Below are 1,153,433 nucleotides of genomic sequence, written 5' to 3'. Positions count from 1 at the left end.
ACATTAATCATATTATTTTACTCATTGCTATCTTTATACTTTTAATATAAAAACATTATAAAAATAATAACAAGAAAATGGCACAATGATATAATTAATTATTTTAACTTAATGAACATGTGATAACTTAATGAATTTGCTACATGACCGCATGAGTTATAAATATAAAAACATTTGCTATCTTTATAATCTAAATATAAAATCATTATAAAACTGATAATGAGACAATTATATAATGGATTATTTTAACTTAAATAAATTTGTTACATGATCACATTAATTATAAATATAAAAATCAATAAAATATAAATATAATTTTAAATATTTTTTAATTAACAAAATATTTTAATTTTACACTTAATAATATATTTCATCGCAATTTTTTTTAAATAAATAAATTTATATTAAAAATGTCCTTGGTTGAATTGAGGCTTCTGTGATCCATAACAATTATTAGAAGGAATTTCGACGTAAATCGCAATCAGAAAATCAATGTCAACGCATTTCAAACCAACCAGTATAATGTCCTTGTCATACTTAAAAAAATACCTTCCAAATACCCCGTGAATGAAACAAATCTGCTCCGATACATAAGAGTGGCGTGTGAAATATGTTTTACCATGCATTCATTTGTAAGGGCTGTGAACCACATAGTTAAAAAACCACCTCAAAAATGTTTAGGATATTCGTATAATCAAATGGGATCAAGTTAAATTTCAATTAACTTTCTTATTATATTATTATTTTAGTGGTAAATGTTAATCTAACCATTATTGACGATAGTAAATTTGATAGAAATAAATTATATTTAACGTGAATTTATGTATATTTATGTAATATTTATGAATTTATGTAATATATATTTGTGAGTGTATTTAAATAAATATAAATAAATAAATATATTGGAAAAAATTATTAAAAGTTTAAAAAAATTATATATATATATATAAATTGATAAAATTTAAATAACATTAATATATATTTTTAAATAATAAAAAAATACCTAATTAATATTTTAAATTTAATAAAAAGATAAAAAATTATATATATATATATATATATATATATATATTATTGAATCTTTGATACCTCTTGAGAAAATAATACTAAACCTCAATAAAGGATTTTAAAGGGGGAAAATACTACCAAACCTCAATAACAGGTTTTGAAGCATGTAAAGTTATGTCGGCGTGGAGTTGGAGTTGGAAGAGCGAAGAATTATTTTAGCATGGAGAAGTTTGAAGAGAGAAAATGTTTATAATTATTTTGAGAAGAATGCTGATGATGATGGTGGTGGTGGTGGTGGTGAACGTCCATTGTGACCAAATTTTGGTCTATCGGACCTAAATAAACAAATTATTTAGTTTGATTTAAGATTTTATTCTTATGCTCAAAAAGCTTGGACAGAAGCCTCCCGAGCTCACTATAATTTTGACAACGTAAAAGGCTAGGAAGGTCATTATTGCAACACATATTTTGAAACTGAGATCTATTGTGGTTCTATGCGGGGCACTCTAAGAGGAAGTGATTTTCTTCCTCGATGTTCGCATTCTCACAAAGATGGCAAAACCTTTCCATCCATGGTGCTTTAGGAACTGCCCAATGACCTATTTCACCATGGAGCTCATGAGAGTTCATTCTAATCTTGGCTATATTAAACTTCTTCTTTGAGCTAGTTAAAATAGAGAGATACTTTTGATCTTCTAGGGTGGGGTTGATGACCTCCTTATAATATCTTAATTTTCTTTTAGCTGCTAAATCTTTCTCACACCACATTTTTTCTTTGAACCTAGAAGTAATAATATTTTTGATGTTATTAATGTTTTGCACTGCAACATTCTCGTCAATCTCCCAATGGTTAAGTAGGCCCTGGTGTCTTTATACCAACATCATTTGAGCCTTAGGTGGTTTTGGCTGGAATTTAAAGCTAGCTTAGGAAGTCTATGGTCTCCTACGTTATTGAGTTTGTGCTTGTACAACAAAAGCTTGGTCATAGCTAGGCTTTCAATAGGGGAAAGATCCACTTCTATAAGGAGAATAGGATACGGTGTGTTGCTTTTAATTTTGAGGTTATATGTTATAAAACGCTTCTGGATTTTCTCAATCTTTCTCCAGGATTCTCTAGAGATGCTACAACCCAAAACCTCACATCCATATAAGATAGTCGGAGCGACTTAAGTTTCAAAGAGGAACTTCTTTCTATCCCACATTACGAGGTTTTCCGTTTTACAATTATTTTCAAGACCAAAATAAGCTTTCCATCCCCCATTAATCCTTTTCTCAGTGCTATAGTTCTAGTTGAGCTTGTGATGAATATCAATTCCTAGGTACTTGTAGGAAGACACTTCCTCCAAGTTACTATTGTCATACATAAAATTAGCTTAAGTGTCCTTCTTGGATTTGATAATCATAACTTTTGTTTTGTCAGTGTTAACAATCATATCCATGGTAAAGCAGAAGTCCTTAAGAAGCATAAGCTACTTATCAAGATCATATGGGCACCTTGCGAGAAGAACAATATCGTCAGCATAGAGAAGAAGGATGATGACTATCCCAGCTAAGATCGTCCCAGCACATCCTACTTCCTCTAGACAACCTTCTAGCTTGTCAATGTAAATGCCAAATAGGGTAAGGGAGATGGCGCAACCTTGTTTAACTCCAATATTACACCTAATATCTTTCAACCACCCCTAATTTCTCTTTAACTTGGCAATTACATTCTCGTAGAACTTTATAGCGATAACTCTCAACTCAAAATGAACCTTTAGCTCTTCTAATCTATTCCAAAGGTTGTTTCTAGGAACCATATCGAAAGCCTTTCTAATGTCCACAAAGCAACAAAGGAGATTGTATTTATCATCGCCGAATTCCTCCTCAATGATCCTTAGCATAATGAGGTGGTTTGTTGTTGAGTGCTGCTTTATAAAACCCGCTTGGCATTTAGCTCGTGTACCTTCACTTTCAAGCCATATGCTCAACTTCCTTTCCAAAATAATACGATATATCTTGGCTAGGAGAGGGTTGATCATAATTGTCTAACAATTAGAGGGCTTATTTGTATCCCCACTTTTAAAAATAGGGATAATGAGGCTTCGAGTCCATGGTTTAGGGAACGCTTGCTTGACCGCTTGATTGAAAAGCTTGTGAATGTGGGGGATGAGGATATGACCTCTAATTTTTAAGATTTCTGCTTGGTAACCTTCAATGTCCTTAGCTTTCCCATTAGCCAAGCGATTAACCCCAAAATCAATGTCTTCTAATGAGAAAAATTATTTCATTGTGAGCAGGGTTTCAAAGTTCCCCATGACATTTGGAGATTCATAAAGCTGTTTAAGATAGGAATTCCAGTCTTGTAGAGAAATTTTATTATTATGTTTAGTTTTCCTGGTTAGAATCTGCCTCTAGAATTTCTTAGGAGCTACCTTAGAGAGGTGTAAGAGATTCTCTTGTCTTTTACGAATATGTTGTCTTTCTTTCCTTAATTTAGTTAGGGCTTTGTATATTTTTATCTTGCCAATTTTAAGAGATTCATCAACAACTTCCTTAATTTCTCTCCTCGCACTTTTACAATCTTTGTCATACCATGGGTTGGTTTTGCTATTTCTTTTATTACTTGAAACTTCAATTGAGAACTTGTTAATAGAATATGAGAGGGTTGTAGTAAAATTATAATAGGGATCTTCTATGTTGTCTATACTAGATAAAGGAAGCAAATTAGTTTTTAATTCATTTAGAAAGAGATCTTTCTTATTTCTATCAAAGATTAACTTCTTTTGGCTATAAGGATTATCTTCTATGGGATCTCTATGCATGACAAAATTGAGAGTTATAAGTAAAGGGCTATGATTAGAGTGAGGCTCGTGGTCATTTAAGATGTTAAAATTTGTTATTTCGTTGTATAGAGGGAGATCGGAGATAACATAGTCTACCATGCTGCTACCAAGCCCATGGATGCAGGTCATCTAGCTAGAATTGGGCCACTTCTTTAGACCATTGCAAATTATGAGATCCTGAGCACTACAGCGCTTGACTAGCTCTGACCCAAACAAATTCTCCCTGAGGTCTTCAGATCTCCTTTTGTACCAGCTAGCTAGAGGAAAGTCTTCGTCTAACCAAAGAGGATTAGGGTTGGAATGATTGCTTAGAAGAATAGCTTGGCTGCTTGAAGTTCGAGCATTAAAGTCACCCATTAAAAGGATATTGCCTTCATTCCTTAGGCTAGAAATATCATTCTCTAAACCATTGTAAGGACTACTTTTATCTAGATTCTTTTTCTTATAGAAGTTAGAATTTCTGGGGGGGAAATAATAGATTGCTATGTAGGTCATTTTATCATAAATTTCAATAATTTATGTCCAACTATATTGGTTGTAAGGGTCGTTTTTATAAATCCTAGCATGGGGAGAGATGTTCTTCTTAATGTAACAACCTATACCCCCAATTCCTCTACGGGAGGATCGCTTATTCCAGGTAGAACATAATGTAAATCCATCTATGTTAGGGACCTTAGACTCTTCGTGCTCCCAAGTTTCAACAAGCAAAATAATATCAACATCATTCGAGATCCAACTTAGCTTGGGGCGTTTATTCCATGGAAAGCCTCGATAGTTCCAAGAAAGAATCCAGAGCATGTTGAATTGCTATTTATTATTAAATTTTTGGTTTCTATCTCGAATAACAGCTTTTCTATTTCTGATTATTGCCCATTTTCCTTCCTTCCTAGCTTCCTTTACCTTTTGAACCTCCTTTCTCAATTCTGGTTGATCTTCTGGAATGAGATCTTCATTTATAAATATTCCCATTCCTTTTAGACTTGAGGTTTTACTGAGTATGTCATACTTATGGTTAGTAGAGATCACCTTTATTTGGATCAACCTTCTTTTATTCTCAGTTATTTTCCCCAACCTTGTTGCTTCTGTGAGACACGTTGTTTCAATTTGTAATCTGTTATGTAATTCTATCTGGGCTATGGCTAAAGTATCATCATCTACCTCCTCTTTCAAACTGAAGATTATAAGGTTCAAGGCCCTTTTGTTATGCTCATGGTCTAATTCTATCAATTTTTTTATTTCATATTTAATTGGTTTGATATCTAATTTACCTGCCACACTATTTAGGGTGAGGTGGCTATTAACATTTTCTTCTAACTTTTTAATCATGTCCTTCATTTTAAGACTCTCTAAAGTATCAACATATACCTACTTGGATGTTTGGTTTATATCTTGGTTTTGTTTTTCTACAACCTGCAACCTAGTCTCCATTGCCTCCATCTTATTCTCCAATAGTTCTATTTTATTTTCTATTTGTTCGTGAATCTTGTCTTCAAGAGATGTGAATTTATTTTCCAGCGTGGCAGCTAACTCTGTTTGTAGCTTGACTTCTCTTTCTTCTCTATGTTTCTCTAAAGACTATATACTCATAGAGGCTCTATAGAGTTACTATGCTAGGTCTATCTCTGGTAATCTTTGGTAATTGTGGTGAATTATTCATACTTGAAAATATATGAGTAGATATATATTAGAAAAATATAAGGAATGTGTACACCTGATATCAGCAAGCCGAACCACAGACGCACATGCCCCAAATTGTTATATCTATATATATATATATATATTATTTATTTATTTTTATTTGGAATGTGAGGAAGTAGAAGATAATTCTTTTTATAATTGAGTATTTTGAAAATGCCTTAATTATTATAATTAAAAATATAGAAACATAACATGTATATATGTGTATATATATTTTAAAATAATTCTATTTAAATAATTTTTAAAAATATATATTATTTTCGAAAGTTCTTTATATTCTTAAATATGTTTGTAGTTTTTCTATAAGTTCAAAAAATATTTGTTTATGAATAGATGTTGTTATATTTTATTTCAATGAGATATTTTTTCAATTTGGTGTAATTGTTTTTAGTGTGTGGTCATAGTTATTAAAAAAAATTTGTTTCTTTTGAAGTGTTCCTTCTATGTATTTTTCTTTGTAGAAGTGGTCCTTCTATGCATTTTTCTTTGTAGAAAGTATCATCTTATTTGAATGGGATATTCTTTGAATGTGTTTATTCTTATTTTTAACAAGGGAGCCATTGTCGTAGCATCCTTGCCAAGGTTTTTGCAATATTCGTGAATTGTTAAACAGCGAATGCTTGGGCTCTCCGCGTAAGGAAAGGAGACATAAATGGCATCAAGTTGAACACAGTGTAAAAACATCATCTTCACCTGCATATATATGTTACATATGACCAGGTTTTTTAATCATGATATTTCATTTTTAATGAGCATAAATAATAGTTTCAACTTTGATGTTGCAAATATTCTCGCCCCCTAAGATTATAATGTCTTTTGATCCATGCTTGAGCTCAAGGTAGCCATCAGAATGAATGACCACTAAATCACCAATGTGAAACCATCCATTTTCAAATGCTTTGGCTATAGCTTCAACATTTTTGAAGTATCCGTTCATGACTATGCTGCCCTTGATCATGACTTCACCAATTGTAGTACGGTCATGAAGAACACTTTCCATTGTGCTGGGATTCTTGACATCTTGTTTAGAAACCCCCAAGTGAGGAACCCCTTGTCGGGTCTTCAGCTTGAATTGATCCTCAGATGGAAGCTTACCCCATTCAAGCTTCCAAACACATGAGGTTATGGGATCGTAGGTTTCAGTGAGGCCATATATCTGTATTATGTGGAAACCGAGTTCCTCCATTCTAGATAGCAATTGGAAAGAAGGTGACTATTGATCAGAAATATATTGCCAGAATATAAACAAGGTGACCTAAGTTTACCGTGGGAAAATAACATAGCTTCTACCATATCTCTGTTTGAAGACAAGAACAAGGTTACCTAATCTAAGTATTTAGCTTAAAATTAGAAACACATTTTCTATTAAATTTCATGATGCTAATGATGGTTGTATAGAGATATGTTAGAATATCTGAATTAGTAAAGAATTGGCTGATGCTTGCAACATCCCAGTGGAATTTTCATCCAATCATTTTCTACCACTGTGTAAAATTAATGTTCCAGATTTAAGCTTTTCCCAGTAGATTATTTGTGCTATCAGAAGAAATTTTATACCCTAAAAAATCAAGAGATGAAACACACCCAGCACCAAATCTGGCAATTTCACCTGCATCAATTGTTGCAAAGAGACAAATTTAATGATATGCTCCTTTAAGAATCCATGTTTTCACAATTCTAGTGTTTAATTGAAATTTACCATGAGTTCATGAAATCTGTCTAATATAAGTGGTGACAGACTGAAAAAAGATCCTTAGAATTATTGTATGAAAAAAGCCTACAGGGACTTGAGTAAACTCACCATAGAATTGAATGAAAGCCGATGGAAGAAAAATTGGGCCCACCATGAGAGTAATCCACATAAAGCTCTTCAGAGGCCACCATCCTGAATGCCACGAGTCACGAGATTCATGTACCTTTGTAGATCCAACTGTAGGATAGGCACGCAAGGCTTGCATGTAGCCCACATGCCCCACCCCCACTTAGCCAAGAATCTAACCCAGGCCAGTCGTTCATTCCCATGGAGTGCATCATATAGCTTTTGGGCCTGGATTGATTTTGTACTGGAAAAAGACTGGTGCACGTCTCAGGCACATCAACAAGAAGTGACACTCCCTCCTTTTTTATTTGAGTTTGTCTAAAATTCTACATGGCCCCATTTTGCCATGCAAGGTACCATATGCATAGCCTGAAACTAGTAATATATTTTAATTCCTGAAACCAAACCAAAAAATAAGCAGACAATCCTAATTTCATCAATGTAGTAGTTGTGGCTATATCTGGGTCTGTGAAAAGGCTGGAGTAGGAGAGACAAAGGAATTGACTACCTCGTAGCGATGCAAGACATGGCAGTGGCTGTGAACATGTTGAAGCTATTCCCATTTCTTAATAATGGTTGTAAATGAGATTTTCGTTTCTGTAGAAAATAATAGATATCTGATTAATATACTAATAATTTTATTAGACTTAGATACATTGAAATCCCTAAATACCTATCAGCTACATTGGTTTTCTCTTGCATTCAATAAAGATATCCATATATATATGAACAATGAAGTTATCAAACTACTTGAATTGGCAAGAACTCACTTGGGATGCATAACCAACCTTGTCGCTGTTGATGGCATAAGAGTCCACTGTCGCTAAATGCATCATAGGCAAAGTCATCAATGCCTTCCTGTGCAAGGCTTCTCTTGCTCTGCTGTTGGTTCCTGTGCAAGGCTTCTCTTCCTCCATTATTGGTTCCTGTACTAGCAGGTTTTAGTGAGGAAACTAAAAATAAGATCCATTACTACCAGGTTTTAGTGAGGAAACTAAAGATAAGAGCCATATACCCTAACCTCAACGATGATGTCACATTGCCACGGAAACATTGGGTACCAATTTGAAGAAATATTAAGTTCATGGGCATTCAAGCATTCAAAATTATTAGCCATATAGTAAAGAAGTGGTTTAAGTGTTCTGTTTCTAACCTCAATTATGGCTCTAATTGCACATGGAAATGTCCTGCAGGAGTAGGCGGCTATATATACTTATATGAGCCACTTTGGTGGGCTTGCACAATTACTAGTAAGTGCATATTCTGTAAATTATTTCCTCTTTAAATAAAGGCAAATCACTGTTTTGTTCATTTCATTATCGACATGCTAAGAAATCCTTGTCTCCAGGTCATGGCTTCTACTATTGATAAGTGGTTTTGTATTTATAGTTAACTATTTGGCCAAACCATCTATGTTGTAGCATGCAAGCCCATAAATTTGGCTTTTCTATTTATTAATTTAGTGGTAAGAGGGATTAAGTGTTGCAACAGTGTTTACACGCTCAAACTACTAATATGGTCTAATTATGTAACAAACTCCCCTAAATCTTCTTGAATGATCTAGAACTTTGCTTTTGTTTTTCAAGTATCTGGGTTGATTCAGAATTGGGAAAAACCCTTAGACTTCCTTGAGCTTGCTCAAATAAATTTTACAATTATACCTCCATGTAGAGATTAACCAGAGAAATTCACAGTGCATTAGAAGCTAGTCCGGCCCTCATAAACTACTTCAGGTTGCGGAAGCTATGCAACTGGCTCGGCTTGGCTCTGCGGGAAGCAATGAAACTGGCTCTACTCAGCTCTTTTCTTGTTCTTATCTTGTCTTTCCCAGCTCTGAAATGAATAGAACTGACCACATATTACCGCAGCTTACTGCTTTAGTAACTGAATTTGTTTTTTCATTCTGAAATACGAGATAACTTTCAAATTTTACATCAGCAATTGAATTTATTGTTTATTTTGAAATACGCTAAATCGATGCGGATGATGCAAGATTCATAGAGGATCTTGCCTACCTCACATGGAAGCTTCTAGGACCCTCTACAGTGCTCCAGTGGCCTTGCCCTCATAAACTGCTTCAGGTTGCGAGAAGCTATGCAACTGTCCTTTCACTGGTTCGTGAAGCATTCCTCGCGCCTACCAGAAGCCACAGGGATTTTGATAAACACCTTCGAGGAACTGGAGGGTGAACAGATCAAAGCACTGAGGGATGGAAAGTTTGATTCCACCGATGCTAGGCGAATGCCCCAAATTTATCCAGTCGTGCCGCCCATATCATCCTCAACCGTTGAATATGAAGCAGATTGCCTCAAGTGGTTGGACAAACAAGCGCCCTCTTCGGTTTTGAGATCATTTCAATGAATTTTCATCCCAGCAGGACACTCTTTGCTCTGCTCCTCAAACTATCTTGAAACTGAAACTCACTCTCTCCCTTGCTCCTCTCCTCGAAAGGAAGGGTTTCTGGACAAACGTGGATGCCTCTGCACATACATCAAACATCTGGCACTTGCAGCATGCAGGGCACGAAGAACAGGCACCAGAATAACTTTGTTTTGAGAAAACTTAGGATAAATTAAGTTGCTCACACTAAAATAACATCGGGCCAAGTGATGCGAGAAAAATTAGGATAAATTAAGCTGTGCGCACTAAAATAACATCGGGCCGAGTGATGTGGGCAATAAGAGGGTAAACTGAAAACTTTGGTTAAAATTTTCTTGCAGAGAAAGTGCCGAGCATAAGCCCAGCATAAACTTTGGTTAAACAGTAATTAACTCGTACAAATTGACGGTCAACGCGAAAATTAATAGCGAGTTAACGCCGTATCGAACGCTATAGTCCCTGCTACACTGGAGGCAGGGACTAATAAGTAGTGCTTTTTACAAGATAAATTTTTTATATTTAAATAAATATAAATACTAATTTTAACAAAATAATTAATTATTTATACTTAGTTGTATGGTGCAATATAAGTAAATATCAATTTTCGCTTCATTTTTTTATATAATAAATTCCTATAGAATTTAATTTAGACTTAACCCATGAAAATGATTAGAAAGAAAAATAGTTAAAAGAATCCCAAATCTATCCAAATTTCTCAATCTGGTATTAAAGTCATAATTCTTTTAAAGGAAAAATATATTTAAGTTCAAAAGAAGTGTATGTATAAGCACGCTCATAGACCATATTAATATGTATCTAATTGTAATAGTATGCTTTAATATATTTTAAGTGAGTGTATATTTGTTCATAAAATATTAAAGATTTATCTAATTTTATTTCTATTAATATGTTGATATGCATTATTGATTTTTATTAATAGGGAATTAATGAAATAAATGGGATATATAAAATATTTCAATGTGTTTTTTACATGGTTTTCGAAGGAAAAGTTTTTAAATAAAATACATATTATTTTTTCTCAAAAATACTATTCTATCGAGGACTAGAGCATGTAATATTAAATTTTAATCTAGAGATTTTTTATATCATGAATATGAGATAATACACAAGAAAAATTATTAAGGGTAAATTAATAAGCTAATAGAAGTAAATAAACACATAATGTGCCTTGAGCAACATGTGGCTTTTGTTTAGTTATTACATAAATTGTTCTTAACTAAGTTTGTAATATTTGATATTTAAAATAAATTCAAATTGTTCCCTTTTAATTCTTCTTAAATCAATTGTCGAAGAAGTAAAGGATAAGAAATATCATGATTATAATTCCTATGATTGTGATTGATGTGATTCAACATCAAGGGTTCATCTATCTAAGGAGCTAAGGGTGAAGATATCTTCCTTTGAGCTCTAAGCAAGGTGAGATATACTAAGCAAGGGTCTTAGATATAGTGGTTATTCGGCTTATTCCCTCATTACACTTCCCTTATTACATATGTTGTGGGTTGTCCGACAAAGTTCCTAAGGCTACTATTTCTCAATTCATAGCTTAAGGGGAAATTTCATATGGCTCAAGGATTGTTATCCTAGACCTTCCTTTGACTAAGATTATTCATTCCGATACTTTATTTAGTTATTACATAAATTGTTCATAACCAAGTTTGTAATCTTTGATATTTTAAATAAATTCAAATTGTTCCCTTTTAATTCTTCTTAAATCAATTGTCGAAGAAGTAAAGGATAAGAAATTTATTTGGCTCTTACTTCTAGCTAAGTTTCCCTTTCTACACAGTTTCCTCTTCCTTTTTGAGTTTTATTTTTTATTACTTGGTATCAAAGCCTTTAATAGGCACCTCACCCAAGTATAATTAATTTTGCTCACATCCCACCTAAAGTTTGGACTAACACTAGGAATTATGAAGGTTTACTCTTTTTCCCCAACTACTTTTAAGGGTCATTTGGATTTTTGCCCACCCAAATCCATTTTTTATTGCATCATCGAGTTTATATTGAGACCTAATTTTTTTACTTTGGTCTAATTTCTTTTTCTCCCATGGCCATGTAGCACCCAATTGCACTATCATTATGGGTTCCTTTTTATGTCTTCACCTCTACCCTGACACCAATATCTCCATCTACGTTCAATTTTTATCCTCATTGCCACCTTCAATACTAAATTTTGAACAATAGAATCCCTCATATATGAGGATTAGCTTCCTTAAGGATCAATTCTACACCATATATGCCTTTCTTTAGGAACTAGTTCCTTTCAACTCACTCAAAACTCAATATCCTCTGTGTTTAAATTTACGAGTTCATATTTGATATTCGCTCCCCCCTTGAACTCACCATGGATATGCTCCCTCATCACCACTTTACATTCAAGAACAAACTTTTCTTATTAAGTTCTACCAAAAAATTTCTTGGTCGTTTTTCATTCTTCTATACTCTTTAGGTAACACAACACATTTGTCATTGTAGTTAAGAAACCTATCATATCCCCTACTTAGTGAGTTATTAGGCTTGTCCCTCCCACTTAGCAACATACCATCATGGAATTCAATCTAATCCCATACAAAACAAGTTGGCAAAACAAATAAACACCTGATTTGCGTGAGAATGTCGATAAAATTCCATTTTAAGCCTCAACCACACCCATAAAACTAGAATATTTTGGTTATACTGCACTCACAAGCCTGCCAAGTTTTGATTCAAGCCTTCCAACTATGCGCATGAGCCTGTCTATAAGTGGTTTTGGAAAATCATAAGGAAAACTCACCTTACTTAGCTCAAAACTCTGCCAAACTTCTTAAACACCTTCATCAACTCCTAAACAAACCTCCAAACCTCTATGACATAATCTGCAACTAATGACATAAGCTAAGAACCTCTGCAACAAGTGAGTGACTTGAAAACCCTATTTTTCCAAACTTCTCAACAAGACAACACCTCTAACTTCTATTGCAACAACAACAACCTGTCCAAAAACCTCCAACAGCTGTAATAACATCTCCAACACTTGTTACAACATCATTAAGCCATCTAATAACCTCGATTCTTGTAGAGGAATATCAAACACAAGTAGCAGCATCACCAATTATTCCAAAACTTGTAGAGACATCAAGAAGGAATCAAACTACCTCCAACACCTGTAGAAGGAACTCCAACACTTGTAAAAACAACATCAACCTCTTACAAACCAACACAACATATCATGCAACCATCTCTACTCAACCTACCATTCCTGCACTAGGTCTTGTCATAACCATGTTGACATCAATGCCAACAAAAAACACCAACAAGCTGATCAATACAACAACCCAAAACTCATCACACATTATGAGGAGAACTACCAACATCATCAGGTTGAAATAAGACACATGAAAAGCAACATCATGACTTTGCTGACATTAATGCCAATAGTGTGGGATTTAAAAAGTACATATATAGGCAATGGTAGCGCAATAGTCTATGTTGAAATTAGCAAGACTATTATTTCCAATACACTGATTGACTTAAGATACACCATTAATGTCATGATCAATAAACTATGGGAGCATTAGCATTGATACGCCTTAGAAAGGCTCTTACAATTCTATAGCTTGTAGATCAATCCATAGAAAATTTGAAGGGTATCCCATGAGACGTCATAAGCTCAGTGGATTGTTCAAAGTATCCCTCTAACTTTATGGTCTTATAGCCCAATTACACCTTATAGGGTTGTCAATTGATTTTGGGAGAATTATGTGTGGCAACTACTCATGCCTATATTAGCTACATATATGGAAATATGATGATTTATAATTGGAGTTACACTAATAAATTAATAATAGTTAATAGTTAAAAGTTTTTTCTCTATTATGATGTCCCAAATATATCTCACACCATTTTTTAAGAGAGACCGATCCATATTCTGACATTGTAGCCATTAAGTTCTCTATGTGGCCTAGCAAGAAGAGTTAAATTCCCAAAACCTTTAGGTCAGGAGTATTTTAGTGGTTAGGGTTGCTAGAGTGATCATATAATAGTTTGATAGGGTGAAAAAGTGATCAAATGGAGGAAATGATAACACGAACAGATAAAATGAAGTAAAAAATGTGTTGATCCATCCCTTGATATTGTCAAAGAAATTGTAATGTAAATCTCTTCCATGAAGAAAAAAAACGAGAACAGTGAAGTAAGGATGTGTTACCAAAATTTCAAGAGGTCAACCTTGAGATAATATATAACCTATGGTGAATCTCGATTATGAGTGCTTGCGAGAAGAAGAGTCTTTTTTCAGGGAGCCTGGAGGTGCCACAATAGCCATAGGTATTATGTTAATGTAAATGAAACTACTTCATTCAATTTACTTATTATCTCTCTTCAAATGAATGCATGCTATTTTATTTTTCTGTTGTGCTTTATGGTGCTAACCCTTGTTTAGAGTAAGATAGTAGGATTTCAAATGTTCTTTGACATTCTTTGTAGGGTACAAGTGATAGGAACCAAGGACTACATAACTAAAGAGATCACCCATTCAGGAAAAGTTAGGATCAAACCCTAAAAGTAAGGTGTGTCGCCCTCTTTCCTTCTCTTTACTTTGCATGTGTTTATATATAAATCACTATGCGTTTATATAGGTGTACCATTTTTCTATCATAGGTCAATGGGTTATATATGGATTTCCTCTCTATTGTATGAGATTCTATCCCATGGTCCTACCGACCAACCTATGACAAATGGATGGTATACTTTCTACAATTGCCTAATGACCTAAGTGAAAACCATCATAAAATAAAGATGAGGGAGTAATAGAAAACACCTTACTCTTAAAGGATCAACATATTTTCTCCTTTATGTGTGGTGACTCCAGCTGTTTATTTCTTGGGTCCTATCACTTGTAACCTACAAATAGGGACAAAAAAGTATCCTAAAACATAGTATCCGAATTTAAAAAAAATGTTAGGATAGTAAATCACAACATGAAATGAAATGAAATGCATTCATTTAGAAATAGATAAAAATATAAGTTGGGGGAAGTAGGTTATTTTCATTAAACAAGATGCTTACAACAATTGTAGCATCTTGAAGCTCCTTAGCCTACAACTTCTCCTCTAATGAGCACTCACAAGGAGGCTCACTATAGGTACTAGTATATCACAAGGTTGAGCTAGTGTTGTTTGGAAAGAATTTCCTTGCTTTCTCATTGTTCCCTCCTTTCCTTCATGGAAGATATTTTTATTTATAGCTAAGTTTACAAGGTGGAAGGTTGAATCTTGACACCTTTTTGACTTCATCTGATTTGGTCATGTTATTTTTATTCTTTACTTAATCACCTTTTGACATTGTCAAAGTGTTATATTATCACTCTATAAATCCTAGCCTCCTCAATGCTCCTTATTTGTATTGTGGGAGCATTCAACTCTTACTATTAAGGCCTTGACAACATTGCAACACTACCTGTTAGTGTCTTAGGAGTTTTGGAAGACTAAACTGTGTGTTTTAGGTTTTCAAAAAAATAGATGCTACATCTCTGGATTGGTTCTATGTTGTTTCAATAATGAGCCATCGTATAGAAGTTTATACAACTTCCCCAATTTAGGTCCCAAATTAGCTCTGGGACCAAATAGGTAACTCTTAGTGTGCCACATGTGATAATAATTTTGAACTACTCTAAAACAATTTGTTTAAACCTTTATAATCCCAAATTAAAATTGGTTGATGAAATAAATGGTGAAGAGTTTCAACAAATTACAGACGGACATACCCACCAATTAATATATGCAAACCAAAAAGCCACCAACAAGTGATCTCATTTATGTGACACAAATACTTCAAAGTTATAGAAAAACTATTTTAGAAAAAGGATATCCCAAGTGAATCTATTCGTTTAAAAAAACAAAAGAAAACAAAAAAAAACTTTATTAATTCATGAATTAACATTAGCATTTTTCCATTAGCTTAACAAGTAGAAATTATATTAAATTTATATAAAGCAATTCATTAAATTCACGAAACAATGAATCCACCATCTAAATATAAAAACTCAAAAAAAATAGTAAACTCTATAAGATCCAGCTTTTGACCAATATATCCACCATAACAAAGAAGTGATAATAAATACTAAACCAATCTCGAAAGTTTAGGAAGATACAAAAAAATATATTCCAGAAATATCGTATATGTTGTTACTTTACATTAATAGTAATCAATGAATCATCAACGCAAGTTGCACATAATTTATTCAATTACCAAATCTAGATCATTTACAAAATTATAGTACTCAATGAATCATCAATGCAAGCTGCACATAATCAATTCAATTACTAAATCTATATCAAAACTATACAATTTCATGGAAAGAGAGGAAAAGGTCTTCAATTCACATAAGAAAGTCCTTTTCCCTCCTAGCTAGTCTTTGATCTCTGGTTAATTCTCCCTCCTAGCTTTCTTGAGAATAGCCCCTTTTCCCTAATAATCAAAATCCCGATAATGATGGAATAGCCCCTTTTCCCTAATAATCAAAATCCCGATAATGATGAAGTTTTTGAAAGTTAGTTTTCTCTTCGTCATTGTATAAGTGACATTAAACTTTAAATTAAATAATTTGATAAAATACTTCAAAAATTATTTAATGAAAGGAAAAATATCAATACCTTGGTGTTATTCGTTAGCTGGATAAGTATGCTTGTTGAATCATTTATTGGAAATGTTTAATGGGTTTTTAATGGTGGGCATCATTTTCTCAAGGTTTTGAGCAATCCTTACAGGAATAATTATATGACCCATAGTTAAAGGGCGGCGGCTAACCAGCCTTCCATAGGGCATTAAATGCTCGAGGAGATGCAGGCTGGATAGCTCGCTAACAGGCGAATTCCCCTTTCTTATTTAGTGCCCAGTTTCCGAATTCGCGTGTTAGCGGGCTATTCGGCCTGCATCTCCCCGGGCATTTAATGCCCTATGGCAGGCTGGTTAGCCGTTGCCTAGTTAAAGCACGTACAAACTTCAGCCTGGGGCACATAATTGCATTTTGACTTCGTTGATCCATCATGATTTGTTAAGGGTGCGACATAGGTACAACCATAATTAATGGATGCTAGATTTGTTCCAAGAAAACATATGAAGAAATGATGCATTCTCGGATCAGGTTGCTCACATAATTTTTAAACTTGTCCATTCGTGTGTGATGTCTTTAAGATCTTTCGAAGCTTCTTCCACCTATGCCGAAAAGCATGAATCCTCACTTAGGAAGACTAGCTTTATCCTACCTCTTCAACCTTATGGACTGCAATTCTTTTCACTCTTTCTAAACTATTTTGGATGAATTTAATAACAACTCTTTCTAAACCATTTTGGATGAATTTAATGACAATTGAGTCTCCCACTCAAAATATAGTTTCTATTCCCATAAGAGGTTTGATAATAATATGCTATATCCAAAGGCTTTATAAGTTTACTATATGTATTTCTAGCATATATCCACTTCTTTTAAAATTGGAAATCTCTGAGAAACACACACGTGTGTTTTGCCACATCGTGACAACCCTACCCAAGGTTTTGGTATGAGCCACATTGTAAAAAGGATGTAAATATTTTGCAATGTTTGAAATAACAAAAAAATGGGGACTCAGTCTTGGACATAGATTCCAGAGTTGGGGATGGAGAATTCCTGCTTGGGAATGTTATGGTTTCTTGTGTAAAGAAAAAACCTGAACTTGAGGACAACCGTTAAAGGCTGCATAATGCATGAAGTAAATGGACTGGATCTTGAAATTAAATGGGTTGAGGAAAAGTATTCAGGCCCATGCTTACTTGAAAAGATACAACAAGAAAAAGAGGACATACTTTATAAAGGTTTGCAACAACAAGGATACAACAATAAAGGAAGGGGTAGGAATGTTGACTGAAAAGAGAGAGGAGGCATTCGAAAAGGGAGGATTGGGGGAACTTCTAAAGGAGGTCATTATTCAAAGGGGGAGAATGTTCGAGAGAACATACAAAGAGGGAGAGACTTGAACTTCTGGACAAGAGTATTCACCGAGGAAGAGGGCACACAGGAGCTTCGAGAGCAGAATCATTTGAAGAAGGGAAGGCGAGGAAAGTAGAAATAATTCCTCCATGAGGAGCAGAGATATTTCTTTTGTGGGGGAGGAAGAAGTTATTCCTTGTTTGGGAAGTAGACCAAAGTGAGGATGTGAAGGGAGCCATTAGCAAAAACTTGCAACAAGCAATGATGAAGAGAAGAGAATACAAGAGAAGGGGATTGATTCTTTGTCCCTGGAGGTTGTGGGTTGAGTTCTAGTCTCTAGAGCCCTGTAACAACTTCAGTTCCGTGGAGGCTATGGGTTGAGATAGGATTCCTCGAACCCTATAATAATTTGGGTCCTTGGAGGTTATGGGTTGAGACAAGAGGTCTTTGGAGGCCTATAATAGCTTGGGTTTAACAACCTTGGTCAAAATTCCATGTAAAACTTAATAAAGGCAAAAATAAGACCAACGTCATGGGACATGTATTCAAAGCTGAATGTTGGGAAAATATATCCTAGTGGGCATCGTTGTATGTGTTTATGGCTAAGGGAAATTGACAAAGGCAATGGATAAGGCATTAAAAAGGCAAAAATGTATTTTGGCACATTTATTTATGAAAATAAAGGAAAATAGGAGAAACAAAAGGTGAAATGTCATTGGTTACATGTGAGGAGGAAATTGAAGGGAAATAATGGAAAATGAAGAAAATAGAGGGTTCATTGATAAAAAGGATTTTGAGGATCAGTTTGTAACCTTTTGTCAGTTAAGTTTTGGAACTCTCTCATTATTCTCTCTCTCTCTCTGACTCTTGGACACTTAGAGTTTTCTGGAGCATTCTAGCTTTGGAGAAAGGAAGGGAAACACAAGCAAAGGAAGGACAAGGAAAGGAAAGGAAATAAAATAGTAAGCAAGGAAGGCAAGGATCAAGTAGCCTCAACAAGAATAGTTGCATGTAACATATTGTGTGTGTGATTTCCTAGCTGGTTTCGACACACATGGCTTTGCATGTTGGTATTTGGTTCTCTAGTTTTCAGCGGCATGGTCTTGCCGAGTTATGACAATAGATTTAATTCTTTCATTTCTTTTTTTTGGATATCCATGGTCTGATGGGATTTTTTCTCGATTTTGAGCTTTGGAATTGCCGGATGGTTTTAGAATACGGGGCGGAGGTGGTCTTAGGAAAATTCCCAAAGGCATAAGAATCCCATGATCGATTTTGGTGGGATACGCTGTGAAGCCTAAGGGTGGAGTCTCAGTTAGGCCCTAGTGATCCGGTGTGGATTGTGGTAAAGCTTGAGAGACAAGGAGATGAAAATTCCCTTAAGGATAGTGATGGAGTTCGAAGGAATTCCAAGATCACTTTGGTTTTTTTTATCTCGGTGCTGATTTTGGTGAGATCACAGTTCCGTGAGGGTGGAGGTGGTTAACCAATGGATTCTCTTGGTTTTTTTCTGGATTGGTTTGTTTATGAGATCCCACATTCATTCTTGGAATATGGCATGGGGCTAACAAGCTAAAAGAAATATTTGGTTCAGCCATGTCTATGGTCGGGTGATACGTGGAAGTCCCGAACTTGGTTGGCTCTTGCCTATGTTTAATAAAAGCTAAGTTCTCTTTCTTTTGTACTTGTTATTATGTGGCCTTAATGGTCATTATAGCATTGTTATTTACATGGTTTAATGCTAGTTATAAGCATGGTTATATGGCTGGTTATAGTCATGGTTATTTCATGTATTTACTTGCAACTGAAATGATAATGGATGCAAGACCTAATTGATGTTAGATCTAAGACTTTTGTGATCCATAATGTAGAAATCAGTCTTTCAGATTAATCACATTGTTAGGATTGGGTCAAAAATTTGATACTAATATATGGGGAAAAGTGGATCACTGTATGTGTTTTAAATTAATTGGTGACCGTGTTGTTTATCTGGTCTTGTATGTGGATGGTATGTTGCTGATTGGAAATGAAAAAGAAACTATTCAGGATTTGAAGACCGAATTTTCCACAAAATTGAACATGAAGGATCTTGGTGCTGCAAACTATATTTTGGGCATGGAAATTAAATGAGTTCAGGCAAATTTGAAGCTATGATTAAATCAGAGGAAGTATGTCGAGACAATACTACAAAGGTTTAATATGCAAGATAGTAAACCAGCGAAGGTTCCTATTCCTGTAGGTTTAAAGTGATCTCCTAATTAATGTCACAAGGCAAAATAAGAGGAAGAGGAAATGTCTCGTTTTCCATACACAAGTGCATTTGGTATCCTACTCTATGTAATGGTCTGTACTAGAGAAGACATTACACATGTAGTTGGGGTATTGAGGAGGTTAATGTCAAAACCAGGGAAGGAGCATTGGACAATAGTGAAGCAGGTTTTCAGGTATTTGCGTGGCACTAATGATTATGATTTGTGTTAACAAGGAAGACTTGGATTGAACAAAGTTTTGGGCATCCATGGATTTCTTGGTGCGGATTTGGTTGGAGATCTAGATCATAGAAGATCTAAAAGTGGGTATGTGTTTTGTTATCACTCATATTTTCCTTGAAGTTGTTGGGAAGAGGAAAGGGGTCCAAGGTAACCACAAACCAACTTTTAGATACAGAATCTAGCCAATCCGTATCCAGAGAAGGCTCTCTATTTAAGTTTTAGCTTTGTTTTGAAAGATATTAGGCTAGCTATAAAGTTTAGGAGTTTTGGTTGAGTTTGGGTGGTGAGATTCAATAGCAGAGTGGTAGGACTGACTAGTTTAGGCCATTGGGCTAATGGAGTCAAAGAAGATGGCTTAACTGGATTAGGTTTCTTAACAAAGGATGGTTTCACAGGGCAAGATGGTCAAACAGGGAACAAATAAAGACGTAAAATAATTGAAATGGGTTGAAAATGGGTGAAGGGAAGTTAAGAATCCTTCAACCTATTTGAAAAAGGGAACTTCAATGATTACTAGTAAAGATCAATTAAGTATTCTTTAATAAATAATCAAAATAAATGAACTAGAAAATAGGAGCAATTAAGATTTCACTGTTTATCCTAATTCAAAAGAAAACATAGAGAATAATAACGATTGAAAGCAGAGTGCAATCAAGCATATTCAAAATCACTCTTTTTCGTTTATCGTTCAGATACAAAACATAGATGATATAAGAAACAAGGAAAACTTTAAAACACAAGGTATAGAGGACTTATTGATCCGATGTTTGATTCAAGAAATTTGTGGAAAGTCCTTTGCATCAATTCTTTATCCAACAAGCCATACAAAAGTTGGCCCAATAACACTTTATTCCAAAATAATAAATATTACACCAATGTCTAAGAATCCACCCTCAATACTCCAATTGAGGGAGTATTTATACAAAAAAATTTACAAAAAATATCTCATAACAAAGTGAGATATATTCTAGGATGAATATGAATAAGTTACAAGAAAATAGAGACAACTAGTCTCGAAGATAGGAGAAAAGGTAAACTGATGTTGTGCTATTCCTATTCTCGCTGAGTGTGTTGGAGGCAAGCCCTATGATTTGGCTTGCTGTTGTCTTCTTTAGTAACTCTGTGCTGGCTGCCCTATCTTGACTAGTACTCTTTACCTGTTCTGATACACTTCGACCTGTTTGATCTCTGTTCATCTTTTTCATTACTTACTATAGTAAATAACCAAAATTTACATTTTACTAAGGATAAATTTACAAAATTTCCAATATGTCTTCCCACCATTTTGGCTCTGGCAATCTGTGTTTCTGAAGTTTCCTCAGGGTCTCATCAGTTTCTGTATATCTAAAAAAGGTAGGCTGGATTGGGAACAAGTGCTTTATCTCATGCTCAACATAGAACAAGTTCTCCAGACTGTCATAGAGAACTCTGCCTGTAGGCAATGCTTTTGTTCCTGATGCACTTGTTGATGAACCTGCTTGGTTGCCTACATACTGATCCAATTTCTCCACATAGTCTTTATGAGTCATTAGTTTATCATGAATAACTAGAGGACTTGGCAAACCTTTACTCTGCAAAACACTAAATCTCTTCATGAAGGCATTGATTTCTTCCTGCATGTCATGGCACCTTCTCTCTAAGTTCTGCATCAGAGTTCTTTTAGTAAAAACCCTTTTAATCTCCAAAATTGTCCCTGTTCTATCTTGAATGCCCAGCTCTTCAAGCTGGTACTTATTCCTGGTATTTAAAAACTGTATGAGATTATTGGCTTCTTCAGGCATATTTCCTAGTTCTACCCTTGTCTTTTGAATTTCTTCCTAAGCTAGTTTCACTAAATCAATTTGTTAAAAAATTATCTGAATTGATGGCCAAGAATCATTTACGGATTGAGTGACGTTGGCCCAAAGAATTTTCTTAATTTCTACCAGAGGCTTGTCAAAACTAAGATCCTTTTCTAATGATTTCACTTTATTTTCTAATCCTTTAATCTCTCTTGTCTTTTCTGGAACACTTATCCTTGGTAGATCATAGCTTCGTTCCATTTTGGCATATTGCTTTTTTACCTTCTTTAGTCCTGAAACTTGTAGTTTCAGGTCCTCCATTGATTTGATTGGCTCCTCTGTGCTCAAATTAGCAATGCTGCCCTGTGATGCTCTTGTTGTTCCTGTTGTTGTTGTACCGTAACTGCCTCTGTTGTGACTACTGGAATATTTGGTGCCAATGCTACTCCAAGAGTTGATGGGACTGCAGTTGAGACTACTGGTATCACATTGGGAGGATGAGAGGTCGACTCTCCCTAATTGTCCTTCAATTCTATTTCAAGTGCTTGTTCAGTATCATTCAGTTGTTCATTAAGCTTTAAGAGCAAATCAATCATTTATTCTTCAGATTTTTTCTTTATAACCTCATCAGTATGTGGATGGCTTGAAGGAGGCAGTTTTAGCTATTTGCTCAAGGCAGCAATATCTTCTTCTTTCATTTTGATTAGTGCTTCTACACCTTTCACATCTTTGGGATCATGTCCCAATCCAATAATTATTTCTTCCAAAGACTTTATTCTATTATGTTTGGCCTGGGAGGAAGCCTTCTCCAAGTGTAGTTGGGCAGTAGTCTTATCTAAAGAATTTTGAAACCTTTGGGCCATCATTGCCTTACCAGTGAAGGTTGAATAAATCATTTCTCCGGTTTGTTTATGCAATTCAATCTGATCCAAAGGATGAATATCCTTTTCCATGACTTCAAAATTTGTTCTGAGGTAATCTGCTACTGATTTAGGCTACTGCAACTTTGGCTTGAAATATCTCATTATCATCTTGCCTTCGTTGATGTCATAAGCTGACATCAATCTCTGTTGATTTGTGGGAGTCGTTTTTACATATTGGTTATAAACCTGAAGTCTCAATGGATCATTCCTAGCCTTTATTTCTGTAAATGTTTTCTTAATATATGAAGCATCAGTCCCTGGTGGCTTGAAAGAAGATATCTCTGCACTTTGTTGCCTTTCTAGCTCCTTTCTATGTGAGCTAGTGGATGTTCCTCCTGTTGGGAAAGTTTTCTGGCTTTCCACCCTTTCTTACCTCTGATTATCTGTATTTTCTTCAGAAAATTCCTCCTCTGAAACGAGATTTAGTCTTTGTCTTTTTGTTCCAAGCAGTCCTGAAGGTTCACTGGTAGGGGTAATTGTTTCCCTGTCCTTTTTTTTCGTTTCTTTCCTCATTTAGAGGAGTTTGCAGAACTGGAGGCTCTCCCATATTGATTTGAGTGGGAGAAGTATGAATTTGAGTTTGTTCTTTGGAAGTTTGAGGCTGCTTAGACATTGTAGAATATTCTGTGATTTGAAAGTTGGTCTCTAATTCCTTGCCCTTTGATGTTCCAGTGGCTGGTGTGCTTGTTTCTTGTAAAGGTTGCTGAGAGGTTCCACCACTGGAGGCACCAATTCCTCATCTTTGAGATAACTCAAATGGTACCTGCCCAAAAGAATCTAGGTCAAGTGTTTTCTCAAGATCTCTCATAACATTCTCAATATTGACCTGTTCACTATCATGTTCAACTAGGGTCCCTTCCCTCCATTCATCCATATTTGCAAATTGTTCTATTTCTAGAATCCTATGGTGAATGTATGGTGACAACCTGTTTTTCATTCTCCTATCACAGATGAAACTATTAGGGTCATATGGCCTCCAACCAAAACTTTTGTGCAACTTAAGGTGATCTTCTAGAATTTTCTCTGCTTCTCTCCATGCTTCCCTACCATTAAAGACATAAGGGCCTAACTGATTTTTTATTCTGAGGTGAGCTTTATTTTTGGCTTTGCAAAAATTAACCTGGTCTGTATGTATCATTTGTCTGAAATATTCCAATGCAAATAGTCTCATTGGAACGTATTTTGGTAATTTGAAAGGGCAGAGCTCACATCCATATATTCTGATTTCTGTATGGCTCTTGTATAGGTACCAATCACCTATTCTGTATTTCTTGGAGAGCTGTAGGATTCTCTTGATGTCACCACTGATTCTAGGAGGGGAAACCCTTGTCAATAGAGTGGTTGCAGGAAGCACAAATTGGTCAATGAACTCATTGTATGAGTAAGGAGACTCATATGATGCATGGAAGATGGGGCTCCAAAAGGTAACAGACCTTGGATTGCCTTTACTGTCAAGTTTCTTTATAGGGAAAGGGAAGTTCTCTGACTAATAATATAACATAAGATGATAAATGAAAGTGGTGTATCTGAAGACTCCTTCATTGTCCAGTCTCAGGAATTGGTCATGAATTTTATTGGCAATATAGGAGGCATAGTCATATTTAACAGCAGGGGACTATCCAGGAGTAAAAATTGACAACAACACTAAGGTTACATCATCAACATGCTCACCGGAGTTGAATCCCATGATTAAGGCTATCATATCAACGACGAGTTTTCCTATGTGAAGGGCGGTAAGTGGTACGTGATCGCAACACTTTTGGAGACGGGCGGGTTTCGGCCGGGAGCCAGCGATCCCATACGTTGTGCGACGTGTGGCAAGGTACTGTTAAAAAACAACTTTGTGATTGCGCACTAATGTGCGATCACAAAGTCATGCGCGATATCACTTATGGCCATTGGATGATGGAGGCACGATTGGATGGTTGGCGGGAGGCGCTATACGACGGAGTTTAATTGATGCGGGCCGGACCCAATTCAAAGTTATTTAATCGTATCGGGTGCAATATAATTGGTGGGAGGGTTATTAATTAACCATGAGGGTTAATTGATCCCTATTAATGGAGCAGGGGGATTAGGCTCTCAATGAACTACAAATTAATTCATTAATCCCTTTATAAATGTATGTATGGTTATAACTAACCGGGGTGGGGTATATAATAATTTGGGGATTTTTAATATATTTAAATAATATGGGAAAAGGTAATACTTATGCGGGATTTATATAATACTAAATTTAATAGTTAATATGAAATGAAATGTAAAAAAGTGCTGAGTAAAACATTAAAATAAATATTTGACTTAGGCTTAAGTGGAAAAAGGAGTTTTTAGGTGATATTGTATATTTTAATTTTACTTAGGGAAAGACTTATGAGAGTAAATGAATGATGATTTTAAGTATTTAGGCTTTTAAATTATTGGCCCGAGGGTCCAGTCCCTCCAAAAGTCAGAAAAATGCTCTGAGCCCCTCTAATTTTCAAGGACCTTAGTACTTAGGGGGAATTAGTGAAAGGTTTAGGGAAAAATGAGAAGGGGAGTTAATTATTTGACCTTGTCTTGCTTGAAATACATCAAGTGTAATGTTTGCCTTGCACTTATGATGAAAGTGAAAATTAACATATTTAGAGACATTATCCATCACAAGTAATTCTGCAACATCATCTACCTATCCTACCTACTTTAGCCCGACATTTTTTCTTCCTTATTAAGGTGCACTTGGACTGGAAAACCCTTCACATACTTCTTTTCTTTTACATGTAGAAATCTATCTAAGTCCAACCTTATTACATCCAAGGGCTCAGATTAAACTGCTGAGCTCCTTTTATTCACTCTACCTATCTACTTATCTGCGAAGATTAAACAGTTTGGTCAGATTTTATTCTCTATCTCTAAAACATAAAATTGAAAATATGAACTAGTCAAGTTTAAGCTGTTTGATTGCTCATCAATTGTGGCATAGGTTACAAGTTGCACACAATTTGTTTATTACATAAGAGTATAAAGTAGTGGAATTTAGACTTGCACACTTTCCTTGGTCTTTCTCTTGGTGGGGTTCATTTTCTTTCACTTTTTTGACCATTTTATTCTTTTCACCCTTTGATTTTTCTTTTAGGGTATACACTCTTTACATTTTTAAAATTTTTTGATTTTTGACAATATGGAAAACCTTTGCAACAAGGAAAGGTATGAACATATTCATAGCTCATCAAGTCAATCATGAAATATGACACCTATTGGTATAGAAGCATAACACTGACTCCACTTGGGGATGGCTTTTCCTGGTGGCAAGTCAAGAACAACAGGTCAGATAGCCTCTGAATGATTTTGACTGAACTCTGAAATCTTCGACAGTGACACTTCTGAAGCTTAGGGCCTTCTCTTCGGGCTTTAACTCCAGCAAGTTACTATCCAATCCAAACTGTGACATTACCAAGGATATAGTATGTACATGCTAAAGTCATAATACATTAAAAAGTTGGATCAAAGTAATGTTTCAACATTCGACCATTAACTGGCCCTTCGTCTGTTTCTGTGCCATCCAAGTTTTTTAGATCGTAAGTATTGTTTCCTTGTAAGGCATGGATTATAAAAGGTCATTTCCATAGGAAGTCAAACTTCCCATGTTTTCCCTTATCCTCTCTCCTGGAATCCCATCTTAAAACTTTGTCTCCAAGGTAGAAATCTTCTGCCTTGGTTCTTTTATCAAACATTTTCTTGAGCTTCTCCTGCAACACTTGGGATCTTTGACATACTTCCTCTCTCGTCTGCTGCAAATGGATGGTCTGGTTAATCTTCCTTTGAATATCATTAGGTTCAACCTGAGATTCTTGAAGTAATTTCATTACAGGAACTCCTAAAGATGAAGGAAATACAACCTCCATGGCATAGACTAACTCATAAGGACTAGTTCCAAAAGATTTCTTGGTGGTGAGTCTATCTGCTCATAGTGCATTTGTAAGTTCCTTGTGCCAATTTTTCTTATTCTCCTCCAATAATTTCTTAATAATATTAATGAGGCTCTTGTTGGAAGACTCAGCTAGACCATTACCTTGAGGATAATAGGCTTTGGAATGGCCTAAAGTGGTATGGTACTTGTCACAGAAACTTATCATTTTCTTGGATTTGTAGGCAGCAGCATTGTTAGTTATGATTTTATTAGGACAACCAAATCTAGACAATATGTTGGTTTCTAGGAATCCTATAATCACTATGTCAATGGCTTGTCTGGAAGGAATGGCTTCTATCCATTTGGTGAAATAGTCTGTGGCAGTGAGAATCTATTTTTGTTGGCCGGAAGAGGGAGGATGGATTTCTCCAATGATGTCCAGGCCCCATTGTTGGAAGGGCTTTTCGGTGGAAATTGCTCTCAGGGGTAAAGGTAATAGTTTTCTCTTGCCTTCGAAAATTTGACATTTCTAGCAAGTAGTGATAAATTTCTTTACATCAGTGAACAAGGTTGACCAATAAAATCCAGCCCTTAGGATTTTCTCTGTAGTTGATTTCTAGTAAAGGTGTCCACCACTGTCTCCTACATGAAATTCTTGGTGAACCTCGTTAGCTTCTTCATTCAATAAACAATTCAATAGAATACGTTCATGATTTTTCCAAAAAAGCGCATTATCTAAAATACAAAACTTTGAAGCTTTCATCTTTAAAAACCTTTTCTTTATTCTGGATAACCCTGGAGGAGCCTGCAGGTTTAATAGTACATAAATTATATCAGCATACCAAGGTGAATCTAAGAAGGCCTGGCTGATTTGTGGAGTCGCCATCTCTTGTTCATTATCCAGTTCATTAATGTCTAGGGCTTGACAATTTGTTTCAGTCATGAGCTTGGCCAATCCCTGTCCTTTTATAAGCTTTGTAGGTTTTATTTCAATATCATACTCTAATATAGTAGCTATCCATTTACCTCTTTTTCCCTCAATTCTAGCCTGGGTTAAGATGTCTTTGACAACAACAATTGGTACATAGGCTATTACATGGGAGTACAATATGTAGACTCTAAAGTCTTTAATAGCTTTTACAAGTGCAAAAGCTTTTTTTTCCATGATTTTGTATTTTAATGGTGCAGCCTTAAGTTCTTTACTAAAAATGAATATGGGTTTCTCACATCCTTAATCATCCTTTTGTAGTAAAACAACTGTTATGGTGTGTTCTAATGCAAATGAAAATATTATGAAGTCTCTATCAAACTTTGGACTTGTATGGACCAGTGTTCTGGTCAAAGCCATTTTAATTTCTTCAAATGCTTGTTTGGCTTCTACTATCCATTTAATACTTGAATCCTTTTTCAACATATTATTAAGCAATCTAATTAATTCAACTAAGTTAGATATGAATCTTCTTAAAAAATTAATCTTTCCTAGGAACGCTTGAAGTTCTTTGACATTTCTAGGGTGGGGTATCTGCAAGATAGCTTCTATTCTTGCAGGATCAATTCTAATGCCATCTTTTAAAATGATATGGCCCAAGAGTTTACCTTCCTCTAGACCAAACAAGGACTTCTTTGGATTCAAAGAAATACCATATTTTCTGCATTTTAAGAATACTCTTCTAAGATGATCTAAATGTTGCTGATCTGATTTAGAAAAAACAGTTAAATCATTAAGATATATAACCAAAAAATCATGAATTTCTTTTGAAAATGCTATGTCCATTGCTCTTTGGAAGGTTGCCCCTGCATTTTTTATTCCAAATGGCATTTTGACGTATTTTAATGTGCCCCATGGTGTTGTAAAAGAAGTTTTTTTCCTAGTCATCAGGATGAACCAGAATCTGGTTATAGCCTGAGAACCCATCCAAAAGTGAAATCCTAGAAGCACCTACTACCCTTTGTAAAATATGATCCATCTTGGGTAAAGGGTAATTATCCTTCAATGAAACCTTATTAACATTTTTTAAATCCACACATAATTTGATTTCTCCCATTTTCTTCCTTGTAGGTACTAGATTAGACACCCACTATGAAAACCTAACAGGAGCAATTATCCCTGCTTCATACATTCGTTTGATTTCTTTTTCAATTAAGGGAAGTAGTACAGGGTTAATTCTTCTGAGTTTTTGTTTGAATGGTTTTTGATTTTCCTTCAGAGGTATTGTATGCTGAATTATAGAGGTGTCATATGATTTCAGGTCTTCATAGCTCCAGGCAAAGACATCCTAGAATTCTCTCATTAGTTCAACATATTTGAGTTTTTGGTTAGGGGGAAAAGATTTAGATAACTTTACTATTTTTGGATTTTCTTCAGTCCCCAAGTTATAGTCCTCAATATTTGCTTTTAATGGTTCTATCTTAGGTTTCTTTGGAATATCATTAAAATGAAGAGATATTCCAAAGGAGTTAATCCTTTAGGCAAATGATTGTCTTTTAAAATGATAACTTCAGATTCTCCTTCAATAATCTCATCAATATCCATTTCATTAAGGTCCTGCATTTCTTTGTTGGTAAACTTTGTTGGATGAAGCATTTGAATTGCACTTTCTACTGAAATTTCTGCTTCTATCTTATTTGTTTGACCAAACTCACTAATTGTATCTACATCTATGTTACTGCTAGAAAATTCTTCATCTAAAGTCAAGAAATTGTTAATTTGCTTATCACTATCAAACACTTGCCAGTTCTTCAAATTGTGAGGTATGGCAGGTCTGTGTCTAATCTCAGCTGTGAACTGATGATTAGGTTCGAATGGTAATTTTCAGGTGTTGGCAAACATTTCCATACTATGAGCTTGCAAGTTATGTTTCCTTGGGATTTTAGCAAGCTTAGTTTCCAGGAATGTATTGAGAGTCTCTATCACTGTTCCTCTGTAATACTTCAATTTGGGATCATTTGTTGAATACTGTCCTTTGATCTATTGAATTATTAACTCAGAATCTTCAAGGACAGATACCCTAATTGCCCCTAATTGTTTGACAAGTTTAAGACCTAGCAATGAAGCTTCATATTCTGCCATATTATTGGTGCACCTAAAGTTTAATTTGTAGGCATGGCCTTCATCATGATCATTTTCAAGGTTGTGCACCCAAACTCCTACTCCTGCTCCTAATTTGTTAACTGAACCATCAAATTCTAAGTGCTAAAGTATTTCATGTTCATAATTAGTATCAGGAGTCTCAGGAATCTGTTTAATAGGGAGATCTGGTTTTTTGCTTCCTTCTGTTTTCTCTTGGATATCTAATGTTTCATTGTTCTTAGAAATTTCTTGGATTTGAACACTAGACTTTTCATTTGTAATTTCTTTTGGTTCTGCTGCTAAAACTTCTAGTTCATTTGAGGAATCACTTTCAGCATTGTAAAGAATGAAAGAATCCATATCAGAGTGTACTAAGTAGATAGGGAAATTTTGGGGTTTCTCCTGACTACTTACCACATATTTCATTAAGGTTTCTCTGTATAGTTTCTTAGGTTGACCAAACACTGAAATAGTAGCATAAGACATGTCCAATTGTAGAGATCCTTGGAGCTTTGCACCCCAAGATCTGGACAATAACATGCCATACTTTGGTGGAATATCTGCTACTAATATGTCCATTAAGATTGTTTTGGCAGGATATTGAACTAGCAATACACACAAGTCTTTGATTAATCCTAAACATCTAACCTGACTTGAATCAAAAGAAAAGAGGTCTTTGTATGGCCTGGTGATGTCTAGGTCTAATTTCTCCATTACAGACTTAGGCATTAAGTTATGAGATGCACCAGAATCAAACATGGCATTATGAAGTATTTTATCATGTATGTTCAAACTTACATAGAAAGGAGGAATTCCTCCATCTACTGGTTTCCCATTCACTTCAGGGCCAAATATCAATTCAGCTTGGTTGTCAAAAACATTTACTGAGTCTTCATTCACAAAATTTTTTGAGTGATCTATTGATTTGGCTTCGGTAGATATCATGTTTAACTAATTCAGACAATGGAATAACTATTTTTAATTTGCCTACTTCAGTCTCCAGATTAAAAGGTTTTTTAGTCCGAGTTCTTGTATTTCGGACAGCTGGATTCTCTTTATCTTCTATATTTTCTATGTTTTTCTCCTTTTCAGAAGTGGGGTTATGAGCTGAAGTTGTTTCCAAATCAACTTCTGGAGGTTCTTCCACATTTCCTTTGGAAGGATCTGTTCTAGAAAGAATATGTATAGGGGTGGTATTGGTCTTACCTTTGTTGGGTTGTTTTGTAGCTTTCTGTTTGTTGTTTTCAGGGGTATCAATTCTTCTGCTCCTCAGATTATATTGCTTGTGGACTTCATAAATGGCTGTATCATATCCCTCCCTGAAGTCAAATGATTCACCTGACTGAGTTTGAAATTGTTTAAGAATGTGAGCTTCTTGATCCTCTTGGGTCAAGAAAACGTGTTGTTCATTATTGATTCCCATCAAGTTTATTTGAGTATCTTTTGTTGTTACATCAGAATTTGAGGCTTCAGCATAATTTTCCTAGAATGGGGGCCTAATATTTTAGTCAGGCCCAGTCTTTCCAGTGTTGTGGTTTTGGTTTTTCCTTAAATTTGGATTTATCCTAGTATTGCTTGGTTGACCATCCCAAGGGGATTTCCTCTGGATTGTTTCTACTCTATCTACTAGCCTATCCATTCCTTTAATAATAGCATTTAGTTTCTGTTCGAAGGCCAAGGGTTCTTCCTTCAATGGTATCCTCCTTTCACTTCTGGCTTTAGTTCATTTAGATATCAAGTTGGCTTCAACACTGACAGCTATACTTTGCATATCTTCTAAAGCCCAAGGAACTCTTTCCCTAAGTTGGTATCCCATATCAGAGTCAAATCCATCGGGGAATTTGATCAATGCCAAATCTGGAGGAGGTCTAAGGTTTTGAGGGATAGCATTGTAAACATTATTGAACCTAGTGCAGTAATCTTGCACAATTTCTTGTGTTCATCTCTTCAAGTTTTCATATTCTGATAAGATTTGGAGAGGATCTTTCTTCTTTTCCCATCTGTTTAAGAATGTTCTATAAAGATCTTCTAAGATATTTATATTGTTTGCAGGAAGGGCTCTAAACCAGGTTCTAACTTCCCCAGTCAGACTTTGAACAAAAATTCTCATTCTTACATCATCTGTATCTATTTCATATATCTCAAAGTAATCAGTCATTTTTTTGGTATGTTGTTGTGTAGTGTAGGTACCAGAGCCATCGGAAGGAGTGATTTTACTTTGATAATCTTGGGGCATAGCCCTTGGATTGGCTGGTAATACCAGAGGTGTATATCTGTTTACCATTGCAGTAGATAATGTTGCAACAGTAGCTAGATTTGGGATGATAACGAGTGTTGGAGTGGTGGATGGAGGGGTGGAAGGGGTGGCTTGAGGTTGGGATGTCTGAGGTGTTGTTGATGAACTTGGAGAGGCTATAGTGATCACCGAAAGGTTTGGTGTTACTTCAGAGGTAAGCTCAGATTGTATGGAGTTCTGAAAATGTCTTTCAAGATGTGAAGTGACAACTTCAAGTTGTAAATCTTCAATAAATATTGGGTCATGAATCGTGCAGCCTAACCCTGAGCCAGAAAAGGTTACAAATAAAGAGGTCTCAAAATAATCATCAAAGGGTTCGTCCTGAAGGTAAATCCACTTCACAGGACAGGATCTTGATCTGTATAGAGGTCGAGAGCTAGCAGAGCTTTCTTGGCTTTCCTGTCTCCTAAGAATCCTGGGGATCAGATTGGGGTTTTCAAACACAGGTGGTGGGTTTGGATCAAGGTTAGCTCTGGTGTAATGAGTCCTTTCTGAAGCCAGTTTTGTATGTATTTTTTTGGTTTTTCTCTAAATGGGTTTAACAATACAACTTCAACGGTCTCTTTAAGAGGCTTTAGATATAGGACTTGAGCTTTCTTAAAGACTTATTTGACAAGAGGAACTGATCAAGTATTTGAAACCAGATGTTCAATCCATAAACTAGACCGGAGATAGACTGAAGCAACATTCATTTACTTATGCAATTGCAAAGCAAGATCAATTCAAAGGCTACTTGGCTAACTTCAGGCTCCGTCTCTAATTTATAAAGTAAACAATGGTAACAAACAAATTATACAGATCCCTAGCAGAGTCGCCACTATGTTATCACTTAGATTTTCCTTGAAGTTGTTGGGAAGAGGAAAGGGGTCCGAGGTAACCACAAACCAACTATTAGATACAAAATCTAGTTAATATGTATCCAGAGAGGGCTCTCTCTTTAAGTTTTAGCTTTGTTTTGAAAGATATTAGGATAGTTATAAAGTTTAGGAGTTTTGGTTGAGTTTGGGTGGTGAGATTCAATAACAGAGTGGTAGGACTGACTAGTTTAGGCCATTGGGCTAATGGAGTCAAAGAAGATGGCTTAATTGGATTAGGTTTCTTAACAAAGGATGGTTTCATAGGGTAAGATGGTCAAACAGGGAAAAAATAAAGACTTAAAATAAATGGAATGGGTTCAAAATGGGTGAAGGGCAGTTAAGAATCCTTCAACCTATTTGAAAAAGGGAACTTGAATGATTACTAATAAAGAGCAATTAAGTATTCTTTAATAAATAATCAAAATGAACGAACTAGAAAACATGAGAAATTAAGATTTCACTGTTTATCCTAATTGAGAAGAAAACATAGAGAATAATAACGATTGAAAATAGAGTGCAATCAAGCATATTCCGAATTACTCTTTTTCGTTTATCATTCAGATATGAAACATAGATGATATAAGAAACAAGGAAAACTTTAAAACACAAGGTATAGAGGACTTATTGATCCGATGTTTGATTCAAGAAATCTGTGGAAAGTCCTTTGCATCAATTCTTTATCCAACAAGCCATACAAAAGTTGGTCCAACAGCACTTTATTCCAAAATAATCAATATTACAGCAATGTCTAAGAATCCACCCTCAATACTCCAATTGAGGGAGTATTTATACAAAAAAATTTACAAAAAATATCTCATAACAGAGTGAGATATATTCTAGGATGACTATGAATAAGTTACAAGAAAATAGAGACAACTAGTCTCGAAGATAGGAGAAAAGGTAAACTGATGTTGTGCTATTCCTATTCTCACTGAGTGTGCTAGAGGCAGGCCCTATGATTTGGCTTGCTGCTGTCTTCTTTAGTAACTCTGTGCTGGCTGCCCTGTTTTGACTGATACTCTTTACCTGTTCTGATACACTTCGACCTGTTTGATCTCTGTTCATCTTTGTTCATTACTTACTACAGTAAATAACCAAAATTTACATTTTAGCAAGGATAAATTTACAAAATTTCCGATATGTCTTCCCACCATTTTTGCTCTGGAAATCTGTGTTTCTGAAGTTTCCTCAAGGTCTCATCAGTTTTTGTATATCTGAAAAAAGGTAGGCTGGATTGGGAACAAGTGCTTTATCTCATGATCAACATAGAACAAGTTCTCCAGACTGTCATAGAGAACTCTGCCTGTAGGCAATGCTTTTGTTCCTGATGCACTTGTTGATCAACCTGCTTGGTTGCCTGCATACTGATCCAATTTCTCCACATAGTCTTTATGAGTCATTAGTTTATCATGAATAACTAGAGGACTTGGCAAACCTTTACTCTACAAAACACTAAATCTCTTCATGAAGGCATTGATTTCTTCTTGCATGTCATGGCACCTTCTCTCTAAGTTCTGCATCAGAGTTCTTTTAGTAAAAACCCTTTTAATCTCCAAAATTTTCCCTGCTCTATCTTGAATGCCCATCTCTTCAAGCTAGTACTTATTCCTGGTATTTAAAAACTATATGAGATTATTGGCTTCTTCAGGCATATTTCCTAGTTCTGCCCTTGTCTTCTGAATTTCTTCCTGAGCTAGTTTCACTAAATCAATTTGTTCAAAAATTATCTGAATTGATGGCCAAGCATCATTTATGGATTGAGTGATGTTGGCCCAAAGAATTTTCTTAATTTCTGCCAAAGGCTTGTCAAAAGTAAGATCTTTTTCTAATGATTTCACTTTATTTTCTAATCCTTTAATCTCTCTTGTCTTTTCTGCAACACTTATCTTTGAGAGATCATAGCTTCGTTCCATTTTGGCATATTTCTCTTTTACCTTATTTAGTTCTGAAAATTGTAGTTTTAGGTCCTCCATTGATTTTATTGGCTCGTTTGTGCTCAAATTAGCAACACTGCCCTATGCTATTCCTGCTTTTCCTGTTGTTGTTGTACCTGTAACTGCCTCTGCTGTGACTACTAGAATATTTGGTGCCAATGCTGCTCCAAGAGTTGATGGGACTGTAGTTGAGACTACTGGTATCACATTGGGAGGCTGAGAGGTCGACTCTCCCTGCTTTTCCTTCAATGCTTTTTCAAGTGCTTGTTCAGTATCATTCAGTCGTTCATTAAGCTTTAAGAGAAAATCCATCATTTCTTCTTCAGATTTTTGCTTTATAACCTCATCAATCTGTGGATGCCTTGAAGGAGGCAGCTTTAGTTGTTTCCTCAAGGCAGCAATATCTTCATCTTTCTTTTTTATTAGTGCTTCTACACCTTTCACATCTTTGGGATCATGTCCCAATCAAATAATTATTTCTTCCAAAGACTTTATTCTGTTATCTTTGGCCTGGGAGGAAGCCTTCTCCAAGTGTAGTTGGGCAGTAGTGTTATCTAAAGAATTTTGCAACCTTTGGGCCATCATTGCCTTACCAGTGAAGGTTGAATAAATCATTTCTCTAGTTTGTTTATGCAATGCAATCTGATCCAAAGGATGAATATCCTTTTCCATGACTTCAAAATTTGTTCTGAGGTAATATGTTGCTGATTTAGGTTGCTGCACCTTTGGCTTGAAATAGCTCATTATCATCTTGCCTTCTTTGATGTCATAAGCTGACATCAATCTCTGTTGATTTGTGGGAGCCATTTTTAAATATTGGTTATAAACCTGAAGTCTCAATGGATCATTCCTGGCCTTTATTTCTGTAAATTTTTTCTTAATACCTAAAGCATCAGTCCCTGATGGCCTGAAAGAAGATATCTCTGCACTTTGCTACCTTTCTAGCTCTTGTCTGGGTGAGCTAGTGGATGTTCCTCCTCTTGGGAAAGTTTGCTGCCTTTCCACCCTTTCTTCGCTCTGACTATCTGTATTTTCTTCGGCAAATTCCTCCTCTCAAAGGGGATTTAGCCTTTTTCTTTTTGTTCTAGGTTGTCCTGAAGTTTCACTGGTAGGGGTAGTTGTTTCCCTATCCCTTTTTTTGTTTCTTTCCTCATTTAGAGGAGTTTGCAGAACTGGAGGCTCTCCCATATTGATTTGAGTGGGAGAAGTATGAATTTGAGCCTGTTCTTTGGAAGTTTCAGGCTGCTTAGACATTGTAGACTGTTTTGGGATTTGAAAGCTGGTCTCTAATTCCTTGCCCTTTGATGTTCCAGTGGTTGGTGTGCTTGTTTCTTGTAAAAGTTGTTGAGAGGTTCCACCACTGGAGGCACCAATTCCTGATCTTTGAGATAACTCAAATGGTACCTTCCCAAAAGAATCTAGGTCAAGTGTTTTCTCAAGATCTCTCATAACATTCTCAATATTGACCTATTCACTATCATGTTCAACTAGGGTCCCTTCCCTCCATTCATCCATATTTGCAAATTGTTCTATTTCTGGAATCCTATGGTGAATGTATGGTGACAACTTGTTGTTCATTCTCCTATCGCAGATGAAACTATTAGGGTCATATGGCCTCCAACCAAAACTTTTGTGCAACTTAAGATGTCTCTTAAAATTTTCTCTGCTTCTCTCCATGCTTCCCTACCATTGTAGACATAAGGGCCTAACTGATTTTTTATTTTGAGGTGAGCTTTCTTTTTGGCTTTGCAAAAATGATTTTGGTCTGTATGTATCATTTGAGTGAAATATTCCAATGCAAAAAGTCTCATTGGAACGTATTTTGGTAATTTGAAAGGGCAGAGCTGACATCCATATATTCTGATTTCTGTATGGCTCTTGTATAGGTACCAATCACCTATTCTGTATTGCTTGGAGAGCTGTGGGATTCTCTTGATGTCACCACTGATTCTAGGAGGGGAAACCCCTGTCAATAGAGTGGTTGCAGGAAGAACAAATTGGTCAATGAACTCATTGTATGAGTAAGGAGACTCATAGGATGCATGGAAGATGGGGCTCCAAAAGGTAATAGACCTTGGATTGCTTTTATTGTCAAGTTTCTTTACAGGGAAAGGGAAGTTCTCTGACCAATAATATAACATAAGATGATAAATGAAAGTGGTGTATTTGAAGACTCCTTCATTGCCCAGTCTTAGGAATTGTTCATGAATTTTATTGGCAATATAGGAGGCATAGTCATACTTAACAAAAGGGGGCTGTCCAGGATTAAAAATTGACAACAACACTAAGGTTACATCATCAACATACTCACCGGAGTTGAATCCCATGATTAAGGCTATCATCTCAACAATGAGTTTTCCTATGTCTGTGACGAAAGTCTGCAGATAGGGAGGTGGGCCTTTCGGTTGATGTTTAGGGTCCATGAAAATCTGACAAATGCCAGTCAGTTCTGACTAAGACAATTGGGAAGATTTCTTAAGTAAGTATCCCATAGAAAGAGGAGTGAGAGATTGTTCAAGGGAAAATTGAAGCATTTCATTAATGGATGTAGCTGTTATGGGGAAAAGGATTGTTTGACTTGGGGACATGACAGCTCTGAGATTGGGTTCATAATTTTCCTGGCATTGATGAATCAGATCAGGGAAAATATGGACTGAGGGGAGAAAATACCTGGGAAAGTTTGATTCCCATAGTCCCGGGATATTTGAGCCATTTAGGTATTGTTTTCTAACTTGGCAAAAGACTTTCAAGTGGTTCATGTCAGTGGATAAGTCTCTTATTTGAAAGTCTTTATCTGCAAGAGGTAGATAGTCTAAGTCTTTATGAGGGGCATTCATGGGTGCAACATACAGAGCCACAGGGGTTTCCATTTCTGGTTCTTATGGATTCAGAAAGGAATTTTGGGTTTTTGGTGAAAACTAGGCCAATTAACTGGTCTGGGAATTTATATTGACAAAATAAAGACTAAATTTGCAAGGAATTTTTTCCTTTTTCTGTTGATTTTATGTTGTAAAACTAAACTTGCAGGGTTTTGGCAGAAATCGGCTAAATACCTATATTTGAGGATTGAACAGAGTAATGGAAGGTGCTGACAGTGACTAACAGGTTCGGGCTGAGTCAGCTACAATTTCCTTGGTAGGGTAACGGTTGGAAGCTTGGCAGGTTGACTTGAACGTTGTTTGCATGGGAGCATGATTGCAGTACAGAATAACAGAGAAAACAAAACTTTGTTGGTTTTATTAACAAAGTCAAAGGTGGCAGGAGTTTTTTTATTCAGGCGAGTGACGTAAGTGGGAAAGGACGTTTTGTCGCATGCGGAGGGCGGTAAGTGGTATGTGATCGCACTGCTTTTGGAGACAAGCGGGTTTCGGTTGGGAGCCAGTGATCCCATACGTTATGCGATGTGTGGCAAGGTACTATTAAGAAACCACTTTGTGATCGCGCGTTGACGCGCGGTCACAAAGTCGTGCGTGATATCACTTATGGCCATTGGATGATGGAGGCACGATTGGATGGCTAGTGGGAGGCACTATACGGCGGAGTTTAATGGATGCGGGCCCGACCCAATTCAAAGTTATTTAATCATATCGGGTGCAATATAATTGGTGGGAAGGGTTCTTAATTAACCATGAGGGTTAATTAATCCCTATTAATGGAGCAGGGGATTAGGCTCTTAATGAACTATAAATTAATTCATTAATCCCTTTATAAATGTATTTATGGTTATAACTAATTGGGGCGGGGTATATAATAATTTGGGGATTTTTAATATATTTAAATAATATGGGAAAAGGTAATACTTATGCAGGATTTATATAATACAAAAGCTAATAGTTAATATGAAATGAAATGTTAAAAAACGCTAAGTAAAACATTAAAATAAATATTTAACTTAGGCTTAAGTGGAAAAAAGGGTTTTTGGGTGATATTGTATATTTTTCCTAAATAAAATAGAATTTTACTTAGGGAAGGACTTATGAGAGTAAATGAATGATAATTTTAAGTATTTAGGCTTTTAAATTATTGGGCCGAGGGTCCGGTCCCTCCAGAAGGCAGAGAAATGCTTTGAGCTCCTCTAATTTTCAAAGACCTTAGTACTTAGGGGGCATTAGTGAAAGCTTTAGGGAAAAATGAGAAGGGGAGTTAATTATTTGACCTTGTCTTGCTTGAACTGCATCAAGTGTAATATCTGCCTTGCACTTATGATGAAAGTGGAAATTAACATATTTAAAGACATTATCCATCATAAGTAATTCTGCAACATTGTCTACCTACCCTACCTACTTTAGGCTGACATTTTTTCTTCTTTATTAGGGTGCACTTGGACTGGAAAACCCTTAACATACTTCTTTTCTTTTACATGTAGAAATCTATCTAAGTCTAACCTTATTACATCCAAGGGCTCAGATTAAACTATTGAACTCCTTTTATTCACTCTACCTATCTACTTATCTGCCAAGATTAAAAAGTTTGGTCAGATTTTATTCTCTATCTCTAAAACATAAAATTGAAAAGATGAACTAGTCAAGTTTAAGTTATTTGACTGCTCATCAATTGTGGCATAGGTTACAAGTTGCACACAATTTGTTTATTACATAAGAGTAAAAAGTAGTGGCATTTAGACTTGCACACTTTCCCTGGTCTTTCTTTTGGTGGGGTTCATTTTTTTTCACTTTTTTGAACATTTTATTCTTTTCACCCTTTGATTTTTCTTTTAGGGTATACCCTCTTTACATTTTTTAAATTTTTTGATTTTGACAATATGGAAAACCTTTGCAACAAGGAAAGGTATGAACATATTTATAGCTCATCAAGTCAATCATGAAATATGACACCTATTGGTATAGAAGCATAACATGTTTAACCTATTTGGAGGTGTTGTCAGTTGAATGAGCAAGAGACAATACGAAGAGGCATTTTCAACTATAGAGGCAAAATACAGGGCAGCCACTCATGCAAGCAAGGAAGTAGCTTGGTTTCAAATATTTTGTTCAAGTATGGGGTTAGTACAACGAGCTAAAAGGATCGACTGTGACAACTAGATTGCAATTTTCTTGGCAAAGAACCATGCTTATCATTCAAAGAAAAAGCACATTGATGCTCAATATCACTTTGTGAGGGATATGATTGAGTACAAAAGGGTGTTGTTGGTAAAGGTGGAAACTTTAAAGAATGTTGCAGATGCATTGACAAAGCCTCTCATCACTGGGAAGTTTTGATGGTGTAGAAAAGAAATGGGAATTTCAAGGTTGGACCAATTACTAATGTTTCCTATGATCCCCTGTGTGGAAAAGAAATCAACAAGTGGGGGAATGTTGGGTGAGTGTTATATTCTTTCCTTGACTAGTCACATGTGTGTAGGAGTCACAGGGGGGTGAAGGCCCCCCCTGTTTGTTGCGTCGGGCACAATAGGGGGTGTGAAGATCCCATTGTTGGGGGATTTCAAGGGGGAGGTATCCCCTTCTGCATGGGGTTTGAGGAAGTGCCTCGGCAAATTGTTTTGGACCCTATATTCGGTGGGCAGACCTACCTATGGTTTCATGCATGGGTTTTGCACATGGTTTTGGGCATGATGATTTTCTGCGCATGGTATTTTGTAGATCTGATCAAGGGAACTATGTTTATGTTATAATCCAAGGTTAATGGATTGGGGTTTATGAATACTTCGCTATGTATATATGTGTATTGTAACATTGAAAGGAACATATTGAAAAATCAATCTCGTAGTTCCTGTTTTGGGATCGGGGAAAATCTATGTGTATTTGTTTTTTGTTTCTCGCCATTGTATATATTATGTTTTTTAAGAATTTGTTTGCAGGTAATTTATGTATAGGATTAAATCCTACAAGTAACATCAATGGACAACACCTCCTCACTACTCATATAATGAGGTCTAGATCCCAACAAGCATGATCATAACATGAGGTAAATCATGAAATCCTCCAAGTGAATCATAATTTGAACAATGTATGTCTGAATTAATTAGGAACAAATAATTCTCCCCATGAACACATGCCATCACCAAAATCACCTCCAATTTGTGATGAACCACTTCCGCTGTAAACTTTGCTTCCTTTCCAAGAAAGAAGCACCAAGACTCCACATGACCATGGCTAATAGTAATATACAATGGAAATACATGGCTATATAAGTGCTACAAAAACCTCATACATGACTATTACATGACCCCATGCCTCAATTTTACGTTAATTCCCAACTCTACCACCAAACCATTAGAAGACCTAGTGATAAAACAATACAATTACAAGGCATCATGAGCATTTTACATCATTTATCAATGAAATAAATTGCTGCTATCAAATTTCAAATCGACTAGTGACCAAAAACATGACACATAATGAATGTTACATCAACATTATCCCATAGATGTGGCTTCAAAATGATTCGATAAGACTCCTTGATAACATGGCTATCACCATGATGACTCAACTTACTAATGGTTGGGCTCTCAACCATTACATAATTATGAAACAATGGTAAATACATGGTTGCAATAAACTGCATATAACAACCTCTACATGGTTGGTCCATGTCTCATGTCATCTCTATACATTGTTGAAGTAATGATCACATTCTATGCATGGTTTCATTGAAAACATATATGTTGTTGAAAAATGTATCCATTTCACTTAGGAAAAAATATATATTACTTCTGCAAAGAATTGATTGAAAGTGATGAAAAAAAGTAAAAAATTCAATGTAAATATCATACCATCCATATTCCGCTGTGAACTCAATATACCTCCAATAGATAGGCAGATCCTGTGGACCTTAATTTGCATGTGGTTGAATGAAATCATAATATCTTGTAGCACCAACTTGTACTCATCAAAATATCATACTTTTGTCATACTCTCCCCCCTGAGGTTATGCACCTCTCATAAACTCTATAGTCCTCTATGAGCATGCAAGAAATAATCATGAACTACAGGAGGGGTTTCTCTTCACTACTTAAATAATTTCTACTCCTTCCTCCACATAGTCTTTAGCTGCTTATTTTCTTCGCTAGTTTTCTTCTAGGTTCTCTTTGTTTTTGTTTATTTTGCCAATTTTTCCTTGAATATCGAGGAACAAATATATTTTTTCCATATGGCAAAACTTATGACATGTGTAGCACTCCATGTGGCCAAGATATGAAGCAAGAGGATCAAATATCCTATTGCTCATGAAATATCTATACCTTGCATGCAATTTTCTTCTCCTCCATTGGTTAGATCTACAATCAAATGCGTTATGGCTAAATGTGTTACATGAATAGAAATAACCATAAAAACCATGATTATACATAGTGGTTGATCTCTTTGGATGCTTGATCTCTTTGGATGCTGATATTGTTGCAAGTTCTGCTAATGTGATCTATACAGTATGATCCTACAGTTAGTTGCAACATGTCCAAAGTTGTGGTAGTTGTAACAATCAACCTTGTTCATCTAAGTAATGAAGGGGCTTTAATTCCTTTGAAATTTTATAGACATGCCATAATTTTCTCTAGCCGAAAAGTATTTCTTGAAAGTAGGAGCTCATTAAGGTTTCCTTCTTTGTTGCTATTGTTTATTCTTCTTATTTCCTTGGTTTGTACTCTTGCTATTGGTATTGTTTACTCTAAGTTCTCTTCCTTCAACTTTGGTGTTTTTACCCACGTGCAAACTAAACTCACTCTTTCGAAATCCAAGCTTAGATCTATCAGGTGGTGATCTCTAGATCTCAAGCAAACTATCCAAGGCCACATTTCTCTTCTCCATCTTGCACTTCTTTCTCAAGGACATCACTTCAGCTTCCAATATTTCACACTCGCTTTCCTTTTCTTGGTACTGCTTCCTCATACCTTCATCAAATTTTTCTAATTTTTCCAATTTAATATTTAAGCTTAAAATATCTTCCTTGAGATTGGCCTCCTTATCATCACAGATCTGTAATATTTTTTCTTGATCCTTTCATCTAGATGTTAGTCTAGAAATCTCATCTCTAAGAACCTTAATATAATTCTCATCTTCACTGGGCGCTTCAGCACGATTAAAATTTGAATCATCAAAATTATAAATTAACATAAAATCATTAATATTTATAATTTTGGACCTAATATTTTTCGATTTCTTCTCATTATTAGATGAATCATTTTCTATAGAATAATCATACTCTTGAGGCCGAGATTCTTTCTTTTGAAGGCCCTTCTTCGTGTTCTTCTTTTTGTTTCTCTTTTCCTCATTGTCCATATTATTGTTGTTACCATCTCGAAATATGGATTCTAGCTTGTCCCACATTTCCTTGGTATATTTCAAACCTATTATGGTCTTCAAATCATCATCATCAATATTCTTATAGATTATGCATCTAGCTTGTGCATCATGCTGCAAAACTTCATCTACAATTCGATCCTTGCCACAACCTTCACATACTAATTTCCAAATGTTTGATCCACAGAAAAACCCGAAATTTAACATTTTTGCTCCATACCTTGAAATTTGCAGCAGTAAGGACAACCATTCCTTGAGAAGTCATTTAAAAAAAAACATTTTTTTCTCCAATTGATCCCATTTCTACCGTCCATTGTTCAAGCTGCAACTAAGAGCTCCATTATGATTTCAATTGTTGGAAACCTTTGAGAACTACTAGGGGGTGGGGTGAATCAGTAATGTGTATTATTACCATCTTTTACTAATTTAAAGTTCTATATTGAATCACATTAACTAGTAACACATTATATCATCACATGATATACCATATAAGAAAATAAAACAAGATAACAATGAGAGAAATAATAATTAACACATCAAAAACACATTCAGACAAAGGACACAAGATATCTGGCGGAACAAACTTCATTAGGGAAAAACCACCCATGTTGCTATTGTGATGCTCCGAATCTTCTATTAAGCAAAATATGTCTTTTACATAAATTTTTTAACTCCCATAAGCTAGGAGACTCGACCTCATATACAATAGGCCAGATTTTCTAACTCCCATCAGCTAGGAGACTTGACCTCATCTACAATAGGCCAACGCAAATCAACCAAGAGACTCGATTCCACTGATCATGTCATGCGACACTGTTCTCACATGGATATATGGACTACCATATGTTGAAAACCACCACGATCAACAATCCTCACCCATCTCTTATTGGACTATCCAACTCAGATTGGATTGAAAAACTGTTCCTTTCACTAAAAATTCACAATCACTTCTCCACACCCATGAATTTACTACTTCTCTACTCCTTGCAGACCTTGTTTCATCTATTTTAATATATTATCACAAGACTTTATGCTAACCTTGATTAAACTCTGCAATATGATCTCCAACAACAAGACATCACAAACAAATAAAATTAAATCACCACAATCATAGATTGTCCACTAAATAAAAATAGTGGACACAATGCATGCATTAAATCTGAATAGCATAATCACCAAAAACAAAAACACCTCACTCTCAACCATCCATCAAACCCTCACTCCAAAATATGATTACTTCATAATATAATCAACAGCATAAAACACAATGGATATGTGTCAAATGCACTAGTAGCACCAACAAAACAAAGGTGAGTCTCAAATATGGAGTTATACTAGACTCTCCATCTATACTAACACCTCTCCTACAATTCTCTACTTCTTTGATCTACAATCTGAATTATTGTATCAAAACACTACTTTAGCAAATATATCTACGCATTCTGCTACCAGTGGAACACATACACTAGAGCATTTATGCTCACAACTAGGTATAAAGCATACTCACACAATGCAGCCTTCTCTAAGTCAATCTATCACTCCATTAACCAACCAACAACACTATTTTTTTCACATAAGTAAAATCCAAAATATCCTCAATAATTCTCCAAGTGAATACCACAAGAAAATACGATGGTTATGCCAATACACAAGACACATGTACCATGGTTATTTGCAAACACATACCATAGGAAAATACCCTAGTTATGAAAATACCAAGGACACATGTACCATGGTAATCTCCAAACCAATACCATGGGAAATTATCTTGGTTATGTCAATACCAGGGGAACATGTACCATGGTAATCTCCAAAGAAATACCATTTGGAAATACCATGGTAATCTCCAAAACAATACCCTCAGAAAACACCTTGGTTATGTCAATACCGATGACACCTATACCATGGTAATCTCCAAAACAATACCACTATAAAATATCATAGTTATGTCAATATCAAGACTATCTGCACCAAGGTAATATCACATTCCAGCATACTCCACACGCACATACCAAAAACATGGTTATGCTAATACTAATAATACATGTATGATGGTAATATTCCTGCAACATCATCATCAATCGAATACACCACTGCAACAAGTCACCTCTAGCATGAAGACTTACATTAAGACCTATCACTTATCAAGTGTGCCAACTCAACAACATAGATCACTTGAGAAATCATCTCCAACTTGTTATCACCTAGATTTACCTCAGGCTGAAGGGAGGCAACTTCTAGGGTAACCACAAACCAAGCTTAGCCTTGTAGCTAGCCCTACAAGGCTAGGAGAGGGCTCTCTCCTTTAGAATCTCAATCAAGATGACTGGATCAGGCAAAGGATTTTAGGCTAGGTATAGCAGCTTGAAATTTTTTGATTGAATTTGTTGGTGTTTTGCTGGATTAGATGGAGTTGGGCAGTTTAGGTCCAGGAAATTAGGTCAGAAATGTAGGGTGTTCTATGGGGCAAGGTAGGCATAGGCTTTAGCACTTTAGGCTTAATGGTATGAGTTGTTTAAGACTGATGAGGAGTTGAGGAGGGCATGTGACAATCATGAATCCTTCTCAAACAATAGAAAACAAGAAATATTGAATGATTTCCCAAGGTAGAGCACTGTTACAATGGATTCTACCTATCTAACTTGATAACACTCAATAAGAAGTAATGAAATGGATGATGGCATATATAAAACATGTAAAAAAATGATTACAAAAGAAGAAATTGTGCTAAAACTCCATACCACAGGGATCCCATAAAAATAGTTGCAGATCCTATTAATCTCCTTGCCAAACTGCTTACAATGATGTACAATCAAGCTCTGAGCATACAAGTGAATCCAAACCTTACAAATGACTAAGAAAATACATGATATAGACATTAGAACCACTCATCCTAGCCATCAGGGGTCGAATCCATGAGAAAAGGAGTTGTTTCAACAAATTCTAAACAAGGAACTGAATTCTAGGCTACCTAACAACTTGCCTCTAAAAGAGGGGAAACCGATTCATTGCCCTAAAAACAACCTTTAATCTAATGAATCTACCATCTACAACTGTTTAACCATCATATTTACAAGAAATGACCTCAATTACAACAGTAAATCATCCACCATGAGAGAGAAATCATGATCATAGTCGAAAGCTGGCAAAGTAGGCATCTTGAGAAAAATATGCTCTACGCACAACGCCACTGGCTCAACGTGTAATCCCGCTTTCAGGCTACTTTTGGAGGCCTTCCCATCATCCAAATTGAGCCCATAATAGCTCATTGGAAAGGTCTTCAACTATATTGTCTGGAACACCTAGCATTTTTGCGTTTAGAGTTCATTTGACCAATCAAAACTAAATTCTCCCAAGTCTTCTTCTGTGTGTCCAAAAAGTGGCAAAAAGGTCAATTTTGGAGTGTTTTTAGACCTTTTGGTGGACTAATTTTGCTCCAAAAATTCTAAAAATTTCTAGGGTACATGTCCTCACTACCCTATATCCAAAAATGTATGCCATTCCTCCATTGGATGCCCCTAGGAAAAGCGCAATGCCACTTGTAGTTTTCTGTGTATTGAATTTCAAAATTTACAAAATGACAAAATTTGCTTAAAAATTGCTCAAAATTGGTGTGAAGCACCACCATCATGTGCTTTGATTGGACAAGGAGGCCTCAACCAACATTTTAATTCTATCCTCCTCTTTCTTTCCATTCAAGGCCTGCCTTAACCTAGCTTTCAGCTTCTTGATTCTTATGTTGCAAATCTTATTGCGGGTCATGTAGTGATAAGCCATGTGTCTAAGCATCTGGTTGTCCCTGTTGGCCTTCTTTAACAGCTCCTCAAGGTGTAGGTTGACTCTCTCAAGCCAAGTCTCCCTATCATTTTCAATCTCCTGCTCAATAGGGGTCAACGTGACTTGTGCCTCTTTGCCACTTTGTCATTTCATCTTGAGCATTTTTAGCTCCATGAGGTCTTGTTTGTCACTCAATTGCTTTTTTTAATGCTCCAAATATGCGATGACATATTTGGACCTCTCCAAATTGTCTGCCAAAGATTGCACTTGAGCTTCCCTTTCCTGTATGATGATGTCTTTGATGGTTTCTTGATCCTGTGTCTCTAAATCAATGGTCTAAGTATCATTCTACTCAAACTCATCATGCTCTGCTATAACAAAGTCTCTTTCCTCCTCATCATCAAGGTCTTCCTCCTGCACCTTTCCCTTCCCTTTGTGCGGTTGTTGTACCTGTACTTGCTATGTCGATGAAGAAGGCAAAGCCCCTTCCACATCATGTGGAGCTAGCATTTACCTGTGGGCTGATGAAGAAGGCAAGGTCCCTTCCACATCCAGTGGAGCAAACACTTGCCTAACAGTTGCAAACAATCTCCTTTTACTTCTCTCATATTTCAAGTAAACTGGCACCTCAACAGTTCTTGTCTCCTTGATCTCTTTCGCCATTTCCACATGACTAGAAGGCCCACCTATTTCTTGAAACACTGATGGAAGAATCTGGGGACCCCTAAACATGTCATGAGCAATAAATGTCTCCTAAGGGATGCTAAGGAGACTAAGATGATGATGAAATTTTTTTTTGATCAAGGAGTAATGGTAGATGTTGTTTATCTACTGAGGGTATGGCTTCTTCTGCACAAGGTAAGCCATCTTATCAATGTTTCTAAACAAAAAGTATATGAGGTTCAACATTTTCACCCTTGTGAAATGCATGAGGAGCCTGATGTGGTAAGTGTACAACCTGGAAAATCTTCCCTCACAAGTGAAATATTTGATGATGATCCTCATCAAGGTACATACCTGTTCTCAAGAAATTTGAAAGGGAGAAGCCTCTTTGTTAGGCCCCTATACTACTAGTGTAACCCCTTATTGTTATTAGTACAGCCCCCTTATTATATTGTTGTACCCATGTAGTCCCAATATTATTACTATTGTGCCCCATATAAGCCCACTATTGTTATTATTATGCCCTTACATTATTATTGTTATGTCGGCTCTGATTATATTATGACCCCTTAGAATCCTATATATAGAAAGGAGGTATTTTCATTTGTATCATACAAGAATTTTTCATTTGTGTAATGTAAAGGAGGTTTCCCCCTTGAAGAGGCTGAATTATAAGGCGTTGATCTATCTTTTCTATCTTTTTGTGATCTGGTTTCATAACATTTGGTATCAGAGCATTGGATTCTAGGGTTTTTCTTGTCCAAATAGGTCATTGTGGAATTTTAATTATAACATTTTTCTCTGACATTCCAGAAGTGAAACAAAAAACCCATTTGAGACAAAATTGTGTTGAAAATCAGGTCCTAATTTCAAAGCTTTTCACACTATATTTGCGGAGATATTATCTGAGGAAGTTGGCCTTTTTGCAAACTATTGAATTACATTCCAAACAGGTGACCTAGGGAAAATCGTCATAACTTTCTCTCTGAGCATTAGATTGAAATTTTGTAAAAAGTTATAGAAAGAGGACAGAATGTAGTTTCTTTTGTATATTTTTTAGATCCAAAGGTCAAAACTGTGACACGTGACACATCGTACAAATTTTCTCTACTGAATAAGTCTATAATTAGGTCACCGTGGGAGATTTGGCATAACTCTTCCTTGGAGAATCCAATTTGGATCATACTAGTGGCATTGGAAAGAGGACACAAAGGGCTACTGCAAGTCGTGATTTTAGAACTAGAAGATCCGAAATTACAGAGTTACAGTCATTTCAAGATCAAGCTCCTAAAATAAAGAAAAAGTGAGATGAGGAAGTTTGATGGCAAGGATTCGATAAATTGGATACCACAGATGGAGAAATATTTTGATCTACATGGTGTACCACTGTTACAAAATGTATGTATTGCATCTAATTATTTAGAACTGAATCAATTTTTATGGTATAAAGGGCTTTTTCTCGTAAACAACTTGTCACGTGGTCAATTTTCACGGAGGAAATGATAGCACATTATGAGGATACAAAGAGAAACTCCTTCTTTAGCCAAATGATAAATCTCAAACAAAAGGGTTCAATGGAAGAGCACATTGAAGACTTTCAAAAATTGAATAGAAGGGTAAATTATATTCCAATGAAGCAAAGGATTGATGTCTTCATAGGGACTTTAAAGGATAACATTCAACAAGAGGTTTGTTTCTGGGAACCTGATTCATTGGAGGAGGCATTCGAGTTGGCAAGAAAAATTGAAAGTGAAATTATGAAAACAAGGAATCCCACCACTCGTGACTATATTTATGGAAGTGTTTCTTCTCCTAGCCTTCCACAACCTACAATGCTTACACCACAACAATTGGAAGAAAAAAGAGAAAAAAGGCTTTGTTACAATTGTGATAGAAAATGCACTAAAGGTCATAAGTGTGCTGAGAAGAAATTTTTTTACATAGAGTATGAAGAGGAGGAAGAAAAGGAGCAAGAAACATCAAAAGAAGAGGATATACTCCAGGACCCAACCCCAGAGAAAGAAGAAGTGAATCCGACCATATCTTGTAAAGCATTGGAAAGAATTACCAATCAAACTCTCATGATAGAAGGACATATGAAGAAGAAAAAGGTTCAAGAAGTGAAATATCACATCGAGAAAGAAGAAATGAATCCAACCATATCTTGTAATGCATTGGACGAAATTACTACTCCTCAAACTATCAAGATAGAAGGACATATCAAGAAGAAAAATGTTCAAGAAGTGAAAGATCACATCGAGCATCAAGAAATGAATCTAACCATATCTTGTAAAGCATTGGAAGAAATTACCATTCCTCAAACTCTCAAGATAGAAGGAAATATCAAGAAGAAAAAGGTTCAAGCAGTGAAAGATCACATTGAGCATCAACAACAAGTTCTCCAACTTACTTTGGTGCAGAATCAAATGAAAAAATAGGTAGATCAACATCACAGTGAAAAATGTTTTGATGTAGGTGATTGGGTATTTTTACAGTTACATCTCAAACAAGCTATTTATGAGAAGGAAATGTTGGCAATACTACATGCACTTAAGAAATGGTGACCTTACCTAATGGGAAGACACTTCAAGGTAAAAATGGATCATGATAGTCTTAAATACATTTTAGAACAAATATTATCATTAGAAGAGCATAAAAAATGGGTCACAAATATGTTGGGTTATGACTTTGACATCATATACAAAAAAAGGGAAGAATTTTTTTGTTGTAGATGCACTCTCAAGAAAGGATGAGGATGTGGAAGCATTGCTTTGTGCTATTTCTATTATACAACCAAATTGGATAAACGAAGCAAGGGATGAATGGAAGAAGGACAAAGAAGTGTGGCCACTCATTCAAAAGTTGCAGAATATCCCAATTCAAACAATATTGCCAGAACTTGAAGAGGAAGGAAAAATCATATTGGAACCTAGAGCAGTTAGAGAAACAAGAACCCAACAGCTAGGAAATCGATCAATTTCAGAGTATCTCATCAAGTGGAAGAACTTACCCACTAAATATTCCACATGGGAGGACAAAAATTTTATACAGAAGCATCAAAAAGTACTCAACCATTGAGGACGACACTTTTTGAAGGAGAGGGGCATGTTAGGCCCCTATACTACTAGTGTAACCCCTTATTGTTATTAGTACAACCCCCTTATTATATTGCTGTACCCATGTAGTCCCCATATTGTTACTATTGTGCCCCATAGAAGCCCACTATTGTTATTATTATGCCCTTACATTATTATTTTTATGTCGGCTCTGATTATATTATGACCCCTTAGACTCCTATATATAGAAAGGAGGTATTTTCATTTGTATCGTCCAAGAATTATTCATTTGTGTAATGTAAAGGAGGTTTTCCCCTTGAAGAGGCTGAATTATAAGGCGTTGATCTATCTTTTCATATCTTTTTGCGAGTTGGTTTCATAACACTCTTCACCTGACTTCTGTGTTGAGGTTTAATGTAAGGCTCATAATAATGCTCATCAAGATCTTGAGCCTTATACCACTTCTCACCAACATTTGGAATCTTGGTGGCATCTCAAATAATAGATGGTGACACTGTGAAAGTCACCCCAGCAAGAGTCACTTCATTGTTTTGAAGGTGAGCTACAAACATTCTAGCAAGTTCATGGTGGAATTGGAATCTCTCCACTAGTTCACAAAATTCATAGCATCCAAGGTGTCTAAAAAATGAAACTGCCAATGGAGAAGCCTGCAATTCTCTTAGGTTAGTTGGCTCTTCTCTTGTGATCTTGCATCGCTTATGAGGTTTCCTGTGTTGCCTGGTTCTCTCTGCTGAATTGTCACTAGCTGTGTTTTCCTCATCATATTCATAATCTCCTCTATCCATGTTTAGAAGTTTTTTTAGTTGCACACCTTTTAGAAAAAAATGAAGGGAATGAGTGGGATTTCTTTAGGGTTTGTATGGATGTGTTTAAGATGGATTCATACACTTATCGATAAATCATGAATCATGAGAGTGAGCGAGAGGGTTTCTCAGTTGAGGGATATATGAGGGAATATAAATGAGGGGAGAGGGAGTGTTATAAAAGGATTTTAGTTCTAGTGATAGGTGATGGGGAAAACAAACCAATTAGGGTTTTATAAGGGAAAACTAGGGTTTGATACTAAGTGTGAAGGAAATGTCTAAAACAAAAATTGTGCAAGCTAAACATCAAGTGGAGTAGGGAAACTTACTTGTAGAAGAGGAAATTGCAAAAAGAATTGTCAAATTTTGGTGTTTGAGGCAATTTTGAAGCTCACTGCCCTACATGCACCACCTTTACCCAGAAGCGCAGTGCCTGTGTATTTCTGAAATGGAGAAAATTTCCCTACGCGCAACACACTGCTCTACGCACAACGCCGGCCAGATTTCTTCAAAAGCCTTCTTCTACTCAAACTCACTTGGATTTCTTCTTTTCTTTCTCTCCTTTGCACTCTTTGTTTGCAAGATAAGCATAATGATGTAGAAAATAGAATGAGAGGGTTTATGTATGGGTACAAATTTGATTTTTCACTTTTTGAAAACCCACTTTTCAAATGTTCCTTGTCTTTTTGATAACTCTGTTTTTTAATGCTTGTTCTCATTTTGCCTTTGTAGGTGGATCAATGCTCATGCTAACTTGATTTTTTGCAGTGATTTTTGTTAGGCAGTAGGAATAGATGCTTAGGAGCAGCTGGGAATCATTATTACATATAGAGACATGAAATTACATAAGAAATATAAATAAAAACTAAATACTCTGTTTTCACCTCAAAACATGTTTTGAGGTGAAAATTACATTAGGCTTTAAAAAAAATAACTTATGACTTCCAAGCAACTATGCTTGAGTTTATTTACCATCCTCATGTCTTTGTTGATCATTATTGGCATTTTAATCATCAAATTTTGACTTTGGTGGAACCCTAAAACCTAATGAAACCAAACCCTATGACCTAATGAAATGAACTGCAGAGTAAGTATGAACCATGACTAAAGACTATATGGAGGAGGATCAAAAAGTATACTCCATGAGGGAAAAACTAAAGTGAACACAACCATCAGTGGATCCATGACCTAATGGAGTGATGAAAAATTTACAGTATGAGACTCCTACTATGAAAATGCAAAAGAGCATATTTTGATCCTTGATGGAAGTATGAAAAGACTCACACTAACACAACTCTTGTATCAACAACATCTATCTATAGTAGTAGCAACAATGCCTCTAATCATGTCAATAGAAGCCAACACAATTCAACACCTCCATTAACACCATATTACCATCAAGATACATCATGAAAGATTGACATCAATACCAAGTCAACTAGCTGCAACCATGCTAGAAGGATGGCATAAATACACCAACCATCCTACATTAGGTTGAAATCAATGCCAAAATTATCTAACTAAAGCCATGCACACCATAATGAAAATATGGTTCCCTCTTTCCTGTCTCTCACTTTGTCACGGTATCGATGATTAAGAAAGGGGTTTCTTAGATAAATATCCAAGAGGTTTCTTCTGAGACTCCATTCTGAGATAAAAATTTCTTATAGGTGGTCTCTCATTTTTTGTGAGTTGAATATTCTCATTACTTAAGGCAAGGTTCTTCTCGACAAATCCTCCAAGATGGATTTTTTTTAGATTTCATCTCATAACATACTCTTGACATAACCTTACTTATATCTTTCGGCCTTCATCAAATGATGGAATCTCATCAAAACTAAAAAAAAAACTAAGCTTTGTGTGGTCCTCTTGTGTACTATGTTCTCAACTCTGTTATGTCTATTACCACTCTTGCATCATTCTTGCAAACTGCCCACTCGCGTAGTCTGAAAACAACACTTTAGTTTACTCTATCTCTAGTTATAGGGACCAAAGAAAATAACAAAATAACACAAATCATGGTAGTACAATTAATATGTTTGTGTGCATGCACAATCAATGAAATAAAATGAAGTGATTGTAGAAGGACTACTTTCAATATTTTATTAAGAAAATTACTTTCGCCTCTCCACCGAGATTATTTTTATTGATTTATGCCAATAATAGATAATACATCATAGTATTCGATGAAAACTTAACTAAACTAGGGGGGAGGTGAATTAGTTTAGTATATTCATGGACATTAAAATTATTTTAATTAGCCTCATTAATTGAAACATTACATGAGAAACTTAACAAATAATGACTTGCAGATTGAATATATGAATAAGAAGTAATAAGAAAAAAAAAACATTAGATTTTCACATAAAGGGAGAAAACCAGATATATGTGGAAACTAATAAAGGGAGAAAACCACAATTTTATTATTATTTTGATGTAAACGAAAACTCGTACTCCTTATTACATCTTATTTTCTATACACTGCAACATACAGGAGGCTGATACCTTAATTTTCTAGAAGCTGCAACTACAAGGAACCTCCAACTTCCACATGTTTTATGTAGGCTACAACCCAAAGGAGGCTTATACCTCAATAAGATCCAACATGATGTTTACCAAGTCACTACTTGAAATGAGAATACCATCTCCTAATGCAACCAAGAAATAACAATGTGCTAGTTTACCTGGTCATAAATTCTAGATATCTCCATGTTCATTTCCGTATCTTCTTCCCTTCAAATATGGTTTACATAAGCTTTATATGTGCCAGGTAACTAATGCATAATAGTTCAATTAGCTCCCACACATTCTCCCACTCTCTAACTCTCAATGCCTTCTAAAATCACATATTTTATAAAGATAGTTTGTTGTTTGTTTGTATCTCACATAGGAATATGAAGTGAATAAGGCTTGACTCTTTGCCTTCCACTGATTCGTTTCCAAACTCTTTATATCTTGAATATAAGAAAAAAAAAATTAAACAATCAATCCAATATTAATTTCAACCACATGTAATGATTAAATGCACCAACCTAATGTCAAAATCAAATAACAATATTTATCATTAATACATCACAACAATATTTGAAAAATATTTTCCTTTGCCTTGGAGTCTTTCGTTTGCATCACAATAATTCAGCCTAACAACAAATTAGTGTCACCACAAATTCTTCATTAAACAATCTCTCAAACATTATCCAAGAATCAAGCCATCAAAATGCCATCAACATGAGCATGAATGTTCTATCAAACCATTAATGTATATTTTGCCCCTTTGTCGTTGCTCCTACATACCTTTCCTTTCTTTTTTCTTGCTACTCCTTGCTTTGCTACATCTTCGCTGCTCCTTTTCCACCACATGTTTGCTTCTTTGCTTCCTATTCACTTCCATTTTTCCTTCTTTTCCTTATTGCTCCTCCTACATAACTTGCTGATCCTTTTCTTGTTGTTTCTTGTGCTGTTCCTCTACTTGCTACTCCTTTGCCATCAACGAAAATATTGCCAAAAATCTCCCCCTTTGACATTGATGGAAACACATTTGTCCTCCCCCTTTCATTCTCAGAAGTGTCTTCCTTCCCCTGATTACCTCCCCCTTTTACATCAATGTCAAGGGGGTTACAGATTTCCTCAGTGTAGCTTTCATCATTGCATTAATGCTCTATAACCTGCAATGTCTAGTTCTACATAAACAATGTTGAAAGTATCATTGAATGAGTGCCACTTCAGATGGATTATTAGGGATCCTTCATATTGAATGAATGCTGCTCCAAAATGAATGTTGCTCCATATGACATATAAAAATTTCTCCAAATGCACTATTGAGTTTTTTAACACTCTAAGAGTGGTGCAAAATATTGTTGTGAGAACACTCTGAAAGCAAGAATATTGTTGAGAGAACACTTTGTAAGGAAAGCATGGTATGCATGAAAAATGCATTATATTGAGCATTGTAATGAACATGTGTATGCTAAAGGTAGCCCTATCATATGTAATCCACTTCAAGATGTATATGTTGTGTTTACCATGAATGTTTGGGATTTCAACCATAATGGATGCAATGGATTATCAAAATCAGATAATTAATGTTAGGAAATGTATTTGCAACATTCAACCATATATTGTTAAACACTATGAAATAATAAGAATGAAAGCACGCTTGAATTGGCTTAACCTCAACTGAGAAATCAATTTTATCACTCAGCTTGTTCCCTTGAAATATATGCCAATACAATAATGGAGAGAAATTTTCCTACTACATCTCTCAGCAGGTCTACAAACAGAAGTTGAGTGTCATGTGATTCACATAGTATCTGATCAAAATGGGCATAGGATGAGGTCAGTAGTCGTCATCATCATATTCAACATTTCTGTTTATTTTTAATTCCTTTACATGGCTCTATCAAGTGCATCAGGTCCATATTGTTGAACAAAGAATTCTACAAAAAATTTGGTATTAGGGCTTGTCGCTTTCAGGATCCTCTGACCAGGGACTAACTTTGCATTGGGGTTCAAAAGCATCTCTCTGAAAAAATTTTCATACACATAAGTTGCGCCATTGAACACTGGTAGCACCAACCAACAAGTGGCTATCAGTTTAACATAAAGCTAGAATGACAACCATTCTAGCACCTGAGAGAAGGAAAGCTCAAACGTTGTAATGAATGAGTATAGAACTTAGTACACCAACCAGAAATGTTCATCCAGCTGAGACGAACTCACTTTTTCTCTGATGGAGGAATGTAGATGACAAAACATTTTTGAGAAATTTCCCCCAACCCAATATTTGATCCATTTCCCATTCAAGGTTCCAAATCCTTGAAACTAACAAAACCACCCTCATGGCCCTATGGCCCAATTCCTAGCTGGCAGTGTTCATGACCCCTTATCCATTGCAAGCTCAGACCTAGCATGACCATACTAGTGGTATCAATAGTTTGTTGTAAATACCACTCTATAACACCTCGTATCATTCCCTATATCATTCCCTATGTATATTCAAGAATGTTGGCATTATCTGAGTTGTATCATACACCCTTTTTGTTCTTCACAAACTAACTACAATCATTGGCTTCTTAATTGGGATTCTTAGTCCATCTCCATTCCTAATCTGAAATGTTGGGAAAACTTGTTAATGTTATGAAAGCTCCCTCATCACTATTAAAAAAAGTGTTTAGGATCATATCAAAATAACCAAATTGTGAAGGATTATGTGTCAAGTATTGAGTGTCTCTTCTGAGAAATTTATGAGGTTAATTATCTATTTAAAACAAATATACACCAAGTAAATTACAGAGAAGTAAAACACATCAATTCATAACACAAAGCTAATAAAGGAGTTCACCCCTCCTGGGCTACATCTCCTTGGACCTACTTCAATGGATAGGCCCTCTTTGGATTAATGGTCAATTCTCTGATTACATGCAACTAAAGTGCTCCAATTTCTTTGAAACATATTCTAATGGATTCAAAAGACCCAAAAACCCCAAAAATGACTTTCCAAGCTTTGTAATTGGACTTCAGTTGATCTAGGCTTGACCTCCTCTCCTGGTGGCCATAGGCTTCCTTAAACTTCAACGTAGAAAAATCACATACAGAGGTGACTTTCTGCCTCTGGAACATATTTGATTGTGCTCAAAGCATCCAAATCATCTGGGAATGACTCTTTCTGAGTCACAATTGGTCCAAATATGCCAAAATTATGGCCTCTTTAGTTTTCCCTAGGAAAACTCCACCAAAAATAAAGAAACTCTAGTTAACTCCGCCAAATTTGGAGTAGCTTTGAATTTAGCGAACCCGCCTAAAACACCACCAACCTAATCCGCACTTAATTAGTGGATACGTATGGAATAATTAGCATAGCTCCACTTAGCGTGTTCATGGCACAGTTAACACTAAATGTTAGCATTTAAGGGGTTAGTGTTCACATGCGGCAGTTAAGGTTAGCCTTACCTCCCAATCCACCAAAGTTTAACACTTCAAATAAAACATGCTCCCATTGTTTATTAAGACACGTGGTAGAGGCATAATGGTGTAGCGTTGGTCTTCTGTAGGCAAGGTCGCGGGTTCGGTTTCCCGACCTACCAAAAAACTTCTAAATGACCTTTGAGAGGTTATGTGGCAGCCTCCAGGCTTGCCACTTGTCAGCCTCTCATTGGTCCACCAAAAATTCTCTAGACCAATTTGATTCTGACACTTGTCACGACCCAATTGAGCCACTAGTCGAAATATTCTGGGAATATTCCAAGGAATATTCTTTGGAATATTTTTTTTATTGACTGGGCTGTATGGATGCCTAGTCAGCATCCCAGTCAACCTGTAACCAAAATTTTGCATGTTTGAAGAAAAAGACAACAGGCTCTGTCATTCTGATATGAACTTCGTTTTGAGTGAAATGGGTTGTGTCGGGATCGTATCACCGAGATGGGGGCGGTCGTTTTGGTTTTGAACGATTTGGAGCACTTTGATTTTTGAGCAAATTTTTGCCCCTAATCCGGATTCTGATCAATTCCACAGCTTAATACTCGGTTTCCTGGTCTTGAATTCCAACATAAATAAATTTATGTGCATATTAATTGTTCCATATTATGCCTTTCAGATGTGGATTTTTCCATAGATATACCGAGCCTTTTAATTTTGAAAAACTCATATGTGGAACCTCTCACTTACAACATATTTTAATTCACACCCTTATGGGGTGGCACTCCAATCCCTGACCATAAAAATATGAAAAAAAAACTCAGGTAGAATTTGAGGCCTTTGATAAAAGTTCCAACACCTCTTCTGAGCACAAAACTATTTGAGTATGTGTTTTCCATGTCGTGACAACATTCCCATGTGTTAAAACTGCATTCATATCTTGTTTCGGATGTGCCCAAAAGCCCAACTGGGCTGCAACGCTTATTTATAATAATAAGTACCCATTAAACTTGATGCAGCCATTTTCTTCCTCATTCGTGCATTCTTCCATATATTGTTCAAAGGGTAGAAACTTTACACTTTTGTGCGAAGAATTATCAATGATAACACTCCATAATAATAACATTAATATTATATATATATCTATATATATATATATCAAAGCCTATGACTTTAATTATTGAAGTTCGAACTAATATTAATATTCTCCATATTAACTTTCTCCATCGACCACTTTTGATGGAGCAGGAATGGTTTGGATTGGTGCAAACCAATCATGCCGCTTGAATCGTAGATCTAGAAATAATAATATAGAAGCAGGTGCAAAGGTGGATTTGCCCTTAATGAATCTTACACATCATCGAAATATTTGAAGAAATGGCATATTGAGAGCTCAAGATGTTGTTTTTAACGCTCTTCATAATGTATTATTTAGCGCATTAGTTGTCCATAATACCAACCGACATATCCATCACTATAATATGACATTTTCACTGGCACCATGATATCCTTGGAAATAGAAAAAAATGATGGAGATAATGACATGTTGCCAATATAATGATATAAGTATATGAGGTGCATATCATAATATATATGCTCTGGTTTACCTTGGCTTTGTGCTTATACATTGGATTTTGTCTTGATATTCTTAGCTCGTGGTGAGGTGAAGTTCGATGTTGAAATTGACAGATACTGGGTTGTGAGACTTCAAACCATGTAGTATATTTCTGTTATAGCACACTTCCATACTACAATATCATGATACCTTCATGCTTGTAATATCATTGCCACACTTCATTGGTGACTTATTGCCACTGGAATAAGTATCGTGCATCAAATTTATTATAGAATCATATCAGTATACCATGCCAACTTATACAACAATTCCAATGTATAGCACCATTGCTATGAATGCAACTTTATAAAATAAAATGGAGCGATACTTTTCTTCTATTCTTTCTATATTTTTTTTTTTATATGTACGATCTATTTCGTCTGCGACCATCTTCTGTTGAACCGAAGACTAAAGATATATGGAGAAACACTAAAGAGAAGAGGGATAACACATTTATCTCAATTGGAGCTTTCTTCCTTCTTAGTTAGAGGATGCTCGTTTGCAGAGCTACTACCCATAGAAGGCAGTTACATCCTGCGGATCGTGAATGGAGTCTCAGCTTAGTAGGTGGTAGATCACGAATGGAGTCTCAACTTGGCAATCAATGGTGCTCTAAAATTTAAATACGCTGCTCTCCACCACAATAAAGAACTCTTCTAATTAATGTCGAGCGCTACTTTAGATATTAAATAAGTTTCTCTGCATCATGTAATGAATGTTGAAATGTACCAAAGCTGCAATATTTCTAGAAAATTTTCATATGAATAACGCTGGTATAACTAAAGGGTTTGCATGTCATTATTGAAGAATTTGCAACAATTTTGATAATTCTTCATTGGCTTCTCTAAGAAAATTGAAGCACCAGTTATTATTCCAAATGATAATGATCTGTCAACCACATAGTCGTCGAACCAATAACGCACAACAAATGCAGCCCAATAATAATAACGTTAGCAATGATATTAATTTTGCCATCACTATAATATTAATGGTAATATATATATATATATAATATATATATATATCTATCGTCTCTCAGTATATATCGACTGCTAAAAAACGCTCCCATATCAATGTTATTGCATCAAATCGTATGTTTAATGCATTATCGTATGGAGAAATCATTGATGGAATATATAATTGTAATGCTGGTCTTTAAAATGCGTTACATTCATTCTTGATGTGCTTCTATATATCAATGAGCATTGCAGCAAGAATCTTTGTATAAAACCACCAATTGAACGCACTGTCATCACTGTATGGATCATAATTTAATATTTCTGCCAATATTATAACCCATTATTTCTCCCAATATAATAACACTCCCATAAGATAATACTACTCCTAGAATATACGCTGCTAATGTATAACGTTCATCTGACCACTCACGCGTTGCATGCTAAATATTTGTTCCAATAGCTACAACAAGATCCGCTTCACCTCCTTCACACGAATATGCATCTATGAATACATTAACCTCCTTCACACGAATATGCATCTATGAATACATTACAAATAGAACAGTGCAATTTTAACATGGGAGTTGAGGTTTGAGTTGAAAATAATTAATATTATTTTGTATTAATGGAGAAATGGTTACATAGTTGTAACTTATCTCCTTAGTTTAGGATTTGTTCCTAGAGTTTAGGAGTGTGGTTGCAACTTCCTATTTACATAGTTGTATTTAATGATGTAATCTTTTCATTGATGATAATAGAGTGTACGAGAGTGATCTCTCTGTTTTGTGAGTGTAGTCTCGAGGTGTAGGGCACACCTGTGAACTACATCTCCTTCTTTTCGATTCTGTTCACATTTTATCTTGGTATCGGAGGTCAGATTGGGTGAGCGTGATCTTTTATCACCTTTGCCTTTGTACCTAGCTTGCCTGTGTGGTAGAATTGCCTGTGTGGTTTGGAGTGCCTCTGTGGCCGCGTGTACACAAGAGCTCTGTGTTCAATTGAGGAGATGGACTACAGAACACCTGGCTCGGACTCGGAATTTTTTTTTTTCTTGAGTAGAAGGAGGTTGGCGCGGGTTTCTGTCTCGGGAGTGCGCCATAATTCTAAATTGGCGCGTCTGTTCGGTTATTAAGCACGCCATCGCGCCAGAATACTGGATTGGCATGGAATTTAAGGGGGAAATCGTGCTAGACATTTTGCCTCACACTGATTTTATCTTGGCACGGGATTTTTGCTCGGGAGAGTGCCAACTCACCTTCAACAGGATCCGCGGGAAGCCTCATCTTAGTTTCGCGATTTGTGAGGGGTGCAAATCGGTGAAGATGCAGATCTATCTGGGAGAGGCAGATCGGATCAATTTTGATGAGATCGATTCTTCGGCTCTATTGACAACGCCAAATTTTCTCATTGGAGTGGGATTGTCAAACACTGTAGCAGAAGTGACAGATGTGACAGGTATCGTTTTTTTGTTGTTGGGTAGATTCATTTTATAGATCTGATCACAATGAGCAACACGATGGAATCTTACCTTCACGAGTCATGTAAACTTGATGGATCTAACTTCACGAATTGGAAGTTTAAGATCCAGACCTTGCTTGAGGGTGCGAATGCTTAGTCCATAGTTATAGGCGATGAGCAGAAGCCGGCCGCAGGAGCAGGAATGGGATAAACGAGAGAACAAGGCAAAAGTTTTGTTGAAAATGTTTGTGAAGGAAAATGTTATTGCACACATCAGAGATTGTAAAACGTCCGCGGAGATCTGGACCACCATCAAAAATCTGTATCAGACCCAGAACACAAGCTGAGTCTTTGCACTTAAAAGCAAGCTATTTTCGATGAGGATGTATGAAAATGAGACTGCTGCTGCATTTGTTGCACGAATCAAAGATGTGAAAGATAGATTGGGGAACATCAAATCAAAGATGTGAAAGATAGATTGGGGAACATCGAAGTGACAGTGTCTGACTCTGATCTTGTCGCAATCACACTAAACGGGATGCGAGATGAATTTCAAACGTTCATCACTGAATTGGCGGCAAGGGAGAAAGCGCCCACATTTGATGATGTGACAGGGATCTTGCAGCAAGAGGAGGAGCAGCGACAGAACTTGAACCCCCAGAGTGATGATCTTGCATTGATTGCGAAATGGCGATCATTCAAAGGAAAGCAGTCACAGCAGCAATCAAAGCAGAAAGGAGGAACATCACATAAGAATTCACATTCTCATAAAGGTATGCTTGCAAATCATTCTGAAAATAAATGTTATTATTGTGGAAAGAAGGGTCATATACAGAGTGAATGTTATAAGAAGCAGGCTGATGATGCAAAGAGGAAGCAGGCAAATGCAAAGCATAGAGGATACTTTGTTGAAGAAGAAGATAAAGACTTCAGTCATGAATTTCGACTGTTCACAGTCGACTATGCCCTTTCAGCATCTAATGAGGACGATATTTGGTATGTCGATTCCGGAGCATCGTCTCACATGACAGGTAAAAATGAATTTTTTGATAGTTTTGAAGAAAGTATAAATGGATCAAAAATATACCTAGGAGATGATAGTGGATACGAGATTAAAGGTTATGGGGTGATTTCAGTTAAGTTACCAAATGGAAAAATTAGTCACCTTACAAATGTTTCATATGTACCTGGAATTAAGAAAAATCTGATATCTGTATCCATGATGGTTGATCAAGATATGCAAGTCAAGTTCTTTAAGACTCATTGTGTGATAAAGGATTGCAGGAATGAAATAGTTGCAACAGGCATGCGAGTTGGAAGCCTATACAGACTGGATGCAAAAAGTATACCAAAGAAAACCCTGGTTGCAGGAGGATCGACAGCCGAACAACTCTAGCATCAGAGGTTCGGTCACTTGAATTTGCAGGACCTCATGTTACTACAGAAGAAAGGTATGGTTGAGGGGCTCCCTATCTTTTGTAATATTCTGTTAAATTGTGATGGTTGTGCCTTAGGAAAAATGCATAGAGAACAATTTCCTGTGCATGATAGGATGAAGGAAACAAATATTTTAGAACTAGTGCACACTGATGTATGCAGACCTATGCAGACAAGGTCGCTAGGAGGAGCATATTATTTTCTGTTATTTACTGATGACTGCACTAGATATTCATGGGTTTATTTTTTGAACAAGAAAAGTTAGACTTTCCAGTGCTTTATAGAATTTAAAACCTTGGTGGAAAAACAGTTTGGTAAGAGTATAAAAATTCTCCGATCTGATCATGGGGGAGAATACAGGCTAAGGGAATTCATGAGATTCTGCAAATCTCACGGGATTGTTCAACAGTATACAGTGCCACACACACCACAGTAGAATGGAGTTGCAGAGTGCAAAAACAGAACCTTGGTGGAGTGCGCAAGGAGCATGTTGCAAGGTAAGGGTCTGTCTAATAGTTTTTGGGCAGAGGCTATTAGCACTCCTGTATATTTGAAGAACAGAAGTCCTACCGGGTATCTTGGCTTCAAAACCCCTTTTGAAGCTCTATATGGATTTAAACCAGCAGTAAACCATCTAAGAGTATTTGGGTCAAAAGCATTTGCCCATATACCCAAAGCTGATAGGAAGAAATTAGACCCTAAAGCAGTTAGATGCATCTTTGTTGGTTATGGCACAAAATTCAAAGCATATAAATTATTCAATCCTGAGTCTCGTAAGACATTTGCAAGCAAGGATGTAGTGTTTCATGAACAGGTACAGGAAGGGAAAGATGACGTTGGTGATGATTGGCACATTCCATTGTTGTTGGAGGAAAGCAGTGAGGATGAAAGAGAGCAGGAGCAAAAAGAAGAGCAAAAATAAGAACAACAAGAAGGTGATAATGCAAGCCCAGTTGTAGAAGAAGAAAACAAATTTGAGGTAAGTACCCTACCAAGGAGATCAGGTAGGAAGACTCAATTACCATTAAAATTGAGAGACTATGCTTTGATGTCAAAGGTTTTGAACATTATAGAACCCTCTAATTACAAAGAAGCTAGTCAATTTAAGGAATGGAGAGCTGCAATGAATGAAGAAATGGAACCAATTATTAGAAATGATACTTGGGATTTATTGATCTTCCTAAGAATAAAACACGCATAGGATGTAAATGGCTATTTAAACGAAAAATGAATGCAGACGGAAGCATAGAGAAATTAAAAGCTAGGATGGTTGCAAAAGGATATTCACAGCAGGAAGGTATAGATTTTGATGATACTTTTGCACCTGTAGCAAAGTTAAATACAATCAGAATGCTTATTGCTTTAGCTACTAAATGTAATTGGGAATTACACCATCTTGATGTTAAATCTACATTTTTAAATGGTGATTTAAAAGAGGAAATTTACTTAGTACAGCCAGAAGGATTTGTAAAGCAGGGTTAGGAACATCTTGTTTGCAGATTGAAAAAGGCTTTATATGGTTTAAAGCAAGCACCCAGGTCTTGGTACGAAAAGGTTGATTCTTTCTTTTTAGAGCATGGCTTTCATAGAAGTTTAAATGACCCAAATTTGTATACCAAGTACAATAATCAGGGGCAGATTATTTTGATTTCTTTGTATGTGGATGACATGATTATAACAGGAGATGCAGATGATTTAATTAGAGGAATCAAAAGGCTTATGGAACAAGTTTTTGAGATGAAAGTTCTCGGAAGCCTTCATTACTTTCTGGGATTAGAAGTATGTAGAGATACTGGGCAAACTTTTCTTACCCAAGGGAAGTATGCCAGAAATCTATTCGAAAAGTTTGGTATGGATCAGTGTAGATCAGCAGCGACACCTTTGCAGCAGAATCTGAAGTTGAGCAGTGACGATGGCACTCAAGAGGTTGATGCTACAATGTACAGACAACCAGTTGGTAGCTTGATATATCTTACAACAACTAGACCTGACTTGGCATACTCTGTTAGTGTGTTGAGCCAATTCATGTCGAAACTGCTTGAAAATCACTGGGTAGCAGCAAAAAGCGTGTTGAGGTATCTTTGTGGTACTGTTAATTATGGTATTTTATACACTAACGCATCTGATGTTATTCTACCAGGTTTTTCAGACTCAGAATGGGCAGGTAACTTGGATGATCGGAGGTCCATCATAGGTTACGCATTCAACATAGGATCCGGGGTCATAGCATGGAGCAGCAAGAAGCAGAGTACTGTAGCTTTGTTTTTGTGTGAAGCTGAGTATCAAGCATTGTGTGCAACGACGTGTGAAGCGATCTGGTTGAGAAGGCTTCTCAAAGATGCAGGAAAAGAACAGAAGAACCCACTTCCATCAAAAGCGACAACCAGAGCACCATTAAATTGGCATACAATCTAGTGTTTCACAAAAACACCAAACATATAGACACTCAGTTCCATTTTGTTAGAGAGTAAATACAGTCAAAAGAAATTGTTGTTGAATATTGTAAAACTTGTGACAATGTGGCTGATATTTTTACAAAGCCTCTTGCACGAGTGAAATTTGAATTGGTTAGAGGGATGTTAGGAGTTCAGGAGAACCGTTTCTCCATTAAGGGGGGGAGTTGAAAATAATTAATATTATTTTGTATTAATGGAGAAATGGTTACATAGTTGTAACGTATCTCCTTAGTTTAGGATTTGTTCCTAGGGTTTAGGGGTGTGGTTGCAACTTCCTGATTTCTAGAGTTGTATTTAATGATGTAATATTTTCATTGATGGTAATAGAGTGAACGAGAGTGATCTCTCTGTTTTGTGAATGTAGTCTCTAGGTGTAGGCCACATCCGTGAGCTACATCTCCTTCTTTTCAATTCTGTTCACATTTTATCTGCTTGCTTTTCCATTGCTTCATGTTGATATGAATAATGGCATATTTCAACATTTGGTAAATACTCATCAGCCTTCTTGTTGTCTGTAAAGTGGAGTTGCGTTTGCATATTGAACTGGTGAAACACCTTCTTTAGTCTATTGAATATCTTCTTCTCCAACTTTGTTAGTTCAATTCTTTCCTTCACACTGCTTGCGCATACCATTCTACTCATCCTCCTTCTTTTACCCTCTCTGTCACAGATTAGTCCTCTTTAACTGGTAAACTTGACAACATTTCTTTATTTTCCCATTTAATTGTTGATTGACTAATGGACTAGCCTTATTAACCCAATCTTGCTTGCTAAGAAATGAACTCTGCTTCCAAGACAACGATTCTTCAAAAATTGCAGTGCCATTTATTCTAGCCTTCTATGTATCACCAGGTGGAATACTTTTTCTCTCTTTATTGTTCCCTCTAAGTTTATATATATATATATATATATATATATATATGTATATATATGTATATATATATATATATATATATATATATATATATATATATATATATATATATATATATATATATATATATGGACTAAGTAACCTAGCATTGGATTTCACCTGTAGTTCAAAGTTTGATAACCTTCCACTCGTTCCCTCAGATTCATAATAATATATGTTGGAACCCAATTTATGTTTTGATTAGCGTTGTCCAAGGTTACAAATTGATCATATGAACCTTGAACTATTTTCCTTTACCAATCCGATGGCAATAATAATATTTTTATTGCACACTTGGCCAAGTTTATGCTAGGTGAATGTTCCATTTACAACTTATTTTCTTAAACAAATCATCTCTTCTCGGATAATCAAGTTTGTCCTCATGATATTGCCACTCCCCCTATGTATTTCCCATTTCTATTTTTTAATTGTTTCCTCTCCATGTATATGTATTTGTTTGCTTCATGTTTTCCATGTCAACTATGAGCTCACCATGTCCATTGTATTCTCACATTTTATGGGCTTCTCTATGATGAGCAATAGTATTACAACAAGAATTGTACAACTCTTGGAGCTACCAGCTTTATTTTATCAACACAAGGTTTATACAAACTTGGAGGTGACAGTGTTGTATACACAAGTAAAAGTGATGGTTTTGCCTTTTGTCACTGTTTAGCTAGCGAGAGACCACTAGGGTTTTCAAGCCAGACTTCTTTAGATTCAGAAGGAACTTGATTGCTGAGGAAAGAAAGATAAATATAGTCTAGGAGAAAGCTTGTCTACTTCAAATAAGGAAAATGACTAAAATCCTATGCTAAAAACACACGATTATCTAACTAACTATTGAGAAACTATGCTTTACAAGAATGCCAAGCTAACATGTATGAAATGCTACTATCTAAAGCATGGAAATTCAAGACATCAAACATCACTATTGTGCATGTATAGGACTGAAATAAATCTGTTTTTTTCTTTCTATTCTTTTGATAGAAAATCAAGTGTGAACCGTAGTCTCTTTTGGTGATTCGGTAGGTGGCTTAGTGATGTTGGTGGATGGTTGGGATGTTGAAGTGATAGTTGGAAGGTTGGGATATCCTTGGGTGACCTGGTGTGGCTTCCTAGAGGTTTCCCTCAATTCAGCCTCAAAAGAGGCCACTAAAGGAAAACCTACAAGATGTACTAGAAACCTATAGGATTCCCTGTATACAGTTGAGAGCAAAACGATGGTTACTGGAGGTGATTGAAAGCTTATGGAAGGTTGTGTAGGATCACTCAGAACTGAAGACCAAGGTTAGGAGATGGTTGGATTCGCTCAACATTCTTGGAGGAATTTCTATGTAAAATGATGAGATTAGTGAAGATCTTGGTGAAAGCAAGGAATTGTTATGGATGGATGAAGTTGGAAGGTAGTTTCCCACTATGAGATCTCTTTATATTTCTGAATCACTTGCTCTGCATCAAACATTTATAATCGCCAAAAAGTCATGTAAACAAGTAACAAGCTAGAAAAGTAGAATTTAATGAACTAGTTGTCTACTTCATTCATGAGGAAAATTGCTGAATAAAATGGAATCACGGATGAGATCTACTACAAGAATGAAGATGGACGAGATGGTAATCAAATGCTATTTCAAGTACAGTAAACTCTAAATCTTATGAGAAAATGGAAATTTGTCTTTTTGGGGTTGCATAAGGGTCTTTTCCTCAAATCATGATCCCTGAGGGAAGAGGTGAGGCGAAGACACCTACTGACAGCTTTGTGGTACTCCTTTTATCCCTTCTAAAATGCTCTTTAAGTAAAGCACAAATGGAAGAAAACTAATAAACAAGTAATCAAATCTACACTACTTGCAATGAAATACTTCTAAAGACAATTTAACGATGAACCTATGAAACTAAGCCAAGCATAGATATACAAGAAGAGTAGCCTTTGCTGCTAGGGTTGGGCCCTAACCCAATATCTTTAGCCCTCTAAGTTAACTCAGTTCTGGATCAAGAAAAAGCTCATTTTCATTATCAAAACAGAAAATTACATCAATGTCTTCCATAAGTCTAGAGCTCGAAAATAACTAGTGTTTTTACAACAAAAATTTGAATCCTAATGAGACTCTAGGTCTCTCTACTTATACAACTGAAGTCCCTAAAGAGTTATTTAACTATAGGGAGGCTCGGCTCCCAAACTTGAGATGAACTAACTCTTCGTTTATCACTTGCTTGGCTGCCTTTTGATGTTCAAGACTTGGCTGATTGCACTCTGAGCTGGTGTGATTAATGGAGGAATATTCGAATGGGGGAGGAGTACATGAGGAAGATTTACCTCCTACAATCTCTCTTCCTTGTCCCATTTGAGTTTTAAACCTTAGTCTTGCCAAAATTCCTTGATTTTCTCTTCCAAACCTGAATTCAATGCATATTAGTCCACTAGGCATAATATCTCACTTTAACTCATCTCATTAAACAAAATATAATGAAAGGATATAGTAAATTGTGAGAAGAGTTTATTTGAATAGCTAGGAGGTGAATTAAGGCCCATATAATTACCCAATGATGAGGCTCATCATCACCCCCCTATTGAAAGTGTTTTTCATCGTCTGAGGAACTTAATCAATATCCATGTCTTTCATAGCTCTAGTGGCCTCCCTGATATCCCATGCTTATGTTTTGGTTTCCTCTTCCTGTGCATAGAATTTTTCCTTCTTTTCTACCTCCTCACATTGCTTTCTTTCATCTTCTTCCTTCCTTCCTTCTAACATCCACAAGGGCAGTGGTGGACTGATTCTCAAGCCAATCCAATTGACTTTGAGCCTTTGGATGGATTTCTTGTACATGGGTGTCCTGTTCAATGCTTCTCTCATCCTTTGAGGAGAGTGGTACTCTCTGATATTCAAACTATATGGAAAAGTATTCCATCTCCTTCAGCAAGCTTGCATGCTATCATCCCCTAACAATTTGAACATGTCCTTAAAATGTGTAATGGCTTGCTCTTGGGTAGCAAGATACTTGGGTGCAAATTGAGGCTCATTTGAAATTAAATTATTTGTGCTAATGATAGCCATTGGATTGGACTGATCAACTCTGATCATAAGAGGCTATGTTTGTTCCCTTGTCAATATTATCTTCATTTTTGTAGCCCCTGCTTCCTCATGATTCATTCGTGATGTAAAAGTCATCAATTGTAAATCCCCTAGAATTGCATTAGGGTCCCATACATTCATATCTATCAAAGCCATGTTATGTAAGTAGAAATTAGACATCTTAGCCCAATCCTCTAATGTACATTGATAAGAGAGATCAATGAACTGTCCATAATCCCAGAATGACATGGTGCCTCTTTGTGTTAGGGTCATGATTTGGAACTCCAACCAATATTCCTTAAGGTATAGTGCATAGGAATTAGCTGACATCCTGCACTGGATTGATTCCAAAGATAGATAAACCATGGATGCCAATTGATTCTCTCTTTCTTGCAGTTTTCCTTTCAACCATGCACTTTTTGCCTCCAATTGAGTCTTCATGATGGCCTCTCTGTCCCTCAAGCTACTTAGTTTCCTTCCCATCTATTTGAGCTTCTCCTCCATGTGACCAATGTCCTCCATTTCCTTGGACTTAGCAGTTTGCATCCATCTATGAGTTCTGGCTCTTTCTTTCTCAAGCTCAAAGAATAATGGAATGGCAATTTTTTGTGGAATGACCATGCCCCCCTTAACAAATCTGTATTAGGAGTCAAGGTTAGGTTGATGAGTAGGTCCCCTTAGCTCTTGGTACTCTCTCTTTATTTCTGGCTGCTTACTTCTTTCCTCATCCAATTTTTGAGTTTCCTATAGGTTTAGTAGAGTTTCCTCTAGGACTGCCTCTACTTCCTGTAGGTCCTACTGTGTATCCTATAGGATTCCTTTTCCTTTAGATGTGGTAGACTTGGTTACAGGCCTTCTCACATAGGTGATAGGAGACTTGCGTAGCCAATTTAATTTCCTTAAATTTTCAACATAAATTATCGACCAGGGAAGGTATACTAATGAAGCACAAGTTCACTCTATGTGCTAGAAGTTAATTGATTTTGTTAAGATATATATTGTTATAGACATTTTTGTGTCTTACAAATCCAAGCATGAAATGTCCATAAACCAAGGGCTCCTAAGTCCCTAAAAGTGTTGTTCTAAGCCCTAAAGGAACAAGGTCAACAGATTACAACTTCTCCCAAAAGTTCTCCACCAGAAACTGCTCAGAATTGGTCAAAACAGGATCATTTTAGCTGCTCCACTGGCTAAGTGCGTTGCATTGCACCTAAATACACTGTGAGGGTGAGTTTCATTTCAAAACTCCCTTCTGTAGGGTGCGATGGGCGAGAAATGACAAATGGCAGTGTCATTCCGCGAGGTGGAGAGGCAAAGGAAGCTTCCAGAATCTTCTCCTGTGACACTTGCCTCACTGAATTCGACCAAGGATGAGTAAGAGGCCCTCAGTCTCCAAGTGTAAGCAAGAACTGATAGAGAGAAGACACTAATGAAATCACAAGCTGACTCATCCTCCTTACAGATATCTATATATGGATCCCTCATCCCAAAGATCTAGAGGCTGGAATTTTGCATATTGTAAGGAATTGCTGTTGGTTTCTAGAGACAAACATCAGATTGTTGGGTGATTTATGCTTTGTTTGAGGTGAAGAGGGGCTTCTTTGCTGGGAGGTTGATGCTGGGTTGGAACCACTGGTTGTAACTCCTCCTGGATCTTTTCTTGTTTATCAATAAAAACTATTTGAGTTTTCCTCCATGCTTTTGTATCATTGATGCTAGTTACATTTGTATGGTTAACTTAAATCTGATCCTAAGTTGTTTATGAATATAGATCCATGTATTTGTATAGTGCTCTGCTTTTGTGATCTTGCAGGTACTTTGTGAAGCTGGGCATGCAAGGGAGCAAGTAGCTGGAGACCATCAAAGAAGAGAGGGATTGGATCAAAGGATTAGCGCAAGACACAGGTTGGTTCTTTCTATTCCTCTCTATCTATAATTCATAAAGGAAATACAAAAGTAGTTTTTCTCTGTTTGTTTCTAAGGTAGCGTCACACCTTAGTGGGATAGAGTAGTTCTGAATAGACACTTTTCCCTGTAACAAAATGGCAACTCCGCTAGGGAATGTCTAATTAGTTTGTTTGTGTATCATTCTTTGTTGTTTGTTTCATAAACTTATAAGTAGCTTTCGAACTGCATTTGCCATAAAAAATGCAAAGTAGATAACTGCTGCTTCAATCCATTCACTGGATCTGTTCATGATTTAAACAACTGATTCACAAACTATCTGATTGCCCTTGTGATAGCTCTTAGGTCCTCCTTAGATCTACCCCTAATTGTTGCATTACTGATTGCTTTTTACTCGGCCAAAAACCAAGGACTGAACTGCAAATTGTGACCCAGAACCTGGACAGAGTCTCGTTTCTGGCCCAACGTAGGTACTGTTCAGAGATCCTAAATTTTAGCGCACTTCCCAAAGGGGCAACCTGCGCTGCATTTCAGATTCTCTGTGTTACAGGTGCGCTGATCAGACTAGCTCTGTGCAGCTGTGGTTCCTGGGCTTCATTCTTTCCAGTTCTATCCCTGAATTTTGCTGCCTATGATCAGTATATGTCTGTTTGAAACCTCTTTTCCTTGTTGTTATTCCGCCTCCTTTGTACAAAAGAACTGTAGATGTTTTTGTGTGTTTGTTGAGTCGTTTACAGTTTTCCATTGCAAAAGTAGAATAGTTGTACTGTCGTCCTTTGATTTGAATCTGTCGCAAGTGTCGATTTCGATCATAGGAGAAAGTTTGATTGCTATTGATGGTCGATTATACTGCTACTATTGCCTTTGGTCTGAATTTGTAATTTTTTAGTGTCAAGAACGAGTGTTCATTTCAAAATCGTAAGGTGTCGTAATCATCTCTGTTTTTGATTTCGAAAAAGAGCTTGTTTATATTTGCCGCTTGAAAAGAAATTCAGATTTGTACATCAACTTTCTTTTTAGCATCAATACTAAGAAATTTGAAAACAAATGCATGCATGTGCATTTGCATATAGACAGTCTGTTTGGCATCATTTAGGAAAGTGCATTTACACTGTGCTCTTTGCTCTTTGTGAAAAGATTATGTCTTTCTTTTCCCCTAGTAGCTAGGATTTTCATTGCACAAAAGAGATAAAAGTTTGTTTATCATCTTTAGATTGCATTTTAGGAATTACATCTACATCTCGTGGTGAACCCGAAAGGAAAACTTCATAAACAAGATCAACTTAAAATAAATTCAATGAATCTAACAACGCTTTGGAACTTAATGCACAACATTTAGAGGTCTAGGCTAGAGACGTATTCCGGCGTTGTAAAGCCTGGTAACTGTTGTCCTCACTGATGGTTGGGTGATTCCTCCACTTTGAGACCATAAGTGCCAGTACGGACTTGTGCTCCCACGTACCGTCGAGTATATTTTGGGAGACCCCTATAGGCTTGAATCCTTTATCCCTAGGAAGCCGTGTCTGCCGCCCTATCGATCGCAATGCACTGAACACATCATTCGAGAAGATTGACTGTCGTACCGTAAAAAGTATTCTACAGTTTTGCGATTGGTTTGGTACTCCCTCTACCTAGATCTCCAGAGTAGTCCCTTTCGTTCCTTTTCAGACTCCTTAACGGAAAAGGTCCATCTGAGAACTTGTCACTTCAGGCTCATTAAAAATCGAAGGCGACTAGAGTCATCTTTTTTTTTTCTCGACTCTTAAAAACTGAAAAAACAAGTTGTGTCAAAGCATCTATTTATTTTAAAATGGAATATTCATTACCCCTTTCCTACATTGATCTTGGGTTGAGAAAATGGAGTCCACCAACCAAGGAATTCCCCTTGGAGGAAATCCTAGTCCCTTCTCCTCTTGGGGAGATGTTGGTGCACCCGATATGGCCACATTGTCGCTTCCAGGACTGACAATTGGTTTGCCTGTATGGCTCTTCTCAACCTCTGTCATTCATAACACCACTATTCCTGAACAATCGAATCAGCAATTAGATGAGTCCAGAGTTACCCACCAACCTTCTACTTCCTCTAATTCTTCCTCTCCTCCTTCCTCTTCACTTGATGGGACTGGTAAAGCCAAAAGTCAAGTTCCTAAGGAGAAGAAGGAAAAGAAGAAGAAGGAGAAGAAGAAGAAGGAGCCAAAAGCAAATGGGGGCAAACGAGTGTCGTCTAACGAAAATCCACACACTGCACCGACCAGGCCTAAATCGCCATGTGTCATTTGCAAAGGAGACCACTTTCACAGAGATTGTCCCTGCATCCCTCGGATCTTAAGGGACTGGTCTCCTCGTTTGCACAACCCGGTGTCGTCAACCTCTGATGATCATGTTGAAAACACACCGTCAACTAGTGAAAGTGAAGCCCCAGGACAAAAAGGAAAATATAAATTTCCTTGTAAACTGTGTGAAGATGATCATGCCATCCACCGTTGTCCCTTCTTAGACGAAGCCAAAAGAGTTTTGGATGATCGTCCGGTTTCACCGTTACGACTTCCTCCTGGATATAAAAAACTCTTGTTGAGTCCGTCATTAGTTGAAAATCTGGCTGACCCGCTCAGGTGGTCGGCCGAAGCATCTGTCATTGAAGATGAACCATCTGAATCCATACCAGACGAAAGTCAAAAGGTCGAGGCGGCAGTTGACCCGGTCTTGCCTTCAGAGGTTCCATCTTCAGATGATACAATCACTGAAGAACAAGGATGACACTGTCCAAATTCTTTTCATAAGCACAGACTCCAACGGACATGGGGACAATTTACCCTTTCCTTTACCGCAGGAAGGAATTTCGTCAGAGTCGTACCCGGCCGTCTATTCGGTCCCACCTCCAAGCAACCTAGTTGTCTCCTTCGACTGGAATCAACTAGGCAGACCCCGTTTACCAGCTAGTGTACCATTCCGAATTATTGTTCAGATATATAGAATGGTTATGGTTGGTACCATCATAGATGAGGGGGCTTCTATGAGTATCCTTTCATCAACTACTTGGAAAGCGCTTGGTTCGCCACCGCTTTTGCCTGAAATCAGAAATCTGACAGGCTTTGATAAAGGAACCAGTCAACCGTTAGGGATCCTTCCCGATGTGCCCATAACATTGAGAGGGAAAATCGTTCACATGAATGTAATGGTAGTTCAAGGACCCCTTGATTACAATCTACTCCTTGGACGAGACTATATTTATTGCATGAGAGCCATTGTCTCATCACTCTTTAGAGTGTTGTGTTTTCCGCATGAAGGAAGAGTGGTCAAGCTCGTGGACCAGCTTTCATTTCCTGGATCACGCATAACAAATAGTCATATACCATCCCTAAATGGTCTTTTCACGCAAGAAATGTCTCAATCTCCAGCCCGTCCACTCGATGAGCGCGAGTGATTCAGGGGGACATGACTGAAACCCAGGGGGCATGCATCTTGGTCTGCTTCGGCAGGAAAACTTCGGGTATAGGGTAGGTTTCCATGAGAGAATATGACCTCCGTACTCCCGTCCGTGATTGGAAGGGGGAGTTGGACTGGAACAAGATTCTCTTGTCAAAGTTATGTGAGGTGGCGAGCACCGCCGCTCACCTTTGTTTATCTCGGTAGACATCGCCAGAGAAGTGTTTTGTTTACGCTGTGAATAGAAAAATCTTTGGGTAACCTGTAAGAGGTAGGCCTCTCTCGGTAAAACAAATGTTTTAACGGAATAAAGAAGGGGTAACCTTGAAACTCTATTTTATACCTGGGGGCATGCAAACCTTTTGGAGTACAAGCAAAGAGTGATCATTTATCTGTTTTTTGGATTGGTCGTTTCCTAACTTGCATAAAGAAAGGATGTGGGGCAAAACTCTAAAAGTTGCCATTTTTATATGAGACATTCTTATCACAAGACTAGATTAATCGAGCAGTGTTACCGCAAGGTTCAATCTCGTTAAAAAATAAACTCGCATCAAGCAGTTTTAGCACATAGTTCAAGCTCGTTAAAAAATAAGCATAAGACATGAGCAAATGTTTCCACCCGCGTTTAAGCTCATTAAAAATGAACTATTCCCCGGTAAATAACCATCGTGAATGCAGTACTTCAGCCATTAAAGCCTTGGTCGTGTTTGCACATTGGCCGATCATTCACCTCCATTTGATTGTTTACCCATTTTGAGGAGCAACAGCGAAGAGTGATTTCACTAGCCATCCTTGTGACACTGCCGTGATTGGAAAATTCCAAACCTTACCTGGAATCAGTTGCTACCCGTTTTATCACTCGTTCCTCAAAAGACGAGTCTCCTTTAAGCTCTTTTCAACTGACTCGTAAAATATGAAAGATTGCCGAGCCATTGGCCTCTCCAGCTCGTTAAAGGGACAGGAAGTGCTATCCCTCCTCTAGATTTTAATCTTTTTGGACCTGAGGGATTATTACACAAAAAGATCGAGCGCTTGTTTTGTTCGGCTCGTTAAAACTATCGAAAATTCATCCCTTCTGTATTGTTTTATACTTTTTCAGACTTAAGGGATTAGATGACAAAAAAGGAATTTTGGAGTTACCTTTATGTTCCTTTTCAGACTCTCTAAAATTGAAAAGGACCGAGTTATCTTTGTCGTTAAACGCGTTAAAAAGATTAATAGCGACAAACTTGTCTTTAGACGAGAACGAGTTTCACTATCGCTAGGCTCGTTAAAACATAGCGATGGGTTTGCCCGAAGGGAAAATTATAGAACAAGCATATGTTATCCTCCTCAAGCTTGAAAAGAATAAAGAGGTACTGGTCAGGAATGACTGGGTAAAAATTGGGAAGAAAACTCAAAGAAACTTTGTTGGTAGCAAGTCGCTCTTGAACATGACACTTCCACTCCGTGTCCGAGTCGGGTTGGGTTGTTTCATTCACCGGTCACATCACCATGGTCATGCCGTACCACCCACATTTGGGGTTAATGCTACCAATCCATCACATCAGTGTCGTCGATATGTTCAAGAGAGGTTATCCAGAGAAGTCACCTGTGTCTCACCCACTACCATACATTATACTCCATTCTTTCATGACCGCCACCCTGAACCTTACATCATCAGATCGTTTTCACCTCCATCAAAATCATTTGCTCCATTCCATGTCATTGATGTGGGATTCATTAAGGCCCTCTTGTGACAGATCACTTCTTGTCGACATCAGCTCATTATCCAAGAAGTTGATCTAGGAACACCCCATTCAGTACTTTGAAGCTTGCATGCCTCAATGGCAAGTTTCTCACTTCCGGCGACAGGTTTACATCAATGGCCTTCGACCGAAAGATTTTGCGTGGTGTTTGACACCAAGTCCTTTATTCACACCACGTGAATTGTACTGCAGTACCTTGAGGATCATTATCATTATCGGTGATTCCTCTCGCGCTTGTTAACAATTTACATCATTGACTGGTAATCAAGCGATGTCTTTCCATGTTCGACTTCAGAACATTTCTCACATGGATCGACTTGTACTTCGAGTGAAGATCGGACGAGATTGAAGACCCCGGATCTAGTTTCATCCATCCGAGCTGCGATATATATTCAGGGAAATGAAGACATTAAATGTACAACATTGCAACACAGATAATCATCGTACCAAAAGGATGATGGCTCTATCAGAATCATCAGTCTACACTCAGACGATTGTCTGTCCTATGTACATGAAAATGAATTTATAAAGCTGAGCATGGGAATGCCCGCCTCAGCTAGATCATGAAAACAATATGAAGATAATGTATTGTATTGTATCTTATTACAGGTCTCCTCCCAGCATTGAAAGAACTTCGGATCCTCATAATAAATCATTTCACCTGACACCAAAAGGTTAACGGCCTCATACTTTAGGGGGCAACTGTTATAGACATTTTTGTGCCTTACAACTCCAAGCATGAAATTTCCATAAACCAAGGGATCCTAAGTCCCTAAAAGTGTTGTTCTAAACCCTAAAGGAACAAGGTCAACAGATTACAGCTTCTCCCAAAAGTTCTCCACCAGAAAATGCTCAGAATTGGTCAAAACAGGATCATTTCAGCTGCTCCACTGACTAAGTGCGTTGCATTGCACCTAAATACACTGTGAGGGTGCGTTGAATTTCAAAGCTCCCTTCTGTAGGGTGCGATGGGCGAGAAATGACAAATGGCAGTGTCATTCCGCGAGGTGGAGAGGCAAAGGAAGCTTCCAGAATCTTCTCCTGTGACACTTGCCTCACTGAATTCGACCAAGGATGAGTAAGAGGCCCTCAATCTCCAAGTGGAAGCAAGAACTCATAGAGAGAAGACACTAATCAAATCACAAGCTGACCCATCCTCCTTACAGATATCTATATATGGATCCCTCATCCCAAAGATCTAGAGGCTGGAATTTTGCATATTGTAAGGAATTGTTGTTGGTTTCTAGAGACAAACATCAGATTGTTGGGTGATTTATGCTTTGTTTGAGGTGAAGAGGGGCTTCTTTGCTGGGAGGTTGATGCTGGGTTGGAACCACTGGTTGTAACTCCTCCTGGATCTTTTCTTGTTTATCAATAAAAACTATTTGAGTTTTCCTCCATGATTTTGTATCATTGATGCTAGTTACATTTGTATGGTTAACTTAAATCTGATCCTAAGTTGTTTATGAATATAGATCCATGTCTTTGTATAGTGATCTGCTTCTGTGATCTTACAGGTACTTTGTGAAGCTGGGCATGCAAGGGAGCAGGTAGCTGGAGACCATCAAAGAAGAGAGGGATTGGATCAAAGGATTAGGGCAAGACACAGGTTGGTTCTTTCTATTCCTCTCTATCTATAATTCATAAAGGAAATACAAAAGTAGTTTTTATCTATTTGTTTCTAAGGTAGATGTCACAACTTAGTGGGATAGAGTAGTTCTGAATAGACACTTTTCCCTGTAACATCTATGCTCTTGTTAAAGTCTAAATTTAGAGTTCATATGAACATGGTATTAAAGAGTTGTGCCTTAAAGTTGTTAGCTACTCTGTCTTATAAATTATTTTCTATTGCATCAATTTATGAATGATTTAAATACGATCCTAAGCTTTTACTCATGTTAGACTATTTTGGATTTTATCTCTAAATTTTATGCTGAAACCAAGCCTAAATTACTATGTGTTAAAGAAATCTATTCTATCAGATTTTTAATGAATGGTGTCTGGATTTAATTGTCAAGAAAATGATTGTGACTCTTTTACTTATTCAAGTTCATCCAAACAAGTCATAAGTCTAATAAACCGAAAAGAAACTATGCTATGAAAATGAAACAGTTGACTACACTTAGTAGAAAGCAAGGAAAACTATAAAATTGTACGAGGTAAATTGCAAATGAAATAGAAGAATTAAGCTAGGTATAAAGCAAGGGGAATTGCTTATATATGCAACGATTCAATGATGATTTCCATTATCCCACATTTCAAACACAGAACAAAGCATGTACGAAAAATTAATTAAGGAAATCTATGTGCAATTGGTTAAAGACATGTACTGGTCATAGGGACCCTCCACGAAGCAGTCAAAAATCTCCAATCAACGCATTATGGAAACATAAACCAAGTCTATTACTCTCAAACATGCATAACAGGATGTTCTTAAAGTTCACATGTATCGGTGCACACCCAAAACACAGAGCGGCCATTGCCTTTATTATACTTCTTTGTATAATAGTAAGATAGTTTCAAGCCTACATATCTTTATTCTAATCCTACTAAGTCAAACTATATCGCTAAATAATCGATTTTCTATTTGGAAAAGCAAATCGATAAGATTTCGAGAAAACGCGGTCTGTGTCTCGGCAATAATCTTGCAGTTGAATTTGAGGTTGACCATGTTGTCATGCGCTCTTCTTGGAAAATTGGCTTGAGAGAATAGGACATATTTCATGAGAGAATCATTCCTCATCCATCCATATGTTCCTTGGCTAAACTGGAGCATACGAACGCTGTTAACAAAAGAGATGGTTGTGAAAATCTGGATTAGTTGCAAAAATAGGCCAATTCCGTAGCCAAATGCATAATTTAATAAAATAATAAGGTATATAGAGACCATGAAGAAGAATACATTTAAATGCTTACCTTTAACAAAACCTTGTGTCTATTGCATCATTTAGGTGATAGGTATAGGGGAAAAGGAAGAAGTATACAAAAAAGGGTGTAAAGGTGAGACAATCCTTGGAATCTACATTCCCCCACATTGGAGGTTTTGTATGTCGTCATGCAATCCATCATTGTCATTCTCTTGTTCCTTCTGATTATCACCTTAAGGATTCACTTTTCTCTTCTTTCTAGCAACCACCAGCATCCTTGGTTTTCTCATCAGGATTTTTTATTTTAAGTTGATAATTTCTCTCTGCATTGCCCTGTTCTCATTCTTCAACGTTTTGTTCTTTTTATACCACAAACTCAAATGAAGGATAAGGTTGTCACTTTTTGTAATTTGGATCCCATTTTCTGCTTTCGATGTCTGATTTTCATTTTTGATATATCTATTCAATGTATCTAGCTCAAAAATTTCTTTCTTTAAAACATTGGATGTTGAAGGTTCTTATGGCTGATTGAACTGATTGCTTCCTTCTCCAGGACTTTGGATTGATTCTTTAGTTGCTACTTCCTTTCTTTCCAATGACTCTATGTAGTCATAAATCTCTTATTGAACAAGGTCAACACCTGGGCTTTGCACTGGACCTTTCAAAGGTGAATTGCAAGGTGGTGATGATACTCTTGGTGATATTTTTGGTGATACTTCCTAGGAACCTTCAGGGTTTTCAATTGGCTCATTCTCCTCGACATCAATATACTCCATAATTCCCAAGGCTATTTGTTGCATTGTGTTCAACCTCGTACCACTTCTTACTCTCAGGGTCTGTAATCTCTGTGCTTTCCTTGTTTTGGCTTTTGGTTTTTCTTTCCGAGGAAGGGTCTTGGTTTTTGGTAAATCTTCTGCTCTTTTGCTAGCTTTCTTCCTTCCAAGATTTCCCCTTTTCATTTTCTACAAAATATCAACAATGGGCAGTTCATCTTCTGATAAATCCTGTTTATACTGGGGTTCTTTTATTGTTTCCATTGTTCTCTTCTTTTCCCTGAGGGTTTTACTTCTGCTAGGCTTTTCAAGAGCTTTTTCTTCAAAATGTTTTCTTACCAAGAAATTTTCCGAGTTATCCCCTACATTCTGAAGGTGGAATTAAACCAAGATATTTACCAATCCATGATGATACATGGTACTATCTATGAATTGAATTTTATTTTGAACATTCATGGACATTTTCCTAAGATAATGCAATAGGAAATAAGGAAGATTCATCTGGTGTTCCTCAAGAAAATTCATCATTATCCTAATATGGTAGAAATACATAATCCAAACTGATCCCCACAAGTAATAAATTTTTGAAGTACAAGAAGTAAATTCCTCCATTTACTCTTAAGGGTTATACTAGGAATACCTTTCTTGAAGACTGTGGTATCCATGTTTGGATTTTTCAGAAAGACTCTCCAATCTTGTCCACTAATTCCTTTGTTTTTTAACCATTTCTCTCCACTTCTTGGAAATTCAGTAGCTTCTATGATTATATACTCTATTATAGTGAACTTAATGTCTCCTATCTCAACCTCCATTCCATCAAACGATCATGTAAAAGTCTTCGTTATTTCCCTGTGGAAACTGCTGAATTTCTCTATGAATTATAACCATTGTTTATTCTGCAACAGCTCCCTGGTTTGAGGATATCCTTCTAAAAATTTCTTTCCTGTTGGCTCAGTTCGCATAATAACACCCATTATGAAGGGTGCGTCGTCTCAAGGACTGCTTATTTTGACAGGAGAAATGGTGTTGGTAGGGTTTTGGTTAGTGGCGGAGAGATAGACAGATTGTATGAATTTGGAGAAATGGGAGAACATGAGAATTATAATGGAGGATGTCGGGGTGAATTTGACAATTGGAGTGCATTCAAAATAATGATTTGGTGCTTTACTTCAATCGATTCAGAATAAGGACAAGATAGAGGTTTTAAGTGGTGGTTTATGATGATTTTGACAAGCGACCTTCACCCTTAATTTTCAATGATTTCGTTTTATTTTTGGCAATGCTATGTCCTCTTAGTTCATATATGCAATATACTAATCGTCCTTGTTAAATTAAAGTATCACATACCTTAGATTAAATTTTCTAACCTTAGTTGTTCCTTGATATCTCCTGTGGGTACTTTACACTATCAATTATCCTTCAATTCGAACCAGCAAGTATTCCTGTCAAATGGCTTCAAAAATTTATTAGTGCTACAGAAACTTGTCCTAGCTCTGGAAAGTTGTTGATTCTGTAGCTAAAAAGAAAAAAAAAATTAAGGAAGGAAGTTTATTTTTGAAAAGAAAATTTAAGGTGCCAAGAAGAGTTGGTTTTCACTTCAAATGTTCTGTATAAACATGCCAATAACATGATGGTTTTCATGTTTATACCTCTTATTATATATATATATCTATATATGTATATATATATATATATATATATATATATATATATATATATATATATATATATATATAATAATAATAATAATAATAATAATAATAAAATTGAGTAAAATTTCTAAGGTGGAAAAGAAGGAGAGCTCTTTTCAACCATCTTCAATTCTGAGTTATATTGAAATTTTTTGACAAATTCATCTTTTGTCAATGGTTTCTGATAAATTTTGAGTTGATGCATTTACTAAAAGAGGAATTTTCTCTTCATCAATAGTCTTGATTCTAACTGCACCATTGTCAAAGACATTTTCAACTTCATAAGGTCCAACCAGTGGGTTTGGAATTTCCCTTGACAATTTTTGAACTTTGAATCAAACAGTAATGCCCAATCTCTTGGATGAAATTTTCTTTCCTTAATGTACTCATCATGCCATCTAGATCTCTGTTGTTGAACTAGGTTGGTTCTCTGGAGGGCTTCTTGTCTTATTTCATCAAGCTCATTAAGTTGTTTCATCCTTTGCTTCCGTGATTCTGATAGGTCAAGATCTAGCTGGACTATTTTTTTATAAGTCTAGATCTGGAAATCTATTGGAAGTAAGACTTGCTTTCCATACACAATTTTGTAGGAAGTATTTCTTGTAGTACTTCTCCATGTGGTTATATAGGCCCACAAAGCTTCTAGAAGATTTTCTGTCCAATCCTTCCTGTGTAAGTGTATAGTCTTTGTATAGATTGCTTCAATCACCTTATTTGTAGACTCAACTTGTCAATTGGCTTGTGGATGGTATGGAGTATATTTTCGGTGTTTGGTTATGTATTGCTCCACAAGCTTCTACACTAATATGGATGTGAATTGCATTCCTTGATCTGCTACAATTTCTCTTGGGGCACCAAAGAAGGTGAATATGTCCTCAAAGAGAAATGAAACTAAAACTTTTTTAGTAGCAAAAGGAAGTGCTTTAGCTTCTACCCATTTAGTGACATAATCAGTGCATACCAGAATATACCTCTTTTTCTTTTAAGGTGGGATGATTTGGTCCAACAAAATCTAGCGCCCATTTTTCAAATGGTTCAATTAGTACTTGTGGTTGTAATGTCATTTCATTTGAAAGCATGGGTTTTCCCATTCTCTGACAACTATTGTATCTTTCAACATATTCCTTGGTATCCTTGAAAATGGAAGGCAATAATATCCTAAAAGTAAGATTTGATAAGCAGTTCTTTTGTCAGAAAAATGTCCTCCACATGGTTCATCATAGCAATCTTTAAGTATTTCTGGAATTTCATCCTCATGAACACATCTTCTGATGATGAGATTTGATCATGTTTTGTATAACTCTTCATTTATCCATGAATAAGATGTGCTATTGTGGACTATTCTCCTCTTTTTTCTACGAGACAAATGAAATGGAATTTTCCCTATAGCTAAGTAGTTAGCAATATCTGCATAGTAAGGTGATTTAGTAGATACCGCACAAAGGTATTTATCAGGAAATTTATCTTCTATAGGTTGATAATTATTATTGAATTCTAGATAGAAAATAAGCAATTATGTTATGTTTTCCAAGCCTATTTAGAATGGTGATGTTAAATTCTTGTAATAATAAGAGCCATCTAGTTATTCTCCCATTGGTGATTGGTTTATTCATTAGGTATCTAATGGCAGAATGGTATGTGTGAATGAAAGTTTCATAGCCAGTTATATAATGCTTGAGTTTGTTAATGGCATGAACTACAACTAAAAACTCCTTCTCAGTTACAATATAATTTAACTCTGCGGGAGTTAAAGTTTTACTGGTATAATAAATTGCATAAGGATTAATATCTTTTTTCCCTAACACAGCTCCTAAGGCTGAACCTGAAGCATCAGTTGAGATATGAAAAGGTAATTTCCAATTAGGTCCTTTCAAAGTAGGTGCTTCAGAAATTCTCTTTTTCAAAGTTTCCAAGGCAGTTTGACATTCAGAATCCCACTTGAATTCAGTCCTTGGGAAGAAGTTTAAACAGTGGAGATGAAATTTTTGTGAAGTTTTCTATAAATCTTCTATAGTATCCAGTAAAACCAAGAAAACTTCTAACGTATCGTTGGTAATTTGGCACTGATAACTTAGAAATGACTTTGACTTTAGATGAGTCCACCTTAATTCTATTTCCTGAAATATGGTGACCTAAAACAATTCATTTGTTAAACATCATGAAACATTTCTCATGACTTAGTGAAATATTTGTTTCTTTATATCTTATTAACACTTTTTCTAAATTTCCAAGTGCTTCACTAAAAGAATCACCATAAACTGTGAAATCATCCATGTATACTTCCACACAATCATGAATAAGATCAGAGAAAATTCTAAGGACTGCTTTTTGGAATGTTGTCGTAGTGTTGCATAATCCAAAGGGAACTACTTAGTAAGCCTAAGTTCCCCATGGACAGATGAATGTGGTTTTATCTTTATCTTCAAGTGCTACCTGAATCTGGTTATATCCACTAAAACCATCCAAAAATGAAAAATAATTTTTCCCTGCTAATGTGTCTAAGACATGATCTATGAAAGGTAGTGGAAAGTGGTATTTTAATGTACCTTTATTTAATTCCCTGTAATCATTGCATACACTCCATTTTTCATTTTTCTTCGGAACGATTACTAAGGGTGAAACCCATTGACTGTCTAATATTGGATAAATGAAATTTACATTTGATAGCTTTTGCAGTTACTCCCTAACAATTTCTATTAGATTTGCGTTCATTCTTCATTACGACAGTCCAACTGGTCTTGCACTTTGTTCAGTGTAAATATGATGTATGAAAGTTGTAGGATCAATTCCTCTCATATCAGTGTATTCCCATGCAAAAGCAAAAGAATGTTTCTGTAAGATTTCCACCAATTGATTCTTTTGTAGTTCTTCCAAGTTTTCATTAACATTCAAATTTTTACCTGGAAATATTTCTATTAAATAATTCCCAAAATTTTCCATAGAAAGCAATGATACTTGTCTAGATGAGAGATATTCATTTCGACTATGATCCTAATGTGAGGAAGATTCATTGTTTTCCAATAGATTTAGAATTTGATCTTCCTCTCTTACTTGTTCAGTAATAAAAACAGGTTGTATATCATCTTCATCATTTATCCATTCTTCATTTCATGTTTCTATTATTTTTCTTGCGGGAGGATATAATATAAATTTCTTTGTAGAATTTCCATTTGAAATGAACATGCTACTTGATAGACAATTGATGGAAGCATCAACTTTAGCTAGCCAAGGTCTTCCTAGGATTAATGGATGTCCTCCTAGATTGTTATTGGGTGTTAAGACCATGAAATCAATGGGATATTCCCCAGAATCTAAGGATGCACAAACATCCTCCAATACACCATTAGGTTTCATCACAGACCTGTCTGCTAATTGTAATAGCGTTGGTCTGTATTGCAGGTTAGGAAGCTTAAGTGAGTCCATAACTTGTTTACTCATTATGTTTATGGCTACCCCTAGATCAATCAATGTGTTTGGGATTTCAGTTCCATTAACGTGAATTTTTACAATGGGGCTTCTTGGATCTAATTATTTTTGAATTGTCATTCTTCCCATCATGATTTCTGTAATTTTTCCAACTAATTGAATTCTTTTTATGTCCTTTATTTTTCTTCCTGATCTTTGAGTACTTAATTCCTTAATTATTTTCACAAAAATTGGTGTTTCTTGTATGGCTTGTAACAAAGGAATTTTGATACAAACATTTCTTAATTCATCCAACATATCATAATTAGGCAATGTACTTTGTTTTTCTACTCCTTCATCAATTTTCAACCATTTATGGAAAGGTGGCCTAATTGACACCGAGGGTTGTTCTATGATAGGAGTATTTATTGGAACATTTTTTGTTCGATTATTTTCTTTTTGAGGGAGAGAGGTTTTTCCTTCTTCATATTGTTTTTTATCTTTTTGAAAATTTGGTCTCATTTCCTGAATAACAACAGGGGGGTTTTCTTTGTAACGCTCTTCCAAACCTTAATTGGAAATTGTTTATATCTAGTGGATTTATTACATAAGGTTGAGGACTTTGTCCTTCCATGTTGTACATAGGTTGTTGTGGTATTTTATTATTAGGGTTCGGAAGTGGTTGAGTAGGTAGTTGATTTGGTTTTTGTGGAAATGGTACGGAGAGCTTTGGTTTTTGATTTTGAACTTGGATTTGAGGTAACTAATTAGCTTGGGGAATTTGATTGGATTGGGGTAGAAATTGTGGTGGAAGATAGGATGGTTAATATTATTGATATTGAGCATAAGCCCATAAGGAATTTTCCATCCTTCATTCCAAGATTGTGATTGTGGCTGAGCACAAGGCTGCTAAGATGGATTCCAATTGTTTTATGAAGAATAAGAAAATTGTTGTGGTCTGAAGCCTTGTGGTTAATTTGGTTGAGAGTTTTGCAATGGTCTCTTGGCTATAATGTAGAGAGGGTCTACTTGTTCTGGTAGAAGGACACTCCTTAGTATCATGATTATCTACACATATGACACAATTTTCTATAGCCTCTGAGTCTAAGGGACACTCTCTTAATCCATGTTTCTTTAGACATCTAGGATAGAAGACATATAATGCAGTATTTTCAGATTTTTGCTTGTTCTGTATTTTAAGGGTGTCTATTTGTTCACTTAGACTCCCTAAAATATTTGTCTTAAAGGTATCAAGCAAAAGTCCTAATTCTGCCTGCTAACTGTCGCTACTGTATATTTATTAATTCTTCATAAGGGAGGGTCTCTAGGACTCTTTACAACTCGTGCTTAACCTTTTCAGATATGTACAAATAGATTGCAAATATCTACAAATGGTAATTGAGAACTGTCTCCTTTCCCAGTTAAGTTAAGGAGATCGATCTATTCATATTTAATAGCTTTAAGTAGGAGGGATTTTAGAGTTTCCTCATCTAAATTGTCCATTTTTTCTCTTTTAATATTGTAGACAAATCTCTCTACTAAGTCTTCAAGATTTTCATCCTCCTTTTGTGTCATTTTGAAGACTTCATCTTTAAGGTTACTAGGCATACAATAATCTCTATATTTTCCTAGGAAATCCTCTTTCATTTGTTTCCATGTTCTTATAGAATGCGTCCATAGACTCATGAACCATTTTAATGTTGAATCCTTTAAGGTAGTAGGGAACAATTTTAGTTTTTGAGCATCATGTAGATAGTCATACGATTTGCATAATATTTCAAATGTGAAGAGAAATTTCTCTGGGTCTTCATTTATTTTTCTGTGGAAATTATGAAGAATCGACGGTAATATATTCTTCATTTTGAGAGTTTATCTTCATCGAGAATAGGAAATCCAAAAGGATCTTTGTTTCCTCTACCTCTACCCCCTCGTCTATTCCTATCTCCACCTCCTCCTCTACCTCTACCTCTACCTCCTCCAATCCTATTTTCCTCACCATTGACATTGTGTACCTCTCCTTACCCTTCCTCAGCCATGGCAGATTCTTCAGAATCAATATAGGGTTCTTTTATCAATGGTTGTTCAAAACAAGTTTCCTATTCCTCTCCTTCACTAGGAATTTCTAATTATTCTACCAAAATTTGTTCACCAGTGGAGGATAGAAAAACTACTCATGTAGTTGGGGATATAAGATTTTCTTCAATTACAACTTCAATAGATGATGTAGGTGAAGTTCTGGATTGGATTTCTGATCTTGGGACTTCAGGAAGTCTTTGTTGACCTATAAATGGAATATCAGTTTGATTAGGTGGTGTGGAATTTTGAAATTAAGGTGAAGTAAGTGGATTTGTGCGAATTGAACTTCTTCCTCATCCTACAAATCTACCTCTAGAGTCTCTATCCCTACACATAACATGCTAATAATTTTTTTTTTAACTTCTATTTGTACTTCCCCGACAACGGTGCCAAAATGTTTAGCCAATTTAATGTCCTTAAATTGTCAACATAAATTATCGACCAGGGCAGGTATACCGATGAAGCACAAGTGCACTATATGTGCTGGAAGTTAATTGATTTTGTTAAGATATCTATGCTCTTGTTGAAGTCTAAATTTAGAGTTAATATGAAGATGATATTAAAGAGTTGTGCCTTAAAGCTGTTAGCTACTTTGTCTTAGAAATTAGTTTCTAATGAATCAATTTATGGATGGTTTAAATATGATCCTAAGCTTTTACTCTTGTTAGATTATTTTGGATTTTATCTCTGAATTTTATGTTGCGGCCAAGCCTAAATTACTATCATATCAGATTGTAAATGAATGGTGTTTGGATTTAATTGTAAAGAAAATGGTTGTGACTCTTTTACTTATTCAACTTCATCCAAACAAGTCATAAGTCTAATAAACCGAAAAGCAACTATGCTATGAAAATGAAACAGTTGACTACACTCGGTAGAAAGAAAGGAAAACGATTAAACTGTATGAGATAAATTGCAAATTAAATAGAAGAATTAAGCTAGGTATAAAGCAAAGGGAATTTCTTATGCGGACAATGATTCAATGATGAATTCCGTTATATTTAATTTCAAACACAGAACATAGCATCTAAGATAAATTAATTAAGGAAATATATGTGCAATTCATTAAATACATGTACTAGTCATAGGGGCCCTATTTCGGGGAAAACTAGTGTCTTGTTGAATGGCTAGCCCTCTAGGTTTGGTAGCTACCCTAGAAACAACAAATTAAATCAATTCAACGATTTCTTCTATGTGCAACAGGTAAGAGAGAGATAAAGCAACCAACCTGGAACTTCCGCTTAATCCCTTGTTTGATCTCTCCCCCCCTTGACCAAGTTTGCAACTCCTCTCTGTACTTAACCCGCTAGGAGAGTACCTGCACAAGTACAGCAACAAAGAACTGTCAAAGCATCTTGATCTACTACAACATAAACATTATAGAATCAGATATATAGTGAACAAATGATAGCATTCACAAATGATAACATTCACAATTGCACAATCATATGGAAGAAAACTTGAAGGACTTTATTAAATAGAAGGGAGAATTACAATACAGTTGTCTGATCCAGCATCATCCTCCTAGCTTCAATCCCTCTTCACCTCATGAAATAGCAAGATCACACCAACAATACAATGCTCTTTCCTCAATTACAAACTATCAACACTTCCTTGCAATTCACAATATTCAAGCCTTCGGATCTCTTAGATGAGGGATCCATTTATAGATGTGTGCAAGGGCGGGAGTCATCTTTGGGGTTTGATTAGTGTCATTCCACTTGTTACAATTGGTTCCACTTGGAGATTTCTTGGATCTATTACTCATCCCTGGGCGAATTCAGAGAGGCAACTGGCATAGGAGAAGTTTCTAGAAGATTCCATGAGCAACCACCTAGCAAACTGTCTTGGACATTTGTCCATCCTCGCCCATCACACCTTATAGAATACCTAATCAGTATGCATCATGCCTGGGCAGTGTACCACTCAGTATGCATGACACCCTGCTAGTGGAGCAGTCAGTATGGTTTAGTTTATGCCATTTATGGATGGTTTCTTAGGTGGAACTTTTGGGGAATGATGTAATCACATGACTATGTTCTTTTAGGGTATGAAACAACTCTTTCAGGGGTCAAAGAGCCCTAGTTTACCGACATATAAGTTTGGGGTTGATGTGCCCAAATATCACAATTGCACAATCATATGGAAGAAAACTTGAAGAACTTTATTAAATAGAAGGGAGAATTACAACCCAGTTGTCTGATCAAACATCATCTTCCCAGATTCAATCCCTGTTCACCTCATGAAATAGCAATATCACACCAACAACACAACGCTCTTTCCTCAATTACAAACTATCAGCACTTCCTTGCAATTCACAATATTCCAGCCTCTGAATCTCTTAGATGAGGGATCCATTTATAGATGTGTGCAAGGGCATGAGTCATCTCTGGGGTTTGATTAGTGTCATTCCACTTGTTACAATTGGTTCCACTTGGGAATTTCTTGGATCTCTTACTCTTCCATGGGTGAATTCAGAGAGGCAAGTGGCATAGGAGAAGTTTCTAGAAGATTCCATGAGCAACCACCTAGAAAACTGTCTTGGACATTTGTCCATCCTCACCCATCGCACCCTATAGAAGGCCTAATCAATACGCATCACACATGGGCAGTGTACCATTCAATATGCATCGCACCTTGCCAGTGGAGTAGTCAGTATGGTTCAGTTTAGGCCATTTCTGGATGGTTTCTCAGGTGGAACTTTTGGGGAATGATGTAATCACATGACTATGTTCTTTTAGGGCATGAAACAACTCTTTTAGGGGTCGAAGAGCCCTCGTTTATAGACATATAAGTTTGGGGTTGATGTGCCCAACTATGTATATAACAGGTGCCCCCTAAAGTATGAGGTTGTAAATTTTGATGTCAGGTGAATTGCTTTATCATGAGGATCTGAGGTTTCGAACTGGAAGGTGACCTGCGTAAGTTACAATACAATACATCATCATAATATAATTTTCATGATTTAGCTGAGGGAGGCATTCCCATGCTTAGCTTTATAAATTCATTTCATGTACATAGATCAGATAGTCATCTGTAGATGCAGACTAGTGATTTTTCAGATGTAGAGTCATCATCCTTGGTTCGGATGACTATCTGTGCAGCGCCTTTGTACATTTGATGTTTTTATATCCCTGAATATATCGCAGCCCAAATGGATGAAACTAGATACTGGGTCTTCAAAACTCGTTCAATCTTTGCCTGATGTACAAGTCAATCCATGTGAAGATATGTTCTGAATTTGAACATGGCAAGACATTGCCTGATTACCAGCCAATAATGTATGTTATTAACTGACGCGAGAGGAATCACCAATAATGATAATGACCCTCAAGGTACTGCACTGCAATTCACATGGTGTGAATATATGATCTAATGTCGAACACCATGAAAAATCTTTCGGTCAAAGGCCATTGATGTCAACCTGTCGCTAGAAGTGAGAAAATTTCCATTAATGCATGCAAGCTTCAAAGCACTGAGAGGGGTGTTTCTAAGTCAACTTCTTTGATAATGAGCTGATGTTGACAAGAAGTGACTCATCATAGGAGGGCCTTAATGTATCCCACATCTATGACACGAAACGAAGCAAATGAGTTCTGAAGGTGAAAGTGAGCTGACGACATAAGGTTCAGGAATGGCGATCATGAAGAAATGAAGGTTGGAGGTATTGTAGTGGATGAGACATTAACTGGTTTGTGGTTTCTCAATTGAATGAATTCTCTTGAACATGTCAACAACACTGAGATGGATTGGTAGCGTTAACCCCAAAACATGGGTGGTGTGAAAGACCAATGGTGAGATGACTAGTGAACGAAATAATCAAACCTGACTTAATCATGGTGATGGAGTGAAAGTGTCATGTTCAAGAGCGACCTACTACCATAAATTCTTCAAGTTTATTCCCCTTTTCCCTAGTCATTCCTGACTAGTACCTCTTTATTTTTGTCAATCTTGAGGAGGATAACATATGTTTGTTCTATAATTCGCCCTTTGGGCAAACCTGTCGCTATGTTTTAACGAGTCTAGCGACAGTGAAACTCGACCTCGTCTAGAATGGACAAGTTTTTCGCTATTGTTTTAATGAGCTTAACAACAAGGATAACTCAGTCCTTTTAATGTTTAGAGAGTTTGAAAAGGGACGAAAATAAAACTCCAAGAGTTATTTTTCGTAAAATAATCCCTCAAGTCCGAAAAAGGATAAAATAATACAAAATGGATGACTTTTCCAATCACTTTAACGAGCCGAAAAATACAAGTGCTCAAAAGTTTTCATGAGATAATCCCTCAGGTCCAAAAAAGGATAAAATAATACAAAAGGGATGACTTTTCTGATCACTTTAATGAGCCGAAAAAGGCAAGCGCTCGACAATCTTTTCATATTTAACGAGTCTGAAAAGGGTTTAAAGGAGACACAATTTGAGGAACGAGTGGTGTCTAGGGTAGCAACTGGTTCTAGTGAATTTGGAACTTCTCAAAACATGGTGAATTCTATGAAGAGGTTGGCTAATAAGACCACTCATCGCAACTGTTCCTCAAAAGGGTAAACAACCAAGTGAAAGTGTATGATTGGCCAAAGGGATGGTGGTGATGTGATGTACACAACCAAGGTTTAAAAGGATGATAGAATGGTAATAACAAAGGTTAATTACTTGTAAATTGGTTCATTTTTTGACAATCTTGAACCATGGGGGAACTATGCTTGGATTCAGTTTTATTTTTACACAAGCTTGAAATGACAAAACTAAAAATTGAAAAATGGGTTCATATTTTGACAAGCTTGAACCATGGGGGACTATGCTTGAGATGGGTTTACTTGCCCCCAGCAAGAAAAATAAAGTCTCTTGTAACCAGATGGAAATCATTGCGGTGAAGCAGGATGACTTCATCCAGAATATACAAAGGTGAATGGTGCAATAGACCGGTGTGACAGACCAATCACATAACCTATAGGGAAAAATTATCTTTACCATTAGGTGCATGCCCCCCAAGCTTCATTACATTCACCTAAGTAGACTACTCATGGCTATCAGGTGGATGGAATGAAGGTTCAAGTGAAAGACTCGACTTGGAACTTGGGACCTTGTTTCGTTTTTTAACGAGGTTGACACAAGACAACGAACTATCCTCGAAGACCTTTGATCATGACTCATAAGTGGTCATGAAGGAGAGATCTGGTTCCAATTCCCCTAGTACATAATGTACAATATCACTGAATTGATCGTCAGTCGGTGTAGGTATGGAACATGTTGCCACATAATTAACCCGTGGCGGGGATGATACCATTGGTATAAATGGACCTTTTAGGGATGATTGTTGACTAGGAACTATATTTGGACTGGGAAATGAAATCTGGTCAACGATGACAATTTTTCCTTCATGCGGGAAACAAATCACTTGAAATAGTGTTGAAACAATAGCTACCATGTGATAAACATAGTCACGCTCAAGAAGTAAATTGTAATCTAAAGGTCCTAGAACTGCCATCACGTTTAGATAAACTGTTTTTCCTCCCAAAGTGATAGGTAACTGAGGAACAATCCCTAACAGTTGACTAGTTCCTCTATTAAAGCCCAACAGATTCTGTGTAATAGGCACAAGCGGTGGCAAACCAAGTGCTTGCCAAGCAGTTGAGGAAAGGACACTCACTGTGCACCTTCATTTATAATAGTTCCAGAAAAAATCATTTTACAAACTTGTACTATGATCTGGAAAGGCATATAAGAAGGAAGGCGGGATCTCGCCAGTCGATTCCAATCAAAGGAAGTGACTAAACTGCTTGGAGGGGAACTGATGAAATGGGAGAATTAACCCCTTGAGTTATGAGAATTAGAGGATTTTCTTCCTGTCTTAATGGAAATGTAGATTTCCCCCAAGGTTTTTAGAATCCGAGGTAACAAAAAGAACTTGAGCGGTATCACTTTCACTCTCTTCGGGAAAGGTACGATTAGCTGAAGGTAAAATTGGGTCAACTGTTACCTCGACTTGTTGATTTTGGTCTGGTATAGACTCATAGGATTCACTTTTAGAGAGAGTGGTTTCAACCGATGGTTGATTTTGGTCAGTCGGTTAATCAACTAGTGAAGGATTTAGGGAGAGTTTCCTGTAACTAGATGGAAGTCGTTGCGGTGAAGCAGGACGGTTATCCAACACTCTTTTGGCTTCATCCAAAAAGGGAAAATGGAGAAAGGAATGATTACCTTCACATAACCTACATGGAATCCTGACCTTTCCCTTCTGTCCATGAACTTTACTATCACTAGTTGGTGGCGTGTTACCAACATGATCTCCAAAGTTTGATGACACAGGATGGTGTGAATGGGAAGACCATTCTTTCAAGATCCGGGGAAAGTAAGGACAATTTCAATGAAAATGGTATTCTGCACAAATTATGCATGGATATTTGACTTTGTGATACTTAATGGATGGATTTCCATTAGATGTTGCATTCAGAGCAATGGTTGCTTGGTCGCCCCCTTGCTGAATTGGCTTCTTCTTCTTCTTCTTCCCTTTCTTCTTCTTCTTAGCCACCTGGTTACTAGTACCAATACTTTCACCAAGCGAAGAGGAAGAAGGGGAGGAAGAAAAAAACAAGGAAGAAGAAAAAGGGTCTACTTCAGTATCAACTAGAGGTTGATTCGATTGCGGAGGAATCATGACATTTTGAACCATAGAGGTCGAAAACAGCCATACTGGTAGGCCAATGGTAATTCCTGAAAGGGACAATGTAGCCATATCAGGAGCACAAATATTTCTCTAAGAGGAAAAAGGACTAGGATTCCCCTCTAAAGGGATTCCTTGATCAGTGGACTCCGGATTTGACACCATATGTCTCAACCTAAGATCAACTAAGGAACAAGGATGTTATTCCGATTTCAATTAATTTTAATGATGCTTTGACACAACTTTGCTTTTTCAGTTTTTAAGAGTCAAGAAAAAGCTAAAGATGACTCTAGTCCCCTTCGATTTTTAATGAGCCTGAAGTGACAAGTTCTCAAATGGACCTTTTCTTTTAAAGAGTCAAAAAGGAACAAAAGTGACTACTCTGGAAAATCTAGACAGAGGGATTACCAAACCAATCGCAAAACTACAATATACACCTTGGTGATAAATTAAAGAGAAATTACCAAGGACTTATGTACAACAGTCAATCTTCCTGAATGTTGTGTTCAGTGCATTGCGATCAATAAGGCGGCAGACTCAACTTCCTATGGATAAAGGATATAAGCCTATTGTGGTCTCCCAATATATACGTGATAGTATGGGGAGCACAAGTCTGTGCTAGCACTTGTCGTATCAAAGAGGAGGAATCACCCAACCTTCAATGAAGATGATAGTTACTAGTTTTAATGACACCGAAACATGTCTCTAACCTAGACCTCTAGATGTGTTGCGTTAAGTTCCAAAGCATTGTTAGGTTCATTGAAATTTATTTTAAAGTTGATCTTGTTTAAAGTTTTCCTTTCAATGGTTCACTGCATGATGTTGATTTTGAAATTCCTAAAATGCAATCTACAATGATAAACAATCTTTGTTTATTTTGAGTAATGAAACAAAGAGAAAAGAGCACACACTAGTGCATTTTCCTAAATCATTTTTCACATACAAACTACAAAATGCTAAATGCAAATGCATGTATTTGTTTTCGTTTCCCTTAATGTGAAAAATGCCAAAAAGGAAAACTAAATGTAGCAAAGCTCTGAAATATTTTACTCAAAGCGACATTTTCAACAATTTCTTTTTTAAAAGAGGAAGGAAGACTAAACGACACTTTTCAATTTTGAATAAAAATGCTTTCTACACTTTGAATTTAAACAAATCAAACCAAATACATAACGAAAAGTACAATTGACTATCCAGGGAAGGAAGAATCCACGACACTTCTCTTTTCGACACAAAACAACAATTACGACATTGTTTGTATCAAAACGACAGATTGATTTAAGCAACTTTTTGATAAAGGATTGTAAATGATGAACAAATACATAAAAAAATTCACGAATCCTAATCTAAAGGAGGCTGATTTATGTGATGCAAATAGGCTTCAATAAGGAGGTACTGTTCATAACTAGCAAAACAACTAAACAAAACTGAAAACAAGGTCAAAAACCCCCAATTTCTAGAATGGAAAAAGGTTCAGTCAGCCATTGCACCTAGGCTTCACAGAAACAGGGATGAATCACACTTACTACACTCAGGAGGTGTGATGCATACTAGGTTACAGTGACAGACAGTGCGTTGGGCCAAGGAGCACAACTAAAGTGGGTTTTGGCTTAGATGTGCAGTTGTTTTCAATGAGTTAGGCTGAGCTATGATGAACAGTAAAGAGAAAAGTATAGAGGGAGGTCTTGAGAGGTTACTGAGCTACCAAAAGGGCATCTAGAATGCTTGTAATTCCAATGTTTAATTCATAAATTAAACTAGAGATTGACTGAAGTAGCATTCATCTACTATGAAATTGCAGAGCAAGAGTAGTTCGAAGGCTACCTCGCTGACTTCAGCCTCTTTCTATAGTTTATAAAACAAACAATAAAAACAAACAATAAAAACAAACAAACATCTATTCTCTCCCCAATGGAGTCACCAATTTGTTTCGGGGAAAACTAGTGTCTTGTCAAACGACTAGCCCTCTAGGTTTGGCAGCTACCCTAGAAACAACAGCTTAAAGCAATTCAACGATTTCTTCTATGTGCAACAAATAAGAGAAAGATAAAGGAACCAACCTGGAACTTCCACTTAATCCCTTATTTGATCTCTCTCCCCCTTGATCGAGCTTGCAACTCCTCTCCATACTTAACCCACTTGGAGAGTACCTGCACAAGTATAGCAACAAAGAACTGTCGAAGCATCTTGATCTGCTACAACATAAACATTACAGAATCAGATATATAATGAACAAATGATAGCATTCACAAATGATAACTTTGGATCAAGAAGGAAAAGAGAATTGAACGGATTGAGGGTAGGACAGGCAGGCTGGACCGCAGGGGATAGAAATTGACCTATTGACCTTGGCTGTTAAGGAGAGGGAGAGGAGAGGACCGGAGGGACGGAGTCACTCACTATTCCGATGGTGAAAGCGCCTACACCTAATGGCTTAAGCCAATGTTACCATTTACTCGCTAAGAATCTAAATGTGCATATAGAATATTTTCTTCTATTTTTTTGGCTTACAAAATAAAAGAGGAGGAAAAACACCTTTTATTCATTTTGGACAAGAAGAAATAGAAATCTGGCATAAATTGATCTACTCATGGCATTAAGTGAATGGATGGGGCATTGAACCTTGGTATGTAACACTGACGTAGTGTATTAACCACCTGAACCACTTCCAAGGCCGGTATTTCCTCTTTCTCCTGTTCCGGTATATCATGAGCCTGTTCCCGAGTTCCAATTGTTACGGTGAGACTTGTAAATTGGGGGGTGTAATTCTTCTTCCAATCATAAGGTCCCCACTTTTCAAGATTTTTTGGGTTCACACCCCTTATCCCAATTTTTGGATCAAACTAATCCATCGAGAGTTGAGAGTTAGTCATCGATCTTGATTTGATCCCCTATCAGAGGTCACCAACCCACATAAGAACAAACATGCACAATTGCACAATCATATGGAAGAAAACTTGAAGAACTTTATTAAATAGAAGGGAGAATTACAACCCAGTTGTCTAATCCAGCATCATCCTCCCAGCTTCAATCCCTCTTCACCTCATGAAATAGCAAGATCACACCAACAATACAATGCTCTTTCCTCAATTACAAACTATCAACATTTCCTTGCAATTCACAATATTCTAGCCTCCGGATCTCTTAGATGAGGGATCCATTTATAGATGTGTGTAATGGAGTGAGTCATCTCTAGGGTTTGATTAGTGTCATTTCACTTGTTACAATTGGTTCTTCTTGGAGATTTCTTGGATCTCTTACTCATCCCTGGGAGAATTCAGAGAGGCGAGTGGCATAGGAGAAGTTTCTAGAAGATTCCATGAGCAACCACCTAGCAAACTGTCTTGGAAATTTGTCCATCCTCACCCATCGCACCCTATAGAAGGCCTAATCAGTATGCATCGAACTTGGGCAGTGTACCACTCAATATGCATCACACCCTGCTAGTGGAGCATTCAGTATGGTTCAGTTTAGGCCATTTTTGGATAGTTCCTCAAGTGGAACTTTTGGGGAATGATGTAATCAGATGACCATGTTTTTTTAGGGTATAAAAAAACTCTTTTAGGGGTCGAAGAGCCCTAGTTTATCGACATATAAGTTTGGGGTTGATGTGCCCAAATATTTCTATAACAGGACCTCCACGAAGCAGTCAACAATCTCCAATCAATGTAGCATGGAAACATAAACCAAGTCTATTACTCGCAAACAAGCATAACAGGATGTTCTTAAATTTTACATGTATCGGAGTGTGCCAAAAACATAGAGCGACCATTGCCTTTAAAATACTTCTATGTATAACATTAAGAAAGTTTCAAGCCTACATATCTTTATTTCAATCCTACTAAATCAAACTACATCGCTAAATAATTGATTTTCTATTTGGAAAAGAAAATCGATAAGGTTTCAAGAAAACTCGGTCTCTGTCCCAACGATAATCTTGGAGTTGACTTTAAGGTTTACCATGTTGTCATGCGCTCTTCTTGGAGGATTGGCTCGAGAGAATAGGACAGAATCCGCGAGGGAATCATTCCTCATTCATCCATATCTTCCTTGGCTAAGCTAGAGCATTTAAACCCTGTTAACAAAAGAGATGCCTGCAGAAATCTAGATTAGCTGCAGAAACAGGCCAATTCCATAGCAAAATGCATACTTTAATAAAACAATAAGGTATATAGACAAATATGAAGAAGAAGACATTTAAATTCTTACAGTTAACAAAACCTTGTGTATATTACATTATTTAGGTGATAGGTTTAGGGAAGAAGGAAGAAGTATAGGCAAAAAGGGTGTCAAGTTAAGACAGTCCTTGGACTCTACAAGACTTAAGGGAGGTTTGTGCTAAGGGTTCTTCTTGAGTTTCTATAGGAGGAGACATCTTCTCCTACTTTTTAGGTGAGTCCTTAATAAAAATGGGAACCTTGGTTGGAGTTTGGGGTTTTCCTTTCCTTATCCTTATGCTTTTCCTTGTTCTGAAGTATAAGGGGGTTTTCCTTTGTCTTTTGCCTATTTTTTTGATAGGGGTGCTAAGGGCAATGAGGGCAACTACTGCGTCTCTCTTAGGGGGTTCTAGAGACACCCTAGGTGACTCCTCCTTGTATTATACCTTCTCTTTTCCATTTCCCCTTTTACCTATGCCTTTCCCCTCTTCTTCTCCCTCTATATCCTCATCTTGTTTATCAGTTTCCTCCTTGACATCTTCCTCTATTTCTTGATCACCTTCTTTATCTTTCTCTTTCTCTTAATCCTCATATATCTCCTCTTCATCCCTCTCTACTTCTTCCCCATCTGAGACTGTCTCTTCTTCACCCTTTTCACTGACAGTAGGGCTAATATCATATGTGAGGGCTTTGATATCCTCATCTGTCTGCATGTATCTGAAAATATTCCATTGGATAGGAATTCTAAGGTTTTGGAGTGCATCTTTCATGATGATTCTAATTAATCCATGGTGGGCTAATTGTGGGGGGTTCCCCTCCTGCACCTTTATGCTTGTACCTATCAGTGATTGCAAAAGGAAGTATCATATGCTGAGCCTATGGTGTGGAGGTGTTTCTGCTCCAAATCTCAATTCTTGAAGGAGCCTAAAGTGATAACCATAAACCACACTATACCTACCTTTACATGATATGTATTTTATATGCTGGTATCTTACCTCATTCCAAGGGTATGGTAGGCTTGTTCTCCTTACTCCATTCTTGTCCTCAATGGGCTCCTCTCCCTCTAAAAAGAATTTCTTCTTGGTAGTCTGACTATCTCCCTTGTCTTCCTTTCTCCAAGGCACTCTTAGGGGAAGTGTGGTAATTATGCTTATGCGTTCAGAGGTGAGCTCTATGGAGAGACCTCTCACCATAACAGTGGCATGGGTTCTGGCTAGTGGAACGAGGGAGAGAGCAAAATATCAGGCCACTTCATCATCATACCCCCTCAATTTCTCAAAATATGCCATCCAATTATGCCTCGTGAAGATTTATAACACAGGAGGGTGTTGATGAATCCTCACAAAGTTAATGGGCTCGCTTCTATTAACCTCCCCCCCCCCCAAATAATTTTGAGGAGTAGTGATGGTTGATATAAATTTTAATGCAACAGGAAATGTGACTGAAATACTTGATGAGACAATTCCTTTACAAAACTATAAAATTCACTCAAACTAGGATATTTTTTTGTTCTATTCACTTTGAAAAGTTGAAGGAAATGTAGAGCCTACCTCCTCATGGTGTTTGTTGTAGCCAACCCCTATGTTTTCCCTTCTAAAACTGCTCTCATCGAATCTTGTAGACTGTCTGACTGTATCCTGTAGGATTCCTGTGTAATCCTGTAGGAAGTCCTGTGTGATCCTGTAGGAAGTCCTGTGTAGGAGGAGCATGGAATTTTTCTCTTCTGTAGGTTTGTTGGGTATGAGAGCGATTTTTATAGAGTGAGCCTCAAGTAGATGAATGCATGGGTGCATGGGGATCAATGATTATTTCCTCTTATGGTTGAGTTGAGTGAGGTGGTGTGCTGGCAGCCGAGGTACAGTTTTTTTCTATTTTTGGACCCTTGGTCCCCACTATCACCTCATCATTACCCTCTCCTCATAATAAACTCACACTTCAGGCATTCGTAGCCTTATCTACCTTCGTCCTCCTCCTTTTTTTTTAATTGACCGCTGCGACGTGTGGGAGGACCAACTGTTTTGTCTTTGTCGATTGAACAAAGGTGGCCAATCTAGCTAGCCACCTTTCTCTTATAACCAAATCACTCACAACCTTTACATATTTTGACTATATAATGCAAATGAGAGAGTGAAGTGAGATACTTACCTGTGGTGTTAATACCTTGCTGCAGTTTGTTGAAGATTTGAGGTGATTGTTGTGTGCTGGCTGCATGTTATTTTTCCTTCCATTTTTATTTTCCTTTGATGATTTCCTTGATGTGCAGGTACCTCATGTTGAATTTGATTGTGCTACTATTGCTCTTGAGCTTCTTCTGCCCTTGGATCTTCATGCTGGAAGCTTTCTGCTACTCATGATTTCTATTTTATGCGATAGGCTGCTACAGGATGTCCTGTAGCTACTTCTCCCTCAGAATTTTTAATCATTTCTTCTGCTGGGACTTTTAGGATGATGACATGAATAGAGAGGAGGTCTAGGATTGTGAATAATGAGAAGTACACTAAGCTTTGTTCCCTTTTGCTCCCTATTTCATTTTCCTCTGTGTTTTCTTTTGAAGATTGTGAATTGTTTTCGAATTTTTTTTTATTTTTTTATTTTTTTTATGATGGATGTAGGGGTGATCATGGTGGAGAGAGGTATGGTAATGGAGTTATGATGTGGGGTTCTGTTGTGGCCAGCAACAACCCCCCCCCCCCCCCTTTTTCATTTAAGTGTTGTCCAAAATACTAAATGAATGGGGACCCTTAGTTAAAATTTAGGAAAAGCAAGAGTTTCCTTTCTTCAAAGTAAGGTTACCATCGTAAGCTTAGGAAGATCTTTTGAATACTTTAAGACCTAAGTTTATGATAAGAAAAATCTTTAAAAAAGTCGCATCATAAAATAATAGATAAGCACCTCCATTTTGGTATAATCCTGGTATGTGCAAGATTCTCGTACTAAGCAATATATCGCATCGCAATAAGGTAATGCCAATGAGAAAGACTCCAAGATTTTCCGATTTTCAATAACCCCAATCGCAAGATCGCATATCGCAGGGAATGGGCTAACAAAATATGGCAAGAATAAAACTTCTGCGATCTGCGATGTTGCGATATCGCGATAAAGCGATGGTTGCGATATTAAGCCAAATCAACTCTGCGATGTTATATTTGTGAGTCGGTGCGAGAGCGCGATAGTGCGATAATGCGATGTCGCAATCTACGACGATTTCAGACCAAATCGCAAAATCACTCCATCACAAATCTTTCGGGCACGCTATTCAAGAAAAGCCTTTGACCATAATCTGACTCAAGATCATGCGCTTTTAATGATAATAAAGGAATTAATTGTCATCTATTAAATGTAGATGCGTGCTTTTGCAAAGAATTACTTCACGTAAGGTGGCATATTTGATATATCTGCTGCATTTAAGACTCTCCCATCACCTTTCTTGATCAGTCATTTCCATTTCGCTTGTGAGCTGTAGGAACAAAGAACGAAGGATGATACCATGGCATATGCAAGAAATGGGAAAGAAAAATAAGGCTCAGGGCTCTGAGGTGAAGGAAATGGCACCTTTATATATAGACATAGCTTGTAGCAGAGATGCAGGGATATCGACGTGGGAAAGCATGTACAGACTGCCTGAAGAAGAAAACCCCAAGATAATGAAGGTTACCGCTGTCGCAGACTCACAAGGCTCTTCCGAAGCATCCTTAGAAGAACTAGCGTGCTCATTCCTTCATCGCATAGTAGCAAGGCCTAAAATTCTCCCATATACGGATATGATCAAGTGGATACTTGACAATGCAGAAATGAACGACAGAAAGTTCAAGATTCAAGGACATGGGCTCATCGAGTCATTCACTGCACAAGACTTAAAGCTCATGTATGATCTTCCTGAACCGCAGGCGACTTACAGTGCACAATTCATTAAAAAATTTGTGGCAGAGAACCCAAACCTATCAGAGACCACCAAAGATTGGTCCAGAAAAGATGAACCACTCAAGAAAGATAAAAACAGTATGTACAACACTGGTTCCCTCACGTCTCCGTATTGTTTTGTTGCGGCCATGCTTTGTAGATTATTTGGGATGCCAGATATCAATAAGTTTTCATCTGAATGGTTACCATTGATTGATGCTACCACAAATGCCGTTATTATAGATTGGGCCAAGATCTTTTCTGATAACCTATTCACGGCTATTATCAATTACCGGTCTAAAAGATCCATGTCTCAAAAGATCTATCCTCCTTTTTACCTATCCGCATATGTTATGGATTCTATTTGTTATGTGTCTAAATTTCCCGCTATGGGTTGGAAATGGACAACTCAGGACCCATTACCCATCCATGTTTATCATAAGATATTATGGGATTCCCAGTTCATTCCACATTTCTACCAAATTTGTCACGGGCTTACCTTACCCATGTATAGAATGATGTATGATAAAGAACCCTCGAGGTGCTCACCTGAGGCACAGATAGATATCATCCCCATCGCAAGATGGTTTGGAGAAGAATGGTTCACCTATATTAGAGTATTTGGAAGCACCGTCCCCCCTCATGTCCTGCCTTTGTATATTCCTGACAAACTTCTGGCTCGAGAAATTGCATATCAAACCTGTTCAGAAGGCGGCCTAACTAAAGACCTAAAAGACAAAAAGAAGGCCATATGGCCTCAGTTTCCTGTAGCTTGTGGGGCCTTTTCATTGTTCGATGTAGGTCACGCGTTCACCGAAGTAGAGAATATGACGTGTCTACAATTATTTAAATTCCCGGCAAGGCCATTTGACCCAAATGAGGTTGCCCAGGATTTCACAACGATAGTCAAGATAAAAGTGTTCGTTGGAAAGAAGGATCTATTTGATGATTTATTTCAGAGTAAAATCTCACTCCAGGAAATTTTGCGAGAAGCTCAATTGCGATTGTCTCCAGATGACCTCCAAAGATTCATGGTATACAGGGAAGGAAGACTAGCCAGTGTTCCTCTAGAAAAGCTGCAACTACCTGCTAGAGAACCTACTCCAAGAATTAGCCTTAGTGGGAATTCAAGCGTTTCCGGATCTAAATCTAAGACTGGACAAGAGATGCCTGAGCATTCTAAAAGATCCGAAAACAACCAAGATAGAGGCGAAGAGTCAGCTAAGGGCACTGCTCAGTCAATGGAATTTCCACAGCAGCAAGTTATCGCCTCCTCGTCAAGAGATGTCCCCCCTCTCGTCATTGAAGCACCACCTATCACAACAGAATTAGATAAAGAATGGGAAACATTTAATGAACTGATCAATCTTGAAGGACAGGCCCCAAAAACACCTGTGAGCAATTCACATGTAGCACAAGAAGTGGGCTCAACCATAGTCAGCAATGTCACAGAAACAGAGCATATTCCTATCGCTCCATCTTCTGAGCTTCTACTGAATGTAGAAGAAATTCCCCCACTGGACATATTTTATAGTCCCCAACGTAAAGCAGTTGTAAGAAGACAGAGAAAAAAGAGGAAGTTAGAAAATACACTTTCTCAGGATACTGAGCAATTAGATGTCCTGTGGAAAGATCCTGCCAATAATCCAACTGAAAATCTCACCAAACTATCTCAGATCGCAGGGGTGTATGCCTCTGCGACTATTGACAAAGTGTTAGAAGTACAGAAATTGTTGAAAGAGCAAGAAAATCAGATACAGGTACTGTAACTACAATTACAACAGGCCAATGCTAATAATGAGGCACGCAAACAGCTTGAAAAGTTGCAGGAAGACTTCCAGCAAATGCAAATAAGTTATCAAAGAAGTTTGGATGAAAAGGGAAAACAGTTGCAGGATGTACAAGAGATGCACAGAGATGACCCTAAACTTACAGAGTTTATTTCAGAGTCTATTACCTTGAATGAACAACTACTGCAGCAACAGGAAGAGTTGGGACAAAAGATATCACAGTGGAATTAATATTGCGAACTGAGTGATAAAATCACCAATCAAGTGGTTGACTTGCGAAGTGACTATGATCAGATTGAAAAATGAGTGATGGAGTACTTGGCTTGGCAGGATGAAGACGAGGGAAAAAGAGCAGGCGCACCTAGGATAAATGAGAATCATAAAGAGTTTCTCTTCAACAAGTGGGACGATCAAATCAGGGAAGCGGAACAAGCAACAGAAGTAGCGGCCACGACAGCAAGCATTCTTGTCGACTGTGTAAATGAAATTTTGCACAGAGCAAATTTAATCACAGAGACCACCCCGGGGTATTTACCAAATAAACTACGACTAGAAGTAGAATGGAAGCAGAAGGCGCAAGAAAAGGGAGAAGCGGTCCAAGCACTAAACATGTTAAATTGGGAGTGTTACTAGGCATACTTGGTGAAGCCACATAGTCAGTGGATGACTATGAAATGTATCATAAATGCGGCCGAAAAAGTGGTGCCAGCTCTCATAGATTCCGTTTTCTTAGCCCAGCTCAAAGCAGAAGTCAGCCAGCCGACTCTCCTCAAACCAATGATGAATGCATGCAGCTTTAAAGATCAGATTCAGAAGTAGCTTAATTTAGAATGTTGTTTTTTCTTAAAAATTAGATTAGAAAAAGGACGGTCATTTGAAAACCGCATCCTAGATTTTGTAAATAAACTATTATTAGAATTAGGAAGTAGTATTTAAACCCTTCTCATGCATTTAGAGAAGGGTCCAGAAATTTGTCAAAAACTTGCCCTTAGAACATGCACTTCTGCACCCTCAGAGGAGGTTTTGATGAATGAGTGGATCAAGGTTTATTAATGTTTGTATTTGATATCTGCTACTGATGTTGCACTTCTGTACTCTTAGTAGATATTAGAACAAGTAGAGATAAAACATTGTTGCTTGAAGCTTATGAGTAGGACCAGTCATAAATGGTACTTTTATCTCTTGGCCATTTCTGCTTATATTCTTAAAGTGATATACAGTTTTTAGTTGTTTATATGTTATTGCATGAATGTTTGAGTTACCATTTGGCACTTTTTTACGGTGGAGTCATTTATTTATGTTTGATATATGAATAACTTATTATGCGATATGTTGTTCACAACTGTTTTGCCTAACTTTTTATGCAAAGTAGTTCATCTTAATTGATTTCCATTCTTATGATAGCTGAATGATCTTTATTACCAGTTATTATTTGAAATCTCTTTAGATCGAATAATAGAAGAAATAAATCCCAGGTTAGCTTAGATTAGATGTGTTGTTTTCATTAGATTACAATAGCATAGAATTAGATTAAAGTAGCTTAGATTAGAACCCTTAGATCAGCATCATCCAACTCTGCACACACACACACCCTTAGATTGGGAAACTGGTCCCATTATCCCCAGTCGGACCCGCTATACCAAACGGATAAGGAGTTGCCAACCAAGGTCCGGACCGGGTGGGTATCCCCCTTGTTGTCGACCCGATTTTCGGGGCTTCAACAAGTTCTTATTTTTTTGACATTGCCAGGTCATTTCCTTGCCCTAGGGTTACTCATTTTACGATTATGAAACCACCGTAATTCCTACAGGATCATCCTGTAGGTTTTAAGAGGATCCTGTAGGTTTATAGGGAATCCTGTAGAAAACACAGTACCCTTGCAAACTGAGGAAAATGAGTGAAGAAATGAAAGGAATGATGGAATGATGAAAGATAATGGATGGAAAAATAAAAATTTGAATGGAATAGGTCCCTTTTGATTCTCCTTTGCCCTTTAATCATCCTCCTGCTGACCCGCGAACAATTTTTTATGATTTTTTCTTTTCTCTTTTTCATTTTTTATTTTGAAAACAACTAGCCTGCCTCAAAGAGGTTTTCATTCTAGCTGCTTGCCCAAGGTACCTCAAGAGAGGTTTTCAGCCCAATGGTGGGACTCAGGCGCCTCATGGAGGTTTTTAGCTAAGTCCTTATTTTTCTTTTTTCTTTTCTTAGTGACTTGATGAGGCAGGAGTTGAAACTTGCTCCACCACCATCACTATTCTATTGATACCATCAATGAACTCTTGCATTGATAATGGCCTCTTGTAAAGTTTCAGTCTATTGCCATTAACAAGTAAAAGAATGGCCTCTGCATCCATGGTTCTAATATGCACTGAACCATTATCATGACATCTCTCTATAACATAAGGCCCTAACCATCTTGTCCTTAACTTTCGCTTAAAGTATTTATATCTGGAATCGTATAAGAAAGCCCAATCACTTTCTTATCATGTCAGATCTTCTTCTAAAGTTTAGTTACCTTTTATGTAGGAAGGCCTGCATTCTGAACTCATCTAAACCAATCAACTAGAGCAACCTCTCTTTTTGTTCATTGTTGAGATCTAGATCTAGTTGGGCTGCCATCCTCAATGTGTTATACTCAAATTCAATGGACAGTAGGGCCTTTCCCCCATAGATCAGCTCATAGGGTGTGAATCCGGTGGTGGTTTTCCAGGTGGTATTATAGGCCTAGGTGGCCTCAACTAGTCTATCTGCCCAATCTTTCCTGTTGTTGCTAACCACTTTGGTCAAGATGTCCTCTAGCGCTTTGTTGGTTACCTCCACTTGCCCATTATCTTGTGGGTGATAGGAAGTGGAGCTCCTATGCTTGATCTTGTGCTGGCTGAGCAAGTCTTCAATCATGTTGGAGGTAAAATGGTTGCCTTAATCAGTGACCAGTTCTCTAAGGTACCCAAATTTGTAAAATACATTCTCCCTTAACAACTCAGCCACCTTCTCCTTTGTTGCTGCCTTAATTGCCTTGATTTCAATCCACTTAGTCAGATAGTTAGTGCACATAATGATATACTACTTTTTCTTGGAAGGAGGGTCAATAGGTCCAATGAAGTCCATGCCCCACTTTTTAAATGGCTCAAAAGTCACTTGAGGTTGCAGAGGAATTTCATCTCTTAGTAGGCTTTCCCATCCTTTGCAACCGATCACACTAACTAGTATATATTTTCACATCCCGATGAAGAGTGGGCCAATAATACCTAGCTTGTAACACTTTAGATGTTGTCCTCTTTACTACAAAGTGACCTCCACAAGGCCCATCATCACAGGTTAGAATGATGCCAAAGAGTTCCTCCTCCCTCACACATCTTCTCAGAATTTGAACTAGGCCAATTTTGAAGAGGTTTTTCCCAATCCAGGTGAAGGGGGCACTCTTCCTCACAATCTTTCTTTTCTCTTCGGAGGACAGATCCAATGGGAACTGTGAAGATACCAAATAGTTTGCTATGTCAACAAACCATGGAGAGAGAATTGAAATGGAGAATAAGTTCTCATCCGGTAAATGATCATCAACCACTCCATCTTCACCTACAGGTAAAGTCAATCTGGACAAAAAGTCTGCAAAAACATTTTCCTTGACAGGCTTATCAGTAATAGTTAGATCAAACTACTATAATAAAAGTAACCATCCAATAATATGGGAATTCACATTAGGTTTATTCATTAAAAATTTGATCACAGCATGGTCAATATGTACAAATATTTGATAGCCTAGGATATAATGCCTAAATTTTTTCAATGAATACACAACAACCAGGAGCTCCTTTTCGGTCACTGTGTAGTTTAGTTCCGCCTTTGACAACTTCTTACTGATAAAGTGAATGGCATAAAGAAATTTCTCATCTATCTGGCCTAGAGCTTCTCCTATGGATTTGTGTGAGGAATCCACATGAATATGAAAAGGAAGGGCCCAACTTGGGCCTCAGAGAATCAGTGTAGTGGTTAACTTGTCCTTTAGGTTGTCCAGGGCCTCGTGACAACTTTTTGACCATAAAAACTCAGAGTCTGTGGCCAATAACCCAAATAAAGGAGAAACCAACTTGCTGAAGTCTTTTATAAACCTTCAGTAGTATCCAGCTAACCCTAGGAAACTTCTAACATCTCTTTGCTTTTGTGGAGGTACGACCCTTGGGATGATAGCTGTTTTGTTTGGGTCCACTTGAAATCGTTGCTAAGATATTGAATGACCTAGCACGGTCCTTTTAGTCATCAAGAATTCACATTTCTCGGGACTGAGAGATAGGTTCATTTCAATGCACTTGTGCAAAAATATGCCTAAGTTGGATAAAGCCTCCTCGAAATCACCTCCATAAGGTGTGAAATCATCCATATAGATTTCTACTGCGTCATAGACTAACTCGACAAAGATACTCAAGATTTCTCTTTAAAAATTGGTAGGAGCATTGCATAGGCCAAAAGGAAGGACCCTATAGGCAAAAGTACCAAAAGGATAAGTGAAGGTGGTTTTATCCTAGTCTTCCAGGCTAATCTAGATTTTATTGTACCTGATGTATGGTTGAAATGACTAGCTGGCTAGCTGGGAATGATACTGAGGTGCAAAGGGACAAGGAGGAGGTGTAGAGCATGAAGGATGCGTAGGGGACCCCCAAGGAGGTATGGATGTGGTCTGGTTGGAGTTTTAATATTCATGGGATGACCCTTGCATGCCCTGTGGAATGGCCTAGGCCCTTAAGGTCTCCTTTGGTTTATGTAGCAAAGCTGCTAAGTGACCCCTTTAGCTCCTTGATATACAACTTTGAGTCTAGGTAAAGAGGGGCACTTGTATGTGGAGTGGTTTTCTTCAAAGACTAAGAAATTTCAATAGAATTCAATGGACATTTGTTCCTAGGGTGCCTCTTGGTGCATCTAGGACAAAATATGGCCAAGTCTCTCTTTACTTCCTCCTACTTTCTCTTAGTGTACATAGTGTCCATCTGTAGGGCAAGGCTTTGCAGCATCTCACTTTTGAAATCCTCCAACATATTTCCAATTTCACCCTTGATGGATGAATTGGAAGAGGATGGACTGACCATAGGTTGACTACCCCTACCCTTTTTCCTGGCTACCCTAGAATGGTTTCTAATGATAGTCTTGATATCCTCATAGGGTAACTGGTAGATATCCCCTCCTGCTAACAAGTGTGGGGTATCCAGTAGGTCTTCCCTTACTCCTCTAAGCAGGATCATCTTAAGTGACTTAGGGTCAAGTGTGAACTTGGCCCTTTTGTAGCTAAGTTGTAATCTTTCTTCATAATCCTCTAGGGATTCATCATTGCCTAAGGTCATCCAAATTTTTTTCTCTCTAGTGTATTTAGACCTACAATAATCCTGATACTTGTTGTTGAAGCATTTCTACATCTGATCCCAAGTTGTGAAGCTATCTCTAGGTAAACCAATGAACCAGGGCAAAGCTACATCCTTGAGAGTGGATGGAAATAGTTTCAACTTCTGCTCATCATTTGTATAGTCATAGGTTCAGCATTTGACAACAAACTTAGATAAGAAATTTCTTTGATACCAAATGCAAGTTTTAACCCCGTACAAAAATCACTTGCATACAAATTCTAGAACACAGAAAAATAAACAATGCAAGAGCATAACACATAAAACACATATACACAGAGATTTTCCCCTGGATCCTAAAACCGGGAGTACCAACTTGATTTTTCTTTATTGTTCCTTTCAATGTTACAATACATATTTATACATGCCGAAGCATCCAATACCATGGACCAAAAACCATCGCGTCCAAAACCATGGACCAAAAACCATTGCATCCAAAACCATGGGTGAAAATTATGCGCAGAACCATAGGTAGGTCTGTCCAACCTAATATATGGTTCAAAACCAAAATTTTCTGGGGCGCTACCCTGGACCCCAATGTTATAGACATTTTTGGGCACTGCAACCCCAATCATAAATGTCCATAAACCAAGGGCTCCTAAGTCCCTAAAAGTGTTGTCCCAACCCCTAAAAGGACAAGGTCAACTGATTACAGCATCTCCCAGAATTTCTCCATGAAAAACTACTCAGAACTGGTCAAAATTGGACCATTTCACATATTCCATGGTCAAAGTGCGTTTCATCCCACCTAAATACACACAAGAGGTGCAATGCATGTTGAAAAACCCTTCTATGGGGTGCGATGGGCGAGAGTGGACAAATGGCAGGGTCAATCCGCAAGGTGGAGGATCATGGAATCTTCCAGAAACTTCTCCTATGACACTTGCCTCTTTGCATTCACCCAGGGATGAGTAAGAGATAATCAATATCCAAATGGAATCAAGAACTATCAGGGAGAGGACACTAATCAAATCTCAGAAGCTAACTCACCTCCCTTGCAAACATCTATATATGGATCCCTCATCCGAGAGATCCAGAGGCTGGAATTTTGTATCTTGTAAGGAAGTGTTGCTGGTTTCTTGGTGTAACATCATTGTGTTGGGTGATCTAAGCTTTTCATGAGGTGAAGAAGGGCTTTCTTATTGAGAGGATGATGCTGGGTCAGAACAATTGGTTGTAATCCTCTTTTCTCTTTCTTGGTTATCAATAAAGCTATTCAAGTTTTTCCTCCACATTCTTGTATGATTGATGATTTATGCATTTGTGTGGTCAATATATATCTGGTCCTTTATGGTTTATGATAGTAGATCTCTGTCTTGGATAGTGCTATGCTGCTTTGATTCTACAGGTGCTCTTTGAAGCTGGGTAGACGAGGAAGCGAGTAGCAAAGATCTATCAGAAGGGAGAGGAATCAAGCAAGGAACCAAGCGCAAGACAGAGGTTGGTCTCCTTTATTCCCCTCTTATCTACTTCTCATAAAGGAAAACGAAAGTGGTTTTAGTTTGTTTGTTTCTAAGGTAGCTACTAGCCTTAGTGGGACTAGCAGCTCTACATAGACACTAGATTTCCCGGTAACAAAATGGCGACTCCACTGGGGAGCGAATAGATTGTTTGTTTGTCTATATTTGTTTACTTTATAAACTTACAGATGGAGCCTGAAGTCAAGCAAGCTAGCCTTCGAACTGCATTTTCTATGCAAGTGCAAAGTAGATCAATGCTGCTTCAGTCTATCTCTGGGTCTTGTTTATAAATTGAACAATTGATTTACAAGCTCTCTAATTGCCCTTGTGGTGGCTCTAGTAACCTCCTTAGATCTACCCCTGTGATTGATTTACTGATTACCACTTGCCCGGCCTAAATCCCTGAACTGAGTTACAAACTATGACCCGGAACCCAGCTGAAGTCTTGTCCGTCGACCATCGCACTATCTCTTCATTCGAACCTGAATGCATCGCACTTCCTGAGTGTAGTAGGTGCGTTGCATTTCACTTTCCCTGTGTTACAGGTGCGCTGATCAGACCTCTTCTGCTCTTAGATTTTGGTTTCTGTGTTCACTCTTTTCAGCTCTATTTAGGAGTTTTGCTGCCCGTAGTCAGTATACCTTTGTTGAAACCACCTTCCTTGCCGTTATTCCGCCTCCATTGTGCAAAGAACTGTAAATGTTTTTATGTATTTTGAGCCATTTTCAGTTCTCTTTTACAAAGAAGTAGCGTAATTGAACTTTCGTTTCTTGATTTGAAAGTGTCGCAAGTGTCATTTTCAGTCATAGAAGAGAATCCGATTGTTATTGATAGTCGATTACACTGTTACTCTTGTATTTGATTTGAATTAGTAGCTTTTCAAGTGTCGAAAGCAAGTTTTCAATTCCAAATAACAAAGCGTCATCGTTGTCTTCATTTTGTCGTGAAAAGAAACTTGTTAGTAATGTCGCATTGAAAAATAATTCAGATTTGCGCTTAGCTTTCTTTTCATCATTCACACATTAAGAAGGCTGAAAACAAATACATGCATGTGCATTTGCATTTAGACTACTTGTTGGTTTGATTTAGGACAGTGCATATAGTGTGTGATCTCTGCTCTATGGTGAAAGAATATCGTCTCTCCTTCCTTAGTAGCTAGGATTTTCATTGCAAAAAGAAGATTAAACGATTGTTTGTCATCTTAGATTGCATTTTAGGAATTGTACATCTACATCATGCGGTGAACCTGAAAGGCAAATTTCTTAAGCAAGATCAACTATAAAATAAATTTAATGAATCTAAAAACGCTTTGGAACCTAACGCACAACATCTAGAAGTCTAGGCTAGAGACGTATTCCGGCGTCGTAAAGCCTGGTAACTATTGTTTTCACTGTTGCTTGGGTGATTCCTCCAGACGATAAGTGCCAGTATGGACTTGTGCTCCCACGTACCGTCGAGTATATATTGGGAGACCACAATAGGCTTTATCCTTTATCCATAGGAAGCCGTGTTTGCCGCTCTATCGATCGAAATGCACTGAACACAACATTCGGGAAGATTGACTGCCGTACCGTAAAAAGTATTCTGCAGTTTTGCGATTGGTTTGGTAATCCCTCTGTCTAGACTTCCAGAGCAGTCTCTTTCATTCCTTTTCAGACTCCTTAAATGAAAAGGTCCATCTGAGCACTTGTCACTTCAATCTCATTAAAAATTGAAGGCGACTAGAGTCATCTTTTGTTTTTTTCTCGACTCTTAAAAATTGAAAAAGCAAGTTGTGTCAAAGCGTCTAAAATTTATTTTAATCGGAATAAAAATTACCTTTCCTACGTTGGTCTTAGGTTGAGAAAAATGGATTCCACCAACCAAGGAGTTCCCCTTGGAGGAAATCCTAGTCCCTTCTGCTCTTGGGGAGATGTTGGTGCACCCCATATGGCCACATTGTCTCTTCCAGGATTGACAATTGGTTTACCCCTATGGCTCTTCTCGACCTCTGTCGTTCAGAACACTGTGATTCCTGAACAATCGAGTCAGCAACTAAATGATACCAGAGTTACCCCCAAACCTTCTACTTCATCCAATTTTCACTCTCCTCCTTCCTCTTCGCCTGATGAAGCTGGTAAAGCCAAAAATCAAGTAACTCAGCAGAAGAAGGAGAAGAAGAAGAAAGAGCCAAAGGTGAAAAAGGGCGACCAGGCATGATCTAGCGAAAATCCACACACTGCACCGTCTAGGCCTAAATCGCCATGTGTCATTTGCAAAGGAGACCACTATCATCGAGATTGTCCTTGCATCCCCCGGATCTTAATGGACTGGTCTCTTGGTTTGCACAATCTGGTGTCAGCAACCTCTGACGATCATGTTGAGCATACACCGTCAACTAGTGAAAGTGAAGCCCCTGGACAAAAAGGAAAATATGAATTTCCTTGTAAATTGTGTGAAGGCGATCACGCCATCCACTGTTGTCCCTTCTTAGACGAAGCTAAAAGAGTTTTGGACGACCGTCCAGTTTCACCGTTACAGCTTCCCCCTGGATATAAGAAACTCTTGCCGAGTCCGTCACTAGTTGAAAATCCGGCTGACATGCCCTTGTGGTCGGCCGAAACGTCTATCATTGAAGATAAACCATTTGAATCCATACTAGACGAAAGTCAAAAGGTCGAGGCGGCAGTTGACCCGGTCTTGCCTTCAGAGGATTCGTCTTCAGATGATACAGTCACCGAAGAGAACAAGGATGACACCATCCAAATTCTCTTCGTAAGCACAGACTCCGATGAACATGGGGGCAGTCTACCCATTCCTTTACCGCAGGAAGGAAGTTCGTCAGAGTCATATCTGGCCATCTATTTGGTCCCACCTCCAAGCAACCTGGTTGTTTCCTTCGATTGGAATCTACTAGGTAGACCCCGCTTACCTGCTAGTGTACCATTTCGAATCATTGCTTAAATATACAGAATGGTCATGGATGGTACCATCATAGATGAAGGGGCTTCTGTGAGTATCCTTTCCTCAACTACTTGGAAAGTGCTTGGTTCACCATCACTTTTGCCTGAGATGAGAAATCTAACAGGCTTTGACAAAGGAACCAGTCGACCGTTAGGGATCCTTCCCAATGTGCCAATAACATTGAGAAGGAAAACCGTTCACATAAACGTAATGATAGTACAAGGACCCCTGGATTACAATCTACTCCTTGGACAAGACTATATTTATTGCATGGGAGCCATTGTCTCCTCACTCTTTAGAGTAATGTGTTTTCCGCATGAAGGTATTGTGGTCAAGCTTGTAGACCAGCTTTCATTCCCCGGTTCACACATAGTAAATAGTCATATACAAACCCTGAATGGTCTTTTCGTGCAAGGAATGTCTCATCAATCCCCAGTCCGCCCTCCTGATGAGCGCGAGTGATTTAGAGGATATGACTGAAACCCAGGGGGCATGCACCCTGGCCTGTTTCGACAGGAAAACCTTGCGTATAGGGTAGGTTTCCGTAGAGGATATATGACTGGCTGACACACCCGTCCATTTTGGAAAATGTGATTAGACCAGAATAAGATACCTCTGTTAAGGTAGGCCTTTCTCGATAGAACAAATGTCTTGTTTGCAAATTGAGGGGTAACCTGGAAACTCTACTTCGCTATACTTGTGGGCATGCAAGCGAAGAGCAACCATTTATTTTTTTAAATTTATAGGTCCTCTAACCCTTTAAACTTGTAGGATTGGTCATTTCCTAACTTGCATAAAGAAAGGATGCGGGGCAAAGCTTTGAAAAGATGTCGTTTATATATGAGACATCCTTATTATACGACTGGATTTTCGAGCGGTTTTAACGCGGAATTCAAGCTCGTTAAAAAATAAACATAAGCAATGAGAAAATGTTCCCCCAGAGTTTAAGCTCATTAAAAAATGAACCATTCTCCGGTAAATAACCGTCGTGAATGTATTATCATCAGCCTTTGAAGACTTGGTCGTGTTCTCATCATCACCTCCACTTTGTTTTGGCTGATCATTCACCTCCATTTGATTGTTTACCCTTTTTGAGGAACAGCTGCGAAGAGTGATCCTATTAGCCATCCTTGTGACACTGCCGTGATTGGAAAATTACAAACCTTACCTGGAATCAGCTGCTACCCATATTTATCACTCGTTCCTCAAAAAACAAGTCTCCTTTAAACTCTTTTCAACTGACTCGTAAAATATGAAAATATTGCCGAGCCATTGGCCTTTCCAGCTCGTTAAAATGACAAGAAGTGCTATCCCTCCTTTAGATTTTAATCTTTTTTGGACTTGAGGGATTATTACACAAAAAGATCGAGTGCTTGTTTTGTTCGGCTCATTAAAAGTACCGAAAATTCATCCCTTTTGTATTGTTTTATACTTTTTCGGACTCAAGGGATTGTATGACGAAAAAGGATTATTGGAGTTTTCTTTACGTCCCCTTTTCAGACTCTCTAAAATTGAAAAGGACCGAGTTATCCTTGTCATTAAACTCGTTAAAACCTAATAGCGACGAACTTGTCCATACAGACAAGAACGAGTTTCACTATCGCTAGGCTCGTTAAAACATAGCGATGGGTTTGCCAGAAGGGCAAATTATAGAACAAGCATATGTTATCCTCCTCAAGCTTGACAAAAATAAAGAGGTACTGGTCAGCAATGACTGGGGAAAAATTGGGAAGAAAACTTGAAAAAACTTTATTGGTGGCAAGTCGCTCTTGAACATGACACTTTCACTCCACATCCGAGTCAGGTTGGGTTGATCCATTCGCTGGTCACATCACCATGGTTCCGTCACACCATCCATATTTTGGGTTAATGCTACCAATCCATCATGTGAGTGTCACCGATATGTTCAAGAGAAGTCGCTCAGAGAATTCACCTATGTCTCACCCACTGCAACACATTCATGCTCCATTCTTTCATGACCGCCACCCTGAACCTTATGTCATCAAATTTTTTTCACCTCCATTAAAATCATTTGCTCCGTTCCATGTCATTGATGTGGGATTCACTAAGGCCCTCCTATGACGGATCGCTTCTTGTCGACATCAGCTCATTATCCAAGAAGTCGATCTAGGGACAACCCTTACAATACTTTGAAGCTTGCATGCCTCAATGGCAAGTTTCTCACTTTCGGCGACAGGTTTACATCAATGGCCTTCGACCGAAAGATTTTGCGTGGTGTTCAACGCCAAGTCCCTTATTCACACCATGTGAATTGTACTGTAGTACCTTGAGGGTCATCATCATTATCGGTGATTCCTCTTGCGCATGTTAACAACTTACATCATTGGTTGGTAATCAGGTGATGTCTTTCCATGTTCAACCCCAGAACGTCTCTCACATGGATCGACTTGTACGTTGAGTGAAGATCGAACGCAATTGAAGACCCCAGATCTAGTTTCATCCATCCAGACTACGATATATATTCAAGGAAATAAATACATCAAATGTACATCATTTCTGCACAGATAATCATCCAATCTAAGGGATGATGGCTCTACCAGAATGATCAGTCTACACTCAGACGATTGTCCGTCCTATGTACATGAAAATGAATTTATAAAGCTGAGCATGGGAAATGCCCGCCTCAGCTAGATCATGAAAATATTATGAAGATAATGTATTGTATTGTATCTTATTACAGGTCGCCTTCCAGCTTGAAAAAACTTCGGATCCTCATGATAAAGCATTTCACCCGACATCAAAAGATTAATGACCTCATGCTTTAGGGGGCAACTGTTATAGACATTTTTGGGAACTGCAACCCTAATCATATTTTTCCATAAACCAAGGGCTCCTAAGTCCCTAAAAGTGTTGTCCCAACCCCTAAAAGAACAAGGTCAACTGATTACAGCATCTCCCAGAAGTTCTCCATGAAAAACTACTCAGAACTGGTCAAAACTGGACCATTTCACCTGCTCCATGGTCAAAGTGCATTGCATCCCACCTAAATACACACAGGAGGTGTGATGCATGTTGAAATTCCCTTCTATGGGGCACGATGGGCGAGAGTGGACAAATGGCAGGGTCAATCCGCAAGGTGGAGGATCATGGAATCTTCTAGAGACTTCTCTCGTGACACTTGCCTCTCTGCATTCACCCAGGCATGAGTAAGAGATCATCAATCTCCAAGTGGAATCAAGAACTATCAAAGAGAGGACACTAATCAAATCTCAGAAGCTGACTCACCTCCCTTGCAAACATTTATATATGGATCCTTCATCCTAGAGATTCGGAGGCTAGAATTTTGTATCTTGTAAGGAAGTGCTGCTGGTTTCTTGGTGTAATATCATAGTGTTGGGTGATCTAAGATTTTCATGAGGTGAAGAAGGGCTTTCTTGCTGAGAGGATGACGTTGGGTCAAAACAATTGGTTATAATCCTCTTTGCTCTTTCTTGATTATCAATAAAGCTATTCAAGTTTTCCTCCACATTCTTGTATGATTGATATTATATGCATTTGTGTGGTCAATATATGTCTGGTCCTATATTGTTTATGATAGTAGATCTATGTTCTTGGATAGTGTTATGCTGCTTTGATCCTACAAGTGCTCTTTGAAGCTAGGTAGACGAGGAAGCGAGTGGCAACGATATACCAGAAGGGAGAGGAATCAAGCAAGGAACCAAGCGCAAGACAGAGGTTGGTCTCCTTTATTCCCCTCTTGTCTACTTCTCATAAAGGAAAACGAAAGTGGTTTTAGTTTTTTTGTTTATGAGGTAGCTACCAACCTTAGTGGGACTAGCAGTTCTGCAGAGACACTAGATTTCTTGGTAACACCCATAGAGTGGGGTTACCTGCATCCCTCAAACCCCCTATGATTCCCCCAATACGAAATCGATACAACGAAGGGGGGGGGGGAGGGGCTCCGCCCCCCTTCTAACCCCTCAATTGACTACGTTGGCTAGTCGTGGAAAGAATATAACAAAACCCAACATTATCCCAGTTGTTGTTTTCTTTCCACGGGGGCCACAAGAGAGCTTATTCATTTATCCAGCCCTGCAATGCCCATTGTTTCTCTACACCAAGAGAACTTCTCAGTATTCTTCTAAGTGTCCACCTCTACTAGCAACACCTTTTTGTCTTCTATCATATCCCTCACAAAGTGATACTGAACATCAATGTGCTTTTTCTTTGAATGATATGAAAGGTTCTTTGCCAAACATATTGCACTTTGGCTGTGACAGTCTATCCTTATGGCTCCCTGTACTAACCCCATACTTGAACACAATATCTTCAACCAAACTATTTCCTTTCTTGCATGAGTGGCTACCATGTATTCTGCCTCTGTAGTTGATATTGCCACTATAGATTATTTCTTAATCATCCAACTGACTGCACCTCCAAATAGGTTAAATACATACCCACTTGTAGATCTTCTATAATCCAGATCTCCAGCGTAGTTTGCATCAACAAAGCCATGAATACAACACTCTATCCAATCCTGGTCTTCCTTGGTAGCACAAACCATAATCACTAGTGCCACGCAAATACTTGAAAACCCGCTTCACTATTGTCCAGTGCTCCTTCCTTGGTTTTGACATAAACTTGCTCAATACTCCCACTACATGTGCAGTGTATGGTCTAGCACAGACCATCACATACATCAATCTATTGATTGCACTTACATATGGAACACGGGACGTCCTTTTCCTCTTCTTATGTCTTGGGACATTGTTCACCAGATAACTTTACACCTACAGGAATAGGAACCTTCACCAGTTTACTATCCTGCATATTAAACCTCTGTAATATTGTCTTGACATACTTCCTCTGATTTAACTAGACCTTCCTCTTTGTCTGATCTCTTTTAATTTCCATGCCCAAAATATAGTTTGCAACACCGAGATATTTCATGTCGAATTTGGAGGACAAATGGGTCTTCAAATCCTAGATAATTTCTTTGTCATTTCCAACCAGCAACATATCATCCACATACAAGACTAGATAAATAACATAGTCACCAATTAATTTAAAATACACACAGTGATCTACTTTGCTTCTGGTGAAGCCAAGTCCCCATATAAATGTATCAAATTTACGATACCACATCCTTGGTGACTGTTTTAACCCATACAGAGACTTCTTTAACTTGCATACTAGTTCTTTCTTACCCTTCACCATAAAGCCTTCAGGTTGCTTCATGTAGATCTCCTCTTCCAGATCCCCATGAAGAAATGTTGTCTTCACATCTATTTGTTCTACCTCAAAATCAAAAGCAACAACAATAGATAAAAGTAATCTAATAGAAGTTACCTTGGTAATAGGAGAAAAAGTATTACCAAAATCAATTCCCAGCACTTGGGAATAACCTTTTTCTACAAACCGAGCTTTATATTTCACCACCTTTCCTTCTGCATTTGTCTTCTTCTTGAACACCCATTTTTGCCAATGGGTTTCCTTCCAATCGGCCACTCCACCACATCTGAAGCCTCATTTTTGTGCAAATATGCCATTTCATCAACCATGGCCTCTTTCCATAGTTTTCCATCCTATGTATCTACTGCTTCCTTCATAGTTCTGGGATCATCATCAGTAATAGATAAAGAAAAATATCATATGGACTATACCTTTCTGGCTGCCTTCTTTCTCTAACTAATCTTCTCACACCAGGAGTTTGTGGCTCTTCATCTTCTGATTCCTCCTTTGCTGTAGAGTCTAATTCTTCCTCCTTTAGCTCAAAATCTATCTTTTCAGGTTCCCTTGGTTGGAATTCATTGTTAATAAAATATTTTACTGTCAGGCGGAAAGAGTCGATAGTGCGGACACAACCAACCTCCCTAGGAGCCTAAGACTCTCTAGTGACAAACAAGACAAATAAGAGCAATCCTTCTCTAAACATGCATTTACTATATAAGAAATCAAGCGTTTAGATCCTACCTGTAGTCCAACGCTGTTGTAGCAGTCCAGCCTCACTGATCCGGATGAGCTCCTCCTTCACTTCGAAACCTGCGTTCACTAACAATCAAACGATTAAATAACACTTGATAATCTCATAAAATAAAACATATTTAACACATAGACCAAGGAGTACATGAAACAACTCATAAATAACAAGTTATTGAGAAGAATGGACTCATTTGCATTAATAGGAAACAAAAGGAACAATTACAACCTGAGCCTTGGTGTTGTGCAAGTCCCTCCCAGGGTCCATCAAGAGTTCTCCTTTACTTTGACAAAGCTCACCCACTTCCAAATAGAAAAAGCAAAGATGGCAATCTCTCCTCACAAGCTTCTAAATGGGAGTCCTAATTCCAGCATCATCTACCCTTAGAAATGTTTAGCTTCCGACCTCCCCTCCTTCTGGCCCAATGCCTGTATTTATAGTGCTCAAGAGGAAGTTAATCAGGTCCACCATCAATGGGATAATGCCCTCTTTGGATGGGATAGCTCCCTTATTGATGGGATAAGTTCCTCTTTGGTAGGGGTACATGAACCATCTGGAGGCACTCAATACACGTAGAACAACCTTCTAGAATGCTCTAGAAATGACCACAAGTAACTTTTTAAAGATGAAACTTGCGCATTTTGACCTTTACAGGGGTACGCACCTGCCCCTTTACATACAGAGCGTACAAGTACGCAACTTTTGTGAACATTAGGTGTGTATCCGCAGGTAAGGTTGAGAGAACCTGCGTACCCAGAGATAAACACATTTACAAAGACTTTCTCTCTTTCTTGAAGTTTGACATGGAGAGCAGAGGTATGAGACTTGCCCAGGAGGATAGCATGACTGTTGATAGAGCCATACCAACTGTAAATAGTCATGGTGACATTTTTTAGTGTAACATTTACCTCTCTAAACATCACATCTCCACTGTACACAACCTTCCTTGTCACTGGGTTCCAAAGCTTATAACCCTTTAAGCCATCCTTATACCCAATAAAGATGCACTTTTCAGATTTACTATCCAACTTGGTTCGTTTCTCCTTTGGAACATGTACATATGCATCGCATCCAAATACCCTCAGATGTAAAAGAGAGGGTTTCTTACCAGTACATACCTCTTGGGGAGTCTTATCCTCCAACGCTGATGAAGGTGATTTGTTGACCAGATAAAATTTTGTCTCCACCTCCTCTGCCCAGAATTCCTGTCCTAACCCGACACCATTGAGCATGCTTCTTTCCCTTTCCATAAACGTCTTGTTCATTCTCTCTGCAACTCCATTTTTCTCAGGTGTGTATGGAGTAGTCTTCTGCCATGTTGTATCGCACTGCTTACATAATTCTTCAAATTCCTTGCTGCAAAACTCTTCACCGTTATCTATCCTCAACACTTTTATCTTCTTCTCTATCTGGTTTTCCACCAGAGCCTCAAATTCTTTAAACCTGTCAAAGATTTCAGATTTCTTCTTAAGGAGATATATCCATGTATTCCTTGAGAAGTCATCCATAAATGATACATAGTACACAGACTTACCCAGTGATGGAACCTTCACAGGTCCAAAGACATCACTGTGCACAGGTTCTAATGTATGTTTTGTCCTCTTACCACTAGAGGGGAAACTAACCCGATTCTACTTCCCATATACACAATTTTCACAGAAATCAAAATTCGGAGAGCTATTACTCATACCTTCTACCATACCTTTACCATGAATTATTCGAAGGCCCTTCTCTCCAATATGTCCAAGCCTTTGATGCCATAGCATGGTGTTCTCTTTGGAGACCACTATATTTTCTGATCCACTTTCAGGAACCATAGAACTGTTGCACCCATCAACAACAGTGATACCTTTCAGCTTGTATAGAGTTCCAATTCAAAATTCCCACATCAATACCAGTTCCCCCTGAACCATCTTGCAGGTATCCTTATTGAACACTATTTTTACACCTGCATCATCCAGCTTGCTTATATAAATCAGATTTCTGGCTAATGTAGGAATATGCCGAACACCCGGAAGTGTTCTAATCCTTCCACCTTGCAACTTCAACTTTACTTTTCCATGACCAACGATTCTAACCTTCCTATCATCCCCCAAGAAGACATCACCACCATCGTATTTCTCATACTCGCAGAACCACTCTCTATGGGTAGTGAAGTGCAAGGATGCACCTGAGTCAGTTAACCATGCCTCATGATCTACATGTGTACTTGAAGAAGCTAAGTACACATCCCGACCTTCATTTGAGGTGGTTTTCACCTCTGCAAGAGGAGCATCATCATATCCCTTTCCTTTATCAGATGCTTTAGATTTATAGTCCCTTTTGTAGTGCGCTTCCTTTTCATATTTCCATAACACCACCTTTACAAGTTTTCCTGGAGATTTAGATCTCCCACGCAATCACTTATTTTTGTTTCTGATCTGGGATTGTCATCGTACAGACAAGGCATCACCATTTTGGCTCTCCAAATTTTTTCGTCTCGTCTCCTCTGTCAGTAAGGATATGAGACTATTTCATCAAACTGCAAGGTAGTTGTATTACTACCTATTGGAATAACGAGACTATCCCACGAATCTGGTAGAGAACACAATAAATTGATGAACTTATCTTCATCTGAAATTTTAATATCAACAGATAATAACTGACTTAGCACAGTGTTAAATGCGTTTAGATGCTCTGTCACCGAGTCTCCATCTTTTATCCTCAACTCACCAGAGACTTAGATTGGTAAAAAGTCCCTAAATTGTCCCACAAAACCTTCGCCTTAGTCTCCCTTGATACATTCAAAAACACTGAATCTGAGACACACAATCATATTGTGCTCTTTGCCTTCTGATCCAACTTCTTCCATTCTTCATTGGACACTCTTATTGGTTTAGTACCTGGATCTACCGTGATCCATTGATCTTTATCCACCAACAGATCCTTCATATTGAGTTTCCATAACTCAAAACTTTGACGATTAAATTTATTTATCTCTATCTTTCCACTGCTCACCATCTTCTTTCACCACTAGAAACGATCCCGCAGATCTCCCACTGAACAGGGACTACAATAGGCCCGAGCAAGACCCCTCAGTAGCAAAGGCATCCCCTTGAAGCCAAAACAACTCTGATACTAAATGTAGGTTTTAACCCCGTACAAAAATTACTTGCATATGAATTCTAGAACACAAAAAATAAACAATGCGAGAGCTTAACACATAAAACACATATACATAGAGATTTTCCCCTGGATCCCAAAACCAGGACTACTAGCTTGATTTTTCATTATTTTTCCTTTCAGTGTTACAATACATATTTATACATGCCAAAGCATCCAATACCATGGACTGAAAAACATCGGGTCCAAAACCATGCACCGAAAACCATCGCGTCCAAAACCATGTGCAAAAATCATGTACAAAACCGTAGGTCTACCCAACCTAATATAGGGTCCAAAACAAAACCCCTCAAACCCCACCCCTCAAACCCCCTATGACTCCCCTTGCTACGCAATCGGCACAATGAAGGGGGGGCTCTGCTCCCTTTCTAACCCCTCGGTTAACTACGTGGGCTAGTCGTGGAAAGAATATAACACAACCCAACACAAAAAACTCAAATAAGAAAGTGCCTGGGTCTTTTATGGTCAGGCCATGGAAATGAGGAAAGGGAGAAGGGCTTATATTTTTCATCTTAGTATCCCCATTAGTTTCTCTGATGGGAAAGGCACCCTCAACTCTTTCTCTATTTCCTCTATTATTCCTGTTTTCTTCCATAGGTTCAGTAGGAATGGGTTCTCCTTCTTCTTCTTCCCCAGTAGGTTCTTCAAACATGTCTGGTTTCTCACCTAAGGGTTCCTCCAGTTCAAAGCCACTGAAGAAGAGAGAAGGTTGGCTATTTAAAGTAGTGGGGGTATTTCGAAAAAAATTCCCTAAGTTATCCCTATTCCTACGGGGCATGAAAAGAAATGTTTTTCTTTGGTTTCATGTTTTTTTAAACTTTGAAAGTAATTGCAGAACTGAAATTGTAGACTTAATGAAAACTACTAACTGAATGAAAAATTAACTACTTGATTGAAATTTTACTCGAAGAATAGAAAGGAAAGCAAAGAATGCAGAATGAAAAAGGAAGTAAACTAAATTAATTTTGTAGAAATGAAAATAAGAGTAGAATATTAGGAACATACAATATAATAAAGAAAGCAGTAATCACATTTTACTCAGGCACCTCCCCAACAATGGTGCCAAAAATTGATGAGAACCAGTATTGCAGCACAAATGTTGCAACTCCTAGAGCTACTATCTTTACTTGATCAACCCAGGGTTCGTACAAACTTGGAGGTGACAATGTTGTATACACAAGTAAAAGTGACGGTTCTGCCTTTTGTCACTGTTTAGCTGGCAATATACCACAAGGGTTTTCAAGCCAAACTTCTATGGATTCAAAAGGAGATTGATTGTTGATGAAATAAGGAGAAATCTTCTCTAGGAGAAATCTTGTCTATTGCAAATAAGGAAAATGGTTGAAATCCTATGCTAAAAACACACCATTCTCAAACTAACTACTGAGAAACTATGCTTTACAAGAATTCCAAGCTAACATGTATGAAATGCTACTGTCTAAAGCATGGAAATTCAAGACATCAAACATCACTACTATGGATATAAAGGACTGAAACAAATCTGTTTTGTTATTTTTATTCTTTTTATAGAAAATCAAGTGTAAACCCTAATCTCTTTTGGTGATGTGGTAGGTGGCTTAGTGATGCTAGTGGATGGTTGGGAGGTTTAGGATACGATTGCAAGGTTTTGAAGACCCTTGGGTGACCTGGTTTGTATTCCCAGAGGTTTTCCCTCAATTCGGCCTCAAAACAGGCCACTACAGGAAAACCTACAGGATGTACTAGAAACCTACATGATTCCCTGTATTTCTACAAGATACAGCTGAGAGAAATGATGGTTGTTATATCTTCCAGATCCATCGCATTTTGTTATTTTATGCATCGACGTTTCGAACCATCCTCGATGGTTCGAAACGTCGATGCATAAAATAACAAAATGTGATGGATCTAGAAGATATAACAACACATAACGCAGATCGCAGAAGTCTCAAATCCATGATTAGAAATGATGGTTGCTGGAGGTGATGGAAGGCTTAGGGAAGGTGATGGATGGGTGGAATGGAGTGCAAAAATTCCTAGGATCACTCAGAACTCAAAACCAAGGTTAGGAGATGGTTTGATTCTCTCAACATGCTTGGAGGAATTTCTATGTAAAATGATGAGATTGATGAAGATTTTGGTGAAAGAAAGGAATGGTTATGGATGGATGAAGTTGGAAGGTGGTTGCCTACTATGAGATCTCTTTATATTTCTCAAGCACCTGCTTTGCATCAAACATTTATAATCACCAAAAAGTCATGTAAACAACACAAATTCTAACAAGTTAGAAAAGCATAATTTAATGAACTAGTTGTCTACTTCATTCAAGAGGAAAATTCCTGAACAGAATGGAATAATGGATGAGATCTACTGTAAGCCTGAAGATGGAAATATGGTAGTTAAATCCTACACTTTCAAAACTTATCAAATGTTTTTTCAAGTATAGTAAACTCTAAATCTTATGAGAAAATGGAAATCTGCCTTTTTGGAGCTGCATAAGGGTCTTTTCCTCAAATTATGATCCCGGAGGGAAGAGTTGAGGCCAGGACACTATTGACAGCTTTGTGGTGCTCCTTTTATTCCTTCTAACCTGCTACTAAAGTAAAACACAAATTGAAGCAAAGTAATAAACAACTAATCAAATCTACATTATTTGCAATGAAATACTTCTAAAGATAATTTAACCATGAATCTATGAAACTAAGCCAAGCATATAGATACAAGAAGAGGAGCCTTTGCTGCTAGGGTTGGGCCCTAACCCAAGAGCTTCATCCCTCTATGTTAACTCAGTGCTAGATCAAGAAAAAAACTCATTTTCATCATCAAAACATAAAATTACATCAATGTCTTCCACAAGTCTAGAGCTCGAAAATAACTAGTGTTTTTACAACAAAAATTGGAATCCTAATGAGGTTCTAGGCATCTCTACTTGTACAACTGAAGTCCCCAAAGACTTCCTTAAATCTATGGAGGATTGCCTCCCAAACTCGAGATTAAATAACTCTTTGTCTATCACTTTCTCAATTTCCCTTTTATCTTCATGACTTGGCTGATTGCACTCCGAGTTGGTGTGATTAGTGGAGGAATATTCGAATGGGGGAGGAGTAAATGAGGATGATTTACCTCCTACAATATCTCTCCCTTGTCCCATTCAAGTTTCAAACCTTAGTCTTTCCAAAATTACTTTATTTTCTCTTCCAAACCTGCATTCAATGCATATTAGTCCACTAGGCATAATATCTCACTTTAACTCATCTCATTAAACAAAATATAATCAAAACATGTAATAAACTATGAGAAGAGTTTATTTGATTAGATAGGAGGTGAATTAAGGCCCATATAATTACCCAATAATGAGGCTCATCACTCTTCCCCTAAGATGCTGATGCTCTTCTAATACTGACACATTCTTCTTTCCTCATGACTATTTTCATTTTCTTGAACAACTCCCTGTAACATCAAGCTAGGACACTCGTTGTTATTTATTTTTCCTTTCCCATACCTTCACTAGTTTCCTTCTTGTTTCTACATTTTCTTTCGTCTTATTGTTTGGATTTCTTCCATAGTCCATCTTTTGTCTAGAGTTCTTTAAGGTATAGTGCAGCTTGCAGTCTTTGCCTTTGTGTCTAGGATTGGTACATAGCTATCACCTTATATGGCCAAGGAAAGACACAAATGACGTGTGTTTTCTTGAGTCATTTATATTTTTATTTACATACTTTTTGCATTCAATAGATCAATGTCCAAGTTCATTGCACACATAATAGTAACGATAGTACTGATTTGGGTAACTGGTGAATGAATGCATTCTTTGTTTCAATGCTTGAGGGAGCCTCCTCATTTTTGGCATATTTTGTTGAGTAGTCCTATTTCACTTTCTTTTACTCTCTGCTGCGACATGTCCAAATTTATGGTAAGAAAAAAATTTGATATTTTTAAAAGGATAAAAGAATTTCCTTTGGGATCTTCCAAATTTTCCCAATTCGTCTTCATGAGCAACTGGACATTTTGCAAAGTACCATTTCTTCATCTTATTATTTGGTTCTTGATTTTGCTACTTATTCTTTTTCACTTCTTATTTTGTTGGTCCTTTTGATGCTTCTTTTTAATCTTTAATGGCTGTATTTTTTGATTTCTTCACGAAGGCAACCTCCTCTTCTAGCTGCTTACACAAACTATTCTTTTATTCTAACTTGCTTCTAGATGAATTAGTCTCAACCTCTAACTTTTCACATCGTTCTTCTTTCTCCTTTAGTCACCTCCTCATCACTTCTTCGGTTCTCCTTTATTCTTCTAATTGTGTCCTCAAATTAAGAATTTCTTCCTTGAATTTATGTTCTCTTTCATCCCATATTTGCAATAGTCTCTTCAGTTTTTTTTTCATTCTTCAATCTTTTTATACTAGCCAATGATAAGTCAAGCCTAGTTTGATGAGGGTCAGGTACATTCACACAAGTAGAGGTTTCATTTAACTGAACGCTTTCCTTTTGAAAAGGTTTTGTCTCCTTCCTCTTTCCCTTTTCTTTCTTTGCATTGTTGCTACTATCCCCTCCACGCATGGGCTGCAATCTATCCCAGATTTATTTTGTAGAAGTTAAATTTATGGTTGTATCAAGATCCTTATTTTGAATATTTTTATACATGACATATTTTGCTTTAGCATTCCACTGTTGTTCTTACAAAGATGGAGAGCCTTTGCAGTAGCCATCACATACTAGTTTAAATACATCAGGTCCGTAAGATATCAGTTCATATTTTACCTTATCTCTCCATTCATCAATGTTTGTTGCACTCAACATAGGGACACTTCGATAGCCCATGATTCAACTAGATATACCTTCATGTTTTTGAATAATGAGTCCATACAGGTGGAGTGTATTTGAAAGAGTGTGGAATGACCTGTGAATGAGTTTTTTAACCCAACATTTCGGACTACAAAGTGAGTCCATCATCAGGGGAATGCTTAATATCTTGAGAAGATTTAATGTAAAAGAGCTGATGATTTATATGTATTTGCGTGAATAATATTTTGGAAAAACTTAGTCGGCTAAATATTTATATTAAATTAATTTAATCTATAATAATGTGCATAATCCTTATTAATTTAACTTTTTAATTTAATATATTACTTTATTAGTTTATGTGGGAATTTTATTTATTTATATGTAGTGAATTTTTTTTTTTTTTTGTTTTTATTTATTTATTTAATTTTTTTTTTAATGATTAAATTGTGCTTAATTTAGAAAAAAATTGTAATTATGATTTGAATATGTTTTGAAAAAATTATTTAGTTAGCATTGTTTATCATTTATTAGTTTATGTGTTTGTAAATGTAATCATTCTTGAAAATATTTAATTAATACATTTTTAATCTCATGATTTAGCTTGTGTAGTTTCTTGATGTTTTTATAAGGATTTTGTTAGTTTATTGAAAATTTAGTGATTATGAGGTGTTTGAAAAGAAATGATGTAAGATTAGTTAAAGAATGTTTATTTAATTATTATTGTATGAAGTATATTATATGTTTATTCTTTATTAGTTTATGTGTTTAGAATGAAATCAATTTTAAATATTTAGTATATAATCTAATGATTTTCTTATTGTTTATAAAGTTTTATTAATGTAATTAATCATTGTAGGAATATCTTTTTAATAAATGATGAGACCTATTGTATGTTTATTATTTATTGGTTTATGTGTTTAATATGAAATCATCATTTTGAGTGTTTAAATCTATAATCTAAGATCTAGCGATTTTATTATTGCTTATAGAGATTATGTAGATGATTATAAGGTGTAATGGGAGGTAAGCATAAGTTGAGGGTTTTATTAATGTAATTAATTAGAAAACTTTGGAAATGATTATCATATATTAATTGTTTTTAATAAATAATGCGACTTATGAATTTTTAGGGTGTAATGATATTGATAGGAATTAGTTAGATCTATGCTCTGAAGGTTTTGTTAATAAAGGTTTCTAGGTATTGCTTATTTTTAAGCCATCATATGGGTTCATGTTGTTTTTTATTTTTTCAATTTCCAAAGCTTCCTTAATTTTCCTTTTTAATTGATGGTCTTCTTTAATGATGAGTCTGGCTTCTTCTATGTAGATGTGGTGTGTGGAAGAACATGCATGTTCTGCTAAGGTAGATTTAGAGGCTCTATCTCTACAAATGTCGACAACATGTTCTTTCAGTCTGATGTTGAGGGATCTGCTAGTTTCTCCTATGTATTCTTTTCCACAGGAGTAGGGGATAATGTATACTCCTTTCTGTAAGCTGGGATTTATAGGGTCTTTGACAGAGTCAGTTAGTTTCCTTATTGTGTTGTGGGGCATGAAGGCTACATTGATATTATGTTTTTTTAGAAATTTTGTAATCTTATTAGTGGTACCTTTTATGTAAGGAAGGGAGATTTTTGGAGTGTCGGAAGGTATTTTCTTGTTTTCTTTTCTTTTTAGAGTTTGGTGGATGGTTTTGTTGATGGTGTGTTTGTTGTAACCATTCTTTTCGAAGACTTTGCGGAGATGGTCAAGTTTTGGATATAGGTGTTCAGAGTCTGATATTCTGGAGGCCCTCGTGGTTAGGGTTTTTACAATACCTGTTTTTTGTTTAGGATGGTGATGGGAATTTGCATGCAGGTATCTCTCAGTGTGAGTTTTCTTCCTGAAAACTTGGAAGCCAAGTTTTCCATTATTCTTTGTTAGGAGGATATCCAGGAAAGGGAGCTAGTTGTCTTTTTCGATCTCGATAGTGAATTTTATGTGTTCTGAGAGGCTATTAATGTGAGTGAGGAAATCTTCCAGTTTGTCTTTCCCGTGGCTCCACTTAGCAAATATATCATCTACATATATTTTCCATTCTTCAAGAGTGTAAGGAAAGGAGTTTAGGGAAATTTGCTCAAAGTGTTCCATGTAGATGTTGGCTATTATAGGAGATAAGGGAGAACCCATGGCTACACCATGGGTTTGTTCATAAATTTTACCTTTAAAGGTAAAATAAGAAGATTCCAGGAAAAGACATAAGAATTCTATGGTTTCGTCATCATGTTGGGTTGTGTTATATTCTTTCCATGAATAGCCCATGTAGTTAACCGGGGAGTTAGAGGGGGGCCGGAGCCCCCCTTCGTTGTGCTGATTGTGTACCGGGGGGGGAGTGACAGGGGGTTTGAGGTGTACCCATAACCCCACTTTATGGGGTCTAGGGCATTGCCCTGGAAAATTTTGGTTTTGGACCCTATGTTAGGATGGGCGAACCCACCTATGGTTTTGTGCATGATTTTCGTACATGTTTTTGGATGCAATGTTTTTCGGTCCATGGAATTGGATGTGATGGTTTTTGGTCCATGGTATTGGATGCTTCGGCATGTATAAAGATGTATTATAACATTGAAAGGAATATAATGAAAAATCAAGTTGGTAGTCTCGGCTTTGGGATCTAGGGGAAAATCTCTGTGTATATGTGTTTTATGTGTTATTCTCTCACATTGTTTATTTTATTTGTTTAAGAATCCATATGCAGGTAATTTCTGTACTGGGTTAAAACCTACATTTGGTATCAGAGCCGTTTTGGCTTCAAGGAGATGCCTTTGTTGCTGAGGGGTTTCGCTCGGGCCTGTGGTAGACCTTGTTCAGTGGGAGATCTGCGAGATCAATTCTAGTGGTGAAAGAAGATGGCGAGTAGTGGAAAGATAGAAACCGAGAAATTTAATGGTCAGAGTTTTGAGCTGTGTAAACTCAATATGGAGGATCTGTTGGTGGATAAATATTAGTGGATCGCAGTAGATCCGGGTACTAAACCAACGGGAGTGTCCGATGAAGAATGGAAGAAGTTGGATCGGAAGGCAAAGAGCACAATACGATTGTGTGTCTCAGATTCAGTATTGTTGAATGTATCAAGGGAAGCTACGGTGAAGGATTTGTGGGACAAGTTAGGGACTTTGTACCAATCTAAGTCTCTGGTGAATAAACTGTTCCTGCGGAAAATGTTGTATAACCTAAGGATGAAAGATGGAGACTTGGTGATAGAGCATCTGAATGCATTTAATATTGTGGTAAGTCAGTTAGCATCTGTTGATATTAAAATTTTAGATGAAGATAAGTGCATCAGTTTGTTGTGTTCTCTACCAGATTTGTGGGATAGTTTGGTTATTGCAATCGGTAGCAATGCAACTGCCTTGCAGTTTGATGAAATAGTCTCATACTTACTAACGGAGGAGATGAGATGGAAAAATATGGAGAGCTAGAATGGTGATGCCTTGTCTGTATGAGGATAGTCCCAGAATAGAAACAAAAATAAGTCATCGAGTGGGAGATCTAAATCTAGAGGGAGATCTAAATCTCTAGGAAAACCTGTAAACGTGGTTTTCTAGAAATGCGGAAAGGAAGGGCACTACAAAAGGGACTATAAACCTAAAGCTCCTAATAAAGGAAAGGGATCTGATGATGCTCCTTCTGTAGAGGTGAAAACAACCTGAGATGAAGGTGGGTATGTGTACTTGGCTTCTTCAAGTACACATGTAGATCATGAGGCATGGTTGATTGAGTCAAGTGCACCCTTTCACTTCACTCCCCATAGAGAGTGGTTCTGTGAGTATGAGAAATACGATCGTGGTAGGAAGGCTAGAATCATTGGTTGTGGAAAAGTAAGTTGAAGTAGCAAGGTGGAAGGGTTAGAACACTTCCAGGTGTTTTGCATATTCCTGCATTGGCCAGAAATTTGATTTCTGTAAGCAAGCTGCATGATGCAGGTGTAAAAATAGTGTTCAAGAAGGATACCTACAAAATGGTTTGTGGAGCACTGGTATTGATGCGGGGTGTTCGGATTGGAACTCTATACAAGCTGCAAGGTAGCACTGTTATTGGTGGGTGCAACAGTTCTGTGGTTCATGAAAGTGGAGTAGAAAATTTAGTGGTCTTTGGAGAGAAGACCATGTTGTGGCATCAAAGGCTTGGACATATTGGAGAGAAGGGCCTTTGAATACTTCATGGTAAAGGTATGGTGGAAGGTATGAGTAATAGCTCTCTGGATTTTGATTTTTGTAAAAATTGTGTATATGTGAAGCAGAATCGGGTGAGTTTCCCCTCTGGTAGTAGGAGGGTGAAACAAATATTAGAACTTGTGCATAGTGATGTGTTTGAACCTGTGAAGGTTCCATCACTGGGTAAGTCTGTGTACTATGTATCATTTACAGATGACTTTTCAAGGAATACATGAACATATTTCCTTAAGAAGAAATCTGAAGTCTTTGACAGGTTTAAAGAATTTAAGGCTCTGGTGGAAAACTAGACAGAGAAGAAGATAAAGGTGTTGAGGACAGATAATGGTGGAGTGTTTTACAGTAAGGAATTTGAATAATTCTGTAAGAAGTGTGGTATAGCACAACAAAAGACTACTCCATATAAACCTCAACAAAATGGAGTTGTAGAAAGAATGAATAAGACGTTGATGGAAAGGGCAAGAAGCATGCTCAATGGTGCCGGGTTAGGACAGGAATTCTGGGCAGAGGCGGTGGAGATAGCATGTTACCTAGTCAACAGATCACCTTCATTAGCGTTGGAGGATAAGACTCCACAAGAAGTATGGACTGGTAAGAAACCCTCTCTTTCACATCTGAGGGTATTTGGATGTGATTCATATGTACATGTTCCACAGGAGAAACGAACCAAGTTGGATAGTAAATCTAAAAAGTGCAAACTTATTGGGTATAAGGATGGTTTAAAGGGTTATAAGCTTTGGAACCCAGTAACAAGGAAGGTTGTGTACAACTGAGATGTGGTGTTTAGAGAGGTGAAATATGCTATTAAACATGAAGTGCAACCAAAGGAACCTGAGAAGATAAAGTTTGAGCTAAAGGAGGAAGAATCAGAATCTATAGTAGAGGAGGAATCAGAATATGAAGAGTGACAAACTCCGGGTGTAAGAATATCAGTTCGAGAAAGAAGGCAGCCAGAAAGGTATAGTCCATCTGCTTTCTATTCAAATTTTGCTTTATCTATTATTGATGATGATCCCAGAACTGTGAAGGAAGCAGTAGATTCAGAGGATGGAAAACTATGGAAAGAGGCCATGGTTGATGAAATAACATCTTTGCACAAAAATGAGGCTTGGGATCTAGTGGCATTGTCGGCTGGAAGGAAACCCATTGGTAGCAAATGGGTGTTCAAGAAGAAGACAAATACAGAAGGAAAGGTTGAGAAACACAAAGCTCGGTTGGTAGCAAAAGGTTATTCCCAGGTGCCGGGAATTGATTTTGGTGATATTTTTTCTCCTGTTGCCAAGGTAACTTCTATTAGGTTACTTTTATCTGTTGTTTCTTCTTTTGATTTTGAGGTAGAACACATGGATGTGAAAACAACATTTCTTCATGGGGATCTGGAAGAGAAGATCTACATGAAGCAACCTAAAGGCTTTGTGGTGAAGGGTAATAAATAATTGGTATGCAAGTTAAAGAAGTCTCTGTATGGGTTAAAACAGTCACCAAGGATGTGGTATCAGAAATTTGATATATTTATACGGGGACTTGGCTTCACCAAAAGCAAAGCAGATCACTATGTGTATTTTAAATTAATTGGTTACCATATTATTTATCTGGTCATATATGTGGATGATATGTTGTTGGTTGGAAATGACAAAGAAATTATCTAGGATTTGAAGACCCAATTGTCCTCGAAATTTGACATGAAAGATCTTGGTGTTGCAAACTATACTTTGGGCATGGAAATTAAAAGCGATTGGGCAAAGAGGAAGCTCTGGTTAAACCAGAGGAAGTATGTCGAGACAATACTGTAGAGGTTTAATATGGAGGATAGTAAACTGGTGATGGTTCCTATTCCTGTAGGTGTGAGGTTATCTACTGAACAATGTCCCAAGACACAAGAAGAGGAAGAGGACATGTCCTCTGTTCCATATGAAAGTGCAGTCAGTAGCCTGATGTATGCAATGGTTTGTACTAGACCAGACATTGCACATGTAGTGGGAGTATTGAGCAGGTTTATGTCAAAACCAAGGAAGGAGCACTTGACAGCAGTGAAGCGGGTTTTTAGGTATTTTCATGGCACTAGTGATTATGGTTTGTGCTACCAAGGAAGATCAGGATTGGACAAAATGTTGGATATTCATGGCTTTGTTGATGTAGACTGGGTTGTGTTGAAAAGTGGGCAACAAGAAATGCTAAATTTATAATGTGCTAAAAATAGAATGTCTAAAAATAGCATGTCTAAAAATAGTAGTTTGGCCAGTGAAGTCATTGATCACCTTGGGTGAGAGGTGAAACTACTAAAAATAGAAAGTTATAAAAATAGCATTTATGGGTCCCTTCCTATTTATAGCAGTCCATAGTCTATCTATAGGAAGTAAAACTAATCTTGGTCTTAACAGCAGTTGGAAATATTTATTAATTAATTTAGTTGAGTTAATTAGTTAAGGAAATTCGAATTTGAAGTCTTTGTGAGCATGCACATGAGTTGTCCCACTGATTGAGGAATTTATCCTTAATTTCCTCCACTAATTGAGGGAATAAGTATGAGTTCTATAGTGAGAGAAATAGTTGACTTAGTTCTAACTAGTCAAGTCCAGTTAGATTATTTAACAAGTTGTTAAAATAATAAAATATAGTTTGTTAATGATTGCATGCATGTGACAGCTATTATTTTAGATAATTGAGGATTCACTCATGGATAACTGTTGCATGTTAGTTCTGTCAGAGATCCAATTGAGATCAGATGAGGAACAATGTACTATCAGATGCTTGGATCTTCCCATGTAATATTCCTTGCATGCATGAGGAACTACTGTCCTCAAGGATTGCATAGTTGGACCTATGGTTGACAGTAGGTATGATTTGGGGCCAATTCACATATGTTTTGTAATTGGACCTTGATCAAAATTGCAGAAGGAAATAGGGGATTGATGGATGGTTGCCTACATATTGAGGCATAGTGAGTCTATTATCTTCATCTTTTGACTGCAGGAAGTACAGGATAGCTCTTAAGCTAATATTTTTTATAAATAGAAGAGGATTTCCACTTGATTGATAATACAATGTTGGGGGTTTTATGATGGTGCTTTCCCCAGTGATATATTTGTGTTATGTGTGATTATTTCTCTTGATCAGTTATATGTATTTATGGTTGATGTTGCTCATGAAATCGATTTTTCTTCTGCTTAATGTTTTTTAGAAGTAGATCACGTGTTTTGCTTTAGTACATTGCATTACCGGTTTGATCTACAGGTGAAATTTCTACATGTTATCATAGCACAATTAATCAAGAAAGGAACAATTTACAAGCAAGAGAAAGAAAGTCGAAGTTTATTATTCGAGATATAGATATCTAGTTCTCATCACAGTTCAGATTTCATCCAGATGGCCTTCACTGGGTTGAGGCTTGAGTATGCCCTTGATGGTAGCTCAAACTACATAGCTTGGAAGGATTGCATGGAGGCAATATTGGAAGATAATGGCATTAAGGACTTCATTGATCAAGATGTCCTCAAGCCTACTAATGCTACTCTAATTGCAGACTAGAAGAAGAACGTGGCTAGAGCTAGGAGAATCATCCTAGATGGAGTTCGACATCACATACTCCGTTTGCAATGTGGAAAACGTTGAAAGATTTATATCAGAATAGAAGTGATCAAAGGAAGCTAGCACTGAAGGATAAGCTTCGAAAGATCAATTGTGAGAAGGGGGATACGATCACTACATTCCTGAACAAGCTCACCAACTGCAGAGATGAGCTTGCAAGCGTAGGGGTCACTACCGCTGATGATGATATGGTGAGTCTAGCACTCCTTGGCCTTCCTAAGAGTTGGAATAGCTACCAGGACTCAGTGAATGGAAGGGACAAACTTCCAGATTGGGAACGACTGTGGTTGGATTTGATGCAGGAGGAGATCAGATGGAACACCAGAGATGGAGCTTCTTCATCTAAGAATGATGATGAATAGAACTTGGCTTTAGCATCTAAAGCTAAGAAAGGGAAAGGGAAGGCATCCCAATCCAAGTCTTCTCAAGGAGGGAAGAAATTTGACAAGTCGAAGGTGAGATGCTTTCATTGTCATGAGTTGGGTCACTATGCTACTAGTTGCCTAGAGAGGAAGAAGTCCAAGAAAGGTTCCTCCAAGGAATCTGATGGTGATGCTCTAGCTTCACAATTTGAGATGGATTTCTCACTTATTGCATGCATGGTTTCATCCAGCATGGGATGTGTTTGGTACTTGGACAGTGGAGCTTCATTCCACATGTCAAGTGACAAGACTATTTTCAGAACTTTGGAGGAGAAGGATCTCTAGATACAGATCAATATGGGCAATGACGGGAAGTACAGTGTCTCAGGTGAAGATACGGTTGTGTTTTAGAGGGAGCATCATTCTCCTCTCTCTCTTTCTAATGTTATGTATGTACCAAGGTTGAAAAAGAATCTTGTGTATATTGCTATGTTTGAGGATAAAGGCTATGATGTAGTATTTAGTTTGGGAAAGGATTTCATAAGGCATATCGACACTGGACAGACCAAATAGATAGGTGTTGGCATTATGACACAGGTTTGGCGCTATGGCATAGGTGTTGTCCTTGATGGCAACTCACTCTGGTGACAGATCACAGTTCAGGTTCTCAGAATGAAGGAAAAAGATATATACGCAGGTTCACCTTGACCAAGCCGTGTATACACGCAGGTTAGACGTTAAAAAGACACGTATGCGTATACACGCACTTTCACGCAAGGAAAAGCACGTACATGTGGGAGAACTTATTTTTGGTCCATGGTATTTAGTCCTTGGTATTTGAACCTATGGTTTTGGACCATGGTATCCCATCCGAAGTGTTGATCCCAAGTATTGGGTCCATGGTATTGATTTGTTTTGGTTTTGGACCGTGGTATTGTGAAAGGCCTAAGACTATAAAAGAGGAAGGAGATCATTAGGCAATGTAATCATCTGAATTATTGAATATCTGATAAAGAGCTGGATCTGGAATACTGGTGATTGGGTTATAGTGCAGAGCTGAATCTGAATGAAGGAGGAACCTAAGCGCAAGGAGAAATATAAGTTCTTTTGATGGGTCAAATCTTAAGGCTTGAATAATAGCATCTTTATGTGATTTTGGCGCATATCTTGATCTATAAATCTGATAATCTTGGTATCACTGATGTCTGAATATTTGAAAGAGTGAATTATATTTTGTAGATCTGTATGCAGGTTCAGTGAAGCAAAGGGGCGTATACATGCTAGTTCAGCAAATCAAAACAGTGTATACGCAGGTTTGTCTTAACGCAGAAGCGTATGCACGCAGGTTTCTAAATATTGAAGTAGCGTACGTCTCTTGAAATATGTTCTAGCTGCTTCTGTTTATTGCTGCAGTATTCTGGGTTCAGAATTGGTGTGTGGTTACTGTTACTGTGTTTTGGGTACAACTGTCAGAGAAGTGACTATTTGATTCAGTTTTTGTTTGGTGAAAAAGGAGATTGATTGTTGTAGAGATTCTTGATGTTTGAATGATGTTATTCATGGATCCAGTCTGAAAATTTATGAAACGTGGTCCCTGGAAGAAAGAGAAGGTTGTAGTCTTCTGTAGGTCAGCACCTACGTACCTTAGCTAGTACAAGAGCTAAGGGGGTTGTATCTCCCTTCCAGGAGAGGCTGGAGAAGGAGAGAAGGTTGTATCCTTCTACAGGTAGAAGCCTGTGTACTGGTATAAGTCTGCACCAGTATAGAAACATTGTAAAAAGAAGTTTCTAATTAAAAGAAGATAGAGACGAATTGCAGCAGGTGGTTTTCACCCACATTGGGTTTTCATCTTATATCTTGTGTTCTTGTGCATGATTATCTTATGCTCTGTTTTACTACTCCTGGTCACTGTTTATATGGTTCTGATGCATATATTAATGATCAACATCTGTAGAATAAATTAAATTTTAAGTCTGCATGTTATACGCTGGTTTCCTTATCTGTAGTTGCGTATATACATGGTTTTTACTAACTGAAGTAGCGTATGTGATCTGGGTATGAAATAAAAATAATTGACTTGATAATTCTGATTCACCCCCTCTCTCAGTATTATTTCCAACAATAGGGATTCGAGTTAAGAATCTCTATAAGTTACAAGTAGAAGACTGTGCTACTTTGAGTTCCAAAACAGAGGTGATGCATGGCCAAGATATTGGTGAGTTATGGCATAGGAGTCTGGGCCACTTGCATCAAGGGGCCTTGAAGATCATGCAACAAATTTCTATTGGATTAACCAAGTGCAAGCTAGAGTAAGTGAGCACATGCAAAGGTTGCACTTTGGGTAAGTATGAAAAATCTTCTTTTCATGATTGGGATGGTAGAGCAGGAGCAGTTCTGGAGCGAGTTCATTCAGATGTATGTGGGCCCTTCTCTACTACCTCCATTTGAAAGCAAAGGTATTATGTTATTTTCGTTGATGCTTTTATCGTAGATGTGGGATCTACTTCATGCAAAAGAAGGATCAAACCTTCTTGATGTTTTGTGAGTTCAAAGCTTTGGCAAAGAAAGAATCAGGGATGAAAGTAAAAGCCTTGCAAAGTGATAATGGTGGAAAGTATATTTCCCAGCAGTTTAAGGATGCTTCAGAAGGAATTAAACAAGAACTCACGGCACCTCATAACCCACAACATAATGGGGTGGCGAAAATGAAGAACAGATCTATTATGGTCGCAGCTCGATCGATGTTGCATGACCAAGGCCTACCACTTCATTTGTGGGCTGAGGCATGCAATACAGTAGTATATCTTTAGAATAGAAGTCCTCATCGTATTTTAGGGATGAAGACACCTATGGAGGCTTTTTCGAGGAAGAGGCCAGATGTGAGTCACTTCCACATCTTTGGATCACTAGTCTTCTGTCATGTGACCAAAGATGCTCAGAAGAAGCTAGACCCAATAGCTAAGTTGGGAATACTTGTGGGGTACACTGATACACCTCACAAGTATTGTGTGTTTATACCTACAAGTCAGAGGACTGTGGTGCGTAAGAATCTGAAGTTCAATGAGTAGTAAGCCATGCGAGCATCACTTGAGAAGGAGCTCAAGTTGCATGGTGATGATGAGGAACTATTACTTCCTAAGAAGGAGGAGCCTCCTGATGATGCCGAGTAGCCACATGCAGAGATTCCAGTTGTGGAGATCACCACTATTAGAAAGTCTTCTAGAGAGGGGCGGAAACGCTCACAGGAAGTTGACAGATTGATGTAGGATGCGAGAGAGAATGTGGGGCAGCCATCCTCTCAGCATAGACAGAGGAGATCTCCTGATAGATACACTAGCTACATGGCCTTGGTTGGGGAGTGTGTAGCAACTGAGCCTTCTTCTTCTGAGGAGGCAGTGCAGTAGCCAGTTTGGGTGGATGCGATGGTAGAGGAGTATGATTCTATCATGCAGAACAGTGTATGGGATGTTGTTCCTAGACCAGGGAACAAGTCAGTGGTTACTTCTCGATGGCTTTACAAGGTAAAGCAAGCAGTTGATGGTAGTATTGAGAAACACAAGGCAAGGTTTGTTGCCCATGGTTTCTCACAGGTTGAGGGGATTAACTATGATGAGACCTTTGCTCCTGTTTCAAGGTACTCATCGATTAGATCGATTCTAGCACTATCATCACAGATGGGTTGGTAGATCCATCAGATGGATGTGAAGACAACATTCCTCAATGGGGAGATTGAGCAAGAGGTATACATAGAGCAGTTAGAGGGATTTGAGACCTTCAATCGTGAGTCACATGTGTGTCAGCTCAAGCGAGCATTGTATGGGCTGAAGCAAGCACCCCATGCTTCATATACTAGGATCGACAACTATTTCAATGGGTTGGGCTTCACCAAGAGTGAAGTGGATGCGAACCTCTACCACGTCATTGTAGATGGTAAGCTATTGATTATTGTACTTTATGTTGATGATCTAATTTTGATAAGTGATGATCAGTTGATCAAGTCTTGCAAGGTGGATCTTGCAAGAGAGTTTGAGATGAAGGACATGGGCCTCATGCACTACTTTCTAGGCATGGAGGTGTGGCAGAGAGATGGGGAAGTATTTGTCTCTCAGGGCAAGTATGCTAATGAGATACTGAGGCACTTCCCCATGGAGATGTGAAAGCCCATGGAGACTCCTCTAGCAGGTAACTGGAGGAAGGAGGATGCTACTTTAGGGGAGGTAGTAGCTGCTACAGTTTACAGGCAGCTTGTGGGTTCACTCATGTATTTGGTGAACACACGACCAGATTTGTGCTTTACAGTGAACCGGCTGAGTCAAGCTATGGTTCATCCAACCAAGTTATTTTGGAAGGCAACAAAGCATGTGCTAATATATCTCAGAGGCACTACATAGTATGGATTATGGTACAGGTAGACAGAGGGAGTGAAGCTCCAAGGCTTCACAGATGCAGCTTGGGCAAGTAGTCCATCAGACAGGAAGATCACTTCTGGAGGGATCTTCAACCTTGGGTCAGTTGCAATTTCTTCGTATAGCTGGAAACAAAGATCAGTTGCACTTAGCACAGTGAAGGCAGAGTACATGGCAGCTAGTCAGGCTGCATGTGAGGCCATCTCGATGCAGAAGATTCTAGTGGGATTTTTTGGTCAGATGATGGATCCTACAATGATATATTGTGATAATCAAAGTTGCATTAAACTCTCTGAGAATCCAGTGTTTCATGATAGATCAAAGCATATAGATATCCACTATCATCATCTACGGAATTGTGTTGTCAAGAGGATCATGATGTTGCACTACATTTTGACTGAGGAGTAGGATGCAGATATTTTAACAAAGGCATTGTCAAAAGGCAAGTTTGAGTTCCACAGAGACAGGATCGGGGTTGTTGATAATCCCTTTATTGTTGAGAGGGAGTGTTGAAAAGTGGGCAACAAGAAATGCTAAATTTAGAATGTGCTAAAAATAGAATGTCTAAAAATAGCATGTATAAAAATAGCAGTTTGGCTAGTGAAGTCATTGGCCACCTTGGGTGAGAGGTGAAACTGCTAAAAACAAAAATTTCTAAAAATAGCATTTATGGGTCCCTTCCTATTTATAGTAGTCCCTAGTCTATCTATAGGAAGTAAAACTAATCTTGGTCTTAATAGTACTTGGAAATATTAATTAATTAATTCAGTTGAGTTAATTAGTTAAGGAAATTCGAATTTGAAGTCTTTGTGAGCATGCACATGAGTTGTCCCACTGATTGAGGGAATAAGTATGAGTTCTACAGTGAGAGAAACAATTGACTTAGTTCTAACAAGTCAAGTCTAGTTAGATTATTTTAACAAGTTGTTAAAATAATAAAATATAGTTTGTTAATGCTTGCATGCATGTGACAATTATTATTTTAGATAACTGAGGATTCACTCATGGATAATTGTTGCATGTCAGTTCTGTCAGAGACCCAGTTGAGATCAGATGAGGGACAATGTACTATCAGATGCTTGGATCTTCCCATGGGATATTCCTTGCATGCATGAGGAACTAGTGTCCTTAAGGATTGCGTAGTTGGACCTATGGTTGATAGCAGGTATGATTTGGGGCCAATTCACATATGTTTTGTAATTGGACCCCAATCAAAATTGTGCAAGGAAATAGGGGATTGATGGATGGTTGCCTACATATTGAGGCATAGTGAGTCTATCGTCTTCATCTTTTGATTGTAGGCAGTACAAGATAGCTCTTGAGCTGATATTTTTTGTAAACAGAAGAGGATTTCCGCTTGATTGATAATACAGTGTTGGGGATTTTTATGATGGTGCTTTCCCCAGTTATATATCTGTGTTATGTGTGATTATTTCTCTTGATCAGTTATATGTGTTTATGGTTGATGTTGCTCATGAAATCGATTTTTTTTCCGCTTAATTTTTTGTAGAAGTAGATCATGTGTTTTGCTTTAGTACATTGCATTACCAGTTTGATCTACAGGTGAAATTTCTACAAGCTGGAGATCTGGATCAGAGAAGATCTACAAGTGGGTATGTGTTTAACCTATTTGGAGGTGTAGTCAGTTGGATGAGTAAGAAACAATCTGTAGTGGCACTATCTACTACATAGGCAGAATACATGGTAGCCACTCATGCAAGCAAGGAAACTATTTGGTTGCAGAGATTGTGCTCAAGTATGGGATTAGTACAGGGAGCTATAAGGATAGACTGTGATAGCCAAAGTTAAATTTTCTTTGCAAAGAACCCTGCATATTATTCAAAGACAAAGCACATTATTCTTCAGTATCACTTTGTGACGGATATGATAGAAGACGAAAAGGTGTTGCTGGTAAAGGTGGACACTTTGAAGAATACTGTAGATGCATTGACAAAAACCTATGAGCTTTGAGAAGTTCTCTTGGTGTAGAGAGACAATGGGCATTTCAGGGCTAGAAAAATGATTAATCTCTCTTGTGGCCCGCTATGGAAGGAAAACAGTAAGTGGGAGAATGTTGGGTTGTGTTATATTCTTTCCACGACTAGCCCATTTAGTTCACCAGGGGGTTAGAGGGGGGGCAGAGCCCCCCTTCGTTGCACCGATTGTGTAGCGACAGGGGGGGGTCACAGGGGGTTTGAGGCATACCCATAACCCCACTTTGTAGGGTCAGGGCAGCACCCCAGAAAATTTTGGTTTTGGATGCTATGTTAGGATGGGTGAACCCACCTATGGTTTTGTGCATGATTTTCGCACATGTTTTTGGACGTGATGGTTTTTAGCCCATGGTATTGGACGTGAAGGTTTTCGGTCGATGGTATTGGATGCTTCGACGTGTATAAATATGTATTATAACACTGAAAGGAATATAATGAAAAATCAAGATGGTAGTCCCGGTTTTGGGATACAGGGGAAATCTCTGTGTATATGTGTTTTATGTGTTATGCTCTCGCATTGTTTATTCTCTTTGTTTAAGAATTCGTATGGAGGTAATGTTTGTACTGCGTTAAAACCTACACATCAGAGATCTTTCTCATGACATTGATGGCTTCATCTACAAGGATCATTTTGTACAAAGATACAATGTCAAAACTTACTAACAAGTCTTCATCATTTATCTCTAGGTTTCTTATCTAGTTTATAAATGAGGTGGAATATTTGATGTAAGAGGAAGTGTTTCCAGATAATGGTCAGAGTTGTTTAGCTAGGTATTTAGTAAGTAGATATGTAGGAGAGCCTATAGTGTTTACTATAGGCCTTAGCGGGGTGTCAGTTTTATGGATTTTTGGAGCACCATAAATTCTAGGAATGATAGAGCTGCTAGGAGTTATCTTATTTTTGGGGAATATGTCAAGCGAAGACTCTTTAATTTTCTTAGTGACTTTATTAAGGATTTTACTACTTGGGTGTTTATTAATGATTTTGTAGCATCCACATTGGTTTAGATGTTCTTCCATTTTTTTATCATATTCTGACCTATCCATGATTACTGTTGCTTTACCCTTGTCAGCTTTTAAAATGACTATGTCTTTGTTAGATCTGAGAGTATTTAAGGCTCTTTTCTCTTCTTTGGTGATGTTATAGGTAGGAGGTTTGGCATTTCATAGAATATGGTCTACGTCTTGTCTAACCACTTCACCTTTTGTTGCACTGAGATCTTTTATGGTGACTTCTACGTTGCTTAGGACATCTTCAACTTGGATTTTACTAGGCGCTATGGTGAAATTAAGGACTTTTTGAAGGAGGGTTTCAGTGTAGTGGTCTAATTCGATGGAGGATAAGTTAACCACATCAATTTCTTTGGGGTGGTCATTGATTAGAGGGGGATCGTGTCCATCGCTGTTTAAGTTGACTGGTGAGATATTCCTTACCTTCAATTTGTTAGGATTATAGAGAACGAACCTCCTCTGATACCAATTGATGAAAACTTGACTAAAATGAGAGGGGGGGGTGAATCAGTTTAGTATATTCATGGACATTAAAATTATTTTCATCAACCTCATTAACTGAAACATCACATGAACAACTTAAGAAATAATGACCAGCAGATTGAGTATGTGAACAACAAGTAATAAGTAAACCAAAACATCACATCAGCATATAATAAAAACACATATTGACACCAGAGATATGTGGATACCCATAAAGGGAGAAAACCATGACTTTATTATTATTGTGACACAAAGGCAAGCTCCAACTCCTTATTACATTTGATTTTCTATAGGCTCTAACCTATAGGAGGTTGTTACCTGAATTTTCTGCAAGCTGCCACTGCAAGGAAGCTCCAACCCCCATATGTTTTCTATAGGCTACAACCCACAAGAGGCTCCTACCTTATTAGGCTCCAACCTGATTTTTATCAAGCCACTACTTGAAAGGAGACTACCATCTCTTGATGCAACCAAGAAATAACCATGTGCTAGTTTACTTGGTCATAAATTATGCATCTTCTTCCCTTGAAATCTACTTTACATAAGCTTCAGATGTGCCAGGTAACTTATTCATAATAGTTAAATCATCTCTCACACATTCTCCCACTCTCTAACTCTTAATACCTTCCAAAATCACATCTTTTGTAAATATAGTTTGTTGGTTTTTTGTATCCCACATAGGAATATGAAGTGAATAGGCTTGACTCTTTTCCTTGTTGGGTTGTGTTATATTCTTTCCATGACTGGGGGATTAGAGAGGGGGTGGAGCCCCCCTTCATTGAGCCAATTGCGCAGTGAGGGGGTCACAGGGGGCTTGAGGGGGGTGGGTATCCCCCCTCTACAGGGTCTGAGGCAACACACCAGGGAAATTTTTTTGGGACCCTATATTAGGTTGGGCGGACCTACCTATGGTTTAATGCATGGTTTTTGCACATGGTTTTGGATGCGATGGTTTTCGGTCCATGGTATTGGATGTGATGGTTTTCGGTCCATGGTATTGGATGCTTCAACATGTATATATATGTATTGTAACATTGAAAGGAACATAATGAACAAAAAAAGGTAGTCCTGATTTTGGGATTTGGGGGAAAATCTCTATGTATATGTGTTTTATGTGTTATGCTCTCACATTGTTTATTTTATGTTCTTAGAATTCATATGCAGGTAATTTTCGTGCGGGGTTAAAACCTACATTTGGTTTCAGAGTTGTTTTGGCTTCAAGGGGATGCCTTTGCTGCTAAGGGGTTTCGCTCGGGCCTGTGGTAGATCCTGTTCAGTGGGAGATATGCGAGATCGATTCTGGTGGTGAAAGAAGATGGTGAGCAGTGGAAAGATAGAGATCGAGAAATTTAATGATCAGTGTTTTGAGTTGTGGAAACTCAAGAAGGAGGATCTGTTGGTGGAGAAAGATCAGTGGATCGTGGTAGATCTGGGTACTAAACCAATGGGAGTGTCTGATGAAGAATGGAAGAAGTTGGATCAGAAGGAAAAGAGAAAAATATGATTGTGTGTCTTAGATTCAGTATTGTTGAATCTATTAGGGGAAGCTATGGCAAAGGCTTTATGGGTCAAGTTAGGGACTTTGTACCAATCTAAGTCTTTGGTGAATAAATTGTTCCTACGGAAAAAGTTGTATAACTTGAGGATGAAAGATGGAGACTCGGTGACAGAGCATCTGAACACATTTAGTACTATGGTAAGTTAGTTATTATCTATTGATATTAAAATTTCAGATGAAGATGAGTGCATCAGTTTGTTGTGCTCTCTACGAGCTTTGTGGGATGCTATGGTTATTGCAATAGATAGCAATGCAACTACCTTGCAGTTTGATGAAATAGTCTCATCGTTGTGAATGGATAAGATGAGACAGAAAAATATGGAGAGCCAGAATGGCGATGCCTTGTATGTACGAGGATGGTCCCATAACAAAAACAGAAATAAGTCATCGAGTGGGAGATCTAAATCTCCAGGAAAACCTGTAAAGGTGGTGTGCTTGGAATATGGAAAGGAAGGGCACTACAAAAGGGATTGTAAATCTAAAGCTCCTAGAAAGGAAAGGGATGTGATGATGCTCCTTCTGCAGAGGTGGAAACCACATCAGATGAAGGTGGGGATATGTACTTGGCTTCTTCAAGTACACATGTAGATCATGAGGCATGTTTGATTGATTCAGGTGCATCCTTTCACTTCACTCTCCATAGAGAGTGGTTCTGTGAGGATGAGAAATATGATGGTGGTGATGTCTTCTTGGGGGATGACAGGAAGGCTAGAATTGTTGGTCATGCAAAAGCTAAGTCGAAGTTGCAAGGTGGAAGGATTAGAACACTTTCAGGTGTTCTACATATTCCTGCATTAGCCGAAAATCTGATTTTTGTAAGCAACCTGGATGATGTAGGTGTAAAAATAGTGTTTGGGAAAGATACCTGCAAGATGGTTAGGGGATCACTGCTATTGATGCGGGGAGTTCAGATTGGAACTTGTACAAGATGCAAGGTAGCACTGTTATTGATGGGTGCAAACGTTCTGTGGTTCATGAAAGTGGAGCAGAAAATCTAGTGGTCTCTGGAGAAAAGACCATGCTATGGCATTAAAGGCTTGGAAATATTAGAGAGAAGGTTCTTCAAATACTTCATTGTAGAGGTATGGTAGAAGGTATGACTAATAGCTCTTCGGATTTTGATTTCTGTGAAAATTGTATATATGGGAAGCAAAATCGGGTGAGTTGCCCCTCCGATGGTAAGAGGGCGAAACAGATATTAGAGCTTGTGTGTAGTGATGTCTTTTGACCTGTGAAGGTTCCATGACTGGGTAAGTCTATGTACTATGTATCATTTATAGATGACTTCTTAAGGAATACATGGATATATTTCCTCAAGAAGAAATCTGAAGTCTTCGACAGGTTTAAAGGTTTAAAGCTCTCGTGGAAAACCAGATAGAGAAGAAGATAAAGGTGTTGATGATAGATAATGGTGGAGAGTTTGTAGCAAGGGATTCGAATAATTCTGTAATAAGTGTGGTATAGCATGAAAAGACTACTCCATACACACCTAAGAAAAATGGATTTCTAGAAAGAATGAACAAGACATTGATGGAAAGGGCAAGAAGCATGCTCAGTGGTACCATGTTAGGACAAGAATTCTCAGCAGAGGTAGTGGAGACAACATGTTACCTGGTCAATAGATCACCTTCATCAACTTTGGAGGATAAGACTCCACAAGAAGTATGGACTGGAAAGAAACCCTCTTTTTCACATCTGAGGGTATTTGGTTGTGATGCATATGTACATGTTCCAAAGGAGAAAAGAACAAAGTTGGATAGTAAATCTGAAAGGTGCATCTTTATTGGGTATAAGGATGGTTTAAAGGGTTATAAGCCTTCAAACCCAGTAAGAAGGAAGGTTGTGTACAATCGAGATGTGGTGTTTAGAGAGGTGAAAAATGTTATTAAACATGAAGTCCCATCAAAGGAACTTGAGAAGATAGAGTTTGAACTAAAGGAGGAGGAATTAGACTCTATAGCAGGAGAGGAATCAGAAGATGAAGAGCCACCAACTCTGGTTATGAGAAGATCGGTTCGAGAAAGAAGGCAGTCAAAAAGGTATAGTCCATTTGTTTTCTGTTCAAATTTTTCTTTATCTACTACTGATGATGAACCCAAAACTGTGAAGGAAGAAGTAGATTCAGAGGATGGAAAACTTTGGAAAGAGGCCATGGTTGATGAAATGGCATCTTTGCACAAAAGTGAGGCTTGGGATCCAGTGAAATTGTCGACTAGAAGGAAACCCATTGGTAGCAAATGGGTGTTCAAGAAGAAGATAAATGCAGAAGGAAAGGTGGAGAAATACAAAGCTCGGTTGGTAGCAAAAGGTTATTCCCAGGTGTTGGGAATTGACTTTGGTGATATTTTTTCTCCTTTTTCCAAGGTAGCTTCTATTAGATTACTTTTATCTGATGCTGCTGCTTTTGATTTTGAGGTAGAACAGATGGATGCGAAGACAAAATTTCTTCACATGGATCTGGAAAAGGACATCTACAAGAAGCAATCTGAAGGCTTTGCGGTGAAGGGTAAGAAATAACTAATATGCATGTTAAAGAAGTCTCTGTATGGGCTAAAACATTCACCAAGGATGCGGTATAAGAATTTTCATGCATTTATATGAGGACTTGGCTTCACCAGAAGTAAAACCGATCACTGTGTGTATTTTAAATTAATTGGTGACTATGTTATTTATCTAGTCTTGTATGTGGATGGCATGTTGCTGGTTGGAAATGACAAAGAAATTATCCAGGATTTGAAGACCCAATTGTCCTCCAAATTCGACATGAGAGATCTCGGTGCTCCAAACTATGTTTTTGGCATGGAAATTAAAAGAGTTCAGGCAAAGAGGAAGATCTTGTTAAACCAGAGGAGGTATGTCGAGACAATATTGCAGAGGTTTAATATCCAGGATACTAAACCGGTGAAGGTTCTTATTCTTGTAGGTGTAAAGTTATCTATTGAACAGTGTCCCAAGACACAAGAAGAGGAAGAGGAAATGTCCTGTGTTCCATATGCAAGTGCAGTTGGTAGCCTGATGTATGCGATGGTCTGTACTAGTCTAGGCACATGTAGTGGGAGTATTGAGCACGTTTATGTCAAAACCAAGGAAGGAGCATTAGACAACAATGAAGTGGGTTTTCAGGTATTTGCGTGGCACTAGTGATTATGGTTTTTGCTACCAAGGAAGACCAAGATTGGATAGTTTTTTGGATATTCATGGCTTTGTTGATGCAAACTAGGCTGGAGATCTGGATTAGAGAAAATCTACAAGTGGGTATGTGTTTAACCTATTTGGAGGTGCAGTGAGTTGGATGAGTAAGAAACAATTTGTAGTGGCACTATCAACTATAAAGAAAGAATACATGGCAACCACTCATGCAAGAAAGGAAGCAGTTTGGTTGCAGAGATTATGTTCAAGTATGGGGATAGTACAGGGAGCTATAAGGATAGATTGTGACTGAGTCGGGGGCAGTGCCCTAGGGAAATATTTTTCGGACCCTATATTAGGTTTGGACCTACCTATGGTTTTGTGCGTGGTTTCACACATGGTTTTCGACACGATGGTTTTCAGTCCATGGTATTGGATGCTTCGACATGTATATATATATGTATTGTCACATTGAAAGGAACATAATGAAAAATCAAGTTGGTAGTCCTGGTTTCGGGATCCAGGGGAAAATCTCTACGTATATGTGTTATGCTCTCACATTGTTTCTTTTCTGTTCTTAGCATTCGTATGCAGGTAATTTTTGTACGGGGTTAAAACCTACATTCCTTGCACTCATTAATTTCCAAACTCCTTATATATTCAATATTAGAACACAAAATTAATAATTCATCCAATATTAATTGCAACCACATGTAATGATTAAATGCATCAACCTAATGTCAACATAAAATAACAATATTTATCATTAATGCATCACAACAATCTTTGAAACATCTTTACCTTTGTCTTGGAGTCTTTCCTTTTCATCACAAGAATTCAGCTTAACAACAAATTAGTGTCACCATAAATTCTTCATAAAACAACCTCTGTAACATTATCCAAGCATCAATCCATCAACATGCCATCAACATGAACATCAATGTTCTATCACACTATCAATGTGTTTGTTGCTCATTTGTCCTTTCCCCTGAATAGCTTCCCTTCTTTTGCTTCTTGCTTGCTACATCTTTGCTTCTCCTTTTCCATCACATGTTTCCTTCTTTACTACCTCTTCTCTGCACTTTTGCCTTCTTTTCCTTGTTGTTGATCCTGCATACCTTGCTGCACCTTTTTTTGTTGTTTCTTGTGCTACTGCTTTTCAATCAATGCAAATATTGCCAACAATATTTTTCTTAATCCATGGAAATTGGATCAAATGGACCAATTTATGGAAAAATGGAATAAATTTGAATAATTAACTGAGTTTGATGAATTGCAAGACAACTAAAAACAAATTATCCAAACAGTCCACACTTTAAGGTACCATATCCTTTGGTAAAATACTTTTATCTCTTGGTCAATCATATTTATGGATGCCCCTGCATCATACTCCAAAGGAACAAATAGTTCAGGGGCTCCTTCCCATGAGGTCTTAAATTGTTTTTCCAAATTTTTGTAGTAATGTGGGAGTCATCTAAATTAAATCAGCTACTGGATGATTCTTCCACTTGACCAAACATTCATAGTATTCCTTGCCCCTGGTATTGTAAATTAGTCTCTTTTCTAAAATATTCTCTAGCTGCAAAGGCTCTACTGCTGGTAACTGCTTCTGCCACTCATTTTTTTATCACTATCAAATTTTGTCTGCACCTCTTCTTCTAGCTAACACTTATATAAGTTTGCAATGTTGAATATGGGAGAGATTCCAATCCCTGGTGGAAATTCTATCTCATATGTATTTGTTGGAAATTTCCAAAAGATCTTACAATGCCCATTTTTTTAAATGTCATTTTCTTGTATTTGCCTACTGCAGTGGCTACAAAAATTCCAAAACTTGACCCATTTCAAAATTTTGGAGCCCCCTTTTACTAAACCTCCTTCCAATATTTTCTTATGGTCTCTTAGGATTTGGTGCTCCCTTCACATATTTTGGATCTAATTACAACTTATAAAAATCATGCTCTAAAGCTTTAAGCCTAATTTTTCCTTCTGTTGATGGTGCTAGAAATTCGTTAACCAAGGGGGTCTCCCTGATGTGAAGTCCCAATTAGACCTCACATGATTTGGATTAGGAGCCCCATACAGAGTATTATCCAGACTACCATAACTTAAAGGTTCACCTCAACTATAATGAATACCATAAGAGAGTATGCACATAAGCTTTGAAGTTAGCAAGAAAGTTTGCACTGTGAAACACCAATTGCAATGTGTAAAAGGTGGCTTTCATGAGTGGAAAGTAAGAGTGAGTATCTAGAAGGAAATCATTAGTAATATCCTTAAAGAGGCACATGAAAGCAAGGAAAGATTTTTTAGTTATATATCGAAATAGTTCACATAGACACAATGAAGATTAAAGAAAAATACAACACACATTTAGCAAGATAAGTACCAAAGCCAATGAAGTAGTTGGAATTCCTTAGTACATATAAAAAAAACATATACTGCAAACATCTAAGGAATAGTATTACGATATTCATAATACATTCATGAAAATGTGTTGTCTCAATGGGATTTTTATTATTAGGTGAAGGATCCAATCACACAATCATAATGGCCACCCACTAGCTCCAATAGTGGAACATTAAGTCACTTCTTTCTTCTCCAAAGCATGATCTTCTCTGCTATGCTAACGTAGAGAAGTTACAACTAGCTCTCCAAAGGCTAAGCCTCCAAAATCCTTTTGCTTGATATATGAGGTTTCTTTTATAACAAGAGGAATGACCTTTCATATCTCCACGACTCTTGGAATTATAATGCAACCTTTGCAATCCTATATGACTTTTCAACTTTTCCTAAGGACTGTTTTATGGATATATAACTATGTGACTTTTCATATTCCACTTATGACTCTTGGAAGTCCACACATTAAATTTTATCATTTAATTTTGATAATTACATATCCACAAATGATCTGGCAAGGCATGTGGGAGCACATGACATTGTGATGACACTGGTACAAGTCACAACTTGGCAGTGATTACATGGAATTCATGATGAGATTGCAATACCAAGTTATTCTTCCTGTTCCTTTGTCATTAATCTTGATGAGAGGTCTGCTCAATATTTCATCTTGATGAAATATATACTTTTTTATTTATCTTCACCCTCCAGATGGTTGAAAATAGGGAGTCTTCATTATTATTTTCATCTTCTAACTCTTATCACAATCTAGTGTCCCTTCATCTTGTTGTTCAATGATTAGACTATCTTTACTTCTTCATAAGTGCTTTCTAGCATTGTCTTTTCTCCTCCCCTTAAATAATCATCTAGTCATGTTAGGATATAGTACCTCCAACTAAAACTCACTCATGAAAAGATGAAAATAGTCTCTAAATCTCTAATCTAGCTTGCTTCATGAAAATCATTGATTGAGAGGGAACTAGGTATTGGATAGGGAAGGAGGCTCAAGGTAATGCAAAATTTCATATGCTAGAAGTGAGGTATTGATTGTAGTGACTATGAAATGTGATGCAAGAGCATTTTGACCTAGTCAACAATGTGATCAGATGGTCACACATTATGACTAACAAAGGATTGGAAGGCAAGAGTTTAATTAATTTTATTTATTTATTTGTGTGAGAATGTTTTATTTCGAAAAAAGGGTATAGTAGCTTATTGATGCTCCCTGTGTGGAGATCAAGCCGAATAGTTAGACTTATTTGGTTTGAATAGAAAATGATGAAACTGAAAGATTGATTTAGAATTTGTTTAGAAAAGAGTGGAGTTGAAGATACTTTTTAGGAGAGGGTGAGAGATTTCTGGTTCTGAACAAGAATTGGTTCATGAATCCATTTTTTGTATAAATTGTGAATTTCTTGTATAATTCAGGGGTTGGATAGGTTAGACAAGGGAGAGAAAGGTTAGGTAGATAGCTGAGATTTTGTTGCCTACGAGCAGAGTCGAGATAGAGGCCACTAATGTGAAAAATCAGGTCGAGAGATAGAACACCATGTTATGTAATCTTTCTTTATATATATATGTCCAATGATTTGATTCTAGTTCTTCTAACTATGTTGTTCACATGTAGAATGATAATTTAGGTGTGAATAGTCATTCTGTGTAAATATGTATGTAGGGCGAGTTATATGGTATCCAAAGAAGAGAAAGAGAGATAGAGAAGCAGGAGGAATCTGTGAGTCCATTAAAGGTTTCAAGGGAGAAAGCTCGGGCGAAAGCGCGCATTGGAAAAAAACCAAGGAACCAAAACCTTTAAAAGAAAAACCGCAAGCCATAGACAATACTAAAACAGTGTAAAACGCAAGTAGAAGGAAGAATGGGAAGTGAAGTGGTGATGCTAAGTAGCCATTGGATCATTTAGATCAATGGCCAAGATTAAATCGTGTTGGCATAAGACTTTTGAAGACATCAAAGCAAGCGTTTGAAATGGAGTGATCGCGATCTTGTGATTAAATGTGGACCGTCCGATGAAGATTTAGATTGATGGTCCAGATCTAATTGCTAATCACGTTATTGGTGGTTTCAAGTGGAGTAGTCGGTCAGCGCATATGTAATATGGCGATAGCGATAAAGCGATCAGCGATTGGGGCAATCAGAGTTCCTCTTATCGGCGGGGTGGAGCGACTCAAGGGCGGAATTGATATATTTATATATGCGGTTGAATAACCTTTGAGATCCGGCCTACGCGTTTGTGGGTGGATTTATTTGTAATTCTTTGTAATTACAGAGATCGGAGTCGGAGGAATGATGAGTTATATATATTTGTGTTAAAGACCCACAATAGGGCTGATTGCGATCAACGATAAGGTACAACCTCGGATTCTGTGCAGAGTTCGTATAAAAGGTGGAAAACGATGTTTTTGGTGGGATTTCCTTTTTAGTTGAGTTATAAGGGAATTTAGCGCCGATATATGATTTTGTGTGGTTCTATATATATTAACAAATGGTTTAAAGGGAAAGGTTATGTATATGCGGTCGTTGGTTAATGAGAGGCTTAACTAAGGTTTAGGAGGGTTTCTTAAGCCCCGATAGAAGGATTTTGAAGGAATATTTTAGTAATGTCTTATACAAAGGCTTGAGGGCTACTTAAAATTCCCGATAGAGAGGTTTGATAGGATGATTGTGTTTCGATACAAAGGAACCATTATAGAGGGCTTTAACCATTCATTCTTTGAAGTTTTGACTCCATGGGAGAGTTAAACACATGGGAAAATTGTATTTATGCATGTTTATGCATACTATGGGTAAATGCGGGGTAACCCTGCATCATTTTGGTATCAGAGAAAGATTAATGCTATGTGGAGATTGATTGAGGGACTGAATTTTATTTCTATCATATATAATTGGCATTGTAATGGACCTGACACAAAGGGAGAATGGAGTACAAGGATTCATGCATAGAAGAATTCTTACTTGTTACAGGCAATGAAGAGTTCAATTGGTTGTTCAAGAGAGACTGTGGAAAAATGGAATTGAGGAAGGTAGGATCAGAAAGGATCTTCCAGTTTTAAAGCTTTAAGTGGTATGTGTAGGTGAATGCAGACAATGAAATTGCTACAAAAATATTGTAAGGAAAGAAAGTGAATATGGATGTACTCAACAAGAACAGAAATTTGGTTGAAAGAAGGGTCGAAGTGCAGGCAGTGAAAAGTAAAGCAGCATGTGTATTGCCTAGCCAGTGAAAGATGAAAAAGATAGATTAGGAGGTATGAGTTGTATTTTGATGATTGGTTCATTTGAATTATTTTTATAAAGGGAAGAGAGTGGTAGCAACAACACAGAGTAGCAGACTGTGTAAAGAAAGAGAGGAGTTATGTTGGTGGTAGTGAACCTAAATATTCCAACTGAAAGTTGGAAAAGGGGAACAGTTGAAGTGTTCTCAAGAAAAGGTGAGTTGAGGATACAAGCCTAAGGAGAGTAGAAGAGAATTCCCAAGAGGTTCCAGAGATAGAGAACCAATGCTTGCCAAAAGACCAAGTCCAGTGAAGGAATTGGTGAGGTAAGTGACAGCAGGATGGACTTGTTATCATAGAGGTTTAGTGCAGCTCATAGTGAGTGAGAAGCTCATAGAGATAATGAGGAAATGACTACTGATAGTCATAGTAGGGGTTTAGAGAGAAGCCACAACAGAGGAAAGGAGGATGCCAAGGAAAAAGGCAAAGGAGAGAAGATGAGTCAAGAGGTATTTGACAGAGAAATTACAGAACTGAAGATAATTATGGATAACATGATAGTGCTGCTAGAAAAATGTGAAGGAAACCAAAGATATGGTTGGACTATGAAAAGAAAGAAGATAAAGTGGAAGCTGTTGCAGAAACAGGTAAAGAGGAGAAAGTATATCAAATTAAGAGGAGAACTCAGAGCAGCTGAGTTAGAGATGGAAGATAGCTATTGTAGACACAAGCAAGAGGTTTACCTTACTGAGGAAGGAATCATTGATGATTTCTTGAACTATTGGACAAGTTCGAATCAGTAGAGAGATGTGATGATTGAAACATCAAAGAAAAAGGAGCCTAGTATTTTTAAAACTAATGATTTGTGCATATATGCAGGTGATGAACAACCTTTAGAAGTTATGTTCATGCAGGTTGCTGAAGAAATGGATGTAGTAGAACAATTATTGGCTAAACATGTGTTCAAGGACACTAGAGATGGACAAATGTTGAAGAATACTAAAGAAGATGAAGATGATGAATCCAGTAAGACTTGGTAGAAATATGATAGACAATCTAAAGAAAAAAGGAAATTGTAGATTGCAAAAGGAGAAGTAGAAAAGAGGTATGAAGATGACCTTATGGAAGGAGAAAACAAGAGTGTAGATGCAGTGCAAACACTTGAAGTAATGGAATTATCTCTTCAATTTTTATTCAAAAATTATGAACCTATATTGATAGTTAATGGACAAGAAATAATCTTGAAAGGACATAATGGATCATTAATGGAAAGGACTCTTACTAAAGAGTGTATTATGGAAGATGATAGAACCAAGGTTTATAAAGAAAATTTAACCCAAGGAGGTACAGTTAATCCATTCAAGGTTATGAAGAAGAAAGGAAAAGAGGATAAACAGGAACTCAAAGAGAGGTTGGTAGACACTGATGCACAGCTGGAGATTGAAGACAATGTTATTTGTACAAATTGCAAAAAGAGTAAAGGTGAATGTAAACAACAAACTGAAAATAGATAGGCAATCTTAGAGGATGAAGGTAAGGATGCTTTTGTGAACTATGCATATGCAGTGAGCAACCCAGGGGAACAGTGGAAGGTGATATTCATGGTGTTGACAGTAATTTTCACTATTGTGAAAGGGACTCAACAGTGGAATGGAAAACCTATGATATATGGTGATTTTGTTTCTTGTATGGAAACAAATAGAAATTTAGGTTCTAAACTCAGAGATTGGTAGATTTTGACTAAAACAAAGGAGGAATGGAAAAGACAACTCGGTGGCTTACAGGTTTGTAAGGAAGGAACAGGAAGAAAAGGAGTGTGAAAGGAAGGAAGGCCAAGGAGAAGAGCAGAGAACAAAATTCATAACTTAGACAGCATTCAAAACAAAGTGAAGACAAAGAAGATTTTTCTTAGATAAGACAACGTGGCAAGTTTGGCATGTCATATATACCTCAAGAAGATGAAAAATCAGAAAACTTATGGAGCAGAGTTAATGGGGAAAGAGATCGAAATGGTAATATATTTTCTGACTTTGAATTATTAATTGTTGAATGTGGTTTTCAGGATGAAGGACAAGCTACTCTTGGAGATATGTTTTCACTATTAAATATGAAGGAAGATGTAAATTCTGGAGTTGCAGAAGGTCAATTTTCTTTATGGAAACAAAAAGATCAAAGTAAGCAACGAGTTGACTTAGAAGCTTGGAAAAGAGGAAGGAGAGTTGGCATGGCTCTTAAACAAGTTATTGTAGAAGAGGAAGAAGATTTCAGGAGATGTGGAAGTATAGTCCACAGAAAGATTTTGTTCTTAATACAAAGAAGACTTAAATGTCAAGAGTTTATCTTAAGGATGCAATTGGAAAATTGGGTGAATAGTTCAACTAAGTTTGATAGGAAAATGGAGGAAATTGAACAAAGTTCAATAATTAAGATATTTGTAGCCAGAGAGAAATATATAGTTGGAAGGCTATATGTTCTTGTATTAAACAATGCCCAATCTTCTTTTGAGATTGGAAGGACTCTACTTAAGCTATTTGATAGATGGATGATGAAAACTACAAAGATAATGAGTATAAGGAATTGTCAAAGTCAGCAAATCAAGGGAAGCTGGAAGGATATACAGAACAACATAAAGAAATTGGTTTATAAACAGAAGGAGATGTTGGGGATCGAGTCAGAAGTCAAAAGGAATAGTTAGGTACAGGACAAGAGAAAATACATGAAGATGGAGATCAATTCTATTGGTATGATGACAGGACAACAACGGATAGAGAAGCATAGATTTATGTTGTTTGAGGAGGTGTTTATACAAGGTATCAGCACCAAAACATTATGAAAATGAGATGCTTATGAATGCAAAGCAAAAAGACATCCACAACAAAAAGTTTGGCACCCAAGAGAAACAAAGGAGGTAGTAAACACACCTGCAGATGAAAGGGATCAGGTAGCCAGTTGGGAAATGAAATATGATGAAGTTTACGACAGAGGAAGTAGAAATACTCATGAATAGGATTCCATGAAATATTTCAACCTCAGGATTCTGATGTAGGAACATTTAGACCTAGTCAGCAATGTGATGGGATGATCACATGTTGTGACTAACAAAGGGTTGGAAGGCAAGAGTTTAATTAATTTTATTTATTTAAATGTGTGAGAATGTTTTATTTTGAAAAAAAAGGGTATAGTGGCTGATTGATCCTCCCTGTGTGGAGATCAGGCCAAACAGTTAGATTTATTTGGTTTGAATAGAAAATGAGGAAACTAAAAGCTTGATTTAGCGTTTGTTTAGAAAAGAGTGGAGTTGAAGAGACTTTTTAGGAGAGGGTGAGAGATTTCTGGTTCTGAACTAGAATTGGTTCATGAATCCATTTTTTGTATAAATTGTGATTTTCTTGTATAATTTAGGGGTTGGATAGGTTAGATAGGGGAGAGAAAGGTTAGGCAGATAGCTGAGATTTTTTTGCCTATGGGTAGAGTTGAGATAGAGGCCACTAATGTGAAAAATCAGGCCGAGAGATAAAACAACCTATTTTGTAATCTTTCTTTATATATATATGTCCAATGATTTGATTCTAGTTCGTATAACTATGTTATTCACATGTAGAATGATAATTTAGGTGTGAATAGCCATTCTGTGTAAATATGTATGCAGAGCAAGTTCTGTGGTATCCATAGAAGAGAAAGAGAGACAAAGAAGCGCGAGGAATCTGTGAATCCATTAAAACATTCAAGGGAGAAAGCTCAGGTGAAAGCGCGCATTGGAAAAAAAATCAAGGAACCAGAACCTTTAAAAGAAAAACCGCAAGCCATAGACAACACTAGAACAATGTAAAACCCAAGTAGAAGGAAGAACGGGAAGTGAAGCGGTGACGCTCAGCAACCGTTGGATCATTTAGATCAACGACCAGGATTAAATCGCGTTGGCATAAACATTTTGAAGACATTGGAGCTAACCTTTGAAATGGAGCGATCGCGTTCCTACGATTAAACATGGACGATCGAATCAAGATTTAGATCGACGGTCCAAATCTAATCGCTAATCGCGTTATTGGCGATTTCAAGTGGAGCGGTCAATCGATGCATATGTAAAATGCCGATAGTGATAAAGTAATCATCGACTGGGGCAATCAGAGTTTGGCTTATCGGCGGGGTGGAGCAACTTAAGGGAAAAACCGATATATTTATATATCTAGTTGAATAACCTTTGAGATCTGGCCTATGCGTTTGTGGGCAGATTTCTTTGTAATTCTTTGTAATTGTGGAGAGCGGAGTTGGAGGAATGATGAGTTATAAATATTTGTGTTAAAGACCCGTGGTAGGGCCGATTATGATCAGTGATAAGGTACAACCTCGGGTTCTGTGCAGAGGTCATACAAAAGGTAGAAAACGATGTTTTTCCAGGGATTTCCTTTGTAGTTGAGTTATAAAGGGATTTAGCATCAATGTATGATTTTGTGTAGTTTTATATATATTAACCAATGGTTTAAAGGGGAAGGTTATGTATATGTGGCTGTTGGTTAATGAGAGGCTTAACTAAGGTTTAGGAGGGTTTCTTCAGCCCCAATAGAAGGATTTTGAAGGAAGATTTTAGTAAAGTCTTATACAAAGTCTTGAGGCCAAGTTAAAAGTCCCGATAGAGAGGTTTGATAGGGTGATTGTGTTCCGATACAAAGGAACTATTATAGAGGGCTTTAACCATTCATTCTTTGAATTTTTGACTCCATGGGAGAGTTAAACACTTAGGACAATTGTATTTATGCATACTGTGGGTAAATGCGGGGTAACCTTGCATCAAAATGCATAACATTGGAGGCCCAAGAGACAAGACTACACAGTTGAGGGTCACAATGAGGTAGGATTTCCCATTGTAACTACACAATACACACTTTATGAGAGAGAGGGAAAAAGGATTACACAGTTGCAGAATTCAAGAAAGTAGGGAGACATATTATTTCTTGAAACTATGTAATGTAGAGAGGGAGACCAGATGACAGGCAAGATTGTGCAGTTCTAGAGTTTAGGAGACAGTTCTTAGGCATTGTGATTGCACAATGTGAAATATTTTGAAGTAAATGCACATTGTGTAGTATTAAGAGGAAGGCATGTGTGCTTGATGCTTGCAAATGCAAAATTGTAAGTTTAGAGGGGCAAATTGAATCTAGGTTGGTTGGTCATGATACTTTCCTGAATTTGACTAAGTGTGGGACCATTGAGATAGAGATGAAACCAAGGTTGGACTTGAACATGATCACACACTCAACACATTCGAGGACACAACATTAAACACTCAACACTCAGAATCAACATGATCCCCTTAATGTGATAACAAAACAATACTCTCTTCCAAGTGTGACACTTAGGATACACTTTGTGACAACACTAGTATGACAGTGCATAAAACTTCGTGATTGAGTCTAATACATGTCAATATGATAGATAAGACCCATTGGTAACAAATTTTCATCTTGAAATGAACCATAAATCACTTTTACAACATGCAACATGTCCCATGCCAAAATATGACAATTACAAAAGTAAGAGAAAAGTGAAAATGACACTTGAAAAGGCTTAAAGAAACTAAACATGACACATGCCAGAGAAAATATAACATGAAAATGAAAGTTATTAAAGTGAAAAAAATAAAAATGTGATAGTTGTGATCATTAAAGCGACACTTGATAAAATAAAGGTGCGCCATAGTGGCGGTTGAGAAAAATCATTGAAATAGAAATAAAATCAAAATAAACATGAGGGAGACTATTAATGGAGAGTGTGTATTGATTGTATACATGCACTATGTAGTAAACTATTCTTATGTATTTCGGAGTCACTGTCACTAGTGATTGTGTAAGCCTTAACTTTAAGAGTTTCCAAGTGCCTATGTAAGCTTGCATTGAAGAAGTGCACTTCTGAATTATTTAGGAACTGAGCATGCATAAGAAAGTGAATTTGACACTTAGAATCTAAGGGAAGATCAATTGACAATGAGGAAAATATCAATGATCAAGGAACAACAGATCCTAGGATCACAAGTAGGTTCCAAAATTCAAGCGTAAGCAAAATTTTAGAGGATGTTTGTCACATCCACAACACTTGGTGGCACACTAGTAGAACTATAGTTTCTCTATTTAGGTCTTACCTTTAAGTTTAAAGTCTCAATTTTTAGGAAGTATTGATTCACCATGTGGATTACCTAAATTTTCCACTTATACCGGTTAAATATATAGTCTCTTATTTTCCTTTCTCAACCTCAAACACATCAACATAAGACTTGTCAACCTAAACTATTTCAATAGAGGAGAACGATGGTAAGTATACAAATATTTTGAGCACATTCCCTTATGTTTCTCCCCTGATAGTGAGCTTGAATAGTACCCTAGAGGATTCATCTCAAGAAACCACAAGCATTGCTTTGCTTCAAGCGATATTGAATAGTACGCCGATGAAGTTTCTTGCTTCACCTCCTTGTGCATGAAGCCTTTCTCTTTTTCACCTATTTATTTAGTTACTAATAGAATGTGGACAGGGTCTTATTTATTTGGATGGTGTAAGAGGGATCTTGACTTATTGAGAGAAGAAGAGGTTGGTTCCTTGTTTAAGGGATTTGAAAGATAACCAAAGTTAATATGCTCATTTCAAGTTTTTCTCCTTTCCCTTCTCTACTCGATTGAGTTGACATGTCAAAACACCACTTAATACAAGGCTGAGTTAGAATGGATAATCCTAATTAAGATATGGGCTCCGTAGTTCGACCAAAGGATTCTCGTATGGAATGAATCATATTTCCTATTCAGACCTCATTGAATTTAAAGATGTGTAAGCCCAAGATAGAGGAGAGGATGACAAATAAGCCAAGCAATTTTTGTAGTCAAAATTTCCCTCTTCAAGTTTCACCACATTGTCTTTTGAGCCAAACATGAGCATCTTTCATGCAAAGAAAAAAATGAAAGAAAAAAAGGACAAAATGAATAAAGAAGACAAAAAATGAAATAAAATGGAGGATGAACATAAAGCACCATGTAGATATAAGTAAGAAAACAAAATAAATACAAACATTATATGGAGAGCAAACATAGGATGAGTGCAAAAACATAAACTAAAATACAACTAGACCTACTCCTAACCTATCCAACTAGAAGGTTAGGGTCAAGTGTAATGAGATTTGCAATGTAACCATCATAAATTATCCTAACCTTCAAACATAAATATACCAACAATTAAAATTGATATCTAATGATGTGCAAATAATAAGATAAGAACATGAATATGCATAAAATTTTGAAGGTCTTGTCAATATGCAGAAAGATGTGTCATAATGACTAACATTAACCATCCTGCAATCTTACCTTTTTGATTAGCACAACAATCAAACAAACATCGAGAAATTCTTGTGAATGTACTTACATCTATGTTGTCCTCCTTAGAAAACATCCAAAAAGATTGAAACTTATTATCAGCATAAGGGATTGCTATGTAAGATGCTTCCCACCAATCATAGATTTGGTTGTTAAATTAAAAAAAATATTTTTGAAATCCCTGAAATTCTAGTAAAGATGAAATTTCAATCAATGCATTGAAATTATAAGGAGAATCTACAAGATAAATAGATGTAGGAAAACTATCATCGAATGTGCTAATGGGAAAGTGATTCATTGATTAGGACCAATGTTAACACTAGGTTGATGAATTTTCCTATAAGATTCTTGATTCTCCATTGGTTTCCTTTGTGTTTACGGTGTTGGACCCACAAACATTAAATGGGATATCCCTGGTAAGAAGTCTCAACTAGACCTCAGACAGTTTGGAGTAGGAGCCCTAGTAGTTGGTGGTAATGTAGCGCTTTGACTGCGATATCGCGCAAATATTAGTATGATGAATTTGGTCAGAAGCAAGTGTTTTACCTTGCAGTGAGTCAAGTGAGATGCATGGAGGTTTTAACACAAGGAAGGGAAAAGGAAGTGTGTCCCTTAGAAGCTTGTAATAGTACGTAGCCTGAAAGGAACACATGAGCGGAATGGCATCACAAGATGAAATGTGGAATAGTTCACAAAACAAAGTAATTGGTTAATACAACAACATTCATTCAACAAGATTGATAAAATTTCATACAAAGTAGTTCATAAGAAAATTTTCAAGTTAAACAACATTCATTGCTAAAGAAACCAAAATAGTCCAACTATAATAAAAACATAAGCATGAAAATGTGTTGGCTGAATTATTATTATTATAAGTGAAAGCTCCATCCATACATACACCATTGACAACCACTGGCCCCAATAGTGGAACATTACAGTGAAGAACACCTGCTCCTCCAAATAAGTATACTCACTCTGCACTATGGAGGAGCCAAGGCTCGTCACAATATTCCCAAGCCTTCTCTAAGCCTACGCCTAGTCGCGGCTCCCAAAATCGTTTTCTATGATTTATGAGGTTCTATTTATAACAAAGGGTGGGGTGACCCTTTGAAATTCCCCTTATTGACTCTTTGACTAGCTTAATGAATCTTCAAGTTCCTTTACAAATAACTCATTACATTATATAGTGACTGTTCACATTCCACTAATGATACATGGAATTTCACTTACAACAAATTTACAAATAATATACATTTTCCACATCTACCCATGTGAGACAAAATAGGCTAGAGACATCATAATAAGACAAAACACTTTGACTCAGAAGTTTAGGGAAATATCAACTCGGTAACCTCCACTTGATGAATCTTTGTGACATATTAATATACTGATACCAAGCTTGTTATTGTGCTATGGTGTTAGTAAACTACTTGATAATTTCTTATTGATAGTGAACTCTTGCCTCCAGAGCTTCTGGGTATATGGTCTTGGAAACCTTATCTAACTCATCCTGAAGCATGCACATCATGGTCTTGACTACGATAGCACCACCAATGTACTTCTACATTTTTTCTGCACTCATCTCCAAGTCTTCGTTGGTGGCCTCTCACCTTAGCTGCCACATGTACCTGTCAATCTCCAGTCGAACTTGGTTCTTCTCCTTAGCTTTAGTGAGGGAATTGATTAATGAGATCTTGTGCATTCTCACCATGACATCCAAACTCTTATAAAACTATGCATATGAAGCCTGTATGGTACTAACGGATGGGGTGAGCTTCTAATAGTTTTGGATCAACATCCAGATCCTTGCTTTGTCCAGTTCTACCTGCGGCTTCATCATGTTTTGCAGGTGAAGCAGGGCTCCCTTGTACCTCATTGTCCATTCTTGCACATGGGCAGTGGAAGCATGTATGTCCCCAATATTCTAGACAATATTTCTACTCTGCCACTGGAGACCATATAGATGGACAACCGCCTTATGCACAGTGACAAATCCATCATAGAGTTTCAGCATGGTGGCCTCAAGGGTTGATACTTCAGCAAATATCACTTTCCTCATCTCTAACATTGTGGATATGTTGATGGTACTAGACCCACCAACATGTCAAGGGATGTCCCTCATAAGAATTCCTAACTAGACCTCGGACCATTTGGAGCAGGACTCCCAATAGTGGGTAGTAAAGAAATGCCTTGACTACGATAGTGAATAGAGGTAATTGTGATATATTTGTCGAAAGAAAGTGTGTGACCTTCTAGTGAGTCAAGTGAAATTCATGGGGTTTCTAACACATGGAGGGGAAGTGGAAGTGTGTCCCTTAGGATCCTATAATGGTACAAAACCTAAAAGGAACACACAAGTTGAATGACATGACAAGCTGGAAAGAAGAATAGTCCACAATCCAAAGTGACGAGTTAAGCCAACAACATGTTTGCAATAAGATTCATACAATTGCATACGAAATAGTTCATACATAAGTGTGTAAGTTAAATACAAACATTGCTAAAGCAAGAAGAATAGTACAACTACAATAACAACATATGCATGAAAGTAGGTTGGCTCTGATATATATTATATTAAGTGAAGGTTCCATCCATACATACACCATTGAAAACCACTAGCCCTAATAACGGAACATTACACTCAACATCACCTAGTCATCCAAAAATATGTACTCACTCTACTCTATGGAGAATGTAAGGCTCATCACAATATACTCCAAGCATTCTCTATGCAATGCCTAGCCAAACAATTGGCTCCCAAAAGCCTGTACTATGAGTTATGAGGTTCTATATATATAAAATGGCAGGGTGACCCTTGACATTCCCCTTTGACTCATGGAATACCCTCATGACTCTTCACATTATAGAAGTGACTGTTCACTTTCCACTAATGACTCTTGGAATTTCACTTACAATATTTTTACAATAATATAATTCCACATATACCCATGTGGGAAATAAATAGGCTTAAGTCATCCTGAGCAGACAAAAAACGTCATTTGGGGTCTTGTGGAAAGACCAACTCAGTAACCTCCTCGTGGTGATCTTTGTTGACGAACTGATACCACGCTTGGTACTGCATTATTGTGTCCCCATACTATTTGATGACATATTTGTCGAAGTGGACTCTTGCCTCCATGGCTTATGCATATATGCTTTTGTAACCTTTGTCTAGCTCATCCTGAAGCATGCACAACATTGTCCTGAGTGTGGCTTGATCACTGATTTACCCTTGCATATTTTCTATGTTGAGTTGCAAATCATCGTTGGTGGCTATGCAGATCAACTTCTTTATGTACTCGTCAACATGCAACATGACTTGTTTCTTTCTCATGGCCTAGGTGAGGGTTCTGATAGAAGGGATCTTGTATGTTCACACCATGACATCCAACCACGGGTGATTCACTCAGTGAACCTATGAAATATCACGTGCATTCATGGAATATTAAATAATACCCTTAATTTGACTACATATTGGAAAATCCCTCTAAAAATCTTATTATTTAACCCCCTACCAATATTAACCCAATACAACTTCCCAATTCAAAAAACCCCTACTTTCACCAGATATTGTAGGTACCATTTTTTTATCAACATTCTTTATACTCCTTTATATTTTTTCATTAACTTTAAGCTACATTTTTTATATTTTCCAATATACAAACCCCTTACCCCCTATATATCCCCCAATATATTATGTCCTTTTTTCCTCAATATATATCCACCAATATGAACCCACATGGTATAATATTTCTCCCCCAGTGAAGCCCCCGTGCATCCAACCTCCTGAACAGCGATGCATAGGGAGCCTCAATGTTAGTGATAATTTGAGGGAGTTGCTCATAGCTCCATATCAACACTGAATCTGTGCTTTGTCTAGCACATCCTTTGCCTTCATCCTCTTCTGAAAGTAAATCGGGGATCCTTTGTACCTCATTTTCCATTCTTGCATTTGCTCACTAGTAGTGTGAATGTCTTTGAGAGTTTTGGTTGTCTGCATGTACTACTGTTGAAAATCATATAAATGGACAACTGCTTTGTGCACAGTGAAAAATATTCTATACACTATCCACATGGTGGCCTCCAAATTTGATATCTATGCCACTATTTATTTATTTATCTCCATCATGGCAGATCTCACGGATTGCTCTTTTCTCTACTTGGACTCTTGCAAGTCCTTAGCCATTCGATCATTCTCTACTATCAAGAACTTAACTGACGAACTCGTGGCTTTCACATAAGCCTTAGAAGCTTCGGCCGTGGAAGTTGGATGTCTTCTAACATCTGGTACAATAACCATTTCTTTTGTGTGTGTAGGCGATGTATGATCATCTGAGAGTTTCTTTCTTCATGTCTGAACAATCCTCTGTCATGTCTCATCAAATGCCATATTGTACACATCCGTCTTCGGATCATATTCAAGGAGAAAAACTTCTCCTTGCTCGCTTGGGACTGGTTTTGGTTCTAGAGGTGGCAAAGACTGTGGTACGACCATAGATTCCCTCACCATGATATCAGTGTCTTGGTCCTCTAGCTTCTTTTTTGTCTCCATGTCTACTGCCTCAAAAACCTACTCAACCTGTTAAGAAAGTTCTCGAACCTACATGTGCTCACCCTGTTCATTATTTGCTAGCTGCTCTGCTATCTCAACCTATACCTTCATAATCTTCTTTATCAGTGTGCCTTGTCCTTATTCTTGTTCTTTTTTCTGTCTTTATTCCCTTTCTCTCCTCTTGAGCTCTTGTTTTGCTTTCGACTTCTTCTCCGTTTTCTAGAACTTCCTCTCTGCTTCTTGCAATCTTTGCTTCTCCCACTTTCTCTACGCTACTCTCCTTTCAAGCTATCACCTATTTGAATTTATCTCCAAATATACTCTCTTAATAAGTGGATATTCTTTTCATTTGTATCTTTGCTCGTCCTCTGCCCTCTCTGTAATATTTCTCTTGCCTTTGTCTTGCACTAGTTTTCTGCTCATTGTTGCCATTATTGTTGCTTCCTGTGGTGCTTATGCCTACAGTGCAACTTTACGTTCTACAACCATGTTGATCGATTCATTGAGCCTAGGGGGATTATAGAAATATATAAAATGATATTCCTCTACCCAATGACATGATCCATGGACCCATGGGAAGTGCAGCTTCACACAATTTCTTGCATATGTAGTGAGGATCATACAGATTGAAACTCTTGGTGCCAAATCCGAACTTCTTCAAGTCCTCAGGATCAACATCTACATATTTCAAGGAAAAAATCTCATACAACTCAATCCACAAAGGAAGAGTAGGCCATGGTGTCTTCTTCCTCCTCTGCAATGCTTCTAACAACCCTGTGGAGATGTGGTATGCAATCTCTTGCATGGCCAGCTTGTCCGTGGGAAACCTTAGTAGCTCATATGTGTTGAAGGAAGTGTGACTAGGTTTGGTCTTCATAAATGTACTTTTGATATTTGTAATTATTCAAGAAAATAAATATTTATTTTATAATATATTTCAATGGGTTTCTTGCTCATTGAAATAGGTCTAGCACATGTGAAAGTGCTATAGGTGAGTCGAATAGTTAAAAGAAAATGTTGAAGGCCTTAAGGGCATGTGACACCATGTATAAATATATATTTAAGTCAAAGGGATAACCTCCAAGAAAAGTCAAGTCTACTCCTATGCAATGGAATCATCAAAATATCCTTCAAGCATGCTACACCATCATGGAAACTATCCAAAGTCTGCTCAACAAATCAACCTCCAAAACAAGCCTCAAAGTCAGCCTACAAACAAGATAACTAGTCGGCCTAATTGGAGGGACAATCCTCCATTTATAGAGGTTGTCCACTCTAAATACAAAGCACAAAATTATATATTAAATCTGCAAGAGAAAGAGAGGACAAGAAGAATGAAGGAAGACAAGGTAAAGGTCCACTAGGGTAGTGAAGTAAGCAGGAAGAACAACGAAGATTGAGGGACTATTTTCTAGGGTATACATAGTCACACATGCAAGGAAATGAAGGACAGTCTACGACTATAAAAATAGTGAGATAACATTAATAGATTCTTCATTATTTGGGGTAGTGATTTAGATCTATTAGGCCCCATAATCAAGCGAGGAACAAGGTAGGGCTGCAATACCACTATATCAAGTTTGCACTATACATCAAGAAGAAGCGATTGGGTCAAGAGAAAGAAGGTATACTATTGGTGAAAGGTATCACTAAGGATAAAATATTATTGTCTCTTATATAACTATTATAAGAGAACCTACTAAGGAGTAGAAGAATGAAGTGCCGAAAGAAGGAGGACGAAGTGTTGGAAAACAAAGTGCTGACAGAAGTGTCAGGGTATATGGTACAGAAAAGAGTGAAGAATTGAATTGTGCTTAGAGGATCTCTAGGTCAGGGATCTAGGGTTTGGCATTGATCAATAGAATCTTCAATAAGAGAAATTCACTAAAGGGTTTTCCTCTCAAGAGAAGAGAGGTTTTGGCCCTAGCAGAGAGCCAACATCTTGTGTTCTTGTTTTTATGTTTTGGTAGTGATAGTGTCCAAGTATGAATCTTGAAATTCACCCAAACCACATTTAATTTTAAACCCAAGGCTTGATGAGTTATTTCAAGGCTATTGTGCATTGTATGTGTAGGCGACAGTTTCCCTACCCAATAGTGAAAATTAACTATAAATTCGTCAATGTGTAACTGCAAGAAATATTGTAACAACAAATAAGAGTAACAATAAGTAATAACTGTAATAAAAAATATAAGTAACATCAATAAGAACTCACATCAACACACTGATAAACATTCAAAGCAACAATAAACTTACAGAAATAAACCTAACATACATCTAATTCAGTAGAACCTGGTTAGGAGAGTGGGCCCAACTCCTTGATCAAGGTTGTGGCGAGATCAAGGAATCACGAGATACTCAGAAGATCAATTTAACATTAATAAAAGAAAAAGTACAATTGTGTTGTTACAGACTTGAAGTTAGAGTATTCCCTCGTAAACTTTATGCCTCTTAACAATGTTTCCTTTCACAACCCACAACTCTATTTTATACAAATTATCAATGACACAACTCCTAGAATTATGACATTGTCTGCCCTTAATTACACGACGGTTTCTAGAATGAAGCAAAATGTTAAGAGATACAAGTGTGTCAATGGAAGAGTTGATTAACTATTGCATCCAACATACAAGAATAGTGTTGCCATTTTGATAGCTTCCTTCATTGAATCACAGTCTTGGTAATTCTCCCTTTAAGTATGCAGGATTAACTGAATTATAAAGTCAGTTTTGTAATAATTCCCTACGACTATGCTTCATTGACCAATAATCCATAGAGACATGATGAGAGGTATACCTGTGCACTTTAAGATATCAATTAACCACTATTGGTGTGAAATGGATAAAAGAATAGGGTAAAAAGGGTGAATAAAACTATGCAAATCTAGGCACCAACATTTCCCCCCAACTGGTCTTACTCCATTTCCTCATGTAGTTCGTCACCTACATAAGTCTTGGTTCAAGCTACGATGGTTGGCCTTAAGCTATGCAAGATTGTATTTTAGAGATGTATCTTTCCCTCGAGGCTTATACCCATATGTTTGGATGACTTCTTCCACCAATCCTTGATTACCTCATAAGTCAGAGTGTACTAATCAGATGGCAACTAGATGATGGGAAATCGAAACCTCAAGCCCATCCATCAGACCCCATGAAGTCACATACACTCAATGTACCAGGTACCCTGTTTAGATCCCGAGAAAAATTGGGGCCCCAAAATGCTCATGTATCCTAACAGCGGATGACGAAAGCATCCACCTTTTTTGGCAGTTGTCCCAGGCCTCCTCCTAGTAAGTGAAGATATGTTTTGTGCATATATCATCACACTATTGCTGAGTTTCCAACATCTGTTCTTCCATTCCTTCATTTCCAAAAAGCATTTCGTGTCTGTTATAACCATTCGCGGACTAACAATTCTCCATTCTAATGACAAGTGGCCTATTTACCTGATTTGATTCAAATGTATCAAAATCCTTTTTCCATTTAACCTAGTTGAGAGTGTAGGAGGTAAAGTCTCTAAGTTGAATATCTCCTACATATCACACTAGATTAAATGATTGATCATTGCCCAGGAAGTAGTCATGCATGTACAATTCGCACATCAAATGTTGATCCAAAACATTGTGGCATCTCATGATGCGTAAAAACTACATTGAATCTTCTATGTCATGACTAAGCTCCTAATGGATGCTCTCTAAACAAAATAATAGATATTGTTCATGGATGAACAAGGCATAGATATGAGCAAGGAGACAGGAAGCCATTTCTTGCTGAGCCAAGGTAAACATATCCTCCTTGTTGGCCTTGAGTAACTTCACCTGTTCTTCCAACCCCTCAATTTGCTTCTCTTGTTTCTCCTGCTTCCGCTTTTCCTTTTCTATCTATTCTATATAACCAGAGACTTTTTTTCACGGCTTGCTCGTGAGTTTTCCTTATTCCTTCCCGGTGTTCCTCTACAGGAATGGACCGTCATTGAAAGCGAGTTGTTGTAGCTTGCCACTTTTGAATCTCTACAGACATGACAAACTCTCATGCCTCAATCATATGCAAGAACGATTCTGTCTCTGTAGTCGCTGAGGTCGTTGGCCTATCTTCAATCTATTTTTCCACTGAAACAGTCTTAGGCTAGGTCTTCGCATAATTTTTCTTATCCTTATTCACTTTTCTTCGTAGGTGCTACAATTGTTTCCTCAATTTCATGACCTCCATTTTCAACTGCATATTCTCTCTAAATTGTGTTTGATATCATTCCTTAAGAGGGGGTTTCATTCTCGCACATTGCTCAATAAATTCTTGTTTCACAACTAATTCTTCTACAAGCCTCACAGCTGGCCCAGGGCCTGATGGATTTACATTGAAAAAATCATCAATTGGCTCTTGCTTGACTCTGTTTTCTTCCATTTGTTTCTCAACTCGAGTAATAGTCTCACCATCTATTTCTTCAAGTCGTAAGACCTCTACATCTTCCCCCTAAACTTCTGGATTGACTGCAGGGTCTTGTGTAGCAGTGTCTTTGACACCCTTCTCTTGCGATTTTTCTGCTTCCTGACCATCTTCTTCTATAGGTGTAGGAATGGTCCCTAACCATTGTGGGTTAGTTTTTCAGTAGTATCCTTTTCTAATTTCTCAGGAATGGTCTCTGAACCTCACATGTTAGTTTGATAAGCAATGTCCTCTTCCTTTTGCTCTAGAATAGTCTCTAACCCTAGTGGGTCAGCCTCATCTGTAATAGTCTTCTCCATCTACTCAAAAGTAGTCTCCAAACCTTGTGGGTTGGTATGATCACTAAAATATTCCTCCATCGTATCAGGAATAGTTTCTGGCGCTTACGGGTCAGTCTATTGTGTTGCACCATTTTCCATTGACTCAGGAGCCATTTCTATAGGAGTAATACCGACCAAAGCTTCTTCATTTTGTTTTCTGGTTGGCACTAGTTCTTGTGTGATAGTGCCGACTGCTAATCCCTCAATTTTCTAGATTCTTTCACCATTCAACATTGGTTTTTGAATGACCATATTGATAATGGTACCCTTAGCTTGACCAATAAATTTCAAAATTGGAGGAGAGGATTCTTCCTTCTCCATGGGTCTAGAGGAACACATTTTCCTTGCCCCTATTAGAAGGGATGTAAGAAAATGAGAACGAGTGATGATTTCATCAATTTTAATTCTCTGAATGTCTGTTGATGTAGACCCTCCTTGCTCTTCTTCTATATCCACTAGTTGTTCTACGCTACCCTTTTCTCTTCCTACTCGTGTTTTTTCCAAATTGTCCTTCTGCCCAACATCCAACACCGTTTCTTGTGGAGTGGTATCATATGTAGCCCATGTTTCCCCCAAAGGTTCAAGGGTTAATTGAACAAGTGGTTTTGGTTCTTTTGTAATAGCACTACCTACGTTTCCAATCACAATTTCTTCCACTGTTTGAATAGGTGGTGCTGGTTCTTGTGTAACAACACCACCTACATCCTCAACAAGGAGTTCTTCAATTGTTTGGACAGGTGGTGCTGATTCTTGTGTAATAGCACCATCTACATTCTCAATCATAGGTTACTCAACTATTCAGACATGTGATGCTAGTTCTTGTGTGTTAGCACCACCTATAACCACACCCATGGGTGGTGATTTTTCTCCTTGATTGTCAGTTGATGTTGGTTCTTGTGGAGCAATGTCGACTGCACTGTCTTCTACCTCCATTACATCCATATCCATTGGGCCAATAGGTGATGCTAGAACAACGTCATGTATGAGCTCTTCTTCCATTGCTACATCTTCTTCCTCTTCTCCTGCAGGTAGCATGCCCATAAGTTCTTCCTCCGCCAATTCAGTGAATTGCAACCAAGCCACAGAGTTCTGAGACAGGGCATGCATCACCCATAATCTTACCAACCCATGATTTTTAAGAACCACTAATGTTTTTTGAAACCGCCTGGCATATTTCACCATTAAGTGCAAGTTTCTCCATAGGTGGTATGGCATGTTCAAAGAATGAACTTGTGCATGCCGAAACTGAAGGTGTGCAAGAAGTTTGGAGTAACAACAAACCGTCGGGAAGGAGTTCTAGCAGGTAGATTTGTAGTGAGAGCTTGTGACATGGATGGAGTGCAATGAAATTTTGTGATAGGGATGGATTGCAGTGAGAGTAAAAATCGGAAGGATAACGATGAAGATATCGAAAAATCACGATGAATAATGGATAATAATGGTAATTGTTTCGCAGCATTGAAAAGGACTGTACATTAGTACAACAATACTAACTTCAAGTCCTAATGCATATAGACATCGTGTGAAATATGGTGGAGAATCGTGCTTAACATAAGGTTTGATAAAAGTAATAATGAGCCATCATTGTAGTACCTCCCCCCAAATAATGGATGACCTTACATGGTCATGTTGAGTCATGTCACATGAATTATTGAATCAAATCCACAAAGTTGATCGGGGACATACCTGGGTGCCTTACCTTGTAGGAGTAAAAACAGTGGGGGAGTAACAACATTAGGGGAGTAACAACACCCACGGAGTAACAACACCAGAATACTTAGATGAAATCGCAATAGAGTAGCAACACCGGAGGAGTAACAAAACCGAAGGAGTAACAACACCGGAATACTTGGATGAAATCGTGATAGAGTAACAACATCGGTGGAGTAACAACACCGAAGGAGTCACAACATTGAAATACTTAAATGAAATCATGATAGAGTAATGAGCACTAGTGGAGTAACAACACCAAAAAGGTAACATAACTAGAATACTTAGGTGAAATTGCCATCATCAGAGTACTAGCACCAGAGAAGTAACAACGCCAGTGAGGTACCTGTAAGAAAAAGATTGATAGAGTAGTAACAACATTATATATATATATATATATATATATATATATATATATAGATAGATAGATAGATAGATAGATAGATAGATATATGTATGTATGTATGTATGTATCTGTATATGTATATGTCTGTGTGCGTGTGTGTGTGTGTGTGTATGTAAGTATGTATTTATTATTATTATTATTATTATTATTATTATTAATTCAGGGGTGTAGAGGAGGAATTTCCTACACTAATAACTTCAAAGCCAGAGTTATCAGAGAGATATTTGATAAATGATTCTTTTGAAGCTGGATGGTGATATAATCTAAGGCGATGTCCATTCACGATCAAAGGAGTATGTGCCTCATCAATTGTGATAAGTCTAATAGTCCCATTATCAAACACCGTATCAACTTCATATGGTCCCATCCACCTGGAGCAAAGTTTTCCTATAAAATCCTTGAACCGAGAATCATAGAGTAATGCCCAATCCCCTCTTTGAAACACATTTTTCTTAATGAATTTATCATGCCATTTAGTTTCTTTCTGTTGAATTGCATCAGTGTTCTCGATAGCTACCAAACGAGTTTCATCCAACTCATTGAGCTATTCCAGCTGGTGTTTCTGGGATTCTAAAAGATCTAGACCTACTTCAAGGGCTATCCTGAGCATCTTAATTTCAAATTCCACTGAAAACAAACGGTATTTCCCATAGAAAAGCTCATATGGTGAAAACCATGTTGTGTTCTTTCATGTTGTTCTATACGCCCACAGTTCCTCAGGAAGTTTTTCAGCCCATTTCTGGAGATGGTTTACTATAGTATTTATAAGAATATTCTCTAGTACCTTGTTTGTGCTCTTGACTTGACCACTCACCTGAGGGTGATATGGAGATGTTACCCTATGCTTCATTCCATATTTCCTCATGAGTCCCACTACCAGATGCGCTGTAAATTGTTCCCCTCCATCTGAAATTGTATCTCTAGGAGCTTTGTACCATGCAAGAATTTCTTCAAATAAAAATTTTGATACAACCCATTCTGTTGGTTTCGCAACAGCCTTAGCCTCTACCCACTTTGTTACGTAGTTTATGGAAACCAAAATGTGAAATTTCTGTTGTGAAGACATATTAAATGGTCCAACGAAATCAATAACCCATTTTTTCAAATGGCTTAAGAGCCAGTTGAGGCTGTAATAACATTTCATCTAGCCGACCAGGCTGACCCATCCACTGGAAACTATCACACACTCTCACATATTTCCTTGCATCTAAAAATAGAAGGCCAATAATATCCCATTTGCAACACCTTATGACCTTTCTGCTTGTCTGCAAAATTTCCCCCACAGGGGCCATAATGAGCAACGCTTAGAGAATCATAGATGTCATCTCACTTATGCAGCACCGGATTTGCTGATAAGATCTTATATAGAAGAGATATCCCTCTATCCTTGAATAATGAGCACTGTGATGGATAATCCTTCATTGTTCTCTGTAAGGAAAGTGTTGAGGCACTTTTCCTGTAGCAAGAAAGTTAACAATATCTGCATACCACAGAGTGTGAGTAGAAATTGAAAAAAGATGTTCGTCTGGAAAACTTTCCTCTACAGGTGTATCTTCATCACTAGTATACATCCTAGACAGGAAATCTATGACTATGTTATCTTTCCCTTCTTTGTCTACAATGGTAATATCAAATTCCTAAATTGACAACATCCATCTTGTAATACAACCAGGGGTTATTGGTTTATTCATTAGATACATGATAGTTGTATGATTAGTGTGTACGAAAGTAGGATATCTTGTGATGTAATGCTGAAATTTATTAACAGCACAAATAAAAACCAAGAACTCTTTTTCAGTTACCGTATAATTTAATTAAGCATGGGTCAAATTCTTCTTGACATAGTAGATTGCATGCGACTTCTTGTCCTCTTGCTATCCCATAACTGCCCCTACTGTTGTTTGAGAAGCATCAGTAGAGATATGGAATGGGAGCTTCCTATCAGGACCACGTAGTATTCAAGCCTTGAAAACTAGTTGTTTGATTTCTACGAAAGCTGCTTCACATTCATCTCTCCACACAAATTTTGCATCTTTAGGCAACAATTGAAAAAGCAAGAATGTTATTTTATAAAAAAGACATCCTGCAAGAAATTCAAGAATTTCTCAACCCTTTTAAACAAATGTGTACTATGGAGGACTTACAAGTTATAAAGGAAACAATTTCCCAATATGTTGTGGAGCCTGTAACAATATACACCAAGCTCATGACACTTTCAAATAGAATAACCTATTAACAAATTCCCTAGAATGTATTGACAAAAATGGAAACGAGCAACAAATTAAGGTTATTATTGTTGCAAATGAGTACAAACATTAGCACACATATCTTCTAAAAGGATGGCATATAGATGTGTCAGATATTTCTATAACTAGATTGATACAGTAGGGGAATTTATCTCTTCTATGTAATATGATAGTGGTAGAATAGAGAGTAGAATAGAGTAGAGAGTCTCATTGGAATATGAAAGCTCATGGGGTAAATCAAAATTCATAGGGGTAGACAAAAGGTCACCCAATATTATATAAATATGTCCTCATAACATAATGTAAAGGACTTTTCATTTTGGACTCATTTTGTGCATATTGTTTGAGAACTAATGGACCTTTTGTTAAAATCATGAATTTATTTTCGTTTTCCACTTATAGATTTGATGGACTTCTCATTTGATAGTGCTATGGGAATTTAAGCTTAATGTTTATATATTTATGAAACTTGGCGTGTAGTTTCTTCATGTGTTTTCAAGCATTGTGGGATTTCTCTTGTGCTGAATGGATGGTATATGATGTATTTACTTTATTTTTATGTCAATGAATTGTTTCATTTACTTCAGAATTATATCATTGTAGAGTTGTGAGCTTACTTATGCTTTCTTTGAGTTAATAATCTTGAAATTAGTCTTGATTGATAAACTTATCCTTGTGATGTGCATGGATTTGATTTGAAACTTTGCTAACACTTCTTTTAGTCAAATCGATGCCTTAATATTATGCTTTTTCTATTCATGGTACCTTATATGTTTAATTTTCCATAGATGTCTTACATGCATTTGTTAAAGCTTCATTTTTCTCTAACGACTAGCACCTCTTTCGTTCAAAGCAAATTTCAATCAATAGAATGGCAGTCGGACCTACATACTCGATAGGACTCCTAAACCAAATGGTGTAGAATCTAATGGGGATTCCACACCAGATATAGCCCCTTGTTGATGGCAAAACATTCCTTCCCATTAACATCTCCTCTAGGAAATATTTACTTTCTCAAATCTGCCAATACTAAATCCCCTACTTCAAAACCTTGTTCTCTCCTATTTAGATATACTCTTTTCTTACATTTGAGGTTTCTTGCCTAGAGTTTCTATTTCACTTGTTCATGGATCTCCTACATATATAAAATAAATATTCTCCTGTTACATTTTCTTGTTCTTCTCTTTGCAAGTTCTCAAGTTCGTGTGCTCCGCTTGGATGCATATCATACATAATATGAAAACGACTCTCGCCAATGATTATGTTAGGAGAATCATTGTAGGGAAGTTAAACCTAAGAAAGCACCTGATCCCACTACTTGTAATGGTCTCCAACCAAGATCCTCAAGCTATGCTCGAAATTATCGTTAACTACTTTAGTTTTCCCATCATTCTGAGGGCGATAGGTTGAAATAAAGCTCAACTCACCTCCAAGCTTCTTCCATAAATTCCTATATGAAACAATACTCTTGGGAACTCCATCCAATCTCAATATTTCTCTAAAGAAAAAATTAGAAACATGGGTAGGGTCAATAATTTTAAAACAAGGGATGAAATGGGAAACTTTTGGAAATCTACACACTACAATGAAGATCACACCACTACCCTTTTAAGTTTTTGGCAAACCCAATATGAAATCCATGCATACTCAATCCCATGGACTATATGGAATTGGTAATGGCATGTACAACCTTGTATTATCGCTCTTCCCTTTCACATGCTGGCAAATTCTATAGCTTCTCACAAACTTCTATACTTCAGTCCTCATTTTGGGCCAAAAATAGAAATGCTTCACTACTCATAAGTATTATCATAACAAAATCTGTTTGCAAGACCTCCACTATGATTTTATTTAATTATATTCTCGTTCATTGGGCACTTTGGAATGTAGAGCTGATTTTTTTCTAACAATAATCATTCTTGAAGAATGTAAGCAAGGCACAAAGTAGTATCTTGGGTTCTTGGGATTTTAGAAGCTTTATAGGCCTTTTGGAAATATGCAGCTTCCTCATACAAATCCTTCATGAACCTTTACTTAACATTCTCACATAGTTAAATTCCTCCAACTTAAGGCATCAACAATTTTATTACCTTGGCCACTAATATGATTCAAAACTAAAGTGAAATTTTGGAGATATTCAATCCACTTGACATGTTTTTGATTGAAATTTGGTTGTTTCATAATGTATTATAGGTCATGATTATTTGTGTATAAAATAAACTCTTTTGACATTAAATAATTCCTCCATTTCTTTAAATATTCTACCATAGTGTAAAACTACTTTTCATAAGAAGTATACTTTCTTCTGCAGACATTCAACTTCTCATTGAAATAGGCTATGGGATTATTGTATTTTCTCAATAGGACATCAATCACATATCCATTGGCATTTCACTTTACTTGAAAATGTTTACAAAAATCTAGCAACATTAGAACAAGCTATTCTATAATCTTTTTCTTCAATAATTGAAAGCCCTTTTCCACTTCAACAGTCCATTAGAACGATTTTTTATCATTCTCTATTATATCCACAATTGGAGAACTCATTTTGCTGAAATTCCAGATGAATTTCCTCTAAAACCCAAGTTGTGAAAGCATCCAACTTAAAAAATTCTTTTAGGAGAGGGTCAATCAATAATAGATATAACCTTCTTAGGATCCATTTTCAAACCATCCTTGGACATGAAAAACCCAAGTATACAAGCTCTCTCTCGTGGAATGAAAATTTCTTAAAATCAATGAGAAATTTCTCTTGTAGTAGCTTTCCCAATTCATACCTCAAATTCCTCAAGTGCTCTTCTTTGGACTAGTTGTAAACCAGGATATCATCTAAATATATAATCACAAATTTTCCCATAAACTCCTTTAACACCTCCTTCGTCAATCTCATAAAGGTACTACGTGCATTAGACAACCAAAATGGCATGAATGGCCATTAGTATAACCCATCATTGGTTTTAAACATTTTCTACCACTCATCTCCCTTTCTAATCATGATCTGATGGTACCCACTCCTTAGATCAATTTTATAGAAACAACTATCTCCAATCAAACAACCCAACAAATAATCTATGTGAGGTAAAGGCAACCAATACTTGATTGTGGTCTTTTTCAATGCTCTAGAGTATGTACACAAGTGTCAATAACCATCTTTCCTAGGACTTAGCATTTTCAACATTGCACATGGACTAAGGTTTTCTATGATTAGTCCTTTATCTACGATAGTTCCAACTCTTGCTTTCTCATTTCATGATTAGTACTTTATCTACTACAATTCCTACGCTTGCTTTCTCATTTCCTCATTCTCCCAAGAGGTCATTTTATATGAAGCTTTATTTGGTAAAATAACTCCATGTATCAAGTGAGTATGGTGACTTATACTCCTCATAGGTGGCAACTCATTATGCAAGTCATCCACTCTAATATCATTATACTCATTAAACATATCTTGAATCTCAAATGGAAAATCATTTAAAGAAGTGGAAGCAACAATTACCTTAGGTTTACACACCAAAGTAAATATTACCTCATTATCTTCCACCTACTGTAAAAACTCTTTCCCACTTAACAACAATTCCTTCACTGGTAGAAAATGGTGAAATTAGTGACGAGGTGACTGAAAACATTAGTCATCACAACTTTTCCAAGTGAAATACTACCAAAAATTAGCAATATTAAGAGACCTAACTAAAAACGACTAACATAAATGACTATTTTAGTCACCAGTTAAAATATACGACTAGCTAATAAGTAGTACTACTAAAAATGACTAACATAAATGACTAATTTAGTCTATGGAAAAAAAATATGACTACCTAACAAAAACTACAATAATATGAATTAGTCATTAAAGTTAGTAATTTTAATTCCATCAATTCAACAATCTAAACATACAAGTCATAGGGGATTCAAAGGTTGTTTTAGATTGGGTGAAAGGTTATAGTTTCTTGTACACTTATTTATTGGATCAAAGGATGATTAAAATTATGGATCTTATTATAATCTTTAGGTTCATATCATTTGATCACATTCACAGGGAATCAAATTCAAAGGTTGACAAATTATCGAAAAGGGGAGTGGGTGAACACCGCCTCTTGCAACACGACATGACCACCTATATATGTTGCAACAACATTTCCAACTTATTTAGTTGGTTGCACATATATTTCACATTTCTTCTTCATTTAGAAAAGTGGTAGTGCTAAGGAGAGGGCATGAACTTTGATCAAAGAATGTTCACTTAGTACCACTACCAAATTTCCTTCATGCAACTTACATGATGATAAATGGATGACATTTGAATGTTACAAACGTGTAAGTAGTCCATATTAAACTTTGTTGACTTCATTGTCCTTAGTAACAACGACAATTTTGAATATTTCCTTTATTTATCATCACAAACACATAACTCTTTGTTGTCCCAAACATAGTTTATATTGTTGGTGTATGATCTCTTAATTGTGGAATGGTCTCTTGATGATGATAATGAACTCTTAATCTCCAATGCTCATGAATATGATGAATGAACGATCTAATTCCTTACTTGTATAGATAATTTATGATTCATTTTCTATTTTTATTATGTCATTGTATATATGCTTCAGTAACATCTCATGCTATATGGTTAATTGAGCAAGCTTTATCTTTCATTTTTCAAGTATAATTTGGTCACATGAATAAGCATAGTTGTGTGATTAAAATCATTCGAAATTTGACAATTCATGGTTTGTTTGATTATTTTCACACTTATCCCTGACCTTTTACTTTGAGAGTGAGTAGTGTCAAATCACTAATCTTCGCTAAGGAACTTCCTTTCATTACTCAATGACCTAACTTAGCTCGATATTTAAGGATTCTGCCCTAGATAAGGATATCCTTCTTGTAGTCTAAAGAGTGTGAGAAGGCCACCAAGGTGAAATTGGGTGGCTTGATTGATGGGTGGGGTGAAGACTTTTTTTTTCTATGAGAGTGTTTGAGTGGAGATATACTTTAGAAAATGCTTACAAGAAAATTAGTCTCCTTTATTTCCATCACCTAAACTACTTCCAATAAAATCCCATGTTTTTAATAAAATCTAATTTTGATAAATAATTAATTCAATAAAATTAAAAAAAATAAGATTATTATGATTATTGTTATTTTTTTAGATATGGGAGAATATAAAACTATAGCATGTTTGTACTTAAGGACCGATTCTATCCACTACCACAATCACCTCCAAGTGTACCCACATTGCCTGACACGTGTCACACTAAGCTAATCAAATTTTAAATCAATAACATCATAAGAAATGCCTTAACAACCCATTCTATCATCAACTAATCTACACCATGGGGAAAAGTAAAAATAACTTTTAATATAAAAAAATATAGCCAATTTATTTTATTTGAAAATCAATTTTAACATCTAATTTGAGGAAAATCCCTAAAATAAAATTTAATGTGAAAAATGTTAAGAAAAATAAAGATGGGGTAAATTATAAAAATAAAAACAAGTAAAGTGAAATATAAAATTATTAATTATAATTATAATTAATAATTCAATCATATTACTCCTAATTTACCAAGTGTCAGAGGCATACAATCTCTTCATATACAAACCGTTTTTAAAGTGAAAAGATATTTGACCCCCTCTGCCCTTGGTAAATCCAAAATTAAGATAGATCCAAACTAGCTTTATATCAATTTATGTAATTGAAAGTAAAGAACTATTATTTTACTGAAAAATTACTTTAAAAAATATTTGTAATTTCCTCAATTTTAAAATAAAGCCAACCTATTTCCATCTTAACTCTGGATCTATCAAGCGACGAGAGGGATCACATCCCTTGAGGTGCAAATCTCTTTTTTGAGTTCAAAATTTGAGGAAAGTTTTGTACCTCGTGAGATTTGATCCCTCTCGGTGCTTGATAGATTCAGAGTTAAGATGGATCTAGGTTGGTTTCGGTCATGTGTGGCCAAAGAAAATCTAATGAACATATGATTAATTTTATCAATAATATGTAAATTCATCTAATATTAATATAATCATTTTAAACACATGATTAATTTTATCAATAATACATAAATTAAAATTAATATAATCATTTTAAATATGCTAATATGTCTCAGATTAATCTGTATATTTTAATTTTAAATTTTCTTAGTTTCCTCAGTTTGTTGTGATGATAATAGCTTTAATGATGAAAAATGATGAAATATAAATTTTGAATGTGAAGGGACAATGTAATAGTCTTGAATGATAGAAAATGTGAATAATAAGAATATAGTCAATTACAAATATTCCTCATTGTAGTAAATCTAAAACTATTTTCTTTATTATTCTTATTGTCATCCTTTTTACTTTTGTCATATTTTTATATTGATTGTCATATTTTCATATCGATTATATGAAAAGGATAGGTTGAACCATAAACCATTTAAATATTTATGTCAATCTATTGTAGTTAACATCATTCCTTGTCTTTCCTTCTCTCCAATATTAATAGGTTGAATTATTGTAAAACAAAAATCAATGTACATTGTCAAAAACAATTTGTTCTTACGCCGAAATCAATGCGCAATGTTAATCCAATCACTTTATAATTAATGCACCATCATACATACAATTACATCAAAACAAAAATCAACATGCACACTGAAATTAATGAATCTAATGCAAGAAATTAAATAAGATTAGAAAAAAAAAATTACACTAAATCATTGCATCTAATGAAAGAAATCAAAAAATATTAGAAACCAACATTTACACTCAAATCGATGCATCTAGTGCATGTAAGAAAATTGGATTATAAACCAACATCTACATTGAAATTAATGCACCTAGTGCAAGTAAGCAAATAGGATTATAAAGCAACATGTAGACTAAAATCAATGCATCTAGTGCAAGCAATCAAATAGGATTAGAAATCACCATCTACATTGAAATCAATGGATTTAGTGCAAGCAAACAAATAATATTAGAAATTACCATCTACACTGAAATCAATGCATCTAGTGCAAGCAATCAAACATTAATAGAAATCAACATCTACATTGAAATCAGTGCATTTAGTGCAAGCAATCAAATAGGATTAGAAAGCATCTACATTGAAATTAATGCATCTAGTGAAAGCAATCAAGTATCATTAGAAATCAACATCTACACTGAATGAAATGCATCTAGTGCATGAAATAAAATTGGATTAGAAATCATTGTATATACTGAAATCAATGTATCTAGTGTAAGAAATATTCTTCCCTCTCCCCTCCCCCCCCCAATATATATCTAGATCTCCCTCCATCTCTCCTTATATTCCACTCTATCTCACCCCCCCAAACAAACATGCTATTTCTGTTGAGAATGCAACAAGATGATGGATCTTAGTGGAAAGGAGTCGCCTTCACTAAGTGGGCCCGCAGGCTAGTTTTGGCGCAAAGTCTATTTTTAGACATATGGATCATGGTCTATGAGTTGCAGGATGTTGTTTATGGATGATTGGTCATGTTGGGAAAAATAGATGGACTTCTATTTTTGGTTCACAACGGAGTGATCAGAGTCTATTTTTAGACTGCCAGGCTAAAAATAGAAACATTCAAATATTATTAGCCCTTAGTAATATTTGGACTCTAAACATTATCTTATCCTCTTGGAGCACTTCAGTTTGAGCTACGGATGTGGCACATGCAGCTATCAGAAGGAAATACGCTTTTCTTATGGGCCAGTTGAGCTATTACATGGAGGACTTCAGTTAGAACTCATGCATGAGAGTTCTATGGAGTTGGATGTGGAGTTGATGGAGTTGTGTTCAGTTTGACTTAGTTGAACTAGTTGTATTTAGTCTAACTGTAGAATACACTAGTGATGAGTTGTGTGAATTGATTATTAATCAATTCACTAATTATTAACTCATAAAGAAACTAAAGAATACATCAGTTAACTCAGTGCATGGACAGTTCAACAGAGACAGGTGTTAGAGGTAAGTGAAAGGGTGAGTTGTGACTATCAGTTGTGCATGCGATTTTGCACATGCATGGATTGAGTAATTCCAATGAGGATTGCACAGTGTGGGCCAATATCAAGGCAATTGTAGCTTGTCCTCGCGTGATTCTCTTGCAGGATTGTGCAATGGAGGCAGGCAAAGTAGCGGAGGAGATTTGAACCTGTGACGTGTTCGGATCTGAGCTAGTTTTGTGTGTAACAGGTGGAGATAGTACTGAGTACTTGTGAGGAGTATTGTACTATGTATTGTTACATGTTCTCAATCAATATAATATACAGATAGTTGGGGGTTTTTAGCTGTATGCTTTCCCCGTGATATACTGTGTTGATATGTGTGATTGATGCTTCAATGTGTGCATGCGATTGTTTCTGAATACTACAAAATTGATGATCAACGTAGAGGAGGTTATGTATTGTCCATGTATTCCGCAGTAGTGTATAATCAGGATAATCTCTATGAATAAGTGTCATATTATTCAAAATTTCTACAATTTCACTTCATATCTATCAATCTCTTTATCCCTCCCACCCTCTCTCCATATCTCTCTTCCTTCCTCTCTTCACATTCCATCTATATTTCTATCTCCATTTGCCTCTCTGTATCACTGCCAAAACATACACTCTATTTCTTCAATCTATATACCTATCCCTCCCTCCTCTCTCTCTCTCTTCCACTTCTCCCTCTCTCTCTCCACCTTTCTCTCTATATTTATTTATTCTTACCTCTCTCTCTCTCCCCCTCCAACTCCATCTCTCTTTCTCTCCCTCACTCCACTCTCTCACATCCTCTCTCTTTTCCATCCTCTGTTTCTCTCTCTCTCTCTCTTACTCTTCAACCTCCAACTCTGTTACTATAGATTCCCTCCCTCTCTCCTTCTCTCCCCCATTCTCTTCATCTCTACTTATTTTTCTTTATCCCAACCCCAAACATACACACTCTCTCTCTCCATCCCTCCATTGTTACTCCCTCTCTCTCTCTCCACTTCTCACTCTTTATGTATTTCTTCTTCCCTTCCTCTCTCCACTTCTCACTCTTTATGTATTTCTTCTTCCCTTCCTCTCTCCCACTCCAACTCCATCTCCCTATGCATACCTCTCTCATACTCTCTCCCTCCCTCTCTCCTCCTCTCTCTCAAATATTCTCTCTCATACTTCCTCTTTCTTCCTTTCTCTCCTACCTCCTTCTCTCTTACCCCATCACTCTCCTCTCTCTCAAGTATTATCTTTCATTATTACTCTCTATCACTCTCCTACTCTCTCTATCACTCTCTACCCTCTCTCTCTCTCTCTCTCTCTCTCTCTCTCTCTACCTTTGTTACTATATCCCTCCCTCTCTCCTTTTGTCTCCTTCTCTCCCCCCTTCTCTCTATTTCTCCTTATTTATCTCTTTAACTCACCCCTAAACATACACTCTTTCTCTCCATCTCTCCCTTGTTAGTCCCTCTCTCTTTCCACTTCTCACTCTCTATGTCTTTCTTCTTCCCTCCCTCTCTCCCCCTCCAACTCCATATCTCTATCCCTCCCTCTCTCCTCCTCTCTCTCATCCTTCCTCTCTTTCCCTTCCTCTCCTACGTTTATCTCTCTTCCCTCGTCTCTCTCCTTTTATTCCTACTCTCCCCTCTCCTTTAGTTTATCTCCATCTCTCCCTTGCCACTCTCCCTATCTCTCCACCTCTATACTTTTATGTCTTGGTTCTTACCTCCCATATATATAGAGTTAATATATATCATGATATATTAATATATATTAAAATATAACACATTTAATATTGCATTAAAACAAAGTTATTATATTTAATAATATCAATATTATGATATATTAATATGAATATTAGATTTAATAATAATAATAATAATAATATTTTAATATTAATATTATGGTTAATAGTATTTTTTGCACGGTATTAATAATAATTTGGCCCATGGTATTTTTTCCATAGGTTCCACCTAGATAAAGCCTATTTTTTGAGTGTTAATAAGTGTAAAGAGGTTTATGGAGAGAATATAGAAATAGGTTTTATTTATTTATCATACCTCTTGCTTATTTATATTTTATTTATTTATCGTATTTCTTTTATTTACAATAGTATTTGGCCCATAGGCCTCGTATATAATTAGATGTTGATTTCTAATCTTATTTGATATGTTTTTACTTATGTACCATACATATTTATACCTCTTTTATATTTATTTATTTATCATACCTCTTTTATAAATATGGTAATTGGCCCATGGTATTAATAATTATGTGTTCGGCAGGATCCACCTAAATAAAAACTATTTTTTTACTTTTCATAAATATAAAGAGTTAATGGAGTAAAGGTAAAAAGAGGTTTTATTTATTTACCATACCTCTAGTTTATTTAAAATATATATATATATATATATATATATATATATATATATATATATATATAAGTCTTAATTTATTTACCGTACTTCTGGTTTATTTATATTTTTTATTTATTTACCATAGCTCTTTTTTTGACTATTCCTAAACCTCTTTATATTTTAAATTTATGCTGTGTTTATACATAATAATAATTATATTGATTTTTAAATAGGGCTGACATTAGATTAACAATGTTAAATGTTAAATATTAATGTTTACATTTATGTTTATAACATTTACGTTTGTTGTACATTTAAGTTTACATGTTTACATTTTTACGCGATATCTATACCATGGGCGCAACAATTTTCCTTTTTTTAATCTAAAATTACAAATAACTTTGAAAAATACATATAAATAACCAAAACCAATTTTATACTAATTAAAATAAAATAAATTTCAATTAATTGAAAGTTAAAATAATATTATTTGAATGAAAAATTGATTTCTATTTTCAAAGAGAGTAAATAGATTTGTAATTATTTTATTTAAACTTTGAATTACAAAAAACTTAATAATTTAATAATTTAAATTGTCATAAATTTGGGATTTTCGATGATTTTTCCCTAAATGGTAGGGGTTATAGATCATCTTGCCTTGATAATTGGCAATGTAAAGTCATTTGTTTACATTTGGCATTGTTTCTACTAGGATAACACATATCCAATTCTCTCGGAGGATAAAACTGATCCAGATCTTGCGGCTGGATTTTCAGTGGATCTACGTGTTTGGTGCTCCTGAAAACTGAAATCTCAACCATTAGAGTGATCTTAGATTCTATCGACATTTAACTAGCTACAACTAGTTGGGAACTAGAGAAAGAGAGATGACATTTAACTAGCTACAACTAGTTGGGAACTAGAGAAAGAGAGATGCAGTGAGCTGCTGAAACCTGGAAAAAAAACTAGCAGATTTTTAGATTCTAAATTCCTTGTAATGGAGACATGGTGAGTGCTTTAGATTTTGGTTACTTGTCTGACACTTCCAACCACTTCCGACGGACCAATGGATGCCCAGGTTTCATTAAAAGTCAGTCTTTGAGAAAGTTGAGGAAACCTTCGGCTCCGATGATGGATTAATCTCACATTGTTGTTGAGCTAAATCAAATATTCAGGTTGATTAATCCAATATTTATGCACTATGGCAAAGGTCAACTATCTTACTTCTTGGCCAATCTAGATAACGTCGTAGATCTGGTGAGTAACTCTTAACAAAGTGTGAAAAAGCATTTCGTAATTAATTTTAGATTTTCTAGAGTATTTCCATATATTTTTTTTATTAGTAGATTATGTTGATCATCTATATCTGGAAGATGACACTGGAAGATGACAGTCGATGGTTCCAAACATAGATTTGAAATTTTTTAATTATTTAAATCATATTTATTTGATTTTTATGGAGCCTCTCTATCTTATTTATTTCTCTTGGGAACTTCTCTACCTTATTTATTTCTCTTGGGAGATCAGACCTTCCATATATGTCTTCAAAACTTTGACCCAAAAAACCATTATCCTTTTTCTCTTAAATGTGTTACTTTTTTTTGGTTGAATTCAAATTACAGATATTTGTAGACATGGTTGTGAATGCCACCTTCCATGGCCAAACACCCAGGAAAGCATGGCGTAACTGTTTATCAGGTTGATTCTTCAATGGTAAATCCCATAAAAATTAAAGAATTTTAAAAAATAATATTTGAACATTTTAAATGTAATCCCTACATTGATCACAAAGGAAACACAGTAAAATTGTTGAAGCAATTGACCTACGTTAATACTAGGGAGAATTATGGGTAGGACGTAGACATAGTAGTTAGTTAACCACACAACGTAAGTTGTAATGATACTATGTGTTTCTTACTCGAAATTTTGATGAATATAAGTGGAATTTTAAAAGTTAAAAATTTACTTATGTAATCAAACAACATACAATAATAATTTCTTTAATATATTTATGTAGATTCAATACAATTCTAAAAAATTGTTTTAAGAGCTCTCTAAAGATGAATGAGACAATTTCGTATTTGATGTGAAGATGAATGAGAAAGTTTCAGATTTGATGTTAATATTATCGAGTGGAAAAATTACATCAGAAATATTCATATTCCTTGACTTGGTGAATATAACTTAAATGGGTGAATATGTATGAGTGGATCCCAATGGTTGCAACGGCCATGAAGACATCATTTTTCACTTCAGTAGGTTCACTATTTCTAGGAGAGTGATGGGGGCTATTGGAGCAGAATGTTGTCCCGATATAAATGGACGTCGTGCCAATGTGAACATCGAACTCATTTCCACCAGCAATGATCTCATTAATAATGTGTTTACATTGCAGGGAGGCAGTTACACGTTTACAAATATTACTCCAAGGAAATATAGGTTGGTTTCTTCCATACATGAATACAGAAACTTCATCAATCCTCGAGCAATATACAAATATCAAGTCATATCAAATCCCACTTCATTTTTATCAAAAGGGAAAGCCCGTGATATTTTTCTCTCTTTGCCTTCATTTGATATGCAGAATAAGTTTGGAGATTCCTTAAGGATGAGTGTCAAGAGGACACATTAGTTATCCATGAAATGAAACATGAAGAAGTGGAAAGAGTGGGCTCTACAAGCCAATTGTTAAACAGAGGAAGAAGATACAAGGTCATACCTAATGTCGATCCTAGCTAGGATGGCGCTACACATGAGGTACAATGATTGAGGTTTATAGAGTATATTTTCTATAGTATTCTCTTTCAAATATGTGGTTTTTATGTTCTTCTAACAATTGTCCAAAAAGGCTCTCTAAAGATGGAGTTGGGCTTTGGAAATCTAGTAGTAGATGACATATTTTATGTCCCATGTTATGATATGGATGGCTTAGTTGTTGCTCAAGGTAATCCTATTTTAGGTGTTCATGTATACCTTTATTCAAATGATGTCCATGAGGTGAAGTGCCCTCAAAGAAGCTCCTTGGCCAAATCAAGTGCTTTGTCATGCAATATCTGATGCATATGGGAAAAGTGCTTTTCATTTTATTCCATGTGGAAAATAAAGGTTGTTGACATTCTACAAGGGTGAGAATACAATATTTGATATTTCACTTCCATCTATAGAGGTTCTTGTTGAGCACAGTCATGTTAATATATCTCAGCCATTTCAGGTCACAGGGGTCTCAGTTGGAGGACTTGCGGTGACTTTTGTAGGAGTCCATTTTGAAGGTGTTAAGATATTAGTCGATGGACAAGAAAGAGCTACAATAGATGTCCAAGGATATTACAAACTTGATCATGAAAAATCAACTCGCTACACAATCAAGGTTGAGAAGGATCACTTCGCGTTTAGCAGTTTGGAGAATTTCATGGTTGTGCCAAACATGGCACAACCATAGAAGCAACACATTATAATATTTGTGGTTCCCTAAAATTAGTGACAAATGGCTATTATGGCAAGCATCAAGTTATCTTGTCACATGGGCCAGACAATGTTAAGCCTTAACTAAAGAGGGTTGATGATATGGAAAACTTATGCTTCGAGGTTCAACCATGTTAATATTGAATATCCCCACTAACCACAACAACAGAAAATGATTCTGGTCTTCAATTTTCACCATCACATATTGATGTGATGGTAACTAGACCAATATTTGGCATTGAATTTATAAAGACCCTTGTTGATATCTGTGGATCGGTGATATGCAAGGAAGGATGTGACTCCTCAATTTCTATATCACTTACTTCTTTGGCTATTGAACTCTAGGTTCAAAGAAACTTAACTCTTTAATTTTAACAAATGAGAGGAGTGACCTCATATTTGAGAAAGTCCTACTTGGTACATTGCATCTTGAGGTAGAACATGGACCTTCATCTGATTTGTTAGATTGGGATGATGACTGGTGTTGGGAGAGAAAGGTTATTGATGTCATGTTGGTGTTTCTGAGCATTCAATGATAGTGTTTATCCAAAAATGCTATTGGATGTGTATTATGTCTACTCTTCTTGTAGCTTCTTACATTGTAGAACTGAGCAAAGAACCAATGAATTTGTCGATTGAGAAAGGATGGTAGGAAATCTTCTTACAAGCTTCTCGTGTGCACATGCTTCATTTCTTGAACTCGTGCATTTTCTTTGGAATGTCTTAATTAGAATTCAATGTATTGAACCATAAGCCTATATATTTGGCTGGTGAAAACTATCTACTAAGTGGTGAAATACAAGTTGATTCACATTCTTATCCCAAAGCAAATGAGTTGTCTCGAAGCATTATTTATAGATATGATCAATAATATCAAACTTGTTTCAAGTGCTAATCAACCAAGCAACATTGTTGTATATCAGTACACTCGCTGGGCCAATGTTGAAGATGAAATGGTATTTGTTCTAAGAGATAAAAGGGGTTCTGGTGAGAAAAATAGTTTTGAAAAGGTCTTGTTTTATCCAAGAAGTCGGCAGGTTGTTGTTAAAACTGATGGGTGCCAACTTGCTATTCCTTCTTTTGTGGGGTGCCTAGGAATGTACATTTAGGGTTAGTGCTCCTAGCAATTCGAGGTGTTAACATTAAAATAATTGCTAAAAATGACTGTAGCAATGGACTTCTGAAAAAGGGTGACTTGGTTCTGTTAGTGCCTAGATTTACCTCAGGCTGAAAAGGCAGGATCCAAGACCAACATCAAACCACACTCAGCCTCGTAGCTAGCCCTACGAGGACAGGAGAGGGCTCTCTTTGGGTCAATCTTAGCAAATGATGATCAATTGGGGCTTGAGATGACTGAAATATCTTTTGATGTTAGGCTAGGTATGAAGTGCAAGGATTTGATTTGATTTTTTGAGGGTTTTGTTGGAATCAAGGGAAAGGCAATTTTGGGTCCGGGGATGAAGGCCAGTTTTGCAGAGTTCTGATTGGGGCAAGAAAGGCAATCATTTTGATGCTTTAATTTGTAAAGGTGGAGGTTTCAGACCAGTGAGAAGCTGAAGAGGGCAAGAGGGTACCAAGAATCCTCTTCAAACTGAAGAAAACATTGAAAATTAAACAAAACTAACAGGCAGAGCACAACAAGCTAATGAATTATACCTTTATCACTCATTTGTTTAATTTCAGAAGCAAAAACAAAAGAAAATGATGCACATAAATTTCAATGAACTCACAAATTACATAGAGAGGAACACCATCAAACCACAGAGCCACAGGAATCCCAAAAAGTGCTACAAAACCCTGGTCTTTCCTTTGCCAAAAATGCAGAAATCAGATGTACAATGGAGTGTCAAGCAATCCCAAGTGTCCAACCATGCTAATGACTGAAAGATCACAAGATATAGGCAAGCCTAACTCCTTCCCATGCCTCTAGGGGTCAAGCTCATCATTCTAGGAGCTGTTTCAACCATATCTAAACAAGGAACTGAAAAATAGGCAATGAAACAACTTGCCTCTATATAAAAGGAAACTGATTCATTCACTATCTTTTCACTTTTAGTGAATGAATCTACATGGATGAGTAACAATGTGCCAAAATTACATCAAAGTCATGAATTTACATAAAGATAAGTCAAGAGTTACATGAAAAAGTGAAACTAGTCAAAACTGGGTGAAATTCTGAGCTGCTAAGTGAAAAATAGGCCAAATTTCCCTATGCGCCGCACGTGAAACCTGTATGCGTAGCACAAATTTGAGGCTAAGTTTTAGGGCCTTTCCAAAATCCAAATTGAGCTCATGAGAGCTCGTTGGAAAACCCTCCCTGTCTACTTTCCAACCCAAGTGGAATTTCTAGATTTGGTGTCCATTTTCCTTTCCAAACATCCAATCTCCCAACACTACTTCCTATGGGTGCAAAAGGTGGCAGAGAGGTCATTTTTTGTGTGTTTTTGACCCTTTAGGCAACCCAGAACTTCATGAAATCCTTAGGTAATTCATGAGCATGCATAAATTTTTATAAAAAATCCATAAATGCAAAGTTTTCCTCCAGGATATCTCCCAATTATAAGCGCGCGCCATGTGGCGCTACGTGTTGGGCAGGAAAATCTGTTTTAAAGCCAAAAAATTCAAAATTGACAACATTTTCTCCAAATTTGCTGAAATTTGGATTGAAGGTCCATCATCAAGTATCATGCTCATCCAAAGAAGCTTCGGCCAAGATTTGGAGCCTATCATTCCTTTTGCTTCATTTTAGTACCCTCCTTAGTCTTGCCTTCAGGATTTTGATCTTTGCTTTGCAAACATGAGTTCGTGCCAAATAATGGTTTTTCATGTACCTGAGAATGTCCTTGTCCTTGTTTGCCTTCACCAATAGCTTCTCAAGATGAATGTTGGCTCTTTCAAGCCATGACTCCCAATCGGCACTGACCCCTTGCTCAAGTGAAGTGAGCTCCACACTGTTATGTTTTCCACTTTTGCGAGGCCTCCTTGGTGCATGCATGTCTCTAGAAGAATCACTGACTGTCTCTTCATCTCGGTCATAGGACGGATCAAACTCCATGTTTGCCAATGTTTGAGTTTTCTTAGATTAGTATGAAGAGATTTTATGGTCTCGTTAGGTTTTTGCTGCCAAAGATATGAATGTATGAGGGACTATGGAGGGAGTGTGTTTGAGGGGTTTAGGAATGTTACTGACAGGTTTTTCGGAAATATAAGGGTTTTAGCAGATGATATTTAGAGTTGGGGAATAGAAATTAGGGTTTTTGGATATTTGACTAGGGTTTGGGATAACAATTAGGGTTTTAGGATTAGTAGTTTTAGGGATATGGGGATTATGGAGTGGGTAAATAAGAATGAAAGGGAGGGAGAGTTATATGAGTGAAGTGTAGTGAGAGAAAAATGAAAATGGGGATACAACAACAAAACTATAATTTTGCAAACCTTAGGCAATTTTCTCAACACAACTTTGCAAGGAACTAGGGTTTTGTTTTTTAACTTATTGAAACACCATAAACACTGATGGAAACTCATGCATTGGCAATATGGAGGTGTTAACTTACTTATGGAATAAAGAATTTGCAATTTGGAGGAAGATTTGAATGGATTTCAGGCTTTTTATCGCAATGCGTTGCGCCATCTCAATGCGTCGTGCCAGTTCAAAATTTACACTGCAGAGCACTGCCCAATGCGCCCCGCCATCTCAATGTGTAGCGCCTTTTTAGACGAGACGTTTGGAGGCCTTCCCGATGTCCACATTGGGCACAAGATAGATTTTTGGTAAGGTATTTGAGTCTACTTTCTAACCCGGCTAGAATTTTTCAATTTGAAGTTTACTTTCCTTGTCAAAAGTCAAATCTCCCAAGACTGGTCAAAATGTGCAAAATGAGGCTGCCTAAAGACAGAGTGTTGTTGCAGTCAACTTTTAAAGATCTTCCTCAACTCCAAATTGAGCTCATGATAGCTCATTGGAAAGATCATTGTGTCTAGTTATCATTTGACTAATCAAGAAAGTCATTTGGCCAACCAAGCTAGGAGAAAAGGTCACTTCAGAGGTGCATCAATTCTCCTGAGGCAACTGTATTTTTGACATTTCTCTAAAACCATGAAACATGTGTAAAACGTGAAGGAGGTTTTTATTCCAGGGCCTATTGTGGACAAAAACCTCTCTCAGGTTTCCAAAATTCATCTTTTATTGCTCAGAAGCATCATTTTAGTAAAACCTACCCCAATGTGTGGAACAGGGGATTTATCGAAATGAAGGGAAATGAAGGAGATAAGGGGCTTCTAAATTCTTGAGAAAATTTTTGGAAGTAGGGAGGGATGTTAGGAGGTAGGGGAAAGTGGAATTTCAAAGATTGAGTGAGGGTAAGGGGTCCAAAAGGGTTGAACATAGGCCCAACCTAGAAAATTGTCAAGTTGTAGCAAGAAACTAGGGTTTGTGGAAAAATGAGGAATTTGGGGGATCTTAGTGATGGGAAATGTTTAATAAGGTACATTAAGGATAGGGGAAGGTGTATGAACATCAAGATACAAGTTTTGTTGATTATTTGACCATCCAAGAGAAATTGCCTTCAAAACCCTAGGAGAGGGAAATGAACCTTACCTAGGCACAACTAAAGCATGAACAAGGTGTAAAATGACCCAGTGGAACTTGACATGATGATGACAACCCTCTAAATGATGGTACACTCAGCTAAATGGTGACATGGACCAACATTTGGACAACTTTGAAAGGAGTAAAATCAAACCCTAGACCTAATACCTAGTGACCAAATTTTGTTTGAAGACTCACTGAAATGACAAAATTTGACCTTGACACCTTAAAATCATTTTGTAAGAGCATGTTTGATCACTGGAGGAAGGCTGCAAAGACTGACACTAATAGGTTCTTCAAACTTCGACAGGATTAGATGGTCTTTTTTTTGGGTGGTCCTTTGTATGATGGTATTGAGTACTATGTTGAAGCTTCCAATGGATATCATTTAAAAGAAATTGCATAGGACCCTTTTTTAAGCTTAGCTATATGCTTATCCAATCTGATCAGATGCCCCACTCAACCAGCCAAACCATAAAGAATATTTGATCCTCAGTATTCAACCTTCTATGCACTCCCTGCTTTTGTGGTCCTCAGTAGAGGAATCACTGAATTTGCGTCAAAAAACCACTAGATATGGACAGAAGCTCTTTGATTACATTGCTTCAAACTACAACCATGTAAGTTTGGACTTTACTATTACTTTCAAAGCTTTACAATGAAACCGGTGTAAATGCAGGTTGCATGTGGATAAAATATAAACCACTGTAAATGCAAGTTGTCTTTTATGTGTAGGTAGGTGCATACATGATAAAATATTTGAGAGTGAATGGGATACTATTTCAAGAGCTTTCATGCTCTATCTTGACACTCAATATGCAACATGGAAGTAATTTGATTGTACTGGAAATGGACTCATATCCCGATAATGCATACCATTTCTTTGTGGACATATTGATTAAGATGATGGGGAGCTTTAAATCATTAAAGGAGCTGGTCATATGTGATGTGCATTTTCTTAAAGAAATATGTGTCTTCTCAATTTTTTGTTGGAGAGGCTTCCCAATATGTAATGTTTATTAATGGGTGACAACTTTATCTTGGTAAAAACAAAATTTTTTCTTTTCTTTTACATGTGCAATGAACAACATGTTTCAATGTTTAAGAATGTTTGCATTTGCTACTTAGTTGTCAGGTAGAGCATAACTTTTTTTATTTATAAAAAGCATATATTCATGTAGATTAGGTTGATTGCTATGTTTTGGCTCATTATTATGTCTTCTTTGCAGATTCAGTATATCCAATAGATATGAAACAAAAGCAATTAATGACTTTGTTTCATATATATTCCTTAATGAAAGTCTACACTACCTAAATTAAAAAAGTTAACTTTCTATAAGATGTGAAAAGACCATAAAATTCTTCCATGGTATTTCCATGATGTTTATAATGAATGTCTGTCTTTTACCTTGTAAATGAGTGCAAAGTTGGCTTATTCTACTTTTGAAATGCAATGCAGGAACTTTCAAAATATCCCATACCTTGAAGTCTCAGATCCCCACTCTCTCATCTCCGCATATACAGGTTTATGTAGACATAAATGAGTTTCATGATAGGGAAATCAATGTATTAGGTTGCTTTCTTCAGATCATCCCTGCTCTAGAGATGATAGAACTTCGTTCAATTTATGACTTGAATTATGACGATCCACAATATGTAAATTTTTTGGAGGAAGTGATGTATTTGAATAGAGTTTCAATGAAAGCAAGGATATTGGTATGAGAATCTACATTTTGAATACACACTTCAAAATCTTTAAACCCTTAAACAGTAAAAAGGCTTTCGGGCTTCATTTTCTTTTATTTTTTTCTTTACAGAAGGGTTGGACCAATGCAGGTTGTATGTGGATACGAGGATGTGGACACCAGTGGAATGGACTTCTTAGTCTTGGGCAACATTGAGTATGGAAGTGGATGGCAGTCTCGTGGAGTGGGTATGTGACATTTTGCCCCATTTTCATTTTTTTATCATTCATTGTTTGCGTTGCTTCTAATAATCGGTTTTAATTATTTATCTTTTTGTCATTTATATCATTAACATTCCATGTTTCCTAGGTAAGGTAACATCTTCAGTTGCTTTAGATGAGGAACCTATAGGATTAGGATGTTCCCAATGAGTTTTGAACATTTATCCAATATGCCTTGTCGATTTTGGATCGTCATTGTGGGTTACCGCTTTAATTTTTATCCACTTTGACATTTGATTGACAACGAAATTCCATGCTTTTATAAGTTATTTCTATGTTAATTTTTACAAGTATTTAAGAAATTTGTCTTCAGTATCCACACATCAAACAATGGATTTCACACTACTAGGTTTAAGGTTTGGGTTATGTATTTGGTTAAAATTTCCCAAGATGTATATCATATCTCAAGTGTCAAGTTTGGGTTATTTATTTGGTCAAAATTTCCCAATATTTATATCATATCTCAACCTTTTTAAATTCATGCATTCATGCCATTTGAATGTAACACATCATGACAAGGATAAGCCCTATTAATCTCACCAACTCTGTTACTATGCTTCATGAATCATAATTTAAATGGACTCTGAACTTGGTTATCTTCCTTGACTAAACAGTATTAAACAAAATCCTCTCATTCAAAATCAACCCCAAGTCATACTCAAAATTTTGACATGTGAATAACATTGACTCGGCAGCAAGTTTGACACCCAAGTCATTGCAAGTCAGACAAGACTGTCCATTTAAAAAAGAAAAATGATCATATCCTTAAATTGTTAGCCCTTGGACTCCTTCATTAAAGAATAGATCATTCTATGATCTTGATAATTGGTCTATCAAAATGTGGATGGGGTGAAATATGAGTTAAGGAGTAGAGAAAGAAATTTTCCATGACATTTCATAGAATATTTGAACTTTTGGGGGCACATCACGTGACACTACCATCACAACACCAACATTTTTTGGTAAAGTTCCACTGCAAGAGGCATCCACTGATTCATTTTCCTCAACCTGTGACAGTAAATATGATTCTTCCTGAACATTTTTCCTTGATGATGATAATGATGTATAGTCCTTGTCATCATAAGGTATGGATTTTCTTTCTTCACCCGTGCTCCAACTTCTGCCTCCCAGTTGTATATAAGCATCAATTTCTCTTGCATGCTTCCCCTCGATTGCAAAGTTATACCCATACTTGAAATCCTCATCTTGATCTTGGTTCTTATGCTTCTCTTATTATTCTAAGCTAAGCAATCAGAAAAATGTTACCTGCCTACCACCACAAATAGATAAACCATTTTTCCTACACTATCTTTCAAGCTCCACAAGAGGAATACTAAACAATTCTCAAGATGTTGCTCCCTCTCCAATCACCATAGAAACATCTTGATTTGGACCAGATCCATCTGTTATGTCTATAAGATTGGATTCAAAACTATCAAGGTCCTTTGATGGTGGGGCATCTTCACATATTGAATGAAAGGGAGGGACACCTGAATTTCCAAATCAAAGAAAGGTAGCTCTCCATCTATTCACATAAGCACATGAAAGGAGAAACCTATCTAACCAAACCTGGAGAACTTTCATCACTCTCTCCTGCAAGGATGCCATAATATAAATGTGTAAAAAATTCACAAAAAGATCCACACAATCATTACAATAATTATGATATTTTTTTTTACGAGTAAAAATTACTATCCGCCTTGCTAATTAATGACCAATAAGGGGCTTGATCTTAATACTTGATCTATTTTCGTCATTACTATCCTCAACATGTTCTATTATTTAGAGTGATATTTCGTGAATTGGCATGCGTGTTTTTCCACATTTCTGTTTTTATATCCCACAAAATTGGAATCCTGCTACATTTGGCCTCCTCTACTTCCCTAGGCTACATGTGTTAAAGAGGGTACAAAACACAAATGATATGCTCTTTTGTGATGAGTTCTTCTCATTTTTTGGATGAATTCTGTGGAAATTTTATTCATGCCAATTATGTGGCAAGAAATAATGTTCCATTATTCTTTTTCGTCATCTCTTGTTTATGAGATAGCATGATTCTATTGTACTAGTTAATTATGACTATGTCATGTAAAGATCAAGTTGAGTGGGTTTTACATTTGATTTCCACTATAGTCAACAACTGAATATATAATTTTGCTATTAGGTTGAATGATGGGACAACACACTTTGATTTCCACTAGTGCTCTTGTTTTCATATACTATCACAAGTGCACAAATACAAACTCACTTTTATTTTTACCTAGATAAGAAAATGATGACAACTTTGTATTTTGTAGTGACAAGGGTAACTATGTATTGGAGCTAGACCTTGAGCCCTTCACTTCATCCTTGCCTTACCCAACACGACCATCTCCTATTGGTAACAGAGTTCAATTTCTGAACCAACATTTGTCTTCAATATTATTTCATGATAAACAAAGAACACAACCATTGTTGGATTTCCTTCGAGCACACAAATACCAAAGCCATGTAATTTTTCTTTCCTTGGTTAATATATTGCATCATTGTGTTTGATAGTTAATTCATTATTATTCTATGCTAATAAATCTCTATTAAATACCACAGAAATATGACCTGGTTGTTTTAGAGATATATAATATGAATTAATTATAAATTCACAACGTTATTTTGATTCTCATCTTTCTATTTCACTTCTTTAGAGAAAACTATATATTCAAATACCAACTCAACTCAAACCAAACTAAAATAGAGAATCCTATTTATGAAGATGTTTCTCTCTCCATACCTTATAATGACATAATTTTTTTGAATTATAATTGAAGTTCACTGATAATAACCTAGATTTATTTATTTCTTTTAGCACCAAATTGAAATCATGGTAAAGATATGAATATCCCATTAAATATGACCTAAAGATAATTAAAAGAATATCACATTAAGTCTGAGCACTTGGCAAAGTAATTTCTGAGGTGTGAAGTTTTATTTGACGCATAATTTGTTTATTTGTTTTGGTTAGGAAATGGTTTTCTCCTGCTTTTATGTGACTTTCAATTTATCATATCTAGCAGGTTGAGAAATGGGGAAGAATAATGCATGACATTTATCTTGCAGAAATTGATGTTGAATGAAAGGATAAAGAGTTTAACCAAGCTACTATCCGCTTTGGTAAAGGTAGAGGGACATATTAAAAGGTTACCTAAGAATACACCATATACATAGTTTCTTCTTTTTTTGTAAGCTGAGGTAGAGCCTTTCTATTTATATTCATATAAATATAGGTTAAGCCATATACATCATTCTGGTGGCCTCAACCTGCCCAAATGGGAAACCGAGTCTGTTGGCCACCTCAAATTAATATAAGCCATCCAGTAACAAAAATGAATAAGTCTATCAATCCATGCTAAATAAACTTCGCAGCAGAAAGTACTAAACATATATCCAGTAGTCATGAAAACAGACAAAAAGGATGAAATACTATCCTCAGAAATCTAACATTGAAAACAACTGCATGACTTAAAATGTCATTCTTCCCCCCTCTCGGGTGGTACCACCTCTGCTCGTTGTGCTGGAATAAGCTGCTTCAACTGTTGTTGGATTTCGTCCAGCTTACTATCCTGCATGATCATGGTGATTTGAAGGTTCTTCATTTCTTTCTTCATATTAGGCATGCCTTGGGCCAGTTCCGCAATTTCTCTTGCAACTTGCTCCAACGCCTTTTCTAGTAGGTGTTTCGACACCCAATAAATGTGCAAGGCCTATTTATATAAAGTCATGCATCCCTTGGTGTTACCCAGGTCCGGAATGAGGTCCCCCCACTCTCCCACTTCTGGCTCTGAGTCCTCTTCCATTACATTTTCTTCTAGTTTTTTGATGAGTCTGCGGATGTCCTCATCTGTGCCTTCTTGATACATTCTTTCCGCCTCTTGGACAGTTTTCCTCATTGTTCTTTGGCTGCATCTTTGAGGGATCGACGGTGAGGTTGCTTTATTGTTGTGGCTGGGTTGGTTAGACCGACCTCTTCCACCACGCCCCCTTCCCCATCCCGGCCGCGCCATTTTGCCACTTACAGTCTCCTGTTTATCATGTCCAACAGCGAAGGTTAGATTCTCTGCCATTGCCTTTGTTCTCATTTCCTGAGTTCCCATTCCCCAGAATTGGCCTTCCCTGTTCCAATTTCTCCCTATGGTCAGGTTGCTCTCAGTCTTTCCTCCCCTTAGCCCTGACAATTGGGTACTCTTTATAGTCTTTCCCATTTCCCAGATTGTTTCTTTGTCCTCCTCGAGCTGTCCCTGATCATCTCCCTTGCAGAAACCGAGTAGGTCTTTGCCCTGGTTTCCATGGCTTCTTCCCATTCTATGCCCTTCCCCTGAATTTTCCTTCGAACCACCTTCCTCTTCCTTACTGCAAGCTCTAAAGGATTTTTCCCCCTCTGATATACTTCTCCCTCTCTCTGCTACTCCTAGCTCTCCCCCCTCTTCCATCAGACTACCTAAGGTTAAGAAAATTACAGGGTTTGGCTTTACGAAAACATACCCGGACCTTTGCGTCGCCTCAGATGAAACCAGCTCATCCTGCGCTCCCGCTGTCTTCCTCCTTCGCTTCTTAATGACCACCCTTACTACCCTCACCTCTCTTATTTTCCTTCTACCATCTGTCCTACGTCTCATCATTCTGTCGCCACCAATTTCTGTTGTTTCTTCCCCCATTCCCCTGTCAGCTCTGTTCCTCGAGGTGCTGTCCCATCTGCATGCCGCCCCTGCGTCCTGTTTTATTATGGGAATGTTTGGAGGCTGGCACTGCCATCCATTTCGCTCCACGATCCATTCCCACATCATCTCCCCATCTCTCATCCCGATCGGGGGCCACTTGTGACTATTACCTTGAGATCGTGTCCACATTATTATCATGGGTGATAATTGCTTTGAGGGGCTCCCACCTTTGATCTTCCGTATGCATCGGCCATATACTATCAACTTTACCCCCTTGTTCATTGCATCCCCAATTAGCAAGGAAGTCCGCTGCCTTATTTCCATCTCTTCTAATACGATTGATAATCTTGTAGCCTATTCTTTTCATGAGCATTTCCATGTCTTGAATTAGGCCGGATGTCCTCCAGCTTTGCGCTACTTTTTCCCAGTCCTTACCATTATTGAACTTTCTAAGCATCTCTATCACTATCTTTGAGTCCCCTTCTATTTCCAGATTGTTGTATCCATTTCTTATCGCTATTTTTAGTCCTTGGTGAATTTCCATTAATTTTGCTTCGTTGTTGCTCATAATAACCCCATGATCTGCGTACACCCATCTTGTCCTCCCTTGATGGTCCCTGAAGATGCCTCCGAATCCTGCTGGCCCTAGATTTCCTTTAGAGGCACCATCGAAGTTAAGTTTGATGAAGCCATCTTGAGGGCGTCTAAAATTGGCAGGGCTGTTGACAATCGTTACCAGATCTTTCTGTTTCTGGGGATGAACCATTCCTTGTTCTAGATTGAGGTATGTCAGAATCTTACCTTCCTCCGGAGTTGTTTCCCAATCTTCTTGATTCCAGTTTTCCGTTAAGATTGTTTCCCTTATGTGGGTTTGGGTTCTTTTCTAGATCAGTTCAAGTGCCATTTCTTTATCTTGAAATATCCTTCGGTTTCTCTCTTTCCATATCATCCATATATTTAAGCCCATTGTTAAACTCCAGGCTCTTCTTACTACTGGGCTCAAGAATTGGCCATGACCCCACTGATTAATAGTTTCTTTTATGCTTTGAGGATCTCTATTTGTCTTCCCAAATAGCTTGTTGATTTCATCCCATTGTTGCTGGGCGAAAGGGCATGAGTTTAGGAGATGTTCCTGAGTTTCCTGGGCTTGCTTGCATAAACAACATCTAGGGGGTCCATGGATTCCACGCTTCTGAATCTTGTCCCATGTCAGGATACGACTCTTCCCAACCAACCATAAGAACACGGTTACCTTGGGCCACTATTGGCCTTGCTATATTTGTTTCCATATGGAAGCATTTTCATCTTGCCCTTGCTGCATGGCTAGATGATAGGATTCTTTAATTGTAAAGGTTCCTATCATAGATTTACCCCATCTTAATATATCTGGACCTGTTCTAATGATTATTCTCCTAGATTTCATTTCTTTTGTATATAGCTCTCTTTGTTTGGTATCTATGTCTCTATCCCACACCTCTGGGTCCTTCCAAGTTCTCCAGGTTTCCTCTTATCTTCCTTCATGCCAGTAATATTTTACATTATTCAGTCCTTCCTCCTTAGCTCTCTAACATGTATTCCTGAGGCCCTCCATTTCCTTCAGTTTTGCTCTATGCTGCCAAGCATCATCCCAGAATTTCGCTAATTTCTCGTTCCGAATTTCCCAAAATGCATGTTTGGAGATCATATCTCTGTTTTGATTGGCCAAGTTCCATATTCTAGAGCCCCTTGGAGTTTCTTCTAGTCTTAGGAGGTCTTCAATTTTAGTGCTCATGTTGTATTTTGCATCTAGATTCTTTTCCATAGGTCTCCTCCTCCCTTCATCCATCTCCACCACAACTTCCCTCCCATTACATGATTCAGAATGTAGGGATCTATTAACCCTAATCCCCCTTCCACTTTATTTTTTGTCAGGCCTTTCCACGATACCAGGGCCCATTTCCTCTGTTGTTGTGGTCCTCCCGAGATGAATTTTTTGAATATCTCTACCATTTTTGTGCATGCCCCTTTTGGAACCACTGTTGCCGACAAGGGGTATATGGGAATTGCTTGTAGGACTGATCTTAGAAGCACTTCTCTTCCTGCTATGTTCAAGGTTCGAAAGGACCAATTTTCCAATCTATTCCTGAGTTTTTCTATGGTATGATGCCAGTTTGCCATCTTGAGTGGATTTACGGCTAATTGTGTCCCCAAATACTTTGTGGGTAAATCTCCAGAGTGAGACACCAATATTCTTGTCAAGAAAGATTTAACATTGCCCGGTGTGTTGAAGAAGAATGTGCAAGATTTATCATTTTTAATTTGAGTACCTGAAGCTTCCATGAAAATATGAAGAATATTTTTCATTTGTTTTACTTCTCTTAGATAGACTGCGCAGAAAAGCATGGTATCATCTACAAATTACTGGTGGGCGATCTGCAGGTTGTTACCCCAAAGTCTTAACCCTTTAATTTTCCTTTCTCTCAAGTCTTTCTTGATATATCTGTGAAGTCCTTCTACTGTTATGATGAACAAGAAAGGGGATAGAGGATCCCCTTACCTCAGCCCTCTTATGGCATTGAAAATCGAGGTTGGCATCCCATTCAGGAGGATGGACAAATTTGGTGTAGCGATCATATCTTGCACCCATTGAATCCCTCTATTGTTAATACCAAATGCCACTAGAATCAATTTAAGATAATCCCAGTTCAAACGATCATATGCTTTTGAGAGATCCAACTTAATCATCATTCCCGCTTCCTTTTTGGTTTTCAAGGAGTGCACTACTTCTTGAGAAACTACTAGGCCATCAAGTATTTGTCTTCCTTCCACAAACCCAGTTTGTTCCAGAGAGATAATACTTGACAGAATTGGCTTCAGTCTCTTGGCTATCAATGTGGTAATGATCTTGTAAATTACATTACATAGAGCTATGGGTCTAAAGCCCTGGGAAATATCCCAGTTAGCATTTTTGGGAATAAGAGATAAGAAGGTTGAGTGAAGACTAGGACATACCTTCTGATTTCAGTGCAATTATTCCACCACCTCCAAAATGTCTTGCCCCAAGAATTTCCAACCTTCTTGGTAGAATTCCACAGTGAATCTGTCTCACCCTGGAGCTTTATTCTTCTTCATTCCTTTCACAATCTCTTCCACTTCCTCTAGGGTTGCAGCTCTCATAAGGGCTAGGTTCTGATCTCTAGTGATCAGTTCAGGGATTTCATTACAAATCCTTCCTATAGCTACTCTTCTATTGACCTGGGGTTCCATAAGGAGGTCTTTGAAATGATCTACTAGATTCTGCTCCATTTCCTCATGCTAGGTTAAACATCTTCCTTCTTCATTTGTGATGGAAAAAATTCAATTTCTCTATCTGTGCTGGATCATGGCTTGATGGAAGAATTTCGTATTTCTTTCTCCTTCTCTAAGCTAGTTCACTCTTGATTTTTGTTTCCATAGAATCTCCTCCTGTTTTCTTCTTTCTTCTATTTGACTTATTAATATCCCTTCTTCACGAATTCTTTCCTCACTTCTACCTTCTAAGATTATTTCTTGTTGAAGGATTGCCATTTTCTGGTCTAATAGTTGCTGATCTTTAAATATATTCCCAAATTCTTTCCAGTTCCATTTTTTGATTTTCTGCTTAAGATCTTTTAATTTTAGTTGGAATGTCTACATTCTGCTTCGGCCTTTTAGATGGCTCTGGTTCCACCACTCCCCCACCTTTGTCATGAATTTCTGATCCCTAAGCCAAAAAGCTTCAAACCTAAAGGGGCAATTTTTTGGACAGGCGTTAATGTCAATTTCTAGTCTGATCGGCCAGTGATCCGAACCCATTCTTGGTAAGATCCTCGCTTCAAAAAATATATCCTTGCTTATAACTTGTTTAGATAGTAGGAACCTGTCTAGTCTTGAAGCGATTTGGTTTATACCTCCTCTTCTGTTATTCCATGTGTATATCCCATTTGTAGTAGGTATGTCCACCAATCTTTGTTCCGATATCATATCGCCAAAGGCTTCCATGTCCGGATCTGTTCTTCTTAGACCCCCTCGTTTTTCCTCTAGGGAAGTGATCATGTTAAAGTCACCCCCTATTATCCAAGGTAAATCTGGGAATAAACTTCAGATTGTTCCTACCTTTTGGAGGAAGCTTCTGCGTTCTCCCGTTAAATGGGGGCCGTATACTCCAGTGAGAAGGACCCATTCTCAAGAACCTATATTCCTGAATGTTCCTAAAAGGATTCGAGGCAAACTCACCCAATTTTCAAATTGAACTTCCTCTGTATTCCATAGAATTGCTAGGCCCCCTGCACTACCTATAACATCCTGTCCCATTATTTCATAATGAGGCTGAAATTTCTGCATTATTTCTTTCAATTTCTATTCACTTATTTAGGTTTCCTGAATAATCATTATACTGGGTTTGTCCCTTTTCAACTTGTCCTTCAGATATCTCTTTTTCCCCTTACTGTTTAACCCTCTAATATTCCATGTTGTAATTATCATTTTAACAGTTTAAGTGGTTGTTGGAATACCTCTGATAGAGGTATGACTCATCCCGAGTTGACTGACATTTCTCCAACTATTTGGATGGTTTCACTCATAGGTCTTCTTCTTCTTTTCCTCCCTGCTTATCTGGTGTTTCCCACTTCCACGCTTTGTCCTCCTTGTGTTCCTAGCTATTCTGGTTGATTTGCCACTGCTGTACCTCCTTTTTCCTTATATTTTTGGAACATTTCATTGTATAATTGTTTTTGTTCTTCCGGTATGAATCTTTCATCCAGATGATGCCATTCTTGCAAAAGTCTCTTCATTACTTGTTCTTCTTCACTTCCTGTTTCCTTTTGTGGGTCTATCTCCATTTCAGATAAGTCTTGGGGAGTTCCCAAGTTTCCTCCTACCTTCTCTTGTTCAACGATTGTTTGCATCGTGTCTTTTCCTACAGCCCTTTTTATAGGTTCCCCTGGTTCCTCTTCGCTGGCTTCCTTCTCCAATTCCATTTCCTCCTCCTGTAGTACTCCAAACTTGTTTTGGTTTTCTCTGATTACTGTTTTGACAAATGATTTTAGAGGGACTGATCCTTTTTGAGATTTCCTTCTAGTAAGCACTTCTGTGAACCCTTCGTCATCCTCCCTGTTTGCCTCTGTCTCCTTCTGTTCCTCCTTCCCCTGTTCTGCTACCTCTCCAGATGCATTCAGGGGACATTGTTTAAAAAGATGACCATATTTGTGGCATCTTCAACATCAAAATGGGATATGCTTGTAATCCACTAGTTGCTGCTAGATCTCATCATCGTACTCTACTTCGATGTACTCCAGTAGCGGTTCTGTGATATTCATGTATACATAGATCCTGGCATAGGACATGTATTTTCCCCTTTTGGTGGTCTCCACCACTTTAACAAATGTCCCGATCGTATTTCCTATCCCTTCCAAAATATCTGGATCCTAGAAATCGATTGGGAGTCCAAACAATCTTACCCAGATAGGCACCGCTAGCATTTTTTCCTTGTCTGGGTTATAGCATTCCTCCCAGTGCCTCATGAATAGCCCAACGTTATTCAGGAAATATGCCCCCCCTCAAAGATCCTCTCCTTATCTTCCAGGCTTGCGAAAATGACTGTAAAAAAACCCTTTGCTCCTAGTTTTAAGTCTATATGTCCCTTGGGCTTCCATCTCTGTTGTATCCATTTGGTTAAATCTTTCTTAGATGGCTAGGTCCCCACAAACTTACAGATCAGAGCATGATATTTCATGTATTCTCTATATTCTTCCAGTTTATTGTTTGGGATTACGTACCTGGGTTTTTTCGTTGCTCTGGGCAAGCATCTGCTTCCCAGCCCTGTCTGCCAGTGAGCTCCCATGACTGGAATATCCTTATTACTCCTGCCGGCACCTCTGTACACCCCGTTTCTGCTGGTCTCACCTGCCGCTACATTTTTATAGGAGGGGATCTCTCCCCTCCCATCCCCATTTGTCATTTCTCTGTCAGTCTCGTCTTCCTACGACTCCCCTCACTGCTTCTTGCCTCTGTGTTTCTCGCCTCTCTGATCAGATTCGAGTGGCTTCAGTTTTCCTCTATTCTCTATCCTAGGAACAGGACTACCATAAGTGGCTCATGCCAGAACCTTAACCCTATTTGAAAGCCCTCATCACTTTCTTTGCACTAGTCTCCAGCTCTTACTATGCAAGATACACCATATACATAGTTTCAGCATAAGTACTATATGACTTTTTTGTTTGCAGATATGTTCTTTTTTCTATCCAAGATATCACAACAAGACAAATATTGATATTTTAGAAATTGTTAGAGGACCTCATTACGGTCAATTTTTCTAATGTTCTACTTCATTGATACATTCTCATGATAGGAAGGCTTTAAATACGAATTAATATGTTACCAAAAAATATTATATTCAAAGTTTATACATATAAAAGATACAAGAAAATATCAATTCCTTCATTTGATTGTTACTTGACTCTAGTGTGGGCAGGTTACATGAAATTTGATTGGAAAAAGGATGGGGAGACAATATATAGATCATGCCTTGGATATGATTCATTTGTTGTTGGAGATCCTGCAGGAACTTCAACAATCGACTTTGGAAATTTTTCTAGTAAGTACTCCTATGGTTTTTAATGTTGTGATTCATTCACCTCATGGTTATTTTGGGCAAGCAAATGTTTTAGGAATGCGTGATAAGATATTGATGGATAGGTAAACAATTTTTTTATAATTGCAATGTCCATTCCATGATATCATCTCTTTATTGTTTGATTATATTTTGAATGTTTATTTCGATTTTTATTTGTATTTTAACTATGAAATTGAAAATGCTTGGTATTATGTTTGTTTAAACAACAACCAAAGCTTGAATATGAAATTAATATTACGCAATATTGATTTAAATCCTTTTGACTATTTTGTATTGAAAGATTTTCATGATTATTAGAAAAGTTTATTTTCATGTTGTTATTTCAGAACATGTTGTTTATATACTTGACCAAGTTTATGCATTAGGCAACAAATTGCTGTTGCAAATAAAATGACAAGGATTAGACATCACACCTCAGATTATTTGCTTTAGCAAATTATTTACAACTTGATCTTTTTAGCATGTAACTTAGTTGGCATGATTGTGCCTATGCTTTCCCTGAAGGTTGAATACTAAGTTACTAAGGTGTTATTTTCTATAGTGACTTTAATTTGTTTATACAAGTCATGTGGCCACATAGTGGCCACTATTACTCAACTGAAGAAAACTTTTTCAATTTTCTTTCTCTTATGGGGAAGAATGGCTTTAACATTGTTGATGTTGAGGTATATGTAATATAAATCCTTTATAGTCTACTTTCATTTATATTCTAGTGTTTATCGTCTTTCATGTCTTACACTTTGTATTGTAGGTTGTTTTGTTTTTAGAAAAGGAACTCAGTATTGATGATAAGCAACAAGATTTGAAAAAAGAAGATAACACTAACACTGGAGCGACAAATGAAAAAATAGAGAGAAGAGAACCAGTCTAATGGTACCCTTAAAGCCAATATCCCACATAAGACACACACATAGAGACTGTTGTTCAAGTCTTCATAGTTGGGGAATTCACCTGCAATGACTTGACAACATAATGATAATGTTTTATAGTGATGTAACAACATTTCATGTGTAAATTGTAGTCTAGGAAATGTTAAGTTGGAAACTCATATTGTAATACTCGACATTTCATATAATATAATTTCTGTAGTTGAAATTGTTTATAGTTGCACTTAGTATTGTTTAGTATTTTAACTAATATATTTAATTTTTAGTTTTCATATTAGATGAACCAATTCACATTGTATGATGTTTTTTTTTTTAATTTAGTCACAAAATCATACTAATTAACCTATGTTGATTAATAATGAACACATAAAATCAATCTAAAACTACTAAATTAGTAGTTTATATTGATTAATAATGAACACAAATAAAATGAATATACGACTAAATTAATCGTTTATAATGATTATTAATGAAAATAAATGAAATGAATATAAACTACTAAATTAGTCGTTTATATAATGAATATGAAACTACCAAGAAAATATAAATGACTAGTGCAAACGATTATTTTTTCATTACAAATAACAACTAAATTTTGCATATATATGACTATTAGTAGCTAATTTATAGTATCTTATAACATGACCAACATTTTGGTCATTAATTGATTTTCTCAAATGATCATATAGTAATATATTTTGTTGTATATTTGGTCATTAACTATGGCAATTAATGACTAAATCAATAACTAAATTAATGACCAAATTTATGACTAAATATACTGCTAGATGATAAAATTGAGACAATCAATTAATGACTAAGCTAAAAATGACTAAAATTTGATCGCATTATAAGATATTGTAAATTAACAACTAGTAGTCACTGACTGAAAAATAGTCATTTACATGAAAATTTTAGTCATTGTCTTAGTAACTAATTAGACATTTTGTACTAGTGCTTGGAATCATTACTTTTTGATGTCCCATCTTCTTTTGAAGGAAACAAGGTATGATAAATGTCATCCCTCTGGAATTTGTAAATATTATTCTTCTCTTCATGCACAACGCATTTTGTCAAACCTCCACGGTCTACCCAATAGAGTGTGATGCACATCCATGGGTATGATGTCACATAAAAGTTTATCCTTGCAGCTATCTATCTACAATTCCACTTCACATTCTTCATTCACCAACAATTTATGGCCCTTTTGTAGCCGTACCACCTTATAAGCTGTTGTATGCTTCATCTTATTCAAATACAACTTCTCCACCACTTCTGCAGACACCAAGTTGTCAGTGTTTCCACTATCAATCACCACCTTGCAACATTTCCCTTGGAATTTGCAAATAGTCCTAAATACAGTGTTCCTATAAGCATGATTAACAACTTCCTTCTATGGTTTTAAAAACAATTTATTGAGCAATAGAGATTCTCCTATTTTTGGTACATTTTCGGCATCTTCTACATTTGGTTCACCTTATTCTACCATGGAAACAACAACAATTCTCTCGCTTGCATTTCTATTTTCTAAACATTCATATGCCATGTGCCCAAGGTTGGCACAGATGTAGCAACACATCTCTCTTCCTCTGTGTCAACCTCGTTCTACGGAACAAGATCTTTGGCCTCTGAAGTCCCTCTTCTTTTTGTTGTGGACATGAGCTACAAGCTCCTTATTTCTGTGCTATAGATCTTCTTATATTTGGTTGTTGTCCTCATCCTCTACCAATATTCTTTCCTCTATGGGACTACTTCCTTGCAAGCTTCTCCTCAACCTTCAAAGCTAGGAGGTACGTTTCTTCCATTGTTTTGGGTGATAACACAGTGATTCCATGTTGGATGTCCAACCTGAGACCATTAATATATCTAACTATATTATTTTTAGACCTTTATTCATATCGATCCCTAATGCTCACCCTCTAAAACTCTTATGTGTATGTGAGATTTTTCATATGGCTCTATAAAGTGAGCTAATAATTCTTTGGCAAGAACTTTCCTCTAAGCTTCACACCCATTTTGTCCTAGCTCTTAATCTTTTTCTTATTCATAATTCTCCTGATCCTGAACACCATCTCACCATAGAGTTATGTGTCCCTCCAATTTGGTAACAATGGATTTGACCTTCTTCTCCTCATCTATCTCCTCATATTTGAAGAACTTATCCATCATAGTCATCGAGTCTATGAGCTCCTCTAGATTAATGCTACGTGTGAAAGAAGATAGATCTCACTTAGCCTTTAGGATAGATAAAAGAATTGCCTTCAATATTCTAGCTTCCATATGATCTTTAGTTGCTTCTTTCTCTAGAGTTTTATCTTCTTCATCACTTACATCTCTAACCTTAGGGTCCCTATCTTCCTTGGTTCGCACTACTACCATTCCTTCCTTTAATTGCTACATAGCTCACATCACTTCAGCATTGGCTACATGCCTTTGTCCTATCTTGCCTCCTCTGGTGCCTCATCAAATTATATGCATCATGGTCAACTAATTATTCTTAAACCAGATATAGGATCTTATCTCATACCAACTCTGAAGGCCTCGAACTTTATATAACAAAATTGTATATACTCCAACAATTGAACAAGAACCACTACAATCAAGAACCATTTTAATAGCCACCAAAGAGAGCAATATTATATGTAATAAAAAGGTCGACTTACCTTTGATACAAGAAAATGGTCCACAAGACTTGTCATTTGACCACCATGTTAGATCTTGGATCTCGCTAAAAACCAGAGTCATGTGCCTCCCGCTCCAATCCTCCAAGGTGACACTTCAAGATTCTCTATCCATTATTGCTCATTTTTCCATTACACTACCCTATCATTTGTCAGAATCTCAATTTTTACACAAATTTTTTCTCAAAAGTTCCTTCCAATGAGTTTCCTACAAGAAGTCTATTTTAGGACAAAAAAATGATTCACGTTGTGTGTCATCATTTTTCTCGTCTCTGGCTCCATCACAATCTCAACATTTAAGAAAAGGATTTCCGAGAGAAATCTCTAGATGTTTCTTCTAAGACTCTATTTTGAGATAGACCTTTCCGATGGACTATCTCTCACCTTCTGTCAATTGGGGACTCTTGCTACTTAAGGAAATACACTTCTCGAAAAATCCTCTAAGATGGAATTCTTCCGAAATTTTGTCTCGTAATGTACTCTCTCGACAGAACCTTGGTTCAATCTCCCAACCTTCGTCAAATGATGGACTACCATTGAAACTAGAAAAACTAAGTATTATGTGGTATGCTTATGTACTATGTTCTCATCTTTGTTAGGGATTTTATTGTTCCTTTGTCACTCTTGCAAACCTCCCACTCACACAGTCTAAAAAAAACGCTTTAGTTGACTCTATCTCTGGTTAAAAACACCAAAGAAAAGCATGGAATAAGACAAACCCCTGTAAATGTGTTAGAAAACCTACATAGATGAATCTAGATAGTAAAGCTTGAACACACAACTTTGCAGAGAAAAAAAACTAAAAAAATCAAAAGAACAAAAAAAATTATTGATTAACAAAAAATAGGTTACAATCCTCATGATATACTACATGAGAGTCAACTAATATGCATCACTGGGTGAAGATCCCAACATAATTCTCCATAGTGGTGATCAATGAGAGGACTTGACACCTATAGCAAGTTCCAGAGAGAACTAGCCAGCTGCGGAGTGAAAGGAGGAGAAAATCAGGGAGTAAATCATGCAAAAAGGATCTTGCATGTAGTCCCATGCATGCATGGACAGTCAACGACGCCAATCTAGTGAAGATTCTAATGTTTCCTTGCATGTTAGTGAATGCTCTAACTATGTGTCTACATGTGCCAGTAATGAAGGTCCAAGGTGTGTAGTACCTCCAACCATGTACTAAGTCTCTGATGTACTGCATATGGATCTCTATGTGCTTCATCCACTACCACTATACTGGATCCTTGCAAAAATTGAGAGTGCACTAGTTGTCACACCAGATGACAGTGGGCTAGTGGAACTGGACACCCAACTCAGTGAGGAAATGTTGTAGCCACAGAGCCTGAATGGTGATATTGACTACTTTTTACTAGGCCTTAGCTGAAGAGAGAGCAATAGCAGCCTACTTCTTGCTCAACCAATAGATAGGGCCAGACCCTAGACTGAGTGAATATCTGGAGGTGGACTTGCAATCAATGTTGTCACCTGCCCAATCAAAATTTGTGAAGCCAAGGAGATTCAATACAATGCCTACTGCATAATGAATCCCGAAGGTGATGTGCCCTACACATATTAGAGGATGCGCTTGGAAATCTTCTAGTGTAGCTCATGCATCTCTTAAATGCATTTGGAAACTCCCCCTACTGCATATAAGAGATCTGGTCTGGAGTGGGTGAGGTACAGTAAACTCCCCACTAGCTGTCGATAGAGAGTACTGTCAAATAATGGAGCGTCACCTCCATCCTCAAGGAGGACCCCAGATAGAAAAGAAGTCGGTGCTGGCTTGCAGTCAATCATGTGAAATCTCTCGGGGAGATCCTGTGCATGCTTATCCTGAGAGAGTTTGATGCCTGTGGCATCCTGGCTAATCTCAAGACCAAGAAAGAAGTGTAATGGACCCATGTGAGTCATCAAGAACCTATCATGTAAGGTCCTCTTGACTGCAACAATGGCTGAAGCCGAGCTGTTGGTGATCAAGAGATCATCCACATACAAAACTAAGATAAGGAGAGAGAGCATGCAAACATTTGATCAGACTTACATCTTTCGAAGTTTTGTGATAAGAGAAAAGAATCCATCTTCGCATACCACGCTCTCGGGGCTTGCTTAAGGTCATAGAGAGACTTCTTTAGTCTGTGGACCAAAGATGAATCTTGAATGAAACCACATGGATGCTCCATGTTGATCTCCTCAGATAGGTCTCCGTGAAGAAGGAATTCTTCACATCCATCTGATGTACTTACTACCGCTAGGCAGCCACAATGGCAAGTGTAAGGCGTACGTAATTCATCTTTTCTACTGGAGCAAAGGTGTCATCATAATCAATGCCATGCAGTTGCTGGAAGCCTTTGCCTACTAGCCTCACTTTCTGTTTGGTGATTTTCCCATCTGCAGCAGTATTGGTCCTATAGACCCATTTGCATCGGACAAGTTTCCTTCCTGAAGGAAGGGGGACCAGGTACCATGTATGGTTCTTGAGGAGGGAGTTGTACTCCCCCTCCATGGCAGACTCCCAAGAGGGATGCCCACTAGCCTCAGCATAAGACTGCGGATCAGAAAACTGAACCAAATGACAATGTGATCTGAATTAGGGCTCTAAAGGCTTCTTATTCGCTTATAAGAACCTCTCCCACTCCAAAGCTTATATATTCCCAATATCTATGCTTATGCTTGATAATTACGGAATTAAAAGTGCTTGAAATAGGTGTATGCTTGTGCTTTTCCTTAACTGTTTATGTGTTTTAAGTTCATTTGCTTATGCTGAAATAAGACTCAGATAATAGTAAATAAAAGAAGCAAATAAGCAAACACATGAGACAATAATGTAATATGGAGTTCACCCTAATATCTTGGGCTACGTCTCCTTGAGCTCTAATCAACTCGACTAGGCTATTTTGGATTATGGTAATGCTTCTTTTACAAGTTCCACACTCAACTCTATAGGTTTACAACTGTACCTATGGGCTTTAATACCATCTAATCCCACTGGCTATCCTTTAGTTGTAGACAGATCTAGGCTTCTCTGGCCTTGACTCCTTCAGTAGGTGCTCTGAGCTTCTTGAGCTTTTGGCCTCTTCGACTCCCTCAGAATTCTGTATTGTCTCTAAAATCATTCTTTTGTCTTCAATACAATAGTCGCCACAAAAAACTTGATCATTTTGACCTCTTTTTTGTTCTGAACTTCATTGCAGCTTCATGGCTCTTTAGAAGTCCATCTGAGCTCTCTGGCTCTGCATCTTTGCCTCTAATCTCTAGTGGCTATGTCTCTCCGCTCGGCTCTAGCTCTTAGCTTTAGCTCTGGCTTTGGATCTGGCTCTTAGCTCTGGCGCTGGCTCTTACTTTGGCCCTAGCTTTGGCTCTTGGCTCTGGCTCTTATCTCTCTGTGAGCTTCTCCCGGCCACTCGAAGGGAAAACTGGCTTCTCTATTTTATCAATGGTTCGCTCGACCTCTAATTGTGCTCTCTAGCTTTTTATAACACATCAGTTGCTATCATGCATCATTGAATAACCCAACTATTTCTTTTACAAGAATCTGTTTACACATGGAAAGGAACCCGCAAGCATGGCCACCCGATTATTTTTCCTTCCTCTGGCTGATATAGCCAATAACGGAAATACATAGGAAAATGCATCATGGAGTGTTCAATTAGGCTTCAAATATATGCAATCGCATCTATAAATGCATCGGGTCTGCCATTCGATCGAAAATCACAATCGCATAGGCGTATGGCCAAAAAACCCAATACATGGGAAATACATAGAAATCCCATAAACCTAGATTTCAAAAGTTATGGAATCATGCTTATAAACTCTATTGGGTTCACCTTTTATTAGCATATCACAAGTTGCATATCGCAATGTGCATTGGCCCTTTGTACTGGGGATCACCGATCGCCGATCGCCAAACAAATCAGGACTGTCCATTCTTTTTCCGATCTGACGACTAATATCGCACATCGCATATCGCTATCACTATGACCTAGGGGTTCTTTCCATATACCATGGAACACGTCAATGTCAATCCTCTGATCTGATCATTGCAATCGTAAGCTACACATTGCATGGCCCTTAGCGCTATCACCTTTGATCGCTGATCGCCTACGCCGATCATCGCATATCGCAATCAGCTCCACTTGGATCCCGATATCACATTTAAGCCTTTCCTCGATGTAATATTTCAGAGATCGCTATTTGGGGAGTCCTTCCGCCTTTGGTCTAAGTCCTCCTTTTAGCCCTTCTGGTGTGATTTTCCCATATAAGGCCTTAAGCCCATTTTTATAAGAATTTTCCTCCTTTTCAAAGGACGATGGGCATGTTAACACCCAGGTTGTTCCCTATGACTCCCAAGGGAATACGGCCGGGGTAACCACTAACCAATCTTTTGATCACCGTTTCTAGCCAAATTGTGATCAGAGAGGGCTCTCTCTTTATGATTTGTATCTGTTATGATAGTTTTTAGGCTAGGTATTACGCACAGGTTTTGTTTATGTTTTGGTCGAAGATTTTCTTTCAGGTCTTGTGATATAATGTTCAAAGAGTCAAATATCATTGGGCAATGGAGTCTATGGCTGTAGGTGTCTAGAAACCTTGAGGTGAATTGGTGAAACTTACAGGGCCATTTGGATACTTCATATAACAAAATTTTTGATTTATAACACAAACAGGTGAAAAAACCAGTGAAAGCAATTAAGAATTTTCACTAAAGTATTTAAGTATTTCCACCAAACTAGGTATGAGAAACGGATAGATGTCTCAGGGGCAAACTTGAATCCCTGGGAATGTCTATCACTGTAGAAGATATAGTTTTAAAGTGCAGCAGTTAAGAATCACGCTTTATTCACTGTATCTGAAGAAAACATGGATAATAGCTCAGATTGAGTTCAGGGTAATCAGTGATTAAATCCTGGAACTATTCTTCTACTTTGCTATTAAGTGTAAAACATTTAAACAATAAAAGAGAACAAAAGACTCGAAAACATGTAACACAGAGATTTAAGAAAGACTTATTGTTTTATGAAACACTCTGGAATCCTGCAACATTCACCATTCATCACAATGCATCAAGGTACGCCAAGCTTTGGAAGTTCCATTCACCCTTTGTATTATTTCTCTGAGAAACTTACAGCAAGTGAGATCTCCGAAATGAAAATAACAACCACCCCTTAAACTTCAGTGGGGGGCGAATATATACATACGATTTTACAAAAATATCTGAGTTCTAAGTTATCTCAGACTTAATGTTCTCACCAACTTTTGAGATATTATTATCAGAAATTTATTACAGCATTGAATACAGGATAAAGGCGTCTTGATGTTCTGTCAGAAGATATTTTGGCCTTTGGGAGCTGCTAAGTCGGTTGGGATACTTTGATCAAATGCTGGAGAACCCAACTTTATGGCTCGTGCGCTGTATTTTGGGTTTGCCACCTGTGATTGTGATTGCTGCTGTGGTGAGTAAATAGCCCTGCTGAGTTGGCTCAGCATCTGTCTTTTCCTTGTGGAGTTATCCACTAAAATTCTGCCTGTGCATGACTGTTCATAAACTGGAGGAAATTAACGCTACAGGTTCTGGCTTGATAAGATTATCTGTGTCAAGTTCCTCCATACTTCCTGTGTGGGCAATTGATGATTTATGATTGCCCCCATAGTCTCATCTGCTTCTGTATACTTAAAGAAATTTGGTGGTGTATCAAACAGGTGATCAATTTCATTCATGATAAAAAACAGGTTATCCACCCTATCATACAAATTCTGTCCTGATGTTGGCCCTGCTTCTGCTGAGGTACTGGGCTGTTTTGCAATTTGGGCTGCAGCATGGGCATCCACCCTTTTGATGTAATTTTCCAGGGTAAGCAGTCTTCCTACACTGCTTAAAATGCTGGGGAGGCCTCTGTTTTGTAATGCCAGGAATCTGTCCAGGAATTTGTTGATTTCGGTCTGCATGTCCTGTGTTCTCCTCTCCAGTGTTCCAACGAGGCTTCTTAGTGTCAGGACTCTTTTAACTACTGAGATTGTTTCAGTCCTATTAGTAATTCCCATGGTGGCCAGCTGAGAGCTTGTCTTGTTATTTAAAATATTGATCATTCTGCTGGCAGCATCTGGCATGTGGCCAAGGCTTGCTCTTGCTCTGTGTATTTCCTTGTTTGCCTTTGTGATGAGTACTATTTGCTCATCCATAGTCTCAATATACTGCCATTGATTGGTGATGGATCGACCAATGTTGCCCCAGAGGACTGCTTTTAATTCTGCTGTTACTTTTTCTAGTGCAAGCTCTTTTTCTAGTTCAGCTATTCTCTTTTTTAGAGCTTTTATTTCCCTTTCCTTTGCAGCCTCACTCTGCTTGCTCTTATCAAATCTTTCATTCACCTTAGTCAAAGACCTTTTGACTTCATCAAGCTCTTTCATTTGGGATTCAAGAACTCGGATCTCAGCTTGCAGCTTCTGCATATCCAGACTAGGAGTCTACTCTGTTGTTGGCGTAGTTGTTGCTGTAGATGGTGCTGTAGTTCCTGTCTGCTGAGGAGGAAGAGTAGTTGTTGGAGGGGCTTCTTCAAGGTTGATTACTTCCGGAGGGGGCTGGGAAGTTTGGCCCTCTTCTCTCTGTTTTAATGCTGTCTGTAATGCTGCCTTTGCAGCTTCTGATTGTCCTAGCTGGTCTTGAGTCCGAACCAGCTCCTTGTATAAGGATATCATCAAATCCGTAGCATCCTTTTCTAGCCTTTGCTGAGCAACTTCATCTGTTTGAGGATGGATGGTGGCTGGGAGCTTGATTTTCTTCCTTAAGGCAGCCATGTCTTGATCCCTTATCTTCAACAGTTCTTGGATACCTTTAACATCTTTAGGATCATGTCCTATTTCTATAATTACATCCTCCAAGGACTTGATTCTGTTGTCCTTGGCTTGTGATGATGCTCTCTCCAATTCCAGCTGAGAGGCTCTATTATCAAGGCTGCTCTTCAATTTGTAGTTTTCCAATGTTTCATCTGCCAAGGAGGCATACACCATTTCACCAGTTTGTTTATGCAGTTCGATTTTATCCATAGGGTGTATATCTTTGGCCAGAACCTCCATGTTGGTCCTTAGGTAATCCGAGGTAGATTGGGGGTGCAGAGTTGTGGGCATGAAGTGACTCATGATCATTTTGCCTTCACTTACATCAAAGGCAGACATGAGTCTTTGCTGATTGGTGGGAGCCAGGTTCAGCAAATGATTGTACAGCTGTACTTTAATAGGATCACTCCTCCTTTTAATGTCGATAAACTGCTGTTTGATGCTTACCTGTCCTTCTTTGTGCTGGCTGGAGGAGCTGACCTCCCCTCCCATAGCTCTATCATGTTCATGCTGGAATGAACTGGCTGATACTTCTCGGCTGGGTGGGCCCATGCCCGATGCTTGTCTTATTGCCTCATCATCTTCTGGGAAGTCATTCAACCTTTGTCTTTTCTCTCCCTGATTGATGGATAAAGTCAGGGGAGTCTCTCTATCTCTTTTCCTGGTTAAGTCCTCCTTTTGTGGGGTTTGGAGGACCGATGTATCAAAGGTAGTTTCTGCCCTAGGAGGCACTATATTCTGAGCCTGTTGCTCAGTGGAACTAGGAGTGTCAATCACCCTTTCTTGCTGCAAGGGTTTTTGTTCCTTAAGTGGCACTTCTTCTTGCTGCTGCCCTTGTTCCTGCTGTTCCATCTCTTCTTGCTGTTGTAGCAATGTTTCCACTTGCTCTTCTGTCAATGGAGGTGGCTGTTCCACTTGTTTCCCTTTATCTTTACTGGCTGTTTGTGGTGTTTTCCCGGCAGCTTGCTGCTGTGTTGTCGATGATGTAGTAGCTGCTCCAAGCTGTCTTCTGTATGAATGAGGAACCTGTCCACAATTTTCCAAGTCAGCTTGCTTTTGTATATTTCTAGCTTCTCTTTCTAGAAGCTCTTCAGCAGTTATTTCTTCTTCTAAGGTACCCTCTTCCCAGCTTAATGCATTGGCATATTGTTCAATCTCAGGTTGTCTCTTGTGTGCATAACCACCCAATTTGTATTTTATCCTCCTGAGGGAGACAAAATGATTGGGGTCATAGGGTATCCATTCAAAACTAGTTTGCAGTCTGAGGCCTTCCAGGATAGTGTTTGCCTCTTTCCATCCCTCCTCTTTTCTGTTATATAGGAAAGGACCCAGCTGGCTCCTCACCTTTAGCTGTGACTTCTTGTTCTTGCTCTGAAAATGCAGGTAGTCTGAGTTGCCAAACTGTCTGAAATATTCCAAGGCAAAAAGCCTCATGGGGACATACCTTGGCAATCTAAAAGGTGTCAACTCACAGCCATATATTCTGATGACTGTGTGGTTTTGGTAGAGGTACCAATTACCAATGCTGTAGGTTTTGTTTAGGTGAAGAACTCTCTTCATGTCATCAGTTAGCCTTGGAGGAGGAACACCATGCAATACTGTCAAGGCTGGATAAATGAATAAGTCAATGAACTCATTGTATGTGTAAGGTGACACAGATGTATAGTGAAAGACAGAGGTCCAGAACACTACTGATCTTGGATTTCCTTGGGCATTGAGTTGCTTCAAAGGAAAAGAGAAGGTAGCTGGTTGATAAAACAAGAAGAGGTGGTATATGTATGAGGTATACCTGAATAATCTTTCTCTCTTTAAGTTCATAAACTGGTCATGGATTTTATCTGCAATGTATGTAGCATAATCATAATGCACAGCTGGGGGCTTACCAGGAGAGAATAGAGACAGCATTGCTATTATGGTTTCATCCACATCTTCCATTCCCTTGAATCCTAGGGCATAGCTGATCAAATCCACTAACATCCTGCCCAATTCATTCAAGTACTGATATCCAATAGGAGGAGTTCTGACTGATTCAGAGCCTGGTTTTACAAACAACTGATTGATTTTAATGATTTGGTCAATTGACAGCTTGCTCCCTTTCTTTATCAAATTCTGCATATTGAGGGGGGTCAATTGCTTGGCAGTATGGAAGTGCAGCATCTCATTAATACTCTCTGGGGTGATCTGGAACAGGACTGAGCCTGTGGGGCTGATGACAGCTCTTTGGTTTGGGTCATAGCATTCCTGGCAGCTGTATATCAACTCTGGCATTGGATTTACCTGGGGGAGGTTGTAGATTGGCAGGTTTGAGTCCCAAATCCCCAAGATGTCTGCTCCACTCAGGTGCTGGGCTTTCAACTCATTCAGCATCTGGATATTGTATTTGGAGCCCATAAGAAACCAGTCCAGCATTTGGTAATCCATATCTCCCAGGGCTTTCCACTCCAATTCCTGGTGAGGGGCATTGAGGGGCTTGATGTTGAGAGCAATGGGAGTCTCCATGATCTTCTTCAGAGTTCAACAATTGTAGGTGGATGGTTTAATGGAAGCAACACAGAATAGAAGTGATTTTCTGTAAAAGCAGTTGTATCTCAGATACCAGAGGAGGAATTTACACAACAGCAATTGAAATACTGTTTGTTTTAGGAACAGGGCTTCTCTATGGTCTCACTATGTCCTCTTTTAGCGGGTGAATTGAGTTTAACCAGAAATTTGCCGGGAATACGCAGTGAATGATGTTTTTGAGCGAAATTACAGGTATTAAGGCTCGGCCGATGTTTTTGGACTTCACAGTTGCAAATGTGGATGTGCAGAGGGAAATGGCCGGTGAAAATATAATTTTTAAGGTCTCCTTAGCCCTCTGAGTGACTTTAATTTCAATAACAGGCGTATGGAGGGCAGCAAGCGGTAAATACCTGTTAATTGACGAACAGAGGTCGCATGGGCGCGCACGGTTGATGCTGTGGAGGTCGCCTTGGTCAATTGAGCAGGTTGGCAGAGTTTTTAGGACGTAAACGCTCATGCAGAGAAAACAGTAGAGAAATGTGCAAACAATGGAAAAATAGACGTTTTTTGGCTTAATATGGGCTTTTTATGATTTTGGCGCTTTTTAGTGATGACGTCAGCATGACGTCATTGGTGGGTCAAGGTCAAGTGACGTCATCGGGTGACGTGTCAGTACACTGTTGGTCCATGGGGGATGGTGCGGTGGCAGCCATGTCAGCGGCCAGGTGGACGAATAACAGGGGTGAGGACAAGCAGACATGACGCGGCGATGTATTGGTGGAAAACAGTTGGCGGTTAGGACCGTAGCGGTTACAGTTAAGGCTAGCCGCTACGGTCTCTCGGGGCGGTTTAGGTACGGTCTCAGAACTGTCAGACCCGGCTCCGAGAGCCTTCATCGCGCGACGCGTGGAGTGGCCCTGACGTGACGCAACGTCACCTTCTCGGGCGTTAACGGTCCGCTGCGGGGGCTGCTCCGATATTACTGTGGATCGTCGGATCCTCGGGACCTGATCCGACGGTGGGCGGAGCAACAACGTGCTCGGAGTATATGCGCGGGCGGAGAACTTGGATTATGGGTTTTTTGTAAGGTTTTGAATGTATTTTGGTTAAATGGAACCCGGGCGCGTTGTTCGGAATAAACGTTAAAAAGGGGGGTTTTGGACCTTGGTAACCTTTGCAAAGAGGGTTTAGGGGTAAAAAGGGGTTCTTATGAGGTTTTTAATACAAATGAAGGTTTGAAAGGTAAGTTGGGCTTTTGCAAGGTGGAGTGGGGTGGGACAGGTTCACCAAAGTGACCAGAGGTCATTTTGGTTCCTTTTTAAGAACATATGGCTATAATGCCAAAGGAAGGGGTATTTATAAGATTTGGGACTTTATACACCATTGTGTTAGTATTATTAGGGGAAGGGTAAGATAGGGGAGCTATATAGTAGGATTAGAGGTTAATATGAATGAATGAAGCAAATGAAGGGGATCTCACTGAGTTTATCTGAAATTGATTTAGTTTAGAGAGTAGATCAAAATGAAAAGATTTTAGACAAGAAATGTGGCTTCTGAATGAACAAGAACCACCATAAAACCATGATCTGTCCATGAATCTCAGCTGAAAAAGGGAATGTTAGTAAAGAAATGAAGGGGGAAAGGGGAGGTTAGTCATGCTCCTTGCTGCAATGTGATGGAATTAACTACTTTGTCCATTGATAGACTTTGCCTTGGCAGTACATCTTTTGACATATGTGCAATAGTGAAAATGCCCTTTCTGCAACCACAACTGCTTACCCAGCTATTTTCCTAGCATTTTTTGTTTCTCCATTGGAGGGTGCACTTGGACTTGCAAACCCTTACTTGCCTTTTCTTTTCTTTGGCTTTTTCTTTATTCTTTTCTATCTACTTCTACCCTTATCTCTTCCAAGGTCCCAGATTAGGCTGTTGGGATCCTTTTCTCCTCTACCTAAACTACTTGTCTGCCAAGATTGAACAGTTTGGACAGACTCCTTTCTCTATTCTAAAATAGAAAATTTAAATATGGAATGATCCAGATTAGACTTTTGGACCATCCATCAAATTTGAAATAAGGTCATCAACATTGAAACACTTTACACACCTTCTGTTCTTTAGGAAATATGGGATCTTTGTGATACCAAAGCAGAGCATATTTGGACTTTCTCTTGCCAATCATGAAATATGAAACCTATTGGTATAGGTATCCAACAGTGGCTCCACATGGGGATGGTTTTTCCTCTGAAAGACTAAGAACAACAGGTCAGATTGCCTTGTTCTTTGACTGCCCATCTCAATCTTGAAATCTCGCTGCTTTGATGTATCAAAACTGTGTGCCTCCTTTTTGAAAGACCTCTGATCCTATTGCCTCTTGCTGGTTGGTGAATCACTTGGAAAACTGTATTTTACAATCTAAAACAGAAAACTATATGTACATCCGCATATATACAAGGGAACCTGATGTTGCAATCATGGGAAATAATCAAAATAACGCTTCAGCATCCTGCCATTGACAGGACCTTCATCCAAGTCAGTTTCAGTCAGACTTTTGAGGAAGTAGGTGTTGTTACCTTGTACTGCTTGGACAGCAAATGGTCCTCTCCATACAGAGTCAAACTTTCCATGTTTTCCTTTCTCTTCTCTTCTTGCATCCCACTTTAAGACTTTGTCCCCCACATTGAAATCTTCTGCTTTGGTTCTCCTATCAAAGGCCTTTTTCAATTTTTCTTGTAATATCTGCACTCTGCTGAAAACTTGTTCTCTAGTTTGCTGTAAACAGATTATCTGATTGATCCTCCTTTGCATATCATTTGGCTCTGCTTGACTTTCTTGCAGAAGCTTCATAACCGGTACTCCTAGTGATGAAGGAAATCTGGCTTCTAATCCATAGACTAACTCATATGGGCTGGTCCCAATTGATCTTTTTGTTGTTAGTCTATCTGCCCATAAAGCGTTTACTAGTTTCTTATGCCAGTTCTTTTTGTTCTCTTCCAGCACCTTCTTTATGATATTTATTAAACTTTTGTTTGATGATTCAGCAAGACCATTTCCTTGAGGATAGTAAGCGGTAGAATGGCCCAAAGTTATGTGAAACTTATGGCAGAAGTTCACCATTTTCTTGGATCTGAAGGCAGCAGCATTGTCTGTTATTATCTTGTCTGGACAGCCAAATCTAGCCAGTATATTGTTTTCCAAAAACTGAATAATTACTGAATCATTTGCTTGTCTGCATGGGGCAGCTTCAATCCACTTGGTGAAGTAGTCTGTTGCTGTTAAAATCCATCTGTGTTGTCCTGAAGATGAGGGGTGAATTTCCCCAATGAAATCCAAGCCCCATTGTTGGAAGGGTCTTTCTGTTGCAATGGGCTTCAAAGGAAGTGGCAGCAACTGTCTTTTGCCTTCAAACAGTTGGCATTTGTGGCATGAGGTTGTAAATTTCTTAACATCTGAGAACATGGTGGGCCAGTAATAACCAGCCCTCAATATCTTGTCCACAGTGGACTTCCAGTACAAATGTCCACCACAGTCTCCAGCATGGAAATCTTGCATGATTTTGTTAGTTTCATTCTCTATTAGACAGTGTAGCAATATACCTTCATGGTTTTTCCAAAGTAAATTTCCATCTATCACACAAAATCTAGATGTTTTCATTTTTAGGAACCTGCACTTAGTTCTGGACAGTCCTGGGGGAGCACACAGGTTTTGTAACACATAGCAGATATCAGAGTACCAAGGAGATTGTTCAAAGGCTACATTGATCTTTGGAGTCGCCAGCTCTGTTTCACTGTCCAGTTGGTTGATATCTAAGGCTTGGAAATTTGCTTCTGTCATTAATTTGGCCAAACCTTGCCCTTTTATCAGCTTAGTAGGTTTTATTTCAATGTCAAATTCTAGTATATTGGCAATCCATTTTCCTCTCCTACCCTCTAAGTTTTCTTGGGTAAGAATGTCTTTGACAATAGGACTTGGTACATAAGCCACAACATGGGAGTAAAGGATGTAAATCCTAAAGTCTTTAATAGCTTTGATCAAAGCATAGGCTTGCTTCTCCATAATTTGATACTTAAGGGGGCATCTCTAAGAGCTCTGCTGAAAAAGGCAATAGGTTTCTCATTCCCTTGGTCATCTTTCTGTAATAAAACAGCAGCAATAGTATGTTGGGAGGCAAAGGAGAAAATGATAAAGTCTCTGTCAAACTGAGGATTGGTTAACACTGGGGTTTGAGTCAAGGCCAATTTTATACTTTCAAAGGCTTGTTTTGCTTCAACAGTCCATTTGACCTTTGAATCTTTCTTTAGCATATTGTTTAGTAATCTGATTAATTCTGCTAAATTAGGGATAAACCTTCTTAAAAAGTTGATTTTCCCTAAGAATCCTTGCAATTCCTTGACGTTCCTTGGGTGAGGCATTTGTAGGATAGCTTGTATCCTATCTGGATCAATTCTTATGCCATCTTTTGAAATAATGTGCCCTAAGAGTTTCCCTTCTTCCAAGCCAAATAATGACTTCTTGGGGTTTAAGGAAATACCATATTTCCTGCATGTTATGAAAATCTGTCTCAAATGTTTCAAGTGTTCTTGGTCAGATTTTGAAAAGGGTGTAAGATCATCTAAGTAAATGACCAAGAAGTCATGAATCTCTTTTGCAAAAGCAATGTCCATTGCTCTTTGAAACGTTGCCCCTGCGTTTTTCAATCCAAAGGGCATTTTCACATACTTGAAAGTTCCCCATGGGGTTGTAAATGCAGTTTTGTCTTGATCATCAGGGTGTACTAGGATTTGATTGAAGCCTGAGAATCCATCAAGCAATGATATCCTTGAAGCCCCTACTACTCTTTGAAGAATATGATCCATTTTGGGTAACGGGTAGTTATCTTTGAGTGATACTTGATTCAAATTCCTTAAATCTACACAAAGTCTAATCTCACCAGTTTTCTTTCTTGTAGGGACCAAATTTGAAATCCACTCAGAGAACCTGATTGGTGCTATGATACCAGCTTTGAACATTTTATGTAATTCTTTTTCAATGGAAGGAAGGAGCACAGGATTGATCCTTCTCAATTTCTGTTTGAATGGTTTTTGATTAGGCTTGAGGGGAATGGTGTGCTGGATGACAGAGGTATCATAAGACTTTAGATCCTCATATCCCCAAGCAAAAACATCTTGAAATTCTTTAAAGAGATCAATGTATTTGGGCTTTTGATCAGGGGGCAAAGAGGCAGATAGCTTTATTATTTTAGGCTTGTCAGTGGTACCAATGTTGCATTCTTCAATTGCTGCATCTAATGGCTGCATTTTTGGTTTCCTGGGGACATCATTTGAATCAAAAATGTCTTCTAATGGGGTAAGGCCTACTGGAAGGAAATTGTCTTTGAGTTGTATGATTTCAGCTTCGGCGTTGCTCATCTCTTCACAGTCAATTTGGTGAATTTGCTGAATGTTTTCATTGCTGAAAATGGTTGGAGTCAGTAATTGTTTTGCTGTTCTAGGTGACATTGGGTGAGCAGACTGTTGAAACTGTATTTGTGATGGACTTGCTCCATCAAGTATTTGTGATTGACTTGCTGACTCAAGTATTTGTGATTGACTTGCTGACTCAAGTATTTGTGATTGACTTGCTCCATCAATATCAATATTTAATCCTGTGAACTCTTGTTGCAAGGTTAAAAAATTGTTTATTTGCATGTCATCCTCAAATACTTGCCATTCTTTGACGTTGTTTGGAATAGAGGGTCTGTATTTGACCTCGGCTGTGAAACAGTTATTGGGTTCTAGTGGGAATCTGAAGGTGCTGGCAAATGTTGCCAAACTGTGTGCGTGGAGATTGTGGCCCCTTGAAATTTTTGTGATAAAGAACTCAGAGAAAGTCTCCAATATTTCAATTACAGCAGACCTGTAGGACCTCAATCTTTTGTCATTGGTGACAAAATTTCCTTTTACTTGTTGAATTACTAGATCAGAGTCTCCCATAATGGAGAGTTTAGGAGCTTGTAGTGATTTTGCTAGCTTTAGGCCCAGCAACAGAGCTTCATATTCTGCCATGTTGTTAGTGCATCTAAAATTCAATCTATAAGCCCTGCCTTCTGCATAATCTTTCTCTTTGTTATGTATCCACACTCCAGCTCCTGCTCCTAGCTTGTTAACTGAGCCATCAAATTCTAGGACCCACAGGATGTCTTGCTGAACAGGAGATTTAAAATTCTGTTCATAGGATGGCAATGTGAGCATGAGTTGGGGTTTCTTTTCCCATTTGTTTTCTAGGACAATTTCATCACTTTTTTGACAATCTTTGACAACTAGAGGAGGGATATTGTGTATTGTTGGGCTGATTAATGTTTGGCAGGTGATACTTGTTTGATCAATGTTTTGTTCTTGTATGAGTGTTTCGGTCCTAATGTCATTGTTTGAGAGGCTTGTGCTATCATTAAAGAGGATGAAGGAGTCTATGTCCGAATGGACAGCATATATTGGAAAGTTTTGAGGCTTTTCTTCACTGCTGACCATATACTTCATGAGTGTTTCCCTGTACAGTCTTTTTGGTTGCCCAAAGACAGAGATAGTGGCATATGACATGTCTAATTGCAGGGAACCTTGGAGCTTGGCTCCCCATGATCTTGATAACAGCATCCCATATTTAGGTGGGATATCAGCGACTACAACATCCATTAGAATGGTTTTGTTGGGATATTGAACCAGAGACACACATAAATCTTTTATTAGGCCTAAACATTTGACTTGGCTAGAATCAAAAGAAAACAGGTCTTTGTATGGTCTTGTTATATCCAAGTTCAATTTTTCCATGACTGCCTTTGGCATAAGGTTGTGAGAGGCGCCTGAGTCGAACATTGCATTATGCAGTATTTTATCATGAACGTGCAGGCTGACATAAAAAGGTAAGACCCCTGTGACTATTGTTTTTCCATCTACCTCTGGGCCAAACAGTAATTCTGGAGTGTCATCCAGCACATTCACATCATCTTTGCTAGTAGTGAGTTGAAGGGATTTTTTGATCTGTTGTTTGTATATGTCATGCTTGGCTAGCTCTGAGAGAGGAATTGCTATTTTTAGCTTGCCAATCTCTGTGCCTAGGTCAAAAGGTTTGTCAACTTGGGTTTTAGAGTCACGGATACCAGTCTTTTCTTTGTTCATCAAATCTTCTTGTTGGATTTCATCTTGATTTTGAGACCTGCCCCTTTTACTCATGTCTTGAGGGGTAAAATTTGAATCAGGGTGAGAGGACGAAGTTGCCATGGGCTGTTGTAGTGGGGACAGCAGTTCAGTAACCTCCTCAACTACAATTTCTTCTGCAGGAAAGTTTATTTTGTCATTGGGTTCTGTGATCATGGTTTCTTTAGACCTCTGTTTATCCTTTATCTTGTCGGGCTGGTTTACATTCACAGTCCTACTCCTCAGTTTATACTGTTTATGGACTTCATATACAGCAGTATCATATCCTTGTTTAAAGTCAAAGGATTCTCCTGATTTAGTTTGGAATGTTTTGCTTTCATCCTCCTCATGGTCTTCTTGCGTTAGGAAAACATGGCTTTTACCATCCAGACCCATTAAGTTAATTTCAGGATCTTCATTGAGCTGATTGGCTGTGGAAGTTTCTGCATAGTTTTCTTGAAAAGGGGGTCTAATGTCTTGGTCAGCACTTGTCTTTCCTATGTTTGGGTTCTGAGGTCTCCTAAAATTCGGGTTTCTAGGAGGGTTGCTTTGTGATGCCTCCCATGATGATTTTCTTTCAACTGATTCCACTCTTTCACCCAATCTCTTCATGCTGTTTAGTATTGCATCCAGCTTTTGATCAAAACCCGAGGGCTCTTCTCTGAAGCCAGTCTTCTTTTCCAATTTTGCTCTGTTTCTTTTGGCAATTAGGTTAGCCTCTACAGTGACTGCAACCCTTTGAGCTTCTGCAAGGGTGGGGGGGTCTCTTTCTTTCAATTGATAAGCCATATCAGAATCAAAACCGTCAGGGAAGTTATACAGGGCCAAATCAGGAGGGGGCCTTAAGTTCTGTGGGATAGCATTATATACATTGTTAAACCTAGCACAATATTCCAAAACTGTTTCTTGGGGACCTCTTTTAATAGTGTTATATTCACCAAGTATGTGGAGAGGATCTTTCTTCTTCTCCCATCTCTCAGTAAAGGCTTCGTAAAGCTGATCAGGTGTTGCAATGGAGTTTGCATTGAGGGATCTGAACCAAGTTCTAACATCCCCAGTTAAGCTTTGAACAAAAATTCTCATCCTGACACTGTTATCATCTATTTCATAGGTCTCAAAGTGGTCTTGCATCTTCTTAGCATGCTGGACAGCTGTCAAAGGGCCATGGGAGTCAAAAAATGAGATTTTGGTTTGGTAGTCTTGGGGTAGAGCTGGAGCATTAGCTGGTATCTGCAGAGGTGCATACCTGTTGGCCATGTTTATGGGATTTACAGGGTTGACAGGAATAAATGGGACAGCAGGGATTACTGGTGTAACAGGGTTAATGGGATGGGTAACAAATGGGGAACTGGTTGAAAGAGTATGTGCAGTGGGTGAAGATGTAAGAGGAGGACTTTGAGGTGTTGATGATGAACTAGGGGAACTAGGAGTGGACCGGAAAAGAACTTTGCAGGGTGTGGGAATGCAGATAGGCTGATCTGAAATTATATCTGACTCAGCAGGCTTCTCCTGCTTTTGCTGTCTCCTAATGTCCTTTGGAATGATATTTGGATTATCAACAATGATAGGTTGATTAGGGTCAGGGTTTGCCCTAGTGTGCCTTGGGTTTCTTTTGGGAGCCAGCTTCTAATTTCTTTTGAATTTGTACAAGAAGTTTATATATGCAAGGACTGGATGTGAATTTTGGAATGGCTATATATGTTCCAAAGCTGGGATGAAGATTCCCTAATTAGCTCTTCCCTAAAGCTGTCCCTGTATTACAGAAACAGTTCTAAGGCCTCTTGGCTAGTTTCAGGCTTGATGGTAGCTTTGGAAGATAGATAGTAATTGAAAAATCTTAAGAAATCCCCAGCGGAGTCGCCAATTATGTTAACACCCAGGTTGTTCCCTATGACTCCCAAGGGAATACGGCCGGGGTAACCACTAACCAATCTTTTGATCACCGTTTCTAGCCAAATTGTGATCAGAGAGGGCTCTCTCTTTATGATTTGTATCTGTTATGATAGTTTTTAGGCTAGGTATTATGCACAGGTTTTGTTTATGTTTTGGTCGAAGATTTTCTTTCAGGTCTTGTGATATAATGTTCAAAGAGTCAAATATCATTGGGCAATGGAGTCTATGGCTGTAGGTGTCTAGAAACCTTGAGGTGAATTGGTGAAACTTACAGGGCCATTTGGATACTTCATATAACAAAATTTTTGATTTATAACACAAACAGGTGAAAAAACCAGTGAAAGCAATTAAGAATTTTCACTAAAGTATTTAAGTATTTCCACCAAACTAGGTATGAGAAACGGATAGATGTCTCAGGGGCAAACTTGAATCCCTGGGAATGTCTATCACTGTAGAAGATATAGTTTTAAAGTGCAGCAGTTAAGAATCACGCTTTATTCACTGTATCTGAAGAAAACATGGATAATAGCTCAGATTGAGTTCAGGGTAATCAGTGATTAAATCCTGGAACTATTCTTCTACTTTGCTATTAAGTGTAAAACATTTAAACAATAAAAGAGAACAAAAGACTCGAAAACATGTAACACAGAGATTTAAGAAAGACTTATTGTTTTATGAAACACTCTGGAATCCTGCAACATTCACCATTCATCACAATGCATCAAGGTACGCCAAGCTTTGGAAGTTCCATTCACCCTTTGTATTATTTCTCTGAGAAACTTACAGCAAGTGAGATCTCCGAAATGAAAATAACAACCACCCCTTAAGCTTCAGTGGGGGGCGAATATATACATACGATTTTACAAAAATATCTGAGTTCTAAGTTATCTCAGACTTAATGTTCTCACCAACTTTTGAGATATTATTATCAGAAATTTATTACAGCATTGAATACAAGATAAAGGCGTCTTGATGTTCTGTCAGAAGATATTTTGGCCTTTGGGAGCTGCTAAGTCGGTTGGGATACTTTGATCAAATGCTGGAGAACCCGACTTTATGGCTCGTGCGCTGTATTTTGGGTCTGCCACCTGTGATTGTGATTGCTGCTGTGGTGAGTAAATAGCCCTGCTGAGTTGGCTCAGCATCTGTCTTTTCCTTGTGGAGTTATCCACTAAAATTCTGCCTGTGCATGACTGTTCATAAACTGGAGGAAATTAACGCTACAGGTTCTGGCTTGATAAGATTATCTGTGTCAAATTCCTCCATACTTCCTGTGTGGGAAATTGATGATTTATGATTGCCCCCATAGTCTCATCTGCTTCTGTATACTTAAAGAAATTTGGTGGTGTATCAAACAGGTGATCAATTTCATTCATGATAAAAAACAGGTTATCCACCCTATCATACAAATTCTGTCCTGATGCTGGCCCTGCTTCTGCTGAGGTACTGGGCTGTTTTGCAATTTGGGCTGCAGCATGGGCATCCACCCTTTTGATGTACTTTTCCAGGGTAAGCAGTCTTCCTACACTGCTTAAAATGCTGGGGAGGCCTCTGTTTTGTAATGCCAGGAATCTGTCCAGGAATTTGTTGATTTCGGTCTGCATGTCCTGTGTTCTCCTCTCCAGTGTTCCAACTAGGCTTCTTAGTGTCAGGACTCTTTTAACTACTGAGATTGTTTCAGTCCTGTTAGTAATTCCCATGGTGGCCAGCTGAGAGCTTGTCTTGTTATTTAAAATATTGATCATTCTGCTGGCAGCATCTGGCATGTGGCCAAGGCTTGCTCTTGCTCTGTGTATTTCCTTGTTTGCCTTTGTGATGAGTACTATTTGCTCATCCATAGTCTCAATATACTGCCACTGATTGGTGATGGATCGACCAATGTTGCCCCAGAGGACTGCTTTTAATTCTGCTGTTACTTTTTCTAGTGCAAGTTCTTTTTCTAGTTCAGCTATTCTCTTTTTTAGAGCTTTTATTTCCCTTTCCTTTGCAGCCTCACTCTGCTTGCTCTTATCAAATCTTTCATTCACCTTAGTCAAAGACCTTTTGACTTCATCAAGCTCTTTCATTTGGGATTCAAGAACTCGGATCTCAGCTTGCAGCTTCTGCATATCCAGACTAGGAGTCTGCTCTGTTGTTGGCGTAGTTGTTGCTGTAGATGGTGCTGTAGTTCCTGTCTGCTGAGGAGGAAGAGTAGCTGTTGGAGGGGCTTCTTCAAGATTGATTACTTCCGGAGGGGGCTGGGAAGTTTGGCCCTCTTCTCTCTGTTTTAATGCTGTCTGTAATGCTGCCTTTGCAGCTTCTGATTGTCCTAGCTGGTCTTGAGTCCGAACCAGCTCCTTGTATAAGGATATCATCAAATCCGTAGCATCCTTTTCTAGCCTTTGCTGAGCAACTTCATCTGTTTGAGGATGGATGGTGGCTGGGAGCTTGATTTTCTTCCTTAAGGCAGCCATGTCTTGATCCCTTATCTTCAACAGTTCTTGGATACCTTTAACATCTTTAGGATCATGTCCTATTTCTATAATTACATCCTCCAAGGACTTGATTCTGTTGTCCTTGGCTTGTGATGATGCTCTCTCCAATTCCAGCTGAGAGGCTCTATTATCAAGGCTGCTCTTCAATTTGTAGTTTTCCAATGTTTCATCTGCCAAGGAGGCATACACCATTTCACCAGTTTGTTTATGCAGTTCGATTTTATCCATAGGGTGTATATCTTTGGCCAGAACCTCCATGTTGGTCCTTAGGTAATCCGAGGTAGATTGGGGGTGCAGAGTTGTGGGCATGAAGTGACTCATGATCATTTTGCCTTCACTTACATCAAAGGCAGACATGAGTCTTTGCTGATTGGTGGGAGCCAGGTTCAGCAAATGATTGTACAGCTATACTTTAATAGGATCACTCCTCCTTTTAATGTCGATAAACTGCTGTTTGATGCTTACCTGTCCTTCTTTGTGCTGGCTGGAGGAGCTGACCTCCCCTCCCATAGCTCTATCATGTTCATGCTGGAATGAACTGGCTGATACTTCTCGGCTGGGTGGGCCCATGCCCGATGCTTGTCTTATTGCCTCATCATCTTCTGGGAAGTCATTCAACCTTTGCCTTTTCTCTCCCTGATTGATGGATGAAGTCAGGGGAGTCTCTCTATCTCTTTTCCTGGTTAAGTCCTCCTTTTGTGGGGTTTGGAGGACCGATGTATCAAAGGTAGTTTCTGCCCTAGGAGGCACTATATTCTGAGCCTGTTGCTCAGTGGAACTAGGAGTGTCAATCACCCTTTCTTGCTGCAAGGGTTGCTGTTCCTTAAGTGGCACTTCTTCTTGCTGCTGCCCTTGTTCCTGCTGTTCCATCTCTTCTTGCTGTTGTAGCAATGTTTCCACTTGCTCTTCTGTCAATGGAGGTGGCTGTTCCACTTGTTTCCCTTTATCTTTACTGGCTGTTTGTGGTGTTTTCCCGGCAGCTTGCTGCTGTGTTGTCGATGATGTAGTAGCTGCTCCAAGTTGTCTTCTGTATGAATGAGGAACCTGTCCACAATTTTCCAAGTCAGCTTGCTTTTGTATATTTCTAGCTTCTCTTTCTAGAAGCTCTTCAGCAGTTATTTCTTCTTCTAAGGTACCCTCTTCCCAGCTTAATGCATTGGCATATTGTTCAATCTCAGGTTGTCTCTTGTGTGCATAACCACCCAATTTGTATTTTATCCTCCTGAGGGAGACAAAATGATTGGGGTCATAGGGTATCCATTCAAAACTAGTTTGCAGTCTGAGGCCTTCCAGGATAGTGTTTGCCTCTTTCCATCCCTCCTCTTTTCTGTTATATAGGAAAGGACCCAGCTGGCTCCTCACCTTTAGCTGTGACTTCTTGTTCTTGCTCTGAAAATGCAGGTAGTCTGAGTTGCCAAACTGTCTGAAATATTCCAAGGCAAAAAGCCTCATGGGGACATACCTTGGCAATCTAAAAGGTGTCAACTCACAGCCATATATTCTGATGACTGTGTGGTTTTGGTAGAGGTACCAATTACCAATGCTGTAGGTTTTGTTTAGGTGAAGAACTCTCTTCATGTCATCAGTTAGCCTTGGAGGAGGAACACCATGCAATACTGTCAAGGCTGGATAAATGAATAAGTCAATGAACTCATTGTATGTGTAAGGTGACACAGATGTATAGTGAAAGACAGAGGTCCAGAACACTACTGATCTTGGATTTCCTTGGGCATTGAGTTGCTTCAAAGGAAAAGAGAAGGTAGCTGGTTGATAAAACAAGAAGAGGTGGTATATGTATGAGGTATACCTGAATAACCTTTCTCTCTTTAAGTTCATAAACTGGTCATGGATTTTATCTGCAATGTATGTAGCATAATCATAATGCACAGCTGGGGGCTTACCAGGAGAGAATAGAGACAGCATTGCTATTATGGTTTCATCCACATCTTCCATTCCCTTGAATCCTAGGGCATAGCTGATCAAATCCACTAACATCCTGCCCAATTCATTCAAGTACTGATATCCAATAGGAGGAGTTCTGACTGATTCAGAGCCTGGTTTTACAAACAACTGATTGATTTTAATGATTTGGTCAATTGACAGCTTGCTCCCTTTCTTTATCAAATTCTGCATATTGAGGGGGGTCAATTGCTTGGCAGTATGGAAGTGCAGCATCTCATTAATACTCTCTGGGGTGATCTGGAACAGGACTGAGCCTGTGGGGCTGATGAGAACTCTTTGGTTTGGGTCATAGCATTCCTGGCAGCTGTATATCAACTCTGGCATAGGATTTACCTGGGGGAGGTTGTAGATTGGCAGGTTTGAGTTCCAAATCCCCAAGATGTCTGCTCCACTCAGGTGCTGGGCTTTCAACTCATTCAGCATCTGGATATTGTATTTGGAGCCCATAAGAAACCAGTCCAGCATTTGGTAATCCATATCTCCCAGGGCTTTCCACTCCAATTCCTGGTGAGGGGCATTGAGGGGCTTGATGTTGAGAGCAATGGGAGTCTCCATGATCTTCTTCAGAGTTCAACAATTGTAGGTGGATGGTTTAATGGAAGCAACACATAATAGAAGTGATTTTCTGTAAAAGCAGTTGTATCTCAGATACCAGAGGAGGAATTTACACAACAGCAATTGAAATACTGTTTGTTTCAGGAACAGGGCTTCTCTATGGTCTCACTATGTCCTCTTTTAGCGGGTGAATTGAGTTTAACCAGAAATTTGCCGGGAATACGCAGTGAATGATGTTTTTGAGCGAAATTACATGTATTAAGGCTCGGCCGATGTTTTTGGACTTCACAGTTGCAAATGTGGATGTGCAGAGGGAAATGGCCGGTGAAAATATAATTTTTAAGGTCTCCTTAGCCCTCTGAGTGACTTTAATTTCAATAACAGGCGTATGGAGGGCAGCAAGCGGTAAATACCTGTTAATTGACGAACAGAGGTCGCATGGGCGCGCACGGTTGATGCTGTGGAGGTCGCCTTGGTCAATTGAGCAGGTTGGCAGAGTTTTTAGGACGTAAACGCTCATGCAGAGAAAACAGTAGAGAAATGTGCAAACAATGGAAAAATAGACGTTTTTTGGCTTAATATGGGCTTTTTATGATTTTGGCGCTTTTTAGTGATGACGTCAGCATGACGTCATTGGTGGGTCAAGGTCAAGTGACGTCAGCTGACGTCATCGGGTGACGTGTCAGTACACTGTTGGTCCATGGGGGATGGTGCGGTGGCAGCCATGTCAGCGGCCAGGTGGACGAATAACAGGGGTGAGGACAAGCAGACATGACGCGGCGATGTATTGGTGGAAAACAGTTGGCGGTTAGGACCGTAGCGGTTACAGTTAAGGCTAGCCGCTACGGTCTCTCGGGGCGGTTTAGGTACGGTCTCAGAACTGTCAGACCCGGCTTCGAGAGCCTTCATCGCGCGACGCGTGGAGTGGCCCTGACGTGACGCAACGTCACCTTCTCGGGCGTTAACGGTCGGCTGCGGGGGCTGCTCCGATATTACTGTGGATCGTCAGATCCTCGGGACCTGATCCGACGGTGGGCGGAGCAACAACGTGCTCGGAGTATATGCGCGGGCGGAGAACTTGGATTATGGGTTTTTTGTAAGGTTTTGAATGTATTTTGGTTAAATGGAACCCGGGCGCGTTGTTCGGAATAAACGTTAAAAAGGGGGGTTTTGGACCTTGGTAACCTTTGCAAAGAGGGTTTAGGGGTAAAAAGGGGTTCTTATGAGGTTTTTAATACAAATGAAGTTTTGAAAGGTAAGTTGGGCTTTTGCAAGGTGGAGTGGGGTGGGACAGGTTCACCAAAGTGACCAGAGGTCATTTTGGTTCCTTTTTAAGAACATATGGCTATAATGCCAAAGGAAGGGGTATTTATAAGATTTGGGACTTTATACACCATTGTGTTAGTATTATTAGGGGAAGGGTAAGATAGGGGAGCTATATAGTAGGATTAGAGGTTAATATGAATGAATGAAGCAAATGAAGGGGATCTCACTGAGTTTATCTGAAATTGATTTAGTTTAGAGAGTAGATCAAAATGAAAAGATTTTAGACAAGAAATGTGGCTTCTGAATGAACAAGAACCACCATAAAACCATGATCTGTCCATGAATCTCAGCTGAAAAAGGGAATGTTAGTAAAGAAATGAAGGGGGAAAGGGGAGGTTAGTCATGCTCCTTGCTGCAATGTGATGGAATTAACTACTTTGTCCATTGATAGACTTTGCCTTGGCAGTACATCTTTTGGCATATGTGCAATAGTGAAAATGCCCTTTCTGCAACCACAACTGCTTACCCAGCTATTTTCTTAGCATTTTTTGTTTCTCCATTGGAGGGTGCACTTGGACTTGCAAACCCTTACTTGCCTTTTCTTTTCTTTGGCTTTTTCTTTATTCTTTTCTATCTACTTCTACCCTTATCTCTTCCAAGGTCCCAGATTAGGCTGTTGGGATCCTTTTCTCCTCTACCTAAACTACTTGTCTGCCAAGATTGAACAGTTTGGACAGACTCCTTTCTCTATTCTAAAACAGAAAATTTAAATATGGCATGATCCAGATTAGACTTTTGGACCATCCATCAAATTTGAAATAAGGTCATCAACATTGAAACACTTTACACACCTTCTGTTCTTTAGGAAATATGGGATCTTTGTGATACCAAAGCAGAGCATATTTGGACTTTCTCTTGCCAATCATGAAATATGAAACCTATTGGTATAGGTATCCAACAGGGCAAACTTCTTATTACAATAACTTCGTCATCCAAATTCCATTTTAGCCCATTAAAATTGAATTAGATCCAGCTTGAAGAGATCTATGCAATGGGGCTATTTCCAAGAGCATTCCTTGACTTTCATTTTCGAGTAAAAGGTCATCTAAGATCATTTTCTGATCACACCTTCCCACTAAAAAGCTTTTGGTCTCCAAAAGTTTGATATACTGATCTAAACAGTAAATGAGAGTACATCACCCTCTTCTTTTAGCGTCCATACACTTGCCTTGCATAGTGCCTCTGAACCAAAGCCTTTAAGCACTTTCCTTCCTAAATGTACTTGTCCACCTCAGAAGAATTGCCTTCCTTCTTGACTTCATGCAGAACTCCTACTGAGAAGGTTATAAAAGATAGTTTGAACTTCTCTACCTTGATCATTGATCCAAGGTGGCTCAAACCAATGTGAAGTTACATCTGATTCACAAAATTTTCATTTGTACATGTTTGACATACTGTCAACAACAACTGTTAACAACAACATGATTACAGACAACAAATGGATGGCCTCAACTCCTGCTTCAACAAAAGAAACAGATTTCACATCTTGTGAACACCTCCATGTCTTCACATCTACATACAAATGATTGACTAGATAACAAGTGAACAAAACTTGTCTTTAAACAATTGACCCTTCAAGTCAAGCATGTCATTACATCTTTTTCTACATGCTTTTTCAAAGATGAAACACTTCATCATCATCTCCATCTTGGAGACCAAATCAACTTTTCCCAAGTCAATATTACATTACATGCATGTTTAAAAACAAAGTAATCAACCCTTCAAGCTAATCACACATACATGTTTAAATACAAGGAAATCATCAACATCCCTGTGTTCATGCATATCAAGATTATGCATGCATTTCATCCTTCAATTTTCTCTTAAGCACACTGTACTTTCGAAGTTGAAATGAATATAATATTGTAGCAATAGAGTGAGTCTCCTACCAAACTTTTACCATTCACCTTCTTGGTAAAACCCTACAAGTTACATCTCATTAACAAGAAGAAATGCAAATAGATGCATTATATCAATAGACATGCAATCTTAATTGGATAATAACTCTAACCATTTCTTACCAATCCATTTCAAAGGTGCTATCTTTGTCTGCACATTAGCATCAACATGTGAATCATCCTGAAACACATCATTTATGGAATATTTCTTTCCATTTCTGCTATTTTCTCTTTCCACCTTCTTCAAGTTTCGTGGAAGCATCGTTGCATTGAAAGTCTAACATTTTGCAGCAACATGTCCTTGCTTATGACAGTAAGTTCAACACATGTGCATCTTATTGACAACATGATTTTCCTTGTTTAGTGGACCTTTGGCTTCTTGCTTCCTTTCCTTCAAAAGTTTCTTGTATGTGTCCATTCTCTTCCAACATCTTTCTTTTTCACCTTTATTGCCTTCGTGAGGAGGTGAATTGAATGAAGAAGTAGCTCCCTTTGAAACACCATCAATCTCTTCAAGGCTATCAGAGTTTCCGCAACTCTTTGGTTCAAGTATATGCTAATGAACACCTTCTTCCTAAAAATGATGTTTCAAGCTATTGCATTTTCCATGAATACAATCTTCACACTCTTGAGGTAGAAGACCTATAATGAAACTACTTCTTGGAACTGTTTCAATTGTCTTCATGGCAACTTTGGAACTTTCTCCATAAGATTGTCCATAGCCAAGACCCAAATACTTAGGCTTTTCCTCAACCATTATTGGCTCAACAATACCTTGTGCATGTTTTCCCAAGCCTTTTCCTTCAGAGCCCATCTTGGATATTAACTTGGAACCTATGCCTCTGGTATGTTTTTCAAAAGAACCAATATAAACATTCTTAGAAGAATTTAAAGACAAACATGAATTGTTTACCTCTTCTTCAAGCTAACACTTGATTAAGGATTCTTTGGCAACAAGGAGTTGTGTCTCCACCTCATGCATCCTTTTCAGGTTCATATTTGCAATATGAAATTGCCTCTCCATTTCTTGCAATTTGTCAGAAAGCAACTACTTCTCTTCCTTCATGGAATTCAATTGCTCTCTAAGTATGACGCTCTTCCTTCCATCCACATACATTTTTCTCACCATATCCATCATGGTGAACAAGTCTTGCTTCATGTCTTCATCAAAGAATCTTGTGATGAAGGAAGCATTTGAGGACTCACTTGTAGAAGTAGTCATTATCAAAATGAACAAAAAGTACGTCAAACAAGATTAAAAAAGAGATTATTCAAGAAACCTTTTGCAACAAACCTCTTGTGCTTCAAGGATTTCCTTGAGGTTCTTTGGGATAAGAAGAGTGCCTTCAGCCCTTCTTCCTTCTTGTCCTCTCCTGGACTAAGCTATCAATAGCTTTCACCTTTGCAAACTCACACAACAGTCAGTTTACAAACAATCAAATAGCTAAATTCTTTCTACTGTTTGAACAACTTTCAAGTCAAAAAAGCATATAGATTGCTTTGTCAATCAAGCATTCTGATCTGATACCACCTGCTTCATGATATAACTTGCTTTGGTAGAGCTTAACTTTGATATCACCTTCTTTGAAGATGGGGTTAATTAACATGGTGCTCTGATATAACCAGCTCTAGTATAGCTTAGGTTCTGATACCACCTGATCTAAAATGGGGCTCTAAAGGCTTCTTGTCAGCTTACAAGAACCTCTCCCACTCCAAAGCTTATATATTCCCAAGATCTATGCTTATGCTTCATAATTGCAGAATTAAAAGTGCTTGAAATAGGTGTATGCTTGTGTTTGTCGTTAACTGTTTATGTGTTTTGAGTTCATTTGCTTATGCTGAAATAAAAAGCAGATACCAGTAAATAAAAGCAGCAAATAAGCAAATACGTGAGAGAAAAATGTAATATGGATTTCACCCTGATATCTTGGGCTACATATCCTTAAGCTCTAATCAACTCGACTAGGCTCTTTGGGATTATGGTAATGCTTCTTTTACAAGTTCCACACTCAATTCCATAGGTTTTCAACTGTACCTATGGGCTTAGAATACCATCTTATCCCATTGGCTATCCTTTAGCTACAGATAGATCTAGGATTCTTTGGACTTGAATCCTTCAATCAGTGCTCTGAGCTTCTTGAGCTTTTGGCATCTCCAACTCCCTATAATTCTGTATTGTCTCTGGAATCCTTCTTCTGTCTTAAGTACAATAGTCACTAGCAACAGCTTGATCATTTCAACCTCTTTGTTGTTCTGAACTTCATTTTAGCTTCATGGCTCTTTAGAAGTCCATCTTAGCTCTTTGGCTCTGCAACTTTGCCTCCAATCTCTGGTGGCTATGCCTCTATGCTCGGCTCTGGCTCTTTGCTCTAGCTCTGGCTCTGGCTTGGGCTCTAGCTTTTGTCTCTGGCTCTGGCTCTTTCTCTGGCCTTGGCTTTGGCTCTCAGCTCTAGCTCTAGCTCTTGGCTCTTTGTGAGCTTCTCTTGGCCACTCCCTTAAGGGAAAACTGGCTTCTCTGTGTTATCAGTGGTTCGCTCGACCTCCAAGCGACCTCTAAGCGACTCTTGGTCAATTGTGCTCTCTATTTTTTTGTAACACATCGGTTACAGTCCTCCATTGAAGAACCCGACTGTTTATTTTACAAGAATCTATTTATACATGGAAAGGAACCAGCGAGCATGGCCACCCAATCGTTTTGCCTTCCTCTAGCCAAAATAGCTAATAACGGAAATACACACGAAAACACATCATGGAGCGTTCAATCAGACTTCAAATATATGCAATCACATCTATAAACCCATCGAGTCCCCCATTCTATCACAAATTGTAATCACATAGGCTTATGGCCGAAAAACTCAATACATGCAAAATACATAGAAATCCAGTAAATCCATATTTCAAAAGTCATGAAATCATGCTTATAAACTCTATCAGGTCTACCTTTTATCGGCATATTGCAAGTTTCATATCGCAATGTGCATTGGACCTTTGTATTGGGGATCACCGATCGCCAATCGCCAATCAAATCAGTACCGTCCATTCTTTTTCTGATTCGACGGTTGATATCGCACATCGCATATCGTTATCTCTACGGCTCAGGGGTTCTTTCCATATACCATGGAACACGCCAATGTTGATTCAGTCATCGCAATCGCAAGTCACACATCGCATGGCCCTTAGCGTTATCTCCTCTAATCACCGACGTTGATCATGACATATCGCAATCGGCTCTGCCTGGGTCCCGATATCGCATTTATGCCTTTCCTCGATGCGATATGTTGGATATCGCTATCGAGGAAGTCCTTCCGTGTTTGGTCTAAGTCATCCTTTTAACCCTTTCGATGTGATTTTCCCATATAAGGCCTTAAGCCCATTTTTATAAGAATTTGCCTCATTTTCAAAGGATAATGGGCAAACTTCTTATTACAATAACTTCTTCATCCAAAGTCCATTTTATCCCATTCAAATTGCATTAGATTCAGATTGAAGATATCTATGCAATGGGACTATTTCCAAGAGCATCCCTTGATTTTCATTTTTGAGTAAAAGGTCATCTAGGATCATTTTCTGATCACAATGTTGGGATGGAGTTGGTTCTGTGGTAGTGAGGGAAAGAGGAGGCTCAATAAACTCTGAGCTAGTCCACTGTGGATCAGATTTATCCCCCACAAGGCCATTTCTAGCAGCTGGGTGGTCTTGTGCATATATCTCACTTAAGCTCCTTGTTCTCTTATTTATGACAAGGGAAGTTGATTCACTGTTGGAAGCCCGATTTGGGCTTGGATGTGGATCATCATATGCATGCACTAGATTTGTATCTAAAGACTCTGTCTCTGCATTTCGATGCTCTACCTTGGCATCCGTATGCGTTGTATCTACATCTGAGTGTATTGAGTTATCAGCTCGGTCATGAGGTAGATAAAAGGTGTCTACATGTGGCAATTCAGGTGCATGTGAGAGACTTTCCTCAAATTGGACACTTCACTCAATGATGAGCTTGTCCGTAGAGGAAGTCAGGAGTCGGTATCCCTTCACGCTATCAAGGTATCCAACAAAGATGCACTCAATGCTCTGTGGATCAAGATCTTTCCTCTTTTTAGAGGGGATCTTGGCCCATGCTCGGGAGCTGAAAACATAGAAGTGGGTGACCTCCGTTTAGTTCTACTCCAGGCCTCAAAGGGGATCTGATCCTTGATAGATCTATGAGGAGATTTGTTCTGGATGTAGTTAACACAATTAAGTTCTTCAACCCATAGTTTATGAGGTAGTGACTTAGCATGCAACATACAGGAAGCCATCTCTTGGAGAGATCAGTTCTTTCTCTCAGTAACTTCGTTCTGCTGTGGAGTGTATGGAACTGTGTGCTGCAACTATATGCTGAACTCAAGGCAAAGGTTCTAAAGTGTTGTGTTAACATATTTCCCCCGCATTGTCTGTACAGAGGGCTTTGATCTTTCTCTCTGACTGTGTCTCAACTAGTGGTTTGAAATCTTCAAAGCACACAAAAACTTCAGATTTGGCCCTGAGAAGATACACCCAAGTATACCGTGAGAAATCATCAATAAATGTAAGCACATGCCTTGCTTTTTTGATGGAAGGATGAGTAAAAGGCCACATGAGATCACTATGGATCAGATCTAGAGGAGAGGATGCTCTGTGAATCTTGTCGGTGTCAAACTTTTTTCTAAGATGTTTTCCAAGGACACACCCTTCACAAATTCCTTTGGAGAAACTGATATTTGGCAACCCTTCCACCATCTCATGCTTACTTAGATGCTGCATATACCTGTAATTTAAGTGACCAAACTTCTCGTGCCAAGGCGTACTACTATCATCCGCATCTGCAAGCAATAAGGAGGATTCTGATTCAATAAATCTAGAAAATGTATACAGTCTAGCTCCAGTGTTTACGTCACCGGTTGCAATTTTGGAGCTGCTATATAGGTCATATATGTTAACTACATATGGAGTGAATTCCACTATCTTTCTAGTGCCGAAATGAGTGATCTGATAAACTGAAAGCAGGTTTATCGAAAGTTTTGGAACATGAAGCACATCTTCAAAGCTTCCGTGTAAAAGTTCCACTCTACCTTTTTTGCTGACCTCAATAGGTGAGTCATCTCCCATGAGGATGGGAGGCCTTTTTCATGCATCCAAAGAGGAATATACTTCATTTATAGTAGCCATATGATGTGATGCACTAGAATCTATAATCCATGCATTAGGGGAAGAGATTATTGCAACTAAAGCATGAAAATTGTTACCTTTCCCATGTGGTGGATCCTCAGTTTTCTTCTTGGCGCCCTGAGGGATGTGGTTCCCAAGGTTGTGCTTCTCAAGTATTTATGCCATTTAGTGAATTTGTTTCTTCATGCAAGAGTATTCCGGATGGAATCCTCGGTGACAGTAGGTGCATTTGTCTCCTTTCTTCCCCTTCTCATTTTTGGAGCCAGAGGAGTCATTGAAGGGCTTGGTGTACCCTTCCTTCTTTGGATGGGAATGCGCTTTTCCCTTGTCTTTTTACTACTGATTTTTCTGATTTGAATCAAATCTGTGATTTTTATTTTGGCTGCCATCAAGCACAGCAAGTTCATGCACTTTTGGAGGTTTGATTTTCCCCATCCCAATGAGTTTATCTTGATCAAAAGTGAGGGACTCCATGTACTCTTTGAGAGAAGTAATAGTGTAGCATTTACCTTTCGCGAGCCTTACTGAATGAAATGTAGACACAAAGACAGAGTATTCTGGTCCGAGCTTTGATATAATAGAGAGAACTTGATGATTCTCCTCCTTGGATTTGTCAATTCCACAACCCTTGAGTTGCAACAATAGATCATTATGTTTGGTGAAGAAGTCTTGAATTCTATCATAGTTCTGTGGATCCAACGAGAGCAACTCCACTTCTAGCAGATGTCCTTTCATCTCATCATGTTTCGTGTAGAGTTCTTCAACCTTTTTCCAAATCTCATTGGGAGTACTATAGGCAGATAGATGAAACTGCAACTCTGGGGAGATGCACATGCATATGGATCCATGGGCCTCATCCATGCAACTGAGGTACTTGGATTTCTCTACGGCTGAAGTGGGTTCCACTTTTGCAGCCATGGTAATCTTGTAGAACCCTTTCTGACGAAGGTATCGAGCCATTTGGTCCTTCCATTCGTGATAGTTGTACGGTGTTAGGATTGATGCTTTGGGAAACTCCATTTTTCTGTCAATATTCAATCTCCAAGTTGTAATACCTACAAAATAAAGTATTGGTGTGTCTTTTATCTAGAAACCTATGGGCTCTGATACCATGTAAATATGTTATAAAACCTGCACAGATGAATCTAGCTAGTAAAGGTTGAACACACAGCTTTGCAGAGCAAAAACACTAAAAAAATCGAAAGAACAAAAAGAATTATTGATTAACGTAAAATAGGTTAAAATGCTCATTATATACTACATGAGAGTCAACTAATGCGCATCGCTCGGTGAAGATTCCAAAGTAATGCGCCATAGTGGTGATCAGTGAGAGGACTCGACACCTACAACAAGTTTCGGAGAGAACTAGCCAATTACGGAGTGAAAGGAGGAGCAAATCAGGTAGTAAATCATGCACAAAGGATCTTTCATGTAGTCCCATGCATGTATGGACAGTCAAAGGCACCAATCTGGTGAAGATTCCAATGTTAAGGCCTTGCATGTCAGTGAATGCTCTAACTAAGTGTCCACATGTGCCAGTAATGAATGTCCTAGGTGTGTAGTACCTCCAACAACCCCTACAATACAATTAATAATGTGTATATGATCAATGAGATAAAATGAAGTGAAGGCAGGAGGACTGGTTAGTATATTTTATCATGAAAATTACTCTTGCCGCTCCACTGTGATTATTTTTACTAATTCAAACCAATAGTAAATAATACATCATAGTTTTGGTCATGATCCATGGAAATCGGATCTAATGGACCAATTTAGAGAAAAATGAAACAAATCCCAAGAATTAACTAAGTTGGATAAATTGGGTGGAAATCAGAAACAAATTCTATTATAACAATCCACAGATTGAGGAACCAACCTCTTTGGTAAAAGATTTTGACTTCTTGGTCATTGAAATTTACAGATGCCCCTACATCACTAATTCTTTTGGGGTACTAGCTTGTCTTTTAAGGATATAAGAAAATATGTTGATAGCTTAAAGGTCTTACATCCTTTTAGAAACCACCAACCAAAAATTAATTCTAGATGAGGTGACTTTTTTAATAATAATAATAAGTTAACTTACATTAAAAATAACCGACCTAATAAATATCTTGAATAAATATGTTAATAAATATGATGAATTAACTTGCACTAATATATAGTATTCAATAATAACTCTATATTCCTTATTTGAGCACAAAATTACAATATTTTTTCAACCATTTGTTAAAATCATTTATAAACTCAAATGCCATATCCCAACAAAATAGTACGTAATGCCAACTTACAACAGTAAATTGAATACGCAATCTAAAACTTTTATGGATTTTTAAATGAAAATGATTAGTGGAAAAGGAATGGCTGTCCAATATGGCTTTTCCTATTTTTAACCCTATAACAAAGTAAATGTACTCTGACATGTAACCGAATAGGATACGTGAATTAGCAGCCTGGAGAGAGAGGCGAGCCCTATTTGACTTGCATATCAGAGCTCATTTACTTTGTTATAGAGTTGAAAATAGGGCTTCTGTCAAATATAGGGTAAGTGAAATTGTTAGTTTTCGCTGGCCAATGATCATGGGAATAAAATGTGAGTAATACTATGCAACCGTAACATATTTCTTTAGAGTTGTTTTCAACGCTCGAGAGTCGACGCCGTCCAAATGGTATCTCTATTGTTGTTTTCAACGCTCGAGAGTCGACGCCGTCCAAGTGGTATCTTTATTGAAACGTTAGACAATTATGTGAAAAGACAGGAGCTTCTGCATAGTTGTGAAATTGAATGCGATTAGCTTCCACACTTTGCAACTTGGATCGCGATTTTAACCAGTAGAGACCTACCATATTCTTCAATAGCTGTAGAGAAGTGTGAAAGATCTGTTTGGCGAAAAAGTCATGGGTATCATGATGGGGACTGTGATTTCATATAAACTTTTCGTGACAGAGAGCGATACATCCCACTTGAAAAAAGTATAGTTCATGTATAGCGATACATCCCTCTTTAAAGAGTAAAGTTCATGTATTGTGTGGAGCGGAAGTTAAGCTATTTAAATCCAGTGGGTGTAAATAACGGCGATCAATAGCATGCCTCAATATATCTAATGCGACTTTTACACTTCCAAACAGAAATGTGCAGTTGGCATAGCGATTTTCACAGTGCCGACCAGTCTGATATCCCGCAAAATTTTAGGGATTAAATGTTTTATGATTTAGTTTTTAATGCTCTTTTAAGAGAGATTTTATTTTAAAACTAAATTCACCCCATCAAATATATATGGCATAAATTTATCTATTTATTTTGGATACAGGGATGGGCAATCACTATTACTATGACTGCTATCTATTTATTTATTTTGCATAGAGGAATGGTCATAAACAAAATATTCCGGCCACTATTACTATAACTATTTAGTATGTGACAGTTGTACTCCTATTATTATAACTTTTAGGTGGCTACATATGTTATTTTGGCAGGTATATATGAATCAAGAAATTTGAACATGGAACCTCCTAATACATAGAACCAAATTTTCAGTGCCATGGCCCATAAGTTGTACCAGAGCTTTACATAATATAAATATTTTTACCATATAAATATAACATTATATCAAAATTCTAATTTTCAATTTATATATTAAAAAAATAAAACTGTTAAAAAAATTATCATTATAATTTTTGATATTTATATAATTGCGAGGAAATTTAATAATTAATAACATGAATTTTCTTAAAAAAATTATAAATACAAATTTAAAAATTAAAGTATGTACATCTTCATAAAATTTATTAAACATGAAATCAAATATATTAATTCATATCTTAAACACCAATTTGATATAACTTAATAATATTATCTAATATCTAATTTAATAGATATTAATAATATTATAAAAAGAATGGAAAAATAACACAAATAAATTTTCATACATTTTTTAATAATATTGTAAAAAGAATTGAGAGATAAAAACGAATAAACTTTCGTACATCTTTTTCATGAACACTGGCCTCAACTGATCCAAAAAAATTCATACAATCCATTTCATAAAATTTTGGCCATAAATTACAGATTTTAAGAATATCCTCAAATCCAACAAACGACCACAACAATAAAACCACTCAATTTTCCTAACTACTATCCATAAGATATTCAGTGAATCTGCAATCAGAATACGCTCTGTTTACTGTTTGAAAAATGAAAGCTATCACTTCTGGGGTCCACCATTTCTCGACTCTACTAAATTGTGTTTGTCAACGTACTACTCTGCGACAAAACCAAATCACAGTGGCCTCTGGTAAAATTTGTGCAAAACTCATATTTTGTCATCATAATTTTACCTGGACCATGTTAGCGTTCCGCCGTGTGCTAGTGGGTGTTGGTGTATCCTTACAACGTCAGAAAATCCTAAATCCTACAATATAGAGTAACAATTTTTGCTCAATGTCTTTTAATATTGCAATTTTAGCTGTCTCTATAACATAGGGAGTACATTCAGCTACCTGTAACTATCTGTAAGTAGGGTATATTAAGATACTATGATTTTAGGAAGAGCAGACTCACTTATCAGGGACTGGGGAATCTGCCCCTTTAGCTTCCACCACAGCAGGTCATTGTACTCAATGAAATTTGATCTTCTATCTCCCAGGGTTGGCCCAAGTGACTTAAGGTCAAACCACACATCACTGTACTTCACATCTATATCAATCACTGTACTTCACAGCATATATATCAATCCCCATAAATGAATGACCAAGGTACAGTCAGGCTGAGTCTTTAAATGAAGACCTACAACCAGATTTAACTACTACATATTAATGTTTCCAGATTCAACCAGATTTTTATTTTTATTTTTGGTTAATATTTAATATAGTTTTTTAGAATAACAAATTAGAATTATGTGATTTAAATATTAATAAAATAATAGAGAAATTTTAAAAATATATATTATTACTTTGTTATTCATTATTTATGCTTGGTTAATATGTTTTTAGTAATGCTCGTCTTAATTAGTTTTGAAATCTTATTTTAAAGAATTCGTTCAAACTATTGAAGTATATAGTATTCTTATAAATATAAGCACATGTTGGTCTAATGGAATGAATGCAACGGTGGGAAATGTGTCATTTCCAAGTTGCATGTCACCATTTCCATTATTTTGTCTCTTTTGGTTTTGTCTTCTTATTAATGCATACACACAAGTTGCATCTCACCATTTTCATTATTTTTTCTTTTTTGTTTTGTCTTGTTATTAATGTAATATTGGAGAGGTATGAAGCCTATTTGTTGAAGTTGTCTATGTGTAACGCTATGGGAAATGTGTCATTTACAAGTTGCATCTCACTATTTTTATTACTTTGACTTTCTTTGTTTTGTCTTGTTATTAATGCATACACACAAGTTGCATCTTACCATTTCGATTACTTCGTCTTTTTTGTCTTTTCTTGTTATTAATGTGACATTGGAGAGGTATGAAGCCTGCATGTTGAAGTTGTCTATGTGTAATGCTTTAGTTGAGGGATGTTGAGAGAACGACAGACATTCCCTCGAGCTAGGCTTTGGAGCATGACACAAGACATTACTAAGCATTGTTTTTTCTCGCATGAGTTGGGTGCTACCATGTTTCAAGGAAAAGTTGCGTTGGATTGAGAACATAAATCTCCAAGGAGAGAACAAGCACTAGAATCAAGCCATGAGATGTGAGACTTGTGAAGCAAACTAGTGAGAGACATTCAGAGATTGTAACAACATATTGATTGGAAGCCCTTGGTCCTCGCTGTGTGGCTGAGAAGAAAGTGATATGTGTGAAGTTTTGTACATTTGGTAGTGTGGAACTCATTGTACATCCTCCTTTGATGCACACACAAATTGATTGCTGGGTATATTTCGCTGGACAGGAGATAACATCAAAGAACATTAGAGATAGCGTGTAGATTGTGAAAATTGGAGCTATGCATATTTCCTCATTTTGTAAATCTTAACTAGGGCATTTAGTTTCATTGCATGAAGTACTCGAGGTATCTGTTATGGAATTGACAACATCAAATAACATTGGAGATAGCATGTAGATTGTGAAAATAGGAGCTATGCATATTTCCTCGCTTTGTAAAGCTTAACCAAGGCATTGATTTTCATCGCATGAAGTACTGGAGGTATGTGCTATGGAATCGGGGAAAGAGAAGCATACATGCTGTGGAGACTAGTTGTAAATTAAAAGTGTGGATGTTGAGAGTGTTGGATACTAAGCATTCGAGTTGGATTTAGGCATGGTATATAGGGTACGAGAATAAGAAGGTGCAGGCTCATTATAAAGAGCGACCTAGGGTCCTGCATTTGAGAAGAGATATGGCTCGTAGTGGATTAGAACTACTACAATTGTGGGCATTTAAACATTTAATAGAAGCTACATAGAGTTGTGACTATATGTAAACTACTCAAAATGGCATAGGATTGGAGCTTGAGAGGAATGTTGCCATTATTTCCCACTATCATTAATTATAGATGAATTTTAATTGTTATTCCAATCACTAGTAAGGCAAAGGAACCTCTTATCAAAAGTCTAAATAGGGGAAGGTAATTTCCTAGCACGAGAAGATAATTTGTTGTTTTGAAATTTGTGAGATTTTTTTATTTTAGAAGGTATGTATAATGGAAAATTCTTTGGTGGAACCTTATTTAAATAAATCAAATAATTTACTAATTTAAGGTTTAGTGATCCATATTATGAATGTTGGGACACCTTTCGGTACTAATCACATCCAGAGCTTTTCGCTGACACACGAACCATCTAGTGTGGTTCATCATCACAACAAGATGTAGAATTAGATCATGAAAACATATGAATGTTGGGGCACCTTTCAGTACTAATCACATCCAGAGCTTTTCGCTCACACATGAACCATCTAGTGTGGTTCATCATCACAACAAGATGTAGAATTAGATCTTGAAAACATATTAAATAGTGATACTACTTTTTTTGACCGTTAGAGTTAGAGTTTAACAATTAGCTGGAAAATTCTACTCAATAATATTAATACACCTAATTAACCTATTAAGGTCCATACATTAAAAAAAATAGCTCGGATAAATGAAATAAATATATAAATATGTAAAATTGACTACATAAATAAATAATTGTCCAAATTTTTACTAGGTAAATAAAATATATTTTATTTTATTTATTTAATTTAAGATTTGACTAAATAATTAAATATGTTTAGATTAAATAAAAAATTAAATAGAAAATCTAAATAAATAAATAAATACATATTTTTGAACAATTAAATATTTAGTTTTTACTAAATAAATATTTTATTTATCAATGTTTTTTTGGTTTTGTTTTTATTTTATTATTATTTAAATTTCGTGGTTTTGTTTTTATTTTATTATTATTTAAATTTCGATTAAATATTTCAATACATAGATTAAATAAATAAACAAATATTAATATTTTTAACTAAATAAATAAATTATGGATTTCACTATGAATTTTATTTAGTTTAAACTAAATAAATAAATAAATATTTAATTTTTGTTTATATAGTTATGAATAACTATATAAGTTTATGAGAGATTTTTTAGTGTAAATCATATGATATTTCATTTGTTCGACACGTTTCGAACCAACTAATGTGGTTTATCATCAAGACAAGTTGATGAATCAGATCAAGCTTTGCATGTTAAATAGTCAGAGCAGGACCTCCAACGGCTATACGAAATGCGTCGACAAATGAAATATCATGCGTCGACAAATGAAATATCATGTGATTTACGCGAGAAAATCTCTCATAAACTTGATATGGATCATAGAAGCCTCAATTCAACAACTATATAAGTATTATAATTTAATATAGTTTACGAGATTAAAATTAAAATCTACTCGTTAAATTGAAAGATGATAATGATTGAAAGGATTAGCTTAAAAAATAAAAATAAAATAAAATGATAATAAATAAATAATTATATTAAAAAAAAGACAAAAAACAAAAACTAGGAAGATAAGGCAAGGACACAAGAACTAATTTTCCAACCATTATGTCTCTTCACATTGCTTGGCCTTCTTTCTATTCCTATAGTTTCCCTAAACTTACGGTGATGGAAATGATCAATTCCAGCAATGACCTCAGTGTTTTCAATGCACATATGGTGTTTAGTCTTTTCTACATGTTTAGCCAAAGTTAACGAGCACGTCCTCCCATGTTTTATGTTTGTTATGTTCATGAATCCTTTGATTTATTGAGCAACCAGTTTCACCACTGTATGGTCCCACGGGAACAAAGGATGGCATAAATACCTTTCATATTCATGGGATCCATAAGGTCCTTCACAAACCTTAGAGAGCTCCTAATGGTATTTCGGGATGTAAAGGTCGAGCGGACTTTATGCTTCCTCAAAATCCTAGCATTTCTATTAGTGTTCCATTAAATAACAAAAGATGCACCCGTGAAAAGCGATCCATGGGTTCTTTCTTAATCATAGGACCTTTTCTCAGCTTTAAAGAAAGCTTTAAGACATTGGTGCCTACTATATCCATTATTATTAAAAACATTCAAGATACGAGTTTTTCTACATTGAGGTATTTTTCATTAGAAACTCTTAACGCCAAAGTGGATAAGGTGTTGAGAAAACCTAGTATTTGAGGAGGGAAATGATGGGATATGGCATTAAGATATTGCTCCATGTGAGTTTTCTTCAGGAAAACAATGGGAGAAAGAACCATCCTCTTCCTTTGAAATAAGGATGTCGAGGAAAAGTAGGAAACCATTCATTTCACATTCCATAGTAAACTTTATGGAGCTCAGTTGATTATTAAGATGCTGGAAAAAAACTTCCAACTTTTCCTCACCATGAAGCCAAATGACGCAAGTGCCATCCACAAACCTTTTCCATGGCTTAAGTTGGAATAGAACATATGACAACGCCTTAGATTCGAAGTCCTCCATGAACATATTAGCCGATATAGGGGAAAGGGGGGCGCCCATGGAAACACCACAAGTTTGTTTATAAAATTCCCCTTCAAAGTTGAAGAAAGTGGAGGTAAGACATATTTCAACTAAGTTAGCGGTATGAGGATGAGGAATACATTTGAGGACCTCAAAGGCCTCGTTAATGGGGATATTATTGTAGAGGGAGACCGCATCAAAACTTACCAGCTTATCATTAGGACTGAGTTTTATGCCCTTTAAGTCATTCACAAATGATGTTGAATCTTTCACAAAGGATTCAATATGGCCAAGGAGAAGTCTTAACTTCTGCGCTAAATATTTAACTAGAAGATATGTCACACCCCTTATGGTGTTTACAGTGGGTCTAAGTGGAGGTTTAATTATTGATAATATGTATTTTCTTTCAAGACATTATAAGTACAAATTTAAAAGTTAGAGCATGTACATCTTCATAAGATTAATTGAACTTGAAATCAAGTGTCTTGTTTCACAAATAAGGAAATTTCATATACTAGTTTGATATGTGACTTGATAACATCATCTAATATGTAATTTAGTAATATTGTAAAAAGAATTGAGAAACAACACAAATAAATTTTAGTACATCATGGACACTGTTCTCATTCAAAAAAATTCATATAATCCTTTTCATAAAATTTTGACCATAAATTGCAGATTCTAAAAATATCCTGAAATCCAAAAATAACAATAAAGAGCAATCAATTTTTCCTAACTACTACTCCTCAAATATTCATTAAAATTTGCAACCAAAATAATCTCAATTTTATGAAATCTGCAATCAGAATAATCTCAATTTACTATTTCAAAACTGAAAACTATCACTTTCTGGGTCTACTATTTCTCCATTGTACGAAATTGTGTTTGACAACGTACTACTATGCGACCAAACCAAATCACAATGGTCTCCGGTAAAATTTGTGCAAAACTCATATATTCGGCGAATTCGTGTAAACTTCATGATGTCATCATAATTTACTTCGATCCTGTTAGCGTTCCTCTTTGTGCTAATGGGTGTTGGAGTCTCCTTACAACCTCAGAAAACCCTAGAAGATGGAGGAACCATCCTTGCTTTACGACTCCCAATATCAACTGTGCAATTCTCTCCAACACGGGCATGGTTCACGGCGTATATCAATCATAGTTACCATATTTGAATTCGAATACGAATTCGAATTCGATTCGGTACGGAAAAATTTGACTACCAAAAATATAATACCCAAAAAATTCCGAAATATAGATCTTCCAAAATTAAATTATTTTTAAAATAAAAAAAATCTATATTTACAATATATTTTAAAAAAATCACTCAATCAAATCCTAAATTTTAATATAAAGCTTAAAAATGATAACATTATTAATTAATAACTAAAACAACCTAAATGTCTCTTTGTAGATTTTTCAAAGAGTTGTTTAGAGTGTAGATAGAAGCACACCCAAACTTTAATTCATGGTTTCTATTTCTTTACTATGGGAAAGAAGAGAAGTATGAAATTCAAATAGAAAAAAATGGAGATTATATATTTTATAAATATTTATAAAAAAAAATTATTATTCTTTGTTATAAGAAATTATTATTTTTAACTAGTATAAACTTACTATTTTCTACAATATTTTAATATAAAATTTATTGTTTTTTACAACTGTAATTTTTTTAATATGCAATTTACTATTTACTATACTTTTTAATATAGAAAATTCTATTTTTAATCTTTAAATATTTAATTTTTTATTAACAAAAATCCTTACCAAATTAGATCGTAACTGCAATTTTTTTAATATTGAATATTATGTTTTTAATGTTTTGAGTAATGTAGAAATTTCTATTTAAGTATTAAACTTTTTATTAACAATTTTAGATGGTAACTACATTTTTTTTCTAAATTGGAAATTTATACTTTTAATGTTTTGAATAATATAGAAATTTCTATTTAAATATTAAATTTTATATTAAGAATATTTTTTATAAAATTAAATAATATAGAAATTTCTATTTTTAAATATTAAATTTTATATTATTAAAAACACTTTACCAAATTCCATCATAATTGTAATATTATTCTTAACCTACAATTTACACTTTATTATATTTTTTTTTTAACATAAATAAAAATTATTCCCTAATTCCATCCTAATTGTAATATTTTCAACCTACCATTTACAATTCATTATAATTTTTTTAATATAAAAACAAATTATTTAAAAAAATACCGTACCGAATTGCAATTTCCGAATTCGCAGCAGAACCGAATCATACTATTGTATCTATGATTTAAAACATAGTTACCAAATTTTAAAATTCGGCAATATATCTCTTACATATATTTAAATATATCATTTTTCCAATGTTTTAAATCATTCAAAGGTATAATTTATAATATTGAAAATGATAAAAAAATGTTTTAAAATTATTTGGATTTGCACATAACATTATATATTAGACTTTTAGTTTTACATTTAAAATAGCAAGTATGATAATAGGTTTTAAGAATTTTTGTATTGCTACACCATAAATTATATGATAATTAATATAGAGTGAATTTCCAAAATATTCCACATTACAATAAACCATCTAAATTTTATATTATCAAGTATTTTAGATTGATAATGAAATAATATATTAAATATTTGTAAATATTTTTTTAAAAATATATCCTTAGAATATCAATTACTAAATTTCAATAAAAAAATCCATTTAAAAAAAACAAAATTTTCTATTTAGTCAAATAATTTATACAATTTTATAATTATCATAAGTTTCTAAATATTTCATTTCTTGTAAATTTCTTGTTGCATAAAATTACATCTACCATTATTATTTATTAACTTTAATCGTATGTCATTAACAGTAAATGGAATGCTCGAATTTGTAACTATTATTAAAAATCTGCGAAGAATCTAATATCTTGAACTCAAATATCAAATGCATTTTACCGAATCCGAACTCGAATTGCCGTTTTAAATCGCAAATCAAATCGAACTGTCGAAATTCCGAATTTTTTTTGCAATACGCCCGAATTGGGTAACTATGATATCAATCCCTATAAATGAATGACCAAGGTACAGTCAGGCTGCTCAGATCTTTAAATGAAGACCTACAACCAGATTTAACTACTACAATGTTTCCTGCATCACATCAACTTGCCATAGCCGAAAATTTGTGTTAACGTCTCACATAGTTCTTATTAACGCTTTAACATATGGTTCCCGTTTTCCAACTGGCTCCTACGAGTTATGACAATTGGACTCTCTAGCTGCATGAGTACATACTTATGGAGCCCGAGTTTTAACACTAACATTGTTTAGGTTAGTGTTATTTTATTTTCTTCATTATTGTTAAAAAATTTAATAGAATTTTTTTTAGAATAATAAATTTGAACTATGTAATTTAAAATGCTGCGGTCTTAAATGTTAATAAAATAATGGAGAAAATCTCAAAATATATGTTATTACTTTGTTATTCGTTATTTAGACTCTGTTAATACTTCTTTAGGAGTGATTAGTTTTTAATCTTATTTTAAAAAAATTGGTCAGACTATGTTTTTAGGAGTGATTATCTTAATTAATTTTTAAATCTTATTTTAAATAATTTGTTTCAACTATTGAATTATATAGTGTTTTTATACATAAAAGCACATACTAATCTAAATGAATGCGAGTGTGGGAAATATCCAATGTGAGAAATCTGTCACTTGTAAGTTGCATCTCACCATTTCCATTATTTTGTCTTTCTTTGCTTTGTCTTCTTATTAATGTAATGTTGGAGAGGTGTGAAGCTTAGGTGTTGAAGTTGTCTATGTGTAACACTTTTGTTGAGGGATGTTGGGAGAACAATAAACATTCATTAGAGCTAGGCACTAGAGCATGATACAAGACATTACTGAGCATTGTTTTTTCTCCCGTGAGTTGGGTGCTGCCATGTTTCAAGGAAGAGTTGCATTGGATGGAGAAGATAAGTCTCGAAGGAGAGAACAAGCACTAGAATCAAACCATGTGGTGTGAGAGATGTGAAGCCAAATAGTGAGAGACATTAGGATACTATAACTACATATTGATTGGAAGCCCTTGGTCCTAGTTGCATGTCTAAGAAGAAAGTGATATGTGTAGAGTTTTGTACATTTGGAAGTGTGGAACTCCTTGTACATCCTCCTTTGTTACACACACATATATATTGGTGGGTATATTTCATTGGATAGGAGACAACATCAAAGAATATTGGAGATAGCGTGTAGATTGTGAAATTGGAGCTATGCATATTTCCTACCTTTGTAAATTTTAACCAAGGCATAGAGTTTCACTGCATGAAGTAATTGAGGTATGTGCTATGGAACTAAGGGAAGATAAGTGTACATGTTGTGAAGACTAGTTGTACTTTACATGTGTGGGTGTTGGGAGTGTTGGATACTAAGCATTTACAGCTAGATTTGGCCATGGTATATTGGGTATGAGAATAAGAAGGTGTAGGCTCATTGTAAAGAGGGACCTAGGGTCCTGCATTATAGAAGAGATATGGCTCGTAGTGAATTTGAATTGCTACAATTGTGGGATTTTAAGTATTTATTAGAAGCTACATAGAGTTGTGACTATATGTAGACTACGCAGAGTGTTATAGGATTGGAGCTTGAAGGGAGTGTTGTCATTATTTTCCACTATCATTAATTCTTGATGAATTTTAATTGCTACTCCAATTACCAATAAGACAAAGGAACCTCTCATAAAAAGTATAAATAAGGGAAGCTAATTTGCTAGCATGTGAAGATAATTTGCAGTTTTGAAATTTGTGAGAATTGTTTATTTTAGAAGGTATGCATAATGGAAACTTCTTTGGTGGAATATTATTTAAATAAATTAAATAAGTTAGAGGGGTCAAGTTATGTGAATTAAAAGTTAAATATTCAAATATTCATGGAAGAATAAAATATTTGGCCCATTATATCTAGAAATGAAGCCAAACCTGAAGCATCTACAAACTCATTTTAAGATTAGGAATGCCATGAAAAAAATTAAAAATTCGTCTCAGAATGTCCATGAACCAGAATATTATTCTACATATTAGAGAATACTAGACATCCAAGGAGACATGGGATATCCTTTAATGTTTGTATGAAACGACCAACATAAATTAGTTTTTGTTCTTAAATGTAAATATATTTCAATAAAACGGAGGAGAATGAGAATGCAAATTACTTTATTTCTAGAATCAAATATTTGAAAGGTAGATTGGGTGATATTGGTGAGAACATATCAAACACATATCTTGTAATTATAATTTTTAATGATACGTTAGAAGAATTCCACATGTTTATTACAATTGTTGCATCACGAGAAATATATCTTACATTTGATGAACTCATGGGTATTTGTATGCAAGAGGAAGAATGAAGGAACAAATTTAATTGTAGATCTATAAATTTAGTCTTGGTATTGATGGCAGAAGGGAAATAAACCTCGAGAGGAAATCCATGGGAAAGAATCAAGGGGAGTAAGCCACCATATGTAAATCTACCATATGCAAAGTCACATAAATTTTGATGCTAATGTTAAAAGTAATTGTGCATGTTCTTACTATGGCATGTTTGGACATTATCATGGAAATTGCTTTAAAATGATGTATCATGCGTCTAAACATAGAAACTTAAGAAATGCTGGTCATTTTGCTAATAGAGGAGAAACAATAAATTATTACTTCAAAAATATGAAGTTGTTATTTTAGATGTTTCCCTAAACATTAAAATAGATTATTCAAATGCATGGTTTATTGATTCTTGTGCATCCATTCATATGTTTTGTAGTAAGGACTAATTTGAAATTATCATGAAACAAATAGTTGTGCCAATATATATCTTAGGAATGATGTCTCACATCAAATTAAAGGATATCATGACGTATGTGTAATAATACCATCCCAATGGGGTAGCTCAATTGGTGACCGAGGTAATGTGAAATATATGAAAAGTACCAGATCCAAGGTTCAAATCCCCCCAGTTGTGACCTAGTTTATGGAGAGGAGTACAGGAAATAACCCCCCCCCCCCCCCCCCGAGGCTTTCTAGTGGTTACATGTAAGACAAGTTTTTGGCTTCCTCTCGGATATCAAAAAAGGCATTGCCACATGGTTGTGTTAAACAAATTCAAAATATGATGTATGTCCAAGTATCAATAAGAACTTAATCTTAGTTTCTACCATAATATATTAAGAATTTATGGGAGAATTTGTAGTTACATGTATGGTGTTTCTTTTTGAGATTAACAATTTTTGTGGAATTTATCTTTCAAAGAAGAGTTTTTCTATTTTTATGATTGAGATCCAAAAAGGATTAAGTCCTGGCTTTTTGATAGGTACTCTTATTTACAATGCAAGTGTGATTCCTTTTGTGCTATTATAAGATTTCCTTTCCATTCTTTTACAGTCATTTTCATTGAGCATTTTGGATTTGGAGTCTTTTCATTAAAGTTCAAGCTTGAGTTTTTCCTCTCTGTTTTCATTTATTTCTATCTATAACATATTTATATTCGAATGAAGGGTAACTTGAACAAGACTATCCTAGTGCGGGAACAACGCGTTCTAAGTATAGGAATAGACCATTCTGGTGTAGGAATAGAACATTCCAGTATAGGAATAGAACATTCCAGTACAGGAATAAATCATTCTTGTACCAGAACAGAGTATCTGAGTGGAGGAATGAGACTCATTTTGATACAGACACGTAGTTTCTCTAGTACAGGAATGAGATATCTTTAGTAAAGGACACAAATTTATAAGTAAATTAGAATATCATTCCTTCTGTTCTTTTTAAAGCATTGGAGTTTTGATTATAGGAACATATTTCATTTTTCAATATTCTTTTTAGATTTATTACAAGGCATGCTTTAATTTTTATGTCAAGGTTTCTTTTCAAAGTATTTTTCTTCAGTTTAATATAGTACCGAGAGTGGCTTGGTGTTGTTTTTCTAAATTTTTTCTCTACAATTTTATTTCCTTTTGATTCTGAAAAATTTAGTTATATAGTTAAAAGTAGGATTTACAGAAGTTAAAGCAGAATTCTTTGGCATTTCTTGCACTTGGACTCTAATCTTATGTAGCCCTGGGTTAGCAAATTAAGTGTTAAAGGCGTATACTAAAATGTAACTCTGGCATGCAACAACTCTCTCATCAACTGAGCCCTTCCCCACAAACATTTATTTTTGGCGTCCATAAACGAACCTTGGCACGGTGACATCCTCCTCTTTTTAGGAACTGAAAATTTTAAACCTCAGCTTACGTGTGATGATTGGAGATGCAAATGCCAGTAGGCCCCCCAATACCTCCTATTAGGGGATGTCCTCTATTGATGAGGCATCAACACCATCCTACGTCGATGCCTTGATCACTATTAAGCTAAGACAACCTTAAATGACCATCATAACAGGGCATCTGGTGGCCATTTATCAGGGATGGACACTGTCAAAAAAATCCTCCATGCCGGTTACCCTCTTCCATGATTGCATATAAGTAGTCAAACGATGTGAGCGATGCCAACGATACTCTCATAAGGCATGAGCACCATGTGCTACCTTACATCTAGTCAAACTGGCCAACTCCTTCTGTAAATGGGGCATAAACTTCATGGTGTGTAACCCCCCATCATTTGGAAACCATAAACACATTATGGTCATAGTGGACTATTGTACTCAATGGGTAGAGGCAATGGCCACATATAACAACACCATCAAAACCACTGCATAATTTTTCTTCAAGCATGTCATAATGCGGTTTGGTATTCCCAAGGAATTGGCGTCAAATCATGGTAAAAATTTAGAAAATGAAATCTTACAAGACCTATCCCAACATCTTGATTTCTCTCATGAGTTTGTATCACCGTACTACCCCTAGTCCAATCAGCAAGTAGAAGCCATCAATAAAGTCCCTAAAATCATGTTAGAGTGTATGGTGAACACTCACAAAACCAATTGGCACCACATGGTGTTCTTAGCCCTATGGGCATACTTCACAACAGTCAAAGAATTCACATGGTTTACACTCTTCCAAATTGTATAATGTATAGAAGCAGTGCTTCCCATCAACTGTGAGATCCCCACTTTGCACTTGGCCATTGAGATTCTAGCTGACACCAAACCTTTGGAACATATGTTGGTATAACTAGACCTCTTTGATGAACACCAACAAGAATCCCTTTAGAATAAAGAAACCCAAAAAAATAGAGTAAAGGCCTCGTTCTATCGCCAGATCCCCCCCCCGATACATTCACTAAGGTAGAGTGAGTCCTTCGCTATGATGTCGCTGATGAATCAATAGGACCTAGAAAGTTATAAACCCTTTGGAAGGGCCCATATATCATTAAGAATTTCCTCTGCAAGGCGACATACATACTATCAGATCACGATGGGACTTGCCTAAAAAATCTCGTTAATGGTCTCTACGTCAACAAATTTCGTCCCTAAAATGTTAGAGTAAGAATGTATGTATAATGAATTATTTTTTATGATGATCATATCATCATGGATTTATTATAAACAAGCCATTCTCTCATCGCATGTCAATAGATGGATCCTTTGCTAGCTTATCACCACAGGTTCGCTAACGGTGCATCTCGATGGTCGCAAAATCTCGCTACTGCAACATGGGCCATATACTCTCCTAGCGAGACACCTAGTCTCTTTAATGGACTTTCTATCAGGTCAGCCACCAAAAATCAAGCAGAATATGATGCCATCATAGGCCTCTTTATTGATTCCGACCACCTAGGTATATGTCTCCTTCATGTGTTCCTGTGTTCCCAGCTCGTAGTATCGCAGTTAAGCATGAATTTTCAAATCTATAATCCATGTCTTTTTCTGAAATATCTACATGCAAAAGCTTATCTAGATATTTTGATCAAATCACACTTACATACATACAAAGAGATCAAAATCATATAGTTGATCACATCGCTAATCAAATCCTAGACTGGCATGCATCACGTATATATAACCATCAAGATACATAAAACATCAACATAAAATACATCCAGAAACATAAATGCAGAAATACATAAAAATTATACACGCATGTATCACATCGGGAGGGCCGCCAAAAAATGATCTCATATATACATACAAAAATATATGATTACAAAATCACTGATCGACGACCGGATGAATAATTCAACAAAAGACAGGGGATCATCCTCATAAATAGATGTTTGTCGTAGTACATACATCATCTCGTCAAAAAGGAAAAAATCATTTGATTCATCTAGGGTTCAAGTGGCCCAATACCTACATCTAGAGCAAAAAATCAAACCAACTGTAGCCATCGCCATAGAAATACGACAAAAAACTAGTCGGTGCACCTGCTCTAATGAAATCATCATCTCAACAACGATATCACCAAGCCAAGCCATCCATTGACAGGAAACCCTCTCATCAGGGACTCTACCCACTCCTAGGTGTCACGGTAACCCTGTAACTCTTTCTTAGCATCTGCTAATCGCACTTCTGCATCCTTAGCATGTGCGAGCAATCTATTTGCATCCTCGTCTGCCACTAACCTTCCAGGTGGCCCACAAATATCAAATTGGCATTGTTGCATGGGGCAGTCTACACCACACCGAGGAACAATCAGTGGCCTCGTGACCCTCACTCTTTGTGGAGCGAGGGAAACCTATGAAGCACCCTTTTGCCTCGGATCGTGTCCTACTGGATAGGTCAATCGATGCCTCCGCGGACTCGCATCTGCAAGTAAACAAAGCATAGTTGAAAGATCATTGTAAAGTAAAAACCAAAAATACATGAAATCACTCATTTGTCTACAAATGTAGAAAAAACAAATATACCTATTGGTCCCTAGGCAACACCTGGAGGAAGCCCCATATTCGAATCTCCTCGGAAGTCGACTCCATGGTACAAAAACTCTAGGATCAATAGAGGGTTGGGGTCATACTAGGCCTCTACCATGTTTTTCCAATAACACCCCGCTACTACACCACCCTCTCTCGGTATTGCCCCTCCCCAGTGGTGCATGCGAGGGTCTCGAGTTGGTCTCCTCAGTACTGCAAGGATTGGGCAAAGCATAACCACCCGCTCGTATAGTATGTTGCAAAGCACACTCCCTTAACAAAAACTCTCTAGTGTCTCACGCTGAACATGTCTAAGCTGGGACAACATCCCCTGATGCAGATGTCTCACCTAGTAAAAAACCTATCCCAACTGTAGCTGCTGTAAAATTTCTATGTGCGGCCCCGAACACCAGTTGGGGGATGCCTACCTGACTAGTCTGATGTTCATAGCCAACATTATTCACTTGGCTAAGTCCACAACTGCTGTGATCATGAAGAAACCATCCTTAAAAGGGTTATGGCCATAGTGACCCTCCCTCATAACCCAAACATGAATATCCACATTCCCAGCTGGAAGTGGATAGGGAAGCACCTCCTCGTGTGGCATCAAACCTGTGACAAAGTAGATATCAGTCTACACCAAGACCGAGAGGTGAGTAAGTTGTATGAACATCGTCTAATAGTCCACATCCCAACATTGAACCAAAATTTATAGGAATCAGTCCTGCGACCTCATCAAACGGTTCTGAAGATACTTGAGTAACCCCCACTACACTAATTGTTGGCTCACTGCGGGATCCTATTCCACTACAGCCCAGAGAGACACCCAATCTCTCTCTCGCCAAATCATCCTGCCACCCAGGAGATCACATGTCAAAAAAGTGAACCCCTCAAGTCCTCAAAATGGGAAAAAGGGGAAAAATTCAACTAATTTCCCCCATCGCACGCCTGTTTCTAAAACAGGAACAAGATGTGTGGACCGGTGTTCAAAAAAATCATAGGGTACACATGCTTGTATCTTGTATAGGCACACGCACATCATGCAAACCTATGAGAAATCTGAGGCAAACTCCACAATATGTCACCGTGTAATTCCAAAACTTAGACACGCACAACGTGCCTGTGAGCATACCATTTATGTGGAGTCTTCATGCAAAACTCCAAGTTTTATGCGAAGACCAAGTGACTCATGACGAGTCCCCCACGTGGCCAACAAGGTTAACCCTAAAATTGTCATACACGGTAACCTTATATGACCTACCTAAACTAGAAAATCCAAAATTACAAAGGCTAAGGCTCAAACGCTTACCTAGATCTCCTCGTGCAAATCCCAAGGACTTAGGTTGACTGCAATGACAAGAAAAGATCTGAGAATGCTCTCTGACCTCCACAACTGAGAAATGAAAATGAGTGATATTTGGGCCCCCTTGCCCTATCTAACACCCTTTTCACCATCTGTTAAGATACATTACAAAAGCCTGGGATCTCTGTTGAAAAAACTGGAAGAGACACGAAGATCAATCCCATGACATCTTCGTCATGGAACCCTCCATTTCGATAAATGAAAAAAATCATATTTTTTCCTATCGCACATTTCAGGTACTTCTCCAGCTCTCTAACTCTATAACATCCATTATATATGTATGTCATGAACAATTCTTTCACTATGGGTTATGGTTGTATCCATTACAGGAACATCACACATGGTCAACAACCCGACAAGAAAATAAGAGAGCAGGTATCATTCTCCACTCCGCATGATAGGCTTCCCCTAAAAAGATTTGCATATCCTGACATCATTTGTCTATAATGCACCATAAATTCCATCATCTCGATGAGGTTTATCGCCATCTCACCCTTGTATATGGTAAAAATTCACGCTGGTCGATATAACCCCCCCCTTCATGGCTCCCTTAATTTTTGTAGACCCCTCTTCAATAAAAGGAGCTATGACCACTAAATTCGACCCAGGAACCATCTCACATGCATATCTTAAAGTTTAGCCTCGTTATGCTACATTAACTATGAATACACCCCATTTCCATAGCCCTCTCGCAGTACTAAATGGATGCACCTCTGCATCCCACATTTGGAATATCATTTATCGATATTACATAGCCTATTTATATCACTTAACCTGCCTCACCCACCCAAAATAGAGACCAACCAATTGGAACCCCTTCCTTACTACACATTTTACCGTCATCACGATGCACCTATCTCCATGGCTATACATCAAAACCACCCCCATTCTTTTGGCAAGTGTACAAATATTTTTAAATAAAAGATAAAAAAATCTCCCATCGACATTTGCTTTTACAATTCATGGCCTTTACCCACTAGTAGTCGCTAAATCACCTTTAGTCACAATTCACCATAAAATCACCCCCCATTTCACACGTCCATCAAAAATCAATTACACCCATTCTAGAAATCCTACCAACTCTAGGATCATCAAAAAACATTTTTTGACTGCCACCATTTGCATATCAAGCTCTGACCTCAAGATAACTATTTGTATCCTCCGATATTGATAGCTCTTGTTATCATGCCTATCTAACCCAAGTTATTACAATTTGTTCATATCTCACACTGATTTCCCGACTCACCATGTCAGGTGCTTGACACCCTTTTCATGTCAACTTCAACAAATGTATTCCAGGAAAGAGGTAGTACCTTGGATACCCCCCCCCCGGTCAATAAGGATATCCTCGGGTGGCACATTGGGAACCATTATTGCCCAATGATGTGACTGGTCCCTTTGACATTCGACATCAACTCAAGCATTCAAGTCAAGTTGGTGCCGTACTTAGTTACGGTTGCAGTTCATTTATTTAGTCGAAGGCCCCCACATCACTAAGCACCCCATTCAGTAGTGCTTACATTACGAGACGAAGGAGGTACCCACAGCGAAAGACCTATTCATACCACAACACCCATCAATAGTGATTCACTTGGGTTATGCATAGGGAAACCATATTTTTCCTATTTGACTAGAAAGCACCCTTGAGGGCGTTAGCAATTATCATTGTCAACTATCAGCATGACAACAACCACCATGTTGACTGGAAAAAAATCAGTCTTTGTTTGATTATAATTAGGTTCAATTAGCCATCATAAAAAGCATGGGACATGCCCGCATCATATAGGCACACCCAGTTTTGTATGTTTCCACTAGAGCATGGGTATCATTGATACTCAGTCAAGGGGTTTTTTTTCTCCACTCATCTCCACAACAAGCTATCCTCTCTCGTAAAAAGTTCATAAGACTCTCCATAAGAAAATAAAAACGTAATGTATTTATGCTATACGTTTTCTCTTAACCTCATACATCAAGGAGAAATTGTTAACACCAAAAAATCGTACACCTTCTTGTACAATCTAGAAGACATTAAAGTGTCCAGAAGAATGCATAGGTAGACATGTTTCCAGCTGAAGTGTCCAAAGTTCTCCTAAGGTCCAAAGTTTATAAAGGAAAAAATAATTAAGGCCACGAGTATATTTCTTGGATAAATGCACGTGCATGACATAACCTCCAAAAGGTGCACAGTTGCAGAAGAGGATGACTCAATGATTCAGGACCACTTTTCACACTTGGGTCCAACTCCTTGACGTGAGATCAGTCCAATACATCCAAATTCGAGTCATCTTGGAGATATGTAGCCCTCAATGGAATCCTCTTGTCCTACTCATGTGTCTTTATAAAACATGTACCAAGAGAGGGAATAAGGATTAAAAAAACTCTATATAACCATGCCATGGGAGAAGAAAGATACGAGACATTGTTATGTTGCCCAAATTACTCTTTGAGAAAACCACCATTGCATTGTTTAAGCCAAAGAAGTGAACAACACTAGCATGTTGGTCATATTTCTTCTAAACAACCCAACATCCTAGTGAGAGAAGAGGAATCCACCATTGGACATTCTTCACAATTCTTTGAGAGAGAGGAGAAGCTTGCAAAGAGATTGAGGAAAGAAACCCCCTTGTAGAGGAATTTTGAGCTCCATAGCTTAAAGAATTCTCTTCAAGTGTATGAGATTCTATTGTATTCAACCTCTACCACAGCCAATCAATAAAGGGAAATATTTCCATATATTATTGATGTGTTTGCTCCATTTGAGCATGGTTTTGTTTATGTACCTATTAGTTTAGTTTATGTTAATGTATGCATTGTTTCCATTATTTACAATTTTGTGTTTATTTAAGTATTTCCACTAACAACACCAATTTTGACTATGATCCTTTGCATGGAACAATCCATTGCTAAGGGGGTGTCTTTTGGTACACTTGTGCTCCAAAAACACTACACCAATAATTTATGGAATTTGACTAAGTGTGGGATCAATCAGGCAGAGATGAAACCAAAGTTGAACTAGAACATGATCACACACTTATCAATTTTAATGATGCAACATTAAACATTGAGAACCCAAGATCAACATGATCCTCTTGATGCGATAACAAAACAATAATCTCCTCCAAGTGCAATATAGGATACACTTTGCGACGATAGTGATGACACTAGTACAACAATGCATAAAAATTTGGGAATGAGTTTAATACATGTCTATATGATAGATAGGACCCATTGGTAGCAAAATTTCCTCTTGAAATTAAAAATAACTCCACTTTTATTATGTGTGACAATTCCCATGCTAGAATATGACACTTATGAAAGTAAGAGAACTGTGCAAATTCCACTTGCAAAGCGTTAAATAATATGAAAGTGACACTTGCAAAAATGAAGGTGTGTGATCAAAAATGGATCCTAAAAACCCTCTAAGTCTTCAATACTTAGAAACTATCGTAAACAATAAACCTTCAAGAATGGCAGATTACACTATTGGGCAAGAAAAACATGCAGAAATAGTGAAAATAGAGTCGATCGGAAGCCAAAATCGATATGCAACATGTGATACGGACGGACCCAGAAGGGTTATGAATGCGATGTTATAATATTTGAAGTCCGATATGGGGTGAATTGTTGGGTTCTTTTGTGTATTTGGGATTTTTCATAATAAACCCAAATACAAAGGAAACCATGACTAAGCGACTTGCGATAGTGATACAAAGGCAGACCCGATGGAGTTTAGGGCAGAATTAATAATATTCCATGTCCGATAAAAGGAATTTGGATGGATTTTTATAGTGTTTTTGTGTATTTATCTATGTAAATAGAGAACCACTATTTTGGGATTTCCAAAGCACTGATGGTCCCTTCCATTACAAAATAGGTGGCCACCATCCCTGAAGACATTTAACAATGATTGTTTAACGCTAAGAGGGGATTTAAGCGGATAGAAGTCGAGAGACAGAGAGCCTGAAAGGGAAAATGAACAGACAAGAGTTGATTGGCCTAAAAGCCATTGAATGTCAGAGACAGGGGCAGGCAGTGCCGAGACAAAGAGAAAATAATGACAAAGAGCGAGAGGGAGAGTTTGTGTACTCAAAAAGACTTGAGGGATTCAAGAAAAACCTTGTTGTTTCCTCTTGTTTTGTTGAGACTCAATTTGAGCTCACATTTGTAAAAAATCTGCTCTTGAAGACATAATAGAGAGGTCACCACTGAAAGTTGGACTAGGAGATGTAGCCCAAAGTTTTGGGTGAACTCCTTGATTAATGATTGTGTTATGTGTGTGTGTTTGTTATGCTTCCCGATGCACTAAGTAATATAGGGAAATCCTGTACATGAGTATATAATACCTTAAAATTAATCTAAGATCTCATTTTCAAATCAAGTGTTATCAGAGCTTTTGGTTCTAGTTTTATTATGGTCAGACAAGCTTGTGTTGGATTTTGAATGTTAACTAGGTCAAAGCTCAAACTAGGAGAAGGAAAACTTGTTGAGGCTAATCCAGAGATTGGAAGAGTCTATCCTAGGAGGAGAATGGTAGAAGTAACTCCATTGGAATCAAAATCTCAATTCATGGACAGTTTTATGGCCATGCGGGCCATGGTGGAAGAGATGTATTGGGAATTTAAGAACGGTCGAGGTGAAAGTACTTCAACACCCAAACAAGACAAAGGAGCAGAGGACATTCTCTAGATGCCCCTGTAGAGGGAAAATGGGAAGGGAAAAGGCCTCCTACATCATCTCCTCCACTATCTCCTTCATCATCCTCATCTCCTAGCCCCGATAAGAAAAAGAAGAAAACTTATCTGATTAAATTAAATGTAATGTTTGATTTGCAAATTTATGATGGACAACCAAATGCAAAAAAGCTATATAATTGGATTATATAATTGATGTATATTGCAGGGTGCAGAACATTGATTCAAAAAGGAGAAAGATTCAGCTGGCTAGCCTTCACCTTGGAGGAACTGCACTAGTGTGGTGGGAAGGCAAGACACAAGTTGAACTGAAGAAACATGGTAAAATTCTTTCTACCTGGAATGAATTTGTTTCTGCCATCAAAAAATAATTCTATCCTCTAGCTTATATGCAGCAAGCAATGATGAGTTGGCAAACTCTTTGCCAATTAAAGGGCTAAAGTGTACAAAGTTATACCCGGGAATTTAGAAAAAGAGCTTTAACTCTAGGCATATCTCTAGACTCACTTGAAACATTCTTGAAGTATATAGGTGGTCCGCATAGCTATTTGAAGCACACCATTCTGATGTTTAACCCCACTAGCCTAGATGATGTATCAGCTCAAGCTACACATCTAGAGGCTAGAGGCAAGAATGTGAACCCATAGATTGGGGGATCATCAAAACCCTCTACAAGCAAGAACAAGGAAAAGAAGAATCTGAAATGGAAGGAGAGGAAGACAAATGTTGTACAGAAAGACAAACCTTCATGCACTCATTGCAAGAAGGATGGACATGATGATGCACACTGGTTGTCTTTGTATCCAGAGCTGAAACCTAACAAGTTTGGTGGTAAGAAGAATAAGACTACTGTGGCTATTCAGAAATACTTGGGGTCAGACTCAGGTGATGAAACAACAATCACAGGCACATGTATAAAAGGTAAAAATTCTTAAGCATCTACAAGTACTTCTACACAATCTATTGATAATGAAGATAGTGAGAGGAAAAGACATGAGCTTTTTCATATTAGAGTTATTTCCAAACACCAAAATATTGATACTTTATTTGATAGTGGATCAAAAGTAAACTTGATTTCTGAAGCAATTGTAAAGAAGTTGGGATTACTAACCACACCTCACATGAAACCATATCCATTAGGTTGGTTATGTGATAAAGGAAAGCTACAAGTGACAAGAAAATGTAAACTTAGGTTTGCTATTGGGTCGACATTTGTAGATGAGGTTGAATTAGATATAGTTCCTTTGGATATATGTGGTATTGTTTTAGGAAGTCCTTACTTGTATGACAGAAAAGCCATTTTCTATAGAGCCGAAAATAAGTATCAAATCACTAAAGATGGAATAGAATATATTGTAAGAGCTCATAAACTCAAAAATAACTATTCTCTCATAAATTTAGGTTAGATGAAAAGAATTGTAAATTCATGCAACCAATTTTTACTAATGGTTGTAAAGGAAAAGAACCCTGATAAAACCAATGTATTTGAAGGATGTGATGCTAAAAAGAAAGTTGATTTAGTTAAAGTTGTTTCAGAATATGATATCCTATTTCAAGAACCTAAAGGTATACCACCCAAAAGGAAAATAGTACATGATATTCATTTGCAGCAAGATGCTCCATTAACTAACATCGGAATGTATAGGTTATCCACTTTAGAGAATGCAGAGATCAAGAAGTAGGTACACAAGCTGCTCAATAAAGGGTTCATAAGACTAAGCACATCATCATGTGGATCTGCAATCGTGTTGGTGAGAAAGAAAGATGGTTCGTAGAGGATGTGCATTGATTACATAGCATTGAATAAGATAACGAACAAGAATCCTTATCCTCTTCCTCGCATTGATGATCTATTAGATCAGTTGAAATAAGTAGTTTAATTTTCCAAGTTAGACTTGTGTAGTGGCTATCATCAGGTAAAAGTCATAGAACAAGATGCATGGAAGACTGCTTTCAAGACAAAGCAAGGGTTGTATGAATGGCTAGTTATGCCTTTTGGCTTAACTAATGCTCTTGCCACTTTCATGAGATATGAATGATGTACTCAGACCTTTTAATGACGATTTTTTAATTGTATATTTAGATGACATTCTTGTTTTTAGTAAAACATGGGAAGAACATTTGAAGCATGTAAAGCAGACTTTAGATGTTTTGAAAAGAGAAAATCTCTATGTGAAGTTATCAAAATGTGAATTTGGCAAAACATCTTTAAATTATTTGGGTCATATTGTAGGGGGTGGTGAATTGAAGATAGATGCATATAAGGTTGAAGTCATTATGAACTGGCCTAAACCCAAATGTGCTACAGAAGTTAGAAGTTTCCTAGGAGCAGCACAATATTGGAGAAAATTTATTGCTAACTTTTGCTTGATTGCAGCTCCCTTACATGCTTTAACAAGATTGAACAAGGTGTTTCAGTGGGGAGGAAAATAGCAGAAAAACTTCGACACCCTAAAGGAAAAAATTAGTATAGCACCAGTACTAGCACTACCAGATCTTCAACGACCATTTGAGATTGAAACAGATGCCACTGACTATGCGATGGGAGTAGTGTTAATGCAACATGGTAAACCCATATGCTATCATTTTGAGACATTTAATTATGCAGTAGTTAATTATCCCACATATGATAAAGAATTGTATCCATTAGTGCAGAGTGTGAAAAAGTGGAAACATTACCTAATGGGAAAAGAAACAATTATACATATAGACCATCAACCACTTCAATATTTGAACTCACAAACTAAATTGCAGCAATCAAGACATTATAGGTGGATGGGTTTCCTAAAACAATTTCATCTTGTCATTAAATATAAGAAGGGCATACACAATAAGGTAGCAGATATGTTATCAAGACCAATCATAAATGCATCTACTATACTTAAGCATAACTCAAAAATGCATGAAAGCTACATTGAACAATATGCTCAAGATATAGATTTTAAAGATGTATATGCAACTTTAAGTCATGGCAAACAAGTAGAAGAATTGGATTATTATGTTAAGGACCAACTCTTATATCATTTGGGAAAGTTATGCATTCCAAAAACTAAAAGAGTTAACATAATCTGAGAAGCACATGCTTCTCTTATATTAGGTCATTTTGTGTAAGTAAAACAATTGCACAGTTGCAAAGGTTTTGTTATTGGCCAAGAATGCATGAATCAATTTCCAGATATATTAAAGGGTGTACTATGTGTGCTAAAAGTAAGCCCAATAATAACAAATAGGCTTGTACACTTCACTTCTAGTTCCTTCTCATCCTTGGGGAAGTGTTTCCATGGACTTTGTTCGGGGATTGCCAAAATCTAGAAAAGGTCATGATTATTTATATGTTATTGTGGATAGGTTCAACAAAATGTGTATTTTGATACCTTGTAAAAAGCAGGTTACAACTGAACAAACATCGAAGTTGTTCTTTCAACATGTATGGGTTCATTTTGGGTTACCCACTTCTATTGTATCTGATCGAGATTTCCAATTTGTTTGGAAGTTTTGGTCACGTCTATGGGAGTTGATGGACACCAAATTGAAGAAGAGCACAACATTTCATCCATAAACAGATGATCAAACAGAGGTTGTCAACAGGACAGTGATCGAGTTGCTTAGAGGCTATTGCAACAAGAACCACAAGCTTTGGGATGAACATTTGTGTTATGTGCAACATGCTTACAATCGTGCCAAGCACTCTTCTACTCAGAGATCTCCTTTTGAGACTTGTTTTGGTTTTGTACCAAAGTCTCCCTTGGATTTTGTCTTTGCTAAAGACATAGTAGTTGATGGACACAGTGATGTGGAAAAAGAAACCAAGTCCATTGAACAGATCCAAGAAATTCACCAGGCAGTGTAGGAACAGCTGGAAAGGAGCCAGGCCAAGTACAAGGCAAGGCATGACAAGCATCGAATTGAGCATAGCTTCCAAGTTGGTGATGAAGTCTAGCTGTACATCAGCAAAGATAGAATGCAGGGTGAAGGTAAGAAGCTAAAACCAATAAGGTATGGGCCTTTCAAGTTACTTGAGAAAATTGGTGAAAGCACTTTTCACCTTGATTTTCCAGCTTACATGCATATCTATTCAGTCGTTAATGCAAAGAACTTGAGACTGTTTGAACCTTCATTGATTGAAGATCTTGAAAAGTAAAGTGTGTTGCCTTCTATTCATGATCTGTTGGCTGAATATCTTAATGAGTTGTAGTAAGACACATTTCTGGATAGAAAGGTGAGAACTATGTGCAGAGGGGATATTGAGTACCTCAGAATCGGACTCAAAGGTTCAAAACCAACCAGTGCATGATGGATAGAGATTGGAAAAGTGAGGAAGCTATTCCTCACTTGATCGATTCTTAAAAACAATTTTTTGGTGGTCCAAAAGCTTTTCAGTTGGAAGGCGTGATCCAAAATGGATCCTAAAAACCCTCTAAGACTTCAATACTTAGAAACTATCGCAAAGGTTAAACCTTCAAGAATGGTGGATTACACTATCGGGCAAGAAAAACACGTAGAAATAATGAAAATAGAGCCAATTGGAAGCCAAAAGCGATATGCAACATGTGATATGGCCGAACCCAAAAGGGTTATGAATGTGATGTTATAATATTTGAAGTCTGATATGGGGTGAATTGTCGGGTTTTCTTGTCTATTTGGGATTTTTCATAATAAACCCAAATACAAAGGAAATCGTGACTAAGAGACTTGCGATAGCGATACAAAGGTGGGTTCGATGGAGTTTAGGGTGGAATTGATAATATTCCAGGTACGATAAAAGGTGTTTGGATGGATTTTTACAGTGTTTTTGTGTATTTCTTTGTGTAAACAAAGAATGACTATTTTGGGATTTCTAATGCACTGATGGTCCCTTCCATTACAAAACAGGTGGCCACCATCCATGAAGAAGTTTAACAATGATTGTTTAATGTTGAGAGGGGATTTGAGTGGATAGATATCGGGAGCCAGAGAACTTGAAAGGGAAAACGAACAAACAAGCGTTGATTGGCTTAAAAGCCACTGAATGACAGAGACAGGGGCAGGCAGTATTGAGACAGAGAGAAAATAGAGATAGAGAGTGAGAGGGAGAGTCTATGTACTCTAAAAGACTTGAGGGATTCAAGCAAAACCCTGTTGTTTTCCCCTGTTGTTTTGAGACTCAATTTGAGCTCACATTTGTAAAAAGTTTTCTCTTAAAGACATAATAGAGAGGTCACCACTGAAAGCTAGACTAGGAGATGTAGCCCAAGAATTTTGGGTTAACTCCTTGATTATTTACTGTGTTATATGTGTGTGTGTGTTATGCTTCTTTAACTACTTATTGTCTATATTATTCACAATATTTTCAATCTGTTGCACTAAGTAATATAAGCAAATCCTGCACATGAGTCTGTAATACCTTGAAAGTAATCTAAGATCTCATTTTCAGATTAGTGTGCCAAAGAAATAATTGAGAAAACTCATTGAATAGAAATACAATTGCAATCAAAGTGGGGGAAACTATCAATTGAGAGTGCACACCAAATTTTGACATGTGTTTTGCAATACACTATGCTTATGGATTGTGCAGACAGTATCACTAGTGATTGCACAAGCCTTACCTTTAAGGGTTGTGTGGTGCCTATGTAAGCTTACATTGAAGAAGTGCACTTGTGAACTCTTCAAGAATTGAGAATGTATAAGAAAGTAACATTGACACTTAGAAACTGAGGGAACATCAACCTAGCATGAAGAAAATATGAATGATCAAGGATCAATATATTCTAAGACCATAACTAGACTCCAAAATTTAAGTGTAAGTGCTAGCCTAGCTCTCACATTAAAAAAAATAATAAGTACAAAAATATTAAATTAATTAAAATCATTAAAGTTGGATTTAATTCCTAAATTTCTAGACTGAGTTTGTTCCTTAAAGTTAGGGGTCAGTTTAGGTCTAGTTAATTGAGAGATTCTGTCCAACTAGTTAGATTCTTGATTATTGTATCGTTGAGATATTTTCTCAACCACAGTGTCCAATATAGATGAACTATATTGAGAAAAATATCCTCTTGTATTTATATTTGTATTATACACATTATTTTATAATGAGAGAGGAATACAGTGAGGCTCTTCGACCTTTTCTGCCATGTTTATGTCTCTGATAATTTAGTGTTTTTTTTTGTTTAAATCCTTCATGTTGTATCAGAGTCAGCAAAGATTCTAGATGTGTGTGAAGATAGGTCACTGAAAGAAATGAATTAGAGGCAACATGATGCTTGAAATTGCAGATCAAGCTCTCTTTTCTTTTTAACAGGGATATCGATGGGAACCAAGTTCTGCATGCACCATGACAAGCTCTAACTACATTTGTCTCTGAAAATTAGAGATTGCAACCACACATTCATAAATAGGGTCTTTCATTCTCACCTGCACTTCATAGGCCAAAGAATGATTGATAAACCAAGCCATAGTGACAAAAGATGAATTAAATGAGGATTTTGAGTATATGGTTGGAAGCGATACTGTGTAAGTATTTGTGTTAATCTATCGATTAAGGGGTCAAACAAGGAGTCACGTAAGTTCATTAAGGCGAACCATGCGAGGTTTGAATTCACCTCTCAGAATGTGTGGAGAAGACAGAGTATAGAGTGCGTTGATGAAACTGTCCCATGGTGTGATTGTGGAAATTGCTCCACTGTGAGCAAGTTCCTCTGCCTTGTAGATGGTAGTACGTAGCTATTCACTACCACTACATGATTGCAACAATTCTATAATGTGTGTCACAAATTCCATCTCACAAGCATAGTAATAGTCGTGGTGCCACTTATGGAATCATCGATATCATCATTCCTATGGAACTATTCATTAGTACCTAGAATGCATAATGGTATGCCAAGACAATGTTCGTGGATAAAAGCAAAACCATATCCTTCATTGTCAGCTTGCAAATCTTCATTATTAGCATAAAAAACAGAAGCATTGTTGTGAGCATGGTCTTGGTCCATGATGAGATTGAAATGTTCATGTAAAGAGCATGTGGTCTTCTCCTTGGAGGATTTGCAAGTGCCCTTCTTCTGACTCAGACTCTCTGTACTAGTAATCGATGATGACATCGTTGGCTATGATTCCAGAGGTCCAAAACTAGAATTTGGCACGGATTTTTTTTGGGAATTAAAGATTTGGAGCTAGGACAATTATTCTTCAACCCATTGATGAAGCCATATATGAAAAATACCATGTCATCTATGTACTCTTTCCAAGTGATAGGTCCATGAAAGAAAGTTTTTATTCAATATTTCTTAAAGGACGTTTAGTTGTAATTGCATTTTTCTATTTACTGGTTCGGGGAACATATCAATTGAAATTTTACATAGTGGAAACGGATTTGAAAGCAATTGATATGACCTTGTTTTGTCATCTGGACCTCTCAACACCCAAACATAACTTGCTCAAGCTCATCTCTGCGGTGCAGTTGCTCACATGACTAAGCTCCTCCGCCACATAGAGAAAGCCACCACTGAGTTTGTATTGCATTCTAGAGCTCATTCTAACCTATGAAAGTGTTTAAGTGTGGGAGTGTATTGGATTGAATAGGAACCAGTGGACTTTGAGCCACCATGGAGGATCAGGAATATAGCCGATTTTAAGAGATGCATCATCATAGCCACTGTGGAGTGGGAAGAGCTAGCATTGTGAATACTTGGACAAATTTTCCTTAAGATACATGGAAATTGTTGTTGTCTCAAATTAAACAAAGCGTACATACTGTTGAGGACATGTGAAGACCAAGGTGAGCAACATGGAAAAATTTCATGGATGGTTAAGATGGATTCTATTAAGTTGTGCGTAGACTATTATGTGCCAAAAAGCATATAGAGAAATTCATACGAATGGTGAGTGTTTCATATCATTAGGGAGCTTTCCATAATGAAAATTTTCTTATTATAATCACTTTTGAATGGAGAGAAAGTGTGGTGAGGAGAAACAATGAGTGGAGTAAGAAAGAGTGATTTATAAATTTGAGTTTTTTTTCCTTCATGGTTCATTCCAAAAGATTATAACGACAAGGTATACAATTCTATGCACAAATTCCTAAGTGGTTTTTCAACACATGAAATTTAAAGTATATGGTTTAAAGATTTTAAGCGTGGAAGTATACAACAAAACCATTAATTTAGGTTCACAGAAACGTAGACATAACTAAATTGAAAAAGGTGTATTTTTTAATTATGAGTGATTTTTGGGAAAGATAAGCAGTGCATAAATTTTATTTGTTTATTTTGGAGCGATAAGGGTGAAGATTGGGATTAATAGTGTAATAAGGTTGATGTTTTTAAAGTTTTTGGAGGGAGAAGGTGCATTAATTTTTTTACTTTGGAGTGATAAGGAGTTATTTTCCAAGTCAAGACAAATTTAGAAATCCTTGATGTATAAGTGCTTGCATATGAAAATGAGAGTAATGCATGTATCATGACAAATTCCATTGAAAAAAGAATCGAACATTGTATGAAGCATAATAAACATATCATTTTTTGGTGATTGTGTCCTAGATCCACCTAAATATGAATAAGGGGATCTTAGGTACACCATGAATATGTTTGTGATGGAACATGCGTTTTTTGGATTCTTGATGTTGCTTATTTTTTGTGTCTAGTTTTGACACTATCTTTGTAAAATGATACACATGGAGTACACAACAAATTAAACAAATGCATGCACATAATAAGTTCTCTTCAATCATGTTATGCTCTTGACCTGCGATAAGATAACAGAATAACAAATATGCGAAGAAATATACCCATAACACAGAACAATAAGAAATAAGAGCATGTATTTTATTATTTAGAAAGGAAAGCAATGTTCACTTGCCTCTTCAAGGGGGCAACCTCCAATAGAGCTGGGCTCAATTACAAAATAAGACACGACACTCCTCGAGGGGAGTCTCTATCCTTTGTATAGGATTCGTACATGCAATACCATGTGTCAATACCATGGTTCTTATTAATACCATCTATATAATACCATGACCCATTTGCAACTAACTGTGGTCCCTTCTTTAAATGTGGGTCAACCACTTACAATTATTAATATGGGATTTATTGACTCCTTAACTAAGTATAACTATGACTCAACCCTATTACATAAATAAGGGGGTTAGGGTTGGACCCTAACAATTCATATGTAATCAAGCATACATAAGAGAAGTACAAGCAATCAAGAAGTTGCAAAACATAATCAATATATCAAGTTGTCAACATCAGCTTTCAAAAAAGGAGTCTACATCAACATGCAGTTCAACATCGTTTAATCCAGGTAGTCATGCTAATAAATAGGTCATCCACATCAAAAACAATTGGCCTTTGTGTAATGTGCATATAATCTTATTTTTTTATAAGTTAACTTGTAACCAAATTCAAATAAAATTTGGTTGAATTGTAAGGATGCATTCTCAGTTGAAACCAACACCCAAGATTTGAATTGTTAAAGAGTCAATTAAGTCAAGTGATTCCATTTGATTCAACTGAGTCATCAAATTCATTTGAAATTACCATCAAATCATTGTAAGAATTTTCTTGCGTGCATTTTCGATAGTATTTGACACCCTTCTTTTGCAAATAAGCTCAATCAAGTGAGTGAGTTCAAGAAAGTGAAAAGTGCAAGTGAACAAGTTCAAGACAACAAGCAAGTGTGACATCCATGCAACAATCAACCAAGCATCAAGCAAGCAAGTTCAACTCTAAAGAATAGAAATGTGATATTCAAACAACAATCAAGCAAGTTCAAATCTACAAGAAGCGAGTGTGAGTTCTAGTATTCAATTATTCAAGTGATCATGAAACAAAGCAAACATGTTTAACCAAGAGAGTTAGATAGATCAAGCAAATAAGAAATCAAGCAAGCGTGATAAAATAAATCAAGCGAGCTTGAAGTTGATTGAAGAATTCAAATAGTTCAAGGGAGCATGAACTTGATTGAATCATTCATACAATTCAAGCGAGCATTATTTCAAGAAAGTTCAGATGGAGAAAAAAATTCAACTGTTACAGGTTCTTAACAATCTGATCCTATGAACTGTTGAAGACATGGTGCAAATCAACAAAGCAACTCTTGATGATATTTCAAAGCATCTACATGAGGCACATAAGACAATTGAATTTCTTCAACTAGAGTCACAATTACAACAAGATGAGTTGCGACAGAGGAGTGATTCTTCATTCAACCATACAGATGAAGATAAAAATCATGATTCCAAATCACTCATCCAAGAAACTTCAAGTGTCGAAGTTGTCCATGATCAAGTTCAAATTTCTTATTTCAAGCCAATCATCAAGTTGTAGGAAGAAATCCAAAGAAACAAAAATTGACGTGGATTAGGATATGATAAAGATGAAAAAACTTGCATATCCCAGATTATTCAAATTCGATCAAGTTTATCAGTGCAAGATTTCTTGATCAAGTAACATCAGAAAGACATATGAAAGGTCAAGACATATCCACATGCAAACATTGTCAAATAACATGTCACATGGGAGATCATTGTTTTGATCTCCATCCTTATCACCATTGTGGAAAGCATAATCACTCATCAGAAAAATGTTGCAAAAAAAAAAAACAAGAAGCCATATTGAAGATCAAGTATACATGGATTGATCCTTGGGAATGGTCGTCAATAATGAAATGATTGAATAAGTTTTAATATAGAATTAAATCTCACCAATTACAGCCAACAGTCATATGAAGATGGTACTCTCATGCACCAGAACATGGGAGTACAACAGTGACACTCTCGAACACCTAAAGGGGGGGAGTTTAGAAATCAAATGAAAATGATTGTATCTCCTTCCAATTGACAAAGGGGAGAAATGATAATGGAATTGCAGGTGGTTCTCAGACTGAAAGTTTCGATAACGTCAACAAATCAGCTAGTGGGTATCATCATCAAATCAACCACTGGCCATCATCAACAAATCAATTAGTGGGCATCGTAAAATTCGTTAGGGGGTAGTCAACATTAAAGAAATGAGCGGGTGGTCATCATCAAGAAATTCACTACTGGGTGGTCCACATCAAAGTATCCAGTGGCAATTTCGACATCATCAAATTCTCTAGTGGGAATTATCAACATTTTTTTAGTGGACAAGAAATTTGGGTGTTGATTGAAATCAAAGTACACATGAATCCTTTTGCAGATTGGCACCTGATGGAGTTGCCAAGCAATTTTCAGATATGTGTCAGACTTGCAGTTGATTCATGCTCTTCATATTGGATATTTTTCGACATCCATCTTTGGCGGTTTTTTAGGTAGTTTTTTCATTGAGGATCAATTTAGCAGTTTCAGCATGAGAACTTGGAGATGGTACAATTTCTTACTTTGGAGTTATCATTGAGGGGGAAATGTTAGCCTCACTCTCACATTAAAAAAAAAAATAATTCCAAAAACATCAATTAATGAAAATCATGAATGTTGGATTTAATTCCTAACTTTCTAGATTGGATTTATTCGTCAAAGTTAGGAATCAATTTAGGCCTAGTTGTTTGAGAGATTCTCTCTAACTAGTTAGGATCCTAGATTAGTGTATGGTTGAGATATTTGCTCTACCAAAGTGTCCAAGATAGATGCACTATCTTGAGAAAAATATCCTCTTCTAATTATATTTTTATTATACACATTATTTTATAATGAGAGAGGAATACAATGACGCTCTAAGGAATTTTCCACCATGTTTAATTTTATGATAATTTACTATGTTTATTTCTTTTAAATCCTTCAGTAGGAAAAAATTTGGAGGGTGTTTTTCACAATGATAAAACCCTCCTAGTCGCTAGTCACATTGACTAGGTCCAAACTAGGCCATAAATTTGCGACCTTTATCTTTCCTTTATTTATCCATCAGACTAAATGCTAAGTTGCACTATCTGCTGATAGTGTTATTTATGACTATCAACCTATATTTCTCTAGGTAGCATGTCCCCATGGCATCGCCAACACCCTTTCCCTTAGGTCGATGGGTGACATTTATTTCCACCTTTGTTTTTATGACTTCCATTTCATTCCGACCTTGCAACGTCACATGAACAGGTTGTATGCGACCCCTTTTTCAAATGCAAACAATTCTTGCAACCTTCATCTAGATTAGTCACACGTGACCTTACCACAACACACCACCCCTTTGAAACCCCTATTCCACATATCTAGCACACACACACACACACAAAAACATACATATATATAACCACTAAGTTACAATATCCGTTGGAAGTCTTCTTTGCAACTACTAACCTATATTTCTCTAGGTCGTATCTGACCCCTTCTTTCAAATTCAAACAATTCTTGTAATCTTCACCTAGGTTAGTTGCATGTGACCTAAACTCAGCACACCACCCCTTTGCAACCCCTATTTCTCATGTGTGACCTATTATATAAATATACATACATACATACATACATACATACATACATACATATATATATATATATATATATATATATATATATATATATATATATATATATATATATATATATATATATATATATATATATATATATATATATATATCATTTCCCCATTCATATAACTCCACTATCTTATCCCCCCTCCATTGTGATTGTGACTACAACGTATGTGGTTCTTTATTCCCCTTACAATCATTATCTCTATCAATTTTTCCACCTAGAAACCCCCCTCTCTACCTTGCCTCTATGTATTCCCATGAAACCCCACATCCCTCCAGACCTAAGACCTCTAAATTCCCTATGTCGCACCCATAACTTACACCATACCCACATTTATTTTCGTCTCATAACCTCCCCACTCTTCTTACCCATACCTTGGATTAGCCAGAAATAATTTTCTACAGTCCTTCATTTGGCCATACCTCACTCTACACCACACAATTTTGCAGCCGAAACGTTGAACAAATATGGTTCATCTACCCTTTGTCTTTGTCACTCTTTCCTAAAAGGAAAAATTCTTGTCTTTTCAAAACCATGCATTCTAATGATTCCATGTGTGGTATGGGTTACTCGTTTTCCTAGATGACCCTCTTGGTACTGATAAACCTTGGAACCAATATCCACTAAAGTCATGACTCCTCCTATTCACCAATGACCGTTTTTCCAATTGTTCGTCACATGACCTTTTAGGTGATAGTTTCATAGAATAGGGACCTTATATATCATACGATTCAATGTCCCACAACAAGCCCTAAGTTTGATAGTCACAAAGTTGGAATTTAGATGAACAACATCTCTTGTGACCTAAATTTGTGTGAACTAGTGACTTCTTCTACCTGTGACCTCTCCCCTTGGTGCAATACCACAAACATTATCTCTAGGGATCACATAGTCGTAATATCACAACTTCTAAAATAATATAACTTGCAACATCCCTCCCTAGTGTGACTTTTCGACTTGTCGCTACCCTCGATTTGTAACCCTTTTAGTTCCACAATTCACTTAGGCTACCACTAATTGCATTGTTGCAAGGTCACAAATTTAGAGTTAATCTATCTTGTGATCTCTCTCCAATGTGATACTATGGCCCCCAATGAAATTGTGACATGTATCACCATTTGCAAATTGTAACCCACTTCACCAACCCTAATTGAAACCAAGTGATATTTTTCTTTTGTTCCTATGATATTTTATATGTGTTTAGTGATTTTTATTCATGTTAACCTCAATGTATTGGGATCACATATTTTAAATGTTAGGTGATGTCGATATGGATTATATTAGTGTTTCATCCTTTTGCGGTGAGATGTCATTGCTGGTGGTCAACGGTCCTTGTCGGGGTTTGGTCAGGAGTCTAGCTAGAGTAGAGATCAACATAGAAGGAGTTGCGGATATCCCACCTACTCTTCCAATTTATGAGGACAGTGCCTACAATACAATAAGAAGATTTGGTAGGAGATCTACTCTAAGTTTGCTAACTAGGATATCCCTAGGTGGGTATGAAAAATACTTAAAAATTATCCTCTTCGAGGGAGAACATCCTTTACATTACGTAAATGAACAATTATTGGATGATACAAATGAAAATACCTCCTTTGTATATATAGGAGTCTAAGTAGTCACAATATAATCAAAGCCAACATAACAATAATAATGTAAGGGCACAATAATAACAATAGTGGGCTTCTATGGGCAACAACAATAAAAATATGGGGGCTACATGGGCACAACAACAACAATAAGGGAGATACACTTGTATTATAGGGAGTTAACATGCCCCTCTCCTTCAAAAAAGTGTTTTCCTTAATGCTTGAGTAGTTATGGATGTTTCTGTATAAAATTCTCATCCTCCCATGTGGAATCTTCAACACATAAGTTCTTCCACTTAATGAGATAGTCTGAAATTGATCAATTTCGTAGTTTTTAGGTTCTTGTTTATTTGACTGCATCAAGCTCAAAGATTATTGTTCCTTCTTAATCAAGTTCTAGAATTACTGTTCAGACTAGAAGCTTGTCACTGATAACCGTTTTGAAGCATGAAACATGGAAAATTGGGTGTACTCAGGAAGATGTAGGAAAATGCAATTTTTATGCCATAGTACCAATCTTTTGTAACACCTTATAAGGGCCATAGTATTTGGGTGATAATTTATTATCCTTCTTAGCTTTCATGAGATACATTTTTCTATATGGTTGTAGCCATAAAACTACCCAGTCAGCTACATTGAAAATTCTTTCACAATGATGTTGATATGCCTGTTGTTTCAGTGTGAGAGTGAGGTTATGCCTTAAGAGTTGGAGAAATTTTCTTTATGCTTGAAGTGATCTTCCATTGCTTGAACCTTAGAATTTTCTCTTAAATATGATTTTTGGATTTCAGGGCTTGGACTGAGGTCCAGAGTTAGCTTCGCTAACCGACAAAACCCTACACTAATAGCCCTTTGGAAAACAACTTGCGTAGCACAGGCTGTAGTCTCACTTGAAACAGTATTGGGGGATGTTAGAACCAGATTTCTAGATCTAAAGGACTACATGTTGTGTTTCTAATACTTCTAGGGCTTTGTTTCGACCTTTGTGAACCCTAACCCTTAAAACCTGGAATTACAGTAACTAAAAGATAAAAAATCCAAAATCTTTTGCTAATTGTACTAAACATTCATATCATTATGTAATTAACAAAATCTACCACTTTCGTGCAGCTATTAAGTACTTTTCATGATAAATGCATTAAATAGAGTGAACATAAAGTAAATTCAGAAGTAAAGTGTAACACATAGATACATAGACAATACTCCAAAATAACATTTATTATGCTCATATCTTATTTTACATACTCTTTCTACCCTGCACACGTAGCTGCAGGGCCCACACACTCAACTGCATACTTGCCAAGGTCTCCACGCACATAGCTGCAGGAGCCTTTCCCTTCACCTAAGTATAAAAAATAGGCTTCTTAATTATATTATTCACAAATAGATTTAGATATCTTTCATGACTCTCTATGAATCCCTTTTATATCATCTTCTATTATAATACCATGGTTCGCAAACCATGGGTGGGTCACAAAATGATTTAAATTCAAATAAACTAAGGAGATTTGACTTGCCTAAAGCACCTTTGACTTCTATTGACTTGCATGCACTGCTCCTCAAAATGTGGAGACTTTACAAAAATAAAAAAATTGTTTACAAAATTGACCCTAGGGGACCCTATCCCAAAAGGCCCCCAACAAAAAGTCGTGACTTATCCCGAGTCACTCTACTAGTGTTTCCTCAATATTTTCCTGCAGACCATTAAAATCTATCTTCAATGTTTCAATATTTGTTATTCCCTATTAACCGACCTGACTAGCCTCGTAAATCAATTTCTCAGTAGTGGGACCTTCAACTACAAGGCCCATGGTTCTTTATGTTTGTTGCATAGCCTTGAGTTTGCACTGCACCATCTATGTCAACTAGCTAGCCTCATCAGCCCAGGGTTGCATTTGTGAATATATGATCTTCATGAATCTCTGATCACCTATTATTCCCTCAGGTTAGAGAAATTTGTGGGAAACAAGTCCTTATACTCCCTCAATAACTCTGTGACATTGTCCACTATGTTCTCATCCCAGTAATCACCTATATTTGTGAACTTTGGCTGCGCTTCCAACCCAATATTCACCTGCGTAGTTTTCAATGGCTTTGAAATGTCAAGGACTTCTAACTTAGGCCCTGCGACTTTTCATTTTCCTCCTAACTTAGGAATATTGATGTTCTTAGGATCTTCCTCACCTTTCTCTGCAATCACATTACAGCATTACAGAGCATGGCGCAACTGCGTAATCCAGTCTAGTTGTACCCATGTGATAGGTTCTTCATGCATTCCGAATATTGTATCCTTGTTCTGCTACAATGCTTCATCAATACATTCAAATCCATCCTCCAAACTAAAAGTTAACAAAAAAATTTCTTTCAGAACATCCCACTATGTGGTTTTGTGTCATAGCTCTATTTCTAGATACCAGTTTGTCAGGATTGTATCTAATGTGTGGAAAAATATGTGAACCCATTCTGGTTGTGGTTCGTCACCCCATTATTTTGTTGATCGAGCCATATGTTTGAACGTATCGTCCTTTATTATATATTTCTCCATAATGCGGGTATTGGCATATCCAAACCACAGCTTCATCATCCGTCGATATTCCTTCTAATCTGCAAAGTTGTTCTTATGTGTACACCACCATCTGGCAGGAATAACTCATAGTGTGATTTCTAATTCCTGGAACTAATGTTCCTCCAGTGCATTCCTTTCAAATTTATCCAAAAATAAGTTGACATATTCTAAACAATCATAATACGGTAAGTTGTGTACCTCGGTGGATATACATCAGAGTGACTTAGTAAGCATATTGCACTGCAACGATGATACCTCATGTAGTCTATTTTTCAAGTGTTCAACCTCCTTGTCTAAATCTAAGTTGCAAGAGCTATCCTTCTCCCAAGTGATTCACCCATCCGTCGTAGGGTTGATCCAATCTTCATCCTTCACAGTAAGCTTATAGATTTTCTCAATATCATCCTCCTCATAATAGTCTCAGACTGGTTCAGTATATCGTGCACCCTCAGCCTGATCTAATGGAACAACAACCCTTAGTTCCTTCTTCTTAAATCTCATGCTGATCTTCTTGAGGTTAATGATTGCATTCATGTCAAATGCCCAATGAATGCCAAGCATCAAGGTGCATGGATTACTGTCGTCCACTATTTCAATCACTTCAAAATCAGCTATGGCATGTGCCCCTTCAATATCCATAATTACTCCATGTAGGCGCCCCATAGGAATAATATTTTGTTGAATCTCCATTCCCAGCTAGATCAGGGACCATTATAGTGTTGGTCTTCCCATTCTTTCCTAGGTTTGCTTGGGAAAATAATTTGCATAAGATCCCAAATCAAGGATCACTTTGTCGATTTCGAATTTTGCAATCTAGGCAGTTAATCTCATCTCATGACCAATACTTTTCTTACCCTACTCCACCTTATGCACTACGCACTTTTCCTTCAGTGGCTTATCCTTGCTAGTGCACTTATCTATCAACTATTACAATCCCCCTACTGCTTTTTGGTCCCTTAGAGGCATCATGCAGGTTTGTGAAAAAGATGTTAACAATGGTGGATCTATTTCTTGCACTGTACTGACTCCTCGAGGCTTCTTTGTGCATGTAATTTGAGCCCTTGATGTACAAGCTCCTTCATCCCCAAAGCTCTTCTTTGCCTCGATAAAAGATTACTTTTCTTTATTCAAATAAAATCCAACCTCCTTCTCAGCAGCCTTGCGAATGCATACACTTTCCTCTGGTTATCTCCCTTTATCTTCCCCGTTAGCTATACCGCTTCACGTAACAATATTGATACTGGGTCCATCTTCACATGGTTTTGATATCATCATCTGGATATTCTGTGTAGGTTGCTAGGTCTGGGTCTTCTATTCTTGCATCTTCGCGATGAGCATGGTACAATATTCTATCACATGATCAAACTATCAGAAATAATGACATGAGGGGTGCATTGGATTCTAACAATCTTAAGCAAATTGACTTGGTTCCCTGCAATTGTAACAAATGATCTAGCCACGACCTCTTCCATCTCCTCCCCCTTGTCCTCTTCTACATCACTGGAATCCTTCTTGCACTATAGTTGCACCTTGATCTTGTTGAGGAAGTATCTCCATCTATATTCTATATGTTGGTGTTTTGTCCATCATTAATTCATAACTTCAGCAATTGAGCTCATCATGACCTACAAACTTGTAGAAATTACAAAACAGATGTTGGGGAGTCGGAACAAACTTCTGTAGCAAGTGACAATTGTCTATTATATGTTTTTCTATGATCTACAAGATAGCGCACCAAGGTACCACACATGTACTTGTCCCAACGGTATTTTATGGCTTCACAAGGACACGACCTCCCCCAACTAGATAATTCTGATACACTTGGAAATGATCCTTGTCTTTAGCATTGCCTTTACATTTCAAACACCATACTTCTGCGTGAGTCTCAACCTATAACTATTTTCCCTTTTTGCAACTTTGAAACTCCATATGCAGGCTAGCCAACTACAACTGCATCTGTTGAACTCCCAGATTCGTATCTTGAATAGGTGAGGCTTCCAACTTCATAGAAGTCTCTAGTGCCTCAACCTGCGTTCCAATCTTTTGATGCAAAATGGCAATCTCAAATAAGGTAATAGTGAAACAATATACCAATCCCTGTGTTGTTCAACTGTGATTTGTAGATTAGCTTGTTGTAGTAGACATTTCAGTATCTGATCAAAGTCCAAGCTGCCTCATTCACCTTCTGTTGGATCTCTTTGACCTATGTTACTGGTTGGGCTTGTGACTTAGGATCCTTGAATTCATTATTTAGCGTATCCTTATATCCTTTAGCATCGCATTTAGGTGAGTCATACTATACTTAATATACTAGCTCAACGACCTATCTTGTAATGTTGTGACCAACTGTGCTTTCTTCACGTCATCATCCATTACGTATTCTGACTTCCACACAACATCTGCTACAAACCAAAATTTCTCAAGGTCTTTTGTCCCCATACCCTTGAATATGGCCCATCTTCATAGCATTCACCATATTGAATAGTTGAGGTGGAGATGGAGGCGGAGGTGTAGGTGTGTGAGGTGGAGGTGAAGGCAGAGGTAGAGTAGATGGATGTGGTATTCTCGTGATACCCTTATTTACTATCTACGACACACCTTGAGGTGGCTTCATACTAATACTTTCTTCATCACTATCAAATGCTCTCAACAAAGGACTGTATTCAACACCTGAATCTAAATTTCTTCTAAATGACTTTCCATTTCATGTAGCTCGCGTAAAATATCGAATAAATTTCAATTCAATGACATAACTCGTTTTTTACAGATCCATTTAGGAACATCACTCCCATCATTCAGATCAGTACTTTTAGGGTTCATTAAACCCTAATTCAGTTGCTACATGCCTGAGACAAGTCATCACTTTGAATGCCTTCTTCCCTAAGATTTTCTTTGCCTGAAGCCCTTCAAAAATGCCTCCTTGAGGGACCAACACAACCTTGGTCAAGGGTAAGTGTGCTTCAATGAAGGTATGCCCATATCAGGGTGCTTTCGAGAGCACTTCGGCCCACTTTAACCTGCGCTGGGTGGGATTGAGCGGAATCATCATTGGGTTCTTGGAATATTCTTATCTTCTGGAGCCATATAGAAGATTCCCACACTTATCATCTCCTATGAGCTCAAAATTTGATAGGGAATGAGTTAAGTAACCTCCTATCCTCTCATCCCTTCCTCCATGGAAGCTAACTCTAAGTTTGGAAGGCCATTCAATACCCTCATTTATGACCAAAACACCATCATTTTCCTATAAATTTAGCACTAATCTAGGTGATTAGGGGCTAGACTTTGAGAATTTGTAAGGATATATTGTTCGTGTGAGGTTTGAGATTGTCAGAAAGTATTGTTATGCTGCCAGAGTATTATTCCTTTGATGTGATGTTGGTTGGAACCCAAGATGGAAGAGTGGCAATGGATCAGACTTCATGGTTGTAATTATTCCTCCTACTTAAGAAAGTTGTTCACATCTTTTCCTATATTCTTGTCTTTATGTATGATCATTATATGTGTAAATGCTTTCGATTCCATTTTCTTATGGTAGATAGATCTCTTGCTTTGATTGGTTTTTGTCCTATGTTTATGATTGTAGGTACTTGTCAAGTGGATTAAGTTTGATAAGGAGCGATGGGAACCATACAAAGGAGACAAAGGGATTCAAGAAAAAGATAACAAGTAGGTCCCTTTTATTTATTTATCTTCTATAGAAAAAGGTTTAGTGCTTTAAATCTTTTGTTCTAGGTGTAGCTACAAACCTAGGGAAATTGTGTTTATCCATAGATGCAAAATTCCACATAACAAATTGGTGACACCTTTGGTGACCAATCATCATTCCAAGTATTTTACCTTCATCCTAGTACAACCGAGTAGACTTTACTTGCTTCCATTGATCTTGTTTATGCCTTTTTTGAAGTGTTTTTTGGTAAAATTGTGCTTGTAAGCCCCTAGGATGGCCTCTCTAGCACCAACGCAAGTCTGCTCAAGAGAAAAAGCACTACAGAGCACCCCTGGCTTGAGGACAATGCTTTGAAGTGTACTGTCTCCCACTCAAGGCTACACTGATCCTCCTTAGGGTAAAAATCCCTCCTTTCACTTGATTTTCCCCAAATTCCCTTCTGTTTCTGCTTACTAAATGATCAATGATTGTTATGTCTCTGAAATGAATTTGTGTTTCCTTTGCTAGCCCTACTTTGGCCTTGATTTTTAAGTGTTTCTTAAATGTTTTCTTTATCACTATCAATTCATTGTCAAAGTTAGTTTATAGTCGATTAATCTTTGTTCAAAATAAAGTGTCGTAAAAGTATTCATTTCTTTCGAATGGAACTGTCATAAATTCTTCATTCTTGTGAAAAGATTGATTGATTATATGTGCATTAGTTTCCTTTTTTTCATCACAACATTAAGGGAATTGAAAAGAAAAACTTGCATTGTGCATTGAAAGAGTTTGTGTGTGCTCATAGGAATAGTTTAGGGAAATTGCATTAGATTTGTTCTTTGTTCTTTGATTACAAGAATCTTATTGCTCTATCCCTACTAGCTAAGATTTCATTGTCAAAATTGAATGAAAAGGATGCTTGTCATATTAGTTGCATTCTAGAATTTTCAAATACATCACATGGTGAACCTCGAAGGGCAAATTATTAATCAAGATAAACTTAAAATTAACATCAGTTAACCTAATGGAGCATTGTCACCTAACGCAAAACATTTATAGGTTATAGGCCACAGACATGTTCCGACATCGTAAAACATATGTTAGGGTCCCACCCTAACCCCCTTATTCATGTAGTAGGATCGACTCATAGTTATAGTTAAGTAAGGAGTCAATAAAGCCCATATTAATAATTGTAAGTGGTTAACCCCCAATTAATGACAGGACCACAGTTAGTTGCAAATGGGCCATGGTATTAGATATATGGTATTAATAAGAACCATGGTATTGATCCATGGTATTGCATGTATGATTCATATATAAAGGATAGAGACTCCGTGCGAGGAGCATCGTGTCTTATTTTTGTAATCGAGCTCTGCTCTATTGGAGGTTGCCCCCTCGAAGAGGCAAGTGAACATTGATTTCTGAATAATAAAATAATTGTTGTTGTTTCTCACTATTCTATGTTCTGGGTATATTTCTTCACATTTTCTGTATTCCGGTATTGTCTTGCAGGTTAAGAGCATAACAAGTGGTATCAGAGCTCTTTCCAGGGCCGGTGGGATCTCCATTTCTTAGCAATTTTTTTTTTTGGCTAGAGATGTGTTCTGGCGTCTTTAAACCATGGGATCTGTCATGGAGCACATAAACCTGCGGATTTGGGGAGGCATGCACGTAGGAAATACAAGAGGTGGTCACGCTTGTTGGACTCCCTTCTAACCCCTGTGGGTACCCCTTCAAGTAGTAGTGCATTATACAGAACCGCGCACAGATTTTCTTCCAAGTACCCTCTGCGTATATCGGAAGCCCCCTAGCTCCTTTAAAACCTCGCCAACGATAAACCATCAGCCGTCTTATTGCTACAGTACACCGAGAATAGCACTTGGAGAGATTACTCGCCCGTATGATAGGGTAGTCGGGTTGTACGGCTAAGGGTACGGTTGATCCTCCTTAGTTAGAGCCCTGAAACATTGGGCCGGGTACTACTGTCAGACCCTTATGTATATTGAGATTTGTAGCACCTCACACTCCTCGAGACCATAGTTCCCTTTTCTATCTCGGGATCACGCATAATATCTGCCAGATCAGATCTCGTAAGTGGGGTTGTAGCAACAACAGACATCAGTCCTGCAGTTTTGAGTTAGCTGACCAGCCTTTCCAATCCATCAGATCGACAGCAGCAGTCGGTGCCGCCGCTCAGAGCTATCTGATCATCCATCCAGATCTCTCAGATCCACCAGATCTGAGTAGTTGTGTGGGGTTCCTATACGAGGGTGTGATTTTCGTAGCACTTTTGGTAGCATTGACATTTTGGGGATTGGGCTACTACAGTATTCCTAAGCAAGGAGTAAAACTCCGTTAGTAGTTTTCAGAAAAGGAAAAAAAAAAAAAAAAAAAAGACCCCTCGGGGCGCTTATTGGTGATCTAGCCCATAAGAATCAAGACGATGAGTTGAGCAAGGTGGTACCATTCAATTGTTAGTGAAAAAAATTTGGGCGGTCCCAAATTTCAAGCACATCTGATCTGTGCATGGTAGAAACTAGAGCGCAAGCTATGGCCAATGAGAAGATTGACAAACTTGAACAATCCTTGCAAACCATCCAATCTCGGATTGAAAGACTAACTGACACACTCTTTAAGGGCAAAGAGGAAGCCCACGAGGAGGCGTATATTGGTAATGGACACAGTGAGGGTGAGTCTAGGTGCTCTCTTCACCTCTGGGACACCCACCAACAATCCCGTCCGTGACCTCCCAAGCTGGATATGCATAAATTTGATGGTACTCACCTGGCCGCATGGATAGCACAAATGGAGCAGTATTTCAATCTGAATAACATCTTAGATAATGAGACTCAGCTTATGGTGGGGAGCATGTACTTGGACAATCAAAGATGGCAATGGTGGGAATGGCATCAACGTTGCAATGGAAGTTTTTTGACTTGGGCCACCTTCAAAAAAGCTCTTACAGAGCGCTTTGACCAAGAATATTCTTTTTTGGGTCGTATCACTAAGCTCCAATAGACTGGAACAATGGATGAATATGTTACAGCCTTTGAAGCCTTAGCCTTCTGCACTAGGGATCTCTCAGATGCGTTTTACGCGGAATGTTTTATCAGTGGTCTTAAAGAGGCCATACAAGCCAACATCCGACTACACCACCTTCCCACATGGTCGGAGGCTTGCAAGGTAGCTCGTAATGTGGAACGTGCATTAGCAGCCGAGTCCATTCGCCCAAATTTCACCGCCAAGGATCGCTCCCCACAAGCTCATAGCACGAATCAAACACTTAAGGTTCAAAAGGTGTCACATGCAGAAATGGCCAAAAGAAGAAAAAATGGATTATGTTACTACTGTGATGAAAAATACTTCCCAGGTCATAAATCCAAGGAGACTAAATCTTTCCAAATTGATGCCACTGATTACAGCTCATCGGAGGAAGCCCCACCACTTGAGGAACTGGAGGAGGTAGAAGAAGACAACCAGAAGGACAATGTCCTTGACGAACCAGTTATTTCACTGCATGCTTTGGCAGGGAATTCTTCACCTCAAACTCTCAAAATCAGAGGTTTTATTAAACATCTCGCAGTAGTATTCTTGATTGATAGTGGAAGTACACATAATTTCATCCATCAAAAAGTCAAGGAAGCAGTGCACTGTTTTGTACGAGCAGTTTCTAACTTCCAAGTCCAAATTGCAGATGGGGGAACAATGAGATGTGAAGGGCGCTGTGAAAATGTCAAACTTCAAATGGGGGATTATCAGTTGAAGGCCCACATGTTTGCCATACACATGGGAGGGTGCGACATTGTCCTCAGTGTTGAATGGCTTCGCACTCTTGGGCCAATCACAATGGATTTTCAGGAGTTATATATGAGCTTTAAGCAGAACAACTCGACATATACCCTCCGTGGACTCCAGGCGGGAGCTCCCTCTATCATCAGCTCACATAGGATGGAAAAATTGCTAAAAAAGGGCCATCATGGAGTTATCACTCAATTTAATGCCATCCAGGTCGTCGAACCCAATTCTCTGCCGATTCATCCTGAGATGCAACAGATTTTAAATAACCATCTGCCAGTCTTTGACAAGCCTCATGAGCTTCCACCCTCGCAAGGGGAACATGATCATAGAATCACCTTGGTTCTAGGGGCCCAACCACCAAATGTGTGCCCATACAGATATCCATTCACCCAAAAGAATGAAATAGAAAAAATAATCAACGAACTTTTGGAAGTAGGTGTCATTCGTCCCAACATTAGTCCTTATTCATCACCAGTGGTCATGGTGCTAAAGAAAGATGGGGAATGGCAGATGTGTGTAGACTTTAGGGCCCTCAATAAGTTGACAGTCAAAGACGAATTTCCCATCCCGGTTATTGATGATTTGTTGGATGAACTCAATGGGGCTCAATTATTCACTAAGTTGGATCTTTGCTCAAGCTACCACCAAATTCACATGAAGGAAGTTGACATTCCAAAGACTACTTTCAAAAGTCATGAAGCCCATTATGAGTTCCTGGTCATGCCATTCAGTCTTTGTAATGCCCCATCTACTTTTCAGAGCCTTATGAACGACCTTCTCAAACCATATCTCAGGAAATTTGTCCTTGTCTTCTTCGATGACATCCTCATCTATAGTTTCACTTGGGCCACACATCTTCAGCATGTCGATCTGCTCTTGCAACTACTCCGCAAGCATAAATTATTTGTTAAGATGTCCAAATTTTCTTTTGGCATGGAAGAAGTTGAGTATTTGGGCCACATTGTGGGGCGTGAAGGTGTCAAGGTGGACCCCAAAAAGGTCCAGGCAATGCAGGATTGGCCTCAACCTAAGACCTTAAAGAGCGTGAGAGGATTTTTGGGTCTCACAGGCTATTATCGCAAATTTTTCCGCAATTATGGCCGCATTGCGAAGCCCATCACTCAACTCCTCAAGAAAAATTCATTCTTCTGGAATGATGATGCACAACAGGAATTTACAGCTCTCAAAAATGCCATGTGTTCCACTCCAGTCTTAGCACTACCTGATTTCGCCAAATCTTTTGTCATTGAATGTGATGCTTAGGGTATGGGTATTGGGGTAGTCTTAATGCAGGAAGGTCGACCCTTGGCCTTCACAAACCAACAACTAAGTGGGAGGAATCTGGGACAATCTACCTATGAGAAGGAAATGATGGCCATCTTACATGCAGTAGATACCTGGCGACCTTACTTACTCGGGCGACGTTTCCAAATCCACACAGACCATCACGGTCTTAAATATTTTTTTGAGCAACACCTATCCTCCCCACAACAAAATAAATGGCTAGCCAAAATGTTGGGATATGATTATGAGATCATTTACAAGAAAGGGCGCGAAAATAGTGTAGCAAATGCATTATCTCGCCAATTAGAGGAGGAAAGTACCCTATTAGCAATTTCCCTTCCCATTCCAGAATGGATTGAAGAGGCTCGCAGGGAATGGTTTTCACATCTCGGGCTCTCCCAACTCATTACTTAGTTGTAAGCAGATCCAAATTCCACCAAGGGCTACTCGTGGCAGGATGAGATTCTTCGCTACAAGGACAAAGTCGTAATATCACCAACATCCACCCTCAAAAGCTGCATTTTGGCAGAATTGCACTCATCCCCCACTACAGGACATTCAGGCTTTCAGAAGACATATGATCGCACTAGAAGATCATTTTTGTGGACAGGCATGAAAAAGGACATCCTTACTTTTGTAGCGGAATGCGATGTCTGTCAACGCCAAAAAGGGGAGACAGTCAAAGCACCAGGCACATTACAACCATTGCCCATCCTAGCATCTATATGGACAGAGGTTTCTATGGATTTCATTACAAGTCTTCCAAAGTTGAGAAACAAGTCAGTCATCATGGTCGTTATGGACCGACTTTCTAAGTATGCTCATTTCTGTGCCCTACCCCACCAGTTTACACTGACTTTGGTCGCTCAATCTTTCATGGATCAGATCTTCAAATTGCATGGCATGCCCACTTCTATTGTGTCTGATCGTGACCCGATATTCACCAGTAAATTTTGGCAGGAACTCTTCAGGCTACAAGGCACCCAACTAAAACTCAGTACTTCCTATCATCCACAAATGGATGGTCAAACTGAGGCCATCAAAAAATGTCTGGAAACCTACCTTAGATGTTTCACTTCAGAAAAGCAACATCTATGGGTACAGTGGTTGCCTCTAGTTGAATGGTGGTATAACACCAACTATCATGCCACCACCAAAGTGACTCCCTATGAAGCAGTTTATGGTCAACTCCCTCCTTCCCCTACTTCTTATATCAAGGGATGCTCCAAGGTAGAAGCAGTGGATCAACTCCTACAAAACTGCACAACCATGCTCGCCCATCTTAAAGAGAATCTTCATCAAGCTCAAAACCGCATGAAGCAACAGGTAGATCAGCATCGCTCAGAGCGCCAATTTCAAGAAGGGGATCAGGTATTTTTGAGGTTGCAACCATATAAGCAAACTTCACTCAAAGACAAGGGTTGTCATAAGCTATCTCCAAAATTCTATGGACCATATCAAGTACTTTAGCACATTGGAGAAGTGGCCTACAAGCTAGCTTTGCCACCCACTGCAAAAATCCATCCAGTTTTCCATGTCTCATGCCTCAAGAAAGTGATTGGGAACAATTGTTGAATTCAAACTTGTCTACCTGAATTGGATGAAGAAGGGTCAATCTGGCTCCAACCTGAACAGGTCCTAGACACACGAGAACAGCACCTGCGTGGCCGCATGATCAAGGAAGTCCTCGTCAAGTGGAAAGAAACCTCTTCGGAAGATGCAACCTGGCAACCAACCACTATTCTTCAGCAGTTTCCACAGCTTCAGCCTTGAGGACAAGACTATTCTTAAGGGGGAGGGCATGTTAGGGTCCCACCCTAACCCCCTTATTCATGTAGTAGGATCGAGTCATAGTTATATTTAAGTAAGGATTCAATAAAGCCCATATTAATAATTGTAAGTGGTTAACCCCCAATTAACGACAGGACCACAGTTAGTTGCAAATGGGCCATGGTATTAGATATATGGTATTAATAAGAACCATGGTATTGATCCATGGTATTGCATGTATGAGTCATATATAAAGGATAGAGACTCCCTGCGAGGAGCATCGTGTCTTATTTTTGTAATCGAGCTCTGCTCTATTGGAGGTTGCCCCCTCGAAGAGGCAAGTGAACATTTCTTTCTGAATAATAAAATACTTGTTGTTGTTTCTCACTATTCTATGTCCTAGGTATATTTCTTCACATATTTTGTATTCCGGTATCGTCTTGCAGGTTAAGAGCATAACAACATAGCAACTATCACTAACTTGTCTATGATACATTCCGAGTGTGATACCTCATTCCACGTATGTGAGTATATTGTAGCTCATCCATGTACCTTCAGGTATATACGACAGTGTTACAATATGTAAATTATAAAGGAATGCTCTCACTGTGCAGTTTCGCATTAGACAATGCTAATACCAATTGTGCCTTGACGTACTTCCGGGTATTTATGGGAGGACAAAACTAGGTTTCTATCCATCCCTAGGTAAACAAGTTGGCTACCTTGTACACTGTGATACACCAAACACAACATTCAGGGAGATTTCCTACTCGTACTTCTCGGTTCGTCAAGAGGTATTCTACAGTTCACAGTTTCTTGGTAAACCTTTTTTTCCTAGCTTACCCCTTTTTGTTTATTTCTTTTTCTTAATAAAATCAATCAGCAATCGTGGAGGAAAATCATCATTTACCTCGTCATTAGCGGAGAGTAGAGAGTAAACCACCTTTACTCCCTAAAGCTACATCCATCTGGTCGAAGTGATCTCATTTGACTGGATCCAGTACTTCACAAACTTCTGGTTCTTCATCCTAATTACCAAAAACACCTATAATGGTAAGTACTGTGACCCCAGTCACTCCTACAATTATTGCTACATCTGTTACTGAAGTGAAATCTACATAATTACCTAAGGAAACTAGAACTGAATCTAGTGAAATGGTAACCCAAGTTGTTCAACAACGAGTTGATTCTCAACCTGAAGTTGTTCAACAAGAAATTACTTCTGAACCTGAATCTGTTCAACAAGAAGTTAATCTTGAACCTATCATTGTTTAATCAGAAGTTACTTTTGAACCAGAAGTTCTTCAAGAAGCCCAACCTGAACTTGTTCTTTTACCAGAACATTTGGATCTTTAGGTTGAACAATCATAATTTGTTACCATACTAGAAGAACATCGAAAGGTACATCTTCAAACATATGTAACTATCGATACTTCCTCTTTACCTCAGCAACAAATACCATAAATCTATTATGGACCTGATGGTGAAATTCTTCCACCTAGTTTGATTTCAATAGAAGAGGAACCTGAGGTAGAATCACCCAAAATTCCATTCCATTTTGGAATTGGACTTTATCTATATCCTTCTACTCCTAATTTTACTACTCCTTTTGATCTTGCATACTTTTAGAAACCTGTTGATTCATTAGGAAATTTATTTGGACATTTGACTATGGCAGAGTTAACATCCCAGACCATACCATCTGTTATGGCTATGATAGAATCTTTTGTCACTACCTCTTTGATGTTTGCTATGACACCTGAACCAGCTCAGGTGTTGCTTCTAGCCCTTGGTCTTCACCAATGTAGTCTACTAGAATTTTATCTGGTTCTTCATTAACAGATATTGAACAACTGGACCCATCAATCTCATTTCAAGCTAATTCATCTGGTTACCATCCTATATATCTGCTTTACACTGAACTACCCCCATATGGCGAACAATATAAAAATTCTCATTATCCTCCATTTTCTGGGGGGCAACCATATGTCAGTATGACATCATTTTTAGGTGAGCCTGGAATGACTGTCTGTTAGTCACCACCAACAATGCTCGTTCAACCTAGGCTTGTGTATACATCACAACCTATGAAATCTGTCTCATCCATATCTACAATGCCTGTTGTTACATATTTACCGTAGTCACAAGCTCAGATTACTATATCTCAACCTATGCAAGTTGGCCCTTCAACCTCAGACCCCCAAGTTTTAGGTGTACAGATTCAACCTTCTTAGGCAGTTTTACAACAATCTCTTATGCCTGGAGTCCAACAACATCAGGTTATTTTACCTTTTACTAGAATGACTCAGACGTACACTGGTTTAGTGTATTCACAACCTGTTCAAGCTTACATTGGCGGGGAACAATCGTTAAATCAACAATTGTTGTATCAACAACAACAAAAGTTGCTTCAACAGCCTTGGCAACCCCAATATCAACAACAAAAATTCTAGCAATACCAACCTCAACCTGGACTTGGTCAACAAGCCCATGCTGGGTTTGGTCAACAACAAGTTTATCCAGGACCTAGTCAGCCAGCCTATGCTAGGTTTGGACAACAAAAAATGTATCCTCGTGCTCAACAACAACCTTATGTTGGATTTTCTCAACAAACTTACCCTTATCAAGGTTACCAGTAGCAGATGCATTATGATGGTATGCAATGGCCTATTTCCCAGGCAATCCCATATTACCTTGGATATGTTCAACCTGACCTTAATAGACAGTTGCCTTTTGTTGCAACACTTGAATTACCAAATCTCAACAAGCTCAACAATGACCCAATTCTTTATGCACCTTGGTGGCCAGTGATTCCTCATAAATTACCTTCCGATATTCTGAAATTCAATGGAAACCGTGGAGAAGACTCGTCCAAACATGCCATGACTTTTCATTTATGGTGTTCATCAAACTCCTTCAATGGCGATTCACTTAGACTATGTCTTTTCCAGAGAACGCTTACTAGTCTAGCTGCGAAGTGGTACATTGAATTACCACGATCTTCTTTTGATAACTTCACTACCTTAGCTACCACATTTTTAACCTACTTCCAGTTACCCATACAATATGAGACTGGAACAAAACTATTAACCAACTTTAAACAAACTACTACTACTCATATCATTGATCATATTCATGAATAGCATCATCATCGTCAAATGGTTAAAAATTATGTTGTTGATTAGTTCTTATTTGCATGGTTTATAAAATCCTTTCTACCATCTATCACCGAGGGTGTGGTGAAAGATGGAGTTTTCACTGAAAAGCAAGTAAATTATTGTGCCCAATATTTGGACTTTATTTATACACAACTGGCACGCTCTATGACAAGATCTCAAATGCACTCCAAGCAACTTTCACCATTCCTCATCCACCATCGAGTAAGGACTCTCATGACAGTGACGATGTGATTGGTTCTTCGAACACACAAAAGGTAGGTAGACCATCTGGTCAAACATTTGTAATTTCCAATAAAACTACAAATGCACCTGATAACACTCTTGCTTTTGAAATCAATGTCGTGTCATCTGACAAAGGCAAGAATGGAAATAAACCAGGAAGCAAGAAGAAGGGGAAAAAAGAATAAACAAAATAATTCCCCTCAAGAGAAATCATCTGATTCCTCTCCTTCAGCTAGGAAACCTTGTTACCCATGTTTGATATATAACAATGAGCATTTTACATGAGATTCTACTGACTTTTTTGAAGTAGCAAAGCTTCTGAAGACTTCTAATACACCCACAGTATTGGCTGATCCTTTTCCAAAACTTGAGACAAATATGGTTGTTGCAGACCATGCTGCCACTTCCCAAGTGCTTATGTTATCTGCCTCTAAGCTTAAAATTGAAGTTTTGGTGTCAAAACGAAGTAACGATTATGGAAATCAACCGTCATCGTCGAATAACCAGGTTGATCAACCTAACTCTTCGACTTTGACTTCATCCTATCCTATTGCACCAGAGTTAATAATAAAACCACCTAAGGGAATTGTACATAATTCGACATTTAACCCTCGAGCTTGAGCTACACAGAATTATAACATAGTAGAATATTTGGCTCAGTCACCTTCTGCTATGTTGATGCTCGAGGTGCTTCAAAATTGTCCCTCCCAAAAGAAGGCTTTGTTGTTAGCAATTAGTGGAATTGATCCAACTAATTCCAATCTTGTGGTTTTCAACCATGTGGGTTATATGCCACAGTTAGCAGCGCAATTAGCATTCCTGATTCAAGTAAATGCCTTGAATAAACTTATTCACTGAACCATTATTGACGAGGTGACATCTACTTCTATTGTGTCTATGAATTGTTGGAAAACACTTGGCTCATCGCCTTTGTCACATTCACCAACAATGTTAAAAGCTTTTGATGGTCGCACATATACACCTTGTGGAATATTGGGTAATCTGTAAATCAAACTAGGAGGTAAAATAGTAATTGTTGAAGTTGAGGTTGTTGATGGATCCCTTGACTACAAAATTTAGCTAGGAATATTGTGGGCTTATTCTATGGCTGCTATGGTTTCTATGTATTTTCGTATGTTGCATTCCCTCATAAGGGAAGAATGAGAGTTATTGACCATCTCGCCTTCTTTTCCTCTAGTTCATCGGCTACTAGAGGCATTCGGTTAGTACATGGACCACCGCTATCTCTTCAAAACATTGGTGTAGGTCTCTTCAAGGATCCTCCCCTAATGGGTACTTTTTCACTACCATCACCATAAAACTTGGCGGAAGTGGAAAAAGTTGAGACTTGAAACATGACATCTACCACTTCATCTAACTTAAGGGAGATTATCGATGGTTCTGAAGTTGATTGTAATAATGAAATCATGCCACTAAGCCCTATTGAGCTTGCATAGCAATCAATATTTTTGGCTTGTGCGGTGAACCCAAATCCATCTTCACCAATTGTATGGGTAGATCATTCAATAGAATATGGTACTTCCTCCAATCCTTTTTCACGTATATTTTCTATTGATGAAGGAATCATCGAATCAAGGATGACAGAAGAAGAACCATGGAAAGATTATCATCATCGTTCCCATCTTCCAGATCACATAGAAGATTTTTCAAATGAACTTAATCACCCTTTAATTGTTGATTTCCTTTCGAATTCTATTTTCATAGATGTAGTAGATTCCGATCGAAACCTATCAAATATTGAAGAAATAATTTCTATCAATATTTCGACCAAATATAACATTGTAGAAAACATTCATGTTGGAAAATCTTGTTCTCCATCAGAACATGATATTTACCATGCTCCCTTTCATGAATTCCGAGATATATTTGCATGGTCATATGAGGACATTCTAGGGATTGACTCTATTATAGTTGAACATGAAATCAAAATGTATCTTGATGTCAAACCAATACAACAGTGCCTCCATCTTGTTCATCCAAAGAAGGCTACTGCCATTGAAAGATAAGTTGAAAAACTTTTGCATGCTGGTTTCATTTACCCTGTTCCTGTTACTGATTGGGTTTCCAATATTGTTCCTATCATGAAGAAACAAGGGACAATATGAGTGTGTGTTGATTATAGGGATGTTAATTAGGCTTGTCCAAAAGACAATCATCCCACTACCTTTATCGACCATATTATTGATGAATGTGCTGGATGTGAAATATTCTCATTCATGGATGGTTTTTCTGGCTATAATTAGATCAATATTCGCCTAGAGGACCAATCTAAAACTTCTTTTATTTGTCCATGGGGCACATTCTCTTACAAGGAACTCCCTTTTGGTTTGAAGAACGTAGAGGCAACATTTCAAAGGGTGATGAATTATGCCTTCCATGACATCAAGCATATTGTTCAACCATACCTTGACGATTTACCTACTCATTCACGAACGCAAACTGATCACCAGCAAAATTTGAGAGCTATATTTTTACAGTGCTAACACTAGAAAATATGACTCAATCCACACAAATGTATGTTTTGTGTTGGTTCTGGTCATTTTCTTGGATTCATAGTATCTCAAGAAGGAATTCAACTCGACCCACTTAAGGTTCAAGAAATTCTTGACTGCCTCCACCTTCAAATTTACTTCAGTTACAGAGACTCCAAGGGAAGGCTAACTTTCTGAGGAGGTTCATTCCCAATTATGCTGAAATGGCTAAAGGATTTACTCGCCTATTGAAAAAGTAGATACCCTTGCATTAGGATCAGGTTGCGCAAGCTTCCTTTGATTCTTTTAAAGATACCTTGATTAGAGCCTCATTAATGTATTCCCCGAATCATCAAAATGACTACTTCTTGTATCTCACCATTGCAGATACAACCATTGGAATGGTTTTAGTCCAAGAGGAAGATGGGATTGAACATCTGATATATATTTGAGCCAAAATCTCAATGATATAGAAGTTAAGTACTCTTATGTAAAAACGTTAGCTCTAGTTGTTGTTCACGCTGTATAGAGATTTTGCCACTATATCCTACTCCGAAAGACCACTGTCATTTTGGATTGCAACCCTATGACATATATTTTGTGACGTCAATTGTTGGGGGGGGATTCTCAAAATGGATCATCATTTTGTAGGAATTTGATTTGGAATTCATTAAATCCAAATCAAAGAAATCTCTTCTTTTGGCTTAGCTTCTTTTCGACCTTCCCTCAAATGCCATTGATTCAACTTCATAACCATCAATTTTGGATGAGTCGATGTTCCTGATTTCATCATCTAACCCATGGTATGGAGATATATTGATTTATCTCCACACCCAAACTTTCTGGCCTGATTCCTCTCACTCGCAACAATGACATATCTGAAACCAAGCCAAATATTATCTGATCGTTTGTGACACTCTTTACTGTCATGGTATCGATACGATTTTATAAAGGTGCCTCGCTCATGAGGATTCCAAGAAAGTTTTGAATGATTTCCATTTAGGTGCTTATGGTGGACACTTATCTAGTTATGCTACCACATAGAGAATTCTCTGTGATGGTTACTTCTGTCCTTCCATATTCAAAGATTGCATTATTTCTGTCAGAGGCTATCATGAATGCCAGATTTATGACCATAAAGCTAGGTTACCATGTGCACCATTGCGTCATGTCGTCGTTGGTCTACCATTCGTCAAATGGGCCATTGACTTCGTGACATGTAACCCCACCTTGGCTAGGGGCCATGGGTATATTATAGTCGTCATTGACTATATCATCAAGTGGGCTAAGTCGATGCCAAAATTAAACAACAGTGGTGATACGACTACACTTTTGTTTTTCAACCATGCGGTTGCCTAGTTTGGTGTACCACAGGCTATAGTTATAGATCATGGGTCACATTTTCGCAATCACATGATTAGTGAGTTAACTGCCAAGTTAGGACTTCGCATGATAGTTCTACTCCTTATTATCCACAAGCTAATGGACAGGTTGAGGCCATCGACAAAGTCTTGAACCAAATGCTTCAAAGAATGATAGGGGCTCATAAATGAAACTGGCATTTAATCCTGTACTCTGCCTTGTAGGCATATCAAACCTCGATGAGAAATGCAATGAGATTCACACCCTTTAAATTGGTGTATGATGTGGAGGCAATATTGCTGATACAATGTGAAATTTCATCTCTCAAACTCACGATTTACATGTTACCCGACACTTCTAATGAAGAAGCACGTTTTACAAAACTCATCCATATGGATTAAACCGGTCACAAAGCCGCATTGGCTAACAAAGCGCATAAGAAACGAATCAAGGCATAATACGACAGAAATGTCACGCCTCACATTTTATCGGAAGGAGACCTGGTCTTGTTTTATGATCAGGAAGCTGATAAACTTGAAGCAGGAAAATTTGAACCACTATGGATGGGCCCTTACATTGTCAAGCATGTTTTGACAAAAGGTGCCTACGAGTTGGTGGATTATGATGGAATTCTGTTGTCACAACCTCGAAACAGACTATACCTCAAATGTTACTATGCTTAATTGAGTGTAGTAAAATCATTTTGTATATTCTTTAATTGCATGTGTGTGTGTGTCAATGTGTCTTTTAGAGTTTTTATGTGAATAAGTAATCCTCTTTGCATTTGTTTCATATGTTGGAATCTTTGGAAACATTTGTTGGTTACGCTGATGGTTCTAGTCATAGTACTCATAACCTATCCTCTGCAGCATGGGCCATTTTCACTCCAAGTGGTGAGTTAGTGAGTTTTCAAGGGATTTGTATCAGTCGTTCTACGAACAATATCACTGAGTATAGTGCATTGATCGAACCTATCTCTGATGCCATTTCACTTGGCATTCGTGAAATCATCATTAGGCTAGACTCACAACTCGTCGTACTACAACTAGAAAATGTTTATATCATCTGAAACAAAAAAATTCTTTGTATGTTCCTTAGAGTTCATATTTTGGAAAGACATTTCGAGTACATTCAATGTCAACGTATTTCTAGAAACTTTAACACATTTTTCATTAGCAAACTATGTGCTAAATAGAAATTTGTGACACATGTAAAAGTAAATTTTCAATTCACATGATTAGTTGAAAATGATTGCATATAACCATATATAAAAACTCTAAAAGTAAAATAGATAGATGTTTTAAAATATTTACAAAATTTGTGTCCAAGAAATGTTTTTTTATCTGACCTAAAAACTCAAATCATCTTAAGTAGACCTAATGATGCTCATGATAGCAGGTCACAACCTGAGCTACCATGCACAAGAGCCACATCCAATGGCCAGGAACACAAATATTATGGTGTTGCAGCCTCATAGGTAACTCCTCGATCTGAACATCCAAAATACTGAGGGTTAAACCCTCTACATGATCCTGCAACTCTGCCAATGTCTCGGCCAAATCCAAATCCTGGAGAACTGCTCTTTCAACATTTCTCTGTGTTGGTCCACCTACCTCCTATCGGTGTCTCATAGGTCAAATAGTACCAACATCTGCATGCATGAGAATTATTTTAGTTTAGTCTTCGAAACATCAAAACAAAAGAACATGTAGAATGTTAAAAATCAGAAAACATTTGGTCAAAAAACAATTTTCCTATAGCACCCCATTGAGTGCCCACTGGTAAACGAAACTCTAGATCTCCATGAAAATCCATCCCTGCGTATGGATGCTCCTTAATGAAAATGTGTTGTTGATCGAGCCAATTGAAGAATGTAGTAGAAAATGTAATCGATGCCTGACCAACATGTCTAGCCACCAATTCAACCCACCTCTGCATCTGTGGATCTCTAGGACCAGTTACACCTAGTGTTACATGTTGAGGTTGCATTAATGTAATTCTCTATAAGGTAAAAGTAATTAAGAGCGATCCATGGCTAAAATTCTTGGTCTTACGCTCTTCACCTTTATCAGTTGTTCTTTTAGTGAAGAAAGTACTGCCTAACACCATTTGAATAAAGTTGGCTCAAGACACTCAAGTGCATACTCAATGTATGATCTGTAAGCGAGATGGAGTGTCACACTGCCTGCCAACTTTGCGATGGTGAAAATGATTTTTCTCAAAGGAAAATCATTAATATATTTGATGATTATCTTTCCATCCTTGCTAGGTAATGTACCTGGCTGACAGAATTATCGAACATAGTCCCTCACTGATTCCCCTCCACAGGAGGAACCTGAAAGAGATATGGAGGCACCACGTCTCGACAACCCTGTAAGAAAACAAAAATCATCGATCATAATAGGTACCACTTTGTCCCTTATGTGAAAATCCTATTCCATCAGATCCCATGCATGAACTAGGAACTACAATAGTTATTATTATTGCCTCATTCCAGACAACCTGAAGTATTTGAGCAACCCATAGTTTCTGAGGGCCTCAACTATACCCGGATCATTTAGGGAAACCATGTCTTGTTCTTCATGCTCTCTTTCTTTCCAAGTAATAGACATTTTGATTCAATAAAAACCTAAAATCAAACCATAAGCTTAGTTAGGATCATTTTCATGCAAAAAACTGGAGAAATTTTGCGCCAAACAGGTGAAACAAGTTTGTAAAACTCTCCCATCACAGCCCAGGCAAGGAGACAGTGTGTTGTAGTGTAGTTACCCTTCTATCAAGATTCTCCCCAACACTATTTTTGACATGGAAGCCTGCGTTGATCCTAGGGCGAAATTTTCTAACCCTAGTGGCCCTAAAAACCTGAAAAACTTGCATGAAATTGTAAAAGAATGACATGAAAAGAAAGAGGAGGGGTAGATCTCCTACCTAGTCCGAACAACACAAGAGATGATCCACATAATCTCTTGCAATCAGTTGTTGAGCATCAAGTTAAAAAATAGGATCATAGCACAAGCTTAATGGTAAATATCAAATGGTGAAAATAACATGGTAAATTCTTGTTTTTATCTTTATTTCATGATCACTTAATGAGTAAACTTTAGTATTTACCTATTTTTAGCAATGGAACAGGTATCTTTAATCCGTTTAGTGTTTCTTTGGACAAATTTACAGATGACTTACAGAATTTGACGTGCATGATCATGAATTGTACTTTGACCACAAAGCATACTTTTATCTCTTTTTCAAGCTCTGTTAAACATCGGAAAAGGAACCCCCTTTGATTATTCTTTAAGCTCTTTTTAGACTCTTGAAATATGAAAATATTGTCGAGCACTTGTCCTTTTCATCTCGTTAACGGATTGGAAATGACATCTACTTAGTATAAGTTTAACCCTTTTCCGAACTAAGATATATTATTTACAAAAAAGTAATGCATTGATCGAACATGGTCAATAGGTTCTATCTTTTATTGTTTTACACTTTTTCAGACTTGAGAGACAAATATACAAAAATGAACTTGTGGAGTTTTCTTTTTGTCCCTTTTAAAACTCTCTAAACATGAAAATGACCGAGTTATCATTGTCGTTAGACTCGTTAAAACATCAAATAGTGACAAACTTGTCCATCATGACAAGACTGAGTTTCACCTTCACTAGACGCGTTAAAACATCACATAGCGATGGATTCACCCGAAGGGTGGAATTATACAATAAGTATATGTTATCCTCCTCAAGCTTGATTAAAATAAAGAGGTACTAGTCAGCAATGACTAGGAAAAATGGGGAAAGGGGTAAACCACTTTATGGTAGCAGGCCACTCTTAAACACGACACTTTCACTTCATCACTGTGACTATTTGGGTTGGGTTATCTACTTGATGGTCATCATGCCTTGGTCTATCATACAATCCATTACTTTGGTTTTGGGTCAATGCTGCCAATCCATTCCGCGTTGCTGACATGATCAAGAGAAGTCACTCAGTTTAAATTCATCCTTTACAATACTCGTAAACCTTCATTTTCATGACTGCCATTCCTGAACCTTGTGTCGTCAGTCACATTCCATCTCCAAAATCATTACACACGTTTCATGTCATTGATGTGGGATACAACAAGGCCCTCCTGTGATGATTCGCTTCTTGTCGACATTAGCACATTATCCAAGAAGCTGACTTAGAAACACCCTTCCAGTACCTTGAGGCTTGCATACATCAATGGCAGGTTTCTCACTTTCGGCGATAGGTTGACATCACTGGCCTTCAACCGAAAGACTTTCTATGGTTTTTGACATCAAAAAATCCATTAAAACCATGCAGAATGTACTGCAATACCTTGAGGATCATTATCATTATCGGTGATTTCTCTCGCTTCTGTTAACGACTCACATCATTGGCTCGTAATTAGACGGTGTCTTCCCATGTTCGAACTCAGATCACATATTTGCATGGTTAGACTTGTAGTTGAGCAGAAAATTGAATGAGATAGAAGACCCTTGATCTAGTTTCATCCATTAGGGCTGCGATTTTAGGAAATGTACCAAATCATTCGTACAATGGCTTTACATTGATGGTCATCCGATCATGGGTCTATATCTATAGACGATTATCTATGTACATGTAATCAAAAGTTTATATGCTGAGCATGGTTATGCGTTCCCTCAGCAATTCATGAGAAAAAATAAAAATACCATGATATTATGTACTATAATCGATGAAGGTCACCATCCACCTTGGAACCTCCTCATCACATCGTAAAGCATATCACTCGACATTAACATTTTGGACTTCATGCTTTAGGGCGCGGCTGTTATAGATCCATTTGGGCACATCACTCCCATAATTCATATCAGTGGTCTTAGGGCTCATCAAACCCTAATTCAGTTGCTACATACCCTAGACAAGTCATCGCTTTGAATGGCTCCTTCCCTGAGAGTTTCTTGGCCTAAAGCCCTCTAGAAATTTCTCCTTGAGGGACCAGTGTAGCCTTGGTCAGGGGTAAGTGTGCTTTAGTGCAGCTAGGCCCATGTCAGGGTGCTTTCCAGAGCACTTAGGCCCACTTTGATCTGCGCTGGGCAAGATTGAGTGAAATCATCATCAGGTTATGGGAATGTTATTATCTGCTGGAGCCATCTAGAAGATTCCCACACTTATCATCTTCTATGAGCTCGAAATTGGAGAGGGAATGATTTAAGTAACCTCCTATCCTCTCATCCCTTCCCCCATGGAAACTAACTCTAAATTTGGAAGGCCATTTAATACCTTCATTTATGACCAAACCACCATCATTTTTCTATAAATTGAGTGCTCATCTAAGTGATTAGGGCATGTACTTTGAGAACTTGTAAGAAGATACTGTTGGTGTGAGGTTTGAGATTGTAAGAAAGTATTGTTATGCTTCCAGAGTGTTGTTATTTTGATGTGATGTTAGTTGGAACCCAAGCTGGAAGAGTGGAAATGGATCAGACTTCATGCTTGTAATTCTTCCTTCTACTTAATAAAGTTGTTTACACCTTTTCCCATACTCTTGTATTTATGTATGATGATTATATGTGTAGATTCTTTCAATTCCATTTTCTTATAGTAGATATATCTCTTGCTTTGATTGGCTTTTGTCCTCTGTTTATGATTGTAGGCACTTGTTGAGCGGATTAAGTTCGAGAAGGAGCAATGGGATCCATAAAAAGGAGACAAAGGGAAAGTGAAAGATAAAAAGTAGGTTCCTTGTCTTATTTATCTTCTATAGAAAAAGGTTAAGCACTTCAAATCTGTTGTCCTAGGTGTAGCCACCCACCTAGGGAAATTGTGTTTATCCGTAGATGCAAAATTCCACATAACACAATTTCCCTAGGTGGCTATCTACACCTAGAGCAACAGATTTAAAGTGCTTAACCTTTATTGCAATAATGACATGAGGGGTGTGTTGGATTCTGAAAATCTTGCACAAAGTGACCTGGTTCGCCACAATTGTAACAAATGATCTAGCCACGACCTCTTCCAGCTCCTCCCCCTCATCCTCTTCTGTATCCTTGGAATCCTTCTTGCACTACAATTGTGCGTTGATCTTGCTAAGGGAGTGCCTCCATCTATTCTCTATATGTTGGTGTTTTTTCCATCATTAATTCATAATTTTGGAAATTGAGCTCATCATGACCTATAGACTTGTAGAAATTAAAAAAAGTTGTTGGGGAGTCTGAGCAAACTTCTGTAGAAAGTGACAATTATTTGTCGTATGTTTTCCTGTGATCTGGAAGATAGCATACCAAAGTACCACACATGTACTTGTCCCAATAGTATTTTATGGCTTCACGGGGACAAGACCTCCGCCAAATAGATAATTATGGTACACTAGGAAATGATCCTTGTCATGAACATGGCCTTTACATTTCAAACAACATACTTCCGTGCGAGTCTCAACCTATAATTCGTTTCCCTTTTTGAGACTCTGAAACTCCATATGCAAGCTAGCCAATTACGACTGCATCTGTTGCACTCCCAGATTCATATCCTAAATAGGTGAGGCTTCCAACTTCATAGAAGTCTCTAGTGCCTCAACCTGCGTTCCAATCTTTGATGTGAAAATGACAATCTCAAATGAGGTAATAGTGAAGAAATATACCAATCACTGTGTTGTTCAACTGTGATTTGAAGATTAGCTTGCTGCAGTAGACATTTCAGTCTCTCATCAAAATCCGAGCGGACTCATTCACCTTCTTCTGGATATTTTTTACTTATGTTATTGGCTAGGCTTGTGACTTAGGCTTCTTGAATTCATTATTTAGTGCATAATTCATATCCTTCAGTGTCGCATTTGGGTGAGTTGTACTATACTTAATATACTAGCTTAACGCCCTATCTTGTAATGTTGTGACCAACTGTGCTTTCTTCACGTCATCATCCATTATCTGTTGTGAATTCCACACAACATTTGCTACAAACCAAAATTGTTCAAGGTCTTTTGTCCCCAGACCATTGAATATGGCCATCTTCATAGCATTCGCTATATTGAATAGTGGAGGTGGAGATGGAGGCGTAGGTGTAGGTTTGTGAGGTGGAGGTGAAGGCAGAGGTGCAGTGGATGGATGTGGTATTCTTGTGATACCCTAATTTACTATTTATGGTGTGCCTTGAGGTAGATTCATACTAATACTTTCTTTGTCACTATCAGATGCTCTCAACAAAGGACCGCATTCAACACCTGAATATAAATTTCTTTTGCATGGCTTTCGACTTCACGTAGCTCCCGTAAAATATCGAATAAACATCAATTCAATGACATAACCCATTTCTCACACAATAGCATTTTAATCCAAGTTTTTAGGGACTTCAGATACTTACCTCTTTGTCCTTTAAAAAACTGGCATTCATCTTCAGTATAACTGATAGATGTGTTGATTGCAAACTCAGTAATGAATCCACCCAAAATACTATTGATCCAATAATCGATAACCCTCATAATCTTATTTTCTGAACATTCCAGGTGTCTCACTAGCTTTGGAGTCGACACAATAGGGTTATCTAACTTCCACATACCTTCATCTTCCACTAATTTAGACAACCATTCGTATAACTCACATGGAAAAGAGCAAAAGGAAATTTCATGTTCTTCTATATAAAAATATCTATTAAACCACTCTTCCTTTGAGAGTTGAGGATTCATGTTTTCCTAGGTCGCAAACTCGTGCAACTTCCGATCTATCCACTTCTCGATATATTTCTGAGTCGATATCCATTTATTCCTCATCACATATTTCCTCAGATAAATCCTGGTCTCGACAATGGAACCATTTGTTGGCTTGGGGGGCTTGTACCCAAGTTCAGAGTTAGCTGCGCTAACCAATAAAACCATAGACTATTGGCCCTTTCGGCAACAACCCACATAGCCCAAGCTTCAGTCTCACCCAAGGTAGTATTGGGTATGCTAGAACCAAGTTTCTATATGTAGAGGACTATGTGACGTGTTTATGATACTTCTAGGGCTTTGTTTCAACCTTCGAGAACTATAACCCTTAAAATGTGGGAATTACAGTAACTAACAGATAAAAAATTCAAACTCTTCGCTGAGTGTTCTAAATATTCATAACATCATGTAATTAACTAGATCTACCACTTTCATGCATCTATTAAGTACTTTTAGTGATAAATGCAGTAAACAGAGCGAACATAAAGTAAATTTAGAAGTAAAGCATAACACACAAATACATAGATAATTCTCCAAAATAGCCTTTATTATGCTCAAATATCCTTTTACAGACTCTTTCTACCTCCACACACAGCTGCAGGTGCCCACACACTCAGTTTTGGACTTGCCAACGTCTTCGCATACACAGTTGCAAGAGCCTTCCCCTTTGCCTAGGGCCAAAAAACAAACTTCTTAGATTATTCACACATATATTTAGATATATTTCATGACTCTCTATGACTGCTTTTTATATCATCTTCTATTACAATACCATGGTTCACAAACCATGGGCGGGTCCCAAAATGACTTAACTTGTAATAAACTAAGGGGCTTTGACCTTCCTAAAGTCCCTTTGACTTCTATCGACCTGCGCGCTCCACTCCTAAAAATGTGGAGACTTCGCAAAAGTAACAAAATTATTTACAAAATTGATCCCATGGGACCCTGCCCGAAGAATGATGTGATGGATGGTGGATGATATCCATAAAGTTCCATAAATGGGGTAATTTTTGCTACATTATGGAAGGAAGTGTTATACCACCATTCAGCTAGATGTAACCACTTGACCCGTTGTGTTTTTTATCAAACAAAAAACAACGAAGATATCCTTCCAAACAATTGTTTACTATCTCAGTTTTCCCATAAGATTGAGGATGATAAAATGAGCTATGAGCTAATTGAGTACCAATACAATTAAATAATTATGTCCAAAAAGTTTTAGTGAAAATGGGACCTCTATCACTTACTATAATCTTCAGATTTGCATGAATCTTTTGAATTGTTTCTATAAATGCAGTAGCAATTGTACTAGCTTTAAAAGGATCAGATAATGCACAAAAGTGTGCATACTTGGTAATTATATCAACTACCACCATGATGACACTCCTTCCTTCATACTTGGGTAAACCTGTGATAAAATCCATTGAAACCTCCTCCCAATGCTAACTTGGAATGACTAAAGGTTGTAACAGACCCAGGGTCTTAATTGGCTTAATGCTATCTTATTGGTAAACCAAACATTCTGCCACAAACTTCTATAGATTAGATTTAAGGCCATCACAAAAAAAATGCCTTCTTGACACTATGGTAAGTTTTTAAAAATCCTGAGTTCCCTCCTAAGGGAGAGGTGTAATTCCAAAAGAATATTTTGTTTGAGTTGGTAATTCTTACAAATATATAAGCGATCTTTGTACCATAATGAATCATTTTTCCAGGTAAATGTATTAGATGTACAGGGATCTTTCTGCAATTTTTGAATGAGTGACCAAACCTCTTCATCATTCTTCCATTCATCCCTTGCTTCGATTATCCACTCAGGTTGGATAATATAAATGGCACAGATAAATGCTTCTAGATCCTCATCCTTTCTAGAGAGTGCATATGCAACAAAATTTTGTTTCCCTTTTTTGTAGACAATTTCAAATTCATAATCGAACATCATTTTCTTAATGATCCCCATGGGTTTTGAATGTTGTTTTCAGAATGTATTTAGTCTTCATTCTAATTTGATGATATGCTGATCAAAGATCTAGCTTGGTGAAGTAAATTGCTCCATGTAATTACTTGCAAACTAATTCTTAAAAAGAGAAAATAAACAATAGCGAGAGAATAAAACATAAAATAGATATACAAAAATATTTTCCCCTGGATCCCAAAATTGGGACTACTAGATTGATTTTTCATTGTATCCCTTTCAATGTTACAACACATATATATACATGTCGAAGTAATCGTAAACCTCAATCCATTAACACTAGATTAGAACATAATCATAGTTCCCTTGAACAGATCTACAAGCTACAATGGGAAGAAAACCATCATGCCCAAAACCATGTGTAAAACCTATACACAAAACCATAGGTAGGTCCACCAACCTAATATAGGGTCCAAAAACAAAATTGATGTGGCGCTACCCCAGACCCCTTAGAGGGGGCCTACTGCCCCCCTCAAACCCCCTGGAACCCCTAGCTTCACCTTGCACAATGACATGGGGGCTTCTCACCCCCCCTCTAACACATCAACTTCACGTGTGGGGCTAGTTGTGGAAAGAATATAATGCACACCCAACATTCTCCCACTTGTTTTCTTCTCCTCCAAAAATGGGGTCACTGGAAAGCTTAGTTGTTGGTCCAACCATGGAATGACCATTGTTCCTCTACACCAATAAAACTTCTCAGTACTAATAGAATTCATCAATGTGTCTGCAATATTCTTCAAAGTGTCCACCTTTACCAGCAACACCTTTTTGTCCTAAACCATATCCCTCCCAAAGTGATACCGAACATCAATGTGCCTTGTCTTTGAATGATAAGCAGGGTTCTTTTCCAAGAAAAATTCACTCTGGCTATCAGGGTCTATCCATATAGCTCATTGTACTAACCCCATACTTGGACATAATCTTTGCAAGAAAACCACCTCCTTGCTTGCATGAGTGTTTGCCATGTATTCTTCCTCTATAGTTGGAAGTGCCACTACAGACTGTCTCTTACTCATCCAACTGATTGCACCTCCAAATAGGTTAAACACATACTCACTTTTATATCTTCTCTTATCCATATCCCCAACCTAGGCAACATCAAGAAAGGCATGGATGTCCAAAAATCTATCCAATCTGTTATAGAGATATTTGGGCACTGCAACCCCAAACACATATGTCAATAAACCAAGTGTTCTTAAACCCCTAAAAGTGTTGTTTCACACCCTAAAGGATCATGGTCAATTTATTACATCATTTCCCAGAAGTTCCACCTGAAAAACCACTCAGAACTGGCCAAAACTAGACCATATAGACTGCTCCATGGTCAAGGTGCGATGGATACTAGCTGCTACACTAGCCAGGTGTGATGCATACTGGAAGAGCCTTCTGTGGGGTACAATGAGTGAGAGAAGACAAATGGCAGAGACAATTTGCTAAGTGGAAACCCAGAGAATCTTCTAGAAACTTCTCATATGACACTTGCATCTCTGAATTCGCCCAAGGATGAGTAAGAGATCAATGAAATCTCCAAGTGGAACGAAGAACTATCAGTGAAATGAAACTAATCAAAAACACAGAAGCGGACTCACCCCTCGGAAAATATCTATAAATGGATCCCTCATCTGAGAGATCTAGAGGCCAGAACTTTGTAATTTGTAAGGAAGTGTTGTTGGTTTCTCTTTGAGAAGAAACGTTGTATTGTTGGGAGATCTTGCTTTCCATGAGGTGAAGAGGGCTTTGATGCTAGGAGGATGATGATGGATTAGATAGCGGGGTTGTAATCCTCTCTTATATTTCTACTATCAATAAAGTTCTTTGAGTTTTCCTCCATATAATCATGTATTTTTTAATCTTGTTATTTGTATATGCAATTGTATGGTCAATCTATTTCTAATTCTGCATTGTTTATGATATCATAGATCGAGATGATTTGATGGTGCTTTGTTGCTTTGCCTCTACAGGTATTCTCTAAAGTGGGACACGTAGGAGAAGAGTGGCAAGCTCTATCAAGGGAGAGAGGAAACAAGGAAGGAGCCAAGCAAAAGATACAGGTTGGTTCCCTTTGCTTCTCTCTTGTCTATCATACATAAAGGAAATCTTGAAGCGCTTTGAATTGTCTGTTTCTAAGATAGCTACCCATCTTAGTGGGACTAGCAGATCGAAAAGACACTAGTTTTCCCGGAAACAAAATGGCAACTCCATTGGGGAGTGAATAGTTAGTTTGTTTATTATTGTTGTTTGCTTTATAAACTACAGATGGAGCCTGAAGTTAAGCTAGCTAGCCTTTGAGTTTCCTTTGCTATGCAAGCGCAAAGTAGATCAACGCTACTTCAGTCAATCTCCGGGTTGGTTTATGAGCTGAACATCTAACTTGGAAACATCCTAAGCGCCCTTGTGGTAGCTCAATAACCTCATAAGATCATAACCCTATACTTTGTTTTTACTCTCTATCATAGCTCAGCCTAAATAACTGAACTTAGTTGCAAATTTTGAGCAAAAACCAAACTTAGTTTTGTTCCCTGTCCCATTGCACTATCTGTAACTGGCAGCCTACATGCATCGTACCTCCCGTGTGTTGCAGGTGAGATGCATCTCTATTTCCCTTAGGGATAGGTGTGACAACTGAATGATACTATTTCTCTCTCTGGAATTTGATTTTTTCCTCCTTGTTCCTAGCTCTATTCAGTAGTTTTTCCACTTATGATTAGTATATGATTGCTAAAGCATTCTTCCTTTACATTATTTAGCCTCCATTGATTAGGATTTGTGAATGTTTTTATGTATTTTTCATCGTCTACAGTTCTCCTTTGTCAAAAGTAGCTTAATCAAACTGTCATGTTTGATGTAAAGAAGTGTCGTAACTGTCATTTTGAGTCAAAAGAAGAGTGTCGTAAAGTCTTCCTCTTCTAGATAGTCAATTGTACTTTTGCCATTGTATTTTTATTTGAATTGTTAATCATTGAAGTGTCGAAAGCAGTTTTCCATTGGAAATTGAAAGTGTCGTCTTAGTCTTCCTTTCATTTTGAAAAGAAATCATTGAAGTGTTGATTTGAAGAAAATAGTTCAGATCTCTAGTTAGTTTTCCTTTTTGTCATTCTCACATTAAGGAAATGGAAAAATAGATACATGCATGTGCATTTGCATTTAGACTGCATGCAGAAAATGATTTAGGCAAAGTGCATTTAGTGTGTGCTCTTTGCTCTTTGTTGAAAGAATCATACTCTTCTTTCCTTAGTAGCTACGATTTTCATTCCTAAAAGAAAACAAATGACTGTTTAACATTTTAGATTGCATATTTAGGAATTTTACATCTACATCACGTGGTGAATCTTGAAAGACAAATTTATAAAAAGATAAACTCTAAAATAAACCACAATGAACATAAAAACACTTTGGAACCTAACGCAACACATCTAGAGGTCTAGGCTAGAGACGTATTCCGGTGTTGTAAAACCTAGTAACTATCGTATTCATCGAAGGTTGGGTGATTCCTTCTCTTTGATACGACAAGTGCCAGCACGGACTTGTGCTTCCCGTACCATTGAGTATATATTTGGAGACCACAACAGGTTAATATCCTTTATCCTTAAGAATCCGTGTCTGCCGCCCTATCGATCGCAATGCACTGAACACAGCATTCGGGAAGATTGACTAATGTACATAAGTCCTTGGTAATTTCTCTTTAATTTACCACCAAGGTGTATTTTGCAGTTTTGCGATTGGTTTGGTAATCCCTCTGTCTAGATTTCCATAGTAGTCACTTTCGTTCCTTTTCAACTCCTTAAAAGAAAAGGTCCATCTGAGCACTTGTCACTTCAGGCTCATTAAAAATCGAAGGCGACTAGAGTCATCTTTAGCTTTTTCTCGACTCTTAAAAATTAAAAAATCAAAGTTGTGTCAAAGCATCATAAAATTTATTTAATTCAGAATAACATTTTCCCTTTTTTAATTTTTAGTTGATCAAGTAATCCACAATTGTGGAAGAAAGTCAATCAAAACCCCATCGTTCGTGGAGGCTAGTGAGTCAACCATCTTTGACTCTAGAAATGAAACCATTCTGGGTGAAACAGTCTCATTTAACTGAGTCCACCTCTCCTGGTTTATTTGGAACTTGTGTTTCAACATCATCAGAGACTATGGTTACTCCGATCATTTCTGGTACATCTGCCTTTATAGAAGAAGTTCCACAATTACAAGAGGATATTAGAACTGATCTTAGTGTAATGGTGGACACTTCTATACATGAAATAGCTCCATCTAGAGCTGATCCAGAAACTAAAGTTCACTTATCTGAACATCTGGAAGTTGAGTTCCAGAATTCAGAAGGTGTTACCCCTCCAGTATCTGTCACTGCAGAAGCTATACCTTCTTCAGCTCCGGAAATATTTTACGGACCTAACGATTTACCTCTTCCACCTCGACTGATTACTATAGAAGAGGTTGTAGAGGATCTTCCATCCAGTAATCCATTGCATTTTGGAATTGGGATCCACTTATATCCTTCTATTCTTGAAGTTAGTTATTTTAATCATCCTTCATCGCAAGTTCCCGTCGAATCGCTAGGAGATCTTTTGGATAGACTAAATGTGTCTGAATAGACGTCAACATCTAGGACTGTATCATCTGATACAACTACAGCAGAACTTCCTGCTACCACTCCTACGATGTTTGCTGGTATGCCATATATCCCAACTAGTTATCAATCACTAAAAGGAGTCCACCCAGGGACTGTTTCGACGACATGGTCTGTTCCCATTAGTTCCTCTGGGATCCTATCTGGCATTTCTTATGTTGAAGCTCAGCAAATTGATCTTGCATACCAGTTTCAATTGGGCAGCCCGGTCTTTTAAGACCCATCTATCCTTTGAACACTGGATTGCCACCATACAGGGGGCAGTATGCTTTTTCATTGTTCCCTCCTGGAGAACAACCGTATGAGAGCTCACAATAAAATTCAGGTCAAACTGGAATTACATTCTGTGGTTGGATACCAATACTGCCTCAACAACCAAGGGTTGTATATTCAATGCAACCAACCCAACCTGTGTCGAATATTACCACTACACCTGCTATTGTGGCTAAGTTGCAAGTACAAGCACAACCTATTGTATGTCAACCTCAAATTTCCCAGGTTGCAATACAACAACCTCTTGTCTCTACGTCTCAATCACAATCTCAGATTGATGCTTCCTTAACTGGAATGACTCAAGCTCAAACGGGCATTATCACTCCGCATCTTGGTCAATCATCCAGTATTGGACAACAGCAAATGGTTCAACAACCATGGCTGGTACAATAACAACAACCCCAATTCCAGCAAGCTTAGCAAGAACCTAAGAAACAAGGCTCTTTAGGTAATGGACAACCGCATTTTCAAAACGGTTACCAACAGCCATACTATAATGGTTATGCCCATCAACCTCATCAAAGTTATCAGCATCAGATACATTATGCTGGTATGCGAAGACTTACTGCTCAGGCAATCCGATCTTATCCTGGGTATGCTTCGCCAAACCTGAATCAATAGTTGCCATTTGTAGCAACTCTAGAATTACCAGATCTAAACCAGCTGACGAATGATCCAATTGCTTATGCCCCTTGGTGGCCAGCGTTTCCTCATAAAATTCCCTCTCATATTCCAAAATTCAATGGAAATCCAGGTGAAGATTCATCAAATCACGTAATGAATTTTCATTTGTGGTGTTCATCTAACACCTTAAATGATGATTTGATTAGGCTTTTTCTTTTTTAGCGAACACTAATTGGTCCGGCAGTGAAATGGTACATTTAATTTCCTAGAGCTTTGTTTGATAACTTCAGCACCCTTGCCACTACTTTTCTAACCCACTTTTAGTTACCCATAAGGTATGAAATGGGAATAGAACTCCTTACCAACTCTAAACAGACAACAGCCACTCACATATCTGATCATATTCATGAGTGGAAAAATCGTCGTTGATTGGTAAAGATGTATGTTCTTGATCAGCTTCTAGATAAGTGGTTTATTAATTTGTTATTACCTTCTATTACTGAAGATGTGGTGAAGGGAGGAGTTGTCACTGAAGAGCAAGTCATTGCTCATGCACAATATTTAGACTTGATCTATATGACAAAATTCCTGACACTCCTAGACCAGAATTTTTTGTTCCTCCCCCTCCTAAATCAAACATGGACTCTCATGCCGGTGATGGCATGATCGGTACCTCAAGTACGCAAACCGAAAAGGCTGCATCTGGTAAAACCCTTACAGTTTCTAGTAAAAAAGCAAATGACAAACTTCTTGACTTGGAGGTTAATGCCATGTCATCCAACAAAGGTAAAGAATCAAAACAACCAGGGGGCACGAAGAAAGGGAAAAGCAAAGAAGAAACAAGAAGATTCAACTCCTGAAAAATCTTATGAAAACCCTACTGGGCAAAAGAAACCTAATCAACAATGTTTCATATGTAATGAGGACCATTATATGAAAAATTTTCGACATCGAGCTAAGGTCAAGAAATTATTAAAGACTTCGAGCACCTCAATACTATTGACTGATCCATTTCCAAACCTAGAAACTAATCTGGTTTCTATTGATCATGCTTCCCCATCCCAAGTGCTTATGTTATTCGTCTCAAAGGAGAAAAATGATTCTTTGATATCGACGAGGAATAAAGATTATGGGAATCCACAGATTTTGAACAACAAGGCTACAAATCAACCCAGTAGTTTGACATCAACTTCATTAGAAGTTGTGCCACCCATCATTCCTAAACTAATAATAAATCCACGAAAGGGAGTAGTACATAAATCGACATTTAATCCTTTTGCTCGAGCAGCACAAAATTAAAATATGGTAGAGGATCTGCCTCAATTGCCATCCGCTATTTTGACACTTGAGGTACTACAGAATTTCCCCTCACAAAAGTAGGCTTTGTTATCAGCAATAGGTGGGATCAATCCAACGGATTCCAATCTAGTGGCCTTTAACTATAAAGGATATGAACCTCAATTACTGGACCAACTCGCTTTCCTTATACAAGTAAAAGCCATCAACAAAACTATTCATCGAACAATCATTAACGAAGGGGCATCTATCTGTATTATGTCAATGAGTTGTTGGAAAACTTTAGGCTCACCACCCTTGTCACGACCATCAACGACATTAAAAGTGTTCGATGGAAAAACATACACGTAATATGGGATATTAAGTAACTTGCAAGTTGAACTGGGGGGCAAGACAATAGAAATTGAAGTCAAAGTCATCAATGGAGACCTTGACTACAACATCTTACTAGGCAGGCCCTAGATTTATGCTATGGTAGCAGTTGTGTCAACATATTTTAAAAATATTGCATTTCCCTTCCAAGGCGGAATTAGAATTGTTGACCAACTAACCTTTCTCCCCAACAGTTCACAAGCTACTGGAAGCATTCTAATGATCCATGGAAGCTCTCAATCACTTCAAAATGTTGCAGTAGGTCTCCTAAAAGACCCCGCCTTAATGGGTACTTTTTCCCTCCCACCTCCGAGTAATCTGGCGGAAGTGGCCACAGTGGAAACCTGTCATATGATATCTTCCACGTCATCAAAGATTAAGAAGAATTATGAACATTTTGTTAGTATGGATCATGGCCAGGTGTTGACCCCAAGCCCCATAGAAATTTTGTAGCAATCAATTTTCTGGGCCTCGGTGGCAAACCGAAATCAACACTCATCGAGTGTTTGGATAGACAGGTCTCTAGAGTATGGCACCTCTTCGGATCCTTGGTCTTGTATACATCCTACAGAGGAAGGAATCATTCAATCAATGATGATAGGAGAGACACCATGGCAAGATTACCACCATCATTTCCATCTTCAAGATAACAACGAAGATTATTCCAATGACCTTAATCATCCTTCAGATTTTTATTTTCTATCAAATACTGTAAATACAGTGGATTCAGAGTGAAATTAGTATCTGTTAAACCTTCATTCCATCCACCTAATTTCCATGAGTAGTTTGGTGAATGCAACGAAGCTTAGGGGGCATGCACCTTTTTCTGTTCTACAGACGAAGCCAAGGAAGTGTTTTGTCTATTCTACGGATGAAACCATCATACCTAACCTCAGTAGCTTCTATATGGTTAGAGGAGACTCTCCTTTTCATCATGCTAGGGGCATGCAAACCTCTTTCAATTTCATCTTAATGAGCAAAGTTTCGAATGGTGCAAGCTCACTAAAAAATGAACCTACCAATGAGAGGCATCTTTAAACGTCTGGAATGAGCAATGTTTCCGCAAGGTTCAAGCTCGTTAAAAAATAAACCCACCACTGAGCATATGTTAATGCAAGGTTCAAGCTCATTAAAAAATAAACCCACCTTCAGTAACCGACCTCTATGATTTCCATGCTATTAGCCTTTTGAGCCTTGGTTGTGTTCTTACTGTCATCACCATTCTTTTGGCCGATCATATGCTTCCACTTGATTGTTTACCCTTTTGAGGAATAGATGTGATGAGTGATTCTATTAGCCACCCTATTTGCATTGGCATGTTTGAGAAGTTCCAAACTTACCTGGAACCAGTTGCTACCCGAAAACATCACTCGTTCCTAAAAAACAAGTCTCTTTTAAGCTCTTTTTAGACTCGTAAAACATGAAAAGATTGTTGAGATACTAGCCTTTCCAGCTCATTAAAGTAAGGGGAAGCACCATCCATCCTCTAAATTTTAATCTTTTTGGACCTGAGGGATCATTCCACAAAAAGATCGAGTGATTTTCTTTTTCATCTCGCTAAAGCGATCGAAAAGTCATCCCTTTCGTATTATTTTATACTTTTTCGAACTTACGGGATTATGCCATGAAAAAGGACCGCTGGAGTTTCCTTTTCATCGGTTTTCAAACTCTTTAAACATGAAAAGGACTGAGTTATCGTTGTCATTAAGATCGTTAAAACAATAGCGACAAACTTGTCCATCTGGACAAGAGTGAGTTTCAGTGTCGCTAGGCTCGCTAAAACATAGCGACAAGTTTGCCGGAAGGGCAAAGTATAGAACAAGCATATGTTATCCTCCTCATGGTTGACAAAAATAAAGAGGTACTGGTCAGCAATGACTGTGGAAAAAGGGAAGAAAACTTGAAGAAATTCATTGGTAGTAGGTCGCTTTTGAACATGACACTTTCACTCCATCACCATGATTGAGTCGGGTTGGGTTATTCCATTCACTGGTCACATCTCCATTGGTCCTCCGTACCATCCATTTTTTCGTTAATGCTACCAATCCATATTAGCGTCGCTGATATGTTCAAGAGAAGTCATTCAGAGAATTCACCACCCAGCTAATGCCTCATCTATTGCAATACCTTCACCCTCCATTTTTCATGACTGCCATTCCTGAACCTTGTATCTTTAGATCGTTTTCACCTCTAGAAAATCATTTTCTTTCTTTCGTGTCATAGATGTGGCATTCATTAAGGCCCTCCTACGATGGGTCACTTCTTGCCAACATCAGCTCATTATCCAAGAAGTTGACTTAGGAACAACCCTTTCAATACTTTGAAGTTTGCATGCCTCGATGGCAAGTTTCACACTTCCGGCGACAGGTTTAAATCAATGGCCTTCGACCAAAAGATTTTTCATGGTGTTCAACATCAGATTATATGTTCACACCACGTGAATTCTACTGTAGTACCTTGAGGGTCATTATCATTATTGGTGATTCCTCTCGCGCCTATTAATAGCTTACATCATTGGCTGGTAATCAAGTGATGCCTTTCCATGTTCGACTTCAGGACATCTTTTCGCATGGATCGACTTGTACATTGAACGAAGATTGAACGAGTTTGAAGATCACGGATCTAGTTTCATCCATCCGGGCTATGATATATTCAGGAACATAAAGACATAAAATGTACAAAGTAGCTACACAGATGATCATCGAAGCTAAGGGATGATGGTTCTACAAGAATCACCAATCTACAACAGCAGATGATTATCTATCATACGTACATGAAAATGAATTTATAAATCTGAGCATGGGAATTCCCGCCTCATGTAGATCATGAAAATAAAATGATAATGATGTATTGTATTGTATTTTATACAGTTCGCCTTCCAGTTCGAATACCTCAGATACTCATGATAAAGCATTTCACCTGACATCAGAAGAATTACGACCTCATACTTTATGGGGCAACTGTTATAGACGTATTTGGACACTGCAACTCCAAACACATATGTCAATAAATCAAGGGCTCTTAAACCCCTCAAATTTTTCTTTCACACCCTAAAGGATCATGGTCAACTGATTACATCATTTCCCAGAAGTTCCACCTGAAAAACCACTCAGAACTAGCCAAAGCTAGATCATACGGATTGATCCATGGTTAAAGTGTGATCCATACTGGCTGCTACACTAGCTAGGTGCAATGCATACTAAAAGAGCCTTTTGTGGGGTGCGATGAGTCAGAGCAAAAAAATGGCAGAGATAGTTTGCTAAGTGGAAACCCACAAAATCTTCTAGAAATTTCTCATATGACACTTGCCTCTCTGAATTCGCCCAAGGATGAGTAAGAGATCAATGAAATCTCTAAGTGGAACAAAGAACTATCAGTGAAATGACACTAATCAAAAACCAAAAAGCTGACTCACCCCTCTGCAAATATTTATAAATGGATCGCTCATTTGAGAGATCTAGAGGCTGGAACTTTGTAATTTGTAAGGAAGTGCTATTGGTTTCTCTTTGAGAAGAAACATTGTATTGTTGGGAGATTTTGCTTTTCATGAGGTGAAGAGGGATTTAATGCTGGGAGGATGATGCTGGATCAGACAACTGGGTTGTAATCCTCTCTTCTATTTCTACTATCAATAAAATTCTTTGAGTTTTCCTCCATATAATCGTGTATTTTTTAATCTTGTTATTTATAGATGCAATTGTATGGTCAATGTATTTCTAATTATGCATTGTTTATGATATCATAGATCGAGGTGCTTTGATTGTGTTTTGTTGCTTTGCCTCTATAGGTATTCTCTAAAGTGGGACAAGTAGGAAAAGAGTGGCAAGCTCTATGAAGGGAGAGAGGAAACAAGCAAGGAGCCGAGCAGAAGATACAGGTTGGTTCTCTTTGCTTCTCTCTTATTATCATAGATAAAGGAAATCTTGAAGTGCTTTGAATTGTTTGTTTCTAAGATAGCTACCCGTCTTAGTGGGACTAGCAGAATGAAAAGACACTAGTTTTCCCAGAAACACAATCTTGCTCTTCCTTGATAACATAATCCATAATCACTAGTGCTACACATATACCTAAAAACCCTCTTCACTGTTGTCCAATGCTCCTTCCCTAGTTTTGACAAAAGCCTACTCAATACTTCCACTGCATGTGCAATGTCTAGGCTAGTACAGACCATTGCATACATCAGGCCATCGACTGCACTTGCATATGGAACACGGGACGTGTCCTCTTCCTATTCTTGTCTCTTGCAACATTCTTCAACAGATAAATTCACATATAGGAATAGGAACCTTCACTAGTTTACTCTCCTGCATATTAACCCTCTGTAGTATTGTCTCGACATACTTCCTCTGGCTTAACGAGAGTTTCCTCCTTTCCTGATCTCATTTAATTTCCATGCCAAAATTATAGTTTGCAGCACCGAGACCCTTCATGTCGAATTTGGAGGACAATTGTGTCTTCAAATCCTGGATTACTTCTTTGTCACTTCCAAGCAGAAACATATCATCCACATACAAGGCTAGACAAATAACATGGTCAACAACTAATTTAAAATACACACAGTGATCCACTTTTCTTCTGGTGAGGCCAATTTCGCATATAAATGTATCAAATTTCTGATACCACATCCTTGGTGATTGTTTTAACCCATAACGAGAAATTTTACCTTTTATATTAGTTTTGTCTTACCCTTCACCTCAAAGACTTTAGGTTTCTTCATGTAGATCTCTTCTTCCATATCACCATGAAGAAATTTTTTCTTCACATCGATCTGTTATACCTCAATCAAAAGCAGCAACAACATATAAAAGTAATCTAATAGAAGCTACCTTATCAACAGGAGAAAAAATATCACCAAAATCAATTCCCGACACATGGGAATAACCTTTTTCTACCAACCAATCTTTGTATTTCTTCACTTTGCCTTATGCTTTCATATTCTACTTAAACACCCATTTGCTGCTAATGGGTTTCCTTTCAATTGACAACTCTACTAGATCCCAAGCCTCAATTTTGTGCAAAGATGTAATTTCATCAACCATGGCATATTTCCAGAGTTTTCCATCCTCTGAATCTATTGCTTCCCTGATAGTTTTTGGATCATCATCAGTAATATATAAAGAAAAATTAGAATAGAAAGGGGATGGAGTATACCTTTTTGGAAGCCTTGTGTCTCGAACTAGTCTTCTCACAGCTAGAGTTTGTGGTTCTCCATCTTTTGATTACTCTTCTGTTGTAGAGTCTAGTTCTTCCTCTAGATCAAATTATATCTCCTCAAGTTCCTTTGGTAGGACTTCATGTTTAATAACATCTTTCACCTCTCTAAACACCAAATCTTTGTTGTACACAAGCTTCCTCTTTTCTGGGTTCCAAAGATTATAAACTTTTAAACCATCCTTATACCCAATAAAGATGCACCTTTCAAGTTTACTATTCAACATACCTCTTTTCTCCTTTGGAACATGTACATATGCATCACAACTAAATACCCTCAAATGTGAAAGAGAAGGTTTCTTACTAGTCCCTAACTATTGTGGAGACTTATCCTCCAACGTTGATGAAGGTGATCTATTAACCAGGTAACATGCAGTCTCCACTGCCTCTGCCTAGAATTCATGTCCTAACTTGACACCACTGAACATTCTCGACTTTTCCATCAACGTCATATTCATTCTTTCTTCATCTCCTTTTTTCTAAGGTGTGCACGGAGTAGTATTGTGTTGTGCTATACCACACTTCTTATAGAAATCTTCAACTTCCTTCATACAAAACTCTCCACCAGTATCTATCCTCAACACCTTTATCCTCTTCTATGTTTGATTTTCCACCAGAGCCTTAAATTCCTTAAAGCAGTCAAAGACTTCAAATTTCTTCTTGGGGAAATATGTCCATCTATTCCTTGAGAAATCATTGATAAATGATACATAGTACACATACATACCCAGTGATGGAACCTACACAGGTCCAAACATATCACTGTACACGAGCTCTAATATCCCTTTCACCCTCTTAGCTCTAGAGGGGAAACTCACCTAATTTTGGTTCCCATATACATAATGTTCATAGAAATTGAAATACAGAGAGAAATTAGACATACCTTCTACCATATCATTACCATGAAGTATTCAAAGGCCCTTCTCTTTAATACGTCCAAACCTTTGATGCCATAGCATGGTCTTTTCTCCTGAGATGACAAGGTTTTCTGCTTTTCTTTCAAGAGCTACAAAACTGTTACACCAATCAATAACAGTGCTGCCTAGAAGCTTGTACAAATTTCCAATTCAAACTCCCCACATCCATATCATTTCTCCCCAAAGCATCTTGTAGGTGTCTTTCTCAAACACCATTTTTGTACCTGCATCATCCATCTTGCTTACAAAAATTAGATTTCTGGCAAATGTAGGAATATTTAAAACACCCAGAAGTGTTCTAATCCTTTCACCTTGTAACTTCAGCTTGAATTTTTCACGTCCAATGATACTAGCCTTCTTGTCATCCCGTAACATGACATAACCACCATCATATGTCTCATACTCAGAGAACCATTCCCTGTGGTGAGTGAAGTGAAAGGATGCACCTAATTCAATCAACCATGTGTCATGATCTACATGTGTACTTGAAGAATAAGTCAAGTACAAATCCCCACCTTCATCTGAGTTGGTTTTCATCTCTATAGAAGGAGCATCATCAGATCACTTTCCTTTCTTAGGAGATTTAGATTTAAATTCATTTTTTATGTGTCCTTCCTTTTTTAATTTCCAGTACACCTTTACATGTTTTCCTCTAGATTTATATTTCCCTCTAGATTTAGATCTCCCACTAGAGGACTTATTTTTTTTATGTTCTAGGATCGTCCTCATAGTACAAACAAGGCATCTCCATTCTAGCTCTCCATATTTTTCCGTCTCATCTACTATGATAGCAAGGATGATACTATTTCATCAAACTGCAAGGTAGTTGTTTTTCTGCCTATTACAACAACCAAACTATCCTACAAATATGGTAGAGAACACAACAAGCTGATGCACTTATCTTCATATAAAATTTTAATATCAACAGATAACAACTAGCTTACCAAAATATTAAAGGCATTCATATGCACTATCACCAAGTCTCCATCCTTTATCCTTAGGTTATACAACTTTTTCCATAGGAACAATCTATTCACAAGAGACATAGATTGGTACAAAGTCCCTAAATTATCCCACAAATCCTTCATCGAAGCTTCCCCTGATACATTCAACAATACTAAATCTAAGATACACAACCATATTGTGCTCTTTTCCTTCTGATCCAACTTCTTTCAGTCTTCATCAAACATTGTCGTTGGTTTAGTACCCAGATCTACCGTGATCCACTGATCTTTATCCACCAAAAATTCCTCCATATTGAATTTCCAAAACTCGAAACTCTGACCATTATATTTTTCAATCTCTATCTTTCCGTTGCTCGTCATCTTCTTTCAATGTAAGAATCGATCCCGCATATCTCGCATTGAATAGGGTTTACCATAGGCCCGAGTAAAACCCATTAGTAGAAAATGCGTCCCCTTTAAGACAAAACATCTCCGATACCAATGTAGGTTTTAACCCTATTCATAGACTACCTGCAAACTAATTCTTAAAAAATAGAAAATTAACAATGACAAGAGCATAAAACATAAAATAGATATATAGATAGATTTTCCCCTAGATCCCGACACTGGTACTACTAGATTTATTTTTCACTATATTCATTTCAATGTTACAACACATATATATACATGCCGAAAAAATCGTAAACCTCAATCCATTAACTCTAGGTTAGAAAATAACCGTAGTTCCCTTGACCATATCTACAAAAAACCATGGACAAAAAACCATCATGCCCAAAACCATGTAAAAAACCCATGCACAAAACCATGGGTAGGTCCATAGGTAGGTCCATTGTGGAAATAATATAGCACACACCCAACAACTATAATCTAGACACATACACCATGATCCATCCTTATTGCGCACCAATACTACTAGAGTGGAGAAAGAACTTTGACTAGGGTGACTTATACTAGCCTCTATCATTTTCACAACCATATGTTCAATTTTACTCTTTTGACCATAAGGATATCTGTAAGGACTGCTTTTTGGAGGAAAAATTATTGGAATCAAGTGAATTGCATGACCATGACCATAAATAGGTGGGAAGCCTTTGGGAGTCTAAAACACCTTAGAATGATTGTGCAAGACTTTTTATAGATCTGGAGAAATATATGATTTTGATGTTTGAACCCTTGGAAAGAATAATTGTGCAATTATGCCCCATTGTTCTTTTTTCAGAAGATTCGTCATGCCATTAGAGCTAATTATATTTCTTGGTTTCCCTATGATACCCCTTAATTCAATTGCGTTTCTTTCCCAAAAACATTTAAAGAAAAGTGCTTGAAAATTGAAATCTATCATCCCAAATATTGTAACCATTGGAATCCTAGTACAACATCAACACCACCCATTGGAATGGAAAGCATTGGACCATTCAATACATATTCCCCATGGTTATCTTGATATTATGGCACTTTCCAAAGAAATTTATAGTTCCTCCATTTGCAACCATCACATGACACTTTAGTGATGGATATATGAAGCAATTCAATTCCTTGGCTATCCCACAATGAATATAGTTATGGGTGCTACCTGAATCAATTAGCATTATTACCTTTTTCTTCTTGATATATCCTTCTACCTTGAGAGTTTGAGGAGTGGTAATTCTTTCCAATGCATTAAAAGGTATGGTTGGATTCATTTCTTTTTTCTCTAGGGTTTGTTCTTTGCATATGTCCTCCTCTTTTGATGTTTCTTTTTCCTTTTCTTCCTCCTCTTCACAATTTATGTAGAATAATTTCTTTTCATGACACTTATGACCTTTAATGTATTTTCTATCACAACTGCAAAAAAATCCATTATTCTCTTTTTTTCTAAAATTGTTTTCGCGTCAACCTTGTAGGTAGTGGAAGGCTAGGATAAACAACACTTGCATCTTTATAGTTGTGGTTGTTAGACTTCGTTTTTTCCATAATTTCTCTTTCAACTTTTCTTGCCACTGTGAATGCCTTCTCTAATGAATGAAGTTCCTAAAGGAAAACCACATGTTGGATGTTATCCTTTAAGGTTCTTATGATGAAATCAATCCTATGATCCTTTGGAATATCATTTACCCCAATATTCAATTTTTGGAAGTCATCAATTCTCTCTGCCATCAAATCCTTTTGTCTAAGATTTATCAATTGGCTAAAGAAGGTGTTTCTCTTTGTATCCTCATAATGTGCTATCATTTTCTCTATAACAGTTGACCAAGTGAGAGGTAGTTTATGAGAAAAAAGCCATCAATACCATACAAAATCATTGGGTTATAAATATAAAGTTGCAATGCATATATTTTGCATGTGTTGCACATTATGGAGATTGGAATATTTCTTCATCTGTATTATCCATGTCACGAGATCCCTGCCTTCAAACTTCCTCATATCGATATTTTGAATATGGTGAGCCTTTAATCCAAATTTAGAGTCTATGAAATAATGATTAACAATCCTTTCATTCTCATCATGAGTTTCATCTAATACCTTTTCATCATTAGGAAGCATTTCTTGTAATAACTTTGTCAAACTTTCGGTCAAAATTCATTCTTCAAATCTTCCACATTTCTTTTATTTTTTTCTTCTATACCTTCCATTTTAGATTGCATACCATTATTGAAACCATCTCTATTAGCTTCCATTACATTTTTGGTTACTCTTTGCGAGAGAGAAATTTTTTGTAGTTGGTCTCATAATTTTTATATATCATGTTGCATGTGTTCCTCTTCTTCATGCGTCATAGTAGAGATTTCTAGTTGCTTACTAGGTGTTTCCATTTTCTTGCTTCGAGTCATTTTAGAATCAAACAATGATATTTATGATTTAGTAGCCCCCCTTGAATTACTTCAAACTTATTTTTCAAACAAACTTTATGCCAATTTTTAAAAAAATAGACACCTTTTTCTTGCTTTTTAGGAGCTATCTATTACAACTATTGTATCTCTGTAATTGCGAATCTCCAAGATATAAAATTCCATCTTATAGTATGCATATGATTCTTCTTTCCAACCTAACACGTTATACCAAGATTGGATTCTTCAAGAAAGAGTTATGCCTAATCTCCCATGATGGTTTGATTGTAGATTGGTTTAGTAGAAAAAACTTGTATAGAGTTCCATGTGTCACTATTTTGACCTTCGGCTCTCAAAATGACACCTAAAAAACAAAAGTACATCCTCTTTCCATAATTTTTTAAGAAGTTCATATCTGATGCCCAGAGAGAAAGTTGTGATGATTTTCCCTAGGTAACTAATTTGCGATGGAATTTTGGCACATGCAAAAACCCTAACTTCCTCAATTCATATCTCCAAAAACATAGCGAGACAAGATTTGAAATTCATGCATGAAGTTCATCATGATTTGGGTTCCACATGCCTTCAATTTAAGATTCTAAATATTCATTAAAAAAAATTATAGTGAAAATACCATGATAGCCTATTTGAAGCAACGAAGCCCTAGAATCCAAAGCACTGATTCCAAATGTTATGAAAACATCTAAAAAATAGATAGATCAATGACTTACAAATTATCCCCTTCGATGGGGAAACCTCCTTTAAATTACATAAATGAAAAATTCTTGTATGATACAAATGAAAATACCACCTTTATATATATATAGGAGTCTAAGGGGTCACAATATAATGAAAACCTACATAAAAATAATAATGTAAGGTTACAACAATAAGAATATTGGGATTTTATTGGGTACAATAATAACAATATGGGGGCTACATGGGCACAACAATAATAATAAGGGCAATACACTAGTATTATAGGGACTTAACATAGGGAAAGGGAATATTTTAGGGTTTATACAAATATCAAAATATCCTAGTTACATAAGGTAGTTGTACACCAACCGTTATTCCATGTGCTAAAAATAGTAATTGGCTATTGTAATGTGTAAATGAGAGGAATTGGGAAATCAAGAGGCATGATGGAGAGCTTTTGGCCTCTTTTTCTTCTATTTATGTTTCCTTAGATTAAAACCTTCCTGAATGGGAGGAGTCTTTTAACACCATATGGTTGGAAGATTATAATGAAACTACCAAATATACCAAAGACATTGAAATCATAGTGGCAGGAACACACAAAGTTCAGGGTTAAGGCAGATTAGCTATATAAGACATAAGGCGTAATAATGGTGTATCAACTGATGGTTGTTATGATGAACAAATTGTATGGAAGAGATGATATATATTGGTTCCTTGGATCATGGATACCTGTAATGCGTATAGATGTCACCAAAGGTACTATATTTAATTGGGAAAGCATCATGAGATCTACGCTCAAGAATAATATTTAAGAAGCCAAAGACCCAAAAAAGGGTAAGCCATTAGAGTATTTCATGGATTCTTATCTTCTTGATGTATTTCACACAAAATTTCATCTTCAAGTATGGAGTTTGAGGTGGACCCAAGAGGTACGAGAGCTAATACATATTTATTATAAGTTCTTTTGGGACCCAGATTACAAGACCATTTGAAACTACTTCAAAATCTTTTCTTTCTCCTTTATATTGGGAACTCTTTGGTCATGCCCCACATTTCATGTCAAAGCGAACTTGGAATACCATCATTAAGGTTGTATACGGTCTCCCTATTCAGGAAAAAATATGTATTATGGTTTTTGGCACATACATGCCTCATCATGCTCTCCTGACGATAGTGAAAAATATAGTGCTCTTGCAAGGAGTCTATTATCAATTGGCTACTGGATTATGTAAAGCATTTTCAAAGGGAAATAAGGGACCTTTTCTTGTGTTTCCTTTAACAATTGGAGCATACTCTCTTGAAATTTTCACAGAAGTCAAGGCAGGATATAAATAAATAAAAGGTATCCACTTCATTTATCTAAGCCTTTGAAAGAAAGACCCAACGGGTATCGTAGCAACACAATACAAAGAAATAGGATTTGGATTGCCGTATATACATTCTATAGGATATGAAGAAGAAAAGGTCAACAACTTTTATAATGCCTCTAGGACATTCGGTCCAAATGAGTAGCAAGAGGAATGGGAAGAAGAAGAAGGCCAGTGAGATGATGAGGACAAAGAAGCCATGAGTCTTACAGATTGAATAACCTTTCTTAAGAGGAAGAAAGAAAGAAAAGATGAAAATGGGAAACAAAAAAGGTAGAAAGGTGACTAGTAAAAGGAAACTAATCAAGGACCAGGAAATTAAGGTAACCCAATGGACATTCAAGAAGAATATGAATAAGGGGAAAGTATAGAGGAAAGGAATTCAATAATAGCTTGTTGAAAACAATAGATGAACAGGAAAATGGAGTAAGAGAAACATAAGAAAATAAATGAAGATGAGGGAATAAATGAGGAAGAATTTCTAAAAACTCAACAGGATGAAGAAAGGAGAAGAAATCTTGAAGAGGAAGACAAACTTAAAAAGGAATAGGAAGAGAAAAAATAACAGGAAGCTCAAATAAGGAAGAATCAAGGAGAGGAGGAGACGAGGAAAGGACAAGAAGAGAAGGAAATGAAAAAGAAGCAGAAGAAGAAGAAATAAAAGGAAAAGCTGAAGAAAAACAAAGAAGTAAATTTGAAGAAGAAATAAAATAGCAAGAGGAATAGGAAGCCATGAAATAATAGGAGGATCTTGCTAAAGAGATTGACTAAGATACACTCAGAGAAAAATAGAGAAAAAAAATAAATGATTTTCAGGTACAAGGGTCTGAGGTACTGATAGGTTTGCCTTTGTTGCATATTCCTCCTTCCCACTCGATTATTGGTGGGCATCTGCCACTACGAGAACTAGGCATCTCTGATGAAGAAAAAGAGGAAGTGGTGGATATCACAAGGCTAACCTTCAATCAAATCCAAAACCAAATAATGCAAGAAAATAAAGAGTAATATGCAAAGAACCCAAGTAAGCTCATATCGGTGGTCATGGAGAAAGAAATCGTTATAGATACCACCATGAACCCTAGGATGATTTCTTTAATAGGAACTTCCTGTGTGAGTGCAATAGAGTTGAATATGAATAGATTGAGCATACGAGTTATTGATCTACTAACCAAGCTTTCTACTTCTGAGAAAAGATTTTCACAAGTTCAAAATGAGAACCAAACCTTATGTAAGACTCATTCAAGAGGTGAGGAATTGCAAGCATATATTCAAGAGGAGATGACAACATTGGAAGATGTTATGGCCATGGTATACCATGAAATTATTAGGTTACATCAGGTTATCACAACATTTCCAACCATACAGGAAGAATCTAAAGAAAAGGAAGCCATGCTAAAAAAAGCCATAAAAATGATCAATAATATACATGAATGGACCACTCAATATCCAGATGCTCCAGAAACACTCCCAAGAAAGGACTACATAATTGCAGAAGATGATAAAGTTATAATTTTCATCAGCATCCATTCACATGACAAGCTAAAAAAATATTTGGAAAATGTGTTAGTATCATATAAACATTTGTTGAGTGGGCTTGAGTCTTTAATTAAGGTGCACAAAGTCCCTTCCATTATATCAATTGGTAAAATAAGGCTACAATAAGGAGTCCTACAAGAAATACAGACATTTCTCAACCATTTTAAACAAGCTATTACCTTGGAGCACTTACAAGTTACAAAGGAAACAATTTCCCAATATGTGGTGGAGCCTGTAACAATATACACCAAAAGCATCACACTTTCAAATAAGATAAAGGTAAAGTATAATGCTCTATTACCAAATTACCTAGAATGTATTAACAAGAATGTATATGAGAAACAACATAAGTTTATGAATTTTGCAAAGGAGTACAAACATTCACACAAATATGTTGTACAAGAATTGCATCTAGATATCCTAGATATTTCTATAACTAGATTGGTAGGGTAGGAGAATTTCTCTCTTCTCTATAATATGGTATTGGTAGAATAGAGACTATAATAGAATAGAGAGTCTCATGGGAATATGGAAGGTCATGAGGTAACTCAGAAGTCATAGGGTTAGAGACAAGGTCACAAAATTTTCTATAAATATTTCCTCATAACACAATGTAAAGGACTTTTGGTCTTGGACTCATTTTGTGCATATTGTTTGAGAACTAATAGAACTTCTGTTAGATGAAAGAATTGATTTCATTTGTCCACTTATGGATTTGATGGACTTTTCCTGTGATGATGCTATGGATATTTCAACTTAATGTTTAAATCTTTATGAAACTTGGTGTGTAGCTTATTTAGGTATTATCAAGCATTGTGGGATTTCTCTTTGCTGAATGGATGGTATATGGTGCATTTACCTTATTTTTATGTCAATGAATTGTTTTATTGACTTGAGAATTATATCATTGTAGAGTTGTGAGCTTATTTCATCCAAACTTAAATAAGTACACAAAAACGTACAGATATAATCGTAAACACAAAGATGCAACATAAAAAAACTTCATTTAATTAATAGAAAAATATTGAAGTATGTTTACAAACATAATGGAAATAAGATAACTTGGGCAATTGTAGTTTATCTCTAAGAAGAGATGTGGTGGTGATCCAAGATATTTTACTTACACATGCATTGAAATTACATAAAACATAGCTAATTAACCATAGAAATGAAAAGAACATAAATAATGCAAAAATAACTAGAAGAACATGAACACCATGACATAATGATTTGATTACAGAGTTCGTCCAATTTGGACTATGTCTCTCGGCCCTGCTCAATAGTGGGGAGGTCTTCATTCATTATGTGGCATAAAAAGAGATCAAAATATAAGAAACATTCTTTACAATCCTTATACCTCAAAGTTGGAATATGGAAAAATAATGGAGAGCCCAACTTCAGAAACATACAAAGCCATTGAACTCCTGATGTAAAATCGTGAAAAAACGCCTATCCAAACACCCAATTTAGATAATCGGCGCTTCTGCAACTTCTCGGAACCAGCCCTACTACTCAAGGTGAGGTCTTGGCCTGATGTGAGGGTTAGGGTCTACTGTACAATACTTCTAAACTATTCTGTCGATCCTCTCTCCCTTGTTATGATAAAAAAATGGCCTTTTATAACCATGGTAGAAAATCCCTCAATAACTGGGCATTTCCAAACAACAGACAAAGTTAAGCAGGCAGGATAGCCTTGAGACCAAGGATCTCAGGCCTGAATGATGCATGCAACAGACCTTTACAAATATGGAAAAACTCCTTTGGAATGTACGTTTGACTTAGCGGCTGATACTATTGGTGATCCCCTCTATCAGCTTCTCCAATGGGTGAAAGACTCAACCTAGGCTTCAATCATTCTATGATACAGTGGACCCATCGGAGTATAAAACACGATATATAACATATCGCATCTGGGGTACCCCATCGAAATTTCAATCGAATGGAAGATCCTCACTCTATGATGATTGTGAACCTGCTGAGATAATAGAATTGAGTTTATAAAATATCTCATCTGGATCCTCCCCGCAAATCACAATCAGCAGAGTCCATCAGTAACATGTATATCGGTGTGGTACTTGTGCAATATGTGATTGTGATTATATCACATCACAACCTAGCTTTGTTGGGGGTTGATTCATGAGTACTCATTCCTCCTCCGACCTGTGAAATGCGATATCACAATCGCAATCAGGAACCTACCGAGGTCAATTCTCCTTAAGCCACGACCTTTCTTTCTGTGATAAGCGAAATGTGGGACCAATGGTAGCCTGCCCCTTTGTGCTTCCCAATTCGTTGAGGGTGTCTCCAGCATCACTCCTCCTGCAACCTAGACAAGTCAAAAATCAACTTTGACTTGCTTTAACTTCTTCATATGAACTCTGATTTTGAGTTTTGTTTGCACTGTTGGAATCGAGATGACGAGCACTTTGATCCGATGCTAATTTTATCTAGATTCATCCACTTTGAGTTTTGACCCTTTTATCATGGCACTGGTACTTTTTGAAGATCCACTTGGATCAATCCTCCCCATTAAGAGCTTTTGTACCACCAAAAGCCTTTTCAGTCAACTGGAAAGTGAAGGAATTTCTTCCTCACTTTTTATTTGTCCATTCATCAAGCTTTACTCAAACACATTCCTTTCAAGCCAGCATGAATGTACTCCACATCTTCGTGTTGTTAAGTTCTGGTTTTCGTGTCAAGAATGATATCTTCACGCAACTTATTTAGATAATCTGGTGCAAAATCATCCACTGGAGAAATTTGTGCAACCTCTTCAGTATCCATAATCAATGGAGGTTCATAAAGCTTCAGGTTTTTAACATTTACTACTTTGTACATTTCCATATAAGCAGGCAAGCCACGATGAAAAGCATTGTCTCCAATCTTTGACAATATGGTGAAGGGACCATATCAAATGGGTCGGAATTTCTTCTCTTCTCCCTTCATTCTTACCTTGCTGATGTGGAGCCATACCTTGTCCCCAAATTGAAACTGATGGTTAACTTAGTGCTTATCATGTCGAGATTTATACCAATGTTGGCTTTTCTCGAACTACTCTTATGCTACCTGATGAATCACCTGTATCCGCTGAATAAATTCTGTGCTTTGCCCCCATCATCTCGTTCATTGCCATCTTCCTGTTTCCCAAAGACCATGTCCAAGGGATCTCTTGGTAGATAGCCAAAACATGTCTCAAATGGTGAGCTTTGTGTAGGTGAATGTGTTGCTCGATTGTATGCATGCTTCACTTAAGGAAGTTACTCATCCCAAAAATTGGGATGTTTTCCACAATAGCCTCGCAACAAGTGTACCACGGTGTGGTTGACAACCTCTATCTACCCATCACTCTGTGGATGAAATGTCATACTTCTATTCATCTTAGTGTCCATCATTTTAGACAAGTTGGTCCAGAACTCTGCAAGAAAGCGAGAGTGTTGATCTAACACAATAGATGTGGGAAACCCAAAATGGACCCAAACATGCTGAAAGAAAAGATAAGCATTATGCTCAGTAGTGACCTTCCTTTTACAAAGCATTAAAATACACATTTTACTAAAATGATCGACAATGACATACAAATAGTTGTGACTGTTCCTAGACATAGGTAAACCACCTACAAAGTCCATGGACACAATTTCCCATGGTCGACTCGGAATAGGGAGTGGTGTATAGAACCCAAGTTTTCTATTAGAGGGCTTTGAAACATAACACAACACATAACCCTTTATAAAGAAAGTCATAGTGTTTTTCATATGAGGCCAAAAATAAAACCTCTGTAAATGACATAAAATCTTTTCAATTCCAAAATGACCAAAAACCAGAGAGGTATGAGGCTCTCGGATTATGCTGGCTAGTTGGGGCCTGACCTAGGTTCAACAATGAGATTAGCCAAGCAAATATTGGTACTACCAGCCTTTCGGTAATAGTCCATGGAGAGTGGACTGAGGCCTCACCCAAGTTAGTATGGGAGGGTGCTGGAACCAGGTTTCTACACCTTAGGGATGTCATGATGTGTGAGATTAGTGCCCGATATAGCCTTTGTACTCACTGCATTATGTGTACCTGAAAGATCCGTTGTTCTGTGAAATAGCGCAGTCTTATCCGCAATGTGATCTAAGTTGGTTACCTAGTCCTTCCTTAGCTAAGGTTTGTTCATTTCTCATTCAGTAGATCTTTACTTATAGACATACATATAAATGAGCATAGATAAGGAAACAAATATCATCAACACATAACATTCACTTACATATCTATAAATCATATGCACAATATACCAATCAACTAATCTTTATTATTAATCTTTTTAAAGCTTGGATCAATACAAGCTCGACTCTTGCTTGCGCAATCAGTTATAGGGGTCTGCGCACTCAGCCATAGAGCCTCTATCTCCTACTACAACCCACAACTCGTACTTACAAACTCAGAGCGAATATTGCATTCAAAAACCCATAATACTTGAGATCCAAACTAGCAAAAGTTGACTTCTACACTTAGAGCCTTGCTCTATTTATACATTCCCATGGTCCATGGACCATGAGTAGGCTGACACATTCTATTTTAAATTACAATATTTTAGGGTGGACTACACTAGAATCTTGTGCTCTGTGCCCACATTTTGCAGGGTCTTTACACTACCATTACCCAAAATTGTGGGCTTTAGGCCCAAAAACCATTAAGCGGGGGATCCGCTACCCAATAGGCCCCCAACACAAACATCATGACTTGCCCTTGAGACACCCTGTCGATTTGGTGAGTCGCACTGCCAAGGCTTCATGGTCCGCCATCCCTATGAGTGATGCACTACAATCTATTGCTCTATCATTACCTCGTGCAATGCTTCTTGAAGCTCCGACTACATTGCTCCTACTAATTCGCTTAACTGATGATGCTCATTCTGCTCTGCTAGGTTAACAAAAAGCGACCCCTCATAGGATTTTAGCTCTAGCTGAGATGTCAAATGCGTGAACTTTTTGTGCAAGAGCAGCAAGCTTGCGATCTCTAGTTCAGTATACTCAATGTCTATTGAAGCTTGTGTTGCATTTTTTCAAGAGAGTTATTGCTGTTCGCGAGGTCCCAGTCTTCAAGTTTCATGGTGGGCATGCGGCCTAGAGATGAAATTTTAAATGGAATTCCATCTTTTGTCTCAAGATTCACTGTCTTTCCTTATCTTTAATAGATTGCTTATCAGACTGTGGCTTTAGCGGCGACATCCAGACCAGTCCTGCCACCTATCTAGGAATTTCTAGTAAATCTCCCACTATTGGTTTTGGGCTCGGCACGGCATCCTTGGTTGTCAAAATTACGCTGTCCCGAAGGTCCTGCATCTCTTTCGGCAATGTTGCAAACACTAGGCTTACTCTCAAAACATTGAAGTTGGACGGGTCCATACCTATTGGATAATGCAATAAATTAATTCTCAAGATGCCACAGTTTGTTTGGTGGATAGACAACTATGATTTATAGGCCTATTGAAATTGAAATTCGACCATTCGCCCCTTATTCAAGTCATTAATGCAAGATTTATGGTAGACCGTTCCAAATCTGGCTTTTAATTCGTATCTTAACTGTACGTCGCCCACTCCTTTTCACCGTAACTCGGACATGTTGTCATGAACAATGATACCAATAGTCACTTCCTTGTCTATGTGTGCAGTAGCATAACCCCTTCTGTGCAACCACGACCATTGTGATGTACTGACCTTGCACGCACCCTTGTTGTCGCTCAACTCCCTAAAAAACTGTTTTATAGTCCTGCACTCTCTTTCAACTATCTGGAGTTGTGAGACTGTGCTTCAGTTGGTTAGTCAGATAGCTGAACCACCTGTGTAGGGCTTCAAGCAATTTCCATTTAATCTTCCTGGGAAGGGCTCTTCATTAAGTTTGAATAGCTAGATCATGCCTCCGTCTGTGACCTCTTTTACCACATATGGTCTCAACCAATGCATTCTGAATTTTCCAAGAAAATTTTTGAACTTGCTGTCATACATCAACACTAAATAATTTATCTTGAATGTGAGAAACTTGATGGGGTGATCATGCCAAGCTTTCTCACGTTGTTTCTGTACCCTCTAATGGAATCCCTCCAGAAACCATTCTTCCTCAAGTCCTTCCAATTGCACGAGCCTCTATTCCAAAGCATCGTGGTCTGAGATGCCTGTCATCGCTACTATCTACAAACTGGGTATGATGTACTCCATCGGCATGACTGCTTTCGTGCCATAGACTAACCTGAAAGGTGTCTGACCCATCAATTTCTTGCATGTGTTTCTATATGCCCATAATACGGCATGTATGCGCAAGTCCTAGTCATTTCGTTGTGTGTTACATTCTTTGGTCAGCGTAGTCTCTAGAATCTTGTTGAATGCTTCCATTGTTTGATTAACTTGTGGATGGTCCGGCGTACTTTGCTGATGATACACCTAGAACTCCTTGGTGAGTGCGCTGATAGTTTCATTTAGGAAGTACATTCTGAGGTCACTCATTATAATTTCTAGGCATCCAAACCATCTCAACACATTGTCGAACAAAAATTTTGCAGCCGTGGCAGTCATGCAACCCTTAACTGACTGTTCTTTTGCCCATCAAGTCAGGTACTCTATCACAGTGATGATGTAGCATGCACCTGTCTTCCCTTGAGATTTGATTGGCCCCACAAAGTCCATCATCCATTTTTCAAATGATTGTAGCATGATATGTTGATTGAGTGGCATCTCATCCCTTCGTGATGGTTTCCCAGTCCATTGACATACAACGCAGGCCTGGAAATATGCTTTCGAATCTTGATGTAGGGTTTGCCACCATCATCTGGCACAAAGAATCTTCTGTGTTGTCGCCTGTCCCATATAGTGTCCTCCTACAGCCCCCCGCATGTGCTTCTATGAGGATATATCCTTATTAAAATTTAGGTACATATCTTCATAATATCTTGTCATTTCCCATCTTGTAGAGGTGCCCTGCGATGATAGAAAAATCCGCTGCGCATACCACCAACTCTTTCTTCTGCTGGACTAAATATCCCTGCGACATGGTCCCTGTGGTTAAGAAATGGACTATATCTTTGAAGTGGCTATCCGCGACACACACTACATAGAGTTGTCCATCAGGTAGTCCTTCCTCCAAATTTGTTGGCTCCTCGCCATTCTCAATTCGTGATAGGTGATCTGGTCTTGCATTTAAGAATCTCGGCTTTACGATGCCCTTGAAATCATACTCTTGAAACAGTAACAGCCATCTGCATATGTGCCCCCCCAACACAGGCTTGTTCACCAGGTATTTCAATGCAGAATGATTGGTATACATCTTGAAGTGCCCACCAAGCAAATAGTGATGACATTTCTGAAGCGCGTATGCCATCGCCAATCCTTCGTGCTCGGTAGTAGAATAGTTATTTTTGACTTTGGACAACTGCTGACTCACGAACGTGATCAGGTGATCCATGTCTTCCACACTTTGCTGAGTAAGTACAACGCCCAACGCAATACACGACGCATCAACATGTACATGAAATTTAACGTCCTAGTTTGGGAAGACCAGGATGGAAGCAGATGCCAGGTTCTCCTTGAGAACATCCAAACTTTTCATACCACCATCATTCCAACAATATGTAGCATCCTTCTTCAAGAGTTTTTCCATGGTCATAGTTACTTGGGAATAGCTTTTAATAAACTTCCTATAGTAACCCGTGTGCCCCAACATAGTGTGGAGTTGTTTGACACAGCATTGTGCTTCCAAATTTAAAATCACAACAATGTTCACAGGGTCCACCATCAGACCTTGCCTGCAGACCACATGGCCTAGCAGGTTTCCAAAGGGAATGAGGAAGGTGCTCTTTTTAATGTTCAGCGTAATCTGGTGTCATCGGCAAGTATCCAACATCAATCGTAAGCTAGCGATATGGTGTTTAACTAACCCAAAAATAGTCCAATCATCCATATAGACCTCCAAGAACTTGTGAATGTACTCCTTGAACGCAGCCACCACTATCCATGAAAATATCGCTGGTGCATTCTTCAGTCCAAAGGGCATAACAGTGTATTGAAAGCAGCCCCATTCTGTTGTGAAAGTTGTCTTTTTCCGATCTTCCGGCTCGATCTTAATCTGATGGTACCCAAAGAAGTCATTTGTGAATGAGTATGCTTCCTGGCCACCCAAATTTTCTAGTACCTCATCTATGAAGGGTTTCGGGAATGGATCGTGAATGTGGGCATCATTAAGCTTTCTAAGGTCCATGCATATTCTAATTTCACCCTTTTGTTTTTTCTCCTCGACTACCATAGGACTCACCCAACCGGATTCCTCCACTGGTTCGATAATCCCTGCTGTGAGCATTTTGTCTAATTCTTCGCAGACATTTTCTTTATACTTTGGATTCAAGTGGTAAGGTCATTGATTCATCGGCTTCGCACCTGGTTTCAGGGTGATCCGCATCACCCCTAATTTTCCAATGATCCCCTTTATGTCCGTGATTTTGGTTAGGAAGAGGTCTTGATACTCATGGAATAACTCAATGACCTTATCTACCGTAGCATCGTCCCAATAGTCTCCAAGTGTCGCGTACCTTGGCTTTGCTTCTGTGCCAATATTTACCTATTTTGTTATAAGCGGCGCAGTGATATCGGGATCCTCAATTGATGGTCCTCGAACCTCACGACAGCCTTTAGTTTCTGGAATATTAAACTTTCAGGTGTCATCCTCATCCTATTCTGCCTACATTTTATAACATTTTAGGGCACTACATAACTAGTTCATCCATGCTGGTTGAAACACTTCCATTGGCTCCGGCAGTATTCTGAAGATGACGGCTTTTACCGCTTGCAGTGCATCATCAATAGTATCTGACCATTGGTCTTCAAATGTGAATGTTAGTAAAGATCCCTTACATAAGACATCCCACTCACCCATACCATTTCAGAGTTCTATCTCAGTATACCAGTTCATGGGTATGACATCCAGAGAATGGTAGAACAAGTGTACCCACTCCAGCTGTAGCTCCTCTTTGTAGACCTTGGTCCATTTTTCAAGGCACACGCAGGCATCTTGTCCGTCGTACTTATCTTCTATCCATAGTTGTGGTTTCCCAAACCATAGGTGCATCATCCTCTTACATCTGTGCCAATTCTCAAAACTTCCTTGGTGTGTTCCCCACCAGCGCGCAGGTGTTGCACGCAGTGCCCATTTCAATGCATCGAAATGTTGTTGTTCTAGAACCGTGCTCTCAAACTTTCTCAAGAATTCATCCACCGTTGTCAGTCCATCATATGTTGGTAGGTCATGTGCCTGTGTTGTTACACAACGCAGGGATTGAATCATTGTGTTACAGTTCAACGTTGTTACCTTATTCAACTGATTGTGCTAGAGCTCATCTTCTTCATCTGAATTTGAGGTGTAGAATCTTGCACGCTCCCACGAGATTCATCCAATTGCAGTCGGATTCATCCAATCCTGACCATGCGCAGTTATCCTATAAAGGCAATCCATCTCATCATCGTGCACAGGTTTAGTGTACCGTGCTCCTTCGGCGGGGTCCAACGGGATTACTATGCATAAGAACTTTTTCTCAAATACCATCGTTCTCTTATTTAGGTTGATGAATCCATTCATACTAATCACCCAGTCTATCCCTAACAACATGGGATAAGGATTGTTGTCATCGACAATATCTATCACTTCAAAGTATGTCTGTGTGATCGCACCTTCAATATCAACTATCATTCCTTGTAGCCTTCCCATGGGTAAGACCTTTTGTCGGTTCACAATTTATAATTGAATAGTGGACCACTGTAACTCGGGCCTACCCATGATTTCCTATGTCTTCTTAGGTAACACATTTGCATTCGACCCCAAGTCCAGAATAACCTGATCCATTTCATATTCACCAATCTATGCCGTCAATCTCATCTCCCTCCCCGTGCACAATGTATTCTTTCCCAGCTTTCAAACCACGTGTGGTTCTCCTGACTCTGTGCACTGGGTGATCAATTCTTGTAGTCCTTTAACTACCTTATTATCTCACAACAGCTTCATGCAGGTCTCCATAAAGGTAATAAGCATGGAAGGATCCATCCACGATTCTCAGTGGTCGTTACTACCTGAAGTGGAGGCTTCCGTGAAGCTCTTCTTAGCTTCCATAAAAGTCCCCTTCGCGTGCTCCAAGAAAAACTCAAGTTCCTTTGCAGGAGCCTTGCAAACCCATGTATCTTCCTCGGGTTTTTTTCCCTTATCTTCCCCTGTGGTTGCGCCACTTCTAAGCATCATGTTCACGTTGGGATCTTCATTGGGCGGTTCAAATTTCATTATCAGTATGTTCTGAGTCGGATGGGACTGGAGTACCCCTTTTTCACGCATCTATGTGATTAACGTAGGAAAATCTACCATTTCATGATCAAAATGCTCACAATATGAACAAGACATTCTCATCAGTTTAGTACAATCATGTGCATAGTGCCTTGGTCCTCTGCAATTGTAGCAAATTAGTTGTCCGTGGCCCCTTCCTAGTCCCATTCCTCCAGATCCTCGACCTTGGCCATGAAATCCTACATGCACCATCCCTGCAACTGGATTGAGGCCTCACGTTTCTGTTTGCATCCTATATGCCGGATTTTGATCCATCATTAGCTCATAACTGCGACATGTGTGATCATCGTGTCCTGCTGAACTGCAGAACTTACAAAACAATTGTTGTGGGTCTTGTGTATACTTCTGCAATAAATGACAATTGTCTATTATGTGTTTCCTTCCTATCTGATAGATCGCACACCATAACGCTGGTGTCGCACTTGGCCCTACTTGTGCTTCTGGTCTCAACGGGATTGGCCCCCCTCTTGCCAAATAGTTCGCGAATACAGGACAATGATCCTGGCCGTGACCCTGACCTTTACATTTTATACACCACACTTCTTCGCGAGCCTCTAATCGCAGTGTCGTATCTTGCTTCAGACTCTACATCTCCAAGCATAGGTTCTGTAGTTGCACATGGATTTGTTAAACTCCCAACCTAGGATCTTGTCTTGGAGTCTCATGCAACCTCATCGCCATGTCTAATGCTTTAGCCTGGGTTGAAAGCTTCTATTGTGATAGTGTCGTCCTTAGGTGCAGTTTCAGGGATGCCACAAACCATGTGCACTATTGCGCATCTGAGAGTGTCATATTAGCCTTGTGGATCATATTCTTGAGTTGTTGATCCAGATCCAAGGGGGTCTCATCTGGAAGCATCATGATCTCTTTAAATCTGATGATTGATTGTGTGTCTGATTATGGCCAGCTAAATTCTTTGTTCTACGCATCCTGGATCTTCATTATTCTTGCATTTGGGTGATCATTTGAGTGCTTGATATACCATGTTAGCGTGCGATCCTACAGTGCACTCACCAATGTGGCCTTCTTAATGTGGTCATCCGTGACCCCTTGTGCTTCTCACACTGCTCTTACCACAAACCAAAACTGGTCCGGCTCCTCATTCCCTACTCCAATGAATACAAGTAGCTTCATCTCGCTCACCATGCTGAGCCATGGTGGTGGTGGAGGTGGGGTGGGTGAAGATGGGGGTGAAGTAGGTAAAGTGGGTGATGGCGTAAGTGGAGATGATAACTGTGGAATGCGCTGACTTATCAAACTAACCGCGCTTCTCGAAGAAACTCGAGCACGCTCTTCCTCACTCTCTTGTGAAGGTGAAATTAAAGGACTATTTCCTAATCCTTCAATCCCTTTGTAGATCTTTCTGCTCTGTGTCGTTCCAATCATTAATATATTCACATAACACGCTTTTCACATAACCCCATCCTAATCAAAGTATTCAAGCATTTAATGTACTTACCTCATGGTCCTTTGAGAAACCATCACTCTGCTTCACTGTAGGTCATGGTTGTGTCTATTGCGAACTCAGTGATGAATCCTCCTATTATCCAGTTGAGCTAATGGTCCACAACTCTCACGATCTTGTCCTCTGATGCTTCTAACCTATGCACCAACTTTGGAGTCCACACTATTGGTTGGTTAAGCTTATGTCTTCCCTAGTTGTTAGCTAATCTCACAATCCAATTATATAGTTATGTTGGAAAGGATGCAAAGAAAGTCTCATGGATTTCCGTATATATGTAGTGATCTAGCCACCTCTTCTTAGACAGCTACGTAGTTCGGTTTTCCTTTGTCTCAAATTCATGAATATTCTGATCTAACCACTCTTCAATTTCCTTCTTTGTTCGGTTCCAATGTTTAGACATTAGACATCCCTTAGGCAGATCCCAACCCTGGTAATGGAACCATTTGTTGGCTACTTAGGGCCTGACCCAAGTTATACAGTGAGTTTATCCAAGCAAATCCTGGTACTACGGGCCCTCTTGGCAATAGTCTGCGGAGCACAGACTGAGGTCTCACCCGAGGTAGTATGGGAGGGTGCCGAAACCAGGTTTCCGCACCTTAGGGATGTCATTATGTGGGAGATCGGTGCCTGATCCAGCCTTCACGGTCACTAGATTACTCATACCTGATAGATCTGGTGTTCCGTGAAACCACGTAGTCTTATCTGTAGTGCGATCTAAGTTGGTTACCTAGTCCTTCCTTTGTTAGCGTTTGTTCATTACTTGTTCAGTCGATCTTTACTTATAGGTGTACACATAAACCTGTGCAGATAAGGAAACAAATATCATCAACACATAACATTCGATTACAGATCTATAAATCTGATGCATGATATACCAATCAACCGATCTTTATTATTAATCTTTTCAAAGCTTGGATCAATACAGACTCGACTCTTCCTTGTGCACTCAGCTGCAGGGGTCTGTGCACTCAGCTGCGGACTCTACTAGGCATCTGTGCACTTAGCTACAGAGCCTCTATCTCCTACTACAACCCACGACTCGGACTTACAGACTAAAAGCAAATATCATATTCAAAAACCCATAATACTTGATATCCAAACTAGCAAAAGCTGACTTCTACACTTAGAGCCTCGCTCTATTTATACATTCCCATGGTCTATGGACCATGGGTAGACCGACACATTCTACTTGAAATTACAATATTTTCGGGCGGACAACCCTAGACTCTTATGCTCTGCGCCCACATTTTGTGAGGTCTTTACATTACCATTACCCAAAATTGTGGGCTTTAGGCCCCAGAACGGTTATGCAGGTGATCCGCTGTCTAATAAATTACATGAACCCTTTCATCAATGGGTATGCATAATTTTCCAAGGTGGTACAATAAACTTCCCTGCAAATGGTAATTGTCCAACTGCAATCCACGAGTCAGTTTTGAATAAATCTCTTTAAAATCATCATTGTTAGCATAGTATTCAACATACATTTCTAATGATAAAGAAACATTTTGCAGAACTATAGATGCAGAAATAGGAGGGTGAGGAAGCATATATGCTACTTTATTGTTGTCGCCCTTCTTATATTTTATTACCAAATGGAACTATTGGAGGAATCCCACCCATCTAAATTGATGAGCTTGCTGAAGCTTGGTCTGTGACTGAAGGTATTACAAGGGTTGATGAAATGTGTGGATGATGGTCTCCTTGTCGATCAGGTAGTGTTTCCACTTCTTCACACTCTGAATCGAGGAATACAACTCCATGTGCTACAAGGGATAATTCACAACACCATGGGAGAAAGTATATGAATGGTAACATACATGCTTTCTTTTCTTCATCAATACAATGCCCATGGAATATCCGCTAGCATCTATTTTAATCTCAAAAGGATGTTGAAGGTCTGGTAAAGCTAGCATTGGTGTTATGCTAATCTTCTCTTTCAACATGTAGAAATATTTATGTTGCGTTCCTCCCCACCGAAAGGTTTGCTTCACATTGTTCAATGCATGCAACGGGGGTGAAATAACAAAAAATTTCACAATGAATCTTCTCCAATATTGTACTGCGCCCATAAAAATTTGGACCTCTGTAACATTTGTGGGCTTAGGCCATTTCATAATCGCATCTAATTTAGAGGGATCTATCCTCAATTTCTCATTACCGACTATGTGGCCTAAATAAACCAGAGAGGCCTTCCCAAACTCACACTTTGACATTTTTACATACATTTTTTTCTCGTTTCAGAAGAACAAGCACTTTCTTCACATGACACACATGTTCATCCCATGTCCTACTATACACAAGAATATTGTCTAGATATACAAGCACAAAATGATCTAGAAAAGGCATAAATAAATCATTCATTACCCTCATAAGGGGCCGAAGCATTGTGGACTCCAAATGGCATCACAATCCATTTGAACAACCCCTATTTGGTTTTGAACGTAGTCTTCCAAACTTCTTGCTCTACAATTCTAACATGGTGATATCCACTACACAAATCCAACTTTGTAAAATAAACAACTTTTTTCAATTGATCTAACAAATGATCAATGCAAGGGAGAGGGTATAGATTCTTCAGTATAATATTGTTTAGTGCCTTGTAGTCTATGCACATTCTCCATGTGTCGTAATTCTTTGGCACCAACACTATCAGTGAGCCACAAGGAAAATAAATTGGTCTAATGACTCCCCGATTTAACAATTCCTGCACCTATTTCTTGATCTCCTCCATCTCGATAGAAGCCATCCTGTACATGCCCACATTCAGTAAGGGAGAGTCCTATTGTAAATGGATCTCATGTTAGATTTCCCATTTTGGGTGCAATCCTCTCGGTTCCTGAAACAATCCATCATACTCAAAAATAATTTCGAACAATTCCTTTTTATGATCAGGATCACAACATTTGAAAGCATCAGCCATCTCGGCCTCTTTTGCTCTCACTACCATAATCATGCACCCTTTACTAGATTTAACCAATTGTTTTATATGTCCTGCACTGACAAGGATAGCACTAAATTTTGTATGATTAGCTCTAACTATATACTCTATCCCATCCTTTGTGAGTGTTAAACTCACATGGACAGCGAGACAGATGGAAAGATAAATCATTGAGTACAATTTTTTATTAACAATAGATGTACATTTATAGTACAATAGGTGACTCTTGGGATTCAGATCCCAAGGTCTCTTGGACTGCTTTGTCCATTCAACTTCCACGCTAACCCTTTAGGATTAGGTGTCCAACATTCCCCCCCTTAATCCGAAGGGTTATGTATGAGTCCAAGAAAAGAGCTGTAATACAAAATGTGCAAAGAATGCATGGCAGCACTAGGCTGATTGTGCTCTATGAAATGTTGGTATAAAGGGCGGTGGTTTAAGGATGACCACCAACACTGGAACGCTTAGTGCAGTTCCCGGAACTCTTCCAAAACTGGCAAGAAACTGAAGTTTTCTGCTAGAGGAAGTGATCCTATTGTTTTAAAGAGGGAAACCTTCAACCATAAAAGGGAGGTCTCACCCCGCATAAAAGGTAAAACTTCAACCTGAAAAGGGAAGTCTCAACCTGTGATGGTTTAAGGATAACCAACAACTCTAGAATGCTTAATGCAATTCCTGAAACTCTTCCAAAACTGGCAAGAAGCTGATGTCTTCTGCTAGAGGAAGTGTTCTCAATCTGTGATGGTTTAAGGATGACCAACAACTCTGGAACTCTTCCAAAACTAGCAAGAAGCTGGAGTCTTCTGCTAGAGGAAGTGTTCTCAATCTGTGTTCACGGGCATCTTTGTCTCTGGCTGCAACTCTGAAACTGGTGTGGCAGGTTGTAGCTCAGGCTCGCTTGATGTGACTTTGAAGCTTGTAGATGACCATCATTTCCCCCCCTGTCAGGTACAAGGTGAGAAGATGGAGAAAACTCAACTGCAAGACTGTTCAATACTCTGGAACAGGTTCTGACATGTGTTTGGAATATCTTCTTGGCTGTTGATGCCCATTGCCAAGAAGCGATCCATCCAAGATGAATCTTCGTTCTTGCAGGTCGTTTGTTTTTGAAGCATCTGTGTGAAGAATGGCTGGTTTTATGACAGTGCTTACATGGATGAAGATCAAAACAGTGATCTTTCAAATGGCCAACTCGGTCACAGTGTTGGCATTTCACGATCTGTTGTTTTTGTTGTTGTTGTTGCTGTGGAAGAGGGGCAGAATCTGGAACAGCTGAAGGTGAGCTGCCATGAGAAGCAGGTGAACTGTCATGAGGAGCAGGTGAACTGTCATAAATGAATCCAGCACTCTGAAACTGAATGGGCTTGGCATAGTCTGGAATATGAAAGGACAAGTCCTTGTCATATCCAAGACCGGTTCTGTGCTTGTTGTGGACAAGCTGTTCCCAAGGTCTGATGATGGGCTTGGGAAGTGCAGACTGAACCTCTGCATCTGCATGTAACTTTGCTGCTTTATCTGAATGAACTGTAACATTATTGACTTGTTGTTTATGGGAGTCTGCTTCATTGTTCTGAACAGAAACAGGTTCAGAATGATGACTCCACTGGTGTAATTCTTCCTGCTGTAGCTTTGTTTCAAGCTGCAAAAACTCAATATTCTCATGTGCAGTTTGCAGAGAGGTTTGGATGTCAAAGAGAGTTTCTTTGTTAACTTTGACCATCTCATCAACAGTGGAATGAATTAGGATATTCAATAACTTTAATGCATCTTCAAGTCTGGCCATTTTTCTTCAATGTCACTTAAAAAACACAACTGAGTAAGCTGGATGTTACCAAGAATGAACTGGAGCATAACATCACCAATGCAAAAAAATATATAAATGTGAAGATGAGCGCTGTCCTCAACTTGAAACTTCAGAGCATCTAGCTGCTATGGAAATCATGCAAGATCTCTACAAGAAACGTCTTCTGCACTTCAGGAATCTGAGTGGTTGAGAATCAATTTGGAAAAATGGTTGGATGATGAGTACTGCCGTGAGATTTCCAGTGAAGAGATCAGCAAGCGCTGTGAAAAAGTCTATTACTACTGCTTAATGGAAAAGCAAGCAGACCTTGGTGAGATTTTGATGCATAACTTAAAAACATTGTCTTTCAAAGAAAGTTTTCATAGAGCGTTTTCAGCATCTAATGCTGCTCTGGTAACACCTTATAATATACCAAAAATATTTTAGAAGTATATTGAGGATAATAAAGAATGGTTTTACATGAGACTAGATTCACAATTTTAAGCTGCGGGACTGCAGAGCATGGCAAACCAGGAATATGGAGAACCCAAAAAAAATGGAAATGCCTCTGGTCAGCCACAACATTTTGCATTGAAGGGATCACCTTTACCAAATCAATCTGAAAGGATGATGTTTTAGCACAACGCCTGACTTATTCTGTATACGTTACTCACAGCATCTTCTGCACATCATAACTGCCGTTGAGGGAGTTCATTGCAAATAATCATTTCTCACAATGATGCATCGATGAACAAATTTCGTTGATTTCTCAGTATATTTATTACTCCACTACGGTACAATGTTTCTGTAGTTTCCAGCCTCGTTCTCCTGAACTGAAATTGAAGGTAAAGAGCTCGAAATGATCATAGACGGTGAAGATATAAAAGCATGCACATGTAAACTCTGTAAACACTATCTGCCTTTAGAGGCATAGCATGCCAAACTGTTTCTTATTGATGTTCAACACTAGACTGATTTTTGACACCTCTGTCAAAAACAACGCTGAAGACGAGATAAAAGCAGCAATTTGATTGTCTCGCACCACAAAACATGGAAAAGATACGAATCGATTTCTCTGTATATCTCAATTTTTTTTTTTAATACTTGGCCTCCACACACAGCAATCCCACACAGCTCAGCTTTCGGTAATATGAAGCTGGTCTACAACGATTTCAGCAACATCGTCCTGAAGCGGGTTCACAGTATTTGAAGCGGGTTCTGCTGCCGCTGCCGCTGCCTCCAATCTTGGATCAAGTATTGGTGGATACTTTAAAGATATAGCATAATAAAGTTTGAAATTCACAAATCCTATAAGAGTCTCATAAAATTCTACAAATGTCAGCATAACACGAAAATCAACATCCCCGGGGAGAACTTGTTGCAGAACATGTGGTGTGAGCCACGTAATGTTTTGACCCTTGACTTCTGCCTGACGGATACAAATGTCTTACGCAAAGAATGTGTTCTGGAAATGTAGGCCTGCCACTCCAGACTTAATCTTCGACAGCTGTGGACACGCTCAGCAGGAATGTCATGTGTCTTGTCTGCGGGCAAAACTGGATGCGATACGTTCAAGGCATAACTTTCCTCCGATCATAGAAACAACCCTCACGATCTCATTCTTAAAAGCATTGATGTCCTCGGTCTGCCTTCAATAAAATGCAGTCATCATACCATTCAAACACAAGCAGTTTAAATGCACCAGGTCACGACCTTAAAAAGACATTCAACACAACACAATTTCCCTGAAAGACGGCAGATTCCTTTGGCGGTCTTAGAGGCCTCGACTCAAATGGTCGCATGGGGATACCGCAACTTAATGTCTTATCATATTTTCAGAGGACCACAGCCTGGAAAAAGCAGGCCAAAGGATGCCATAGCCACAACTACAAAGATGAGAGGAATACAATGATCCACGTTTAATTTTCTTACCGTATGAGCAGGTCATCGCACAGCAAGGTTATCGGAATCAAGTTTCTCGACATCTTTGGCATCAAAAAAATTCAAAATGCCCACAGTCACTGTTTTCCACTGTAATGGCTGAATTCAACGAACTTCAGGCTAGCGCTCCAATTGAAGGTTCCAAAAGCATTACATGATCTCCAAAAAAGGAGCTCAACGCACCACATAAGCCACCAACAACACATTACCCATTTACGGCCAGCAACATTTGAACATGGCCATCGTACATGGACTTCAATGCACCATTCAAAGATATGTATATAATGTAGGTTCCAACAGATCGTGGACCAGCATACGGCATTCAAAATTATTCAATGCACAAAGCCTTCACAATATTCACAGCATATACGACCTTCAAAAAAACATACACGGTCTTCAAAACACGTCTTGAATGAGCTGCAGAAGTTATGCATTACCAGTCATGATTTGCAGAGATTCCATTCAACAGTGGTTCAAAGCATGTTTCAATGACCAGCCTTTGATAACATAGCAATGACTCATTTAATGCAGCGACATTCCACACATAGAATGAACCATACGCTGCTCCCTTCAACGCATACAAATCAGAGAGAACGTTAACAAATTTCAAATGATGGCAGCAATGCGTTTCAGCTGAGCCTTCGAATAATCTTCAGTGGAGACGGGTTATGGAGCATCCTGAGAACAACGTTTCTGATGCACCGGCTCTTTCAAAGGAAACCGACGCTCAGGTGTGGACAGAGGCAATCAGTGCGCAGAGAATCAGTGTCAGGCAGAGGCAGAGCGGCCCAAGACAGTGCAGCGAAGAGTCACCTACTCGCAGACGTTTATGAACAGTGAACGTTTATGGACAGAGAACGCAGGACAGATGTGTTATATGGCAGAGGGCCAGGACTGCTCAGGACAGAGGAATGGCAGCGCTGAAACAGGTGGCTCACAGAAACAGGTGGCTCACAATGGAGCAGGGCAGGAGATCGCCCGCTCTGATACCATGTTAAACTCACATGGACAGCGAGACAGATGGAAAGATAAATCATTGAGTACAATTTTTATTAACAATAGATGTACATTTATAGTACAATAGGTGACTCTTGGGATTCAGATCCCAAGGTCTCTTGGACTGCTTTGTCCATTCAACTTCCACGCTAACCCTTTAGGATTAGGTGTCCAACAGTGAGGTGGTATTTGTTTTTTTGTGGAAAGAAAAATACCTTTCTATCATAGAGATATGGGATTCCCAATATGATTCCACAGATGTCCAAAGACACAACATCTAACTCTACCTCATCAACTAATTTGGAAGTAATAACAAAAATGGCCCTGCACTACTTGGTTACCTGCAATTTCGCTTTATTTCTTACCCAACCAACTGGGTACGGACTCGAACGAGGCTTAGTTTCAAGGCTTAACTTTTTCACTAAGGACTCTATGAATAATTTTGCATGGGAACCTGAATTGAATAGAGTTTCCACCTTCATATGTTTTATAACAAATCTAATGTGGAATAAATCAATTCCCTTTCTCTCATTACTTACAAGCCCATTCAAATAACTAGTAGTTGCAATCAAATCACAACTATCATTAACAAAAATAATACCTTTTGCACCGACAACTATGATCAATGTCTCATCACTGGAATATGATCCAAGGTCATGCCCTATAGCCACTGTCCTCTACTTCCCCTTTCCACTGAATCTATTTGGTCTAAGATCCGAATGAATTTTCCAACAGTCTTTGTGACCATCTTTCTTGAAATGCGTGCAAGGCATTGTTGCTCCATCCCCTTTCTTGGTTGCGTCAATCTTCTTATCCTTCCCTTTGCATTTCTTATGGAATTTTCTATCCTAAGTTTTGAAGGAAATCTTCTTGGCTGGACCATCTATGTCATTCTTGCCTCAACTTTCAAGATGATTACACTTTACACTAGCCGCAACAATTGTAGTAGGCTCGAACAGTAATAGTTAGTGTCTTATGTAACTATGTAGTGCACCAACATACCTAGTTATAGTCCTGGGTGAATCTGATAAGATTCTAAGATTTAGTTCTTGTTTTTGAAATTCTTCAGTGAAGCTTTGCACATTCTGGCCCTTACCTTGCCTTTCATATTTCCATTCCATAAGTTCCTTTTGTTTATAGCCCAAAGGGTAAACTTGGTCTTTCAATGTAGAAATAAAACTAGACCAAGAGGACAAAATGTTACCTGACTTTGTGCTGCCCTTCTGCAACTTGCTCTCTAACCAAACGAAAGCAGTGCCACTCAGCCGAAGAGATGATAACTAGAATTTTGCCTCATCTTCTTCGATCTGCTGGATTTGACATTAAACCTCTAGTGCCTTATCTAATTATTATGTTTTTTTACACTACACTCTCCATTGTACATGGGAAGGTCAAACTTTACGTGTAACTAAAAGAACGATTTCTTAGATGTTTGCTTAGAATTTTAGTGAGAGTGATGAGAACTATCACTTGAAGAAGGAGAGGGAGGGTGCTCATCTCCACCATCTTCATGATTTTTTGACCCATGGTCATCGACATCCTTCTTCTCATGCCCAACCGCCTTCTCATACTCTACGAACATCTTGTCTACTTTTCCTGCCATATTGTAGAATGCCTTGTGGAAATCTTGTTCCTCTTCCCAACGAGCTTCTTCATTGGCCATGTTTCTTCTTCGCTTTGCACATCTTGCTTCAGTATCAAAGGAATTAAGCATTCCTTCTCCTTTTTGCAACTTGTTTCGGGTTAGCATAAACTCCTACATTTCACATCTACAAAGACCTGCTCTGATACCAAAATTGATCCAAGATATTTTAATTACACGTGCATCAGATTACATAAAATAGAGCTAATTAACCATGGAACTTAAAAGCACATAAATAATGCAGAAATAACTAGAAGAACACGAAAACAATGACACAATGATTTCATTATGGAGTTCGTCCAATTTGGACTATGTTTTCGGTACCTTCTCAATAGTGGGGAGGCCTTCATTCATCAAGTGGGTAAAAAGAGATAAAATTACAAGAAACATTCTTTACAATCCTTATACCTCCAAGTTGGAATATGGAAAAAGTATGGAGAGCCCATCTTTAGAAACTGACAGAACCACTGAACTCCTGGTGAAAAATCATACAAAAATGCCTATCCAAACACCCAATTTGGATAGTTTGGCCTTTTGCCACTTCTTATAACCACCTTTCTGCTCAAGGCGAGGTCCCAACCTGCTACTAGGGTCAAGGTCTATTGTACAATACTTCTGAACTATTCTTTTGATTCTCTCTCCCTTCCTTCGACACAAAAATGGGATTTTATAATCATGGTGGGAAATCCCTCAATACCCGGGCAATTTGAAACAACAAACCAAGTTAAGCAGGCGGGATAGTATTGCAACCAATCATCTTGGGCCTGAATGATGCATGCAATAGAACTTTACCAATATGGTGAAACTCCTTTGGAATGCACATTTGACTTAGTGGTTGATACAGCGGTCCCCTCTATCGACGTTTCAATTTGACGAAAGTCTCAACCTAGGCTTCAAGCGTTCTATGATACAGAAGACCCACTGGGCTATAAAAATGATATATAACATATCACATAGAGGGGACCCCATCGCAATCGGCGGAATACCCACGCTTTGTGATGATTGCAGACTCGCTAGGATATTACAATGTAGTTTACAAAATATCGCATTTGGATCGTCCCTGCAAATCACAGTCGATGGAGTACATTAGTAACATGTATATTGGCATGGTACTTGTGTGATGTGTGATCACAATTATATCACATCACGACCTGGCTTCATCGGGGGTCGATTCTTGAGTACCCGTTCCTCCTCCGACCTATGATATGTGATATCACAATCGCAGTCGAGATCCTGCTGGGGCCTGTTCTCCTTTAGCTGTAACCTTTTCCTACGATAAGTGAAATGCAGGACCAATGGAAACCTGCCACTTGGCACTTCCCCAATTACTGAGGGTGTCTGCCATGTTAGTCCTCCTGTCACGTGGACAAGTCAAACATGAACTTTGACTTGCTCTAACTTCTTCATATGAACTCAGATTTGAGTGTCATTCACACCATTTATCTAGATTCTGCAACTTTCAATTTTGAGCCTTTTACCATGCCTATGGTACTTTTTGAAGATCCACCTGGATCAGATGGTTACTTCCCTTTGAACTATGTTACAATGAGGCTCGAGGGCCTATTTATTATTTGAAACATGAGAAAACCCTAACCCCACGAGAAATCGAGATAAGAGTAAGATAATTGCTCCTTCAATCAGATTATATAGAGTTTTTATAATTATAATTATATACGATATTATTGATTGATATCTTTCTATGTAATGTAAAACACCTAATCCCACTACTTGGGATGGTCTCCAATAAATTTCCTCAAGATATTCTCCAAATTCTTGTTAACTACTTTAGCTTTCCCATCATTTGGAGGGCGATAGATTGAACTAAGGCTCAACTCATCTCCAAGTTTCTTCGATAAAGTCCTATATGAAACAATACCCTTTGGAACTCCATGCAGTCTCAATACTTCTTTAAAGAACACATTAGCAACATGGGTAGCATCAATGGTTTTAAAACAGGGGATGAAATGGGGAATTTTTTAAAATCCATCCACTACAATGAAGATTCTACCATTGCCCTTTTAAGCTTTTCGCAAACCCAATATGATATGCATGCTTACTGAATCCCATGGACTATATGGAATTGGTAATAGCATATACAACCTTATATTTTGGCTCTTCCCTTTCGCATGTGGGAAAATTCTACAACTACTCATAAATTTCTATACATCTTTCCTCATCCTCGACCAAAAGTAGAAATGCTTCACTTCTCATAAGTATTATCATAGCAGAAGCATCTTGCAAGACCTCCATTATGATTTTCTTTAATTAAATTTTCCCTCATTGGGAACTTTGGAATGTAGAGTTGGTTTTTCTTTTTAACAATAATCCTTTAACATAGTTACCAATCAAATGAGAAAATGACCTAGTACCCATTTTTTGAGGTAGCAAAAAATCACTCGATTTTGAAAAATGGTGATTCAGAATGCACCTTTTTTTTTGGAGCATATTTTTGCCACTTTAAATTTTTTTATGTATCAGCTATGAACAATTGTTTTAAATGTTAGTGATTTTCATGCCGATTTTGAAAAGTATTGATGTAGTATCAACACATTTTTTGGGAGGGCTTAATATATATATATATATATATATATATATATATATATATATATATATATATTATGTATCAAGTGTGAACATTTTTTGTTTGTTAGTGATTTTCATCTTGATTTCGAAAAGTGTTGATGAGCATGAACCCTTTTTGTTTAAAAGGCGTAGTTTTTACACTTTAAATTTTCTAATGAATTAACTGTGGATAATTTTTTTAATGTTGGTGATTTTCATATTAGTAATAAAAGATAAAAGTAAAAATAAAAAATGCATTACAAAAAAACAAAATACAAAAAAAAAACCCGATAAAAATGTAAAAAAAAAAAAAGCATAAATCATAAAACATGACAAAAATAAAAATAATAAAGACATGTTATTAATAAAACTTAAAAAAAAAAATAACAAAAACAAAAAACTTAAGAATAAAAAAAAATGACAAAAGAAAATGAAATACAAAAAAAATATTAAAAAAACCACATAAAAATGTAAAAAAAAGCCCAAAATTAATTCGTAAAAATAAAAAATTAAATAAAAAAACTAATAAAATAAATAAATAAATATCAAACAATAGATAAAAAAATGAAAATTTTAAAAAATATATTAATATAATTTAAGGAAAAACAAATTGTACCCAAAAAAAAATTGAAAAACATTTTTTTAAACTTAAAAAAACAAATAAAAGATAAAAGCCTAATTAAAAATGAAAAATAAATAAAAATCAACTTAAAATAATTCTACACAACAATAAATTAAGCAAAAAAATATTTAAAAAAAGAAAGTAATTAAAATAAAAAATTAAATTAAAAAATTTTTTAAGAATTATTTTTTTAAATTTAAATTGTAAAATTAAACAAATAACATAAAATAATAATAAAAAATATCAAAAATTAAATTATAAAAGATTTAAAAACAAAATAAAATAAAATAACATTAAAAAATAAAATTAGATTAAAAAAAACATATTAAAAAAAAATCGAAACCATTTATAATAAAATTAGAAACAAATTAAAAATAAAAATAAAAATTAAACAAAACATGGAAAAAAAACATAAAACAAAAATTAAAACAAAGACAAATTAAAAAAACAACTATAAAAAAAAATAAACAATTTAAAAATAAAAATAAAAATGAAACATTAAGCCTACCCTGCCACCCCATCCCCTCCCCCTGACTGCCACCCCCTCTCTCCCCCCCACTCCTGATGCCCACGGCGACCCCCCTAAACACCCTCCCCTCCTTGACCCTACCTCCCCTCCCCACCGTTGGCCCTCCCCTCACCTTGACCTTGCACCCCTCCCTACCCCCACAACCCAATCACTGCACCATCCCCCTCTCCCTCACCCCCCTCCCTTCCTTGCTCTGGTCACCAGCTAGCGGCCGAAAGACCATAAGCCGATTCCCAGAATCAGCCTGCGGTCTCTTGGCCATGAGTTGGGGCCCCAGTCAGAGTGAAGGGGGTGGGAAGCGCTGGTTGGTGGCATGTGGGGTCGGGGGGGAGGGGAAGGTTGAGGGTTGGGCAGGGTAGGGTTAATGTTTGATTCTTTTCTTTTCTTTTATTTTCAATTGTTTTTTTTTTTTAATTTCTTTTTTAAATTTAATTCTTTTTTTTTAAATTGTTTTATTTTTATTTTTTTAGTTTTTTTTTTGAATTAGTATTATATATTTTTTTTAAATTTGATTTTTAAATTTTTTTTCTCAAATTTTTTGGCTTAATTTTGGTTTTATTTTTCAAATTTAAATATTTTTTTGTTTTTATTTTATTTTTTTATAATTAAAATTTCATAAGATAATATTATATAATTTTCTAATTTAAATTCTTTTAATTTTTTTAAATTTTAATTTTAAATTTATTTTTTTAAATTTTTTGACTTTTTTTTTAACTTTATTTTTATTTTTTTATCTATTTATTATATATATATATATATATTCATTTTTCATTTTCACACACTTTTTTTACATTTTAGTGTTTTTTTATTTTTTATTTTTTATTTTTTTAATATATTTTATGAAATTTAATTTATTTTTTTCGTGAATCATCCCCTTCCCACCCCTGGCTAGTTGGCCCTGGGGTGGCCAGGGAAATTTAATATTCTTTTTTAGTTTTTTTATTTTTTTTAATGTTGTCTTTTTTGTATTTTTTTATTTTTTTTATTTTTTTGGTTTTCATTTTATTTTACTCTTTTTTATTTTTGTAATTTTACATGGTATGGCTATTTTTTTTTTACATTTTATAGCTTTTTTTATGTCATTACTATATATTTTTTATATTTGATTTTTTTGTCATGTGTTTTTTTTTTTTTTAATGTTTTATTACTTGTTATTACTTTTTATTTTTAATTTTTTTTCAATATTCGAATTTTTGCATTTCTATATATTTTTTATATTTGGATTTTTTTGTCATCTTTTCTATGTTTTATAGTATTTTTTATTTTATTTTTTAATATTTGAAATTTTTTTCTTTTGTATTTTTGTGTTCTTTTTATTTATTTTTTTTAATATTTAATTTTTTGTTATTTTATATATATATATATATATATATATATATATATATATATATATATATATATATACTATTTTTGTAGGGTCTATGTCGATGCTTGTCTAGCAACCCTATCCCATTATGTGCAATTTGATGGTTGATTTTAAATATTTTGTTATAACGAATCGAGTCTGCCCTACAATGTGTTAATTTCATGGTTGGTCTTTAAGTTTTCATTGCAATTGGTTGAGCTCACCTACAATGCGTGTCAATTTGATAGCTGATTTTTACATTTTTTTTTGCAATGTATCAAGTTGTTTTAGGCTAAGATTTCAAAATCGCTATACATTTGGCATTTTAAAAAGATTACTCTTGCTATAATAACTATTTCATTCAGGTGTTCATTTTTAAAGTTGTTTTAGTCATAATTTTTTTCCATAATGTCATGTTTGAAATATTTTGAAAATTTAAGATTATTTTGTATTCATAATTGTTGGTTTTAATTCCATGGTTGAAAAATTGTCAAGATTTTAATGTTCTTCTAAGTCGTGATATTTGATCTTTAATGTTATGGTTGAAACAGTTATAAATAATTTTTCTTAGCACCATGCTTGAAAATTGTTGGAATTATAAGGTTTTTCAGAGAAATGATATTTTAAATTTAATGTCATGCTTAAACATCATTGGAATTTTAAGAATTTTCAAAGACATGATATTTTATTGTTTTTTTTTCTCGGTAAATACTAATTCTATTAAGAGGAAGTATGGTACAATATGAAGTTACAACCAAGAGAAGCAAGAAAACGGGTAGCCGAAAAGGATAAACTATCCACCTCCGCCCCTAAGAGAAAATAAGAAGAAAGCAGTGCTGAGCAAGAAGTAACAAGAAGAACAGAGTAACAAGAGCAGAACAAAGGATTCTACCCAACGTGGGTAGAATCAACTATTTGGCATTTTTTTCCTTTCTTTTTTCCAACTTTGACCCAACCAAGTTGACTCTGTTGAGCTGGTATGATTTGCAAACTGAGCTGGGTTGACGGAGAGGTCTCCTTGTCTGAATCCGAGGGAGAGGACTCATGAGTTCTTTTTTGTGAGTTAGGTGGGACTGAAGATTCCTTAGGACCAGTCGAGGGTGGGTCCTGTGCCAGCTTTGCGTCCATTCCTTCCGCATCCCCTTCCTCTTCGTTTGAGCTGAAATCAAAATCATCCATGGGGGGAGGATCATGAGGTTTCCAGATTTTGGATTTCGGCTTAAGATTGGCTTTCTTCTTTTGGGCAGGCATCAAGGGGCAAGAGCTCTGAAGGTGCCCTGTGTGATGGCAATTTCGGCAGTGAAAGGCTGTGTTCTCGTAATCCAGGGTCTGAGTCCAATGGAAGTCTCCAATTTTAAGATTAATCTGATGAGGTAGACCTTTGCTCATGTCTATTTCTGCACAGATTCTGGCGAAGGTGTATATGCCCTTTTCCCCTCTAGAGGTGTCTGTGGCTAGAAAGCGGCCTAGAGTATTGCCGATCCCTAGGAATACAACAAAGTTCCATAGATGCACCGGGAGATTAGGAAGTCTGACCCAGATGGGGAGCTTGGTGATGATTGTTGTAGAGGGATCGAAATCTGGGAACCAAGGGGTGAGGAATAAACCTGTTGGGCCCCAAAACCATGGGCCTTCAGTTAATGCTTTTTGGTAGTCCTCACTGAAAGCAAACACTACAATGAAGAAACCCTTTGAGCAGAGAAGAACCTTGCAATTGTTGGTCTAGTTAGAGTGAATCCATTGGTAGAGATCTGCTGAGCATGGCCATAGCCCATTAAACCTGCAAATAATTCCATGCTCTGCATACTTTTAGCTTTGCTCATCCAGCGTTGGATGCATTATTTCAACAAAGGGGGTTTCCTTGAGTTTGTCCACCAAAAAAGGTTTGGGAGCCTGAGCTGGTGGATCTGTTTTCTTGGGCAATTGAGTATGGACAACATCTTTGTATGAAAAAGCCGCAGCTGAAGATGACTGTCCAACAACTCCCCCTCTCAAACGAAGGGTAAAAATGATGGAGGCATTTCTCTTAATGCTGTAAAAAGAAAGGGGATAAAGATCCTCAAGTTTTTTACCTTCGTGGAAGAGTCGTTGAGATGCACAGGGAATCCCCAACCTAAATTCCAAGATTTGCTTGAGGTCCTGCACTAGATCCGAGGAGCTCACCCATTGTAGCAGAGTTTTTCCAGAAAGGAGCACGATCTGGATCTGGAACGAGGCAGAGTGATCAGACTTCTGTTTTTCTCTGCAAATCTGACTGGTGAACTCTGTGGTAGCCCTCTGAAATAATGGACTGTTGGGGAGCAGGGACAGGCCGATCTGTCTGTTGAGGGCCTGATCTGATTGATCAATGGCTGATCTGCAGGACCATGCAACTTCGAGAAGCCTGATAGTCGAAAACCCCGAGCACTTCTCTAGTTTAGGAACCTGCAGAATGTGGTCGCGGACGTGAGCCAGAGCCCTGAGATCTACATCCGTAACGATCATTATGCACAAATGAAGAGCCTTTAAACAGACCAACGTCTAGGAAATCTCATTAATCCACGGCTTAGCATATTCGCTCTCTCCCTTATTGATTTGCTTGAGAAAACTGAATTGATCAGCACAGGAAGGTCGAATTGGGGGCAGGAGTTCAACAGGTCGCATAACTTCCCCTCCATCACGAGCAGCCATACCCTATTTGACTGATCCTCCTGCGTCGATGTGAACTGTGGATCGAGTAAGGGAAGGGACCGATCGATCCTTTGAATCACTAATCCCTTGCAACGCTGATCGATTACGGCTCGGTTCCTTGGTTTCCTTGGCGGTGGCAGCATAATGCTTTCCCACTGTAACCCTAACCATCGCAATTTCCCTCGCTCTCTTCAACCAGTCCATCCACCTCACTTTCATATTATTGGCTTCATTCGTGATATTTTATTGTTAATGTCATGCCTGAAAATCATTGGAAATTTAAAGTTTTTGAGAGTCACGATATTTTATTTTTAACGTGACTATTAAAAATGTTGAAAATGTACCCTGGAAAAAAAGATGTTATTCCAACATCAACACTTTTCGATTTCATGGTGATTTTTGCACCAAAAAAAAGGATTTTATTGTTTTTTGCTCTTATTTTAAAAAAATATTGAAAATTTACACTAAAAAAAATGGTGATGCAGAATGAACACTTTGTATTTTTCGGTCCTTTTCATGTTTTTTTGGGATTTTTGGGCTCAAGTACCCATTTTGAGTTAATAGTTCCTCTTTGATCAGTGACTCTGTTCTTCTTTAAGCATGTATCTTGGATGGTATTTTTCAGCCACGAAATAGTATCTTGGATTGTTGGGCTTTTACAAGCTTTATAGGCCTTCCTAAAATATGTAGCTTCCTCATACAACTCCTTGATGAATTCAAACCCATAATTTGGACTTGACATTTCTACATAGTAAAATTCCTCTAACTTAAGTCATCAACAATTTTATTACCTTCGCTACGAATATGCTTCAAAACAAAAGCAAAATTTTGGAGCTATTCAATCCACTTGACATGTTTTGGACTCAATTTTGGTCGTTCCATAATGTATTGTAAGGCATGATTATTTGTGTACAAAAAAAACTCTTTAGACATTAAATAATGCCTCTGTTTCTTTAAATATTCTACCACAATGTAGAAATACTTGTCATAAGATGTATACTTTCTTCTGGATTTATTCAACTTCTCATTGAAATAGACTATGGGATTATTCTCTTGTCTCAGTATGACAACAATCGCTTCTCTATTGACATTGCACTTTACTTGAAAAGGTTTACCGAAATCTGGTAACATTAGAACATGTTATTCTGTAATATTTTTATTCAATAATTGAAACCCCTTTTCTACTTCAACAAATCACTGGAATGGTTGTCTATCATTCTTTATTGTCTACACAATAGGAGTGTTCATTATGTTGAAACGACTAATGAATTTCTTGTAAAAACCAAGCTGTGAAAGCTTCTAACTTCAAAAATGCCTTTAGGAGAGGGTTAATCGATAATAGATATTACCTTCTTAGGATCCATTCTCGAACCATCCTTGGATATGAAAAACCCAAGTAGACAATCTCTCTCTCTAGGAATGAAATTTTATTCAAATCAAAGAGAAATTTCTCTTGTAGTAGAATTTCCAATACATACCTCAAATTCCTTAAGTGCTCTTCTTTGGACTGGTTGTAAACCAAGATATCATCAAAATATACAATCACAAATTTTCGTGTAAACTCCTTTAACACCTTATTCATCAATCTCATAAAGTTACTAGATGCATTAGACAACCAAAATGGAATGACTCACCATACATATAGCCCATCATTGGTTTAAAGCATTGTCTTCCACACATATCCCTCTCTAATCCTGATATGATGGTACCCACTCTTTAGATCAGTGTTCGAGAAGCAACTAGCACAATTTAAGCAACCCAACAAATCATCTATGTGAGGTAAAGGAAATCAATACTTGATTGTGATCTTATTCAATGCTTTAGAGTATGTACACAAGTGCCAATCATCATCTTTCTTAGGACTTAGGATTTTTAGCACTACACATGGACTAAGACTTTCTGTGATCAGTCCTTTATATACTAAAATTACTATACTTTCTTTCTCATTTCCTCATTCTCGTGAGGGGTCATTCTATATGAAGCTTTATTTGGTACACTTGCTCCATGTATCAAGTCAATATGGTGACTTATACTCCTCATAGGTGGAAATTCATTAGGCAAGCCATCCACTATGATATCATTATACTCATTAAAAATATCTTGAATCTCGAATGGAAAATCATTTACAGAAGTGGAAGCAAGAATTACCTTAGGTTTACACACAAAAATAAATATTACCTCATTATCTTCCACCTACTACCAAAACTCTCACCCACTTAACAACAATTCCTTTGAATCATTACTTTCTAATGTTCCCTCTTCTTCTTAAGGTAACAAGGTATGACAAATTCCATCGTTCGGGAATTTGTAAATATTATTCATCTCCTGATGCACAACTCATTTGTCAAACATCCACATTCTACCCAATAGAACATGATGGACATCCATGGTCATGATGTCACATAGAATTTTATCTATGTAGCTATCTATCTACAAATCCAGTTCACATTGTTCACTCACCAACAATTGGTAACCCTTTTGAATCCATGACACCTCATAACATTTTGGATGCTTCATATCATTCAATTTCAACTTCTCCACCACTTCTATAGGTACCAAGTTGTTTGTGATGCCACTATTGATCACCACCTTGAAGCATTTTTGTTCAAATTTGCAAACAGTCCTAATCAAAGTGTTCCTCTCAGTAGCCTTAACAACTTACTTCTCTAGTTTCAAAAACATGTTATTGAGCAATATAGATTTTCATATTTTTGGTACATTTTCAACATCCTTTACCTTTGGTTCCCCTTCTTCTACTAGGGCAGCAACAAAAATTATCTCACTTGCATTTCTATTTTCTAAACTCTCATATTCCATGTGTCCAAGCTTGTCGCACATGTAGCAACACATCTCTCTTCCTCCTCCTCTTCCTTGTCCTATGGAAAATGATCTTTGTCCTTTGAAGTCTCCCTCTTATTGTTTTTCTGGGTGTGAGCTACTACCTCCTTCTTTTTGTGCTATATATCTTCCACTATTTGGTTGTTTTCCTCATCCTCTACGAGACTTCTTCTTTGCAATCTTCTACTTAGCCTTCAAAGCTAGCTAGTATGCTTCTTCCATTGTTTTGGGTGATAACATAGTGATTCCATCATGGATGTCCAACTTGATACCATTAATATATCTATTTGCATTATTTGCAGACTCTTATTCATATCCAAACCTAATTCTCATCTTGTAAAAATCTTACATGTACTCCCTCACAATCATCAATCCCTACCTGAGATTTTACATTTGCCTCAATAAAGTGAGCTAATAATCCTTTGGCAAGAACCCTCCTTTGAGCTTTACAACCATTTTATCCTAGCTCTTAATCTTTTTCTTATTCTTCCTTCTCCTTTGAGCCTATACACCATCCCATGATAGAGCTATGTGTCCCTTCAATTTGGTAACCATGAATTTTACCTTCTTCTCCTCATCCATCTCCTCATATTCAAAGAACTTATCCATTATAATGATCGAGTCTATGAACTCCTCTAGATTCATGCTACCAATGTAAGAAGAAAGATCCCTCTTCGCCTTTGTGACAGAACTGAGAACTTCGTTCAATATTCTCGCTTACCTAGGATCTTCAGCTTCTTCTTTCTCTAGAGATTCATATTCTTCCTCACTTACATCTCCAACCTTAGGTTCCCTCAGTTTGCTGGTTCCCACGACTTTCATTCTTTTCTCTAAGTACTGCATAGCTCTCATCAATTCAACATTGACTACATGTCTTTATCCTCTCTAGCTTCCTCTAGGGCCTCAACCAATTCTATGTGCCATGGTCTACTAATTTTTCCTGGAGAAAATATAGGATCTTCTCTAACTTCATTCGATCCAATTCTATTCAGGCCTTTAACTTCATATTAAAAAACTGTATATACTCCAACACTTGATGTTAGAAAACTAATAAACTTAAACAGCGATTCTACATGCGGAAAGAACTGAAAAGAATCACTGAAACTTAATGCCCAGGGATACGAATTACCTCCAGCCATTGGTGAAACTGTTGATGCAATTTCCTTCTGAAACACCACGCTCCAGCTGCACATGCAAAAAGGAAAGAAGACAGCTGATCTGGAGGCACTTCCAAGCTCTGATATCTCAGCTAGATGGTGTAGAACTGAAGGGGATTGAGATAAGAGCTTGGGGACCAAACAGATGAACATATAGCTAAGCTTCCATCAAGCTTCTAAAAGCTATGTGTTAAAAAAACCACAAATCAAGGCAGAGATCAGATCAAAGTGATGGACCAATTTAGTAGCTCCCAATTATAAATTTAGTAATTGCAGTTGATTTTCTTAACTTAAGGAAACTACTTCAGTTGGTTTCCATAAGTTAAGAAAAGCTGCAATTCCATAAATCAAGGCAGCAATTAATGGAAAAATCAATGGAGCTTAACATTCTCCCACTTGGTCCATACTTCCAAACTTAATGTCTCAATAACCATTGACAATCTGTATTAAGTAATAGATACATGAATCATGGCGATAAGTCCTCTTATGACGAGTATTATCTTCCATGTATTACTATGCATTTATTCTTATTATAATTTATGTGGCAACAATATCTTAATGAATAAACCTTATGTTTATTCTTGGTCCTTCTTAAATGAATTTTCTCAAATCAACTTAAGGTGCACATAAATATGAGAAAAAACATCACAATAATTAAGAATTTCATTAACATTGTCCATACAATGAAAAACTTCATAATGGAACCAAGTCCCATATTCAATACATGATCCTTGAATTTAAACGGTGGCATGCCCTTAGTCAAAGGATGAGGGATCATTAACTCAGTGTTGACGTGCTCAATGACCACTTTATTTTCTTTAACACATTCCCTTATAGCTAAATACTTAATGTCGATGTGTTTATTTCGACTCCCATTTTTTTAGCCATAAAACCAGCAGCTGAATTATCACAATATATTCTCAATGGCTTAGAGATAGAATCCATAATTCTAAGCCTAGAAATGAAATTCTTAAGCCATACACCATGTAAAGCAGCCTCAAAACAGGATATACATAAGCATGTAGTCTTTGGTCCCTTGAAGGTACCTCATTACTTTCTTTGTAGCTCTCCAGTGGTCTAAACCTGGATCACTCTGATATCGTCCCAACATTCCCATAACAAATGCAATGTCAGGTCTTGTGCAGACTTGAGCATACATTAGGAATTGCTGATCTCTTAGGTCTAGTTGATCTTCTTAATGTTGTACCATCATATTCCTGAGAAGTATGTGGTTCAACTTGTTGTTCAAAAGTTCTTGGCAACTCTTGAACTCCTTGATCTACTGGAATATCGTCAGCAGCATGTGGAACTTCAACAATTGGTTATTCAACACCAGTTTGTACTTGAGGGGTGCTATGAATAATAACCAATCTTTCACTTGAAGTGGAAGGTTGAGATTCTGAATGATCTTTCTCAGAAACTATGTTTCTGGTTTGATCGCTCCCACTGATCAAGTCATTTTCAAGAAACTTTGCATTCCCTGATTCCACAATCCTAGTGTTGTGAGATGGACAATAAAATCTGTAAGTATGTATGATTTCTAATATGTCTGAACTCCTATTGGCACCTTTCTTTGACTTTTTGGTCTGCTTTCCCTTTATGCAGTCCACACAAGTCTCAAGATTAGTAAAATCTAGAGTATTAAGTATTCCTTCATTTACCAATCTTTTAATTCTATCTATGGAGATATGACCTAGTCTCCGGTGCCATAATTTAGAGGAATCTTCATTAACAACACATCTTTTAGTGCCAGTGTGAACATGCATTGAATCATATGTGAAATTGTTTTGTAAATTAATGCAGTAAAGACCATTAGACAAAATACCATTCCCAACATAATTAGATTTATAGAATAGGCTGAAAGATTTTTCTGAAAAGTTTAAGGAATATCCAAAAGGTACCTGCCTTGAAACTGAAATCAAGTTTCTAGAAAAACTTGGAACGTAAAAGGTCTTTTCTAACTCCAAAACAAAGCCACTACTTAAAGTTAAATAGCATGTTCTTATAGCTTCCACATGCGAGCCCATCTTGTTTCCTGATAAGATGCTTTGCTCACTTCCTACTGGCTTCCTTAGGTTTTGCAAACTTTTGCAAGGAATTCGAAATGTGAATTGTTGATCCAGAATCAATCCACCATGTGTTAATATTAACATTAACCATATCAGATTCATAACAAACAAACAATATTACTTCCTCAAGTTCGGGAATGTCAGAACGAATTTCAGAGAAATTTGCAGGTTGTACTACTGCATCAAAATAAAGAATCACATGCTTATGTTAAGGCTTAATAAAATTTCATGTTCTACCAATGTAAAACATGGTAAAAAGAATTGAATCAAATGACATGAAAATTGCCTGTGGGCTAAATTTTCAATTCAAGCAGATTCAATAAAACTTTATGAACTTTCATGTTTTACCAATGTAAAACATGCTAAAAAGAATTGAATCAAATGACATGAAAATTGCATGTGGGCTAAATTTTCAATTCAAGCAGATTCAATAAAACTTTATGATAAAACTTATTAATTCATAACTCCTATGGGTAGGTTATGAAATTTTATCCTAATTAATCACATAAATATAATAAAAATTCCTATGGGATAAAGTTTATTATATTCAGTGTAATTAATTACAATTTAATGTCTAAATAATCTTTATGTGATCTTGCCAATCAATATATAATTTTATTTAATTAAAGATGTTGTGGCTATTCTCTAATTAATTAAAATCATATGGATCACTAGACATTATTTTGTTGCATAAACAAAACTTAACCAGAGAGAAAAATAATGTTTACTGAAAGGAGTAAGTCAAAATGACATTTTAATAAACTCCATAAAACTGTAATAATTCTCTAGCAAAATCAAAAGCAGTCAGCATTACCGAAAATGACTACAAATTGATTGTTCAATTTATAAACTTAACCCGGAGATTGACTGAATCAGCTTTGATCTACTTTGCATTTGCATAGCAAATGTAGTTCGAAGACTAGCTGGCTTGACTTCAGGCTTCGTCCTTAAGTTTATAAAACAACAAAATAGACCAGCAAACAAGCTATTTTGCTCACAAGATCTTAACCATGATTTATATCAACAACAACCTTTATTCACACACAAATATTGTTCCTTCAATCCATAAAAAAAGGAAACATATTTACTGATTTGTTGAGATATTATTTAAATGAAAATAATATAAATGAATAAATTATTTTCAATGATCAATTAATGAATTTGCTTGAAAATGAATATAATGTGGTTTAACTTTCCGATTCTAAAATGGATAATGTCCCATTTCATTTTCAAGGATCTAATCCAATTGATCATTCAATTCATTCAGATGGGCTGCATATAATCAAGCATATAACGCTTCATTGTCAAACATCAACTGATGCATCAGACACTAGCAAACATGTGCAACAGTGATTGGAAGATGCACGTCTTGGACAAAATAATGAGAAAGCGCTTAAAGTCAATCAGTAGTGAAATCGCCATGAGCAATGTTGCTGCTGAGTGCATATAAACCTAACAAATTATATGTGTATACATCTACACATATAAGCTACAAACATGAGAAAATACAAGAGAAAACCAACGTTGCATGATACAAAACGAAGCAAAAGCAAACACAAATGAGGCAGCTACTACTCCAACATGTGCAACATGCACAGCCGAAAAATAGTTCGACACTTCCTTGATTTACATTGTGGAAACGGTTTATAACTAACACCGAAAACCAATTCATACAAACATTATCAAAAGTATCATAATTTTCAATAACCAACCCACGGCAGTGCCTTACAGTCAATAGCCTTCTGTTCGTCAAGTCTTACGCATTCCATTATTTTAACTTTCAATAACCAGGACAGTTCTCTGTACTCATTCATACTACACAATTCAATTCAAGTTCTAGTTCTTCAGCTCATTAAAAAAAAAAAAAATCTATAAAGAGAATCATTCAAAGGCCTCATGTTGAGGAAAAAATTTGAACACAAATCTATTGCAGCATTCTTTCCCTCTTAGTGAACCATATATAAAGAGGAGCATGCTTGAACAAGCTTTTCAAGCAATCAAGAATTCAATTCTTATTAAGCCATAAATAAATGCAAGACAAAAGGGTTTCAAAATTAATTTCGGTCACAGAATGCCCTATTTACCAAAATTAACTTGGTTTGATTCTTTGGATTCAAGACTTTCACCCGATCCATTTTAAAACAACACGTCTTCTACCGCCAGGATCCGTTTTTTCAAGCAAAACGATATAATTCAAATTTCAAACCGTGATAGTTAATACTCGATTGACATACACGTTAAGAGGGAAAAAATCCAATAAATATATACAAATACAAAGAGCCTGCATCTTGCATACCTCAATAACGATGGCACTTGTAAAAATTAAACCCTGAAATCCTACTCTGCTCCGGAACAAGAAATCATCCTATTTTCAAATGGAGGACTTGCACATACAAACAACATATATATCCATCGTCATCAGTTATATAGGCACGCACCATGAGATCGGAATCTCTGCCCGTACTTGTATCGATATATATCTAACATATATACACTTGAATGCAATTAAAAAATTTTAATTGCACCATTAATTAAAAAAATTTTGAAGTTCCCGTGTTGGGAAAAATTTTATACGATTCTAAGCTGCGAGCTCGATCACTACCCGCCTCATTCGAATTCAAATCTCGGGTATAAAGCATAATTTCGGTCTCACACAGCCACTAAAATCGCATGAATAATCAATCGGTCTTCCAAAAACATTTCTCCCTATAGCCAAATGCGAGATATGTCCAATGCAATTCCATGCGTATAACAGACCATATCTCGTCAGCATGCTTTGACTACTCTGACAAAATAGACTGATTGTTTCCCAAAATTCATGGCTGATACGCACACTCTTTTTATGATGTATGTGCATATCAATATAAGAAAATTGCGTGAAGAAAGTGAAGGTTCGAAACTAACTCCACCATTAAAACAATAAGGGGAGAAGAAGAACAGCAGTGGAGAAAGCATCGAAGCAGCAGAAACAACACCAGCGAATGAAATGAAATGAAGCAATACAAAACTGACGATGACATTGAGTCGAATAAATGAAAATAAAAATCACTTCAAAATATTCGAATCCACACCAAGGCAGAGGTAAACTCCGCTCTGATACCAACTGTTAGAAAACTAATAAACTTAAACAGTGATTCTACATGCGGAAAGAACTGAAAAGAATCACTGAAATTTAATGCCCAGGGATACGAATTACCTCCCGCCATTGGTGAAACTGTTGATGCAATTTCCTTCTGAAACACCACGCTCCAGCTGCACATGCAAAAAGGAAAGAAGACAGCTGATCTGAAGGCACTTCCAAGCTCTGATATCTCAGCTAGATGGTGTAGAACTGAAGGGGATTGAGATATGAGCTTGGGGACCAAACAGATGAACATATAGCTAAGCTTCCATCAAGCTTCTAAAAGCTATGTGTTAGAAAAACCACAAATCAAGGTAGAGATCAGATCAAAGTGATGGACCACTTTAGTAGCTCCCAATTATAAATTTAGTAATTGCAGTTGATTTTCTTAACTTAAGGAAACTACTGAAGTTGGTTTCCATAAGTTAAGAAAAGCTGCAATTCCATAAATCAAGGCAGCAATTAATGGAAAAATCAATGGAGCTTAACATTTGAACCAGAACCACTACAACCGAGAATCGTGTTAATAGCCACCAGAGTCAACAGTGTTATATATAATCAAAGGTAGGGCTTACCTTTAATAAAATCTGCTCGCCCAGATGACCTATCCCGTGGCCACCGTGCTATTGGATCTCGCTAAACAACAAACGGTTGTTCCTCCTCTCTAATCTTCCAAGGTGACAGACAAGATTCTTCTATTATTGCTCATTTTTTAATTACTCAACCCTATCATTCGTCAGAATCTCAATGTTTACACAAAAAAAAATTCTCGAAAGTTCCTGCAAGGAGTTTCCTCCAAGAAGTCTATTTTAGGACCAAAAAATGATTTTCATCGTGTGTCATAATTTTTTCCGTCTCTCGCTCCATCACAATCTCGATGTTTAAGAAAGGGAGGTTTCTTGTAAGACTATGTTTTGAGATAGACCTTTCCTATGGACTATATCTCAGCTTCTGTTAGTCGGTGAATCTTGCTACTTAAGAAAAGGTGCTTCTCGGCAAATCCTCCGAGATGGATTTCTTCCGAGATTTCGTCTTGTAACATAGGCTCTTGACAGAACCTCGGTTCAATCTCCTAGCTTTCGTCAAATGATGGCCTACCATTGAAACAAAAAAAACTAAGTTTTATGTGGTGTACATGTGTACTATGTTTCTAGCTTTATTATGGATTTTAGTGCTCCTTTGTCACTCTTGCAAACCTCCCACTCATGTAGTCTAAAAACAATGCTTTAGTTTACTTTGTCTTTGGTTACAAAGACCAGAGCTAAACATGGCATAACACAAACCCCTACAATACAATTAACGTGTGTAGATGTGTGTGACATCAATGAGATAAAATGAAGTGATTTCAGAACGACTCATTAAGATATTTTATCAAAAAATTACTCCAATGTCTACGATATTTGATCAAGAAAATTACTCTAGCCACTCCACTCTGATTATATTTATTGGTTCAAACCAATAATAAATAATACATCATAGTATTGGTCATGATACATGGAAATAAGATAGAATGGACCAATTTAGAGTGAAATGAAACAAATCCTAACAATCAACTAAGTTAGATGAATCATATGGAAATTAAACAAATTCTATTTTAACAATTCACACATTGAGGAATCAACTCTTTGAGGGTCAATCAGATTTACAGATGTCCTTGCATAATTAATTCTTTTGGGTACTAATTTGTCTTCTAGGGATGTAAGAAAATATGTTAATAACTTAGGCATTTTGCAAGAGTGAAAGCCTAACCCTTTACCAACCACCAACCATGTTAATTCTAGATGGGGTGGTTTTCTTTGAATAATAATGATTAGTTAGCCTGCATTAAAATAGAAACCACTAATGATTATATTGAATAAATGTAATAAGTTAGCTTGCATTAACATATAGTAACCAACTATAAATATTCATTACTTATTTGACAACTTAGTTACAATAATTTTTCAACAATTCATTAAAATCATGCTAAATCAAATGGGATATCCCCAACAAAATTCTTTAGAATTGTAAGAAATGCCAACTTACAACTCACTACCAAGGGGAGGGCGGAATCAGACCAAAATGAATTTCAAAAAATCTTGTAAATGCAGTGTTTGAATCATGTTTTTGATGACGGAATCAGACCAAAATGAATTTCAAAAAATCTTGTAAATGCAGTATTTGAATCATGTTTTTGATGACCGAAATAAATTCAGCACCATAAAAAATACACCTAAAATTATCAATTTTAACGGCTTCTACTTGGATTTACAAAAATCCCTGCTACATTTTTTCAAAATATAACCTGAATTTCCATAACTTTGCAAGCAAAAAAGCATAATTGTTAGACTCCTCCTAATTTAATACCCAATCTAAAACATTTATGGATTTTTAAATGAAAATGATGTAGATACCTCGAAAAGTAATGGCGGTCAAATATCGGGTAAGTGAAATTTGATGTTATGGTATACAACGTTTCACGAACCTCGCTCTGTTCACACTTGACTTGCACCTCAAAGCTTTTGTTGGTTTTCGCTGGCCAAGGATCATGGGAATAAAATGTGAGTAAAACTATGCAATCGTAACATATTTCTTTATAGCTGTCTTCAACGGTCGATAGTAGACGCCTTCCAAATGGTATCTTTATTGAAACTTTACACAATTATGTGAAAAGACAGGAGCTTCTGCATAATTGTGAAATTGAAAGCGATTAGCTTCTACACTTTGCAACTTGGAGAGCGATTTTAACCAGTAGAGACCAAGCATATTCTTCAATTCCTTTAGAGAAGTGTGAAAGATCTATTTGGCTAAAAAGTATGGTACCATGATGGGGACTGTGATATCATTAAAAATCCAGAAAGGAAAAACTCCATATGAACTTTTCGTGATAGAGAGCGATGCCATTTACAGTGATAGATCCCACTTGAAAAAGTATAGTTCATGTATAGCCATACATCACTCTTTAAAAAGTAAAGTTCATGTATTGTGTGGAGCGGAAGTTAAAGCTGTTTAAATCCCGTGGGTGTAAATAACGGCGATCAATAACATACCTCAATTATATCGAATGCGACTTTTACACTTCCAAACAGAAATGTGCAGTTGGCACAGCGACTTTCACAGTGCCGACCAGTCTGATATCGGGCAAAATTTTAGGTATTAAATGTTGTATGCTTTAGTTTTTCGTGCTCTTTTAAGCGCAAAAAAAAAAAATTATTTAAAAACTAATTAATCCCATCAAATTTATATGGCATAAATTTATCTAATTATTTTGGAGATAGGAATGGGCAATCACTATTACGAACTTCTATTTATTTATTTATTTTGGATAAAAGAATATATATAAAGTTGATTTCAATCACTATTACTATAACTTTTAGGTATTTGACAGTTGCACTTTTACTATTAAAACATGTAGATGAGTACATATACTAAAACATTTAGATGGCTACATATGCCCTAGCAAGTACATGCTAATCAGTAGATTTGAACTTTGAACCTCCTAGTACCTAGAATTTAATTTTCACTTCTATTGGCCATGAGCTTTACATAATATAAATATTTTTTCAAATAAATATAAAATTAGATCAAAATTCTAATTTTCAATTTATATATTAAAATAAAAAATTTGTTAAAACTTTTACAATTATAATTTTTAACCTTCAATTATATTATTTAGATAATTGTGTGGAGGTTTAATGATTAATTATATAAATTTTCTTTAGAAAAATTATAAATACAAATTTAAAAGTTCTAATATTTAAATCTTCATAAAATTCCTTAAACTTGAAATTAAATATTTTATTTCAGAAATAAGAAAATCTCATATACCAATTTGATATAACTTAACAATATCATTTAATATCTAATTTAATAATATTGTAAATTTAATAATAATGTAAAAAGAATGGAGAGATAAAACAAATAAACTTTCATACATCTTATTCATGAACACTAGCCAGAGCTGATCCAAAAAAATTCATATAATCCTTTTCATAAAATTTTGGCCATAAATTACATATTTTAAGAATATCCTCAAATCCAACGAACGACAACAACAATAAAACCAATCAATTTTCCTAACTACTATCCATAAGGTATTCAGTGAATCTGCAATCAGAATACGCCCTGTTACTATCAGTTCCGGGGGTCCACTATTTCTCGGCTCTACTAAATTGTGTTTGACAACGTACTACTATGCGACGAAACCAAATCACAATGGCCTCTGGTAAAATTTGTGCAAAACTCATATTTTGTCATCATAATTTTACTTGGACCATGTTAGCGTTCCGCCGTGTGCTAGTGGGTGTTGGGTGTCCTTACAACCTCAGAAAACCCTAGAACATGGAGTAATAATCCTTGCTTTATGCCTCCCAATATTGCAATTCTCTCCGACCCGGACTTTAGAAAACCCTAGAACATGGAGTAATAATCCTTGCTTTATGCCTCCCAATATTGCAATTCTCTCCGACACGGACATTGTTCACGACATACATATCAATCCCTATAAATGAATGACCAAGGTACAGTCAGGCTGCTCGTGTCTTCGAATGAAGACCTACAACCAGATTTTACTACATATTAATGTTTCCTAAAGCACCGCATCAACTTGCCATAGATGAAAATCTCTGTTAACGTCTCACATGATTCTTATTAATGCTTTAACGTATGGTGCCCGTTTCCCAACTTTCTCATACGACTTATGAGAATTGGACTTTCCAGCTCCATGAGTACATGGAGCCGGAGTTTTAAGCTTCGTTCATGGCCCAACAATCTGTTCATTTGACATTATTTATGATAGTTCTGATTTTTTATTTTTATTTTTGGTTAATATTTAATGATTTTTTTTATAAATAACAAATTAAAATTATGTGATTTATGTTAATAAAATAATAGAGAAATTTTAAAAATATATATTATTGCTTTGTTATTCATTATTTAAGCTTTGTTAATATGTTTTTAGTAGTGCAAGTCTTAATTAGTTTTTAAATCTTATTTTAAAGAATTTTTTAAATCTTATTTTAAAGAATTTGTTCAGATTATTGAAGTATATAGTATTTTTATAAATATAAGCACATGTTGGTCTCATGAATGTGACTCCAGGAAATGTGTCATTTACAAGTTGCACCTCACCATTTTCATTACTTTGTCTTTTTTTGTTTTGTCTTGTTAGTAATGCATACACACAAGTTGCATCTCACCATTTTCATTACTTTCTCTTTTTTGTTTTGTCTTGTTATTAATGTAATGTTGGAGAGGTATGAATCTTGCATGTTGAAGTTGTCTATGTGTAACGCTGTGGGAAATGTCTCATTTACAAGTTGCATGTCACTATTTTCATTACTTTATCTTTCTTTGTTTTGTCTTGTTATTAATGCATATACACAAGTTGCATCTCACCATTTCAATTACTTTGTCTTTTTTGTTTTGTCTTGTTATTAATGTAGTGTTGGAGAGGTATGAAGCCTACATGTTGAAGTTGTCTATGTGTAATGCTTTGGTTGAGGGATGTTGAGAGAATGGCACACATTCCCTCGAGCTAGGCTTTGGAGCATGACACAAGACATTACTAAGTGTTGTTTTTTCTCGCATGAGATAGGTGCCGCCATGTTTCAAGGAAAAGTGGCTTTGGATCGAAAACATAAGTCTCCAAGGAGACAACAAGCACTAGAATCAAGCCATGGGATGTGAGACTTGTGAAGCCAACTAGTGAGAGAGGTTCAGAGATTGTAACTACATATTGATTGGAAGCCCTTGGTCCTAGCTGTGTGGCTGAGAAGAAAGTGATATGTGTGGAGTTTTGTACATTTGGTAGTGTGGAACTCGTTGTACATCCTCCTTTCCTACACACATATATTGATTGGTGGCTGTATTTCACTTGAGAGGAGACAACATCAAAGAACATTGGAGATAGTGTGTAGATTGTGAAAATTGGAGCTATGCATACTTCCTCACTTTGTAAATCTTAACTAGGGCATCGAGTTTCATTGCATGAAGTACTCAAGGTATGTGTTATGGAATTGACAACATCAAATAACATTGGAGATAGCATGTATATTGTCACAATAGGAGCTATGCATATTTCCTCTCTTTGTAAAGCTTAACCAAGGCATTGAGTTTCATTGCCTAAAGTAGTAGAGTTATGTGCTATGGAACTGAGGGAGGAGAAGCATACATGTTGTGGAGACTAGTTCTAAATTACAAGTGTTGATGTTGATAATGTCGGATACTAAGCATTGGAGTTGGATTTAGGCATGGTATATAGGGTACGATAATAAGAAGGTGTGGGTTCATTATAAGGAGGGACCTAGGGTCCTACATTTGAGAAGAGATATGGCTCGTAGTGGATTAGAACTACTACAATTGTGGGCATTTCAACATTTAATAGAAGCTACATAGAGTTGTGACTACATGTAAACTACTCAAAATGGCATAGGATTGGAGCTTGAGGGGAATGTTGTCATTGTTTTCCACTATCATTAATTATAGATGAATTTTAATTGCTATTCCAATCACTAGTAAGACAAAGGAACCTCTTATCAAAAGTCTAAATATGGGAAGGTAATTTGATAGCACAAGAAGATAATTTGTTGTTTTGAAATTTGTGAGATTTTTTTTATTTTAGAAGGTAATGGAAAATTATTTGGTGGAACCTTATTTAAATAAATCAAATAATTTCCTAATTTAAGCTTCGTTGATCTATATTATGAATGTTGGGACATATTTCGGTACTAATCACATCCAGAGCTTTTCGCTGACACACGAACCATCTAGTGTGGTTCATCATCATGACAAGATGTAGAATCAGATCTAGAGATAGCAATGAATAGAGTTAATTTTTTCTTTTGACCGTTAGAGTTAGAATTTAATAGTTAGCTGGAAAATTCTATTTAATAATACTAATACACCTAATTAACCTATTAAGGTCGAAACATAGAAAAAAGCTACGATAAATGAAAGAAATATATAAATATTTAGAATTGACTACCTAAATAAATAATTATCTAATTTTTTATTAAGTAAATAAAATGCATTTTATTTATTTGTTTAATTTAAGATTTGACTAAATAATTAAATATGTTTTGACTATATATATATATATATATATATATATATATATATATATAATTAAATATTTAGTTTTGACTAAATAAATATTATATTTATGACTGTTTTTTTTGTTTCATTATTATTTAAATTTTGATTAAATATTTTGATACATATGTTTAGACTAAATAAATAAACAAATATTAATATTTTTAATGAACTAAATAAATTTATATATAGATTTGATTAGGAATTTTATTTAGTTTAAACTAAATAAATGAATAAATATTTAATTCTTGTTTAAATAAGTAAATATTTAGTTGTGACTAACTATATAAGTTTTATAATTTAATATAAGTTAAGAGATTAAAATTAAAATCTACTAGTTAAAGTGAAAAATGACAATGATTAAAAAGATTAGCTTAAAAAATAAAAATAAAATAAAATAATAATAAGTAAATAAGTATATTAAAAGAAAACAAAAGCTAGGAAGATAAGGCAAGGACACAAGAACTAATTTTCCAACCATTATCTCTCTTCATATCACTTGGCCTCCTTTCTATTTCTATAGCTTCCCTAAACTTACAGTGATGGAAATGATCATTTCGAGCAATGACCTTGGCGTTTTCAATGCGTTTAGTCTTTTTTGCATTCTCAATCAAAGCTGACGAGCATGTCCTCCCATGTTTTATGTTTGTGATATGATCATGAATCCTTTGATTTATTGAGCAACCAGTTTCACCACTGTAGGGAGTCCCACAGGAAAAAAGGATGGCATAAAGACCTTCCATATTCTTGGGCTCCACAGGGTCCTTCACACACCTTAGAGAGCTCCTAATGGTATTTAGGGACCTAAAGGTCGAGGGGACTTTATGCTTCCTCAAAATTGTAGCGATTCTATTAATGCTACCTTAGATAAACGAAAGATGCACTTGTGCAAAGCGATCCATGGGTTCTTTCTTAATCATAGGACCTTTTTTTCAGCTTTAAAGAAAGCTTTACAACAGTGATGCCTACTATATCCATTATTATTAAAAACATTCAAGAGATGAGTTTTTTTTCATTGAGGTGTTTTTCATTAGAAACTCTTAACTCTTGAGTGGATAAGGTGTTGACAACACCTAGTTTTTTAGCAAGGAAATGATGGGATATAACATTAAGATATTGCTCCGTGTGAGTTTTATTTAGGAAAACAATGGGAGAAAGAACCATCCTCTTCTTTTGAAATAAGGACGTTGAGGAAAGGTAGCAAACCATTCATTTCACATTCCATAGTAAACTTTATGCAACTCAATTGATTATTAAGATGCTGGAAAAAAGGTTCCAACTTTTCCTCACCATGAACCTAAATGACCCAAGTGCCATCCACACACCTTTTCCAAAGCTTTTGTTCGAATAGAGCAGATGACAATGCCTTAGATTCAAATTCCTCCATGAACATATTAGCCAATATAGAGGAAAGAGGGGAACCCACGGAAACACCACAAGTTTGTCTATAAAATTCCCCTTCAAAGTTGAAGAAAGTGGAGGTAAGTCATATTTCAACTAAGTTAGTGGTATAAGGATGAGGAATACATTTGATGACCTCAAAGGCATTGTTAATGGGGATATTAGTGTAGAGGGAGACCATATCAAAACTTACTAGCTTATCATTAGGACCAAGTTTTATGCCCTTTAATTCATTGACAAATGATGTTGAATCTTTGACAAAGGATTCAATATGGCCAACTAGGAGTCTTAACTTTTGGGCTAAATATTTAACTAGAAGATAGGTCAAACCCTTTATGGCGTTGACATTGGGTCTAAGTGGGAGTTTAATTATTGATAATATGTATTTTCTTTCAAAAGATTACAAATACAAATTTAAAGGTTAAAACATGTACATCTTCATAAGATTCATTGAACTTGAAATCAAGTGTGTTATTTCATAAATAAGAAAATCTCATATACTAATTTGATATGTGACTTGATAATATTATCTAATATCTAATTTAGTAATATTGTAAAAAAGATTGAGAGATAGCACAAGTAAATTTTAGTACATCGTGGATACTGTCCTGATCCAAAAAAATTCACATAATCTTTTTCATAAAATTTTGACCATAAATTACAGATTCTAAGAATATCCTGAAATTGAAAAGACAAAAATAAAGACTAATCAATTTTCCTAACTATTACCCATAAAATAGTCATGAAATCTGCAATCAAAATAATCTCAATTTTATTAAATCTGCAATCAGAATAATCTCAACTTACTATTTGAAAACTGAAAACTATCACTTTCTCGGTCTACTATTTCTCCATGGTACTAAATTGTGTTTGACAACGTACTACTATGCGACCAAACCAAATCAATTTCTCCATTGTACTAAATTGTGTTTGACAACGTACTACTATGCGACCAAACCAAATCAATCCAAATCAGAATGGTCTCTGGTAAAATTTGTGCAAAACTCATATATTCGGCGAATTCGTGTAAACGTCATGATGTCATCATAATTTTACATGGATCCTGTTAGCGTTCCGCTATGTGCTAATGGGTTTTGGGGTCTCCTTACAACCTTAGAAAACCCTAGAACATGGAGGAACCATCCTTGCTATACGACTCCCAATATCAACTGTGCAATTCTTTCCAACATGAACATTGTTCACGACATATATCAATCCCTATAAATGAATGACCAGGGTACAGTCAGGCTCCTCGTATCTTTAAATGAAGACCTAGAACCATATTTAACTACTACATATTAATGTTTCCTGCATCACATCAACTTACGAAAATTTGTGTTAACGTCTCACATAGTTCTTATTAACGCTTTAACATATGGTTCCCGTTTTCCAACTGGCTCCTACGAGTTATGACAATTGGACTCTCCAGCACCATGAGTACATGGAGCCAGAGTTTTAAGCTTACGGAAAATCTGAAAAGTTCGTTCATGGCCCAACAATCTGTTCATTTGACATTGTTTAGGTTAGTTTTATTTTATTTTTTTCATTATTATTAAAATTTAATGGAATTTTTTTTAGAATAATAAATTTGAATTATGTAATTTATGTAATTTAAAATGTTGCGGTGTTAAATGTTAATAAAATAATGGAGAAATTCTCGAAATATATGTTATTACTTTGTTATTCATTATTTAGACTCTGTTAATACGTATTTAGGAGTGATTAGTTTTTAAATCCTATTTTAGAGAATTTGGTCAAACTATGTTTTTAGGAGTGATTGTCTTAATTAATTTTTAAATATTATTCTAAATAATTTTTTCAAACTAGTGAATTATATAGTATTTTTATACATATAAGCACAAGCTAGTCTAATGAATGAGAGTGTGGGAAATATCCAATGTGAGCAATATGTCACCTAGAAGTTGCATCTCACCATTTCGATTATTTTGTCTTTCTTTGATATCTTGTTATCAATGTAACATTGGAGAGGTGTGAAGCCTAGGTGTTGAAGTTGTCTACCTGTAACACCTTTTCTTGAGGAATGTTGGGAGAACAAAAAAAATTCACTAGAGCTAGGCACTACAACATGACACACAACATTACTAAGCATTGTTTTTTTCTCCTGTGAGTTGGGTGCCTCCATGTTTCAAGGAAGAGTTGCATTGGATCGAGAAGATAAGTCTCCAAGGGGAGAACGAGCACTAGAATCAAACCATGTGGTGTGAGAGGTATGAAGCCAAATAGTGAGAGACATTAGAATACTATAACTACATATTGATTGGAAGCCCTTGGTCCTAGCTGTTTGGCTCACAAGAAAATGATATGTGTAGAGTTTTGTACATTTGGAAGTGTGGAACTCCTTGTACATCCTCCTTTGTTACACACATATTTATTGGTGGGTATTTGTAATTGGATAGGAGACAACATCAAAGAACATTGGAGATAGCGTGTATATTGTGAAAATTGGAGCTGTGCATATTTCCTCCCTTTGTAAATTTTAACCAAGGCATAGAGTTTCATTGCACGAAGTAATTGAGGTATCTGCTATGGAAGTAAGGGAGAAGAAGCATACATGTTGTGGAGACTAGTTGTACATTACAAGTGTGGATGTTGAGAGTGTTAGATACTAAGCATTTAGAGCTAGATTTCATCATGGTATATTGGGTATGAGAATAAGAAGGTGCAGGCTCATTGTAAAGAGGGACCTAGGGTCCTGCATCATGGAAGAGAGATGGCTCGTAGTGGATTTTAATTGCTAGAATTGTAGGATTTTAATCATTTATTAGAAGCTATATAGAGTTGTGACTATATGTAGACTACCCAAAGTGTTATAGGATTGGAGCTTGAGGTGAGTGTTGTCATTATTTTCCACTATCATTAATTTGCAATGAATTTTAATTGCTACTCGAGTCACAAATAAGACAATGGCCAATAAGACAAAGGAACCTCTCATAAAAGGTATAAATAAGGGAAGGTAATTTGCTAGCATGAGAAGATAATTTGCAGTTTTGAAATTTGTGATAATTGTTTATCTTAGAAGGTATGCATAATGGAAACTTCTTTGGTGGAATATTATTTAAATAAATTAAATAAGTTAGAGGGGTCCAGTTATGTGAATTAAAAGTTAAATATTCAAATATTTATGGACGAAGAAAATATTTGGCCCATTATATCTAGAAATGAAGCCAAATGTTAAGCCGCTACAAACTCATTTTAAGATTAGGAATGCCATGAAAAAAATTTAAAAGTTCTTCTCAGAATGTCCATGAACCACAATATTATTCTGCATATTAGAGAATACTAGATGTCCAAGGAGACATGGGATATCCTTTAATGTTTGTATGAAACAACCAACATAAATTATTTTTTGTTCTTAAAGGTAAATAAATTTCAATTAAATGGAGGAGAATGAGAATGAGAATTACATTATTTCTAGAATCAAATATTTGAAAGACAAATTGGGTGATATTGGTGAGAATATATCAAACACATATCTTGTAATTATAATTTTGAATGGTATGTTAGAAGAATATCACATGTTTATTACAATTCTTGCATCACTAGAAATATCTTGTACATTTGATGAACTCATGGGTATTTGTATGCAAGAGGAAGAATGAAGGAAACAATTTAATTGTAGATCTATATTTTAGTCTTGGCATTGATGGCAAAAGGGAAATAAACTGCGAGAGGAAATCCATGGGAAAGAATCAAGGGAAGTAACCCACCATATGTAAATCTACCATATCCAAAGACAAATAAATTTTGATACCACCAAATTTTGATGCTAATGTTAAAAGTAATTGTGCATGTTCTTACTATGGCAAGTTTGGACATTATTTTGGAGATTGCTTTAAAATGATGTATGATGCATCTAAAAATAGAACCTTAAGAAATGCTGGTCATTTTTCTAATAGACAAGAAACATTAAATAATGACTTCAAAAATATCAAGTTGTTATTTTAGATGTTTCCCTTAACATTAAAATAGATTATTCAAATGAACAGTTTATTGATTCCTCTGCATCCATTCATATGTTTTGTAATAAGGACTAATTTGAAATTATCATTAAACAAACATTGGTGCTAATATATATCTTAGGGATGATTTCTCACATCAAATTAAAGGATATCATGATTTATATGTAACATTACCATCCCAATGGGGCAGCTCAATTAGTGATCGAGGTAATGTGAAATATATGAAAACTACCAGATACAAGGTTCAAATCCCCCCAATTGTGACCTAGCTTAGGGAGAGGAGTACAGGACATAAACACCCCGAGGTTTGCTAGTGGTTACATGTCAGGCAAATTGTTGGGTTCCTCTGGGATATGTAACATTACCATCCCAATGGGGCAACTCAATTGGTGATCGAGGTAATGTGAAATATATGAAAACTACCAAATCCAAGGTTCAAATCCCCCAATTGTGACCTAGCTTATGGAGAGGAGTACATGACATAAACCCTGAAAGGTTTGCTAGAGGTTACATGTGAGGCAAGTTGTTGGGTTCCTCTGGGATACCAAAAAAGGCATTGCCACATGGTTGCGTTAAACAAATTCAAAATATGATGTATGTCCAAGTATCAATAAAAAATTAATCTTAGTTTCTATCATAATATATTAAGAATTGATGGGAAAATTTGTAGTCACATTTATGGTGTTTCTTTTTGAGATTAATGATTTTTGTGGAATTTATCGTTCAAAGTAGATTTTTTCTATTTTTATGATTGAGATCTAAAAAGGATTAAGTCCTCGCTTTTTGATAGGTACTCTTATTTGTAGCACAAGTGTGATTCCTTTTTCATCTATTTCAAGATTTCATTTCCATTCTTTAACAGTAATTTTCATTGAGCATTTTGGATTTGGAGTCTTTTCATTAAAGTTCAAGCTTGAGTTTTTCCTCTCTATTTTCATTTATTTCCAGCTATAACACATTTATATTTGAATGAAGGGTAATTTGAACAAGACTATCCTAGTGAAGGAACAATGAGCTCTTAGTACAAGAATAAAACCTTCTAGTATAGGCACAAAACATTTTAGTACAGGAATAGAGCATTCTTGTACCATAACAGAGTATCCGAGTGGAGGAATCAGACTCATTTCGGTACAGGCACTAAGTTTCTCTAGTACATGAATGAGATATCTTTAGTAAAGGACACAAATTTATAAGTATCTTAGAAGATCATTCCTTCTATTCTTTTTAAAGCATGGGACTTTTAATTACAGGAACATATTTTATTTTTCAATATTCTTTTCCGATTGATTACAAGGCATGCTTTACTTTTTATGTCAAGGTTTCTTTTCAAAGTATTTTTCTTCAATTGAGTACAATACCCAGAGTGCCTTGGTGTTGTTTTTCTAAAGGTTTTCTATGCAATTTTATTTCCTTTTGATTCTGCAAAATGTAGTTAGATGGTTAGAAGTAGGATTTACAAAAGTCAAAGCAAAATTCTTTGGCATTTCTTGCACTTCGCCTTTAATATTACATAGCCCTAGGTTGACAAATTAAGTGTTGAAGGCATATACTAAAACGTAGCTCTGGCACGTAACAACTCTCTCGTCAAACAAGCCCTTCCCCACAAACATCTATTTCTGGTGTCCACAAATGACCCCTGGCACGGTGAAATCCTCCTCTCTTTAAGAACACAAAATTTTAAACCTCAGCTTACGCATGACAATTGGAGACGCATATGCTAGCGGGCCCCACGATACCTCCTATTGGGGATTTCATCTATTGATGAGGAATCATAACCATCGTACGACGATGCCTTGATCACCATTAAGATAAGAAAGCCTTAAATGACTATCATAGTGGGGCATGTGGTGGCCATCTATCAGGGATGGCCACTGCCAAAAAATCCTCCACATTAGTTACCCTCTTCCATGATTGCATATAAGTAGTCAAACGATGTGAGCGATGCCAACGATACTCTCATAAGGCATGAACACCACCTATTGCCTTACATCTAGTCAAAGTGGTTGACCCCTTCTGTAAATGGGGCATAAACCTCATGGTGTGTAACCCCCCATCATTTGGAAACCCTAAATACATTGTGGTCATAGTGGACTATTGTACTAAATGGGCATAGGTAATGGACACATATAATAACACCGTCAAAACCGTTGCACAATTTTTCTTCAAGCATGTCATAACGTGGTTTGTTGTTCCCAAGGAATTGGTGTCAAATCATGGTAAACATACTGAAAATGAAATCTTGCAAGAACTATCCCAACATCTTCATTTCTCTCATGAGTTTGTATCACCGTACTACTCCTAGTCCAATGGCTAAGTAGAAGCCATCAATAAACTCCCCAAAATCATGTTAGACTGTCTGGTGAACACTCACAAAACTAATTGGCACCACATGGTGTTCTCATCCCTATGGGCATACTAGACAGCGGTCAAAGCATGCACATTGTTTACACTCTTCCAACTTGTATATTGTATAGAAGCAGTGCTTCCCACCGAGTGTGAGATCCCCACTTTGCACTTAGCCATTGATATTTTAGCTAACAACAAACCTTTGGAATAGATGTTGATATAGCTAGAACTTTTTTATGAACACTGAAAAGAATCGATTCTTAATAATGAAGCCCAAACAAATAGAGTAAAGGCCTCGTTCGATCACCACATCACCTCCTAGACATTCATTGAGGGGGAGTTTGTCCTCTACTACGATGTCCCTGAAGAAACAAGAGGACCTAGAAAGTTATAAACCCTTTGGAAGGGCCTATATATCATCAAGAATTACCTCTGCAAGTTGGCATACATACTATCATATCCCGATAGGACTTGCCTAAAAAATCTCCTCAATGGTCTCTACCTCAACAAATTTCATCCCTAAAATGTTAGAATAAGCATGTATGTACAATGATTTATTTTTTATGATGATCATATCATCATGGATTTATTATAAACAAGCCATTCTCTCATCGTATGTCAATAGATGTACCTTTTGCCAGCTTATCACCACAAGTTCGCTAACAGTGCATCTCGATGGTCGCAAAATATCACTACTGCAACATGGGCCATATACTCTCCTAACCAGATACCTTGTCTCTGTAATGGAATTTGTATCAAGTTAGCCACAAAAAATCAAGAAGAATATGATGCCGTCATAGGCCTCTTGGATTATTGCCACCACCTAGGTATATGTCTCCTTCATGTATTCCTTGGTTCCTAGCTCGTAGTATCACAGTTAAGCATGACTTTTCAAATCTATGATCCATGTCTTTTTCTGAAATATCTGCATGCACAAAGTTTATCTATAGATTTTGATCAAATCACATTTGCACACATACTAAGAGATCAAAATCATATAGTTGATCGCATTGCTAATCAAATCCTAGACTGGCATGCATCACGTATATATAACCATCAAGATACATAAAACATCAAACAAGATACATCCATAAACATAAATTCATAAATACATCAAAAGTATACACGCAAGTATCACATCATGAGGGCCACCAAAAAATGATCTCCTATATACATAAAAAAATATATGATTACGAAATCACTAGCCCATGACCAAGAGGAATAATTCAACAAAAGATAGGGAACCATCCTCATAAATGGGTGTTTGTCCTAGTACATACATCATCTCGTCAAAAAGAAAAAAATCATCAACTTTGTCTAGGGCTCACACGGCCCAATATCTGCATATAGAGTGAAAATCAGACCAACCGTAGCCATCGCCATAGAAATACAACAAAAAACTGGTTGGTACGCCCGCTCCAACGAAATAATCATCTCAACAACGATATCGCCAAGCCAAACCATCCATTGACATGAGACCCTCTAGTTAGGGACTCTACTAGCTCCCAGGTGTCATGGTAACCCCGTAACTCTTTCTTAGAATCTTCTAATCACACTTCTACATCCTCATCATGTGCGAGCAGTCTAATTGCATCCTTGCCTACCACTACCCTTCCATGTGGCCCACAAATATCAAACCGGAATTGTTGCATAGGGCACTTTGCACCACACCAAGGAACAATCAGTGGTCTTGCCACCCTCAGTCTCTGTGGAAGAGGGAAAACCCCTGCAAAAGCCATTTTCCTCTGATCGTGTCCTACTATATAGGCCAATCGATGCCACTGCAGCCCCGCATCTACAAGTAAATAAAGCGTACTGGAAACATCATCGTAAACTAAAAACCATAAATACATGAAATCACACATTTGTATACAAATGCAAAAAAAATACCTATTGGTCCCTATGCAACACCTGGAGGAAGCCCCATATTCGGATCTCCTTGAAAGTCGACTCCATGGCACAAAAAATCTAGGATCATCTGAGGTTTGGAGTCAAACCAGACCTCTACCATGTTTTTCTAATAACTCCCCACTATTCCATCACCCTCTCTCGGAATCGCCCCTCCCTAGCGGTGTATGCAAGGGTCCTGAGTTGGTCCCATTGGTACTGCAAGGATCGGGTGAAGCATAACCACCCGCCGGTAGAGTATGTTGTAGAGCACACTCCCATAAAAAAAACTCTTCAGTGTCTCACGTTGAACATGTGTAAGCTGGGACAACATCCCCTATTGCAAAAGTCTCACCCAGTAAAAATCCTAGCCTATAGCCGCTGTAAAATTTCTATGTGCAGCCCCAAACACCAGTTGGGGCATGCCTACCACACTATTCTGATGATCATAGCCAAAACTCTTCACTCGGCTAAGTTCACAACAGTTGTGATCCTAAAGAAAGCCTCCTTAAAAGGGTTATGGCCACAATGACCCTCCCCCACAACCCAAACATGAGTATCCACATTCCCAACTGGTAGTGGATAGGGAAGCACCTCCCCATGTGGAAACAAACCTGTCACAAAGTAGATATCCACCTACACCAATACCGAGAGGTTAGTAAGCCGTATGACCATCGCTTAATGATATGCATCCCAACATCGCACCAAAAATTACAAGAACCTATCCTACAACCTCATCAAAGGGTTCTGAAGAAACTTCAGTAACCCCCACTATGCTAACTGTTGGCTCATTGCGGGATCCTGCGCCACTACAACCCAGAGAGTCACCCAATCTCTCTCCTGCCAAATCATCTTACCACCCAGGAGATCACATGTCAAAATAGTGAACCCCTCAAGTCCTAAATATGTGAAAAAGGGGAAAATTCAGCAAATTTCCCCCATCGCGTGCCTGTTTCCAAAATAGGCAGAAGATGTGTGCACCTGTGTTCCAAAAAAGTATAGGGTACACATGCCCGTATCTTGTATAGGCACAGGTACATCACGCAAACCTCTAAGAAATGCAGGGCGAACCACAGAAGGTTTCCCCGCGTAATTCCAAAACCTAGACGTGCATAACGCATGTGTTAGTATACCATTTAAGCTAAGTCTTTACACAAAACTCCATGTTTCGAGCGAAGACTGAGCGACTCGTGACAAGTCACCCACCTAGCCAACCAGATTAACCCTAAAAATGTGATACACAGGAACCCTTTATGACCTACCTAAACTAGAAAATCCAAACTTACAAAGGCATCTACTCAAACTCTTACTTGGATCTCCCCGTGCAAATCCTAGGGACTCAGGTTAACCATAATGATAAGAAAAGATCTGGGAATTCTCTCTTACCTCCACAACTGAGAAATGAAAATGAGTGATATTTGGGCCCCTTTTCCCTATCTAACACCCTTTTCACCATTTTTTAGGATACATTACATAAGCCTGTGATCTCTATTGACAAAACTAGAAGAGGCACAAAGATCAGTCCCACCACATCTTCGGATGGAACCCTCCATTTCGATAAATGTGAAAAATCATATTTTTTTACTGTCGCACATGTCAGGTACTTCTCCATCTCTCTAACTCCATAACATCCATTATATATGTATTCATGAACAATTCTTTCACTTCGGGTTTTGGTTGTATCCTTTATAGGAACATCACACATGGTCAATAACCCGATAAGAAGATAAGAGAGTAGGTATCATTCTCCACTCAACATGATAGGCTTCCCCTAAAAATATTTGCATATCCTGACATCATTTGTCTACAATGCACCATAAGGTCCATCATCTCAACTAGGTTTATCACTATCTCACCCTTGTATATGGTAAACATTCACGATGGTCGATAGAACCCCCCCTTCATGGCTCCCTTCATTGTTGTATACCCCTCTTCAATAAAAGGAGCCATGACCACTAAATCTAGCTCAGGAACTATCTCACATGCATAGCTTAAAGTTTAGCCTCATTATGTTACATTCACTATGAATACACCCCATTTCCCAAGCCCTCTCATAGTACTAAATGGATGCAGCTCCACATCCCACATTTGGCATATCATTTATCCATATTACATAGCCCATTTGTATCACTTAACCCACCTCACCCACCCAACACAAAGACCAACCAATGGTTACCCCTCCCTTGGAAGATAAAACACACCTCTACACATTTTACCATCATCATGGTGCACCTATCGCCGTGGCTATACCTCCAAACCACCCCCTATTCTTTTTGCAAGTGTACAAATAGTTTTCAAAAAAAAAAAAACATCCCATTGACATTTGATTTTTACAATTCATGGCCTTCGCCCATTGGTAGTCTCTAAATCACCTTTAGTCACAATTCACCATAAAATCACCCCCCATTTCACACATCCATCAAAAATCAATTACACCCATCCTGGAAATCCTACCAACTCTAGGATCATTAAAAATAATTTTTTGACCGCCGCCATTTGCATATCAAGCTCTGACCTCAAGATAGCTATTTGTATCCTCTAATATCGATACCTCTCGTTATCATGCCTACCTCACCCAAGTTGTTACAATTTTTTCATATCTCACATTGATTTCGCAACTCACTATGTTGGGAGGTTGACACCCTTTTCATGTCAACTTCAACAAATGTATTCCAGGAAGGAGGTAGTACCTTCGATACTCCCCCCTGTCAATAGGGATATCCTCATGTGGCACATTGGGAACCATTATTTCCCAGTGATGTCATTAGTCCCCTTGACATTCGACATCAACTGAAGCATTCAAGTCAAGTTGGTGTTGTACTTAGTTACTATTGCAGTTCATTTATTTAGTCGAAGGCCCCCTCATCAATAACAACCTCATTCAGTAGTTCTTACATTACGATGTGGGGGAGGTACCCACAACTGAAGACCTATGCATACCGCAACACCCATCCAGAGTGATTCACCTAGGTTATGCATAGGGAAACCATATTTTGCCTATTTGACCAGAAAAAGCCATTGAGGGTGTCAACAATTATCATTGTCAACTATCAACATGACAATAACCACCACGTTGACTGGAAAAAGATCAGTCTTTGTCCAATTGTAATCAGGTTCAATTAGACATCATAAAAAGCACGGGACATTCTCAAATCATATAGGCACACCAGTTTTTGTAGGTTTTCACAAGAGCATGGGTATCATTGATACTCATTCAAGGGGTTTTTTCTCTACTCATCTCCACAACAAGCTATCCATTCTCGTTAGAAGCTGATAAGGCTCTCCATAAAAGATAAAAATGTAACGTATTTATGCTATACGTTTTCTCCTAATCTCATACATCAAGGAGAAATTGTTAACACTAAAAATCGTACACCTTCTCGTAGAATGCACAGGTAGGCATTTTTTGAGACAAAGTGTCCAAAGTTTTCCTAAGGTCCAAAGTTTAAAAAGGAAAAAATAATTAAGTCCGCACGTATATTTCTTGGATAAATGCGCACACACGACATAACCTCCAAAAGGTGCATGATTGCAAAAGAGGATGATGCAACGATTCGGGACCACTTTTCACACTTGGGGCCAACTCTCTGACATGAGATCAGTCAAAGACATCCAAATTCGAGTCATCTTGGAGATATGTAGCCCTCAATGCAATCCTCTTTTCCTACTCATGTGTCTTTATAAAACATGTACCAAGAGAGGGAATAAGGATTTAAAAAACTCTATATAACCATGCCATGGGAGAACCAAAATATGAGACATTGTTATGTTTGCCAAATTATTGTTTGAGAAAGCAACCATTGCATTGTTGAAGCCAGAGAAGTGAATAGCACTAGCATGTTGGTCATATTTCTTCTAAACAATCCAACATCTTAGTGAGAGAAGACGAATCGACCATTGGACATTCTTCACAATTCTTTGAGAGAGAGGAGAAACTTGCAAAGAGATTGATGAAAGAAACCCCTTTGTCGAGGATTTTTGAGCTCCATAGCTCAAAGAATTCTCTTCAAGTGTATGAGATTCTATTGTATTCAGCCTCTACCACAACCAATCAATAAGGGAAATGTGTCCATATATTATTGATGTGTTTTCTCCATTTGAGCATTGTTTTGTTTATGTACCTATTTGTTTAGTTTATGTTCATGTATTCATTTGTTACCACTATTTAAAATGTTGTTTTTATTTAAGTATGTCCACTAACAACACCAATTTTGACTATGATCCTTTGCATGGAACAATAAACGACTAAGGGTATGCCTTTTGGTACACTTGCACTCCAAAAGTTGAACTTGAACATGATCACACATTTAACGCATTTAATGATGCAACATTAAACATTGAGAACCCAAGATCAACATGATCCTCTTGATGCGATAACAAAACAATAATCACCTCCAGGTGCAACATAGGATACACTTTGTAAAGATAGTGACGACGTTAGTACGACAATGCATAAAACTTTGGGAATGAGTTTAATACATGTCTATAAGATAGATAGGACACATTGGTACCAAAATTTCCTCCTGCATAACTACTTTTATTACGACACTTCCCATGCTAGAATACGAAACTTATGAAAGTAAGAGAAAAGTGAAAATGCCACTTGCAAAGTGTTAAACAATGTGAAAGAGACACTTGCAAAAATGAAGGTATCGAAAAAAAATAATTGAGAAAACTCATTGAAATAGAAATACAATTGCAACCCGAGTGATGAGAGTATCAAAGGAGAGTGTGAACTAAATTTTGACATCTGTTGCGCAATGCACTATGCTTATGGATTGTGTAGTCAGTATCACTAGTGATTGCGCAAGCCTTACCTTTAAGAGTTGTGCGGTGCCTATGTAAGCTTACATTGAAGAAGTGCACTTGTGAATTCTTCAAGAACTAAGAATGTTTAAGAAAGTAACGTTGACACTTAGAATCTGATTGAACATCAACCTAGCATGAAGGAAATATGAACGATCAAGGATCAATAGATTCTAAGACCATAATTAGACTCCAAAATTTAAGTGTAAGTGTTAGCCTCGCTCTCACATTAAAAACAATAATAAGTACAAAAATATTAAATTAATTAAAATAACGAAAGATGGATTTAATTCCTAAATTTCTAAATTGAGTTTGTTCCTTAAATTTAGGAGTCAGTTTAGGTTTAGTTAGTTGAGAGATTTTGTCCAACTAGTTCGGCTCCTAGATTATTGTATGGTTGAGATATTTTCTCAACCACAGTGTCCAATATAGAAGAACTATATTGAGAGAAATATCCTCTTGTATTTATATTTTTATTCTACACATTATTTTATAATGAGAGAGGAATACAGTAAGGCTCTCAGGCCTTTTCCGCCATGTTTATGTCTCTAATAATTTAGTGTGTTTTTTTTTGTTTAAATCCTTCATGTTGTATTAGAGCCAACAAAGATTCTAGATGTGTGTGAAGAGAGGTCACTGAAAGAAATGAATTAGAGGTGACATGATGCTTGAGTTTGCGGATGAAGCTCTCATTTGTTTTTAATATGGATATCGATGGGAACCAAGTTTTGCATGCACTACGACAAGCTCTAATTGCATTTATCTTTGAAAAATAGAGATTGCAACCACACATTCATAAACAGTGTTTTTCATTCTCACCTGTGCTTTATAGGCCAAACAATGATTGATAAATCAAGCCATAGTGGGAGAAGATGAATTAAATGAGGATTTTGAGTATATGGTTGGAAGTGATACTGCACAAGTATCTGTGTTAATCTATCAATTAAGGGGTCAAACAAGGAGTCACATAAGTTCATTAAGGTGAACCATGTGGGGTTTGAATTCACCTCTCAGAATTTGTGGAGAAGACAAAGTATAGACTACATTGATGAAACTATGCCATGGTATGATTGTGGAAATCGCTCCACTGTCAGAAAATTTCTGTTCCCTATAGATGGTAGTACATAGCTATTCACTATCACTACAAAATTGAAACAATTCTATACTGTGTGTCACAAATTCCATCTCACAAGCACGGTAATAGTCATGGTGGCAGTTATGGAATCATCGATATCGTCATTTGTATGGGGCTATTCATTCTAAGTAACCTAGAATGCATAATGGTATGCCAAGATGATATTCGTGGATAAAAGAAAAAACATATCCTTCATTATCAACTTGCTCCTCTTCATTATTAGCATAAAAACAGAAGCATTGTTGTAAGCATGGTCTTGGTCCATGGTGAGATTGAAATGTTCATGTAAAGAGCATCTCGTTTTCTCCTTGGAGGATTTGTGAGTTCCCTTCTTCTAACTCAGACTCTCTGTAGTAGTAAACAATGATGAGATCATTGGTTTTGATTCCAGAGGTCCGAAACTAGAATTTGGCACGGACTTGTTTTAGGAATTTAAGATTTGGAGCTAGAATAGTTATTCTTCAACCCATTGATGAATCCATATGTGACAAGTACCATGTCATCTATGTACTCTTTCTAAGCGATAGTTCCATGAAAGAAAGTTTTGATTCATTATTGCTTAAAAGATGTTTAGTTGTAATTGCATTTTTCTACTTAATGGTTCGGGGAACATATCAATTGAAATTTTGCATAGTGGAAATAGATTTGAAAGCAACTCATAAGACCTTGCTTTGTCATCTGGACCTCTCAATTCCCATGCATAACTGGCTCAAGCTAATCTCCGTGATGCGGTTGTTCACATGACTAAGCTCCTCTGCCACATATACAAAGCCACCACCGAGCGTGTGTTGCGTTTTGGAGCTCGTTCTGACCTGTGAAAGTGTTGAAGTGTTGGTGTGTATTGGATGTGAATAGGAACCAGTCGACTTTGAGCCACCATGGAGGATCAGGAATATAGCTAAATTTAAGAGATGCATCATCATAGCCACTGTGGAGCAGGAATAGCTAGCATTGTGAATACTTGGACAAATTTTCGTTAAGATACATGGAAATTGTAGTTGTCTCAAATAAAACAAAGTGTACATGTTCTTGACAACCTGTGAAGACCAAGGTGAGCAGTGTGGAAAGGTTTCATGGATGCTTAAGATGGATGCTATTAAGTTGTCCGTAAACTATTATGTTCCAAAAAATCTGTAGAGAACTTCATACGAATGGTGAGTGTTTCATATCATTATGGAGCTTTCCATAATGAAAATTTTCTTATTATAATCACTTTTGAATGGAGAGAAAGTGTGGTGAGGAGAAACAATGAGTGGAATAATAAATTGTGATTTATAAATTTGAGTTTTGTTTCCTTCATGGTTCATTCCAAAATATTATAATGACAAGGTATACAATTCTATGCACAGATTCCTAAGTGGTTTTTCAACACATGAAATTTAAAGTATATGGTTTAAAGATTTTAAGCGTGGAAGTATAAAACAAAACCATTACTTTAGCTTCACAAAAAGGGAGACATAAGTAAATTGAAAAAGATGTATTTTTTAAGTATGAATGATTTTGGGGAAAGAAGGAGTAGATAAATTTTATTTATTTATTTTGGAGTCATAAGGGTGAAGATTGGGATTAATTTTGTAATAAGCTTGATGTTTTTAAGTTTTTGGAGGGATAAGGTGCATTAATTTTTTACTTTGGAGTGATGAGTTATTGTCTAAGTCAAGACAAATTTAGAAATTCTTGATATATAAGTGCTTGCATATGAAAATGAGAGTAATTCATGTATCATGACAAATTCCATTGAAAGAAGAATCAAACATTGTATGAAGCATAATAAACATACCATTTTTTGGTGATTATGTCCTAGATCTGCCTGAAATTGAATGAGGGGATCTTACGTACACCACGAATATATTTGTGGTGGAACATGCATTTTTTGGATTCTTGATGTTGCTTATTTTTTGTGTCTAGCTTTGACACTATATTTGTAAAAAGATACACATGGAATACACAACAAATTAAACAAATGCATGCACATAATAAATTCTCTTCAAACATATGTAATCAAGCATACATAAGAAAAGTACAAGCAATCAAGAAGTTGCAAAACATAATCAAAGATATCAAGTTGTCAACATCAGCTTTAAAAAAAGGATTCTACATCAACATGCAATTCAACATCATTCAATCCAGGCAATCAAGCTAATAAATAGGTCATCCACATCAACATTCAATGACATAAACAACAATTGCTCTTTGTGTAACGTGCATATAATCTTATTTTTTTTGTAAGTTAACTTGTAATCAAATTCAAATTAAACTAGGTTGAATTGTAAGGATGCATTCTCAGTTGAAACCGACACCCAAGATTTGAATTGTTAAAGAGTCAATTAAGTCAAGTGAGTCCATTTGTTTCAACTGAGTCATAAAACAAATTTGAACCTGTGATCAAATAATTGTAAGAATTTTCTTGGGTGAATTTTCGATAGTATTTGACACCCTTCTTTTGTAAATAAGCTCAATCAAGTGAGTAAGTTCAAGCAAGTGCATAGTGCAAGTGAACAAGTTCAATACAACAAGCAAGTGTGATATCCATGCAACAATCAACCAAGCATCAACCAAATGAGTTCAACTCTAAAGAAAGAAAATGTGATATTCAAACAACAATCAAGCAAGTTCAAATCTACAAGAAGTGAGCATCAGTTCTAGTATTCAATTATTCAAGTAATCATGAATCAAAGCAAACATGTTTAGCCAAGAAAATTAGATAGATCAAGCAAATACAAAATCAAGCAAGTGTGATAAAATAAATCAAGTGAGGATGAAGTTGATTGAAGCATTCAAATAGTTCAAGGGAGTGTGAAGTTGATTGAATCATTCACACAGTTCAAGCGAGCATGATTTCAAGAAAGTTCACTTGGAGAAAAACATCCAGTTGTTACAGGTTCTTAACAATCTGATCCTATCAACTGCTGAAGACACGATGCAAATCAACAAATCAATTCTTGATGATATTTCAAAGCATCTACATGAGGCACATGAGAGAATTGAATTTCTTCAACTAGAGTCACAATTACAACAATATGAGTTGCAACAGAGGAGTGATTCTTCATTCAACCATACAGATGAAGATAAAAATGATGACACCAAATCACTCATCCAAGCAACTTCAAGTGTCGAAGTTGTCCATTATCAATTTCAACCTTCTTATTTCAAGCCAATCATCGAGTCGTAGGAATAAATCCAAAGAAACAAAAATCAACGTGGATTAGGATATGATAAAGATGAAAACAACTTGTATATTGTAGATTATGCAAAGTCGATCAAGCTCATCAGTGCAGGATTTCTTGATCAAGTAACATCAGCAAGACATATGAAAGGTGAAGACAAATGCACGTGCAAACATTGTCAAATATTAGGTCACATGGGAGATCATTGTTTTGATCTCCATCCTTATCACCATTGTCGAAAGCAGAATCAATCATCAGAAAAAAATTGCAAAGAAAAGCAACCAACCATATTGAGGATCAAGTATGCATAGATTGATCCTTGGGAATGGTTGTCAACAGTAAAACAATTGAATAAGTTTTACCATAGAATTCAATATCACATGTTACAACCGACAGTCATATGAATATGGTACTCTCATGCACCTGAAAGGGGGGGGAGTTTAGAAATCAAATGAAAATGACTGTCTCTCCATTCAACTAACAAAGGGGGGAAATGATAATGGAATTGAAGGTGTTTCTTAGACTGAAAGTTTCGATAACATTAACAAATTAGTCAGTTGGCATCATCATCAAATCAATTAGTGGCCATCATCAACAAATCAATCAGTGGGCATCATCAAATTAGTTAGTGGGAAGTCAACATTAAAATAGCCAGTGTGCAATCATCATCAACAAATTTGCTAGTGGGTGTTCCACACTAAAGTATCTAGTGGGTAGTTTCGACATCATCAAATTCGCCAGTAGGAATTATCAACATTTTTTCAGTGGACAAGAAATTTGGGTGTTGATTGAAATAAAAGTACATATGGATCCTTTTATAGCTTGGAACTTGATGGGGTTGTCAAGCAATTTCCAAATATGCATCAAACTTGAAGTTGATTCATGCTCTCTTCATATTGGAGATTTTTCGGCATCCATCTTTGGCAGTTTTTAGGTAGTTTGTTCATTGAGGATCAACTTAGTAGTTTCATTATGAGAACCTGGAGATGGTACAATTTATTAATTTGGAATTATCATTGAGGGGAGGAATGTTAGGCTTGCTCTCACATTAAAAGAAATAATAATTCCAAAAATATCAATTAATGAAAATCATGAAAGTTGGATTTAATTCCTAACTTTCTAGATTGGGTTTATTCCTCAAACTTAGAAGTTAGTTTAGGTCTAGTTGGTTGAATGATTCTCTCCAACTAGTTAGGATCCTAGATTAGTGTATGGTTGAGATATTTGCTCAACCAAAGTGTCCAAGATAGATGCACTATCTTGAGAAAAATATCCTCTTGTAATTATATTTGTATTATACACATTATTTTATAATGAGAGAGGAAATAATGAGGCTCTGAGGCATTTTCCACCATTTTTATATCTATGACAATTTAGTGTATTTTTTTTTTTTTAAATCCTTCAGTCAGAAAAATTTTGGAGGGTGTTTTTCACAACGATAACCCCCTCCTAGTCGCTAGTCACATTGACTAGGTCCAAAATAGGCCATAAATTTGGGACCTTTGACTTTCCTTTATTTCTCCATCAGGCTAACTGCTAAGTTGCACTATCCATTGATAGTGTTATTTTCAACTATCAACCTATATTTCTCTAGGTAGATGTCACCATGGCACCACCAACACACTTTCCCTTAGGTTGTTGGGTCACATTTATTTCCACCTTTGTTTTTGTGACTTCTATTCATTGCAACCTTGCAACCTCAAATGAACAGGTTGTATGCAACCCCTTTTTTCAAATGCAAACGATTCTTGCAACCTTCATCTATATTAGTCACACATGACCTTACCGCAATGCACCACCGCTTTGCAACCCCTCTTCCACATATGTGACACACACACACAAACACACATATATATAACCGCTAAGCTACACTATCCACTGACAGTCTTCTTTGCAACTACCAGCCTATATTTCTCTAGGTCGCATGTGACCCCTTTTTCAAATTCAAACAATTCTTGTAATCTTCACCTAGGTTAGTTGCATGTGACCTAAACTCAGCGCACCACCCCTTTGCAACCCCTATTTCTAATGTATGTCCTATATATATATATATATATATATATATATATATATATATATATATATATATATATATATATATATATATATATATATATATATATATATCTATATATATATATATATATATATATATATATATATATATATATATATATATATATATATATATATATATATAGATATATATCATTTCCCATTTCATTTAACTCCAATGTCTCATCCTCCCACCATTCTGATTCCAACTACAAGGTAAGTGGTTCTTCGCTCCCCTTACAATCATTATCTCTATCAATTTTTCCACCTAGCAACTCCCCTCTCTACCTTGCCTTTGTGTATTCCCATGAAACCCCACATACCTCCTCACCTAAGACCTCTAAATTCCCTATGTCACACCCATAACTTACATCATACCCACATTGTTTTTTGCCTCAAAACCTCCCCTCTTCTGACCCGTACCTTGGATTAGCCATGAATAATTTTGTGCAGTCCTTCATTTGGCCATACCTCACTCTACACCACACAACTTTGCAGCCAAAGTTCAACTATCCTTTGTCTTTGTTACTCTTTCCTAAAAGGAAAAATCCTTGTCTTTTCAAAGCCATGCATTCTAATGATTCCATGTATCCATTATTCATCAATGACCCTTTTTCCAATTGTTAGTCACATGACGTTTTAGGTCATAGTTTCATAGAATAGGGACCCTATATATCATGCAATTCAATGTCCCACAACAAGCCCTAAGTTTGACGGTCACAAAGTTTCAATTTAGATGGACAACATCTCTTGTGACCTAAAATTGTGTGAACTAGTGACTTCTACCTGTGACCTCTCCCCTTGGTGCAATCCCACAAACATTATTTCTAGGGATCACATAGTCGCAATATCACGACTTCTAAAATAATATAACTTGCAACCTCACTCCCTAGTATGACTTTGCGACTTGTAGCTACCCCCAACTTGAAACCCTTTTAGTTCCACAATTCACTTAGGCTACCATTGATTGCATAGTTTCAAGGTCACAAATTTAGAGTTAGTCTATCTTGTGATCTGTCTCCAATGTGATATTATGGTCTGCAATGAAATTGTGACCTGTATCACCATTTGCAAATTGTAACCTGCATCACCAACCCTAATTGAAACTAAGTGATTTTTTTCTTTTGTTCCTATGATATTTTATATGTGTTTAGTGATTTTTATTCATGATAACCTCATTGTATCAGGATCACATATTTTAAATGTTAGGTGACGTCAATATGTATTATATCAGTATTTCATCCTTCCGCGGTGAGATGTCATCGCTGGTGGTCAAGGGTTGTTGCAGGGGTTTGGTCAGGAGTCTAGCTAGAGTAGAGATCAACATAGAAGGAGTTGTGGATATCCTACCTACTCTTCCAATTTATGAGGACAGTGCCTACAATACCAATAAGAAGAAAAAAACTGACTTGGTGGGAGATCTACTCTATCTTTTCTAACTAGGATATCGCTAGGGTGGTATGAAAAATACTTAAAAATTATCCTCTCCGAGGGGGAAACATCCTTTACATGACATAAATGAACATTTCATGGATGATATAGATGAAAATACCTCCTTTGTATATATAGGTGTCTAAGGAGTCACAATATAATCAAAGCTTACATAACAATAATAATGTAAGGGAACAACATTAACAATATGGGGGCTACATGGGCACAACTACAAAAATGAGATACACTAGTTTTATAGAGACTTAACATGCCCCTCTCCTTCAAAAATGTGTTGTCCTTAATGCTTGAGTAGTTTTGGATTCTTCTGTATAAAATTCTCATTCTCATCTTCCACTTAATGAGATAGTCTGAAATTGAACAATTTCGTAGTTTTTAGTTTCTTATTTCTTTGACTGCATAAGGCTCAGATATGATTTTTCCTTCTTAATCATGTTCTAGCAACACTATTTATACTGGAATCTTCTCACCGATAACATTTTGAAGCATGATACATGGAAAATTGGGTGTACTCGGGAAGATGTAGGAAAATCCAATTTGTATGCCATAGTACCAATATTTTGCAACACATGTAAGGATCATAGTATTTGGGTGATAATTTATTATCCTTCTTAGATTTCTTGAGATACATTTTTTTTGTATGGTTGTAGCCGTAAAAATACCTAGTTACCTACATCAAAACTTCTTTTACAATGATGTTGATATGCCTATTGTTTCAATGTGAGTATGAGGTTATCCTTTAAGAGTTGGAGAAATTTTTGTTGATGCTTGAAGTGATCCTCCACTACTTGAACCTTATAATTTTCTTTTAAATATCATTGTTGGCTTGGGGGGCTTGGACCTAGGTTCAGAGTTAGTTGCGCTAATCAACAAAACCCTACACTACCAGCCCTTTTGGGAACAACCTGCATAGCGCAGGCTGAAGTCTCACCCGAAATGGTATTGGGGGATGTTAGAACTGGATTTTTACATATAAAGGACTATGTGATGTGTTTCTGATACTTCTAGGGTTTTGTTTCGACCTTCACAAACCCTAACCCTAAAAACTAGAATTACAATAACTAAAAGATAACATATCCAAACTCTTTCCCCGGTTGTTCTAAACATTCATAACATCATGTAATTAACCAAATTTGCCACTTTCGTGCAACTATTAAGTAATTTTCATGATAAATGCATTAAACAGAGTGAACATAAAGTAAATTTAGAAGTAATGTGTAACACATAGATACATAGATAATGCTCCAAAATAGCCTTTATTATCCTCATATCTTATTTTACATACTCTTTCTACCTTGCACACATAGCTGCAGGGCCCGCACACTCAGGTGCGTACTTACCAATGTCTCCGTGCACATAGCTCCAAAAGCCTTCCTCTTCACCTAAGTACAAAAAATAGACTTCTTACTTAGATTATTGACAAATAGATTTTGATAGCTTTCATGACTTTCTATGACTCCCTTTTATATCATCTTCTATTACAATACCATGGTTCGCAGACCATGGGCAGGTCACAAAATGACTTAAATTCGAATAAACTAAGGAGTTTTTACCTACGTAAATCCCCCTTGACTTCTATCGACTTGCATGCTCTGCTCCTCAAAACGTGGAGACTTTACAAAAATAAAAAATAAAAAATTGTTTACAAAATTGACCTAGGGGACCCTGTCCCAACAAGCCCACAACACAAAGTCATGACTTGTCCCGAGTCAATCTGCTAGTGTTGCCTCGATCTCTACCTATAGATTGCTAAACTCTATATTCAATGTTTGAATACTTTTTATTCCCTGTGCAGGGGCCTGAGAAGCCTCCTAAACCAATTTCTCAGTAGTTGGACCTTCAACTGCAAGGCCCATGGTTCTTTGTGTTGATGCATAGCCTTTAGCTTGCACTACACCATCTATATCGACTAGCTCACCTCATCATCCCAGGGTTGTATCTGTGAAGATATGATATTCATGAATCCCTAATCACCTACTATTCCCTTTAGGTTAGAGAAATTTGTGGGAAACAAGTCCTAATACTCCCACAATAACTCTGTGACTTTGTCCACTATGTTCTCATCCCAGTAATCACCTATATTTGTGAACATTGGCTGCGCTTCCAACCTAATATTCACCTACATAGTTTTTAAGGGCTTTGAAATTTCAAGGAATTCTAGCTTAGGCCCCATGAATTTGTGTTGTCATTTTGACTTAGGAATACTAATGTTCTTAGGATCTTCCTCACCTTTCTCTGGAATCACATTGTAGCATTCCAAAGCATGGCACAACTATGTACTCCAGTCTGGTTGTACCCATGTGATAGGTTCTTCATGCATTCTGAATATTGCATCTTTGATCTTCTGTAATGCTTCATCAATACATTCAAATCCATCCTTGAAACTGATAGTTAACAAAAACATTTCTTTCAGAACATCCCACTATGTGGTTTTGTGTCACAGCTCTGTTTCTAGATACCAATTAATCGGGATTGTATCCAATGTGTGGAAAAATATGTGAACCGATTGTGGCTATGGTTCATCGCCCCATTCTTTCATCGATCAAGCCATATGTTCACACGTATTGTTTTTGATTATATATTTCTCCATAATGCGGGTATTGGCATATCCAAACCACAACTTCATCATTTGTTGATATTCCTCCTAATCTACAAAGTTGTTCTTATGTGTGCCTCACCATCTGGCAGGTGTAGCTCTCAGCCCAATTTCTAATTCCTAGAATCGATGTTCCTCCAGTAAATCCCTATCAAATTTATCCATAAATAAGTTGAAATATTCTAAACCATCATAATACGATAAGTTTTGTACCTCGATGGATATACATCAGAGTGACTTAGTAAGCATATTGCATCGCAATGATGATACCTATGCAATATGTTCTGCCATTTTTCAATCTTCTCGTCTGAATCTAAGTTGTAATAGCTATCCTTCTCCCAAGAAATTCACCCGTCTGTCGTAAGATTGATCCAATATTCATCTTGCACAGTAACTCAGACTGACTCAGTTTATTGTGCACCCTCAACCTAATTTAATGGAGCAATAACCCTTAGTTCCTTCTTCTCAAATGTCATGTTGATATTCTTGAGGTTAATGGTTGTGTTCACGTCAAATGCCCAATCAATGCCAAGCATCACTGGGTATGGATTATTGTTGTCCACTATTTCGATCACTTCAAAATCAACTATGGAGCGTGCCCCTTTAATATCCATAATTAGTCCATGTAGGTGCCCCATAGGAATAATATTTTACTGAATCTCCATTCTCAGCTAGATCGGGGACCATTGCAGTGTTGGTTTTCCCATTCTTTCCCAAGTTTGTTTAGGAAAATAATTTTTATCAGATCCCAAATGAAGGATCACTTTGTCCATTTCAAATTCTCCAATCTGGGTGGTTAATCTCATCTCATGACCAATACGTTTCTTACCCTTGTCCACCTTATGCACTATGTGTTTTTTTGGCAGTGGCTTATCCTTCCCAGTGTAATTATCTACCAACTATTGTAATCCCTCTACTGGCTTTTCATCCCTTAGGAGCTTCATGCGGTCTGTGAAGATGTTAACAACAATGGATTTGTTTCTTGCACTATACTGACTCCTTCAGGCTTTCCATGCATGTACTTAGAGCCCTTGATGTAGAAGCTCCTGCATCCCCAAAGCTCTTCTTTACCTAGATAAAATTTTACTTTTCTTTATTCAAATCAAATCAAACCTCCATGTCAGCAACCTTGCAAGCCCATACACTTTTCTCTAGTTGTTTCCCTTTATCATCCCTGTTAGCTATATCACTTCACGTGACAATATTACACTGGGTCGATCTTCACACCGTTCTGATATCATCATCTGGATATTCTGTGTAGGATACTGGCTTTGCGTCTTCTATTCTTGCATCTTCGCGATGAGCATGGGAAAATATTCTATCACATGATCAAAATATTAGAAATATCATATGCGGTGCGTTGGATTCTGAAAATCTTGTGCAAACTGACCTGGTTTCCCGCAATTGTAACAAATGATCTAGCCACAACCTCTTCCAGCTCCTCCCCCTTGTCCTCTTCCACATCCCTAGAATCCTTCTTGCACTACAGTTGCACCTTGATCCTGCTGAGGAAGTGCCTCCATATATACTCTATATGATGGTGTTTTGTTCATCATTAATTCATAACTTCGACAATTGAGCTCATCATGACCTACAAACTTGTAGAAATTACAAAACAATTGTTGGGGAGTATGAACAAACTTTTGTACCGAGTGGCAATTGTTTGTCGTATGTTTTCCTGTGATATGGAAGATAGCACACCAAGGTACCACACATGTACTTGTCCCAGTAGTATTTTATGGCTTCACGGGGACACGACCTCCCCCAACTAGATAATTTTGATACACCAGGAAATGATCCTTATCGTGAACATCACCTTTACATTTCAAACACCATACTTAAGTGCGAGTCCAAAACAATAATTCTTTTCCCTTTTTGAGACTCTGAAACTCCATATGTAGGCTAGCCAACTACGACTGCATCTGTTGCACTCCCAGATTTGTATCCTAAATAGGTGAGGCAAGCTCAAACTTCATAGAAGTCTCCAGTGCCTCAACCTTTGTTCCAATCTTTTGATGTGAAAATGGCAATCTCAAATGAGGTAATAGCGAAGCAATATACCAATCCCTATGTTGTTCAACTGTGATTTTCATATTATCTTGCTGCAATAGACATTTCAGTCTCTGATCAAAGTCCAAGCAGACTCATTCACCTTCTGCTGGATCTCTTTGACCTATGTTATTGGGTAGGTTTGTGACTTAGGCTTCTTGAATTCATCATTTAGCGCATCCTTTATATCCTTCAGCATCACATTTGGGTGAGTCATATTATACTCAAGGAAAATTTTAAGGATGGAAAATTTTCTTGAAGTTTCAAACATTGGCGAATCTCACTAATCCCTAATATGCAAACTATAAAATGTTTATTGATATATTTGTAAAATTATTCAAATTTATAATGATTATATATGTAGCCTCTATAAAATGTTGGCGATTTTTAAGGTAAAATAATTTTATATTCTAAAATCTGGGCGAATTGTCTTTTATAAAAATTGGATATTGGCGAATCATTTTGTGGAAAAATCATGGAAAATTAGCCCACTGGGCGAAGATTAGCCCCTAAAATTTTCCATGATTATACTTAATATACTAGCTCAATGCCTTATCTTGTAATGTTGTGACCAACTGTGCTTTCTTCACGTCATCATCCATTATTTGTTGTGACTTCCACACAACATCTGCTACAAACCAAAATTGTTCAAGGTCTTTTGTCCCTAGACCCTTGAATATGGCCATCTTCATATCTTTCACAATATTGAATAGTTGAGGTGGAGGTGGAGGCGGAGATGCAGGTGTAGGTGTGTGAGGTGGAGGTGAAGGTGGAGGTGGAGTGGATGGATGTGGTATTCTCGTGATACCGTAATTTACTGTCTATGGTGTGCCTTGAGGTGGATTCATACTAATACTTTGTTCATCACTATCAGATGCTATCAACAAATCACTGTATTCAACACCTGAATCTAAATTTCTTCTTAATGGCTTTCCACTTCGTGTAGCTCCCGTTAAATAATCAATAAATATCAATTCAATGACATAACCCATTTGTTATGGGCACATCACTCCCATCATTCAGATCAGTACTTTTAGGTCTCATCAAACCCTAATTCAATTGCTACATTCCCTAGAAAAGTCATCACTTTGAATGCCTCCTTCCTTGAGAGTTTCTTGGCATGAAGATCTCCAAAAATGCCTCCTTGAGGGACCATCGCAGCCTTCATCAGGGGTAAGTGCACTTCAGTGCAAGTAGGCCCATGTTAGGGTGTTTTCTAGAGCACTTAGGCCCACTTTGACCTGCGCTCGGGGAGATTGAGCGAAATCATCATATGGTTCTGGGAATATTCTTATCTTCTGGAGCCATATAGAAGATTCTCACGCTTATCATCTCCTATGAGCTCGAAATTGGATAGGTAATGAGTTAATTAACCTCTATCCTCTCATCCCTTCCTCCATGGAAATGAACTCTAAGTTTCGAAGGCCATTCAATACCCTCATTTATGACCAAACCACCATCATTTTCCTATAAATTGACCGCTCATCTAAGTGATCAGGGGTTGGACTTTAAGAATTTGTAAGGAGATACTATTGGTGTGAGGTTTGAGATTGTAAGCAAGTATTGTTATGCTACCAGAGTGTTGTTCTTTTGATGTGATGTTGGTTGGAACCCAAGCTGGATGAGTGGCAATGGATCAGACTTCATGGTTGTAATTCTTCCTTCTACTTAATAAAGTTGTTTACACCTTTTCCCATATTCTTGTCTTTATGTATGATGATTATATTTGTAAATTTTTTTTATTCCATTTGTTTATATTAGATAGATATCTTGCTTTGATTGGTTTTTGTCCTTTGTTTATGATTGCAGGTACTTGTCGAGTGAATTGAGTTCAAGAATGAGTGACAGGAGCCATACAAAGGAGACAAAGGGAAAGGGAGAGATAACAAGTAGGTCCCTTGTCTTATTTATCTTCTATAGAAAAAGGTTCAGTGCTTTAAATCTGTTGTTCTAGGTGTAGCTACCCACCTAAGGAAATTGTGTTTATCCGTACATGAAAAATTCCACATAACAAATTGGGAACTCCTTTCGGGACTGGTCATCATTCTGGGTAGTTTATCTTCATCCTAGTACACCATCGTAGACTTTACTTGCTTCCATTGATCTTGTTTCATCGTTTTCTAAAGTGTCTTTTGGTAAAAATTGTGTTTGCAAGCCCCTAGGATGGCCTCTCTAGCACCAGCACAAGTCTAGTCAAGAGACAAAGCACTGCAGAGCACCCCTGGCTTGAGGATAGTGCTATGAAGCACACTATCTCCCATTCAAGGCTGCGCTCATCCTCCTTATGACAAAAATCCCTCCTTGGTTGAAGGGAAAGTACCCCTAGGGTCCTTTGGGCTAAGACTCTACCAGACTGAAAATTGCTTATTCAAAGAAATACACACACACAGCCATCATTTTTACTTTTAAGCAAATTCTAATGTTTAGGGCACGTACCTAAGGTCCTACGTTTGAGAAGACCTTAAGGGTCCAAACCCTTCTTGGAGTTCCCTTCTTCTTTCTTCGACCTGCAAGACAAACAAATCAAAGAACACAACAGTACATGTATAGATACTTATGTATAAATCATCTTTATGCCATAAAGTTAGTTATAAAAAATCTTTAAGTAACCACTTGCATAAGAATTCAAGACAAGAATCTCATAAGCATAAAGAAAGATTGTTTCGGGAACAAAGACGTGTTTCTTTATAAATAAAGGCAAATAAAGTACATATATCGGAAAGATATCACCTGAACACCTTCAACAGGCTCCAAGCAAAGCTTCCTCCCGGATTCGTTCCAGCCTCAAGCCTCCGACAAGAGCTCCTTCCAAGTCCTACTCAAATGATGATATCAAGGATGGATGATCACCAAGACACATGGAAACAAGGGTTTCCTATGCAAGATGGGGGAAGTGCAGAAAACACCAAGGACTTCAGACCTGGTCTAAGGGAAAAATCTCAGCATAATGATCTTGCTCTCTTCTCTCTCCCCTTGGCCTTCCCTTTGATGTCTTTTTATACCCTCTCCAAAGTAGTTTTTTAGTTAGGAGTTAGTTGGGAACAGTTGGGCCACGGGCAATAACAGGTGATCCAGCAGGTAAAACCCGCGATCTCCGCCCGAAAAAGAGGAATTTATTATTTTTTAAGTGTTTTAATAGATACACGCGGGTTGGGTATAACAGACCCGCGTGTACATGCATTTAACTCAGGGCAATGTCGCGTATAGGGAATAAAACACTGTTTTTAAAATTTTTGGACCAGGTCTGGAAGGAGGGGTTGCCCTAGGACATGAGTGCAGCATCACAAACCATAAGAGTGAGATTTGGAGCTATAATACTCCTTTGACTTGAAACCAATTTGTGTTTCCTTTGCTAGCCCTACTTTGGCCTTGATTTTTTAGTGTTTCTTAAGCACCATCTATGTGTGGAAAACACCTCAATCGTTTATTTTATTTTTATTTTTATTTTTTATTTTTATTTTATTTTTATTTTTTATTTTTTATTTTATTTTTATTTTTATTTTTATTTTTTATTTTATTTTATTTTATTTTATTTATTTTTTATTTTTTATTTATTTTATTTATTTTTTTTTTATTTTTTTTTTATTTTTTTTTTTTATTTTATTTATTTTTTATTTTATTTTATTTATTTATTTATTTATTATTATTATTATTATTTATTTATTTATTTATTTATTTTCTCGATTTGTCTACTCTTATATTGATACAAAAATAATATTACAGAGAGGCAAAGACCTCGAGAGGACTAGCCCATAGAAGCGACATTCTTACCAAACCTCGCTTGAACACTAACAAAGAGGACTTGCTTAATGAATGACCCAGAAATAGAGATAAATCTAGAGACTATAGCGGAAGACTGACCAGAGATATATCTGTACCAAGACAAAATGATTGAGCCCATTCAAGTAATCAGTAAAGCGTTGCCCTTTGAAAACTGAAATCTGACCCAAAAATAGTTTGATACAAAACTGAGACCCCAAGACAGGAGAATGCCGCCCACGCAGGGGAAACCGACAATTTAACATTAGAGGAGACGGTTAGATCCTGAGAACTGTAAAACATGTAATGACTGTGAACCCAGAGGGAATTGAGCATCTTCTTACAGCCGAAAAACAAAAGCCAGTAAGCATAGACCTGATTAAGCGTCACGAGAGGTTGGAGGCGACTCTTCAACAATCGAACAACCATATTGGTAGGGGTCTTCATCCTCAGAGGGATGGCCCTCTTTGCTTAAAGAGCCACTACCTGTAGGAACGCTTAGGCTGGCCCGGGTGTTCATGGCCTGAGTTGCAGAGCCACTAGGGTCCTTTCTCTACATGTTGACAATCTGAGAATTATCATGCTTGTCCTCCATCCTCAGCTCCAGAGATACCCTTGGTGTAACAACAGCCGAACCAAAAGTGTCCTCTCGCAACTCAATTGTAACTGAAGCGATGAAGGAGGAATTGCTGAGAGTGCAGGGGAAACAAAAGTGAGCCGTGTGAGATTGGGAGTGTTGAGAGCTCGCTTCTATGCCAAGCTACCCTCGACCCTGGCCTCGTCTGCTCTTGGTCACGTGATAACTATCAAGGAAAAAGTCTGAGACTTCAGACGAAGGGTTCGAGGAAGTGGAGGAGGGCTGGCAGGTGATGCGGCCTCTAGAACTTCCTCTTCTGGAACTCATTCTTGAGCGCACTCTCAGCATGCTGAAATGTGTAGAAGGAGTAGAGCAGAAAACTGAGGAAAGGACTGAGAAGGGGTGATAGTGGAAATGGCTGAAGGGACTATGAGGAGCATGAGAACACTTTGTAGAAACAGCACAACAATCTAGAGCCAAACGATACCTAAGGTTGTCTTTAGAGCGAGGAGCTACCACAACACTGAAATGACCAGAGCGCAAGGGAGGAGAAAACATGAAAAATAAGAAGGGTGCCATAACAAGTAAACTCGCATATTGGAGAGGGGGAAGGAGCTGCATAAATGCGGCATTGAATTTGTTTGCTGGAGACATTAAAACTTGCTGCATGTGAGGTTGGATGGCAGTAGCATGAAGCCATGTTCCCACCCTCCCTACCGCCTTCATACATCTTGCCATGCTACACACACACATCCGGGGAATAAAATTTCACCTTTATTATTTATTATCAATATTAATTTACCCAAAAAAATGATAAAAACCTAAATATTTGGATAAAATTAATTATTAATTATTAATTATTAATGATTAAGCAGCCGACCTTCATTTTTTCCTTAAAATGAAACAAGCTCACCTCATAACTATTTAAATCTCACAATTGAGCTCTTCTACTATCAACATTCAAAATAGTCCTGATGATGGATCCCTGTTGGGATTTGAAATGTTGACAAAAAATGGTTTTTACTGTGGGTTCTCTGATTTCTATGTTACAAGATATTAACCAGAGAGGTCTTAAATCCATAATCATTTCCCTATGCGGAGGGGATACATGGAGTGAAATCATTTTACTAAAAAAATTTATGGTGAAGATAGCAAGAAGAGCTGCAAATCTTCAATTTCTTAAAAAATTTCATGAGCACAAATTAACCATAGATTACATAACAAATTTAACAGCAAGGCATTTTTTCAATTAAGCACTTCTCTAATTCGGGAAGGAATTAAGAGGGTTAGGGCTTCTCTAGACAATCTTGGATGCTCAGCATTCTCAGCACACCTGAAACTAGCCAACAGCATCAACAAAGATCTTTGGTCTGTTATTGATGCCAGGGCTGCTCTAAAAGCCAATAATGAAGGACACATTGCTCAAGCCAAACAACAGAAGAAGTTATCCAAGTTATTAAACAAGTCATATTACGGAAATAAGGAAGATATTCCAGGCAGAAGACCCATCAAAAAATTGACATGTTCAGAGGCATCAGGCTCTGCAAGGTCTGATGTATCCATAAAAATGATGGCAAGCGTAGACAAAGGCAGAACCGAGCATGCCGTTGTCCAAACGAATGAAGAAGCAGTAACATTGAAGGTTGAAGCTGATGCATTAGAATCTGCTCACAATGAAAGCAACAACAAGTCTCCAGTTAGCGTAAATAAATCAGATTCCTTGACTACGCATAATGAAGTCAGTTCTAGGTGCTTAGGCATGGTTTTTAAAGGTAATCCTTTAAGCAATATGGTCTCCCATGAGGTAAACAACAATATATGCACAAACATCGAAGGTGCCAAGACTACGGCTTACAGAAGTTCATATAACGCAGGTTCAACTTTGAATAGTGCAGATTTAAATAACACAGTTTCAGATAACTCATTAGACAAGGATGCCCAAGCTGAAAAGCAGACCATCAAAGACTTGGAAAATCCTAAAACAATTAAGACTATGGATATAGTAGTAGACAATATAGCAAACAACAAGTCGGAAGCATCACACGTTGAAACCAAAAACAGTGAAACAGAATCCATTGTCGAAACTAGCATTGAAACGCTAAATAAAGTCAACAGTAGCAATGTAGGCAATGATAGGATAAAAGGCGTGGATAGCCACAGCTTCAAAGACATCGTTCAACAAGACAATAGCAGCATTGTCTCTTCATCCAGCATTCAACAAGACAAGAACATGTTGAGGGCCCTGAAATCGGGTCAACAACAAGGGGGATACCCACCCGGTCGGGAACCTGGTTGGCGGCTCCGTGCCCGTTTGGTGTAGCGGGTCCGACTGGGGATAACGGGACCAACTTCCCGTTCTAAGGGTGTGTGTGTGTGTAGAATTTGATGATGATGTGTGTGTGTAGAATATGATAATGAAAATATGGAATTATTTCTAAGCTAATCTAGTTCTAAACTCTGAGACTGAATTTTATACTACTTTAATCTATCAAGAAAAACACATCTAATCTAGGCTAACCCGGGATAGAACTTTTTCCATTATGCGATCTAGAAAGATTTCACACAATAACTGGTAATGGAGATTATTCAGCTATTATGGAAATATAAATCAATTAAGATGAACCATCCTGCATAAAAAGTTAAGCAAAACGGTTGCGAACAGCATATCGCATAATCAATTATTCATGTATTAAGCACAAATTAATGACTCCACCGTACAAAAGTGTCAAATGGTAGTCCACTCATTCATAAGTTAACATATAAACAACATCAGCTGTATATTACTCTAAGAATGCAAGCAGAAACTCGTCAAGAGATAAAAGTACCATTTATGACTGATTTTATACTCACAGACCTGAAGCAATAATGATCTATTTCTACTTACTTCTAATGCCTACTAAGAGTACAGAAGTGCAACATCAGTAGCAGGTATTAAAATGCAAACATAAATAAATCTTGATCCGTCCATTAATCAAAAACCCCCTCCGAGGGTGCAAAAGTGCATGTTCTGAGGACAAGTTTTTTGACAAATTTCTGGACCCTTCTCCAATGCAACGAGAAGGGTTAAATACTACTAACCAGCTAATTTTAATTACACAAATTTAGGGAACGGCTTCAAATGACCGCCCTTTTACTAAAACAAATTTATTTCTAAAAATTGAGTCTAATTTCTAACCATTTCTGTATCTGCTCCTTAGTGCTGTAAGCGATGCGCTGTTCGTCGTGAAAGATTCGGCTGCTTGTCCTTTCCTTTTGTTCAAGCTTGAAAATTAGAAATAACAAGAGCTGGCACTTCTTTCTGACAAACTAGAAGATATTTTTGAAAGTGTTCTTCTGGAGGAGTGTCCTCATGGCGTGTATACTTAGTACAACTCAGATTTCTTTCAAACTGATTGTGCTGTTGCTATTTAGGTTTCCGGCCGTGTGAATGACTCAATGAGCTGGGGATTTTGTTGCATGAACGATTTTCTCAATTGAACTTGTTTCCATTCTTTGTTCCAGGTTTTTCTGAGACGTCTTTCCCCTTAAGCGTTTTTCTTTTTGCTTTACCCCATTTGGGACTCAGGATCTTTCATAAACGCTTTGCTTTTGTGCGCCTTTGACTCTGAGTCCTGGATAGCCTATTTCCATCAGCATTTGTTGAGTGATACTCTGGGATCCGCGGTCCTGCTGTATGCGGTATCCATCTGCGAAGTCATCTCCTCTTTGTTCTTCTAGTTCTGGCGCTTTTCCTTAGATGTTTCCTGCATATAGATTTATATCAGTTGCTGACTTATAGTTCACGTAAATGAAAAGAGACAGAACAAAAGATTGACATGAAAGCAATTAAGTTCTAATGAATGCATAATCATGTCACCCATTATGACTTGACTCTTCGAAAAACGCAACATAATCATCTTTGGATACACAGGCGTACAATCATTAATTTCCCGTAAGGTGCGCGCCTAATTTTGGGCTCATAGATCATGCCGAGGAATGCCTGCGACGAATGGCTTCTGCGATTTGCAACGCAGCATCGAAGATTGCGATGTAAATAGGTGGCATCGCAGCAATTGATAGTCTGATTTTGTCGCACACCATAGATCGCAGGTCGCAGCTTTGCATGGTCGCAGATCGCACATCGCAATATCGCAAGATCGCAAGGTTTTTCACTTTGTCACTTTGTGCTGCTTATGCGACATTGCGACGTGCGACGTCGCATATCGGCCGTCGGCGGTTCTTTAGGTTTTCCCCTTTTGAGCACTTTTAATGCACGCGATGCGATGAGTTCTCGCTTCGCTCCTCCTCGGTGTGTTTATGCGCTTTGGGAAAGCGCTCATTTTTCCTTTGCGACGCGATATAGCTCTTAGGGAGTTAATACAAAAGATTTTTCAAACAAAAATATTTTTTGGATTTTTTGGTTAAGGGTCCCCCTTTGCTTGATGTTATTACTAATATCAAACAAAGAGGGGGGTTGTTGGTGACCACAACAGAACATTAATGTCTCTTCATTCAATGTTGGAGATCAGATGCACAACAAACAATAAAAAATATAGACACAGCAATCAAAAATCATGCACATGGACATAGCTTTTAACGTGGTTCACCCAACCAATCTGGGCTACGTCCACCAAACTAAGGCATCGGCAATTCTCATTAATCAAACAGGATATTACATCAATTAAACTCTCACTCTCTCTCCCAGCTATCCGTATGACCACCTATTTTATAGAAGAGAGAATCTAACTGCCTCTCACATCAAATTTAGGATCCATTAATTCTCTCCCAACAACCTGGAGCTAATCCAGCAACAGATTTCTATTGTTGTCACACACTGGATTTTATTCCTATTTCATCTAAAAGAGAAAAATCTCAACAATCTCCACCTTGACAACAATTAGCCTGATGCCCTGTTTGTTTATTATTTTTATTTTTTCTGCAAGCCAAGAGAAGCCAAACACCAACGCAGCTTCTCTAATAAAACTGGTTTCGTGAACATGTCTGCACAGTTTTCCTTTGTATGCACTTTTTCAAGAGAGACTCCCCTTTCAGTGATAACCTATCTTACAAAATGGTACTTAATTGGAATATGCTTTGATTTACTATGATAGGCCGGATTCTTAGCCAAATGTATTGCACTTTGACTGTCACAAAGTAACCTGATGTTGTCCTGTAACCTACCAAACTCACCAAGCAAACCTTTCAACCAAACCGCCTCTTTTCAAGCATGTGAAGCAGCAATGTACTATGCTTCAGTAGTGGATAAAGCAACAATATTTTGTAGCTTTGACATCCAGCTAATAGCTCCACCTGCAGGAGTAAAGACATATCCTGAAGTTGACCTTCTCTTATCCAAATCACCTGCAAAATCAGAATCAACATATCCGCAAACAGATTCACTACTCTTATTGTAAGTTATACAATAACTACTTGTGCCTCTTAAATATCGAAGCACCCATTTTACTGCTGACCAGTGCTCTTTACCCGGATTTGCCATGTACCTGCTGACAACCCCAACTGCATGTGAAATATCTGGTCGCGTACACACCATCGCATACATCAAACATCCTACTACATTGGCATATGGAATTCGAGACATATAATCCTTTTCTTCATCTGTATTAGGACATAAACTGGAAGAAATCTTGAAATGGGAAGCTAAAGGGACTGACACACGCTTCACATTATTCATACCAAACCTCAAAAGTATTTTCTCAACATACTTCTATTGTGATAGCCACAGCTTACCATTACTCCTGTCTCTGAAAATCTCCATGCCCAAAATCTGCCTTGCCGCTCCTAGATCTTTCATATCAAACGTCCTTGCCATCTGAGTCTTCAACCTGTTGATTTCTTCAATGCTTTTGCTTGCTAAAAGCATATCATCAACATACAAAACTAAGATAATGAACATGCCATTACTTAGCTGCTTAAAGTAAACACAATGATCATATTCACTTCTTACATATTTCTGACTCAACATGAAAGAATCAAACTTCTTATACCACTGCCGAGGCGACTGCTTTAGGCCATATAATGACTTCTTGAGCCTGCAGACAAATTTCTCTTTGCGATGCTGAACAAACCCTTCCGATTGTTCCATATATATTTCCTCATCTAAGTTTCCATGTAGAAATGCAGTCTTAACATCTAACTGCTGCAACTCTAAATCAAGCAAAGCCATTAATGCTAACACAATTCTAATTGAAACAATTTTAACCACTGGTGAAAATATCTCATGAAAGTCTATGCCATCTTTTTGAGAAAACCCTTTTGCAACCAGCCTCGCTTTGTACCTGTCTTCCGTATCATTCACACCCCGTTTTACCTTGAACACCCACTTGCATCCCACAATTTTCCTGCCTTTGGGAAGTTCAACCAGATCCCATGTGCCATTCTTACCTAAGGCCATCATTTCTTCCTTCATGGCTGCTTTCCATTTGTCACTGTTTGAACCTTCTACAGCTTCCTGATAACACAAAGTTTCATCATCATTAGCGATCAAAGCAACTGAAGTAACATGATCATCATACCTTCTCGGAGGGCGTTTGATCCTTGTAGACCTCCTTAAGAATGTTTTTGGTGCTTCCATAATTGGCTGTCTATCATCTGTAGGAACTTCTTCATGATCGCCATCTGAGACCTGTTCATGACCTCCATCTGAACCCTGTTCATAATCTTATTCTGAAACCTGTTCATGACTAGAATCTGAACTATGGTCGTTATGACTATCATTAGAAATGCTGTCAAACTGAATGTGCTGGAAATCAAATACATCATCCTGTTTCAATCTAATATCTACATCTAACTGTACAAGAGAGGATTCATTAAACTTTACATCTCTATTGATGATGATTTTGCGAGTAGTAGGATCCCACAATCTAAATCCCTTTGTTCCATCACCATACCCAACAAAGACATACCTTTTCGATTTCGGATCTAATTTAGTTCACTGATGTTTAGGCACTAGAGCATATGCATCACAACCAAACACTCTGAGTTTAGAATAGTCACAAGGGTGTCCTTTCCATAGCTCTTGCGGAATCTTGCAGCCTATTGCTGTTGATGGAGATCGGTTTATCACATAGCAAACTATTTCCACTGCTTCCGTCCACAACTCCTTTTGCAACCCGGCGTTACTCAGCATACACCTTGCTCTCTCTAGAAGAGTCTTGCTCATGTGTTCAGCAACTCCATTCTGCTAAGGAGTATAAACCGTGGCCTTATGTCTCTCGATCCCTGCATCCTTGCAATAGCTGTCAAACTCCTTGGAAGTAAACTCACCACCATTGTTAGTTCTTAAACATTTAATAGTTCTACCAGTGTTGTTTTCTACCAATGCTCTAAACTGCTTGAAAACTGTAAAAACATCAGACTTCTTTTTCAACATGTAGACCCACACTTTTCTAGAAAAGTCATCAATAAACGATACAAAATATGACGAGCCACCGTATGACGCTGTAGGGGCTGGACCCCAAACATCTGAATGGATATAATCAAGTATTCCTTTACTAGTCTGTTTGCTTGTTTTAAACTTTTGCTTACTTTGTCTACCAAACAAACAATGTTTACAGAAATCTAACTTTCTAGATCTTAGATTAGGAAGTAACTTGCGATCAGCCAAAATTTTCAACCCTCGTTCGCTCATATGGCCCAACCTTTGATGCCATAGGCGAATGGAACTACTGTCCTGTTCAGACACCGAGACATGATCTGACCCAGTTCTACCTTCTAATTGAAAAAGATTTCCTACCTTCTTAGCCTTCATCACTAGTAAAATACCTTTAGAGATTTTCATAACTCCACCTTGAATTACAGTTTTATATCCATTCGTATCCAGTGCTCCTAATGAAATTAGATTTTTTCTTAGATCTGGTACATGTCTCACATCAGTTAACAATTTGGTTGTGCCATCAAACATTTGCAGTTGTATACTTCCTATCCCAACAATACTGCAAGTGACATCATTACCCATGTACACGACTCCATCATCAACTGATCTATATGTCTTAAACCAATCTTTATGAATACACATGTGGTTAGATGCCCCGGAATCTAACAACCAATGTTGATCATGTTTTGATACATTAACAGACAATACCTCATCACTCATACCTGAACCAGATACTGAACGTGTATCTGTGGTGTTGGATTCCTTCTTTTCTATCGAAGAGCCTTCTTTAGCAGCCTGCTTTCGCTTCCAGCAATCCTTTTTCAGATGTCCAGCCTTGCCACAATGCCAGCACTTCACCTTTGTCTTCTTTCCTTTGGACTTTGAACGAGAGTCGCTATGCTTTCCCCCGGAGTGTCTCTCTCTTGAGCGACCTCTGGCCATCATTACCTCTGACGTAGAGGTGTCTGCATTCGACCTCTTCCTCGTCTCCTCAGACAACAAGGCTCCAACAACATCGTCAAACTCAAGAATGTCTGTTGTACTAAAGCTTATGGAAGTAACAAAGTGATCCCAGGATTCGGGCAATGAACACAATAGAGTTATTGCCTTATCCTCTGAATCAAATTTCACATCTAGATTGTCTAATTGCACCAGTAAGGTATTAAAAACATTCAGGTGATCAGTAATCGAGGTACCTTCTTTCATCCGCAAACCGTAAAGCTGTCGTTTCAGGAGAATCCGATTTGTCAAGGATTTCGTCATATACAGCTTCTCCAACTTCGTCCACAAACCAACTGCAGTCTTCTCTGACAAGATGTTAAATAAAACATCATCAGCCAAACACAACCGAATTCCGCTCAAGGCTCTTCCATCCAATTCATTCCACTCATCGTCTGTCACGGGGAAAGGCAGTTTGGACCTGCCCAACAACGCCTTTGCCACGCCCTGTTGTACCAGCAGATCATGCATCTTTACCTTCCAGATCTCGAAATTATTTTTGCCATTGAATTTCTCGATTTGAAATCGGGCACTTTGAGTTTTCGCCATCTCGTCTAAAACAAAGAATCTCCAATTTTAATTTAACAAAAAAAATAAAATTGAATGTCAATAAATGCCTATGCCTCAGATTATCTTTGCCTTTTTAAAACAAAATCAACAACCCCCGAAATGCTTTTGCTGTTTAATCCTCAAATTTCAAAGTAAAAAGAAATGGCGCTTGCTGACCAGCACCTGAACCGTGCCTATTAAAAAACGCTATAATGGATGACAAATTGGCACGAGAATTCCACTCATATGCGCGCCAATCGGCCCATTAGCGCATTGGCGCACATACTTAAATCATTTTCGCGCTAATTTAATTTGTTGGCGCGACTGTTATTATTAAAACTCGTGCCAATCCGTAGCCCACCATATAAACATATAAAACACAGCGCATCTATCCACAATTTAAAAAAAATAAATATAACTATGCCGTTAGTTTTAAAAAGAAAACTATATATATATCCACGCTGTTGGTAATATCTCCACGCCGTTTTCAAAATATATATCAACGCAGGTTATAGATATCTATCCACGCTGTCAGCAATTACTCGAACTACCACAGCTCCACACGCGCATCAAGGATCAGTCCACCCGGATTTGTCCACATTTAAAATAATAATATAGCGTGAAGCATTTTTTTTGCAATTGTCAACAGAGACGGGTCAATCCTTTTGTGTGGAAATCTATAACGCAGCGGTGGTTACCTCTATTCCTTACGCTATCATTAACTAGCGCACCAGCAAAAAACTAATTGTTTCAACGCAATAGGCACAGCGATTCACCTCAATGACATACTTCTCCACAACATCTCTGAAATGTGTGGGGACTCCACGCAGCAACAGTCACGACCACGCAGCAACAGTCACGTCCAATCAAAATGCACCCTCCAGCACGTCTCCTCACAATATAATACCATCGGTTCTGGAGTCTCCACGCAGATGTTATACTTCCACGCACTTTCTCCAGCTCAAACAACGCAGCCAGCGCTCCACCTCCAACTGCTCTGATACCACTTGTTGGAGATCAGATGCACAACAAACAATAAAAAATATAGACACATCAATCAAAAATCATGCACAGGGACACAGCTTTTAACGTGGTTCACCCAACCAATTTGGGCTACGTCCACCAAACTAAGGCATCGACAATTCTCATTAATCAAACAGGAGATTACATCAATTAAACTCTCACTCTCTCTCCCAGCTATCCGTATGACCACCTATTTTATAGCAGAGAGAATCTAACTGCCTCTCACATCAAATTTAGGATGCATTAATTCTCTCCCAACAACCTGGAGCTAATCCAGCAACAGATTTCTATTGTTGTCACACACTGGATTTTTTTCCTATTTCATCTAAAACAAAAAAATCTCAACATTGAAAAAGGAATCCGAAGTATGTGATAGGGTGAGGGAAGAATGCATTGGGCTGGAAAACTTGCATTTCCAAAGCATCAGAAGTCAATTGGATAATAACCACAATTTTTCAAAGGAAATAAAACCCAAAAGAAAAGTGGTTAATTTATCTTCTCAAGAATTAGGTCCAGAATAAATTAGTGTTCTCAACAAAGGATTAGGGTTTGCAGTTTCCCCTAAAAACATACCTGTTGAGAATATTATATGTAATATAGAAGATGGGATCAATAATCTATCCCTTGAAGACAAGGAAACATTAAGGCAAGAAGTGTCTCTCATTATGAGAAAATCAAAAACTCCCAAAAGTAATCTAAGAAAAGAAGAACTTCTTGCTCTTAAGACACTTCGAAATAATGATAAAATCGTAGTTCTTAAGGCTGATAAGGGTGGGGCAGCAGTTATCTTAGACAAAGAAGACTATGTCTGTAAAATGAATGATCACCTAGCTTGTGGTAGTTATAAAAAACTCAGCAAAAATCCCATTCCCAAAATGATGAGAGAGGAAAAAAAGACTATTTCAGATTCCAACCTTGAGGAAAAATTAAAGAAAAAACTAACACCTTCTTGTGAAACTGTCCCAAGAATTTATGGTTAACCTAAAAAACATAAAGAAGGAGTTCCTCTTAGACCAATAGTTAATACCATTGGCTCCCCAACCTATGAACTTGCTAAATATGTTTCCAATATCCTTAGTCCTCTTGTCGGGAACACTGATTCTTTCATTAAAGACTCCCATGACTTTGTAAAACTGATTAGAAATGAGAAGATGAACAAGGATGACATTTTGGTGAGCTTTGATGTAGTATCCCTATTCACCAAGATTCCTCTTGATGAGGCCATTCAGGTTATAAAGGATGTTACTGATCCCCAAACCGCTAGACTAGCTGAGATTTGTTTACGATCAACTGTTTTCACCTTCCAAGGTGAATACTATGAGAAAACCTCTGGAGTGGCAATGGGATCACCCCTCTCGCCAATTTTGGCCAACCTATACATGGAATACTTTGAAAAGAATGCCCTTGAATCATACCCTTTGAAACCAACTTGGTGGAAGCGATTCGTAGATGACACAAACATAAAATGGACTCATGGAAAAATAGAACTTGAAATTTTTTTTATTCACCTTAACTCTATCTCCCCTGAAATAAAATTTACCATGGAGGTGGAAGAAAACATGAGTATCCCATTTTTAGATGTCCTTATCATTAGGAAGGAGGATGGCTCCTTAGGGCATAAGGTTTTTAGGAAGTCAACCCACACAGAAAGCTACCTTCACGCGGAGTCCCACCATCACCCAACCCAAAAGTTTGGTGTTCTGAACACTCTGGCTATCAGAGCTCTTAGAATCTCTGATTCTGAACATTTAGACGAAGAGAAGAAGCACTTAGTATCAGTATTTAAAAGTATAGGCTATAAAGAAAAAGAAATTAGAATGGCTATAGAAAGGGCCGAAAGAAGGGTGTTATCTCAGGAGCCAAAAGCTCAAGACCAACCTCAGTGTGGGAAGGTGTTTCTACCTTATATTCAAGGGGTGACAGACAAGATTGCAAGAATCCTGAGAAAGAAAAACATTATCACTCAGTTCTCGGCACCTGGAACGATTAGACAAAGTATGAGGTCTGTCAAAGATAAGATTGATAGACACCAACTTAAAGGAGTTTATAAAATAGATTGTTCCTGTGGGAAAAGTTACATTGGTGAAACAGGTCGTTCTTTGCAAACAAGACTGAAAGAACATATAGCAGATATTAGGAATGACAGGTCTCGTACTTCGGCCTTGGCAGAGCATTCCTCTAAAACTAAGCACCATCTATGTGTGGAAAACGCCTCAATTGTCGCAAGAGAAGAACATCATCATAGGCGAAAGATTAGAGAGGCTCTTGAGATTATGAAACATCCACATAATCTCAACAGGGACAATGGCATTGAGATCAGTAGTAGCTGGTTTCCCTTAATCAGAGAAATTAAGACCTCCAATGCTTCCTAGGTTTAGCTCTTAATAGGTATCTTTAGGCATATTTAGCAAGTCCTAGGTTCTTTTATTTCTATTGTTACTCCTAATAATCAACCTCAAAATATTAATAATTAATATTTGAATATAATAATTAATAATCTATTAAAATTATTAATAATTAAATAGTCAAAAATTTACATTATGTACTATTATTATTAATTATGACTAGTAAATGTTTTATAACTAACTATTAATAAAACAAAAAATTATATTATTTATACTATTTATTTATTACTTATTGCTAATGATTAATTATTATCACTATGAATTATTACTTATTATTACTATAAAAATTATTATAAACTATCACTAATTATTATTAATTTAAATTATTATAAAACTATTAGCACTATTATTAATTCATAAAAATAAATCTAACTAATCCTAAAATAATTCCATTAATATTCAATTTAATAAAAATTGTTTACTATTATTATAATAACAATATGTATTATAACATTAATTATTACTAATATTTTATTATTTATAACTATAAATGTTAATAATATAGTAGTGAATATTTATTATAATACTTATTAGTTATTACTATTATTTTTATATTTATTTCTTATAAACTATCATAAACTATTATTAGTATAAATTATTTTAAAAAATTATTATAAATTATTAATCACTTTGATTATAAATTATTTATTTTATAAAATTATTAATTATTATAAATAAAATTTCACCTTTATTATTTATTATTAATATTAATTTACCCAAAGAAATTATAAAAACCTAAATATTTGGATAAAATTAATTATTAATTATTAAGTAGCTGACCTTCATTTTTTCCTTAAAACGAAACAAGCTCACCTCATAACTATTTAAATCTCACGATTGAGCTCTTCTACTATCAACATTCAAAATAGTCCTGTTGATGGATCCCTGTTGGTATTTGAAACGTTGAAAAAAAATGGTTTTTACTGTGGGTTCTTCGATTTCTAAGTTACATGATTTCTTTATCACTATCAATTCATTGTCAAAGTTAGTTTTTAGTCGATTAATCTTTGTTCAAAACAAAGTTTTGTAAAAGTATTCATTTCTTTCAAAACAGAAGTGTTGTAAAGTCTTTGTTCTTGCAAAAAGATTGAATGATTGTATGTGCATTAGTTTCCTTTTGTTCATCACAACATTAAGGGAATTGAAAACAAAAAATTGCATTGTGCATTGAAAGAGTTTGTGTGTGCTCATAGGAATAGTTTAGGGAAATTGCTTTAGATGTGTTCTTTGTTCTTTGATTACAACAATCCTATTGCTCTATCCCTACTAGGTAAGGTTTTCATTGTCAAAATTGAATGGAAAGGATACTTATCATATTAGTTGCATTCTAGGAATTTCAAATACACCATGTGGTGAAACTTGAAAGGAAAATTCTTGATCAAGATCAACTTAAAATTAACATCAATTAACCTAATGGAGCATTGTCACCTAATGAAAAAATTTAGATGTTCTAGGCTAGAGATGTGTTCCGGTGTCGTAAAACATAGTAACTGTTGCTAACTTGTTTGTGATACATTCCGAGTGTGATACCTCATTCCACGTACATGAGTATATCGTAGCTCATCCATGTACCTTTGGGTATATATGGTGGTGTTACAATACGCAAAGTATAAAGGAATGCTGTCACTGTGTGGTTTCACATTAGACAACACTAATACAGATTGGGCATCCATGTACTTTCAGGTATATATGGGAGGAAAACACTAGGTTTCTATCCATCCTTAGGTAATTGATTCACCCGCCTTATATATTGTGATACACCAAACACAACATTTGGGGAGATTTCCTTCCTGTACTTCTCGGTTCACCAGGAGGCATTTTGCAGTTCACAGTTGCTTGGTAAACCTTTTTTTCCTAGCTTACCCATTTTTGTTTATTTCCTTTTTGTAATAAAATCAATCAGCAATCGTGGAGAAAAATCAACCTTTACTCCATCATTCATGGAAACGGCAAGTAAACCGCCTCTACCACCTGAAGCTACACCCATCCAATCGAAGCAGCCTCATTTGACTGGATCCAGTACTTCAAAAAATTCTAGTTCTTTACATGAATTACCAGAAACACCTATATCGGTAAGTACTCTGACCCCAGTTACTCCTACAATTACTGGTACATCTGTTACTGAAGTGGAATCTCCACAATTAACTCGGGAAACTAGAATACAATCTAGAAAAATGGTAACCCAAGTTGTTCAACAACAAGTTGATTGCCAACCTGAAGTTATTCAACTAGAAATTACTTCTAAACTAGAATATGTTCAACAAGAAGTTAATCCTAAACCTATCATTGTTCAATCAGGAGTTACTTATGAACCAAAATTTGTTCAAGAAGCCCAACCTAAACTTGTTCTTTTACCAGAACATTTGGATCTTGAGGTTGAACAATCAGAATTTGTTACCATACTGGAAGAAGATCGAGCAATACATCCTCATAAATCATTAACTATCAATACTTCCTCTTTACCTCAGCAACAAATACCATAAATCTATTACGAACGTGACGGTGAAATTCTTCCACCCGGTTTGATTTCAATAGAAGAGGAACCTAAGGTAGAATCACCTAGAACTCCATTCCATTTTGGAACTGGACTTTATCTGTATCCTTATACTCCTCATTTTATTGCTCCTTTTGATCTTGACTACTTTCAAACACCCATTGATTCATTAGGAAATTTTTTGGACATTTGACTATGGAAGACTCAACATCCCAGACCATACCATCTGTTACGACTATGATAGAATATTTTGCCACAACGTCTTCGATGTTTACTACGACACCTGAATCACACTTGTATGGTGTTCCATCCATCCCATCAGGTTACCAATCTTTATTGGTAACCCACTTAGGTTTTTCCTCTAGCCCTTGGTCTTCACCAATGTCCTCTACTAGAATTTTATCTGGCTCTTCATTAACGAATACCGAACAGCCGGACCCATCATGTTCATTTCAAGCTGGTTCATGTAGTTACCATCCTATGTATCTGATTTACATTGGACTACCCCCATATGGAGAACAATATGCACATTCTCCTTATCCTCCATTTTCTGCGGGAAACCATATGTCGGTCTTCCATCATCTTCAGGTCAGCTTGGAATGACTGTCTGTCAGTGGAAACTAACAATGCCCGTTCAACTTAGGCTTGTGTATCCATCACAACCTATGCAATATGTCTCATCCATATCTACAATGCTTGCTGTTACAACTTTACTATAGCCACAAGCTCAGATTTTCATGTCTCAACCTATGCAAGCTAGCCCTTCAACCTCAGAACCCCATGTTTCAAGTGTACAGATTCAACCTTCTTAGGTAGTTTTACAACAACCACTTGTGCCTGGAGTCCAAAAACCTCAAGCTAGCTTACCTTTTACTGGAAATACTCACACTTACACTGGTTTAGAGTATTCACAACCTGGTCAATCTTACATTTGTGCAGAACAACCATTAAATCAACAACCATTGTATCAACAACAAAATAAATTGCTTCAATAGCCTTGGCAACCCCAATATCAAAAACATCAATTCTAGCAATACCAACCTTAACTTGGACTTGGTCAGCAAGGCCATGCTGGGTTTGCTCAGCAACAAGTTTATCCAGGTCCTAGTCAGCAAGCCTATGTTGGGTTTCGATAACAAAAAATGTATCCTGGTTCTCAACAACAACCTTATTTCGGATTTGTTCAACAAACATACCCTTATCAAGGTTACCAGCAGAAGATGCCTTATGCTGGTATGCAAAGACCTATTGCCTAGGCAATCCCATCTTACCCTAGATATGCTTGACTTGACCTCAATGGATAGTTTCTTTTCGTTGCGACACTTGAATTACTAGATCTAAACCAACTCACCAATGACCCAATTCTTTATGCACCTTGGTGGCCAGTGATTCCTCACAAATTACCTTTCGATATTTCGAAATTCAATGGAAATCCTTGAGAAGACCCGTCCAACCATGTCATGACTTTTCATTTATGGTGTTCATCAATCTCCTTGAATGATGATCTATATAGACTACATCTTTTCCAAAGAATGCTTACTAGTCCAGCTACGAAGTGATACATTGAGTTACCACGGGCTTATTTTGATAACTTCACTACCTTAGATACCACGTTTTTAACCCAATTCTAGTTACCCATACAATATGAGACTGGAATGGAACTATTAACCTACTTTAACCAGATTACTTGTTAGCCCCTAATTTGCTCTCTTTTTTCCATTTTCCCCTTCCTAAATCATAACCATTTACCGTTGTTTTACCTCTTTTATACACTGTCATCTTGCACCAGTCCAAGCACAGTGACATATTTCGTATAAAATTTATCTTTCATACTTTTAATTTAACTTAGCATTAATTAATCATTTATTACATGATTTCTTACTTTTAATCACTTTGTTTAACTGATCGATATCTCTAATGTTTATTTGGTAGTTAGAGTACTTACCGTGACCACTGATCCTAGTGCAGGATCGGATCCTGCACCGTTGCTAGCATAGAAAATCCTTGTAGCATATCTGAACCTCCTTGATCACTGCCTCATTTTGAGCAGCTTCAATCATGACAAGAGGATTGATCCAAACGAAACCGAGATCGAATCTGTTAAGGACAAAATCTGGAGATTGGCTACAACCAATTTTGCTAACTGTCTAATTTTGAAGGCTGAAAAGCTAAATTCTGCATTTGGTTATGTAATCCATTGAATGATCTATTTTGGCCTTTGGCCAAACATATATATAATGTAGAATGTAAATAGGACTAAAAAAAAGATTTTGATAGAACAGAGACATAGCCAAAGAGGCTGTAAGAGGTTGTATATTCTTATCGCCCGAATCTGGGCTGGACGATGTATTAACGTATGTACTTGCCTTAGTGAATTAATAAAAGGGAGCTCCACCTCATGTTTCACAAATCACGTTTTTGTATTTTACCTGATGAATTGATTAAAGTACTAAGAAACATTTTTATTTAAAGGGGAAACATGCTCATTGGCTAGGGCCCAGCTAACCCAACACATTTACCCCATTTCCCGTTTCCCTATAATTTGTGTTTACATTGTCAAGTGTGATTTCATTTTGAGCACATGCATTCCTGTCTGAGTGAAAGTAGATCCGTTGTGTGAAGTATATAAATTCCCTTTCCTGCACTTGATCTCATATTGGTTTTCCTCTGCTTGGTCCAAGCAGGAGAAATAACCCTGCACTAGTGCACGTTGGTGTGATATCTCCTTTTCTGCAAATCTGTTTGATTGGTTTTCCCCGCCTGGTCCAAGCAGGAGAAATGAACATGCACCAATGCACATTGGGGTGATGCAACAAGCCTTCTTAGTCTACTTCCTGCAATCTTCTTTCTTTCATTAAATGCTTATAACATGATAAATGTATATTGACTGTTTCTTTATTCCTGCACTCTGTCAAGATAAAAAACATTCACTTTTTATGTGTGCAATTTGATTTAACATTATAATAGCACTTGCAATAATTAAGCACTCATTTTAAGAATTAAATGCTAAGTGCAGTGAGCTCTGATCCGATGCAAGAACTAGTTTCTTGCCACGGGATCTGACTTCTTTAAACCTAGAAAATTTCAAGCCCTTGCAGGAAGTAAAAAGCCTTTAGCAAAGACACCATTTATACCTTTTGCATAAATCTTTGTCCCTGCACTAGTGCAAGCAAACTGCGATGAGACTCCTAAGTGTCTTTGTTAAAGAAAAAAACACACTCAGTTGTTATACAGTAATTAGCTAGAGTGATTTCCCTTTATCTTTAATTCCCTCTTGCAAATGCATTCTTCCTTGTTCCAGCCTTAGATCATTTTGATGGTTCAAGTTTCCTTTTTCTCTTTTTAATTTGATTCTGCATTCTTTCCTTTAAAGAAAGTAGGGATTTATATTAGGAAGATTCATAACATCTCTGGCATTGCCTGTGCTTCATCTCTAAGTTTACGGATCCCCCAAGTTGACAAATTAAGTTTTGAGGAGTTTGCTTAAGTGTAATTCCTGTAACCCAACATTTTGGCACCATTGTCGGGGAGGCAATTTGATTTGGTAAGAATTTTCTGATTATACAGTAGAGGTAATTTTTCCTTTATTTTTGCAGTATTGTTTGGAAAAGCTTCTTTGAAGGAATTTTGTTGGTGTTAATTGACTTCTGACATCATTTTTTATTTGAAGTTGTTTGTTATTTTTCTTTCTTTTTTGGAATGAACACCTAGAAAAGGTAAGGGTTCAAAGCCCACTAAGGGCCGAAATAATTCTAAAAACAATTCTCATATTGGGTCTCGTTCTGTAAGTAGAAAGCCCAATCCAATTCAAACCCATCACGCAGGAACAGTCCACCTGGATTCTGGTGACTACACATCAGGTGTGGTTGAGCCTGTTGAGAGCGGTCCAAGTAAAAGGGAAACAGTGGTGGACCATGAAGATCATGTGGAAGGGACTGGTGAAAACTAGGAAAGTAGGAAACAATCCACTTTTGTGTTTCCAATTGTGGATCCTGATACTATGGCGTAAATGAAGAATATTCCACCATCAACTCTCCCTCATTTCCATGTAAAGTTCATGAAGATCTTGACTCTTTTCTATTTGAGTTTGATATTTTGTGTAGAAGTTATGATTATCCGACTGATGCTCAAAAGTTAAGATTATTTCTTGTTACTCTCAGGGACTCAGCTCTACGCTGGTTTATGGGGTTAAGAGGAAACACTATAACCTCTTGGGATCTGATGAAGAGAGTGTTTTTGTCTAAATATGCAAGAATATTGCAAAAATTGGGACATGTAGGATGAGATTTTTACAATCATACAGGATGATGATGAAACTCTTGAAGATTACCTAGAAAGCTTTTTCTATATTCTACAAAGTTCGAAACTTAAGCTTGATCCAAATACTATTATAACCTTGTTCTTAGGAGGACTTACTAATAATGCTAGAAATAATATAAATCTATTAGGACAAGGTGATATTTCTCAGCAAACGTTTGAACAAATTTGTTAATTATGCATGAAATTTTCAAGAACTCAGTATAGATCCAGTAGAGGAACTCGAAATAGAAACAAAATCGCTGAATCTACTGATGGTATGATTATTGGACTAGAAAATAAAATGGAAAACATGAAATTTTTTATAATGAATACTATTACCAAACAATTGGACTCTTTAAAATTTCAGCAAAAAATCATGAAGGAACAAGAGTCGTTATGCATTTTCTGTCCTAAATATAGAGAAAAGCATCCTCCTAAAGAGTGTCCTCTTAATTTGAAAGAAACTAATAAGTGTGTTATTTGTGTAGAAGACCATGTCACAGAAAAATGTCCCTCTATACCAGGACTTAAAGTTGTATTTACAGGGGGACAACCTAAAGTTGAATACTTGTATGCTATGGAAGCAAGAAGGAATTGGCCTCAGGTAGGTGCAGCTATGGCTCCTGCATTTTCTCCACACCATTTTGGTTATAATTCACATGCATATTCTTATCCTAACACTAATTAGCAGTGGCAGTATGGGAATCAATATCACCATGGGCAACCTTCTCAACCATGGCAACAAGGTTGGAGAGGGCCAACTCATTCTCCATATTCCTACCAGCCACCTATGTAGTCATATTCATCTACGCATACAACTTATTCAATGCCTCAACTTCTGAGTCAGTCTACTCCACCGTTTCCTTTACCTTCACCTTTTCGACCTCCTCAGTTTCCTTCTCAACCTATGCCCAATCATAATAGTAATAAAGCAGTGCAAATGATCTATGTAACAAACCCACCTTTACCATGCGAGCACCAATCTATTCCAGTTGGGGTTCATGATATTCAATTAAGATCAGGAAGGACTGTAACATCAGAAAATCAGAAGCAACCTATAGTGATTGATGAAGAGAAAGGAGAAGAGGAAACTCTTAACTATTCTCCAAAATTTGTCACTAAGCAGCCCTTACCCTCTGAATCCTTGCCATCTTCTTCCAACTAGCTTCCCTTCCCAGAGAGGCTAGTAATGGAAAGAAGTGAGCCTATTTCTGAGACTAGCTTGGCATCAGAGCTTCAAAATATTTTCATTAACATACCTTTGCTTCAAGCGATCAAAAAGATCCCAATTTGTACCAAGATTATTAAGGAATTTTGTCTCAAGAAACCCGAGAGAAAGAGATTGGAACCCGAAAACATTCAATTTGTTGGCAGGGCAGCAGAGTTGATGACGGGATGTGTGTCTATGGAAAAATATATTGATCTCGCAAACCCTATTGTCTAAGTTCAGATTGGTAATGTCCTTGTCTCTAATGTTCTTATAGACTTGGGGGCAACTATTAATGTCATGACTAAGAAAACCATGGATCAACTTCAGTTATCTCATCTTCACCCTACTCCCACTGTGCTTGAATTAGCAGATAGATCTAAAATTAATCCAGAAGGAGTACTGGATGATGTGATCATCTCACTAGATTCCTGGGAATATCTTGTTGATTTCATTGTGCTTCAACCAAAGAACCCAGTAGGAGGACATCCCTTGATCTTGGGTCGACCATGGTTTGCTACAGCCGATGCATATATTGGATGTCATTCCGACGATATGTATATTTTGTATGGAGATTCTTGGAAGAAAGTTACCTTATACCCACCTGCCAGATCCATTCAGGACCTTCGAGATACTTTATGGTTGGATCAAAGCAGTGATGATGAGACTCAACCCATTTCCCTTATCCATCATTATACTGGGTCTTCACAAGAAGATGAGATTCAAGGTTTCCTGAATAATCTAGACACTATGCCTAATTTTGAGCCATTAAGCCAGATTTTCAGCCTAGATTTTCAAGATATTTATGATTCTCATTCTTCTGTACTGCGACATTTGACCACTCCCTTGAGTACTCTTGATACTGCTCTTGTTGAGATTATCCTTGGTAAATTCTTGCATATTAGTTCAGATTTGGACTCATCTCAGCAGGAGAAGCTTGTGAATTTGTTGCAAAACCTTCTTAGTGCCTTTGCTTGGGGCTATGAAGATATGAAGGGTATTCCTCCTGAAACTTGTACACATCATATCTATATTCAGGAGGGAAACCAACCTATCTGACAACCCAAAAGGTGAATCAGTCCAGCTCTAAGAGATATTTTGAAGGAGGAAGTATAGAAACTCTTGGATGTCAGTTTTATCTATCCTATTTCCGATAGTCAGTGGGTCTCTCCATTAGTGCTAGTACCTAAGAAAGATGGAAGATGGCGTATTTGATTGATTATCGAGAATTAAAAAAAGCCAGTCTCAAATATTATTTCCCTCTCCCTTTCATTAACTAGGTTCTTGATACCCTTGCAGGAAAGAAATAGTTTTCCTTTTTGGATGGCTTCAATGGCTATAACTAGATACAGATTGCACCCGAAGATCAGGATAAAAATACTTTTACATGACCATGGGGTACATTTTCTTATAAAGTGCTTCCCTTTGGTTTATGTAATGCGCTAGCTACCATTCAAAGGGCAGTCTCAGCCATTTTTTTTTATCTAGAATTTGTAGAAATGTATATGGATGACATTTCCGTGTTTGGTGATTCTTTTTAGGAAGCTCTAAGAAATATGGAGAAAGTACTTCTTCATTTTCAGGAAGCCCATCTCACCTTGAGTGACAAGAAATTTAGATTAATGTGCAAAGCGGGAGTGGTACTTGGCCATTTGATTTCTAGTAAAGGTATCCAGGTTGATACAACAAAGATTGAAATCATTCTACATCTTCCTGCACCCAAATATCAAATGGAAGTAAGAGGTTTTTTAGGACATGCTGGTTACTATAGGAGATTCATTGAAAATTTTTCTAAGATAGTTGCCCCTCTTTTTCGACTTCTAGCTAAGGATAGTGAATTTTCTTGGACCACAGCTTGCCAACACTCTTTTGAAACATTGAAGGAAAAGTTAGTACATGCACCAGTTTTGAGAGGTCCTAACTGGTCCCTACCTTTTCACATTTCCTGTGATGCTTCAGATTTGGCCATTGGTGCAGCTTTACGACAAGAGGAAAATAAGAAATCTTATGTTATTTATTATATTAGTAAGAATTTGTCTTCTGCTGAATTAAATTATATAGTTACAGAGAAAGAGTTTTCAGCTGTAACTTTTGCAATTAATAAGTTTACGGACTATATTACAGTATATGAAGTATTTGTACATACTGATCATTCCGCGATAAAAAAATTGATGAACAAACCATTGAGTAGTAGTAAAGTGACTAGGTGGTTACTAATGTTGTAGGAATTTAATATTACTATTGTTGATAGACCAGGAAAAGCTAATGTTGTAGTAGATTTTCTTTCTAGATTTGATAATCCTGGTGAAGCAACTCCTGTTAATGATGACTTTTTGGATGAACATATTTTTGCTATGTCAACAAATTCTTCATGGTTTGTTGACATTGCTAATTACTTGATTACTGGGAAAACTCCATCCCACTTGTCCGCTCATGAAAAGCGGAATATTATTCAGAAAAGTGTTACATACTCCTGGATTCAAGGAAATATCTTTTACGCTAGTCCAAACCTGATTATCTATAGCTGTGTAAGAGAGGAGGAAGTGTTTGACATATTGAAATCTGCTCATGATGAACCTTGTGGATGCCACTTTGCTGATAAGTGGATTGCATATAAAGTATTGAGTGTTGGGTACTTTTGGACATTCTTGTTTAAGGATGCCAAATAGTATGTCAGGCGATGTGATAGTTGTCAACAAATGGGCTAGCCTAATCAAACCAATGGAATGCCTTTATGCCCCCAAGTTATGATTGAGTCGTTTGAAAAATGGGCTATTGATTTTTTAGGGCCAATAAATCCAACATCTTTAAGTAAAAAACATATTTTGGTTTGTACAGGTTTTGTTACAAAATGGGTAGAAGCTAAAGTTGTTTCCTTTGCTACAGAAAAAGTTATTGTTGATTTTCTTTTTACTAAAATCTTTACTAGATTTGGTGTGCCTAGAGAAATTGTTTCTTACAATGGTCTGCAGTTTATTTCTAATTTGGTGTAGGCTATGATGGAGTAATACAAGATTCGACACAGGAAATCCACACTTTATAACCCGCAAGCAAATGGCTAGGAGGAATCCACAAACAAAGTGATCCAGTACATTCTTAGAAAGATAGTAAATATGCGTTGGAAAGACTGGGCTGAAAGATTACCTGAAGCTTTGTGGGCATACAAAAACACTTGGAGAAATAGCACGAGACATACACCATATGAGCTGGTATATGGCAAACATGTTCTGTTATCAATTGAATTCTAGATCAAAACTTTCAAAACTGCAGTTTAGTTAGGACTAGATCTCTCTGAGGCACAAAAACAATGTCTTCTCCAATTAAATGAGTTGGATACATTTCGTAGGGATTTTGTTCAGTAGAACATACTAATTTAGTAGGAATGCAAGAGGTGGAATGACAAGTCTATTCAGAAAAAGCAATTCCAACCAGGTGATTGGGTGCTCCTTTATGATTCTAGATTTAAAATATTTAAAGGGAAATTCCATACAAGTTGGATGGGACCTTATGAAGTGATCCAAGTATTCGATAATGGAGTAGTAGAAGTTAAAACTATTGATGGACAAAATTCAGTATTCTTGGTAAATGGACACACATTAAAGAAGTATTTTTAGCCACTTGCTAAGAAAGATTTTACACAGCAAGTCCAATAGCAATTCGGGATGGTAGTGGTGAATGGTAATACCAACCTTTTGAAAACATGAATTCTTCTTCTTCTTAAAAAAATATAAATAATAATAATACCTAAAAAAAAATTAAATAGTAAAGAAAAAGCATTTTACTGTAATTATGAAAATCAGTTCGCTGACATGATTGCAGAAGGATCAACCTAAAAACCATCTTGCTAGTAGGAAGATAAAAAATTTCTAATAAAAAGAGAATGTTGCTTGATCTTTAGATATGCTAGCGACCACCAAGTAAAACAAGGTTCAGCAAAACCAACCTTTATACAATTGGGGTAATTAGCATGGATATTTTTATTCAAGTAATGCTTAATTTTCACTGTAGTTATTTTTTCTTGCACCAGTGTAGGCAAACCTTCCAGAATATTTTCTGCCTTTCTTCATATTCCACTTTTGTAATATTCCCTCAGTTTTCTTCTTCAATCCCAAAATGATTAACCTTCCCATATTCTTCTCAATTTACCCTATCCATTTCGTAAAAACCCCACTTTACCCTTGAATGTTTTCCCTATCCCACCTTTTTTTATCCCCTCTTGTGGTACTATTCCTGGAATCCCTGTAACAAAATTCCTTCCCATTCTAAAATTACCCTTTTCCCACTTCTTTGGTCCCTCATGAATTCATTGTAGGATCTCGTGCATAAAGAGCAAAAGGATATGCTCTGAAGCATCAAGAAAGGGTGAAGAAAATTTCCAGTGTAAGTTGATGAAGCCATGTTGGAATTCCAGCCTGTATTTTACTTAAATCCCCTATTCTTTTTTCAAATATTATTCTTGCACTAGTTCAAGCATGTTGTCCTACTCATAATGTATGCAGAATGGTACTAGCAGAATAGCATAGTTTAAGCAGTGCAAGTAGACCGGTGCAAGCATGCACCGTATCAGAAACATAATACAATTTTTTCTTTTCATAGTATACATCATAGGAAAGTGGTCACCATGAAAGTTTATAAGAAGTCATTTCACTTAGTCGATGAGTACTTGTGCTATCATATTAACTAGGAGAAAATTATTTAAAGTACAATGGTGTCTTTAAGTTCAGAATCACGATCATTTTGTAATGAATTCTAAGTTTTTTTTTCGAATTATGAAGGAGTGTTGAAGTGTTTAACCATTGCTTGGATATAATTTCCCCTTTCTGCCATAATCCTAGATGTCCTACACTTGTAATGATTACCTCATCTAGCCGTTAAAACACTGTCGCAAGTACCAATCTAGCATGATCTCAAAGATGTCACGCATCCTCAGCTATTTTAGTGGAATGAATGGGTGATAAGATGGAAGGTATGGTGGACGGTTGGATCCATATCTACAAGAATGAATTTTCCTGGTGTTGCATGTAAATTCTCGACTGTTCATAACTGTTAAGTAGTGATGCCGCTTGTTCGAAGCGAACCTTTGTCTCTCAGTAGGGTAGAATAGACTGTTGAGTATCGCAATAGTCTTTCCCTATTGCAAGACTTGGGATTTGTTCAGTTCTTGCAAAAGTTTGACGGGCACAATAGTGAAGTGGCCTTACAATTTGCCAGAAGTTTAAAAAATGGCCGAGTAAAAATTGGACCTCTAAAATTTGAGGTTACATAAGAGTTTATAGTAGCAGCAATAGACTTGGAAAATACTAGTGAGAAATGGTTTAAAAATCAAAAACTAGAAAGGAAGCAATGGTAGTATTCCGTCGTTGACAAGAAGATGAAGGTATATTGGAAGGAAGGAGTTCCATGTAGTTCCCTGCTGGGATAGTGGTAGGAACTCCTTTTCATCCTACATAAACTTTTAACCTATGAGGGAAGGTACTCCCGTACTTTTTGTACCATTTTAGGATGTTGCAGCATTTTGAACTCGCCCAGCACATCTATTGGAGGACGAATTTCCCCTGTTTTTTTCTTAAGAGCTTGGAAAAAATGGCCAAAGGTGTGCGGGATGGATGGGTAGACTAGGTAAGCAAGAAGTTATATCACCATGGCCTGATAAAGATTTTGGCCCAGAAACAATTAGAAGTTAAATGCATAACTTGGAAGGTGCTGTTAAAATAGCTACATAAAAAGACAGCTGCTGGAAAAGAGACAGAGGACCCCGCCAGCACAAGCAAGGGTCCGAGTAAGAATGTGGAGGGGATTCCTACTTGCATCAGTGAAAAAAGGAAGTGACCTCAAAAATCAAAAGAAGAAATGGTCCCATCTCCAAATAAGAAGAGAACTAGTGAACCTATGAAGAGACTCCTTCTATGCCACCAGTACAAGCACAGACCCCTGAAGAAGACAACTAATCAGTCCTTGTGAGCACAACAAAATTTTTAGATGTCAAAGATGACACTCTATTGGCAGATTTCATTAAAAGTCCCCAGAAAAAGAATAACTAATCTAGTGTAGGCAAAGAATCAATGCAAGAAGAAGAACCAGAAAAAGAAGAACCAGAAGAAGAAGAATTTCCTAATGTAACCATGAGGGATATTGAGGTCCCTGAGGAAGACATAGCCCCTGTCGAGACAAAATAAGGAGAAGAATTGGTAACTTTTGTTGCTCAGATAGTTGAACTAGAGCTTCAAGTGCAGAACTTAGAACAGCTCATAGCTAAAGCATATGAGGATAAAGAATAGAGTAAAGAAGAATTATCTGTGGAGATCCAGAAAAAGAAAGGAGAAGATAGAGTCTGGAAGTACCAAGCTGCACAATGTTTCAAGAGACTTAAAAAGGTGACAAAGAAACTAAAGAACATCAGAAAGAAGAAGTCTTAAACATTGCAGGCTGATGTTAATATGCCAGAGCGGGATTGAGTTGGAATGCTGAAATTTTTGAAGGTTTTTTGCAAAGGTAAAGAGTTGTGTGAGGACACACAACGACTTAGGGATGGGAGGATGTTAGCCCCCTAATTTGCTCTCTTTTTGCCATCTTCTCCTTCCTAAATCATAAGCATTTACTGTTGTTTTACCTCTTTTATACACCCTCATCTTGCACCAGTCCAAGCACGGTGACATATTTCATATAAACTTTATTTTTCATACTTTTAATTTAACTTAGCATTAATTAATCATTTATTACATTATTTCTTACTTTTAATCACTCTTTGTAACATATCGATATCTCCAATGTTTATTTGGTAGTTAGAGTACTTGCTGTGACCAATGATCCTAGTGCGGGATCAAATCTTGCACCATTGCCAGCACAACAAATCCTTGCAGCAGATCCGAACCTCCTTGATCACCGCCTCGTTTTGAGCAGCTTCAACCACGACAGCAAGATCGATCCAAAGGCATCTAAGATCGAATCACCTCATTTTGAGTAGCTTCAACCACGGCAGCAAGATCGATCTAAAGGAAACCAAGATCAAATTTGTGAGGGACGAAAGCTGGAGATTGGCTACAGCTAGTTTTGCTAACTGTCTAATTTTTAAGGCTAAAAAGCTAAATTCTGCGTTTGGTTATGTAATCAGTTGAATGATCTATTTTCGCCTATGGCCAAGGATCTATATAATGTAGAATGTAAATAGGACTAAAAAATAATTTTGATAGGGCAGCCCAATCGGAAAGGGAAGGAGGTTGTTGGGAACTTGCAAAAGGATTCAGTTCCACAGCTTGCCATGCTAGCCATGGAGAGGCACAATATGGACGTGTCGGACCCGCAGCTAGATGATGGTAGCAGAGAAGGTGAGCAACAGGACAGGGGCCAAAATAAGCCAGATAACCAAGATGATTGGAGTTGCCCGATAGTGGAGGAACCAACCACGGAGGAGTTCATCACCAAAATCACCAATGCCAGGTGGCACTTCATCTAACTTTTGGTTTTTCTTCCTCTTTTTTGTCCATGTAGGAGCTCCAAGGAGGATGAATTGCCGGTTTTATATGGGTTTATTAGCACTTTTCCGAAAACTATGGTAAATTTTCAGTGATGTCTTCTTTTTTGTATCTCCCTCACTATCAGACTGGTTTCCCCTCTGTTGGGGTAGTCCTAGATCTAGTTCTTCGGAAAAAACGTGTTGGTTGGCTAGGGCCGAGCCAACCCAACACATTTACCCCATTTCTCGTTTTCCTGTAATTTTTGTTTACATTGTCAAGTGTGATTTAATTTTGAGCACATGGATTCCTATCTGAGTGAAAGTGGATCTGTTGTGTAAAGTAGATAAATTCCCTCTCCTGCACTTGATTTCAGATTGGTTTTCCTCTGCCTAGTCCAAGTAGTAGAAATAACCCTACACTAGTGCACGTTGCTGTGATATCTCCTTTTCTGCAATTCTATTTGATTGGTCTTCCCTGCCTGGTCCAAGCAGGAGAAATGAACCTACACCAGTGCACATTGGTGTGAGGTAGCAAGCCTTCTTAGTCTACTTCCCACAATCTTCTTTCTTTCATTAAATGCTTATGGTAGGATAAACGTATATTAATTGTTTCTTTATTCTTTCACTCTATCAAGATAAAAAACATTCACTTTTTATATCTACAATTTGATTTAACAGTATAATAGCACTTGCAATAATTAAGCACTCATTTTAAGAATTAAATGCTAGGTGCAAGGAGCTCTGATCCAATGCAAGAACTAGTTTCTTGCCCCCGGATCTGAGTGATTTGAACCTAGAAAAGTTCAAGCCCTTGCAAGAAGTAAAAAGCCTTCAGTAAATACATTTTTTATACCTTCTGCATAAATCTTTGTTCCTGCACTAGTGCAAGCAGACTGCGATAGTACAGGACAGATTTGTGAAAGAATGAAATCTCTAAAGGAGCAGGTTTAAGGGCCCATCTGATGAGACTGCTAAGTGTCTTTGCTAAAGAAAAACACACACTCAGTAGTTAAACAATAATTAGCTAGAGTGATTTCCCTTTATCTTTAATTCCCTCTTGAAAATTCATTCTTCCTTGTTCGAGTCTTAAATTATTTTGATGGTTCAAGTTGCCTTTTTCTCTTTTTAATTTGATTCTACCATATTTCCTTTAAAGAAAGTAGGGATTTATATTAGGAAGATTCATACCATCTCTGGCATTGCCTGTGCTTTGTCTCTAAGTTTACGTATCCCCCGAGTTGACAAATTAAGTGTTGAGGAGTTTGCTTAAGTGTAATTCCTGCACCCCAACACTACTTCTACTCATATCTCTGATCATATGCACGAGTTGCATCATCATCGTCGAATGGCTAAAACTTATGTTCCTAATCAGATCTTAGCTTAGTGGTTTATAAAATCCTTACTTCCATCTATTACTGATTATTTGGCAAAAGATGGAGTTGTCACTGAAGAGCAAATAATTTCTTGTGCCCAATATTTGGACTTGATTATACATAGTTTGGCATGCTCTATGACAAGATCCCAAATGCACCCCAACCAGCTTTCACTATCATCCGCCATCGAGTAAGGACTCTCATTTTGGTGATGGTGTGATTGGTTCTTTGAGAACACAAAAGGCAAGTAGACCGTCTATTCAAACACTTGCCATTTCCAATCAAACTACAAATACACCTAATAACACTCTTGCTTTCAAAATCAATGTCATGTCATCTGACAAAGCTAAGAATGAAAAGTAACTAGGAAGTAAGAAGAATGGGAAAAACAATAAGAAACAAAATAATTCCCCTCAGGAGAAATTATATGATTCCTCTCCTTCAGCTAGGAAACCTCATTACCCATGTTTGATCTGTAATGATGAGAATTTTACACAAGTTTGTCCTCACCGCTCTGAAGTCTCAAAGCTTTTGAAAACTTCTAATACATCCACGGTATTAACTGATCCTTTTCCAAAATTGGAGACAAATATGGTTGCTGCAAACCATGCTTCCACTTCCCAAGTGCTTATGTTATCTTCCTCTAACCCTAAAATTGAAGTTTTGGTGTCAACACGAAGTAAAGATTATGGAAATCAATTTTCATCATCGAATAACTAGGTTGATAAACCTAACTCTTCAACTTCAACTTCGTCTGATTCTATTGCACAAAACTTAATAATAAAACAACCTAAGGGAGTCGTACATAAGTCGACATTTAACCCTCGATCTCGAGCTGCACAATATTATAACATAGTAGAAGATTTGGCTCAGTCACCTTCTACTATGTCAATGCTTAAGGTGCTTCAAAATTGTCCCTCCCAAAAGCAGGCTTTGTTGTCAACAATTGGTGGAATCAATCCAACTTATTCCAATCTTGTGGTTTTCAACCGTGTGGGTTATACACCACAGTTACCAATGCAATTAACATTCCTAATTCAAGTAAATTCCTTGAATAAACCTATTCACTAAACCATTATTGACGAGGTAATATCTACTTGTATTATATCTATGAATTGCTGGAAAACACTTGGCTCACCGCCTTTGTCACATTCATGAACAACATTAAAAGATTTTGATAGTCGCACATATATGCCTTGTGGAATATTGGGTAATCTCCAAATCAAACTAGGAGGCAAGACAATAACTGTTGAAGTTGATGTTGTTGACGGATCCCTTGACTACAAAATTTTACTATGAAGACTGTGGGTTTATGTTATGGATGTTGTGGTTTCTACATATTTTCATATGATTGCATTCCCTCATAACACCAGAATCATAGTTATTGACCAACTCGCCTTCTTTGCCTCTAGCTCACAGGCTACTGGAATCATTCCCTTAGTGCACGGACCCCTGCTATCTCTTCAAAACATTGGTGTAGGTCTCTTCAAGGATACTTCCCTAATGGGTACTTTTTCACTACCGTCACCATCAAAATTGGCGGAAGTGGCAAACATTGAGACTTGCAACATGATATCTTCCACTTCATCTGACTTAGTGGAGATTACAGATAGTTCTGAAGTTGATTGTAATAATGAGATCATGTCGCTAAGCCCTATTGATTTTACATAGCAATCAATATTTTTGGCTTGTGCGGTGAACCCAAATCCATATTCACCAATTGTATTGGTAGATCATTCATTCGAATATGATACTTCCTCTAATCCTTTTTCACCTATATTTTCTACTGATCAAGGAATCATCCAATCAATGATTATGGAAGAAGAACCATGGGAAGATTATCATCGTCGTTCCCATCTTCCAGGCCACACAGAAGATTTTTCAACTGAACTTAATCACCCTTCAGTTGTTGATTTCCTTTCGAATTCTATTTTCATAGATGCAGTAGATTCCAAGAAAAACCTGTCAAATATCGAAGAACCAATTTCCATCAATATTTCGACCAAACATAACATTGTAGAAAACATTCTTGTTGGCAAATATTTTTCTCCATCAGAACATGATATTGACCATGCTCTTTTTCATGAATTCCGAGATATATTTGCATGGTCATATGAGGAGATGCCAAGAATTGACTCTAGTATAGTTGAACATGGAATCAAAATGTATCCTGATGTCAAACCATAGCGATAGTGCCTCCATCCCATTCATCCAAAGAAGGATGCTACCATTAGAAGAAAAGTTGAAAAAAATTTGCATGCTGGTTTCATCTACCTTTTTCCTCTTATTGATTGGGTTTCGAATATTGTTCTTGTCATGAAGAAACAAAGGACAATATGGGTATGTGTCCATTATAGGGATGTTAATTAGGCTTGTCCAAAAGACAATTATCCCACTCCTTTTATTAACCAATTTATTGATGAATGTGCTGAATGTGAAATATTCTCATTCATGGATGGTTTCTCCAGTTATAATCAGATCAATATCTGCCCAGAAGACCAATCAAAAACTGCTTTTATTTGTCCACGGGGCACATTCACTTATAGGAAACTCCATTTTGGTTTGAAGAATGCAGGGCAACATTTCAAAGGGTGATGAATTATTCCTTCCATGACATGAAACATATTGTTCAATCATACCTTGACGATTTACCTTCTCATTCACAAAAGCGGACTCATCACCCATAGCATTTTAGAGCTATATTTTTACAATGCTGACACTACAAAATATGACTCAATCCACAAATGTGTGTTTTTTATTAGTTCTGGTCATTTTCTTGGATTCATAGTATCTAAGGAAGGAATTCAACTCAACCCACTTAAGGTTCAGGAAATTCTTGGCTTGCCTCCACCTTCAAATTTACTTCAGTTATAGAGACTCCAAGGGAAGGCTAACTTTCTGAGGAGGTTCATTCCCGATTATGCTGAAATGGCTAAAGGATTTACTCATCTATTGAAAAATGGGATACCCTTCCATTGGGATCAGGTTGCAAAAGCTTCCTTTAATGCTCTTAAATATACCTTGATTAGAGCCTCATTAATGTATTCCCCGAATTACCAAAACAAATATTTCCTGTATCTCGCCATTGTAGATACAACCATTGGAATGGTTTTAGTCCAAGAAGAAGATCGGATTGAACATTTGATATATTATTTGAGCTGCAATCTCAATGATACGGAAGTTAAGTAATCTTACATCGAAAAGTTAGCTTTCGCTGTCGTTCAAGCTGTACAGATATTTCGACACTATATCCTGCTCTAAAAGACCACTGTCATTTCAGATTGCAACCCTATGACATATATTTTGTCACATCAATTACTAGCACGAAAATACTCAAAATGGATCATCATTTTGCAGGAATTTGATTTGGAATTCATTAAATTGAAATCAAAGAAATCTCTTTTCATTGTGACCTTCCCTCGAATACCATTGATTCAACTTCAGAGCCATCAATTCTGGATGAGTCTCTATTCCTGATTTCATCATCTGACCTGTGGTATGGAGATATACTGATTTATCTCCAGACCGAAACCTTCTGGCCTCATACCTTTCACTTGCAACATCGACGTACCCAACACCAAGCCAAATATTATCCGATTGTTGGTGAAACTCTTTATTGTCATGGTATCGATACGATTTTACGAAGGTGCCTCACTCATGAGGAAGCTGAGAAAGTTTTGAATTATTTCCATTCAGGTGCTTGTGGTGGACAATTATCTAGTTATGCTACTACGTAGAGAATTCTCTGTGCTAGTTACTTCTGGCCTTCCATATTCAAAGATTGCATTATTACCATTAGAGGCTATCATGCATGCCAGATTTATGACTGTAAAGCTAGATTACCCCCTGCACCATTGCATCATGTCATCGTTGGTGGACCATTCACCAAATGGGGCATTGACTTCATGACATGTAACCACACCTTGAGCAGGGGGCATGGGTATATTATAGTTACCATTGACTATTTCATAGAATGGGCCAAGGTGATGCCAACATTAAACAACAGTGGTGATATGGTTGCACTTTTATTTTTCAACCATGTCGTTGCCTAGTTTGGTGTACCATAGGCTATATTTACAGATCATGGGTAGCATTTTCGCAATCACATGATTAGTGAGTTAACTGCCAAGTTAGGACTTTTGCATGATAGTTCCACTCCTTATTATCCCCAAGATAATGGACAGGTTGAGGCCATGAACAAAGTCCTGAAGTGAAAGCTTCAAAGAATGATAGGGGTTCATAAATGAAACTGGCATTTAATCCTATACTCTGCCTTGCAAGAATAATGAACCTTGGTGAGAAATGCAACTGGATTCACACCCTTTCAATTGGTGTATGGTCTGGAGGCAATATTACCGATACAATGTGAAATTTCATCTCTCAAACTCGTGATTGACCTATTACCTGACACTTCTGATGAAGAAGCACATTTCTTAGAACTCATCCATCTGGATGAAACCTGTTGTGAACCGCATTGGCTAACGAAGCGCATAAGAAATGAATCAAGGTGCAATACAACATAAATGTCAAACCTCACATTTTCTTGAAAGGAGACCTCGTCTTTCTTTATGATCAGGAAGTTGATAAACTTGGAGTAGGAAAATTTGAACCAGTATGGATGGGCCCTTACATTGTCAAGCACGTTTTGGCAAAAGGTGCCTATGAGTTGGTTGATTATGATGGAATTATGTTGTCACATCCCCGAAACAAGCTGTACCTCAAATGTTACTATGCTTTATTGGGTGTAGTAAAATCACTGTATATATTCTTTAATTGCATGTGTGTGTGTTAATGTGTCTTTTAGAGTTTTTATGTGGATAAGTAATCCACTTTTCATTTGTTGCAGATGTCGAAATCTTTGGAACCATTTGTTGGTTATGCTGATGGTGCTATTCGTAGTATGCAGAACCTATCTTCTCCAATGTGGGCCATTTTCGCTCCACGTGGCAAGTTAGTGAGTTTTAAATGGATTTATATAGGTCATTCTACAAACAATATTGTTGAGTATAGCACGTTGATCGAACTTCTCTTTGATGCCATTTCACATGGCATTCACCAAATCATCATCAGGCTGGACTCACAACTCATCGTACTGCAACTAAAAAACATTTATATCGTCTGGAACCCAACAATTCTTCATACGTTCCTCAAAGTTTGTATTTTGGAAAGACATTTTGAGTACATTCAATATCAACATATTTCCAGAAACTTTAACACATTAACCGATTCATTAGTGAACTATGTGTTAAACAAACATTTGCGACATATGTAAAAGTAAATTTTCAATTCACATAATTAGTTGAAAAGGATTGCATATAACTATATACAAAAAATCTAAAAGTAAAATAGGTAGATGTTTTAATTTTTTTTACAAAATTTGTTTCCAAGACATGTTTGGTCATCTAACCTAAAACTCAAATCATCCTAAGTAGACCTAGTGATGCTCATGATAACATGTCATAGCCTGAGCTATCATGCACAAGAGCCACATCCAATGGCCAATAACACCAATAGTATGGAATTGCAGCCTCATAGGTAACTCCTTGATCTGAACATCCAGAATTCAGAGGGTTAATCCCTTTACATGATCCTGCAACTCTGCCAATGTCTTGGCCAAATCCAAATATTGGAGAACTGCTCTTCCAACATTTCTCTGGGTTGGTCCACCTGCCTCCTATTGGTGTCACATAGGTTGAACAATACCAACATCTGCATGCATGAGAATGATTTTAGTTTAGTCTTGGAAACATCAAAACAAAAAAACATGTAGAAAATTAAAAATCAAAAAACATTTGGTCAAAAAACAATTTACCTATAGCACCCCATTAAGTGCCCACTAGTAAACTCAACTCTAGATCTCCACAAAAATCCATTGTTGTGTATGGATGCTCCTTGATGACAATGTTTTGTTGATCGAGCCAACTCAAGAATGTAGTAGAAAATGTAATCGATGACTGACCAGCATGTCTAGCCATCAATTCAACCCACCTCTGCATCTGTGGATATCTAGGACTAGTTACACCTAGTGTTACATGATGGGGTTTCATAAATGGAATTATCTCTAAGGTAAAAGAAATTAAGAGCGATCCATAGCTAAAATTCTTGGTCTTACTGCTCTTCACCTTTGTCAGTTGTTCTTTTAGTGAAGAAAGTGCTGCCTCACACCAGTTGAATAAAGTTGGCTCAAGACACTCACGTGCATACTGCATGTATGATCTGTTCACCAGATGGAGTGTCATAATGCCTACCAACTTTTCGATGTCGGAAGGTATTTTTATCAAAGGAAAATCACCAATATCTTTGATGATTATCTTTCCATCCTTTCTAGGCTGTGTACCCGGCGGACAAAATTGTTGAACATAGTCCTTCACTGATTCCCCTCCATAGGAGGAACCTGAAAGAGATATGGGGACACCACCTCTCGACAACAATGTAAGAAAATAAAAATAATCAATCATAATAGGGATCACTTTGTCCCTTATGTGAAAAGCCTGATCCGTCGTATCCCATGCATGAACTAGGAACTGCAATAGTTCTGATTTTTGCCTCATTCCGGATAACCCAAAGTATTTGAGCAACCCATAGTTTCTGAAGGCCTCAACTGTACCCGGATCATTTAGGGAAACCATGTCTTGTTATTCATGCTCTCTTTCTCCCCAAGTAATAGACATTCTCATTCAATGAAAAATTGAAATCAAACCATAGGCTTAGTTAGGATCCTTTTCATGCAAAAAATAGGAGAAATTTTGGGCCAAATAGGTGAAACAAGTTTGTAGAACTCACCCAACCAAACCCATGCATGGAGACAGTGTGTTGTAGTGCACCTGCCCTTCTATCAGGGTGCTCCCCAATGCATTTTTTGACATGGAAGCTTGCGCTAATCCCAGGGCAACATTTTCTAACCCCATGGACCCTAAAAACCCTAAAAACTTGCGTGAAATTGTAAAAGAATGACATGAAAAGAAAGAGGATGGGTATATCTCCTACCTAGTCTAGAAGACACTAGAAATGATCCATAGAATCCCTCGCCATCAACTACCAAGCATCGAGGTAAAAAACAAGGTTAGAGCACAAACTGAATGGTAGATATCAAATGGTGAAAATAACATGGTAAATTCTTGTTTTTGTGGTTATTGCATGATCATTTAATGAGTAAACTTTAATATTTACCTATTTTTATCAATTAAATAGGTATGTTTAATCCATTTAGTGTTTCCTTGGATAGATTTATAGCTGACTTACAGAATTTAACGTGCAGGATTGTGAATTGTACTTTTACCACCTAACATACTTTTATCTCTTTTTCGAGCTCTATTAAACATCAAAAAAGGAACCCCCCTTGGAGTCTCCTTTAAGCTATTTTTAGACTCTCTAAATATGAAAAGTTTGTCGAGCACTTTGCCTTTTCAGCTCGGTGATGGATTGGAAATGACATCTACTCAGTATAGGTTAACCCTTCTCCGGACTGAGATAGATTATTTACAAAAAAGGAATGAGTTGATCAAACATTGTCAATAGGTTCTCTCTTGTATTGTTTTACACTTTTTTAGACTTAAGAGACAAATATACAAACGATAACTTGTGGAGTTTTGTTTTCTCCCATTTCCAAACTCTCTAAACATGAAAAGGACCGAGTTATCGTTGTCGTTAGACTCGTTAAAACATCAAATAGCGACAAACTTGTCCACCATGACAAGACTGAGTTTCACCTTCGGTAGACTCGTTAAAACATCACATAGCGGTGGAATTATACAACAAGAATTATCCTCTTCAAGCTTGATAAAAATAAAGAAGTATTGGTGAGCAATAATTGGGGAAAATGGGAAAAGGGGTAAACCACTTTATGGTAGTAGGTTGCTCTTAAACATGACACTTTCACTTCATCACTGTGACTATTTGGGTTGGGTTATCTTCTTGATGGTCATCATACCCTGATCTATCATACCATCCATTACTTTGGTTTTGGGTCAATGTTGCTAATCCATGCAGTGTTGCTGACATGTTCAAGAGAATTCACACAGTTTAAATTCATCCTTTCCAATACTCATAAACCTTCATTTTCATGATGCCATTCCTAAACCTTGTGTCGTCAGTCACATTCCATCTCCAAAATCATTACACTCATTTTGTGTCATTGATGTGGGATACATAAAGGCCCTCCTGCGACAAGTCACCTGTTGTCGATATCAGCACATTATCCAGGAAGTTGACATAGAAACACCCTTCCAGTACCTTGAGGCTTGCATACATCAATGGCAGGTTCCTCACTTTCAGCGATATGCGGAAATCACTGGCCTTCGACCGAAATACTTTGTATGGTTTTCGATGTCAAAACATCCATTCACACCATGTAGAATGCACTACAGTACCTTGAGTATCATTATCATTATCAATGATTTCCCTCACGTATGGTAACGACTCACGTCATTGGCTGGTAATCAGATGGTGTCTTCCCATGTTCGACTTTAGATCACATGTTCACATGGTTAGACATGTACTTGAATGGACAATTAAACGAGATAGAATACCCTGGATCTAGTTTCATCCATTCGGGTTGCGATTTCAGGAAATGTACCAAATCATCCATACAATAGCTTTACATTGATGGTCATCCGATCATGGGTCTATATTTGTAGACAACTATCTATGTACATGTAATCAAAATTTTATATGCTGAGTATGGGTATGCCTTCCCTTATCAATTCATGAGAAAAAATCAAAATATCATGATATTATGTATTGTAATCAATGTAGGTCACCATCCACTTCGGAACCTCCTCATCACATCATAAATCATGTCACTCGATAGCATGCTTTAGGGGGAAGTTGTTACAAATCCATTTGAGAACATCACTCCCATCATTCAGATCAACACTTTTAGGGCTCATCAAACCCTAATTTAGCTGCTACATGCCCTAGACAAGTAATCACTATGAATGCCTCCTTCCTGAGAGTTTCTTGTCCTGAAGCCCTCTAGAAATTCCTCCTTGAGGGACTAGTGTAGCCTTCGTCAGGGGTAAGTGCACTTTAGTGTAGGTAGGCCCGTGTCAGGGTGCTTCCCAAAGCACTTAGGCCCACTTTGACCTGTGCTAGGCGAGATTGAGGGAAGTCATCATAGGGTTCTGGGAATATTCTTATCTTCTGGAGTCATCTAGAATATTCACACACTTATCATCTCCTATGAGCTCGAAATTGGGGATGCAATGAGTTAAGTAACCTCCTATCCTCTCATCCCTTCCTCCATGGAAAATAACTCTAAGTTTGGAAGGCCATTCAATACCCTCGTTTATGACCAAACCACCATCATTTTCCTATAAATCGAGCACTCATCTAAGTGATCAGGGGTTGGACATTGAGAATTTGTAAGGAGATATTATTTGTGTGAGGTTTGAGATTGTAAGCAAGTATTTTTATGCTCCCAGAGTGTCATGATTTGGATGTTATGTTGGTTGGAACCCAAGCTAGAAGAGTGGCAATGGATCAAACTTCATGGTTGTAATTATTCCTTATATTTAATAAAGTTGTTTACACCTTTTCCCATATTCTTGTCTTTATGTATGGTGATTATATGTGTAAATGGTTTCGGTTCCATTTGCTTATAGTAGATAGATATCTTGCTTTGATTGGTTTTTTTCCTCTGTTTATGATTACAGGTACTTGTCGAGCGGATTGAGATCGAGAAGGAGCGACGAGAGCCATACAAAGGAGACAAATGGATAGCGAAAGATAACAAGTAGGTCCCTTGTCTTATTTATCTTCTATAGAAGAAGGTTAAGTGCTTTAAATCTATTGTTCTAGGTGTAGCTACCCACCTAGGGAAATTGTGTTTATCCATAGATGCAAAATTCCAAAAAACACAATTTCCCTAGGTGGGTAGCTACACCTAGAACAACACATTTAAAGTGCTTAACCTTTATTGGAAATAATGACATTAGGGGTGCATTGGATTTTGACAATCTCGTGCAAAGTGACCTAGTTCCCTGCAATCATAAAAAATGATCTAGCCACGACCTCTTCCAGCTCCTCCCCCTTGTCCTCTTCCACGTCCCTAGAATCCTTCTTTCACTATAGTTGTGCCTTCATTCTGTTGATGAAGTGACTCCATCTATACTATTTATGTTGGTGTTTTTTCCATCATTAATTCATAACTTTGACAATTGAGCTCATCATTATTTATAGACTTGTAGAAATTACAAAACAGGGGAGTCTAGAATAACTTCTGTAGCAAGTTACACTTGTCTGTCATAATTTTTCCTGTGTTCTGGAAGATAGTGCAACAAGGTACCACACATGTACTTGTCTCGACAGTATTTTATGGCTTCACGGGGACACGACCTCCCCCAACTAGATAATTCTGATACATTAGGAAAAGTTCCTTTTCGTGAACATGGCCTTTACATTTCAAACACCATACTTCCACACGAGTGTCAAACTATAATTATTTTCCCTTTTTGAGACTCTAAAACTCTATATGCAAGCTAGCCAACTGTGACTGCATCTGTTGCATTCCCAGATTCGTATCCTAAATAGGTGAGGCTTCCAACTTCATAGAAGTCTCTAGTGCCTCAGCCTACATTCCAGTCTTTTGATGCGAAAATGGCATTCTCAAATGAGGTAATAGTGAAGCAATATACCAATCCATGTGTTGTTCAACTGTGATTTGCAGATTAGCTTGCTACAGTAGAAATTTCAGCCTTTGATCAAAGTCTGAGCGGACTCATTAACCTTCTGCTAGATCTCTTTGACCTATGTTATTGACTGGGTTTGTGACTTAGGTTTCTTGAATTCATTATTTAGCGCATTCTCCATATCGTTCAACGTCACATTTGGGTAAGCCATACTATGTTTAATATACTAGCTCAATGCCCTATCTTGTAATGTTGTGACCAACTGTGCTTTCTTCACATCATCATCCATTATCTATTGTGACTTCCACACAACATCTGCTACAAACCAAAATTGTTCAAGGTATTTTGTCCTTAGACCCTTGAATATGGCCATCTTCAAAGCATTCACCATAATGAATAGTGGAGGTGGAGGTAGAGGCAGAGGTGTAGGTGTAGGTGTGTGAGGTGGAGGTGAAGGTGGAGGTGGAGTGGATGGATGTGGTATTCCCGTGATACCCTAATTTACTATTTGTGGTGCACCTTTAGGTGGCTTCATACTAACACATTCTTTGTCACTATCAGATACTCTCAACAAAGGACTGTATTAAACACCTAAATCTAAATTTCTTCTGAATGGTGTTCCACTTCACGTAGCTCTCATTAAATATCGAATAAACATGAATTCAATGACATAACAAGTTTCTCACACAATAGCATTTTAATCCAAGTTTTCAGGGACTTCAAATACTTACCTCTTTGTCCTTTGAAAAAATGACATTCATCTTCGGTATAACTGAAAGATGTGTTGATTATGAACTCAATAATGAATCCACATAAAATACTATCAATTTAATAATCAATAGCCCTCACGATATCATTTTTTGAACATTCTAGGTGTCTCACTAGCTCTGGATTCCACACAATAGGGTTATCCAAATTCCACGTACCTTGATGTTATGAAACCAGCTCAAGAAAAGATAGAAAAGATAGATCAACGCCTTAGAATTCAGCCTCTTCGAGGGGGCAACCTCCTTTACATTACATAAATGAACAATTCTTGGATGATACAAATGAAAATACTTCCCTTCTATATATAGGAGTCTAAGGGGTCATAACATAATTAGAGCCGACATAACAATAATAATGTAAGGGCACAATAATAACAATAGTGGGCTTCTATGGGGCACAAGAGTAACAATATGGGCACTACATGGGTACATCAATATAATAAGTGGGTTTTAATAATAACAATAAGGGGTTACACTAGTAGTATAGAGGCCTAACATGCCCCTCTCCTTCAAAAAGTGTTGTCCTCAACGCTTGAGTAGTTCTTGATGCTTCTGTATAAAATTCTTGTCCTCCCATGTGGAATCTTCAGCAGGTAAGTTCTTCCACTTGATGAGATACTCTGAAATCGATCGAGTTTGTAGTTGTCGGGCTCTTGTTTCTATGACTACTCCAGGTTCCAACATGTTTTTTCCTTCCTCTTCAATTTCTGGTAATATTGTTTGAATTGGGATCTTTTGCAACTTTTGAATAAGCGGCCATACTTCTTTGTCCTTCTTCCATTCATCCATTGCTTCATTTATCCAATCTGGTTGGATAATAGAAATAGCACAAAACAATGCTTCCACATCCTCATCCTTGAAGAGTCTTCCCATTCAGTAAGGTCGCCATTTTTTAAGTGCATGTAATATTGCCAACATTTCCTTCTCATAAATAGCTTGCTTTAGATGTAGCAGTGAAAATACCCAATCACCTACATCAAAAAAAAATTTCACTATGATGTTGATCTACCTGTTGTTTCATTTGATTTTGCACCGAAGTGGCGTTATCCTTTAAAGGTTGGAGAACTTGTTGTTGATGCTCGATGTGATCTTTCACTACTTGAACCTTTTTCTTCTTGATATGTCCTTCTATCTTTAGAGTTTGAGGAGTGGTAATTTCTTCCAATCCTTTACAAGATATGGTCGGATTCATTTCTTGACGCTCGATGTGATCTTTCACTTCTTGAACATTTTTCTTCTTGATATCTCCTTCTATATTGATAGTTTGAGGAGTGGTAATTTTGACCAATGAATTACAACATATGGTTGGATTCATTTCTTCTTTCTTGATGTGATCTTTCACTTCTTGCACCTTTTTCTTCTTGATATGTCCTTCTATCTTGAGAGTTTGAGGAGTGGTCATTCTTGCCAATAGTTTACAAGATATGGTCTCATTCATTTCTTCTTTCTCTGGGGTTGGGTCCTGGCATATATCCTCTTCTTTTGATGTTTCTTGATCCTTTTCTTCCTCCTCTTCATACTCTATGTAAAATAATTTCTTCTCAGCACACTTATGACCTTTAGTGCATTTGCTATCATAATTGTAACAAAGCCCTTTTTCTCTTTTTTCTTCCAATTGTTGTGGTGTAACCCTTGTAGGTTGTAGAAGTCTAGGAGAAACAACACTTCCATCTTTATAGTTGTGAGGGGTACGCTTCCTGGTTTCCATAATTTTGCTTTCCACTATGTCACAAAACCCTTTTACTCTTTCCAATTGTTGTGGTGTTTCTCTAAAGAAGGTGTTGCTCTTTGTATCCTCATAATGTGCTATCATTTCCTCTGTGAAAATTGACCACGTAACAAGTTGTTTATGAGAACAAAGCCCTTTGTACCATAAAAATTGATCTGGTTCTAAATATGAAGATGCAATACATACCTTTTGTAACAGTTGTACACCATGTAGATCAAAATATTTCTCCATCTAAAGTATCCAATTTACCGGCTCCTTGCCATCAAACTTCCTCATCTTGCTTTTTCTTGATTTTAGGAGCTCGACCTTGAAACGACTGTAACTCTATACTTTTGGATTTTTAAGTTCTGAAATTGCAACCTGTAGTATCCTTTTGTGTCCTATTTCCAATGCCACTAGTCTGATCCAAATTGGATTCTCCAAGAAAGAGTTATGCACAATCTCCCGCAGTGACCTGATTGTAGACTAGTTAAGTAGAGCGAACTTGTATGAAGTTCCACATGTCACTGTTTCAAGATTTGACTCTAAAAAATATATAAAAGAAAACTACAGTCCGTTCTCTTTCTGTACATTCTTGCGAAATTTCAATCCGATGCTCAGAAAAAACGTTATGACGATTTTCCCCAGGTCACCTGTTTTGAGTGTAATTCAGGAGTCTGCAAAAAGACCAACTTCCTGAGATCATATCTCCACAAATATCGCGGGAAAAGCTCTGAAATTCGGACCCAAGGTTTAGCGCGATTTCTTATCAAATGGGTTTTTTTTGCGACTTCTGAAACATCACAGAAAAAACATTATAGCGAAAATTCCACGATGACCGGTTTGGAGCAGCGAAACCCTAGAATCCAAAGCTCTTATACCAAATGTTATGAAACCAGCTCAAGAAAAGATAGAAAAGATAGATCAACGCCTTAGAATTTAGCCTCTTCGAGGGGGCAACCTCCTTTACATTACATAAATGAACAATTCTTGGATGATACAAATGAAAATACCTCCTTTCTATATACAGGAGTCTAAGGGGTCATAACATAATTAGAGCCGACATAACAATAATAATGTAAGGGCACAATAATAACAATAGTGGGCTTCTATGGGGCACAAGAGTAACAATATGGGCACTACATGGGTACATCAATATAATAAGTGGGTTTTACTAATAACAATAAGGGGTTACACTAGTAGTATAGGGGCCTAACACTTGATCTTCTGCTAATTTAGAGAACCATTTGTATAACTCGCACGGAAAAGAGAAGAAGAAAATTTCGTGTTCTTCTATATATAAATATCTATTCAACCACTCTTCCTTCGATAGATGAGGATTCATGCTTTCCTAGGCTACAAACTCATGCAACTTCCAATATATCCACTTCTCAATCTATTTCTGAGATGATATCAACTTATTCCTCATATAGATCCTGGTCCCAACAATGGAACCATTTTTTGGCTTGGGTGCTTGGTCCCAGGTTCAAAGTTAGTTGCGCTAACCAACAAAACCCTAGAGTACCAGCCCTCTTGGAAACAACCTACGTAGCACAAGTTGTAGTCTCACCCGAGGTAGTATTGGGGGATGCTAGAACCAAGCTTTTGCATCCAAAGGACTATGTGATGTGTTTCTGATACTTACAGGGCATTGTTCCGACCTTCATGAACCGTAACCCATAAAATGTGGAAATTACAGTAACTATCAGTTAACATATTCAAACTCTTTGCTGAGTATTCTAAAGATTCATAACACCATGTAATTAACTAGATATACCACTTTCATGCAGCTATTAAGTACTTTTAGTGATAAATGTAGTAAACAGAGTGAACATAATGTAAATTCAGAAGTAAAGCGTAACATACAAATACACGGATAATTCTCCAAAAGAGCCTTTATTATGCTCAAATATTCTTTTACAGACTCCTTCTACCCTCCACACACAGCTGCAGGTGCCCACACACTCAGTTTCAGACTTCCCAAGGTCTTCGCGTACACAGCTATAGGAGCCTACCCCTTTGCCTAGGTACAGAAAACAGACTTCTTAATTAGATTATTCACACAAATATTTAGATATCTTTCATGGATCTCTATGGCTGCTTTTTATATCATCTTCTATTACAATACCATGGTCCGCGAGCCATGTGTGGGTCCCAAAAAAACTTAACCTCTAATAAACTAAGGGGCTTTTACGTTCCTAAAGCCCCTTTGACTTCTATCGACCTGCGCGCTCTGCTCCTCAAAATGCGGATACTTCGCAAAAATAACAGAATTATTTAAAAAATTTATCCCATGGGACCCTACCCCAACAATGACGTGATGAATGGTGGACGATATCCATAAAATGCCATAAACGGGGTCATTTTTGCTGTAGTATGGAAGGAAGTGTTATACCACCATTTAGCTAGACGTAACCACTTGACCCTTTGTGTTTGTTTATCCGATAAAAAACATTGAAGACATCCTTCCAAACAATTGTTTACTATCTCAGTTTCCCATAAGGTTGAGGATGATAAAATGATCTATGAGCTAATTGAGTACCAATACAATTAAATAATTATATCCAGAAATTTGTAGTGAAAATGGGATCTCTATCACTTACTATAATATTTGGATTTCCATGAAGCTTTTGAATTGTTTCTATAAATGTAGTAGCAACTTTACTAGCTTTAGAAGGATCAGATAATGCACAAAAGTGTGCATAATTGGTAATTCTATCAACTACCACCATGATGACACTCATTCCTTCATACTAGGGTAAACCTCTGATAAAATCCATTGATACCTCTTCCTAATTCTGACTTGAAATGACTAAAGGTCGTAACAAACCTAGGGTCTTAATTAACTTAACATTATCTTGTTGGTAAACCAAAAATTATACGACAAACTTCTATACATCAGATTTAAGGCCATCCCAAAAAAATTCCCTCTTGACCCTATGGTAACTTTTAAAAAATCTTGAGTTCCCTCCTAAGGGAGAGGTGAAATTCGAAAAGAAAATTTTGTTTGAGTTGGAATGCTTACAAATATATAAGTGATCATGGTACCAGAATGAATCATTTTTCCACGTAAATGTATCAGATTTATTGGGATCTTTCTACAAGTTTTGAATGAGTGACCAAACCTCTTCATCACTCTTCCATTCATCCCTTGCTTCGGTTATCCACTTAGGTTGGATAATATAAATGGCACAGATAAATTCTTCCAGATCCTCATCGTTTCTAGAGAGTGCATATGCAAAACAAATTTGTTTCCCTTTTTTGTAGATGATTTCAAAGTCATAATCCAACATCGTTGTCTTAATGATCCTCATGGATTTTAAATGTTGTTTTCAGAATGTATTTAGTCTTCATTCTAATTTGATCATATCCTGATCAAAGGCATAGCTTGGTGAAGTAAATCACTCCATGTAATTGCCTGCAAACTAATTCTTAAAAAGAGAAAATAAATAATAGCGAGAGCATAAAACATAAAATAGATATACAAAAATGTTTTCCCTTGGATCCGAAAATCATGACTACTAGATTCATTTTTCATTATATTCCTTTCAATGTTACAACACATATATATACATGTTGAAGTAATCATCAACCTCAATCCATTAACAATATATTAGAACATAATCATAGTTCCCTTGAACGAATCTACAAGATACGATGGGCACCATCATGCCCAAAACCATGGGTAGAATCCATGCTCAAAACCATAGGTAGGTCCACCAACCTAATATATTGTCCAAAATTAAAATTCACGTGGCGCTACCTCAGACCCCATAGAGGGGGGATACCATCCCCCTCAAACCCCCTGTAACCCCCAGCTTCACCTTGCACAAGGACAAAGGGGCTAGTCACCTACTGTCTAACCCATCAACGTCGTGTGTGAGGCTAGTTGTGGAAATAATATAATGCACACCCAACATTCTCCCACTTATTTTTTTCTCCTACAAAAAGGGGGTCACTGGAGAGCTTAGTCGTTGGTCCAACCATGTAATGACCATTGTTCCTCTACACCAATAAAACTTCTCAATACTCATAGAATTCATCAATGCATCCACAATATTCTTCAAAGTGTCCACCTTTACCAGGAACATCTTTTTTTCCTAAACCATATCCCTCACAAAGTGATACTGAACATCAATGTGCTTTGTCTTAGAATGATAAGCAGGGTTCTTTTCCAAGAAAATTTCACTTTGGCTATCACAATCTATTCGTATAGGTCATCGTACTAACCCCATACCTGAACATAATCTTTGCAAGCAAACCACCACCTTGCTTACATGAGTGTCTGCCATGTATTCTTCCTCTATAGTTGAAGGTGCCACTATAGACTGTGTCTTACTCAACCAACTGATTTCACCTCCAAATAGGTTAAACACATACCCACTGGCATATCTTCTCTAATCCATATCTCTAGCCTAGTCAGCATCAAGAAAGGCATGGATGTCCAAAAATCTATCCAATCTTAGTCTTCCTTGATAACATAATCCATAATCCCTAGTGCCACACATATACCTGAAAACACGCTTCACTTTTATCCAATGCTCCTTCCCTAGTTTTGAAAAAAGCCTTCTCAATACTTCCACTGCATGTGCAATGTCTAGTCTAGTACAGACCATTGCATACATCGGGCCACCGACTGCACTTGCATATGGAACACGGGACATGTCCTCTTCCTATTCTTGTGTCTTCGAACATCGTTCAATAGATAACTTTACAAATATAGGAATAGGAACCTTCACTGGTTTACTATCCTGCATATTAAACCACTATAGTATTGTCTAGAGATACTTCCTCTGCTTTAAATAGGGTTTCCTCCTTGCTCGATCTCATTTAATTTCCATGCCCAAAATATAGTTTGCAACACCAAGATCGTTCATGTTGAATTTGGAGGACAATTGGGTCTTCAAATCCTGGATTATTTCTTTGTCATTTCCAATTAGAAACATACCATCCACATAAAAGACCTGACAAATAACATAGTCACCAACTAATTTAAAATACACATAGTGATCTGCTTTGCTTCTGGTGAAGCCAAGTCCCCATATAAATGTATCATATTTCTGATACCACATCCTTGGTGATTGTTTTAACCCATGTACCGAGACTTTTTAACTTGCATATCAGTTTTGTCTTACCCTTCACCTCAAAGACTTGAGGTTGCTTCATGTAGATCTCTTCTTCCATATCACCATGAAAAAATTATTTCTTCACATCTATCTCTTCTATGTTAATAAAAATCAACAGTAACAAATACAAGTAATCTAATAGAATCTATCTTAGCAACAGGAGAAAAAATATCACCAAAATCAATTCCCGACATCTTGGACTAACCTATTTCCACCAACCAATCTTTTTATTTCTCCACCTTGCCTTATGCATTAATATTCTACTTAAACACCTATTTGTTGCTAATGGGTTTCCTTTCATCCGACAACTCTACCAGATCCCAAGCCTCAATTTTGTGCAAAGATGTCATTTCATCAACCATGGCATGTTTCCAGTGTTTTCCATCCTTTGAATCTATTACTTCCATGATAGTTTTGGCATCATCATCAGTAACATATAAAGAAAAAATTGAATAGGAAGCAGATGGAGTACACCTTTTTGGAAGCCTTGTTTCTCAACCTGGTCTTCTCACAGCTAGAGTTTGTGGTTCTTCATCATTTGATTACTCTTCTATTGTATAGTCTGGTTCTTCCTCTAGATCAGATTATATCTTCTCAAGTTCCTTTGGTAGGACTTCATGTTTAATAACATCATTCACCTCTCTAAACACTACATATTTTTTTTACACAAGCTTCCTTGTTTCTGGTTCCAAATATTATAAACTTTTAAACCATCCTTATACCCAGTAAAGATGCACCTTTCAGATTTACTATCCATCTTAGTTCTTTTCTCCTTTGGAACATGTACATAAGCATCACAACTAAATACCCTCAAATGTGAAAGAGAAGGTTTGTGGATAATTATCCTCCAACGTTCATGAAGGTGATCTATTAACGAGGTAACATGCAGTCTCCACTACCTGTGCCTAGAATTCTTGTCCTAACCCGACACCACTGAGCATGCTTCTTTCCTTCTCCATCAACGTCATATTCATTCTTTCTTCATCTCCTTTTTTCTAAGGTGTGCATTGAGTAGTCTTGTGTCGTTCTATACCACACATCTTACAAAACGCTTCAAATTCCTTCATACAAAACTCTCCACCATTATCTGTCCTCAACACCTTTATCTTCTTCTTTGTCTAAATTTCTAGCAGAGCCTTAAATTCCTTAAACCAGTCAAAGACTTCAGATTTGTTCTTGAGGAAATATATCCATGTATTCCTTGAGAAATCATCAATAAATGATACATTGTATACATGCCCAGTGATGGTATTGACATAGGTCCAAACATATCACTGTGCACAGGATCTAATATCCCTTTTTCCCTCTTAGCACTAGAGGGGAAACTCACATAATTTTGCTTCCCATATACATAATGTTCATAGAAATTGAAATCCAAAGGGAAATTAAACATACCTTCTACCATATCATTACCATGAAGTATTCAAAGGACCTTGTCTCCAATATGTCCAAACCTTTGATGCCATAGCATGGTCTTTTCTCCTGAGATGACAAGGTTTTCTGCTCCACTTTCAGGAGCTAGAGAACTGTTACACCCATAAATAGCAATGCTACCTATAAGTTTGTACAAATTTCGAATCTGAACTCCCCACGTCAATATCATTTCTCCCCAAAGAATCTTGTAGGTATCTTTATCGAACACCATTTTTATACCTACATCATCCATCTTGCCACCCAGAAGTGTTCTAATCCTTTCACCTTGCAACTTCAGCTTGAATTTTTCATGTCCAATGATACTAGCCTTCCTATCATCCCCTAATAAGACATCACCACCATCATATGTCTCATACTTGAAGAACCAGTCCCTGTGGGGAGTGAAGTGAAAGGATGCACCTGATTCAATCAACCATGTGTCATCATCTACCTGTATACTTAAAGAAGAAGCCAAGTACACATCACCACCTTCATTTGAGGTGGTTTTTGTCTCTACAGAAGGAGCATCATTAGATCCCTTTCCTTTCTCAGGAGATTTAGATCTAAATTCCTTTTTGATGTGTCCTTCCTTTTTGAATTTCCAGTACACCTTTACATTTTTTCCTCCAAATTTATATTTCCCTCTAGATTTAGATCTCCCACTAGAGGAATTATTTTTTTTCTTGTTCTAGGATCGCCCTAGTACAAACAAGGCATCTCCATTCTGGCCCTCCATGTTTTTCTATCTCATCCACCACGATAGCAAGGATGAGACTATTTCATCAAACTACAAGGTAGTTGTTTTTCTCCCTATTGCAACAACCAGACTATCCTACGAATATGTTAGAGAATAGAACAAGTTGATGCACTTATCTTCATCTGAAATTTTAATATCAATAGAGAAAAACTAGCTTACCACAATATTAAAGGAATTCATATGCACTATCACCAAGTCTCCATCCTTCATCCTCAGGTTATACAACGTTTTCCATAGGAAAAATCTATTCACAAGTGACTTAGATTGGTAAAAATTCCTTAACTTGTCCCACAAATCCTCCACCAAGCTTCCCCTGATACATTCAACAATACTAAATCTGAGATACACAACCGTATTGTGCTCTTTTCCTTCTAATCCAACTTCTTCTAGTCTTCATCGAACATTGTCATTAGTTTAGTACCCAGAGCTACCGCAATCCACTGATCTTTATCCACCAAAATATCCTCCATATTGAGTTTCCAAAACTCAAAACTCTGACCATTATATTTCTCAATATCTATCTTTCCATTGCTCGCCATCTTCTTCCAACATAAGAATTGATCCCACATATATCTCACTAAACAGGGTTTACCATAGGCCTGAGAAAAACCCCTCAGCAGAAAAGGCGTCCTCTTGAAGCCAAAACATCTCCGATACCAAATGTATGTTTTAACCCTATTCATAAATTACATACAAACTAATTCTTAAAAAATAGAAAATTAACAATGATGAGAGGATAAAACATTAAATAGATATACACATAGATTTTCCCCTAGATCCCAACACCGGGACTACTAGATTTATTTTTCATTATATTCCTTTTAGTGTTACAGCACATATATATACATGCCAAAACAATCATAAACCTCAATCCATTAACTCTAGGTTAGAAAATAATCGTAGTTCCCTTGACCATATCTACAAGATACCATGGACGGAAAACAACCATGCCCAAAACCATGTGGAAAATCCATGCACAAAGCCATGGGTAGGTCCGTAGGTAGGTTTGTTGTGGAAATAATATAACACAAACCCAACACCTATAATCTAGACACATACACCATGATCCATCCTTCTTTTCCACCAATACTACTAGAGTGGAGAAAGAACTTTGACTAGGTTCAATTATACCAGCCTCTATCATTTTCACAACCATACGTTCAATTTCACTCTTTTGGCTGCAACAATATCTATAAGGATTGATTTTTAGAGGAAAAATTACTGGAATCAAGTGAATTTCATGATCATGAACACAAATAGATGGGATGCCTTTGGGAGTCTCAAACACTTTAGAATGATTGCCCAAGGCTTTTTAGAGATCTGGAGAAATAGATGATTTTGATGTTTGAACCCATGGAGAGAATAATTGTGCAATTATGCCCCATTATTCTTTTTTCAGAAGATTCGTCATGCCATTAGAGCTAATTATATTTCATGGTTTCCCTAAGATACCCCTTAATTCAAATTCCTTTCTTTTCCAAAAGAATTGAAAGAAAATTGCTTGAAAATTGAAATCTATCGTCCCCAAAGATTGTAACCATTGTAATCGTAGTACAACATCAACACCACCGATTAGAATGGAAATAATTGGACAATTCAATACATATTCCCACATAGTTAGCTTGATATTTTGGAACTTTCCAAAGAAATTTATAGTTCCTCCATTTGCAACCATCACTTGACACTCTGGTGCTGGATATATGAAGCAATTCAATTCATTGGCTATCCTACAACGAATATAATTATGGGTGCTACCTGAATCAATTAGCATTATTACCTTTTTCTTCTTGATATATCCTTCTATCTTGAGAGTTTGAGGAGTGGTCATTCTTTACAATGCATTAAAAGGTATTTTCAGATTCATTTATTCTTTATCTAGGGTTTGTCCTTTGTGTATGTCCTCCTCTTTTGATGTTTCTTTTTTCTTTTATTCCTCCTCTTCACAATCTATGTAGAATAATTTCCTTTCATCACACTTATGACCTTTAGTGTATTTTCTATCACAACTTCAAAAAAATCCATTTTTCTCTTTTTTTCTCAAATTGTTTTGGTGTCAACCTTGTAGGTTGTGGAAAGATAGGAGAAACAACACTTCCATCTTTATAGTTGTTATTGTTAGACTTCCTTGTTTGCTTAATATCTCTTTCACCTTTTCTTGCCACTGTGAATGCCTTCTCCAATGAATCAGGTTCCTAAAGAAAAACCACATGTTGGATGTTATCCTTTAAGGTTCATATGAAGACATAAATCCTACGCTCCTTTGGAATATCATTTACCCCAATATTCAATTTTTGGAAGTCATCAATTTGCTCCGCCATTGAACTCTTTTGTTTGAGATTTATCAATTGGCTAAAGAAGGTGTTTCTCTTTGTATCCTGATAATGTGCTATCATTTCCTCTGTAACAGTTGACCAAGTGAGGGGTAGTTTACGAGAACAATGTCATCGATACCATACAAAATTATTGGGTTATAAATTAAACTTTGCAATGTGTACATTTTTCATGTGTTGTACATTATGGAGATTGAAATGTTTCTTCAACTGTATTATCCATGTAATGAGATCCCTGCCTTCAAACTTCCTCATATCGATATTTTGAATATGGTGGGTCTTTAATCCAAATTTAGAGTCTATGGAATCATGATTAACATTCCTTTCATTCTCATCATGAGTTTCATCTAATACCTTTTCATCATTAGGAAGAATTTATTGTAACAACTTTGTCAAATTTTTGGTCAAACCTTCCATGTCTGCATTTAAATCATTCATCAAATCTTCCACGTTGCCTTTAATTTTTTCTTCTATACCTCCATTTTAGATTGCATACCATTATTGAAACCATCTATCTTAGCTTCCATTTCATTTTTGGTTACTCTTTGCAAGAGAAAAATTTATTTCAGTTGGTCTCATAATTTTGATATATCATGTTGCATGTGTTCCTCTTCTTCATGCATTATAGTAGAGATTTAAAGTTTCTTACTAGGTGTTTCGATTTTATTGCTTGGATTCATTTTAGAATCAAACAATGATATTTATGATTTAATAGGCCCCATTGAATTACTTCAAACTTATTTTTCAAACAAAATTTATGCCAATTTTTAAAAAAATATACACCTTTTTCTTGCTTTTTAGGAGCTATCTATTACAAGTGTTGTATCTCTATAATCGCAAATCTCCAAGAACTAAAATTCCATCTTATAGTATCCCTATGATTCTTCTTTCCAACCCAACATGTTATACCAACATTGGATTGTTCAAGAAATATTTATGTCCAATCTCCCACGATGGCCTCATTATAGATTGGTTCAGTAGAGAAAACTTGTATAAAGTTCCACGTGTCATTGTTTTGACCTTCGGCTTTGAAAATGATACCCAAAAAACTAAAGTCCATCCTCTTTCCATAATGTTTTAAGAAATTCAAATCTAATCCCCAGAGAGAAAGTTATTATTTTTTTCCCTAGGTAACTAATTTGCGATGGAATTTTGGCGCATGCAAAAACCCTAACTTCCTCAGTTCATATCTCTAAAAAAATAGCAAGACAAGATTTTAAGTTCATGCATGAAGTTCATCATGATTTAGGCTCCACATGGTTTCAATTTAAGATTCTGAAGCTTCATAGAAGAAGGTCATCGTGAAAATTCCATGATAGCCTATTTGAAGTAGCGAAACCCTAGAATCCAAAACAATGATTCCAAATGTTATGAAACGACCTAAAAAATAGATATATCAATGACTTATAAATTATCCCCTTCGAGGGGGAAACCTCCTTTAAATTACATAAATGAAAAATTCTTCAATGATACAAATGAAAATACCACCTTTATATATATAGGAGTCTAAGGGATCACAATATAATCAAAACCTACATAAAAATAATAATGTAGGGCACAACAATAACAATAGTGGGCTTTTGTGGGGTACAACAATAAAAATATGGGGGCTACATGGGCACAACAATAATAATAAGGGGGATACACTAGTATTATACGGACTTAACATAGGGAAAGGGAATATTTAAGGTTTTATACAAATATCAAAAGGTCTTGGTTACATAAGGTAGCTGTACGCCAACCGTTATTCCCATGTACCAAAAATATTAGATGGTTATTCCAATGTGTGAATGAGAGGCATTGGGAAATCAAGGGTCATGATGGAGATCTTTTGGCCTCTTTTTCTATTGTTTATGTTTCCATATATTACAACCTTCCTGAATGAGAAGAGTCTTTTAACACCATATGGTTGGAAAATTATAATGAAACTACCAAATATACCAAAGACATTGAAATCATAGTGGCAGGAACACACAAAGTTCAGGGTTAAGGCAGATCAGATATATAAGAAATAAGCCTAATAATGGTGTATCAGCTGATGGTTATTATGATGAACAAATTGTATGGAAGAGATGATATATATTATTTCCTTGGATCATGGGTACTTGTAATGCATATAGATGCACCAATGGTACTATATTTAATTGGGCAAGAATCATGAGATCTACACTCAAGACCAATATTTAAGAAGCCAAAGGTCCAAAAAAGGGTAAGACAATAGAATTTTACTTGGATTCTTATCTTCTTGATGTATTTCACACAGAATTTCATCTTGAAGGCTGGAGTTTGAGGTGGACCCTAGAGGTACTGGAGCTAATACATATTTATTATAAGTTCTTTTGGGACCCATATTACAAGACTTCATTTGAAACTACTTCAAAATCTTTTCTTTCTCCTTTATATTAGGAATACTTTAGCCATGACCCACATTACATGTCAAAGTGAGCTTGGAATACCATCATCAAGGTTGTATACAGGCTCCCTATTAGGGAACAAACATGTATTATGGGTTTTGGCACATACACACCTCATCACGCTCTCCTGATGATAGTGAAAAATAGAGTGCTCTTGCAAGGATTCTATTATGAATTGGCTACTGGATTATGTAAAACATTGTCGAAGGGAGATAAGGGACCTTGTCTTGTGTTTCCTTTAGCAGTTGGATCATACTCTCTTGAAACTTTCAGACAAGTCAAAGCAAGATATAAATAAATAAAAGCCTTCCACTTCATTGATCTAAGCCTCTAAAATAATTACCCAAGGGGTATCATAGCAACACATTACAAAGAAATAGGATTTGGATGGCGATATATACATTCTATAGGATATGAGGAAGAAAAGGTCAAGAACTTTTATAATTCCTATAGGGAATTGGATCCAAATGAGCACCAAGAAGAATGGGAAGAGGAAGAAGACCAGACAAATGATGAGGACAAAGAAGCCATGAGTCTTTGGAACTAATTAGCTTTTCTTAAGAGGAAGAAAGAAAAAAATATGAAAATGGGAAACAAAGAAGACAAAAACGTGACTAGTAAAAGGAAACTAATCAAGGACCAAGAAAGTAAGGAAACCCAAAGGACCTTCACGAAGAATATGAATAAGTGGAAAGTATAGAGGAAAGGAATTCAATAATAGCTCTTTGAAGACAATAGATGAACAAGAAAATGGAGTAAGAGAAACATAAGAAAACAAATGAATAAGAGGGAATAAAACAGGAAGAATTTCTAAAAAAATCAACAGGATGAATGAAGGAGAAGAAATCTTGAAGAGGAAGAGAAACTTAGAAAGGAAGAGGAAGAGGAAAAATCACAGGAAGCTAAAATAAGGAAGAGAAAAGGGGAGGAGGAGATGAGGAAAGGACAAGAAGAGAAGGAAATGGAAAAGAAGCAAGAAGAATAAGAAATAAAAAGAAAAGTTGAAGAAAAACAAAGAAGTAAATTTGAAGAAGAAAGAAAATAGCTAGAGGAATAGGAAGCCACAAGACAATAGGAGGATCTTGCTAAAGAAATTGACCAAGATACACTTAGAGAACAATAGAGAAAAATAATAAATGATTTTCAGGTACAAGGGTCTGAGATACTGATAGGTTTGCCTTTGTTGCACATTCCTCCTTCCCACTTTATTATTGGTGGGCATCTGCCACTACGAGAACTAGGTATCTTTGATGAAGAAAAAGAGGAAGTGGTGCATATCACAAGGCTAACCTTCAAACAAATTGAAAACAAAATAATGGAAGAAAATAAAAACTAATATGCAAAGAACCCAACTAAGCTCATATCAGTGTTGATGGAGAAAGAAATTGTCATAGTTACCATCATGAACCCTCAGATGATTTCTTTAACTGGAACTTCTTGTGTGAGTGCAATAGAGTTGAATATGAATAGATTGAGCATACGAGTTGTTGATCTACAAGCCAAGCTTACTAATTCTGAGAAAATATTTGCACAAGCTCAAAATGAGAACCAAGCCTTGTGTAAGACTCATTCAAGAGGTGAGGAATTGCAAGCATATATCCAAGAGGGGATGAAAACATCCGAAGATGTTACGGCGATGGTATACCATGAAATTATGAAGTTACATCAGGTTATAGCAACATTTCCAACCATACAGGAAGAATCTAAAGAAAAGGAAGCCATTCTCAAATAGGCCATGACAATGATCAATAATATACATGAATGGACCAGTCAATATCTAGATGCACCAGAAACAATGCCAAGAAAGGACTGCATAACTACAAAAGATGATAAAGTTAGAATTCGCTCCAACGTCCATTCACGTGACAAGCTAATAAAATATTTGGAAAATGTGTTAGTCTCATATAAGCATTTGTTGAGTGGACTTCAATCTTTAATTAAGGTGAACATAGTCCCTTCCATTATGTCAATTTGTAAAATAAGGCAACAAGAAGAAGTCCTACAAGAAATAGATGCATTTCTCAACCCTTTTAAACAAGTTGGTACCTTGGAGCACTTGCAAGTTACAAAGGAAACAATTTCCCAATATGTGGTGGAGCCTATAAGAATATACACCAAAATGATCAAACTTTCAAATAAGATAAAGGTAAAGTGTAACACTCTATTACCAAATTACATAGAATGTATTAACAAGAATGTATATGAGAAACAACATAAGATTATGAATTTTGCAAAGGAGTACAAACATTCACACAAATATATTGTACAAGAATTACATCTAGATATCCTAGATATTTCTATAGCTAGATTGGTAGGGTAGGATAATTTCTCTCTTCTCTATAATATGATAGTGGTAGAATAAAGACTATAATAGAGTAGAGAGTCTCATGGGAATATGGAAGGTCATGGGGTAGCTCAGAATTCGTAAGGGTAGAGACAAGGTCACCCAATTTTCTATAAATATGTCCTCATAACACAATGTGAAGGAATTTTAGTTTTGGACTCATTTTGTGCATATTGTTTGAGAACTAATAGACCTTTTGTTAAATGAAAGAATTGATTTCATTTTTCCACTTATGGATTTCATGGACTTTTCCTGTGATGATGCTATGGATATTTCAACTTAATGTTTAAATCTTTAGGAAATTTTGTGTGCAATTTCTTCATGTGTTATCAAGCATTGTGGGATTTATCTTGTGCTAAATGGATGGCATATGGTGCATTTACCTTATTTTTATGTCAATGAATTGTTTTATTACTTGAGAATTATATCATTATAGAGTTGTCAGCTTATTTGGTCCAAAATTAAATAAGAACACAACTACTTACAGATATAATTGTAAACACAGAGATGTAACATAACAACACTTCATTTCATTAATAGAAAAATATTGAACTTTGTTTACAAACAGAATGGAAATAAGATAGCTCGAGCAATGGTAGTTTATCTCTAAGAACAGATGTGGCGGTGATCCAAAATATTTTACTTACACATGCATCGGAATTACATAGAACATAGCTAATTAACCATGGAACTTAAAAGCCCATAAATAATGTGGAAATAACCAGAATAACATGAACACCATGACACAATGATTTGATTACGGAGTTCTTCCAATTTGGACTACGTCTCTTGACCTTGCTCAATAGTTGGGATGCCTTCATTCATTAAGTGGCATAAAAAGAGATCAAAGTATAAGCAACATTCTTTACAATCCTTATACCTCCATGTTGGAAGATGGAAAAATAATGGAGAGCCTAGCTTCAGAAACAAACAATTTCTTTGAACAACTGACACAAAATTGTGCAAAAATGCCTTTCCAAACACCCAATTTGGATAATCGGAGCTTCTAAAACTTCTCGGAACCTCCCTGCTACTCAAGGTGAGGTCTCAGCCTGCTTCGAGAGTCAGGATCTACTATACAATACTTCTAAACTATTTCATTGATCCTCTATCCCTTGTTATGATAGAAAAATGGCCTTTTACAACCATGGCGGCAAATCCCTCAATACAAGGCAATTCCGAACCACAGACGAAGTTAAGCAGGCAGGATAGACTTGAGACCAAGGATCTTGGTCCTGAATGATGCATATAAAAGACCTTCACAAATATGGCAAAACTCCTTTGGAATATACACTTGACGCGATGGATGATACTATCAGTGGTCCCCTCTATCAGCTTTTCCAATCGACGAAAGACTCAACCTAGGCTTCAAGCATTCTATGATACAGTGGACCCACTGGGGTATAAAACATGATATATAATATATCACATCTAGGGGACCCTATAAGAATTGTAATTGGTAGAAGACCCATGCTCTGTGATGATCGCAAACCCGTCGAGATAGTAGAATCGAGTTTATAAAATATCACATCTCGATCCTTCCCACAAATCGCAATCAACAGAGTCCATTGGTAACATGTTTATCAGTGTGCTTCTTGTAAAATATGCGATTGCGAGTATATTTCATCGTAACCTAGCTTCACCAGGGGTTGATTCTTGAGTACTTGTTCCTCCTTCGACCTGTGATATGGGATATCACAATTGCAGTAGGGAACCTACCGGGGCTAATTCTGCTTAAGCTGCAACCTTTATTTCTGTGATAAGTGAAATGTGGGACCAATGGTAGCCTACCGTATGGTGCTTCCCCATTCGTTGAGGGTTTCTACCATGTCACTCCTCCTGCCACCTGGACAAGTCAAACATCAACTTTGACTTGATCTAATTTCTTCATATGAACTTTGATTTGATTGTTGTTTGCACCGTTGGAATTAGGATGACGAGAACTTCGATTCGATACTAATTTTATCTAGATTCTTCCACTTTGAGTTTTGAGCCTTTTACCATGGCACTGATACTTTTTGAAGATCCACCTAGATCAATCCTCCCTACTAAGAGGTTTTGGACCACCAAAATCATTTTCAATCAATTGGAAAGTGAGGGAATTTCTCCCTCACTTTTGATTTCTCCATCCATCGAGCTTTACTCCGATGCATTCCTTTGAAGCCAACATGAATGTACTACACATATTTGTGTTGTGAACTTTTGGTTTTCCTATCTAGAATGATATCTTCAAGCAACTTATCTAGATACTCTAGTGCAAAATCATCAATTGTAGGAATTTGTACAACCTCTTTAGTATCCATAATCAATGAAGGTTCATAAAGCTTTAGGTTTTTATCATTTACTACTTTGTACATTTGCATATAAGCAGGCAAGCCAAGATAAAAAGCATTGTCTCCAATATTTGCCAATATGGTGAAGGGACCATATCAAATGGATCTCAATTTCTTCCCTTCTCCCTTCATTCTTTCCTTGCTAATATGGAGCCATACCTTGTCCTCAGATTGAAACTTATGGTTAAATCGATGGTTATCATGTCGAGCTTTATACCAAGTCTGAAGTTTCTCCAACTGCTACTGTACTACCTAATTAATCACCTCTTCTATTGAATAAATTTCGTGCCTTGTCCCCGTCATCTCATTCATTTCCATCTTCCTCTTTCCCAAAGACCATGTCTAAGGGATCACTTGGTAGATAGCCAAAACATGTCTCAAATCGTGAGCTCTATGTAGATGAATCTATTGCTCGATTGTATGCATGCTTCACATAAGGAAGTTACTCATCCCACAACATGGGATCTTTTCCACAATAGCCTCGCAACAAGTGTACCATGGTGTGGTTGACAACCTTTGTCTACCGATCAGTCTGTGGATGAAATGTCATACTTCTTTCCATCTTAGTGTCCATAATTTTCTACAAGCTGGTCCAAAAATCTCCAAGAAGGCAAGAGTGTCGTTCTAACACAATAGATGTGGGAAACCCAAAATGGACCCAAACATGCTAAAAGAAAAGATAAGCATTATGCTCAGCAGTGACCTGCTTTTTACAAGGCATTAAAATATACATTTCACTAAAACAATCCACAATGACATACAAATAGTTGTGACCTTTCCTAGACATAGGAAAACCACCTACAAAGTCCGTGGACACACTTTTCCATGGTCAACTAGGAATAGGGAGTGGTGTGTAGAACCCAAGTTTTCTATTAGAGGGCTTCAAAACATGACACAACACACAACCCTTTATAAAGCAAGTCACAATGTTTTTCATATGAGGGAAAAAATAAAAACTCTATAAATGACACAAAGTATTTTCAATTCCAAAATGACCAGACACTAGAGAGGTATGAGCCTCTCGAATTACATGACCCCTTTCATCAATGGGTATACACAGTTTGCCAAGGTGGTACAATAAACATCCCTGTAAATGATAATTGTCCACTTGTGATCCATGAGTCAGTTTCGCATCAATATCTTTAAAATAATCATCGTTAGCATACTGTTCAGCATAAATTTTTAATGATAAAGAAACATTTTGCAAAACTACAGATCTAGAAATAGGAGGGCGAGAAAGCATATCTGCTACTTTATGGTTGTCGCCCTTCTTGTATTTTATTACCAAATGGAAATGTAGGAGGAATCCCATCCATCTGAAGTGATGAGCTTGTTGAAGCATGGTCTGTGACTGAAGGTATTACAAGGGATGATGATCCATACAGATGATGGTCTCCTTGCTGATCAGTTAGTGTTTCCACTTCTTCACACTCTGAATCATGGAATACAACTCGTTGTCGTACACGGGATAATTCATAACAGCCTGGGAGAAAGTCTACAAATGGTAACATATATGCTTTCTTTGCTGCATCAATACAGTTCCCATGGCATATCTGTTGGCATCTATTTCAATCTCAAAAGGATGTTGAAGGTCTGGTAAGGCTAGCATTGGTGTTGTGCTGATCTTCTCTTTCAGCGTGTAGAAATATTTCTATTGGTTTCCTCCCCACTAAAAGGTCTGCTTGAAATTGTTTAATGCATGCAAGGGGGATGCAATAACAAATAAGTTCCCAATGAATCTTTACCAATATTTTACCATGCCCAGAAAACCTTGGACCTCTATAACATTTGTGGGCTTAAGCCATTTCATAGTCGCATCTACCTTAGATGGATCTATCCTCAACTTCCCATTAGCGACTTTGTGGCCTAAATAAACGAGAGAGGTCTTCCCAAACTCACACGTTGACATTTTTACATACATTTTTTCTCATTTCAAAACATCAAGCACTTTCTTCACATGACACAGATGTTCATCCCATGTCCTACTATACACAAGAATATTATCCAGAGATACAAGAAGAAAACAATCAAGAAAAGGCCTAAATAAATCATTCATTACCCTCATAAGGGGCTAAAGCATTGCACAATCCAAATGGCATGAACATCCATTCGAACAAACCGTGTTTGGTTTTGAACTTAGTCTTCAAAACATCTTGGTCTGCAATTCTACCATGGTGATATCCAGTACACAAATCCAGCTTTGTAAAATAAAAAACCTTTTTCAATTGATCCAACAAATCATTAATGCGAGGGAGAGGTTATCTATTCTTCACTGTAATCTTTTTCATTTCCCTGTAGTCTATGCACATTCTCCATATGTCGTCTTTCCTTGGCACCAACACAATCGGTGAGCCACAAGGAGAAGAACTTGGTCTAATGACTCTCTGATTTAACAGTTCCTGCACCTGTTTCTTGAACTCCTCCATCTTAATAGAAGCCATCTTGTACATGCCCACATTTGGTAAGGGAGAGTCCTGTTGTAAATGGATCTCATGTTATATTTCTCATTTTGGGGGCAATCCTCTTGATTCCTGAAACAATCCATCATACTAAAAAATAATTTCAAACAATTCTTTCTTATGATCATGATCACAACCTTTGAAAGTGTCAACTGTCTCGGCCTCTTTCACTCTCACTACCATGAACATGCACCCTTTATTGGAATTAACCAATCATTTAATATGTCCTAAACTGACAAGGCTAGCACCAACTTTTGTAGGATTATCTCTAACTATATACTCTATCCCATCCTTTGTGAGGTGGTATTTATTTTCATGTGGAAAGAAAAATACCTTTATGTCATGGAGATATGAGCTTCCAAAGATGATTCAACAGATGTCCAAAGGCACAACATCTAACTCTACCTCATCGACTAATTTGGAAGCAATAACAGACCTGGCCCTACATGGCTTGGTTACTTACGATTTGGCTTTATTTCTTACCCAACCAAGTGGGTATGGACTCAGACGAGGCTTAGTTTCAAGGCCTAACTTTTTCACTAAGGATTCTAATATTAATTTTTCTTCGGAACCTGAGTTGAATAGAATTTCCACCTTCGTATGTTTTATAACAAATCTAATGTGGAATAAATCAATTCTCTTTCTCTCATTACTTGCAGGCTCATTCAAATGACTAGTAGTTGCAATCGAATCACAATTATAATTAACAAAAAGTGTACCTTTTGCGACCACCACTATGATTAATGTCTCATCGCTGGAATATGATCCAAGGTATTTCCCTATAGCCACTTTCTTCTACTTCCCCTTTCCACTGAATCTCTTTGGTCTCAGCTCCGAATGAAGTTTCCAACAGTGGTCCTTGTCATGACCATATTTCTTGAAATGAGTGCAAGACGTTGCTTCTCCATCCCCTTTCTTGGCTGCGACGGTATTCTTATCCTTCCCTTTTCCTTTCTTCTCAAATTTTCCATCCTAAGTTTGAACGATGTCTTCTTGGCTTGACCATCTCTGTCATTCTTGCATCGACTTTCGAGATGAGTACCCTTTATGCTACCCACATCAATCGTAGTACACTCGAATAGTAATAGTGAGTGTCTTATGTAACTATGTAGTACACCAACATACTTAGTTATAGTGTCGAGTGAATCTAATACGATGCTGAGATTTAATGCTTGTTTCTAAAATTCTTCAGTGAAGATTTACACATTCTGGCCCTTACCTTGCCTTTGATATTTCCATTCCATATGTTCCTTTTTTTTATAACCCAAAGGGTAAACTTGGTCTTTTAATGCAAAAATAAAACTAGACGAAGAGGAAAAAGGTTACCTGACTTTGTGCTACCCTTTTGCAAATTGCTCTCTAACCAAACGAGAGCAATGCCACTCAGCCGAAGATATTATAACTAGAATTTCGCCTCATCTTCTTCGATCTGCTAGATTCAGCATTAAACATCTAGTGTTTTATCGAGTTATTAATTTTTTTTCACTATAGTCTCTATTGTACATGGGCAGGTCAAACTTTTCGTATAACTTGATGAACGGTTTCCTAGATGTCTGCTTGGAATTTCAATGAGAGTGATGAGAACTATCACTGGAAGAAGGAGAGGGAGGATGCTCTTCTCCACCATCTTCATGATTTTTTTACCCATGGTCATTGGCATCCTTCTTCTCATGCCCAAGCGCCTTCTCATACTCTACGAACATCTTGTCTACTTTTCCTGCCATATTGTAAAATACCTTACAGAAACCTTGTTCCTCTTCCCAACTAGCTTCTTCATTGGCCATGTTTATTCTTCGATGTGCATGTCCTACTTCAGTATCAAAGGAATTAAGCATTCCTTCTCCTTTTCGGAACTTGTTCCGGGTTAGCATAAACTCCCATAATTCGCATCTACAAAGACCTGCTCTGATACCAAACTTGATCTAAGATCTTTTACTTACATGTGCATCAAAATTACACAAAACAGAGCTAATTAATAATGGAACTTAAAAGCACATAAATAATGCAGAAATAACTAAAAGAACATGAAAACCATGACACAATGATTTGATTACAAAGTTTGTCAAATTTGGACTACGTTTCCGAGACCTGCTCAATATTGGGGAGGTCTTCATTAATTAAGTGGCTAAAAAAAGATAAAAGTACAAGAAACATTCTTTAAAATCGTTATACCTCCAAGCTAGAATATGGACAAAGAATGGAGAGCCCGGGTTTAGAAATAGACAGAACCATTGAACTTCTAGTGAAAAATCGTGCAAAAACGCCTATCCAAACATTGAATTTGGATAGTCGGGCCTTCTGCAACTTCTCGAAACCTCCCTGCTGCTCAAAGAGAGGTCTCAACCTATTGCCAGGGTCAGGGTCTATTGTACAATACTATTGGACTATTCTACTAATCGTCTCTCCCTTCTTCCGACACAAAAATGGCCTTTTATAAGCATGGTGGGAAATCCTTCAATACCCTGGCAGTTCGAAACAACAGACCAAGTTAAGCAGGTGGGATAGTCTTGAGACCAATGATCTTAGGCCTGAATGATGCATGCCAAAGAACTTCACAAATATGGTGAAATTCCTTCGGAATGTGCATTTGACTCAATGGCTGATACTATCGGCGGTCCCCTCTATCAGCGTTTCCACTCGACGGAAGACTAAACCCATGCTTCAAGCATTTTGTGATACAACAGACCCACCTAGCTATAAAAATGATTTATAACATATCATTTCTAGGGGAACCCATCACAATCGAAATCGGCAGAAGACCCATGCTATGTGATGATCGCAAACTCGTCGTGATGATAGAATGCAATTTATAAAATATCGCATCTGGATCCTCCCCACAAATCGCAATCAATGGAGTCCATCAGTAACATGTATATTAGCATGGTACTTGTGCGATATGCGATCACGATTATATCACATCGCAACTTGGCTTCACCGGTGGTCGATTCTTGAGTAATCGTTCCTCCTTTGACCTGTGATATGTGATATCGCAATTGTAGCTGGGATCCTGCCGGGGCCGGTTCTCCTTAAGATGCGACCTTTCTTCTAAGATAAGTGAAATGCAGGACCAATGGAAGCCTGACACTTGGCGCTTCCCCATTTGCTGAGGGTGTTTTCCATGTCACTCCTCCTGCCACCTAGACAAATCAAACATCAACTTTGACAAGTTGCTCTAACTTCTTCATATGAACTCAGATTTGAGTGTCGTTCACATCATTTATCTAGAATCTGCCACTTTAAGTTTTGAGCCTTTTACCATGCCTATGGTACTTTTTGAAAATACACCTGGACCATATGGATACATGCCTATGAACTATGTTACAGTGAGGTTCAAGGGCCTATTTATTATTTTAAAACATGAGAAAACCCTAAACAACCAAAACGCTAACCCCAGGAGATGTAACACCAGGATTTTGTGGGCCCCATTTGTTAGATAATTTATATATTCTACAGCACTGAAACACATAAAATATATTGTAAAAATATAAACACAGAAAACACATAACACAATAGAGACACAAATATACATGGTTCACCCAATTTCGGCTACATCCATGGAGAGACAACCAGTCCTTCCCTTTATATTATCCAGCAAAATGAAGAGATACAACCTACATCAGATCAACTGTAATTCCCTCTTCGATCTCAATCTCCTCTCTCTTCCTCACTCAGAATATAGATCTGCATAGATGCAATACAATTCCCTCATATATAGCGAGGGGTTTCATTCTAAGGAAAAGACCATAAATTAAACATAACTTCTACTGTTAGATCTCGACCTAACGAATGGCCCTTGACCCCCGTTGTAGCGTACATTTTATGGGCAGTTTTTCTACCACATTATGTACCGGGGTCTAACGTGGTGATACCTCTAAATATAGAAGATAATCAAACTCCACACCCAACACTGTTGGGGTTAGTTGGGCACCCAACTTCCCGAGGTCGTAACTTAGTCATACTATCTCTGTTTGTCATGTACGATACCTTATTAGAAATTTCTCGCTGAGTACTATAGGATTCGCTATAGACCCTTGCCTATGAGTCTTGCCGCAAACCCCAAAAAAGCATCATTTCGGGGGTCAAAATGTCTCTGGAAGTTCACAACCTGAAAAATTGCTAAAAATAGTAAATGCTAAAATGAACAAGGAAATAGATGAAATTGACTGTGGGGTCTAGTTGGAATAAGTGGGTGGCCACTAATATCCACTTGGATCACTATTTGTGCTTTAATTTAGTTAAAGATTTTGAACTTATTCTTGATTGATAGAATTATGCTTCTGATGTGCTTGGATTTGATTCAGAGCTTTTCTAACACTGCTTTTCTTCAAATCCATGCCTTAATGTTATTTTGTTTGTATTCATAGTATCTTATGTGTTGAATTTTTCATAGATATCTTATTTAAATTTTTTAAATCTTTATTTGTTCTGTAATGACTAACGCCTCTTTATCCAAAGAAGATTTCAATCAATGGAACATAATTTGGATCTCCATACTCAATGGGAATCCTAAACCAAATGGTCTAGAGTCTAATTGGGAATATACACCGGAGATACCCCCTTGTTGTTGGAAGAACATTCCAGCCTGTCAAAATATCCTTTAAGAAATCTTTCTTTTCCCAAATGTGCCAATACTAAATCCCGTACTTCAAAACTGTGTTCTCTCCTCTTGAGATATGCTATTTTCTTACATTTGAGTTTTCTTGCATGTAGATTCTATTTCGCTTGTTCATGGATCTCCTACATAGATAAAACAAAATATTCTCCTATTGCATTTCCTTGTTCTTCTCTTCCCAAGTTTTTCAGTTCGTTCTCTCGTCTTGGATGCATACCATACATAATCTGAAAAGGACTCTGGCCGATGCCTATGTTAGGAGAATCATTGTAGGGAAATTCAACCTAAGCAAACACTTGATGCCACTCGATGGGATGGTCTCCAACAAAGATCCTCAAGATATTCTCCAAATTCTTGTTAACTACTTCAATTTTCCCATCATTCAGAGGGCGATAGATTCAACTAAGGCTCAACTCATCTCCAAGCTTCTTCCATAAAGTCCTATCTGAAACAATACCCTTGGAAACTCCATGCAGTATCAATACTTCTTTAAAGAACAAATTAGCAACATGGGTAGCATCAATGGTTTTATAACAGGGGATGAAATGGGGAATTTTTGAAAATCTATCCATTACAATGAAGATTCCACCATTTCCCTTTTAAGATTTTCACAAACCCAATATGATATCCATGCTTACTGAATCCCATGGACTATATGAAATCGGTAATTGCATGTACAACCTTGTAATTTCACTATTGCATTTTGCACACGGGAAAATTCTACAACTGCTCACAAACTTCTGTACATCTTTTCTTGTCCTCAGCCAAAAGTAGAAATGCTTCACTGCTCATAAGTATTATCATGATAGAAGAATCTTGCAAGACCTCCACTATGAATTTCTTTAATTAAATTCTCCCTCATTAGTAACTTTGGAATGGTTCTTTTTAACAATAATCCTTCAACATAGTTACCGATCAAACAAGAACATGACCTAGTACCTATTTTTTTGAGGTAGAAAAAAATCACTCGATTTTGGAAAATGGTGATTTTGAATACATCTTTTTGTTTGGAGCATATTTTGGCACCTTAAATTTTTTGATGTATCAACTTTAAACAATTTTTTTAAATGTTAGTGATTTTCATGCTAATTTTGAAAAGTGTTGATGCAACATCAACACATTTTTTTAGAGGACTTATTTTTGACACTTCATATTTTTATGTATCAACTGTAAACATTTTTTGTTTGTTAGTGATTTTCATCTTGATTTTGAAAAGTGTTGATGAGATTGAACCCTTTTTGTTTAAAGGGCTTAGTTTTTACACTTTAAATTTTCTAATGAATTAAGTGCGATAATTTTTTTTAATGTTGGTGATTTTCATGTTAGTAATAAAACATAAAACATGACAAAAATAAAAATAATAAAAACATGTTATTAATAAACATAAAAATAACAAATAAAAATAACAAAAAAAAAAAAAAAAAACATAAAAAAAATGACAAAAAAAATTAAATACAAAAAAAAAAAAAAAAAAAAACATATAAAAATGTAAAAAAAAAAAAAACAAAAAACCAAAATTAACTCATAAAAATAAAAGAATTGAATAAAAAAGTAATGAAAAAACAATAAATAAATAAAAAACGAAAAATATATATATATATATATATATATATATATATATATATTTCAACAAAAACAAATTGAATCCAAAAAAATCAAAAAAATCTTTTTTTTAAGTTGAAAAAATAAATAAATGATTAGAAAAATAAATAAATAAATAAAACTTAAAATTATTCAAAAAAAAAAAAAAAAAATAAATTAAGAAAAAAATTATTTAAAAGTAAAAGTAATTAAAATAAAAAATAAAATAAACTAAAAATTTAAGAATTATTTTTTTAAATTGAAATTATAAAAATAAAGAAATAACATAGAATAAGATTAAAAAATATCAAAAATTAAATTAAAAAAAAAATAAATTAAATTATAAAGTATTTAAAAAGAAAATAAAATATAAACATTAAAAAATAAGAAATTCAAAACCATTAAAAAAAAATAACATTTGATTATAAAAATTTAAAAACAAAACTGAAAAGGAAAAAATAAAACATATTAAAAAAAAATCAAAACAATTTAAAATAAAATAAAATTCAAAACAAATTTAAAAAATTAAAATTAAAATTAAAATTATAAATAAAATTAGAAAATAAATAATAATTAAAAAATTTTAAAAATAAAATAAAAAACATAAAACAAAAACACATTAAAAAAAAACAATTTAGAAATAAACAATTATATAAAAGAAAAAATCAATTTAAAAATAAAAATAAAAATAAAACATTAACCCTACCCTGCACCCCTCTCGTCTCCCCACCCTCGGCCCTCCTCTCCCCCTAACCGCCCCCCCTTCCTCCGCCCAACCCCGATCCCCACATCCACCCCCTATCAACACCGTCCCCTCCTCACCCTAGGCCCTGCCCTCTCCCTCTCCCCTCCACCACCCTACCCTGCCTGCCCTTAGCCCTCCCCACCACGTGACCCTACACCCCTCCTTGCACACCCCCCACACCTCGATGCCCAAACCTGTCACCCCCCTCCCCTCCCCGCCCGGGTCCCAAACCAGCGGCCAAGAGACCGCAGGCCAATTCCTAGAATCGACCTACTACCTCTTGGTCGTTTGTTGGGTCCTTGGGCGGAGAGGGGGGGGGGGGGGGGTGTGAGGGGGGAAGCAAGGGTGGTGGTGGAGGGTGGCATGCGGGTTGAGTGGGAGGGGAGGGTTGAGGGTTGGGAGGGGAGGAGGGACGTGGTATGTTTAATGTTTTATTCTTTTCTTTTATTTTTTTCAATTGTTTATTTTTTTAATTGGCTTTTTTAATTGTTTTTTTTTAATTGTTTTTTTTTTATTTCTTTTCAATTTATTTATTTATTTAATTTTTATTTTTTTTGGTTTTCAAATTTAACTATTTTTTTTTTATTTTACTTTTTTTATAATTTAAATTTTATAATATAATTTTTTTTTAAATCTCTTTTTTTAATTGTTTTGAATTTATATTTTTCAACCTCTTTTTGTGATTATTTAACATTTTTTAAAAGATGCTTTTATTTTTTATTTATTTATTCTTAAATTATATATATATATATATATTTTTGTTTTTTGTTTTTTGTTATATATATATATATATATATATATATATATATATATATATATATTTCATTTTTCATTTTTAGAAGTTAATTCTGAATTTTGTTTCTTTTACATTTTAATGGTTTTCTTGTTTTTATTTATTTATTTATTTTATATATTTTATGAAATTTAATTTATTTTTTGTCATGAATCATCCCCTTGCCACCCCTGGCCTGTTGGTCCTTGGGGTGGCCGGGGGATTTTTTTCTTTTTAGTTTTTAATTTTTTTTTTAATGTTGTTCTTCTTTTTTGTATTTTTTTTGTTTATTCACTTTTTATTTTCTTTTACTTTTCTTATTTTTTTCTCTTTCTTTTTTTTTTTTGAATTTTACATGTTAAGGTTAATTTTTTTTTTTACATTTTATAGCTTTCTTTATGTCATTACTATATATTTTTTATATTTGATTTTTTTCATGTTTTTTTTTATATTTTATTACTTGTTATTTCTATTTTTTCAATATTTGAATTTTTGTTTTCCTTTGTATTTTGTGTTTTTTTATTGTTTTTTACTCCAATATTTGAATTTTTTCATTTCTATATATTTTTTATATTTGATTTTTTTTTCTCATGTTTTTTATGTTTTATAGTATTTTTTAATTTTTAATTTTTTTCTTTTGTATTTTCGTGTTTTTCTAAATTTTTTTTCAATATTTGATATATATATATATATATATATATATATAGGGTCTGTGTTGATGCTTGTCTAGCAACTCGATCCCATTATGTGCAATTTGATAGTTGATTTTTATATCTTTTCTGCAATATATCAAGTTGTCTTAAGCTAAGATTTCAAAATCGCTATACATTTAGCATTTTAAAAATATTACTCTTGGTATAATAACTCTTTCATTTAGGTGTTCATTTTTTTAAGTTTTTTTAGTCATAAATTTTTTCCATAATGTCATGTTTGAAATATTTTGAAAGTTTAATATTGTTTTGTATTCATAACCTTTGGTTTTAATTCCATGGTTGAAAAATTGTCAAGATTTTAATGTTCTTCTAAGTCATGATATTTTATCTTTAATGTTATGGTTGAAAACAATTATAAATATTTTTTCTTAGCACCATACTTGAAAATTGATGGAATTTTAAAGTTTTTCAAAGAAGTGATATTTTAAATTTAGTGTCATGCTTAAAAATTGTTGGAATTTTAAGGCTTTTCGAAGACATGATATTTTATCATTAATGTCATGCTTGAAAATCATTGGAAATTTAAAGCTTTTAAGAGTCACGATATTTTATTTTAATGTGATTATTAAAATATGTTGAAAATGTACCCTGACAAAAAAGACGTTATTCTCGAATCAACACTTTTTGATTTCAAGGTGTTTTTTGCACCAAACAAAATGGCTTTTATTGTTTTTTACTGTTATTTTTAAAAAATATTGAAAATTTACTCTTTAAAAAAAATAAAAATTTATTGGTGATGCAAAACGAACACCTTTTATTTTTGGGTTGTTTTTTCATGCTCTTTTGGGATTTTTTGGCTTGAGTACCCATTTTGAGGTAATAGTTCCTGTTTGATCGGTAACTGTGATCTTCTCTAAGCACATAATCAAGCCACGAACTAGTATCTTGGATTGTTGGGATTTTACAAGATTTATAGGCCTTCCTAAAATATGTAGCTTCTTCATATAACTCCTTGATGAAGTCAAACACATAATTTGGACTTGACACTCCTGCATAGAAAAATTCCTCCAACTTAAGTCATCAACAATTTATTACCTTGGCTACTAATATGCTTCCAAACAAAAGCAAAATTTCTGAGATATCCAATCCACTTGACATGTTTTTGACTCAATTTTGGTTGTTGCATAACGTATTGTAGGGCATTATTATTTGTGTACAAAAAAAAAACTCTTTAGACATTAAATAATGCCTCTGTTTCTTTAAATCTTCTACCACTATGTAGAAATACTTGTCATAAGAAGTATACTTTTTTCTGGATTTATTCAACTTCTCATTGAAATAGGCTATGGGATTATTCTCTTGTCTCAGTACGACAAAAATTGCTTCTTCACTCACATTGCACTTTACATGAAAAGGTTTACCGAAATCTAGTAACATTACAACATGCTATTCTATAATATTTTTATTCAAAAATTGAAACCCCTTTTCTACTTCAACAATTCACTGGAATGGTTGCCTATCATTCTTTATTGTCTACACAATAGGAGCAACCATTCTGCTAAAATTCCTAATGAATTTCTTGTAAAAACCAAGCTGTGAAAGCTTCTAACTTCAAAAATGCTTTTAGGAGAGGGTTGATCGATAATAGATATTACTTTCTTAGGATCCATTTTCAAACCATCCTTGGATATGAAAAACCCAAGTATACAAGTTGTCCCTCCAAGAATGAAAATTTCTTCAAATCAATGAGAAATTTCTCTTGTAGTAGCGTTTCCAATACATACCTCAAATTCCTCAAGTGCTCTTCTTTGGACTAGTTGAAAACCAAGATATCATCAAAATATACAATCGCCAATTTTCCTATAAACTCCTTTAACAACTCATTCATCAATCTCATAAAGGTACTAGATGCATTACACAACCAAAATGGAATTACTAGCCATTCGTATAACCCATCCTTGCTTTTAAACATTGTCTTCCACACATATCCCTCTCTAATCCTAATATGATGGTACCCACTCTTTAGATCATTTTTCGAGAAACAACTAGCACCACTTAAGCAACGCAAAAAATCACCTATATGAGGTAAAGGAAATCAATACTTGATTGTGATCTTATTCAATGCTTTAGAGTATGTACACAAGTGCCAATCACCATCTTTCTTAGGACTTCGGATTTTTAGCACTACACATTGACTAAGACTTTCTCTAACCAGTCCTATCTACTAAAGTTACTACATTTGCTTTCTCATTTCCTCATTCTCTCGAGGGTCATTCTATATGAATCTTTATTTGGTAAACTTGCTTCATGTATCAAGTGACTATTGTGACTTATACTCCTCATAGGTGGAAATTCGTTAGGCAAGTTATCGACTATGATATCATTATACTCATTAAAAATATCTTGAATCTAAATTGGAAAATCATTTATAGAAGTGGAAGCAAGAATTACCTTAGGTTTACACAACAAAATAAATATTACCTCATTATCTTCCACCTTATACAAAAACTCTCACCCACTTAACAACAATTCCTTGGAATCATTAATTTCTAATGTCCCCTCTTCTTCTAAGGGTAACATGGTATGATAAATTCCATCCTTCAGGAATTTGTAAATATTATTCATCTCCTAATGCACAACACGCTTGTCAAACTTCCACGGTCTACCCAATAGAATGTGATGCATATCCATGGTCATGATGTCGCATAGAATTTTATCTACGTAGCTATCTATCTACAAATCTAGTTCACATTGTTCATTCACCAACAATTGATGACCCTTTCAAATCCATGACACTTTATAAGGTGTTGGATGCTTAATATTATTCAATTTCAACTTCTCCACCACTTCTATAGATACCAAGTTGTTTGTGATGCCACTATTGATCACCAACTTGAAGCATTTCCCTTGGAATTTGTAAACAGTCCTAAACAAAGTGTTCCTCTGAGCAGCCTTAACAACTTACTTCTCTAGTTTCAAAAACATGTTATTGAGCAATAGAGATTTTCCTATTTTTGGTACATTTTCAGCATCCTTTACCTTTGGTTCCGCTTCTTCTACTAGGGCAACAACAAAAATTCTCTCTCTCGCATTTCTATTTTCTAAACATTCATATTCCATGTGTCCAAGCTTGTTGCACATGTAGCAACAAATCTCTCTTCCTCCTCCTCTTCCTTGTCCTATGGAAAATGATATTTGTCCTTTGAAGTCTCCCTCTTATTGCTTTTGTGGACATGAGCTACTAGCTCCTTGTTTTTGTGCTATATATCTTCCTCTATTTGGTTTCTTTCCTCATCCTCTACCAATATTATTTACTCTATTAGAATTCTTCCTTGCAAGCTTCTACTTAGCCTTCAAAGCTAGCTAGTATGCTTCTTCCATTGTTTTTGGTGATAACACAGTGATTCCATCTTGGATATCCAACCTGATACCATTAATATATCTACTTGTATTATTTGTAGGATCTTATTCATATCCAAACCTAATTCTCACCTTGTAAAACTCTTACGTGTACTCCCTCAGAGTCATCAATCTCTGCCTAATATTTTGCATCTTCCTTAATAAAGTGAGCTAATAATCCTTCACAAGAACCTGCCTCTGAGCTTTACAACCATTTTATCCTAGCTCTTAATATTTTTCTTATTCTTCCTTCTCTTTTGAGCCTGTACACCATCCCACGATAGAGCTACGTGTCTCTTCAATTTGGTAACAATGAATTTAACCTTCTTCTCGTCATCCATGTCCTCATATTCAAAGAACTTATCCATCATAATGATCCAGTCTATGACATTCTCTAGATTCATTCTACCAATGTAAGAAGAAAGATCCATCTTCGCCTTTGCGATAGATCCTAGAACTTCCTTCAATATTCATATTCTTCCTCACTTACATCTCCAACCTTAGTTTCCCTCTGTTTGTTGGTTCCCATGACTTTCATTCTTTTCTCTAAGTACTAGATAGATCTCATCAATTCAACATTCGATACATGTCTTTTTCCTCTCTGGCCTCCTCTTGTGCCTTAACCAATTCTATGTGCCATAGTCTACTGATGTTTCCTAGAGAAAATTTAGGATCTTCTCTAACTTCATTCGATCCAATTATTTTCAGGCCTTTAACTTTATATAAAAAAATTGTATATAATCCAAACCGAGAATTGTTTTAATACCCACCGTAGTCAATAGTGTTATATATAGTCAAAGGTAGGGCTTACCTTTAATAAAAGTCGCTCGCCCATATGAACTATCCCATGGCCAACGTGCTAAATCTTAGATCCTGCTAAAAAAAAGACGGTTGTTCCTCCTCTCTAATCTTCTAAAGTGACAAACAAGATTCTTCTATTATTGCTCATTTTTTCATTACTCGACCTTGACATTTGTTAGAATCTCAATGTTTACACAAAAAATTCTCACAAGTTCCTCCAAGGAGTTTCCTCCAAGAAGTCTATTATAAGACAAAAAATGATTCTCATCATGTGTCATAATTTTTCGCATCTCTCGCTCCATCACAATATTGATGTTTAACAAACAAAGATTTCTTGTAAGACTCTATTTTGAGATAGACCTTTCCTATGGTCTATCTCTCACCTTCTATCAGTTGGTGACTCTTGCTACTTAAGCAACGGTGCTTCTCAGCAAATCCTCCGAGATGGATTTCTTCGGAGATTTCATCTTGTAACATAGGCTCTTGATAGAAACTCGGTTCAATCTCCTAGCTTTCATCAAATGAAGGACTACCATTGAAACTAAAAAAAACAAAGTTTTATGTCGTCTACATGTGTACTATGTTTTGAGATTTATTAGCGATTTTAATGCTCCTTTGTCACTCTTGCAAACCTCCCACTGATGTAGTCTAAAAACAATGCTTTAGTTTTGATAACAGCTGACTGACATCCCTTCATAGGTTCCATGTGAACCTATGAGCTAAGGCCCACATTTGCATCATACGCATTTTATGTGTGCTTTTACATTAAATACCCCAGCCATACAACTTATTCGGAATACAAAGGAATACATGGGAAAACCCGAGAAACCCAAAATCAAAAGTATAAGGTCAGAACTCAAAAATAATTCAACTGCATTCATAAACCATTGGGTCCACCTTTTTCATATGCCTCATTCCTTTTAAAACCTTTGGACAACTATGTTATTGGAACACACAGAAATACATTGAAACACATGAATTACCTGACCGGAAGCTTAAGGCTGGACTTAAAAACTATACATCCGCAACTATAACTTCGTCATTTAGGCTTCTTCAATCCTACCATAGTGCTACTGCCATCCTTCGTTATCTCTGATCGGCGCTTATCACTATTGGCCTATCGACATTTCCATTATCCGCTGTCACTTGATCGTTGCACAACGCAATCAACGATTAAACCTCCATAGTTGATGTTTTTCTCGATCCAACGACAGACGTTAAATCACAAGTTGTAATCAGAGTTGGAAAAGGTTAGGGTCCCGTCCATCCACCAAAACTTCCACCAATGTGATATATCGGCGATTGCTCATCGCATAGGTTTAAGGCCTAAAGTCCGCAGCATACACATGAACCTCACTGATGTGATAAAGTGACTATGCTCTCCCTGATTAGATCTTGTTCGTTGATCTTATAGATCCAACGGCCACTGTGCCTTCTCACAACTATTCGCTCTTGTCTTGATCTCGCTTGTTTTTTATGAACTCTGCGTTAAAACACGGGTTCTGCCATACTCTATTTTGCATTGTCATTACATTCCTATATAATAATAAACTATGATACCTTTGAAGCAACGATTGGGTTAAGGTGGCTCAGCCACTGTTATAACACTATGGACTGTAATAAGTCATTTGATGCTACATTTTATAACTTTAAAGCGTAAAAACGGAGAAAAATGCCTGATTTATTCTGCAGGGAAATATACAGAGAAAAGCGAAGGATTTCAATAGAAACAACCCATTAACACACACTAATATTTTTTTCAATACAATGAGTTACAAAGTCTCGGCCCTCTGGCTCGATTACAACAATGAAAGACCTTGTTTACTCTTCAAATCCTCACCCTCTCTTACACGACTCTAACCTCTAGCTCTCTCTAGCTCCTCTAGCTAACATATCCAACCTTTGAATTATACAACAAGATCACAATTTATACAAAAGTGGATTCTTGAACCAATTCTAGTTCAGATCCAGAAATCTTTCACTCTCTCCTAGAGAATCTCTTCAACTCCACTCTTGTCTCAACAAATGCTAAATCAAGCTTTCAAATCCCTCATATCCTATTCAAACCAATTTATCTAACTACTTTTCCTGATCTCCACACAGGGAGGATCACTCAGCCACATATACCCTTTTTCTCATATTCGACAATAAGTAAACACTCTTACACATTCAATAAATAAAATTAACTAAACTATTGTCTTCCAACCCCTTGTTAGTCACAACTGCAATCATGCTATCACATTGCTGACTATGCCTAAATGCTCCTACATCAGACTCCCAAAGTTGAAAGTTTTCATGACCTCCTAGTCATGTGTTTCTTCTATGGATCATCCAGTATCCCAAACTTTACTTTGTAACTGGTCATCACTTTCATCATGATGTTGATTCAATTTTTCTTCCATTGTCACTTCTGTTCTTCCAGATTTCCAAATCTTATTTTGATGCTGTCCTTTTTCCTTTCTGATACAATTTTTTTTTATTAATTTCTCTTTCTTGTTGTCCCTCTTCCTAACTGTCTTCATCTTCCACAATTTCTCAACTTCCTCTTTACAATTTGTTCTCAACTAAACTCCACTGATATCTGTCTACTGTACATTCTCCTTTACCATATAAATTGTAAAATTTATGTCCAATTCTTCTTCACTTATATCATTTGCAAACTATTGTTTGGACTCTACAACATCCCTTTCATTATCATTAAAGATAATCCTTTCCTTTATGTTATCAAGTTCATCTAATATCTTTTCTAGCGAAATACAGATTCGTTCATATTCAATAAGCATGTCAATTACATATGACTCCTCCTTCCTGTATAAAACAGAATTTCCATCCCAATTGTCAGACTTAAAATAACTATAGTTTTCAATCTTCATGGGTAATTCTGCCATCAAATCTCTATGTTGTCCTTCTGCAAAAGTTATGAAACTATCATCAATTCTCATTCCAACACTTTCCTCTACATTAAAAAGTGTTCCTTGTTCTAACATAACACTATCATTCAACAATTCAGTAGCTAGGATTTTTTGGAGCATATCATTGTGATGTATCCTTTCATCCTTTATACTTATACAATTGCAAGAAAATGATGTTGTTTTCTCTTCTCCTACAACAGAAACAAAATTTTTGTTTTCTAAGAATTCTTCATGGTTTACAGATTCATAAAAATAATCCACTTTAAAATCACAGAATTCATGAACTTTAGCATATGTCAACATCATCATATATTCCTTCACAATTTCTATAATACTTTCATTTTGATTCTCGACTGAAAATACTTCATTCTGGTTATCATCACAAACTTTCATTTTCTTATCTTTAGCTTCTTTAATCATGACAATTTCCTTGTCAATACCATCATTCTCAAGATTATTAAATACATGCTCAAAATTTCTTTCTGTTTCAGTCAACTCTTCGAGTAATCTCACTTCTTCATCAACATGCATAAGCACATTGTCCAATTGTTGTTCATCACGTGTCAAACCTAAAAACATACACAACATGTCAGTTTCAAAAATAGAAGGCTCTTCATTTGAAGCCTCGGTGATCACCTCCTCATGCTTCTCTGAACTATTCTGATAGTTCACTAAGTTATGGAGAAATTCTTCCTCAACATCTCTGACTTCTTCCTCTTTAAAAAAAACTTCTGGGACTGCAACTTCTTGAATATGCTTGGCAACTTCATCGTAGGTTTGTAGAATACCTTTCTGTTCTACACAATTTTTCCCAACACTCAATCTATCCAATTAAGATAATAATGCCTCCTCCTCTTCTATGATAAGTCTTTGATCTTTCAAATATTTCCTTGACTTAACTTCTTCAACTAAGTTATCTATGTCAGCTTTCCTTCTCTTCATTTCACAAATCTACAATGCATTTGTTTCCTTTCGTTTTGCCACTTCCCTTTAGTCTTCTGTCCATGCTAAAATTCCTTCAAATATGATCCAATATGTTTTTAATAAGAGAAAACACATCCATTCAGCTATACCTTTTAAATTACTCCACCAATTGAAGTGTTGGGAGTATTTATGCATCTCCTATTGTGGTTTTATTGCCTCTACCTCTTTCACCTTTTCATACACAAGTTCAAATTCATTAGGCTGCATACCTACAATTTTACATTAACAAAAATAGTTAATTCCAAAAATATGAGATCCTCTTGTCTGTGAGGATGCTATCAGCACATTCTTCTCATTCTGATCTACATAGATCAGTTCCTCATCACTGTCTCCTTCTCCAAGGAGAGATCCTTTCTCTGGTTCATAGATGTATTCTACTCCTTCATTCTCAACTATTCAGAGTATTAATTTCTCAGCAAACAATTCTTTGACATGCCCTTTAACTCTTTTTCCCACACAAAATCGTTGTTTCCATTTTTCTCTAATTCCTTTCAATACCAGCTTCTTCAAACGAATGAGTTCTGTCTTCATCTCAGCCAACTCTATGTTCCTTTCTTCTTTACTCATTTCTTTGAGTCCAACTACTTCAACACTCTTTTTCCTCTGCTTCTGACTTTCCTTTGTACCCCTGTCATGACTTTCAATAGTCAATTCCACTTCTTCATCTGGTGAAAATTCCTTGTTCACTAGTGAGTTGCAATTAGCCTTTTTCATTTCATCTGTAGCAAGTCTCCTTCATGCCTCACCAAAATTTCCTGAGTTTAGCCTTTTGGCACCTATTGGTTCTTTCCTCAAACGTTTCACTGACTAAGAATTCTACCGAGTACTTCTCTTCCTGGAATTGGTATCCCCTATCCACAATCACAATTGTGGAGCTGCCTCAACAATTTCTACCAACCAAAGTTGGAAGTTGTTCTCAACTTCTCTTGAACACCCCTTGCTTTAGGCTCTGCATCTTTAATTCCTCACTTCCTTCTTTGATTCAATGGTTTCATTTATTGTTGGGTACTGTCAGCTTTACTCATCTAAGATTTCTTCTAACTCTATCTTCTTTAACATAGCTCATATGCTATGATGCTTGTACAATTCATTCTATCTTTCAACAATTCCACTGACCTGCACAATCTTATCTCAAGACACATCAAAGTAGCCTTTAAACCTGCAATATTTCTTCAAATATGTCTTAAAACGAATTCCCATTCCACCTGTTAAATATTTGCCAAAGGATTCATCTGTTCACTATTTCATTTAAAATTTCCATTGAAAAGCCTTCATGCAGTCAACAACTATTTCCCATTTTATGTTTCATAATGGACTCTTCAGCTTTCACGATCAATTAAGATTAGATCTGAATTTCAATTATATTTACCAATTCATGGCAAACACTACCAATTTCTTCCGATAACCTGTTTGTACGAAAATCCTGTCTTGCTTCTACAAATTCCAAAATTCATTCCTTGTAGTGGTTCTTCTTTCACTCCTATTAAACCCATTTTTTGTTCTTTCAATCATCAATACCATTGCCTTAAACAATTCTTTAAGCAATATGTATTCGCTCTTCAATTTAACTTTAAATTCCAAACATTTCACTTCAATTTACCTTTTAAATCAAACCAATCATTCAATCAACATACATGGAATTTTCATTTTCCTGAAAGGAAAGCACCTTCTCCTTTGAAATTTCAATCCCTTGTTGTTCTTTAGACATTCAAACCACATCTGTGCAAAACCATCAAAATAAACATTCTTACCAGACCTTCATTATATATTCACTACTTTCCCATTCTGATCTTAGTGTCCTTTGTAGTTTGATCCCCATCTGTATCAAATTCACTTCAGTGCAATTATATATATGCTGGAATTAAAATTCAATTTCCAAACCAATCATTACAGGGTGTTGAGCTAGCTCTGATACCAAAATAATGCCAGCTGACTGACATCCCTTCATAGGTTCCATGTGGACCTATGAGCTAAGGCCCACATTTGCATCGAAAGTGTTTTATGTGTGCTTTTACATTAAAAACCCTGGCCATAGAGCTTATTCAGGATACAAAGGAATACATGGGAAAACCAGAGAAACCCACAATCAAAAGTATAAGGTCGGAACTCAAAAAGAATTCAACTACATTCATAAATTGTCGGGTCTGCCTTTTTCATATGCCTTATTCCTTTTAAAACCTCGGGACAACTATGTTATCGCAAGACATGGAAATACACTGAAACATATGAATTACCAGACTGGAAGCTTAAGAACAGACTTCAAAACTATACATCCACAACTATAACTTCGTCGGGTTTGCTCCTCCAATCTTGTCACAATGCTACAACCGTACTTCTTTATCTCTGATCGACGCTCATCGTTGTTAGCCTATTGACATTGTCATTATCCTCTTTCACTTGATTGTTGCACAACGTGATCAGTGATTAAACCTCCATTGTTTATTTTTTTCACATTCCAACAGTCGACATTAAATCACAAGTCGCAATCGGAGTTGGGAAAGGTTAAGTTCTCTTCCGTCCACTGAGACTTCCACCAATGTGATATATTGGCGATCGCTCATCACATCGACTTAAGGCTTGAACTCTGCCACATACACATGAATTTCGCCGATGCGATAAAGTGACTTTGCTCTCCCTGATTAGACCTAGTCCATTGATCTTATAGATCCAACGACCACCGTGCCTTCCCGCAACTATTCCCTCTTGTCTTAATCTCGCTTGTTTTTTATGAACTCTACGTTAAAACACGGGTTCTGCCATACTCTGTTTCGCATTGTCATTACATTCCTATATAACAGTAAACTATGATATCTTTGAAGCAACGACTGGGTTAATGTAGCTCCACCATTCTTATAAAACTATGGACTGTAAAAAGGCATTTGATGTTGCATTTTATAACTTTAAAGTGTAAAAAGAGAGAAGAATGCCCGATTTATTCCGCAGGAAAATATACAGAGAAAAGCAAAGGATTTCAATAGAAGCAACCCATTAACACACTAATATTTTATTCAATACAATGAGTTATAGAGTCTCAGCCCTTTGGCTCAATTACAACAATAAAATACCATGTTTAATCTTGAAATCCTTGCCCTCTCTTACTCGACTCTAACCTCTCACTCTCTCTAGCTCCTCTAGCTCCTCTAGCTAACCTATCCAACCTCTGAATTATACAAAAAGATCACAATTTATACAAAAGTGGATTCGTGAACCAATTCTAATTCAGATCCAGAAATCTCTCACTCTCTCCTAGAGAATCTCTTCAACTCCACTCTTTTCTCAACAAATGATAAATCAAGCTTTCAAATCCCTCATATCCAATTCAAACCAATTTATCTAACTGCTTGGTCTGATCTCCACACATAGCCACATATACCATTTTTCTCATATTTGACAATAAATAAACACTTTCACACATTTAAATAAATAAAATTAACTAAACTATTGTCTTCCAAACCCTTGTTAGTCATAACATGTGATCATGCTATCACATTGCTGACTAGGCCTAAATGCTCCTACATCAAGTTTACTTTGTCTTTGGTTACAAAGACGAGAGCTAAACATGGTGTAACACAAACCCCTACGATGCAATTAATGTGTGTGCATGTGTGTGTGATCAATGGGATAAAATGAAGTGATTTCAGAACGACTCATTATGATATTGTATCAAGAAAATTACTCCAATGTTTACGATATTTGATCAAGAAAATTACTCTCGCCCCTCCACTCTCATTATTTTTATTGACTCAAACCAATAACAAATAATACATCATAGTATTGGTCATGATACATGGAAATAGGATAGAATGGACCAATTTAGAGTGAAATGAAATAAATCCCAACAATTAACTAAGTTTGATGAAATACATGGAAACCAGACAAATTCTATTTTATTAATCCACACATTGAGGAACCAACTCCTCGAGGGTGAATCAGATTTACAAATGCCCTTGCATCACTAATTGTTTTTGGGTACTATTTTGTCTTCTAGGGATGTAAAAAAATATGTTAATGGCCTAGGCATTTTGCAAGAGCGAAAGCCTACCCCTTTACCAACCACCAACCATGTTAATTCAAGATGGGGTGGTTTTCTTTGAATAATAATGATGAGTTAGTTTACATTAAAATATAAACAGTAATGATTATATTGAATAAATGTAATACGTTAGCTTGCATTAAAATATGGTAACCAACTATAACTATTCATTACTTATTTGACAACTTAGCTACAGTAATTTTTCAACAATTCATTAAAATCATGCTAAAATCAAATGTGATATCCCCCAACAAAATTCTTTAGAATTGTAAGTAATGCCAACTTACTGCTGACCTAAATTTAATGGAGTGTCTAAGGAGGGGGAGGATGTTCCGGGAGTGCCAAAAGTGGCCGAAATCCGAGCAAAAAAAAATTTGAAAAAATCTTGTAGATGCAGTATTTGAATCATGTTTTTGATGAGAGAAATAAATTCAGCACCATCAAAAACACACCTAAAATTATCAATTTTAAAGGCTTTTACTTGGATTTACAAAAATCCCTTCTAAATTTTTTCAAAATATAACCTGAATTTCCATAACTTTCCAAGCAAAAAAACATAATGGTTAGACTACTATAAATTTAATACCCATTCTAAAACATTTATGGATTTTTAAATGAAAATGATGTAGATACCTCGAAAAGTAACGGCTGTCAAATATAGGGTAAGTGAAATTTGATGTTATGGTATACAACGTTTCACGAACCCCGCTCTGTTCACACTTAACTTGCACTTCAAAGCTTTTGTTGGTTTTCGCTGGCAAGGATCATGGGAATAAAATGTGAGTAAAAGTATGCAATCGTAACATATTTCTTTATAGCTGTCTGCAACGGTCGACAGTCGACGCCTTCCAAATGGTATCTTTATTGAAACTTTAGACAATTATGGGAAAAGACAGGAGCTTCTGCATAATTGTGAAATTGAAAGCGATTAGCTTCTACACTTTGCAACTTGGAGCGGGATTTTAACTAGTAGAGACCAAGCATATTCTTCAATTCCTTTAGAGAAGTGTGAAAGATCTATTTGGCGAAAAAGTATGGGTACCATAATGGGGACTGTGATTTCATTAAAAATCCAGAAAGGAAAAACTCCATATGAACTTTTCGTGATAGAGAGCGATGCCATTTACAGTGATAGATCCCACTTGAAAAAAGTATAGTTCATGTATAGCGATACATCACTCTTTAAAAAGTAAAGTTCATGTATTGTGTGGAGCGGAAGTTAAGCTGTTTAAATCCCGTGGGTGTAAATAACGGCGATCAATAACATGCCTCAGTTATATCGAATGTGACTTTCACACTTCCAAACAGAAATGTGCAGTTTGGATAGAGTAACGGGCCGTCACTATTACTATAACTTCTATCTATTTATTTATTTTGGGCAGGGGAATGGATATATAATGTCTATTCCCACCATTGTTATTATAACTTTTATCTATTTATTTATTTTCGGCCGGGGAATGGATATGTAAAGTCTATTTCAACCATTATTACTATAACTTTTAGGTATTTGACAACTGTATTTTAATTATAATAACTTTTAGATGGCTATATATGCCATTTTAGCAGGCACATGTGAATTAGTAGATTTGAACCTTGAACCTCTTAGTTCATAAAATTTAATGTTCACTGCCATTAACCATCAAGGTGTGCCAGAGCTTTACATAATATAAATATTTTTACCATATAAATATAAAATTAAAATTTTTACAATTAAAATTTTTGATCTTCAATTTTTATATTTATATAATTGTGAGGAAGTTTAATGATTAATAATATAATAATTTTTTAGAGAAAGTATAAATACAAATTTAAAAGTTAAAGTATGTACATCTTCATAAAATTCATTAAACTTGAAATTAAATATCTTGTTTCACAAATAAAGAAATCTCATAGACCATTTTAATATAACTTAATAATATTATTTATTATGTAACATAGTAATATTATAAAAAAATTAAAAAGTAAGCAAAATAAACTATCATACATCTTAGTCGTGAACACTGGCCTGAGCTGATCCAAAAAAATTCATATAATCTTTTTCATAAAAGTTTGGCCATAAATTACAGATTTTTAAGAATATCCTCAAATCCATCCAACGACAACAACAATAAAAACAATCATTTTTATTGCTTTGTCTTTTTTGTTTTGTCTTGTTATTAATGTAGCGTTGGAGAGGTATGAAGTCATTGAAGTTGTCTATGTGTAACATTGTGGGAAATGTGTCATTTACAAGTTGCATCTCACCATTTTAATTACTTTGTCTTTCTTTGTTTTGTCTTGTTATTAATGCATACACACAAGTTGCATCTCACCATTTCCATTACTTTGTCTTTTTTGTTTTGTCTTGTTATTAATGTAACATTGGAGAGGTATGAAGCATGCGTGTTGAAGTTGTGTGTGTGTTGAATTCGTCTATGTGTAATGCTTTGGTTGAGGGATGCTGAGAGAACGGCAAACATTCCCTCAAGCTAGGCTTTGGAGCATGACACAAGACATTACTAAGTTTTTCTCACATGAGTTGGGTGCCGTAATGTTTCAAGGACAAGTTATTTTGGATCAAGAACATAAGTCTCCAAGGACAGAACATGAACTAGAATGAAGCCATGGGATGTGAGACTTGTGAATACAACTAGTGAGAGACATTCAGAGATTGTAACTACATATTGATTAGAGGCCCTTGGTCCTAGCTATATGGCTGAGAAGAAAGTGATATGTGTGGAGTTGTGTACATTTGGTAGTACGGAACTCGTTGTACATCCTCCTTTGTTGCACACACATATTTATTGGTGGGTATATTTCGTTGGACAGGAGACAACATCAAAGAACATTGTAGATAGCTTGTAGATTGTGAAAATTGGAGCTATGCATATTTGTTCACTTTGTATATATTAACTAGGACATTGAGTTTCACTGCATGAAGTACTCGAGGTATGTGTTATGGAACTGACAACATGAAAGAACATTGGAGATAGCGTGTATATTGTGAAAATTGGAGCTATGCATATTTCCTCCCTTTATAAAACTTAACCAAGGCATTGAGTTTCATTGCATGAAGTATTGGAGGTATGTGCTATGGAACTGAGGGAAGAGAAGTGTGCATGTTGTGGAGACTAATTGTACATTACAAGTGTGGATATTGAGAGTGTTGGATACTAACCATTGGAGTTGGATTTAGGCATGGTATATAGGGTATGAGAATAAGAAGGTGCAGGCTCATTGTAAAGAGGGAGCTAGGGTCCTGCATGTGAGAAGAGATATGGATCGTAGTGGATTAGAACTACTGTAGTTGTGGGAATTTAAACATTTAATAGAAGCTACATAGAGTTGTGACTATATGTAAACTACTCAAAATGGCATAGGATTGGAGCTTGAGGAGCATGTTGTCATTATTTTCCACTATCATTAATTCTAGATCAATTTTAATTGCTATTCCAATCACTAGTAAGACAAAGGAACCCCTTATTAAAAGTCTAAATACGGGAAGCTAATTTGCTAGCACAAGAAGATAGTGTGCAGTTTTGAAATATGTGAGAATTTTGTTTTAGAAGGTATGTATAATCTAAAATTCTTTGGTGGAATATTATTTAAATAAATCAAATAATTTCGGAATTTAGGCTTTAGGGATCCATATATAAATGTTTGGACATCATTCGGTACTAATCACATCGAGAGATTTTCGCCGACACATGAACCCTCTAGTGTGGTTTATCATCACGAACCATCTAGTGTGGTTCATCATCATTAGGACAAGTTGTAGAATCAGATCATTGAAACAGATTAAATAGTGATACCATTAAATAGAGTTAAGTGTATTTTTTGACTGTTAGAGTTAGAGTTTAACGGTTAGTTGGAAAATTCTACTTAATAATATTAATATACCTAATTAACCTATTAAGGTCCAAACATCAATAAACCTATTAAGATCCAAACATAAATAAAGCTAGGATAAATGAAATAAATATATAAATATTTAGAATTCACTACATAAATAAATAATTATCTAATTTTTGACTAAGTCAATAAAATATAGTTTCTTTATTTATTTAATTTATGATTTGATTAAATAATTAAATATGTTTGGACTAAATAAAAAATTAAATAGAAAATATAAATAAATAAATAAATAGTTTTGAATAATTAAATATTTAGTTTTGACTAAATAAATAAACAAATATTAAGATTTTTAACTAAATAAATAAATAAATTTATATATAGATTTTACTGTGAAATTTATTTAGTTTAAACTAAACAAATATTTAATTTTTGTTTAAATAAATAAATATTTAGTTATGAATAACTATATAAATATTATAATTTAATACAGGTTAAGAGATTAAAATTAAAATCTACTAGTTAAAGTGAAAAATGATAATGATTAGTCAAAGAGATTTAGAACAGTGAGTGAAGGAGTGCATTGTTAAGGCGCTCCGTAAGCAAAGGTCATCGGTTCTAGTCTTGCTGATACCAAAAAATCCATCATGGTTTCCGCTACTGCGGCTCAGGCCGGGTGCGATCCCCAGGTGACTTTGACGGCTTAGACACCCCTGAGTCATGGCCTCTCAGGCATAGGGTAACAGTGATTTTCAAGATTCAACCACTTATCAACCAAAAAAAAGAAAAATGATAATGATTAAAATGATTAGTTAAAAAAATAAAAATAAAATAAAATAAGGCACAAACCCAACCACTGTTAATTTATCTCTATTTAGATTGCTCGACCTTCTTTTGATTACTATAACTTTCCTAAACTTAAGGTGATGGAAATAATCAATTCTAGCAATGACCTGAGCGTTTTCAATGCACATATGGTGTTTATTCTTTCTCTGCATGTTCACTCAAAGTTGACGAGCACACCCTCCCATGTTTTATGTTTTTTGTGTGATCATGAATCCTTTGATTTATTTAGCAACCAGTTTCACCAATGTAGGGAGTCTCACACGAACAAACGATGGCATAAACATCTTTCATATTCTTGAGGTGCACAGGGTCCTTCACAAACATTAGAGAGCTCCTAATGGTATTTAGGGACCTAAAGGTCGAGGGGACTTTATGCTTCCTCAAAATCCTAGCAATTCTATTAGTAATCCCTTGGATAAATGGAAGATGCACCCGTGAAAATGGATCCATATGTTCTTTCTTAATCATATGACCTTTTTTCAGCTTTAAAGAAAGCTTTAAGACACTCGTGAGTATTATATCCATTATTATTAAAAACATTAAAGAGATGATTTTCTTTTCATTGAGGTGTTTTTCATTAGAAGCTCTTAATGCCTGAGAGGCTAAGGTGTTGAGAACACCTAGTATTTGAGAAGGGAAATGATGGGATATAACATTAAGAGATTGCTTTGTGTGAGTTTTTTTCAGGAAGACTTGATGGGAAAAGAAACCATCCTCTTCTTTCGAAATAAGGACGTCGAGGAAAGGTAGGAAGCCATTCATTTCACATTCCATAGTAGACTTTATGGAGCTCAGTTGATTATTAAAACGTTGGAAAAAAAGTTCCAACTTTTCGTCACCATGAAGCCAAATGATGCAAGTGCCATCCACAAACCTTTTTTGATGCTTTGGCTGGAATAGAGCAAATGACAAAAGCTTAGATTCAAAGTCCTTGATGAACATATTAGCCAATATAGGGGAAAGGGGGGAACCCATGGAAACACCGCAAGTTTGTTTATAAAATTCCCTTTCAAAGTTGAAGAAAGTGGATGTAAGACATATTTCAACTAAGTTAGTGGTATGAGGATCACTAATGCATTTGACGACCTGAAAGGCCTCGTTAATGGGGATATTAGTGTAGAGGGAGACCATATCAAAACTTACCAGCTTGGACCAAGTTTTATGCCCTTTAATTCATGGAAAAATGATGTTGAATCTTTGAAAATGGATTCAATATGGCCAACCAGGAGTCTTAACTTTTGGGCTAAATATTTAACTAGAAGATAGGTCAGACCCCTTATGGTGTTTACAGTGGGTCTAAGTGGAGGTTTAATGATTGATAATATGTATTTTCTTTCAAGAGATTATAAATGCAAATTTAAAGGTTAGAGCATGTACATCTTCATAAGATTCATTGAAGCTTGAAATCAATTGTCTTCTTTCACATATAAGAACATCTCATATACTAATTTGATATGTGACTTGATAATATCATCTAATATCTAATTTAGTAATATTGTAAAAAGGATTGAGAAATAACATAGTAATATTGTAAAAAGATTGAAAGATAACACAAGTAAATTTTAGTACACCATGAATACTGTCCTGATCCAAAAAAGAATCATATAATCTTTTTCATAAAATTTTCACCATAAATTACAGATTCCTAGAATACCCTGAAATCCAAAGGACAAAAATAAAGACCAATCAATTTTCCTAATTATTACCCATAAAATGTTCATGAGATCTTCAATCAAAATAATCTCATTTTTATGAAATCTGCAATCAGAATAATCTCAATTTACTATTTGAAAACTGAAAACTATCACTTTCTCGGTCTACTATTTCTCCATTGTACTAAAGTACTAAATTGTGTTTGACAACGTACTACTATGCGACCAAACCAAATCAGAATGGTCTCTGGTAAAATTTGTGCAAAACTCAGATATTCGGCGAATTCGTGTAAACGTCATGATGTCATCATAATTTTACTTGGATCCTGTTAGCGTTCAGCTGTGTGCTAATGTGTGCTGGGGTCTCCTTACAACCTCAGAAAACCCTAGAACATGGAGGAACCATCCTTGCCATACGACTCCCAATATCAACTGTGCAATTCTCTCCAACATGAACATTGTTCACGACATATATCAATCCCTATAAATGAATGACCAGGGTACAGTCAGGCTTCTCGTATCTTTAAATGAAGACCTGGAACCATATTTAGCTACTACATATTAATGTTTCCTGCATCACATCAACTTGCCATAGACGAAAATCTGTGTTAACGTCTCACATACTTCTTATTAACGCTTTGATATAGTACATGGAGCCAGAGTTTTAAGTTTACGGAAAAGCTGAAATGTTCGTTCATGGCCCAATAATCTGTTCATTTGTCATTGTTTAGGTTAGAGTTTTTTTTTTCATTATTGTTAAAATTTAATAGAATTGTTTTAGGATAATAAATTTGAATTATGTAATTTAAAATGCTGCAGTTTTAAATGTTAATAAAATAATGGAGAAATTCTAAAAATATATATTATTACTTTGTTATTAATTATTTAGACATTGTTAATACTTCTTTAGGAGTGATTTGTTTTTAAATCTTACTTTAAAGAATTTGTTCAAACTATGTCTTTAGGAGTGTTTGTCTTAATTAATTTTTAAATCTTATTTTAAACAATTTGTTCCAACTATTGAAGTATATAGTATACTTATAAATATAACCACATGCTAGTCTAATGAATGTGAGTGTGGGCAACCTACAATGTGAGCAATGTGTCACCTATAAGTTGCATCTCAGCATTTCCATCATTTTGCCTTTTTTTGCTTTGTCTTGTTATCTATTCAATGTTGGAGAGGTGTGAAGCGTGGGTGTTGAAGTTGTCTATGTGTAACTCTTTGGTTGAGGGCATGGAAAATTTTAGGGGCTAATAGTCGCAAGTGGGTTAATTTTCCATGATTGTCCTAAAAAAGATTCATTAATTTCCCTTTTTTCAAAAAATGTTTCGCCCAAATTTTATAGTATAAAATTATTTTAGCTTAAAAATTGCTAAAATTTTATATGGAGACCATACAAAATTATTATTAATTTGAATATTTTTACATAAATACTGCCAAACATTTTATACATCGCATATCATGGACTACTTAGATTCGCCAAGGTTTATAAATGTTAAGATAATTTTCCATCCTTAAAAATTTCCCTGGTTGAGGGATGTTGAGAGAACAACAAACATTAACTAGAGCAGGACACGGGAGGTTACTAAGCATTTTTTTTTCTCCTATAAGTTGGGTGTCGCCATGTTTCAAGGAAGAGTTGCATTGGATCGAGAAGATAAGTCTCCAAGGAGAGAACACACACTAGAATAAAACCATGTGGTGTACGAGGTGTGAAGCCAACTAGTGAGATACATTAGGAGACTATAACTACATATTAATTGGAAGCCCTTGGTCCTAGCTCTCTCACTCAACAGAAAGGGATATGTGTGGAGTTTCTTACATTTGGAAATGTGGAACTCCTTGTACATCCTCCTTTGTTACACACACATATTGATTGGTGGGTATATTTCACTAGATAGGAGACAACATCAAAAAACATTGGAGATAGCATGTAGATTGTGAAAATTGGAGCTATGCATATTTCAGACCTTTGTAAAGTTTAACCAAGGCATAGAGTTTCATTGCATGAAGTAATTGAGGTATGTACAATGGAACTGAGGGAAGAGATGTATACATTCTGTGGAGACAAGTTGTACATTACAAGTGTAGATGTTGAGAGTGTTGAATACTAAGCATTTGATCTCGATTTGATCGTGGTATATTGGGTACGGGAATAAGAAGGTGTAGGCTCATTGTAAAGACGGACCTAGTGTCCTACATTGGAGAAGAGATATGGCTTGTAGTGGATTAAAACTGCTACAATTGTGGGCATTTAAGCATTTAATAGAAGCTACATAGAGTTGTGACTATATGTAGACTACGCAGAGTGGCATAGGGTTGGAGATTGAGGGGAGTGTTGTCATTATTTTCCACTATCATTAATTTTAGATGAATTTTAATTGCTACTGCAATAGTCAATAAGACAAAGGAAGCTCTCATAAAAAGTATAAATAAGGGAAGGTAATTTGCTAGGACGAGAAGATAATTCGCAATTTTGAAATTTGTGAGACTTATTTATTTTAGAAGGTATGAATAATGGCTAATTCTTTGGTGGAAGCTTATTTAAATAAATCAAATAAGTTAGACGGGTCCAACTATGTCAATTGGAAGTTCAAGTTTCAAGTCTTCATGGAAGAGGAAAATATTTGGCCCATTATATCTGGAAATGAATCGAAACCTAAAGCCACTACAAACTCATTTTAAGTTTTGGAATGCCATGAAAAAAATCAGAAGTTCTAAGTTGTCATAATGTCCATGAATGACAATATTATTCTGCATATTATAGAATACTAGACATCCAAGCAAACATGGGATATCCTTTAAAGTTGGCATGAAAAAGCCAACATAAATTAATTTTTGTTCTTAAAGGTAAATAAATTTCAATCAAATTGGGGAGAATGAGAATGGAAATTACTTTATTTCCATAATTAAATATTTGAAAGACAAATTGGGTGACATTGGTGAGAAGATATCAGACACATATCTAGTAACTATAATGTTGAATGGTATGTTATAAAAATATCACATGTTTATTACAATTTTTGCATCACGAGAAATATCTCGTACATTTGATGAACTCATGGGTTTTTGTATTCAAGAGGAGAATGAAGGAAAACATTTAATTGTAGATCTATAAATTTAGTCTTAGCACTGACAAAAGGGAAATAAACTTCCAGACAAAATCCATTGGAAAGAATCAATGGAAGGAAGCCACCCTATGTAAATGTACCATATGCAAAGCCACATAAAGTTTGATACTACCAAATTTTTATGCTAATGTTAAAAGTAATTGTGCATGTTCTTACTGTGGAAAGTTTCGACATTATTGTAGAGATTATTTTAAAATGATCTATCATGGCTCTAAATATAGAAACTTAAGAAATGTTGGTCAATTTGCTAATAGAGGAGAAAAAATAAATAATAACTTCAAAAATATCAAGTTGTTATTTTAGATGTTTCCCTAAACATTAAAATAGATGAGTCAAATTCATGGTTTATTCATTCTCGTGCATCCATTCATATGTCTTGTAATAATGACTAAATTCAATTTATCATGAAACAAATAGTCGCGCTAATAGATATCTTAGGAATGATTTCTCATATCAAATTAAAGGCTAGCATGATGTATAGGTAGCATTACCATCCAAATGGTGCAACTCAATTGGTGATCAAAGTAATGTGAAATATATGAAACTAACAGATCTAAGGTTCAAATACCCCCACTTGTGACTTAGTTTATGGAGAGGAGTACATGCAATAAACCCGAGAGGTTTACTAGTGGTTACGTGTCAGGCAAGCAGTTAGGTTCCTCTGGGATAGCAAAAAAGTCATTACCACGAGGGAAAATTTTAAGGATGGAAAATTATCTTGAGGTTTAAAGACATTAATGAATCTCACTAGTCCCTAATATCCAAACTATAAAATGTTTATCGATGTATTTGTAAAATTATTAAAATTTATAATGATTTTATATATACTCTCTATATAATGTTGGCGATTTTGAAGGTAAAATAATTTTATATTATATAATTTGGGTGAATCATTTTTATAAAAAAATGGGAATTTCCAAACGTTTCTTTTGGAAAAATCATGTAAAATTAGCCAACCTACGAATATTAGCCCCTAAAATTTTCCATGATTACCACATGGTTGTATTAAACAAATTCAGAATATGATGTATGTCCTAGTATCAATAAGAACTTAATATTACTTTCTACCATAATATATTAAGAATTGATGGGAGAATTTGCAGTGACGTTGTGTGGTGAAAGATATGTAGCATCATTATAATATTATTGCAACGTGAGATAACGCTCAAGGTTTATACAAGCTCGATGTGATGAGAGAGTCATTAATCATTGTCATCTACAGGCATAATGAAAAACATTTTGTGGCACCAAAAGTACCATAATATTAGTTAACATGATTTTCTACTTCTTCAAAAATAAGGAATGGTGGAGGTACTTCTATTGCTTAAAAATTAACATACTACAAGTGAAGGGTGCATGCTAGGAAAGTTGTAGAGGGAAGAATTCCCTACTCATACAAATAAAAGAAAAAGATGAATTTTTGAACTTTTACATATATCTGTGTGTGTGTGTGTGTGTGTGTGTGTGTGTGAACTAATGCAGATAAGGTCACTTGGCAGAGCATACTATCTCCTGATTTTTATTGATGATAGCACAAAATATATTTGGGTTTATTTCAAGGCAAAGAAAACTGATGTGATTGAATAATTTGAAGAATTTAAAAATATGGTCAAGAAGAAAACATCTAAATACATCAATATTAGGTGCATTCATTAAGTATTGAAAATCCAATAAAGTTGTAGAACAATATATGGTGCCACATTCTACACAACAAAATGAGTAGGTGAGATAAATAACATAACCTTAGTGGAATGTGGAGGGAGCATGATAAAAGGTAAAAATATTACAAATATTTTTTTGGGTGAAGCTATCAATATTATTGTTTATCTGATTAATATGAATCAAACTAAAACTTTGTACACTAAAACAACTTTTGAAGATATATATGGCTATAAACTAGCAATAAGACATTTAAGAATATTTGGAAGAAAACAATTTTCTCATCTTCCTAAATAAGATAGGATAAAATTTGATTAAAAGCAATCAAATGAATTTTTTGGTTATTACTCTTATCACATGATATAAAATATGTTTGATCCTTGCACACATATTTTTTTTTGCAAGTAGATATGTCTTATTTCGTGAGCATGTAGATGAAGGTCATAAGGTATATAGTCATGATGCATGGAATGATTATGATGATAATGTCAAAGAAGTGGAAGATAATAAATAAAAACAAAAATAGGAGGAAGAGTCCAACACCTTGGACACTTTAATATACTAAAGAAATCTAAGAGGAGGAAAATATTCATCACAAAATAGAAGAAGAGGTGACAATAGTGAAGCACAAAATTCACCTCCCTATAAGGTATAAAAACTATGCCTTGATAACTAAGGTAATGAATGTCATAGAATATTTAAATTTTGAACAAGCTAAAGACCATAAAAAATGAAGAGATGCAATGAAGGAAGAGTATGATACCATAATGAAAAATGATACATGGGATTTAACAAAATTTTATAAAAATAAAGTTTCCATAGGATCCAAATGATTTCTCAAACCGAACTTCAATGTTGATAGTTTTAAATATAAATATAAAGCTAGATTGGTTGCAAAAGGTTATTCATAAAAAAAGGGAATTGATTGTGAAGATTCTTTTCCTCCACTAGCTAAGCGAGATACAATTATATTACTGATTGTTTTAGCTATGAAACATAATTGGAAACTATGTTAGTTAGATGCCAAGTCAACTTTTCTGAATGGGGAATTAAAGTAAGAAGTGTGTTTTGTTCATCTAGAAGGATTTGTAAAGAAGTGTCCAGAGCACTATGTTTTCAAATTAAAGAAAGCTTTATATGTACTGAGATAGGAATCAAGATCTTTTATGTGAAGATTCACTCTTTCTTTCTTTACAAAGGTTTTATGAAAACTAATAGTGATCTTAACTTGTATATCAAGTTAGGTCAAAAGCTGAATATTGGTTTCATTTCCTTATATGTTGATGATCTTTTTATAATATAAAATGTATATAAGTTGATTGAAGAAATTAAAATATAGTTGCCATAGGTTTTTGAGATGAAAAACCATGGTGGATTGCATTATTACTTAGGTCTTGAAATATGGAGAGAAGCTTGTAAGATACTAGTCATACAAAGAAAATATACAAGGGAGATACTTCAAAGGTTCAATGTGAAATCAATTTTAGGTAGTTCCAAATCCTTTAGAAGAAAATGTTAAACTCTATAATGATGATGGGAAAAAATAGGTGGATGGCATATTGTATCATTAATTGATGAGAATCTTAAATTATATCATGACAATGAGGCTTGATATAACATATTTAGTCAATTTATGGCCAAGCCTCATAAAGGGCACTAGAAAGCAACACATAGAGTAATTCAGTATTTGAAAGAGACCATTAATCTTGGTATTTAGTGTTGGAAATAATACTGAGAGGGGGGGTGAATCAGTATTATCTGATTAATCAAACTTTTTAAATGCTCAGAAACATATACGCTACTTCAGTTAAGTGAACCAGCGTGTACACGCTACTGTGACGAAGTAAAACAGCGTATAGGAAGAAAACTCACAATTTAGTTAGCTTTTTCTTCAATTAAGTGCATCAGGACATTATTCATCACATTAACAGTAAACATGTGCAGTAAAACAGAACAGATAAAAAGCCACACACATGAACACCAAGATATAAGGTGGAAACCCAATGTGGGTGAAAACCACCTGCTGCAAGTTGTCTCTATCTTTCTTTAATATGAAACTTCAGTTTACAATCTTTTGTACTGGTGCAGCCTTATACCAGTATGCAGGCTACAACCTGCAGAAGGCTTCAACCTTCTCTCGTTCTCCAAACTTCCTTGGAAGGGAGCTCCAACCCCCTTTGCTCTTGTACTAGCCAAGATACTAGTACGTAGGTGCTGACCTACAATCTTCCTTCTTTCAGATATCACTTTTCATACATTTTCAGACTTGGATATTCCTGAAGCACAACATTACAATCTGAAGACCACAAATCATTCAATTTCCACAACAGATCATTGAAGCATAAAACAACCAAACTTTGAATCACTGAACCACTGAACCCTGTCAATCACCAGTTACCAGAACACAGAGCAGACTACAGAACTCTGCAATAACAGTCAGACCCCACTGTAAACCCAAAATCAAGCTTCAAAAGATATACGCTACTTCAATGAGCAAAACCCGCGTATACACGCTCTTTTACCGAAGCCAACCTGCGTACAGATCTAAAAATAAACTTTCTTAATTTGCAGCTGTACCAGACATTAGTTAGATCCAAAACGTAACATTGCGACAATATGCAGATCTAGAAATACGCATAATCAACCATATCATGATAGTGCATTTCAAACCATTAGATCCCGATCTATCCTTAGATCTAGTCTTCCATCAACCGATGTGATCTCTCCTTGGCTTAGATCAAGCAACCCAGAACCTGCATATCAGATCTCTTTCTCTCTTAGATATTCAAGCCTTGTCGAAAGATAATCTTGCCTAATGATCTTCTTCTCCTTATATAGTCTTAGTCCTAACTCAATACCAAGAGCCAAAACCATAGTAACACAATACCATCAACTTCAAAACTAGGGATCGACACGCCCGTCGAGATACAATGGTCCGAAATCATAGGCACAACTTCCAAGGACTAACCACCATGGACCAAAGGAACCTTTCCACATACACGCGCTTTTTATGAATCGAACTTGCGTGTACACGCGACTTGGGCTTAACGAAACGGCGTGTATGAGCTTCCTTGGTATGCTGTACTGAGATCTGTCTTCTGATTAAGTTGCCATCACCTGTACCAACCTCTGAGCACCTGTACCATCCTCTGAGTGAGTTGCCATCAAGGACAACACTTGAATCATAATGCCAACAATCTCCCCCTTTGGACTTGATGGCAACCATCACACCAAGTCACTCTCCCCCTTTGACATCAAGGGCAAAGTGCTGTGCTCCCCCTGAGGACATGCTGATATCTCTGTTTGGCTGTGCTGACTTGTGCTCCCCCTGACCGAAGGCCAGATCTGCAAAAGATGTTCTTCAACAAGAACCAAGACTTATACACCATAAGGGACCTTCCTATCACCAAAAGACTCAATACATACATCCATACTCCCTACCAAGAGGGGACATAACAGAAACAACCAATTATATTACAGCATTCATCCCAGGCATAGTGGGGAAACCAACAAAGGCCGTTACATGACCTTGATACCATAAAAGAGATATGACAAGAGAGATACATGACATAGAGACAACAGATCTAGACCAAGACTTAGGAAAGACACCAACAGCATCTGATAAACATCTTGTTAGATCAGCAACCAGAATTTCTTTCTGAGCTCCTTCTCCTGAAACCAACAACCAAAACATCTGAATGCCAACAATGCTTTATGAGACTTTTGAGCTGCTCCCCCTGAACCTGTGCCTGTTGCACTCCCTGAAACTGTGCCTGAAGAATTCTGACATTCCTATTGCTGTTCAGAACTTCAGAGTTTTCCCTTGCTGTTCAGAACTTCATATACGCGTTTTATCCTGTACAAAACAGCGTATGTACGCGGATATTCTTTCTGCAACAAGCGTCCAGCATACACGCGACTTACCCAGCATGAATCCGCGTGTATACGCTCATATCCCTTCCGTAACCTGCGTATACCAACTTTTCTGTAGAACAAACAAATTTCAACAACAGGATGAAGCATCAACTACTCCCAGCTTTTGTCTGAGATATTCAAAAGTTTCCCTGGGCAGTGGTTTTGTGAGAATATCAGCAACTTGCTCTTTAGAAGGAACATACTCCAACTTGACCTTCTGCTCAAGCACTTGTTCCCGAAGAAAATGGTACTTGATTGGTATGTGCTTGGTCTTTGAGTGCATGACAGGATTCTTTGAAATGCTGATTGCACTTGTATTATCACATAAGATAGAGACAGGTGGAGTGCAAGTGATTTGAAAGTCCTGCAAGGTCTGCATCATCCAAAGAAGTTGTGTGCAACAAGATGCTGCAGCCACATATTCTGCTTCAGCTGTAGATAAGGCAATCGAACTTTGTTTCTTGCTGAACCAAGATACTAATCTGGAACCCATGAAGAAAGCACCTCCACTTGTGCTTTTCCTATCATCCACACTTCCAGCCCAATCTGCATCTGTGTAAGCATGAAGAGTGAGATCAGTATTTCTAGGATACCATAAGCCATAGTTTTGGGTCCCTTGAAGATATTTGAAGATTCTTTTGACTGCCTGAAGATGAGTTTCCTTTGGGTTGGCTTGAAATCTTCCAACCATTCCTACTGCATGTGTAATATCTGGTCGAGTACCTGTCAAATAAAGCAAACTCCCAATCATGGATCTATAAGTGGGTTGGTGGACTGCTGCTGATTCATCATTTGCACTGAGGCTGCATCCTGTAACCATGGGTGTACATACTGGCTTTGACTCTTCCATGCCATACTTCTTCAAGATCTGCTTGAGGTATTTGGTTTGAGACAAGAAGATACCTCCTTCATTTTGTTGGATTTGCAATCCAAGAAAATATGTCAATTCTCCAAGAAGTGACATTTCGAATTCTTTCTGCATAACCAAGGCAAAGTTTTGACTCATGGTCTCTTCATTGCTGCCAAAAATAATATCATCTACATAAACAACAAGAATTAGCAATTTGTTATTTTCAACTTTTATATAGAGATTGCTATCTGCTGATCCTTTTGAAAAGCCTTGTTGGTGAAGATATTTGTCCAACCGATAGTACCAAGCCCTTGGAGCTTGTTTGAGCCCATAGAGAGCCTTTTTCAATCTGCATACAAGGTTTGGATCATTTCCAAGAATGAACCCATCTGGCTGCTCAATATATACTTCTTCTTCTAAGTCTCCATTCAGGAAGGCTGATTTCACGTCCATTTGAAATACCTTGAAGTTTTGAAAGCTTGAGAGAGCAAGGAACATTCGGATGGCCTCTAGTCTTGCCACAGGAGCAAAGGTCTCTTCAAAATCTATTCCTTCTTGCTGTGCATACCCTTTACAAACAAGTCTGGCCTTGTTTCTAATTACTTCTCCATTTTCATTTAACTTATTCTTGAAGACCCATTTTGTTCCTATTACATTCTTATCTTTTGGTCTAGGAACTAATTCCCAAGTGTTGTTCCTTTCGATTTGCTCAAGTTCTTCATCCATTGCTTTGACCCAACATTCATCTTTGCATGCTTCTTTCACATTTTGTGGTTCAATGGAGGAGAGTAGAGCCAAGTAGCTTGAAGCTTCTGCAAGTGTCCTTCTTGTTTGTACTCCTGCTTCTTTCTGCCCCACAATCTGAGTTTCTGGATGATTCTTTTGGACATATCTGGATGGAGTCTTCTCTTCTATTCTTGTCTGCTCCTCTGGTTCTTCTTGAGATTCTTCTTCTTCTTGAGGTTCTTCTTCTTCATCATTTCGCCTTTGAGAGTAACCTTCATCTTCTTCAATGTCTTCATGATGAACTTGCCTAGGAATATATCCCTTCTCATCAACCACTATATCAATACTGTCAACAATTCTGCCAAGTCTTTTATTGTAGCACTTGTATGCTTTGCTATGTGGAGAATAACCAAGAAGAATGCCCTCATCTGCTCTAGGTTCAAGTTTGCCAAGTTGCTCATCAGTATTCTTAATATAACATTTGCTCCCAAAGATTTTGAAATGCTTCACGGAAGGAGTTTTACCACTCCAAAGCTCATGAGGTGTTTGAGTGCTGTTTACTCGGACATTTGTTTTGTTAAGAATGATAACAGCAGCATGTGCAGCTTCACCCCAGAAGGTTGCAGGAGTACCTGATTCATCGAGCATAGCACGAGCCATTTGTTGGATAGTTCTGTTCATTCTTTCCACAACCCCATTTTGCTGAGGAGTTCTAGCTGTAGAGAATTCTCTTCTTATCCCATGTTCATCGCAGAAATCGAAAAATTCATTTGATGTGAACTCCCCACCTCTGTCAGATCTGAGGCACTTAATTTTGTGTCCTGATTCATTTTCAGCCAATGCTTTGAAGGATTTGAATTTTTCGAATGCTTCATCTTTGTGCTTCATAAGCCCTAACCAAACAAACCTTGAGAAATCATCAATGAATAATATCAGATATTCTTCTCCTCGAGGTGTCCTTTTCCTAAATGGACCACATACATCTGTATGGACTAGCTCAAGAGGCAAGCTAGCTGATCCTTCCTTCTCTGGAAAGTTAGTTCTGGTTTGCTTTCCAAACTGACAAGATTTGCATATGGTGTTGTCTGGAATTTTGATATCTGGAAGATCGCGAACTGCCTGATATTTGCATGCTTTCCTTATTTGTGAGAAGCTTAGATGTCCCAACCTTCGATGCCATAACCAGTGCTCTTCATCCTTGCTAAGATAGCATTGTTGTTGTCCTTCTTCAAATATGTACAGATTATTTGGAGTTCTTTTGCCTTTGAGAACTGTTTTACCTGTATCAAGATCACGAACAAGACATCCATTCGATCTGAAAATAACCTCGGTTTTTTGATCACACATCTGGCTGACACTTAGAAGATTATGCTTCAATCCATCAACATACAAAACATTTCCAGCCTTGACCTTTTCTTTCAAAGGAGCAATACCTTTTCCTTTTATAGTTGCAGGAGTATCATTTCCAAAAGAAACTTTCTTTCCCTTTTCTAAAGTAGAATAAGATTCAAGTTTTTCTTTATCACCTGTCATATGTTTCGAACATCCACTGTCAATGTACCATAGATTTTCCTGTCCTTCTGCATAAAACGCTATCCCACATCTTTCTGTCTGAGGTTCTTTTATTCTCCATTTTTTGGTGCTCGTGGCTTGTTCCTTTTTCTCCTGAAACCTGCTCCTGCATTCAGACTCTTTATGACCAAAATTATTGCAAATAGAACATTCAACTTCATTTTCAAGAACCGAAAAGTTGTTATAGGTCCTCTTTGTAATCCCTGTCATACTTCTTTGTTTTTGAGCTTCCCTAGTCATGATTGTTTTATATGCAACACATTGAGCTGCTTTGTGACCAAAGTTATGGCAAGAAAAGCATTGTCCATTGAAGAAGCTTCTGCGGTTATTGAATCTACCAGCCAACTGATTGTAATTTCTATTTTCATCTATTCTTGTGCCAAACTGAGAAGATTTTACCTGTGGTTGGTTGTAGCTTTTGTTCACCCTTAAGAAGGATTGTCCCTGATAGTTTCTGTTTGTAATTCGTCCCTGCTTTACCTGATTATCTTCATTGTTCTTCTGCTCATTTCTTCTTGCTGCATCAAGATAACTTTTTGAGGTGGATGCTTGAGAGGTTTCTCCATTATAGCCCAAACCTGTCTTGTTTAGAGGAGACCGCTGCACATTGATAATCTCATCCAAAGTTTCAGATCCTTTGACAAACTTAAGATTAATAGTTTTTGTTTTCTCAATTTCTTTTCTGAGACCAACAATTTCACCTTCTAGTTTTTCAAGATGTTTTTCCTTTTCATCAATTTGAAATTGCAAAGTATCAATGATCACACTCTTTTCTTCTATGCATCTCTTGAGTCTAGTAATTTCATTATAGAGATTATCCACATCTACAGCATCCTCATAATCATCATCTTCAAATGCCATTAATAGCTTATATTTATTACCTTGTTCATCTTCATCACTGTTTGATAAGCCATCACTATCTTCATGGGTGTAGTAGCTTTTCTTATTTGCACTTTGTTTCTTATTCCATCTAGCAGGTTCTTTTCCTTTATCCTTATTAGGACATTTTGCAGCATAATGACCTACTCTTCCACAAGCAAAGCATTTGAAAGGTAGCTTACCTCTGAACCTTCCAGCACCCCTTTGAAGATTTCTGACAAAGTTTGATTCTTCTTCCTCTTCTTCTGGAACATGGCTTGCTTCATAGTAATCTTCTTTTCTTGATGCCTTAAAAGCAGCTTCCCTTCTGTCTGATGGACCTCCCTTTCTCATTTCATAAGCAGTTAGAATTCCATGTAGCTGAGACATAGTGAGAACTTTGAGATTTTCCTTTTCTTCTATTGCAGATACTTTAGATTCAAACTTGGGGGATAATGATCTTAGAATCTTTTGAACTACTATAGTCTCTTTTATTTCTTCACCCAGATTTTTCATACAATTAACAATCTCATCTACCCGAAGAAAATAATTAGCCACACTTTCATCATTATACATCTTGAGGGTCTCATATTGAATCCTGAGAGTTTGAAGTTTAGCTTGCTTTACCTGTTCATCTCCTTCATAGCTAGTGATCATTTTGTCCCATATCTCTTTTGCTGATTTGAAGTGCATGACCTTCATGAATTCTGTTTGAGATATACTTCCTAATAGAGTACTGACTGCTTTTGCATTTGTTTCATATGCCTTTTTCTCAGCTGGATCTGTAGGAGTAGCTGAAGGAAAAGCATAGCCTGTTTCTACAATGTCCCAAACTTCTGTACCAAGAGATTGAAGATATGCAGTAACTCTTACCTTCCAATAATTGAAATTTGTTCCATCAAAAACCGGTGGCCTGATTGATGCTTCTTTCTCGTAGTTGCTCATGATGAATGATCTTCCTTCAAGCGATCAAGCTTCTCTGAAGGACTTGCTCTGATACCAATTGTTGGAAATAATACTGAGAGGGGGGGTGAATCAGTATTATCTGATTAATCAAACTTTTTAAATGCTCAGAAACATATACGCTACTTCAGTTAAGTGAACTAGCGTGTACACGCTACTGTGACGAAGTAAAACAGCGTATAGGAAGAAAACTCACAATTTAGTTAGCTTTTTCTTCAATTAAGTGCATCAGGACATTATTCATCACATTAACAGTAAACATGTGCAGTAAAACAGAACAGATAAAAAGCCACACACATGAACACCAAGATATAAGGTGGAAACCCAATGTGGGTGAAAACCACCTGCTGCAAGTTGTCTCTATCTTTCTTTAATATGAAACTTCAGTTTACAATATTTTGTACTGGTGCAGCCTTATACCAGTATGCAGGCTACAACCTGCAGAAGGCTTCAACCTTCTCTCGTTCTCCAAACTTCCTTGGAAGGGAGCTCCAACCCCCTTTGCTCTTGTACTAGCCAAGATACTAGTACGTAGGTGCTGACCTACAATCTTCCTTCTTTCAGATATCACTTTTCATACATTTTCAGACTTGGATATTCCTGAAGCACAACATTACAATCTGAAGACCACAAATCATTCAATTTCCACAACAGATCATTGAAGCATAAAACAACCAAACTTTGAATCACTGAACCACTGAACCCTGTCAATCACCAGTTACCAGAACACAGAGCAGACTACAGAACTCTGCAATAACAGTCAGACCCCACTGTAAACCCAAAATCAAGCTTCAAAAGATATACGCTACTTCAATGAGCAAAACCCGCGTATACACGCTCTTTTACCGAAGCCAACCTGCGTACAGATCTAAAAATAAACTTTCTTAATTTGCAGCTGTACCAGACATTAGTTAGATCCAAAACGTAACATTGCGACAATATGCAGATCTAGAAATACGCATAATCAACCATATCATGATAGTGCATTTCAAACCATTAGATCCCGATCTATCCTTAGATCTAGTCTTCCATCAACCGATGTGATCTCTCCTTGGCTTAGATCAAGCAACCCAGAACCTGCATATCAGATCTCTTTCTCTCTTAGATATTCAAGCCTTGTCGAAAGATAATCTTGCCTAATGATCTTCTTCTCCTTATATAGTCTTAGTCCTAACTCAATACCAAGAGCCAAAACCATAGTAACACAATACCATCAACTTCAAAACTAGGGATCGACACGCCCGTCGAGACACAATGGTCCGAAATCATAGGCACAACTTCCAAGGACTAACCACCATGGACCAAAGGAACCTTTCCACATACACGCGCTTTTTATGAATCGAACTTGCGTGTACATGCGACTTGGGCTTAACGAAACAGCGTGTATGAGCTTCCTTGGTATGCTGTACTGAGATCTGTCTTCTGATTAAGTTGCCATCACCTGTACCAACCTCTGAGCACCTGTACCATCCTCTGAGTGAGTTGCCATCAAGGACAACACTTGAATCATAATGCCAACATTTAGTATACTAATGAATATGATGTTTAGTTGCGAAGTTATTCTAATTCAACTTGGGATGAAAATCCCGATGATAGAAAATCAACCATAGGATACGAATTCAACCTTGGATTTGGGATCATATCTTGAAGAAATATGAAATTTCCAATTGTTTATTTTTCATCAATTGAAGCCAAATAGCCTTATGTAGTGTTGCTTGTAAAGTGGTTTGGTTGAGGTGGATTCTTGAAGATGTAGGAGAAGAACAAAAAGTACCAACAATTATCAATTGTGATAATCAAAGCTCCACCAAGTAGCAAATAATGATTTGTATCATGGAAAATTGAAGTAGATCTATTAGTTGGACTAATCCTTCTTGCAGGCATGATGGATCTCCTTAGATCTCAAATGAAATCTAGTAACAAACAAGAAAATAACTCCTACCTTTCCTTAACATATGATTGGTATAAACAAGTAATATGTGAGGGATGACTTACTGATTTAACGAATTTCATGTTGAACTCCTTCCAGTGCCTTGCAGTGCCTTCCAGAGTTTCCTTCTCCTCAATGGTTTATAGATATTTTCAGTGCTTTCCACATCTTCTCCATGATTTTCCAAAGGAGATCTCCATAGACAGACATACACAAAGCATCAAAGCATCTAGCATGTAGAATTAAAGATAAATTAAATTCTTAATTATGTTGGGTGTGTGTTATATTATTTCCACGATTATCCCCACATGCGAGGGGTTCACAGGGGGCTGAAAGTCACCCTTGTTCGTTGCCTCATGTGTTGTAAGGGGGCCAGCAGCCCCCCTCCTTTCGGGGGGTTTCAGGGTGACGGTAGAACCCCTCTATGGGGTCCAAGGCAGTGCCCCAGGGAAAATAAAATTGACCCTATATTAGGTGGGTGGAGCTACCTATGGTTTTGTGCATGGTTTTCACACATGGTTTTGGGCATGATGCTTTTCTACCCATGGTATTTTGTAGATTCGGTCAAGGGAACTAAGGTTATGCTCTAATCCAGGGTTAATGGATTAGGGTTTATGGATGCTTCGGAATGTATATATATGTATTGTAACATTGAAAGGAATATAATGAAAAATCAATCTGTTATTCTTAGTTTTGGGATCCAGGGAAAAACCTTTGTGTATATCTGTATTATGCGTTATGCTCTCACCACTATTTATTTTTTGTTTTTAGAATTCATATGTAGGTAATTTATGTACGCGGTTAAAACCTACCTTTGGTATCAAAGTCAGGTGTTGGCTTGAAGGAGACGCCTTTGCTGCTGAGCGGTTCAGCTTGAGCCTATGGTAGACCCTGTTTAGTGGGAGAACTACTGGATCAAGTCTTGTAGTGAAAGAATATTGCGATGAGTGGAAAGATAGAGATCTAGAAATTTAATGTTGAGAGTTCTGGGTTGTGGAAACTCAAGATGAAGGATCTGTTGGTGGATAAAGATCAGTCAATCACAGTATATCTAAGTACTAAACCAATGGCAATGTCTGCTGAAGATTGGGAAAAGTTGGATCAGAGTCAAGGAGAACAATACGGTTGTGTATCTCAAATTCAGTATTGTTGAATGTATTAGGGGAAGCTTCGGCGAAGGATTTGTGGGGAAAGTTAGGGATTTTATACCAATCTAACTCTTTGGTGAATAAATTGTTCCTATGATAAAATCTCTATAAACTAACGATGAAGGATGAAGACTCGTTGACAGGGCGTCTAAATGCCTATAATACTATGGTGAGACAGTTGTTATCTATTGATATAAAAATTTCAAATGAATATAAGTGCATTAGTTTTTTTTTTCTCTACTAGATTTGTGGGATAGTCTGGCTATTGCAATAGGTAGTAATGTGACTACCTTGTAGTTTGATGAAATAATCTCATCCTTGCTATCAAAGGAGATGAGACGAAAAAATATGGAGTGCCAGAATGGTGATGCCTTGTCTATACGAGGATGGTGCGAGAAAATAAACAAAAATAAATCCTCGAGTGGGAGATCTAAATCTAGAGGGAGATCTAAATTTCCAAGAAAACCTCTACAGGTGTGTTGGAAATGTGGAAAGGAAGGGCAATTCGAAAATGACTATAGATCTAAAGCTCTTGAGAAAGGAAATGGATATGATGATGCTCCTTTTGTAGAGGCAAAAACCACCTCAGATGATGGTAGGGATGTGTACTTGGATTCGTCTTCAAGTACACATGTAGATCATGAGGCATGGTTCATTGACTCAGGTGCATCCTTTCACTTCACTCCCCATTGGGAGTGATTTTGCGAGTATGATAATTATGATAGTGGTGATGTGTTCTTAGGGGACGAGAGGAAATCTAGGATCATCAACTGCGGAAAAGTCAAGTTGAAGCTACAAGGTAGAAGGATTAAAACACTTGCAGGTGTTTTTCATATTCCTGCATTAGCCAGATACCTTATTTATGTAAGCAAGATGGATGATTGATCTAAAAATGAGATCTTAGACTAATATTAAGGTATTACAGAATCATGTGTAGGATTAGCCTATATTACTTAGTGCAACAAATCGAAAAGATTGCGAATAATATAGACAATGAAGCAGTTAGAGAAAGATAACAGACACGCACATGGCACAAAAAATAATCAAGGAGTTCACCCAAAACTCTTGGGCTACGTCTCCTGGTCCAACCTTCAGTGGTGACCTCTCTATTATGTCTTCAAGAGTAGAGTTTTTACAAGTGTGAGCTCAAATTGAGTCTCAACACAACAGGAATAAAAGAAAAGGGCTTTACTTGTATCCCCCAAGTATTTTTGAGTATACAAACTCTCACTCTCGCTCTCTGTCTCTGTTTTCTCTCTGTCTCAGCACCACCTGCCCCTGTCTCTATCATTCAGTGGCTTTTAAGCAAATCGACGCTTGTCTGTTTGTTTTCCCTTTCGGGATCTCTAGCTTCCAGCCTCTGTCCGTTCAATCCCCTTTGAGTGTTAACCAATCATGGTCTAACGTCTTCAGGTATGGTGGCCACCTATTTCTTAATGGAAGGGACCATCGGCGCATTAGAAATCCCAAAAAAACTATTTTCTGTTTACATAGAGAAATACACAGAAACACTGTAAAAATCCGCCCAAACGCCTTTTTATCGAACTTCAAATATTATCAATTCCACCGTATAATCGTTTCAGATCTGTCTTCGGGTGCTATCTCAAGTGATCATTGATCCAACAATTGCTATTGATTTCGGGTGGCTTATGCGCATGGAGATTACCCGCCCGAAAAGGTGGTTTTCTCTCTTCGGTGCCGAGCCACGTGGTGGCCGGTGTATGGGCTCGGGTGGATCCCATCAAATACCGCTTACCGCCTGAGGCCCGCCTGAAATCCTGCTCATTACGAAACTCAAAATATATATCGTTGCATGTATAAACCCTTTCAGGTCTGTTTATCGCTCCATTCACATTTCCTTTGATTTTCGTTTATTTAACGAAAATGCGAATTTACATAAAAAACCCTTTTCTTTCAGAACTCAATATATATATATATATATATATATATATATATATACATATATATTTTTTACCCATAAGACCCGTTGCGTCTGGCTTTATCACAAGTCGCATATGTATTGGCCCCGCTCCTCTGTATTGTCGTGATGTGATTTTGTGATGCGACATATTGCAATCGCATATCACATAGTCCTCAGGCCCTGGTAAGTCCTTCTGTGTGTGTATTGGTGATGTGATGGTGCGAGTAGATCTGGACTGTTGATCTGCACGCATAGATCAACAACTCTCGTTTAATCGCGCCGATGTCTATCGTGTTTTCCCATCAGGCCATTTCCGATGGACTCTGCTTTCCACCTCTGACTGTGATACACTAATTAGATCTAGACTATTGATCGGCCAGATTTGACGGCTCCCATGCGAAGTTGCTTAAGCCTCCGATAGACTCTATTTTCACCATTTCTTCTTGTTTTTCCTTTATGATAGTGCAATCTGCCTTTTGTAAATGTTTTTCTCATGCGTTAGTTTTTTATTTTTAAAGACTTAGAGGGTTTTTAGGATCCATTTTGGATCACGTCTTGCCACTGAAAAAGATTTTGGACCACCAAAAGTTGGTTTTTTAAGCATCGATCAAGTGAGGATACAGTCTCCTCACTTTTCCAATCTCTATCCATCTTGCACTACCTGGTTTTGAACTTTTGAGTCTGATTCTTAGCTACTCAGCATCCCCTCTACACATGGTTCTCAACTTCCTGTCCATAAATGTGTCTTCCTGCAACTCATTGAGATATTCAGGCAACAGATCATCAATAGAAGGCAACTAACTTTGCTCTTCGGGATCTTCAATCAATGAAGGTTCATATAGTCTCAAGTTATTTGTATTAACAACTGTATAGATATGCATATAAGATGCCAAATCAAGGCAAAAAGCGTTTTCACCAATTTTCTCAAGTATCTTGAAAGGCCCATACCTTATTGGTTTCAACTTCTTTCCTTCACCTTGCATTCTGTCTTTGCTAATGTACAGCCAGAGTTGATCACCAACTTGGAAGCTATGCTCAATTCGATGCTTCTCATGCCTTGCCTTATACTTGGCATAGCTTCTTTCCAGTTGTTCCTACACTACCTGTTGAATTTCTTGGATATGTTCAATGAACTTGGTTGCTTTGTCCACATCATTGTATCCATCAACTGCTATGTCTTTACCAAAGACAAAATCCAAGGGAGACTTTGGTATAAAACCAAAACAAGTCTCAAAAGGAGATCTCTGAGTAGAAGATTGTTTGGCATGGTTGTAAACATGTTTCACATAACACAAATGTTCATCCCAAAGCTTGGGATGCTTGCTGCAATAGCATCTAAGCAACTGGATCACTATCTTATTGGCCACCTTTGTCTGACCATCTGTTTGTGGATGAAATGTTTTGTTTTTCTTTAATCTGGTGTCCATCAACTCTCATAGACTTGACTAAAACTTCCCAACAAATCGGGAATATCGATCAAATATAATAGAAGTGGGTAACCTAAAGTTAACCCATACATGCTGAAAGGACAACTTCGTTGTTTCTTTAGCTATAACCTACTTGTTACAAGGTATCAAAATATGAATTTTGTTGAACCTATCCACAATAATATATAAATAATCATGACCTTTTCTAGATTTTGGCAAACCCCCAACAAAGTCCATGGAAATACTTTCTAAAGGATGAAAAGGAACTAGAAGTGGGGTGTACAAGCTGATTTTTCTATTGTTGGGCTTGCTTTTAGCACACATGGTACACCCTTTAATATATTTAGAAATTGTTTCATGCATTCTTGGCCAATAACAGAACCTTTGCAGCTGTGCAACTATTTAACTTACACCAAAATGACCTAATATAAGAGAAGTATGTGCTTCTCAGATTATGTTAACTCTTTCAGTTTGTGGAATGCATAACTTTCCCAAATGATACAAGATTTGGTCCTTAACATAGTAATCCAATTCTTCTACTTGTTTTCCATGACTTAAAGTTGCATATACATCTTTAAAATCTACATCTTGAGCATATTGTTCAATATAGCTTTCATGCTTTACTGAGTTATGCTTAAGTATTGTATATGCATTTATTATTGGTCTGGATAACATATCTGCAACCTTTTTGTGTATGCCCTTCTTATATCTGATGACAAGATGAAACTGCTTTAGAAAACCAATCCACCTATAGTGTCTTGATTGTTGCAATTTAGTTTGTGAGTGCAAATATTGAAGTGGTTGATGATCTGTATGTATAATTGTTTCTTTGCCCATTAGGTAATGTTTCCACTTTTTCACACTCTATACTAATGCATACAATTCTTAATCATATGTGGGATAATTAATTACTACATGCATAATTAAATGTCTTAGAATGATAAAATATGGGTTTATTGTGTTGCATCAACACTGCCCCCATGGCATAGTCATTGGCATCTCTTTCAATCTCAAATGGTCGTTGAAGATCTTGTAGTGCTAGTAGTGGTGTTGTACTAATTTTTTCTTTTAAGTTGTCGAAGGCTTTTTGCTGTTTTCCTCCCCACTGAAACACCTTGTTCAATCTTTTTAAAGCATGTAAGAGAGTTGTAATCAAGGAAAATTTAACAATAAACTTTCTCCAATATTGTGCTGCTCCTAGGAAACTTCTAACTTCTGTAGCAGATTTGGGTTTATGCCAGTTCACAATGACTTCAACCTTAGAGGGATCTATCTTCAATTCACCACCCCCTACAATATGACCCAAATAATTTAAAGATGTTTTGCAAAATTCACATTTTGATAACTTCACATAAAGATTTTCTCTTTTCAAAACATCTAAAGTCTACTTTACATGCTTCAAATGCTCTTCCCATGTTTTACTGAAATCAAGAATTTCATCTAAATATACAATTGCAAAATCATCAATAAAAGGTCTAAGTACATCATTCATAACTCTCATGAAGGTGGCAGGAGCATTAGTTAAGCCAAAAGGCATAACTAGCCATTCATACAGCACTTTCTTTGTTTTGAAAGCAATCTTCCATGCATCTTGTTCTGCTACTCTGACCTGATGATAGCCACTATGCAAGTCTAACTTGGAAAAGTTGCGAGGAAGAATATAACAATTCTTGATTGTTATTTTATTCAGTGCTCTATAATCAATGCACATCCTCCATGAACCATCTTTCTTTCTCACCAGTACGATTAGAGATCCACATGGTGATGTGATTTGCCTTATGAACCTTTTGTTGAGCAACTCATGTACGTGTTTCTTGATCTCTGCATTCTATAAAGCGGATAACCTGTACATTCCAATGTTAGGTAATGGAGCATATTGCTGCAAATGAATATCATGTACTATTTCCCTTTTGGGTGGCAGACCTTTAGGTTCTTGAAATAGGATATCATATTCTGAAACAACTTTAACTAAATCAACTTTCTGTTTAGCATCACAGCCTTCAAATACATTGGTCTTATGAGGGTTCTTTTCCTTTACAACCATTAGTAAAAATTCCTTGCATGAATTTGCAATTCTTTTTATCTACCCTGAGTTTATGAGAGAGTAGTTATTTTTGAGTTTATGAGCTCTTACAATATATTCTATTCCATCTTTAGTGAGTTGAGACTTACTTTCAGCTCTATAGAAAATGGCTTTTCTATCATGCAAGTAAGGACTTCCTAAAAGAATACCACATATATCCAAGGGAACTATATCTAACTCAACCTCATCTACAAATGTTGACCCAATAACAAACCTAAGTTTACATTGTCTAGTCACTTGTAGCTTTGCTTTATCACATACCCAACCTAATGGATATGACTTCTTGTCAAGTGTTTTTAGTAAGCCCAACTTCTTCACAATTGTTTCAGAAATCAAGTTTACTTATCATCCACTATCAAATAAAGTATCAATCTTTTGGTGCTTAGAAATAACTCTAATGTGAAAAATCCCATGTCTTTTCCTCCCATTAACTTCATTATCAATAGATTGTGCAAAATTACTTGTTGATGGTTTAGAATTTTTACCTTTTATACCTGTGGCTGTGACTATTGTTTCATCACCTGAGTCTAACCCCAAGTGTTTCTGAATAGCTGCAGCAGTCTTCTTCTTCTTACCACCAAAATTCTTAGGTTTCAACTCTGGATGCAAAGATCAGCAATTCATCATCGTGTCCATCCTTCTTGCAGTGAGTGCATGAAGGTTTGTCTTTCTGTACAGTGTTTGTCTTCCTCTCTTTCCATTTCAGCTTCTTCTTTTCCTTGTTCTTGCTTGCATAGGGTTTTTATGATCCCACAATCTCTGGGTTCACATTCTTGCCTCTAGCTTCTAGATGTGTAGCTTGAACTCATACATCATCTAGGCTAGTGGGTGTTATCACTCAAGTTGTCCCTTGGCTCCTTAAGGGATATGGCCGAGGTAACCACAAACCAATCTTTGGGCTGCAGGTCCTAGCCTACCTACAGTCAGAGAGGGTTCTCCCTTTATGATTTAACTTTGTTTTGGGTTGATTTTAGGCTAGTTATGGTGTAGAAGGGTTTTGTTTTGATTTTGGTGGGAAGGAGATGTTTTCAAGTAGAGTTGGGATGCATAGCGTGAGAAGTTCAAACCATTGGGCATGGAGTCATGGATTAGGGCTTGTTGTTGCGTTTTCTTGGTCACAAGAGGAATATAGAGCAGGATAGCTACACATAGAACAATATCAAGCTGGAATAAAGATGGAATGAAGGTCAGAAATGAAAGACAACTAAGAATATTTCATTAGCTAACATAGAGGGAAGGTGGATGAAAGTTTGTCTAGGAGCAGTAAAGAATTCCTAAAAAACAGTCATATATGAAAGAAACAGGGTAAACATGATCATTTAAGTATGCATATTCATAACCATTTCTGAGGAAAACATATAGAAATAACAAGAACTGAGCATAAGGTGCAGTCAAGAAAAACTTTAAGCTATTCTTTTTTCTTGCTATTTAGATGGTAACACAATTGTGCATAAACTTAATAAAACTATAAACAAAGGTAGAAAAACTTATTGAGCCATGTACTAGCACAAGAATTCCGCAGTCACTCTTTAACCATTAATAACACAACAGTCAGTTCTTCATCCAAAACATTCCAACAGTTTTTTATTACAGAGCTTCTCAAAAATACAGCGCAAGTCCAGCTTGAGGAATATCAACCAACCAACCCTTTAAACAATGAATTAGGGTGGTTTATATAGGGAAAATATATAAAATATCTATTACAGCAGACCTTAAACAGGTTTGAGGGAAATATCTTCCTTAACCTAACTTTGTCCTGAAATTAATGCAGGAAAATATCTTTGAGTTGCGCTGGAGGCAGCGGTATCAAAATGAGTTAATATGGTGTCCTTTTGGCTCTGTGCAGTTCATTTAGCCATAACTGTGCATTAGGCTTTGATCCCCCGCTCTTGAGTGGCTTTGATGTGCATTAACTGTGATCTGAGAGCCTTAGATGGCTTCACCGTTTTCTTTGACTTTGCTTTGGGGACCTTTAATGTTCACCTGCTTTGGTATTTCCGATCTGATACTCTTTGCTGCTTCATTGATACTCTTTTAATTTAATCTGGGCTTCGTCTTTCCTCTGATACTCTTGAAATGGTCAAATCACCCCTTTTTTGAACCTTCATGAAGAAATCTTGTCAAATTGCGAATTTTCGGGCCTGCTGGTAGCTGAGCAATAGGCAACCTTCCATTTTGACCATTTTTTCTTAGTGATGAGTGATTAGCGCTAATCGCGCATCAAAAACTGCCTCAGTTTTTCATTCCGGGCATCCTTCGCTCCGATTTCACCCTTCGCGCCTTTTTTTGGTGATGACGTCAGCAGTGGGTCCCGGTATAGTGGTGACGTGGCAGGGTGACATGGCAGGGTGACGTTAGCAGGGTGACGTGGCAATATGGTAGGGTGACGATGTGGCACAAGATGCAATGGCGGGTTGATGCGGGGGTGACGTAGTGTTGCCGTGGCGATGACGTCAGGGGTGGAGAGACAGAAAGCGGTTTTTTGTTTCATCGGACCGCCTTCTGTACGAGAGCGGTAATTGTCAGAGGGGCTCCGACACAATAAAAGGCGGACACCTGTCTTCTGTACGATGAAAAAACCACCAGGCTATCAGAGGATAACCGTTGATCATGAGGGCGGATCTGAAATCGCGGAGAGCCGTTGGATCTGGGCGGGTGGATCGGAGGGCTGACAGAGTGCGGATCTGGTGGCAGGTTTATATGCGGGGGCCTGCCTAAATATTAAATTAATATTTATGTGCAGGGGGTCAAAATTTTGGGAAATACGGGTTTTTGAGGCCTCGGAAGGGGTCTGATAACCTAAAAAGGAACTGCACGCTTCGGAGGAGCTCAAAGGCACTTGAGAATGGTTTTATGTATTTTGAAAAGGGTTTATGGCCAAAAAGGGGATTTATGCCTTGGGAAAGGTAAAACACGGCCAAAGATGGATTTTATACATTTGGAGGGGAATTTTATGCATAGGAATGAGTCATAATGCATTTTTAGAAGATGGTTTGAGAGGCAAGCTGAGGGTTCTGGCTAAGTTTCAGGCAAACTTAGCGATTCCCAAGCATAGTCAAGTTTATCTTGCAACCAAGGGAGGGGATATGTACATAGGGGAGCTATTTAGTGCTTTTTAGTGAGGAGAAGGGAAAATAGATAGGGATTTACATAATAATGTTTTAGAAGTTAATATGAATTTGTGAGGTGAAGTGTAGGGGAGAGGCTAAAGTTTGTGAACTAAAACTTTAAAACATAGGAAGTGAATGAACTGTGGAGAAATGAGTTTTACACAAGAAATGTTGCTTCTTTCCACTGAAGAAAGTCAAAGCCTGACTTATTATTTTACAAAAAATGAAGTGGTAACAGGACTGGTTGGGCAGATCCCAAGGTCCTCAAGGGGATGTCAGTGAGTGATTTGGGGAATAAGAAGAAGGGGGAGTTAGACATGCCTCGCTTGGGTTGCTCCAAGGGAAAATTGCCTTGCACTTGTGATCTAAAGTAAAATAACACTTTGAAATACAAAATTGATCACACTTATTCATTCTGCAACCCCAAAAACTACTTACCCAGCCTACTTACCTAACATTTTTTTCATCTTTTTGGTTTGGGTGCAATTAGACTTGCAGACCCTGATTATCTTCTTTTCTTTTGACTGCCCTCCTATCTAGATGTACCCGTATATCTTCCAAGGGCCCAGATTAAGCAGTTGGGTTTCTTCATTTCTTTACCTAGCTACTGATCTGCCAAGTTTACGCTGTTTGGATAGATATTCATTCTCTATTTTCTAAAACAATTAATTTAAACCTAGGGAAGCCAACATTAAGCTGTTTGCATTTCCCTTATCTTTAATACTCTTCAAAAATGGTATGATTTTCAAAATGGAACTTCTTGGAAATATGGAATCTTACAACATGAAAAGATGACATATTTGGCATGTACAACAGTCAATCATGAAATATGAAACCTATTGCAATAGGAGGCTAACAGTGGGATTAAACATGAGAATGGTGTGCTTCAAATAGCTATGCAGACCACCTATATACTTCAGCAAAGTTTCAGGTGAGTCTAGAGATATGCCTAGAGTTAAAGCTCTCTTTCTAAATTCCTGGGTATAACTTTGTACACTTTGGCCCTTTAATTGGCAAAGAGTTTGCCAACTCATCATTTCTTGCTACATATAAGTTAGAGGATAGAATTATTTTTTAATGGCAGAAACAAATTCATTCCAGGTAGAAAGAATTTTAACATGTCTGTTCAGATCATCTTGTGTCTTACCTTCCCACCACACTAGTGTTGTTCCTCCAAGGTGAAGGCTAGCTGGCTGAATATTTCTCCTCTCTGAATCAATGTTCTACACCCTTCATTATACATCAATATGTTTAATCTAGTAATCTATCTTTTCTGCATTTAATTCTCCATCATAAACTGGCAAATCAAACTTTACATCTAATTTAATCAGAGATGTTTTATTATTTTTCTTTTCAGGGCTAGGAGATGAGGATGATGGAGGTGATGGTGGAGGAGATGAGGGAGGAGGATTTTCACCTTTCCCTTTTCCCTCTAGATGGGCATCTAGAGAAGGTTGCTCTGCTCCTTTGTCTTGTTTGGGTGTTGAAGTGATTTCACCTCAACCCTTCTTGAATTCCCGATACGTCTCTTCTACCATGGCTCGCATGGCCATAAAACTTTCCATGAATTGAGATTCTGATTCCAATGGGACTTTTCTAGTCATTCTCCTCTAAGAGTAGACTCTTCCAATCTCTCAATTAGCCTCAACAAGTTCTCCTTATCCTAGTTTGAGCTTTGACCTAGTTAGCATTCAAAAATCAAGCACAAGCTTGTCTAACCTTAGAAAACCTAAAGCTCTGATACCAATTGATCCGAAAATGAGATCTTAGACTAATATTAAGGTATTATAGACTGATGTGAAAGATTAGCATATATTACTTAGTGCAAAGGATCAAAAAGACTGCGAATAATATAGACAATGAAGCAGTTAGAGAAACATAACAGACACACACATGACACATCAAATAATCAAGGAGTTCACCCAAAACTCTTAGGCTACGTCTCCTGGTCTAGCATTCAGTGATGACCTCTCTATTATGTCTTCAAGAGCAAAGTTTTTACAAATGTGAGCTCAAATGGATTCTCAACACAATACGAATAAAACAACAGGGCTTTACTTAGATCCCCCAAGTCTATGTGAGTACACAGACTCTCCCTCTCACTCTCTGTCTCTATTTTCTCTCTGTTTCAGCACTGCTTGTCCCTATCTCTGTCATTTAGTGGCTTTTAAGCCAATTAGCACTTGTCTATTCGTTTTCCCTTTTGAGCTCTCTGGCTTCCGGCCTCTATCCGTTCAATCCCCTCTGAGCATTAACCAATCATGGTGTAACGTCTTCAGGTATGTTGGCCACCTGTTATGTAATGGAAGGGACCATCGGTGCATTAGAAATCCCAAAACAGTCATTCTCTATTTACACAGAGAAATACACAGAAACACTGTAAAAATCGCCCAAATGACTTTTATCGGACCTCAAATATTATCAATTCCACCTTATAATCCTTTCGAATCCATCTTCGGGCACTATCGCAAGTGATCGTTGATCCAATAGTGTCTATTGATTTCAGGTGGCTTATGTGCATAGAGATTACCCGCCCAAAAGGTCGGTTTTCTCTCTTCGGCACCTAGCCATGTGGCAGCCAGTGTATGGGCTCGGTGTTATAGACATTTTTGTGCCTTAAAGCGTTGAGCATGAAATGTCCATAATCTAAGGGATCCAAAGTCCCTAAACATGTTGTTCCTACCCCTAGAGGAACAAGGCTAACTAACCACAGCGATTCACAAAAGTTCTCCACCTGAAACCACTCAAAAACAAGTCAATTCAGGATCATGTCAACTGCTCCACTGAGCATCTGCGCTGAATGTCAACTGCTACACTGGCTACCTGCTTTGAATGTCAACTCCAACACTAGCTACCTGCGCTGAGCGAGTTTGGACAAGTGGCAGGCTCATTCCTCAATGTGTCAATGCTCAGGAAGCTTCCAAAATGACACTTGCCTCAGGGAATTCGACTGGTGATGAGTAAGAGGTTCCAAATCTCCAAGTGGAAGCAAGAACCTCCAAGTGGACTCAAGAACTGAGAGAGGGAGAGGACACTAGTCAGATCTCAAGCTGACTCATCCTCTCTCCAAAATAACTATATATAGATCTCTCCTCCATGAGATCTGGAGGCTGGAATTTTGTTATTGCAAAGAATTGTTGTTGGTTTGAGACTGGACACATTGGGTGCTTAATGCTTTGAAGGGAGCTGAAGAAGGAATTCCATTCTGCTGGGAAGGAGATGCTGGATTGGAGCCCTCTGGGTTGTATCTCTTCCTGAACCTTGTTATCAATCAATAAAGCTATCTTGGTTTTCTCCTATATACTGGTGTATTTGTATGATTGCATTAGTGTATTTGATTTACTTCTAATCCTGAATCATTTGTGAATATGAATATCTGCCTTTTTGTTGTGTTCTTCTCTTGTCGCAAGTAGCTGTTCTCTTGTCACAGGTAGCTATTCTCTTGTGATCTCGTGGGAATCAAGTAGTTGTTCTCTTGAGCAAGCGAGGAGGCAAGTAGTTGTGAACACCCAAAGAGAAGAGGATCTAGATCGAGGGACAAACGAAAGACAACAGTAAGTCTATCGATCTCCCCTCTTTCACATTTCATAAAGGAAGAAACCAGAATAGCTGTATCTGTTTGTTGCTAAGGCCCTGTCACACCTTAGGTGGATAGGATCGTCCTGCATAGGCATTTTTCCCCACAACAAATTGGCGACTCCACTGGGGAGATTGCTTTAGTCATTTTATTTGTGTTTACATCGTTGTTTGCTTCATAGACTCAACAACAACAATCGAACTGCTTCTGCAAAGTAGACTGTTGCTGCCTTGATCCTTCACTGGATTTTGTCTATGATCTGAACAATGGACTCACAAATGACTTGATGATCCTTTTTGATAGTCTTTAGTACCCTCTCAAAGCATCCCTTTGATTATGCCTTGCTTGTGTTTCTGATTTGGCCTGAAACAGTTGATTTTTGAGCATTTTGTGACCCAGAACCCAGGGGAAACGAGAGTTTCTCCTTCAGCGCAACTGCTGTGAAGGCAGTCTGCATTTCAACGCAGGTCCCGTGAAGGCTACCTGTGCTGAATGTCAAATCCTCAGTGTTGAGGTTGCGCTGAACCAGTTTGGCCTTGTGCAGCTGGGGTTCTCTGCTCTCCGTTGCCCTGTTTTGATCTCTGTTTTTTGCAGCCTTTAACCAGCATAGGTACCAGTCTAAAAACCCCTTTTCTTTGCTTAGATTCCGCCTCCTTTTGTACAAAAAGACTGTAAGTGTTTTTATGTGTTTGTGGCGTCATTTACAGTTTTCCTTTGCATGAGCGAAATAATCATCCTGTAGCCCTTGATTCAGATCTGATTGACAGTGATCTTAGGAGAGAGTTCATTGGCTGTTTACAGTTGATTATCATTTGCTTTCGCTTATTGGTTTGAGTTTGTCTTTTTTAAGTGTCGGAACAAGTATTCATTTCGAAAATCGCAAAGTGATTGTAATCTCTTCTACCCTTGTTGTTTTCGAAAAAGTAAACTTGTTTGTATCTGTCATTTAAAAGCAAATTCAAAGTTGTACAAAAAGCTTTCTTTGTAGACATCTATACTAAGAAAGTGGAAAACAAACACCTGCATTGTGCATTTTGCATTTGAAAGTTTGCATGATTGATTTAGGGAAGAGTGCATTAGAGTGTGCTGATTTCTCTTTGAGAAAAGATAGTGTCTTTCTTTTCCCTTAGTAGATAGGATTTTCAAAGTTGAAAAGATATAAAGCTTGATTATCATCTTTAGACTGCATTTAGGAATTTGTATCATACATCTCGTGGTGAACCTTGAAAGGCAAACTTTAAAAATATCAACCTAAAATAAACTGAATGAACCTAACAACGCTTTGTAACATAACGCACAACATAGAGGTCTAGGCTAGAGACGTGTTCCGGCGTCGTTAAGCCTAGTGACTGTCGATCTCGTGGAAGGTGGGTGATTCCTCTTGAGGGACAATAGCGCTAGTACAGATTGTGCTCCCATGTACCGTCGCGTATATATTGGGAGACCCCTATAGGCATATATCCTTTATCCTTAGGAAGTCGTGTCGACCGCCCTACTGATCGCAATGCAGTGAACACAGCATTCACGAAGATCGACCGCCCGTACCCTAAAAAGTATTCTGCGGTTTTGCGAAAAGTTTGGCACACCCTCTGCCTAGATCTCCAGAGCAGTTCCTTTTGGCCTTTTTCAGACTCTATAACAGAAAAATTCCATCCGAGCATTTGTCACTTCGGGCTCGTTAAAACATCGAAGGAGACTAGAGTCATCTTTAGCTTTTTCTCGACTCTTTAAAACTGAAAAAGCAAGTTGTGTCTAAAGCGTCGTTAAAATTTATTTTAAACGGAACAATCACCCTTTAATTCCTGCGTTGATCTTTAGGTTGAAAGATGGAGCACACCAACCAAGGAATTCCCCTTGGTGGGAATCCTAGTCCCTTCTCCTCTTGGGGAGACGTTGGTGCGCCCCACATGGCCACATTGTCGCTTCCAGGACTGACAATTGGCCTGCCAGTTTGGCTCTTTTCAACCAATGTCGTTCAGAATACCACCATTCCTGAACAGTCAAGTCAACAGTTAGATCAGACAAGAGTTGCCTCCCAGCCTTCCACTTCATCTTCCTCCCCTCCTTCCTCTTCGCTTGACGGAACTGGTCGAACAAAAAACCGGGTTCCTAAGGAGAAGAAGGAGAAGAAGAAGAAAGAAAAGAAGAAGAAGGAGCCTACGGTGACTGGGGGCAAACAAGTGTCATCTAACAAAAATCCACACACAGCACTCGTAAGGCCTAAATCGCCATGCGTCATATGCAAGGGAGACCACTTCCATAGAGATTGTCCCTGTATCCCCCGGATACTAAGGGACTGGTCCCCCCGTTTGCACAATTCGGTAGCATCGACCTCTGATAGCCATGTCGACTGCTCACCATCAACTAGTGGGAGTGAAGCCCCGGGACAGAGCAGGAAAGCTAAATTTCCCTGCAGACTGTGTGAAGGCGATCACGCCATCCACCGTTGTCCCTTCTTAGACGAGGCTAAAAGAGTTCTGGAAGATCACCCGATTTTACGAGCGCAACTTCCTCCTGGATATGTAAAAGCTCCTGCACCTATCATTGGAGATGAACCGTCTGGATCCATGCCGGACGAAAGTCAAAAGGTTGATACGGCAGTTGACCCGGTCTTGCCTTCAGAGGCTCTATCTTCGAATGATACCATCACAGAGGAGAATAAAGACGACACCGTCCAAATTCTCTTCATTAACACTGACTCTGATGAACAAGGGGGCAATGCTCCCATTCCTTTATCGCAGGAAGGAAGTTCGTCAGAGCGATATCCGACCGTTTATTCGGTCCCACCACCAAGCAACTTGGTTGTGTCCTTTGACTGGAACCAACTAGGCAGACCCCGGTTGCCAGCAAGTATACCATTCAGAATTATTGTTCAAATATACAAAATGGTAATGACTGGCACTATCATTGATGAGGGGGCATATGTGAGTATCCTTTCTTCTATTGCTTGGAAAGCGCTTGGTTCGCCAGCGCTTTTACCTGAGATGAGAAATCTATCAGGTTTTGATAAAGGAACCAGTCGACCTTTAGGGATCCTCCCCAATGTGCGTATAACATTGAAAGGGAAGACCGTTCAAATGAACGTGATGGTTGTTCAAGGACCCTTGGATTATAACCTACTCCTTGGACAAGACTATATATATTGCATGGGAGCTATAGTCTCCTCACTCTTTAGAGTAATGTGTTTTCCGCATGAAGAAAGAATGGTCAAGCTCGTAGACCAACTTTCGTTTCCCGAATCACGCATCGCAAATAGTCATGTACCATCCCTAAATGGTCTATTCATGCAAGAAGTGTCTCAACCCACGGTCCGTCCTCCTGATGAGCGCGAGTAATCTAGGAAGATATGACTGGAACCCAGGGGGCATGCGTCCTGGCCTGCTTCGGCAGGGAAACTTTGGGTATAAAGTAGGTTTCCGCGGGAGAATATGACTAGTCTGTACCTCGTCCATAGAGGAGGAGGGGTTATTCTAGAATAGGATTCTTTTGTCAAATTTATGTAAGTTGACAAGAGTCGTCACTCACCTTTGTCTATTTCGGTAGACACTGCCGAGGAAGTGTTTTGTTTGAAAGATTAACGAGACAATCTTTGGGTAACCTGAAAGAGGTAAGCCTCTCTCTTTAAAACAATTGTTTTGAAGGAAAAGAAGTAGAGGTAACCTTGAAATCATACTTTATACCTGGGGGCATGCAAACCTTTTGGAGTGCAAACGAGGGGCGGCTATTATTTTTTAAATTTTTAGGACCTATAACCCTTTAAACTCGTAGGACTAGTCGTTTCCGAGCTTGCATAAAGAAAGGATGAGGAGAAAAGCTTAGTGAGATGAAGCTCCATAAAAAAATAGAATCTTGATGAGACACTCTTATTTTATGACTGGGTAATCGAGCAGTTTTAGCATAAAGTTCATGCTCGTTAAAAAATAAACGCAAGATCTGAGCAGTTTTAACGCGGACTTCATGCTCATTAAAAAATAAATATAAGCAGTGAGCAAGAGTTTCCTCCAGTGTTTAAGCTCATTTTAAAATAAAAAATGAACCTACTCGGTAAATAACCACTGTGAATGTAATATCATCAGCCATTAAAGCCTTGGTCGTGTTTGCACCTGCCACCTCCACTTTTCATTTGGTCGATCGTTCACCTCCATATGATTGTTTACCCGTTTTGAGGAACAGCTGTGAAGAGTGATTTCACCTAGCCATCCTTGTGACACTGCCGTGATTGGAAAATTCCAACCCGTACCTGGAATCTGTTGCTAACCCTGTTTATCACTCATTCCTCAAAAGACGAGTCTTCTTTAAGCTCTTTTCAATTGACTCGTAAAATATGAAAAGATTGCCGAGTTTTGGCCTCCCAGCTCGTTAAAGGATAGGAAGAGCTATCCCTCCTCTAGATTTTAATCTTTTTGGACCTCAGGGATTATTACACAAAAAGATCGAGCGCTTGTTTTGTTCGGCTCGTTAAAATTATCGAAAACTCATCCCTTCTGTATTGTTTTATATTTTTTCGGACTTAAGGGATTAGATGACGAAAAAGGAATTTTGGAGTTGACTTTATGTACCTTTTCAGACTCTCTAATAATGAAAAGGACCGAGTTATCCTTGTCTTTAGACTCGTTAAAATTATTAAATAGCGACAAACTTGTCTTTAGACGAGAACGAGTTTCACTATCGCTAGGCTCGTTAAAACATAGCGATGGGCTTGCCCGAAGGGCAGGTTATAGAACAAGCATATGTTATCCTCCTCAAGCTTGACAAAAATAAAGAGGTACTGGTCAGCAATGACTGGGGAAAAATTGGGAGAAAATCGAGAAAACTTTGATGGTAGCAGGTCGCTCTTGAACATGACACTTTTCCTCCGTACCATAATCGGGTTGGGTTGTTTCATTCACCGGTCACATCACCATGGTCTCGCCATACCATCCATATTTGGGGTAATGCTACCTATCCATCACATCAGTGTCGCCATATGTTCAAGAGAAGTCGTTCAGAAAGAGTCAACCGTGTCCCATCCACTGCCATACATTATCCTTCATCCATTCATGACCGCCACCCTGAATCATATGTCACAGATCGTTTTCACCTCCATTAAAATCATTAGCTCCGTTCCGTGTCACTGATGTGGGATTCATCAAGGCCCTCCTTTGAGGGATCGCTTCTTGTCGACATCAGCTCATTATCCAAGAAGTTGATCTAGGAACAACCCCTTCAGTACTTTGAAGTTTGCATGCCTCAATGGCAAGTTTCTCACTTCCGGTGATAGGTATACATCAATGACCTTCGACCAGAAGATTTTGCGTGGTGTTTGACGCCAAGTCCTTTATTCACACCACGTGAATTTTACTGCAGTACCTTGAGGGTCATTATCATTATCGGTGATTCCTCTCGCGCTTGTTAATGGTTTACGTCATTGACCGGTAATCAAGCGATGTCTTTCCATGTTCGACTTCAGCGCAATTCTCACATGGATCGACTTGTACTTAGAGTGAAGATCGAACGAGTTTGAAGACCCCGGATCTAGTTTCATCCATCGAGGCTGCAATATATATTTAGGAAAGATAAAGACATTTGACATGTACATCATTGCAGCAGATGATCATCCTACTCAAAGGATGATAATTTCGCGAAAATTATCAGTCTACCATCAGACGATCATCTGTTCTATGTACAAAAATGGATTTATAAAGCTGAGCATGGGAATGCCCGCCTCAGCTAGATCATGAAAGGAGTATGTATTGTATCTTATTACAGGTCTCCTCCCAGCAGATGGAGGAACTTCGGACCCTCCTGGATAAAGCATTTCACCCGATAAACGGCCTCATACTTTAGGGGGCAACTGTTATAGATATTTTTGTACCTTACAGCGTTGAGCATGAAATGTCCATAATCTAAGGGATCCAAAGTCCCTAAACATGTTGTTCCTACCCCTATAGGAACAAGGCTAACTAACCACAGCAATTCACAGAAGTTCTCCACCTGAAACCACTCAAAAACAAGTCAATTTAGGATCATGTCAGCTGCTCCACTGAGCATCTGCGCTGAATGTCAACTGCTACACTGGCTACCTGCGTTGAATGTCAACTCCAACACTAGCTACCTGCGCTGAGCGAGTTTGGACAAGTGGCAGGCTCATTCCTCAATGTGTCAATGCTCAGGAAGCTTCCAAAATGACACTTGCCTCAAGGAATTTGACTGGTGATGAGTAAGAGGTTCCAAATCTCCAAGTGGAAGCAAGAACCTCCAAGTGGACTCAAGAACTGAGAGAGGGAGAGGACACTAGTCAGATCTCAAGCTGACTCATCCTCTCTCCAAAATAACTATATATAGATCTCTCCTCCATGAGATCTGGAGGCTGGAATTTTGTTATTGCAAAGAATTGTTGTTGGTTTGAGACTGGAAACATTGGGTGCTTAATGCTTTGAAGGGAGATGAAGAAGGAATTCCATTCTGCTGGGAAGGAGATGCTGGATTGGATCCCTCTGGGTTGTATCTCTTCCTGAACCTTGTTATCAATCAATAAAGCTATCTTGGTTTTCTCCTTTATACTGGTGTATTTGTATGATTGCATTAGTGTATTTGATTTACTTCTAATCCTGAATCATTTGTGAATATGAATATCTGCCTTTCTGTTGTGTTCTTCTCTTGTCACAAGTAGCTGTTCTCTTGTCACAGGTAGCTATTCTCTTGTGATCTCGTGGGAATCAAGTAGCTGTTCTCTTGAGCAAGCGAGGAGGCAAGTAGCTGTGAACACCCAAAGAGAAGAGGATCTAGATCGAGGGACAAACGAAAGACAACGGTAAGTCTATCGATCTCCCCTCTTTCACATTTCATAAAGGAAGAAATCAGAATAGCTGTATCTGTTTGTTGCTAAGGCTCTGTCACACCTTAGGTGGATAGGATCGTCCTGCATAGGCATTTTTCCCCACAACACTCGGGCAGAGCCCGTCGAATACCGCTTACTGGTTGAGGCCCACCAAAAATCCTGCTCGTTATAGAACTCAAAATATATATATCGCTGCATGTATAAACCCTTTCGGGTCCGTTTTATCGCTCCACTCACATCTCCTTTATTTTTCGTTTATTTAACGAAAATATGAATTTACATAGAAAAGACCTTTTCTTCTGGAACTCAATATATATCTATATATCTATCTATATATATATATATATATATATACATATTGATACACAGAAGACCCATTGGGTCCGGCTTTATCGCAAGTCGCATATGTGTTGGCCCCGCTCCTCTGTATTGTCGTGATGCGATTTTGCGATGCAACATATCGCAATCACATATTTCATAGTCCTCAGGCCCCGGTAAGTCGTTCTATGTGTGTAGTGGCAATGTGATGGCATGAATAGATCTTGAATGGTGATCTGTGCGCATAGATTAACGACTCTCGTTTAATCACATTGATCGCTATCGCGATTTTCTATAAGGCCACTTCTGATGGACTCCACTTGCCACCTCCAACTACGATACACTGATTAGATCTAGACTGTTGATCGGCCAGATCTGACGGCTCCTGTGCGAAGTTACTTAAGCCACCAATAGACTATGTTTTCACCATTTCTTCTTGTTTTTCTTTTGCGATAGTGTAATCTTCCTTTTGTAAAGGTTTTTCTCATGCGATAGTTTTTTATTTTTGAAGACTTGGAGGGTTTTTAAGATCCATTTTGGATCAATGATGCAGGTGTAAAAACAGTGTTCGAGAAAGATATTTGCAATATGGTTTGGGGAGCACTAATATTGGTGTGGGGAGTTTGGATTGGAACTCTTTACAAGCTTTCGGGTAGCACTGTTATTGATGGGTGCAACAGTTCTATAGTTCCTGAAAGTGAAGCAAAAAATCTAGTGGTCTCTAGAGAAAAGACCATGCTATGGAATCAAAGGCTTGGACATATTTGAGAGAAGGACCTTTGAATAATTCATGGTAATGGTATGGTAGAAGGTATATCTAATTTCTCTCTGGATTTTGATTTCTGTGAAAATTGTTTATAAGGGAAACATAATCAAGTGAGTTTCTCCTCTAGTGCTAAGAGGACAAAACAAGTATTAGAGCTTATGCAGAGTGATTTGCTTGGACCTATGTCGGCTCCATCACTGGGTAAGTCTATGTACTATGTATCATTTATAGATGACTTCTCAAGGAATATATGCATATATTTCCTCAGGAAGAAATCTGTAGTCTTTGAGAAGTTTAAATAATTTAAGGCTCTGGTGGAAAACCAGAAAGAGAAGAAGATAAAGGTGCTGAGGACAGATAATGGTGGAGAGTTTTACAAGAAGGAATTTAGAGAGTTATGTAAGAAGTGTGGTATATCTCAACAGAAGAATACTCGATACACACCTCAGCAAAATGGAGTTGCAGAAAGAATGAATAGGACATTGATGGAAAATGCAAGAAGCATGCTCAGTGGTGTCAGGTTAGGACAAGAATTTTGGGTAGACGCGGTGGAGACTGCATGTTACCTAGCCAGCATGTCAACTTTATCAACATTGGAGGGTAAGACTCCATAAGAGGTATGGACTGGTAAGAAACCCTCTCTTTCACATATGAGGGTATTTGGATATGATGCATATGTACATGTTCCAAAGGAGAAAACAACCAAGTTGGATAGTAAATCTAAAAGTTGCATCTTTATTACGTATAAGGATGGTTTAAAAGGTTATAAGCTTTGGAACCTAGAAACAAGGAAGGTTGTGTAGAACTGCAATGTGGTGTTTAGAGAGGTGAAAGATGTTATTAAACCTGAAGTCCTACCAAAGGAACATGATAAGATAGAGCTTTAGCTAAAGAAGGAGGAATAAGACTCTAAAGGAGAAGAGGAATCATAAGATGAAGAGCCACAAACTCGAGATGTGAAAAGACCAATTCAAGAAAGAAGGCAGCCAAAAAGGTATACTGCAAGTCCTTTCTGTTCAAATTTTGCTCTATCTATTACTGATGATGATCACAAAACTCTCAGGGAAGAAGTAGATTTAGAGGACGGGAAACTCAGGAAAGATGCCATGGTCGATGAACTGGAATCTTTGAAAAAAATGAGGCTTGGGATCTCATGGAGTTGTCGGCTGGAAGGAAGCCCATTGGCAGCAAATGGGTGTTTAAGAACAAGATGAATGCATAAGGCGAGGTGGATAAATATAAATCTTAAAATGTTATTCCCAAGTGTCAAGAATTGATTTATGGTGATATCTTTTCCCTTGTTCCCAAGGTAGCTTCTATTAAATTTGATGTAGGAGCATCCAGACTTAGCTAGCAATGTGAAAGTTTGTTCACATGTTGTAGCTAAACAAGTTGAATTTCATTGACCTAATTGGTCAAAAATCAGTTTTATTGAGAGGGTTTGATCTCTCAAGAAATGAGTTGTATTTCATTATTGTAATAAGTTAAAAATTGTCTTATTTTAGGTTCAAAGATAAGTTGTTAGCATAGTTGTGAGGTAGAGCCAGGAATTAGAATATTTGTTGTTAGATTTATTAAAAATAGGCATTGATTTGTTAGACACAGTTAGAGTGATATCCAATTGATAAAAGAAAGGAAAAATGTAATGAAAATAGAGAGGATTGAGGGGAGGATTAAGTGGAGCGAGAGAAGAATAGTGTGTGGATTGTATTTTGAGACAGAGGTCTTGATTCGTGTAATCAAGCCAAGGCCGAGAATTTGTAAGTTTTTATTGTGAATGAATTATATTGTGTGCATAATTGATCATCGGCCTGCAGAAACCCTTTTTATGCTTGCAAATTCTCTGTATTGGGGACATAGTGATTATCCCTTTGATTTTCTATGTTTATGTCTAAATCGTGGGATTAATAGAAGTGAGAGGCCTTTTGTTTAAATATCATTGTCGAGGCGATTTAAACCACTATTGGATCATCCATATCAGATCGATGGAGTTTATTATATAGTTTTGGCCCCGCAAGTATAAAACCCAAGTTACACTAAAAATGGGCAGAAAACAGAGTCAGGTTGGAATCTGGAATTGAAGAATTTATAGATGGGGATCCATACTTTATCGGGTCCATAAGACTGATATCAGATTGGCACATTAAATCATAAGGAGTCTGGCGAAGGGGACATTGCAATTGCGATCGTGCGATTCAATCGCAACTGTTGGATTGCGATCAACTGTGACCGTTGGAACGCGAAAGCGGTCTCGCTACAATGGAGGTATTTCAGGTGCGTTAAAGGTTGTAAGTTGATTTGAGGATTAAACAGCTGATCCCATTAAATCATCGACACATAGCTGAGGAGGAGATATAAAAACCATTTATCGGGCAGTTAAACCCCGACTCATTGTCTCATCCAAAATCTCCGACAACCGTCAAATCTCATGGATCCAAATCGACGGTCACAGAAGATCAGTGCATCAACTTCTGGCATACAATGAGCACACCGATTAGAAAGGTAAATATCAATGTTTCTGCTTTTTTTCAAAACATTTTAGTTTAAATGAAAAACAATCAGGTTATAGTTAAAAGGGGATCCGCGAGGTGATTATTGGGTTTTTTTTGTGTTCTGCTTCCGCCTGCGTCAATTGTGGTATCAGAGCACAGAAGTTAAGGTTGATTGCAGCAAAAATGTTGCCAAGGAGAGGAGCTGACATTGGTCGAGGAAGACTTGAAGCAAATGTAGTTCTACTAGAAGAGATCCGAAGTCTCCGTACAAGAATGGAAACAATTGAGACTGCTCAGAGAAGAACACTTGATGAAGGAGATAATAATTCTTCAGAAGAATCTTCTATGGAGGAAGGAGACGAAGAAAATGAAACTACTAAAGTCATCAAGATGTTGGCGAAAGTAGGAGGAAAAGAAAATATGGAAATTCCTATGTATGAAGGGGGTCTCAATACAGAAGAGCTAATGGATTTAATCAATTCATTGGACAAATATTTTGACTATGAAGAGGAAACTAATGACAAAACGAAAGTAAAATTTGTAGTTACCAAATTGAAGGCTCATGTAGCTATTTCGTGTGACGAACTACAGACATCCAGAACGAGGAAAGGAAAGACCAAGATCAAGAAATGGGACAAAATGGTATGTAAAATGAAAGCCAAATTTATGCCTAAAGACTATCAGTTAAATCTTTTTAAACAATTGCAAAATTTAAGGCAAAAAGGAATGTCTATTAAGGAATACAAAGAAGAGTTTTATAGATTGGGTATTAGAGCAAGACATGCAGAAGATGACATGGAGAAGGTAGCTAGATATATCAATGGCTTAAGGTATGACATCCAGGATGAGATCAAAATGTTGAGTGTAAGTACTATTGAAGAAGCCTATCAAGCAAGTATGAAGGCAGAAGAGAAGGTATTGAGGAAACAGAGTCAAAGGAATAGAGGAAGAAGCTCAGTAAGAGGTAGAGAAACTACCAGACCAAGGGGATAACAACATCAACATGAAGAAAGCATCTCAAGTAGCAGACCACCACAGAGGGGAGAATTTAAAAGACGAATATTTATGCCCAGAGGAAGAGTTCGAGGAAGAGATGTTCGGTGTTATACATGTCGAGAATGGGGACATGTGTCATGGGATTGTCCTCTTAATAAACCAACAAGTCTTAGGAATATGAATGTGGTTGAGGCAAAGCCAAAACCACCTCGACTTATGGAAAAGGAAGAACCCCCTAAAGTAGGTGAATCCCTGTTATTGAGAAGGACTTTGCTGAGGGCGGAGAAGGAGATTGAAGAACCAGTTCAGAGGAAGAATTTATTTAGAACTACCTGTAAATGAAAAGGTAAGTGTTGCAAAGTAATAATTGATAGTGCATTGTTTCTATAGAGATGGTGGACAAGCTAGGGTTGGTAAAGACAATGCACCCTACTCCTGACAAAGTGTCATGGTTACAGAAAGGACATTAGATTATTGTGAGAGAATAATGCAAGGTGGAGATACAAATTGGTACGTATAAATATGTGATATTATGTGATGTAATGCCCATGGATGTATGCCATGTATTTATGGGAAGATCGTGGCAATTTGATCGAAAAGATATTCATGATGGGAGGAGAAACAATTATACTCTGGAGAAGGATGGAACTAAACATACATTGCTGCCATTGAAGGATGAAGCTGACAAAGAAGCACCTAGAAGTAGTATTATGCTGATAAGTGGGAAGGAGCTGCTACAGGAAGCAGTGAAGAACGAGGAGTTGCATTTTGCTATGATGGGAAAACCAAAGTTAATGTTGACTTCCACAAACTTGGATGATTTTCCTAAAGAAGTTAAAATGTTGTTAGACAATTTTGTTTATATTATTGTGGATGAGTTGCCAAATGCATTGCCCCTGATAAGGAGTACTAGTCATCATATTGATCTAATACGAGGAGCAATTTTTCCAAACAAAGCAGCATCTAGATTAACTCCTCAAGAGAATGTAGAAGTTGGAAGACAAGTGCAAGAGCTAATGGATAAGGGGCTAATCAAAGAAAGTCTTAGTCCATGTGCTGTACCAACAGTACTCAATCCAAAGAAAGGAGGAGAATGGCGCATGTGCACAGATTCCAGAGCCATCAACAAGATCACAATCAGGTACAGATTTCCTTTGCCATGCATGGATGATTTAATGGACTGTTTGAGTGGATCAAAATACTTTACTAAAATATATTTGAAGAGTGGATATCATCAAATAAGAATCTGAGAAGGCGAGGAGTGGAAGACTGCATTTAAAACAAACAGTGGGTTGTATGAGTGGTTAATGATGCCTTTTGGACTCACTAATGCACCTAGCACACTCATGATATTAATGAATGAAGTCTTGAAGGAGTATGTAGGTAATTTTGTTATTGTTTATCTTGATGATATTCTATATTTTAGTAAAAGTAGAGAAGAAAATTTAGAACATCTTAAGTTGGTTCTAAGAACTCTGCAGAAAGAGAAACTACTAATAAATATGAACAAATGTACTTTCATGAAGGAAGACATGGTTTACTTGGGATTTGTAGTTTCTAAAGAAGGCTTGAAGATGGATCTAGAGAAAGTCGAAGAAATTTGGAACTGGCCTATTCCCAGAAATATATTTGAAATATATTCAAAGGCTTTAGTCAGATTTGTGCACCAATTCTTGAAACAATTAAGGATATCAATCAACCATTCAAGTAGACAGAAGCAGCAGACAAAAATTTTAAATTGTTGAAGAAGAAAATCATAGAGGAAGTAATTTTAGCTTTGCCTAATTTTGAAAAGGTCTTTCAAGTAGAAACAGATGCTTGTGGAGTTGCAGTTGGCGCAGTTCTGAGTCAAGAACAAAGGCCGATAGCATACTTCAGTGAAAAATCGAATGATGCAAAGAAGAAATATTCTTCTTATGAAAAAGTTTTATGCTATTGTTCAAGCCCTCAAAAAATGGAGACATGATTTGCTACCAAAAGAATTCATATTGTATTCAGACAATCATGCCTTACAGTTCTTCAATAACCAGCCGAAGTTGAACCAAAAACATGCCAAGTGGGTAGAATTTTTTCAAAGCTTTACTTTTGTGATACAACAGAAGAGTGATAAGTCAAATAAAGTCATTGATGCATTGGGCAAGGTAACTTTTATTGTGCAAGAATTCAAAGTGGGTGTTGTAGGATTTGAGGAAATGATTGAAATGTATGAGGATGATGCAGATTTCAAAGATATCTATACAACAGTTCAGAATCCAATAGTTCATAACAGAAGTCAGTGGATGGATTATCTTATTCAAGGAGGCTTATTATTTAAAAGAAACAAGTTGTGTATTCCCAAATGTTCTATGAGGGAAAACATAATAAAGGAGAAACATGGTGGAGGATTATTTGGTCACTTTGGACAAGATAAAACCTTTTCTTAGGTGAATGCTTTTTATTATTGGCCAAAAATGTAGACTGATGTTAAGAAATTTGTTGAGAAATGCAGGATATGTCAGCATGCTAAAGGAAGGAGTCAGAATGCAGGATTGTATCAGCCATTTCCAATACCAAACCGACTGTGGGATGCATTTAGCATGGATTTTGTTTTGGGATTACCAAAAACTCAGAGAGGGAATGATTCTATTTATGTTGTGGTAGATAGGTTTTCGAAGATGACACATTTCATTGCTTTGTAAGAAGACTAGTGATCCAACCCATATAGCTAATCTATTTTTTTCAGAAATTGTAAGATTACATGGATTACCTGCAAGTATTGTGTCTGACCGAGATATAAAGTTTGTATGGAATTTTTGCAGAACTCTTTGGAAGAAATTGGGAGATAACCTCAGTTTTAGTTCAGCATACCATCCTCAAATAGATGGATGGACCGTAGTAGTAAATAGGAGCTTGGGAAACACATTGAGAAGTTTAGTGTATCAAAATCCTAAGCAGTGGGATTTAGCACTAACTCAAGATGAATTTGCTTATAACAATATTCCAAACATAAGTACTAGAATGAGTCCATTTCAGATTTTTTTTGGAATGAATCCAAGAGGTTGTTATGAGCTCAGAAATTTGGGTAAACAGGAGACAAGAAGTGGAAAAGCTGAAGAGTTTGCATAACAGATACAAAGATTACAGGAAAGCGGCAACAAATACAGACAGAGGGTAGATATGAAAAGAAAAGAGAAAGAATTCCAAGTGGGAGATTTAGTCATGGTGTATTTGAGAAAAGAAATATTTCCTGCTAAAACTTACAATAAACTAAAAATGAAAAAGATAGGTCCATGTAAAATTGTAAGAAAGTTTTCAGCTAATGCATATGAAATTGAGTTGCCAAAAGGGATTGGAATATCACCTATATCTAATTTTGCAGACTTGTACCCATACAAAGAGGCAGAGACATAAATACAAGAGGAAACTACAGGAGATGAAGTTCAAGCTGTGAATCGGGAAGAACAAATGCCAAAGATAGCTAAGAAAGAAGTGGAAGTTGTTTCGGAGAAAAGAGTATCCAAAAGAACTAGAGGACAAAGTTATTTCCAATATTTAGTCAGATGGAAAGGACAACCAGTGGATGATGCTAGCTGGTTGACAAGAGAAGAATTGCAGAAATATGGAGTAAGTCCTGAAAATTTGAAGGACAATTCTTTTCTTCCTCGGGAGTCTAATGTAGGAGCATCTAGACTTACCAACAATGTGAAATTTTGTTCACTTTTGTGGCTAAACAAGTTGAATTTCATAGACCTGATTGGTCAAAAATAATTTTTACTGAGAGGGTTTGATCTCTCAAGAAATGAGTTGTATTTCATTATTGTAATAAGTTAGAAATTGTCTTATTTTAGGTTCAAAGATAAGTTGTTAGCATAGGTGTGAGCTAGAGCCAGGAATTAGAAGATTTGTTGTTAGATTTATTAAAAATAGGGATTGATTTGTTAGAAACAGCTAGAGTGATATCTGATTGATAAAAGGAAGGAAAAATGTAATGAAAAGAAAGAGGATTGAGGGGAGGATTGAGTGGAGCGAGAGCAGAATAGTGTGTGGATTGTATTTTGAGACAAAGGTCTTTATTTGTGTAATCAGGACAAGACAGAGACTCTGTAAGTTTTTATTGTGAATGAATAATATTGTGTGTATAATTGATCATCAGCCCGTGGAAACCCTTGTTATGCTTGCAAATTCTCTGTATCTGAGACAAAGTGATTATCCCTTTGCTTCTCTATGTTTATGTCTAAATCGCGGGATTAATAGAAGTCTGAGGCCTTTTGTTTAAATATCATTATCGATGTGATTTAACCCACCATTGGATCATCTATATCGGATCGGTGGAGTTTATTATATAATTTTGGCCCCGCAAGTATAAAACCCGAGTTACACTAAAAATTTGCCAAAACGGATTTGGGATTAGAATCCGGAAATGAAAAATTTATAGATGGGGGTCCATACTTTATTGGGTCCATAAGACTGATATCGGATCGGTGCATTGAAGCATAAGGAGTCTAGCCAAGAGGACATTGTGATTGCGATTGCGATCTTGCGATTCAATTGCAACCATTGGATCGCGATCAACTGTGACCGTTGGATCGCGGAAGTGGTATCGCTATAGTGGACAGTATTTCAAGTGCGTTAAAGGTTGTTAGCTATTTTAAGGAGTCAGCACCGGATCCCATTGAATAATTGACACGTAGCCGAGGAGGAGAGATAAAAATTGTTTATCGAGCGGTTAAACCTCGACTCATTGTCTCGTTTGAAATCTCTGACAATTGTCAGATCTCACAGATCTAGATCAGTGTTCACAGAGGATCGTATGTTGACTTCTAGTGTATGACGAGCACACCGATTAGAAATGTAAATATCAATGTTTCAGCTTGTTTCTCAAAGCATTTCATTTTAAAAGAAAAACAGTCGGGTTATAGTTAAAAGGGGATCTGAGGGGTGATCATTGGGTTTTTTGGTGTTCTTCTTCCACCTACATCAAGATTATTTTTTCTGTTGTTGTTTGTTTTGATTTTGAGGTAGAATAGATGGATGTCAAGACAAAATTTCTTCACAGGGATCTGGAAGAAGAGATATACATGAAGCAACCTGAAGGATTTATGGTGAAAGGTAAGAAAGAACTAGTATGCAGGTTAGAAAAGTCTCTGTATGGGTTAAAACAATCACCAAGGATGTGGTATCAGAAATTTGATACATATATATAGGGACTTGCCTTCACTAGAAGCAAATCAGATCACTATGTGTATAAATTAATTGGTGATCGTGTTGTTTATTTGTTCTTGTATGTGGATGATATGTTGTTGATTGGAAATAAGAAAGAAATTGTCTAGGAATTGAAGACCCAATTGTCCTCCAAATTTGACATGAAATATCTTGGTGCTACAAACTATATTTTGGGCATGGAAATTAAATGAGATCAAGCAAAAAGGAAGCTCTAGTTAAACCAGAGGAATTATGTCAAGACAAGAATAGTAAACCGATGAAGGTTCCTAATACTGTCGGTGTAAATTTATCTGTTGAACAGTGTTTCGAGACATAAGAAGAGGAAGAGGACATGTCCCATGTTGCATACATAAGTGTAGTTAGTAGCCTGATGTATGAAATGGTTTGTACTAGACCAAACATTTCACATCCAGTGGGAGTATAGAGCAGGTTTATGTCAAAACCAGGGAAGGAGCATTGGACAACAGTGAAGCAGGTTTTCAAGTATTTGCGTGGCACTAGTGATTATAGTATATGCGACCAAGGAAGATGAAAATTAAATAGAGTTTTTGACATCCATGGATTTGTTGATGTAGACTGGGCTGAAGATCTGGATCAGAGAAGATCTATAAGTGGGTATGTATTTAACCTGTTTGGAGGTACAATCAATTGGATGAGCAAGAGACAGTATGTAGTGGCACTTTCAACTACAGAGGAAAAGTACATAGCAACCACTGATGCAAGCAAGGAAGCAACTTGGTTGCAGAGATTGTGTTCAAGTATCGGGTTTGTACAATGATCTATAAGGATAGACTGTGATAGTCAAAGTGAATTATTTTTGGCAAAGAACCCTACTTATCATTCAAAGACAAAGCACATTGATGTTCAGTATCACTTTGTGAGGGATATGGTCGAGGACAAAAAGGGGTTGCTAGTAAAGGTGGATACTTTGAAAAATGTTATAGATGCATTGACAAAGTATATTAGCACTGAGAATTTTTCTTGGTGTAGAGAAACAATGGGTGTTGTATGACTAGACCAAACACTCAGCTCTCTTGTGCCCCCCCCGGGAATGAAAACAAGTGGGAGAACATTGAGTGTGTATTATATTCTCTCCATGACTAGCCCCATGTGTGTGGGGGGGGGGGGGGGGCGCGGACTATAGCCCAAACTATTCGTTGAGCTGAGAGCAGTCAGTGGGTCACAGGGGGGTAGCATTCCCCCCTGTCGAGGGGTTTGAGGGTGGAAGTAGCCTCCATCTACGGGGTCTAGGGCAGCACCCCGAGGAATTTTTTTTGGACCCTGTATTAGGTGGGGGGACCTGCCTATGGTTTTGTGCATGGTTTCGTCCATTGTGTTAACTCTAATGGTGAATTATGCGTATGTGAAAAAATTGACAAGAGAACTGTGTAGGTAATCAAAAATAGGGTTTTTGACCTTGTGGTCCAGGAATTTCGGTTTCTTTGGGATTTTTTAGGGTCTAGCCTTGCTGGGGGATGCTTTGGAATGCTTTGATGGATGCCGAAAGATCAAAACTGATGGTCATTTTCCTAATGGACAAAATACCATGTAAAATATTCCCCCCCTAAAGTGAAAAGTTAGAGAAGGTGTTCGGGGACTGAAGCCCTTTATCATGCCAAGGTTCAAGTTAGAGACCGTAGTTGGGGACCTAAAATAGTCAATCAAATGTTACAATGTAATATATAATCATCATTGAGGTAGGCATTCCCATACTAAGAGGATAAATATCTCAAAGATCCACTAAGGAAACACACCTAAATATCCATTTCAATAGAAGATACAGTATGGACGTAACCGTCAATCGATCTATGTTTACAATCATGAGTATTCAATAACTCCATTCAACATGGATGGATGAAACTAGATTCAATGTCTTGATCTCTATCTATTGTTGTATGAATCGAACCATCTGATTAAATGTCTCATAATCTAACATATCAAAAACCACTTGATTATCGATCAATGGTGTGTGAGAGAAACCATCAATAATGAAAATATATCTATTTTACTACTCAACAACCACCCCATTTATTTATATTTTCAGTTATATAATAAATAATGGGGACCCTTCTTTCATGTTAATACAAATTTTTAGTGCTCAATAAAGATAAGGCATTTTTGAATTTGTAATAAAAAACCCTCCCACTTGAAAGTTTCTATTATAGGTACCCAAATATTAGAAGTCCAACCTTACAAACATTATGATGAATGAAAAACCTGATATGCCTTTTGTTATTTAATCTATACATTATTGGAATATTCATATCAGATCATTATAATATCGTAACTTTCCTCATCAGAAAGTTATGATAAAACCATTATCTAATCGAACATTCTTGATAGTTATTATTATTTAAAGGGATTCTTGCTAAAAGGTAAAGTTAAGTGAGGCACTTCCTTTTTAAAATAAATACTTTAAAATTTTTCGGCCCCACAATTGCCACATGGAATATCGGAATTTGTAAATATGATAACTTTTTAGTTGTGTAATGCTTAAAAATTTGATCTCTAATATTTCAATATCCCTTGCTTCTGATATCTGATATTCCAATGTCCCCTTCTTCAGATATTCCATATTCCGATGTTGGTCCCCTCCAATATCATAAAACCTATGATATTCTCATCTTTAGGCATATTGATACCTTCATATCAGGTGATCGCTCTTTAAATTCCCAATATTCCATCTACTGATATAAAACTCTTGATATCTCTTCTTTCTTCCACTTTTAGTCGTTATGTCCTTAAGCATGAATTATTGGGAATATCCAATATCATCAATTTTTAGTGTGCATCCAAGTTAATTCTTCGATATATTTCTTCTGATATGTTGATGTGTGCAAGACCAACGTGAATTCATGTTTTTACATTTATTTTCCAAAAGTAGTGAATTTATGGTATTCGAGATTCTAAACAACTTTATTCATTATGGTTTTCTTTTATCATAATTCTCCCTTTAACACAAAAATCGTTATGTAAAATAATTATTTGTGCAAATTCATTCAAGTTAAGGAATTATCATTTAGTCTTGTGTTTTTCCATTGCAGGTCAGTCCCTATAAACATACCTCATAAGAAATGTCTAGAGAAACTAAGGCAAAGAAGAATTTGGTTACTTAGTAGCAGTTTGTTGCTTCGCGAGCTGAAAACCTCGATACACGAGGATTTTTTTCCGACGTGGTCTATTCTATAGAAGTTGGAAGTGTGTCCTAGGAATCTATCTATCGGCTATTTGAATATGACATACCAAGGGTCACCTAAAGAAAAACTAAAGTCATGCATTCTACACCAGTGTGTAATACCACCTATAGCGATGTCACAAATTTATTTCTACAAAGAATTGTTTCTCGACCCAAGATCTTTCCCTATACAAATATGATTCTGCAAGTCATGGAAAAATTGAACATTGCATAAAGGAAATTGATGACACAGAACGAAATAGTCGTCATCTCTTTCAACGACAGAGATTTTATTACAATGTACCATTTGTTACCACATCAGTGCAAATATAACAAACATTTTATGGAGAAATTCAATAGAAACATTGATCATGCATCATAAACCATCAAGGAATGGATAAGAGACTCCAACAAGCATAAGTGTGAGGAAAAGTGTATGTATGTATTTCACCATCTCGCTAAGCCTTGTTACCAAACTGCCGCCATTATATGTAGACCCTTTGCTTATCCTAATACTTTGAAATTCTTTGATCAATGGACTCCACTAATTGATGTTTCCTCAGAAGGATATATATTAGATTGGATAAATATACTATCTGATAACTTAGACACTCACATCCTAAAATTTGGGATAAGCGTAGAGTTTCAAAAAATATTATGCCTCCTCTCTACATGAGTGTCTATGTAATGGACACCCTATGCTTCACTATGGATTTCACCTCCATGAGATGGAAATCAACCTTAGAGGAACTAAATCCTATTCATATATATCAAAATATCCTTTGGGACTCCACGTGTCATCCTCACTTTCATAAAACCTACAACGGTGTTATGCTACCTATTTATCAAATTATCTTTTATAAAAGAACTCCTAAGGCTTCCCCAGACACCAAGGCAAACTTTCTCTGAGCTGAGAAATTATTTGGTGAGGAGTTATTTACCTACATCATGATATTTGGTAGTCTTTTTTATCCCCATTTATTTCCTTTGTATGTCCTTGACAAACTTATGGCTTGAGAGATAGCATACCAAAGCATAGGTAATGGCATTTCTAAAGTATTAAAAGAATCCAATAAGAAAGTATGGCCTACCTTTCCTCTTCATTGTGGTATGTATATATTAGATTATTTCAAACATGATGCTGGTGTGATTAACTCTATTTTAGAGTTTAATTTTCCTACTATCCCTAAAAGACAATACGATCCTCATGGAACTGTCAAGAAGGTTACTTCACAGCAAAGCATCACGCAATTATCTCATGAACCGGACCAATTTGATGACTTATTTGAAAAAGATTCCACCTATTTAGTGGTTACCAGAGAAGCAGTAGAGAATCTAACTCCACAGGAAATGACTCAATTTACCCAATATAGGGAAGCATGGCTATCCAATTGTTAGTGTGAAAATTCCTTGAAGGTGTACCAAAAATCCTCACTTATGTCACTAGGTGGAAAGTGACCCTAACAACAATTTGATGGTTGTTTTTGTTCTAGATCTTCTGTACAAATGGGAAATCTGCAGTAAAATAAAACAAGATAAAAAAAAAAGTAGCAGCAAAATAATGTATCCAAAATAATAACCCAATTGGAAAGACAATTTTAAATGAATAAACCTATATTGATAACACCTGGTGAACAAGATTTACAGATTGGTCTATAAGTCCCTCTCTGAGGGATGGGTTCTTTGATATCCTTGATGCTTTAGAAATAGAATTCCCTCTCTTAATCGTGTGAAAAAACACAAACAAAGATGAATAACTCAAATGGGAGCTCACGAAAATTACGATAATGTTGATGATGATAATGATCATGGTGAAGAATGGATGAAAAAACATCCTTTATATAGCAAAGTATGGAGTTAATCTCGAAAATCGAGAATAATAAAATATTATTGACCAAATTTAGATTTAACTACTTGGAATACTTTATTACATTTATTGCAGAGGTAAAAAGAATTCAAAATGGTTAAATTCCTTTAGAAATAATTAACAAATAAAATTATTCATTAACTATTTCACGAGAAACAAGAAAGGTGTGAAATCAAAATAATTATTAAATAGTGATTTGATAATTATGCTACTAACATAAATAAGGAAATTTAAATAAATAATGATTTATTTAAATATTCGTAAGGGATTTAGTCAAATGTGACAAGCATTAATTATTAAATAATGTTTTAATAATAATGTTTAGAGGAACTAAATAAATAATGATTTATGTAATTATTCTCATGGGTTTTTTACTAAGTTATTTTCCATTGTGAAAGTGATTTTACTATGGTAAAATTAAATCCACATGGTGTATTTCGATTCACCTAGTTATAAATGGCTAGGTGATCATTTTTTGGTGATAATAGATTGCTGCCACACTTATCAGTGTTAGGAGCAAATCGTATGACCGAAATACATTGTAGATTACACTTCCACAAGACACTAAATGGGGGGTCAGAGAGAGAGAGAGAGAGAGAGAGAGAGAGAGAGAGAGAGAGAGAGAGAGAGGGATCTATAGCATGTCAAGCATTGAAAAATAATGCGGGGGGGGCTATAGTACTGATAGAAGCCTCCATTTATGTCGTAATACGTGACCGCAAATGAGCTAGGGGAGGCATACCCATACCTACCGCGTTAACTGAGTACAAAGAATAATGGTGAGCCTAGCAATGTTGGACTGAGATACAAAGTATCTGATACATGATACATGATACACTCACATCAATGTGTCATAAAATAATACAATGGATCCCATATACAAAATGCAACTTGAAAAACATAGGCCAAGAATTAATGCAATAACATCTGAGTACATGAGATATAATGCCCCTCAAAATGACATAGGGAGGAGGCATCACAACTAAATAAACCATACCGAGCAAGGAAGGGCTTTGAAGATCTGCATGGATCATCTGAAGGAGACATGCATGATGTGAGCAAAGCAAGCAGCGGAAACTGAACCCATCAAATCTAAGGAACTTCCTTTGAGGTTCGATCAGCATATGTGGTCATCCAGGCATGTGTGGGGCAACCTAAAGGGCCACCCCTCATGAGACGCTAAATATATCACACACACCCAAGAAGCACTAGGATAAATCTAGATCACCGAATCGTCAAGCATACGAATCTCAATTTTGCGATAAGAATCTGATGTTGGGCACGTGAGAAACAACCAAGTCAAAGGGAAATAATGAGTCCCTTTGCTTGATCCTGAGGTATCAAACAAAGAAGGGAGATGGAACAAAGCTACACCACGCTCTAGACTACTCTTCTAGAATAAATGTGCTGAGGTCGAAAAAATAGAGCCCGCCAGAGTTGAGGCAATGAGGAATCCTCAATAAAGGCACGAGGGAACATAACAGAGTGACTGATGGAGAGACACCAGGGATGATGATGGAAGGAAATATGATGGATGGTACACTGATGACTTCCCTTGTCAGAGAATAATAAAAGTGGTTGACCTCACAGTGACTTACTCAAATATAGAGGGGATGGTCAATGACTCAAACGGTGGTTCAACAAAGACAGAGCAGAAGGACTAGAGGTAAAATATAAGTATAATGGAAGAAATATGGCATGAAGAAAAATGAAAAATTGTAAGGAGACACAATGTGGACTTATAACAAACTCCAAAAGTACAAGGGTGACACATCATAGACGCTCTTAACAAGGGTGACTCGATGATGCTACCACTTGGGGGAGGTCTGGTGGGGACCATAAAAACATGAGTAAATGATGGTTACTCATGAAAAAAATCGACACAAGAATAAACTAGTGGAAAGGCAAAGTGGTACCGAAGAAACGGTGGCTCGAATGAAGATATTTTATTTTAAAAGGCGACAAAGTGAAAGTTCATGGAAAAAATGGCTTTTGGGTGAAGTGTTAAATTACCACAAACAAAGAGAGACCCATTATAGAGCTCAGTGATATATTTCCAATGGTGCTTATGGTTCATTAAATGGATCTATAGTTTGGTCACAATGGGTGATGGAAGAAACTGATGTTTTTCCTTTAAAAGGGATTTTTTCCTTCAAATCCAATTCATTTGAATAATGAGAAGTGGAGAATTTGGAGAGCATGATAAGGCCCTAAATCTTATGGAGATCATAGCAGGCAAACCGACCATCAGAATCAAGATCTGTAAGTTAGAGGTAGGTGGCCTTACTTGTCTAAAAATGCCCTTAATGCTTCTTGGAAGGATGGTTCCTGCAAGATATACAAGTTGGAGGTAAGTGGCCTCACTTTTCTAAAAATGACCATAATTCTTCTTGGAAGGGTGGTTCCTTGTGAGTAATTAAGGAGAGAAAGGAATACAAGAATGGACTACTAGATGAGGTCTAGAATCATCTCTGCCCACCAAATAAAACATAGGATCTAGGTGGTAAGTGTGGCATCACATAGAGTAGAATGTTTGAAGATATGGTATCAAGAATCTACAATATGTGATGTGTACATGGCTCACCAGAGAGGCCGACAGGAAAACATATCCAAAGAATGGGAGGATAATCGACCATACCTAGATCGTTGGGGTCTATGGTGAGAATTATGTTAATCAAGTGAGAAGGTGGCTAAGGGGGGAACCATCATGCCCCCAAACATATGTGATGGAGGGGACTAATTTTTTATGCAAAGGTGGGAATGATGGCCCCTAACAAGATGAGTTTGTGTAGCACCATTGTGTTCCAAGTGCTTGAATAATGGATTCAAGCATCTCAGCCTAGCTAGCACGAGATCCTCGAGAGGATCATGGATAGATGTAGGGGCATATTTGCCCCCGAGTTATGTTATGGAAATTCCAGATGTATTTAGAGTACTGGACTCCAAATACATTTGGATGGTACATAATATGGTTATGCATGATGTGGTTGGCCATATTTTTTATGGATATCTTCTTATGGGAATAATGGATATATACAGTTAGAGAAAGGGAATGGTGGATTACCAATCTCATTTGGTACTACATATCTGAATCAAATGGACTCAATTTCTAGGTTCACATACATGGTTTCATTATGCCAAAGAGTGGCTTCAGATATAATGAATTGTTGCTCACCCAGAAAACATGATGGTTGAACAACAACAATATCTAAGGGACTTGGATGTTGAGGTAAGATGGAAGGATGAGTAGGTGGGTCATCCCAAGAGTGATCTAAAGTGATATGAGACTCTAGAGGTTCTTATAAATGGGGATGAATAATGGTACTAGATTCAACACTACTAGACGCATTAGGAAGGTTGGGGAGAATTGCTTCTCCTGGACTCTTAAAAATGGACGCCCCCTTACCTAAACATTGAGTGGCAAAGTAATGGCCATAAGGCGGATGTGGTTTAAATTCATGGTTTCGAAGTAAGGGGTGGTTAAAACAATCGACCTCACTATGGATGAAGTCTTTGCACTCCACAACGTATTAGTTATGGGTCTGATGTGGAAGGAAGTAGGCACGATGGTGCATATTGTCCCAAGGATCATCAGGGGTGGTAATAACTTCCATGATGTCCTCATCATAATGGAAGATGGATGGAATGGAGGAAGAAAGAACACATGATTGTATAAGAGCTACCCAAAGCATCTTCATGAGAAACTAAGTTCACATACACATTGTCATGACTGGGAGACATACGACTAGTAGAGCGGACATCTATTAATGTTGAGATCGATATGTCTGCTAAAGGAGGTTCAACAAAATTATGAGAGGAGATAAGTAGGGAGTTTTCATGGAGTGATCTCATGAATGATGATAGGTAGAGGATGGGAGCAAAACTGTCCATCATCTCGACATCACAGGGAGGGATCATGATGGGTGGTTGGAAGACCTCCTGTTCTAGAGTAGGGGTGGGACAAGACCCTGCAAGTAAAGGAGAAGTGGACTCAATATGAGCGGCCTCTATCTCATGAAGTACTTGAAGTGTATCACGAAAATTTTCAAGATGGGGATAGTGATGGGAATAATGGTCAGAGTTATCGCATAAAGCACAAGGGTAATTAGTGCATAACTATTATATTGTCTTAGTAAATTCAGGAAAGGTTACTTAGACCTTGGGGATGTTATGATAGGGAAAGCTATCAGTGAAAAACTCTTTAATGTGAGGGAGTTTAGGACATTTATTTGTGGCGTGACTGACAACATCACACAAAGCGCAAGGTGAGAGATACTTTGGATGCTTACACACAACTAGAGTTGTTGTGGGAGCCATGTCTTGGGATCCCTTCTTTGAGGCTTTGTCTCCTCGCCATATGCTTCCGCAATAAGAGTAGTCTCCTATTGAGGTTTTTTTGGAACAAACGAGAAGGAAAAGGTAGGAATGACAATTTGTACTGAGGTCAAAGTGGTGTAAGTTTTCAACTGATGAGGTGGAGTGTTTGCAGGGGGATCAATGTACTAGACTGGGATCCCTAGGGTGATATTAGGTAGACTCAAAGTAGCCATGACAGGGATAGAATAAACTCCAGGAGGTGGAAACAAGAATGGTATCTAACCAAAAGGGTAATGACCTTGAGGAACAAATCTCCAATGGTTAGGGGTTGTGGGAACAGATCTGGGCAGAAAAGGATTAGGAGAGACACTAGCAAAAGGAGGTCATGCATGAGGAGTTGTACTGTTAGCCATGGTTGAGTTAGGCACAACAAGTTGGGAAGGTGCATATTGTTGTGCAGGCATAGAGACCCGTTTGTGGGTGACCCACGATGTTTAGAGCATGCAAACACTCAATGAGCTAGTCTCAGAAGGAGTAGGCAGGGGGCATACTAAGCACCAAGTAAAGAGGAATATTTATAGACTCCTAGAGAATCAGATGAGACCATCTCATATTCATTCATGGAAGAAATGTTGGACTGAGGTGAATTCCAGGCTTTTGGATCAGTATACGTCAACTGATCGATTGTGACGATCTTTCTATTTTGGGGAAAGAACATCTTACGGTGTACGACAGATGTGACAAATGACATGGCATTAGTATAACTATGACCCAAAGGGATGTTATAGTCAAGGGGAGCATCAATGACTTCAATATCAATACAGGCGGTCTTGCCAACAACTGTGACTGGGAAGTTGTGATATAATCCAAGGGGCTGTGAAGGGTGACCATCCCATGCGTACAAAGTAATTGTGGATAGAGATAGGTCAGGTGAACCAAGTTGTTTCCAAAAACTACAGAACATTACATAGGTGGATGTTCCTTCGTTAATGATAAACCTCTAGACAATGGCGATTTGAATGGAGACTGGAATTTGGAAAGCAACAAATGAAGGTAAAGGAGGGTTACCCAAATTGTCAACATGAAAGACAATCATCTGATCATCTTGAGGATCCACGTGCTAATAACATATAGTAGAGATTTTCACTGTGATGTTGCAAATTCAGCATGAAAGATATCCAAATTGTCAACATGAAAGACAATCATCTGATCATCTTGAGGATCCACGTGCTAATAGCATATAGTAGATATTTTCACTGTGATGTTGCAAATTCAGCATGAAAGATATTGGTGATACAACTATATTTTGAGCATGGAAATCAAAAAGATCGAGCAAAGAGGAAGCTATGGTTAAACCAGAGGAAGTATGTCAAGACAATATTGCAGAGGTTTAATATGCAAGATAGTAAACTAGTGAAGTTTCCTATTTCTGTTGGTGTAAATTTATCGGTTGAACAATGTCCCAAGACACAAGAAGAGGAAGAGGACATGTCTCGTGTTCCATATGCAAGTGCAATTGGTAGCTTGATGTATGTGATGGTATGTACTAGACCATACATTGCACATGCAATGGGAGTATTTAACAGGTTTATGTAAAAACCAGGAAAGAAGCATTGGACAGTAGTGAAGCAGGTTTTCAAGTCTTTGCATGTCACTAGTGATTATGGTTTGTGCTACCAAGGAAGACCAGGATTGGACAGAGTTTTGGATATATGTGGCTTTGTTGATGCAGACTGGGCTAGAGATCTGGATCAGAGAAGATCTACAAGTGGGTATTTCTTTAACCTATTTGGAGGTGCAGTTAATTAGATGAGTAAGAAATAATCTAGAGTGGCATTATCAACTATAGAGGCTAAATACATGGCTTCCATTCATGCAAGAAAGGAATAAATTTGGTTGCAAAGATTGTGTTCAAGTATGGGGTTAGTACTAGGAGCTATAACGATAGACTATGACAGCCAAAGTGCAATTTTCTTGGCAAAGAACCCTACTTATCATTCAAAGACAAAGCACATTGATGTTCAGTATCACTTTGTGAGGGATATGATAGAAGACAAAAAGGTGTCGCTGGTAAAGGTGGATACTCTGAAGAACACTGTAGATGCATTGACAAAATATGTGAGCTCTGAGAAGTTCTCTTGGTGTATAGAAAAAATCGGAGTTGCAAGGCTAGATAGATGACTAAGCTCTCTTGTGGCTCCCTGTGGAAATAAAACAACAAGTGGGAGAATGTTGGGTTGTGTTATATTCTTCTCGTGACTAGCTCCCCTAGTAAACCGAGGGGTTAGAAGGGGGGTAGAGCCCCCCCTTCCTTGCACCGATTGCGTAGTGGGGGGATCAAAGGGGCTTTGAGGGGGGTGAATAGTCCCCCTCTATAGGGTATAGAGTAGTGCCCCAGGGAATTTTTTTTTGGACCCTATATTAGGTGGGCAGACATACCTATGGTTTTGTGCATGGTTTTCACACATGGTTTTGGGCGCGATGGTTTTTGGTCCATGGCATTGGATGCTTTGGCATGTATAAATATTTATTGTAACATTGAAAGGAATATAATGAAAAATTAAGCTGGTAGTTCCAGTTTTGGGATCCAGGAGAAAATCTCTTTGTATATGTGTTTTATGTGCTATGCCCTCGCATTCCTTATTTTTTGTGTTTTAGAATTCGTATGCAGGTAATTTCTGTACGAGGTTAAAACATACACACCACATATGAAAGGAGCGAACATGATTAGTTACCCTCAAACTTTGAGATGTCTTAAGAGAGTTTTGTAAGCATTGCTGGCAATGTGAGATCATGGAGAAGGGAATCATTGATAAGTTAGTTAAAGCCTAGGAGAGTTACACCAATGACAAAAGGAAGTAAATGAGTTAGAGTGACCACACAAGTTGAGGTTCTGTTAGTGGAGGTACCGTGGTTGGCATATAGGTTACCTCCCTGGATTCCTGCACCTGCATTGCTGCCTGTCATGATGGTGATATGTGAATGAGGCAACATGGAATAAAAGGGTGAACAGGACGAATCAGTATAATCAGAATCATAATCATAATGATGACTCAATGGAGGACTGGGAGGTTGGACTCGCACCAAATGAGGAGGAGTGATATGGCCTAATGGGAATTGAGGGTGAAGCCCTCAAATTTTACGCACCAAATTCGTTAGAGGTGTTATGATGTCTATACTAAGTGATAATAATAGGAACAAAAGAGCGACAAACAACAGGCAAACACGTAGTGCAGTGGTGCCAAGTGTAAACTAACTATTTTAATGATGTTACTCTAATGTAAGAAAACACATCCTATAAAATAATAAATACCTCTAGCCTATAGGTAATCCGAATCCTCAATCAATCCTAGATCTACTATCTCAGATGGCCTTCCAAAGAACTTCGTACTTGATGAAATCTCATCCCTACAAGTAGAGTTGTCCAAAGAAAAGTGGAAGAGGACAAACTAATTCTCACGGTCGGTCCTATAAGGTGCTTTCTTGAGATTGGTCACTGTGGTTACCTTCATCCCATGGGGGTGGTCAAGTCTTGAGATTTTTTGTAGTCAACCACCACATGGAATTCCCTGCCATGGATTGGGTAGCCCCAAGGAGAACTGCTCACATGATGACCTAGCCTAACCCCCTCTGAATTGGATTTCTGACGCACTCCGTCTTTTACCATGGGATGGTGAAGGATTTTGAGCTCCCCAATATGACAACTTCTATGTCCCAATGAGAAGTTACCGATGCTTTTATTGGAAACCTATCCCACTGACCCTTCTCCTACACTACAAAGATTGTTTGGTGTCGATGCCCAAGTGGATTTAATCTACGTGTGTTGATTTATTAAGGTGTATTGTTCAAAGTTTTGGCTTGGAGGTGTTAACCAAGCTCTTGATCACTTAAGGTGTAAGTGTGTGAAAAATATGTGTCAAGTGGATGATTTGATTAAGAATTTTTCATGATTCCATATGCTGCTAAAAGTAAAATGCTGAAATACTGTAAATGAATCTGAAATGATAGAAAACTAAAAATTCAATCAGGAATACACAACCCTGCTCACAAGGGATACTAAGTAGCTAACCAAGAGAAGGAAAACGCACTACTCAAAGACACATAAACAGGCCAAAATGTTTTAATGTCAAAGGATTGGGATCTAAAGTCCCTAAGCTGGTTAAAATGGTGCATACAAACAACAAAACTCAGAAATGAAAATTGTTGTAAAGGACAGGTATGAAGCTCTATGACTAGGATGCCCAAGGGGATCCTAAGGGGAAAAAGGAAAACCCAAAATCTAAAGTGAGAAAAGCTAAAATAAACTGATCCAATGGAACTGAAAGGTAATGGATCAGATCTAAAAAATAAAGGCTAAAAATGTTGAAAACCCTAGACTCCTCACTTAGCAAGTGTTTCTTCTATACCATCCATCATAGCTTCCACATATTTCTTTAAACCATCCATATTAGCTTCCACGCCTTTCTTTAAACCATCCATCTTAGCTTCTGTTACTTTTTGTGAGAGTGAATTTTGTTGCACTTGGGCTCGTAATGTTTATATATCATGTTGCATTTCTTCCTCTTCTTCATGAGTCATACTAGAGCTTTCAGGTTTCTTACTAGGTGTTTCCATTTGCTTTATTCAGGGCATCAATTAATGATAATTATGCTTCACTATGCCCTTTGAATTCCTTCAAACTAATTTTTCAAACCAAACTTATGCAAAATTAAAAAAAAAAAAACTACACACCTTTTTTCACTTTGTAGGAGCTCAATATTGAATTTGTTGTATCTCTATAATTGCATATCTCCAAGGTCTGAAATTTCATCCTATGGTAGCCCTTTGCGTCCTCTTTCCAACCCTACAAGTCTGATCAAGATTGGATTCTCCAAGGAAGCATTATACCAAATCTCCCAAAATGACCATATTTTAGACTGATTCAGTAGAGTGAACATGTACGACGTTCCACCTGCTACTATTTCGACCTTCAGACATGAAACCGATAAATACAAAACTAAAGGTTTTCCTCTACCTGTAAAATTTTACGAAATTTCAATCTTAGAGAGAGTTATGACGATTTTCCCCAGGTCACCTGTTTGAGATATAATTTGGGAGGCTGTAAAAACCGTAGCTTCCTTGGATAGTATCTCTACAGATATAGTGAGACAAGATCCAAAATTCATAAACAAGGTTCACCAAGGTTTCGGATCAAATGGGTTTTAATTTTAGCTTCAGAAACATCATAGAAAAAAAGTTATAGCGAAAATACCATGATGACCCATTTGAAGCAATGAAACCCAAGAATCCAAAGCTCTGATACCAATTGTTATGGAACCGAATCACAAAATAGACGAAAAGATAGAGCAACGACTTCAAAACTAGCCTCGAGTGCGAAACCTTCTTTACATTACACAAATGAGCAATTATTTGATGATGCAAATGACAAAACCTCATTTCTATATATAGGAGTCTAAGGGGTCACAATGTAATCAAACCTGACATAACAATAATAATATAAGCGCACAACAATAACAATAGTAGGCTTCTATGGGGCACAATAATAACAATATGGGGACAATAGGGACACAACAATAACAATAAGGGATACAATGACAATAGTGAAGGGGGAATCACCAGTATTATAGGGACCTAACAAATGGTATGGGAATGTGAGGAAATTTTCAATGATTAAGCTTTGAGGACAAAGCTCTTTGAAGAGAGGGGAAATGTTATGGATATAATTTAGATAAAATTAAATAAATGTAAATAAATAATAAATAATAAATAATCGTAGTTATATTATAAATAGTCATTAGTTAAAATGGAAAGGTGTGTCTAAAAAGACATGTCCATTCATGGAAGGGCACCTGCCTAGGTATATAAGAAGACCCTCATTGTAGCATTCAATAACCTTTTTACATTTCATCTTATTAATAAAAGTATTAATTACAACATATTTGTGTATTCTAACATTTAAAGAACAATAACTCTAAGATTTGTCGGTACAAGATTACTTTGCTTTGATGAAATGTTTTTATTTTTTTATTTTGTCCATTATTTATGAGACTAGCATATGACTAAGAAGTCATTACCCAAGGGGGTATAAGCCATTAAAATCACTCATGGATCTTACCATGGGCTATAGAAACCCTTAACGTGGATGGATTTGTGACCACAGAGCTTTCAACCTAGGGATTTAATAGAAGGAGTGTCTTGACAGTGCACCTTTTCACCATGAATTCTACCTCTCCTAAGCTCTTTGATGATATATGAATGTGAGACTAATATATGTGTGTGTTTGTGTGTGAAATGTTATGCTAACAAATAAAATTTTAATTTTTATGTCAATAAGGGTATATATTTTGGAATAAAACTTCAATAATTTTAATTTAATTATGAGTAATTATTAGGTAGCTGTTAGGGATCTAACCTCCACATAATATTCTAGAATCTTCTTAGTAATAGTCACAAATCAAAAATTGAGATTTATCTCAAAAGTAGTTATGCCCTTTTTTCCCTTTTAATTAAATTGATTAATTAATAAAAGTGTCATATGTCATAAAAATGTCATAAATTAGTTATAAAAAGGTCATATAAAATGAATGATGGTCTTTTTGGGCATGTGGTATTGATAAGTCATGGTATTGTAGAAAAGTCTATTTATAGGTTAAGAATCTCTATGTTAAAGTGGGAATCAATCTTTATTCTTAAGAAATTTGTCATATATTTTTTTATATGTATATACATTTAACTCATACATTAATTTTTTTAAATGTAATAATGATAAGAATAATAATTTTAAATAATGATATAATTTAGACACTTTTTTATGAATTTTTAAATCTTACCAATGAGAGATGTATGGTGACATAACTATTTTGATGGTTATTATGGATTTTTGTTTATTTATATGGTTGTGCTAGTTAATTCAAAATAAAAAATAGATAAATTACACCTGCATAAAAACAATTGCCTTCTAGATTTGTCTTTGTTGTTTTAATATTTACCAAAGCTGATAGTCTATTCTTATCATATTTTCAAATGATGATATTAATTTTGTTATTTATTTTCACTAAGAAAGGTAATAATTGGGCCTACAACACATTATGGGTTAGATGTCAAGCACAAATGTTTAACATTTAACATTTAATAAATGTAATCTAATGTCAACCCTAATTAAAAATGGATATAATTATTCTCTTTGTGAGAGGGTAAAATAGTTAAATTAAAATAGTTGATTTAACATTGGTGGACTCTAGATTTTGAATATAATATTTTTTTGAAATATAATATAAAAAAAAATTAAAAAAAATTCTTCATTTTTTATTGGGTCAAGACTCCAATAGAGGATGTTAGAGATGTGTATCATTAACGTAATCAATATTTTGATTTTTAAAAAGTAAAATATGGTAGATATGTGTAACTTAATGTAATGTAGTATAATGTAAACATTTTAAATCAATAAAAATAACTCTATACAATTTAATAATAAAAAAAATAAAAATGATTCATCCATGTGGACTACCGTATTAAGAATCCATGGTATTAATGTCCAATATAACCTATTTAAGGGCGAGATAAAAGTATCCTAGATCCATCTTAGTTTTATGTTATATTTAGATAGATAATTAGTTGTAAGACATGAGGGAGTTGAATCGATGTAGGAGATAAAACATTTTTTATAGATACATTCGAACTTGGAATTTTTATAGATCTTTCAGGTGGCATTCTTATAGATCTTTTAGGTGGCCTAAGTGACCCTATCTTTTTCTATGTTTTATTGCTATGGTTGAATTCATGAATACATAATGTGTATATATGCATAGAAGCTTTAGAGCTTCCTCAAGTCTATTTCTTTTAAAAGTGTAAGGTTAAAATAGATTGCACAAAGTACAGAACAATAGTTGCTTCTTCATTTTAATCGCCTCTTTGAGAATTACTTTAATTTAATATCTGTAATATATTCTCTTAATTTATTTTTAATAATGTGCTATGAAAATAGAGTTTGGATAGATGCAAGATGGAAAGTTTAGGAATGAATAATCTTAACTCTGAAAGTGAGCTAGGGTGAGGGGAGTAGGCGGGAGACATATTAGGTAAAATGTAATATTTATGCCTACCTTCATCCACTTTTTACTAGCTTGCAAGAAATATTGGGTAAAATATAATATTTTTGGAAGGATTATTATTTCAACTTAAGGTGGATGAGGATCTGTTGATTTTTTTTAATTTTTCTAATTGAGGACCTAGATTGATTCGCAAGGGAATATGTTGAAAAAGTCTTAATGATTATCAACTTTTGTAGTGTATTAAATAGTTTATTAATTTGCAATTACTTTTAATAAATTTAAAATTCCAATTCTAATAAGTTCCTCCATGATAATTTCCTTGTTATTATTTAACGTTCATTTAGATATAAGAAAATTCTATTTAGAAAAAATGGTCCATTACTTTGAATAAATTTTTAAAAATTAGATTCATGTCACTGGGCTCCCCACCACCAATTTCCCAGGGATTTGAGATTTTTCCAATTCTAATAGGTTCCTCCAAAATAAGTTTTTCATTATTATTTATAACATTCATTTATAATTAAGGATATCCACACTGATAAACAACTGGACACAAGAAATTCTAGCAAGGAGCAAGACAATGGTGACCTAGGGTTTTAACCTTTCTCAGCGACGGAGTACTGCTCAGAGCACGACACCCCTGATCCATTGACCCTGCAATTCCTGACAACCATGCACGTCAGCTCATAGTTCAACCTCAATGGATTTCCCGATGGGGGAGGACTTGGGGCCTCCCTCTTTGGTGAACCCTGCGCTACAGGCCAAGAACAGATCTAACAATGGCTCTGATCCGTAGACCCAAACAGATTAGCATAACATTGATTCACATAATGAACCACAGGGTACAGAAGATATACCCCTAGATAGGCAGCAACACACAGTGGGAGATGATGAGAGACCTAAAGCAACCTCCACAACCTACAAACCTGTAGCTGCAGAATGACCTAAGATTGAATTGCCTAGTCAGAGAATCAAAACCAAAATCCAATACATGAAAGATCACGCCCTTATTGGGAAGTTTATTGGGTTTTGGCCAATAGAGAAAGCCTTACAGGGATGGATATTAGCCAAATGGAAACCAAAAGGACACATCAATTTGAAGCTAGGACCTAATGGGTTTTTACAGCGATCTTCAACTGCATAGAATATCGAGACAGGGTCTTAGAAAATGGCCCTTACTTCTTCAACGTCGTTGGGCTTTATCTACGTGACTGGATCAAGCGATTCAACGCAGATAAAGAAGATCTTAGCTCAGCACTAGTTTGGATCCAGCTATATTCCCTACCGCTAGAATATTGGGATGAGAAATCTTTAAAAGACATTGGAAACGGATTGGGAGAATTCATAAAAGTTGTAGAAGAAACAAAACATAGAAGATACCCCTCCTATGCCCACATCTGTGTCTACATGAACTTGAACAAAGCTATTCCAGACTTGGTAAGTTTATTCCATGATGATTTTGAATGGATTCAGACATTAGATTATAAGCATGTTCCATTTCGATGCCGAAAATGTCATGCTCATGGACACCCTTTCCGGGACTGCCCACTCAATGCCAAGCCCTCCTCCAACACCGCCTCTGGGAAAACTGGTCAAGATGGCTTTACCAAAGTGAAATCTTAGAAAAGGAATCATAAAAATCCTGCTTATCAACCTAAAAGTACCCCTGCCAGCAATTCTAATCCCTCAACCAGCAATATCTTTGATATTCTAGCTTAGACTAACTCTGTGGTCCCTGAACCCCCCATGCACTCTCATGAGATTCCTAATCAGACCTCTGTTAATGCTTAGCCGGTTGCATCTCCTAACCATGAGCCCGAGCAAACCCAATATCTTCCCTCTACCGCTCCCATTAAAGATATGGCCTAGGAACTTAATGGTATAAACATCGATACCCTTCTAATTGATTCCAAGCTTGTAGTAAACATCATAGCCAAGAGCAGTGAACTCAAGAAGATGGATGAAGAGCCTGAAAGCATTGACCTAGGAGACTTGGATGTTTTTTGCCTTGAATAGGCATGCAAGAAAAAACAATATGATAATATCCCAACAAGACAGCTAGAAAGTCTACAGGTCTCCTATCCAGAGCACATCAACAAAAATCTCTAGGAATTCAACCAGGAAGTCAATGGGATGGAAAGAACTTGTTCAAGGATACTAAGAAACGAGGGAGAAAGACATATCTACAACAAACCATCCTCATCGGGGAAATGTTAGTAGAATCTGGAAGATATTCTAAACTCACAAAGTATTACAGGCCACTCCCCAACCCTGAACCATGAAGCTCACATAATGGAATTTAAGAGGGTTAAATGGCCCTGGGAAATACGGAATGATAAAAAACTTGATATAGAAGGAGAAACCTCATATCTTCTTTATGCAAGAAACAAAATGTAATAGTACTCTTCTCAACACCATTCTTTCAAAAGCATGGACTAGCAGTCATACAATGGCAGTGGATGCTCTAGGAGCCTCGGGAGGATTAGCAATAGCATGGAATGCATAGGCTATTGCGCTCATAGATTTCAATGCAAACCACCACTTCATTCAAGCTAACTTCCATATCATTGGGACCAATGTGCATGGTCATCTTACCAATGTTTATTTCCCACAAGCTGCTGAGGACAAAATCAAAACTGTGGACACGCTCACGCTACTCAATTTCAACCTAACCCATCCACTTTGGATCATGGGAGACGACTTCAATATGATCACCAAATTAGAGGAAAAATTAGGAGGCTGAATAAGATTGGACAATGAAAGTGAGTACTTCAGGGAGTTCATTCAAAGCAATTAGTTAATCGACCTACCCTTCAACAATGGAATATTCACCTAGAATAACAAAAGATCGGGTTCTCATCAGATTGCCTCAAGGATTGATCAATTTCTGATATTAGATAATGCTATCCACCTGGGAGGAGACCTCTCAACCTCTATTTTTCCATTTGCAGGGTTGGACCACTAGCCAATTTCGCTTCAGTGGCAAAGACTGGGAAACTCCACTAGAAGACCCTTCCGCTTTGAATCCTTCTAGTTGACCCATCCACATTTCAAAGATCTAGTACAACATGCATGGAAAAGTTTTCTTCCCCCTGCAGGCTCCAAAATGTTTCAATTTCAACAAAAGCTGAGATTCCTAAAAGCACAAAGCAAACAGTGGCATAGTGCTACCTTTGGAAACATTTTTCAAGCTCATAAAGCCCTTGCTTAGGAAATGGATAAACTCCAACAAATCATCATCAAAGAAGGCAGGACTGAAGCCCGCAAGGAACATGAAAAGAATCTTCAGACTCAGATCAATGAAAGAGAAAAACAAGAGGAAATCCTATGGAAACAGAAACCACAAATAAAATGGTTAGAGGAAGGTGAGAGGAATACAAAATTCTTCCATTGTACAAAAATCCAAAAGAGAATGCATAAACACATCACCCAAATTCATGACTAGCAGGCAGACCGATTGGAAGATCATGGGGATATTGAAAAAGAACTCATCAAGCACTTTGAATTAGTCCATCAAGAACCTAACACCAAAAACCAGCAAGCAATTGACAATATTCTCCCTCATATCCCAAAGGTGATAATAGATGATCACAATTAATTGCCTCTTCGTCTGATAACCTTACAGGAGCTATGAAGCAACTTCAAGAAAGAAAAGCTCCTGGTCCAAGCAGCTTTACCTCCACGTTCTTCCACAAATTCTAGGATATTATCAAAGAGGAGGTCTGGCAGGTAGTTGAAGAGTCTAGAACTCTTCATTGGGTGCTTCCCTCCCTGAATGCAACATTTATCACTCTCATCCCCAAGGAGGAACACTCTAATACACCGGACAAATTCAGGCCTATAGCGCTCTGCAATGTCATCTACAAGATCATATCCAAAGTTATAGCTTCATGTTTGAAGCCGTTTCTTCCCCTGCTAATCTCGCTAGAGTAATCAGGCTATGTCGAAGGACAACAAATCATAGATGGAATCATCCTCACCCACGAAATCATTCACTCTCTCAAGCACCACAAAAAATTAGATATGCTTTTAAAAATCGACCTCTCAAAAGCTTTTGATAAGTTGAGTTAGGTGTACATTCAATCAATGTTAACAGCCTTTGGTTTCTCACCTATTTGGGTTCGATGGATTATGAGCTTAATATCCTCAGCATTCTTCTCCATTCTGGTTAATGGAATACCTTCCACCCTCTTTCAACCCTCAAGAGGCATTTGCCAAGGGGATCCCCTCTCTTCATTCCTCTTCGTTCTTATGGCTGAAGGGCTAGGTAGAACCATAAGGCATGCCCTCCAAGGGCAACAGCTTAGAGGTATCTCCCTTCATAATTCCCCTGTCACTACCCACTAGCAATTTGTGGACGATAAAATGTTATTTGGGCATCCCTCGGTCCAAGAAGCCTGAAAATTCAAATCCCTCCTAGATGATTTCTTTGCAGCATGTAGCACCAATATCAGCATAGCTAAATCCCAGATCTTCCATTTTCATACTCCTGCCATAACTCAAACCTCCATAGCTCGCATTCTAAGATTCTTTGTTGCCTCTCTCCCATCCAAGTACCTTGGTGCCCCCTTAACTGATTCTACCATCAAGCACTCCTCTAGGCAAATGCTCCTCGACAAGCTTGAAACCTGCCTCACCTCTTGGACCTTTAGAGCCCTAAACATGGCAATCTAGCTAATCCTCATCAAAGCTATACTGTAATCTATGCCTCTTTATCTATTCTATGTTTTAGCAGCACCTAAATGGGTTCTCAAAAAAATAAAATATCTCCAAAGGAACTTTCTATGGGGATCGGTGGGACATAACCGAAAATGGGCACTGGTCAAATGGGCAACCGTTTTCCTCCCAAAAAACCTTGTGGGAATAAGTCTTCGGGACCCTCAACATAGTAATGCAATCATGGGAGCACGAATCTAGTGGAAGTGGCTTTCAGCCTCGTACACACCCTGCGAAATCCTATGGAGAGCCAAGTATGCCAACCACAGATCGAATGAAGACCTAATCAGGCTTACAGACACAGGTAAGGGCTCCCTAATCTAGAACTCGGCTAGATTACACAGAAGTATGATCCATTAGCACAAATTTTTGGAAATAAGAGACAGTAATAGTGCTTGTTTCTGGATGGATTCATGGCAGCAAAGACCCAGACTCAACAGCTTAATCTCTCTTCCGCTAATAGAGGAAGAGGAAGCCCATTGTTGGGAAGTGGTCAACCAGTACTAGATTCCCACCCTCAATCAAGGATATAGACAATGGTGCAAAGTATAACTCATCATCAGGAATGGTACAGATATAATGTATAAGGTGTTGGACATAGAGCTAACCAATAGGTGAATCAGATTTTCTGAAGAAAAGGATAACTTACGTTGGGGATATAAACCACGTGGAACCTTCACCGTAGAAGAGGCATACAACCTTTTGATTAATACTCAAACCAACAAGGACCCTCTTTGGGACAAAGTGTGGTCCCCTAACATCTGGCCCAAGATCTCAACTTTTTTATGGCTGCTCTACCATAAAATAATTCTTACTTGGGACAACTTAAGAAAAAAAAAATCATGCCCCCTCAAGATGTCCCAGCTGCAAGTAACAGGAGGAAACTATACAACGTCTCATGGATTCCTGCAATTTGGCAAACAAACTCTGGGAGAAAACAATTTTCAGATGTCAGAATGATGGTAGAGCTAAAGAAGACATCACCAAAGCCATTTGTCACTGGGCTAAAAACCCGTACAAGAGTCCCCTACTTAATTCCTTTTCGAGAATCGTTCTAGGCCTCCTCATCTAGACAATCTAGAAGGAGAGGAATCGGCGTATCTTTAGGAACCAAGCCACCCCCATAGAAATCATATGGAATAATATGTGCAACAACCTTCAGGAAAATCTAGCACTCCAAACTTGGAGCGATGATGACTTTCCCACCAAACTACAAGAATGAACTATATGGATGAATTGGAACCTCAGGCTCATCTGGACTCAAGAGCCAACCAATAGATCCATCCCTACCCATCACTCTTCCAACAAGTGGTGCCCTCTGCCTTTAATATTCACCCAGCTTAACTTTGATGGCGCTTCAAAAGGCAATCCAAGTCAGGCCGAACATGGAGGAATCTTTAGGGATCATTATGGCAATCCTTTGCTACTTTACCTAGGCACTTCAGGATGCGACATGAACAATTCAGCTGAATTGGAGGGACTATGGCAAGGTCTAAATCTCACTCAGCAACATAGCTAATTTCCCTTAATAATTGAAGGAGATTCTCAAATCCTCATCAACATGGCCCAACAAATTATACAGGGAACTCCAGTAAACAAGCTATCATGTAGCTGGAGACTTGCAGCTTGTTTGCAACACATTAAGAATTGGCTTGCAACTAATAAAGCAATCACTTTCAAACACATCAAGAGAAACGACAATAAAGTGGTCGATCACATAGCCAATTTAGTGGTGACAAGTGATCGAACTCTATACCTAAGTTCGCTTGAAATTATAAAAGATGCCACACACCAACAACAATACACCACGTTGGTGCAAATGGATGCAGCACTCCCGGATGCGGGTGTTAGATGAGAAATTAATGCAAATCGGCCGCTGGACAACCAGGTGGCTGAACCATATGGCAACCTGCACCTTCCCCTGTGGGAATTTAAGGTAGGTCACTGCTCCTCAGCCGGCGCCATCAACCAGTTGTGAGAACTGAGAAATTCCCTACAAATACAGAAATATGGAGCAAAGCCCCCTGCAATAATCCATTCAGCCTCTTAGTTGCTCTTGCCACCCCTCTGTAGTAGAGTTGAGCCTTCACACCGCTACGGGAATACATTGCAGACTCCTCTGCTGCGTCAACCTAGGCAATGGTCATCATTTCTCTCAGTCCTTTCTCTACAACCTGCATTTTGAGGTCTCAGCCCCTTTCTCTGGCCCAAATTTGAATTCCCCTGTTCCTCTCAATATCCCCTCCGCAGTTCCTTCCCCGCCTCGTACCCCTGAGACTGATCGCTTACTGCAGCTTTCTAGTAGGAGAATCATGCGCCAATTCCATTGAATGCAGTGGAGGCGAGGTGGTAGTCGGGGTGGCACCATTCGCCCCTCATCTTGCCCCCTTCCGTCTCCACTTCCCTCCTGCCTCCCCTCCCCCAAGCCCTTCCTCTTCCCGCTTCCTTGGAAGGTATCTAGATATATGTAGCGGTTGAGGTAGAATGGCCACCCGTGAGGTTCGGCGTTCAGGTGGAGTCGCCCAGCACACCAATTCCGCTGCTTCTTCCCAACAAGCTCAATTACAGTTTCTCTGCTCCATGGATAGGTCAATCATCATTGCCATCGTCATGGTGGACTTCAGAGAGGTAACTAACTCATGCAAAGAACCAGAGCTCAGCCCAGAAATGAACCAGGCTCCTCCATCACTCGTCAACTTTCAGGGGGAGCCGAGGTCTAGCCACCTGCCAAGAGACAAGGACTATCCATCTAGCAACCAACATCAAACTCTGGAAGGAAATGTCACCCGCAAAGACAAAGGAATACAAGTGGAGGACCGTGAGCCACAAGACACTATAGGTGGCGGGGAATCAGCGGAAACTAGTTTAGAAGAATATGGTTGGTGTTTAATCGAGGAAGAGAAGCCACCAGCCTAAGACACCTTACAGCTACATGCCAGGTCACGTGTTGGGTTCTGAGCTCGGTTTCTTTATTTTTTTCGTTTTACGATGGTCAATTTTGGGTCACACGTCCAGCTCGGGTTCTGAGTTTTGGTTCTCTTGGGTTGTTTTACTGTGGTTAATTTTGAACTATACAGTGGGAAATAGTGGCAGTCCTTCTGAATTTTACAGTCTTTACACAGTGTTAATTTTGGTAAAATATTTTGAATTCTTGAACTGTAGCCCCTGCGTCGGTAAACTAAACCTATTTTTATCTCGTTATCGGACTGGTTTCCCCAACTGGGGCAGTCCCGATGTCAATACTTTCTGTTTAAAATGGTCATATGGCTAACCTAGTACCCCAGAGGCTAGTGCCTCCATGTACATTATGTTTTTATTAATAGATTAGTTTTACTTAGAAAAGAAAAAAACATTCATTTATAATTCCTTTTTTTTTCTTAAGTTAAAGTTGACCCATAACATTTTTGTACCTGGTTAATCAGGGAAATGCGTGCATTAGTAAGGCATTCTTAGTTTTAGTTCTTTTAGTTATATTTATGAAGCCTTCATCTATATCAACTACATTAATATTTTTAATGTGTTTGTACTAGTATAATATGATAGTTTACTCACTATTTCCCCTCCATTGGTCCACTTTTCATTATATTTTATCTTTATATCTGAAGTTTAAAAATAAATAGACTCAACTAATATTGAGTAAAATGTAATATTTAGGTTGGGGTGATGGGAAATATTAGGTAAGATGTAATAATATTACATTTTAACTAGAAATTATCTCCACGGTCCACTTTTTACTCGGTGGTAGTAGTAATAAATATTGGGAGTAAAATGTAATATTTAGGTTGGTTGTGATGGGAAATATTAGGTAAAATGTAATAATATTATATTTAAACTAGTAATTAACCCCACCATGGCTACTTTTTACTGGGTGGAAGTAGTAATAAATATTGGGTAAAATATAATATTATAATATTTTATTTTATCTATATTTGAGGTTTGTAATTAAACTTAACTTCTATGTAAACATTTTATCGCACTATGGTAGAGATGTTGTAATGTTTAAGATCTCACTGGATCAAAATAACATTAATAGAATAAAATAAAATGATGTTGGATCCTAGACTTCTGAGATCCATATTGATGATGAAGATATATTTCGAATTAGTCACATTAGTGTGATTTGGTCATCCTACAAAGGTGAGAAAAAAATCAATCTACCCATGAGTTTAAATAGCAAAATTGTCACATACCCCGGTAACCTCGCAGGTAAAAGTAGGGAGTTAGAATTAATTTATGCAATTACCACAAGTAATTAATCAGTTCGCAACTCCACAAATCATCACTAACGATTAGATATAACATTCACTAATACATCAAGTAAATCGCAGTGAAAGACAATAAGTTATATATCCATTTTCATAACCATTAACCATCCATGTGGTAGTGTTCTGACATAAGCTGTCTCATGAATCCCTGCATCCGTTTCTTGATATTCTTAACCATATTAAATAATCATGCACTAAGACATTATGCTTGTCAACAACAAATAAAGAACCATCATCATGAAGGACCCATCATCAACAATGGACACATAAGGCAATCACATCAATCACACCATTGAACACGGATATACCCTGGAAACCCCGTAGGGTGAAAACCAGCAAACGTTTAATCTTCTTATTAAACGCTCGTGAGGGTTTTCACCCCTCACTCAATGGTTTATAAGGGATTCCATCCCTTAACCATTGTCTTAAAATCTTTACAATGAATTATCATTAAGTTGTACATAGCTAGCTAAAAGCTAATACAAGTTCATGTAATCTTTTATTTACATACCGCCACATGCAACATTCCTTGTGGCATAATTGTTCTGGCAATGGACAATGCTGCAACTCGAACTCATCTGCATGGACGAATAATCCTTTTCCTGCCAATGTTAATCATTACAATCCTTGGCACCAACCGCCATCTTTTCCTGTCAATGCTGTTGACAACAATCTTGGCAACAAGATTAGCTACAATATCAATAGATCATTAAACAACCTCTACAAATGATCTTTTACCATCTACTCTTCTGCATGAGCAAGCATAACATACTAACTAACTAGTACATCTATTCAAGTAGATTCATTCACACTTGTGCATATCTCTCTCTAAGAGTTCTAACCATTAGTTTACAAGTTCATGCTTCTTTAAAAACACAATGGTCAAGATTTTATCATAGTGCCTATTCTCTTTACAAAGAGAACATATAATAATGATACAAGCATGAACTAATTTAAGTATTCTTTAACCAAGAAACAGATAAATTAACCCATCCTTTACCATCTACATTACCACATGCATAGCCTATTCTCTTTACAAAGAGAACATATATTAATGATCATTCTTCTAACGCAATGGTCAAGATTTTATCATAGTGCCTATTCTCTTTACAAAGAGAACATATAATAATGATACAAGCATGAACTAATTTAAGTATTCTTTAACCAAGAAACAGATAAATTAACCCATCCTTTACCATCTTCATTACCACATGCATAGCCTATTCTCTTTACAAAGAGAACATATATTAATGATCATTCTTCTAACGCATGCACAAAAATTCTTTCTAAAGAATGCAGTTACCTATCTGTAGATCTGGGCGTGAGTATTTCCTTGTGGAGAATTAGGAAAGGGCAGGAAGAATGCGAGACAAACCATTCATGGATGCATTCCAAATCCTTTTCACAAACACTAGCATCAATATTCATAAATCAAAACTCTACCTTCAGTTACGGTCACAGGCAATAAGTTACAGCCTACTACAATCAACGCATTAAGCCCAACTATAAGCTTTATGCCCCTGTAGAACATTGTCAATATATTTATGACCTCTGCCATTGAATTCTTATCCCTGCAAAACACACAGTCAGAGGTACAGAGCTCTGCAATCAATCAATGTCAGCTCTATAAAATGTATCCAAAGAACTTTCCGCTCACACTTTGGAACCACCTCTGCCTCAGATCTCATGGACGCATCAACAATTAAACTGTCTCTGTAATACATCAACACTCTAACGTCAGCTTGAAGCAACTTCGCCACCTGCTAACCATCTCTGCCAATGCTATAAATCGACTCTTGTAATACCATCCCCTCGCTCAAATCTCTCATAAAATATAACTACCCTCTTGACGGCAGTTTTTCCAGCACACGGAGCCACCGCCACTTCAAAAGCTTCCCAGCGCTCTTGCCATCCGCATACCTCATCCCCAATGCGGTTACACAGACTCCTCAAGAATCTGTTTTTTCCAGTTTCGTAATGGAGCCTTCCAATTTGATCTCATCAAGAAACAGTTCCGCATCAAGAAACAGTTCCGGAGTTTTTGGATCAGTTCCGAAACTGACTAACTATTTACAACTGTTAATTACGATGAGTTACACGAGGGATATGACAAAAATGCATCCATGTCTGGAGTTAGCTAGTCAGAAATTAATAATCAAGAATTAGTTAAAAAAGAATAATTTATTATTATTATATATATATATATATATATATATATTATTATTATTATTATTATTATTATTATTATTATTTCTTAAATTAAATCAGTTATATGAATGATAAATAAAAGTAGTGTTTAATTACAAGTTAATATTTCGTTGATAAGAAATACTTGTTAAGAGTTACTTGTTATGAGTTATTCATAAGATAACTTGAGTTATTCATAAGATAACTCTTAACAACTAAGTACTAATTTGTGATTAAATATTATTTTAATTTATTTTTTATATAACTAATTAAATTTAAGAAATAACAATGATAATGATAATAATAAATTATATATATATATAGTAAACATCTTTTTTTAACTAATTTTAAATGGCTAATTTTCCAATGCCTAACTTTGGACATGGATGCATCTTTGTTATTTAAATTCATGGGCAGATTGATTTTTTGTCACCTTTGTAGGATGAACCACATTATATAGTTCAGGTCAACCAAATCTCAATAATGTGATTAATTCGCAATATATCTTCATCATCAATATGGATCACAAAAGTTAGGTAGATTAATTTTTTCTCGCCTTTGTCCTAAAGGTAAACGACATTAGATGGTTTGAATATAAGATCGTAATAGAATGTTTCAAATTAACATGTGGGAATATTAATTTTGCAAAGATGTTAACATTATATATATATATATATATATATATATATATATATATATATATATATATATATATAGTTAGTTTGAATATCATACTAAATATATTTAGTGATTATTAGTATGAAATAATGTAATAATTTTAATATTATATTTTTCTACAAATATAAGATTTTATTTTTTTGTTTGCTAGTTTATGTGAGACCGGAGAAATGACGTTTGTTAGGGGCATCTAAGATATCAAAAGCTCCTAGCTTAGGCCACACCAGATTCTAGCATCGCTAGATTGTTTTACACCACAAAGTTCTTTAATAATTACTATACACCCTATCAAAAAGAAATATAAAAATTTAATTTAACATAACTTAATAAAATTTAAAATTAATATTTATTAATAACAAAAATAAGATTTGAGATATTGAAATAATAAAGTTTAATATATTATAGTTTAAATATTATAATCGCAATTTTCATGAAAATAATACAAGTAGAATTATGGTAGATTGACTTCTAATTTCTTTAAAATAATATTTATTGTAATGAAAAATATTTAAAAAAAATTAATATCATACTTAATTTGACGTTTTATCACAATAATGGAAATTTTTTAATCATTCCATAAATTCATATCTATGCTTACGAACCTTCTTACATTTAAGATTTATGAAACTTTTGACCTTCATTATTTTTATATAAGCATGGTATTAATATTTACTAAAATTAATCTAATCTATAAAATATATGTTTTTTGTTTTATTTTTTTAAGGATAATATGAATATTTATATTAATTGCAATATTTGTGTCTACATTATAAGTTATATTAGGACTTTATTTCATTTTTAATATTATTTATAAATTTTCAAACAAAATATCCTAAATATATATGGGTTTTGGAGGTAGATATCTTCTAATAAAACCTTTAAATTAAACATATTTGCAGTATATATAATTTATTTCAAAATATAATCCTTAATTACAACATATTTCCCCAAATCCATTTTGACTTGTGGCTCCTTCCCCAAGAATGATATATATATATATATATATATATATATATATATATATATATATATATATAATGTTTAACCCGATAAGGGAGGAAGAATGGTCTTAATTGAATTTTAACCATCAACCTTGCTTGACACATTGATTTACTTCCTAGGTATTATCCTTCCTAACTTGTTTTAAACTCATCTTTGGGGTATTTTTTTATAACTTCTTAATCCGAATAATATTATCTATAAATTGATGTCTAGGGTATATCCTTAATTACTGAATTATTAAATGTTTGTCAGGTTGCATTGACTTTTAGTAGATTTAAAAAATTAGCCCACCAATTTCCTAGGGATCTCAAATCATTCAAATTCTAATAAGTTCCTCCATGATACGTTCCTCATTATTATTTCACATTCATTTAGATATAAGAAAATTTTATTTATCAAAATGAACCCACCAATTCCCTAGGGATTTGAGATTATTCTAATTCTAATAAGTTCCTCAACAATAAGTTCTTCATTATTATTTATAACATTAATTTATAAATCTTTTTTTCTTAAGTTAAAGTTGATCCATGACAATTTTATACATAGTCAATCAGGTAAATGTGTGCATTAGTAAAGAATTATTAGTTTTAGTTTTTTTAGTTAAATTTATGAAGCCTTTAGCTATATCAACCACATTAATATTTTTAATGTGGTTGTACTAGTATAATTTTATATTTTACCCAATATTTTCCTTCCATGGGTCTACTTTTTATTATACTTTTTCTTTATATTTGAATATTAAAAGTAAGCAAACTCAACTAATATTGAGTAAAATGTAATATTTAGGTTGGGGGTGATGGTAAATATTAGGTAAAATGTAGTAATATTACATTTTAATTAGTAATTCCCCAACCCCTCACCACTTTTTACTCGGTGATAGTATTAATAAATATTGCGAGTAAAATGTAATATTTAGATTGGGAGGGACAGGAAATATTAGGTAAAATGTAATAATATTAAATTTTAATTAGTAATTCCCCTCACCATGGAAACTTTTTACTCAGTGGAAATAGTAATAAATATTGGGTAAAATATAATATTATAATATTATACTTTATTTGTATTTGAGGTTCATAATTAAACTTAATTCTTACGTAAACATTTTATTGTAATGTTTAACATTTAACACGGTCAAAATCAAATTAATAAAATCAAATCAAAACTATGGTAGAACTTAACCTTTTGTGATCCATATTGATGATGAAGATATATTTGGGATTAATCACATTAGTGAGATTTGGTCAACGTTTCTAACTATATAATGTGGTTCATCCTACAAAGGTGAGAACAAATCAATATACCAATAAGTTTGAATAGAAAAGATTCATCCATGTGCAGAGTTAGTCGTTCTTCATTTTTTATCACCTTTGTCCTGAAGATGAACCACATTAGATGGTTGGAAAGGTCCACCAAATCTCACTAATGTGATTAATCTGAAAGATATCTTCATCATAAAAAAATAATAAAAAACATAAAATTAATAATTATATTTCTAATTGTAATTGTAATTAATAATTAATAACTAAACCAATCACACCAGATGTACAAAGCATTGAGAGATCAATTTTTCTTTTAAACTAAAAAGAGATTTGATCCCTCTCGTGATAGATCCGGAGTTCAATATAGGCTGGGAATATAATGTTTGAAATTAACATGTGTGGATATTAATTTTGCAAAGTATATATATATATATATATATATATATATATATATATATATATATATATATATATATATATATATATAAAGTTTGAATATCAAATTAAGTATATTTAATGATTATGAGTATGAAATAATGTAATAATTTTAATAATATATTTTTCTAGAAATATAAGATTTTATTTTTTTGTTTGGTAGTTTATGTGAGATGTGAGGAGTGACTTTTTCCAGAGGCATCTAAGTTGTCAAAAGCCTCTAAGTTGTTAAAAGTCCTTAATTTTTCAAAATGAGGTGGCATCTAAGTTTTCAAAAGCCTTAAGTTGTCAAAATCACTTGGGGATCCCATTATGCCATGGCCACACCAATTTTTAGCATGGCTAGATTTTTTCCACAAAATTTGAAACAGTAACCTTTATACTAAAATTCCTTAATAAAACATCGTTTCACTATTTACTCTACACTCCATTAACAAGAAATATAAAATTTTAATTTAACATAATTTAATAAAATTTAAAATTAATATTTTTTAATAATTAAAATAAAATATAAGATATTAAAATAATAAAGTTTAATATATTATAGTTTAAACACTATAATTGCAATTTTCATGAAAATAATAAGAATAGAATTATGGTATATTGACTTCTAATTTCTTTAAAATAACCTTTATTGTAATTTAAACTCTTTTTAAAAATTTAATATCATACTTAATTTGATGTTTTATCGATATAAGGGAAATTTTTTAATCATTCCAAATATTCATATCTATGCTTATGAACCTTTTTACATTTAATATTTATGAAACTGTTCACATTCGTTATTTTTATATAAACATTGTATTAATATATATTAAAATTTATCTAATTTTATTTTTTTAAGGATATTATAAATATTTGTACTAATGGCAATATTATAAATATTTGTACTAATGGCAATATTTGTGCTTACATTATAGGTATACATTATAAGCTATATTATCTCTATTTTTGATATTATTTATAGACTCTTAAACCATATATCTTAAGCATATAAGGGTTTTTGGAAGTGGGTATTTTTTAATAGAGTTTTCAAATTAAACAAAACTTGTAGTCTATATAACTTATTTCAAATCCACTTTGACTGGTAGCCTCTTCCCCAAGTATATATATATACCAGTGTCTTCCCTAAGGATATATATATATATATATATATATATATATATATATATATATATATAAAATCCACAAATGACTTGAGGATGGTCTTAGTTGACTGTTAACCATCAACTTTTCGAACTTAAAATTGCAACGTCTTTTGGCCCATTGATTTTCTTCATATTTATTATCCTTCAGAATGCGTTAAACTAATTTTCGGGTATCTTTTTATAACTTCTTAATCCTATGGAGATTTTCTATAAATTTATCTCTAAGTAGATCCTTTGACTACAATACTAAATTATTAAAAGTATGTTACTCAACACAATGAGAGAAAGTATATTACCCAACACAATGAGAGAAGACAACAAAATAGGCTATAAATTTATCTCTAAGTAGATCCTTTAACTACAATACTGAATTATTAAAAGTATTTTATCCAACACAATGAGAAAAGACAACTAAATAAGCTTTTGCTTGATTATTTATCATCTTCCCAGAGTGCCATAAATACTCTAAAACTTTACAGTTTTAAAATATCCCTTCCCTCTTGACATTTCTATGTTTTCTATATTTTTTAACTTAAAAGGAAAAACAAATAAATTTGACATATTTTATATAAATATTTAATTAAAAATTATTAAATTTAATTTAAACTATAAAATATTTTTTTATTAAAATAAACAAGATATCATTTTATAATATTTCTATACAATTTTTACTAAAATGTTACAATACTATATCAATATTGATTATTTAATATAAAGAAAGCTACCAGGTAAACCAAGCACCTTACAAAAGCTCCATATTCATCAAATTTAAACTTTAACTATTCATGTCACCGGACACTATCCCAACCAATGGGTCTCCTTCAAGTTTAGCTAATACGAATCAAAATTCTAATTAATTGATTAGATTAATATGGTACAAAATCCAATAATAATTAATCTTTTACTAATCTTATCCTTAAATCTTTAACTGAATTTGAGAAGATGTTCATCATAGTTTAAAATATGAGATGGTTTAGTTTTTCCTTTTTATAAATTTGTTTAATTTTGTTCTAAAAGTTTATAAATTTATATAATTCAAATGTTTAAAAAAATTAACAAATTAAATATATTTATATATTTTGAAATATAATTTAAATGATATATATATATATATATATATATATATATATATATATATATATAGTCAATTGATGTCATTTTGGGTGGTGGGAATAATGTTATTTGCTTTACCTAGGTTCAATTCCCAGCAAGTGACATGATGATGAGAACTATTGTTCTAATGATTATGAGCCTCCGAATATTTTCGTATTGACCATCATTCTACATAGAGGATGATTTTCTTAAATTAAAAAAGGATACAATTAAATGGAAAAAAAAAACAAAATACACAATCACATACAATAATTAATGTATTTTTTCTAGTTATCTTAAGAGTATAAAACCGCTCACAACCTCTCATCTACAATGCACTCCACCTTTAAAGATTTGGACAACTATTTACTAGTAGAGGAACACCATGTATTAATAGTAACTCCATCTTTAAAGGTTTGGACAACTATTTATTGGTAGAGGAGCACCATGTATTAAAAGTGAGTAACTAAAAAGGCATGAAATTGGTTTAATGGAGAGTCATAGTTGATGGAGTTATTAGAAAATCGAATTGTAGCTTCTTATTTCCATGTTTTATCTTAGGACCGTGAACGTGAAAGTATATTCTACCATTGTAAATAAAAATCAAAATTTTAAATGGAGAAGATATTAGATATGTAACTCTTACTTTTCCTAGGTGTGATTATATTAGGTTATACAAATTTCTTGAGATTATCGATGATTATTAGATAGATATTGATTTCTATGTAGAGAGTTTCTTCCTAGTTTGTAGGACATTGTTGAGGCCTAGTTGGTTGTAAGACGTTTTCTTCAAGTGGTTGTTGTCTTAGATTAGTGTGTGGTTGATATATCCACTCAACCAATAGATTGTGTGTCCAAGAAAAATTGGGTATCTTGAGACAAAGCTTGATGTATTTGTATTTGTACTATTAAATTGAACTGTCATAGAGCATCCATAAAAAAAGTTATGTTATAGGTTTTGTCTTAATGTCTTTAACATGATATTAGAGTTGGTTTAGACCTCACTCCTCACATGTTGGCATAGGATTATGAGATATAAGAGAGTAGCGTAAATAGCTTGAGGGATCTTGTTATGCTCTTGACCTACAAGAAGATTCCAGAATACCAAATATGCACAAATACAACCTATAACACAAAAAAAAATGAGAAAAGCAACAAGTATTTTATTACTCAAAGATGAAAGCAATGTTCAATTCCCTCTTCGAGGGGGAAACCTTAAGCAGAACAGAGCTCGATTACAAAATAAGACATGAAATTCCACAATGGGGAGTCTCCATTCTTTATATAGGAATCATACATACAATACCATGGGTCATTCCCATGGTTCTCTCAATACCATCTATCTAATACCATGGCCTGTTTGAAACTAACTGTGGTCCCTTTCTTAAATGTTGGTCAATCACTTACAACTATTAATACGAGATTTATTGACTCTTTAACTAACCATAACTATGACTCGACCCTATTACATAAATAAATAGGTTTGGACCCTAACATTCCCTGCCCCATAAAAAGCAACCTTGTCCTCAAGGTTGAAGCTGTGGAAATTGTTGAAGAATAGTTGCTGGTTCCCAGGTCACATCTTATGGAGAGGGGTCTTTCCACTTGACGAGGAATTCCTTGATCCTGTGGCCACGCAGATGTCATTCTCGTGTATCGAGGACCTGTTCAGGTTGGAGCTAGAGTGAACCTTCTTCATCCAATTAAGGTAGACTGGTTTGAATTCTACAATTGTTCTCCCCTACTTTCTTGAGGCATGATACATGGAAGATTGGATGGATTTTTCAGGTTGGTGGCAACGCTAGTTTGTAGGTGACTACTCCAATGTGCTGAAGTACATGATAAGTTTTGTATAATTTTGGAGCTAATTTTTGGCAGCCCTTTTGTTTGAGCGATGCTTTCTTATATGGTTGCAGCCATAGGAATACCTGATCCCCTTCTTGAAATGTGATGTCTGAACAATGTTTGTATGCCTATTGCTTCATGCGATTCTGAGCTTAATGGAGATTATCTTTGAGATGGGCTAGCATGGCTGCATGGTTCTGTAGGAGTTGATCCATTTCTTGCACCTTAGAGCATCCAGGGATTTAAGAAGTAGGTGAAGGTGGGAGTTGACCATATACTGCTTCATATATATTCGTCTTTGTGGCTGCATGATAGTTACTATTATACCACCATTCCGCTAGAGGTAACCACTGTACCTATTGATGTTGATTTTTTGAGGTGAAGAGCCTTAGGTGATTCAGACGACTTCAGACACATGCAGTAGTCCAACAGGACTCAGGAAGGGTCAAAAATCAAATTGTTTAGATTATGCTCAAACCAAGTTCACACTAAATATCTCGTCGTCATGATCGCAGTGGTGCAAAACGTTTGTTAATCTGAGTCCGGATAAGGAAGATAGAGGCAGTGAAATTTTTAGTTGACTTTTGCTGACTCAGTAGGTTAACAAAGACAAAATTTAGAATTTTTCTGGCGGTTGGAATCCGGCCAACTCCAACTGGATTCCAAGGAAAATTGTTTCCTTGTTGAAATGTCTCCTTCATTCTAAAATCACGATTTTCAAAAATGGCATATTGTTTTTTGTAACAAAAAAATTATAAAAAACGTGTGGTGGGCCACCAACCCCACCAACCCAAACCTTATTGATACCATGTATTAATGGAGGGGTGCGCCACTACCCCCGGCCGCTCGCCCCATACTTGGAACCTATGCGTAGGCAGGGCCATTACCATGCATGCATAGTAAATGTGGGCTGACCCTTGGGGCGCGGACCCAACCTACAACTGCCTGCGTTAACATGTTGGAGAAGGGACAGGTGAGGTGGGTGGGCCGCCCAAGGTGGGTCCAAGATGACCTCCCTTCCCATCTAAATATTATGTTCTGTAAAAAAGGGAGGAGGTGGGGTTTGACCATCCGACCTCCTCCACAATACTTGGATTTTCAACCAACCTACCTAATGGAGTTTTTGTAAACTCTGCCCACCTTTGCCTATTTAAACTAAATCATTAGTGGGACTAGGAAGAGGAGGAGTGTGCACGTAGTTTGAGGCATGGAGGAAACTGAAGCAGGAATGGAAACCGAGATGCAGTTCTTTTTAATTAATTTATTCCAGGTGAAACCATGATTGAGCAAAATTCTCAGGATGGTGAAATTTTTGTAGTGTCCAAATCGGAAAAATTTTATGTCGATCTTACACCTCTGAGTGAAACAAACTCGATGGCGCAGTCAATTTCCTGATCCGAGCAGCTGATTTGGAAAGGACTCGGAGCAGAGAACCTTTGAGGAATCTAGGGGGAATCTAAAGGATTCCTTAAGCCCCAGACTTTCATTTTCTCAGAATTTAGAAATTTGACAGTTGATTTTTCATTATTCAACGCCACAAATCCGATGGTGTATTCAAATTTTCCATTTGCTCATTTCATTTTTAGGCACCTTTTCTAAGTCGATTGCAGGTGTCATCATTCACGTGCGAGCATCCATTCCATGAGATTCGACGCCACAAGATCAATGGTACAAATAGCTTTAGCATCTTGACATCCTTTTCTTCAGATGGCCTCAGGATGGGAGGTATATGCAGTGTGTTCATGTACTTATTTTGCTATGCATTGTGTTGCATAGATCATTGTTTGATGTTTGATGAGGGATCTTGTTTCTTACTTGTTTTCATGATTCCTTCTTAATGTGATGTGGAATCATTTGTGGGATGTACTTGTTGTCATGATTCGTCATGTTGATGGGATGTGCATGTGTCGCCATGTATGTTTGCATTGAAATCCATTTATGCCATGTTGGTAGGATGTTCATTATCATCATGCATGATTTTAGGTCATACTAATAGGATTCCTTTTGACTGAAGGTTCCTGTAGGGGAACATCTCTTGGAGCCACTACTACCCGAGGGCACTTTCCTTGTATGATACCGACATCACCTCTTATGTACATCATCACTATTGACAACACTTAATGCAACGGCCTACACCATCATCACATTGGGGCCTAGAGACATAGTCCCTCCTGGATGAACTCTATTATTAACGGCTTATGTTTTCATGTGTTGATGAATGTCATGTTCCTCTTCTTTACAACATCAGATGTATTCATTTATGTTCTTCTAAAAATGCAATTTAACACATCACGAAAGTAAAAGGTATTGGAAGGGTCCTTCATCACACCCAGACATGGATCAAGTGGTATCAGAGCGATCTTTGTGTGGATGTGAATTGCAAACGTGAACAACAAAAAATGCAATGAAAGAGGATGAAAAAGTGATGTACGAGACCATGCTCAAAATTTCCAAAAAGGTGAAAATAATGTATGAAACTTTACATGAAGAGATAGAGGAAAAGGAGTGATTACAACTTCAGTTGTGAGCCACGGAAGAGGCCCTAGAAGAACTAAAGCACAATAACCAAATCCTTCAAACAAAGAATGCTGAATTGAAGATGTGTCTACATGAAGAGAAAGAGGAAAAATAGAGTTTGCTACGACAGCTACAAGCAAAGGATGAGGCCTTCGAAAAGCTACAACATGACCCATATGAGGTGAAATTTAATTCTTGGAATTCATGTATGTGTCCTGATGATGATTTCTCTCTTTTTGAAAATCATACCACGGGAATTGGCTCCAAAGTGGTGAAGAGAATGGGGTATGAAGGGAAAGGCTTGGGCATTAATGGCCAAGGCATTGTCAACCCCATCAAAGGAGAAGAATTACCCCATTAGACAGCACTTGGGTATGTCAGAAAGGAAGTTGGGGAATGTGCCAAGGCAGCTAGTGAACCACCAACAATAAATGATGAGCAACCCCCATCAGTTCTTTCCAAATCGATAGAGGAGGTAAAAGATGTTGATAACCTTTCGGTTTCATATTCACATAGTATGATTTCTATTGCAGATGTGGATATCCCAATTACAGGGACAAACATGATGCTCCTTACTAGGGCGATGCACAAGGAGGAAAAAGAACTTGGTTTTAATAACCAAGGCATAGCTCAACCATTAGAGGTTGTGCAGGGACCTCACTTGGCAGGTTTGAGATAAATCAAGGCAGAATGCTAAAACATATCATATGCTTTCGACACATCATCAAAATCAATGAGGAAAGAGAATCATGGGAACACATCCCCATCATCCCATGGCAGTTTCCATTGTAGGGAAAGAGCTGAGGTAAGCTCCCATCACCATACTTACACCAGCGATGGTAAGAAAAGGTATAACTATTGGGCGTGGAATCCCCCGAAGGCATGTTTTAGGGTTTAAAGCCCAAGTTTTGACTATGTCCATTGTAAAGACTCTGCGAATTTTGGGCGTGAAGCTGTAATAGAATCATAAAGTTGTCCGCCCTCGTTTTTGTAATGTAATGTCAGTTTGAAAGATCTACCCATGGTTCAATTGTATAAGTGGAGTGAGGCTCTAAGTGTAGAAAGAATCTAATAAGCTAAGCATGAGGAATCTAAGAAATTGATGAAGTATTAAGTCGAAGTGTAGAGTTGTGTCTTTGGGTCGTAGGGTAGGAGAAGGCTCTGCAGCTGAGTGCATAGAGGCCTACTAGCCCACAGCTGAGTGCGTGGATCCCTGTAGCTGAGTGCGCAGGGCAGGTCGAGTCTATAACCGTGGGAAGAATTAATAAAAGAGAAGTTCTACCATATTTTTGTGTACCATTTCCCATTTTGTGTATTATTGGATGTGAATTGCAAGTTATTGTTTATGTACTATGTGAGCTCATATAAATGTGTTGAATAAGTAAATATAATATAAGCCATCTGTTTATGCGAAGATAACTAAATTGTATAAGAAGATAAGTAAGATCTCGGGTGTGACTTAGGGAAATAGTGCAGATCGCTACTCAAGGAGCGCGAAAGCCACATAGACCCTAGTTAGGTCTGCACAAAGGAAAATATATTAGGGCGTGAAGCCCAGGGAATTGTACAAAGTAACCTACACGAAGGAACTCACAGTTGGACCAAATCAACCCCTCAGACATCTCAAGGGTGTAGAAACCTGGTTCCAGCGCCCCCCCATAATACTTCGGGTGAGACCTCAGTCCACGCTTCGCGAACTGTTCCCGAAAAGGCCAGTAGTACAGGGATTTGTTTAGGTAATTAACTCTGAAGCTGAGTCAGGCCCCAACAAGCCAAAAAATGGCTTCGTTGCCGAGACTGAGATCTGCATAGAGATATCTGATGTCATATCATTGGAATCCAACTAAGAGAGAAATTGAAGGTTGGTTGGACAGAAGAATTCACGAGTTCACGGTGTAGGACAAATGGAATCCCCAACTATCCAAAGAAGAGTGGCTAGATTGCTACTTATACACAGAGATCAACGAAATTTTCTTTGCATCTTTCCCTACTGATTTGTATGAGTGGATCCCGAAGCTAGCAGATAGCCAAGGAAGGTGCAAGCTTGAAAGTCCTATTGTGTGGACTCTAGAATTGGTGCACAGATTGGAAGCATTGGACGATAAGATCGCATGTGCTGTTGATCATTGGATCGATCAAATTATAGGAGGACTCATCACTAAGTTCACGGTAGATACTTCATTCAGCTATAGCGACGCTTCCTCAAAGGACCTTGAGGTAAGTACGTTAAGTCTTTAAAGACTTGGATTAAAATGCTGCTGTGTGAAAAGTGGGTTATGCGAATACATTTATGTTTAGGGCTACACGAAGTGGGAGAATTCACATAAATGAAGGTAGTGTAGAACTAGAAACTAGCCCCTCGATTTCACCCCCACAAGGGAATGAGGAAGAGCTCACGAAGGTCTCACCAAGAATGCGATCGATTCGATAAGGCAAAGGATTCTGCGTATACCACCCCCACCCACACCATTGCCAGTTTCACCATCTTCACCCCCATCTTCATGCATACCACCTCCGCCACCACCGCGAGTCAATATGGCAAGCGCAATAAAGTTGTCAATGTTCAAGGGAGTAGGAAATGAAGATCTGCACTAGTTTTGGTTCATGATAAAAGTTGTATGGGAAGTGCAGGGAGTTACGGATGACAATATAAATAAAGTGACGTTTATTAGCACTCTGCAGGATCGCATGCTGACCTGGTATATTAAGCATTCTAATGACAATCTGAATGCAGGGATCGCGAATATCCAAATTGCACTGAACAGAGAATTTAGCAGGCCAAAGTCAAAGGCATAGTTGATCATTAGGTTCAAGGAGATCACGATGCTACTAGGTGAGACTCCTTGGGAATTGGATCAGAGACTGAAGTGCACAATTCGTGAAGCTAATATGAATTTGATGGATGGACAACACCGTGAATGGTTTGTAACATCGCTAACGCCGCATTTAAGGAATGCGTTGTCACAACAGAGGCTAACAACTCAGGTCGAGGCCTTGGAGATTGTGATGAGGCTGCATGAAACCCCGATACAGGATCCTAACTTGGGAGTTAAATAGATCCACGTGTAGTTGAAAAACTTCTGCCTTGAGATGCAGAGTCTGAAACAAGATAGGATAGCTTGCCCAGAAGTGTGCAGTGAGGTATGGTGTGTTAAATGTAAGGGTCAGGGTCATGACAAGGACCACTGCCTAGTGTTTGCAAATTACCTCACGAGAGGACGACCAATGCCGTTTATACCAGAGGCACAAGCAGGACCTAGCGCAGTGCCTGCTTTGTGGTGCACGATTTGCCAAATAGGAGGAAAACATGCTACAAAAAACTGCCATTTCTTGCAGAAGTACACGCAGAATTCACAACAATTGTTCAGTAATTTTTGTAGGTTAGTAGGACATGATTAGCGCACCTGTAGAAGTTATGAACTGATGATGGATAAGACTCCCACCTAAAAAGTTCAGACTGAAACGTAGCCCCTTAACCAGAACATAGGGATTGCGCGAACCAAATTTCAGGGGCACGAGCGAGGCTGAGGTGGAAGAGGACCTAGAAGAAGTCGCGGATAGTTGATATGTTACAATTGCAGAGGGCCAGGACATTATGTCCATGATTTTACAAATCCAACGTGTCTGTGATGTCTATATTGTAGATTGTTTGATCATGAGATGGAGGATTGTCCCACATTGATAGCAAGGTTGTGCGACAAGGGAGCACTCCAACCTTCCCCGACTCAGAACCTACAAATGATGAGGTCTGAGCCACGCGAGGAAGACCCCAACATGAACATTGTGCTCCAAAGTGGAATTACGACTGGAGATGATAAAGGAAAACAGCCTGAAGATAGTACTTAGGTTCGGAAGGCTCTGAGGAAAGAACCAGAGTTTGATTTGGAGCGCGCTAAGGAAACCTGCATGGAAGCTAGGAAGAGCTTCGTTGATGCCTTCACTTGAGGAAGCAAAGACATACCAGAGCAAGAGATGGACCCATCGATGCTCACGACATTCCTGGAAACATGCATGAAGCTTTTGCATGACAACAAGGTTGTAAAGGGACTGCAGGAACTCATAAATGGATGCGCTAGGACTGCACCAGGAGAACCACGCGCAGTCTGGAAGGTTTGAAAGCATGTGAAAAGGACATGAAGAGAAATGAGGTTCACCACGCAGATTGGAGAATATGAGATTGACCAAGTGATTTTGGATTTAGGATCAGACGCAGACGTTCTGCCGAAGCAAACATGGGAGCACATGGGAAGACCTACGTTGCAGTGGTCTCCTATCCAACTATGAATGGTGAACCAAAAAAATATCCTATCTATGGGAAGATTGCAGGGAATCACTGCGAATATCGAAGGAGCAAGCACGTTGGCAGATTTTTAAGTGATAGAGATTGTTGATGACAACAATCCCTACCCTGTGCTCTTAGGAATTGATTGGTCCACTAACATGAACAGGGTGATAAACCTAAAGAAGCGCAAGATGATTTTTGAGAAAAAGTCCCTACGCGTAGTAGTACCTTTGGACCCTACAAAAGGATCGCACTACATGGAGCTAGTGTGTGACTATGAAAGCGACGACGACTTAGATTGCATCTTCAAGATAACTGCACGAGAACAAGATTGGGTAAATCCCATCGCGGATGGACAAATCTCATGGGAGCACGAAAGCTCTTGTACATCGGATTCTGATGAGGTGATAGAGTGATGTCAGAACCTGTTACACAAGGTAACCACACTGAACTGTAACATGATGATGAGATCATTGCATTTTGTATCGACAAAGGTAAGGCATCTGCCTACATATGATGGGTTAAGCGAGGTAGATACCTTCCTGAACATATTGAAAAGAGAAGTGCCGAAACAACAATGTTTCGAGGCTTTGAAATGGGTACCGCGAGCTACGCTCGCGAGGTGGTGGGGTGCGCACCAAGGAAGCTTTGAGGAATACAGATAATGCAGGTGAATGATCCACATGAATTTTGGGAAACCTCAGATGTGACTAATAGACAAGTATGACGGACAGGATCATCCATGCGCACACCTCGCCAAGTGGAAAAAGGTCTATGGGGAAGAGCCACAACCTAAGTGGGTGCACGTGTTCTGTCATACCCTCTAAATTATACCCATGAACTGGCATATAGAGATGAAGCTCTGCCATGGGACGAGTGAATGGGATATCTTGAGCGAAGGGTTCCTGTTAACCTTCACGTTTGAGGATCATTGGTGGGACACTGTTGATGACACACTACAAGCAGTAAAAGCAGCTATCTTTAAGATACCCCAATATCTAATCAAATTGATTTAGCCTGAATGGGCTACTCAACTGAGCTACACACTAGAGTGTTATAACGTAAATACTGAAGAAGACGACAAGGACCCATTAAAAGTTAACATTCCAGAAATTGAAGGATATCGTGAGGTTCAAGGAACACTGATTGAAGACCCTGATATTATCACACCGATAAAAACAAAGCAGGTGAACATTGGTATGGACGATGAACCTAAGTATGCAATGCTCAGCGACTATTGCGATGATGCGATAGTGGATGAGGTTGCTAAGTTACTCCACGAGTACTAGGACCTACTCTCGACCAACATCACACAATTAAAATGAATCGTCGGAGATTTAGGAATGATGCAGATCACATTAAAGCCCGACACAAAGCTATTTAAGTAGAAGCCCTACCGGTTATGCCATTTGGGCTGAAGAATGTGTTGGCCATCTTTTCGTGCATAGTTGTTGCAGCATTCAACGAATATATCCACAACTTCCTGGAGGCTTATCTGGATGATTGGATTGTATTTGGATTGGTTAAGCACCATGTAGCGAGCTTATGCTTGATGCTGGATACCTGCCGACGACACCAAATCACAATAAACCTAAAGAAGTGTACATTACTCATTCCCTTTGGGAACTTGTTGGGACATGTGGTTTGCAAATAGGGACTGATGGTCGACCCCGTAAAGATTGTGGTGATTTTGAATTTGGAAGTGTCGTAAAGTGTCAAATAGTTGTGCTTTACCCTGGGACATACTGGGTATTACAGGAAGTTCATCAAAAGCTATGCCCAGATGATCGCACCAATGGAGAAGATGTTGAAAAAACATGTCACATTTTGTTGGAATGATGATTGCATGAAGAGCCTGAATGTACTAAAAAAAAATTGGCCTCTGTGTTGATCCTGGTGTTCCCAAAATGGGACACGGAGTTTCATGTCCATGTTGACGTATCGTGTATAGTGCTGGGAGTGGTACTAACACAGGAGATTGGAGACGGTTTGGATCACCCTATCGCGTTTGCGAGTCACATATTGTCTAAAGTGGAAAAGAACTATTCCTCCACTAAATGAGAGGGATTGGCTATGGTGTACGTGCTCCAAAAGTATCGGCACTATCTACTAGGGGGACACTTCAAGATGTATACAGATCACTCCACGCTGAAATACTTGGTTAATAAGCTTGTGTTGGGGGGCGCATTTAGAATTGGCTCTTATTGTTCCAAGAATATGATTTTGAGGTCCTTGTGAAGCCTACACACCTAAACGCGGGACCGGATCACTTATCGCGGATTGAGATGGGAGAGGAACCTACTAGTTTGGAGGAAGGATTACCTGACACACATCTCTTTGCTGTGTGCATAGTAGATGGACACTTTAAAGATATAATCCACTTTTTGATGACGGGAATTGTACCACATTGTTACAAGATGACACTTTAAAGATATTGCTTCAGGAAATGGAATTGCTTCAGGAAATGGAATTGGTGTTGTTCTAATGCAAGATGAAAGACCCATTGCTTTTGAAAGTCATCCAATCAAGGCAAAATTTTTAAGAAAAGCTATTGATGAAAAGGAAATGTTGGCAATACTCCATGCACTTAAGAAATGGCGACCCTACCTAATGGTAAGACATTTCAAGGTAAAAACGGATCATGATAGCCTTAAATACTTTTTAGAACAAAGATTATCCTCTGAAGAGAAACAAAAGTGGGTCACAAAGATGTTGGGTTATGACTTTGAAATCATCTACAAAAAAGGGAAGCAAAATGTGGTGGCAGATGCACTCTCAAGAAAGGATGAGGATGTGGAAGCATTGTTGTGTGCCATTTCTATTATCCAACCAGATTGGATAAATGAAGCAAGGGAGGAATGGAAGAATGACGAAGAAGTGTGGGCACTTATTCGAAAGCTGCAACAAGATTCCAGTACTTCTGATACATTTAGCTGGAAAAATGATTCGTTGTGGTACAAAGATCGCTTATACCTCTGTAAGAATTCCCAACTAAAACAAAAGATTCTTATGGAATTGCACACTTCTCCCTTAGGAGGGCACTCAGGATTTTTAAAAACTTACCACAGGGTTAAGAAGGAATTTTTTTGGGATGGCCTTAAATCAGATATTCAAAAGTTTGTGGCGGAATGTTTGGTTTGCCAACAAAATAAAGTTGAAACAATTAAGACACCGGGTCTATTACAACCTTTATCCATTCCAAGCCAACGTTGGGAGGAGGTTTCAATGGATTTTATCACAGGTTTACCTAAGTCTGAGGGAAAGAGTGTCATCATGGTGGTAGTTGACAGACTTACCAAGTACGCACACTTTTGTGCATTATCACATCCATTTAAAGCCAGTATAGTTTCTACTGCATTTATGGAAATAGTTCAAAAGCTACATGGAAACCCAAAGATTATTGTAAGTGACAGAGATCCCATTTTCACTAGAAATTTTTGGACAGAATTATTTTCTTGTCTTGGGACTCAGTTAGCTCATAGCTCATCTTATCATCCTCAATCTGATGGGAAAACTGAGATAGTAAACAAATGTTTGGAAGGATATCTTCGTTGCTTTGTATCTAATAAACAGACACAATGGGTCAAATGGTTGCCTTTGGCTGAATGGTGGTATAACACTTCCTTCCATACAACAACAAAAATGACCCCATATATGGCACTTTATGGGTATCAACCACCATCCATCACATCATATTTAAGAGAAAATTCTAAGGTTCAGGTAGTGGAACATCACATCGAACATCAACAACAAGTCCTCCAACTCTTAAAGGATAAGCTTGTGTTGGCACAAAATAGAATGAAACAATAGGCAGATCAACATCGCAGTGAAAGAAGTTTTGATGTAGGTGATTGGGTATTCCTACGGCTACAACCATATAAGCAAATGTCCCTGAAGCAAGCTAAGAAGGATAATAAATTATCACCAAAGTATTATGGTCCGTACAAGGTGTTGCAAAAGATTGGTACTATGGCATACAAATTGGAGCTTCCTGCAACTTCTCGATTGCATGCAGTTTTCCATGTTTCATGTTTAAAGAAGGTTATAGGCAACAAGCTCCCCATTCAAACAATATTTCCAGAACTTGACGAGGAAGGAAAAATTATATTGGAACCGGAAGCAGTCACAGAAACAAGAACTCGATAGCTACGAAATCGATCAATTTCGAAGTATCTTATCAAGTGGAAGAACTTATCCGCTGAAGATTTCACATGGAAGGATGAGAATTTTATGCAAAAGTATCCAGAACTACTCAAGCGTTGAGGACAACACTTTTTTGAAGGAGAGGGGTATGTTGGGTCCCTATAATACTAGTGATTACCCCATTACTATTGTATTTATACCCCTTATTTATATTGTTGTGCCCCTATTACCCCCATATTGTTATTTCTGTGCCCCATAGAATCCCTCTATTGTTATTTTTGTGGCTTTATATTATTATTGTTAGGTCGGCTGGATTATATTGTGACTCCATAGACTCCTATATATAGAAAGGAGGTTTTGTCATTTGTATCATCCAAGAATTGTTCATTTCTGTAATGTAAAGGAGGTTTCCCCCTCGAAGAGGCTGAATTCTAAGGCGTTGATCTATCTTTTCTATCTTTTCTTGAGCTCGTTTCATAACAGACTAGCTGAGAGAAGCACAGTTGTCATGCCTCAGGGAGCTAAAAGAAGGCGTGGGACTATCAATAGATGTAGGGGACGTAGAGATAGATGCAGGAGAGCAATTTCAACACCGCGGTCTCGGAACAATGTTTACAGGATATTTAGTAGGCAGCCGCTCTATGCATTTCCAACCTTGCAGCCGTCTAAGCAAAGTTGGAGGGTTTCCTCATGAAGATCTCTGCACTGACAGAGTGACTCAAAGGTGAGTCACGATGTTTGTTTTGGGGGCTTGTTGGGCATGGAATCCCCCCAAGGAATGTTTTGGGGTTTAAAACCCATGCTTTTGGCTAAGTCCATTGTAAAGACTCCGTGAATTGTGGGCACAAATCGCGAAGTTGTAATAGAGTCGTAGGGTTGTCTGCCCACCCTTATTGTTGTAATGTAATGTTGGTTTAAAACATCTACCCATGGTCCACAAACCATGGTATTGTATAAATAGATCAAGGTTCTAAGTGTAGAAAGAAGCTAATAAGCTAAGCATGAAGAATCTAAGAAATTGATGAAGTATTGAGTCGAAGTGTAGAGTTGTGTCTTTGGGTCGTAGGGTAGGATAAGGCTCTGTGGCTGAGTGTGCAGAGGCCTAGTAGCCTGCAGCTGAGTGCGCGAAGCCCTGCAGCTGAGTGCGTAAGGAAGGTTGAGTCTGTAACCATGGGAAGAATTAATAAAAGAGAAGTTTTAACATATTTATCTGTATCTTTTCCTATTTTGTGTATTAATGGGTGTGCATTGAAAGTTAAAGTTTATGTACAACTCAAACTCATATGAATGTGCTGAATAAGTAAATATAATATAAGGCATTTGTTTACGTGAAGATAACTAACTGGTATAAGAAGATAAGTAAGATCTCGAGTGTGACTTAGGGAAATATTGTAGATCACTGCTCTAGTAGTGCAAAAGCCACACAGCCCCTAGTTAGGGCTACGCGAGGGTGAATATATTAGGGCATGAAGGCCATGGAAGCGCATGAAGGGACTCATAGTTGGACCAAATCAACCCCTCAGATATCTTAACGGTGTGGAAACATGGTTCAAGCACCCCCCCCCCCCCCCCCCCCCCCCCCCCACATACTACTTTGGGTGAGACCTCAGTCTGCTCTGTGTGGACTTTTGCCGAAAGGGCTAGTGGTACAGGGATTTCTTTGGCTAATTAACTTTGAACCTGGGTAATGCGCCAACAAGCCAACAATAACCACTCTTGAAACTCGAATCTTCATTTTGATTATAATAATATTGTTAATGATGAGCATAAGACATGGCATCGAAAGACATGTACCTTTTGTGGATTAGATAACCATACATTTTCTAATTGTTCGAAAAGAACTGTCAGGCCAGGAGTAACTCCAGACTTGGCAGAAAAACTGATTCATTTATTTCATTAGGTAGCTATTGTTATATACATGAATGTGACTGATCAGTTCATCTTCTTGATGACTGTTCACATTCCACATTCACCCAATCGCAGAGGATTAGGTGTCAACATTCCCCCCCTTAATCTGAAGGGATGTTGGTGAGTCCAAGCATCGTTTTGAATCTTTCAAGCTTTTCTCTTCCAAGCGCTTTGGTGAAGATGTCTGCAATTTGCTCATTTGTGGAACAATGACGAAGATGGATTGTTTTGGCCTCAACATGATGTCGGATCAGATGATATTTAGTATTGATGTGCTTTGTACGATCATGGAACTTTGGGTTCTTGGCCAACTTTATTGCAGAGGTGTTGTCAATCAGGAGTGGAGTTGATTGTACTTGTTTTACCTGCAAATCTTCAAGAACTTTCCTGAGCCACACAATTTATTTCGTTGCTTCAGCTGCTGCCACGTATTCTGCTTCTGTTGTGGAATCTGATGGAACTGATTGTTTGCGTGATCTCCAAGAGACAGCTCCTGATCCAAGACTCATAGCATATCCTGAAGTAGATACTCCAGTTTCTTTGTCTCCATCGAAGTCTGAATCAGAGTATCCAATCAAGCTAAAGTTGTCCAGCTGTGTATACTTGATTCCAAGGTCTTGAGTTCCCTTCAATTACCTTACAACTCTTTTTGCAGCTGACCAATGTCCCTCACAAGGCTTTTGCATAAACCTGGAGAGGATTCCAACAGCAAATGAAATGTCTGGTCTGGTAGTAGTGAGGTAGATGAGACTTCCTACAAGCTGTCTATACTTTGTTGCATCCTCAAATTCCTTTCCTTCAATAGATGTGAGCTTCAAGTTTTGTTCCATTGGAGTAGAAAGGGGATTGCACTCTGTCATGCCAAATCTGTTTAACAAATCTCCAATGTATTTCTTTTGAGAAAGAAATATGGATTTTGGATGTTGGGTTACTTCAATGCCAAGATAGTAATGAACATAGCCCAAATCAGTCATTTCAAAACTTTTTCCTAATTCTTTCTTTATGGATGCAATATAGCTTTCATTGTTCCCTGTCATTAAAATATCATCTACATATACCACAAGATATAAAACTGTTTTGCCAACTTTCTTGACAAATAAAGTTGCATCATCAAGATCAAAATGATTGAAGTTGAGTTTCAGAAGATGCTCAGTTAGTTTTTCATACCAGGCTCGTGGTGCTTGTTTGAGGCCATACAAGGACTTCACCAGTTTGCATACTTTATATTCATGTCCTTTCACAGCAAATCCTTCAGGCTGGGACATAAAAACATTCTCTTTTAGATCTCCATTCAAGAATGCAGTTTTTACATCCATTTGATGGACTTTCCAACCGTTCTGAGCAGCTAGTGCAAAGAGTGTCTGGATGGTGGCCCATTTTGCTGTGGGGGCAAAAGTTTCCTCATAATTGACCCCTTCCTTCTGTGCAAAGCCTTTTGCCACAAGCCTAGCTTTGTGCTTGTCAAGTGAGCCATCAGCTTTGTATTTGTTCTTGTAGACCCACTTGCAGCCAATTGGTTTGGTTCCAAACGGAGGATCAACCAGCTTCCAGGTGCCATTCTTTATGAGGGCATCATACTCCTTTTTCATCGCTTCTTTCCATTCATCATGAGAAGCAGCTTCTTTGAAGGAAGTTGGTTCAAAATCTGTAGACAAGTTCAATTCACAATCATAAGTAACATCCATATCAACAGGTGAATTAGAGTCATCTACATCACCTCCATTTTGTCGATTTGAATTTCTGGTTCCTGTTTTTCCAATTTCATCGGGATGAACACTTTCAAGTGTCTTTGTCAGCCACTTTGGGGGACCTTTCTGAGATGGTCCAGGCTGCTCTGTTGATTGAGTTGGGACTGAATCAAGATTGAGTCTCCCAATTCTATCAATTACATCACTTAAAGCATCATCCGTTGTTGGAGTTTCATGCAGAGGAGATTGTTCTTCAGAAGAAGATTCCACATGTTGTTCTAGTATAGGAATCCCCCCTTAAAGATGTGGAATCTGATTATCAAATTCTTGAAATGATTTCATTTTTGCAAATCTATCCAAGCGATCAAGTTGCCGCTCAACAACATTGTCAGATTTGGATGATTCAAGAAAAATGACATCTCTAGATACAACAAACTTTTTATTTACTTCATCATAGAGGCGGTATGCTTTAGAGGTGTTTGAATACCCCAAGAAGATACACTTACGACTTCTAGCACCAAGTTTGTTTCTATGTACCTTTGGTATCAAAGCATAACAGGTGGAACCAAAGATCCTGAGATGTTTTACCGAAGGAACATGTCCATACCACAATTCATAAGGAGTCTTGTTTCTTATAGCATTAGATGGACATCTATTCTTTATATATGCAGCACATAGAACAGAATCAACCCAAAACATTATCTTTACATTTTTGAAAAAGAACATGGATCGTACCATATTCAAGATTGTTCTATTCATTCTTTCAGCTACACCATTCTGTTGGGATTATAAGGCACAGTTGTTTGATGTTTAATCCCATGTTGGCGAAGATAGTGTTCAAATTCATTTGATGTATATTCTTTTCCATTATCAATGCGAATAGACCCAATATGAGATTGTGCATCATTTTCAATCCATTTATGAAAATTCTTGAATGTTTGAAAAGCATCAGATTTGTTCTTCAATAAATAAACCCAACACATTCTGGTGTAATCATCAATAAATGTCATGATATATTTATTTCCATTTGCAGAAGGAACAGGCATTAGACCACATAAATCTGAATGAATGAGTTCAAGCTTCCTATGTGCTCTTGAATGTGAATCATGAAAAGACTGTTTGATATGATTTCCTAGAATGCAAGCATCACATTGCTTATGTTGCCTAGGAATTGTAGGCAAACCAGCAACACCATTTTTCTTCAATAAGCAGAGACTGTCATAGTTTAAATGTCCAAATCTAGCATGCCATAATAAACTTGATGGATTTGTACCTTCTTCATGATGAGAAATATATGAGAAATGTTGTGCATGAGCAGAGGTTCCTTGCAGTTTGAGAAGCCTTTCTTCTTCTATTCCCCTCATGACAAGTGAGTGGTCAGATGCTTTTCTTACCTCAAGCTTGCCATCAAAGATATGAATGTAGTGACCTTGCTGGCGAATGTGGACCAAGGACAACAAGTTTCTCTTGAGTTGTGGGAGATATAGAACATGATCCAGAAGAAAGTCTGGAAGACCAGGCAGTTTAAGCCTGATTGTGCCAAGCCCTAATGGCTTGATTTTTGACTGATCTGCAAAGTATACTGCTCCATCAACATTGTCAGTGAAATCTTCAAAAAAATCTTTCCTATGAGTCATATGACAGGTTTCTCTTGAATCAAGCAACCAATCATTTTTCGAAGAAGCAAGTGAAGCATTAAACAAATCTTCATTTACTCCAATGTTACATTGTGCCTCAATATAGTGAGCGGATTCAGGTGCTTTACCTTTGTCTGTATCATCAATTTTACCTTTCTGTTGGTTTCTTTTCTACTCAATTTTGTCCCATGGTAGCTTACATGTAGAAGCATCATGTGATCCATTTCGTTTGCAGCGAATGCAATGCAGATCTTCTTTTTCTGCTTGAGAATGTCTGCCCCCCCTACCTCTGAAGTATCTTTCTCTTCCTCTTCGTCCACCTCTTCCTCTTGTAGAATCTTGAGCATGATGCTTTTCTTTATGAGCAAGGCAAATAGTCTCTTCAGAAGATTCAGGGACTATCTTCTTTCCAAAGGCTTTCTCTCTTTCAGCAAACTTTTTCACAAGAGAGTCAAAGGTTATATCTTTAATATTTCCATTTGCTTGTAAAGACTCAAGATAATTGGAGTAAGTAGGATAGAGTGCCTTGAGAAAAGCAATAAGAGGGATATCCAGCTCAACCTTAGTGGATTTGATATCATGCATTATGGATTTTACTTCAAATGCAAGAGCAAGAGGATCATTATTTTTCAGTTCAAGAGTGAAGAGTTTAATCATGAGCTGAACAACTTCAAGTGCAGAATGTGAGTCATAGAGTTCTTTGAGCTTTTGTAAAGCTTCAAAGGTAGATGAATATGATGAAATATGGTGACTTACTTCTTCATTTACAGATGCTATGATTAATGCATATGCTTTGCTGTTCTTGTTATCCCAAATGACGAGCTCTTTGTCTGATGTAGGTTGTACTGGTTCATTGTCTCCTTCTCCGACACACACTCCTTTCCACAACTCATTGAAGATGAGGGTGTGTTTTATCATCCGGGACCATTCAGGATAGTTCTCCTTTCCAGTGAGAACTATTCCTACCATAGAGATGATTGAATGCATTCTATAAAAAGAACTTCTGCTGATAAAAAAAATTTATGCCAATATACAGTAGAAATGTACTCAAAAGGGCATTCTCAAAGGGTATTATCATCCACTAAAATTTCTAACATAAGATTTTCATATACCCATTGAATCATTGTCATCACAACTTCAATACATAGACAAAAAATGACTTTCAAAAATGTACACAGCTACCAATAAAAATCATTCCATGCATGCGCAGCAGTAAACAGCGTGGGATGCTCAATCTTTTCACACGAGTTTAAAATTCAACAAAAGGTCTGTGGTGCTAAAATATCTCAGTGGTCTTCCCAATCACCGACTCCACAATTTTAAACTGTAAGAGACTCCATATCTGTCTTTCTCATGGGCTAGTGACTGCACAAACCAATATCTATGCCATAGGCAATACCATGGATTAAGGTTCGTTTGGTGACAAAATAACATATCGTTTGAGTTTAGACCCCACAGCCTCCAAAGCCTGACGGCCGAATCAGTGAACGTTAATATTTAATGCATCCTCTCTTGCATATAACTACATGCATCGAATATTTTGCACAGAATTAATATATTGTCATTAAAGAAATTTTAACTATAACATAATGGAGGAAAAACTTCAAAACACGCAATTCGGTAGCAGCAGTTTGCTTGTATTGAATGTCGGACAGAACTAGTATCATCGACCTCAGGCCTAGTTTAGTCGTTGCCATTCCAGGTAGTAAGTCGTTGCCATTCTTGGTAATTCATATCGTGTTGGTAAGGAATCAATCCCTTCGGTAAATCCTTGATGCCCGAGCTGCAGTAGATTGGAGAAGATTCGGTGGCACTTGAGGAAATGACTGCAATTGATAGATGGCTAAATATCGTTGCCACAAATTATCCTACAGCGTTTCAATGGATTGAAAAAGGGTAGCACAATGTTTATGTTTGAGATGGAATGAAAAGAGCAGCACAACGTTTCAATAATGTCAAAACAACGTTCAGTAATAAGGTGTAGTAAGTGAGTTTGCAGTGTGTTTCATGAACCAAAAAAAAATGCCAGAGCAATAGAGCATTAACATAGCTGAGAAATTTCGGACTGAAAAAACGTTTGAGCCAGAACAAGAAATCTGACAAGCTGAGCGGATGGCAGAGAGAAGATGGCATCAGTTTTTTTTTTAATATGGACAGATGCGTTATGAATAGAGGCAGCGCTGGAAACGAATATGGCAGAGGGGATATGCCAGGACAGAGGGGATATGGCAGATAGAGGAGTTACATCTATTTTTAGAACCTGGGAGCTCTGATACCATGTCAGGCCAGGAGTAACTCCAGACTTGGCAGAAAAACTGATTCATTTATTTCATTAGGTAGCTATTGTTATATACATGAATGTGACTGATCAGTTCATCTTCTTGATGACTGTTCACATTCCACATTCACCCAATCGCAGAGGATTAGGTGTCAACAAGAACGACAACACACAAAAGGATGAGGCATGAAAGTCCCTCTCAACAATAGGTAAAGGAACATGTTAAGAAGATCTGGAGGAAGAAGACCTATTGCAGTCATTGCGCCAGAAGTGGCCATCAAAGAGCCACTTGTTGGAGGCTCCATCCAGAGCAGCGCCTGAATGATAAAGTTTCGATGCATGAACCAGGTAAAACAATTGTTCAACAAGCAAATCCACCCGAAGGGGATGACCCATTCATAGCAATAAGTGAAAAATGGTTTCTAGATATGTTAGCTTTTCATGTTCGTGCTTTTGTAGATCATTTGTTGCATTTCAAAATGTAAAAGTCATGATGTGTTCCATCACTTGCTAAGCAACAATGATGTCTGGTCTTATTTTGTGTTGCATGATAAACTGTGAAAGTGATGTCGTGTTTCCATCAAATTAAATAGTGTTTGGCCTTATTTTTGTGAATCATGTGTTGTAGTGATGATGTTTTTTCCATCACTTGTTGAAGCGACAATGATATGTTGGCCTTGTTTTCATAGCTAGGGTATTGTATCCATCTCGATGTAAACTTGACAATCGATTATGTGTTATAAGCGCATGGAAAGTATGGGATGCTTGGGTCATTAGTTGGTCTTGTAAAACAAGCATGTAATTTGCAGAATTTTACTACAGGTTTGCAGAGGTGGCAGGTTTCAGCTCATCGCTTAAGGCTCTGAAGAACAAAGGTGAAGGACATGGAAGCGAGACCTTTCAGGATGCTTGTGATGCAGGAAAGGTATAGAGAAGTTGTAGATTAATTTTCATGCTTTTGGAGGACCAAAAGCTCCTCAATGGGAAGGATTGATCCAACTGGCTCCAGACACATGTAGAAGTCCAAGAGGACTCAGGAAGGGTCAAAAATCAAAGTGTTTTGATTATTATCAAACCAAGTTTTTGTTATATATCTCGTTGTCATGATCACGGTGGTGTGAATGGTTCGTCAATCCGAGTCTAGATGAGGAAGATAGAGGTAGTCAAAGTTTTGGTTGACTTTTGATGACTGGGAAGGTTAATGGATAATTTAGAATTTTTCTGCGGGAAGGAATCTGGCCAACTCCAACTGGATTCCAGGCAAAAGTGTTGCCTTGTTAAATTGTCTCCTTTGGCCTAAAATCCGAAATTTCAAAAATGGCCACATTGTTTTTTATAACAAAAAAATTATAAAAAAAATGGTGGCAGGCCACCAGCCCTGCCACCCAAAACCTTATCAATACCATGTATTAATGGAGGGGCGGGCCACTACCCCTAGCGCCTCCCCCCATGCATGGAACATGTGCATAGGTGGGGTTGTTACCATGCATGCATAGTCAATGTGGGTAGGCCCTTGGGGCACAGACCCAACCTACAACTGCCCGCGTTAAAATCTTGGAGAAGGGATAGGTGAGGTGGGCAGGCCACCCATGGAGGGCCCAAATAGACCTCCCTTCCCATTTAAATATTGTGTTATGTAAAAAATGGAGGAGGCAGGGTTTGACCGCCCGACCTCCTCCACAATACTTAGATCATCAACCAACCTGCATAACGGAGTTTTCGTAAACTTCGTCCACCTTTGCATATTTAAACTCATTCATCAGTGTGCTGAGGAAGAGGAGGAGCACACCTGTAGTTTGAGGCATGGAGGAACCAGAAGTGGGCATGGAAACTGAGACACAATTGTTTTTTAATTAATTTATTGTAGGTGGAACCATGATTGAGTAAAATTCTCAGGATGGTGAAAGTTTTGGAGTGTCAAGATTGGACAAATTTTATGTTGATCTTACACCTCTTGGCAACGCAAACTTTATGGCATAGTCAGTTTCTTGATCTGAGTAGTGGATTTGCAGGGAACCCAGAGCAGAGAACCTTTGAGGAATCTAGTCAAAATCTAAAAGATTCCTTAAACCCCAGATTCTCATTTTCTCGGAATTCAGAATTTTGACAGTCAATTTCTCACTATTCAATGCAACAAATATGATGGTGTATTCAAATTTTCCATTTTCCCATTTCCTTTTTCAATCACTTTTCTATGTGGAGTGCAAGTGTCAACATTCATGTGCGAGCAAGAATTCCATGAGATTCGACGCCGCGAGATCAATGGTACGAACAACTTCAACAACTTAACATCCTTTTCCTCAGATGGCCTCAGGATGTGAGTTATATGCAATGTGTTCATGTACTTCTTTTGCTATGAATTGTGCTTCACAAATTCTTGTTTGATGTTTGATGAGGGATCTTGTTTCTTACTTGTTTTCATGATTCCTACTTGATGTGATGCAGAATCATTTGTGGGATGTACTTGTTATCATGAGTCATCATGTTTTATTTAAGATCCCTTTGTCATCATATTAATGGGATGCTCATGTGTCGCCATGTATGTTTGCATTGAAACCCTTTATGCCATGTTGGCGGGATGTTCATTATCATCATGCATGATTTTAGGTCATACTGATTGGAGTCCTTTTGACTGAGAGTTCCTGTAGTGGAACATCTCTTGGAGCCACTCATGTGTGAGGGAATTTTCCTTGTATGATAGCAACATCACCTCTTATTTACATCATCACTATTGATGGCACTTAATGCAGTGGCTTACACCATCTGGACACTGGGGCCTAGAGACATAGTCCCTCTTGGACGAACTCCATTATCAACGGCTTATGTTTTCATGTGTTGATGAATGTCATGTTCCTCTTCTTTACAACATTCGATGTATTCATTTATGTTCTCATAAAAATGCAATTTAACACATCACTAAAGTAAAAGGTCTTGGAAGTGTCCTTCATCACACCCGGACCTGGATCATTAGGTATGTCCGTAAAATTTTGTTGATTGCTTCGATTTGACCATCCGTTTTGGGATGATAGGAAGTACTTAGTTGGAGTTGGGTGCCTTGTAGCTTGAAATTTCCTGCCAAAACTTACTGGTGAATGTCCAGTCACAATCAGATACAATAGAAGTGGGCATGCCATGTAGTTTGAAGATTTGGTCCATGAAAGCTTGAGCCACGAAAGTGGGCGTAAATGTGTGGGGTAGAGCACAAAAATGAGCATATTTAGAAAGTTTTTCCAAAACCACCATGATGACTAACTTGTTGCGTGACTTCGGAAGACTAGTAATGAAATCCATAGAAACATCCATCCAAATTGAAGTAGGGATGGGCAATGTTAGTAAGGTACCTGATGACTTGACTGTTTCTCCTTTGTGGCATTGACACACATTACATTCAGCTCAAAAAGTAAGAATGTTGGTTTTCATGACTGTCCAAAAGAAAGAACAACGAGTGCGAGCATAAGTCCTATGAAAGCCTGTGTGACCTGTAGTGGGAGATGAGTGCGACTCTGCCAAAATATGCGTTTTGAGGGTGGATGTCGGCGATATAACTAATCTATCCTTGTAGTGAAGAATTTCATCCTTCTAAGAGTAGCGAGCTGAGGAATGAGGATCTGCTCTCAAGTTATGAATGCGTTGGGAGAGGGAGGGATGTGAAAACCATTCCTTGTGGGCTTATTGAATGTAATCTAGTATGGGAAGAGAGATTGATAGAAGGGTGCTCTCATCCTCAAATTGGTGTGATAAAGTAACTACTACTACATTGTCACACCCTTTCTTGTAAATTATCTCATAATCATATCCAAGCATTTTGGCTAGTCATTTATTTTGCTTGGGTGAGGATAGACGTTGCTCCAAAAAATATTTTAGGCTTTAATGGTCTGTGTGGATTTGGAAACACCGCCCCAATAAGTATGGTTGTGTTGTGGTCACCAACAACCCCCCTCTTTGTTTGATATTAGTAATAACATCAAGCAAAGGGGGACCCTTAACCAAAAGATCCAAAAAATATTTTTGTTTGAAAAATCTTTTGTATTAACTCCCTAAGAGCTATATCGCATCGCAAAGGAAAAAGGAGCGCTTTCCCAAAGCGCATAAACACACCAAGGAAGAGCGACGCGAGAACTCATCGCATCGCGTGCATTAAAGGCGCTCAAAATGGGAAAACCTAAAGAGCAGCTGACGGCCGATATGCGACATCGCACATCGCAATGTCGCATAAGCAGCACAAAGTGACAAAGCGAAAAACCTTGCGACCTTGCGATATTGCGATATGCGATCTGCGACCATGCAAAGCTGCGACCTGCGATCTATGTTGTGCGACAAATGAGACTATCAATCACTGCGATGCCACCTATTTACCTCGCAATCTTCGATGCTGCGATGCAAATCGCAGAAGCCAATCATCGCAGGCATTCCTCGGCATGATCTGTGAGCCTAAAGTTAGGCACGCACCTTACGGGAAATTAATGATTTTACGCCTGTGTATCCAAAGATGATTATGTTGCGTTTTTCGAAGAGTCAAGTCATAATGGGTGACATGATTATGCATTCATTAGAACTTAATTGCTTTCATGTCAATCTTTTCTTCTGTCTCTTTTCATTTACGTGAACTACAAGTCAGCAACTGATATAAATCTATATGCAGGAAACATCTAAGGAAAAGCGCCAGAACTAGAAGAACAGAATGGAGATGACTTCGCAGATGGATACCGGATACAGCAGGACCGCGGATCCCAGAGTATCACTCAACAAATGCTGATGGAAATAGGCTATCTAGGACTCAGAGTCAAAGGCGCACAAAAGCAAAGCGTTTATGAAAGATCCTGAGTCCAAAATTGGGTAAAGCAAAAAGAAAAACGCTTAAGGGGAAAGACGTCTCAGAAAAGCCTGGAACAAAGAATGGAAACAAGTTTCAATTGAGAAAATCGTTCAGGCAACAAAATCCCCAGCTCATTTAGTCATTCGCATGGCCGGAAACCGAAATAGCAACAACACAATCAGTTTGAAAGAAATCTGAGTTGTACTAAGTATACACGCCGTGAAGACACTCCTCCAGAAGAACACTTTCAAAAATATCTTCTAGTTTGTCAGAAAGAGGTGCCAGCTCTTGTTATTTCTAATTTTCAAGCTTGAACAAAAGGAAAGAACAAGCAGCCGACTCTTTCACGGCGAACAGCGCATCGCTTACAGCACTAAGGAGCATATACATAAATGGTTAGAAATTAGATTCAGTTTTTAGAAATAAATTTGTTTTAGTAAAAGGGCGGTCATTTGAAGCCGTTCCCTAAATTTGTGTAATTAAAATTAGCTAGTTAGTAGTATTTAACCCTTCTCGTTGCATTGGAGAAGGGTCCGGAAATTTGTCAAAAAACTTGTCCTCAGAACATGCACTTTTGCACCCTCGGAGGGGGTTTTTGATGAATGGACGGATCAAGATTTATTTATGTTTGCATTTTAATACCTGCTACTGATGTTTCACTTCTGTACTCTTAGTAGGCATTAGAAGTAAGTAGAAATAGATCATTATTGCTTCAGGTCTGTGGGTATAAAGTCAGTCATAAATGGTACTTTTATCTCTTGACGAGTTTCTGCTTGCATTCTTAGAGTAATATACAGCTGATGTTGTTTATATGTTAACGTATGAATGAGTGGACTACCATTTGGCACTTTTGTATGGTGGAGTCATTGATTTATGCTTAATACATGAATAACTGATTATGAGATATGCTGTTCACAACCGTTTTGTTTAACTTCTTATGCAGGATGGTTCATCTTAATTGATTTATATTCTCATAATAGCTGAATAATCTTCATTACCACTTATTGTGTGAAATCTTTCTAGATCGCATAATGGAAAAAGTTCTATCCCGGGTTAGCGTATATTAGATGTGTTGTTCTTGATAGATTAAAGTAGTATAAAATTCAGTCTCAGAGTTTAGAACTAGATTAGCTTAGAAATAATTCCATATATCCATTATCAAATTCTACACACACACACATCACCAAACTCTACACACACACACACACCCTTAGAACGGGAAGTTGGTCCCGTTATCCCCAGTCGGACCCGCTACACCAAACGGGCACGGAGCCGCCAACCAGGTTCCCGACCGGGTGGGTATCCCCCTTGTTGTTGACTCGATTTCAGGGCCCTCAACATATTTGGCGCTAGAAGGAGGGCACGAACTATGGCACCTAAAGAAATATCAAAATACCATTCTGGGAGTAATACACCCTCATCAACTCCCTCGACTTATCCAACACGGTTAAACCCGGAATTTGAAGTCGCTCGAGTACCTACCACTGCTACATATTCGAATATATCAGACCAATCTATGATTGATCCCCCTGAAATTTGAACTTTGATTCGTAAACTCCAGGGATTCTCTATTTTTAACCAGAAGTCTGATAAATCTAAAAGCAGCGTGACTTCGCAGTACAACCCTGCTCATCCCCCCTTACCAGATCAAAGAGTGAAAAATTTGGCATACAAACAAGTGAACTCCCTCTCCCTACCAGGAAAAGAGCAAGGAAAACACCACCAGAGTCTGACAGTCAGACTCCTTCATCCACTTCGTCCGTATCAACTCCCTCACCGCGAAGTCAACCACCCACTCTTTCATTCCAACTCACCCACCCATCTTCTACAAACCTTCCTCTTCAAACATCAAAGATCTTAATATCTTCATCTTCTCAGCATCAGAGATCGTCTTCTTCACTTCCATTAACTAGCAGCTCAACGATGGCTCAGTCTCCAAGGAACAATCCTGGGGCGGTTTTAATGCCTCCACCCCTGAGCCCTATACCAGCCCATCCTGAGAAATGGCTGCCTAAATTCAATCCAGAAGCAGGAATGCTAGCCGAGGAACATATCAATAATTTCATGCTTTCTGTTAATCTTAACGGAGTCACTAACGAAGACGCTGTTGTCCGGCTTTTCCCTTATACAATGCAAGGAACAACCGGGTCATGGTACTTTTCGTTACCTTCCGAATCCATCACAAGCTGGGACATTTTTCAAAGTCAGTTCCTCACCAAGTTTGGTGATGACAGATCCACGGCGACATTGATCAATGACCTATCTAATCTTAAGGCTGAGGCTAGAGAACCCATTAAAGATTTTAACTTAAGGTTCAATAAGATCCTCAACAAAATCCCCGCTGCCTCACAACCCAACGAGGAAGTAAGATGTGAATGGTACATCACGGCTTTACCTCCAAACTTGGCTATCTTCGTTGATAGGGAAAACAAGACCACCTTAGTTGACAACTTGACAGAAGCGTTAGCAGTGGAAAAACGCGTGGTAGCCCTAGAAAAGAGATCCGCTATAGAAGAACGCAAATCTAAGAAGATCTCTTTCAAAGAAGACACCAAGAAGAAGCAAACGAAAGATCCTTTCGATTTGGAAGGATTACAAAAAGTGTTGAAAGCCATGTCAAATGAGATGATTGATATTAAGAAACAAGTAGCAGAGACTTCTTCGAAAAAACCCTTTAGGACTTTTAAAAGAAATCCTCCCATGGAGGTAAGACGACCTAGTGTTGTCTCAAACGTTGAATCTGAAGAAGACGAAGAAGAAGAGAATACCACTGAAGGGCAGACCGACGAGGAAGAGGTCGTAGAACTACAAGGAATGTGGGACTTCATCCTCCCACAAGAAGAGGATCAAGAAGCATTGCCTGTTAGCACGAGAAGCAAAAATCAACTTGATCCTCCCCTAACTACCCCAAAACAAAAGGGCGCAAGCCCTGCAACAAAAGAAAAGGTCGCAACAAAAAAGACAACTGCTAAAGCGACCCAGTTTAGCCCAGTCCAATCTAATCAGACGCCTCCATCAAGAACACTAATAGTGTCGGATGAAATGGAGTATAACATCATTGATGACATGAAGAAGACTAGGGCTAATATCACTCTGTATGAATTGAGTAAATTGAAACACCAGCAGAAAACAATGATGAAAGAATTACATGCTATGCCTATTACATCTTTACCTACAGCTGTAGCTTCCCACAATCTGGGAAGACCTCCAACCAACACGATCAATAAAATTGATCCAAATGACATCCCCTTGATTGGAGGAAGATCAAGATCTCATACTCCTCCTTTTCTTCTCACATATGAAATCTTCAACAAAAACGTGCACAATTGCTTGGTCGATTCTGGTGCTTCAACGAATATTTTACCCAGGTCAATATGTGCCAAATTGAATGTGCAACCTCAAAAATCCGTAGTACGTATAGTTCAACTTGATTGATCCCAAGTCGAAGTGACTGGTGAACTCAATCAGGTGACCATAAGATTGTCGTCTAACCCAAAAGTGTGTCAGGTTATCGACATTTTAGTAGCTGATATCCCTGAATTCTATGGTTTGATTCTTAGCAGGGATTGGTCGGAAAAACTCCACGGATATTTTTCAACCGATTGGTCGCACATGTGGTTACCATACAATGGTAAACCAAATCAGATAAAGGTTGAACGAGAATTGCACCAAAAATACATAGTGACAGAACTGGAAGGAGAAAATGAGGCCATAACGTACAATAGCAGCATTGTAGGCAATTACGCAATAGATTCTTTCCTAGGTAATTTCAATGCTCATATTTCACCATACTTAGAGAATTCAGTTTTATCCCAAGTTGAAAATTTCTCCCAAACTGATGACTCAAAATGTTTTAGTTTTTTAGATAATTCTGTAAATACATCTTTATTTTGGAAATTATATTTTGACGGATCTAAATCCAATGAGGGGGCAGGAGCAGGATGCATTCTGATTAACCCGGACAGGAATAAGATTATTCTCACATGCAGACTTGAGTTCGATTGCACGAACAACACAGCGGAGTACGAAGCCTTGGTTCAAGGCCTATACAAAGCAATCGGATTGAACGTTAAGTATCTTCAAGTCTTTGGAGATTCGGAGATCGTCGTAAAATAGGTACGTAACACCATACATTGCATGTCAAGTCATTTAAAGCATTATCAATCATTAGTTCAAGATCTCACTGCGCATTTCGTAGCATTCAACATCTCGTCAATTCCAAGAATTCAAAACGCGAGCGCAGACCTGTTAGCTAACGTAGCCTCTAGACTTATCCCTTTTGAAGATTTTAGTCCTGATAGGTTTTCAATAGAATTAATCTTTAGACCATCCATCCCTGACAATATCACCAATTGGAGAGTGTTCAACGACGATCCTGACATCGTAAATTTCCTTACTTCTGAAGGATCCTACTCAAATCAGATAATCGACGAAGACCATCATGATCATCAAATACAACAAAATGGCTCTGACAATGCTATACCGAAATCGGTGGTCAAGTTAGAAGATTTATATGATTTGAAAAGTCGGTTTAAAAGGTCCACCAATGCTAAACTTTGCAGTTCTACCCTGAACTATGAATTAGTAAACCTAGGGACCGATCAGAAGCCACAAAACGTTAACCTAGGTCACGGTCTAGCCCCTTAAGAGAAATCAGCATATATCCGTCTTCTGAGACAATACAAAAACGTTTTTGCCTGGAATTACGATGAGCTAAAAACATACAACACTTCTATCATTCAACATGTTATCCCTATGATTGACAATGAAAAACCTGTCCAGCAGAAGCTCAGAAAAATACACCCTAACCTAGAAAATTAGATAAAAACTGAGCTTAATAAGTTGTTGAGAGCCAGAATAATTTTCCCCGTAAGGTATTCTAAATGGGTATCCAATATGGTGCCCGTTAGGAAGAAAAATGGAGACATTAGAGTCTGTATCGATTTCCGAAATCTCAACAAAGCCTGTCAGAAAGATAACTTTCCCCTCCCACCTATGGATCAAATATTACAGGCAGTAGCAGGCTCAGAATTAATGTCATTCCTGGATGGATTTTCAGGATGCAATCAAGTACTGGTGCATCCCGATGATCAGTTAAAGACTACGTTCCGAACCAAATGGGGAACTTATGCATATCAGAAGATCCCATTTGGTCTGATCAATGCCGGAGCTACCTTTCAGAGAGCCATGGACATCGCGTTTAAAGGGTTAGTCAATAAATCAGTAGTGATTTACTTGGATGATATAACAGTGTACTCCAAAAAATGAAACAACCACCTCAAAGATTTGAAGCAAATCTTTCAAAGATGCTTGAGGTATGTGATTTCACTCAACCCAAAGAAATATTTCTTTGCGTTAAGCGAAGGGAAATTGCTTGAATTCATAGTGTCGAAATCTAGTATTCATATAGAACCCGACAGAATCAAGGAAATTTCCGAAATATCCATACCCCATAACAAGAAAGCCATGCAATCCTTCCTTGGAAAGATCAATTTTGTCAAAAGATTTGTCCCGGATTTTTCACGTATTATTTCTCCCTTACAAAATATGATAAAAAAGAATTCAAATTTCAAATGGGGTCTAGATGAGCACGAAGCGTTCAACTTAATCAAACAAGCTATCATCAATGCTCCATCTTTGGCCACCCCAAATTTTTCAGAATCTTTTACCTTATACACTTTTGCCTCAGAGAAATCCTATGCCGCGATTTTGACCCAAACAAATCAAGAGAAAGCGGAAGCTCCAATCGCATTCTTCAGCTCAAACTTACAAGGTGCTGAAATTAATTACTCAGACGTAGAGAAACAAACCTATGCTGTTTTCAAAGAGATCAAATATTTCAGACCTTTCTTGCTTAAAGCCCACACTAAAGTCGTAGTACCGTTTCCGGCGGTAAGAAACCTTTTGGTGCAGAAAGACGTGGGCGAAAAGAGAGCTAATTGGATTACCGCTTTACAAGAATACGATCTTGAGATCAAACCAGCAAACATCGTAAGAGGTCAAGGCTTCTGCAAGATGTTAGCCGGAGCATCGCAAATCCCGGAGAACTCATCTGAAGAGGTACAAGCGTACGAGGTAAGCCTAAACGATGCAGAATCATCATATGCTGACACCATTTATTTTCTTAAGAACGGGTATGCTCCATCACGTCTGGATCATACCAAGAAAAGAGCTCTGAGATTAAAAGCTAAACAATACCAGCTCATAAATGATGTCTTGTTTAAAAGGAATTACGATTCTGTGCTTCTTAGGTGTCTTGAGAAAACTGAAGCCGAAAAGGTTTTGCAGGAACTCCACGATGGACCAGCGGGCGGACATTATGCCGGAGATGCGACTGCACATAAAATCTTGCGTGCAGGATATTATTGGCCCACGCTGTTCAAAGACTCATACAATCACGTGAGGAAATGCCAAGTCTGCCAGACTGCTACAGGAAAACAAAGGAAACTGTCCATGCCGCTACAACCGGTCATCATTGTAGAGCATTGGAAAGGTATGTTTTGATGTATAATTTAGTGATGTTTCAAGCAATGTTTGTAATCTTTTCTTTGTTATAAAGTAAGAAGAATGTAATGAGAATGAGCACGAATGACCAATTACTAATAGTTGTCTTCTCTATGCAGAAAATGACAAAAGGAGGAAGACGCAGTGCAAAACTGGAGTTCCATGAGAAGATAACGGTTGTCCCTTCGGAACTAACTAAAGTCCAGACCAGGGCGAGAAAATCTCGGCAAATCAATCTGGGACGAGATGAGGGACTGTCAGTTCGGAAGACTAGGCAAAGAAAAGAGAGGAGTTAACAGTTTAACAAATCCCTCAGGATCTTTGATCCTGAGGGATCGTTACTTTCAATTATTTTGTTGTCTGGTTAACTTCGCCATTACTAGTATAAAAAGGGTAGCATTGAAGACTTTGGGGACTCTCGTTTCTGTATCTTTATTTTCTGTTTACAGAATTCACAGTCAGTTGGAACTCAGACTATTGAGTCTCTTTGAGACTTAGTTTTTGCTGTACTATCGTTGATGCGTTAATATAATATATTTGGTATTACTTTCCCTCTGCGTCTGAAGTAAATTCCGGCGGTGTGCCATTGGAAGCTAAGGGCCCGGCTCCAACGGACACTCGCCGATTGTATCATTATAGTTTTCCTTTGTGTGGTTTGTTTATCATTCTTAATTTGACATATTTTACATGTTGTTCCATATTCGTTCATCAGTAGTTTTTCCATTGTAAATCTTTATAACAAGCTCACATCATATTTCCAGAATTGGTCACATAACGATTGTTCTGAGTTGTTCACTTCTGTTACAGAATTTATAAGTGGAATGCTTTAGCTACATATAGTTGGAGTGATGATCATAAGACAATGGAATTAACGTTGTAGGTGGACTACTGGTGATCATGTCAGATTATCTGTACATATGATTGACGTTTCCTGTTTATTTGATTTAGTTGTCTACTTTTATATATGATTGACGTTTCCTATTTATGATGGTTTGCTGTTCCATTTGGTTAAGCTGTTTACCTGTATAAAAGATTGCTCTGTCTTTGTGTATAAGTTGATGCAAAGAATTGAGAGTGTTGAACTCACGAGACTTAGTTTCTTTTACTGCTGTTCCATTTCTGCATTGTCGTTCCATTTTACTTTCCTGCTGTTCCTTTTTACTCGCATTCATTGGTTTGGTGTGAGAGGAGGATCAAGGCTGTCGTGAGACACAGCAGACGCTATTATGCTCCCAGATCCATGATCCATACTCTAATTTCTTTTCTTTCAACAGTTTCTAGAGGGATGGGTTACTATTTCCGCACCCTCGACTGGTAAAGTTGCTGCGTGTAATTTCTTTCTGCAAAAGTAATCTATCCATAGTGTAGCATCCGTTTACTCTTGTATTTCTTAGGCCTATACTACTAAGCATTACTCTGACAAATAGCCTCAAATTGAGATACCCTTTGCAATAACAAAACGCTCCCGGATTGACTTGTAATGTGAGATAACTAGAGGTGAAAAAGGCCCTTGTTACAGCTCTACATTTTGGCGTCGTTGCCGGGGAAGGGTATAGCCATTTGTCTTTTAAACAGGGTAGTGTGCGAATCTGCTAGGGGAGAGTTAGATTTTAAAAACGAAAGGTAAGAACCTGCGTACGGAGCATGTAAAAGCCCTGCTCCACCGTCCGCTTTCCTAGCAGAATTGATTGGTTAAATAGGATTTAGCAGTTTAATTGGAGTGCATGACTAAGCAGAAAAAGCCAGAGAAAGATCAAAAGCCTCCATCCAAAGCCAAGGGGCCGGTGACCCTTGGACGAACGACCTTCATAGACGAAATCTATAAGAAAGCCGACTCTCAGCCATCGGTAGGTTATAAGAAAGTCAATTCTAAACAGCCTACTAGTTCCCTTCAGGCCTCGGGATCACCATCTGAAGCCTTTGCTGAAGTGCACAGTCAAACAGAGGAGCAGGATTTTCAAGAAATTGAAAATTTGACTCCTGGACCATTGCACGAAGGAACCCAAAGTAACCTTTGTGAAGGAGAAGGAGAAACAGGGGAAATCGAGGAACCTAGATCTCCTATTGAATTAAGCCAGCCTTTAAATAGCCCGGACAAGGGAAGCGCTGCAAAAATCCTCGTTGAAGGAATCCATTCACCACAGACAGTTGGGGCCATTATCATCCATGATCAAGGGAGTGGTGTCAAGACAATCCCTGTTAAGACTACCCCTCCTCAACCAAGGAACACTCTCTTGGAAATTCCTGAAGATTACTGGCATATATTCGATCCCATGGCACAGAATCAGCCAAACACCCAGACCTCCACATTGCAATATCCGATAGTAGATTCTGCAGCAAATGCGCCCATGAAAGCTATCCCTCTCCAGCATATCCCCACATTTCATGGCCTTACATCAGAAGACCCGGACGCATTCTTGTTCGAATTTGATGTATTATGTAGAGGATACGATTACACCACCGATCCCCAGAAACTGAAATTGTTCCCCTCTACATTAAAAGGGGCTGCATTAAGATGGTTTATGGGCTTAGGTGGTGGGGTTATTAACAATTGGGATCAAATGAAAGAAGCCTTTTTAAAGAAATATCAAGATTATTGTAGGTCAAGGGAACTAAAAGATGAAATTTTTCAAATGTCAGCCAGACCAAACGAAACCCTAGAAGAATATGTGGAACGTTTCCAATACAACTTGCAAAGATCTCCTTATGCATCGCTACCTCTGCCTGATAACGTGTTGAAAACTGCATTAATTAGAGGTATGAAAGAACAATGGATTGAAACGTTAAACATTATGGGGAAAGGAGACATTTATCAGGAAAATTTCGCTGATATCATTGATCTGTGTATCAGGAGCTCAAGAGGCAGCACGAGGATAAAACCGGCAGAATATGATCGCTTCACCAGAGATAACAGAACATCAACAGAGGGAGTAACACGGGTGGAACTTGGAAATTTGCTAGAAAATTTTAAAACTGATATCCTGGGGACATTAACTACACAACTTGACATTGTGCAGGCTAAACAGAAGCAAGTAGAGGCGAAACAGAATCTAGCAGTTTTTTGCCCACGATGCAGGAAGAAACATAGCCACAAGGAATGCCCGCTGGATACAGTCCAAATATGTGCTATCTGTACCAAGGACCACCTGACCGAAAGCTGCCCCTCACTTCCTGGTTTGAAGGCAGTATACAAAGAATCAGAAGAGGAACCAGAATCAGCATATTTTATTAACCAGCATCGTCAATGGCAGCCTAGGCAATCAGGTATGTTTTCAGACCCCTCCTCTTCTTTTCAACCCCCGCAGTTCAATACTCAGCAACAGAATATGTGGCAAAACCAGTCTCAACCCCCGTTTTCAAATTGGTCACCTCAAATGTTTCCTACTCCGAATCCTTGGATGTCCCAATTTGGTTGGCCAAACTTCCCTTATCCTCCACCATATTGGCAGAATAATTCATATCCTCCGCAGTGGACCCCTTCTACTTCGCAAAGCTTATCCTGGCAGACAAGCTGGCCAAGATCGACATATCAGCCAGCAGGATCAATTCCATTCCCTCAACCGACTCTGCCAGCCTTACAACAAAACCCCCAGCCTAATCTGAGACCACAGCTCCCAGCCCAACCCAACCCTAATCCAAATAATAGACCAGTTCAATCTCTTCAAATTATAGAATCCTCAGAAATTGAATCTGATCTGCGGGAGTGCAACGATCTTCAACTAAGATCTGGGCGAATAATAGAAACTGAGGGACATAGAACAACTCACATTGAAGATCAGTTACCTATAGAACAGCCATCACAACAGGAAGATGTAAATAAAGACCAGGCTCATCAACAAGTAATTACATCTCCTCCACCGTTCCCAGAACGATTAGCCATTCCACGACCAACACAATATCTAGACTTTGATATTCTGGGAGAACTACAAAACTTGTATATAAGAATACCATTCCTTCAAGCTATACAGGATATCCCCATATATGCAAAAACCATAAAGGACCTGTGTAGCAGAAAACCAAAAAGAAATGTAACTTCTAACCCAAGAGTCCAGGTAGTCGGCACCTTATCCGACCTCCTATCAGGAAAAGAAACACCAGTTAAATACGAGGACCCTGGGAACCCAATTGTCACTGTTCAAATCTATAGGCAGACCTTGAGCAACGTCTTAGTTGATCTAGGGGCTGCAATTAACATCCTGACAACATCAGCTTGCCAGAAACTCGGGATTACATCGGTAGAACCTACTTCCACCTTGTTAGAACTAGCTGACCGATCAGTAATTAGACCAGAAGGCACCCTGTATGATGTCATGGTTTCCGTAGATTCCTGGGAATACCCGACCGACTTCCTGATAATTAATCCGAAAACCCGACTAGATGGACATCCGCTAATTCTAGGTAGACCGTGGCTCGCTACTGCTGACGCCTACATTGGTTGTAGGCAGGGAAACATGACCATAACCAGAGGGCCGGATATCAAAAATTTAATTTTGTACCCTCCAGCTCAGCCAAGCATCACGATGATGAAAGCCAACCTGCGCCCTGCCTCATATATCACAGACAACATTAGACCTCCATTAACAGTCCAGGAAGCGCTAGATTTCAAAGATCAAACCGAAGACGATGTCATTAATAAATTCATTAATCAAACAGAATCCACATCGTATACACAATGTTTTATGATAAAGGCGGCATTTGACAACGAATTAGAGGAGGATCCTCTGAAGGACGAACATGACCAAAATATACCGGTGACTTCTGTCGCTAATAGCAAAATAGTGCAAATTGAACCAGGGAAAACTTTAAATATTAACGCTAATCTGACACCAGATCAAGAGACAAAACTCATCCAGCTGTTACAAAAGTATCAGGAGGCATTTGCATGGGACTATCCCGATATGAAAGGGATTGATCCCCAGCTATGTACACATCATATTTATATCGAAAAAGATGCAAGACCTATTCGACAACTGCAAAGAAGACTCAACCCCCATTTAAAAGATGTTGTAAAAGATGAGCTTCAGAAACTTTTAGATGTTGATTTCATTTATCCTATTTCTGACAGCAAATGGGTATCCCCACTTGTGGTAGTACCTAAAAAGAATGGGAAATGGAGGATTTGTGTGGATTATAGAGAATTAAACAAAGCCACACAAAAAGATCATTTCCCTCTTCCATTTATAGACCAGGTACTGGACACCTTAGCAGGCAAGAAATTCTTTTCTTTCCTGGATGGCTTCAGCGGATACAATCATATTCAGATTGCCCCTGAAGACCAGGATAAGACTACCTTTACTTGCCCCTGGGGAACGTTCGCTTATCGAGTCTTACCTTTTGGTTTATGTAATGCTCCAGCCACATTCCAAAGGGCTGTTCTTAGCATCTTTGCAGATCTAATTAATGATGGATTGGAAGTCTACATGGATGATTTCACACCATATGGAGAGGACTTTGATCCAGCTCTAGATACTCTCGAAAAAGTCCTACAGCGCTGCATCGCTACCAGACTTTGCTTGAGTCACGAAAAGTGTTACATGATGATGACTGAAGGACTCATTCTGGGACACTATATTTCAGCAGCTGGTATTCAGGTAGACCCGGCTAAAATTCAAATACTTTTGCTTATTCCAACCCCCACTAATCAGACAGAGGTACGCAGTTTTCTTGGTTTTTCTGGCTATTATAGACGATTCATACAACATTATTCACATATTGCCGCACCTTTACATGCATTAACTGGAAATGTTGACTTCTTATGGACAGAGAAATGTGATCGGGCCTTCAAAGAATTAAAGAGGCTGGTATCTACAGCTCCAGTTCTCCGAGGACCTAATTGGAATTTACCATTCCAAATTTCAACCGACGCCTCAGACACAGCAATCGGTGCAGTTCTGGGCCAAGAAGAGGATAAAAAACCATACGCCATCTATTATATCAGCAAGAATTTGGTTCCAGCTGAATTAAATTACACTGTCACCGAAAAAGAATTTTTAGCTGTGATACACATTGTTAATAAATTTAGACACTATATTACAGGCTATCCTGTTATTTTGTATACAGACCATTCTGCTATTAAGTACTTAGCAAACAAGCCTGTTACAAATGGAAGAATAACCAGGTGGTTGATCTTGTTGCAGGAGTTCGACATTACAATCAGAGATCGACCGGGGAAGGAGAATCCTGTAGCCGATTTCCTCTCACGAATACCAAAGTCAGTTGAAGCAGCAGCAGTCGATGACCAATTTCCAGACGAACACTTATTCGTTGTCGCTGTTCAGACTCCCTGGTACGCTGATGTTGCTAATTATCTTGCAGTAGGTAAGCTTCCAAAACATTTAACTCCCAATGAACGGAAACAGATTGTTCAGAGAAGCAATCGATTTTCGTGGGTTGGGGGCTATTTGTTTCACACAGGAGCAGATATGGAAATCAGAAGATGTATTCGGGAGGACGAAATTTTTGATATCTTGAAAGCCTGCCATGACGGGCCATGTGGAGGACACTTTGCTGAACGAAGAACAGCACATAAAGTCTTACAAATGGGATATTACTGGCCTACAATTTTCAAAGATGCGAAAAAATTTGTCCAGGCCTGTGATAGCTGTCAACGTGCAAGACGACCTGGTCCAGCCGACGAAATGCCTTTGCGACCCCAATTAGTGATCGAACCTTTCGAACGCTGGGCTCTGGACTTCGTCGGCCCCATCAGCCCACCATCAAATCAAAGAACCTACATTTTGGTAGCAACTGAATATGTTACCAAATGGGTTGAAGTGGAGGCATTGACTAGGGCTACAGAAGATTCGGTAATACAGTTCTTGCTCCATTTGTTTGTACGTTATGGTCTCCCAAGGGAAGTAATTACAGACGGAGGACCACAATTTGTAGGGCACCAATTAGCTGCAACACTCAATAATTATCGTGTCCAGCATAAAATTACTACCCCATACCATCGTTAGGCAAATGGGCAAGTAGAGAGCAGCAATAAGGTAATAGAGTCGATTTTGACAAAAACAATTGCCTCACATCGGCGTGATTGGGCCGCCCGATTACCCAAGGCACTGTGGGCTTATCGAACCACATGGAGAAGCACCACCGGCTACTCACCATATCACTTAGTGTTTGGAAAGCAGCCCATTTTCCCTATAGAATTCGAAATCCAAACGCTGCGAATGGCCCAAGAAGTCGGATTGGATTTAAGTGAAGCACAGAAAAATCGATTACACCAAATTAATGAATTAGATGAAATAAGGCTCTCTGCATTACAGAATACAACACTCATTCAACAGCAGTGAGCCAAATGGCATGATGCGCTTATCAAAAACAAGATATTTCATGAAGGAGATTGGGCTCTGTTATATGATTCTAGATGTCAGGATTTCCCGGGCAAGCTTCAGACTCGTTGTTTGGGACCATACGAGATTCAAAAAGTCCATGACAATGGGACCCTTACATTGACCACAATCGATGGGTCTGGATATACATTTAAGGTAAACGGTCATCGAGTTCGTCTGTATCGCAAACCGCTCACTCGGGAATCTTTTTGTCAGCAGCTACGCCAAGATACTAACATTGAGATTATGGGTGAGGAAGAAAAAACTTCCTCACCTATAGATCAGTAAGAATTTACTTTTTATTACCACATTTTGTATATAAAATTGTAAATTTTGTATATATGTTTTTAGTATTTGTGTGTGCTGTTCCTTTTGAAAAGGAACAACACCTTTGGGTTTTTGCTGTTCCTTTTCCAAAAGGAACAACACTTTTGCGTTTTGTTGTTCCTTTTAGGAACAACACTTGTGTGTTTTTGCTGTTCTTTTTCAAAAAGGAACAGCACTTTTGCGTTTTTGCTGTTCCTTTTCAAAAGGAACAGCACTTGTGTGTTTCTGCTGTTCCTTTTCAAAAAGGAACAACACTTTTGCGTTTTGCTGTTCCTTTTCAAAAGGAACAACACTTGTGTGTTTTTGCTGTTCCTTTTCAAAAAGGAACAGCACTTTTGCGTTTTGCTGTTCCTTTTCAAAAGGAACAGCACTGGTGTGTTTTTGCTGTTCCTTTTCAAAAAAGGAACAGCACTGTTTGCGTTTTTGCTGTCCCTTTTCAAAAGGAACAACACTTGTGTGTTTTTGTTGTTCCTTTTCAAAAGGAACAGCATTTGTGTGTTTGAACAGCACCTGAGTTTTTTGCTGTTCCTTTTCAAAAGGAACAACACTTTTGTTTTTTTGCTACTCCTTGTGAAAAGGAAGCAGCATTTGTGTGCTTTTGCTGATTTTTTTTAAGGCAATAAATGAACTCCTCCTCACCCTTCCTTTCAAAAACAAGTAGTATGCTCTTGCCCCTTTCACATAAAGGATGTATTGTCCATCCTCTTTCCAAGGTCATAAGTAGCAGCTATACCTTTATGCAATGAATATAAAAGTCAGGACATATCGAGATCAGAATATCATGAATCGCTATCTTTAACAAGCCCTAGTATTGATGCAACAACAAAGGAAGGATCCACACACTCATAATTTTTGCTGTCATAGTCTCACCTCCTCTGCCTTGTTGGATATTTTTATCATGTTGAGTTCCTACAATTTTCTCTATTATTACTTGGAAATAAGAACAGAAGATTTATATCTTCCAAATTGAGATGACAAGACTTCTTCCGCCATTCCCACTCTTAAGGAGGGCTGAACCACTCTTATGTGTAATTATACAAGAGCACAATCTATTATTAAAATATATATATATATATATATATATATATATATATATATTTGTCAAATGCAAGATAGGGGGTTTCATTAAAGAACCAGCCTACTATGATCATAAGATTGGAAGCGAAGTGGCATTCCCATCATGGCCACCACACCAGGGATATGGTCCAACAGGTTCACTATATAAACAAACCTTGGAACAGGGGGTCTCATCACGAGCCGGCCTGCCCACAATTCGCGACTCTCTGGTGAATAGCATCATGGTTATCTGGTTACCAAGCCAGCATGATGGCCTGCATTTTGACAAGAATTGCTCTTCAAAAACACACAAAGAACCATGGTTCCAGGGTGAAATAAACAACTCTGCCAAGGTTATGAACACCTGTCGGCAGCAGAGCTCTGTTAGTGGTATCGGAGTCGTAATATATACACCAATTTGGATGATATTAAGTACTTCCTTCTATCCTTGTAATAATGATATCTTATATTTTGATGGATACGTCACATGAATATCTATCACTACCAATCATGGCAGAGGTATTGACTATGACTACCTTAGACTTTATATGAGTGCCAGACGTCCTATCCTCCTGTTTTGCATCACATCACGAAGGCTTATGCAAAACGCGATCTACCTGTTGCCTCGATCTCGGTATTTCTTTGTCTAATCTGAAACATGGCAAAACTCTACATGTTGTTCCTTTATGACTTGATGACGGGATGGCGGCTCCTCCTCCATTTGACGGCTAGGACAGCCTATCATGTTGCGAGGGGGGAGGTGACCTCATTACTCCACCGGCCACGTGGTAACACACCATTCGAAAATGATATGGTATGAAGGTACGATATGGGCTAACGGCATGATAATACTATTTTTGCAATAAGTTGTTATTTACAATCAATTTTTCATGCATGCTCTGTGTTTTTTCTAGCTGCGATTACGTTCTTTGCGACAGGTAATTTCTATTCCATCTAGGAGCCCGAAACAGAACCATGGGAGGCAAGGCTATCAGAAGCGAGCCTAGTGAGCTAGTAGTCTCCGAAGCTGCTCGGGAGATCCTAGAAAGGGCGGGGTGGTTAACTTATTTTAGCCGCCTGCGTGAATCAAATGAAACTGTGGCCATAGAATTTCTGCAAAACTTGCAGGAAGAACACTCCGTAGTGAGTGGAAAGCACATAACGGTCACGTAGGAAATAGTCGCGGAGGTAACAAGATTACCAGCCTCAGGACCAATATGGACGACAAAGAAGGAGAGGCTGCAGAAGATCATAGAGATTTTCCTAGACGAAGGACAGAATCTAACAGTAAAAGGAAAAGGAGTGTTGTCGGCAACGTTGGGAGAACCCTGGAGCGAATTGGCAAAAGTAGTGCAGAGCTACATCACCTGCGAGGGCCGAAAAGATGTGGTAAGACCGCGTCACCTTAAGCTCTTGGCTGTGTTAAAAGGAAAATGTTCCGTGCATCTCCCTGCATTGTTAAATTCATTATTGCATGATGCCTCTTGGAGCCTGAAAAAGGCACACCATGAAGACGCAGTAGTTAGCCACCATGGGTTGATCCGCCTGATAGTGAGCTACAGTCTCACTCAGTAGCAGAGTAGCTGGGGGGAGCTTATTACAGCAATTGGAGGGGGAGTGGCATCACCATCCCCAAAGGCTAAGCACCCTGCTAGTACCTCTGAAGCACCCAAGGAGCCCAGAGCATCACCATCCCCAAAGGCTAAGCACCCTGCTAGTACCTCTGAAGCACCCGAGGAGCCCAGAGAATCACCAAAACCTAAGCGTCCCTCGGATACACCCGAGCAACCCAAGAAACGCACGGAGTTATTAAAACGAAAACGTTCCTCTAGGGCATCTGGACATGTAGAAAAACATAAGGAACGGGCCGCAGAAGAGTGTGCTGCCTCGAAACGTAGGCATTCCTCTGGCACGCCAGAACAATCTAAAAAACGTAAAAAGAGGGTGGCGGAAGAACAGGTGGCCAGTACACCTGAGCGACCCGAGAGACCTAGGAAGTCAGCTCGGCTCGCAAGAATAAAAGGCAGGCTGGAGAAGATCCAGCCAAGCATTGATCAGCCGATCGAAATAACAGATGAGCCACCGGTGCCAGAACAGGAACCTTCGAGGGAAAATATGGAACAAATTGAGGACGAAGCAGAAGTCGAGGAAGGAAAGAAACCTTTTGACTCTGAGACCGAAGCCGACTATCCGAAGGCAGCCACTGAGCAGCCAATTCAGGAGGAGGAGATGGAACAATTGGGGGGTATCCCTCCACAGGTCGCCATGGAGGAAGAAGAGTTGGCCACTATCTTGGCCAGCCTGGTAGATTATACTTCACCTTCCAGTCTAGCAAGCCCTCCTAAGGGACCCTCTGGGGAAGAGGCGCATGAAGAATTGCATGAAGAGATAGCGGGAGGAGAAAACCTCCCTGTTATTGACGAAGAGAATGTAAATACCGACCGGGAACAATCCATTCCCAAGACACCAAAAGAAAACCCACCTGCTGATGATGTGGGGAACGAAAATGCTTATCGGGAACAGTCCGTTCCCAGAATGCCAGAAGAAACCCTCGATGAAAGAGGAACAGAACTGAGGGCCACTCATACGCCCACTGCCGAGGCAAGAGAAATTAAGAAATTGAGAAAGAAACAGCAGAGACTGCTGAATACTATAGCCCAGCTTCGGCAGAAAATTAGAAGTTTGAAAGCCAGTCTGAGAATAAGAAGGACCGTAAGGAGAAAAAGAAGAACAAATGCAGCAGGGTCCTGTCAGAAGAGAAGGCAAGGGGCTTATAGGCGTTTCGTGGGTCAATGCTCTGCTGATAGACCTACGGCTGTTCCGACCAGCATTGAGGAACCAAATGCCGTTCCATCTTATATGGAACAGCAGAATGTCGTTCCGGAACAAACTGCTGTACCAAATAGCCCATTGGGACCAACTGCCGTTCCAATCAAAACCAAGCCACAAGACGATATTCCATTTACAGAGGGGCCACCGTACCTCTTTATCCATGTGAAGAAAGAAAGGGAAAACAAAGAAGTCCAAACTGAGGCATCACCGTTAGGGATAATTCGGGACACGAATTCCAGGCAGCGAAACGTGAAGGTACAGGTAAGACTCCCTGCCTCTGAGAATTCATGGAAAAGCGATCCGAAAACCAAGGCCTTGCACCACAAAATGAAGCAAGCCCGACAGGAGGCTGACCAGCTGAGGGAACAAATGATCCCTCGGGAAAAATACGAGGAGTTGCAGCAGGAAGCTGAGCAGTTAAAAGAACAAATGATCCCTCAGGCAAAATATGAAGAATTGCAGCAGCAACTGCGGAACATGAGTCAATCAGAGAGTCAGGCCTTTGAAGGATGGCAGAAGGAACAGGAAAAGGCTACCAAGGTAACACGTCGATTAGATGCTGTTATTAAACAATTGGACACTGTATGTTCGCTGTATGATGATGTTTTGACTTGCAGGGCTCCTGCAAAGAATTATGCTTTATTTCTCCTTGAAAGATACTTAAGACTGAAAATAAAAGCTGTCAGGGCAGGTGCCCCTATTCAAATTAATACTGTTAATGATTTTATTGATTGTTGCAAACATTATGGGGTTAAGGTTCAACGGTTGCTATGTGAATTCTTTTTGCACAATATGGTGCTCGAGCAGGAAACTGACTTAAACCCGGGGCCCTTCGTGGGAGATATACAACTCCAAGCCTTTGTCTCATTTGGGGTCAATCAGTTAAAGTGGCTCAGGGCTTACAATGCCTTTCAGAGGCAGGAGCACAGCCTAGATCTATGGGTCAGGGCCGAGCCTAGAGACCCAGTTCACCTATGGCAATCACACAAAAGCCTCATGAGAACCCAGGGCGTCATGGAACTGTTAGGACCCATGCATGAGGACTTGATCCAAAATAGCGTGGAATTTTTTTTGGCTATTAAAGATTCTGCCCTGGATGCTGCCAAATTCCGTTATCGGGTTTCTACCCCAAGCATCCAGCTCAGGGAGCCATTCAAATATGAGAATTTTGAGCTGGCTGCTGAACGGTTGAGCCTTTATGGCCAGCGCCTTTTGCAAGCTGGGCCGTCTTGGTTAGGATACCGGTTCCGTAGCCCAATTATTTGGCACCCTCCACCTGGATACCAGGCCTTGTATGATATGCCTGCAGATCAATTGAATTACTTCTTTGATAATCTGGTTGCTCACCATGGTTGCAGACCTCCTCACGAGATACCCTCTCCCGCTTATTCTCTTACCTCTCTCCATGTTAATTATAACGTTTTCATGAGGCCATGAAACAGAGTAAGCCGGGGTTGTGTAGAGCATTGGAAAGGTATGTTTTGATGTATAATTTAGTGATGTTTCAAGCAATGTTTGTAATCTTTTCTTTGTTATAAAGTAAGAAGAATGTAATGAGAATGAACACGAATGACCAATTACTAATAGTTTTCTTCTCTATGCAGAAAATGACAAAAGGAGGAAGACGCAGTGAAAAACTGGAGTTCCATGAGAAGATAACGGTTGTCCCTTCGGAACTAACTAAAGTCCAAACCAGGGCGAGAAAATCTCGGCAAATCAATCTGGGACGAGATGAGGGACTGTCAGTTCGGAAGACTAGGCAAAGAAAAGAGAGGAGTTAACAGTTTAACAGATCCCTCAGGATCTTTGATCCTGAGGGATCGTTACTTTCAATTATTTTGTTGTCTGGTTAACTCCGCCATTACTAGTATAAAAAGGGTAGCATTGAAGACTTTGGGGACTCTCGTTTCTGTATCTTTATTTTCTGTTTACAGAATTCACAGTCAGTTGGAACTCAGACTATTGAGTCTCTTTGAGACTTAGTTTTTGCTGTACTATCGTTGATGCGTTAATATAATATATTTGGTATTACTTTCCCTCTGCGTCTGAAGTAAATTCCGGCGGTGTGCCATTGGAAGCTAAGGGCCCGACTCCAACGGACACTGGCCGATTGTATCATTACAGTTTGGCTTTGTGTGGTTTGTTTATCATTCTTAATTTGACATATTTTACATGTTGTTCCATATTCGTTCATCAGTAGTTTTTCCATTGTAAATCTTTGTAACAAGCTCACATCATATTTCCAGAATTGGTCACATAACGATTGTTCTGAGTTGTTCACTTCTGTTACAGAATTTATAAGTGGAATGCTTTAGCTACATATAGTTGGAGTGACGATCATAAGACAATGGAATTAACGTTGTAGGTGGACTACTGGTGATCATGTCAGATTATCTGTACATATGATTGACGTTTCCTGTTTATTTGATTTAGTTGTCTACTTTTATATATGATTGACGTTTCCTGTTTATGATGGTTTGCTGTTCCATTTGGTTAAGCTGTTTACCTGTATAAAAGATTGCTCTGTCTTTGTGTATAAGTTGATGCAAAGGATTGAGAGTGTTGAACTCGCGAGACTTAGTTTCTTTTACTGTTGTTCCTTTTTACTGCTGTTCCATTTCTGCATTGCCGTTCCATTTTACTTTCCTGCTGTTCCTTTTTACTCGCATTCATTGGTTTGGTGTGAGAGGAGGATCAAGGCTGTCGTGAGACACAGCAGATGCTATTATGCTCCCAGATCCATGATCCATACTCTAATTTCTTTTCTTTCAACAGTTTCTAGAGGGATGGGTTACTATTTCCGCACCCTCGACTGGTAAAGTTGCTGCGTGTAATTTCTTTCTGCAAAAGTAATCTAGCCATAGTGTAGCATCCGTTTACTCTTGTATTTCTTAGGCCTATACTACTAAGCATTACTCTGACAAATAGCCTCAAATTGAGATACCCTTTGCAATAACAAAACGCTCCCGGATTGACTTGTAATGTGAGATAACTAGAGGTGAAAAAGGCCCTTGTTACAGCTCTACAATCATCGACCAACCATTCAGTCAATGGGGCTTGGACATAATAGGTGAGATCGTTCCTCACTCTTCTAAGCAGCATAAGTATATCCTTACGGCAACTGATTATTTTACCAAATGGGTAGAAGCAGTTCCTCTCAAGACAGTTCATTCTGAAAATATTATTGAATTCATAGATCAATTTATCATCACTAGGTTTGGATTGCCAACAGCATTAATGTTTGATAACACTTCATATTTTTCTGGAAATACTATGACTGAGTTTGCGCTTAAAAGAGGGTTCAAACTGAAATATTCTGCCAACTACTATCCGTAAGGTAATGGATTGGCTGAATCAACAAACCAAAACCTAATCAGAATTATCAAAAGAACAGTCGACAAAAACCAAAGGAATTGGCACAAAGCGCTGGTAAATGCTTTATGGGCTAATAGAATCACAAAGAAAGCTTCAATCGGCACTTCTCCCTTTAATTTAGTTTATGGGAGAGAAGTGGTTATTCCGACTCACCTAGTCATTCCCTCTTTGTCTTTAGTGCAATATATCGATGAAGTATCTACTTCCTCTTTACAATTAAGACAAATGGAAATAATCAAACTAGAAGAACAAAGAGAACAAGCTAGGAAAACCCATGCTCATCACCAAGCGCTAATAAAATCTTCTTTTGACTCAAGCATCATAACCAGGAAAAACTTCCAGATGGGTGATTTAGTTTTGAAATGGGATAAGGCTCATGAAGAAAAGGGCAAACATACGAAATTTCAGAAGCTATGGCTTGGCCCTTTTCAGATTGTAGAAGTCGTAGGCCCGTCTACATTCGTGTTGCAGGATCTGGCAGGAAGGAGAGATTCTTTACCTGTCAATGGATTGATTCTTAAATTAAATTTTCCATAGAAGAGAAATCTTCTAATTTTTGTAGGATAGATTTAGTTTTTAGTTTTTATTTTGTTTTGCTTTTCTCTTTTTATGAATAAAACCCGTTGTAAATGATCATTTAAAAAGGATTCATGAAATAGCACGCCAATTCTCTATCAGATTTTGATTTCACTTGTACAAATAGCAAAAAAAAATTGAAAATCTGAATTTTATTATTGACAAATAGAGTTAACTTCACTTTGATTACGATACTCGTTTCGACCTCTAAAAAACTTTGACAAAAGCAACCTCTGGTAAAAGAATTGTTTTGTATCAGCACCATGAAAGGTATCATCAATAATAAAATAAGCATTCTCTGCAAAGCTGTTGTTTTCAAAAACTCTATTATTGTCGTCCAGAGCTTTCTTAAGGAAAAACAATGACTTCCTCCCTGCTAAAAGGAAACTACAGCGTTCAAAGAAACAATCCAAACAAAACACCATATCTCAAAGAATAAGAGGTCTCATCACGAGCCAGCTTATCATGATCACAGATATTATAACTTGCTGACTTTGCCAATACTGTCTATCAAAACAGGGCAACGACTTAAGATTGTTGCAATCAAAAGACAAGAGGTCTCATCACGAGCCGGATTGTTCAGCAAAAGTGTAAATCAGGTGAATGACTGTGTCATAATTTGGCCACCAAACCAAGACATTGTTCTTTAGAGAATTAAAAAAGGAAAAGTGTGTTAAAAAGGATTTTTCTCTGGAATGTTGCGAGTAAACTCAAGCAGGAAAAAGGATCATTGCTGGATAACATGGTAACCCTGTCGAGGCTATGGACGCTTGCGGGCAGCAGAGGCTCTACCTACGACAAATGAGCATACTTTTAAGCCAGTATGCAGAGAAGACCTTATTTTATCTTTTATCAAGACCAAGTAATGTCTGATGCGAATGCAAGAAAAAACCTGAGGAAGCAAGAAATTGAGATATAAAAAGGGTTGAGACAAAATATCGTCGACAAGATGAAGGGCAATCTACTCTATCTGTCCATAACAAAATTTAGACATATAAAAAATTTTGCTATTTCGGAAGTGAACGGTCAATAGAAATGCAGAGATAACTGGTTCTTCACAGTGAATCGCCATTGTTGTGGTCACCAACAACCCCCCTCTTTGTTTGATATTAGTAATAACATCAAGCAAAGGGGGACCCTTAACCAAAAGATCCAAAAAATATTTTTGTTTGAAAAATATTTTGTATTAACTCCCTAAGAGCTATATCGCATCGCAAAGGAAAAAGGAGCGCTTTCCCAAAGCGCATAAACACACCAAGGAAGAGCGACGCGAGAACTCATCGCATCGCGTGCATTAAAGGCGCTCAAAAGGGGAAAACCTAAAGAGCAGCCGACGGCCGATATGCGACGTCGCACATCGCAATGTCGCATAAGCAGCACAAAGTGACAAAGCGAAAAACCTTGCGACCTTGCGATATTGCGATATGCGATCTGCGACCATGCAAAGCTGCGACCTGCAATCTATGGTGTGCGACAAATGAGACTATCAATCGCTGCGATGCCACCTATTTACCTCGCAATATTCGATGCTGCAATGCAAATCGCAGAAGGCAATCGTCGCAGGCATTCCTCGACATGATCTGTGAGCCTAAAGTTAGGCGCGCACCTTACGGGAAATTAATGATTGTACGCCTGTGTATCCAAAGATGATTATGTTGCGTTTTTCGAAGAGTCAAGTCATAATGGGTGACATGATTATGCATTCATTAGAACTTAATTGCTTTCATGTCAATCTTTTCTTCTGTCTCTTTTCATTTACGTGAACTACAAGTCAGCAACTGATATAAATCTATATGCAGGAAACATCTAAGGAAAAGCGCCAGAACTAGAAGAACAAAAAGGAGATGACTTCGCAGATGGATACCGCATACAGCAGGACCACGGATCCCAGAGTATCACTCAACAAATGCTGATGGAAATAGGCTATCTAGGACTCAGAGTCAAAGGCGCACAAAAGCAAAGCGTTTATGAAAGATCCTGAGTCCCAAATTGGGTAAAGCAAAAAGAAAAATGCTTAAGGGGAAAGACGTCTCAGAAAAGCCTGGAACAAAGAATGGAAACAAATTTCAATTGAGAAAATCGTTCAGGCAACAAAATCCCCAGCTCATTGAGTCATTCGCACAGCCAGAAACCGAAATAGCAACAGCACAATCAGTTTGAAAGAAATCTGAGTTGTACTAAGTATACACGCCGTGAAGACACTCCTCCAGAAGAACACTTTCAAAAATATCTTCTAGTTTGTCAGAAAGAGGTGCCAGCTCTTGTTATTTCTAATTTTCAAGATTGAACAAAAGGAAAGGACAAGCAGCCGACTCTTTCACGGCGAACAGCGCATCACTTACAGCACTAAGGAGCAGATACAGAAATGGTTAGAAATTAGATTCAGTTTTTAGAAATAAATTTGTTTTAGTAAAAGGGAGGTCATTTGAAGCCGTTCCCTAAATTTGTGTAATTAAAATTAGCCAGTTAGTAGTATTTAACCCTTCTCGTTGCATTGGAGAAGGGTCCGGAAATTTGTCAAAAAACTTGTCCTCAGAACATGCACTTTTGCACCCTCGGAGGGGGTTTTTGATGAATGGACGGATCAAGATTTATTTATGTTTGCATTTTAATACCTGCTACTGATGTTGCACTTCTGTACTCTTAGTAGGCATTAGAAGTAAGTAGAAATAGATCATTATTGCTTCAGGTCTGTGGGTATAAAGTCAGTCATAAATGGTACTTTTATCTCTTGACGAGCTTCTGCTTGCATTCTTAGAGTAATATACAGCTGATGTTGTTTATATGTTAACGTATGAATGAGTGGACTACCATTTGGCACTTTTGTACGGTGGAGTCATTGATTTATGCTTAATACATGAATAACTGATTATGCGATATGCTGTTCACAACCGTTTTGTTTAACTTCTTATGCAGGATGGTTCATCTTAATTGATTTATATTCTCATAATAGCTGAATAATCTTCATTACCACTTATTGTGTGAAATCTTTCTAGATCGCATAATGGAAAAAGTTCTATCCCGGGTTAGCGTAGATTAGATGTGTTGTTCTTGATAGATTAAAGTAGTATAAAATTCAGTCTCAGAGTTTAGAACTAGATTAGCTTAGAAATAATTCCATATATCCATTATCAAATTCTACACACACACACATCACCAAACTCTACACACACACACCCCCTTAGAACGGGAAGCTGGTCGCGTTATCCCCAGTCGGACCCGCTACACCAAACGAGCACGGAACCGCCAACCAGGTTCCCGACCGGGTGGGTATCCCCCTTGTTGTTGACCCGATTTCAGGGCCCTCAACAGGTTGTCAGGTATCAACTGCATGCAAGATGGTCATCTTCTCCTTCTCATAGGTAGATTGTCACAAATGTTTCCCACTCAGTTGTTGGGTAATGAAAGTCAAGGGTCGACCTTCTTGCATTAAGACAGCACCAATACCAGTAATTGAAGCATCATATTCAATCAGAAAAGGTTTGGTGAAGTCTGGCAGTGTCAATAACAGAGTGGAACACATGGCCTATTTGAGAGCCATAAACAAATGTTGTGCTGCATCAGTCCAGAGGAATGAATTTTTCTTGAGAATATTAGTGAGGGGTTTAGAAATGCAGCCATAATTGTGGATAAATTTGCAATAGTAGCCGGTGAGACCCAAGAAGCCCCTTAAACTCTTCAAGGTTTTTGGTAGGGGCCAATCTTGCATTTCCTATATCTTTTTGGAATCCACCGAGGCACCTTCACAACCCACAATATGGCCCAGATACTCGAGTTATTGCATGCCAAAAGAGAACTTGGACAATTTGAAAAATAATTTATGATTCCAGACTAGATGCAAGAGCAGGTCTACATGTTGAAGATCTTTTTCCTAGGTGAGACTGTAGATGAGAATGTCATCAAAGAAAATGAGGACAAATTTTCAGAGATATGGTTTCAGCGGGTGATTCATGAGGTTTTGAAAAGTGGATGGGGCATTGCTGAGATCAACTGGCATGAAGAATAATTCATAATGGCCTTCATGAGTTTGGAAAGTGGTCTTGGGAATGTCTACTTATTTCATGCATATTTGGTGATAGCCAAAGCGAAGATCTAGCTTAGTAAAGAATTGAGCACTATGCAGTTCATCGGGATATGGAATTTGTCTTTGAACATGAGCTTGTTGAGGGCCCTAATTTCTAGACACATGCACCATTCCCCATCTTTCTTGAACACCGTGGCCACTGGTGAAGAATACGGATTGATGCTAGGACAAATGACACCCACTTCAAGGAGTTCCTTGATGACTTTTTCAATTTCATTATTTTGGGCGAAAGGATATCGATATGGCCACACATTTGATGGTTGTGCCCCTAGGACCAAAGTGATGCTATGATAATGTTCCCCTCTAGAGGGTAGAAGCTCCTTAGGTTTGTCAAATACCTACTGGTGTCGATTCAAGACCTATTGAATGCCAGGATGAATATGAAGAGCAGTGGGCTTGATGGCCTGGATGGCATTAAACTAGGTGATAACTTCATGATGGCCCTTTTCCAAGAACTTTTCCATGCGATGAGAGCTAATGATAGAAGGAGCATATGCGTAGTGTCCACGAAGGTTATGCATGTGGTAATTCTGCTTAAAGCTCATATATAACTCTTGGAAGTCCATGGTGATTAGGGCTAGTGTGCGAAGCCATTTAGCACCCAAGACAATGTCACAACCACCCATGTTAATTGCAAACATGTGGGTCTTTAGGTGGTAATCTCCCATCTGAAGTTTGATATTTTCATAGCAGCCTTCAGATTTCATTGTCCCCTCATCAACAATCTAGACATCGAAATTAGAAACTACCCTGATAAAACAGTGAACAGCTTTGGGCACTCACTGATGGATAAAGTTATGAGTGTTTCCACTATCAATCAACACTACTACAAAGTGATGTTTAATAAAGCCTCTGGTTTTGAGAGTTTTGGGTGTAGAAATTCCCGCCAACACATGTAGCGAGATAATTGGTTCCTCTGGGAGTTCATTGTCCTACTGGGTTTCCTCAACTTCGTCCTCTGGTCCTTTAAGGGGTGGAGTTTCCTTAGATGAACTGTGATCAGTAACATCAATTTGAAAAAATCTGGGTTCCTTGCATTTATGCCCAATAGAGTACTTGTCATCGTAGTAGTAGCACAATCCTTGCTTTCTTCTTTCGACCATTTCTGCTGGAGACACCTTTTGAACCTTAAGTGTTTGGGTAGGGCCCTGAGCTTGGGTGGGGCATCCCTTGGCTATGAAATTTGGATGAGGAGACTGGGTAGCTAAAGCACGTTCCATTTTGATAGCCGTGTTGCAAGTATCGATCCATGTAGGCGGGTGGTGCATCCGAACATGTGCTTGGATGGCTTCTTTGAGGCCACTTAAAAAAAATTCCAAGTAGAATTCATCTCCTAGACCATCTGTGTAGAAGGCCAATGTCTCAAAGGCCGCAATGTATTCTTTTACTGTTCCTTTCTATTGGAGCTTAGTAAGATGACCCAAAAAATTAGATTATTTTTCAAAGCCATTGCAAAGAGATTTTGTGAACACCTATCAGGTTATGTTCCCGGGATAGCGTTTTTGATGCCAACGTGACCATTGCCATCTCTCTTGGTCCATGTAAAGGGCTCACACATGTAGTTTAGTTGTATCATCCTGGATACCATTCAGAATGAAATATTGTTCCATTTTTGCTACCCATATTGCTAGCTTAGATCCATCAAATTTATACATGTCCATCTTGGGTGGCCGAGGATGGGAATGTTGGTGATTTCCATGGAAGTGAATATGATGGCTATATTCTCCTTCCAGGTCATCATCACTACCATGTGCCTCCCTATGCAACCCCGACGTGCTCGGTTTTAATTGGTCCATGAATTTCTGCATCTAGCCTATTAGGCTCTAGAATGTATCCAACCTGTGTTCAAGGTGCTCGACCTTCTTGTTGGCTATGACTTAAGCTCTCATTTCTACCATACACAAATCTTGGTCACTTGTCTTTGAAAAAATTTGGGACCACCCAAAAATTGAATCTATCAAGTGAATGGTACTACCGCGATTAGCTCGTTGTCCTAATTTTTATGGGCTAAGTCTCTTATAAGCATCTATTGGGGAGCAGATCCCTCGCGTAATGGTGTTGGGACTTAAAGCCCACAATTTTGGGTAAGAGTATGGTAAAGGCTCCGCGAGGTGCGCGGAGCACGAATTGTAATAAGTCAAGTCAAAGGGTTGTTAGCATGAAAATAATATAAGAAAATAGAAAGTGAGTCGGCCTGCCCATGGTCCGCGGACCATGGGAATGTATATATAGAGCAAGGCTCTATTGTTAGAAGTCAGTTTTTGGGTTTTGGATCTTGACTGTTATGGGTTTGTGAAGGCAATATTCTCTTTGCGTCTGTAAGTCCGAGTTGAGGGTGTTGGTAGATAGATAGAGACTCTGCAGCTGTGTGTGCAGAGGCCTGGTAGAGTCTGTAGCTATGTGTGTAGACCCCTACAGCTAAGTGTGCAGGGTGGATCTGGTTTTACTGAAAAGGAGATAAATAAAGATAAGAATTTCTTAATCATTGTGTGCTTTATCACGAACCTATCTGTTGCTTATGTTTTGAATTTATGAATATTTATGTTTGTGCACACTGGTTATTATTGTTAACTATTTTCTTAAAGACCTTAAGAAGTAGATCTGAGCAATAATAAACGCCTATAATAATAAGAATGTTAGATGCTCCCATCATAGATCTATGCGAAGCCATGCAGAGCAACTTGAGTGAACAGATCGGATCACGACCCCTCCAGTCTGCATCCAGACATCCCAAGGGTGCGGAAACCTGGTTCCAGCACCCTCACCTACTACCTCAGGTGAGACTTCAGTCCGCACTCCTTGGGCTATTGCCAAAAGGGGCGAACGTGCCAGATTTGTTTGGCTAAAACACTTTTGAACCTAGGTCAGGCCCCAATAAGCCAACAAATGGTTCCATTGTTGGGACCAAGATCTGCCTAAGGGATGTCTTATGTTAGATCACTAGAACCCTACGAGGAAAGAACTTGAAGATTGGTTGGATCATAAGCTTTACGAGTTTGTGATATAGGAAAACCAAAATCTGCAGATATCTAAGGAGCGGTGGTTGGATCACTACATATACACGAAAATCCATTAGATATTATTCACATACTTCTTGACAGAACTGTATGAGTGGATCACAGGGCTAGCTGACAGTCAGGGAAGGTGCAGACTGGAACAACCCATTGTGTGGACTCCAGAATTGGTGCATAGGCTAGATGCATCTGAAGATAAATTACATGGGCAGTAGATCACTGGTTGGATTGGATAATAGGTGGGTTTATCACTGATTTCGCGATAGACACAACTGTGGGTTACAACAAGGCAAAAAGACGCTTTCTCAAAGGACCGCAGGGTAAGTACATCAAATCATTGAATATCTGGATTAAAATGTTGTTATGTGAAAAATGGGTTATGCGCATCCATTGATGTCTGGGGTAATGCAGAGCGAAAGAGGCTACCGAGGGACTGAAGGATTAGAGAACAGTCCCTTGATTTCACTATCACGAGAAAGTGAGGAGGAGCTCACAAGGTTCTCACCGAGAAGCACACTCCGATTGATAAAGCAGAGCATTCCATTGTTATCAGCACCATCCACACCATCACCCACTTCACCTACATCAACCCCATCTTCAGCTACCCCACCTCCGCCTCCACCGAGGATTGGAATGGCGAGTGCGATCAAGTTTCCTATATTTAGAGGCGTAGGAAATGAGGAACCAGATCAGTTCTATTTTGTGGTAAAGGCGGCATGGGAAGCCCAAGGTGTTATGGATGATAACATCAAAAAGGCTACTTTCGTAAGAATGATGCAGGATTGCGCATTGACGTGGTATATAAAGCACTCTAGCGATCATCCAAATGCAGGAATAGCCGAAATCCAAGATGCATTGAACAAAGAATTTAGCCGGCCAAAATCAGAGGCACAGTTTATCATTGGGTTCAAAGAGATTGTGATGTTGCCAGGTGAAACCCCTTGGGATATGGATCAGAGACTGAAGAGTATGATTCGAGAAGCTAACAGGACGCTAACGGATGTGAAGCACTGCACATCGTTTGTAGCATCTTTGACACCACATTTGAGGATGGCACTATCACAGCAAAAGATCTCAACCTAGGCTAAAGCATTAGAGATAGCGATGAGGTTGCATGAAACTCCAATACATGATCCTAGGTTGGGATTTCAGCAAATCCATGCACAACTACAAAACCTATGCCTGGAGATGCAAAGCCTGAAGCAAGATAGGGTGCCCTGGCTAGAAGCACGCAAAGAAGTGTGGTGTATAAAATGTAAAGGCCAGGGTCATGATAAGGATCATTGTCCAATATTCATGAACTATTTAGTAGGTGGGGACCAATACCATTGAAACTAGAGGCACAGGTGGGGCCAAGTGTGGTACCTGCACTCTGGTGCGTGATCTGTCAGGTGGGAGGAAAGCACACGATGGAAAACTATCACCTATTGCAGAAGTTTACACAGCCCCCCCCCCAAGCAGCTATTTTGCAATTTTTGTAGATCGGTGGGCCATGACGAACAAAATTGCCGAAGTTATGAGATGCTGATGGATTAGACACCTACTCACAGGAGAAAACTGAGGCGTGAGGCCAGGATCTAGCTGCTGCAATAGAGCATGGTGGATTCCAAGGACACGGACGAGGACGAGGAGGAATGGGACCCAGACGAGGGTGTGCACAGTTAATTTTCTACAATTCTGGAGGACCTGGGCACTATGCACGTGACTGCATGAACCTGACCAGAACATGTTGCCCGTACTGTTACCAATTTGATCATGAAGCGGTAGATTGCCCCACACTAATTGCACAGATACATGAGAAAGGGGTGCTTCAGACTACACCCACTTAGAACGTCCAAATGATGAAGTCTGAACCACGCGAAGAGGACCTTAACGTGAACATGGTGCTAAGAAGTGGTGCAACTACGGTAGTGGATAAGGGGAAGCAACCTAAGGAGGATACCTGGGTTCAGAAGGCCCCTACAAAGCAACCTGAATTTGATTTGGAATAGGTGAAGGAAGCATTTATGGAAGCTAAGAAGAGCTTCGCGGAGGCTTCTACTTCAGGTAGCAAGGATTGAACTGAGCTAGAAATGGATCCTTCTCTGCTAACTACCTTTTTAGAGACATGCATGAAGCTACTATGGGAAAATAAGGTAGTTAAGGGATTGCAAGAGTTGATAAGTAGGTGCGTAGAGTTGGGTGAACCGCGCATGATCTCGAAACTAGGCAAGCATGCTTTGCGCATTGGATGGGAAATGTAGTTGACTGCCCAGATTGGTCACTATGAGATGGATCATGTCATTCTGGACTTGGGATTAGATGCGAATGTCCTACCTAAATAGACCTAGGAGCGCATGGGTAGGCCCACACTACAATGGTCTCCTATTCAACTACGGATGGTGAACTAACAGAAAATCTTGCCCATGGGGAGATTATAAGGAGTTACAGTAGACATAGAGGGCGTGAGCACACAGACATATTTTGAAGTAATAGAAGTTGTTGATGATAGTAACCCATACTCTACATTGTTAGGGATAGACTAGGCCACGGATATGAATAGAGTCATCAACCAAAAGAGACAAAAATGATATTCGAGAAAAAGTCTCTATGCGTAGTGGTTCCACTGGACCTAGCCGAAGGAGCATGCTACACTAAGCCTATGCACGATGAGGACAGTGACGATGAATTGGACTACATCTACCAAATCACAATACAAGATTAGGATCAGGTGAATCCAACAGTGGACGAGAGAATCTTATGGGAACGTGACAGTTCCTACATGTCGGACTCAAATGAAGAGACTGAGTGATGGGAGAACTGATTGCATGAGGTAACAACACTAAATTGTAATATGATGGTTAGGTCACTACGTCACGTAATGATAGAAGCAAGGGAACTGCCAATAGACGTGGGTGCAATGAACATGGAGGAACCTGACGATTGCTGCGAAAAGATAATTTTGTAACAAAAGTGGTCGAGTGTGCAAACAAGGGCACTGCGCACAACAATTGCACAAGGGTGGAGTACACATCAAAAGACTTGGATAAAGTGGTGCAAATGTAGAAGACATGTGTGCATATGGTTTGGAGAACAAAGCAGGGTGAGCATCCATTGGCAGCGTAGGATGCAGGTGTATGTTTTGAAAATGCCTAACTGACTAAGAATAAAAAATGAGAATTCGCCACAGTGATGCATTCTGCCATCTATTCACGACAAAGCCAGCAGGAAAATTGGGCGGAGCATGAACAACATCTACCTGATAAGACGACCCAATGGGAATCTCTGGATACCAGGGGTTCGATGGGCCTATAAGACCATCAGAAAAAGGAGGGGGGTAAAGGTGATCTTATAAATGGTAGGACAAGATGGAACCAAGAGGATAGAAGAAACTCTGCAACCCGCAACCTCTGCAGTTCGGACTACACGCGAGGTCCTAGGTAAAGGAATTTGGTGGTTGCAAGAATCCATTCAACGCGACAAGCAAAAGGCTTCATGAAATCGATGAAGAATGGGCACGGTTGAGGAGGAAAAGCACAATGTTGGATGAAGAAATCATCAAAATGAAAATCAGCGTCACACAAGCGGGCCGCATGAATCTACAAATAAGGGAACCAGGCCTGGCCAGGTCTACCTTGGTACTTGAATGAGTTGTGACCCTGCTATCATGGCTGTGACTACACCAACAGAGGAGTGTACCATATACAGCAACACATAGTGGGATAATGGATACAAAGGAAATTGAAAGGTTCCCGCAGCTCGGGCTAGCAGGGAAGCTGAAATCTCGCACCTGGGGTTCAACCACCTGACTAGTTGTGAAAAGCACAGTCTCGAAACTCCAAGCAGTTGAAAGGAGGTGCGGGACTATAAACAAGTCTGCAGGAGGCCTGCACCGAAAGAAGGTTCTGCGCAGGGGCAGTCGATCAGCAAGATCACGGCCATGCCGAAGGGGTTGCGCTGCCCCGTAGGAGGTTGGTAGGTGACCATTGACGTCACTATTCATGACAAGATGTTCGAGTTACGGTAGACAGGAGTAGGTGGTGGGTCATTAAGATAGGAGTTTCGAGCTAGATACAAAAAGATCTGTCGCCAAGAGGATATTAATGAATTGGAAGGGGAGGGAAGGGTTACATTCAAATTCACGCGTTCCTACAAAAACCCTTGGACAACACTGGGATATTTGAGATTTGAGCCAATACAGAATAGCAAACACCTAGCTACCAGACCTCCCATGGAAGAGCTGTATCTGACCCTGGACAAGCCAGAAGAAGCAGTTGCTATCCCTGAGGTTCCAAAGTCCCGACGCACACCATGACCCCAGAAAGAGAAGCAAACTATGGGACCAGTCTGGGTATCACTGAGATTCACTAAATTGTCAGTGGCAGAAAAGGGCAAAGTAATCACAACTGAAATCGACAAGGACGAGGAAGATTTGCAAGCCTTGATCGCTTAGATTGAAGCAAAGGACAAGGAAGTGGAGGATGATGTCCAAATACCTTCGCTATCACCATATATCTCAACATGGAAAGGGCTGGCCAAGATACCAAAGGACCTGGAGGCCATCAAGAGTACACTCTAGACCCTGCTTCTTCCAAATGAGATAATATTTGACGGTCTACCGCTACGCCAAATACAGAGTATCAAGTTTCTAATATTTGGATCTTGTGGATACTAAGAAGTTCCCCCAATTGGCCGAAGAGAAATTACTGCGGCGGAAGTGGTTATGGGGTGTGGAGAAGGTGGGATTACTAAATCTGAGGTGGATAGCCCACTATCACCGTGCAGCCATCACCATTTTCTTATTCGATAGTTACTATGTCTGGTACATGATGGCTATTTATGGTTGTAGGAACCAATTCCCATCATGGTTGATTTAGTACACCAAATTTCCCAGCTACCTACTAAAGGGAACGATCCTATAGACATAGCTGGGATGAGTAGCGACATGGGTCTCATAGAAGCCATGAAGGTTAAATATAAGCTAGAAAAATGAAAGCAAGGGTATGCAATAGCAAGCATCAAATACCGAGGGTGTGCATTGCCACTCAGTTACTGGCTGGTAAGCTCATGAGAAAATGCCAGACAGACAAAGTGTCAGCCACTTTCATTGCGCTCGTGGAGCAGTGTGAAAAAGGGGTTCAGTTCAACTGGGCATAGTTTCTTGTGATGAATTTTTGATGAATTGTTGGGAAGCTCAGGAGTAGGGTAAGACTTTCCATTATGCATGGTTGCTCCTAACAATCCTACTGGTTACAGGAGAGATGCCGCAAGGCAGCCAATTTCCCTACATTGAGGGCAACCTCCCTGAAGCAGTGCGGTATAGCTTGCTCTGGGCTACGAAAGATACCACGAGGATTCGTGAGATTAAGGTGTTTTGGATATTCATCGAGGCAAGTATCTGGACATGGATCACTCGAAGACCACGGTTATCCCCGATAGTATACAACAGTTTGCAAAGCATGGTTGAATACAAAGCGCACATGCATAACCTATATATCTGGGCATGAAGGGATCCAAAATAAACATGGGTAATGCTTCCATTCATTGCAACGGATGATGCAATTTATGAGGTAATGGCAGCATGGCCTCCGAAGTGCAGTACCCTAGACTTGACCACATTAGAAAGGATGGCAGCATAATAATGAAAGTAGGAAATTCAGTTGTGACTCACTAATATGGCGGAAAGGATGCGTCAGGGATAGAAGACAGCTTTGCAACAGGAGGAAACCGAGGAAGCAATCGCCGAAGAAATCAAGGAAGATCAGGAAATGTCCTTGGAGAAGGACATGGAGAAGGAAATGGAGGTACATGAATGCACATACCTTACCACAAAATCGACCCATGTCAAGAGGCCACACATCAAGGAGTTGCCACATACACACAAAAACACAAAGACAACAAAGACTTTGGAGAAATAGTTTCTTGATAGCAACGAACCAATGTGTAATGTCACTAAAGATGCTTTGGAGGAGCTGATGAAAGAATAGACAACTGTGTTGGGGGAACTTAGAGCGCAGCTACAGGCATTACAGGTGTGACCCCTAAGAGGGATGATACCAAACCTAGCTGACGACACATCTGCAGCCGAGCAGATGTTGTCTGCCTCCACAAGGAACGCTTTAGTATTACCAACATGCACTGTTGTAGTAGAAGTTGAACGTGACATGAGGTGTTGGGGGCTGAATTTGGCCGCCCTTCCTAGAGAAACCCTGTACCAACTGCAGGATGGGGTAACTGCTGAGCTCCATTCCAAGGAAGGTCACACCCTCCAAATCTTAATGGAGCACAAGGAAAATCTGGAGTACGCCAGTCTACAGCGTGATGACTTGGTCACACATAATAAGGAATTGAAATAGGTTATGGAGAAGGTCTGTAGCAAGGTGCCAAAGTTGGCTGTGCTAGCAGAACTTCCAATAGTTGACAAGATTCATCACATGGCCACAGGATTCTGTACGGACCAAGAGGAGGTCGTGAAATCTCAGTGGGAATTAAATTTACAAATTTTGGAGCTAAGGCTGAAGGTGCAGCTACCTACACCCCCAGAAGTTCAAGAGCAGTGCCGAGGCAAAATTCAAACAGGTTTGGAAGTGATAGAGTGCACCCTCCAAGATTTCTTGGGATTGTTGGATTAGTCCCTCCTTATGATCACATCCCTCAAGGAAGACCCAACGCTGCAGTAGGTAGAGACAGAGGCACGAGAGTTACAGTAAGCTTATGACAATGTCCGGGGGACTACGCAAATGGTTGCCATCACACAGTGATTGGCCAAAATGAGGGAGGCCTAGGTTCTCAAGGCACAAGTTGACGCCGCTCGGAAGAAGGAAGAAATGCTTAAAGAACGCATCCAACCTTGTTTTGATGAGGCATTTGCGGTCTCCACTAACATCGAGGGAAAGTTAGCACACATGCAAGCAGTATATGAATCTGGACAAGCAACTGAAACTAACATAGATGCATTGGTGGCTCACGTACAATGAGTACAGCAGACGGCGGAAGAATTTGTTGCGAGCGTAAGCGAAGCACAGAAGCTATTGGCGGACCTTCGCGCGAAGATTTCTGCATCATTCGAGTGACTCGGGATGAGTCACATTGATTGTGTTAGGGGCCTTTTGGGCAGCAGATTCCCCACGTAACAGTATTGAGGCTCAAATCCCACAATTTTGGGTAAGAGTATAGTAAAGGCTCTGCGAGGTGCGCGAAGCACAAATTGTAATAATTCAAGTAAAAGGGTTGTCCGTCTGAAAAATAATATAAAAAAATAGAAAGTGAGTCGACCATGGGAATGTATAAATAGAGCAAGGCTCTATGGTTAGAAGTCAGTTTTTGGGTTTTGGATCTTGAATGTTATGGGTTTGTGAAAGCAATTATCTCTTTGCATCTGTAAGTCTGAGTCGAGGGTGTTGGTAGATAGATATAGGCTCTACAGCTATGTGTGTAGAGGCTTGGTAGAGTCCGCAGCCGTGTGCGCAGACCCCTGCAGCTGAGTGCGTAGGGCGGATTTGGTTGTACTGAAAAGGAGATAAATAAAGACAAGAATTTCTGAATCATTGAGTGCTTCATCGCGAATCTATCTGTTGCTTATGTTCTGAATTTATGCATATTTATATATGTGTGCAATGGTTATTATTGTTAATTGTTTGCTTAAAGACCTTAAGAAGTAGATCTAAGCGATAATAAATGCCTATAATAATAAGAATCTCGGAAGCTCCCGTTGCAGATCTACGTGAAGCCACGTAGAGCAGTGCGAGTGTACAGATCAGATCACGACCCCTCCAGTCCGCATCCAGACATCCCAAGGGTGAAGAAACCTGGTTCCAGCACCCTCCCCTACTACCTCGAGTGAGACTTTAGTCCGTGCTCCTCGGACTGTTGCCGAAAGGGCCAGTAGTGTGGGATTTGTTTGGCTAAAACACTTCCAAACTTGGTTTAGGCCCCAACAAGCCAATGACATCCTAGGAAAGCCCATATTTTTTTTCCGGAATGGATTTTTACTCCCCGCTTATCAATACTGCAATGGCCAAATTCAAGAAAACTTTATCCTTCCTGATATCCTGAGAGAATCACCCTAGGCTATAAGAGCCACACACCTCACTACACAAATGGTAATATCTACCTCCGAAAACCCCAACTACTATATGTGAGTTGGACTACGGTGGTGATGAAACTCAACTACTAGGTATTGTGGCAGTAGAACCTCAATTGGTGGATATGATTGTTGTTCCTGTGACAAAACCCCAACTGCTAGATCTAATCTAGAAAATAAGGTAATGGGCAATCTCCAAAGAGTCGAGGGAACTATTGTCTGAAAGGAGTTTCAGGTGCTACAAATCATAACATACATAAGGGTCCAACAATAGTACTCAGCCCAATCTTTCAGGGCACTAACTAAGGATGATCAACCATAACCTTAGCCGTACTACCCAACTACCCTATCATATGCGCTAGTAATCTCCTTGAGTGATGTTCTCGGTGTTCTGTAGCAGCAAGAAAACCGAAAATTTAGTTAGGTGAGGTTTTAGGTGAGCCTAGTGGCTTTCCAATATACCCAGAGGGTACATGGAAGGTAGTCCGTGCACAGTTCTTTTTAATGCATTACTACTCAAAGTGGCACCAAAAATGGTTACAAGGGAGTCCAGTAAGCATGACCACCTCTTGTATTTCCTGTGTGCATGCCTCCCAAAATCCACAGTTTTATGCGCCCAACAATAGATCCCATAGTTTAAAGATGCCGAAACACGTCTCTAGCCTAAAAAAAATTGTTGCAAAAAAAGGAGGTACCACTGGCCCTGGAAAGCACACTGATACCACCTATTATGCTCTTAACCTGCGAGAAGATTCCAAAATACCAAATATGCACAAAAACAACCCAAAACACAAAAAAGAATGAGAAAAGAAACGAGTATTTTATTATTCAGGGATGAAAGCAATGTTCACTTGCCTCTTCAAGGGGGCAACCTCCAGCAGAGAAAATCTCAATTACAAAATAAGACACGACATTCCACAAAGGGGGGTCTCTATCCTTTACATATGATTCATACATGTTGGGTCCCTATAATACTAGTGATTACCCCATTAATATTGTAGTTGTACCCCTTATTAATATTGTTGTGCCCCTATTATCCCCATATTGTTATTAATGTGCCCCATAGAATCCCTCTATTGTTATTTTTGTGGCTTTATATTATTATTGTTAGGTCGGCTGGGTTATATTGTGACTCCTTAGACTCCTATATATAGAAATCATCCAAGAATTCTTCATTTATGTAATGTAAAGGAGGTTGCCCCCTCGAAGAGGCTGAATTCCAAGGCGTTGATCTATCTTTTCTATCTTTTTCTTGAGATGGTTTCATAACATTTGGTATCAGAGCTCTGGATTCTAGGGTTTCGCTGCTCCAAACAGGTCATCGTGGAATTTTCACTAAAACTTGTTTTCTGCGAAGTTTCAGAAGTTGAAAAAAAAACCCATTTGAGAAGAAACTGTGTTGAACCTCGAGTCCAAATTTCAGAGCTGTTCGTGCTATATTTGCGGAGATATGATCTAAGGAAGTTGGTCTTTTTGCAGACTCCTGAATTACATTCCAAACAGGTGACCTGGGGAAAAGCGTCATAACTTTCTCTCTGGGGATCAGATTGAAATTTCGTAAGAAGGTACAAAAATAGGACAGATTTTAGTTTCTTGTATGCATTTTTCAGATCCAAAGGTTAAAACACTGACTCGTGGCACGTCGTACAAGTTCGCTCTACTGAACTAGTCTATAATCAAGTCACTGTGGGAGATTTGGCATAACCCTTTCTTGGAGAATCCAATTTGGGTCAGACTTGTGGCATTGGAAAGATGACACAGAGGGCTACTGCAGATCACAAATTCAGATCTAGATGATTGGAAAGTACAGAGATACATCAGAGGCAATATCGAGCTCCTACAAAGTGAAAAAAGGTGTGTAGATTTTCTTAAATTTTTGCTTAAGCTTGCTTTGAAAATTTATTTTGAAGGAATTCAAAGGGAATAGTAGAGCATTATTATCGGTAACTGATGCCTCGACGAAAAAAAATGCAAACACCTAGTAATGAACCTGAAATCTCTAGCATGACTCATGAAGAAGAGGAAGAAATGCAACATGATATATCAAAATTACAAGACCAAGTGCAACAACTGTCCCTTCCACAAAAAGGAACAGAATCTAAGATGGATGGTTTAAAGGAAGGCGTAGAAGCTAAGACGGATTTTTTAAAGAAAGGTGTAGAAGCTAATATGAATGACGTGGAAGCTAAGATGGATGATTTGAAGATAGATTTGAAGACAGACATGGAAGAATTGAAGATAAATATGAATAAGTTGCTACAAGAAAGGGTCACTAATGGTGAAAGCGTAGTAAAGGAAACTCATGATGAGAATAAAAGAAATGTTAATCATGATTCCATGGACTCTAATGTTGGATCAAAGACCCACCATATTCCAAAATTTGATATGAGGAAGTTTGATGGCAAGGATCCCGCAACATGGATATTACAGATGGAACAATTTTTCGATCTCAATAATGTGCAAAAACACAAAAGGTACGTATTGCAACTTTATATTTGGAATCAAATCAGTTTGTATGGTATCAATGGATTTTCTCTCATAAAAAATTTATCGCTCGGGCAATTTTTACGGAAGAATTGATAGCACATTATGAGGATACAAAAAGCAACACTTTTTTAAGCCAATTGATAAGTCTCAAACAAAAGGGTTCAATAATGGACCACATTGAGGAGTTCCAAAAATTGAACATAAGGGTAAAAGATATTCCAGAGGAGCATAGGATTGATATGTTCATAGGGTCTTTAAAGGGTAATATCCAACATGATGTTCGCCTTTGGGAACCTGATTCATTAGAGAAGGCATTCAGGTTAGCAAGAAAAATGGAAAGCAAAATTATGGCAACCAAGAAGCATACCACTCACAACTATAAAGACGGAAGTGTTGTTGCCACTAGTCTTCCACAACCTATAAGGTTGACACCACAACAATTGGAAGAAAAAAGAGCAAAAGGGCTTTGTTACAGTTGTGATAGCAAATACACTAAAGGTCATAAGTGTGCTGAGAAGAAATTATTCTACATAGATTGTGAAGAGGAAGAAGAAAAGGAGCAAGAAAGGTCAAAAGAAGAGGATATACTCCAGAAACAAAGCCTAGATAAAGAAGAAATGAATCAGACCATATCTTGTAATGCATTGGCGGGAATTACCACTCCTCAAACCATTAAGATAGAAGGACAAATCAAGAAGAAAAAGGTAATAGTGTTGATTGATTCAGGAAGTACCCACAATTTTATTCATTGTAAGGTAGCAAGAGAATTGAATTGCTTCTTATATCCAGCACCAGAGTGTCAAGTTATGGTTGCAAATGGAGGAACAATAAATTTCTCAGGAAAGTGCCATAATATCAAGCTATCCATGGGAGAATATGTATTGACTAGCCCAATGCTTTCCATTCCAATGGGAGGTGCTGATGTTGTACTACGAGTCCAATGGCTACAATCCTTGGGTACAATAGCTTTTAAGTTTCAAGAACTTTTCATGAAATTTTCTGTGGAAGGAAAGGAAGTTGAATTACGGGGTATTGTAGGGAAACCTGGAAAGATAATCAGCTCTAATGGTATGACAAAGCTTCTAAAAAAGGAACAAAGAGGTGTAATTGCACAATTATGTTCGCTAGATGTGTCCACAGTGGAATCATCTATTTCTCCAGATCTCCAAAAGGTCTTGGACAATCATTCCAAGGTATTTGAGACTCCCAAAGGTCTCCCACCTATTCATGATCATGATCATGCTATTCATCTGATTCCAGGAAGTGTTCCTCCAAACATCAGGACGTACAGATATCCCTATGCCCAAAAGAGTGAAAATGAATGTATGGTTGCAGAAATGCTAGAGGCTGGTATAATTCAACCAAGTCAAAGTTCTTTCTATAGTCCAGTCGTATTGGTGCACAAGAAGGATGGATCATGGCAAATGTGTCTGGATTATAGGGAGCTCAACAAGCTCACTATTAAAGATAAGTTTCCCATTCCTGTCATTGATGAATTACTAGATGAATTGCATGGATCAATTTACTTCACCAAGTTGGATCTTCGTTCACGATATCATCAAATCAGAATGAAGATTGAAGACATTCCGAAAACAACATTTAGAACTCATGAGGGTCATTATGAATTTTTGGTCATGCCTTTTGGCCTTACCAATGCACCTTCAACATTTCAAGGTTTGATGAATTCAATTTTCAAACCATTCCTTAGAAAATTTGTGTTAGTATTTTTTGATGATATACTAATCTACAGCAAGTCTTGGAAGGATCATGTTGAACATGTTGACAGGGTGCTACAACTATTGGAGGAGAAACAATTATATGCAAAAAGATCCAAATGTTTCTTTGGAGTACAAGAGGTAGAATATTTGGGTCATATTGTATCTCATGAAGGAGTTAAGGTAGACCCTAGAAAAATTAAAGCCATTAAGGAATGGAAAATTCCCACATCCATAAAGCTTCTGCGAGGATTTGTCGGGTTGACAGGGTATTATCGCAAGTTTGTTAAGAATTATGGGAGAATAGCAGCACCTCTAACAACATTATTGAAGAAAGATGCATTTTCATGGACTCCAGAATCAACAAAGGCATTCGAACATCTTAAAGAGGCAATGTGCCAAGCACCGGTCTTAGCTACACCAGACTTCACAAAAACCTTTATTGTGGAATGTGATGCTTCAGGAAATGGAATTGGTGTTGTTTTAATGCAAGATGAAAGACCCATTTCTTTTGAAAGTCGTCCAATCAAGGGAAAGTTTTTACACAAAGCTATTTATGAGAAGGAAATGTTGGCAATACTCCATGCACTTAAGAAATGGCGACCCTACCTAATGGGAAGACATATCAAGGTAAAAACGGATCATGATAGCCTTAAATACTTTTTAGAACAAAGATTATCCTCTGAAGAGCAACAAAAGTGGGTCACAAAGATGTTGGGTTATGACTTTGAAATCATCTACAAAAAAGGGAAGAAAAATGTGGTGGCAAATGCACTCTCAAGAAAGGATGAGGATGTGGAAGCATTGTTGTGCGCCATTTCTATTATCCAACCAGATTGGATAAACGAAGGAAGGGAGGAATGGAAGAATGACAAAGAAGTGTGGGAACTTATTCGAAAGTTACAACAAGATTCCAGTATGTCTGATACATTTAGCTGGCAAAATGATTCATTATGGTAAAAAGATCGCTTATACCTCTGTAAGAATTCCCAGCTAAAACAAAAGATTCTTATGGAATTGCACACTTCTCCCTTAGGAGGGCACTCAGGATTTTTAAAAACTTACCACAGGGTTAAGAAGGAATTTTTTTGGGATGGCCTTAAATTAGATATTCAAAAGTTTGTGGCAGAATGTTTTGTTTGCCAACAAAATAAATTTGAAACAATTAAGACACTGGGTCTATTACAACCTTTATCCATTCCAAGCCAACGTTGGGAGGAGGTTTCAATGGATTTTATCACAGGTTTACCCAATTCTAAGGGAAAGAGTGTTATCATGGTGGTAGTTGATAGACTTACCAAGTATGCACACTTTTGTGCATTATCACATCCATTTAAAGCCAGTACAGTTTCTACTGCATTTATGGAAACAATTCAAAAGCTACATGGAAACCCAAAGATTATTGTAAGTGACAAAGATCCCATTTTCACTGGAAATTTTTGGACAGAATTATTTTCATGTCTTGGTACTCAGTTAGCTCATAGCTCATTTTATCATACTCAATATGATGGGCAAACTGAGATAGTAAACAAATTTTTGGAAGGATATCTTCGTTGCTTTGTATCTAATAAACAGACACAATGGGTCAAATGGTTGCCTCTGGCTGAATGGTGGTATAACACTTCCTTCCATACAGCAACAAAAATGACCCCATTTATGGCACTTTATGGCTATCAGCCACCATCCATCACATCATATTTAAGAGAAAATTCTAAGGTTCAAGCAGTGGAACATCACATTGAACATCAACAACAAGTCCTCCAACTCTTAATGGATAACCTCGTGTTGGCACAGAATAGAATGAAACAACAGGCAGATCAACATCATAGCGAAAGAAGTTTTGATGTAGGTGATTGGGTATTCCTACAGCTACAACCATATAAGAAAATGTCCCTCAAGCAAGCTAAGAAGGATAATAAAATATCACCAAAGTATTATGGTCCATACAAGGTGTTGCAAAATATTGGTACTATGGCATACAAATTGGAGCTTTTTGCAGCTTCTCGATTGCACCCAGTTTTCCATGTTTCATGTTTAAAGAAGGTTATAGGCGACAAGCTCCCAATTCAAACAATATTTCCAAAACTTGACGAGGAAGGAAAAATTATATTGGAACCGGAAGCAGTCACAAAAACAAGAACTCGACAGCTACGAAATCGATCAATTTCGGAGTATCTTATCAAGTGGAAGAACTTATCCGCAGAAGATTCCACATGGGAGGATGAGAATTCTATATAGAATCATCCAGAACTTCTCAAGCGTTGAGGACAACACTTTTTTGAAGGAGAGGGGCATGTTGGGTCCCTATAATACTAGTGATTACCCCATTACTATTGTAGTTGTACCCCTTATTAATATTGTTGTGTGTAATGCCCCACTTAAATCTTATCCTACAAATTGTGTTAATATTTACATTATCTGAAAATATTGAGAAATATTGGTCTAAAATAAATTTATGATTTCCATTATTCAAATTCCCCACTTACCTTCTCAATTTGAATATTGTGTAGGATATGGTCTCCTTCCATTAATTCAAAATATATTTATTCATTCACACACCTCAATGTACCCTCACATTTAATAAGGAGAAGACAAAGTCCTCTCCATCTTATCATCAATATATATATTTATTCATTTCACATTCCTCAATGTACCCTCACATTTAATAAGGAGAAGACAAAGTCCTCTCCATCTTATCATCAATATATATTTATTCATTTCACATTCCCCAATGTACCTTCACATTTACTAAGGAGGAGACATGGTCCTCCCCATGTAATTACACTTCACATTCCCAAATGTACTTCCCCATTAAATTCTCAATTTTAAATTCATATCACAATTCCAAATGTACTCTAGCTTGGAAGAGAAGTCAACCAAGGATGGGTGAGAGTTAATGACATTAATGAGAGGTGGTTGAGGAAAGAGGGTATAAAAGGGAAGGAGGAAGGAAGAAGAGGGGGAGGGGGAGTCTTGCTTAGGATTGTGGGGGTTGGTTGTGATTGTTTGGCCTTGTTATGATTTTGGGAGACCTTGGAAACCTGTGGAGGTTTCTTGGGTTTGAGAGGAGGAAATATCATTATCTAGTTTTGCACATTCTTCTTGAGGACACACTATATCTGGTTGGACTTGGGCACGGAGGGCTAGGGAACCTGTGGAGGTTTCCTGGGCTAGGAATTTGTTTCCTAGTTGGCTGGGAGGTAAATCCGGTTGGGTCGGCCAGAAGGAGCGTTCAGCTGGAGCTATCAGACAAAGGTATCATCATCAACCGCCGGAACAGGTATTTTTCCATGGACTACTCTTGTTAAGTTGATATCAATGGAATGCTCACCTTAATTTATGTTTCTTATGATAAAATGATTAGATGTTAAATGTTTAAAGCTATGTGAAAAGGTCAGCAAGCTCCTTTTATTATTTATAAATTAACAGGAAAATAGATCTGTTAGTGTATAATAGATTGAGGCTCTAATAATAAGAATCAGGCCCTTACACATGGTATCAGAGCCAAGTTCAAAATCTGGACCCAAAGCCTACTAAACCAGCAATTCATACTTTCCACAAGCCTCCTTGTCGTTTGATGCGAATCCCCGCCCATGGCTACTGGCCTTTACTTATGACAGGAATCCGTATTCCATTCGCATTTGGTTTGACTCTGACATTTCTTCCACTAGCAAAAAGCCTGATTGGTTTGGCCATATTTTCAAAGGCGCGGTGTCAATACATCTCAGGATCGAGTCATTCATCGATGCAAATCGTAGTGCCAACCAACATCTCCGGGCACATGAAAGATTTTGGTTTGGAGCCCTTGGAGATGTGCTCGGATCCAGAAATTCAATCAGACTGAAGAGCAACCAGGGAAAAATTATTGCTTCAACCCTGTATTAGTCAGCAACTATTATTTAGTTCAGAATGATCAATCTGATTTTCATCGCACTATTATACTTCTCACTACAACATTAAAATGGAATGCGAGATTCTTAACTTGGATTTGGTCCATGAATAGATGCATTCACTGAAACAGCGACAATTAGACGGAATACTGGCAAATCAATAGAAATTTAGTTATTCACTATAAAGGCCATCTCTTACTCTTGGGCTTTTAAATTGATCTATGGAGGTGCACTTGAGCATTTCGTTTGCAAACAAACAAGGACAGTTGACCCAATACGATAGCAATTCAAATTAAAATACAATTCTCTGCAATATGATTTGGTTTTCAATTTATATTTATAATGAATTCGTTTGTCTTGAATTCGAAGATGATTTCTGCTTACCACTTTCTTGCATTCATTCTCTTTTCACTCTTATTGGTAACGAAGGATCCCTCGCATAACACATTGCTTCGAGTTATGCCTTTGAGAATGCAGTCCTGTTGTTGATGATGGATATTAAAAAAAACCAATATCTTCAGTAATTTAAAACAAGCTGTGCTGTAAAATCCAAGAACAGAGTACATAGGTGTAATTCAAACCAACGACACTTTTACACAGTCAATCCTGTCATGGTTGAAAGTTTCTCTGTTCGGACTGGTGCTTTCCAGATTTGCGTGATAACACGTCCCTATCCAATCTGTTTGTATTTTGCTTCAAATGCTCACTTAAATTTTGTGAAGCCGTTGATTGTGAAGATGCTCCAAAAATGAAGATTTATAAATGCTTCAAGTGCATGATCTCCAATTCCTGTCTAAGTCTGCCTGCCTGTTCTGAAAATATAACAAGCTTTATCTGAGAGAAACAGACATAAGCTCAAAATACGATAAGTAAGCCCTTTGTAAAGAAGAAATTTACAAATCAATGGCAAGGACAAATGTTATACCACTATAAACGTCTAATTCCAGACATGCTTCAGACGCATGCCCTGTGCTTCCTATGCATGCATCAGTCTACTGGCTTTCAACCATGGAAGCTATATTTCAAAATTCACATTGAAATAAGGTAGGAATGCAGTTAAACAACATCTCTCTGTCCTGTGATCCTAAGGTATTTACAGATTGTCCCTGCGGCCTTAGTCTAATCATTAAGAGTAATTTGGTGACAAACATGTGAAACATACGCAGCCCCTTGATTTATCTATCCTGCGGCCTAGGTCTTGTTCTAAAATACTCCTGTGGTCTTGTTTTACTAAACCTGGGCATGATTTCTGAATCACCTTAAAGTAAATCGCATGATTGATGTTTATACTTCAGCAACCTTGATCTACTCCTAAGGCATCCTTATATATGCGGTCTCATTTTTGGACAACTTAGATGTTACAATGGCTTGATGGTCGCATCGTTTGGATCTTTTCTCAGTGCCTCGTAGGCGAGCAAAGGAGGTGAAGTTCGTGCATGATCCATAGCATAATTGCGATCTGTTTGAACTCCATAAAAGAGCAGAGACTTATCTCGCATTCCTGGATGAATTTTGTGGACAATCTCTGAAATTGAAGTGTTGTCTGAGGCTCAGTTTAAGAATAGCTTCTGTGATAGCATTTAAGGCTTGCGACCTTGACCGGTTGGCATTGGTCCCTCATAAATCACTCGCTAGTTGGACCTTGCGTGACAATTCTTATATAGCGAATTTGATTCTCGGCCTATTCTGAAAAGGTATCACTCCTGTAGCAATGTGTTTTCTCTTCAACAGTGAAAGGTTGTGCCTTATCTACAGCGATATGGATATGAAGTGTCTTGTATATATATTCTTGTTTTGTGTCTGCCCAAAGAAGTTGAACTGTGCAAATTCTATGCTTTCATCTTATTCTTCAGATCGGCCTATGAACAAGGAAGTTTGCACATTTACCTATTGTCTAATTACACTCTAATCATTTCAAGCGAGAGTTGATTCTTGTGATCTAGATTCAAATCTAATATATTCTTGTAGCCACATTCCAATCTATGATATATCACATGTACACATTAATGGCATGCCCGTAGGCAGCGCTGAATGTGTGCACTGCACCAGCCTACAGTCTGATCATCCAATCATCAGCATTAATTTTGTCTCCCAGCAAAGCGGAAGGTGTCACTTGCCAGATCGAGTCCCATCGTTACCTTGCAGCAGCACTAGGGTTATATATATACCTGACAGGCATCAATTCTGAGTGAAAATTCAAAAGACAGATCAATAATAAGGATGTCAGCAGTCGGGCCTTCACCATTTCACTATATCATTGTTATAAGTCATTCTCATCAAAGAATAGGCAGAGAAGGTATGCTTGAATGTTGCTTGTTGAATTGTTTCAATTTCAGTCCCGTAATTGAAAGATGCCTTCCTGTAGATGTGCAAATTTGTGGACAGATTGTGATATATGCGTATACCTGCAGTTAACCTTATCACGATAAAGTGACCGAAACTTTTCATAAATAACAGTGACATATCTCCTTGAAGAAATGATTGTTATAAGGTATATAAAACCTATTCTCGTGATTCAAGTATGAGAAGGCGTCCTAGTGATATACTTAAGAGTAACATCAGCTAAGACATATTACCTTGCTGTGACAAGATTAAAATCCAGTTCAAGCAACAAAATTTGAGTCACTTTGTTGTGGTATATATATACATCAAGGAAGGGACCAGAACTATGAAGGCCGAGATCTTGACTAGGTAATGAACACTATGGCTACATCAACCAATGGCAAGTATCAGATCCTTGAGGCAGAAGTCAGTTTGTACTTTGTCCTATTTCGGGAATCTGGTACATCGACTATTATATATATCTCAAGCATATTGACAACTTTTTTTAGAGTTTTGTCGAGTTTTGCTGAGTTGATGCTCATGATTTTTTTTAGTATGTGTTCCTTCATTTCTCTTATAAGTTGAGTTATTGATTTATTTTGCACCCAAATATTGTTGAGTTTGCCTTGAGTTGATATTTCATTTTGTATTCACTGAGTTTTGAGTCCGTGACATTGAAATTAACAAAAGAGTGAACAGTTTCCTTGGATAAGGTGGGATCCATGGACGTAAAAGTGGATGTAAAGATTCCCTGTCTGCAAATCCACCTGTTAAGAACCTGTATGGCTTTTAACTTTTCTTAACAATTATATTTCAATTGAGAAATATGTATATGATACATTTTCCCAAGGAAATAATGGTAGTTTTTGTCAGTCTTTTTAAAAATTTATAGATCTATGAATGAATAGTGAATGTCCTACGAGCAATTGCATATTCCATCATTGGGATAAACAATACTTGAGCTTATACACACAAATTTTATAGGGATGGATATGTCATGATCATTGCTTGTTAGTTGTTATGCCCCTGAACTTTACAGCCATAACTTTGGCCACCTGTTTTTCCAGTCAACACAAGTGTCTCAAAGCAAGATATATTCTATGTTTTTACATATATATATATATATATATATATATATATATATATATATATATATATATATATATATATATATATATATATATATATAATTCTCTCCAAAGAGAGATCCACAGTTCAGATGGCCACTATCAGTTGCTTTCACTTTGAAGAGCAAAATTTGCAAAATATACAAAATTTACCATGATAACCCCATGGAGCTTAGAACAGTGCCTAGTCCTAAGTACTATCACAGTTGAACATAGAAAGCTATCTATTGCTATGACTTTTGGCCACACAATTCCCCAATACAAAAATTAAGTAAACCATTGCAACAGATATTGAAACAAAAGATTTGCCTCAAGCTTATCCATATGGTCTTCAAGTAAGGGTCCTGCTTCATCTGCCCGTTTGTTGCTAGCTGTGTCTTCTATAAAGGGGTTCCTCTTAAATAATGGTAGGTGGATGTCTGTCGTTCACATCATCCATTACCACAGCCAGGCATGAGCACCTTCCTCATGAAGCCCTTGTCCTCTTTCCATGAATGGCTAATGTCAGCTGTCTGAATGCCAGCATTCAGTAGGTAAAGAGTGTGAGCTTCCTGCTTGAACTGGGTACAAGCATCCCCTTTCCGCATGCCACAGGATTATAACTATCCTACCACATCCATAATTTATTGATTTGATACCTTGCTGCCTGGGTATCTGTGAAGGGTTGAAGGCACTGATTCTGGGTCATGCTGCGGCATGTAATCATTAAACCAAGCTCGAGTATTAAAGGGGAATGTGGGACTGCTACCAACTATTGAGAAATGTAGCTCGAGTTGGAACTTCATGCAGAGGTTTGAGTGTGAGCATGCAGGAAGTGGTTCGAGACGCTTAATGTTTTAGGTTAACTTAGTGGTGGACATTTTGCAGCCACAAGAACTGCTAAGAAAGTACTCTCCACAATTTTTTATTGACCAACATTGCATAAGGATGCAAAGGAATATGTGAGGTATTGTGATGAATGCCAAAGAAGGGGCCAACCAACTAAATCAGAGGAAATGCCTATCCAACCATTAATTTTTCTGGAGCCATTTGAAAATAGGGGATTTGAACATAAGACCTTTGTATTCACATTTACTTTACATTTTACAAGCTTGGTAAGTGAACAGCTAACAGTGTTTACGAATGAAGAATTCCAAGAGTGAACCTTTTCTTTTGTCTAAGCCATCCTTGACCTTGTTGGTTCAATTAATATTTCATGGTTTGCTTTTCTGTACCAATTTCTAGTTGTATTGGTATCAACTTAATTTCATCCATAATAGTGCCTTAGGTACGCATGTAGTTGAGATTGTGAGTGATCAAACAATAATCATGCCCTTAAAGTATAACATGAAAAACTACAACCAACAGTTAATATATCTCCCCTACAGATATAATGTGGTTGGAGGGATCTTCTTTAGGTTTACCATTAGTTTTAGGAATGATTAAGGGTAGATTAGTTGGCATATTGGCCAATTTGGATAATTATGGATAGAAACCTTAATATTATTTGAGGAGATTCAAACCTGCCATATATGTAGAAGGCATTGGTTGGCATTGTAGTATTCAAAGGATGGGGTTGAGGAGATTAGTTCACTATATCATGTTATCAAAGTAGGATCAGACTTTCTAGGTTCAATTCAGTGGACCACTCGAATGCTTGCAGACTGGTTGGTTTAATACTCAATTGTAAACTGTCAATTACAGAACCATCACAGTTAAGGTCCTTTCAGGAATATCAAAATTTTGGGTTTATTTCATTGCAATTTGAATCATGTGTGTTTTTAAGTTCCTCAAGTATGATTCTACCCAATAACAAATTTTCATTGAAGGATTTCACAATCTCAATGGATACTTATAGTTAACAATGATAACATCTACACAATGTTCCCTAGGTTATGCTGATTTTGAACTAAGAGATTACTGGAACGCTTACATACGTATCATGCATATCACCACTTTTTTCTCCCCAAACCACAATGAAACAATAACAACAACCTCCATGACAAATGCAACGATCGTTCATTGAAGGAGGATATGGATATTTTGTATGACAAGAGCTATCGAGGTTTACTAATTGACCCTGATGCTGCTCTATTGCAAGCCTATGCTGATATCCGTGCGCCTTGAGAGAGCTAAAAACATCATACCCAAATAGTTATAAGTGGCCTTTAACAAATCCATTGTGAGATAACAACATTGTAAGCATGTATGCCAAGTATGGCAGTCCAGGAGATGACCGACTATTTTATGATAAAATTCTAGGAAAAATAGTAACCCATGGAATGTAATTATGAGAGTTTGCCACAAACCGGCTGAGCGGGCAAACACCTACACTGTAGTACCAAATGTAAAATGAAGGCATATTCCCAATTGACTTTACGTTCCCATTGGTACTAGGATTTTAGTGACATATCAACTTTGAAATAGGGCAAGAAGTTCATTATCATATAGGCATAAATGGGTTCAATTCCAACGTTTTGTGGTGGATGAAATCATTTCTATCCTAAATTTGGATCTGTCGAGGTTCATGTCAAATGTTGAGAAAACATCTAAATTGAGTGTGGTTTAATGCTCTACAATGCTTCTCGGTTATGCACTGAGAAATCATAGATCATATAAGGAGGTATTCGCATTCTTTCATCAGCTGTAGCTGGTGGGTGTGATTCTGGACTCAGTTACAGTGGTAGGTGTGCTCTAAGCTTGTGATCATTTAGAAACTCTAGAAGAAGGTAAATTGATTCATAGTTATGTAACTAGGAATGAATTTCAGTCAGATGCTTTTGTAAAGGTTGCTCTTATGAATATGTAGTGTGGTGTTTTGGAATGCCATGATCTTTGTGTATGTTGTTGAGGTAATTCTGGATCTTGAAAAATAGAGCGGACTGCGCAGAAGTGCTGGGAGGTTTCCAGGAAGAGTTGCAGCCTCAACAGGAAGAAAAATATTTCTTATATTTTCTGTGAAATAGAAATATTGTAGCAATAGAAGCTGAAATATGGCAAAGGATCCCAAAAGAGTTGCTGCATATGATTTAGCGAGGCTGCCCATTAGGGTTCTTGGCAAAATGAGGACTGTGTGCAAACAGTGGAAACATCTACTGTCTTCCCGTGATGCCTTCGAAGGACTTGTTCCAATTTGGTCGATGTACTCCACCCTTGGGTTTTTTTATTCAGATCCATTGGAATCCAAAAGATGACGTGGATTCTTGGGTTATAGAAGAACGCAGTTCAGACATGTACAAGGTTCCTTTGCTCAATCACGTCGTTGTCGTTGTGAATACTTGCAAGGGCATCTTCTGTTGTCATAGAAAAGGGGATATGTTGATCTTTCCATAGGCATTCCCAGTACCAGGAATTGGGTACAGCTGCCTCGTCCTCCAATACCTGCTTTCGTTTTCAATGGATTGGCTTTCGATTATTCCACAAGGCGTTGCACTCTCCTGCTGGGCAGATATTCTAGTAGCAGGAGAAGAATTGTGATGTGTATTTATGATTCAGAATCCAACGCCTGGACTCAAGTTTCCATGATGGTCCCGGACCATATTCGGCCTACTGGAAAGGGTATCTTCTGTAATGGCAAGTTTTACTGGGTGTCTCTGCCTCCCAATCCCCCGAATCCCATCCCTAATCTCATGGTAGCCTTCAATATTGCCGACGGGCTGTGGACAGAAATCCCGTTGCCACAGAGATGCAAAAGGATTAGTCCTGAAAATTTAGGGGATTACAATGGGCAAGAGGTGCTAGTGGAGCACAAGGGCCATGACTCTGTTCGCATATGGAAGTTGAATGAAGCAGAAGTATGGTGTGATGTAAAAAAAGAACCGTTTGGCAAAATGCAGCATTCCATTATTGGATTCAGTAGCAGTTAATAGCAGTGGGTTGGTAATGGTAATGGATCGGAAAATGAATATATCGATATATAACTGGAATGGGAAATTGATAGTCTGGCGATTGAGATTCCCTTGGCCTCACATGTCTCAACGACCAATTCGAGTATCGATATCAGCCTTCGAATCTAACAACTTATGGTGGCCTCAACCATGATTTATATACTGATCCATTATTTAGGAAATTTTAGATGGTTGTGTTTTATTTCTCCTAGTTCTTTTTCTAAATTTCGATGATAATTGAAGTGCTGGGTTTATGGATATATTCTTTCTTTTTATCATATATTACCAGCGTAACATTTTTCATTTACTCAAACTATGGATCCTGAAACTTTATTGACAATTAAATTAGAATTGTGGAAGTTAGTTTTTAAACTTGCAGAGCTGTTTTATCTATATATGTAAAAGAGAAGTAAAAGGTATGAATAGAGAAGAAGATTATTCATCGTTATATGAAAAAGAGAAGTAAAAGGTATGAATGGAGAAGAAGATTTGGAGGCTTTTTGGTGTTTATTTTGCAGTTTTGAGATGGCTAGTAGTGTACCATAGCTTGATGAGAAAATGGTATCTGGTGCATCAAGATGAAGACTCTTTTCTACTTGTAAGAAATATATGAGATATCCAAGTGTGAAGATGATGATAATGACTTTGTGAGTTTTGCTATATTTTTTTTTTAATCTGATTCTATTTATTTTGAGAATGTAGTAAAAGAAAGAAAATGGTGTGATGACATGGATGAAGAAATCCAAACAATTGAGAAAAATGAGACCTGAGAGATAGTAAATCTTCTAGCAGAAAAAGGAGTTATTAGTGTGAGGTGAGTTTATAAACCCATGAATGATGTATAATGCATAATTGAAATGCACAAAGCACAACTTGTAGTCAAGGGTACAAACGACAATATGGAAGAGAATATAATCAAACCTTTGCTCTTGTACAAAGAATGGAAACCGTTACAGTTGTCATGGCAATAGTAGCTCAATACAAATGATAAGTCCATCAAATGGATGTAAAATCAACTTTTCCCAATGACGTATAAGTTAAGAAAAGCATTGTGTGGGTTCAAGCAGTTGCCAAATGCTTGGTATAGCTGCATTGACTCGTAACTATTGAGCAATGGTTTTAGTAAAAGTAGCAGGAAGCCAAACAGTTTACATCAAAGTTAGCAATGAAGGTGAAATTATCAAAGTTAGCAATGAAGGTGAAATTATAATTATTTGCTTGTATGTAGATGATTTTATTTTTACAGGAAATAATCTATCCATAGAAGAATCTAGATTAGCAGTCGAGAAAGAAATTGTAATAACAAAAATGGGCTTATTGAGATATTTTTTGGTATTAAAGTCGAACAAACAAATGAAAGTATCTTTATATCTCGAACCAAGTATGCAGGGGTTATCTTGGAAAGATTTAGGAAGTTGAATAGCAAGCTAATGCCAACAATTATTGCATGGTGCATAACAGATGGAGGCCTTACAAAGATGGTCTAGTGGGGTAGAATTTTCTAGTGAAAATATTAGGATACACACTTACCCTTATTCTAGTGTTGAATAAAAATATCGTGAAAAGTAATGTGTTGCTAGTTTTGCATAAAAAGACCCTAAACTTTCTTCGCAACTTTGTGGTCACTGGCCACTTATGAAAGGAGTAGGCATCTTTAGAAATGCGGTGCCATTTAGAGGAAATACTAATAGCAACAGGGAAAAGGAAATTATTCCGTTCATTTAATTATTTTTCAGTTGTCTGGTCATATTGTGAGCTGCAATATATATCACAAGATTGTTTTAGTACTAGTAAACAATGATTAAATATATAATAAATTTGAACCTTTTGACATTTACAGGACATTCCTCTCAATTTACAAAAAAATAAAGTATGAAAATCATGTTGGAAACAGTTCTGAAGTTTGGAGTTTTTATTTTATTTTCAAGATTAATTAAATGGGTTTGGAAGATTGGGACTTATCTATTCACTAAGGTTTTAAAGAAATTATATGCATAAAACTTATACTAACACCTCCTAGTGGAATTGATAGTGCACTAATTTGTTGCTTGCTATTATCTTGGTTTTGGTACCACCATATAGCATATACGGGTTCAAATTCTATTTTCCATGATGGACAGTTGAATCTGTTTCAACTCTAATTGTTATTGAGGGGTTCCACAAGGATGTCACATGAGCATTTATGATGCCCATTTTAACATAGATAGCCACCTATGTTAAGGTTCTATTTTGCAGTTCCATGTTATTTATGAACATTATATACATTTGGTTGGACACGTGAAAATCGATTGATGGATTGGATATTGATGATGGACATGTTGGATGTATGACCAAATGTATGACTTACTTGGTTACAATTTATCTAGTGCATGACTTGTCAAAGTTATTGTTGCATCGTATAGGCTTATATAGATATGATTTATCTAATCAATGACTTAGTGAAATTATGATTTATCTAATGTAAGATTTATTTCCAGTAGGAACAACAAAAATTGACACGTGGACACTGGGCTTAATAAACATGATGTTTAAGATCATGTACCTATATCTATTTTGTGGTTGTATATATGCATGGATGAGAACTAAACTACAGGTTGGAAAGAACCATATGATAACCAAGATATACTATTCCATTGGGGAAGGTCGAGATGACCAATGAGGAAAGGTACGATGTACATTGTTCTATTACATTTGGTATCTACTTGATATGCACTCTTATGACATGAGTAAAATGCAAATGACAGGTGGCAAGACGACCTGACTGGATTATTCGATGACAAGTCCAACCAGCTCTGTAGTGTGGTCCGTGCTCTGAAGGAGGGGTGGAGGTGTTTCCCACCGTGTATCCTCCGAAACCTGGAATCGTGGGGAGGACAGCTGAACGCTCCCCCTAGACGTGTGATGATGATTGCCAGATGCCTGCTGGGGAAAGTTCGGTCGAGGTATTCGATGCTTCCACCATGTCGGTTTTATCAGTGGTTAGTATGGCCGTTGCCACTGATAGAGCAGCAGAGGATGGATAGGGTGGGAACGGAAGTAGGTCAAGATGGATAGGAAGCTATAGATCAGTTGGAGACTCTTGATGGGAAGTAATGCCATTATCTGACTCATCAAATTTTAATGCTATAACTCTTTCTGGTTTGCTATGCTTTCAAACTCCTTGTATCTTTTCATTCTAACTTCGGGACGAAGTTTTCTGAAGGAGGGGTGTATGTAATGCCCCACTTAAATCTTATCCTACAAATTGTGTTAATATTTACATTATCTGAAAATATTGAGAAATATTGGTCTAAAATAAATTTATGATTTCCATTATTCAAATTCCCCACTTACCTTCTCAATTTGAATATTGTGTAGGATATGGTCTCCTTCCATTAATTCAAAATATATTTATTCATTCACACACCTCAATGTACCCTCACATTTAATAAGGAGAAGACAAAGTCCTCTCCATCTTATCATCAATATATATATTTATTCATTTCACATTCCTCAATGTACCCTCACATTTAATAAGGAGAAGACAAAGTCCTCTCCATCTTATCATCAATATATATTTATTCATTTCACATTCCCCAATGTACCTTCACATTTACTAAGGAGGAGACATGGTCCTCCCCATGTAATTACACTTCACATTCCCAAATGTACTTCCCCATTAAATTCTCAATTTTAAATTCATATCACAATTCCAAATGTACTCTAGCTTGGAAGAGAAGTCAACCAAGGATGGGTGAGAGTTAATGACATTAATGAGAGGTGGTTGAGGAAAGAGGGTATAAAAGGGAAGGAGGAAGGAAGAAGAGGGGGAGGGGGAGTCTTGCTTAGGATTGTGGGGGTTGGTTGTGATTGTTTGGCCTTGTTATGATTTTGGGAGACCTTGGAAACCTGTGGAGGTTTCTTGGGTTTGAGAGGAGGAAATATCATTATCTAGTTTTGCACATTCTTCTTGAGGACACACTATATCTGGTTGGACTTGGGCACGGAGGGCTAGGGAACCTGTGGAGGTTTCCTGGGCTAGGAATTTGTTTCCTAGTTGGCTGGGAGGTAAATCCGGTTGGGTCGGCCAGAAGGAGCGTTCAGCTGGAGCTATCAGACAAAGGTATCATCATCAACCGCCAGAACAGGTATTTTTCCATGGACTACTCTTGTTAAGTTGATATCAATGGAATGCTCACCTTAATTTATGTTTCTTATGATAAAATGATTAGATGTTAAATGTTTAAAGCTATGTGAAAAGGTCAGCAAGCTCCTTTTATTATTTATAAATTAACAGGAAAATAGATCTGTTAGTGTATAATAGATTGAGGCTCTAATAATAAGAATCAGGCCCTTACATTGTGCCCCTATTATCCCCATATTGTTATTATTGTGCCCCATAGAATCCCTCTATTGTTATTTTTATGGCTTTATATTATTATTGTTAGGTCAGCTAGGTTATATTGTGACTCCTTAGACTCCTATATATAGAAAGGAGGTTTTGTCATTTGAATCATCCAAGAATTGTTCATTTATGTAATGTAAAGGAGGTTGCTGCCTTGAAGAGGTTGAATTCTAAGGCGTTGATCTATCTTTTCTATCTTTTTCTTGAGCTGGTTTCATAACAATAAATATAATACCATGGGCCATTACCATGGTTCTCTTAATACCATCTAACTAATACCATGTCCTGTTTGCAACTAACTATGGTCCCTTTCTTAAATGCGGGTCAACCACTTACAATTATTAATACGGGATTTATTTACTCTTTCATTAACTATAACTATGAATCAACCCTATTACGTAAATAAATGGGTTAGGGTTCTCTCTCTCTCTCTCTCTCTCTCTCTCTCGCTCTCGCTCTCTCTCTCTCTCTCTCTCTCTCTCTCTCTCTCTCTCTCTCTCTCTCTCTCTCTCTCTCTCTCTCTCTCTCTATATATATATATATATATATATATATATATATATATATAGTTTGTTTGTGAGAACATTTTTTATGGATGTCCATGTTTAACAACATGAGTGTTGCCATTTTTCAAAGATTCATTATGAAGGAGTGACCTTGTGTGAAATTTTATAAGTAGACGGTAGAGATCCATGTAGATGAAAGGCTTATGTGGAATTGTGTGTTAGAGAAGCAATTGTCTTGTGGAGTTGTTAAATGTGTCACGCATGGAGGAGTGAGTTTTTGCAGAAGATAGAAGACTATGGAGAAAATGGTGAATCAAATGTAGGGAGTTACCTAATATTTATTCCTTGGTAGCACAAAGAATAATTCATTAGCCATGTGTTATATATTTGGCTTCATAGGTGATGGTCAACCTATTTGTAGCTTAGAGAATATGTGGGTAAGAATGTTAAAACCTCTTTGGAATCTTTAGTAATAGTGAGAAATTTATTTAATATCCGAGTTAAAATTAATGAATATTGAGCTTCATGACCTAAATATGAAATATGAAATGACAAGTAAATCATAGAGATATAGGATTGAACAAATATGTAGAAGATGAAACATTGAGACATCTATGGTGTGAGTAGTTGCAAAGGAGGATAGTTTTCCTATTATAATTGTCACATATATCTTTCTTGATAAAATATAGAAAACAAGATGTTGGGATTATGGTGAGCATGGTTTTAGCAATTTTATGTTGGCATTTATTCATGATGGTAGCTCACATATGTTGGCATTGATGTAAACCCAATGGAGTTTAGATGATGTGTTGATGCCATTCTTGTAGCATGGTTGCAACTAGTCCTATTGACATTGAGATGGTTATGTTGGCATTGATGCCAACCTTTTGATTCTTTTTCTTGTGTTGACTTGTGTTGGTATGATTGGAGGCATTGGAGATGGTATTATAGGTGACGAAGATGTGATTCATGTTGATGATTCCTCATATGATAGTGGTTTTCATGACCTAGTGTAGGATCTAGAGGTTGAGTATAGATGACTGCACGACATGCTATGATGGTTTGTTCATGTCGTTATAGGTAGATGTTGTTGCTACAATCATTAGAGTCAATAATCCTTGCTGATTAAGTCTCCATGTCCAAGATTATGTCCTCATGTTGATGATATGATATAGAGGGTTTGGAGAGGATCTACAAGTGTTGGAGGATGCTTGGATTGGTTATACAAGTGTTGGAGGATGTCTCACATGTTCTGGAGCTACATATTGATAACACAGTTGTTGTGGAGAAGGTTGATGACCCAAGTGTTAGTATAGTTGTTGCTAGCATCCAAGTCAACTTAGTTTGACTTGTGATGATGGTGGTGATGTGCTAGTGATTTGGGATGCAAAGGTGTTAGTGGTTTCCAGAGGTCCTACAAAGGCTTGTTAAGCTCTATATGAAGTTAAAGCAGGATCCGAGGTGTTTTGATTGGTGTTCTCCCATCCATTGCCCCAGCCGCACTCTTTTAGCCTTGTGCATGTAGTTGAAAGGCTCCAAAAACATGGATACATGTCTTTGCATATAGTTGTATCCAAGATCAAGTATGTTTTTCCATGCGATTGAGATTTTTCATGAAAATTTCTCGATATTCCTTGCACACATCAGATGTATTTTGAATTGCATATTCATGGAAGCTTTCAAAGTAATTGGTAAATGTTAGAATTGGTTAATTAATTCCTCCAATGGGTGTGAACACATTTAGTGCACAAGTAGTGATGATTATTGTTGGATTTCATCAACTTTGTGCACTCTTGATCCTAGTCCAAAAGTGAATTTAGCCCCTAATGTTTTGTATTCTTCACTTTGGAGCTAAGTGATGGTTAATTGTGTATGTGAGGAAGAGAAGGATGCATTGTGTGATTATTCTTCAGACCTATTTGTTAAGGGGATTGGTTTAGTGTATGAGTTTTAATAGTATCATAATGAGAAGATTATTTCTTGAAGTAGTGTATTGATTCATAACTTCATATTACATATAAGGGATGTAGAGAGTTGCAGTAGAGTGTGTTGGAAAATATGGAGAGATTGGTAGAGATCCATGTTTATGACTCTCACATTTGCTTTGTAGGTGTTTCTAGTTCTTTCGGTAGATAGTCGTTGTGTTTTATGTTGTTCATTGTATTATGCAGTAATTATATTTGGAGTGAATGTTTGATATTATGGACGACTATGAGTTTTGCTTCAGTTGTTTGTGATTATATTGTTAAGTATTCATTGGATAGATTGTGACCACTATTTTCTCCAATAGAGAGAATGTTGCAATGGTATTTTTATATTATTTGTAGAGAGTCTTACTACTAAGAGTATGATTGTAGAGCTAAATCGGATATGAGTAGAATGCCTTGGGATCTAGTATGAAAATATATGAAAAGAGGTATGCATAGATTAGAGGAGCAGTGACTTCTTGAGGTTGGAGTAATGATTTTGTAGCTTCACTGAAAGGAACAGTATCTCCATCCAATGGTAGATGGATAATCTAGTCATAGTTGGGTGAGGATCATTGATTGTGGTGGCTTTCAGGGGATGGTAGTTCGTAGATCTGTGTGAGAACAAAGTCTTTCAAGCTGATGAGTAGAATCGAGTCTCCTGGATTATTGGTCTTGGCCTATTGTATACGATGTTGAGTCTCCAAGCTTCCGGGAGTTAGCTATGTATGTAAAAGACAAATTACTTTACATAAGAGAGACTCAGAGTAGCACATCAACAACAAAGTGCGTTTTTCTCCTCGAAGGGTTTCCACCTAAAATCTTGTGTCTCATGTGTGATGATGATTTTTGTGGTTGTGACTGGATGATTTTATTTTAATTTATGTTGCTTATATGTGTACACGTTTATCATTTACTTTCTTATGATATATGTGAAGCTACTAGCAAGTGTGTGATTAAGTAAAGTAAAGAAAAGGCAAAAATTATTAATAAGTCAAACTATTGATTCACCCTCCCTCCCAAATATTGCTCATGGTTTCCAACACAAGAAACAAAATATCAGAAGAGACAAGACATTTGATAGAAAAGGCCTCAAGCACTAATGTCTCACACATTCTATATTTCATATTTCAATGATATAGGTTAATAATACTATTATGAAACCACCTCATTTCTCCCACATTCACACATTACAAGAAGATAAAGTAAGAGAATAAAAAATAGGATTGTTTTCATTATGGTTAATGTGTTGTCCTTGATGGAAACCTACGTGACACAGATGTCAACATTGTGGTAACAGGATGATTATACAAACTGGAACAAGTGGTACAGAGGTGATGGAAAAAGGAAATTTAGTTTAGAGATAGATGAATGATAAAGGTGATGTTTGTGAAAGTATATATGGATCCTATGTTGAAGGGTTGGGTACATATGCAAGTCTTATGAGAAAAATCACGTACATACTCTACACCATGGTAATATGGATATTGTTGTCCTTTATGATAATTCTAGGTTAATTAATTATTCCAAAGCATATAAAATGTTTTGTTGTTTTAAAAGTTTTTAGATGACCAATGCTATGAGAAAATTAAGGTAGGTGCTTAAACCTTATTAATACTAAATATTATGAAATGGCTCATTCTTTACCTCTGAACATTAATTAGATTTAAAGCGTGTGGAAAGGCATAAATGTAAGAGGATATGATTCCCTAAATATTCAAACTGAATTTTTAGTTAATCACAAGAAAGCACGCAAGTAAACAATGTTTATAGCTCAACAAAACATATTTAATATTATGAAGATGGTTGACAATTTATAAATATAGAGGCACTTATAAATACAAACAAAACAATAAACTAATCTCTAAAATAGATTATAACTTTAGAGGGGGTTCAAGATAGACTGGTATTCAGTTTTCTCTTACCAAGTTTTCTTCATAAAAACTTAAATACATGTAGAATAACAAAATGAAGTGAAAACATAAGAAAAACTCACAAAGCGGCAAGTTTTTTGAAGAAAATCAAGAATCCTTTTATTAATATGAAGCCATCTCAATTTGATAGAATTATGCATTAGAAAAATCATTCAAGGGTTCAAACTTTAATACATCAAATTGATACTTATGTATACAAAAATATTTGGATTATAGAAACATTTAACTGCTTACAAAAATAGTACAAAAATGTAGGAATGCTTAAATTGTTAAGGTTGTTGGCAATATCTTCAAGGAAATCGTTGATGACTTGGCCCGCAAAATGTCCTATCTAGTTGTCTTTTTGTTGAAGATAAAACATTTTAGTTGATAATATCACACAACTGATCCCACCTTTCATCACTTGTTATAGAATGATTTATTAGTGTTCTATAAAATTCATCTACTTCAGTATATTTCTTGAAAGTTGGTTTGTTGATGAAAATGTGCTTGATTTCATGTTTTATAATGAAATCAAACTCCAATGCCTCTATGAAAGCTTTACCTGTAACATGCCCTTTAATACCTTCAAACTTGGATGTATCTATTGCAATAGTGTAAATTTTCTCACAGTAATATTCCAAGTTGGTTAATTTGTCATTGGGTGCCACTAACCCTGGAAATCCTCTTTGATTCAGTGGATTAAATCTAGTATGAAATCTTTGGACAACATTTTAAAGATATTGACATTTAATCTCCAACTAAGTCATTAAATTCCTTTTCTACAATACCTTCTTGATTTCTAGGATGGTCTCTATCCTATCTGCAATCTGAATCTACCCTAACTTTGACCTAATCTTTGAATTCAACACATTGATCATGAATGTATCCGCAGCTGGTTTTGTTCCAATGCATTATGACTTGTTCAATGACTATTTTTCACTTGTAAATTAACTCATCATGTCAAAAACAAATCTGAATAAATGGCCAAATCTCAGTTATTGCATGATTTATATCCACCCAAATCCTTTCCTTGGCTAGGGCCAAGGTGTGAGCCATCTGTGACTAATTTTCTAATTGATCAATCTTCTTGGCAAGCTGGTGATATTTCTACATCTCTTACACCATGTGTGCATCATTGTTTATCTTCTGTGCTTCTAGATTCTTTAGCTTTTACTGGAGCTTATCATTTTATTGTCTCTGAAGAGACAGGTCCTGCATAACTTTGTCCAAATCATTTGGTACTGATGTTGAATCCCTTGTTGTCCTTGTAACTATAATTGGTATGGTTGTTACTGGAGCTGTAGTCAATTGTGCAGCATCTTATTTTTCCTTAAGAAGCTTCTCTATATGTTCCTCCATCTCCTTTATTCGTATATTTTTCTTAATTATCAATTTGAGCATGTATTCTTTATGTTGCTCAATTTCTTCTATCTGTTTTGTATTTGGATCCTCTGTAGAAGGTAACTTCAAATGTTTCATGAGTGTTGCTATGCCTACATTCTTTTTCTCAATGATCTCTTCCACTGCTTTCACATCACTATGATCATAACCCAACTTGATCACCAAATCTTCCAATGTTTTCATTTTCGTGTCCTTTTCTAATGAAGAATTTTTCTCCAATTTTAATTGTGTCTAGACATTTGTGAGAGATGTCCTTAACTTTGAAAGTTCTATAGTAGTACTTGTCATGTTGGAGAAAATCATTTCTCCAAACTCTCTATGCATATCCATTTTATCAATGGAATGTATTAGCTTTGAATCAAATGAGAATATGATCTTCTTATAATCTGCAAGGGTTTTTGGAGATGGTACTGGAGCCTTTAAGAATGTCATTTGCACCCTTCCTTTCTCACTATCAAATGTTGTTAATGACATGTGCTGGGACGTAGATGTATGCATCCAAAACTGAGCATAGGTATTGGATTTGAGTGTTTCATTTTTCTTCTTAATCTAAAAAAAATTACTGAAGATATTGAGATCATCATGTTCACCCAATTATGTTGATTGTGACTTTTCTTAAGGATTATTCGAGGCCGAGGAGGATGGGGTATTAGGGAAGATTTCCTTTGATCCTGTGGAAAACCGTAAACCACTCATAAGAATAGTTTGTTTTTCTTCCTCATTCTAGATGGTGATATATTTGATATGTGTCTTCTATTTTTTCTTTTGAATGATAAATTCTTGAGCACTAGAGTGTGGAGGGTGGTTGCAGATAAAGTTTTCTCTTCTGCGTCTTGTAAATTTTTTTCCTCCCATTGGCCTTGATTCATAAACTTCTCGATCACCGGTATGGGGATATTATTATAAGGTGTGGATTCTAATTCCAGCCTTAAATTAGAAATAATGTTGAATGAATCACATGACTAGGTGAAATTGGGCTGAAAATTGAATTGCCTGAGGATTGAGTTTACCTCATCTCCTGTTGTTCTAGTATTGCATATGAATGGTCCCACTTGAGTCTTGATCTTGAATTGTGATTTTATTTTACCTAAGAAAAAATGGATTTAATAGATATTAATCATCTTCCTTATATATTCTAGAGAGAAAATCCTCATTGGAACATATTTAGGCGGCTTGTAGGGATCCAACTCACATCCATATACCATTATCTCTATATAATTATGGTATAAATACCAGTCTCTAGTTTTTGTCTGCTCACTTAGGTACAAAACCCTTTTAATCCCTGAGCTGATCCTTGGCTCACTCTGACTGCTAAGAATCCCTGCAGCTATATGAACAAAATTGTCTATGAAGTCTACAAATTTAAACTCTATCAAGTTTTTCCTGACTAATGAACTCGACTGTATCAGTGATTGGCTGATTCCTTGATCATATCTTTTATGTAAATTTATTATAAACATATCTATTTACTAAAAAAGAAACATATATAATAATACAGATGCATAATTAAACATGCCTCATGTAGTAATATTCGTCATTTTTTTCATGCATATTATCAGCTAGAAATTAACTAAAATTAAACATGAATGTTGGTTTGTGTTCATTAGAGAAAATAGATAGAAAGCCTTGAATAGGCTCATCTACCCACTGGTCTGATTGAGACCCTAAAAGGCAAGAAACTAAAGAAATTATCTATTTGGATATCTCTAGGAACATAGAAGCTGGATAAGGGGGATTTTTCTTAGGATGTTGAGAGTCTTCTGGAAGAAAAATCTTGAAAATTTGGGTTCTTCGAGGAAAGGTGATCTTCTGATACAAGCCCATAAGAACAACTACAGAAAAATGGATGAGGGAGCCATTTTGAGGAATAAGAAACATCTCGTTTATGGTTTCAGGTGCAATTGGGATCAGAATGTCTCCTTTTTAGGCCACAATGGCTCTTTGTAGTGGATTGTATCTAGCCTGACACCAAATGACCAGATCAGGGAAATAATGTGTTTGAGGGAAAATGAGCATAAGCAAAAGGGATTCCTGAAGGTTAATCTCATCTTATTGGTCTAGGTATTTTTTCTTCAACCAGTGATGTAATTCGAATAGGTCGAATTCACACTTGGTATCAGAAATCTTGAAATATTGGTCTGTCAATGGCATGGGATCTAAGTCCAGGGTAGCAGAGGTCTTAGGGTTATCCTCACTCTTGATTTGCTACTAGATGATTGGCCCTTTCCCTTTGGTGCCATGACTAAGGAGTTTAAGAAGGAAACTGACAAAGCTTTGACTTGAACAAGTACATGGATGAGGGATGAATCTATCAATAGTAGTCGGCTATCAATTTGCTGAGATTGACAGGAACTGGAGAGTAAAGGTTGTGAAAGCTTAAAATGGTACATGCAACTAAAAATAGTAATAGAGTAGCTAGGAGAGTCATGCAAGAGGAAACAAGGTGGATTTTTTATACTTTGATTGCTTACCATTACGGTTAGAACTGTTACAGAACATGATATAAATGAATTAATGGCCAACGGGAAAATTGCAATGGATAACGTATAACAGGTAGATGGAAATGGAAATGGGAAATGAGAAAATAGAGGAATGATAAGTGGCACGATGTGATTAGCAAAAGATGAACTGCGAGAGGTGATGTGGTGACCGTTGGCAAGAGCGGAGGAGTGATAGGCAGTTTTCGAAGGGGGGAGTGATGGTAAGTGGTTTTTGGTGATGGGGGTGTGAAGTCACAAGGAGGCACCACGTTTCGTGGGGCTCGGGAAAAGCCATACCTCTTTTTGGACCCCCAGCCCCCTTGGAATTAACAGGAAATGGGACGAGGGGTGTGAAGTGGTTTCCCCACCATTGATCTAGGTGGGGAAATCATGACCGTTGAAAGGTGCTCTTTCAATATCAAAAGCTGACAGAACATCAAATTGTCTCCTGACATTACAATAAAACTCAATGTTTAATTCTTATTACATCTCAGTAATCATGTTTAAATGACATGATTAGTTCATTATTTAACCAAAAGTAATGTATAAAAGCATGATTAATATATCCTAAGGGTGCATTTGATCTAACAGGTCCTATTTTTATTTCATAAACATAATTCTAATCCTATTCTAATCCATAAAATGAAATTGGCCAAGTTTAAAAGATTTGGTCTCTAATCTATCCTATCTTCTAATTTCAACCAAGATTAAATAGTTTGGTTGAATTATTTCCTAATCTAAGAAGATAAACTAAAACATGTTTAATCATGATTATACTATATGATTCAAATAGGAGTTATTTCTAGTGGCATTTGAGCTTGCTCTCTTGTACACTTGTTTTTCTTTTCATGGAGTTCTTTTCATCACTTTTTTTATTTTATTTTCATATTTTCATATTTTCATTCTTTTACTCTATTTTTTGTTTTCTATTTTTCTATAACCTCTTTTATAAAATTACAAAAACGATTTCTCTTACAACATGATCTCCAACTCAGGACTGCTTCCTCCTGCAGGATGCAGAGAACTTGTAGATCCATGTGCCTTCTCCTCGGGCTAATAGGTTTTCTGGTGAAAACAATCACACATCGGCTTAAAAATAAAAACAATTCAGTGATGTACAAATGATTAATGAATGAAGGAATCTCAATATTGGATATAATGCTTCAAATATTTCCCATTGACAAGCAATGAGGAATATTTTCCTTGCAAGTTCTGCAAGATAAAAGTATTGTTGCCTTTAACCTCTGCAATGCTAAAAGGTCCAAACTAGATATTATTAAACTCTCCATGTTTCCCTCTATCTTCCCTTCTTGCATCCCATATTAATACTAAATCTCCTTCTTTAAAATCTCTTTCCCTAGCCTTTATGTCAATTAGACTTTTCATTTTCTTCTGATATTTCTGAAGCTTATAAAGAACTTCATCTATATTTTCATTAAGTTTTATAATGTGATTGATTCTCCTAGAAAAATCATCAGGTTCTTCATTTCCTTCTTGTAAAAATCTCATGAGAATAAAAGCTAGATGTGTAGGAAATATGGCTTCTTGACAATAAAGAAGCTAAAATGGAGATTTACCTGTTGACCTCTTTGGAGATATTTTTTTTCCCAAACTGCATATATGAGATGAATTTCACAACTCCTTTTGTGATCTTACGACATTTTCTTAATGAATTGAACCAGGATTTTGTTTGAAGACTCCGTCAGTCCATTTCCCTGTGGGTAGTAGGGCATAGAATGATGAAACAAAATTTCATATTTATGAAAAAATTCAATCATTTTGACATTGTTGAATGTTTTTGCATTGTCTGTAAATATCTGTTGGGGGCATATAAACCTAGATAGTATATTTTCTTCAATAAATTTAAGAACTATAATGTCAGTTGCATTTCTAACTGGAATTTCCTCTACGCATTTATTAAAGTAATCTATGGCAATAAATATCCATTTATGTTGGCTACTTGATGATGTATGAATTTCTCCAATGAAATCCAATCCCCACTGCAAGAAAGGTACTTGAACTAGTACTAAAACTAGAGTAAGTGTTGCTAATCTTTTCTTTCCAGCAAACATTTGACATTGGGTACAACTTCTAACATTTTCTCCTACTTGTGCAAACAATGTGGGCCGAGAAATTCCTTCCCTCAAAATTTCATATGTTGTAGCTCTCCAAGCATAGTGTCCTCCACAGATACCTGCATGAAATTGATCATTAATTCCTTTTGTCTCACTTTCTGTCAAGAAAAGCAAAAGTATATTGAGTTGATCCTTCCAATACATATTTGCTTTGCTCATACAATATTTTATGGCCTTCAACTTTAAAGTCATGCACTGATTATTTGTAAATTGAGATGGACACTCAAAATATCTAAGAAAATGTACAATATCAGTGTACCATTCAGATAACAAGAATTTCTCATCAATGTGAATAGGAGTTGATTGAATTGAATATGAAGGTTCTTGTTGATTCTTCTCTACTAAAATTTCCAAAATATAATTTATCCCCAAGACTTTACAGTTTGACTCAGCTAAGAGTTTAGTCAAAACTTGACCTTTCACAAACTTTGTAATTTTGATAATGAGATCAAATTCTAATATCTTACTAATCTATCTTCCTCTTCTTCCATATGTATCTATTTGAGTTAATACTAATTTAACAACACTATTGCAAACATATGAAATAATGGAAGAATGAAGGACATAGACTCTAAAATATTTTAGGGCTTGAACTAAGGAATAGGCCTATTTCTCAATAATATCATATTTTAGTTGAGCATATCTCATAATTTTACTAAAAAAGGAAATAGGTTGGTCATCTCCATTCTCATTATTTTGTAAAAGAGAATCACTTGAGGTGGTTTCAAAGGAAAAGGAAAATATTCTAAATGGTTGAGAATAGTTTGGACTAGCCAGTATTGGGGCCTCAGAAATAGCCTTTTTAATTTGGCCAAAAGAAAATCTTGCTAGAACTATCCATTTGAATTCATGATCTTTCCTCAACATATCAGTGATATCCTTAACTATTTCAGCATAATTAGGTATAAACCTCCTTAAACATTTGACATTTCCGAGAAAAGCATGAATTTCCTTTTTATTCCTTGGTAATGAAAGTGCTTGGATAGCTTGAACTCTTTTGGGATCAATGACCACTCCTTCCTTAGAAATAATATGGCCAAGTGATTTCCCTTCTTTCATTACAAACATGGATTTTTTGGGATTAAGTGACATCCCAACTACAGCTGTAAAAAACATTCCTCAAGTGCCTTAAATGTTTTTTACAAGAATCAGAAAATAAAGTCATGTCATCAAGATAAATGACAAAAAAATTATTTTTATTACCCACAAATGCTAAATCCATAGCTCCTTGAAAGGTAGCTCTAGCATTGGTTAATCCAAAAGGCATCCTTGTGTTAGTGTCAATATTTGAATCCTTCCACCAGTGATCAAACATGCTCTTACAAAGTGGTCTTAGGGTGTCAAAGTCAAATTTTTTCATTTCAGTGAGTCTTTAAGTAAAATTTGGTCTCTAGGTATTAGGTCTAGGATTTGTTTTCACTCCTTTCAAGGTTTTCCAAATTTTGGTACATGTCACCACTCAACTGAGTGTACCATCATTCAGAGAGTTTTTGTCATCATTTCAGGTTCCAATGGGTCATTTTACACCTTGATTGTGCTTCAGTTGTACTGGGTAAGGCTCATTTCCCTCTCCTAGGGTTTTGAAGGTATTTTCTCTTGGATGGTCAAATCATCAACAAAACTTGTATCCTGATGTTCATATACCTTCCCCTATCCTTAATGTACCTTCTTAAGTACTTCCCATCACTGATATCCCTCAAATTCATCATTTTCCCATAAATCTTAGCTTCTTGCCACAATTTGACAATTTTCTAGGCTAGGCCTATGTTTTGCCCTTTTGGACCCCTTCCCCTCACTTAATATTTGAAATTTCACCTTCCCCTACTTCCTAACATCCCTCCCTAGTTTCCAAAATTTTCTTAAGAATTTTGAAGCCCCTTATCCCCTTCATTTCACTTCATTTTGACAAATCCCTTGTTCCACACATCGAGATAAATTTTACTCAAATGATGTTTCTAAGCAAGAAAAAATTAATTTGGAAAACGTGAGAGAGGTGTTTTTCCATAATAGGCCAAGGAAGAAAAACCTCCTTCACTTTTTACATAGGTGTCATGGTTTTAGAGAAATCTCAAAAATACAGTTGCCTCGGGAGAATTGATGTACTTATGGAGTGGCCTTGGAAAAATCAAGATGTATCCTAGCTTGGTTGGCAAAATGACTTCCTTGATAAATCAAATGATAACTAGACACAAATATCTTTCCAATGAGCTATCATGAGATCAATTTGGGGTTGACGAAGTCCTTCAAAAGTTGACTGCAATAGCACTCTGCATTTAGGCAGCCTCATTTTGCACATTTTCACCAGTCTTGGGAGATTTGACATTTGACAGGGGACATGACCTCCAAATTGAAAAATTCAAGATGTTCTAGAACGTAAACTCGATAAGCTTTCCAATGAGCTATCACATGCCCAATTTTGACACCAGGAACGCCTCCAAATGTGATCTGCAAAAAGGTGTTGTGCATTAAATTGGACCTGTGGCAAGTTTCCAGTGCAAATTTGTTCAGGCGCTGCGCATTAAATTAGCATTGTGCACTTGCTGAAAAAACCTCAAAATTGCTATCAAAACACCTCCAAATCTATTTAATGCTTGTGCCAAATAAGTTTACCATTCCCCCTTTTTAAGAAAGAAGTGTGCTTGATTTCTTGAGTGTGTTTGGCATCATTTCATAGCAAACCCTATTGGCATTGAAAATTTCTCTCACAAACCCTAAATAAGCTAAAACTACCTTTCATAAGCCACCGAAGGTCATTTTCTTCTCTTCTCCTTCATTCACACCTAGTTCACCAAGTCTTTTCATAATGAATCAGTCATTAAGTCTTATTCCACTAAAGCCTACTTTCTACATCAAACGCTAGCCCCAATACACTATTCACTAATCCTAATTCCTAATTCTTACATTCTTACTATCCCCCATTCCCTGATCAAACTCTACACCCTAATTCCCAAGGACTTTTCACTCCCCTCATTCCCCTCATTCCCTAAGAATTCCAAACTCCCACTCCCTCAAGCATTCACACCCTCATCCTACACCTCACTTACCTTATATTTTTCAAATATCTTCATACTCATCTTGTTATCACTACAAACCTTCATTTCACATCACCTATCACATCACCAAAAACCCCATGGAGAGAGACATAGACTATGAGAGGGAGGAGGAAACTTTCAATGACACTTCCAAAGAAGCACATGTGCCAAGAAAGTGACACAGAGGGGGAAAGATCATCCGAGAGAAACCTATCAGTCTCACAGAGTTGCTTGCTTGTCCTCTTGCTATATCTTGTTTTAGACATCATTCTTGCTATGAGTTTTGTGAAATGGTGGAGAGGGTAAAGTTTCATCATGAGCTCGCCTGGTTGTTTGTAACTCATCTACATAATGGCCAAGTGAACCTTGCTGGTGTCTCCTTCACCTTGCCACCTACCACCATCTCAGAAGCAACATGCATTCCAAATGTTGGTGAACAGTGGAACAAAGGACAATATGTTGACAATATGATGAAGAGGCTAAAAGTTAAGTTAAGGAGAGCCTTGAGGAGCAAGAAAGTATATAATAAACTCAAGATATTGGTTGAAGCATCATTGGCCCATAAAAGCACCTAAAAAGGATCATTCATGCCAAATTTCAATAAATTTGGAGAAAATTTTGTCATTTTTGAATTTTTGAATTGGAAAAATAGGTTTTTCCAATAAGTGTGCATCGCCACCGGTGCTATGCTTTTGTTGGGGGCATCCATTTGTAAAAAAAATTATATATTTGGAATCATCATGGAAAAATAAGCAAGCTCAGAAATAGTGAGGAATTTTGGACAAGTTCTAGGTCTCCAAAAGGGCAAAAAACACCCAAAAAGTACCCTCTCTGCCACTTTTTTGCCACACAAGAAGCAGTCTTGGGAGAATCAATTTTTGGATGGGAAAATGAACTCCAAATTAGAAAATTCAAGTTGTTCCAGAAAGTATAATTGACAAGCCTTCCAACGCGCTATCCTATACCTGATTTGGACTCCGAGAAGGATTCCAAAATTGGCCTAGAAAAAGCATTATGCATTAAAATTTTGGAGCTACACATTAAATTGATTTTGCCAATTTTGCCTGATTTTCCAGATTTTTCCTAGTTTTCTTGGGATATCATTTTTCCTCATTTCTTGGTAAATGTAAACATGGTACATGATGAATTGAACACAAATATGGATGAAAATCACTTCATAGGGTAGATGCATCAAGTTCCAAGTGGTTTTGAGCTGTAATGAATTGGTTTCCATGGTTTTAGAGGCAAGCTCTTCCACTGCATATATTCCTGTTCTTAGTTTAGATATGGTTGAAACCACCCCTCTTCTCATGCACTCGACCCTAAAAGCTAGCATGAGTGGTTTCCTTGCCTATATTATGTAATTTATTAGTCATTTGAGAAGGTTGGACTTTGGCAGAAGTGTTGGCACTCATTAAACATTTGTATCAGTAGTTTGGCAAGGAATAAACCCAGGTTTCACAACTATTTTTGTGGGATTCTTGTGACAGTGAGTTTATGTATTGTTTCTTCTTTGTAATGAGTTTTTATAAAGTTTTATATGTATCCACAACTCTCTCTCTCTTCTAAACTAAATGAATCAAGGTGAATACACAAAATACACTAATTTACAGTGCTTTGTCTTGGGAATGCATTTGGATTTCAATGTTTTCACTGTTTGAAGAGGATTCATAGTTTCTTTATGCCCTCCTCAACCCGTCAGTTGTCTTAATCTACAATCTCAATCCATTTCTAGTACATAAACCCTTGTCTATCTTGCCCCATAGGACATGACTGTATCCCTGAGTTGATTTCCTGGACCCAATCTGCCTTCACCAATTGATCCAGCAACCAAAACCTAAAACCAAACAAAATTCTTTGATCTACTATACCAAGCCTAAAATCAACATTCATTTTAGTCATCTCAAGCCCTAGTTGTCAATATTCTAATTGAGATTGACAAGGAGAGAGCCTTCCCCCGACCTGGTAGGGTTATCTACCAGGTTAAGCGTGATTTGATGTTACCCTAGACGTGCCTTCCTTTAGCCTGAGGTAGATTTAGGCACTAACAGCTTGCATACATAAATGTACTTCAAGGAGTTGTGAATTATGTCTTCTCTCTATCTTCTGGGCTCACCATGATATGATTGTATCCAGAAAAAACCATGTAACATAGAAATTCTATTAGCACCTGAAACCTTTTGAATCAATTGGTCCATCTTGGGTAATGGATAATTATCTTTCAAAGATGATTTATTTAAGTTCCTCAAATCTACACACAGTTCGATTTCACCATTTTTCTTTCTTACTAGAACGAAATTTTCTACCCAAACATAATACCTCAATGGAATTATGATATTGGCATCAAGTAGTTTTTTATGTTCTTTCTCAGTGGTAGGAAGAAGGACTACATTAGTTATTCTTAACCTTGCGTAAAAGGTTTATCTTCTGGTTTTAATGGGATTTTATGTTGAATGAGTGTAGTATCATATGTCTTCAACTCACTATAGGACCAAGCAAAAACATCTTTATAAGATTTAATGAGGTATAAATATTTATCTTTCACTACCATTGGTAAAGATGTAAAGATTTCAATATTTCTAATTTCTTCTAAATTTTCAATATTACATTCTTCTATATCTTCTTCTAGTGAATTTGATAATGGATTTTTAGGAACATCATTGTGGTCAAACAAATTTTCAAGAGGAACTAAGCCCTTAAGAATGAAATTGTTAGATAACTTGTTACACAACATTTTGTCATTGTCCCTGTACTCCCTGTTGCTTGATCCTGGAGGACCTCTATAGTGATCCTCACTTGTTTTCCTATCATGAAGGACATTTCTTTAAATACCTATTCATATGTAGAACATTTCCTTCTTACATCATTTCCCAAGAATGTTCCTTCAAACTCGGTTTTCAAAGCCGACGCTATCCCTCAGTTTCTTCCTGCACCAATTTGCAGAGTTTATCACTAAGACCAGTGCCGATCAGTGCCTATATCAATATTTTAACCACATCGATCCTCTTTTTAAAATTTAAAAAAAAATGGAGTTGAAGCTTCCGAGTCTACAAGCTTCATGAACGAAAGTCTAGTAAATGGTTAGTCAAGATAGAGCTGAGATAGACTATTTGGGCTCCTTTCTCGTATTAAAATGGAACAAACCAAAAGGGATAAGACCTCTCCCATCGTAAGAGGATCCATGTCCCCTCTCCCAAGCTATATAAACTTCTCCTTTTCCAACCTTAGCTAGCTAATTAAAGGGCTAGAATAATCTAGAAAATCTTGATAGCCAAAACAACTCTTGATAGCCTTAGCCTTCTAGTTTATGTTTGTAAAGGGAAAATAAGATTGTAGTTTTGTTTGGTTTGGAGAAAAGAGGAAGAAGCCTTGAACTTTCATTGTTTGAGGTGAATCATGAGATGCTAATAGTGGTTCCAGAACCTGGGAATGTCAAAGGAAACCTGCAAAGCTAAGGAGAAGGTTGTACTTTCCTTTTTGTCATAATAACACAATTGATATATTGTTTCCTATATCAATTGCATATGCTATTTGGTAGCTTAAGACTCCTTAGCCTCTTAAGTAGGTTGAATCTATTGTATCATATCATGTGTTCTTTGGTTTCTTTTTTATTTGTTTTAGGTGCTTGATTGACATTAAAGAGTTGATCATTGGAGCAAAGACACAAGGACTTCATCAAACAGGGATAAGAAATACAAGAGGTAGGATATTATCCATTCTCAATCTAAGGGAACTTATGTCAAATTGTCTTGTTTGTTGCTAGACCCTCTCCCCTGGGCTAGAGGGATTGTCTCTGTCCACAGAGAGAATCTTCCTACTCCACAAATTGTCAACAATACTGGGGAGACATCCCTCTCTTTTGATTGTTTTTCATTTCATGATTTGTGACGACTTTTCTCGTATCACTCCTTCTCTTTTGTAATCTGTACTTTAAGTTATCTACCACTTTGATTCTTGAATTTAGAGTAATAGGTCTAGTTTTGGTTTGTGGAAATTTTTTGTTTTTCTTTGAATCCCTAGATCATTGCTATTAATTTTCTAATAGTAGTGCCAACCAATGCGAGTTCCTCTTGAACAGTCGTGCCACAGCCCCTTATGGCGCTTGTTGCTAGTTAGCGATTCGCGTCAATTCCTGTAGGTTAAAATCAGGGTTTCTCTTAAATCATTTCCAGTGTGCCTTGTCCTCATAGATTCTATTTCTTGGCTTGTTTTCCTTTATTCTCCCTAGATAGAATGCTTTGTTAGCTTGATTTGTTTGCTTGACTAGTTTGCTATTTCATTACTTGATTTTTTGAGTTTTTGGATGGTTTTTGTCCCTAGGGTATGTAGGTCATTTTCCATTCATTTTCCTGTCTTCTCATCAAGTCAAATTGGTGATTTGCTGCTTCATGCATTTCATATTTTAGTCCTTGCATCTATATGGCCATGTTTTCAATTGAACGAGTGAAAAAAAACTCATTTTCTCTTCTCTTGTTGAATGTCTCTTTTTTTAGCATAGATTACATTGCTTGGTTTGTTTCGATAAAAGTTTCGTTTTCTCCTCTTGTTGAATTTCTTTTTTCTGAGCATATATTACATTGCTCAGTTTGTTTCGATTGAATCTTTTCATATTTGGTTTGAAAGGAGCTCTTTCTATCGTGCGTTGCACATGATTGATGTTTGGTTGTTTGAAAATTTTCATTCAAATGTTTATGTGAAAGATTCATTCTAACATTCCATTGAAAAAAATACATCATTCTAGTTTGTTTAATTAATATGTTGAATTGAGTAGCATCACTAAAAGCTATAATTACATAATCATGAGAATTTGAAATAAAATAAACTTCTCTTACTTTTAAAAGGACTAGTTGAAGTGCATCTCATAGGAAGAGTAGGAAGTCGAAAAGAATTTTCATTATTTTGTTTTGAAAAGCGAAGTAGTGAAGAGTCATCTTACTTTTACTTGCTTGTTTAATTCATTGATTTCTTTCTCTTCTCTCAATTAGTATAAGAATTCATCGAATTGAAAGGGTTTTGTCTCATCTATATACACATAATGGTTTTTGAGGTGACATCGATAAGACCTAAAAACTAAGACTTAATTGTAAGATAAACCTTTAAAATATATTCAATTAACCTAAGGCACATTTGAAACTAAATGCTCACATTTAGAAGTATAGGCTAGAGATGAGTTCTGATGTGTTTAAACCTAACAGTTTTCATTAACTTGGACATTAGACATAGCTAGTATGAACTTTTGCTCCTCATACTATCGCGTATATAAAGGGAGACCCCATTATGTTTGTAATCCTTTATCCATAGGAAGATGAGTTTGCCGCCTTGTGAACTTGATACACCAAACACATCATTCGGGGAGATTTCCTGCTCATGCTTTTCGGTTCGCCAGGAGGTATTTTGTAGTTCATGGTTACCTCATAATCCCTTTTGCCTAGATTATCCTGAGCAGTGATTTTGGTCTTTTTGACTCTTCAAATTTAAAATATCATCGAGCACTTTTCCTTTCGAGCTTGTTCAAACTGAAACTGACTACAGTCATCTTTTCCTTGTTCTCGACTCTTAAAACATGAAAAGGCATCAGTTTGTTTCAGCGTCTTAAAAATATTTTTCCCATGATCACATCACATTCCTAACAGTGTTATTCTGGACCACATCATGAGTATATCCCTAATATATTTTAAAGAATCCTTGAAATTAATATCTCCTCTCTTCTTGTTTGAGACAAAGTCATTGTGGCTGAACCATTAGGTTTGCCTCATCTGGAAGGTCATCTAGAGAAGCTTTCCCCAAAATTTCGCAGTAGCTTGAAGATCAAGGTGTTGAACTTGCGATTGTTTTGAGTATTCAATATTTTTCATCTTATCTGCCTCCTTCAGATACTAGGTCACCTTATGAATCTGGCCCAAAATCTTATGATAATCCTATCTAGACTCCCAAGAGTTTGTGGGCTCCTAAAAGCCCACAAAGACTGATTGCTTATCCACTAGACCCTTTTGTGATCTCTCCTCAACATCCTAACAGTTCGTACGATCAACCTGGTGTTCCTTTGGAGTTGTCTCCTCGTTCATCTTCTACTTGTCACCAGTTATTTTCTATGGATTCAGAAGGTGAAATCCCAGTCTCCCCTCTGAGTCAATCAGAAGTTTCTGCTACTCACACTGCTCACATGGGTGATGAGCAGGGATACGAGTTCCCTCCGGAAGGTTTCCCTTTTACAGGAAGAGTCCCGTCCCTTTCTTATCTTGAGTTTAGTGAGCCCATATTGCTACATGGTTATACCTCTCTAGCTCAGTTGGTTTTGGGCACTCCTAGTGCCTCGTCATTATATCAAAATCCTATATGATCTTCTCGTGCTATGCCTACCTCGGGTTCGTTCGTTCATAACACGACCTCTTGATCGATTGTATAAACTTCAGTCTCTTCAGTTCCAATTCAACCAACTATTCCATCTCAACCTGTCTCATCGTTTCGGCCGACCCTTCCGATTCAACTGACAGCCTCAGGTCAGGTCTCAGTAAGTTCTTCTACCCCTCTAGTGAGTGGACAGACTGTGCCCCCACCTAGGGGGCAAGATCCAAATATTCCTCTTATGCCAGGCCAAACTAATGTGAGTGGATTGTAAACTCACATGGTTGGAATGAATCAACCTTTTTATGATGTTATTCCTAACCATGTTGATCCATCCAGGTGAGGTAGCATCTAATACAAATAGCCATACATGACTCAGGTTCCATTCCAACCTGCTTATGTTGCATATGGTTTGCAAGCCTTGGCTACTTCGCCTTACATTCCTCAAGATGGACCTTATATTCATCCTAGTCAACCTGCTATGCCTGGTGGATATGTCTAGATCCAATTCAGGAAGTATCAATACCCTTAGGGTATAGGAACTATCCTTACACCCTTGCGGCAACAAAGACAACCTTCACAACCATAAGTTCATCCTTTGCAGCAGCAAATCCAACCTTTGCAATAGCCACAAGGTCAGCCTTTGTAGCAACAAAGCCAACCTTTGCAACAGAAGACCATATATTCATATCATCAAGGTCAACCCATTAAGGGCCAAGGTCAAGGTCAACCGCTACAACAGCAAGTTAAAAATCCTTATGTCCAAGGTTAGCAGGTTCAAAACCCTTACGTCCAATGTCAACAGGCTCAACAAACTTTTAAACCATATGACTTTCAACGACCTATGGTAGGATAGTATCAAATCTCCTGAGGACTGAATCCTCCCTATAGGCAAGGTAACCTTTAGTGGGGGAAAAATCAGATTCCATATGGGAACAATCCTCCACTCTGGGGGAAAAATCCTTACAAACAAGGATGGGTTCCATAGTATGGGTCTCCTCAAAGGCCCCACATGCTTTTAACATGAAATTACATTTCTTGGCCATGTTGGAACTTCCAAATGTTTTGAGGCTCACCATCGATCATATCCTTCATTCGCCTTATTGGCCTCCAGTCCCAATTAAAGTTTCGATCGATTTCCCCAAATTTGAGGGAAAAGCGAAGGAGGATGCACAAGCCCACGTGATGACATATCACCTCTGGTCCTCCTCCAATTCGTACGTCGATGATTATATCCATCTCTGACTTATTCAAAGAACTCTCACAGGGGTTGCAAAAAAATAGTACATCGAATTGCCTCAAGGTACCTACAGTGACTTCAACTCTCTCGCTATGGATTTCCTCACTCATTTCCAGCTACCAGTTCACTATTAAACTGGCACATATCTACTTGTGTCACTTAAGCAAGACACCGTGACCCATATCTTCGATCACATCCAAAAATGGAGACGTCGACATCGCCTGATCAAGTTTGAAATTGTTGATCATTTCCTGATAGAATGGTTCACAACATCATTCGTCGGCCCAATTGCTAGGGACATAGTTATGGGTGGGTGTGTTACTGAGGAGAAAGCCATCGCTTGTGCCCAGTATTTAGACCTAGCCTACATGCAGTCTGGCACATTATATGAGATGTTACCCAATTCTCCAAGACCATCATTAGATCTAACAACATCAATGTCTCTGGTTACACCACTTGTTGATGGAGTGATTGGTTCCATATCTCAGACTCCCGTGAAATATTCTTCAAAACATAAATTAGTCTCAAACATGTTGGAAATAATAATAAGAGTTGGGGGGGTGAATCAGTATTAGCATATCACTAAATTTTTCATTTCCATAATCAAATTCATATATGCTACTTCAGTTAAGGGAACCGGCGTGTACACACAACTTTGTTTAATGCAACTAGCATATATCCAGTAAACTTATGATTCATTTAATCCATTATATGTTGATGTTTAATTAGTGCATCAGAACTTCATTAACCATATAAACAGTAAATAGGTGCAGTAAAACAAAACAAATCATCACACATAAGAAACACACATGAACACCATGATATAAGGTGGAAACCCAATGCAGAACAAAAACCACCTGCTGTCGTCTTCCTTTATTATAAGAAAAACCTGTTTACAATATTGTACTGGCGTAGACTCATACCAGTACATAGGCACCCACCTGCAGAAAGCTACAACCTTCTCTTGTTCTCCAGCTACTACTGGAAGGGAGCTACAACCTACTGGCTCTTGTACTAGTCAATATTTTTACTAGTACATAGGCGCCAGCCTACTGAAGGCTCCAAAATTCACTTGTTTTCCAGCTGCTACTAGAAGGGAGCTCCAACTCCTTGGCTCTTGTACTAGCTGATATGTTTACCAGTGTGTATGCGCTGGCCTACAGAAGGCTGCGACCTTCTCTCTTCCTCCAGGGACCACGTTTCATAAATTTTCATTCTGGATACTCCTGAAGCACAACACCATAATCTGAAGGCCATGTTTCATTCAATTTTCATATTGGAACCATCAACAACATTGAAGCACAAAATTAATCACCACTGCAATACACCCATCAACTACACCTGGATCATCAATCTCTGAATCACCCAACACTGAAACACTGAAACCCTATCAACAAAACACAGTCACCAGAACACACAGCAGACCACAGAATTCAGCAACAACAACCAAATCCAACTGCAACTTCAAATATCATACTTCATACTGTATACGCTACTCTGATGAGACGAACCAGTGTGTATACATGCTTTTACCAAAGTGAACCCGCGTATAGATCTGCAAATATTTACTCATAACTTTGCAGCTATTCTAGACATCAGTCATACCCAGATCATAACATTTATACAATAAAACATGCATCAATAATTCAGATCTAGTCTATCCATGATCAAACCACATAATGATAATACATTCCAAGCCTTATGATCTTGATCCATCATCCATCATCAACCGCATAGGCGCATCCTTGGTTTAGTTCAAGCAAAGAATCACAAACCCATAACCAGCATACTAGATCTCACACTTCATTATATATTCATCAATTTCACACTTACGCATTGGCATAATGATCTTCTTCTCCTTATATAGGTTTAGGCCTCTCTCAATACCATGGTCCAAAACCACGTAGGACCAATACCTTGGACTCAATACCTGGGGTCAATACCTCAGACCAAATACCATGGTCCAAATACCACGCACCAAAACTTAGCTTTCCAACATGTACACGCCTTTCCTTCTGTGAAACTGCGTGTGTATGTTATATGTGCCTTTGTATATAGTGAACCTGCATATACCTTATCGTATACGTGACTTTGTAAATAGTGAACCCGTGTGTATACGTGACTTGGTATATAGTGAACTTACGTATACCATTCTTTCTTCATTCTTGTCGTTTACCTACTATACTATGATCTTTCATCTAAGAGAGTTGCCATCAAGGACAACACTTGTGTCATACCTGTACCATAATGCCAACAGAACATTGGTTCCTTTGACCCCTCTAGAAATTCACCTGGTCCTGGTAAGACCTCTGAGGTTCATGCTATCCCGTCTACCATGGCAGACAAAACCTTTAAGGGTAAAAAGAAGGTAAAAGCAAGGCCAAAGCTGATTCCCCAAAACAGGGCCCTCCTCCTAAATCTTATGCTAGCAATGCTTCTCAAAGGAAGATGAATTATCCTTGCCTCATCTGTGAGGAGAATCATTACACTAAATATTTCCCCCGATGATCAGAGGTTAGTCACTTGCTAAAATAGACCTCGACTATCTTAAAGGAACCCTTTCCATCCCAGTAGACCCAAATGTTATAACAACCTCAATCTTCTACTTCCGTAGGTTCCCAAGTGTTTATATGAATATTCCTATAAATGTGGCTACCAGATCTAAAGATTATCAAACCATGACGGAAGGGAAAGAGAATGAAAGTACCCCTTCCTCCTCTATCCTGTCTACCTCTGGTCCTCTCCATATAGAGTGACCTAGTCCTGATTCTGCTATCCGACCACCCTCTAGAGGTGTTTTGTGAAAGTCCTCATATAATCCAAGTGCTCGAGTTGCTCAGCACTACAATATTGTTTAGGATTGAGCTCAAGTGCCATCAGCTATGTCTACCCTCGAGGTCCTTCCAATCTTTCCCTCTCAATGGAAATCATTACTGTCAACCATTAGAGGTGCTGATCCATATGATTTCAATCTCATTTTCTTTGATCTAGAAAACCATATTCTACGCTTACCCAAATAGATTTCCTTTCTCATTTAGGTGATTATTAATGAAAATACGATTCACAGGACCGTCATTGATGAAGGCACTACCACCTCCATCATGTTTGTGTTTTGTTGGAAGGCAATTGGTTCTCCTACCCAGAACAAATCACCTAACATGTTGGAAGCCTTTGATGGATGCGATTCTCGACCATTCGGTGTCCTTCCTAATATTGCCATTACCTTGGAAGGTAAGACAATTAACCTCGAAGTAGAAATTGTTGATGCAAATATTAAGTATAATATTCTACTGAAGTGGAGTTAGACCCATTCTATGCATTGTGTAGCCTCCTCTCTTTTCCACATGCTCCATTTTCCTCATCAAGGGAAAATCATCATGGTCGACCAATTATCTTTATTTGCATCTTCCTCCTCAGATGACAATGTTCCTTACATGAAGCATGATGGTGCTCCATATGAGAGTGTGGGGGTTTGAATTTTCAATGATCACGCCTTAATGGGTATTTTTCCTCTCCCACCTCCAAATGCTTCCTCAGTCAACATGATCTCAGTTAAGTCTGATCCTTGGCTCATTCCCCCTCCTAATCAAGTTGATTCATTGGGTGATGTCATGTCATTAAGCCCCACTGAGATTAATTATGTGGAGACATTTTTAGCTTTGGCATCGGTATTTATTGATCTCACTACTTTGGGTATGTCTCTTGACACGTATTCTCAATCTCCTTTGCTTGGTTCTTCAAATTCTTCTAATCCCTTAATTGAGACGTTTCCTACTGATGAAAGTATCATGGAAATTATGTCTCTTAAGGAAGCACCTTGGAATGATACTCATCATCATTCCTCGTTCTTACCTAGCCTACAAGTCATGTCAACCTATCTTGAGGAGTTCCCTTCTCGTTTCCCAACCCAACCAATTTAGATGCCTATCATGACCCATGAATTCTAGTCTTTAGGGAACATGGGTACTATTACCTAAACAATGCTTATTGACATTTTTGTTAAAATTGGTATCGTTAAAAATGTTCATGTTGGGGTAACTTGTTCTCTTGATGAGATCAAGCTGTATACTCATCTTTTTCAAGAGTTTCGAGATTTTTTTGCATGGTCATATGAAGAAATGTCCAACATTGACCCATGTATAGTCATGAATGAAATTCTGACTTATCCTAATGCGAAGCCCATTTGTCAATGGCTTCGTCCTGTGCACCCTAGAAAAGCAGCCACCATTAAGGGAGAAGTTGAAAAACTTCTTAAAGCAGGTTTTATTTATCCTATTCCTCTGACAGATTGGGTGTCCAACATCATCCCGATGACTAAGAAACAAGGCACCATTCGCGTCTGCGTTGATTACCGTGACATTAATTGTGCTTGTGCGAAGGACAATTGTCCCACTCCTTTTATAGACCAGATTATAGATGAATGTGCTGGGAGTGAGATTTTCTCCTTTATGGATGGTTTTTCTGGTTATAACCAAATAAAAATTTCACCGACTAAATAACACAAGACCGCCATTATCTATATATGGGGCCATTTTGCATATAAAGAGCTCCCTTTTGGCCCTAATAATGCTCGGGCTACTTTCCAGCAATCGATGTCTTATGCTTTTCATGACATTAAAAACATCGTTCAACTTTATCTAGATGATCTTCATGCTCATTCACGCAGGTTCCATAACCAGCCCGATCACTTTTGACAAATATTACTTCGTTGTAGACACTATAACATTCGGCTTAACCCGCATAAGTGTGTCTTCTGCATTGAGTACAAACAACTTCTCGATTTTATTGTTTTGAAGGATGGTATTTTTCTTGATCCTCTCAAAGTGGAGGCTATTGTTAATCTACCCCCTCCCTCTTTGTTCCATCAATTACAAAGTCTACGAGGGAAAGTGAATTTCCTTCATTGCTTTGTGCCTAACTATGTTGAGCTAGCTTCAGGGTTCACTGGATTACTTAAGCAATGAACTCCATTTCTTTGGGATGAGACTGCCCAAAACTATTTTGATGACTTGAGAGTTGTCCTCATTAATGCTCCTTTACTACACCCTCCAAACTATCATCGTGATTATTTCCTCTCTCTAGTTGCAGCTTCTAGTGCTATTTCTATGGTACTGGGGCAAGACGATGATGAAGGTCGTGAACATATCATTTTTTACCTTAGCCACAATCTTCTCGATACTGAGACTTGTTATGCTCATGTCAAGAAATTGGCTTTGGCTATTGTTCATGCTATTCAACTCTTTCGTATTATATTCTCCTCTGCACTACAACCGTGATTTCCGATTGCAACCCTATCACTTATATTCTAACTTGCTAGTTGCTTGGGGGAAAATATTCCAAGTGGATTTCATCCTCTGGGAATTCAATTTGGTTTTCACTACTGCAAAATAGAAGAAATCACTTGTATTTGCTGAGTTAATTTTCTCTTTTTCCTCTTCTTCTGTACCTGCTGGTGCTGATGAGCAGTTACCCGATGAGACTCCCTTTCTGATTAGCACTCTTGATCCTTGGTACAGTGATATCATCATTGTTGCATATTCATCCTTTGTTTGATGCCTGTAGGGTAGTATGCTTTCTCCCTCATACTTCTAACATTTACAATCTTCACTTGGCTTAACATAGCACTTAATTTGCCAAAGGTTTGCCGACAGAAAATGACATCGATTCCATAGTCCAATCACCCTTTCTCTTGCTGTTTTTGACCCAAAACAAATCCAATCAAATCCTCTGAGCTACTATACCTAGACTAAAATCTATATTTGATTCAGTCATGTCCACTGAGATTAACAATGACAGAGCCCTCTCCCGACCTAGTAGGGCTAGCTACCAGGTTAAGCGTGGTTTGATGTTACACTAGACCTTCCTTCCTTCAACCTGATGTAGATCCGGGCTCTAACATAGTGGTGACTCAACAGGGGGAGAGGTGACAGATCTTTTCCAGGAAAGATCATTCAAGTTCCAGATCTGATTTCTGATGGTGGATAGCAGTCAAACGCATATGAAGGCTGAAACATTCACCTGGCGACTCCAACTCAATCCAGAGATTCCAGAGCTCACTGATCCATTCATGCACTAAAATAAAATGGTAAGGTATGTTACAAACCCCGTGTTTTTTGAAGTTTTAAAAGAAGTTAGAGATCAGTTAGTGGATATTGAAATTGATGAAGTATTTTTCATTACCATGCTTCAATGTTTGAGATCTCAGAAGTTTCCTCCAAAAGCTAAAACTGGTTTCTTTGAGTTAGTTGTTGAAAAATTTTAGAAGGAGATTCAATATTTAAATGATCAGATCTAATCATATGAATTCCAAGATCCCAAAAAGTTCTTGGAAACTCTCCCTCCTTCAAAACAAGAAATAATGGAGCTGCCGGTGGATGTTTGCATTGACAGTTTGCAGTTGGAGGCCTGTGTTGAGGAGTTAGGTCACTGAATAGAGTTTGGTTTCTTTGATCCTATTGTCACATATATGTAGTATTTTTTTTCAGTTTGAATGATTAGTAAGATTGTCTTTCACACAGCCAAATTCAGTTTGTGCATGGATGGTTGTCAGCATTTACATTTGTGTCCTGGTTGAAGCACTTTCAAGTAGCATCCTTGTCACAGTTACTTGATTGGTTGATCTGGAATTACAGTGTTACTTGATCTATCAATTTTGTAGCAAAGTAGGTTAGATTTGTACATAAATAAGCTGCCTGAGGCAACATTTCAGTTTTCGGTATTTGTTTATGTACAAGTTGCAGTATGTGTATGTTTTATGGATTGGTATAAGTTGTTTTGGGTTTGCAACTATTTGACTGTGTTGCCCAATGCATGAGGCACTTGGTCTATGGTGTTCTTCACACCTCCAAGGAGCTTCCATCCCTAACAAGGCTGATGTTAGTTCCAGTCTTCGCAACCTGTCACCAGGGATCAACATGAGCTCTTACTAGGTTTGGTTTGGTTAGATGTTTTGCACATGATATTCAGCACAAAACATGTCACAAGTGTTTCCATCAAAAGAACCGTAGAAAAATATTTCCAACGGTATATCACACTCCTGTAACTGTCTCCCGGATTAGAAGATATGATCGAAATGAATGAGTGATTCTTGGTATTGCATGTTTTGAGGCCAGTTGCTGCACACAACGAAAAGTTTACTACAAGATCAATTTATGAAATAATGGTAAGGAATATTTCAAAAATAAAAGAGGTTTTTGTCGATCACATACCAAATAACAAAAACCTCCTTCAGTTTATGCACAGGTGATACTATGTGGGAGATATGTAGTGATATTTGGAGCCTACATTAAAACAAGCAAATTTTTTATTTATTTTACTGTTTTAGTCATTTCAATGCGGTCCCATTTTACAACGGATGGAAAGTAATTTTGAAAATCATAAGGAGGTTTTCGTTAACCACGAGCCATATAACAAAAACCTCTTTCTGTTTATTCACAGGCGTCGTGAATTTGGATATAAAACTAGATCTTTACAGCTCATTTTCACATATTTAAATTTTTAATGATTTTTTGTTTTAGAGATGATTTTGTGGCACAGATTTCGAGCAACTGGAAACAAATTTTCAAAATTTGAGAGAATTGTTTCTCCAAAAAGACCTTATCTACAAAAACCTCTTTCATTTTTTAACAAGTGCTATGGTTTAGGAGATATGAGTTCATCTTCAATACCTATTTTCATAAATTCGGTCCAAGTTTAATGTAATTGATTCTATTTTGAAGAAGATGGTTGAGCTCAATTCCCTGAATACATGGATGAGCTAAATGTATAAATTTTATGAATTTCATAGTGTAGAGGTGCAATTTTTGCAACAGGAAGAAGCATTTGGACTATGTGAAGTTTTATTGAATATCATAATAAAGCAATTTTTGTCCTTTAGGCCTGGGATTCATCACAGTGTTGATGTTTAGTATGTTTTTCCTGTAATTCATTTACACATTATGCTTTTTCTGCCTTGTTACAGTATTACCTAAGTGATATTTTAGGAATTCATCCATAATGATGCTCCTTTCGTGATGATTTGGTTGTTAGTTGTAATGGTTGTCTTAGCAGAATTCATCCTTGGCTAGATGCTTTGTTGAGCAACCTCATGATTCTCTTTCATATAAAGTTGTTGTTGTAGATTCATCCTTTTTATGATGCTCGCAAGGCAACGGGCTTTCTCCCTCATACTTCTAAAATTTACAATCTTCACTTGGCTGAACATGGCACTTAATTTTCCCCAAGTTTGCCGCAGAAACTGACATCGATTCCATAGTCCAATCACCCTTTCTCTTGCTATTTTCAACCCAAAATAAATCCAATCAAATCCTCTGAGCTACTATACCTAGCCTAAAATCTATATTTGATTCAGTCATCTCCACTGAGATTGATAAGGAGAGAGCCCCCTCCTGACCTGGTAGGCCTATCTACCAGGTTAAGCGTGGTTTGATGTTACCCTAGACCTGCCTTCCTTCAGCTTGAGGTAGATCCAGGCTCTAACTATCGTGTATCTCCAAATGTCTACCTTCCACTATATGTTGTCCATGGATGATCACCAACGCATTCAACATCAATCCCCACCTTACTGCATCATTGGGGATACTCTATACCTCGTTGGTGTTGATTCGATTTTTTGCCAATATTTAACTCTCGATGAGGCTGAAAGAGTCTTAAATGACTGCCATTTAGGTGCATGTGGTGGTCATTTTTCTAGCTACGCCACTGCTCAAAATATCCTCCGCACTGGCTATTTCTAGCCCTCAATATTTAAAGATTGCATTCTTGTTGTCAGCAAATGCCACAAGTTCCAGACTTATCAACAGAAAATGCGCGCCCACCTAATCTCCTTCATTGTGCTATTACCATTAGTCCCTTTGCCAAATGGGGCATTGATTTTATGACATGTAACCCTCATTCGACAGGGGGCATGGTTATATTATCATTGCCCTAGATTACTTCACCAAATGGGCCGAAGCGATGCCTACATTTTCAGCTGATGGTAAAACGGCTATGCAATTTCTCTTCAATCATGTTATTTCCAAGTTTGGAGTGCCTCAAGTCATTTTCACTAACCATGGATCCCATTTTCACGATTATATGATCGCTGAGATGACTTCTAAATTGGGCTTACGTCATGACATCTCAACTCCGTATTACCCTCAGGCCAATGACCAAGTTGAAGTGGTAAACAAAGTTTTAGTTACTATGCCTCACCACCATTGGGATGCACAAGTCCAATTGGCATCTCATGCTTTTTTCAACTCTGTGACCTCGAAAAAGGACGCAACTGGATTCACACCTTTCCAGCTAGTCTATCGTCTCGAATCTACCGTACCAATTGAATGTGAAATTCCCTCACTCAAATTGGATGTCGAATTACTCCCTGATACCTCGCCTCAAGAGGAGCATCTCCTATATTTGGAATGGCTGGATGAAACCCTCCGTCTTGTGGCTTTAGTTATTGAAGCACCAAAAAAGCGAGTTAAATTCCATTTTGATCAGTCATTCTTTCCTCATGCTTTTTCTGAGGGTGATTTGGTCTTGCTATATGACCAAGCTAACGATAAGCTAGGGGTAGGAAAATTAGAACCCATGTGGCATGGGCCCTATATTTTCAAGTGTGTATTACAAAAAGGGGCCTATGAGCTAATTGATTATGAGGGTAACCCTTTGGACAAGCCCTGCAATGGGCTATACCTCAAAAATTATTATGTGTGAGTCATCTCGCATCGTTACTTATATACATAAGTGTGTTATTCATTTTTTTGCAGTTTAGTTTGGTGTGTTTTTTCAAGCAGCTTTCCTGCTTATTCTGTTTCCAACTCCTTATGTCTATGACTCCTTATGTCGGTTTTGTTGATGGTTCTTGCCGGAGTACTCAGAATTTATCATCCACGACGTGGGATATTTATGAACCTCATGGTGATTTGATTGACCTTCAAGATATTTGTTTGGGTCCAACAACTAATAAAATTGTTGAATATAGCGCAGTTCTAGAACTCTTGTCAGAATTTATTACTCTTGACATTCGATAAATGGTTATAAACCTTGATTCACAACTTTTTGTTCTTCAACTCAAGGGCAATATTCTATCAGAAACCCTCAATTACTAAGAATATATTTGTGTATTCGTCTCTTTGAAATAAATTTTGATTATATTACATATCATCACATTCCTAGGCATATGAATACATTAATAGATGCATTGGCTAATATGTTTTAGATAGAAATTTACGTAATATGTGAAAAATATTGTATCATAGTAAACAGGAAATGTCGCATATATATGTCGATAATGTTTGAGTGTAATACATCAAAATCCAAAAAATAATATATGAGTTCCAAGTACATCCATGGATCGTAGGCCTCAAAACTGTAAATTCTAACTACAAACTACTTTGTGTGATGCTCGTGATAGCATGTTACTACTCGCACTACACGATTCAGTAATTGACAAATCCGATCCAGCACTCCAACCATGTGCCGCTAATAATGGTGAGGAATTTCCTTGATCCGTGCATACTTGGGATCCCCCTCATTAGGTTATCCATATTTTCAAGCAATCTCCTCTTTGTTGTCAACTCCTTCCTAGTAAGGAGTGACCTTGAATTACTAAGCCACGCACCTCGCTATTGGGGACATCCCTGTTGGTATCTATGGTCTAACATTTGCAATTACAAAGTCAAGGTGTCATGAATTCATATTTTCAAAAACAATAAAAAACCAAAACCAAATTTTTTTTTTCTCACCTCCATCATCAAATTCCTCTTGCTCTGGGAGTAGCATGTCAGGATCACTGTGGAAGTCAGTCCCACTGTACAGCCAATCCTCCACGATGACCAGATTTTGTCTAAGACACATAAAGAAGGCAGGCCTGTAAGACATTTGCTGGCCCCCTCCAGACCTGGGCATCAGCTCGCTCCATTGAACCATCATTGGATAACGTGGTACCGGGGGGTTTGCCTCTGCCATCTAATAATGGAACAATGGGATTCATTCCAAGAAGAAGGTTACTAGAATGGAGCCAGATCCATGTTGCCTCAAATTTCCTGCTTTTCATTTGGATAGTTTCCTCTTCATGTTTACTTTCATTGCTTTTGCCCAATTGAAAATAGTGGGTGCCATACAGTGCAAAGCATATTGGAAGCGAGATTTGTCATACTCATGTAGTGCTTGAGCCCTAGCTACTTGGTTGATGGTCAAAAGTATCACCTTTAATAGGAGATCATTTATTTTCATAATATTGATCTTGCCACTTGTAGCTTTCAAAGCACATGGGCAATGTTAGGTAAGCAGCATGTTTACACTCGTCCCAATAGGCCTACCTCAATAAAGTTGGATTGGTTCCCCTCTGCGAGACAGTCTAGTAATGAAATAAATATCTAAAGTCTCCAACTCCAACTCTTTGTCATGGATCATGAATACCTCCCATCTGATATCCCATAGACTGATCAAGCACTGCAGTAATTCAGGTTGAGCCCATAGTCCTAGTGTCAGAAAGAACTTGAGGAGCCCACAGTTCCTCAATGTGTCAAGACAGTTTGGATCCCCCAAGGCCATTTGGTCTATTCTTTCATTTTCACATTCTTTCAACTCAATCACCATTTTCTCACCTTGATTTTCCTTCAAAATCCCCACATTTAACTTAATATCAGTCCTCAAGAGGGAAAATTTTGATTTGAAGCAATAAATTTGGGTGAAAAACACAAATTTTCGGTTCTCTGCACTAACGCGACTGTTTCCAAAATAGGAGTATCGACAGCGTGAAACCTAGTGTTAAAATCCGACGATCAGCGCAGTCCCGTGCCCAGATCCCGCACCGACCGTGAGTGAATTGTTTTTTTCAAAGAGCCCCTCAAATCCCCTACAAAGACGACTAAATTCTTAAAAAATACATATCAATGCGAAGAGTAGGGCCACAAATATTACCTGTAAAAAATGGTTCGATGATCGGCTTCCTAGATCTGCGGCAATCCACTCTTGAAGATCTAGGGAAAAAGTAGGTAAAAAATTTATCAAATCAGGTAAATGAGGTAAATGGTAAAAAAATTTTACTTTTTTCCCTTTTTATAATCTTTTCGGTATGTTTTAGGGTTTTAAAAAATTATTTTTCGCCATTTTTCCTTAGAAATGGATAATGTGTTTGCTTCTTGTGTAGCGATAGATGATGGTTTGTTGGTGATGATGCAAAACTAGAGTCATATTTAAGCTCTTTTCCTGACTCATAAAAAATGGAAATAAAAATATTGTTGAGTATTTTTCCCTTCTTGACTCATTAAAGTAAATAAAAATGGGGAGTCTGCTTTAATATCTTTTTCTGACTCTCAAAACATGAAAATATTGCCAAGCTCTTTTCGTTTTGACCTCGTAAAGGGTTCTAAAACGTTGTTTACCCAATATACATTTACCCCTTTTTTGGGTTGGGATAAACTATTTACGAAAAAGGTACTCCTTGGTTGACATGGCCAAGAGGTTCTCTTGAGTATTGTTTTCTACCCTTTCGAGCTCGAGAGACAACTTTACGAAAAGGGACCTTTTGGAGTTTTGTTTTCTGTGTCTTTTTCCAACTCTCTAAAATTTAAATGAAAACAACTTTGTAACCATGATGAACGTGAGCTTCTCCTTCCTAGGGATCGTTAATATTAATAGGTTTGATCTATCTGAAGGATGGACTTATATTACAAGCATATGTTGTCCCCTCCAAGCTTGTGGTAAAAGATAATTGGGGTACCTGAAAGGAATGGTGGGGGAAAATGGGAAAATTTTACGAGTTGTGTCGGCAACCTATCACTCTTGAACATGACACTCTTTTGCTTCATGTTAGGTTGGGATATCCTCGCTTCATCATTGACCCTCATGGGTTTGGGTCATCCACTTTTTTCCTTTCCATTTGATTTTTGCTACATCATCATGACCTCTGATCCTATGGGTCCAAAAGGCTTCCAAACTCCAGAGTCGTGTCGCCAATATGTTTAAGAGTTAATCCTTTTATAGTATACACTCATTCTTGATTCTCGATATCATCCATAATCATTGCATCCCCTTGTCTAACATCGATGATGTGGGATACATCATGGCCCTCCTTCGACAAGGTCACTTCCTATCGAATTCAGCACATTATCTGGGAAGTTGGCCGAGAGAATCCCTTCCAATACCTTAGATCTTGCATGCTCTAATGGAAAGTTATTCACACTCAATGGCATGTTCTCATCATTGGATTTTGATCAAGTGACTTCACTGGTGTTCAACTTCAGTTCCCTATTCATACTCTGTGAATTGTGCTGATGGTACCTTGGGAGCCATTGTCATTATTGGTAGTTTCTCTCATGATTGTTAACAGTCCGCATCATTGACCGGTAATCAAGCTTCTTTCTAGCATGTTTGACTTCAACACATCTATTCACATGTTATAATTTATACCTTGATTGGGTCGTATTGGAGCACAAGACCTTGGGCTCAGATTCCAAAAGTCCAAGTTGCGAGGCGACGTGACATGATCATGCTTATATACATGTCTCTTTCAGATGGATAGCTGCGACCATACCATGAGTTTATTATATGTGATCCTTCTCATTATTGAATGGTTGTGACCATACCTTGGGTTAGATATGATCCTTCTTACTGGATGGCTGCACCCATACCTTGCATCCATTTACATGATATTTTTCTGGATGGATGTTTCCATACCACGATTCATGTATCTTTTATCAGAGATTTCAACGATGTATATGTATCTATGCCTACTTGTAGGTTTTCTGATGACAATTTTTGGTTCCATGGATCTACTTGTAAAGCATTTCACCCCACTCTTGTTTGGTTTTCACGTTTTAGGGGGCATCTGTTACACATAATTTTGTCACTATGCCTATACTCCTACATCCTCGATCCTGGAGGACCTCCACAATGACCCTCATGACCCTCATTTCCCAAGAATATTCCTTCAAACTCAGTGTTGAAGGGTGGTGCTATCCCTCAGTTTCTTCCCCATGCCGATTTACAAAGTTTATCACTGAGACTAGTGTCAATCAGCACTGATATCCATCCATTTACCACATTGATATCCATCCATTACCCACACCAATCCTCTTTTGGAAAGTTTTTAAAAAAATGGATTCGAAGCTTGTGGGTCTAGAAGCTTCGTGAACGGAATTATGGTAAATGGTTAGTCGAGATAGAGCCGAGAGAGACTGTTTGGGCTCCTTTCCACTATTAAAATGGAAGAAACTAAAAGGGATAAGACCTCTCCCATCATAAGAGGATCCCTGTCCCCTCTCTCAAGCTATAGAAACTTCTCCTTTTCCAACCTCAGCTAGCTAATGAAAGGGCTAGAATAATATGCAAAATCTTGATAGCCTTAGCCTTCTAGTTTATGTTTGTAAAGGGAGAATAAGCTTGTAGTTTGTTTGGTTTGGAGGAAAGAGGAAGAAGCATTGAAATTCTATTTCTTTAGGTGAATCATGAGATGCTAACAGTGGTGCTAGAATATGGACACGTCGAGGGAAACTTGCAACGCTAAGGTGAAGGTTGTACTTTCCTTTTTGTCATAATAATACAACTGATATTTTGTTTCCTATATCAATTACATATGCTATTTGGTATCTTAAGATTCCTTAGCCTCTTAAGTAGGTTGAATCTATTGTATGCTATCATGTGTGCTTTGGTTTCTTGTTTATTTGTTTGAGGTGCTTAACTGACATTAAGGAGTTGATCGCTGGAGCAAGACATAAGGACTTCATCAAACAAGGATAAGCTATACAAGAGGTAGGATCTTATCCTCAATCTAAGGGAACTTATGTCAAATTGTCTTGTTTGTGGCTAGACTCTCTCCCCTAGGCTAGAGAGATTGTCTCTGTCTGCAGAAAGAATCTTCCTACTCCACATAACTAAATGATGTTATGATCACCAATTCTTGAGTCTAATTGTGAAGTTTGATTTTCCTTATTTAACTCATTATTATCTAGCTGTTATTCTTCAATTTGTAAGGCTAAAAATTCATCAATTACTTGTAGAAATGATTTCAATTATTCAAAATCATCAAATATTTGCCAATGTTTAATATTATTAGGAATATAAGGCCTATATTTAACTTGAGTTTGATATTGCACAAGCATTTGACCAGGAATAGTTTTTAAAAGAACTAGTTGAAACAGCTAAAGAGTCTGCATGAATATTTGCATCCCTTCAAAAAGTAGTAATGTTAAATGCTTGCAATAAATTATCCACTCAGTCCCATACCTCATTTCTATAAGATCTAAGTCCAGGATGTTTTGTTTGACAAATATTCCTTGTTTGACATTGAATTCTGAGTCACTGAATACACTTAGATTTTGCACTTTAACACTTTTGGCTAATTCCAATCCTAGAAGGAAAGCTTCATATTCTGTTGCATTATTTATAACATCAAATTCAAGCTTATAGGACTGAGTGATATTCTCTTTGTCTGGTGAAAATAGTACAACACCAGCTCCATCTCCTTCCTTTGAACATGAACCATCAAAGTATAACCTCCAAATATCAATCATAATAGTCTTTGGTTTATCTACAATATTTCCAACGCTAAGCTGAGTGTTTTGTAAGTTATTTGATGACAATTCAAACCATCCAAAATATTGATCTACTACATAAATGGGATGATTTATTGCTTGATTTGATTTGCAAACAATATTCATGAATCTTGCCTCTCTGTATAACCTTATATGTTCACCCCCATATACAGGAATGGTAGCATAAGACATTTCCATTTGAGGACTTCCTCCTAATTTGGCACAACCTGATCTTGATGATAACATGCTAAATTTAGGAGGCATATCAGTAACTACAATGTCTAATACCACACTCTAAACAGGGATTTGAGCTAAAGTGACCACTAAATCTTTTATAAGTCCAAGACATGGTACTTTCTTGGAATCAAAAGTATATAGATCATGATAAGATCAGGTGACCTGTAATTGAAGTTGATCCATGATTACCTTTGGCATTAGATTATGGAAGGCTCCAAAATCTAACATGCACTTGTATAATAAAAAATCATGAACTTTTAAAGTAACATATAAGGGTGGTATATTTTCATCGATCATATCTGAGCTGGGATCACAAACTACTAAAGGTTTTTCATCTTGTAAGCTTATTACATCTCCTTCAGCATGAGCACTTGATGATTGGATCCATTTAGAAACTTTATTTTTATAACTTGCATTCTTTGAAAGTTCAGACAAAGGAATGGGTATTTTAACTCTTTTGAATTCCTTTTCAACATTGAAAGTGGTTAGAATAGTTTTCTTAATTGAAGTTGTTTCATTTGGCTAACTCAATGGTTGGATTGTTGTTGTTTGAGATTCAGTAGATTTAATTTGTGGTTAATTTAAACTGGGATTTTTAGGAGGTCTACCACGCCCTAACCTTGGTCTTAAATCATATATTCTATTTAGTTCCGCAATTAAAAACTCATCAAAGGCCTGATATTTTGAAACTTGTGAGTTTTCTTGATCTTAATGAGAAGTTTGATTTAGAGAAAGAGAGACAATAGAATTTTGGACAGTCGAATGATCAATATTATTGATATCCTCTGTAATCAAAGGGCTAGTTCTCCAGATTATTGATCATCAATCATTAATGGAGGTTGAAATTGGTGATCAACATTTGGTCTTTATAAGATTTTGGGTTGGGGAGATCTCGTAATTGAGTTTGAGGTCTAGCGCAATTTGTTGAATTGTTCTAGGCCAAGCTTCTAGTTTTGAAATCCTATTTGAAAGGTTTCTAAGAAATGAAGTGATTTCATCTATATTTTGATCTTGATTTTTAGTTTTTGAGGAAGAACCCTCTTCCTTGGCTTTCATTTTCCTTTCATCTTTTTCTACCTTAGCTTTTAGTTTAGTTGGTGTTGATCTGTTGGCTTCAACTTCTATAACATTTGTTTGCATGTCTTCTAAGGTATGAGATGTTCTTTCCTTAAGCATAACTACAAAATCATCTTCAAATTATTTGGAAAAAATAACTTTGGCTGCTTCTACCGGTGGTTTGCAGTCATGTGGAACTTTATGATAAAGTTCATTGAATCTTTTTAGAAAATCAGCCACTTGCTCACTAGGGTTTCTTTTCAGTTCTTCAAATTCTGTAAGAAAATACATAGGATCCTTCTTAACCCCCCATTGATTCTTAAATATGGTAGTTAATTCATTCCAAGATCAAATAGAATTTGGTCCAAGTTGTCTAAACCAAATTCTGACATTCCCTTCTAGTGATTGAAAAAACAATCTCGTATACACATTTTCATGCTCAATATTCATGTTATGAGTAAAATCCAAGAAGGCAACTAAATGATCTTAGCAGACAAACCAATTTCTCTATTAAACCTTGGTAGGTGTTTTAAATACTCATCAAGAAAATTATTGAGTATATTAGGAAGTTGTAAAAAAACATACCAGGCTTGAAGAATAGGTTGAAAAGTAGCCATACTTGAAGATGAATATGAAGATGAATCTGTAGAAGATGTGGTAGAATATGAGGTAGAGGATGATGAGGTTGTAGGTGAAGATGGAGGTGTAAAATTAGGTGGAGGAGGAAAAGAAGGTGGAGGATTTCTTAAAGTCTTAAAATGTGTTTTGATGACTAACTTCTGGACCTCTGTTTCAACTTTTTCTTTGGTTTCAAACAAAGGATTTGAATACACATAAAAGGTTTCCTCAGGTTGAGAAGAAGCAGATAGAAAAGTATAAACAGTGGGAGAGATAAAATCAATAGGTTTTAACTCAAGTAAATCTACATCCAATTCTTCTTCTGACTTAGGTGATTTTGAAGGTAGTTCAGGAATTTGATATGATTCCAGTGACACGAAAAGAGCTGACTGTAGATCAAATCCTTTGGATAGTAGTTCTAAAACCCTAGGTGTTAAGTCAGCCAAGTCTAAAGGAGATGGAACAGACCTAAAGGGATTAGAGGCTGAAATATCCTCACGTTGTAGTGGTATAGAAAAACAGGAAGAAACTTCAAGTCTTCTTCTTAAAGAGGATTTGCTTACCACACTATTTAGATTAGATAATGGAAAAACAATTTCATAATCAGAATGAGATTTGGTGTGTCTTGAAGGAGCCAGTTTGTGTTTGTGAAGTCGCCAAGTGAAAGGTTTTAACCTACTAGTCCTTTATTCACCTTAAAGGAAAAGTTCTATCATTGCCCCAGGGAAGATAATTCAATTTTCATTCCCCGACAATGGCTCCAATCTGATGTTGTCCTCTAACATAATTCTAGGTTAGTTAATTATGCCAGAGCATCTAAAATGTTTTGTTGTTTTAAAAAATTTTGGATGACCAATGTTATGAGCAGATTAAGGTAGGTGCTTAAACCTTATTAATACTAAATATTAAGAAAGGGAATATTCTTTACCTCTGAATACAGTGAATAGTAATTCGATTTAAAGTGTGTGGAAAGGAAGAATTGTAAGAGGCTATGATTTCTTAAATATTCAAACAAAATTTTTAGTTAATCACAAGAAAGCATGCAAGTAAACAATGTTTACATCCCAACAAAATATATTTAATCTTATCAAGATGGTTGACAATTTATAAATGTAGAGGAGTTTATAAAGACAAAAAGTGGAATAAACTAATCTCTAAAATAGATTATAACTTCAGAGGGTGTTTAAGATAGACTGATATTCAGTTTTCTCTTACCCATTTTCTTCATAAAAACTTAAATACACGTAGAATAACAAAATGAAGTGAAAACATAAGAAAAACTCACAAAGTGACAAGATGTTTAAAGTAAATCTAGAATCATTTTATTAATATGAAGCCATTTCAGTTTAATACAATTCTATTTTAGAAAACTCACTCAAGGGTTCAAAGTTTAATACATCGAACTGTTACTTATTTATAAAAAAATATTTGGATTCTAGAAACATCTAACTGGTTACAAAAATGTAGGAATTCTTAAACTGTTGAGGCTGTTGGCACTATCTTCAATGAAATTGATGATGACTTGGCCCCAAAATGTGTTATCTTGTTGTCTGTTAGTTGAAGATAAATGTTTTTACTCGATAATATCATGCAACTAATCCCACCTTTCATCACTTGGTATAGAAAGACTTATTATCTTTATATAAACTTCATCTACTTAAATATATTTCTCGAAAGTTGGTTTCTTGATGAAAATGTGCTTGATTTCATGTTTGATAGTTAAATGAAACTCCAAGGCCTCTATGAAAGACTTACCTGTAACATGTCCCTTAATACTTGCAAAATTGGATGTATCTGTTGCAATAGTGTAAAGTTTCTCATAGTAATATTCCAAGCTGATTAATCTATCATTGGGTGCCACTAACCCTAGCAGTCCTCTTTGATTAAACGAATTATATTTAGTATGAAATATTTGGACAACATTTTCCAGAGCTTGACACTTAGTCACCAACTGAGTCATTAAATTCCTTTTCTGCAATACCTTCTTGATTTCTAATATGGTCTCTGTCCTATCTATAATCTGAATCTGCTCTAACTCTAACCTAGTGATCCATGTGGCTCCAGATAGAGGTAGACGTTTTAGAGGATTCAAAAAGGGTCAAAATTAAATGTGGTTATATTTCTCCCAAACCAACACCAGATCGAAGTGCTCATCGCCCTGATTCCAACGGTGTGAACGAAACTCAAATCTGAGCTCATATGAGGGAGATAGAGATCTTTAAAGATTGACATGACAGGGGAAAGGGGGGTCCCACAGTGTGCCACATGGCATCCCAGTGAGCAAGTGGGACCCACATAGAAGCCCATCAACCACTGACACATGGCATTCCATCATTGGCCTCTTTACTCCTGCAAAAAGACAAAAAAATATAATATTAAAATATCTCATATAAAACAAAAAAGAACATTTAATATATAGTCATTAATACAAATATAACAAAATCCAAACAAAAATATAACTATAACAAAATGCAAACAAAATGAATCCATATAAGGCAAATATTAGAAGTCATAAAAATCCAACGAATATATCGTGTGTTACTTGTTAAACATATGCCATATGGTAAAAAGGGTTATTAAAACAAACACATGCCATCTTTGAATCAACGAATATGTCATGGGTAGTGTTAAGCCATGGTTAGGAGCTCAACCGTAATACGTAATCGCCCACTATATTAAATATGACCATTAAGATAACCAATTACCATTTTATTAATGAGCCATTCCAATATATATATATATATATATAGATAACCATTACCAAATTTTAAAACATGCCAAAACATGCATGTAATTTTGGAGGGTCAGGATTTGATCCCCTAACATCTGCACTCCTAATTTATCCGTTAACTAGCATGCCACAATGTCCTCATTGTAAACTCCGCAAACATTTTAATATTTAAACCTTCATTTTCATTTGGACGAGGGAGGACAGAACACTGAATAGGAGAGCAATGGAATGGAGGCATGGTAGCGTAGAAGGGGTCCACCATGGGCATGGAAAATGACGGAGATCCCCAGAATATTCTAGGGAATATTTTCATTTAGATTCTTTGAGGAATCTTTAAGATTCCTTGGGAGGTAAAAATTCTTTTTATCAAAAATGTAATCAAGTTTACAGTGAATTTTCTTAGAATTTCATAGAACGTTATGGTGAGGTTGTATTTGCCTTTTGAGCAATAGATTTACAGACTCCCAGCAAAGGAGAATCTTCAAGAATCTTGAGGGCATCTTCCACATTCCTTGGAGGCTGAAATTCACCAAAGTCAGAATGCAGCCAACTTCATACTCATTCTTCTTAGAATTTCACGAGGATCTTGATGGGGTAGACAAAATTTTGATCTAAGCAACATATCTTCAAATGACCTAGAGGAGGGAATATTTGAGGAATCTCTAGGGAATCTAAAAGATTAATGTAGCCCTACATTTTCACTTTATTAGAATTCAGAAATTTGACAGTCGATTTTACACTATTCAATGCCACGAATTTGATGGTGCAATTAGATTTTCCATTTGATCATTCCATTTTTCAGCAAATTTTCAAAGTGGAGTGCAGGTGTCAGCATTCAATGTGTGAGTAGTCATTTCCATGATATTTGATGCCATGAGATTGATGGTGCAGCTAGATCCAGCAGTTTATCATCCTCTTCTTCAAATAACTAATTCATGTGAGGTATATGCAGTGTGATCATGTGCTTCTTTTGAGATGCATTATGCTGTATAGATCCCTGTTTGATGTTTGATGTAGGATCTTTTTTTTGTTTTTGATGTGAGATGTACTTATTGTCATGTTTTGGTCGAGATCCCTTTGTCGCCATGTATATTTGAATTGAGATCCCTTTGATGCCATGTTGGCAGGATGTTCATTATTGTCGTATGTGAAGTTATGTTATGCTGGTAGGAGTCCTTTCTGATTAACAGTTCCTATAGTAGAACATCTCTTGGAGCCACTCCTGCATGAGGGCATATTCCTTGTACGCTAGAGAAAACACATGCATGTACATCATCACTCTCTCTAGCACTTAATGTAGTGGCCTATACCATCTTGACACCAGGGCCCAGAGACGTAGTCCCTCCTGGAAAAACTCCCTTATCAATGTCTTGTGTTTTATGTTGTTGATTCTTGTCATGTTACTTCTTTTTGACAACATGCATATATGTTCCTTTATGCTCTTTTATATGCAATTCTAAAAACATCATGGAAGCAAAATATCTTGGTTAAATCTGGGAGTTGAGTCAACTCGGATCAAGTTTGGTATCAGAGTGGTCCTTTTGTGGATGTGAATTGCAAGCATGAACAATGGAACATGCAACTATGGAGGATGACAATCTAATGTATGAGACCATGCTTAGAATTTTCCAAAAGGTGGAAATAATGTATGAAGCTCTACAAAAAGAGATAGAGGAAAAGGAGCGATTTCAAATTCAGTTGCGAGCCACGAAAGAGGCCCTAGAAGAACTGAAGCACAGCAGCCAGAGTCTTCAAGCGGATAATGCTAAATTGAATATGCTTCTACAAGAAGAGAAAGAGGAGAAGCATAGTTTGCTACGAGAACTACAATCTAACAATGAGGCCTTGGAAATGTTGTAGCATGACCCATGTGAGGTAAAAGGTAATTCTCTGAATTCATGTATGTTTCCTGATGATGATTTCGATATTTTTTAAAATCATACCACAGGAATTGGCTCCTAACTGTTGAAGAGAATGGGGTATGAAGGAAAAGGCTTGGAAATTAATGACCAAGGCATTGCCAACCCCATCAAAGTAGAGGAATTACCCCATCAGGAAGGACTTGGGTATGTCAGAAAGGAAGTTGGGAGATGTGCCAAGATAGCCAGTGAACCACCAACAATAGATGATGAGCATCCCTCATCAGTTAGTTCCAACTTGACAGGGAAGGTAAAAGATGTTGATTTCCCTTCAGTTTCATCTTCACATAGTATGCTTTCTGTTGCAGATGTGGAGATACCAATTACAAGGAATAACATGAGGCTCCTCAATAAGATGAGGTAAGAGGAGGAAAAATAACTTGGTGTTAATAATCAATGCATAAATCAACCATGTGAGGTTGTGCATAAACCGCGATTTACAAGTTTGGGATGCACCGAAGGAGAATGATCGAAGGTTTCAGATGCTTCTGAGACATCGTTGAAATCGTCAAGGGAAGAGAATGATGGGAACACATCGCCATCATCCCATGGCAGTGGCCATTGTAGGAAAGGAGATGAGGTAAGCTCTCATCGCCATAATGACAAGAGAGATGGCAAGGAAAGGTATAACCAGCCTCAATATTTGAATGTTCATTTCGATTAATCAAGGCATTGAAAAACATGTACTTTTTGTGGTTTACATAAACATACATTTCCTAAGTGTTGGAAAAGAATAGCAGCACAAAAAAGGATGAGGTGTGAAAGACCCTCTCAACAGTGGACAAAGAAGCAGGTGAAGCAAATTTGGGGGAGGAAGACTTATTGTAGTCATTGCGACAGAAGTGGTCATAAAAGGGCCACATGTTGGAGGCTCCATCCATAGCATCGCCTTAAAGACAAAGCATCCATGCATGAACCAGGTGAAACAATTGTTCGACAAGAAAAACCACCACAGGGGGTGACCCATTCACATCGATAAGTGAAAAATGGTTTCTAGATATGTTAGCTTGTTATGGTCGTGTTTTTGTAAATCATTTGTTGCATTTTAAAATGTAAAAGTGATGATGTGTTTTCCATCACATGTTAAGAAACAATGATGTCTAGTCTTATTTTGTGTTGAATTTTAAACTATGAAAGTGATGTTGTGTTTCCATCACTTGTTAAAGAAACAATAGTGTTTGGCCATATTTTTGTAAATCATGTGTTGCAGTGATGATGTGTCTTCCATCACTTGTTGAAGCAACAATGATATTTTGGCCTTTTTTGATAGTTGGGGTATTGTTTCCATTTTTATCTAAACTTGACCACCGGGTATGTGTTATAAACTCATGGCAAGTATGGGATGCTTGGGTCATTAGCTGGTCATGTAATTCAATCATGTAATTTGAAAAAACAATGTACTACAAGTTTGCAGAGGTTGCAGGAGTCGGCTCATCGCTTATGGCTCCGAAGGACAAAGGTGAAGGAGAAGGAAGGGTGACATACCAGATACTTGTAAGTGCAGATAGGGTACATAAAAATTGCAGATTATTTTTCATACTTTTGGAGGACCAAAAGCTCCTCAATGGGGAGGATTTATCTAGGTGGCTCCAGACACAGGCAGAAGTCCCAGAGGACTCAAAAAGGGTCAAATTCAAAGTGGTTATATTTCTCCCAAACCAACACCAAATCGAGGTGCTCATCGCCCAGATTCCAACGGTGTGAATGCAACTCAAATTCGAGCTCACATGAGGGAGATAGATCTATTTAATTATTGACATGACAAGAGAAAAGGGGGCCCACAATGTGCTAGATGGCATCCCAGTGAGCAAGTGGGACCCACATAGTAGCCCATCAAACATTGACAAATGGAATTCCATTATTGGCCTCTTTACTCTTGCAAAAAGATAAAAAATATATATATAATATTAGAATATCTCATATAAAACAAAAAAGAAACATTTAATATATAGTTATTAATATAACTATAACAAAATCCAAACAAAAGGAATCCATATAAGACAAATATTAAAACTCATAAAAATCCAACGAATATATGGTGTGTTAGTTGTTAAACATATTCCATTTGAATCAATGAATATGTCGTGGGTAGCATTAAGCCATGGTTAGGAGCTCAACCGTAATACGTAACTGCCCACTATATTAAATATGAACATTGAGATAACCGTTACGATTTTATTAATGCACCATTCCAATATATATAATCATTAAAAAATTTAAAAATACTCCAAAGCATGCATGTAATTTTGGAAGGGCCTGAATTTGATCCATTGACCTCTGCACTCCTAAATTATCAGCTAACTGACGTGCCACAATGTCCTCATCGTAAACTATGCCAACATTTTAATATTTAAACCTTGGTTTTCATTTGCACAAGGGAGGACGGAACATCGAATAGGAGAGAGATGAAATGAAGGCGTGGCAGTGCAGAGGGATCCACCTTGGGCACGGAAAACAAGGTAGATGCCCAGAAAATTCTAGGGAATATTTTCATGTAGATTATGTGAGGAATATTTAGGATTCCTTGGGAGGTAAAAATTATTTTTATCAAAATATAATCAAGTTTACAATCAATTTTCTCATATTTTGACAGGGAATGCTATGGTGAGGTCGGATTCACATTTTGAGCAGCATATTTGGAGATTCCAAGAGGAGGAGAATCTTCGAGAATCTTTAGGAATCTTCTAGATTCCTTGGAGGCTGAAATTCGCCAAAGTCAGAATGCAACCAACTTCATACTCATTCTTCTAATAATTTCACAAGGATATTGATGGCATAGACAAAATTTTGATCTAAGCAGCTGATCTTCAAATGATCCAGAGGATCGAATCTTTGAGGAATCTAGAGGGAATCTAAAATATTCGTGTAGCCCCATATTTTCACTTTGTCAGAATTCAGAAGTTTGATAGTCAATTTTACACTATTCGATGCCACGAATCTAATGGTGCAATAATATTTTCCATTTGACCATTCCATTTTTTACCCACTTTTCAAAGTGGAGCGCAGGTGTCAGCATTTAATGTGCGAACAATGATTTTCATGATATTCGATGCCACGAGATTGATGGTGCAGCCAAATCCAGAAGTTTTTCATCCTCTTCTTCAGATAACTCCTTGATGTGAGGTATATGCAGTGTTATCATGTACTTCTATTGAGATGTGTTATGTTGTATAGATCCCTGTTTGATGTTTGATTTGGGATGTTGTTTTTTTTCTTGATATGAGATGTACTTATTATCATGTTTTGATTGAGATCCGTTTGTTGCCATGTTGACAGGATACTCATGTGTCACCATGTATGTTTGAATTGAGATCCGTTTGATGCCATGTTGGCTGGATGCTCATTATTGTCATATGTGAAGTTATGTCATGCTGATAGGAGTCCTTTTTGAATGACAGTTCCTGTAGCGGAATATCTCTTGAAGCCACTTCTGCATGAGGATATATTCCTTGTATAATAGAGAAAGCACATGCATGTACAACATCACTCTTTCCAGCACTTAATGCAGTGGCCTACACCATCTCGACATCAGGGCCTAGAGACATAGTCCCTCCTCGAAGAACTCCGTTATCAACGTCTTGTGTTTTATGTTGCTGATACTTGTCATGTTATTGCTTCTTTACAATATGCATATATGTTCCTTTATGCTCTTTTAAATCAAATTCTAACAACATAACAGAAGCAAAATATCTTGGTTAAATATGGGAGTTGAGTCAACTTGGATCACTTAGTCTTTGAATCTAACACTTTGATCATGGATGTAGCCTGAGCTGGTTTTTGTTCCAGTGTTGTTTTGACTTGTTAAATGGTTGTTTTTCACCTGTCAATTAACTCTTCTTGTTTGAAAATAATATGAATAGATGGCCAAATCTCATTTATGGCATGATTTATATCCACCCAAATCCTTTCCTTGGTTGATCCGATTTGGATCCTAAAAACTCTCTAAGTTTTCATGACTATATCAAATTATGCTAAAAAATTCAAGTTCTAGAAAAGATCAAAGCTATCAGAAGGAATCCTCATAAAAATTGCAGTTGTGGCCAGAGCAGAGCAACGAGGACCCTCGGTCAAGCCCGCAGACCGTTGGACCATGGTAAAGCGCAATGTTACAAAACTGGCAAAAGCAGAGGCTAATTCAGGAAAGAGAGGTGAATTTTGATACGTGATTAGTGCTAAGCACTAATTTCATATCGTAGGGCATCGCCCTTAGTGAAGGAAACCCCTAAAGCACCCAAACCTGAAAACGCTATAAATTCGTAAAAGTAACTGTTTCAGTTCCATAGTGCGGGATTCCCCAAAATTGGCAGAATATCGGAAGGTTTCGAGGTGGTAAGAATTTTTGAATGAGTCCTTCCCGATGCCACACATCGAGTGACACGCATCCTGTGGAAGAGAGAGAAAATCACCTGCATCGAACGGGTAAACATCGTGCGACTTGCTCGCCCGATATGAAGGATGACCATAGGATTTGGGGGGTCCAAATTGACGGCAAAGATACATCCCGATCACTGACCAGATTTGATAGGTAAAAAAGCAAGATGATAGGGGATTTGAAGTCTGACGTGGATGATGAGTTGGCAAACAATTCGTGTTCCCAGGTGATCTTGAAGCAAACAGATTTAACGGCCATTCGAGTATGATTCAGGGAATCTGACACCCAATTCGTTAGCAAACAGGTGGCCACCTCCCTGTGAGGCGTCACCCAGTGATGATGACGCAGAAAAGAGGAATTTGAACGAATAGAGGAAAGGAAACCAGAAGGCCGGGAAGTGGAAATGAGAAGTCAGAAGAATAGGCTGGTTTAAAATCCATGAACTGATAGAAGCATAAAAAAGGGGGGAAAACATAGAGACACAGAAAGCTAATATCAGAGAACAGAGAGTAGAAGTCGAGCTAACTCGAAGGCAACATCAAGCTAGACAGAGCCAGAGAGAGTGAGAGAGTCTATGTACTCCATTGAAGACTTGAGAGGTTCAAGCAAACTCCTCGGCGTAGGCCTGTCATACTACTGTGACCCTCAGAGGACAAGTTTAAGTAAGGAGAGTCTATGCACTCCATTCCTACTGACTTTATTCTATTAGTGAGACTTGAATTGAGCTCACTATTGTAAAAACTTTGCTTGAAAACATAATAGAGAGGCTACCACTGAAAGGCTGGACCAAGAGGCGTAGCCCAGGAGCATTGGGTGAACTCCTTATTAAACTTGTTTTGTTTACATGTTTGACTGTTATGTTTTCTCTGAATTGCCTCAGTGTCTATGTATTCTAGCAATCTTATCGATCCGTTGCATAAGTAACGCATGCAAATCCATGCACATGAGTATATAATACCTTTCATTTATTATCCTGGATAAATTCCAGATCAAGTGGTATCAGAGCTCTAGGTTTGCTAAGGTTAGACAAGCTTGTGCTGGATTTTGTTGGTGAACGCTAACTAGATCAAAGCTTAAATTAGGAGAAGGAGAATTGGATGAAACTAACCCAGAAATTGGAAGAGCCTATTCTAAGAGGAAAATGTCAGGAGAAAATCCATTAGAATCAGACCCCCAGTTCACGGATAGTTTTATGACCCTGAAATCCATGGTGGAGGAAATGTATAGGGGCTATCAGAAACATAGAGATGAAGATGCATCAAGCTCCAAACAAGAAAAAGGAGTAGAAGAATCTCTCCTCCATTACCACTCCAAAGGCAAAGGGAAAGAAGAAAAATTCCTCATGCCTCCTAATAGCCATAAAAATAAGAAGAAGACATCTTTGATTAAATTAGATGTTAAATTTGATTTACCAATATATGATGGAGAGTTGAAGGCAGAGAAGCTGGATAATTGGATCAGAGATATTGATGTTTATTGCAAAGTGCAGAGCATTGACTCAGACAAGAGTAAGATTCAACTGGCCAGCCTACGTCTTAGAGGAACTTCCTTGGTATGGTGGGAAGGCAGGACATAAGCTGACATGAAGAAACATGGTAAGATTCTTTCTATCTGGAGTGAATTTTTTTCTAAATTAAAAAGAAATTCTATCCACTAGCCTACATGCAGCCAGCCATGATGAGCTGGCCAACTCTTCGACAACTAAAAGGGAAAAGTGTACAAGGTTACACTCAAGAATTTAGGAAAAGATCTTTGATTCTAGGAATTTCTTTAGACTCATGTGGGACTCTGTTGAAGTATATAGGTGGTCTATGCAGCTACATGAGGCACGTTATCCTCGTGTTTAATCCCACTAGCATAGATGAGGTATCCGTTCAGGCTAGATGCATCTAGAACCTAGAGGTAAGAATGGGAACCCAGAAGTTGGGGGATCATCCCAACCTACTGCAAGCAAAAATAAGGAGAAAAGAAAATAGAAATGGAAAGAGAGGAAGACAAACACTGTACAGAAGAGCAAGTCCTGATGCACTCACTATAAGAAGGATGGGCATGATGATGAACACTGCTGGATTCTGCATCTGGAGATAAAACCTAAGAAGTTCAAGGGCAAAAAGAAGAAGACTGCTGCAGCTATTCAAAAGGATTTGGTGTTAGACTCGAGAGATGAAGCAACAATCGCAACCACAGGTATAAAAAGTAAATATTCTGAGGCATCTACTAGTAATTGTGCACAATCTACTGATAATGAAGAAAATGAGAGAAAAAGACGTGAGCTTTTTCATATTCGAGTTATTTCCAATCATCAAAAGATCGATACTTTGTTTGATAGTGGCTCAAAAGTAAATTTAATTTCCGAAGCAATTGTAAAGAAGTTGGGATTACTAACCACACCTCATAAGAAACCATATCCATTAGGTTGGATATGTGATAAAGCAAAGCTACAAGTGACTAAACAATGTAAGCTTAAGTTTTCTTTTGGGTCAACATTTGTAGATGAGGTTGAGTTAGATATAGTTCCTTTGGATATATGTGGAATTGTTTTAGGAAGTCCTTACTAATATGATAGGAAAACTATTTTATATAGAGCTAAGAACAAGTATCTACTCATTAATGATGGAATCGAATATATTGTAAGAGCTCATAAGCTCAAGAATAATTATACTCTCATAAACTTAGGGCAAATGAAAGGAATTGTAAAATCATGCAAACCATTTTTACTGATGGTTGTAAAGGAAAAGAAACCTGATAAAACCAATGTATTTGAGGGCTGTGATTCTAAACAGAAAGCTGGTTTAGAAAAAGTTGTTTCAGAATATGATCTATTGTTTCAAGAACCTAAAGGTCTGCCACCCAAAAAGGAAATAGTGCATGATATTAATTTGCAGCAAGATGCTCCATCGCCTAACATCGGAATGTACAGGTTGTCCACCTTAGAGAATGGAAAAATCAAGAAGCATGTACAGGAGCTACTCGAGAAGGGGTTCATCAGACCTAGCACATCACCATGTGGGTCTCCAATTGTTTTGGAGAAAAAGAAGATGGCTCTTGGAGAATGTGCATTGATTACTGAGCACTGAATAAGATAACGATAAAAAATCGTTATCCCCTTCCTCTCATAGATGATCTATTAGATCAGTTGAAAGAAGTTGTTTATTTTTCCAAGTTAGACTTGCATAGTGGATATCATCAAGTCAGAGTTGTAGAACAAGATGCATGGAAGACTGCTTTCAAAACAAAGCAGGGATTGTATGAGTGGTTGGTTATGCCTTTTGGCTTAACAAATGCTCTTGCTACATTCATGAGAGTAATGAGAGATGTACTTAGACCTTTTCTTGATGATTTTGTTATTGTATATCTGGATGGAATTCGTATATTTAGCAAAATGTGGGAAGAACATTTAAAGCATGTTAAGCAGACACTAGATGTTTTGAAAAGAGAAAAACTTTATGTTAAAATCTCAAAATGTGAATTTGGCAAAACATCTTTCAATTATTTGGGACATATAGTAGGGGGTGGTGAATTGAAGATAGATACCTGTAAGGTTGCAGTCATTATAAACTAGCCTAAACCCAAATCTGCTACAGAGGTTAGAAGCTTCTTAGGAGTAGCACAATATTGGAGAAAGTTATTTCTAACTTTTCCTTAATTGCAGCTCCCTTACATGCTTTAACAGGATTGAACAAGGTGTTTCAGTGGGCAAGCAAATAGCAGAAAGTCTTCGACACCTTCAAAGAAAAGATTAGTACAATACCAATACTAGCAATACCCGATCTTCAAAGATCATTTGAGATTGAAATAGATGCCAATGACTATGCCATAGGAGTAGTGATGATGTAGCGCGGTAAACCCATATGTTATCATGCTGAGACATTTAATTCTATAGTAGTTAACTATCCCACATATGATAAAGAATTGTATGGATTAGTACAGAGTGTGAAAAAGTGGAAACATTACTTAATGGGCAAAGAGACAGTTATACATACTGATCATCAACCACTTCAATATCTACACTCCCAAACTAAGTTGCAGCGATCAAGACACTATAGATGGATGTGTTTTCTACAGCAGTTTCATTTAGTTATTAAATATAAAAAGGGCATACATAATAAAGCTGTAGATATGTTATCTAGACCAATTATAAATGCATCTACTATACTTAAGCATAATTCAGTATTACATGAGAGCTACATTGAACAATATGCTCAAGATATAGATTTTAAAGATGTATATGAAACTTTAAGTCAAGGCAAACGGGTAGAAGAATCGGATTATCATATTAAGGATCAAATATTGTATCATTGTGGGAAGCTATGCATTCCATGAACTGAAGGAGTAAAGATAATTCCAGAAGCACACACTTCTCTAATATTACGTCACTTTGGTGTAAGTAAAACTGTTGCATAGCTGCAAAGATTTTGTTATTGGCCGAAAATGAACGAGACAATTTCTAGATATGTAAGAGGGTGTACCATGTGTGCTAAAAACAAGCCTAGCAATAGAAAACTAGGCTTGTACACTCCACTTCTAGTTCCTTCTCATCCTTGGGAAAGTATTTCCATGGACTTTGTTGGAGGACTGCCTAAATCTAGGAAAGGTCATGACTATTTATATGTTGCTGTGGATAGGTTCAACAAAATGTGTATTTTAATACCTTGTAACAAACAAATTACAGCTAAACAAACTACAAAGTTGTTCTTTGAGCATGTATGGTTCAATTTGGATTACCCACATCCATAATATCTGAACGAGATACCCGATTTGTTGGGAAATTTTGGTTTCCAAATTGATGGACACCAAGCTAGAGAAAAACACAGCTTTTCATCTGCAACAGATGGCCAAACAGAAGTGGTCAACAGGACAGTGATGCAGTTGCTCAGAGGCTATTGCAGCAAGCATCCCAAACCTTGGGATGAACATTTATGTTATGTGCAACATGCTTACAACTGAGCTAAACATTCTTCTACACAGAGATCTCCTTTTGAGACATATTTTGGTTTCACACTAAGGTCTCCCTTGGATTTTGTCTTTGGTCAGGATATAGCAGTTGATGGACATAGTGATGTGGAAAAGGAAACCAAGTTCATTGAACAAATCCAAGAGATTCACCAGGTAGTACAAGAACAACTGGAAAAGAGCCAAGCCAAGTACAAGGCAAGGTATGACAAGCATTGGATGGAGCATAGTTTCCAAGTTGGTGACCAAGTCTGGCTGTATATTAGTAAAGACATAATGCAAGGTGAAGGAAAGAAGCTGAAGCCGATAAGGTATGGACCTTTCAAGATACTTGAGAAAATTGGTGAGAATGCTTTTCACCTTGATCTAACAGCTTACATGCACATCTACTTAGTTGTTAATGCATACAACTTGAGACTATTTGAACCTTCATTAATTGAAGATCCCGAAGAGCAGAGTCAATTGCCTTCTATTGATGATATGTTACCTGAATATCTTAATGAGTTGCAGGGAGATACAGTTCTAGATAGGAAGGTAAGAAATACATGTAAAGGTGATTTTAAGTACCTCAGGATCAGACTCAAAGGTTCCAAGCCAGGCAGTGCGAAATGGATAGAAATTGAGCAAGCGAGGAAACAATACCCTCGCTTGATTGATGCTTGAAAGAAAACCAAATTTGGTAGTGCAAAAGCCTTTTCAGTGGGAAGGTCGTGATCTGAATTGGATTCTACAAACTCTCTAAGTTTTCATGACTATTTTGAATTATGCTAAAAAATTCAAGTCCTAGAAAAGATCGAAGCTATCAGAAGGAATCCTCATAAAAATTGTAGTTGTGGCCAGAGTGGAGCAACGAGGACCCTCAGTCAAGCGCGTAGACCGTTGGTCCATGGTAAAGCGCAATGGCAAAAACTAGAAAAACCAACAGCTAATTCGAGAAAAAAAGGTGGATTCTGATACACGATTATCACTAAGCACTAATTGCATATCGCAAGGTGTCCCCCTCAGTGAAGGAAAGCCCCGGAGAGCCCAGACCCGAAATCACTATAAATTCAGAAAAGTAACTGTTTCAGTTCCAAAGTGCAGGATTCCCCAAAACTGGCAGAATATCGGAAGGCTTCGAGGTGGTAAGAAGTTTTGGCTGAGTCCTGCCCAATGCCACACATCGAGCGACACATGTCATGCGGAAGAGAGAGAAAACCACGCGCATCGGATGGGTAAACGTCATGCGACTTGTCAGCCTGATATGAAGGATGAACATAGGATCTGGGGGGTCTAGATCGACGGCAAAGATATATCTCGGTGATTGACCAGATTTGATAGGTCAGAAAGCAAGATGACAAGGGATTTGAAGTCCGATGTGGATGATGAGTTGGCAAACAATTTGTGTTTGCAAGTGATCTTGAAGCAAACAGATTTAACGGCCATTTGAGTACAATTCAGGGAATTCGACACCCAGTTCGTTAGCAAACAGGTGGCCACCTCCCTGCGAGGCGTTACCCAGTGATGATGATGCAAAGCACAGGAATTCGAATGGACAAGGAAAGGAAACCAAAAGGCCAAGAAGTGGAAATGAGCAGTCAGAAGAACAGGTTAGTTTAAAAGCCATGAACTGATAGAAGCAAAAAAAATAGGGGGGCAACACATAGAGATGCAAAAATCTAGTAGCAGAGAATAGAGAGTAGAATCCGCGATGACTTGAAGGAAGCATCGAGCCAGACAAAGCCAGAGAGAGTCAGAGAGTCTGTGTACTCCATTGAAGGCTTGAAAGTTTCAAGAAGACTCCTTGACATAGGCATGTCATACTACTATGACCCTCAGAGGTCGAGTTTCAGTAAGGAGAGTCTGTGCACTCCATTCCCACTAACTTCATTCTGTTAGTGAGAGTTGAATCGAGCTCACTGTTGTAAACACTCTGCCTTAAAACATAATAGAGAGGCCACCACTGAAAGACTGGACCAGGAGACGTAGCCTAGGAGCATTGGGTGAACTCCTTATTAAACTTCTTTTGTTTACATGTTTGACTGTTATGTTTTCTCTGAATTGCCTCAGTGTCTATGTATTCTAGCAATCTTACCAATCCGTTGCATAAGTAACATAGGCACATCCATGCACATGAGTCTATAATACATTTCATTATTTATCCTGGATAAATTCCAGATCATTGGCTTGGGCCAAGGTGTGATCCATCAGTGACTGATTTTCTAATTGATCAATCTTTTTGGAAAGTTGGTGAGATTTTTGCATCTCTTCAACCAAGAGGGTGCCATTTTTTTATCTTCTGTGCTTCTATATTCTTTAGCTTTTATTGGAGCTTATCATTTTCTTGTCTCTAAAGAGACCAGTCCTGCATAACTTTGTTCAAATCATTTGATGCTGATGTTGAATCCCCTACTAGAGCTATATTCAATTGTTCAACCTCTTCTTTTCCATTAAGCATGTTCTCTATATGTTCCTCCATCTTCTTGATCTGTATATTTTTCTCAATAGTCAATTCGAGCATATTCTTTATGTTGCTCACTTCCTTCTATCTCTTTTGTCTCTGGATCATCTGTAGAAGGTAACTCCAACTGTTTCCTAAGTGCTACTCTGTATACATTCTTTTTCTTGATGATCTCCTCCACTGCTTTGAAATCACTGGGATCATAACCCAACTTGATCACGAAAACTTCTAATGTTTTTATTTTGGTGTCCTTTGCTAATGAATAATTTTTCTCCAATTTTAATTGTGTCTGGACATTTGTGAGAGATGTCCCTAACTTTCAAAGTTCTATATCCTTATTTCTCATGGTGGAGAAAATCATTTCTCCAGACTTTCTATGCATATCCATTTGATCAATGGGATGTATTAACTTTGCATCAAATGAGAAGATAGCCTTGTTATAATCTGCAAGTTTTTTGGAGATGGTACTCAATCTTGTAAGAATTCCATTTCCATCCTTCCTCTCTCGCTATCAAATGATTTTAACAACCTATGCTAGGAGGTAGAAGTCTTCTTCCAAAATTGAGCATAGGTGATGGCCTTGAGTGTTTCTTTTTTCTGCTTAACCTACAAAAACTTACTGAAGGTACTGGGATCATCATGTTCAACCAATTCTTTTGACTGTGAATTTTCTTAAGGATTCTTTGATGCCAACGAGAATGGGGTATTAGGGTAGAGTTCCTCCGATCCTATGGAAAACTGTAAACCACTCATAACAATAGTTTGTTGTTCTTCCTCATTTTGAATGGTGACATCTTTGAGATGTGCCTTCTGCTTTTTTTGTTGAAGGATGAATTCTTGAGCACTTATTTTTGTATATGTTGGAGATTAAGTTTCTTCCCTTTTCCTTTTTCCCTGTTTATCTTGAAGTACTAGAGTGCGGACGGTGGCTGTAGATATAATTTTATCTTCTACTTCTTGTAATGTATTTTCCTCCTGCTGGACTTGATTCATAAACTTCTCAATCTCTAGTCTAAGGGTATGATTATAAGGTGTGGTTTTGAGTTCCACCCTTAAATTAGAAATAATGTTGAATGAATCATATGACCAGGTGAAACTAGGTTGAAAATTGAATTGCCTGAGGATTGATTTCGCCTCATCTCCCGTTGTTCTAGTGTTGCATATGAATGGTCTGACTTGAGTCTTGATCATGAATTGTGATTTTCTTTTACCTGAGACAAAATGGATTTCGTCCTTATTGATCATCTACCTTATATATTATAGGGATAAAATCCTCATTGGAACATATTTAGGCAGCTTGCAGGGAGACAACTCACATACATATACCCTTATCTCTGTATAATTATGGTATAAATAACAATCTCCAGTTTTTGTCTGCTCACTCAAGTGAAAAAAACTTTTAATCTCTAAACTAATCTTGGTTCACTCTGACTGCTAAGAAGCCCTACAACTGTATGAACAAAACTAGCTATGAAGTCAGCAAATTTAAACTCTATTGAGTTTTTATTGACTAATGAAGTCCATTGTATCATTGATTTTTTTATGCCTTGATCATCTTGTTTATATAAAGTTATTGGAAACTTATCTCCTTGCTGAAAAAGAAACATATTGACTAATACAGATGCATAATTAAACATGCCTTATTTAGTAATCTTCATCATTAGCAAGAAATTGACTAAAATTAAACATGAATGATGGCTTGTGTTCATTAGAGAAAATAGATAGAAATTCTAGAATAGGCTCATCTACCCATTGGTCTGATTGATACCCTAAAAGGAAAGAAGCTAAAACAATGATCAATTTGGCTTTCTCTGGGAGCATAGAAGCTGGATAAGGGGGATTTTTCTTAAGAAGTTGAGTCTTCTAGAAGGAAAAGCTCGAAAATTTGGGCTCTCTGAGGAAAGGTGAGCTTATGATACAAAGTCCATAAGAAACACTACAGAAAAATGGCTGAGGGAGTCATTTTGAGGAATAAGCAACATCTAGTTTATGGTTTTAGGTGCAATTGAGAGCATAATGTCTCCATTGTAGGCCACAATGGTTCTTTGCATTGGACGATATCTGGCTTGACACCACATGACCAAATCAAGTAAATAATGTGTTTGTGGGTGTTATGAAACCAGCTCACAAAAAGATATAAAAGAGAGATCCACGCCTTAGAATTCAGCCTCTTCGAGGGGGCAACCTCCTTTACATTACATAAATGAACAATTCTTGGATGATACAAATGAAAATGCCTCCTTTCTATATATAGGAGTCTAAGTGGTCCCAATACAATCAAAGCCTACATAACAATAATATTGTAGGGCACAACAATAACAATAGTGGGCTTCTATGTGGCACAATAGTAACAATATGGGCACTACATGGGTACATCAATATAATAAGTGGGTTATACTAACAACAATAGGGGGGTAATAGGGCACAACAATATAAATAAGGGGTATAACTACAATAGTAATGGGGTAATCACTAGTATTATAGGGACCCAACATGCCCCTCTCCTTCAAAAAAGTGTTGTCCTCAACGCTTGAGTAGTTCTGGATACTTCTGCATAAAATTCTCATCCTCCCATGTGGAATCTTCAGCGGATAAGTTCTTCCACTTGATAAGATACTCTGAAATTGATCGATTTCGTAGCTGTCGAGTTCTTGTTTCTGTGACTGCTTCCGGTTCCAATATAATTTTTCCTTCCTCATCAAGTTCTGGCAATATTGTTTGAATTGGAAGCTTTTCACCTATAACCTTCTTTAAACATGAAACATGGAAGACTGGGTGCAATCGAGAAGCTGCAGGAAGCTCCAATTTGTATGCCATAGTACCAATCTTTTGCAACACCTTGTATGGACCATAATACTTTGGTGACAATTTATTATCCTTCTTAGCTTGCTTTAGGGACATTTGCTTATATGATTGTAGCCGTAGGAATACCCAATCACCTACTTCAAAACTTCTTTCACTGCGATGTTGATCTGCCTGTTGTTTCATTCTATTTTGTGCCAACACGAGGTTATCCTTTAAGAGTTGGAGGACTTGTTGTTGATGTTCGATGTGATGTTCCACTGCCTGAAACTTAGAATTTTCTCTTAAATATGATGTGATGGATGGTGGTTGATACCCATAAAGTGCCATAAATGGGGTCATTTTTGTTGCTGTATGGAAGGAAGTGTTATACCACCATTCAGCCAGAGGAAACCATTTGACCCATTGTGTCTGTTTATCAGATACAAAGCAACGAAGATATCCTTCCAAACATTTGTTTACTATCTCAGTTTGCCCATCAGATTGAGGATGATAAGATGAGCTATAAGCTAACTAAGTACCAAGACAAGAAAATAATTCTGTCCAAAAATTTCCAGTGAAAATGGGATCTCTGTCACTTACAATAATCTTTGGGTTTCCATGTAGCTTTTGAACTGTTTCCATAAATGCAGTAGAAACTGTACTGGCTTTAAATGGATGTGATAATGCACAAAAGTGTGCATACTTGGTAAGTCTGTCAACTACCACCATGATGACACTCTTTCCCTCAGACTTGGGTAAACCTGTGATAAAATCCATTGAAACCTCCTCCCAACGTTGGCCTGGAATGGATAAAGGTTGTAATAGACCCGGTGTCTTAATTGTTTCAACTTTATTTTGCTGGCAAACCAAACATTCTGCCACAAACTTTTGAATATCTGATTTAAGGCCATCCCAAAAAAATTCCTTCTTAACCCTGTGGTAAGTTTTTAAAAATCCTGAGTGCCCTCCTAAGGGAGAAGTGTGCAATTCCATAAGAATCTTTTGTTTTAGCTGGGAATTCTTACAGAGGTATAAGCGATCTTTGTACCATAACGAATCATTTTTCCAGCTAAATGTATCAGAAGTACTAGAATCTTGTTGTATCTTTCGAATAAGTGCCCATACTTCTTCGTCATTCTTCCATTCCTCCCTTGCTTCGTTTATCCAATCTGGTTGGATAATAGAAATGGCACACAACAATGCTTCCACATCCTCATCCTTTCTTGAGAGTGCATCTGCCACCACATTTTGCTTCCCTTTTTTGTAGATGATTTCAAAGTCATAACCCAACATCTTTGTGACCCACTTTTGTTGCTCTTCAGAGGATAATCTTTGTTCTAAAAAGTATTTAAGGCTATCATGATCCGTTTTTACCTTGAAGTGTCTTCCCATTAGGTAGGGTCGCCATTTCTTAAGTGCATGGAGTATTGCCAACATTTCCTTCTCATAAATAGCTTTGCTTAAAAACTTTCCCTTGATTGGACGACTTTCAAAAGCAATGGGTCTTTCATCTTGCATTAGAACAGCACCAATTCCATTTCCTGAAGCATCACATTCCACAATAAAGGTTTTTGTGAAGTCCGGTGTAGCTAAGACCAGTGCTTGGCACATTGCCTCTTTAAGATTTTCAAAGGCCTTTGTTGCTTCCGGAGTCCATGAAAATGAATCTTTCTTCAATAATGTTGTTAGAGGTGCTGCTATTCTCCCATAATTCTTAACAAACTTGCGATAATACCCTGTCAACCCAAGAAATCCTCGCAGATGCTTTATGGATGTGGGGATTTTCCATTCCTTAATGGCTTTAATTTTGCTAGGGTCTACCTTAACTCCTTCATGAGATACAATATGACCCAAATATTCCACCTCCTGGACTCCAAAGAAACATTTGGATCTTTTTGCATATAATTGTTTCTCCTCCAATAGTTGTAGCACCCTGTCAACATGTTCAACATGATCCTTCCAAGACTTGCTGTAGATTAGTATATCATCAAAAAATACTAACACAAATTTTCTAAGGAATGGTTTGAAAATTGAATTCATCAAACCTTGAAATGTTGAAGGTGCATTGGTAAGGCCAAAAGGCATGACCAAAAATTCATAATGACCCTCATGAGTTCTAAATGCCGTTTTTGGAATGTCTTCAACCTTCATTCTGATTTGATGATATCCCGAACGAAGATCCAACTTGGTGAAGTAAATTGATCCATGCAATTCATCTAGTAATTCATCAATAACAGGAATGGGGAACTTATCTTTAATAGTGAGCTTGTTGAGCTCCCTATAATCTGGACACATGCGCCATGATCCATCCTTCTTGTGCACCAATACTACTGGAGCTGAGAAAGAACTTTGACTCGGTTGAATTATACCAGCCTCTAGCATTTCTGCAACCATACGTTCAATTTCACTTTTTTGGACATAGGGATATCTGTACGGCCTGATGTTTGGAGGAACACTTCCTGGAATCAGATGAATAGCATGATCATGATCACGCATAGGTGGGAGACCCTTGGGAGCCTTAAATACCTTGGAATGATTGTCCAAGACTTTTTGGAGATCTGGAGAAATAGATGATTCCAATGTGGAAACATCTAGCGAGCATAATTGTGCAATTACACCTCTTTGCTCCTTTCTTAGAAGCTTTGTCATACCATGAGAGCTGATTATCTTTCCTGGTTTCCCTGCAATACCCCTTAATTCAACTTCCTTTCCTTCTGAAGAAAATTTGATGAAAAGTTCTTGAAAATTAAAAGCTATTGTACCCAAGGATTGTAGCCATTGGACTCCTAGTACAACATCCGCACCTCCCATTGGAATGGAAAGCATTGGGCTAGTCAATACATATTCTCCCATGGATAGCTTGATATTATGGCACTTTCCGGAGCAATTTATTGTTCCTCCATTTGCAATCATCACTTGACACTCTGGTGCTGGATATAGGAAGCAATTCAATTCTTTAGCTACCCTACAATGAATAAAATTGTGGGTGCTTCCTGAATCAATCAACACTATTACCTTTTTTTTTTTGATTTGTCCTTCTATCTTGATGGTTTGAGGAGTGGTAATTCCAGCCAATGCATTACAAGATATGGTCGGATTTATTTGTTCTTCATCTAGGCTTTGTTCCTGGAATCTATCCTCTTCTTTTGACCTTTCTTGCTCCTTTTCTTCTTCCTCTTCACAATCTATGTAGAATAATTTCTTCTCACCACACTTATGACCTTTTGTGTATTTGCTATCACAATTGTAACAAAGCCCTTTTGCTCTTTTTTCTTCCAATTGTTGTGGTGTCAACCTTGTAGGTTGTGGAAGACTATGGGCAACAACACTTCCGTCTTTATAGTTGTGAACGGTATGCTTCCTAGTTGCCATAATTTTGCTTTCCATTTTTCTTGCTAATCTGAATGCCTTCTCTAATGAATCAGGTTCCCAAAGGCGCACATCATGTTGGATATTATCCTTTAAAGACCCTATGAACACATCAATCCTATGCTCCTCTGGAATATCTTTTACCCTTATGTTCAATTTTTGGAACTCCTCAATGTGCTCCATTATTGAACCCTTTTGTTTGAGACTTATCAATTGGCTAAAAAAGGTGTTGCTTTTTGTATCCTCATAATGTGCTATCAATTCTTCCGTAAAAATTGCCCAAGTGATAAATTGTTTACGAGAACAAAGCCATTGATACCATACAAACTGATTTGGTTCCAAATATAAAGTTGCCGTACGTACCTTTTGTGGGTTTTGCACATTATTGAGATCGAAGAATTGCTCCATTTGTAATATCCATGTGGCGGGATCCTTGCCATCAAACTTCCTCATATCGATTTTTGGAACATGGTGAGTCTTCGATCCAACATTAGAGTCTATGGAATCATGATTAACATTTCTTTTGTTCTCATCATGAGTTTCCTTTACTACCTTTTCACCATTAGTGACCCTTTCTTGTAGCAACTTCTTCAATTCATCCATCTTATCATCCATGCCATCAATTTTAGTGTCCATGCCATTCACCTTGGCTTCCATGCCATCCATCTTAGCTTCCATGCCATCCATATTAGCTTCCATGCCCTTTATCTTAGATTCCACGCCATTTACCTTAGATTCCACGCCATTTACCTTAGATTCCACACCACTTATCTTAGCTTCTGTTAGCTTTTGTGAGCGTGACATTTGTTGCACTTGTTCTTGTAATTTTGATATATCATGTAGCATTTCTTCCTCTTCTTCATGAGTCATGCTAGAGCTTTCAGGTTCCTTACTAGGTGTTTGCATTTTCTTTCCTCAGGGCATCAGTTACCGATAATAATGCTTTACTATGCCCTTTGAATTCCGTTAAACCAAGCTTACACAAAAATTTGAAAAAAACCTACACACCTTTTTTCACTTTATAGAAGCCTGATATTGAATCTGATGTATCTCTGTAATTTCGGATCATCCAGTTCTGAAATTGGTATCTGTAGTAGCCTTCTGCGTCCTCTTTCCAATGCCACAAATCTGAGCCCAATTGGATTCTCCAAGGAAGAGTTATGTGAAATCTCCCACAGTGACTTGCTTTTAGACTGGTTCAGTAGAGCGAACTTGTACGACGTGCCACGAGTCACTGTTTCAACCTTTGAATCTAAAACTCACCCAAAAGAAACTACAGTCCGTCCTCTTTCTGTACCATTTTACGAAATTTCAATCGGATCCTCAGAGAGAGAGTTATGACGATTTTCCCCAGGTCACCTATTTTGAATGTAATTCAGGAGTCTGCAAAAAGGCCAAATTCCTCAGATCATATCTCCGAAACTATCGTGCTAAAAGCTCTGAAATTCGGACCCAAAGTGCAGCGCCAATTCTTCTCAAATGGGTTTTTTTTGCGACTTTTGAAACGTCACAGAAAACAAGTTATAGCGAAAATTCCACGATGTCCTATTTGGAGCAGCGAAACCCTAGAATCCAAAGCTTTGATACCAAATGTTATGAAACCAGCTCACAAAAAGATATAAAAGAGAGATCCACGCCTTAGAATTCAGCCTCTTCGAGGGGGCAACCTCCTTTACATTACATAAATGAACAATTCTTGGATGATACAAATGAAAATACCTCCTTTCTATATATAGGAGTCTAAGTGGTCCCAATACAATCAAAGCCTACATAACAATAATATTGTAGGGCACAACAATAACAATAGTGGGCTTCTATGTGGCACAATAGTAACAATATGGGCACTACATGGGTACATCAATATAATAAGTGGGTTATACTAACAACAATAGGGGGGTAATAGGGCACAACAATATAAATAAGGGGTATAACTACAATAGTAATGGGGTAATCACTAGTATTATAGGGACCCAACAGTGGGAAAATGAACATAGGAAACATGGATTCCTAATGGTTAATCTCTTGTTGCTGGTCTAGGTAGTTTTTCTTCAACTAATGATGTAATTCGAACATGTCGAATTAACACTCGGTATCAACAATCTTGAAATATTGGTCTGCCAATGGCATGTGATCTAGGTCCAGGGTAGTAGAGGTCTTAGGGTTATCCTCGCTCTTTGATTTGCTACTAGAAAACTGACCCTTTCCCTTTGGTGCCATGATTAAGGAGTTTAAGAAGGAAACTAATAGAGCTTTGACTTGAACAGGTACCTGGATGAGGGATGAATATGTCAACAGTAGTGGGCTATGAATTTGCTGAGATCGACAGGTGCTCGAGAGTAGGGGTTGTGAAAGCTTAAATTAATACCTACAATTAAAAACAGTGACAGAGTAGCTAGGAGAGTCACGTGAGAGGAAAGAAGGTGGATTTTATAGACTTTGATCACTTACCATTGCAATTAGAACCGTTAGAGAATGAGATTTAGGTGAATTGATGGGCAACGAGAAAATTGCAATGGATAACATATCACAGGTAGATGACAATGGAAATGGGCGGTGAGCAATTGGAGGAATGACAAGTGACGTGATGTGATTAGCTGAAGATGAAGTGCGGGAGGTGACGAGGTGACTGTTGCCAGGAGCGAAGGAGTGATAAGAGGATTTTGGAGGGAGGGGAGTGATTGTAAGTGGTTTTCACTAGGGGGCGCGAAGTCACGAGAAGGCGCCTTGTTGCGTGTGGCCAGGAAAAATCCATACTGCTTTTTGGACCCCCCGGCATTAACAGGAAATGGGAAGAGGGGGTGCGAAGTGGTTTCCCCGTTGTAGACCTAGGAAGGGAAAATCATAGTCACTAAAAGGTACTCTTTGGATATCACAAGCTAACAAAATATCAAATTATCTCCCGACATTATAATAAAACTCAATGTTTAATGCTTATTACATCTCACTAATCATGTTTAAATGACATTATTAGTTCATTATTTAACAAAAATTAATCTATCAAATCATAATTAATATATCCTAAGGCTGCATTTGATATAGCAAGCCCTCCTTTTATATCCTAAAGGTAATTCTAATCCTATTATAATGCATAAAATAAAATTGACCAAGTTTAAAAGCTTTGGTCACCCTTTTCTCTAATCTATCCTATCTTCTAATTTCAACCAAGATTAAACAGTTTGGCTTAATTATTTCCTAATCTAAAAACATAAATTTAAACATGTTTGATCATAATTATACAATATGATTCAAACATGAGCTATTTCTAGTGGCATTTGAGCTTTCTCACTTCTACACTTGTCTTTCTTTTCATGGAGGTTATTTTCATCATTTTTATTTTTATTTTCATATTTTCATTATTTTATTCTATTTTTTTTTTATACCCTCTTTTAGAAATATCTAACTTATCAAAAAAAATTATGTTACAATGGATACCAGGGTTCATTACCATGGTATTGGCCCATATTAATGAGCGTGAGAAAAATTATTTGATCTCGTCAAAGAATACCAATGGAATCATTAAGGGGTTGGCCTAAGGTATTGGAGATAGTATTTTTAAGCATCTACAAGTAATCGATTATTCATGTGTGATCTGATATGAAAAAAGTGTGCACCAGGGAGCAAGGAGAAGACCCAGTTCTAAAAGATCTAAAGATTTGTTGATATATATGATTGATTTATTTTCATGTTGAAAATGTCTAAGTAGCTAACAATGATAGATCTATGGTTATAATGACATTGTGATCTAAATGAATTATTCAAAAGTATGTAGGTTTGACAGTGAATGTTGTAGAGTGTGAATATTATGTTTACAATGAATGCTTTCATATCTATACACATGTTTGTATCAGGTTAGTCATGTACATACGTGAATATTCTTTTGGGTAGCCACGTATATAATCAGTGAAATGTTTTTCAATATCCGAATATCTATACATGAGTGTTGTGTATGATAAGCAAGTACATACATAAATATGCCTTATGGAAGTCACGTATACACACTAGGGTTTGATTTGATGGCTTATGTTTAGAGTTGATAATGTTTGGTATAATTGTTGTTGTATGTCGATGATGTCTCTATCATGATAATTGTTAGAAAATTATATATTATAGAGAAATGGAACACATAAAATATTGCAGAAATATAAACATAGAAAATGCATAAAGCAAGAAAGACACAAATATACGTGGTTGACCCAATTTGGGCTACGTCCACGGAGAAACAGTGAGTCCTTCCTTTTATATTATCTAGCAAAATGAAGAGATACAACCTAAAGTAGATCTGCTATAATTCCCACTTCACTCTCACAAAATATCCTCTCTCTCATTCTCTCTCAAAATACACATCTACATAGGCCCAACACAATTCTCTCATATATAGGAAGGGGTTTCCTTCTGGGGAAAATAAACCTAAATTAAACATAACTTCTATTGTAAGATTTCTGCCTAATCAATGGCCTAGATTGACTATGAAATTAGAAAATTTTACAAGGTAATTTTACATATATCTTTAGCTTCACGGGCATTGCCCCTGATCCCCCACTGGGGGGGGGGGGGCTAAAGAATTGTTTTCTCCCCCCTGGACCCCCCTTGCAGTGCACAAAAATGGGTTACATTGCTACCCCATTACGAACTCGGCTCCAATGCAACAATACCTTTGATTAAAGAAGATAATCAGGCTCCACACCCAACAATAATATGTTTTTGATAGTATTGATTAAGTTGAGTTGGTTACGGATTGGAATGTTGATTAGTGATGATGCTACAATGGGGTCACCTGTAATTGGTTTAGTGATCTGTGATTGATTCAATGCTTGGTTTTGTGGTTACTTCAGTATTGCAGTGATTCATGATGCAGTGGTTAGTGATTTGAGATCTGTACGTAGGTCTTATATAAGGGAAGCACATATATACCTGGGTATGCTCCAGAAAAATAGTGTATACATTCTTATGTATGTTTGATTAGGGTTTACAGTGATAACAATTGGTTTTTATGATGAACAATATATGGTTTTGTATGTTGATGAATGATTGTGCATTGGTATGATTGGATGGTTATATATCATATGTTAGAGTTTGATCTTGTTGCAATGATTGATTGAGATGTAATGATTGGTTTGATGGTAATACAATGATTCAATTAATTGATTACTTGGTTTTAGAATTATTACCTAGTATAGGGCTTAATGTTGTAAGTAGGACCAACCTAAAAATATGATGAAAGGTGGCCTAGAGGTGTGATGTTTTGAGTTAGGTGAATCTAGTATGAAATATTATGAAACGTGGCCCACAACAAGTGTTATGGGTGGATTCTTTAGTGAGGGAGTGGGAGCTTCTTTCCAGTGGTAGCTGGTAAATTTGTGCAGGGGGTAGATGCTCTCTTTTGGTAGGAGCCGTAAATGAGATCAAGGGGTTGGAGCTCCCTTCCAATGGGTACTAGAGAATGAGAGAAAATCATAGCCTTTTATAAGTGGGATCCTTCATACTGGTATGAGTCTACAATAGTACAATATTGTAATATGTTTTACTTTATAATAAAATAAGAAGATAGAGATGATGACAGTGGTGGCTTTCTCGGACATTGGGTTTCCACCTAAAATCCTCGTGTTCATGTGTGTTGACATGTTTCTTTTGTGTTTATGATCTATTTGTGCTTTATTTCTCATGGTTTCTACTTAATGAATGAATAATGAAGTAATGATGCATTGGTTAAGGATGAATAGTTAATGAAATAAACAATAAATTAGTTATCTGGATATCTGTGGTTTGCATTTACCACAGTCATGTACAGACGTTGGCTTCCTGAAATATAATAGCATACATAAATCAAAATAAGAAATTGAAAAGTTGAAGTCATTTTAAAATAGTGATTCACTCCCCCTTGGGCCCGCTATCAGTATTTTTCCTAACAATTGGAATCAAATCAGGTCCCTCAGAAGAACCTTGATTGCTTAAAGGAAGATCTGTCAAGATGGGTATTAAAGAAGGAAAATTTTCTATTAAGCCACCTTTTCTTAATGGGACTAACTTTATATTTGGGAAAGTCAGAATGAGAGAATTTTTGCAGGCACTTGGAGTAGATGCATGGGAAATTATTGAAGGTGGATATCAATATCCAACCTATATTCCCATGAATACTGTAGGGAAGAAACAATATGAAACCAATGAAAAGGATGTAAATGACATCTTGGGAAGTCTAAATGAGTCTCAATTTTTCAAATTCATGGAGTTGAACACCGCAAAGGAAATGTTAGATAAGTTTATCCAAATATATGAAGGTGACACCAATGTAAAAAGTGTTAAACTTCAAACGTTTTGAATTCAGTATGAGACACTTAAAATGAATGATGATGAAATCCTTGTAGGGTTTTTCCTTAGAGTAGATGAGATTTTTAACTCGATGAGAAATCTTGGTGATGAAATAAAGGATGCTACTATTTTTTAAAATATTTTGAGATTAGTAACTCCAAATTTTGATTCCAAAGTTTCTTCCATTGAAGAAATGCAGGGTTTGAAGTGTCTCACTATTGAACAGCTCCATCGGATCTTGAGAACTTTTGAGATGATAAAAGGAGTTCCATCAGATATCATAGAAAAAAATTTCAAAGTATCGCAGAAAGGAAAAGAAAAAGAAAATCTTAAAGTTATTGGCTACATTTTGGACGAGCAAGAAGCAAAGTTCATGAGAATGTTATAGATACAAACGGGAAGGCTCAAAGGTAAGTGTTCTTTTAAATCCTTTTCCTTTCGAAGAGTAGGTCATTATGCTGCTAAACGTCCTTATAAAGATAATCATGAGGAAGGGAAAATGTTCCAAAGAAGAATGTTAGAAGAAGTTTTGATGGCAACAAACATTTTTATTCTAACAAAGATAGGAAAAGCATGTCTAATGATCAATAAATTTCAGATTCTAACAATTGTTATCAAATCCTTGTGGCTCTTGAAGGTCAATCAAGTGAATCAAATAGTTGTCAAGTAGATGACTTAATGAAAGTATTGAAAAAAAATGATAAACTCAAGAATGTAAACAAAGAGTTGGAAACAAAAGAAGGTAGTATGATTAGGAAATAAACGTGTTAAGAATGGAGTTTGAAGCATCCAATATAAGAACAAAAGTCTTAGAAAAACAAATTTAAGAAAAGGAAATGCATTATGAAAAATTAGAATCTAAAGTTGTGACTCTAAGGGAAGAATATGAGAACATCAACAAATGGGTAAAGGCTTTTGAATCACTAGAGATGATTATCAATAGAAAAAGATCTCCTCTAATCAAGACATGCATTGGTTACATTTCTTTAGATCCATAATGTAATAAAAATAACAACCACCATAGGGTGTTGCAAAAGGAATTGAATCAAGTCACTCATCCAAAATAAAATCTCCTAGATCAAAGTCTAGATCTGTTCCTATGCATAATGGTTGGTTTCAAGGATATTGTTTCTCTTATAACACATTTGAGCATAGGACCATTGGTTGCAGGTCAAGTATTTGGAATGGAAGTAGAAGTTGGTTTAAGTTCCAACACATGATTTAAAAATTCAAGTAGATTTGGAGGAAGAAGGAACACCAGTAAAAGACGTAAGGAATATTGACCCTAGTGCAGTCCATTGATCTTAAAGCATAATTCTAACAATGATTGCAAAAGTAATATGATATAAATGACCTCATGAAGAAAAGGTGATGATTATCAGGTCCATAGGGTCACTGATGTATGATATCAGGGGAAGTTATACATGCGTGTGTTGGTGATGGTTCTCTAGTTTGGTTAATATTCTTTGATGATTTGTTGGTATTACTAACATTACATCTGATGAAGTAACAATGAATAATAACATGTATGGTATGCTCAGGGGGAGTTGTTGTTATGAAAAGATCAACATTTTACATTCTTTATGTGGATCACATGAATGACAGTCACGTGTATATGCAAGTTTTGATCTAGATAGCCAGGTATGATTCTTTGAGATGATGAAATAATGGGAAAAACTCAGGGGGAGTTTCTGATATGCTTAAATAAGATATTATTGGCTTTCTATTTCTGATATTGACTTGCTGCATATTGTTAATAATTCTTAGGAATGATGCTTGGTTCGTGAGATGTTGCAAACTGTTGACACCTAATCCGAAATGGATGGGTGAACTGGACAGTCATCTAGAAGATGAACTGATCCGTTCTATTTATGTATATAAATATAAGTTAGCTAATGAATAATATCATCAATTTTCTCTCCCGCTCATTCTGGAGTTACCCTGGCCTGACATGGTATCAGAGCACAGGTCCCAGTCCCTGAAATAGTTGTAACTCCTGCTGTTCTGAGAGCTGCTCATACCTGAGCGCTGCTCTGCTCTGACATCCTGAACACTACTGCACTATAAGCGTTGATGCGTTTCTGATTTTTGAATTGATATTGAATGCCTCTGACTTCCAGAGACTGCGCCCTCTCAGATCATGAGTAATTGATACTGAATGTGTGGTTTTTGTTATTGAATGCATATAAGCGTTTTTTTTGAGGGCATACCAAAATCATTCGTTCAAGCGTCGGCTTTTTTGCAACGGTATCCATTCTCAAATTGCAATTGTTGTGTAGTGATGTATACTCTTCTCATAAGTTTAGCTTATGTACTAATTTACATGCATACCCAGCCCGGAAAAGTTTGATGGCCCTTGCGCTACCTTGTTTATGGCTATGAAGTTCATTATGCCAATCCTCCACAAAATCAACCCGTTCCACCATTCTAGTCCTCTCATTGTAGAAATCTAGCTTTCTTAGGTCTTGAATGGCGGCCTTGATTTTGCTTCCACCGCTTCGATCTCCACTTGGAATCAATAAAATACGTGAAACAGATGCTGACATCCCTAGAAATGTATAGACCCAATGTAGATAGCGAATGGACAGTCTTGCGTATAGACTTCTCATAGAAACATTAACCAAAGGGAGGCTATCCGAGGTATCGAAATTCAAGATTTTGGGAGGCAGCGTATTAGCGGTTATATATTGCCAATACCATTCGTATTAGCATATTAGCGGAGATATGTCGTTGCTGTATGTAAAGCTTTGTTTTATTATGAGTTGTTGATTTGGCAGCACGGGCCTTTAAATTTTCCACAGCCTCGTTATGGTATTACGCAGTTTTATGTGATGGTAATATTGAATCACCAGGCGCAGGATCTTGGCAGAGATTGTAGGCAAATGAAGGATATTTTTGGGACCGAAGTCCTCCATCTCCATCTTTATGAAGCCTGAAGCCGATGCCACCTCTGTCTCCACCTCAAATGACTTGCGCAGTTTGATTATGGTAGCTGGTTTGTGCAGTTTGATTATGCAGTGTAATTGCGCAGTTTATTTATGCATATAACCATATGACTTTAAACCTGATTCATCTCAAAAAGTTTGAGAATGACAAGAAAGATGAGTTTAATGGCGGTATAATGTTGTGCTGTTGATATGTATGTATGATGGCAGTTTTAAGTATTGTGTTGTAAGCAGTTTTCAAAAGGGTTATATAAGCAGTTTTCAAAAGCATTCAAAGTCATATCAGTCAGAACATTTTGTATATCAAAGCATTTGTTGAAGTGATATAGTGATATTGCACAGTTTTTTTATTGTTGGTAATGCTGTATTGAAGCATAAAGTGATGAAATTCTGATGCCTTCTGTCACACATTAGAGGGATTTGTAGAATTTTTTTTATCAAGCAGAAGTATTTTTTTTACAGAATGCATTCAATCATCTCTATGGTCGGAATAGTTCTCACTGGCAAGGAGAACTATTCTGAATGGTCTCGGATGGTAAAGCACACCCTCATCTACAATGAGCTGTGGAAAGGAGTGTGTGTCGGAGAAGAAGACAAAGACCCAGTGCAGCCTACATCAGACAAAGAACTCGCCATTTGGGAAAACAAGAACAACAAAGCCTATGCATTGATCGCAGCATCTATAAATGAGGAAGTAAGTCGTCATATTTCATCCTATTCCACTGCCTTTGAAGCTTTATAAAAGCTGAAAGAACTCTATGATACACATTCTGCACTTGAAGTTGTTCAGCTCATGATTAAACTTTTCACTCTTGAACTGAAAAATAATGGTCCTCTTGCTCTTGCATCTGAAATAAAGTCTATAATGCATGATATTAAATCCACTAAGGTTGAGCTGGATATCTCTCTTATTGCCTTTCTCAAAGCACTCTATCCTACCTACTCCAATTATCTTGAGTCTTTACAAGCAAATGGAAATCTTAAAGATATAACCTTTGACTCTCTTGTGAAAAAGTTTGCTGAAAGAGAGAAAGCCTTTGGAAAGAAAACAGTCCCTGAATCTTCTGAAGAGACTGTTTGCCTTGCTCATAAAGAAAAGCATCCTGCTCAAGATTCTACAAGAGGAAGAGGTGGACGAAGAGGAAGAGGAAGATACTTCAGAGGCAAGGGGGGCAGGCATCCTCAAGCAGAAAAGGAAGATCTGCATTGCATTCGCTGCAAACGAAATGGATCACATGATGCTTCTACATGCAAGCTACCATGGGACAAAATTGAGCAGAGAAGAAATCAGCAGAAAGGTAAAATTGATGACACAGACAAAGGTAAAGCACCTGAATCCGCTCACTATATTGAGGCACAATGTAACATTGGAGTAAATGAAGATTTGTTTAATGCTTCACTTGCTCCTTCCAAAAATGACTGGTTGGTTGATTCAGGAGTAACCTGTCATATGACTCATAGGAAAGATTTTTTTGAAGAGTTCACTGACAATGTTGATGGAGCAGTATACTTTGCAGATCAGTCAAAAATCAAGCCATCAGGGCTTGGCACAATCAGGCTTAAACTGCCTGGTCTTCCAGACTTTCTTCTAGATCATGTTTTATATCTCCCACAGCTCAAGAGAAACTTGTTGTCCCTGGTCCACATCCGCCAGCAAGGTCACTCCATTCATATGTTTGACGGAAAGCTTGAGGTAAGAAAGGCATCTGACCATTCACTTGTCATGAGGGGTATAGAAGAAGAAAGACTTCTTAAACTGCAAGGAACCTCTGCTCATGCACAACATTTTTCATATATTTCTCATCATGAAGAAGGTACACTTCCATCAAGTTTATTATGGCATGCTAGATTTGGACATTTAAACTATGATAGTCTTCGCTTGTTGAAGAAAAATGGTGTTGCTGGTTTGCCTACAATTCCTAGAAAACATAAACAATGTGATGCTTGCATTCTAGGAAAGCATAGCAAACAGTCTTTTCATGATTCACATTCAAGAGCACATAGGAAGCTTGAACTTATTCATTCAGATTTATGTGGTCCAATGCCTGTTCCTTCTGCAAATGGAAATAAATATATCATGACATTTATTGATGATTACACCAGAATGTGTTGGGTTTACTTATTGAAGAACAAATCTGATGCTTTTCAAACATTCAAGAATTTTCATAAGTGGATTGAAAATGATGCACAATCTCATATTGGGTCTATTCGCACTGATAATGGAAAAGAATATACATCAAATGAATTTGAACACTATCTTCGCCAACATGGGATTAAACATCAAACAACTGTGTCTTATAATCCTCAACAGAATGGTGTAGCTGAAAGAATGAACAGAACAATTTTGAATATGGTACGATCCATGCTTTTCTTCAAAAATGTAAAGACAATGTTTTGGGCTGATGCTGTTCTATGTGCTGCATATATAAAGAATAGATGTCCATCTAGTGCTATAAGAAACAAGACTCCTTATGAATTATGGTATGGACATGTTCCTTCGGTAAAACATCTCAGGATTTTTGGTTCCACCTGTTATGCTTTAATACCAAAGGTACATACAAACAAACTTGGTGCTAGAAGTCGTAACTGTATCTTCCTGGGGTATTCAAACACATCTAAAGCATACCGCCTCTATGATGAAGTAAATAAAAAGTTTGTTTTATCTAGAGATGTCATTTTTCTTGAATCATCCAAATCTGACAGTGTTGTTGAGCGGCAACTTGATCGCTTGGATAAATTCACAAAACCGAAATCATTTCAAGAGTTTGATAATCAGATTCCACATCTTGAAGGGGGGATTCCTATACTAGATCAACACGTGGAATCTTCTTCTGAAGAACAATCTCCCCTGCATGACACTCCAACAACGGATGATGCTTTAAGTGATGTACTTGATAGAATTGGGAGACTCAATCTTGATTCAGACCCAACTCAATCAACAGAGCAGCCTGGACCATCTCAGAAAGGTCCCCCAAAATGGCTGACAAAGACACTTGAAAGTGTTCATCCTGATGAAATTGGAAAAACAGGAACCAGAAATACAAACCGACAAAATGGAGGTGATGTAGATAACTCTAATTCACCTGTTGATATGGATGTTACTTATGATTGTGAATTGAACTTGTCTACAGATTTTGAACCAACTTCCTTCAAAGAAGCTACTTCTCATGATGAATGTAAAGAAGCGATGCAGAAGGAGTATGATGCCCTCATAAAGAATGGCACTTGGAAGCTGGTTGATCCTCCATTTGGAACAAAACCAATTGGCTGCAAGTGGGTCTACAAGAACAAGTACAAAGATGATGGCTCACTTGACAAGCACAAAGCTAGGCTTGTGGCAAAAGGTTTTGCACAGAAGGAAGGGGTCGATTATGAGGAAACTTTTGCTCCCACAGCAAAATGGGCCACCATCCGGACACTCTTTGCACTAGCTGCTCAGAACGGTTGGAAAGTCCATCAAATGGATGTAAAAACTGCATTCTTGAATGGAGATCTAAAAGAGAATGTTTTTATGTCCCAGCCTAAAGGATTTGCTGTGAAAGGACATGAACACAAAGTATGCAAACTTGTGAAGTCCTTGTATGGCCTCAAACAAGCACCATGAGCCTGGTATGAAAAACTAACTGAGCATCTTCTGAAACTCAACTTCAATCATTTTGATCTTGATGATGCAACTTTATTTGTCAAGAAAGTTGGCAAAACAGTTGTATATCTTGTGGTATATGTAGATGATCTTTTAATGACAGGGAACAATGAAAGCTATATTGCATCAATAAAGAAAGAATTAGGAAATTTTTTTGAAATGACTGATTTGGGCTATGTTCATTACTATCTTGGCATTGAAGTAACCCAACATCCAAAGTCCATATTTCTTTCTCAAAAGAAATACATTGGAGATTTGTTAAACAGATTTGGCATGACAGAGTGCAATCCCCTTTCTACTCCAATGGAACAAAACTTGAAGCTCACATCTATTGAAGGAAAGGAATTTGAGGATGCAACAAAGTATAGACAGCTTGTAGGAAGTCTCATCTACCTCACTACTACCAGACCAGACATTTCATTTGCTGTTGGAATCCTCTCCAGGTTTATGCAAAAGCCTTGTGAGGGACATTGGTCTGCTGCAAAAAGAGTTCTAAGGTACTTTAAGGGAACTCAAGACCTTAGAATCAAGTATACACAGGTGGACGACTTCAACTTGATTGGATACTCTGATTCAGACTTCGATGGAGACAAAGAAACTGGGGTATCTACTTCAGGATATGCTATGAGTCTTGGATCGGTAGGTGTCTCCTGGAGATCACGCAAACAATCAGTACCAGCAGATTCCACAACAGAAGAAGAATATGTGGCAGCAGCTGAAGCAACGAAAGAAATTGTGTGGCTCAGGAAAATTCTTGAAGATTTGCAGGTAAAACAAATACAATCAACTCCACTCATGATTGATAACACATCTGCAATAAAGTTGGCCAAGAACCCAAAGTTCCATGATCGTACTAAGCACATCAATACTAAATATCATCTGATCCGACATTATGTTGAGGCCAAAACAATCCATCTCCGTCATTGTTCCACAAACGAGCAAATTGCAGACATCTTCACCAAAGCGCTTGGAAGAGAAAAGCTTGAAAGATTCAGAACGATGCTTGGACTCACCAACATCCTTTCAGATTAAGGGGGGGAATGTTGACACCTAATCCGAAACGGATGGGTGAACTGGACAGTCATCTAGAAGATGAACTGATCCGTTCTATTTATGTATATAAATATAAGTTAGCTAATGAATAATATCATCAATTTTCTCTCCTGCTCATTCTGGAGTTACCCTGGCCTGACACAAACTGTTATTGTTGATGTGATTCTTTGATGAATTTGCTGATTGATGAGGTGGATATGGTCAAATTTGACATTGAATAGTTGGCACAGGTTTAGGAGGAGCATATTCTATGCTTTGAATAGTAAATTGTTTCCATTATGATTTCTTGAGCATTTATTGTTAGTTTATAATGAGTATATATCATTTGGTAATGTATAGTTGTTTTTTTTGTTATGTGTGAATATACATAAGTTGTTGTCATTATGTTATTAGTGATGATGAAGGTATTATTGGCTTTTTGGTCCATGGAAAGAATATGTATATGCTAACTATGGTCTTGTGATATTGTTGCCTATGGATTATGGCCTTCTTATATATGGAAAGAGCTTGCTGAACTTGATGATATGAAGTCAATGCGATGTTTATGTGCTCCTGCTAAAGTTGATTGGTGATGCTTGGAAGAATTGCATACTTGATCACAGTTGATGATATTGGAGCTACATAGCTTCTTGATGATGAAGATGTGCATCATGGTGTCTATGTTGTTGCTATCATATGTTCATGTTGCATGTTCTTATATGGTGTATGGTGGTTTCTGATGACTACCATGATCTTGAAACCTTATTGTTGAGGTACTGGTTTTCATTAAATATGTCATATTTGTCCCTTTGATGTAAAGGTCATATAAAGATCCATGATGCAGTCATTTATGGGCTATTGGGACCAGGTCATGCTTTGTATGTAATCTCATTATTTTGGGAAATTGATGTAAATGTTGGGTCAAATATGTAACCCCAGTCTATTGGGTGATTCATGTAATCATGATTCATTGGTCATAGGATATGTCATATTTGGTTGAGTCATAAAGTCTTGTGCTTTTATTGTATATATTTATAGGTTCCAACATATGCTCAAGGGACCATGATCAACATGTAGTTTTCATATTCACCAGATCATACCTGCCACAATCCTCTCTACAAAGGGGGAGATAAGCCTTCATTCAACATTGGTCAACCCTTTTCCCTTGATGTCAAAGGGGAAGAGAGGCTTGTTTTTTGGAGAAAATGCTTGGTAAAGCTTGGTAAGAAATATTGGTATTTGTAGGTACGTTTGTAGGTGTTTAGAAATGGTAACCAACCACCAAATTTGTTTCCATCAAGTCCAAATGGGGAGATTGTTCCATTATGGCTAATGCATTGTCCTTCATGGAAACCTACTTGACAAAATTTCAATAGTTTGGTAACGCAATCATTAGAAACACTATAATATATGCTACAAAGGTGATGGAAAAAGGAATGTTAGCTCAGAAATAAATGAATGATAAAGGTGAAGTTTGGGAAGTATACACAGATCCTATGCATCAAAGTCACATACATGCGCAGTTCTTATGAGAGAAAGTCACATATATAATATGCACCATGGTAATATGGATACCAGGGGCCATTACCATGGTAATGGCCCGTAGTAATGAGTGTGAAAATGGTTATTTGTTCACATCAAATAATACCAAAGACATTACCAAGGGATTGGCCTAAGGCATTGGCTAAGGCTAAAGCTATATAAGGAGATGGAGATCAAAGTGTTAAGGGTGTGAAAATAATGGGTTACTCATGTGTGATCTAATTTGAAACAAGTGTGAACTAGGAAGCAAGGAGAAGACTCAGATCTGAAATATATGAAGATGTGTTGACATATATGCCTAATTGATTTTCACGTTGAAAATGTCTAAGTAGCTAACAATGATAGATTTATGGTTATAATTATGTTGTGATCTCAATGAATTGTTCAAAGGTTTATAGTGTTGGAAATGAAGGTTCAAGAGTGTGAAGATTATGGTTACAACACAATGTTTTAGTTTTGTACGCATGTTTGTATCAAGTTAGCCACGTACACATGCAAATCTACTTCTCAGTGGTCACATATATTATGTGAAATGTTTTTTAGTATGTGATATATATAATATATATATATATATATATATATATATATATATATATATATATATATATATATATATATATATATATATATATATACAGGTGTTTCACATGATAAGCGCGTACATACACAAATATGCCTTGTGGAAGTCAGGTATAAAAACTAAGGTTTGAAATTATGATTAATGTTTAGAATTGATGATGTCTAGTTTATTTGTTTCTCCCTGTCGATGATGTCTCTATAAAGATAATTTGGTTTTGAAAGTATTGATTGAGTTATGTTCGTTATGGAATGGAAATTTGATTAGTGATGATGCTACAGTATGGTGACATGTAATTGGTTCACTGATATGTGATTGATTTGATACTTGATTTTGTGGTTACTTTAATATTGTTGTGATTCATGATGAAATTGTCAATGATTTGAGATTTGTACATAGGTGAAGTAGGAAACCCACTCATAAGGAAAATCCCTCCATATACTAAAACCTATCGGTCTGGACTTATGGTTATGACCACAATCGCAATCGGAAGCATTTTATGTGTGCTATTACATTAAAAACCCCATTCATACACTTCTTCGGAATACAAAGGATTTCATGGGAAAACCCCGCTCTGATTTACGTACATTGGACTTCAAAATACATTGACCCATATTCATAAGTTTCATTGGGTCCGCTCCTTCATATGCTTTTCCCTTTAAAAACCCCAGGACAACAAATTATTGAAATACAAAGGATACAGGAAATAATGTGCCGAAACACTTTAGTCGGATCTCATAATTTATTTACCCGCATCTATAACGATCGTCGGGTCTGCTCTTTGCTCCGACCATTTTAGTTGCTCCGATCACCGTGACCCTGATTGCCCCGATCTCCGATCTTCGATTATCACATATCGCTATATCGACATTCTATTACACCGTCCATCAACCTTCAACTCTCTGATATGCGATTAGATCTGGACCGTCGATCCTCTTTTCTGATCCGACGGTCTACGATCAATCACGTTATCATAGTCGCTATGGTTTCGATAATTCCTAAAAGGTTTTACTGATGCGATAAATTGGTGTGATCACGATCGCAATTTCTTAAGGCCTGAGTCCATTCCTCTTATAACAATATTTTCCGATGCAATAAAGTGCTCGGCTTTCTCTGATTAGATCTAGTCTGTTGATCTTAGAGATCCAACGACCACTGCGCATTAATCTTCACCTCTTTATTCCATCCCTTTACTTTGGGTTTTCTCGTTATTTCTTCAATATTGTTGGACTTACGCCTTTTGCAGGTTTCCTTTGTCTTACTCCATTTGCACACACGACATTCATATATAGCTCTTTGTGATATCTATGGATAAATGACTGGATTTTAAAGTGGCTCAACCATTGTATAACGCTATGGACTATAGTGAAGCATAAAATGTTGTGATTTATAACTTAAGACACGAAAACAGAGAAGAAATGCCTAATCTGTTCAGCAAGAAAATATGCAGAGAAAAGCAAAGGATTTCAATAGAAACAACCCATTAACACACATTGATATTTTATTCAATACAATGAGTTACAGGGTCTCGACCCTCTGGCTCAATTAAAACAAATAAAGACCCTGTTCCTATCTTGGAATCCTCACTCTCTCTTACCTGACTCCACCTATCTAACCACTCTATCCTTCCTCTCGCTAACCTCTCCAACCTTTGAATTATATAGAAAGATCAAAATTTATACAAAAGTGGATTCATGAACCAATTCTGGTTTAGATCCATAAATCTCTCACTCTCTCCTAAAAATCCTCTTCAACTCCACTCTTTTCTAAACAAACGCTAAATCAAGCTTTTAAATTCCTCATATTCTATTCAAACCAAATAAATCTAACTGTTTGGCCTGATCTCCACACAAGGAGAATCAATCAACCACTATGCCCTTTTCTCATATTTGACAATAAATAAACACTCTCACACATTTAAATAAATAAAATTAACTAATCTCTTATCATCTAACCCCTTGTTAGTCACAACATGTGACCATGCTATCACATTGTTGACTAGTCCTATATGCTCCTGCATCAGACTCCTAAAGTTGAAAGTTACCATGACCTCCTAGTCATGTGTTCCTTCTGTTGTCCATCCAGTATCCCAAACTTTACTTTGTAACTGGTCATCACTTACATCATGCTGCTGACTCAATTCTTCTGCCACTGTCACTTCTGTTCTTCCAGGATTCCAAATCTTATGTTGTTGTTGTCCTCTTGCCTTACTGATATAAATTCCTGTTGTTAATTTCTCTTCCTTTCTATCCCTCTTCTCTTCTGATTTCATCTTCCATAGTTTCTCAACTTCCTCTTTACAATTTTTCTTTAACTGAACTCCACTGACATCTGCCTGCTGTACATTTCTTTCCACCATAGAAATTATGAAATTTTTGTCCAATTCTTCTTCACCTCTGCCATTTACAAACTGTTGTTTTTACTCTACAGCTTCTCTTCCATTATCATCAAATATAATCCTTTCCTCTATGTTATCAGGTTCATCTAATAACCTTCGAAAAAAAATATAAATTCCTTCATATTCAATGAGCATGTCATTTGAATATGACTCCTCCTTCCTGTATAAAACAGAATTTCCATCACAATTGTCAGATTCAAAATAACTATGGTTTTCAATCTTCATAGGCGATTCTGCCATCAATTCTTTATACTGTCCTTTTGCAAAACTTATGAAATTGTCATCAATTTCCATTCCAATACTTTCCTCTGCATTATACAATGTTCCTTGTTCTAACACAGGACTATCATTCAACCATTAAATAGCTAGAATTTCTTGGAGCATATGATTATGAAGTATCTTTTCATCCTCTATAATTATACTACTGCAAGAAAATGATGTTGTTTCATCTTCTCCTACATCAAAAACAAAATTTTGTTTTTCTAAAGCTTCTTCATGGTTTACAGATTCATAAAAATAATCCACTTTAAAATCATAGAATTCCTAAACTTCTGCATCTGTCAACATCATCTTATATTCCTTCACAATTTCCCTAGTACTTTAATTTTGATTCTCTACTGAAAATACCCCATTCTGGTTATCATCACAAAGTTTCATTTTCTTATCTTTAGCTTCTTTAATCATGACAATTTCCCTGTCAATACCACCATTCTCAATATTACTAAATACATGCTGAAAATATCTTTCTGTTTCAGCCATCTCTTCTAGTAATCTCACTTCTTCATCAACATGCATAAGCACATTGTCCAATTGTTGTTCATCACCTGTCAAACCTAAAAACATACACAACATGTTAGTTTCAAAATTACAAGGCTCTTAATTTGAAGCCTCAATTATCAGATCCTCAGGCTTCTCTGAACTATTCTGATAGTCCACTAAGTTATTGAGAAATTCTTCCTCAACATCTCTGACTTCTTCCTCATTAAAGAAAACTTCTAGGATTACAACTTCTTGACTATGCTTGGCAACTTCATCATAAGTTTGTAGAATACCTTTCTATTCTACACAATTTCTTCCAACACTTAGTTTGTCCAAATAAGACAAAAATGTCTGCTTCTCTTCTTTGATAAGACTTTGATCTTTTAAAGATCCTTGACTTAACTTCTTCCGCTAAGTTCTCTGTGTCAACTTTCCTTCTCTTCACTTCACATATCTACAATGCATTTTTTTCCCTTCTTGTTTCCATTTCCCATTGGCCTTCTATCCATGCTAAAATTCCTTCAAATATGATCCAATAAGTTTTCACTAAGAGAAGACACAACCATTTAGCCATACCTTTTAATTTCCTCCACCAATTGAATTCTTGAAAGACTTTATGCACCTCATTTTGTGTTTTTTATGTCTCTTCCTCTTTCACCTTTTCATACACAGGTTCAAATTCATTAGGCTGCATACCTGCAATTTTACATTCACATAAATGATTAATCCCAAAAATATGAGATCCTTTTGTCTATGAGGATGCTACGAGCACATTCCTCTCATTATGATTTGCATGGATCAGTTCTTCATCATTGTCTTCTTCCCCAAGAAGAGATCCTTTCTTTGGTTCACAGATGTGTTCTACTCCTTCATTCTCAACTGCTCGAAGTATTAATTTCTTAGCAGACAATTCTCTAACAGGCCATTTAACTCTTCTTCCCACATAAAATCCTTGTTTCCATTTTTCTCTAATTCCTTTCAATACCATCTTTTCCTTTGAGTCCAATTGTTTCAGCACTCTTTTTCCTCTGTTTTTGACATTCCTCTATACCCCTATCATGACTATCAATAGCCAATTCCATTTCTTCCTCTGGTGAACTTTCCTTGTTCACTAGTGAGCTACAACTAACCTTTTCCATTTCACCTGTAGCAAGTCTCCCTCATGCCTCACCAAACTTTCCTGAGTTTATCCTTTTAGCATCTATTGGTTCTTTCCTCGAACCTTTCATTGAGTAACAATTCTACTCAGCACTCCTCTTGTTGGAATTGTTATCTCCTATCCACATTCACAAATGTGGAGCTGCCTCAACAACTTCTTCCCAAACACAATTGGAAGTTGTTCTCATCTCCTCTTGAATACTCCTTGCTTTAGGCTCTACATATTCAATTGCTCACTTCCTTCTTCATTCAGTAATTTCATTTACTGTTGGGTACTATCACCTTTACTCATTTGAGGGTTCTTCTTGCTCTATATTCTTTAACATAACTCATATGCTATGATGCTGGTACAACTCATTCCAGTGCTTCCACTAACCTGCACAATCTTATCTCAAGATATATCAAAGCGTATTTCAAACCTGCAATATTTCCATCAAAGATGTCTTAAAACTAATTACCATTCCATCAGTTAAATCTTTGCCAAAGGGTTCATCTGTTCACTATTTCATTTAGAATTTCCATTCAAAAGACTCCATACAAATAGCAACTATTTCCCATTTTACTTTTCATAATAGACTATTCAGCTTTCAAGATCAATTAAGGTTAGATCTAAATTTCAAATATTTCACCAATTCATGACAGACATTATCAATTCCTTTTGATAACCTGTTTGTAAGAAAATCATATTTTGCTTCTACAAATTCCAAAATTCATTCCTTATAGTGGTTCTTCTTTCAGTCCTATTAAACCCAATATCTGTTCTCTCAATCATTAATATCATTGCCTTCAAAAATACTTCAAACAATCCTTAATCATTCTCAGTTTTCGAAAAATTCTTAAAATCATTTAAATGACTTCAATGCCATAGCAAACCACTCTTCTATCCAAATTTAACTTCTAAATATTTCATTTCAATCAAATCAATCATGCAATCAACTTACATGGAAATTTCATTTTCCTAAAAGGAAAACACCTTCTCCTTTGAAATTTCAATCCCTTGTTGTTCTTTAGACATGCAAACAAATCTCTGTAAAATTATCAAATTAAACATTCTCACTAGACCTTCATCTGAAGTTCATTGCTTCTCCATTCTAATCTCAGTGTCCTTTTTAGTCTGATCCCCATCTGTATCAATTCACTTTAGTGAAAATTATACATATGCTGAGTTTACAATTCAATTTCCAAATCAATCCTTACAGAGCATTGATCTAGTTCTGATACCAAAAATGACACAGGAAACATGCTCATAAGGCAAATCCCTCCATATACTAAACATTATAGGTCTGGACTTATGGTTATGGCCATAATCACAATCAGAAGCGTTTTATGTGTGCTATTACATTAAAAACCCTGTTCATACACTTCTTCAGAATACAAAGGATTTCACAGGAAAATCCCACTCTGATTTCCATACATCAGACTTCAAAATACATGGACCCGTACTCATAAGTTCATCAGGTCCACTCATTCATATGCTTTTCCCTTTGAAAATCCCAGGACAACAAATTATTGAAATACATAGCATACACAGGAAATAACGCGCTAAAAAACTTTAGCTGGACCTCAAAATTTATTTACCCACATCTATAATGATCGTCAGGTCCGTTGTTCGCTCCAACCATTTTAGTTGCTTCGATCACCCTGACCCCAATTGCCTCGATCTTCGATCTCCGCTTATCAGATATCGCTATATCGGCATTCTATTACACCATCCATCGGCCTTCAACTCTCCAATATGCGATTAGATCTAGACCGTCGATCCTCTTTTCTGATCCGACGGTCTATGATCAATTGCTTTATCACAGTCGCTATGGTTTCAATAATTCCCGAAAGGTTTCGTTGATGCGATAAATGAACATGATCGCGATTGAAACTTCTTAAGGCCTGAGTCCATCCCTCTTATAACAATACTTTCTGATGCGATAAAGTGCTCGGCTTTCTCTGATTAGATCTGGTCTATTGATCTTAGATATTCAACGACCACTGTGCATTACTCTTCACCTCTTTATTCTGTCTCTTTACTTTGGGTTTTCTCGTTATTTCTTCAATATTGTTGGGTTGACGCCTTTCGCAGGTTTCCTCTGTCTTACTCCGTTTGCGCACACGACATTCATATATGACTCTCTGTGATATCTATGGATAAATGACTGGGTTTTAAAGTGTCTCAACCATTGTATAATGCTATGGACTATAGTGAAGCATAGAACATTGTGATTTATAACTTAAGACATGAAAACGGAGAAGAAATGCCTAATCTGTTCCACAAGCAAATATGCAGAGAAAACCAAAGGATTTCAATAGAAACAACCCATTAACACACACTGATATTTTACTCAACACAATGAGTTACAGAGTCTCGGCCTTTTGGCTCAATTACAACAAATAGAGACCTTGTTCCTATATCGGAATCCTCGGTCTCTCTTACTCGACTCCACCTATCTAACCACTCTATCCTTCCTCTCGCTAACCTCTCCAACCTCTGAATTATAAAAAAATATCAAAATTTATACAAAAGTGGATTTATGAACCAATTCTAGTTTAGATCCAAAAATCTCTCACTCTCTCCTAAAAATCCTCTTCAACTCCACTCTTTTCTAAACAAATTCTAAATCAGGCTTTTAAATTCCTCATATTCTATTCAAACAAAACAAATCTAGTTGTTTGGCATGATCTCCACATAGGGAGGATCAATCAGCCACTATGCCCTTTTCTCATATTTGACAATAAATAAACACTCTCACACATTTAAATAAATAAAATTAACTAATCTCTTATCTTCCAACCCCTTTTTAGTCACAACATGTGACCATGCTATCACATTGCTGACTAGGCCTATATACTCCTGCATCATGAGGTATTATACAAGGGAAGCACGCATATATGTGGGTATGCTTTAGAACAATAGCGTATACATTCTTATGTATACCTGATTAAGGTTTGTAGTGACAAAAATTGGTTTGTGTGATGAATGGTTGTGCATTGGTATGATCAAATGGTTATATTTGATATGGAATAATTTAATCTTGTTGCAATGATTGATTGAAATTTAGTGATTGGTTTGATGGTAATAAAATGATTCAGTTGGTTCAATATTTGGTTTCATAATTATTACTTGGTATTGGGCTTAATGTTGGAAGTGGGTCTAGTCTAAAAATATGATGAAAGGTGGGCTACAAGTTTGATGTTTTGAGTATGGTGGATCTAGTATGAAATATTATGAGGCATGGTCCACAAGAGGTGTTGAGGGTTGGAACCTTCAGTGTGGGAGTACGAGATTTCTTTGAGTATTAGCTGGTAAATTTGTGCAGGGAATAGATTCTCTCTTCCTTTAGGAGCCAGTAAACGTGATCAGGGGGTTGGAGCTCCCTTCCAGCAGGTGTTGGAGAATGAGAGAAGGCCAAAACCTTCTACAGGTGGGTGCCTATGTTCAGTTATGAGTCTGGGCCAATACAAAATTGTAATATGTTTTCCTTTATAATAAAATAAGAAGATAGAGACGACAAAAACAGTGGTTTTCTGTACCACATTGGGTTTCCACCTAAAATCCTGGTGTTCATGTGTGTTGCTGTGTTTCTTGTGTGTTGATGATCTATCTTATCTTTACTACTAATGGTTTCCTCTTAATGAATGAATAATGAAGTAATGGTGCACTCATTAAGGATGAACAATTAATGAAATAAATGATAAAATAATTATCTGGATAAATTCAGTTTGCATTTACCATAGTCGCATACATACATTGGTTTCCTGAACGACAATAGCATACATAAATCAGAATAGGAAATCGAAAAGTTGAAGTGAGTTTAACACATTGATTCACTCGACCCCCCTTCTCAGTATTTTTCCCAACAAGGATATGGAAACAATCTTAGGATTAAAACTATATCCCAAGATTTGTAATAGATAAAGGTGGTATATTAGGATTTGACTATCTACTTAATTTCATGGGCAGATTGATATTAGTTCGTAGAGTACCCTAGAGTCCTAGAAGTTTCCATTCGATGTGAGGTATCAGTGGTATAATTGTTTCTAGGTGGCCCATAATAAAATTTATTTAGGTAAAAGGATGAGCATGGACATTTTTTAAGGTGGAAGGAAGTTGCATTATTTTCACTTGAGAAAGAAAGTGTTGATATTATGATGAACTTTTAAGATTGTAGTAGGAAGTACATAGAGGTATTGGATACAAAATAGACATATTTTTAGTTTAATCCAGGAATAGTAGTTGAGAATGCCTATGGATGCGTTATGGTAGCAGTGAATATTGGATGATGGTGGAAAAGAAAGGTAAAAATGTTTGATTTGAATAATAATAGATTCATCACAATATTGTAGTGTGATCTACACATTGTATTTGTAGCAAGTCTATATGTCATATTTTGATTTGATGTAGTGGACGTTGAAAATTTTATAACTCGTATCTTCATGATATCGAGTGTGTTGTATTTGTGTCTATGTAACATGAAAGGGGAATATCACTACAAGCCCTAGAGAGACATGAATACCCCTTTTTCATGGGTTTTCTAGTGACTTGGTAGATTGTCTAGTCTAGTTCAGTAGTGTGTAAATATAGCTCTTTAACACTTAGAGGAGGAAGCCATGTGTTGGTTAGATTCTGTATGGGAACCATATTATTGGTTGTATAAACTAGGAAGTGAATTTTTACATTTAGAGAGAGTTCCTCAAGAAGTTTATAAACCATGTAATGAAAGAACATTCTACTTGACCAATAGTTGTAGTGACTAGTTACCCATGCATTATGGTGGATGGTTGTTACTTTATATTGACGTCGATTTTAGTGATGTCTACGTAATTGATGTACAAAGTAAAAGTGCCAAATTGAACCAAGGATAGACTTTTTTTTATTATGAGGTTTTTCAGTCTATAGTGGAGTATATGTTGCAGTCAACATGTAAATGAAAACGTAATCAAATGAAGATTAAAACAAGTAGTTGTAAGGGGGAGTGTTGGAGTATGTAACTCCTACTTTTTTCAAGATGATCGTATTTGGTTATTATGATTTGTTGAGATTATTGATCATTATTAGATATAGTTGGTTCTCTACCTAGAGAGTTTCTTTCTAGTTGTTGAGGCCTAGTTGTATGCGAAATATATTCATTCCACTAGTAAATTATATGTCCAAGGTAGTTTGCTTATTCGACTTTAAAATTCATGTATTTATTTTTGTATTACTACATTCATTAACCATAAAACACTCACCACTATTTTTTGTATAATGAGGTTCACATTCTAGATTCTTCAGAGAGTATACAATGAATTCTTAAATTCCTCTAAAGAAAAGTTAAAAGATATTTTAAAAAGTTCCATCTTAACTCTGGATTTACCAAGGGCCGAGAGGAATCAAATCTCTCTTTGCACTCTGAAAGAGGTTTTCACAAGATGTTTGATCCCTCTCCACACTAAGTAGATGGAGTTAAGATGGATCTATATTAGTTTCTTTATTAATTATAATAATAATTATTAATTTTCAATCTTCAATTTATTTTATTTTTATATTTGATCTAGTACAAAAATTTAAATAAAATCACTTCACTAGACATTACAACATCTCTTCCATATTAAATTCGAAAAAGCTTCTAACACCATAAACACTACCAATAATAATAATAAAAAACTAAACATATTTTTTATTTTTATATTAAATCAAAATGATTGAGACATTTTTTTTTCATTTTAGATTAGAATCAAAAGCGTAGATGGTAAGGAGAAGGCAAATACCTCGATTCTTGAACTTAAGAGTCAAACGTATTTTCTAGAAAACGGTCGCATGAATGGTAAGACCAATAACGTTCCCAAACAAAATGCTCGATAGTATTTGATTCTGGAACATAAGAGTTAAACGTAGTTTCTGGAAAGCAGTCGCATGAATGGTGAGGCCAAGAACGTTACTAAACAAGCTGCTCGATATTGACTTAGTTATAGAGAAATGGCATTTAGAGTGATAGAACGGAGGGGAGGTGGTTGATAAATCCACGGGGTGGTAGTTGTAGCAGATGCTTCCCAGTCATAAAAACAGTCGGTCAACTAAAAGTGGTGATGATTGTAGCGGATGCTTCCTAGTCCTAAAATCAAAGGGGCGAGGGTTGTAGCAGGTGCTTCCTAGTCCTAAAATCAGTTGGTCAAATAAAAGGGGTTATATTTTTGTGCATAATATTAAAAGGGGAGGGATGATCCAAGGGAGCGAGGACTATAGTTTTTTGGGTTTGGAAATAAGTTAACTTAAGTAGTTTTGATTGTATTGTTTATTTTAAAATAAAGTTTTTACTATTTTATTTTAACAATTATTAAGTGGATACTAGATATTTAATTTCATATAATATTTTAGAATATTCTTAATAATATATAAAAAATAAAAAATGAGATTTATTTCCAAAGAAGTTATGTTTTTTATTTTTTTTTTGACTAAATTTCATAAATACGAAGAATATCATATTAACTTATGTGATATTGGTGAACCATAATATTGTAACAAAGGCTATTGACAAATTAAGAACCCCTCCTAAAATGAGCTTCTCTATGGTTAAAAATATTGTGACATATATATACTTAAAATGTGTACATATTAACTTGTATAATAGTTTTTGTTATCATTAATAATAATAATAATTTGTTTCAATAAAATTATAATTTTGTCAATTATTGAGATTTTTTTTGTTTTGACACTTTAAATTGAAGTGAGTGTTTTGATACTTATTAAACATGGATGTTAATTAATAATTACAAACCATTTTATTTATATAATTGGTAAGTTTAAATTTATTGAAAAATAAATTCAATCAATTGAAATTAGTAAACAAAAATAACAATTAAAATTATTATTTTAAATATTTATTTTATTTTACATAATAGTATAGTTAATTAATTATAATATTATTTATTTTAATTTATATTTTTTAAATTAATTAAATATAATTACTAATCATAAAAAATAAATATGTGATAAAATTTACTTCCATTACCAGTTTCGTCATATTCTCAATCGTATCCACAAAAAACCAACCAAAACTAGCGTTCAATAAAATTTGGTATTCATTCCAAAAGCCAAACCAGAACTCTTGATGGATATCATGAGAGTCTCACTCCTCACGAAAAAACATTTCAAGAGTTTGAGTATTTGTATTTAAGAATCAACCAGCTTGAGTTCTAATCTTAATTTTAAGGATTTTTAGTTGATAAGGTAAATTATCAACTTTAAGTATATTTATATACGAGTCTAAATTTATTTTAATTTCAGATTTATCAAGTCTGGAGAGGGAATCTTTTGAGGTGGAAAATTTTTTAGCGTAAAACTTGAGGAAATGTTTGCACCTCTAGAGATTTGATCCCTCTTGAGCTTCATAGATCCGGAGTTAAGGTGGATCTAGGCTGGTTTCAATTGTGTGCAGCTAAAAAAACTCTAACAAATAAATGATTGATTGATTTGATCCCTCTTGCGCTTGATAAATCTGGAGTTAAGATGGATCTACGCTGGTTTCAGTAGTGTGCAGCGAAAAAAACTCTAACGAACAAATGATTGATTTTATCAATATTATGTAAAATGATCTAATATTAAATATAATTATTTTAAATATGATAAATATGTGTGAGATTAATCTTGTCATTTTAATTTTAAATTTTCTTAATCTTATCATTTTAATTTTAAATTTTTTTAGTTACCTCAGTTTGTTGAGATTGCCAAATATTGTGAATAAATTTAATGATGAAAAATGATGAAATAAAATTTTTGAATGTAAAGTGACAATGTAATAGTGTTGAATGATAGAAAATGTGAATACTAAGAATATAATAAATTACAGATACTCTTTCATTGTAATTAATCTCAAACTATTTTCTTCTATTATTCTTATTGTCACCCTTGTTAGTTTTGTCGAGTTTTCATATCTATTATATAAAAAGAACAGGTTAAATTGTAAACCATTTAAATATTTAGCTCGAGATATTGTAGTAAACATCATACCTTGTCTCTCTTTCTCTCCAATTTGAATAGGTTGAATTACTATACCACAAAAATCAATGTACATTGTCAATAATTTTTTATGCTTACACTGAAATCAATGCACAATATTAATCCAATCACTTTAAAATTAATGTACCATCACACATCCAATTACATAAAATTAGAAATCAACATCTACACTAAAATCAATACATCTAATGCAAGAAATCAAATAAGATTAGAAAACAACCTTTACACTGAAATCAATGCATCTAATGCAAGAAATCAAATACGATTCGAAATCAACATTTACACTCAAATCAATGCATCTAGTGCAAGTAAGAAAATAAGTTTATAAACCAACATCTACACTGAAATCAGTGCATCTAGTGTAAGTAAGTTGATAGGATTACAAACCGTCATCTACACTGAAATCGATGCATCTAGTGCAAGCAAGCAAATAGGATTAGAAATCACCATCTACACCAAAATCAATGCATTTAGTGCAAGTAATAAAATAGGAGTAGAAATCATCTGCATTGAAATCAATGCATCTAGTGCAAGCAATGAAATAGGATTAGAAATCACCATATAAACTGAAATCAATGTATCTAGCAAAATAAATTTTCTTCCCTCTCTGCCCCTTCCATATATATATATATATATATATATATATATATATATATATATATATATATATATATATATCCCTCCATTTCTCCATATTTTTCTATCTATCTCAACCCTCCAAACACACATTCTCTCTCACTCCATATCTATCAATCTCTCTGTCCCTCCCTCTCTCTCTCCATCTCCCTCTTCTTCCCTCTCTTCACTCTCCATCTATATCTCTATCTCCCTTTGTCTCTCTATATCACCCAAAAACATATAGTCTCTTTCTCCAATATATCTATCTATCCCAACCTCCTCCTCTCCCCCCTCTCTCTTCCCCTTCTCTCCCTCTCCCTCGTTTCTATCTATCTTCCCTCTTGTTATCCTCTCTCCCCCTCTCTCCATCTTTCTTATCACTTTCTCTCTCTCTCCACCTTTCTCTCTCTATTTCTTTATTATTACCCCTCTCTCTCCCCTCCAACTCCATCTCTCTTTTCATCCCTCTTTCTCTCTCTTCACCCTCCAACTTTATTACTATATCCTTTCCTCTTTCCTTCTCTCCCCCATTCTCTCCATCTCTATTTTTTTGTCTCTTTATCTCAACCCCAAATATACACTCTATCCCCATCTCTCCGTTGTCACTTCCTCTCTCTCTCCACTTCTCACTCTCTATTTATTTCTTCTTCCCTCCCTCCTCCTCTCTCTCAAGTCCACTCTCTCGTACATCCTCTCTCTCCCTTTCTCTCCTACCTCCCTCTCTCTTCCCCCATCACTCACTCTCTTTTCCCTCCAATACTCTCTCTTGCCCCATCGCTATCCTCCTCTCTCTCATGTCTTGTCTTTCATTCTTCTTCTCCCTCACTATCTCACTTTCTCTCTCTCTCTATTCCCTCCAATCCTCTCTCCCTCTCTCTCTTCCCTCCAATCATCTCTCCCCCCCCCCATCCATCTCTCTCTCTCTCTCTCTCTCCCTCTCTCTCTCTCTCTCTCTCCAAAACTATGTTACTATATCCCTCCCTCTCTCCTTCTCTCCCCCCCTTCTCTCTATCTCTCTTTCTTTGTCTCTTGATCTCACCCCTAAACATACTCTCTCTCTCTCTCTCCATCTCTCCCTTGTCACTCCCTCTCTCCACTTCTCACTCTCTAGGTCTTGCTTCTTCCCTTCTTCCTCCTCTCTTGCAATTTCTCTCTATCATCCTTCCTCTCTCTCCCTTTCTCTCCTACCTTCATCTCTCTTCTCCCTTCTCTCTCTTTCTATGCTCTCCAATCCTCTCACTATCTCCTGTTGGACTCAGATTGTCATTGATGTCAATATGGCAATATTCAAGAGGAGGAGACAGAGCAAAAGGAGGCAAGAGGAGCGGACCAAGCCAGAGGAGCCACATATATCGTAGGAGTGCCAGAGCAAGAGGAGCCATATCGAAGGAGTGTCAGAGCAAGAGGAGTTATCGGAGGAGCTACAGGAGCAAACAGAGTGGACCGAGAGGAGCAGATGGAGCAAGAGAGGAGCAATATATATGGAGCAAATGGAGAAAATGGACCGAGAGGAGAAAATGGAGCAAGAGGAGCCAAGAGGAGCCATATATATATTACAAACAAATAGGGCCATCAGAGTCATATGATTGAAGCCTTGGGAGTCATTTTTTTTATACAGACTCCTTAAATCATTTTACAAGTGCTATATCGAATATCTCTGTTTACACACATAATTCAAAATATTTCCCCTTAGGTGGGACAGTGGTGAAGTTGAAAGAATATTAATTTTGGTCCAGACCCATATCGAGTCCGGAAACCAAATATCGCATCGGAGGAGAGGCCTCGAAACCGCCGAAGTGTATGCTCCAAAATCCCGGAGCCGAAGTATTATGAAGTACAGCGGATAAGGATTTCGGGTCCGAAATCAATATCGCATCAGAGGAGCGGAGCCTTTCGCAATCACCGAAGTGTATGCTCCGACAGACCGGAGCCTAACCATTATAAAGGGGAGCATAAAGTAATATCGGGTCCGCAAAGGTCTTTGGGACTGTTAAGTGTAAGCTCCGACTGTCCGGAGCCGAAATATTATAAAACAGAGCCTAAAGGAGCATCGGGTCCACAGACCCATTACATTGCAAATCTGCCGATGGGGAACTGCCGATAGGCCGGACCCGAAATCTCTTTAGAAGGGAGCTTAAAGGAGTGTCGGGTCCGCAGACCCTTTGTGTTACAAAGTCGCCGAGGTGAACTCGTCGAATTGACGGAGCCAAAATTTGAATAGGCTGGACCATAAAAGGGTGTCGGGTCCGTCGCATCGGAGGAGGTTGTTCTATTGTTTACAGCGAACGCCGATGTTCATCGAACCCGAAACAATATTAAAGGGAGTCTAAAGAGCATCGGTTTTGCTCCTCATCGGAGGTCGTAGTAAAGGGATTTTTTGTGATTGCCGAAATCCAGACTCGCCGATAACTATAAAGGCGGGCGGATAAGATTTGAAATCCGCGAATGATCGTTTGATCGGATTTACATGGGTTCCTGTGTAGTAATGTATATGTGACCGAAATCTTTATAAAGGGGTTTTATAATGTTTCCCATATATTATATGTGGCTGCGGGTTTAAGCCTTAAGACATATATTGAAACGCTTGTGTTGATTGTATGTGTGGACACTGTTGGTCGGTGGCTTCCGATAGACATAAAAGCGGCAATAAAAGGGTGGCTCTGATTTTATAAGTGTGGCGTGTTGATTAAAGCGCTCGGTGATGGTTGATTAAAAGGCTCAGTTAGTGGCTTCCGATGGTTGATTAAAACGCTCGGGTGGTGGCTTCCGATGGGTGATTAAATTCCTCCGATAAAGCCTGTAAGAAAAAATAAAGAAAGCAAAGAAATGGAAGCCGAAGTATCAAGCGATCAAATGAGGAGGAAGCCAAAGAGCCAGCACGTAAGAGGAAACGAATGGACAGGGGCATGGAGCATATAAAAGCAGCAAAAACAGAGAACTGTGTTGTCGGGGGTGGATGGCATAACTTGAGCATGAGATAGTGGAAGCAGCAGAAGCAGTGGAAGCTGAAAAGAGCGCAGCAGCACACCAGTGTATACCAAAGAGGTTGGAGCCTCAGAACTGAAAAGGATTGAAGTCCTTGGGAGTTGGTGCTCCTAAGTCCAAGATTGGTGTCTTGGCAAAATAGAGTTGGTGCTCAGGAGGTTGGAGGCTCACCAAAGTCCAAGTTGGAGCTTGGAAACTAATTGTGACATTCTATTTATTGTATTTATTTTACTGCACAGTTATATTAATAAAAGCATTTATTCCTGCTGTTTATTTTGTGTTCTGAACATACATGTTTTAACTAGTGAAACAATAGTGAGAGAAAGAAACACTGATTCACCCCCCTCTCAGTATTTCCAACAATTGGTATCAGAGCAGGCTTCTTCATTCTAGCCTAACAGCTTGAAGAAGGATCAACAACCATGAGGAGAAATCATGAAGCATCAGAAAAACCTCCTCTGTTCGATGGCACTAACTTTGGTTTTTGGAAGAAAAGAATGACTTACTATTTAATGTCCCTTGGACCTGAAGTCTGGCATTTTTGTCAAACTGAATACCAAGCGACTTCCACTCTTCCAACAGACCAAGACGAGAGGAAAGCCTACATTGCAAATGCAAAGGCCATGAACTCCATCACTAGTGGAATCACTGTTTCCGAGTTTACAAAAATCATGCACTGTAACTCTGCCAAAGAAATGTGGGAGAAGCTAGTTAGCTTGTACGATGGAGACTCAAAAGTCAGAAAGGCAAAGCTTCAAACTCACAAAAGACAATTTGAAAGTTTGAAGATGGAAGAGGAAGAAGATATTGCAGCATACCTCCTCCGAGTAGCTGAAGTGGTAAATTCCCTGAAAGGATTGGACGAAAAGGTTGAAGAAAGTACTATTGTACAAAAGGTATTAAGGTCCCTTCCAGACAGATTTGACTCCAAAATAAGTGCTATAGAAGAATCAAAGGATCTTGACACCCTCAAAATAGATGAACTCCATGGAATTCTCACTGCCTATGAAATGAGGAAAGGTGGACCTAGCTCCAAAGATGCAGCATTCAAGGCCTCAAAGTCAAAGAAAGGGAAAGAAAGGAATAACTGTAGTGATGAGTCAGATGTGGAATCCGAATTGGCTCAATATGTACGAAAGCTGAAGAGAGGATCTAAGCTTAAAGGCAAGTATCCTCTTATCTGTTTTAAATGTGGTAAAATAGGTCATTATGCAGCAACATGTCCTCATAAACATGACAGTGATGATGAAAGAAACTCTAAAAGAATGACATACAAAAAGAAAGGGTTCAATAAGAAAAACCTTCTCTCCAAGCAAGATGAGTTTGATGAGGATGAGTTTATGGTCATCAAAAAGAAATCAGATGAGGAAAGCGATCATGATGAAAGCCAAGAAGCATTATTCATGGCACTCACAGATGATGATGACTCGGAGCAAGAAGGAAATGTGGATGAACTGTTAATAAGTGCCATTGAAGAGAACGAGAAACTACGGAACAAAATTATCTCTCTCAAAGTGGAAAACGAGGAAATAAGAAGGAGAGAAGATCTCTTGGAAACAAATCTTAAGGAAAAAGAAGAGACTTGTGAAGAACGTGAGGCCGAAGTAGTGTCTCTGAGAAAGGAGTTGGAGCAAATTAAAAAGGGCTGTAAAAGCTCTCAAATACTTGATACTATTCTGAAAAATCAAAAACCTCAACATGATAAGTCCGGAATAGGTTTCAAGGGAGAATCCTCAATCACTAAGAATAGTGCGAAAAGCTATGCCGATGCACTTTCCTACAACCCAAAAGATGAAAAAGTATCTTATCAAAAGTGCATCCCAGATTCCAAGAATCAAGAAAGAGTTATTCCAATGAAGACTGTGGAGTCGAATCATGGACACTACAGCAAATACAAACCTGTACTTCACCAAGGGCCCATCAAAAATCCAAAGGACGAGGGAGGAGTAATTCTCAGAAAGGAAGGCGAATTAAACCGTGGTTGCTTCAAAACCATATTTCTTGGACACTGTTTTAACTGTAAAAACTTCAGTCACCAAGCTAGACACTGCATGGCTCGCAGAAGTGAAAAGACAATGCAAAAGGACCGAGTAATCAACTCATATGCTCCCAAAAGACAGGGACAAATCAAAACCTTCAATTCATTCGATCCCTTGACTAAATTTGATCTGACTTGCTCTTTTTTCTACAATAATGGACACTATGAACAAAACTGCCCACTCAAAGGAAGAAAGACGAGTAGCAAGATCTCTGCAATGGACAAATGCGGCCTGGCTCTATTTGCGCAAAATAATGGAAACCAATGGTTTGTGAATAGTGGGTGCTCCAGACACATGACAGGAGACAGAAGGAAATTTATCTCACTGAGCAAAAAGGAAGGGAATGTGTCCTTTGGAAGCGGAACTGGCAAAATTGCAGGAAGAGGAACAGTTACTCTGATCAATGGAAAAGGAAAAGCTGAAGATGCTCTGCTGGTTGACGGACTCAAACACAACCTTCTGAGTGTCAGCCAAATTTGTGATCGATGACATAAGGTTGTCTTCAGCACCAAAAACTGTGAAATAAGGAACTCTGTCTCTGGAAAACTTGTGGCAAAAGGAGTAAGAACACCATACAATATTTACGTTCTGAACAAGATTCAGGAGAACAAATGCTACGTGAGTCAAGCAGATGAGAGTTGGTTGTGGCACAAGAGACTTGGACATATCAGCTTCGAAAATCTGGTCAATATCAGCAAAATCAAAGTTGTACAAGACATCCCAAGGCTGTCCAAACCAAATCAAGCAGTGTGTGGTCCATGTCAACATGAAAAGCAGACCAGAACCAGCCACAAGACAAAGGAACACTATACATCAAAGCCCTTGGAAATCATACATGCTGATGTGTGTGGGCCAACTAGAAATCAAGCACTCCAAGGAGAAAGGTACTTTGTATTATTTGTTGATGATTATACTAGAATGATGTGGATATATTTCATAAAGTATAAATCTGAAACTTTTGAGTGTTTTAAGAATCTAAAAGCCCTTGTAGAAAATCAAAAAGATTCAAAAATTAAGTGTCTCAGAACAGACAGAGGAGGAGAATTCACATCAAACGAGTTCAGAGAGTTCTGCAATATTCATGGAATTAAAAGGGAATACTCGGTTGCCAGAACACCTCAGCAAAATGGGATAGTTGAAAGACAAAACTGAACTGTCCAAGAAATGGCAAGAACCATGCTGTTAGCAGCAGATCTACAACCTAAATTCTGGAGGGAAGCAGTAGGGACAACTATCTATACATTGAATCGGACTCAATTGAGACCAAATTGTGACAAAACTCCTTATGAGCTATGGAAAGGGAGACTTGCTTCGGTGAAGTATTTCAAAATATTTGGAAGCAAGTGCTTCATAAAAATAAATGATGGTTCACCTGGAAAATTTGATTCTCGGGTTGATGAGGGGATATTTCTTGGATATTCACCACGGAGCAAGGCTTACAAGTGCTACAATTTTCGACTGAAGAAAATAGTGGAAAGCATCGATGTAAAGGTTGATGAAGATCTTCCAGAAAAGGAAATTGAAGAACAAGAAGATGACTTTCTCATTGAAGAAGAAGAACCTAAAGAAGAAGAGATAGATGATGAAGAAGAAGAAGAGGAAAGAGAACCACCTCATACCCCTTCAAAGATGAAGTATGTAGAAAGATATCATCCAGAAGAACAAATCATTGGCGATAAAGATGAAGGTGTGCAGACCAGAAGAAGGATAACCACCTCACCCAAGAGAAAAGCCATTGCCCTCCTATCTATGATAGAACCAGAAACATTCACAGAAGCAAGTAAGGATCCTCATTGGGTAAAAGCAATGGAAGAAGAAATGTCCCAAATTGAGAAGAACAAGACATGGGAGTTGGTACCTCGTCCAAAGGAAAAAAACATAATAGGAACCAAATGGGTGTTCAAAAATAAAATGAATGAGGAAGGACAGGTTATCAAAAACAAGGCAAGACTTGTCTGCAAAGGCTATTCACAAATTGAAGGAGTTGACTTTGAAGAGACATTTGCACCAGTGGCCCGTATGGAAGCTATCAGGATGTTCTTAGCATTTTATTGCTCGAAAGGATTCAAAATCTATCAAATGGACGTGAAATCAGCATTTCTAAATGGCGAACTCAAGGAGGAAGTCTACATGGAGCAGCCAGAAGGTTTTGATCTGACAGCAGGAAAGGACCTAGTCTGTAAGTTGAAAAAGGCTTTGTATGGGCTGAAACAAGCCCCTAGAGCTTGGTATGCAAGACTGGATAACTATCTCCAACAACAAGGCTTCAAAAAGGGAGTGGCTGGAAGCAATCTATACATAAAGACAGATCAAGGTAAGTTACTAGTTGCTCTTGTTTATGTCGATGATCTGATTTTTGCTAGTAATAATGATGAAATGAGCCATGAATTTTCTCAAAGCATGGCAAAAGAATTTGAGATGTCGATGATAGGAGAACTGTCCCACTTCCTTGGACTTCAAGTATCTCAAACCAGAGCAGGATTGCATACATCTCAAGCCAAATATCTAAAAGACATGCTCAAAAAATATGGAATGGAAGACTGTGCACCCATGAGCACCCCCATGACCACAAACTACAAACTGAGCAAAGATGATGACTCCCCTTTAGTAGATGCAACTCATTACAGGTCAATGATTGGAGCCCTCCTATACTTAACAGCTACACGACCTGACATAATGCAAGCAATAGGAATGGTGGGAAGATTTCAATCGGCTCCTAAACAATCCCATTTATTAGCCGTAAAAAGAATCCTCAGATATCTGAAGGGAACTTCAGATTTCGGTCTTTGGTACCCAAGGAGCTCAACACTGACTGTAACTGCATACACCGATGCTGATTGGGCTGGAAATATAGATGATCAGAAAAGTACTAGTGGAAATGCATTCTTCCTAGGAGACTGTTTGGTATCCTGGCTCAGCAAAAAACAGTCATCCATATCATTATCCACAACCGAAGCCGAGTATATTGCTGCAGCAGACTGTTGTACTCAGCTACTATGGATGAAGGAAGCGCTAAAGGATGTCAACATATGTACAGATCAACCAATTACTATTTATTGTGACAACACTACTGCTATCAGTCTCAGCAAAAATCCAGTGATGCACTCAAGAACCAAACACATACCAATCAAGTATCATTTCCTCCGTGAGCAAGTAGCTGAACAAAACATCGCTCTGGAATATATCAGTACTAAGGAGCAGATAGCTGATATTTTCACAAAACCTCTTCCTCAGGAAGCATTCGAACATCTGCGACAAAAGATGGGGGTTATTTCTTTATCATCGCTCAAGTTTATTCATAAAGATGCAACAGGACACGGGGAGCTGCTTGACAGGGGGAGTTCGTATGCATTCCTTTGCCATTGATGTCAAAGGGGGAGAAGGCAGAAGAATATTGCCATCAATAACAAAGGGGGAGATTGTTGGACACAGATTGTCATTGATGTCAATATGGCAATATTCAAGAGGAGGAGACAGAGCAAAAGGAGCCAAGAGGAGCAGACCAAGCCAGAGGAGCCACATATATCAGAGGAGTGCCAGAGCAAGAGGAGCCATATCGAAGGAGTGTCAGAGCAAGAGGAGCCATCGGAGGAGCTACATGAGCAAATAGAGTGGACCGAGAGGAGCAGATGGAGCAAGAGAGGAGCAATATATATGGAGCAAATGGAGAAAATGGACCGAGAGGAGTAGATGGAGCAAGAGGAGCCAAGAGGAGCCATATGTATATTACAAACAAATAGGGCCATCAGAGTCATATGATTGAAGCCTTGGGAGTCATTTTTTTTTATACAGACTCCTTAAATCATTTTACAAGTGCTATATCGAATATCTCTGTTTACACACAGAATTCAAAATATTTCCCCTTAGGTGGGACAGTGGCGGAGTTGAAAGAATATTAATTTTGGTCCACACCCATATTGGGTCCGGAAACCAAATATCGCATCGGAGGAGAGGCCTCGGAACCGCAGAAGTGTATGCTCCGAAATCCCAGAGCCGAAGTATTATGAAGTACAATGGATAAGGATTTCGGGTCCGAAATCAATATCGCATCAGAGGAGTGGAGCCTTTCGCAATCACCGAAGTGTATGCTCCGACATACCGGAGCCAAACCATTATAAAGGGGAGCATAAAGTAATATCGGGTCCACAAAGGCCTTTGGGACTGTTAAGTGTAAGCTCCAACTGTCCGGAGCCGAAATATTATAAAACAGAGCGTAAAGGAGCATCGGGTCCGCAGACCCATTACATTGCAAATCTGCCGATAGGGAACTACCGATAGACCGGACCCAAAATCTCTTTAGAAGGGAGCTTAAAGGAGTGTCGAGTCCGCAGACCCTTTGTGTTACAAAGTCGCCGAGGTGAACTCGCCGAATTGACGAAGCCGAAATTTGAATACGCTGGATCATAAAAGGGTGTCGGGTCCGTCGCATCGGAGGAGGCTGTCCTATTGTTTACAGCGAACGCCGATGTTCATCGGACCCGAAACAATATTAAAGGGAGTCTAAAGAGCATCGGGTCCGCTCCTCATCGGAGGTCGGAGTAAAGGGATTTATTGTGATCGCCGAAATCCGGACTCACCGATAACTATAAAGGCGGGCGGATAAGATTTGAAATCCGCGAATGATCATTTGAGCAGATTTACATGGGTTCATGTGTAGTAATGTATATGTGACCGAAATCTTTATAAAGGGGTTTTATAATGTTTCCCATATATTATATGTGGCTGCGGGTTTAAGCCTTAAGACATATATTGAAACGCTTGTGTTGATTGTATGTGTGGACACGGTTGGGCGGTGGCTTCCGATAGACATAAAAGCGGCAATAAAAGGGTGGCTCTGATTCTATAAGTGTGGCGGGTTGATTAAAGCACTCGGTGATGGTTGATTAAAAGGATCGGTTGGTGGCTTCCGATGGTTGATTAAAACGCTCGGGTGGTGGCTTCCGACGGGTGATTAAACGCCTCCGATAAAGCTTGTAAGAAAAAATAAAGAAAGCAAAGAAATTGAAGCCGAAGTGTCAAGCGATCAAGTGAGGAGGAAGCCAAAGAGCCAGCACAAAAGAGGAAACGAATGGACAGGGGAATGGAGCATATAAAAGCAGAAAAAACAGAGAATTGTGTTGTCGGGGGTGGATGGCATAACTTGAGCATGAGATAGTGGAAGCAGCAAAAGAAAAGGGGGCAGCAGAAGCAGTGGAAGCTGAAAAGAGCGCAGCAGCACACCAGTGTATACCAAAGAGGTTGGAGCCTCAGAATTGAAAAGGATTGAAGTCCTTGGGAGTTGGTGCTCCTAAGTCCAACATTGGTGTCTTGGCAAAATAGAGTTGGTGCTCAGGAGGTTGGAGCCTCACCAAAGTCCAAGTTGGAGCTTGGCAACCAATTGTGACATTCTATTTATTGTATTTGTTTTACTGCTGTCACACCCAACATATATATATATATATATAATAAAAAAAAAAAAAAAAAAAAAAAAATGAAATGAATGGTAACTATATGATAACATACGACCCCCTTATACCATACTGCACGTTAGTTTATATGCTGCACGTTAGTTTATATGCTGCACGTTAATTTATATGCTGCATGGTAAATGTTGATTATGGTTTTGCACTTATGTTAATTGTATTCAACCCTAAGGCTCATCGACTGGTTTGTACGTGGCGTGTATTAAATTGGCAACGGTGATTTTTGGTCCGACCCGCAGCCTCTGCCGGCGCCGAGTCATTAGCTGCATTTATGTTCCTCGTCCACACTTTGGCAGGTGGCATAGCTCACCCACCTGGCCATGTGACACCTCGGGTTCCGTCCTCTCGACCTTCCCGCTCCAGCTTCCCGCGCTGCATCAACGACCGAGATTCATTCCTCAGATCGGAGGGCTGGGGTAAGTTCAAGGGTTTTGGGTTAATACTTAAGCCCGCGGAAGCAAGCCTGGGGTTCATTTGTTCCATAAGGCCCGCTCGACTCCTCTCTGGTTACTCAGACACCGGTTCGATTCCACCAGCGCCGTCCTTGAATCCTGTTGACATCACCGAGGCCGTGGGTTTGCCCATCGAGAGCTTGCACAGGTAATGCATTTCTGTTTGCTCGCATGTTCTTCCGCTTTTTACCTCTGTTGTTTCGCGCTCAGAGTTATGGTTGTTCGCCTGTCTGAATGCTCATACTGATCATGGTTTTTCTTTCGCTGGAAGTGTATGCAGATGGGCTCGATACGAGCCCCTTTACCAACGGCGGAATGTTAGCCTCGGCGCCTCGGCTCTCTCGGCAACTTCCAGGTATGAGGTCGACTCTTGTTTCTGGGTGCGAGGGCTCTAAGGCTCCTCCGACCATAATGTATCAACACTTGTGATTATGCAGTCTATTTTCTGATGTTGGTTTTCCTCTCGTTACAGTCCTGTTGAGGTATTTCCTGAGGGGATCCTCACGGCTTGTATGTATTTTTAATCTCAGGGCTTGTAACCTCGACCTGCTCTGGTGAGATATGAGATACGGCAGATCTTCTGTGTTTCAGTCTCATTCGGCTGTGGATTTGCTTTGGGCAATCTTGCCCTTTCGGGATTTTTGGGCTTTAATGCCTCTGTGTGTAATTATAAGTGCAGACTGTAAATAGGCTGGCCGTTATGCCAAACTTGTTGGTTAACGCTTTCTCAAGTCTGGACAAGTCTACATATTTTGTTTCGGTTATATAAAAATGTTTTTCCAAAGTTATATTATCAGAGCTTCACTCTAATCTTTGCATTCGGTGTTTGTTGTTCTATCTGAGCCCTTTCTGGGTTGCTTGCGTTTTGAACATTAATGTTATGGTTCGCTAATGTCATTGCTCGTTAATATTGTTACTCGCCTTCGAATATGGTTAAGGCTTGTCCGTCTCTGTGACGGCACGGTTCTTTCAAGTTCACTTGTATTTATATTAACAGTTTTGTTGTAAATGATGTTATCGGCTCTATTTAACTATGCCATAGAACAGATTGTTTGTTGATGTCACCGGCTCGGTTTAACTATACCTTAGTTAGTTTTCCGACATGCAGTAGCGCCGTGTTCTCTTTCAGTTGTAAAAATTGGAATATAACCGATGTAGGAAGTTTGCTTTGAAGCATGCACAGGTACATTGTTGTTGTTATGGGTTATTCCGGAGGGTTTCCGCACAGCCGTGCTCACAGTTGCGGTTGCATACCCTCCGAGTTGTATTAACCCTAGCATGATTACTTATGGATGCTGCGTTTTCGGTAATCTGCATTTGTTTAATTCCTCTGTTGGTTATAAGCTTTGCACATTAATCTTAACGGCAACAGTTGTATCTGGTCTATCGTATGGTTTCACCATTTCTTGCAATCACAGAGTTTGTTTCTTTTTCTAAAGATAATGTGTTAAATTTCTGAGATTCAACAGTCTTTTGTATTTCAAGTTTCGATTATCACCTTTCGGTCGGAGTTCAAAGGGAAAGATTTACAGCCCGGCATTCCTTGTACAGGGCTTGAAATGTCTCTGTCGCTTGTTCTCGGCACATTAACAGCTGTTACGTACTACGGTATTCTGGACCGCTTATCTTATTATATGTTTTCTTTACTTGGGGCTACCCCTGTCACTCTGCTTATTTCTTTGTTATGTCTACCAATAACTAGTCTGTCATTTAAGGTAGGACTACCCGCCTGTTTTAACTATATTAACAGCATAATAGTAATGAGAGATAAGGGACACACAGTTTGTTTCTCAACTACTGTAAACCCACTGTGTAATCAGCATTCATTACTTAATTAAATTCTCTGCAATATGAACTCGTACCTGGTTCGCCAGTGTCGTGAATAGGCACTTCAGTAAGTTCACCTGCATTCCAAATTCGCTCTTACCACCCAACCATGAGATCCATCTATAAGACTGGATTCTCCCCCCGAGCTATCTTGCAGGCCTACAGCCCTCAACAAGATACATGCACAGTGTGCCTGGTTATCTGGTCCTCACCAGACTTAACCAGTTTCTTGTGTTTTCCTCTTTTTCCTTTTTCCTGGAAAAAAGATCCTTCTGTCTGTCCCAACAGCACAGAATTTCCCCCCACTCTCAGGACTTTTCCTGTTTGGGAGGGTGGTTTCAATCAGTTATCACAACTGACTTTCTTTCTTTAAAATCCTCCTTTAAGAGGCTGCCAGCATTTCAAGAAAATATTTAAATTTCTCAATAAAGTAGTATATTAGAGTTTTGTTTTTTTTTTGTAAAATAAAAACAACAACTACCACACTATCTTTTACCATAGTAAAGTTCCACATTTACATCTTCCGGGGTCATTACAACTGCACAGTTATATTAATAAAATCATTTATTCCTGCTGTTCATTTTGTGTTCTGAACATACATGTTTTAACTAGTGAAACAATAGTGAGAGAAAGAAACATTGATTCACCCCCCTCTCAGTATTTCCAACATCTCTCTCCCTCTCTCCTTCTCTCTCTCGCCCTCCATCTTTGTGTCTCCCTCTCCCTCTCTTACCCTTCTTTACATCTCTCACTCATCTACCTCTTTCTCTCTTCATTCCTCCTCTCCCCTATTCTTAAGTTTATATTCATCTCTCCCTTGTCACTCCCCCTATCTCTCCACCTCTATGTGTTCTTCCCTCCCATATATATATCTAAAGTTAATATATGTCATGGTATATTTATATATATTATAATATAACAAATTTAATATTGTATTAATCCAAAGTTATTAAATTTAATAATATTAATATTATAAAATATTAATATGAATATTATATTTAATAACAATAATACTAGGGTTAAAAATGTTTTTTTTGTATGGTATTTATAATAATTTGGCCCATAGGTCTCACCTAAATAAAACCTATTTTTTGAGTGTAAGTATAAAGAGATTTATGGAGTAAATATAAAATGAGTTTTTATTTATTTACCATGCGTCTAGTTTATTCTTATTTTTATTTATTTATCATATCTCTTTTATTTACCATGATATTTGGCCCATAGACTTCGTATATAATTAGATGTTGATATCTAATCCTATTTGATACATTTTTATTTATTTTCATACCTCTTTTATATTTATATATTTACCATACCTCTTTTATAAACATGGTATTTGGCCCATGGTATTAATAATTATTTGTACCATGCTATTTGGCTCATAGCTTTCACTTAAATAAAACATATTTTTTGAGTTTTTGTAAATATAAAGAGGTTTATGGAATAAATATAAAATGAAATTTTATTTATTTACATTTACAATTTTTATTTATTTACATTTACATGTTTATTTTTTATGTGAGATCTATCCCATAGTGGGTTGTTTACATTTATGTTTACATTTACATGTTTATTTTTTTTATGTGAGATCTATCCGATACTGGGTTTACATTTTTTATGTAAGATCTACCTCATATTAGCGGGTAGAGCATAAGAAATAATTATTTTAAAATTTTGATACGGTCAATAAATTATAAATTTATTTATAATCTATTTATGTTTAACCTAATTTATAAAAAAATTCTTTCCTTGCATGACAAAATAATATACTGTATAACAATAAAGCAAATGCTATATAAATTTAAAAATATATAATGATTTAACTGATACATTTTCTCTATATAGAGATATGACATTGACAATGAATGAAGTAATCCAGATTACATTTTGTTTACCTTCACATCTCACAGTACGCAAATATAATGTAATGCTACAGAAGATCACACGGCATTGATCTGGACTTCGGTTGGCATTTAAAGATTATTCTGACAATTTACTAGCCAAGGACCCGTGAGGTATCAAACGTGAATAACTGGATGTGTGGATGTGTGCAGTCGGTCAAAGAAATAATCTGAACTGTCAGACTTTCAGCCTTCGGAAGACAACTTGTCTATTGCAATTTTCATGACAGTCGACGCAGTCCAATGGGCATATTAGTGGTAACTTTCGACAAATTGACCAAAAAGACAGAATCGTTTACATGATTTGGTTATTGACAGCAATTAGGTTCGACAGTTGTTAAATGTCAGACTTTAGCTGTCTAAATGGGAGAGGAAACACAGAATAACCAGGTTTCCATAACGGGGATTGCGATTTTTGCTAAAAAATCTAGAAAATAAACCCAGAAGTTTAGTGATGCAGAGGGATCCCATTCCCCATAATGGGATTATTCGATTTTTGCCGAAAAAAAATCTAGAAAATAAATGTAGATGTTTAATGATGATAGAGGGATGTCATTCTAATAAACCTAGAAGTTCAGTGATGGAAACGGATCCCATTCCCCATAATGGGATTATTCGCTTTTTGCCGAAAAAAAGTCTAGAGAATAAACGTAGATGGTTAGGGTTGATAGAGGGATGCCATTCTCTATAATAGGGATTATTATTTTCATAGTGTACCAAAGATTCCTTTTTTTCTTTTCTCCCATATGAATGTTTTTCTTAAATTATAATTTTGCAGTATAGGAATAGTAGTGTTACTTCGTGAACTCATGGTATAGTTTCCATTTTTTACACAGGGATAACTTAAGTCATTTTGAAGACCCGTTGGGTATAAGGGTGTAGCTTTCTATAGTTAAGGAGATGGTAGGTGGGTTTTAACTCTCTCGTGGACACGCCGAGAAATAATATGGTTTGGATCAAACTCCTTGATCTGCCTCTAGTGTTATGGACTCGCCAAGTAATGATGGAGATCGGTAATGCAGTTGGTCGCTTCATCTATATGGATCGTCCTACTTTGGGAGCTTGGGACAAACGGGTTGCATGGATGCTAGTTGAGGTAAATTTTGCAAGGGGGCTTCCCAATAACATCAATTTGGCTTGGAATTCGACTCAGATTAGGCAGAGGTTGGATTACCGGGGCATCCCTGTCAGAAGCCTTCTATGTCATCATACGAGACACCTTCTGGAGTGGTGTCCTAGGATATTTCATGGATCAAATGGACCTCATCGTAGTAGGTATAGAACTAATTCCGGTAGTAGATCTTCCAATAAGCATGTTCATTCCCAAGTAGGAAAAGGTACTATTATTTATTTCAAGGATCTTTCTTTGTTTCAATACATTTCCTTTTTAGGCACTCCTGCTCCCCTCCCTGCTCGCCCACCCCGCTGCTTGTTGATTCTTCGGGGAAGGACCTTTCTCGCGACCTCAGTTGTCATATTCCTTCAACTTTTGGGGACATACAATTTGGTCCTTCTGTGCCCTTAGAGGTTCCATCCCACTCACACTCTCCCAAATCCTCTGTACTCCCCCCCCCCCCCTCTTTTGTAGTCCTTGACATCCCAGTGTATAAGGCTCTGATGGATTCCTCCCTTGCTCCCTCGGGATCTCGACCTCTGATCTCATCGTCCTAGAATCTGACCCCTTCCCTTGAGATGGACCATCTTTTGCCTTCCTCCCCATATAACTTGGTTTAGAGCAACCTCGACTCGTTGATGCTTAATCCTGTGATGGAGCTCTCCTCCCTTACCATACAAAAAAGCAAGGGATGCCTTTCCACACATGTCATACGTCCTAAATCTGCTAGAAACACCACTGTCTGTCGAGAGGGGGTTAAGGGTAGCTCACATTTTCACGGAAAATTGGCTGGAAGACGGCTTTTGTTCCACGACTCTTCTGATTTACATGACGTTCCTATCATTGATTGCTTTGAACCTAGGGCCCTTAGATTTATTGAGCCCTTTGATATTTTTCCCAAATAAATATACTTTCTCTCAACATGCATGGTCTGGGGGGTGCCACTAAATAGAGGTCCCTTCGACACTTTTTCTTCTCTATCCTTTCTTTCATCATTCTCATTAAGGAGACGATGGTTGACTCTAGGAAAAATCTATCATATTTTCACTATATCTATCCAATTCCGTATATGGTTGTTGTTGATTCTTGCAGGATGTTAGGCTGCCTCGTTGCCTTATGGGACCCAAATTCGAAAAAACTGAAAACCGATAAATTATTTGTTGGTATTGTGCTTACAGGTCACTTTCATGGTATGGTTGAACAGATTCACATCTAGAATTTATTTGATCCATATAATGGGAGGCAATCCTTCTAGGACTGTGTCAAATCTTCAGACATATTGAAGATCAGGTCACTTATTATTGTTGGGGACTATAATGCCATTTTATCCAAGGAGTGTTGAGGTTTTCAGTGCAGAGGTGACTCTCTTGTTGATCGATTAATATCCCATTTTGAAGAAAACCATTTAGTGGAAATTTGTCTTGTTCCTATCACTCCTACATGGCATAATTGAAAAGTGGAGTGGGTACATTGGTAAGAGGTTAGACAGATTTATAGTTCGCTGGAATTTGATTGAAATATTTGGAAATTTGAGGTCTTGGGTGGAAAGAGCTTTCATCTCAAACCATTGCCCGATTGCGTTACAGTGATGAACATAATCAGTTCAGAAAAGTATACCTTTCAAATTTAATAGAATATGGCTCGAGGATGAAGACTTTAAAATTCTGCTTTTGACTGCTTGGAATTCATATGCTTTTCCATCGACATTGTTGACAATGGATATTATCTCTCTGAAATTAGTTCCTTGAAGAGCTAAGTCTGAATATGGGAGTGACTAAAAAAGAACAAAATGTACAGGGAATTGAATTTTCTAATTGAGGAAATTAGGAGAATGGGGGACAATATGGTGCATACGATTCCCACACATCAGACTATGGAATGTGTGAAATAATTCGAAGAGAGGAAAAGTCAGATACTTCAGATGCAAGAATATTGCTGGAAATTAAAATGTAGGGATTTATGGATCAGAGAGGGGAAAAAAATATAAAATTCTTTCAACAATTTTCATGCCACAAAAAGAATATAAACACTATTTGGCATATCAAGGGTGTTGTCGAGAACTATGTTTATTCCACTAAACAGATACAAAATGCAGCTATACCGTTCTTTTAGAACCACTTCAAAGCTAGGGTAGAAGTAAAAATTGAAGATCAACATTGGGTTGTGGAGGAATATCCTTTAATGTTTGATGCTGAAACAAATGAAGCACTATTTTTGTCGATGTATATTGATGAAATACAATTGGTGCTGAAGTCTTTGGTAAAAGATAAATGTCTAGGTCGGGATGGCTAGACCGTGGAATTTTTTTTGCATTTCTTTGACCTTGTGGGACAAGAGGTTTTAGAGATGGTAGAGGACTCTCGGATCACAGGGTGCATTTCGGGATTCATAAATTCAAATTTCATTGCACTTATCCTAAAGCTATTGAATCCATCCTCCTTTATAGAATTTAGGATGATATCTCCATGCAGTATTACTTATAAGTTTATCTCAAAGATCATTGCGGAACGTATCAAGGGGATATTATCGGTTCACATATACATGGAACAATTTGGTTTTCTCCAAAATAGGTCGATACATGACATCATTTCCATAGCTCAAGAGTGCATACACTCCATACATACCAAGAAATTGGAAGTGATGGTTATGAAGGTCGATTTACATAAGGCCTATGACTGCATCGATTAGTCTTTCTTGAAGATAATCCTCTTGAAGATTGGGTAATATATACACAGTGTGGAGTGGATAATGGAATGTGTGATAAATGCATCGTTTGCAGTTCTTATAAATGGATACACCACAAAAACTTTTGGGTGGCCTAGGGGCTACAACAGGGGTGCTATCTCTCACCTCTTCTTTTCATTCTTGTTATGGATGGCAATAGTTAGAAGATAAGTGTGGCGAACATTTTGCGGACTTTCTGTGGATTGAGAATGCCACATGAGGTAAGTATTTCTTACTTATTTTTCATTGATGACATTCTTACTTTTGGGATCATATCGAGGGTACAGTGGACGCTATTACACGAAATTTTCCATCATTATGGTGAGGCATCAAGACTGCTTGCAAATGGTCAAAATCCCATACTTATATTCTCAAGGGGAGACCATATAGAGATAGACTATATTGCTGGAATGTTTGGTGTTGGCACCAGAACACTAAAGGAGGGATTTACTTATTTGGGCTCTAGACTAAAGCCAAATAACTACAGATCTAGGGATTGGACATAGCTACTGTCAAAGTTCCAAACTAAAATTAAGTGATAGACACATCGCTGGATTTCTCTTTGTGGTCGATGCACTCTATTCCATGCCATCCTATAGAAATTGTATACATAGTAGGTGAACTTAGTTGCGCTTACATCACATATTATTACCGAGATCTATTCTATATTATCCTTTTTTTAATGGTCTGGCACTGATATTGTTTGGAAATTCCATTTGGTCAACTGGGAAACTATTTCTAGGCCAAAGGAACTTGTAGGTTAGGGTATACTGAACACCAAAATATTTGGATGGTCATTTCTCTTAAAGTCACTATGGCGGGCTTTATTTGGTGCTAGCATATGGGAGGAGATAATTAAGGAAAAATATCATAAGGGAAAAGACTTCAAAGACTAGCTCAGAGTAGGTGAAATTGGAAAAAAGGAGGGTTCGTACATTTGGTTGTGCTTTCAAAAGATTAAGCATTGGTTTCTACATGGATTAAATGGCCGTTTGGGAAGGGTAATAAGATCATTATTGGTTGGGAAAATATAATGGGTTTCTGAAATTTGACTTGCCTTTCTGATGGCACTATCATGGCACTACATCACAGAGGTCTATTTTTCTAGGAGCATGTTGTCGGGAGATGGAATGGGCTACATCCAATTTGGAAAGTGGTGGATGAGATTGGTTTACATGGATATAAAGCATTGGAATGGAATGGTTACATTCATTATCTCAGACAGGCTGGGATCTACAAAAACACGAGAGGAGACTCGCTCATATGTGATGGAATACTCTAACAAGGCTTTGTTGTGGTAGCTGACAACTACAAGTACATTATGAGTATTAAATATAATTCTACTACACCCTCATGGTTTCTTAGTATATGGAAGTGGCATGTACCCTTGAAAATATTCTTATTAATCTGGATGGTTTGGCAAAACAAGATTATAAATTGGGATAATATTAGAAAATGGGGTTACCATGGCCTTGGATGGTGCCCCCGATGCGGTGATGAAAGTGAGTTAGTTTTACACGTATTTCTCGCTTGTCAAAACTCTCTTAAGATCTAGTCGCAAATTCTCTCTTATTGTAGGATTCCTTATATGAATTTCACTTTAGTTGAACTCTGTTTACAATGGTGGACATTCAGAAATGGATCACATAGATACATCCTTTTGTTTGTCATATGGCAAACTTGGAGGGTGCAAAACAAACATATATTTGAATGTGTTCAGATTCACTGTCTTCATATACGCTCCAAAATTCTCACCTAGATGGAGGCACAGGAACCTCGTACCTTGTTCAAAAAGGATATTTCATCACGATATGTGCGTTGGTAGAATTTTCTATTGGCATGCTTCTTTGATAGTCATGCCTAGTAGGGACAGTGTGGGTGTGGGGTTTGGCTTAGAACTAGTGAAAGAGCACACTACAAGCTACATTGGCATGGTGGGATGGGTTCAAACTCTAGGGAGGAAACATTGGCTTTGTGGGGGCTTCTTTGGTTTGCTAGGGAGAAATATTTGGATATTATCCACATCTACGACGATTCAAAAAATCTTATTGATGGTATTTTGGGTTTCTCTACCTTTCATCCACTAGACCTCTGGGGCTGGATGGAACGTATCAGGGATCCTATCAAATATTTTCAAAGAATTTATATACAACATTTTTTTAAGGAAGAAAATAAGACTATAGTTACTCTATCCAATTTATGACTTACAAATGTGGAGGGCACCTTGAGGTTCTACTACTATATGCATGACACAGTTCTAGAAGAGGGCCTCACTGATTTTCATTAGTGGCACCTATTTTAGAGAATTTTTGTTTGTTTTTGTTATAATGTTTGGTGAAAATATTTTCTCCGAGTTTATCATGTGTTGAATAAATGGTCTTATTTATGAATAAATGTTACAATTTTTGGATTTTTTGTAGTTTTCTTTCTATGGTTCTCTTGGATAGTGCACATTTTGTAAAAGGGATTTTGGATAAAAAATTTGTCGACAACAGATAAATGTTGATCATTCATGATCGAATCATATGTATTGGTATATCTTTATATAATATATCCAATAGTTTTTTTCATCTGAAAAAAAAAAAAAAAAAAGAAAAAAGTAAATAAATAAATAAATAAAAATAAAATAAAATAAAATAGCCAGAGTGAAGATACTTTGCAATTCTTTTGTGTCTAAAAGAAACCAAATTTGTTAAATAATTCTTGAGAATTATGTTTGTACAATCGTAATTAGATTTTAATCTTTACTTTTCCGTTAATAAGTTAACGAGAGAGTACAAAACTAACTAATACCTACATTGTGTTTGTATAAATGAATGAATTCATATCAATGAAATCAATTTTCATCGTGGAGTTTATTCATGAGCCTATCTACAGTGGGACCATTTTCGACATCTCCCTTATTGGAACTCCCGTTGGAAGGGTTTCCCTACTCATGCAAAGGTGGACGTGTGACTAAGTGAAGGTGTAAGTTGGACTATTTTTATTGGCTCTCGAGTCTTGTCAATATATGTTTTTAGGATTATATTACGCACATATAAACGTACAAGAAAATATAAAAAAAAATTGTAACTATTAAAACGAATTTTACTTAAGATTGCTATCATGGATGACGAAGAGATATGTTTCATCATAATGTTTGAGTGAATGCTACCTAGTAATTGGAGTTCACAATGGACGAGATGATGTTGTTGAGCGATTGATTATAAAATTCATTTTTATGTTTCATTTTGAAGGGTTGTCAAAGGGTTGTTGATGGTATTGAAAAGAACCTAATTTGGCTTCACATATCTTGTGACTATTATTTTTTTCATCATTTTGTTTATATGCACTATTTTTACTCCTAACATAGAGGATACAACTTTGATAACCTTTCACTCACACCCTTCACATTCTAGACTTTGAATTATGTGCTGACACCCTTCACAGTCCAAACTTTCAATTCTGTAGTCAATGAAGGTTGGGTTCGAACTAGTGGCTTGTATCAGTTTAAAAAAAGGGGGGTTTATTGATATGATGATCTATTAAAATGATATGGCGAACACTTAATACATAACACACAATTTTTCATTGGGACTCTTCTTATCTACAACGTACATGAAAATACTGCCATAAAGTAAGGTTCTATGCAAATCAGCTACCATACTTCAAATATCTTTTCCTTTGATGAATAATTCCCTTTAATGACTGAACAATATAGCCAAAATTTGGAGAAAAACCATATCATTTTTGACATGAATATGTGTTGGTTGTGATCGATAAAAACTAGAGCTCTTTAAGTCAAACGTAAGAACCATTTGGAGTCCATAATATGTATTTGGTCGAGTGTATTTGAATGAGTGCAGATTTTCCTATATGTTGATAATACCATTTATATTTTTTTATTGAAGCATATTTTATAGTTTTTCGATGCTTGATTTTGGGATCTTGGAAAAGATGGCATTTTTTGTATTGACATATTTGTTCTGTAGAAACACTCATTGTTCTAAGGCATTTCGTAGAAATTGAAATAGTGTGAAAATTGAAATTTGTGGGCTTTCTACTTTTTAGGGCTATAATATTACTTTTTGGAATTACTGTGTGAGATTGGGTTCTTTGAAGTTATATATTAAAGTAAATTATACTGAAATAACATTTTTTTGGTTTTCCTTGCCTAATATTTTGAGGCAGGAGGGATAATTATCATCAAAGTGATAGGCAAGGGGATTATAATCAAGGTGAAAAGAAACAAAAAGAATTCAGAATGATAAACAAATTTTTAAGTGTTATATATATGGTAAACTTGGTCATACTACCATGAATTGGCACACTCCTTAGGAGAAGATCGGGGAGAAGAGAGAGAAATTTTGTGAAAATAAAGAGAAACCACCTTTAGACAAAGGAAAACCACAAAAATTTGTCCACTGTATTTTCGCACATTGTAATTTCAGTATAAATCATGTATTTAGCAATATTTTATCTGATTGGAAAGATACTTGGGTATTGGAAACTAGAGCCACTTGTCATATAACTTCAGAAGGGATTTATTGAAACTTTTATTGATAATATCGATGGAGTAGTTTCTTTTATTGACAAATCACAAGTAAACCTTTCAGGAATTAGATCTATTCGGTTGAAAATATCCAGACCTGCTGATTATATTCTACAAGATGTTCTTTAGATTCCTCAGTTTCAAAGCAATTTGATGTCTCTCATACATATCAGCCAACAACGGAAGTCTATACATATTTTTGATGGTGTAGTAGAAATTTGTAGAGGATTTGATAATATCATTGTTATGACTGGTGTTAAAGAAGGCAAACTCCTGAAACACGAAGGCTCAACAAAGTGATACCATGTCTTGAATTTTGTTTGTGGCATGCTCATTTTGGTCATATAAATTATGATAGAATCGGGATCATGAGACAACAAGGCATTAAAGGGATTCCTACTATTCCAAGAAAACTTACTCCATGTGATGCTTCTATTTTAGGAAAGCACAGTAATGGCAACCTTTTCATAAATCTGCTTCTAGAGATTCCAAAAATTTACATCTCATACATTTTGATTTATGTGGGCCTATGCCTATTCCATCTTCCCATGGTGATAAGTATATGTTGAATTTTATTAATGACTACTCAAGGATGTGTTGGTTTTATCAATTGAAAGATAAATCACAAGTTTTCGAAACTTTTGAAAATGTTCATTTATCAACTAACAATGAAACTAAACTTAACATAGGCACTCTATGATCTGATAATGGTGGTGAATACACATCTCATGCTTTTGAGAAGTATTTGCAAGACAAAGGAATCAAACTTCAAACTACAATTCCTTATAATCTGCAACAGAATGGTGTTTCAAAATGTATGAACATAATTCTACTAAACATGGTGAGATCAATGATGTTTTTTAAGAATTTTAGGTTAATGTTTTGGGGAGAAGCAGTATTTTGTGCAACCTATATTCACAATAGTTGTCCTTCTTAAGTCATCAATAATAAGTCTCCTTATGAAATGTGGTATAATCGGCTTCATATTGTTCAATATTTTAGAGTTTTTGGTTTTGTATGCTATGCATTGATTCGTAAGCATCAATGCAAAAAATTGGGTTCTAAGAGTCGCAAATGTATTTTCTTAGGATATTTTAGTACTTCTACAGCATACATGTTATATGATGAGGAGAATACAAAATTTGTTCTTTCATGAGATGTAATTTTTCTCGAATCTGCTAAATATGCTTCCACTATTGATAGAAAACTTAGTCATTTGGATAAATTCACTTCTCAAAAGTTTTATTATGAATCAAATAACGATATTCCACATCCTAAAGGGGGGATTCCCATTCTAAATCAGTATGTGGATTTTCCATCTTCAACACTAGATAATGATAATGTTTTGCTGAAGAAAACTTGGATGATAATATTGTTTTTTTCAGATTTAGGCTATGTCTATGTGTTTAAGCTAGAGGTTTTTCCAGTTAAAGGAAAAGAACATAAGGTATGAAAATTAGTGAATGTGTTGTACAGTTTGAAACAAGCATCCCATGCATGGTATTAAAAGTTAACTGAACATCTTCTCAAATTGATTTATAAGATTTTTGACCTAGATGATTCAATTATTTTTGTCACAAAAGTTGGAAGATCAGTTGTATATATAGTTGTCAATGTTGATGATTTGATAATAACATGGAACAATGATGATTATATAACATCTGGTAAAAGGGAGGTACAAAATATTTTTGATATGGCAGATTTGGGTTTGCTTCATTACTATTTAGGTACTGAAGTTGATAAAAAACCCAAACATATTTTTATTTCTCAGAAAATGTATATTGGACAATTGTTGAATAAGATTTGGTATACAATATTTTAATCATGTTTCTACTCCAATAGAGCATAATCTAAATCTTGCTTCAAATGAAGGAAGTGCATTTTGATATCCAACAAAGTATAAGAAGCCTATTGAAAGTTTAAATTTTCTTACTACTACTTGTACTAACATAGATTTTGTTGTAGGAATACTTTTGAGGTTTATCCATCAGTGCTCTGAAGGTGATTGGGTCACAACAAAACGAGTGTTAAAATATTTGAAAAGAACTCAGCCATATGGAATCAAATATTCCAAAATTTTAGACTTCCATCTCACTGGCTATTCAGATTCTGATTTTAATGGAGATAAGGAGCATGGGTTCTCTACTTCTGGTTATTTGATGAATCTTAGAAAAAAAACTATTAGTTGGAGATCATGAAAGCAATACATTCTTTCTGATTCTAATACCAAAGACAAATATGTTATAGTAGCTCAAGCTACAAAAGAAATAATTTGGCTTCGCAAAATACTTCAATATTTGCAGGAGAAACAAAAGTATTCAAATCCTCTATTCATTGAAAATTCTTTTAGAATTCAATTGGAAAATAATTCTAAATTTCATGATTGAAGAAAACATATCAACACAAAATATCACATGATTCGACCTTATGTAGAGGCCAAAGTCATTCATCTGGCATATTGTCCTACTTCACAGAAAATCACACATATCTTTACCAAAGAACTTAGACGTAAAAAGTTTAAAAAGTTCAAAAATGTGGCTTGGCATGTCATATGCCACTTCAGATTAAGGGGGGAATGTTGAGTAATCCTTTGGGATTATGTTTTTCCAATAGTAATTAGTTGTTAGTTTTTACTTTTCCTATAATAATTTATCGAGACAGAACTATCTTGTAACTACCTTATGTTTTCATAAATGAATGAATTCACATCAATGAAATCAATTTTCATCATGGAGTTTATTCACAGGCCCGCGTACAAAATTAAAACTACAACATGACTATCATTACATCATAGTCCCAAGGGTTAGATAGACAGTCGAGTCCCTATTTATAAAAGAACCTATGATATTGAGAGGCCACAAGTTCAATTATCTTGACATTCTCAAGGACGAGATCTTTGTTTGAGCCAACATGAAGTGATCTTTTTGAGTAGATGTTCCTGGTACAAATATTTTGTGGACATAGTGATGACCGATCTTAAGAGATCATGAACCACAGTTAGCTCCCTATAATACTAGTGTACCTCCCTTATTTTTATTGTTAGTGTAGCCCCTTATTTTTATTGTTGAGCCCCATAGAAGCCCACTATTGTTATTTTTGTGCCCTTACATTATTATTTTTATGTAGACTCTGATTATATTATGACCCCTTAGACTCCTATATATCAAGCAGGTTTAGTAATTTGAACCATACAATAATTATTCATTTATGTGATGTAAGGAAGTTGACCCATAAAATCGACTATTTTTAAGTCATTGATATTTTTTTTCTTCTCTTTCGTGATTTGGTTGCATAACATTTGGTATCAAGGCATTGAATTCTAGGGTTTCGTTTCTTCAAATAGGTCATCCAGGAATTTTAAATATAATTTTTTTTTTAGGAGGCTTCAGAAGATGAAATTTCTATCAAGCGGAGAAGAAATATCAATGAAGTGTGTGTAAAAATTTCAGATCTTGGCTCGCTATATTTTCTAAGATATTGTTTGAATAATATAGGTTTTTGCATGTTCAAAAATTCATTCTTAAACAAGTGACCGAGGCAAAATCGTCATAAATTTTTCACAGAGTATTGGATTTGAATTTCATAAAACATGACTAAAATAGCACGGATTTTAGTATCATGTGATTCAATTTTAGGGTTAAAGGTTGAAACAATCACACATGGCATCCCATATAATTTCGCTCTACTAAATTAGTCCACAATCAGGACATCGTGGGATATTTGGCATAACATTCCCTTGAAGAATCCAATATGGGTATGACTTGGGGCATTGGAAATAATACTCATAGGTCTACACAAGACAAACTTTTATACCTTGGGAGGCCAAAATTACAGAGATAAAATAGTTTCAAGATCAATCTCTTAAAAGCAAGAAAAATGTATGTTTTAAAAAAAAAAATCATAACTTTTGTCTGAAAAATCAGTTTGAAGTTATTCAAAGGGCATAGTGAGCATAAATATCTTTGTTTGATTCCATAATGCCTCAAAACAAAAAAAAATGGATACACCTAGTAAGCAACCAAAAATCTCTACTATGATGCATGAAGAAGAGGAAGAAACCCAACATGATATATCAAAATTACGAGACCAAGTGCAACAAATTTCACTCTCGCAAAAAGTAACAAAAAATGATTAGAAACCATGATGAAGGTTATTATTTATGGTATAAAAAGGGACATGGGAATTTTAAATGATGGTTTAAAAGCAGACATGGAAACAATGATGAACGTCGAGAGGAAGGTTTAGCAAAGTTGCTAGAAGAAAGGCTTCCCATTAGTGACAACAGTAATCCATGAAAATCATGATGAGGAAAAAAGAAATATGAATTGTGATTTTAGAGACTCCAACATTGGGTTTAAGACCCATCACATTCCAAAGATAGATATGAGGAAGTTTGATGGAAAGGATCCTGTAACATGGATACTACAAATGAAACAATTCTTTGATCTACATAATGTGTCACACACATGAAAGGTTCACATTGCATCTTTATATTCAGAACATAATTACTTTTTGTGGTATTGATTTCTTTGTTCTTGCAAATCAATTGTCACTTGCACAATTTTTGAGGAAGAATTAGTAGCGTATTATGAGGATACATAGAGCAATACCTTCTTTAGCGAATTAACAAATCTCAAACAAAAGGGTTCAATGAAAGAGCACATTGAGGAATTCCAAAGATTGAATATTAAGGTAAATCATATTCCAAATGAGAATAAGATGGATGTGTTCATAGGGACTTTAAAGGATAACATCCAACACGAGGTTCACCTTTGGAAACCTAATTCAATGGAGAAGACATTTAAGGTCGCAAGAAAAATTGAAAGAAAATTTAAGGTGATAAGGAAGTCTACCACTCGCAACTATAAATATGGAAGTGTTGTGTGTCCTAGCCTCCCACAACTTACAAGGTTGACACTAAAACAACTGGAGGAAAAAGGAGAAAAAGGCATTTGTTACAATTGTGATAGAAAATACATTGAGGTTCATAAGTGTGCTGAGAAGAAATTATCTTACATAGATTGTGAAGAGGAGGAAGAAAAGGAACAAGAAACATCAAAAGAGGAGGATATACACCGAGAACCAACCCCGAAGAAAGAAGAAATGAATCTGGCCATATCTTGTAATGCATTGCAAGGAATAACCACCCCTCAATCTCTAAATATAATAGGATATATCAAGAAAATAAAAGGAAATAATGTTGATCGATTCGGGCAGTACCCATAATTTTATGCCTTGTAAGATAACTGAGGAATTGAATTTCTTTCTAGATCGAGAACAAAAATGTGAAGTGATGGTTGCAAATGGAAGAACTATAAGTTTCTAAGGGAAGTGTTGTAATACCAATCTCACCATCGGGAAATATGTATTAAATAGTCTAATTCTTTCCATTCCAATTGATGTTACTAATGTTGTATTAGGAGTCCAATGGTTACAAACTTTGGGAACAATAAATTTTAATTTTTAAGAACGTTTGTTGCTTTTCCAAGGAAGGAAAGGAAATTGCATTAATGGGCATCATAGGGAAACCGTGGAAGATAATTAGCTCTAATGGCATCATAAAATGTTTTAGGAAATAATAACGAGGAATTATTGCACAATTATGCTCACTAGATGTTCAAACATCAAAATCATATGTTTCTGCAAATATATAAAGAATCTTGGACAATCATTCTAAGGTATTTGAGACACACAAAGGCCTCCCACCTATTACTGATCGTGATCATGCTATTCACTTGATTCTAGGAAGTGTTGCTCCAAACATAAGAACTTATAGATATACTTATGCCCAAAAGAGTGAAATTGAACATATGGTTGCAGAAATGCTATAGGTAGGTACAATTCAACCTAGCCAAAGTTCCCTCTGTACTGTACCAAGAAGGATGGATCATGGTGTATGTGTCTAGGTTAAATGGAGCTCAACAAGGTCACTATTAAAGATAAATCTCCCATTCTTATCATTAATGAATTTTTGGATGAATTACATGCAGAAATTTACTTCACCAAGCTAGATCTTCATTCAAGATATCGTCAAATTACAATGAAGACTAAAGAAATTCTAAAAATAACATTCAGAACTCATGAAGGTCATTATGATTTTTTGGTCATGCCTTTTGGCATTAGTAATGCACATTCCACAGTTAAAGGTTTGATGAATTCCATTTTCAAACCTTTAGAAACTCGTGTTAGTATTTTTTAAAGATATACTAATCTACAACAAGTCTTGGAAGGATTATGATCATCTTGTTGAGAGGGTGCTAAAACTATTGGAGAAGAAATAACTGTATTAAAAAACTTCCAAATGCTTCTTTGGGGTATAGGAGGTGGAATATTTGGGTCAAATTGTATCACATGAGGGTGTGAGGTAGATCCTAAAAAAATTAAAGCCATCAAGGAATGAAAAATTCCCACAACACTAATGCATCCTCAAGGATTTCTCAGGTTCACAAGGTATTATCACAAGTTTGTTAACAATTATGGGAAAATAACAACACCTCTAACAACATTACAGAAGAAAGATGCAATTTTTTGGACTCTAGAAGCAACTAAGTCTTTTGAAAAATTTGAAGAAACAATGTGCCAAGCTCGGGTTTTAGCTACTTTATACTTCACAAAAACCTTTATGGTGGAATGTGATGCCTCAGGAAATGGAATTGGTGATGTTTTAATGCAAAAAGGAAGATCCATTTCTTTTGAAATTTCAAATCAAATGAAAGTTTTTACACAAACCTATTTATGAGAATGAAATGTTGGAAATACTACATGACCTAAAGCAATGGCGCCCTTACCTAATGGGAAGACACTTCAAGGTAAAAACAAATCATGATATTCTTGAATATTTTTTAGAACAAAGATTTCTTTTCTGAAGAGCAACAAAAATGGGTCACTAAGATGTTGGGTTATGACTTTGAAATCAACCACAGAAAAGGGAAGAAAAATGTTCTTGCAGATGCACTCTGAAGAAAGGACGAGGATGTGGAAGCATTTCTCTGTTGCATTTCTATTATCCAACTTGACTAGATAATTGAAGCAAGGTAGGAATGGAAGAATGATGAAGAGGTGCGGACACTCATTCAAAAATTGCAACAAAATCCTAGTACATCTAATATATTGATCTGGAAAAATGACCCATTATGGTAAAAATATCCCTTATATGTATGTAAGAATTACCAACTCACACAAAAGATCCTTTTGGAATTGAAAAACTCTACTTTAGGAGGGCACTCAGTATTTTTAAAAACATACCACATGGTTGAGAAGGAATTATTTTCAGATGGACTTAAATATGATATTCAGAATTTTGTGGCAGAATGTTTCGTTTGCCAAAAAACTAAAGTTAAGACAATTAACACCTCAGGTGTGTTACAACCTTTAGACATTCCAAGTCAGTGTTGGGAGGAGGTCTCAATGGATTTTATCATAGGTTTACCTAAATCCAAAGGAAATATGGTCATCATGGTGGCAGTTGATAGACTTACCAAGTATGCACACTTTTGTGCCTTATCTTAAAGCTAGTACAGTTGCTATTGCATTTATGGAAACAATTCAAGATCTACATGGAAACCCAAAGATTATTGTAAGTGATAGAGTTCCCATTTTCACTAGACACTTTTGGATGAAATTATTCTCTTGCCTTAGTACTCAATTAACTCATAGCTCATCTTATCATCCTCAATCTGATAGGCAAATTGAGATAGTGAACAACTGTTTGGAATGATAACTTATATCTTTTGTATATAATAAACAAACATAATGTGTTAAGTGGTTACCTCTGGCTTAATGGTGGTATAACACTTCCTTCCATACTATAGCAAAACTGACTCCATTTATGGCACTTTGTGGATATCATCCATTGTCCATCACATGATCTTTAAGAGAAAATTCTAAGGTTAAAGCAGTGGAATATCTCATTGAGCATCAACAACAAGTTCTCCAACTCTTAAAAGGATAACCTCACTCTAACACAAAATCGAATGAAACAACAGGAAGATCAACATCACAATGAAACAAGTTTTGACAAAGGAAACTAGGTATTTTTATGGCTACAACCATACAAACAAATTTCTCTCAAGAAAGTTAGGAAGGAAAATAAATTACCACACAAGTACTATGGTCCTTACAAGGTGTAGCAAAATATTGGTACTATTGGATACAAATTGGAGTTGCTTACATCTTCCCAAGTACACACTATTTTCCATGTTTCATGCTTGAAGAAGGTTATTCGTGACAAGATATGAGTTCAAAATATAGAACTTGATGAAGAAGGAAAAATCATATTAAAGCATGACGCAGTCAAAAAAATAAGAACCCAAAGCTATGGGATCTACCAATTTCAGAGTATCTCATTAAGTGGAAGAACTTACTCACTCAAGATTCCACATCAGTGGATGATAATTTTATACAGAAGCATCCAAAACTACTCAAGCATCAGGCACAACACTTTATTGAAGGAGAGAGGCATGATATGTCCCTATAATACTAGTGTACCTCCCTTATTGTTATTGTTATGGTAGCCAGCTTATTGTTATTGTAGTCACCATGTAGCCCACATATTGTTATTGTTGTGCCCTTACATTATTATTGTTATGTAGGATAGGATTATATTATGACCCCTTAGACTCCTATATATACCAAGGAGGTATTGTCATTTGAATCATCCAAGAATTCTTCATTTATGTGATGTAAAGGAGGTTGACCCCTCGAAAAGGCGAACTTTTTAGTCATTGATCTATTTTTTCTTCTATTTTGTGAGCTGGTTGCATAAAAACCACATAAAAGAGAAAATTAATATCACTAGACCACGAAAAATGTCATGGTTCTCATAGAGGTTACAAAATAACAACTAAATATGCCACATAGACCACAATTGCAAAACATAAAAAACAATAAAATAAAACTCATAAGACATAAACACAAAATTAAAATGAACTTGGATGTTCATCATTCCTAAAAGAAGTAGGAGGAGTGGAATATTTTTTGTTTGGAATTGTTAAAGACTATCTCCAACACCAAAGATGCATTTCAATATATGTCGATCAAGCATCTAGGTTGACGAGGAAAAAGTGTAGATGTCATTGGACTTGCTGAATATCATTAAGATAAACAACAATTTCATTACAATCCTCTTTCTTTTCCTTGATGACATGGCCCAACGTTGTTTTCATCTGTCACTACAGAGTAATGGAGTACAAGTATCAGTGTCTATGGCCACTAGTATGTCTAGGACCCGAGACACAATTAAAGACATCAACCTTAACCTCTAAGTTTGAATAGGCATTTCAATTGTGAATTGTTTGAGCTGCAGCTAGAAGAATTTCAGCATGAATTTCTAGGGTGGTGGTCGAATTGTAAATTTCTACTACAAATTAGGCTTGCGATTATGCTCGAGGTCTGCGATAAGACCTTGGCCACTAAATTTGTGCCTTAGGCATACACTTTTATGAAGAAATGAGCTAGGGAAAGGCCAATTCCTAGTTAAAGCTGATATAGGCTATAAGAGAAGGAAAAGGGAATAAGGACCAAAAGGAGGCCTACGCAAAGCATGCAAGAAGAAAAACATCAACAATATGGAGGTCAAGTGTATCCAGAGCTCGGGAAATTATATAGATTGGTAGGAAACAAAATTAGGGAACAAATGGTTCTCCTTGAGTTGTAGAAGATCCAGATAACCTCCCCAAAAACAACAATAGGTTATTGTCTTCACAAAAGGGGATGAAACCAATTTTCCAAATGAAAAAAATAACAATAACACTATATTTACACTACTCGCAAGAGGAACCAAAATTCAACAATTTTACTTGCAAACCCAGTATAAATGTGTTCCATAAGACCTCAATGAAATCCTAGTATTGACCCTCATACGAGCCAATGCTCCGACCCACTGCATTCACCCGAGCAAACATTTTAAGTTTTCTAGGTATCCAACCAACTATAAAGAATGAAAGTTGAAAGACCGAGTGAAGAGGGCTTGGACCTTCCTTCACGAGTGTAACAAAATTTGGGTGCATGGAAGGGAGTATCCCACTAGCATCCCAATATTGTAGCGAAGCAATACTAGGAAAGCATCATCATAACTTGTAAACGTGTGATTGAATGGGTAAGGTGGGTGAGATCACCCCCTTCTTTTTAGCTTGAGATAACGGGAGGTAGCAAACCTTGTCCTCTCCCTCGTGCATGCGTTCCAACACCCCATCGGGGTATTAACTATTAATAATATAGAGGGATAGAACGAGAGATCCAAGATGAAGGTAGATAAATCCAGAAGGTAGTGGCGGTTGCACATCTTCTGAGTCTAAATGGTGGGATAATTGTCTAAGAGGGTGATTTATTTTTAATGAGGAATTTAATGCAAAATATTAAGCGATAGGTACCCAGATACAATAGCAGTCGAGTACGAATGGGTTTCCCTTCGAGGGAGATGCAAACGTTCCACCATATTTTTAACTATTGACTACAGTTCTTGATATTTTAATATTTTGCAAGGAAATCTTCCCGACCATGGATACTACAATTAGAGTCTCACTTGGGTCATCCTTTTCTCCTTAATTAGTAAGGCATTGGAAAATTATAACATTCATTGTTTGAAGTTATCTTGAATTGTTATGAGCATTTCACTTTCTTTGTACTTCGAGGTTAAAAACTAACCCTACAACAGCTTTTGCCCCTATCTTTTAAATTTTCCTCTTTATAAAACATTAATTGATTAAATGCGTTTAATATATTTAAAATTATATATATGATATTTATTTAATAATTTTTTTAAATAATTGATAAAAATACAATAACTAATCACTTAATATTAATGGATTAAATGTGTTTAATATATTTAGAACGCTCCTCCAACACTGACCTTCCTTTATCTAGTATAGAAAACGTAGAAGACCTCTATCATAATTTTACTACAACCCTCTCATATTCTATTAACAAGTTCTCAATTGAAGTTTCAAATAATAAAAGAAATAGCAAAACCAATCCATGGTATGACAAAGATTGTAAAAGTGCGAGGAGAGCAATTAAGGAAGCTGTTGATGAATCTCTTAAAATGGACAAGATAAAAATATACAAAGCCCTAACTAAAAGGAAAAAGAGGTAGTACATTTGTCAAAGACAGAGGAATCTCTTACACCTCTCTAAGGTAGCTCCTAAGAAACTTTGGAGGCAGATTCTAACTAGGAAGACTAAGGATAATAATAAAATTGCTCTTCACGATTGGAATTCCTATCTTAAAAAGCTTTATGAATCTCCAAATGTCATGGATAATTTGGAAACCCTTCTCACAACGAAAGAAGTTTTCTCTTTAGAAGACATTAAGTTTGGGGTTAATCGCCTCGCTAATGGGAAAGCTAAGGACATTGAAGGTTACCAAGCGGAAATCTTAAAAATTGGAGGTCCTGTCCTCATCCCCCACATCCACAAGCTTTTCAATCAAGCAGTCAAGCAAGGGTTCCCTAAACCTTGGACTGAGAGCCTCATTATCCCTATTTTTAAAAGTGGTGATACAAATAACCCCTCTAATTATCAAACAATTATGATCAGCCCTATCTTAGCCAAGTTATATGGTACTATTTTGGAAAAGAAGTTAAGCATATGGCTTGAAAGTGAGGGTAAGCGGGCTAAAGGCCAAGCAGGTTTCAAAAGACATCACTCAACAACAGACCACCTTGTTACGCTTAGGATCATTGCGGAGGAATGTCGTAATGATAAATCCAATTTATTTTGTTTCTTTGTGGACTTTAGAAAGGCTTTCGATACGGTTCCTAGATACAACCTTTGGAATAGATTAGAAGAGCTAAAGGTCCTCTCGAGTTGAGAGCTGCCACTATAAGGTTATATGAGAATGTAATTGCCAAGCTAAAGAGCAATGAGGGGTGGTCAAAAGATATTAAGTGTAACATTGGAGTTAAACAAGGTTGGCCCCTCTCCCCTACCCTATTTGGCATTTACATCGATAAGCTCGAAGGCTATTTAGAGGAAGCAAGATGTGATGGCACGATCTTAGCTTGGATAGTCGTCATCCTTCTTCTTTATGCTGATGATATTGTTCTTTTGGCAAGGTGCCCATCTGATCTTGATAAGCAACTCAGGCTTCTTAACTATTTCTGCTCTACCATGGGTATGACTGTTAACACTGACAAAACAAAAGTTATGATTATCAAATCCAAGAAGGACACTTACGCTAATTTTATGTATGACAATAATAACTTGGAGGAAGTGCATTCTTACAAGTACCTAGGAATTGATATTTATCACAAGCTCAACTGGAACCATAACATTGAGAAAAGGATTAATGGGGAGTGGAAAGCTTATTTTGGTCTTGAAAATAATTGTAAAATAGCAAACCTCGTAATGTGGGATAAAAAGAAGTTTCTCTTTGAAACTTTAGTCACTCCTGTTATCTTATATGGCTATGAGGTTTGGGGTTACAGCATCTCCAGAGAATCATGGAGAAAGATTGAGCAAATCCAGAAGCGTTTTATAACTTATAACCTGAAAATTAAAACTAATACACCCTATCCTATTCTCCTTATAGAAGCAGGTCTTCCCCCTATTGAGAGCCTAGCTATGCTTAGGTTTCTGTTGTACAAGCACAAAATCAATAACATAGACGATTATAGACTTCCTAAGCTAGCTTTAAATTCTAGCCAAAACCACCTAAGGCTCAATCGAGGGTGGCATAAAGACACAAGGGCCTGGTTAAACTATTGGGAGATCAACGAAAATGATGCATTGCAAAACATAAATAACATTAAAGATATTGTTACTTCTAAGTTCAAAGAAAAAATGTGGTGTGAGAAAGATTTAGTAGCTAAAAGAAAATTAAGTTATTATAAGAAGGTCATCAACCCCACCCTAGAAGATCAAAAGTATCTCTCTATTTTAACTAGTTCAAAGAAGAAAGTTAATATAGCAAAGATTAGAATGAATTCTCATGAGCTCCATAGTGAAATAAGTCGTTGGGCAATTCCTAAAATGCCATGGATGGAAAGGATCTGCCATATATGTGAGAATAGGAACATCGAGGATGAAAACCACTTCCTCTTAGAGTGGCCTGCGTACAACCACATTAGATCTCAGTTTCACAATCTTTGTAACAACACTCACCTTCCTAGCCTTTTACAATGTCAAAATTATAGTGAGCGCGGGAGGCTTCTCTCCAAGCTTTTTGAGCATAGGAATAAAATCTTAAATCAAAATAAATAATTTGTTTCTTTAGGTCCGATAGACCATTGTTTGGTCTCAGCGGACGTTAACCACCACCACCACCACCACCATCATCATCGTATATAATATTTTTTTAATTATTTTTTTAAGAAATTGATAAAATCACAATAATTTTTCCTATTCACTCAAGATGTTTAAATTTTTATGCTCTTTTAATGTTATGAATTATTCATCACAATTTTCAAATAATTTAAATTTTACAGTTTTTAAATAAAAATGTAATTTTTGATTATTTAAAGTGTATTTTTAAATATATAAATAAATTTAATATTAAATTATGTTATTTACTTTCTAATCATTTATTTTCAATCATTTTTTAATTTCATATATTTTTTTTTGTGATTATTTTCAATCATTTTTTTAATTTCATATATTTTTTGTGTAATAATAATCAGAAAATATAAATATACAAAAATAAAATAATTATAATATTTCACGTTTATAAATTTTATAATTTTTAACAATCAAATCACTGTGTAAAAAGAGTATTTAACCCCCTTACCTCCCCACCAAAATCTCATATATTTATTTGATATTTATCTTTATTATTAATTTAAAGTTACATTAATTAATTATTAGCGAAATTTAATTTGAAATTATTTTCCCCAATTTATATAAGAAATTAGTTTGGCACCGCCGCCGCCGCCGCGACGTCATAATATGTCATTATTTCTTAAAATAAAAGATAGGTTCATTCTATACCTTACCAAATGAGAATGTTTTGACACTTACCGTAAATGTTTAGGTTAAGCGTAGTTTACCGATTTTAGGTTTTTTCTGTTTTTTTAATAATAATATAATTTTTTTATTATTAAAGATGTATTTTGAATATATAAATAGTTTTAATATATTTGAATTTTTAGATTATATAAAGTTTGCAATTTAAATTTATAATTCTAATCCATTATTAAAAAATCAAATATGTCATTATTATTAGAAATAAATATAATTATTTTAATTTTAAAAAATATGTTTAATATTTAAATTTTCTTATTTTAAAATATTTAAAAAATTAATTTTTATATTTTTGGAGTTTTTTTCTTAAAAATTAAAATAAACTTTTGTAAAAGTAATGTAAATTTATTTTAATTTTAATTGATTTTAAATATATTACTTTTATACAATTAAAATTTTAAGTTCATTTTGCAAAAGTGTTTTTGGGAAACACATTCTTCATCTTCGACAACAACCATGGTTTGTGCAGGGGAGGAGGCCCATCCCCCTCATATTGAGATGTCACTTTGGAAGATGTTTCTTCGGTGACTCAACATGACACTATTTGTAAAGCTCTTAATTAAGATGCTTAGGAAGGTGAAGGCCCACATATCCCCGTCTCTCCTAGAAAGCCACCAACTACAACATCAATGCAATCGCATGGATTAGAGTTTTACCAAAGTTGCCATAGATCCCAAATTTGAAGTCAATTAATGGATATGTGTGTGTGTGTGTGTGTGTGTGTGTGTGTGATTGCACTCTCATTTGAATGTTCGTAGGGTCTTGATCCACAGAAAAAGATCTATCAAGTTAAATCCAAAATAAGTACAAGTTGAAGGGGGGAATTTGATAAAAAGTGAATATACAAACTATATATTAACTGGCTCTTGAGGTGAGATACCTGGAGAGTGTACAAACACTCATACACACACTATAATATTCAATCAGGAGAACCTAGTATATATAGGCTTTCACACTAACAAGGTGGTTTCAACTACTCCCTAGATAGTAGGATCTAAGACCTAATCTTAGAGTCTCAATCCTATCCTTAAAACAACTAACTGTATCTTTCTCCATTAATTCTAACACTCCCCCTTAATGGAGAAAGGGTTTGAAGAAATAGCATACCCCTACTCGTCTAGTCTCAGCTAGGCTTACAATTAAAACATGAAAAAACTTGGTAACAGAGTTTTCATTTTTGTCTTCCAGCAACAGAGCCCATACTTGTTCATTTGGGGATGAAGCTTCATCTTTACTTTCTTTGCCATAAGAAAATCATGGAGCTTCGCCTCCTTTTTACATTTTCTCCCCCTCCGGAGGAACACATGAACTCTTATCCTCCTCTTCGAGTATATACTAACATTGTTTGCATTTGATGTTGCAGGTTCTTGGGATTCTTCAATTGCTTCTTCTTGTCTCCCAATATCTGCACAAAAAACAATGTTAGATTTATAAAGATGACCACATTTTCTTTTGTCTTTTTGCTCCTTCAGGAGAGCTTTCATTTCTCCATCTCTCCCTATTCCATCCCTCTCTGTTGACATAGTTATGCCTTTAGCCTCTTCACTCAGTTCTGTTGCTGCAGGAATGTTCTGCATTTGATCTGTATGTGAAGATAGGCATTCCTTCTCACCAAACAGTAATTCATCAATAAGATGTTTTTCAATCATCAAATTTATCCACTCATCATGAGGTATATAAGTCTCATCAAACTTGATTTTTGCATTTGGAAAAATTTCAGGTTCTACAATAATGGGTGTGTTTTCATCATCACAAGTTTTAGTTACAGACACACATTCATCACCCTTCATTGCATCTTCAATTTCATAATCAAATATGGGATCATTTTCAAGAGAAATATCTTCAGCATCATTTCCCTCATTCAAACAGTATTTCATTTCTAAAACATCCCATAAGAATTTTGTACTAAGAATCTCTCCATATTCATATATTATGTTGAGTATGATGTTGTCATCTAATGCAAATGTTATAAGACTTAATTTTGATGCATCTCCACTATCATTAATAACATCTTCAACATAATCCAGTAAATTTACCTTCCATAATACTGTTTTCATTTCATTTTCCCATATTTCGTAGTTCATACCTAAAAAAGATGGTAAATCTCGCATTAACCATTTAATAATCTCACCAAATTCCAAATCTACATCTTGATCAGCTATTGTTCCATCAACGTCAACCTGAAACACATCACTAAACTCATCAAAACAATATTTTGCATTCCTCCTTTGATGCTTTCTCCTTAGTTTTCTACGAGACTCTCTCAGTTTACTTTGAAGACCCATTTTCTCCCGTATCAATTTCGGATCTGGAAATAGATCCGCCACTCTCACCATTATGGATTTCAGTCTGGTCTAGCAACCACACCCAAGCACCACAACCAAAGCACCACAGTCGAATGTCACATCGATGCTCTCGGTTCTCTCCACCAGCACTTGGATATCTCCACCAGCTCTATGTGAACTCTTATCCTCCTCTCTAGGTGTGATTCAATGATATTATTTGTGTTCACAAAAAAGCATAATGCACAGAACTAAGACGCAAAAATATTGAAACTCAACAATTAAACTCATATTTCTTGGAAAGAAGTTTGACTCCAAGGTTATGCTCTGTGTTTTATCTCCCCCACATGCCAGGTTGCATGGTATGCTCCTACGTTTTCCACATCTTAATGTTACCTCTCATAACAAAATAACACAGTTAATGCATCCACAACAATAATGTTGTTTACACTCTGCATCCACGACAACCTAACTTTCTGACAAATATATGTGATCGACAGCAGTATTGTTGCCTCCAACAATACTTTACGTTGTTGCGTGCCTCCCACAGCAACCTACCCTCTTACATATGCATCAATGACTGCCCTTATTCACCTTGTACACTACTACAAGGACACCAACAACACTCCACAACAGATATTTTCTCATCACCAACAACACTCGGACTTTTTCCAGTATTCTTCACCCATTTTCTCCACGGTCAATCACAATTTCAAAAAAATTCTCAAATCGGATCAGAGGTCATCAAATGAATCTCCCACAGAGAACGCGCAGGGCTTGGCAACGATTTGGCGGAAATTCATGGGGACAGGACTCTCACCAACAACAACAAGCTGAACACGCCTCTTAGACTTCAACGCTCCACACTGCCACTGGTCACATGGGCTACTCCACCTCCACTGCTCTTACACTCGGCGTAGCACGCACGCAACACCATGATTTATTTCCAACTAGGCCATATCACTCCTCTTTTCCCACAGTAGCCTCCACGCTCGTCGATTTACCACGATCTCCACACCACTGCACACAGGTCAACTCACTGCTCAGCCACTGGTCAAGCCACTGAACCATAGCCTTTGGGATGATTCAACACCCTTTGAGCATCAAGACCATAGTCAACCAAGCAGTGCGATCTTAAAAACTTCTCTCTTCACAAATTTCCTCCAATCTTATTCCAGGACTCCTTTAAGAGATAAACAAATATCCAACAAAATAGATCTCAGCAGTCACAGGTCTCCATGAAAACTCACAGATACACTGCTCCTCCATTATACTCACCACGGAGACCCCTCTCGCCTCCACTATGCTGCAACAGAACTACCTACTTGGGCTCCTTCCAATGGCAGTCCCACCACATGGCACCACGGGTTACATGGGTCACTCCAATTGAACAGGAAGAACCCTATTTTCAAGTAGTAGCTCACCTAGCTCAGCACCCAACTTCTCCAAGTTGCAGTCACCTTCGTTGCTCGTTCTCACCACATGGCTCCTCGACACCGTGGTCACCTTCACCACTCATTCTCAACACGCAACTCCTCATCACAATTCCACCTATAGCTACTCACCACGCTGATGATGGTCAAGGCCATCAGTATGCAGAAGTACGCAGATCTGCTCCACGATCTGCTCAATTCTGCAACGAATCTTGCTCTTCTTCACAGCTCCAACGCATAGATCATTTGATGGTCAGGTTCACCACACAGCCACTGATTCCTCCATGATCTCACAACCACCATGTGGATCTTCCAAGCCAAATTTTTTCCTTTTGATAGGGTCGGCACAATCTACCACCTTGGATTTGTGAAGTTCTTCGTGATTGTACACCAGATATCTGTGACGATAGATAAAATGAAAATGCACGGAAGAGTTATAGTGGATCGATGTGATGGGCCCTCCAAACCACATGAACACTTCGCCTCAGTCATGCCCTTCACCTAGTGTATAGGATCGACAACCTTGAAGCTCTGATACCATGATAAAAAGTGAATATACAAACTATATATTAACTGGCTCTTGAGGCAGATACCTGGAGAGTGTACAAACACTCATACACACACTATAATATTCAATTAGGAGAACCTAGTATATATAGGCTTTCACACTAATAGGGTGGTTTCAACTACTCCTTAGATAGTAGGATCTGAGACCTAATCTTAGAGTCTCAATCATATCCTTAAAACAACTAACTGTATCTTTCTCCATTAATTCTAATAGAATTGATCTAGAAGTAGGAGCACATGTATTCTTCATTGTTATTTTTACTATTTGGATGATTACAAAAGGATTTTTGAAAATGACTACTTATTTCTTTAATTTCATTGGCTTATACCTTTGTTTTTGAATTCACTGTGTTCACTGAAACAAGATATACCTCAAGGCCACACCTATTTGGATAAATCTTTTCTCCCTTCAAAACGGGGTTTGAGAGGAAGAAACCTTAGAAGGCACTGAAATAGGAAGGACAGGGAGGTGTTGGATACAAAAGAGACATATTTTGAGTTTCATCCAAGAAGAGTAGTTCACAATACCTATAGATGCATTATGGTAGCAGTGAAGATTGGATGATGATGAGAAAAAAAAAGTAAAATTGTTTGATTTGAATATTAATAGAAGCATCACCATATTATAGTATGATCTACACATTGTATTTGTAGCGATCATATTTTGATTTGATGTAGTGCCTTGAAAATTTTGCACCTTGTATCCTCATGAGATTGAGTGTGTTGTATTTGTGTCTATGTAACATGAAAGGGGAATATCACTGTAAGGCCTAGAGAGACATGCATACCCCTTTGTCATGGCTTTTCTAATGACTTGGTCACTTGTCTAGTTTAGTTCAATAGTGTTTATTAGACATTTCTTTAACACTTAGAGGAGTAATGTAATATCCCTAGCCTAGGAACTTACGTTTGACATTTATAATTTAATAAGGTGAAATATTATGGTGATTAATGCATTGGAATTTATGATTATATCATTATTTACCATATTTAATGAATAAAGAAGTCGTTAGGGTTTTTGTATGGTTTGTAACTACTAATAAGTGTGTTTATAGTTATATATACACTGACATCAAAGAATAAGCAGAAGGTTACACAATTTCAACGAAATACAAATAGTTATTTTTCCATGAGTTGTAGCATCAAGAATCAGTTAGAGTTACAGAGTTCGAGTTTGAGAATGGAGATTTTGTTGGTTACGATGAAAAGGCCAAAATATGCATGCTGTAAACCACCCATGGGTTTTCACCCTTAATTATTCTCTGCAAGGAAGGTGTAGATGTTGTGAAGGTGGCTCCATGATTGGCATTGTTGTTTAGCAACACTGATTTTATAGATACTATGCTCAAGAGATAAGTACTTTTATCATTATTTTTGAAGGTAGAATTTTCATACGAAATCTTTTAGATTAAAAGAAGAGAAATTGACTTGCACTTCTTTTAAAAATATATATAATATTGCATATGCATACTCTAAAATTTTGTGCATACAGAGAACTCACGCTAGTTTTCTTAATAAAGAAAATATGCTATTGCATGTAGATAAAGTTTATATATCTGCAGTAGTAAAAGATAAGTAACAGTGCTTGTATTTAATATATATCTATATATATATATATATATATATATATATATATATATATATATATATATATATATATATATATATATATATATATATATATATATATATATATATGTATATATATATGTATATGTATATATATATAACATTGCATATGCATTTTATGTAAGAAAATATAGGATGCATTCTCTTTTCTTAAAAAGGGATTCTGTACTAGTGTATGAAATGATAAGAAATCCAGGTTATTTTATTGAAAATGAATATAGATTATACAGGGTAATTTGTGAAATATTTTCATGGGTGGTCAAAAATAAAAGAGAAAATTTAATTACTTTATTTTTCTTGGAAAGTGGGATTTTCTTTTGAAATTTGTAGTTTTGTATAAAAATAACTACCTTATGTGTTTATAAAATATAAGTCTTTGTTGAAGAAAAGATAAGTAACTATGACTTTTTGGTTAATTACAATAAATAAATCTTATGGTGTTCTTGAAAAGAACACAATGGTTTTGTGCTTAGTCATGGTAAAATATTTCCATGGTGTTGGTAAGGATTAGTTATTAATAAATCCATGGAAAAGATTCCCATGGATTCTCATGCGTAAGAGAGTTCTTTTGAAAAAGACTATCTAGTTATGAGAAAATATAATAACCTATGCATAGATCAAATGCACAAAGATAATATAAGTCATATGAATCTTCTTTGGAAAGAATATGTTTTTATCGTGTGTGAAACATAAGTCAATTGTGTTAACTCCTTTGCAAGAGTTACATGTTTTGGTGGGTAAAAACATAAATGATTTGTTTGTTGTATATTGGATGGTTTGATTTAGTTTCATGGTTTAATGCCTAAAAGGTCAACATTATTATTATTTTAGTTCTTATGCCCAAAAGAAAGCTTTATTATGATACTTTATTCAAAACAAATGCATGAGAAATTTGTTATGATACTTTCTTAAAAACAAATGCATGAGAACTTTGTACATTAAAAAATACAGAAACTATGTTGGGTTCTTGAAAATAACTCTGTGTTATTTGCACAACTAAACAATCATTTTATTTGAAAAGAACACATATGCAAAAGCATAGAAACAATAGTTGATTACAAGCATGAAAATAGAGCTATTGTGTTAGATCTTTTAAAGAGAAACATGGATTTGTAAAACTATTGTGTTAGATCTTTTAAAGAGAAACGTGGATTTGTGTGCAGAAAAGAATAAGTATTATGTTAGATCCTAGAAAGTAAAACAAGTAATTACTTCAATAAACGAACTAGCTTTCCTTTGTAAAATAAATATATCCGCATTCAAGAAATAATGACAGACACATTATTTTTATTTTAGAGCAAGGCATGTCTTTGTGCATACAATAGATTTTGTAAATAGCTCTATCTTGGGAAAAATACTTTCTGAAAAAGGGAATTACATTTACATGCACGATAATGATGTCTATCATGTTAGCTTTCCCTCAGAAGGGGGATGTATTTTTATGTATTATAATAATATCTACTGTATTGAAAAGATTACTTAGTTACATGCACAAATAAGAAGCTAAAAGGCTAGCTCTCTTTGAATAATTTTTTATCTAATTACATGCACGAAAAAAAAACATAAGTTGCTAGTATCATTTAAATGAAATGGATGGTCACAGTGGTTTCCTTTGGATATGAAAGTGTGCTAGTGCAAGAATGATCATAGCAACGTGGTAATTATTTTGACATGTTTGATAATTATTTGTTTATACATGCACAATGTTGTTATAAGAAGCATGTTGTGATATTGTATTTACATCTCATGTAGGCACATGAATAGATGTTAAAATATCTCGTTAATATTTTATCTAATCATGTTACCAAAGCTTGTTGACGACAACAATGATAGGAAAGGATGGTGATTTGTGCAAAAGATAAATTATGTTTAACATTGTGGCAGATAAAGAAATAATGGTCCATGCGGATGAGTACGAGCTTCAGGATGGTTCACTGATGGAACAAGCATGCCACAAGGATATAGAGAGTGGTGATTTGTGGGTACATGGTTTCATGACGATTATAATAACTTTTAGCTATGTATGTTGTATTTTAATGATATTTCATTGTAATATTTTATAACAATGTTTAAAGGATGGATTCCCTTATAAACCATTGAGTGAGGGGTGAACATCCTCACGAGCGTTTAGTAATAAAATTAAACGTTTTATGGTTTTCACACTGTGGGGTTTCTAGGGTATATCAGCGTTCCATGTTAGTTTGATGATGCTGGTTCCTTCCCTTATGTGACATTCATAATGTCAAGCATGTGATTAATTAATATGGTTAAGGGAATCATGAAATAGAGTCAAGGTTACATCACACAGTTTATGTTAATATACTACAACAATGGTTGTTAATGGTTATGCAAATTTCTATTTCTCTACTGGAAGTTACTCTATGTAATGATGAAGATTCTATAAAATGGTTAATGAGGAATTCAGATTAGTAATTTGGATAGTTACCTGTGGGTAAATTGTGTAGAAGTTTTCTAACTCCACGCATTTTTATGCAAGGTTACCAGGGTATGTTACAAGCAAATCATGTGTTGGTTGGATGTTATATGAGAACCTTTATTATTGGTTGATCTAGGAAGTGAAGTTTTACATTTAGTGGGAGTTCCTCAACAAGTTTATAAACCATGTACATGAAGGGACATTCTATTTGACCAATAGTTGTAATGACTAGTTACCCATGCATTCCAGTGGATGGTTGTTACTTTATATTGACATTGACATTTTAACGATGGCTACGTAATTGATGTACAAAGTAAAAGTGCCAAACTGAACCAAAGATATAATTTTTTTATTAGGAGGTTCTTTAGTATATAGTGGACTGTATGTTGCAGAGAACATGTAAATGAAAACATATTCTGATGAAGAATAAGACAACTAGTTGTTAAAGGGGAGCGTTGGAATATGTGGCTCCTACTCTTTTTAGGATGATCATATTTCGTTATTATGATTTGTTGAGATTATTGATCATTATTAGATATAGTTGGTTCTCTACCTAGAGAGTTTGTTACTAGTTTGTAGGAAGTTGTTAAGGCCTAGTTGTATGTGAAAGGTATTCACTCCACTAGTAAATTATGTGCCCAAGATAGTTTGCTTATTTGAAATGCAAATTCATGATTTTATTTTTGTATTACTACAGTGATTAATCATAAAGAACTCACCACTATTTTATATATAAAGAGGCTTGAACTCTAAATTCTTCATAGATGATACAACAAATTCTTAAATTTTTCTAAAGAAGAGTTAAAATATATTTTCAAAAGATCCATCCTAACTATGGATATACCAAGGACGGAGAGGAATCAAATATCTATTTCCACTTTAAAAGAAGTTTGCACAAGAGGTTTGATCCATCTCCACATTAAGTAGATCAAAAGTTAAGATGGATCTAGGTTGGTTTCATTATTAATTATAGTTATGATTATAATTATTAATTATTAATTTGCAATTTTCAATCTATTTTATTTTCATATTTGACCTAGTCAAAATGTTTAAATAAAATAACAAGACATTACAACATCTCTTCTATATTGAACTGAAAAAAACCTCTCAACACAATAAGCACTACCAATAATTAAAAGAGTGATTTAAACATTTTTTTATTTCTTTATATTAGAAGCAAAAGCGTAAAGAAAAGGAAAATACCTCGATTCTTGAAAATAAGAGTCAAACGTATTTTCTAGAAAACAATTACACTCTTATTTTCTAGAAAACAATTACATAAATGGTAAGACCAATCATGTTCCCAAATTTCTAGAAAATAGTTCCATGAATGGTAAGACCAATAATGTTCCCAAAGAAAATGCTCAATAGTATTTGAATCTTGAAGATAAGAGTTAAACGTATTTTCTAGAAAACAGATGCATGAATGGTGAGATCAATAACGTTACCAAACAAACTGCTCGATATTGACTTAGTTATAGAGGAATGGCATTTATAGTGATACAATTAACTTAAAAAAGTAAAATAATTTTTGAGTGGAGTAGAACGGAGGGGAGGTGGTTGATAAATCCACCAGGTGGTGGTTGTAGCTGATGTTTCACGTTCATAAAATCAGTTGGTCAACTAAAAGGGGTTATATTTTTGTGCATAATATTAAGAAGCGAGGGACAACTATAGATTTCTTTTAGACATAAAAATGGTTTTTGGTTCTTATGGACTATACATGTTTATTTTAAAATAGTGTTTTTACAATTTTAATTTAATTATAGATTATTATTATGTAAATAGTATTAGGTGGATACTAGATATTTAACTTTATATAATATTTTAGAATATTTTTAATGGTATATATAAATCAAAAAATGAATTTTATTTTGTGTATTTTTATCTTTTTGATTAAATTCCATAAATAAAAAGAAAGTCATATTAACAAGTGTCACATAAATTGTCGGGGGAATAAAAACAACTCAGAAGAGTTTTGATTTTTTGTTAGATGACCTTCAAGAGACAGATTGTGATGGAGCTCTCTGTGGAGGTCATGCCGAAGATGGCTGAGAACTTCCATGCATTGTGTACCAGTAAGAAAGGCACACGCCGCTCAAGCAAGCCCATAAACTTCAAGGGTTCATCATTCCACCGCATGATCCGAGGGTTCATGTGTCAGGACGGTGACTTCTCAAGGGGCAATGATACTGGTGGGGAGTCGATCTATGGCGAGAAGTGTGCCGATGAAAACTTTGTAAAGAAGACATGGGGCCTGGCATTCTCTCCATGGAAAACGCCATCCCTAACACAAATGACTCCCAGTTCTTCATCTGTACTGCACAGACCTTGTGGCTGGATGGCAAGTTTGTAGTAATGGTCAAGTTGTAGAGGGCTTAGTGGTCATGCATGAGATTGAGAAGGTTGGCTCTGGATCTTGCAAAACTTCAAATGAGTCAGGTTGGCTGTCCATCCAAAATTAGGTCCTGCCCGATGCCATGAAGGGTACAATCAAGGCAACAACAACCATTACCTTAGATTTGCTATGGCTGACAGTGCATAAACCAGATGGAGTCGGTCCCATAACTGCTGCCATCTCATATACCCCTCCTTTATCGGCCTTTAACTAGAGAGATCCAATAGATCTGGCCATTCAAAAGACCGCTCACAAAACTATTGGGTTAGATCCAGCATGAAAAATATGCCGACACATGCTACAGAGCTGGGTCCAACTCCTGAAGGCATAGAAGGGCATGCAAGGGGGACACTACCAGGAATCTGGGGTGTACAAAATCGATCGCTGCTTCTAATAGCACATAGAGAATCAGAACCTTAGGTGGAACATCGACACAGTAAAGGGACATATCTGGCATATGATCCATGGCAATGCTTCTATGGCATAGATCTGACGAAGCAAGAACTCGACAAAGCACTAATATTTCTAGATCCAATAGATCCAGACGCATTGGCAACATATCGAGATTTTTCTTAAATAGATCCACACTCCACAGAGGTAGACTTGATACAAATTTTCATCAAAATGCTGGAGGGCAGACATATCTGCTAGAGGATCCGGAAGGGGTTGAGAATCCAAGATTTAAGGCATGAAATTCAGACTCACCTCGGTATACCAGCAAGAAAGCAAAATCTGATTTATTCAGGACACAACCTCCAAGATAAACACACACTCCAGGATTATGGCATCGTCGCAGATTCAACTATCATAATCAATCAACGTCTGCAGGGCGGATGCTCTTGAACTAGCTTAAAGAGTTGAGGCTCTTTTAAAGATGCAATCAAATGAAAGGAAAGAACACAAACCAAACCAGCAATAATGCCTAATCTACCAAGGCCTTACACCGTGGAACAAAAATCTCCCCTGTCCTTAGAGTCACAATGCCTGAGATAAATTAATTATATTTAGATCTCTCTAACAATGCAGTTATATGTAGATTTAATGGTTTTTGGGCAAAATCTGATGTTTTGCACCAAGGGAATTTTTCCGCATGGACACCAACTTGTGAAATATACTTATGCCCCAAGGGGTTTTTTATAATCAGATTCAACACAACACAAGAACAGGAACATATCCTTAATAAGGGACCATGGTTCTGGGGCAACGCTAGAGTCTCCATGACCCCTTGGTTCCCAGAATTCGATGCCAACACAATGGTGGTATCAAAAATGCCAGTTTGGGTCTGGTTGCACAACCTTCCTTTACACTTCTGGCATCATAGTGTTTCAATAGCCATTGGGAACTCCCTGAGAAAGTTTCTAAAAATTGATGGGGACAGACTCAAAAGGGGAATCTTTACTTTTGCCATGATATGTGTTGAAGTAGATCTTAGCCAAGGACTACCAGATAGTATTACACTGAATTTCAATAATACACATTGGAATCAACCATTAGATTACGAAAATATAGCCTTCCATTTCATGGATGTTTACAAATAGGCCACCTCCATAATGCCTGTCCACAACCTAAAAAAGATCCCAAATGGAATAAGAAGCAACAAAAAAAGCTAAAAGGTTGGCAGTATATAGACCTCCTCGAAGAAGAAGCAAAAAGCAGAAACAACATGAAATAAAGCAAAAATGCATGCACAAAATATCCAAAACAACAGACAAAAGGAAGAAAAAAATGCAACCAATCTCTGCAACTTGGGGCCCAACAACTCTCCGCAGCAACAAGAGACCCAAATAACAAGCATGGAAGTAAGTGGCATCAAACGAACTCACGGATTAGAAGGATCTGATTCTGACAAAAAATATCCCATGAATACGAATGAAAATCCACTGGCCATTGTAACATCCATTCCCAACCATGGAGATTGGCGAAAAGTGGAAAAGAAGAAAGGTAGAAAAAAATAGGCTAGCTGTAATTTTTATAGTTTCCTTTTATGATTTTCTGTGAAAACAGGAACAATTCATATGCATATGCTTTTTAGCATCTACAACATGTAATTTTGTGTCACGAATAAAATTACAATTTTTCCAAAGTGAAAAGAAAAAACAAGTGTCATATGAAATTAGTCATGATTTTTTGAGCATGTGATCTTCATGAACAATGATATTGTAACAAAACATATCGACAAATTAAGAATATCTAAATAAAATGAGATTGAATCTCACATATTTTTTTTAAATGTGTATATATTAACTTATATAATAGTTTTGTTATCATTAATAATAATAATAATAATAATAATTTCTTTAAATAAATTTCTAATTTTATTAATTATTATGAATTATTTAATTCTAACACCTTAAAATGAAATATTTTGATACTTATTATGGAACAATGTCTCTTAATAACTACCAACGATTTTATTTATATAATTATGTTAATTTTAAATTTATCAAAAAATGAATATTATCTATTGAAATTAATAAAAAACATTAAAATTATTACCTTAAATACTTATATTATAATATAATATAATATAGTATAATTATAATTAAATATAATTATTATAATTATATATAAAACTATTAAAATTCTGCGATGAAATTTTGTTCAATAGCCAGTTTCATCATTCTCAATCGTAACAACAAAACACAAACCAAAACTATTGATGAATAAAATTTGATTTTCACTCCAAAAGCCAAAACAAAACTCTCGATGTGTATCATTCGAGTCTCACTGGACACGAAAAAATATTGAGTGTGAGTATTTGTATTTAAGAATATATTCGTTAGAAGTTTTATCATCAAGCCTGGGTTCTAATTTTATTTGTAAATTATCAACCTTAAGTATATTTATATATAAATAATTATTTTAAAATTTTCATACCATCTATAAATTATAAATTTACTTATATTGTATTTATGTTAATCCTAATTTATAAAATTTAATTTCACAAAATAATATAAACAGTACAACCACACAACAAATGCTATATATATTAAAAAATATATAATGATTTACCTGATATATTTTCTGTGTATATAGATATTGTTTACCTTCACATCTCACAGTCGCAAATTAATGTAAGGCTACAGAAGATCACACGACATTGATCTGGAATTCAGTTGGCATTTAACGATTTTTCTGACTATTTACTGTCCAAGGACCGTGCGATATTAAACGTGAATAGCTGGATGTGTGCAGTCGGTCAAAGGAATACTCTGAACTGTCAGACTTTCAGCCTTCGGAAGACAACTTCTCTTTTGCAATTTGCCATGCTTAATCTCATTACAGTCGACGCCGTCCAATGGCCATATTTATGGTAACCTTCAACAAATTGACCAAAATGACAGAAGCTTCTACATGATTTTGTTATTGACAGCAATTAGCTTCGAAAGCTTTTAACTTGTGGACAGACTTTAACTGTCCAAACGGTAGAGGAAACACAGAACAACCAGGTTTCCATAACGGGGATCGCGATTTTTGGAAAAACTTCTAGAAAATAAACCTAGATGTACATTTTGTGATGTAGAGGGATCCCATTCTCCATAATGGGATTTTTTTATTTTCAAGTGGTTTACTGAGATTTTTTGGAAGTTTTTTCTGTGAGTTTTTCAACTCTAATTTTTTTAAAATCTAGCTTTAATTTATTGAAATCACAAATTTGATGGGTAATCACTGCACATTTTAAGTGCCCTAGGGGTTTTTCAGCGTGTTGAATCATATATACAATCAAAAAAATCAATTTAAACAACATAAACCAAGATTTCATCTCAATTTTAAAAAATCAATTTAAATAACATAAATTCATCTCAAATTTAAATAACATAAATCAAGATTTCATCTCAAATTTTTCCCATAAATTCAAGCACCTAAAAATTCAAAAAATCTCTAAAAACAACCCTTCTATTTTTGAGAAAAAAAAATTCTAAAATTATACAACTTTGGTGAAAAGAAAAAGTCTAGAAATTAAACCTCGATGTTTAGTTATACAGTTTATCATCGATAATAAGGATTATTATTTTCATTTAGTGTACCAAAGATATATCTTTTTTTTCGCTTTCTCTCATAGGAATGTTTTCGTTAAATTATAATTCAATCATATAGAAAACCCTCGTGTTTTTTGAGAGAATGTTTTCGTTAAGTTATAATTCAATCATATAGAAAACCCTCGTGTTTAGTTGCCAGCATTTAGTTTGGAACCCTGAACAGCCTGCTGCCAGTGATAACGGGAGGAAGGTGAAGATGACGTCAAGTCATCATGGCCCTTACGCCGTGGGCGACACACTTAAACCAAATCTGTTAATTAATTTTTCGGGATTATGAACAGCCTGCTGCCAGTGATAACGGGAGGAAGGTGAAGATGACGTCAAGTCATCATGGCCCTTACGCCGTGGGCGACACACTTAAACCAAATCTGTTAATTAATTTTTCGGGATTATGTTTATACAATAGTAATTAGTTGTTAGTTTTTACTTTTCTGTTAATAAATTACAGAAATAGAACTGTCTCGTACCTACTTTGTATTTGCGTAAATAAATGAATTCACATCAATAAAATCAATTTTCATCAACAAAATAGAATTGTCTTATACCTACTTTGTATTTGTATAAATAAATGAATTCACATCAATAAAATCAATTTTCATCACAGAGTTTATTCACAGGTTTGTCTATAGTTGGACCGTTGTCGGTGTCTCTGTTATTAGATCTCTCGTTGGAAGGGTTTCCCTAGTAATGCAAAGGAGGACCTGTGACTACGAAATGGTGTAAGTTGGACTATTTTTACTCGCTCTTGAGTGTTGTCAATATATGTTGTTGTGATTACATTTCTCACCTATTTTTACTCGCTCTTGAGTGTTGTCAATATATGTTGTTGTGATTACATTTCTCACATATGAAGGTACAAGAAAATATAAAAAAATTGTAACTGTTACAATAAATTTTGCATAAGATTTTTATCATGGACGACGAAGAGGTATGTTTCATCGTAATGTTTGAGTGAATGCTACTTGGTAATTGGAGTTCCGAGTGGAAGAGACGACATTGTTGAGCGATTGATTATGAAATTTATTTTTATGTTACGTTTTGAAGGGTGGTTGATGGTAGCAAAAAAATATTTAATTCAGCTATTATTATTTTTTTGCATTTTTTTATTTATATCTACTATTTGTGCTTTTTACATAAAGGAAATGATTTTGTTAATCTTGTGTTCACACTTTTCAGTCTATACTTTCAGTTTTTGTGCTCACACCATGGGGTTTCACTCAATGTACCTGTGACATATCAAGTGAGTTTGTGACGTACTAAGTAATCACCTTTATTTGACTACAAAAAGAACATTATTTAACACCATAATAATTTGAACCCGATACACCTTCCCAACTTATTGAAACCCCCAATTTCACTACATATTATAGTTATCCATTTTTTCATTAACATTTTTTATACTCTTTTATATTGTTTTGTTGACTTTGAACTCTATTCTCATACTTTCCAATATAAAAATCATTTACCCCTTTATATGCTCAATATATTATGTCACTTTTCCTCAATATATATTGCCCAATATAAATATACGTTGTATAGTATTGCTCCACCAGTGAAACCTATGTGACTCACACCCTTCATAGTCGAGAATCTCAATTCCATAATCTGCGGCGATTGGGTTCGAACTTGTGGCTTCTCTCCGTTAAAAAAAAGTAGTTTATTGATATGATGATCTATTAAAAATGACAGGGGGAACACTTAATACAAATCACAAAATTTTCCACTGGGACTTTTCTTATCTGCAACGTACATGAAAATACCGCCATAGAGTAAGGTTTTATGCAAATCAGCTACCATGCTTCAAATTTCTCTGCCTTCGATGAAGACTTCCCTTTACTAACCAAACCATACAGTGGAAATTTTGAGAACAGCCATATCATTTTTAACATGAATATGGGCTGGCTATGATCGATCAAACCTGGAGATCCTTAAGTCAAGCGTAAGAACCATTTGGAGTCCACGTATTCAAAGGAGTACAGTTTTGTATGTTGATTGTACCATTTAGATTTTTTTTCTTGAAGCAGAGTTTATAGTTCTTCGATGGTTGAGTTTGGGATCTTAGCAAAGATGGCATTTTTCATATTGACCTGAACGTTATGTAGAAGAACAAACTGTTCTGGGGCATTTCGTAGAAATTGAAATAGTGTAAAATTTGAAATTTGTGGGCTTTCAATTTTTTTAAGGCCATAATATTACTTTTCGGATTTATTGTGTGAAATTGGGTTGTTTGAAGTTCTAGATTAAACTAAATTGAACTAAAATAACATTTTTTCAGTTTTCTTTACCAAATATTTATGGATAACAATAAAGATGAATTCAAAATAATTTAGAGGCAGGAGGGATACTTATCATCAAAGTGATAGGCAAGGGTATTATAATCAAGGTGACAAGCAACAAAACATTTTCAGAATGATAAACAAACTGTTAAGTGCTATAGGTATGGAAAACTTGCTCATACTGCTTTTAGTGAAAAGAAAGAGAAACCACCAAAACCACCATAATTTGTCCACTATATTGTCACACATTGTAATTAAAGTATAAATGATGTCTTTAGCACTACTTTATATGATTGGTGAGATACTTGAGTATTGGAAACTGGAGTCACTTGTCATGTAACTTTCAGAAGAGATTTTTTTGCAATTTTCAGTGATAACATTGATGGAGTAGTTTATTTTATTGATAAATCACAAGTAAAGACTTCATGAATTGGATCTGTTTGGTTGAAAATATGAGCACTTCCTGACTATATTTTACAAGATGTCCTTTACATTCCTCAGTTTTAAAGAAATTTGATGTCTCTTATACATATCAGGAAGCAACAACATTCTATACTTATATTTGATGGTGTAGTTGAAATATGTTGTTATGAAACCAGCTCAAGAAAAGATAGAAAAGAGAGATCAACGCCTTAGAATTCAGCCTCTTCGAGGGGGCAGCCTCCTTTACATTACATAAATGAACAATTCTTGGATGATACAAATGACAAAACCTCCTTTCTATATATAGGAGTCTAAGGAGTCACAATATAATCCAGCCGACCTAACAATAATAATATAAAGCCACAAAAATAACAATAGAGGGATTCTATGGGGCACAGAAATAACAATATGGGGGTAATAGGGGCACAGCAATATAAATAGGGGGTATAACTACAATAGTAATGGGGTAATCACTAGTATTATAGGGACCCAACATGCCCCTCTCCTTCAAAAAAGTGTTGTCCTCAACGCTTGAGTAGTTCTGGATACTTCTGCAGAAAATTCTCATCCTCCCATGTGGAATCTTCAGCGGATAAGTTCTTCCACTTGATAAGATACTCTGAAATTGATCGATTTCGTAGCTGTCGAGTTCTTGTTTCTGTGATTGCTTCCGGTTCCAATATAATTTTTCCTTCCTCGTCAAGTTCTGGCAATATTGTTTGAATTGGGAGCTTGTCACCTATAACCTTCTTTAAACATGAAACATGGAAAACTGGGTGCAATCGAGAAGCTGCAGGAAGCTCCAATTTGTATGCCATAGTACCAATCTTTTCCAACACCTTGTACGGACCATAATACTTTGGTGATAATTTATTATCCTTCTTAGCTTGCTTTAGGGACATTTGCTTATATGGTTGTAGCCGTAGGAATACCCAATCACCTACATCAAAACTTCTTTCACTGCGATGTTGATCTGCCTGTTGTTTCATTCTATTTTGTGCCAACACGAGGTTATCCTTTAAGAGTTGGAGGACTTGTTGTTGATGTTCGATGTGATGTTCCACTGCCTGAACCTTAGAATTTTCTCTTAAATATGATGTGATGGATGGTGGTTGATACCCATAAAGTGCCATAAATGGGGTCATTTTTGTTGCTGTATGGAAGGAAGTGTTATACCACCATTCAGCTAGAGGCAACCATTTGACCCATTGTGTCTGTTTATCAGATACAAAGCAACGAAGATATCCTTCCAAACATTTGTTTACTATCTCAGTTTGCCCATCAGATTGAGGATGATAAGATGAGCTATGAGCTAACTGAGTACCAAGACAAGAAAATAATTCTGTCCAAAAATTTCCAGTGAAAATGGGATCTCTGTCACTTACAATAATCTTTGGGTTTCCATGTAGCTTTTGAACTGTTTCCATAAATGCAGTAGAAACTGTACTGGCTTTAAATGGATGTGATAATGCACAAAAGTGTGCATACTTGGTAAGTCTGTCAACTACCACCATGATGACACTCTTTCCCTCAGACTTGGGTAAACCTGTGATAAAATCCATTGAAACCTCCTCCCAACGTTGGCTTGGAATGGATAAAGGTTGTAATAGACCTGGTGTCTTAATTGTTTCAACTTTATTTTGCTGGCAAACCAAACATTCCGCCACAAACTTTTGAATATCTGATTTAAGGCCATCCCAAAAAAATTCCTTCTTAACCCTGTGGTAAGTTTTTAAAAATCCTGAGTGCCCTCCTAAGGGAGAAGTGTGCAATTCCATAAGAATCTTTTGTTTTAGCTGGGAATTCTTACAGAGGTATAAGCGATCTTTGTACCATAACGAATCATTTTGCCAGCTAAATGTATCAGAAGTACTGGAATCTTGTTGTAGCTTTTGAATAAGTGCCCACACTTCTTCATCGTTCTTCCATTCCTCCCTTGCTTCGTTTATCCAATCTGGTTGGATAATAGAAATGGCACACAACAATGCTTCCACATCCTCATCCTTTCTTGAGAGTGCATCTGCCACCACATTTTGCTTCCCTTTTTTGTAGATGATTTCAAAGTCATAACCCAACATCTTTGTGACCCACTTTTGTTGCTCTTCAGAGGATAATCTTTGTTCTAAAAAGTATTTAAGGCTATCATGATCCGTTTTTACCTTGAAGTGTCTTCCCATTAGGTAGGGTCGCCATTTCTTAAGTGCATGGAGTATTGCCAACATTTCCTTCTCATAAATAGCTTTGTTTAAAAACTTTCCCTTGATTGGACGACTTTCAAAAGCAATGGGTCTTTCATCTTGCATTAGAACAGCACCAATTCCATTTCCTGAAGCATCACATTCCACAATAAAGGTTTTTGTGAAGTCTGGTGTAGCTAAGACCGGTGCTTGGCACATTGCCTCTTTAAGATGTTCAAAGGCCTTTGTTGCTTCCGAAGTCCATGAAAATGAATCTTTCTTCAATAATGTTGTTAGAGGTGCTGCTATTCTCCCATAATTCTTAACAAACTTGCGATAATACCCTGTCAACCCAAGAAATCCTCGCAGATGCTTTATGGATGTGGGGATTTTCCATTCCTTAATGGCTTTAATTTTGCTAGGGTCTACCTTAACTCCTTCATGAGATACAATATGACCCAAATATTCCACCTCCTGGACTCCAAAGAAACATTTGGATCTTTTTGCATATAATTGTTTCTCCTCCAATAGTTGTAACACCCTGTCAACATGTTCAACATGATCCTTCCAAGACTTGCTGTAGATTAGTATATCATCAAAAAATACTAACACAAATTTTCTAAGGAATGGTTTGAAAATTGAATTCATCAAACCTTGAAATGTTGAAGGTGCATTGGTAAGGCCAAAAGGCATGACCAAAAATTCATAATGACCCTCATGAGTTCTAAATGCTGTTTTCGGAATGTCTTCAATCTTCATTCTAATTTGATGATATCCTGAACGAAGATCCAACTTGGTGAAGTAAATTGATCCATGCAATTCATCCAGTAATTCATCAATAACAGGAATGGGGAACTTATCTTTAATAGTGAGCTTGTTGAGCTCCCTATAATCTGGACACATGCGCCATGATCCATCCTTCTTGTGCACCAATACTACTGGAGCTGAGAAAGAACTTTGACTCGGTTGAATTATACCAGCCTCTAGCATTTCTGCAACCATACGTTCAATTTCACTTTTTTGGACATATGGATATCTGTACGGCCTGATGTTTGGAGGAACACTTCCTGGAATCAGATGAATAGCATGATCATGATCACGCATAGGTGGGAGACCTTTGGGAGTCTCAAATACCTTGGAATGATTGTCCAGGACTTTTTGGAGATCTGGAGAAATAGATGATTCCAATGTGGAAACATCTAGCGAACATAATTGTGCAATTACACCTCTTTGCTCCTTTTTTAGAAGCTTTGTCATGCCATTAGAGCTGATTATCTTTCCTGGTTTCCCTGCAATACCCCTTAATTCAACTTCCTTTCCTTCCACAGAAAATTTCATGAAAAGTTCTTGAAAATTAAAAGCTATTGTACCCAAGGATTGTAGCCATTGGACTCCTAGTACAACATCAGCACCTCCCATTGGAATGGAAAGCATTGGGCTAGTCAATACATATTCTCCCATGGATAGCTTGATATTATGGCACTTTCCAGAACAATTTATTGTTCCTCCATTTGCAATCATCACTTGACACTCTGGTGCTGGATATAGGAAGCAATTCAATTCTTTTGCTACCCTACAATGAATAAAATTGTGGGTGCTTCCTGAATCAATCAACACTATTACCTTTTTCTTCTTGATTTGTCCTTCTATCTTGATGGTTTGAGGAGTGGTAATTCCTGCCAATGCATTACAAGATATGGTCGGATTTATTTGTTCTTCATCTAGGCTTTGTTCCTGGAATATATCCTCTTCTTTTGACCTTTCTTGCTCCTTTTCTTCTTCCTCTTCACAATCTATGTAGAATAATTTCTTCTCAGCACACTTATGACCTTTTGTGTATTTGCTATCACAATTGTAACAAAGCCCTTTTGCTCTTTTTTCTTCCAATTGTTGTGGTGTCAACCTTGTAGGTTGTGGAAGACTATGGGCAACAACACTTCCGTCTTTATAGTTGTGAACGGTATGCTTCCTAGTTGCCATAATTTTGCTTTCCATTTTTCTTGCTAACCTGAATGCCTTCTCTAATGAATCAGGTTCCCAAAGGCGCACATCATGTTGGATATTATCCTTTAAAGACCCTATGAACACATCAATCCTATGCTCCTCTGGAATATCTTTTACCCTTATGTTCAATTTTTGGAACTCCTCAATGTGCTCCATTATTGAACCCTTTTGTTTGAGACTTATCAATTGGCTAAAAAAAGTGTTGCTTTTTGTATCCTCATAATGTGCTATCAATTCTTCCGTAAAAATTGCCCAAGTGATAAATTGTTTACGAGAACAAAGCCATTGATACCATACAAACTGATTTGGTTCCAAATATAAAGTTGCCATACGTACCTTTTGTGGGTTTTGCACATTATTGAGATCGAAGAATTGCTCCATCTGTAATATCCATGTGGCGGGATCCTTGCCATCAAACTTCCTCATATCGATTTTTGGAACATGGTGAGTCTTCGATCCAACATTAGAGTCTATGGAATCATGATTAACATTTCTTTTGTTCTCATCATGAGTTTCCTTTACTACCTTTTCACCATTAGTGACCCTTTCTTGTAGCAACTTTTTCAATTCATCCATCTTATCATCCATGCCATCAATTTTAGCGTCCATGCCATCCATCTTAGCTTCCATCTTAGCTTCCATGCCATCCATCTTAGCTTCCATGCCATTTACCTTAGATTCCACGCCATTTATCTTAGATTCCACGCCACTTATCTTAGCTTCTGTTAGCTTTTGTGAGCGTGACATTTGTTGCACTTGTTCTTGTAATTTTGATATATCATGTAGCATTTCTTCCTCTTCTTCATGAGTCATGCTAGAGCTTTCAGGTTCCTTACTAGGTGTTTGCATTTTCTTTCCTCGGGGCATTAGTTACCGATAATAATGCTTTACTATGCCCTTTGAATTCCGTTAAACCAAGCTTACACAAAAATTTAAAAAAAACTACACACCTTTTTTCACTTTATAGAAGCCTGATATTGAATCTGATGTATCTCTGTAATTTCGGATCATCCAGTTCTGAAATTGCTATCTGTAGTAGCCTTCTGCGTCCTCTTTCCAATGCCACAAGTCTGAGCCAAATTGGATTCTCCAAGGAAGAGTTATGTGAAATCTCCCACAGTGACTTGCTTTTAGACTGGTTCAGTAGATCGAACTTGTACGACGTGTCACGAGTCACTGTTTCAACCTTTGAATCTAAAACTCACCCACACGAAACTACAGTCTGTCCTCTTTCTGTAACTTTTAACGAAATTTCAATCCGATCCTCAGAGAGAGAGTTATGACGATTTTCCCCAGGTCACCTGTTTTGAATGTAATTCAGGAGTCTGCAAAAAGGCCAAATTCCTCAGATCATATCTCCGCAAATATCGCGCGAAAAGCTCTGAAATTCGGACCCAAAGTTCAGCGCCAATTCTTCTCAAATGGGTTTTTTTTGTGACTTCTGAAACATCACAGAAAAAAAGTTATAGCGAAAATGCCACGATGACCTATTTGGAGCAGCGAAACCCTAGAATCCAAAGCTCTGATACCAAATGTTATGAAACCAGCTCAAGAAAAGATAGAAAAGAGAGATCAACGCCTTAGAATTCAGCCTCTTCGAGGGGGCAGCCTCCTTTACATTACATAAATGAACAATTCTTGGATGATACAAATGACAAAACCTCCTTTCTATATATAGGAGTCTAAGGAGTCACAATATAATCCAGCCGACCTAACAATAATAATATAAAGCCACAAAAATAACAATAGAGGGATTCTATGGGGCACAGAAATAACAATATGGGGGTAATAGGGGCACAGCAATATAAATAGGGGGTATAACTACAATAGTAATGGGGTAATCACTAGTATTATAGGGACCCAACATATGTAGAGCATTTGATAATATAATTGTTATAACTGGTGTTGAAGAAAACTCTTGAAACTCAAAGACACTTCATGCTCTACATTCAATTCTGCTCATTTGGATCAATAGAGTGATATTGTTTCTTCTAGTTTGTTGTGGCATGCTCATTTTGGTTATATAAATTATTATAGAATCAAGATTATGAGACAACAAGGCAATAAAATAGATTCCTACTATTCTAGGAAAACTTACTCCATGTGATGCTTTTATTTTAGTAAAACACAATAATGGCAAACTTTTCATAAATCTACTTCTAGAGATTTTAGAAATTTAGTTCTCATACATTCTTATCCGGTCTTATGCCTATTCCATCTTCCGATGGTAATAAGTATAGGCTGCCATTTATTAATGACTACTCAAGGATGTGTTGGGTTTATATGTTGAAAGATAAATCACAAGTTTTTGAAAGTTTTAAAAAATTTTATTTATCAATTAAAAATGAAACTAAACTTAACATTTACACTCTATGATCTGATAATGGTGGTGAATACACATCTCATTCTTTTGAGAAGTATTTGCAAGACAATGGAATAAAAAATCAAACTACAATTCCTTGTAATCTACAAAAAAATGGCTTTTCAGAATGTATGACATAACTTTGGTAAACATGGTGAGATCAATGATGTTTTTTAAGAATGTTAAGTTGATACTTTAAGGTGAAACAATATTTTGTGCAACCTATATTCATAATCGTTGTCCTTCTTCTATCATCAATAGTAAGTCTCCTTATGAAATGTGGTATAATCGGCTTTAGGTTGTTCAACATTTTAGAGTTTTTGGTTTTGTATGTTATGCACTAATTCCTAAGCATCAACATAAAAAATTGGGTGCCAAGAGTCGCAAATGTATTTTCTTGGGATACCCTAGTATTTCTAAACCACACATGTTATATGATGAGCAGAACAAGAGATATATTCTTTCACGAGATGTAATTTTTCTTGAATCTGCTAAAGATGCTTTCACTATTACTAGACAACTCAGTCATTTGGATAAATTCCCTTCTAAGAAGTTTTATTATGAATCAAATAATGATCTTCCACCTCCTAAAGTGGGAATTCCCATTCTAAATTAGTCTGTGGATTTTCCATTTGTAACACTGGATAATGATAATGTTTTTCCTGAATAAAAATTGGATGATAGTAATGCTTTTGAAGAATCATAAATTTGTTTTAAAGAGCCTATTCTTGAGTTTTTTTTAATATGAGAAACCATCACAACAATCACTACGAAGATGAACTTGCACCAGGACATTTTCAACAAAGTATGATGAATTTGATACAGGGAATTCTTCTAAACAAAATAAAGGAAATGAAGGATATGATACATCAAGTTCATGTAACATTTCTCATGATTGTTAATTCAATTTTTCTGCTATTTATGAACCATCTACTTTTGAAGAAGCTCCTAGTTGTGATGAATGGAAATATGCAATGTAGAGGGAGTATGATTCTCTCATAAAGAACGACTCTTGGAGGATGGTGAATCCCATCGGGGGCTTCGCTTGGGGAGAAATACACTACCACGTGCATTCATATTGGGGGATATATATTGAGGAAAAGATGACATAATATATTGAGCATATACTAAGGGGTAAAGGATTTTTATATTGGTACGTATAAAAAATTGAGCTCAAAGTTAATGAAAAATTATAAAGGGATACAAAATATGTTAACGAAAATATGAATACCTACAATATCTAGTGAAAGTATGGGTTTTTGAAGTTGGGAAGGTGTATTGGGTTGTATTGGTGTGGGGTTAAATAATGTGATTTTTAAAGGTGTTTCCATTATGTAGTCAAATTAAGGGTTTTTGAGTGAAGCCCCTGTGGTGGATCCTCCTTTTGGAATCGAGCCCATTGGTTGTAAGTGGGTTTTTAAAATCAAGTATAAGGGAGGTGGTTTGCTTAACAAGTACAAAGAAATAATTGTACAAAAGGGCTATTCACAAAAAAAAAGGTGTTGATTATACATAAACATTTGTTCCTACAGCTAAATAAGACACTATTACAACTTTTTTTCCTCTTGCAGCTCATAAGAGATGGAAAATACATCAAAATAATGTAAAAAAAACCTTCTTGAATGGAGATTTGGAGTATGTCTATATGTTTTAGCCAAAGGGTTTTTCCATTAAAGGAAAAGAACATAAGGTATGTAAATTAGTGAAAGCATTGTATGGTTTGAAGCAAGCATCTAATGCATGGTATGCAACGTTAACTAAACATCTTGTCAAATTGAATTATAAGATTTTTGACCTAGATGATGCAACTATTTTTGTCAAGAATGTTGGAGGATTTGATGATCACACGGAATAATGATGATTATATAACATTTGTTAAAAGGGATATACAAAATATTTTTGATATGACAGATTTGGGTTTGCTTCATTACTATTTGGGTATTGAAGTTGATAAAAAACCAAAGCATATTTTTATTTCCCAGAAAAAGTATATTGGAAAATTTTTGAATAAGTTTGGAATGCAAGATTGTAATCTTGTTTCTACTCCAATGGGGCAGAACTTAAAACTCACTTCAAATGAAGGAAGTGCATTTGAGGATCCAAAAAAGTACAAGAAACCTATTGGAAGTTTAAATTTTCTTAATACTACTTGTCCTAACATAGATTTTATTGTAGGAATACTTTATAGATTTATGCATTAGCCCTGTGAAGGTCATTGGCTCGAAAGAAAATTAGTGCTCAAATATTTGAAAGGAACTCAGCCATATGTCATCAAATAATCCAAAGTTTCAAACTCCCATCTCATTGGTTTTTCATATTCTAATTTTAATGCAGATAAGGAGAATGGGGTCTCTACTTCTGGTTATCTAATGAATCTTATATCAATGACTATCAATTGGAGATCATGAAAGAAATTTGTTCCCATTGATTCTATCACCAAAACCGAATATGTTGCAGTAGTTGAAGCTACAAAAGAAATATTTTGTTCTTGCAAATACTTGAATATTTGCAGGAGAAACAAAAGTCTTCAAATCCTCTATTCATTAACAATTCTTCTACAATTCAATTGGCTAAGAATCCTGAATTTCATGATCGAAGAAAACATATCAACATCAAATATTACTTCATTAGACATTATGTAGAGGCAAAAGTCATTCATTTGACACATTATCCTACTTAAGAGCAAATCACAGATATATTTACCAAAGCATTCAGATGTGAAAAGTTTGAAAAGTTCAAAATGTTACTTTTCATGCCAAATGTCACTTCATATTCGGGGGAGATGTTAACTAATCCTTCAGGATTATGTTTGTACAATAGTAATTAGTTGTTAGTTTTTAATTTTATGTTAATACGTTACCGAGACAAAATTGTCTTGTACCTACCTCATGTTTGTATAAATGAATGAATTCATGTCAATGAAATCAATTTTCATCGTGGAGTTTATTCACGGGCATTTAACTTAGAAGGTCACATCCCCATTGTTAAAAGAACCTCTATTATTGAGAGGTCACGGGTTCAATTCTCTCGACATTCTCAAGGTCTGGATTTGTACTTCAGCCAACTGGAAGTGATCCTTTCGAGTACATATTCTTGGTACTAATATTTTGTAGACGTAGTGGTGACCAATCCCAAGAGATCGTGAATCACTGTTAGGTCCCTATAATACGAGTATACCTCCCTTATTGTTATAGTTAGTGTAGTCCCTTATTATTGTTGTTGAGCTCATGTAGCCCCAATATTGTTATAGTTGTGCCCCACATAAGGCCGCTATTGCTATTTTCATGCTCATACATTATAATTGTTATGTAGGTTCTGATTATATTATGACCCCTTATACTCCTATATATACCAAGGAGATTTAGTCATTTGAATCATCCAATAATTATTAGTTTATGTGTTGTAAAGGAAGTTGACCAACCAAAGAGGTTATTTTTTAAGTCCTTGATCTATTTTTTCTTATTTTTTGTGCATTGGTTCCATAACATTTGGTATCAAATCTTTGGATTCTAGTGTTTCGCTACTTCAAACACATCATCCTAGAATTTCCAATGTAACATTTTTTCTAGGAGGCTTCAGAAGATGAAATTGTTTTGACTTGGAGAATAAATCTTGGTGAAGTTCTTATAAAATTTTCAGATCTCGGTTTGCTATATTTTGTAAGATATGGTTCAAAGAAGTTAGTGTTTTTGCATGCTCTGGAATTAATTCTCAAACACGTGACCTTAGGAAATTTATCATAAATTTGTCATCAAGCATTAGATTTGAATTTTGTAAAACATGACTAAAATAGAATGGAGTTTAGTATCGTGTGATTCAATTTCAGGGTTGAAGGTTGAAACAGTCACATGTGCAATCCCATAAAAGTTCGTTCTACTAAACCAATCCTTAATCAGGACATCGTGGGATATTTGGCATACCTTATCGTGAAGAATCCAATATTTCTCTGAATTGTGGAGTTGGAAAGAAGACTCAGAGGGCTACTACAATATAGAATTTTAGACCTTGGGAGGCTAAAATTACAGATATAGAATAGTTTCAAGATCGACATCCTAAAAGCAAGAAAAAAGTGTCTATTTTTTTTAATTTTGCATAAATTTTCTCTAGAAAATCAATTTTAAGTGATTCAAAGGGCATAATGAAGCATAAATATCATTTTTTGGTCATTTAAATGCCTCAAATAGAAAAATGGATACACCTAGTAAGAAACCAAAAATATCTACTATGGTGCATGAAGAAGAGGAAGAAATGCAACATGATATATCAAAATTATAAGTGAAAAAAACATTTCTCTCACAAAAAGTAACAAAAAATTATTGGGAGCCATCATGAATTGTAACATAGATGGTCTAAAAATGGACATGGGAGTTTTGAATGATGGTTTAAAAGCAGACATGGAAACAATGACGAAAGTCAAGAGAGAAAGGTTGAAGGAAGGTTTAGCAAAGTTTCTACAAGAAATATTTCCCAGTGGCGAAAATGGTAATCCATGAAAACCATGATAAGGAAAAAAGAAATATGAATTATGATTTTAGAGACTTGAATGTTGGGTTTAAGACCCATCACATTCCAAAGATAGATATGAGGAATTTTGATGGCAAGGATTTGGTAACATGGATACTACATATAGAACAATTATTTGATCTACATGATCTGTCACATAGACAAAAGGTACACATTGAATCTTTATATTTAGAAAAAAATTAGATTTTGTGGTATTGATGGCTTTATTCTCATAAATCAATTTCCACTTGCACAAATTTTGTGGAAGAATTGGTAGTGCATTATGATGATACAAAGAGCAATACCTTCTTTAGCCAATTACGAAATCTCAAACAAAAGAGTTCAATGGCAGAGCACATTGAAGAATTCCAAAGATTGAATATCAAGGTAAATGATATTCTAGAAGAGCATAGGATTGATTTGTTCATAGGGACTTTCAAGGATAACATCCAATAGGAGGTTCACATTTGCGAACCTGATTCAATGGACAATACATTCAAGTTCGCAAGAAATGTTGAAACCACAATTATTGCAACAAGGAACTCTACCACACACAATTATAACTATGGGAGTATTGCAACTCGTAGCCTCCCAAAACCTACAAAGTTGACACCAAAACAACTGGAGGAAAAAAGAGAAAAAGGGCTTTGTTACAGTTGTGATAACAAATACACTAAGGGTCATAAGTGTGATTAGAAGAAGTTATTTTACATAGATTGTGAAGAGGAGGAAGAAAAGGAACAAGAAACATCAAAAGGAGAGGATATGCACTAGGAACCAATCTGAGAGAAAGAAAAAATTAATCTGGCCATATCTTGTAATATATTGGAAGGAATTTTCACTCCTCAAACTCTAAATATAGAAGGATATACCAAGAAAAAAAATGTAATAGTGTTAATCAATTCGAGTAGTACCAAAAATTTTATTCATTGTGAGATAACCAAGGAATTGAATCGCTTTCTATATCCAACACCAAAATGTCAAGTAATCTTTTCAAATGGAGGAACTAGAAATTCCTTAAGGAAGCATCGTAATATAAATCTAACCATGAGGTAATATATATTGAATACTCTAATTCTTTCAATTCCAATGGGTGGTGATGATGTTGTATTAGGAGTCCAATGGTTACAATCTTTGGGGACAATAAATTTTATTTTTCAATAATTTTTCTTGAAATTTTACTAGGAAGGAATGGAAACTGAATTGAGGGGAATCATAGGGAAACTAGGGAATATAATCAACTCTGATGTCACGACAAAGCTTTTTAAGAAATAATAAAGAGACATTATTGCACAATTATGCTCACTATATGTTCAAACATCAAAATCATTTATTTCTCCAAATCTACAAAGAAGCTTCAACAATCATTCCAAGGTATTTGAGACTCATAAAGGCCTCCCACCTATTCCTGATCGTGATCAAGCTATTAATTTGATTCCAGGAAGCATTCCTCCAAAATCAGACCTTATAAATACCCATATGCCCAAAATAATGAAATTGAATGTATGGTTGTATAAATGTTAAAGGCAGGTACAATTCAACTAGCCAATGTTCTATCTCTGCTCCAATAGTATTGGTACGCAAGAAGGATGGATCATGGTGCATGTGTTCAGATTATAAGGAGCTCAACAACATCACTATTAAAGATGAATTTCCCATTCTCGTCATTGGTGAATTGTTGGATGAATTACATGGATAAATTTAATTCACTAAGTTGGATATTCATTCACGATATCATCAAATTAGAATGAAGATTGAAGATATTTTGAAGACAACATTCAGAACTCATGAAGGTCATTATCAATTTTTGGTGATGCCTTTTGGCCTTACTAATTCACCTTCCACATTCCAAGGTTTGATGAATTCCATTTTCAAACCCTTCCTTAGAAAATTTGTGTTAGTATTTTTTTATGATATACTAATCTACAACAAGCCTTGCAAGGATTATGTTTAACATGCTGGCAGGGTTCTCAAACTATTAGATGAGAAACAATTGTATGCAAAAACCTCCAAGTTTTTCTTTAGGGTACAGGAGGTGGAATATTTGGGTCATATTGTATCTCATGAGGGTGTTAAGGTAAATCCTAACAAAATTAAATCCATCAAGGAATGGAAAAACCCCACAACACTAAAGCATCTTCGAGGATTTTTTGGGTTGACAAGTTATTATCGCAAGTTTGTTAAGAATTATGGGAAACAAGAAGCACCTCTAACAAATTTATTGAAGAAAGATGCATTTTTTTGGACTGTAGAAGCAACTAAGTCCATTGAAAATCTTAAAGAGACAATGTGCCAAGCTCAGGTTTTAGCTACTCTAGACTTCCCAGAAACCTTTATGGTAGAATGTGATGCCCCAGGAATTGGACTTGGTGATGCTTTAATGCAAAAGGGAAGACCGATTGCTTTTTAAAGTTTTCAAATTAAAGGAAATTATTTACACAAACCTATTTATGAGAATGAAATGTTGGAAATACTACATGCCCTAAAGAAATAGTGCCCTTACCTAATGGGAAGACACTTCAAGGTAACATATATAATGATAGTCCTAAATACCTTTTGGAAGAAAGATTATTTCCAGAAGAGTAGAAAAAATGGGCACTAAGATGTTGGGTTATGACTTTTAAATGATATACAAAAGAGGGAAGCAAAATGTTGTTGTAGATGCACTCTCAAGAAGGGATGAGAATGTGGAAGCATTTCTCTATGTCATTTCTATTATCAAACATGACTGAATAATTGAAGCAAGGGGGGAATGGAATAATGAAAAGGTTTGGGCACTCTTTCAAAATTTGCAAAAAAATTCTTAGTACATCTAATACCTTGATTTGGAAAAATGACTCATTATGGTACAACGATCGCTTATATGTATGTAAGAATTCCCATCTGAAACAAAATATCCTTTTGGAATTTCACACCTCTACTTTAGGAGGGCACTGATGATTTTTAAAAACTTACCACGAGCTCAAGAAGGATTTTTTTTAGATGGCCTTATATCTGATATTCAAAAGTTTGTGGCAGAATGTTTGGTTTTCCAAAAAAATAAAGTTGAGACAATTAAGGCCCCAGGTATGTTAAAACCTTTATCCATTCTAAGTCAGTGTTGGGAGGAGGTCTCAGTGGATTCTATCACATGTTTACCCAAGTCTAAAGTAAATATGGTCATCATGGTGGTAATTAATAAACTTGCCATGTATGCACACTTTTGTGCATTATCTCAGCATTTTAAGACAGTACAGTTGGTATTGCATTTATGGAAATAATTCAAAAGCTACATGGAAACCCAAAGATTATTGTAATTAACAGAGTTCCCATTTTCACTAGAAGCTTTTGGAACTTTTTTTTTTGCTTATATTGGTACTCAATTAGCTCACAGGTCATCTTATCATCCTCAATTTGATGAGAAAACTGAGATAGTGAAAAAATGTTCAGAATGATATCTTATTTTATTTTTAGCTGATAAAAAACACAATGGGTTACGTGATTACCTCTTGCTAAATGGTGGTATAATACTTCCTTCCATGTTGCAGCAAAAATGACTCCATTTATGGAACTTTATGGATATCATACACCATCCATCACATCATATTTAAGATAAATTATAAGGTTCAAGCAATGGAATATCACATAGAGCATCAACAACAAGTTCTCCAACTCTTAAAGGATAATCTCACTCTAACATAAAATCGAATGAAGCAATAGACAGGTCAGCATTGGAGTGCAAAAAATTTTGACGTAGGCGACGTGTTATTTTTACGGCTACAACAATACAAAAAATGCTCCTCAAGCAAGTTACGAAGTATAATAAATTACCACCCAAGTACTATGGTCCTCACAAGGTGCTTCAAAATATTGGTATTATGGCATACACATTTGAGTTATCTGCATCTTCCCAAGTATGCCCAATTTTCCATGTTTCATGCTTAGATAAGGTTATCCGTGACAAGATCCCAGTTCAAACTATATTGTCGAAACTTGACAATGAAGGAAAAATCTTATTGGAGCCTGAAGCAGTCACAAAAATAAGAACCTAACAGCTACGGGATTGATCAATTTAAGATTATCTCATTAAGTGGAAGAACTTACTCAGGATTCCACATAGGAGGATGAGAATTTTATACAAAAGCATCCAGAACTACTCAAGGATGAGGAAAAAAGTTTTTGAAGGAGAGGGGAATGTTAGGTCCCTATAATACTAGTGTACCTCCCTTACTGTGATTGTTAGTGTACCCCCTTATTTTTATTATTGTGCCCATGTAGCCTCGATATTGTTATTGTTGTTCCCCATAGAATCCCACTATTGTTATTGTTGTGCCCTTACATTATTATTGTTATGTAGGCTCTGATTATGTTATGACCCCGTAAACTCTTACATATACCAAGGAGGTCTTGCCATTTGGATCATCCCATAATTTTTCATTTATGTGATGTAAAGGAGGTTGACCCCTTAAAGAGGCTAATTTTTAAGTTGTTAATCTATTTTTTCTTCTATTTTATGAGATAGTTTCATAACAACCACATAAAAAAGAAAAATACTATCACTAGACCATGGAAAATGTCAGAGTTCTCATAGAGGTTACAAAATATCAGTTGAATGTACCAAAAAGACCATAATTGTAAAACTTAAAGAATAATAAAATAAAACTCATAAGACATAAACATAAAATTAAAATGAACTTGGGCGTTCATCATTCCTCAGAAGAAGTGGAAGAAGCAGAATCTTATGTGTTTGGAATTGTTAAAGAGTTTCTCCAACACCAAAGATGCATTTCAATATGTTTCGGCCAAGCATCTAAGTTGACGAGGAAAAAGCGTAGATGCCTTTGGACCCTGTTGAATATTGTTCAGATAAACACCAATTTCGTTACAGTCCACATGCTTTTCCTTGTTGACACGACCCAACGTTGTTTTCATATATCAATAGAGATTAATGGAGTGGAAGTTTTGGTGTTTGTGGCCCCTAGTATGTCCAGGCTACAAGACCGAATTAGAGACTTCAACCTGAAACTCTGAGTTTGAATAGGCATTTCAATTATGTGTTTGAGCTTCGAGTAGAAGAATTTTGGCATGAATTAATGGGGAGGTGGTCGAATTGTAAATTTCTACTATAAATTAGTTTTGGGATTATGCTCAAGGTTTGTGATAGGACCTTGGCCTCTAGAGTCGTGCCTCATGCGTGTCCATTTATGCAAAAAGGCACTAGGGAAAGGCCAATTCCTAGCCAAAGGTGATCTAGAATATAAGAGAAGGGAAAGGGAATGAAGACTAGAGGGATCCCTACGTAAATCATGCAAGAAGAAAACCATCAAGAGTAGGGAGGTCAAGTGAAACCAAAGCTTAGGAAATTGTAGAGATAAGTAGGAAACAACATTAGGGAACAAAGGGTTATCCTTGAGCTGTAGAAAAGCTAGATAACCTCCCCACAAACAATAGTAGGTTTTTGTCTTTGCGCAGGGGGGGATGAAACTAATTTCCCAGATAAAAAAAACCGAAACCATAACACTATAATTACAATACTAGGAAGAATAACCAAAATTCAAGAATTTTACCTATAAGCCCAATGTACACGTGCTCTGTAAGAACTCAATGGAATCTTAGTACCAACCCTCTCACCAGCCAACGCTTTGAATCACTGCATCCACCCCCACGAAAGTTTGAAGTTTTCATTGAGTAAATGTGTTTAATGTATTTAGAATTATATATGATATTTATTTAATTAATTTTTTAAATAATTGATAAAATCACATTAACTATTACTATTCACTCAACATCAAGATATTTATATTTTCCTTAAGAACTATTCATCACAATTTTCGAATAATTTAAATATTACCGTTTGTAAAGTAAAAATACAAATTTTGATTAGTTAAAATATATTTTAAATATATAAATAGATTGAATATTAAAATTTTTATATACTTTTTAATTATGCATTTTCAAAATTTTTTTGATTTCAATTTTTTTTTAATCGAAAATATAAATATACAAAAATAAAATTTTTATAATTTCTAACCTTTATAAACCTTGAAAATCAGATCACTATATCAAAAAAGTATATATAACCCTTTATCTCCCCCACCAAAATCTCATACGTTTATTTGATATCTTCTCTTTATTATCAATTTAAAATTACACCATAATCTCATACATATATTTGATATCTATCTTTATTATCAATTCAAGCTTACATTAATTAACGATAGTTAAAAATAATGGAGAAATGATTATATGGTTGTAACGTATCTCCTTAGTTTAGGATTAGTTCCTAGAGTTTAGGAGGTTGTTTACAACTACCTATTTTTCAGTGATGTATTTAATATTGTAATATTCATTTGATGTAATGTAGAGTGAACGAGAGTGAGAATCTCCTCTTTTGTTTTGAGTGCAGTCTCCCAGGTGCTGTACACACCTGTGAGCTGCAACTCCATTTAATTCAAAGTGTGTTTTTTATCTTGGTATCAGAGCTTAGGGTAGAGATAGCCTCATTTTTTTTAGGGATGTATCATTAGTTACATTTTTGTAGTGGTAGGAGTACATGTAAATGTGTCTGTGTGATCAGGTGGAACTGCAGTAACACCTAGAGTGAAGAGTCTCAGATGACTGATCATCTCTGAGCCAGAGAAAGGGTTGAGCAATTGGCGGGGATTCTTTGAAGACAGTCGCACCAATCCAAAACAAAACAGAAAGGCACAACTTTTTAAAGAACAGAAGCGCCCATTCGCACGGGTTTGGGGCTGATAAGCGCGCCAACAAAATTATAACTAAATTGGCACGGATCCGTGGCTATTAAGCGCACCAATTTCCGTGGACACCGTGAATTTTTCTTTTTTGCAATTGGCGCGGATTTGTAGCTATTCAGAGCGCCATAGAGCCAACCTCTTTCTCTTTGGAAATCTGTAATTTTTTGTTGCATTTCGGACTTGCCCAGTGGTGGCACATGGAGATTTCTGCTCGGTGATAGAAGATTTGATTTGCCCGGTGGTGGCGAATTGAAGTTCCTTGATCCGCTCGAATCGGACCTGCCCGATGGTGGCGAATTGGGATTCCGTGATCCGCTCGGTGGTAGCAGATTGGACCTGCCCAGTGGTGGCGAATCAGAGCTCTGTGATCTGCTCAGTGGAAGCAGATCGGTTTTTTACCCGGTGGTGGCGTAGTGCAGCTCCTTGATCTGTTCGGTGGAAGTAGATCGTCTTTGCCCGGTGGTGGCGTGTGGGAGCTTACTTGTTGATCTGTTTGGTGGTAACAGATTGGTTTTGCCCGGTGGTGGCACAGTGAAGTCCCTGATCTGTTTGGGGGCAGCAGATCGGACTTTCCCGGTGGTGGCACAGTGAAGTTCCTGATCTGTTCGGTGGAAGCAGATCGGACTTGCCCGGTGGTGGCCGATTGGAGTGTTTAGTTGGGAAAAAATTAACAACAGTATAGAATCATACCTCCACGAGTCTGGCAAACTCGATGGAACGAATTTCTCCTATTGGAAATTCAAAATGCAAACTTTGCTGGAGAGCATAAATGCATGGGGGATCGTTGAGGGAAATGAGTCGAAATCTGGAACAGCGACCCAACAACAAGACTGGGATAAAAGGGAAATGAAAGCAAAATTTATACTGAAGATGTCTGTTAAAGACAATATTATCCCTCATATCAGAGATTCTAAGTCAGCCGTTGATATATGGACAACGAGCAAGAACCTGTACGAGACTCAGAATACAAATCGTGTTCTAGCACTCAAGGGAAAATTGTTTGCATTGAAGATGGACGATAATGAGTCCGTCGGTGGATTCATGGCCAGAGTCAAGGATCTAAAAGACAAACTGGGAGCTATTGGGGAAAAAGTGTCTGACTCAAATCTAGTTACACTCACATTGAATAGAATGATGGATGAATATCAGACATTCATCACAGGACTATCAGCGAGGGAGGAAGCCCCTTCATTTGATGAGCTGACAGCGATTCTGCTCGAGGAGGAGGAGCGAAGAAAGAATCTGAAAACTCAGAGCAATGACCTAGCTCTGATGGCGAAGAGGTGACAATACAAAGGAAAGCAGCACCAACACCAACATCTGCACCAGCAATCGCAGCAGCAGCAGCAGAAGGGGGCCAACTCTTTTTAAAAGAGACCATTCAGAGGTATGACTGATAATTATGTTAAGAGATGTTTTTATTGTGGGAAACCTGGTCATCATATTAAAGAATGCTATAAGAGGCAGGAAGATAAAAGAAAAGGCAAACAGAGGAAACATCAGGGTTGTTTTGCTGGAGAAGAGGAGGACCACAGCCATGATCTTCGACTATTGACAGTCGATTGTGCTCTTTCAGCATCAATGGGAGATGAGGACAACATATGGTATGTCGACTCTGGTGCATCCTCACACATGACCGGTAAGCAGGACTGTTTTGAATTTCTTGAAGAATCTGCATGTGGATCAAAAATTTATCTAGGAGATGGCAGTGGGTATGAGATCAAAGGATGCGGAGATATTCCTGCGAAGCTACCTAGTGGCGACATTAAACATCTTAAAAATGTATTATATGTTCCAGGAATTAAGAAAAACTTGATCTTTGTCTCAATGATTACAGACGAGGACATGCAGGTGCAATTCTTTAAGAATGGTTGTGTCATTAAGGATAGCCAGATGGAAACAGTTGCAACAGGAGTGCGCGTGGGGAATTTGTACAGATTGGATGCAAAAAGTATGCCACGACAAGCAATGGTTGCAGCTGGATTAACAGTCGAAAATCTCTGGCATTAGAGATTTGGACATCTCAATTTGCAAGACCTCATCTTACTTCATAAGAAAGGTATGGTTGAAGGACTCCCTGTTTTTCATAATGTCAAGCTGGAATGTGATGGATGTGCATTAGGGAAAATGCATAGAGAAGATTTCCCTTTGCATGTCAACAGAAAGGAAAGAGACATCCTAGAACTAGTGCATATAGATATTTGTGGACCTATGCAAACTATGTCCTTAGGAGGTGCATATTATTTTCTGCTATTTACAGATGATTGCACTAGGTTTTCAAGGGTATATTTTTTAAGTAAAAAGAGTCAAGCCTTTCGGTACTTTAAAGAGTTCAAATCTATGATAGAGAACCAAACAGGAAAGAGGATAAAAATTCTCCGCTCGGACCAAGGGGGAGAATACAGGTTAGGAGAGTTCATGAACTTCTGCAAGCAGCATGGGATTATGCAGCAATTCACAGTGCCACACACTCCACAGTACAATGGAGTAGCAGAACGCAAGAACAGAACTTTTGTGGAGTGCGCGAGAAGTATGCTTCAAGGTAAAGGTATATCAAATGGTATTTACACAGAAGCCATTAATACTGCTGTTTATTTAAAGAATAGGAGTCCTACTAAATGTCTAGGCTTCAAAACCCCCTTTGAAACATTGTTTGGACTCAAACCAGTAGTTAGTCATCTAAGAATATTTGGATCTAAATCTTTTGCTCATATACCAAAAGCAGATAGAAAGAAGTTAGATCCCAAAGCCTTGAAATGTATATTTGTAGGATATGGCACAGAGTATAAGGCATACAAGTTATATAATCCTGTGACTCATAAAGTTTTTGCAAGCAAAGATGTTGTTTTTCATGAACAGACTGAAGATGGAAAGGAAGACTCTAGCAATGACAACCACATTCCATTGATGATAGAGATGAACAGTGACGAAGATGAAGAGCAGGAGCAGGAGCAGAAACAGGAAGAAGTAGCAGTAGATAGTGTAATAAGTGATGATGCAGGCCCAGAAAGTGCTGAAATAGATAGAGTTTAGGTAAGTCCTCTACCTAGAAGATCAGGTAGGAAGACTAGACTACCTAAAATATTGAAAGGCTATGCTTTAATGTCCAAAATTTTAAACATTGTATAACCTTCAAATTATGAAGAAGCAAGTAAATCAGATGAATGGAGGGCTGCAATGCATGAGGAAATTGAATCAATATATAGAAATCATACTTGGGATTTAGTTGAGTTGCTTGAAGGAAAAACCCCTATAGGTTGTAAGTGGCTGTATAAACCTAAGATAAATGCAGATGGGAGTGTAGAAAAATTCAAAGCTAGACTCGTAGCAAAGGGTTATTCACAGCAAGAAGGCATAGATTTTGATGACACCTTTGCCCCTGTAGCTAAACTAAATACAATTAGAATGCTAATATCTTTAGCAACAAAACATAAATGGAAGCTACACCAGCTAGATGTTAAGTCTACATTTCTGAATGGAGAATTAAAGGAAGAAATTTATTTAGTACAACCTCGTAGTTTTGTGAAAATGGGGCAGGAGCATTTAGTGTGTAAATTGCATAAGGCACTTTATGGTTTGAAACAAGCACCAAGATCATGGTATGAGAAAATTGATTCATTTTTTATACAGCATGGTTTTCATAGGAGCCTCAACGACCGAAACCTGTATACCAAGATAAATCAACAGAGGCAAATCATTTTGATTTCTTTGTATGTGGATGACATGATTATAACAGGAAACACAAATAATTTGATCAAAGAAATCAAGCAGCAAGTGTCATAGGTATTTGAAATGAAAGACCTTTGAGATCTTCATTATTGCCTAGGTTTGGAGGTGTGGAAAGATTCTGGTCAAACTTTTCTAACTCAAGGAAAGTATGCGAGAACCCTGTTGGAAAGATTCAGAATGGAACAGTGTAAAACAGCAGCAACACCATTGCAGCAGAATCTCAAGTTAAGCAGTGATGATGGCACAAAACAGGTGGATGCCACTTTGTATAGACAGCTAGTGGGAAGTTTGATATATCTCACGACAACCAGAGCTGATCTGGCATACTCTGTTAGTGTGCTAAGACAGTTTATGTCCAAACCACTTGAAAGTCACTCGATTGCAGCAAAATGTGTGTTGAGGTACCTTAGTGGTACTTGTAATTATGGTATTTTATACACTAACATTTCTAATGTTACTTTAGCAGGTTATTCAGATTCTGATTGGGCAGGTGACCTGGATGATCATAGATCCATCACAGGTTATGCATTTAGTATTGGATCTGGGGTTATCTCGTGGAGTAGCAAAAAGTAAAGTACTGTAGCATTATCATCATGTGAGGCTGAGTACCAGGCGTTGCGTGCAGCAACATGCGAAGCCGTCTAGTTGAGAAGATTGCTTAGCGATGCAGGCCAAAATCAGAAAGAAGCAACCAGCATCAAAACTGACAACCAGAGCACAATAAAGCTTGCATACAATCCAGTTTTCCATAAAAATACTAAACATATTCACACTCAGTTTCATTTTGTTCAAGAAAAGATACAGTCAAAAGAAATATGTGTGGAGTATTGTAGTACTTGTGATAATTTCGCTGATATTTTTACTAAGCCTCTAGGGCGAGTAAAGTTTGAATTATTTAGAGGGATGTTAGGAGTGCAGAATAACCCTTTCTCCATTAAGGGGGGGAGTTAAAAATAATGGAGAAATGGTTATATGGTTGTAAAGTATCTCCTTAGTTTAGGATTAGTTCCTGGAGTTTAAGAGGTTGTTTACAACTACCTATTTTTCAGTGATGTATTTAATATTGTAATATTCATTTGATGTAATGTAGAGTGAACGAGAGTGAGAGTCTCCTCTTTTGTTTTGAGTGCAGTCTCCCAGGTGCTGTACACACCTGTGAGCTGCAACTCCTTCATTTAATTCAAAGTGCGTTTTTTATCTACGATGAGTAAAAATTTATTTGAAATTATTTTCCCCAATTTATATATCACATCATAATATGTCATTATTTCTTAAAATAAAAGAAAGGTTATGTGCCTAAGCAAATGAGAAGGTTTTGACACTTCAAATGTACCGTAAAAGTTATGAGTTAGGTGGGTGAAGGTTACACTTCAAACGTACTGTATAGATATCATGACGGGAATTTTAGGTTAATCTTAGTCTAATTATTTTAGGTTTTGTTTGTTTTAAATAATAGGATTTTTTTGAAACTTATTTTGAACGTATAAATAGATTTAATATATTTGAATTTTTAGATAATATAAATTTTATAATTTAAAATTATAATTAAATATAAATTTAAAAAAATATGCATAATATTTAAATTTAAATTTAAAAATATTTTATAAATTCACTAAATTAGTTTTTTATATTCATGGAGTTTTTTTCTTAAAAATTAAAATAAACTTTTGTAAAAGTAATGAAAATTTATTTTAATTTTAAAATTTTCAATTTTTTTTTTATTAAAATCTAGAATTTTAACTATATTATTATTATATAATTAAAAATTTAAGTTGATTTTGCAAAAGTGTTTTTGGCAAACACATACCCTGGATTGTTCAAGGGGACAAGGCCCATTCCCCTCATATTGAGATATCACTTTGGGAGATGTTTTTGTGGTGACTCAACATGGCACTACTCGTAAAGCTCTTAATCAAGATGCTTAGCAAGGGGAAGGCTCACAAATCCTCGTCTCCCCTAGAAATCCACTAACTACAACATCATGAAAATCAGATGGATTAGAGTTCTATGGAAACTTATCATGAAAATCATATGGATTAGAGTTCTACGAAAGTTTCCATAGATCCTAAATTTGAGGTCAATTGATGGATACATTCAATATATGTCTAATCACACTCCCACTTGAATGTTCTTAGGGTATTGGTCCACAGAAAAATATCTATCAAGTTAGATCCAAAATAAATGGATGTTAAAATGAAAAATTGATTTAGAACTAGGAGCACATGCATTATTTATTGTTATTTTTATTATTTTAGATGATTACAAAAGGATTTTTTGAAAATGGCTACTTATTTTTTTAACTTACTTGCTTATACCTTACTTTTTAAATTGGCGACTTTAGCTCAGACAAGATATATTTCAAGGCCACAACTATTTGGATTAAGCTTTTCTCCCTTCCAAAGGGGTTTTGAGAGGAAGAAACCTTAGAAGGCATTGGTAATGTGCTTGGAAATGTTTTCAAATTATTTGAGGTTATGAAAAGGGGTTGCCACACTTCCTATGCCTATATTTGTCTTTACATGGATATATCATAACTCCTCTAAGATTCTATTAACATTTGTTATTAGGATGATGTTTGGGAGAAACCTTTGGATTACAAACACATGTTTTTTCTATGCCAAAGATGTCACGAATATGGTGACTTATTAAGAGATTTCCCTTTGTTATAACTAGATCCTTCCCAGAGGCAGGGATGGATTTATATAGCTGAGCCAAAGACACAAGAACCCTTATTCCCAACAATATAAAGAAATATATCTACTTGTTCCAACTCATAATAGCTTTGAATCACTAGTAGTTCTACATGTTGTAGGCAGGGATGAAGAGCACAATTGTGAAACTAATGAGCCTTCAACAACATGAAACAAGAGGCCAAAGGAAGGCCTAGTAAACAATCCTCATCTATATGTAATCTCTACACCAACAATAAAATAAATAATGATTGAAAATGAAGTGATTATGATGGAAGTATAATCCTAGGAAGCCTAGGAATATTTAGAGGATATGGACATAGAATCTCTCAATAGTCAAGCAATGCCAAGTGAATGGAAAGGTAAACATCCAAATGCAATCCTAGAAACTTCATATCCAAATCGTTAAGAAAACACTACTGAAATCTAATAGTCATTCCCCATAAGGTCTTGCAAGTAACGTTTCTTCCTTGTCCAATTGGGTTATTAACCTCCATTCTTTTAAAGATCAAACAAAGATTGTTAAAAAAGAAAAATGCATAGGTAGAAGAAAGAACAAATAGGTCTTGTAGTAAAATTCTTTTGAATTATGGCATAAATGTTTTAATGACAAATATGTTTTCCTTCACCTGCCCCTCCACACACCCTACTTAATGAAGATCATATCTTGGAACATTAGAGGCCTTAAATATGAAGGCAAGAAGAGGCTCCTCAACAAATTTTTCTTCCAATATTAACTATAAATAAGCATGATGCAAGTGCCAAAATGCTCTAGTGAATTAGTAGAAACCATTGCTCCCATGTGTTGGGATGGAGAATTGAGTAGAGGGTGGGCTTGAGATTATTTAGTACCTAGAAGAGGTCCCTCTTCTATAATTTCCAGCCACTCTAAGAATATTTTTTACGAGGTTTAAGCCTATTTTTTCACTTGCGGAAGGGAAAAATATCTAATGTCTACAACCCTCATGTAATAAGAGAAAATATATGCTTCATTTGAATGCTAGAAAACATACATCCCTTGACACTTGGGATTCCTTGGATTGTAGGTTACTTTAACCTCATCAAATCACTAGAGGAAAATTGTGGAGTTGTAAGACAAGTGGAATTGGATGCAGATAGATTAAAACAGATCATCCAACAGCTAGAACTTCTCAATATTGACACTATCAATGGTACCTTCAGCTACAATAATTGTAGAGGGAGAAAAAATAAAGTGGCCAATAAAATAGATCATTTTCATCTCTCTAAGTCCCTACTAGAAAAAATAAAAATCTTGGAAGCCTCCATCCTTCACTACAAAGGTTTGGATCATTAGACAATCTATTGGAACTTTGACATCAACGTTTTGCCCAATAATAAATAATTTCAATTTTAGATCTTTTGAACAAAATTCAATTCACAATTTAGAACAACAATATCACACATGCACAATATTTTTTTTTCTAAGGGAACCCAACTGGTAAAATCCCCTCAAACCTCTTTTCAATTAATCAGATGAATAGAGATACATTAAAATTACTAGCTCAATCTGAGTTGAACATGCAAGTCAATAACATATATCTCTTCTCAATGAGAAACTCTAACCCAAACTTATTCAATTTATGCCTCTGCTTGAGCCCCAATTTCCTTGCACAATTCCTAGAGAATTAGCCCCTCTCTTTTAGGAATTTTCCTCCAATTGAGTACAAAATTCCCAAGCTTTGATCATTTGTCTACATGAAACACTTGTAGACTCAAACTGGTTTACAACTACTTGTTACACTACCTTGGAATCTCCACAACAACTGGGAACTCAAATTCTTTGCATTCACTAGTGATTTTAGGCTAATTGATCACGTAACTGCATGATCACTGAGTTAGACTGCCATCGCGCTACACAATTGACCTTCCAGTAGTTACTCCAAATGTTAGAATTAGTTTAAATGAACTCAATTGGATATAATTGAAGTTGACGTAGGAATCAATCGTTTTGAGAAATCTCAAACAATCGGCCTGCGTTTGTTATTCCTTTATAGTCTAACCTTCCGCAAAGCTACTATGATATCTTCTTTAAAAGTCGAGCACTAGTATTTCTCCTTTATTTAAAGAACCACTCGCGATTCTCCTTAGATCACATCATAAGTGATCAACGGTGCATATTAAATCACATAATTGTAGTCGCTATAGTTTCAGATGCTTTGTCCTTGGCGATGAAATATTGCGATGTGATGTATCGCAATCGCATATCGCACTGTCTCTATGACCTATGTTCGATAACACACAAAGGCTTTCAGCGATGCGATATTTTGGCAAACACTCATCGCAAATCTTCAAGGCTTGCAGTCTAATCACACACCGTTGCTTTATTGCGATGCAATATTCCAGGGATATCTCATCGCAAATATTCAAGGCTTGAGGTCCGCCCCCTTACAAACAAATATTGCAATGCGATATGGGATGATCCAATGATCGGCGGTATTTTGCATCGTTGGTTGCAACTTAGATCAACGCTCGAATTTTAAGCGGCTTCAACACTGTTATTAACACAAGGTCTGCAATTCCTATTAGTTTCGTGTTTTATATTGTGAAGCATGAAAATAGAGAAACGTTCGACTCTATCCCAAACACAATTAAACAGAGGTAAAATGAAAGTTCACACAGAATCGATATATATATATATATATATATATATATATATATATATATATATATATATATATATATATATATATATAATCCCACACAGCATCAGTTTATAAATATGATCAAGGTTACAGAGTCTAGCCCCTCTGGCTCGATTACAACAATTAAAAAGACCCTTGTTTCAATATGGAAATCCTTGCTATATTACTTGACTTTCGCTTCCTCCATCCTCTCTCGTCCTTGCTAAATCCTTTTGAATTACATTTTTCTTCTTTTTATCAATCCCATCCTACCTAACAACTCAGTCTCTTTTTTAAACACTCTAACAGCCCATCTCTAATTTCAAGCTTTATCACACACCTATGCTAAAAAATTATCTTTGATTCTAAAATAAGACAATTTATAACTATTACAATAATGAAATAGAACTCATTGCTTGAGAGATCCAACCCTATCAGTAAAAATTGAGTTTTGACCACTCAGGTCATTGAAATTCCACTTGTTTAGCCACAACATGTGAACAGACTTTCACATTGCTAGCTAAGTCTAGATGCTCCTGCATCAGACTCCCAGGGAAGAAGGGAATCATCCCTCAGACTTTCAGGGCTTACTCCATACTTCTGCAACTCTGTTGTAGTCAACCAACTAGCATCCTCCACTGGTTTTCCTTTCCATTTGACTAGATATTGAAAATAAGTTTGTCCTCTAGTTCTTTTGGATACTCTTTTCTCCAAAACAGCTTCAAATTCTTTCTTAACTGTCTTTGGCATTTGTTCTTCCCATTTCAAGTTTTGAACTTCATCGTTTGTATTTTCCTCCTATAGTTATGTCTCTGTCTCTTTGTATGGATACAAATCTGTAATATTGAAAATAGGTGATATTCCAATCAATCCCTTCTGGCAATTCTATTTCATATGCATTAGCTAAAAACTTCCTTACAATTTTACATGGTCCTATTTTTTTCATTTTTAGTTTATAGTAAGTCTTAGCAAGAAATTTTTCTTTTCTTAAATACACCATCACTAAATCTCCCACTTGGAATTCATTCTCTCTTCCTTTCATATCCACTCTCTATTTGTATTTACCACTGCTTACCTATAATCTCCCTTTGACATCTTCTTGAAGTCTTTGCATCTGTTCTGGAAACTCTTTAGCTTTTGCACTTCTTCTCTCCTGTTTACCCAAATTTCTAAGCTCATACACACCTCTTGGATTCATTCCAAAAACAATATGAAATGGACTTATTCCAGTACTTCGGTTTGGAGTGTCATTATAAGCAAATTCAGCCTGAGCTAGTGCTAAATCCCACTACCTAGGATTTCGATACACTAAACTTCTTAATATGTTCCCCAAGCTCCTGTTTACTACTTCGATTTGTCCATCTATTTGAGGGTGGTATGCTGACCTGAAACTGAGGTTAACTCCTAGTTTCTTCCAAAGAGTTCTCAAGAAATGTCGTACAAACTTTGTATCTCTATCAGACACAATAATGATAGGAAATCCATGCAATCTTACAATTTTTGGAAAAAATAGATTAGATATATGTGTTGCATCGCTAGTCTTCTTACACGCAATGAAATGTGCCATCTTGGAAAATCTATCTACATAAATGGAATCATTCCCTCTTTGATTTTTTGGTAATCCCAAAACAAAATCTATGCTAACTACATCCCATGGTTGGTCTCGTATTGGCAATGGATGACACAATCCTGTATTCGGTCGTCTTCCCTTAGCATTCTGGCATATCCTGCACTTCTCAACAAATATCTTAACATCAGTTTGCATTTTTGGCCAATAATAAAAAATCATTCACTTGAGCAAAGGTTTTATCTTGTCCAAAGTGACCAGATAATCGTCCGCTATGTTTCTCCTTTATTATGCTTTCCCTCATAGAACATTTGGGAATACACAACTTGTTTCCTCTAAACAATAAGCCTCTTTGGATGAGATAATCTAACCATTGACTTCTGTTATGCATTATTGGATTTTGAACTGTTGTATAGACATCTTTAAAACCTCCATCATCTTTGTACATTTCAATCATTTCTTCAAATCCATCAAAACCAACTTTGAATTCTTGCACAATAAAACTTACTCTGCTCAATGAATTAGCGACTTTATTCAACTTACCACTTGTGTGCTTTATCAAGAAAGTAAGGCTCTGCAAAAATTCTATCCACTTGGCATGTTTCTGGTTCAATTTCGGTTGATTATTTATGAACTGTAATGCATGATTGTCTGAATACAATATGAATTCATTTGGTAGCAAATAATGTCTCCATTTCTTCAAGGCTTGTACAATACCATAAAACTCTTTATCTAAGAAGAATACTTCTTCTTCGCTTCATTCAATTTCTAGCTGAAGTACGCTATCGGTATTCTTTCCTGACTCAGAACTGCGCCAACTGCAACTCCGGTAGCAAGTATTTCAACTTGAAATACCTTTTCAAAATCAGACAAGGCTAAAATCAGTTCCTCTATGATTTTCCTCTTCAACAATTTAAATTTCCTGTCTAATGTTTTTTTCCACTTGAATGGCTGATTAGTCTCCTTAATTGTTTCAATAATTGGTGCACAAATCTGACTAAAACCTCTGATAAACTTCCTGTAAAAGCTTGCAAGACCAGAAAGCTTCTTACCTCAAATATATTTATGGGAATAGGCCATTTCCAAATTTCTTGGATTTTTCTGGATCCATTTTCAATCCTTCTTTAGAAACTACAAATCCCAAGTAAATTAATTCTTCCTTCATGAAACTACATTTCTTCAGATGTATTAGTAGCTTCTCTTTCTGCAAATTTCTTAAAACCAATTTAAGATGCTCTAGATGTTATTCTTTACCTTTACTAAAAACTAGAATATCATCAAGATAAACAATCACAAACTTTCCTGCATATTCCTTCGAGATTTCGTTCATTAATCTCATGAACGTACTAGGTGAATTGGTGAGTCCAAAAGGCATCACTAACCACTCATACAGCCCAATGTTTGTTTTAAATGTAGTCTTCCATTCATCTCCTTCTCGAATTCTTATTTGATGATATCCACTCTTCAGATCTATTTTAGTAAAATACTTTGATCCACTCAAACAATCCATTAAATCATCCATGTGTGGCAAAGGAAATTTATTCCTGATTGTGATCTTATTTATGGCTCTGGAATCTATGCACCTATGCCATTCACCTCCTTTCTTTGGACTGAGTACTGTTGGTGTAGCACATGGACTAAGACTTTCTCTGATTAGTCCCTTATCCATCAGTTCCTGTACTTGCATTCCAACTTCTGCATTCTCTTGAGGTGTCAACCTGTAAGTGGCTTTGTTTGGCAAACTCGCTCCTAGTATTAAGTCAATGTGATGACTGATACTCTGAATAGGTGGTAACACATTCGGCAACTCATCCACAACAATGTCAGCAAAATCATCTAACAGAAATTTAACTTCTTCAAGAAAATCATCCAAGTTTGTGGAAGTTAAAATTACCTTCGGTCTTCCTATGACAACAAAATTCATTTCTTCACCTTTTCCAATCTCTTGCAACAACTCCTTTTCACTCACCAACGCAACTCTACTTCCAAGCGCTCCTTTGTTAGCGTCATCCTTCAATGGCAGCAATGTATGTTTAGTTCCATCCTTCTCTAGAGTATAAGTGTTTCTCTTGCCATCATGAATAGATTTCCAATCAAACTTTGATGGTCTTCCGAGCAATACATGGCATACATCCATTGGAATTACACCGCATAATATTACATCCTTATATGTACCAATTTGTATTTCAACCTTGCATTGTTCTATCACAATAATTTGATGTCCTTTCTACAACCACAACACTTTGTAAGGAGTACGGTGCATTGCCTTTGCTAATCCGAGCTTGTCCACCATCTCTATAGAAATAAGGTTATCAATGCTTCCACTATCAATTATTACTTTACAACACTTACCTTTTGATTTATAGGTAGTTCTGAATAAATTCTTCCTTTGCGCTAGTTCTTCAATCTCTTTTGCTGTCTTAAGCAACGTCCTTCTCAAAAACAAGTATTCTCCTACTTCAGGGGGTTCTTCCTTCTCCATAAGTCGAGGTGTTTTTGGCTTTGCCTTAGCCACATTCGAATTCCTCTGACTTGCTAGTTTATTATGAGGACAGTCCCACAACACATGTCCCCATTCTCTACATGTGTAGCATCGAACATCTCTTCCTTGGCCCCTTCCTCTAGGCGTAAATCTTCCTCTATTAAAATCCCCTTTGCGGTGGTCTACTACTTGAACTGCTTGCTTCGTGCTGATGTTGTTGTCCCCTTGGTTTGGTCGTTCCTCTACCTCTTACTGAGCTCCTTCCTCTATTCCTCTGATTCTGTTTTCTCAACATCTTCTCCTCTGACTTCAAACTTGCTTGATAGGCATCCTCAATAGTCTTTAGACTTAACAAGCTGATCTCATCTTGTATGTCATATTGTAAGCCATTGATATATCTCGCTACCTTCTCCATGTCATCCTCTGCATGTCCTACTCTAATACTTAATATCTAAAATTATTCTATGTACTCTTTAACAGACATTTATTTTTGCCTTAAATTTTGCAACTGTTTAAAAGGATTCAACTGATAATCTCTAGGCATAAATTTGGCTTTCATCTTACTTGCCATTTTGTCCCATTGCTTGATCTTCGATTTTCCTTTCCTCATTTTGTATGTTTGTAGCTCATCCAACCAAACAGTTACATGACCCTTCAATCTGGTAACTGCAAATCTCACCTTCTTCTTGTCATCAGCTTCCTCTTCATAGTCAAAATATTTGTCTAATAACATAATCCAATCCATTAGTTCTTCTGCATTAAGAATCTCTTCACACGTAGGAATTTCCACCTTTGGTTTTCCTCCTACTTTCACTAACATCTTAACAACTCTGATAGTTTCATTTTCCTCCTCTTATTCTTCCTTAAAAGATTCTTCTTTAGCACTGTCATCCCCTTCGTCAGGTGTTCTTCTCTGAGCAGTCTCAATTGTTTCCATCCTCGTACACAAACTTCAGATCTCCTCCAACAAAACTGAATTTGCTTTCAGTCTTCCTCCACCAATTCCAGCTCCTCTCCTTGGTGGCATGTTTACTGAAATCAATCATTAATCTCTTTGTGATCTGATACCACAAATGACGCAGGAATCAATTGTTTTGATAAATCTCCAATCAGCCCATGTTTGCTATTCCTTTACAGTCCAACCTTTCGCAATGATACTCTAATTTCTTCCTTAAAATCTGAACACTAGTATTTCTCCTTTACTTATAGAACCACTCGTGATTCTCCTTAGATCACATCATAAGTGATAAATGGTCTAGATCAAATCACATAATCACAATCACTATAGTTGCAGATCCTTTCTCCTTGGTGATGAAATATTACGATGCGATGTATCGCAATCACATATCGCACTGTCTCTACGACCAGAGTCCGATAACACACAAAGGCTTCCAGCGATGTGATATTTCAGAAATCTCTCATCACAAATCTTCAAGGCTTGTGGTCCAACCACACACCGTTGCTTTACTGCAATGTGATATTACAATGATCGCTCATCACAAATCTTCAAGGCTTGAGGTCCACCCCCTTACAAACAAATATTGCGATGAAATAAGGGATGATCCAATGATCAGTGAGATTTTGCACCGTTGGTTGGAACTTAGATAAGCGCTAGAATTTTAAGCAGCTTCAACATTGTTATTAAAAAAAGGTCTGCGATTCCTATTAGTTCTGCATTTTATATCGTGAAGCATGAAAACAGAGAAACATTCGACAATGTCCTGAATAAAATTAAACAGAAGTAAAATGAAAGTTCACACAAAATTGATATATATATATATATAATCCCACATGGAATCAATTTATAAATACAATCAAGGTTACCGAATCTTGCCCCTCTAGCTCAATTACATCAATTAAAAAGACCCCTATTTCAATATGGAAATCATCGCTACATTACTTGACTTTCGCTTCCTACATCCTCTCTCATCCTTGCTAAATCCTTTTGCATTACATTTTTCTTGTTTTTATCTATCCCATCCTACCTAACAACTCAATCTATTTTTTTAAACACTCTAACAACCAATCTCTAATTTCAAGTTTTATCACCAACCTATGCTAACAACTTATCTTTGAATACAAAATAAGACAATTTCTAACTATTACAATAATGAAATACCACTCATTTCTTGAGAGATCCAACCCTTTCGGTAAAATCTCACTTTTTACCACCCAGGACAGTGAAATTCCACTTGTTTAGCCACAACATGTGAACAGACTTTCACATTGTTGGCTAAGTCTAGATGCTCCTGCATAAGAAGTGGATTACTAAAATTTAGCAATCGCACATTCTTAACTAAACTCCAAATCCTCTAACTCAATTTTACGGATTTGAGTGAGTAACAAGAGCCATGAAACATATCTTAACTATATCCAAGTTGTTTGATGATGTGGAAATTCATTTTTTCTCAATTTGACCAAGGAAAAGTCAAATTGGGACTTTCTCATTGCACTTCTCAACATTTTCATTCTCTATGTGTCCTAGGCTTTCTGGTCATTTTTTTTCTAGTTATTATGTAAAATTTGGCAACTTGCTCTTAGTTTTTGTGTTGCTCTCATGGAAAAAAAATCGCTAGGAGTGAGGTCACAAAAGAAGTGATATTAATGCCTATCAACTATAATGTTTTGATGCATTAATAGAAGATGGTTGACCAACAACAAAATAATAATAGAGTTCACCACCTAAAACTTATAATTACAATGGAAAATGATAATTCCACTAACCACACCAAAACAAATCTATAAATTTTAATATGTTTATGAATAGCAACATATACTATTATAAGTCAAATTTATAATACTGCATTCAACATATTCTTTGAATATTTTCAATGGCAAGTGTGAATTAAACTAACCACATTGGAAAAAGAAAAACTATAAGTTTTAATATGCCTATGAATGGGAGTATACGAGCTTAGATCCATCTAACACCAGATCTACCATGCACTGAGAGGGATCAAATCTCTCGAGGTGAAAACCTTCTTTTTGGTGTGTAGAACTTGAGGAAAGGTTTGCACCTCAAGAGATTTCATCCCTTTCAGTGCATGATAGATCCGATGTTAGATGGATCTAATATGGTTCAAGTTGAGGGCATTAATTTCACACTTTAGATTATCATTATGATGTATATGTTTGAGATAAAATTCAGAATTCACATTATGTTTTCTTTGCTTCGAATGACCATATCATTCTCTTATTCTTTATTTTGGTCTATGTTTCTCTCCTTGAATGGTTTGTACATCTATGTTTGGATACCTTTAGTGGTTTGTGTGTTTATGTGTTTGGATCTGGATGGTAATGTTTGTGAATGTTGTTTTTTTATATTTTTATATGTGGATGTAATTGTTTATTAGTAATTAGTTGGTGATGAAGAAGGGAGACAATCTTGTCAATAGTTTGCAGGAGGATTTATATTTCACATCTATTTCATTTAATTTTAGGTATCACATCTTTTGACAACTAATTAGCCCTAAAGATTGTTCCCCCAAATATTACGAAATATATCTTGAAGAGTAGTTTTAATAATTTACTAAGTCTTGAAATAATTTATTTCCTTCAAGAATATTTTGATGATTTTTTTATCTATAGTGTATTTTGCAAAGTCAAAATAATGTATTATCACATTATGGATCTATGTATTATTCAGTTTCAAGAAATATTATTCCCTCTCTACCCCCTCCATCTATATCTATATCTCCCTCTATCTCTCCTTCTATGTCTCTATATCTCACTCACTCAAACACACACACACACACACTCCATATTTATCTATCTCTCACTTCTTCCATCTCTTCACCTCCCATCTATATCTGTATCACCCTCTGCCTCTCCTTTGTCTCTCTATGTCACCCCCAAAACATCTAAACTCTTTCTCTATATAGATTACATATATCCGATACAGACAATTGTAGATCCAGTGATTGATGTATTATGACATTATGGATCTATCTATTATCACATTATTATGTATTTATAAATTCTTTACATTATTTGTTTCTACAAACAATTATCACATCTCCTTCAAGAATAGTTTGATTTGTTTTGATGTTTATAAATATACATTTTCCTTTATAATTTTTTGAATACGTTGTTGTATGCAATTACTCTATTAGTAATTTTGAATATATGTAATTTTGAATATATGTATTTGTCTATTAGTAATTAGTTGGTGATGAATAAGGGAGATGATCTTGTCAAGGGTTAATTTGCACTTTGCAGAAGGATTGATTATGAACATATTTTTCATTTTAATTCTAGGTATCACAACTTTTGACAACTAATTATTTCTTAATAGTGTCCTCTACGTATTACTAAATATATCTTGATTTTTTTTAATAATATATAGGCTCAATATTAACAACACCTAATGCATCTAATTCAAACAAAAAAAAGGATTAGAACATAACATCTACACTGGAATCATCGCATCTAATGCAAGCAGTCAAATGAGATTAGAAATCAATATCTACATTGAAATCAATGTATCTAGTGGAAGAAATGAAATAGGATTATAAATCCACATATACACTAATGTCCATGCATCTAGTGCAGGAACAAAATAAGATTATAAATCCACATCTACATTTAAATCCATTCATCTAGTGCAAGAAATTAAATAGGATTAGAAATCCACATCTACAATGAAGTCAATGCATCTGGTGCAAACAATCAAATATAATTAGAAACGAACATCTATAGTGAAATCAATGAATCTAGGTCAAGAAATTAGATAGGATTAGAAATCATCATCTAAACTGAAAACAATGCATCTAGTGCAAGAAATCTTCTTCCCTCTCTCGCCCATCCATCTAATCTTGAAAAATATTTTTAATAATTTACAGTCTCAAGATTAACAACATCTAATCCATTTAATGCAAGCAATCAAATAGGATTAGAAAACAACATCTACATTGAAATTATTGCATATAATGCAAGCAATCAAATAATATTATAAACCAACATCTACACTAAAATCAATACATCTATTGCAAAAAATCAAATATAATTAGAAATTAACAACTACACTAAAATTGATGCATCTAGCGCAAGCAATCAAATAAGATTAGAAATCACTATCTACATTGAAATCAATGCATCTAGAGCAAGCAACCAAATAGGATTAGAAATCAATATCTAAACTGAAATCAATGCATCTAGTGCAAGAAATCAAATATAGTTAGAAATAAACATCTACACTAAAATCAATACATCTCGGGCAAGAAATAAAATAGGATTAGAAATCATCATCTACACTGAAATCAATACATGTAGTACAAGAAATATTATTCCTTCTCTCCCCCCTCCATCTATATCTATATCTCCCTCTATCTCATATTCTTTGTCTCTCTATCTCACTCGCCCAAACACACACAACATCTCTCTCCATATCTATCTATACTTCCATCCCTCTCTATATCTCTCTCTTCTTCCCTCTCTTCACCTCCCATCAATATCTATATCTCCCTCTGCCTCTCCTTTGTCTCTGTATATCACCCCCAAAACATACACACTCTTTTCCATATATATATATATATATATATATATATATATATATATATATATATATATATATATATATCCAAAGTTATTAAATTTAATAATGTTTTTTATTGTATGATAACAAAAATTATAATAAAACTACATCAAATTAATATTTTCAAATATTAGAACTTTGATGTGGAAATATTTGTCTTTAAAGACTTTAATATATCCATAGGAGCACGATTTTCGATTCCTTGGGTTGAATTATCCTTTTTCCTTTGATTGAAGAGGTGCTATTAGCTTTAGTAAATGTGAGTAAATATGTTTAATATGTTACATAATTTGAAATTTTAATGTGGTAATTTCTTTTTGTTGAAGGGATCCATTCAAATTCACTTATATGAAAAAGGAACTATTACATGCATGAGATAATTTATTATCCATTCAAATTATATATAATAATAAATAATTATGACGCAGATTTAAACCTGCAATATCCAGAATCGCACTTTTCTCCATCTTAAAATGAATACATCAAAACAGTCCATATAAAAAATTCTGATTGCTGGCAATTTCATACACTATTTTGTGGAAGCTTAAATTAAATCTTCAGTACTCATGATTCAATATACATTGAAGTCATATTTCAATTTCAATTAAATTGTAACCGTGTCACCCTTTTGCAATAATACCAAGCAATTCGTTTTAAACTTACCTCACTGTCCCTTTCATTTCCCTGTTTGCACACTGATTCATACCTCCATCCATTTAAACCATTTAACAGCTTATACCCATTTCAAATTCATCACAATAATTTCAAATCTGATCAATCCGCCCCTTAAATGAGATTGCAAATAGTCAACCCTTAACTGTATTCATAAATTGTGTTGAATGCACTTACCAACAGAATTTTATGAGGATTCTTACGCTCAGATTCAGTAGATCGAACAAACCAATCACAATTGCAATCACCATCTCTGTATAGCTTCAATAGCACAATGCGCCCGTCATACGATAAAACAAAATGCGCTGCCTTGCTTCAATTAAACCTTCCGCACGCAGCTTCTGGCAAATGGGTCATCGCTAACACTGGGTTTAACACCATTTAAGGCTGCTTCAATCCTCTTACTGCGCAGATGATAACGTGAGAACCAATATTTAACGCTTCATAGATATGATTAGTCCCACACTTTAAATAGATCTGCTAATCGGCAGTCTCCATTCCCTTTTTAAGTTATTGACATTCATTACAGCTCTAACGCAATGACATCGGCAATCTCAATTCCTGAGTTTAAATGTTACTGCACGCTTGGTAATCGAGCACATGAGCAGGTAAACCACAATTACGCAGGTTATATATATATATATATACCAGTACTGCCTTATGGTCAAGCGTCGGCATAACAAGTGTAACAAATAACGAACTTCCACTTACGCCAACGGTATGGCCACGTGCATCGCTTACTATCCTCTGCATACACATCTCTGCTCCTTCATATAGTTCGGTCAACGCCTCCTCGCAATCGTGAACATATGTCAAATGACAGGTAATGGATATCCACAACAGTCTTTGGTAATTGCGCAGGTTACTGGCCGGTCTTTATTCCTAAGCTCTGGTTCACCGTAGACAGGATTAGTCAGATATATATATCTGTTGCACACGCGGAATTATCACGGATTGACCGCACATACAGGTTGTAAGTGGTATTAATCGCTCCCCAACTTGGTCCTCGTTCTGTTGCATTATGGTTCGCATGTAAACTCCAGACTCACTCTGAGGTATACACTGCTCCCTCTTATACAACCAGTCTGGATATACATAATAGCATCCGCACACTTACGCCATCTGCAAGCTACCCTCTGTCCTTGTGAATATACGTAAGGATAAGCCGAACTTCAAGGAGTAACAGCTATACGCATTTGCCTTCTGTCCTGGTGCATATATATATGGGTAAGCCGAATCATAATAAAGGACGCCGAGCGCCTCACTACCAATAAAGCAATCGCCTTATTCAACCCTCAGTTTATTATGTGTGGGAAAACGATATCCACATTCAGTCAAAACAAAGGATTGTCATCTGATTTTAATGAACTCAAATTCAGGATGCACAGTCAAATAATCGGAGGAATAGAAAGACCATTAAACCATTGGACATATGCATATGGTCATATCTCAGAATTCATTAACGCAACCAGGTTCATCCATAACTGAATTCAACACACTCGTATTTTCATAAAAACAAATATTCATACAGAAATTTACATTCATGGCGAGATATACAATCTATGGCCCTTTTACAAACTGCCCGAAGGCTCCCAAGGAGAATCCCTTATACTGTACTCACAACCTCAATGTCTTTTTTTCTCTAAAACTTCTTCCTGTTTATACAATTTAAAAATATCATTAAATTAAATGCTCAATCCCTTCAATTCCTCAACAAACCCCTAAATCTCTCAACATCCCTAAAGGATAGCTCTTTATCCCTAAAATCCTTCCACTAATTAAATTCCCTCATATCCTTTTATTACATAAAAAGATATTTACAATAGATCCTCACATTTTCCTATTAATTTAATAAAATATTAAAAATCAACACACCCCCTTTTAACATATTTACAAAATAAAAAAACGCCCTTGATGCTCCTGCATCAGACTCCCCATGTAAGAAAGTTCATGACCACCTGGTCATAAGTCTGGATATCTCCTCCTGGATCCCAAATTTTATTTTGTAATCTTCCCATGCTTGTCGATTGCTTTACTACTGTTATCATCTGCTGTTGTCTTCCAGGTTTCCATATTTTGTGCTGTAGTGCTCCACTTGCTTTGCTCTTGCAATCCTTCGCTATCTTTCTCTTGTTGTCTTTCCTTTCCTTTCTTGCTGCTGGCCTTTTCTGGGATTCTTTCGTCATCAGTCTTCTGATACTTTCAATCTCTCGGTCCAAATAATCTCCCGGCTGTTGATTTCTTGCTGCCTACTGAGCTAAGACGACTTGCTCAGTTTTTACTTTCTCTATCTGTACTGTCATTTGTTGACTTCTTGCTTCTATTCTTGTTTCTGTTCTGACTTGTTCAGTCCTCATTGCCACCCAATCATCCATACCCTCTTGTCTTCTGGAACAGAAAACTTCTTCTTCCTTCATTTGACTGCTCAACTGAGTCAAATGTTCTGCAACAATACCTGCATTCACAAAACACTTGTTAGAATAAAAATCAGAAGGCATCAGTGCCTTGTCCTCCTTTGCCAGCACTTCAGTATGTTGTTCTGAATTCTCCCCCACTATCAACACATCAGTATGCTGATCCTCTTCACCCAAAGAATCCTCTGAAGAATTCTCAAGACTGTCAACCAGTCTTTCTCCCACATCATACTCTGAATTTTTCAACAAATATTCTAGCAATGCAATTTCCCTGTAGCATTGCTGAAGCATAACATCACCATCACTTACAGTCACTGCATTCATACACAACTTGTCAGTTTGAAAACTACAAGTCTCAACAGCTTTAATCGTCGGTTCATATACCAGCTCTTCCAGCTGATCATCTTCTTCATTCACATGAACTTCCTCTTCAACAAAACCTGTAATCACATCACAACTGTCAACTATAAAAACACAAGAGTTCACATTATCCAGCTGATCTAGATCTACCCAATAGTTCAAGAAATCATCAATGATCTCCTCCTCTGTTTCATCAATGGAAACTTCCTCTTCCAACTCAGCTGCTCTGAGTTCTTCACGTCTCAATTGTACATCCATCATCTGCTCGAGCTTTCTCAGCTCTTCCGTTAACTGCATGTTTATCTGTCGATCTCTTTTCTGTTGTAGCCTCTGCCACTTCACTTTCTTTCCCTTCAGTGGAAAGATCCATCTTCTATTCTGGTTTTCCTCCTCTTGCAGCCATTCCTCTAGTACCTGCAATTGCACTTTCATTACTAGAATCTCTCTTTCTCTGACTTCTACAGTCATCTCATCGTTGTGGCATTCCTCTGAACCTCTTCTTTGATCCTCCATGATCACTTTCTCCATGAGTTGTTCACTCACCATAAGTTGTACTAGCCTCTACGACAGCAATCTCTTATGCTGTCACTTACCTCACCAAACCCTCCTCACTCAGTCTTTTGGTAAGTACTGGTTCACTCCCTCTGGAACCTCTTTGAGCACTCTCCTCTGCTCACTCTCTAGGCTGTCTCTTCAACTCACGTTCTTCTTCAGGACACTGCAATTGTCCTCCTTATCCAGCCTTTAGCTGAATGTCAGGTTCAATGCCATCTTCTCTGCAACCATAAACTTCAATCACAAATTTCAATTCAGAAAAATCATCCTTTAGCTGAATGTCAGGTTCAATGCCATCTTCTCTGCAACCATAAACTTCAATCACAAATTTCAATTCAGAAAAATCATCTCACCTCTTAAGATCTTGCATGATCGTTTCCTCCTTTCGCTTCTGCCAATCTGTTTACTGCATTTGTGTAGCTTACACATCAAATTTAAAACTCTGGTCTTCCTTTCATCATTCATCATACAGTCAAAATAAATTTCAGTTTTCAACAAAACCTTCTATTTCAACAGAGCATTCCAGCTCTGATACCAAAATGACGCAGAGTTAAACCTGCAATATCCAAAATCGCACTTTTCTCCATCTTAAAATGAATACATCAAAACAGTCCATATAAAAAATTCTGATTGCTGGCAATTTCATACACTATTTTGTGGAAGCTTAAATTAAATCTTCAGTACTCATGATTCAATATACATTGAAGTCATATTTCTATTTCAATTAAATTGTAACCGTGTCACCCTTTTGCAATAATACCAAGCAATTCGTTTTAAACTTACCTCACTGTCCCTTTCATTTCCCTGTCTGCACACTGATTCATACTTCCATCCATTTAAAACATTTAACAACTTATACCCATTTCAAATTCATCACAATAATTTCAAATCTGATCAATCCGCCCCTTAAATGAGATTGCAAATAGTCAACCCTTAACTGTATTCATAAATTGTGTTGAATGCACTTACCAACAGAATTTTATGAGGATTCTTACACTCAGATTCAGTAGATCGAACAAACCAATCACAATTGCAATCACCATCTCTGTATAGCTTCAATGGCACAATGTGCCCGTCATACGATAAAACAAAATGCACCGCCTTGCTTCAATTAAACCTTCCGCACGCAGCTTCTGGCAAATGGGTCATCGCTAACACTGGGTTTAACACCATTTAAGGCTGCTTCAATCCTCTTACTGCGCAGATGATAACGTGAGAACCAATATTTAACGCTTCACAGATATGATCAGTCCCACACTTTAAATAGATCTGCTAATCGGCAGTCTCCATTCCCTTTTTAAGTTATTCACATTCATTACAGCTCTAACGCAATGACATCGGCAATCTCAATTCCTGAGTTTAAATGTTACTGCACGCTTGGTAATCGAGCACATGAGCAGGTAAACCACAATTACGCAGGTTATATATATATATACCAGTACTGCCTTATGGTCAAGCGCCGGTATAACAAGTGTAACAAATAACGAACTTCCACTTACGCCAACGCTATGGCCACGTGCATCGCTTACTATCCTCTGCATACACATCTCTGCTCCTTCATATAGTTCGGTCAACGCCTCCTCGCAATCGTGAACATATGTCAAATGACAGGTAATGGATATCCACAACAGTCTTTGGTAATTGCGCAGGTTACTGGCCGGTCTTTATTCCTAAGCTCTGGTTCACCGTAGACAGGATTAGTCAGATATATATATCTATTGCACACGCGGAATTATCACGGATTGACTGCACATACAGGTTGTAAGTGGTATTAATCGCTCCCCAACTTGGTCCTCGTTCTGTTGCATTATGGTTCGCATGTAAACTCCAGACTCACTCTGAGGTATACACTGCTCCCTCTTATACAACCGGTCTGGATATACATAATAGCATCCGCACACTTACGCCATCTGCAAGCTACCCTCTGTCCTTGTGAATATACGTAAGGATAAGCCGAACTTCAAGGAGTAACAGCTATACGCATTTGCCTTCTGTCCTGGTGCATATATATATGGGTAAGCCGAATCATAATAAAGGACGCCGAGCGCCTCACTACCAATAAAGCAATCGCCTTATTCAACCCTCAGTTTATTATGTGTGGGAAAACGATATCCACATTCAGTCAAAACAAAGGATTGTCATCTGATTTTAATGAACTCAAATTCAGGATGCACAGTCAAATAATCGGAGGAATAAAAAGACTATTCAACCATTGGACATATGCATATGGTCATATCTCAGAATTCATTAACGCAACCAGGTTCATCCATAACTGAATTCAACACACTCGTATTTTCATAAAAACAAATATTCATACAGAAATTTACATTCATGGCGAGATATACAATCTATGGCCCTTTTACAAACTGCCCGAAGGCTCCCAAGGAGAATCCCTTATACTGTACTCACAACCTCAATGTCTTCCTATGACAACAAAATGCATTTCTTCACCTTTTCCAATCTCTTGCAACAACTCCTTTTCGCTCACCAACGCAACTCTACTTCTAAGCGCTCCTTTGTTAGCGTCATCCTTCAATGGCAGCAATGTATGTTTAGTTCCATCCTTCTCTAGAGTATAAGTGTTTCTCTTGCCATCATGAATAGATTTCCAATCAAACTTTGATGGTCTTCCGAGCAATACATGGCATACATCCATTGGAATTACACCGCATAATATTACATCCTTATATGTACCAATTTGTATTTCAACCTTGCATTGTTCTATCACAATAATTTGATGTCCTTTCTACAACCACAACACTTTGTAAGGAGTACGGTGCATTGCCTTTGCTAATCCGAGCTTGTCCACCATCTCTATAGAAATAAGGTTATCAATGCTTCCACTATCAATTATTACTTTACAACACTTACCTTTTGATTTATAGGTAGTTCTGAATAAATTCTTCCTTTGCGCTAGTTCTTCAATCTCTTTTGCTGTCTTAAGCAACGTCCTTCTCAAAAACAAGTATTCTCCTACTTCAGGGGGTTCTTCCTTCTCCATAAGTCGAGGTGTTTTTGGCTTTGCCTTAGCCACATTCGAATTCCTCTGACTTGCTAGTTTATTATGAGGACAGTCCCACAACACATGTCCCCATTCTCTACATGTGTAGCATCGAACATCTCTTCCTTGACCCCTTCCTCTAGGCGTAAATCTTCCTCTATTAAAATCCCCTTTGCGGTGGTCTACTACTTGAACTGCTTGCTTCGTGCTGATGTTGTTGTCCCCTTGGTTTGGTCATTCCTCTACCTCTTACTGAGCTCCTTCCTCTATTCCTCTGATTCTGTTTTCTCAACATCTTCTCCTCTGACTTCAAACTTGCTTGATAGGCATCCTCAATAGTCTTTAGACTTAACAAGCTGATCTCATCTTGTATGTCATATTGTAAGCCATTGATATATCTCGCTACCTTCTCCATGTCATCCTCTGCATGTCCTACTCTAATACTTAATATCTAAAATTATTCTATGTACTCTTTAACAGACATTTATTTTTGCCTTAAATTTTGCAACTGTTTAAAAGGATTCAACTGATAATCTCTAGGCATAAATTTGGCTTTCATCTTACTTGCCATTTTGTCCCATTGCTTGATCTTGGATTTTCCTTTCCTCATTCTGTATGTTTGTAGCTCATCCAACCAAACAGTTACATGACCCTTCAATCTGGTAACTGCAAATCTCACCTTCTTCTTGTCATCAGCTTCCTCTTCATAGTCAAAATATTTGTCTAATAACATAATCCAATCCATTAGTTCTTCTGCATTAAGACTCTCTTCACACGTAGGAATTTCCACCTTTGGTTTTCCTCCTACTTTCACTAACATCTTAACAACTCTGATAGTTTCATTTTCCTCCTCTTATTCTTCCTTAAAAGATTCTTCTTTAGCACTGTCATCCCCTTCGTCAGGTGTTCTTCTCTGAGCAGTCTCAATTGTTTCCATCCTTGTACACAAACTTCAGATCTCCTCCAACAAAACTGAATTTGCTTTCAGTCTTCCTCCACCAATTCCAGCTCCTCTCCTTGGTGGCATGTTTACTGAAATCAATCATTAATCTCTTTGTGATCTGATACCACAAATGACGCAGGAATCAATTGTTTTGATAAATCTCCAATCAGCACATGTTTGCTATTCCTTTACAGTACAACCTTTCGCAATGCTACTCTAATTTCTTCCTTAAAATCTGAACACTAGTATTTCTCCTTTACTTATAGAACCACTCGTGATTCTCCTTAGATCACATCATAAGTGATAAATGGTCTAGATCAAATCACATAATCACAATCACTATAGTTGCAGATCCTTTCTCCTTGGTGATGAAATATTACGATGCGATGTATCGCAATCACATATCGCACTGTCTCTACGACCAGAGTCCGATAACACACAAAGGCTTCCAGCGATGTGATATTTCAGAAATCTCTCATCACAAATCTTCAAGGCTTGTGGTCCAACCACACACCGTTGCTTTACTGCAATGTGATATTACAATGATCGCTCATCACAAATCTTCAAGGCTTGAGGTCCACCCCCTTACAAACAAATATTGCGATGAAATAAGGGATGATCCAATGATCAGTGAGATTTTGCACCGTTGGTTGGAACTTAGATAAGCGCTAGAATTTTAAGCAGCTTCAACATTGTTATTAAAAAAAGGTCCGTGATTCCTATTAGTTCTGCGTTTTATATCGTGAAGCATGAAAACAGAGAAACATTCGACAATGTCCTGAATAAAATTAAACAGAAGTAAAATGAAAGTTCACACAAAATTGATATATATATATATATATAATCCCACATGGAATCAATTTATAAATACAATCAAGGTTACCGAATCTTGCCCCTCTAGATCAATTACATCAATTAAAAAGACCCCTATTTCAATATGGAAATCATCGCTACATTACTTGACTTTCGCTTCCTACATCCTCTCTCATCCTTGCTAAATCCTTTTGCATTACATTTTTCTTGTTTTTATCTATCCCATCCTACCTAACAACTCAATCTATTTTTTTAAACACTCTAACAACCAATCTCTAATTTCAAGTTTTATCACCAACCTATGCTAACAACTTATCTTTGAATACAAAATAAGACAATTTCTAATTATTACAATAATGAAATACAACTCATTTCTTGAGAGATCCAACCCTTTCGGTAAAATCTCACTTTTTACCACCCAGGACAGTGAAATTCCACTTGTTTAGCCACAACATGTGAACAGACTTTCACATTGCTGGCTAAGTCTAGATGCTCCTGCATCAGAAGTGGATTACTAAAATTTAGCAATCGCACATTCTTAACTAAACTCCAAATCCTCTAACTCAATTTTACGGATTTGAGTGAGTAAGAAGAGCCATGAAACATATCTTAACTATATCCAAGTTGTTTGATGATGTGGAAATTCATTTTTTCTCAATTTGACCAAGGAAAAGTCAAATTGGGACTTTCTCATTGCACTTCTCAACATTTTCATTCTCTATGTGTCCTAGGCTTTCTGGTCATTTTTTTTCTAGTTATTATGTAAAATTTGGCAACTTGCTCTTAGTTTTTGTGTTGCTCTCATGGAAAAAAAATCGCTAGGAGTGAGGTCACAAAAGAAGTGATATTAATGCCTATCAACTATAATGTTTTGATGCATTAATAGAAGATGGTTGACCAACAACAAAATAATAATAGAGTTCACCACCTAAAACTTATAATTACAATGGAAAATGATAATTCCACTAACCACACCAAAACAAATCTATAAATTTTAATATGTTTATGAATATCAACATATACTATTATAAGTCAAATTTCTAATACTGCATTCAACATATTCTTTGAATATTTTCAATGGCAAGTGTGAATTAAACTAACCACATTGGAAAAAGAAAAACTATAAGTTTTAATATGCCTATGAATGGGAGTATACGAGCTTAGATCCATCTAACACCAGATCTACCATGCACTGAGAGGGATCAAATCTCGCGAGGTGAAAACCTTCTTTTTGGTGTGTAGAACTTGAGGAAAGGTTTGCACCTCAAGAGATTTCATCCCTTTCAGTGCATGATAGATCCGATGTTAGATGGATCTAATATGGTTCAAGTTGAGGGCATTAATTTCACACTTTAGATTATCATTATGATGTATATGTTTGAGATAAAATTCAGAATTCACATTATGTTTTCTTTGCTTCGAATGACCATATCATTCTCTTATTCTTTATTTTGGTCTATGTTTCTCCCCTTGAATGGTTTGTACATCTATGTTTGGATACCTTTAGTGGTTTGTGTGTTTATGTGTTTGGATTTGGATGGTAATGTTTGTGAATGTTGTTTTTTTATATTTTTATATGTGGATGTAATTGTTTATTAGTAATTAGTTGGTGATGAAGAAGGGAGACAATCTTGTCAATAGTTTGCAGGAGGATTTATATTTCACATCTATTTCATTTAATTTTAGGTATCACATCTTTTGACAACTAATTAGCGCTAAAGATTGTTCCCCCAAATATTACGAAATATATCTTGAAGAGTAGTTTTAATAATTTACTACGTCTTGAAATAATTTATTTCCTTCAAGAATATTTTGATGATTTTTTTATCTATAGTGTATTTTGCAAAGTCAAAATAATGTATTATCACATTATGGATCTATGTATTATTCAGTTTCAAGAAATATTATTCCCTCTCTACCCCCTCCATCTATATCTATATCTCCCTCTATCTCTCCTTCTATGTCTCTATATCTCACTCACTCAAACACACACACACACACACTCCATATTTATCTATCTCTCACTTCTTCCATCTCTTCACCTCCCATCTATATCTGTATCACCCTCTGCCTCTCCTTTGTCTCTCTATGTCACCCCCAAAACATCTAAACTCTTTTTCTATATAGATTACATATATCCGATACAGACAATTGTAGATCCAGTGATTGATGTATTATGACATTATGGATCTATCTATTATCACATTATTATGTATTTATAAATTCTTTACATTATTTGTTTCTACAAACAATTATCACATCTCCTTCAAGAATAGTTTGATTTGTTTTGATGTTTATAAATATACATTTTCCTTTATAATTTTTTGAATACGTTGTTGTATGCAATTACTCTATTAGTAATTTTGAATATATGTAATTTTGAATATATGTATTTGTCTATTAGTAATTAGTTGGTGATGAATAAGGGAGATGATCTTGTCAAGGGTTAATTTGCACTTTGCAGAAGGATTGATTATGAACATATTTTTCATTTTAATTCTAGGTATCACAACTTTTGACAACTAATTATTTCTTAATAGTGTCCTCTACGTATTACTAAATATATCTTGATTTTTTTTTAATAATATATAGGCTCAATATTAACAACACCTAATGCATCTAATTCAAACAAAAAAAAGGATTAGAAAATAACATCTACACTGGAATCATCGCATCTAATGCAAGCAGTCAAATGAGATTAGAAATCAATATCTACATTGAAATCAATGTATCTAGTGGAAGAAATGAAATAGGATTATAAATCCACATATACACTAATGTCCATGCATCTAGTGCAGGAACAAAATAAGATTATAAATCCACATCTACATTTAAATCCATTCATCTAGTGCAAGAAATTAAATAGGATTAGAAATCCACATCTACAATGAAGTCAATGCATCTGGTGCAAACAATCAAATATAATTAGAAACGAACATCTATAGTGAAATCAATGAATCTAGGTCAAGAAATTAGATAGGATTAGAAATCATCATCTAAACTGAAAACAATGCATCTAGTGCAAGAAATCTTCTTCCCTCTCTCGCCCATCCATCTAATCTTGAAAAATATTTTTAATAATTTACAGTCTCAAGATTAACAACATCTAATCCATTTAATGCAAGCAATCAAATAGGATTAGAAAACAACATCTACATTGAAATTATTGCATATAATGCAAGCAATCAAATAATATTATAAACCAACATCTACACTAAAATCAATACATCTATTGCAAAAAATCAAATATAATTAGAAATTAACAACTACACTAAAATTGATGCATCTAGCGCAAGCAATCAAATAAGATTAGAAATCACTATCTACATTGAAATCAATGCATCTAGAGCAAGCAACCAAATAGGATTAGAAATCAATATCTAAACTGAAATCAATGCATCTAGTGCAAGAAATCAAATATAGTTAGAAATAAACATCTACACTAAAATCAATACATCTCGGGCAAGAAATAAAATAGGATTAGAAATCATCATCTACACTGAAATCAATACATGTAGTACAAGAAATATTATTCCTTCTCTCCCCCCTCCATCTATATCTATATCTCCCTCTATCTCATATTCTTTGTCTCTCTATCTCACTCGCCCAAACACACACAACATCTCTCTCCATATCTATCTATAGCTCCATCCCTCTCTATATCTCTCTCTTCTTCCCTCTCTTCACCTCCCATCAATATCTATATCTCCCTCTGCCTCTCCTTTGTCTCTGTATATCACCCCCAAAACATACACACTCTTTTCCATATATATATATATATATATATATATATATATATATATATATAGATATATCCAAAGTTATTAAATTTAATAATGTTTTTTATTGTATGATAACAAAAATTATAATAAAACTACATCAAATTAATATTTTCAAATATTAGAACTTTGATGTGGAAATATTTGTCTTTAAAGACTTTAATATATCCATAGGAGCACGATTTTCGATTCCTTGGGTTGAATTATCCTTTTTCCTTTGATTGAAGAGGTGCTATTAGCTTTAGTAAATGTGAGTAAATATGTTTAATATGTTACATAATTTGAAATTTTAATGTGGTAATTTCTTTTTGTTGAAGGTAAATTTATGATCCATTCAAATTCACTTATATGAAAAAGGAACTATTAAATGCATGAGATAATTTATTATCCATTCAAATTATATATAATAATAAATAGTTATGACGCAGATTTAAACCTGCAATATCCAGAATCGCACTTTTCTCCATCTTAAAATGAATACATCAAAACAGTCCATATAAAAAATTCTGATTGCTGGCAATTTCATACACTATTTTGTGGAAGCTTAAATTAAATCTTCAGTACTCATGATTCAATATACATTGAAGTCATATTTCAATTTCAATTAAATTGTAACCGTGTCACCCTTTTGCAATAATACCAAGCAATTCGTTTTAAACTTACCTCATTGTCCCTTTCATTTCCCTGTTTGCACACTGATTCATACTTCCATCCATTTAAACCATTTAACAACTTATACCCATTTCAAATTCATCACAATAATTTCAAATCTGATCAATCCGCCCCTTAAATGAGATTGCAAATAGTCAACCCTTAACTGTATTCATAAATTGTGTTGAATGCACTTACCAACAGAATTTTATGAGGATTCTTACGCTCAGATTCAGTAGATCGAACAAACCAATCACAATTGCAATCACCATATATGTATAGCTTCAATGGCACAATGCGCCCATCATACGATAAAACAAAATGCGCTGCCTTGCTTCAATTAAACCTTCCGCACGCAGCTTCTGGCAAATGGGTCATCGCTAACACTGGGTTTAACACCATTTAAGGCTGCTTCAATCCTCTTACTGCGCAGATGATAACGTGAGAACCAATATTTAACGCTTCATAGATATGATCAGTCCCACAATTTAAATAGATCTGCTAATCGGCAGTCTCCATTCCCTTTTTAGGTTATTGACATTCATTACAGCTCTAACGCAATGACATCAGCAATCTCAATTCCTGAGTTTAAATGTTACTGCACGCTTGGTAATCGAGCACATGAACAGGTAAACCACAATTACGCAGGTTATATATATATACCAGTACTGCCTTATGGTCAAGCGTCGACATAACAAATGTAACAAATAACAAACTTCCACTTACGCCAATGGTATGGCCACGTGCATCGCTTACTATCCTCTGCATACACATCTCTGCTCCTTCATATAGTTCGGTCAACGCCTCCTCGCAATCGTGAACATATGTCAAATGACGGGTAATGCATATCCGCAGCAGTCTTTGGTAATTGCGCAGGTTACTGGCCGGTCTTTATTCCTAAGCTCTGGTTCACCGTAGACAGGATTAGTCAGATATATATATATCTGTTGCACACGCGGAATTATCATGGATTGACCGCACATATAGGTTGTAAGTGGTATTAATCGCTCCCCAACTTGTCCTCGTTCTATTGCATTATGGTTCGCATGTAAACTCCAGACTCACTCTGAAGTATACACTGCTCCCTCTTATACAACCGGTCTGGATATGCATAACGACATCCGCACACTTACGCCATCTGCAAGCTACCCTCTGTCCTTGTGAATATACGTAAGGATAAGCCGAACTTCAAGGAGTAACAGCTATACACATTTGCCTTCTGTCCTGGTGCATATATATATGGGTAAGCCGAATCATAATAAAGGATGCCGAGCGCCTCACTACCAATAAAGCAATCGCCTTATTCAACCCTGAGTTTATTATGCGTAGGAAAACGATATCCACATTCAGTCAAAACAAAGGATTGTCATCTGATTTTAATGAACTCAAATTCAGGATGCACAGTCAAATAACCAGAGGAATAAAAAGACCATTCAACCATTAGAAATATGCATATGGTCATATCTCAGAATTCATTAACGCAACCAAGTTCATCCATAACTGAATTCAACACACTCGTATTTTCATAAAAACAAATATTCATACAAAAATTTACATTCATGGCCAGATATATAATCTATGGCCCTTTTACAAACTGCCCGAAGGCTCCCAAGGAGAATCCCTTATACTGTACTCACAACCTCAATGTCTTTTTTTCTCTAAAACTTCTTCCTGTTTATAAAATTTAAAAATATCATTAAATTAAATGCTCAATCCCTTCAATTCCTCAACAAACCCCTAAATCTCTCAACATCCCTAAAGGATAGCTCTTTATCCCTAAAATCCTTCCACTAATTAAATTCCCTCATATCCTTTTATTACATAAAAAGATATTTACAATAGATCCTCACATTTTCCTATTAATTTAATAAAATATTAAAAATCAACACACCCCCTTTTAACATATTTACAAAATAAAAAAACGCCCTTGATGCTCCTGCATCAGACTCCCCATGTAAGAAAGTTCATGACCACCTGGTCATAAGTCTGGATATCTCCTCCTGGATCCCAAATTTTATTTTGTAATCTTCCCATGCTTGTCGATTGCTTTACTACTGTTATCATCTGCTGTTGTCTTCTAGCTTTCCATATTTTGTGCTGTAGTGCTCCACTTGCTTTGCTCTTGCAATCCTTCGCTATCTTTCTCTTGTTGTATTTCCTTTCCTTTCATGCTGCTGGCCTTTTCTGGGATTCTTTCGTCATCAGTCTTCTGATACTTTCAATCTCTCGGTCCAAATAATCTCCCGGCTGTTGATTTCTTGCTGCCTACTGAGCTAAGACGACTTGCTCAGTTTTTACTTTCTCTATCTGTACTGTCATTTGCTGACTTCTTGCTTCTATTCTTGTTTCTGTTCTGACTTGTTCAGTCCCCATTGCCACCCAATCATCCATACCCTCTTGTCTTCTGGAACAGAAAACTTCTTCTTCCTTCATTTGACTGCTCAACTGAGTCAAATGTTCTGCAACAATACCTGCATTCACAAAACACTTGTTAGAATAAAAATCAGAAGGCATCAGTGCCTTGTCCTCCTTTGCCAGCACTTCAGTATGTTGTTCTGAATTCGCCCCCACTATCAACAAATCAGTATGCTGATCCTCTTCACCCAAAGAATCCTCTGAAGAATTCTCAAGACTGTCAACCAGTCTTTCTCCCACATCATACTCCGAATTTTTCAACAAATATTCTAGCAATGCAATTTCCCTGTAGCATTGCTGAAGCATAACATCACCATCACTTACAGTCACTGCATTCATACACAACTTGTCAGTTTGAAAACTACAAGTCTCAACAGCTTTAATTGTCGGTTCATATACCAGCTCTTCCAGCTGATCATCTTCTTCATTCACATGAACTTCCTCTTCAACAAAACCTGTAATCACATCACAACTGTCAACTATAAAAACACAAGAGTTCACATTATCCAGCTGATCTAGATCTACCCAATAGTTCAAGAAATCATCAATGATCTCCTCCTCTGTTTCATCAATGGAAACTTCCTCTTCCAACTCAGCTGCTCTAAGTTCTTCACGTCTCAATTGTACATCCATCATCTGCTCGAGCTTTCTCAGCTCTTCCGTTAACTGCATGCTTATCTGTCGATCTCTTTTCTGTTGTAGCCTCTGCCACTTCACTTTCTTTCCCTTCAGTGGAAAGATCCATATTCTATTCTGGTTTTCCTCCTCTTGCAGCCATTCCTCTAGTACCTGCAATTGCACTTTCATTACTGCAATCTCTCTTTCTCTGACTTCTACAGTCATCTCATCGTTGTGGCATTCCTCTGAACCTCTTCTTTGATCCTCCATGATCACTTTCTCCATGAGTTGTTCACTCACCATAAGTTGTACTAGCCTCTACGACAACAATCTCTTCTGCTGTCACTTACCTCACCAAGCCCTCCTCACTCAGTCTTTTGGTAAGTACTGGTTCACTGCCTCTGGAACCTCTTTGAGCACTCTCCTCTGCTCACTCTCTAGGCTGTATCTTCAACTCACGTTTTTCTTCAGGACACTGCAATTGTACTCCTTATCCAGCCTTTAGCTGAATGTCAGGTTCAATGCCATCTTCTCTGCAACCATAAACTTCAATCACAAATTTCAATTCAGAAAAATCATCCTTTAGCTGAATGTCAGGTTCAATGCCATCTTCTCTGCAACCATAAACTTCAATCACAAATTTCAATTCAGAAAAATCATCTCACCTCTTAAGATCTTGCATGATCGTTTCCTCCTTTCGCTTCTGCCAATCTGTTTACTGCATTTGTGTAGCTTACACATCAAATTTAAAACTCTGATCTTCCTTTCATCATTCATCATACAGTCAAAATAAATTTCAGTTTTCAACAAAACCTTCTATTTCAACAGAGCATTCCAGCTCTGATACCAAAATGACGCAGAGTTAAACCTTCAATATCCAAAATCGCACTTTTCTCCATCTTAAAATGAATACATCAAAACAGTCCATATAAAAAATTCTGATTGCTGGCAATTTCATACACTATTTTGTGGAAGCTTAAATTAAATCTTCAGTACTCATGATTCAATATACATTGAAGTCATATTTCAATTTCAATTAAACTGTAACCGTGTCACCCTTTTGCAATAATACCAAGCAATTCGTTTTAAACTTACCTCACTGTCCCTTTCATTTCCCTGTCTGCACACTGATTCATACTTCCATCCATTTAAAATATTTAACAGCTTATACCCATTTCAAATTCATCACAATAATTTCAAATCTCATCAATCCGCCCCTTAAATGAGATTGCAAATAGTCAACCCTTAACTGTATTCATAAATTGTGTTGAATGCACTTACCAACAGAATTTTATGAGGATTCTTACACTCAGATTCAGTAGATCGAACAAACCAATCACAATTGCAATCACCATCTCTGTATAGCTTCAATGGCACAATGCGCCCGTCATATGATAAAACAAAATGCACCGCCTTGCTTCAATTAAACCTTCCGCACGCAGCTTCTGGCAAATGGGTCATCGCTAACACTGGGTTTAACACCATTTAAGGCCGCTTCAATCCTCTTACTGCGCAGATGATAACGTGAGAACCAATATTTAACGCTTCACAGATATGATTAGTCCCACACTTTAAATAGATCTGCTAATCGCAGTCTCCATTCCCTTTTTAAGTTATTGACATTCATTACAGCTCTAACGCAATGACATCGGCAATCTCAATTCCTGAGTTTAAATGTTACTGCACGCTTGGTAATCGAGCACATGAGCAGGTAAACCACAATTACGCAGGATATATATATATATATATATATATACCAGTACTGCCTTATGGTCAAGCGTCGGCATAACAAGTGTAACAAATAACGAACTTCCACTTACGCCAACGGTATGGCCACGTGCATCGCTTACTATCCTCTGCATACACATCTCTGCTCCTTCATATAGTTCAGTCAACGCCTCCTCGCAATCGTGAACATATGTCAAATGACAGGTAATGGATATCCACAACAGTCTTTGGTAATTGCGCAGGTTACTGGCCGGTCTTTATTCCTAAGCTCTGGTTCACCGTAGACAGGATTAGTCAAATATATATATCTGTTGCACACGCGGAATTATCACGGATTGACCGCACATACAGGTTGTAAGTGGTATTAATCGCTCCCCAACTTGGTCGTCGTTCTGTTGCATTATGGTTCGCATGTAAACTCCAGACTCACTCTGAGGTATACACTGCTCCCTCTTATACAACCAGTCTGGATATACATAATAGCATCCGCACACTTACGCCATCTGCAAGCTACCCTCTGTCCTTGTGAATATACGTAAGGATAAGCCGAACTTCAAGGAGTAACAGCTATACGCATTTGCCTTCTATCCTGGTGCATATATATATGGGTAAGCCGAATCATAATAAAGGACGCCGAGCGCCTCACTACCAATAAAGCAATCGCCTTATTCAACCCTCAGTTTATTATGTGTGGGAAAACGATATCCACATTCAGTCAAAACAAAGGATTGTCATCTGATTTTAATGAACTCAAATTTAGGATGCAGAGTCAAATAATTGGAGGAATAGAAAGACCATTCAACCATTGGACATATGCATATGGTCATATCTCAGAATTCATTAACGCAACCAGGTTCATCCATAACTGAATTCAACACACTCGTATTTTCATAAAAACAAATATTCATACAGAAATTTACATTCATGGCGAGATATACAATCTATGGCCCTTTTACAAACTGCCCGAAGGCTCCCAAGGAGAATCCCTTATATTGTACTCACAACCTCAATGTCTTTTTTTCTCTAAAACTTCTTCCTGTTTATACAATTTAAAAATATCATTAAATTAAATGCTCAATCCCTTCAATTCCTCAACAAACCCCTAAATCTCTCAACATCCCTAAAGGATAGCTCTTTATCCCTAAAATCCTTCCACTAATTAAATTCCCTCATATCCTTTTATTACATAAAAAGATATTTACAATAGATCCTCACATTTTCCTATTAATTTAATAAAATATTAAAAATCAACACACCCCCTTTTAACATATTTACAAAATAAAAAAACGCCCTTGATGCTCCTGCATCAAGTTATATTTTAATAATTAATCTTAGTCCATTAGTAAGATTAAAAAGTTATATATAATTTAAGATTCAAGCTAAGGTTTTGGTCGACATTAGTAAAAAATATTTTTTTTATATCTTTTTAGGACATGACATTCTTACACATGGGTGTCATACTAGGCTTGGCACATTCTACAATTCTTATAAATTATTTAAATAATTTCCAAAATGTATAAATCTTTTATTTTTTGGTATTTTTTTCATTTAAATTAAATTATTTTAAATTACTAATGTTTTCGTTAACAAATTTAGAGAATATTTTTAATTTTAGTTTAACAAATTTAAAGATTAATGTTAATTTTAATGAATAAATAAGCGTTTTTTTTTTTCATCAAAACTTTTAGATAGAAAAATGAAGGTATTTCAATTTTTATTTAAGTGAAATGGCTAATGTTCAAGTGAACAAATTTTTAGAATTATTTTAATTTTAACAAATAAATAAGCATCTCATATTATTTTTTTTAAATTGTCAAAATTTGTATGCAGATGGATAATATATATTAGAGTTGAAAGTAAGTTACAAATTGAGCATTGGAAATAGGTTTAATAGTAGATGGGTATGTATTGAAGTGGAATAAGAGGTTTTAAATTGAATATTGAGATAACTTCAATCATCCTCCTCCAATTACATCTTCCTCCCTTTTTAATCAGATGAATCACAGAAGTGATAAAAATGAAAAAAAGAAAAACCCTTAAAAATTCTTAAAAATAAGGCCTAGATCACTTTTTCCCAGTAACGGGGAATCAAAGGAAAACCCTCGATCACCTCTGCCATGTACCAGGGAATCAAAATCGAGCAAAGATTGTGGAACTTAGAACTTGTGAACGCAACCTATTTTTTTAATGGGAAAGCGATTGTACAGGAGTGTGAGATACCTCTATGAATGTTGATAGTGTTTATATATACGAAAGAAAATTTGATGGTATGCTATAAATTGGTTGAAACTTACCAAGTCAGTTTTTGACGGCAATTTATACAAATCTGTTGAAACTCACAAAGTAAGCTTGTCGATTGCATTACAGATAAAGAATTTACAGAAGCACAGTTGGAAAATCTACAAGGATTCCACCAAAATCCTCACACAACCCCTCATCTACAGTTCAGTCGCCCTTGAAATCCTTTGCAGGGTGAGGAATTGAAGGTGATCTACTAAAAGGTATGAAATTGGTTGGAAGCGATATTTAAAACTATGGAATCCAGACATTTCATTGCCGTGTTTGACCTGCTCACAGTGGGTTCCATACACTGGTAATTTTGGTCAAAAGGACACGAGCTCTATATAATTCTGATATCGATCCTGATTAGTTAGACTCGTTTTGAAGTTAGAGCCTAAAGAGGAAATACTAGATGTTTTTAGTGGAATCTTTGGAAGCTTTTTTGGTGGTGGGTATTTTTAAATAATAATACACCAAGAGCTTAGTCTCACGAAACCACCCTTTCCACGATCTAAGTTATATATATATATTTAAAAATATGTAACAAGATTTCTAACCATGGAGATTCGACCCCACTTTACTATTGAGATTTTTAGCTTGTAAATAGGCTTTGTTAAAATATCATGGGCCAATACCATGGCTTACTAATATGACATGTCCCAAAAACCATAAATCATGCTCCCATGGCAAATGTTCATATGACATTATTTTTAATGGACATAACTACTTTTAAGATAAATCTCAACCTTTGATAAATGACTACTACTAAAAATAATCTAGACTATTTTGTGAATGGTAATTAAATCCCTACTATTTGATGAACCTCATAAATGGGTAATTATATGGGCTCATTTTACCTCCTAACCTAGTCAAACCAATCATTCTCTTAGCTTATTACATGATTTTCTTGTTATATTGATGCTTATAGAGTGAGTTGAGTTAGTTATTATGCCATATGATCTAATGTCTATTTAATGCATATTATTGATGATTTTCGAAGTCAAAGTCAAGGATCCAATGGTCAAATGGAAACAACAACTCGAAGTGGATAGAGGAGAGGACTTCTAGGAAGGAATCCCCCTCATTTATTACTCCTCACTTCGAATTCCCCTTCATTCAGCTTGGAGTACAAACAGCCGAATTATGCACTAGGAGGCAGTCGAGCAAGTGAAGGATGACTGATGATTATCTCAAGTTTTGGGAGCCAAGCCTCCCTGATTTTATGGAAGTTGTTGGTAGCTTCCTTTGTATAATTATAGAGGCCTAGGGCCTCACTAGGGTCGGATTTCTGTTGGATTTTTTCTTATGTAAACTCTGCTCAACTTCGAGCTTATTATTTTGTGACCGTTTTATGCAATCTTGCTATTGTCTTGGAAATAAAGATGGAATCCTTTTTGAGTTAGCACTGAGTTACCTCAGAGGGGTAAAGCTATTAGGTTAGGGCCCAATACAAGCAACCAAGCTCCTCTTTACTGTATCTGTATGCTTTGTTTCAATTGGTAGATTAGTTTTCTATTAGAAGTATTTCTTTTATGGTTAAGAATAGGTTTCTTTTGATGATTCAACAGTTTGCTTCCATTTGTGCTTTCTATAGTAGGTTAAACAATGATCAGAAAAGATTCAAAAGGCTAGAAATAGTGCCTTGTCCTCTCTTCCTCCCTTTGGGACCATGATTTGAGGAAAAGACCCTCTTGCTACCCCAAAAACACAAATTTTTCTCCTTCATAGGACTTCTAGTATTTGCAGCTTTTTAGTAGGATAATAGTCCAATTTTTCTTTGCTTTAGATCTTCTTCATCATGCTCACTTCCTGATTTTCAATAGACTTCTTTCATGCTTTCCTTTACTACAGTATTTCACATCATTTCCTTTCATAGCTCATTGTTTAGACTAGTTTGACGCAAAACTCTGTTTTCCTATCTGCACTCATTTCATTGCTTGTTTGATCTTATTGGTTGACTGTCAGTCCCTTTGTAGCAGATATCCTCTAGCAGTAGGCCAGCCTATTAGCCATCCCATCCTCCGTATGATCCATGCCCTACAGGTTGCCCAAGTCTCACCTCAATTCTGCCTTATTATTCTTGCATTTTCCATAGAACTTCTTCCTTTCTCCTTGAGAAAATCCAATCATCTTTCTCTATCCTAGTGGTTCATGGTAGACAATAGGTGCCCTAACACCTCATTCCAACCTTTATCCACCTTTTCCACCCACTCTCACACCATCAAAATAGTGAAAACTTCTCTCGGCCTCCTATAGAATGTTGTTTTTCCTCTTGTCGATTTCCTGTGTCCTCCTATAGATTTTCCTGTAGGCTTTCTTTTGAAGGCCGAGTGCGGGAAAAGCCTCCAGAAGGCCACCTGAGACCTCCTAGGACCGATCCAAAACATCCTACATCCTACACGTGCCAAAACTGCCCTCAAACGCCACCTATTCACTACCACACTCACACACAATAAATTACATGCATGTCAAATTCACATAAAAATACATAAAAATACAAAAATATGTTTTTTTGCTTATTACTTCCGGAAATAGCATAGTTAGATGTTGTTTACTTCCTTGAGTAGGTAATGTCATTCCTTTCATAGTTTTCATAGTGCTTTCTGCAAAAGTAGAATTAGTTGGTTAATTAGGGTTCTCTAGGTTTGCTTTACATTTCAGTATTTCTCATTTCTGCAGTTAGAATAGCATCTATCTTTATTTCCTTCCATCACATATAGAGCTTCTTCTAGAATCCATAGAAGTTGGCTTGAGCTCCTAGTGGTCTTGCATCATCTGAACAAGTGACAACCTGTAGTAATAACTAGTACTTGTGCATACAGCACCGACGCTTCCAAGTTTGTTACGAACTACCGGGTTGATAAGAGTAAAGTACGTAGCCCAGGAGTTTCAGCATTATTCCTGCAACACTGGTGCTCACCACTTTTTGGCGCCACTTCTGGGAAACTGTCAGAGTGTTCTGTGATTACTGCTTTCTTCTATTTCCTATTGCAACATTCTACTAATAGTTTATTTCAGCAAAAGTAGACTAGTCCTTTCTTTTCTCTCAAGTTCTTCATTTCCTTGCTTTCCTTTTTAATTCTGCAAATTTCCATTTTAGCAAGTTCATTTCAGTTAGTTGCAATTTGTTTTGTTCAATCAATTTCAGTTTTGTAGGTACTATCAGTGTGGGAAAAAAAAAACAGAAACCAACCAAAAACATTTCCTTTCATGCCTCATAGGAATAGAGCTAACTCAGGAAAAAAATTTCCCAACATCCTCCCTGCTTCACACAGCCAACCTTCTCTCTTCTTTGGTGGCTGCGATCAAGAAGAACCCTTAGGTGAACAACAAGACATATTTGAAGAACCTATAGGGGAAGAAGAAAGAAGAAAACATTCCTTTGGGGCCAATGGCTGAAAACAGAAATGCTAGGGGGAATGGAGAGAGAATAGAGCGTACCTTTCCCATTCGAGAGACCAATGGGGACACCAAAATGAAGAACATAAGCCCTTCTGCCTTACCTCACTTCCATGGTCTAACTACAGAAGATCCTAACACCTTTTTGTTTGAGTTTGCTATTATCTGTCGAACCTATGACTATGCAGAAGATGAGAAAAAGTTGAAATTGTTCCCTTCTACTCTCAAGGATGCAACACTGCACTAATTCATGTGATTACCTAGCAATAGCATCACAACTTGGGCTCAGATGCTGCAAGCCTTTAACAACAAGTATCGAGACTATTCTAGGTCAAAAGATACTAAAGAATAAATCTTCTGAATGACCATAGGAAGTGATGAGTCCCTGGAAGACTATGAAGAGAGGTTCCAGCTCAGTTACAAAAAGGTTTGGTGTACACTTGACCCTGAGTCTCTAAAGTTGGTCCTGCTCAGGGGAATCTAGGAAGATCTTCTAGACACCCTCCATCTGCCGGCCAGGGGAGACATGTTGGGTGTGGAGCCTGATTATCTTCTGTATTCAAAAGTATTGCCGCATTGGACCCCAGTTGGAGATGGGGCAGGAGGGTCCAAGGGGGGCGCTAGCGGGGGGTTTCAGGGGCAGCGCCACCGAAGCTAAGAATAGATGTAAGATTGCCTTGTAAAAGTATAGTAATTTCTAGTCAATTTGGGTCGTTCATTAAGCGAAGATCTGACAGTAGAAGTTATGTTTAATTTAGGGTTTTTTGCCCTAGAAGGCAACCCCTCACTATATATGAGGGAATTGTATTTCACCTAAGTAGTTCTGTATTCTGAGTGAGAAAGAGAGAGGAGATTGAGAACGAAGAGAGTGTTACAGAGGATCTGTTGTAGGTTGTATCTCTTCATTTTGTTGGATAATAGAAAGGAAGCACTGGCTGTTTAAGGTGGACGTAGCCCAAACTGGGTGAACCATATATATCTGTGTCTCTCTGGTTTTATGCATTTTCTGTGTTTATATTTATGAAATATTCTATGTGTTCCATTGCTCTGTAATATATAATTTTTTAACAAGACATCTACTAACTACCCTATGAGGACATAAAGACTGTTTTCAGGAATCATTCTAGGGCAGCCAAAAAGAAAGGTAGGGGGAGTCACCCCATAGCCAGTACCTCTTCCTCTAACTCATCCATTAAAGGAGAAATTGGAAACATAATGGAAGAATTCAAGAGTGAGATGTTGTAAACTCTTGTCATGCAAATGGACACCTTATATATAAAAAGAAAACAAGAGGCAGTAGAGAGGGCTTTGGCCATTTTTTTCCCTAGATGCACCAGGAGGCATCCTAGGAATGAATGCCCATTGAACTCTATAGAGGTTTGTTCAGTCTGTGAAGAAAATCATTCTATAGATAAATGCCCTTCCTTACCCGGACTTAAAGCTGTATATCAAGGGGCTGAGGGAGTCACTTAATAGCTCTACTACATAAACCAAAGAAGGCTGCCTGGACCTGGACCATACCAACAGGGGATACAAGGGACATATCAGGCATACTACAACCCCAACCAAGTGCCCTCCATATCTTCTTTGGGTCCCCCTACTCATCCTTCCTGGTCCACACCACCTCCTTGGTCCTTCACATCTCAATATCATACCCAGCTAGCTGCTCATTCATTTCAATACTATGCTTAGCCACAACCTCAGTGCAATGCATCTAATCAGTGGTCGAGGCCCCAATACAACTCTCTTCCTGCTCTTATGCCAACACCACCTGCCCAACCATAACTGTTACCTTCTGCTCCACCAAAGAAACCCCAAATGTCTGCCCAACCAAATCTGAACCCGAACAATAGATAGGCTCAGCAAGTGTATAGTGGGGAACCATCATGCCCAACTTATGTTGTGGAGATTCAAGAAGTCAACTGGCGATCTAAGAAAGTTCTCCTAGATATCCAGCCTCCAACTAGGGAGGTTGAGGAAGATAAAGAGGAAAGCGAACTTAAAGAAAATCCACTCTTTCTTGAGAGACTATCGGCGACAGTTCAGCCTACCCCAGAAGAAACTGAACTCCTCGGAGAATTGAAACATTTATGTGTAAAGATACCACTTCTCCAAGCCATAAATGATGTGCCTATCTACAATAGTTTGATCAAAGAGAATTACTTTAGGCATCCAGGAAGGCACAAGAGAGATGCCCCAACCATCAATGTCATAGGACAACTGTCCGACATGATGTTGGGGCAGGTAATCTGTCCAAAATATTTGGACCATGGAAGCCTAGTAGTTGATGTCCATATCAATGGCACAATGATCTAGCATGCCTTGATTGATCTAGGAGCTTCCATTAATGTGATGACAAAGGACACAATGCTCAAAATCGACCTCTAGGGCTCCTTGAGGAAGACCACGATAGTGCTACAGCTAGCCGACCGCTCCACCGTGATCCCTAAGGGGATTGTGGAAGATGTGATGATCTCCATTGATTCTTATGAGTACCCTACCGATTTCTTAGTTCTCTATCCAAAGGCAAAGATCACTGGGTATCCTCTCATTCTGGGAAGACCCTGGTTGGCTACAGCCGATGCCTACATTAGTTGTCAAGCTGGGAACATGACCATAATGAATGGGCACATGTCCAAGAAGTTAATCCTATACCCTCCTGCCCAACCCTTGCTAGAACATGATCTACCTCTCTAGTTGGAGGAGGAATATGAGGATGAAGTTTATTCCGCACCACTTTGTACATTAGAAACCACCATGGGGGGAAAACCATAAGATGAGGATGATATGATCGAAAATTTGATTCAGAATCCACCTCCTAGTATATAACTCTTAGAAGACATAGTAAGAGAAACCCAAAGAAGCCCCTCAACTGATCTCTATGTGGCTGATCCTACTCCTCCCCATGTCAAAAATATAGAGTTCGACCCAGAAAGGACATTGAAAATCAATCCATCCCTATCTACTTCCCAGGAGAAGGAGCTATGCAGCCTGCTAAGAAAACCTCTAGATGCCTTTGCCTAGAGTTACAAGGAAATGAAGGGAGTGCACCCTTCAGTATTTACTCATCATATATACATCAAGGAAGATTGGGAACCAGTCAGGCAGCCTCAAAGCAGGATGAATTCGGCACTTAAAGATATTGTTAAGGAATAACTACAGAAATTACTTAATGCAGGATTCATCTACCCCATCTCTGACAGTGAATGGGTCTCTCCTTTAGTGCTAGTGCCAAAGAAAAATGGTAGGTGGAGAATCTGTGTTGACTATCGGGAATCAAGAAAAGCCACTAAAAAGGACCATTTTCCTTTACCTTTCATAGATCAAGTGTTAGATGGTCTGGCAAGGAATTTTTTTTTCTCTTTCCTTGATGGGTTTTGTGGGTACAATCAGATTCAAATCAGCTGGAAGACCAAGATAACACCACTTTCACTTATCCTTGGGGTACCTTTTGATATCGGGTCCTTCCTTTAAGTTTGTGCAACACTCTAGCCACTTTCCAAAGAGCATTATTAAGTATATTTTCTGAATTTGTTCATGATGCGGTAGAGATATACATGGATGACTTTAATCCTTATGGCTCTGACTTTCAGGAAGCTTTATCTAACCTAGGAAAATTTCTAGACAAGTGTATTGACATGAACCTATCCCTCAGTCTGGAAAAATGTGAATTTTTTATGACTGAAGGGACCATGTTAGGTCATGCAATATCTCAACAAGGACTGTAGGTGGACCCCAACAAAATTTCCATCATCCAAAGGGTCCAACCTCCTCAGAAGGTGAGAGATGTCAGAACTTTCCTAGGTTTAGCTAGATATTATAGAAGATTCATTAAAGATTTCATCAAGCTATCCTCTCCTTTGTTTGGCCTCTTAGGCAAAGATGTTTAGTTCATATGTTCGGAAAAATGTCAAGAAGCCTTAGATACCTTGAAGAGCAAGCTAGTGAATGCCCCAATTCTGAGAGGCCCAAACTGGGCCCTACCTTTCCACATTCACACAGATGCCTCGAACAAAGCAATAGGAGCAGTCCCACCTCCTCAAAAGGTGAGAGATGTCAAAACTTTCCTAGGTTTAGCCGGATATTATAGAAGATTCAATAAAGATTTCGGCAAGCTAGCCTCTCCTTTGTTTGGCCTCTTAGGCAAAGATGTTAAGTTCATATGGTCTGAAAAATGTCAAGAAGCCTTAGATACCTTGAAGAGCAAGCTAGTGACTTCCCCAATTATGAGAGGCCAAAACTGGGCCCTACCTTTCCACATTCACACAGATGCCTCGAACAAAGAAATAGGAGCAGCCTTAGGAAAAATTGATGAAAAGTTACCTTATGCCATATACTTTATAAGAAAAAACTTATCAAAGGCGAAGTTAAACTATACAGTGATTGAGAAGGAACTCCTAGCTATCGTGCATTCCTTAAACAAATTCAGACATTATATCATAGGCTATCAAACCTTTGTGCACACTGATCATGCTGCAATTAGATATTTAATGAACAAACCAGATGTAAATGCTCGCATTATTAGATGGTTGCTTTTACTATAGCAGTTTCATTTGACCATTATTGATAAGCCCGGTAAAGAAAATGTTGTTGCTAACTTTTTGTCTGGAGTAAATTTGATTGCAAGTGAAGAAGGAATGGTGGATGAGCAAATGCTAGATGAACATCTATTTGCTATCTCAGTCCTCTCTTCATGGTTTGATGATATAGCACACTACTTGGTTTCAACATAGTTCCCACCACACCTATCCTCAAAAGAGAAGAGCAAGATAGTAAGGAAAAGCATCCATTTCACCTGGATTGGGAGCAATCTCTTCAAACTTTGCCCAGATCAGATCTTGAGAAGATGTGTCAGGGAGGAGGAAGTCTTTGACATCATCCTGACCTGTCATGATGAGCCTTGTGGAGGTCACTTTGCAGCAAAAAGAACTGCCTTCAAGATATTGCAAGTAGGCTACTATTGGCCCACTCTTCATCAGGATGTGAGGAGATATATCATCCAGGGTGATCGGTGCTAGACGATGGGAAACCTACTCCAAAGGATGAGATGCCCATGCAACCTCAAGTGACCTATGAGCCATTTGATAAGTGGGGCATGGACTTTGTGGGTCCTATTAGCCCTCCTTCAAAGCAGAAACAATGCATCATTGTGTGCACCGATTACCTGACAAAGTGGGCAGAGACAAAAGCAATCAATGCAGCAACAGAGGAAAACGTAGCTAAGTTTCTGAGAGAAAACATATTCTACAAGTTCGGGTATCTAAGAGAGTTGGTCACAGATCGAAGCAGTCAGTTCACTTCCAATTTGATTGAAGACTTGCTCAGACATCATAGTATCAAGCACAGGACTTCCACCCCTTACCATCCACAAGCCAATGCGCAGGTGGAGGTCACTAACAGAGCATTGGAAGGGATCCTAACCAAGGTAGTGAGCAACACCAGAAAACAATGGGCGGACAGATTAGTTGAGGCCACTTGGGCCTACAACACAACATGGAAGACCACCACAGGGTTCACACCCTATGAACTAGTCTATGGGAAGAAATCTTTTCTGTCAATAGAATTTGAATTCAATACCCTAAGGACGGCAGCTCAGCTGGAACTAGACCTCATCCATGCACAAAAAGAAAGATTACTTCAGCTCAATGGATTAGATGAACACATATTGCAGGCCCTTCTCCATACAGAGGTAGTTCATCTTCAAAGGAAGATATGGCATGACAAAAATATCAAGGAGAAGTAATTCCAAGAGGGATATTGGGCACTACTCTATGACTCAAGATATAAATATTTCAAAGGAAAGCTTAGAACAAGATGGCTGTGACCCTACACTGTGGAGAAATGCAATGACAATGTTTCAGTTTTGATTAGAACCACTGATGATGAAGCCATCGCCATGCTTGTCAATGGACATCAGTTGAAAGTCTACAAGAAACCCCTCTCCAGGCGAGAGTTCATTGAAGATTTGAATAACACAGTGATGGTAGTGGAGCATGTCTTAGACTCCACTTCACACACTCACTGAAGAAAAAGAAAAAGAGAAATAAAAAATAAGGACACAAGTGAAAACCTCCATGAGGCGCTTGAGTCCCATCATTGGGTTGAAAACCTCTTATGAGGTGGCCCAGTGATGTCAAAAAAAGAAGAAGCAGAAAAGAATAAGATCCCTGGGTGAAAACCTCCCTTGGATATGCCCAAGGTAGGCAATTAGGGTGGAAACCTCCCTGAGGCGCCCTAGTTGTTTTAAAAACAAAAAGAGACAGAAAAAGGGAAAAAGAAAAATGAGTTTTCATTTGCATTGCAGGTTTTCAGGAGGACTGCAGGAAGCAGAAGAAGGCGCCAAGGGAACCCTACCATCGACACCAGCACCTATCCTACCTTCTCCACACTTTTCTCCATCATTTTTTCACCCCATTGTGTTTTCTATAGGAGGCTCCTGTAGAAATTACAGAGAGCCAGAAATGAATATAAAAGGCAGTTCGAGGGACAGGGAATCTTCATGAAGAAAATATAAACCTTCCTACAGTATTCAAACCTCCTTGCCATCATTTCCAAGCCTACATCACACCCCAAGCATCATTCTTCTTCCTGTCCAAGAAAAACATAGGAAAAAACAGTTTTCAAGAAAAGGAAAAAAAAAACAAAAATAAGAGAGGAAGCAGCACCGTCCACCTCACCTGAAGCCTACCCATTAAATCTCCATCTCTATCTACATCTCAGGCATCCTCCTCAAAGTTCCAAGCATAGAAAGAGGCTAAAGTTTCAAGGGGAGAAACAGCTACAGGAGCTCCTATAGGAATTCCTGTAGCAGTTGATCCCATCAAAACCATGCACCAGTAGCAGAAGAATGCACACCTGAAGGTTGAAGAAGGCACCTGAAGCTTAGACCTAGCCAGAGGAGAACTTGCACAAGACACAGCCACACATCAACAAGTAGACAACATGCATCAAAAGAAATAAAGGCATGCAGTAGAGAGGGAGCCACAACACCTCACAACAAATACATTTGACTCACGGGTATGTAACTAACTCGCTCCTCTGTTTGCATTTGCGTAATTAGAAGTCATGCAAAAGAAACTAGATGGTTGAGGTTGAATGAGGGAAAGGTGGCCAGTTAACTTGGCCACCTTCTTCTAGTTAACTCCACTCATCTGAGATGTCACCCACACGTGCGCACATTCAACTCAAGAAGGATGTCAAGGACAAGTAGTGGAGGAAGTGTGAACTCTGATGCAATCATGAGGGATGATTACAAGGAGGGGGCATGATGATAAGGAAAGTGGGGACCAATGGTCCAAATATGGCCAATGAATACTTTTCCAGCTCACCCCCCACCACCGATAATATCCATAAAGGGTAATAAGTACTCCTCCCCGAGCACTCTCACCACCTTTTCCTTCATTCTCTCCTCGTAACTCAGCTACAACAGTCTCCTTGTGCCCCCACAGCCTCGTAACCATCGTCCTCCATTGATCTCTCCCATATTCCTACTCTCAGTGTTTTCTACAGGAGCACTTATAGGTTCTATAGGAGCACCTACATGAATTCTACAGGAGGGACAATTGGCTTCTACAGGAGGGGCAGTGAGCTGTTTTGAAGGGATAAAACACGGGTTTTAGCACGATTCTTGGTCTGAGGAGGTAGCTTCCATGCACGACCCCATTGAATATCAATATATGCAAAAATTGGTTTCAAATTGAGGAGGAAATAAGCGTTTAGGAGGAGAAAATACATTAAAAAATAAAAAATAGAAAAAATAAAAAAAATAAAAAAAATTATGCTGATTTAAAAAAAAACACAATCTCCTATGTTTCTCTGTTTTTCTCAAAAAATGTTGTCTCCATCTCCATATTTGGTTTCCCGAAAGAGTATAAACAAAATTACAGGAGGGTTTATGACGAAGGAGCCCACCAACTCCGCTAGGCTCCATGCACATCCCCAAGTAGTGGACATATTCACAAGAGCAAATTGGATGAACGTTTTTGAGAAATTCCAAGGGTTTGACAAGGAGATTGCCCAAGAATTTTCCCACTCTTTGGTCCCTCACACAAGAAAACATGCCATTGTCACCTTTAGAGGTCTTTCCATGGAGATAACCCCTAAATTTATCAGTAGGGTCACTACCCTTCGTCTTGGGATGCCTTCGAGTAAGGATGAGAAACCAATTGGCCAAGCTGCCAAGAAAAACTTCTTCCAAAACAATGAAACCCCTATAGAGGATAAAAATGGCATTAGAAGGGCTAGCATACCATATCATTGGGATGATGTTAGCTACCAAATAATCAAATACATTTCCTACGAGGGGAGGTACAAAATTGTCTATGGTTATCACTTTAGAATCCTTCATGAATTAAGGTATGGCATGGACACTTTAGCACCTCAGAAGCTCAACATCCCCTACTTCCTCCTACAGTCCCTCATTGACTCCAGCACTAAGGTTCAAGCATGGAATTCAGAGCAACTAGCTCACCATGGGTTAATCAAAATTTTAGTGGAAGAAGCCCTCCATACATTTACACTCCCTATAGCATGGGAAGTCTTCCGAAACATGACAGCTAAGGATGACATAAAGGCCCTAACCTATGATGTTAGTCCTAATGGCAGTGAGGAGGAAGAATAGCATGGGGGAGAAGGTGAATCCGCTTGTGTCTTAGCAGAATAAGAAAGGAAGGAGGAAGAAACTAAGATAGAGGAGGAGAAAGCTGAAGAAACAGAGTCGGAAGAAACAGAGCAAACAGAGACAGAAAAATAGATAGAAGGAGGAGAAAAAGAAGCAGAAAAGAAAGAACAAGGAGAAGGGTCCCCTGAGACATTGGAAAGAGAGACAGTAGCTACCCTTGCTACCCTCGGTACACCAATCAAGCAAAAGAAAAAAAGGAAAAGGAAGGCCTCCATGTATTTCAGGTCTAGGAAGAGCACAAGAATCAAAACAGGCAAACCTGAGCCCTCCTCAAAAGTGCCAATTACAATTGAAGATTCACCCTCTACGAAAGGGAAAGAATCGCCTTCCAAGGCACCCATCACATATGAAAGGTGGACTCCTAGATCTCCCACGTGGAAAAAAAAGGTAGAACTACAGGACCCAAAAACAGTCCTACAAGAGGCTCAGACAGTTCTACAGGAGACACTGTCAAAACTACATGAGACCCAACAGTTTGAGAAAAGGATATAAGAACAGCCACAGCGGAAGGAGGAAGAACTAGAGATACAAGAACCTGATCCTCAACCATGTCTGACTTCCTATTACAATATGCTTGAGGGAGGAAGGATAATCCCACAAAAGTTTCCAATTCCGCTATTCTTTGAATTAGAGAAAGAGAGAATAAGAACACACAAGTGGATGCAAATAGCCAAATCCAAAGGGGTTGAGGATGTTGGCCATATGGAAAATAAACTCAAGGAAATGGGTAGAGAGTTGAGTGTTATCAGACACAAGGAAGCAATTACAAGAATCCACCTTGAGACTGAAAATAAATTGTTAGGGAGGCAGCGGCAAGAGAAGGAGACTTAGCTAGCATGCATGGAAAACTTATCCATGGAGGCATTGCAATGTAGAACACCAGAAAAATCCTATGACCTATATCTCAGGGACCAATGGTTATAATTCCAGATGAAGACTTTGGCATAAAGAGGCGCAATGCCCTTCCAAGATTACATGCAATTTATGGATCTGTGTGACCAAAGCACATCAGAGGATAAGGCAAGATGGTAGAATTTTACCTACATAACGTGGCCCTCACAAACATGAATGTGTGGGACACCAAAGCTAGGCTAGGAGACATGAAACTAATGGCCATGGCTTCATGGATGAACCATGAAGAGATGAGGGCAACAAAAATAAGAAGATTGATGATAAAAGAGAAGAATGAGCCATTAATGATAAGAGTTGAGCCATCAGATCCCATGGCACTCATCAACACACACAACCTGCTTACAAATAATCATTAGGTTGCCCCTAGATATATAAGTGATCAGGCACAAGCCATTGCAGACTTTGAGGATATGCAAAGGCTACTTGGGGATGACTATGTCGATGCATGCATGAGGAGATGGAATGCCTTACCAGACAGTTTGCAGATCATGGGATATCATTCCCCCATGAGGATGAAGGAGGCACTAAGGAGAGTGCCAATGTATAAGCGCTCCATGCAGAGGCTGAAGGTCAACTGGATTGGCCTCAAACTAAGTCCCCCACTGTTGTTAGGCATGATGGAAGGTAGAAAAGAAGAAGAAGAGGAGGAGCAGTGGGAAGAGATAGACAAGAAGGCAAGATTCTATGATAAGGAAAAGCTGACCACATTAGAGACTTGGGATGCTAGGGAGGCCACTAGGGCCATAAAAGATGAGGAGATGGACTAAGTTGCTCAGAGGATGAGAACCACTTTCAGTAGGGGGGTGATGATGAGCCTCATAAATGGGTAATTAAATGGACTCATTTTACCTCCTAACCTAGTCAAACCAGCCATTATCTTAGCTTATTACATGATTTTCCAATTATATTGATGCTTATAGAGTGAGTTGAGTTAGTTATTGTGCCATATGGTCTAATGTGTATTTAATGCAGATTATTGATGATTTTCGAAGTCAAAGTCAAGGATCCGGTGGACAAATGGCAGCAATAGCTCGAAGTGGATAGAGGAGAGGACTTCTAGGAGGGAATCCCCCTAATTTTTTACTCACTTCAAATTCCCCTTCATTCAGCTCAGAGTACAAAGAGCCAAATCATGCACTAGGAGGCAGTCGAACAAGTGAAGGATGACTGATGATTATCTCAAGTTTTGGGAGCCAAGCCTCCTTGATTTTAAGGAAGCTATTGGTAGCTTCATTTGCATAAGTAGAGAGGCCTAGGGGCTCACTAGGTTCATATTTTTGTTGGATTTTTGCTTATCTAAACTCCGCTCAACTTCAAGCTTATTATTTTGTGACAGTTTCATGTAATCTTGCTATTGTTTTGGAAATAAAGATGGAATCATTTTTGAGTTAGCACTGAGTTACCTCAGAGGGCTGAAGCTCTTGGGTTAGTGCCCAATCGAAGCATCCAAGCTCCTCTTTACTGTATCTGTATGCTTTGTTTTAGTTGGTAGATTAGTTTGTTGTTAGAAGTATTTCTTTTATGGTTAAGAATAGGTTGCTTTTGATGATTCAGTAGTTTGCTTCCATTTGTGCTTTCTATAGCAGGTTAAATAGTGATAAAAAAGATTCAAAAGGCTAGCAATAGTGCCTTGGCCTCTCTTCCTCCCTTTGGGACCATGATTTGAGGCAAAGACCCTCTTGCTGCTGCAAAAACACAGATTTTCCTTCTTCATAGGACTTCTATTGTTTGCAGCTTTTTAGTAGGTTAATAGTGTAGTTTTGCTTTTCTTTAGATCTTCTTCATCATGCTCACTTCTTGATTTGCAATAGACTTCTTTCATTCTTTCCTTTCCTATAGTATTTCACAACATTTCCTTTCATAGATCATAGTTTAAACTAGATTGATGCAAAACTTTGTTTTCCTGGATGCACTCATTTCATTGCTTGTTTGATCTTATTGGTTGAATGTTAGTCCCTTTATAGCAGATCTCTTCTAGTAGTAGGCCAGCCTATTAGGCATCCCATCCTCCATCTAATCCATGCCCTACAGGTCACCCAAGTCTTACCTCAATTCTGCTTTAGTTTCCTGCATTTTCCATAGAACTTCTTCCTCTCTCCTTGAGCAAATCCAATTATCTTTCTCTCTTCTAGTGGTTCATGGTAGACCATAGGCACCCCAAAACGTTATTCCAACCTTTATCCACCTTTTCCACCCACTCTTACACCCTCAAAATAGTGAAAACGGCTCTCGGCCTCCTCCTGTAGGCCTCCTGTAGAACGTTGTTTTTCCTCCTGTAGATTTTCCTATAGGCTTTCTTTTGAAGGCTGAGTGCAGAAAAAGCCTCCAGAAGGCCGCCTGAGAATTCCTAGGACCCATCCACACCATCCTACATCCTCTCACATGCCAAAACTACCCTCAAACGCCACCTATTCGCTGCCACACTCACACACAATAAATTACATGCATGTCAAATTCACATAAAAATACAAAAATATGTTTTCTTGCTTATTTACTTCTAGAAATAGCATAGTTAGATGTTTTATACTTCCTTGAGTATGTAATGGCATTCCTTTCATGGCTTTCATAGTGCTTTCTGCAAAAGTAGAATTAGTTGGTTAATTAGGGTTCTCTAGGTTTGCTTCATATTTCAGTATTTCTCCTTTATGCAGTTACAATAACATCTACCTTTCTTCCTTCCATCACATATAGAGCTTCTTCTAGAATCCATAGAAGTTGGCTTGAGCTCCTAGTGGCCTTGTGCCGGCAGACCAAGTGACAACCTGCAGTAAGAACTAGTACTTGTGCATACAGCATCGACGCGTCCAAGTTTGTTATGAACTACTGGGTTGATAAGAATATTCTTTGTAGTAGTCATATATCAAAATTTGAGATTTATTTCAAAATAATTTATGCCATTTCCACATCTCTTATTCAATTAAATTATTTTATTAAGTTATGGCTTTCCAAATATATGATATTGATAAGCCATCATATTCTAACAAAGCCTATTTACAAGATATGAATCTTCATGATAAAGTGGAAGTGAATATCAATGACTGATAGTTTTGTTATATGCAGTTCTATATGTGTGTGTGTGTGTATTTAACTCATTATTAATTGATCTGAAAATTGCAGAAAAAAATTGTCCTCCTCATTTGGCAAGTTTGAAAATGAGTCTTTAACAACTTATGTTTATTAGGAGTTCTTTCAAGCACAAATTCGTTATTGTGTGTACATTAATCCATAAAGACTATAACGCAAATAATTATGCAAATATCGTGAAGATCGACACCAATACTGATGATGGAGTTCACCCCTCCTCGACCATGTCTCAGGGCCCTGCTCAAAAGGCTAGGTTGATCATATTTCATTAGTTGAAAATAGGTACATCAATTTGTTGTTTTTCAATTGGTTATTTTGTCTACATTGAAATGTTCTTCGACAAAGAAATCTCACAATATACTTGAAAATCTGCGATCAACTTGTTGTCTACAACAAAACCAAGAGTCTCCAACATGGACTCGAAACCTCCATTGAAATTGAGCATTCAGGCATCAATAATACATCATTTGATTACCTATATTCAAGTACCCAATTCGGTCTCTGGATAACTTCAGAACGCCAATTACAAAGAGAGCTTATAACCTAGTTCACTCCAACAACTTCGAGTTGTGCTCCTCACAACTCCCTCCTTGTTTTGATGCCGCAATTTCTTAATTCTTCTAGCTCACAAAGCTCGTCTTCAATACCACTCTAGGCTTCAACTACCTTTGACATCAAAAGGCTTTGAATGACCTTGGAATAGTTTTGAATAGCTTGTCTTGCCTCTGAATGAGTTGTCTTAAATTGGTGCATTTGACCACCTTTTTTAACTTTTTATAACTCTGAGTTTAATGTTTTGTTATAACGATATAACAAATGTTATAACAACTTTATAAATTGGCTATTTGAATCACAATCAAATTAGCCTCCATATCTTATGGTTAAACTTTACCACATATATGTTTAAGTATTAGGGGGTTTACATAGTGCATTAGATTAGATATAATCTTTGGGATTCAATTGCATTAAGTAAGTCATTCAAGTATGACCATTTCCATGAGAGGTAGTTGTAACTGACCAATTTCTTATGATTTTTGAATAGGATTGAAACTAGTGAAATGAATCACATAGTGTCAATCATCACGTATGGGGCTTGCACCTAGCATCCAGGACTTCCTAGGAGGTCAACAATCCTAGATCGCCTCTGGCTTAAGCACGCTTAACTATGGAGCTTTCCCCACAATCATGTCCACATAGCTTGCTACCCCATTTGCAAAACCTTAGCAAGTATTGTGCCTCATGAACTATTTAAGTAGATATCCCTTCACTCTTTTTGAATTTAAATATTAGGGGGTTTAGGCAGTGCATTAGATTAGATATCATTTTTGGGAATCAACTGCATTAAGTAAGTCATTCAAGTATGACCATTTCCATGAGAGGTAGTCGTAACTGACTAATTTCTCATTATTTTTGAATAGTTCACTTAGCATTCATTTTGGGATTCAATTGCGTTAAGTAAGTCATTCTAGTATGGCCATTTCCATGGGAGGTAGTCGTAACTGACTAATTTCTCATTATTTTTGAATAGTTCACTTAGCACTCATTGCATCAGGTGATGCTCATAGGGGTGAAGAAGTGGGATTGAAACTAGTGAAATGAATCACATAGCGTCAATCATCACTTTTGGGGCTTGCACCCGGTAACCAAGACTTCCCAAGAAGGCACCCATCCTTGATCGCATCTGGCTCAAGTGTGCTTCACTATGGATCTTTCCCCACAATCAAGCCCACTTATCTTGCTACCCCATTTGCAAAACCTTAGCAAGTATTGTGCCTCATGAACCATTCAAGTAGAGATCCTTTCACTCTTTTTGAATTTAAGTATTAGGGGGCTTAAGTAGTGCATTAGATTAGATATCATTTTTGGGATTCAACCGCGTTAAGTAAGTCATTCAAGTATGACCATTTCCATGAGAGGTAGTCTTAACTGACTAATTTCTCATGATTTTTGAATAATTCACTTAGCACTCATTGCATCAGGTGATGCTCACAAGGGTGAAGAAGTGGGATTGAGACTAGTGAAATGAATCACATAGCGTCAATCATCACTTCCGGGGCTTGCACCCGGTAACCAGGACTTCCCGGGAGGTCATACTTGAATGACTTACTTAACATAGTTGAATCCCAAAAATGATATCTAACATATATGTTGTTGACATATCGGACCAATGGTATTAAACACATCGAAAGTTTAAATACCCTAGATATCCAGCGGATGTAATATTTTAACAAAGTTGAATCACAAAAATGATATATAATCTAATGCACTGCGTAAACCCCCTAATACTTAAATTCAAAAAGAGTGAAAGGACCTCTACTTGAATGGTTCATGAGACACAACACTTGCTAAGGTTTTGCAAATGGGGTATCAAGCTAAGTGGGCTTGATTGTGGAGAAAACTCCACAGTTAAGCGCGCTTGAGCCAGAGGCGATCTACGATGGGTGACCTCCAGGGATGTCCTGGTTACTAAGTGCAAGCCCCGGAAGTGATGATTGATGATATGTGATTAATTTCACTAGTTTCAATCCCACTTCTTCACCCCTATGAGCATCACCCGATGTAATGTGTGCTAAGTGAACTATTGAAAAATCATGAGAAATTAGCCAGTTACGACTACCCCTCATGGAAATGGTCATACTTGAATGACTTACTTAATGCAGTTGAATCACAAAAATGATATCTAACATACATGTTGTTGACATATTGGATCAATGGTATTTAACACATCCAAAGTTTAAATACCCTAGGCATTCGGTGGATGTAATCTTTTAAGCCTATGGTTTTAAAACCCATATACATGCACCGTACATTAGTGCTTGGCTTATGGTTATAACAATATTAAAATTGAAGGATTATGGTTTGACAATGTTGCAACATGACTCTAATACATAATGTTTGGTGATAAAGGTTGGCAGGTTATGTATTTGCAATTCATACGTGCTCCACGCCGTTGGGTGCTACCTCCCTTGCCATATCAACACTCCCGATGGTTACTTTTACTCGTACCTCCTCCCACCCAGTTTGGTGCTGATGTGTTGCATACACACATCTCGTGGCATGTAAATGAATATTTCATGTCAAGACATGTTGATTGTGCTAACTTCACATCGATTGGAGAAATTGTTTCCATGTTTAGTAAAGCGATTGGTTGTTTAAGAGTTGGTTGTGGTTCATATCCCATGGAGGCCCTATAAACTCATAATAAAAATTTTAGTATTCCAAGAGGAGGCCACGTGGAGAGAAATCATTGGCCCACATGGTGCTCCATGATTGGTTAAATTATAATAAACCAACCAATAATAAACATCAAAGTTCGACAAACTAGAAGGAGCCACTAGGCGGAATATGGGAGCACCAAATGTCAATGGAAACATCAACTTTGACCAAGATTTGACCTTTCTACTTTTACTGCGTTGACTTTGCATTTTAATATGTTTCTAGCAAAACTTCGAAATGCATTTTCTTCCCCATACGAAGGCCATTTCCAAAAGTAGATATACCACCAGAATTAGCGCGATGAGCTCTTTGACTTGGCACTGATTTTGTGAGCTTATGAGTCTGTCAAATTCTAAGCATGTCAAGAACTGTCGCTATCTATGACCATCCAAGTCTTCAAACATTACGTGACAAACTTCTACTAGACTTAGCAGGATCCATCCTCGATCATACCTCCCAACAAAAAGGACTTTTGGACCTCCAAAATTTTATTACAAAATGATTTTATATTACATTAAAGCATCGATATAAAACCATATAGACACTATTACAGACTCAACTTGGCCTCCTGATGTGATGACAATTCATAAACACACAATTACACATATGGTATGAGATTTACCCAATTCCAAGTACAAGACTTGTCTTGAGACTTACATTTTTCTTTCTCAATTTTCTTTTCTTCCCATTGTCCTATTGGTGCTAGTGTCAACTCTCGTGAAAGCATCAGAGATGTACACATTGAGTGTCATCTCAGATTGCATTGTAGAAAAACTATTTCTCTTGAGTTTGTGTTGGTCATCCTTTTCTTGGATCTTTCCGACTTCTATTTCGATGATGTTGAGCTTTTGCTTGATTGTATCAAAGTCTCTCCCAGACTTTTCTTTACCTACAAGGTCACATCATCCTTCCACGAACAACTCTTTTTGGCATGAACCTTCTTTTGGTAAACCCTCTACTTCCAGCATTCCTCTACACAATCCATGTTACTCCCATAGAAAGTACATGGGTATATCCCTTTAATCACTTTCAACCTAAAATTTTGGTTGTAAGCCTCACCTTCTGAATCAATGCTGGAATGATTCATCTTCTTACCTTTCTGATCTTGAATCTTCTTTAGCATGATCTCAAGATGTAAGGACCAAGACTGGTTTGCTATGTGACCTCTCTTCCTACAGTAGTCACATATTGATTGGTCATATCCCAATCCTTCATATTTCGACCTTTCCTGCACTCAGATTGTTTGGAGTCTTCCTTGGCCATGCTTGCTCAGGCATTGTCCTTACTGATAGCCCATCTTGTTCATCAGCCTCATACCCATTCCTTTGGTATGATTTTGGAATGCTCCAATCTCCTGATTGCTTGAAGCCTCATCTTTCTTTGATTCTGAATCATCTCCTAGTGATGCAAGTACATAAGAAAATTCCTCCGAAGGAGAGGAAAATGTATGTATGGCTTCCTCCACTGAATCTACCTTTGGAGTGGTAGATAGAGATGATCTGTCTTCATCTTCCTGATGAAATGGACAAATTTCATTCTCTCCTACAGTGGATGGACTTCGAATTGAAGGATTGCTCATTTTTCAATTCTTTTGCAAGGTTTCAATATCTGCCTGCAATATTTGCTTATCCTCCCGCAATGCCTGCACCATCCATCGTAATGCAGCGTTATCCTATTGATTTTTCTGATTCAACACTTATAGTTCTTGAGATCAAATCTTCCTTGAGCTTTTACCCATTCTTGCACTTTGGTGAAAACCGAATCTGATACCAAAAATGATCTGAAAATTGCGGAGAAAGATCATCCTTTTCACTTGGCAAGTTTAAAAATGAGTCTTTGAAAACTTATGTTTATTAGGATTTCTTTCAGGCACGAATTAGTTATTGTGTGCATGCTAATCCATAAAGAACATAACACAAATAGTTATGCAAATGTCATGAAGATCGACACCAAGCTTGATGACGGAGTTCACTCCTCCTGGGCTATGTCTTCGAGCCCTACTCAAAAGGCTAGGTTGCTCATATTTCAGTGGTTGAAAACAGGTACATCAATTTGTTGTTTTGCAATTGTGGCTATTTCCTCTGCATGGAAATGTTCTCTTACAAAGAAATCTTACAACATACATGACAATCTGCAATCAGCTTGTCATCTAGAACAAAACAAAGAGACTCTACCATGGACTCTATACCTCTACTAAAATTGAGCATTCATGCATAAAATATACATCATTTGATTACCTGTCTTCAAGTGCCCAATTCAGTCTATGGATGACTTCAGAATCCTAATTACAAAGAGATCTTATAACCTAGTTCACTCTAACAACTTCGAGTTGTGCTCCTCACAACTCCTTTCTTGTTTCGATGGTGCAATTGCTCAATCCTTCGGATGATCTGGCTTTAAACAGGAATGTAACAAATTAAAAATATAAACATAAATATAGAGATGCAATAGAAATAACACTTCATTTCATTAATATCAAATACTGGAATATGCTTATAAACAGAATGGAAATGAGATTAGCTCGGGTGTTAGTAGCTTATCTCTGACAAGAAATGTGGTGGATACATGCTTCGGTACTATGTTACAATGAGGTTCAAAGGCCAATTTATTGTTGACAAACAATGGAAATCTCTAAACATCCAAAAACATAACCCTAGGATATGAAGTGCCAAACTATGGGCTTTGTTTGGGTAAATTGGTACATCAACTTCCCAGTGTTGTAACTTTGGCATACCATCCTCGTTTGATGCACATAATACCTCGTTAGAAAGATATATCACAAGAATACAACTTTTTAGTGGCCAACATCAATCTATATCCTATGTTGGCCCTAGTTTTCCCAAGAAATGTCGTTTAGGGCCTCAAAATGGCTGTGAAAGTTTAGGACTCAAAATTTGCCAAAAATGGTAAATTGTGGTACAAATAAGGAAACTGAAAGAGACAATGGTGGGGGTCGAAGTGGAATAGGGGGGTCGCCACAAACATCCACATGGATCACCTAGCTCACAAAGCTTGTCTTCAATACCACTCTAGGCTTCAACTATCTCTGACTTCGAATGGCTTCAAAAGCCTTTGAATGGCCTTGGAATGGCTTCGGCTAGCTTGCCTTGCAACTAAATGGCTTGTCTAGAATTGGTGCATTTTACCAGCTTTTATAACATTTTACAAATCTAAGTTTAAAGTTTTGCTATAACAATATAACAAATTTTATAGCAACTTCATAAATTAGTCGTTTGAATAACAATCAAATTAGAATCCATATCTTATGGTTAAGATTTACAACATATATGTTGTTGACATATTGGACCAATGGTATTAAACAAATCCAAAGTTTAAATACCCTAGACATCCGGCGGATGTAATCTTTTAAACCTATGGTTTTAAAACCCATATACCTGCGCCATACATCTGCTCTTGGCTTATGGTTAAAGCAATATTAACGTTGATGGATTATGGTTTGAAAACATTACAACATGACTTTAGTACATAGCGTTTGGTGATAAAGGTTGGCGGATTATATATTTTCAATTCATAATCGCTCTGTGCCATTATGTGCCACCTCCTGTGCCACATCAACACTCCCAGTCGTCACGTTGACAGATACTTGCTCCCGGATAGTTTCATGCTGACATGTTGCATACACAGATCTCGTGGCATGTAGGCGGATATTCCATGGCAAGACATGTTGAGTGTTCTAACTTCGAGCTGATTTGAGACATTGTTTCCAAGTTTGGTGGAGGCTCCATTCGAATACATGCCCAATATTTCATGCATATGTCTTGTTCCCTGGAAAGTACATAGAATTTGGCATCTTCTTGTAGCATTTTGACATTGGCGCAATAAATAGAACTACATGCCCATGTGGTGATTCATGGCAACCAAAAATTCGAAGCATATTGTATGAACTCGTGGCATGGTAACTCAAAGCTTTAGTGGTGTTACCAATGCCAAATTCATGCTAACATAGCCATGCCACAACCTCTAGCAGTCTACAGATTCACAATATTTAGCTAAGCGGTCGCATGTGACCTTTGTTAATATTTTTCTCAAACTCTAGCATCTTATGACAATGCAACGGTGATATAGCTTTGTACCCCCATTACTCTACGCCATTGCGACCTTCATGGCATATGATCTATTCATCGTGGCATAATACAACTGTAGGTTTGGAAATGCCATGATCCAGGTGGATATTGGTGGCCACCTGCCAATTCCACTTGGACCCCCACCATTGTTTCTTTCAATTTTTTTTAGTTTCCTTAATTGTAGCACAATTTACTATTTTTAGCAGTTTTTAGGGTCCTGAACTTTTGGATCTGTTTTGATGCCCTAAACAACATTTTTTGGGAAAAGTGGGAGCAACATGGGTCAGTGGACCAGTTTTTCTATTCACTCAGTTGTATTCCTCAGATAGATCTTTCTAACAAAGTATTGTGCACGTCAAATGGAGATCATATGCCAAAGTTATGACCCCAAGAAGTTGATGTACCAATTTACCCAAATGGGGCCCATAGTTTGGCGCTTCATCTCCTAGGGTAAGGTTTTTGGATGTTTAGGGTTTTCCATTGTTTCTCAATAAGAAATAGCCCTTCGAGCCTCATTGTAAGACAGTTCAGAGGCATGTAGCCACCACATATCTTCTCAGAGATAAGCTACCATTGCCCTAGCTATTTTATTTCCACTTCTTTTTGTAAGCATATTTCAGTATTTTATAGTAATTAAATGAAGCATTATTTCTGTTGCATCTCAGTATGTATAGTTATATCTATAATTTGTTGTGTTTCTGTTTAAGTCCGGATCAGTGGTATCAGAGATGTTGGGTCCCTATAATACTAGTGATTACCCCATTACTATTGTAGTTATACCCCTTATTTATATTGATGTACCCATGTAGTGCCCATATTGTTACTATTGTGCCACATAGAAGCCCACTATTGTTATTGTTGTGCCCTACAATATTATTGTTATGTAGGCTTTGATTGTATTGGGACCACTTAGACTCCTATATATAGAAAGGAGGTATTTTCATTTGTATCATCCAAGAATTGTTCATTTATGTAATGTAAAGGAGGTTGCCCCCTCGAAGAGGCTGAATTCTAAGGCGTTGATCTTTCTTTTCTATCTTTTCTTGAGCTGGTTTCATAACATTTGGTATCAGAGCTTTGGATTCTAGGGTTTCGCTGCTCCAAACAGGTCATCGTGGCATTTTCGCTATAACTTTTTTTCTGTGACGTTTCAGAAGTCGCAAAAAAAACCCATTTGAGAAGAAATCGCGTTGAACCTTGGGTCCACATTTCAGAGCTTTTCGCGCGATATTTTCGGAGATATGATCTCAGGAAGTCGGTCTTTTGGATGACTCCTGAATTACACTCAAAACAGGTGACCTGGGGAAAATCGTCATAACTTTCTTTCTGAGCATCGGATTGAAGTTTCGTAAGAAGGTACAGAAAGAGGACGGACTGTAGTTTCTTGTGGGTGTTTTTCAGATCCAAAGGTCGAAACAGTGACTCGTGGCACGTCGTACAACTTCGCTCTACTGAACCAGTCTAAAAGCAAGTCACCGTGGGAGATTTCACATAACTCTTCCTTGGAGAATCCAATTTGGCTCAGACTTGTGGCATTGGAAAGAGGACACAGAAGGATACTACAGGTAGAAATTTCAGAATTGGAAGATCCAAAATTACAGAGATACATCAGATTCAATATCAGGCTTCTATAAAGTGAAAAAAGGTGTGTAGGTTTTTTTTAATTTTTGTGTAAGCTTGGTTTAACGGAATTCAAAGGGCATATTAAAGCATTATTATCGGTAACAGATGCCCCGAGGAAAGAAAATCCAAACACCTAGTAAGGAACCTGAAAGCTCTAGCATGACTCATGAAGAAGAGGAAGAAATGCTACATGATATAACAAAATTACAAGAACAAGTGCAACAAATGTCACGCTCACAAAAGCTAACAGAAGCTAAGATAAGTGGCGTGGAATCTAAGGTAAATGGCGTGGAATCTAAGATAAAGGGCATGGAAGCTAAGATGGAGGATTCGATGGAAAATTTGAAGATAGATTTGAATACAAACATGGAAGAATTGAAGAAGTTGCTACAAGAAAGGGTCACTAATGGTGAAAAGGTAGTAAAGGAAACTCATGATGAGAACAAAAGAAATGTTAATCATGATTCCATAGACTCTAATGTTGGATCAAAGACTCACCATGTTCCAAAAATCGATATGAGGAAGTTTGATGGCAAGGATCCCGCCACATGGATATTACAGATGGAGCAATTCTTCGATCTCAATAATGTGCAAAACACACAAAAGGTACGTATGGCAACTTTATATTTGGAACCAAATCAGTTTGTATGGTATCAATGGCTTTGTTCTCGTAAACCATTTATCACTTGGGCCATTTTTACGAAAGAATTAATAGCACATTATGAGGATACAAAAAGCAACACTTTTTTTAGCCAATTGATAAGTCTCAAACAAAAGGGTTCAATAATGGAGCACATTGAGGAGTTCCAAAAATTGAACATAAGGGTAAAAGATATTCCAGAAGATCATAGGATTGATGTGTTCATAGGGTCTTTAAAGGATAATATCCAACATGATGTGCGCCTTTGGGAACCTGATTCATTAGAGAAGGCATTCAGGTTAGCAAGAAAAATGGAAAGCAAAATTATGGCAACTAGGAAGCATACCATTCACAACTATAAAGAAGGAAGTGTTGTTGCCCATAGTCTTCCACAACCTACAAGGTTGACACCACAACAATTGGAAGAAAAAAGAGCAAAAGGGCTTTGTTACAATTGTGATAGCAAATACACAAAAGGTCATAAATGTGCTGAGAAGAAATTATTCTACATAGATTGTGAAGAGGAAGAAGAAAAGGAGCAAGAAAGGTCAAAAGAAGAGGATATATTCCAGGAACAAAGCCTAGATGAAGAACAAATAAATCCGACCATATCTTGTAATGCATTGGCGGGAATTACCACTCCTCAAACCATCAAGATAGAAGGACAAATCAAGAAGAAAAAGGTAATAGTGTTGATTGATTCAGGAAGCACCCACAATTTTATTCATTGTAGGGTAGCAAAAGAATTGAATTGCTTCCTATATCCAGCACCAGAGTGTCAAGTGATGATTGCAAATGGAGGAACAATAAATTGTTCTGGAAAGTGCCATAATATCAAGCTATCCATGGGAGAATATGTATTGACTAGCCCAATGCTTTCCATTCCAATGGGAGGTGCTGATGTTGTACTAGGAGTCCAATGGCTACAATCCTTGGGTACAATAGCTTTTAATTTTCAAGAACTTTTCATGAAATTTTCTGTGGAAGGAAAGGAAGTTGAATTAAGGGGTATTGCAGGGAAACCAGGAAAGATAATCAGCTCTAATGGAATGACAAAGCTTCTAAAAAAGGAGCAAAGAGGTGTAATTGCACAATTATGTTCGCTAGATGTTTCCACATTGGAATCATCTATTTCTCCAGATCTCCAAAAAGTCTTGGACAATCATTCCAAGGTATTTGAGACTCCCAAAGGTCTCCCACCTATGCGTGATCATGATCATGCTATTCATCTGATTCCAGGAAGTGTTCCTCCAAACATCAGGCCGTACAGATATCCATATGTCCAAAAAAGTGAAATTGAACGTATGGTTGCAGAAATGCTAGAGGCTGGTATAATTCAACCGAGTCAAAGTTCTTTCTCAGCTCCAGTAGTATTGGTGCACAAGAAGGATGGATCATGGCGCATGTGTCCAGATTATAGGGAGCTCAACAAGCTCACTATTAAAGATAAGTTCCCCATTCCTGTTATTGATGAATTACTGGATGAATTGCATGGATCAATTTACTTCACCAAGTTGGATCTTCGTTCGGGATATCATCAAATCAGAATGAAGGTGAAGACATTCCGAAAACAACATTTAGAACTCATGAGGGTCATTATGAATTTTTGGTCATGCCTTTTGGCCTTACCAATGCACCTTCAACATTTCAAGGTTTGATGAATTCAATTTTCAAACCATTCCTTAGAAAATTTGTGTTAGTATTTTTTGATGATATACTAATCTACAGCAAGTCTTGGAAGGATCATGTTGAACATGTTGACAGGGTGTTACAACTATTGGAGGAGAAACAATTATATGCAAAAAGATCCAAATGTTTCTTTGGAGTCCAGGAGGTGGAATATTTGGGTCATATTGTATCTCATGAAGGAGTTAAGGTAGACCCTAGCAAAATTAAAGCCATTAAGGAATGGAAAATCCCCACATCCATAAAGCATCTGCGAGGATTTCTTGGGTTGACAGGGTATTATCGCAAGTTTGTTAAGAATTATGGGAGAATAGCTGCACCTCTAACAACATTATTGAAGAAAGATTCATTTTCATGGAATTCGAAAGCAACAAAGGCCTTTGAACATCTTAAAGAGGCAATGTGCCAAGCACCGGTCTTAGCTACGCCGGACTTCACAAAAACCTTTATTGTGGAATGTGATGCTTCAGGAAATGGAATTGGTGCTGTTCTAATGCAAGATGAAAGACCCATTGCTTTTGAAAGTCGTCCAATCAAGGGAAAGTTTTTAAGAAAAGCTATTTATGAGAAGGAAATGTTGGCAATACTCCATGCACTTAAGAAATGGCGACCCTACCTAATGGGAAGACACTTCAAGGTAAAAACGGATCATGATAGCCTTAAATACTTTTTAGAACAAAGATTATCCTCTGAAGAGCAACAAAAGTGGGTCACAAAGATGTTGGGTTATGACTTTGAAATCATCTACAAAAAAGGGAAGCAAAATGTGGTGGCAGATGCACTCTCAAGAAAGGATGAGGATGTGGAAGCATTGTTGTGTGCCATTTCTATTATCCAACCAGATTGGATAAACGAAGCAAGGGAGGAATGGAAGAACGACGAAGAAGTGTGGGCACTTATTCAAAAGCTACAACAAGATTCCAGTACTTCTGATACATTTAGCTGGAAAAATGATTCGCTATGGTACAAAGATCGCTTATACCTCTGTAAGAATTCCCAGCTAAAACAAAAGATTCTTATGGAATTGCACACAGGATTTTTAAAAACTTACCACAGGGTTAAGAAGGAATTTTTTTGGGATGGCCTTAAATCAGATATTCAAAAGTTTGTGGCGGAATGTTTGGTTTGCCAGCAAAATAAAGTTGAAACAATTAAGACACCGGGTCTATTACAACCTTTATCCATTCCAAGCCAACGTTGGGAGGAGGTTTCAATGGATTTTATCACAGGTTTACCCAAGTCTGAGGGAAAGAGTGTCATCATGGTGGTAGTTGACAGACTTACCAAGTATGCACACTTTTGTGCATTATCACATCCATTTAAAGCCAGTACATACTGCATTTATGGAAACAGTTCAAAAGCTACATGGAAACCCAAAGATTATTGTAAGTGACAGAGATCCCATTTTCACTGGAAATTTTTGGACAGAATTATTTTCTTGTCTTGGTACTCAGTTAGCTCATAGCTCATCTTATCATCCTCAATCTGATGGGCAAACTGAGATAGTAAACAAATGTTTGGAAGGATATCTTCGTTGCTTTGTATCTGATAAACAGACACAATGGGTCAAATGGTTGCCTCTCGCTGAATGGTGGTATAACACTTCCTTTCATACAGCAACAAAAATGACCCCATTTATGGCACTTTATGGGTATCAACCACCATCCATCACATCATATTTAAGAGAAAATTCTAAGGTTCAGGCAGTGGAACATCACATCGAACATCAACAACAAGTCCTCCAACTCTTAAAGGATAACCTTGTGTTGGCACAGAATAGAATGAAACAACAGGCAGATCAACATCGCAGTGAAAGAAGTTTTGATGTAGGTGATTGGGTATTCCTACGGCTACAACCATATAAGCAAATGTCCCTCAAGCAAGCTAAGAAGGATAATAAATTATCACCAAAGTATTATGGTCCGTACAAGGTGTTGCAAAAGATTGGTACTATGGCATACAAATTGGAGCTTCCTGCAGCTTCTCGATTGCACCCAGTTTTCCATGTTTCATGCTTAAAGAAGGTTATAGGCGACAAGCTCCCAGTTCAAACAATATTGCCAGAACTTGACGAAGAAGGAAAAATTATATTGGAACCGGAAGCAGTTATAGAAACAAGAACTCGACAGCTACGAAATCGATCAATTTCAGAGTACCTTATCAAGTGGAAGAACTTATCCGCTGAAGATTCCACATGGGAGGACGAGAATTTTATGCAGAAGTATCCTGAACTACTCAAGCGTTGAGGACAACATTTTTTTTGAAGGAGAGGGGCATGTTGGGTCCCTATAATACTAGTGATTACCCCATTACTATTGTAGTTATACCCCTTATTTATATTGATGTACCCATGTAGTGCCCATATTGTTACTATTGTGCCACATAGAAGCCCACTATTGTTATTGTTGTGCCCTACAATATTATTGTTATGTAGGCTTTGATTGTATTGGGACCACTTAGACTCCTATATATAGAAAGGAGGTATTTTCATTTGTATCATCCAAGAATTGTTCATTTATGTAATGTAAAGGAGGTTGCCCCCTCGAAGAGGCTGAATTCTAAGGCGTTGATCTTTCTTTTCTATCTTTTCTTGAGCTGGTTTCATAACAAGAGCGGTGTGCTCTTTCTCTATCTTTCTTTGCATGTCCCTAACGAGGTCAGGATATAAGGAGTTAGGGCTTGAACTAGTTGAACCTTTGCAAGAACAACCTCGCAAATCCCTATGGCCTCCCATGGCAAATGAAAAGAAAGATGTCGAGGCAGGAGATCCTATCAAAATCTTGCTCGAAGAGGCCCTTGAGTGACAAAGGAACGCGATGATGGACAACTTTGCCCCGATCCTTCAACGACTACCTAGGGGTGACACATCTACTTCTAGTAGCTACTTTGGAAGCGCCACACCCTTTAAGGTACAAGTTAACTTTGACATTCCCATATTTGAGGGTCAGATAGATGCAGACGTCACAGATAAATGATTAAATCTGATAGAAGAGTATTTTTCTGTTCAAGATTTTTCTCGCTGGGAAAAAATTACTTTTTCTCTTCTCAAAGTTGCCCCCCATGTCCAGGATTGGTGGGAAACCTACTGCGAGCAGAAGGATGAAAGCATGGCCTCAATGTTTTCATTCACACCCACTTGAAATTCATTCCAAGCTACAATCAGGGAGCAATATTACCCTATCGGAAGCTATGAGGATCAATACATAAAGTGGACCACGCTATGGCAGGGAAGGGATCAAGATGTGCCCGAGTTTACAAATATTTTCCATACCCTTCGCACAAAGTTGGGTATCAAGGATTTTAGAGGAAAATTTGGTGCTCAAATACCGTGGTTGCCTGCACAGGTACATCCAGGATGAAATAGACTTCCTGAACATCTCCCCGCTCAGTACGACATACTGATATGTCGTCAAGATCAAGCAAAAGTTTAAACAGAAGAAGCAAGACTTTGGATCTCCGAATCCGAAGCAAGGGAAAGGTGCCTACAAATTTTAGAACAAAGGAAAAAGCCAAGACGAGGTAGCCCAAGAAAACTCACCAAAGCTGGAAGCAAAGAACAGCACCGCAAAGCCAAAAAAGGACACAAGAAAGTGGTTTGAGCTCCATAAGACCTCCACCCACAACACAAGTGAGTGTGAGGCCAAGAAGTCACTGGTGGCTGAGCTAAAGGTTTCAGAATCAAATGCATGTTCCGACTCTGAGTCAGAACCCAAAAAGGGGAATGACATAGGGAATCAGATTATCGATGCTGAACCCAACGCCACTATTACCACCACGAATATCCAGAACAAGGAACCCAAAGATCCAAAGGAGGAGGAGCGCCTCTTCCACTCCCAAATGTGAGTAAAGGGCTCCCTGCTACAATACATTGTTGATAGTGGGAGCCCAAAGAACCTCATTTCGGTAGAGCTTGTGAAGCAGTTGGGCTTATCGACCACAACACATCCATAGAATGGAAAATTTTAGGGGCTAATGTTCGCCCAGTGGGCTAATTTTCCATGATTTTTCCAAAAAAAAGATTCGCCAATTTCCAATTTTATAAAAGACGATTCGCCCAAATTTTAGAATATAAAATTATTTTACCTTAAAAATCGCCAACATTATAGAGAGACTATATATAAAATAATTATAAATTTGATTAATTTTACAAATATATCAATAAACATTTATAATTTGCATATTAGGGATTAGTGAGATTTGCCAATGTTTTAAACTTCAAGAAAATTTTCCATCCTTAAAATTTTCCTTGACAGACGTACACCATCGGGTGGCTTCACCAAGGACGGGATCTTCACGTGAGCCAGCAATGTCACCTTCCATACAACATCAAGCCCTTCATGGATGAGGTATTGTGTGATGTTGCTGCCGTTGATGTTTGTGATGTATTATTAGGCCAACCATACTTATGGAAGTGACATGCTGTGTATGAATCAAGGCCTCATGTTGTTATTGTTAGTTTGGGAAATACGTTGTATACGATACTGGAGGTAGCGCTGCCTACCGCTGTCTCTTTGGTTATTGCAAAACAATGTAGTAAGCTCACTTACAAAACTAGGAAATTTGTTTTCCTGATGATACGCCCTTAACGAAAGAAGAAGACGGTGGCCTCAACCTCGAGACAGGGCCCCTCCGCATGATAACTACAGATGGAGAAGATCATGGAGGACTATGAAGACATCTTCACCTCCACCACAGGGGTTCCTCAGCATTGTTAGGTCAAGCACTTCATCAATCTGACCCCAGGTGCGACACTGACCAGTGGACCAATCTATCGGTGCTTCTTTATGGAGAAGATGAAATCAAGAGGCAGATTCAAGAGTTGCTATAGAAATTTCACATCTGTCTGAGTTCATCGCCCTATGGGAGCTCGATCGTGTTGGTACAGAAGAAGGATGAGACATGGAGACTCATTATTGACTATCGGGCACTAAACAAGATCACTTTCTGTAATAGGTACCCAATCCCACAGATTGATGACCTCCTGCACCAAGTGAAGTGGGGAAAATATTTCAGCAAGATCGATTTGAAGTTAGGATATCACCAAGTACCAATTGAACCCTCTGATGTGTGGAAGACTACCTTCAAAGCCAAGGAGGGCCTTTTCGAATGGTTGGTTATGTCTTTCGGGTTGACGAATGCTCCTGCAACCTTCATGAGGCTAATGGATGACATCTGGTAGCCATTCACGAACTCATTTGTAGTGGTATACTTGGATGACATCTTGATCTTTAGCCAGAGTTGGGAAGAGCACCTCCACAACATCCGACAGGTTCTCCAAACACTGCGACAACACAAGTTATGTGTCAATTTGGAGAAATGAACTTTTGGCATGACCCAGGTTCAGTATCTGGGATACATTATTGATGAACAGGAGCTGCATGTGGATCCAACTAAGATCCAAGTCATTCAGGATTGGCCATCTCCAACCACTCTAATAGAGCTCTGCAACTTTCTGGGTCTTGCCAGCTTCTACCGCAAGTTCGTGTTGGGATTCTCTCATATCACTTGGCCCTTGAGTCATGTTACCAAGGGAGGAGTGAAAGAAAAATTCGTTTGGCCTGAATCTCAATAGAAGGCATTCACAGAGTTGAAACATCGCCTCTGCTCAGCACCAATGCTCACATTACTAGACTTGCAACAACCATTTGAGGTCGAGAAAGATGGATATGCCTATGCTATTGGGGCAATCCTTACTCAACAAAGATATCCAGTGGAATATCATAGTGAGACACTTTCTGACACAATCCGGAAGTATCCCACTTATGAAAAAGAGATGTATTCCATTGTGCAGGCCTTCCGACAATGGAAGCCTTACATTTTAGCAAAGGAAACAGTCATCCACACAGACCACCAGCCCCTGCAGCTCATACAGACCCAAGGGAAATTGCAGATGATCGCCATCAGAAATGGCCCACATACCTGTAACAGTTCCATTTGAATATCAAGTATAAGAAAGGCAGCACCAATAATGTTGCAGATTGCCTCAGTAAAACACCAATCATCACGTTAACCATCATGCTCAACTCTTGTGGGCATGAGACTTCTGATTGGCCACTTCTTTAGAAAAGCGACCCAAAATTTGGCTACACATACCAGACACTCTTGGAGGGTCAGCATGTTCTAGATTTTCACCTCCAGGATGCCTTGTTATGCCACCTGGGTCACCTTTGTGTTCCTTCAAGCGAGCATGCCAATATGATTTGGGAAGCACACTATAGTTGGGCTTCTGGACATTTCGGGGTTGAAAAAATGGTGGTAGTACTGCAAAAGTATTTCTGTTGCCTGAATCTTCGACAGGATGTCGGGAAGTACATCAGATCATGCACTGCCTACTCCATTGCCAAACTGACCATCAAGAAGCAAGGCGTCTATACCCTGCTACCTACCCCTAGTCAACCTTGAGAATCCATCTCCATGGATTACATGTCAGGCCTTCCTTCCACTAAGCATGGAAATGACTGTGTTTTTGTGGTCGTCGACAGGTTCTCAAATATGGCCATTATAGCTGCCTGCAAGAAGAATATCACAAAAGAAGCCACTACTAAACTCTTCTTTGAACGAGTGTGGGTACACTTTGGGATCCCTCGGTATATCATCTCAGATCAAGACAGTAGGTTCCTCAGTACATTTTGGTCCAGTCTTTGGTCGATGTTGGACACCAAACTCCCTAAGTTCACAACCTTCAATCCCCAAACTGATGGCCAAACAGAGGTTGTCGAAAGGATGATTGTACACATTTTGTGCATGTACAACTCAAATCATCCACACACATGGGATGAGAGCCTCCCCTATGTTCAGCACAGCTATAACCGGGCTCTCCACAGCTCGACAGGCCACAACCCTTTTTAGGTGGGCTTGGGATTCCAACCCCTATGTCCCATTAATGTGGCCATGCCATTTGTAGCTACTCAGGCATATTCGTCTCATGTCCAGTCCGAAATAGATAAGGAAAACAACTTCATTGAGCACATCCGTCATATTCGCCAGCAGCGACATGATCAGCATTGGGTGCCACACAAGTTTTAGATGGGCGACAAGTTTTAGTTGCATTTGCAAAAGGAACGCCTCGTCGAAGATTATTGGAAACTTAGACCACTCCGATATGGTCCTTACACCATTACCAAGGTAGTGGGAGACAATGCATTTGAGCTTAGCATTCCCCTATTCCTTAGCCTGCACCTAGTGTTCAATGTGGACCGCCTTCGTTCATATTTTCCACCATCACTAGACACATCCGACATTGCAGAACAACTCACACCCATAGAGTTAATTCCAGATTGCATGGAACAGGCTGGAACTCATCAGATCATGGACACACAGATCAAGCACCCTTGCCAGCAAAATATCCAACTGTATCAAGTTGTCAAGGTAGGCCAACTCCTTCACCAGGGCAAGTGGCTCACCAGGGACCAAGTTCAACAGAAGTTTCCTCATCTCATGGAGGAACTCAATGCAATGGGGACCATTGCCTCCTAAGGGGGGAGTAATGATCCAAGTGGATATTGGTGGCCACCTGCCAATTCCACTTGGACCACCACCATTGATTCTTTCAATTTTTTTCAGTTTCCTTAATTATAGCACAGCTTACTACTTTTAACAGTTTTTTAGGTCTTGAAATTCTGGAGCCATTTTGAGGCCCTAAACGACGTTATTTGGGAGACCTGGGAGAAACTTGGGTCCATGGACCAATTTTTCTCTTCACAAAGTTGTATTCCTTGGATAGATATTTCTAACGAGGTATTGCACGTCAAACGAAGATCATATGCCAAAGTTACGACCCTAGGAAGTTGATGTACCAATTTACCCAAAATAGGGCCCATAGTTTGTCGCTTCATCTCCTAGGTTAGGTTTTTTTATGTTTAAGGTTTTCCATTGTTTCTCAACAATAAATAAGACTTTGAGCCTCATTGTAAGACAGTTTAGAGGCATGTAGCCGCCACATCTCTTCTCAGAGATAAGCTACCATCACCCCAACGAGTTTATTTCCACTTCTTCTTGTAAGCATATTTCAGTATTTTACAGTAATGAAATGAAGTATTATTTCTATTGCATCTTTGTATGTATGGTTATATATGTAATCTGTTGCATTCCTGTCTAAATCTGGATCAGGCCGCTAAGTGTGGTGGGTTCCAGTAACCTTTTTCCACATTTACCTTTACAAGAATACATATACAATATTCTACCATTGTATAATAAGGCACAAATGATTGCATGTTGGTAAAGATCTTGGTTGTTTAAGAGTTGGTTTAGGGTTCATATCCCGTGAAGGCCCTGTAAACTCATAAAAAAAGTTTTAGTATGCCAAGAGGAGGCCACATGGCAACCAATCATTGGCCCATGTCATGCTCCATTATTGGTTAAATTAAACTAAACGATCCAATCACAAACATCAAAATTTGACAAACCAAAAGGATCCACTTGGTGGAATCTAGAAGCACCAAATGTCAACGGAACAATGAAATTTTGATGAGGAGTTGACATTTTGACTTTTACTGCGTTCACTTTGACTTTTAACCTATTTGTAGGAAAAAAATCAAAATGCCTTTTCTTCCCCATACCAAGGCGATTTCTAAAACTAGATATAACAGTGGAATCTGTGAGACGAGCTCTTCCACATGGCACTGATTTCATGAGCATCCGAGTCTATCAAATTCAAAGCATGTTGAGAACTATTGCTATCTATGACCATGCAGGTCTTCAAACATTACACAGAAAAAATTGGCTAGACTCAACACGATCCATCCTGGATCATTAATTCTTTATATAAGTAAAATAATAATATAAGATAAAATTATGTGTTCATTCATGGAGCTCGGTTACACTTTTTGGCAATCGAGGGTGCATTTTGTGTAATCTTTAAGCCCTTTATCGAGATATTTGAGGGCTTAATATTGCTCGATCGGGAAATAAAACAAACCCTCGATCTAGCCCCTGTGTAAACTAAAGTTAGCGGCTCGATCGAGCAATGGGCTTGCTCTAGCCATTTTTTTGAAATGTTTTGTCAATACATCTTGGTGTGCGGAATTAAAAAAGGTGGCTTGATCTAGCCTTAAAGCAATCAAGCCACTGTTTTACGATGTTAAATGCTCGATCCAAAGTTTCTTAACCCCTCAATTGATTTATTTCATTTTTTATCTCAAACACTTCAACGAGCATTCCAAGCACTAGATCAAGCTCATGAGAGCCTAAAAATAGAGATTTTTAGTTCCCCTTCTTTAAATTTCTTAGTAAAACCATTTTGTAGAATAACACACTTACCCAAATATTTTTCCTTGTGTGGTAGAATTTATCATGTTAAATTCATGAAGGAATCCTCTATGGAATGGCATATGCGTTTGACATTTTCAATTCCATATGATAGTTTCTAGACAATTTCCAAGGGGATAAATAAAAGCTTAATAATATAAAATATACAAAACTAAGAAAAACAAAAGAAAACCACCATATTCTTTTACGAGTCCACTTCAAAATGATATGGTACTCTTGTTTTTTGAGTGAGGGATATCAGACTGCATATTTGTTTGATAAGATCCGAATTTTTGGAGTAACTACTGTAAATTAATCTGTAAATCTGCAATGATTTTGCCGGACATGTCGATGAATTTGAAAGGCAAAGAGTGGAACGAAGATGAAAGCAGCTTCAAGCACAATCAGGATGTCCTCATGCCGGGTTTCAGATTCCATCCTACAGAAGAAGAATTGCTGGAATTTTATCTTCGCAGAAAAGTGGACGGGAAGCACTTAAATATTGAACTTATTACAACCGTGGATCGCTATAGATACGATCCCTGGGAGCTTCCAGGTTCCATGTACATATAGTTCCACTACTTCTGTTTCTGTTGGAATGGTAATTCCAACTGCAGGCGGACAGGGACAGCGATGGCAGCCGACTCAGTCAGCACGCTGCATCCAAAAACCACCGAACGAAACCATAAAACCGTCCAGATGATATCGGCATATCGGCAAGTCGGCATATCGGCGGGTTGGAGCATCGGAGGCAGGCAGTGGCAGCAATATGAAACATCGCCGATGAGTGATCGCCGATATCGCATCAGCACATCGCTATCGGCAATGTCATAGGGTCGGGGTCTTTGACATGAGTAAATTTGCGATGCGATGAAGCGCGGACCCGATGGCTTCCCAAAACCAAATTGTATAATGTTTGTCTTTTTTGTTGACCGCCGAGAATGGAAGAATTAATGGAGTTGGTGGTTGTACGTACTTTTTGGTGGCCCTTTTAAATGATTATGGGCACATATGTTTTATATTTTTTTATGTGTACGTAGTTTAGGTGGGCCTTTAATATTAGTATGGGCCACGTTTTTTATGTATGTTTTGTATTAAGTTTTTACATATATGAGCCATGTGAAAACGTGCTTGTTGTAGTAGTGTTGACTATTGTAAAAGAAACGACGGAGCAGTAAACAAAATGTGCTCTGTATTGTTTTTGTTACACATGGGAGATATGTAAAGTGCAGCAGCGAAAGAGTATAGAGCGAGCCAAATGAAAAGAGCTCGTGGGTTGAAATTTTTTGTGTGGAGCATTGTAAAATGAAGGTGCAGTAAAAGCGAAAAACCATGTGTGGTTTTGCACAGCAGTGCATGAAGAAAAGAAAAGGTGGGAGCACATCTGTAAATGTGTTTTTCTATTAACTAGAAGTAAAGAAAAGTAAAACACCGCAAGCAGGAGAGGCATATAATTTTCTTGGGTAAGCATGTGTAAATTTTTTTTTTTTTACAGCAGCATGTAAAAGAAGGTTTTTACACCAGTAAATGTAAAAGGGGTTTTACTGCAGTAAACCCAGCACAGTAATTTCTCAGGTGAAAACAGAGTTTTTGCTGAATGTAAGTTTTTTTTGAAAATCCCTCTGAGTGAAAGAGGATGAAGTTTGTATCAGGCTTTGTATTTTAATCAATAGAAATATTTTTATGGCTGTGTAATACTCTGTTATGAGTAGATTTGTTTTTAAGAGCTTCCCCGTGCACAAAGGTCCTGGAACAGTGGAAACAGAGCATTGGCTCTGTGGTGTTAGAATGTCTGGTTTTTGGTATTTCCCATTCAAAAATACCCAACAGTGGTATCAGAGCACAGTCCAGGCTCTTTGAAGACTCAAAGAAGCTGAAGGAAGGTGTTGTTGCAGCAGTAAAACTTCTCCAGCAGTGTGAAGACTCAGCCAAAGGGATTCAGGTATTTCTCAAGTTTTTGAGTTATTGTTGAAGGAAAGGAACAGTCAGTTGTTTTAAAAAAAACACAGTCAAGTAATTTGGAGTATAGATAAGAATGGCAAGGTCAAAGAAGAAAGCCTCCAAGCCTGCTAAAAATGTGTCTCCCTCCTCTACTAAACTAGAAGGCAATCCATTAGAATACATTTTATTTGAAACCCCAAAGTTTCATGGAAACTTTGATGTATGGGAAATAATGATGAGGGCTTTCCTAATGTCTGAGGGGATTGAAGTCTGGGAGTCAGTGATTGATGATAGCAAGATGGATAAAGAATCCATGGAGTATGATGCACAAGCAGCAAAACTAATCTTGGAAGGGCTGCCTGATTCTGTGAAGAGGAATCTAGGAAAATATACATCAGCAAAGGATATATGGGACAGATTGCATGACCTTCATGCAAAGGGAGCACTGACCATGGAAATGAGTCAAGAAAAAAGTCATGAACCCATCATAGAAGCTGAGAATGAAAAGCTTGACCTCATCAAGCTTCAAGTAAAAGAAAGAGATGAAGAACTTACAAAGCTCAAGAAGGAACTTGATGAAAGCAAAAGGAAACATCATGAAGAAGTCATATCCATGACAAATCAGCTGAACAAAGCAAAGAAGCAGGAAGATGCCTTGACAAGTCAACTTGAACAAAGGCACAAGATAGTGAACAAGCTTGTGGAAGAGATTGGACAGTACAAGGTAGAGGTCTCCTCCCTTAAGTCTGATCTACAAGAAGCCAGGAAGCAGGCACAAGAAGCTGAAAAGAAAATGAAGAGCAGTCAAGCAAAAGATGAAGAAATCTCCAAAATGAAGTCTGATATTATCTCCTTCAAAATAGTAGCAGCTGAAGCTACTCGTAGCAAGGAAGAAACTGAGGGACAACTAGCAAAGAAAAATAATGAATGTGAAAAGTTAGAAGAAGAGATTGTCCTCCTCAGGAAGAAGGTTGAAGGGATGAACAAAATCATGAAGAGCTCTCAGGCTCTGGATGACATGCTCAGCTATCACAGATCTCCATTTGACAAATCAGGACTTGGATATGTAGGTGAACCCTCAAACAAGGATGAGGATGCTTTAAGCAAAGGAGATGTGAAGAAGCCAGAAAGAGATGGTGATGCTCCTAGTTCCAGCAAAGGCAAGGAGAAAAATGAAGGCAGCAATAGAAGAAATCTTGCTCCAAGTAGAAAATCAGCTCCAAGAAGAAATGTAGCTGATGTCAAGAAGGCAAGAGGCAATGGTGATCATCAAAGGATCTCAAGGCAGCAAGGCTTCAGAAGTACATCAAGGAAACCTCCATCTCCCAGGTACCAAAGTTCATTTTATGGTTATTGTTATTCATGTTCAAACTTTGGTCATATGGCAAAAGATTGTAGAGCATTTCATGGAGATAGATGTTGTGGTCTACGACAACCTCCAAGAAACAATTTTAGAAGAAATCATGAAATGTCATTCATGAAAAATGTAGAATGTTTCAAGTGTCATAACATTTGGCATATGGCACGAGATTGTGACTTAACATGGGATCTTACACAAGCTAGACCCATGCAAAAGAAGAAAGTTACACAAGTATGGAGAAGAAAGGAAATGCAACCTGAAAGCCCCTTAAGCAACGCAGCTGATCTAAGTTTGTTTTGAGAAAACTTGCCAAAAGAAGACAAGCATACATTAAAGGGGAGCTTGTAATTTTTTGTTTGCTGAACTGTATTAACAGTCATTTGTTGATGGAGGATGTATTGCAGCGCAGCAGTTGCAAATGAAATCTTTGTTAATCCCTCTGAAAGGTAATATGCAGCAGTGATGAAATCAACAATGTTTTTGCTTTGTTTTTATGCAATATGCACAGAAATGCATAAAGAAGAAAAGATGCCAGCGCTGGAATGTAAAGAGCAGCAGCGAGATAAGAGAAAAATGCAAAGCATGGAAACCCTCACAGCAGTGGGAAGACAGAACATAAAACAACAGTTTGGAATTTTTTTTTGGAGCACATGGATTAGAATGAACAGCAGTTTTGAATTTTTGCATGGCAATGGAAGGTAGTTTCCTTCTATGTAATGTGAGAGAACATACTCACAGCAGAGTGAGTACAATACACAGCAGTAAAAAAATGTAATGTTTTTCTTCATATGCAATGCAGCATGCAAAGAAATGCATAAAGAAAAACAGGGACAACAGATTTTTAATGCACACTGGATGTATAAGAATGTGTGTGGCAGCAGAAAGCCAAAGGAATTGCACAGTAGTGTATTGTGTAAAAAAAATGAAGACTAAGATTGTGTGAAGCAAGGGTGCATGAGAAAAGGCAGCAGCCTGTGTTATTTTTTTTGTGGAGAATGAAGTGCCAAGAGTATGGGCACACAGCAGTATGATGAAACAAAAAGGCAGCGACAGTGCAAATTGCAGAGGCAACGCAGCAGCAAATAAAAACCCAGGGATGACAGTCTATGGTTATGGGTATGGACAGCAGTGAATATGAAAAAAATGCAGCAGCAGGAAGTTATGGACAGCAGCATGATGGCAAGAAGGAGAAGCACACAGCGATGCAAACAAGAAAGATGCAGCAACATTAAAGTTTTGTTGAAGGAATGAGATGTAATGGACAGCAGCACATGCAAAAGAAATTTTCCTTACAGCAGTAAAGGTAAATGTAATGAATTTGTTGTTCATTGAATTGAAATGCAATATATGCAACAGCAGTGAGTGTAAGAAATGTTTACACACAGCAGTGTAAATTTGTAAGGTGGGACAGAGTAATTGTTCCAGAAAAGACAGAGTATTTTGTCTTTGAAGAATGCACAACAATGCAGAGTTTGCAAAGAAATGTAAGTGAAGTGCAGCAACACAACAGCAAGTGTAGACACAGCAGTGTGGAGTAGACGCAGTAAAGAAGATGGCACAACAGTGCAGCAGAAAATATGCAGCAGCATAAAAGAACAATGTAATGAGTTTGCACACACAGCAGTGCAATGATTGTTTGTTTTTGAAACTGCATGTAAAGCAGTGTCTGTTTGTAATCCCTCTGTTAACGAGGAAGGTGCTTTTCAGCACATTGTCATTAGTGAATCCCTCTATCAAGAGGATGATGCTTTTCAGCATAGTCATTGGTGAATCCCTCTGTTCAGAGGAAGATGCTCTCTAGCATAGTTTGGTAAATCCCTCTGTCATGAGGAAGGTGCTCTTAAGCACAGTTTCAGGTTAATCCCTCTATTAAGAGGAAGACAACATTGTTTGTTTATGAACTGCATCAGAAGCAGTTAGTGAATCCCTCCATGTGAGGAAGTGCTTGGGTAAGATTGAATGCCCAGCAGTTGAAATTAAAGGGGAGTGTTGGAATGGTAATTCCAACTGCAGGCGGACAGGGACAGCGATGGCAGCCGACTCAGTCAGCACGCTGCATCCAAAAACCACCGAACGAAACCATAAAACCGTCCAGATCATATCGGCATATCGGCAAGTCGGCATATCGGCGGGTTGGAGCATCGGAGGCAGGCAGTGGCAGCAATATGAAACATCGCCGATGAGCGATCGCCGATATCGCATCAGCACATCGCTATCGGCAATGTCATAGGGTCGGGGTCTTTGACATGAGTAAAGTTGCGATGCGATGAAGCGCGGACCCGATGGCTTCCCAAAACCAAATTGTATAATGTTTGTCTTTTTTGTTGACCGCCGAGAATGGAAGAATTAATGGAGTTGGTGGTTGTACGTACTTTTTGGTGGCCCTTTTAAATGATTATGGGCACATACGTTTTATATTTTTTTATGTGTACGTAGTTTAGGTGGGCCTTTAATATTAGTATGGGCCACGTTTTTTATGTATGTTTTGTATTAAGTTTTTACATATATGAGCCATGTGAAAATGTGCTTGTTGTAGTAGTGTTGACTATTGTAAAAGAAACGACGGAGCAGTAAACAAAATGTGCTCTGTATTGTTTTTGTTACACATGGGAGATATGTAAAGTGCAGCAGCGAAAGAGTATAGAGCGAGCCAAATGAAAAGAGCTCGTGGGTTGAAATTTTTTGTGTGGAGCATTGTAAAACGAAGGTGCAGTAAAAGCGAAAAACCATGTGTGGTTTTGCACAGCAGTGCATGAAGAAAAGAAAAGGTGGGAGCACATCTGTAAATGTGTTTTTCTATTAACTAGAAGTGAAGAAAAGTAAAACACCGCAAGCAGGAGAGGCATATAATTTTCTTGGGTAAGCATGTGTAAATTTTGTTTTTTTTACAGCAGCATGTAAAAGAAGGTTTTTACACCAGTAAATGTAAAAGGGGTTTTACTGCAGTAAACCCAGCACAGTAATTTCTCAGGTGAAAACAGAGTTTTTGCTGAATGTAAGTTTTTTTTGAAAATCCCTCTGAGAGAAAGAGGATGAAGTTTGTATCAGGCTTTGTATTTTAATCAATAGAAATATTTTTATGGCTGTGTAATACTCTGTTATGAGTAGATTTGTTTTTAAGAGGTTCCCCGTGCACAAAGGTCCTGGAACAGTGGAAACAGAGCATTGGCTCTGTGGTGTTAGAATGTCTGGTTTTTGGTATTTCCCATTCAAAAATACCCAACAGTTTCGGAGTGCGAATGAAGGAATTTGTGCTCTCCTTTTAATCTTAATTCTATCTCTAACTTCACAGCTTTGGCTTCAAATGAAGAGAAAGAGTTGTTTTTTTACGTACAGCGAGATAGAAAGTATAGGAATGGAGATCGACCGAACAGAGTTGCCGCGTCTGGGTATTGGAAAGCCACAGGCGCCGACCGGATGATTCACAGTGAAGTCTCTCGTTGCATCGGCATGAAGAAAACGCTTGTGTTTTATACAGGGAAGGCGCCCAAAGGGAAAAGGACAAGCTGGATCATGACTAAATATAGGCTACCACAACTCGAAACTCAGAGAATTCAGAAGGTATTTATTCTAATTTTCATGCTCATTTCACTTATTTACCGAGGACGAGGAAATCCGTGCTTTTGGTCCGAGGGAAACCAGGTTCATATGGAGCACATACTTATTACCAATTGTATTACTACTTAATTCTGTATTCCTTTAATGCTATTTCATTTTAGATTTTAGATTTTTTTTTTTTTTTTTTTTATGTTTATGGATGTTGATTATAGATTTGGAAATAGATAAATATCAGTGAAATTAATTTCTTTTCATTCACCAACTATATTACTACCTGATTCTGTGTTCTGTTAATGTTATTTCATTTTTTATTTTTTTAATGCGTATGTATGTTGATTATAGATTTGGAAATAGATAAATGTCAGTGAAATTAATTACTTTTCATTCAGGTTCATCATATTCCCAAAATATTCCTAATTCTACAATTTTTCCAAATTTTCAATCTTTAAATTTACTAAAAGAGCGTATATACACTAACCTGGATTTATTTGGGCAGAACGAACTGTCCCCTTTGCCGTGTTAGGAGAAGGTCAGGAAAATCCGAGGGAGGAGGTTTTGGAGCAAAGGAACATGGTAAGGGAACAGAAACTGGTAGGACAACAGTCAATAAGAATCATCATGTTGCACCTTGTTTACATGAAATGCAGGAATCAGGTAGTATGCACCAGTGGCAGAAGTACATGGCATGCAGCAACATAAGAACACCGGTCGAAACTTGTAATATGAAGATCAAAGCGGGAAGGACAGATGAAATTGTTAAGCTCGAGGAATTGCCAGCCGATATAAAAACTATGCCAAATTCAGTAAGTGGGAAGGAAAGATCCCAGCTCAAATGGAGTACAGAGTAACAGATCAGTCGGAACACAGTCACGAATGCATATACAGCAGAGGGGGTAATATTTGTAGTAGAGTGAGGCAGCCCATCTCTTTAAATGACGAGCTTGAACTATCTTTGACCACATGCTTAATCAATCCGAAAGAACAAGATCTGCCAGGCATCACCAAAGGTCTCTATAATAATAATCGATCTGCCCTACTTCTCAATAACGCTTTAACTGATGGTACGTGTTTGCAAACTTTCACGGACAAATTATGTAGTGGAACCCTGTGAAAAGCAATGGCAATGGCAATGGCGCACCCTGCTGACTATTTTCCAATAATCATTCCATTCGTTATGCAGCAGTGTTTATCATTAGATTTGAAAAAGGTTCCTCTAGAATTCCAACTCTTTTCTTCATGAGAGAGGTACCACAGGACCAAAGATCAAATTTCACAGATATGATACATTAATGACTTCCTTGTTGGAAATTTTTGGTAATTTTAAACAAAACACTGAATAGGGAATCATGCTCTGTTTGTCAGGATTTTAACATAGGGAAGCATAAAAAAAAATTGTTTCTAGAAGACATAGTTTCAGCAACACAGATAAAAACGTGTATTCATTAAAACTGCCTGATACAAATTTTTTCTTCTCATAGAGGGATTTACCAAGAACTTCCAGTTCCACACAAAAAAAATTACTCTATTTCAGCTCCAAATTTTTACACTAGTGTGTGTAAAAATAAAATTTACATTTATTGCTGTAAAAAAATAAATTCTTTACATATATTTTGTTGCGTTCTTCACATTACATTTTTCAACCAACAAAAAAAAACATTACATTATATTCGCTGCTGCGAATTTTCTTTCATTGCTCAACGAACAAGGAAGAATTCCACGCTACTCCGTGCTCCCTCTCTCGAAAATACTCAGGCTGCTACGCCTCCTTTCTTTACACATATTCTCCACACAAACTTTTCTTCATAAGCTCTGCTGTGTATTACAAAAACTCCAGAATAAAAAAAATTACATGCATTGACTTTTGTTTTTCCTATGCACTAACACAAGCATTGACTTTTGTTTTACCTATGCACCAACACAAACATCCGTGAGAATTAACAAATAATAAAATTAAATTCTACCTATATTTACTGACCACGGTAAACTCATTAAATTTTTAGCAAGGTGATACATTCCTTTTATAATTAACTTTGTTATACCGCTGCTACGGAGGTCAAACAAAAAACTTTTACTTCACTTCACACAATGTCATGTTGCAGGCATGAATGCAGCTTTGGATGCAATCAATGGTGGACAACCTTTCTTTCGATCAAACAACTATTGCTTGCCAAATCCAAATGAACGTTACCTCTCGATGAAAAGTTGTTTTGGAAGAAGTACCGTGGACACGCGTCAAAAGGTGTACAGTATCGGGGGCATTTGAGAGAATACCACTTGCTCATGAAAAGTGGTGCGATAAGCCTGGCGGTTTTCCTGAAATGGTTTTACGGTCGCCATTTAATGGAGCTGCAGTTGAAATTATATTTCAACACTGCTCTTTAATTTCAACTGCTGGGTTATCAGTCATACCCAGACATTTCCTCAAAAACTCAAAACTTTTCTGGTCTAATGGCTTGGTCAGAATGTCTGCAACCTGCTCTTGAGTCCTGCAATGTTTTAAAACAATTTCTCCATTGCTTACCAATTCCCTAATGTAATGAAACATTGTGTCAATGTGTTTCGTTCTCTTATAAAACACCGAATTCTTGGATAATGTAATAGCTGAGCTATTGTCACAAAAAATCACCGTTCCTTTTGCCTGTTCTTGGCCTAAGCTCCTTAACGTCTTTCTCATCCAAACTGCTTGACATGCTGCTGCTGTAGTTGCCACATATTCAGCCTCTGCTGTAGACAATGCTACAATAGGTTGTTTTTTAGAAGCCCATGAAATGGCTCCCGAACTCATGTGAAAGACATAACCGGATGTGCTTTTCTGATCATCTACACTTCCAGCCCAATCACTATCAGTGTATCCAATTAAGTCTGAACATTCTAAGATAGTATATAAAATGTCAAACCTTTTAGTACCTTTAACATACCTCAGAATTCTTTTTGCTGCCTGTCAATGTGCTTCTTTTGGCCTCTCCATGAATCTGGAAATTAAACTAACAACAAACACTATATCTGGCCTAGTTGCAGTCAAATACATGAGGCTGCCAACTATGCTCTTGTACAAACTAGGATCAAAATCCTTGCTGTTGTCCTCTTTGCTGAGTTTTAATCCCATCACTGTGGGAGTGATTGCTGCCTTGCTGTCCTGCATATTGAATCTCTCCAATACTTCATTAACATATTTTGTTTGTGAGATAAAAATCTCATTTTCATTTTGATCTACTTCTATTCCTAAGAAGTATCTCAACAAACCCATGTCAGTCATTTCAAATTCTTCTTTCATGACTGTTTTGAAATTTTCAATAAGATAAACATCATTGCCTGTGAAAATAACATCATCAACATATAACACAACAATTAGTAATTTACCATCATTTTCTTTGATGTAGACGGTGGGTTCTCCCTCACACTTTTCAAATCCTTTTTCCAGTAGATAGGAATCTATCCTACTATACCACGCTCTTGGCGCTTGCTTCAGCCCATAAAGAGATTTCTTCAATCTGCACACTCTGTGCTCTTGGCCTTTCTTTTCATAGCCTAGAGGTTGTTGAATGTAAACTTCTTCCATTAACACTCCATTTAGGAATGCTAACTTCACGTCCATTTGGTAAACTTTCCACTTGTTTTGTGCTGCTATGGACAACACTGCTCTCACGGTTTCCATTCTAGTAACGAGTGCAAAAGTTTCCTCATAGTCTCTCCCATACTGCTCTTTATATCCTTTGACAACCAGCCTTGCCTTTTGTCTTTCTATTTTGCCTTCAGCATTACTTTTGGTCTTGTAGACCCATTTGACTCCAATGACTTCTTTTCCTTTTGATAGTTCAACCAAATCCCATGTATTATTTCTTTCTATGGCATTAATCTCCTCATCCATAGCTTATATGCATTTCTTATCCTTAATTGCATCATCGAAATGAATAGGGTCATCAACATGACAATATAAAGAAAACAAAGAATTCATACCTTCATCATAAATGTCACTTAAATTTCTGAATTTCTTATCTCTTTCATTTGGTGTACAAGTGCTTGAAGACGCACTTGAATTTCCTCCTTGTGATGTGCTTGGAGAAGCACTTTCATTTCTCCTCAAGGGTGTCTCTTGCTGCCCTTGTGTTGGCGCTACTGTTTGGGGATGTATTTCAGCCATCTCCTCATCATCTTCATCATGAGACAAACCGTTTTTAACATTCACTATTTTCTCTATGCTTCCATCCCAAGCTTCCTCCCCAATGAATTAAACATCTCTGCTCACAAAAAACTTCTTGGTAGATGGGATATACAACCTGTAAGCTTTGGATTCCTCACTGTATCCAATGAAAATATGTTTCTCCCCTTTGTTGTCCAACTTCCTCCTTAGCTGATCTGGAATGTGTGCATAAGCCACACAACCAAAAATTTTCAAGTGGGTGACTCCTTGCTTTCTCCCACTCCATACTTCTTCCGGCACTCTGTTCATGACTGCTTTTGTTGGGCATCTATTCAAAGTATATACTACACAGTGTACAGTTTCAGCCCAATAATCATTTGGCAAATGCTTTGCCTTTAACATACTCCTCGCCCTGTCCATGATTGTCCTGTTCTTTCTTTTAGCAACTCTATTTTGCTGCGGGGTGTACCTAGCTGTAAACTGCTTATGGATTCCATTTTCTCTACAAAACCATAGAAAGTCTTTGGAGATATACCCACCTCCTCTGTCAGTTCTTAAAACTTTGATATGCGGCCCACTTTGGTTTTCTACAACTGTTTTGAAATTTCGAAATTTTTCAAACACTTCACTTTTGTTCTTCAAGAAATAAACCCAAGTTTTTCTTGTAAAATCATCAATGAATGTTAGAAAATATTGAGTGCTTGCGAGTGATGGAGTTTTTCATCGGTCCACATAAGTCTAAGTGGACAATCTCTAAGGGTGCCTTTGCCCTTATGCTTTTCCTTAATGGAAAACTTTCTCTGTGTTGTTTCCCCAAGATACAACCTTCACAAGGGCTATCCGATTTCTCTATCAATGGTAATCCTCTTATCATTCTTTTTCTACTCAACAAGTTAAGACCTCCAAAGTTGAGATGTCCAAATCTGAAGTGCCACAACCAATTTTCATCCTTTGGTATGCTTTGGAAAGCCTCTTGTGTCACTGCTGCTATTACTTCTTTATTTTTTAAATCTGCCTTTATTCTGAGAGGGAACCCCCTGTTCCTCATCATCTTCACTTCAACAATGCATCGTTTGCTGAGTGATTTATCCATGATGGTGCATACATCATTCAAAAAGAAAACATTGTAACCCTTTTGAACAAGCTGTCCAATACTTAAGATGTTACACTTCATTCCAGGAACATAATAGACATCTGCTATGGTTTTCTTTTTACCTTTTTTTGTAAATATTTTTACTTCTTCTCCTTTTCCCATAACAAAAACTCTACTATCAGTCCCAAGTGTGACTTGTGACTTCACACTCTGATCTAAATTGGAAAACAAGGCTATGTTTCCTGTCATATGGTTACTGCAACTGGAGTCTGGAAACCATATATCATCACTCTTTGTTTCAGTCATATTACAAGCTAAAAGCACATTATCTTGGCTGATATTTTCTCTAGTGATATTTGCACTAGATCCTATTACTCATATCATGCTACTTCTTCCTACATTCATTTGCATAATGCCCATATTTTTTACAATAATAACATTGGACATTGGATTTTTCATACCTTTGTCCTTGAACATGATGTTGTCCACTTTGTTGGTTGCTGCCTTGGCCTTGGTTCTGATTTGGATTGCTGCCTCTTCCTTGAGCATTTGCTGGACTGTTTCTTCCACCTCTGTTTTGGCTTCTGCATTTTCCTCTCTTGTTTCCTTTGCCTTGACGTCTTCCTCTTCCAAAGGACATCTGGGTCTTAAAGGCTTGTTCTAGAGATCAGTTTTCATTTCTACTCAACCTCTGCTCATGTGTTATCAATGATGCATGAAGTTCATCAATTGAGAAGTTTGTGGATCCTTTGTCTCCTTTATGGTGGTGACAATCACATCGAACTTTGAGGGTAGGACCCTCAACAGTTTCTCCACAATCCTCCTTTCTTCAAGAATCTCTCCACGAGACCTTATCTATGTGACCAGACCAATCACTTGTGTGAAGAATGAGTCAATATTGTCTGACACCTTCATGCAAAGATTCTCAAAATCTCTCCTCAGCAACTGTAGTTTTGTTGTCTTCACTTTCTCCATGCTTTGATAGGCTGTCTTGAGAGTTTGTCATGCTTCTTTGGATGTCTTGGCTGCTGCTATCCTTGGAAACACACTCTCATGCACTGCTTGATACAAAAATACAAGGGCTTTTGAGCCCTTATTCTTATAGTTCTTCAACCGATCATTCTCTGCCTGTGTCAAGTAATTAAACTCTTCTTCATCTACTGGTTCTTCAAATCCATCTTCAACTAATTCCCATAAATCTTGAGAAGCAAACAGAGCTCTCATGGTTATTGCTCAATAGTCATAGTTTTTCCCATTAAACTATGGGAGTTGAGTATTAAAAATACCCATGCTAGTGCTGGTGATGGAGCCAGCCATTCTTTGCACTCTCAGCTATGCTTCAAATATTTGACTGTGTATTTAAAATCACTGATTGTTTCTTCAGCAGCAAAACAAAAAAATAACAGAGAAATACCTTGGATTCTTTGACTGAGTCTTCACTCTGCTGGAGAAGCTGCTGCAGCAAAGAAACCTTCTTTCAGCTTCTTTGACACCTTCAAAGAACCTGGTCCAGCTCTGATACCACTGTTGGAAATTTCTAGTAATTTCAAACAAAACACTGAACAGAGAATGATGCTCTATTTCTTAGGATCTTAACACAAGGAAGCATAATTTTTTTTTTTTTCCAGAAGACAGAGTTTCAGCGACACACATAAAAACTTGTATTCATTAAAGCTGCCTGATACAAATTTCTTCCTCTCACAGAGGGATTCACCAAGAACTTCCAGTTCCACAAAAAAAAAATTACTGAGTTTCAGCTCCAAATTTTTACACTATTGTCTGTAAAAATAAAATTTACATTCGTTGCTGTTAAAAAAAAAAATAAAAAAAATTCTTTACATATGCTTTGTTGCGTTCTTCACATTACATTTTTCAACCAACAAAAAAAAAACATTACATTATATTCGCTGCTGCGAATTTTCTTTCATCACTCAACGAACAAGGAAGAATTCCAAGCTAGTGTGTGCTCCCTCTCTCGAAAATACTCACGTTGTTGCGCCTCCTTTCATTACACATATTCTCCGCACAAACTTTTCTTCATACGCTCTACTGCGTATTACAAAAACTCCAGAACAAAAAAAATTACATGCATTGACTTTTGTTTTACCTATGCACTAACACAAACATCAGTGAGAATTAAAAAATAATAAAATTAAATTCTACCTACATTTAGTAAATTCATTAAATTTTTAGCATGGCGATACATTCATTTTATAATTAACTCTGTTAATTCTGTTATACAGCTGCTACTGAGGTCAAACAAAAAATTTTTACTTCACTTCATGCAATGTTATGTTGCAGGCATGAACTCAGCTTTGGATGCAATCAGCGGTGGACAACTTTCCTTTCGATCAAACGGCTATCACTTGCCGAATCCAAACGAACGTTACCTCCTGATGAAAAGTTGTTTTCAAAAGTACCGTGGACACGCGTCGAAAGGTGTACAGTATCGGGGGCGTTTGAAAAAATACCACTTACTCATGAAAAGCGGTGCGATAAGCCTCGCGGTTTTCCTGAAATGGTTTTACGGTCGCTGTTTAATGGAGCTGCAGTTGAAATTATATTTCAAACATTCCTCACGTGTTATGAGAGAAGACGGTTGTTTTGTGTAAACCTTTATTTTCAGGTTAAATACATATATGTTTAGATCATTTTCCATTATTTTATTTAAATTATTTATTTTAGATAGCTTTTCATTATTTTATTTAAATTATATGTGTTTATAGTAAGTTTGGTTTATATTGGAATTTGGTTTATAATGTTTTAATTTAAAATGATATTTGATTTAAAAAATAATTTTAATTTAATAGGTTATCTAATCTATCCCATAAAAAATATTTGAAGAAAATTTCAATTTCAAACCCAAAAAAATCTATTAAATTTAAATATAATTTAGCATTAACTTGATTGGAATCTGTAAAATCTCTCTACATTTTTAAAAAAACACTCGTTCTTATTTTAACGATAACATCCAGCAAACGTTATTCTGTTATCGTTCTACTTATTAATATTGAGGATCTTTGTGCTATAAAGATTATGCTTTCGGTGGTTGATGTAGTTGGGCATGATGCTATTTACACAAAGATGGTTTATATGAACGATGTTGCATATGACTTGCATATTTATTTACACGAAATGGTTTACATTGTATTTTTATATTAATTGCATATTTGTTATGTAGATAGGTTTTTTTTTTTTGGAATTGGATATTTTAATTGTTTTGTTAATTAATATTTTGATTTGCATAATTGTTATGCAAATAGGCTTCCCTTTTATTCGAATTGGGTACTTTAAACTTTTTGCTAATTAATACTTTTGATTTGATGGTCTAAACTAAAAGACGCTAGTATATTCTAATGGCTCCCATTCCATCAATAAAGAAAATTAAAAGCCATAACTTCCTTCCAATCAATTGTTGAAACCCTACTTAAATTAATTTTTTACCAAATGATAATTAAAATTTTACTATGACTCTCATTTATCTCCACTTATAATATCTTCACTTATAATGATTAACAAAAATGATATTAGAAAAAACAATAAAAGATATATGAAACAATATATAGCCACAATTTTCTTTCTATATGCCCAACCTTGCACATGCAGTTATCCCATCATTTAATTAATCATGAAAGGTTTATCTCGTATAAGGATTAACAAAAATAATGTTACAAAAAACAATAAAAACATATATGAAATAATATAAAGCTACAATTTTCCTTCTGTATGCCCAACCTAGGATATGTAGTTATCGCATCATTTAAGCGTGAAACTCTTGATGGTTGGCATTTTCCTCCACTAGTGAAACAAAGTACTCCAAATCCACTACTTCAATTCAATAATTCAAATCACAATTATTTCCTACATCGAGGAGAATGTAAGCTAAGGGATTGGGATTCGAGATTGTCACAGTGGCTACGGCTATGCCAAGTGTACAATTTCTCTATGCGACTCCATTATATAGACACAAGGTTCCTCCATGCAGTGCCATCACTGGAATCACTCAAGTTGCAGTGGATGTTTAAAAAAAATAAACATCAGCATGCCTTCAGACATAAGCTGGTTTTACCAGAAGGATGAGTTCATAAAATCCAGTCCCAAGTTGCTAGTGCACATAGATAACTTTCAATAAGTTTTTATTAAGTTTTTCAGCAAATTTCAATGAAAACAATTCATGCGCTTTTCACAAAATTTGGAAGAAAAAGAAATCATTATTATTTTGATATCTCCTTGGCAATGTATTAGGTTTCTAGAAAAAGAGGCCATAATGGTACCAAACTCTTCAGCATGGAATACTGATACAGGGACAAGAAAAGAGCCAAACCCATGGCATGTTTGCCCAGTAACTCAAGGAGAAGAAACCAAGCTTATCTTGACGTTAGCACCCATCTGGTTTTGTTGCTTAATCTTTAGAATGGTATTTTCACTGAGCATATCGCTCTTTCGAAAGCAAGGCAGTGCCATGGATAGAAAACTAGGTCCCAACTTCTGAGTGCCAGTATAAACTAGGTCCCCACTTCCGGTGACAGTATCTTTTCTTCTGGTACTCTCTCTTCTGGTATTCCAACCACTTTCTGCACTTGTTTCACTGGTTATGTTTAATCATTGTATTGTACACTAGCCAGAAGAATAACGGGCAACGAAAGACGAATCACTTTTTTTCTATGTTGCACAAGCGAATAACGGGCAATGAAAGACGAATCAATTTTTTTCTATGTTGCACAAGCGAATAACGGGCAATGAAAGACGAATAACTTTTTTCCTACGTTGCACAAGTTTTCGGTACATGGGTACTTTTTATACGTAGGAACGAGTATCCGGCTGGGCTAGAAGTTTTGCCCCAATTTACATGAAATCCCAAATTGAGGGTAGCAACAATATGATATATTCAAATTTAATATGGATTAAAATTATAAAAAAATTTAATTTATTTCTATACAAAATTTGCCAATCTTTTTTATCTTGCAAAGAAATATATAAAAGATTGAACTTTGAAACACTGCAAAAAAAATCAAAATATTAATCTATCAACAATTTGTGAATCAAATTCTTTTCAAGCAAAGAAACATGTAGAACTCTCACACTCGGGAAGAAAAGTTGTTATTACTCATTATTGGGTGATTTAATGCAACCGTTTATGTTAAGTCACTCGGTCAATTCCTGACCCTTGATGTAACCTCACCATTATATATATATATATATATATATATATATATATATATAATAATAATAATAATAAAAATAAAACAGAGTTTAAAACCAATGTTATTTTAAAGAGAGTTTGTATAATAAAATTATAAATATCCAAGTTAATATATATTTTATACTTAAATAAATATGAAAATTAAATTAAAAAATGTTTTTTTATTAATATTTATATTTCATACCCAGATGTAGGTGAATTTATAGTTCATTAATGCGAGGGCAATGGAATGATGGCGCTCGGCCCAGCTAGCTCGTGGCCAGCGCACCATCCCAGGCTTGGCCTTGGCACCTCCATGTTCACCTCAAGCAAGAGTAGGCCAGCCTGCAGAAATTCATAAATGCTCGCTATAGCCGAGAAATGCAGACAGATCAATTTATTATGGCGCCTATTAACCCTTTTGCTTGCCCTCCATCCTTCAATGTTTACCTGCTCCAAGTAGAAATCCCCTGCAATAGAACTGTTGTAGGAAAACGCTGCTGCCTGCTCTGCTGTGTTGCCTTTGGCAATGGGTTCCACTATTCCCATTCCAAGTTCTGCCCTTTGAACCATACCCAGGCACCCACTGCTTATTCTCATATTTCTTTCCAAGCCCTCAAGTCTCCAGAGCTTCTCATCTGGCGCAGCAAGATGGTTCGACATCGCATGCGGACTCGCCGAGGAGGGGACTGAGGTGGTAGCGCTCGTTCTCAGGCTGCACACAATGAAGCTCTGCCTATGCCTCCTGCTTCTCCACCTCCTTCTCAGACCGGCTCTCTCCCTCCCAGTCCGCCTAGCCATCACTACCCTCACTCTGCGTTCCACTCGAACCATTTTAGGTTCCAGAGCAACCTGAATCGGCCCATTATTTCGGCTAATGTCACCATTATCTTCTCTGGATAAGAAGACCCACTTAGTGCTCTTGCATGTATCTCTGAGGACCAAACTCAGAACATTCGTAGAATGGCATTCAGTTTGGGCCCTGAGCAGCCCCCTTTGGATGAAGGCAAAGTAGCCAGTCGTGTCGACTTGAATGTTGATGATGATTCTGGAGGCTACACCCAAAACCCAGGTGGCAGAGCTCTGGGAGCAACTACTTCGTCAGCTTTCGTGGGCAGCTCGAGCGCACTCCTCCGGTTATGGAAATCCCAGGTGGAAACACTCCTGATGCCATTATTGGTAGTTCGAGCGACATTCCTCAGGCGACTGATCCTCCAGCTAGCAAGGCAGATGGCGATGTGGTGAAAGAAGGTGAGGTTTGGCATGGAAACGCATGTCCAGTTGTCGAGGAGGCTCCAGACGAGTATTTCCCAATGTGACGACACGTGGCCTCCCAAAAGCCACCTCAGAGTTTTCATGTTGAATGGTCAGGTCCTATTTTATGTGGTTTTGTGTCTAGTTCTCTCGTTAGGCAGTTCTATCTGGTCTTTCAACTGTTTCATAATGGTGAATTCTCAAGTCTTCATTCTGGTTTTGTTGTTGTTCTCCCGGTCTTTAGCATGGTTTTCTGAAATTCCAACCTTGTTTCCCCAAATCTGGGGCAGTTATGTTTTTCAGAAGGAACTTAGTTATTCTCGGCTGAGGCTACAACCTCATTATACATTTTTTTTCCTTCCTTTTAATAGAATTAGATTTTATTGAGAAAAAAAAAATATTTATATTTCATAATTTCAACTATTTTTTTCTTTAGTATTCTATCTTTTGTCCATTAAGTCGAGGCTAAAATAATGGTTTTTCTAGTGGCCAACAATTTTTCTAAATTCTTTTATATCCATCCACCATCCGTTTATATGAGGAGAGTGAATAGCTTTGCAATGACAAAAGATCAGGATAGGTCAGATGCCTCATCTTTATTTGGATAGAATGGCATTCCATAAATGGTTTGTTTCTCTTAGTTACAGACCCATATCCACATCTAAACCAACAACATACCCTTCCCTTCGTGTTAGATCAGAGCATACATAACAAACAACAGATTTATACTCAGAGACTTAGACGACAATAGCAAAGAATAATTTCAGAGACAGACAAATGGAGAAACAACAAGATTACTTAATCAGAAATAACGGAATAGATAAAACAGTCATTGGAGAACAGAAATCATTTTGCATTACATAACAGGCTTGGGCTTGGCTTTCTTGCTTTCCTTGGCCAGAAAAATTACAAATTTATAGAGGCAGAAGAAGGATCTAGAATCCTGTATGTGATTCAGATGGAGATCTGGAATGATCTAGAAACTAACGGGGGTGTAGAAAGATCTAGAATCCTGGAGATCTAGAAAGATCTTATCTAGAAGGATCTAGAATCTTGTGTGAATTTGGCTTCACACTTAACATTCTCCCACTTGAAGCCAAATAAGAGTCATCAAGTCACACCGAGTCCTACCATGCCTCTACATAACTCATGTTTATTTCGTGGTAGAATCTTAGTGAGCATATCAACATGGTTCCTATCTGTATGGATCTTTTCTAAGTATAACTATTCTTCCTCCAACACATGCTGGATCCAATGGTACCTTATGTCAATGTGCTTGGTTTTTGAATGAAATGTTGGGTTTTTTTCCAAGTGAATGGCACTGTGACTATCACAATATAACACATACTTGACCTGCTTTATTCCTATCTCTCCTAGGAATTGCTACATCCACAACATCTCTTTACAAGCTTATGTTGCCGCTATGTACTCTGCTTCTATTGTAGAGAGGGATACTATTCTTTGTAGCCTTGACACCCAAGATACTATTGCGCCTGAAAATAACCTACAGTGGACTTTTTGGTATCCATATCTCTAGCCATATCCGCATCTATAAATCCTTCAAGCACAGTCTCATCATGACCAAAACATAAACAATAATGACTATTACCCTTGAGATACCTCAAAATCCATTTTATTGCTTGCCAATGTTGTTTTCCTGGATTGGCAACGAACCTACTCATTACTCCCATTGAATATGAAATGTCTGGTTGTGTGCATACCATGGCATACATCAAACTGCCAACTGCTGAAGCATAAGGAATCCTGCTCATCTCTTCTTTCTCCTTGTTATCACTAGGACATAATTCAGTGCTCAGCTTGAAGTGGGCTGCAAGGGGTGCACCAACTAGCTTGTCATCCTTCATATTAAACCTGTCAAACACCTTCTTGATATATTTTTCTTGTGATAGCCACAACCTTTTGTTTCTCCTGTCACGCATAATCCGCATGCCCAATATCTGTTGTGCTGGTCCCAAATCCTTCATTGCAAATTTTGCTGCCAAAATCTTTCTTCAACATATTGATATTATTCTTATCATTCCCAACAATCAACATGTCATCCATATATAACAATAATATGATATACTTTCCTTGATCATACCTCTTGATATAGACACAATGGTCAGCTTCCAACCTATGAAAACCATATTCCAACATGAATGAATCAAATTTCTTGTACCATTGTTGAGGTGTCTGTTTCAACCCATAAAGACTCTTCTTCAACCTACAAACAAGGAATTCTTTGCCTTTTTCTATGAAGCCTTCTGGCTGCTCCATATAAATTTCTTCCTCCAATTCACCATGAAGGAATGCAATTTTTACATCTAATTGTTCACATTCTAGGTCTAAAGCAACAACTAGACCAAGAATGACTCTAATGGATGACATTTTAAGAACAGGTGAGAAAATTTCAATGAAGTCAATACCTTCTTTTTTGGAAAAACCTTTCACCACCAGCCTTGCTTTATACCTCTCCTCCTTTTCGTCACCTTCATGCTTAATCCTGTACAACCATTTGTTTTATAGAGCCTTTCTACCTTTTGGGAGGTTTACCAGCTCCCAAGTTTTATTTTCCAACAAAGAGTTCATTTCTTCTTCCATTTCTTTCTTCCATTCTTTACTGTGCTCGACTTTACAAGCTTCTTGAAAACAATTAGGTTCACTTTCATCAGTTAACAAAATATAGTTTGAAGGAGGATACCTTTGTGAAGACCTATGAGGCCTAGAAGATTTGCGCACCAACTGTGGTGGTGCATTATCAGGTTGAATCTCCTGTAAAGGTTCCTGCAAGATTCCTTCTTCTTGTTGTTCATCATTTTCCACTAGTTGTTCTTCATGCTTCTGAATTTACTATTCATTTTCTTGTATTGGTGGTATGTTTTCCTGTTGCTCTTTAAACCCGTCAATAACCTTCTTGACCTCCAACTCACCTACAGTCCTCTTGAACATTTCTGGCTCATTAAATATAACATCCCTGCTTCTAATAATTTTATGTTTGACTGGATCCCATAGACGATAACCAAGATCTTCATCCGCATATCCCAAAAAAATGCATTTCATAGATTTATCATCTAGCTTAATTCTATTTTCTTTGGGAATATGTACAAATTCTTCACATCCAAAGATTTTCAAGTGAGAATAACTCAAATTCTTACCAGTCCAAACTTCTTCAGAGATACCGCCATCCAAGGCTATAGTTGGAGATCTATTTATGAGGTAGCAAGTGGTCCTGACTGCTTCAACCCAAAAATTCTTCTCCAAATCAGAATTGGACAACATACTCCACACCTCTTCCATAATGGTACGATTCATCCTTTCTATAACACCATTCTGTTGAGGAGTACCAGGCACAGTCTTCTCATGCTTTATGCCAAACCTATTACAATATTCCTTAGATGCAATTGAGCAATATTCTCCACCATTATCTGTTCTTTAACACTTCAGCAATTTGTTAATCTCTCTTTCAACCACAACATGGAATTTTTGAAATATTCCAAACACTTCACTTTTATTTTTCATAGGATATGCCCAAACCTTCCTGGATGCATCATCTATAAATGTTACAAAATATGATGCTCCTCCTAAAGATTTGATGTTAATAGGCCCAAACACATCTGAGTGTACCAATTCTAACACATTTTTCTTTCTGTCATGGCCACCTCTAAGGAATGAAACCCTTCTTTGTCTACCATATATACAATGCTCACAAAGATCAAGATTCTAGGATTTCAAACCTGGCAATAAAATTTTACAAACAAGGATTTCTAATCCCTTCTCGCTCATGTGACCCAAATGCTTATGCCACAGATCTACTGAATTTCCTTCTTTTGTGACAGTGACCAAATCTGATTTTCCTATCAGTGTCTCCAATGTGTATAATGTTCCTATATTGGGTCCTTTGGCCATGACCAATGCTCCTTTGCTAATTTTCTAGCCTTCTTTTCCAAAGCTTATGGAGTAGCCTTCATCATCCAGTCGTCCCATAGAGAATAAACTCATGCGCATTTTTGGTACATGCCTGACTTGTTTCAACAATATATCTTGTCCATATTTCATCTTGATCTCGACATCTCCCACTCCAATGATACTGCAAAAATGATTATTCCCCAAATGCACTCTACCATAGCACCAAGATTATATCAAGCAAAACTATCTTTGCATGGGGTTACATGGTGAGATGCCCCAGATTCAAGGATCCAATCAAAGCTGATGTATATACACATGCATCATCTACTTAAACAGTAAATAACAAATCACCATTTGTGGCTACAGTAGTAGTCTCACCTTCACTTGTGCTGGATGACTTGTGATTTTTACTGGATGGTCTTTGATCCTTTTGTCCTTTCTTCTAGTATCGAAATTCTTTCTTCATGTTCCCGGGTTTTCCAAAATGAAAGCAGATGATTTTGCCTCTCCTTGAGTTTGATCGACCTCTCGATCTTGATCACCCTTGCTGACCTCGATCCATTCTCCTACCACGATCAGCTAGAGCTAGAGCCTCTCCTCCTTGGTTTTCGCAACTGACTTGCATCGTAGCTCCTCATTCATTAAACTGCTGCTGAAATCATCAAACTTCAGCGTCCCTATAGTTGCTGAAGTGCTCATAGCTACAATTAAATTTTCCCAACTGTTTAGCATAGAACGCATTAGAAAAACAACTCTAATCTCATCATCTAAAATGATTTTAACATAGGCAAGTTGATTAGTAATAATATTAAATGTCATTCAAGTGCTCAGCAACTGAAGCACCCTCCTTCATTTTAAGATTATAAAACTTCTTCATCCAAAACACTTTGTTTGATGTCGTTTTCTTCTCATATAGATCATGGAGCTTCTTCCATAATACTTCAGCCATCTTTTTTCCGGACACATTGAAATACACATTCTTTGCTAAATATTGGCGCACTGTTGCAATTGCCTTTCTATCTAGCTTATTCCACTCTTCATTTGTCATCGATGAGGTTTTATTTGTTGTGCCCTCAATCGGAAAATACTAATCCTTTAAAATCAGTATATCCTCCATCTGTGATTTCCATAGGGAAAAATTAGCCCCGCTCAACTTCTCCATATCTGTAACTATTGTCTCCATTTTTAATCAAATTCACGCCCCAAAACACAAAAACTCCACTTAAAAATAAACCTTATTTATTACTCTTTAAAATTTAGTAATAATGACGTTCCTCCTTTTAAAATACCCTTTTCAAAATTCCTACTCCTTTTGTGGCTACAGCAGTAGTCTCACCTTCATTTGTGTTGGATGACTTGTGATTTTTACTGGATGGTCTCTGATCCTTTTGTCCTTTCTTCTAGTATCGAAATTCTTTCTTCGTGTGCCCGGGTTTGCCACAATGAAAGTAGATGATTTTGCCTCTCCTTGATTTTGATCGACCTCTCGATCTTGATCGCCCTTGCCGGCCTCAATCCATTCTCCTACCACGATTTGCTAGAGCTAGAGCCTCTCCTCCCTGGTTTTCGCAACTAACTTGCATCGCAGCTCCTCATTCATTAAACTGCTACTGACATCATCAAACTTCAGGGTCCCTATAGTTGTTGAAGTGCTCATAGCTACAATTAAATTTTCCCAATTGTTTAGCATAGAACACATTAGAAAAACAACTCTAATCTCATCATCTAAAATGATTTTAACAGAGGCAAGTTGATTAGTAATAATATTAAATGTCATTCAAGTGCTCAGTAACTGAAGCACCCTCCTTCATTTTAAGATTATAAAACTTCTTCATGAGAAACACTTGTTTGATGCCGTGTTCTTCTCATATAGATCATGGAGCTTCTTCCATAATCCTTCTGCCATCTTTTTTCCGGACACATTGAAATACACATTCTTTGCTAAGTATTGGCGGATTGTTGCAATCTCCTTTCTATCTAGCTTATTCCACTCTTCATTTGTCACCGATGAGGTTTTCTTTGTTGTGCCCTCAATCAGAAAATACTAATCCTTTAAAATCAGTATATCCTCCATCTGTGATTTCCATAGGGCAAAATTAGCCCCGCTCAACTTCTCCATATTTGTAACTATTGTCTCCATTTTTAATCAAATTCACGCCCCAAAACACAAAAAATCCACTTAAAAGTAAACCTTTATTTATTACTCTTTAAAATTTAGTAATAATGACCTTCCTCCTTTTAAAATACCCTTTTCAAAATTCCTACTCCTTTTAAAATATACTTTTCAAAATCCAACATATAATTATATATGTTTCATAATAAATACGAAAACATATATAATGTTTTAACCCTTTCACATTTCACACATACATATGTTGGTTTGAGAAAAAACTTGACGTATGCGTGCGAGCTTGATGTAAAAAAAAACTTTCGAACAACATGTTTCAACTCCAAACTCCATGGATCTCCACGTTTCAAACTCCAACAACACGTTTCAACATAGATCCATGACCTTGTTTTCCTTGTAGCAACTATATTTTAGTTCCAGCTTTCCTCAACTATTCCCTGGACAGATCCTTCAACTTCTCCAAGGGTAATAACCAACGTTTTAACGAACGATGCCAAAGTAAGGTGATGGCACTAAGCGGCTTGCACAGTGGATATTTGACCCTAGTTTTAATGAACGCTACCAGAGTAAGGCGATGGCACTAAGCAGCTTGGACAGTTGATATTCGACCCTAGCTCTGATACCAGTTGCTAGATTAGAGCATACATAACACACAACAGATTTATACTTAGAGACTTAGATTGCAATAACAAAGAATAATTTCAGAGATAGACAAATGGAGAAACAACAATATTACTCAATCAGAAATAGTGTAATAGATAAACCAATCACTAGATAATAGAAATCACTTTGCATTACATAACAGGCTTGGGCCTTGGCTTGTTTTCTTTCCTTGGCCAGAGAAATTATAAATTTATAGAGGCAGAAGAAGGATCTAAAATCCTGTATGTGATTCAGATGGAGATCTAGAATGATCTAGAAACTAGTGGTGGTGTAGAAAGATCCAGAATCCTGGAGAACTAGAAAGATCTGATCTAGAAGGATCTAGAATCCTGCGTGAATTTGGCTTCACACTTAACATTCTCTCACTTGAAGCCAGATAAGAGTCATCAAGTCACACCGAGTCCTACCATGCCTCTACATAACTCATGTTTATTTCGTGACATGTGCTTAAATCTAGCAATGTGTCTGTTTACTAACACCTGCAGATTTTGGTGTAACGGCAACCATGACTCCAACACTTCGCACGGTTGCGTAAGTTGCAAAGTTGCAGGGTGTAATGCACCTAAGTTTGCAATTATTCATTCCATTGAAGCTCCCAAAACTTAAAAAAATTGTTGGAGTGAAGCTCCCGAGAAGCTTCAAAGTAACCGTTGAAGCTCCCACCAGATCCCAAGCTAGCACAAAGATGGGAACTTAGGATACGTGCTCTCCAATGCCTGGGAGTGGTACCTGTGTAACTATGCTTTTCTTCACAGGATTGGAATCAGCTTCCTTTTATTTGTACCACAGAAAACATTAGGATCCATGTTGTAAAATCTCATGACTTTCTTAACCGACTTACAACCCCAATCCCTCTCAGCATTTTCTACTTAATTCCTCATTTTTTCTTGATCGCAGTAACCAAGTTGTTTATTGTAGTAGCCTTATAGGAATATTTCTATTATAAATTCCTATGGTAAGAGCAGTTTCAGTATGGGCTTCAATCTTAGAGTTTTAGGATTTGGTAGTATTTTGGAAAGTTGGTCACCATAGTTTAGGCGGTGAGGAGGGCATCGAGGCTATATTGGAAGAAATTTAAGTAGGTCTAAAATATGTTACTTTTATTGGTTTTCGGCGGTAATTGATACTGCTAATCTACGTTGCTATATTTATTTTGCCAAAAACTATAAGTACAAAAAGGCAACCCAAATTACATCTATTCTAACAAATGCATGGTTTTAGATTCAAGTATTCTTCTTAGGAAAAAAAATTAGTTAAATCTTCATCTTTTTCTTAAAAAAATAAAATCGCATTTTCCTCCATGCTTGTAACCCATTCTTGCCACTCCATCAAATCACTAAATTCATTAATTGGCTTTTCTATGTTGCTATATTTATTTTCCCAAAAACTAAGTACAAAAAGGCCAAACAAATTACACCTATTCCAACAAATGCGTAGTTTTATGTTCAAGACTTTTTTCAGAAAACAATCCAGTTAAATATTCATCTTTCTCTAAAAAAACAAAAAGTTGCATTTAATCGCATTGTCCTCTATGCTCGTAACTCATTCTTGCCACTCCATCAAATTACTAAATTCATTAATGTATTAGCGGTTTTATATATAAATTGCAATGAAGAATTCAAAAATAGAATAAAAATTTTATGTGTGATTTCCACCATTTACAATTTCAGGTTATTAAATATTTAGAAAAATTTACATTTTAAATATGAGTTATTATAAATATAAAAAATAAGATTTTAAGTATGAGTTAATATAATTACTAAAAATAAAATTTTAAATATTAGTTATTATAAATTTGTAATAGCTATTATTATAAATAAATAGTATATTTTAAAAAGTATATAAATAAAAATAATGACTAATAATAACAAATTTGAAAAGAATATTATTAATTAATAAAATATTAATAATATCGTTAATACAATATTAATTATGTTTAATAACATCTTTTATTTGATTAATATTATAAACCTAAGTAATTAATAAATCTAAGGATTTAATCTCTTCGGTTTATTAATTCCATAGTGGTCATAATCAATTTTCTAAGATTATGGTCAACTTATAGTCAACCATATTTATTTTAGTGAACTAGGTTTATTTTAGGGCTTATAATTTTTAGTGTACAATTTATATACCTCAGTTTTATAATATCAATCCCTTAAGTTTATTAATGTGAGGGTTTGTATTCCTAGGCTATAATATTATTCATAGTGTTTATAATATTAATCCTAAAGTTTAATATTAAAACTAAATTCAATGTACTAGTGGTTTTATATATAAATTGCAATAAAAAATTCATAAATAAAATAAAAAATTCACACGTGATCTCTACCATTTACAATTTTAGTTTATTTAGTATTTAAAAATATTAAAATTTTAAATATTAGTTATTACAAATATTAAAAATAACATTTTGATGATGGTTAACTTCCGCTGAGACCAAACATTGGTCTATCCAACCTAAAGAAACAAATTATTTATTTTGATTTAAGATTTTATTCCTATACTCAAAAAGCTTGGAGAGAAGCCTCCGGAGCTCACTATAATTTTGACATTGTAAAAGGCTAGGAAGGTCAGTATTGTAACAAAGATTGTGAAACTGAGGTCTAATGTGGTTGTACGCAGGGCACTCTAAGAGGAAGTGGTCTTCATTCTCGATGTTCCTATTCTCACATATATGGAAAATCCTTTCCATCCATGGCGTTTTAGGAACTGCCCAACGACTTGTTTCACTATGGAGCTCATGAGAATTCGTTCTAATCTTTGCTATATTAATTTTCTTCTTTGAGCTAGTTAAAATAGAGAGATACTTTTGACCTTCTAGGGTTGGGTTGATGACCTTCTTATAATAACTTAATTTTCTATTAGCCCCTAAATCTTTCTCACGCCACATTTTTTCTTTGAACTTAGAAGTAAAAATATCTTTAATGATATTTATGTTTTTCAATGCATCATTCTCGTTGAGCTCCCAATAGTTTAACCAGGCCCTTGTGTCTTTATGCCACCCTCGACTGAGCCTTAGGTAGTTTTGGCTAGAATTTAAAGCTAGCTTAGGAAGTCTATGATCATCTGTATTATGATTCTTCAAATATTAGTTATTATAAATATTAGAAAATAACACTTTAAATATGAGTTATTATAAATATTAGAAGTAACATTTTAAATATAGTTATTATAAATATTAAAATAACATATTAAATATTAGCTATTGTAAATTTATAATAGCTATTAATATAAATAAATAATATATTTTAAAAAATATATATAAATAAAAATTATCATTAATAATAATGAATTTGAAAACAATATTATTAATTAAAAATTATTAATAACATTGTTAATACAATATTAATCATGTTTAATAATATTTCTTATTTGATTATTATAAATGTGAGTGATTAATGAATCCAAGGATTTAATCTCTTTGGTTTATTAATTCAATAGTCACCATAATCAATGTTCTAAAATTGTCATCAACCCATAGTCAACCATATTTATTTTAGTGAACTATGTTTATTTTAGGGTGTATAATTTTTTATTTTCGGATTTATATACCTTAGTTTGATGATGATGATGATGATGGTTAACGTCCACTAAGAGCAAACTTTGGTCTATGGGACCTAAGAAACGAATTATTTAGCTTGATTTAAGATTTTATTCCTATGCTCAAAAAACATGGAGAGATGCCTCCCAAGCTCACTATAATTTTGTGGTCGTAAAAGGCTAGGAAGGTCAGTATTGCAACAAAGATTATGAAACTGAGATCTAATGTAGTTGTACACGGGGCACTGTGAGAGGAAGTGATTTTCATCCTTGATGTTCATATTCTCACAAAGATGGCAGATCCTTTCCATCCATGGTGTTTTAGGAACTGCCCAACGACCCGTTTCACTATGGAGCTCATGAGAGTTCGTTCTAATCTTGCCTATATTAATTTTCTTCTTTGAACTAGTTAAAATAGAGAGATACCTTTGATCTTCTAGGGTGGGGTTGATTACCTCCTTATAATATCTTAATTTTCTTTTAGTTGCTAAATATTTCTCACACAAAATTTTTTCTTTGAACTTAGAAGTAACAATATTTTTAATGTTATTAATGTTTTTCAATGCAACATTCTCGTCGATCTCCAAATGGTTTAACCAAGCCCTGACATCTTTATACCAACCTCGTTTGAGCCTTAGGTGGTTTTTGGTGTAATTTAAATCTAGTTTAGGAAGTCTATGGTCCCCTATGTTATTGAGTTTGTGCTTGTACAATAGACTTCTAGTCATAGCTAGGCTCTCGACAGGGGAGATACCCACTTCTACAAGGAGAATAGGATAGGGTGTATTGCTTTTAATTTTGAGGTTATGTTATAAAATGCTTCTGGATTTGTTCAATCTTTCTCCAGGATTCTCTAGGGATGCTGCAACCCCAAACCTCACATCCATATAAGATAACAAGAGTGACTAACGTTTCAAAGATGAACTTCTTTCTATCCCACATTACCAGGTTTTCTGTTTTACAATTATTTTCAAGACCAAAATAAGATTTCCACCCCTCATTAATCCTTTTCTCAATTTTATAGTTCCAATTGAGCTTGTGATGATTATCAATTACTAGGCACTTGTAAGAAGACACTTCCTCCAAGTTACTATTGTCATACATAAAATTAGCGTAAGTTTCCTTCTTGGATTTGATAATCATAACTTTTGTTTTGTCAGTGTTAACAGTCATACCCATGGTAGAGCAGAAATCCATAAGAAGTCTAAGTTTCTTATTAAGATCAGATGGGCACCTTGCAAGAAGAACAATATCGTCAGCATAGAGAAGAAGGATGATGACTATCCCACCTAAGATCCTACCATCACAGCCTACTTCCTCTAAACAAACTTCTAGCTTGTCAAGGTAAATTCCAAATAGGGTAGTGGAGAGGGGAATCCTTGTTTAACTTTGATATTACTTAATATCTTTCGACCACCCCTCATTTCTTTTTAACTTGGCAATTACATTCTCACATAACCTTATAGTGGCAGCGCTCAACTTGAAAGGAACCTATAGCTCTTCTAATCTATTCCATAGGTTGTTTCTAGGAACTGCATCAAAAGCCTTTCTAAAGTCCACAAAGCAACAAAAGAGATTGGATTTATCATTGCAACATTCCTCCATAATGATCCTAAGCATAACAAGGTGGTCTATTGTTGAGTGTTGCCTGCTTGGCCTTTAGCCCACTTACCTTAACTTTCAAGCCATATGCTCAACTTCTTTTCCAAAATAATACCATATAACTTGGCTAAGAGAGGGGTGACCATAATTGTCCAATAGTTAGAGGGTTATTTGTATCCACACTATTAAAGAACAGGGATAATTAGGCTCTGATTCCATGGTTTAGGGAACCCTTGCTTGACCACTTGATTGAAAAGCTTGTGGATGTGGGGAATGAGTATAGGACCTCCAATTTTTAAGATTTCTTCTTGGTAACCTTCAATGTCCTTAGCTTTCCCATTTTCTAGGCATTTAACCCCAAAATCAATATCTTCTAATGAGAAAACTTCTTTTGTTGTGAGTAGTTTTTCAAAGTTATCCATGACATTTGGAGATTCATAAAGCTTTTTAAGATAGAAATTCCAGTCGTGTAACTCAATTTTATTATTATCTTTCGTTTTCATAGTTAGAATTTGCCTCCAGAATTTCTTAGGAGCTACCTTAAAGAGGTGTAAGAGATTTTCTTGTCTTTTATGAATAAATTGCCTTTCTTTCCTTTTAGTTAGGGCTTTGTATATTTTTATCTTGCTAATTTTAAGATATTCATCAACAACTTCCTTAATAGCTCTCCTCGCACTTTTACAATCTTTGGCATACCATAGGTTGGCTTGCTATTTCCTTAATTACATGAAACTTAAAATGAGAACTTGTTAATAGAATAGGAAAGGATTATAGTAGCATTATGTTAGAGGTCTTCTATGTTGTCTATACTAGATAAAGGAAGAAAATTAGTTTTTAATTCATTTAGAAAGAGATCGTTTTAATTTCTAGAAAATATTAAGTTCTTTTTGCTATAAAGATTATCTTCTATGGGATCTCTATGCCTGACAAAATTGAGAGTTATAAGTAAAGGCCTATGATCAGAGTCACGCTCGTGGTTGTTTAGGATGTCAAAATTTATTATTTCCTTGTATAAAAGGAGATAAAAAATAACGTAGTCTACCACGCTCCTACCAAGCCCATGGATGCAGGGGATTTGGTTAGGATTGGACCACTTCTTTAGACCGTTGCAAATTATGAGATCCTGAGCACTATAGAGCTTGACTAGCTCTGACCCAAACAAATTCTCCCTGAGGTCTTCAGAGCTCCTTTTGTACCGGCTAGCCAGAGTAAGGTCTTCGTCTAACCAAAGAGGATTAGGTTTGAAATGATTGCTTAGAAGAATATCTTGGTTTCTTGAAGTTCAAGCATTAAAGTCACCCATTAAAAGGATATTACCTTCATTACTTAGGCTAGAAATACCATTCTCTAAAGCATTGTAAGGACTATTTTTATCTAGATTCTTTTTCCTATAGAGGTTAGAATTGATTGGGGGAAATAACAGATTGCTATGTTGGTCTTTTTATCATTAGTGTCAGTAATCTCTCTCCATCTATATTGGTTTTAAGGGTCATTTTTATAAACCCTAGCATGGGGGGAGATGTTATTCTTAATGTAACAAGCTATATCCCAATGCCTCTACGAGAGGATTGCTTGTTCCAAGTAGACGATAGTGAAAAGCCATCTAGGTTAGGGATCTTAGATTCTTCATGCTCCCATGTTTCAATAAGCAATATAATATCAACATCATTGGAGATCAAACTTAGCTTGGGGCCGTTGTTCCGTGGAAAGCCCCGACAATTCCAAGAAAGAATCTGGAGCATGTTGAATTTGTAATTATTACTATCTTTTTGGTTTCTATCTCTAGTAACAATTTTTCTATTTCTGATAGGATAACAGTCAATAAAAATCAACTTGCACCTTGTTTAAATGAAATACAGGAATCAGGTAGCATGCACCAGTGGCAGAACTACATGGCATGCAGCAACATAAGAACAACGGTCGAATCTTGTAATTTGGAGATCAAAGCGGGGAGGACAGTTGAAATTATTAACCGCCAGGAATTGCCAGCCGATATAAAAGCTATTCCAAAGTCAGTAAGTGGGGAGGAAAGATACCCAGCTCAAATGGAGTACCGAGTAACAGATCAGTCGAAAGACACTAAGGAATGCATTTACAGCGGAGGGGGAAATATTTTTAGTAGAATGAGGCAGCCCATCTCTTTAAATGACGAGCTTGAACTATCTTTGACCACATGCTTAATCAGTCCGAAAGAACAAGATCTGCCGGGCATCACCAAAGGTCTCTATAATAATAATCGATCTGCCCTACTTCTCACTAACGCTTTAACTGATGGTACGTGTTTGCAAACTTTCACGGACAAATTATGGTAGTGGAACCGTGTGAGAAGCAATGGCAATGGCAATGGCCCACCCTGCTGACTATTTTCCAGTAATCATTCCATTCGTTATGTAGCAGTGTTTATCATTAGGTTTGAAAAAGATTCCTCTAGAATTCCAACTCTCTTCTTCATGAAAGAGGTGCCGCAGGACCAACGATCAAATTTCACATGATGATTGCTGCTGTTTTCCACAAAGGGGATACAGTAATAACTTCCTCACGTGTTATCAGAGCAGACCGTTGTTTTGTATAAACCTTGATTTTAGGGTTACATACATTTATGTTTAGATCATTGTCCATTATTTTATTTAAATTATTTATTTTTAGACCATTTTTGATGATTTTATTTAAATTATATATTTTATTTACTAGTAGGTGTGGTATATTAGAATTGGGGTTTATGGAATTGATATTTTGAACCATATTTGATTTCAAGAAAATATTTTTAATCTAATACTATTTGAAAAAAATTCAATTTCAAACCTAAAAATAATCTATTAAATTTAAATATGAGTTATTTATCAGCCTCTCAGACCATTAAATTTAACTTGATGGGAATCTGTAACATCTCCCTACCCATTAAAAAGAAAACATTTGGTCTTATCTTAACGATAATATCAAGCAAACATTACTGTTTTATCGTTTTACATATTAATATTGAGGATCTTTGTGCCATTAAGATTATGCTTTCGGTGGTTGATTAAGTTGGCCATCATGTTATTTACACGAAAATGGTTCATATGAACGATGTTCTATCCGCATATGACTTGCATACTTGTATTACTCCCTAATATATTGGAACCATACCTAGGTAATTCTTGGCACACCATGCGTAAGTTTCACATTGATTTACAGACTGATCAACCTACAACATAGTGGCCTGTTGGAACTTTCTGGAGACATAACACCGTCGATGCTTAGGGCTTAGTTTGGATGGCTGAGATGTTAAATGGACAGTTAGAGGGTAACTAAACCCCATACCCCACTGTAACGTCGTCTCATTTGTAACCTGCACCGTTCGGTGTGAGCTCTGCTATCAGCGTTGCAAACCCTGGAGGAAGTTATCCTTTAAATTAATGCTGCCGCTATTTCATCCACTTTTCGGGGAGTACCTCATATTCTATTGTAAATTTCTTTTGTTTTGGGCAACCAAATTTATGCTTGTTTGGCTATAACAAAATTCTTCCTTTCGTTTCCTGTGTTCTTTCAGCTCCGAGATGTGTCACGTTTAATTCGTTTTTTCTCTTAACAGTCAATTGCTGGGTTTAGACTCTTGGTGCCGAACGTTCCAGGTAATTAATATTAGTTTTTTATTCCATTCTTGAGAATCTTGTTCCGGTTGGAAATACTAAATTAGTCATGACTTGCAACTGATATAGGTAATTTTTCTTTTAGTTTTGTCTACAGAGCGAGTACCCATGGCTCGACAGGTTTCCCCTTAACATTATCATAGAAATTGAGTCCTTTGAGCTCAACTGTTAAGGTAATTTTTAAGGGGTAAATTTTATTTCTCTTTTAAAACAAAACCCTATGCTAGTTAATGGTGAATACTCTTTTTGCAGTGGCTTTTGACGGAAGGCAAGATCTCTTGTTTACCCAAAGAAATATTTAAGGTAATTATTCATCTTTTATCCCCATTTACTGTTCTTCATTCTTACGCCACCCATAAATGGTTATATTTATAACATAACCACTGTTTTTTTCCCTTACAGTGTGCAATGTTCCTGTTGTTGGAGTAGGTTTACCTTTCAATTCCAACATTTATCCAATTCATAACAGGTTCACTTTAATTACATCGTAAGGCATTCCTTTATGAAATGACCTCTCTTATGTGCCACGGTGTACGCGGTTGATTTGATTATGTTAGACGATTGAAAAAATTCCCACCATCCCATGATCAGAGGTTGTGTAAGTTGGTTACTATAATGACCCACAAAACTTTGTATCATGATTCCCCTTTCTTTGAGATGGCTCTTCCTCCTCCTATAGTGGCTTATTTCTTGGTGATGGTGTTGTTTATATGTGATGTTGCAATTTGAGAGGCGACCTTGGAGTGTGTTATTAGCTGGAATTATACGAATGAATATTCGTCGAAGACATGGTAGACTTCTCACTAGGTATCTCAGCTACCTCAATCGCTAATTTTGAGCTGCCTATTATCGTTGTTCGATTCTTGCATGATCGGAGCTCAAATCTTCCATTCTTTTTGCCGAGGTGATAGCTGGCTCCATTCTAAGCATATCTAAGTGATAAAAATGGCAATGTTTGTATTAATGAAAATAAAACCCACTGGTCAGCTCTACGAATGAGAGTATGAACCAACAGAGTATGGTCCTGTAGAACGCTCTACATTGTTCATCAACATTACACATTAAATAGAATACATGGTTTTAGGGAAGTTAGAATAGCTTCCTAAGAAATAGAAACTAATTCCTATCCTGACGCTACGTGAACCAACTCTACCTATTCTGGTATATTCTCCATTATCTTCAACACTCCCCCTTAATGCAGAATGGGTTCACATATATGCCTAACATCTCCCTAAACATTTGAAATTCTACTTTTCCAATGGGCTTAGTGAAAATGTCTGCAACATTATCACATGTATTACAATATTCCAAATGAATTTCTTTAGATTGCACTTTCTCCCTTACAAAATGGAATTGAGTATCAATATGTTTCATGTTTTTGTGAAACAGTGGATTGTTGGTCAGCTTGATTGAACTTTGATTTGATGGCTTCTGTCATCTCCTAGGTAAATCTGTGCGCCTTCGTTGATCTCTTTAAAATCCTCCAGCCAGTGCTTCTTCCCCGTCATTTGTGTTGATGCTCCTAAATCTACATACAAGATGTTTGCATCAACATTTTCCTCATGATCTGCCATGAGTGCCCTAGCAAGTCTAGGATGTTTTATTGTGGTCATTGTAATGTATGTACTTGGTAACTCTAGAGTTGGAGTGTGAAATGTAAGCCTTGTAATGCAGGTGTATCCCCATAAAGTTCGTGGTAATCTAAAAACCACTTTGTATTTGCAGTGTCAGCTTGTGGTAAGCTAGAACCACATGTAACAGTGAAGTGGGACAGAGATTCCTGTAAACATGGTTTAGGGTTCGCCGACAAAACCCTTGGCCTAGAGTGATTGTAGTGCCTTAGTGGCATGTTTGTGGCCAAGAGTGGCTAGAGTGCCTTAGTGAAAGGTTTGTGGCCCATGGTGGCTGGAGTGCCCTAGCGGTATCCCATTTTTATGATGGTAATATGCACAATATCTGTCTATTCTTCATGATACTTCTTTTTTCTACATTCCCTCACAATATGACCCAATTTTCCGCAATAAATACATTTAGTTTCAGAGTAGTTTTTATTCAAATGCATACCTTAGGTCAGATTTGGCCATTTATGTGAACTTGCTCCATTTTGCTGTTGTGGACCTCCTTTCCCTTTGTAGAAGTTCTTCCTTTCCACCAATGCAAGATCGGCACTATGGGGCTTTAGATTCAATCTCCTCTCCTCTTCCTGCATTAGTATACTTGTCAACTCTTCAAAGTGTGGGATCTTCTCTCTGGCATTGATCCCAATGATGAACATTTGATAATCATCACTGACACCATTCATTGTAATGGTCACAAGATCTGTATAGTCCATTGTATGACCAATATCTGACAATTTGGTTTTTAGATCATTGATCCTTGCTACAAATGAAGCAATCGTTTCATTCTCCTCCATCTTCATGGACAGGATCTTACTTTTGAGGAACAAAAGAGGATTTGAATTTTTGATCTCGTACAATTCCTTCAAAATTCCCTAGATCTTGTTAGCTGACTTACCTTCTCTAATGTGCAGTATATTGCAGTCCTTCACAAACATATTTAACATTGTCCTTGCTCTGCTTTCTCGTTTCTCACAATCTGGGATTGTTGCAGATCCAGCCACGGTCTTCAGCGCATCCCCATTCACAATCTGCCAAGCACTCTGCGCTTCTAGCAGAGTCTGCATCTTAAACTTCGAATTTGCATAATTGGAACCATTGAGATTGTTATGCTCATTCATGCATGCTTCAAATATGTTTTTATTCATCTTGATGATTTAGAAGAAAAAAACGCTAGGTAAAAGATGTTAAATTTACCCCAGATCTGTGACAGAGATAGATCACTGTTGTTCGATCTCGTAGCACACGCGCAGGTCACCATGGCTTCCTTCTCAAACTCTAGACAACCTCCTATTGTTACCTACAACCTTGTTCTTGGCTCCCTTTGCAATTTCTTTGATTTACACGATCGTTGCTTATATTTGCCCAATATCCAAGACTAGTCGCTGAAATACACCAATTTTCTGAGACTAGTCACAACCGTCACTGATATTTCCCCAATATCCGAGACTAGTCACTGAAATATGCCCAATTTCAGAGACCGTCGTAGTTTCTCATCAATTTTCCACGATGTTCATGGCTGTACACCTGAAAAGTGTGACGATCTAAAAATGAAAAATTCTGGAAGTACAAGAGTGATTGTCGCAGTGATGGGTCCAGCCCTCGTTACACTTGGCAACCTTAATGAATGGATATAAATTAATTGAAATGATTACAAGTTTGATTAACTATGTGATTAGTTTATTTGGCGGTTTATTACAATGATTCACTAGATATTTTCGCTCCCAGTATTTATGGCTCATACCAGTACCGATAGATCTTGGACATGTGTCCACTCCTCGGTATTCTCACTCCCACTTTCGTAAATGATCTGCAAACCCTATTCTCCCAGTCATTTGGTCGTCATTCTATTAGAGATAGAGGGTTTTAATGTGTGGTCCTTCTGGTGCGATTTCACTGTATGATTATGCTGCTTCTATTGCTTTGGTTTGGTCTTGATCTAGAGATCTGTTCAGCTTCACTGTTTGGTAAGATACACTTGTTCTATGTTGGTTTTCTCTTGTTCTTACGCCTCGGTGCTTGATATACTCTGTTATGTTACAGAAACTCATTTATTTGAAAAGATTGTGGATTTCTTTGTGTGTGTGGTCTCAATTGGTTGTTTCGCTGGAGTGTGCGACTGTTCCTTTCTTGGTTTATTTGGATCAACTGTTCTCAAAGTTCACTAGTCATATTACTCTGTTTCATTGACAGGTTGTGATCTCAGGGGTCCTCAGCTTTAGTTTCTTCTTCAACAGCAAAGGTAAGGTCCTGTTCTAAGCCATCATTCTTCTCCACTTTTTACACAGTTGTTTGACTCATTTGCTCCTTTGTGAGCAAAGGAACACTTGGTGACTACAACCTCGGTGCTCTGTTTCCACACTGGTAAGCCCGAACCCTATGTTTCCACTATTTAGTTCCTCGATTCTTCTATTCCTATCATGTAATGTTCACACTTTGTTTTTGGTGATTTTGTTGCAGGTGGGTTTGTCTTGAAGGTCTTGGCTTCGGATATGTGGCGTGCTTGCTAGACCCGGGTAGGGTCACTCCTTGTTAATCTTGTTTTATTTGCTTGTCTCTGTCATTGGCTTATAGTATGGTTAGGCTAGTCTTTTGGGCATGGAGACTTTTTTCCATCTGGCGTAATGTAGATAAGTCCTTAGACTTGCATTGTTATAGTTCTAGATTGTCGCTATAGGGTTTTATCAGTTAGGGTTTCTCAACCGATGCTCTATTACACTCTCATTTGACTTGTACAGCATTATGTTTTATTTGTATGGACTACAATATATATATTAATAGAGATTTATGATTACTCTTGTGAATAAAAAAAAGAGGTTTTCGTCTTCAGGAATACCTGCGTTATTGGTCTTTGTCGTTGTGGTTCAGAACTTGTGTATTATCTAGGAACTTCTTTTGCTCTTTTGATTTAATAATTCTGGGACTATTTGGCCTCACCTCTGTAGTTTCTTTCGTGTCTATACTTACAATATTTTGTTGACTTTTCGGCCTGTTTAATTATTACAAATGGAACGATATGTATGCTTGTGGAATAGACACAAGAGAATTTGCTTTTACTGTAACAAGCAACTCAACAACCTGTAGATAGACAACTGTGGGATGTTAAAATGTAACTTGTGTGCTCAGAGATTTCTATTATTATCTCTCTTTTTAAAAGGTCGAACCTCTTACAATGCATTCTGTCTCCTTTTGAATAATTTCTTGGAAACAGTTTCTCTTAACTGCTGTTAGTTACATTTTGATAGTTTATTTTCAGTTCTAAAACTGTTTATTTCCCTATGCTATGATCTGTAAAAGTTAACATGATAAATGAAAATAATTAACTACAACAGTTTGTTCAATTTCAACTTTTATCTTCCTAAATATTGTTTCTCTAAGAAATTAAAATAATAATAAAAGAAACGAAATTAAAGTGTTCACTTGCAATTTCCTCCTCAGTCCTCTCAGAGACCAAATGACCTTTTGTCATGATGACCTCCATCAACTAAATGCTCCTACATCAGGCTCCCGGGGTAATAAAATTCATGGCTCCGTTCCATGAGCTCCTCCACAGAATAACCTGCCTTATGTATCTGTGCCGCATCGAGCCATGAACTGTCCTCGATTGGACTATTCTTCCCCTTGAAAAGGTACCACAGATACTCCTTCCTACGAGTTTTCTTGGACACCTATGTGTCAAGAATCTTCTCGATCTCATGGGTTGAGCTGAAGGCATTTTCCTCATCCAAGAACCGCCTTCAACCTGGGTGTCCTGTTCTGGTCGTACCACATTGTCATCTTCAGGGTTGGCAGTATATGGGAACAGATCTGCCACGTTGAAAATAGGTGATATGCTTATATCTGGTGGAAATTGTATTTCATAAGCGTTAGCTGAGAATTTACGCATAATTTTACAGGGACCAATCTTCTTAAATTTTAGCTTGTTATATGCGCCCTTAGGAAACCGTTCTTTGTGTAAGTGTGCAAGGTCTTCACCCCCTACATTAAATTTCACTTCTCATCACTTTAAATTTGCCTACTGTTTGAATTTCTGACTATTGTCCTGCAATTTTGATTTCACTTGCTCGTGTAGATCATTCATCGCTTTGGCGAAATATTCCCCATCAGCGCTTCTCTTCTCCAATTTTCGCAGATCTTGCAACTCATGTACTCCGCGAGGATGCATGCCATATAGGATCTGAAATGGACTGTGTCCGGTGCGATGGTTCGGTGAATCGTTATAAGCGAATTCTACTTAAGCAAGCACACGATCCCATAACCATGAATTTTCTCCAGTCAGGCTCCATAGCAGGTTCCCCAAACTCCTGTTCACCACTTCTGTTTGCCCGTCAGTCTGCGGATGATATGCAGAGTTGAAGTTCAATTGTGTATCCAACTTCTTCCATAGGGTGTGCCAAAAGTGTCCTGTGAATCTCACGTCCCTGTCGGAAATAATAGATCTGGGTAGGCCATGTAATCTAATGATCTCAGTGAAAAATAGGTGAGCTACATGAGTGGCATCACTAGTTTTTCGACAAGGGATTTCACCATTTTTTAAAACCTATATACCACCACCATCATCGAGTTGTAACCTCGCTGTATTCGAGGCAGTCCCGAGACAAAGTCAATGCTGACTTAATCCCATGGTCTACTTGGAATAGGAAATTGTGTGTAAAGTCTGGTGTTTTGACTGTGTCCTTTCACCAATTGGTAGACTTTACACCTACTCACATATCCCTACACATCCCTTCACATTCCTAGCCAGTAATAAAAGTGTCCAAGTTGATCTAAAGTTTTTTCTATACCGAAATGTCTAGCTAGACTTCCACTATGCTTCTCCCGAATAATATTTTCTCTCATCGAACAATCAGGAATACATAACTGTCCCCCTTTAAACAATAGCTTCTCCTATAAATTGTAGTCCAACCATGGACTATTGTTTCTCAGCAAGGGATTCTGACAGGCTTCATAAGCCTCTTTGAAATCCGCATCAGTCTGATACAAGTCTTTCAAATGCTCAAAGCCCAACACTTGTATCGTACTTTCTTGTAAGAGCAAGGCTCTTCTGCTCAACACATCTGCCACCTTGTTGGCCTGCCCGCTGATGTGTTTCAACACAAAGGTGAAACTCTGCAAATATTCGACCCACTTGGCATGCTTGTGGTTCAGTTTATGTTGTTGCATCACATATTGCAACGTAGAATTATCAGAAAATAAAAAAAATTCACTCCCGAGCAAATAGTGTCTCCAATGCTTCAGTGCTTGGATGACAGCATATAATTCCTTGTCATAGGATGAATACTTCTACCTGCTCTCATTCAACTTCTTGCTAAAAAACACAACATTTTTGTCTTCTTGGCTGAGTATAGCTCCAATAGCTATACCACTTGCATTACAACGAACCTGGAAAAGCTTATTAAAATCTGGTAGCCTTAAAATTGGCCTTTCTGTAATTTTCTTCTTTAGAAGCTGAAAGCTTTTCTCTGCTACCTCGGTCCAAGGAAAAGGTTGACTTGCCTTTTTTATAGTTTCCGACATAGGTGCGCAGATTTCACTAAAATTTCTTATAAATTTGCGATAGAAACTCGCGAGCCCATGAAAAATATGTAATTCAAACAGGATTTTCAGGGATGGCCAGTTAATGCTTGTTGCAATCTTTTCTGAGTCCATCTTCAATTCGTTTTCTGCAATCACAAAGCCCAGATAAACCAGTTCTCTTTGTAGGAAAGTACATTTTTTTAGATTTATTAGCAGCTTATTCTGCTACAATTTCTCCAGCACACTTCAAACATCTCGAAAGTGTTCTTCCTTAGTCTTGCTGAAAGTTAATATGTCATCAGAATACACTATTACAAAATTTCTGATGAACTCTTTCAACATTTCATTCATCAGTTGCATAAAAGTACTAGGGGCATTACTCAAACCGAATGGCATGACTAGCCGCTCGTATAACCCTTCATTGGTCTTGAAGGCTATCTTCCACTCATCTCCTTCCCAGATCCGTATCTGATGATATCCACTCTTTAGATCAATCTTCGTGAAGTATGATGCCCTACTCAGACAATCCATCATATTGTCCATTCGTGGTAGTGGAAATCTGTACCTAATGGTGATTTTATTGATGGCCCTTGAATTCGTGCATATTCGCCATTCTCCTCCTTTCTTGGGAGTGAGAACTGTTGGTACTACACAAGGGCTCAAACTCTCCCTTATCAGCCCTTTATCTAAGAACTCCTACACCTTTTTTCTGATCTCCTCATTATCTTTTGGGGCTCATCTTATATGCTGCCTTATTTGGTAGACTTGCTCCAATTATAAATTCGATATGATGAATGATGCTTCTTTTGGGAGGCAACTTATCTGGAAAATTGTCAACTACAATATCACTGAACTCCTACAACGTTTTTTGAATTTCCGCAGGCAAACCAGACATCTCTGTGTGCAACAGCACTGTCTTGGCCCTCCTCACAATAGCATAGTTCACTTCACTCTCGTCAATCTATTTCAGAAACTATTTTCCACCCATTAGTAATGCTTTCGTCCCACTCGTTTCTGTTGTCTCCTCCTCCCTGATGGGCACAAGTGTGTGCTTTATCCCATCTTTAACAAACTTGTAGCAGTTTATCTTCCCATCGTGTACTACCTTTTGATCATACTGCTATGGTCTTCCTAGCAGTATGTGACACATGTCCATTGGCATAATATCACAAATAACTTTGTCTTTGTACCTACCAATGTGGAACTCAACTTCACACTGTTCGTTAACCAACAGCTGGTGGCCTTTCTGCACCCATGACACCTTGTAAGGGGTGGGGTGATTTAGTCGCTTCAAACCAAACTTCTCTACCATCTCGGTGGTAACCAAATTATCTGTATTCCCACTGTCGATGATCAACTTGCAGCATTTCCCGTGCGATTTACAAATTGTCCAGAATAATGCTTCCCTTTGGGTCTGTTCAATTGTTTCTTTGGTTGCTTTCAACAACACTTTGTTCAAAACTAAGGCTTCCCCTATTTCCGATACATTTTTTTTCTTCTTGGGGAGGTCTTTGCTTCCTCAAGCTCTGCAACAAATGTTCCTCTCTGGCCAGCCTGTTCCGCTTCAAGGCATTCAAAAGATCTGTGCCCCCATTTGTGGCACCTGTAGCATTGATAGTTAGCTCCTCTGCCTCGGCCATTTCCTCTTCCTCGTTGATATGGCCTACCACCTCTAGTGTTGTCTCTTTTTTTTGCTGTTCGTGAAGCCTTGGTGCTGCTTCCCTCTTCGTTATTACTGGCAGTTCGTCCTCTGCCATAGGACTGTCCTCATCCTCTGCCAGTTCCCCATCCTCTCCTAGCATTTTGGTTTCTGGCAATCTTTTACTCAGCCTTCACAGCACTCTGGTAGGTATCTTATATATTTTTCCGAGAAAGAATGTTGATTTTATCTAATATTTCCAGTCTCAAACCATTTACATATCTTGCTATTTTCTCTGGGGTGTCCTCGGTGTAACCAGCTCTTAAGTTTACCTGGTAGAATTCTTCTGTATACTCTCTCACTGTCATCTCTTTTTGCCTCAAATTTTGCACTTGTTGATGTAGTGCAATCTGGTAATCCTTAGGCAGAAATCTACCTTTGAGCTTGGCCACCATCCTTGGCCATTTCTTTATTGGCAACTTGTTCATCCTTCGTCTCTCCACTTCGACACTGTCCCACCACAGGGCTATGTGTCCTTTCAGCTTTGTTACAGTGAATTTGACTCTCTGGTCCTCACTGACCTCTTCACATTCAAAATACTTGTCCAATTCACTAATCCAGTCCAACAAAACTTTTGTAGACAAGCTGCCATCATAATTTGGGATCTCTCGTTTGGTCTTGCTACTGGCCAATAGGACTAACCTAAACAACCTCATTTACGGCCCTTCTTGTCTGATCCATCTGTTGTAACTATGGCCTCTTCTTCGCTGCCATCTCCTATCTCTGGATCCCTTCTCCTTCCTGCTTCAACTGCCTCCAAACGAGTAGTAAGGATCCTTATTTCTTCTCTCAGTCCTTGATCTGCTAGTCTACACACACCTCTCCCACATCCTCATCTTCCAATTTCCATGTCTATCCTGGCACTTTCAATTTCCTGCTCTGATACCACTTGATGGGTCCTGCCCCTCGTTACACTTGGCAACCTTAATGAATGGATATAAATTAATTGTAATGATTACAGGTTTGATTAACTGTGTCATTAGTTTATTCGGCGGTTGATTACACTGCTTCACTAGATATTTTCACTCCCCGTATTTATGGCTCGTACCAGCATCGTTAGATCTTGGACATGTGTCCACTCCTCAGTAATCTCACTCTCGCTTTGGCAAATGATATGCAAACCCTATTCTCCTGATCATTTGCTTGTCATTCTGTTGGAGGTCGAGGTCTTTACTGTGTGGTCCTTCTAGTGCGATTTCACTGTATGATTATGCTGCTTCTGTTGCTTTGGCTCAGTCTTGACTTGGAGATCTGTTCACCTTCAATGTTTGGTAAGATACACTTGTTCGGTGTTGGTTTTCTCTTGCTCTTCCACCTCAGCGCCTGAAATACTCTGTTATGTTATGGAAACTCGCTTATTTGAAAAGATTGTGGATTTCTCTGTGTGTGTGGTCTTAGTTGGTTGTTTCGCTAAACTGTGCGACTGTTCCTTTCTTGGTTTCTTTGAATCAACTATTTCTATTTCATTGACAGGTTGTGGTCTCAGGGGTCTTCAACTTTGGTTTCTTCTTCAACGGAAAAGGTAAGGTCCCGTTCTGTGCCATCATTCTTCTCCCCTTTTTACACAGTTGTCTGACTCATTTGCTCCTTTGTGAGCAGAGGGACCCTTGGTGACTGCAACCTCAGTGCTATGCCTCCGCATTGGTAAGCCTGAACCCTATGTTTCCATTATTTAGTTCCTCGATTCTTCTATTCCTATCATGTAATGCTCACAATTTGTTTTTGGTGATTTTTTTGCAGGTGAGTTCGTCCTGGAGGTTTTGGCTTCGGCTATGCAGCGTGCTGGCTAGACCCGGGTAGGACAGCTCCTTGTTAATCTTGTTTTATTTGCTTGTCTCTCTCACTAGCTTAGAGTATGGTTAGGGTAGTCTTTTGTGCATGGAGACTTTTGTCCGTCTGGTGTAATGTAGCTAAGTCCTTAGACTTGCAATGTTATAGTTATGGGTTGTCACTGTAGCTATTTATCAGTTAGGGTTTTTTCAACCCATGCTCTATTACACTCTCATTTGACTTATACAGAATTATGTTTTTTTTGTATGGATTGTAATATATATTAACAGAGATTTATGATTACGCTTGTGAATAAAAAAAAAAGAGGTTTTCGTCTTCAGGAATACCTGTGTTATTGGTCTCTGTCCTTGTGGTTCGGAACTTGTGTATTATCTAGGAACATCTTTTGCTCTTTTGATTTAATAATTCTGGGACTATTCGGCCTCACCTCTGTAGTTTCTTCTGTGTCTATACTTGCAAGAATTTGTTGACTTGTTGACCTGTTTAATTATTACAAATGGAACGATATGTATACTTGTGGAATAGACACAAGAGAATTTGCTTTTACTGTAACAAGAAACTCAACAACCTGTAGATAGACAACTGTGGGATGTTAAAATGTAACTTGGGTGCTCAGAGATTTCTATTATTATCTCTCTTTCTAAAAAGTCGAACCTCTCACAATGCATTCTGTCTCCTTTTGAATAATTTCCTGGAAACAGTTTCTATTAACTGCTGTTAGTTACATTTTGGAAGTTTATTATCAATTCCAAAACTATTTATTTCCCTACGCTATGATCTATAAAAGTTAACATGACAAATGAAAATAATTAACTACAACAGTTTGTTTAATTTCAACTTTTATCTTCCTAAATGTTTTTTCTCTAAGAAATTAAAATAATAATAAAAGAAACAAAATTAAAGTGTTCACTTGCAATTTTCTCCTCGGTCCTCTTAGAGACCAAATGACCCTCTCTCATGATGACCTCCATTAGCTAGATGCTCTTGCATCATGCGGCTATACACTCAAAACCTGTGATGATTTAATAGTGATCATCGCGGCTGTCCACACAAAACCTGCGATGATTTCGGTTCAAAGAACCACCCACCAACCAGTGTACATGTTCCTCAGCCTTGACGCTCTCATACCATGATGAAAAGGGCAATGTTTGTATTAATGAAAATAAAACCCACTGGTCAGCTCTACAAATGAGAGTCCGAACCAAGAGAGTCTGGTTCTGCAAAATGCTCTACATTGTTCATCAACATTACACATTAAATAAAATACATGGTTTTAGGGAAGTTAGAACAACTTCCTAAGAAATAGAAACTAATTCCTATCCTGAGGCTATGTGAACCAACTCTACCTATTCTAGGATATTCTCCATTATCTTCAACACTAAGGTCACATTACAGCTCTCCCAGGTTGAATCTAGTTGTAGCATGTTCCATTCTCACCAACTCAGAGCTCTCAAATAAGATCATAAGACTTCAAGAACATGAACTTCAACAGGTAAGACTCGCGCTTTCTTGACTGTTTGCAACAGGTAAGACTCAGTCTTTCTTGATTTTCTGCAACACGTAAGAATGGCACTTTCTTGATTTTCTGCAACATTAGACTCACACTTTCTTGATTTCCATATTTGATTCCCTTCTCTAATGCTTTTATTTTTTCTCTGAATTGAATGTGTTTATTTAGATATTATTGTCACTTGGGAAGATTAAGAACAATGGGCTGAGGATTTGGGGATGGTCGGTGTCGGTTTTTGTAAAAAAATTGTTGTGGACTTTAAAGCGTACCCATAAATAGGAATTTCACACAACTGAAAGGCTTTCTTACTCATACACAGTCATGAGTCACTCACGTTGAACAATTATGGTTTTTGTCCATATTTTTCAAGATTTCTTACTGGAAGGAAACATAGTTTATTTAGATTACTAGAACTTATACAACACCCTAAAATGTGGTGTGCACTATTAAACAATGAAATGCGTTGACAAATGAAATTATGTTTGAAAATTAGTCGTGTCTCACAATTTGATGCTTTTGTCCTTTTATATTTGGTGGAATCTCTTCTTGAAATTTCTTGGTAGGATCTAAAATTTTTAGTAGGTTCCTGAATTATAGTTCTTTAAACTATCTCTTCGAATGTATGAAATGATTTAGTAAATTAAACAATTTTAAGCAGGACCTTCTTGCTGACTTTTACTTGCTTTTCGTTACTTCCAAGCGAGCTGGTTGAAAAAGCTGGCTAGATATGGTTAAAATCACTCGATGAAGCTGGTCAAAACTGTGATGCTAGCTAGAACCTTTGGTGACAAATTTCACCGAACACATAAAGACATCTTGCTCGAGGCTAGAAATGCACTCCAACACTCTCAATTTTGCAGCCATGTTTTAATATCTCCACATAAAGAGATTACATTATCAAAAGGGGAGCTACCCTCTTCAGATGCCCAATTGACTGTCGTATGGTGTAAGCTCGCTAAACCAGGAAAAAAATAGGATTTGGGAAATGAACTGCTACTAGTTCTACCTTATTAAGCTTTCTATCGCTGGATGAAGGAGTGGATAAGGCTTCTTAGATTCTATTCCCAACCTTATTTTCTAAGCTTACTTAAGACCCATTGCTAGTAGTCACTGCTACTACTGAGTCCCAGACAGAGCATTGAGATGCTCACATATAGTCATACATGCAGACAAAGATAACACACACGACACAGAAGGACTTTCAAAGAGCATAGGGAGGTTTAGCCATGCATGCTTGTTTACTTACGAGCATATCTAGGATTGGATGGAAAGAGATAGAGCCCTAGATCCTGCATTTTAGACATTATTATGCGTTGTCGATTCTTATTTTGACCCATAGCTCTTTAGAAGCAGCTAGTTACCTTAGTCACCCTATAATGCCCTATAGAATAGTCGTTCTCCCCATCAATAGAAGATTAGCATGGGCAATTCAAAGCATAGACCAAATGACTAAATAAAGGTAAATATAGAAACAAATAGCTTGGTAAGAGGTTATTAAAGATATCCTTGTATGGTTGGTGAAAAGGAAGTAATCGAAAGGAAGTAATATTTTGATATAAAAGGTGTTCCCGTAAAGCCTAAACAAGTATGATGTGTCCTCCTAAATCAAACAATAAAACCATTCATCAATCCTGATCAGCCTTCTTCTCAGTTGTATCTCTCTTATCTTCCACCTTTCATTATTTCTTCGATAACACCAAAAAATAGCACAACCAAAACATAGAAAAAAAACACAAAGAACCCTTTCATGTATCATAAGTAGGTCATTCTAGGTCTAACCCAATCAACACAAAGCCAGATGATTCTCCCTATATCCAAGTGTAAAGGGTGTTATTATTTTGAATGAGATGGATCCCAATTCTCTAGGCCTAATGAAGTAGCTTCAGGAAGTAGTTGTAGGAGCAGGAGGAGCTTGAGGAAGGAGCTTATCCTCTAAAACCCCACCTGTCTTTCTTGTTGGATATTGCTCCCCCTTTCCTGTCCTGTATCCCCTTCAGTCTTCTCTCTCGGTGTTGTTGTTTTCGAACCGTTAGCACCATCCATCCTGCCCTGCCTGCCTGCCTTCTGTCTGTCTGTAAGTGTTCGGCCCCCGGAGTTTATTAGAAGGGGTCAAGCCATCCCGCCATGCGATAAAGCCCCATGCGATCCAGCCAGCCAGCAATCGAAAAACAATCCCGATCCCGCCAGCCAGCAATCCTTCCGTCCTTCCATCCTTCTATCTTCGGCTTATTAACTTCAGCTTCAGTAAGTATAAGCAGCTTTAGCAGCGTAGGCTCAGCGCTTGTTGCGTTCGTCAGAAGGATGCGTCATAAGTCGTAGCGTCAGAAGGATTAGTCAAACCAAACCTGTCCTGTCCTTTGCACTTCCCCACTACAATAGATTCAGTTTCACCTGCATCCCCGCCTGTGTAAGAACCTGTCAATGACCCAGTAGAGACACGCACAGAGATAGGGGCAAGGAGAAACTTCTTTTCATTGCTTGGATGAGTCAATACAGCTAGACAATCTTGGATGGAAGGCAATGTTATACCTTACATGCATGAAATCATCGATTTGGCTAAAGAAAAATGTGAGTTCTCAAACCCGATGGAATGGATGAAGAATATGCATCAAAAACCGGATAAACAAATTTGATTTTGACTGGCCACTAATGATGGTGGGTTCCAATGGGAGTCCGAATGTATGAAATGATTTAGTAAATTAAACAATTTTGGATACTTAAGTTTTATAAATTATATAATTAAATTTTTAAAAAAATACAAATTCCAAATAAAATTAAAAATGCATCTATATAGAATATTATATTTAAACACTAAGTATATTTTTATATGTTGATATTGTATTAAACACTAAGTATATCTTTATACGTTGATATTGTAAAGATGGATTGAAAGTAGGTAAGTATGGCCGATAATTCAAGATTTGAATCTTTTATAGACCAAAAGCAAGTTAAGATTAATTATGTGTAGGTTTATCTTTCAAATAATTTAGAAGTCATAGTCACTTATCCTCAAGAACTACTCTCATGAAAACAAGTCAACCATTGAGAGAGTTTGGCCATGAGGGTTTTGGCATATTAAGAAAGTTAGTTGAGTCAACCATTGAGAGGGTTTGGCTATGAGGGTTTTGGCATATTAAGAAAGTTAGTTGATTAAGAGGGTTTGGCCATGAGGGTTGTGGTTAAGGATACTGGGATAAGATTTGAAAAAAAATCGTCAGTGACTTATGATCAATATTTAGTAAATAAAATGATAGTAAATAAGATGATACATATATTATTGATGAGTTTATGATTCAATCTCCATTTTTCCTTAAAATGAATGGGAAAAACAATTATTTCATAGAACATTTTGAGTAAATAAAATAATACATATATTATTCTTTGCACCAATTTTAATTGTCTGACCTGTGGTCAATTGTAGTAAGAGTTTTAGTGGTATGTTATGCAAGAAGGATTAATAATAATCAAAATGGGCATGAAATGAACCACACTAAAGGTTTTTTGTCGAGGGCATCAAATGGTGGAGACCCTATCTTCTGCAATATATATATATATATATATATATATATATATATATATATATGTATGTATGTATGTATGTATGTATGTATGTATGTATGTATGTATGTATGTATGTATGTATGTATGTATGTATGTATGTATGTATGTATGTATATTTTAGAGAACTCTTAATTCATTCACCCATTTAAATTTAAATATTAAATTGCCAACACAATGTGATTTTGGTATATATAGATATATTAAAAAACTTATTCCAAAAATGCCACTGGTAATCCATTATAATCATTGTAGAATATGATGCCTGTCTAGGAGGAGATAAAATACAGACAAACGAAAGAATATACGAGGCTGGACTATATCCTGTTCCACTTAGAGAGATGTCACTACTATGGTTGCTATCCATTTTCTTTTATTTGTTGAAGAGTCATATGGCCATAACTGATGGACATCTTCCTGTTCTTCTTTTTAATCTTACTACAAGATTGATCTGTTGAGTCATGCAACTTTTAGATGCTTATGGCTGCCGTGCATTGGGTGTTTCATTAGAGATGGTGACACCCTTTTATGTCATGAGATGGAGATCTACTTGAAGGCTCGCCGGATTAATTCCCTTTGAAGAAGACTTCCTGAGTTCACTTTGGTGGTTTGGACCACAGAAAATGATGCACGAGCATCCCTGGTGGATTGACCATTCCACATCACCCAAAAAATAATTGTTTTCGTTTTACTAATTTTTAATTTCGACAATTTTCCTACAATAACTAAGGGCAAACGGACTACTACGTAGAGAGGAGTGCATAACTAGCAAAAATGTTAAGCTAATTTTTGAATAAATTAAAATATTTATAGTACTTTTTCTTTTTGGCAAGCTCAAACAACTTGCACCTTCCAAAGAAATACAGTCTGCCATAGAGGTTCATGGCTCTAAACATCTACTCTGAATGGCTCTAATCACCCTGAACAAGTATGTTATGTCAACTTCTTCATTTCTCCATTCCATTATACTTCTCTTCGATGGTTTTTTTTATAAGGATGTCTTGGTTTTTTTTTAAGGCTGAGTTTTGAAGTTGTGAATGAGATTGGAATGAACATGCACACTTTGGACAACAATGGCTCATATCATCACAAGCCTCATACCAGCATGAGTGCTATCTTTCGCATGAAGTTTTTCCCAATTGGGATAGATTGTAGGCCCATGGCCATAATTATTTTCACTCTTGTGACATTATATTCCACTTTCTTAATATCTAATTGTTACACGTTCCTAGATCCAGTCTCTGCGCCCAACAAAAACTGTTTTGACAGATATGTTGTATGAGCCAATTAGGTGCCATATCTATCCATTTTTAGATTTTTTCAGGTTTTTCTTGCATATATTCTTAAGGAAGTCCTTGTGGCCTATAATCAGAAAGGGGTAAACCATCTCATCACATGTAGTGAATGTGGGAGACCTCTAGTTTCACACCATTCTCTTATGGTGTTTGATGTTGTTTTTGTCCATGAAAAAGGGACTTTATATCTGTAGTTGTGTTCAGAAAGGATATGAAGCCTCTGGTGGACAATTTTCTTAATGAATTAATGGGTGAGTATAAGAATTTTGTACGTTGAAGTTCACCCATCACCATGAAGCTCAATTATTTGATGTTTGATTGGGAGAGGATGCAAGTAGTTTAGGAGCCTTGGGATATTTGGAGTTGAAGCCTACAATGACAAAAAGCTTGAAACTACTGCATTGGAACATGAGGAAAGCTCATATGGTTTCAATAAGCATAACATGTTGGAGAACTATATGACAACACAGAAAATTATGGTTGAATACCTACATACAATGTTTGTGGGGAACATTAGAAGTAAAAGAACAAGTTCCATTGTGGCTTATGATCAAAAGGGAAAAGATCGTGAACTAACTACCTAAAGTACATAATTACTTGTTAGAAAATTGAGAATGAGTATTTACCTATAGACAAATTAGAAAACCTGTTATTGCACTAATCAAGTGCCGCTATTTTTCCTTAGAAATCAGCCCAAATAAGGTTCTTCCTTAATTCCATCATAGATGGAATATTCAATAATATTGACACCAAGAAAACAATAGGAAGTGTTGTCGAACCACATTAAGAAAACACTTTGTTTATACTGCACGTCATTCCCTTTCATCCAATATCAATACGCATAGAAAAGGCCTTTTCTACAACACATCTTTAGGAACTAGAATTTTTTGGAATATATTTTTCTTGTTTCGGTACTAAATTCTGCTACTTAGGTATTGTCACGGACTCTAAATACTTGCTTTCTTTTGTATGGAATGGAATCTCTTTCATCATATGTCACATATACATTCTCTTCCACCATTTGAGCCCGATAGAATGGCCCATCACACTGGTTTCACTAATATGGTTATAGGGGATTGCATAGCTCCCAGTTACGCAATACCTTCATAGATTGAATCCCTTCTGCAGCCTTCGGAGAATATTGGTATGGATATGCTTCAATGGCCTAGGATATTTATCTCATTGTTTACTTTGATGGAGACGCTAAGACTTTTGAAGGTCACGCAGAGAAAAGAAATTGATTAATATTGATTTGTTTTCCAACATAAATGTAATATTTTATTTGAGTTAGAAGGTAATCTAATGGATTTTGGGAGTCATTGAAAAAGATATATCTAAACTACATTCTAGATGAAATTCTACATGCTCGTTGATAACCCTGTAACAACAACCTAGGTCATAATGGCCTTATATCACCAAGAACTATGAAAGATTGGTACTATAATAGACCTCATAATTTAGATAGGAAACTACCTTATTGTGTACTTTGATGCAAAAGCCAAGAGGTTTGAAGGCCCTGTAGAGCCAAGAGATTTATTTGGATTGATTTGTTGTCATGATAATTGCACCAATCTACAACCAGTTATTGATTGAAACAAGACCATTTTTAATATAAAAGATGTGGAGCTTGACTTGTCTTTGCATCTTTAAGACACTAAAAATTTTATATTTTGTGACATCTAAAAGAAAATATGAAACATAGTTGCCCAACAAAAATGTAATTTAGGGGTAGTATTTGTATAATCAATTACATTTACCTTAGCTATTGACCTTCACCTTTTAAGTATTGATTTATTAATAACGAACTCTTAGGATGCTCCATTTTGTGTAATTTGTTGGATAAATTCAACACAAAGATAGGTGTGGAGCATCTTCTTCAAGACATAATTAGTAAGGCATTGATTATGTGGCACTTAACAGATTGATTGATAATGAAGAGACGATGCATATTATGTTTTTCTTTATATGTTGCATTGCTTTAATATTCAAGACATTGAGGATGACATGAGGAGAATTATGAGCATCACCAAATCCATTTATGATCATTCCCTTACGATGACATCAAAAATAAAATAAATTTATTTTTTTGTACCATTGCCATACTCAATCCATTGTCAAATGTTAATTAGAGTGGAGGAAAATGTTTGTTTTCATAGAATGTTATGCTAATATCTTTCACAAAAAATCTAGGGGACACATTGTACCATCACAAATAATATAAAGTTGTTTTGTTGTACCATCACCATACTCAATCCATTCTCAAATATCAATTAGAGTGGAGGAAAATGTTTGTTTTTATAGAATGGTATGCTAATATATTTAACAAAAAACCTAGGGGACACATTGTACCTTCACTTCTTTCCAAAGAATCCTTATGGGTATTAGGAAGGGAGGGTTTTTATAATAATGAGTACTTAATTACTTGTTAGAAACTTGGGTATGAGTATTTACGTATGTAAAAATTAGAAAACCTGTTACTGCACTAATCAAATGCCACTACTGTTTTCTCAGAAATCAACCCAAATAAGGTTCTTCAATAATTCCATCAAAGCTGGAATATTCAATAATATTAACACCAAGGAAACAATGGGAAGTGTTGTCCAACAACATCAATAAAACACTTTGTTTATACTGTACATCATTCCCCTTCATCCAATATCCATACACACAGAAAAGTCCTTTTGTACAACACTTCTTTAGGAACCAAAATTTTTCAGAATATATTTTTCTTGTTTCGGTACTAAATTCTGCTACTTGGGTATTGTCAGGGACTCTAAAGTCTTACTTTCTTCTGCATGGAAAGGGCTCTCTTTTCATCATATGTCACATATACATTCTCTTCCACCTTCTGCGCCCGATAGAATGGCCCCTCACACTGGTTTCACTACTAGGGTTGTAGGGGATTGCATGGCTCCTAATTATGCAATGCCTTCAAAGATTGAATCTTTTTCACAACCTTCCGAGAATATTGGTATGGATATGCTTGAATGGCTTACGATATTTATCTCATTGTGTAATTTGATATATATACTAAGACTTTTGAAAGTCATGGAGAGGAAAGAGATTGATTAAGATTGATTTGTTTTCTAATAGAAACTTAATATTTGACTTGTGTTAGAGGGTAATCTAATGGATTTTAGGAGTCATGGAAAAAGCTATATGTAAAATACATTCCATATGAAATTCTACATGCTTGTTGATAACCTTGAAATAAGAACCTAGGTCACAATGACTTTAGATCCCCAAGAACTATGGAAGATTGGTATTGTAACATAGCTCATAATTCAGATAGGAAACAACCTTATTTTTTACTTTGATGCAGAAGCCAAGAGGTTTGAAGGCCATGCATAGCTAAGAGATTTATTTGGGTTGATTTATTGTCATGATAATTGCACCAATCTACAACTAGCTACTCATTGAAGTAAGACCATTTTTAACATAAAAGATGTGGAGCTTGACTTGTCTTTGTATCTTTAAGGCACTCAAAATTTTATATATTGTGACATCTAAAATAAAATATGAAACTTAGTTTCCCAACAAAAATGTAATTTAGGGGTAGTATTTTTATAGTCACTTACATTTACCTTAGCTGTTGACCTTCTCTTTTTGAGTGTTCATTTGTTAATAACAAAATTTGAGGATTCTCTATTTTATGTAATTTATTTGATAAATTCAACACAAAGATAGGTGTGGAGTGTCTTCTTCAAGACATAACTACAAAGGTTTTGATTATGTGGCACTTGAAAAATTGATTGATAATGAAAAGATGACCCATATTATTTTTTTCTTCATATGTTGCATTGATTTAATATTCCAGACATTGAGGATGAAATGAGGAGAATTATGGGCATCACCAAATCCATTTGTGATCATTCCCTCATGATGACATCACAAATAATATAAATTTGTTATGTTTTACCATCGCCATACTCAATCCATTCTCACATGTCAATTAGAGTGGAGGAAAATGTTTGTTTTTATAGAATGGTATGCTAATATCTTTAACACAAAAACTAGGGGACACGTTGTATGATCACAAATAATATAAAGTTGTTCTGTTGTACCATCACCATACTCAATCCATTGTCAAATGTCAATTAGAATGGAGGAAAATGTTTGTTTTTATAGAATGGTATGCTAATATATTTAACAAAAAACCTAGGGGACAAGTTGTACCTTCACTTGTTTCCAAAGAATCCTTATGGGTTTTAGGAAGGGAGGGTTTTTCTCTTACTTAAACTTTAATAAATATTTCTTGCTTAATAATGACAAACCCATCATAGCCTACCTATATGAGGCCATGGATAGATTCACAATGAATCTAGCCCAACACTTTGTGAGAGACTGGGTAAGGAGGGAAATATCATGTATATCATGGGATTGTCTTCATGATACATGGAACAATATCCTCCATCATCCACTCCATACAATATGGGCCATTATCAACCATACATTGCTTTACTCTTGTAGCTTTGACCACTAATGTGAGACTATGGCTCGATTATTTACTTGTCTGCGATCCAAGGGTAAATGTAGCAATATAAATTTTGAAGATGTATAAGATGTCTAAGAGAGTTGTGAGACTAGATAGCTATGATATAGTAATTGATTCAGAATTGAAATATTGAATAAGAAATTTATTATAAATTCCACATTTGTAAAGATTCAATTATCAATTTCAAAGTTCAAACTTCGCATTTTAAATTTCATTAATTAATTTATTTCATTGATTGGAAATATTTTATAAACTAAAACTTAATAATTGTTAAATGGATTTGGGGTCTCCATTCATGAGGCACTTGTAAACTTGTTCTAAAGTTAATTTTATTTATTACCTATTCTTACTAAGTAATTTATGTTGCAAAGGAAAAAAGTCTAAACTGGCAACATCTAGATCACATAACTTATCAATTTTTTTTCATCTATTATATTATTCCATATGCTATAGCCTTACAACGTTTCCTTTGCAAAATATGGTGCAATTTATTTTACTCTTGTTCGATGTTCCTGTTGTTGGAGTAGTTTTACCTTTCAATTCGAGCATTTATCCATCTCATAATAGGTTCTCTCTAATTAATCTTCTTCGAGGGTCTAGTTGCATCTATGTTATGTCTCACTCCTATATTGTAGCTATAGCACATGGGATTCGAGCTTTAGGGCTCGCTATGGTTTTATCACTACAACTCACAACTTATTAACTATAGTCTTATTATGATATAGTTTGTCAGTTGGATTCCTGAAAAATGATTTAGGTTTACCCATAAAAATTCTAATTTATAGGCATAGAGGGTTCTAATCCAAATGTATTTTAGCACTGACATTTTTTAAAACAACTCCATTTCCTCTATTTATTATGTTTTGACTAATAATATCAAAATATTTGTTCCATATTAAACCCTAATTGTTAGGGTTTGTAATGACCATGTTTTGAATAATTTATTTTTCACTCATGCTGTATCTTCATTTTAGTTGCGTAAGGGTTGATAGTCCATTCTATTTCGACTACATTCACTCATGTTGTAACTTTATTTTATTTGGGTAAGGGTTGTTAGTCCATTCTATTTCAACTAAAATAAATTCCTTGTACAACCGAAAATCTTCTTGTTTGGTAGATTTCCCGGCTTAGTGTAACTGATTGTTATATGTATAGCATGCATTGTATATACAGTTACATATTAATTTGTTCGAAGGAAGGTTAGTTTTTTTTTTTTAAGTCCTTAGCAGTTTTATAATATATATATATATATATATATATATATTTGGCATTTATAGCTATTACAAACATCGTGTTGTATTATGTCTTTTAATAATTTTATTAATAGACAATTAATTTGAAATTATAGGAGAGCATTCGTCGACTTGCCATGGGTCTCAAGTTGTAAAGGTGGTATCAAAACGATTCTTGACTATTGATATCCATAGCCTAGGCTGAACGATTAATCAGATACATCCTTCTGCAGACATGGATACATACATATGTAGGAACATGTACTCTTCCGATGACATACTTCCATCTGTTCAACTTGGAACTAACCTGTTCGTTATAACTATGCATATTTGTCTAACATAAAATATTTTTTGTAATATTTCATAGCATGTATGACTATCATTACATGTTCATTCTGTCAATTTCCTATGCAGATTTGTCTAACATAAAATATTTTCCATAGTATTTCATAGCATGTCTGACCATCATTACATGTTCATTCTGTCAATTTCTCATAAATTATTTGCAAACAAAGTTAAACCATTTATTACAAACAATGATTGTATGCATATAAAATTTAAACCATATATTGCAAATAATCACTATAGGAACTAGTCTAGATCATAACAATTACAGAAAACAATTCAAGTTCTCAAGATACATAAAAAACTACTTATTTTTTTAGGATTTGTTCAGACTACCGAGGAAAATTAACAATTACGGAAAACAACTTATGTTCTAGAGATACATAATAAAATACTTATTTGTTTCGGATATGTTCAGACTACCAAGGAAATTAACGAAGGATTACCTTCCCAGTTCCCACCCCGTGCCAGCTTCCACTTCCAAAACAATTTTTAAGTCAAGAACCTTCACAAGTTCACCCAAGACCACCTAGTCCCAACCAACTACAGTGTAGGGTATTTATCTTGAGCACTTAGACATCAATTAGGGTCCCACTGGCCAACCAATTCACTGCCTTACGAACATCCCGCCTCCCTCTGGCAGCATCCTGCTAGAGGTTTTAGTCACTTTTCATCTCCCTTCTCAGTAGCCTCAGTTTTTAGAGAAGAAGAATCAAGGAAGATCAAGAACATTGAGGTTTATGGTGGATTTGAATGAGGATAATTTAGGAGATTTGTCAGAGTCTTTTGTTGGTCAGGTAGGTCGTTACATGGTAAATAGGCCACGAAACTATTTCTAAGAATTCCAAGCCACTATGAAATAAGAGTGCAAAAACCAAAGATACACAAGTGCAAGGATGAGGAACAAGAATTTACTATGTCAGAATCTGAAAAAAGTTCAAACCGAAAGAGAAGAATCATTTTTTTATTAGTATTTTCACTAATGTAAATGATTAGGTATGTTTTTTTTCCTTGTTATTATAATGTATCTTATAAACTCGTTGCTTAATTAGAATGACATCATCCACTAAAACCTATCATATGGACAGTTAGCTTGTTCATTCCAATAGCTCCACATTCTTTCGCACCCTTGGCTTTCAAATCATGACTTCACGGAACGTTGATTAGTCTTACTCATCACTTTATTCCTTTCCCTACAACAATCCAAACTCTAGCAATGTGCATGTAATGGAAAAGTGTGACAACATCCATCACCATCTGTTCAGAAACTCATGTATCTAGTAGAAGCCCCTTCTGCCCTCTTGAATAATTCCTGCCCAAATATAAAATGTAGTGACATATCTTTCCCACCTGATAATATATGTGTAATATATGAGTTACATTCTCTTGTGAATGAAGATCCAAGACTTACTGAAATTTTTAGTAAGATGAGACCACCTGACATGATGAGATGTGGGTTCGGTTACCTTGAGGAGATGGATGTACTCATTCCGTTTTGCAGATTCTAGAACCTAATGCCTAAAGATTGTAAAAAGTCATCTAAGCCAGAAATGTACAATTTCTATTCCTCAATGGAGAGTTGTCCATAATACAAAGTAGACACTGATTGGATGAAAAAAATCTTAAATTGGGATTTGTTCACACATCCAGATTCAAAGGAATTCAATATGTCTACATCCTCAAAATAAAAACAAAGTATCTCTCTAAAATGGAAAGAATATATGAATTAGACAAACACCTCTATTTCCTTCCATGGGTGGAGAAAAATAAAATAAGACATGGATGTTCATATGATGTCTACAAAATTCTCCACAAAACATCAGTGGACAACTTATGATAGCTCAAAGAATGAGTATCCCCCTATTTTTTCTCCTTTGAGAGGGATTATTTTACAAGAAACAGATAAATCTTATAAAGAGGATACTCTAGTCTTAAAAGATGATTATGCCACCAGAATAGATGGCATAATACAACAAGTGAGCAATTAAAGTGGGAAAATATTTCACTCACGGGTTTGGTAGTTCATTCTTCAGCACACACTTCCCAAAATGATCAAATTGGTTCGCTAAATGTATCTGTCAATACTATAAATAGAAGTTTGAATGATTTTGAATTTTGAATTTCTTCCTTACAAGGTTTTGTTAAAGAAGGAAATAAAGATACAAAGGTTTTGTCAGAAAAAATGGCATGTCAGTTTGAAGGAATTCAATAAGAAATTCATGAAGGTTTTGTACTAACACATGAAAATATTCAATATATGTCTTCAAAATTTGAAAAAATGTCTTTGATAAATAAAGATAAAGAAATTCCTTCCTCCTTTCCATTCAGACATCATATCCCTATACACGATGCACAAAAGTCAATTAACAGATTCCTTACTCTGTTTTCACGGAAAAAACTAGAGTCCTATTTCTTGATAAAGAACATTCACTTCTCTTACATGTATATTAACCATTGCTAAGCCACTTCTCCAGATATCCTTCTGCCGATCTTAGTGGGAAAGGAAGATTGCCTGAATTCCATACCTTCTCTCCTGATGCAAACAAAGAATTGAATGTTGACAAAAGCACATGCCGAATTAGAAAGATGGGAGATCAAATGTATATAGAGTATAAACGCATGTGTATGAAAAGAAAAAGTGAAGTTGAAACCTGCAAGACATTAATCCAACGCTTCATTGGTACTTTACATAGATGGTGGGAGGTTGAATCTTACCTTGCGCTTGTCAAAAAGATGTTAGAAGAAGTGGTTGAGGATGAAATGGGAGACATAGTAATGAATTCTCATGGGAATCCACAAAATAATATGATAGGAGAATTAACATCAATGATCCTTGAACATTGGTGTGGTGTTGATACCGACATCTCAGATAAACATTCCCATAACATTCCATGGTGTTGATAAATTTAAAATGCAAGAAAATGTCACAACATGATGTGTTTCACAGAGACTGGATCCAGAGGATATATTAAGTGAAAGCTAATAAAAACCTTCCATGAAACATGCATATCTTGCATCTCTTCCATCCATGTTTGTTGATTATTTAAAGATTCAAGAAATATTCCAATATCCTTATGAATCTTCTACTTGGGATGAAATTTATTGTATCATAACTAAGGCTCTAGTTAGCTTATGCAAAAATATGAAAGCTAATAAGTCTATTCAGAATTTGTCAAGATTTCTAGACAGTATATCCATATGAAATAAATATGGCTTTTCTATAGATGTCCCAGTCGCACATAGAAACAAGGTAAAGAAACCCATCAAGGAAAATTCAAAAAAGAAGACACATTATTTTTCTATGCCTCGAAGGTACAAAAGACTCTCATCAAAAGGTTATTATAAGAAAGTCTTGAGATCACATTATTATAGTCCATAAGATATGCATCTCAGAACACATGAACAAGAGGCATGAAACAAGCTTGTTTGTTGGTTATGTGGACAACATTAGACATACTTCAAATAGATGTCCACAAGGAGAAAATTATAAGTTCCATAAATGAAAAGGATATTAATAGAATACAAAGAAACTCTAGAAAGAAAGAGCGCATAGAGAAGAAAGGAAGCTAGTGGTACTAATCCAATGTTATAAATGGGGTTCGAAAAGTCATAAAATAAAAAATTGTTCTAATATTTCTATAAAATAAGCAATACACATCTTAGGACAAGATTGTTTTGATTCTACTGAAATTTCCAGTTTCAGTTTGTCTGATCCAGAGTCTACTGATGAGGTAGTTCGTTTTTCTGACTAAAGTGATTGCACAAACTCAGATGATTTCCACTAAAGCATTTCAGAAACATATTTTGAATATAGTTTTGAGAACGAGCCAACACCATCACAAACGCTAAAAAAATTGCATGGCTCATAACATAGATGATGAGGAATAAAAGGTCATGGAAGGAATCATGGTGCTATCAGAAGGTGAAACAAAGGAATGTCTCATGGATTCATTACTACAAATAATGCTAAAGAATCAAGGTTCATACTCAACCACTAAAAAAAATGTGTTGCTCCAAAATGCCTCTTTGTTGATGCATCTTTTGAGAAGAATAAAAAATCATTGCAGAGAAGTCATCAACAGGACAAACAAAGAAATCTCACTCTTATTGAAGTTAGCCATGTGATAGAAAATCTTATGAGAGAAATTATTGAACTTAAACTTCAAGTTTCTATTTTATAAAATGAAGAAAGAAAAGAAGAAAAAAAAAATATTTCAAGTTCCAGAGATGCAAACATCTTTCCTAAAGAACCCTAAGATTGAGATTTATGAAACAAAATTTGATGATTTTAAAGGGTTAAATAATATGAAGATCATGGTTGTGCAACATGAGAAGTATCATGCCCCGGATGCGGGTGGCATTGAGATATTTAATGGCGAGCCACATGCTGGGCATGCGCTGCCACGTGATGGCGCTTCAACCTTAAATGCTGCAAGCCGCCGAAACTTGACAACGGAAGCGGCCTCTGAGCATCCTTAATGGAGCCGAGGGAAGGAATGGCTGTCATGCGAGGGGCATTCAATGCTGGTCATCTCATTCGACATGCTATGCGGTTTAAGTATGTGGTTTGCTTGGGGAAGAGAGCTCATTCTGGCAAGGGGAATTCACAGAGCGTTGAGCGATTTTGCGGTGAGCTGGAGGTTGAGAGAAGGGCGGAGGTTTATAACACACCTGCGTTCCCTGGAATGGTTAGTCGTCTATTTATACTTTGCTCTGTCTCCAATTGGGGATTGCACGTTGTGGGGAGGGCGCAGATACAGTGCCGAACCTCATCTGTAGGGGAACGAAACAAAGGTTTGGTGGCTATTATGGTGCGTGAGAGGATGCCTTGTCGCAGAGGACCAGGGCGTGGAGAATCCTCTCGCCCCCCAGCTACAGATATTCATCATCACTGTTGTTGTTGTTATTGTTACCGAAGGATGGGATCTACCCCTATCCCGGCCTGTCAAGTCATGGAAGTGGGCAGCTCTAGTGGAGGGGAGCCCAAGCTACCTGCATTCGGTTCTGTTATATTCACTCTGGGAGGCTCTGGGGATAATCCATGCATCAACGCACACATCTCTGTGCTTTTCACCCAAATTCAGGAGGAGAACGCAGAAGAATCATCTTTGGTCCTGGTGGAAGACAACAATGCACGAGGTAAGGGTAAACTCCCAATGGGGGAGACGTCAATTGAAGCAGAAGGCTCTGCAAGTGGACGCGGGAAGCTCCCAGTGGAGGAACCGGCGAGTGAGGAGAGCAATTCCGGGACAAACCGCTCTCAATTCCCCAACCAACAGCAAGCTCCCGCGCATCCAGAACCAGAGCACACTCCGACGGCGATGGAAGAAGAGCCAGAGGATTAGCTCTGGAGGTGGTCCTGTGTTTTTTGCCTTCCTCTCTCATCTCGGGTTTCGGGGTAGGAACAATTTCAATTTCCTGTTTTTACTTGGTCGTCTGTGTTTTTTGTGGCTAGTTACTGTATGCAGTCTCCACCTTTGCAATGGGGACGATGTCTCTTGTTGGGCGCAAATCCTTGATGATTGCCTGGTTTTTTGTGTGTCCATAGTTATGAATCCGGTTTCCATCATCTGTCTGGGTTGTAGGTCTTTGTGGAATTGCCCCTGCGTGGGTTGTTAGGGAGCCATTTTGAAAATGCTTAGCATTTTAAATTTTGATCTCTCTGATCTTATAGCCCTGCGCGGCAATGGAACAAGTCTGAATATGCAGCCCATGAGCCACAGATGGCCTTGGGCAGCCAGCTTCTTTGAATGTAAAGTTATCTGTATATATTAATAGAAAAGTAGTTAATCTTGCCGAGAAAAAAACATGAGAAGTATCATGTGATTCTCCAAATAAAAATAAAGAATAAAGTTTTTACTTTAAAGACTTTACTAGATATGAGAGAAGATATTAATGTCCTGAATAAAAGGTCCATTCTACATACTTGACAAAATCAATAAGAGATGTTGGATATTAATGTCCTGAATAAAAGGTCCATTCTACATACTTGACAAAATCAATAAGAGATGTTATTGGCTTAGGAGCACAAGAATTCAATTTTCTATATGAAATCCCTAAAGCCATAATATGTTTTAAAGACAACTGCATAAATATAACACCCTCTTTTACATGTAAATATCTTTATGGATATATGTTTTAAAAACTATTGCTGTAACTGGTTGGGGGGCACGAGAAACAAAACTAAATGTAGATAATATTTTTATAATAAACAGTTAAGATTTAATGCTGGAAATGTGGGAAAAGGAAGCTTGTTGATATAGAAAAATTAGATATTCAGATTAGTATCCACTTAGTTGAAGATAAATACTGAGGGAAAGATTTGTGGGAGAGAAAAGCATATTTTTTATCTGTTGGAGAAAAAAAAAATACCTTCCCTTTTTACGGAAAAGAGAAAACAACCTAGACTAAAGGGATAAGGAGACCCCTAAAAGATAGGAAGCTGCCAAAGAAACATCCGTTGACAATCATGTGTATGAGACATGAACTGGAATTAACAAGAGGTCGCTAAAGAGAGAAAACAAGCTTCTCAGCTCCGGGGGAACCATAGAGCACTTGGTTAATGGTTTGTACGAAAAACATTTCCCACATCATATTTTACAGTGATTACATTGGTTAGATGTTGTTATAATTAGTTTTTTCAGTAGTTCTCACCTTATATTCAAGTTGGTAACAATTTTTTTTGGATGAGTTTCTTTTGCGTGATATTATTTATGGAGTGAATGTTAATTTTAAAGTAAATGAAATAAGGGAATGGAAATTGTGTTACATGTTATTCCTTATGGCCAAAAAAGTTCAAAGAGAAACCAATTTAGGAAAATGGAGGTGACTGATTTGCATAAACTTGTACAGTAAATTATATTTGACAGAACTGTAATATTTTCGATTGGTAGTTTGTAGATGTTTAAAGTTAAATGTTTTGTTCATATTTTAATTGTGAGTTGAATTTCCTCAAAGTGTCAAAGTCAGATTTCATGATGAAGGAAAAATATAAATTTCTTGTTTCTCGGTAATGTAAGTGTAATAGGAAAATGTCTTGAATTCGATTTCATAAGATTTTATGCCTTGTAGAAGTCAATTTCCAGGTTAGATGCACTAAGGTGAAGATTATCTTGGCTTGTAGTCATACAATATTTAATAAACAAGGCGGGCTGCGGGGCATCTAGTCCCTGCCATATAAGACAGATCCAAAGCCAGGACCTCGCAAGGTATCCCTTCCTGTCCGCAGAGGTAGTTGAACGACCAGCTTGGATGGAATGGGCACGTGTCATATTCATGGGCACTTATGTTTATTGCGATGTGTTTTCAGGTTCGCATAACAAGGGCAGAGATCCTCGTTTCCAGTTTTCAGGTTCGCATAGCAAGGGCAGAGATCCAGATGTTCCAGGAGGAACACAATTGCATTTGCCACAGTAGGTGGCACAAGCCCTTCGACGGCAAAAGAATCTGCCCTTGCATATTAGACTTTGTACAAAAAACACTAGTTGGAGGCTCCGTAGACAAAATCAAAATTGAACACAGTTTTTCTTGTTCACGAATTGGGTGAATGTCCAGCTTTTGAGAAACGAAAGCCATGTTTGGATAAAAAACGCAGATTCCAATGTGGACCTGGCTCGCTTCCGCTTTATGTAAAGCGTATTTTTTTTAGTTTAAAAAAACAACATCTTTTCATTAAAAAAAGCTTTGGCTTTATGTAAACCACAACATCTTTTCATTAAAAAAAAAGGTTACTAACAGCATGTTACTTCGCTCGGCCAATTTTTTTTTTTATAAATAAAAATCAACGGCCCTCTTTCCAGCGAATAAGGTTCAAATAGGAATGTTTAAGCATAGTCATAACCACTACGACCGAAGCATCGTGAAGGTGGGTGTTAAATGTCGATGACACACTCTGGACCTTCATAACTGTGATACTTCCAATCTCCATGTGGCATTCGATGGAACCATAACCCGATTCAGGTACGCAAACGTGTCGAAAGATCTACAACACTTGCTTTTACGGTTTAGATCGACGTCTTAGAGGGTATTGAGTTCGTTTCGGTGGTAACGACCCACCCCTGCTCCGTTGAGCAGTTCATTCGCTTCCCCGCTCGTTCTGAAAGTGGCTCTGCAACTGCAACTCTATTTTTGTAGATTAGTTGATATTCGCTGCAAGGCCCAACACCAGGGGACTGAAGAAGAGTAAGAGTAAGCTGAAATAGCCAAATCAGAGCAGCATTCAGATGCCGAAGTTCCTGGCATAAGTGCAAAGATTCAGAGCTCTCCCGCTTCTCAGAGCAACCCAAGCTTCAGAAAACGGAAAAGGAAGCAAGAAAATGACAAAATTTTTAGGGTTGACATTGCCAAGGCAGAGGAGGAGGATGAATGCCGATATTTTGTCAAGTATTTTGGTGAACTTCTGCCAAATTTCACACCAGACGACGCTGTGCTGAAGGAGACTGCCAATTTGAGCCAGAAATTGGAAGTCTGCAAGAGACTAATAGGCCGAGCCGGGCGCTTTATCAGAGAAAAGAACGTGGAGTTAGAAGCCGAGAACGCTAGGTTTGAAGAATTAGAGGAATTCCTTAGCAGGGAACAAAAATTCAAGGAAGAGTTGAGAAACAGGCTGGTTGAGCTGCAAGACACAGTGAAAGCTATTGTTGTTACTACCGAGGAAGGAAGCAAGTATGTTTTCGAATTTTTTCCCTCTTTTATCGCATTTAATTAGGGCTTTAATTCCGCGAATGCCTGTACTTTATTGTCTGAAGTATGTTTGAAGTACTGTTTAAAGCATTAGAGAATATCTCGATTTTTTTTCATTCAATGCTTGTAGCTTACTGCTTGAAATTGATTTTATTTATGTCAAATTAAATTCTATTTGGCCCAAAAATTGTATTTTACATTTTCAGTGAATGCTTTAGTTTACTGTTTTTTTGTCAAATTAAGTGCTGCATTGCATGGACTGATAGATTAAGTACCCGAACATATGCAAGTATTGAAATTTAGTTTTGCAGTAAATGCTTATGGTTTATTCTGTTTCAAATTCGAATTAATTTAATAGAATTTGAGAATAGTCAATTTTAATTTAAAATTCACTTATCAAATTTAGTGAAACTTTGTAGTTTGATAATTAAAGTGGTGCGAGTAATATCGAGATTTAGTTTTTCAGTGTCAATTGATTTTTTTTTTAAATGTATTTGAGATTCGTGAATTAAAATTCACAATTCACTTACTGCTAAATCCAAATCAAGTGCAACTTTCGTTAAACTTGTGCAGATTATGAAATGTAGTTTTTCATTGATATTTTACTGTTTAAAATTGATTTTATTGAGATGCATTTGAGAATTTTAATTGCGTAACTAAGATAAAATTTCTCTAAGATAAAATTTCTATATGAAACATGTACCAAGTTGTTGTTTAGCCTAGAAATTTTCAAATAGATGATTGCAAAATAATTGTTTATTGTTGGGTTGTTTTGCAGTTTTACATAGAAGAAGTTACACATCTTCTGTGGTTCCAAGCTCGCAACCCTGAGCACGATTCCAAGTTAAGGTCGAGCTATCACATTCTGCTTTCAGTTCTGGCTGTTACTGGCTTCATAAACTGGCTTGCCCTTCACGAGCTTACGGTTCAGGTTCAGCCGAGGACTTATTGTCTATGCTCCTGTGAGGATGGAGGGGTCCCGAGGAGGCCGGTTTTCCCTTTTAGCAGAGATCGTTGAATTGCCGGATTGAATTGGATTCATTATAGCCAGAAAAAACCGCAGATATAACTTCTTCAGCTCATATCTCGTTTAACTACCAAATGGCTATGCTCTATCAGAGAGCCTCGTTGGAGGATGGACGGGCTTCAGACCTAGAATTAGAATATGATGCTCAGACAGCCAGGAGAATATGCTTTGTTTATCACACTTGCAGGAAGAAATCACACGGAAGACCACTGCCAGAAATAAGCGAAACATGACACCTCCCCCTGCATGCACACCTGCAGTTGTTGAACCATCGCATGCACCAGCTGCCAATGCACAACCTTGTAACAGGGAACACGAAACCTTACGAAACCTTCGCAAACCCCTGCAGATAATAGGAATTGAAGTAATGCTAACATTAAAACCAGACCATTGACGGTTAGCGAAAATGCACTGGGCTTCTTGCTTTTAAGCTATGCTTGAGCTTCTTCTGCCTCGGGAAGAGGCCAAATAAGATGGCGAAGCCTGAGGTGCGAATGAAACTTAGCTTAGGTCGGCACATCCCCGCACACAGCATTTCCAAACTTTATGATAACAACCTAATAACACCTAAGAACACCTAAGAACTAATGCTATATCCGTGGGGAACGATTACTATAGTCCCTGCCGGATGCCAGATGGCAGGGACTAATAAGAGGGTATTCTAGAACCACAACTCTTACGCTTGTTCATCCCTTTCCATCTAAGAAAGTACGATTGTCCTATGATAAAATTATATCTGGGCATAATACTTAAGGCATGCAGTGCTAGCAGTGCTGGTGGTTGGAGAGAAATAAACTGTTGCTTAACAATGACAAGAATAAACAACAGAACATAATAAGACCCTTAGGAAAAGACCCAATAATTTTTATGTAGAAAGGAATGGATGAGATAAGAGCCTCGTGCCAACTTGTAACGCGTTTGTGATGAGAATAGAGTAATTATACATAAAACAAATATTATATTTAAAATAAGATGATTTTCTTGAAACCAAAGCTTGTGGCATGGTATGTGGTGAAACTAAAATGCACTTTAACCAATATAGTTGTTTTCTAAATTCCCTAGAAATCGTGTATAACCAAATTCTATAGGAATCACATATAGCCACATGAACTCAAAAGGAACTAGAATCACCTTGGCAACAAGCTATGAATCTAATAGCATTGCAAAGAAGTAAATAGTTATGCCATCATTAACAAATAAGAAGAACAAACATTCTCTTATGCGGAAAAGAAATGAAACTAGAAAGATGATACAGGCACATGAGGCCATTAATAATAAAAATGTACATATAATATCATTGTGCATATGTTAAACGATTATCTTTATCTATATCATGCAATTACTCTAAATATGAAATTTTTCTCGCTACATCAAATATACTATCGTAATAATCATACTATATAGAATTCATTATCAGAAGAGAGAAACATTGAGAGCTTATTGAATCTTCCATCTCAAGATGAACAAGGCCTAACTAAAACTGGTAAAACCTAGTAAGAAATAAATTCATAATTTTAAACCCTTACAAATCGTACCAAAGGGAAAAGAGGCCAAGCCTTTTAAAATAAGAATTTATAGATTCATTCCTAATGTATAACATAGGAATGTAGTAACAAAAAACAGAACAGTATAAGGTTACATAAAACTTCCAACTCAATAGTCTAGCCATCATAGAGTGCAATTGAAGTTATATTAAAACTTTACTTATGATTGGTGTGAGGAAACTTCCTTTCATAACACCTTCGAATGGTGACAACACAACCAGGATTTATCTATACACATTATAGCAACCACTATAAACACAAACAGAAGTATTCAAGAGACCTGGGACATTGATAGCGCAACGAGGTGGCTATGGCAACAAGAAACACACTAGATAAGCATCGACTACCTTGTGAACAAACCACACGAAGGGTGCCCACCTGGAAATAAATCAATAGGCACATGACAACTCATGTTCCAATAATGTCTAAGAAGCCACAATGAAATAAGAGCCCGAACTATTACCTGTCGCCACGAGAAAGTGGAAATAAAGGATAATTAGAGATGGCCTGAGAGGGAGTAAACCCCCATAATCAACAAAAAAAACTAAATAAGGGTCTTTAAACATTGTTACCTATGATATTCATGATGGAAATTGAGTGATTACTCTGCATGCCTGGGATCCAACCATTCAAACAACCCAAAAGTCAAATGCGAAGACCAAGAATCTAACACTGGGATAGGAATAACATTGTAAACACTAAGGAGGCTCGAGGAAATGATTATGACCTGTGAACGTGGGTTTCTATTAAATTCTAGGTCGCTAAAATTTTATGGGGAAAGCACCACCATGGAGGGGAAAACTATGAAACCCTACAGAGAAGCCAACAACATTTCAATAAACTATGTGAACATATTCTTGAAAATGAAAAGGAGCTGGGGGTCTTTCAGAAAAACTATACCTATGAGGTGAGGGAAGCATCCTAGTCAGAAAAGGGCCATAAGCATTTTATCCTTCGTGAGGCCCTACGTCACAATGAAACAGAGGGGACTGTGTTAAATACCTACAACTATCAAATCGACACCAATACCTGAGATGATGTCATGACAAGAACAACCCACATACCTAAACAAGCCAGCTAATGCATCGATTGCCACCTTCATAGCCAAGTGGAGGCTAGGTAGCCATGGCGTGCCCTTTTCTACAACAACAAAGAGTAAAAACCAGTTTAGTGCGAGGCATAAACCCAAAAGGGATTACGGTAAAGGCTTATTACAAGAGGACTGCTAATATGTGAACAAGCTGCAGACACCATTGATCTTAGCTCACCTCGAGAAGAAGAAATGAGTCAGAGGAGGAGCGTGGCGATCACATGAGTGCCATGAGTTGGAAGGGTATGAGTGTAGAGGTGATAGGTAGGTACATGTGAGATTAAAGGACGGCATAATAGATTAGATTATGATATTATGGGGGCGTATATACTTTCGAACCATTAATACAAGGCGAATGGTGGGAGCAACTACACTTAGTGCCAAAGCAGTAATATAATAAGGGTATTGTTAGTGTATCTAACCAAAGTCATTTTTACATGACATTCATAAATAATCATATGTTGCAAATAGAATTATAGCCATGGAAAAAAATATAAAATTACAATATGTTTTAACCCTTAATCATTAGAATATGGTTTAATAAAAGTTTATTACCCATCTTTTATGGTGCGAAAATGTAAAGAAAGAGAAAAATAAAAATTTAGTTATAGAACTATTGCTTGGAGGATTTTGAATTTTGTGTATGGGTATTTAGAGAAGGAGTTGCGACAAATGGCATAATTGCCTAGATACTACATTATGCCTTGAGGGCATCATCTCTTAGGAAACATATTTAGATACAAAAAAATATATAAGTATCCACAATAGTAAAATTAGACCATATAAGATGTTAATGACTCTTGTGTGGTTTATAAGGTACCGGTGGATAGAACTTTGGAAGATGACAGAAGGTACTCTCCAATGAATATGGGGGGCGAGGAGTTGAATATTTATCTGGGGGAAGGAAGTATTTCACTTCCTTCCCAACTGGTGGATCTCGTAAAGAGTTTGCAATAGGAAATATTACAGCTATGGAGCAGTAATGAGAAATTACTAAGAGTCAATGTAGAACATGGGAAGATGATTAGAGAATGGACAGAGAAATCAAGTCACAAAAGTGTTGAACTGGAAGGAAAAAACAGAAAAAACGGGAAACAAAATCGAAAAAATTAGAAAGTGGAGGGGAGTCAAGTGAGACATCCCTAAAGGCATAGAAGGGAAAGAATAAAGTGGGGTTGCATGACAAATTTATGAAGGTTAAGGTCCCTATCTTTGATGGGGAAAAGGAAGAATAAGCAGAGGCCTAATTGCTAAACATGATCGAATATTATCACGTGTACGAATATGAAAATAATATGAAGTCTCGATTGGTTTTTTATCAACAGCAAGGTAAATCTATCTTGCGGTGGGAAGAGGTCAGAAGCATACATCACTTGGAAGAGAAGACCATATCCTGGGAATAATTTAAAAATCTCTTTAAGACCCATTATCTAAGTGAATTTTATTATGACGATCGTGCCAAAAAATTCCATGAGTTGAAGCTGGGACAATTTACATGGATGGATTTTTGGCAAACTTCGCTAATTTGTTGCACTTGTACCATATATTGAGGAAAACACCAAAATACAACTATTATTGAGTTTTTTAGCGGTTTCATATAAGGAGTGAATTGAGTCTGATTAGCCAAAAACCAGGGATGAAATGGTAAGGAAAGCCAGTATATTTTACTAACAGTTTAAGAATAGGAATGAGGGTCGAAGAGCTTTGCAGAACAAGGATAAAAATAGGTTAGCAGGGAGTTTCAAAAAGAAAAAGCCTCCTTACCTTAAATTTTTTGTTAAATATCACAAAAGGAAGAGGGTTGGTTGAGGGAATTTAACCCTCCCAACAAAAAAGAGGGAATTATAGAAGATCGAATCCTATGGAGTTAAATAGTAAGAGGAATGGTGGCACCAAAGAGTGAAAACCATTAAAATGTTAGGTTTGTGAGGAGCCACACTTACTCAGAGATTGTCCACATAACCCCAGATCAGTCGAGAATATTCAAACAATTCAGGAGGCATCAACCGTTAATGGCATGGCTAGAAACATTCCTAGAATTAGCGTGGCACTAGAAGATAGGCATGCTGAGCACCAATCCACCATGATTGAAACTGAAGGTACTATCTTGAACCATACTGTCTTTGTTTTAATAGACCCTGGAGCTAGTTAGAGTTGTGTTAGCTTGAAAATTGTAGAAAAATGTAAGCCAAAAACTGAAAAAAATAAGGAATGCCTGGCTGGTTCAGTTAGTGACCAGTATTGAGAAAAGAGTCACCAGTCAAAGAAAACAATGTTGTATTAATTTAAATGCTTATTTAAGAGTAACAAATCTAAATATTCTTCTTTTCAGGTCAGATGATATGCTAAGAGGGATGGATTGGTTAGAAAAGTCATTGTTTTCATAAACTGCCTAGAAATAATAGTTCAATGTGTAGATCCAGAGGGACAGAGTTGGTTAGTTAGAGTGAAACCAAACCTATGTCAGTCCATTAGATCACATAATTACAATTAAAAGGGAGCGCTAGGAAAGGATTCCAGTTGTATTTTGGTACAAGTAGAAACTAACGAACAACTGACTAAAAAGGAAAGATTGAGTTGTCTATGTGTGATTAGGGAATTTCAAGATGTCTTTCCAAAATAGATTCTCGGATTACCCCCACATAGAGATATAGATTTTACCATTGGCTTCGTACCTATTGCAGCTCCATTAACTAGAGCACCATACAAAATGAGTACCCTATAATTACTGGAATTAAAAATGCAGTGACAAGAATTACTTGATAAAGGGTATATACGATCTAGTGTCTCACTATCGAGGGCACCAATAATTTTTGTTAAGAAAAAGGATGGTACCCTCATAATGTGTATTGATTACCATAAGTTAAATAAGTTAACAGTGAAGAACAAATATCCACTAACGTGAATTGGTGATTTGTTCGATCACGTCAGAGTGGTAAGAATCTTCTAAAAGATTGACTTAAGAACTGGTTATCACCAGTTATAAATCAAGAATGAAGACATATACAAGAAAACTTTCAAAACTAGATATAATCATTATGAGTTTGTGGTATTTCCTTTTGGCCTCACAAACACACCAGCAATGTTTATGTGCCTGATGAATAGCATACTTCATCCCTATTTGGATAAATTCGTACTAGTGTTTATAGATGACATATTGATTTATTCCAAAAGTGAGGAAGAACATAAGGAACACTTGAGAATAGTACTCCAAACCTTAAGGGAGCATCAATTGTATGCCAAACTCAGCAAGTGTGAATTTTACAAAGATAAAATTTAGTATTTGGGGCATATTATTTCCAAAGAAGGATTGGTTGTGGATCCAGAGAAAATCAAAGATATTATAAATTGGATGGTACCCAAAGACATATCAACAATGCGTTCCTTTATGGGGATTGAAGGTTACTACTGTAGATTTATAGAAGCCTTTTACAAGCCGACGTATTCCATCACTTCATTGCAGAAAAAGGGTTTGAAGTTCGAATGGATGACCAAGTGCCAAGAAAGCTTTGATAGGCTGAAGCTACTGTTGAACACAACCCCTACACATAAAATTGTAGATCCAGATAAAGTATTCACATTATGTACATATGAATGTTTGGAGGGTCCGGAGGGAGTGCTGATGCAAGATAATGTAGTAATAGCTTATGGATACATAAAACTGAAATTACATGAGAAAAATTATGTCGTGTATGACTTGGAATTAGCAGCAGTAATACATGCACTTAAAACATGGAGACATTATCTTTTGGGAAGGAATTTTACCTTGGTGACTGATCACATCAGTTTAAAATACTTTTTCAGTAAGTTGAATCTAAATGTGATACAAGCAAGGTGGTTGGCATTCCTCAGTGACTTTGATTTTGAAATCAAGCATATTCAAGGGAAGGAGAACAAGTTGGCAGATGCCTTGAGTAGCAATGCACACCTACTGCTGGGAGTGACTGTTAGTAAAGTAAATATAGAATTTGTAGAACAAGTTAAATAGGTTATGCCCCAAGATTCTCAGTATGACGAACTTTAACAGAAAATGTAGCAAAAAGAAGTCTCTGGATATGCAAAAACTACTAAAAAATTACTTACATACCAAAATAGGATATATGTACCAAATGAGAGTACCTTGAAACAAAAGATATTAGACCAGTACCACAAAACACCCTATGCAAGCCATACCGGATACTAGAGAATGCTTACTACACTAGGGAAAAATTATTTTGGCTGGGAATGAAAAGGGATGTGGCAGACTATTTGAGTAAATGCATGGAATGCCAACAGGTTAAAGTGGAACATCAACATCCTGCGAGATTATTGAATCCTTTACTTGTACCAGAATGGAAGTGGGAAACTATTTCAATAGACTTCTTACTGGGTTAACATGAACAAAATGTCAACATGACTCCATTATGGTAGTAGTAGATGTTTTGATGAAAGAAATTCATTTTATTCCAGTACATTCCACTTTTGGGATCATTCAAATAGCTATTGTTTTTGTGAGGGACATCTTTCATCTGCACGAAGTACCAAAGCTATTGTATTAGAAAGAGATGCAAATTTTACCTCTAAGTTCTCAAAGGTGCTCTTTGTGGGACTGAGTACAGAACTGAAATTCAGTACCACATATCACTCGCAAACCGATGTCCAAACAGAAAGAACATATCAGATCCTTGAAGATATCCTGAGAGTATATGTCATGCACTAGCCTATGAAATGGTAAGATTTTCTACATTTAACAGAGTTTTCCTATAACAATAGCTACCAAGCTCGCATAAAAATGATTCTTTTTGAAGCCTTGTATGGCAGAAAATGCCATACAGCTCTTAGGTAGAATCAACTAGAGGATAAGCTACTGTTAGGACTGGATGCATTACAGGAAATGAAGCACATGGTGAGGAAAATATGCCAAAATATCAAAGCAGCTCAAGACCAACAAGAGAGAAATGCAAACAAGAAAATGTTGCACAAGGAAGTCAAAATTTGGGATCCTGTATTTCTGTAGGTAATTGCCTGGAAGAGCACACTTTGAACCAGAATTTTGCTAAATGGGCCTCGCGTTACCGTGGACCTTTCGAAATATTAGATAGAGTTCGACCTGTATCTTATCAGCTAGCTCTACTCATTCATTTTAAATTGCATAATGTATTTCATGTATCATTATTCAAGAAATATTTCCATGATAATTCTCATGTGGTTGACTAGAATGTGATATAGGTCAAATGGGAATGAGACTTCCTGCTAAAGGCACTCTATATTCTGGATTGGAGAGAGAATGTGATCTAGAAGCAAGATTTCACTTAGGCTAAAGTACAATAGAAGTACTTTACTGCTAAGGAGGTTGTAACACCCACCTCCCACATCTACCCAAGCAACCATGCCAACCAGGTAAACTGCAATGGGAGGCTACTATGATAAGAATCAACCTCTTAAGTAACCTTAAGGAAATGGAGTCGATAAAGCGTGACATTACAGACCTCCCTTATGTGCTTTAGGACCCCCGGGAGCTAATCCACCACTCCAAGTGCTCAACCCCTGGGTTAACCTAGAATTTCAATGAATTAAACCCAAATTCTCTCCCATGGCAAGGCATGCATGTGATTGGAACCCTATAGTAACTCCTAGAATGCCTGCAAGGGAGAGATTGCAATCCTTTTCATCTAGTTCTATGCCAGAGACTGCAGTATTTAAGCCACCTTTTCAGGGCTAGTTTCCAAACCAATGCCTATAACTTGATGATACTTTCCAGGACAATCAATGAAATGAAGGAAAAGCTTCTAATAAAAAACTTGATAAAGGGATTGACTTAACCAAACCTAACGATGACAGACATTTTTTCAAACACTTAGTAAATATGAAACCTACAGTTGTAAACAATAGATTTGAGCATAGGGTCTCATACCTATCTGAGATTCACTATGAAGGATTGTTCCCTCATGTCATTTGTTGCATTATCATCTACTAGGCGATAGAGACATTATCCATTCATTTACAAGTAAAAACATAAGATAACCATGACATGATCCAATCATATAACCATGCGTATAACCAACATTAAACCATTCAAATATCAGAGATATGAAAGCCATCAAATCCACATATAAACAAGTGCAAAATTAAGAGAAATTAGCTTTTATTGATCATAGGAAAATCTGACCAGGTTTGGTAGTTTCGCGTACCACCCAACCGTAGACATGGATGAACCAAATACTTCTTTGGCCCAGTGACCCGCATGTCATATTCCAAGAATGAATGTGGGATCTCATAGAACAACCAATCCAAGAAAAACCAAGGGAATCGAGAGGCTAAACCATCTCCACCCTCACCAAACCTTGATCACACCAAACCTGGTGCTGTAATCACAACTGAACCAAACTTGGAATGCCATCCTGAATCCATCACCATCCTTGACGAATTTTCCATTTCCTTGTCTCTTAGGCTTTACCACATTCCAATCCTTGACCACTAGACCCTAAAATGACACCAACCTCTCAGCCTTTATTGCAGTCCAAACCTAGGTCTCTAGGCCCTAAACTGAGACTCCTCCCTTAGGATTTACCATGTATCCTTCCAAAACCGGTCAATGGAGTCCTAGTTTTTTTGGAATGAAACTTGGGACCACCTTCGCCCCGGATTCTGAAATCCATCCGATAAACCAAAGCTCAAAAATTGAAATAAACATCACAACACTATGTCATCCAAAAAAAGGAAAAGCTAGGCGTAAAACCACTTCTCATAACCAACAAAACCATGCCACCAACATCAAGAGAGCCATGCACCAACATGCAAAACCATGCATGTCTAAACCAGCTAAGAAATCACACATGCAAAAGGTTACCTGCAATTATTCCTACTAAATATGGTTGATCCTTATTTTCCTTCCTTGATCATTCCTTTCCTTCGTTTCCCTTTGCTTATTCTTCCTTCCTTGATCCAAAGCTAGATTGCTCGAAGAAAACTCTAGGTGACCAAGAGTGAGAGAGAGAGAGAGAAAATGAGAGAGCTCTAATACTTGAATTGACGAAAGGTTACCAATTGATCCTCATAAGCTCTTTTGTCAATGAGGCCTATATTTTCTTCATTTTCCATTACTTTCCTTCAATTTCCTTCTCACATGCAACTTGTAACCATTTACCTTCTTTTTCTCCTAATTTTCTTTATTTTTATAAATAAACGTGCCAAAGTTTCCTTTTTCCTTTTAATGCCTTTGTCTTAGCATTTGTCAATTTTCCTCAACCAAAACACACAGCTAGTGATGCCCACTAGGATATCTTTGCCCAAATTTCATCTTGGAATACGTGTCCCTTACACATGGTATTATTTTCCTTTATTAACTTTTATTACATGAACTTTTCACCAGGGCTATTAGAGAACCCTCCCCCTCGGGGAACACTGTCCTCGGTGTTAAAACACAACAACACTACTGAAAAGAGAACATACTACCCATGGAGCTGTATAACTTAGCTTGTTGCAGTATTTACAATGAATGACCTGCTCAAAAGTAAAACATCATGACAACATGACCAGATAACAACCATACCACATAATGGAGCTTTATAGCACAACTCATTACAATATTTACAAGAAACACATATACACATATGCACATTTTCTAAACTAGAAAATAAATGGATATGATGCTTTTGTCAATCAACAATGGAATCTACAGACTCACACCTCGACCCTCAAAGTAATACTAGGATTCACCTCCTTCCCAAGAAGTCCAGAATACATTGTGACAGTCAAAGTTTCAACCAATGTCCAATGCTATAATATTGTGCCACTTGTCCACTCTGTGAATAATTGTTGGCTCATTGTTCTAGGGTGCACTCCCAATGTTCATATGATTCCATCTGGAAATGCTAATGGCAAAAAAAAATACATATGAAACCTTCCCTTCTCTACTACACAGTCCCTTGGGAAATCCGGTCACCTCCTTCTGTGCAGTCACTCACCTTCCAAGTTCCCTAGAATCACCTATCTCGGGCGATCTATCCCGTGGCAAGCCTTCCTCACATCGTAAGATCAACAACCAAGGCATATACCCACCACAAACCAATCATAATTGTCATAGCATGAACATAGAAATCAATGGGCACTATTGGGTACCAGTGTCCTACAATGTCCCTACTCTTGAAGTGCTTTACCAACATACTTCTGCATGTTCCAATTTCTTTCACTGTTGTTGCTAATTCTTGTAGCCGATTTCAACCACTCGACCGATCATGTTCATGCATTCCTATTTGAAGCACATAATTTCCATTAGGTTCAGATAAATTGAAATAAACTCAAATCATACCTCGCTGGTAGTTCATCAATTAGGTAGACTTGCAATCCTCTTCACTTCCGCTCACAACATGTCAAAATAGCATCTTTCACCAAATCATCATGTATAAACATAACACATTTGGTTAGCTCAAGACACAACCATCATAGATCAATATCGTAAATCACATGTAACCATCATAAACCAGAAGCATAGATCACAAATAATCATCATATACTATAATCATAAATCACATGTATATTAAAAATGAAATAAAATGTTGATACTTATCCTTTCATAAATCCTTACCTTCTACCTTTGTCTTTATTCTATATGCACTCCAGATTGCTTTCCACACCTGAAAAAAACCTAGTGCCTTCTCCTCAACCATGTGCACATACACATATTGTGCATCACACACATACAATCACACTTGACATACAACACTATGCAATACATGCACCTACACTTGACATACCACACATACACATGTCCCATGTGTACAAAATGTGTAGAGTACCACCTATACACTGCAACCGCACATCATGTGCACAAGATCACATGTACATAACACCACCTGCACAATGTGTACACAATACTACATGTACAAAGTACCACATGCATGACATGTACGTGACACCAGATGTACACAAAATCACATGCACAACATGTACACAACACCACCTGGACACATCTCCACTTGTACGACATGTACACAGACCTACATGCACAAAGCACCACTTGTACAATTATTCACACAACACCATATGTACATAGCACCACATGTAAAACATGCACGCAACACCACATGTACGTAACAACATCTTTACACAACAACATTTGTACACATCACCACATATCCAACATCTACAAAGCACCATATGCACACAACTCCACATATACATCATGTGCACTGTACAATATGTACATAGCACCACATATCCAACATCTACATGCACATAACATCACGTGCACATCAATAGTACCACACATCCAAAATCACATTGTCTCTACCATGCAACCTTGCTTCCAGTGTCTTATCCATGCTTGTCCCAACATGTCGTAGACCACACTGCTTTCATTTCACTATTGTATCCCTTGGTATAATCTGTCCATAACATAGACATAATATAATCACATAATATCAAATCATAACCATATGATACTTACCTTGTATATTTTGTAGGCTACTCTTCCCACTTGATTCCTCATGAACTAGGAATCTCTTCATGCCATTCACCTGCATAAGAAATCATTCCTCCACAAGCACGATTCCTGATAACCCTGTCAGGCAGCGACATATATACATATATACATACATATATAATCATTATCATAAAACAATCATCATCATGTCAGCCAATGACACATGTATACATCTATACATATATAAACATTAGCATAATCATAATCATAACATAATTACCAGATAACATAAGGTCTAGGTTAAGATAACTTCATTTATTCATGCACAAAATGCATGACATTGAGAACAACAATTCCAAACATATCCAAGGCATCCAACACCTCATATATATTTACTTTACCTTTTCTCGTTATCTTTCTTATGTCCATACTACCACCATCCATTTACCATAATGGACGTAACCAGTCCAACCGACTATCATAGTCTTATCTTCGTTGTACTTACTCATGCCCCGAGCTTCATTCGGGTCTTACGTTACCTATTGGGTACCATTCATCTCTCTCTAAGTTCCACTAACTTTCCTCTTTCCCAAACAATTCTTAATAATCAAAACAATAAAAGGAAATACCAAGAAACAACCAAGAAGAAAATCATGAAAACCAATAACAATACCAGACCAGAATAAAATGGCATAGCTATGCACAAGACACAAGCAAAATCGAAAATCAAGCCCAACAATAACAAAAGACCAAAATCACTAGAATCACAATAAACACCATAACTCAATCCCCATGGTTCCTAAGGAAATCTCAACGAGAGCCTTCTTCAAGATTCATGGAAATCTCTCTTGCCATGAAATTCCCTGCATCATACTGCCATAAAAACATAACTGTGGGTGCATAAATAAATATAACAATACACCAGATACCTTAACTTGTTGTGCCAAGTATGTTTCAATGCAAATTAACACATCGATGCCATCCCTCATGGAAATTCAATTCCTTGTTAGATCCACCTGTAACTAGGAACTAGCTAACATATCTGTTAATTACATGTTCATGAATCTAGCACATATCCACATAATTTAAAACAATATTAAGGTCAAGAAGACTTACTGTATGCGAAGCACTCATTCATTTAGAATTAGGTTTTCCAAACCTAGCAAAGGAATTCTTGTCCAATTCCTTCTTTTTACCCTTTTACTTGGTTGCAATCAAGGCTTACTATGTACTATCACATCACCCAACTCTTAGTTATGTAAACACATCAACTATTATGTTGTCATGCTAATACAAGCATGTTTCCTATAACTACTCAAGAATGTCAACCACATGTCTCAAATATCAAGACAATCATATCTATCAATTTGAAATCAACTTTTACAAACAATCATGTCACAACCCATAGTCAACTCATAGTCATTAGACATAATTCTATAACTATTAACTACATTCAAGTACATACCAATTGCCTCAATACACATGTATTAGTAAAATCATTTTAAAACAAGATCATTGGAAAACATAATCATGTTATGCAAGTCATCAAACATTCAACCAACTTGCAAACATAGCATATTAAATAAACCAACTAGATGACATAATCAACCAGTTTAGCACCAAATATATGGCATAAGAAAACTTGTACCTTACTGTATCTCAGAGGAGGAAATCTTTTCTAAACAATCAATCCATTTTAGCATGATATATCTTCACAATAATTAACCCAAACATAAACAATATCATGATACCCAAAATAGCCATAGCTAAGATGTTTACATCATAACTCATACACAATTATCTTTTATGCATATCAATCAAATATGTACGATGAGTCTAGATTAGTATGACACCAAATCAAAAATATGTCGGCTCATACTTGAATATCACAACCATAACCATCTATATAGGCCAAGCCAAGTTAAAAAAATATATATAACATCAAGATATTCAATGCAATGAATATAACCATCACATATATGGCCAATCCAAATAACAATATCAAGATCTCAATGAGATAACCCTAATCATCAAGTTAATATCATATAACAACAATAATCTATATATCATGCTCCTCAACAACATATAACCTAATCATCAGGTTATCTAATGTAAAACAACAATAGCAATGGATACAACTAGAGGTTATTATCATTCTTGACTATTTGACATATGTATTTATAACTACACTAATCAACTAACATCTATCATGAATGTAACCATAACATCAAAAGACATATACATAAACCTAATGCATATAACAATCCTTGACTTACATACCTGCATGAAAAACATACAATACCTATATGATGGTCTGATCTTACCCCAAAGTATAATGTTGCAGGCTCATTATGATGATTTGCATCCCCTACTCTATCTCAGCCAACACATTAACATCATAGCATACCAATATCAACCCATTGACCTAAATTGCATACCATGAATTCCCAAGGCATGTTTGACCTATTGTTCATGCATAACTATAAAAAGACCATGCATGCATGACAACTGCATATATACATATAACACATGAGTACCAAACCATATTCACATCATTTTAGCTAGATTGCATTCATCAATGCATGACCATATCAACTACACAAACCATGACCTCATGCATGAAAACAACCATTAGTCTATTGTACACATTGCCACATGCATTCATCAACATGCATAAGGAAGGCCTAATCAACTACACATACACATGAACACATGTAGTCGAGCATAAGCGACCAATTGTTGTAACCAACCTACAAGACTGATATGTGTAATAACATAACCAAGAATGAAACCTAACATACAAAGATGTAATCAAGTTGCCTCTAATCATGTAACCAATCATATGCTTCTGACAATGGATTCCACAAAATCAACATCAAGTTCCTCATGACAACCTTACTACAACCATGATCAATCATTGTGCAACCGATCAAGCACATGGAATGCAAGTGTAAGAGTCACACATGCAACTGACATGCTTGCATGACCAAGACATTCACCAAAGGAGCACACAACCATGCTATGATACCAATATAGGGTATCATATATGACCCAAAGAGAGCGCAAGTTGGCTCTAACACCAATATGTAACACCCTCCTCCCACATCTACCCAAGTAACCATGCCTTCTAGGTAAACATGTGACAATAGGCTACTATGATAAGATTCAACCTCCTAAGTAACCTTAAGGAAATGGAGTCGACAAAACAAGACCTTACATACCTCCCTCGGGTGCTTCAGGAGCCTTAGGAGTTAATCCACCACTCTAGGTTCCCAACCCCTAAGTTAACCTAGCATTTAAATTAATTAAACACAAAGTTACTACCATGACAAGGAATGAATGCGAATGGGACCCTATAGTCACTCCCACAATGCCTACAAGGGAGATATTGTAGTCTTTTTTAGATAGTTATGTGCGAGAGACTACGAGTTTTAAGCCACTTTTTCAGGGTTAGTCTCCAAACCAATGCCTCGAACTTGATGAGCGCTTTCAAGAAAATCAATGACACCAAGGTAAAGCCTCTAACACTAAACTTGATCAAGGGATTGACCTAATAAAGCCTAACCATGACAAACATTTTGTCAAACAATTAGTAAATATGCAACCTACAGGTGTAAATAACAGATACAAGCATAAGGGTCTCTGTTACACAGTAATTTGTCACCGTTGGTCACCGTCCCTATCACCCCGATTCCAGTACATTGGAGGATGCATTTCGGGACCTGTGAGCAGTGACATAGCCTAAAAACACTTGCACTATGTTCCCCTGAGTATGTACTTCATGTTCCCTCAAGACACCTTCTGCAAATTATCCCTGAAAAGTGCCCTTTTCCCATTGGCGCAGGTACCCAATGTCTGACCCGCGCCAATAACTCAGATCCTCAAAAAGGGGCACGCCCATTGGCGCTCTGTCTTAGAACAATGCCCACGCCAGTCGAGTTTAGTAATGTTTTTTGCCAAAAGCACAACTGTATGATTTTTTCCTCCTAGATCATGAAGTCCTTTGAGGGAAAAATCCATCTGATAAAGCTCGAGAGTCATCATATCTATCCGTAGTAGCTTTTCATGGATGTTGCCATCCCATAATGGGTGTCCTGGTGCATTGAATCTTTCTCCCTTCTTCATCTATAAAAGCCTGTCCTCATGCATTAGACAAGCTAGTTCCAAGTTTATGAGTTCCGAAGTGTTGTAGTTTTGAGTTCTTGAGTTGTTGGAGTAATGCTAGAGAGGTTATGCTGCCGGGAGTCCGAGAGAGAGGAAGTCTACTGCAAGGCATATAGCTGCTCGCCCAGCCAGAGGAAAGGTTCAACGTCAGAACCTTGGTTGTAACTTTTCCTGTCTATTATTAATTAATGAACGACTGTTATTATAGTTCCAATCTCATTGTCTATTATAGTGATGTTGATTTATTTCCTTTCTGACTGAAATATAGTTGTGCCTTGGTGGATTTTATGCTTGTATCTGTTTCTTCCTTTGCATGTGCAGGTGTCCGTTTGCAAGGATCGCAAGGATTGTGACCTGCCGGAGCGAGGGAGCGGGAACACCAACTCTGCTTCAACTATAGCATTGGATTCCAGGTTGGTCTTCTTAATTCACCTTTAATGTACAACTAGGAACTTGCGTGGCAGCGTGGATTGATTGTGGCTAGTTCTGTTTTAAGCTAGTGGGATCGCCTCTGTCCGCAGAGGGGATTTACCTAACCAACAATTTGGCGACTCCGCTGGGGAGAAGCTATTTGGAGTTTGTCTTGCATGATTAGTTTTTTCTCGCTTGCCTGAGTTAATGAACTTTCTGGGTCAGTCTTGAAATTGCTATCTGCTGGGCACTGTCAATCAGACCCTGGGTTGTTATATTTATTTTTTGGGTCAGTAAACGCGGCTGTCGCGTTTTTTCTTTTAACATTCGCGCCAGTTGGCGCATGTTGCTCCATAAAGACCCGCGCCAATTGACTGTTAGCGCGCGTTGCAGATTCACAGTCGCGCCAGCTCTGTGAATTTTGCCAGTTTGGTACTTGAAAGCTCCTTAAACTCGGATTTTTTGTTTTTCCATATCTTTTGCTGCTTCTGGGAGTGTGTTGGACCTCTGTGTGACTGGTTGTTACCTTCATCCTTCAGTTGTTTGCTTATTTCTATCGATTTTGTATCCCAACCCTAGAGTACCTAGTGGCTTTGCATGTCGATCCTTCTGTGGGACCTTGTGGTTTGATTATCCAGTCAGCTTGTTGGTTGTTTTCCGCACTCATCTAGTGGTTGTTAAAAGTTGGTATTCTATGCTTCGAGTGATTCACTTCTAGCTTGCTTGGATCTTGCTTGACTTCATTTGAACTTAGATCACATGGTTCATTGAACGTCTTCGTGTTTTCCTTTGCTTTGACAGTTCATCTTCATGTTTCTAAATTGGTTCTATGTCCATTGAGTGAATTGTGTTTGTACTCGTGGATATCTCTTGAGGTTTGTTTACATGCATTATGCCATTTTAAAAAATCAAAAAACAAAAGAGCTTTTTGCATTATATTAGTTAGCATTTATTGCTATTTGTCGCTTTTAAAAAGAAAAGGAAAAAACTTTTATTTCTTGTTATTAGCTGCATTAGGATCTTTGTTACTTGCTTGATGATCATTTTGTTTGTGTAAAAAAAAAAAATCTCTACTCTTCTGTAGGTAGAATTCATCGAATGAAACGATATAATTTTGGCATATAGATTGCATTTAGGAAGTTTGGAGAGACCACATACGGTAGGACCAAAAAACTGAAACATAATTGAAGATAAACTATAAAATAAACTCAATGAACCTAACAATGCATTGGAACATAACGCAAACATTCTAGAGGTCTAGGTTAGAGACGTGTTCCGGCGTCGTTAAACCTGGTAGCTTACCGTCGAGTGGTTGGGTGATTCCTCCACGGTGAAATGATAGGTGCCAGTATGGACTGTGCTCCCACGTACCGTCGCGTATACATTGGGAGACCCCTATAGGAATAAAGCTTTTATCCATATGAAGCCGTGTCGGCCACCCTACGATTCGCAATGCAGTTAACACAGCATTCACGAAGATCGACCACCCGTACCCTAAAAAGTATTCTGTGGTTTTGCGAAAAGTTTGGCACACCCTCTACCTAGAATTCCAGAGCAGTCACTTTTGATCCTTTTCGGACTCCTTAAACGAAAAGGTGCCTGTGAGCGTCTTGTCACTTCGTGCTCATTAAATATTCGAAGGAGACTAGAGTCATCTTTTCGTCCTTTTCTCGACTCTTAAAAAGTGAAAAGGTCAAGTTCAAAGTTCAGTGTCTTAAAATTTATTTGACCACGATCAGATATAACCCGGTTAAATTTTTCTTGCGTTAGCTTGAGTAGGGTTCTTTCTCGCTCAAATGGCATCCTTCCCTGAGCCCACCGGCCAAGGTGGTCCCCCGGCTGGTCCGATTCCTTCTGTCGGAAATGTTGGTGTTTAGTATATAGCAACTTTGTCTTTACCTGGGTTCACCATCGGTTTACCCGTATGGGTGTTCTCAAACTCAGTGGTCTCAAGTGTGATAACTCCTATTCCACCACCACCTCCTCCACCCGAGCAACATCATTTTGATTCCAAGGTGGACCCCTGCCCTTCTTCGCCTACTGTTGTGTCCTCATCTTCTACTTCGCCTGGTGAAACTCTGGATTTAAGTAACCAGGTGGCTAAGAAGAAGAAGAAGAAGACCAAAAAGAAGAAGTCTCCCAAAAGAAAGGTCCCATCTACCCCGAATATACCTGAAGTAAAGTCTCCTCCTGCTCCGCCGCGGAAGGCTAAATTTCCTTGTAGATTATGCAAGGAAGACCATCTTCTTCGCGATTGTCCTAGCATCCCCAGGGTCTTAGAAGTATGGGCTCACGATCGGGACCGCCCTGCATCGTCCTCTGGAGATCATGGTGATGCTACCCTATCAGCTGGAAATGTTAAGGGAAAAGGGAAGATTCGACTCCCCTGTAGACTTTGTGAAGGCAATCATCCCCTTCAACTTTGTCCATTCATGGATAGAGCCTCTATTGTATTGGAAAGTCTTACAACTCCCTCAACTCAACTTCCTGCTGGTTATCAACGTCTCTCTGCAATTGCAGAACGTTCCCCTGTTGACCAAGCAATCAAGCATGATTCCTCTTTGGTCCAGCTTTCTCTTCCCGAACCTGGCTGTGCTCAGCCTGTTCCAGACCAGTCCCTGGTCGGAAAGAGTGTTGCTTTACAGCCTGTTCCAGACCAGTCCCTGGTCGGAAAAAGTTTTGCTTTATAGCCTGTTCCAGACCAGTCCCTGGTCGGAAAGAGGGTTGATTTTCAGCCTATTCCAGATCAGTCCCTAGTCGGAAACGCTGTTGATTTACCTTCTTCGTCTACACACCACTTTGTTCCGGAAACGTTTGTCATCAAAGATGAACCACCTGAATCCAAACCAGATGAAAGTCCAAAGGTCCATATGACAAGTGACCCGATCTTTCCAAAGGTCCAGATAATAGTTGACCCGGTTTTGCCTTCAGAAGTTCCAATCTCAGATGATATTATCACTGTAAAGGATGAAGATCACACCGTCCAAATTCTATACATAAACATAGACTCTAATGATCAAGTGAGTATCCCCCTCATTCCTTCACAGCAGGAAGGAAGTCCATCAGAGTCATACCCGGCCGTTTATCCGGTCCCACCTCCAGGCGACCTAGTTGTTTCCTTCAATTGGGATCAACTAGGCAATTCCCGGTTACCAGCTTCCAGACCATTTCAAATTATAGTCCAAGTCTACCGAATGGTTATGGCCGGTACCATTATTGATGACGGATCTCCTGTGAGCATCCTTTCTTCCACAGCTTGGGAAGCACTTGGTTCGCCACTGCTTCTGCCTGAGATGAGAAACCTTATAGGTTTTCATCGAGAAACCAGTCGACCTTTAGGAATTCTTCCCCATGTACCTATCACATTAGAAGGGAAGACCGTTCAAATGGGCGTCATGGTAGTCCATGGCCCGTTAGATTACAATTTACTCCTTGGGCGAGACTATATTTATCGCATACATGCAATTGTGTCCTCACTCTTCAGAGTGATGTGTTTTCCGCACGAAAGAAGAACGATCAAGATCGTAGACCAACTTTCGTTCCCCGGTTCACACTTTACATATAGTCATCTACCATTCCTAAATGGTCTTATTTCCACAGGAAATGCCTCAACATCCAGTCCGTCATTCTGATGACGGTAGCTAACCCGGGCGTGTGACTGAAGCCCGGGGGGCATGCATCCTCCTTTTCAAAATCGAGTCTTTCCAAGTGAACCTTCATTCCATCCACTCCGTGAATGCCATGAAGCTTGGGGGGCATGTACCTCGATTTGCATTATCATGCTGGGGGTATGCAAATTTATAACAAGCATAGTTTTTTCGTTTCAAGCTTGTGTAAACATGAAACCGAATCCAAGCAGAGTTCTCCATGGTTCAAGCTTGTGTAAAAATGAACCCATACCTGATTTACATCCCGTGATTGCCATTTATCTGCTAAATTCTGCTAGATGAGCCTTGGTTGTTTCATTCCATCGCCACCATCTCTTTGGCCGATCATATGCTTTCACTTGGTTGTTTTCCTTTCCTGAGGAACCGCAGCGATGAGTGGTTTTATTAGCCAGCCTCTTGACCATTACATGTTTTAAGCAGTTCCACCACTACCGGAACCAGTTGCTACCCTTTATACCACTCATTCCTCTAGGATGAGTCGCCTTTAAGCTCTTTTCTGACTCGTAAAATATGAAAAGATTGCCGAGTATTTTTCCCTTTTTGACTCGTTAAAGAGAATAAAATTCAAGGTCTTTTTTCAGCTCTCTTCCGACCATTTAAAGAGGAAAAGATTGCTGAGTTACTCCCCTTGACTCGTTAAACGTAAATAAGGGGCGGTCATTTTAAGTTCTTTTTGTCGACCGTTAAAACTTAAAAAGATTACCGGGTTTTTGTCGTTTCAAACTCGTTAATGGTTACGAAACGACGTGGTTTTGATCACTTTTTTACTTTTTCAGGTCGAAATCACTACTTATGAAAAGTACTCCTCGATCGTAACGATCGGGCGGTTCTTTCGGGCATTATTTTATACTTTTTCGGGCCCGAGAGACACAACTTTACGAAAAAGGACACCCCTGGAGTTTCCTTTTCGCTGTCTTTTCAAATTCTCTAAATATGAAAAGACGCCGAGTTCTTCCTTTGTCAGACTCGTTAAAACCTAATGACATCGGATTTTGTCGAAATGACGCACCACAAGCATATGCTATCCCCATCAAGCTTGTTAAAAATAGCTGGGGTACTCGGCAGAAATGGTGGGGGGAAAAAAAAATTTTGGAACCATAATTATTGTTGTGTCGGCAGTATGTCGCTCTTGAACATGGCACTCCTCTGCTTTCGTGTCTGGGTGGGGACATCTCATCTTATTTTTCACTTGCCTCCGTGGGATTGGGTAATCCTATTTGACCTCTCATCTACTCATTGCCTCGTCACTATGACCTCTGATCCATCGATGTCAAATACTGCCAACTCCACTCTAGTGCCGCCGATATGTTCAAGAGAAGTTGACCTCTGCAAAGAAACAACCTCCCTCTGATAGCTCATAAAATTTTGATTCACAACATCATCTCTCTGTATCGTGTCGATGATGTGGGAAACATTATGGCCCACCTTCGATCAAGGTCACTTCCTGTCGACTTCAGCTCATTATCCAGGAAGTTGATCTAGAGACTCCCTTCCGATGCCTTGGAGCCTGCATGCCTTAATGGCAGGTTCTTCGTGTTCGACACGAGGTTTTCATCATTGGCCTCCGATCGAATGATTCTACGGGTGTTCGACGTCAGATCACTAATTCGCACGCCGTAGATTGTACCGATAGTACCTTGAGGGCCATTGTCATTATTGGTGGTACCTCTCGCATCTGTTAACAGTTCCAAATATTGACTGGTAATCAGACGATGTTCATGCATGTTCGACTTCAGGTCACATATTCGCATGCTTGAACTTGTACTTCTGTTCGGATCGAGATGGAGCGCAAGACCCTGGATTGTGTCTGTTGTAATCCAGGCGTGATTCTTGATACATGACTCATTCACTGGATGGCTGCGACCATACCTGAGTCAGTTCATTGATCCTACCCAGATGGTTGCGTCCATACTATGGATCTAAATTATCATGTACTCTCTTATGGATGGCTGCGACCATACCACGTACATCATGTATTTGAGCTATCAATAGTATCTCTCAATGCAGGTTCTCGGCAGCAGCTATATGTGTTCTTGAAAAGCATTTCACCCCTCTCTCTCGCTCGGGCCTCATGCTTTGTGGGGCATCTGTTACACAGTAATTTGTCACCGTTGGTCACCATCCCTATCGCCCCGATTCCAGTACATTGGAGGATGCATTTCGGGACCTGTGAGCAGTGACATAGCCTAAAAACACTTGCACTATGTTCCCCTGAGTATGTACTTCATGTTCCCTCAAGACACCTTCTGCAAATTATCCCTGAAAAGTGCCCTTTTCCCATTGGCGCAGGTACCCAATGTCTGACCCACGCCAATAACTCAGATCCTCAAAAAGGGGTGCGCCCATTAGCGCTCTGTCTTAGAATAATGCCCGCGCCAGTCGAGTTTAGTAATGTTTTTTGCCAAAAGCATGACTGTATGATTTTTTCCTCCCAGATCATGAAGTCCTTTGAGGGAAAAATCCATCTGATAAAGCTCGAGAGTCATCATATCTATCCGCAGTAGCTTTTCATGGATGTTGCCATCCCATAATGGGTGTCCTGGTGCATTGAATCTTTCTCCCTTCTTCATCTATAAAAGCCTGTCCTCATGCATTAGACAAGCTAGTTCCAAGTTTATGAGTTCCGAAGTGCTGTAGTTTTGAGTTCTTGAGTTGTTGGAGTAATGCTAGAGAGGTGATGCTGCCGGGAGTCCGAGAGAGATGAAGTCTACTGCAAGGCATATAGCTGCTCGCCCAGCCAGAGGAAAGGTTCAACGTCAGAACCTTGGTTGTAACTTTTCCTGTCTATTATTAATTAATGAACGACTGTTATTATAGTTCCAATCTCATTGTCTATTATAGTGATGTTGATTTATTTCCTTTCTGACTGAAATATAGTTGTGCCTTGGTGGATTTTATGCTTGTATCTGTTTCTTCCTTTACATGTGCAGGTGTCCGTTTGCAAGGATCGCAAGGATTGTGACCTGCCGGAGCGAGGGAGTGGGAACACCAACTCTGCTTCAACTATAGCATTGGATTCTAGGCTGGTCTTCTTAATTCACCTTTAATGTACAACTAGGAACTTGCGTGGCAGCGTGGATTGATTGTGGCTAGTTCTGTTTTAAGCTAGTGGGATCGCCTCTGTCCGCAGAGGGGATTTACCTAACCAACAGTCTCATACTTAACTGATATTTGTTATGAACCATTGTTCCCTCATGTAATTTGTTGCATTATCATCTGTTAGGCCATAGATACATTATCCATTCATTTGCAAGTGAAAACATAAGATAACCATGACATGATCCATTCATATAACCATGATTATAACCAACATTAAACCATGTAAATATCAGAGATATCACACCCATGAAACCACATATAAACAAGTGCAAAAAGTAAGAGAACGTAGCTTTTATTAATCATAGGAAAATCCAACTAGGTTCAAGACTTCCACATACCACCCGACCGTAGACATGGCTTAACTAAATCTTTCTTTCATCCAATCACCCCCATGCCATATTCCAAGCATGAATCTAGGATCTCATAGAACAAACAACCCAAGAAAAACCAAGGGAATCAAAAGGTTAAACCACCTCAACGCTCACCAAACCGTAATCACAACAAACCCGTTGCTCCGATCACAACCGAACTGAACTTGGAATGCCATCCAGAATCCATCAGTATCCTTGATGAATTTTCTGTCTCCTTGTCTCCAAGGCTTTATTGCAATCGAATCTGGGATCACTAGGACCTAAAGCGATATGAGTCTCTTGGCTTTACAACAATGCAAACTCGGATCACTGGGCCCTAAACCAAGACTCCTACTTCAGCCTTTACTGTGTATCCTGTCAAAAATGGTCAAGGGATTCCTATACCTTTCGGAATGAAATTGGAGACCACCTCCACCCTAAATTCTAAAATCCATCTCACAAACCAAAACTCGAAAACCGTAATAAATATCCCAACACCATGGAATCTGGAAAAAGGCAAGGCTATCCTGAAAACAACTATCATAACTTGAAAAAACAATGCCGCCGACAACAAGAGAACCATACACCAACATGCAAAGATATACATGTCCAAACTAGCTAGGAAATCAAACATGGAAAAGGTTTCCTACAAGTATTCTGCTGAAGCTACTTGATCCTGCTTTTCCTTCCTTGATACTTGCTTCCCTTCCTTTCCCTTTGCTTGCTTTTCATTCCTTGATCTAGAGCTAGAGTGCTCCAAGAAAACTCTAAGTGAATAAGAGTGAGTGAGAGAGAGAGAAAATGAGAGAGCTCCAATACTTGAATTGAGAAAAGGTTACCAACTGATCCTCATAAGCCTTTTTATCAATGAGGGCTTTATTTTCATCATTTTCCATTATTTTCCTTCAATTTCCTCCTTACATGCAATGTGTGACCTTTTACCTTCAGTTTCTACTAATTTACTTTATTTTCATAAATAAATGTGCCAAAATTTTCTTTTGCCTTTTAATTCCTTTGCCTTAGCCTTTGCCAATTTTCCTTAGCCAAAACACACATCCAGTGATGCCCACTAGGATATCCTTACCTAACAATCAACTTGGAATATGTGTCCCTTACCCAAGGTCTTATTTTTCTTCATTAACTTTTATTACATGAACTTTTCACCAGGGTTGTTATAGAGGCTACGTGGGAGTAAGAGGATTTTATGAAGGAAGTGTACCTAGGGTTTTTTTCGAGTAAAAGTAGATGGACAAGTAATAATAAACTGAACATTGAGGACCGTGTTATTTTGAGAGGGGAAAAATGTAGCAACCTCTTTTGCATGTAAATATTTTTATGGATATATGTTTTAAACACTAGTGTTGTAATTCGATGGGTCCACCAGAAAGAAAACTGAATGTAGATATGAATTTTATAATAAACAGTTAAGATTTAAAGTTGGAAAATGTGGGAAAGGGAAGCTTGTTGATATGGAAAAAAATAGATATTCATATTATTATCCGCTTAGTTGAATATAAATACTGAGGGAATAAATCAATGGGAGAGAAAAGTAGATTTTTGATGTGTTGGAGAAAAAAATAGATTTTCTTGCCTTTTTAAGGAAAAGAGGAAACAACCTAGGCTAAGGGGATAAGAAGAACCCTGAAAGGAAAGATGCTGACAAAGAAACATTTGCTGGCAATCATGTATATGAGACATGAATTGGAATAAGAAAAAGGTTGTTGAAGAGAGAAACCAGACTTCTCAGTTTGCGGGGAATCAGAGAACACTTGTTTCATGGGTGGGAGGAAAAGCATTTCCCACGTTGCATTTTCCAATGATTACATCGGTTAGATGTTGTTGTCACTGTTGTTTTTCTATAATTCTCATCTTATATTCTGGTTTGTAACGAAAATTTTTGGATGAGTTTCTTTTACATGATATTATTTATGGAGTTAATGTTAATTTTAAAGTAAATGAACTAAGGGGATAAGAATTATGTTACATGTTATTCCTTATGGCTGAAACGGTTAAAAAAAAACCAAGTTGAGGAAAATGGATGTGACTGATTGGCATAAACTTGTACTGCAAATTTTATGTGACATAAATGTAATATTTTGGATTGGTACTTTGTAGATGTTTACAGTTAAATGTTTTGCTGGTATTTTAACTGTGAGTTTAATTGCCTGCAAGTGTCAAAGTCATATTTCATGATGAATGAAAAATATAAATTATTCATTTTCGAGTGAAGTAAAAGTAACATGAAAAAGTCTTGAATTCAATTTCAAAATATTTTATGTCCTCTAGAAGTAAATTTTCAAGTTAGATGCAGTAAGGTGAAGATTATCTTCGCTGTTGTAGTCATAGAATATTTAACGCATAAAGGGGTATTCTAGAACCACAAGTCTTTCACATGGTCATCACTTTCCATCAGGGCAGGTATGGTTTTCCTATGATAAAATTATATCTAGGCAGAATACTTAAGGCCTGCAGTGGTAGCAGCGCTATGGCGTGGAGAGAAATACATCGCTACTGAACAACAATAATAATGAAGGACATAATAGAGTAAGACCCTTATGACAAGACCCAATAGTTATTATGCAGAAAGGAAGGGATGACGTAAGAACTTCGTGCCAACCTGTAATGGGTGAGAATAGAGTTACTCTATATAAAAATATCCAAGTTGATTTCCCTGAAACCTGAGCCTATTTCATGGTATGTGGTGAAATAAAATGCACGTTAACAAATATAGTTGTTTTCTAAATTCCCTAGAAATTTCATATAAGCAGATTCTATAGGAATCACATACAATCAAAACAACCCAACATGAGCTAGAATCACCCTGACGATAAGCTATGAAACTACCAACATTGCAAATCAGTAAATAGTTATGCCATGATTAACAGATAACACCAACAAATATTTTGTTCTGTGGAAAAGAAAAGAAACTAGAAAAATGATACAGGCACATGAGGCCATGAATAATATAAATGTACATATAATATCATTGTGCATACGTTAAATGATTTTCTGCATCCAGATCATGCAATTACTCTAAATATGAAATTTTCCTTGCTACAACAAATCTAGTATCGTAATAATCATACTATACAAAATTCATTAGCAGAACAGATAAACATCGAAAACCTACTGAAGCATCCATCTCAATATGAACAAGATGTGAGAGCAACATTGAAAAATTACTCAAGCATCCATCTCAAGACGAAAAAGATGTGAGAGGAATTAGTAAAACCCGGTGAGAAATCAATTCATAATATTAAACTTTTACAAATTTTACCTAAGGGAAAAGGCGCTAAGCCTTTTATAAAAAATTTAATGATTCGTGTCTAACATCCAACGCAGCAGCCCAGTAAAAAAAACCAGAACAATATAAGGTTACATAAAACTTCCAAATCATTAGTCGAGCCAATGCAGAGTGAAATGGTGGAAACACGAATGGCAGAAACACGACCAGGATTTATCTATGCACATTATACCAACCACTGTAAACATAGACATGTCCTCAAGAGACCTGAGACATTGATACCACACTGAGGTGACTAAGGAAACAAGAGGCAAACAAGATAAGTAGTGACTACCTTGTGATAAAAACCACCCGAAGGGTACCCACCTCGAAATAAATCAACAAGCACGCGAGGACTAATGTTGTAGTAATGTCCAAGATGCCACTATGAAAGAAGAACATAATTTTTTACTTTCCATCACCATAAACTTGAAATAAATGGTAATTAGAGATTGCGTGATCAAGAGTAAACCCCCCATAATCAACTAAAATCTAAATAAGGGTTTTTAAACATTATTACCTGCGATATTCATGATGGGAAGTGAGTGATTCCTCTTCATGCCTGGTATCTAGCCATTGAAACAAACCAAAAGTCAAATGTGAAGCCCAAAATCGTGTTGGAATTTAATTCCAATTGCAACATAAACAGCTGGACAGAAATCTGATTTGTTGTAGATATTCCAGACTGTTGGATGCCTCAAAGTCGTGCTTGATATTTTCCACATTAATGTGCATTAAGTTTTCAGCATTAAATTCCCCTGCAGCAGCCGACTTCATTTGTTGAAAAGGCATCACCGCTTGCTGCATTCAATACGCAGATAAGCTTTAGAAGATATTTGTATTATTTTATTGTTTAAAGACAAATATGTTTTAACATATAAATGTAATGAACAACAGTTCTGTTTTAAAGTTAGAAGAATGATAGAGAGTTTTTTCTTGTAACGCACAACAATGCTGAAACTGTAATTTTCAGATAGTGAAAAATCGGTTTGTGGAACTGAAGCGTTCCTGCTGTAATCCCTCTGTCAAGAGGAAGATGCTCTTCAGCATAATCTTTTGTGAAAATCCCTCTATGTGAGGAAGACGAATTTGTATCAGTTGGTTTATTTTTTTTCTCGGTAAAGACTAAATCTATTAAGAAAAATATAGTACAAACAGGAAAAGCAAAATACCGTCAGACCGGAAATGATGGATTCATCAACCTCGGTCCCGGAGGAAGATACAAACTCAGTGCTACATCAAAAAATTTGAGAGCAAAGACTAACTAACAGGCTTTTACCCCAGAGGGTTAGTGACTACAACACAATGTTTTTTCCCTTTCTTTTTGTTGACTTTTGTCCAGCCATCTTGGGGAGAATGAGCTAGAACCACTTGAAGACTGGAATTTTCTATCTTCGGGAACTCCTTCTCTGATTCAGAGGATCAAGTCTCATGGGCTCGTTTCTGGGAGCTTGCTGTAACATGGATGTGCCCCATAGTGTCCGTGGGTGTAACCATCGGCTGAGGCGCCTGTTCTGGTTCTGAATCACTTTCCTCCTTCTCCATACTTGGGGAGCTAGAGCTCCCAGCTGGCGGCGGTGGACAGGGAGCCCAACGCTTGGGCTTGGATTTTGCGAAGATGCCTTTTTTCGTTCTTGCTGTCAGCGAAGGGCAAGAGTTATGCAGGTGCCCTGTTAGGTGACAATGGCGACATCGGAAGGCAGTGTTTTCGTACTCTAGAAACTGGGTCCAGACAAAGTCATTGATCTTGAGATTGATATACTCTGGAAATCCCTTGCTTAAGTCAAGCTCCACACATACTCTAGCATATGTATAGAGACCTTGTCGTTCCCTCTTGTAATCTCCCATTAAAAAGCAACCCAAGGTATTGCCTATTAGCCTGTATACTTCTGTGCGCCACAGGTGTATTGGGAGATTTGGAAGTCTGATCCAAACAGGAGCTTTAGTGATGGCTGCTGAAGCTGGGTCAAAGTCTGGAAACCATGGAGTTAAGAAGAGGCCTGCTGAACCCATGAACCAAGGGCCTTCTTCTAATGCATTTTCGTAGTGCTCGAGGTTATCGAACAACACTATAAAATATCCCTTTGCACAGAAATACACCTTGCAACGGTCGGTCCAGTTGTCCTTGATCCAGTCATAAAGATCCTTTGAGCGTGGCCAGAGCCCATTGAATCTGCAGATGATGGCCCTTTCAGCAAATTTTTGGGTTTCGTCTGCTAGATCAGAGAAGGAGATCTCAACCGAGGGAACTTCCTCCAATTTATCAACCAAAAAAGGTTTGGGTTTGGGAAGTTCCGGGGTTGCGGGAATCTCAGAGCGGACTGCGTCTTTGTAGGAGTTTGGAGGAGCAGAAGAGGATTGCCCTGCAGCTCCACCTCTCAAGCGAAAGGAAAACACTAAAGAACTGTTGCTTTTTATGCTGTAAAAAGAGAGAGGAAGAGGATCTTCGAGCTGTTTACCTTGGAAAATAAGTCTCTGAAGGGCTGAGGGGATCCCTAGTTTGAGCTCCAGATTTGCTTTGAGGTTCTGCACCAGATCTGTAGGGTTTACCCATTGCAGAATGGTTTTGCCAGATATCTGTGCTATTTGAATCTGAAAGGGGGCAGAGGAATTTTCAAAAGATTTCTGGAGCAGCACGGGGCCAGAGACTTTTGCATCTGCCAGCTCTTAACGCAAAGGAGGCCGCTGGTGAGAGGAAGTCTTCTACCTGAGGTACTTTTTGCTCCAACGTGGATCTGCTGCAAAGGGATCTGTGATTCCTCTGTTGAAACGCTGCGTCAGGGTGAAAAAGGCCCAGATCTGCGCAGCCGAGAGCAGAGAAATCTCTAAACATCGAGGATCCATGTCCATATTCCACCCCCAAACTCGATCTTCGACCCTGTCCTTTGAAATCAACCCTAGCTCATCCGATCGGAGCCGCGTCTTGCCAAAATGGGACATGGGAACTATGCACCTCTGTATGTCATAGACGCAAACGGATCTGCCATGCCTGAGCAGTGTGATCACGGAGGGGAATGCATCTAGACAAGGCTGGGTGCGGATCAGTTGAATTAGAGTGAAAACCTCTGGATGAGAGGCTGGTGCCGCCCTGAGGTAATCGACCTGCGCCCAGAAGAAAGGGAAATACGCCAGTCTCTGTTTGTTGTAGTTTGAATCATTTAAATCCTTCCCTTCAGTGAATCTGACCCAGAGCGAGAGGGAAGCTTCAGGCGTTGAGTAACCAGCGTATCGGCTTCTGGCCGTTCGATAGCAGAGCAAACCTTCAGGGGCTGCAGCCGCACGGTCTTCTGAAACCCTAAAATCGAAAAACGCCTCCATCGCACGCTTTCCTTTAATTGAAATACAACAATTTTTTGTATCAGTTGGTTTATTATTTATAAATAGAAGTTTTATTTGCACGTTGCTGTTACACCGTAACTAGAAAATAGTCTTGACGTCAAAATAGAGTGTTGCTGATACACAAGTTTCAGCATTGCTGAGACACCGTTGCTGATACACTGCAAACAGAAACTGATGAAACTGCGTTGCTGAAACACCGTATTCCACAAACGATTTTTATTTCCTCTATGTTAAAGCAGAGTATTGTTCTGTTTTTCAGTTTTGTTTAGAATTATCAGAAATTCCAACATGGTATCAGAGCTGGTCTAAGCACTCAGTGAGTCAAAAACAGAGTTTGTTTTTCACTGTAGGAGTTGTAAGAAGCTTATTGAGCAGATTTTCTCCAGCACAGAAAGTTTATTTCTTGTTCTTAATTATACAGTCAGTATCTCTTCTTTATCTATATAGGTTAAGATGGCAGATGCTGGAACAGGTTTGAAAAATTCCCAACTGCCACAATTTAATGGAAAAAATCACAATGATTGGTCTATAACAATGAAAGCAGTGTTTGCTTCTCAAGGAATATGGGAGCTGGTTGAAATTGGCTATGCTAAACCTCCGGACACAACAACATTGGCTACTTTGACAGTAGCAGAAGGAGACCAGTTGAAGAGTGACTAGAAGAAGGATGCCAAAGCTCTCTTTTTTCTCTTCCAATCAGTACATGAAAGTGTTTTTCCATGGATTGCAGCAGCAACAAAATCCAAGGAGGCATGGGATATTCTCAAAACTGCCTATGAAGGCATGGAGAAGGTGAAGATTGCAAAGTTGCAGATGTTGAGGAGAGGCTTTGAAACACTCAGCATGAAGGAATCTGAAACAATAGATTCATTCTTCTCTCAGGTTATTGGGTTGATAACCGAGATAAGATCTCATGGTGAGATTCTTGAAGAAAGAAGGGTTGTAGAGAAGATCTTGAGAATTTTACCCTCAAGGTTTGAATCTATTGTGGTAGCAATAGAAGAAACAAGGGAGCTCTCACAGTTCACAGTAGATGAACTGAGTGCTTCTCTTTTATCTCATGAACACAGACTGAGTAGAGGAACAGATTCCTCTTTTGAGCAAGCATTCAAGACTCAGATGTCTTTCGGCCAAGGAAAAGGTCGAGGCAGAGCAAATAACAGAGGTCGTGGAAGAAGCGAAAACAAAGGCAGAAATAATCCTGCAAGCATAAGTGGAAGGAGCTGCAATCAGAACCAAAATGAGGGTTCAAGCAAACAGCAAGCTCATGGACAAAGGTATGACAAATCCCAAGTCCAATGTCATTATTGTAAGAAATATGGGCACTACGCCAATGAATGTAGGAAAAAACAAAATGACATGAATAGTAGGCAGAATGCTAATTTTGTAAATGAAGAAGATAAGAATCCAAAGATTGTGCTGTTAACATGTAACATTGCACAAGACAAACAAGAAGATTTTTGGTTCTTAGACTCAGGTTGTAGTAATCACAGGATTGGAAATATTGAAATGTTTGCCAATCTAGATGAAAATGTGAAATCTGAGGTAACAACAGGAACTGATAGTAAGATATTTGTCAAGGGTAAGGGCAAAGTTAGTATCCAAGCAAGAAATGGAGAACAGATGATTGTACCAGAGGTATACTATGTACCTAGTCTGAAATGTAACCTTTTGAGCATTGGACAGCTCATTAACAAAGGTTACAATGTGTTCTTCAAGGATGATATGTGTACAATTAGAGACATACCTCCAAGTAAGAAGATCATTGCACAGGTGCAGATGACCAGCAATAGAATGTGATGAGCCCCAATTTTTGGTACAATTTGGGCTCATTTGGCCTACTTGCTCTGCTCAGACCATTCATTTTTTATTGCTTATGCATTCATTTCTTGGTTTATTCGTGTTGTTTGTAGGAAGAAGGGTAGGCATTCTATCTACGTGACTAATACATGATGATTTCAGGTTTTGGCATTAAAAGGGAGCAAAGACCACGAAAAAGGAGACAAGGAGACAATGAGATGGCACTGCTGGTTTTTAGGAGAGGATGTCCACGGTCTTGGGGACCTTCCTCGTAATTCCCACCATAGCTCCGAGCTCCATAGCTGAGTAGTCATTTATGATGACTACTCTGATGTTGAGGATGTTGATTTTTATTCTTCTCAAGAGAATCCTCATAATAAAATTCAAATAACATCTGAAAATGAGGAACGCTTCAATTTAGGAATTATCCCAACTAATCCTCATTTTAGAGTAGCTAATTATCTTCATGATTTCACCATTCAAGAAATCATTCCAATTTATGATTCATATGAGGATCAAACTCTCATTCCTATTCCTATTCATAATCATAATTCGTTTTCTATTTCACAAGTTGGAATTCAAAATTATTCAAATTCCATAATTCTGGCCATTCCTTGTGAAAATGAAATAATTTCAAAACGATCCCAAATGTGCTGTAATATTAGTTGTACAAATAGTGATTCCATTTTAGTTTTTCTTTCACAGCTATTTTGTTTAAACTTAGATTTATTTTCTGATTTTATTTTGCAAAATTTTCACACTCTTCGCTGGCATATTGAACATCTTATTATCAAACACTCAATTGATGCATTGCCCAATTGGGAAATCGAAGTTTCATATTATAATCATGAGCATCAAAAGATATTAATATTCCAATTTATATCAATGCTAATGTTTCATCAAAAGCTTCTATCTTTTCAAAGGCAATGTCAACAAGAGAATGTATTTTTGCAATCTGGCCAGCAATTCAATTCAATTAATAAATTGCCATTTTATTTGAAAGGCTTCCATCCATTTTTCATTGACTCATTTGAAAATTATTTGGAAATTTTTCCTTCAAGTAAAATTGACAATGATTTAACATTTGTACATAACACTAACAATTTTTTTAAGGCCTTTGAATTTAAAAGCTCATCTTCACAATCTGGCCTGTCATCTCTTCCTTTGAATATTTCCCAATTTTTAATAGAAATCCATCCAGATTTCTATGATCCAATTGGTATTCAATTGGAAAGGAAATTTCATGAGAGAGAAATTTTAATTAAGTTCCTAACAATAACTGTACATTCTGATTTCATATTTATTTTCCTTAGCTTAGTCAAATCTGTATTTTTATTACTAACATTTGAACTGGACATAAACGCGGGAATAAAAATGAGAGAATGGCTACACTGGAAATATGACTATACCTAGTCATTCTCATGCATATGGTTAGAATAGGAGTAGGATTAATTTAGTTAGTTTGCTTTATGTAGTTAATTTATTTTCAACAGCTCTGTAGATTAAAAAATAAAACAAAGCAATCAGCCTTCTCATACATGATCAATGGGAACATTTTTCCTTATCAGAAAATTTTAATTCTTGCTTTCCTTTTTGAAACTTCTTATAGCGATATCTCTACTCTGCCTATTTTGAATAATGTCTTGATTAAATTCAATTAAAGTTGCACTTGGTATCAATTGCCTCAAAGCTACTTTTCTTCATTTCAGGTTTTCCTTCTAAGATTTTCTCTTGAAATTTATATGGTGAGGATTTGAGGATATAAAAGCTTCATGATCCCATTATCCCATGAGATGTGTGATTGACTATGATAAGCCTAATTCTAATCATTATTAGTCAGTCTAACCTGTCACGGTAATCATATGAAGTTCATATTATCTTCCTCGGAATTTGCCAAAAGCTGATCTTAAGGATGCCCATTTTGCCAAGTGCACACATTTAAATCTGTTTTGATATTTTTCTACAATTAAGTGACTTAATCTCATTCTAATCTTTAGTTTATTATCTGATGCTGTAAAATGCATCATGTTTATTTACTAAAGGCATTATTAAAAAGTCACTATAACAATTCAGATTTTTCTCAAGATTAATTCGGAATGAGCAGAGGTAATAAATTGTTACTTCACTTCGAAAGGGAAGCATAGTTTCATATTTATTTCTGGTAAATTTTATATTCCATGAACATGAATGATTGATTTCATTTAGGTTGATTGCACACTTAGATTTAGAATAAATAATGAGATGATTTTAATCAAATGAAGAATTTGAAGATTATCAGGTAAAATTTGCAGACAATTTCCTTCCAGGTACACATCTACAAGTTCATTTTCATCTCTTATTTGTTCCTCTTTTCTTCAGCTTATTTTTATTTCTTGTTCTGTTTTATTTGCAGGTTTTCATTTGCTGTCAAAACTTGAAGTAAGCAGCAAACCCATTTCAAATTTGCAACAGGCTCAGGGAAATTTTATTTGTGATGCATCAGAATTTAAGCATTTTTTAACTTTGCTTTCATTCATTAGAAAACCCAATTGAAATTTCAAGAAAAATAAGACCATTCGCATCATAAGATTTCATTGGAAGTAGTTCTTAGTATTTCTTTGCTCATCAAAGACCTCCGATGTATTATCTTACTCATATGCCATATCACATTTCGCATATCGGAGCTTTCCAAGTGAAGTATACTTCCATGAACATGAATCGCCGATCTCCGATAATCGACTTTACCAATATTGCGATAAACACATAATTCCGGACCCGATATGAAATTCAAATCAAAGTTTAAAAAAATATCGCATCCGTTTAATCGCAATAATGGTAAGAGCATAACTTTTAAAGGGCCGATGTCTCGGATCCGATATATTATCAAATTTTCATTATAAAGTTATCGGGTCCACTTTTCATCGCATGTCGGCGTATCAAGAATAGTTACATCATGTGCTCAAGATTGTCGATTGTGTCGATTTCCGATCGCCGATTAGCTACGACATTCATCGCACATCGGCATCACAAGAATCATATCGTGTTATACCGGGTACCAAAAGTTTGCTAATCGCCGATATCGCAATCGCTTCGTCGCATTGTTATTTATGCTTACATCAAATCTCTGATTCTGCCATGTGCGATGCGCGATGTGGGAAGCACAGTGTAAATATGCCCCCACCCCGATATAATATTTCTTTAATGATGCAATCGCTCCATCTCATAGCACAACTTCTCATCGCATATTTTCATATCGGCGATTCGCCGTTGCAACATTTGATGCAAGAACTTCCAATGCATGCCTCTAAGCCATTAAGATTCAATCAATTTATGGCATAGCAACAAAAGGTAAAGTCTTGCAAATTAAAATTCAAGCATGGTGAAGAAACATGTTGTGTGGATCATCTGATACGGCAATGTGTTATTTTAAAAGCGAGCTTGGGTAACCACTATGGTAAGAAAGCAGTTAATGACCAATTTGCAGCATATCCAAATTATTTCAATTTCTCATACATTTTAGTTTAAATATATAATTCCATAATTAAAAATGGAATTCAAGACCTCTCTATCTTCATATTTAAATTTTATTATCGTAGATTTGGTCTTGATTCTGAACTATTTATAAAATCATGGAATTTATATGAAACTTATGATATTCTGAGAAACAGTCATTGCTGCAAATTCTCATTCGCATTTTTGATGCATTTCTTTTAATTTCAATTCCCTTGAGCACTAAGCATTCTATTTTTACTGCTTGCTTTAGTTTAAATAAAATAAATAATGATTTTGGGGTTATATGATTTTGGTTAGTTTGACTTCTTTATGTTTTTAATATTAATTAAAATAAGAAGTCAGCCACTTTGGAGAAACTGATACCTTTCAGGTAAGATCAAAAGCAATGATCCAATGGTAAGATTCGTGTACCCACTTTCATTAATTTCCATTTCATCACTCTAGTTTCATTTTTGTTTTTTAAATTATGCTGATACAAAACTCTGTTTTGCAGCTCTCCATTTAAAGCTTTCAATCCTCTGCCAGATCATATTTTCGAAAGTCCATACTCTTCTGCTGGCTTTATTTCAAGAAGCAGCGATAATCCTCATTGAAACAGCCACACCAGGAAGTTTCTGAACTTTTAGTTTGTTTCTCTAAGCATTCCTTTTTTAGAAAATGATTAAGATGATGCTTGGAAACAAAAAGATTCATATCGGACAGAAAGTATTCATTGTGGCTGAATTTTACGATCACTGTTATCTAAAAGCCTAAAGCATTCACAACTCTGCAAGGTATGTTTTTCTAGATCTCAACATAAGAAGGAATGATTACATGCTTATTTTCTTTTTCTTCATATTGTTGGAGACATTGGTATAAACATTCTTGTTTGAGTTTATCTTGCGAGACTTGGATTTTCCTTTCCATTTTAGAGATTTATTTGTTTTTATTTTTGTTCGCTGATTTCTTTTCTCATTTTAGCATAAGAATTCTTTTCCTTCGGATTTCAGCTTTGATTTTGGTAACTTTGCCATTATTTATATGGAAGGTCTTCTTGTTACCTAACAATGGTCAGGATACATGGAAAAATTTGTTAATAGTCATCTATTAGCTTTTTCTTAAAAATCTCTTAGCAGAGTTTGATTTTCTTATTATAAAGGTAAACATATTTAAGGAAGAGATTACCAATCAAGAGAAGTTGGCAAAGTATCATTAAATCCGAAAAATTTCTTCTTCATCAAAATTGTAATCATTTTGAGATTTCAATATTTTATTAAGATCTTTCAAAGTTCTATTATCAGTCAAGAAAAGTTATTTTTAACCAAGTAAAGACACTTTACAGCAAAGCACCTTTAACTCTGAAATTGTCATTCTTAACTCTTAAGGAGTCAATGATTCTCCCTGTCCCAAAAGGTCTTATTTTTCTAGAGTATAATCCTGAAATATATTTAAACTTAAAAGATAAGAGGTCTCATCGTGAGCCTGCTTACCATGATCATAGGGGAAAAATAGGCTGACATTACCAACACTGCTAAACAAACCAGGGTAATGACTTATGATTGCAAACAATTATAAGACAAGGGGTCTCATCACGAGCTGGCTTGTTCAGTCCAATTTTAACCAGTGAATGGCATTGTCAACTATCTGGCTACCATACTAGGACATTGGCTTTTAAGATTTAATAAAAAAATAAAATAAAATAAAAAGAAACATATATAAATGGATTTATCTCTAGATCAATAATCCTTAAACAGATGGGATTCTGAATCATTTATGATTAAAAGGTAACCCTGTCGAGACTATAGATGTTTGCTGGCAACAGTGGCTCTACCTGTGACAAATGAGTATATCTTAAAAGCTAAGCTATAAAGTTACCCCTGCTTTATCCCTTCAGCTAATTAATGACTGATATAATGTTTTGAAATATTTTAATTTATGAGAAATTTTAAGAAAAATTACAGTTAGATGATTCTTGCTTTTAGTCAGACTAATGAACCTAGTCAAGCATTTCACGCAATATTTTCTCTTCTTTAATTATTTTTACTTTAATTTTAGGAAAATCTCATTCATAACAAAAAGAGATAACTGGTTCTTCTCCCGTGTGTCGCCAATTGTTGTGGTAAAAATACAACACCCCCCATTATTGATGCGTCCGCTTCGAATAATGGGGACCCTTTCTATAAAAATTTTGGCTAAGCACCTTTTTGATTTTTATTTTAATTGATTGCCCTACGCTTTCGTTAATTTTTAGTTTTCTTTGGATTCTTGTTTTGATTGCTTTGTTAGAATCGATTTTTTTATAAGCTTCACATTGACGCTTGTTTCACCTCATTTGGTCAACTGGTTTGAAAATGGCACTCCTTTGAAAGTCTGATTATTTATGTAGCCTGGGTTAAAATTGCATAAAATGTACAATATTGCATTTTGTAAATAAATTAGTTAAATAACGCATTCATTCTAAATATTAATCTATAGTGAATTCTTTTTACTAACATTTTCCGTTTTTAGTTATGCAGCCAAATAATTAAGCATCAGGACTTAAGAAATTCACTCAAATTTCCAAATCAAATCTTAATCTCGAAAACCCAAGCATTCAAGTGGCTGTAGTTAATTTTTATTATTTTTCATTTATTTTCTAAATGGTTGTAGTTTTATTTTTAGCTTAAATTCATAAAAATAAAACCAAAATAAAAATTGATTTTTAATATTAAATATTAAATTAATTATTATAATTAATTAAATTAAATTAATATTTAATATATAAAAATTATATCGCATCGGGAGTTTGTATCGGGTCGCAAGTTTCATTCGCAACATACATTATAAACCCCCGATACCATGTCCTCATATCCTCCGATCGCCGATAACCAAACAAGCAATGAAGCATTAAAACATTTCAATCGCATCGGGAGTTTTTATTTTGATATGAGTTATATGCACCCGATAACAATGATATCGCATCGGGGAATTTAACTTAACGTATTTTAAAAACCCATTAGCCATGAGCTCCGATGCGAATTGCCGATAAAACATGTCATGCGCTTGTCATAAGTTTTGTTTTAATAAAAAAAAGCTTTTATTCAAAACTTCTTCATGGTAGGTTACGTATAAGGAGTAGTGTATGTTAGTTTTAATGTTTTACATATATATTAGGAGTAGTGTAGGTTAATATAGATTAATTAGTTTATATATGTAATATGTAATATATTTTATTAATTAAACTAATTTATAATATGTAATATATTATATTATTTTAAAAATAATATGTAACATTTAATTAATTTGATTAATTTAAATTTAATTATCATTTAGATTAATATTAATTAGTTTTTAAATTTAATTAGTTATAAATAGTTAATGATATTAATTAGTTAGATATTAATTAATAAATAGATTAATATTAAATAATAATTAGTTTAGTTTATAATTAGCAAATAAATTAGAATTTATTAGAGACTAATTTAGGATTAGTTTTTAATTACATTTTTTTAGCCCAGCAACAGAATTTCCAGATTCATGCCAGATTTGACCCATCAACTTTGGAAGCTCATAAATTGGGTTATACTTGGCCAAATGAGGCCCAGGACGGCTCATTGGAAAGAGAAAATCAAGGAGAACATTTTGGAGGAGGTTTCACCAATAGATTTACTCATTTATTGGGTCAAAAATCAGGCAAAAGATCATGCTCCGAATTTTGAAAAACAAAATCAATTTTCTGAATTTGTTTCCAGTTGCTTAGGTTAGAAGAGAATAGATATAATTCATTGGAGCTCCAGAAAAAGGTTGTTAAAGCTCACTGCCATCTCTGTTAGGGATTGGGGTGCAGCCCATAACCAACCACCAAAAAGAAACGCAGTTCTTCTCACTTCCATGCAAGCTGCAACATAGACATTTTCGTTGAAAATCCATCCATGCACTTTTGATATTGAAGCATACTTCTACATTCCACTTCCATGCACGAGTTTCCTTTCTTGGTTTTCCACTACTGTTCATAGGTTTCATGGCACAGTTATCATAGGTTAATGAATTCTCGTTTTGGTGCATAAGTCATTTGTTTCATTTACGCTGCTCCATATCATTCCACTTCCTTCTTCTTCTTCTTGATCTCTCCTCAAGTCCCCTACTCAGCCTCTGTCCAACTCATTTACCCTCCAACTCATCCATTAATCACTTAGCTCCATCTACTTAAACTTTCCTTGATCCCATCCTTCCAACCATCAACCCACTGCATGCACTCTTCCTCCATCTGATTTCTCTGCTCCTGAGCCATCACCAGCTCCATCTCCATCTCACCTATCCTCCCACACCACTCCAACACTTCACCATCTCCCAAAACTTCCACGGTCAAACATCCTGTAGAATTGCACAAACTTCCTGTAGAAACCCCTGAGTTTCCTGTAGGATCCCTTGCAGACTTCCTGTAGAAGCCTGCAAACTCGGTTGCTGAGCATCCGAACATGGTAGACTTCTGTGGACTGATGCTGGAGACCCTCTGGGACCTCCCCTAGCCATCCTGACCTTGCCCATGCTTTCCTTCCATTCCAACCGCTCCTGCACAACCAAACCCTAATCAAAAGCATCATCACAACAAATCCAACCACTTAATGAAAAAATACAAAAACATGTCTTTTCAGATGGAAGTAGCTTAGGTGCATGTATTTCAGCTCACTACAAGTAATGGCATTAGTGGTAGTAGTTTCATTCACAATTTTGCATTGTAAAGGTCTAGCTAGTCAAATTAGGGTTTACTAGGGTTTTCATGCTTTATTGGCTTTCAGTTTCTTTCTGCAATTAGATTAGTCTCCTTTGAGTTAGCTTTCGTCCATCATTCATAAAGCTTCTTCTGTGAGCATATAGAAGTTGGCTTGAGCCCTAGCGGACTTGTGCCAGCTGACCAAGTGACAGCTGCGACAAGAGCTAGTACTTGTGCATACAGCACCGCCGCTTCCAAGTTTGTACGAACTACCGGGTTGATAAAATTAGAGATAGGAAGCTCCAGGAGTTGTAGCATTATTGCTACAATACTGGAGCCCACCATATTTTTGGCGCCGTTGCCGAGGAAGCGTCAGAGTATTAGTAATTGTTGCTTTTCTTCTACTTCCTTACTCTTGCCTTCTGCTAAGTAGTTTACTTCATTTCCATTCTGCAAAAGTAGCATAGACATTTCCTGCTTTCATAGATTAGCATTTCCTGCTTTCCTAGATTAGCATTTCCTGCTTTCATAGATTAGCATTTCCTTTCTGCAAGTGTAGACTAGCATTTCCATTCTTGCAATTTCATTTGAGCAAAGTAGATTAGTTCTTTCCTGCTTTCAGTTTAATTCCGCATCTTTCATAGTTAGTTGTAGATCAATATGTCTCAGTTTTGCAGGTACCAAAAGAAAAGCAAAGCAAAAGCAATCAAAAGAAAAAGAAAGTCTTTTCCATTTCATGCCTCGTAGGAACCGAGATAGATCAGGCAAATTCCTACCAAACACCCCCACCACATCACTGAGTCACCCTTCTCTCTTCTTTGGTGACAGTGACCCAGAAGAACCTATAGGTGAACATCCTGAGATATCTAAAGACCCTATAGTAGAAGAAGAGTTAGAGACCACTCCATCTGAAGCTATGGCTGACAATAGAAGAGAAGATGAGAGAATAGAAGGTGCCTTCCCCATCCGAGTGACCAATGGAGAGATGAAAATGAAGAACATTAGCCCCTCCGCCTTACCTCACTTCCATGGGCTGACCACTGAAGATACGGATACCTTCCTGTTTGAGTTTGCTATCCTTTGTAGAACCTATGACTATACTGAAGATGAGGAAAAGCTGAAACTTTTCCCTTCCACTCTTAAGGATGCAGCACTACGCTGGTTCATGGGCTTACCTGGGAATAGTATCACTACTTGGGCTCAGATGCAGCAAGCTTTCAATACCAAGTACTGGGATTACTGTAGGTCCAAGGAAACAAAGGGGGAAATCTTTCGGATGTCCATGGGAAATGATGAGTCCTTAGAGGATTATGAGGAGAGGTTCCAACTAAGCTATAAGCGGGCCAGGTGCACACTTGACCCTGAATCCCTCAAGTTGGTCCTGCTCCGAGGAGTCCCTGAAGACCTCTTAGATACCCTTCACATGTTAGCTGGGGGGGAATTTACCAACTGCCTTATGAGGACATCAAGACTGTGTTTAGAAACCACTCCAGGGCAGCTCGGAAACGAGGTAGAGGGAACCACCTCTCAACTAGTGTCCCTTTCTCCAAACATGATCTTGCAAATCAATTAGAAGATCTTAAGAGTGAGGTGAGACAAACCATTGCCATGCATCTTGACACATTCAGGATTCAGCAAAAGAAAGAAGAAGCTGAGAGAGCCTTGGCTGTTTTCTGCCCTAGGTGCACAAGGAGACACCCTAAAAACGAATGTCCATTGCATTCGGTTGAAGTGTGTTTCGTTTGTGAGGAGGACCATCCCACAAATCAGTGTCCAACCTTACCGGGGTTTAAAGCCATGTACCAAGGGGCAGAAGCTCCCACTGAACCTCTCTATTACCTCAACCAAAGGAGGCCACAGGGATCTAGACCTTATCAGTAGGGGATGCAAGGGGCATCTCAAGCTTATTACAGCCCCAACCAATCGACTCCTATGCCTTCCTGGGGTCCCCCTGCTCATCCTTCATGGTCCATGCCTCCTCCATGGTCTTATCCACCTCAGTACCCCACTCAACCTACTTCTCATTCATATCACTCACATGCCCAGCCACAGCCTCAATGGAATGCACCTCAGTCGGGGTGGAGGCCCCAATACAACACTCGTCCTGCCATCTTGCCTCCACCCCCAGTTCAACCTCAGCCATTACCTCCTGCTCCTCCAAGGCAACCTCAAATGCCTGCTCAACCGAACCCGAACCCCAACAATAGACAGGCCCAGCAGGTGTACACTAGGGAAACCTCATGCCCTACCTATGCTGTGGAGATCCAGGAGATCAATCTTCGATCTGGAAAGACTCTACCAGATCGCCAACCTCCTCCCCCAGAGGATGAGGAAGATAAACAGGAAATTGAACCGAAGGTTATTCCACCCTTTCCTAAGAGACTAACAGCCACCACACAACCCAACCCAGAGGAGGATGAGCTTCTAGGTGAGCTCAAGCAGTTGTGTGTAAAAATACCACTTCTCCAAGCCATCAAGGATGTGCCAATATACAACAAGCTGGTTAAGAAGAAGTATTTCAAACACCCAGGCAGACGGAATAAAGATGCCTCAACTATCAATGTCATAGGACAACTGTCTGACCTTATGTTAGGGCAAGTCATCTGCCCAAAGTACCTAGATCCTAGAAGTCCTGTAGTAGATGTTCACATCAATGGCACCATTATACCTCACACCTTGATTGATCTGGGGGCTGCCATTAATGTGATGACCAGGGATACCATGCTTAAACTCAATCTTCAGGGTTCCTTGAGGAAGACCTCGACAGTAGTGCAATTAGCAGATCGCTCCACCGTGACTCCCGAAGGGATTGTGGAGGATGTCTTGGTCTCTATTGACTCTTGGGAATACCCTGCAGACTTCCTGGTTCTGTAACCAAAGGCCAAGCTTACTGGATATCCTCTCATTTTGGGAAGGCCTTGGTTAGCTACTGCAGAAGCTTACATAAGTTGTCGTGCAGGAAACATGACCATCAAAAATGGTCCCATGTCCAAGCAACTAGTCCTATACCCTCCTGCCCAACCCTCCTTAGAGCATGACTTACCACTCTGGTTGGAAGAAGGAGAAGAAGACGAGGTGTACTCAGCACCTCTGTGCACCTTAGATACCACTAGAAGAGACCCCCCAACCGAGGATGACTTGATCGAGACCTTGATCCAGAATCCACCTTCCAGTGCACTACCCTTAGAGAAATTGGTGGAGGATGCCCAAGCTAGCACCTTAGTGGATCTTTGTACAACCAACCCTGTTACTCCCAGAGTCAAGAATGTGGAGTTCGGCCCTGAGAAAGCATTGAAGATCAGCTCCTCCCTATCTCCTTCCCAGGAAAAGGAGCTGTGTAGTCTGTTGGCCAATCACTTAGATGCTTTTGCTTGGAGCTATAAGGAAATGAAAGGAGTCCATCCTTCGGTCTGTACCCATCATATATACATCAAAGAGGACTGTAAACCGGTTAGGCAACCTCAGAGGAGAATGAATCCAGCCCTTAAGGACATTGTCAAGGAAGAATTGCAAAAATTGTTGGATGCCGGATTCATCTACCCCATCTCAGATAGTGAATGGGTGTCCCCTCTAGTGTTGGTTCCCAAGAAAAATGGGAAATGGAGAATCTGTGTGGACTACCGAGAACTGAACAAAGCTACCAAGAAGGACCATTTCCCTCTACCTTTCATAGATCAAGTGTCGGATGGACTGGCAGGAAAGAAGTTCTTCTCTTTCTTGGATGGGTTTAGCGGGTACAACCAAATCCAAATCAGCCCGGAAGACCAAGATAAGACCACCTTCACTTGTCCTTGGGGTACCTTTGCCTATCGAGTCCTTCCCTTTGGGCTATGCAATGCTCCTTCTACCTTTCAGAGAGCTGTCTTGAGCATCTTCTCGGAGCTGGTCCATGATGCAGTAGAAATCTATATGGATGACTTTACTCCTTATGGGGCCAACTTCCAGGAAGCATTGTCCAACTTGGGAAAAGTCCTAACCAAATGCACCGAGATGAACTTGTCCCTTAGTCCTGAAAAATGTGAATTCCTAATGACTGAAGGGACCGTGCTAGGCCATACCATTTCTTGCCAAGGGTTGCAGGTGGATCCTAACAAAATTGCTCTCATCAAGAGGGTTCCACCTCCTCAAAAGGTAAGGGATGTCCGGAGTTTCTTGGGATTAGCAGGATACTACCGGAGATTCATTAAATATTTCAGCAAGCTAGCCTCGCCATTGTTTGGCCTGTTGGAAAAAGATGTGGAGTTTAATTGGACTGACGATTGTCAGAGGGCTTTAAATGAATTAAAGGACAAGTTGGTGTCAGCCCCAATCCTGAGAGGTCCAAACTGGGCCCTACCTTTCCACATCCACACTGATGCCTCGAACAAAGCCATAGGTGCAGCTTTAGGACAAGTTGAGCAAAAACTTCCATATGCCATTTACTTTGTTAGCAAAAACTTGTCCAAAGCTGAGCTGAATTACACTGTAACCGAGAAAGAATTCTTGGCTGTGGTCCATGCACTGAACAAGTTCCAACATTATATTACTGGTTATCAGACCTTTGTACATACTGACCATGCTGCTATTAGATATTTAATGAATAAACCATATGTGAATGCTCGTATTATTAGATGGTTACTTTTATTGCAGCAGTTTGATTTGACCATTGTTGACAAACCAGGTAGAGAAAATGTTGTTGCTGACTTTTTATCTAGATTGGATTTGTCTGCAGATGAGGATGGAACAGTGGATGACCAGATGCCTGATGAACATCTGTTTGCTATTTCAGTACTCTCTCCATGGTTTGCTGATATAGCAAACTATCTTGTTTCAGCACAGTTCCCTCCACACCTATCTTCCAGAGAGAAGAGCAAAATCATCAGAAAATGTGCCTCATTTACTTGGATCGGGGGCAATCTGTTCAAGCTTGGCCCCGATCAGATCTTAAGGCCTTGTGTAAGGGAGGAGGAAGTCTTTGATATCCTCCTCACTTGTCATGATGGGCCTTGTGGAGGACATTTTGCAGCAAAGAGAACTGCCTTCAAAATCCTGCAGGCAGGCTACTATTGGCCCACACTTCATCAAGATGTCAGAAGATATGTCAGTCAGTGTGACCAAAGCCAAAGAATGGGGAAACCGACCCAAAGGGATGAGATGCCTCTCCAACCTCAAGTGACTCTTGAGCCATTTGAGAAGTGGGGCATGGACTTTGTGGGCCCAATCAACCCCTCTTCGAGGCAAAGGACTTACATCATTGTGTGTACTGACTATTTGACAAAGTGGGCAGAGACCAAAGCAATCAAAGCAGCAACAAAAGAAAAGGTGGTCGAGTTCCTAAGAGAGAACATCTTCTATAAGTTTGGCTATCCAAGAGAGCTGGTCACCGATCAAGGGAGCCAGTTCACCTCCAACCTGGTTGAAGATCTCCTAGCTCATCACAAGATCAAGCATAGGACTTCCACCCCTTATCACCCTCAAGCAAATGGGCACGTGGAAATCACCAATAGAGCATTAGAAGGGATCTTGACTAAGGTGGTGAGCAGCAGCAGAAAGGACTGGGCAGATCGCCTGGTTGAAACCACATGGGCTTACAACACTACTTGGAAGACCACCACCGGCTTCACACCGTATGAGTTGGTCTATGGGAAGAAAGCTCTGTTGTCCATTGAGTTTGAATACAACACTTTGAGGATGGCAGCTCAGCTGGACCTAGATCTCAGCCATGCACAACAAGAAAGGCTACTGCAGCTGAATGGCCTGGATGAGCACAGAATGCAGGCCCTCCTTCACTCAGAGGTGGTTCAACTTCAGAGAAAGGTGTGGCATGACCAACATCTCCATGACAAGCAATTTCAGCTGGGAGATTGGGCTTTGTTATATGACTCCAGATACAAAGACTTCAAGGGGAAGCTGAGAACCAGATGGCTAGGACCATATGCAGTGGAGAAATACCATGACAATGGATCTGTCCTCATTCGAACCATTGATGAGGAAGCCATTCCCATGCTTGTCAATGGGCATCGATTGAAGATCTACAGGAGACCTCTCTCAAGACAAGAGTTCATCAAAACTGTGGAGAAATCTGTATTGGTCCAAGAGAGGGGTTCTGCCTCTGCTTTTGGCATACCCTGAGGGATATGAAACAAAAAAAAGAAAAAAAAAGGAAAAAAAAAAAAAAAAAAAAAATAATAATAAAGATCCTTGGGTGAAAACCTCTCTGAGGCGCCCAAGGCAGGTGGTAGGGGTTAAAACCTCATTGAGGTGCCCCTATTGTCTTTCAAAAAAAAAAGAGAAAAGGTTTGAAAAAGATCCTTGAGTGAAAACCTCTCTGAGGCGCTCAGGGCAGATGGCACGGGTGAAAACCTCTTTGAGGCGCCCCTGTTATCTTCCAAAAAAAAAAAAAAAAAAAAGAGAAAAAAAAGAAAAAAAAACAATAAGCAAAATATGGTAAAATTGCATGCAGGTTGCAGATGTTCTATGGAGGAGAGGAAGCCCTTCAACTCAAAGCCAAGGGTCCTTATCATGCTGTCAAGGAACCTCACCAGCACCTCCTCCAAGGGTACCCATTTTTTTTCAAGGTATGCGCAATTTTATCATGGTTTGAATCCTCTATAGGAAGATGCAGTCTTTCTACAAGAAGATGCAGTCTTTCTACAAGAAGATGCAGTCTTTCTACAGGAAGCCCGAAAACAAAAACAAAGGCTTCTACAGGAAGCCTGAAAATCATTGAGAAAAAGGCTTCTACAGGAAGCCCAAAAACAAAGACAAAGGCTTCTATAGGAAGCCCAAAAATAATTGAGAAACAGGCTTCTACAGGAAGCCCAAAAACAGAGACAAAGGCTTCTACAGGAAGCCCGAAATTGCAAAAACAGGCTTCTACAGGAAGCCCGAAATTGGAAAAAGGGCCTTCTACAGAAAGCCCGAAAGTCATTGAGAAACAGCATCCTACAGGAATCCTGAAGACAGAGAGAGGGCCTTCTACAGGAAACCCGGGAGTGGCTAAAGCCGGGTCTTCTACAGGAAGCCCAAAAGGGGGAAAGAAAGAATCTTCTACAGGAGGCTCGGAAGTGGGCAAAGCAGGGTCTTCTACAGGAAGCCCGAAATCTGAAAAGGAGGGACCCGTTACAAGGAACTCTGAGAGAGAAAAACGCAAGAAAGAGAAGGCTGGTATTCTAGAAAAGGAGGCAGCAGCGGCGCTGGCCGCCCTCAGTACAGCTCCAAAGCCGAAGGAGAAGAGAGAGAGGGAGACCCTTGTACCATTTGAGGCCAGGAGAAGCAAGAGGATAACCACGGGCAAGCCACAGCCTCCACCCGGCAGCCAAACCATTTTAGGGGATGTCCCTACTTCACCCAGTGCAAGAACCCCCTCTAAAACATCAGCCACCCCTAAGAAGGGGAGCCCAAAAATAACTTCCTGGACACGAAAAATAGGCCAATCGCCTTCCGAAGCCCTGCTTAAGGAAATAAGAAAGGGGGAAGAAGCATCACCTTCGTCACCACCAGGGGCAGCAAAGGCAGGACCGCCAAAAGCGGGAAAGGAAGAAGCACCACCCTCGGTAGAAAAGGCAAGGCCACCAAAAACAGGAAAGGAAAAGCATGCTCCGGGCTCTAGTTCTCGGCCAAAGACGAGGAGCCAGGGCAAAGTTGCTCAAGGATGAGCAAATAGTTTAGCTGGGGGGTGATGATGAGCCCCAATTTTTTGTACAATTTGGGCTCATTTGGCCTACTTGCTCTGCTCAAACCATTCATTTTTTATTGCTTATGCATTCATTTCTTGGTTTATTCGTGTTGTTTGTAGGAAGAAGGGTAGGCATTCTATCTACGTGACTAATACATGATGATTTCAGGTTTTGGCATTAAAAGGGAGCAAAGACCATGAAAAAGGAGACAAGGAGACAATGAGGTGGCACTGCTGGTTTTTAGGAGAGGATGTCCATGGTCTTGGGGACCTTCCTCGTAATTCCCACCATAGCTCCGAGCTACAATCCATCTCCACACCGAGCTTAGAGGCAGCCAACTGTTCTACAGGAACCGCAGTTATAACTGTTCTACAGGAACAACAGTTATAACTGTCCTACAGGATCAGCAGTTTAACCTTCGGTTGGACAGCCGAGCTCCACAAATCAAGGACACCTGTTGGATGATCATTTTGCATAAATACTGAGGCCGTAGCCTTGGATAGGAGCTTTTTGAACTTTGGTATTTCTCTTGTAATTTGGAAGTACGAGCTACAACTCGGTGTTTGTTCCTTTGTAAGCCAGTTTTGGCATGACATCAGACTTTCGTTTATGAATAAAGGCAGGCAGATTTTGATCTCATTCTGAGTTTCTAAGGGAGCTATAGCTCTCAGGTTAGGGCCCAACCTGAGAGCAATAGATCTCCTCGGTGTTGTAATGTTGTTTGCATTTCGTTCCAGCACTTTGAGTTTTTACTTTAACATGCAATTCAAATTTACAGTCTGTTAATTTAGTCTTTTTCATGAGATTGATTAGGATTGGCTTATGGTGAATTTGTTTCCAGTTGCTTAGGTTAGAAGAGAATAGATATAATTCATTGGAGCTCTAGAAAAAGGTTGTTAAAGCTCACTGTCATCTCTGTTAGGGATTGGGGTGCAGCCCATAACCAACCACCAAAAAGAAACGCAGTTCTTCTCACTTCCATGCAAGCTGCAACATAGACATTTTCGTTGAAAATCCATCCATGCACTTTTGATATTGAAGCATACTTCTACATTCCACTTCCATGCACGAGTTTCCTTTCTTGGTTTTCCACTGCTGTTCATAGGTTTCATGGCACAGTTATCATAGGTTAATGAATTCTCGTTTTGGTGCATAAGTCATTTGTTTCACTTACGCTGCTCCATATCATTCCACTTCCTTCTTCTTCTTCTTGATCTCTTCTCAAGTCCCCTACTCAGCCTCTGTCCAACTCATTTACCCTCCAACTCATCCATTAATCACTTAGCTCCATCTACTTAAACTTTCGTTGATCCCATCCTTCCAACCATCAACCCACTGCATGCACTCTTCCTCCATCTGATTTCTCTGCTCCTGAGCCATCACCAGCTCCATCTCCATCTCACCTATCCTCCCACACCACTCCAACACTTCACCATCTCCCAAAACTTCCACGGTCAAACATCCTCTAGAATTGCACAGACTTCCTGTAGAAACCCCTGAGTTTCCTGTAGGATCCCCTGCAGACTTCCTGTAGAAGCCTGCAAACTCGGTTGCTGAGCATCCGAACGTGGTAGACTTCTGTGGACTGATGCTGGAGACCCTCTGGGACCTCCCCTAGCCATCCTGACCTTGCCCATGCTTTCCTTCCATTCCAACCGCTCCTGCACAACCAAACCCTAATCAAAAGCATCATCACAACAAATCCAACCACTTAATGAAAAAATACAAAAACATGTCTTTTCAGATGCAAGTAGCTTAGATGCATGTATTTCAGCTCACTACAAGTAATGGCATTAGTGGTAGTAGTTTCATTCACAGTTTTGCATTGTAAGGGTCTAGCTAGTCAAATTAGGGTTTACTAGGGTTTTCATGCTTTATTGGCTTTCAGTTTCTTTGTGCAATTAGATTAGTCTCCTTTGAGTTAGCTTTCGTCCATCATTCATAAAGCTTCTTCTGTGAGGATATAGAAGTTGCCTTGAGCCCTAGCGGACTTGTGCCAGCTGACCAAGGGACAGCTGCGACAAGAGCTAGTACTTGTGCATACAGCACCGCCGCTTCCAAGTTTGTACGAACTACCGGTTGATAAAATTAGAGATAGGAAGCTCCAGGAGTTCTAGCATTATTGCTACAATATTGGAGCCCACCAGAATGTTTCCTCTCAAACTCAGGGCAGATTTGAAGGAAGGAAGAACTATTGCAGTTGTAACACAAGAAGTCTTTCAGGAACAAGTGAAAGATGAGAATTGGTTGTGGCACTTGAGATTTAGACATCTCAATTTTGAGGCTTGAATCTGTTGCACAGAAAGGGAAGGGTAAAGGGATTGCCATTGATCAAGAAACTGGACAACCTTTGTGAAGGCTGCATCTTGGGCAAGCAGCATAAAGAAAGCTTTCTAGCAGGAAAGAGTATAAGGGCAAAAGCACCCTTGGAAATTGTTCACTCTGATGTGTGTGGACCGATGCAAATACCATCATTTGCCGGAAATAAATATGTTTTAACTTTCATTGATGATTACACCAGAAAGACTTGGGTGTATAAGCTGAAACAGAAGAGTGAAGTGTTTGAGAAATTCAGCCACTTCAAAACTCTTGTTGAGAAGCAGTGTGGGCATTATATCAAAGTGCTCAGAACAAATAGAGGAGGAGAGTACATCTCCAAAGACTTTCTGCATTTTTGCAGAGAGAATGGCATATAGAAGCAGTTCACTGCAAAGTATACACCTCAGAAAAACGATGTTGCCGAAAGGAAGAATAGGACCATTCTTGACATGGTCAGAAGTATGCTGAAGGAAAAACACTTGCCGCATGAGTATTGGGCCGAAGCTGTCATTTGCGCAGTTTACATCTTAAATAGATGCCCAACTAAAGCTGTCATGAAAAAAAAACCAGAAGAACCATGGAGTGGTCAAAAGCAAACTGTCACTCACATGAGAGTATTCGATTGTGTAGCATATGCACATGTACCGAATCAGCTAAGGAGGAAGCTTGACAGTAAGGGGGAGAAGTGTGTCTTTATTGGCTATTGTGATGAGTCAAAAGCATACAAACTCTATAATCTATCCACCAAGAAATTAAAAGTAAGAAGAGATGTGCAGTTCATTGAAGATGAAGCTTGGGATGGAAGCTTAGAGAAGACAGTGAATGTGAAGACAATAGTGTCTCACGAAGAAGGAGAGGAAGGGACAACAACAAATAATCCTTCATTGGCGGCTCCTCCTCCACCACAACAAGTACAACAAACCACACCACAAGGTGGAATTCGAACAGCCTTGAGAAGTCAAGGAAGTGCTTCTCCAAGCACACCACAGGGATCAGAAATACCCTCAAGTTCGGATGGAACTCCAAGCACACTAAGGAGACCAAGATTCATAAATCTGATTGAGATTTATGAACAAGGAGAGGAAAGTAACAATACCGGTCTGAATTCATTATTCGCTTTGTATTGTCATGTTGATGACCCAGTTCATTTTGAAGATGCTGTAAATGAAGATAAATGGATTGAAGCAATGAATGAAGAAATTGGTGCAATTGAGAAGAGTAAAACATGGGAGTTAGTGGACCTCCCAGAAGGAAAAGATGCCATTGGAGTTAAGTGGGTCTATAAGACCAAAAGCAATGTTGAAGGCAAGATTGATAGGCATAAAGCAAGACTTGTTGTGAAAGGCTAGAAGTAGCAACAAGGCAAAGACTATGATGAAACCTTTGCACCAGTAGCAAGGATGGAAACAGTCAGAACATTGTTGTCTATTGCAGCACAACACAAATGGAATATTTATCAGATGGATGTTAAATCTGCATTCGTGAATGGAGTGTTAAAAGAAAAGGTTTATGTTGAACAACCTCTGGGCTATGAAGTTGAAGGCCAAGAGCATAAAGTCTGCAAACTGAAGAAGGCTCTTTATGGGCTGAAGCAAGCTCCAAGAGCATGGTATAGCAGAATAGATGCTTATCTGATTGAGAATGGGTTTGATAAGTGTGATGGTGAACCCACACTCTACATAAATGAGAATGATGGTAAGATTCTTATTGTTGTTTTATAAGTAGATGATTTGATTTTTACTAGCAATGATGCTTCTCTCATTGCTGATATTAAAGAAGTCATGAAAAGTGAATTTGAAATGACTGACTTGGGCTTCTTAAGATATTTTCTTGGAATTGAAGTAGACCAAAGTGAAAATGGTGTTTTCATTTCTCAAGTTAAATATGTAGAAGCAGTGTTGAAGAGATTTAACATGCAGAACAGCAAGGTAGCTGTGACTCCAACTGTAATGGGGTTGAAATTAACCAAATAAGACAGTAGCAAGGATTCTGATCCAAAATTGTACAAGAGCATAGTTGGCAGCCTTATGTACTTGACTGCAACTAGGCCGGACATTATGCACGCTGTGAGTTTAATCTCCAGATTTATGGAAAGATCGAAAGAGACTCATTGGCAGGCAACCAAGAGGAATCTAAGGTATGTGAATGGAACGAAGGGGTTTGGTATTTTATACTCCTCTTTTGAAAGTTTCATGTTGACAGGTTACACTGACGGTGATTGGGCTGGAAGTGTTTATGATAGGAAAAGCACATTGGCATATGTGTTTCATATGGGATTGAGAGCCATCTCATGGGCTTCCAAGAAGCAACCAGTTGTGTCTTTGTCAACAGTAGAGGCAAAGTATGTGACAATAACAACAACAGCATGCCAAGTAGTGTGGCTGAGAAGAGTTCTCAGAGATTTGTGTCATGAACAAGAAAAGGGCACAACCATTTACTGTGACAATAGCTCAGCAATAGCATTGTCTAAAAACTTTGTTTTTCATGAAAGGACAAAGCACATAGACACCAAATTTCACTTCATACGTGAATTGGTTAACAATGGTGAGATTGTTTTGCAGCACTACAGAACAGAGGATCAGTTCACTGACATCTTGACAAAACCATTGGGAAAGAAAAGTTTTGATCATTTCAGGAAATGCGTTGGTATGCAGAAAAACCCAGCAGTTGAAATTAAGGGGGGGTGTTGGAATTTAATTCCAACTGCAACATAAATAGTTGGACATAAATCTGATTTGCTGTAGATATTCCAGACTGTTGGATGCCTCAAAGTCGTGCTTGATATTTTCCACATTAATGTGCATTAAATTTTTAGCATTAAATTCCACTGCAACAGCCGACTTCATTTCTTCAAAAGGCATCACCACTTGCTGCATTCAATACGCAGATAAGCTTTAGAAAATATTTGTATTATTTTATTGTTTAAAGACAAATATGTTTTAACATATAAATGTAATGAACAATAGTTCTGCTTTAAACTTAGAAGAAAGAATGATAGAGAGTTTTTTCTTGTAACGCACAGCAGTGCTGAAACTGTAATTTTCAGATAGTGAAAAATCGGTTTGTGGAACTGAAGCGTTCCTGCTGTAATCCCTCTGTCAAGAGGAAGATTCTCTTCAACATAATCTTTTGTGAAAATCCCTCTATGTGAGGAAGACGAATTTGTATCAGTTGGTTTACTGTTTATAAATAGAAGTTTTATTTGCGCGTTGCTGTTACACCGTAACCAAAAAATAGTCTTGACGTCAAAACAGAGTGATGCTAATACACGAGTTTCAGCATTGCTGAAACACCGTTGGTGATACACTGCAAACAGAAATTGACGAAACTGCGTTGCTGAAACACCGTATTCCACAAATGTTTTTTATTTCCGCTGTGTTAAAGCAGAGTATTGTTCTGTTTTTCAGTTTTGTTTAGAATTATCAGAAATTCCAACAAAACGAACAATGGGATTGGAATAAGATTATACTAAGGAGGCTAGAGGAAACAATTTTTACTTGTGAACATAGCTTACTATGAAATTCTAGGTCAGTGAAATTTTCCACGTAAGGCATCGCTAAGGAGGGGAAACCCTAAAACCCTACATGGAAACCATTAACATTTCAATAAACTAGGTGAACATATGCCTGAAAATGAAAAGGACCTGGGGACTTGCAAAAATGTTATACCTGTGAGGTGAGGGAAGCGTCCCAGTAGGAAAATGGCCATAAGCATTTTCCCCTTCGTGAGGCCCTACATCACAATGAAACAAAGAGGACTTTGTTAAATACCCACAACTCTCAAATCAAAATCAATTCAAACTGGAAGTATATATATATATATAGTCATGACAAGAAAAACTAAGATACCTAAGACGGTGTCGTGCCGAGAAAATTCTCACTGAATGAGTCAGGTAAGGCATGGATTGCCAGCTTTGTAGCCAATTAGAGGCTAGGTAGTCATGGAACACCATTTGCTACAACAACAAGGAGGAAAAACAAATTTAGTGCGACATATAGACCCAAAAGGGATTAGGGTAAAGGCTTATTGCAAGAGGACCACTGATTTGTGAACAAACCACGTATATTGTTGATCTTAGCTCGTCTCGAGAAGGGGGAATGAGTCAGAGGAGGAGCACGAAAGTCACGTGAATGCCATGAGCTAGAAGGGTATGAGTGGTAGAGGCAATAGGTATATATGCCTAATATTAAAGGAGCGGTTAATACATTAGAGTATGATATGATGGGGGCATATATACTTTTGCGCCATTAATACAAGGCGAATGGTGTGAGAAACTACACTTAGCGAGAGAAGTAATATAAGAAGTGAATGGTTAGTCTATCTAACCAAAGTCATTTTTACATGACATTCAAAAATAATCCTGTATCCATGGAAAAAAAATATAAAATTGCAATATGTTTCCACCCTTAATCATTAGAATATACTTTAATAAAAGGTTATTACCCATCTTCTATGGTGCGAAAAGGTGAGTTTTTTTTTTTTTTTTTATTTATTACTTATAGAACTATTCCGTGGAGTTTTTTCAAGTTTCTGTATGGCTAAATTTCAAATTTCAAATTTGCAGTGGGTAATATCCCAATAGATTGTATTATGGTAAATCTCTTTTTGGCAGTGGTTGAACACCATGCTCCAACATGGTTAAATGATGGCATATCAAGCTATTTCATCTCTATCCCAAACAGTGATGTCTTTCTGCAACCTATCACTTTTCCATTCATGTCTACCCCTAGAATTTCAACCGTGATCCAAGCAATGTAAGGGTTAAACCAATATGAAAATAAACGGGAAGAACTTAAGGATTTGAAATCTAGTCTCAAAATCTATGAAAGGTTAAACAACCTGATGTACTAAAAAAAATTTAGAAGTTAAGACACAAATTAGAATTAGAATGTTGTGGAGAAGAGAAAAAATCCTTTTCACATAGAAATGAGTATTTTTGGAGCTGTCATATAAATCAGAATATGCAGGTAGGCCCTGTAAAAGCAGAGCTATTTAAGTGAATGAAAATTATAGAAATATCTCTCAAGAATAAATTCAATATTTATTGAACATAAATCTAATTAGAGAATCAAGTAGTCCCGAGAACTTCTACAATTTTATGTAAATAAAAATTATAAACAAATTAGGTGTGTGCCAAGGCTTGTAATTAATTACAGACCAGTCAATCATGTTTTAGCAGATGATACCTACCCTATCCCTCATAAAGGAAATTTGATATCCATAATTGCATGTGCTAAAATCTTTTCAAAATTTGACATGAAGTCTAGATTTTGGCAAGTATCTATTAAAGAAGAGGATAGGTTCAAGACTTCTTTCAGTGTGCCTTCCGGGCACTATGAGTGGAATGTGATGCCATTTTGTTTGAAACATGCACCTTCAAAGGTGATGGATCAAGTGTTCAAGCATTGCTTTCATTGACTGACTGTATATTTTGATCATGTATTGATTTTTTCCAAATTTTTTAAAGAACACTTCAAACATGTATATAAATTGAAGAAGATAATTAAAAATAGGGGCTTATTACTAAGCAAGAAAAAGATGGAAGTGTTCAAGGAAAAAGTAAAAGTTCTTTGCCATATAATTGAAAATGGAAATATTACACTCCAGCAACACGCAATTTACTTTGCTTAAGAAATTCCATATGAAATTAAAGATAAAACCCAGTTGGAGACATTTTTTGGCTACTTAAATTATGTTTGCAATTTTTATGAGAATTGCGCTCAAAAGAGGATGATCCTAAACCATAGATTACAAAAAATCCAAGTCCATGGATTGAAGTCAACACATCTATTGTGAAAAATATTAAGGAAAAGGTACGTGTGTTACCCATATTATATGTCTCTAATGAGAACCTATTAAAGATAGTTGAATTAGATGCTAGTTACATTGAGTGGGGAGGTGTTCGGAAACAACTAAAAGATGACAAAGAACAAATTATATAGTTGACAAAGAACAAATTATATAGTTTTCTTCTGGAGTATAGAATCCAACTAAACATAAATAATCTACCATTGAAAAAGAGGTAAAGGGCATCTAGAACTACATATGTAAGTTTGATGTACATTTAATAAGCAGGAGGTTTATTTTTAGAATTGATGTTTTTGCTATGAAAATATTTCTATCTAAAGATATGAAGAAACCTGGAGAAGAAAATTTTGCAAGGTGGAAAACCTTGTTCTCAAATTTCGACTTTGTCATATATAGTGAATTATCATTCCAACCTCTGGGATCATAATTTAATATGAAAATAATGGGAATGTGATGGTGGGGTCACAAGAAAATTTAATATGGAATTAGGGTGATTTTGGATTAAAAAAATATTGATAAATGAAAAATATGATATTTTATAATTTATATATAAATTTTTTATAAATATCTAATTTTAAAAAATTTTAAATACTGCTTTTTTTATTGTGTAAGATTTTTATTTCCACTTCTTAGACTACTTACTACTTATATCAACCACATTTACTAATGTGGTTATGCTAGTTATATGCTATAGAAATTGTAACATAAATTGTAACTTAGATAATTGTCTTTGTATAAGCTTTCATTTTATAGTGAAATAAATTTATTTTATATAATATATATATATATATATATATATATATATATATATATATATATATATATATATATATATATATATATATATATATATATATATATATATATATATATATATATATATATATATATTCGGTATCTTCCCATGGTGTGGGCATGATCGGCTTACATTAGATAGATTAGGATAATCATTAAGACAAAAAAATAATTTCCTCATCCTTGGTTAGATTAACATTTTTAATTAAATAGAAATTGTATTGTATGAAAAATGGTAGTTATATAGTGAAAAATGTTTATAAATTTCAAATAAGATTGTGCATTCAATTTTTAAGTGTTAAGGCATTCCTTTAGAAAGAAATCCCCTGGCTATCACTATGTACTACTCTACAATGTTAGATCCATTGTTAGATGATTGACTAATTGTATGTCGTTAGATTGATTTCCCAAGAAAATTGCCACAGATTTGGTTTTTGGTTTTCCTTCATTCAAGGTTTCGGCTGAGCCATGCGAGTTATACTCCATAGCATTGTAACAAACAGATTTAGGGCTCAAGTTATACCCGATCATGATCAATGGATTTTTTTATTTAGGCTCAGAGAGAACTCTACCTAACCGTTCAACTCTAGTTTTTGGGTTTTCAAACTACAATGAATTAAAGTTATCATCCCACACCCAAAAGTAAAATATCTACTTGTGCAGAAGGAAGTCGGAGACCAAAGGTTATCGTCCGACACCGAACAACAAGATCCCTACCTATCCAGAAGGAAGCTAGAGACCGAAGGGGTCCTAATTTTCCTCTTTGTATGATATCCACCTCCAGGTTCCTCATCTTCAAGGTTATACCTTCGTACACTTACTTGATTTTACAAAAAAAATTCTTGGTTTTCCTTCCATCATTAACGCTCTAAGGATTGGTGGATGATTTGAGCAGTTTTTCAAAATTATGATGGCTTCCAAGTCTTTACCCCCATTTCTCTTTTTTTCACCTTAGAACCAACTCTTTCTCTTTTGAAGTGTCCTCCCAACAAGGGTTCATTTAGCAACGAGATTCTTTTCCTTCTTGGAGCTTGGTCAAAATGCAGGTTTTTTATTCATTCTCCTGTTATTTCTAGATTTTGTTAAATTTAGGCATGTATGTTCTTGCACTTCCAGTCATGGCTAGGGTAATAGCACCATTGGCTAGCCTGTGATTAAATTATAGTGTCATTGTAATTTACAGGTAAAGTCCCATTTGTTTTTTTTTTTTAACCGACATTCCCAATATTAGAAATATGTTGGTCTTAGACTGGGGTTTTTAGATGTTGTTTAATTTTCTGTTGAAATTAGTATATGAGGACCATGCTCACGGTCAAGCGGGTCTGGGTTACTTGGTAGCAAGGTTTTTGTAGAAAACTTTTCTCATATATATATAGATATAGATAGATATATATATATATATATATATATATATATATATATATATATATATATATATATATATATATATATATATATATATATATATATATATATATATATATATATATATAATGTTGTCAAGCATTAATCACGATCAGCGCCGATCACTATTCAGTCGGCACCGATCACTGTTTAGACCGCGCCGATCACTATTCATCCGGCGCAGTTAATATTTACCCGTAGCTGAAAACTGTGTATAAATTGCCAAGCTCAGTAATGAATCAAACAAGTTGTGTAGCTGAAATTCTGTGTTGTGTTTATTTGTTTGCGTCCATGATATCTCTGTCATGGTATCAGAGCAGAGGGTGTGAGGTCAGTAAGTATTGGTGAGCAATGAGCAAGGTTGAGGGCTGAGTGTGAGAGCCCACTGTGTGTGTGAGTCAAGCGATCAGAGTGAGTGAAATATCTTTGTGTGAGGTTCGAGAGACCTTGTGTTGCAGAGAAAGATTGATTGTGTAACAACATTGTGAGCGCTTTTGCATTTCATTGACAGTGTTTGTGTTTGTGAGTGCTGCTGCTATTCATATAGGTGACAAATGTGGATCGAAGGTTGCGGGATCATACTCAGCTATGCGGTGAGCGTGGAGAAGTTTGCTGCAGCTGAGATCGGATCTTGAGAAACGTGTTCTGCCAGAATCAGAGAGATTCAAAGATATTGCCAATTCACATGCTTCATCGTCCAATATTTCAGGTAGATTTTTCTATCTCCAAGATTGTTGTTGGCAAATTGGTCCAGAAGCATAAACTCTTCAGGCGACTTTGTTTAGAAATTCCAAGCTCCCAGGCTGATATTAAGGCGGAAATTTAGCTATTCAATTCTCAAATTTGATTGTTTATACATCTATCGCAGAGTTTTCACATTGTAAACTATCTTTTTTTTTATGGTGCATGTGTGAGTCTTCTGAGATTTATGATTTAGTGGCAGACCAACAAACAAAGAAAAAAGGAGAGGAAAAGTGTTATTATTGGTAATATTGAAAAAGAAGAGGGTTGTTATTAAGTAAGGAAATATTGAAGTTATGAAAACATTTGCAATTTGGTGATTGGAGAAAGTTTTTACATCATGGCAAATTTGTTGCTTGATACTTATATGAATGAATCCACCAAGCTTGATGGTGAAAATTTAACTGGAAATTTAAGTTAATGACTATTTTAGAAGGAAATAGTTTGTGGTCCATTGTGTGTGCGGATGAGCCCAAACCCACTGTTGCAGGTTCTATTCCAGATTGGGAGAGAAGGGAGACAAAAGCAAAGGTGTTGCTGCGTATGTCCGTAAAGGACAACATTATTCCTCATATCAGAGATTGTAAGACATTAAAAGAAACATCGGATATGTTGAAGGGTTTGTATGAAACAACAAATACAAATCAGATCTTGCTTTTGAAGACTAAGGTTTTATCTCTAAAAATGGAAGCAAATGAAAGTATAAGCAATTTCATATCTCGTTTCAAAGATTTAAGTGATAAGTTAGGAGATATTGGTGAAAAGGTGTCTAATACTCACTTAGTCACCATCATATTAAATGGCTTAGTGCAAGATTATCAAATTTTTGTTTCAAGTCTTGCAGCTAGATAGAAACCCCCTTCATTTGATGAATTGACAGGAATTCTTCTACAAGAGGAGGAGAGGATGAAGAACTCTAATTTAGGCTCTAGCAGTTCAGATTTGGCATTGGTGGCCAAAGGCAAATATCCATACAGAGGCAAGCCATGGGACAAGAACAAAGGAGGCAAGTTTCAAGCAAAACAAAAAGGTATGATACAGTCTAAATTTCCAAAGAGAAATGATCAGTGCTATTATTGTGGCAAACCTAGGAATCATTCTAAAGATTGTTATTAAAGAAAATATAATGAGTCTAAGCAAAGAAACAGAAGGCATAATGGAAATTTTGTGGACAAAGATATTAATGATGGATTTAAAAATCTTAAATTGTTTGTTTCTGATGCTGCATTGTCTGTGGAAAATGATGATAAGAATGCTTGGTTCATTGATTATGGGGCATCAATCCATATGTCTTGTAATAAGGAGTGGTTTGATGAATATCATGAAAGCATTGATGGAACATATGTTTGCCTAGGAGATAACAGATCACTTAAAGTTCAAGGTTATGGAGTAATAGGTGTGAATTTGCCTAATGGACAAGAGAAACAGATTCATAATGTGATGTATGTCCCTGATATAAAAAAGAATTTAATTTTTGTTTCTACCATTACTGACCAAGATTTGAAGGTGGAATTTGTTAAATCAAAATGTGTAGTGAAAGACATTCAAGATAAGTACAAGGTTATTGCCACAGGAACCAGAGTTGGAGGCTTGTATAAGCTGGATGTGACCAGGAAAAGTCATCAATCATTGGCATCTACAGCAATATCAACAGTGGATTTATGGCATCAAAGGTATGGACATCTAAGTCACAAAGATTTAATGCTACTTCAAAAGAACACTATGGTTGAAGGTCTTCCTCTCTTGAAAAATGATCATGTTGAATGTGAGGCATGTGTACTTGGCAAGCAACATAGGGAGGAATTTCCTATACATAAAGAAAAAAAGCAAAGGGAAATACTTGAATTAATTCATACTGATGTATGTGGACCTATGCAAACTAGATCTGTTGGTGGAGCATGGTATTTTCTTATTTTTGTTGATGATAGATCTAGATATACATGGGTTTATTTCATAAGAAAGAAGAGTGATGTTTTTGAGTACTTTAAAGAATTTAAGAATATGGTGGAAAAACAAACTGGTAATTATATCAAAATCTTGAGATCTGATCAAGGGGGAGAACTCAAATCAAGATAATTTAATCAATATTGTAAAAGCAATGGGATTCAACAACAATTTACAGTGCCACATACACCTCAGCAAAATGGAGTTGCTGAGAGGAGAAACAGAACACTAGTTGAATGTGCACGTAGTATGCTTCAAGGTAAAAATATCTCTAATGTTTTTTGGGCTGAAGCCATTAATGCTGCTGTTTATTTGAAAAATAGGAGTCCAACCAAAAGTTTAGAGCTTAAAACACCTTTTGAAGCATTTTATGGGTACAAACCAAAAGTAAGTCATTTAAGAGTTTTTGGTTGCAAGGCATTTGCTCACATTCCAAAAGATGAAAGAAGAAAACTTGATGCAAAGTCAATTAAGTGCATATTTATTGGTTATTGTGATAATCAGAAAGCGTACAAGTTGTTTGATCCCAGTACTCATAGACTACTTGCAAGTAGGGATGTGGTGTTTCATAAGAATGCAAATGAAGGTAATAAAATAAATAAAACTAGTATATGGCATGATATTGATGACTATGTCAAATTTGACACAAGTGTTGAACAAGAACAGGAACAAGCATAGGAACAAGTACAAGCTCAAGAGCAAGGAGCATCAAGTAGTCATGATACTCCAAGAAGAGGAGAGGGGACTCTACAAAGCCAAAAGAAAGATGAAAGCAGTAAAACTCCAAGAAGGTCATCACGTCAAAGTCAGGTACCTGTAAAGTATAAAGATTATGCATTAATGTCTCAGGTTATGAATGTTGTAGAACCTTCAAGCTATGATGAAGCTAAAGAATATGAAGAATGGAGAAATGTAATGAATGAAGAATATAACTCTATAATGAAGAATGACACATGGGAATTAACAGAATTGCCTAAAAACAAAGTTCCCATAGGATGCAAATGGCTTTATAAATCTAAATTTAATGCTGATGGACGTATTGATAAACATAAAGCTAGATTGGTTGCCAAAGGATATTCACAAGAGGAGGGAATTGATTATGAAGATACTTTTGCACCTGTAGCTAAGATGAACACAATTAAAATTATGATTGCATTAGCTACAAAATATAATTGGAAAATGCATCAGTTAGATGTCAAATCTGCATTTTTTAATGGTGAGTTAAAAGAAGAAGTTTATTTAGTTCAACCTAAAGGGTTTGTAAAACAGGGATATGAGCATTTGGTTTGCAGGTTAAAGAAAGCTTTGTATGGCTTAAAACAAGCACCAAGATCATGGTATGTGAAAATTGATTGTTTCTTTGATGACAAAGGTTTTATGAGAAGCAAGAATGATCCTAACTTATACATCAAGGAGGATCAAGACAAGAATGTTGCTTTAATATCTGTATATGTTGATGATCTTATCATAACAGGAAATGCATGCAAGTTGATTGAAAAATAAAAAATCAGTTGTCACATGTATTTGAGATGAAGGATCTTGGTGAATTGCATTATTGTTTAGGTCTTGAAGTTTGGAGGGAGCCTGGTAAGACACTGATCACAAAAAGCAAATATACAAGGGAAATCCTTAAAAGATTCAATATGACTAAATGTAAGGCAACATCTACTCCTTTAGAACAGAATGTCAAATTGTGCAGTGATGATGGAACCAAAGAGGTGAATGGAACTATGTACCGTCAACTGGTGGGAAGTCTGAATTATCTCACCACTACCAGGCCAGATATAGCATATTCTACCAGCATACTTAGTCAGTTCATGGCTAAGCCTTGTGAAAGCCATTGGAAAGCAGCAAACAAAGTCCTTCGATATCTGAAAGGAACACTTAATTTGGTATTATGTATACTGATGAATTTGATGTTGAATTGGCAGGTTATTCTGATTCTGACTGGGCTGGAAATCCAGATGATAGGAAATCCACTACTGGATACATGTTCAATATTGGTTCAGGACCAATATCATGGAACAGTAAGAAACAACCAACTGTATCATTGTCATCCACTGAAGCTGAATATAAAGCATTATGCAGTGCAACCTGTGAAGCAATATGGCTTAGGAGGATCCTTGAAGATGTTGGAGAAACACAACAAGCACCTACAATAATTAGATGTGACAATCAAGGCACTATCAAATTGGAAAACAATCCTACATATCATGCAAGGACAAAACACATTGAGACACAACATCATTTCGTAAGAGAAAAATTGCAATCAGAAGAAATTGACTTATCATATTGTAATACAAATGAAAATGTGGCTGACATATACACCAAGCCTCTTGGAAAGGGTAAATTTGAAATATGTAGAAATATGTTGTACATTGTAGAAAATCCAAATTTTGTTGTATGCCTAGCTGAGACTTAGATCAGCACGCAAGTTAACATGTAGATCATGATTAAGGGGAGGTGTCAAGCATTAATCACGATTAGCGCCAATCACTGTTCAGTCGGCGCCGATCACTATTTAGACGGCGCCGATCACTATTCATCTGGCGCAGTTAATATTTACTCGTAGCTGAAAACTGTGTAGAAATTGCCAAGCTCAGTAATGAATCAAACAAGTTGTGTAGCTGAAATTCTGTGCTGTGTTTATTTGTTTGCGTCCATGATATCTCTGTCAAATGTAATATTGTACATCACTACAGGGTCTATTTGGTAACATTTAGTCGCTATTTTATGGCTTATCCCCTGAAAATTCTGAGACCGTTTAATTTTGTTTAGAAGGATAATCTTTCTCAAGTTCTTTTCCCACGAATTTTCGTCCAGTTTGATGGATTATTATAATTATAATTTTCCTTCTTGAATTCTTTCTAAATATTCCAAATCTTAGTGTCAGTCATGTATAAAGATATACGTATTGTATCTCCCTTTTCTGCATACAACTCCATTTAAAACAAATTTAAATAGGTTTATAATTAATTTTAAAAACAATTACTCTCATTCTTTTTTATTAAATCTGATTATAAATGTATATTTTTTAAAATTTATATCATATTCAGTGATGTAATCTTAATTCTCATAATTCATTATCTATGTAAATAGTGATATTTTATTAAAACATTAGTTGTACATATAGGAGTTTTATATATGCTAGCCTAGATCCATCTTAAACCTGGATCTCTTGAGGTGCAAACCTTTTTTTTGAATCAAAAAATTGAGGAAAGCTTTGCACCTTGAGAGCTTTGATCCCTCTGGGCTCTTGATAGATATGGGGTTAAGATGGATCTAGGTTGGTTATATAATACTATATAATATCTATATTTGTATCTATGTGTCTCTTTCTCATTCATTCTCTCTATCTCACCCCCCAAACATACACAATGTCTCTTCATATCTCTCTATGTCCCTCTCCTCTCCCTTTTCATCTCTTTCCCTTCTCTCTGCTCTCTCCCTCACTCTCTCTCCTTCTCTCCCTTGGTACTCCTCTTTCTCCACCTTTCCCCCTCTATGTCTTTCTTCTTCCCTTCTTCTATCTCCCCTCCAACTCCATATCTGTCACTCCTTTTTTCTCTTGATTCCTCCCTCTCCATTGCTCTCGCAGACACCTTTGTCTCTCCCCCCAATCTCTCTCTCTCTCTCTAAGTCTTCCACTATCTCTCTCCCTCTCTCCTCTCTCTCCCCTCCATCTTTGTGTCTCCCACTCTCCCTCTCTCTTTCCCTTCTCTACCTATCTCTCTCGTGTCCCCTCTCACTCACTCTCTCTTCATCTCTCATTTGTCACTCCCTCTCTCCACCTCTATCTCTCTATTTATTTCATGTTTCCTCCCTTTCACTCCCCCTCCAACTGAGATCTCACTCTCCATCTCTCCTTCTTTCTTTCTTCCCTCCTCTCTCTCCCCTCCTCTCTCCCTTCCTTCCTCCCTCTCCCACTTCCTCCCCCCCCCCCCCATATCACTCTCTCTTCCCTCCCACTTAGCTTTGATCCTATCTCCCTCCCTCTCTCTCCCCCTCTCCCCCCCAACTCCCTTGCCCCCTCTATCTTAAATTTGATATCATTGTATTATGTTTAAGAAAGTATATAACTTAAAAAAAGCATTTTGGTTGTAAAATATTGAACCTGTATTTTGGATCAATAATGTCAAAGAAAACACAATTATCATAAACTTAAAATAATCATGCAGTATCTTTCCTCTATTATTGTTAGCCACTTTGCTTGTTCTCATAGCTTGGATCCCAGTTAAGATGGATATATGCTAGTTCTTAATAATATTATTTCTATTATGTAAATTTTACAATTTTATATATAAAAATATTCTCATTTTCAATTTTATTAAGAGCTTGATTTAATATCTATGGGAATTATTTTACTAGTGCTGAGGATAGAGGGTTTAGATATATCTCAAAAGTAATTATAACATTTTAAATCTTAGATTTACTTTAAAAATATTATAAAAATAAATTAAAATAAAATATCTATAAAATAGTTTGATCGTGAAATAAGTTATGGTTTTCGGGAATATAGTATTGATAAGCATGGTATTGGCCCATGCTATTGTAAAATAATATCCATCCCAAAGTGGGAGTGAATATCCATGTTTAAAAATACTGTCATATTAATATAAAATATCTTGATTGTGAAACAAGTTATGATTTTTTTGGCATGTGGTATTGATATGATGTGGTATTGACCCATGATATTCTAACAAAGCCTAATCACAAGTTCATAATATCATTGGAAGTGTGGGTGAATATGGTTAAAAATCTAGTCATATTGTTATAAAATATTTTGATTGTGAAATAAGTTATGCTTTTTGGGCATGTGGTGTTGATAACCCATGGTATTGGCCCATCATATACATGGTAAAGTGGCGGTAAATATCCATGGTTAAGAATCATTTCATATTGTTATAAAATATTTTGATTGTGAGATAAGTTATGTTTTTTGGGCATTTGATATTGATAAGTCATTGTATTGGCACATGGTATTGTAACAAAGCCTATTTACAAGTTAATAATATGCACGCTAAAGTGGGGTGAATATCCATGGTTAAGAAACTTGACATATTGTTATAATGATTCTGAAATAATTTATGGTTTTTGGGCGTGTGGTATTAATAAGCAGTGGTAGTAATACGCCATGGTATTATAACAAAGAACATTAATAAGTTAATAACAAAATAATAGTATAACAAATTGAATTTTATTATTTTTGTTACTTTAACATTTCATTATTAATTGAGCGAACATTTTAATGTTTATATTAATTTTAACTTTTTATTTACTATTGTTAACTTTTTATTATTAATTGAGTGAATATTTAAATGTTTATCTAGGTTTATATTACTTTTAACCTTTTATTTATTACTTTTGATTTTTTGGTTCTTACTTTTAGATTTTTATTTTTAATTGAGTTAATCTTTAAATGCTTATATTAATTTTAACTTTTTATTATTAATTGAGCCAACATTTAAATGTTTAGTTAGGTTTATATAACTTTTAACATTTTATTTACTAGTTTTAATTTTTTGTTTATTATATTTAAATTTTTATTTTTAATTGAGTTAACATTTAAATGTTTATACTCATATCATAAATTTTGAAAATTTTCATTAAAAAAATTAATGTGTTTCATTATCTGTTTTAAAATAATAATTTCAATGTTTAATATTAATTTTTTCGTATGCTTTTAGTCATTTCTTTTCTATTTTTTTTTTATCTCTCATATTTTTTTGTTTTTTTAATTGTTTCACATAATTTATGTAGTATTATATGTTGTTATATTTCTAAATCTATTTATTTATTAATTATATAGTCTAACTAATAGATGAATTGGCATTTTTTCATGGCATTTAATTTAGAGATTTCAAAAATGTATTTTAAATAACACAAAATATTAATTTTACTTGAAATTGTATCACATAATTCTAGTGAAAAAGACAATTTAATCTATAAGTTAGACTTCACCCTTATTAATTACTACATTTGTTTACTTATTTTAACAAATGATTAGAATGGACAATGAATTTGCATGGAATTGATCTTCATACCACCTAGATCTTTTTAGTTTTTAATAAATTGTCAACAAAGTATGAACATTAGTTATGGCTTTCTGGGCATGCACTATTAGTAAATCATGGTATGGTCCATAGTATAAGAACAAATTATATTTACACATTAAACCTTATTACCTTTTAATAAATTTTCAACTAAGTATGAATATGAGTTATGGTTTTCTTGGCATGCAATTTTAGTAAACCATGGTATTGGCCCATAGTATAATAACTAATATAAGAACAAAGTCTGTTTGCACATTAAATCTTATTACTTTTTAATAAATTGTGAACAAAGTATGAACATGAGTTATGGTTTTCTGGGCATGGAGCTTTAGTAAACTATGTTATTGGCCCATAGTATAATAACAAAGTCTATTTACACATTAAATCTTATTACTTTTTAATAAATGGTCAATAAAGTATGAACATGAGTTATGGTATTTTGGGCATGTAGTTTTAGTAAATCATGGTATTGGCCCATAGTATAATAACAAAGTCTATTTACACATTAAATCTTATTACTTTTTAATAAATGGTCAACAAAGTATGAACATGATTTATTGTTTTCTTGGGCATGTAGTTTTAGTAAACCATGGTATTGGCTCATAGTATAATAGCAAAGTCTATTTACACATTAAATCTTGTTACTTTTTAATAAATGGTCAACAAAGTATGAACATGAGGTATGATTTTTTGGGCATGCAGTTTTAGTAAACCATGGTATTGGTCCATAGTATAATAACAAAGTCTATTTATGCATTAAATCTTATTACTTTTAAAAAAATAGTCAGCAAAGTATGAAAATGAGTTATGACTTTTTGAACATACAATTTTAGTAAACCATGATATTGACCCATAATACTATAAAAAAATCTATTTACATATTAAAAATCTACATTATAAAATACTAATAAATATTCAAAATGAAAAATCTTACTACAATTATTTAACTCATATATATTAATTCTTTTATTTTTTTAATAATAATAATATAATTAATTTTTATGATTTTTTATGCTAATAATTTGAAATCATATCATTATACAAACGGTCAACGTTGATAAATACTGTCATTTATTTGTTATTTAATTTATACAATTTTAAAGATGCATACTCTCAAATTCTCAATGTTTATATGGAAAAAAACATGGATAGATCAGATTCGATGTTTCTCACTATGAACGGAGAATACCTTCTATTCATAACTATCGACATTCAGATATGCTAGCTTTAAAACCTTTTAAAACCAAAATATGAAAATTTTGACTTTAGAAAGGTGAACAGTAACATGTGCAGAGACCGCTTTAACGTTATATTCTTACTCTTGCATCCTTTGCAATTTGCGGTGAGAAATATGATCCACTTGTTTTGTTTTTGGAGTCGACATAACTATGTCGTAAGCATCGTACTCTGGAGCCCAGAGAAGTTTTAGGAAGCGTCCAACTTCTGATAATGGATGGCCCAAACCATTTGCAAGTTGCACCATGCCGTGCCTCGCTGAGATTTGAAATGGGACCACGACTGACGCCGACACTGCATTACTGATAAAGTACTTGACATCTCGTGAAAGTTCTCCGACTATATTGAATACCCTTGGCGGTTCTTCTGCAGGATGTGTATGTAATATCAAGTGAGGGATAAGATCCGAATTTTTGGAGTAACCACTGTAAATTAATCTCTAAATCTGCAATGATTTCACCGGAGCTGTCGATGAATTTGCCCATATCTTCTTGCAGTTTGAAACGCAAAGAGTGGAAGGCAGATGAAAGCAGCTTCAAGCACAATCAGGATGTCCTCATGCCGGGTTTCAGATTCCATCCTACGGAAGAAGAATTGGTGGAGTTTTATCTGCGCAGAAAAGTGGAGGGGAAGCACTTCAACATTGAAGTTATTACAACCGTGGATCTCTATAGATACGATCCCTGGGAGCTTCCAGGTTCGAAGTAGATATAGATCCACTACTACTGTTTGATTCGTTCATATAAAATATTTGATTTTTCATTTGTTTCAGAGTGCGAATGGAGGAATTTGTGTTCTCCTTTTAATCTTAATTCTATCTCTAACTTCACAGCTTTGGCTTCAAATGGAGAGAAAGAGTTGTTCTTTTACGTACATCGAGATAGAAAGTATAGGAATGGAGATCGACCTAACAGAGTTACAAAGTCTGGGTATTGGAAAGCTACAGGTGCTGACCGGATGGTTCACAGTGAAGTCTCTCGTTGCATCGGCTTGAAGAAAACGCTTGTGTTTTATACAGGGAAGGCGCCCAAAGGGAAAAGGACAAGCTGGATCATGACCGAATATAGATTGCCACAACTCGAAACTCACAGAATTCAGAAGGTAGTTATTCTAATTTTCATGCTTATTTCACTATTTTACTAGGGACGAGGAAATCCGCGCTTTTGGTCCGACGGAAGCAAGGTGCATATGGAGCTGACTTCATATAAATTCAAAGTGAATATATCCATGATCTCTAGCTATCTAATTTTGATTTTAAATTATTCATTCTATTTTCTGGTGTTATTTTTTCCCTGTGAGAAATGCTTGGGGTACTGAATTTCCCATCATTTGAATACACAAGGTTTGCTAACATATTTTTGCCAATCGTACTATTATCTAATTCTATGTTTTGTTAATGTTATTTTATCTTAAATTTTAGATTTTTATTTTTTATCTTTTTTTTTTAAATGTGTATGCAGGTTGATTATAAATTTGGAAATAAATTAATATAAGCGAAATTTATATTTTTCCCATTCAGATTCATTAGAGTTCCAAAATATTCCAAATCCTACAATTTTTTAATATCTTTAAATTTATTAAAACAGATTATATATATATACATCCTAACCTGGATTTATTTTGGCAGAACGAACTCTCCCTTTGCCGCGTTCGGAAAAGGTCAGGAAAATCCCAGGAAGGAGGTTTTGGAGCAAAGGAACATGGTAAGGGAACGGAAACTGATAGGACAGCAGTCAATAAAGATAATGTTGGGCCTTGTTTACATATTGAAATGCAGGAATCAGGTAGCATGTACCAGTGGCAGACCTGCATGGCATGCAACAACATAAGAACAACGGCGAATCTTCTAATTTGGAGATCAAAGCAGGAAGTACAGATGAAATTGTTAAGCTCGAGGAGTTGCCAACAGATATAAAAGTTGTGCCAAAATCAGTAAGTGGGGAGGAAAGGTACCCAACTCAAATGGAGTACCGAGTAACAGATCAGTCGGAACACAGTCAGGAATGCATTTACAGCAGAGGGGGGAATATTTCTAGTAGAGTGAGGCAGCCCACCTCTTTAAATGACGAGCTTGAACTATCTTTCACCACATCCTTAATCTGTCCAAGGGAACAAGATCTGCCGGTCATGACCAAAGATCTCTATAATAATAATAATAATCCATCTTCCCTAGTTCTCACTAATGCTTTAACTGATGGTGCGTGTTTGCAAACTTTCACTGACAAATTATGGGAGTGGAACCCTGTGAGAAGCAATGGCAGTGGCGCATCCTGCTGATTATTTTCCAATAATCATTCCATTCGTTATGTAGCAGTGTTTATCTAACTGAATTAGCTTTGAAATTCCAACTCAACGTTTATCTTCATTAGAGAGGTGTCGGAGGACCAAGGATCAAATTCCAACTCTCTTCTCCAAGAGAGAGGTGTCGCAGTACCAAGGATCAAATTTCACATGATTATTGCTGCTGTTTTCCACAAAGAGGATACAGTAATAACTTCCTCGCATGTTATGAAAGCAGACAGTTGTTTTGTATAAACCTTGATTTTAGGGTTAAATACATTTAGTTTTTGGATCATTTTCCACGATTTTATTTAAACTATTTATTTTTAGATCATTTTCCAATATTTTATTTAAATTATAGATTTCATTGATTAGATATTTATAGTAAGGGTGGTTTATATTAGAATTGGGTTTTTGGAATTTTTAACTTGGATTATATTTGATTAAAAAATTTATTTTTCTTCTAATTCATTATCTCACTCAGTTTAAATATTTTTTTTCTAATACATCATCCAACTAATAACAACTAATAATAACAATATCTGTAATAATATAAAAATATTTGAAAAAGTTTTCAATTTCAAACCCAAAAATAATCGATGAAATTTAAATATAATTTATTTATGAACCTCTCGGCTATTAACCTGATTGGAATAATATAGTTTGATTGCGATTCACCACAGTCACGCTATTTCTTTATTATTCTCCTATCTGATGCCACACTCCCACGTTCTAATTCTTGAAAGCAGAACCCGATTTTTAACTGTAAGCTTGAAAGCAGAACCCTTGACAACAAGAATTTACTGCTCAGTCCTGTCATGGTGTGAAAAGGATTATACAGAGCTACAGAGAGCAGACGAATCGGGGAAGACGAAGCGCATTGAGGTTTATGAGGGATTTGAATGAGGAGAATTTCGGAGATTTGTCAGTCTTGTGTTGGTCAGGTAGGTCGTTACATGGAAAACAGGGCAGGCCATTGTTTCGAAGAATTTGAAGTCGCTAGGAAAGAAGAGGGCGAAAGCCAAAGATACGCAAGCAGGAGGACGAGGAACAAGAATTTTCTGTGTCAGAATCTGAAAAGCGTTCAAAGCGAAAGAGAAGAATCATTTTTATATTAGTATTTTAACTAATGTAAATGATTAGGTATGTCGTTTTTTTCCTTGTTATTATAATGTATCTTATAAATTCGTTGCTTAATTCGAATGGCATCATCCTCCAAAACCTATCATATCGACTGTTAGTTTGTTCATTTCCAACGGCTCTACTTTCTGTCTCACGCTAGGCTTTCAAATCGTGACTTCACGGAACGTTGGTTAGTTCTACTCATCGCTTTAAGCTTTTTCCTACAACAATCCCAACTCTAGCAGTGTGCAGGTGATGGGTCATGTAGATGATTCTTGACCTGTATTATGAGCATTCATCGACTTAGAAAATTTCCCCAATTTCTTACTGGACTTTGCACAAAAACAACTATGAGCATCTTATAGGTCAATTTAATTGCGGCTTAAATTTTGTTACATTAAATTATGAATTTGACTAAGTAAACTTGTGAATCATAAGAGACACAATATATTTTAGGAGTTTAGCTTTCAGTTCTAATGGAAATAAATTACCATGAAGGAAAGTTCTACTCTATGAAAGTGAGTAAAATGACATGAAATGAAATATAAATCTATAAAAGTATACACATAAAATTTATGAAAGCATGGAACTTTTACTCAAAATAATTCTATATTTTGAATTTTAAGAAACTTATTCTAGGAAACTTTAGACATCTAAATTACCAAAGAATGAAAATTACTTCTAGGATAGCATGGAAATATTATTTAACTCATAAATAGCTTCAAATGATAATTGAGTAGCATCTCCTTTACCCATGAGATTAAGTAGATCAATTCACTAGCATATAATTTTTCTAAGTAAGAGGGATTTTAATGCATCAAATCCTGAATTATTACATAAATGTTTCTACCAAATCCTGAAGGCTTTTATCTTCTTTTTGAGTCATTTGAAAGATTTGCTTTTGAAGGTCATGATGTATAGAATAGTCTTTATTTTTGTAGAAGTATCATTTCCATATGATCCGATGGTATCATTGAATTAGTCCCTAAAATAATGAACCATTTAAGATATCTATTTTCAATTTTTCCAAAGAGCATTTAATAAGATCTACAAAGTATTTCAAATTCAAAAATAAAGGTTTTTAGGTCTTTTGATCTCATACCATGGATGTTGGGAAGTACATATGGAGAAATTTTATTCATTTTAACATTTATATCATTATCCTCAATGGGCAATCCAAATATCTCCTTCATTGTCATCATCTCGATCCATTTGTTTTACCTCCTCTACTAGTTCTTCCTCCTGCAAGAGGCAATCATCTTCTACCTGCAAAAGTAGGAATCTATGATGTTGATGGTGATGTGGTTCTTAGTGCACCATATGGTACAGTGGTGATGGTAGGTAATTATGGAATTGAATTTCTTGAAGTTTGTCCTCTAATGAATCTACCTTTAGAATTCACTCTAAAATTATTGAAATTAAACTTATGGAACTAAAAATGGATGTAGATAAAAATGTTATGCAATTCAAAAACTAAAGGTAGGAGAACCTCACAATCTGATGTGCAGGGTCTTACCTTTCGTCTTACCAAGTTCTCCTTTCCAAAGTTTCATAAATTAAAGAGAAATCTAATTTTGAAGCTAAATCCTATGTATACTTTCCCAACAATGCCACCAAAAATGTGAGTCAATTTAATTATGTATTAAATTTTGTTGCATTAAATTATCAATATAAGTAAGTAAAATTGTCAAGTATACGATATAGTGTATGCTAGGAGTTTAGATTTCAATTATAATGGAAATAAATTGCAATGAAAGAAATTTCTACTCTATGAAAGTGAATAAAATGACATGAAATGAAATATTAATCTAGAAAAGTATACACATCTAATCTATAAACCATGAAACTTTGACTCTAATAAAGCATATAATTCTATATTTTTAAAGAAATAAACTCCTTATAAGAAATCATAGACATTTAAATTATGAAAGCATGAAATTCACTTGTAGGAAAGTGCGGAAACCTTATCTAATTAAAGCTAGAAAATATATTTTATGAAAGAAACAAAATCTAGTTATGAAAGCATTCAAAACTATTCTTTGAAATAAAACATTTTTAGTCTATGAAAGAAATCGCCTCTAATCTATTGAAAACATGAACTTTAATCTAAGAAACACTGAACTTTAATCTAAGAAACACTGTAAAACTAATTTATGTAAGTGTTATAAGAGAATGAAATATGAAAACATCTATGCATATCCTATTATGTAAGTATGAATGTGAAGAAAAAAAAATGTGAATGCAAAATGAGAAACCTATTATTTTGGATGCACAAATGAGAATTCATAAAATTTAAATATTTTTGTACTTTCATATTTCTCAAGTGCTAGATTACAGTCTAGAAAAGAGTGAACCGGCAATTAGAAAAATGAAAATAGAGTATGTATAACAAGTAAATAAGTAAAATCCTAAACTAAATGATCATTGTAATGTAATTTATTTCTTAATTAATTAGGTTACAGAGTTGTAATGACTTCAGAAACTAAATTGATTTATGTTCGGAATCAATGATCTCTTTCTTAATTTGATGAATAGTGAAAAATATTTTTTCTAATATTACATTTGTTGCTCGCAACAACCTGAAAAAAATTCCATTTGAAATATCTACGAATGTCTCCAAAACTGTGTACGGTTTTGAAGAAATTATGAAGATTCACCTAAACGAGCTCATTCTATAGAAACCCATGTTTTATTTTCTCAATATTGCTCTTAATTTTTACATAAAATGTGTCATATGTTACTAATCTAGATCCCCATCTTTTATCAAGAGCTAAAGGCTCACACTTGCGACACTAAGCAAAGTGCTACTACTGATATGTAAAAGAAACTAATTTAAAACATAAGAAACCAAATATAAGCTACATTTATTAGGAAACTACATCTTACAACAAAACAAGAATATAAAACTATAAATTCATTAACATAAGAACTTATCAAATGTGGTTTATTCCTTCATACTTCGGAATTATGCTCCAATATTTCCTCCCTTTGAATGGAAAAGGCACTACTATTTATACAAAAACTAATATAACTAATTAATAAATGTAGATCCACAAATTTCTCCTCCATGCACAAATGTCTCATTTGGCTACAACCATGTGTTAACATCTAGCAAGTAAAATATCTACATATCCTCTCACAAATCTCTAAAATATTTGATAAGGAATCTTATCAAAACTTCTATGATTATTCTCCATCAAATGTGCTTCAATTAATATCTCAAATATTCCTCAAATCTTCAATGGTTGAACATGAAATTCGAATTCGAGACTAAATGGTAAAAAATGACATTGTTGGAGTCTTCAAAAAATGCCTACAAACGTCACAAAACTCATCCAACTTTTAGATATAAGTGAAAACATGTTATTTTTATAATATTTAATCTTAAATTCACTCAAGATAATAAAATAAATTCTTTGGAAGATAATAAGTCTAAAGCCATATATAATCATAAAAATGGTCTTACTGTATGGTTATAAGATAAAGGAATATAGCTAAAAGTGAAATGAAAAGAGAATGAAGAAGATGGCATTTTGGAAAGCCAACACAACACATCTATGTGCAGACTCTTTCCAGCATGCCATGGCCATGGAAGAAAACCATTACTAGAAGACCCCACTAGATTATTTGACTCACCTCGATTATGCAGACTAACCGAATCTGATTTGGTCGACCTACCTTAACTAGGCAAGACCTTAATCTAGGTCAACAGAACTTAATGTTGACAACAAGTCAAAATATTTGTTTAGGCCATCAACAAATAATTTGTCCCATGCTCTTAAGGGACCTTTGTTCTACGGATGCATCTTCATTCTTGTGATGACAATCAAGCCACTACCTCATCGGTTGGTGACCCTCGCATATATTAGGTGGCAAACATTATATGTCCTCTCGCCATTGCCTACACCAGTAAGTGAGCTATCACTATACGAATTTGACACCTTCCTACCATACATGAGTCACACCCTGTCGAACAGACTTATGCCTTAAATGACTATTGAATATTGAGTGCCCTCTAGTCGACTTAGGGTGAAGCCACACTAGATTTATCCACTGTAAATTAGAATACCTGTAACCATATGATGGAATAAACACATTATAAAAAATTAGTCGACTACATCCTATAGTCACACAAGAATATGTGGTTAGCTTTGCACATCATGAATGTATGAATGTAGCACATAAGGCCTCCATGCCTTCATGACCATGAGAATTACACATAAACATATAAAATATCATTAAAGATAAACAAGAACAACATATTCCTTCATTAAAAATTCTAATACAAGCATGAGTCATCATAGCAACAATATTCATCCTCTCAATATGAGAAGTACACAAAATAGTAACTTATCTTATTATGATCAAGTGGTTGGAAGCTGTGAGTGGGATTTCAACTCGCTATCTAACCTTAGATTGGCCTGAACTACAGTTTTTGTTATAGCCAATCACCCTCGAGCCAGATTCTAGATTTTGTGAAGGATTTCTAAGGGGAAAAAACCAAAGCTATTGGCTGAAACATGAACTATAGAGGCCCTATCAGCTCCCCCCACTAGATACTCAATACAACCAACAAATATTCTTTCCATATGCTAGAATAGAGAGTTGAGAGACCTCCTAGTGTCCAACCACTAGCCAAACAAGGGAATCTAGAAGTCGACACATCCACCCTTGGAAACACATGGGAATGCAGAGGTAGATACCTCCATATTCCATAACATAAGGGAATTTAGAGGTCAACACATCCACCCTGAAAAACACAAGGGAATCTAGAGGTCGACATCTTGAACTTCAGGAACACAAGGGAATCTATAGGTTGGCACCTCCACCCTCAACAACACAATGGAATCCATATGTTGGTACCTCCACTTGTATAAACAAAATGGAATATAGAGGTTTTTACCTCCACCCTAAAAAACACAAGAATACATAGTGGTTCCACCCAAGCCTAGGAATCGATAACACACTACAAGAACCATGGAACAAGCAAGGAAGCTTCAGAACTCTCCTTGCCATGAATCCAGAAGACAAGCCTTGACCGTGACTGTCAAGGGAATCCAAATACAATCCATCTCCACTCTCCAATGATCTAGGGAATATAGATACAACTGTCCTCACCTTGGAGATGTTATTCCAACCTTCTAATGCTCAATTGAATGAGTTCTTGCTCCTTAGCTCCTGTAACAACATTGACATTTGTTTTCCCTTCCCTATTTCACTGACATGTTTTTCCTTATTCTCATGGTTCTCTATTCCCACACACCTCTACCACTGAGTATTTTTCTTCCTCTCCTCCTATTTCCTAACTAACGTCCTTACGTTTCAGTTTTTCATGATTATTCCTTGTGCCATCTTCCCAACCATGTTCCTTTTGGGTCCTAATATTGGTTTATATATTCAGTCCCTCTTTACATTTATTTGTCAACCCGTGCTCCGTTTGGTTACTTCAAGGTTATCATGCAAGGTATATGAAGGCTACACGTTCCCTACCCAACATTGATCAATTACGAAATACAATGTTATTGGCCCAAAAGAAATTAACAAATAGAGTAACAATAATCTTAAATAACATCAACCCTCAGTAAAAACAATTCAGAGTAACAAAAATTATGAATAACAACAAGGAAATAAACAACCATAATTAAACATTAATGATACCATTAAAAGACATACTTGTACCATGCGAATTGTATTCTAACAATACCTGATCGAAAGAGTGGACCTAACTCTTCGATCAGTGACGTGGCTGAAGAATTATAAATCACACCAAGTCAATGATATGCTGCTACTCTTATTAATTCATAAAAATATTACAAGATGAAATTTTGTTGTTACAAGTGAAAGGAAGATAATCCAGTTCTTCTTAGTTCTGCCATACTTATACACAAATGCCATTACACGAATAACATAACTTAACAAACCCATAAATTATGGTGATTCGATTGTCCCAAAAATATAAAACAATTCCTCAAATCCTAAATAGAATGAAAATAGAGTCACAAAGTTGGATTTGCCAGCTAACCTGGCAGTTCATCAGTTGATGCATCATCCCTCGAATAGCTTGACCACTCCAAAATTGAAAGCATCATGATTGGTCTTGTTCTGTAAAATGATGTTTGGTATGAATTGTTGAGTAATCTGCAAACAATCTCATCAACAAGTGGTTTAAGTATTATTCACCTATGACTATCGCTTCATTAAACAACAATTGAATAAGACATGCCAACATGATATACCTTTCATTAATTGGGATACAAATAGACCTCATAAGAGCTATAAAGCATATGTAAAAAATGGGTAATTTCATCGGCCAACATCTCCTCCCAACTCGCTTGGTTGCATGTCCTCGTGTAGACTACTTCCGATGTAAATCAGAATTGGACCCATTGTGACTAGCATGGAGCTGAGTGAGGTCATATTGTTTTTCCATATGAGTCCTAGGTAACTCATATACATTTATATGAATTATTTCCTTCCTCTAGTATTCATCCAGTTCATAAGGTGACTCATAGTGATCAAAAGGTAATCAGATAATAGGAAACTAGAACCTTAAGCCCATCCACTCAACTCTGCAATGTTGCATACAAGAAATATACTATGGAATTCCATCCAATGCTCTTAAAAAGTTGGGTTGCTCAAAGGGCTCTCTTGCTCGTACCACTGACGATGAAAGTATCCTATGTTTTTGACAGACATCCTTAGGTTCTTCCATAAAGTTATAGATCTGCTTCGTACACAGGTCAACACACCATCATTGTGTCACAAGCATCTGGTCCTTTTGACCTTATAACTTAAGAAACTGATAATGTTTAGTAACAATAGCAAAAAATTGGAAATTATCCATCCTAACCATCAATGGAAAATTTGATTTATTTTCCTCAATCGTGTCAAAGGCCTTCTTCCATTTAAATTGATTGATTAGAAAAGATTTAAAAACCCTTAATTGGATATCTCTTACAAATCACACCTAATTAAATGTCTAATAATTTCTCAAGATGTAATCATGCATATAGAGCTGACATAGGAAGTGCTCGTGAATATAATTATTAGCTCTCAAAATCATTAACAATTGCATGGGGTGCTATATTTTATGAAGAAAAAGAGAGTAACTATTAGCAGGGGGCTTGCATGCCAACATTTGTTGTGCTAAAATAAACATCTCATTTTTATCAATCTTCAGCAACTAAACCTATTCCTTTCACTTAGTTACAAGGGAATCCACAGTAAAAACCATTTTCCGCAAATGTTTCAAATCCCAACCGGGATCCATCATTAGGACTTCTTGAATGCTTGATAGGAGAAGAGCTTAATTGAGAGAAGCTTAATTGAGAGAAACCTATTCCTTCAATTCTCTTATTCTCTTCTGCAATATTTCTCATTGTTGTTGATCTATTTCCAATTGAGTTATATAGTTGGAAACTTTTCTTACTGCATTCTCCCAAATTTCTCTTACCTCTTTTTGATAAGCCTCCATGCGAATTGACCCATGTTGGAAACTAAAAGAAGTATCTTTCCACTTCTGAATTTATGCTGTCAAAATGAATTCCAGTGCTTCTTCAAAGTTAACAAGTGTTTCACTCTGTGTAGATGCCGAGATTACCAGTCTATCTTCCATTTGTGTAGATGCTGAGACTACCTCTTTGTCTTCCATCTATGTATATGTTGAGACTATCTCTCTTTCTTCCATATTTGTAGATGCTGAGACCACCTCTCTATCTTCTATCTGCATAGCCAATGACATTGTCTCATTGGTTCCAGAAGTTGTGGTTGTTCGACAGTGTTTAATTTTTTGTTTCTCTTTTTGCTGCTTCTGCAATCATGTCACCTGCTTCCTTATATTTGAAATTTCCACCTTTAATTGAAAATTATTCCTCAACAAGAGCTAGTCTCGGCGTCGTCTATAAATTTCCACTTGCGTCTTGGCTTTCCTTTTTTCAAATTCACTAACAAATTCTTGTTTTTTTTTTTAATTTTATTCATCTATTTTGAAGTCGGTGCTAGTTCTTTTGGAGTAGTATAAACCTCATTGCCTTCTACAACAACTCCTAAAAATTCAAATTGGGATGAAGGATTTCTGACGCCCTGAATTCTAGTGCGGTGATTGTAGGGTTAGGAAAAGAGATTTTCCTTGATTCTCTTAGCAAAGAGGCAATAAGAGGTGAGCAAGGGGGAGTATTTTTAGTTCCCATGCTACTAAAACCTCTTCCTCTACCCCTTGATTTCCTTATATGTCTCCTAATTCGTCTTTTTGATCACGCATTTCCTCATCCCCTTGCTCGTCCACTTCCTCTGACATTGGTTCCATTTATTCTTCATGAAATTCCTCCTATGGCGTTGCAACCATCATAGTTGCAACTTCTTCCTCCAATAACTCTACCATTTGCTACCAATTTATAAGGGTTTGTAACAAGACATGTATTACCACCAATCTAACAATTCCATGATTTGTGAGGGCGACCAATTCTTAGCGTGAAAGGCGTGCATATCGGGCCATCAATTGTAAATTGCTCAAAAGGAAGAAGGGAATATTTATAGCATGTAAATGATGGAATCAAAGACTAGATAGGATCTTAAAATTATATTTAAAAAAAACAAAAAATGGATATTCACAAGTGATCTGCTAGATTAAGAAGTATCTGACATCTCACCACGGTTATGGTAACGATTTTATATCATACCCCTTTCCTTTCTGGACCACATTTTCTCCCACTTGTAAGAACAACTTTGGAAACTATGGCAATGTTATTTTCCTAATAAACCACTTCTGTCCCTATTGTGATAAGCCACTAACCACTGTAATTACTTCTCTAGTCACTTGAATTTCCAGCCCACGGACCTTGAGATATTTCCCTCCAAATTCAATGTAAATTCAATTGTTAGCCCTTCATCGAATCCCACTAATCAATCAAAATAAGTGTGCCATCCATCATTTTTAAAAATTTGCTTTACTTCTGGTCGGCTCTGTATCTTCTCTATATTCTAAGGTTCATGTCTGATAAACTAGCCACCCATTATACTTATCAATTACCCTGTGATAGTACTGAAGTAACAACCATCCATTAAGGGAATAGTTACCTGAGAAACTATGCAGTAGTAGAAATGGTGATAAGGGAAGTGATTATGGGAGAAGGTTATGGTAAAACAATAGTAATCATGGTAATAATCGTGATAATAATTACAATACATTGGGAATAACCACAATTTAACATTGACATGTATGTACTTACATGGTGTATTTTCCAATGAATATTGGTATTTGTGAAGGATATGGATGGAGATATGATGTGAGTGGCTAATGGTGTGGTATTTAATGGTATAATTTAATGGTTAAGTGGTATTAATGAGGTATGGGTAATAGTGACAATGGTATAAATATCAATTAAATGCGATAAAGTCTCCCCCCAACTGAGGTATGTCTGCCTTCAACCCTAATTGGTCATGTCATCATTGAAAAAGTGAATTAAATTCATGGAGTCATTCAAGGAAATACTTGATGACTTACCTCAGTGGAGTATCAACATTGGCAAAGTATAAACACTAGTGGAGTATCAACATCGACAAAGTGTCAACACTAGTTGAGTATCAACATTGACAGAGTATCAACACCAATGGAGTATCAACTTCCACAGAGTATCAACACCAGTGGAGTATCAGCATCAAAAAAGTATCAGCACCAATGGAGTATCAACAATGCTACAATGGGGAAAAATGATATGTTGCAATATGGGTAGCAGCAGGGAAAGAGAAAAGGGACTGTAGCTGGAGTAGCAACAAGGAAAGGGAAAATGATCGCTCCAACTGGAGTAGCAATAGGGAAAGGGGAAAATGGCATTGCAACTGGAGTAGCAGCAGGGAAAGGGAAAAAAGGGTGTTGCAATTAGAGTAGCAATAAGGAAAGGGAATAAGGGCACTGCAACTGGTGTAGCAATAGGAAAAGGGAAAAAAGACGATGTGTTTGGAGTAGCAACATAAGCTAACTTTATTTTCTTTTATTTTATTTTATATATGTATTATTTAGTTATTTACTTATTATTTAAATATTTATTCACCAAGAGGTTCAAAGTACGAATTTCCTGCACGAATGAGCTCAAAAGAAAAATCATCAGAAAATTATGTAATTAAGAAGTTCCTAGAGGTTAGACGATGATACAACCTGAGGCAATCTCCATTCGCAATTAAAGGAGTATATGCATCATCTATTATTATGAGTTTAACAGTTCCACTGTCCAACACTTTGTCAACCTCATATGGACCCATCCATCTTGAGCTGACCTTTCCTTTAGAATCCTTGAATCAGGAATCGTAGAGTAATGCCCAGTCAACATTTTGAAACACCTTTTTCTTAATAAATTTATCATGCCCCTTAGTTCGCTACTATTGTATGGTGGAAGTGTTCTGTAGAAGTACTAAATGGATTTCATCCAATTCATTAATTTGACTTAGTCAATGTTTCTAGGTTGTAGTAAGACCCAAGCCTACTTCTATATCTCTCCTAAGTATTTTGACCTATAATTCAATCTGAAATATAGGGGAATTCCCATCCACAAGTTCATATGGTGAAAACCCCATTGTATTCCGCCATGTGGTTCTATATGCCTAGAGTTATTATGGATCTTTTCAGCCTAATTTCGATGATGGTTAGCCACAATCTTTGTAAGAATATTTTCTAATACTTTATTTGTAATCTCTACCTAACCATTCGCCTTAGGGTGATACGGGGATGTCACCTAGTGTTTGATTCCAAATTTATTCATAAGCACTGCTATTGAATGCGATGTAAATTGCACCCCTCTGTTTGAAACTATTTCCTTGATAATCCAATATCGAGCAAAGATTTATTCAAATAGGAAGTCAGAGACAATATGTTTAGTGGCTTTTGGAACCACCTTTGTTTCAACCCATTTCGTCACATAATCTTTATAGACAAGGATGTCATCTTTTTGGCGAGGCGGACGATTAAATGGCCATGTGAGATCAATTGAGGCCCATTTCTCAAAGGGCTTGAGGACTAGTTGAGTCTTCAATGGCATTTCATCTGATCAAATAGGCTGGACCATTTCTCTCACACCCCTGAACGTATCTTCTAGCATCCCAAAATATAGAGGGCCAATAATATCCCATCTGGAACACCTTATGACCAATATGTTTATCAAAAAAGTGTCTCGCACATGGTTCATCATGAGAAACATTAAGGACTTTGTAGATCTCATCCTCACCTACACAATGTCGAATTTTCTGTTCTGACCCAGTGTAGAGGACGCACACTTCTATCCATGTATAACAGGCACTTTGTTCAATAATTCTTCATTGTTCCCTATGTGACAAATGATGAGTTACCTTACCTGCAACAAGATAGTTAGCAACATCTAAATACCATGGAGTGTGAGTAGAAATTGCAAAAAAAAAATCACTAGGGAAACTATGTTGTACAAGTGTATCTTCATTATTAATATTCAGCCTTGACAAGTAATCTGCCACAACATTTTCCTTTCCTAGTTTGTCCATAATAGTGATATCAAATTCTAGTAACAATAACAACCATCTTGTGATTCATCATGAGTTATAGGTTTATTCATCATATACTTGATGGCTTAATGATCTTTAGGTACAAAGTTGGGGTAACTTGTAATACAATGTCAAAATTTGTTAATAGCATAAATGACAGCCAAAAATTCCTTCTCAGTCACTGTATAATTAATCTCAACATGAGTTAAATTCTTACTGACATAATATATTGCATATGGCTTCATGTATTCATGTTGTCCCAAAACTTCCCCTACTGCAGTATTGGAAGCGTCCATATAGTTATGGACTGGAAGTCTCCAATCATGGCCACCCAATACTGAATCCTCATAGACTAATTTCGCGATCCCTAAAAAACCCGATTCACAACCATCAAGCCACACAAATTCTACATCTTTAGATAATAATTGGAAAGGTGGAAATGTTATTTTAGAAAACAATTCTATGAAGAGTTGATAATAACCAACATAACCAATAAATATTCGTAACATTTGTTGTGTCGTCAGAGTGGGAAAATTTACCTTGACCTTATCGAGGTCAGCCCTTATTTCCTGCAGCTGAAAGTAAATATCCCAGGATGATCTCTTCTTCCATCATCATATGAAATTTCACTATGCTAAGAGAAACGTGAGTCTATTTACATCATTTAAATACATTTTCTAAATTTTCCAAATCTTCTTCAAAAGAATCACCATAAGGGGTAAAATCATCTATGTAAATTTCAACACTATCATTAATCAAGTTGGATAAGATTCCCAATAATTCCCGTTGGAAAGTGGTAGGTGCATTACAAGGCCCAAACGGTAAGACTCGGTATGAATAATTTCCCCAATGGCAAGTAAAAGTGGTATTTTGCTGATATTCAAGAGATATCTGGATCTGGTTGTATCCACTGAATCTGTCGAGGAAAGAAAAAAAGTTATTTTGGGCTAATGTGTCGAGAACCTGGTCAATGAAAGGAAAGGCAAAGTGATCTTTTTGGGTAGCTTTATTTAATTCCCTTTAATAAATACAGATCCTCCACTTTCTATTTTTCTTTGGGATTATGTCTAATGGGGATACCCATTGGCTCTCAGAGATTGGATATATAAACCTAACATCCAATAGCTTTTGCAATTCTTCCTTAACAACGATTTTGAGAGCAAGGTTCATTATTCTTTGGGGCTGGAAAATAAGGCGACATTCTTATCTTCTATGTATGTGGTGGGTACATAAATTGGGATGGATTCCCTTCATATCCGTGTATTCCAAAGCAAAGGCTTCCTTCTCCCTCTAAAGGATCCTTAATAATTGCTTAGTTTAGGAGGGTGATAGGATGGGATTGATATTAAAGGTTTTCCTCGGATCAATCTCTATTGGGATACTGATATGAACTACTGTGATAGGAACATTTTCAGTTTTTATTTTTGGTTGAATAGCTTCCTGAATAGTACAAATGATAACATACTCTAATATTCGTTGGGTCAGGTAAGAAAAAAAGTTGGGATTACTGATAAATGTGCTAATAACATCGTCTTCTGTTTCTATTTTGAAATAAAGAGCTTTCCTAATGGTTAGAATTGGCCTAACATATTAATGTTTTGTTGGGTTGCATTATATTCTTTCCATGACTAGCCCATGTAGTTAACCGGGGGGTTAGAAGGGGTGCGGAGCCCCCCCTTCGTTGTGTCGATTGCATAGCAGGCGGGTCATAGGGGGTTTGAAGGGTGCAGATAACCCCACTCTATGGGGTTTGGGCAACCCCGAAAAATTTAATTTTTGGACACTATATTAGGTTGAGCAGACCTACATATGGTTTTGTGCATAATTTTCGCACATGGTTTTGGACGCGATGCTTTTCGGTCCATGGTTTTGGACGCGATGGTTTTTGGTCCATGGTTTTGGATGCGATGGTTTTCGGTCCATGGTATTGGATGCTTCAGCATGTATAAATATGTATTGTAACATTGAAAGGAACATAATGAAAAATCAAGCTGGTAGTCCCGGTTTTGGGATCCAGGGGAAAATCACTATGTATATGTGTTTTATGTGTTATGATCTCGCATTGTTTATTTTCTGTGTTTTAGAATTTGTATGTAATTATTTTCTGTATGGGGTTAAAACCTACATTTGGTATCAGAGCCAACTTTTGGCTTCAAGGGGACACCTTTATCTCTGAGGGGTTTCGCTCGGCCCTATGGTATACCCTGTTCAATGGGAGATTTGTGGGATCGATTCTGGTGGTGAAAGAAGATGGAAAGTAGTGGAAATATAGAGATCGAGAAATTTAATGGTCATAGTTTTGAGTTGTGGAAACTCAAGATGGGAGATCTATTGGTGGATAAAGATCAGTGGATCATGGTAGATCTGGGTACTAAACCAACGGGAGTGTCCAATGAAGAATGGAAGAAGTTGGATTGGAAGACAAAGAGCACAATACGATTGTGTGTCTCAGATTCAGTATTGCTGAATGTATCAGGGGAAGCTACGGTGAAGGCTTTGTGGGACAAGTTAGGGACTTTGTACCAATCTAACACTTTGGTGAATAAACTCTTCCTACGAAAAAAGTTGTATAACCTGAAGATGAAAGATGGAGACTCGGTGACAGAACATCTGAACGCATTTAATACTATGATAAGTTAGTTATTATCTATTGATATTAAAATTTCATATTAAGATAAGTTCATCAGTTTGTTGTGTTCTCTACCAGATTCGTGGGATAGTTTGGTTATTGCAATAGGTAGCAATGTAACTGCCTTGCAGTTTGATGAAATAGTCACATCCTTGTTGACGGAGGAGATGAGACAGAAAAATATGGAGAGCCAAAATGGTGATGCCTTGTCTGTACGAGGATGGTCCTAGAACATAAACAAAAATAAGTCATTGAGTGGGAGATCTAAATCTAGAGGGAGATCTAAATCACCAGGAAAACCTTTAAAGGTGGTTTGTTGGAAATGTAGAAAGGAAGGGCACTACAAAAGGGACTGTAAATCTAAAGCTCCTGACAAAGGAAAGGGATTTGATGATGCTCGTTCTGCAGAGGCAAAAACCACCTTTGACGAAGGTGGAGATGTGTACTTGGCTTCTTCAAGTACACATGTAGATCATGAGGCATGGTTGATTGACTGAGGTGCATCCATTCACTTCACACCCCATAGAGAGTGGTTCTGCAAGTAAGAGAAATACGATGGTGGTGATGTCTTCTTAGGGGATTATAGGAAGGCTAGAATCGTTGGTCACGGAAAAGTAAAGTTTAAGTTGCAAGATGGAAGGGTTAGAACACTTCTGGGTGTTCTGCATATTCCTGCATTGGCCAAAAATCTGATTTCCGTAAGCAAGCTAAATGATGCAGGTGTAAAAACAATGTTCAATAAGGATACCTAGAAAATGGTTCGGGGAGCACTGGTATTGATGCGGGGAGTTTAGATTGGAACTCTGTACAAGCTGCAAGGTAGCACAATTGTTGATGAGTGCAGCAGTTCTATGGTTCCTGAAAGTGGAGTAGAAAATCTAGTGGTCTGTGGAGGGAAGATCATGTTGTGGCATCAAAGGCTTGGACATATTGTAGAGAAGGGCCTTTGAATACTTCATGGTAAAGGTATGGTAGAAGGTAGAGTAATAGCTCTCTAGATTTTGATTTCTGTGAAAATTGTGTATATGGGAAGCAAAATCGGGTGAGTTTCCCCTCTGGTGGTAAGAGGGTGAAATAGATATTAGAACTTGTGCATAGCGATGTGTTTGGACCTGTGAAGGTTCCATCACTAGGTAACTCTATATACTATGTATCATTTATAGATGACTTTTCAAGGAATACATGGATATATTTCCTTAAGTAAATCTGAAGTCTTTGATAGGTTTAAAGAATTTAAGGCTCTGGTGGAAAACCAGACAGAGAAGAAGATAATGGTGTTGAGGACAGACAACAGTGGAGAGTTTTACAGTAAGGAATTTGAAGAATTTTGTAAGAAGTGTGGTATAGCATAGCAGAAGACTACTCCATACACACCTAAGAAAAATGGAGTTGTAGAAAGAATGAACAAGATGTCAATGGAAAGGGCAAGAAGCATACTCAGCGGTGCCAGGTTAGGACAGGAATTCTGGGTAGAGGCAGTGGAGACAACATGTTACTTGGTGAACATATCACCTTCATTAGCGTTAGAAGATAAGAATCCACAAGAGGTATGGACTGGTAAGAAACTCTCTCTTTCACATTTGAGGGTATTTGGATTTGATGCATATGTACATGTTCCAAAGGACAAACGAATCAAGTTGGATACTAAATCTGAGCAATGCATCTTTATTGGGTATAAGGATGGTTTAAAGGGTTATAAGCTTTGGAACCCAGTAACAAGGAAGGTTGTGTGATGTTTAGAGAGGTAAAAGACGTTATTAAACATGAAGTCCAACCAAAGGAACCTGATAAGATAGAGTTTGAGCCTATGGAGGAAGAGTTAGACTCTACAACGAAGGAGGAATCAGAAGATGAAGAGCCATAAACTCTAGGTGTGAGAAGATCAGTTTGAGAAAAAAGGAAACCAGAAAGGTATAGTCCATTTGCTTTATGTTCAAATTTTTTTATTAATGGCGATGATCCTAGAACTGTGAAAGAAGCAGTAGATTCAGAGGATGGAAAACTCTAGAAAGAGGCCATGGTTGATGAAATGGCATCTTTGCACAAAAATGAGGCTTGGGATCTGGTGGAGTTGCTATCTGGAAGGAAACTCATTAGTGGCAAATGGGTGTTCAAGAAGAAGACAAATGTAGAAGGAAAGGTGGAGAAATACAAAGCTCGGTTGGTAGTAAAGGGTTATTCCCAGGTGTTGGGAGTTGATTTTGGTGATATTTTTTCTCCTATTGCCAAGGTAACTTCTATTAGATTACTTTTATCTGTTGCTGCTACTTTTGATTTTGAGGTAGAATAGATGGATGTAAAGATAGCATTTCTTCACAGGGCTCTAGAAGAGGAAATCTACATGAAGCAACCTGAAGGCTTTCTGGTGAATGGTAAGAAAGAGCTGGTATGCAAGTTAAAGAATTCTCTGTATGGGTTAAAATAGTCACCAAGGATGTGGTATCAGAAATTTGATACATTTATATAGGGACTTGGCTTCAGTAGAAGAAAATCAGATCACTGTGTGTATTTTAAATTAAATGGTGGCCGTGTTATTTATCTGGTCTTATATGTGGATGATATGTTGCTAGTTGGAAATGACAAAGAAATTATCCAGGATTTGAAGACCCAATTGTCCTCCAAATTTGACATGAAAGATCTTGGTGCTGTAAACTATATTTTGGGCATGGAAATTGAAAGAGATCGGGCAAAGAGGAAGCTTTGGTTAAAGTAGAGGAAGTATGTCGAGACAATACTGCAGACGTTTAATATGCAGGATAGTAAACCGGTGAAGGTTCCTATTCTTATAGGTGTGAATTTATCTACTGAATAGTGTCCCAAGACACAAGACGAGGAAGAGGACATGTCCCATGTTCCATATGCAAGTGTAGTCGGTAGCTTGATGTATGCAATGGTCTGTACTAGACCAGACATTGCACATGTAGTGGGAGTATTGAGCAGGTTTATGTCAAAACCAGGGAAGGAGCACTGGACAGTAGTGAAGCGAGTTTTTAGGTATTTTCTTGGCACTAGTGATTATGGTATGTGCTACCAAGGAAGACCAATATTGGACAGAGTGTTGGATATTCATGGCTTTGTTAATGCAGAGTGGGTTGGAGATCTGGATCAGAGAAGATCTACAAGTGGATATGTGTTTAACCTATTTGGAGGTGCAGTGAGTTGGATGAGTAAGAAACAATTTGTAGTGGCACTATCAACTACAGAGGTAGAATACATGGTAGCCACTCATGCAAGCAATGAAGTCGTTTGGTTGTAGAGATTTTGTTCTAGTATGGGGTTAGTAAAGGGAGCAATAAGGATAGACTGTGACAACCAAAGTGCAATTTTCTTGGCAAAGAACCCTACATATCATTCAAAGACAAAGTACATTGATGTTCAGTATCACTTTGTGAGGGATATGATAGAAGACAAAAAGGTGTTGCCGGTAAAGGTGGACACTTTGAAGAATACTCGAGTGGTGAGCTCCAGTATTGTAGCAATAATGCTGCAACTCCTAGGACTCCCTTCTTTACTTTTATCAATCTGGTAGTTCGTAACAAACTTGGAAGCGACGATGCTGTATGCATAAGTACTAGCTCTTGCTGCAGCTGTCACTTGGTCAGCTGGCACAAGTCCGCTAGGAGCTTAAACCAACTTCTATGAGCTTTGAGAAGAAGCTTTTAAACTAATGGACAAAAGCTAACTTAAAGAAGGCTGATCTACTTGCAGAAAGAAACTGGAAGGCTGAAAGGAAACGTAAACCCTAGCAAACCCTAATTTTACCAGCTATCCCTACCGGTGCAAGAAAGAGGATGCAAGCTATTGAAAGAAATGCCATTGACTTCTAGGAAGTTAAATACATGTATCTAAGCTACTTCTATAGTAACATCTGAAAAAAAAACATCTTTTTGTATTTTTGAATTAGTTGCCAGAATTATCATGCATGCGATTTGACTGTTTTGACTGTGTAGAGGCGGATTGGTGAGAGAAAATGCTTGGATGAGGTTGGGAAGGTTTAGAGAGGGCCTAAGGGGTCCCTAACACTCTTCCAGAGAGTTTCACAGAGTTTGGCTATCAAGAAACCTCATTCGTGAGCTTCTACAGGAAGTCTACAGGGGTTCCACAGGATGTCTGTGATTTTCTACAGGATGTCTGTAACTTTTCTACAGGATGTTCAGAAATGGGACTTTGGAGGATGGATGGATGAAGAAAGATTAAGGAGTGGGTATGGAGGTAGGATAAGGGTTGGAGGTGGTCCAGGACTTGGTGGATGGAGTTGAGGACAGATGTAGATGGCTGGATTTGTTCAAGGAGGACTGAAGAAATGATGCACAAAAACTAGGGTTATGTGAGCAAATGGAAAACGTAAGGCTAGAAGCTCAGATGGGGGATGGAGCAGATGGGTTTGATGGAGTATGGACAGGTAGAGAAGTGGTATAGGTGCTCTGCAAGTCGTTTTTCCAACTGAACTGACGAAGACTTGTAAAATCAAAGACCTAGTCACGTTGACCTAATTTGATCTCGCTGTCAGTGAAGAGAATGAACAGAAGTTTAAACTACAACGAAACCATGTATACTAACTCATGCAACTAAGCAAGCAAAAGTCTGAACGTGTAACCAACTTCTACAATTGAAAGTCAAACACTAGTGATTGCATGGCAAAGCAAAATCAGTGTTTTTGTGGGCAGCAATATCACCCTGATCCCAGCTCCTGATCCCACTGAGGGAGAGGTGAAATCAAAGGTGTTTGATGGCCCTTTTTTGAAGCTTTTCCCTGTTAACAACCTATCAACTAAATCTGAGCATCAAAAGTCTTTGTAACCATTAAAAGTGACCTAGTTAATCAGCAAGATGTAATCTACTTAACAAAAATGATTTTGCAAATACATAAAGAACAAATAACAATACATAAAGGAGGCCTTAGCACTTGGGTTGGGCCCAACCCCAAGAGCTGTAGGCTCCTATAAAGAACTCACATCTCATGCCAGGTAAAGCTGCTTCTCATTACTCCAAAATAATCATCACAAGAAAGTTGTACAACAGTAGCTAAGAAAAACAAGCTGAAAAAGGACAGCACTATAGTGCAAAGACCAACAATTCCAAAAAGTAAACTACGAAGGCTGAGGCCTTCTTATTTATACAATACGAGGGGGCTAGCAGCCATCCTAGATTCAAGGGACTCAGTTGTTCCAACTGCTAGTAAACAGTCACTCTTCCCAAAGCTGCTTGGCTGCCTTTAGAACTCGTTTTGGTGGCCTGTTGAGCTCGGAGTTGAGGGTGAAGATTTCGAGGAAGGGCCATTTAATGCCACAGACAACCTCACTACGAATCCTCACCTCAAGCTTGGCTGTCACTTGGGCCAGAATTGCTTAGTTTTTCTCCAAAATTTGTCCAAAAAACCTAAAATGACCACGTATTAGCCTCCTTGGTAGAGTGACCACCCTTATTCGTTTAGATAACATAAACATACTAGAAAAAACATGCATAATCTATGAAAATGGAGGATTGAACAAGGAAAATTAGGCAAAATGAGCCCAATAAGTTACCCAATTCGGGGCTCACCATCACCCCCCTACTAAATGGGTTTCTCATCCTCTGAGAAACTAGTCCAGCTCATCATCCTTTATGGATTTGATTGCCTCCGTCATGTCCCAGGCCTCTGCTGTGATATCCTTTTCCTGGTCATGGAATCCTGCCTTCCTTTCCACTTCCTCCCATTGTCTACCTTCTTCCTCTTCCTTCACTGCTTCTAGCAACAGTAACATCTGAAAAAATAACATCCTTTTGTATTTGTGAATAAGTTGCCAGAATTAACATGCATGCGATTTGACTGTTTTGACTGTGCAGAGGTGGATTGGCGAGAGGAAATGCTTGGATGAGGTTGGGAAGGTTTAGAGAGGGCCTAAGGGGTCTCTATCACCATTCGAGAGAGTTTCACAGAGTTTGGCTATCAAGAAACCTCATTCGTGAGCTTCTACAGGAAGTCTGCAGGGGTTCTACAGGATGTCTGTGATTTTCTACAAGATGTCTGTAACTTTTCTACATGATGTTAAGAAATGGGACTTTGGAGGATGGATGGATGAAGAAAGATGAAGGAGTGGGCATGGAGGTAGGATAAGGGCTGGAGGTGGTCCAGGACTTGGTGGATGGAGTTGAGGATAGATGTAGATGGTTGGATTTGTTCAAGGAGGACTGAAGCAATGATGCAGAAAAACTAGGGTTATGTGAGAAAATGGCAAACGTAAGGCTAGAAGCTGAGCTGGGGAATGGAGCAGATGGGTTTGATGGAGTATGGGCAGGTAGAGAAGTGGTATAGGTGCTGTGCAAGTCATTTTTCCAACTGAACCGACGAAGACTTGTAAAATCAAAGACCTAGTCACGTTGACCTAATCTGATCTAGCTGTCAATGAAGAGAATGAACGGAAGTTTAAACTGCAACGAAACCATGTATACTAACTCATGCAACTAAGCAAGCAAAAGTCTGAACATGTAACCAACTTCTACAAATGAAAGTCAAACACTAATGATTGCATGGAAAAGCAAAATAAGTGTTTTTGTGGGCAGCAATATCACCCTGATCCCAGCTCCTGATCCCACTGAGGGAGAGGTGAAATCAAAGGTGTTTGATGGCCCTTTTTTGAAGCTTTTCCCTGTTAACAACCTATCAACTAAATCTGAGCATCAAAAGTCTTTGTAACCATTAAAAGTGACCTAGTTAATCAGCAAGATGTAATCTACTTAACAAAAATGATTTTGCAAATACATAAAGAACAAATAACAATACATAAAGGAGGCCTTAGCACTTGGGCTGGCCCCAACCCCAAGAGCTGCAGGCTCCTATAAAGAACTCAGATCTGATGCCAAGTAAAGCTGCTTCTCATTACTCCAAAATAATCATCACAAGAAAGTTGTACAACAGTAGCTAAGAAAAACGAGCTGAAAAAGGACAACACTATAGTGCAAAGACCAACAGTTCCAAAAAGTAAACTACGAAGGCTGAGGCCTTCTTATTTATACAATACGAGGGGGCTAGCAGCCCTCCTAGATTCAAGGGACTCGGTTGTTCCAACTGCTAGTAAACAGTCACTCTTCCCAAAGCTGCTTGGCTACCTTTAGAACTCGTTTTGGTGGCTTGTTGAGCTCGGAGTTGAGGGTAGAGATTTCAAGGAAGGTCCATTTAACGCCATAGACAACCTCCCTACGAATCCTCACCTCAAGCTTGGCTGTCACCTGGGTCATAATTGCTTGGTTTTGCTCCAAAATTTGTCCAAAAAACCTGAAATGACCACGTATTAGCCTCCTTGGTAGAGTGACCATCCTTACTCGTTCAAATAACCTAAACATACTAGAAAAACATGCATAATCTATGAAAAATAGAGGATTGAACAAGGACAATTAGGCAAAATGAGCCCAATAAGTTACCCAATTCGGGGCTCATCAATACATGGTAGCCACTAATGCAAGCAATGAAGCCGTTTGGTTGTATAGATTGTGTTCAAGCATGGGGTTAGTACAGGGAGCTATAAGGATAGACTGTGATAGCCAAACTGCAATTTTCTTGGCAAAGAACCCTACATATCATTCAAAGACAAAGCACATTGATGTTTAGTATCACTTTGTGAGGGATATGATAGAAGACAAAAAGGTGTTGCTGGTAAAGGTGGACACTTTGAAGAATACTATAGATGCATTGAAAAAATCTGTGAGCTCTGAGAAGTTCTCTTGGTTTAGAGAAACAATGGGAATTGTAGGGCTGGATAAAAGACTAAGCTCTCTTGTGGCCCCCTCTGGAAAGAAAACAAGAAGTTGGAGAATGCTGGGTTGTGTTATATTATTTCCATGACTAGCTCACATAGTTAAACAGGGGGTTAGAAGGGGGCCGAGTCCCCCCTTCGTTGTGCCGACTACGTAGCGGGGGGGTCACAAGGGGTTTGAGGGGTGTAGATAACCCCACTTTGTGGTGTTCGGGACAACGCCCCAGATTTTTTTTTTTTGGACCCTATATTGGGTTGGGTGGACCTACCTATGGTTTTGTGCATGATTTTCGCACATGGTTTTGGACACGATGGTTTTTGGTCCATGGTTTTAGACGCGATGGTTTTCGGTCCATGGTATTGGATGTTTTTGCATGTATAAAGATGTATTTTAACATTGAAAGGAACATAATGAAAAATCAAGCTGGTAGTCTTGGTTTTGGGATCTAGGGGAAAATATTTGTGTATATGTGTTTTATGTGTTATCCTCTCGCATTGTTTATTTCTATGTTTTAGAATTCGTATGGAAGTAATTTCTGTACGGGGTTAAAACCTACATATTCTAGTTCAGATTCATACCAAAAGGGTGACACTTTTTCTATGATAAACACAGCTTTGATCGGAGAGCTTAGTTCTGAATGGGGATAAAGAACAAGATTCTTCGTAATTTCCCCATTTGATATTACCATGTTCCCGGATCGACACCTAATATTGGTATTGACCATAGCGAGTGATTGTCTTCCTAAGATCACGGGATGTCCCCTTACTCATGATTGAGTGTGTAGTACTAAGAGATCGACAGGGTATTCCCAAGAATCCATAGACATGATTACATCTTCCAATTTTCCTACAGGTCTCACAGTAGATCGATCTGCAAGTTATATAACCGTTGGTGTTATTTTAAGGTGGAATAAGCCCAAGGTAAGCACAATTTATGAGGTTGTAACGTTAATTTCTTCCCTAAGGTCCACTTGAACATTTGGAATTTAAATGCTATTAATTTGAACTGCGAGGATCGGGTTTCATGGGTCATCTTATTTAACGGGCATAATTTTTCCTAGCATCATGTCCGACAATCTCCCTAGGATGTGAAGAGTGGGTGCATCATTAGGATTTCTCCCTTGTTTATTCATGCACAACTCCCTAATTGTTTTTGGATAAATTGACACATCTTTCATGGCTTGGAGAAATGGAATTTTAACAAATAAATTTTGTAGTTCTCGTAAGAGATAAAATTCAGGTTGAGTGATATGTTTATTCAAGGATGACCTCTCATGATAAGGTGGGCCTGCATGACCCCCTCAAGTGACAATTGGTTTAGTGGGGGGGTTGTTGTTCCTTACTATTTTGTGTTGGTTCACCCCCAACTTCTCTAGAGGGGTGTAAAAATTCTGGTTCTGACGACGAGACTTCGCCTTTAGTTTTGTCAATAATTATTGGTGAAGTCCTTGTATTCACCACTCATCCGGATCGAAGATTGAACTCATTACATTTTGAATTGGAAATACCATATGTAGGAAGGTTGAGTGTCTCAACCTCTTGGATTCCCTTGTTATTTGGATTTTGGTTAGTTTCAATAGGAAATTTAGGGTGAAGAGGAGGAGTACTAGCATAAGTGTTTGGTGGAAGATTTAAATATTGTTGTGCCATAGGCTGAGGGAGTTGATTTGTATGAGAAGGGTTCCAAGCCATTTCTAAGACCAAGAAGGAACTTGACCAGGTTACGGTGACCATGTTTGCCATGGCATGAGGTACTGATAATATTGCGACCATAATGAAGAGAGGAATTGTGCAGGTTGAGACCCATAGCTCTAATTATTACAATATTGAGAAGGGTCTTGATTGATACCTTGATTCATATTCTGAGGTCACAGTTTCCATGAATTATTTGGCACAATAAAATAGACCTGATCCATCTCTTCATTTTCCCCCTGATAACTGCCTTCAACCCAGGAGGTGATGGACACATACTTTTGGAGTGCTTTTTCTCAGATATTCCAGAGGTTTCGATAGCATTAAGTGGAAAATCCTTTAGAGGGTGTTTCTTCCTACAATGTGGGTAGAAGATAACCATTGATTTCTTGGCTTCAATCTGTTTCTATTTTTCTTGCGGGAAATCTAGTTGTGAAGACAATGTACTTAAGATGTCAATCGTCAAATTGTCTAGTAAGTTCCAAATTTCTTCTTTTGTGACCTATTGAAGCCCCGAAAATCGGGTCGACAACAAGGGGGATACCCACTCGGTCCGGACCTTGGTTGGCAGCTCCTTATCCGTTTGGTATAGCGGGTCCGACTGGGGATAATGGGACCAGTTTCCCAATCTAAGGGTGTGTGTGTGTGCAGAGTTGGATGTTGCTGATCTAAGAATACTTAAAGCTAATCTAATTCAAACTTTTAAACTAAATCTATGCTATTGTAATCTAATGAAAAACAGCACATCTAACCTATGCTAACCCGGGGTGTATTTCTACTATTATGCGATCTAAAAAGATTTCAGACAATAATTGGTAATAAAGATCATTCAACTATCATAAGAATAGAAATCAATTAAGATGAACTACTTTGCATAAAAAGTTAGGCAAAATAGTTGTGAACAGCATATCGCATAATAAGTTATTCATATATCAGACATAAATAAATGGCTCCACCGTACAAAAGTGCCAAATGGTAACTCACACATTCATGCAATAACATATAAACAACTAAAACTGTATATCACTTTAAGAATATAAGCAGAAATGGCCAAGAGATAAAAGTACCATTTATGACTGATCCTACTCATAAGCTTCAAGCAACAATGATTTATCTCTCCTTGCTCTAACATCTACTAAGAGTACAGAAGTGCAACATCAGTAGCAGACATCAAATGCAAACATTAATAAACCTCGATCCATCCATTCATCAAAACCCCCTCCGAGGGTGCAAAAGTGCATGTTTTGAGGACACGTTTTTGACAAATTTCTGGACCCTTCTCTAAATGCATGAGAAGGGTTTAAATACTGCTAACTAATTAACTTAATTACATAAATTTAGGATATGGTTTAAATGACCGCCCTTCTTCTAAAGCAAAAATATTTCTAAAAACTGAATCTAATTCCTAACTATTTCTGCATTTGCTCCTTAAACGTTGCGAGCATTCAACATTCGCCTGGGAAGAGTCGGCTGGTTGCCTTCTGCTTTTGTTTGAGCTATGAAAATAGAAATGGCAAGCGCTGGTATCACTTTTTAGTATACTAGAAGATATTTTTGAGAATTATCTTCTGGTTGGGCGAATTTACTGCGTATGTACTTGGCAACAACCCAAATTTCCCTCAAACTGCTTCTGCTTTTGCTATTTCGGTTTCCGGACTTGCGAATGATGAAGCAAGTTAGGGATTTTGCTTTCTGAACAATTTTCTTAGTGATGCGCGATTAGCGCTAGGTGCTAATCGCGCATCGAAAACTGCCTCTGTTCTTTGATCTGGGCTTTTCTGGTGCGTTTTCCTTCTTTAGCGCCTTTTTCCTTTACCGGGTAGAAGTTTCAGGATTTTTTGTAAACATGCTGCTTTTGTGAGCTTTCTGACCCTGAATGTTGAATCACCTATCGACCTCAGCATTTGTTGAGTGATACTCTAGAATCTATGGTTCTGTTGCATGCGGCATCTGTTCATGAAGGCATCTCTTCTCTATTCTCCGAGCATTGACGCTTTCCCCTTTTCCTTAGATGATTCCTGCTCATTGCTTCGTATTGTTTCCTGTTTTTCGTTCCTACAGTTCACGCAAAGGAAAAGAGTATTGATAATAAATACTGATACGAAAGCTCTAACCTCTATGAATGTATAAAATCATGACACCCATCGTGAACTGACTCTTCGAAAAACACAAAACCGTCCTTCATTAACACTTTGGCATATGTTCATTAATTTCTTTTAAGGCGCGCACCTAATTTTGGTCTATAGATAGCTTTTCTTGAATGTTGAGCCGAGGAAATTTGCGATGGGCGATGGCAGCATCGCGTCATCGCATTACCTAGATATGTCATCGCAAATTTTTTCAGATCGGATTATCGCAGATCGCAGATCGCAGATTGCGTTTATCGCAGATCGCAGATATCGCAAGATCGCAACATCGCGGATCGCATGAGTCATTAAATCATTGTGTGCTACTTATGTGATATTACGATATGCGACATTGCACATCGGCCGTTGGAGATTTCTTAAGATTTTTATTTTAGAGCGCTTCTTAATGTGTGCGATGCGGTGAATTTCACGTTGCTTCTTCGCAGTTTTTTATTATGCACATAAGGGGATGTTTTATCTTCTCCACACAATGTGATATAATTTCAAGGAGTAGAATACAAAAAAGTTATATAAAATGTTTTCTGGATCTTTTATTAAGGGTCCCCATTTGCTTAGTGTTATTGCTAATACTAAACAAAGAGGGGGGTTGTTGGTGGCCACAACATGACCCCACTACTGGATGATTTGAGAGTACTTCTATAAGCTTCTTGTGTTCCTTGCTTATGCGTTTCAGCTCCTTGTGAAGATTTGACACATAAATCATAGATGGTATTAAAATCTTCCTTTGAGATACCCCATTTCCTACCACATTCAAAAGTTCCATAGGTTATTCTCTTAATGCACAGAGGATGATTATCTTTAAAATACCTTTATCCAAGTCACTATGAGCTGATCTTTGCAAACTATATTTAAAACATTCCACAAAATTATCCATATTCTGATCCTCCTTCTGCATTATCTTGAAGATCTCTTCGTTGATGTCCCGAGACTTACAGTAGTCCTGATATTTCTCAACGAACGTTTTCTTCATATTATCTCACCTCATGATATAATTTCCTCCTAATCCCATAAACCACCGCAATGTTGTCCCCTTCAAAGTAGCAAGGAATATCTTTAGTTTTTGAGCGTCTAAAACAAAATCATACCCTTGGCAGACAACATCGAACTCGTAGTGGAATGTTTCCATATCTTCAGAAGAGAGGCCATGAAAATTAGGTAGCATTGTTAGAGGAATAGGCTTCACATGTGCATCGCCTCTAATTTCCCCATTTGGGAACTTGATTGTAGAAGTTCTATTTGCCATGAATATCCTCCCATATTCACTTGGCATTTCAACAGGTTTGAGTTGCTCCATGATGCATGGGTGATTTTGCTTAATAATGCTAGTTTGGAAAGGTGGAGGGTTTACTCCCCCCCACCTATTCTTCTTCAAAACCTTCAACACTTAACTCTTCAGATCCTCTACTCCCTACTTCCTCTTCTCTAGGTTCTCGTTACAAGGTTGTCTATGTCATGGATTTCATCTAAGATCTTACCCTGGTAGCTCCTCGTGCTGGAATTCCTGATTCAACTCTCAAGATGATTTCCTAAATATAGGTAATCATACCTAGATCCTTCCTTCCTCAACCTCTAGAACCTATGAGTTTTTGGGGTCTCCCTCTGCCCCTTGTCTTTGTTTCCCTATTTATACAATATAAGAGACAAAAAATTAAATCAAAGCAATCAACACAATCCTAATGCTCAGGTCCTGGTAAAAGGGTTGGCGCAAATTTCATTTGAGGAAAGAAAAGAGAGTGGGCACTATGGTCAATACTAGTTGTACTTTTATGCCTTTGATACCCTCTCCAACAACAATTCCCAAACATTGGGGTCCTAATATCGGTTTATAGATTTAGTCCCTCTTTACATTTATTTTTCAACTCGGGGTCCATTTGGTTATTTCAAGGTTATCATGCAAGGTCTCTATAGGCTTCAGGTTCCCTACCTAGCATTGATCAATTTTGAAATACAAGGTCGTTGGGTAAAAAGAGTTGTAAATCAATCCAATAGAAATTAACAAATCAAGTAACAACAATCTTAAATAACATCAACCCTGAGTAACAACAATCTGAAGTAACAACAATTGTGAATAACAACAAGGAAATAAACAACAATCATAAAACATTAACAATACCATTAAAATACATACATATATCACACAAACCATATTCCAACAACACCTAATCGAAAGAGTGGGCCCAAGTCTTCGATCAGGGTCATGGCTGAAGAATTATAGATCACACGAAGCTAACGATATCTTGCTACTCTTATTAATTAATAAAAAGATTACAATATGAAATTCTATTGTTACGAGCGAAAGGAAGATCACCAATTTCCTCTCAACTACGGCATACTTATACACAATCATAATTACATGAATAACATAACTTAACAAACCAAAAAATTGTGTTGATCTCACAATCCCAAAAATATACAACATTTCCTCAAATCCTAAATAGAATGAAAAGATAGTAAAAGAGTTGGATTTGCCAACTATCCGTGAAGTTGTTTTTTTGATGGCTCAACCCTCGAGTAGCGCCACCAACCCACAACTGGTAGCATCATGATGGGTCATGTTTTGTGAAAAAATGTTTGGTATGAATTGTTGACTAATTTTCGAAGAATATCGTCAGCAAGTCGTTTAATTGTTGTTCCCCTATGACTACTGCTTTATTAATTAACAATTTAATAAGACATACTACCATGATATACCTTTCATTAATTGGGATAGAAATTAACCTCTATAAAGCAGATGGAAAGGGATAGGTGGAAGTAGGTAAAAACGGGCAATTTTATCAGTGAACATTCCTGTTTGTCAACTTGGCCTGTCATACCTACTAGCGCAAAAAATTCTCTTATTTAGTTTTTTGACTTGTTGTCCCTTGAAAAGTCATCCAAGGAATTATGGACTCTCTGTCCTCTTTCCTACCTCATTGATTGTTATAACCAATATCATTAGTGGCACCTATGCTAGTCGGCCCTGGATGTAAGAAAACAATCAAGCTATTATTAAATCCTTAGCATTCTCCTTTCTCAATCTCTGGAATTTTGTCCCACTACTATAGACCTACTTTTCATTAAGATTACATAATTACAAGGTTTACAATGAGTGGGTATTACCCAAGGGTTTTCATAGGCATGATCTTATATTTCATATCAATGTACATCTATTTCATTATAATGTTTAATTTTGTCCCGTAGTTCAAAGGTATAATCCTTGAGCTCCACTATTTTTGTCATTATCACCTTTCTAGTGTGTTACCCCCTACTTCAATTTTCTATCTTTATGGTAGATTTTCCTACATCTTTGGCCCTGTTATTAATATTTAATTATAATACTTGAGAGAAGGTGCCACCTATAGATGTTATAGTGACTAGATTAGTTCTTGTGTCAACTATTAAAGTGACTTAGTGATAATTATGAGTTCAAATGCTTCTGATAACTTCAATTCCATATGATATTACATGACCTCTCTCCTGGAAGTTTTATCAAATGTAAAATAATCAAGGATTACCACACTATATAAATTATATAGAGTGAAATTATCTAATACAACCTCTCCCAAACTATTGATAGTGATGGAAATTCATCAACCAAGGGGATCTCCCTGATATGAAGTCCCAATTAGACCTCACACCATTTTGTGTACGTTGCCAAATCCTTAAATATATTCCTTGGCTCTAGCTATCAACATAGGAGAGTGATGCAATGGTGTCTTTTAAAAGCAAGGGAGGTGTGCGCAGTGAGTGTGCAGTTGAAACTGTGTCAAGGTTCTTCTACTACAAAGGGGGAGAAAAGTGAGCCTATAAGTGAGAGGTCATAGTACCAACTAGGAGGAGGCACACATGAACCAGAAAGCTCTATCTAACATCCAGCGAAATTGTCCACAGTGGATGTGACAGTCATTACAACGAACATGAAGGAAAGATATGTTTAGTATCATGTGGAATATTCCACAAGGACGAGACAACGATAACAACCATTACAACACATTCTCAATAAGATAAGAACTAAAATAAATGAAATATTTCAACTATATTATTACATGTGAAAGAAAAAATGAAATACAAACGTCCACATAATAGTCTTACAAACATTAATAGTCCATGCATGAAGATAGTGTTGGCCTTAAAAGTCTTGTGTTATTAAGAAAAAGTTCTAAGACACATGTTTACAATGAACATCACTAGCCCCAGTAGTGGAACATTGGAGCCACTCATTTCTCCTCAAAGAACTAGCTGATGTCTCTAATGCTTTGTGGGATGCACAAAGGTGAAAAGTCCTTTTCTCATACAATGAGGGGGTGTATATAACCAAGCGGTGATGCTAACCCTTTGTGACTCTTTGAATACCCTCATGACTCTTCAAATTCTATGAATTTTCAACTTACATGACTCTCCATATTCATGTGTGTCCTTTGAACTCCCAATTTAAAATACATTTGAATATAACATACATGGTCCAGAATGATGATGTTCCATATGACAGCTCATGACAAGACATGACATGACACTGTTGATGTAAACTAGTTGGATGATATAGTAATGTTAGGCCATTGTTGCTGCTGTGAATGATTTATTCTTGAGAATACTCTTGTCTTCCACTTCCTCATGGCTTGGTGACAGTAGTATTCAATGATCTCAAATCTTGGGTTGCGGTAGTGAGTTGTTATCCTTTTTCCTTGATGGAGCAGCTTGCATTCTCAACGACAATGATTTATTTTGCATGTATTCCTCCTTAAACCTCCTTTTTCATCATCTAGCTAGGTTCCTATATCTTCAACTCATTCATGATGAGGTGACATTAGCTTGAAAACCTCCTAGCCTAAGATGATGCATTCTGGTAGATTGATTGAGACATAACTAACTTATAAGTTGGGTAGGGAGGCTCAGTGACTACACATTGAATAGTCCTAGCAACGAAGGCTGAGAGGCCTGGAACTGTGCAATGCATAGCTTAGGTTAGGCTAATGGACAGTCTTTGCAAAGTTCTAGAAGGGAAGGATGATTGAAAATATTGCACAATTTTGGAAGGGAAGGTTGGGTCTTGGGCTCAGAAATTACACAATGCAGTAGTCTTATGGTACAAGAACTTTTCATTTTGTAGATCCAAGGGTCAAGGTCATAGTCTACTTATTGGAACTGTGGAATGCATAGTCTAGGCAGGCTAGGTGAAACCAAGTTGAAGGGCTAGGGACCTTCTTCGGAAAAGTCTAAGTGTTGGACCAGTGAAACTGACAGGTGAAGTGATGTAGCTTATACTATGTCCTAACACTTAGAATAATTTACAACTCAATAAAATTGATCACCCATGACACATGAACAACACTTTTTCTTGTGATTGACCGCTTCATGACCAACTATGACAAGTGAGACACCTATGATGGACTTTATGATGAACGTGATGACACATGTACGACATCACTCAAAAATATGTGAATGAGTGTGACAGGTATTTACGTGGTTAGGAAATTTCATAGACACAAAGACAAGACCTTGGAAACACCAGAATGAGCTTATTCATAAAGTGAAGCAACCAACATGAAAAAACATGGCATCTCACCTATCTTGCAAAAGGGTGTGAAACACTTCACGAAAACACATGGAATGACTTTCAGTGTTTGTGACCATACATGTCATTGTAGACATAATGATATGACAATAATAACTTGTCCTTCTTTCTACACTAATAGGTGCATTTCAACTTCATCAAAGATGTGCTTTGTTTTTTGTACCTACCCTCCAAAGGGTTGTGAATCAGATGGAGTCTCCATGCGGCCTTGATCTCCGATATTCTATCATACCCTAGGGTTCCTTGGTCTTATTATATGATGATTATATTTTCTCCTCATCCCCTTAAGGGTCATATAGCATGTCCTCATTCTTAATCTACTTATTCATCATCTTTCCATAGCATGGTAGAATTCATGTATGTGTAATCAAATCATGACAAGACGACATCAATATGATAAAATCCTAGTCTAGGATGCCACATGATAATCCATTGACTGAGTCAGACCTAGTATTAGGTAAAAGGGGAAGGCTAAGTGACTAGGCTGGACTGAGGGATAATATTACATAGTTCCCACAGAGGGAAAAAATTTCGCAGTGCCCACTGAGGGAAATAATTGTGCAGCTCAAGCAGGAAGTGGTTGTTGTGGGAAACCTTCAAACCTCCCCCCATGCCCCCCCACAAAAGAAACTGATAAAGGGAAAAACCATGTTAATCCTGATATACCGACCAAAAGAGAAACCTCCCATCCCATCAATTCTAAGTCAGAATCTCCAAATGTAGACCAAATACCAATCCAAACAAAGCCCATACATCTAGAAAAAAAACATCCAATTGAAACAATGAAGGTTGATTGGAATCCCTCTATTTAAAGTTTACAAAAATAATTAAAAAATGTGAAGATATCTATTTCCTTGGTTGAATTCTTGAAACAAGCTAGCTATAAAAAACAAGTCTATGAGATCATGGATGTGTCTCATATTTCCTCAACACAAGATAATTTAAATTTGTACGAAGAAAGGATTTTAGTCATGTTTGGCCCCAATGTGGAGGAGCATGACCCTTCCACACCCCATTCTATGTCATCTTGGTCATCCACGATTTATTGTTGCATAATCTCCAGCTTGATTAAAGAGCCTCTCATAATCTTATGACCTTAATTGTTGTGGAACAATTAGGCCTGTAAATAACAAAACCATACAAGGACATGTATTACTTTGATTCCGAAAGAGTGAAATGACTTGGGATGATCAAGGAATTAGTGGTTAATCTGGCTCAAATTTCTGTGAAGGGAGTAGTAATTGACATTGTGATTGTAGACATTCCTGCAAGATTTGGTATGCTCATCTCCAAATCTTTGGGAATGAAAGTTGGAGGGCATATCAAACTAGACCTCATACACTATTATTACACTATTTGGTGGAGAAGACTGGAGGCTATACAAAGAATCCAAGCTTGTGAAAATTGTCACTAGATCAGATAATTCAAAAAACTCTCGAGTATATGGCCAATAAAAGGAACTTTCATGTCTCCTGTTTGAAATGGATGATCATGTTATGGAAGATACCCAAGTGAAAGTTCCCTCATAGGTCAATCAGTAGAAAATGAACGTTGGTTGCATGTGGAAATTGTACTTTTATGGAGCCTACTCCAAGGAAGGAAATAGAATAGGAGTCTTGCTAAAATCCATTGAAGGTAACCTCATTCATCTCATACAAATTGGAATTTGATGCTACAAATATCATCACTGAATATGAAGCATTGGTGTTGGGCCTACAAGATGTTAGAGATTTTAAAATTGCATGTTTGAAAACTTTTTGACATTTTTAACTAATTGTGAAACAAATTAAGAATCAGTTGCAAAGCAAGCACCCTAGTCTGCATTCTTATAGGAATGAAGTGTGCAATCTAGTTGGTTATTTCTTTCTAGAATTTAATATTTAATCTCTCCCTAGGGAGAAAAATGGAATGGCAGATTCCTTCACAACAACAACTAGCAGTTTCAAGCCCCCACAAAACCCCATACTCTAGTATGAAGTGGAAGTTAGGCATAGACGCTCCGTGCCGAATAATGTAAAACATTGGAAAGTGATCGAAGATGAAGATCACATCAAAAGGTTTATGGAGGTGATCTGACAATTTTCTAACACTGTAATAAATTAAGAGGGTGAATATATTGAGGAAATTGAAGCAGTTGAACAACAAATTCCTTGGGAGGAATCTATTGTTTGGAAAAAAATATTACCATCAAAGGGAATTATAATCTAAAAGGGGTTGGTCCCCTTGGAAATATTGTTTGACATCAATGAAGTCAGGGTCAAACCAACCAAGAAAGAATTTGAGGTAGATACAGAGGAATGTAATATTGGCATAGAGTAGCACACCAAACTAGTTAAGCTAGCCAAGGGGATGCCAAGGGAAACAAATAGAAGTATCTCAACTTTTTCAGAAAATATGTTGATATTTTTTCTTAGTCTTATGGTGACTTGAAGACTTATGATATTAGTATCATTCAACATAATATTCCTCTAAAATCTTAAATCAAGCCTCTCAAGTAGAAGCTCAGGCAAATAAATCACCTTGTTCGCCCCCAATAGAAAAAGAAATCAGTAAAATGGTCCAAGCTAAAATCACTTTAGCCTTGAGATATTCAAATAGGGTAGCTAATAGGGTCCATGTCTAAAATAAAAAAGGAGAGATCAGGTTTTGTGTGGATTTCAGAAACATGAACATGACCTCCTTAAAGGATAATTACCCCCTACCTAAGATGGATTATATTTTTCAGAAGGTGGTGGGGTCTTCTAGATTGTCTATGATTGATGGGTTCTCTAGGTGCAACGAGGTGACTGTTCAGCCTCAAGATAAGAAAATACCACCTTCACCACACCTTGGGTAACGTTCATGTAGGACCAATTTCCTTTTGGTCTCATGAAAGTTGGAGCTACTTTTCAAAGGGTGATTGATATAATGTTTGTTGTGGAGAAGGATAAATTTATGGTTATTTACTTAAATAACATAATAGAGTTCTCCAAGTCTGATAAATAGCATATACAACAATTAAAACAGAACTTTGAGAAATGCAAGAAGTATGGCTAGTCCTTGGATCTAAAGAATTCACAATTTTCTCTTAGAGAAGGAAAGATGCTAGGGCATATAGCGTCAAAGGAGTGAGTGATAATTGACCCAAAAAGGGTATAAGAAATCAATACCATCCCCTACCACAAAACAAGAAAGACATACATGTATTCTTAGGGAGCATAAACTTCTTGAGGAGGTTTGTGCCTGATTATGCTAAGATTGTGAAGGATATTACATATATGCTAAGAAAGGATAGGGAGATTAAATGTAATGCAGAGGCAAGATAATATTTTTCTAGAAGTAAGAATTCATTTGGATAGATTCGATTCTTGGATAGCCCTCATTACCAAAAACCTTTTCTTATGTTTTAGTTTGCATTCCCTAAGAATGTTGCAATTGTCCTATTGCAAAACAATGAAGAAGATATGGAACAACTAGTGGCCTTTTTCAGCCAAGCACCAAGGGATGTGGAATTGAAGTATGATATCATGGAAAAATAGTCATATTCTCTGGTTAAGGCCATGAAAGCTTTAAGGAACTATGTTCTATAGTCTAAAATTATTTCCTGTGTCCCTACAATAATGGTGAAAGACATCCTCACACAAGGAGACGACAAAGGGAAATAGGGCCAATGCATAACTAAGATTTAGGAGTATGATATGGACATAAAGACAAAAAAAATCATGAAGGGGTAGGGTTTAGCCAAGATCTTATCGGAGGAAAATTATCAGGAAATGGGAATAAGTTTGTTGGTTGAAACTTCAAGACCAAATATAGTAAGTAGGGAGAACCAATATAATGAACAAAATAACCAAATGTATTATAAATTCCTTTGTCCATATTGGTACAAAAACATTGATCACTATCTATTCTTTCTTAACTTCCCAAATGGTTTTGATAGAGTGAAGTATAGCACTCTAAGAAAGAAGGCCCAAAAGTATGTAGTCAAAAATGGCCAACTATATTGGAAGTATCTTTTTGGTGTGTTGCTATTTTTCTTGAGAGAAGATGAAATTCCTAAAATCATTAATGAATACCATGATTGTGATTTTGGAGGCCACTATAGTTGGAAGGTTACAATGCATAGGATTTTGAAGTATGGATTTTGTTGGTGAATGTTGTTTTATGATGTTTACAAGGTGGTGAAAGGTTGCAAAGAATGTTAGATTTTCATTGAGAAGAAGAAGCTAGCTCTATTGCCATTGATGTTAGAATTTATATAGGAATCTTTCTAGTAGTGGGATTTATACTTCATAGGAGAGATTCACCCACCTTCGAGGGGGAAAGATAAAAGGATTTTGATAGCTACTGACTACTTTACAAAGTGGGTGGAAGCCATTCCTACCCAGAATGAAAATAATTAGGTGGTCATAAAGTTTCTTGAAGAAATATTTTCTCCAGGTTTGTGTGTCTAAAGAAGATAGTGACTGATAATACCCATGTGTTTAAGTCTACAAGATTCATTGATTTCTTCCAAAAGTATAATGTCATACTTGGTGACTCTACCACGCATTATCCATAGGGAAATGGGTTGGACGACTCATCCAACAAGACTTTGGTGAGAGTTTAAAGAAGACCATTGCAGTGAATAAGAAAAACTCAACCTAAATTTTCTCTCTGGGTAAACATAGTCACAATAAAGAGATCAATTGGAAAATGGCCATTTGAGTTAGTATATGGTACAGTAACATTGTTCCATAGTCAATTGTTTATGTTGGTGGCTAAGTTAATTCAGGATGTAGAGGAGGAGCCCAATCCATAACTTGGAGGATAAAACAATTGGTTCAATTGCAAAAGAATAGAAAGAAGGTGATTCTGAATTTTCTCAAGTACCAGGATAAGACAAAGGCCCTATTTGACAAAAAAAAGCAAAAGATATATTTTTCCATCAAGGTGACTTTATGCTCAGTGGGGATGTCGGGGGAGAAGTCAAGGGCAAGCATGGAAAATTTGATCCTTTGTGGTTTAGACCATTAAAGGTAGTTGAAGCCAAAGGTAACAACACATTCATGCTAGAAAAATTATATGGTTAAGCGTTTAAGATGTCTTCGCATGGGTAATACCTCAAGGACTACTTTTAGTACTAAAGTAAGGTACCGATCTCCATTGTAAATAGCGGTGAGACGTTGTAAATATTGAAGTGTTTGTTTCATTTTAGTTTTGTATATATATATATATATATATATATATATATATATATATATATATATATATCTATATATATATATATATATATATATATATATATATATATATATATATATATATATATATATATATATATATATATATATATATATATAGATATATATATGACTCCATGCCCAACAAAAGGCTACTAGTATGTAGGTTCTTAGTGCCGTGATAGTAAGACAATGTCTCCAGTTGGAGCTGATTTGTGCCCTCCTCTTATGTTGTCTTCAGATCGATATAATTATTAGGTTGAGGTGAAAATCATAGTAGAGTTTGGATCCATTTTCAAAGAAACAAATGAGCTCAAAGACCATATCATACCCACTCAATTAGGAAGTGTTGTGGAAAATCTTTCCAACTATATAAGAAATATGAAATTTTCCTCCTAGATCAAAATATAGTCAAAATCAAAGTAAGGCCCTGTTGTGGTCACCAACAACCCCCCTCTTTGTTTAGTAATAGCAATAATATCAAGCAAAGGGGGACCCTTAACAAAAAATCCCAAAAACATTTTTATCCAAATTTTTGTATTTAACTCCCTAAAAGCAATATCGCATCGCAAAGAGAGAGTGAAGAGTTTTCCTATGCGCATAAATAAGCTACAAAGAAGCGATGAGAAATTCATCGCATCGCATATTTTGAAAGCGCCCTTAAAAGAAAATAAAAAGGAATCACCGACGGCCGATATGCGACGTCGCATATCGCAAACGTCGCAAAAGCAGCACACAACGAACAAATGAAAATTGCAATATTGCGATCTGCGATCCTACAAACTGCGATTTTGCGACTTGCGATCTGCGACGAATGAAACTATTAATTGCTGCGATACGAATCGTAGAAACCACTCATCGCAAAGTTTCTTCGGCATGATCTGTAAACCCAAAATCGAGCACTCACCTTAAGGGAAATTAACGATAGCACGCCTGAGTATCGAAAGATGATCATGTTGCGTTTTTCGAAGAGTCAAGTCCTTATGAGTGTCATGATTATGCATTCATTAGAGTTTAAAGCTTTCATGTCAATCTTTTCGTCATATCTCTTTTCCTTTGCGTAAGCTGTAAGGCAGTAACTGATATAAATCTATATGCAGGAAACATCTAAGGAAAAGGGGAGAACGCAAATACTTGAAGAACAGAGAGGAGATGCCTTCACAAATGAGTGCCACATGCAGCAGAGCCGCGGAGTCCAGAGTATCACTCCACAGACACTGATGAAAATAGACTATCCAAGACTCAGAGTCAAAGGCGCACAAAAGCAGCGTGTTTGCAAAAGATCTTGAAGCTCAGATTGGGTAAAGCAAAAGGAAAAATGCTGAAAAGGGATGATGCTTCAGAAAAGCCTGGAACAAAGAATGGAAGAAATTTTCAATACGTAATATTGTTCAGGCAACGAAATCCCTAACTCATTGAGTCATTCACACGGCCGGAAACCGAAATAGCAGCAGCACAATCAGTTTGAAAGAAATCTGGGTTATACTAAGTATACACACAGCAAAAAACACCCTGCCAGAGGAAGATTTTCAAAAATATCTTCTAGGTTGTCAGAAAGAGGTGCCAGCTTTTGTTATTTCTACTTTCATCGCCCGAGCAAAAGGAAAAGACAACCAGCCGACTCTTTCCAGGCGAACCTCACATTGCTTACAACACTAAGGAGCAGATACAGAAACAGTTAGAAATTAGATTCAATTTTTAGAAATAAATTTGCTTTAGTGAAAGGGCGGTCATTTGAAGCCATTCCCTAAATTTGTGTAATTAAGATTAGTTAGTTAGTAGTATTTAACCCTTCTCATGGCATTTGGAGAAGGGTCCGGAAATTTGTCAAAAAACTTGTCCTCAGAACATGCACTTTTGCACCCTCAGAGGGGGTTTTTGATGAATGGATGGATCGAGATTTATTTATGTTTGCATTTTAATGTCTGCTACTGATGTTGCACTTCTGTACTCTTAGTAGATGTTAGAAGTAAGTAGAGATAAATCGTTATTGCTTGAAGTTTGTGAGTGAAATCGGTCATAAATGGTACTTTTATCTCTTGATTAATTTCTGCTCATATTCTTAGAGTAATATACAGCTGTTTTGTTTATATGTTAATGTATGAATGTCTGGATTACCATTTGGCACTTTTGTACGATGGATTCATTTGTTTGTGCTTGACATATGAATAACTGATTATGCGATATGTTGTTCACAACTGTTGTGCCTAACCTCTTATGCAGAATGGTTCATCTTAATTGATTTATATTCTTATGATAGCTGAATGATCTTTATTACCAGTTGTTGTATGAAATCTTTTTAGATCGCATAATGAAAGAATTTTACCCCGGGTTAGTATAGATTAGATGTGTTGTTTTTGTTAGATTACAGTAGCATAGAGTCAGCTTAGAGTCTAGAATTAAATTAGTTTAAAATTACCTTTAGATTAGTATCTTCAAAATCTACACACACACACACATCTTTTAGATTGGGAAGCTAGTCCCATCATCCCCAGTCGGACCCGCTACACCAAACGGGCAAGGAGCCGCCAACCAGGTTCCCGACCGGGTGGGTATCCCCCTTGTTGTTGACCCGATTTCGGGGCCCTCAACATATTTGGCGCTGGAAGGAGGGCCCGAACTATGAATGGCAACTAAGTCAAAATCTAAATGCCATTCTGAGAGTAAATCACCCTCATCAACTCCCCCGACTTCTCCACTACGGTTAAACCCGGAGTTACAAGTCGCTCGAGTATCCACCGCTGCTACCTACTCCAATATATCAGACCAACTCATTATTGAACCCCTGGAAATTCAAACTTTGATTCGTAAGCTCCAGGGATTCTGTATTTTTTCTCATAGGTCTGATAAATCTAACAGCAGCGTGACTTCGCAGTACAATCCTGCTCACCCTCTGACCAGATTGAAGAGTGAAAAATTTGGTATTCAACCAAGTGAACTCCCTCTTCCTCTTCCTACTAGGAAAAGAGCAAGGAAAGCTTCACCATAGTCTGACCGTGAGACTCTTTCATCCACTTCGTCCATTTCAACACCCTCACCGTGAAGTCAACCACCCACGTCCTCATCCCAAATCACTCATCCATCTCCCACACTTCCTCTTCAATCATCAACGATCATAATACCTTCATCTTCTCAGCATCAGGGACTGTCTTCTACACTCTCATTAACTAGCGGCTCAACGATGGCCCAGTCTCCATGGAACAATCCTGGGGCGGTTTTAATGCCTCCACCCCTGAGCCCAATACCGGCCCATCCTGAGAAGTGGCTACCTAAATTCAATCCAGAAACAGGCATGCTAGCTGAAGAGCATATCAATAATTTCATGCTTTCTATTAATCTCAACGGAGTTACCAACGAAGATGCTGTCGTCCGACTTTTTCCTTACACAATGCAAGGAACAGCCGGGTCATGGTACTTTTCGTTACCTTCCGGGTCCATCACAAGTTGGGACATTTTTCAGAGTCAATTCCTCACCAAGTTTGGCGATGACAGATCGACAGCGACATTGATCAATGACCTATCTAATCTTAAAGCTAAGGCTAGAGAACCCATTAAAGATTTCAATTTACGGTTCAATAAGATCCTCAACAAGATTCCCGCTGCTTCTCAACCCAGCGAGGAAGTAAGATGTGAATGGTACATCACGGCCTTACCATATAACTTGGCTATCTTCGTAGATAGGGCAAACAAGACGACATTAGTTGAAAACTTAACTGAGGTGTTAGCAGTAGAAAAACGCGTAGTCGCCCTAGAAAAGAGATCTGCAATAGAAGAACGCAAATCTAAGAAGATCTCTTTCAAAGAAGACACCAAGAAGAAGCAAACGAAAGATCCTTTCGATATGGAAGGATTACAAAAGGTGTTGAAGGCCATGTCCAACGAGATGATTGACATAAGAAAGCAAGTAGCAGAAACTTCTTCAAAAAAGCCCTACAGATCTTTTAAAAGAAACCTTCCCATGGAGGTGAAACCACCCAATGCTGTCTCAAACGTCGAATCTGAAGAAGAAGAAGCAGAAGAGAATACCACTGAAGGGCAGACTGATGATGAAGAAGTTGTGGAACTACAAGGAATGTGGGATTTCATCCTCCCACAAGAAGAGGATCAAGAAGCATTTCCGGTTAGCACACGAAGCAAAAATCAACTTGATCCTCCCCAAACTACCCCTAAACAGAAGGGCGCAAGCCCTGCAACAAAAGATAAGGTCGCAACAAAGAAAACAACCGCTAGAGCGACCCAATTTAGCCCAGTCCAATCAGATCAAGAACCTCCATCAAGAACACTGATAGTGTCGGATGAAATGGAGTATAACATTATCGATGACATGAAAAAGACTAGGGCTAATATCACTCTTTACGAATTGAGCAGATTGAAACATCAACAGAAAATAATGATGAAGGAATTACATGCTGTGCCTACTACATCTTTACCCACAGCTGTAGCTTCCCACAACATGGGAAGACCTCCAACCAACATGATCAATAAGATTGATCCGAATGACATTGCCTTGATTGGAGGAAGGTCAAGATCCCATACTCCTCCTTTTCTCCTCACTTATGAAATTTTCAATAAAAACGTGCACAATTGCCTGATTGATTCTGGTGCTTCAACGAATATTCTACCTAGATCAATATGTGCCAAAATGAATGTTCAGCCTCAGAAATCTGCAGTGTGCATAGTTCAACTTGATCGATCTCAAGTCGAAGTGATTGGTGAACTTAACCAGGTGACCATAAGATTGTCATCTAACCCGAAAGTATGTCAGGTTATCGACATTCTGGTAGCTGATATGCCTGAATTCTATGGTTTAATTCTTAGCAGGGATTGGTCCGAGAAACTCCACGGATATTTCTCAACCGACTGGTCGCACATGTGGTTACCCTACAATGGCAAACCCAATCAAATAAAGGTTGAACGAGAATTGCACCAAAAGTACATAGTGATAGAATTGGAAGGAGAGAACGAAGCAATAGCATACAACAGCAGTATCATAGGCAATTACTCGGTAGATTCTTTCCTCGGCAATTTCAATGCTCACACTTCACCTTACTTAGAAAATTCAGTTGTGTCCCAAGTTGAAAACTTTTCCCAAACTGATGATTCAAGGTGTTTTAATTTCTTAGATAGTTTTGTAAATACATCTTTATTTTGGAAATTATATTTTGATGGCTCTAAATCTAACGAGGGAGCAGGAGCAGGATGTGTTCTGATTAACCCAGATGGGAATAAGACCATGCTTACATGCAGACTTGAGTTCGATTGCACAAACAATACAGCGGAATACGAAGCCTTGGTGCAAGGCCTATACAAAGCAATCGGCTTGAATGTTAAGTATCTTCAAGTCTTTGGAGATTCTGAAATTGTCGTCAAACAGGTAAGTAACACCATACATTGCCTGTCAAGTCATTTAAAGCACTATCAATCTTTAGTACAAGATCTGACTTCACATTTCATAGCATTCAATATTTCGTCAATCCCAAGACTCCAAAATGCGAGCGCAGACCTGTTAGCTAACGTAGCCTCTAGACTGATTCCCTCCGAAGATTTTAGTCCCGATAGGTTTTCAATAGAATTAATCTTTAAACCATCCATCCCTGACAACATCACCAACTGGAGAGTATTCAATGACGATCCAGACATTGTAAATTTCCTCACTTCTGAAGGATCCTACTCAAATCAAATAATTGACGAAGACCATCATGATCACCAAATTCAGCAAAATAGCACTGATAACGCTATACCTAAATCGGTGGTTAAGTTAGAAGATTTGTATGATCTGAAAAGTCGGTTTAAAAGGTCTGCCAATTCTAAACTCTACAGTTCAACTCTGAACTATGAATTAGTGAACCTAGGAACCGATCAGAAGCCACAAAACGTTAATCTAGGCCACGGCCTGGCCCCTGAAGAAAAATCAGCATATATCCGTCTTCTGAGACAATTCAAAAACGTTTTTGCGTGGAATTACGATGAGCTGAAAACATACAACACTTCTATCATTCAACACACTATCCCTATGATTGACAATGAAAAACCTGTCCAGCAAAAGCTCAGAAAAATTCACCCCAACTTAGAAAATCAGATAAAGACTGAGCTAAATAAATTGTTGAGAGCCAGAATAATTTTCCCCGTCAGACACTCCAAATGGGTATCCAATATGGTGCCTGTTAGGAAGAAAAACGGAGATATTAGAATCTGTATTGATTTCCGGAATCTCAACAAAGCCTGTCCGAAGGATAATTTTCCCCTCCCACCTATGGAGCAAATACTATAGGCAGTAGCGGGCTCAGAATTAATGTCTTTCCTGGATGGATTTTCAGGATACAATCAAGTGCTGGTGCATCTCGATGATCAGTTGAAAACCACATTCCGAACCAAGTGGGGCACATACGCATATCGGAAGATGCCATTTGGTCTGATCAATGCCGGCGCTACCTTTCAGAGAGCCATGGACCTCGCGTTTAAAGGTTTGGTCAATAAATCGGTAGTGATTTACTTGGATGATATAACAGTGTACTCCAAGAAGCGAAGCGACCATCTCAAAGATTTGAAACAGATCTTTCAAAGATGCTTAAGGTATGGAATTTCACTTAACCCAAGGAAATCTTTTTTCACATTAAGTGAAGGGATATTGCTTGGATTCATAGTGTCAAAATCTAGTATTCACATTGAACCTGACAGAATCAAAGAAATTTCCGAAATATCCATACCCCATAACAAAAAGGCCATGCAATCTTTCCTTGGACAAATCAATTTTGTAAAAAGGTTTGTCCCCGATTTTTCACGTATTATTTCTCCTTTACAAAATATGATAAAAAGGAATTCAAATTTTAAATGGGGCATAGATGAGCACGAAGCATTCAACTTGATCAAACAAGCTATCATCAACGCTCCATCTTTAGCTACCCCAAATTTTTCAGAATCTTTCATCTTATACACTTTTGCCTCAGAGAAATCTTATGCCGCGATTTTGACTCGAGTAAATCAAGAAAAGGTGGAAGCTCTAATCGCATTCTTTAGCTCGAACTTACAAGGTGTTGAACTCAATTACTCAGACGTGGAGAAACAGGCTTATGTTGTTTTCAAAGCGATCAAATATTTCAGACCTTTCTTACTTAAAGCCCATACCAAAGTCGTAGTACCGTTTCTAGCGGTAAGAAACCTTTTGGTACAGAAGGATGTGGGCGAAAAGAGAGCAAATTGGATTACCGCTCTATAAGAATACGATCTTGAGATCAAACCAGCAAACATCGTAAGAGGTCAAGGTTTCTACAAGATGTTAGCTGGAGCATCGCAAATTCCTGAGAACTCATCTGAAGAGGTACACACGTATGAGGTAAGCCTAAACGACGCAGAATCATTATATGCGGACACCATTTATTATATTAAGAACGGGTATGCTCCATCGCACTTGGATCACACCAAGAAAAGGGCTCTAAGATTGAAAGCTAAACAATACCAGCTCATAAATGATGTTCTATTTAAAAGGAATTACGATTTTTTACTTCTTAGGTGTCTTGAGAAAACTGAAGCCGAAAAGGTTTTGCAGGAACTCCACAATGGATCGGCAGGTGGACACTATGCTGGAGAGACTACTGCGCATAAGATCTTACGTGCAGGATATTATTGGCCCACACTGTTCAAAGACTCATACAATTACGTAAGGAAATGCCAAATCTGCCAGACTGCTGCGGAGAAACAAAGGAAATCGTCCATGCCACTACAGTCGGTCAACATCGAGCAACCATTCAACCAATGGGGCTTGGACATAATAGGTGAGATCGTTCCTCACTCTTCTAAGCAGCATAGGTATATCCTCACAGCAACAGATTATTTTACTAAATGGGTAGAAGCAGTTCCTCTAAAGAAAGTTAATTCTGAAAACATTATTGAATTCATAGATCAATTTATCATCACTAGGTTTGGATTGCCAACGGCCTTAATGTTTGATAATGCATCATACTTTTCTGGAAATGCAATGACTGAGTTTGCATTAAAAAGAGGGTTCAAATTGAAATATTCTGCTAATTACTATCCGCAAGGTAATGGGTTGGCTGAATCAACAAACAAAAACCTAATCAGGATTATCAAAAGAACAGTCGACCAAAACCAAAAGAATTGGCATAAAGCACTGATAAATGCTTTATGGGCAGATAGAATCACAAAGAAAGCTTCAATCGGCACTTCTCCCTTTAATTTAGTTTATGGGAAAGAAGTGGTTCTTCCAACTCACTTAGTCATTCCCTCTTTGTCTTTAGTACAACACATCGATGAAGTATCTACTTCCTCTTTACAATTAAGACAAATGGAAATTATCTAACTAGAAGAACGCTGAGAACAAGCTAAGAAAACCCATGCTCACCACCAAGCGCTAATAAAATCCTCTTTTGACTCAGCCATCATAGCCAGAAAGAACTTTCAGATGGGAGATTTAGTTTTGAAATGGGATAAGGCTCATGAAGAAAAGGGCAAACATACGAAATTTCAGAAGCTATGGCTTGGTCCTTTTTAGATTGTAGAAGTCATAGGCCCATCGACGTTTGTGTTGCAGGATTTGGCAGGTAGAAGAGATTCTTTGCCTATGAATGGACAGATTCTTAAAATGTATTTTCCATAGAAGATCACTCTTCTAGTTTTTGTAGGATAGTTTTAGTTTCTTTTATTTTGTCTTCTCTTTCTTATAAATAAAACCGGTTGTAAATGATCATTGAATAAGATTCATGAAAGAGCACACTAACTCTCTATCAGATTTTGATTTCACTTGTACAAATAGAAAAACTTTTCGAAAAATCTGATTTTTATTATTGACAAATAGAGTTAACTTTAGCCTGAATAATGATATCGGTTTCAACCTTTCAAAAGACTTTGATGAAAGCAAACTTTGGTAAAAAATTGTTTTATCCCAGCACAATGAAAGGTATCATCAATAATAAAATAGATATTCTCTGCAAAGCTGTTATTTTCAAAACTCTATTATTGTCGTCCAGAGCTTTCTTAAGGAAAAACAATGACTTCCTCCCTGCTAAAGGAAACCAAAACATTCAGAGAAACAATAAGAGAAAACACTATATCTCAAAGAATAAGAGGTCTCATCACGAGCCGGCTTATCATGATCACAGATATTATAACTTGCTGACTTTGCCAATACTGTCTATCAAAACAGGGCAACGACTCAAGATTGTTGCAATCAAAAGACAAGGGGTCTCATCACGAGCCAGCTTGTTCAGCAAAAGTGTAAATCAAGTGAATGACTGTGTCATAATTTGGCCACCAAACCAAGACATTGTTCTTTAGAGAGTAAAAAAGGAAAAAGTGCCAAAAAGGATTTTTCTCTGAAATGTTGTAAATAACCTCAAGCAGGAAAAAGGATCATTGCTGGATAAAATGGTAACCCTGTCGAGGCTATGGACGCTTGCGGGCAGCAGAGGCTCTACCTGCGACAAATGAGCATATTTTAAAGCCAGCACGCAGAGAAGACCTTATTTTATCTTTAAAAAAAAAAAAAAAGGACCGAGTAATGTCTGGTATGAATGCAAGAACTAAGCCTAAAGGAAGCAGACAATTGGAATAAAAGAAGGGATTGAAACAAAGTATCATTGACAGGATGAGGGGTAATCTACTCTATCTGTCCATAACAAAATTTAGACATATGAAAACTTTTCTGTTTCGGAAGTGGAAATGTCAATAGAAAAGCAGAGATAACTAGTTCTTCACAGTGAATCGCCATTGTTGTGGTCACCAACAACCCCCCTCTTTGTTTACTATTAGCAATAATATCAAGAAAAGGGGGACCCTTAACAAAAAATCCCAAAAACATTTTTATCCAAATTTTTGTATTTAACTCCCTAAAAGCTATATCGCATCGCAAAGAGAGAGTGAAGAGTTTTCCTATGTGCATAAATAAGCTGCAAAGAAGCGATGCGAAATTCATCGCATCGCATATTTTGAAAGCACCCTTAAAAGAAAATAAAAAGGAATCACCGACGGCCGATATGCGACGTCGCATATCGCAAACGTCGCAAAAGCAGCACACAACGAACAAATGAAAATTGCGATATTGCGATCTGCGATCCTACAAACTGCGATTTTGCGATTTGCGATCTGCGACGAATGAAACTATTAATTGCTGCGATACGAATCACAGAAACCACTCATCGCAAAGTTTCTTCGGCATGATCTGTAAACCCAAAATCGAGCGCTCACCTTAAGGGAAATTAATGATAGCACGCCTGAGTATCCAAAGATGATCATGTTGCATTTTTCGAAGAGTCAAGTCCTTATGAGTGTCATGATTATGCATTCATTAGAGTTTAAAGCTTTCATGTCAATCTTTTCGTCATATCTCTTTTCCTTTGCGTAAGTTGTAAGGCAGTAATCGATATAAATCTATATGCAGGAAACATCTAAGGAAAAGGGGAGAACGCCAATACTTGAAGAACAGAGAGGAGATGCCTTCACAAATGAATGCCGCATGCAGCAGAGCCGCGGAGTCCAGAGTATCACTCCACAGACACTGATGAAAATAGACTATCCAAGACTCAGAGTCAAAGGCGCACAAAAGCAGCATGTTTGCAAAAGATCCTGAAGCTCAGATTGGGTAAAGCAAAAAGAAAAACACTGAAAAGGGATGATGCTTCAGAAAAGCCTGGAACAAAGAATGGAAGCAATTTTCAATACGTAAGATTGTTCAGGCAACGAAATCCCTAACTCATTGAGTCATTCACACGGCCGGAAACCGAAATAGCAACAACACAATCGATTTGAAAGAAATCTGGGTTATACTAAGTATACACACAGCAAAAAACACCCAGCCAGAGGAAGATTTTCAAAAATATCTTCTAGGTTGTCAGAAAGAGGTGCCAGCTTTTGTTATTTCTACTTTCATCGCCCGAGCAAAAGGAAAAGACAACCAGCCGACTCTTTCCAGGTGAACCTCACATTGCTTACAGCACTAAGGAGCAGATACAGAAACGGTTAGAAATTAGATTCAATTTTTAGAAATAAATTTGCTTTAGTGAAAGGGCGGTCATTTGAAGTCGTTCCCTAAATTTGTGTAATTAAGATTAGTTAGTTAGTAGTATTTAACCCTTCTCATGGCATTTGGAGAAGGGTCCGGAAATTTGTCAAAAAACTTGTCCTCAGAACATGCACTTTTGCACCCTTGGAGGGGGTTTTTGATGAATGGATGGATCGAGATTTATTTATGTTTGCATTTTAATGTCTGCTACTGATGTTGCACTTCTGTACTCTTAGTAGATGTTAGAAGTAAGTAGATATAAATCGTTATTGCTTGAAGTTTGTGAGTGAAATCGGTCATAAATGGTACTTTTATCTCTTGATTAATTTCTGCTCATATTCTTAGAGTAATATACATCTGTTTTGTTTATGTGTTAATGTATGAATGTCTGGATTACCATTTGGCACTTTTGTACGGTGGAATCATTTGTTTGTGCTTGACATATGAATAACTAATTATGCGATATGCTGTTCACAACTGTTGTGCATAACTTATTATGCAGAATGCTTCATCTTAATTGATTTGTATTCTTATGATAGCTGAATGATCTTTATTACCAATTGTTGTATGAAATCTTTTTAGATCGCATAATGAAAGAACTTTACCCTGGGTTAGTATAGATTAGATGTGCTGTTTTTGTTAGATTACAGTAGCATAGAGTCAAGCTTAGAGTCTAGAATTAAATTAGTTTAAAATTACCTTTAGATTAGTATCTTCAAAATCTACACACACACACACATCTTTTATATTGGGAAGCTGGTCCCATCATCCCCAGTCGGACTCGCTACACCAAACGGGCAAGGAGCCGCCAACCAGGTTCCCGACCGGGTGGGTATCCCCCTTGTTGTTGACCCGATTTCGGGGCCCTCAACAGGCCCATGAAGGTAAAAATCATGGAGACTCCATGACCGTGAAATCCCATAAATCATTAGAAAAATGATTTCAAAAGCATATGGGGACTAGGGATCTATCATCCATTAACTTCTAGAGCTTGGGTCGTCTACTAAAAGAATCCTTTAACATAAATTGGAGGCCTAAGCCACACAACCTCGGAATCATGTATGATTTGGTTAAATGAATTTTTGAAGTCATTGGGATTGTACAATTCGAATAGAAATTTCCCGCATAACTAGGTTTGGGGGCCCTTGTCTCTCTCTCCTCTGACAGGATAGTTGGTAGCATGTCATTGGTAAAAGGTAACGTCCGCATTCACCCACGAAGAGTTGGATATGTGGCAAGAAATTTTGAAGTTTTCAAGTTCCCAAAGGGCCCAAATACATATCACACATGGATCAATCACAGGTGATCACATGGTCGATTGACATCAACATGATGTTATCCTGGTGATGTACTCCAAAGAGTCAAAACCCCATAACAATGTAGGAGCCAGGATTCTAAGCACGAGGGGACTAGAGTGCCAGGGCATCCAGATTCTAGCTCAGTAGAAAGTGACAACGTTTTTGACATGGAGGAGTCAACAAGCGGAAGTGGGCCTTCCCCCATTTCTCAAACGAAAATGATTAAGGAGCAGCCACCTGTGGAGTGGATCATCACATATCTTGAAGCAAATCCATAAGAAAGAAGCTTTGATGGGTAAATAAGAATGGTCGTTCAGCCAACGCTTTCCCCGGGAAAGTCAGATTCAATGAAGAAAATTGTTAAAATAAATGGTTGTGATTAATTTTGCGGGGGGGGCATCCTTACCTCCAACTACACCCAGGAACCTCAATGGGGAAGACAAGATAGGCTCACAACTTGTTATGCTAGTGTGGATACCATGTTAGCATAAGGGATCATTATCAGGAGAGCATGGCAAGTGAGCACAGGATGAAATTGATATATCACTCTCTTCCCTCCTCCTCCACCAAATGAAATTCCAACACGTCTTCTGCATGTCATCTCATCACTTTTATTGACCAAATTCCCTGAAAACTAGTTGTTGCACCTAGCATGTCAACCGTTGTAATTTACAACTTTCTTATTTAAAATAATCACATGCATAATACACTGCATTCGTTAGCACCTTCCTTCACCAAGTACATCTCATTGTAGAGCACCAACTTGAGGAATATTGTGTACCATTAGCATCTCAATTTCTTCGCTTGCTAGAGATAGATATCGAGACACCAAACACTAAGGAAAAGTCTGAGAAAAAGGAGCATTGATGAGGTAGGGGACATTGATATGGAGGATGCATCTTCGACTAAGAAGGAAAAGGTTCAAGAGCATACTAAAGAGGAAATTAGGGTTCAATTGATTGAAAGGAACCTCGATCAGCCCAACTTCCAAGTGAAATAGGGGATCCCCAACAAGCTGTTGCTTCCAATTCAACTGAGGTAGCAATCCTAGTTTTAGTTAAAACCACACCAATAACAAGCCCTAAATGGGAGGAGGGATAGTTAATAGAGGAGAGGAACAAGAAATTTAGAGATGATATGTTGGCTTAGTTGACCTCTCATTCCTTTCCATATCATGCCAAGATCTTAGTTGTAATGGACCTCGAAAAAAACTAGATGGAGTTCTCCCTGTATCACCCTTCAGTGAAGTCCCTCACTTGTGGACCATAGTTCAGAACAATGGACTTATCTCTAGACATGTCTAGTGTACCCTTGATAGATAAAGTTAATTTACATAAGAAGGAAGGGAAGATGATATATAGCGAGTTGATCAAAGGAGCCTTGACCATCACCAAGGCCAAAAAGTTGTTGGAGAAAGAAACGACTAAGGTAAAACAAGACAAGGCCAACTCAATAGCCCTCTATCTCCAAAATGAAGTCTAGAAAGAGATGATTATGATGTTGGGGGTGGATCCAAATGGTAATTCCTCCATATTGTTATCATCAAAGGCTCACAATTAGAAATAAAGTAGCAACTTAAAATTCATGATGTAGAGCAAGTACAAACCAAGCAATTGGCATAGTTCAAAATCAAGAAGGAAATCCTAGCCAATGATTTAATTGAAGGAATAATGAAGTAGTAGCACTCAAGTCAAAGGGATTTGTGTTGCAATAAAGGATTGTTTCCCATAGTTGTACAGTGGTTGTGCCGGACAACCCATAAAATCCCACTGAGTAGTTAACAAAGACACTCACATAGTTGTAGTTATCTGAGAGTGAACTTAAGAAGATCCAAATAAACTTGGATAACACCAAGTGCACACTAGAAAATAAGGAGAAACAACTCAAGTCCACCCAGGAAAGCGTGGATGAAATGAATAACAGGTATCATGTGGCACAAGACTAGATGAAAGTGCTAAAGAACAATTTGAAGGGAAACATGGTGCTTGTTGAAGAAAGACATGAAACATGGGATGAAATTATCTCTTAAATAAAGACAAAATGGGAACACCTAAAACTAGTCACATAATAGAAAGATGTAGTGAACACCACTAAATTTTCTCTCTTGTCAGACAAAGAGGAGAATGCCAGGAATACCAAAACTACTGAGAATTTTATCAAGCTCTTTAATGAGAAATCAAATGTTGAATTGAGGGTGATAGACATGATTGATAGGATAAGCCTGATCATGGAAATATCTAAAGTAATTCAAAAGAAGGAAGTGATGAATACGGCTGAAACATGTGCAAGTGAGCTAGAAACTTTTGTTGCAACCTTTGACTCTAATATTTACTAGATAATTAGAGAAGGATTACCTAGTTGTTTGAATTTCTAAGGAGAACTACTACCGTAAGAGAAGTATGAGAAATTATTGGTTGATTCCAAGAGAAAGTTAGACTCGTCACATGAGAAGAATTCCACCCTCAAAGGAAGAACCATATTGAACTACTTGCAGAGAGACATCTAGTTGTTATGGCTCAATGAGACCATTTTCATTTCTAGGAAACATTACACTTTGTTCACGAATTTAAGGAAGGCCTACAGTGCCCTTATTAACAATCCCATACCAAACCTACTTCAGTCAAAAAATTTAACCTATTTGTTAACCCACTGGGAGTCTAGGTAGTGGAGAATGGGTCCACCTAAAAGGATCAAGCGAGCCGGATTTGAAGATCTCTTCTGATTCAAATTCATGATATAACTTTACCATGTTAGAAATTTTGTAAATATTTTATTTTCAAGAAAGAATTGAGTTTTTATGAAATGATTAAAACATTTCAGCCTTAGGCACGCTTGCAAAATTAGATAGTTTAGATAGCTATCATACTAAGGAATATTTTTGAAACTTATAACACCCTTCTCCCACATCTACCCAAGTAACCGACCAACCAGGGTAAACATGTGGCGAGAGGATACTATGATTAGATTTAACCTCCTAGGTCACCTTAAGGAAATGGAATTGATGAAAACACATCATACAGACCTTCAACATCAACTATAGGACCCCTGAGAACCATCCCAAAACTTCTCGTAACCAACCCCTGAGTTCCACTAAGATTTTATACCTCTTGACCTCTAGACGCTCCCATGTTATGAGACTAATAATGTCCAAGAAAATAATGAGTAAAATGAAAATACTTGAACAAGCCCTTGACTACACCCCAACTAGCCATGACAGGAATTTTGTCAAACATGTCACGAATATGTAATCTACAGGTTTAAATAACATATCTAAGCATAGGGGTCTCATACTCATCTACGAATTGCTATACAACATTGATTCCTCAACACATTAGCTTCCATTTCATCCATTAGGTATTATATACATTGTTCATTCATTTACAAGTAAAAATATGATGAGAGCCATACATAGCTACTGCCATAAAACATATACATAACCAACATCATAGCAACAAAAATTCCAAGGAAATAACAACCATATGATCCACACATAAACCAATATAATACTCATAAAAGTACAAGGATAAATAACCTAATATTGATGATGAAAAATCCAAACCCGAGATGGGACTACCATGTTCCAACCAGTCGTAGAATGGCTGAGCCAAATCTCTATTCAACCATTCACCCCAATGCCACATTCCAAGCATGAATGAAAAATCTCATAGAACGCATCAATCTAGAACCATCCAGGGCTTCCAAAGGCCATCCATCTCAACCCATCAAACATTGATTCCACCTCACAGTTTGACATCACAAAACCATCATCAGTTTGGTCTCTACCCAAGCCTTCCATGATTCTAGAGTGTTTGCTCCAACTAAGGCTTACAAGACTAGTAACTCAATCCACAACTTATTCTGGGCTTCCATAGCATTTGTCCAACCAGGGTTTCCAGGATTAATAACGCATACCCACCTAGGGCCTCTAGAGCATTTGTCCAACCAAGGCTTCCAAGACTAGTAACTCAACCCAAGCTGTTACAGGGCTTCCAAAGCGTTTGTCCAACCAAGGATTCCAGGAACTAGTAACTCAACCTAAGCTAAAGGAAACATGAGAACCAACAAAAAAAGAAGGAAATAAATGCACAGTCACCATGGCTATCCAGGAAATGGAAAGGCTAGGATAAGCCACTTTCAATCTAATCAATCCTCCATGTCAGTGAAATATCATGAGCAATAAACCACATGTATATGCCATGCATGCCAAAACTAGTGAGGAAAACATACATGCAACTTGGTACCTACTAGCAAAACTTTTTGTAGTTGTTGGCCCTGATGTCATCTTGAGATTTCATGTTCTTCCTTTGCCTCCTTTCTCCAAAACTCCAATAATGCTACACACTCTAAGAGTGCTCCAAGAAAACTATAAGTGTCCAAGAGTGATAGAGAAAGAATAATGAGAGAGTGATGGGCCTCTAAATTAGACATAAATTAAGGCCTATGCCTCTGAATTAAACATAAATTAAGGCCTATGACCATCCTTCAACACATTAAACCTCTCTTTTTTCATTATATAATGTATTTTTAACTTTAATATATTTAGTAGGAAGGTTTTGTAGTTGTTGACCCTGATGTCATCTTGAGATTTCATGTTCTTCCTTTGCCTCCTTTCTCCAAAACTCCAATAATGCTACACACTCTAAGAGTGCTCCAAGAAAACTATAAGTGTCCAAGAGTGATAGAGAAAGAATAATGAGAGAGTGATGGGCCTCTAAATTAGACATAAATTAAGGCCTATGCCTCTGAATTAAACATAAATTAAGGCCTATGACCATCCTTCAACACATTAAACCTCTCTTTTTTCATTATATAATGTATTTTTAACTTTAATATATTTAGTAGGAAGGTTTATGAATAATTGGATATTTGTGCCTAATATTATCTATTTTGGTGGAATATTATGAGAATATTGGGCAGATCATGAAGATTTGGAGGAGGAGATAATTTAGGGACTTTCTCCATACTACAAGAGGATCACTATTTAATAATAAATAAGCAACATATTATGGAATTATGGCACAGATTGTGGAACTCTAATGATTGAGAAAATGTAGGAATTTGTTCCCTGCCATTTAATGCAGATTCCTAGTATTAGGAACTATATTCACTAATCAAGGGCGTTTGGTGGGGAGAGCTTCCTCCTTTCATGGGGAATGATTCCTAATCATTTTTTATAAGTACAAAGTTGAATTTTCCTCTAGATAGAGATTTTCATTATTGCTCTTGTGGAGAGAACTCATATTTCTGCAGCTCCATGATATTTTCTTGCAGGTATGTAATTGTATTGATGAAAATAATGAAGATTGGTGTCATGTTAAGATTCTAAAACTTGTTCTCAAACATAAGTGTATGAGTTTCCTTGGCCTTGGCCATCCCAGGAGCCTCAAAACCCTTTTGTATCATTTTATTTCCTTCTTTTCACTTCTTGTTCACATGGATCTCTTGTTTTTGTTTCTTTCTATTTCTGCATTTATTATTACTAATTTCTTTTTGTAGGATTGGGTTAAACGGTTGATGTAAGTTCTTTTGTAGGATCAAAAGAATCATTTTAACCTTGGAAAAGATTTGGAAGTTCATAGTAATCATTGAGCTACTTGGATTAGTCTTCTTATTCCCAAATCCATATTTTTGGAACTCCTTTGTGGAAACTAGCAATACATTTAGGCTATTTTTTAATCATTCTAACGAGCTTCAATCAAGTTGATTCCACTTGTATTAGATAAAAAAAAATTATATTTCATAAAAAAAGAATTTACCCCATTACATTTGCACTTGATTAGGTTAGGCATTTGATGGATTTACTAGCTCACTAGTTCTCAAACTTTCGATTTTTAGACTATTAATTTTCTGCTATTTTTTAGAGTGGGTTAACAGAAGTATTTTTGAGTGATTCCAGTTGGAATGGAGACATAAGGCATCTTAGTCAATAAAAAAATTTGTCCCGTCCAATTTGTATTTGATTTTCTTGCTCATTCGATGAGTTATAATTTCGTATAGTAAATCTGTAACATCATGTAGTAAAATAGTGGATCCAGTAGGAGAACGAGGGGATCCTACACGATAACTTGTACATCCTATAGGAAATCTTGTAGTGACTTGTTTTGAGCCCGAATTGAGAAACATCATCATTGATGTTGGGATTAGGCCTCTAGTTGACCTCCACGCCATCAAGACCATTTTAACTCTCTTCCTCCATACCTGTCTCCCTTGCAAAAGAACAAAGAAAGATTAGCATTTGCATTTATAAAGCAAAAAGATTAAAAAAATGAGCTCTTTTATATGTACACATGCACACAGCAGTTAGTACTCTCTAGATCATATTTCATGTTTAGATTAATTAAAACATCACATGTGACAAATATGGAAAATAGGGTTCTTTTGCAAGCAAAGTGTGTTAATAAGTAGATAGAGGATTTCATGTTACTTTACAAGCACTTTTAAATTTAGTCTTTCATTCCTGTAAAACGGCAACATTTCTTTTCTCTCATGATAGCGAAGGAAGGACACATTGTATGTTGCGCATATAGTGCCGATACCTCTTAATTTTGTATGAAACTTGGGTTGATAATTAAAGTCGGTAGCCTTAGGATTTGCAACATTCTAGTTGCAATACCGAGGCTCATCTCTTTTTGGCATTGTTGTTTGGAAGGTGTCAAAGTATGCATTGTTTTCTTCCCTAGTTGATTCATTTATTTTTAGTTTGTGAAAAAAAAAAAAAATTTGCATTAGACATTTAATTTCAAAAGTAGAAAATTGCATTACATTATAGTTTTCATTCAATCATAAAAAAAAACAAATATCCAAGACCAACCCACCCCCCATTTGATCACGTGGTGCAGTAAGAGCCACATTACCATTCACTCTTGCAGGTAGAAGAAGAAGATGGCAAAGAATGTAGAAGAAATGGATGGAGATGATAACAATGAGGAAGGTCCTCTTGGATTTCCCATTCAAGATATTGATGGTACTGTGCACATGAAGAACATCCCTCTGACTTTTCTTCCAAAATTTCATGGTTTAAGGTCAGAGGATCTGGAAACCTTTCTCTTTGAATTTGAAATTGTTTGTAGATCTTATGGTTACTTATTAAAAGCTCAAACCTAAGATTGTTTCTGGCAACATTTAAGGATAGAGCTCTTAAATGGTTCATGAGTTTATGGACTAATTCAATAAGATCATGGAATGATATGCAAAAGATATTTCTAGAAAAATATAAAGATCATGATCTTAAAAAATAAATATTTAGAATGAATCAAAAGGAAGATGAGAGCCTTGAAGATCTAATAGAGAGCTTCTTGTATAATGTTAAGAGGGAAAAACTATATAATTTAGGATTCATGACACTAAAAACCCTCTTACATAGAACAATTAGGGATGAGTGGATTGATCTCCTTGAGCTCATGAGTAGAGGTGATGTTTACCGATTATCATTTGAAGAAATTTGTAAAACATGCAAACGCATATCAAGAGGAAGGGCAAGAGTAGGTAAATCAACATCAAGATTGGTAAGTCAAGCTAAAGTTGGAAATTTGTTTGATGATTTGAAAAGAGAAATTCTTAGTAATCTAACCAAACAAGTAGAAATGTTAAGAATGCAAGATGAAGAAAAGGAAAATGCTGATATTTGTGTTGTCCATGAAGAATCATATGATGTTAAACATTGTCCATCATTACCATGGTTGAAGGAAGTTTACCAAGAGGACAATGAAGCAAGTCAGTTTCCAATGCAACTATGTTATGCAGCTCCAAGAGGACCATGGCAGCCTATTCAACATGATATAATGCAAGAGCCTAATTCACAATTTCAAATTTATGCACATCCATCTCAAAGTAATTGGAACACTGTTTCCTTGGCAAAATTGGCCATCTCAACCCCAAAACCAATTTTGGCAACAAGGTTGGCAAGGAACCTATGGGAGCCATCGACAATATCCTCAATATTTTCCTCAATATCCTCCATACCCGACTCCATATTAGCCCTACTATTCACATCCACCACAACCACAACCCCAACCACATCCATCTCAAATATCCACTCCCACTCAACTAGTTGTACTGCCATTTCCAAACCCAAACATTGAACTAGCTCAACCCACTTACAATGCTGAGGTACAACACTTCTAAACATATCCTCTTGATATCAATGGTATTCACCATAGTTCAGGAAGAGTATTGCAAAAAATAGATTATCTTGATATCATTGAAGGACCACATCCAGAAGAAGAAGATTCAAATGAGAAGACCACAAAATCATGGGCTACACTTGATGAAGAGCACACATCAAAATAAGAGATCGAGAGAGCTCCCTCATGGTTACCATCAAATCCTCCATGCATTGAAGAGAGAAATTAGCAAAAAGAGGAAGATTTGAAGGTCATGGTAGAAGAATACATGAAGAATGATCCAGATAAGAAACCAAACCAAGGGTATGAAAGTTACAAAAATATTTGTGGAAAAAACCTGTTATCATTTAATAACCAAAGTTTCGGACTAACTAAGTGAGTCCATCATTAGGGTTGTAATCTGTATTTTGAGAAGAGAGAGCATGAATGCTTGGAGCAGGTAATAGTTAATAGTTGATAGTTTAATGATAAAAAAATTCAATGTCGGCTTTTATCTTAATTAATTATCATTTATTGATTAATTTAAGTATGCTTGATTTTGGTTTCTAGTTTATTAAAAATATTATATATGAATGTCTAGTTTATTATTAATATTATATATAAATGTTTGTTGTTCTCTAATGATTAACTTAAAAGCATATATCAAAAATTAAAAGGTTATAAAAGATTAATAACTTATTATTATTTGAAAATTAATGTTATTAATGTTGGTTTATTAATGTAGTTTTTTAGGTGATTGTATTAAAATGAGTGAATTAAAAAGGTAGGCTATTAATTATGATTAGGATTATTATTATTATTTATATATGAACGCTTATTATTAATATTATATATAAATGTTTTTTTGCTGTTTAATGATTAATTTAAAAGCATATATCAAAAAGTTTTAATAGCTTTAAGAGATTAGTAACTTATTATTATTTTAAAATTAATGTAGGTTTATTTATGTACCTTTTTAGGTAATTGTATTAAAATGAGTGAATTAAAAAGTAGGTTATTAATTAATATTAATTTAACTATCCCCTGGATGTGGGTGCATATACAGTGGGTTAATATCATGGGACAGGGGTGCGGCAAGGTAGGACGACACCTGCCTGCTCCATACCACCTGGTTTATCGCCTGATGCAGCTTAAACAAGGGCATCTGGTTTCACTTGGATTCACATCATGTGGTTTTGTTGCGCCCAGCTTGTCATCCGATTTCTCCATCGCCTCCACATGCTCTGGTCTGAGCTGGGCCTCGGCTCTCTTTAATGCTAGAGTTATGGCGGGTGCAATCCGAGGAAAGGCGGATAGTGTTAAATACAGGCTCAGCTTTGGGATCGTTTTGAAGCCTCTGGTGCTTTGCTGGTCTGGTAAAGGTGTATTATGGTATGCTGCTTTGTTATGCTCTGTCGCCCTGTTATGCTCGGCCAATTCTGTGACGCTGCCTCCGTCTTCTCCCAGGCTTTGTTTGAAGGCCTCCAGCCTGAGTTTGGATGCCCATTTGAATAGGCCGAGCTCTGAGGAGGTGGTTGAGCGGTCTTGTTTACAAAGGGTGGCTGAGGTGCTAGTTATGCCCCGTCTTCGCCATAGAATGAGGAGCCGCAGGGGAACTCCTAGGCATGTGCCCTCCCGCCCATCCTCCAATTCTCCCTCCATTTCCAGTGATCTCTCCGCTGGCCATTACCCTCGCACGCGTAGTGGGAGAGGGCATCTCCATCTCCCCAGCCATTTCCCTCCTGAGTCCTCGTCGTCTCCCTCCTTTGGCTCGGCGATTTTCACCTTCAATTGTTCCCTGAATCGTCCAAGAATCACTGCTCATGTCTTGGTGTTTTTTCTTGAAGAAGGCCAGGAGGCAGGGGAATCCAGCACTCATCAGGAGGGCCTTGCCTCTGTCTCTGCGTAGATTCCTTTCTCTATGCAGGTTCCGAAGGTCCCCACTCACAATGTCGTGGACATGGTGATGGAAACAGAGGCTCTTGGTCCTTCTGAACCTAATGCTGCTCGTGAAAGGGATGACACTGATGCTGTTTATGCAAGTGCTCTGCGTGAGTTCAGTTGGTGCAGAATTGTGGAGAAGCCTCCAGACGCATAGTTTCTTTCTCTGTTGCTATGTTAATGGTCACGCGGCCCTTAATGGCGGGAAATTTTTGGTTCAGGATGCAAATTTTGGTTCACTTCTGCAAGATATGGTTCATTTTGTATGCCTCTTTGAATTTTGGTAAGCTCAACAAGAGAGTCAATACTTGTTCCCCTGCATGGGATTTGAATACCAGCTCTTAGCTAAGTTCACTGTCATGGGCAATGTTTTTGTTACTCTCTGCCACTTCTACAGGGCAATTGTCTTTGACTACGGTCTAGATGTAAATTACCCCCTTTGATGTTAATAGAATAGTTTTATTTAGAAAAAAATATATATTAATTTAAGTATGCTTGATTTTGATTTCTACTTTATTATAAATATTATATATAAATGTCTAGTTTATTATTAATATTATATATAAATGTTTGAAGTTGTCTAATGATTAGCTTAAAAGCATATACCAAAAATTAAAATGTTATTAATGCTGGTTTATTTATGTAGTCTTTTAGGTAATTGTATTAAAATTAGTGAATTAAAGAGGTAGGCTATTAATTATGATTAGGATTAATATTAATATTTACATATGAATGTTTATTATTAATATTATATATAGGTTTTTTTTTTTGTTTAATGATTAATTTAAAAGCACATGTCAAAAAATTTTATAGTTTTAAAAGAATAATAACTTTTTATTATTTTAAAATTAATGTTATTAATGTAGGTTTTTAGGTAATTGTATTAAAATGAGTGAATTAAAAAGTAGAATATTAATTATGATTAGGATAATATTAATATTTATATATGAATGTTTATTAATAAATAATTATGTTCTATTTTATTCTTAGTAAGGGTTTCAAAGAACTACTTAGCTTTAGACCATTATATCTGTTCATGCCGTTTGATGATTTCTCTATTTCAATAGCTTCTTTCACCCTTGTTTTTAAATAATAATCTTCTTTGTGAATTAATTTAGCATGTTCCATGCAAATGTAGTGTGAGGAGGAATATGCAAGCTCTGTGAGTGTTGATTTTTCCGACCTATTCTTTGGAATGTCATTTATGTGTTCTTTTAGCCTTATGCCCATAGATCTCCCTATTTCACCTATATATACTTTCCCACATGAAGATGGACTAGAGTACACTCCTTTGTGAATTTTATGGTGTTTGGGGGAGTGAATGCAACCATGATGTTATGCTTAGTGAAAATTCTAGCAATTTTGTCAATGGTTCCTTTTATATAGGGTAAGGAGATTTTAGGGTTAGCTCTTGAGATTCTCATTTTCTCAAATTTTAATGCAATGTTCATTATGTCCCTTCCATGGTGAGACTTAATGGTGTTAAAGAGTGACTCCATACATGTTGGTTGAATTTGAAAAATATTTCTGGAAAACCTATTATCATTTAATAACCAACGTTTCACACTAACTAAGTGAGTCCATCATCACTCCATACATGTTGGTTGAATTTCAAAAATATTTCTGGAAAAAACCTATTATCATTAAATAACCAACGTTTCAGACTAACTAAGTGAATCCATCATCATGTTAGTAATTTGCATTTTGAGAAGAGAGATTGTCAATGTTTGGAGAAATTAATAGTTAATAGTTGATAGTTTAATGATAAAATTTGTATTGTGGGCTTTTTACCTTAATTGATTATCATTTAATGGTTAATTTATGTATGCTTGATTTTGATTTCTAGTTTATTAAAAATATTATATATAAATGTCTAGTTTATTATTAATATTATATATAAATGTTTGTTGTTGTTTAATGATTAACTTAAAACCATATATCAAAAATTAAAAAGTTATAAAAATTTAATAACTTATTACTATTTTAAAATTAATGTTATCAATGTTGGTTTATTAATGTAGTTTTTTATGTAATTGTATTAAAATGAGTGAATTAAAAAGGTAGGCTATTAATTATTATTATTAGGATTAACATCAATATTTATATATGAATGTTTATTATTAATATTATATAAAAAAAATAAATTTGTTGTTTAATGATTAATTTAAAAGCATATATAAAAAAAATTTAATAGCTTTAAAAGATTAATAACTTATTATTATTTTAAAATTAATGTTGGTTTATTTATGTAGTTTTTTAGGTAATTGTATTAAAATGAGTAAATTAAAGAGGTAGGCTATTAATTATGATTATGATTAATATTAATATTTATATATGAATGTTTATTATTAATATTATATATAAATGTTTTCTTTGTTGTTTAATAATTAATTTAAAAGCATATATAAAAAACTTTAATAGTTTTAAAATATTAATAACTTATTATTATTTTAAAATTAATATTATTAATGTAGGTTTATTTATGTATTTTTTTGGGAATTGTATTAAAATGAGTGAATTAAAAAGTAGGATATTAATTATGATTAGGATAATGTTAATATTTATATATGAATGTTTATTAATAAATAATTATGTTTTATTTTATTCTTAGTAAGGATTTCGAAGAACTACTTAGTTTTAGACCATCATCTATGTTCATGTTGTTTGATGATTTCTCTATGTCAATGGCTTCTTTCACCCTTATTTTTAAATAATGGTCTTCTTTGTGAATTAATTTAGTGTGTTGCATGCAAATGTAATGTGAGGAGGAATATGCATGCTCTGCGAGGGTTGATTTTTCCGACCTATTCTTTGCAATGTCATTTATGTGTTCTTTTAGCCTTATGCCCACAGATCTCCATGTTTCACCTATATATACTTGCCCACATGAACACGGAATAGAGTATACTCCTTTGTGATTTTTCGGGTCAATTAAATCTTTGGAAAAATAAAGCATGTTTTTTATGGTGTTAGGGGAAGTGAATGCAACCATGATGTTATGCTTTGTGAGAATTCTAGCAATTTTGTCGATGGTTCCTTTTATATAGGGTAAGGAGATTTTAGGGTTAGCTCTTGAGATTCTCATCTTGTCAAATTTTAGTGCAATGTTCATTATGTCTCTTCCATGGTGAGGCTTAACGATGTTAAAGAGTGACTACATACAAGTTGGTTGAATTTCAAAAATATTTGTGGAAAAACCCTGTTATCATTTAATAACCAATGTTTCAGACTAACTAAGTGAGTCCATCATTAGTGTTGTAATCTGCATTTTGAGAAGAGAGAGCATGAATGCTTGGAGCAATTAATAGTTAATAGTTGATACTTTAATGATAAAATTTGTATTGTCGGCCTTTTATCTTAGTTGATTATCATTTAATGATTAATTTAAGTATGCTTGATTTTGACTTCTAGTGTATTAAACATATTATATATAAATGTTTGTTGTTTAATGATTAACTTAAAAGCATATATTAATTATTAAAAAGTTATAAAAGATTAATAACTTATTGTTATTTTAAAATTAATGTTAATAATGTTGGTTTATTTATGTAGTTTTTTAGGTAATTGTATTAGAATGAGTGAATTAAAGAGGCAGGCTATTAATTATGATTATGATTAATATTAATATTTTTATATGAATGCTAATTATTAATATTTTTTTTTTTGTAAGCTGCGACATTTCCATTTCTATTATATACATCGAAAATAAAATTTACATGCAGAGGCGACCTCAACCTGCCCCGAGGGGAAACCAGGTCTATTGGTGCCTCAAAAATATTGTCTAGAGCAGTTTACTTGTCCAACATTCAACCATCATTTAACAAAAACCTTACACTTTTGTGTCTGCAATTTGTTCCTAACTGTTTATAATCAGAGACTTGACAAGCTACCATAAACTTAGGGGCACTACAGTTTATAACAGCACGCAAAAACCAAAAAGAAAGATTGGGCAGACATTTCAATCTACCGTAATTTCTTGCTTGGGCTCCTCTTCTCGCTTTGCTTTTAACAGCTCCTTCAGCATACCTCTGATCTCCTCACTTTTGATGTCCTATTTCCGGGTCATAAACTGTAGGCTGGCCAGTTCTTTCTTCATATCCGGCACCTCATGCGTAATCTCTGTCATCTCGACTGCTACTTGCTCCATGGCCCTGGCAAGCAGATGCTTCATCACCTCTCGTGTTCCCAGGGTCCGTCAGTAGGGTATCCCACTCTTCCATTTCAGGGTCCGAAGGCTCTTCCAACACTCTGTTCTCCAACACGTCGATTATCCTTCTTACATCTACGTTTGTTTCATTGTTGTAGGTTGCCTCCACTACCTGTGCTGCCTGTCCGATAGAACGTCTTCCTCTCTTCGGCTGAGCAGAAACTGGAGTCTCCCTTCCATCATAATCCCCCTGCCTTGTTCTCCCTCATCCTCTGCATCTCCTTCCTTTCCCTCTTTTACCCGGCCTACCTCTGTTGCTACTTCTACTGCTCTGTCTGACTTCAAAGGTCCCTTTCACCTCATCGTCCTCCATTCCTATCTCCATATCCTTTTCGTCAGGGCTATCAAGCACCACCGTCTTATGTTCATGCTCTCTCCCGGTGGTCTTCCCTTCGCCTTCCTTCTCCTGTCTTCCCCTTCTTCCTCCCTCCATCCTGACACTTAGGCAGCGCCTGAGTCTTTGATTGACGTCTCTCTGCCAAACTAATTCTTCCCTCTCCACCTTCCCTGCCTTCCGGTTGTCTGTCATTCCGCCTGCGTTTCTTCTTAAATGGGTTTTGCCACCTAGCATCTGGAGCTGCCGATAATCGCCGCCGGACCTTTCTCCTGCCCTTGCCATTATTTATTTCTCTCCTTTCCTTGGTTTGCGTACTGCTCCACCACCTTTCACCTCAGCTCTATTAATGATCGACGATCTTAATGATGCCTGCCGACCACCTCCCCATCCCATCACTGCCCTGTATTGGCCGTAGTTCTCCACCCCGATCGGGGCTTGAGTGCTATCCTTTTCATGGTTATATTGTTGCATTATAGTCCTGTTCAATGATTCGATCTAAGTGCTCCCATCTTGTCGTGGCCAGCTGGGCTGTCCATCTGCTGTCCACTTTTCCACCTGTTTCGTTGCATCCCCAGTTTGCCAAATAATCTGCTGGCTTGTTGCCTTCTCTCCTTACATGGTGTATGACTTTGTAATCAATACTTTTCATTGTTTCTTCCAAGTCCTGTACTAGGCCCGCCGTTCTCCAGCTCCTGGCCACCTGTTCCCATGACTTGCCATGATTAAGTTTTTTGAGTGTCTCTATAACCAAATTGGAGTCCCCTTCGATTTCTAATTTCCTGTATCCATTCCTTATGGCGATCTTGATTCCTTGGTAAGCCGCCATGAATTTGGCTTCGTTGTTACTCATTATGCCTCCTCTGTCTGCATAGATCCATCTGGTTTGACCTTGGCTATCTCTGAAGATTCCACCATATCCCGCCGGGCCTGGATTCCCTTTTGATGCTCCGTCGAAGTTTAGTTTAGTGAAGCCTTCTTGTGGTCAGATGAATACAGTTGGGCTTTGGTTTTTCGTGACCTGTTTCTTTTGGTGGTGCGGAAAGACCATTCCTGATTCCAGATTTAATTTTCTTAAAATATAAGTCTCTTCCTCCGGAGTATTCCAGTCTTCCTCAGCCCATGTTTCCGATAGAATCGTTTCCCTGATTTGGTTCTGAGTTCTTTTCCAAACCTCCTCTGGTGTAGATATCTTACCTTGAAAAATCCTTCTGTTTCTCTCTTTCCAAATGTTCCATATGTTGAACCCCACTACCAGGTTCCAAGCTCTTCTGATCACTGGACTTTGGAATTGCCCCTTTCCCCATTGGAATATAGTTTGAGTTATATCCTGGGGGTCTCTTTTTGTCTGTCCGAAGAGGCCTCTAGTTTCTTCCCATTGGTATTGAGCTACTATGCATCCATTCAGGATGTGTTCCTGATTTTCACCACTTTGATTACATAAGCTACATCTTGGCGGTCCTGAGAACCCTCTTTTTTGAATTTGGTCCCATGTGAGTATGCGTTTTCTTCCTACCAGCCAAGCAAACATTCTGACCTTAGGCCACCATCTGTTCTTCCATAGTTGTTTCCAGTCTTGACTGCGATCATCCTGATTGCCTTTGGTTTTTATGGTGTATGCCTCTTTGGTTGTGAAAGTACCTTTTGTGTTTCCTCCCCATCTGAGGATATCTGGGCCATCTCTGCTTTTGATCCTTCTTGAGTCCAATTCCTTGTTTATCCAGGTTTTTAGATCTTCCTCTATGTTATTATCCCACTCTTTCGGTCCTTTCCACTCTCTCCATACCTCATTTTCACCTCCTTCCTTCCAGTAGTCCTTGACTAGGGTTAATCCTTTTGCCTTGGCTATCCTGTAGGTGTTTTGCATCTCCTGGTTTTCCAACATTTTTCCCCTCTGTTGCCATGCTTCCTCCCAGAATTTTGTTGTATGACCATTCCTTATTTCCCAGAATGCATGCTCCCTTATGATATCCCTGTTCTGGCATGCCAGTTCCCATATTGCTGAGCCTTTTGGCATTTCTTCCTTTCTTAGTATTTCTTCGGTTGCAGTGGGCATACTATATTTTGATGTCCATATTTCCTTCCAGAGATCTTTGCCTCCTTTCAACCACCTCCACCAGAGCTTCACCGCAAGGACTTGATTTAGGGTGAGTGGATCTCTTAACCCTAGCCCCCCTTCCTCCTTAGGTTTTGTTAAGTTGTTCCATGAGCAAAGAGCCCATTTCTTCTGTTGTTTAGGTCCTCCCCATAAAAATTTCCTGTAGATTTCATTCATTTTGGTGCAGACTCCTTTCGGTACCGCCATAACCGATAGGGGGTAAATAGGGATAGCTTGTAGTGTCGATTTGAGAAGAACCAGCCTAGCTACAATATTCAAGGACCGAAAAGACCAGTTTTCGAGTCTATTTTTGAGTTTCTCTATAATGGGTTGCCAGTTGGCTATCCTTAGAGAGCTGAGATCGAGCATAGTTCCTAGGTATTTGGTAGGCAGTTCTCCTTTTCTGAACCCCAAGATTCTTGTTAAGTGGGTTTTAACAGTCTCCGGTGAATTGAATATGAAATTTCTCGATTTCTCCTTATTTATTTCAGTCCCTGATGCCTCCATAAATACCTCCAAGATCTCCTTTACCTTTTTCACTTCTCTCAAAGATACTTTGCAGAAGATCATGATATCGTCGACAAACTGCTGGTGTGTCACTGAGATGTTGTTTCCCCACAGGCGCAACCCTTTGATTTTCCTTTCTCTTAGTTCTTTCTTGAAGTACCTGCCTAGTCCTTCAGCTGCTATTATAAACAAAAAAGGGGACAGCGGATCGCCTTGGCGCAGGCCCCTTGTAGCATTAAAGGTTGTTGTTGGTGTTCTGTTTAGGAGTATGGAGAAGTTCGGTGTGGCTATCATGCTGAGTATCCAATTCACCCATCTGTTACAGAACCCATAGGCTCGAAGAGTGGCTTCCAGATACTTCCAGTTCAACCTGTCATAAGCTTTTGATAGGTCCAGCTTGATCATCATGCCTGGCTCTTTTTTTTTTTAAGGTATGTATAACTTCTTGAGAGACTACCAATCCATCCAATATTTGTCTTCCCTCCACGAACCCTGTCTGTTCAGGGGATATTATATTAGGCAGGATCGGTTTGAGCCTATTGACCATTAAAGTGGCTATAATCTTGTAAATAACATTACAAAGGGCGATCGGTCTGAAGCCTTCTGCTGTTTCTGAGTGTGCCGATTTAGGGATTAGAGTTAATAGAGTGGAGTTTAGCCCTGGCCAAACTTTTTGGTGAATGCGCGCCTCCTCCACCACTTCTAGGATTTCTTCTCCTATGAAATGCCAGCAAGCTTGGTAGAACTCCGCAGTGTATCCATCAGGACCAGGGGCTTTATTTCTTTTTAGGCCCTTCACTACTTCCTCTACTTCTTCTAAAGTAGCACTCCTCATCAGGGCTAGATTTTGATCTCTGGTTACCAACTTGGGTATTTCTTTTACTACCTTGGCAATGGCTCCTGATCTATTTCTCTGGGGTTCATTGAGGAGGTCTTTGAAATGCTTCACCAAGTTTTGTTCCATTTCCTCGTGCTGTGTTATGCGCTGGCCTTCCTTGTTTTTGATTGAGAAGATCCTATTTCTCTGTCTGTGCTGAATCATAGCCTTATGGAAAAACTTTGTGTTTCTCTCTCCTTCTCTGAGCCATTGTATTCTGGACTTTTGTTTCCATAAAATTTCTTCCTGTTTCCTACGTTCTTCCAATTGGCTTATTATTATGCCTTCTTCTCTGGTTCTCTCCTCATTTCTACCTTCCAATATATCCTTCTGCTGCATCTCACTCATCTTTTGTTCTAGGCGTTGTTGCTCCTTGAAAATGTCCCCAAATTCCTCCTTATTCCATTTTTTTATTCTTCCTTTTAACTCTTTCAGTTTAAGTTGGAAGGTTTGCATTTTGTTTCTGCCTCTTTGTTCGCTTTTAGTCCACCACTCTTCTATTTTCGGCAGAAGCTTCTGGTCTCTGAGCCAGAAAGCTTCGAACCTGAAAGGTCTACTTTTGGGACTTTGCTTAAGGTCAATCTCCAACTTTATTGGCCAATGGTCTGACCCTGCTACTGGGAGGATCATGGCTTCTATAAACACATCTTTCATCATGATTTGTTCGGAGATCAGGAATCTATCTAGCCTAGAGGCTATTTGGTTCGTCCCTCCTCTACGGTTATTCCATGTATGGGATCCATTTATTGTTTGGATATCCACTAATCTTTGCTCTGTTATCATATCTCCAAATGCTTCCATATCTGGATCTATCCTTCTCAGCCCCCCTCTCTTCTCTTCTAGGGTCTTGATCATATTGAAATCGCCCCCTATAATCCATGGCCTCTCTGGGATGAGATTTCTCATTACCTTTAGATTTTGCAAGAATCCTTTTCGTTCTGTCGGGGTATGTGGCCCATACACTCCCGTTAGGACCGCATATTCCGATGATCCTATAACCTTGAATGTTCCTGATAAAATTCGTGGGAGACTTATCCAGTTTTCAAATTGTATTTCCTCCGTGTTCCATATGATTGCCAATCCTCCTGCGCTGCCTATTGCATCCTGCCCCATTATTTCATATCTGGTATTGCCCTTGCTCATTATTTCTCTCATTCTTTCTATGCTAATCTTTGTTTCTTGGATTATCATTATGCTCGGTCTGTCTCTATTTAGCCTCTCCTTTAGGTATCTTTGTTTGCCTCTGCTGTTGAGGCCTCTGATGTTCCAACTTGTAATAATCATTTTAATGATTTTGGTGGTATTTGGAATACCTCTGAGAGAGGTATGACCCTTCCGGAGTTTACCAGTGTCTCTCCTACCTCCTAGATTGTCTCGTTCAATGTCCTCCTGCCCCTCTTTCTCCCTCCTTTGCCAGCACTACTCATTCCCATGTTCTGGTTGCCCTGTGGATCTATCGGCTCCAAACTTGTTGCTATTGCTCCCCCTACTTTTTCTCTGTATTTTTGAAATGCTTCTTTATACAGTTGCTTCTGCTCCTCCGGGATGAACCTTTCATCTAACGCTCTCCACTCCTGCAGCAGCTTCTTCATTATGTATTCCTCTTCTCCTCCTCTCTCTTTTTGAGGGTCTATCTCCATTTGTATTTGTTCATTTGGTTGTTCATTATTTTCTCCTGCCTCCCCAGGGTCTATTCCCTTTTGTTCTGATATTTGTTTTCCTGTTTCCTTTGGGTTTTCTATTTTCTCTTCGTCGTTGTCTTCCTTTTCCCCCATCTCAGTCTCTTCTTCCTGTAGGACTTTGAATTTGTTCTGTGTCTCCAGGGTAATGTTTTCCTTTGTAACTTGTCGTTGTGTTTTGCTGGATCCTGGTTTCTTTCTCTGTTGAACTTCTTTAAAACCCTCTTCTCCCTATTCCATTTCCTCTGTTGTTGTTTTCTCTTCTTCCCTCCTCTCCCTTCCCTCCTCTGTTCTGTTTAGAGGGCATTGCCTGAATAAATGCCCATATTCGTGACATCATCTGCAACGAAAGGGTATGTGCTCGTAGTCTACTGGTTGTTGCCAGATTTCATCATGGTATTCCAGCTCAATGAAGTCTGGGAGGGGTTCTGTTATGTTCATATATGCGCATATTCTGGCATAAGATGTATATCTTCCTCTCTTTGTGGACTCTGCAACCTTCACAAAGGATCCTATTGTATTCCCTATACCTTTTAAGATTTCTGGATCCCAGAACTCCATTGGGAGCCCAAAGAGTCTAATCCAAACTGGGGCCGCCAACATTTTCTCTTTGTCTGGGTTATAGCAATCCACCCAATGTCTCATAAATAGGCCTGCATTGTTCATGAAATAGGGTCCTCCCTCAAAGATCCTTTCCTTGTCTTCTAAGTTGGAGAATATCACTGTAAAAAAACCCTTTGCGCCTAGTTTTAGTTCTACGTGACCCTTCGGTTTCCATCTCTGTTGTATCCATTTGGACAGATCTTTCTCTGACGGCCAAAACCCTATAAATTTGCATATTAAAGCATAGTCTTTCATGTAACTCCTATATTCTTCCAGTTTATTGTTTGGTATTACGAACCTGGGTTTCTTCGTAGCCCTGGGCAGACATTTACCTTTCAGTCCCGCCTGCCAGTTTGCTCCACTTGCTGAAGTTTCACCGCCATTTATCTTCATCCCTATCTTCGTGCGATCCCTGCTTGCCTCTCCCGTTGCCATGTTCTTGTAGGAGGGGATCTCTCCCCTCCCCCAATTTGTTTCCATTTGAAACCCTCAGTGCTAGTTCTCCTTTCGTTCCCTCGTGATGCCCTTTAGTAATCCCTGCTTCACCCGAGTACAATGAAAGCTGCGCTCCCTACTCACTTTGCTGCAGGACTGCATGCAGTATGCTTAGTCCTTCTCCTCTATGCCACTGTTGCCCTCATTTGCAGAAACCCTCCCCTCGACACATCTACTTTTTCGAACTCTGTAATAAGCTAATTATTAATACTATATATAAATACTTGTTGTTGTTTAATGATTAATTTTAAATCATATATCAAAAATTTAAATAGTTTTAAAAGATTAATAACTTATTTTTTGTTTAAGTTAATTTTATTAATGTAGGTTTATTTATGTATTTCTTAGGGAATTGTATTAAAATGAGTGAATTAAAAAGTAGGCTATTAATTATGATTAGGATAATATCAATATTTATATATGATTGTTTATTAATAAAGAATTATATTTTATTTTATTCTTAGTAAGGGTTTCCAAGAACTACTTTGTTTTAGATCATCATCTATGTTCATGTTGTTTGATGATTTCTCTATGTTAATGGCTTCTTTCACCTTTATTTTTAAATAATGGTCTTCTTTGTGAATTAATTTAGCATGTTACATGGAAATGTAGTGTGAGGAGGAATATGCATGCTCTGCTAGAGTTGATTTTTCCGACCTATTCTTTGGAATGTCATTTATGTGTTATTTTAGACTTATGCCCATAGATCTCCCTGTTTCACCTATATATACTTTCCCACATGAACAAGGAAGAGAGTATACTCCTTTGTGATTTTTTGGTTCAATTAATTCTTTGGCAGAATGAAGCATGTTCTTTATGGTGTTAGGGGGAGTGAATGCAACCATGATGTTATGCTTGGTGAGAATTCTAGCAATTTTGTCGTTGGTTACTTTTATATAGGGTAAGGAGATTTTAGGGTTAGCTCTTGAGATTTTTGTTGGTGGTTCCTTTTATATAGGGGAATAATATTTTAGGGTTAGCTATTGAGGTTTGGTTTTAGACAGTCAATAAGTAGCAATACTACTCTCTTCTTCAATTGTGCTTGATATCTTCAAAGTCAAAGCATTTGATCACTCAAATCCAGGTACATGTCAAAGCATACATTTCAAGCCTACACATCATTTTGTCTATCATCTTGATGTGCACATGGCTCCATTGGAAGTATTCTTATACTTGAAAGTGATATTCTTTTTCAGGTAGAGTAGGGTAGAAAAAAAATGAAAAATAAAAGGAAAAAAACAATCTCGCGTGAAAAACTCCTTTGAGGTTCCTTAGATTGGCTCATTGATTGAAAACCTCCATGAGGCAGTCAATGGGTTGGGAAAAAAGAAAAAACAAAAAAAAAAGAAAAGGTCCTAGGTGAAAACCTCCTTTGAGGCGCCTAGGCGGTCCTACTAGTTGAAAACCTCCTTGAGGCGGCTAGTAGGCTTAGAAAAAAAAGAAAAGAAAAAAATAAAAAATATTTGCTCCATGTATCTCTCTAATAAATTCATGTCCTATTGAACATCTTCAAGAAACAAAAACAAGCTAGCACAATGAAAAGAAAAAATGTGTCAAACCTAGTCAAAAGAAGTCGAATTTTGACTTTCTCTTCATTTGCTCAAATGCTCCAACAAGGACAAGGCCAAGGCCATGCCAATCCATCACCCTCATCTATCTCCACCATCTACCCATCATTCTCAAGATTCTCCCATTGATTTTGCTTGTTATACTAAAAAACTACAAGAAGGCTCTATTTTACTATAGGAAACAAAAATATATAGAGCAGAAATGTATTTTTTCCGTAACATGAAAACCATGCATCCATTTAAAAATTTGTTTCAATGGGAGATACATATGGATGATGGTAACATGCCCAAGCAATTTCAAAAAATTCTAGTGCACGGGTTCCAAGAAATTGGCCTCCATCACCTTTAGCCATTTTTAGTTTTTCGCAAGATTCGTGCATCCATTTACAAAATTGTTTTTATTGCAAGGTGCATGATGATGATCGAAACATTCTCAAAACATTCCAGGTCAATCAATTCTACCATTTGGGAGATATTGACAAAACAAGTCAGCTACAAGAGGTTGTCCTGAACTACTACTAGAGTTTCCTGTAGTACTACACGAAGTTCTAAAAATCTACAGGAAAGGAATTTCGATGGAAAAATTATGATGTAAGCCTATTTTGGGATAGGAAAAAATGACATTGAGTTCACCACATCTCAGCCAAAACCCATCATGACCATGACACTCTATGGCCACACCTTTCACTCATTCCAATACCTATTTACCCTCCAACAAATAAAGGACACAAACATTAAAAAAAAAGGGCAACTAGAACAACATATTTGGAAGTAACAAAAGGCTCCAGGCCTAACATTTAGCACCATGATTGAAATAGGATAAGCATAACTACAAGCACAATGAAACTCCTCTAGAGCTCAACAACAATAGTGGGAGTCATCACTTGCACATCAACCAGAAGACAACCCATCAGCAAAATAAGATCAACAAAAAAGAAAAAGGCAGTCAATAAGATGTACCTAAGTCATGAGAATCACAACAACATCAACTCAACAGTGGCATGTATGTCTCTCCAACAACCATCAGATAGGTACAATTATACAATATTCTTGAGCTCTTCTCTTGAGCATATTATAGTTAGAAATTTGTTGTTAATGCATGAGAGATGAAGTTTTATAAGCTAAGGATGGGTTAGTAGTCTCATCCGCTTTCAACTAGTTAATTGCAACTCCATCCTTCACTCATGCAATGTTTAAAATTCAAATTATGATGGGTGATGATTTCAAGGAATGAGGACAACAGTTAGAAGAAGAAATTTTTGCAAAGGCCAAGTCACCACAACACTCCAAGCCCTCCATCCACTTCATATTCACTATGTATCAATCATTCATCCATCCCATTTCACAATTTCAAGAAAAAGCCCTATCTCACTTTGAAAATTTCTTGAAAAAGAAAACAAAGCATCCCCTCCATTTTCACAAACCTACATCATTTGTCATCAGTCCCATACAGTTAGAAGACTCTGAAGGAAGAAGGAATGACTACTACAGGAAGGCATCATGTTTCTACAAGGAAGAAAGAAGAAATTGTGCTAAAACCCAAAATGACAGTGCCTAAGAGAGACCTAATCAAAGTAGATAACTCCAAGGCCATTAGGAAACCAAAAGGAAATGAGTCATCCACCATCAAAATAGAACTCAAACTGCAGTGACGAAAATAGACTTTCCAAGAGGTGTCTAATCTCTTTCTAGATTTTGTCCAAGGCCTAAAAGATGTTATAGAAATGACAAAAAGGCATGGGAGTCAAGTTGAGGACTTGTCCTAGGCTCAGACTATCATTTATGCTCAAAAAGGGTTTCATGTAATTTTAACAGGGTTTTCTATAGTTTTGATAGGAATTACTACAACATGTCCTAGTTCTCATCTAAAGACATTTTGAAGGTTTTAGAGTTTTTGAAATGGTGGAACAAGGTAGTAGAAAGCTAATAAGGATGTGGAAGACCTTGCCAAACTAAAAAATATTCAAGAACCATCTTGTATAAGGGGAAGAAGGCAAACTAATGGTCTCAAGAAATAAGGATTTTTCTTCGCACAAATATATTATTGGGCTTATCCTTGTAGAACTTACAGCCAAGATTCTTAATGCATAAGAGAGAGGCCACCAGGGACATGAATGAGGCACAATGAGGTCACGAAGTTTCTAAGAGGATGAGCAACACTTTCAGCAGGGGGTTATGATGGGCCTCTAAATTAGACATAAATTAAGGCCTATGACCATCCTTCAGCACATTAAACCTCAGTTTTTTTCATTTGATAATGTATTTTTAACTTTAATATATTCTGTAGGTAGGTTTATGAATAATTGGATATTTGTGCCTAATATTATTTAATTTTGTGGAATATTATGAGAATATTGGATAGATTCAGTTTTAACCCCATACAGAAATTACCTCCATACGAATTCTAAAACATAGAAAATAAACAATGTGAGAGCATAAAACATAAAACACATATACATAGAGATTTTCACCTGGATCCCCAAACCGGGATTACCATCTTGATTTTTCATTATGTTCCTTCTAATGTTACAATACATATTTATACATGCCGAAGCATCCAATATCATGGACCGAAAACCACCATGTCCAAAACCATGGACCGAAAACCATCGCATCCAAAACCATGTGCGAAAAATCATGCACAAAACCATAAGTAGGTCTGCCAACCTAATATAGGGTCAAAAAACAAAATTTTCTAGGGTGCTACCCCAGACCCCATATAGTGGGGTTTCCTGCACCCCGCAAACCCCCTGTGACCCCCCCCCCCCCCGCTACGCAATCGACGCAACGAAGGGGAGGCGCTGCCCCACTTCTAACCCCCCGGTTAACTACGTGGGTTAGTCATGGAAAGAATATAACACAAACGAACATTCTCCCACTTGTTTTTTTGTTTCCACAGAGGGCCACAAGAGAGCTTAGTCATTTATCTATCCCTGCAATGTCCATTGTTTCTCTACACCAAGAGAAATTATCAAAGCTCACAGATTTTGTCAATGGATCTGCAATGTTCTTCAAAGTGTCCACCTTTACCAACAACACCCTTTTGTTTCCTATCATATCCCTCACAAAGTGATATTGTACATCAATGTGCTTTGTCTTTGAATGATATGCAAGGTTCTTTGCCAAGAAAATTGCACTTTGGCTGTCACAATCTATCCTTATAGCTCCTTGTACTAACCCCATACTTGAACACAATCTCTGCAACCAAACTGCTTCCCTTCTTACATGAGTTGCTACCATGTATTTTGCCTTTGTAGTTGTTAGTGTCACTACAAATTGTTTCTTACTCATCCAACTGACTGCAACTCCAAATAGGTTAAACACATACCCACTTGTAGATCTTCTTTGATCCAGATCTCTAGCCCAGTCTGCATCAACAAAGCCATGACTATCCAACACTCTGTCCAATCTTGGTCTTCCTTTGTAGCACAAACCAAAATCACTAATGCCACGCAAATACCTAAAAACCTGCTTCACTGCTGTCCAGTGCTCCTTCCCTGGTTTTTACATAAACCTGCTCAATAATCCCATCGCATGTGCAATGTTTTGGTCTAGTATAGACCATCCCATACATCAGGCTACTGACTGCACTTGCATATGGAACACGGGACATGTCCTCTACCACTTTTTGTGTCTTGGGACACTGTTCAGTAGATAGCTTTACGCCTACAGGAATAGGAACCTTCACTGCTTTACTATCCTGCATATTAAACCTATACAATATTGTCTCGACATACTTCCTCTGGTTTAACCAGAGCTTCCTCTTTGCCCGATCTCTTTTAATTTCCATGCCCAAAATATAGTTTATAGCACCAAGATCTTTCATGTCGAATTTGGAGGACAATTGGGTCTTCAAATCCTGGATAATTTTTTTGTCATTTCCAACTAGCAACATGTCATCCACATACAAGACTAGATAAATAACACGGTCACCAATTAATTTAAAGTACACACAGTGATCTGCTTTGCTTCTGCTGAATCCAAGTCACATATAAATGTATCAAATTTCTGATACCACATCATTGGTGATTTTTTTAACCCATATAGAGACTTCTTTAACTTTCTTACCATTTCTTTCTTACCCTTCACCGCAAAACTTTCAAGTTGCTTCATGTAGATCTCCTCTTCTAGATCCCCATGAAGAAATGTTGTCTTCACATCCATTTGTTCTACCTCAAAATCAAAAGTAGTAGAAACAGATAAAAGTAATCTAATAGAAGCTACCTTGGCAACAGGAGAAAAAATATCACCAAAATCAATTCCTGGCACTTGGGAATAACTTTTTGCTACCAACCGAGCTTTTTATTTCTCCACCTTTCCTTCTGAATTTGTTGGGTCCCTATAATACTAGTGATTACCCCATTACTATTGTAGTTATACCCCTTATTTATATTTTTCAGCCCCCATTACCCCCATATTGTTATTAATGTGCCCATAGAATCCCTCTATTGTTATTTTTGTGGCTTTATATTATTATTGTTAGCTCGGCTGGATTATATTGTGACTCCATAGACTCCTATATATAGAAAGGAGGTTTTGTCATTTGAATCATCGAAGAATTGTTCATTTATGTAATGTAAAGGAGGTTGCCCCCTCGAAGAGGCTGAATTCTAAGGCGTTGATCTATATTTTCTATCTTTTCTTGAGCTGGTTTCATAAAATTTGGTATCAGAGCTTTGGATTCTAGGGTTTCGCTGCTCCAAAGAGGTCATTGTGGAATTTTCGCTATAACTTTTTTTCTGTGACGTTTCCGAAGTCACAAAAAAAACCCATTTGGGAAGAAATCATGCTGAACGTTGGGTCCGAATTTCAGAGCTTTTTGCGTGATATTTTCGGAGATATGATCTCAGGAAGTTGGTCTTTTTGCAGACTCCTGAATTACACTCAAAACAGGTGACTGGGAAAAATCGTCATGACTTTCTTTCTGAGCATCGGATTGAAATTTCGTAAGAAGGCACAGAAAGAGGATGGACTGTATTTTTCTTTTATATAGTTTTTAGAGTCAAAGGTTGAAACAGTGACATGTGGCACTTCATACAAGTTCGCTCTACTGAACTAGTCTATAATCAGGTCACTGCGGGAGATTGTGCATAACTCTTTCCTGGAGAATCCAATTTGGTTCAGACTAGTGGCATTGGAAAGAGGACATAGAAGGCTACTACAGGTCACAATTTTAGAACTGGATGATTTGATATTACAGAGATACATCAGATTCAATATCAGGCTTCTACAAAGTAAAAAAAGGTGTGTAGTTTTTATTTTTTATTTTTGCATAAGCTTGGTTTGAAGGAATTCAAAGGGCATAGTAAAGTATTATTATCGGTAACTGATGCCCCGAGGAAAGAAAATGCAAACACCTAGTAAGGAACCTGAAAGCTCTAGCATGACTCATGAAGAAGAGGAAGAAATGCTACATGATATATCAAAATTACAAGAACAAGTGCAACAAATGTCACGCTCACAAAAGCTAACAGATGCTAAGATAAATGGCGTGGAATCTAAGATAAAGGGCATGGAAGCTAAGATGGATGATCTGAAGACAGATTTGAGGACAGATTTGAAGACAGACATGGCAGATTTGAAGACAGATTTGACAAATTTTCTACAAGAAATACTTACTAATGGTGAAAACGTTGTAAAGGAAAATCATGATGTGAACAAAAGAAATGTTAATCATGATTCCATAGACTCTAATGTTGGATCGAAGACCCACCATATTCCAAAAATCGATATGAGGAAGTTTGATGGCAAGGATCCCGCCACATGGATATTACAGATGGAGCAATTCTTTGATCTCAATAATGTGCAAAACACACAAAAGGTACGTATGGCAACTTTATATTTGGAACCAAATCAGTTTGTATGGTATCAATGGCTTTGCTCTCGTAAACAATTTATCACTTGGGCAATTTTTACAGAAGAATTGATAGCACATTATGAGGATACAAAAAGCAACACTTTTTTTAGCCAATTGATAAGTCTCAAACAAAAGGGTTCAATAATGGAGCACATTGAGGAGTTCCAAAAATTGAACATAAGGGTAAAAGATATTCCAGAGGAGCATAGGATTGATGTGTTCATAGGGTCTTTAAAGGATAATATCCAACATGATGTTCGACTTTGGGAACCTGATTCATTAGAGAAGGCATTCAGGTTAGCAAGAAAAATGGAAAGCAAAATTATGGCAACCAGGAAGCATACCACTCACAACTATAAAGACGGAAGTGTTGTTGCCCCTAGTCTTCCACAACCTATAAGGTTGACACCACAAAAATTGGAAGAAAAAAGAGCAAAAGGGCTTTGTTATAGTTGTGATAGCAAATACACTAAAGGTCATAAGTGTGCTGAGAAGAAATTATTCTACATAGATTGTGAAGAGGAAGAAGAAAAGGAGCAAGAAAGGTCAAAAGAAGAGGATATACTCCAGGAACAAAGCCTAGATGAAGAACAAATAAATCCGACCATATCTTGTAATGCATTGGCGGGAATTACCACTCCTCAAACCATCAAGATAGAAGGACAAATCAAGAAGAAAAAGGTAATAGTGTTGATTGATTCAGGAAGCACACACAATTTTATTCATTGTAGGGTAGCAAAAGAATTGAATTGCTTCCTATATCCAGCACCAGAGTGTCAAGTGATGATTGCAAATGGAGGAACAATAAATTGCTCTGGAAAGTGCCATAATATCAAGCTATCCATGGGAGAATATGTATTGACTAGCCCAATGCTTTCCATTCCAATGGGAGGTGCTGATGTTGTACTAGGAGTCCAATGGCTACAATCCTTGGGTACAATAGCTTTTAATTTTCAAGAACTTTTCATCAAATTTTCTGTGGAAGGAAAGGAAGTTGAATTAAGGGGTATTGCAGGGAAACCAGGAAAGATAATCAGCTCTAATGGTATGACAAAGCTTCTAAAAAAGGAGCAAAGGGTGTAATTGCACAATTATGTTCGCTAGATGTTTCCACATTAGAATCATCTATTTCTCCAGATCTCCAAAAAGTCCTGGACAATCATTCCAAGGTATTTGAGACTCCCAAAGGTCTCCCACCTATGTGTGATCATGATCATGCTATTCATCTGATTCCAGGAAGTGTTCCTCCAAACATCAGGCCGTACAGATATCCCTATGTCCAAAAAAGTGAAATTGAACGTATGGTTGCAGAAATGCTAGAGGCTGGTATAATTCAACCGAGTCAAAGTTCTTTCTCTGCTCCAGTAGTATTGGTGCACAAGAAGGATGGATCATGGCGCATGTGTCCAGATTATAGGGAGCTCAACAAGCTCACTATTAAAGATAAGTTCCCCATTCCTGTCATTGATGAATTACTGGATGAATTGCATGGATCAATTTACTTCACCAAGTTGGGATATCATCAAATCAGAATGAAGATTGAAGACATTCCGAAAACGGCATTTAGAACTCATGAGGGTCATTATGAATTTTTGGTCATGCCTTTTGGCCTTACCAATGCACCTTCAACATTTCAAGGTTTGATGAATTCAATTTTCAAACCATTCCTTAGAAAATTTGTGTTAGTATTTTTTGATGATATACTAATCTACAGCAAGTCTTGGAAGGATCATGTTGAACATGTTGACAGGGTGCTACAACTATTGGAGGAGAAACAATTATATGCAAAAGATCCAAATGTTTCTTTGGAGTCCAGGAGGTGGAATATTTGGGTCATATTGTATCTCATGAAGGAGTTAAGGTAGACCCTAGCAAAATTAAAGCCATTAAGGAATGGAAAATCCCCACATCCATAAAGCATTTGCGAGGATTTCTTGGGTTGACAGGGTATTATCGCAAGTTTGTTAAGAATTATGGGAGAATAGCAGCACCTCTAACAACATTATTGAAGAAAGATGCATTTTCATGGACTCCGGAAGCAACAAAGGCCTTTGAACATCTTAAAGAGGCAATGTGCCAAGCACCGGTACACCGGACTTCACAAAAACCTTTATTGTGGAATGTGATGCTTCAGGAAATGGAATTGGTGCTGTTCTAATGCAAGATGAAAGACCCATTGCTTTTGAAAGTCGTCCAATCAAGGGAAAGTTTTTAAGCAAAGCTATTTATGAGAAGGAAATGTTGGCAATACTCCATGCACTTAAGAAATGGCGACCCTACCTAATGGGAAGACACTTCAAGGTAAAAACGGATCATGATAGCCTTAAATACTTTTTAGAACAAAGATTATCCTCTGAAGAGCAACAAAAGTGGGTCACAAAGATGTTGGGTTATGACTTTGAAATCATCTACAAAAAAGGGAAGCAAAATGTGGTGGCAGATGCACTCTCAAGAAAGGATGAGGATGTGGAAGCATTGTTGTGCGCTATTTCTATTATCCAACCAGATTGGATAAATGAAGCAAGGGAGGAATGGAAGAATGACGAAGAAGTGTGGGCACTTATTCGAAAGCTACAACAAGATTCCAGTACGTCTGATACATTTAGCTGGAAAAATGATTCGTTATGGTACAAAGATCGCTTATACCTCTGTAAGAATTCCCAGCTAAAACAAAAGATTCTTATGGAATTGCACACTTCTCCATTAGGAGGGCACTCAGGATTTTTAAAAACTTACCACAGGGTTAAGAAGGAATTTTTTTGAGATGGCCTTAAATCAGATATTCAAAATTTTTTGGCAGAATGTTTGGTTTGCCAACAAAATAAGGTTGAAACAATTAAGACACCGGGTTTATTACAATGTTTATCCATTCCAAGCCAATGTTGGGAGGAGGTTTCAATGGATTTTATCACAGGTTTACCGCAGTCTGAGGGAAAGAGTGTCATCATGGTGGTAGTTGACAGACTTACCAAGTATGCACACTTTTGTGCATTATCACATCCATTTAAAGCCAGTACAGTTTCTACTGCATTTATGGAAACAATTCAAAAGCTACATGGAAACCCAAAGATTATTGTAAGTGACAGAGATCCCATTTTCACTGGAAATTTTTGGACAGAATTATTTTCTTGTCTTGGTACTCAGTTAGCTCATAGCTAATCGTATCATCCTCAATCTGATGGGAAACTGAGCTAGTAAACAAATGTTTGGAAGGATATCTTCATTGCTTTGTATCTAATAAACAGACACAATGGGTCAAATGGTTGCCTCTAGCTGAATGGTGGTATAACACTTCCTTCCATATAGCAACAAAAATGACCCCATTTATGGAACTTTATAGATATCAACCACCATCCATCACATCATATTTAAGAGAAAATTCTAAGGTTCAAGCAGTGGAACATCACATTGAACATCAACAACAAGTCCTCCAACTCTTAAAGGATAACCTCATGTTGGCACAAATTAGAATGAAACAACAGGCAGATCAACATCGCAGCGAAAGAAGTTTTGATGTAGGTGATTGGGTATTCCTACGGCTACAACCATATAAGAAAATGTCTCTTAAGCAAGCTAAGAAGGATAATAAATTATCACCAAAGTATTATGGTCCGTACAAGGTCTTGCAAAAGATTGGTACTATGGCATACAAATTGGAGCTTCCTGCAGCTTCTAGATTGCACCCAGTTTTCCATGTTTCATGTTTAAAGAATGTTATAGGCGACAAGATCCCAGTTCAAACAATATTGCCAAAACTTGACGAGGAAGGAAAAATTATATTGGAACCGGAAGCAGTCACAGAAACAAGAACTCGACAGCTACGAAATCAATCTGGAGTATATTATCAAGTGGAAGAACTTATCCGCTGAAGATTTCACATGGGAGAATGAGAATTTCATACAGAAGCATCCAGAACTACTCAAGCGTTGACGACAACACTTTTTTGAAGGAGAGGGACATGTTGAGTCCCTATAATACTAGTGATTACCCCATTACTATTGTAGTTGCATCCCTTATTAATATTGTTGTGCCCCTATTATCCCCATATTGTTATTATTGTTCCCCATAGAATCCATATATTGTTATTTTCGTGGCTTTATATTATCATTGTTAGGTCGGCTGGGTTATATTGTGACTCCTTAGACTCCTATATATAGAAAGGAGGTTTTTTCATTTGAATCATTGAAGAATTGTTCATTTATGTAATGTAAAGGAGGTTGCCCCCTCGAAGAGGCTGAATTCTAAGGCGTTGATCTATCTTTTCTATCTTTTCTTGAGCTGGTTTCATAACAGAATTTGTCTTCTTCTTGAACACCCATATGATGCCAATGGGTTTCCTTCCAGTTGGAAACTCCACCAGATCCCAAGCCTCAATTTTGTGCAAAGATGCCATTTCATCAACCATGGCCTTTTTCCAGAGTTTGACATCCTCTGAATCTACTGCTTCCTTCACAATTCTCGAATCATCATCAGTAATAGATAATTTTTTTTTTGAATAGAAAGCAGATGGATTATACCTTTCTGGTTGCCTTATTTCTTGAACTGGTCTTCTCACACCTGGAGTTTGTGGCTCTTCATCTTTTGATTCCTCCTTTGTTGTAGAGTCTGATTCTTCCTCCTTGAGCTCAAACTCTATCTTCTCATGTTCCTTTGGTTGGACTTCATGTTTAATAACATCTTTCACCTCTCCGAACATCACATATTGGTTGTACAAACTTCCTTGTTAACGGGTTCCAAAGCTTATAACCCTTAAAGCCATCCTTATACCCAATAAAGATGCACTTTTCAGATTTACTAGCCAACATGTTTCTTTTCTCCTTTGGAACATGTACATATACATCACATCCAAATACCTTCAGATGTGAAAGAGAGGGTTTCTTACCAGTCCATATCTCTTGTGGAGTCTCATCATCTAGCACTGATGAGGGTGATCTGTTGACCAGGTAACATGCTGTCTCCACCACCTCTGCCCAAAATTCTTGTCCTAACTCGGCACCACTGAGCATGCTTCTTTCCCTATCCACCAACGTCTTGTTCATTCTTTCTACAACTCCATTTTGCTCAGGTGTGTATGGAGTAGTCTTCTGTCATGTGATACCACACTTCTTACAGAATTCTTCAAAATCCTTGCTGCAAAAATCTCCACTGTTATCTACCCTCAACACCATTATCTTCTTCTTTGTCTAGTTTTCCACCAGAGCCTTAACTTCTTTAAACCTATAAAAGACTTCAAATTTCTTCTTAGGGAAATATATCCATGTATTCCTTGAGAAGTCATCTATAAATGATACATGGTACACAGACTTACCCAATGACAGAACCTTCACAGGTCCAAACACATCACTGTGCACAAGTTATAATATATGTTTTGCCCTCTTACCACCAGAGGGAAACCTCACCCGATTCTGCTTCCCATATACACAATTTTCACAAAAATCAAAATCCAGAGAACTATTACTCATACCTTCTACCATACCTTTACCATGAAGTACTTGAAGGCCCTTCTCTCCAATATGTCCAAGCCTTTAATGCCACAACATGGTCTTCTCTCCAAAGACCACTAGATTTTCTGCTCCACTTTCAAGCACAACAGAACTATTGCACGCATCAATAATAGTGCTACCTTGCAGCTTGCATAGAGTTCCAATCTGAACTCCCCACATCAATACCAGTGCTCCTCGAACCATTTTGCACGTATCCTTCTCGAACACTGTTTTCACACCTACATTATCCAGCTTGCTTATCGAAATCAGATTTCTGGCCATTGTAGGAATATGCAAAACACCTGGAAGTGTTCTAACCCTTCCACCTTGTAACATCAACTTTACTTTTCCACGACCAATGATTCTAGCCTTCCTGTCATCCCCTAAGAAGACATCACCACTATCGTAACAAGCATTGTTTATTGTTTATAACATTCATTTTTCATTTAAGAATCTTTTGAAAATAATTTAAAAGAAAGACAAAGCAAAAGGAATGGTGTATCAGAAGTCAATGGTCATATGGGTACATGTATATATATATATATATATATATATATATATCGCAAAACAATCGGAAATCAAAATACAAAGGAAATGAAGGAAAAGGTTGAATTTCAAAGAAAACAAGTGTTAAAACATTAACACCAAACCCGAAATATTATATGCTGCGTTTAAAAGTTCGGCGAGTCCGCAATATGAATAATTGGCACCATGGATAAGCACTGATTGCGATGAGCGATTAGGTTTTGGACCTAAAAATTTATATGCCACATTTTATAACATCAGCAAGTCTGAAATAATATAAAATGCTTATATTATATACATATGCCCCCGCCGATTGCGACTTCTGATAACGGACCTAAAATGCATATAAGTTATGTTATATAAACTAGCAGATCCACGTTACCGCATAAATTCTTACTATCTATATATATATATATATATATATATATATATATATATATATATATATATATATATATATGGCTATGCCGATTGCGAAAGGGGTAAGCTAGACCTGGAAGGTATATACACCATGGTTTAAGGTTCCATCAGGTCCGCTTTATTGAAAAGTTTTCATATGCGTTATAATCATGCATTTTTAATATATTTCTATTATAAAGGGATTATAAAAGAAATAAGCGCCGATTGTGATTTATAAGGGGAAGTCAACATTAGGTGGATGCGATAAGTTTATTAAAGTAGGTTAATCCCTTTTCAGTTCCACTTTGCCTGTTTTTCATTGGTTTTGTTGTGTAAACAGGAAAATCAGTTAAAGAAAGATTTAAAGAAGAAGGTTGTTGGTTGAATTTCTTGTTGTTTTAGCCAGTTGAAATGCACCTAATACATGCGTAAGCTAGGTTATGCACAAATTAAATACAAGTTGTTATGATTAAAGTAGATTAATTACCATTGAGGCACCTTCAAAGGAATTCAATAACGGATTAAGGAGAGAAAGCCAGCAAGTACCATCTTCTTCTAAATTCAGTTTTGTTCTTGCTATTTCATGTTCTTTGAGGTGTTTTACCCTTTGTAAATTCTGTAGTAGTTTACTTCATATAGTTAGAAAGCAGTTAGATAAGTTTCAGAAATCAATAACTATTCCAGAAAGGTATAAAGGGAAAATTTTTTACTAAGTAGGGGTTGGAACTTTGGAGAACCGGGCCCTTGTATTCCTGATAACTTCATTGATTAATGAAAGAACTAGAAGTTTCCAGGAGTTGTTACATATAATTTTGTAAGTTCACTATCGTGTGTCATGCGATGTTTTCTTCTTTTTAAGTGTAGTAATGAAGCTGTAGGGTAAAATCCCTTAAAGAGTGCTCCTATACTTAAAGTCCTCAATTCATTTCCAAGTTATAGATAGTAGTTTCTGTGAAATACGAGTGTATTGTCTATGATTTATTTCTCATGATCATAATTCCTCTAAGTTATAGATAATAGTTCTCGTGAGAGATCAACATATTATCTTTAACTTCCCCTTCAAACTTTCCTCATACATCATCTATATTTAGCAACAAATGGCATTCTGAGATGTTCTAGTCATACATGTATTAGGAGTCTAAGTCCAAGTCTTCCAAGTCCTTCATTTGGGAATATAATAAACAATAAGTGATAGTAAATAATCTTTATTAACGTCTTAAGCACAATTTCCCTACAGCCAGGAGATTGGTTTCTTAAGGAACAACATTAATTGGCGTCGCTGCCGGGGAACGAAGACAAGAAGGTTTTTCCCTGGGTTTCAATATTTTCCTCTGGTTGTTCAGTGAGGAGGAAATATTTGGCTGTTCTAAATCAAAACAATAACTCTGGCTTCAAGAAGGCCCCATACAAGATCAAACACTTCATAAAAGAAAGCTCAATATTTTTCACATCCTAAAAGGTTGTTTTCAAGGAGGGCTAGGAAGTCTAAGATCTCAAATAGACCAATTCCCATATTCTCTGCATCAAGCAACAACTTATTTGAACATTCATCTGATATAGAGTCATCTTTTTCATCATTTACATTTTAGGAACCTTTAAACCAATCTTTTGAGTTTGTTACTTTTCATTTATCTGCTGTAATTATTCAACCTCAACCAATAACCACATTACCTCCTTTTCATAGTCTATTTACCTCTCAATCAAGTTCCACATCTGTTGGTAATCAAAGTTCAGTAAACATGGCAACACCTACATTTCTAGTGAATAGGTATGCACCTCTTCAACTACCACAACCTTTAAATCAAATGCCATAGGATGACCTTAAAACTCTTCCACGTTTTTAAGGAGAAGATGAGCAGAAAACAAAGAATCATGTAGTCGTATTTTGTAACTTTGCAGAAAGCCTAAATGTTGAACATTTAGATGTTGTTCTATGACTTTTTGTTCAATCTCTGGATGGAGAAGCAAAGAAATGGTTCAAAGGTCTTCCCAATAATTATATTCCTTCTTGGGAGGAGATGGAATGTGTGTTTATTCTGAGATGGGGAGAAAAAAGAGAGCATGGATATTCATTAATAGAATTTAATGCCATAAATAAGAAGTATGATGAAACTATGGCTACATTTGTTAGAAGATTTAACAAATTGTACAATAGTCTCTCAGCAAAGATCAAGCCTCCTCCTGCTGGTGCGAAAATAACTTTTGCAGGGGCTTTTGAGTCAAATTTTGGATTTACATTAAGGGAAAGGAGAGCTCCAACCCTTGATCAGATCCAGACATATGCTTTAGAGATAGAAGCGAATAAGATCGCTACAGGAAAAGCACCAGAAACACAACTTTCCCAAGACAAGGGAAAGGCGAAGATGGAATCCTCCTAAAGTCAATCATTGGAGGATATGTGTAATATAATTAAAATCATGTCAAATAAGTTAAATAGGTTAGAGTTAGAGAATAAGAAATCTCATAGACAAACACAATATAATAAGAATTTTAATCCCCAGTTCAGAAGACAAGCTTTGCAAATCTTGCAAAAGGAAAGAAAAGATCAAAATAAAATTCAAGCACCATTGTACATAGAAGTAGATCCTGGTGAAGAACAATCTGAAGATCAAATTTCTACATTATATGTAGTTGATGAAGATGAAATTGGCATTGAAGGAGAAGAGTATGTGTATGATGAAGTAGATGCTATTCATAATGAAAATGAAATTGATGAATATTGGAAACAATTTTCTAATTTTATTCAGGCTGAACTACATAAAAAATATGATCTGAGATCTAGGAAAAGATCGAGAAATCAAGAAAATGAAAGTGAGAAGCAAGTTTCAACTTCCTCATCAAAGGCGACTCCATAAGAATCTCAGCTTGAAAAACAAGTAAGTAAAGGAAAGAAGTAGCAAACTATGAATGGCAAGACACAGATGCTTTGAGGTGAGTCTTCTCAAGATCAAATTGGAAAAATTCATTTGGAGAAGCTTGTTTCAATTCCTCAAACAATTCCTATCAATAAGAAAGTTGAAGATGAAAATGAGAATATTGCTAAACAGGGTCACTTGTTTAGTCTTACCAAGGAGCTGGAAAAGGTAAGAATACAGGTTCCCCTTACAGAATTGGCAAGAACACCTACCTATCAAAAGGAGATTGCTGAGTTTATTAATTTAAAAGAAAGTGAGATTGATATTGTAAATCTGCAGGAAGATAAACCAGTAGTGGTTTTTGGCCCACATGTAGAGGAAGTAGATTCTTCAATACATCCTTTTTATATTTCCCTATTGGTTCATGATTTCCTTCTACATAATTGCATGTTTGATTCAGGGGCTTCACATAATCTTATGCCTTTATCAGTAATGAAGCAACTAAATTTACAACTGACCAAACCTTACATGGATTTGTATTATTTTGACTCAAACAAGGTCAAGTGTCTAGGAGTTATTAAGGATTTGGTGGTGTCACTAGCTCAAATTCCAACTGGAAGCTTGGTCATGGATGTTGTAGTAACAGATATTCCTTCTAGATTTGGAATGCTTCTATCTAGGTCCTGGGGGGCTAAATTGGGAGGTGTTTTGAAGTTAGATTTTACATATGTTGTTATACTAGTTTTTGGTGGGGAGGAGAGGAGATTGTATAGAGAAACTAGGTTTGTAAAAACAATTACAAAAAATGGAGAAAGCAAGTCACCTATATATAGTGAGGGGAAGGATGATTTTGCTTGTTTCACACTGCATGATAAAGCAGAGATGGCTGAAGATAATTAGAAGCAGCTTGCTTCAACCAATGTAATTCCAAAGCTGCAAACGAAAGAAGTGTGGAAATGTTTCTTTGATGGAGCTTCTTCAAAAGAAGGAATAGGCACTTGTTTTCTTCTAATTGCACCTGGAGGTAATCTGTTTCCTTTTTCTTTCAAATTAGAGTTTGAGGCAACTAAGGATGTGCCAGAATATAAATCTTTGATTATTGCACTACAAATAGCCAAATAAATGGGAGACAAATCAATTTCTGTTTTTGGAGATTCAGAGCTAATTATTAAGCAGATAAAAGATCACTACCAAACAAAGCATCCTAGACTCCAGGCATACAGAAATGAGGTATGGGATTTGATTGAAAATTTCTTTGAAGCTTTTAACATTCAATTCATTCCAAGGGATGAAAATAGATTGGTAGATTCATTGGTTGTGGCTACTAGCACTTTCAAGCCTCCTATTAATCCAAGATTAAGATATGAGGTAGAAATGAGACACAGACCTTCTGTTCCTGATAATGTTAAGAGTTGGCAAGTTTTTGAAGATGACCAGTAGATTAAGGAGTTTTTGACTATGGTTGAAGAATTTCAGGGTACAAAAATTGATCAGGATGAAGAAGAGATAACAAAAATTGCAGGAGCCACTGGTTTTAAAGATTCAATAGCAAATCAAAAGATCTTTCAATTGAAAGATAATTTTTTGCCAAAGGGACTTGTTCCTCTTGAAAGGCAATTTAATTCCAATGATGTGGCTGTGGACTCAGGGAAAATTTCATGGGATAAACATATTCAGGATCATAACATTGGAACTTAGGAAAATCCCAGGTTAGTCAAATTATATGTTGGAGTTTCACCTAATTTTCAAGAAAGACATATTAAACTTTTCAACAATTATGTTGATCTCTTTGCATGGTCCTATGAAGATCTTAAAACCTATGATGTAAATATTATTCAACATAAGACTCCTTTGAAGGAGGGGGTTAAACCCTATAAACAGAAGCTTAGGCAGATAAATCCTCTGCTTCTACCATCAATTGAAAAGGAGGTCAAGAAGTTGCTTGATGCTAAAATCATAGTCCCACTCAGGTATTCTAATTGGGTGGCTAATCTGGTACCTGTGAGAAAGAAAAATGGAGAAATAAGGTTGTGTGTTGACTTCAGAAATCTAAATAGAGCTTCTTTGAAAGATAATTATCCTTTGCCTAAAATGCACCATGTGCTGGAAGAGGTAACAAGATCTTTTAGAATGTCAATGCTAGATGGATTTTCTGGTTATAACCAGGTTGCTATGGACAAGGAGGATCAAAGGAAAACAATGTTCACAACTCCTTGGGAAACATTTATGTATGCCAGAATGCCTTTTGGATTGATGAATGCCAGAGCTACATTTCAAAGGGCTATGGACATCACTTTTGTCAGAGATAAGTTTGTAGTAATATATTTGGATGATATTACGATTTTTTCTAAGTCTGATAAAGAACATTTAGATCATTTGAAAAGGAATTTTGATAAATGTAGAAGATTTGGACTTTCTTTAAATCCCAAGAAATCAATTTTTTCTTTGGAGGAATGAAAATTGTTGGGACACATTATTTCCAGAGAAGGAGTGAAGATAGATCTAGGCAGAGAACAAGTTGTGTAGAAAATACCATTGCCTAGAAGTAAAAAGGATATTCAAAACTTTCTGGAAAAGATAAACTTCCTGAGAAGATTTGTATCCAATTATGCAAAAATCCTAAAAGAAATCACTAACACGCTGAAGAAGGAGAATGAATTACGCTGGACCAAGGAAGCTAAAGAGTCATTTTCTAGGATTAAAGAGGCATTGCAGGTAGCTCCTGTCTTAATCAGCCCTAATTATCAAAAGCCTTTCCAATTTTTTTCATTTGCCTCATCAAGTTCAATAGCTACTGTCTTACTACAGAAGAATGATGAAGAGAGAGAGCATCCAGTTGCATTTTTCAGTAAGATTCTTAGGGATTCTGAGCTGAAATATAATATTCTTGAGAAGAAAGTGTATGCCTTGGTAAAAGCCCTCAAATCTTTTAGCACTTATGTGCTGTAGTCCCAAATCATTTCTTATGTGCCTAATGTTGCAGTGAAAGATATATTATTACAGGGAGATGTAGAAGGTAGGAGAGGAAAGTGGATTGCCAAGATCCAAGAATATGATTTGGATATAAAACCCACAAAGTTGGTAAAAGGACAAGGACTGGTGAAAATGTTAACAGAATCAAACTTTTAGGCATTGGGAATTAACTTGTTGGCACTTGTAGATGAAAAAGAAGCTGAAGGAAATGAAGGCGAGAAAGACCCAGGAATGAAGATCAGGTATAAATTTTTATGTTCAGAATGGTACAAACATATAATTCATTATTTGTGCTTTCTTTCTTGTCCTCAATCCTTAGATAGAACAAAGTATAGTGCACTAAAGATCAAGGCACAAACCATATTCGATTGTGGAAGGCAGATTGTATTGGAAGGATCCTGCTGGAATTCTATTACTGTGCTTAACAGAAGATGAATTTACAAAAACAATCAAAGATTATCATGAGGGGTTTTGTGAGGCAAATTACAGTTGGAAAGCATCTGCACACAAGATCCTTCAGGCTAGATTTTATTGGCCTACCTTATTTGGTGATACCTATAAGTTTGTTAGAAGTTGTCAAAAATGTCAGCTTTTTGTTGAGAAGAAGAGATTAGCTCCTTTACCTTTAATTCCAGTCTTCATAGAGGAGCCATTTAGACAATGGGGATTGGACTTTGTTGGAGAAACCAATCCACCTTCAAGCAGACAACACAGATGGGTTCTCACAGCAACAGATCACTTCACCAAATGGGTAGAGGCAATTCCTACTAAGAGAGAAAACGATCAGATAGTGATGAAATTCCTGGAAGAGATTATTTTTAGCAGATTTGGATGTCCCGTTGAAATTATAATAGACAATGCTCAAGTCTTCAATTCAAGTAATTTCATCACTTTTTGTCAAAAGTATAATGTTAATTTGTCCCATTAAACAGCTTAACATCCTTAGGGAAATGGATTAGATAAATCTACTAACAGGACTTTGATGAAGATTCTAAAGAAAACCATTGCAGAAAATCAAATAGATTGGGACTCTAAGTTGAAGTTTACTTTGTGGGCTGCTAGAGTAACTACAAGAAGATCCACAGGGAAATCACCTTTTGAATTAGTATACGGAAATCAGGCTTTGTTTCCAAGTCAACTTGTGAAACCAGTGTTTGTAATGATTCAGGAGGCATAAGAAGAATGAACAAAGCGGTGGAGCTTAGCGAAAATAGGGACAAGGTAAGGGACAATTTGATTATATATCAATCCAAAATGAAAGATATTTTTGATAGAAAAGCCAAGGAAATTGACTTTAAAGTTGTAGAATTAGTATTGAAATGGGATACTAGAAGAGAGGATAAGGGTAAGCATGGGAAGTTTGATCCTCTCTGGTATGGTCCTTTTGGAATTTTTGAAGTGAGATCAAAGAATACCTTCATCCTTGAAAATCTTGATGGTGAGACTCTACAACTGCCTGTTAATGGGCAATATTTAAAACACTACTTCCAATTCTAAAGTGTAAGGATCATTTCATTATGAATACCAGAGTGAAGTCATTGTACAAATGCCATAGTATTTCAGTTTATGTAGAGCAATATATGACTCCATGCCTGAGGTGAAGGAACTAGTTTGTGGTTCTTAGTGCTTCTGTGGCAAAAGCATTATCCCCAGGTGGAGCCAGATGTGTAACATGCATTATTTATTGTTTATAACATTCATTTTTCATTGAAGAATCTTTTGAAAATACTTCGAAAAAAAGACAAAGAAAAAGGAATGGTTTATCAGAATTCAATGGTCATATGGGTACATGTATATATATATATATATATATATATATATATATATCTATATATATATATATATATATATATATATATATATATATATCGCAAAACAATTGGAAATCAAAATACAAAGGAAATGAAGGAAAAGGTTGAATTTCAAAGAAAACAAGTGTTATAACATTAACACTAGAACCGAAATAGTATATGTTGCATTTAAAAGTTCGGCAGGTCCACAATATGGATGATTGGCACCACGGATAAGCGATGATTGCGATTAGCAATTGGCTTTTGGACCCGAAAATTTATATGCCACATTTTATAACATCGGTAGGTCCTAAATAATATAAAACTGTTATATTATATACATATGCCCTCGCCGATTGGGACTTGTGATAGCAGACCCGAAATGGATATAAGTTATGTTTTATAAACTGGCGGGTCCGCATTATCGCATAAATTCTTAATATATATGTAGGTGGCTATGCCGATTGCGATAGGGATAAGCCGGACCCGAAAGGTATATACACCATGGTTAAAAGTTTCGTTGGGTCCGCCACACCACAGAGCCTTGAACATTAAGAACTGCCAATTGCGACTTGATATAGCAGACCCAAAATATTATATATCCTGTTGTAAAGTTCTGGTGGGTCCGCCATATTGAAAATTTTTCATTTGTGTTATAATCATTCATTTTTAATATATTTCTATTATAAAGGGATTATAAAACAAATAAGTGCCGATTGTGATTTATAAGGGGAAGTGAAGGTTAGGTGGTTGCGATAAGTTTATTAAAGTAGGTTAATCCCTTTTCAGTTCTGCTTTGCCTATTTTGCATTGGTTTTGTTGTGTAAATAGGAAAATCAGTGTTAAAGCCAGATTTAGAGAAGAAGATAGTTGCTCAAATTTCTTATTGTTCTAGCCAGTCAAAATGCACCAGATACATGCGTAAGCCAGGTTATGCACAAATTAAACACAGGTTGTTATGACTAAAGTAGATTAATTAACATTGAGGCACCTTCAGAGGAATTCAACAACAGATTGAGTAGAGTGAGCCAACAGTTACCATCTTCTTCTAACTTCAGTTTTGTTCTTGCTATTTCATGTTCTTTGAGGTGTTTTACCCTCTCTAAATTTTGTAGTAGTTTACCTCATATAGTTAGAAAGTAGTTAGATAAGTTTCAGAAATAAATAACTATTCCAGAAATGTATAAAGGGAATTTTTTTTACTAAGTAGGTGTTGGAACTTTGGACAACCGGGCCCCTGTATTCCTGATAACATCATTGATTAATGAAAGAACTAGAAGTTTATAGGACTTTTTACATATAATTTTGTAAGTTCACTGTCATGTGTCATGCAATGTTTTCTTCTTTTGAAGTGTAGTAATCAAGCTGCAGGGTAAAATCCCTTAAAGAGCGCTCCTATACTTAAAGTCTTCACTTCATTTCCAAGTTATAGATAGTAGTTTCTATGAAATACGAACATATTTTCTATGATTTATTTCTCATGATCATAATTTCTATAAGTTATAGATAATAGTTCCTATGAGAGATTAGCATATTATCTTTAACTTCCCCTTCAAACTTTCCTCATTCATCATTTATATTTAGCAACAAATGGCATTCTCAGATGTTCTAGTCATACATGTATTAAGAGTCTAAGGCCAAGTCTTCCAAGTCCTTCAATTGGGAATATAATAAACAATAAGTGACAGTAGATAATCTTTATTAATGTCTTAAGCACAATTTCCCTACAGCCAGGAAATTGGTTTCTTAAGGAACAAAAACCACCATCATATTTCTCATACTCATAGAACCGCTCTTTATGGGGAGTGAAGTGAAAGGATGCACCTAAGTCAATCAACCATGCCTCATGATCTACATGTGTACATGAAGAAGCCAAGTACACATCCCAACCTTCATCTGAGGTGGTTTTCGCCTCTGCAGAAGGAGCATCATCAGATCACTTTCCCTTGTCAGGAGCTTTAGATTTACAATCCCTTTTGTACTGCCCTTCCTTTCCACATTTCGAGCACACCACTTTTACAGGTTTTCTTGGAGATTTAGATCTCCCACTTGATGAATTATTTTTGTTTATGTTCTGGGACCATCCTCGTATAGACAAGGCATCACCATTATGGCTCTCCATATTTTTCCATCTCATCTCCTCCACCAGCAAGGATGAGACTATTTCATCAAACTGCAAGGCAGTTGCATTGCGACTTATTGCAGTAAATAGACTGTCCCATGAATCTGGTAGAGAACACAACAAACTGATGCACTTATCTTCATCTAAAATTTTAATATCAATAAATAATAACTGACTTACCACAGTATTAAATGCGTTCAGAAGTTCTATCACCGAGTCTCCATCTTTCATCCTTAGTTTATACAGCTTTTTCTGTAGGAACAGTTTATTCACCAGAGACATAGATTGGTACAAAGTCCCTAACTTGTCCCACAAATCCTTCGCCATAGCTTCCCCTGATACATTCAGCAATACTGAATCTAAGATACATAATCGTATTGTGCTCTTAGCCTTCCTATTCAACTTCTTCCATTATTCATCTAACACTCCTGTTGGTTTAGTACTTGGATCTACTGAGACCCATTGATCTTTATCGACCAACAGATCCTCCATCTTCAGTTTCCATAACTCAAAACTCCGACCATTAAATTTCTCAATCTCTATCTTTCCACTGCTTGCCATCTTCTTTCACCACCAGAATCGATCTCATAGATCTCCCACTGAACAAGGTCTACCACAAGCCCGAGCGAAACTGCTTAGCAACAAAGGCATCCCCTTGAAGCGAAAACAACTCTGATACCAAATGTAGGTTTTAACCATGTATAGAAATTACCTGCATACGAATTCTAAAACACGGAAAATAAACAATGTGAGACCATAACACATAAAACAAATATACACAGAGATTTTCCCCTAGATCCAAAAACTGGGAATACCAACTTGATTTTTCATTATGTTCCTTTCAATGTTATAATACATATTTATACATGCTGAAGCATTCAATACCATCAAGCAAAAACCATCACATCCAAAACCATGTGCGAAAAATCATGCACAAAACCATAGGTAGGTCTGCTCAACCTAATATAGGGTCGAAAAACAATATTTTCTGAGGTGCTGCCCCGAACCCCACAAAGTGGAGTTACCTGCACCACTCAAACCCCCTATGACCCCCCGACCGCTACGCAATCGGTGAAACGAAGGGGGGCTTCGCCCCCCTTCTAACCCCCGGTTAACTATGTGGGCTAGTTGTGGAAAGAATATAACACAACCCAACAAGATCACGGAGATTTGAAGGGGGATATAATTTAGGGACTTGCTCCCTGTCATCACCCCAACAACTCTCCTAGGTTGTATCTCAGAGATGCTCGGGAACATTACAAACTCAACAAAAATGTTGGAAATGGGTGGATGAATGGAAGGAATTATTCAGGCCAGATAACCACTTCTACTATGCTTGACCCCAGACATGGGTGAACACCCCCAGAATACAAGGCTTTGGACCACCAATTACTCACAGTTTGAGGATTAAGTGAACACGGAGAATACTGACCACACCAGTAGATGCACAAGACCATGTGATGGCCGGCTGCAACCAGTAAAGAGGTCTGCAAATCTATTTCCTAATGCACAGACAGGATGACAGCTCTCTGGCACTAAGTAAACAGAAACCTGTATAACACATTCAATGATACATACTAGATTCTAACATAGAGGTGGGATGACAACTCCTCTAATGTTAAACATCAAGAGCACATGAAAAATGCATAACAGGCACAGCCTGGAACAGAGAAGAAGTGGAAAGTGAGCAATTAACAACAAAAGAAGCTTGTATGTTGGTCCCTATAACACTAGTGATTACCCCATTATTATTGTAGTTGCATCCCTTATTAATATTGTTGTGCCCCTATTATCCCCATATTGTTATTATTGTGCCCCATAGAATCCATCTATTGTTATTTTTGTGGCTTTATATTATTATTGTTAGGTCGGCTGGGTTATATTGTGACTCCTTAGACTCCTATATATAGAAAGGAGGTTTTGTCATTTGAAACATCCAAGAATTGTTCATTTATGTAATGTAAAGGAGGTTTCCCCCTCGAAGAGGCTGAATTCTAAGGCATTGATCTATATTTTCTATCTTTTCTTGAGCTGGTTTCATAACATTTGGTATTAGAGTTTTAGATTCTAGGGTTTCGCTGCTCCAAATAGGTCATCATGGAATTTTCTCTATAAACATTTTTCTGCGACGTTTCAGAAGCTAAAAAAAAAATGCATTTGAGAAGAAATTGTGTTGAACCTTGGATCTGAATTTCAGATCTTTTCACGCTACATTTGGCGGAGATATGATCTGAGGAAGTTGGTCTTTTTACAGACTCCTAAATTACATTCCAAACAGGTGACCTATGGAAAATCATCATAAATTTCTCTCTCAGCATCGAATTGAGATTTTGTCAGAAGGTATAGAAAGAGGATGGACAATAGTTTCTGGTATATATTTCTCAGAGCCAAAGGTTGAAACAGTGACTCGTGGCACGTTGTACAAGTTCGCTCTACTAAACTAGTCTATAATCAGGTCACTGTGGGAGATTTCAGATAACTCTTCCTTGGAGAATCCAATTTGGATTAGACTGGTGGCATTGGGAAGAGGACACAAAGGGCTACTACAGATCACAATTTCAAAACTAGATGATCCGAAAGTACAGAGATACATAAGAGGCAATATTGAGCTCCTACAAAGTGAAAAAAGGCGTGTAGACTCTTTTAAATTTTTGCTTAAGATTGGTTTGAAACTTTATTTTGAAGGAATTCAAAGGGCATAGTAGAGCATTAATATAGGTAACTAATGCCCCAAGGAAAGAAAATGCAAACACCTAGTAAGCGACCTAAAAGCTCTAGCATGACTCATGAAGAAGAGGAAGAAATGCTACATGATATATCAAAATTACAAGAACAAGTGCAACAAATGTCACTATCACAAAAACTAACAGAAGCTAAGATAAATGGCGTGGAATCTAAGATAAAGGGCATGGAGGCTAAGATGGACGATTTGAAGATAGATTTGAAGACAGATTTGAAGAGAGAGAGATGGCAGATTTGAAGACAGATTTGACAAATTTTCTACAAGAAATACTTACTAATGGTGAAAAGGTAGTAAAGGAAACTCATGATGCGAACAAGATAAATGTTAATAATGATTTATTAGACTCTAATGTAGGGTCAAAGACCCACCATATTCCAAAAACCGATATGAGGAAGTTTGATGGAAAGGATCCTGCAACATGGATATTACAGATGGAGCAATTTTTCGATCTCAATAATGTGCAAACACACAAAAGGTACGTATTTCAATATTATATTTGGAACCAAATTAGTTTATATGGTATCAATGGCTTTGCTCTCGTAAAAAAATTATCACTTGGGCAATTTTTACGGAAGAATTGACAACACATTACGAGGATACGAAAAGCAACACTTTTTTTAGCCAATTCATATGTCTCAAACAAAAGGATTCAATAATGGAGCACATTGAGGAGTTCCAAAAATTGAACATACGGGTAAAAAATATTTCAGAGGAGCATAGGATTGATGTGTTCATAGGGACTTTAAAGGATAATATCCAACATGATGTTCGACTTTGGGAACCGATTCATTGGAGAAGGCATTTAGGTTAGCAAGAAAAATGGAAAGCAAAATTATGGCAACCAGGAAGCATACCACTCACCACTATAAAGATGGAAGTGTTGCTGCCCCTAGTCTTCCACAACCTATAAGGTTGACACCACAACAATTGGAACAAAAAAGAGCAAAAGGGCTTTGTTACAGTTGTGATAGAAAATACACTAAAGGTCATAAGTGTGCTGAGAAGAAATTATTCTACATAGATTGTGAAGAGGAAGAAGAAAAGGAGCAAGAAAGGTCAAAAGAAGAGGATATACTCCAGGAACAGAGCCTAGATAAAGAAGGAATGAATCTGATCATATCTTGTAATGCATTGGCAGGAATTACCACTCCTCAAACCATCAAGATACAAGGACAAATCAAGAAGAAAAAGGTAATAGTGTTGATTGATTCAGGAAGTACCCACAATTTTATTCATTGTAAGGTAGCAAAAGAATTGAATTGCTTCTTATACCAGCACCAGAGTGTCAAGTGATGGTTGCAAATGGAGGAACAATAAATTTCTCTGGGAAGTGCCATAATATCAAGCTATCAATGGGAGAATATGTATTGACTAGCCCAATGCTTTCCATTCCAATGGGAGGTGCTGAGGTTGTACTAGGAGTCCAATGGCTACAATCCTTAGGTACAATAGCTTTTAATTTTCAAGAACTTTTCATCAAATTTTCTGTGGAAGGAAAGGAGGTTGAATTCAGGGGTATTGTAGGGAAATTGAGAAAGATAATCAGCTCTGACAGTATGACAAAGCTTCTAAAAAAGGAACAAAGGGGTGTAATTGCACAATTATGTTCGCTAGATGTTTCCGCATTGGAATCATCTATTTCTCTAGATCTCCAAAAAGTCTTGGACAATCATTCAAAGGTATTTGAGACTCCAAAGGTTTCCCACCTATTCGTGATCATGATCATGCTATTCATCTGATTCTAGGAAGTGTTCCTCCAAACATCAGGCCGTACAGATATCCCTATGCCCATAAGAGTGAAATTGAACGTATGGTTGCAGAAATGCTAGAGGCTGGTATAATTCAACCAAGTCAAAGTTCTTTCTCTGCTCCAGTAGTATTAGTGCACAAGAAGGATGGATCATGGCGCATGTGTCTAGATTATAGGGAGCTCAACAAGCTCACTATTAAAGATAAGTTTCCCATTCCCGTCATTGATGAGTTACTGGATGAATTGCATGGATCAATTTACTTCACCAAGTTGGATCTTCGTTCAGGATATCATCAAATCAGAATGAAGACTAAAGACATTCTGAAAATATCATTTAGAACTCATGAGGGTAATTATGAATTTTTGGTCATGCCTTTTGGCCTTACCAATGCACCTTCAACATTTTAAGGTTTGATGAATTCCATTTTCAAACCATTCCTTAGAAAATTTGTGTTAGTATTTTTTGATGATATACTAATCTACAACAAGTCTTGGAAGGATCATGTTGAACATGTTGACAGGGTGCTACAACTATTCGAGGAGAAACAATTATATGCAAAAAGATCCAAATGTTTCTTTGGAGTACAAGAGGTGGAATATCTGGGTCATATTGTATCTCATGAAGGAGTTAAGGTAGACCCTAGTAAAATTAAAGCCATTAAGGAATGGAAAATCTCCACATCCATAAAGCATATCTGAGGATTTCTCGGGTTGATAGGGTATTATCGCAAGTTTGTTAAGAATTATGGGAGAATAGCAGCACCTCTAACAACATTATTGAAGAAAGATGCATTTTAATGGACTCCAGAAGCAACAAAGGCCTTCGAACATCTTAAAGAGGCAATGTGCCAAGCACCGGTCTTAGCTACACCAGACTTCACAAAATCCTTTATTGTGGAATGTGGTGCTTCAGGAAATGGAATTGGTGCTATTTTAATGCAAGATGAAAGACACATTGCTTTTGAAAGTCGTCCAATCAAGGGAATGTTTTTACACAAAGCTATTTATGAGAAGGAAATGGTGGCATTACTCCATGCACTTAAGAAATGGCGACCCTACCTAATGGGAAGACACTTCAAGGTAAAAACGGATCATTATAGCCTAAAATACTTTTTAGAACAAAGATTATCCTCTGAAGAGCAACAAAAGTGGGTCACAAAGATGTTGGGTTATGACTTTGAAATCATCTACAAAAAAGGGAAGCAAAATGTGGTGGCAAATGCACTCTCAAGAAAGGATGAGGATGTGGAAGCATTGTTGTGCACCATTTCTATTATCCAACTAGATTGGATAAACGAAGCAAGGGAGGAATGGAAGAATTACGAAGAAGTGTGGGCACTTATTCGAAAGTTGCAACAAGATTCCAGTACGTCTGATACATTTAGCTGGCGAAATGATTATTTATGGCACAAATATCACTTATACCTTTGTAAGAATTCCCAACTAAAACAAAAGATTCTTATGGAATTGCACACTTCTCCCTTAGGAGGGCACTTAGGATTTTTAAAAACTTACCATAGGGTTAAGAAGGAATTTTTTTGGGAGGGCCTTAAATCAGATATTCAAAAATTTGTGGTGGAATGTTTGGTTTGCCAACAAAATAAAGTTGAAACAATTAAGACACCGGGTTTATTACAACCTTTATCCATTCCAAGCCAATGTTGGGAGGAGGTTTCAACGGATTTTATCACAAGTTTACCGCAGTCTGAGGGAAAGAGTGTCATCATGGTGGTAGTTGACAGACTTACCAAGTATGCACACTTCTGTGCATTATCACATCCATTTAAAGCCAGTACAGTTTCTTCTGCATTTATGGAAACAATTCAAAAGCTACATGGAAACCCAAAGATTATTGTAAGTGACAGAGATCCCATTTTCACTGGAAATTTTTGGACAGAATTATTTTCTTGTCTTGGTACTCAGTTAGCTCATAGCTAATCGTATCATCCTCAATCTGATGGGGAAACTGAGCTAGTAAAGAAATGTTTGGAAGGATATATTCATTGCTTTGTATCTAATAAACAGACACAATGGGTCAAATGGTTGCCTCTAGCTGAATGGTGGTATAACACTTCCTTCCATATAGCAATAAAAATGACCCCATTTATGGAACTTTATAGATATCAGCCACCATCCATCACATCATATTTAAGAGAAAATTTTAAGGTTCAAGCAGTGGAACATCACATTGAACATCAACAACAAGTCCTCCAACTCTTAAAGGATAACCTCATGTTGGCACAAATTAGAATGAAACAATAGGCAGATCAACATCGCAGTGAAAGAAGTTTTGATGTAGGTGATTGGGTATTCCTACGGCTACAACCATATAAGAAAATGTCTCTTAAGCAAGCTTAGAAGGATAATAAATTATCACCAAAGTATTATGGTCCGTACAAGGTCTTGCAAAAGATTGGTACTATGGCATACAAATTGGAGCTTCCTGCAGCTTCTAGATTGCACCCAGTTTTCCATGTTTCATGTTTAGAGAATGTTATAGGCGACAAGATCCCAGTTCAAACAATATTGCCAAAACTTGATGAGGAAGGAAAAATTATATTGGAACCGGAAGCAGTCACAGAAACAAGAACTCGACAGCTACGAAATCAATCTGGAGTATATTATCAAGTGGAAGAACTTATCCGCTGAAGATTTCACATGGGAGAATGAGAATTTCATACAGAAGCATCCAGAACTACTCAAGCGTTGACGACAACACTTTTTTGAAGGAGAGGGACATGTTGAGTCCCTATAATACTAGTGATTACCCCATTACTATTGTAGTTGCATCCCTTATTAATATTGTTCTGCCCCTATTATCCCCATATTGTTATTATTGTTCCCCATAGAATCCATATATTGTTATTTTCGTGGCTTTATATTATCATTGTTAGGTCGGCTGGGTTATATTGTGACTCCTTAGACTCCTATATATAGAAAGGAGGTTTTGTCATTTGAATCATCCAAGAATTGTTCATTTATGTAATGTAAAGGAGGTTGCCCCCTCGAAGAGGCTGAATTCTAAGGCGTTGATCTATCTTTTCTATCTTTTCTTGAGCAGGTTCATAACATTGTATTAGCTGAAAATGAAGACCTTACGCTGTAGGTATCAGAGTAGTTACAGTCTCCAGAAGTTGAACCTTACGTCAAAACAACTCCATCAACCTCCATTACATCTTTTTTTTGGGTATATATAGACTTTCATTACAAAAATATCGTATTGTTCTATGTGTGGAGGGGTCATAATTGACCACCAACCACATTAACTCTCTAAAATGGGCCTCTGTTATGATCTGCTACTTCAATGAATGAATTTGACATTCTCTGGTACTTTGTTGTACTCCTCGAGCAGGTGGAGTGTTGTATGAATAAATTTCCATAACTACTAAAGGCGTTTAACTACTCGAGGATTTTCCTTTCTCTCTTGGCCATGTTGCTCTTGAATGTGGTTGCTCAGGAGTAATGGCACAAAGTACTGGATTTTGGCCTCCTTCTTCCTTCAGGAACATGATACAGGTCAGGATCATGGAGACTTCATGGCGAACCGGGAGCAAGATCGAAATAGATAACAACCGTTGGATCTAGTAGATGAATGGCGGGGAACCATTTGTGGACGATATCGGGAGATAGGAGAGCGGGGAGATTGCGGGTCATTGGATCTCGAGCGGGGAGATCCAACGGTCGTTGGGCGAGGAAGCTGCGAGAGGGTTAATGAGCAGGGAGGGCAGTTTTCATGGTGGGTGGTAAATATCGCACCGCCTTTGGAGCTGTGGCGGTATTTGTACTTGGGGGAGCGATGCGATTCAATGGGTGATGTGTGGCAGATGTGACGGGGGAAAAACCGCTTTCCCCACGGGTTAATGTTCGTGTAGTTTATGGGAGCAGGATGCGCGAATGCCGTCAGATTGCGTAGCAAATCGCACGGTCGGGTTAACACAGTTACATGACGGTATAAACTCAGCTCCCGGGAGCTAAAGAAAATGGATTTATATCACGCTTTGGAAGAAAATAGAGAAGGCAGGGGTTAAGAAAGTAGAAGGAGAATGGAGGAGTAGTAGAAATTCGACTGATGCGGGTCCCTTGCAAGCATAACCAACGCTGTCACAACTATTTTCGATCCACCAAAAGCTTCGTCTTATAGCAGAGCTAACACTGGCTCCTTCTGGGGATGAGATCCTCCTTGTGAGGTCTTAAGAACCTACAGATCAATGTCTTTCCGATGAAAACAAATTGGGAAAATTTCCTACTGTTCCATCGGGCATGGAGTCTGACTAAAACTTATAAAACAACATATCTACAACTTTAAGGCCAAAAGCCTTTAAATCACATAAATTTTCAGAAAATGCCCATTAACTGGGCTATCAAAAACTGCTTGTCCTCCCATGCTTTTCAGCATGAAGGTATTGTTCCCTTGAATCTGAGAAATGATGAAAGGCCCTATCCAGAAAGCATCAAACCTCCCATGGTTGCCTTTCTTTTTCTTCAGTGCATCCCACTTCAGAACCAAGTCTCCAACCTGAAAGTTATCTTTTTTTTCCTTCTTGTCAAAGGCTTCCTTGATCTTATTCTGATGTGCTGTAGCGTTTTCAACCAGTTGTTCTCTGATTTGGTGTACCTCTGCTAACTCAGTGATCCTTTTTGCCATGTCTTCTCCCTCATTATGTTCTTCTTGCAGGAGCTTTGCCATAGGGAGAGTTAACTGAGTTGGGAATGCCGCTTCAGTACCATATACCAGCCTGAATGGAGAATTTCCTGGGGATTTCTTAATGGTCACTCTGTTAGCCCACAATGCATACTTGAGCTTAGAATCCCAATTCTTTCTGTTGTCCTCCAACAACATTTTGATTATCCTTATCAGACATTTGTTGGAGGATTCTGCTAGACCATTGCCTTGAGGATAGTATGAGGTGGAATGAACCAGTTTAATACCAATTGAATTACACATATCCACCAATTCCTTTGCTTTGAAGGTTGTTGCATTATCTGTAACCAATTTAAGTGGACAACCAAATCTGGTGAAGATATTCTCTGTTAAAAACTTGATGACCACATTATGATTAGCCTTCCTGGTAGGGATTGCTTCAATCCACTTGGTAAAATAATCGGTGGCTACTAATATCCATCTGTGCTAGCCACTGGAATGTGGATTGATCTCTCCAATGAAATCTAAGCCCCACTGCTGAAAAGGGCCTTTTGCATGTATTGGTTTCAAGGGAAGGGATTTCAATTGCTGCTTTGCTTCAAATATTTGGCCCCTGTCACAAGATTTAACAAATGAAAACACATCAGAAAATAAGGTGGGCCAATAGTACCCAGCTCTAAGGATCTTATGGGTAGTGGTTTTCCAATAATGGTGTCCTCCACACATGCTGGAATGAAATTGCTGCATAGCCTCCATTGATTGTTATTTGTCTAGACACCTCAAAATCATTCCAGATGGATCCCTCCAGTAGAGCAGATTTTCATTAATGCAATATTTAGCTACCCTAAGCTTAAATATCCAGTGACCAATTTCTGTAATTGTGCACAGGAAATCTATATCCAGTGATCTGCAATTTTCTTCAGCTAACAATCTAGCAAGACACTCACCTTTGACAAGCTTGGTGGGCTTTAATTCTATATTAAATTAAATCAACTTTACAATCCATTTGGCCCTTCTTCCATCAGCATCAGGCTGTGTTAGAACATCTTTTATTTCAGTAGAGGGTACATATGCAATTATCTTGGAATGTAGAATGTAAACTTTGAAAGATTTCAAGGATTTGATAAGAGCATATACTTGTTTTTCAATAATGTCATACCTCAGTTCAGCATCCCTTAAATTTTTGCTAAAAAATGCCACTGGATGCTTGAACCTTCTTCATCTACTTGCAATAAAACTGCTGCAATGGTGTCCTTAGAGGCAAATTAGAATACATGGAACTCCTTGCTGTAATCTGGACTTATTAAAGTGGGAGCCTTCATAATAGCCTTTTTAATGGACTCAAAAGATATTCTTGCTATATCAGTCCATTTGATCTCTGACCCCTTCTTCAACATGGAGGTGATATGCTTCACCAATTCTGCAAAATTTGGTATAAACCTCCTCACAAAATTAATCTTGCCCAGAAAGGACTGAATATCCTTCTTTGATCACAGGGCAGACAAAGTCTGTATTGATTTTACTCTTTATGGGTCAATTCGGAAACCTGCAGGAGAAACAACATGTCCCAACAACTTGCCTTCTTCTAAAGCAAACTGTGACTTCTTAGGATTGACTGAGACCCCAAACCTCCTGCACTTCAGGAACACCTTTTTCAAATGTTGCAGATGATCTTGATGGCTGCTAGAGTATACTGTTATGTCATCAAGGTAGATAAGGATAAACTTATCCTTCTCTCCTACAAATGCTATGTCCATAGCTCTCTGAAAGTGGCTCCAGCATTCATCAACCCAAATGGCATCTTGGCATACATAAAAGTGCCCCAAGGAGTGGTGAATATAGTCTTCTCCTGATCATCTGGATGTAGAACAATCTGATTAGAGCCTGAAAATCCATCTAGGAAAGACATTACTTTGGCTCCTGAGACTTTCTCCAGCAAATGCTCCATCTTGGGTAGAGGGTAGTTGTCTTTCTTAGAGCATTTGTTTAAGTTTCAAATCAACACACAGTCTGATTTCTCCACTTTTCTTCCTCACTACCACCAAATTGGCTACCCATTTGGAATATCTGAGAGGGACTATGATCTTGGTAGCCAGCAGTTTTTTGATTTCTTTTTCAATTAAAGGAAGGAGCAAAGGATTTATTGGTCTCAGCTTCTGCTTGAAGGGGATAGTATCCTTCTCTAGAGGGATTTTGTGCTGGATGATTTTCTTATCATAGTTTTTCAGGTCACTATATTCCTAGGCAAAAACATCAGCAAATTGCTTCACTAAATTGCAATATTCAGAACTTTGATCAGAAGATAGATAGGAAGACAAATTTATGTGTCTAGGCTGACCTGGACTTCCTATATCATGCTTACAAACTACAGATTGATCTTATTTTTGGGCAGCCTTGTAAGGCACATCATTCTGGTCAAACAATCTTTCTAGAGGAATTAAACCCTTAGGAATATGATTGTTGGGAAGCTGGACAATGCTATCTTTGCCAATTTTATTTCTAAGCTGAGATTGGGGGTTTTCTTCTAGAGCTTCATTTTCTTGGTCAATTTGCATTTCAGAAAACTCGTCAATGACATGGAGAAACCTATTTATTTCATCATCATCTTCAAAAACTTTCCAATGATGGAAATTATCAGGCAAGGATGGTCTATATTTCATTTGAACTTCATAAACTAGTCTAGGAGGCATGGGAGGGATAAACATGCTAGCAGACACGGCAAGGGAATTAGCAAGCTGATTTTTGGCTTTACGGATATATGAGATACAAAAATTATCAAAAGAATCTCTGAGTCTCCATACCTCATCTCTGTACGCTTTCAGTCTTGGGTGCTTTGCCTGAAATTTTTTATTTACTTGCTAAATGATCAGATCAGCATCTCCAAACACCTTTATGCTTCTGATTCATCTGTCTTTTGCTGCGTTAAGGCCCAATAGAAGAGCCTCATACTCTGCTATATTGTTTGTGACTTGGAAAGCTAGCTTAAAAGATAGATGGGTGCTTTCCTTTTCTGGAGATATCGGCACCACCCTTGCTCCTGCAGTCTCCCTGGAACATGCTCCATCAAAGAACATCTCCCAAACCTGACTTCCTTGCTCTTTTTGGCCTGAACTATTGATTTCCTGATCTACATTGAAGCATTGTGAGATTCTTCTATTTGGAGAATACATGCTCCAAAATTAGTGTCTACAGCATATATGGGATGATTAGTAGGATTCTTCTCATCATTGATGATGTATGCCAACTGTGCTTCTCTATACAATCTCCTACTTTCTCCTCCAAAAACTGGGATAGTGGCATAAGATAAATCATTCTGTAATGTCCCATCTAGTCTTTTAATCCATCCTCTAGACAACAACATGCCAAACTTGGGAGGGACATCTGCTACCACAATATCCATCATCATACTCTTCATGGGCAGCTGAGTTAAGGTAATGGCCAGGTCTTTGATTAATCCTAGGCATTTCACTTTCCTTGAATCAAAAGAGAATAAATCATGATACGATCTAGTGATATCAAGGCCTAACTCTTCCATGATAGCTTTAGGCATCAAATTGTGGCTGGCCCCCGTGTCTAGCAGGCAATTTTGTAGGATTTTGTCATGAATGATCAAGGAGACATAAAATGATGGAGAATTATTATCAGCAGGCTCCATCACAGGGCTAAGCACAACTGCAGGCTTATCATCTTGAAAATTGACAGAGTTAGTGGAGGTTTGTGTGGTTTCCAACTCAAGAGCTTCAAGGATCGGCTTTCTAAACACTTCACTCTTTACCAACTCTACCAGAGGCACAAATATATTTAACTTCTGGACTTCTAACTCTAAGCTGAAAGAGGAAGGTAACTTATCAGAACCTCTTACCTCTTGAACTGGAGCTTTGTGGTTGACTGGATTAGCTGCTGGTCTTCTATGTTTGATATTCTGTGACTCTGTTTGGATAGCAGCTCTTTGGGCAGGATTCTCCTTGACAATTTTTGCATTTGACCTCAGATTATATATTTTTTGGTCACCAGTCTGCAGAATAGCTTCTCTGTCCCACTCCTAACTGTCTTGTTCTTGCAACAATGATTCTTCATATGCAGCCAATGTAAAAAATGCAGCACTACCTTTATCTTCCATGCAGTGAATTTCATCCTCATCTTCAAATTGTTCCTCCTTTATGACTACATTCTGGAAGGGAGCTTTAACTTTTTGTTCTTCATTTGGTTCTTTTCCCCTCTAAATTATTTGTAACTCTTCATTTTCTCTCCTGAACGGATTTGGATTTCTTGGAGCAAATGTGTTCTACTGCCTTGTCTTTCCTGAATTCTACTCAACCTTCAGCTTAGATATTTCAGTAGCCAATGACTTTATAATCTTAATCATTTTGTCTAATTTGGGTTCTGAAGATGAAGCAGAGGAAGAAGAAGCCTCACCTCTCTAACTCCTTCTATTAGCATGACTCTTTAGCTTTTTTATAGCCATACTATTGGATTCCACCTCTAGGGTTGCATCTTGCATATCCGCTAGAGTGGCACATCTTCTTTCTCTCAATAACAGGCATAAATTAGAGTTAAAAGCATTGGCATAAGTTAGTTTGGCAGAGGTGGGGGTAGGCTTTACCTTATCTGGTATCTTACTATACATACGATTGAATCTCTTGTTAAAATCAGGTAATGATTCCCCATTTTCCCTCTTTAGCTTACCAAACTGAGTATGGTAATATAGCAAGTCCTGTTTATCTCCCTAGTGCTTCAGAAAAGCATCATCTAAGGCTTCAATATTAGCAATAGATCTAGGGGCTAGTTCTTTGAACCACTTTCTGGCCTCTCCATCAAGGCTCTGTACAAAAGCTCTCATCCACACATCGTTTTCACTTATATCTAAGTTATCAGCATAACTATAAAAAGCTTCAAGGTGTTCTTCAGCTGTTATTCCCTCTGTGCCAGTGAACTTGTGCATGTACTTTTGATACTCTCCTGCAGGCATAGCATTCAAAGGAACACGAAAGACTAGGGGTCCATACTTGGAAGCCACAATTCTTTCTATCTTTGTAAGTGCTTGATGGCCTGCCATGACTGGGGTATGTGAAAGAACACTGGAAGATTGAACAGTATGAAACAATGAAATGGATGACAGAGACAAAGGGATGTTATGGACTATATGTGAAGCTTTCTTTGGACTGACATTCACAGGGGAACTAACTGAACAAGGAGTTGTATGAATCTCTGCAGGAAGTTTCTCACTAGCAACACTAGGCTCAATATCTTCAAATTGTATATTCTCAGCTAGAGCCTTATCTTTCAGAGATGCATAAGTTTTCTTAGGCTTACCTGATCCTGATGCTCCTTTCTACAATGTTTTCCTTGGTTTAACAATCTTCTCAGGGTCAGGAACTGGTTCAGCTGGTGATTTTTGAGGATTTCTTTGAGTGTGCCTCACAAACTGAGCCATAATTGCAATGTGGAGTCGCCAAAGGTTGGTCTTTCCTCCAGTGGAGTCACCAGATAGATGATTACAACCAGAAATGTGTCCAGACCTTGTTTATCATCAAAATATGGAACTGTGTCATTCTCCCAGGGAAGCTGATCTTCAATCTCCTCTCCCAGGCAACGGTCCCAATTAATGTTATCACCCCAACAAACTCTCCTAGATTGTATCTCAGAGATGCTCGGGAACATTACAAACTCAACAAAAATGTAGGAAATGGGTGGATGAATGGAAGGATTGATGCATATTCAAGCCAGATAACTACTTCTACTATGCTTGACCCCAGACATGGGTGAACACCCCCAGACTACAAGGCTTTAGACCACCAATTACTCACAGTTTGAGGATTAAGTGAACACAGAGAATACTAACCACATCAGTAGATGCACAAGACCATGTGATGGCCGGCTGCAACAAGTAAAGAGGCCTGTAAATCTATTTCCGAATGCACAGACAGGATGATAGCTCTCTGGCACTAAGTAAACAGAAACCTGCATATCACATTCAATGATACATACTAGATTCTAACATAGAGGTGGGATGACAACCCCTCTAATGCTAAACATCAAAAGCACATGAAAAATGCATAACAGGCACAGCTTGGAACAGAGAATAAGTGGAAAGTGAGCAATTAACAACAAAAGAAGCTTGTATTAGCTGAAAATGAAGACCAGACGCTGCAGGTATCACAGTAGTTACAGTCTCCAAAATTTGAACCTTACATCAAAACAACAACCATCAACCTCCATTACATCTTGTTTTTGGGTATATATAGAGTTTCATTACAAAAATATCCTGTTGTTCTATGCATGGAGGGGTCATAATTGACCACCAACCACATTAACTATCTAAAATGGGCCTCTGCTATGATCTGCTGCTTCAATGAATGAATTTGACATTCTCTGGTACTTTGTTGTACTCCTCGAGCAGGTGGAGTGTTGTATGAATAAATTTCCATAACTGTTGAAGGTGTTTAATTGCTCGAGGATTGTCCTTTCTCTCTTGGCCATGCTGCTCTTGAACGCAGTTGTTGAGGAGTAATGGCGCAAAGTACTGGATTCTGGCCTCCTTCTTCCTTCGGGAACATGATACAGGTCGGGAACATGGAGACTTCATGGCAGATGAGGAGCAAGATGGGAACAGATAACAGCTGTTGGATCCAGCAGATGAACGGAAGGGAACGGTTTGCGGACAATATTGGGAGATAGGAGAACAGGGAGATCGCAGGTCATTGGATCTCGGGCAGGGAGATCCAATGGTCGTCGGGCGAGGAAGCTGCACGAGGGTTAGCGAGTGGGGAGGGCGGTTTTCGCGGTGGGCGGTAAATATCGCACCACCTTTGGAGCTATGGCGGTATTGGTACGCAGGGGAGCGATGCGATTCAATGGGTGACGCGTGGCAGATGTGATGGGGGAAAAACCGCTTTCCCCACGGGTTAACGTGCCTGTAGTTTACGGGAGCAGGATGCGCAAGTGCCGTCAGATCACACGGTAGATGATCGGACGACGGGTTTAAAGCACGTGTTTTCGTGGGATGTGACATGAAAGGACAGTGCAAAGCACGCAGTCAGGTTAACACGGTTACATGACGGTATAAACTTGGCACCCGGGAGCTAAAGAAAATGGGTTTATGTCGGTCTTTGGAAGAAAACAGAGAAGGCAGGGGTTAAGAAAGTAGAAGGAGAATTGAGGAGTAGGAGAAGGCCGACTGATGCGGTTCCCTCGCAAGCATAGCCAACACTGCCACACCTGTTTTCAATCCACCAAAAACTTCATCTTATAGTAGAGCTAACACTCCCTACTACATGAGGATCACTATTAAATAATAAATCAGTAGGATATTATGGAATTGTGGCACAAATTATGGAACTCTAATGATTGAGAAAATTTAGGAATGTGTTCCCTGCCATTTCATGCATATTCTTAGTATTAGGAGCCCGATCCACTAAACAAGGGATTTTGCCGAGGAAATCTTCCTCCTTTCATGGGGAATGATTCCTAATCATTTTTTATAAGTACCAAGTCAAATTTTCCTCTAGATGGAGATTTTCATTAGTGTTCTTGTGGAGATAACTCGTATTTCTGTAGCTCCATTGTATTCTCTTGGAGGGACGTAATTGTATTGATGAAAATAATGGAGATTGGTGTTGTGCTCAACTTCTAAATCTTCTTATCCTCCATAGGACTCTGAGTTTCCTTGGGCTTCTCCATCCCAAGAGCCTTAGATCCTTTTTGTATCATTTTCTTTCTTTCTTTTCACTTCTTATTCACATGTATCTCTTGTTTTGTTTCTTTCTATTTCTGCATTTGGTATTAATGATTTCTTGTTGTAGGATTGGGATAAATGGTTTATGTAAGTTATTTTAAAGGATCAAAGGCATAATTTCACCCTTCGAAAATATTTCTGATATCATATTAATCATTGATCTATTTGTATTAGTCTTCTTATTCCCAAATCTAGATTTCTGGAACTCCCTTGTGGCAACTAGCAGTAAATTTATGATATTTTTTAGAGCATGCTAATGAGCTTCAATAAAGTTTGTTCCACTTGTATTAGATCAAAAAAACATTATATTTCATAAAAAAAATTCCCCATTTCATTTTCATTTGATTAGGTTAGGCATTCGATGGATTTGCTAGCTCACTAGTTCTCAAATTTCCGATTTTTAGACTAGTAATTTTCTGCTATTTTTTTGCATGGGCTAACAAAGGTCTTTTTGAGTGATTCCATGTGGAATGGAGACCTAAGACATTCTAGTCAATAAAAATATTTGTCCCATCCAATTTGGATTTGATTTTCTTGGTCATTTGATGAATTAGAATTTCGTATAGTAAATATGTAACATCCTATAGTAAAATAGGGGATCCTATAGGAGAACTAGGGGATCTTGTAGGAGAACTAGTACATCCTTTAGGAAATCCTATAACAGCTAGTTTTGAGCCCAAATTGGGAAAAATCATCATTGAAGCTGGGATTAGGCCTCTACTTGACCTCCATGCCATCAAGACCATTTTAACCCTCTCCCTCCATACCCGTATCCCATGGCAAAGAAAAAGGAAAGATTAACATTTTCATTTATAAAGGAGAAAGATTAAAACGTGAGTTCTTTTATATTTACACATGTACATAGTAGTTAGTACTCTCTAGATCAGATTTCATGCTTAGATTAGTTAAAACATCACATATGACAAATAGGGAAAGTAGGGTTCTTTTGCAAGAAAAGTCTGTTAATAAGTAGATAGAGGATTTCATGTTACTTTACAAGCATTTTTAAATTGAGCGTTTCATTCCTACAAGTAGGTAGCATTTCGTTTCTCTCATGATAGCAAAGAAAGGACACATTGTATGTTACACATATAGTGTTGATACCTCTTATGTTTGTACGAACCCCCATTTTATAATTAAAGTCGGTAGCCTTGGGAGTTGCAACATTCTTGTTGTAATACCGAAGCTCAACACAGAGGTCCAAAATTAAACTAAAAAAAGGTTACAAACTGATCCTTAGAATCCTTTTTATCAAATAGGCCTCTATTTTTTTCATTTTCCATTATTTTCCTTCATTTTCCTCCTCACATGCAACATGTGACCTTTCACCTCCATTTTCTCCTAATTTCCATTATTTTCGTAAATAAATGTGCCAAAAATGCCATTTTCCTTTCCAAAGCCTTAGACATTGCCTTTTCCAATTTTCTTAGCCATTAATAACCAAATGAAAACCCACATTATGATGTATTTCCCAACATTCAACTTGGAATAAGTGTCCCATCAACCATGGTTACTATTTTTCCTTTTATTCACTTTTATTACTTGGAATTTTCACTAGGTTTGTTACAGAACCACCCCTCGTGGGGGAACACCGTCCTCGGGGTTCAACAACATCTCTATCCAAAAGACTACTGTAAGAAAATCATACTCTCGATGGATATTTATAAATTAGTTCATTGCAGTATTTACAATGGTCAACATGTTGTGAAGCAAATCAACATGAAAACATAATTGTAATAGACATTTTTGGGCGCTGCAACCCCAATCATATATGTCCATAAACCAAGGGCTCCTAAGTCCCTAAAATTGTTGTTCCAACCCCTAAAAGAACAAGGTCAACTGATTACATCATCTCCCAGAATTTCTCCATGAAAAATTACTCAGAATTGGTCAAAGCTGGACCATCTCACCTGGTCCATGGTCAAAGTGCGCTGCATCCCACCTAAATGCACACGGGAGGTGCGATGCATATTGAAAAGCCCTTCTATGGGGTGCGATGGGCAAGAGTGGACAAATGGTAGAGTCAATTTGCGAGGTGGAGGATCATGGAATCTTCCAGAAACTTCTCTTGTGACACTTGCCTCTCTGCATTCGCCCAAGGATGAGTAAGAGATCATCAATCTCCAAGTGGAATCAAGAACTATCATAGAGAGGACACTAATCAAATCTCAGAAGCTGACTCACCTCCCTACAATCATCTATATATGGATCCCTCATCCTAGAGATCCAAGGGTTGGAATTTTGTATCTTGTAAGGAAGTGCTACTCGTTTCCTGGTGTAACATCATAGTGTTGGGTGATCTAAGCTTTTCATGAGGTGAGGAAGGGCTTCCTTGCTGAGAGGATTACGCTGGGTCAGAACAATTGGTTGTAATCCTCTTTTCTATTCTTGATATTAATAAAGCTATTCAAGTTTTCCTCCACATTCTTGTATGATTGATGATATATGCATTTGTGTGGTCAATATATACCTAGTCCTACATTGTTTATGATAGTAGATCTCTATTCTTGGATAGTGTTATGTTGCTTTGATTCCACAGGTTCTCTTTGAAGCTGGGTAGATGAGGAAGCGAGTGGCAAAGATCTATCAGTAGGGAGAGGAATCAAGCAAGGAACGAAGCGCAGGACAGAGGTTGGTCTCCTTTGTTCCCCTCTTATCTACTTTTCATAAAGGAAAACAAAAGTAGTTTTAGTTTGTTTGTTTCTAAGATAGCTACCAGTCTTAGTGGGACTAGCAGCTCTGCATAGACACTAGAATTCCCAATAATAAAATGGCGACTCCACTGGGGACCAAATAGATTGTTTGTTTTTCTATATTTGTTTTCTTTATAAACTTACAGACGGAGCCTGAAGTCAAGCCAGCTAGCCTTCGAATTGCATTTGCTATGCAAGTGCAAAGTAGATCAATGCTGCTTCAGTCTATCTCTAGGTTTTATTTATGAACTGAACAATCAATTTACAAACTCTCTAATTGTCGTTGTGGTGGCTCTAGTAGCCTCCTTAGATCTACCCCTGTGATTTATTTACTGATTATCACTTGCTCGGCCTAAATTCCTGAACTGTGCTGCAAGCTGTGATCAAGAACTGGATCAAAAGTCTCGCACTGTACCATCGCACCCTCTCTTGAAGGATATCAGTATGCATCGCACTTCCCACATGCTGTAGGTGGGATGCATACTAGAATCCCTGTGTAACAGGTGCGCTGATCAGAGAAGGCTAATTTTGCCTCGAGACTTTGGTTTTTCTTCACTCTTTTCAGCTCTATTCAGGAGTTTTATTGTCTATAGTCAGTATACCTCTGTTGGAAACCCCCTCCTTGCCATTATTCCACCTCCATTGTGCAAAGAACTGTAAATGTTTTTATGTATTGTGAGCCATTTTCAGTTCTCTTTTACAAAGAAGTAGCATAATTGAACTGTCGTTTCTTGATTTGGAAGTGTCACAAGTTTTGTTTTCAGTCATAGAAGAGAATCTGATTTTTCTAGATAGTCGATTACACTGTTACTCTTGTACTTGATTTGAATTAGTATTTTTTCAAGTGTCAAAATCAAGTTTCCCATTCCAAATCGCAAAGTGTCGTCATTGTCTTCATTTTGTCTTGAAAAGAAGCTTGTTAGTAATGTCACTTTGAAAAATAATTCAAATTTGCGCTTAGCTTTCTTTTTATCATTCACACATTAAGAAGGCTGAAAACAAATACATGCATGTGCATTTGTATTTAGACTGTTTGTTGGTTTGATTTAGTACAATGCATATAGTGTGTGCTCTCTGATCTATGTTGAAAGAATATCATCTTTCTCTCTTTAGTAGATAGGATTTTCATTGCAAAAAGAAGATTAAACGATTGTTTATCATCTTAGATTGCATTTTAGGAATTGTATATCTACATCACGTGGTGAACCTGAAAGGAAAATTTATTAAGCAAGATCAACTGTAAAATAAATTTAATGAATCTAAAAATTCTTTGGAACCTAATGCACAACATTTAGAAGTCTAGGCTAGAGACGTATTCCGGCGTTGTAAAGCCTGGTAACTGTTGTTTTCATTGCTAGTTGGGTGATTCCTCCACTTTGAGATGACAAGTGCCAGTGCAGACTTGTGCTCCCACATATTGTCAAGTATATATTGGGAGACCACAATAGGCTATATCCTTTATCCATAGGAAGCTGTGTCTGTTGCCCTATCGATCGCAATGCACTGAACACAACATTCGGGAAGATTGACTGCCGTACCATAAAGAGTATTCTGCAGTTTTGTGATTGGTTTGGTAATCCCTCTGTCTGGATATCCAGAGTAGTCCCTTTCATTCCTTTTCAGACTCCTTAAAGGAAAAGGTCCATCTGAGCACTTGTCACTTCAGGCTCATTAAAAATCGAAGGCGACTAGAGTCATCTTTTGTTTTTTCTCGACTCTTAAAAATTGAAAAAACAAGTTGTGGCAAAGCATCTAAAATTTATTTTAATCAGAATTAATATCACCTTTCCTACGTTGGTCTTAGGTTGAGGAAAATGGAGTCCACCAACCAAGGATTTCCCCTTGGGGGAAATCCTAGTCCTTTCTCCTCTTGGGGAGATGTTGGTGCACCCCATATGGCCACATTGTCACTTCCAGGATTGACAATCGGCTTGCCCGTATGGCTCTTCTCGACCTTTGTCGTTGAGAACACCGTGATTCTTTAGCAATCAAGTAACCAACTAGATGATACCAAAGCTACCTCCCAACCTTCGACTTCGTCCGATTCTCCCTCTCCTCTTTCCTCTTTGCTTGGTGAAGCTGGTAAAGCCAAAATTCAAGTAACTAAGAAGGAGAAGAAGGGGAAGGAGAAGAAAGAGAAGAAGAAGAAGGAGCCAAAGGCGAAAAGGGGCAACCAAGCATCATATAGTGAAAATCCACACACTGCATTATCAAAGCCAAAATCTCCATGTGTCATTTTCAAAGGAGATCACTATCATCGAGATTGTCCCTGCATCCCTCAGATCTTAAGGGATTGGTCTCCTCATTTGCACAATTCGGTGTCAACAACCTCTGATGATCATGTTGAAAGTACACCGTCAACTAGTGAAAGTGAAATGTCGGGACAGAAAAGGGAAAGAAAATTCCCTTGTAAACTGTGTGAAGGCGATCACGTCGTCCACCGTTGTCCCTTCCTAGACGAAGCTAAAAGAGTTTTGGACGACCGTCTGGTTTCACTGTTACGGCTCCCTCCTGGATATAAGAAACTCTTGCCAAGTCCATTGCTAGTTGAAAATCTGACTGACACGCCATTGTGGTCGGTCGAAGCGTTTATCATTGAAGATAAACCATCTGAATTCACACCAGACGAAAGTCAAAAGGTCGAGGCGGCAGTTGACCTAGTCTTGCCTTCAGAAGGTCCATCTTCAGATGATACAGTCACCGGAGAGAATAAGAATGACACCGTTCAAATTCTCTTCGTAAACACAGACTCCGATGAACATGGGGGCAGTCTACCCATTCCTTTACCGCAGGAAGGAAGTTCGTCAGAGTCATATCTGGCTGTCTATTTGGTCCCACCTCCAAGCAACCTAGTTGTTTCCTTCGATTGGAATCTACTAGGCAGACCCCGTTTACCGGCTAGTGTACCATTTCGAATCATTGCACAAATATACAGAATGGTCATCGCCAGTACCATCATAGATGAAGGGGCTTCTGTGAGTATCCTTTCCTCAACTTCTTGGAAAGTGCTTGGTTCGCCATCGCTTTTGCGTGAAATGAGAAATCTAACGGGCTTTGATAAAGGAACCAGGCGACCATTAGGGATCCTTCCCAATGTGCCGATAACATTGAGAAGGAAAACCATTCACATTAACGTAATGGTAGTCCAAGGACCCATAGATTATAATCTACTCCTTGGACGTGACTATATTTATTGCATGGGAGCCATTGTCTCCTCGCTCTTTAGAGTAATGTGTTTTCCGCATGAAGGAAGATTGGTCAAGCTCGTAGACCATCTTTCATTTCCCGGCTCACACATAGAAAATAGTCAAATACCATCCATGAATGGTCTTTTCATGCAAGGAATGTCTCATCAATCCCCAATCCGTCCACCTGATGAGCGCGAGTGATTCCGGAGGGCATGACTGAAACCCAGGGGGCATGCACCCTGGTCTGTTTCGACAGGAAAACCTTGGGCATAGGATAGGTTTCCGTGAAGGATATATGACTGGTTTATGAGATTAGACTGGAATAAGATTCCTTTGTCAAAGTTATGTGAGTGGAGGCAAGTTGCGCCACTCACCTTTGTCTATTTCGGTAGACATCATCGAGGAAGTGTTTTGTCTGCAGTGCGGATGGAACAATCTTTGGTAACCTGGAAATTTTTTGCTATACCTGGGGGCATGCAAGTGACCATTTATTTTTTAAATTTGTAGGTCCTCTGACCCTTTAAACTCGTAGGATTGATCGTTTCCTAACTTGCATAAAGAAAGGATGCAGGGCAAAGCTTTGTAAGGTGCAAGCTCCATAAAAAGTGGCATCTTAGATGAGACATCCTTATTATACGACTGGATCGAGCAGTTTTTATGCGGAGTTCAAGCTCGTTCAAAATTAGACATAAGCAGTGAGCAAATGTTTTCCATAGAGTTTAAGCTCATTCATTAGAAAATGAACCAATTTCCGGTAAATAACCATTGTGAATGCATTATCATCAGCCTTGGAAGCCTTGGTCATGTTCTCATCGTCACCTCCACTCTATATTGGACGATCATTCACATCCACTTGATTGTTTACCCTTTTTGAGGAACAACTGCGAAGAGTGATCATGTTAGCCATCCTTGTGACACTGCCGTGATTGGAAAATTCCAAACCTTACTTGGAGTTAACTGCTACCCGAATTTATCACTCGTTCCTCGAAAAACGAGTCTCCTTTAAGCTCTTTTCATCTGACTCTTAAAATATGAAAATATTGCCGAGTAATTGGCCTCTCCAGATTGTTAAAGTGACCGGAAGTGATATCCCTCCTTTAGATTTTAATCTTTTTGGACCTGAGGGATTATTACACAAAACAATCAAGCGCTTGTTTTGTTCGGCTCGTTAAAATTACCGAAAATTCATCCCTTTTGTATTATTTTATACTTTTTTAGACTTAAGGGATTATATGACGAAAAAGGATTGTTGGAGTTTTCTTTAGGTCCCTTTCAAACTCTCTAAAATTCAAAAGGACAGAGTAATCTTTGTCATTAAACTCATTAAAACTGAATAGCGACAAACTTGTCCATACAAACAAGAACGAATTTCACTATCGCTAGGCTCGCTAAAACGTAGCGATGGGTTTGCCCGAAGGGAAAATTATAAAACAAGCATATGTTATCCTCCTCGAGCTTGACAAAAATAAAGAGGTATTGGTCAGCAATGACTGGGGAAAATTGGGAAGAAAACTTGAAGAAACTTTATTGGTAGCAAGTCGCTCTTGAACATGACAATTTCACTCCGCATCCGAGTTGGGTTGGGTTGTTCCGTTCACTGGTCATATCACCATTGGTCCATCACACCATCCATATTTGGGGTTAACGCTACCAATCCATCATGTTAGTGTTGCCGGTATGTTCAAGAGAAGTCGCTCAGAGAATTCACCTGTGTCTCATCCACTGCAATACATTTATGCTCCATTCATTCATGACCACCACCCTGCACCTTATATCATCAGATTGTTTTCACCTCCAAAATCATTTACTCCATTTCGTCCCATAGATGTGGGATTTATTAAGGCCCTCCTACAGTGGGTCGCTTCTTGTCGACATCAGCTCATTATCCAAGAAGTTGACTTAGGGACAACCCTTTCAGTACTTTGAAGCATGCATGCCTCAATGGCAAGTTTCTCACTTCCGGTGACAGGTTTACATCAATGGCCTTCGACCGAAAGATTTTGCGTGGTGTTCGATGCCAAGTCCATTATTCACACCACGTGAATTGTACTGTAATACCTTGAGGGTCATCATCATTATCGGTGATTCCTCTCATGCCTGTTAACAACTTACATCACTGGCTGGTAATTAGGTGATGTCTTTCCATGTTCGACTCCAGGACATCTCTCACATGGATCGACTTGTACTTTGAGTGAAGATCGAACGAGATTGAAGACCCCACGGCCCCCCTCTTTTTCCAACCAAGAATTGATCCCCCTTCTCGCTCGGAAAAGGAATCGGCGATGGCGATGGTCGAGCTTCCAAATCGATGGCGGCCCCCCTCTCAAATAAGTAACTAAGGGCAGTCGAGTGTACTATCCTTGATGCTTATTGGGTGCCCCTCTCAAATAAGTAACTAAAAGGCGTTGGTCGAGCGGGATCTAGTTTCATCCATCCGGGCTGCGATATATATTCAGGAAAATAAAGACATCAATTGTACATCATTACTGCATAGATAATCATCCAATCTAAGGGATGATGGCTCTACCAGAATCATCAGTCTGCACACAGACGATTGTCTATCTTATGTACATGAAAATGAATTTATAAAGCTGAGCATGGGAATGCCCGCCTCAGCTAGATCATGAAAATATTATGAAGATAATGTATTGTATTGTATCTTATTACAGGTCTCCTTCGAGCTCGAAAAAACTGCGTATCCTCATGATAAAGTATTTCACCCGACATCAAAAGATTAACGACCTCATGCTTTAGGGGGAAACTGTTATAGACATTTTTGGGCACTGCAAGCCCAATCATATATGTCCATAAACCGAGGGCTCCTAAGTCCCTAAAAGTGTTTTTCCAACCCCTAAAAGAACAAGGTCAACTGATTACATCATCTCCCAGAAGTTCTCCATGAAAAACTACTCAGAAGTGGTCAAAGCTAGACCATCTCACCTGTTCCATGGTCAAAGTGCACTGCATCCCACCTAAATGAACACGGGAGGTGTGATGCATACTAAAAAGCCCTTCTATGGGTTCCGATGGGCGAGAGTGGACAAATGGTAGAGTCAGTTTGCGAGGTGGAGGATCATGGAATCTTCCAGAAACTTCTCCTGTGACACTTGCCTCTCTGCATTCGCCCAGGGATGAGTAAGAGATCATCAATCTCCAAGTGGAGTCAAGAACTATCAGAGAGAGGACACTAATCAAATCTCAGAAGCTGACTCACCTCCTTGCAATCATCTATATATGGATCCCTCATCCCAGAGATCCAGGGGCTGGAATTTTGTATCTTGTAAGGAAGTGCTACTGGTTTCTTGGTGTAACATCATAATGTTGGGTGATACAAGCTTTTCATGAGGTGAGGAAGGGCTTTCTTGCGGAGAGGATGACACTGGGTCAGAAAAATTGGTTGTAATCCTCTTTGCTATTCTTGATATTAATAAAGCTATTCAAGTTTTCCTGCACATTCTTGTATGATTGATGATATATGCATTTGTGTGGTCAATATATATCTGGTCCTATATTATTTATGATAGTAGATCTCTATTCTTGGATAGTGTTATGCTACTTTGATTCCACAGGTGCTCTTTGAAGCTGGGTAGACGAGGAAGTGAGTGGCAAAGATCTATCAGAAGGGAGAGGAATCAAGCAAGGAACCAAGCGCAAGACAGAGGTTGGTCTCCTTTGTTCCCCTCTTATCTACTTTTCATAAAGGAAAACTAAA

General features: G+C 37.2%; 1 protein-coding gene across 1 annotated transcript; it reads left to right on the top strand.

Annotated features, from left to right (window-relative positions):
* Positions 1-1,030,763: 1,030,763 nt before the first annotated feature.
* Positions 1,030,764-1,032,879, top strand: LOC149184902 (NAC domain-containing protein 35-like). Its single transcript, XM_089419004.1, has 3 exons — positions 1,030,764-1,031,080; positions 1,031,216-1,031,484; positions 1,032,011-1,032,879. The coding sequence occupies exons 1-3, from the start codon at positions 1,030,834-1,030,836 to the stop codon at positions 1,032,296-1,032,298; spliced, it is 804 nt and encodes a 267-aa protein (XP_089275130.1). The 5' UTR covers positions 1,030,764-1,030,833; the 3' UTR covers positions 1,032,299-1,032,879.
* The last annotated feature ends 120,554 nt before the right edge of the window (positions 1,032,880-1,153,433 follow it).

The sequence above is a fragment of the Pinus tabuliformis genome, chromosome 3_2 (assembly GCF_031772625.1).
Source record: "Pinus tabuliformis cultivar Carrire ecotype Pingquan chromosome 3_2, CPIR1, whole genome shotgun sequence".
Lineage (NCBI taxonomy): Eukaryota > Viridiplantae > Streptophyta > Pinopsida > Pinales > Pinaceae > Pinus > Pinus tabuliformis.
The sequence above is the reverse complement of the archived record's forward strand: the minus strand, read 5'-3'. Positions and strand labels throughout refer to the sequence as shown.

Excerpts from the sequence above, each read along its gene's own strand:
- LOC149184902 (XM_089419004.1), top strand. The coding sequence starts at position 1,030,834 with ATGATTTCACCGGAGCTGTCGATGAATTTGCCCATATCTTCTTGCAGT. Across the intron at positions 1,031,081-1,031,215 it reads CGATCCCTGGGAGCTTCCAG|CTTTGGCTTCAAATGGAGAG; the intron begins GTTCGAAGTAGA and ends CTAACTTCACAG. Across the intron at positions 1,031,485-1,032,010 it reads AAACTCACAGAATTCAGAAG|AACGAACTCTCCCTTTGCCG; the intron begins GTAGTTATTCTA and ends TTATTTTGGCAG.